The sequence below is a fragment of the Dunckerocampus dactyliophorus genome, chromosome 2 (assembly GCF_027744805.1).
Source record: "Dunckerocampus dactyliophorus isolate RoL2022-P2 chromosome 2, RoL_Ddac_1.1, whole genome shotgun sequence".
In the NCBI taxonomy this organism is placed as follows: Eukaryota; Metazoa; Chordata; class Actinopteri; order Syngnathiformes; family Syngnathidae; genus Dunckerocampus; species Dunckerocampus dactyliophorus.
The window spans coordinates 45,008,966-46,162,398 of NC_072820.1; the positions used below are offsets into that span (position 1 = coordinate 45,008,966).

Consider the following 1,153,433-nt stretch of genomic DNA (forward strand, 5'->3'; position numbering starts at 1 on the left):
GCAGCTAATTAATACTTCCCCCTACTTAACTTGGAGTAGGGGCAGCTGTGAGACGCCGGTTCCTTCCATGACTGCTCAGACAGTGCTCTCACGGCTCGCCAAATTGCTCAAGCATTTCAAGATTCGGCGTCTCCACAGCTCGGTGTTCCAGTTGTCCCTTGGCCTAGCCTTTTGCAAGTTTTTTGTGTTTAGGACCTTTTTCCCCAGCGCTTTCTGTTCACTCCTGCGATTACCTCCACCCTGGAAGTCAATTAAAGAACTGTCATTCGCTGACCTTGCTTCCGCATTCTGTGGTCCTCCGCACACGCAAGCGTAACAGAAGGAACCGGCCAGGAAGATGGACCACATCATCTTGTTATACACACTGTCTCCGCTTCGCCCCCAGCCCCTCCCACACGCACACTCCCCAGCCTGAATTCATCGATCTCACCTCCGTTCCTTCCGCCTATCATGACCTCAAAGCTGTTTTTAGTAAAGATAGAGCGCTGTCTTACCCCCCACCGCCCGTATGACTGCAGCATCGACCTCCTGCCAGGGGCTGCGTTGCCATCCTCTCGTCTATATAACATTTCCAAATCGGAGCTCAAAGCACTTGAGGAATACATCTCATCCATCCCTCCTCCTCTCCTGTCGCCACTGGGGTTTTTTTGTTGAGAAAAAGGACAAATCATTATGCCCATGCATTGATTTAATAAATACCCATTACCTCTTTTGAACTCAGCCTTCACTCCACGACACGCCGCCAATTTTTTTTCTAAATTTGATCTCCGGAACGCCTACCACCTCATGCGCATCCGCGTAGGAAGATGAATGGAAGACGGCATTCAACACACCGCTCGGACAATTTGAATATCTGGTCATGCCGTTCGTTCTTACCAATGCCCCCGCTGTCTTCCAAAACCTCATCAACGATGTCCTACGGGACATGCTACGCCGTTTTATCTTCATTTATCTTGACGATATTCTTATTTTTTCTGCTTCCCTGGAGGAGCATATCCAACATGTCCGCCTGGTCCACCAAAGGCTACAGGAGAAACATTATTTGTCAAAGCCGAAAAATGTTCTTTCCACTCGTCCTCCATTCCCTTCCTGGGGTTCATAGTGGAGAAAAGCCAGCTCAGATCCAACCCTGCCGAGATTGCCGAGATTCCTGGCCCTTCAGGAGTGGAGGCACTGGCTTGGGGGATGGAACTTACTTTCACTGTACTCACGGACCACAAGAACTTGGCTTACGCTTGGTACAGAGACTCAACCCCCGTCAAGCCAGGTGGGCCCTGTTCTTCACCCGCTTCAATTTTATAATCACCTTCCGTCCTGGGTCCCGGAACGTCAAGCCAGACGCCCTCTCTCGCATCCATGCCCCTCCCGCCAAGCCCACCCACTGAGAACCCATTGTCCTGGGCTCACACATCATCGGGGCTCTCCAATGGGACATAGACAAGCGGGTCAATGAGTCCCTTCAGATGGTCACCTCCCCCCCAACGGATGTCCTCCGGGACGCCTTTTCGTCATCCCCAAGCTCCGCTCAGAGGTACTGTGCTGGTCTCACGGGTCCAAGCTGGCCTGTCACCCAGGCGTGAACCGCACAGTCTTCCTGTGGCAGCGCTTTTGGTGACCCACGCTCCTACGCCGAGCACGTCTGGCCTGGTGCAACACCAGGGCCGCCCTCTCTAGGACATCCGAGCAGAACCAGAGGGTGGCCAAACGTCACCGCACGCCTGGACACACCTCGCTACCAGGTGGGCCAGAAGGTGTGGCTGTCATCCGGTGCATGTGCCACCAAGAGCCCACCACATGGTCATCAGATCTTCCCTGGATAGAATATGCACACAATTCCCTCATCAGCTCCGCCACAGAACTATCCCCCTTCCACGCCACTTATGGCTTCCAGCTTCCAGCTTTCAGCCACCTGCATATCCCTCCCAAGATTCGGAATCCAATGTCCCTTCAGTGACGGCACACCTACGCCGAGCACGTCTGGCCTGGTGCAACACCAGGGCCGCCCTCTCTAAGACATCCGAGCAGAACCAGAGGGTGGCCAAACGCCACCGCACGCCTAGACGCACCTCGCTACCAGGTGGGCCAGAAGGTGTGGCTGTCCTCCCGGGACCTCCCCCTGGCGGTGGATTCCAAAAAACTCTGTCAGTTCGTACCACATAACAAGACATGTAGCAAGACACAACAACCATGTAGCAGTCAAATAGCGCCTCTCGGACTCACTTCATTGCAACCCGGTCTTCCACGTCTCCCGCATCAAGCCGGTCACCCTCAGCCCCCTTAGTCCCCTGGAGGTGCCTCCTCCTCGGCTGGTCGACGATCATCCGGCTTTTACGGTCAAGGCAGTTTTGGACGTGAGAAGGTGGGGCAGGGGTTTCCAGTACCTGGTGGACTGGGAAGGGTACGGCCCCGAGAAACATTCTTGGGTCTCGAGGGCGCTCATCCTCGATCCACGTCTCCTCAGCGATTTTTATCTCCGGCTCCCTGACAAACCAGGTAAGCGGCCAGGAGACGCACGTTAATAAGGGGGGATACTGTTACAGTCATCTGCTGCTGCGCCCTGTTCTCTCGCCCTCTCTCTCTCTCTCTTCCACAGCTGGGCGTGCAGCAGGGGCCGGGACAACTGGACATACCGGCAGCTAATTAATCCTTCCCCCTACTTAACTTGGAGTAGGGGCAGCTGTGAGACGCCGGTTCCTTCCATGACTGCTCAGACAGCGCACCCGTGGCTCGCCAAATTTCTCAAGCCTTTCAAAATTTGGCGTCTCCACAGCTGGGTGTTCCAGTTGTCCATTGACCTAGCCTTTTGCAAGTTTTTTGTGTTTAGGACCTTTTTCACTGGGGCTCCGCAACCTGCGGATCCCAGTGCTTTCTGTTCACTCCTGAGATTACCGCCACGCTGGAAGTCAATTAAAGAACTGTCGTTCGCTCACCTTGCTTCCGCATTCTGTGGTCCTCCACACACGCAAACGTAACACATAATTTGTCATAAACACCATGACGCTCCAGTGTAGTGTCCGGACTAAAAGATACATGAAAAACAAAACGCAGCGCTTGAATATTTCATCATTTTATTTTCGAATCAGGGCCGCACGGTGGTCTAGTGGTTAGCATGTTGGCCAACACAGTAACAGTCTGGAGATCAGGAAGACCTGGGTTCGATTCCTTGGCCATTTTTGTGTGGAGTTTGCATGTTCTCCCGGTGCGTGCGTGGGTTTTCTCCGGGTACTCCGGTTTCCTCCCACATCCAAAAACATGCAGGTTAGGTTAATTGGCGACTCTAAATTGTCCCTTGGTATGAATGTGAGTGTGAATGGTTGTTTGTCTATATGTGCCCTACGATTGGCTAGTGACGAGTCCAGGGTTTACCCCGCCTGCCAGCTGGGATAGGCTCCAACATGCCCCCGCGACCCTAAAGAGGAGAAAGTGGTATAGAAAATGGATGGATGGATTTTAGAATCATGATAATTTTATGTGTTTGATTAATATTAATTATAACAAACATCAGGTTGTCAATGAAATAATTCTAATAGCGTTTAAGTTTACAAGACACAGAGATAATATGTCCTTTTTTTGGCAATTTATTAAAGAAATAAGACGTTTTTTCATTGCATTGATAGCAACATTTATTTACCACAGCCTGTATTTGTGTGGATAGTGTCAGAGCCGTGTGCGTAAACATACTCTTTCCTTTTCCATAAATTATGGGGTGTTCTTTTGTTGTGTTTGAAATAACACACAACTTTAGTTCCTCATGAAATAATTATAATATTCCTAAAATTTTGATGGTGTTATTGTCATCATTATTCATCAGGAATTACAGCAATTCATTTTCGACATAACCATTTTAAGTCTTTGCGTCCCCCTTTGATTGAAACAGATTTTCCTAAGCTTATATTCTAAAATGGTATCAGTTTGGAAAAATGTAGAAACATACTCACAAAAAATTGACATTTTTTTAGTTTTTACTCTGTTTGCCCTGCTCCATTCACAGCGACATGCTGTCACTTAATCTTTGTTTTATTTGTTATGCCACTGCTGTGTCTTCCAAATATGACACTTCTTCCAGTATTTCCACCTCCATTTCCGTGAAAGTCCGCTTCCACATCCTTGTCCTCTTCCCACCAGCCGTGATTCCAATCAAGGCAATCAAGGCTCTTTAAATATGGACGCCACATTCATGAGTTGCTTTGCATTGGCCTTGTATGGTGAAGTGAAGGCGTGGAAAAGGTGCAACTTGAGACTAAGTTGCGTACGCACACGTCTCCCCAAGGTGGAATCTATGGACCACAAATTGCGTGAATGTGTGCGTACGTCACTTTTTATAGGTCTGAATATTTTTGTTCGTATAAGCACATTTTGGGTTTCTGGCGTACATGGACTTTTCGGCAGGATTTCCACACACATTTTTATTCAAGATTCAAGAGATTCAAGAGATTCAAGAGAGTTTTATTGTCATGTGCATAGTAAAACAGCAGAGGCCCCAGGTCACTATTTCTGGGGAAGGGTACTCACAGTGCAGGCAAAAGTTCTTCTTGGCATCCGAAAATTATTTCAAAAATCTATGCCAGTGAATCTTTCAGTTCATGGCTCACCACTCCTGCCTCTGACACCTCACCCACGAGTGCCCCAAAAACTGCCATAGCCAAGCTTCTTGGCCTCTTCCTTCTTAATCTGAAATAATTTGGTTACACATTTTTTGACAAACTCTTTGAAATTGCCACAAATGCGTCAGGACTGAGGCCATGCATTGGGGCCACATAGTAAACATGCTAAGCTGGCTTCACCTGACTAATTACTTTTTCTTGCAAATAGAAAGGGCAGCAGTGAAAACGACTGCAACACTGATTTACGATAATGTGCCTCTTCCTGTAACTGACCATCTGGGGCCTCTCATGAAGGAATGTTTCAAAGATTCAAAGACAGTCCAGGAATATAGGTCTGTTGATGGTATATTGTTTGGATTCTTGGACCCTAGAATTTCTTGAGGCATTACATTTTCTCTCTCCATTCCATACATAGGATTACATTTATTTTTATTGTATGTCAGAATTATAGGTGTGCCAAAACTAAAACTAGCATTGTAAACGAAGCATTGGCCCCACATTTCATGAAAGAGTTGGTGGCGCAAATGAAAGAAGGGCCATCCAACCTTATTTCAGATGGTTCCAATGACACAGGTTGTCTTGGACGCTGTCATTGCAGGACGCGAGAAGATGAATCCCCTGACTGTCCGGAGATAAAGTAGCACACCGTTTCCACACTGTGAGACAGCGGAAGTGATCTTCAATAAGGTTAATGCCACCTTGCAAGAAAATAATATTCCATGGCTCAACCATGTTGCTCTCACTATTGGTAAAGTCTGACAAACATAACCAGGTCCCAATCAGGTCATGTTCAGAGTTCCATGTTAAAATTGGCTGTAAAAGAGCAGCTGTTTCATTGTGTAACTCATTTGGAGATGGCGTCACCATTTATCGAAAACCCGGTGGACCTGGGAGCAAGACTAATTCACGCAGCACTACGACGGGAGCAGTTTCTTCGAGATCGCACTTACCTGCTGGCATTCCCTGATGAAATTCTCTATGAGCGATATAGATTTTCAGCCAAGGGAATATGCTTGCTTCATTTGCTTACTTGTTGAACAGAGCATTAGGAATGCTGTGCTATGTGCGTAGCCCTTCATTTTTTTGCCACAGAAATGCACTTACATTCAGTTAGTGATGCATAAAATCTTAGCAAGAAGACTGCATGCTGTGCCATCCACAAAGTGGTGGTTTTGTTTACTGAGAAGCTAAATTTGTCGTGTTCCAAAGTCATTGTTAAGGAAGGATTCCACAAAATATCTGGTCATGTACTTTCATGCCCCTATAGGACTATTTAAAGTAAACTCTTTATACTTACAAAGACAAAAGAGTCCATAACTACCTTTGTACAGCGCTCGCTTTAAATTTAACCAGAAATCCCTTTAACACATGACAGTCACAAGTGTGGAGGCAGGATGGCTTGGTCCTGTCTCTTACTTCAGAATCTTCTATGAGTCTGCACTGGGTTACCAGTACACCTTCCAAAAAGTTAAACTTTTGTCTCATCAGACCACAGAGTATTTTCCCGAAGGTCTTGGGAATCAACAAGATGTTTTCTGGCAAAATTTAGACAAGCCTTCATGTTTTTTTTGATTCAGCAGTGGTTTTTGTCTTGGAACTCTGCCATGCAGGCCGTTTTTGCCCAGTGTCTTTCTTATGGTGGAGTCATGAACACTGACCTTAACTGAGGCAGGTGAGGCCTGCAGTTCTTTGGATGTTGTTGTGAGGCCTTTTGTGACCTCTTGGATGAGTCGTCACTGCGCTCTTGGGGTAATTTTTGGGAAGGTTCGCCACTGTTCCATGTTTTCGCCATTTATGGACAATTGCAGTCCCAAAGCTTTAGAAATGGCTTTATAACCTTTTCCAGACTGATAAATCTCAATTAATCTCAGTTAAGTTATGTTTTACCAGGGGGATGGGGGCACTCACTTTTTCACACAGGGTCATGTAGGTTTGGATTTTTTTTCTCCCTTAATAATAAAAAGTTTTATTCAAAAATTCAATTTTGTATTCAGTTGTATTGTCATTGACTAATATTTAAATTTGTTTGATCTGACACATTTAAGTGGACAAACATGCAAAAAAAAAAGACATCGGCAAGGGTGCAAACACTTCTTCACACCACTATAAACATATTGACACTTACTTTAAAGGTAATAATTAAACCAGAGGAGAGGGTTTTGATCCAGTCCAATATGATGTAGTTTATGCAGGAGAAGATAATGGTCGACCATGTCAAAGGTTTTGAAAGATCAATGAAAATTTCACCTGTAAGTTGGCCAATGTTAGACGCTGAAAACAAGTCACTTGTGAATTTAAGAAGAGCTGTAGTAAAATTAGGTCGAAAGCCAGCTTGATATGGACACAGACCTCCTCAGAGGCACTTTAATCCGGCTCTGGGTAAGTGCATTATCAGGATAGAAATGACATTTGGGGTCACTATGTGGAGGTTCAACTGCTTGCGTGGCCTGAGGGTGCGTCCTGAGCGTGTTTGTGGAATCATAACCGCATGTGCAGTGCTGCACAGCATCGCAATGATGAGAAAAGAATGAACCTCTCATGTGCCATTGGTGGCAGCAGATTTAATTGATCCGGTAATGGACCACCCAACTGGTGCAGCCATCCGGCAGGCTATAAATGCTCAGTGTTTCACACGTCAGTGAGTGAAAACTGAATAAAGACTAAAGAGCCATTCACTGAATGAGTATTATTGTTTTTATTGCAATGTCGGCATTTGCTGGGAAGGAAAAGACAGAACAAGGCTATAGTACATGTCATGCTATCAAACCATTAAAATGTGCCATTTACTAGAATACCCTTTTCTTAAACTCCAAGAGTTCAATTTACCATTTTAGCTTTTTCATTCCCAGCTCCTTTTTAATATTGTCCAGTTCCAGTTTCTTGTTATACATTGCACAGAGTGTATCTGCAGTCTGCATGAATTGTTTTGGTTGAAAGGACACTGGGATCAAGCAGATTTATTTTGTACAACACCCTTAGCCATATATTGTTTACCTTGCATGGTGCCTTTTTTGCTAAAACATGTCCTACAAACTTTATGCTTTTTTTCCTCTCTAGGCCAGACGTACCGCAGATGTAGAGGCTGTGGGTTGAGGCGGGTGGTTAAGGTTGAAGTGCTCCCTCCAGCGGCCAATGCAGTCCTGCTCATTTGAGAGGATGTTTCCTATGATGTCTTTAACTAAGAAACAAACTACAAAACAACAGTGCCTGGGGCCAGACTTTGCTTGGCAGAGGAGATTGTGGAGTTGCCGCAGATTGTTGTTCTGAAGGATTATTGCCTAATCACTCCAGAATTTCTCTCTGTCTCGTTGGATGGTCAGGTTTTGACGGAAGTTGAGACGGCGATACTGATCTACATCTCCACAGGGTCGCGCTGCTCGCTGAGACTGATGAGGTCAAGAGTCTCCTGGGAAATCCAGGGCTTCTTGGGGGCGTGTTGTTTTCGCCCCATTGTTTCTTTAGCTGCCCGGAACACTTCGGTTGTGAAGAGACGCCAGTTAGTCAGAGACTATTTTGGTAAGTGCGCTGAAGCGGTTTGAGATGGCATAGTTGTACTGTATATCTCCTTAACCGTGGGATCCTGGAGGGGGACAGAGTCCAGCTGAAGGATCTGTTTGGCTGATGGCATGACTTTTTTGGTTTGTCCATTGGGGCTGTAGCAGGCCCAGTGATAGATTTTCTTGCGGGGGAGCCACATGTCGGCGATGCAGAGGTTGGTGTTTTTGCAGAGGTGGAGTAATCGGCTGCCATTATTGTTGGTGGCCCCTAAGACAGTCCCTACTTTAACCAGGGGATAGCAATCTGCAAGTCCGCAGAGACTGTGGCGTTGGCATCGGTGAGAACCATGACTGTTGGGGACTGCTTGGATGACACTCTGCAACTAAATTGCAGAATGTGTCTTTTACTGGGTCTGGAGCAACTGCTGCCAGGCTATAGGTGACAATGACAGTCATTTTCCCATGTTGGTGTTGAATGTGGGGAAATTTGGGTCTTTAGGCGTCATGGGATGGCTAGAGTTGCACCATAGAGGCCACTCCTGTCATTCGGGTCACTCAGACAAAAAAGTAATCACCATCTGTGGTGATTACTTTTTTACAATGCAGGTCTTATTGTGGTGGTTCAAGTCTTGTTGTCCTGGGGCACGCAGGGGTCAAGTTCCAGGGTGGTTTGTCCGATTGCTTCTGGTTGGGTTCATAACAAAGTATATTCGCGTTGCCCGGGAGTTGGACCTGTGATGGCTAGTCAGCTGGTAGGGATGCCACCCAATAAAATGTTCACAGGCTAATTGGTGAGGTTCAGCAGAACTGCTCATTAGTGCCATCCTGGTGCCGTAGGCCCCCCTGCCCGGGCTTGGTGTTTTGAGAGCCCGGGCAGGGGGACCCACGAAGTAGGGCAAAACCATCACACCTCTACAAGGTTACACAGTTCCTTGTCGTAGTGGTGTGAGGCCCCTACAAAACATTGACAAAGCGACAGTGTTGCCTTTGGCAGTTTTAGTTTTTTTTAACTCATAATTTATCGGCATATGCAGATAACATGCTTTTCCAAGGAAATCAGCTGATACTGATCGGTGGCCGGTTGATTGGAACATCACTACTTAGGACTATACCAAACATCTACCATTACTTCCCACCCTACAGGTTACAATATATGTTAAAATGTCGAGGTCAACACTTGTGACTTTGGTCGACATTGGTGCTCTCCTGGTGTCGACTAGGAGCTGCATGCCTGTGCATTCTTCTCTTGTTGCTTGAGTCAATCAGAACTACGATGTTGGGAATTGGCTGGAGGGTTCAGTTCACTCTTTCCTAGTATGGACAGTAGTGATGTGCAGATCGACACTGAAATATTGATACTTCCGATACCAGCTCTTCATGCTCTGAAATCGATTCTCATATCAAAATATCAATACTTTCGATACTTCTTCACTTGTGGTGCTTTTTTTCTTTTTGTATTTAGCAGTTTTCTATCTTTTTCTGTTTTACTTTTGTTACCTTGTGAGAATAAATGGCTCCATCGTTGTACACTGAATCAGAACAATTTGGCCAACATGGACACCACGGAGTCTACAACTATCCACTGTGCCCTGTCCTCACTGGGCAAGTTAGTCAGTTGGCATAACAAATCTTTGAGGGAGGTGATGGCATGTTGCCTACTAAGAGTCCAACATTCCTCACCTAGCCAGGTACGCGGGAGAATTTGCAATTTGTACCGTAAATTCCGGTGTATAAGCCGCAACTTTTTTCTTAAACTTTGAACCCTGCGGCTTATAAGGCGGTGCGTCTAATTAATAGCTAAATTCTAATCTTGTGACATCTCTTTTACTTCAGAACTACAACAAATTGTTTAAATACTGTGCCGCTCGTGAGTCAGTGAGGAAACGGTAGCTCTTTCTTTGGCAGGAGACACTCACGAGCTACCAGTGCACTCACAATGCGCTTGTATAATGTTGTTTGTAAGATGAGACCGTGAGTCAGGCTGTTATATTGAGTAATGACCTCCTGCAATTTCCAGTGGGTTGACAAACTCGTCCTGAGTTGAGCTCATGATTGGCTCCTGTCAAATAAAGAGCTGCCTGGTCCTCGTGGATCGTGCACGTCACAATATGCCATTTTATGACGTGGACACGTGCGGCTTATACACCACAATTTACGATAATCAGTTTGTTCATCAGTGCTCACTTGTGTTCGACCAGCAGCCTTTTATATACGCGATGACAAATGTACGATTGCTTTCATTGTGAGCGTACTGTTAGGCAAGTAAACTCAGCTCTCTGCATTGGGGTCCAACTGGCTCACTAAACATAACATCAGTCATTAAGTTTATCAAAGTATATTCGTCTCTCTCTCCTCACACAATGAATAGGAGCTTCCCTAATGTAATTTTCTCGCTCTGCCCACACACTCATGCCTCCACACATGCCTCAGCATCCTTCTCCTCTAATATCCCCTCCTTCGTCTCCTCCTTTCGCCCTCTCTCTCCCCCTCCATCTCAGTCTTGCTCAGAGCAGTTGTTCAGCAGAGCAGCATAACATTGCACAGTGTGCACTTGCCGTAGCATGCGTCCACAGCAGCAATTTGTTGTTAAGTCACAGAAAGGGACAGATAATCTGACAGAAAGGCAGGGTGAGAGTTTGAGAGAGAGTCATCTATAGAGGCAGGACTGAGAGGACAGAGAGAAATCAACACTACTGACCATCGTAAGTACTCTACTGAATGTCCATGCTTTTCTCCAATCCTTCACTATTGATGGAGCCGTTTCCTCGTTAACTGAACTCCACACTGTACTTTCTCGATATGGAATAGAAGTGCATAGCAAGGAGCTGTTGTTATTCATTTGGGTCATTTCTGTCGATAATTTTGTTTAAGCATATTGTGTTATTTGTAATTTGTTCAAAGTTAATTTGTTGTTGACTTCTCACATATTTGGGGAAAACATGCAGCAGCTTGGAGCCATGACGTTTCCACAACTTGTAAGAGGACTTTTCACACTTCTTTTGTACTGTTGTCTTCAGTGGTTAGTGTACATTTAACTTCAATAGTTTAAACATAAACAATATTCGGAATTTGTTTTGTTAATTTGCTTGTAAGTGCAAAAACTGTGAAGAGAGCTTTGTTTTTAATCATCTTTCATGTGCTCGATATCATTGAAAATATGATCATTTGAGAGTTAACCTTTTAAAAGCACACGACCCCAGTGCAGGAGCGTGGCTGCATTTGTCTTGCTGTGGTAACTGCTGCACTTGCACCAATAGACACTTGTATCAGTACACACATGCTTCACATCCAACTCTCAACCAAACCAATTTTTAGAAAAACAGAAGGCAATTCAAACCCCAAGCACTTAAATGGGAAAATGTTGAAAGCAAAGAAAACAACAATGTGACTCACACAAAAACAAACACTTCCAACGATACAAGTGTCATTCCTCTACCATTAAAACTCACTGAACAAGCAACTCTTTAAAGAGATTATTTTCACAATTTACAGTAAGCATACAAGTCTCCCCTTTACTTTCCTCTCAAGGTTTTAGAGGTTAAATAAATGTTGTCTAGAAAAAAAAAAACATAATCAATGAAATCATTATGAGAAGAAATGTTAATTCTCTTGTTTCTACTTTTCTGGGGGAGTGTCCGTGGGGCGGACGTGGTAATACAGTGTAGCTTTCGTTAATAGCAGTGTTGATGCTGAGAAGAGAAGGGAAAAGAGCGAAAATAAATAGGTGGTGAAAATAAAGCAACAAGTAGGATTATGAGTGCCACATAAGTGTATTATTATTATACAGTAATCCCTCGTTTATCGCGCTTAATTTGTCCCAGACCTGACCGTGATAAGTGAATTTTGCAAAGTAAGATACCTTAATTATGATAAAATATTTTAGAAAACCTGTTTACGACCTTGTAAATAGCTTTTAGCATTATTAGAGCCCTCTGGACATGAACTAACACCCTATAGTCGTATAGTTTACACTTGTATTACCCAATATGGTAATGGTCTGATTTATTTGAACACGCATACAAATTACATTGGAATACGTAACAATTCAAACACAATAAACCACAATTCGCAGTTCCACATGTCCGAAAGGAGTAGGAAGAAGCAAAGCTTATTTAATCCTACCCCCAATCCAATTGCAATACATGTATTCACTTCCTGTATTCCACATGTAGTCTTTGCTAGTTTTAAAATACATAGGAAAATGAAAAGGTCATGTAACAATGTGGTAATGTAGTTTTCAAAGTTCTTGTCACTGTAAATCATTCATAATAAATAATAATAAGTATAAAATAGACAGAACGTAGTTGGATAATGGGTAAGTACTGACAGTGAACTCACAAGAATGAAGAGTAAAGCCCCGGTCACACCGCCTGAACTTTGCTGTAGCGTCCCTGGAGCGGTGAAAAAAATAATCACCGCTCGTAACCGCTCACAAAATGGGGAAAAAAAATAGAAAACACAGGTGTTGTCCTAGCGGTGCACCGCTGAAGCCGCCGTTGCTTTAGTGTTGGTTTAACGGTAGCGAATGTTGGTTTAGTGGTGACGCGAGCGTTGATAGAGCGGCGTTCTGCGCATGCGGGCTGGTGGGATCCTCATTGTTCTGTGGGTGGTGTCGAATAAACAAGCCTGCTAGTTATTTATGACTTTAATCGCCAGGTCTGCTCGCATGCATCATAGAGCTCCACACTCACACAACTGTTGTCCCATTCGCAGTCCCACAGTGCCCTCTACTGGTCAACATGTAGCAATATAAACATAATGTGTCTGCAAACACTACACTCATGACGTGCTGGAAGGCTCATTCCACAGCTCCACCATCAGCTTGTCATATCCATGGTAGTATAGTTTTACTGTAACTTTGAGCAAATTGGATATAACTGAGGTCTGCACTCAACAGCTCCGCCTCCGACACCTCCATACCAACGGCAAACCAAAGTTCATCACCGCAATTGATCGCTGCTTCAACGCCTGACACCGTTCCAGCAATCCCGTGTCCGCTCGTAAAGCGCTTACAGCCGCTCCAACTAAGTTTTTGCAACGTTTAATCACAGCCCGGGCAAAGCTGGCGAAGCAGCAGTGGTCCAGCGTTCAAGATTTCTGCGTTGGCGTAGCGGACCCAAGCTTCCACGAACTTCCGTCTAGCGGCGCCAAACTTTGACTGGGGGTTGTTGGGGCGGTGATTAACTTTGCCGTAGGGGAAAATTGCCCGCTCCTCACCGCTGGCTCAAAACTTTCGGAGCGGTAGGAGGGACCATCAGCGGTGGCCGAGCGTATACGGTGTTGCCTTAACGGGGGTCAACTTCTGTTAAACGGTGGTGCGCGGTTACGAGCGGTGATGAATTTTTTTCACCGTTCCAGGGACGCTACAGCAAAGTTCGGGCGGTGTGACCGGAGCTTTAGTAATGAGTCTTGTAGTGGTTAGACATAGCATTTTGTACACAGCGGTTCAGGACTCTTCTTCCTTCTATTTTGCAAACACATAGTAGACATAATCAGAGAAAATAAGCCATTTAAGCCACAAAGAAGACTCATGCTCATGTGTGTTACAGTAAATGTGGACGTGTGGAGTACAGGAAGTGACAGGGTTGAATTTGAGCTGGAGTGGATTACGGCTGCAACAGTAGCCCGTGTTACAATGATTATTATTATTATTGTGCCTGTTGTGAGATTATTCAAACCTGCAATAAAAGCTTGTCGTTCCGGTGATCAAATGTGATGCTTGAACATTACAGTAAGATTACTGACACCACTGACACCTTGTGACTAGTGTAGAATAGTACAATGCCTTATATTTAGCCATTTTTATGCTTGAAAATGCTTAATTTAGGCTAAAAAAATGCATTTTTTTACCAATAGGCCATGTTCAACCACAAAACAGCATTATATATTAATAATGAATATATTTTAGATAGAGTGAAGTCGCAAAATTCGAACCGCAATGTAGCAAGGGACGACTTTATATTCTAACTTTACTTTCTACCCACCTTCTCCTTCGTCATGGTAATTATTCTTGAAATGGACACCGCAAAGTCAAAAGTAAGCATACTTATGTTGTCCACCAAAATTGGGAAATTGTATCTATCCACATATAATTGATGACACTTATATAATTCTTCATGTGACTTGTTTGGCTTAGTTTTTAGGGTGTATGCCCTTCCTGATTCAACCCTCCCATTTATCCGGTCTTGGGACCGGTGCTAGACGTCTCCAATTTCCAATATCATGCTGTTTCCATTTACAATGAGTTATGGTATTCTGCAGTGTAAACAAATTGCACATTTTACCAAGCATATTATGTCTTCCCTAATCAAACAGAAAGATTACAGTTTCTAAATGTCATAAATGTTGATGTTTTCAAGATATTAGAGAGCCACTAGCAGACAAATGGACAAAACATATACGGTACATCTGCACACATAAAATGGTATTTCTACATAAGTGTATGTGTGTCAAGAATGTTGGTTCCCTGCTGGGTCACAGTGTTATTTTGGAGGCTCAGGGCTCCAGAGTGCAGCATTGAGGGCAGGGTATTATTGGTGGCTTTTATCAGGATTTCCTCGAGTACGGATGTTGTCGGTGACACTTAAGTCAGGTGTGCCTGCATGAGGTGCAGGTAGTGAGATGCTTACCTTTTCGATTTTATGCTTGCAAGGGGGAAGACAAGGTGTGGACACTGCGTGTCAAAAGTGTGAGACTGACATGCTGCTGGGTGCTTGAGAGTTGCTAAAAAGTTGTTATACTCTTTCCTCAACTTTCGTCAAAACAAATCCCAAGACCGACATGGACTCATTTGGGATGAAGTGGATCCGAGAAGGTGAGCTTATTTCAAGCTCAACATCAGTGGCCTCTGACCTCACACATGTTCTTCTGGAATTAATGGACAAACATGTCATTGAAATGTTCATTCAGGCTGTCACAGACTATCTAGACCAGGGGTGGGATTTAAGTGATTTCCTCCTTCCTTGAATTTCGACGTGTTTAAAAACAAACAAAAACAAGGTAAAAATGACCTTGACTCCACATAGCTCTGGAAACAGAGGTATCTAAGAGGAAACACAGAGAGCAGAGCGAGTAAAGTGAACTTAACAAAATAAAAGATCACACCCAGATAGCAAAAAGTGATTGACTCAACATTGTCATATTGTCAGGCTTGAAGAATGGAATCAACATTGATATCAGATATTGAAAAAATATGGAAAGTGGTCGCTATGATCAACATTGAAATAAGTTTGAATTTCCAATCAATTCTGACAATGAACCAACATTGATTCAACTACATATATACAGTATATGCATTTCATTATACATAAAAAAAAAACTTTTCTTTTGGAAAAGGAAACAAACTAACAGTATCACTCGGACACTGTGAACAGCAAGCGGTAACACAACATTTTTGCATGACTACTATTTTGATGAAAAATAGTCTACCAGCTAAAGCGTTTTTTGACAATCCTGCTCGGTATATTTTTCATGCAAACCGTGTTGCCACTTGCTGTTCACTGTGTCTGAGTGATACTGTACGTTTCTTTTTTTTTTCCAAAAGACGAAGGATTTTGCAGCGGTGCGAACCACCCGCCATGGCCGGGCGGTGTGCTTTGAATGCGGACCCATCTTGTGGCCAGCCCCGGGTAGACTTATCGATGTCTGGAGAACAAAGCAAGTGCTAATTTCGGTATACGGGATGTTGGCGTTCATTTCACTGAAGGCTTCTGAGTTGGCGGCCTCATTTCTTGCATTAAAATTTTCAGTCGGGATATAAAATGAATTTGGCGTAACAGCCTTACCTGTTTTAAAATGTACGCAATTGGTTGTTGTGGTGTCAAGAAGCTGCTGGCACAAGTTGCGCTGCACTTTCTGGAGTCATCTTTAACCTTTTCAAAATACTTCCACAATTTAGGTGGGTTTTTTTTAGTAGCCATTACGAGCCAACAAGTCAGTTGACGCTGACGGTCTTCCTCGCGTTCAAATCTTAGTCATTTATCAAGATTCAAAAGAAATGCCCTGAACCAAACATCTATATGCCCTGTAAATCCCAGGGACACAAGCATGGCAAAGGCAACAGAGTTGTCATACTGCAAATCAGGCAGTCCTTAAGAACTAATAGGACCCCAGTTCAACATGAACAGAACAGCTTAGTAGCTTTCCAATGATCCAACTCCCCTCCAACCCACTGGCTCTTGAACAAATGAATGAGCGCCTCCAACTTCAAACTGACTTTTTTTCCCTTGGTACCCCGCCACTCCTCTCAGGTGCATAAAGTAGCGACTTCTGCAGTGCATTGCTGTATTGAAATTCTGTCAACTTGTGGGCAAATTGACGAGCAGAAGCTGAAACAAAAAGATCCGGGGGCTCCCAGATGACACTGAATTGATTAATCCCCGACATGGAATCATTTGGTGAAGAAAATGTTGACTCCCGTTGCACAAAATCCTTGAAATTGCCAAACGCGGTAAGGGGTGCACAAACTGGGGCAATGTTTACTTCTGTAAACACACGGCACTGAGTGTGACATCAACTTTTGCGCATGCACGCCAACTCCAGAACACATTGCATTCACATTTACAAGTTGCATTTTTTGGTAACGTGAAGAACCACATAAAAGTCAGATTTCAGCAAAAATTGGTCATCACACCCTGCAGTCTGAACGTAGCCTAAGTCGCCATGGTAACTTATGCAGTACAATCGTCCCTTGCTACATGACGGGTCGAACATCACTCCCTAATTAATTAATTAGTGATTGCTGTTTTGTGGTTGACCACGGCCTATTATTAGGTCTATTAAAAATATTGAAAGACAAGTCATGTCGTATTTTGGTCACCGGGTGTCAATCATTTTGTCAACATTGAAGAGACTTAACTTCACACTGCAAGGAGACAGCCACGGCATGTCCGACATGATGTAGTGAAAACAAGTTCATCTCTCATTCCGTGTGGAAGTGGTAAGCTTGTAGCCTCTTACTTTGTCCTTCTTCGCCACCCCGTTTGAAAACCTTTCTTAAGTTTAGAATCAATAAATCGGAGGCTAAATAGTTAGCTCGGTAGCATGCTAATGCTCAATGCGGTGGCTGTCTCTTGTCTGTGCAGTGATCCCATAGCCTGCACATTGTGTTGTAAACAAAAAATAATAGGAGTGTAAAGGGGTGTTATTTCAAGTCTACAGGGCTCTAAAACGTATTTATAAAGTCATAAACAGGTATTTATCTATGAAAATATTCCATTTATTAATACTGAATCCTACTTTACGGAAATTCACTTATAGCAGTCACGTTGGGAGCCAATTCAATGCGATAAACAAGGGTCGACTGTAGCGCAACAAGAGATCAGAGTTGATAAAGGCACTCACTGCCCAGTGACCAATAAGAGATCAGAGCCTTTAAAAGCACTACCTACTGAGCAATCAGTTCTTCTGAAAAAGGCCATCAGAGTTCATAAACACTGTAGAAAACGGCGCGGATAGTAAGAGTTAAAAGCAATCCAGGATCGGCAGGATCGGGCAAGACCCTTTTTGATTTTCTCCATGAGTTTCTCGAGAAAAGCTCGACATCGTCTTTTCTCTGCCAGCTTCTGGGGTTTTATGTTTACAATAAGACAAGGTGAAATGGGCACTGTGAAGCACCCATTTAATAACATTACTTTTACCAAGATAATACCTGCTATTTTCAAGTATTTTATTTCATATATTATCTGTCCTGTTCTTGCAAATAAAAGTGAAATTAGTCTCAGACCCCTTCCATTTGTCATTATTACTGTTAGCTCCTCAGCCAGGATAAAGAAATTCTGTGCTGCCCGGCCCCCTCCTTTCTTCTTCATTGTACTTTTATTTCTGTTAGCTACTTCAATGTCATTTAAGTGCGTTTTAATGTAATGCATCATACTTGTATTACACGACTTTTACTGCCTCGGATATTATTTTTATATTTCATTTTTATTTGCTCCCGCATTTTCCTGACACCAGCCTGCAACTGAAAGACTAAGCTATTTTTAATGTTTAAACTTGTTTGTTTTTTTGGTTTTTTACAATTTCTTGAGTTTTTAGGCTGCCACAGCATATTCATAAAGGGTATTTTAAGTCTACATTCAGATTTGTTTTTATGAAACTAAAATTAAACCCACTTTTTACTTACCCAGTGGCAAAAAACACATGTAGAATGTCACATACAAGCCTTGAAACCTGCATGAACAAAACCCTGAGCACAATATCAGATAGTATCTCTGAAACAAAAGACTACTTTTATTTTATATTTTTACTTTTATTCAACGTTTGAAATTAAAGTACCAAGGATCAATTTAAAGAAATCTTGTAAGACTTTGTAGAAATCTGCACTTGTGTGAAATGGTCTTCGCAAACAAAAATAGACTCTCTAATAAATTTGTGCAATGTCCTTTGGGACAGAATTTGTGAAAATCCGTTGAAATATTAAAGGCACAGTTCGGATTTTTTTACATGAAGTTGTATGGCATCCCCCATCAGCGGTGTAGTGACTTTTCACCGTGAGCCGGGTTCAGTTTTCGGTGTTGAGGAAAGTAGTTCCGTCTCGTTAGTAAGGTCACTGAAGGAAAGTGTTTTGCTTGTCAACACAAGATGCGTTCGAAAGAGTAATACATTTGCATCACAAAACCGTTTTCGACAAAGAAGTCAGACCTCACAATCGCTCGGCGTTATTTTGTCTCTGCTGGTGTCACTGCGTGCTGCCACCAGCACGTTTCGATCACCTGTTTCACAGTGTTTACTGATGGGATAGTGAAAGTAAACATGTCTGACTACGAAACAAGTGAGGGCGACATTCCTTTCAGCACAAAGAGAAGGGATACCTATAGTATATGAACAGGAATACACTGATATACTGATTTTGTTTGTCACCCTTAAATGTTTCAGATCATCAAACAAATTTAAATAATAGTCAATGACAACACAACTGAACACAAAATGCAGTTTTTAAATGAAACTTTTATTATTAAGGAAGAAAAAATCCAAACCTACATGGTCCTGTGTGAAAAAGTGATTGCCCCCTAAACCTAATAACTGGTTGGGCCACCCTTAGCAGCAACAACTGCAATCAAGCGTTTGTGATAACTTGCAATGAGTCTCTTACAGTGCTGTGGAGGAATTTTGGCCCACTCATCTTTGCAGAATTGTTGTAATTCAGCCACATTGGAGGGTTTTCCAGCATGAAGCACCTTTTTAAGGTCATTCCACAGCATCTCAATAGGATTCAGGTCAGGACTTTGACTAGGCCACTCCAAAGTCTTCATTTTGTTTTTCTTCAGCCATTCAGAGGTGGACTTGCTGGTGTGTTTTGGATCATTGTCCTGCTGCAGAACCCAAGTTGGTTTCAGCTTGAGGTCACCAACAGATGGGCATTTTCCTTCAGAATTTTTTTGGTAGACAGCAGAATTCATGGTTGCATTTATCACCGCAAGCCTTCCAGGTCCTGAAGCAGCAAAACAGCCCCAGACCATCACACTACCACCACCATATCTTACTGTTAGTATGATGTTCTTTTTCTGAAATGCGGTGTTATTTTGCCTGATGTAATGGGACACACACCTTCGGAAAAAATGTTCAACTTTTGCCTCGTCAGAGCACAGAGTATTTTCCCAAAGGTCTTGGGGATCATCAAGATGTTTTCTGATAAGATTGAGACAAGCCTTTTGTTCAGCAGTGGTCTTCATCATGGAACTCTGCCATGCAGGCCGTTTTTGCCCAGTGTCTTTCTTATGGTGGAGTCATGAACACTGACCTTAACTGAGGCAAGTAAGGCCTGCAGTGGATGTTGTTGTGGGGTCTTTTGTGATCTCTTGGATGAGTCGTTGCTGCGCTCTTAGGGTAATTTTGGTTGGCCGGCCAATACTGGGAAAGTTGACCACTGTTCCATGTTTGGGCCATTTGTGGATAATGGCTCTCACTGTGGTTCGCTGGAGTCCCAAAGCTTTAGAAATGTCTTTATAATCTCATCCAGACTGATAGATCTTAGGGGGGGGAGTGTAGGTTTTTATTGTGTGATTAAGTAATTTATTTATTTCAGTGAGACAGTTTGTTTTTTTTTGGAACGAGAAATTTTGTGGCACCCATAGTCACAAGAAAGAGGGTTCTGGAGCGGAATCTAATCATTCCAACAGTTACTTGTGGGTGAACTGGAGCCTATCCCAGTTGACTTGGGGCGAGAGGCGGGGTACATCCTGGACTGGTCACCAGTCAATCGCAGTATGCCAGGAAACCAATCAATTGAAATGAACTCTCCCTAAAGTAGTCAAATATGCAGTCAGAATGATTCTTGTTTTTAAAAATGGAGTCTAATTGAAGATGTAAATTGTACAATCATTCCACCCTGGAAAAAGAGCGGTTGAAATAAATCATTAAGGGCCCAAAATGAATGACATTCATGTGCATGATGAGTATTTACGTACAGCGGAACCCATTTAAATCAACCCCTTTTATGTCAACAACCCGTCTAACTTAGCCCACTTGACTTTTTGGAGAATATTTCGGTGAAAGCAGACTGTATATCTAATTACCGTAATTGACGGGATTGCAAGAAAGTGAAGGTGACAAAAGACTTTACCTTCTTGGAAGAGTGCTTGTATAACTTTATATTTGTATCACATTTATATGTCAATTTATTTTAGTTCCGTCCTCCATCAAACCTTTTTGATTTGAATACTCCAGCCTGTCCTCACTGTTGTCCTTCTCCTTTCTTCACTTTTTCTGCATAACTTATTTTTTATGTCCACTCATGCCATCACACCCCCTCCTCTCCCCGTATTTCAATCCATTGCTGTCTCTTTCTCACTGTGTCCCGCAACCCTGAAACCACCCCCCCATTCCCAGGCCGATTTGCCTCGCTAGATGACGGGGCATTTGACAGGCCTGCTGCAGGAAGATAGCAGAATTGAATGCAAGTCCCCGGGGTGGGAGGACAGGGATAAAAAAAGGGTGAAGTGGTATTAGCTGCTGAAAGGGGGTTGGCACCAGGCATGAGACGAGGGGGTGGCTGGGATTGGTAGGAAAGAGAGATACAGGCAGGGGGCTTAGGGTAGGCTAGGCAGACAGACAATGAGAGAATGAAAGTGAGAGATGAAAGGGTTAATCAACTTGTAGTTTCCAAAACATCAACACTCTTAAAGAATTATTAGACTGACGTTATAATCACGAAAAGCCAAATTAAATTTTCTCTGAAATCAACATGAGCTTTTTTTTTCAAGGAAAATATGCCTCAAAGCCAAACAAAAATTTGGAGGTCAGTCATGGAATGTTACGTCTAGTGAGGTGTCATTCGAGATTGAGTCAGTCTTTAAAGTGAATGAAGAGAGCCTATCTACGTGCAGCCTGGGGGCCATGGCCATGGCACATTGTACAAGTATAAAACTAAACCAAAAAACTTAGCAAAAATGGGCAATGTAGAGCAAAAAAAAGCCAAAATGTAAAAGGGAAGAAGCTGAAATGTTGATACTAATAATAAAAACCCCCCCTCATTTTTCTGAAATTACAAAATATATCAAAATATCAAAATGGACTTCCACATCCTTTTATTTTCTGTATGCGACCTTCGGTGGAAAAGAAATTTGACACCCTTTGTTTAACAGCAACGCTTTCTTAAATACAAACAACAACTAATAAACAGAATATATAATATTAAAAAGTGTTTGTCCCCTTCCTGATTTCTGATTTTTTTGCATGTTTGTCACACTTAAATGTTTCAGATCATCACACAAATTGAAATATTTGTCAATGACAACACAACTGGACACAAAATGCAGTTTTTAAATGAAACCTTTTCGTCAGGAATCTGGTTGAGAGCTGACGACGTTGGTCTTTTAACCACCACTAATTGCAATTGTGGCCAGCTGTGCAACACACCACTGAGGTAAAGCGGCTGCCCCCCAGCAGGAAGTGCAGCGCACCAAAATAAGAGCGCAGGACAGGATGTACTCACTCCTGTCCTGCGGAACATGACACTTTTTATTATTAAGGGAGGAAAAAAACAAAACCTACATGGCCCTGTGTGAAAAAGTGATTGAAAATAAGAGTAATTGAAAAAGTGAAAAAGTGAAAGCATCTTTCTAAAGCTTTGGGACTCCAGCAAACCACAGTGAGAGCCATTATCCACAAATGGCGAAAACATGGAACAGTGGTGAACATTCCCAGGAGTGACCGGCCAACCAAAATGATGGTGAAGATGGTGTCCGTGTGGTGTCTCGCTGCCTCATAGGGTCTTTGGGAACTCTAATCTTCAATGTAAAGTATGTAAGTAAGTAAAAGTAACCTTAAATGTCCCTTTCATTCATCGTTTATATACATTTAGAATTGTTTTATGCATTAAAAAAATTATAAAACATTAAAATGTGTTTTATGTTAACATTTGACAGTTGACCGCTGATGACATCATAAACGGGCTACGTACAGTAATTACCATTTTGTTCGCTAGCTAATAAGACGCTAACAAGGAAGGACGTTTTCTGATAAAAAAAAAAAAATTAAGAATACAGATGGACTCACGCAGTTTAACAACAGGAGAATGCACGCAAACGGAAGCAAAATTGTGGCGTAAATATTTAACCAAATAAGTTAACCGAAAACATGCTAACCGAGGCAGGAGAGGCAACAGCTTCGCCATTCGGCATAGGCATAGCTCCCGTTCCAAAATGCACCCTTTTCAGTTTTGCACAAATGGAGGAAAACAATGTTAACAAACTGCCGTTTGTTAAAAAATCCACTATTATCACTCATTCCCCCGATGCCCCTGGCCAAAGTCACGTTGACAAGCCAATCGGGTCCAATCGCGGGGATGTCGATGGCTTCACTGTGTTACACGCTGCCACATGCAAACTGCAATCACTGCAGTATTTCATGCGGTATTTTGATGATTTTTTGTAACCGAGTCAAAGCAGCACATTTTACTTTCCCCCCTGACACACAGGTTGACTTTAATCCACGGATTTCCTAACTCTCCACTTTTTACCAGTGGGATTTTTTCACTTCACTTGTAGTTCTAAACGATTGGCCTCGATGCCTGTCAACCACGGCCCCTTGGTCCAGTCCGTAGTATGCTGCGGTGACAGGTTGGAAAAGGACATTTCCCTTTTGACATGAAGTGTTGACCTTAAATCCGCAGAGATGGAGAAACTCACCGAACCATTGTACAAGCCAGCCAGAAATAGACTTGGAGCGAGACCAAAAACACCCATGTCATTTTAATTTCTTTCCCCGTTGTCCCTCTGTGTACTACTTGTATTCCATCTCTTCACTGTTTAATATTACATGTTTTTATTTATTTCTTGACTGTCATTGTCCATCCTCTTCACCTCCTTCCCTCATTCTCCTTTTATTTTTCCCTCCTCCCATCCATCAGCTTACATCTAATCATCCCTGGTGTAACTGACAGCCAAGCATGAGAAGAATCACGTGGAGGAAGATGTGTGTGTGTGCGGACAGGGGGCGGTTGTTCGGGGGTCCTGATATTCCTGTAAAGTGCTTGGGCGTTGACAGCTAAGGCAAAGGACAGCTGACGCTTTTTATTGTGAGATAGAGGGAGGGAAGAGTTGACAGAGGCGGGCCGAAGAAAGGCAAGTGATGAGATAGTGCAGTTTATGATATAAGGAATATATGAGACAAAATCCTGCGATTGGCTGGCGACCGGTTCGCCTCTCGCCTGAAGACAGCTGGGATAGGCTCCAGCATACCCACAACCCTAGTGAGGAAGAAAAATGGATGGATGAATGAGACAGAAACTTGTATTATCAGTACGACAGTCGTCCCTCACCACAACGTGGTTCGAATTTCGCAACCTGACTGTCATGGTTCTTCAAACATGTATTAATTAATACGTCATGCTGTTTTGTGGTTGAATATGGTCTATTCTTTAAAATAATACACATTTAAGCACATTTTACATATTTTTACATTTTATTATTTTATTTAAAATTATTTTCAAGCATAAAATTGGCTAACTGAACTAAAATACAAATACAAGGAATTAAGAAGACGCATTCAAATTGTGAATGTAGTGCTCTACATTGGTCATCAGGTGTAATTGGAATTACCAGGCACAATAATCATGATAATAACAATAATAATCAAAATAATAACCCGGGCTACTGTTGCGGCCATAACTCACGACAAGCTAAAACTCAACTCTGAACCCCTGACATCACTTCCTGTTCTCCACACATCTGGAACCCATTTACTGCGACACACACGAGCTCTTAGTTTTATTGTCTTAAATTGCTTATTTTCTTTGATTATGTCAACCACATTGGGTCATACGAATGTAAAGGTGACTATAGGTGTGTTATTTCATGTCTAGAGGGCTGTAATAATGTTAAAAAACGTATTTATAAGGTTGTTAAACACGTTTTCTATGCCATAACTTGGAAAATGTTCCATTTATAAAGAGGTAATAATATTTTGCAGAAATTCACTTACCATGGTCGGGTTTGGAACCAATTAAATGGGGGAAATGAGGGATTACTGTACTTCACCCGAAAAGATGCAGACTCAGCCACCTCCAACAAGTGATTGAAAGTAATATTGTGAAAGTCACGTCTTGTAGGTAATGTAGCGTCTTGACTCAGGCACACAGAGTTTAAAACAAAGTGTTTAAAAAGTGCATCCGAGTGCTCTTATTAAACTTTATTGCCGACCTCAAAGCCTAGGTCCCAACAGAGTTTTATCTGCAAAAAAATGCAGGAATCGCACGAAGGGCGCTTGAGTGACAGGCTGATTTTCGAGCTGTAGGCTGGCCAATTCTTTTAACAAGCGTGATTAAGGAAAAGAATCCTCAATAGATTATACATATTACAAATGGCTATTGAAAAATTTCTGTTCATAAGTTGATATAAATAAATATCACGGCACATGACGTCGCAGATGCTCTGTTGTAAAAAACTGCGGGTGGAGGAAGCGACATACTGTAGGTCTTGCACATGTGCAGAACTAATCATCGTGGGCACGCACATCGTACAGCATGCACGTAGTTCTTGCAGCCTTCATACAAAGCCCACATGGAACTCAAGGTCAGTACTTTTATTGCAAGTGTGACGGACACTGTTCTTACAACTTGTGTGCCTTGGCAGTAAAAATGAAGCCGTACGTCCGAGCAGCTTCAGATTTCGTGCATGGTATGCGCGTTCGACTTACAGCTTGTATGTTGGGTGCACGGTGATCTTGCTCCTTCATGGTCACCACAACTATGTTCTCCATGAGCAACAAAAAAAAAAATTTGAGATTTTGGGAACACCACAAGTCACACGTGCAGTTATGACCTTGGCTTAACACGGCAACAACAGTGCTCAGTTCCAACACTGTATTCTTAAACTTGTTTCTCCGTCGCTCTCCAAACCAAATCTCCATACTTCCTCATTATCCACCAATCACCGTCACTGGAATTCGGAACATTAACATTATAATACGAGCAGGTTGTTACAGTAAGTTAATTTTGCTCAGTTAATCAAGTGCTGTATAATCTTTTTGCACATTGTCTTTATTCTCTGTGTTTGCACATTCTCTGTATTGTTTGGCGGTTTTGGTGCGATAATTGACAATGACATTTTCTTGTGGATTTTACTTCATATTGATTCATTAATAACTTAGTTAGCATTTTATTTATATTACTGATGTATTTAAATTATTATTCTGTTCAAATTGCATGTCACAAAAAGTTTATTTTTAGTATTTGTTATAGGTGTCAGAAATTTTGGCTTTTTCGTTTTTGTCATTGTGCCTTTTGCTCTGTTTTTACCGTTTTTGACATTTTTTTTGTTTAATTTTGTTCAGTGTGCCTCGAACTAATGACAAATGGGCCACGGGCCGCAGATGGCCCCTGGGTTGCACTTTGGGCACCACTGCTTTTGTGGCTCTTCATCGGTGTTAGCACGTGGCATTGGCTCTGTCGTTGGCGAGCTTTGGTGATTGAGGGGAGCTGTGAGGTTTTGTTGCGGCTGCAGCTGGTTGATGTGCCTAAACGATCTGCGTCGCCGCAGCTCAAGAATGATTTTCGAGGTGCATGTCACGCAACGCTTGTTGCTTGTGTCGCGAGCTGGTGCAGTGTGCGCTGACTCTGGAAACCTCCGGGTTCCGAGGACTGGAATCAGGGTTGGTCCTGGCAGGGTATGTGCCTGGAGAGTGGCGAGGTGTACGGGCGTATTCAGGCGTCAAAATGTCTGCTGGTTACTCTCCGGAAAGGGAGGGTACTGATGTGATAATGCATTTATTTATCCTAATATCTTCAAGTCCCAAAGATTGTCTGGTCGATCGCGATTGATGGTTGCAAACCCTAATTTAAATGATACCCAGGCCACGCCAGCAGACACAGTGCGAGTGGTGAAAATGAAAAATATACATATAATTTTGTTTTTAACTGCACTCTCACTCAGACACATGTGCCAGCTACAAGACTACTTCAGCAATGTCTTGGTTCACTTGAAGGTCAGAGGCAGGTTGCTTAGCTACACTACAAATGGAAAAGGTTAAAATTAGACAGGGATTTAAGAATTAACTCTGACATCCACCAGTAATGCCACATAACTGCAGCCTAACCTTTTCTGGGAACGGTTACAGTTAATCATTTCATGTTGAATCTGCTGAAGAAAGCATAAATGAATCATCGAACTGCATTTTTAGAGCACACTCATTACCCAATCACAATCACATCTTTTCAGTGTATATTTTGTTTTTATTTATGATTAACAGAAGAAAAGAACAAAAGAAAAAGCTAAACATAATAAAGGAAATATACCCCCCCCCCCGTCATCATGATACGGAGTGCAATTGTGCACCATCAGCCATCGTCATACAAAAAAGGCAGCGCAGTAACAACACTAAAAATTGCAATAAGTCAGACTTGTTTCCAGCGAAGGTTGGCAAGGGCTGCCCTTTGTCACCGATTCTGTTCATTACGTGGTCCTGCTTGCTTCATCGGGCTATGATCTTCAACTCTCACTCCCACTCGCAGCCGAGTGGGAAGCGGCTGGGATGAGAATTAGCAGTCCATGGTTCTTGCCCGGAAAAGGGTGGAGTGCCCCAAGTGGAGGAGTTTAAGTACCTCGGGGGTCTTGTTCACGAGTGAGGGAAGGCTGGAATGCAAAATCAACAGGCGGATTGGTGTGACGTCTGCAGTGATGCGTACTCTGCATCAGTCCGTTGTGGTGAAGAGGGAGCTCAGCTCTCAATTTACCGGTAGATCTATGTTCCTCCCTCACCTATGGTCACGAGCTCTGGGTATTGACCGAAATGACAAGATCGCGAGTACAAGCGACTGAAATGAGTTTTCTCCGTAGGGTGGCTGGGTTCTCTCTTACACAGAAGGATGAGACACAGAAATATTTTTTTTTCTACTTTAAATTAAAAAAATGTTTTTTTTACAAACAGTGCATGTAAAACGGGTAAATAGTAGCCTACCAGAAAAGTCATTCAGCGCTGTCTTCATCTTCCTCCTGTGTCTTCTTCAGTGTCGGAATGGAACTGCCTCATAATTCCTTTGTCACAAACTTTGTCAGTCTCTCTCTTTATGTTGTCGCTCTCAGTGTGACTTTTGTCTCAAGGCAAATTAGCCCTTGAGCTTGTTCTGTCCTCTTCATCAAGCAATAGCCTAGCCTTGCGAAACCTGTTGGTGATAGTGGATTTTTGACACTGCTCCACAAAGTCAGAATTCACTGGCAGACTTCAGCAAAAGTTGCTAGATCAATTGTTTTAACTTGAAAGCTGCATCATATGTTATTTGGGTTTTCTACGATGCGGTGTGTGCATCGTGAGACTAGAACGTGACCATAAATTAGCCGCATCACTACATATGCCACAGGGTTCAAGGCGTGACTGGAAATTATAGCACTCTTCATCTCTGCTCGCTTCTCAACATAACATTTCTGCTAACATTTCTTCCAAAAACTTTTCCGTTACACCTCTAATAATTGTACATTAGTAGACTCCTTCACAAATGGAATTTGAAGTGGTGGAATGGTTCCATGTACTGTAAATCAAATGGTAAAATGAAAGTGAACTTTTGTATTACACATTTCTTTCTGGTTGATGTAAAGGGTTCTTACAATCCACGTGCCATTGCTCGGCAAAGCTTCCTTGAAAATGGTGGTGCAGATTTTGTGTAATCCTGATAGCTAATAACTTTTTTTTTTTTTGCTTGGCAAAGGTAATACAACAATAATTACATTTATCTGTGAGGCATAAGGCCTTTTGGTACGTTGGAGATCTAAACTGCTCACAAGATAAAGCCTTTTTCAAGTTAGTAATGAAGCTGAGCTGTGTCACTTATATTCATCATGTCTTGTCTCCTCTGCGCTCAGAGTGTACATGTGTTTGCTGTTTGGATTTCAACCAATCAAAGTTGTGATTTTCTGGATGTGGCCCCCCGTGACTCCTACCCAGGCTTCCTTAATATCTCTATGTGGAGCTGTGAAATCTATTTAGAGCGTTTAGAGCAGCTACAGCTCCCTGATGTGCTGCCTGAAGCTTTGGGGCACACACATCCACATTAATATCCATACACAGTGGAGATTTGGCATTTTGGTATTCCAAGTGCCTTTGATACCTTTAAGTTCCACCATGAAATGAAGAACAAAGTTGAAGTAAAATCCCCACCAGCAACATGACAAAGCCTTGTTGCAGCATTGTGTTTAGTTGTTGTCCAAATGTGTTCCTCCACCCCCGGTTTAACTTCACATGTTGTTAAACCACATCAATATTTGAAGGTATGGCTTAAATGATGTCGCTGCACTTTTACACCCCCTTCGGGTTAGTGCAGAATGCTGGAACTTTTCAACTTTAGCTCTTTTTTAAAAAATCTTCCTGGATAGACTCACTGCAAAGTACTACATGCAGCAATCATTCTCACTAAGTTTATATAATGTTAATGTTTTTCAACATTTTGTTTGGTTAAATTCTGGTCAGAATCTACTTATTACCGAAAACACAATTTTCAATATCCAGTCATGTTTTATATTTCTGTTTTGTTTTTTTGTTATTTCTAGAGATGCACAATATATATTTTTTTCAAGCCAATACCGATAACTTCCTGCTTCTCAAGACCGATACTGATATTTTTTTGTCATGACATCACTACTATTAACAAAACTAAAAAAACAAACAAAAAAAACAAGGCTTGAAAGGGTTTACAAGCCGACAAAAGCCTGTTCAACAATGGTAAAGGGCTGGTCATCCAGCGTCATCATTTCTATGATGAAATCACAGTCAACTTTTTTCCAATTTTCAAACACTGCGGTGATAGGAACAAGCCCCGGGCATTGTAGCGATTCTGGCGTTTCGGGTGGCTGATAAAGTTTGATGTGTTGAAGCTCGATGTTAATTTCCCTCATGTTTGCAATCCGACCAATATGCCTTCCAATAAGAAAGTACAGTCTGGGAACTCGGAGATGGGCTCCCCTATCTCTGCAGCAGAGGTCTACAAGGTGGTACAGGAAGGCATGAGATCCGCCTGGAGTCACTCAAGGCAGGAAAATACCTGGTGGTCCCCATCCTTAAGCAGGGTGTTCCACCTACAGGGGGGATTACACTCCTCAGTCTTCCTGGTAAGGTCTGGCTTGACCAGGCTGTCTCATCTTTCTTTGTTGTCAATGGGGGAGGAGAAACATAAATATAATGTTAGCTTGTTTAACCTCTTAAACTCTAGGCTTTAGGGGTTGCCAAAAAAAGACTAAAAATTGTTTTTTTTCTGTACATCTACGGTAAAGCTGTTTGTTCTGTGAGCTTTAGCAGTACAATAATGATACTTGTGCTGTTTTTGACATTTGCCCATTTAAGTGCTTGTGGTTTGAATTGTCTTCTGTTTTTCTGAGGTCCGGTGGTTTTAAAAGTTTACAATCCTCAAGTTACGTCAATCAGCTGTGTGTGAAAAGAACAGGAATTCTTAATTCCTTCTTATTGAGGAACATCCTTGCAGATCCATTCTAAATTATGCGATGTTCCAGAAAATAGGACAGCCACTTGGAGCTTGCAACGTCCAACCTTTGTATTCCAGATGAAAAAAGTAAAAAACAAACATGGCTGTCATGACGAATAACACCCACTCTTGGGTATTAATCGTAGCCGTCAGTTCACATGATATCTAGAACAGGGGCGCCTGTTACAGTGATTGCGATTGACCGAAGGTAGAGTGGGTTGATCGCATGCGTTACCAACATCATAAACGCCACTTTATAGATGTCATATAATATCAGTCAGCATTAAGGCCCCTCCTGATTTACTGTTGCACCTCCGCGGTGAACAGTGGTGCACAGATGCCTCAAGCGACACATGGAAATGCAACTTTCATCATTATTATTCTGATTACGGACACACTAACTCAGCGGTAAGACGATTAAATTTATAACAAAAGTTATCTGTTCACTTGTAACAGCTAGTTACGTAGAAAAAAAGTAAATTGGTTGCTTTGCATCCTGAACTCCACTATAGAAAGGTGTTCTCTACACTTTTGTTGGTGAAACTATTATTTCAATATTAATTGGAAAATGTGCCCATTGCTAAAACCTTTTTAATATGTTGCCTTGACTTCAGCTGCATTTCCTTTTGCATAATCATTTTCATTTTTTGTATATCTGTAATGTTTTATATCAAATGTTAACTGGACGTAATACATGAACTGTGTGTATATTGAATGCTAAGTAGCTATTTTGACTGACATACAATTCAGGTTATATACACAGCTATTGAGGAATTATGTGTAATTATCTTTGTTACCATATTACACGAAGTCCCCAACTAACGAACACAATTGGTTCCAGACGACCGTTCTTAAGTCGAGGAAAAGATAATATCACCAATGATATAGGTACTACATGTACGTGTATACATATACAGTATATGCGTATGTATGTAAATATGAGTTTGGATGCAGTAGTAATATTAAACGAGGATAATTAATGAAAAAAACAATAATAAAAATGATATAATAATACGTAATGATAAATGTTATTTACCTTTGAAGAGCAGTGGTCGAGCATACATCCTTGGTGGTAGTGGTGGAGCAGGAGGAGGAATTATTGAAGAAAGGACAAATCTTTGTCGTCGTTAGACTCCTCTTTGTAATGATATGATACAGAGGTCTTCCATAATTCAAACCTTGCCTTTGTAAATTGTTCCTATAGTTGAGCGATTCACTCCATAAGCATGCGCTACATTAGCCATTTTATTGCCACCGTCCAACTTCCTGATGATGGCCACCTTCGTTTCCATAGAAATTGCATGACGTTTCCTGCCACTACTACTAGCACTTGATTTATCAGCCATGATAACGGATAACAAACGTCTCTGTAAAGTATCGAATGGGGTACAAACGGCGTGCCCCGAGATGTTATCAGCAACAAATGCAGACGCGCAAGAGGGATGCTGCTACCCACCATTTGTAGCGGCGGAATGGCGCGCAATAGAAAAATAGCGCCTTTGTAGTTCGAAAAAATTTAAATGACAAAATATGGCAATTTTCGAAAAAAAATCATGAAAAAAATAGACCAGTCGGCTTGTGTTCGTATCTACGAGTGTTCGCACGTCGGATGTTCGTTAGTAGGGGACTTAGTGTATATTGAATTGTGAATTGACTGATAGAAACTGTTTTGACCTGAAATGTAAATGTGAAATACTAATGTGAAGTCTTTCTCCATGGCTTCTCTGAACTCCTCCCATGTCCGAGTTTTTGCCTCAGCCACCGCCAGAGCTGCAGACCACTTGGCCTGCCGGTACCCATCAGCTGCCTCCGGAGTCCCAAAGAGGCCCGATAGGACTCCTTCGAGTCCAACGGGTTATGGGATTACTGCCACGACTGGCACCAACCACCTTACGGCCACAGCTCCGATCAACCACCTCAACAACAGCGGCACGGAACATGGCCCAATGTCCGCCGCCATGGTCGAATCTCTCCCGGAGGTGGGAGTTGAAACTCCTTCTGACAGAAGACTCTGTCAGACATTCCCAGCAGACCCTCACAAAACATTTGGGCCTGTCAGGTCTGACCAACCTCCTCCCCCACCATCGGAGCCAACTCACCACCAGGTGGTGATCGGTGACAGCTCCGCCCCTCTCTTCACCTGAGTGTCCAAAACATGGGGCCGCAAGTCTGACGACACGACCACAAAGTCAATCACTGAACTGCGGCCCAGGGTGTCCTGGTGCCAGGTCCACTTATGAACACCCTTAGCCTTGAACATGGTGTTCCTTATTGACGATCTGTGACAAGCACAGCAGTCCAATAACAAAACACCGCTCGTGTTCAGATCCTCCCAATCACACCTCTCCAGGTCTCACTGTCGCTGCCAACGTGAGCAAAACAAGGGAATTCCCCAAGGGAGCACTCTCCAGTACTCCCTCTAAAGACTCCAAAAAGGGCGGGTATTCTGAACAGCTGTTTGGCACATAAGTGCAAACAACAGTCAGGACCCGTCCCCCCACCCAAAGGCAAAGGAAAACTACTCTCTCGTTCACCAGGTTAAACTCCAACGTACAGGCCCTGGGCCGGGGGGCAACAAGAATTGCCACCCCTACCAGTTGCCTCTCACTGCTGTCAACGCCAGAGTGGAATAAAGACCAACCCCTCTCAAGAGAACTGGTTCCAGAGCCCTTGTTGTGCGTTGAGGTGAGGTCAACTATATCTAGCAGGAACATCTCGAATTCACGCACTAGTTCAGGCTCCTTCCCCGCCAGAGAGGTGACCTTCCATGTGCCAAGAGCTAGCTTCTACAACTGAGAATCGGCTCCTGCCTTTGGCCGGCACCCAGCTCACTCTGCACCTAACCCCTTTGGTCCTTCCCACGAGTGGTGAGCTTATGGGAGGGGGGACCCATGTTACCTCTTTGGCCTGTGCCCAGCCGGACCCCATGGGTGCAGGCCCAGCCACCAGATGCTCGCCATTGTGCCTTACCTCCAGGCCTGGCTCCAGAGGGGGGCCCTGGTGACCAGGCGAGGGAAATCTTGGTCCAAACTTGTGTTTCTTCATTGGGGTCTGTTGTGCCACTCTTTGTCTGGTCTAGGACCTGTTTGTCATGGGTGACCCTACCAAGGGCGTAAAAGCCCCCGACAACGTAGCTCCTAGGATCAATGGGACACGAAAGCTCCTTCACCACGATAAGGTGGTGGCTCAGGAAGGAGCTGGTAAACATAAATACTATATAAATATAAATATACTAAATATACAGTAGGAGATAGATCTTTGGGACTTGGTCATTTTAAAAGTAGCTCGAAGGCTGAAAAAGTGTGGACACTCCTGATCTACAGTAATGAAGAAAGTAATGATACAATATTATTGCAAGATTGTCTGACAGGAAAGGCCATTTGCAGTTACCCTTTACTACAGTATATACTCAACTAAATAATGAGAAGCTTGAAACTGGAAGGAATTCTGCCTACATCTCTGCAGAAGACAGTCTGTCATTGATTCATTTGCTAATAAGTGTTCAGTTTTGCCCAATTAGTACTGTATGTAGACTGAGCGCTTACGCGAGACATACAGTAAGGTTGTGTTTACAATCAACACTACAGTATGTGTTTGCACCAGTAGGTCTCACATTTCTCCTGCAAGTGTAAAAGAGATGAGGAGGATGAGGCTGATGAGACAGCACTGCATTGTTGTCTGGATTCCTGCGTTGTCATTTTGAACTAGTTTAGCATCCCCAATTTCTTACCGAGGATGGAACATGGCATCATCTTGACTTTTAATGAGCACATTTCGCACTAAATAATGCAAATATGAAAACAAATGTGTCTGAAGTCTCTCTGCGTATTGCACCAACTAGCTGGGTGTTAGTGCAAATTAATAGTGAGCTAACTAATATAATTGCAAATCATACAAGAGTACAAAAAGATTACTTCAAAGATTCTGGTATGACCATTGCAGAGTGTCTCCACAGTTTGGTGTCTAATGAAGGACTTTCATTAGACAGCAAAATGCACATTTATAAGTGGCATTTTATTGAGACCATTCCAAACTGTACAAAACAATTGCATGGAGCCTCATACTGCAGGATCCGGGCAAAAAAAATTAAAGGTAAAAATAGGTTAATCACTGGAGTTTAAAGGCATAGTTCGGATTTTTTGACATGAAGTTGTATGACATCTGAATCAGTTTAGCAGTGTAGTCCATTAACAGCAACTTAACCCCTCACTTGGTCTCCTAAGTGCAGTTCTGGTCGGATTTTGGTGATGAAGAACGTAGTTCGGCTTAGTTGCTGGGGACATTTAAGTAAAGAGTTTGGCTTATGTGTATGGGATGAACACACTCGCTGTAATACCACTCTTCTTCCGCAACGGAGCGCCGAGCCATCTTCTTTACGTATATGTTCCACAGCGGAAGAAGATGCGAGTGTCCTCATCCCATACACACGAATGCACAGGGGACAGTGTGCAGGGGTACGGCGGGAGACATATATATATAACGCCGAGCGTTTTGTGAGGTCTGATTTTTTTTTAGAAGGCATTTTGCGATGCAAATGTATTAGTCTTTTGAACGCACATTGTTTTGAGAAGCCAAACTTTTTACTTAAATGTCCCCAGCAACTCCGCAGAACTATGTTCTTCTCTTCCAAAATCCGACCAGAACTGGACTTGGGAGACCAAGTGGGGGGTAAGTTGCTGTTGATGGACTACACTGCTATTGGGTGCGTCATACAACTTCATGCCAAAAAATCCAAACTATCCCTTTAAAAGGTAAAAACAATACACGCAGTCTTCCTTAACTTGACGGACAAGGTTGTAGAGTGTGCCCTGTAGACGTCTCACATGTTACAAAGTTTTGTGAAACATCGAAAGTGTATTTTTCTCCAAAATTGTTGTCAAATTCCAAATTGTATGACCTCAGGCATTTGCCTTGAACAGTGACGTGTGGTGACGTTCATGGCTGATGAGGCTCCTTTGAATGTTTTTTTTATATTAATACAGGTTGCTCATTAAGAGTATAACAAATACTTTTCAAATACTTAGTCCCATGTATTTTTTTTTTGTTAACTGAAAAACATTTGTGGTCTGATCTTTTATTTGCATATGAAGTGGATGCACCCTATCCTTCTCCAGGAAAAGCTCTGTTAGTTTGTTGTAAAAGCCTTATCACCTGTCTGAAAGTCCAGTTGGTGGACATGTTGTTTTTTTTTAGCTTGGTAATCCTCCATCTTGGCAGTTAAATACATTCATTTTTGCAGCAGAGCATAAAAAATATTTATCATTTGACTTCTTGCTAAATCTAGCTCTAGCTGGCACTGCTGTTCATGTATTTCAATAAAATAAAACAAAATCTGGCTTTTCCTCTCTATGGAAGGACGGCAGCGACACACACCTTCCAGCTCACACACACCCCTGCCCTTTCACCGTGAAGTAGATTCAAGAGATTCAAGAGTTTAAGCGCTTCAGTGTGTCACATTTCTCTATATTTTATTGTCTGATTAGCAATAATAATGTCACAAGTACATTGAATATTGACATGTAGAAAGCCATGGTGTAGAAGAAGCATTTTTGCAAATGTTTTTTATATTCACACAAATCGCCATCCAACTCAGTGCACTCAGATGGTAGGCTCGGCTTGCGCACTTAAGCCGAGAGGAGAGACTTGACGCAGCCTCATCTAAGGTTTTTGATCAGGAAATGTGCAAATTTAGCAATTTTTACTTAAGAAAATGTAAAAAATGATTAGTATGATTGAAAAAATTGATTTAGAACACAGTTCAATAAACAAATATTGATATTTATATATAAATATATATACTTTATATTATATTTCAATTTTGTACTGAATGCATTTCGTACTGAATGTATGTCACTGAATATTGTTTGCAGATATTTTTCTATGCTGTACATTCACGTTTTGTCGGTTTGGGCATTGTGATCATTTTGCCATGAGCAAAAAAAGATTGTAAAAATGACATGTTTGTGTTTACAGTTTGAGGTCATAGATGCAGAATAACAACTGCGAGATGCACAACGTTGCATTCCCTTGCTCGCGCCCTCAAGACGGCTGCGTGTGCGCTTGTGTGTTGTCTAATTGCAGCGAGGTTAAACCTGACTAAGCCCCACCTCAAGCCCCGTGGCAGCAAAGAAGGAGCAAGCTAATAACTTCAATTATCTCGGGACTCGACTGCAGGCCACAGCTGATAAGTGGTGACACGTGGTCGAAATTGTTGCTACCCTTATGCCAAAGAAGAAAACCCCACAAAAATAATTGGAAACTGACAAAGTGGAAACTGACAAAAGTGGTAATACAGAAAAATGTACGGAAAATGAACCAATGGAATGGAATGGGCGCATTACTGTTCCCCACCTTCTGTGGTATGTTTATGGTAGCCCTAGCAGACTCCCCTTGACTTTATTTTTTATTTTGCTATTTTGTACTTTTGTAAGTCGTGCCACTCCTTCTGAGCTCATACTTTGTGAAATAAAGGCTTAGAGGAAAACTGCATTTTTTGGCAGCTCATTACTGCACGTAATGGGACACACCTACTGTATGCCGCCCACAAAGACCGCTATTAAAACACCTCCAAAAACCTCCAACAAGGTTTTATGGTTTTATATACATGCTGTAAACATGTAGTAACAGGTACATTCATGATAACATGTAATACTTACAGTATTTTGACGTATTTTAGTCCTTTTAAGCATTACCCAAACTTCCTTCCTGGGTGCATTGATGTCACATAGGAACATAGAAACGAACGCTACACCTAGCATTAACTTCCAAACCCAAAAACACAGAAGCAGTATATATGTAGCCAATATGTAGCCTTACCTTTTTGGTACTGGTAGTAGTTCTTAGAGTAGTCCTAGACATATTATTTCCCTGTTTGCCATCACTGGATGTTTTTTTTTTAAATCATTTTTGCTGATTTTTTAATTTGATTTTGTTTCTGCAGTGACGCAATGACAAATGAGCCACGGGCCGCAGATTAAATGGTAGTGTAGGAGGGAAAAAACAGAAGAAGAAACAAAGACAAATAGAGCCGTACGTATGGACATGTAGGAGCTCTGTCTCGTCATGCTCCTGTTAATCAGAGCCCAATTAAATAACCCCAAGTCATTTTGCAGAGACCAAAAACAATCAGATACCGCTGCATTTTTTCTCCTGTCTGGTATAGTGATAGATTTATATGCATGTATTTGTATACAACAAATATTATGCTCCCTTGAACAAACAACTTAAAGTTATGTGCTCAAGTTATGTGCTACTGTTGCTGCTTTTTATTTAAACTTGAAAAGCAAATTGCTTTTATTAGCATTTGCGATGGGGCACCTTTCAAAGTTTGAAAATAAAATAGAAACTTAAAAGTGAAACTGTGAAAGTTTCAATCTTAGTCTTAAAACAAACGGAAAAAAGAATAACTACTTCTGTTTTCGACTTGCAGTTTGTCTTTGAGAATCCTTAAACTTCCTGTTGTTATCAATGAAATTACTGTACGTGACTTCCTGTTAATAAATATGGCACCTTATTATTGTTGCATCCCGAGTCTGTTTTCTCCGGGTACTCCGGTTTCCCTCCCACATTCCAAAAACATGCATGTTAGGTTAATTGGCGACTCTAAGTTGTCCATGGTTGTTTGTCTGTATGTGATTGGCTGGCGACCAGTCCAGGGTGTACCCCGAAGTCAGCTGGGATAGGCTCCAGCATACCCCACGACCCTAATGAGGAGAAGCGGCATGGACATAACCGTATGAATAAAGACTACACTTGACGCAGATGTTGGTCCTTCAAACACATTTGTGTCTATGCCAGTTGAAAACATTATGTACCAGATGGTGAAAAAACATTTTGCTGAGATGTACGCCTAAAAAGACTTGAACGAGAGACAGACATGAATAATAAGATAATCCTAGTGTTGTTGGCAACAGGATTCAGATGGTATTTCCCCAAAGCATGAATTAGGCTCTGTTCACACCGCAGGCGCAGGTCAATTCTGATTTTTTTGGCTCATATGTGACCTGTATCTGATTTTCTCAAATGTGACTCAGGCCTCGTTTGTATGTAGATATAAAGTCAATATGTATCCAATCTACTGCAGTCGGAACGGTCAGGTTGCATATATCTGATATATACGTTATGGAAAGGCATGTTTTGCCGTGCGAGACTTGGATAAAAGGTAAAAAGATAGTGAAGCGGCTCACGTCAGTGTCCCACGACTTCTGGCTCCGACATCCACCCACAAGCTTCACAGAACAGACATCGCAGCAAGTTCTCCATGAACTGCCAAAGTGAAAATTCTTGCCCTCTTTTTTCTGAAACTCCTACACCAAAATGTTGCACAAAATCCTTGAAATTGCCACAAACGTGCCAAGGAGGGCACAAACTGGGGCAATGTTTACTTCGGTAAAAACATATTAGTGTGACATCATGTTTTGTGCACTTCCCGGACACGTGGTGTTCACATTTACAAGTCACATTTTTTTGCTAATGTGAACGACCACATAAATGATCAGATTTTAACAAAATACAGTGTTCCCTCAATCTATCCCGGTTCACCTTTCACGGATTCGCTGATTTTTTTTGTGCTGTTACACGCGTTAGAGGCCCTGGTCCTTGAAATAGAATTACATTGTGGGAAGCTGAGTGTCTATCTCGTCCCTCTCTTGTCTGTCTGTTTTCTGCATCCTGATTGGCTGGAGACCATTGTAAATCAATCTCCTTCATTCTGTTCTGCCATGTCTCCTGTGTCATAGCTCGCTAGCTTGCTTGCTAGCTTGTAAAGGAATCTTCAGTTCGTCTTCAGCAATATGTTTTAACAAGGATACAAAAAACGTTACAGTCCAGCGGAACGGTGCCAGGACTAAAAGGCACGGGCACAGGAGTGAAATATGCGTGGGTGACTTAATCATTTCTTGTGTTGATCATTAAGGTAGACGATTACAATTTTTTGAGAGTGTTTAAACAAGAGAGAAATGTGAGAAAATGTTATTGCCTCTATGAGAAAAGTGTATAATGTGTATAGTGAGGGGTTTTACAGCCTTAAAATATGTATAATAATTGTAAAAAAAATGAAGTTGGCTGACTTGAGTATTTCACTTATCGCGAGCTATTTGGGAAGCATGCGATAAACGAGGGAACACTGTATCGGAATTGGGCATCATACCTGCAGTGGGAACAAGGCCTAAGTGTCACTAAGCGGCAAGCTTCAGATTTAGTCAGCACTTAATGTAATTAACACAAAGCTGCTGTGATAGACTAGATCATCCCAGAAAGTGTCAGCCTAATTGTTAGTGGCACTGTGTTTGTTTGTTTGCTCAGCTCATGGAAGTGAAACACCAGCTTGGCTTTTGGTTCTAAATACAGCTGTAGGGGCAGAGACCTATCTAGTTAGGCCGCAGACGATGTGTTAATGATATGCATCAATATGCTGACCTATACAGTATGCTAAAAAGTATTACACAAGGACAATTGTTAAGTGCAGCCTTAATGTTTCTCAGCCACCCATGAAAAGCCCACTCCCATCTATAATGTACAGACATCAACCAAGGCCTAAAGCTCCCAATTTTGATCTGCAGAAAAGACACAATTCACATGAATTAACTGTAAGTTTTTCAATTTATTTATGATGAGTGCTATTGCACAGGGCCGCCATTGGACAATTCCAAGGGCCCCTGACAAATAGGTAGTGTTCATTAAAAACAACAACAGACGGATAGGGTTTGGATGACAAGACATATACTGTAGTATAATGACAGCAATAGACACTTGATGAAGTTAGTTTTTGCCGGATGGATGTAACAAGCTGTGGGATAAATAAAGTACATACAAACAATATCCACTTAACATTAACCTTGTAGGCTCAATACAGGTGTTGTCAACCCTACATGACACAGCACACATGAACATTCACGTCAGATCTGTGTTGTCGTGACACGAGTTTTCATGTCGCCGCCGCACAGAGATTGTTTTTTGTGATCGGCTTTGAAAGGCATTTATCGGCATATGCCATTCACATGTTTTTTTTTACTGAAATCAGCCGATACTAATCTGTGGCCGATCCATGGGAGCATCCCTAGTTACGTATAAGTTCATTTGTATTAGATGGAGTGACATAAGTATTAAGCATGATATAAGTGCAGAGCAAAACGCGATTTTAGATATAACGACTTTCCGAGGTTCTCCAGAAGTCCTTGATACTGCTACTGCCTCAAGATGCCACCCATTCCACTGCAGAGATTCCAGTTCGTTGTCAGACGAGCCTATACATGTGTCTGCTGGAGGGGTGGACCTTGAGCGCACTGCAGGGTGTCAATCCACTGCAGCAATTACTGTACAGCAAAGTGTGTTAGTAATGCTCTTCTTGAAGACTGTGCTCCCAACTCCCTTGACATCATTAACCAGCTCTTCCCTTGTAATTCTGTGCTGGTCCCCCTTTTCTTGAAATCATCCTTACCCCACTAGGTCAACTCTTGCATGAAGTTCCCAAAGTGAGAGAGATGGACTGTTGTCTTGTATTTCTTCTTCTTTTTTTTATTTTTATGCCAACAGTGGTCTCTTTTTCAACAAAGCTTCTTGTTGGTCTGAAGTCCTTTTTGGGCTTCATTGGCACATAACTACTTAAAATAAGCAAATAATATACCAACAGAACAGGAACATTTGATCTCTTTGCTAAGACACAAAAATGTGTGGTACCAAAAAAAAGCCCCTTCAGTGAAAAAAATATGTAGTTTTGACCAATTTTCAAATATTTATCTTAGATTTCATCTTTGTCGTGTACCCTGTTGTATTCTTATGTAACTATGTGTGCATGTTCAAAATAAACAGAAACAAACAAACTGAAACAATAGCGACATTTTGACTTTTTAATCAGCGTGTGCAGGAAAAATTGAGGCACTCTCCGAACATAATTCAGACTACAGTTTAGTTGAATGGTAATATATATTTTAGGGGACATGTTCATGTCTAGAACGGGCACTTGTATAAGCGGAACAGTGTGTATTATTGTGTGTGAAGTCTGTGGTGCATCATGTGCTTGGATGAAAGACTCTGTCATCATAAACTTTGTGTTATCGTGCCGCTTCATGACACACTGCTTCACATTTCTATGCTTCTGCCCCTGTAGAAAATGAGCATATACTCTTGTCTATATGTGGCGGCATAGATGTATTATTCATAAAGCCACAAAACCAGTGTGTGCATGTACTGCTCTTGTTCTTGCATGTGTTGGTATATTTGTCTTCATTCATTCACATCATCAGAGGAAAGATGACGATTCCTCCTGTTGACAGAGGATTTCCAACTGTGCCCCTGTTCAAAAGCTGCTATATACTGTATTTGTGGCAGGGAAATTGTTTTCAGGAAGAGGAAGGCACTTTTCCTCAAGTTGTTCTCATTCGGGAGGTTGTAACTGAGAGATGGATTGATAAATACATGATAATCGAATTGCATTTTGAAGAAAAGTACGCTACTTTTTTCTTAAACTTTGAACCATGCGTCTTATACAGCGGTACGGCTAATTTATGCCTAAATTCTAATCTCATGACTTCTCCTTTACTTCAGAACTACTACTTGTTTAGATACTGTGCCACTCATGAGTCGGTGAGGAAACGATAGCACTGTCTTTGGCAGGAGCCAATCACGAGCTATCAGTGCATTCACAACAACCCACTGGAAAGCGCAGGAGGTCATTATATATAACAGTATAACAACATAACAGCCTGAGTCACGGTGTCATCTTTCAAAGAACACTTGACTAACAACACAAAATTCATCACACTGCAGCTTAACATGCAAAAGGTGTACCTGACAAATATACAAACATGTCCAATATGAGTTCGAATGAAAAAAAACCCAACACAACATTTGAAAGTTTTCCCATAAGGGATTGTGTCTGAGCAAAGCATTCATTGTGGCGCTGCAATGATGTCAGCTTCCCTCTGGGCTTTGGGCTCTGGGTCCTCTGGCCCTCTATGCTGGACAGAGGCAGCATTGCAGTGCCATCCACCATTTTCTATGCTTTCTGTGCTCCTCCAATGAAATGGTTTTCTCCAACGAAATGCATTATGGGAAAACTTTAAATGTTTTTTTATATTTTAAAATCGTATTGGTACATGTTTCTATATTTCTGAGGTATAACGTTTGAGTGTTAAGTTGCTGTGTGATGAGTTTAGTGTTGTTTGTGAGATTAAACCGTGAGTCAGAGTGTTATACTGAGTAATGACCTCCTGGAATTTCCAGTGGGTTGACAAGCTCATTGTGAGTGTTTTCATAGCTCTTGATTGGCTCCTGTCAAATAATGAGCTGACTGGTCCTCACGGACTCGTGCGCGACACAATATGCCATTTTATGATGTGGACATGTGCGGGTTAGCCATCGGTGCGTCTTACATATGTGCCAATCTGTCTCTCTTCTAAATTTACACTTGAATTAGAAGAACTGGAATTTACCCTTATACACTGGAATTTGCAGTAGGAGACCTGAAAGGGAGGCGGACAGGAAGTGACATCGGGGATTCAGAGTTTAGTTTTAGCTTTGCATAAATAATGGCTGCAAAAGTATCCTGTGTTTTTATAAGGGATTATTGTACCTGTTGTGAGATAATTAAACGCTGCAATAAAAGCCTGTTGTTCAAGTCTGACTAAACATTACAATAACATTACTGACACCCAGTGACAGTGTACAATACTACATTTAATACATTTTGAATGCGTCTTTTGAACGTCTTATATTTATATTTTAGTTCATTTAGCTACTTTTATGCTTGAAAATGCTTAATTTAGGCCAAAAATGTGTGTTATGTGACCGAGAGGGCGGTGATATCATCATTTTCAGAAAGTAGTGTTTTGCAGCAACGGCAAGGCAAATGTTCCCAGTCTCATATAATAATGTTAATCATAATGTTGTTCAGTGGCATGGTGACCCCAGATCTCTTGCTACTTACAACTCTGTGATTATGGTGGTCTTAGCTATCAATTCTGATAATTCTACATTTGCCATATATAATTCATAAAACTTTCTATCCATCTTAAAATTCCACTGGCAAGAAGAAATTGAAGCGGTCCATTAGTCCAGCGAGCCAAAAACGTAATTCTACCCCCTCTTTTTCTGAGCGTGTGTAAGAGTGTCCACTCGTGCATTGCTCCTACAAGTAGAATAATTGGGCAATTCCCTGTGGGACACCTCTCACACTGGGTCAAGAAAATGAGTCTAGATGTGCTGTGACCGCTAGGTCATCAATCTCTCCATGTGTCCTTTCTCCATTACTCCTTCAAGTAAATGGAGAGATGACAACCAGCAGGGATTCCTTTATCACCCTCTTCCTCAGTCTGCCCCTGACTCCCTGTGTGTGCCTCTTGCACACACTGCAATCTCTTCGTCATACCCTCTTCCCAACTTGCCTCTCTCCTTCATTCTCATCATAGGCACTCTACCTAAGTAAGCTGATTCTATTAGAAGTGGGCAGACTGATCCAAATATTGATAGTATAGTAGTGTGAGTTTGCTTCTGTTTATTTGAACATCTCTTCGCGGGTTTGTATTGTTACATTGTTGATATTGTTGTTATTCTGGCCTTTTCCACCAATGGTTCTCAACTATGGAACACATTAGCAACAGAAATAAATGAATCCCAGATCAGGCTGGGCCATTATGTGATCATGACAGTGAAGTGCATTCACCAACAGCACAATTTAGAACGTAAGTGTTATAACATCAACAGGTCATTGACATGTTTCCCCGAAACCATTATAGATATGTTATGTGCCATGGTGAGAGATGGTCTTGCCTCATCCTTTTCAGGCTGCCTAATCGCGAGTTCTGCACCGTGTACATTTTTATTAAAATCAGTGCTCGCTTACATTGGGAACGTTTTTTTTTTTTTTACCATCGCTCATGCACGTTGTTCGAAATGAAACCCTTAAGTTTATTTAAATGAGATTTACAAAAACATCATAATGTTGCACATTTCCTATGACACAAACCAAAATGCTCTGTTGCCATAAAAGCAAAGGTGTACTGTCTAAAGTGTGGTCCAGGGGCCATTTGTAGCACGTGGCTTGCAATTTCTTTGCCAGCTACGCAGAAACAAAACAAACAAAAAAGAACATGTACATAAATATATGTATTAAAACATTATTAACCTCGACAGGGCAATTTCATCTTCTTAAATTTCCTTTATTTACCTCATATGTTAGTACAGGTTTATTAATTTAAAGTAATTAGAATGCTGTACCTCGTGGTGACCAGTAGGCGGCAGTGTTGACATGTTTTGTGCCAACTTTTTTTCATTTTTCTTAGAGTAAAGAAGTGTTTTTTTGCAGTTGATTGATGCCTCAGAGAGCAAATATAGTATAAAAAGATTAATGGGCTGAGTATTCAGGCGAGAACTGCTATGACATATACGTCTGCTAACATTGGCCCAATTAATAAAGAGTTGTCCAGTACAGTTCCCCAATGTTGCAGTTTGTCCAGTCATTGTGTTCTGCATCCATATTGCCATACTATCACCAGCATAAACTCAAAGAAGTTGTCGATTAAGGTATTGTAGATCAGTGGTTGCCAAACCTTTCACTCTCCCATCCTGCCAAGGGAAAATATTTTCTGCTGGCTTCCGAATAGATACCAGACAAGACCATTTCTATGAAAATAATGAGAGGTAATTTAATAAAACCTTGGATGGATGCACACAAGGAGACAAATCAATACAACCCGAACAGACGGTCTCAAAAAAGAAATGCCTAACGTGAGTATGCTATTACATCGAAGGCTACATGGAAGAATGCACAAAAAGAAGAATGCGAACGATGAACACAATTCTAACAAGTGCAATTACTGTATTACAAATTTTTCCATCACATACTGTAGCATGTGGTTAGCATGTTGGCCACACAGTCACGAGATCTGGAAGATCTGGGTTTGAATCTTCAGTCTGTACAGTATAGATCAATAAATAGATATCAGCTTCTCAATAATATTCTCAATAGTATTTGAAAAATAATAGAGAACGACTGGGTTAATTGGAGACTTGTCCACAGGTGTGAGTGTGAATGTTTTTTTGTCTATACTGTATGTGCCTTGCGAATGACTGGTGACCAGTCCAGGGTGTACCCTGCCTCTCGCCCAAAGCTGGGATAGGCTCCACCACATCCCCGCGACCCTAGTGAGGATAAGCGGCATAGACAATGAATGGCTGACCCTGAATTATCTCTCACTTGTTTGATTATTTCATAAATTACAGTCATTTTCAGTAAGCAACGATAGTTATCTTGTTGTCAGAAAGCCATGTTTCTGGGCGACTTTGTCAAGCTTGAGTGGGAGAGGAAGGACATCGAGTGGAGACCTAACTGACACAAATTTGCAGATATCTGCTGGTGAAGAGCGCGCCATAAAGCGACAGCGTGCTTTTTCCTTCAATGGAACAATGGAGCTTCAGGTTGTGCAGGGTTGTCGTGTGGTTATGACTGGGTTTTTCAACAGGACAACACTGCAGTTCACATTGCCCACCTGACAAAGGACTTATTCCAGAGAAATAGCGTCACACTTTTGGATCATCCTAACAGCTACTGATCGTATCATTTACACATGCACCAAACAAATAGCAGTTAAGTATCGAAAATGCTGACTCTAAAGGTTTTTTATCACATTGCTTTAGTGCCCCCTCAATGTTGCATATGGTGCATACCCACTTTTTGCGCCACTTTAACTGACAATGCCAGTGCATAATAATGTCATACAATGGGGGAGTTCTCTACCAGAGTCTATTTTAATCTCATCAAACGGCTCCCTTGGTGTGCAGGTTCTGAACTACATGAACCTGATAACCTCTGTGCATTCAAATTGCACGATTATCCCACTTTATTCCATATTAGCACCCGTAAGAAAGAAATGTAAGCTCAGATGTCAGTTTTTGGCACAGATTTGATTTGTCGACAACATTATGTCATTTGGTTTTTCATGTGTGAGCACTTATGTCGCCTACAGGACCTGACCTTACCTTCAAGCATTATCAGGCAACCCATTTCCTACTCAGCCCATCTGTCTAGTGTCCTGTAATGTCCATGTAGTGTTCCCACACTGAAGGTGCATTATTCTGTAAAATGCTGCCATGTTCAGGGCAGGTCAGGGAGATTCTGGAGGTAAACGGCACCGGAGGTGCTACCAAATGACAGAGTGTCTGATTGCCAATACTGATTCAGAGCCTACCTGAGCTGCCATCATTGCCTCATAGTAAAAATAAAGCTTGACATTCTCTGAGATAATGGTTGCTCTTCTTTCCTCATTTTTATTTTGGCATACTCAGCAGTTTAGTTGACATGCTGTATTAAATTCTTAGTGGAATATGTTCATCACAAAATGATCATCAATTGTACAGAAAATGTTTTGAGTAACATCTTCACATTCTTCACTGTCATATACGGTAAGATACATAAGTAAAATGATACCTTATGATAACTTAAGACAATCATAAAGGAAGCCAGGCACATAGAGGTCAGCCCTCCAGAGCTGTCCTCTTTTATTTATTATTTTTTTAAATGACATAATAGACACAATCCAATCTCATCACATACACGGGTGGAGCAGGCTGGATCGGGGCACCTCCTGCCTACTCTGTGGTGCCTGTCCGCCGGGCGGGGCTGGGGCTGCGGTTGTGGACGTGTGCACTGACCACGGGGTCGCGGTAGCTTACTCGGGGTGGCCTGGCTTGTAGGGCATTTTGTCTGGCTCACCTGCCCTTGCAGGTGCGGAGTGCGGTTTGCGGTGCCTCCCTTGGACTGACCTGGGCTGTGGGCACTTCCGTGCATTTGAGGAGGAGGTCCGGCAGTCTTCGGGGGGCGGGGCCCGTGCTACTGGCGGCCTGCATGCCGCCGTGGTGGCTTGGGGTTGCTGCTCTGCGGTGGCTGCTGGGCTGTGTGGTGGGGTGGGGCTTGGTCTCGCTCGCGGGGACCGTGGGCCTGGGTGGCGGGGAGCAGGCGCCTTGGGGCTGGGTCTGCCCGGGGCGTAGTGCTCTGCCTGGTGTTTCCATGCTCCTTTTCATGCGTTCTCTGCGTTTCGGGTGCCCTGTGCGGCGTGTCGCGACGTGGCTTCCAGGTGACCATGGTGTGTGTGTGTATGAGTGCCTTTATTTATTTATTTGATTTATTACTCTCTTTAAAAAAAAAATGTAATAGGGGTAGACGGGGGTTGGCTCCGTGGTTGTGGGTGCTGGGCGCAGGGCGGTTCTGTGTCGGGGGCGGGGCGTAGGGTGGGTGTGGGGAGCTGGCGTTCTCGGCCGTGGGTGGGCTCCTTTCCGGTTGGCGGGAGCAGCCCCCGGTCTTGGGGTTGGTTGTTGTCCGGCCTGCCGGCGCCCTGTTTGTGGTCGGGGTTGCCTCTCTGACATGCGCACATACACACCTACAGAGATACCTGTACATACGTACATATACACACTCACAGTACATACATACCTCCCCACATAACGCACTGATTTATCCATGGTGTTATCATGTTGTCGGTTTTATTACAGTGATGGTGTAATAAGATAAGAATAAGACTACAGTTATTACAATTGAGTGCATTACAGTTATTGTCATTCTGTTCACTATCATGGTTAATAGTTTCATTATTACTGTTACCACTAATAAGTATGACTGTTTCAATTCAGTATTATCACTTTGGCTGCTGATATTATTTTGTCATCTCCATTATGGTCCTTATGGCTGTCACATACATTTGCTGATGTTCTGTTGTTTTGTTGTTGTCATTGCAATTGTTGTTCTTGTTTCTCTCTGTATTGTCCTCCTCTTGTCCCTGCACTCCCCCCCTCTGTTTTCTTTTCTCTTCTTTTCTATCCCTTCCTGCTCCGGTCTGACCGCTCCAAATTTGCATAACAACATAACAAACATCAAATAAAGTCAAATAGAATCTACCTATATAATAGGGAAAGAGTATCCCACACTTTTCCCTGGCAGAGCAAATCTGTTTAGCATGTAAGGGCATTTAGATCAACAATACTATCTGCCACAAACGGCTGGACAGGACACACACACAAACACCAAAAAGCAAGCCAGTTACCGGTTAGGTAGCAAGGACACCCACAGAAGATCCAGTAAAATCCCACAAAGCCCTCAGTTCACATCTGGTCGGTTGAAAGTCCTACCAAGCAAGAAAAGGGAGTAGAAAAATAAATAAAACCAGTCTTGAACTATCTAAATAATTTCAATCGTTTCTGAAGCTCGAGACTCTGCGCTTTTTGAGCAAGATTGTTACGGTAATCACAGGAACTGTGTCTCTCCAAGAAGACAAAGCTTTGATACAGAGTAGAGTGGGTGGGTGTCTGTTTACAGTGCAGCACGGGCCTGCGTGACGGAGGGGGACAGAAGCAAGCTTTCTACGGAAAAAAATCTGCATAAAGGTGATATGTAAATAGTGGGCATGGCTGGTTAGCAGTTTAAAAACCACTAAGATTGTGCATCATAGCGTTCCTACGATATGAGAGAAAGTGGAGGTCCAGCGTTATGTGGAAATACTTTGTCACGTGCTGTGTTATTCCTCGCAGTCGCAACTGGGCTTCGATGTGTTACCACAGGTTCCGTGTTAGCATTGTTGTCGGTTGACATATTACACACGTCGAGGGTCCCCAAATGTGGAGATGTGATTGAGAACGAGACAGGAGTCAAGGATAGGTGGTATAAACCGTTTACTCTCCACTGAACAACAAAATAACGACCACGTAACGTCTCAGTTGGTAACAACAATCACATGACCTGGAAACGGACGTTTGTGGAGTGTGACCTGCCACTATGAAATAATAACGGAGCATTACGAGTTTAAAAAAAAAATTTATGTTGTGACTTTTTTGAGCCAGTTGATTTATGATTTATTTGCATTTTGTTTTGCTTTTTTAAATTTTTTTTTTACAAAGACAATAGTTATTATGTTGTGACTTCAGTTGTAGGCTTAGCCACAGTAGACTGCACCGAGAACTACATTTTATTTATTTAATATTTATTTAGAAAGAATTCAGTTATTTTTTGTTATTCATTTTAAATACGCAGGTTCCACTTTCATTGTGTTATATTACCGTATATGGTTTAAAAATGACTGTTTAGACTTGCCTTTTTTTTCTCTTTTCAACAAAGATAGTTCAAAATAACACATTTTAGAGCTGTCATTAAAATACCTTGAAACCACCAAACTACGATATTTTTGCCCAATGTAATCATACTGTCGGAATGTCATACCGGCCCACGACTAGTGTATAGTTTTCTTCTTAACCTGTTAAAAAGACATTATCTCTGCATCTTCAAGGTCTGCATGGATGATCCTGGTATCAACTACCATCAGAGAGTAAAAAAAAGGGCTGTCATCATCACAATCGATCTCTGTTGAGTTAAAATGTGACATTTGCACTGTTTTCTGTTCCTATTTAAATAATAGTCGTTCTGCTTCTCAGAAATGAGCATGTATCTCTTTTAAAGACTGTAACAAAAGCATTTGTCTATTGTCCATTTTAATATGCCATATCTCTTGCTTGTGCTTTTATTGTTATGAATATATTTTGTCCTAATCACGACTCAAAAATAACATTCTTTGTCAAGCACCAACTGAAGATAATAATAGAGGACAATTTGGGAATAGCCCTGATTTTTATGGAACCACAAAAAAGGGAGCATGGAGAGGGAGCTATTTGAGGCTTTTTTTGGGCTAGGGGGAAGCTTTCAATGGCTTGTCTCCCTTCAGGCTGGCGAGAAACTCTCACTTTCAACACAGCCCTCGCAAGCTGCACAACAACAGTTCAAATGGAAGCCGGATTCAAGTCAGCAACATTCTCTTTATTCCCGAGCTAATCACCTACAGAGTGACTGTATGCCTATTAAATCTCCCCTTTCAAGAAGTTTATTTCAGCCCGAAAACTCAATCAGAAAGAAAGTGAGCTCAAACCTACTATAAATAATGCCTTTAAAAGCTTCCTCTTTCGCAGTTTTGGAAATGAAAAATATGGAAATATCCCAGGGGGTAAAATGTGGGAACCCGACATGATGGTAATCTGATGTAAAATTTAAAACTCACAAATAACTAAGTTGTGTCTAAAATTCTGCACTTCCGTAAAGTAGTATACAGTATTAATAAACTGAATATTTTCTTAGTTAGAGCATAGAAAATGACCATTTAAATACGCTTCTTTACCATTATTAGAGCCTGTGGACATGAAATAACACCCCTGTAGTCACCTTGACGTTGCACAGTGGCCTGATTGACTCAGATTGTACTGTTTCCAAAATAAGCCTGTCTCATCCATATTAAAAACTTGTTCAGGCTTATATCCCCCTTTGTCGGTGATGGCTTTAAATTTGTTCATGTTTGCCTCTGCCCCGGCATCCGGCCTCTCTGTGGTCTTGCTGCGGACAGGTAAAGCCCTTTTTGCATCCTTGTTAAAAATGTATCGCTGCTGTTGTCCTTATGTTATTTTCCTCCTTCTTTATGGTACGAACCGAAGATTCATTTATTCCGTAATTGTGCAGAGCGTTTATTCGACATTGTGAGTTTTGTCGGGGAGAAAACTTGCACACATAATAAGCACTAAAGAGCCACAGTGCTAGCGATCGAACAATTATGTAAATTAGGCAAGCTAAACGCATTCTGTACAGTACAGGACACATGGCATGGAGGAGATTGATTGATGGTCCACAGTCCCTTAGCTGATCAGGACGCAGAAAACAATGCGGGTTCTCCCTAAGTGAATCAGGATGCAGAACACAATGCCATCAAACGTAAAAAAACCAAAACATTACACACTGGAAAAAATTGCAATTACAAAAAAATCTGTGTTATAGCGAGGCAGCGTAAAGTGAGGGAACACTGTCCTGGGCCATCGTGAGCTGCATTTTGTCTGAATTATTTCAACCAGTTACGAAATGTGTAAGTAGTGTCAGAATAAAAGCATTTTAGTGCAGAAAAACATGCGTAATTGCGTGAATCGTCTTTGGTATTCACACAACAAGGGGCCTGCAAGAAGTGATGATGCTGCATTTAACCTTCATGAATAATTCCACTTACTGTGTCTCATTCATTGTTTTGGCTCGGCAGAAGGACCCTGTCACATTGGAATTCTAATGTAGTCTCCAGACCTTTATCAGAAAACATCTAGACTTCTTCAAGTTGCTCACACTTTTGCGGAATCATTAACTGTGTAAGTTACATACAGGGGCTATCCACACGGAAACGGCAAAGTATTTTATCGTTTCAGCCTCTCATCCACACAGGAACGGCGTTCTGGGTGACCTGAAAAGGTGTTATGTGAAAACAGCTTCCGGAGTGGGAAAATCTGAAGATGCCAGCTTGTCGTTGCAGTGTAGACAAGCAGGCAATACAAGAAAGATGACGAAGTGAACTTTGACGACAAGCCAACATAATATCTGAATTCGACGGACATGACTCACCTCAGTCGACATTCTCCTGATATTTTGTTGTCTTATACTCCATAATGACTCGCAGAAGTAATTCCACTTCTCATGCGCATGCGTTCTTCCTTCTTCTATGGTTTGGAGTGTCATGTGGTTCCGTCAGCGTGCCTGTTCACAAGATTTATTTGTCCTTATGAAAAACAAGGGACCTTTGAAAATGAACCTCTAACCTTACGAAATGTCTGACATCTTTTTCAGGCTGTTTATAAAAGAGGACCACAGTAACTGTGCTTTACAATTAATTCTGTCACTTTAACACCATGGTTAAAATACAGTTTGTCCCTTTCTGATAGATGTTGTATGAATTAGAACACATTCCTGTTTCATTGTTCCTATTTTTCATTGGCAGTAGTGGTCGGCAGGCAGGCAGGCTGAGGTAATTCATTTCTTGCTTAGGATGAGAGATGTTCCGTGGCTGCCAGGGTAGGAGTGGTTAGTTCCACTACATTGCTTTATCTTCTTGTAATTATGTCTTTGTGTTTGGAGTTTCTGTCTCCAAATCGCCAATCGATACTGTCACTGACGATGCAGAGATGTGGGACCCAGACTGGACTGAGGGTCTGTAGAAGTCATTGGCTCCAGACCACAGCTAGCAAGCACCCTAAACACAATATGAACGCTTAAGCTGGTGTGATAGATCAACATCTGCTCAGTTGACTCCAGAGGCCTGTACTAGAGAGCAGGATTTCTTCTTATCCAGGATAAGTTTGATGATTAAGTCCGGATATGTGGTACTATGAAGCTGGTTAACTTCTTAGCAGCATACACAGCCATATTAATTTATGTAGTAGAGCTAACCTATTCGGCAACAGGTTATGTTCGGGGATATGCGACCATAGTCTATAAAAGTCTATAAAAGTACCGCCTACTAACGAATCCGTTATCACTGAAAAATTACGTCACCATTCATTGACAATCCTGCGGAGATTGGTGCAGATGGTAATAGCTAAATGCAAGGATTTTCCGCATTCGGGCAAAGTCGCTTTTGTGGTCGATTTTAATCAGGAAAGTTTTAGATTGTCGTCGGAGGGACTGTCTTTTCTCTGCCAGCTTTTGAGGTCTTATGTTTAGCAATGCGACACGGTAAAACAAGTACGCTTTCAGTGCCCGTTAAAAGAACCGACAACATTTTCAAGTATTTTATTTTATTTCACAAATCCATTATCTGTTTTCAGTTGTTCCTGTAAATAAATCTCACACGCCTTCTTTTTCTATTATTACTGTGAGCTTCTCAGCCAGAGAGAAATTCTGTGCTGCAGGATCCCCACTGGTTGTTCAGTTGATTTGTATTTCTGTTAGCTAGATCATCATTGTCCATGTCATTTAAGTGTGTAATTATATCACCTGACCGCTACGGCAGAAACACGAAAAGCATTGTGCTCGTATGACACGACTTACCGCTTTAGATATTATTTTCAGATTTCATTGTTATTTCCTCCTACATTTGCCCGACACCACCTAGTTTGCAACTGAAGAATAAAACACAAATGGTCAACTACACCAGGGGTGTCAATCGCACAAGGGGTCTCAAAGCTGACTTTCGGTTGCGGGCCGAACTGGACACTCCCCCCTCAAACTGCATATTGAAGGTAGTAAAAACTTAAAACTGAAAACCTTCTTGTCCTTTTAACCAACACAATTGGTGAATGTAGCACAGTCATATACATCATCAGTGCACACACACAGATGTTCAAGATAGAGTAAAATAATACAAATAAATATCTTTATTGAATAGAAATCGGGCCAGCTCAACTTAAAAGGGAATACATTCAGTGTCCAGGTTGCAGGGGTCGCCAACTCTCATCACTATTAGAGTTGTCAACTACTTGTGTTTTATTAATGGCTGTCAACATTTAAATTGTACACTACTTTATTTACCAAGCAGATCTCCACTCAAACAGTGTGGCCATCGTCTTTACGCTATTTTGTGGTCATTTGTCATGGCTTAAAGTCTGAATTCAACTGTTAAAATAAAAAACTGCTGACAGCTGAAGCAAATATTCTTTGACCCTTTGTGAGATACTCAAAATCAGCTGTTGAGCTGGGACACCCCTGTCACAGCATGACCATCATAAGGCTGGACACACTGTGTGTTTATGTTCATTAAACAACCACACACAAATAGTGTTTTGAGGTCAATACATAATTAGCATAATGACAGTTGTTCAGTGACACTTGAAAAAGTCAGTACGAACCCCATGAATGTGATATCCACTTGTAGCTTCCCTGTGGGACAAAAACAACTCCAAACTAACCGCATTGTTTGTTTTAAAAACAAAATGTCACTGTGGTAAAAAAGTCACATTTGGAGTCCGAATACAAGAAGCTAGGCGGATAATTGGAGCTAGCTAGCTGCTGCCAGTGACAGCTAGGCAAAGCGGGTCAAGAAAGATGCAAGAAAAGTCGAACAGCAATAGGTTTGACAAGGGATTGATCAAACAAACATGCTGGCATCGATTGGCGTAGCCTGTGTCAAGCTGTCAAACTGAAACCGTTGAGGTTTTACAGACTAGTGTTGATTGTTGCGGCAATACGGAACAAAGCGCATCCCCTGTCGGCTCAGCACGGGTGTTGGCAAACCTACGTGACACAGCACACATGCACATTCATGTCATGTTTGTGTTGCCATGACATGAATTGTCACGGCGTCGCCGCACGGCGATCAGTTTTTGTGACCGGCTTTGAAAGGCATTTATCGGCATATGCCGATCATGTGTTTTTTATGGAAATCGGCCGATACTAATCAGTGGCCGATTGATCGGAGCATCCTTACCGTAAATGTGTCATGACTATTGTTTGAATGAGCCAGGGAAAGGCAGGGGGAGATATACAGTGTGACTGTGGTTGTTTTGGCATGGTTTGTTTCAATAAAGCGATTGTTAATCGGCAGTGGCTCAGGAGGTGGAGCAGGTTGTCCAGAAAGTGGAAGGTTGGCGGTTCAGTCCCTGTCACCTACGGTAGTCACTGTTGTTGTGTCACTCACCTTGCCTACAGTGCTGCCCACACTGGTGTATGAATGTGGTCGGGGAGGCCATAGGACCAAATTGGCACTCACATTTCTGTCAGTCTATCCCAGGGCAGCTGTGGATGTATCCCGGAGTCAGCTGGGATAGGCTCCAGCTGTGGAATGGGCGGATTACACATTTCCCAGCATGCTTTGCTGTCGATAAAATGATCACTTTTGACTGTCTTATGCCTCTTTAAGGTGTTATTTTGTATTGTATTGTATGTACTTTATTTATCCCACAGCAGGGAAATTTACTATTTTGAGCAGACAGGGTGTAATAGTTAAAGTGGTGTCGGTCTTCGTCGTGTGCAGTTAAATTGTTGTTGCTTTTGGTCTGAATCTGGCACCCTTAGTAAGAATGGTTGTGCAATTTGTGGTTGCTTTGACATTTGATACCGGAAGACTTGTGTTGTTATGTTGCTCGTTGTCAGCAACATGGACCAGACCTATGAACTACACCATTAAAATAAAATAGCAATGAGCCTTCTCTCCTGCATTTAGCAGCTGCAACTGTGGTTCCTTGGTTAGAATTCTCTTTATATTCTTCATACTGAGTGAAGTAAGCCACTCTGCTGCATTGTTCATATTTGTGATTGTTCATGTAGTGATAATAATGGCCCATTTTCGTCAACGCGCTCATGACAAGACTAGAAAAAATCCTGGTTTGACTTATCCAGTTGTTATCCGGCTTTGTAGTACCCGCTTACACCATATCTTCAGTTTTGCCTTTGGATTGGTTAAGCCATATAACAAAAAAAGATCCTGGATAAGTAAAGCTTGCTTCATGGAACAGGCCCCAGGTAAACTTTGTGAGCAAACTGGTTTTCGATTGCTAGTTTTGGGGAAAAAAAAAATACATTTTGGAGAGGCTTCAGTGTCCCCAGAACATTACAGTGTTAAACGTTCTGTGTTCCTCCTTATTTAGGCCCACATTCTGAACAGACAAGGACAAAGCACCGGTCTTTCATGACAGTTACCCACCAGGCGACTCAACCTGCTCACATTTCCACATCATCTCCATTACCGCTCTCCTGCAGGTAATTGACTTCCAGTCACATTTGCCTCACTTTTAACACTTCCATAGCTTCATTCTGAGAAGGGAATGAAGGGCCCTTTGAAGTGGCTGCCCAGTTGGTTATAAAAGGCCTTGGCATCCCCACGCTGATTGAGAATCAGGCTGTGTCAGAGTCAGATTGGCAGGTAGAGGCTGGAGTTGCATCAGGATCTGCCTTTACCAACGGGTCTTCTTCAAAGGGAAGATAGGGTTTTGTGATAATGAGAGGGTAGCTTGAAGGAGGGGAAAAAAAAGGAGAGCTTGGGCTGTTGTAGAGCATTGTAATTGTGACAGGAGCAGCTGCCTTCTCTCCAGAGGTTCCGGGACTCTGCTGTTGTCAGTGACACCATCCAGCAGACAGTAATTAATCGAACAATTCTCTCTGTCAAAGGTGATACAAAGAGGCAGAAGACAGAGAGCAAAGGGAAAAGAGACAAGCAGACGTACTTAGAGGAAAAAGAGACCCAGTGTACTTTATGCTGTGCACAATGTGCCAGATTGTGCAGATGAACTGCAGATGGGCTATGCATACTTTGACTTTATCATATCTTTGTATATATGCTGTATATTTATGAATATTTTCATCTCTTTGTTGGGCATACTGTATATACAGTACAAATATTCTTAACCCAATGTTGTTTGGATGTTACTTCCAAAATGCAATACTTAACCTCTTAAACCTTAACCTCTTAAACCCTGGGCCATTTTGCTTGAAAAAGACAGCTTTTCTCTGCGTCAACAAAATCTACATCAGGAGTGTAATTTGCAACCTGTCGAATCGTATCTTTCGGTCCGCGACTTGACATCAAAGAGTAGTGTAATTGCAGACCGCGACATCTGGCCAAGTTCAGTGTTACTTGCAGGGGCAAGTAAACACCAACACTGAACTAACAGTGGTGTTATCACATGGAAATGGTTCTGTGCCACCACTGGAAACTTGTGCAAGTTTTGTACTCAGCTGCAACGTCTATTTTCAGACTTTAACAAAAAATACTGCCACACGGCCAGCATCACGCCTACTCCTTGCACACGCTGTTGTTATGATCACACGGGCTCTGCATGCTGGATAGAAGTTCTGCTGCTGGATAGAAGTGCTGGCACGGACATTGGAATGGACTGCTTATATCGGATTGTCAACATTGGAGATTGTATATGCAGGCCTGTTTTCAAAATCGGAAGGGAACATACTGTTAAATACCATGATGGCCGGAAAGGGGTTCATGTTGAAGACACCTGCAAAGCCTGTATCCAAAACCTGTTTGAAGATCCCCCTCACACCGTATGTCTCAGTGGCCATCAGAGGCCAAAGGTGACTGGAACAAAGATGTGTTGTTGCAGACGCTATGATCACCTTCCTGTGTCTGACCATCTGTAGTATGCAAGACTCAGCAGGAGGATGGCGAAATGAGGTCAGCTTTTGAAGCTGGCAAGCTGCAGGCAGATGAGGCACCATGCAGGGACTGGAAGATCACATCAAAGGCAATCGACCAAAATAGCCAAATATTGTTACGACTGTAGATGTGTCTGTGTGCTGCGTAGTCTGGCAAAAGCTTTAAGTCATTTTGTCCCCGATTTGTTATTAATATCAGCTATTGGGTGAGCAGTTTTAAAAAGGGCAGACCAATGCAGCAGCTATCAACTCTTACCCAATATAGTAGATAATAGATAATAATAAACATCTTAGATATCTTGTAAATTATACATAATTTCGACTCACATGTTAGCAATGGCAGCGTACTTCCTGCGGTGGCTATTGTCTCATCAATGTCACGTTACTGACACCTAGTGACCCGTGTAGAATACTGTTTGTGTTTAAGGAGACACTCACAATGCACTTCAATCACTTTATTAAGAAGGGAAGGACACATATGCAGTGAACAGTCACACAGGAGCCACAACTCACACCAGTCACTGCATTGTCCACTCCAAAACCATCCACAATGGTAAGTACGGTCTGTTACTGTCCAATGGTGGCAGTCCAGGAACAAATTCATATGCATTGTGTGACCAGGGACATGATGTAACGGGAAGGGGCCGAAGGAGGCCAGCCAGAACACGATGGGAGGGCTTTTTGCGGATATAGACGGAACAGGCCAACCGCAGAGAGTGGCCGGAGGAGAACACAACAACAATTCCGGAATGATGAATAGTAGATCTGTAGGGAAGCCATCCGGAGGTGTATAATTTCTGAGGGCATCCGCGACACAATCCTCCGCCTCCCACTGAGCACCCACAATCTGGGTGCAAGGAAGGATAGTTTTGGCTTCTGATTCCAAGGCATGGAAAGTAGAGTCTGGAGAAGGCATCAAGCTTGACATTCAAGGATCCTATATGTCAGGGTAAAACTGATTTTGGTTTTCAAATACACTTCTTCAGTGAGTTTTGTACTGGTCATAAATGAGGCTGTTGTCGTTAGGCTGGCCTCAAGCATAGCATTTATCTGCCTTCTTGTAGCTCAAGGTGTTCATGTGTTATGTGATCATTTCAAATATCAGTCATGTTTGCTGACATTGCTGAAAGATTCACTTTGAAGTAATCCACATTCCCTGTGTTTATCTCTTTGTCAAACAGATGGACAGCAAGATGTGATGGGTGGGACAGAACTTCATGATATTGCTTCATCACCCCAGCCCCAGATGACTACAGCTGTTTTACAGTAACAAGTAGGCTTTCTGGGGATTGTTTCACACATTTGCACATAATGCATCCACATGAATCTATCTATCTATCTATCTATCTATCTATCTATCTATCTATCTATCTATCTATCTATCTATCTATCTATCTATCTATCTATCTATCTATCTATCTATCTATCTATCTATCTATCTATCTATCTCTCTCGCTCTCAGATATTGTCCAACTTTCAATTAGCAATATGTGTAACATCATATCTCCTGTCGTTGAATTCACACCGCCGCCATGAGTGGCTGCGTTTAAAGCGACGTCCCGCATTCGTGTGATTACCTGTTTACCCATTGATATCGAGGCGGCAGAGCCGGGGCTAAGATGAAAGTTAAGCAACTAGCGAGGAAGTGGAGATTCAAGCCTTCGGTACCTTCTATTATCATGAGAAACGTGAATTCACTACCGAGTAAGATCGACGACCTGGCAAGAACATCAAGACCTTCAAGGAGTGTAGCTTATTTGTGCTTCACTGAATGGCTAACAGCTAGCGTCCCAGATGCTAACGTGAGGAGCTAGCCGACTTGAGGACAGTCAATTCTGTGACCATACAGTTTTGGTAACAATTAACTATCTTCAGTTTGAAACTGGGGAATTTTTTGCAGAGCTGTTCAATTTAAATTTTGTACTTTGGTTTCCTTTCACATACCTGCCTTTTTTCTCAATGCAAAACTTACAGGACTGGATTTTGAGCTCATTTGGCTTCATGCTCTTAGGCATTGTCTTGCTCCAGAACTCAGTTATGAGTTTGAATAGTCTAGCACAGGGGTCAGCAACACGAGGCTCTTCAGCCTCCTTGTTATGGGCTCCCTTTGCAGAGCTTGAATATTTTTTTAACACTTGAAAATGAGGAAAATGAAAAAAGAAACTGCTCAGAACAAAGTAGAGAGTTTCATTCTACAAGGACAGATGAACTTGTCTTCTCTGCCAAAGACGCTGTCTTACCTGTGTGCTTGATATGTGGAGGGAAGTTAGCAAACAACAAAAAATTTAGAAAAAATGTCAAAACAAGCACTCAGCATATTCTGAAAAGTAGTAATTTAGTTCAAAGTAGGCCTACACATGTGGATCAGTGGTCATCCCCGCAGTCAAGCTCTGCACACCCCGGGCTCGAACTGGCGAGTTAATTTGAGCAGCATGAGCCAGGGAGCTAAAAGGAACAAGCTGTCAATTCACTGTGCGGCACATTTCTTATGGCTTAAGGTAATGAGGTTTAACGACCGTACTATCACAACCCCATTAGTTGGCATCTGTTACCCATGCACACTGCAAGTCTGTTTGTTGTATTCTGTTGTTGTCCATCCATCCATTTTCTATGCCGCTTTTCCTCATTAGGGTCGCGGGGGTATGCTGGAGCCTATCCCAGCTGACTTCAGGCGACAGGCGGGGTACACACTGGACTGGTCTATTCTGTCATTGTAAAAGGTATAATTAAAAAGGATTACAACTTTTGAAAGTTTGTAAGATGTGTTGTGTTTTGCGGCTTCATACCAATTTTCTTCTGGCAAATTGTTTCAGATGTTCTGGCTAACCAGTCCAGTTCAACCCCAAACAATTTCTCCAGAGGCCATTTTGTGAGTCCCTTGTATTGCAAATGTCAGTGAATTTCAAAGGCGCTGGTATTGAAGCAGAAAGTTCTTTTCTGTTTTTGATTTTATAAGTGGAAACATGGTGGTTGGGTGGTTTGCCTGTTGGCATCACAGTCAGGAGATTGATGGTTCGAATCTCTGTCTGGACTTTACACGTTCTCCCTGTTTGTGCATTGGTTTTCTACAATGTTCTCCGGCTTCCACCGACATCCCCAACACATGCATGTTTGGTTAATTAGATGTGAATGGTTGTTTGTCAGTATGTTCCCTTTGATTGGCTGACAACCAGTCCAGAGTGTACCCCGCCTCTTACCCCAAATTGTCAATATGTTCCCTGTGATTGGCTGGCCACCAGTCCAGTCTGTACCTCTCCTCTTTCCCCAAATCAGCTGGCATAGGCTCCAGCTCACCCGTACCCTGATGAGGACAAGCAGCATAGAAATTGGATGGGATGAATGGATTACAGATTGATGGAAAATGTGGTTTCGGGTTTGTTCTTTTTTCAGTTTGGTTCTTATGCTTTGAAATTATTATTCTAGTATCCCTGTAAGGACCTTTTCACTCTGATGTATACTATACTATGTTGCATGCATTATACCAGAGAACCAGACCAGTGTTGCCCCCAAGTTGAGTCTGATTAGCACCTTGCTCTAGGGCACCAACAGTCAATACTATTTTATTTTTGTTGACAGCAGGATTCGACCCTCTGGTCCCCAAAGCCCAAGTCCTTATTAACTCAGCTACTGACGCCCCCAAATAAGCCCATCTAATCAACCATCCATTTGGACAGTGTCCTCCACATCTTCCAACTTTTTGTGGATTATTGCTCAAAATTGTTGCCGTTCTCTAATACTGTGTATCCCAACCAGAAGGTGGCCAATGTCAGAGATCCTTGGTTAGATCTGTAGGTTTGAGATTTTGTTTTATTTTTGTGTGGCAGTGCATCATGCATCATTTGTCCTCCAGCTTGTTTTGTATACAATTTCAGACTTATGAACTGTTAAGTAGATGCATTACATGATCTGCAAAATTGTTTTATGTAAATGATATTACAATAATGACAAAGTCCAAAGCGCCAACATGTAAATGTATTCAATTATATTGTAAAGATCATAAGTGGAATGACATAACATGGAAATATCATCTAAGATACTGGCTCATTAAATTACCCATTACTGGCATGAGAAAATGCATTACTATAGGCAAGTCAAAGAAGCCTTGGGATACATATTTATTCATTTGTGTGCGAAAAGGGAGTTCAGTGGCTCAGGAGATATCGTAGTGCTGGAGATTGGACAAAAGTAAGAAAACAAGAAAATACCAGCGGGTGGGAGAGATTTGCCATTTCAGAATACCCTCACTACTCTTTTTCCTTTCCTTTCTAGCAAACTATCACTTACCTTATCTTTTCCCACAAAAATCCCTGGCCATCACAGTAAATGCATGAAAAAAACTATTAAAAAGTAAACTGTGGTCTGGAAACCTGGATTTGTATACATTTCTGTTTATATACAGTATTGTGAGTGTGTCGCAAAATCGGAGGTGGGTTCGGTGCCCCACCAAAGGGCACCTCAGCAGTAAAGAGGAAGCAGACTCGCATCTGTCCAAATCCAAAGTACACTTTATTTTTGTCGACAGCGAGATTTGTACCATTGCTTTCCGGTTCTGAAGCGCAAGTTTTGTTGAGACGTAAGTTGTAGCTTGAGGCGCAAAGCACTTAAATTGCTCTTGGGCTAAAAGTCCAAAAAGAGAGTAGCATAGAAGAAAGAAAAAAGGCGAACATGTGGCGTGGAAAAAGGGAAAGTAGCAACAAAACCTAACAAAAAGCATCAGTCAATACTGAGAAATAACCATAAGCAATCAGAAAAAAACAAAACATACTAAAGTGTCATGAAAGGAAAACACAGCTTATGGCCAGGGAAGAAAGGATGGAACTGGAAGACAAACTGGGGCGATACCAAAAGAAACAGAAAGTACAGACAAAATCTACCTGGAATAGTACATTGAGGAAAGAAAAAGGTAAGAAGATGAATCTCACTATGAAAACTGGGAGCGATGCAGGAATATTGGCACAGATTTGAGGGAAACCAATCGGAAAACAACCTGTTGTGGACGCAGAGCTTTAGAATTGCTGATGGCTGATTACTGATCTTTTTTGCCCTGCTTTGCTGCTGCACTCCCTGCTACAAACTAAGCTGCCTGAAACACATAGGAAAAGTAGGAACCAGGAAGACAGGAACTGGAAATCACCAAAACAAAAACACAATATACCAACCATGGCAATGCATGGAAAAAATCCAGAGGATGTCTGGAGGTATAGGTTAGTTAGTTTGGTTTATTGCAAACATGCATACAAGGTTACATTGGAGTATGCCTGCGATCATTGTATTCTAAAAGTATTGAATTGATTACAATTGTTCAGGTTGTTCCACCATCTTTGAGCATGAACTGAAGAACTAGAAGAACTTGACAAATTGACCGCATCACGTTCTCCCAAGCCTTGTCTTCAGACAGGCCTGTACAGGTGTCTTCTAGAACAGGGGGACATTGTGGCACTGCAGGATCTCAGTCCAACAGTTGGACGAAAAAATGAGTAAATGGGTTTGGTTCACTTTGACCTTAGCAGCAAACTAGATACAGTACAATGTTGATGGAGTCATGTTTAGATTCCACATTTTCTTGGCTTCCTTCTTCCTCAGGAAAGTGACAGCTTTATTAGCGTAAGGCAGATTTATTAGGAGATGCTGTAGTTTTTTTAAAGGACAGGTCCACAATTACTCTTTTTCGTTCCATTGTTGCATTGTCTTGTCACTAACACCCCTAATGTCTTTATCATATTTATTTCTGAAAAAGGTGGATGGCAGGAATAAATCTTTGTTTTCCTGACCTCAAAAGCCGAGCACATACTCCATCAAAGCTATTACTTTTACCGAGAGTGTTGAACTTATCTGTTCCAACGCTCTAATATACTCTAAAATGCCAAAAGCTGTTTTCACCAGGCGGTAGAGCTCAATTTAGCTCACCATGCTAATGTTTGTGAAAACTTAACCTGGCTTGAGATGTACTGTATCTGTTTCAACTATGTTAGTAGTTTGACACTATACCAGTCACAGTCATTAAGCATTTCATTTTGCCCTAATGCTAACCAGGACAGGACGTGAAAACAGGACCTGTCTTGGGGAAACAGGATATTTGGTCACCCTACATTAAATGGCAAATTGGAATGCATGAATCCAGAGGACTTCTGGTCATGGTCATGGTTTATTTGTTTTGGACATACTTAACAAATTATATTAATAAGAATCATCACATGATTATACTTGTAAAATGAATCATACCTGAAAATGAGTAGGAAGAAGCAGATCTAATGTAGGAGGAGGGAGCCCCAGGGTAGACCTAGGACACGTTGCAGGGATTATGTCTCACATCTGGCCTGGGAACACCTATGTGTCCCGTCAGTGGAACTAAAAGAGGTGGCCGGAAACTGGGAAGTCTGGACTTCCCTACTGAGACTCTGGGCATTATTGCAGATTTGAACAATCTTACACCAGGCACAATAATAATAACTGAATAATAATAATAATAATAATAATAATAATAATAATAATAATAATAATAATAACACGGGCTACTGTTGGGGCCATAACCCATACCAAGCTAAAACTCATTTTTGAACCTATGACGTCACTTCTTGTCCTCCACACACATTTATTGCAACACACACGCGCATGAGTTTTAAATGGCTTATTTTCTCTGATTACACTGTATCTACTATGTTAAGTAATAAGTGACTATATGGGTGTTATTTTATGTCCAGAGGGCTATAAAAATGATAAAACCAGTATTTAGAAGAAACAGGTTTTCTATGATCTAACTACAAAAATATTCTATTCGCTGAAATTCACTTATCACGGTCGGGTCTGGAACCTATTAACCGCGATAAACGACAGATTACTGTACTGTCTGGCATGCTGCTTAATGCTTATGATCATAAACAATTTTGAATTTCTTGTCTGTTGAGTTTTTCATACAACTCATGTAACGAATGGAATTAAGAGTGCCCCCTTCCTGATTTCGTATTTTTTCTGCATGTTTGTCACACTTAAATATTTGAGGTCATCAAACAAATTTAAATATTAGTCAATGACAACACAACTGAACACAAAAGCGCTGTGGAGGAATTTTGTTGCACTCATCTTTGCAGAATTGTTGTCATTCAGCCACATTGGAGTTTTTTCCAGCATGAAGCGCCTTTTTAAGGTCATGCCACTACAAAGTCTTCATTTTGTTTTTCTTCAGCCATTCAGAGGTGGACTTGCTGGTGTGTTTTGGATCATTGTCCTGCTGCAGAACCCAAGTTGGTTTCAGCTTGAGGTCACAAACAGATGGCCGGACATTCTCCTTCAGGATTTTTTGGTAGACAGCAGAATTTGTGGTTTAATTTATTACAAGTCCTCCAGGTCCTAAAGCAGCCCCAGACCATCACACTACCACCACCACCACCACCATATTTTACTGTTGGTATGATTTTTTTTTTTTTTTTTTTTCTGAAATGCGCCTTTACTTTTACACCAGAAGTAATGGGACACACACCTTCAACTTTTGTCTCATCAGGCCACAGAGTATTTTCCCAAAGGTCTTGGGGATCATCAAGATGCTTTCTGGCAAAATTGAGACAAGCCTTAATGTTCTTCTTGTTCAGCAGTGGTTTTGGTCTTGGAACTCTGCCATGCAGGTCGTTTTTGCCCAGTGTCTTTCTTATGGTGGAGTCATGAACACTGACCTTAACTGAGGCAAGTGAGACCTGCAGTTCTTTGGATGTTGTTGTGGGGTCTTTTGTGACCTCTCGGATGAGTCGTTGCTGCTCTCTTGGGGTCATTTTGGTTGGCCGGACACTCCTGGGAAGGTTCACCACTCTTCCATGTTTTTGCCATTTGTGGATAATGGCTCTCACTGTGGTTCGCTGGAGTTCCAAAGCTTTAGAAATGTCTTTATAACCTTTTCCAGACTGATAGATCTCGATCAATCTCAGTTGTGTTTTAACAAGGGGGGGGGGCAAGCACTTTTTCACACAGGGCCATGTAGGTTTGGATTTCTTGTCTCCCTTAATAACAAAGAGTTTCATTTAATAACTGCATTTTATGTTCAGTTGTGTAGTCACTGACAAATATTTGAATTTGAAAAGTGTGACAAACATGCAAAAAAATAAGAAATCAGGAAGGGAGCAAACACTTTTTCACACCACTGTATGTGCACTTCACTTTCAAAGACTATGTAGTCTGTTGACAATACATACAAGTACAAGCGTTGGTGAAAGCTGCAAAAGCGGCATTACCTGATTCTCAATGATTGTGTGATGTATTGTGTCAGACTGAGCTCTCTTTGCCACGCGTGCCTTCAGAAGTTCGCCTGGCAGGCCACTGATGAAAGCAGGCGGAGGTTGGGGATGCAAAGTAGCAATGCAAACTAGTTGAAAGGCATGGCAGAATAATGAATTAGAATGAACAGAAAAGGGAGAAGACAAGAAGATGTGTTTTTCAAAATGCATGGATGGAGAATGTATACATACAAGCTTCAGATGTGACTATGCATACTGTAGAGTCAGTCACAAGATTTTTAATGATAAGGGTTGGTATTTCAATTGAGATGAAGATGACAGCTCTGCATTAGTAAGGCGGAAGAATGTGACAATGCTATGACAGCAGTCTTCCCTCTTGTACACACACACACATACACACCCACACACACACACACACACACACATGCACACACTATTCAAGTGTTCCAACTTTCTCAAACTGTCTATGCACTAACATACAGTGACTATGCCAGCACACTCCCTTGTCTGTGTTCACCTACCATACAGAAGTTGACATATGAGACCCCTGCAGAGTCCCTTCAGCCACCAACTGTGACACGCCGCCAGCACTTCAGACAGCTCACCAGAATAACTTTTTTCCAACAATAAGACAACAATATGAGTTTTGCCTGTTATTATTTAAACTACTATTTTGATGAGGCGCCCAACACTAAATGTAAATAGATGATTTAAAAAAAATTATCAAATTCACATTCTGGTTTACATTTATTTCTCCTTTTATTGTCAGCAATATCGAGTGGTACCCCTTTATATCTTGTGACTTTTGTCAGAGACATAAGGAGAATGTGCGATTAAAGTATTTTTGAACCTACGGCAGTTTGTTGACATCATTGTGCATATTTTTCTGTTTTCAAATGCCATTTCATACTCTAACAGCTGCTAGAGTAATTTTGTTGTATGTCTTGGCTGCAATGACAAAGCTTACATACATATGCAAATCTGTCTTTCGGGGGCTAACGATCAGGGAGAAAAAAAAATGAAATGGGTGCATTTTGTTAGCTGCTGTGGGTGGAATCGAGATTAATACTGCCATGCTTTTTATTTTAAAGCTTACTTTGCACTGAACAGGAAGTCACTGTGTGCATGCTAATGCTGTGCCAACGAAATAGTAGTTGATAATGAGAGAGTTGAAAATACTACAACACGTCGAAATAAACGGATCCATTTTTCAGAGAAGTGACCACTTTAGGTCTCAAATATTATGTCGGCAAAAGCAATCAACTTTGTATTATGGGGTTCTTGGACGAATGTTTGTGATCAAAAATGCAACAAACAACATTGCGAAACCCGAAAAGAAATTAAAGAATTACTTTTCTATAATACTGTCATATAAAGCTTGCTTCTCCATCATTCTTTGTCACACAGGCTAGCACTCATTTTATAAAACAAACCCCCACTTTGCTTTGTATCAAAGCCTTGTCTTCTTGGTGCTGATGTGACACAGGATTGCCATAATGACTTGTATGTCACTGAGTATGTTTACATGCAGTCAAATAACTATCATAACCGGAAGATTAGCAACAACCCTGTTGCGCACAGCCATATAAACACCAATAACCCTTTTGAAAAAACGGAAGAAACCCTCATATTACCCCTTTTCTAACCCACAAATTGGGTCATGAATACGCCTACCGGGATATCCCGATCGAGAGGAACATTAATTTGTGTTCTGCATATGTTCTATTCGAAAGGAATTTTGTTGTCTTTGACAGGGAATACTTGTAAACATGGCGACACACAAAGCCCCACACTTTTGGAGCGAGGAGGAAACAAGCCACCTCGTTAGCGTGGTGAAAGACAGGAACATTATGTCTTTTATTGACGGTAGACAGTACCACCATAGCGAAATCCATCAGAAGGTGAGCAAGAAGTTACGCAAAGCAGGGTTTGTACGAATGCGCCTTCAAAAGTGCCCGGGGGGCTCTGGTGGATGTAGCATGGATGGCACAGCTCCGGTTCCCTTTCCTATTTCTTCACGTCTCGCCTTCCATTAATGGCGAAAGTGAGACAGAATAGTGTCAAGTACTGGTGGTAAGTACCAAGGTGCAAACAAAGGTGTTCATTATCTGCCGTCGACTGGGATTCAAACCACTGTCCCGTGTGTCAGGTGCCGAAGTTGTTACCCACTACGCCAATCAGCCACTTAAAACAAACTCACATTATACGTAAGTGCCAGGCGTAAGTGCAGCATTAATAGTTCCAGCTTGTAGTTGAACAATGTCAGCTCACTGCTTTTGTCTTATGTACTTGTCTTTGTCTATTTATGTCAGGGCTGTCCAGGGGAGCCACTGCTATATTGCTTGGCCCTCACACACACACACACACACACACACACACACACACAAACACTCACACAATGTTACTCTGTCTCACACACACGCACACCCCTAAATATATGCTTGCAAGTTATTGTATCAAAGGCCTTGTAGGGCTCTAAGCAGCCCCACCCCAAACCTCATTAATGGAAGCTGCATCTGCAACATTTGCTGCCTCCGCAACAACTTGTAAACACATTAAAAATTAAATTGTACCTACAGGCTTTGAAGCCACATGTGCATTTTAATTGTAGCTCCTCTCAAACACCCATCTAAAAATGGCTCCGGAACAAATATTTGAATAATTTCAATTGTGTTATATAAATGTACAAAAGAGCAGGTGTTTTCAGCAAAGTGTGTGTTTTTTTTTGTCTTATTAAAAAACATTGTACTTAGAACAAAAATAAATGAGAACTATAACTGTGGGTGGAAAAATGACATTTTCCGAGGCAATGATGCTGTCATTTTCACCCACTGTGCAGAGGCACCCTAGTGCTTGTGAGCCCCTGAAAATGGAGGAGCTGTGCATAAAACCTGAAAGGCAAATGTCACATTTTTGCAAGAGCTCTTAAAGTAAAGCACAAAGTCTATGAAGTACGTGTTGAATAGGGGTGTCACTAGACACCCAACTCACGAGATGTGACACGAGATTTTTAACACTCATTTATGACTGGACATACAAACTTTTAACTGAAAAAAAACAATGCAGGTGCATTTTGAAACGTTTATCCAGCCGTCCATCCATTATCCGGGTTGCGGGGGCAGCAGTCTCCGTAGAGAAGCCCAGACTTCCCGGTCTCCGGCCACCTATTCCACTTCCATGGGGAGGACACCAAGGCGTTTCATGCCAGCTGTGAGAGTGTCCTAGGTCGGCCCTGGGGCCTCCTCCTAGCTGGGCATGCCCGGAACACCTCACCAGGGAGGCGTCCGGGAGGCATCTGGACTAGATGCCCGAGCCACCTCAACTGGCTTCTCTTGATGTGAAGGAGCAGCTGCTCTACTTTGAGCCCCTCCCGGATGACTGAGCTCCTCACTTTACCTTTTAGGGCAGTGCTTCTTAAATAGTGGGGCGTGCCCCCTCTGGGGGGGACGCGGTGACTTTCAATATTAGTGCAGACCTGCCAATGTGTGCCTTTGTCATACTCAGCATGCAATTAGACTCTTGAATATGCTTGTATGCTTCACTGTTCTCCATGTTGTTGCATTTCGCTGGTTTCAGTATCGAGGTCAATCTGTACAGTACAGATAAATAGATAGTGGTGTGGATTCTTATTTTTGGGCATTTTTTTCACATTTAAATGTTTCAGATCATCAAACAAATGTAAACATTAGTCAGTGACAACACAACTGAACACAAAATGCAGTTTTTAAATGAAACGTTCTATTATTAAGGGAGAAAAAAAGTGACCCTGGACTGGTCACCAGTCAATCGTAGGGCACAGTGTACACTATCACACAAAGTATACCTGTGGACAATTTAGAATCTCCAATTAACATGCATATGGAGGAAGCCGGAGTACCTGGAAAAAACGAGATTTAAACCCAGAAAAGAGATTTAAACCCAGATCTCCTGACTGTGTGGCCACCGTGCGGCCCTTTCTAATTTTGTCACGTAGTGGTAAGTCATTTAGTATGCACTTTGTAAGTATTGCTACAAATAATGTGTGTGTTGGCGTCTGCTTTCCTGGCCTGCCTCGCTGAATGTGTTAATATTCAGCTCTGTTGTCCGCCAAAGGTACACAGTTTGTGTCAGAGCAACTGCAATGTCAGTGTCATACACCACTGAGTCATTGTTTGCCATTGCCATTTACCCACCAACTAGTTTCTTAATCGTATCTTAACCCGTGTATCTGGATGATCGTTTACCAGACTTACATTCCTACTTAAAAACTTCTATCTGTGATTAATTGTGAGTTAACTGGTCAAAATGTGATTAATCACAATTCAATATTTTAAGCAATTGACAGCGGAAATGATAACATCAAATATGAGAGACCCCCGCTACATAAGGGACTACCACTCCTCTCCTTTTTGCTTCTGTGGGCTTTTGGGTTTCTTTCCCTACTCTCTTCTTTTGACATTTGTTAAAAGCCAACCGCGGGTACCCACAGGTTGAAAGCGCTCTCTGGACATGTTGTGTCTCCTTTTTCTTTCCCTCAGCACTAGTTGGTATTTGTTCCGCTCTATGTTGGAGGGTCCTAATAGTAGCGGGGGTCTCCGAAAAACTCCAGAGGATCTTATGGCAACACAAAATTCCTACCTATTTCAAACCAGTAAATACCCTGAGACAAAAATTAGTGCATCCTAAAGACAAGGCTCCAAACCAGAAACAAAGCAATGTGGTCTATTCCATCCACTGTAAAGATGAGGAATGCAAAGAGCACTACATTGGGGAAACCAAGCAAATGCTCCAAAAAAGGCTTTATCAACATCGTAGGGACAATTCTAGTGGTCCTCAATCAGCAGTACATCTACACCTTAAAGCTACCAATCACTCTTTTGAGGACAGCGAGGTAAAGATTTTGGCCAAAGAAAACAGATGGTTTGAAAGAGGAGTTAAGGAAGCTATTTTTGTCAAACAACAGAACCCATCATTGAATCGGAATAGTGGTTTGAGGTTTAATTTGGACCCTGTGTTCAGCAGGTTACTGAGACCAAAACCCACAGCTCTTAGTCTTGCAAATGAGGTGAAGCCAGGGCCGAGCCAGAACAATAAATGTTAACGAGCCAGTATCAGAGGTGTTCATACCCAATTCAGGGAGCGACACTTCCCTTTTATCGGAGGTGTTAACAGCAGGATAGGATTATACCACTACTACGCCCAGGCTTAGTGTAAGGAACCAATAGTAGGAGGGTGTTGGCACACCAATTCCGCCCACTCTTACTGTATTTTAGGCCTAAGCTACCAGTACTTATTAGTTCGCTGACGAAGCTCTTCGGATGAGGAGCGAAACGTCCGACACCTTCTTCACAGAAGTACAGATGACGTCTCAAGAAGCCTTTTCCTCGATGGACAACTCCTGTACGACTGAGAGCCTACACAGACACATCAAATATGAATATTTCTTCATTCAACATTAGGGGTGTCTCAAGATCTTGCGAGATTAAAATGTGACAATATTTCTCGTCGAGAGAAAAGCTGTCATGTGAGAACAGGGCAGCCAGAAGCCAATCAGACTGTGAATTATGGCATCACTACTATGAATGATAATACACGTAGGATGGAAGTGGCAGTGCACTAGTTAGGATTGGAACCGCGCATTAAGTGCTTTACTCACGCTATAAAACTTGCAGTCCAACCTATCTCCGTGTTCCCAGCCTCAGCACCAGTAGCGCGTGGCTGTTTTTTCCATCAGAGCTGCCGCCGTGTTAATGTCCAAGCAGAACCCGTAGTAATTCTACATTTGATCAGTTACTTTTGTTTATTTGTCAGATATTTGACTTGTCTGCATCCGTAACCATAGCACAGTTCTATTTACACTGGTTACATTTGCCATAGCGCCTACTTTACAAGCACCGGTGATCACCAGTTGGAGATGTTGCAGGGGGAACCCCTCATGACTGAAGGCCCTCATCTGTGCAGTAATGACTGGCTTTTTCAACAGCACTACGCGGCAGTTCTCGCCTGACAGAGGACTTCTTCCTTAGTAATAAGCTCACTCTTTTGGACCATCCTGTGTGTTCCTCTCATCTAAATCCATTTGTATTTATATACAAACAAAAAAAAACCTCACCATCCCATACTAAACCCAAACTTTAAACCGTTGTCTCGTCTCCATTCCACTCCCTGGTAACAAAGGCCATAACCTCCTCGCACATGGCAAGGCTTTAAATCAGGGACAGACTTATTCTGCAAAACATACAGGTGTTGGACTCTTGAAAACTAGGGTAAATCCATTGTTTCTTATGAATCCCCTTTCTGATTGTTTGGGGCATCCAGAAAAAAGCTTGCCCGGACAATAAAAGGTGAGCGCCACCATCAGTCCTGTGTCATGCCAACAGTAAAGCATCCTAAAATCATTCATGTGTGGGGTTGCTACTCAACCAAGGGAGTGGGCTCACTCACAGTTTTGCCTTAGATCACAGCCATGAACAAAGAATGGTACCAAAAGCGGCTTCTCCCGACCATCCAAGAACAGTTCAGTGATGAACAGTGCCTGTTCCAAAGACAAAAGTGATACAAAAGTGGCTTGCGGAAAAACATAGTAACATCTGGGAAAAAGAAGTAAAAACATCGAAGCAGCAAATTTTGCCAACACCAACACTTGTGTCATTCTCCAAACTTTTGGCCATGACTGTACAATACCATTCAAGATTCAAGAGAGTTTTATTGTCATGTGCATAGTACAACAGCAGTTATGCCATGCAATGAAAATCTTATTCTGTTCATTCTCCCAAGAAAAGAATTGTATTGTGCCTTATAGGATGCAAATCTTCGTAAATCTTTATAAATTCTGAGATATTTTATGCCAATAATAGTAGTACATCTGTAAAGTGCATGTGTGACAGCAAAATTGTCAAACTACGCTGAAAATCATTTGTAGTAACAAATCCTGGTTTGCTGTCAATGAAAGAAAGAAACAAAGTCCTGATGTTTTTTCTTGACTTTAATTTGGCTTCAACCAGGTTGACATTTTCACAAAAGTTTACAAAAGGCGGCCTGGCTGGCAATCGTTTATTAACAATTAATTCCTTTTAATGAGTGTGTGTGCCCAGAGGGGAGATGGGAGCAGGGGCGACATCTGCTGGGACATTAATGGAGAGACACAATCGACACACACTCTCGCTCTCGCACACACGCCTATCTGAATATAACAGCCCTTTACTTCTTCCTGGATATGGTGAAGATATTTTTGACTGCAATTAAATTTTATTTCATTAATTATGTAAAAAGAAAAAGTCCAGCCACTTACTAACAAACAAACAATGAACGGAGCTTAGCAGGGTTTGCATCCACAGGCAGTGTTTATTTTGATCATCTTGTTAGTGAAGAAGCAATGCAAGGAAAAACAGCTCACTGCGTTTTAATTGCTAATTAGGATACATCAAGTTTTTTAGGAGTGCCTCATGGTGACACTGTTGGATTTAACTCTACACTTCTTGGTTTTACTATGCCTTATCAATATATTCTTTTCTTGTCATGGTGTCATTTTAGCAACTAAAGTCATCTCTCGCTACATTGCGGTTTGAATTTTGTGGCTTCACTCTATCATGGGGTTTCAAAAATATACGAGTTAATAAATGATGCTGTTTTGCGGTTGAATACGGCCTATTTAGTAAAAATAAATATGCATATTTAAGCAAATCTTGTGTTTTTTTTGCCTAAATTACACATTTTTAATTAACCATTTTCAAGCATAAACATGAATTAAAATATACAAATATGGCATTCAAAAGACCCATTCAAAGATGTTGATGAAATGTAGTATTCTACACTGGCTGCCTCCTTCAGGTCCCCTACAAAACACGTTTATAGTAAACAAGTTCATTTCATGTCGTCAATGGCTTATTTACTCTTGTTATGTTTACTACCTTGAGTAGTGATGGTAAACTCCATTCCTTTTACTGGCTCAAGTTTTTGTGAGTCAACTGGTAGGCAGAGCCTGTGCGCAAAGCAGATGAAAAGCCGCTCGCAGCAGCCTCATCTTAGGTTTCTGCCTCGTATTTGATCAGGAAATGTGAAAATTCTGCGATTTTTACTGACGAAAATCTTAAAAACACTTGGAATCACACAGAAAATGCATTTATTATACAGTCCAATGGACAAATATTAATATTATGTTATCATTATTTGTTGACTCCCCTGTCTGCACGTCACTGGTATTAACAAATTGGGCATAAAATCACTCAGAAACTTAAAATCTACGTTTGTTTTGTATTGTGAAAGCCAATGAACGTGCATTGTGTGCTGATTGGCTAAGGGAGAAGCCGCGCAATGTGTTGTACGTCCTTACTGCCTAAGGGAGAACCCGCCCATTGTCTTCTGTGTCCTGATTGGCTGTAGACCATTCATTGTCAATCAATTGCCTTCGTGCCGAACGGCTGTGTCTCCTGTTGTCTGATCGCTAGCAAACAGCTTGCAGAGACTCTGAACTCTGTATGTTTGCACGTTTTCTCCCCGACAAAACTGAAATGTTCTGCACCCAAAAGGCGGAGGAAGATACTAACCATTACACAAAAAGTTGGACTTCTGGAAATTATGAAGGAAGGTAGACGTTACGTGGCCAGAGGGCGGCAATGCAGAATAAATGAATCTTCAGGCACGGTCAGAGGAGTGAAATACGTTTGAGTCACGTAATAATTTCTTGTGTCCAACTCATAGGTTGAGCATTAAAATTCAAACGAAGATTTGAACTTTTGAGATTGTGTAACGTGTATGGTGAGGGGTTTTACAGTAGTAAAACATATATAATAATTGTAAAAAAAATTATGTTGGCTACTTCGCGGATTTCACTTATTGCGGGCTATTTTGGGAACATATATACAAATGTGTCAGACGACACTTAAACAGAGGGTGAGGCCTCAGGCAGTTACTATTTACTATGTACACAACAAATAATGCATGCCATTCCAAAGAACATGCATTGGCTACCTCAATATAGATGGCTATTACATCAAGAAACAACAAGGGCAGTCAAGGGGAAGAATCAGGCCTGCAGGCCTTTGTCATGGCTCCTGGTTGTTGCTGCTCTCTCCAGGACTAATCAGGTCAACTCCCTATACCTGGGCCCAGGTACAGCCTCTGGAGTTAAAAGACCTGTTGCTGATCACACAAGGCGTAGACTGAGACAGACACAGTTGGACTTGCAGCTGCTGGCTTCTCATTATAAGTTGTTGTGTACTTTCTTATTTGCCAATAAATAGTACAAAATGAGTGGCCGTACGGGGCGCACGGTGTCCGCATGTTGGTGTAGTTGTTAGCATGTTGGCCACATAGTCAGGAGATCGGGAAGATCTGTTTGGGCATCTCTGCTTGGAGTTTGCGTGATCTCCCCATGTATGCGTGAAAAAATATGCATGTTAGGTTAATTAGAGACTCTAAATTGTCCATATGGTATGAATGTGAGTGTGAATGGTTTGTCTATATGTGCCCTGCGATAAGCTGGCAACCAGCCCAGGGTGTTCCCTGCCTCTCTCCCAAAGTCAGCTGGGATTATGACCCTAGCGAGGACAAGCAGCATAAAGAAAGGATGGATGGATGGGTAAATGTCACAGTATTGTTGTGTTGAAAGGAAAAAAAATCCGTAAAGTATTCCTAGATCAACCCTATCATCAAGTCCAGATGCTGGCAGTTGCAGTGTGTAAAGCTCCGACAGTGAATATGTTGGTTTTACATCAGACAGGCAGATTTAAATGTGAAAGACAGGATTCAGTATTTCCCTCAGCAGTAAGAGAGAAAATATGCCTCAGGTGTGAGGTGTGTCAGGCAGGTTAAAGCGCTTAACCCTGGTCTCTGAGGCATTACCACCTTCTAAATCCACCCACAACCCCTTAGCTACCCCCCTAAAGCCCTACAACCCGTATAGTCTTTTATTCCCTTGAGCAACAACATACAGTAGCTACTCGGAACAGAGCCGAAGGTGATAACAAGGCTTGTGTGGCATCATCTTGAAGGATCACAGTGTTTTCTGTGTCACTCCCAATCTACTTTTCCCACTTCGCCACTCCACACACACATACTGTACACATGGCCACAGCACGGTCTAATTAATGGTGCATTTATGCTTTGCGATATAAGATAATCAGGCTCTAATTAGGCTGAAATGGGCTCCACAGGTCTGATTTATGACCGGTTGGGACGATCTCAACGGGGTGATTTGGACTTTTCCATCTCATGCACATGCCAGCCTTCATAATGTGCCAAAGGCTATGGCAAGAACCCAATTTCAGTGAGTCCTTTTGAATAAATGAAAAGAGTAATGACGGTAGGCTACCGTAAAGCACCGTGTATAAACCGCACCCGTGTATTAACCGCACCCCCATTTTCAGGCTGACGGCGGGGGAAAAAAAAATGTTAGTTCATAAATGCTTGCCAACTCTTTCATCTCAAATCAACATGCGTAAAGGTACTAAGCAATTTCAAAAAGAAGAAGAGAGGAGAAATCTGCCGTCCATCAATTCATCTGCAATGGAATTACATAATGCTGCATTGCTTCAGTGTGAAGTTGAATAAACTCCAACGTTTATTCAAGCATACACAAGCATTTTCAGCAACTGTACAGCAGAGAGCGCTAAAGTCAAAGCAACTGTCTGACCCACAGACGGCTTCCCAAATGCGCTTCTGGTCAATTTCTGACTGTATTTATAGCCGAATTCTGGCCTAGCGGACCCAAGCGTCCACGAACTTGCATCTAGCGGCGCCAAACTTTGACTTGGCGTTGTTGGAGCGGTGATGAACTTTGCCGTGGCGGAAAATTGTCCGCTCGTAATATTTTGTGCAGCTCAAAACTTTCGGAGCGGTAGTAGGGACCATCAGCGGTGGCCGAGCGGATACGGCGTTGCCTTAATGGGGTCCTACTTCTGTTAAACGGTTGTGAACGAGCGGTGACTCATTTTTTTCACCGCTCCAGGAACGCGACTGCAAAGTTCAGGCGGTGTGACCGGGCTTGTAGTACGAGTGATCTTCTGCTGAAGCGTTGTAGAAGCGTTGTCTGATTTTATTTTCCAGTCCGAGTCTGGTCACAGACCTGTCATCGTGTATAAACCGCACTCCGATTTTTTGTTTCTTAGAGGTGGAAAAAAAGTGCGGTTTATACACGGTGCTTTACACGGTGCCTAAAGTTATGCTATTTAAAATACAATATTCAATAAAATACAAAATGGAATGTAATATAGAAAATAGAAAAGTCCCATGTAATGGCTTCAATTTGTGAAAAAAACAAGGTTATTTTTAATAAAGTGTGGACATTTTAACAACTGTCATTCATTAGATAAATGAATTGTTTTCTAAATTGTTTCATATCAATTGATGAGGAGTGACCTCATTGCTGACCAACAATGAAGTATTAGCCCTTTGTCGAGCAGAATGTTACCATCCTGGCCTGAATGCCTCCAGATGATGATGAGGATCTCAATCCAGTCACTTCCTTGATGTTCTTGTGCATGTACCTCAGCTCAGTGGTTCTTGTCCTCTCGATCTCATCACACGAATCGTCCAGCCGTGCTTCCTTTGCTTCACTGCATTTCTTCTTGATGTCTAGTTCTTATCTCTGGTTGTTAGTAATTGTCTGGCTGTGATTTGACTTTTCTGCTCTCCTCCACGAGGTCAAGGATCTCCTGGGCCATCCACTTCTTGTGTGGGTTTTGCTTTGACTTACGTTCAAATTGTTCTGTGGTCTCATGAATGGTTTCCCGAAAGTTTGCCCATCCGTCTTCAGAGTCAGATATGTTCTTTAACACCCCAAGTCGATTAGCGACACTGATGGAAAATGACTACTATTACTACTTGGAGCCGTATGTGAGCTCGGACAAGTGTGAGAACCAAAGCATCTCTCGGCGTGAAGAAAGTTTAATCACTGCGTGGGATCAGTAGATGCAAAAGTGGAGACTAAACAGCCTTAATAATGAAAAAAATGTTTGCATGCAGCAACTGCGTGTCTTTATAGAGTATAAGCATAGTTAAACATCACATTATGAACAAAGCATATTGGTAACGAATCAACACAAAAACAAAACGTTAAACAAAATTAAACAGTTCCTGCTTTGTACTGTAGTACTGATGTACTGTAGTTACACCCAAACGGCCATGACTATGGGTGTTCCATGTTTGGAGAGCTCACGGACTCGGCTCCAGCTCACCTGCGACCCTAGTAAGGATAAGGTTAAGGATAAGTGGCATAGAAAATAGATGGATGGATTGTGTTGATGTGCGTAATTATCAGTAGGACCCTATGAAATTAATTTTATTTTTTTCCAAATTCTGTTTAAATGCAAAAATCCTTATATTTATTGATGCAATACATCATTGGCCAATTTTGCCCAGTATTTTAGAAACGGATGTAGCTTGGTTGACTTTTCTAATGGGATGTGAACACACAAAATCCTCAACAAGCCGCTCTTATTTTGAAGGCAGGAAGTGTGCTGTATGTGTTGACAATGTCTGTTGACGGTTAAGATGAGCTGGGAGCAAGAATGAACATGCCTCTCATCCTTATTTCACTTAGAACCTGCACGACGTAACAGGCACTGTAAAACGCTCTTTTGCATTAACAAGCGGTAAAAGACACACTCTAAACCACAATCAGTAGCCAATAGCATTCTCTGCTAAACTAAGCTCACCCCGCTAGCTATCATTCACGCGCCGTAAGAGAGGAATTTCAAAATTTTTTCGCCAACTTTTGCCGATCTTTTAGGTCGCCGTCTCGACATGTTGAGATTGGAAGGGGGGCGGGCTCGTGTTTGTGAGGACATTCTGCCACGATTGAATGATCCGGTCCGCTGAGAAAATACTTCTGCCGATGACAGCATTTCAGTCAAATTATGTCAATATCCGTGAGATTCTGCGTTTAACAGTGGCTGATTGGATAATTCCGCGATTCCGTCCGTGTGTCCGTGGAAATCGTAGGGTCCTACATCAGGTAAACAAAGAAAGGATAAACCATGCAGGGACTGAATGCACCATTCTCCCAAAAAAGATGCCAAAAGTAAAAAGTACTGAAGTACTTGGATGCAAAAAGGAGTTTATTACTTATTCAATAAGCCTTCTGTCTGACTGTGTTGGGCAACAAGGAACCCCTTTTCATCAGGAATCCGAGAGAGTGAATTGTTCCTGGTATTCCAATAATGCCATATAATTGAATTGCTATCTCTCTGCTCTCAGAGGGAGCGTACAGGCACGAGACGCTCAGAGGCCCACACTTTAAAATAGATTAATTAATGGATGGCTTAATTTGTCTAATTGTCTGTTCCTAGATAACGAGCTTAGATTTGCGCCAATTATCCTTTTGCTCTTGTGAGCCCATTTTTCTGAAAAGGGTATTTTTTTTTTTTAAACTCTGCTGGGTGTGTTGGTGTGCATGGGTGACCGATGAACATCGACACATCGGGTTGATGGTCACCAACATAAACACTTGTATACGTGCAGCTGAGCCGACTGTATTGCAAATCCCTCCTCCGTGGTTACATTTCAAAAGCTTTCAGAATAGAACGACACCAAATTGATCCACATTGTCATTTAACTAATGTGAGAAATTGTAAACGTGACCATGTAGCGACAGAAAAGGCATGCTGTCATGTAAATAGGATAAAGCTATTTAGTTTCAAGCTAATAAGTGTCTGTGGGAAACTGCTGATTGGGCTGTACGGTATAGTGAATACAGTCGTCCCTCACTAGATCATGGTTCGAACATTGCTCCCTCACTGTATTGTTGTTTTTCCAAAATTCATAAATGATCACTGTTTTTTGGTTGAATACGGCCTATTATTAGTTAATAATAGTTATCGGCCTAAATTAAGCATTCTCAAGCCTAAAATGGCTAAATGAACTAACTAAATGAACTAGAATATATATACAAGGCAGAAGAAGCATTCTAATTGTGAATGTAGTATTCCTGATTGGCCACTAGCTGTCAGTAATTGTTTGGTGAGACAGGCACCAGATATGATCGTCAGAAAATGCATTTATTGCAGGTTTAAATGATCTCACAACAGGCACAGTAATAACAAAATAATCATAATAATAACAACACGAGCTACTGACAACGCACGACAGGCTAAAACTCAACTCTGAACGTCCGACGTCACGTCATGTCACGTCACACACCCGTCCGCCTGAACAGACTTTTATTCACGTCGGCAACTGCTAACATGTGAGTCTGTGTTCTGTTATTTGTGTCTAATATTTCTTATTTTCTCTGACTATGTCAACTATATTGAGCAGTACAAATGTAAAGTTAACTATACAGGTGTTATTTCATGTCTAGAGGGCTCTCTTACTTGACTTACTTACTTACAAACCATATCATGAAGATTGTAAGCAGGTTTTCCATGCCATAAATATGAAAGTATTTTATTTATTAATATTGAAATTCACTTAGCGCGGCCGGTTCGGGAACCAATTACCCACGATAAACGAGGAACGACTATAATTTATTTTGAGCCCTGAAAACTATTCCCACAACAGGTTCAGAAACCCTGCTCTAGTTGATGAGTTCATCAAGCCCCCTTATGTATAACATTTTACTGAACCTTTTTTTTCCTTTGCCTGAAAAACGAGAAAGAGTCCGCCAGAGCCATTTATTTCACCACTTGTCCTGCGAAAGTCAGCTGGAAAAGGCTTGTGACCCACAACTAAGTGGCATCAAACTGGATGAATGGACTTTTAAAGCTCATCAAAACCAATACATGCGGCTTAAAACATGCCTTCAGACTTTTACCTTTTGCTCTTCCCACTTCAGTTTAGCATAGAATGATAGCATAGGGGCTATCGTGCAAATACGGAAAGACTGGAGCATTGGTCCTGAAGAGTGGCAGGATATTTTTTATTTCGTGAGTGAAAAATAAGACATGCAGTACTTCTGGTGGACATCGGTAAGTGTCAGTGAGGGCTTGGTGGGGGTCTTTTTCTTTTTTATAACTTGATGGCTAAAGCAAAGATGAGATATGTTTATCAGATTTGTTCTATGAATGGTTATGTGTGATTATCAGAGTTTTAATCACATTCCATGACTGCATGGCCGTGGGTTCCTAAATCAAACATTTCCAGGCCGGTGGATTGGAAGGAAGGAATGGCCCAATTCCCCGACCACCTCCTCCACTGATATCATTTCCCTGGACTTCTTTCTATGGGGTTATGTAAGAGATATCACGTGTCGAAGAAAGGTATGTGCACATCAACAACCTGAAGCGGAAGATCACACATCGCCACCATTGATGAGGTTATGCTGCAGCAAACATGGCAAGAAATCGAGTACCGTCTTGATGTGCTTTGTGGAATTAATAGTGCCTTTATAGACACTTTATAGACACCTAATTCCCGAGACGAGAACGAGACCAGATGAGATTTTAACATGAATTTTAAGAAAAGTACAATGACAAAATATGACAGGAATGAACAAACTTTTTTTTTTTTTAACCGAGTCAAAGAAAGCAATACAAATGTTTATTGTCCCACAAATTGAAGCTCATTTTATGAGACCAAATAGTTTTTCCACTTTTGCTGGGTTTTTGTTCATTTTCAGACATGCATTGCACGGCGTTATGGAAGTGGAGTTTACTCCGCCGCGCCTGCTCGGCCGATTCTTCACCTTTGTTGATGGCTTGTATTCAATTACTGAAGAAATGCACGATGCAGGAAACACTTAAATGCTCACCCTTACCTGCTAAATATAGCGACCATGTCGCTCAATTGTCAACACGGATCTCCTCTATGTGTGAGGTGTGTTATGAAACAGAACTGGTGCTTGAAAGCTGGTGCTTAAGCCAAATGCAATGAGCGTCAATAGTCAGTAGAACCGCTCGCTGATTAAGGGTGCGGACACGTACGAACAGCTACGTGCGTTGATCTGACAAATCTTGACGCAAAGTTGCCAAATGTAGAATTACCACAGCTTCTGCTTGGACATCAACAAGTAGCAAGCAGCTGTTCAACTTCGATGGAAAAAACAGACACGTCACTCGCTGGCGCTGATGCTGGAAACACCGAGGTCGGCACTTAATGTGCACTTCCAATATGTCTCTCACGCTGCCACTTCTATATTACTGTATTATCATTCATAGTAGCCGTGCAATAGTTCAGTCTAATTGGCTTCTGGCTACTCTGTTCTCAGGATATAGCTTTTCTCCAAATGAGAAATCTCATTCACCCCTAGTATTAAATGAGGCAAAACAACTTCAATATCCACTTCTCATTTTGCAATACTTTCCACAGATTTGTCGAGTCAATTGGTCATAAATGTGTTCAATTGTAAAGAGACTTTATGGTCACCCTGTATAACAATTAAGGCTCTGAATTGGCTTATTAGGACTTGAAAGGGAAATGCTGAGAGGTGGTCTCGAGTTAACAAGGTAAAAGAACGAGAGAAAAAGCGGCTGAGCTGACAAAGAAAGCGGGGCTAATGGGACGCGAAAAAAGTCAGCTAAACGGGGAAGCAGCAATCAAATTACGTTGAAACAACTCTGTCTTCAGCAAAGTGATTAGGGGTGTTGGATGTTGGACTAGAAGTGAACTTTATTCAGTCAGAATGACATTGAAGTGTGTAGGTCAACTGAGTGTGTGCACAGTTTGTGATGTTTTCATATGGGTGTGTGGCCTGGGGCTGATGAAGCCATTAAGGCTTGGTCTCATAGCAAATCAATCACTGTGACACCCCAATAGGAGAGCTGGATGGCTGTTCTTCAAAAAGCGCCGAGCATACCACAGCTACGACAGTAATCGAGCCAGGCCTGAACTACCAACGTCCGGTTGACCCCACTCCAGCTCCACCGCAGTACATGCTCTGTGGCGTGCAGCGTTACCCGTTTACAGATATAAACAAACACACATACTTGGCCTCTTTTTGTCGTCTTGTATGGTGTTAAGGCACCGGGTCGGTGGCTGCCTGTTTTAGCTGAGTGTTTGTGAAATCATTCAAGTGAATTAAAGTACAATATAACCGGAGGAGGCGCAGGGGATGCTGGGCAAGTGTCAAGCGGCGTCTGAAGCAGAGGAGATTTACACCCCACATCCCTGTAGTCATTACTGGAAATGTGCGATCCCTGATGAACACAATGGATGAGTTGGAAGCACTTGCCAAGACACGGAGAGAATATAAAGAGATTGTTTGTTTCTGTGAAACATGGCCTCATGGACACACCGGACTCGGCCCTGGCTTCCACGCTATCAGAGCAGACAGAGACACTGTAACAAGCGGCAAGAGCAAAGGAGCCGGACTGATTGTGTTCGGAAATTCCCAATGGTGCAATCCGGGGCATATTCATGTCAAAAGACAGGAGTGCACCCGTGATATAGAACTCATAATGTTCCTGTACCACCTTCCAAGGGAATTTACAAATGTCACCGCTATCATTGTTTACATTCTTCCTTCCGGGAAAGCTGACGCCGCCTACGATGTAGATCTCCTCACAAAACACCCCAGCGCTTTCATCTTGGTCATTGGTGACTTTAACCATGTCTCGTTCAAATCCAAGACTCTCCCCACGTTTCATCCGTTTATTAAACGTACCACAAAAGAAAATAAGACTCTACATCTGCTATATGCAAATATAAAAAATGCATACATCTCCAGTGCTCTTCCCTCATTAGGCCGGTCAGACCCCAATTTTGACCTACTCACACCTGAATATAAACCTGTTGTTAAAGAACAACAAATCAGAATGAGTGTAACGGGTGCCAGCTAGCGTGGCTGTGCAAGTGTACGTTGGTCAACCTCACTCTCCCTGCCTTAAGAGCCGTGCTGAGCGCTGGGTTGAGAGTCCGGGCTTCTGGCCCAGCGGTCAGTGCTCTCCAATCCCATTCCAAAGGTCCTGGCTGGCTGAAACAAACGGGTTACATGAGGACAGTGAGAAAGTGGTTTGGAGGTACTCCGTGGTGTATTAGATGCCAGTGATTATGAGGTCTTCTATAAAGCTCATGAGAAGGATTTAGATGGTTTAACAGACTGTACCACTGGTTATATTGAGTTCTGTGTGGATAATTTCATTTCCACTAAAAATAATAAATCATAAACCATGGTTCATAAGTGAGCTGAAAAACTCAAGGCTGGTGACAAGACAGAACTCAGGAAAGTACAAAAAGAGCTGAAAAGGAGGAAACAGAAACATCTACAGGAGAAACTGGAGCAAAATTGTGTTGCTAGCAATTATCAGCAATTGTAACAATTATGATCGAGATGTGTGGTCAAGAAAAGTGCCAAAATAGTCCAAAACTCCGATATCAATGCGGTAGACGTCCATTCCCCTTCACAGGAAGTGAGACTTTTCTTAAATGCAAGGATGTTCACTTACAGGATATTTGTTGTTTTGCTTCTTGTGACAAACACCAAACGGCCCTCACAGCTGGAAAGATTTTCTGTTCACTGTTAGGGGTCTGATTTATCAGTTTAATTATAAACTACATTCCCTGTATGCGCATTTCACTGTCACACTTTCCAACCCTGAATAGCAAGAGGGGAAAAAAAAAACAAGAGTTTCCTCTTCTAATATTTATGGCAAACGTTTTTGTGCACTACTTTCCTGCACAATCTTGTCCTGAGATATGTACACTCTCCTCCATCTGTTGGGACTCGGGGCGTGTGCTCTTTTTCTTGTTTATCACTTTTCCATTTTTAAACTTCCAGGCACGGTGGCGCAGTCAATCAGAGCAGGCCACACCTTGTCATCCTGCGATTACCTGCTGCAAAATAAAGTGACTGGGTGACTGGCCAAGAAAATGGAAGCGGCACACACAGAGACAGGTATAAATGAGTGTGTGCAAGCAACCATGCGTTAACCCTTTATAATTCCGGGATTTTTTTTTTTTTTTTGCCCAAAAAGTCTGAAAAAGTTATACCCACAGTAAATGTAAAACTGTACTTGAGCCATTTGGAGCAGAGGCATGGCTTTCAGCTCTTTTGAACGCTAAATAACTGAATCTCAACCATCAGAATCTGTGCGAATGACATTGAAAAATAGCAGTTTGAATACACTGAAAAAGGAATCCGCCTACGTATATTTCTCAGAAACATGTGCCTTCAAAAAATAGCTAGTATGGAGGTCTGGACTGGAAAATGGGACCATACTGCAAGTCCTTAATTGATAGCATGGCAATGCACACGGTATGCAATGAAGGGACTACGTGAACTACGAGAACTGTCCCAGACAACTTTGTATCAAGCTTGGACAAGCAATGTATCATTAAGGTTCTGACTTGGATGGATGTCAACCTAACTAACAGCCAACTATTGTAGCAAGGAGTAAAGATATACATGTGTAAGACTTTTACCATGTATGTCAAGGCGCATGTCTGTTCAACTTGAGCATTTATTTTTACTCACATTTCGGTCTGTAGCGAGCAATCTGTGTGGCTTTCTCCTGGTACAGAGAAATTAGAAAATAATCAACAATGATACAGGTTTCTCTGGTACAGGTTCCAAATGTGTGCCATTTAGAGGCTGTTAGACTTTTAGGACAGTTTAGCTCATCTTTGAAGTCCATTTCACCATGAGTGTTGTAAATTAAAAATGCAGTCGTCTCTCATTTATCGCGGTTAATTGGTTCCAGACCTGACCCCGATAAGTTAATGTACATGAAGTAGGATTCAATATTAATAAACAGAATATTTTTGTAGTTAGAGCATAGAAAATCCGATTATGACTTTATGACTAAATATGTTTTTTAACATTAGTAGAGCCCTGCGGACATGAAATAACACCCCATAGTCAGAGTTACTCTCCTATTATTCTTTGTTTACGCCACATTGGGCAGGCTACGGGATCAACGCGGGGACATAAGCGATGGCCGCCGCTAGCATAGCAAGCTATCGAGCTAACAAGTCAGCCTCTCCAATTTACTTATTATAAACTTAAGAACGTGTTTCAAATGGAGTGGGGAATAAGGACAAAAATGCCAAAAACCTACCACTTGGGATGGGAGAATAACTTTTTTCGACGCTATAATGTCGGACATGCCATGACATAACATGACATGCAGCGTGAAGGTAATGTAATATAACATAATGTCTCATCAATGTAACATTACTGATGTTTAGTGACCAGAATACGACATATAACGACAATATATCGTTATATGTATTTTTTGACTAATAGGCCATAGTCAACCACGAAACAGTGATCATTTATGAATACATTTTTGAAAAACTGCGACTGAGTGAGGGAGCAATGTTCGAACCGTGATGTAGCAAAGGGACAACTGTAGGCACATTGTTGAAGCAGTTGAGTTTTCGGTTGCTCCATTATGCATGAGCTCCTTGCTTTTATGACAAAAGACCACCCATTGGCCACCTGATGTTTTCACAATTTCTTTGGCTATTCAATGCATGTCAATCATCATTAGGAATCAATGTAATTGGACGAACTACATACATTAGAAGAGGAGCTGGTACTTTTTTACGCACAGTTCATTGTGTATTGTGCCATAGCAGCACAGGATAGACTATTGGGTCAAATGAGGTGTCATTCAGAAGTTTAAAGCTATGTTTCAGTAACATGGTGTGGTTAATGCATCCAGGCTAACTGAATTCATGATGAAAATTTGCAGCAGCGGTGTGTTACTTGGGTCTAAGAGTTTGTCAGGGAGGCTTTTTGATGGAACCCCAAAATGCAGATATTTAGTATGGGCGAAAGACAACAGCTTATTCATACTCGGAGTTTGTGAATAGAGGTTACCACTAGTTACCACTAGAGAGTTGACAATGATCTGGTGATGCTTCCACATCGGGGCGGATCCTCTCCGATTCCACATCAAGACAGATTCTTTAGGGCGATACAATCAAGGGAATGAAAGAGGTGAGGGGAAGAGGGGTCCTGACAGGTTGTCTTAGAAGACGTTTCGCCTCTCTTCCGAGCAGGCTTCATCAGTTCATGCTCAGTGACTAGATAGGACAGCTCTCGTATGAGAAATTGTTGCAAGAGCCAATGTATTCATCCTGTCTGGACATTTCTTCTTTTGACGATAAATGCAATGGATCTTGCACCAATTTCTCAGACGAGAGCTGTCCTATCTAGTCATTGAGCATGAACTGATGAAGCCTGCTCGGATGAGAGGTGAAACGTCTTCTACGTCAATGTGAACAGTCGAGTTGAGATTGATTCAATGCCCTGAGGATAAAATGAATTGGATGAATGACAATATTCACAGGCATAAGTAAATTTTGCAAGCCATTGTGTGTTCCACATTTTAAATAACAATATTGCTAACTGATATTAATTTACTTGTTTGTGTTGGTTTTTTTTTAAACATGATTAATCATCTGCCTTTATAGTAAATCACAATATTACAAAATACAATTTTGTCAGTTGCAAATCATTGAAGCTGCAGGTCTATCTGATGGTGTGCACACGATTTCCTTTTAATTCAGTTCCATTTATTTTTGATGGTTTTGCTGTTTCGTAACCTTTCTTGTCCTCCTGCCTATCTTGTGATCTTTTTTCTCCTTGTCATCCTACAGTGTGAATAGCCATTTACAATCCTGGCACTCGGGAGAGATGTCCTGGAGGTTACACTCACTTGCATCATGGGGGCGAAGTTAGTTTCTCTCACACCCGACTTACATGGATAAGTAAGATGGGGCTTTATGTCAGTTGGTGGAGCTTGCGTAGGGAATTGCGAATCGTCTGTGTAAGTGACTTTCACGTCCTTATTAGGTGTGCATGCCATGGTTTTATACAATAGCGACAAAAACTGCAACTGGGGGAGATTAAGGAGAAAAGCTGACTTAAAGAGGAGGGTCTGAAGGAGGGATCTGCCACTTTACATTAGAGTGTCGGGCTCACACCACAGTAGGCTAACAGACAAACAATCCATCCTTATTTACCCTGCTCAGTGCCAATCCCATTAGATTGGAGAAAATTGGATTCCCACATCCACAGGCGAATTGTGTTCAACTTGAAGGACCCCATTAAAAGTCTTTTTCTGTCCACCTTTGTTTCACTACCCAATGCTTTCCCCTGTTCCACATGGAAGATTTGACATGCAACACATGCTCTTCGAAATGTAAAACACGTTTGTGCTCGCGTGAGAATGCTCACGAATGTAATACATATCCATAACCAGAAGATGTGATGCCAAACGAGCTGTAAACACTACAGCATCACACTACAAGTGTTTGAGTTAGCAAATGACGCCCTCAATCCCAAGGTCAATAACTGAAGACAAGTAAAAACAGTCAGTTCAAAAAGAGTTCGCAAGCTGCCTGTAAGATTAAGAAAACAGGAACAGCAAAGAGGGGAGCAGGAAAGTCACAAAATAAAGACATGATCAGAATGCAGGAATCGGAATACGGGTGCTTCTCCCATAATTGTTTACCCATCACAAAGGTCTCTGGGGTAAATATTGGAGCCAGCTTTCCTCTGGCTTGCCTGCAAATGTTTCAAATATAGATCAGCTCACCTGGAAGAAAAGGCTCCAGCTTGGCTCTTAGATCATAGCAGGCAGCGATTCTGTTGTTGTTGCTGTTGTGTGTGTGTATCTTTACTGTCTGGTATGCTTGATTCAGGACTTTTTGGTGTTTTCTCATCCAACCTTGCAAGGTGTGCGCCACTGTGGAGCCCAGACCGGTTACCCAATTGACAGGGAGTCCAGCATGCCTTCTGAAGACAACCCAAGGGTGGGGTCATTCTTGTTGTGCTGTAGACGGTGTTGTTGTATGCTTGGATGAGAGCTGGCAACCGACTGGGCCACTGTGTATGGTAATTCTCTATTCAGCAGTCTTAGCAGTGTCTGATTAAACCTCTCGCCCCCTTCCCCTGCCAGTGCTATGCCCTTGTACTGCTCTTCTGGCATCCGTGTAACTGACACAACTCTCGTATTAGTGAAGGCTAAAAGGCAGCTGCTCGGTCAGTCAGGATGTTTTCAGGGCAGCCAAAAGTCTGGATGAGATTGCTTTATCGAACTCGAGCCGTAGTGTTAACGGAATGGTCCCTTGGGGGACCTGCTAGAGCATACTTGGAAAACAGGTCTATCCTGACAAGGACATAGGGATAGTGGTCCACCAGGAGGCCCAGGGACAGATAATCCACACCCAACCACTTGAAATGGATCGGAGGTGGTCCAGCCTTCGTAGAGCTGTGAAACTGCCTGGGTGGCCCATTTTTTGGTGGTATTTTATCCCACTCCCTCTATACAGTGGTGCAAAAAAGTGCCCCCTTCCTGATTTCTTATTTCTTTGCATGTTGGTCACACTTAAATGTTTCAGATCACCAAACACATTTACATATTAGTCCATGATGATACACATATTAGTTTAAATGAATCTTTGTATAATTAAGGGAGAAAAAAAAATCCATGCCGCACGGTGGTCTAGTGGTTAGCATATTGGGACACACACCTTCCAAAAAGTTAAACTTTTGTCTTGTCAGACCACAGAGTATTTTCCCAAAGGTCTTGGGGATCTTCAAGATGTTTTCTGGCAAAATTGAAACAAGCCTTAATGTTCTTTTTGTTCAGCAGTGGTTTTGGTCTTGGAACTCTGCCATGCAGGCCATTTTTGCCCAGTGTCTTTCTTATGGTGGAGTCATGAACACTGACCTTAACTGAGGCAAGTGAGGCCTGCAGTTGTTTAGATGTTGTGGGGTCTTCTGTGACCTCTTGGATGAGTCGTCGCTGCACTCTTGGAGTAATTTTGGTTGGCCGGCTACTCCTGGGAAGGTTCAGCACTGTTCCATGTTTTCGCTATTTGTTAATAATGGCTCTCACTGTGGTTTGCTGGAGTCCCAAAGCTTTATAAATGGCTTTATAACTAGAGAAACTGAACTCAGGTATGATAAACCACAGTTAAGTAATGTTGCACGGTGGGGAGGGCAATCACTTTTTCACACAGGGCTATGTAGGTTTGGCTTTTTTTTTTCCTTCATAATAAAAACTTTCATTTATGATTTTTAGTACGTACTCTAATTTGTTTAAGTGTGACAAACAAAAAGAAGAAATCCGGAAGGGGGAAAACACTTTTTCACACCATTGTAGCTGTCTAATGGTGATGAAGACACCTTTGGTCGTGGCACTTGTTACTCCTTTTACTGGCGGAGTAGGGCAATATCTGGGTGTTGTGTCTGGCGCTCCTTCCAGGTCTCTATCTATTTCAGCCATTACTTGGTCTACCTGCACCACCTCCCCCTTCTGCTCTTGTAGCCTGGATAAAGTGACAACATTTCCATTTTGAGCACCTGGGCAATATCCGATGGTGTATCTCAAATGTACCTGTTGGGCCTCCCAACGTCGCTCTGCTGCTGTCAAGAAGCACCAACTGGTTGTTATCTGTGAAAATGGTAAACTCCACACCATAGAGGTAGTCTTTAAATTTCTCTATTACTGTTCATTTCAAATCTAACAGGTCCAGCTTAAACAAGCTATAGTTCTGATCATTATGCTCTGCTGGAGGAAGGCTGCGGCTAGCATAGGCAATTACTGTCTTTTACTCTCACTGTACTTGTACAAGTAACACACCGAGGCCATCAAAACTGGCATCAGTGTATAGCCTGAAGGGACATGAGAAGTCAGCGTAGGTACATTAATCAAGACTTCCTTTAACTGGTCAAAAGCCAGCTGACTTTCGGGGGACCTGCTGATTGATGCCGACTTTTTATCGTGAGTGGTGCTGCAGTCATTGAGAAGGTAAGTATAAACCTGCAATAATAGCCAAACAAAAACCAAAGGAAGGATTTTACTTGCTCCGCCACTTGAGGCACTGGCTGGTGTTTCACCACTGTAGTCTTTGCTGGATTTGGAGCCACAAAAGTAGCAACAAAAACTAAGTCATCAATATAAGATTACTTTGAGCTTGTGGCTGTCTTCTGTGGTTTTTCCAACTACAACAACAACAACATGGCTCAGTAGGCCCATACTAACATTTGTGCAGCACTCTCATTACCTTCCTAAACTCTCCCATGCAGCTGACATACAAACTGTCAAACTCTGGTGGCCACTATCTTGGTTAACCGCATAAATCTGACAGGATGGATTTTGTCAGTACCACAGGGAAAAGCGCATCGGATTTGTGGTAAATAAATAACAATGGTAGGGGGAAAAAATATTAATATCCACAAGAGTTACGTCAAGGTCTGCATGAATTCCCCCAGTGTGTTATTCACAGGCAGGCAGAGGCTGGGAATGGGACCAGCTTCATTTGTAAATTTGGTTGGAGTAATACAGTCAATAAATCATGTTATTGACAGTGTAGGATTGGCTGTGAATGGGCTTCTCCCTCAAGGAACATTGCCCATGTTTGCCTGCTGATGAGCTGCACAGTCTTGAAGGTTGGACATGATTTAATATCCAATGTTGTTATCATTGTGATCTTCAAAACATGACAAATTTGGCCCCCGGAATCTCTGACTGTCGAATTTAAGGCTTTGTCAAAGTAGCAGATACTAAGAAACGTGTCTCTGTCATTGCCATGGTGACCCTCAATCACCTTTTTTGCTAGACCAGATGGACATTTTCATGTTATGATAGTGCTTCTGTCAGAACTTTATATTACTGTTCAGTGTTGTTTTTATTGCTTATTGCTACAAATGTCTCCACACTCTAAAATGAGAGGACAATTATTCCCTTAAGGCATTAATGTCATCGAAATTTTGCTGTAACGCTGAGAGTTTATTATCGTTTACAGTTTTTCCTCCAAGGTTTATAGCTTTAGAAGGATGGCTTACGATTAATGATGTGCAATACCACATGTGAAAATTCAGGCAGGTATCGGCAATACCGATCCGATACCGATACTTTGCAACTTCACCGAATATGTCTGGTACATTTTGAAAATTAGTGTTTTTCATATCAATATGAAGTATATTGAGGTAGGGGGGTGATTTGCAATATAGCCAAGCTATACAGAGGACAAAATCATATAAAATATGCGAAAATGGTAAACAATACAAAAAGAAAATGACTAAAATACATGATTAATTATAAAGAACTACTTTAAGAATGAAAAGTTTATTCACAAACATGGCTCCATTTACAATCGGTGAACGTTTCAATGGGCAAACGTTTCAGACAAGCATTACCTCAAATGACTGAAGTATTGAAAGTATGGGTATTTTGATTTGAGAATCGACTTCGGAGCATGAAGAGCTGGTATCAGAAGTATCGATATTTCAGTATCGATCCGCACATCACTACTTACGATCATCGACACAAACACGCACACATGCACGCATACAGAGCGTGTAAATTTTCTGCAGAAATTTGTCATAGAAAGATTGCTTCTCTGTCCCTCTCCGTCACATTGGCTCAAATTACTGTAAACGGACCCCCACTCACTCTACTCTGTATCAAAGCCTTGTCTTCCTGGATCTGCTGTCATAATGTCTTTGGGTTATATATGCATGAAAATATTCTGGCTTGGAATTCATAGTCCATGGTAGATGCTGTGACAAAGGGCACACTCTTATTAATAAATCAATTAATAAATAAGTCAATCTGTCGTAGCAACGGAACATAAACTGCCATCAGTTAAAACACTGCAGTATGTACTGTAAACTTTACACATCTATCTCTCTGAAAAATGTAAATCTGCTCAACTCTCTTGCCTTTGCTTTTCCACAGGTTTGCATACGAGTGAAGACATATTAGGACCTATCCACCTCGCTGACATCGTTCTGTAAGTATGCAGCATTTTACCATCAGTTTGTTTATTTTCTCCCCCTCTTCTACCATGCTTGTGATTGACTTAAATCGCAGTCATTGGTTTGCATTACACTTCTTAAGAACCTTAAGGACATGCCCAGGGATGCTGTCCAACCCTTCAGCCTTGCCTGGGTTGATGCTGGCAATGGTCTTCCATACTTGAGCGGTGGCCATCTGGTCATCTGGTGCTGGTGGGTACGGGGTGCCAATTCTTGTGGAGTGTTTTAGTCTCAATGTGTGCATAGAATGTATTTAACTTGTCTGGAAGTGAGGGATCGGAGTTACACGACTGCAAAGGGGACAGTTTGCAGTCCGTGATAGAAGTGAATCTCTGCCACAGGCACCTCAAGTCCCTGTGGTCAATAAACCACATTCAGTCTTTGTGTGTACTGTCACTTTGCTTCCTTAATTCCATACTTAAGTGTTCTCCTTGCCAGTGCAGAGCCTGAATGGTCCCTGAATATGAATGCAGCATTCTGTTCCTTCAACAAGGTGCACACTTTCAGCCGCCTCTGTTGTTTTCACTACCGTCACTAATGTAACTAATGACAAATGCTGTGTGTTTGTCACATTGTCATACATTGAAGATGTGTGTTGTGTCAATGCAATCCTGCAATCCTGCAGGGCTGTCTTTGCTTCTTGTGGCCCTAATTCTGACCTCACTGATCACTAGCCTGTTCTGTTGTACCATGGGTTTGTATGTTGGTGTGATCATCAATGAAATGTGGTCTGAGATGCCTATGTGAGGGATGGTCTCTGCTTTATATGCATCTTTTACATTAGAATAAACCAGGTCTAGGGTGTCTGTGTAGATTCTCAGTCATCCAAGTCATGGCCCAAGTCATGTCAAAAGTTTGAATCGAGGCAACTGGACTCTTGTTTGTTGAAGACGTTTTGTCCAAAAGGCTTCTTCATTTATAACATTTTAGGTGCGAAGTTTTCCTATTTATGTCCCTGGTGGGTGTGTCCCCTGGGGGTGATCAGAGTAGGGCTGTTGTTATTGTGGCTTACAACTGTGCTGCATAACAATAAGATGTTTGCCTACCCGGTGGCACAACTCATTAGTGGCCACTCTCTCTGTTGAATAAGACAATCTTTGGGGGAGAGGTGTCAGGACACTTGTAAGCAGACGATAGGTGGTGGCGCAAACCTCCTCATCTGTTTAGGGGGAGCCTTTCTTGTTTTGACATAAATGGCTTCTTTAAAGAAATGCACTGAGAAAAAGAAAAGCGAAAATGGACATCATCAGAAGCTCTGAGAGAGGAGAAACGCCCACCAATATTGGCAGCATTTTTGGTCGTAGACCTTCAACTGTGACGTCTATCATTAAGGATAATGATCGTATCCGTGGCCATGTAAAAGGATCTGCTCCTATGAAACAGGCAGTGATAGCTAAGCAACGTAGCGGTCTTATTATAGAGATGAAAGGTTGCTTGCACTCTTGTGGAGAAAAGGAGGTTACCTTCCAAACTAGCCTGGGACCATACTGCATTTTAAGAAGGTAGAAAGGCCTGCAAGTGATCCTGTACCTGCTGCGTCAGCACCTTCTGCCTCTTCTACTTCCTCCGCCGAATAAACCACAGGGATTAAAGGCTACTGTTTCATTTCAATCTTCTTTTTAGTGCTTTATTACTGTGTTTTGCCCTTCTCGTGTTATGTGTACAGTGCGAGTGACTTGGGAGTTAGTTTAGGTTCAATTTAAGTATAATATTCGACATACAAACACATCAACACTTGACCTACACCACAGTCTAGGAACGGAACTCGTACGTAACCCGAAGACCACCTTGACAGCAAAATGTGCTAATGGTGTTCTTGGATGACTGTGGTCCCTACTCTTTGGAGCCAGCTCCTCCCTTGTAATTCTGGGCTGGTCCCCCTCACAGTTATTTATTATTATCATTTATTAAAGAACCTAAAGAGCCTTATCTTATATTTCTTATTTACATGCCATTTCTGTCTCTACATTGTCGCAATTTCTCGTCTGCTGTCTGTATTGTGTGCGGAGGAGCGATCTTTATTTTGATTTAAGAATTAATTTGGAGTCTCTCTATTGCTTTCTCTTATACAAGTTTGTTAAATTTAACTATGGAGGAGCGAATGCGATGCAGTCAGTTCCCCTTTGCATGTGTGCACTTTTGTACACTATCCGCCCAATCCCCCCCAACCAAATGCATACTGAAAAATGAAAGGATGCAAGGGCCACTTTGGTATTTTACATTTTGTATACCAATCCACATAGCTACTGTATGCTAGAAGTTATATATACAGTATATTTAAAGAAAAAACTGCATCTCAGCTTTATGATATCAGTGAAAAAGCTTAGTATGAACTTTTTCTACTTAAATTACACTTTTTTGGCTTGTTTTTCCATTTTGTTGCTCTCTTCCCAAATATTTAATCATTGACATTTTCTTTTTCCTGTAATGTTATGACTTTATTCTAGAGCTGTCCGACATTGGCTTTTTTGTTGCAGCGTGTCGAGGGCCGGTTCCGGCTGCGAGGTGTGCCGCAGGACTTGACGAGGTGTTTCCGCGTGGTGGCCGCGCCGGTTGCCTCGACGATGGCCAATACGGAAGCCCATAGGCCTACAACTATATTCGGCAATTTTTTAAATCGGTTTTCATTTGCATGCACGTTAAAATGGAATACATCACATAATTCAGTGCACAGTTCCACATGTCCAAAAGGAGTAGAAAGAAGTTTACTGTCCTGCCATTAGGGCAGATAGTATTGATGATCTAAATGCCCTCACGTACTCAACAGATTTGCTCTGCCAGGGGAAAGTGTGAGATACACTTCCCCTGTTATACAGAATTTATTTGACTTTGATGTTTTGTTGTTATGCAAATTTGGAGTGGCCGGACCGGAGCAGGAGGGGATAGAGAAGAAGAGAAAAGAAAACAGAGGTTGTGCGGGGACAAGAGGAGGACAAAAAAGACAGAGACAAGGACAACAGCAGCAACAACAATTGTGACAAAAATAACAAAACAACAGAAACAAACAGGACTACATCAGCAAATGTCTGTGACTACTATAAAGACCCTGACGGAGAGGACAAAATAATATCAACAACCACAATGATAATACGGCATTGAAACAGTCACACAATAGTAGTAATGAAATTATTAACTATGATAGTGATCACAATGAGAATAACTGTAATGCACATCATTGTAAAAACTATAATCATATTGTATTTGTATTTGTACTTTATTTATCCCACAGCGGGGAAATTCACTTGTTACAGCAGCAAGCAAGATACGCAAGTAAAGAATACATAGTGTCTACAACATGGTTCAGGTGGTGCAGGTGTTGTAGAGCCTGACAGCGGTCGAGATGAAGGACCTGCGGAACCTCTCCTTCTTACACCGTGGGTGTAACAGTCTGCTGCTGAAGGAGCTGCCCAGGGAAACAACAGTGTCATGTAGCGGGTGAGAGGTGTTGTCCATGATGGATGTCAGCTTAGCCAACATGCTTCTCTCCCCCACTTCCTCCACGGAGTCCAGAGGACCGTCCAGGACAGAGCTGGCTCTCCTGATCAGCCTATTGATCCTGCTCCTGTCCCTGTCCGTGCTGCCCCCTCTCCAGCAGCCCACAGCATAGAAGATGGCTGAGGCCACCACAGAGTCATAAAAGGTCCGTAAAAGAGTCCTGCACACACCAAAGGACCTCAGTCTCCTCAGCATATTGCTGACATCACTGTCGCTGTAATGAACCAACAACATAATAACACCCTGGTTAACTCAGTGAGTATAGTAGGGAAGTACGTATGTACTGTGAGTGTGCATATGTACATGTGTACAGGTATCTCTGTATGGGTGCAAGGTTTCATGTATATAAAAGGTGCGCGAGTGTGTAATTGTCACTGAGAATGCATGAAAGGAGAGGGGCTGCCTCCCACCACCCAGCAAGCTCCGCCCCACATAGCCAGGCCAAGCCCCCACCGCCAGAAAGCCACCGGGCCCACAGGGGCAGGCAGCACAAAGACCAGCCCCCCAACAGCCGCAGAGAGGCAATCCCAACCAGGAACAGGGCACCACCCACCGGCAGTCCCAACCCCAGGGCACAAGCTCCCCATCCCCTGCCTGCCACCCAGGCCCACGGCCCCCACGAGCAGGACCAAGCCACACCCCACCAGACAGCCCGGCCCCCCAGCAGCCACCACAGCGCAACAACCCGAAGGCACCACAGCAGCATGCAGGCCACCCATGTACTGTATATGATAGCGATGTATGTGGATGACAGCTAACGATGCAATTAAAATTAGGGGACAGCTGAAGTACGGAAGGAGTAAAGTTGATTTAATCCTACCCCCCCATCTGTTCCACATCTTGTGCAGTACATTTTATTCACTTCCTGTATTCCATATATGATTTATTAATACATAAAATAATGATAAGGTAATGTAACAAGATGATGTAATTATTAAGATTTTTTCACATATCATATATAATATCTACCGATATTACATTTTTATGCCAATATCGGGCCAATAATATCGGTGGGACGATATTATCGGACATCCCTACTTTATTCCCATATATTTTTACTTTATTCTTTTAATATTACATCTTTTTCCCAAATTTTCAAGTTTAATATTTCAAGTTTATGCTTCTAAAAATTTTATTATTCCTCATAATATTATGACTTTAATTTAATAAAATTATGACTTTTCTTGTAAAATTATAATTTTTTTCTCGCAATATTATGATTTTATTCTCCTAATATTTTGGCTTTAATATTTTAACTTCAAAATTACTGCTGTTTTTTTTTTTTCCATTTTTGCTCTTGTTTTCTTGTATAATTGCGTTTTAGAATGTGCCATGGGCCAATAAAAAAAACAGCCACGAACTGCAAATGGCCCCGGGCAGCATTTTGGACACCCCTGATGTACACGCACACATACACCGCACTCTTCCATGTATACACCCCAAATGTAACTGTAGAGGAGACATCACGTTATAGACGGCTTTGCTGCACACGTGCGTGCATGTGTGTGCGTGAGAGACATTCATTTTTGTGCAAACCAAAGCAAGGTAGCCGGAACAGGGAGTGGTCGCTGTCCACGGTGCTGATCTGCTTCTCCAGCTGCTTCACCTGTACATCTCGTACATCATCTGATTCTTTAATGAGCAACACAACTGCAACTCATATCTGCTCAGAGGTCTGGGGAAAAAAACCCTGGGGACGCTGTCAGTTGCACACGTCCACTAAAACTACCTAAACAGATGGAGCCAGTTACCACTCGGAGGCCAATTATGTGAGACATATGAAATTTTCAAAAAAAGTAGACAGATTGAGCATGGGGAGGTCTTCCGTTGTAACTATGAGGCAACAGAACACTTGTCATGTTCAGAAAAGGCCCCACAGGGCATAGAAAGAAGTCAAACTCATAACATATTGCCATAATGAATTGAGCTATTGTGTGATATAGCTTTAGGGATACAGTATATTTGTATGTACCATAATTTCCAGACTATAGAGTGTAGTGGTATGTAAGCCGCACCCACTAAATTTAAAGAGGAAAAAAACATTTGTACATAATGTACAGAATATACAGGAGGCCGCACCTGTCTCTAAGACATGATACCATGGGATATTTAGTACAAAAAAAGATTTTACATGGAAAGATTTTTTAAACTTTTGATTAAATAAATGCTCTTTTCCCCAAACAGTGCCAAATAGTGAGTGTATTATGACTAGTTCAACAGTAGCCTACCAGAAAACCCATTCATCATCCTCCTCCTGGGAACTAAAACCACTAAAGCAGTCTTCTTCGGCATCATAATCGACCAACCTCATAATTTATTATAAACAGTTCATACAGTCAGGTATGAAAAACTAGCTAACTCTGGTCTGTAAATGTGTAATGGTAGACCAAATGAACCTCATTGGATTAACCTCATCATTTCTTCGTCACACACTTTGTCAGTCTCGCTCTCTCTCTCTCTCTGTCTCACTCTCTTTCATTGTGGCACTTGTAGTCACATTTGTGTTGAGGCAAATTAGCCATTTAGATTGAGGCATCCGCAGTAGTCCAGCCTTTTTTTTTTTGGTGATAGTGGACCTGGTTGGCAGTCCAAACAGAAACTGTAGTAAGCTACACTTGATCAGCCTTACTTAAAATGTAACAGAGATCGCTGCACAAGACTTATGAGCTTCCACTTCACTCGTCACTACTTCCTGAAGCAGCACACATCATGGGAAATGTAGTTTTAGCCATAAAATAGCCATGAGAAAAGGGTAGCGGCTTATACACTGGGAATTACAGTACTTAAGACGACGTTTGTTGTGCTTCTGATTTACGTGAACAGATTAATAGAGGAAAAAAATCAACTACCATACTTTAGTTTGATAGAAACCGATAGCAGTCATGTCCTTTTTGCATAGCTTGCATAACTTCTTGCTAAAATGTACTGTGGTTTACTTTTGCTCATTATAACTATCAAAAACACTGTACATGGACACACACACACACACACACACACACACACACACTGTTTCCAGTGTGCCCCTGATGATTAAGGACCTATCACCCACTGACAGAGGCAGCAGACACACACCTTGAACACCTTTTACAATCACAGCCATAAATAAAGTAAGTGAAGGCTGTATTGTATTATGTCCCCATGACGCCAACTCAGATGTCCACTTAAAGTACAAGCGTCACTAAAATAATACACTTATCTTTCTCTTCCCGATCCATATGTTCTCTCAGCACTAACCCAATGCACATCTTTTGTCCTCTGCCATCATTCAGTCAGGACTCAGTTATCGGTGCAGTGTGGAATCTTTGTGTGAGTGGCCGCTGCTTGTGATATTACGCAGGCTGTAAATCTCTGTAGGTCAGAGTCGACACCCAGAGAAGGTTAACCCGTCGCTCGTGATGGAAACTATCAGTCTCTCTGACCAAAGGCAGCAAAAGGCTGCTCTCGAATCCATGATTCATGCACATGCCGGTTGTGTGGCTCCTTCTGTCTCTTCATGTGTCGGGTTATAGGTGGCGCAGCATGATGATGCAGCCATGCAGGCGCTCCGTTTCAACTCAATGCAGAAGTGCAGGTTTCAAGTAATCGCAACTATTGCGCAGTAAATTGAAGTATGTATTTCACTGCATTTACTAAATATGTAAATACATTTAGTAAATATGTATCAACTGTAAATATGTGTCAACTTCAGAGTGGAATTATTCCATTTATTCTATCAATTTGGAGCCGGGTTGAATACCAGTTGTACAAACCTAATCGGTCATGTTGATGGACCTTTAGTTTAGTTTCTCAGTTTTGCCCATATTTTCTGTTTTGTGCTATGTTTATGTTCCTCCATTTCCTTTTGTTCTGAATGGCACCTCTTTACTGTGGTTGGCAGGACTGTGGGGCACGGCCAGGGGCGGAACCGCCATTAAGGCAAAGTAGGCATTTGCCTTAGGCCCCCAACCAATAGGGGGCCCCCAACCAGCTGCCCCCGCCCCAACCAGCATATTCATGTATAATTATGTTAGCATACTAAACAAATAACAGAACAAAAAAGAAAGCCTTCTGAAATCTAATTTCATATAATCAACCCCCTCTCCCCCACACTATAATGGACTGTTCCATGATGACGGCGGTAATGCACCTTTACGTTTTTTTTGCCAACCGCCATTGAACATCGAAGAGGGAGACGTCGTGAGTTTGTGAGAAGCTACTTAAAATGAAGCAAATTTACCAGAGCGGGTTGTAAGAGGACGCCAAAATATAACTTGCCTCATTGTCGAAGGTCTCAAGATTCTTTAGCGTGTCGGTAGAAAAAATGTCAACGAGCCGGCGCGAACTACCGCGGACTGTGAGCCGACTTCCAGTCTCATAAATTCATGTCTGGATAATCTCATTCTCTCTCTGACACACACATGAACACCCCCAAAAAGTGTCCTCACAGTGAGGCAACGATAATCACAAGTAAGGCGGCACCAAGCAGTCCTAAAAGCTCCAAAAACCTATACAAAACAGAAAACACTTGCAGGGAAAAGGTAGCGACGAGCAAAAGTAAGGCGCTGCTGCAAAAGCCAAGCAGGATAAAGAACCAGCAGGTACTTAACTGAAAACCGCTGCTGAGGAAACTAAGCAGGGAGTAACATGGCAGCAAGGCAAAAAGCTAAAAGCCAGAATGCAGATAATGCTAGCTACACCACGAGGGCAGGCAGGCAGAGCGGAGCGGAGCGGAGAGCAGGTGTGCATGAACATACAATCTGGCGACGAGGAGTCTGCTTAAGAGCCAGTAGAGATAATTGGTGACAGGTGTGCGCTGACAGCTCCGCCCCTGCAGGTCCAGCGGTGCACTGCAAAACAAGGCAGACAGGCGGCAGCAAAGCAACACCACAGCACATGACAAAGTCATCTTCGCCAACAATTCATTTCTCCCGATTTCCATTCCTTCCTCCTGACACTTTGTGTAGTTATGACTGTTGGCATATGTTGTTTAGTAATTGCTTTTGTTGCATTATAATCGTTCATCTTCTCTCTGAAACACACACCTGTTGTGATGACGTCTGGGTTGTTTTTGTTAATAAATATCTGGCATTTTGACACTGGTTTTACATGTGAAACGTTATTCTCTCATTCTGTTCACCCCGTATGAATTTAGTGCAAGGTTATATATTGATAGGGCCTTTGAGGCTGCCTTTCCTGCTTTTTTATGTTAAAAGAACACATGACGAGGGCCCCTGGCTATGTTCACTTTAGGCCCCAAAATTGCTAAGTCCGCCAGTGGGCTCAGCTGTGGTTAATTTGTAATTAGTACCTTTAAATGGGCAACATGGCTTCATTGTGTGTTTCGCTGTGTTTTGACTAATTCGTATTTTTGTGTTTTCTTAGACAGGCCTGGAATTTTGATGAATCTTGCCTGCCTTGACCTTCCAGTATTTGTTAGTTTACTATTCCCCGTCTTTCTAGTTCCTCGTGACCTTCCTTCTCGGCTGTGATTATTTTTTTTCCCTTGCTGGAGGTATGCCTTTATCGTATCTTATTTTACCCGTTTCTACAATGCTTTCTATTTTTCATCCCTTGTTTTGCACCACCTTCCTCAGTTTTTTGCGGCATTTTTGAGACCCTGTCGGCTGTTTTTGTTGCTCTGCATACAAAGACTTTATTGGGCGCACCTACTGCCATGTCTCTGCATCATGGGGTAACACAACCAAATCATCAACCACCAAGACGTATGAATCCAAATAAAATAGGCACACAACAAAAACTGGAACGTTTGTGACTTTCCACCAACTAGCTGGAATAATCTTCCTGGTTTTACAGAAGGTTCTTACTATATTTCTCCAATGAATTAATATAAAACAAGCTAGGAAAATATGGAAAGGCTGGCATGACATATTTGTCACAATAGTAAAATGCTAATAAGTCACTCACCCATCCTATCCATCCATTTTCTTCAACTTACCCGGCTCCAGGTCGCAGGAGCAGCAGTCTTTCAGTTCCACCGGGAGAACACCAAGGTGCTCCCAGGCCAGCTGTGAGACACAATCCCACCAGAGTGTTGTAGGTCGGGTCTAGAGCTGGTCTAGTGTTCCACGACCATGATGAAAAACACATTGTACCTCCTTACGGTCGTACCCTTCTCTCCAGCACTCTGGAATTGACTGTCCAAGGGGGGCTGAGAAGTATGATCACCCTGTGAACACACCCTCTGGTCAACCTTCTTGAAAAGGGGACCACCATGCCGGTCTGCCAATCCAGAAGTACTGTTTCCAACTTTCAACACAGTCCGTCAACATCCAGTGCTTTGAGGAATTCAGGGTGAAATTCACCCACCCTCGGAACTTTACCACTGAGAAGTTTTTTGATTACCCCAGATACCTCATCCACGGTGGTGGAACGGTCCGTGTTTGTGTCCTCAGACTCTGCTTCCTCTATGGAAGGTACAGTACAGACCAAAAGTTTGGACACACACAACACAACCCAATGGTCCCAACCCCATTAATAAGGCAAGAAATTCCACTAAGTACTATACAACCCTGACAAGGCACACCTGAAGTGAAAACCATTTCAGGTGAAAACCTCATGAAGTTCATTGAGAAAACATCAAGGGTTTGCAGCGCTATCAAAAAAATCCCCTGTGGCTTCTTCAGGCTGGGCCCTGCCGGGCGCCACAGGTGAAGGCCCAACCACCAGGCGCTCGCCGGAGAGCCCCTTCCGCGGGCCTTGCTCCAGGATGAGGCCCCGGTGTCTTACGTCCATCCAATGTGTGGTCCCTCCTTTTGTCCTTGTTCATAGGGTCTTCTGAATCACTCTTTTTGTCTGGCCCATCACCCAGGACCTGTATGCCTTGGGAGACATATATATAAAGAATGAAATGGATAAATTTAACATTTAACATGACCTCTTACCTTTTATTGAAGACTATCAAACACAGAGATGGATGAACAGGATTACCTGGCTGGAATCGGTCTATTGGGTCCCAACTCTAAAAGAACCACTTTCCATTCTTCATAGAGATTGAGTAACCAATGTGTGGATGCTTTGTTTGGGCACTTGACTGGTTTGTTATTGGTTTATTTGCATACGATAACTGAGACAGTGTACGAAAACCGGGTCATATTTGTGGCAATACTTTTCAATTCTACGAAATCTGGAGCGTTTCACTGTACATTATTGCGTTGCGCTGCTTTGATGTATTTTCACATTCTCTCTTCTACCCCATTTCTCTCTCACTCATCACCTTTCCTCTCATCCATTCATCAGTCTCTGCAGCTAAATTTCATTATGGTAATGAGGACTGAAGCCAGTAGTGCCAGTGTTGACGCTGCAGGGTACATTTGCAAGCACTTAACTCTTCCAGGGGAAGTAAGATATTCTGCACTCACTATGTACTTTACCCCTACCCCAAAAACACATTTGACACATCAATTGGCTTTAAGACAGAAAAAGAACCACTAAGTGCTTTCGCCTCTGTAATGATCTCATGATTTCTGAAAAAAATGTGGAGCCAAGAAGAGATAGCAAGTATTTCAACATTATCGTCAAAAAGTGTGAATATTCTCATTCATCCAGGTCATTGTATTCTCGGGCACTGAATCGCAACTGGACTGTTCAGGTTGTCTTAGAAGACGTTTCACCTCTCATCCCAGCAGCCTTCATCAGTTCATGCTCAATGACTAGATGGGACAAACACTAGTCAGACTAGATAGGACAGCTCTAGTCTGAGAAATTGACCACCGTACAAGAAACCAATGAACTGCATACTCATCATAACTTATTTCAGAAGCACTGATTTAACCTAACATGCATATTTTTGGAATGTGGGATGAAATCAGAGTACCTGGAGAAAACCCATGCACGGGGAGAACACAGAGATACCCAAACAGAGATTCAAACCTAGATCCTCCCGATCTCCTGACTGTGTGGCCAACATGCTAACCAGTAGGCCACCGTGCTGCCGCAGTTATGAAGAAGCACAGTCAAAAGACCTAGTTTACTGTGTTCACTTAATTTGGTTTCAAAAGTATAGCAGTGAAAATGGTTTGGGAATAAAACTAACTCATCTTATTTCAAGTGTTTTTATATTTTCTGTGTTTCAACCTCCATTGTAAACTAACTTTCAAAATGTACAAACTTCTAATAGCTGGCCAATTAAAAGCAACATTCGTCTATTAAACTGGATGTGTTGAGTTATTTAAATTGTTGTAGTTTTGGTTTATTGCAAACTACAGCAAGTTTATAAATGGTATTTTGTGCGTAGGTTTATACGTAGTTTCTCAACGCCCTCTGACTGAGTGGTCAAGCATCCTTCAGAACTTTGCAAGGAAATGAGAGAGGGTGGTGCTGCTTCCTTATCAGCAAGCGTCGTGCTGATAATGCCTACATTATTTACAAGTGTAAGTTATTTGAATTTATCATAAGAACAAGCTGAGATAACAGCTTTTACTGTTTCTTCCTTCTGGCAGAATTCGTAATTTCAGGCTTCATCTGTGTCTCCCCCATTTTGTTTTGTTTTTGTTTGTGGTTTTATGTTTTGTAGCCTTTAACAGCCTTTGTTGTAAATAATGAATTGCCTCTCCTCTCACATTGTCATTTATATGAATGATGACATTGTAATTTCACGCTAATTTGCATGTGTTTGTGAGGCCTTCTTATGAAACATGTACGTTATTCTGTCTGAGTTGTCAACTTCATTTAACAACTGTAGCCAATGTTGCAGAACAAACAATGTTGTGCCATCATTAAAATACAAAAAAAACATAAGACGTTGGACGGAAAGTGGTTAACAGTCAGAAGGTTCTGGATTCAAATCTCAGCTTGGACCTCTGTGTGGCGTTTGCATGATCTCCCTGTCTTTGTCTGGAATTTCTGCAAGTACAGTTGTTTCTCGCTATATGGCGGTTCGAACATTGGTCCCTCTATCGCGTTTTTTCAAATAAATTAATCAATAAATAAATGATCGCCTATTATTAACCAAAAAATGCTGACAGAGAAGTATATGTAATATTCAGGTCACTAGGCAGCATTGATGAGCCATTACAATACCTTAGATACAGCAGTGCAGGTAGTCAGCCATAGCATGTCCAACATGAGTGAAAAAAAAAGTTCTCCCTCCATTCTGTGTGGAAGTGGTTCATTTTTGGCTTACTTTGTCCTTTTTCCCCACTCCGTTTGAAACACTTTAAATTGAGAACAAATTAATTGGAGGCTAACAAGGTAGCACAATAGCTTGCTGTATGCAATGAGCGGTGGCCGTCCCTTACGTCCCTGCAGTGATCCCGTAGGTTTCACATCAGGGTTGCTCAATGCAGCGTAAGCAAAAACTAATAGGAGTGTAAAGGTGACTACAGGGATGTTTTTTCATGTTTACAGGACTCAAAAAACCCCAACCTATTTATAAGGTCAGAAACGAGTTTTCTATGCTCTATGAAAATATTCTGTTTATTAATATTGAATCCTACTTTGTGGAAATTCACTTATCGCAGTCGGGTCTGGAACCAATTAACCGCGATAAACGAGGGGTGAGTGTACTGTGATTACCAAAAACAGTGGCAAAGGTTTCACTGGTGTTCCAGTAGCTTCCAATGCAGAAAAGTTACCAAAAATCCACAAATTTGTGGGGTTGTCTGAACCACTAATATGCGGGGATCCACTGGACTCCTGACAATGCAAACCAGGCTTCTGCTCTGGTTGCACAAGGGCCAAATTTGACATGAACCCATACTCCTGGAGCACCGCCCACAGGACACCACGAGGGATAAGAGTCGAATGCATTTGGAGTGGTTGGGCAAACGTCCCATGTACCCTCCAGTACCCTTGCAAGGGTGTAGAGTTGGTCCAGTGTTCCGCGACCAGGGTGAAAACCACATTGCACCTCCTGTAACTGAGGTTCGACCAACGGTCGTACCCTTCTCTCCAGCACTCTGGAATAGACCTTCCCAGGGAAGCTGAGGAGTGTGATCCCCTTGTACTTGGAACACACCCTCCAATCACCCTTCTTAAAAAGGGGGACCACCACCTGCCAATCTGCCAATCCAGAGGTACTGTTCCCGACTTCCACGCAATGCAAGACAGTCCCTCACCAACCAGAGCCTTGAGGAATTCAGGGTGAAACTCATCCACCCCCGGAGCTTTGCCACTGAGGATTTTTTTAACTACCTCAGATACCTCAGCCACCATGATAGACCTGTCCACGTTTGTTTCTTCAGACTGTGGTTCCTCTATGGAAGGTATGTCACTGGGATTGAGAAGGGCCTCAAAGTATTCTTTCCACTGCCCGACTATGTCGTCAGTCGAGGTCAGAAGGCCTCCGTGCAATGCTTCCCCTTTCCAAGGCGTCGGATGATTTGCCAGAGACTCTTCGAGGACAACTGAAAATCATGCAGTTATTGTCTTGAACACCACCGAAGCCACGTGCCGCTTGGCCTGCCTGTCAGCTGCTTCAGGAGCCCCACAAGCCATCCACCCATCAATCCATGTTCTATACCGCTTACCCTCACTGAGAGAGGCGAGAGGCGGGGTACACCCTGGGCTGGTTGCAAGCCATCCACATAATTTATAATTGAACAATCCACCTATTTTTATAGTGTGTGTGTTTTTTTCCCAAAATAAAGCTATTTCTTTCTGAATGCTCCTGATATTTGTCTCATCCAGGGGTTTTCAAAGTCTAACATTGTGGGCCTCTCTCTGAAAAGCCAAAAAAAAACATACATAAATGTAAATATCATCTGTTCAACATTCAGTACATCTGATTCATACTTTTAGCCTAAATATTTAAAAAAAAATCTCTTAGTATAGAAACATTTGTATCATTGTAAACCTAATTATACGTTTGAACACACTGACTGTGTGTTTGATGTGAACACTGAAATACTTTAAGAGATTTTAGAGTGGCTCGAGATTGCCTTTATACCGATATCTGATAATGTCCAGCACTTCATTTCCGATGCCAATTTAGGTGGCAGCTCTCTCCTCAAACTAATGTTGCGAACACATTCTATCATTCTTTTACTATGATGGCACAGGATACATTTCAGAAATAAACACAAAATAAGACAAATACAATTAAAAAAGTGCCAAGTATGACACTCTGGACGAATACAATCAGCGCAATTGTTGCTGATTATTTCAACGTTGTGTGTGAGCACGCCTTACTCACCAAGTCAATTTGCAATTTTACAGTCCAAGGGCGAAACTTGGAAATAATTCTAGACAACGGACATACTGAGATAGCAAGCTTGTAGCTGTGTGTGGAGCAGATCCTCACTTGTGCACAGATATAGGTAAACCAATATGAACTGATATCTCATCTGAGAAGAATGTCCACTGTTTGCCCACTGGTGGGAGCTGAGCAGCTATAAGGTTCAGTAGCTCTGGGATTATGTGCCTTGAAGTCATCTACCGGTCTTTGTCGCTATCTGGTGAGTTAAAGGCAAAACTACAGTTTTCATTATGCCGCCCCTAAAGAGCTCTGGCGCCCCCAGGGAGGCATGCATGACACTTTGAAAACCCCAGAAGGCAACATAATGGTGTGGTCCAATGTTTTATCACTTGAATCACAGGTAGTACAGTTAGGTGGCTTAGCAAAGCCGTCTAAATTCATGTTAAAATAGATAACCACCATAAAGTAGGAGGTCCATACTCTCTCTATTTCGAGTTTGGCGAAGATTGTTCATCATTACTTCATTTTTCCTTGAAGACAGTCTTATCTCAAGAACAGAGAATGAGGAGCAGCTGATGGAAGCAATTGCGGTACAAGATAAACAGGCTCACAGGGAAAACAAGAAAAAAGTCAGATGTAAAAGGCGTCATTGCATTCCTTTGAACAAACAATCCAGCTCTGACGATGCATCCAGTTATTGTCAGTTCTGTCAATCATATTGTGTATTCATCTGCGGTGTTGTGCAAGAAGTGCATGCGGTTCAATTAAATAATGTCTGGTAGATTGGCACTGGACATGATTAACCTAATGGAAACTCCTACTCAGTCATATTGCTTATTTCACAAGACAATTAATTATTCCTTGGCATGTTGATTGCTTTCAATGAGGCTCTCTCCAACTTAGATTCTCCATAACATCAGTGTTGAGTGATAATTATGCAGTAGTACTACGGTTCAGGGGCAGGAAGTGTAACACTCCTCAGAAAACAATTCAAAAAATATTTTCTTAGTACAGTGAAAACCATTTACAGCGGTGCGAAAATGTTTGTTTGCCCCCTTCCTGATTTTGAAGTTTGTCACACTTAAATATTTCAGATCATCAAACAAATGTATTAGTCAATGACAACACAACAGAACACGAAATACAGTTTTTAAATGAAACTTTTTACTTTCAAGGGAGACAAAAATCCAAACCTACATGGTCCTGTGTGAAAAAGTGATTGTCCCCTAAACCTAATAACTGGTTGGGCCACCCTTAGCAGCAACAACTGCAATCAAGCGTTTGCGATAACTTGCAATGAGTCTCTTACAGGAATTTTGACCCACTCATTTTTGCAGAATTGTTGTAATTCAGCCAAATTGGAGGGGTTTCAAGCAAGAACCGCCGGTTTAAAGGTTTACTTCAAAATTTTTTACATGAAGTTGTCTGACATCCCCATCAGCAGTGTAGCAGAGAACGAGAACGGTGCACCGTAAGCTGTGAGCAGCTCCGGGTAGACCTTGTCTGGAGAACGAAGTGCTAAGTTCGGCGTGTGTGATACAGACCACACCCTTGTGCTGACGTCACTTGGGATAAGCCCCCTTCTGACGAGTTCCGAATAATTTAACGTTCGCTTTCAAAAACATAGAAAAAATAATAATTAAAAAAAGTAACAAAAAATTAATTAATTAAAAAATAATAATAATAATAATAAATACTTAAAATTAAAATTAAAAAAACTTAGAACACTGTTTGTGAAAGTGACCTTTCAGATTTGTTTGATGATCTGAAACATTTAAGTGTGACAAATATACAAAAAAATAAGAAATCAGGAAGGGGGCAAACACTTTTTCACACCACTGTATGTTTTCCACTTGGTTTATGATATATCCCCTATGATTTTCTTTTAAGCAGAAATGGGACTGGGTTATTTTGGGCTAAAATTGTAATTTGCCAAAATAACCATAGGTGTTTGTTGGCTCACTCAGTTTTCAAATTTATGCAGTTGCTTTCCCCTTCTCAACAAATAACCAAAGAGGAAAAGCCTTAAAATAATAATTCTGTTGTGTTGGTGGGATCATGAGTTGGGTCACTTGCTTTCATCACATGAAACTGCCGCTGCGGCTGTGATTGAATATGATAATTGTCGTGTTGCAGCGGTGTTGCAAGATCATAAAGCTTTGAAGCACTCTGCTGTAGGCCTGTCTGGATTAGAAGGTGGCTGTTTGGAGCTTGGCTCCATTATTCATCGGCTGCTCTGTGTTTTTGTTTTGAAAAAACACAAACATCAAAAGGTAGAATGGCATCGAGGAGGAACGCTTTAGCCCACTGTCTCAAAAATCATGTTGCATTTATGTATTTCATTATCTGGCCCAGTGGGAAAGAGACAGAAAATGCAATTGGAGAGATGGGGAGAAGGATGGAGAGGACTAGGGCTGATTGTGTTGTCACAATGTTTATATTAAACCTCCAATGGCTGAAATACCTTAGATGGATTAAAGCCACTAGAGAGAGGATGTGCATGCCTTTATTAAAGCATGAATGTGGTGTTCCACTGATTACGTACCTGTACCTGGATTGTTGTCAAGCCACACTACACCCTCAAGCATTGCTGTACATGTGTATTGAATCAATTTCTTCACCACTCAAACGACCCATACATCCATTTTCTATACCACTTCTCATCATTTGGGTCACAGATGAGTTGGAGCCTATCCCAGCTGACCTCAGGTGAGAGGTCTCAAACTCAATTTCACTGGGGGCCAGTAGAGGGCGAGTCTGGGTGAGGCTGGGTCGCATCAAGTATTGGGAGTAGGGCTGGTAATCTCAGGGTACCTCACGATACGATACAATTCACAATACATCCATGTGATAACACCACTGTGAGTTCAGTGTTGGTGTTTACTTGCCCCTTTAAGTGTGTAAGTAACACTGAGCTTGCCCGGATGTTGCGGGCTGCAGTTACACTACTCTTTGATGTCCAGTCGCGGGCCACAAGATACGATTTGGTGGCTCGCAAATGGCCCGCGGACCACGAGTTTGAGACCCCTGGTTTAGAGTCTCCACTGAATCGAACATGCAGGTTTTTGTACTGTGGGAGGAAACCGTAGTACCCAGAGAAAACCCACACAAACACAAGGAGAACATTGCAAGATTCAAACTAAGATTCAACACTATGATTAAAACACAAGTCTACTGACTATGAGGCAGACATGTTAACGTGTTTATCACTGTGCTCAAACTAAATGTCCATCCATCCATTTTCTACGCCGCTTATCCTCACTAGGGTTGCGGGGGTAATGCTGGAGCCTAACCCAGCTGACTGCGAAAGGCGGGGTACACCATGGACTGATCGCCAGCCAATCGCAAGGCACATATAGACAAACAACCATTCACACTCACATTCATACCTATGGACAATTTAGAGTCGCCAATTAACCTAACATGCATGGTTTTGTCATGTGTGAGTACTCAGAGAAAACCCCAAAACTCTTCTTGGCTGGCTTGGAAAAGTTGCTTTTGCAGTCTCTTTATTCATGGCTGTGTTCTTAGCCAAGATGATTTGGAGTGAGCCCACTCCCTTGGCTGAGAAGCAACCCCACACATGAATGATCTCAGGATGATTTACTGTTGGCATGACACAGGACTGATGGTAGCACTCACCTTTTCATCTCTGGACAGACTTTTTTTCTGAATGCCCCAAACAATCAGAAAGGGGATTCGTAAGACAAAATGACTTTATTTCAGACGTCAGCAATCCAATACTTGTACCTTTTGCAGAATACCAGTCTGTCCGTTATGTTTCTCATGGAGAAAAGTAGCTTCTTTGCAACCTTCTTGCCACCAGGCCATCTTCCAAAAGGCTTCACCTTACTCTGCGTGCAGATGCACTCACACCTGCCTGCTACCATTTCTGAGCAACTGCTGCAGTGGTGATGCCCCGATCCCGCAGCTAAATCAACTTTCATAGACAGTGCAGACGCCCGCTGGACTTTCTGGGCTGCCCTGAAGCCTTCTTTAACTTTAATTTCTTTAACCTTCTCTAACAACTGAACCTCTGGTTCTCCTTTTCCTCCTCCTGCTCCGAGCTGAGAGGCCCCTCTGTTTGCTGAGAAAATTCGTCTGGGTCCTCCTGTCTCTCAGAAAAGTGATCAGAATCAGTGAGAAAAGTCTCCTCTGAAGACTCCATCACTGCGGCACAAGCTTCTTCTGCAAAAAAAGCTTCTTTTCATGGCTGCTACTGGTGGGAAAATTTGAAAGGCTGAGGCTGGTATTGCAAACGGTCATCATGTGTTTGAGAAATGCTGGACTTGGACAGAGGGCACAGGTTGGATCTTTGACATATCACTGGTGGAGGTTGGATGCCTCCATTTCCCAGAGCTCCCTCAAGCTCCCCCTCAGGACAGTCCCACCACACCCATTGCCCCTGCTTAGCAAGAGACAACCTTTGCACTCCTTCCAGTTTCCTCCAGATGGCATACCTTATCCGCTACCAGTTTCCTCCATGCTCTTTGACAAACTTGAAGGGGTTTCTTGCAAAGTTGTCTGCTGTTCTTTAACACAGATGTATCACAGTGATCAGGTCTCTACATTATATTGTCGCTATTAATAAATGTCAGCATGCAGACTATAAGGGTCTTTTGTACATTACATTCAGTTATGTATAGGATTTCTCAGAAAAAAAATAATTGAGCAAACAGTTACGATGATTAATGGAGGTTCTTTTTCATTTATTTTTCCATCATGCAGCCCAGTCCATTCTGTTAAATAGTGTCTTGTTCTGATTAGTTCTTTAGCATATGGAATGTGTCTTTCATTTCTAAAATTGAGAGGCCTTAGCAAAAAAAAAATCCCATCCCAAGTAAAAGTCATTTTCAGGAAATAAAGTGAGAAGCACTGTCATCCGGGAGAAACTTAGAGTAGAACCGCTGCTCCTCTGCACTGAGCGGAGCCAGATGAGGTGGGGCATCTGGTCAGGATGCCTCCCGGACGCCTCCCTGGGGAGGTGTTCAGGGCACAGGGAAGATCCAGGACACGTTGAAGACATTATGTCTCTCAACTGGCCTGGAAACACCTCGGGATTTGTCGGGAGGAGCCACTATTGGTAACAACTGTAGATGGTGGTGGCGATCAAAAAAGTGTAGCTTGGAAGCAGCACCTTTAAAGTTGATCCTTTAGGTGCTCACGAGATATGCTAATGTTCGGGTCATGCATTATGACAACTCCCTTTTTTCCCCCCGAGAATATTGTTCAGCTCCAAATTGTAGACTTCCAGAGCCATTTGGAGGTTCCACCATACATCCTTACGTTTACAAATCTAAACAACTTTCCGTGTTTGAAACGTATGCTTGCGGGTTGTTTACAGTCACGTTCACCCTGTCACGCAGCAAAACTGAGAATGGTAGCCGTTCGAAAGAGCTGAGTCTTGTTGCAAAGTCACTGTTACATCCCCAGTTAGGCTCAGTTCATGAGAGAACACATGTATCTTCAGATTATAAACGTCAGTAGTTAGTTACTTTACACCAGTATGGTATTTTTCAGATGGAAATAATCTTGGTGCCAAAATAAGAAACAGCAGTTCCCTGCCTGAAAACCCAAAGCTCAACAAAAAAGTTACAAACCTACAACCTCTTCCTCAAAGTATAGAGAATAGTGCAGCTTCGGGCTCTTAACAAATGGTTCACCTATCAAACATTGGAGAGAGAGTAACATAAGGAGAGCGAGGGGTCTCAACTAGTCCTTTGCTGGACCTGACCCTTTATAGAACAAAGCAAACCGTAACAGTAACAGGAAGCACACACGATCACTTATAACGGATACAGTATAAAATGGGGGAATTAATTATTTGTTCCCCTGCTGATACCCCCTTGCAAAGACACGAAGAGTACACCATTTTTATGGGAGTGTGCCAGCATATCAACAAAAATATTGACTAATCCTCAAGTCGGGCGTCAGAGGGAAGTGTTATCCATTGTAAATACGGTGACATGCTGCTGATGAGACCTGGCCCAGTGATTCATTCAAATGTGACACAAGATTAAATGAATGGAAACGCTGGGGGGAAGACTGTTTACTGGTCAGGCCTTCCAGTTTTGTTTGTGCTACACCCGCTCTACATCATTCTTCATCTCAAAGTCCTGAAGAAAAGCAATATTATGTTTTCTATTGACATTCATTGAGAGACACCTTCGGGGATTTTAAATTACTTCCACTTGTATGTCAACCTTTGAAAGTCTCCCAGCCCACACGGCTCTTCATGAATACAGCAACAGAGCAGCAGAGGTGGTTTTTCAGCGACTATTTGCTTGTCCGCACCAACTTTCAAATGCAAATCCAATAGAATGTATCACACAGTCTCTTCATAGGTGTGTTTGTGTTTAAGTGTAAACATCTTTATTAGCTCCCAACATGCATTTTTTCAACAGACGATGATTTACTCACCATATTCCTGTCAACATTTTTGTTTCTTTATATGTCATTTGTGGACTCATTATGCGCTCTCCCAAGTGAAGTGACCCAAAAACAAATGATAAGACATACAAACAAAAATGTAAGAAATAGTCCACCATCACAAGCGCAGTAGGTAGGAAACAAACACTGGAATAATACATTTTAATTGCTTCAGTCTAGCTTCTGCAGCCGAGGATCGGACCGCCAAGGTCCCTACTTTCGGCAGCCACCCAACTCACTCTGCACCCGACCCCTTTGGCGCTCACCACTCATTGGAGGGGGGACCCGTGTTGCCTCTTCGAGCTGTGCCTGGTACCAGACGTTCACTACCGTGCCCCACCTCCAAGCCTGGGTCCAAAGGGGGAAATTAGGTCCATGTATCATATTCGTCATCAGGGTCTATGTGAGCTACGCTTTGTCTGGTCCCTCACCTAGGAGCTGTTTTGCCTGGGGGGTCCTACCAGGGGCATAGAAGCCCCCGTCAACTTAGTTCCTAGGATCATCGGGACACGCAAACTCCTCCATCATAGTAAGGTGGTAGCTCAAAGAGGAGTACTCTGGAGAACTCTGCATCGGTCTGTTACGGTCAAGAGGGAGCTGGGCCGAAAGGCAAAGCTCTCAATTTACTGGTCGATCTACGTTCCTACCATCACCTATGGTCATGAGCTTTGGGTAGTGACCCAAAGGACAAGATTGTGGGTACAAGCGGCCGAAATTGGTTTTCTCTGTGGGCTGGCTGGGCTCCCACTTAGAGATAAGGTGAGAAGCAATGTCTGGGAGAAACTCGGAGTAGAACCGCTGCTCCTCCGGATTGAGAGGAGCCAGATGAGGTGGCTCGGACATCTGCTCAGGATACCTCCCGGATGCTTCCCTGGGGAGGTGTTTAGGGCATGTCCAAGCGGTAGGAGGCCTCGGGGAAGACCCAGGACACATTGGAGAAACTATGTCTCTCAACTGGCCTGGGAAGGCTTCGGGATCCACTGGGAGGAACTGGATGGAGTAGCTGGGCAGAAAGAAGTCTGGGCTTTCCTGCTAAGGCCGCTGCTCCTGCGACCCGACCTCGGATAAGCGGAAGATGGATGGATGGTTGCTTCAGTCTCAAAACACTGCATACCATTGTTGTTGAATGTCATCACACAAAGTCATCGGAGCTTCATCAACAGCCGTCATTAAAAGTGTGTGGCACCGCCCTATCATACAAAATACATTTAGCCCCTAACAATATCATTGTAACAATCACTAAAAACAATTTTTAATAATAATAATAATAATAGACAAGATACCCAAAGCCGTTCACAATGAAATGTCTTAAAAGGCTTATTTACTATTACTACACTGTGTGCTCAATTATTAGACAAGTCAGTGTTTTCACCATACTCTAATTTTTATGCATATTTTCCAACCCCAAGCTGAATAAACTTGAATGCCTATTGGGTTTAAGCATACCAGGTGATGTGCATGTGTGTACCGAGGGAGTGTGTGGCCTTCGGAGATCAACACCCTTTATTAGGTGTGCACAATTATTAGGCAGCTTATTTTCCTCTGGGAAAATGGGCCAGGAAAAGAGATTTAACAGACTGTGAAAAGTCAAGAACTGTAAAACATCTTTCGTAGGGATGCAGCACTGGCACTGAAATTGCCAAGATATTAGGACGTGACCACAGAACCATTAAATGTTTTGCTGCAAGTGCACACAAGGGTCGCAAGAAACGTGTCGAAAGAAAAACATGCAAATTAACTACCGGATATTTGAGAAAAATCAAAGCTCTCAGGAACCCATTATCCTCCATAACCCATAATCCAGAACTGTCATCTACTTGGAGTGTCCAGAAGTACGGTACATGGTGTTCAGTGCTCGGAGACATGGCCAAGGTAAGAAAGGCTGAAACCCGACCACCACTGAACAAGACACACAAGTTGAAAGGCTATGACTTGACCAATATCTGAAGACAGATTGTTCAACAGTTTTATGGACTGATGAGATGAGAGTGACTCCTGATGGACCAGTGGGATGGGCCCCTGGCTGCATCAGCGATGGGCACAGAGCTCGACTCCAACTCAGACGCCAGCAAGGTGGAGGTGGGGTATTGGTAAGGGCTGCAATTATTAAAAGATAAGCTTGTTGGGTCTTTTCAAGTTGGAAATGGACTCAAACTCAACTCCCAAACCCGCTTTTTCACACAATGGTGCAGGAAAAAGTGTGCATCATTCAAGAAGACTGATTCTGATGATTCTTATGCAGGACAATGCTCCATCTCATGCATCCAAGCACTCCACTGCCTGGCTAGCTAGTAAAGGTCTTAAAAATAATAACATGACTACCTTGCTCACCTGACGTAAACCCTATTGAGTACTTGTGGGACCTTAAAGGTAAGATTTACAGTGAAGAAAAAAGGTACACCTCTCTGAACAGTGTCTGGGAGGCTTTGGTTGCTGCTGCACAAAAAGTTGATGGTCAAATGATCAAGAAACTGACAGACTCCAAGGATGGAAGGCTTTTCCATGTTATTGAAAAGAAGGGTGGCTACATTGGTCACTCATTTATTTTTTGGAAATGTCAGAAATATTTATTTGTAAACTTTGTTTATCATTCTGACTTAAAAAAAATGAAAATAAACTAGTGAGATGGGAATACATTTGTTTTTCATTTTTGTTTTTCTAATAATTCTGCCCACTAATAGTTGCCTAATAATTGTGCACACAGTGATATTCTTAACAAAAGCCACAACCTCACTTTCACCTCTTTAAATATTCAAGTTTGAGGTTTATTAACATTTTGGATTGACCAAGAGCACTGTTATTGTTAAATAATAAAACTAATCATCAACAATGCAAATTGCACAGTGTACATCTACTATATTGTGTAATATAGTAGATGTAAAGATGGCTATAGGGATATAATTTCACGTTTAGAGGGCTCTAAGAATGTTAAAAAAACATATTTAGAAGGTTGTAAACAGGTTGTCAATGCTCGTAACTATGAAAATATTCCATTTATAAATAAGGAATCCAACCCTGCGGAAAATCACTTATGATTGGGTTTGGAACCTATTAGCCGCGATAAACGAGGGATTACTGTAAGACAGTCTTAGCAACAACAGAGAGCAATTGCTGAGGAAATAGTGTGAGGATGCTGAAAGAAAGCGGAAGCTGCAATGCTGTACAAAAAATATGGAATTATGGGAAAAAGTGGGATTTTTTTTTAATGGGAAAGGTTTTAGTGCAATGAGTGTTAGAGTGAATGTTTTCATGTTGAAATGGTTTGAATTGGTTGTGAATTGTGGACGTAGTTTAGGGTCAAAAAATGGGGTGCAATAAGAATAATAAATAGAAGAATTTCTTCAGCTTTCACACAATAGTAACGGCCAACTCAGTATAGATCTACCTTACATAGATGAGCACCAAGGAGTGCACACAATGTGGCAATACACGATTCTCTGGCTTCAAGCATTATTACAACTGATGAACTTGCTTTTAGACACAGAACTTATCCAGAGACGTGTCGCTGCTATTTCTGTACTGACCACGCCACCTTGTGGTCAGGTCTGTTTACTGCAAATAGGGTTTCACCTATTGTGGCGCTCAGGTTATCTTGATATAAAAAAAACAACAACACATTAGTACCATTAAGAGTTGTAGTCACATTTGCATCATTATTACATTTTATCAGTATACTTTTCCTGATCACTGCATGGTAATTTGTCATATCCCACACATTTCCAATGATTGCTTTGTGTGGTACAGTATAGTGCTGCTAATTTTTACTTAGTTTTTAAGACTTTTAAGACCAATATGAACAGGAAGTTAACGGTCTGGCTTGCCTTTTTTTTTTTATTATTTTTGATTGGGCATAAACAACGTTGATGTTGTCAGCTAGTTGCTACAGATTCAGCTAAACTTGTTCCAGGCTAGTAGGAGTTAACTTAAGAAAGCTACATGAAAGCACTTTACTTTTACTCACGTATGGCTTTTGGGTACTTTAAAGACTAAGCCTGTTTATTGGTGAGGTTTTCTTTATGGTTATCAATACTGTATTTCATTTACAGCACATTTTTGGTCATCATTACTCATGATTACTTCTCTTAGCTAATCTCGGGCAGCTATTTTATCTTTATTATTTTATCTCAGCCATTTTTTTCCGTTCCCATTTATTTGCCATATGTACCTCTGAGTGTCATGTGATGTCATAGTTTAAAGTTTACGCCGGTGTGCAGTGTGTCCAGCCTGCCAACAGATGGCAGTGTAAACATTCAGTTCTGTGTTGCGCTTCAGCGGAACAATATCACACACCCACTGGTATTTAATTAATTTCCTTTGACCAATGTTCTTTTTTATCGAGCACCAACTGCCCATGCATTTTCATTTTCATTTAATGTTTATGGTACTTTTATGTGTTGATGTATGAAATGTAGCATTTGTAAGAACAGAAATCACTGGAATGTTGTTTAGCCTGAGTGTGTATGTGTACAGCATGTCACGCTTCATTAAGAAAACATGTCACATCTCATAAAGAAAATAAGAAAGACAGTGTAGGAATGATTTTGTCAGCGGGCCAACATAGCCTACCTGTGTTTTAGTGTTTCCTTCTTTTCTGAGAAGAATAAAATCCTGGTGAGTTTTAAAATGCTGCATCCATTTCCATCATTAATTAGTCATTAGTGCTATATCCTGGATGGGCCGGGGGCTAGCTAGTTAGCCTGGAAGCTTGCGATGCTTAAAGCGGCGGCCGTCTCTTGTGTCCCTGCAGAGATCCTGTAGCCTGCGCGTAAAAGTTGTGCAATGTGGTGTAAACAAAGCTAGTAGTAGTGCAGGAGTGTCCCATCATTTTACAGTTCTACGTGTACGTATGCCAGATGCATGTCAGACTGGCTGTCCTGTACAGCAATTAAGTGACAAACGTGATAGTGAGGATGGATGATGGGCTAACGTTAGGGGTGTCACCCAACTCACGAGACAAGATGATGCACGAGATTGGGTCCAGGAGACAAGATGACATTTTACCATTAACTTTAAGAAAAGTACAATGAAAAAATAAGACTGGACAGACAAACAGTTTAATTAACTGTGTAACAAAACATTGCAGGCGCATTTTGAAATGTGTATTGTCTCACAAATTGACGCTCAATGATACAATTGTCAACATTTTGGCAGACCAGATAAACCACTAATGTTGTCATAATCTACTGTGTAAAAAATGATAATAATATGTCATAATAATGTAATGTTTCCTTTCAAATGTAATCTTTCACTGTTTAAAGTTGTGGAATCTTTGTTTGTGGCATGTATTTTCTCACACACAATTCGTACTGTCTAACATTTGCAGCACTTCTAGAAATGCTGGCTTTTCAACTGTTAAAGAGCAACATTTCTTTTGTGATGACTTTCTGTGAATGCACAACAACAACGCTGTTCCCTCTGTATTTACATTGTCCACCAAACGCCTCAGTGAGTGTTGATGTGTACTTTTTTTTTCCCAGATGAGAAAACTGGGTCTGATGGATGTGTTTGAGGTGGGCAAGTTCATTTTCATTTTGAAATCTTGTGACACGAGATCTTGTGACATCCCTAGTTGATGTCGATCTTTTTGTTCTTTAATGCCATGCAATCGACCCAGGTTGGGGATGCTACAACAACAAGGATGCTATGCAATGCGAACGTGTGAGCTATATCTTTTTATCGCTTATGATGTCTACTACGAGGTTTGTGAGAAAAGTTCCAGGACTGGTGTCACAAAAGATCTATTTCAAATCCAAACTACAAATTTCAGGCTTTTCCCTTCACAGTTATCCCCCTTGAGTCTGATGCACTTTCCCAGCCTTCCCTGTAAGGCCTTCATACACTCCAGGAAGGAGTCTTCCAGGATCCTTCACGGCTTTGTCGTCAAGGCCGTCCTGATGTCATCAACGTCTTGAAAACTGGTCCCCTTGATGACCATCTTGAGCTTGGGAAAGAGAGAGGTCGGGTGAGTAGGGAGGCTGCCCTAGCACGGTGATGTTCTTCTCGGCCAGGAACTGTCGGATACTCAGGGCACTGACGTAACTGTCCTGACGTAACTCTCGCCTCTTCTTGTGCACTGAAGAAGCAGGATCTCTTTGTAGACGTACTGTTGGTAAGAACTCGCAGTGGAAGATGCCCCTCACATGGAAGAATGTGATCAACATGAACAGTCCTGGAACGTTTCTATACGTTTCTATACGTGATTTACGGAATGATACATTTTATAAATGAGTGTCTGGAACTGGGCAGCAACCATCTGAGGGTGCAAGTAATTCAAATCCAGCGATGTTGCACCCTGACTTTTCTCTTATTCTTTTCGACCACGCATCAGCACCGCCTGTGGAACATTGCTGATAACAGAGAAATGCTGACAACAGTATCGGACTTGGTCCTGACTCAGGTCAGCGAGAAGAACAAAGACTACAAAACTTGTGCTTTTTAATTTGTTTTGTGTGTATGCGGGGCTTGTTTTTCAGCAGCTCTGTCAGTTTAGACTATACTGTAACCTTTGGACAAATATGAAAAAACACCCAACAGGAGAGCATTGCCATTTGACACTTAATTAAAGCTTTCATTAGCTCCCTGGGAAGTGCAGGATGGTCCTCTTTCACTTACTAGCCATTGTCTTTCTTTATACCTCTCATTATGTGATGCTGCGTAATTGTTGCCTTGCGTTACCTGTGCCAGTCGCACAGGTAACAGTCAAAATTGGCATATTTCAGACATAGTGTGACATGGTGATTAATCATGATTAATTAATTTGAAACTGTGATTAATCTGATTAAATATTTTATATACTATCATCACTCTTGCTCTTGGTGCTCCAAGTGCTTTGTATCTTTCCCTGCTTCCTCTAGTCTCGAGCTTTCTTGGCGATGTCAACATGATGTTCTTGTTTTGACTCGAACTGCTTCATGACTTAATGTATCATTACTTCAATACAATAGGCATCATTCTTAATTATTAACTGGAGAAGGGACTTTATATGGAAATTGTGTGTAGAAATGATGCAAAATTACAGGAAAAGTGGGAATTTTTATGTGAAAAATGCGGGAATGTGTTACACAGAATGTTTTGATTATGGAATGGTTTGAATTTATTCAGAGATGTGGAAACATTTTGGGCATGTCCTAACATTTTAATGTTGGAATTGGTTGGGAAAGGTGGAAGTCGTCAGAATCCTTGAAAAAATTGAAGGGAACTTTTGGAACGTCAGAAAATAGATTGCTTGACGGTTTGAATATGATATGAGAATCTGTTACAGACGTGGGATTCCATGAAAAACAGGACATTTTGGAACATCAGAAATACTGAAATAAAAAGAATTGTGGTGCACAATTACGTGTGTTAATACTCTCACACAATTACTGTAATTTCCAGGAAGTGATGCAGCAAATTCAAAATATGGCCACATATAGGGATGCCCGATAATATCGGCCCACTGATATAATCGGCCCGATATTGGCATAAAAATGTAGATAACAGTATTGGGTTTTTCGTTATAATGAAAACGGATTTTAAAAACTTCTGTATGGGATGCCTATGGGATCCCGTACTGGCCGTAGTCGAGGCATCCAGTGTGGCCACTACATGAAAATACTTTGTCATGTCCTGTGTTATTCCTTGCAGTTGTAACTGGGCTTCGATGTGTTGAAACTACGGGTGTGGGTTGCGTTGCCGGCACAGATAGCACTGTCATTAGCAAACTTGTTAGCTTGTAGCGGCGCCGGTACGGCCTCGTTCTTGTCACTGTTGCCAGTCGACAGACATTTTTAGCCACGTCGAGGGTCACCAAATGTTTACTCCCCACTCAAACAAACATCCATCCATCCATCCATTTTCTATGCTGCTTATTCTAATTAGAGTCATGGGGGTTTGCTGGATCCTATCCCTGCTAATTTCGGGCGAGAGGCGGGGTACACCCTGGACTGGTCGCTCAACTAAACAACAAGCAACAATTATTTAGCAATAACTAAGTGGCTACAACAACCTCATGACCCGGAAACGGAAGTACACTTGGTGAATGTTTAAAACAATATTGTGGGTTACCATGTGTTAATTCCACGGCAGGAGATATGGGATGTTACACATATCGGTATCGGTTGATATCGGAATGGGAAATTGACAGTTGAACAATATCGGCTATCGGTAAAAAAGCCAATATCGGACATCCCTAGTCAGGTTCTAATCTCACGACATCTTGTATACTTCAGAGGAGTCATTTTGCGCTTCATGCACACATCCTCATCGTGGAAGACACACAAAGAAATGCTTATAATGCAGTTTTCAAGTTAAAGTTGATCCATCTAGCAACTTTTGCTCAAGTTTGCCAGTGGATCCTGATAGTGTGGTACAGTGTCAAAAAATTCACTATCACCAACGGGTTTCAAAAGGCTGCGTGATGAAGAGGGCAGCAAATGCTCAAGGGTGACACTGAGAGTGACAACGAAAGAGAGAGAGAGAGACCGACAAAGTGTGCAATGAAGGAATTAGGAAGCTGTTCAATTGCGACACTGAAAAAGACGCAGTAGGAAGACAGCAATGAATTACTTTTCTGGTAGGGTACTGTTTAACTAGCAATATTACATGCACTGTACGGCACTGTTTGAAAAAAAAAGCATTTATTTGATCAAAAGTTAAAAAAATCGTTTCATGTAACATTGTTCTGTGTACTAAATATCCCATGTTACGACATGGACACCTGCGGCTTATACACGGGTGTGGCCTATATATGTGCAAATCTTTTTTCCGCTTTAAATTTTGTGGGTGCGGCTTATATTCCAGTACGGAATTTATGGTAATCAAAGTCACAGAAAACATTCAAATGAGGTAGGTCACCTCAGCCCTCAGCGAGGATCTGTTGTGAACAACACTTTCTTTCAGGTATCGTCTCGTCTCGCGAACTGAGTGTCTCGTGACACCTCTACCAATAACCCTTGTAAAGAAACAAACAAAGATTTCTTCAGAAGTGCACAAGGTTTACATAAAAAATGCATTTTCAAGCCATTATTAGACAAAGGCTGCTTGTTAAACAAAGCAATTGAAATGACATATCTGAGGAAAACCCATTTTCTCTCATTTGTTTGTCGGGAGTTTTACATCTGAGCACTATTGTGTGTGAGCGTACTAGCGCCATGCTAGTGTCATCATGCATATCATCTTCCCACATGTTCATAAAAATTCCCATTATTCCAGGGCTTTTTTCAGCCTCAGGGGAGAACAATGGAGTGGGTTTCTCCATTGTAGACCCTTAAATTAATGCAGTGATGTATTTATGGCCGTCCTGTGTGACATTAACGTTTTGGGAGGGAAAATGATGGTGCATTCAGCTTTGGAGTAAAGGCCCAATAATTCTGGTGGCTTACACTTAGCGAGCTTTATTATGCTGGCTGTCCAGTCTCTCATCACTATCATCTTCACCCCCTTACTTCCACTCTTTCCACATATCCAAACCATATTCCTTGGATGAAGGTACAGTGGAATCTTTAACCTGTTAAAACCACCGGACACCAGTACAGGATGCAGAGTGGTTGCATTTGTATTTTCATTTAACAGTTAAATGGCGCTTGCATAAATATACACCTGCTGTAGATCCATGTAACTGTAACAACATCAGCTACAAGCTCAACCAAACCAATAAAAAAATCATCACACAGCAACGTAACACTCAAAAGGTAGGTAAGAAATTTACCATACCGTAAGTACCAATACGAGTTTAGAATAAAAACTAACAACTATGTTAACGGCTTCCCATCGTGCATTTCTTCCCAGCATATCATTTCATTAGCCATGGGAAGAAATACATGATGGGAAGTTTTTAAAATAGTTGTTTGTTTTATTCTAAACTCACTTGTATGGCATACACACACTGCAATAACGTGGCTATCAACAGCACTAACGAGAGCGAGAAGTTTGTTCCCAAGAAAGGAATCGTATGGCCAGTGGTTTGGAACTGGTTTGCGTTTGCGGCAACAGCCTAGGAACAAGTGACTGCACCCTGCAAAATTTGTCTAAAGCCCATTGCAACAAAAGGCGAAGCACAACAGAATTCTTCGAGCATCTAAAACAGGGGCATCCAGCCCAGTGGGAGAAATGCCAGTCTTTACAAGAGAAAGACCGCTACAACTAACAAAACACTGCTAAAAAGAGAGGCATTGGTACGGTGTCTGCAGTGATGTGGAATCTACATCAGTCCGTTGTGGTGAAGAGGGAGCTGAGTCGAAAGGCAAAGCTCTCAATTTACCGGACGATCTACGTTCCTACCCTCACCTGTGGTCATGACCTTTGGGTAGTGACTGAAAGGACAAGATTGCAGGTACAAGTGGCCGAAATGAGCTTCCTCTGTAGGGTGGCTGGGCTGTCCCTTAGAGATAAGGCGATAAGCACTGTCATCCGGGAGGATCTCAACGTAGAATCGCTGCTCCGCCACTTTGAGAGGAGCCAGATGAGGTGGCTTGGGTATCTGGTCAGGATGTCTCCCTGGAGAGGTGTTCAGGCCATGTCCGACTGATAGGCAGATGGATTATGCCTTTCAACTGACCTGGGACCAGCCAATATGAATTTCTGGGCTCACCCTAAGGGATAGAGTGAGGAGCTTGGTCATCCACAGGGAGCTCAGAGAAGAGTCACGACTCCTTCACAACAAGAGGAGCAAGAGTAGGTGGCTCAGGCACCTTGTCCTGATACTGTATCTCCTGGACACCCTCCCGGTGAGGTGTTCCGGGCATGCCCAGCTGGAAGAAGGCCTGGCCAGGGACCAGGAAGTCTAGACTTCCCTCTGAGACTGCTGCATAATTGATGGGTGGATGGAATAAGATGACTAAATGAAAAATAAATAAACATATAAAAATAAGTGGAATAAATAAAAAGAGATGTCGGTACACCTGGCTAACATTTTCACATCCCAAAACAAAATGAGCTAAATTAATGAGCTAAAAATAGTGACTTAAGTAGCCTATCGTACATCGATCACAATTTAAAATTGTAAGCTTTACAAAGAATTTTAAACTCTATTTCTTGCTAAAACTTTGAATAACTTAAATTTTAAGTAATGTTCATTATAATTTTGCTGTACATTACAATAATATGCAGTGGTCTTTGCCGCCTTTCTGATTTGTTTTTGTTTGTTTTGTTTTTTTGTATGTTTGTCACACTTAAATGTTTCAGATCATCAACACAACTGAACACAAAATGCAGTTTTTAAATGAAACTATTTATTATTAAGAGAGAAAAAAAAAATTCAAACCTACGTGGCCCTGTGTGAGTGATTGCCCCCCGCCCCTATTAAAATATAAATTAACTGAGATTAATTGAGATCTATCAGTCTGGAAAAAGTTCTAAAGCCACAAACCACAAGGAGAGCCATTATGCACAAATGTCGAAAACATGACAGTGGTGAACCTTCCCAGGAGTGGCTGGCCAACCAAAATTGCCCCGAGAGCGAAGCAGCGACTCAGCCAAGAGGTCACAAAAGACTCCACAACAACATCCAGGACCTGGTAGACTTCTACAGCAGGACAATGATCCAAAACACACCAGCAAGTCCACCTCTGAATGGCTGAAGAAAAACAAACTGAAGACTTAGGAGTTTCCTCGTCAAGGTCCTAACCTGAACCCTATTGAGATGCTGTGACATGACCTTAAAAAGGCGCTTCATGCTGGAAAACCCTCCAATGTGGCTGAATGACAACAATTCTGCAAAGATGAGTGGGCCAAAATTCCTCCTCAGCGCTGTAAGAGACTCATTGCAAGTTATCACAAACGCTTGATTGCAGTTGTTGCTGCTAAGGGTGGCCCAACCAGTTATTAGGTTTAGGGGGCAATCACTTTTTCACACAGGGACATGTAGGTTTAGATTTTTTTCTCCCTTAATAATAAAATGTTTCATTTAAAAACTGCATTTTATGTTCAGTTGTGTTGTCAATGACTAATATTTTAATTAGTTTGATTATCTGAAACATTTAAGTGTGACAAACAATAAGAAATCGGGAATACCATGCCCTAACAACACTGGTTAAGTCTACTAGATGCCAAATTTTGATCTCATCTGACCACATCACATTCTCCCAAGCCTTGTCTGAGTCATTCAGGTGGTCACTGTCAAACTTCAGACGCGCCTTTGTGTGTGTCTTCTTGATGAGTGCATGACTGCAGGATCTCAATCCATTACAGCAAAGTGTGTTACTAATGCTTTTCTTGGTGGTTGTGCTCCCAACTCCTTTGAGATCATTAATCATCTTCTTCCTTGTAATTATGGGCTGGTCCCCCACATTTTACATGGTCTCTTTCTCACCAAGCTTATTGTTGATGGTCTTTGAGTTCATTCCAGTGTTATCCAGGACTACAATCTTGTCCCTGAGGTCCTTTGACAGCTTGCCCATGGTGGTGGAGAGGTTTGAATGGAAGAGACTGTTTCTCTGTGGCAGGTGACTTTTATCCACATAATAAACTGAGATTAGGAGTATGTTTCTAAAGGGACAGAACTTAAGTGTGTGCTTTATGGGCACATAACCGGTCTGTGAAGGTCAGAATGCTTGCTGGTTTGTAGGGGGATATAAATATAAATATACATTATATTATTATCTTTACTTCATATTTATTTTTCTGTATTTTTTTTTTTACATTCTGTCTCTCTCAGTTACAATAAACGCACCATAAAAGTCTGGACTGAATAATCCACAGAGGTGCGCTATTCAGGTATTTAGGTATTCCCTCAGTTGATTATTTTCTGACATGACATACTTTAAGTAGCATATCTTGCGAAATGATGTTTTCATAATTTATTCTCCCATGCACGCCATGAATAATAAAAACGGATCTTTTGTCTCATCAGTTTTCATGTGATGTGATCAAACGTGAGATTGATGTTCATATACATTTCACAATTCTTTTTCACTATTTCAGCTTTAACTGTGCACTTTGTAACTGTAAATGTCAAGCCATCTGCCTCTGGCTTCAAAGCATGTTTAGTTACGACGCTGAGACACAATACCAAGATGTGTTGTGTTGTAGTTCCATTTGTAGAGCTTTTTGTCATACTGTATTGCACGCATTGTTTAGCCAATTTTATTCAAAGCATTATTTTCACTGTGGGTCCACATTTGATTAACACTCCAAGCATATGCACAAATGGTAAAAATATTTAATTGCGTATTTCCAAAAATGAGTTTAAAACATATAAAACAAACTGCAATGCATCCGACATACCTTAAAATTGTGAATATACTCCAATTGTGCTTTTTAAATTTGATTTTATTATTAAATGCATAGCATGCAGACGTATACTGGTTAGCAATAAGCAATCAAGGTTTCAGGGAGGAGGAGATATAGTAGAGAGCAACTGACTGGATTGGAGCCACATTTACTGCAGTATCAGGGAAGAGGAGATATTAGCAACTAAAAAAAAAAAAGGAAATGGAAATTTATGGACTTATTAATGACATATGCTGGTCTCGGAGTGTCCACTTGTTGACATTTGCCCATTTAAGTGCTTGTTCGTCACGTTACATAGATGTATAGCATGAGTATAGTGATGATGACTATTGATTTTTATTAATATAGCAATATAGCCAGAGCCTTGCTGCCCCTCGGTACCAGGCACAAGAGGTTGAACCCTTTGTGTGTGTGTGTGTGTGTGTGTGTGTGTGTGAAGTGATGGTTATACCAGCAGGCATTTTAACTGAAAGGTCAGGTATGTAATCATATCAAACTGTCGCATGTTTTGTGTGTGTGTGTGTGTGTGTGCGTGTTTGCATGTGAGAGAGAGTGTGTCATTCAGACCGATTGAATGACACCTGTGATTACCCTCTCTTGTTGGTCGCTACGGAGAGGTAGCCCCTCACCCCGTAAAAGAACTGTCATGGCCATGATGTATCAAAAATGTAATATTTCCATTATACACACACACACACACGCACACCCCAGCAGTGTGATCCATTAGTTAAATCTGGGATGGATGGGACATGAGAAAATACAAAAGTGAGACAGCATGGAGGGAAATTCCATTTGGATAGTGTTGCGTTTACTCCCTCTCAGTCAGGCAGAAAAGGAAATCTGCATCCATTAAGAAAAAATGACTTAAATGTAGCTAATAACAGAGTACTGTACTCAATCAAACAATGTCAAATGCATTGGTGACAAATGAGCATGTAGATAAGGCATTGAGGAAAGCTGGAGCAGACGCAGGAAGTATTTTCAAGTCCAAGAACGTAGGTTGAACATACTGTCGTCCCTCGCCACTTTACGGTTCAATTTCTGGTTTTCTATGCTGTCGCTATGGAAATATCCATGCATCCATGCATCTATTTTCTATGCCGCTTATCTTCACCAGGGTTGCGGGTGTATGCTGGAGCCTATCCCAGCTGACTTCGAGCAAGAGGCAAGGTACACCCTGCACTGGTTGCCGCTAAGGAAATAAATTAAATTTATAAATAAGGTATCCTACTTTGCAGAAATTCACTTATCACGTTTGGGTGTGGAACCAATTAACAACAAAAAACGAGGGATTGCTGTATGTAAGAGTGTATGTAGAGTGTCGGTGTGAGTGTGTCTGTGTGTTTCAAAGAAATCTTACTTTTAACGCCTTAGGATTCTTTGACCACCCAGACACAGAAAATTTAGGCACAGCATGATCGATGGCGTAGCATGATGACACAGCCACACCGATGCTCCCTTTTAATTTACGTTGAAAATGTGCAGACTTCAAACTGCCAGTTTAAATGATGAAAATCAGTCAAGAAAAAGTAGATTCCTCTTATATTTGTCAAGTTGATTTGAAACATTGTTCCGCCAAGCTATAGTTTGCTCCGGTAATGTTGAAAATGACCAAAATACTATACTAAGTTTTAGATTGTTAGAGTTGACTAGAATTATACAAGTACTGTAGACTTAAACAATGATCACACTGTTTTTACTTGAATTTGACAGGTTGCCTGGCAACCCTATCAAGCCAGCCGCCACGCTTGCACACGAGAGCACACGCACGCCCTTGATTGACACAAGCTGGAACCAGTTAAATGCGAACACATAATTACATACTGATCCATTCAGGAAGAAGTAACACCCCTGCGTGGGTGGGATTCAAGGATAGCTTATCAGAGTAGCCACTTCGTAGTTTTGGGACTTCCTGCTATGAGCGGGGGCCTGGCTTGCTGTACTTTCTGACATCTTCCAGACAATTTTATCACTAAAAGACTAAATGACACTAAAAGACAGAAAAATATGTCCGCCTGATTTCTTTTTGGGAAAACGAACTCAGACGTTTCAGTATCATGAATGTACCTTACTACTACATGGTCACAGAATCTATATAAAAACATAAAACCTTGTTGGAGGGTTTTGGAGGGGTTTTAATAGAGGGCTTTGTAGGCAGACCAGGTGAATCTCATTACGTGCATTGTTAGCTGCCTCATGCTGGCAGTTTTTCTCTATTTAGAACGCCCAGAAAAGAGAAAGACGTGTGTTCACGTCTCACATAAGAATTGTGGATAGTGGACACAATTCCAAAAAAAGTTTTCTTTTAAGGTCACTCTTCGATTCATTTTGGGTACAGTAAGTGAAAAGTAAGTGATTCATTCGATGGAATGAACGAATAAAGGGATAAAAATATATGATTGTAAAGGAAAATGTCACCTACCATAAAAAAGTATTAAAAGTATTACTACTAAATAAATATTACATTTCATAGAGTTAATTGAGGTAATCTAATTTCCAACAAACGGACAGAATTAACTACTGACTTGGCTCCTTGTTCTGCTGTGTCTCTCTCAGCACATTAACTATTGATAATCTGTGGAAAAGCATCAGATTCAGAAATAGAATTGCTGTCGAAATGTATTCAGAGGCTGATCATAAAACTATAATTATACACATTACTTTGAATATGAAATGCTGGCTGACAGTTATTGTCAGAGGCTAATAAAAGTCATGAATCTCCTCAGCTGTTGAGTGCAAAGTCTCTCACTGTTTATTGAGCAGCTTTCCATGTCTCTTAGAAGGCAGGAGTGAGCGTCCAGCGTTAACCTTCAAAGTGAAACGCAGCCAAGACCTAAGCAAGTCGTGTGAGACTTTGGATCAGGTAGCATTTAAAAGATTAACACTGTGTTTTTTGTTTTCGTTTTTGTGATGGCACCTTTGACGGGCAGCAGTAATGACATACAGGAAGGAAACGATAACCCAAAACTGGAAATGGACCTTATTGTGACAGCAAAGCGGAGCAAATGTCTATTTCCTTGCTACTGTAACCTTTCAAAGTCTGAGGATACCATCTGTTCAGGCCATGCCGCACTCATCCTCCTTTCTGGTTTACATTCCAAACTAGGAAAGATTCATGTGCAATTTGATTTGGATGGAATTACCAGGAATTATACCTCCAGGGTACTTTTTTGCAGCAGCAGCAGCAGCCTGGATTGAGGAGAGGACATTAAGAATTTGACAGTTTTTAATGTGATAGTAAATTCACATTTTTAGAAACTTGCAGAATAGCATGTGAAATGTCATATTTCAAATTCTGTTTAATAAAGTGCAGTCAAGTTTTAAGATTTTCTTAAATATTTGTACTTGTAGGCTCCAGCATACCGCTGCGACCCTAATGAGGATAAGCAGCATAGAAGATGGATTTGTACTTACTTTTTACTGGCTTTTAGGTTTAGTTTATTGCAGTCCCTGCAAAGTGATGGAACAATACTCAGTACGTTTACATGCACACATTAATCGGATTACTGCCATAGTTCTCTCCATGGTCTCACACTTCTCTGTGAAGTCCCACTTTACATGCACTAGCTCCAATTTAATCGTTGGCCAAACGCTGTTTACCTCTGAAACTCTAGGGGGCAATTTTGCTCATTTCAGTTTGTTTAGCTATGTTGGATTCTCAACACAAAAAGACACAACAGGCCAACAAATACAGGTTAAGATAGATGAAATGTCATTGTCATCACTGAACCAGATGCAAGTTTCAACTTTCTCTCAGTGATCGTTTTTTAATCACATTTTCAAATGAGGTAATCATGATCATCGAAGGAAAGGCTTCTTGACGTCATCTGTACTTCTTTGAAGAAGGTGTCGGACGTTTCGCTCCTCATCCGAAGAGCTTCGTCAGCGAACTAATAAGTGCTGGTAGCTTAGGCCTTAAGTACAGTAAGAGTAGGCGGAATTGGTGTGCCAACACCCTCCTCCTATTGGTTCCTTACACTAAGCCTGGGCGGAGTAGTGGTATAATCCTCTCCTGCTATTAGCACCTCCGATAAAAGGGAAGTGTCGTTCCCTGAGTTGGGTATGAACGACTCTGATACTGGCTCGTTAGCATCTATTGTTCTGGCTCAGCCCTGGCTTCACCTTATTTGCAAGACTAAGAGCTGTGGGTTTTGGTCTCAGTAACCTGCTGAACACAGGGTCCAAATTAAACCTCAAACCACCATTCCGATTCAATGATGGGTTCGGTTGTTTGAACAGAACCCATCAATGAATCGGATGTACGTACGTACTCCTGTACAACTGAGAGCCTACACAGACGTAATCATGATCAATCACCATTTGCAACTATGTCAGAAACATGCCCATTTTTACTGTATTTTATTAGCAGAAAGCTAAATGACAGGACAGGATTACCATAAATTCCGGACTATTGAGCGCATCTTAATATAAGCCACACCCAACCAATTCAAAAGGAATTTTTTTTATATACTGTATATAGGCCGCACTTGTCTATAAGCCGCAGATGTCTATGTTATAACATTGGATATTTACAGGCAAAGACACACTATAAACCTTGCAATCCTACAGTACCTACACTCATTAGCTCACATGAGACGTGTGACGCTTTTTTCAGCGGAGTTCAACAGCTGCCCTGGTCCAAGCATTCCAAGCAGAAGCTGTTGTTATTCTACCGTTGATCAAACTTACTTAAGACACAATTGTTGCATAAGACTTCAAAACGTGATATTGGCGTCCACTTCACTACTCCAATTCACTACTTCATGAGTTTGTACTCTAAGCATCATGGAAACCGTACTTCTTTTAGCCATAAATTAGCCGTGCCATTTTTTAAGCTGCAGGGTTCAAAGCGTATAAAAAAAATTAACTGGATAATTTTCCCGGCCTCCATATATTGTATCCTTGTCTCTCGCCTCATTGGTACAAAATAACTTTTGATTGAATAAAATTAGCAAAATAACACTTTTTTAGTATATCTGGACATGTGTAAGTAATGTTTGACATTAAATAACACATTTTGGTACAAATGATGCATGTTCAATTGTGATGTTTCTGGCGTTGTTTCTCCCAAACATGTTTGTAGATTAGTGCGGATCGATACTGGAATATCAATACATTCATACAATGATACTTAAATCAAAATATTGATACTTTTGATACTTCAGTCATTTGAGGTAATGTTTGTCTGAAATGTTTGTTGAAAAGATGACTGATCGTAAATGGAGTCATGTGTGAATTGTCAATAAAGTTTTCACTTTTACAGTAGTCCTTAATAATTAATCATTTATTATAATAATTTTATTATTATTATTTATTTTTATTATTTTCTTTTTTTATTGTTTTTTAATACCATTTTCACATATTTTATATGATTTATACTTCAGGTTTGAAAATCAATCAATCAATAAAAAAATATTAATTTACTTAAATTAATACATTATTTACTTTAATCTTTATGCTATTACATTAAATACACATTTTTTTTTTTTTTTTATTTACCAGACACATTAGGTGATTTGCACAAAGTATCGGTATCGCTGATGCCAGCCACAATTTTACTCAGTGTTGGATCGGAAACTACATCAGTGGTATCACACATGACTAGTGTAGGTATGGCTGGCTGTTTCATAAATGCCACATCTGATCTGTAACGTGTTTCCTAAAAGCACTAAACTTACCCCTGACAGGGAAATGCTGAAGGGGTAATACATAAATAAATGACTCATAGCGCCGCAATGTGACACAGCAGGGGTGCGTGTTTTGCCAAATTTTTCCACTTTTGAGCACAGTGGTTCAGGAGTAAAGGAGTCCAAACCAAGGGGCGTTCTAAGTTTTTTCACATGACTGTAAGTGTGCATGTACAGAATGATTTGCCTCGTGGCTGACAGCCAGTGGAGGGTGTAAAGCCAGCTGGAGCCGGGAGGAGAGATAATTGAAAATCAAAAGAGGACTTTGTTAATTTGATTAGGCAGCACTGGATTATTCCCAATCAAATGAGATTTCATTATGACACGTAATTAAAAATAACTTGCTCAAGAGGGGGTTGGCGGGGCAGTGGAGGAGTGATAGGTGAAGATGAGGAGAGGAAAGATGTAAATCAGGGGGCTGAAGACATAAAGATGGCAAAACAGCTGAGTGAAGAGAGAATACACAAAGTACATGTGTACTGTAAACACCAGAGCAGGGGGCATTTTCGGCCCACAGCCTGTTTTTTTATTTGCTCCCTGCATGTTCTGAATTTTTAAAAAAATTTTTATATTAAAAATCATTAAAAAAAATTGCCCATCATCCACAATCTTTTGTGTGAGACATGAACACACGTCTTTCCGAATTCTGTGCATTTTAATTAGAGAAAACGTGCTAGCATGGGGCAGCTAACAATGCAGGTAATGAGGATTCACCTATTCCACATATAAAACCGCCAACAACGTTATATTTACTTAACGTGACCTGCATATTAACTAACCTACAGGGACATTGTTATTGTAGGAGCTAAAAAAAGGAACTCCTTTTCTGGCCGCTACCGAGAGCTAGCTACTGGAGCTGCTGTTGCTGTATCACCTTTGAGTTTGGAAAAGTTAATGCTAGGTTACAAATAATGTTTATTCTTTGCCTGGGGAGAGTAACAGTACAAAGTAGTCGGTGGCTCTCACAAAGTTTGCCATGATTAGCAGTAGCAAAGGCGCTTTCTGTGCTATTGCTGTTGGCAGAAGTAGTGTTCTTTGCTGTGAAATAAATGTGCCGGCAATGCTTAACATTACCAAAATACTTGAAGTATTACATTTGATCATGAATGTGCCTGTTACTTCATGGTCACAGCATGTATATAAAACAATAAAACATTGTTGGAGGGTTTTTTTCAAGTGCTTTATAGGCAGAATAGGCGAATCCCCAATAAGTGCATTGTTAGGTGCCCCGTGCTAGCAGTTTTTCTCTATTTAGAATGCACAGAATTCAACATTGTGTTCATGTCTTCCATAAGGATTGTGGATGATGGGCAAAATTTCCAAAAAGTTTATGAATCCGTCTTCTAACACTTATCCGAGGTTGGGACACTGGGGCAGCAGCCTAAGCAGGGAAGCCCAGACTTCCCTCTCCCCGGCCACTTTGTCCAGCTCCTCCCGGCGTATCCTGAGGCGTTCCCAGGCCAGTTGAGAGACATAGTCTCTCCAACGTGTCCAGGGTCTTCCCCGAGGCCTCCTACCGGTGAGACATGCCCTGAACACCTCTCCAGGGGGTGTCCGGGAGGTACCTTGACCAGATGCCCAAGCCTCATCAGGCTCTCAATGCGGAGGAGCAGCAGTTTTCAGCCGCTTGTACCAGCGATCTTGTCCTTTGGGTCACTACCCAAAGCACATGACCATAGGTGAGAGTATGAACGTACATGGACTGGTAAATTGAGAACTTTGCCTTTCGGCTCAGCTCCCTCTTCACAACTACGAACCGATGCAGAGTCCGCATCACTGCAGACGACGCACCAATTCACCTGTTGATCTCGCGTTCCATCCTTCCCTTACTCGTGATCAAGATGCTGAGGTACTTAAACTCCTCCACTTGGTGCATGATCTCATCCTCAACCCGGAGATGGCCCTCCACACTTTTCCTGGCGAGAACCATGGACTTGGAGTTGGAGATGCTGATTCTCAACCTGGCCGCTGCACACTCGGCTGCAAAACAATCCAGTGAGAGTTGAAGGTCATGGCTTGATGAAGCCAGCAGGACCACATCATTTGCAAAAAGCAGAGACCCAATCCTGCGGAACCTGCGGAACAAACCGGAATCTGTCAACAACCTGGCTGTGCCTCGAAATTCTGTCCATAAAATTAATGAACAAAATCTGTGACATAGGGCAGGCCTGGCGGAGTCCAACACTCACTGGAAATGGGTATGACTTATTGCCAGCAATGTGAAACAATCTCTGACACCGATCATACAGGGAATGAACAGCCTTGATTGGGTTGTCAGGTACATATTCCCGGAGAAGTGTGATCCCACGGTAGTTGGAACACACTCTCCGGTCCCCTTTCTTAAAAAGGGGGACTGCCACACCAGTCTGCCAATCCAGAGGCACTGTCCCCGATGTCCACGCAATGTTGCAGACTGGTGTCAACCAAGACAATCCCACAGCATCCCAAGCCTTAAAGGAACTCCGGCTAGATCTCATCCACCACCGGGACCCTGCCACGGAGGAGCTTTTTAAGAACCTCGGCAACCTCAGCCACAGAAATAGGTCCCCAGGAACTGCATCCTCATTGGAATTGAGGAGGTCTTGAAATATTCCTTCCTCCGGTCCAAAAGATCTCGAGTCGAGGTCAGCAGCACACTATCCCAACCATACATGGTGTTGATTGTGCACTGCTTCCCCGTTCTGAGGCCGCGGACAGTGGCCCAGAATCTCTTTGAAGCCGTCTGGCAGTCATTCTCCATGGCTTCTCCGAACTACTTTCATTTCCGAGTTAGAGCCGCAGACCGCTTGGCCTTTAAGCTGCCTCCGGAGTCACGTGGGCCAAAAAGGCCCGATAGCACTCCTTTTTCAGCTTGACAGCATCCCTTACCACTGGTGTCCATCAACAAGTTCTGGAATTACCGCCACAATAGGCACCGACCACCTTACGGCCACAGCTACCATCAGTCGCCTCGACAATGGAGGCATGGAACATGCAGCAGACTCTCACAATGCGTTTGGGCCTGCCAGGTCTGACCGGCATCCTCCCCCACCATACTCTAACTGCAATGAAGACAACAAAAAAAGCTAATCGCGAGCTAAAAGTTAGATGGCCACAGCTAGAGGAGCAAGTTCACAAATGAGTGCTTGAACAACATACTTCCGGGAGAGTCTTGTCAACAGTGCATTTACATCTTCACGCTCAGGGCAGGTGCCAAGGCTATGACTACAGATGACTCTGCGGGTTGTTTAGGCTATAGTTATCTGAATAACTGTTAAAATGCTATGTTAACATACCACCTATTCACGTTACTTTAACAGACGCCTGATTAGCGTGTTCTCCATTTTGTTGTTATTACAATAACATGCCTTTCAAGATTAAATATCGGTCCTTGGTCTCTGATTTTATAATATAAATTTTATATATGTTTTTTTTCCTCTTTATTGTGCATTTTTGGTTGGTGCAACTTATACTCCAGAGCAACTCATAGTCTGGAAAATACGGTTCTTACTTGTGGTCGCTGTGGTTAAAACCAAATCAACAATAAGGCATTGATCGGCGTTGACCAATCTCACTGAAGTTAGCTTTGTTAGACAATAGTTGACACACATTCTCTACTAAACAGCTCACTAAAAAAATCTGTATCATGTGACCTATTGGTTCAAATTACCGTCTGGCATAGATAGATGGATTCATTTAAACAACTCATGATGCAGCATATTCTCAGTTGGAAAACAATCAGTGCAGTGAATGCTGCAGGGACACTCACAATTAGCCTGCCAGGGTGGGACTAATGTGTTGATGTGTATTTTCAAACTTGACAGTATGTTTTTACATGATTGCCATGTAGTTTATTATTACTTCCCTTGGCTAAGCATAATAAAAAAGGCTATTCCCGCCACTGTAGCAATGGAAACAGTAGTGTAAAAAAGACAGTGGTGGTCGGTCAGCGTCTCTGCTGGCCTAAACAATATCAGAACCACTGACCTACGTATGCAACTTAAATTCTGGTATTTGTTCCATTAAATTGTATTAATGTATTCCCAGCAATCCATTATTTTCATTTCATTGTGTTTCTCCTGGCTGCACTGCTTCCAGTAGTTTATGTGTACGTTACATTTTTTTTGTCCAATCAGACTTCAGATTCTATAAGTTGCCATGTCAATGTAATCTGCCCAAGGCCTTCATAGTTAGGAATGATGGCCCAATGTCACGTAAACTACGCGCAATATTTTTTTTTCTTTAACCAATCAGATTTCACATACGCCCCACAGGACCAGCTTGCGGTCGTAGAGTAATGTCAGCATTTTCCCTCCTCTGATTGGTCAATCAGTGCAAAACAGCCAATTTCAACAAGCAGAATGTGGTGGTAATGCACGCCAAAAGCGCAAACCTCCAATAAACAACAAAACAAGAAAAGTCGGTAGCACTCTGCATACAATAATGCCCAAAACGACTGACGAAGAAGGAGAAAAACTCTACTTGGAGTCGGACATTCTTACAAATTCAATGCAGATTTTTCCGGAAAAACAAGACAACCCAAGGAGAGCTGTACCAACTCTGAAGCTAACTAGCTTGTCCCTGGGGAAAGGGTTTGTTCACCACTTGCACCACAACCACTGCCATGCTTTTACTTTGCTCTGAACAGGAAGTCACCACATGACCTTTTAATGCCGTGTAACAAGACAGTAGTTATGTTCCTGTTGTCGTTTTACATTGCTTTGCGATGATAAGAAAGTTGGCAATACTACAACGCATGTCGACATGAAAAAAAAACATGCTTTCATAGAAATGACCCCTCTGGAGCTCAAATTTTATGTCAACAAAAGCGTCTAGCTATATATATCAACGTCGACTTAAGCGGATACGTTGGTGAACATGGTGGACCGGGGGTATATTCCAGAAAACGGGTTTAGTGAAAACTCCCAGTATGTAAACCCAGAGACGAGGGAAAGTCTGGGTTTTCCGTTCCAGAAGGAAAGGTAAGTCAAAATCGGGATCAGTTACCATGGTAACTTATTCTGTGAAATTGTCCTTCTCGCTGGCAGTTTTTCTTGAACAAACCCTGACTTTTTTTCATGTTTCCTCAGTCCTAATGAACCTGAAGCAAGATGTCCAAGCAGAATTAATTCCTAGAACTTTATGTTGCGAGAGGATTTTGAGTCCAAGGTTAGATAATAGGTAATATAAGATAGGTAAGTGTCCCACCTAATTTTGCCATTTTTCGTCACTCTCTCACCTGAATAATATCTTCCAGCCATACATATCCAATATCATATATCATATCTGTGCATTGCCCGCCGTATCTTTGCCAACGGCAGCTTACGGTACAATATAGGTAATGCAGAAAATATAGAGAAAGCCATTGTGTGTACAGCTGTAAGAAAAGAGAGCGCGGGTGAGAGGGAGAGAGATAGATACTGTATTCATTTCCAAGAGAAATTCACATTCACAAAAGTGTCACAGATTTTATTCCATATTACTTATGATAACCAAAATGGTCTAACATAGAATGCCTGGTACCATACTAGTGCCTAGTCTGAAAAATATATATTGTTAGTCAAAAAACAAAACAAAGAGAAAAAACAACCCTTGATTTGATTGATTTTAGCATTTTAATATTGCTTAGATTTGTTTTTTTTTAAATAACTAAATGAAAAGAAATGTATATACAGTCAAACTTGTCTATAGCGGCCACTAGAGGGAGTCTGCAAAAGTGGCCGCTATAGACAGGTGGCCTCTATAGACAGGTTGGCGTCCAGTTTGAATGTTGACCAGTAGAGGAAAAAAAAGAAAAAAAAGGATGGCAAAAAATAATAATAATAATGTTGACCAGTAGAGGGCACTGCGGACTGCGGATAAAAGTTGTACAGCACTACTAGGCTTGTTATTATCATAGTTCATGGTTTTAATCCTGAACATGCATGAGTCAAACAGTAGCACATCACATAGTACAATTCACAATTTTGCATGTCCAAAAAGGAGTAGGAAGAAGCAAAGCTTATTTAATCCTACCCCTCATCAGTTCCACATCAGTTGCAATACATTTATTCACCTCTTGTTCTTCCAAGTGTACTTTGTAGGTCTACATGACAATGTAGTGCAATCATAGCCAAGGTTTTTACTTACTAAAAGGAAGCTAGAGGCTTAATAATAACTGATAGAATATATCCACGACCCACAGAACAAAGCGGTGCTAGTAATGTCTTACGCTTGTTTTTAATATTTTACTTTTTATACGGCAATGTCATTACAGCTTTAGTTCATCAGGAAGTGACGGGAAGTGACGGTGGGCGTCCCGAGCAGGAGAGCTAGGCTCAGTGCTAGCTGTGAGTTTGGAGAGAGTTGGGAAGTGTGTTTATGTTGGCGTGGATGTAAAGTCCTGCAGTGTTCTCCGCTGTTAATAAAGCCATTAAAGTGCATCGGCGACGTGAGTCTCTCCTTCCCCACAACAAGCGGCATTACAGTATTGACCAGTGCGCACCAGGAAATAAACGGTGTCATTTCTTACAGGCATTGGCTGGACAGCTATGTAGTGGGGCTTGTTTAACCTTTGCCTTGTGGGCAAGCAGGAAGGAGAGACGATGCTGAGAGATGTGTGTGTGTTTTGAGCTGCTGTCTGGTGGCCGCGTTCAATAAATAAAGTTGGCAGAAGCAACAGGAGAAGTTTCCTTCTTTGCTTCGGAGCTGAATAACACTGACAAGTTAACAGACTAGTAGCGAACGGAAAAGAAGACGGCTTTTTTTGTGTCGAATACAGAAGATGAGGACTTTGATGGATTTGTGGATGAGGATTGATCAAAAATAACGTGAGTACATTCTAAAATACTTCAATTAAGTACAACCGAACTCAGTTTTGCTCCCGCTGCCGCATGCATGCTAGCGTATGTTTTTTTTTTTATTGTAGCGAGTCGCTGGGAGCACGTCCTGTTCCCAGCCTAATTTGCAGTAATGTTTTGGTGCAAATGCTCTTAAAGTTACATGTTTGACCAGGAAATAGCAAGCTCAAAAGAAGACGGCTTTTTTATGTGGAACAACTGACAGTTTGTGTGGCTTATGTGAATGATTGTGACTGAGCTAGGACTCAGTAATTAAAGTCTACGCACGACGGCTTCATTGATTGAAAAACCAAACTTTTTCGTGCATGAAGCTTCTACTTGAGTTGGTAATTTGGCCGCTATATGAAGTCAGATATTGACCAAGGGAGACAAAATAGGTGGCCGCTGGCCGCGTTGGACAGGTGACTGCTATACACAGGGTAAATAACATGTAAATTTGCTGCGGGGGATTTTTCAGTGGCCACTATAGGCAGGTGGCCGTTCTATAAAGGTGGCCGCTAAGACAGGTTTGACTGTATTTTTTATTATGGTAAATAAAATCTGACTTATTTTAATTAAATGAAGCAATTGATCTAACATAAAAGGTGAACTGTTAAAAAAAAAGCTTACATCTTTTTAGTCGGTTTTAGATTTCATGTTTGTCATAATTATTGATAATTATAAAATATTATTTTGTTATTTCATAACTGTATGCAAAACTAATATATGCACTATACAGCATTTCATAAAATAAGCAAAAATAATCTTCCAACAACAGCTGAAATGGCATATTCTTTTGCTTATGTTAAGAAGTGTATCTAAGATTTTAGTACATACTACTTAGAGATAAGCATTGGCCCAACATACAATGTGGCTGTTAGAAAAAAACCCTTCCGTTTTGGAGCCTTTCGGTCCTTGCTGTTGGACCAAGAGAGTGAGACCACAGAACAGTGCCTTTGTTTTAAATAGCTTTTATGTATTTATCACAAATCACCTGCACTTTACAAAGTATGTATATTCTTATGCATTGTTTATTGTCACCTCCTAGATTTGTACAATTTATCACGTGTGACGTGTGCTGCTGACCTCTTGGCCAGGTCACCATTGTAAAAGAGATCCTGATCTCAATGGGTTTTTTATCTGGTTAAATAAAGGTTAATAATAAAAAAAGCAATATTTATAATACTCAACGATATTTACTTTACCTTTGTATTTACTTACTCACAAATAACTCACAAATAAGCTCCTCACACTTGGCCTGTCTCCCTCCCTCTGTAACTGGGTGTTTAACTTTCTCACAGGCAGGCCCCAGTCAGTCAGAGTCCACAACCGCACATCCAGCTCAAGAATTGTGAGCACTGGGACCCCACAGGGGTGTGTGCTGAGTCCACTCCTCTACACGCTCTTCACCTACGATTGCGTGGCCTCCCAGAACAACACCAGCATCATTAAATTTGCAGATGACACTACAGTCATCGGACTGATCACTGGTGGTGTTGAAACATCATACAGAAGAGAGGTGGCGGACCTCATAGCTTGGTGTCGTGATAACAATCTCCTTCTCAATACAGATAAGACTAAAGAGATGATCATCGACCCAAGAACAAGGGAAAAGGAGCCGCATAGACCCCTGTTTATTGATGAGACTGAGGTGGAGAGGGTGAAAACCTTCAAGTTCCTTGGCACACACATCAGCGAGGACCTCACCTGGTCTCACAACACCCAACAAATTCTGAAGAAGTCCCAAAGGAGACTGTACTTCCTGAGAAGACTGAGGAAATTTGGCATGTCCACCACAATCCTGAGTTGCTTCTACAGATGCACTATCGAAAGTGTCCTTACCGCCTCCATCACTGTTTGGTACGGTAACTGTACAACACGTGATAGGAAGGCACTCCAGCGGGTGATCAAGACCTCACAGAACATTGTTGGGGCAGCCCTCCCCTCACTGCAAGATATTTATAAATCTAGAGTCCTACGAAGAACACACAACCTCATCAAGGACAGCACACATCCACAACACTCATTATTCACACTCCTACCGTCAGGCAGACGCTACAGGAGTTTGAAGTCCAGGACCACAAGGCTGGCAAACAGCTTTTACCCACAGGCCATCAGGCTCCTCAACGAAGCACTCGCACACGCCGCACGCAACACACGCACACACTCATAGCACTTTATTTATTTATTTATTTGTATTATTTACTTGTATTAATGTCTCGTCTGTTGTTGTTGCTTAATTTATTGGTATATATGTTTATGTGTTTATGTTTCTTATGTTCTTATTCTTTCATTTGTTTTCTTTCTTTTCTTGGGAGAATGAACAGAATAAGATTTTCATTGCATGGTATAACTGCTGTTGTACTATGCACATGACAATAAAACTCTCTTGAATCTCTTGAACTTAGCATGTCCAATAGAATTAAAACAATAAGCTATATTATCATGATTTTTATATTTCATTTTCAGCTGCCGCATTCACCCTTGGGACTGCTACAAATTAAAAATGATGTGCCATTCCACCACTTTATTACCTGTGGGCTAATAATGTCATTAAATGTTAAATCAATAAACGACTGCATTCAAACTTACTACTCATTGACTCGGCAAGTCTCTCCCACGCCAGTTCTATATTAGTTTTACTGTACTACTTTTTTTTCCTTTTTTTAAAAATAAAAATGTATTCAAACTCACCATAAGCATGCATTGACGCTTTCAGTTCCAGTGGGGTAAAAGAAAGACAACGTTTTTCTACCTGCAGTTGGCATGGTGAATCCTAGTATCAGGGCTCAATTGGTAATGGCTTTTTATTGTGGTCATTTACGCAATGAACTCAACATAGAGTCAACATATTGAAGCATTAATTGGAGTAACTCAGATTAGCTGTTCTGGAACCCATTTTTGGATTAAGTCAACTAAGAGTTCAGGCTCAGGCTCTGAGTTTGTTGAACCTCCTACCTAGAGGACCCCCCAGCACACTGGTGTGGTCGACAAAAACGACCGACTTAAGCTTGTTCCACTGTATACTGTCCGTGTTACTACCACCAAAGAGATTGACGCTATAAATTAACTCATGAAATGGGAGTTTTAACCAAACATATGGTGGCAGTCATGGAGAAGAATGGGTGACACTCCCCGACCATTGTTAATTTCATATGAGGGCTGTGGTGTACAAAGGCTGTGTGACTGTGTGTCATAATTTAATGATCCCCAACTCACTTTACTGCTCTTTCTTCGGCCACTCAGCCTTTTTCTGACATGTGGAAGGATGCTGCCTTGCAGCTAAGTAAAAAATAACACTGCCAATAAAAGCAGAAGTGTTGTGCTTCAGTTATGATAATGGCTGTAATGGAAATTGTTGACTCTGGAATTATTCAGATTATGAAAGGATTTTTAATGCATTATAGTAGAGCCATTGTTCGCCTCAAAGAAAGACATACAAAGATACATTATCAAACAAAGATCCATTTGGTTATTACATGTCTTTGTAAGAGATGATAGTTATGTTTAAGAATGATCAATGACTCATAATTTAATCTGTAACCCAACAGCAAAACCATTTTGATACTGCACTGACTCGTAATAAAGAGAGCATCGTACATGATAACAGTGTTTTGTTACAACAAACATCTGAAAGCTCAAAGTGAACATTTTTGAAAGGGACAGTGTTACTGTCCCATTGAATTATTCCAGGCAATTTTATTTTTATAATTCACAACAGAAGTTCTCTCAAAGCACTTTACACATGGAGCAGATGAAGAATCACATCTTAAACGGTACATTAACCTGTTAAACCCTGGGCTTGTCTGCATGTACAAGGTCTACATGTACGATCTTGGTAACCAAGTAAAGGAGAGACTTTGATGGTTACTGCAAATTTGAAAATTAGGGATGTCCGATATTGGCTTTTTTTGATATGCCGATATTGTCCAACTCTCAATCTCTGATTCCAATATCAACCAACAACTATATGTGTAATATCACATATCTCCTGTCATGGAATTAACACATATCTGTTGTGAAACTAATGGATACAGCATCAGCAATTAGCTTCTCGACATGGCTATAAACAACATCTCACGTAAGCCAACTACTGCGTCTGCCTGCTGCTATTTCCGCATTTTTTTTACATTCCTGCTAGCCCACAGGTGCGTGGGAATAAAGTATTTTCCACAACGTCGGCAAATTATGCTCTCAAAACATTACAATGGCCAAATCATGCAGTCAATGGGCCAAATACTAGCAAAGGTAATTGTTAAGTCTTACTTATGGTGGAGCTAGAAATTTTTTCATTGGGGTGGCCGATGTGAGACCATTACTCACATAGGGGTGGCAATAAGTTCATACCTGAATTGTCTAGATGGCCTGTGGGGTGGTCGGAGAGTGACCAGGTGTGGCCGCGGCCACCACTGGCCACCCCGTAGCTCTGCCACTGTTTTGGACCGTCTGTTAGAGCAATTAATGGCTGAGCAGCATGCCGAGGACATGTTTTCAATGTATAGTTTCTGGACTCTGCTCACCATCATGGCGGCCAAACCCGCGCAGGGCATAATACGAAAGTGGATGCCAATCGGCAGGTCTGCTTTAACTCTAGACTCCTTGGTTTACATGCCCACTCATGCTGCTACAGAGGGCTTCCATTATTAACAGAAAACATACATACTGCTTCCAGTTCATGCAAGACACGGTTTTATTGACAGCTGCTCCACAAAACAGCAGCTCTCTTCTGTTGTGTGCTGCACTGAAATGCATGCAAACGGAAACAGCAGTTAGGCTGAACTAATGTTCTGCACCACAGAGCCACGTTTGTCAATATTGTCCCCCAGCCGTGAGGGTGGCCACTGGAGTGGCCGGAGAGTGAGCAAAGTCAGCTCCGCCACTACCTATGAAATGTTGTTTGCAGCACATGAATGAGGTATCTTCTCCTCTCCGACTCTTGCCACATCCAATATGGCAGTGACGTTGACGTACAGCTCAGCGCTCAATGCGGCGTCTACATATACTGTATATGTCTATGAGCTACCTCGCTCACCATTAGTGGTGCGGACGTCGGACATCCCCAGTGAAAATGTATACCTGTTTGCTACTAGACAAGAGTCAATTAAGCTGCTTGTTCAGTGACTTTTAGCGGCAGAGGAATGATACTTGTACCATTTGAAGGGCTAAACGTTAGCTTTAAAATGGTGCATTAGTGTGAGTATGTTTTATGAAATTATTCATGATATATGCTGGTTTCTTTGATTTGCTTTGTCTGTGCTTGTTTTCAACATTTGCACTATTTAAGTGCTTGTGGTTTGATTTTGGTTTGGTTGCACTTTTACCAGACGTTTTTCTGGTTACATGGATGTGTAGCATGTGTACGGGAGCTCCTCGGTCTGTGAATGACTTTCAGTCCTCCAACAGGGTTGTAAATTGAGTTATAGTGTAAGTCAGAACTCAAAGATTTACCTAAATTATACTTAAATTAAAGGGACTGTATGAAGCGGGCTCTCCGGCTGGCTAGAAGGTGCCAACATTCAAATGCGTTATGTTGTTATAGCAATATATCCTGTCTTCTTCCTGCTTTTTAGTATGTAAATAACGTCCTGCGTAAGTGTGGTGCGATGTCTGTCAATCCCGGATGAGATCATGACAGACCAGGGGACCAATTTCACCTCCAGACTCATGCAGCTATTCCACCGGCAGCTGGGGTCGCACCCATCAAAACCACCCCATACCACTCTCAGACAGATGGTTTGGTTGAGCGCTTCAACCAGACCCTGAAAAAATGCTCCAGAAGTTTGTGGCAGATACTGGACGGGACTGGGACCGGCGGCTGCCCTACTTGATATTTGCCTACCGGGAGGACCCTCAGGCTTCCACAGGATTCTCTCCATTCAAAATACTGTATGGCTGGGAGGTGCAGGGCCTTGGACCTGCTGAAGAAGAGCTGGTCAAGCATGTCTTCCGCCTCAAAAACAGTCAACCCATCCGCCAGAGGTCCTACCGGGTGCCCCAACATCTGGTGCTCGTGAGGGAGGTGGAAGAGATGCAACATTTGGGAGTGATCGACCCATCACAATCTGAGCGGTGTAGCCCAGTCGTCGTAGTGGTCAAGAAGGATGGCTCTCTACGCATATGCATCGGCTTCTGCAAGCTCAATGCCACCTCTGAATTTGATGCCTACCCGATGCCCGACGACCTCGTGGAGAGGATCGGCCAGGCCAAGTATATCACCACCCTTGACCTCTGTAAAGACTACTGGCAGGTGCCATTGGAAGTCCAGCCGTCCCTACACCGCCTTGCAGATGCCTGCAGGCCTCTTCTAGTTTCCAGTTATGCCCTTTGGCCTTCATGGTGCGCCAGCTACTTTCCAGAGGCTGATGGACTGTGTGCTGCGGGGGAGTGAGGACTACAGTGCTGCTTACCTGGATGACATGGTGATCTACAGCAACACCTGGGAGGAGAACCTGATCCACTTAGACCGGGTCCTGCACCAGATCCAGAAGGCAGGACAGACACTCAACCCGGCCAAGTGCCAGTGGGCCAAGAAGGAGGCCCAATACTTGGACTATCTGTTGGAACATGGAGAGGTCCGACCTCAGTTGGACAAAGTGAAGGCCATCCAAGCCTGCCTGCGGCCACGGACAAAGACGGAAGTGACTTAGCAGGCTGAAATCGGAGATTTGTAATGTTTGCCACCATCCCTGCGCCTCTCGTGGTGCTAACTGCAAAGGACCAGAGGAACCCGGTGATCTGGAGCAAGGCCTATGAAAAAGCTTTCCAGATGCTGCAGACGGCCCTGTGCTCATCAACGCCAGACTTCAGTCGCAGGTTCTTGGTACAGACGGATGCCTCTGCTGTGGGACTAGGGGCAGTCCTGGCACAAGGTGATCAAGCGGAGGAGCACCCAATCATGTACCTGAGCCGCAAACTGCTTCCCCATGAGACCCGGTACTCAACCATGGAGAAGGAGGGCCTTGCCATTAAGTGGGCCCTCAAGAGTCTACGTTATTAGCTGCTGGGGAGAGAGTTTGACCTTGAGACTGATCACCGTGCTCTAACTTAGATTAAGACCATGAAGGACCATAACAGCCGACTCACTCGGTGGTATCTCTCCCTCCAGACCTATCAGTTTCAAATTTGTCATAGAACAGGCAATACAAACATTGTGGCAGATTACCTTTCAAGGTTGTGGCACATCGTCAACCTCGGTGAGGGAGAGGATAATGTGACGGAGTGAAAAGAACCCCTCTGTCCTTTGCTGGACCCAGCACTGGCTCTGGCCTGGGCTCGGGTGTCGACAGGACCTGATAAACCCACTCCCAAGTCATCCTCCACCAGTACATTTAGCAACACAGGTAAGTCCCATCCCAAAATGGCTGCCACAGGCACTGTCCTCCACTCCCACAGTTAATAAGTAGGGTTCTTCATCCACAACCACCGTAATGTCCACCATTGGATAGGAATGTCTGTCCTCATGCACACACAAAATGTCCTCCAGCCTATTATAATCCACCATGCCCGTTGGAACTAAATCCCTCTGGTCCAGTGAACGGGAGCTACCAGAGTTACTAATTCATCGTTAACAGTAACCTTTTTAAAGCGCTGGGCCCCAGACGGGACTCCTGAGGCCCGGAACTGCTGCCGGTAGCTCTTTGGCGAGATGTCAAATATTGTCAAGAGTGCCTCCTTTAGGATAGGAGTGAGCTCTCTCCTCAGCCATGGCGGTATAGACCTCCAACGTCTTCCCAGTAAGCAGAGGCACAAGACGACATGCCCACTCACCCTCTGGCCATGCCCACATTTTGGCAATGTGCTCAAAGCACAAGTAATTTTCCTCTCCTGCCTGATATTGCTGGATGTTGGGATCCCTATAAGGTCTAAACTCTTGTCCTGGTGGCTCCACAGTCCTAGCTGCCGCAGTAGGGGAACTGTGTCGTAGTCTTGGTGGTGGTGTGGGTGGGCTAATTCTGAGGCTCGGTATCGTCCACTCAGATGCTAAGGTGCCCTGAGGGGCTACTGGTGCGGGTGTGGCAAGTCGTGCCTCCTGCGCTCTCTCCTCTTTCCGTTGCATTGAAGCCCTCAGTCCTCTAAGCTCTGCCAACAACTACAGCTCTCTTCTTTGCTGTCCTTCCATAAAAATTATCATCACGGTGAGAAATGGCTGTACTACCTCCTTCTCCCCGTGTCGGGACACTCCGTTCCCCATGTGTGGACATTTGAGGGTGCACACTGTATGTCCACACAACGTACATATGCCTCACATTACACATCAGGACACACACAAAGACTCACCTCGTTGGACCACATGCCTGTCACCGCCTTGTAGACATGAAATAACACCCTATATTCACTTTTACACTCTATTATTCTTCTACGGGATCACTGTGGGGACAAAAGATGGCTGCCGCTAGTATAGCAAGCTACCGAGCTAACTAGTTAACCTCTTCAATGTACTTATTCTAAACTTAAAGTGTTTCAAACAGAGTGGGGAAGAAGGACAAATAAGCCAACAACTTACCACTTCCACAAGGAATGAGAGGAGAACCTTTTTTTAAGCTCAGTCACAGCCATGGCATTGCCTGTCTCAGCTATGGCATAGCAGTTTGGCAAAGTTTATCTACTAATGTTAACTATCATTGAAAGTATAGCCTATAAGATTGCTTCTCAGAGACTGCTTATGTGTGTATGTGTATACGACAGTGAGAGACAGCCATGAACGCTAGTTATTTTATTCAGGTCAAACAAAAATTCATGACAATTTCTATGCAGTTTAATCCGTAATTGTGAAATATATAGACTTTTTTGTACAATCTGTTCTTCATACTGCTTGTAACAAAGGGCTGCGGTAGCGTTTGTGCTTACAGTATAATGTTTCCTTAGCAAAGCGTACATTTCACTACACCACAACTGATTGCACCACATTCGCATGACTGACCAAAGTCTTCATGTGCCACTTTATGTTGTGTTAGTGTTTGCTGCATAAATCTCCTTTTGTCTTCTTTACCATATATTTGTCTGTTATAAAATGCATGGTTACTGGTGACTATTTATATTTACCATGGCGGCTTTAAAGTAAATTGCATTTCACAAGTGCAGAAAGAACATATCCTTTACTGCTATACTAAATAAAGTGCAAGGAAATAAAAGAAAAGCTACTGTTGTGACAGTGGTGTGTATGGATGCCTGGAGACTTAAATCATTATCATTATATCAACAAAATCCCTGATGTCCTGCATTTCTAGCAATTACTCTGCCAGCTCCTGAATACACAGTGTAGCAAGAGCTGCATTAATTAATATGGCTCAGTATTAAAGTTCCCAAACAATAAAAAAGACACAAAGGGGGGTTTAACTGAGTGTTTGTAGAGAAGATAAATTAATGAAAACATCAGCCTCCGAAGGATAGAAATACAATTGATAATTTGTCTCTATCAAGCCTGTGTTATACTGTTGCTTTGTTTTGACCACTTTGGTTTGGCCAATGCGGAAAACTGGCGGTGCTTTGGGGGGAATGGCTCAGGTTCAGGTATTGGTCCACAGCGTGAATAATTTCCTAACAGATGAGGGAAGCGTTGTTTAATTGTTCCGATGCCTCTCAGATGAATCTGAACTCTGCCTGCTGATACAACTGAAAAAGTTGTTCTATTGTATGCTATTTAGTCAATGTGATTGAAGTGCTAATGTTTCATAGATTGCCTCGGGCCGCTTGTTTGGTGCACACCAAGGTCTTGGTAATAGTGTTCGTAGTTGATTCACTGTCAAGTGACACAATCACAGCAATCACACAAAAGGTCATTTTAACCCAGGGTGTCCAAAGTTTTGGACCGCATACAGAAAAAAAATCTAAGGATGCTGGGGCCACTTTGATAGTTTTATACATATTTTTTTATTTTATAAAAATGCAACAAATTTCTTTTTACATATATTTAAAGCCAAAACTATGTTATTCATTATTTGTATCTTTTTTTCTTTACATTGTGAGTTTTGTTCTATTTTTCCCCATTTTTGCTGTTATTTTCAGTGCCTAATTTTATTTCTACAATGTGCCGCGGGTCAATAATAAATGGATTGTGGGCCGAAATGCCTTACGGGCCACACTTTGGACACCTCAGTTTGAACCAAATCAGACCTGGCCAGTGTGATTACAACCTCAGTGCATGTGAACACAGTCCTCCAACCCCACCAAGTACACCAAGTAAGAAGGCAGAGGTGACTTCAATAATGGGTGGGAACTCCTGGTGTTTGACAATAAATATACGTTAGAAGACAGCATTATGACCATAATCAGACACCAGGTTCTCCAGTCAGTTCCCACAACTACACCTCTGCTATTCCTGCACCCTATGACTATCTGACTCATCCAGCACTACAGAAACAGGCGATGAAGTGGATGCTCTCACTATCTGTGGCTACATCTTGGTCCCTTCTCTTCCCCTAACAGAGGGGTCGGCAACCCGCGACTCTTCAGCCTCTTTGTTGCTGCTCCCATGCCGAGATCTGTGATTTTTTTTTAACACTGAAGTGGAGGAAAAGAGTTTCAAGTATCCGAATCACCGCAAGTCCGTGGATGCGAATACATCGTCAGCGAGTTTGGACGAGTTAGTTAGTTTAGACGGTATCCGAGAGAGTGGTGTCAGCCAATAGATATGTAATTATAGATAAGATCTATGTTAGGGAAAAGTGCCAAAATAGTGAGAAACGTTTGAATCAGTGCAGAGCGCTTTTCTGTCCATCCATCCTCTGTCCTTATTTTGTCAATTTTTTTTCAGTGTCATCAAACTCCTATTTGTCAGTGTCAGGAGCACACAGACATACAGTCGTCCCGAGCTACACCGCAGTTCGAACATCCCACCCTCATTCTATTGCGTTTTTTCACAAATTAATGAATTAATAAATTATCACTGTTTTGTGGTTGAGTACGGCCAATTAGTTAAAACATATACGCATATACATATATACATATATGCATATACGGGCCAATAGCTATTAATGGCACAAATTAAGCATCTTCAATCATAAAAATGTCTAAATGAACGAAAATACAAACATAAGGCATTTTGAAGATGTTTTATATATAGTATATATGTCTCTCAAGTTGTGTGCGCCTTTAAAAGGCGGGGCCTGGGAAGTGGCATGTGTGACATCATCTAGATGCTGAGTGTTAGCATGGTTAGCAATGTGGAGAATGCCAGTGACTGGCATGAGTTGTGGCTGACAGCAGCTCCTGTGTGAATGTTCACTGCGTCATTGCAGTACTATTTTACTACACTGGCTACTAGGTGTCAGGAATGTTACATTGAGACAATAGCCACCAAGAATGCTGTAATGTCTTATTTATGTCTAAAACATCTTATTTTCTATTATTACATAAACTATATTGGGTAATACAAGTGTAAAAGTGACTATTGGAGTATGCTTGAACTACACAAATATTCCATTTATAAATGAGAAATCCTACTTTGCGGAAAGTCACTTATCGTGGTTGGGTATGAACAAGGGACAACTGTACCGTGGAAACTTGGTTAACGTCATTAATCCATTCCAGAAGGTCTGACTCTATCCGAAACATACGCTAAACGAATACATTTTTCCCATAAAAAATAATGTGCACCCAATTAATGTGTTGCAGGAAGCCAAAAACGGTAAACCAAAGTTTTACAATTAAAGTTTTACATGCAGAAAACACTTTGAAATGCATATAAATACATATAACGTATGTGTTCATGTCTAACATAAGGATTATGGATGATGGGCAACATTTTTTTAAAAAGTGCAGGGTTTTGTGTTAACAACAACCGAGTCAACCGCTAATGACATCACAGACAGGTGACGGAGCTGACTTCTGGTTTCTATTTCCATGTATTAGCAAGATAATAGGCTGCTAACGAGGATGTTTTGTGGTAAAAATAGATTAAGGACATAGTTGGACTCAAGCGTGTATCAATAACACAAAAAGACGTGCGCAATATGGTAAGCTAACCAGAAAATGTACACAAATCAAGGCAAAATGTTGGCGAAAATCTTCAACGTTAACCGAAAAACATGCATTGGGTACGACTTCTTTCGGCATTTTAGCCAAAAACAATCCCAAAATTAGAAGGGTCACACGTATAAGTAAGGTTTGTTGAATCGTCCTGCTTATTAGTAAGCTGCCAGCCCATTTCATCCAAATGACTGAACTACTTGTCAAAATATGTTTGCAACAAGCACTCTTTTACTTTTCTTTATAGTGCAGAGAGAGCTCAGCACAGAGCTGATTCCTGTGGCTGGGTCTTGGCTATGCATTTGTGTGTGCGTTTTGCCACTCAGAGAGCGATTTATCACAACCCCACATGGTCTTGGCTGGGCGAATGGGGTTATATTTCATACTGGCGTTCAGTAAGGCAATGCTATTGTTCTGGTGGTGTAGGACCTTCATAGACAGCTAGAATTGGTTTCATTTTTTTCCCTGCCTGTTTGAAACAATATTTCACTCTATTTGTATGTATTTTAGCTGCTTTTTCAATTAACAGTTTTGTATGAATGGTGAAGGAATTTGTTATACCACATCCACAGTTTATCATGCAGCAAGTCTTTCCCTAAACTGAGTTGAGGTTGTGTAAGCTGACATGTACAATACATCTAATTGGAAGGGGATAACATAGATCCTCTGTGGATTACACACTTTGACAACCGCTTCTTGGCCATGTACATTTTTTAAACAAAAATCTTCCCCTGGTGTATTGCATGATCTTGCGTGGAACTTTAACCAAAGCCACATTTCCACCAGGTACAGTATTATCTTTTCTGTTGGTTTGGTTTAGTCAGCCAGTCCGAGAGCCATCATCCATCCATCCATCCATTTTCTGTTACGCTTATCCTAATTAGGGTCGTGGGGGTATGCTGGAGCCTATCCCAGCTGACTTTGGGTGAGAGGCGAGGTACTTCCTGGACTGGTCACCAGCCAATCGCAGGGCACATATAGACAAACAACCATTCACGCTCACATTCATACCTATGGACAATTTTGAGTCTCCAATTAACATAACAAGCATGTTTTTGGAATGTGGGGGGGAATTCGGAGTTCTCGGAGAAAACCCACGCACGCACGGGGAGAACATCCAAACTCCACACAGAGATGCCCAACCTGAGGTTTAAACCCAGGTCTTCGCGATCTCCTGACTGTGTGGCCAACATGCTAACCACTCAGCCACTGTGTGGCCCCCGAGAGCCATCAACATACAGCAATTTCCGGACTTGAGCACACCTGAATGTAAGCCGCACCCACAAAATTTTAAGAGAAAAATAAGATTTTTACAATATACCGTAGGCTGCACCTGTCTGTAAGACGCAGGTGTCCACGTCATATCATGGAATGTTTAGTACACAGAAAGATGTTACGCCGAAATATTTGTTTTTTTACTTTTAATTAAATAAATGCTTTTTTCCGGTGTGTGTAATACAGCTAGTTAAACAGTAGCATACCAGAAAAGTCATTTATCGCTGTCTTCACCGTCCTCCTGCATCTTCTTCAGTGCCGGAATCGAACAGCCTCATAATTCCTTTGTCACACACCTTGTCAGTCTCTCTCTCTCTCTCTCTTTTGTGACTCTCAGTGTCACTTTCGTCTTTTAACCCTTGAGCTTGGCTGTCCTCTTAATCACACAGTAGTGCAGCCTTTCGAAACCTGTTGGTGATAGTGGATTTTTTGACACTGCCCCGCGCTGACAAGATCCACTTACTGTACAGGCTTGAGCAAAAGTTGGTAGATTGATTGCTGTGAGGGCGCTGCCAACCCTCCCTCACTGATCAGGTATATGCCCCGCCTACACACTCTCACTTTTCTATTTGTGTATAATGTATCTAGTTTCTTATGGTATTTTGGTTAGTCCTTTATTTATATTATATCTATTTGCCAATTAATCTTCATTAACTGCTAATGATTGGATCCTTAATTAGTTTTTCACATAGAGGTTATTGGTTGTTTCTAATGTCTCATCAGTTTCTCCTTTCTTTGAGGTGATTGGTTGAGGCACAAGCATGGAAGCGCACCCATGTGAGTGCAGGCCAGGTGCATGTCATCACCCTGATTGGACTCTCCCAAGTTTCACCTGGAGGAGGGGAGGGTTAACTATGCAGTTCTTTTTGTAAACATAGTTACATATTGTATCATACAGAGGTTAACGTATACAGAAATTGAAATCTAAATGAACTAACATTAAAATGCATTTGTAACCTAAAGGAAGGATTTGGAAAATGTAAATATGACTTGTATTGCAACGACCTCACCCTCAAATTAAGTAGTTATGGTTGGGGCTCTCACTATATATATATAGGGGTCTGGTTGAATTGGAGTGTGTGTGGCCTGTTGTGTGTTCTGGGGGAAATGCTGTTGGACTGTCTTGTGGTACCTAGAATAATGTGATGCGCTCGCAACTTCAGCTTCTGGTGTATACTTAAGATGCTACGGCTATGTTGGGTTAGTAAGAGGCCATTTTTACAACCGGAAATCTTACATTTTGGTGTCAGAAGTGGGATCGTCGCTGCTAGTCTGAGTATAACTTAACCACAATGAGGCCGAAGAAGAAGCTGGTTGAAGTGGAGCTGGAGGAAGCACCGCAGGAGGAAGAAGCCACAGCGGGGGAGGCCATGGCTGATCTACCTAAGACGGTGCCACCAGGTAGCATTGATTTCACTTCCATCGTGTGTATGCTTCAAAAATGCCTGCAGTCTCAGACGCACCTCAACGGTTGATGGCACGGAGAGGCACAGAGGCAGGGTGAGCGATGTGGAGGCAGATGCAGGGGCGGGTCGGCCGCCTTGGTGGTTCTTCGGGTCCTGGGGGTGAGCCACAACCACCCACTAACCCCCCTCCACACCAACAGGCCGGACAAGCACCAGGGTCCCCTACGCTACGGGAACACCCGGCGAAAGACTGGGCACAGTCAGCTATTCTCAGGTTGGAAGATGGTGATGACATTGAACAATATCTCACCACCTTTGAGCGTCTGGCTACCGCTTATCAATGGCCACAGATGGACTGGGCAGTTAGACTAATCCCATATCTAACTGGCATATCTAAGGCCCGTGCCGCCTATGTTGCCGTGGCTTTTGAAGATTCATGCAATTACAAGAGTGTGAAGGAAGTGTCACGGGTCCAGGAGCTAAAGCTGAGGATGGACCGGGAAGCGTCGCGGGTCCAGGAGCTAAAGCTGGGGATGGACAAGGAAGTGTCGCGGGTCCAAGAGCCAAAGCTGGGGATAGACCAGGAGGCGTCGCGGGTCCAGGAGCTGAAGCTGAAGAGGGACCGGGAAGCGTCGCGGGTACAGGAGCTAAAGCTGAAGAGGGACCAGGAAGCGTCGCGGGTCCAGGAGCTAAAGCTGAAGAGGGACCAGGAAGGGTCAGGACGCGGCTGGAAGAAGTCGTCTCGGATAATAGCGCCCTGCATGAGCGTGTGAGCGTCCTGCAGCAGGAAGTTGAGAAGCTGGAGGACGACGTCGCCTGCAAGAGGTCCAAGTTGGAGATGCAGCACAAAGACAAGAGATGGAGGCAGGAGAGACTACAGCTGGAGGAGGAGCTTAGCTCCTGTAGGCGTGAGCTTACCCTTAACTTGAAAGCTGCATCATATGCATTTTTTAATGTGTTTTCCATGATGTTGGCATGTGCATAAAGCGCAAAATGACTGTAAAAATGTAGCGACTTATGCACCAGAAATTACGGTAAATGGGTTCGACTGTAATATAGCTCATTTAGAATAAGTTCATTTTATTTTTAGAAAATGCAGAGTGACAGTAAAAAAAAGGGGTTGCCCGGGCTGCACTTTAGACCTCGTTGTTATTGTGAGTGTGGTTATATACACATGCTGTATATATGCTATGATGTACAGATACAACATACTCAATAGGGTAAGATTGTTTTGTGTTTATTGGTGTGATGACTAAATTAAATTTGTTTTTATCCTCAGCGGGACTACCTTTTAACATTCTACTTTACATTATTGTTAGCCAAAGCAATTAGAGAGTCCTCACGGCTCTGGCTTTCAGCTCTGGTCATTTCTGCCTATTGATTATCACTCCCCTTTTCCCCTGCAAGACCCTCACCACCGTACTTGCTGTCTTTCTCTCACTTCTTCTCCCACTCAACATCTGTTTAGCCTTTTGATTGCCTACTTGGTCTCTGGAGAGGGCCCTTATCTTTGGCTGTTGTTGTTATCCCACAGGGCCCATCGTTAGACAGCCATGGTGGGTCAATGGCTCTCGCCGACCAGCTAAAACAATCAGTGCACACTCAATAGCCAGGCCATTAAGATGGACGTATGGAGTGGCAATAACAGCCCAACTCAATATACTCCAGTTAGGGCGTACTCACACTAGGCTATTCGTACCATGCTGTACTTGGGTGCAATTCCCTCTACTGGCCCCTGCTGGCCAGCGTTCACACTCAGCATTCATGCTTCACCCGGTTTGCTTTTCCCATCACTTCTATTCTGCTGTTTTTCTGCAATTTCTCTGACTTTGTGGAATAATTCCAGTCTTATTTGGAGTTGATCTGCTTATTTCTTTTTTGCAAGTTTGCTGCAGTCATTAACTACTTCCAAGAGGAGGCAATTGCATGAATTAAATGACACATTCTGTTCTCCTGTGTTACTGCAATTTCTATGACTATGTCTTATTTGGAGTTGTGATTATATTAATTTTCGTGAGTGCAGTAATTGCAATAATTCCTTATGACGCACATGAATGCAGTCATGGGTGAGTATTTCATTTATGTAGTGTTCCCTCGTTTATCGTGGGGAATAGGTTCCCAAAATAGCCTGCAATAAGTGAAATCCATGAAGCGGCCAACACTTCACACAAGGAGATTGACTGACAATGGTCCACAGCCAATCAGGACGCAGAACACAATGGGCAAGTTCTCCCTTAGCCAACAAGGACTGTTGTGGGTCTATATTTAGCCGGCTATTGCCTACTGTGGGTTCCTAATATGCTCGTACAGGCACGTAAACACATACTGAGACAAGTGGAGCTGCACGCGTCTTCAACATGAGTATACAACACTTTCGGCGAGTAGCAGTAGTAAATACAATAACAGACACTTACAACAGAGCGCTCATAGATCGCTCTAATACACCACAAGGACGCAGAGCACAATGCGCATTCATATGCTGTTAAAAAAATATGCAAAATCGCACATTAAAAATTCATGAAACAGCGAATCCACGAAAGGTGAACCGTGATGTAGCGAGGGAACACTGTATAATGAAGAATTAAGAATCTGTGTAGGAGTGATCACATTACACTCATTCGGAATCCGCTGCTTTGTGCACATGTGTGTGCATGGAATCGTGCTGGGCCCTCAATCACCTCTTCCAATTGTGCCAAAAGTAGGGAAGCACACCGTGCCTCGGCGCAATTCAGTGTGCTCACACTAGCCAAACGTACCATGCGTTAGGTCTTGAGTTGGCCAAAGGCACGATACAACTGACCAAGTGTAAATATGCCTTAGGCTAGAGCAGGGGTCGGCAACCTTTTGCATCAAATGAGCCATTTGGGCCCGTTTCAACTAAATTAAAACCCACTTGGAGCCACAAAACCTATTTGACCACTAAACTGAAGGGAACACTGTCTTCCTGTTCCTCCTGGCGAAGTAGCTACAAGTATAGGGGGGTTGGGGCATCAAGCATCGATGGGATTTTCATTTTTTAAAATTTGTATTCCTACTTTCGATGACCAGCCCACCGACCGAAACAATAACCGCATAATACCAACAAAGAAGAAGCCGGCAACACCAATAACAATAAATTACGTTGTTTTTAGAGATACTTTATTATTCTCCAAGAGAAATGTTGGAAATGTTATGCCAACATCGAAGCAACAAACAAATTATACTTTATACTGCCAAATCATATATCCAGCTCATTTAAGGCTATGTACTTTTTCAGAGACAAACGACCTGACGTTAAACGCTAGCTTTAGCCAGGAAGTTGATCAGACCCCGAGAAGTGTTACTCCATTCACTGTAGTATCCAAAAGAAAGATGGGAGTGCAACAAATTGAAGAGTGCCACAGAAAGGTTACAGCATCTACTGTATTGTGAAACGGCTGCATCTATTTTCACATAGAATCACCAACATTTACTGTAGGTTAGTTAATAGATTGCTAATCAATAATCCACCGATTTGGGATCAATTTTCGCAATAACAGTGTTCTTAGACATAGATTACTTCCAGTTCCAGTACCACTCTCCGTATCGCTTTGCTTGCCACCGTTCATTAGGGAAGCTAACAAGCTAAATAGTTGACCAGCGTCATGGTTTCTCACCAAGTGGACCAACCAGGAAACACTTTGGAGTTCGAGGGTCAAGAGCCAGAGGGAAATTGTTGTGGAAAATTATTCATTCATCAGAGGTCTTGTTTTTTTTTTTATCACAGGTAGAGAAAGCAATTGTAAAAGAAAAGAATGTGGAACGAATATGATCTCTCAACACTAATATTTCCGTTTTCCATGACCTTCAGGTGTTGTAAAGTGCACAAAAACAAAAAGGCTAACAATATATTGTCAGTAAGCTGGCTGTACGAGTGTAAGCAGGAACAATGTAGCACCTTATTAAAACGTGCATGCTTGTGATGCACCTCTTTTATCACTGCAAGAAAATACCACAATGCCAAACACTAGAAAGGCTCTGCATGGTCTGCATATCAACAACTCAGCTTTCATCAACCTGTTATGAACACTAATGTTAAATAAGTAATTAGTGATTTGGGGTTGGAAAACATGCTTGACTTGATTTATCCCAGTTAAGTCAAATTAGAAAAAAATACTTTATTGTACCCAGTGTGCTTTGGGCGTTTTTTGGACATGCTCAGAAGTGAGGTAAGTGAATACTGTATTTTACTCTTTTATAAACCGTCACATTGTCTTGTACTGTAGTGCTGTGTGCTTGCCTGCTGGCACAGTAACGCCGCCATTTTTTATGCAAATGTAGACAACAGTTTATCGTAGACTACTCAGTTTTTGGCGATTCGTGTGCGTGTGTAACTTTTACACTAACCCATCCCTCGGTCCTTGAGTTGAACCTGAGTACAGTGGCCAAGTGTGGCTCTCACAAAGTTAGATTACATCAAGTTGACCTGAATATGATGGATGAGCAACACTGAAGCGACTTAAGCTATCACTTGAGTACCGGAAGCTCACAATAAATAAGTTACTGTCGTCTAATTCATTCAAGTTAAGTACTCCATACGCAAAATAAACAAGTTACTATAATCCAACTATTTAGTATAATTTAAGTACTGCACACTCACAATAATTAAGTAAATCATATGCAATTCATCTAACTTAACATGAATTACTTTTTGTGAGGCAGCAAGTTTGCATATCTTTTAAAAGTAAAGTCAACTTATTATATTTTACAGTTCCCGGTGTTTCGTGTATAAAATCAAATTTCAAATTATCAGGAAAAAAAACAAACCAAAATGATAATAAATGATAATAAAATTGGCATAAGGGCAGGACAAAATCCTGTCCACAAAGCCTTGGGTAGACTAACTTGTTTGATGGGTTCCGTTCCACAGCAAAATAGTATGTCTATCTGTAAAGCTCTTTTCATGTAGAAGACAATGCGTCCTTTGTCTTGGTATTACCCATTTTGTTAGAGGTGTAGGTCTGATATCATTTGTCAGTTGTTTCTATCTATCTTTTAGAAGCTTTTCCACTGGCCAGTCATTTATAGCTTACATGTAACGTCCCACAACTGAGGGCTCTTCAGATGTACAGTAGGTCCAGCTTAAGGCTCAAAGCTCAGCTTTTATTCACCAGTGACAGACTGTCCTTCGGCCTTCAGGGAGGACAACTTATTGACTATGTTGACAATGTTGTGTCTTGTGGATATGTGTATCTTTACCCTGGCCTTGTCACCCTGATCGGGAAAGATTATTCCCATTAAAGGTGTCTTCTCAGACAATGATCTAATCGGATCATTGGCCAATATGCTTTTAAGAAATCCTCTTTTGCTGATCCCTTGGTTTATTGTAGTGCTTCTCAAGGAGTGGGGCGGGACAACCTGGGGGTGGGGAGCGGCGAACTGTCAGGGGGGGGCGTGAGAGGCAGGGAGGACTTTCAATATTAGTGCAGACCTGCCAACATGTATGAATTTGTTGTACTTAGCATGCAATTTGACTCTTCAATATGCTCGAATGCTTCCCCGCTCTCCGTTTTGCTATATTTTAGTGGTTTCAGTTTCGATTTCAGTCTGTACAGTACAAATAAATAAATAGATATTATCAGTTTCTCAATCGTATTTCAAATTAGGGGGGCGCGGAAATATGTCTGTCCCCCAGTAGGGGCATGATAGAATTGAGAACCACTGGTTTATTGACATTTTAGGACAGTAAGTTTAAAAAATGATGGTCTCTCATGTCTTCTTGCACTGGAAGTTATTCAGCCTTCATTGTGAATTATGTTTATTTGTTTATAAGCTTGCAGTAGTTTGCAATAACAAAACAAATGGTCTCTTTTTTGAAATGGAAGGTTGTACATTTTAAAATGAATGTAATTTGCAATGGGGGTTGTATAATTTTGATTAAAAAAATCAGAAATCATGCGATAGTCCATTAAGTCCGATTTGTAAGTTTGTATTTGAATTCTGTATTTGATGCCCTACCAACCAGCAAGGGTTCTGACCCTCACAGAGCAATTATGTGTGTTGTCCCTTCACCAAGAAGCTTGGTACGATGGAGTCCACTTTTGGCACGATAATTTGAAAATAGAAAAAGTACAACATAGCAGTCCATCACCCTCAATGTAAGATTTTGTGATGAACACCAGAATAATTCCGAGAAGGCTTCAGAGAATGTGATGTGGTCAGATGAGACTAAAGCTGACCTCTTTTGCATCAACTTGACTCGCTGTTTGGAGGCAGAGGGATGCTAAATATGACCCAGAGAACACCATCCCTACTGTCAAATATGGAGGTGGTAAGATTCGGCTTTGATGGGCCGATAAACGGGGACATAGACCAAAGAATCTTGCATATGAATGACCTGGGTTCAACCAGAACATTGAATAACAGTCATAGCCAAGGCAAGTAGAAGTACAGACTCAAGAAGAAGCATGTTAAGATCCTGGCGTGATCTGGCCAGTCTCTGGATCTGAGATTTTCAGTGGAGGGAGCTGAAACAGCGAGTTGCCATGTGACACTCTAAACTCTCAAAGTACAGTCAAACTTGTCTATAGCGGCCACTAGAGGGAGTCTGCAAAAGTGGCCGCTATAGACAGGTGGCCTCTATAGACAGGTTGGCGTCCAGTTTGAATGTTGACCAGTAGAGGAAAAAAGGGAAAATAATAATAATAATGTTGACCAGTAGATGGCACTGCGGACTGCTGATAAAAGTTGTACAGCACTACTAGGCTTGTTATTATCATGGTTCATGGTTTTAATCCTGAACATGCATGAGTCAAACAGTAGCACATCACATAGTACAATTCACAATTTTGCATGTCCACAAAGGAGTAGGAAGAAGCAAAGCTTATTTAATCCTACCCCTCATCAGTTTCACATCAGTTGCAATACATTTATTCACCTCTTGTTCTTCCAAGTGTACTTTGTAGGTCTACATGACAATGTAGTGCAATCATAGCCAAGGTTTTTACTTACTAAAAGGAAGCTAGAGGCTTAATAATAACTGATAACTGATAAAATACTTCAGTTTTGCTCCCGCTGCCGCATGCATGCCAGCATATGTTTTTTTTTTTTTTTATTGTAGCGTCGCTGGGAGCACGTCCTGTTCCCAGTCTACTTTGCGGTAATGTTTTGGTGCAAATGCTCTTAAAGTTACAGCAATAGGTACAGAAATAGCAAGCTCAAAAGAAGACCACTTTTTTATGTGGAACAACTGACAGTTTGTGTGGATCTTGTGAATGATTGTGACTGAGCTAGGACTCAGTAATTAAAGTCTACACACGTTGGCTTCATTGATTGAAAAACAAAACTTTTTCGTGCATGAAGCTTCTACTTGAGTTGGTAATTTGGCTGCTATATGCAGGTCAGATATTGACCAAGGGAGACAAAATGGGTGGCTGCTGGCTGCGTTGGACAGGTGACTGCTATACACAGGGTCTATAACATGTAAATTTGCTGGGGGGATTTTTCAGTGGCTGCTATAGGCAGGTGGTCGCTAAGACAGGTTTGACTGTATCTGTAAAGAGGAGTGGAAGAAAAATCTATGAATCAATAATTAAGCGATTATCCAATTAATGAACAACTATTTTGGTATTTGATTAATGTTTTTTTTTATTTAAAAATGTAAATATCATCTAATTTCAGCCTCTCAAATGTGAATATTTTTTCATTTCCTTAGTCATACATGAATGCAGACCAATTGTTAGGCAAAACAAGATGTTTGCACACATCAGTTTAGACTCTGGAAAACAGTGGTCGACATTTTTGCCTGTTTTCTGATAAGCCACTAACTTTGTGTTTGGCTCATATTGATTTGGTCCGTGTGGGGTCGAACCGATTACTCGAATTAAAAAAAAAGAACAAGTTTCAGATGAATCAACTCAGAAAATAATTGTTAGTTAAAAGCCCTTGCTTGAGGATCAAATACTTATTTCTAGGGCTGTCTTCGAGGATTTGCACAGTCGAATTTGATTTGTTGGCTTTCGTCCATTGTCAACTAATATTCTAATTTGATGTTTTTCAAAGGTAAGAGCTAATGATGATTCCGACAAATAAACAGCTCTCATTTGCAACTTTTTCCACCTCAAAGAAAAGCAAGACGAACAAAACCGGAACACGGTCACTGTTGGCACAAATTAGTAAAGTGCACAACGAATACTGTCGGTACAACATGGCTTGAAAAACAGCAACTTGCCTGTTAGAGGCCAAATTTCTTGCCTTAAAATCCACTGTGTGGATATAAAATGAAGTTGGCGCTTTTAAATGATATTCAATGATGTTCAAGGATGATTCAATGATGGTGGTGGTTGTGGTGCGATAGCTAAAAAGAAGCTGCTGACACAAGTTGCACTTCAATTCCTGGAGTCATCTTTAACCTTCCACACTTTCTGCTTCCACACTGGGATGATTTTTTTTAGTAGCCATTATGAGCCATTATGAGCTCCTTTGGATTGTGCCACTGAAGCGGGTGATTTTATTAATGTGTGGTACCTAAAGGTCTTCTGTTAAACACACATGTCATTTTCAACTCTTTATTATCACAAATTAGGCTGTTTTTTGTATCAAAATAGGTTATCCACCCATCCATTTTATATGCCGCTTTTCCTTATTAGGGTCGCGGGGTATGCTGGAAAATAGGCTATTTATAACAAAAACAAAAGACATGTCGAATATTCTCAGACATGCCAATACACATGTATAACCTTTATTTGTCTGTTTTATTATTATTTGTTGATGTCCTGTCTCTGTCTGTGGAAAGAAAGCTGCTAAAATGTAAGCGTGCACAATCTCGAACGATACCTAAACACCGCTTTTTCACTAAAAACACACCTAATGCATTTAAGCACTGTGATGACACTATGCAGATGGCTAATGGAGTCGTCTGTCTTGCCAGATACAAAAATTAGATCATAAAGCAACAAGATGATGCTTTTTTTGATGCGGCATTGTTGGCTTCAGTTGCACTGCTGTACACTAAGTATCCTTTTTATGGCCCCACATGCTGACAACACTGCGCTGGTGGGGCACATGCATCTATATAAGGAATGATGAATACAGGAGGTAGACCACCCAGGAGCAGCGACTGCACTCAGAAAAGTCTCTTTCTTGGTGAGAACTTTTTAAGTCATAAATCAGTGCCGATGTTGAACATAAACCACCCACAACTACAGCATTTGAATTTCATGCTTGGAGTGTCACCATCTCTACATTGGAACAGTTTATCATCTCAATGTGTAAACTAAGTACACTGGAACATTTAACCTGAGGTAGAACAATTAGCTAAAAAAAAAAAAAAAAAAACTCGAGTTCAAACACCCACAATGTATAATGCCATGCAAGACCTCTGCGTACCTCAAAAAGGCCTGAGAGGAAAAATTCTATTAATTATGTAACACGTCGCCAATGTGCATTTGCTTGTGCACGAGCGAGCATATCTTGTGCTTTGACTGTGGATTATTTCAAGGCTTATCGGTAACTTCTTTCATGCACGATAGCGGTTATCATTAATAACTGGTGGGAAAAACGCTTTGATCATGCTTCACGTCTGTGTTGGGCACTCATGCGTGTGTTGTTGCTTGAGCGATTGTGCTAGGCCCAGCTCTTCCAAGCATGCTGGGGCAAGGGAAGTGTCCGAGACTTGTGTCTGGATGTAAGCAATCACACTAGTCACACACATACACAGCTCAAACAGAGGATCTTTTAGTGTAACCCCCTGTCATATCCTACTATGAGTCAGTGGTTGCGATCTGTGACTGAAGGATTGCACTGATCTTCAGTACAGCCTCCACCTTAGTCATAATCATTCCTCCGCATGCATCCCACCACTCCACTGTTGTCCGACCTTAAAATATATTCGTCTAAACTCCACACACTTGCAGCTCATTGTGAAATTCACCATTCTCCGGAATTTTACTACTGCTGTCTTCTACAGATTTTTTCCCCCCCAGTTTCTTCCTATTGCCGTCCACAATTTGTTCTCTCTTTATGCATGAGCGTTATATCTTTCTCTCTCTTGGTAATGAATGACTGCCCATTTATCTGAGTGTCAGCCGGAAGCCCTGAAGGAGGTGTGTATCTCCCAAATCAATATCTCATTAGTTTAAGAAGCCCGGCCCTCTCTTTTGCTCCCCCTTCTAACTTGCTCTCTCGTTCAATTTCTTTCCGATGCCATTTAATCATATACACTTACTCGTTTTATTCCTTTCTCTTTATCCATTCATGATCACTTTATTGTTGTTTATGTCAGTTTTATCCGGACTATGCTCAGTCATTATCCATTCACTGCACAATATTATATGACTTTTACTTTTGCATTAGTATTTTATGCTTATTCTATCATGATTTCACTCAGGCATTATTTATTCATAAAGCACTTAGGGTGTCCATATCTCCATTTGTAAATAATTTTCCGTACACTGCAAGAGCTGCTTTTCCACGAATTCTGTTGAAACCATCTTTTTAAAATGCATGTAAACACCTAAAGTAGATTGCGTTTGACTTTTTAAAGGTTGGATTAACAGATGGAGACTATGCGCCTGGAAACCAGATCTCTCTTGAATGTACAGTGGAATCTTGTTTTCCATCATTAATCTGTTCCAGAAGGCCCAACTCTAACCGAACCTGACAGTATCGAATCAATTTTTCCCACAAGAAATAATGTAAATCCAATTAATATGTTCCAGAGAGTCAAAAATGTTACCATAAACCAAGTTTTTATAGTTTTGTAATTATAGGTGTAATTATAGCTTTGCGTACAGAAAACAGTTTGAAATGCATATAAATATATATAAATTAGGGATGTCCGATAAGGGTTTTTGCCAATATTCAATATGCTGATACTCTCAATTTCCGATACCGATAGCAGCCGATACCAATACCGATACGTGTAACCTGACATATCTCCTGTGGTGGATACAGTATCAGCAATTAGCTTCTCAAAGTGGCTGTAAACAACATTGTAAAACATCTGAGAAATACTTGCCTCAGGCTTAGGGCTTAGGGTGACATTTGTTTTAAAAGTCAACAGAGTAGTCATTTATATTTTTTGATCATCAAAACATCCAGGGAAAAAAATCAAGTGTCATAATTTTCATGTAGGCCTAACACTCTTAGTGCAGCAGCTGTTACGTTAGGTTGGAGCTGTCGGAAGCTTGACCCCTAGTGTCCAGAGACGAGGCGATGGAGCGCAAAAATAAATGTTCTTTAGTAGTGTAAAAACAGGAGCAAACAAAAGGCGACAGAGAAAAAGCCCCGAGACAAAAAATGCAGGTAGTCCTGGTAAGTAGATAGTTCAAGTTACAGCACTGGTTAGGAGACGAGGTGCATAGGAAGTACAGACAATGGCAATGAACCAGCGGCGCACATACGATGGCGCTTGCCTTTTAACCGCCGTTAATAAATATTGGCCGCAGCTGTGCGGCCACCAGGTGTGACGCGGCTGTCTCCTCCACCATGCAGGAAGTACAGCTCGCCAAAACAAAGGCGCAGGACAGGAAGAACTCGCTCCTGTTCTGCGAAACACAACAGTACCTCCCCTCCACGGAACAGATGCCAGCCGTTCAGAAGGTCCACGAAATCCAGGGTGGGTGGAGGGAGGATCGGCGGAGGGCCGCCGGGCTTGCATGCCCCCCACCAAGGGACAAACGGCGAAACCAGACCGGTATCCCCACCGCCGGCGAGAGGGTGCCAGGCGGTGACGCTGGGCCGCGCGACAGTGCAGCCAGCGACAGTGGCAGATGAGGAAACTCCGTGGGAGACGAGTGGAGTAGCCGGGTCTGTGGCGAACGAGTGAGACGTGGCTGGAGGGGCCGGGCCTGTGGCGACGCAGTCGGGGGCGGCCAGGCCTGCGTGATGGCTTGCCCCCGGCCGAAAGACGGGCTGCGGTTGCTCTCGGCTGGAGGAGGAGAAGGAGCCGCGGTGGACGAAGGCTTGCTCTCGGCCGGAGGAGGAAGAGCCGCGGCGGACGAAGGCTTGCTCTCGGCTGACAGAACAGTCGCGGAGGACGAAGGCTTACTCTCGGCCGGAGGAGGAGCTGCGGCGGATGAAGGCTTGCTCTCGGCTGACGGAACAGCCACGAAGAACGAAGGCCTCGCATGGAAGGTTAGCGGGCGCCGGAGGTGACCTGACCTCGCTCAAGTGAACTGTCGTCCGTGCGGCCAGCTCCGGAAGCGGTTGTGCGGCTGCGGGCGCTCAGTTGACCATAGCGCCGCCCTCGAGGGACAGATCCCAGATGTCTCCAGAAGGGCGGGGAAGGGGCTGGAGGTGGGCCTTGCGTCCGGTCGCCTGGCTGAGAGCGACGCTGGCCCTTTGCTCCCGGAGGTGCTCCTTCAGCCCGCCAGGTGCCTTGAACTCCTGCAGCATACGTTCGCAGCAAGCGGCTATCTCCGCAGTGCTGCAGTGCAATGTCTCTGCGGGGGTCAGGTTTGGCTGGAAGTACAGCTCGCCAAAATAAAGGCGCAGGACAGGAAGAACTCTCTCCTGTCCTGCGAAACAGCAGCAGTGGCGGAGCCAAAAAATTTTCATTGGGGTGGCCAAGGTGAGACCATTACTCACATAGGTGGCAATAATTTGATACCTGAAATGTTTAGATGGCCGGTGGTGTGGCCACAGCCACCACGTAGCTCCACCGCTGTGCAGGAGCCTGCTGTATTGGTTTCTACGTCACACTACAAATTGCATGTACACAGTAATTCTAGGCAAATACGGAAGCCCATTTTTGCAGAGCTGCTGGAAATATGAATTTCTCTTAGAGTCGTGGAATTAACACTGCCGCCATGAGTGGCTGGCTGCCTTTGAAGCAGCTTTGTTTGTTTATTCAAACACATTTTTACGTGCCATGAGAGAGTGTGATCGGTGTGATTCCCTGTCTACCCATTGATATTGCCGCGGCTAAAATGAAAGTCAAGTGGCTAGCAAGGAAGTGGAGAGCCTTCGGTACCTTCTATTATCATGGGACACGTGAAATCACTACCGAGCAAGATGGACAAGCTAGCAAGAACGTCAAGACCTTCAGGGAGTGCAGCTTATTTGTGCTTCACTGAATAGGCTAACAGCTAACGTTCCAGAGGCTAATGTGAGGAGCTGGCCGAGCAGGCTGTGTCAGTATATATAGCCACTGTAAGAACATAAAAGTCTGACTCACGGTGGTGAGTCGCGTGCCATATTGTACGCTAACTGGAGAATTCACGCAAACCGAGGCAAATTTGTGGCAAGAATTTTTGACGTTAACCAAAAAACACGCTAACTGGGGCGGACGAACCCCAGAGGTTCCACTGTGTTTTAGACACTACAGTGGCAGTCAGCTACAGTATTTTTTCTGTGCATTTGAGGAGCATTACAACCACAAGAGCCAAAGCAGATGTCATTTAAACACACATTAATGATCGTAAGAAATGTAGAAAATGTATATTATCCATTTGACCAGCTTGTTTCTACCAGTTAATAAGCCACTAACAAGTAGCATTCACTTGCACACAGTTAAACCAGTTGAAATGACCAAAATCGTGGTGCTGTATTAGTAAAGGCTCCGTCCCATTGCAACGTTTAGCAATTCCACCTAGAAAACAGACATTTATAGACATCTGTTATAGACAACAGAAATATAAATTTTTAGGGCTTTTTAATTAGTTTCTCAGCTGGTTTACAGTATCTAGAGGTTAACACAACGCATTAGCGGTTCCAAACTTCACATGTTCAAAATTTTTGACAGCCAGCTTTGGATAGTGATTGGTGGTTTTCATGTTACTCTGTTACTCTTGATGCCAGTGTTTCCAGGAGGCTAGTGGGAATGTTGCTCCAGGTGGTGAAGATGGCTTCACGGAGAGCATCCACTGTCTGGAACTGATGTCCATTTTTGTAAACTTCCCTCACTATTCATCCCCAAATGTTCTCCATTGGATTTAAATCAGGGGGACAGCAGGATGGTCCAAAAGAGTGAGGTTATTCCTCTTGAAGAAGTCCTTTGTCAGGCGGGCATTGTGAACTGCAGTGTTGTCCTGTTAAAAAAATCATTACCACACAGACGAGGGCCTTCAGTCATGAGGGATGCCCCCTGCAACATCTCCACATAGCCAAATGCCGTTTGACGCCCCTGCACAACCTGAAGCTCCATTGTTCCATTGAAGGAAAAAGCACCCCAGATCATGATGGCGCCCCCTCCACTGTGCCGTGTGGAAAACATCTCAGGTGGGATCTCTTTACGTAAGATTGAAAGCCATCAGGACCTTCAAGGTAACATTTTTTCTAGAGGATAAAACTTTCTTCCACCTTTCAATGTCCCATGTTTGGTGGTCTCGTGCAAATTCCAAACGGGCAATTTTGTGGCATTGGAGGAGACGAGGCCTTTGACGAGTTTTTTTTGTTTCTAAAAGCCTTCTCTTGCAGATGGCGTCTGATGGTTATTGGACGGCACTCAGCACCAGTAACGACCTTCATTTGGGCCGAGGATGGTCCCGTGTCTTGACGGGCAGCCAATGGGATCCTCCGGCTCAGGGCCGGTGACATTTTTTGGGTCTAACACTTGTCTTTTTTGTTCCATAACCCTCAGGATCTTTGCAGAAGTTTCAAATGACTGTCTTACTGCGTCCAACCTCAGCAGCAATGGTGCACCGCGAGAGGCCTTGCTTATGCAGTTCAACAATCCCACCGCGTTCAAAGAGAGAAAGCTTTATGCCTTTGCCATCGAGAGATCATAACAGGGTGAATACCTGACAGAAAATGACATTGAATCCACATTTTTTCCAGGATTTTGGCTTTTAAAGGTTGTTTTAATAATTGTTTTGTTTTAAATTGTGTTTGTCTCACTCCCATTTCTTCTACATTTTACATTTTGAAGCTGTACTTAGAACCTCCTTAAGATCCCACAGTGCAAAATGTAAATTCTTGTAGTTTTTCAACTGGTCTTAAATTTTGATCAGGAGTGTCGTGGTATCAGCGCATAAACACAACTTTGGGAAAGAAACTAAACTGTTCCTGCTCAGCTATCTGAATGCTTAGCGTCACTTGTATGATGTTTATTCCCAGTTACCAGTTAACGCAGTCCAATTTGGAGTCATTGCTGTCTTTTGCGTGGCGTAGTTGCGCCCAAAATGTTCTGCCATATCTGTGTCCGGAGGCAGGATCACAGATACTTTTGCCTTTTTTGAAACCTTAGCGGTGTAAATGAATGGCCAAAACAACATTTATTTTTTTTTTTTTTTTACCCAAATGTTCAGTGAAAAATGTGTTTTCGACACTGGAAACCATCCAAATATTCAATAAATGTAAATTGAGTATTCAGCAGGTGCTTAAAAGGATTGCTATGGATCCTTTGGTACTTACTTGGCTTCCACCCAAAATTATTCACGATGACTATGAAGTGTGTGTGTGTGTGTGTGTGTTTCAAACTATTTTTTGCAGATGCAACAATTTTAATACTTGAGTTTGCAAAGTTGTGTAGTGTAGTGAATGAAAAAAAAAGTTGTGGTGTCCACCACCATTAAAAGAAACAAGGGAATTCTAACTTTGCTCCGCACCTATTGCCAAGCGCTGTGGGGAATGACTGACAGAATTAGATTGCTGCAACGGGAATTGGTTTCTGCCAGGATGGCTGTTCTGAGCTGCTATTCCCTGCCACTACCACAGTATTAAATGCCTCAGGCTGCAGGGTGAAGAGTTCTGGATAGAGGGGGAGTCATTTAGTACTGTACAGCTACGACTCTTTTTGGGTTATCTCTTGGTAGTGGATTGTACACTATGCTAATTAACATCGTTTTTAGCTCAAATTCCCTAAACTGGACGACTATGCTATGCTACACTGACTTTAGAAATGTATGAGTTGCAATGCAAATAAAAACAGAATATGTCTCTAACCTGCAGATTAGTGTACATTACGATACATTTGGTCGGCCATCGGCATGGCTTCACTTACTATTGGGTTAAACCGTATGGTACGCCCGTGTATGCAACAATGACCTCCATTGTTCAATAATAGCGTTATTGTTTTAATGCAAAATATGTCACTTGAATGTCAGGGATTAGCATAACTAAATAAATTCACTATCTAGCAAAGCACATGTCTCGACTCAAACGTTCAACAGTGTTGCATCCAAAATAAATGCATCGGCTCTACATCTACAGTACAAGGTCTACATAGATGATATTGGTGTTAAAGTAAAAGGGAGACTTTGGTGCTGATTGTAGATATGAACATTTTGATATCAAGGTGTAAATGTAAATGCTGCTCGGAAGGGCTAAGTTAACGAAGCTAAGCTAACTTTCAAGCTAACAAATGTTTGCTGCATCAGTTTTTCGTTTCATGAAATGCGCCATGACACCAAAACACGTTAAGCTTGTTATTTGCGAAGTGAAAAATAACAATATAAGGAATATTTCCGGTGTTACTTGAAATATTTACAGTTTTTTGTCCCTTCTTCCGAGATTGGACGAGGAGGAGCAAGTGATGTTTACACAACAAGTTCACACCCGGAAGTTATCATTCATTCCAATGTTCTCTCAATTGTTATGGTTGAAGGCTTTTGCTAGAACACTGGAGGAGACAGAGTATGCTTGTTTACATTCCCAAAGTAACGCTTTGGCAAACTTTGAGGGACAAATGTTGTTGTACTGCTCCAGATGGAAATACAGTAAGAAGTCAAAAACCCACAAGACATTGGGCCGTGGAAAAGCGTGCCGAGGTAGCTGTGAGTCAATCGACATTTCTTCTATTAATATTCTCAATAGTAGCCAGCCTAGTGCTTGGCTAATGAAGCGTGGATTCGTAACTGGCGTGCTAGTATCTCTTCAAGTAATAATACGGGTTTTCATGCCAAATTACTAGCTAAACAACAATTGCTGTCACTCGTTTTCAGCTTTGTGCATGGAGCTGTCCGTGGATATCACGGCCAGTAAAACATATCATACTAACCACAACACGATATCAGTGAATGTTATTATTGTGTTATTGTTGTGAATTCTTTGAGTGCATTCATGTCTGTGTTTGTGTGAACATGGTTTCCGGCCGGAAAGTGTTCTTGATGTGAACTGCTAGCTAAACATGGATCGCTGGCGTTCGTCTTTCTGGATTATCTTGTTTCATCAGTTCCAGTAAATACAGTAAATCCATATGTTTTTTTACAAGATCTAAGATGATCTAAGATGCGAGTGTCTTCGTCACATTCACATGAACGCCCAGGCGACAGTGCCCGGGGATATGGCGGGAGACAGATACAGTATAACGCCGAGCGAACTACAATGCTGATGGGGATGTCATACAACTTCATGTCAAAAATCTGAACTATCCCTTTAAGCCTCATCATTGGACAGTTGAACAAGTGCAGTTGGGAAGTGCCGAGACAGCACCGACGACACACTTATCACATGCGCAGGGCACGCACGTCACCCATACCGGGGGTGAAGCCCTAGCCCAACGCAGCCCGAACTAAGCGTAAGTTCCACCTGCTCTGAAAGTATTATGTCGTGTCTGCGCGCTCCCAAATCCGTACCGAGGCGGTACTCCCCGCGTGCGCATCTTCAAATTTTGCCCACGTTTTTGCAAGTAGACAGCACGCACTTGCAAGTACAGCGGGTTGGGACCGGGGCTTCACTGACAGTCAAAAAGACATACCAATTTTTTGTGTGTTATGTCATAGTCATCCCAACACGATATCAGTGAATGTTATTATTGTGATATTGTTGTGAATATGTCACTTTCCAGTTCCCCAAGTTGGGGGGCGTATGAAAATCACAACGTCATTTCACTCATATTTTATACTTGTTTATTTATCTATGACAGCATATGATACAAATCTTTTATTAAGTGAGTACTTTCATTTTGTTTTTGTTATTTTCAAACATTTTTTTGGTGTCATGAGCCCGTTAATGACATATGCTGGTCTCGGCCTGTTCGCTTTTTTAAACATTTGCTGATGGTTTCAATCGTCTTCAGCTATTCCTAAATGTTTAGCTTTTAGCTGACATTCTTCTAGTTGGGTGGACATGTGTTCAGTGATATTGAACAATTAGCATAGCAACACAGGAACAACCCGGCAGCCCCCACTACCGGGGTCTTGCAGTTTTAAAATATACACTTTTTGAATATAAAATGTGATTGGTGTTTCGTGCACTTTGACGTACTGTAGCTTTAAAGCTGTATTAAATTCCTTGTTAGTGCTTAACATGGTGTATTTCTATTTTTTATTATGGTAACACCTGGTTTGAAAATCACTTGGCTTGTTTACTGTGGATCAGCAGTCAATGCAGAACTCACACATCTAAACTTGGTCGTTAAAAATAGTAACTCAAATCTTAGTAATCATTTAGACTAATCTTTTTAGAGTATAGAGTTTGCAAGAGGGTGTGGTTGCTTGTTTTTGGAGGTGATGGCTATTGTTGCCAATGGCTATTGTTGTAAACGTTTTGTAAAAAATAACACGGCGAAATGCTGTAAGTTGCACATGTCTGCACTTATGCACACCCTTAGTGTTGTTTCGCTGTAGATTTAATGAAAGTGACAGGCCAGCAGAGTGGTCACAGCAGATCCATGACAGTGACTCCAGTGTCATTTAAGAATCAATAAAGCAGCAGCAGCAGGGCAAGTGGAGGAGTGAGAAAGTGTGTGTGTGGGGCCATTCAGTTTCTTTTTGCGATTGTCAGCAGAATGGGGTGTTTAATGCGAAAGGGCCCTTTTCTCCATCTCTGACACACACTCTCAGGCAGAATGATGTACTAAAAACCACACACACACACACACAGTGCAGTCGAGTACTCCATGACCACCTAATGGGTTATTTGTTCTCTCTTGCTTTGTGTCCATCTCACTTTACACCAACTAACCCCCAAACACCCGCTCTACTTTTGCACCTCCTTGTCCTGCAATACCATCCCCATTATGCCATCATATAAAAAACATACATGCACAATCATTCATTATTGCATGCCAAAAAAAGCGGTAAAGTAGCCTGTTAAACGAGCAAACAGACTAAAAATGTGAATGCAGTGATTTTGCGCTTTCTTTTCTTAACAGTGCAGCTTTGGTGGCGATGCAGTCAAAAATCAGGACACCCCCTTGATGTTCTAATTGTTTAACGAACTGACTAAATGAGCGATTTCAAGACACAGTACCATCAGTTGACGTTTATTGAAGGGGTAGTTTGGATTTTTTGACAGGAAGTTGTATGACAACCCCATCAGCATTGTAGTCCAAGAACAGCGACTTACCCCCCACTTGGTCTTCGAAGTCCAGTTCTGGTTAGATTTCCGTGATGAAAAACATAGTTGCACTTTGTCTCATTCCGTGTGGAAGTGGTAAGTTTTTGGCTTCTTTATCCTTCTTTATCCTTCTTTATCAGTTGTGATAGTGTCCTGGAATGGTCTATATCCGTTGATTCTCAACGAAATAAGCTTTTCAATGACGTATATCACACATAAGCACACAAACGGGGGGTGATGTAAAACCCTGGTTTCGTCAGAAGGCAAGGGTTTAAGGCAGAGGTGTCTCGGGGGCCATTTGCGGACCGCAGCTGTTTTTTTTTTTCCATTTGCTCACAGCAAATTGTACAAATTTAAGAAGAAAACTAAAAACTAAAACAACAACAGCAAAAATAGAAAAATCTGCAGTCATTTTAGACTTTCAAGAATAAATGAAGAAGAATAAAAAAAAAAAAACAACAAATAAAGTTTGGGGATTTTTTTTTTGTTTGGTAAATTAGGTTGCGGAAAAGTTACAATGTTATGACAATAAAGTCAAAATATCATGGGAATAAAGCCATAATTACAAGAAGAAAATGAACAAGAAGAAAGTTGAAATAGTTGGAAAATTAAAAGAAAAACAGCAAAAATGGAAAAATAGCTGTAATTTTACGAAAAAGCCAAAATCTTAAGACGAGAAAAAAGGTTGCAATTTTACGAGAATAAACTTGAAATATGAGGGGAAAATAATGTCATTTTAGTAGCATAGATTTTAAATATTAAAGCTTTTTTTTCTTTCTTTTTAAGTCGGACTATTTGAAAAACAAACAAAACAAATTCATTAGGTAGGGGCAAAAGTGATAATATTACGGGAATAAAGTCCTAATATTACGAGAAGAACATCTACATGGATTCTTCAAGAAGATAGTTGAAAATTTTGAAAAACTCAGGAAAAAAAACAACAGCAGAAATGGGAAAAAAAGAGCAAAGATGGACGTTGATACTAACAGTAGGCTTTTTCAGCTATATCACAAAGATGAGATGCAGTTTTTTCTTGAAATATACATAACTATGAGCATATTCTTTACAAAATATCAGCGGCCCTTGCAACCTTTCCTTTTTCACTATGCCTGAACACCCCTGGTTTAGGGGATATAATTTGAATCAACACGGAGAAACAAATAGAAAAAAATCAAAAACCTGACTGCAGCAACGAGGAGTAAGTGAAGCAGTAGCCAAGGCCAGATATTGATCTCTCACTCATGATCTGCTGTCAGCTGTCCTTCGCATGTCCACCACAGATTTTCAGCCTGTCTTGGATGCACTTGTTGAAGCCCAACAGAGACTAGATTTCTCTCACTGAACAAGAAAAACGAAGAGAAAAACAGCAAATGAGGTGGGTGGACATCAAGTTGAATGGTAGTATGAATCCGTACAAAGCTGATTTAGTGCTGCTCTTTAAAAAACGTTACATTTCTGAACATGCACATTTTGTTTGCAGTTGTTTTCGACAAATGTATTTAAATTAAGTGAACAATGTTTTTGCTGAACTTAATTAATCTTACCAGTCACATCTTCGCAAAACAATGGCGTTTTTCTGGTTTTAAAAAGGGATAGAATAGATATTAAGCATAATTTAATTCATCCTGTTAGCCCGGCCTTCCACAATATTTTCTGTTTCTCATGTGGCCCCTTGGGGAACCTAATTGCCCACCCCTGCTTTACAGCCTGCCATATGCAGCACGCTCGTGCTTTAGCCTGAGTTAGCGAAAGCTCTAACTCAACGTCTTTACGCGGTGTATTAATCCGAGGTTGGCTGAATTTCATAGCTTGATTTAGCACTTAGGTAACAACCGTGGGGTGACTGTTGCACACACCAACAAAGAAGCAGACAAAGATTAGTGTATTTTCATACACACGTGCACACACAGTCATTCATTCCACCACTCGCCCATTAGTCTTGCATTGTTTCCCTCCACCACTGACACAAGCTGATAATGCTGGCTTAGATTATTCTCGGCTCAGCAGTTTTGCAGTTAAGGAAGTTGTATAGAATGTTCAGTTAGCCAATTTTTAATATAATTCTTTGGTTAAAATATCTATGCCCCCACTGACTTACTTTTTTTTTTTTTTTTTTTTACTTTTCAGTGCAATTAGACTATACAGTCACGTATCGCAATACAAAGTCAGTCATTTGGGGGGAGTGCTTAGCTATGGACAGCTGACCTCATAGAAAATCCAGCGATATCCATGGCATTTCATATGGAAGATAACATCTTACCACTTGGAGGAATTCCTTAGGCTTCAAAATACAAACATATTTCACATTCATTTTTTCAGTGAATGTTGTTTTAAAGATAAAGTACACCCTGGAAATAGAAAAAAAAAGCTCATCTGGCTGATATTGTGGAACACCATCCACCTGATTCTAGTATCACTTCACCACTTTGTGCAATACATTAGTGCAAACAGTTTAGTATTTGGAGTATAATCCAAAAAACACCCTATTGCTTGTGGAGCTGTAAACATTTGAAAACTCTGGTTTAATGGATAAATGTTCCAAGAAATAATCCAACTCGAAGTTTTACTTTACAGATTTCAAGCACCTTTATTGACTGTTAGGTATTGGCCTTGGGGGTCGTCCAGTGGTCCATGGTCATCACTGCACATAAAGGCTTCATTTGGCCAGCATTTGTTGCTTGAAGAGGCTCCCCTCCCACTGCCGGCAGATGCTGCTGGAACTAAAAATGGACAAACAGTAGAGATGGAAAGCAAGCTGTACAGTGGTTTATGAAGCCAAGAGGCTTGATGCTGTTATTGTTCACTGTAGCACTAACCCGTGAAATAGAGTTCACCCTACCAGAGATGGCAGCTTACCGCTCACCCACTGGACCTTGAGGCAGTCGGATGTTTACAAAAAGACAGAGGTGTAGGAAATTCAATAGAAATTCACTATACACATACACTAATACAGTAGGGTCTTTGCTGGAAAAGTGGGGCTCATTGTGTGAATGCTGAAGATCATTCATCATTCTTCTACTTATTATTATTCAACTGTCTCATGACACGTTCTCCTTCCACATTTCCCAACCCATTCAACACATTCAGGGTTTTTGGCCCACTCAACATTGCAGAATTGTTGTCATTCAGCCACATTGGAGGGTTTTCCAGCATGAAGCGCCTTTTTAAGGTCATGCCACAGAATCTCAATAGGATTCAGGTCAGGACTTTGACTAGGCCACTCCAAAGTCTTCATTTTGTTTTTCTTCAGCCATTCAGAGGTGGACTTGCTGGTGTGTTTTGGATCATTGTCCTGCTGCAGAACCCAAGTTGGTTTCAGCTTGAGGTCACAAACAGATGGCCGGAAAATGCTCCCGACGCAGCAAAACAGCCCCAGACCATCACACTACCACCACCATATTATACTGTTGGTATGATGTCTTTTTCTGAACTTACGCCAGATGTAATGGGACACACACCTTCCAAAAAGTTCAACTTTTGTCTTGTCAGACCACAAAGTATTTTCCCAAAAGTCTTTGGGATCATCAAGATGTTTCCTGCCAAAATTGAGATGAGCCTTAAAGTTCTTTTCGTTCAGTGGTTTTGGTCTTGGAACTCTGCCATGCAGGCCGTTTTTGTGTCTTTCTTATGTTGGAGTCATGATGACTGACCTTAACTGAGGCAACTGACGCCTGCAGTTCTTTGGATGTTGTTGTGGGGTCTTTTGTGACCTCTTGAATGAGTCGTCACCTGGACATGTGGAGGGCAGGAAGCGAGTTCAGAGTTGAGTTTTAGCTTAGAGTGGATTACGGCCGCAACAGTAGCATGTGTTATTATCCCGATTATTATTATGTCATTATTGTGCCGTGAGATATTTCAAAGCTGCAATAAAAGCTTGTTGTTCTGGTAATCAAGTTTGATGCATGTGTGCCTCACCAATTACAGTAGCATTACTGACACCTAGTGACCAGTGTAGAATACTACATTGCTTCACGTCTTTGAATGTGTCTTCTGAATGCCTTATGTAGTAGTACCTCGCATAACATAAACCTCCTTTTACATAAATTCCACTGAACATAAAGAATTTATGTAAAGTTTTTGCTTCGTATTACAGAAGAAATTCCATATAACATAAAGCGTCAAGTCTTTTTTTTTTTTCAATCAACTTTATTACTGCCTCAAGTCGGTGCAAGTTCAGACTAACACTTGGTGACGCCTTCTGATGCATCACGCTCTCATTGGCTGATTATCGGGGCACCGCCTACTCTCTCATCTCATTGGCTGACTTATACAGCACGTACGTGAGTTTGTATGAGAGACAGGCTTGTCCCTTCAACCTCCTTCCTCTTCATAGTCCCCTGAAACTAACTTAAACAATTAAGTTAAGTTACAAATAAAAATTTTTCACACAGCATTATCGTGTAGTGCGTGTATGTTTGTCTGAGACCAGCTGACTCTTAGACTCTTTGAGTTGCGTTTCGACTCAGGCTAGTCCTCCTCCTCCTTCCTGCCTCCACTTGCGCTCCTGATCAAGACATCTCGTGAACGGTAGGATTGTTTTTGTTTTTCAGTTTTATTCATTTACAGTAATCTTATTTATTACCTTATTTTATATTGGAATCTTACTGTACTATGTTTATGCTAATGTTCTCTTATATTTTCCCACCATATTTGGTGGACTTTCAATATTTTGAAATGCCAAAGGAGTGAGTTTGGGAAGATCTTGGAACGGATTAGGCTACATGTATTTTACGCTTCGTATCACATAAAATCCCTATAACATAAAGGTTCTCGGAATGGATTATTTACGTTGTAGGGGCGTCTACTGTATTTGTATTTTAGTTCATTCAGCCATTGTTATGCTTGAAAATACTTTAATTTAGGCAAAAAAAATAAAACATTTTCATATTCAGCCAAGAAATACCTTGATTTATTAATATATTTTTTAAAAAGGAGGAGAATCAGCATCAAAAATGGATGGATGGGTGATAGAGTGAAGCTGCAAAATTCGAACCGCCATGTGGCGAGGGACGACTGTATTCCAAAAATTCCCGTTTTTTTCAGGATTGCCACATTTTCCAATCCAATAATTCCCATTGGAATGAATGGACATTTAGGCTGGCAATTTTCCACATTCCCAAAATTCCACATTTTCTGTACAGCATTTCAATTCAGCATCAGCATTCACACGTAATTCCTGCAGAAATTGCCTTCTCTCGTTACGATATCATGCTCTCCTCTTCATTTCAACCTCTCACTCCTCATGCATCCATTGCCTCCTTTTTTCCATGGTAGGGGTTTACGGCACATCCGATCCCTGAATTATTTCAAGGGTTAATTGTTTTTGATGCCTCCTGCTTCAACCTCCCTCCTCATCCCTCTCCATCTTCACATCCCCACCCCTCCTCTCATTCTTTTCCTCTCCGTTTCACTTTCAATTACCTAACTGCCACCACTAGGCATGTAAGATAGGAGAATAAAACACATGCAACTAGGAAAACCCACACGAGGCCTTGTGTAAGATGCGAGGGGTGCTTCATCCATTTATGCATGCCTCATTTAAGTGTTCCTATTGTATGCATCCCCTGGGAGAATGTATGCAGATGAACTATTGGTGATGGCGGCAGCGGAGTAAGGGAGTTCCATCACACGCAAACACACACTAACAAAGTCACACAATGCAAGCACAAATGCCTATGTAGCCAACATTTTGCTGAGGCTAGGGTCTTCCTCCTGTGCAGAGAGACATAAAGATCAGTGGCCATAACGCACAGCCAAGCATACTGGAGTATATGGCCACAATCAAGCTTTTATGTGGACCTGGCACAATAAACGTGGGTGAGAACTGAGATGGTCATTCTGTGTGCCGTGGGTTCTCACAAGCAAGCACAGTCAACCATAAAGTTGAAGATATGTGGAACTATGAAAGGCAACCTTAGAAAAAGACCAAAGAAGAGTACAACTTTGAGATGAGCCTCCTGTTCTAAAATGTATATGGAGGCATCAGGTCATATCATAGCCGGAACAGTCCTTGGTTGTGTCTCAAATCGAACATCCAGGTACTGACATGCACTGCATTTCGCCGTACTTTTCAGTGTGAACGCACTGATGCACCCAAAAGACGTCAGAATGCTAGTATTGAAGAGCGCGAATTGACACGCAGCCATAGTAGTCTGCTTTTGTTGACATATCATTTCCCAGTAAGTTGTACCATTGTTGTGCAGGGGCCTGTCATTTTGTCCATAAAAATGACAATGTTTGGCTGCAAAACGGTTGTATGTTTCATCACTGTCCCATCTTACAGAGATGATGACTGCCGTTTTTCCCGGTACAAGGGTCAATTTTTTTACTTCACTTTGTACTTCACTTTTTGTGATTTGGGCCTGTTGATACTCATGAAACTGTCATAGGTGAAATTGGTCCCTGGTACAAAAAAAGCTGTTTTCCACTGCTAGTGAAAGGATCATCCCACAAAAAAGTTGGCCATTGTAACTCAAAAATGGTGATCTTGGTGAGCTTAGGGCAACACTGAAACATGGGACCATTTTGCAGCCAAACACGGACTTAGCAGTGTCAGTGTCACAGTCGGCGGAAAACAGTCAATCACTTCGTTGGATTGATGTCATTTGTACTGATGTATTTGTACAGTAAACTCCATATTGTCCATCACTGACAGTTTTCAAGGACCTTTTGCCACATCAACCCCATTTTTCCCAAGAATGAAATTACAATTGAGTGAATGAAAATAGAATTATAGTCGTCCCTCGAACATCACTCACTCGCTCTATCACTCACTCTATCAATGATTGGTGTTTTGTGGTTGACTATGTCCTATTATTAGTCAAAAATGATTGAAAGACAAGTCATATGTAGTATTGTGGTCACAAGGCGTCAGTAATGTTACACTGATGCAACATTACCTTACAGTATATCCCCCTAACTTGTGCTGCATAGTCAGCCATGGATGCAGAGTCCGACATGATATAGTGAAAAAAGGTTCTCCTCCCATTCCGTGTGGAAGTGGTACTTTGGCTTCTTACTTTGTCCTTCTTCCCCACTCAGTTTCAAACCCTTTTTTAAATTTAGAATAAATAAATTGGAGGCTAACTAGTTAGCTTGGTAGCATGCTATATGCTTAAACCAGCAGCGATCTCTCGTTCCTGAAGAGATCCCGAAGTCTGCGTATAAGAGTTGTGCAATGTGGTGTAAACAAAGCCAGAAGTAGTGCAACAGCGTCCATTATTTTACAGCTGTAGGTGTATGCATGGCAGACGCATGTCAGACTGGCTGCCTTGTATATCAATCAAATGTCATAGTGAGGATGGATCACAGGCTGATGTCGATTTTTTTTTTTAATCCAAAAAAAACCCCACAACCCACATTATGTTCAACATACTACAACAAGAAACTTTCCCAATGCTAATATGCGGGTTATTATGTCTTATTATCGCTTATCATGTCTACTATATTAAGTAATATGAGTAAAAAGGTGACTAAAGGAATGTTATTTCATGTCTGCAGCGCACAAAATTGCTATATAAATATAGCAACTTCTGATCAATCCATATCAACTTCAGACTTAAAATAACATACAGATTTAAGCCCCCTGCCCCTCCGCTTCCGGTTAAACCACACCCACTTCCATCCCACTCACTCAGAGTTGGATACAGATCATTTAGATGGGTGAAGAGATACAGATACATATACAGGTAGTGGTGTACTCTCTCATCCCTATTAACTAACTTGCGCTCTGCTCTTGGTCTCTGATTTTGAGTAGTCACAAAGAATATTTGCTTCAACTATTAGTATTTTTATACTCTTCAATTCAGACATGATGCCTGTATTTAATGACAAATGAGCACAAAATAGCATAAAGACAAAGAGCACAGTGTTTGAGTGGAGATGTGCTTTGTAAATAAAGTAGAATGTAAATGTTGCCAGTCACATAAAACACAAATTGCTCACCTCTTCTCTGTTTTTGTTAATAGTGCTGGAATTTCAATACACCTGCACATCATAAACTTGCACGCTCAGTTTATACTCTTTTATACTGTCCTGTTTAAGTGGGACAGATTTCTATGAGAACGATATTTAAATGGTTATTTTTATTCCGTTAATGGTGTTATTTTTAACAAAAAAAAAAGATTATTGAACCATTAATTTCCCATGAACAGTATTACTCTAAAAGAGGCATCAAATTAAATTCAGGTTTGTGTCAAATAGTACAAAATTTGTTTCACACAATTAACGGCAAAAAACAGATAGGTTGGTTGGCCCTGCCAACAAGGTGTCCCTTATTTATTTTTTTTAAGTTGGCAGCCCTACTATTTAATTTCCCCATTTTATCTTATTGAATTTTTTTTTTTTTTGCTGACAAATTTCTGCTCCACACTTCAGCTCAGTAGTTGACAATAACGCGCAAATGAGATACTTTGCCAACTGACTTTATCTGCTGAAAAGGAAGAAAGGAGACAAGCACCAAAGTAAAAGAAGACAGGCCGATGTGTATGGAAAGAGGGCGGTATTGGAGTTAATAGTATTAATAATATAATACAGTGAAAATGAGAGGAAATGTAAATGTTTACTTTGCAAGTCGATTTCGGTGCACGCCCCTAATTTTCTACTTGCGCCACTGTGGGGCTATTTAAAAACAAAAGTTAGTCGGGAGACCTGCTTTAGGGGGCACAAAGTGAATTGTTCGGAGTCTCCAGAAGCTGCTGGCAATTTTGTTGTGCTACTGGCCACTGAGTACCACCGTAACCACAACAACAAAGGCAGACAACTTTTGTCCACAAAGTAAATGTCACCCCTTTCTAATACTCTTTGTAGACATCTGTAAAGTTACTCATTTAACCATTTAGGTTTATAACAGTTTCCAATAGAAACTCATCATTTCCTTTTTGATGTGATGTAGTTTCAACAGAACATGATTGCCACCTAATGTTACGGAAAGTTTTGAGGCCGTCCTTTGGGAACTTGACGTTTCAGCTCCCTTTCACAGATTTTTTTATAGAATTAAAGTCTATAGACTGGTTTGTTTTGGGTCATTGTCATGATGGAAGACCCATCTTTAGTGTTCTGGCTGAGGCCAAGAGGTTCTCATCCAAAATAATGCGGTGAAGTCTTCCTGTTCCCTTAGCAGAGAAACAGCCCCAAAGCCGTATGTTTACAAGTCGATGTTTGAGAGTGGGGATTGTGTATTTCATATTCAGCATGACGTCTCGGTCTGCAGACATGGCAAATCGAGTTGAGGTCAAAGAGGTCAATGTTTGTCTCATCTGACCACATCACATTCTCCCAAGACTCATTCAAGTGTTCAATGGCAGCATTCAGACGAGTCTGTACATGCGCCTTCTTGAGCAGGGGGACCTTGCGGGCACTGCAGGATCTCAATCCATTACAGTGAAGTCTGTTATCAATAGTTTTCTTGGTGACTGTGGTCCCAACTCTAATGAGATCATTCAACAAGCTCCTCCTGTGTGATTCTCGACTGATCCCTCACTTTTCCCAGAATTATCCTTACCCCGTAACCATTATTTAATGGTTTTACGAGGGTTAAGTAAGGGACAAGCCCCTGAACCTTCATTGTAGTATTGCAGTTAAGTCTTGCCTGCCGTCTGGTAAATACCACGATCAGCCAGAGAAGCTATTTTCATCTTAAAACGGCAGGATATTTATTTTAATTATTTATTTATGTATTTGGTTGTACCGATTGCAAGGCTTCTAGGGGTGGAATTCAATTTACACTCTGCTGTTTATTGTGTTGCACACCACAAAGAACCAGACCACTCACATGCCGGCATGCAAAGACAGATTGGTGACTGTGCCCCTGATGTGAGACTCGTGGGGGGGTTCGGCACATTGCTCAACGACACCTCAACAGTAGTCCGTACAAAGAATTGCCATTTTCTTTTTGCAAGCAGGGGGGCTCAACCCAGGATCTTCTGGTTCTGAAACACAGGTGCTTATGAACCGAGTTACTTCTCATTATTAAAAAGAATATTTTAAAAGTGTGATGGTGTAAAGTCAAGCAGAGGCCCCATCAGTGGCCAGCATCACCCAGTACCATGTAGACCATCTGAAAATAAAAAGGCCCATTACTTCAAGTGAAGGAGTTTCCAATTAAACGAGATGAAATCTATGAGATTACTGCTGGCGGGGAAGCTGTGATTCCAGCATTAAAAGCTGACATCCTCTGAGCTCTGCTCTCATCATTACTATAAAAACTAGGCTTCATGTGTTCTGTTGCCCTGTTGTCAACCATCCACCCATGAGGAGCTTCCACTGCTTTTTTATCCTGCTAATCACGAACAGAAAAGTAGCACCGCAGCTGCCATATAACTATAACAACTATTCCTCCCCCTTAAGCAATGTCTTGTCCTCTTCATATCATACTGGGAGAGGTTTAGTAAACGCCGTAACGGACCTTTATGTATCTGTTTAAATCGCTGTTACCTTTTACAACTTAATTTGTCAAAAACCAACAAAAATTGGAAGGAAATTATTCCGACTTGCCATTATTCATGGAATGCTTCCCAGTGGAACCCATTTAAGTAGACCCCCTTTGTGATGACAACCCGTCGATGCAGTCGTTCACATTACTAAAAAATGTGTCCAGGAAGTGTTGCGCATGCGCACAAAACACAACAACGCCACACACGCGAGTGTGTTTACGTAAGTAAACGTAGACCCAATTCGTGGTCTCAGTCCTGGCGTATTTGTCAAGGATTTAAACAAATGATTTCGCATAGGAGGTAAAGAAGGAAGAGGGCAAGAATTGTGATAGTTTGTGGGGAATTTGCTTCGACATCTGTTCCAAGGAGCGTGTGGGTGATTAGGTGGAGCCAGGAGTTGTGGGACATTGACGTGAAACGCTCCACTGACACAGATTTTTTAAATATTTTTCGGATAACTAGAAGTTTTGTCTATATCAGTGAGTACCGTTTCCCAAATCTTGCACGGCAAAGACATGCCTTTCGATGACTTCTACATCACATATACATGACCTGAACGCGCAGTGGCATCGGATTTACATCCACATACAAGAGGCCTGGGTCACATTTGAAAAAAAATTCAGATACAGGTAAAAAAAACAAAAACAGTGGAATTGACCTGCAATGTGAACGCAGCCTAAGGCGACTAGCTCATCACGTCGTGGTGCATCGTGGTTTTTTTTATTATTAAAAAGTGCCTGCTTTAGCGTATACATACTTGACCGCTTTTGTCGACATCAAATCTTTGTGGTAAACTTCACAGCCGTTCTTTCATGCCCATTTAAATTTTGTACAAACGAAGGAAAACAATGTCAACAAACTGCCATAGATTGAAATTTTTTTTTTTTTAATTGCCTTTTCTCCTTATGTCTCTGGCGAGCAAGCAATGGATATTTTTGGTTATGTTGACACCTGCTTATGTCGGCACCAGTCAGTCAATACCAACTTAATACCGTACCGTATTTGCACACACGAGGATTCACACAGTTTTCAGTCGTGAATCGTCCCTCGCCACATTGCGGTTTGCATTTCGCGGCTCCAGTCCATCTAACATAGGTTACTAAATCATAATGTTTTGTGGTTGAATACAGCCTATTAGTAAAACAATAGTATGCAAATGTATGCATATATGGTGTATTTATGCAAAATATTTAAATTGGACATATTTTTTGACTAAATTAAGTATTTTCAAGAATAAAAAATGGCTAAATAAACCAAAATACAAAACTCAAGAAATTAAGAAGACACATTCAAATTGTGAATGTAGTATTCTATGCTGGTCACTAGGTGTCAGTAATTGTTCGGTGAGACAAGCACCAGACTTGACTGCCGGAACAAGAGGCACTTTTTTAAATGATCTCACAGCAGGCACAATATTAATAGCATAATAATAACACCGGCTACTGTTGCACCCGTAACTCTGAACCCCCAAAGTCACGTACAGTTTGCCACACAACACATTTACTGTGGCACACACCCGCACAAGTTTTATTTATGTCTTAAATGGATTCTATCTACTACTGTATATTGGGTAATATAAATGCAACATTGACTATATGGGTTTTATTTCATGTTTTGAGGGCTCTAATAATGTTAAATGTTATTCAGAAGTTCGTTAACAGGTTTTCTATGCTCTAACTACGAAAATATTTATAAAGAAGGAATACTACTTTGTGGAAATTCACTTCATCACGGTTGGGTGCTCTTTTTTCCGTTACATATTTTTCCTTTTTGTCTTTGCTGCAGTATATGTGGTGGTATTAGTCTCATCGCCTCACATGTTGCAATCCATCAGTGATCTTGTGTTCAACAGGCCTATCTCCTATGTGCACTGGCATTTGGAAGCTCTCATTAACATTTGCTACATGTGGTTTAGTAAAGGTGGCGCTGAGATACTTCCAGACCCCACAACCATTTGTCTTGCCTCGCCAGAATTTTTTGTGGTGTGCAAAAATGGGTTTGAGGTGATTGTGAAAAGACTATAATGGATTTTTTTGGTTTAAGACATGTGAATGTTGTTAAAATTATTTTTAAATGGTGATTGATTAATGATCTTAAAATCAGTATTATTCTGGAACCAGTGGAATATTATATTACTACTGAGGGTGTCTGATACTGCGCTTTTGATCTGATACGAAGCAAATACGGGGCAAGTATTGCCAAAACTTAGATACTTTTTAATTTTACATTTTTTACAATCATTAAATGATTTTGTGATTCTGCCTCGAATTTGTTCATCATAATTATTATCAGAATAAAACAAAGAAAATACAAAAAAAGAATTTTGAGCTCCCTGTGTCCAATGACTTATTCCTTGAGGTGACTTTTGTAAACAATATAGCAATATATCAACAATGTATCAATATGAACCACACATTTCTAAAAACTAACATACAGTATACACTGTAAGAGAAGTGAAAAATATTAATTAATCACACTACTATCGATCTGATGCTATCTTTGTTATAGACCCATGCCATATGTGTACATTAGGGCTGCATAATGCACGATTGTCAATGTGATTCTAAAACGAATCTGGTTTATGTCAAAAGAAATGTGTGACATTATCATGTTTTTAAACCTTATTTAACAACAGAGCATGAAGAAGAGTGTTGGTTTGATTTCGCCCATGCACTTCCTATAGCACGCAAAAAAAACAACCCAAAAAACATTTATGATGTGTCCTGGTGTACCCGTAATTGTGCGCTGATTTTAAAAGATAATGTGGCAGGAGAACGGTTTAACGCCAGAGAGTCGTTGAAAATACACAACCATGTAGCCGTGTTACCAGCACAATATAAGACAGAATCCATACTCTTAACTTTCACAAAAAGGAGGCAAGATCAGGTGAATTGTCCACAAGATGGGAGCAGTGCAGCATAACAAAGTGCTTTTCAAGTCATCTAGTGAAAATGTATTTATTTTTTCAAATCACAAAATATAGAACACAGCCATGAATGAAGAATGGTACCAACACAACCTCCGAAAGCAACTTCTCCCATCCACCCAAGAACAGTTTGGTGACGAACAATGCCTTTTCCAAAGGCAAAAGTGATCACTAAGAGGCTTGCAGAACAACATAGCAACATAGTAACATCTGAGAAAAACACTGAAAAACACTGAAGCAGCAAACTTTGTAAAAACCAACACTTACAGAATACAGAGCCAACACAGCCCTGTGCAGCGTTCCTTAATTGCAGGAAGACTACAAGTCTGTGCACTAGATATTAAACAGTATACAATTTTGCATTAAAAATCAAATTTTAAAAAATGTATGTGAAAACAGGTAGTACAGTACACAAACCCTAAGAAAATAACTGTCAGTCTTAGAAATGCTTGCGTGCCCTGCGATTGGCTGGCTGACTCCATATGACTGGCAATAGCAAATGTATTCATATCATTCGCTACTTTCTTCTCTCTTGCATACGCAGTCCATCTTCTGTATTGAGTAAATATACAGTATCTCATGAGCCAAGAGATTTGATGTATTGCAAAGGTTTTTGTTTTTTTACTTTAGCCCTTGTCTTCTTTAGACTGTAGGTGTAAATGTCTTAATCACCGTCACTTCACCCTGGGGCCATTTTACTGGCAAAAAGACATTTCCAAAATAAAGTGTTTGTCTGCATCTACGTGGTCTATATGGATGGTTTTGGTATCAAAGTAAACGTGGGATTTTACTGGTCACTCCAGATATTAAAATGTAGACATCTACTGTGTGCTCCTGTGTAAGTGTATGCTTGTTCAGTAAGTTTTACCGGCAGAGGAATGATATCTTTACAGTTGGAACGGATAAGTTTGTCACATTAGTGTTTTGTTTTGTGAAATTATTCATGACATATGCTCGTTCCGGACTGTTCACTTGTTTTCGACATTTGCCTCATTTAAGGACTTGTTGTTTGAATTGTCCTCTGTTTTCCTAAACCTGGGTACTGCAGTTTTAAAAGGTTAATTGCCTCTTCTTTTGTTGTAGCAAAATCAATTATGTAGCACCACATCACAAGTGCACCCAACTTCTACTCTGGCGGACTACCTTCTTCTTCGTCTTCTCCCGTTTGTTGTACAGTTGGCTAACAATTCTCAATTGTGCACAGGACTCTCACGTAAAAAAATATAATTGCTATTGTCATGTTTGAAACTGTAATACTATCTGGAATTTTATTACAATTTACCTTAAACCTTTCCCCCATTTCACCATGACTGTATACAATCCCTTCTTTATTTTTATGGTTAGCATAACAGTAATCCCTCATTTATCGTGGTTATTGGTTCCATATCCGACCGTGATAGTTGAATTTCCAGTCCAGAATAAGTAAGATTCCTTATTCAGAAATGGCATATTTTAGTACTTAGACCATATGAAACCTGTTTACGGCCTTCTAAATATGTTTTTTTTTTTAATTATTAGAGACCCCTAGACACCAACTAACACCCCGTGGGTTACGGCCACAACAGTAGCCTCTGTTTTTATTAGGGATTTTTATTACTGCACTCATGTGGCACAAAAACTCAAAGCAGGGAGGTAAGTAATAAACTAAGGTAACTAGTAAATTCATCAACATGAAATATTGGGGTGGTGGAACTTGAGACGCGTGACTCGAGTGAACAGAGTACCCGATTCACTTCGGTGAATTAGTCACAAGAACTCGAGTCAGTAAAAGGAATCCAGTTTCCCCATTTTCAGAGCATACACATTGAAAGAGGTTTCCATGTGTTCATCGTCTTACAGTATATATATGGACTTTTCTATCTAAATGTGCACATTTAGTCTCCTATTCCTCTATCTTTTCAGTCCTGCCTCAGTGTGATGGGACACAGGAGGGTGGTGTAATTTGATTGGAGGTATTACAGTTGATTTGATTAAGCATGGGTCAAATTACTGGATGCTTAAAGGAATCAGGCCCAGTCACCTGTCGGGCAGCCCCTAGACGAGTTGTACAGCCCTTACACACACACATAACCCAATCATGCTCCTCCAGTTGTTCATATGAGAAAGTACTTCTGCTCAGTGATGTTGGACGTAATTCCATGTGGTCAGTTAGAAAAACTGATGGTTTAATTTCATTTCAGACGTATGGTCCTAATCTAGTTATTTTCCTTCCTACTATTCATTAAGAAGCTGCTGTGACCACAACAGGTGTGAAATGGCTTTTAATTACACGGATGACAGATGAGGCTCTTACAGAGTGCAGACACCAGACACTGTTGTAAATGTTGGATTTGAAAATACTCTAGCCAGTGTGTTGTTGTTGTTTTGGGTTTTTTTTTGCGTGTATCCTTTTATTCATTCATTCAAAGTCACACAAGTGTGTGAGCCATGGATCAACCAATACACTTCCTGGTTGAATTAGAATTGGTATTTATACAGTCATCATGCTGCTCACATTTTGACATCATGAGACCAAGGCGACACCTAACAATTCATCAACAGTGCCTCGCCATTGCGAGGCTTCAAACAGGACGTTCTTGGAGGGAAGTGGCCGCTGAGCTTAGTATGTCAAACAGTGTCGTCAGCAGGTTGCAGCGTAGATACAGAGAGACTGGAAGAGTTTCACCTTTTGCGAATTTTACTCTTTGCACAAATTGTGCAAAAAGTATTGAAACACTGAACAGTTGGACGTATGCATTAAAAAATGTATGTCACCTGCAAGGGTTATACTGCATTATAGTGCATTTCATTCTGAAATTTCATCCGAAAACCAACCTAACTTTTTGCGAGTATGGTATGGAGACTAGAGTGAGCAAACGTCTTGTTTTCCCATGACATATCCTGTTTTCATGTTCTGTCCTGACCGTCCTGTAGAAAGTGATGAAAATGTCCTGATGTTGGTATTTCATATTTTTTATTTATTTGTCCAGTAAGACTTGAAAAGAGAGCTATTTTTTTCTTACAGGCCAATTTTTTCATGCAGAAGAAACATTATTTCTATCATTATTTCAATATATTTTTGCACCATTGAAACTTATCAAAGATTATTTTACTAAACCATGGTCAGTAACCACTGGGAAGAGAAAGGATACATTTGTTATATGTTGGCATGCTAAATTTTAGGGCTGTTCCAAGATGTTGTCAGATGAGATCTTGCGAGATTAAAACAGGACCAGATTTCCCGTTTGGAGAAAAGCTCTAGGACAAGAACAGGGCAGCCAGAAGCCAATCAGACTGTGAACAATGGCATCGTTACTATGAATGATAATACAGTAATATGGAAGTGGCAGGGTGTTATTTGAAGCGAACATTAAGTGCATCATGCATACCTTGCAATCCAACCTACCTGGGTGTTGACGGCGTCAGCGAGTGACGTGTGGCTGTGAACATCAACAAACAAGCCAGAGAAAAAAATATTTCATTAAAGTTATGAATTAATACGTTAATATAAAATTATTATAAAACGCCGATCCCCAAGCAAAACATGGCGTACTTGCTTGGCAAATCAAAGTTTCAGTTCCCTCCACAGATTTTCATTGGCATTAGGGTCACGAAGATCACTCCAGGATCTGAATGCACTTGCTGGAGTCACTCCTTTGTAAAATGGTAAACAGACTTTGACTTGTATAGCACTTTTCTACCTTGAAGGTACTCAAAGTGCTATGACACTCTTAACACATTTACCTACTGATGACGCAGCATTGGGAGCAACTGTGGGTTCAGTATTTTGCCCAAGGAAAGGTTGGGGGAGGACGGACGATCGAACAAACAACCACTCTATCACCTGAGCCACGCCGCCCCCATACAACTTTTTTTGTGTTGCCTTTGTTCTTGTCAGGCTAGAAAACCCATCCATGCCCCATCTTCAGTGTGATTGTGTATGATTCTCATCCAAGATTCTACGATGCAAAATGCTGGAAAATATGAGTGAATTGACTTGAGAGACTGCACCCTCTGCTGAATTCACCATTACAACACAATCCTGCAGATAGTGCCATCAAACCACTCTCCATTTAAGTGGAAACAATAAGTATTTACAATTTAAAGCAGAGAAAAGAAATCTGCAATTTGTGAGGGAGAAAATGTTAAGCTGCAAATAGGTGGGGCGCTACTGTACAAGCAGTTAAATTAAAAAGTCAAATTTCCATTCTGTTTCCTAAAATGCCCGAAATTAATATGATATCCATTCCCTTTGTCAATGGTGAGTCTAATGTAATGTAAACTTCTAAGTGCAACTGTATATGTATACTGAAAATTGCGTCACATCCATTAACATTTAAAGCTTTTGGTTTAAAACATTCACTTTCACTTTCTCTCTCCACTTCCCTTGCAAAGACACACTTGCACATACACGTTAGATTAATGCCAGCCATTTAAGAAATGTTCACACACGCAATTACCACCATCTTGTACTCACCATATACATTTTTAATCAGAATAGCCCCTCGCCTTGCCATTACACCAAACTAATTACCCCAATACAGCAGCAGCAAGAATCATCACTTCCTGTTCTTCCTCTTCTCTGAACCACATGAACAAAGACAAAGCAAAAGCGTGCCTTTCTTTTGTTTTCATTTTTCCCCCCTTTTCATCTTTCATTTTCCTTCATTGTCTGAAGAATACAATAGAACTGTTGCTGTTTGAGTGTATGCATGTGTGTACTTCATGTAACAGCATAAATGCTGTTTTATTTTCCTCTCCCCCTTGTTCCATTAAAAGATGAGATGAAGTGGATGTAACAAATGGACATAAGGTTGACGTGATGAATAAGTTATTAGAGTTGTTAGGGTTAGTTAGGATAGTTGAATCTCAGATTCAGGAGGAGCAGTGTGGTTTTCGTCCTGGTCGTGGAACTGTGGACCAACTCCTACACTCTCTACAGAGTCCTTGAGGCTGCATGGGAGTCCCCATGTGTGTTGTGGACTTCGACCGCGTTACTCAAGGAGTCCTGTGTGGAGTACTGTACTCCAGAAGTATGGGATACCGGACCACCTAATTCAGGCAGTTCGCACACTGCGTGATCAGTGTTAGAGCTTGGTCCACATTGCGAGTTAAGACTCGTTTTCAGTGAGGGTTGGACTCCGCCAGGGCTGCCTTTTGTCACCGATTCTGTTCATTATTTTTATGGACACAATTTCTAAGCGCAGCCAGGGCGTTGAGTGGGGGCTGCAGGATTGGGTTGCTGCTTTTTGCTGATTAAGTGGTACTGCTGGTTTCATTGGGCCATGATCTTCCACTCTCGCTGGATCGGTTTGAGTGTGAAGTGACTAGGATAAGAATCAGAAACTCCAAGTCCGAATCCATGGTTCTCACCGGGAAAAGGGTGGCGTACCATCTCAGGATGACATCCTGCCCCAAGTGGAGGAGTAGGAGTGCCTTAGAGTCTTGTTCACGAGTGAGTGACGGATGGAACGAGAGATGGACAGGTGAATTGGTGCATTGATCTGTTTTGGTGAAGAGGGAGCTCAAGGTCTCAATTTACCGGTCGATCTACGTTCCTAGCCTCACCTATGGTCATGACCTTTGAGTAGTGACCGAAAGGACAAGATCGCGGGTACAAGCGGCCGAAATGAGTTTTCACTGAAGGGTGGCTGGTCTCTCCCTTAGAGATAAGGTGAGAAGCACTGTAATCCGGGAAAAACTCGGGAGTTCAACCGCTGCTCCTCCACATTGAGAGAAGCCAGATGAGGTGGCTCGGACATCTGGTCAGGATGCCTTTCACATGCCTCCCTGGGGAGGTGTTCGGGCCACGTCCGACCAGTAGGAGGACACGTTGGAGAGACTATGTCTCAACTGGCCTGGAAACGCATCAGGATCCGCTGGGAGGAGCTCGACAAAGTCGTTGGGGAAAGGGAAGTCTGGGCTTCGCTGCATAGACTGCTGACCCCGCGACCCCCATAAGCCGAAGAAGATGGATGAATAATTTTGGACCATGCAACTAATCTGTTGGACCCTACATTAACTGTAAAATGTGTCGACAATAAGTAGTGTTAACTCTGATGGCTTGGCATTGGACATTTAGAACATTTTAATCTTGAGACTCTAGTACTCAGTCCACAGTAAAATATATGCGACTCTGCTTAACCCCAATAAAGCTCAGATGATCTAGTTGGATTTCCCTGACATTTGCTTAGTCAGATCATACAAATGTAATCAAAGATCCCCCTTTAGCAACAGTATACCTCAACAGTATGCATTCCAGTTTGAAAAAAATTGTTATTTGATAAATGATCGCTGTTTTGTACTTGGCTACGGCCTATTACTGGTCAAAAAATATGCTGATTACATATTCTTAACCTACATTAATCTTTTTCAAGCAAAAAAATGGCTAAATGAACTAAAGTGTTCCCTCGCTCTTTTGCGGATTTGCAGAATTTTTTTTATAGTGCTCCTTTTATTTAATTACAGCGTATGAACACTGTTACAGGCCGAGCCTAGCCCTTTAAGAAGAATTGCATTGTGGGAAGTTGAGTGTCTCTCTCTTCCCTCTGCCATCTGTCTGCACCGCCCATTGTTTTCTGCATCCTGATTGGCTGTAGACTATTGTCAATCAATCTTCTTCATGCCGCCCTGTCGTGTCTCCAGTGTCGTCGCTAGCTTGCTTGCTGGCTGGCTTGTAAATTAATTTTCAGTTTGAAGGAGGAGGACTGCAGCAATATGTTTTAATAAGGATACAAAAACGCTACCGTACAGCAGAACGGCGAAGGACGAAAAGGCACAGTCACGGGACTGAAATAGGTATGAGTGACTTAATCATTTCTTGTGTCCAACCTGTAGGTTGATCATTAAAATTCAAACAAAAGGTCTGAACTTTTGTCAGCGTGCTTAAACAAGAGAGAATTGTGAGAAAATGTTATTGCCTGTCTGAGAAAAGTGTATAAAGTGTATGATGAGGGGTTTTACAGCATTAAAACATATAATTATTGTAAAAAAATGAAGTTGGCTAATTTTACCCATTTCACTTATTGCCGGCTATTTCGGGAACCTATCCCCCTCGATAAACAAGGGAACACTGTACAATACAAATACAGTATAAGCTATTAAAAGCTGTGGTATTCTACAAAGGACACTAGGTGTCACTAGTAACAGTATCAAACGTGATTGCCGGAACAACAGGCTTTTATTGCAGGTTTGAATTATCTCACAACAGGCACAATTATAACATAATAATAATCATAATAACAACACGGGCTACTGCTGTGGCCGTAATCCAGCTAAAACGTATCTCTGAACCCCCAACATCACTTCCTCCCCACAAGTCCGAAAAACATTTATTGCAACACACACGATCACGAGTTTTATTTATGCCTTAAATGGATTATTTTCTGAAATGTGAAAGGGGTAAGAATTCTTAAGACAAAGGACATTTGTATTTGGAAAAATGTGGAATTTCAAGAAAAGTGGGAATTATTGGTATTTTGTAAACCGAGCTGAATGTTTGGACCCGACAGTTGAATGGTCTGAATCGGTTGAGAAATGTGAGTAGTAAGAATTCTTAAGATCAAAAGGGAATTAGTGTTATGGAATATGTGGAATCCTGGGAACAGTAGTAATTTTTTGGGATGTTGAAGGTATACACTGTAGCCTGAATGTTTTGAATGAGCTGAACGTTTTGGCGAAATATGGAAGTCGTAAGAATTTTGAAGATCAAATGGAATTATGTGAAATTTTGGGAATAGCTAGAATGTGGAAAATAGATAGCCTGGATGTCCTGAATGAGCGAGCTGATGGTTTCAAGTTGGAATGCTTTGAATTGGTTGAGAAATACCGAACGTGTAAAAATTGCCCAATCATTTTCAATGGGAATGCCACAGAAAATGTGGGATGTGTTTGGGAATGCGTGGATCGATAGCCATTGTGTCTTGATTTCAGTGGGTTGGGAAATGCGGAAGGAGTAAGAATGATTAAAATCAAAGTAAAAAAGGGAGTTTTTTGGATGTGGAAAAGAGGGTGAATGGTTTGAATGAGATGAATGTTTGAATCATTTGATGAATGTGGATGTGGTGAAAATTCTCAAGCTAAAAGGGAATTATTGTGATGAAAAATGTACAACTTTGAAGTTTTGTTCATGTGTCTGTGATGTAAAATGTTTATTTCTCTCTCTGTTTTTGTCTTTTTTAAAAGATCCCTTCCGTCGGCTGTACATGGAGACCGCAAGTTGGGAAGGTTAGTATGTATGATTGTATTGTACTGCTGCTCCTTTGCATATAACGTTCAAGATCGCAGCCCACCTCTAGTGGCTTTACTGATACATGCATGCTGACATCTACAGCACAGATACCCAGGTTGATGTGTGGTTGCGTGTGCGCGCGTCTGTGTGTGTGTGAGCCGCCAGCTGTCTTTTCAAGTGTGTGTATGCGCAGAGTGAGAATGTGCTGACTGCAGTGCTTCAGTTCTGGGCATGCCCACTAGGAGTGGCTATAAATCCTGAGCGCAGTGCTCTGACTGTGTCAGCACTCCAGCCAATGAATGGATATTAAACGCTACAAAAAAAGCCTCTTTAATTCCGTCTACCTCTGCCATGCTGTTGCACACGCTGCCTCTCTCTATTTCTCTTTATCTACAGGTACTTATTCATCTATCCGTCCATCCACTTTTATCTGTATGAATTTCACTTTTGTTCCTGCCTTGACTGGATTAAATGCGTTATCGTCTGTTGCCTGCAACGATTTCCGCACAAACGTCCATGCAGTTTGATCATAAAAAATGTATTATTATTATTATTTCTATTAGATTTGAGGTTCTGAAGCGAGACCCTGGCTAAAGGTGTGGCCATCTGTCCTCACGGCCCATCAATATTAATCTAATCGGATGCAGGAAAGATCAATCAAAACTTGCTTAGATCTGTGGAAATCTACACAGTGCGTGGAGTTACTCTGCAGCACACCACTGTGTAAAATCTTGGAGTCTGACATTTCCCGCTGAGTCCCTCACATTCAGTCCAATTTACTGAGAGGAATTCCTTTTTACATTTACCTGCGCATAGTTTGGTTTGGTTTGGTTTAGTTTATTTGAACATGAAGGTTACAATGGAATACATCTCGTGAATCATTCTTTGACAGTTCCACATGTCCAAAAGGAGTAGGAAGAAGCAAAGCTTATTTAATCCTACCCCCCATCCATTCTACATCTAGTACAGTACATGTAGTTCACTTCCTGGATTCCATGTCATGTTTTCAGTGATAGTCAGGATAACACATAATAGATAACGGTGAGATAGCCCTCCCCCCAAAAAAAGAAAGAACATTAATAATAATAATAATAATAATGACCTTTTTTTTTTTTTTTTTTTTTTTAAGCACAACAAAGAAAATTATAAAAATAAATAAATAAATAAATAAATAAATAAATAAAAATAAATAAAAAATAAAATTTAATTAAATAAATAAAAAATAAAATAAAATAAAATAAAATAAAATAGAAAAAAAATAAAATAAAATAAAATAAAATAAAATAACAAACCTGACAGAACAATCAGGACTCTTCTGCCTTGTATTTAGCAAACATCAACTGCTTGTATTGTTTTTTGAATTTGCTCATCTCTGTACATTGTTTGAGTTCTTTACTCAATCCGTTCCATAATTTAATTCCACACACGGAAATGCTGTGGGTTTTCAGCGTTGTTCTCGCATATAAATGTTTTAGGTTTAATTTTCCTCTAAGATCATATTTCTCCTCTCTAATTGAGAAATACTTGATTAGATTTTTGGGTAACGAGTTATTATTAACTTTATACATTATTCTAGCGGTTTGAAAGTGTACTAAATCTGCGAATTTTAATATCTGTGATTTTAAAAATAAAGGGTTTGTATGTTCTCTATACTTGGCATTATGAATTATCCTCACAGATCTTTTTTGCAGTACAGTGAGTGAGTGAAGATTGCTTTTGTAATTATTTCCCCATATCTCCACACAATACGTTAGATATGGTAATACTAAGGAACAGTACAGAGTGTGGAGTGATTTTTGATCAAGAACATATTTTGCTTTATTCAATATAGAGATATTTCTCGCCACCTTTTGTTGTATATATTTAATATGAGATTTCCAACTCATTTTTTCATCTATTATAACCCCAAGGAATTTATATTCTTCCACTTTTTCAATATCCGTTCCATTAATTTGTATTTGGTCGTACGTGTCCTTTCTACTATTACCAAATAGCATTATTTTAGTTTTACTTAAATTCAGAGATAATCTATTCTTGTCAAACCATGACTTTAATATGACCATTTCATCCTTGACCTTTTTAATGAGTTCTTGTGTGCTTTCACCAGAACAGAAAGCGGTGGTATCATCGGCGAATAAGACCAATTTTAAGTTGTTAGTTACTTTGCAAATGTCGTTAATGTACAAGTTAAACAGTTTTGGTCCCAGTATGGACCCCTGTGGTAGTTCAGTTCCCTTTGTGCACCGTATCCAGGAATAGTGCTTTATAAATGTATGTGTTATTTAGTTCTTATCAAAACATTAACTGAAAAAGACATGGTTTCTTTAGAGCTTTTCAAAAAGAAAGAAACAAACATGAAAACAACATTCACCCAAAGGCCCTAAAATTGTTGGTCCATGTGTTTTTGTGGCAAAATATGTTTTTTGTGCATGTTTTTCACATTCTGTACATAGTGCCATCTTGCAAGGTACTAGCGTGCTAACAGTTTGCATACAGTGGATATACTGCGAATACATACATACGCCTCATGTTAATGCCCATATATTTACATTATATGATGTAAAATCTCTGTAGAACTGCCTACTTAGTGCTACCTTGCTAGGTGCTAACATGTCACCTGTTAGCATGTTTGGATTTTAGACATTTTATTCATGTAACATGGCATACACCTGCATATAAAATAACTGGAACTACCTCAGCACTTTTAATACGAGATTGCTAGATGACTGTGAAAATGTGTGTGAAAATGTTAGCATTTTAGCGAGTCTCCTCGTGTCCAGTATTTACCTTCATGGCATGATGTTAAATTTCTATAACACTGCTTGTGCACTTTTGGTACTAAGAGCTGACCATGCTAACGGTTTACATTTTAACATTTTTGCCAGTCTCCTCATGTGAAAGAGTTTATAAGTATGGCATGTAAAAATATATATAAAATCACTTTCAAACTGCCTTAACACTTCTGGTACTTTGTTTTATCTTGTTAAATGATGCAATGTTGATGATAGTATTTTAGTCATATTGCCATGTGAAAAGCCATATATTTGAATCACAATAGAACTGCCTAACATTTTAGCCATTTTACTCATGTTAAATAACATTTACCTGCATGGCATGACGGAACACCACTGTGGAACTGCTGTAGCACTTTTAGTACTTAGTAAGTAGTAGTAGTACTAGATAATAGCATACTAACAATTAACATGTTAGCATTTTGGCAATTTTACTCATGTTATACAGTATTTACCTTTATGGCATGATGTAAAGATTCTGTAAAACTGGCTGTGCACTTTTGGTACTTAGAGTTTATACTTACATGTCATGTAAAAATATATATAAAATCACTTTTAAACTGCCATAACACTTCTGGTACGTTGTATTATCTTGTTACATTATATCATGTTAATGTTAGCATTTTAGTCTTGTCCCAATGTTGAAAGCCATATAATTGAATGACATGACGTAAAATCACAATAGAACCGCCTACTTCCATTGTGTTCGGTGCTAACATACACCTGTTAGCATTCTACCCATTTTACTCATGTAAAATTAAGTAGCATATACCTACCTGGAATCATGTAAAATCACTATGGAACTGCCTGAGCACCTTTAGTACTTAGGGGCGGGAGCTAGCATGCTAAATGTTATCATTTTAGGCATTGTCCTCATATTATACAGTATTTACCCAGATAGTATGTAAAATATGCATGCCTAACATGCATAGTTCTCTCTTCTGTGGTTTATTTTTTATGTATGTCACCAATGTTTGTGCACTGTGGGCTCTTATTTTGCACATGAGGAAGGTATAGTACCGGAGTTGGTGGCAAGTGGTCCTTTGAGTTTGCATTATTTTTTACAAAATGTGAAAGGCAATGTTATCAGAATAATCTGATAATCAACGCAATAAAGCGGGGAGTGACAGGAATTCAAACACTGGATTGTTACGCACACACACACACACACACACACACACACACACAGTACAGCACAGCAATTACAGCTGTGCCTGTTTTAGCCTCTATCAGTGTTCATCAACAGGCCTCCAGGCCGATCAAGGCTCTGACGCCCAATCATGCTGGCATGAAACTAATTGAAAAGTGGTGCACCACTCAACGCGAGGATCATTGTTAGAGAATTGCGTCTCCTTAGAAGAGCCACAATAAGATGAGTTATGGTGATATGGTGTGAGAAGTGTTGTGTCAAAAAGTTTAATGTAGATCAGTATCACTTCAGCCCTTTATTATTGTGCGCTAGGGTTGGGCGATATTTCACTGCATTCCGCTGGGATAGGCTCCAGCTCACCCGTGGCCCTAATGAAGACAAGCGACAGAAAACGGGTGGAATTTTTGCAGCATATTTTTACCAGAATAAAAGCGGCAATGGTGCAAAAAGAATCAGGATGTTGGACTAGGCAGGACAACATAGGACTAGTCCAGCCCTAGTCTAGTCTAGGGGGATTCCTGCACACTTAAAAAACAAACCTTTTATCTTAATTAACTTGAAAGATTCAACATAATTCCTTAGTTCATTAATTTTATAGTAATTCCAGGTCCAAAGTGTGTATTTTGCATGGTGACATTTGGATAAAGTTTGACATGAGCACTGATAAATTGATAAGTAATCATCCTACATATCTTTAGGCTGCATGTGCGGGTGTTTCCAAGTGTCTGTAAATGCAGCGGCAGCTTGTGCCCAAGGAGTTAAGTGATGCGCCATTCTAAGAAAACAGCTAGCTCAGCAGTAATAGCAGTTTGGTAGTTTTCATCCTGCTTGTTGAGTATTAAGTATCCATCATTTGTGTGCGTTGTGTGACTCAACAAGACCACACACAACCTTTGGGACACACAGACACACTCCTTTGGACAAAATCCCTCCTTTGGAAAAACCCACGCTCCTGTGGACACACAAATATTTTGCTAAAAGAGCCTATCCACTTGCAAATGATTATCTGACCAGAATCTTCCATGGCGTCCCAACTTTAAAAGAACCACTACCCCCTTCTTGAGTATCTGAAATACACATACGTACAAACAACAATAAAGCCTCGTTTTCGGGTGAATCCCCACTTAACCGCTGCTTCGTGCTGGGGATTAATTGGAATACCAATATAAATGAAATCTTCCAGATGAAACACTCCCAATACACAAAATAATCATCAAACTTACTTGTTACTTGCTGATGCACACAGAGCAATAAACAACTTCAAGCTCACGTCTCCTTCCTGCTCCGGTGTCCTCGTGCCGTGAGGCGTTCAGAGGCACTCGTAATTGTCACTGTTAGGCGCCAATTGCTTTCATTTTTATTCACGTGTCTCTGAGCAATCCGTCCCGGAAACGCAATCGGTTCTAAATATTCCTCCTTTAGCAAATTTTTACGGCAGCGTTTATGTGACGTCACGTTATTTAAATGTATGAGCATAAATGGTCAATAACCATACTTTATATATGGAATATATTGGGGGGGTTGTTTCAAAAGAGTTCATTAGCATGCCGATATGACCACCAAGACGAGCTACGTAAAAAGCTATGCAATGCACGTGGCGCAGACATAAACGTAAAACAAACTTAAATCAACTGAATAAAACACATAAAATGCAGTTATATTTGATTGTAAACAACCAAAAGCAGAGTGCAATGATGGATTAATGTAGAGGAGTGTTTTTCTAAACGGAGAAATACCATATATCAAAACATATCTTCCTAGCAAATGCTTTTGTCTGTATTTTTTCAGTGGTGAAAAAAAACTTAATATGGAACCAGGAAAAGAAGGCTTATAAACGAACCGAGGTTCTAAGATCTTCTATCTATTGTTCTGATTCTGCTCCATTTTTTGATGCTCTACTTCCACATTTCTCAACCAAGTCAAACCGTTCCAACACCATAACCTGAGGACATTCCGGCTACATATTTTTGACATCCCAAAAATTGCTGCACTGCGACCGGTGTTTGACTATTTTGGATTTTTTTCAGATCTTGACCACAAGAACATAATTTCTTGTGGACACATTCAGCTCGAGCCCAGTCTGAATTTCTTCAAATAAACGACTTTCGATCACCACTAACTGCTAACAAGCTAAGCTAACCGTCGCTAATGGGCGAACTTCAAAGTGATTGCTTAGCAACGCGATGGGACACAGCAGAAGGAAACAACGATCTTCAGGCCCAAAACATACCGGCCCCTTTCCCCAGAAACAGTGGAATGCGAGGAAACCGAATCATTTGCTGCTCTCTGGTAGCTAATAATGAAAGAGAAGATGGATAGTTTGGGAATTAATGATAAGTGAGTTAGTTAAGTGGCACAAGATGGGATGGTAGACACAGTAGCGTTACTGTTCCTGAAGCTTGAGTCCATGCTAACAGACCAAATACAGGAATTACAGAAAGAGACAGCTAACCAAAACACAGACCAGAGATGGCAAACAATCAAAACATCAACAAGGTCTCACGGAGGAGCAAACGAAGACAATCACAAATCTTGACAGTAACTTCAAGGGTCTGGAAAATGACAACATAATCCAGGTGAACATGTCAACCATATCCGTCAACCTCTCCAGAAAAAGGACAAATCAGAGAGCAAATTTAGTGTACAATGGATGAGAGAAGAGATCAGCGTCAGCTGGGACAGACTCCAGCTCGCCCGTGAGTCTAATGTGGACAAGCAAATGGATGGATGGATGTTAAATAACTTACACCTACATGGCATGATGTAAAATCACAATGGAACTGCCTGAGCACTTTCGGCATGTAGTGCTACTTTGTTAGGTGCTAGCATGCTAAATGTGAGCATTTTAGCCATTCTTTTCATGCTATACAGTATTTACCTACATGGCATGATGTAAAATATGCATGCCTAACATGCATGTTTTCTTTCTTCCTGGTTCTTTGGACCACATTGCTTTCAGAGAAGTAGTCAACGATCACGCAATTTATAAGGTTTTCAAATTGTATTAAAAAAATAAGCACAATATATCTAATTACAGCGCTGGACTCGATCGAAGAAGAGTTCGGAATGAAAGTACACAGAGTCGATATAGCATTTGCCACTAGAAAGTGAAAGTTAAGTATGTGTAGAAGTGAAAGTTAAGCTTGTGTGAGTGAGAACAATACATCTACTGCGTGTCTCCCAGTATTTTCCCATCAGTCATATGTAAGTGATGTGCAACTCTGATTGTGCCATGTGTGTATGGCACAGTATGTGTGTGACAGTCAGAAGGCTAAGCTAACAACCCGAAAAATAATTGAATTCATTGGACAAGGCGACCAGCCTTTTTCAGCGGTGGAAGACACCAGGTTAGCCGAGTGCTCTCTTACTTACCTGGAAGTCCTGCTAGGGTTCCACCAATGTACTCTCACATCCAAAGTCGCCTTAAAGAAGGCGTCTCATCCTCTGTAAGTTTCACCAGTGATATATGTTGTAAGTAAAGTATGCTTTTGTCTAAATTAATGTGATTTTATGGTTCCTTTTTTCATGTGATATAGCCAGTAGGAGGGGCGTATCCAGGAATTCTGGGTCCCATGAAAAAAAAATCACGTCGTCACCCTTTATTAATTAATTACAAATTTTATTGATTTTATGATGTCTGATTAGCTTTTTTGCCAATATCCGATATGACGATATTGTCCAACTCTCAATTTCTGATACCGATATAAGCCAATACCGATATGTGTAATGTAAATGGATGAATGGATTGGAAGGAGCGAGCTAGCTTGCTACTAGCCACCCTCAGTTGTTTACAGGCTTGAGAGGTGATTTGATGAGGTCATATGCGTGCCGGAAAATACAGCCTATAAAAAGCATTATGTTTATTATCGCCTTTGATTATATGCAAAAATCCGGATACCAATATTGACCAATATTACATTTTTATGCCAATATTGGCCCGATAATATCGGCACATCCCTAGTAATTACCTATTTTGTGGGCCCCCTGGCAGTCAAGGGACGTTCCCCCTTCATACTGCACCCCTGGCCAATATCACACATCATAAATGAAAATTGTAGCCTATAATTAATCCATGTGTTTGGTATCGGTAACGGACGATTTCAGTCCTCGGAATCGGCAGCATAAAACACTGATTGGAGGATCCCTATTAGAACGTTTTTTTCTACTGTATTCCGCCTCTGGGCGTGTCCTAAAAAAACTGCAACAGATTTTACATTCGTTATTCCCAGACATTAAATTTTAGATGCAATTTCCTCTGTTGGAGTGACCAGTCTGCGGCTGTGAATCAGGTGCTGCAGCTATTTGTATAAATTTCCATTCCATCCGCCAGTATATTGCACCTCTAAAGAGGAATGCCTTAAAATACATATTGCATGAGCCATAAGGCAGTTTTTGGCAGTGGTAGTGTACTGTATTTCACTGGTGAAAGTCCCCGGTCCTGGACGCAGTACATAAAAAAGGGGAAAAAAAATCAAAAAAAAATCTACTTAGGAGACAAAAGGGAGGTACAAACTCTATTTATTCATTTTGGTAGCCATAACTCATGAAAAAAGCCATACAAAAGTACAATACCCACTCTTATGTCAAGAACTTCCCTATTTTGTCAACTAATGTAACATTTTTAAGACAATTCTCGATTACAGATGATCTCCCCTGGTGCAGAAAAGCTGTTCCCTCAATTAGGTTATCAGCAAAAATGTAATTTTATGCACATTATGTTGATTAAAATGGCATGACCTGAAATCCCTCTGAAATGATTAAATAATAGCTTTTGAGTAACAGATTGTTCAAAAGATTTTTGGAAAAGTGGTTTAAGATTGAAGGTGGTTTCCCTGCTGATAAGAAAGTTTGTTGTTTTTTTTTCTTCTGAGAAACGCCTGTAACGGGTCCAAAGATCTCTGAAGAAAAATAATCAATAACCTCGGACTAAAAATTACATCCATGTTTATTTTTTTCCTTAACAAGACACCCGTAATGTACAGCACACGAATGAAGGATGTGCGATATACAATATGAACTATGAACGATAAAACTTCTGAGTATGTGAAAAGCTACTTAAACCATAAAAAGGTTGTCTCAAATTGACTGACTCTGACTACTTGCAAGTCATGTTACCAGCTTGTATGTTAAAAGTTTAAATTATATACTTTATCGGATTCAAGCGCTTGCCGGGCAGGATGTGGCCCCCGGGCCGTAGTTTGCTCACCCCTGACATATAATGCGGCGTCCATGTTAACCAAGCTACCGTACAGTGACATTGTTATTATTGTTATTAACATCGTTAAGCCGATTGAACTACGTTACTGCTGTATTGATGCATTGCCACTCCACACCGGCTAGCTACTAGCCGGCTAGCGACTAGCTTCACCACACACTCGCCCGTCAATTCCAAAAAAAGTGTAGTTTTCCTTTAAGACCACCAAAAGTAGTATTCCACAGTACATTGGTCACTTGGTGTCAGGAATTGTTCGGTGTACCACCACCGAAGCACCAGACTTTTTAGGTTTAAATTATCTCACAAAAGGCACAATGATAACATGATCAAAATAATGCGGCCATAGTCCACAATAAGCTAAAACTCAACTCAGAACCGCCGACATCACTTCCTGTCCGCCATCGATTCTGCTCCCCAACAAGGTAAACTGTCATAAATGGCTAATTTTCTCTGATTATATCTACTATATTAGGGAATACAAATGTAAAGGTGACTATATGGGTGGTATCTCATGTCTAGACGGCTCTAATAATGTTTAAAAAAAACGTATTTAGAAGCTCGTAAACAAGTTTTCTACGCAACTACAAAATTCTTCCATTTATAAGTATGGAATTCTACTTTGCGGAAATTCACTTTTTGTGGTCGTGTCTGGAACCAGTTAACCGCAATAAACGTGGGATTACTGTATATCAGTGGTTACCAAACTTTTTACTAGGGATGTCCCGATCCACATTCTTTGGCTTCCGATCTGATCCGGTACCCGATCCCTTTCTTTTTTCTAATTAGCTTTTCTTACAAACATTAATTTGTGGAATTGTATATGTTTGTGAAAAAAGCTCTTCAAAGCATTAACAATAATGCAGCCAAAGTATTGCTGAATTTACTTTTTTGGTTACACAGCATGAACAACAATATTGTTTGGCTTTTGTAGCAAACCTCTGTGAGTCGGCTCCCTAATCCAATAAAAGATAAAATTGGAAAAATGTATGTGCAAAATACTTTTAAAGTAGGACTAATCATTTGACATGGGTATGGATCAATTTGGTGTGTGGCATGGAATATATGACTTTTTAAACAAACTCTCTTCAGCGCAATAGGAATTTATTGACGGCCCCTAGTGTAAACAAGCAGCGGGTAGAGCAGCTCTTCCCGGGCGAGCAGTGACGGAGCCAGAGATTTTTCATTGGTGTGTGGCCAAGGTGAGACCATAACTCACATAGGGGTGGCAATAAGTTGACACCTGAAATGTCTAGATGGCCAGTGGGGTGGCCGAAGAGTGACCAAGGGTGGCCACAGCCACCACGTAGTCCCACCACTGCGTGCGAGCTACAGAGCCGAATATCCGATGTCCATCGTGAAACTAAGTTCACCACGGTACACCGTGGACATGTCTACACGTCCGTATAGCGTTTTCTTCTTCTTGCGGGTGGTGGGAGTCGAGTGGCAACCACTCTCTCGTCCTGACACGCACATACAGTACATTGACAGGTTTTCACAGTGCGGGGATTACACCAACATAAGTTAAACCTGTCAAAACAACAACAAAAAAAAAATCAAACAACTACCATTCATGGCTGCTGGTATTCATGTACATGTCCGTGGCATGTACACACACACACACACACACACACACACACACACAAAAGCAGACTCAGAGAGGCAATCTACAATTTGCAGTCATGCAGTTGTTATGATGTCGGCTGTTATTTGTCGACTTTCTATTATTAAAGGAGAACAAACATAACTAGTGCACAGTATTAGCCTGGATTCTATACCCATTTCATTTGTTTTAGACTTTTAACCAGCAGAAGAAGATTTGCGTATGTTTATTGTTATTGTAGCCAAGACAGACAACAAAATTACCTCAGCAGCTCTCTTTGAGAAGAGTGTAAAATACAGTAATGTCGTTGGAATGATGAAACAGCACTCTATACCTTACAATAAGACTCGCTTCACACTTCAATGCGGCCAACGTGGCCTGCCAACTCTTCTTCTCTCTTGGGCTTGCTCTAACAAGCAGGCAAACGCCACTGCCCCCTGTAGCCCAAACCTTGACTCACAGCTCAGAACCATACACAATACACCCAACACTGCAATAACATATGAAAACAGAAGAATCTAATTTAAAATGTTGCATTAATGGAGGGAAACTGTCAGCAAACTGCTTACAGTATGCCTCTGAGGAACACAAGTACAAGCAATCGGTTATGTCAACAATCACTGGGATTGGCTAATGTTTGCTTCAAAAGTGTTCGTATTTCATTGACTTATTAATAACAATGTTTTTTTTCATGTTTTCATTTAATTGATACGTAGTTGTGTGGCATGGGTAAGAAGATGACGGCACAAGAGCCATTCAATCTGTGATTTGAATTGAGTTTAATGTCAGTGTTTGCTCCAAAACACTCAGACCCCCCAAAAAACACATGTTTGCTTACCAAACCAGTCACCCTAAGCTTGTGTTAGGTTTGTACAGAACATGCAAGTCCGTTTTTTAGTTCATAGCATGTTGTTTGCTGATTTGCCTCGTGCAAATGACGGTTGTCCTATCGCACAAAGTTGGACAAAAGTCTTTCTGTGCTCAAACCTTGAGACTGCTGTTGTTTCTAAGATGCAACAATGAATTTATGGTCTACACTTCTCTTGTACGCTTGACATCAGAAATTGACAGTTCGTAAGGATAAACATGGCGTAAGAGAAGCAGTGTTTGATGCAGACATTCAATACAATGACTATTGACTGACTCATTGATCCCTGAACACACAAACTAATCCAAACTGTACCTGTGACACCGATTACATGTGGATGATTACGCTTCACTGATTGCTCGACGCTGATTGGTGAAATCGGGCGATAGTTGTTTGTTAATGGTAGGAAAGCTTTGTGTGTTTCCTCACCATTAAAAATGCAAGCTTGGCTTTAATAGTGATAGCGCAAAGCAGCCAGAGAGCCACCCTTACATTATTAACAGAAATAAACACTGCTATTTGGGGCTGTAGGGAAATAAAAATCCTTCATTTTATTATTTAACTGACACACGCTCCCTCTCTCCCACACAAAAACACACATACATATGAATATATATCAGATGTCTTCAGTTTAGTTGTGTTATGTGTGCACATAAACCTTTAATGGCAAAAGGGGGAACAGTTCAATATGCATCGGCCATGCTCGGTGTGGATTTTATTGCCTTTTATTGTGAAGACACCGAGAGTAAATGCCGCTGGTTCTCTTTGTATTTGTTTAAGTGATGTCCGACACCTCTGAGGTGCTTTTAACACTTCCAGAAAGGCCATTACAATTAAAGCAGCACTGGCCAGAGCGAAGGGAAATGGAGACCGGTGTGATGAGAGTAAAAGAGGGATGTCAGCGGAACGGGCCGCAGAGATGCTTTTAGTCTCTTTCTGCAGGAGTAATGTCCAATTACTGCACTGTTTGGGGCTGCTCCTCACACTGTCATCACCACCAAAACATTAGGTTATGGCCGTCTGCAATGGGCTGATTGTCAGCTGCCGTGGATCACAATCAGCAAGCAGGTCTGCAGGGCCATCCAGAGTTTCTTTCTAAATATTCATGTGAATGTGCTGGTTATAAGAGCTTTTATGAAGAAAATGCATCGCCAACATGATAGTGACTAAACCACGCCAGTCCATGTTTTCAAAAATCTATCATGTGCTGTACTATTTTCTAAAGCAATGTTTTTTACCGGTGTCCCCTTACCGTATGTATGTACGCACATTGATTGAGGGGCATGAAGTGTGCCTCATGTTACGCATTTATTCGGTAAATAAATACAGTGCAGCCGAGCCTGTGGCTGGCAGGCGTCATGATTAGATACTGCCAAAGAGAAGCCCTCTTCTGTCATTAAAGTCTCCTGTCTGAACACTTGGGAAGCCTTCCCAGTGAAAGACAAGGAAAAGCATAAGACGAAAAATAGTGTGACACCATTGTTCAGTGGAGATGGGGAACGAGGCTCCAAGTTGGAACTATTAATTCTGCACTTCAGCCAGTAGGGAACTTTAATTGACTAAAAATACCATGATAATTCATACTGTTCAAACGGTTACTGTAGCACATGTCTGCATTGTTGCACGTTGTTCAAAAGAAACTGTAAGCTGTAAAACCAGCGTTGTCCAAAGTGCATCCCGGGTCCATTTTAGGCCCTCTTCTCATTTTGGTAGACAGCGGAACATTTGTGAGCGTCGTTAATTAATTCCAGAAGGCCCGACACTGACCAAAAAGGAAAATTTTTCAAAATTTCCCATAAGAAGTCATATAAATCCAATTTATGCGTTCCAGAAAGCCATACATGTTTTTATAGTTCTACAATTATAATTTGACCTTCAGAAAAAAATTCTAAATGTGGATAAATACATATACGTGATGAATGAAAGGGATAAATCAACATTTAGGGTTACTTTTACCTTCACTGAAGATGTGAAAACATGAAGGTGGTAGTGGTTGATCTCGCTTCCACATCGTCAGGCGGGCATTGTGACCTAGCGTTGTCCTCATCAGTCATTACCACACAGACGAGGGCCTTCAGTCATGAGGGATGCCCCTTGCAAAATCTCCATATAGCCAGCTGCCTTTTGACGCCCCTGCACAACCTGAAGCTCCATTGTTCCATTGAACAAAGAAAACGCACCCCAGATCATGATCGTGCCATCATCTCAGGTGGGATCTCCTTGTCATGCCGGTAACGTTGGAAGCCATCAGGATCATCAAGGTTACATTTTCTCTCATCAGAGAATAAAACCTTTTTCCGCCTTTCAATGTCCCATGTTTGGTGCTCTCCTGCAAATTCCAAAGGGACAATTTTGTAGGGTTGGAGGAGACAAGGTATAAGATACATTTTTTGTTCTTAAAACCCTTCTCTCGTAGATGACGTCTGATGGTTATTGGACTGTACTTGGCACCAGTAACAATCTTCATTTGGGCCGAGGTCCCGGATTCTCCGGCTAAGGGCCGGTGACATTATTTTGGGTCTACCACTTGACTTTTTTGCTCAATAACCCTCAGGATATTTGATAAGTTTCAAATAACTCTTTACTGCGTCCAACCTCAGCAGCAACGGCACGCTGTGGGAGGCCTTGCTTATGCCGCTCAACAATCCAACCACATTCAAAGAGGTAACTTTTTCTTGCCTTTGCCATCAAAAGATCATAGAAGTGTAAATACCAGATAGAAAATGACATTGAATCCATATTTTTGCCTTTAAAGGCTGTGGTTTTAAACTTTTGAGCAGCTGATGAACAGCCTATTTCACTTTAATGTTTGTTTGCAATAAATTGCTTACTCAATTTATTTTTGCCTCACTCCCATTTCCTCTTTTTGCATTTTGAAGCTCTACTTAGAACCTCCTTTGGATCCAACAGTGCAAAATGTAAATAATTGCAAATTTTCAACTGGTATTAAAAATTCAGGAGACTTTCACTGGGCTCATCATCAATGTAAAATCACCATTTTTGTCTGACTTCTATCTGCTGTTGGAATTCCTCAAGTCCTTTGCAAGCTTCGATGATATTTTGCCAGTATTCGGCGCAGGGCACAGCTCATGGGTTTGGTTGGAATACCGTGAGGCTTTGAAGATGAGTTGTATTCATGTTTATGTTTATGGCCGGTCTAACATGAGTGTTTGCCGTGCCTGCAGTTATAACGGTATCCTGGAATGGTGTATAACAGTCGAATCTCAACCAGCTGAGCTTCCCAATGACCTCTGACGCTCCTCGGCACGCACCCCAGCTTCATCTGACACGAACCATCTGAATGGCAAGGGGTTAATGATCAGCAGTCAGGCACACAAATATGAGAGAGTAAAAAACACCTGTACAAGTGCTGACCGCCTGATCATTACCTGTGTGAAAGGGCACGTTTGCAACTACTGGTGTTAAAAACTGATGACACACACTGAGTATTACCATACACTGGTGGAAATGTCCAACAGCTGCTCACATCACCAGGTCAGAGAGCTCCACCTCCTGCTTCCCCCAAAATGTATTCATCCCCCCCATTCTCCTGCCTCTCTCTCTCTCACTCTCTCTCTCTCTCTCTCTCTGCTTTCTTTTTATGTCTCTCTCTCACTTTTTATACTCTCATTCATCATGTTGACAGCAGCACAGCTACTTTTGTGAAATGGAGAAAAATGTTTAAGTCAGCTTTTCTCTGTCTCTCCCTCCCTCCTTCCTTCCTCTTGGCCATCTCCTGTAGATATATACAGTATGTGTGTGTGTGTGTGTGTGTGTGTGTGTGTGTGTGTGTGTGTGTGTGTAGCCAGCAGACAGGAGTAATTCCTGCTCGATGGGAAGCACTTTACATATGACACCCGCATGGGATTCTGCTGTGAATGCAGAGTTTCCAATTGCCAGCAAAATGACCCTCCATTTGGTGCTATAAACTTCAGAATTTCACTTCACTTCCTCAACAAGAGAGGAATTTTTATTCAGACACTGGGGAGGGACAACAGCCTGGTTTTGATTCTGCACCTTATTCTGCACAGTAAATATTATTAAAATTGCAGTGTGCAGTCTGGGCCAGCAAAGCCTTGTCTGCTGGCCTAAACACTATCAAAAGCACTGACCTACATTTACGACTTCCTTTATAACTTCTAGTATTTGTTACATCAAATTGTATAGACTCATTCCCGACAGTTATTCATTTCCTAGCGTGTTCTTGGCTGCATTGCTTCCAGTAGTGTACGTGTACATTGGATTTTTTTTTTTATCCAATCAGGTTTCAGCATCTATGTGTTGCCATGTCTGCCCATGTCCTTCAGAAACAGGAACACTGGCCCGATGTCTCTTAAACATTATTAGCAATGGGGCGGTTTCTTTAACCAGTCAGATTTCAGATTCAACCTACAACAACGTCAGCATTTTTCCGTCATCTGATTGGTTGATCTGTCTGACACGTAAAGTTATGCCCACAATGGCTGAAGGAGGACGGGAAATTGACATGTCTGGTGAGTAAATGTATTTTCTTGAAAGGCTTTATGTTTTTAGAACATTATTAGATAAATATTATTCTGTACTGCTCCAGATGATGTTGTAGTGTAGAGGCTTGGAGTCGTCTGAAATCTTTGGCACCATTTACGCTCGTTACATTTGGCTGAGCACCTAATTTCCAGGCACCGTCTGGTGGAAGAAAATAATGCTTGCTTTGTTAATAGTGGTGAATCCCAGTCAGGATGAGTGGCAACATATGGAAAAACATATATTATTATGATAAAAGTATATATTATTTTGAACAATACTGGCCATCACAGTGTCTGCAGAGAATAATTTTGGCCTGTTAAGTCCCTACTGAAGGCCCAGGAACCAAATGCACCATCCTTTAGTGATAGCATGAGTAATGTGATGAAAACGCCATATAACCACAGCCTCATTGCACTGGTACCAGGGTATTTGGGACACAAATTAGTTCCAATCTGATCTCTAAATAAAACCTTTCATAACAGAATTGACGAGTTGCCGACATGTGCTCATCAAGTAATGTCATCAAAACAGACAAGTCTTGATCTGATGTGTCCCGAGACAAAATATAATTCAAATATTAAATGCATTAAAATAAATGTGCTTTATAATACACTTACTTGGCAGACAGTGAATGAAACCAGTCCTGTTGTAAATGGAACATTTGCACGGTTTACTGCACTGTTACGTTTTCTCTCTCTTTCTTTTTCAAGTAAGTGTGTGTCTGTGAGAGCCCACTATGCTTGCCTAGACCACTTCCCCTTAGTCATGTTGATAAAGCTTTGTTGGGACTTTTAATCTTCATTAAAAATTTAAGGGGGAAAAAACTTAGTGGAAGGAAAACATTTGAGTGCAAGATAAGGCCCTATCTGTCCACAATTCTGCCTGGGTCACCAAAAAGATATTATTGGCCTTTAGCTGGTAACAAAGAAGAGTAGTGGGATGGCCTGAAATTGATAAAACCAACACTCCTATCAGGCAAGTCCGTCTGATAGCAGCGGGTCGGACCCGTATGATGCCAGTCAGGCTACGACACACACCATTATCTTTTTAATTATAGCTCATCCAGTGGCTCTGTGTGGTAGTCCTTGTGTTGCGGGAGGAAACGTAAAGTGCTTTAATGAATGTCAGGTTGGATCATTATTGACGCCAACATGTTTATGCTGCTTCATCACTTCCACCAGCTGTGTATGCTCCTACACAGTGTATTGAATGTATTGAACACGCTGTACTGGGGGTTGTAACGGTATACCATAATCACAGTTCGGTAGTTTGAGTAGTGGGATGGTTGGTTTTAAAGGAAAACTGCACTTTTGGGGGGGAATTTTGCCCAAATCATCCACAATCCTTATGTGAGACGTGAACACGCGTGGCTCTCTTTTCTGTGCATTCTAAAGATTTAAAAAGGGGCAACTCATTAATGCACGCAATGGGACACACCTATTACGCCTACAAAAACTGCTTAAAACATCTCTAAAAACATCCAACAAGGTTTTATGGTTTTATATACATGCTGTGACCATGCTGGAATAGCTATATTCATGACTACTTTGTATTTTGCCGTACTTTGGTCATTTTAAGCATGACGGGAACGTCCTTACTGGGTGCATTGATTCCACATAACAACATAGAAACGAACGCTACACACGAAGCATTAACTACACCAGTAACATAGTTCTTGAGCATAACATTGTTAATAACAATAACGATACTGTTAATAATTAGAATGTCGCTGTTGTTGGAGCTTTTTGGAGTTTTTTTCAGAAGGGTTTATAGGCGGAATAGGTGCTGTCTCTTTTTATCTGTTTTTATATATGTAAGGATTGTGGATGATGGGCAAAATTGAAAAAAAAATGGCACTTTTCCTTTAATGAAGTAATGAAGGTAAAAATAACCTTAAATGTTCATTTATCCCTTTCATTTGTCACTTATATGCATTTAGAATTGTTTTATGCATGTAAACCTATCAAAACGTGTTTTTTAGCCATTTTTTAGCTCGCCAATGGGATGCTAACAAGGAAGGACATTTAGTGATAAAAAAATATATACTATGAACACAGTTGGGCTCATACAGTGTATTAATAGTTAATAACACGACAAGACGCCCGCCATATTGTACGCAAACCGAGCACTTCTTGAAATTTTTACAACAAGCAAGCAGTCCAAGACCAGCATTGATAAAAGGAAACACTGATGCGACAAACTTACACTTCTTGATTGCTGACACTTAGCCCTTCCTGTGGTATAAGTATCATTCCTCTACCACTAAAACTCACTGAACAAACCGCTTTATTTAGGCCTACCCAGTAGCAATGATATTTACACTTTCACATCTACGGTAATCATCAAAGTCTTCCCTTTACCTTCACACTGAAGTTATACATGTAGACCTTGTTGATGCACAGAAAACATGTTATTTATTTAGGATATGTCCTCTTCTAGAAGGCCTCTCACACCCATGGTTTAAGAGGTTAGAACGTGGGATTGCTTTTTACACATTTATGACATTGTTAACTGGTAGTCCATTAGCGAATCGAATGGCATGACATGAGTTCCTGATGTTAGTTTGGAAAAAACATGGTTTACTACAGACTTTGAAAACAAGAGGACTCGGGGAGCCTAATTAATATCACCTAAAACGACTCAATAAATGAACAAGGGATTATGATCTCGGCGCTATAAAATTCCTTCCAGACTCAGAATGTCCTTAACATTTAATACGGGGTTGTCCAAAGTGCGGCCTGGGGGACATTTATGGCCCGCGGCTGTTTTTTTTATTGACCCGCGGTACATTCTGAAAATACAATTTAACAAGAAAAACAAAAAAACAAAGAACAACAGCAAAAATGGAAAAATAAACTCTAATTTTACAAGAATGAAGTCAAAATATTAAGAGAAAAATCTCGTCATCTAATCTTGTAATTTACGTAATATGAGGAAAAATAACGTTATTATTGTAGCATAAAGAAAACAATATTTTTTTTAATGTTATAATATTATGACAAACAAACAAAAACAATGGATAAAGGTGTACATTTTGGAAAATTGGTTTGCGGAAAAAGTTATGTTATGAGAATAAAACCAAAATATTCTGGGAATAAAGTCAGAAAAAAAAATACAAAAAGAATATTGAAATGCTGTAGTTGGAAAAAAACAAAAAAAAACAAGACATTTTAAAATCTGCTGTAATTTTATGAGAATAAAGTAAAAATATTAAGAAAAAAAATATTTTTTACAAGAAGAAACTCATAATTAGGGGCGATCAGTATCGGCCGATATCAGTGAAAAAGCATGGCATTGATATATGCCGATACTTGCTTTTTAACACCGATCACCTTCGCCGATCAGCTCCGCCCCCATTGCAGCATCCATCCTATAGCGACCATCTCCTGCCCACTTTCCCTCCACAGAGCCAAAAACAAGCATGTCTGCCGTGTGGGACTTCCTGTCGTTGTGAGAGTGATACAAGTTTTGCACACTGCAAACATGCAACGAAAAATATCTCGCCCGGGTTGCGCCTTAAAAACTTTAGTTTGGTGTGGCATTTTGGGGGTGGGCACATGGCAGGGTGTGGTGTGGTGAGTTTCCGCGGCTCGTGATGTGATCATCGGCGGCTAATTAGCCAAAACGTCGGACACGTGCCCGTGTCTGCGTGGCAGTCGGAGGTCTAAGGCGGATAGCCCAAAAAGTGGTTGGATTTGTCAGACTGGATGGCCAGCCGTCGTTGTCGGAGGACGACACCGGGTTTACCGACTGCCTGGGTGTCCTGCTGGGGCGCCATCAAGCTGCTCTTGCATCAAAATCCTCCTTAAAGAAGACGCCTGATCCGCGAAGATTCACCAGTGACTTTGAAAAAGTAAGTTAAATATGTTCTTGTCTAAATTTTATGGTTCCCCTTTCATATCATATCGCCCAGGGGTCACCGAGGTAAGCCCCCCACGACCACATGAGGCGCCTGCAAGCCTGCTTTTCATTCAGGTTTTCAGTTAATAATGTGAGAGCACTAGAAAGAAATGCCTTCTGAAATACATCATGTGAGTTTTGTTCATGTTCTGGTGAAACAAGCATGCTCGCTTTGTGTGACTTGAAATAAACTATGAAAATAAACGTTACAAAAATGAGTAGCTCTTGGCCATTTTCATTTTGTACATACATAAAAGTAGCTCTCACAAGAAAACAATGTTGGTGACCCCTGGTATTGCCAATAATAAATGTAAAAATGTACACTTAATCTATGTGAGTATCGGACGATTTCACTCATGGATGATCAGTAGTGGTATCGGCACCAAGGTCTGGTCTATTTCTGCTCGGTGGAACTAAAAACTTCACGTAAAAATTCAGATTTGCACTTTCCTCCGTGCCAAATACAAACCATCCATCCATTGATTTTCTATACTGCTTGTCCTGTTCAAGGTCACGGGTCAGACAACGTTGGGCAAAAGATGCCGCACTTGCTGCACGGAAGTCAGGGACACTCAAAGACAACCGCGTATACAAAAATATATAATTTTACCACGGTCATTCAGTTTTTACACACACCCATTCGGATGTGTATTTGGACAGTAATGGAAGTGGCGCTCAAATACAGCATATTCACAGCAACTTAAAGAAATATGACATGTAATGCCAGCAGTTGCCCGTTGTTTACATTTAATTGAACACATTTGTATGTTGACAGTGCTTGTTTATTGTTTCTGTCACATGCAGTGGTTGTGTACCAGCATCCTATTGAGTATCAGGGCTTTCCACTGGGTGTACACATGTTCACTCTTTCCTAGCCAATGGGGACAGTATGCCACTACACGCTACCCCTTAGTGCTGCATGCGTCAGTGGGTGGTTTCAACACAATTAAAGAACTGCTTAATAAATAATAGCCAGCCTTTTTCCCCCCTCCCCGACCATAATAAATCCATTACAATGGCAGGCCGTAGAGTTTCTCCTGTTTTTACTCAATAATTGATGAAGACAAATTCCTGCAGGCACTAATTAGATCAACAGGAAATTAGTATTTATTGGAATACAGGCTCTCAGAAAAGGTCATATTGAATATTAGCTCAACGTCTAGTCATCCATGCGACACTCTTTCATGGTTACGTGAAGGGTTCTAATGGAAAGTCTATGGACCAATACAGTCAAGGGTGCTGTGTTGTGCTGTGTAGTGAGAATACGTGTGTTGTGTTACAGCTCAACCCGTGGCCTCTCGTGGCAGGTATTGCAAACACCAGATTATTTTAAATTAAGAACATGAAAAACGCTGTGTATGACGATTTTTCTTCCAAGTCGTTCTTTTTAATAATTTCATAGCTTTCAAGTAGCTGCTACTCTGACTGGTGTTTTGCATTTACATCATGTTGAAAACACAGAGGACACTGGTAATGGTAACCATAATGGTTTTAGTTTATTGCTTAAATGTCCCTCTTCTTTCAATGTCCCTCTTCTTTCAACCAAAAAATATAACATCATGGTGTTACCTATGGTGGCATAAAAGAACAGACTGAACAAATAAATGTGTATATTTGTCGTAATTCGAAGTTAAACTTTGTAAAAAATCAAAATGATTGCCGTTGACTTTTACTCACCGCTGTCTCGTATGTGCATACTTTTCCGACGTGCCTGCATATACACAAAAGCATTCTCAGAGAAGCGACCGACATTTTGGAGTCATTGTGTGGTTATGATAGGCTAACATAATAGTCATTAGTGTCATCTGCAAATAGTACTAACTTTGAAGTCTTGTGACATTACAGATGAATATTAATAAATTTGTTTGATAATCTGAAACATTTAAGTGTGACAAACAAAAAAATAAGAAATCAGGAAAGGGGCAAACACACATTAACACACAGCAAAGCGCGGAGGCGACATCTGTGTTGCTCTCGCGCCCACATCAGCACCTTTTCAAAGCCATGTCTTCAGTCAAGGTAAAAGTGACATTAAATGTTCTTTTATACCTTTCATTCGTCATGTATATGCATTTCGAAGTGTTGTCCGCATGTAAAACTGTGTTTTGCGCTAACATTTTCGAATTTGGTTTTACATGAATTGGATTTACGTGATTTCTTATAGGAAAAACTGATTTGGTTAGAGTACGTTTCGGTTAGAGTACGTTTCGGTTAGAGTCTGACTTTGTGGGACGAATTAATGACACTAACCAAGCTTCCACTGTATAGGTGGAACAGTTTTCGCCCCGGTTATTGACCCCTGAGGTACACCGCAAATGATATAGGGACATGATGATATGTTCTGAGCTTCACAAACTTGTATGCATGTGAAGAGATGAAGAGTGGTGTGTGTGTGTGCATGGACAACCGTAACAATTTGAATATGAAGGCCAGAATAAGATATACATCTAGATGATAGTGCACGCAAATTGAAACAGAACCAAAAAAAAAAACACTTGCTACATTTTTAGTTGTGCTTTCAAGTGATTTTGTGTCTTTTTTTCCTGACAATTCAAGTACTACAACTTTTATCTGTTGTCATATCTTTGCTCCCGTACATTTCAAAATATCTGTTGGGTTTTGACAATCCTGTCCTTTGGATATGACAATAGTGTCATATTGTAATTCCTCGTAGACACCCATGCCGAAGAGAGATAGGTAAAAATAAAGAATTCTGAACGGAATTAAAGCTGTAACCTCTGTGCTCTTGCTTCGAAATGTGATATAGTGAACATAAAACATGATGAAGCTGTGTGATAGGACAGGAGAGGCCAATGACTGAACAAGGCTTTGATGGGCTTATTATTCTAACTTTGATTTATGGTAATTGACCTTGAAGTGGAGACGGTCATAATTAATGCTAAGGGGGAGAAAGCCAGTTTTCCTCAACATCAGTACTCTCTTTCTCTCCCTCATCCACAGCAGCCAGATAGAATAAAACCAGAGAATCAATTTTACAATGTTAAAATTTTACTAGTACATGTCGACAACTCATCTATGTCGACCAACACATCAAGTCTTGGTACACAAGTGTTCTTCTGATGACTAAGCCGACGTCGGCGTACGTGGTCGACTGCTTTAGTCGACATACCATTTGAGATCCAAAGGGTTCATTTCTATGAAAAATAGATCGGTTTATGTCGCTTGCGGAACGGATGCCAACTAGTAGGGTTGGGATTGTCGAGCAACGGTTAAAAGGCCTGTTTCTTTTAGCTCGCTTGCTAACGTTGCTCCACTTAGTTAGTTAGTAGATAGCGAGGGAAAGGCTTCTTGAGACGTCATCTGTACTTCTGTGAAGAAAGTGTCGAACGTTTCGCTCCTCATCCGAAGAGCTTTGTCAGCGAACTAACAAGTGCTGGTAGCCTAGGCCTTAAATACAGTAAGAGTGGGCGGAATTGGTGTGCCAACACCCTCCTCCTATGGTTCTTTACACTAAGACTGGGCGGAGTAATCCTGCCATTAGCACCTCCAAACAAAGGGAAGTGTAGCTCCCTGTAGTTGGGTATGAACGACTCTGATACTGGCGAGTTAGCATCTATTGTTCTGGCTTGGCCCTGGCTTCACCTCATTTGCAAGACTAAGAGCTGTGGGTTTTGGTCTCAGTAACCTGCTGAACACAGGGTCCAAATTAAACCTCATAAGACTGGGCGGAGTAATCCTGCCATTAGCACCTCTGAACAAAGGGAAGTGTAGCTCCCTGTAGTTGGGTATGAACGACTCTGATACTGGCTAGTTAGTAGATAGTTTGGATTTTTTGACATGAAGTTGTATGACATCTCCATCAGCAGTGTAGTGCATCAACGTTGACTTACCCCCACTGCGTCCCGTGAGACGAGTTCTGGTCAGATTTCACTGATGAGGAACGTAGTTCCGGTTAGTTTGTGGGGCCACTTAAGTAAAGAGTTTGGCTTCTCAAAACAATATGCGTTCAAAAGTGTAACACATTTGCATCACAAAAATGCCTCCTCGAACAAAAATCAGACCTCACAATCGCTCAGCGTTACCTCATTCTCTCCTGTCGTATCACCGCGCCCCATGTGCTCCACAGTGTTTACGTGAGCGGATGAAGACATTATGACTGCACAGCGGATCCACAGCGGATGAAAACGAGACTAAAACGTTTCCGTTTTCCTTGACTAAAACTATCACATATAGAACTGACTAAAATGTGACTAAAACAAGAAGAACTTTAGTCCAAAAGACTAAGACTAATACTAAAAATAAAATGGCTTTGCTCTGGGACATTATGTCCACTTAAAATGTATGTCCCTGCCTTTTACGTCAATGACGTTGAAGTAGTGCCTGTATTTCCGGCCAGAAAACGCCAGTTTGAACTCATCAGACAGCCATTGTTGCATCTCGTTCTCTTGCGTGACTATCGACACCCACCTACCTCAACTCCGGCACTGGTTGGCTTACCATGAAATTGTACTCTACCTTAACCAATCATCATTACTACGTGTCTGTTACTCGCCCCCCCTCACCAAAGAAAGACAATAAAAAAAAACCAAACATTTTTTTGCAGCTCTTGCCCCGCGCACTGGCTAAGTTGGCTAAAACCGTTGTTAGATATTGATGCATAAAAACGTTAACATTTGAAATAGTAATTAGAATACCCGTGACTGGAAAACAGTAATGCTGGGGTGTAACGATTCGTTTTAATAACAATTAGATTTGTATCACGATTCGTGGTCCCCGATATGATTTAAGAACGATATCGGTTCATTTAGAATGATACGATCCGAAACGATTCAGTAACTTTAAATCGATTCACTAACTTTTTAGCCAAACATTCAACCAGTGCGACTGTGAAATAAATACCTGGATACTGGACAATGCAGGTGAAGTTTCCTCCATTCCAGTTGTTTTTTTGAAGGGAATGAGTTTTTGAAGGGTATAAGTTAGTAATACTGACACACTTAAGAATAAATTATCAATGAGTACAAAAAATGAGTTAAAAATGCAATACAAAATCAGGATGAACAGAGGGTGGTATAGCTTGCCATGATGAATTATTTACTTGAAATAGTGCAATCCAAACCTGCACTTTGCACCCAAAGGTGAGGGACATTATGCAAATTTATCAAATGAATGTGGTATGGTATCTTCAATTAGGTGTTGAGACTTTCTCACCTGTACGGGCCGAATGAAGATATTAAAACTTGTGCTTATATTACATTTACTGAATCACCCAATCACAGTCACATCTTTGCTATTACAAAGTGATGTCAACTATCCCACATTCTTAATCTCATCACTCCACATTTGTGTAAGCGTGTGTGTCAGGGATACACATTCATGACTGACTTGTTTCATGTATGTGCATATGTGTATGCGAGTATGTCTGAAAACAGTGTCAGAGTGGGAGACGACAATGAATGAAACGTGGGTGGGAAAATTGTGTTTTCCAAACGTCGGCAAATTACGCTCTCAAAACGATGTTATAACGGCCAAATCATGCAGTCTATGCAGCCAAATACTATCAAAGGCCATTGTTACGTCTTACCTGTGAAAGGTGATTCCCTGGGATTTGGTTTGGGCAGTAAAACGAGTCGCGCACTTCCATGCAGCACATGAATGAGGCATCTTCTCTGCTCCGACTCTTGCCACATACAATATGGCGGCGACTTTCACGTACGGCTCAGCGTAAGAAGAAGAAGCGGATCAACTGTGTTTCACAGGTCCACTACAACTCCCATGACCACAACATATCCGGAAGACGATGACGTCACAGACAGGCAGACTGAATCGAGTAACGTTTAACGTCTTCATCATTAGAAGTCCCACACATCCATATAAAGCCCGCCGTGCTTAAATCCAATGCTTTATTTCCTAGTATTGATTCAATCGATTGATTACCTTTTAAACGATGTTAGATCGATATATATGTCATCCTGAATGGAAACTTGAGAACCCAGATTGATGTAGTTGAATCGTAAGAATATAAATCAATGCATCAATGTAGTGAATGAATCGTTATACCCCTAAGTAATGCCTTTTTTTTTTTTACATTGTGACTCCGAACACTGGAAATGAACACCTCGCCATCTCTAATTTCCAATAGCTTTCCACCCAATTGTCTTGTTGCTCTTTCCCATCACCCCTCTCTTGCTCCTATTTTCATCTCAAGACCACCACACGACCATCATATTCATCTCGCCCCCACCCCCAGCGGTGACAGCGTGACAGCTGTGTGCCGCTCTGTCCACACCCGGCCTTTGATCACTCTCCCAGCGCTCCATTGTGGCTAATGAGGGGAGCAGGAGGGCTCTGGGGTTTGCATATACTGGCGCTCCCACACTGCCCTTTGCAAGGTCTAGTGCTCCTCTTTTCTCCTGTTCCCTCACCCCATCCTCATCTTCTGTCTTCTTTTAATCCCTTTGCTACAACCCTGCCTCCTCTTCCTCCTTCTTACACAAAGGAAATACTCAGCCCCTCTGATTAAGTGAAGATATTAAGGCAATCAGCACATTTGATTTGGATTTGGATTCATTCTCTTATGCTACAACACTTTGGGGCTTGCACTAATTTACTATTTGGCAAGTATTTTAACAGGATAGCATTTGCACTAAAAATATATAATAGCTTTAAAGGAAATTAATTTCAATTTGAATGAAACGTCTAAAACCTCAACCAAACCAATTTAAAAAAAAAAATAGAGCTAAAACACGCTGAACAAGCATCTGCATTTACTCTTATCCAGTAGCGAAGTTATGCACATTTTCACATGTACAGTCCACTGACTGTACTAAATAGTCCCTTTACTTGTATGCCAAGATTAAGACTTGGTAGATGCAGAGAAAATGCTATTTATTTTGTATATGTCTTTTTCTAGCAAGAGTTAATCTGCTTATGGAACATGGAAATGATAGCAAGTGCACAACTATTACAGCAAGTGATGGGAATTATAGACTATTTGATTCATCTTGAAGAATTTGTTTAGTTTTAGTGTGTAATTGATTTTGGAGTGGTGCAGGTGGCCAAAATTAGTTTTCTCCATAGGGTGGCTGGGCTCTCCCTTAGAAATAAGGGAAGAAGCACTCGGAGCACTCGAAACTCGGAGTAGAACCGCTGCTCCTTCGCATTGAGAGGAGCCAGATGAGGTGGCTCGGGCATCTGGTCTGGACATGTTGGAAAGACTATGTCCCTCAACTAGTCTGGAAACGCCTCGGGGTCCACCAGGAGTAGGTGAACAAAGTAGCTGGGGAAAGAGAAGTCTGCAGTCGCAAACCTGAGTGCATTACTTGGCTGCAACCAGCAGAGGCACTGTTGATTCGGTCTCAACTTGTTTCAAGTCCCCAACCCCTGGGCTGCGGGCTGCACAGAAAGAAAAAAATAATTTCCATTATTTAATTTTTTTAATGTTTTATTTTGAAAAGTGGCCGGATTCTCTCTGTTACATCCGTCTCACTTGACGCATGTCCATTGTGCGTGTGCTAACTTTCTCTCATGCCGCACAGATAGACTACTACGGTATTTTTACCATTTTTCTTTCACCTCATATTTGGTCCCAAATGCTGATAGTACGTGGGAATGCATAAAGGTAAGTTTTGATGACTTATTGAGTGCTAATGTGCACATTTGTCTCAAGTTAATTCATGCTAGCGCACTGCCTTTTACCACACACGTCAAACAGCGATGTAATAATCTCTCTGGAAAAACTTGGCTGGAACTTGAACTGGTGGATGGTGGGTGCACATTCATTTTGTGCTTTTAATTTGATGTTATTCATGTCTTAGTTTTACACAATACATAATAAATAAGATAAATTCGATCGCTATAATGTACGATAATGTACGGCACTGACTCATTTGGTTTTTTTTTTAATGTTAATACAAGTTGTGTTCAGGCGTTCAGGCATTTAGTAGACCAAAATAGAAACATATGTGGATTAGTGCGTGAATCGACTAGTAAAAGTAATAGTAAGCAATAAGAAGGGCCATCACATTTGATCGTATACGTTTCACAAACGATATCAAATCTACCGTGCATCAGAAGCCAGATACGGCATCCTTCCCATATCCAGACACATGGCTTCTCCTCAAATCAGCTTGTGCTACCCCAGCAGTGAAAACAGAAGCAGGTAGAATCTCCTCCACTTCATGTCTGGCTTTACCAACTGCCATGTTTGCCCTTAAACACAATCAATCTGTTGATTCAGTTAGCGGCATTTGCTTTTGTATATTGAAACCATCTGCATACATGGAAACAATAGACAGCGACATTTACAGACTGAGCCCCTAACGCTTTTCAAAGCCTATCATTGTCTGTGTCTGCAGACTCTGCTGCCTCCCCTCCTCCTGTGCTTTGTCTTTTTATTTCTTTACACCCCCCCTTTCCCCCTCCCTCCATAAATGAATTCCTCCAGCTGTTCAAATGCAGGTAAGGGAAAATGGAAGGGATGGCAAAGAAAGTGGGAGATGGTTTTAATATTGATCTTGGTTAATTAGATTCCTATTGGCGTCCCTTGTGGGACTCGAGTGGCAGCGCTCTGTGTTTGAGTCCAGGCGAACAGAAAGCGAGGCCAAATTAGACGGGATTCCACTTTAAACACCAGCTTGTTTGGACACAAAGCAAAGAAATCAGAGCTTCACATATGTGATGTACAACTGAACCTGCTTCAGTCGCTCCCGCTTATGTCGACGACCTGTCTATGTCGACCAACTCATCAAGTCCCGGTTCCGTGTTGTTCTTTTTACTAGGAAGAAGACGCTTAAGCTGACGTCGTCTGCAATGGGTATGGTAACAGGTCGTCTTTCGTCAGAAAAACAAAGTTTGTTTCTATCGTTTTCGGTTCTTTAGTAATCAGCAGTAGAACATAGATACTGTACGTTTCAGGAAAATATCAGTTCTTGACTAGAAAAGCGAGAAACCAGCTTTTTGTGAAAAGACACTTAAGCATAACTTTCACTTTGACACAAATATTTTTTTCAAATATCCAAACAACTGTACCAACATAAACAACAAAATGGGGTTGTTTTAAAGCAAAATAAGAAATTACAAATATAACACCATGAACTATGTACAATTTCCACATTTGGAACTGAACTATCTGTGTGTGTGTGCGTGCGTGTGCATGCGTTGAAATTTCCCTACAATGCGTAACCTTCTGCACGCTACACACTCTCTCACTTCCTCCTTCTTGTCATGTGTGATTTGTTCGTTAACACGTGATTCTGAATTATTTGTGAGCACAAATTGGGCTCTTTTTGTATCAAAATAGGCTATTAATAAGTCAAATGTATGCTCAGCAGCAGCCGTTTTCAGATTCGATGGGGAGATGATAGTCGAATCAGACTCGAATACTTCACTATTCTAAGACACCCCTTGTATATAGTGTCATTTTTAAAAATATGTTTGCTGAATGATATTTTATTTTTCAACTCCTTCACAGTGAACAAAATTTAAATTACAAAAGTAAATATTAAGTGTTAATGTGTAAAATATATGCTGTGAATCATTACCGCTAAGCAGCGTTAAACGACAAGAGCGCTGCTGTCTAGTTCCACCGCATTAGAACGTGCACACGGTGACTTCCTGTTCATTGCAACGTAAGCTTCAACATAAAAGCATAGCAGTATTAACCTGGATTCCACCACAGCAACAAACTGCATCCATTTAAATGTTATATTTAGATTGTCAGCCACCAGAAGAAAGATATGTGCCTGTCCGACAGCTTTATGTCATTGTCGTCAAATTACTCCAGTAGTTCTGTTAGATAAGAGGATAAAATAAATAAAAACAGACTGATCACAATACAAATATGCACAAATTGAAGAAAACTGTTAAAAAATCCTTTATTATCACCCATTCCCCTTATGTCCCTGCCGAAAGTCACAAGGAAATGTGCAAGCGATGACTACTTTTGATTTTGTTTATGTCGACAACCGCTTATGGTGATGTCAGTCAGCCAGTCCAAGGGGCGTTGACGAAAGGGTCCCACGGTATTCAACTCTAATCCTTTTTTCTGTTTAATTAGACTTAATTCCACCTCACGATGCTGTTCTTTTCCCAGGCTTGACAGCGTTTATGTTCCGACTTAATTTGCATGTTCCCCAGTGAGTGTGTATTGGGACTCCCTCTATCTAATCATTGCCAGCATGAGCAGTTGCGGTTCAGTGCTCCCATGAACATGTATGGTTATGCAGAAACATGAGTAACCCACAGGATGTAGATTTTAGCAGACGAAGCGTTTGGCCAAGTCTGGCAGGTTGGGCCTTCCATTAATTCCAGAAATATTTGTCGTGAGTTCCCCACTCGGTCTCAGAAGACAGCTGCCACGCATTGAACACACAGGCTTGATTTACAGCAATTGGCAGCACAGCGTCACTCTTCCTAATTAAAAATATGCCAATCTGTCTGCAGCACTACCTGTGTATCAGTGTTTTTGTTTTTTGTTTTTTTTTTCCTGCAGCTGACACAAGATTGCAGAGGCAGCAGAGGTCATAGTTCAGATCTGTCTATGGCCTGTTGCATTAACAGTTAAACACAGCTATTCCTATTATTGACAATATTGTTGTTTACAACTGTCATTTCTGTGTTAAAATCAATGAAACAGGAAGCAAAAAAACAAAAAACAAAACAGAGAGAAAACGTAGCAAATTCAATTTGCGTCACTTGTTTTTTGTTAAACTCTTAAACCCTGGACGAGAGGTTTGATAGAAAAAGACATTGCCAAATAAATAGCATTTTTCACTGTATGTACAAGGTCTCATTGGCGGGCGGTGCATTTAGTACTCAGGCCTTCGGTGGGGGCCAAAAAAAATCTAACGTATAGCACACACACATACTGGAAGCAGTGCAACCAAGATACACACTGCTAAATGAAGCTAATAGACTGTTAGGAGTAAATTATTATCATTTCATGGAACAAATACTGGAATTGAAGTTGTAAATGTAAGTCAGCGCTTCTGATAGTGCTCAGGCCAGCAGAGAAAACCTTGCTGGCCCTGACCCGCACACCACTGCAAGGGCTACATGGATGATAAAAGTAAAGGATGGTTACTGTAAATGTGAATTTATATATTTTTGTTAAGTAGTAGAGGAATGGTTATGGTTTAATTTACACTTGTAGAGTCGAAAGGGCTACATGTTAGCTTTCAAACGGCTTCTCACATTCGTGTTTTGTTTTATGAAATGATTCATGACATACGCTGGTCTCAGACTGCTCGCTTGTTTTCGACATTTGCCCCATTTTGTGGTAACTTGCTTGTGGTTTGAATTGTCTTGTGTTATTTCACTGAGATTTTAGCTGAGGTTCTCCTGGTTCCGCGCATGTATAGCATGTGTACAGTTGTCCCTCGCTAGATTGAGGTTCCAACATCACTCCCTCACTCTATTGCAGTTTTTCAAAAATTAATTAATAAACGGTCGCTGTTTCATGGTTGACTACGACCTATTATTAGTAAAAAAAAAAAAAAGCATATTTAAGCAAATTGTATGTATTATTTGCCGAAATCAAGCATTTTCAATGGCTAAATGAACTAAAATAACAATACGTACAGTCGTCCCTCGTACCATCGTCCCTTGTTTATCGCGGTTAATTGGTTTCAGACCCGACCCAACCGATACGTGAAATTCCGTGAAGTAGGATTCCTTATTTATGAATGGAATATGTTTGTAGTTACATCATGGAAAACCTGTTTATGACCTTATGAATATGTTTTTTTTAGCATTATTAGAGTCCTCTAGACATGAAAAAACACACCTATAGTCACTTTTACACTTGTATTACCCAATATAGTAGATATAATATCAGAAAATAAGACATCTTAGGCATAAATAAGACATTACATGGACCCACACTTAGCATTGACAGGATAATTAATGGCTGTTGTCTAATCAATGTAACGTTCTTGACACCTAGTCGCCAGTGAACATTCACACAGGAGCTGTTGTCAGCCACAAGTCACTGGCACTCTCCACACTGCTAACCATGCTAACACTCAGCAACTCTACAGTTGCTAGCTGACGTCACACACGTCACTTCCCAGGCCCCGCACACAACGTCACATATATTACACTACATATAACATCTTCTAAATGCCTTATAATGTATTCGTATTTTCGTTCCTTTAATCATGTTTATGTTCGAAAATGCTTTGGGCCAAGAATACGAACAATTTGCTAATAAATGCATATGTTTTGATTATAATAGTCTGTAAACAATCCCGAAACAGTGATCATTTATAGATTTTTGAAAAACCGTTGTAGAGTGAGGGAGCAATGTTCGAACCGCGAGGTACTGAGTTATTCGGGCGAGAGGCGGGGTACACCCTGGACTGGTCTCCAGTCAGTCGCAGTACCTTAATGTTTCTTTTATGTTTTCTGGTATTTTACTTAATTTGATATAGAGCCCTTTGTTTTCAACTGTGGTTGTGGTTAAAGGCCTCTATAAATAAAGTTGGTATGTAATAGCATTGTATAGACAATGTATGTAGAGAGACAGTGCGTTAATGAGTATGCTAAGTGTGCCTGCTTTGTATGCATCTCAGTGTTATTCACCTTTAGTATCAGTTTGACTGACTTCATATGTCTCTCATTGAGCTTGCATTAGCCTGATGCTTGCCACACAAACGCTCTGCAAAGATGCCGTGTGAGGTTGATGGCGTGTGAAGTTGTGTATGCAATAGATTAAATCACAAACCTGCACATGCCGTTTCACTCGTGTGCTGCTCTGCATCCGCGAGCATTTTCGGATAAATTATGGGATAGCTCTGTGATTCATGTCAACCTCATTGTGATTTATGAAGCAAAGTTAGCGGATTATTAGCTTTCCTTTCCCCGGCCAGAAGTTCAAATTCAAGGCTGTTCAAGTTTTTTTCCGCAACGCCAGCAAATACAGTAATACCTTGCCACATCACGCTTCAAATTCCGCGGCTTCACTGTATCGCAGTTTCTCAAAAATATATGAATTAATCATGCCATTTTGTGGTTGAATACGGCCTATTATTAGTCAAAAAATGCGTATTTCAGCAAATGTTTCGGCTAAATGAAGCATTTTTAAGCATAAAAATGGCTAAATGAACTAAAATACAAAATATAAGGCATTCGGAAAACCCACACAAAGACATTGTGATATGTAGTACAGTAGTACCTCGCATAACGTAAACCTCCTTTTACGTAAATTCCACTGAACGTAAAGAATTTATGTAAAGTTTTTGCATCGTATTACGTAAGAAATTCCATATAGCGTAAAGCGTCAAGTCGGTGCAAGTTCAGAAATTCGATTTGAATAGCTCGCGCGGCAGAGAGAGGGAAACATTTTCCATGACTAACAGAGTACACTTGGTGACGCATTCTGATGCTTCACGCTCTCATTGGCTGATTATCGGGGCACCGCCCACACTCTCATCTCATTGGCTGATTATCGGGGCACCGCCTACACTCTCATCTCTTTGGCTGATTATCGGGGCACCGCTTACACTCTCATCTCATTGGCTGACTTATACAGCGCGTACGTGAGTTTGTGTGAGAGACAGGCTTCTCCCTTCAACCTCCCTTCCTCATCGTAGTCGCCCTTAAACTAGTTTGCACGCATTGAAATCTCTTTTTGAATATTTTGAAGGGCCAAAGGGGTGAGTTTGGGAAGATCTTGGAACGAATTAGGCTATTTACATGTATTTTACGCTTCGTATAACGTAAAAACCCTATAACGTAAACGTTCTCGGAACGGATTATGTACATTGTAGGGGCGTCTATTGTATTCTGTACTCGTCACTTGGTGTCAGCAATGTCACTGTAATGTTCGGTGTGACAAACAAACCCCAGACTTGATCACCGGAACAGGCTTTTAATGCACAACAGGCACAATAATCCCAAACACGGGCTACCATTGCGGTCGTAAATCACGGCAAGCTAAAACTGAGCCCCCGACGTCACTTCCTGTCCTGTCCTCTCTCCACTAAGGTCCCCATCACCGGAACACATTTACAGATGAGCATGAGAACACAAATTGTGTTTGCTGTTGGGAATTCTTATTACTTCCATATTCTCAACCACGTTCAAAACATTTCAACACCAAAACATTCAGCTCATTCAAAGCATTCACACTATCTATTTTCAACATTCCAGAAATCCCCAGTTTTGCCGGGCCCAAGATTACCATTGAAAAGGACGTCATTGTTCCACATTTCTCAAACCATTCCAGCATCAAAATAATAATAATAATAATACATTTATGGAGCACTTTTCAAAAACTGAAAGATGATTGACATGGTAATAGCCAACAAATACAAGTGTACCAAATAGCAAACTAACAGTAGAAAGTGAAAACCAAAATGCAGAGTTCCGAACAAATTTAAGTGCATACAAAAGACGAGATTAGGATATTCCAATGTGATGTATTGCTGTGTGTTTTTGAGTTAACTGTTCAAAGAAGTCTTAAGTAGTAATGTCAACAGTGCCACAGATGTGTGGTGGAAGTGAGTTCCAAAGGTAGGGGGTGGCAACAGAGAAGACTCTGTCCCCCCAGGTTTGGTGCTTGGTTCTGGGAATAGTCAGGAGGTTTGCATCTGAGGAGCAGAGGGTACGGGAAGGGGTCTGGGGATGGAGCAAGTCTTTAAGGGAAGAGGTGGCCTGGTTTTGGAGTGTTTTATGGGTGAATAAAAGGATTTTGAATTGGATATGGTAGGGATAGGGAGCCAGTGGAGGCTCTGAAGGACAGGGGTGATGTGGTCGCATGACTGGGCGGCAAAGTTTTGAATGAAATGGAGTTTGTTAAGGAGATCGGTGGGTGTGCCATAAAGAATACTGTTTAAGTAGTCAATGAGTGATGTGATGAATGCATGAATGAGGTTTTCAGCTGCAGGGAAAGAGAGGGGGGACAAAGGCGGGCGGTGTTCTTGAGGTGGTGAAAATCTGTTTTAGGGTCTGCTTTAATGAGTTCACTGTCAAAGAGGACTCCAAGGTTCCGGCAATGGGGTGAGGGTGAGAGGGTGGAGTTGTCAAAGGAGAGTCGGACGTCTTTAGCTGTAGAGGTGAGGGAATTGGGACCTATTATGAGGATGTCGAATTTGTTACAACTGAGTTTAAGGAAATGTGTTTGCATCCAGAAGCTAATATCAGACAGTTTGAGAGGGTAGAGTGGGTCTGAGGGTTGATGAATGTAGTGGATAGGTACAGTTGGATGTCATCTGAGTAGAAGTGGAAACTGAGACCATGGCGATGGATAATCTGACCGAGAGGGAGAGGATAGAGGATGAAGAGTAGAGGACCAAAACATTCAGGCAATTTTCTAAACTTTCCAAAAATTCCCACTTTTCCCATAATTCCTCATTTCCCATACAGCATTTCAGTTAAACTTCAGCTGTTCAGCATTCACTCGCTATTTCTACATAAATTTCCTTCTCTAGTTCTTGTGCCTTCAGACATCAGATATGGCCCCTGCCTTTGTGGCTTACTCTGAGTCCTTAATGAACTGTGACAGTTTAAAAGGACAGTCACTTCAACTATATAACAAATCGACATTAAAGTAGAATTAAGGTCATAAATTGATTATTGAATTAAGGGAAATAAGTATTTTCTCCCTAGCATAGAGTTGGCAAGCACAGAGGTCAGATGTTTCTGGAAGTTGATCACCATCATCGTTTGGGAACTCAAAGTTTCATGGCTCTCCACAGATTTTCCAAGGGATTGTACTGGAGACTGGTGAGACCAGTCCAGGATCTTAATGCGCTTCTTCTTGAGACACTCCTTTGTTGCCTTGGTTGTGTGTTTTGGGCCATTTCTTCTGCTGGTTAGGTCATCTACAACCTATCTTCAGTGTTCTGGCTGAGGCCAGCAGGTTTTCATCCAATATTCTACGGCCTGAACTACCACTGAATGCAGTGAAGTCTTCCTGTGCCCTTAGCAGAGAAACAACCCCAGAGCAGAATGTTTCCTCCTCCATGTTTGCCCTTAGGGATGGCGTTGCTGGGCTCATATTGAGCTTTTCTCTGCATCCAAACACTGAGAGTCGAGTTGATGCCAAAGAGCTCAATGTTGGTCTCATGTGACCGCATCACATTCTGTAAGCCTTGTCAGAGTCATTCAGGTGTTCATTGTCAAACTTGTGCCTGTACATATTTCTTCTTGAGCAAGGGGACGTTGCGGCACTACAGGATCTTAATCCATTATAGCAAATTGTCTTCCATAAGGACGTTCATACTATGGTACCAACTCCGTTAAGATCATTAACAAGTTCCTCACTTGTAATTCCGTGCTGGTCCTTCACCTTTAATAATTATCTTTATCCCACGAGATCATGTCTTGCATTGAGCTCCAAAGTGAGTTCGGTTGACTGTTGTCTGATCCCTGTTTATATGTACATATATTACACATCTGTGGGTTTGGTAAAACATTTAATATTTTGGGTATACAGTCGTCCCTCGTTTATCGCAGTTAATTGGTTCCAGGCCCGACCGTGATAAGTGAATTTCCGCAACATAGGATTCAATATTAATAAATTAAATATTTTCATAGAGCATATAAAACCTGTTTATGACCTTCTAAATACGTATAACTCAATATAGTATGGTACGTGTTACGTGATAAGACATAATAACTCACATGTTAGCATTCCTTGTTGTAGTGTCTCAAACATAATGTGAGTCGATCGCATGGCATTAAAAAAAAGATCAACATCAGTTTATCATCCATCCTCACTATGACGTTCGTCACTTGACTGATATACAGGTACATCTGTAAAATAATGGGCACTGCTGCAGTACAGAGATCTTTGTTTACACCACATTGCGCAACTCTTACGTGCAGGCTACGGGACTTCTGCAGGGACACAAGACGGCCACCACTTTAAGCATAGCAAGCTACCGAGCTAACTAGTTAGCCACCAATGTATTTATTTTCAACCTCAGAAAGGTTTTGGAACAGAGTGGGGCAGAAGGACAAAATAAGAATCCAAAAATGTACCACTTCCACACGGAATGGGAGAACTTTTTTTACTCTGCATCCATGGCTGACTCCATGCAAGTGCAAGTTAAGGTAATGTAATGTAAGGTAATGTCTCATTAATGTAACATTACCGAAGCCAAGTAACCAGAATACTACATATTAGGGATACATCGATCAATGGGCCATCAATTAGTACTGTGATGATCCCGTTTCTGTAATTGAGTCGACAAGGGACGCACTTGGTCCCGTACTGCCACGAGCATCGACACTAGTCTGTAAAACTTCTTCACTATGACAGCTTGACATAGGCTACACTAATCGATGCCAACGGGTCTGATCAAACCTATTGTTGTACTGTTTCTTGCATCTTTGTTTACACGCTTTGCCTAGCTGTGACAGGAGGCAGCTAGCTAGCTAGATTCTCATCTTCGGACTCCAAATGTGACTTTTTAACCACAGTAGCATTTTGTTTTTAAAGGGAAACTACAATTTTCTTTTGGCATTTTGGCCATCATACACAATCCTTATGTGAGACATGAACAGATATGTTGTTTTACATAAAAACAGATAAAAACAGCCAGATCATTACTGCACGTATGGGACAGACTCATTCCTCCTATAAAGTCATCTGAAAAAGGTCTCCAAAAAGCGCCGGCAACGCTCCATTTACATATAATGTGACGTGCATATTAACCAAGCTACAGCGACATTGTTATTATTATTATTAACATTGTTACGGCGATTGAACTACAGTACTGGCGCATTGACACTTAGCCATACCACACCGGCTTGCTACTAGCCGGCTAGCAATTAACTTCACCATAGTCAGCGTCACGCTCACAATGCCTCAGACACTATCAAACGGTAAGGCTACATTTTCGAGACGCCGCCACAGCTGCTGTGTTTTTATTTCTGAGTTTGGAAAAGTTAACGCTAGGTGTGGGCGTTTGTTTCTACGAGGTTGCTATGTGAAACCCATGCGTCGAGCAAGGAAGCTCCGATAATGTTTAGAATTGCCGAAATGTGCAAAATTGTGTAAGGATTACATGTTATCATGAATGTACATGTTAATATATGATCACAGCATGGATATAAAACCATAAAACCATGATTTTTGAGCAGCTCACCAAAAGGTCAAAGACTATTTGCTTCAACTCCAACTCCAAGTTATTTGTACTTATTAAGCTACCACTGCAGAATGCTGAGTCGTATGGTGTGCACACTGTGCTCACAGTACGGTTTCCCTTTCGTGCTGCAGCCTGTTGGCTTGTGCCATCACTTTATTGAACACCGCTGTATTACCGCATTCCTTTGCAGTCCTTCTGTTTGTATTGTGCACGGCAGCAGTTATCAATTGTAACGTGCATGAGGCGTGATCACATCAAATGAATGGATCATTTCCCGTGTCTTATTTTGAGCTAATGTGCAATGTGCCGGCTTTCATTAAGAACATGTAGAGGAGCGATCACATTAATTAAATGTGTCAATACATGTCTGTGTGACATGAGAAAATGCACTCACAAGTGTGTGGATTTTGACGGTGTGGTTTGCCTGCAGACAGCACCAGTTTAACCCCCGCCCAGTGCCCCAACTCCGTGCTCCGTGCCGTGGGGATGGATGTCCGTGATGGCCTCAGTGGTCTACATGGGAGGGTTGCGTCATTCGGCCTAAAAACAAAGTCAAACAAATCATGTGATTGACTCGCTGTGGCGACCCCTTGTGGGGGAAAGCCAAAAGACAACATGAACGGTGGTTGTTGGTCATAAAGAACCGGCGAGCAGCGATCACACTAAAGTTTTATTCCCTTCACACGTCTCTGTTGCACACATGCATGGCCAAACGTGTAGGGCCCTAGCCATACTTATGGTCGGCTGGTTTTCGATGTACGTTATTTTGTGTACGGACTACTCCAGTCAACAACCGTTGCCGGTCGTTGGGCCAAAGTTTGCCTTTCATTCACAGGTACAGTAGGTGTGTTTGTGTGTTTTTCTTGCATCACAATGGCGATAACAAGGTGTTACTAAAGGAATGCTGCATGCCAAAGAGTCTATCTCAGCTAAAACGATGATTAAAGGGTCTTGCCCTTTAAATAGACAATCCTGTTGACCCAATTTAGAGTCACGATCAATCCAATGCTGGCTGCATTCATTGAGACACCAAGCATTGATTTTCTCTTTTCTGCTGGCCCTGTCTGCCTGCCTGCACACAGGATGAGAGAGGTGAGGCCGCGATGCCATGCAATCTAGTAATACGTGGGCATTTACAGTTCATTAAACCATTTCCTCCTTCATACGGTTGGTTGGTAATCGCTGACCAAAAGACACATTAATGACTTAAATGTGTTACCAATTATTTTCTTGGGGAATGTGGTCCCTGCCCCATTGAGGGGAGCTTCAGAGCGAGGGTGATTGACTGTTATATATATATATATCTATATATATATATCCATTTTCAAGTTATGTCACACTGGCACGCATCCACGGCTCTCAATGAAAGTGTATTTTAGAAGCTTTTCATGGCATCTGAGCTTGTAAAAAAAAAAAAAGCACAGTATAAAAATAACAAAAACCTCTTCAACCAGCAAGCAGTATATTTGTTTCGAATATTTGAGTTTTGACACGGAATACGTCGCAGAAGCTTCATATCATGGCCTTGGTATACTGTAGTTTCTTATTAAGAACTTGCCTAACAAAGTTACATGAAAGAAAAACAGGAGGGAGTAGGGAGGGAGTAGGAAGCAGACCTTATTTAATCCTCCCCCCTTTCGAAGTCTCAGCAAGTCTGAATACCGTCATCTCTCGTTTAGCGCGATTAAGTGGTTCCAGACTCCGCCGTGATAAGTGAATTTTCCGCAAAGTAGGTTTCCTTATTTATGAATGGAATATTTCCATATTTCCGTAGAGCATAGAAAACTTATTTACAACCTAAATACGGTTTAACACTATTAGAGCCCTCTAGACATGGAATAACACCCCTACAGTCACCTTTACACTCATATTAACCAATATAGTAGACATAATAAGAGAAAATAAAACATAATTTATTAACATTAGATTTATTGGATAACTTGCGGATTATTCAGTAATTAGTAAAACTGACAGAAGCATTAGAAATGAATACATAAATACAGAATACGTGGATCAAACCCATTACAGTGATTGGCTGGAGACCAGTCCAGGGTGTACCCCACCTCTTGCCTTAAGTCAGCTGGGAAAAGCTCTAGCATTCCCGCGACCCCAGTGAGGACAAGCGGCATAGACAATTGATGAATAGGTTGGAAATGGAAACTAATATTGATTAATGTTAATGCTAAATGCATTGAGTGTTTTAGCTATATAACCTGTCAAACTTGCATATGCATGCTTTCCGTTATCCTCACATTATGTGACTGGTTGAGGCTGTGCAAACTACAGTGATGGGAATGACTTATGGAAATAACAGCTTGTTACATTTTGGTGCTCATGATCTATTATTTGATGCAAATCTCTGTTTTACAATCTGTTTTCCTGCCATGGAATTCCTGTCTCATGACAAATGTGTGGTTTTAGTTATAAAGACGTTCAAAGTTAGTTACATTTTGTGGTAACATACATGTACTTGTATCTTACAAACACATTATAGATTCATTCATACAAGGAATGTCATTGTTGTCTGCTGCACTGTCGGCGTTTTTTTCGATTTTTTTTTTTTTTATCGTCATAATAGGTACCTCCCGTGATGTGAAATGTTAGCTGGCTCATGCAAACTCGTTTTCTCTTGTTAGAACGCACGGAAAAAGAAAGAAATATGTGTTCATGTTTCACATAAGCATTGTGGATGATGGGCAAAATTCCAAAAAAAATTTAAATTTCCTTTAAATAAACGGTGACATATGTACATAGTTGACCGCTTTTGTGGACAAAAAGTTTGTGATCCAAAGAGGTCATTTCTATGAAAAATAAATGTATTTACGTTATTTTCGTATTTGGATTTTTCAGTATGTCACCGTTAGTTCGGTCGAGAGGCGAATTTCCACAAGGTACGCATTATTAGTAAGGGACAGGAAGCATCTGTTGCGTAATGGGTTTACTCTGCAATCAAATACAAGTGGCCGAAAAAGGCACCATGCATTATTCACCGGTAGAGTGGAGGTCCAGGCATGCAGGGCTCCTCCGCAAGCCTGAGGAGTGTGCATTAAAGCAGCCATAAAAATACGAGGCGTGGAAGCATCCGTGTTCACCTCCACAAGTGTGCAGTCCATCTTTGACTAGCTGGAGTCATGGCATGTGATAGTGCTTAGAAGACAGAGCATGCAAACCATCTTCTGTTATTTTGTAGCACTTCCCTTTTCCTGGTGTAATACATAAACCAGGGGTGTCCAAAGTGTGGCCCGGGGGCGGCACACGGCTCATTTTTAGTGTAAAAAATAAAATAAACACGGAGAAAACAGCAGAAATTGAAAACATTGAGGAAAAATGCATAATGTAATGAGAAAAAGAAGAAGTGTTGATAATAACTGAAATTACAAAGCTTTGTTTTGGTTGGGCTGTCAAATGATTCAGTTTGAAAAATCTGATTGTTCAGTTTTCAAGTTACTTAGTTTGCAACTATGTCTGAAATATGCTCATTTTTACAGTATTTTATTATCAGAAAGATAAATGTGATATATATTTGTATGTATTAACAGCTCCAAATAAGCGTCTGTGTAGGCTCTCAGTCGTACAGGAGTTGTCCATCGAGGGAAAGGCTTCTTGAGACGTCATCTGTACTTCTGTGAAGAAGGTGTCGGACGTTTCGCTTCGTCAGCGAACTAATAAGTGCTGGTAGCCTAGGCCTTAAATACAGTAAGAGTGGGCGGAATTGGTGTGCCAACACCCTCCTCCTATTGGTTCCTTACACTAAGCCTGGGCGGAGTAGTGGTATAATCCTCTCCTGCACCTCCGATAAAAGGGAAGTGTCGCTCCCTGAGTTGGGTATGAATGACTCTGATACTGGAAACGTCCGACACCTTCTTCACAGAAGTACAGATGATGTCTCAAGAAGCCTTTCCCTCGAGCTCCAAATAAGCTGAAAATTTAAAGCTAAAAGCTATCACACGTGACTGAAAGTCAATTTGCCCAACACACAGTATTGCGTTCAAAGACATCACGTAATTAAAGTTGAATTCACCTTTCGAGTGTATTTTCTGACATTTCCGAGCATACTTAAAAGCAGAAAATCGTACTTTCACATTAACAGTTACGCAGTGTGCTTGAACGCTACATCATGTGACCAGCGCTTGGCCAGCATGGACAGCACAGCGCTCTGACACAAAGAAAGAAGACATCGTTGGTGTGCGTTGTAAGAACCAATAAGTGAGTTGAATGACGAAAATGTAACACCTCCCTTTCCAGGCATTCCAGACAATTTAAGAGACAAAACAAAAGCTGTTTTTGTTAGACCGCTTTTGACCACATAGAACAGCTGTTAAAGGTTACACATTAGCCCATTCATCATTGGATCTTGACGCAACATGCAACAAGGCAAGCTGACCTCAATGTATACATGTGAGGAAAGACAGTGAAGCAGCTATCCGCCCCTGTTTTATTGATCAATCCCCATCATCCCTCACTCAGTAGCTCGGGTGTCGTCTGTAGGCATCATGTATCAATTGTGCTCCTTGCTGACAGGCAATCCCTTCATCCACTGTGATGGAGGAGGTTTTGGCAGACAGCTAGATCCCTAAGAAAATGCACTGTGTTATGATTTGCTCAGCCAAAGGTCCACAATTATGACCCCAGTGAGCAAGGTTGATGTTTGACTATGGACGCCTTGAGAAGAAATGCAGTTTCTGTTGACAAACATGTCAGACAAGATATTGCAACTGTATTTCTGTCGGAAAAACTCAAAGATCACAGTGTTCGATAGATAGATCCTATCTATCTATTGATTAAATATCTGTATTTTTACAGATATTTTTATTCGTCCTGGGAAAAAAATAAATACATAAACCTTGCTTGCAACTGGATAGTGATCATTTGAATTTGTAAGTAAGCAGTCCAAAATATATTTTGGCAACAACCTCTATCAGTATTCATATAAAGTATATACATACATCTTAAAGCAAATTGCAATTTCTAGTAATCCTGTTTTTCTAGACAAGAATTTGATATAATTCATCACAATGTTTCAATCACCCGGTCACCATCTAGCTCTCAAGCCATCTTAAACCACATGCCAAGATGTACAGTATATTTAAAATAGCATGTATTTGTCTGTAGCAGCAGACAAAGAATAAAAAAATGATTCCTGATTACAAAAATAGAACACAACAGGTAGGTAACATTGAATGATAATAAAACTATAATAAAAATATAAGGCACTCAAAGACGTTGATGAACTTTAGTATTCTACACTGGTCACTAGGCTACTGTTGTGGCCATAATCCAGCTAAAACTCAACTCTGAACCCCCAACGTCACTTCCTGTCCACACGTCCGGAACGCATTTATTTGCAACACACAGCACGAATCATATTTATGTCTTAAATGGCTTATTTTCTCTGATTATATCGACTATATTTCTCTGATTATATCGACTATATTTGGTAATACAAGTGTAAAGATGACTATAGGGCTGCTATTTCATCTCTAGAGGGCTCTAATAATATATAAAAAAAAAAAACATATTTAGATGGACATGCGACATACTTCGCCGAAATTCACTTATGAGGGTTGGGTCTGGAACCAATTAGCCATGATAAATGAGAAATTACTGTAATTGACCTGACTGACGTGCACTAGAAGAGGGGCTGGTACCTTCTTTACACGAAGAAGTGGTTGACTACTGTGCAACAGCAGACAGGGTAAACAGTTGTCTCGTGAGGCGCCAGTCAAAAGTTCAAAGCTGTTTTGGTAGCACGGTGTCGCTAATGCATCTGAACGAATCGAATTTAGGATCAACCATATGTGCAAAATGTGCAGATCTGACGAAAGTGATGAACGTCAGCAGCAGTTGTCAGTGTGTCATTTTGGATGCAAGACTTGGTGTGCACGATTTACATTTTTTGGACAATTGCCAAGCTAACCGGAGCATTTTGGTCTGACTTTTATCCGCTGTTGCTTTTTAGATCAGTTGGACTCATGTTTGTTTGCGACTGGTCAAACAGTGTGCAATTTATTGCAAACGGGCATGAAAGTGAAATAACAGCCTAAGACCACAGCCTTTAAAAGCCAAAATCTTGGCAAAAATGTGTTTTCAATGTCATTTTCTGTCAGATATTCACACTGTCATTATCTTTTGAAGGCAAGGGTAAAAAAAGCTTTTTTTTTTAATATGGTCCGATTGTTGAGCTGCATAGGCAAGACCTCTCGCAGTGTGCCGTTGCTGCTAAAGTCGGAGGCAGCAAGACTTCGTTAAGTGTTTGTTCTTCAAATGCCGTATTACATGAAAGCTTTATAACGTGCTACTCTGGCAGTTAAGTTCCACCCGGCAGACGGGTTTGTTTTCGGTTTGGCACGTCTGCGCAGTGTGAAGGGAAATGGGAATGGGGCACTCGCTACAGGCTGCATGCTGCAATAGTACGAGGCAGAGGTGATCGGCATTGAAAGGCATTTATCAGCATATACCGATCATGTGTTTTTTTCACGGAAATTGGCCGATATTGAACGGTGGCCGATCGATCTGAGCATCCCTAGTTTTAAGAACAAAAAACATCTCCAAAGGCCTCGTCTCCTTTGCCAGTTTGGAATTTGCACGAAAGCACCAAACATGGGACATTGAAAGGTGGAAGAAAGTGTAACCTTGACGTTCCCGATGGCTTCCAACGTTACTGGCATGACAAGGAGATCCAACCAACAGTGGAGGGGGGTCCATCATGATCTGGGCTGCTTTTTCCTTCAATGGAACAATGGAGCTTCAGGTTGTACAGGGGCGTCAAATGGCAGCTGGCTACGTGGAGATGTTGCAGGGGGCATCCCTCATGACTGAAGGCCCTCGTCTGTGTGGTAATGACTGACTTTTTCAACAAGACAACGCTGCAGTTCACAATGCCTGCCTGACAAAGGACTTCTTCCAGAGGAATAAGCTCACTCTTTTGGACCATCCTGCGTGTTCCCCTGATCTAAATCCAACTGAGAACATTAGGGGATGGATGGCAAGGGAATTTTACAAAAATGGCCATCAGTTCCAGACAGTGAATGGCCTCCGTGAAGCCATCTTCACCCTGGAGCAACATTCCCACTAGCCTCGTGGAAACACTAGGATCAAAAATACCCAAACCAATTTTTCAGCTGATTAACAAGAATGGCCCAGCCACTCATTACTGAGTCCTTTTTTCAAATTTGTATTTCTAAATTTATGTTTTTTTTATGCTATGATCTTAACCTTTTGATCAGCCAATTTCACTTTAATGCTTGTTTGCAATAAATTGCTTCCTCACAATGTTTTTTGTCTTACTCCCATTTCTTCTTTTTGCATTTTGAAGCTGTACTTCCAACAGTGCAAAATGTAAATTATTGCAATTTTTCAACTGGTCTTAAAATATAAATAAATAACGTATGTTTTGTTTAATGACATTATGGCGCTGTTCTTGTAACGGAAAGTCAGTTGTATGACCTTCACGTCTTCATCCAATATGAATGTACGGCCTGTAGGTACTGGCAGGAATGACATTTGATCATCTGTGTGCCAGTCTGGCGACAGACAACCTGTCAGCCAATTGTCTTCTACCACATTCTTTGATTAGCGAGCCAGCATTCCCCTCAATGGGTACCAGGCAATTCCATTCATTATTTTATAGCAGGGCTATAACTTGCCGGAGAAATTAAATTTGACCCTCTCTACAAAATTTATGGTGAAGAAATCCCGAGACACAAACTTTCACAAAAGTTCACTGCTTCATTGGCAAATTCACTACCCTCGCCTGTTCATCTTTTTGTTTTTGTCATCCTACTTCACATTTTTGCTCTGTTATTTCCTTTTACACTTTTTTGGAACTCCTTCAATCCCTCCATCTCTATTCATCTGTCTCCCATCTCAACCCTGACTGGCTGGGCGAAATGGGGCAGTGTGCAATTAGTTTTGCAAGTACTTATCTCATTAAAGTAAATGAATTATTGATTTAATGACACTCATGCTTTTAGCAGCTAGAACGCTGCTATTATGAGTCTCTCTGTTGTTTGAAAGGACTCTGTCCATCTCGGCATGGAAAAATCTCTCCGTTTTTCATCATCTATCACATTTGATATTTACTGGTTGTAGTCGTGAGTGGCAATCATCACCACCTGGTGTTTGTGCAGACATACAGGAAGATAAATTGTGTGTGAAAACTCAATACGATCATCATCGAATGTGTGGCTCATGTTAGTAAGCTATGTGAAGGTTAAATTACAACAACAACAACACACTTATTTTTTTATTGAGAACACGCTAACAACCGCACATTATCAACGACTCAGTCGCTGTGACAACCACGTAACCCGGAGAAATGGAAGTGAAAACCCTCCCTCCAAGGCACGACCCCTTGGTGAATGTCTTAACTATATTGTGGGTCCCCACAGTGGGCAGCGTTATTTTGCCTAATTGGCGTAGTTCAATGCGGGAGTTTCTGCAAATGCGCTCTGGAACGGGTGACTCAAGTGAATCGTGTACCTGACGGTGGCTCCCGGGTTCGGTGAGTCGGGTAGGAAGGCTTGTTACGCGTGTGCGAGTTTCTCGGGTGACGTAGACACTGAATCATCTGTCAACGTCACAGCCATATTGGATAAGGCAAGAGAACGGGAAAGAAACTGTAGTGCTTTGTTCCCATCATTAAATAACATTTTTCATTCTGTCTCTGTCTTACAATGAACATACAGTACCATAAAAATGATGGACTATTCACAATACTAGTATCCCCATTGAGAACCAGTGTGTTATACAGTCGTCCCTCGTTTATAGCGGTTAATTGGTTCCAGACCCGACCGCGATAACTGAATTTTCGCGATATAGGATTCAATGTTAATAAATGGAATATATTCGTAGTTCGAGCATAGAAAACCTATTTGTGACTCTCTAAATATGGTTGTTAACATTATTAGACCCCTCTAGACATGAAATAACACGCCCGTAGTCACCTTTACACTCCTATTATTCATGGTTTACAACATATTACACAACGGGAGGCGACAAACAACTGCAACTGGCGGAACTCATTGCCAACGTGTAGCAAACCCTGCACACGGGAGGCGACAAGCGGCTGTGACCAGCTACACCGGTGAGCGATGCGTTTACATCCAAAGTAGTTCAGAGGAGGCCAAGTGGTGGTGATGGTCGAGTACTCTTGCTAATAACGGATCTTGCTAGTATTGAAGATAAACATACATGAATGTCCGTGTAAACTAATGTAAACATACTTATCAATGAAACTCTCGCTGATTGGTCCTCGTCTGGGCAACAGTGATGAAAAGTTTAACATTTTTCAACTTTATGGGATTGCGTCGCAAGCCAGCGTGTGCACGATGACATGCACGACCCCAAACTTTCACACGCACGAATTTTGTGTGTCGCTTGGCTGGACGGTGACTCGCGATAACCGCCCTGTCGTGCAGGGCCTATTGAAAATGAATGGACTAGAGGCGATGTCGCCTCCCGTGTATGGTGCCCACTATGCTGCAGAGACTCGAGACGGCCGCTAGCTAGCAAGCTGGCGACCTAACCAGTTAACCTCGAATTTATTTGTTCTAAACTTGAGAAGCCAAAAACTTACCACTTCCACACGGAATGAGAGGAGAAAATTTCTTCACTCTATCCTGTCAGACATGCCATGGCTGACTTCAAGCAGTGTTAAGGTAATGTAATGTAAGGTAATCTCATCAATGTTTTCTGTCATTACTGCTGCCTAGTGACCAGAATACTACATATCACTCCTATTTTACTGTTTTCACAAATACTACAAAACAGCAGTCATTTATTCATTAATTAATTTCTGAAAAAAAGGCACAGCAAGGGAGCAAACAATCGAACCGCAATATTGCGAGTGACGACTATACGTGTAAAATTACATACATTTTAATAAAAAACACATTAAATACAAATACTAATTTATACACTTTAATTGTAATGTTGTCTTATTTTGATACTTGTTTTATTTTGTCGTTACTGACCCTACGTTAGCCTCACGCCCACGCTCAGTTGGACGCCTTCCTGCCTGCTTGTTGCTGTGCCCATGGGACCCGCTTTGTTTCTACTTTTACTTTTCCCCTGGTTTTGTCACGGTGCCTTTTCTGTTTATTGTACTTCTCTTTTTCACCTCTTGCAATGTAGTTTTTTGTTCCCATCATCTGTGGACTAAATAACTTTATTTTTGGTACTTTTAGCAGGCTGCCTCTGTCTCTCGGGGTCCGATTCTACTTATAATCTTAGTTTTTTGCATTCTCTCTCTTGCTCTTACAGTGAACATACCATAAAAATGATGGACTATTCACATTACTAGTATCCCCATTTGAGAACCAATGCGTTATACAGTCGTCCCTCGTTTATAGCGGTTAATTGGTTCCAGACCCGACCGCGATAAATTAATTTGCGTGATGTAGGATTCAATGTTAATAAATGGAATTAAAGCATTGAAAACCTGTTTATGACTTTCTAAATATGGTTTTTAACATTATTAGAGCACTGTAGACATGCAATAACACGCCTATAGTTACCTTTACACTCCTATTATTCGTGGGTGGTCCCCAACCTTTTTTGACCCATGGACTGTTTTGTGTTCCCACAAATCTCCCCCGGACTGGAGGGGGTTGTACATTATAGTGATCTAATTTATCTTATTTATTATGTATTGTGTAAAACTAAGACATGAATAACATCAAATTAAAAGCACAAAATGAATGCCGACCCACCATCCACCAGTTCAAGCCTGGAGTTTTTCCAGAGAGATTATTACTGTACATCGCTGTTTGACGCGTGTGGTAAAAGGCAGTGCGCTAGCATGAATTAACTTGAGACAAATGTGCACATTAGCACTAATAAGTCATCAAAACTTACCTTTATGAATTCCCGCATAGTATCAGCATTTGAGACCAAACATGAGGTGAAAGAAAAATGGTAAAAATACTGTAGTAATCTATCTGTGTGGCATGAGATAAAGTTAGCACACGCACGATGGACATGCGTCAAGTGAGACGGATGTAACAGGGAGAATCCGACCACTTTTCAAAATAAAATATAAAAAAAAACAAATTTAATGGAAATTATTTTTTCTTTCTGTGCGGCCCGGTACCAAATGACCCAGGTGGGACCCAGGGGTTGGGGATCACTGGGTTACAACACATTGCGCAAGTCTTATGCTGCAGGGACTCGAGACGGCCGCTAGGCAGTTAGTCTTGAATTTATCTCTTCTAAGCTTAAGAAGCCAAAAACTTCCACACGGAATGGGAGGAGAACTTTTTTCACTCTTTCCTGTCGCACATGCCATGGTTGACTTCATGACTTCCCGCGGTGTTAAGGTAATGTAATGTAAGCTAATGTATTGTGTCATTACTGCCGCCTAGTGGCCAGAATACTACATATCACTTGTATTTCAATATGTTTTGACTAATAATGTAGACCACAGTCTACCACGTAACAGCCATCATTTATTAATTTCGGAAAAAAAAACGTGATATAGCGAGGGTGCCATAATCAAACCGCGATATTGCGATTGTCATGTAAAAATGTGCCTTTTTCTGTTGACAAGGGGGGGAAAAAAACAGCCTGATAGACCAATCAGTGGAATTTTAAGTCAAATTAAAAGCTGTGATGGCTAAATAAGTTTTATGCTCTTGACAGAATTTTTTTTGAAACGGTTTGCAAAAATGTAGGAAACACAATCTAACGAGAGGAGGCAGATTCTCTCGAAATTGCGTGAAACTGCTGAAGAGCTGAAGGTGAACCGAAAAGCTGTATGGAAACTGTTGATTGATGTTTTTTGGGATGGGGAAACATAGTTATAGTTAGCCTTGAATGCTCTGGTGCACGAATGGTTTGAATGCGTTGAGAAATATGGAACAATGCTATCTGTGCACTTTGTAACGTATTTTAAACAAATGACTATTTTGAAGAAAAAGGTAAACCTTGTTTCATTCGAACTACTTTTTCCTCTCTCTGGTCCGTCTACCCCATTCATGGGACCTTTTGAGGAGATGGAAGGGTGAGAAATAATTGATCCACTCTGTGCCCAGCGGCAGATTGCCGTCAGATGGTGGGGTTGGTTGTGGATCTTAATCCCCTTTCTTGGGTCCCCTGTCAAGCCTGGCCCTTGGGCTGCTCTGCACCTCCCCTAATCACTCCTGCTTGCGCTGATAATCTGCAATCAGCACTTTCTCTGTCAGTCAGTCATGATGCAAAGACAAGTGACAGCAGGCTGAGGTTCCGTTAGTTCAGATGAAAAAGTTAGTACCCTTCACATTTGTGCAAACACTATCGTCCAAACCTTAGTGTAAACTGACTAAAATGTTTTTATTAACTTGAATGAATTTGTCCCATAAGTATTCATGTAAATTCAATTAATCCGTTCCAGAAAGCCAAAAATCTAAAAACATTTTTTGTGTTGAGTTTCACATAAAATATAATGCGTTTGCAGCCCGATTGCCTCCCTGATTTTTTAAATTTTTGTGCATGTTTGTTATCAGATCATCAAACAAATGTAAGCATTAGTCAATGACAACGCAACTGAACACAAAATGCAGTTTCAATGAAACTTTTTATTATTAAGGGAGAAAAATAATCCAGACCTACATGGCCCTGTGTGAAAAAGTTCTTATGAAAAAGTTAATGTGTGTCCCACATAGTAAAGCCGCATTTCAGAAAAAGAACATCACACCAACAACAAAATCTGGTGGTGGTAGTGTGATGGTCTGGGGCTGTTTTGCTGCATCAGGACCTGGAAGACTTGCTGTGATAAATGGAACCATGAATTCTGTTGTCTACCAAAACATCCTGAAGGAGAATGTCTGCCCATCTGTTGGTGACCTCAAGCTGAAACCAACTTGGGTTCTGCAGCAGGACAATGATCCAAAACACACCAGCAAGCCGCCCAAAGGCAGTTACAAGCCACTGAGAGCATGGTGTGGAGCTCCTCAGTAAGAGGGGGGTGTGTTTATATTTTATTGTTAGTTTATTGCTGCCCTTTATTTGTAAATTGGGTAAATATACGTAATTGACAAGCCTACTGTATTGCCGATATTTGTGACGCTCAGTTGCTATTACATATATTCACTATATTAGCGTGCTCCTCACCAGCCACACTGAGTCGTAGATGTTAATGTGAGCCATAGAATAAACACAGCACAATCTGTTATTCGCTGTTCAATTGTGCTCATTTAAAAAAGTTCTCAATAGCCAACGAAATTTCAGATATATTAAAAAGACTTTATTTTGATGAAATGATGGTCAATTTTAATTTAACAAAGCAAGAATCAAGTGTATTTGTAGTTCTAAACGTAATGAAGGTGTTTTTACTCACTTTGTTGTCTCTCCTATGAGGTTGTGCTTTTTTCCTACAGCATTTTACAACATCACATGCAGATGATATGCAAAGTAGACTATGACATCATCTAGCGACTTCTAGGACAGCCAATAGCTACTTTTCTTACTGAAAAGTAGGCAACAGTGCGTTCTCTAACCACCTGTTAAAAGTCAAACTGCTGACAACGAAAGTGAGTACACCGCAAGTGAAACTGTCCAAATTGTGCCCTAGTGTCAATATTTTGTGTGGCTACTATTATCTTTGAACACTGCCTTAACCCTCTTGGGCACAGAGTTCACTAGAACATCACAGGTTGCCTGTGGAATCCTCTTTCAGGGCTTCCATGACAACATCCTTGAGCTGGTGGATGTGTGAGACCCTGTGCTCCTCACCTTCCATTTGACGATGCCCTAGAGATGCTCAGTAGGGTTTACGTCCATCACCTTTACCCTCACTTTCTTTCGCAAGGCACTGGTTATCTTGGAGGTGTTTGAGGTCCTTATCATGCTGGAATACGGCCCTGCGGCCCAGTTTCTGAAGGGAGGGCATCAAGCTCAGCTTCAGTACGTCACAGTACATGTCGGCATTCATGTTCCCCCTCAGTGAACTGTAGCTCCCCAGCCCTGGCAGCACTCCTGGAGCCCCAGCAATGACGTGTGGTGAGGTTCATGGCTGTTAAATCATAAAATAATGAATATCTCATTAAAAATAATCATAAAACCTCTAATTTTAGTTTTTTTAAATACAATTTGACATCCTCAACAGTCATAAACTTGTAGTAAGTTAATTACTGGCAATAGTAAAACCTGAAGAAACAATAAAATCACTCTGTCACCTGGATAACAGCTGAGTCCTGTGGATATTCATCTCTTGGCATCCCAAGTTGAAGCTCATGCTCCGATTGGAGTGTAAGTGTGGCAAGAAAAAGCAAAACCCGAGCAGAGTTAATCATCTGCTGACTGAATTGAGCTGAATCATTTGGGATATGCAATCTTTCAGTGATGCCATGCATGGGAATGGTTCAAATTTGCTTGACAACTTATTTCAATGAAGTTGACAGTGCCAGCCCATTGAAGCAGAATCACTTACAAACACAACGCAGATCAAATCCAATCAATTATATCATCTTGATGTTTTTTGAATGGTGAAGCTTAATACATTTGCAAGGGAAGCACCTGAAATACCAAATACAGATGGGGTACATAAGCACCGGAACCCCCAGTGAAGCGTGCTTGCGTTTGTGTCGCTATGGTAACTGCTACGGGACCCCTGAATCACTACACATGCTAGGCACATCCACGTAACTAGAAGAACGTCTGCTAACCGTCCACCAAACCAACTTTAGAAAAACAGAAGCCCTTCCTATGGCACAAGTATTATTCCTCTACCGCTAAACCTCACACAGTAACCATCGATCTTCCCTTTACTTTGATACCAAGCGCATCCAAGTAGACCTTACACATGCAGAGAAAAAATGTATTTTATATAGGTATAAGCCATGATTCCAAAAATAAGTTACGTTAGAGGATGCCCTGAGCAATCCCTGACCTTTGGCCTCCTGTCTACCAGTTACTTTCACTCCTCCCTACTTCGTGGAACCCTGCCGGAATTCAAGGCCTCCTGACTTGCAATTAACCTCCCCCACAGGCATGCACACAAAAACGCGCACACTCGCGTGTGGTGATTAGCCGGTGCTAATGGCTCTATGCCATTCTAAATACTCTCATAATTCATGGAAATATGTTTTGACCCTGCACTGGCTCACTCACTTGTTTATTAATGAATCAAAAAGGGTGTAAAATAAGCAGTGCGATGGTGTTTGGTAATCAGACAACTCATCTCAAGCCAACAAAGAACAAAGGCTGGAACAACAACGGCAGCCGTATGGAGTCTACCACACAGGTACATCATGTGTACTTGTGTCTACATGACATACTTAGACTTCGATGATCGATAAGTGTGGTTAAATGAAAAATAACAAAATCATAGACAAAAATGATTATATAATTATTTGAAATTATTATTAATTTATGTACTATATATATGTGAGTGGGGCCGCACGGTGGTCTAGTGGTTAGCACGTTGGCCAACACAGTAACAGCTTGGAGATCGGGAAGACCTGGGTTCGATTCTCCCCTGGGCATTTCTGTGTGGAGTTTGCATGTTCTCCCCGTGTGCGCGTGGGTTTTCTCCGGGTACTCCGGCTTCCCCCCATGCAGGTGAGGTTAATTGGCGACTCTAAATTGTCCATAGGTATGAATGTGAGTGTGAATGGTTGTTTGTCTATATGTGCCTTGCCATTGGCTGGCGACCAGTCCAGGGTGTACCCCGCCTGTCACCCGAAGTCAGCTGGGATAGGCTGACTTCGGCTCCAGCATGCCCCCGCGACCCTAATGAGGAAGAAGCGGTATAGAAAATGGATGGATATATATGTGAGTGTGTATAATTTTGTCATTTTGTTTTCAATTTATATCATTATTATTATTAATTATTTTTATTATTATTAATAATAATAATAATGCAAGTACAGTAATCCCTCGTTTATGGCGGTTAGTTGCTTCCAGACCCGACCGTGATAAGTGAAATTCCGCATAGGAGGATTCCTTTTTTATAAATGGAATATTTTCGTAGTAATGGCATTTAAAACCTGTTTACCATCTTCCAAGTACAGTTTTTAACATTATTAGAGCCCTCTAGACATGAAATAACACCCCTATAGTCGCATTTACATTAGTATTACCCAATATAGTAGATATAATCAGAGAAAGTAAGCCATTTAAGACATAAATAAAATTTGTGTTTGTGTGTGTTGTTCTGTGTGGTGTACAGGAAGTGGTGTAGGGGGTTCAGAGTGGAGTTTTAGCTTTCCGTAGGTTGCCCATGCTGTTATGATTGTTTACTGTTATGGCATTGTGAGATCATTTAAACCTGTTAATTTAAACCTGATAATCTAAGTCTGTTCTGGCCATCATGTCTGGTGCTTGTCTCACCGAACAATTACTGACACCTAGTGACCAATATAGAAAACTACATTCACAATTTGAATGCGTCTTCTTAATGGCTTATATTTGTATTTAGTTTATTTTGCCATGTTCATGCTTGAAAATGCTTCATTTAGGAAAAAAAATCTGTACAATTTGCTTAAATATGCATATTTCATTAATTAATATACAATTAATTGGTTCCAGACCAGACTGTGACAAATGAATTTCCGCGAAGTAGGATTCTTTATTTATATATGAAATATTTTCGTAGCATGTGAAAACTTTTTGACTTTCTAAATACGGTTTGTTACACTATTAAAGCCCTCTAAACATGAAATAGCACCCCTATAGTCACCTTTACACTTGTATTTCCCAATGAAGTAGAGAAAATAAGAGCAAGTAAGCCACTTAAGACATAAATAAGACTTGTGCTCGTGTGTGGTACGATAAATGTGTTCCCCTGAGGAACTGAGTGAGGGACAGACATGAAGTGATGCTGGGGTTCAAAGTTGAGTTTCAACTTTGCGTGGGTAATGGCTGCAACAGTAGCCTGTGTTATTATGAAGATAATTATTATTATTATTATGATGATTGTGTTTTTATTATTGTGCCTGTTGTGAGAATTTAAATCTGCACTAAAAGCCTGTTGTTCCGGCAATCAAGTCTGGTGATTGTCTCGCTGAAGAGACAAGCACCTTATTGACCCCTAGTGACCAATGTAGAATTTTACAGTCACAACGTTTTCTTAATGCCTTGTAATTGTTCATTTAGCCAATTTTATGCTTAAAAAAGGCTTAACTTTGGCAAAAAATTATGTAACATTTGCCTAAATATGCAATTTTTAAACTAATTATAGGCTGTGTTCAACCACAAAACAGCATGATTTACTAATACATTTTTGAAAAACCGTGATGGAGGGACGCTGCGAAATTTGAAGCGTGAAGTGGCGAGGGATAACTGTATAGAGACTAAAATAGCCTTCTCCATTTCGTTTCCCTGCTACACAGTGAAATGTGCCATTGTTCACGCTGGGAGACAGATGGTCCAGAATGTGTCAGTGTCGGTTTTCAATCAACCACTGGTTACCCATGGCTGGTCAAATCAATTAGTCATTAATGCTTGCCTACAGAGTGACTTCTGGGTCTGAACTACTTGAACGCAATCATGCAGGCGTCTACACTTTCTGACTCCATGCATTTGTGCAAGGAACAGTGCCTTTTATTACCATCCCTGCACAGAAGACGATCACAAAGCAGACTGCTTGAGTTTAGGTTTCACTGAGGTTGGCAAAGACTACAATATACTGCTATTGCATGGGGTGCCACATCTATATCTGGCAGACTCGTCTTTGCTGTGCGTACTTGACTTTTAAATTCCTAACTTTGTGAGTTTCTGCTTGTTCTTGATCTCTTTGCTGGTTGTCTGACTAAAACCATTGTGGTGCTCAGTGCTTACTGAGGTCAGCTACTGGATGTTCATTCCGTACTAGTCAGTAAATATAGTGAGTAAAAATTAACTCTCTGGAGCTGATAACTGCAAGTCAAAGCTGGCGCAGCATGATAGATGGCTCAGCATGATGGACGCAGCCAAACAGATGCTCAGTTTCAACTTGCGGTGAAAGTGCAGACTTCACACTGCATACGAGTTTCTGAATGGTGTATCTCGGTCAAGTAAAACCAGACTTAGTGTTGCCAACTTGGCAACTTTGTCGCTAAATCTGGCGACGTTCCAAACCCTCTTGGCGACATATTTACTCAGAAGCGACTAGCGACAAATGTAGCTACTTTTTCTGGCGTTGTTGGATTATTTTCTGGTATTTGGGGACTTAAAAGTGAAAGCACGTATTGTCCTGCAGTTCTGTTCTGCAGTCCTGCAGTCTGTTCTCACTGAGCTGCTGAGAGGTCCGCCTCGCCCCAAAGTGGTCACAAGCTGTCAGCTTCCGCGGCACACTTAGAGCATAGTGGAGCTCTACGTATCCATGAATCACGCATGTGTGAGGCACGATGTTGCCTGGCTGGATCTTACCCTGTTTTACAGAGCAGGATCTAAAACATAAATATTTTTAATCTTCATTAAATGACTACACATTACCCTCAAGCCTTATTCGGACTCGGTCACTTACGTGTCAGTGTATCAGAACATGTGATGGAAGAACGTTGTGTGATAAATTAAACAAATAATCCTAACTACAAGATAAAAGGTGGAGGCTGGAGGTGAGTCCGGATGTATTTATTACGCTGTCTAGACATTCAGAGGCGCTGGCCGAGATAAAATATTAAAAATATTTTATTTTGATCAAGTGATGGCCAATTATAAATTAACAAACAAGAATCAAGTTTATTTGTAGTTTTGTAATGTAATTATGGTGTTTTTACTCACTTTGTCACTCCTGCGAGGTTTTGCTTTTTTTCCTACAGTATCATTTACAATGTCATATGCAAATGTGTCAATGATGTCATCTGGCGAAGCCAGAGCATGACAACCCTCTTCTGTCATTAATGTCTTCTGTTTGGGAACACCTGGCCTTCCTGGTGAAATACATAAACGGATAAGGACAAGTGAGTTTTCTCCATAAGGTGGCTGGGCTCTCCCTTAAACCTAGGCCGCAACCAATCATACAGGCTCATACGGCCGGCCTACGTAAAAAAAAACGCAAGAATGCACGGAGGGTATGGGTATGCATGTGACCTGCTGATTTTCAAGTTAGGAGTTAGGGTTAGGAGGGGTCTAGGTTAGGGGTTAGGATTAGGAGTGGAGGGTTAGAGTTAGGAAGGGTTAGGGTTAGGAGGGTTAGGGGTTAGGGTAGGGTTAGGGGTTAAGATTAGGAGTGGAGGGCTAGGGTTAGGAAGGGTTAGCGAGGAGGGTTGGGTTAGGATGGGAGGGTTAGGAAGGGTTAGGGTTAGAGGGTTAGGGGTTAGGAGGAAGGGTTAGGAGGGTTTTAGAGTTAGGATTTAGGGTTAGGAGGGGTCTAGGGTTAGGGTTAGGGAGGAGGGTATGGAGGAAGGTTATGGTTAGGAATTACTATTGTAACAACACATCATCAGTAGGGTAAAACTAACCTGTCTCACGACGGTCTAAACCCAGCTCACGTTCCCTATTAGTGGGTGAACAATCCAACGCTTGGTGAATTCGGCTTCACAATGATAGGAAGAGCCGACATCAAAGGATCAAAAAGCGACGTTGCTATGAACGCTTGGCCGCCATAAGCCAGTTATCCCTGTGGTAACTTTTCTGACACACTGCTTGAAACCCAAAAAGTCAGAAGGATCGTAAGTCCCCGCTACTCATACTGAAAATCAAGATCAAGCGAGCTTTTGTCCTTCTGCTCTATGGGAGGTTTCTGTCCTCCCTGAGCTCGCCTTGGGACACCTGCGTTACCCAGTCAAACTCCCCACCTGCCACTCTCCCCGGAGCGGGTCAGGAATGGTTAGGGTTAGGAAGGGTAAGGGAGGAGGGTTGGGTTAGGATAGGAGGGTTAGGGTTCGGAGTTAGGTTTAGGAGGGTTGGGGTTTGTCGTGTTAGGAGGATTGGAGTTAGGAAGGGTTAGGATTAGGAGGGTTTGGGTTAGGAGGAAGAGCTAGGTTTAGGGGCAAGGGTTAGAAGGGGGTTAGGGTTAGAAGGGGGTCAGGCTTAGGATAGTGTTAGGGATGGGAAGGGTTAGGATGGGGTTAGGGCTGGGGGTTAGGGTTTAAGGAAGGGTTAGGGTTTTGAGGGTTAGGTTAGGGTTAGGAGAAGGGTTTTCGGTTAGGGTTGAGAGGGTTATGGTTAGGAAGGGTTAGGGTTAGGAGGGTGAGGGTTGGGAGGTTTGGGATGGGGTTAGGGTTAGGAGCGTTAGGGGGTGAAGGGTTAGAAGGGTTCTGGGTTCAGGAAGGTTAGGGTTAAAAGGAAAGGTTAGGAGGGTTAGGGTAGGTTAGGGTTATGCAGCAGCAAAACAGCCCCAGACCATCACACTACCACCACCACATTTTACTGTTAGTATAATGTTCTTTTTCTGTAATGCAGCGTTACTTTTATGCCAGATGTGATGGGACACACACCTTCCAAAAAGTTGAACTTTTGTCTCATCAGACCACAGAATATTTTCCCAAAGGTCTTGGGGATCATTAAGATGTTTTCCGGCAAAATTGAAACAAGCCTTGACCGACTGTTGTTGTGGAGTCTTTCGTGACCTCTTGGATGAGTTGTCGCTGCACTATTGGGGTGGATTTTTTTTTCTCCCTTAACAGTAAAGTTTCCTTTAAAACCGCATTTTGTGTTGTCACTGACTAACATTAAAATTTGTTTGATGATGTGAAACATTTAAATGTGACAAACATAAGAAATCAGGAAGGTGGCAGACACCTTTTCACACCGCTGTATATGGCAAGTTTCCTGTACTTGTAGTACCTGGATTCATTGCATGTTTGTTGTAGTGTAAAAGAAGAAAGTGCTGCTTTAATTACGTTGTGTTTGGTAAGTGACTTTGGCGCAGCTGTACATACTCATTGTTCCAATACAATACAGAACAATGTGGCCACATTTCTGCACAGTCATCACTACTTAGATATACAGAGGCCAAAGAAGCAGCAGGAAGAAGCCTTCATTAATTTATCTCTCTGTTCCATATTTAACAAGCGCTACATGTGCTGAGGAGGCACGCGCCCAACACAAAGGTTTTGGCACAGTCATTAAACGCGCACAGGCATAGCGAGGCTAATCATTTGACCTTTACTTTCCTTCTTCCAAGCACTGGGGGAGGGGAGTATCTGCAGAGGGTAGTCCATTTGTTATTTGGCATGATTTACTGTATGATAAGACTTTTAATGCAGTGGATGCTTGCATAGTCCGACTGAGGCGGCGTAGAAATGGTGAAGAAATAGCTCGCAGTGTTTCCCCCAGTTATATGGGGGGGGCACTAATTTAAATTTTATTTAATTTTATTCTTTTTATATGGCGCCAGATCTCAACAAAAGTAATTTAAGGACACCTTTTATATCGAACAGGACTATACATTGTGCCTTATCTTATCTATTACCTTATTTACGCAGCAGCATGTCATTTTTGTCTAATTTCTGTCACCTTTACAATTTATCATCTTCTCTCTGTATCGCGTGAGGAGGAGCGATCTCATTAATTAAGTCTTGAATGTCTGTCTTGATTTTGACGCCACGGACTAATTTGGTGCCTTCTGAAATGTAACTATGGAGGAGTGTTTGCACACACGCTGCATGTGTGCACGTGTTTTGTATCAGTGTACTGATTATCAACCCGAACCCGGCGAGAGTCCGTTTCGTTTAGAGTAAGTCCCTCTGGAATGAATTAATGACGCTAACCAAGGTTCCACTGTAAACAGTATCATAATCGGTTTGGTTCATTTTGGGTACAGTAAGGGAACAAAATGCGAAACAAAACTGCTTAGTGTTTGTTTTTCATATAATTAAAATATAATTTTAAGATGTAACGTTTTCGCAATGCACATCTGTCACCTTTGCACAGTAAATAACTGACCAACAATATGTCTCGACTTCATGCATTCAGGTAAAATTACGATTTAAAAAACAACAACAAAAAAACACATCCAGCTCAAGTCCAGCATCTGTGTTTTGGTGAATGTATCAAAGAAGTGTGTTGGTGAGAAGGTTGGGGCACTTGCCTCTCTTTTACTCATTTAACCACTAGTCTATCACCTGTGTTGTACTTTTAAAATATTTTGCATTGTGCTTGTTTTTCATTTTCCCATTTCATATGTTTCATTGATAGTACAGTATGCTGATTTCCACAAACCCTATTTCAACCACATCCCTTTTCTGTGCACTCATGCAAAAATGTGCCTATCAACAATGAGCTTCTGGGAGCACATGTACATATTTCGTATATTCATTTTCTGCAGTGACATACAAAGGATATTGTCCTGATGTCACCAAGGACAAATTTAACAGCCCACTTGGATATCTGAGTGGGAGTAGCAGCGAGGGAATATAGCACATGGGTCCAAATGCAGACTGTGCGCTGCCTAATAATGAGTGGCTCTTCTTGTGTGCCATGGCCCCTCCAAAGAGGACCCTCTTATTTTGGCATCACTATTATTGCTGATATTGAATAGATATACGTCTGAAAGCAGCAAAGCAGAAATCTCATACTTGCACATGATCGTGCAATGCATTGTGGGCCGCGGGCGCCACTTTAGAGCAACAGCCGCTAGAGAGAGATACACGAAGTAACAAAATACAAGGACCGCATAAACGAGAACGGCGATGGACCGTACCAAGACAAGGGACCTCCAAATTGTATGGCTTAAAGAGAAGGCCGTCGTCATTTCAGAGGTATGGCTCAGAGGTGGCTCCATCATAGGCTGCGGTGCACACACACATGCATGCATACACACATGCGTAATCCCGAATAAGTGTCGATCACCCGGGCAGCGCATCAAGGGTGACACTCTTGTGTTTCTGCCTGTCTCATTTTACATCCAAAACACAAATGTTTGCTTCCAAAAGCAAAACGTAAGTATTCAACTGACCATAGCATGTTGGCAGCAGGGAGTCAAACATAGCACACGTATCCTCGCAAGTGCACTTCCATGACGTCACAGCGGGTGTTGTTTTTTTTTTTTTTTTTTTTAGATTAAACGGCAAGGTACATGTTCATTGGTTCTAGAACTTGATATTTAGTTTAATATATAGGTTTTTTTTTAAATTTTTGTAAATTGTGGTTGCAGCAGAATAATGTGTTTATTTTGTGTTATTTTGTTAATTGATGTTTTTTTTTAGGTAAAAGTGATGTTAAATGTTAAGTTGTCCATTCATTTGTTATTTGAAATTATTTTTGCATCATTTTCTGCATGTCAAACCTGAATTATTGTCTAAAAAATGTGTTTTGTGTTAACATTTTCCGGAGTCTGGAACGTATTCATTAGATTTACATGATTATTTTTGGGAAAATTTGCTTTGGTTAGAGTCCGTTTTGGTTTGAGTCTGACCTTCTGGAACGGATCCATGACATTAACCAAGGCACCACGGTATCTCATTAATAATAAATTCATTTATAGTCAGAATTTAACAATATATACTGTAAATAACACAATACTGTATTCACAAAATAATATAATTAATATTATATTACATACAATTGTTTGAACTAAATAAAGTCCATAGTGCAAAATAAGTAAACAAAAGCAAAAACTACTAATTGCTCTCATTCAAATCCTTTGACTTTATGCCCCCAAAGCCTCCGGTGCCCAAGGACTTATTCCCTGCAACAACAAAAAACACAGGTTTGTGAAATTAGACAGAATAGAACTAACTAACAATCTCATCACACTAGCAGGATAGTGATGCCACCCATGACACCCATGCATAACAAGTAGGGATGCACCATAATTATTGGCCCGAAATGAGGAATTATGATGTCATACGATAAATCAATTAACATTAAATCAAACGCTCCTTTACTGTGACGTGCTGCAAACGGACTGCTGTAACGTCCCCTGAGCTCACTGGTTAACAATCATGGCATCGATCGTCTGGGACTTCACATTGTTTCAGAGGAAGACATTTTGCCAAATGCTCTGCAAACATTGCGCAATGAGAGAAATAAAACAGCTCTTCAACACATCAAACCCTACCAGCCACCTGAAATGCCAGCAACGCTACGACGCCCGAGGATTGTTCCTATCGCTGCAATGAAACGATCCGAGGGCTAAAGCGATATGTGATTTCATTGTTGAAATTATGGCGCCAGACGACCGGCCCTTTGCCATTGGTGAAGATACCGGCTTCTGTCGGCTAGTAAAATCTCCTTGGAGCCACTTCTGAGTACTTATGAACCGCTGCTAAAAATGAGATATAAAAAAGTTATCAGTATTGGTTTGAAAAGAAAAATATTGTGCATTTCTAATAACAAGGCTACATTCAAGTACAGTAATCCCTCGTTTATCATGGTTAATTGGTTTCAGACTCGACTGCGATAAATGAATTTCCACAAAGTAGGATCCCTTCTTTATAAATGGAATATTTTTGTAGTTAGAGCATAGAAAGCACGATCTTCTAAATACGGATTTTAGAATTGTTAGAGCCCACAAGACATGAAATAACATTCTTATAGCCACGTTTACACTCGTATTACCCAGTATAGTAGGCACGTTAGCATTGACTGTGATGGCTGTTGTCTCATCAATGTAACATTACTGACACCTAGTGACCAGTGTGGAATACTGTTTGTGTTTAAGGGGAGACTCACGATGCGCTTCAATGACTATATTGACAAGCATAGAACACGGGCGCAGTGAACATTCAAATAGGACCTGCTGTCCAAAACACAATTCACGCCAGTCACTTGCCCTCTCCCCTAGCGATCCAATCCACATTTTTTGTTCGATCCGCTTTTTGTAAGTCTTGCCGATCCGATCCCGATCCTTTTTTTAATAATACGCTTTTATTAGAAACATGAATTTGTGGAACTGAATATAGTTATGGAAATAGCTCTTCGGAGCATTAAAAATAATGCAACCAAAGTATTGCTGAATTTACTTTTTTATTACACAGCATGACCAAAAATATTGTTTGGCTTTTGTAACAAACCTCTGTGAGTCAGGTCCCTAATCCAATAAAAGATCCAATAAAAGTCCATCCAATAAAAGATAAAATTGGAAAAAATGGGCATGCAAAGTACTTTTAGGGTCGGACTAATTATTTGATGTGGTTATAGATCAATTTGTGGTGTGTTTTAGAATATATGACATTCTTTTTAATAAACTCTCTTAGGGCCCTATGAAATCCGTTATATGTTTTCCCAAATTCCTTTTTTTCCCATTTAAATTTTTTAGAATGCAGTTTTTTTTTTACCTTTTCTACCTTTTCCAATAGGATGTCAGCTTCAGCACAAATTGCTACAAAATCTTCAACAAACTGTAATGCCCGTGCTTGTATTAGGGGAGATTTAGTCACAAATGCAGTTCCATTAGACAAATGTGACAAAGAGCATTCTTATTTTGAAGGCTGGAAGTGTGCTGTGTGTGTTGAGAGTGGCAATTACGAGATCGGTGGAAGCATAAACGTGCCTCTCGTCTTTGTTCACTCGTCAGTGGCATTGTAAAATGGTCCTTACATTAAAGGTGTGAAACACAACACAGTGAAAATATACTCATCCAGCCTGATTTGCGCGCACATACACACACACACACACACACACACACTCTGTGTTTACACATTCTGTCTTTACAGATGCACTAGCACACTCTGCTAAACTGAACTAACCTAGCGAGCTTTTATTCAAGCTCCGTAACAGGAGTTTCCAAGGTTTTTCGCCACCTTGTCGAGATGTTTAGTAGTGTTTGTGATGAGATTCCGCCTCGATTGAGAGGCCCACCTGGAAAATACTTGCCCATACGAACTTTCCCTCTTTTGACGATGACATCATTTCACTCACGTCACTTTCCGCGAGTAGATTAACAGTAGATTCCCTTTTTATTGGCCAACTGACCGATTCCGTCCGCGATTTCCATAACATGGAAATCATAGGGCCCCACTCTCTTCAATCCAATAATAATTTTTTGACGATCCCTAGTATAAACAACCAGTGGTTACAGCGGCACTTCCCGTGCTAGATTCCTGCACCATGACACAGCAGTCCAGGCACAGTAAGGGGGAATCACAGCTGTAGCTACGGAGCCGAATAGCCAACGTCCAACGTGAAACACTTCACCACGGTACACCGCGAACATGTCTGCATGGTGGTGTTGCGATTTTTGAGGCGCATTCCCGCACCTACCGTGGTGGAGTGTGTCCCAGAGTTACGAACATTGTACGGCAACCGGATCCGCCCGTTCTCGAAGCAGAAGCAGATATTATCCGATCTTCAAAATACAGATGATCGGCATCTGATCCTGATCCTGGAGATTGGATCGGGACATCGCTACTCTTCACCGTGCTAACACTCAGCTAAACACAGTCAACTCTAGCTAGCTGATGTCACACACGTCACTCCTTACAGGCTCACACAACACGTCGCAGGTATTACAGTACATACAGTATCACGTATGTTTTCTTTCATTTAGCCATCTTTATGCTTCAAAAGCGATCATTTATTAATCAGTTAATTTTTGAATGTTTGATGTCGATGTTCGAACAGCGATGTAGCGAGGGACTACTGTACATCACATGTTTACAGATACACAATTCAACATGTCCAAAAAGGAGTAGAAACAAGCAAATAGAGAGACTGTTTGCTTGTTTGGCGTTTGCCCTATTCAATAAGGTCTTGTGGTTTCAATCGACTTCCTTTTTCGAAAAATCGGTTTGGTTGAGCTACTTGCTGACATTCTTCCAGTTACGTGGACATGCGTTTTTCGGATACTGACTAAAGACTAAAACAGGAGCACAGATTGTTGTGTTTAAACTACCCTTTGTCAGACTTTGCAAAGTCATCATCTCAGCTGTTGGTCTTCACAACATCAGGGTAAAATCTCTTAGATTAGTATCAGTTTGTCTTCAGGCACTCAGCCTTTCCCAGCTACCACTAAGACGAATGTAACACTTGCGCTGGAAGCACTTAGCGAGTTGCCCGAGCTTTCAACTGATGATGGTTGTCAAGTTGTAGATAAAATAAATGCCCTTCCAGCCACCACACTGAATAAGACAAATAAGGGGAAACTGCAAAGGCCTCATCTCATATCACTCATTGTGAATTATTTCTTCTAGTCTTTCTACATAAGCTTGCATGTGTTTTTGTATGGGATGCTCCCTAATTGATTTCAAAGCATTCAATATGTCTAACTCAGGTGATTTTCCTTTTATGCCCTTTCTCCTCCGTTAATGAGCCAGAATGTTCTCTCACAAACACACCTTCCCTCCATTCTGTCTTTACAGATGACAGTAACAATGCCTACTTATGCCATAATAAATGGCTGAGTTGCACAGCCTTTGTTTACTCATTTGTGACTGTCAGGCAGCTGTTTTCTCCTACACTGTACACCCCTAACCCACTTCCTGTCTCCTCCAGCTATGGCAGCCATCTTGGATGTCAATGGTACAACAAGCAAGAACAGCTGTTACTGTTATAAGGGCTTTTTCCTTGTTGCCGCCAGACGTTTAGCACTGACAAATAGTGCTTGAGATGAATGTTGGACAATTTCTACAGAATGCCATCACTCACAAGTAGGGGGGGTAGGTTTGCTTGGCCGGTTTGATCGCACAAGAGGGTAGAAAGACTGTTTAGAGTGTTCATTATACCCACAGTGACAATATCTGTTTATTTGTTTTGGTGTAAATCAGGACAGATTATTATAACTCCTGATGATAACAACTTGCTACAGAATATTCATAGACAGGAGACCGAAATAAATTGTTGTTAAAGTGGAAGAAAGTGCACAAACATGCATAGAAAAGGCTGCAAAAATCAGCATGCTGTCTGTCTCTTAATTGATGAAGTCAATTACACCCTTTAACAGCTTCCCTCATTGGTGCACAGGAGCTCGGCAGGACGTGGATCTAAGAGCCCAGTGGGCAAATGGGAAGCTCCCAGCTGTGGGCCTAATGGGAAAACAGCAGTCGTCTGATGGGGAATTTTTCCTCATATGGTAGGGCCAATGCCCAAAACCCTTTCAGTGTTTCACTAAAACAAATCAGACTTCTTGGGAAGCACATGCCCAATCAAATGTCTTGTTTGTGTTCACATACTGTATATCCATCCACCCATTCATTTTCCATACCGCTTGTCTCATTAGGGTCACGGGTGAGCTGGAGCCTATCCCAGCTGACTTCAGGCGGGAGGCGGGGTACACCCCGGACTGGTCACCAGCCAATCACAGGGCACATACAGCGTACACACAACCATTCACACATATGGACAAATTTAGAGTCTCCAATTAACCGAACACGCATATACAGTATTTGGGATTTGGAAAGAGAAGCAAGAGCACCCGGAGAAAATCAGAGGCAGTGAGGCCATTATGCTTATCATTCGTTCAGAGTGCGGCCTTTCCCCACATATAATGCAATAGAATCTCTATTCTAATTATCCAAAAGCTTTGGTTGTAAAGAATGGACAGTTAAATATGACTTAAATATGGTTCATTGGAGGCATAGAGACCATTAAATAAGGAAATGCCAAATTACTTGCATTAAACCTCGAAAGATCGTTGCACCTGCAGTGTAAATGCAGCCTTAGCCTCCTCATGCTCGGCCAGTCGCTGGTACGTTTGGCAAGTGTGAGTTCTTCGTACTAGGGGTGGGTTATTGATTATAGAGATACAATGATGAGATCCTGAGGCCCATTGTTGTGTCATTCAGCCACAACCCTCATCAAAGACCCACGTTGCAGCAATCTGTACAAAATTCTTGGAAGCCGAAAACATCCCACTTCCTGGTTAGCCTGCATATTGACCGGTCATGTCACTCAATAAGCATGCCCTGGATCGGTGTCCAGTACTCCCTCATTTATCGCGGTTAATTGGTTGCAGACCTGACCGTGATATGACCGTGAATTTCCGCAAAGTAGGATTCCTTTTTTGTAATAAATGGAATATTTTCATAGTGAAGAGCAGAGAAGAAACCTAGTACACAGGAAGTGACCTCGGAGTTTCAGAGTTGAGTTTTAGCTTTGCGTGGGTTACGGCCACAGCAGTAGCCCGTGATTATTGTAACTGTTGCGAGATCATTCAAACCTGCAAAAAAGCCTGTTTGTGTGTCTGTAACATTACTGACACCTAGTGTAGAGTAAAAATATTCACAGTGTCTTTCAATGTGTCTTCTGAATGCCTTATATTTGTTTTTATATTTTAGTTCACTTATCACTTGTCATTTTTATGCTTGAAAATACTTAAAATTTGCTGTCATATTTATTGTATATATTTAATATATGTGTGTGTATATACAAATACACAATTTTCTCGGCAGATTATATATACAGTATATATATATATATATATATATATATATATATATAGTATATTATATCCCACTTGTTTTGGGGGGGGTGGGGGGGGGTGGTAGATCTTGTGCAGGTTCAAAGACCAAAAGAGACCAAAATGACCCCAAGAGCACAGCGACAACTCATCCAAGAGGTCACAAAAGGCCCCACAACAACATCCAAAGACCTCCAGGCCTCTTTGCCTCAGTTAAGGTCAGTGTTCATGACTCCACCGTAAGAAAGACACTGGGCAAAAACGGCCTGCATGGCAGAGTTCCAAGACCAAAACCACTGTTTAGGCTCGTCTAATTTTTGCCAGAAAACATCTTGATGATCCACAAGACCTTTGGGAAAATATTCTGTGGTCTGACGAGACAAAATTTGAAGTTTTTGGAAGGTGTGTGTCCCTTTATATCTGGCGTAAAAGTAACCCCGCATTTCAGAAACAGGACATCATACCAACAGCAAAATATGGTGGTGGTAGTGTGATGGTCTGGGGCTGTTTTGCTGCTTCAGGACCTGGAAGACTTGCTGAGATCAATGGAACCATGAATTCACCTGTCAAACAAATAATGAAGAATGTCCGGCCATCTGTTTGTGACTTCAAGATGACACCAACTTGGTTTCTGCAGCAGGACACACCAGCGAGTCCACCTCGGAATGGCTGAAGAAGAACAAAATGAAGACTTTGCAGTGGCCTAGTGAAAGTCCTGACCTGAATCCTATAGAGATGCTGTGGCATGACCTTAAAAAATGTTGGAAAATCCTTGAATGTGGCTGAATGACAACAATTCTGCAAAGATGAGTGGGCCAAAATTCCTCCACAGCGCTGTAAGAGACTCATTGCAAGTTATCACAAACGCTTGATTGCAGTTGTTGCTGCTAAGGGTGGCCCAACCAGTTATTAGGTTTAGGGGGCAATCACTTTTTCACACAGGGACATGTCGGTTTGGATTTTTTTTCTCCCTTAATTATAAAAGTTTTCATTTAAAAACTGCATTTTGTGTTCAGTTGTGTTGTCATTGACTAATATTTACATTTGTTTGATGATCTGATAAAAAGTGTGACAAACAGGACAAAAAAAAAAAAAGAAATCGGGAAGGGGGCAAACACTTTTTCAGACCACTGTACGTCCAGCACAGTTCAAATGGTCTAGTGTATGAAAGCCCTAAGCAGACAGTTCTTGATCCAGCAGTTACATGGATCCTTACTTTATTGTAGGAAGACAGAGTACCATGCCAGGGGTTCACAAAACGCACATGCTAACAAGTATCAAAGTACAAACTGAAGCTTGATTTTAAAAAGAACTCATTTTCTACTGACATTTATTTTGTCAATTGTTGTGCTGCCTCTAATGTCTTGTTTGAGGCATGGCCAAAGTGGTTTGCTTTATAGTTGACACTTAAACCCTGTGCCAGCAAGTAGTAGCTGAATTAGTTGGCTACGTTTGCCAATTCGAAAACACAGCAGTCACATCAGGATTTCCTTTGCCATAACCAACCTTGAAGCTTGATTTGTTCAGACAACACAATTGCCTACAGTACATTAGTAGCTTCACCGCTCACCTCTTAACCCATCTGTGTGGTAAATGACTGTTATATATTAATTTATGAGAACAAAAAGTAGACTCATAGTCATTGCTAAAAAGGATGTGATTGTCTTGGGTAACCTTTGAAATTCAATTGTAAATACTAATACAGTACATGCAGTACACTATGTATTTATGGCTTCAATAAAAGTGGCTACAATTGTCAATGACTGTATTCTGCTAAAACTTGATAGCAAAAAATGAACTAAAATTCTGTCATAGAGGGGAAAACATATATGTGCGTACAGTATAGCGTGTGTGTTGTTCAAAACCTAGTTGGTGCAAGACCCTTGCGCCCTCATGGAAGAAGCAGGCGCACCTCCCTACCTGACGACTCAGTTTAAGGGTTAAATCTCCCCCGTTGAGGGATGGAGACGTCTAAGTCAAGGGTGAGGGAAACGGAAAATGGCCCTGCAGCATCCAGAGTAACCGCTTTTTGGTTATACGCGACACCAGACTCTGCTTTACGACTGCTCCACCTCTTAATGTTAGTTGCTGTTGGAAAGGACCTGGGATAATTTACTTATCTGTTAGCGATCAGAGGGACCTATCTTATTGTACGATAATACCGGAACAACCTCAAAGGAATTATATTTCATCACACTGCATACACTTTTATATCACTGAAGACACTGGGCGGCAACTCTTAGATGGTTACAAGAGTAGAAAGTTTTTTGATGTAAGTGTTGTGTAGCAGTTACCATAGCAACACAACCACTCTGTCCCCTGTATTGGGGTCTGGTGGTTTTAAAAGGTTGCACTAATTTGGTTTCTTTTGTGAAAGACTTTCACAGGTCATTTTGAATTGACAAGTCGGTGTCATGGATGTCACGACATGCATTCATTTTCTACCGCTTCATCCCAGCAGACCTTAAACGGACTGGTCACCAGTCCCTGTCAGGAACATATGAATCATCATGTAATGTGTTCCACATTTGAGCAGATATGCACTGTTTGACATCATAGGTAGGTACTGTGCAACACAGGCTAGCTTATTTTTTATTTCCTCTTCGTGTGCATTTGCCCTCACAACCAAGAAAGTCTCGCTCTCCATGGTCCCCTTTTCCTATTTCTCTCTGTGATGAGGGAGTGGTGATGGCATGTGCTAGACGATGGAGACCGAGTTTCTAACCAGACCAGTTATGGGGCAGTAAGTCTACTATTGATTTGCTGTCCACATCGCTGCTTGGGACTCCTTTGTTTTCCAGAGTGCACACAGTCACACGTACATTGGCAGAGAGCTTAGATGGTGGTGACCTTTCATCACCTTTCCCTCCTGTCATTACATGAAGACCCACTAATGCGCAGGTATTTTTTCCAGTAAAGTAGTAATGACACAGTACAGAGGATTGACCGAAGTCACTGCATGGAGATGACCATTACACCTACATTTTCAGATGGAAACTTTATTCACCTCCAAGGGAACTTGTATAGAGCTTTACTATCTTCAATATACTCACGTACACAGTCCTTATTTACAAGTCATATAATGATAGTGGAATATATTGCCATGAAAACTAACAGCTCATTCACACACTGATAACACAGCACCAGGACCAACCGGCATTTTTGAAGGACATCTCGCCCTAGGGTCCTTCCACGAGGCTGCAAGGGAGCCTAGGATCAAAAAACTCCAACCCAACTCTTTCACTCGAGCCATGCCAACAGAATCCCAGTGTTTTCCACTGAATTCCACATCAAATTAGGTGTCAGTAATTGTTCAGTGAGACCACCACCAAAGCACCAAACTTTAACAACCGGCTTTTATTGCAGGTTCAAATGATCTCAGGCACAACAATAATAATAATAATAATAACATGGTTTACTGTTGCGGCCATATCCCACCACAAGTTAAAACTCAACTCCCCTACAAGGTAAACTATCTTAAATCTTATTTTCTCTGATTGTATCTACTATATTGGGTACTACAAATGTTAAATAATGTATAATAATGTTAAAATGTTTTTAAAAAAGTATTTAAAAGATTGCAAACACGTTTCCTATGCCATAATGTCATAACTACAAACATATTTCATTTATAACGAAGGAATCCCACTTTGCGGAAATTCACTTGTCGAGGTAGATTCTGGAACCAATTAGCCATGATCGTGAGGGATCACTACATTGCCAGTAGTTGTATGTGGAATTGGTGTAACAACTATGATTTGATGCTGTGTCTCTATTCTACAGTAGATGAATGAGAAAACGTATGTAGGGCAATAATGGACACAGGACACAATGACTGGATTGATTACAATATCGGGGTATCAACCTTGCTGATAACTTTAATATACAACGTCGTGGTCAGATCAAGAAGACAGCAGAGATGCGACAAAGTGTTTGTTCTTCACATGCAGCTGGTATGAACACTCAACAGAACAGGTGGCTGACAACTTGACGTATGGCCAACTGTTACTGGAAATATAAGACCCATATAAATCTATTGACCATCTATGTAGGTGTGACCTCGAGAGGCAACATCACGCACCAAACGTGGCACTTATGTCCATACTATGTCACAACTAATTCATGATGTCAAAAACACAGAATTCCATGAAAGTATTTGTTTGTTGGGAATGTTTGAACTGGTGCCCTGTGATTGATTGACGACCAGTCTAGGTTGTACTCTGCCCTTTTACACAGTTGTAGCTGGAATAGGCTCCAGTTCACCAATGACCTAGAACTGTAGAAAATGAATGAATGTTTTGATAGCAAGCAATATCTGCGAGCCTCCACATTCTCATATTTTGTGTCATTCATCTTTTCAAACTGCCGGGCCTCAGTACAGGGGACAGCGTGGTTGCATATGTGTTGCCATGGTAACTGCGGCGCAACGCATTTATCAATATACACATGCTAGAACATCAGCTAAAAGCTCAACCAAACCAATGTTTGGAAACAAAACCAAGACAGTTTAATCCACAAGCACTTCAATTGTTAAATGTCGAACACAAGCAAGCAGTCCAAGATCAGCAAATGTCATCAGTGTACATACAGAGAAAATTATATTAAGCCCTGGTTGTAAGAGGTTAAAGTATAAAGTGTCTTGATTTCTGAGCAGTCCTTGGCACTATAGAGAACACTTGGAGTGATATGGTTCAAGTAGTACAGTGGTTGTGGTGATAGTCGTTTCAATCTTCAAAATCTAAACACGTCCAGGGTCAGCCCTTATTGCTTCCACAGTGGGTAAACAATTATGATGAAGTATGACAAGCAACTGGTGGTTCAGTATCTTCCTCAAGGTCTGAGGAGGGACCATCAGTCCGACCAGCAGTTTTTTAATTGCTAGACAGCATCTTCGCCTAGCCTTTTTTGGGCTTTTATATGATGCCATCACAGGCAGGTATCGGTCATGGAAAAGAGTCAAGTTAGGTCAAATTTTATTTAGTGCCCATTCACAGGATACTTCAGTTGAAGGCAAAGCAGGTCAAGAACCATGCTTTTTATACTTGTACATAAAAACAATCCAACCTCAACCACATGAGCAAACACAATAGTGACAAAGAAAGCCTCTCAGGAAGAAACCTCAAAGCGAGACTGGGCTGGGGTGGCCATTTGCCTCAACCAGTTGAGTTGACGTAGAGAGAATAGAATAAAGGAAAGAGAGGAACAGGGTTCTGGCTGCTCAGTACAACAACATACGTAGCGTGCAACTGAAAGTGTCTTTGCTAATGACCAGATGAAAATGAACGGAACATATTGCCTCATACTTAACTCCCTGCTCTCACTCTCTCCCTTTTGAGTCTGTCAGGGGTTTAGAAAGTTTGAGTAGTTTCTTTAGTTTGCTTCTACAGAGCTTAACTTTTCTTAATACAGTTAGAAATGCCACAGACTAATTGAAACATTACCTGTACAATTAATCAACGTTTTCCGATGGCGACGATTGAAGGAATTAATCTTGGCATTATTTCCTATGGAAATATGTATATACAACATCATGGAAGTCGATCAGTGTCTGGCTTTCCGACTTTGAAGGTCATATGTTGATAATATGTTGATGTTAAAGCACTGCTGGTTCTGAGGGATCTTGGGGAATCTACCTTTGCCAGTGTTGTCTTTGCCGATTTGTGATAATGTCGGTTTAAGCTCTCATCCGTTCCACTTTGTGACTTAAGTGAATAAGGTTTTCTGTACCTTGCAACACATGCATGTAGCAAGTATTGAACACCCGCTCACTACACCTACAGTGCCTGAAAATGTATGACATTATGGAGTTACGCTACCCTATGACACTTCAACAGCTTCCACTCTTCTGTTAAGACTTTCTTCTGGATTTTGTTGTGTTCAACCCAAAGGTATTTGATGCCAAGAGTTGTATGTGGGCCATTTGAATTCTTTAAGTCTCCCCCAAGAAGACACATGTATATACAAGTACACTGTGTGGTCTTGACACACAGTACATGTTCACATACTGAGGACAGACAGCGGACAACAGAGTAACCAAGCAATACAGTAGCATTAATGAATTATAGATTTGTTTTCTTTTCATTTGGAGCGGCATAATAACAATCAATGCTGTATTCTCTGAATGCCAGCCAGAACCTAATTTGAGCTAATTACCAGCTGCTGCCGTGTGTGATATGATGTCTTCTGTCTGCAAGCCATTTCCAGTAATTACACATATATCATGTCATCCAGTGAATCATTATTGCGTAAAGGATACCCCGGTGGCCCTTTTTCTATTGGACGGAGGAGAGGAATGGGCCACATCCACCTGGTCAAGTGTGTCCAGGCCAATCCTCTGCATCCAGACCAGCTCAGAGCAGTACAGGCTAAGCTTCAGATTGGCACTGTCTGCCAAGCCTCGAAGGGAAAAGTGATCAAGGGGCTGTGAACCATGCAGGCCCACACCAATACTGTATATCTTGTGTCTGACAAACAGTGGGAATGGAGAAGATGGTCCATTGTAACACCGCGGCGCTGATTGTGCGTGATAAATTCTGACTGGCTTAGACGGGTACTTTAGTTTTGTATGTTTAGTTATAGCATCCTCAAAGCAAAACATTTAAAAGCGAAAGCGAAGTTTATGCATTTGTTATAAATAAAAGTAGTGCAAGTGAGCGATTTCCGGTTAATATTTCCATGTAGTGGCAAGCTAAAAGGATGCTAACAAAGACATTTTGTCATTAAAAATACATTAACAACACAGTTGGACTCACTCAGTGTATTAATAACACGACGAGATGTACGTCATAGTGTATGCTAACCGGAAAATGTACACAAAGAGGCAAAATTCTGGCATACATTTTTGATGTTAACTGGACCAAACACCAACCGAGGTTCCACTGTATGACAATGAAATATTTTCACAAGAACATGAACAGAGCAACTTGAGGCATCGTAAGCAAAGTCCATCATGCATACAAGTCTATTTCTATAACACGAAATGAGAAAAGGGGGTATCGGAGTGGTATCACTATCACCAGACTTATTGTACAACTTTGCAGTCTCAGTGTCGGTTTGGGGATCCACATCAATAATATCAATACCGAAGGCATTATCAATATTTCATCAATACTGGTGTGATGAGATTGACATTTTTCGGTTCTAAGTTTGTTTTCATAAATATCTGTTTCCTTCTTGTGTTGATACTATTGCAGTGACAGTGTTATATACAGTGGAACTTAGGTCATTAATTTGTTCCAGGTCAGACAAATCCATTTTTTCCCATAAGAAAACATCGCGGTTCACCTTTCCCAGATTCGCTGTTTAGCGGATTTGTTTAAGTGCAATTTTGCTTTTTTTTAACAGCCTGTGTTCTGCATCCTTGTGGTGTATTACAGTGATCTATCACTTGTATCTGCTGTATCTGTTGTTGTCTGTTATTGTATTTACTACTTCTACCAGTAGAGGGTGTTGTTTACTCATTTGAGAGTTAAAGACGTGTGTGGCTCCACCTAGTCAGTTTGTGTTTACGTGCCTGTAACAGCATATTAGGAACGCACAGTAGAAAATAGCCAGCTAAATATAGAGCCACGACAGTCCTGATTGGGTAAGGGAGAACCCGCCCATTGTGTGCTGGGTCTTGATTGGCTGTAGACCATTGTCAATCAATCGCCTTTGCCCTTCCCTGTTGAGGTCAATGATTGCTAACAAACTTGCTGTTTGCTGTGTGAGCTGTGTGCTAGCCGCCAATAAACAATAGAAGCTAACCGCCTAAATGAGTCTTTGGTTCAAGGAGTAGTAGTTGTTCACAAATAAGGCAAGGCAAATTTTATTTATAGAGTACAATTCATACACCATGTAATTCAAAGTGTTTGAATTGAGTGATCGTTCCAGATTTTGGCAACAATAAACTGAAACGCAGCCTCACCATGTTTAGTCCTGACTTTAGGCACCCACAATAAACCACTCTCTGAGCTTCCCAGAGCTTGAAATGGTTTATGTGGCTCTCACATGTCAGAGATGTACCTTGGTGCAAGGCCGCTAAAAGACTTGTACACAAGCAGAGCTGTTTTAAAGTCTATTCTCTGACAGGAAGCCAGTGCAGAGACCTGAGTACTGGACTAATATGTTCATATTTTCTGGTTTTAGTCAGGACATGTGCAACAGCATTCTGGATGTACTGCAGCTGTTTTACTGCTCGTTTAGAGAGCCCGGTGAGAAGGCCGTTACAGTAGTCTAGCCTACTGGAGACAAAAGCATGGATTGGCATGGAGAGCAGGTGAACGTGAAGGTACAATCTGGCGTCGAAGGGAAGTCTCAGTCATGCTTAAAAAGCCAGTGAAGATAATTGGCGACAGGTGTGCACAGCGAAGCATCCTGGTAAATCCCAGGATTACAGCCATACCTCTTGTCCTGGTTGATATGCCGGTGCCGGCCTCCTATGGTGGTCTGCCAGCTGTCGATTGCGCTCTACTGTGCGAGAATCGGCGACACGGGTCTCCCGTCTACCCGTCGAGCTCGCCGAAGGTGAACTTGAACAGAGGGCACCGCCACTGTGGCTTCCTGCGCGGGAAACAATGGAGGTTGGTAGCTGTATGCAAGGACACATACCTGTGGCCAAGTAGATAACCGAATTGTGGGCGTATTCCACCCAGGAAAGGTGGGTGGACCATGACGAAGGGTGCCTGTGGCAGACACAGCGCAGTGCCGCTTCCGGGTCCTTGTTGGCCAGCTCTGTCTGGCCATTGGTCTGAGGGTGGTAACCTGATGACAGGCTGACTGCCGCTCCCAACGCCTTTCAGAAAGTCTTCCATACACAAGACACGAACTGGGGACCTCTGTCAGAAACCAAGTCCATAGATAACCCATGTAAGCTGAACACGTGTTTCACCAGAAGTCGGGCTGTTTCCAGGGCAGCTTAGGTAGAGCAATAAAGTGGACCATTTTGGAATACCGGTCCACAACATTAAGGATGACCGTGTTGCCCCTGGAAGGCGGCAACGAAGTCCAATGCTATGTGAGACCACGGACGAGATAGAATGGGCAGCAGCTGTAACAGGCCAGCGGGTGGGCGCTGTGACGACTCGTTTCTGGTACAGACTGAAACGAAGTCCTTGACGTCAAAGGACACCGAAGGCCACCAGAACCTTTGTGTGACTGCGAAGAGGGTGCGCCTCATCCTAGGGTGACAGGTGACTTTGGAGGTGTGTCCCTACCGAAACACTTCTGATCTAAGGTCTGCTGGCACGAACAGTCTATCAGGAGGACGTCCGCTCCCTCTGTGGCTTCTGAAACCCTCCTTTCCACCTCCCACTGGAGCACCGCCAGCACCCAGGCCACAGGTACAACAGTATCTGGAGAGGTGTCCCCTTCCAAGGGACCAAACACTCGAGAGAGGGCGTCAGGCTTCACGTTGCGTGATCCAGGTCTGTAAGTAATGGAGAAATTTAATCTGGTCAGGAAAAGGGACCAACGTGCCTGGCGCGAGTTCAGTCTTTGAGCCGTTCTGATATAGGCAAGGTTCTTATGGTCAGTGACTACCACAAAAGGGAGGGCTGTGCCCTCCAACCAGTGCCTCCACTCCTGCAGCACCAAAACGAAACCTCTCTATTGCCCACATCATAGTTACCCTCAGCCTTAGACAGGCGACGCGAGGAGAATGCACAATGGGTGGAGCCTCTGGTCGACCAGGGACCGCTGGGATAGGACGGCTCCCACTCCTGTATCTGACGCGTTGATCTCGACAAGAAATTCTAAATCCGCCTCTGCCTGCGGGGTCCACACAAAAGGTACCTTAGGTGATGTCGGCCTCGTCAGAGGTTAAAGCATATATAGAAATTTGCAAACCCCAGGAACCTCTGCAGATGCTTTCTTGATGTCGGAGAAGGCCAATCAACCACCGCCTGGATCTTAGCTCGTAACTGGCCTTCTCCACTATTTACCCCAAGAACGATACCAATGCTGAGTGGAATTCACACTTTTCAGCCCTTACAAAAAGTCGGTTCTCCAACAGCTGTTGGAGTACGAGGCGGATGTGGCGGACATGCTCCTTGAGGTCTCAGGAAAAGAATAAAATATCATCAAGATAAATGAATCAAAACTGATTAATCACGTCCCGAAGGACTTCATTGATGAGGTTGAAAAAACGCGCGAGCATTGGTGGGGCCAAGGGCATCACCAAATACTCGAAGTGACCGAGTTGGGTATTAAACGTGGTCTTCCACTCGTCCCCCTCCCTATTCTGCCCCAGGTGGTAAGCATTACGAAGGTCTAACTTTGTAAATATTCGCGCAGAGTGGAGTGAAGAAAAGGCTTCGTCCATGAGCGGTAAAGCATAGCGGTTCCGAACAGTAATCTCATTAAGCCCTCGGTAGTCGATGCCAAAACCCGGAAGTCCACTGAAAATGCCACTACTGACCGTCCCTACTGCTTGATATCAAGCAGGCGGCTCCCTGCCTCCCTGCCATGTACTGGATGATCAAACACTTTCATTATGTCAAAAAAACGGTAGGGAGGAATGAGAGGCTGGCGTAGCCTTGCTTGCGGCTAAAGCCAAGGCTGCTGCTTTGTCCATAAGGAGGCTCATAATGAAAGCTATTTTGGACAGATCTGAATTATAGGTGCTAGGCTGCTGATCAAAAACTAGCAAACAAAAATGGTTCGCAGCAACCTGTTTTCCCAGAAAAAACAAGGGGGGGGGTGAGGAATGTTAGGCTCACAATGCGAGACGGGAGCAGTGACGAATGCCGTGGCATTACTTGAGGCAAGAGCACTGCTATACGGAGCGACCCCCTCTGGCAGCAAATATGCGCAAGCACTCTCTAATCGTTGATCCAATGCACCAATGTTAGCAGTCAAAGCAAAGCACTAATAGCTTCCATAATATCACGCAGGGACTTCTCCTGGCTACCTACTAACTGTCCCTGGTGAGAAAGAGCTGAACGGAATTGCTCCGCCTCCGCGGGATCCATTTTATGGCCAGATTGTTCTCTCAGGTCTGGCTAAGGCCAGTGTTAGGGTCTCAAAATGCAGAGAATTGCTTGTAACAAAAAATCCTTTCATACAAAAAGTGTCTTCTTCCAGAGGTAAAGAGCATAAAAAACATAAGAGACGTACTAGGTACAACAAGGTAACAAAAAAATAAAACTACGAGAACAAAAGGCGCTTGCAGAAAAAGGTGCAATGCAAAAAGGTACAAAGACAAATTGTGAGGCGCTGCTGAGTAAGCCAAGCAGGATAAAGAACAATAGAACTTAGTCGTAGCAGGCAATGCTTGGCAATGAGTACGAGGAATTAAGGCAAAAGCGAAAAGGCAGAAAATAATGAGCACAAGTAACACCATGAAGCCGGGTTGAGCACAGAGCAGGTGAACGTGAAGGTACAATCCGGCGTTGAAGGGAAGTCTCAGGCATGCTTAAAAAGCCAGTGGAGATGATTGGCAACAGGTGTGCACAGCTCTGCCCCTGCCGGATCAGCGGTGCACTGCAACAGACGGCAGACAGGTGGCAGCAAAACAACACCACAGCACATGACAGGTAGGACACTCCGTATTAGCTCCGTATTAGTTGGCCCTAAGGAACCTTGTACAGATTGAACAATAGGGGTCCCAGGATTGACCCTGGGGAACCCCACAGGTCACAATAAGGTTGAGAAGAAAATTGCTGGCCTATAATTTTTGTCCTGTGTTTTATTCTGATTATAATCCAGATTATGATCCGGAAATTTAAAAAAAGTAAAATCATTCAATGATCTAGAAACGCAACCACAATTATTAGTTTGATTTTTACTAAATAAACGTGTATATATTGAGAAATATAAACAGATACGTCCATTTGAAATAGAAGTTTATTTGTGGGAAAAGGCATGAGCTCAATTTTGTGCTCTTTGTTTATACATCTGTCCCTTGAGGCCCAACATTAAAACAAATCAATATTGAACACATCCACTCTTTTAATAAGAGGCACCCCATATACACACACACTTTTAAGTAAAAAACAAAACAAAACAAAAAAACACAAATGTGGAAACATGCATGCTGCCGAGGAGAGCAATAATCTGCAAGGTCAAGGGAGCTGTAGCTGAAGTAGTTGGTGATACATACTGTACATGTAGTCTGTCTAATGCTTGCTCCAGGGAAATCATTAAATCCATAACACCAGGATGTATGTGCATCAGTGGATTCACTGAGTGTGTAGTGTACGTAGCTGCATGTGTGCGTGTGTACGTTAGTGTATTCAATGCACAGTGCAGAGGGACCAAGGGGCCAAGACTAGTCATTTCATGCATGAAATGTTCATCCCATTGGTCTTAAAGAGAGAGAAAATCAACCTTGGAAGGATGCGCAGACAGAGGAACAATGGAGAGGCAAGCACACAGGAGCATCGACAAAAGCAGAGTAATGTATGACAAATGGGCTTCATTTTACATTCCAGGTTGGAATTCTCTCTTGGCTTTGAAAAATAGACTGTTGCTAAAAAACAGCAATTATGAACACATTTTAAAGTTGATCCAGTAGGTTCCTATTCATTCATTACATCCAATGCCGACCAATTAGATCAATAGTAAACCAAGCGTGTACCACCAAATAGTGAAGTAGCTGGTGGAATTAAAAACAAACAAACAAAAACTATGTATTAACCCCTTAAAAGGTTATCGCAACAGGATATTTTTTTTAAACACATACTGGGGACATATAGATTACCTCCTTACCTCCTTACCTGCCCACATGTACGTACAAAATGTTATCCAGGGAACTTGAAAAATTGAATTTCAAACTTGGTGATTTTCATCAACTTGATGTGTACGAGGAGCGATTCCATTTGCAAATGACGGATCACATCGACGTAACAGACACTCAGGGCTCCGAAGTAGTGATCATAGTAAGGATAGTTTGACGATGAAGAAGAAATGTTTCTGGCTGATAAAGCAACAGAAATTGGCCCTTTTGGGGGCAGGGAGTCATGTATGCAGCCGTATCAATTTGAACCAGAGGTAGGGGACATGGGCGAGGATAAAGAGGACAGGAGACGTGACCGTCTGCGTAACACAAATAGGGTAATTGTTATTATCATCATTATTAATAATAAACCACTCTGTTGCCTAGTGGTTAGCATGTTTACCACACAGTCAGGAGACTAATTGGCGACTCTTATTTGTCCATAAGTATGAACGTGAGTGTGAATGGTTTGTCTATATGTGCCCTGTGATTGGCTGGGGACCAGTCCAGGGTGTACCCAGTCACCTGGCCAAAGCCAACTGGGATAGGCCCAAGCATGCCCCCATGGATACCTTAATAACGATTAAGCGGCATAGAAAATTGATGAATGGATGGATGGAGTGCCGCACGGTGGTCTAGTGGTTAGCACGGTGGCCAACACAGTAACAGCCTGGAGATCGGGAAGACCTGGGTTCGATTCTCCCTTGGGCATTTCTGTGTGGAGTTTGCATGTTCTCCCCGTGTGCACGTGTTTTCTCCGGGTACTCCGGCTTCCTCCCACCTTCCAAAAACATGCATGTTAGGTTAATTGGTGACTCTAAAATGTCCATAGGTATGAATGTGAGTGTGAATGGTTGTTTGTCTATATGTGCCCTGCCATTGGCTGGCGACCAGTCCAGGGTGTACCCTGCCTGTCGGCCGAAGTCAGCTGGGATAGGCTCCAGCATGCCCCCGCGGCCCTAATGAGGAGAAGCGGTCTAGAAAATGGATGGATAATAATACATTCATTACAGAAAAACAAAACATACACAACTACCACTACTACTAATGTTCTGGTGGTCTGTCAAGCTGAGACGGGCAAAGTGGCCAGTTTTTTTTTGTCGGACGTACAAGTTAGAGGGATATTTTATACTCGACACAGCTGAAGGCTTCAGTCTTGCCTTGTAAACCCAGCTCTCCAGCAACACTACAAAGAATTCATCATTGAAATGTGCAGAGCATAACGACGACAACTTCGATGGCCCTTTCCACTCTCGCGTGTTCCTGACGAACTTTGTCCAGCTCTTCACAACTTTTTTGTTCCTTCCTTGCAGGAAGTCTTACTGATGTGACATCACAGCTCAAGGGGCTTTAAAGTTTATTATCTTGAAAATGTACTTACTTGTACATCTATGAAATGTATATGTATTCTTTGCAAAAAAAAGTGTGCCATTTCTTCACTATTCGTGTTACCCCTGCAACCACGCTGCCCCCTGTACTGGGGTTTGGCGACTTTAAAAGGTTCAAATCTCAGCACGGAAAATACAGTTTGTTCAATTCCCATGTTAAACTTGTACCCATGGGTAACTTGTAACTTTGCCCATTTTCTGAAACACTTCCACTGCATCAATGGATGACAAAGAGAAACAACGTGCTGTACAGTCATCCCTCGTTTATGGTGCTTAATTGGTTCTAGACCCGGCCGCCATAAATGAATTTATAGGATATAGGATTTGTTGATAAATGGAATATTTTCGTAGTTAGACCATAGAAAACCTGTTTATGACTTTCTAAATACAGTTTTTAACATTATAAGAGCCCTGCAGACTTGAAATAACATGCCAACGTATAGTCGCCTTTACGCTCCTGTTATTCATCTTTTACACCACATTGCACATATGCTGCAGGGACTCGAGACGGCCATGAACAAGCAAGCTAAGAAGTTAGCCCCAAATTTTTTTTTAAGAAGCCAAAAACCTACCACGTCCACACAGAATGGGAGAACCTATTGTGTCAGACATGTTATGGCTGACTTCAGGACCTCATGCAGTGTTAAGGTAATGTAATGGAAGGTAATGTTTCATCAATGCTTTGTGTATATAGTGACTACTACATAGCACTTGTATTTCAATGGGTTTTTGGCCAATAATAGACCATAGTCTCAAATGAAACGGCAACCATTTACATACAGAAAAACATTTCATGCCTATAAATAATGAATGAAAGGGATAAATGAACATTTAAGGTTACTTTTACCTTCATTGAGGACGTATTAGTAAGAAAACCCAACAAAAAACCCCCAATGTGGCAGCGACATCAACACGGACACTCCCTTGGTGTTTGTTACTTCTTTAATTCAATAGTCTGCTTTTCTGTTGATGGTAAAATAACAAAAACTGGAGTCAAAGAAAGTTGCAAGTGCCATTTTTTTGATAAAGAAGTTGAGAAACACTGAATTCAAGAAATAAGCCATCAAAAAACACGAAAGGTGGTGTCTGTGTTGATCTCGCTGCCACATCGGGTCTTTGTTGCACGTCTTCAATGAAGGTAAAAGTAACCATAAATGTTCATTTATCCCTTTCATTCGTCATTTATATACATTTAGAATTGTTTTTGCATGCAAAACTATAATTGTAAAACTACAAAAATGTGTTTTGAGACTTGTTAGTCGGCCAAGAACTAGTCAACCGCTGATGATATCGCTGATGCGCTGACTTCCAGTTCCTGTTTCCATGTATTATTAGCAAGCTGCTAAAAAGGACGTTTTGTGATCAAATTTAACACAGTTGCACTCATGCAGTGTATCCATAACATAAGATGTGCAGCCTATTGTACGGTAACCGAAAAATGCACACAAACAAGAGGCAAAACGTGGCGTCAATTTTTGACATCACTTGTCATGAGGCGTGCGCTGAGAGAAGTTTTACTGTATATCGTTACCGCATATTGCAATGTATATTGCAATATGGATTTCAAGCCATATGGCATCCCTAATTGGTTGATTTCAAAATAGTAATTTTTGTCTATGAAACAATGCAAACTGAATTCATTAGTTCCAGGCTCAAATTGTACAGATGTGTTTTATGAAATATTTTATCATTCTTAAAGAGTGTGCAAATATACCACTGAATAATACAACTAAAATAAAGTAAGACAGAAACATATGTCACTGCTTGGCCACCATATAGCTCCTATAGGCTTGGCTAGGTTGTTTGATTTGTGCATGTGTACATTCTGACTCATTCAGAGGATTTTCTCTGTTGCAGAGCACAAAGTCGTAAATCTGCATGTATAATTGAACATATTTACACTAATCTAATTGTTTTACAGTTTGAAGGCTTTGTAGTGCTTAGTCCCTAGAATAAACAGGCAACACATGAACAAGCCGGAACAAATTCTAGCAGCCTCTCCCCATCGCTCACTACCCCAGCGGGATTCTTCACAAAGCAGCTGTTGACTGAGGTGAGGTGATTCCAGGCGTGGAAGAATAGCATATTTCGCAATTTCATGTAAGAACAGGCTTTGAACCACTGCACTGTCATTCAATTTGGGGTTTAATAACGATTTTAGTTTGGGCCCTAACACCAACAGATGAGTGCTAAGTCTCTTGTACAGAGGCACTAGTGAGCTTGTCCTAAAGCTTGTCACTTCAACAGCAAACAGTTAATTAAAATACCCAGACGGTGTGTGGAGTCTTGCCAGAGGTTTTTCGGTGATCATACACTCCTGATCAAACTGTTAAAACCGACTGGAAAACTGCAAGAATTGACATTTTGCACTGTTGGATCTTAAGGAGGTTTTAGGTAGAGCTTCAAAATGCAAAAAGAAAAGATGAACGAATGAGACACATCCATTTTGGAGTAAGCAATTTATTGCAAACAATCATTAAAAGTGAAACAGGATGTTCATCATCTGATCAAAAGTTAAACCACAAGCAAAAATGCTTTTGCTTTGAACGCAGTCAAATTGTTCAGCGGCATAAGCAAGGCCAGCACCATTGCTGCTGACTTCGGACGCAGTAAGAAAGTCATTGTAAACTTCTAACAAGATCCTGAGGGTTATGGAACAAAAAAGTCAAGCGGTAAAGCCAAAAAAAAAGTCATCGGTCATGAGCCAGAAGATCCGACTGGCTGTCCGTCAAGACATGGGACCATCCTCGGCTCAAATGAAGGTTGTTGCTGGTGCCGAGTCCAGTCCAGTAACCATCAGACGACATCTGCGAGAGAAGGCTTTGAAGAAAAAATGTCTTCAAAGGCTTTGTCTTCTTCACCACCACAAAATTGACAGTTTGGAATTTGCATGAGCGCACCAAACATGGGACATTCAACAGTGGCAAGACATTGACGGTCCTGATGGCTTCCAACGTTGCTGGCATGACAAGAAGATCCCACCTGAGATGTTTTCCACACGGCAAAGAGGGCGGTGTGGCATCATGATCTGGGGTGCTTTTTCCATTAAATGGAACAATGGCACATCAGGTTGTGCAGGGGCGTCAAACAGCAGCTAGCTATGCAGAGATGTTGCAGGGGGCTTCCCTCATGACTGAAGGCCCTCGTCTGTGTGGTACAACAGGACATTGATGCAGTTTGCAATGCCTGCCTGACAAAGGACATTGACTTTTGGTTCATTGAGATTTACAAAATATTTCTTGTCATACGAAAGTAATGAAAATGGAAATAGTTCGGGATCTAATGGTACAAGTATTTGGAATTGGATTTTTCAGGACTCAACATTTGGTACAAAGGCCTACCGATTTCCCACACATTACACAATGAGTGTTTTTTCTGCAGTAACTTCAGTAATTGGAAAACAGCACATGGGAGGGGCAATGCATTTAAAATACAATACAAGCTAAGGAGATGGCAGAAGAATTGAAATATTAAGACTGGTAAGAGAGGAAATGCAGAGGAAAGAAAAGCCACAAAAAAAATAAAGCAAGATAGCAAGGAGGAAAGATGCACAAATTTAACAGCTAAAGAGCCAGGTAAGCTGGAGGCCCGAAGCTAAACAGTAAGGAAAGTGAGTCAAGATCAGGAGGAGATTGTAGTGATGCTAAGTCTTTTTTTGAGGAAATTCTTCACAATTTGTCTTCTGCTGGGTGGAAGCAACGGCATCCCACTTAACTGTTATTGGCTCTTGATGGCCTCCGGCCAGTTGAAGAGGATTCTTTCTCAAGCAGAAGAACATTAGATCTGCACCCTCAAAATTCGGTCTGCAGTGTGCATATCACTGGCACATAGTGTAGCTTATTTCTCAGCTCACTTCAAATGTTTGGTAGACCCATGCAGTGTTTCTCCAAGGTTTACAACTTTCGTTTGACTGAGACATAAACACGCGCACGCACATGCACATGCTCAGGACATCAGTCATGGCCAAAAGTTTTGAGAATGACACAAATATTAATTTTCACAAAGTCTGCTGCGTCAGTTTTTATAATGGCTATTTGCATATACTCCAGAATGCTATCAAGAGTGATAAGATGCTGGCAATTCAAGTCCCTCTTTGTCATTAAAATGAACTACTGCATTTTCGACTGCATTTATACCACAAAAGGAGCAGCTGACATGTTAGTGATTCTTTGGTTGACATAGGTGAGAGTCTTGACAAGGACAAAGGCTAAAGATGACTGTCATTCTGATTGAGTGGGGGTTGAAATCTTTGTTTTTCCTCTGTTAACTATGGTAACCAGCAAGGAAACATGTGCAGTCATTGCTTAGCACAAAAAGGGCTTCACAGGCAAGGAATTGCTGCTAGTAGGATGGCACCTAAACCAAACATTCATCAGATCAGTAAGAATTTCAAGGAGAGAGGTTCAATTGTTGTGAAGAAGGTTTCAGGACACGCAAGAAAGTCCAGCAAGCATCTGGACTGTCTCCGCAAGTTCATTTAGTTGCGGGATCGGGGCACCACCAGTGCAGCGCTTTCCCAGGAATGGTGGCAGGTGGGCGTGAGTGCATCTGCACGCACAGTGAGGTGAAGTCTTTCGGAAGGTGGCCCGGTGTCAAGAAGGGCACATAGAAGCCACTTTTGCAAAAGATACAGGTATTGGACTCCTGAAGACTGGGGTGAAAGCATTTTCTCTTATGAATCCCCTTTCCGATTGTTTGGGGCATCTAGAAAAAAAAAATCTTGCTCAGAGCGCTACCATCAGTCCTGTGTCATGCCAACAGTAAAGCATCCTGAAATCATTCATGTGTGGGGTTGCTACTCAACCAAGGGAGTGGGCTCACTCACAATTTTGCCTATGAACACAGCCGTGAATAAAGAATGGTACCAAAACAGCCTTCAAAAGCAACTTCTCCCAACCATCCAAGAACAGTTTAGTGACGAACAATGCCTTTTCCAAAGGCAAAAGGGATAACTAAGTGGGGAACAACACAGTAACATCTGACAAAAACATCAAAGAACACTGAAGCAGCAAACTTTATGAAAACCAATACTTGTGTCATTCTGAAAACTTTTGGCCACGACTGCAGTGCACCCGTGTGTTTTGTGTGGGTTGGAGGGATTGGGCTGACAAACACCGAGACAAACATGCCTGCACGGAACAGTTCACTGATTTCTCATAATTTAAAGCAATAAAAAGACAATGGTCCTGCAGTTGCAAACATGGGGTGCATCTGCTAGGCAACTCTTACGCCTATCATTTAAGCTAAGACTTTTCCTTTTTTTTTGTTTGTTAGTTTGTTACTTGTTACTTAAAAATATACTCTTTGCAGTTTACCCTTTTAAAATTGCAGGAACCCGGTACTGGGGGGCTGCTGGATTGTCTATGTCATGACATATGATATCAGCTAAGCTAAACATAAATGATTTATGAAACCGGACAATGCAAACCACAAGCACTTAAATGGGCAAATGTGGAGAAGAAGACATTTTAGTCCGAGACCAGATTATGTTGTGAATAATTTCGGAAAACAGATCCCTAATACTGTACGACAAACTAAAGCTTAAAACTTAGCCCGTCCAACGGTACAAGTATCATTCCTCGATCGCTAAAAATGTAGCATAGACTCATTTTCCTGTCTACAGTAACCATCAAAGTCCCCCATTCACTTTGATACCAAGATCATCCATGTAAACCTTGTGTATGCACAAAAACAACAAGAGGTATGTTTTCATAGTATGTGGTATTACCACCACTACCACCACTAGTGTTCAATTTACTGAATGAAGATTTAGTTCATTCTCTCTGACAATCACATGCAGGAGCTGTTCTCGAGTTACTTGCGTTTTGTAGTATGACAGGTGTTATTTGACTGAATCGGTTATTTATTTTTATATAAAACAATTTTCAGAGTAAATGCATTATACGAGTAATGCTCATAAACTGTATGCTTCCATCTTTCAATAACCAAGTCCTTCAATAACCAATTACTTGTTTTTTTTTTTTTTTCCCCAGCGCAGCTCATATTAAATAAACATTCTGCATAGAGAGCACCACTGATGTGTATGCCAATTAAGAGCTGTTTTATTAGGCTGCTGTTCCCAGCGTCCTGTGTGGGTGTGTGCTTCTTCCAGAGGGAAGGTTTGTGAGCGTAATAGAATCATATTACATCATCCACATGGCTTGTCACGACCCTTTTGTGATTCAGAGCTAATCCACAAGGATGTTAGACAATGATTTAATTGTGTATTGATAAGTTACACTGGTGCAGAAAAACAAATAGCATATTTTTAGTCTAAAATAGACAGGAAATTTACTGGAGTATAGGTCTACTAGTAATTGGGTTCATTGTTATTTCTATTTATTGTGTGGCATTTATTGTGTGGATGCCAAAGAACAAAATACTTTCAAATTCCTAAAAAAAACCCTAAAAAAATACAAAATATAGAAATGGTTTGCGCTGGAAAGTAACAACTAGCCCACAAAAGACGTATGACAATCAGACTTCACAGGAAAGTGGGAACTAAATACACAGACTCATTGGACAACACCATAGGAAGGAAAGGGTCAGGGCAAGACGCAGGTGCAAACACAACTGAGCACATGAGGAACAACGCATCCATCTTCTACGACGTTTATCCTCACTAGGATGCTAACCACTAGGCCACCGTGCAGCCCGAGCAAAACACAGCAAAAACACGGTAACGTGACCAAAAAATACCCAACCATTCTAACATGAACCTTTTCAGATCATTTAGAAAATCTGTACTACCAATACTGCATACCCCATAAATTAGCGCGTTGTACTCACTCACTCATATGTCTTTAGCCTTGTAGACATGACATAACACCGCTACAGTCACCTTTATACTCTATACACTATTATTCTTTCTTTACACCAAATTGCTTCTGTGCAGGCCAAAGGATCACTGCAGGGACACAAGAGAGATGCCAGAAGCTTACCACTTCCACACAGAATGGGAGGCGAACTCTACTACACTACATGCAGTGTCAATGTAATATAATGTCTCATCAATGTTTTTTGTCATTACTGACGCCTCTAGAATAGTTCATATGACTTGTCTCTTATTTTTTGACTAATAATGTGCCATAGTCAACCACGAAACAGCAATCATTATTAATTTTCCAAAAAACGTGATAGATTGAGGGGACGATGTTTGAACCGCAATGTAGCGAGGCACGACTTTTACATTTTTATTTGTTCCCACATTCACTTGACACTAACCTTGTCGATACTGAAAGAATAAAACAAAAAGGGTAAATGACAGCATTAAAATTAAGTATTAATGTATTGCAGAGTTAATATGTTTGTTAGTCAATGAGGTGGCAAACTTCGGATTCACGCCTTGATTTTCTGCCAGCTTTCTCTCTTGTATTTAACAGCTGCATCTGCGTTTCCTTTAGCAAGTCTAATATCTTTATAATCTTCAAACCTTATATATTATATTTGTGCCTCTCAGCTTCTTTCCCTGTTTTGGCAGTGCAGTTTTGAGTTCCCTGTTGAACGATGACAGGTATGGTGTTGATGTTGATATCTACAGCCATCCCCTTTGACTGTAGGAAGTTGGCAATCTGTTGCTTTGTTGCAGGAACATCCATGGTTCTCCCCCTTGTTTTAGACTGCCCTATCTTTTGACCCGGGTCTAATTCGGAGCCCTGTGAGGATCACATCATTCATTCGTGCATTCTGATCCATCTCATCAATTATATTTTACATTTGCTGAAGTGATATTTTCCTTTGCTTCTTTCTCTTCCTCTAGAGTGGTGCGAAAGGCAGCATTATCCTCCAATAGTGCCTTGATATCATCCTGTACAATGTTGATATTATTGCATAATGCTCTATTTTCTTCAATAGCTTCTTTAACCTCCTTAAGAGCAGCACAGAAGGCAGTCGCGAAAGGTTTTTAGCTTCCTTAAGAGCAGCGCGCAAGGCAGAGTTGTCTTCCAATAATTCCTTAACATCGTCCTTCAGAATCCTGATTTTTGTGGATTCTTTGATTGTTTGGGATTGCAGACACAGAATTTCTTGCTCTATTGGTGATACAGTACGCTCTTGTGTCTCATTCTTCTCCTTCCCCAACGCTTGTGATATCAAATCATATGTCTTGAAAATACCTTCAAAGTGGTCCTTCTCATCCGACAGCCTAATTGACCCTATTTCTGATTTTGAGTCCGTAATTCCAGGGCCAGTGTCATTTTGCTTTGCGTTTGACATTGTTGCTAGGCAACTTCAGCAGTTAGCCGGTTAACTTGACTTGCTAGCAGCTATCAACACTTGTAACTAGTTTATTTCAAGGAACCTGTACCTCTCGCCTATTCAAGTTACGGTTGGGGGAGTCAGCGAGCAGTGTAGTCAGGAAAGCACCAAAATAGTTCAAATTTCCAGTATCTTCAACAGAGTTCCTGCCATGTACGTCTGTCCCAGTCGACTGCAAGCAAAACAAAAATGCAGATGACCCAGTGCAGGTAAAAACTATTAATTTTTACCAGAGCAAAAGATAAGTAGAAAACAGGGACCAACCTCACACATACAATGCTCCAACAAACTGAACTAAACGCTAACGCAAACTAAACAAGGCTGGACTAAATAAACCAAGTTAGCCACAGGTGTGTGTAATGAGAAACATAAAGCAGACCCAGAACAGAACAGAACAACCCAGTATAACAAAATAAGAGCAGGAAACCGAAACTAAGGCATAAAAATTAAAATAAACCTACTGACACACAACCTAACGCATGGTTTTGCGGTGATTACCAAGACTTGGATGAACGTACTTGCTGTCAAAGTTCTTTTGGACATTAGCCAGCCTGCACTTGAAAAGGCTGAGATAACCTTTGAATGAAAGAGGAATAGTATCCAAATTACTAGCAAAGACTAAACACAGTTGTAACTTACAGCTATAGATGTTACATACCAGTGGTCTTGCCAGTCTTCTCTTGTTACAATCATTTGAATAGTCGTGGCAATGACATTTAAATAGTTTTTACAATGATATTCCAGCAGTACCTTTCGTTGTCTACTAAATTTACAAATTACTTTGTACAACCAACCTAGCATCATATAATGCATGTCATTGTTAAGTCACATTGATATCAAACAACACTTTGATGAGGGGATTTCAAATACATGGACTTTTAGCAAGTTCGGGCTCCTTCCCCGCCAGAGAAGTGACGTTCCATGTCCCAAGAACCAGATTTGGCCGCCGAAGACCAGGTCGCCTAGGCGCCCGCCCTCGACCGCCACCCAAAACGCAATGCACCGGACCCTTATGCTTGCCCCCGCAGGTGGTGGGTCTACGGGGGGGAGATCTCGTGTGGCTTCTTCGGGCTGAGCCCGGCCGGGTCCCACGGGTGAAAACCCGACCACCAGACGCTCGCCTGCGAGCCCCTCCCCCAGGCCTGGCTCCAGGGTGAGGCCCCGGTATCCCACTTCCGGGCGAGGTGCGGTCTCTCCTTGTGTGTTTATTCATACGGGTCTTCTGAATCACTCTTGGTCTGGCCCGTCACCCAGGACCTGTTTGCCTTGGGAGACCCTACCAGGGGCATATAGCCCCAGACAACATAGCTCCTAGGATCACTCGGGCACACAAACCCCTCCACCAGGTAAGGTGGTGATTCACGGAGGGGCCGAACTTGTGAGAGAGGTTGAGACATTCCGACTAGATATAGTCGGACTCACCTCGACCCACAGTTTGGGTTCTGGATCCAAATTCCTCGAGAGGGGCTGGACCTGGACCTGGACCTGGACCTGGACCTTGTTCTACTCTGGAGTTGCTGCAGGGGAGAGGCGGCAAGCTGGTGTGGGCTTATTAATAGCCCCCCGGCTCGGTGCCTCTGTGTTTGAGTCATCCCCGGTGAACGAGAGAGTCATTTCCCTACGCCTTCGGGTTGGGGAAAGGGTCCTGACTGTCGTTTGTGCGTACGCGCCAAACGGCAGTTCAGAGTACCCAGCCTTCCTGGAGTCCATTAGAGGGGTGCTAGAGAGCACCCCAACTGGTGACTCTGTCGTTTTACTGAGAGACTTCAACGCCCATGTGGGCAATGACAGTGTGACCTGGAGGGGCTTGATTGGGAGGAACGGCCTCCCCGATCTGAACCCGTGCGGTGTGATGTTGTTGGACTTCTGTGCGAACCACAGTTTGTCCATCACAAACACCATGTTCCAGCATAAGGATGTCCATAAGTGCACATGGCACCAGGACACCCTAGGCCGCAGGTCTATGATCGACTTTGTAGTCGTATCATCAGACCTGCGTCCGCATGTTTTGGACACACGGGTAAAAAGAGGGGCTGAGCTGTCAACTGATCACCACCTGGTGATGAGTTGGATTAGATGGCGGGGGAGGATGCCGGACAGACCCGGGAGACCCAAACGTGTAGTGAGGGTGTGCTGGGAACGTTTGGCAGAGTCTCCTGTTCGTCGAGTCTTCAGCTCTCACCTCCGGCAGAGCTTCTCCTGCATCCCGGGGGAGCACAAGGATATCGAGTCCGAATGGGCTCTATTCCGTGCCTCCATTGCTGAGGCAGCCGATCGGAGCTGCGGCCGCAAGGTGGTCTGTGCCAGTCGTGGCGGCAAGCCCCGAACCCGATGGTGGACACCAGAGGTCAGGGCTGCCGTCAAGCTGAAGAAGGAGTCCTATCGAGCATGGATGGCTTGTGGGACTCCTGAAGCAGCTGACGGGTACCGGCAGGCCAAGCGGCACGCGGCTTCGGCGGTGGTCGAGGCAAAAACTCGGGTGTGGGAGGAGTTCGGTGAGGCCATGGAACATGACTTTCGGTCGGCCTCGAAGAGGTTCTGGCAAACCGTCCGGCGCCTCAGAAAGGGGAAGCAGTGCCCGGTCCCCACTGTTTACAGTGGGGACGGGAGCCTGCTGACCTCGACTGAGGATATAGTTGGGCGGTGGAAGGAATACTTTGAGGCCCTTCTCAATCCCACTGACATACCTTCCATAGAGGAAGCAGAGACTGAGGATACGAACGCGGACAGTTCCATCACCGTGGCTGAGGTATCTGGGGTAGTCAAAATGCTCCCCAGTGGCAAAGCTCCGGGGGTGGACGAGTTTCGCCCTGAATTCCTCAAGGCTCTGGATGTTGGGGGACTGTCTTGGCTGACACGTCTCTTCAACATTGCGTGGAAGTCGGGAACAGTACCTCTGGATTGGCAGACTGGGGTGGTGGTCCCCCTTTTCAAGAAGGGTGACCGGAGGGTGTGTTCCAACTATAGGGGGATCACACTCCTCAGCCTCCCTGGGAAAGTCTATTTCAGGGTGCTGGAGAGAAGGGTACGACCGTTAATCGAACCTCGGCTACAGGAGGTGCAATGTGGTTTTCGTCCTGGTCGCGGAACACTGGACCAGCTCTACACCCTTGCAAGGGTCCTGGAGGGTACTTGGGAGTTTGCCCAACCGGTCTACATGTGCTTTGTGGACCTGGAAAAGGCATTCAACCGTGTCCCTCGCGGTGTCCTGTGGGGGGTGCTCCGGGAGTATGGGATTGGTGGCACGCTACTACGTGCCATTCAGTCCTTGTACAACCGGAGCAGGAGCCTGGTTCGCATTGCCAGTAGTAAGTCAAGCCTGTTTCCGGTGAACGTTGGCCTCCGCCAAGGCTGCCCTTTGTCACCGATTCTGTTCATAATTTTCATGGACAGAATTTCTAGGCGCAGCCAAGGTGTCGAGGGAGTCCAGTTCGAGGGCAATAGGATCTCATCTCTGCTATTTGCAGACGATGTGGTCCTGATGGCCTCATCGGGCTGTGACCTGCAGCGTTTACTGGGACGGTTTGCATCTGAGTGTGAAGCTTCTGGGATGAGACTCAGCACCTCCAAATCCGAGGCCATGGTTCTCAGTCGGAAAAGGGTGGATTGCTCCCTCCGGGTTGGGAATGAGGTCCTGCCCCAGGTGGAGGAGTTCAAGTATCTCGGGGTCTTGTTCACGAGTGAGGGAAGGTTGGAGCGTGAGGTCGATAGGCGGATCGGCGCAGCGTCTGCAGTAATGCGGTCGCTGTACCAAACCGTCGTGGTGAAGAGAGAGCTGAGCCGGAAGGCAAATCTCTCAATTTACCGTTCGATCTATGTTCCCACCCTCACCTATGCCAAGCCAAAAGCCAAAAGTCTTGCCCTCTTGTTGATCTTACTCATTTGGAAGAAAATGTCGACTCCCATTGCACAAAACCCTCGAAATTGCCACAAACGCGCCAAGGAGATCACAAATTGAGGCAATATTTACATCCGTAAACGCATGTCAAAGCGTGTGCCGTCGTGCTTTTGTGCATGTGCCTCATCACTTCCCGGACGCTTTGCGTTCACATTGACAAGTCGCATAATATGAAGTTTAATGTGAACGACCACATAAAAGAAACAAAAAATCTGAACTGTACAGGCCCCTGGGCGCGACTGAGTGTGCTCACACAGATCAAACTTGCTTTAGTTGTCTTTTCTGGGCGTTCTGAAGATATAAAAACAGATATAAAGAGGCAACTAAGAATGCAAGTAATGGGACACACCTATCCCGCCTACAAAGCCTTCTGAAAAAACCTCCAAAAACCACCAACAACGCTCCATTTATATAATGTGACCTGCATATTAACTCATTCTGTCACGTACTGTCAGGCACGAGTTGAGGCTGTCGAGTGCATGACCCCCAATATGCAGAGATGAGGCGGCGGCTTGCAAACAAAAAACTTTAATATTGCACAATGGGAAATAACAAAAAGCGAGAGAGGAAAAAGAGCTCTGTGAAACAGGGTACAGGTAGTCCAGGTGAGTTCTCTAGGTGACAGCACTGATACGGAGACGAGGAACAAGGGTAACAGAGGCAATAACGACAACGAACCAGCGTACGTCTGACGACGCTGGTCTTTTAACCGCCACTAATGATCGTTGGCAACGACCACCAGGTGTGAAGCGGCTGCCTCTTCCACCCGGCAGGAAGTACACATTGCCAAAATAAGGCCGCAGGACGGGAAGCACTCGCTCCTGTCCTGCGAAACATGACATCATTCAATACCAAAGACATATTCATAAAATGTTATAATCCCCAACGCCCGATCCCAGCAACATATTTATACATCTTTCACGTTTTTTTCCATTTCACTACAGAGCAATTTTTAGCCATAAAAAAATGGCCACAAGTTGGCAGAAGCGCATTTGATAAGAGCTCAGCAGGTATCATGTGAACGGAAGACTCACACATAACAGGAAAGAGGAAGTGAGAGAGCGTGGGGGAGTGCAGAAGGTTACGTATTGTAGGGAAATTTTACAGTACAAATTACTGTAAGTATTACATGTTTTTAATGAATGTGCCTGTTACTACATGGTCACAGCATGGATATAAAACCATACAACCTTGGAGGCTTTTGGATGTGTTTTAATAGCGGGCTTTGGAGGTGGAATAGGTGTGTCCCATTACGTGCATTGATTACCTGTTTCTTTTGAGCTGTTTGTATAGCTTTAGAACGCACAGAAAGGAGAAAGACGTGTGTTTATGTCTCACATAAGGATAGTGAATGATGGGCAAAATTCTCCAAAAAGTGCAGTTTTCCTTTAAGGCTCAGTTTATTACACAGAATCCAAATAATTAACATAAAGTTAATCAAAAGTTAATCAGCAATGGAGCGTCTTTGCAAGGTCAGGTTTGGTTGTGGACATGGCTTTTAAATCTCTGATGCACTGAGATGATGCTGAGAAGATGCTGTCCTCGACATATTTGTCTCTAGATGACTGGCTGGTAATAGGAAACGGCAGCAGTTCATCCATAGGCTTTTATTGACCTTTATGGTTTTCATCAGCAGCTATTAGTAACAGTGCTGACAAATCCACTGCTTGGCTTGATGGACTGTGAAGTCTAAATTGGGATTTTGGATTTTTGATGAGGAGCGCAAGAAGTTTCTTTTTCCACTCAATGTGTCTACAAAGAGCTGAGCAGCTGATATACAGTACAAAGGTGGTGTGTGTGTTTTTAGCCAAGAAAGAAAGGAGGAGTCTTTATTAGTTACTGGGAATCATTTGATGTTTCAGCCTGTTTGCAAACAAACAACACGGCGAAACACAAAAACAAACGATAAGAAACATCCAAATGTCTGATAAAGATCATTTTTTTCTTTGTCGTATAAAGTGGGCTTGTCCATCCCTCTTCGTCACACAGTCTCACGCTCCTTTGTAAATCAACCCCCACTTTTCTTTGTATCAAAGCCTTGCCTTCTCTGAACTGCTGAAGCTGTTTATTATTAGTTATTTCAAGGGTGAAAATTAGGGATGTGCCGATCCACATTTTTTGGCTTCTGACCCCGTCCGATTTTTTAAAATTGTCTTGGCGATCTGATGTGGTACTGATCCTTTTTTTTTTTTTTTTTAATAATAAGCTTTTGTTACAATTATTATTCCAATTTGTTATGATCTGCTATCACGAGGAAAACAGTAAAAATAAGACAAGATTCCATCCATCCATCTACTTTCCATTAGCCGACGTTGGGTCGTGGGGACAGCAGCCCTACGCCCCCAGCTACTTCAGTCATACTTTGTATGTTCAATCCTCCCGGCGGATCCCGAAATGTTCCCAGGCCAGTTGAGGTACATAGTCTCACCAACGTGTCCTGGGTCTTCCCCAAACCTCCTACCGGTCGAACGTGCCCTGAACACCTCCCTAGGGAGGCTTCCGGGAGGCATTCTGACCAGATGCCGAACCACCTCATCTGGCTCCTCTCAATGCAGAGGAGCAACGGTTCAACTCTTGAGTTTCTTCCGGATGACAGTGCTTCTCACCCTATCTTTAAGGGAGAGCATAGCCACCCTAAGGAGAAAACTAATTTGGGCCATTTGTACCTGCGACCTTGTCCATTCGGTCAGTACCCAAAGCTCATGACCATAGGTGAGGGTAGGAACGTAGATTGACCGGTAAATTGAGAGCTTTGCCTTTTGGCTCAGCGCCCTCTTCACCACAACGGACCGATGCAGGACCAATCCACCTGTCGATCTCCCTTCCATCCTTCCCTCACTCGTGAACAAGACCTCGATGTACTTAAACTCCTCCCTGGAGATGACACGCTACCCTTTGTCTGGGCAAGAAAATCATATTTAGAAATTCATAAACAGGTTTTCTGTGGTAAATATTCCATTTATTAAGTTTGAATCCTAAAGTGCGGAAATTCACGATTCGTCTGGAACCAATTAACCGCTATAAACGAGGGACGACTGCATTGAGGAAGTTGACAATGCTGCAACACACCTATTTTCTATAGAAATGACACCTTTGAAACTCAGATTTTATGCCAGACAAGCGGTCCATCATGTATCTCGACATAAATTAAGCAGCCACTTTTTAATAATAAGATGAACACGGTGGATCCAGGACTTGGTGAGCTGGTCAACATCGACACAAACGGCTTCTACTGTACAGATGAACCTCGGTTAGCGTCTGCCCCGGTAAGCCTGTTTTTCAGTTAGCATCGCTAATTTACACCAGTATTTTGCCTCGGTTTGCGTGCATTTTCTGATTACCGTGGAATATGGCACGCATCTTGTCGTTTATGATGACATCATCTGTTTATGATGTAATCAGCGGTTCACTCTCAAAAATGTTAACACAAAACACATTATTATAGTTTTACAATTATAAGTTTACATGCATTAAACAATTCTAAACGCATGAAAGGGATAACGAACATTTAAGGTTACTTTTACCTTCACTGAAGACGTGACTGTGACTGTTCCCAAAGACACGAGGTGGCAGCGAGATCAACCACCACAACCTTCCTGTTTTCAGTCACGTCAAGAATTACGTCTTCAATTAATTTATCCCTTTCATTCATCACCTATATGTATTTATGCGCATTTCAAATTGTGTTCTGCATTTAAAACTATAATTGTAAAACTATAAAAACGTGTTTTGTGTTAAAATTTTTTGGCTTTCTGGAACAGATTACTTGGATTTACATGATTTTTTATGTCCATTTAGGTTAGAGTGGGACCTTCTGGAATGAATTGACGCTAACTAACGTTCCACTGTATTGGATCGCTGCGCATTTAACCCGCGCACAAATCTGAAGTTAAATATGCCTAATAAAATTGATTTACTATACCGCTGTTATGCAAACAATGCACTTATTTGATGTTGAAGGAGACCCGTATTAAAAGTGATTCCAGGTGAATGTGATTTGTGATGGATGTCAATAAAGGTGACTACCAATGAGATTTATGAGGGAGAGGAAACGCTTCATTTTTATTTTTAGCTCACCCCTCACGTTACAGATGGATGTGCCAAATCAAGAAAATAATCTTGTCATCAGCGTAAAGTATAGCTGTCAGTGAGATAAATGACTGATGTGCGAATTGAATGCTTTAGACACATCTTGATAGTGTGCATGCGCCCTATCACGATCTATTGTACCGCTTCTGTGACTTGTTGTCATGATGTTTAACATAATACAACATTGGCGTGGCAAAGGGGGTGTCTAATCCCCCCTTTTTTTTATTCAAACATCCCTCTTTCTGACTCATGCATACACACACACACACACACACACACATATACACACACTCCCAGTGGATTGCATTTTGATTATGGTCCTGCGGGCTTGGAGAGTGATAAATGCTGGGAAGTGAGCTACTGCTTTGAGAGAGAGAGTGATTCTGAATATAGGAGGAGGGGAGGCAATAAATTTGTCTGGACTGGGAGTGTACTGGGCAAACCCTCCAAACGTGACAGAGGTTGTAAATGTGTGTACAGTGCAAGAGTGTGTGTGAGAGGTAGCGATTGCTTGAGACTCAAACCCCAAGTATCAAAAAGAATCAATATGCCAGACGCAGATGTTTTTTTGCAATCTTACTGTCTCTCGCACATCCCTTGATAGTGTGTGCACGCCTGTGTCTTTACCTTGTACAATTGTGAACAATGGAATGTAGGATAGGCCCAATCTATGGGAGTCTGGAGACAGCCAAAGAAATCATAGCAGATACTAATGCATTCTGAAAGTGTGCTATATGCCGCTAATGTGTAGTTGGATTTATTTAAAAGACAAAAGACATGACCTTAACTTATATGTCAATACAGATCTATGTTTCAGATGGTCTGACTGGGTAAGTAAACAGTTTGGACAGAATGTAAAGAATTTATCCAGCACAGAGAAAACAAACTACGTAGTTGTCTGCTTTCCTCGAGCACTTATGGTTGTTTTGTTTGGGTAGATATGAACAAGGATTTGATCTTTGCCTTTTGTTTGGTTTAAATACCCCCCAGAAGTTTGCTGATATGCTCTCCGGATCATGTCTGTCCACTTCAACTTCAGTTAAGCGCATTTTTTTGTATAGAATAAAATACATTTTCAACGACTTGCTGCCAGTCAACTAAAGTTATTCATAATCATAGTTCGTAGGGATGCAAAGATACAGAAAATGCACGGCTCGGTTCAATATGATACTTTGGAGCTGATATTTTGGTTAGATGTTTCAACTTGGAAGTACAGTTTTGAAATGAAATGTATCTGGTGCAGTAATACCTGCCTTCATAGAACCCTTAGAACCATATAAAACAAAAACAGCACCTTGTAAAATAATAATAAAATAAATAACAAAAATATTCATAATTCAATTCAACATGGCAATAGACCATTACAATCACACTACACTGTGTTCATGATTTCCACTGTTCATGTACATGTCCAGTTTGCTATTAAACAGTACAATTACAAAAATAAACAAAATTATCCAAATGACAATACTGCCAAAGTCAAGCAACACAAACAACTTAAGAATAAGATATTTATTTTAAAAATTTATCATAAAATAATTGCAACAATAAGTTAGTAAGTGTAGAAAAACACATTTCCGTAATGGAGTTCAAGGCGCGCACGGCAAAATAGATTTTCCATGGAACTAGCCGCGACAAATGCAATGACGACTTTTATTGTATGTCAGTCCCTCGTTTATCCCGGTGATTTGGTCCCAGACTCGACCGTGATTAGTGAATTTTCGTGCAGTAGGATTCAATGTTAATAAATGAAATATTTTCTCAGTTTTGGCAGATTCATCCATCCATCCTTTTTCTATGCCGCTTATCCTAATTAGTGTTGCGGGGGTATGCTGGGGCCTATCCCAGCTGACTTCGGGCAACAGGCGGGGTACACTCTGGGCTGGTCGCCAGCCATTGGCAGGGCACATATAGACAAACAGCCATTCACACTCACATTCATACCTATGGACAATTTAGAGTCGCCAATTAACCTAACATGCATGGTTTTGGAATGTGGGACCACTTGTCAGGTCACAGGTAGGGTCAGGTTTCTTTATTAATACCCGCAGGTAAATTAGTGTGCAGTGCAAGAGAGGCATCATATCCGCGGCACACATACAACACTTACAGTAAAAAGACATAAATCAATATAAAAGATTAAAAGGTGTGAGTTCATTGCCCTTTTTGACAAGGGGACATGCTGTTAAGAAAGACAATTGCTGCTGGGGTAAAAAACTGTCCCTGCATCTCTTAGTTCTGCATTTGGGACCACCAGCCTCTATCCCGATGGCAGATACTGGAACAGGTCGTTCAAGGGGTGCAGCGGGTCCTGCATAATGCTAGAGCTCAGTCTCTGCAGCTGCTTGGTGTCAAGTGACTCCAAGCTCACCCGTGAGTGACTCCAAGCTCACCCGTGACTGTCCAATCTGCTTGCCAGACCTTTTGACGACCTGATTGAGAGCGGTGTTATTTTTTGCAGACATATTTCCAAACCAAGACAGTAAACAGAAAGATAAAAGTGATTATATAAAAGTGTGAGAAAACATAGTCATTAGACTCCTGTCAGTGTTATTAACAGCCAGTTTCCTGAGACAGTGCAGGCGCTGGTGTCCCTTTTTACAGACCGCCTCACAGTTGGCCTCAAAGTTCAGCCCATAGTCAATGATTGTGCCCAGGTATTTGTACTGGGTCACCTGCTCCACAGTCTCCTCGTTGATAGAAACCGGGTCAACGCTGTGGCTTCCTTTTCTAAAATCACCATGTCTTTGCTTCTGCTTACATTTAGCAGGTGAAAAGAGGCCTCACACCATTTAACCATTTACAGGATGGTTAAATGGTGGTTTTTAACATTATTAGAGCCCTCTAGACGTGAAATAACACCCCACCTTTACATTTGCATTACCCGGCATAGTTGATATAATCACAGAATATAAGGAAGGAATATCAATAAGACATATTAGAAATAAATGAGATAACGGACTCACACGTTAGCAGCTCCATGTTGCTTTTTTCAGGACAGCGTATTTTCTACATTGGCTATAGTGTCATCAGCGTAATGTAATGGCGGCCTTAAAAGGCTTGACAATCATATTACATAATATAGTAGACATAATAAGAGTCGATAGGCCATTTGAGATGTAAATAAAATTGCTTCTGTGTACCTGTCACAGTAAATGTGTTAGTTGCGGTCGGACAGGAAGTGATGTTGGGGGTCCATAGTTTTATCTAGTGGGTTATGGCCCCAACAGCAGCCGGTGTTATTAGAATGGTTATTATGTTATTATTATTGTGCCTGTTGTGAAATAATTCAAACCTGCAATAAATGCATTGTGATCACATCTGGGGCCTCACTTATGAAATCTGACTAAAAGTCTGCCTACGCCAGAAACCCAAAATATTCAGACCTAAAATCAGTGCCGTACGCACACATTCACGCAATTTGTGCTTCACCTGCTGTCCAAATGTACGTACGCAATGGCATCCCACGTTTTTTGCCACAATAAAACGCTAAAATGGCTTTCTCCTAGTACCGGTAATTTTATAAATAAAATGTTTTGGCTTAAACGATATATTCCAAGGATAAAAATAACAGCAAACCTTTGAAATTAAGAACATAAAATTGGCCTCAAATATCACCAGATTGCAGGAAATGAGGTCTAATTTTTAAAAAATTTCGGGGGGAGGGCCCCCAGACCCCAAGCTCTATTTCCAGCTCCTCGGCCTATGGCCTCGGCCACACCCCCCCTTTTCAAAAATGCTAGATCCGCCCCTGATTTAGGCCAAGAATAAGTGAAATTTGCTTAAATGTGCAAATATTTTTTTTACTAATAGTAGGTCGTAGTCAACCGCGAAACAGCGATCATTTATTGGTTGTTTTGTGAAAAAAACCCAACAGAGTCAGGATGTGATGTTCAAACTTTTCTAAGGAATTTGGATAATAAAGATGAAAAATGCAGTTTTGCATGCTGCTTGAGACGCAGTCTGCCGCCTGCCACAGAAGCCGCCGAATGCTCCCGCCAGGGAGGATTTTGATGTCAGCTGACTGATGTCATTTGTCATTTGGGTTACAGTATCGCTAGTGAAGTGCTATCATACTGAGACCACTGTTTTGAACGGTTTGATACAGATACATGTATTGTTGCACCCTATTTTGCTATATATACTGTTCTGTTCTTAATTTTTATATCTTGTTATGTTATTTTGCAGAAACTAAACCAGGAAGTGGTCTGTGCAAACCAGGAACCATCACTCTGTTTGGGAACGTGGTATACAGTGGGCTTCTCAACGAACACTTCTGGCATTTTGGGGTTCCCCTCATTACCAGACTGGTTAGTTCCCAATTTTATTTACTTTGTGTATTCGTTGTAATTCGTCTTTGTTGTAACGGTACATTCATAGTCCGATTTTTTGGTGCAGAACCTGCGGTTTGGTACAGCGATGTAACAATTTCCCACACGGCAGGAAGCGTGTTTCACGTCACGTGTCTACTCGGTAAACAGTGTGGCCTAGACTATGGCTAGCTGGAGTCGCCGCTAGCGATAGTGCCAAGGAGAAGCTCTTCTATTGTTAACGTGTCCTGTTTGGGAACGCTTAACCTTCCCGGTAAAATACGTAAATGGACAAAGACAAGTGGAAAGCCGTCGTTGTCTATACAATTACTGTACCTGAAATGAACCAAACAGTGATCTTAAAACCGTCGGCCTATGATTGTGATGTACCGTTACACCCGTAGTCTAATATTTACTGTATGCTGTCTTTTCTTTAAATGTCTGAAGAGCTGCATCGATTTCCAGATTACCAAATCAATAATGTACTAACACATTAGTGGTATTTTGATTGACTTTGAATTAGGCTGTGATCTCGTACATGTCACATGATTAATGCAAGGCTCTGTTTCAGTGAACAGTTGATAAATGACTGAAATTGATGTCCCTATATAGGGACAAAAGCGGATATTTGCTGGCATTGTGTGATATACAGTGTTCCCTCGTCTATCGCGGGGGATAGATTCCCAAAATAGCCTGCAATAAGTGAAATCTGTGAAGTAGCCAACTTTAATTGTTGTAAAACCCCTCACAATACACTTTTCTCAGACAGGCATTAACATTTTCTCACATTTCTCTCTTTTTAAACACTCTCAAAGTTCAAATTTAGTTCTAATGATCAGTGTACAAGGTTGGACACAAGAAATTATTAAGTATTCACTCCTCTGACAGTGCCTCTTTCGGCTGTAGCGTTTGTATCCTTGTTAAAACATATTGCTCCTTCCGTGGTCTCCCCCTCGTCCTACTCCTTGAACCGAAGATTCTTTTAGCCGGTTAGTTTCTTCTTCTTCTTCTGTTTATTGGCGGTTAGCAAGCAGCTCACACAGTTAGCTAATTTGCTAGCGGCTATTGACTACAACAGGAAACGGCACAAAGGAGGTTGATTGAAAATGGTCACCAGCCAGTCAGGACGCACAACACAATGGGCGGGTTCTCCCTGAGCCAATAAGGACTGTCATGGCTCTATATTTAGCCGGCTATTGTCTACTGTGAGTTCCTAATATGCTAGTACAGCACTTGTGGAGATGCATTGTCTTCAACTCTCACATGAGTATACAACACCCTCTAGTGGTAGGAGTAGTAAATACAATAACAGACAACAAAGTATCCATAGATTGCTCTAATTCATAAACAGCAAATCCACAAAAGGTGAACCGTGATATAGCGAGGCAACGCTGTACACGCTTTAAGGTATGTCTTGTTGTCTCTGATAGACATCTGACTGAGGTTTAGGGCAGACATGTTTTTAAAAGTTGTTGTTTGGAAATCGTTTGCAAAGTCAAACAAGGACTTTGAAATGTTGCCCTGAGAAAAGATGATATTTCAGCACAGTACGAATCTAAAATTAACCGTCTGAAATCATCAAAAATGATGCATGTGTCCATTGGTCATATTTTATTTACACTGCTATTTCCCCATCTCGAAAAACATTCCTGATGTAGTCTTGTCAGCAGTGTTGTTGACACGGAGCTGGATCTTGACAGTCAACGGCAAGCTGAGCAAGTTATTTCATTTGCACGTTTATTTTTGCAGAGATCCCGTGCGTTTTACAGTAAATCAAAGTGCAAGGTCCATAATCTGCTCGCATCAGCTCTTTTATGTTAATTTCTCTTCAAGACTGCTGTTATTTTTGATGATCATCATCATCATCACCATTAAGAGCTGTTGGCTATTTGCTGCTTGGCTGTTTACGCCATGAACAACACAGGGGGTGCATCGTGTAGAATAATGACTGTATTATGTAATCAACCGATAAAGGGCAAAGATTATTCTTTTAAGTCAAGTATTAGAGATATTTATTACAGCAGCCGTGACTTCATGTGGGTACGCCCTAACACTCGGCCAATCGCACTGCCCCTGTAATATTACAATATATAAAATTTGCAAACAAAAATATAAATATTGCATACAGAAAATGTAACTGTGCGGCGGCCACTTTGATAGATTTTGTACTTTAAAACCAATCCAATGTGGTGTACGGTGGAACTTCAGTTAGCGTCCGCCCTGGTTAGCGTATTTTTCAGTTAACGTCGAAGATTTACGGCACAATTTTGCCCCGGTTTGTGTGCATTGTCCGGTTAGCGTACAATATTTTGTCATGTTGTTGGTTTCCTGAGTCCAACTGAGTTCTTGATTAATTTTTCATCACAAAAAGTCCTTCCTTGTGAGCATCCTATTAGCTAGCTTATGAAATGGCAACTGGAACCGGACGTTAGGTCGCCCGTCTATGACGTTATCAGCGGTTCAATCTCAAAAATGTTAACTCAAAACACATTTTTATAGTTTTGCATGCATAAAACAATTCTTAATGCATATAAACGATGAATGAACAGGATAAATGAACATTTAAGGTTACTTTTACCTTCAGTGAAAACGTGCTGTTCCCAAAGACTCGATGTGGCAGCGAGATCAACCACCACCACCTTCCTAGTTTTCAATTACATCAAGAATCACGTGAATCACGTGAATTTCGTGACGGTAAAAGTAACCTTAATAAATGTTAATGTTTCCCTTTCATTCATCATTTATTTGTATTTATATATGTTTGAATTGTTTCTGCATGTAAAACTGCAATTGTTTTGTGTTAACATTTTTGGCTTCCTGGAACAGATGAAGTGGACTTACACGATATGTGTAAAATGTATTTGGTTAACGTCAATTTTGGTTAGAGTCGGACCTTCTCGAACGAATTAATGATGCTCACCAAGTTTCCGCTGGACAAAACATCCACATCTTAGCTACGTGGTACAATCGACCCTCTGAATATCGCAGTTTGATTATCGCTGCCTCACCATATCGCGGTTTTCAGATCACTGTTTCGTGCTAGACTATGGTCTACTGTTAGTCAAAACAAATTGAAATACAAGTGATATGTAGTATTCTGGTCACTAGGCGGTGGGAATGACACAAAACATTGAGACATTACCTTACATTACATTACCTTAACACTAGAAGTCCCAGGGTTTTCTTACTCCTGCTGCCATGCCCAGAGGACAGCCGAAAGGCTGTGTGGTTTCAAATTAGCAACTCAATGGCCTACAGTTACCCATTTGTTTTGTAAACCCAGCCATTACCGCCGGATGAGCGGTTCACAGACATGACATGTGTTAAGTGCTTGACCTAAAAGGGCATCGGAATGCTCAGTTCAGGGAGGTAGAAGGGTTATATGTGACAAGAGTCTGTAAGCTTCAAAACAGCTACCGAAAAAAGCAGGCCTACTGGGTGTGGTGTGGTGGAAGGGTGGGCGTGCATGCATAAGAGTGTCATCTATCCATTTTGTACCTTTATTGCTGACAAACACAGAAAATCCTGGTGGAAACAACAAACTAAGAAAATAAATAAATAAAACATACATATGAAGATGGATGGAAAATCTAATCATGAAGTCAGCAATGGCATGTCCGATAGGATGGAGTGAAAAAAGGTTCTCCTCCCATTCTGTGTGGAAGTGGTCGTTTTTGGTTTCTTAAGTTTAGAGGAAATTAGTTTAAGGCTAACTGGTTAGCTCGCTAACTTGCCAGTTAGCGGCCATCTCGAATCCCTGCAGCATAAGAGTTGAGCAGTGTGTTGCGAACAAGAATAAAAACGCACAATAGGAGTGTAAAGGTGAGTGTATGGGTGTTATTTCATGGCTCTAATAGTGTTAAAATCATATTTAGAAAGTCATAAACAGGTTTTCTATGCAAAAATATTGAATTTATTAACATTGAATCTTATGTATCGAGGAGATTGATTTATGGCAGTCGGGTCTGCAACCAATTACAACCAATTGCAATTACAATTGCAATAGTTGACAATTAGTGTAGTAACGTGTTTTAGTCTAATATTAATAATAATAATATACAGGCATGGAAAAAATGATGAGACCACCCTTGTTTCGTTCAGTTTATTGATTCATTTTAATGCCTGGTACAACTAAAGGTACATTTGTTTGGACAAATATGATGATGATAACAAATATAACTTAAGAAAACTTAAGTTGAATTTAAGAGCTGATATCTAGCAACTTCCATGGTTTTCTTGATAATAACCAAAAGCACGCAAGTTCTTAGATGAATAGCTATAGCATTGTACTGCCAAAAAATGTGTCTTTTATGAGCTATTTTTGTTGTCATTGTTATATTTGTCCAAACAAAGGTACCTTTAGTCGTATCAGGCATTAAAATGAACAGGAAACTGAAGAAACAGGGGTGGTCTAATCATTTTTACCCATGACTGTATGTCATTCAAAATGAATGCATTTTATTGTTACAATATGCCAAGGGCCAATAAAAAAAACACACTTAAAATGGCCCCCAGGCCACACTTTGGACATCCCTGGTTTATGTTACTTTTAAGGAACATTGCAAACAGGAGACGAATACATGTACCTTTACACCCGCACTAAATATCATTCCTTTCCCTAAAAAGGTTAAGAAGCAATCACTAAAGGTCTGGGATTTGGCAAGTTGAGCGGGCATGAATCCGTACAGCTATCTATGTTAATTAAGCTAACATATTGTCTGACTCAGTTATTTACTAAAACATGCATGCCAAGTTTTCAAAGAGGATTCAACTTGGCCGGCTCGAGTGCAGGGAATACATTTGTTTATGGCTGCCAGAGTCCCGAACAAGAAATCACTAGCAATCACAGGAGCGGGTCAAGAGTGGAGACTAACCTAGTAGTAATTTGCAAAATGGCAAAATGAAGATGAGGAGTCCAGTTTGCATTACCCAAGTGTGCAGAAGAGTCCAACCGAGCAAACGGAAATGACTCAATACGCTTGCCGCAGCACATCAGGGCCGCACCACATCAGCTTTTGGATCATTGTATGGTTGGCCGATGCTGATGCTGACTTTTTTCTGTTCATTCAGGCAACTGACTAGCCTTTAGTAGGGCGGCATGAGCAATCAGTTAAGTGAGTGAATTAAAAATGAATAGAAAAAGACACAACAAGAGTAAATGGAATAGTGATGTATCAGCTGTGTGAATTTGCATGTGTATGCAGTACATACACACACAAATTACTTGTTTATGCCTGATTAATTACCCGGAATTGTAATGTTTTCAAGTAGATGCTGATTAATTACAACTAAATACATCGATAAGTACATGTTGACATCGCCTTACTTTTCCGTCGTTGAGGGCGTACTAACACTCGGCTGTACTGTACTGTGCATTCGTGCTACAACCTGTTTGCTTGTCCCATCACTTCTGTTCTGCTGTATTAATGCAATTTGCCTGACTTTGTTGATTATTTCCAGTCTTGTTTTCAATCGTTCGGACTATTTCCACAGTGCATTAATATCTTGTGTGAAGAGTATTGCGTTAGTTAAATGACACATCTTTATTACCGACATGAATGTCGTCATGGGTAAGCAAGCGTGCCATTGGTTGTTTTTTTTTTTTCTTGCTTTGATTGAAAATATGATGGTTATCATTAAGAATTTGCGAGGAATGATCAAATTACTGTCAATATATGACTTGGCCGATTCCATTTGTGCCATGCCTGAGATAATGATTGTATAAAGGTTGAGTGCTAAACCGCTGCGTGTTGATTGATCAGTTGTTACATCTGATTATGGTACATGTGCCATTCCACCCCTACTGATTACCCGTCATCCGTCAACGTTGAGGTTGCACAACCAAGTCATACATTAGTAGCCTATTTCACAGAAGCAAGCCGTTCAGGTTGTGACCGGACTGTGACATAACCGTAAACTGCTAATTTACCTAACACAGCTGTTAGGAAGAGAATATTTTCCTACTCTGTTCTGGATATTCTACATCTACAACATACAATTACAAGACCTGTCACTTGGAACAGAAGGCACCCTGTTCTTTTTAATTAATCTCACACACACACATAGTTTTATTATGAGTTATCCTTTCTGTCTCCTGTCTGAGGCGCTAAGCCTGCTGGCCAAGGATGGATTGAAACCAAATCATAACAATACCCCAACAAACAGTTAACAGTAGGTTTTCTGACCATTGGGACCGCCACCACAGCAGGCAGATGAGAAAGAAGTGTGTTTTACTTCAGAGACCGCTTAGCAGAGATGGTTGAGTATTGACCGGGTATTGACCGAGTCGTTCAAAATGACTAAAGGGTTTTTTACCGAACTGGGAGTCGCGGTTATTCTTCTCTGATAACTTGTTCACTTACCCTGCTGTCACTAGTTAAATTAAAAAGGAAACCAGGTAACATGACATTAATTGTGCAACTGTTGCTCTAACTACATTTGTTCAAATGTATTAGCCCTGTGGAAAAAGCAACAGATCTGCTCCATGCCTCCAATCAACTCTCCTCTCCTCTCCACTTCCTGTTCCCGTCTGAGCTGCTTTCTTGCTAACGCCAAGCCAAACAATCGTGAAGCTAGACTCACTAGACTCACCCGCCAACGCTGGAATGAGAGTGCTGCCAAGTGAATCGTGAACCTGACGTGGGCTCACAACTTTAGTGAGTTGGGTAGGTGGACTTTCTTGGGTGACGTAGATGTTGCATTGAGTACTGAGTCACACCTCACCGCCATATTGGATGTACAGTAGCAAGAGAGAACGGTGAAGATGCTAAATTCATGTTCTGAATGGAATTGTACCACTGAATTGTTTACAGTCCGAACAAGATCTCATGGGATTACATTTAACAGGTAAGGCTGAAAAAATACTTTCGATTGTATTTGGCCATTATAACATCATTTTAAGAACAGAATTTGTTGACTTTGTGGTATAATGCTGTGGCATATACTGTGGATTTCTGCAGCAAAACCAGCCTCCAAAAACCTCGTAGAAAGGTGCTTTATTACGTTTGGTCCGATGCATTGTTTAAGGCAACGGGCCAACCATCTCAATGAGGTGTTTGCTTAGTGCGTATATACAGTATATCCATGGGAGTCTCAGTGTGAGTTTTTTTTTTCTTTTTGAGCATGCACACTCACTAGTTAGTAAGTGATTCATAAAACCTTGACTCCGTAAAAGGAATTTGTCATGACTACCGCTTGGATCTTTCTAAAGCTTGGTTGCGGGGGCTGACTGTTCTCTCCAGCGCTGGCATTACAACTGCTCGTATTTATCCATTTAATATTAAACTCTAAACTTTACTTGAAACTCTTAATGTTATTTCACAGCTGGTAGAACAAAAGAATCTGGGTGGACTGGTCAGGTCACAGCGTTCATACCGACTTTCTCTGCCCATGACTTGCTAACGTCACCATTCTCTTGACTCACAAGTGAGTCCATTACATGGAACCACAATCATATCGCCCGAAGTGAAATGAGTACTTAGTGTACCGAATTGTGCTTCCATGAACAGGACCAAACTGTTCCACTTGGTGGAAACTACAAGAGTCGAGACCATTGGTTGAGGATATACTGTATCAGCTTGTTATAATTTCCTTAAGACTACTGTATTGTATTCGGGATTAATAATTTAGCATGTCCCAGAACTGAAATAGCAAGACAACCAGACCTGAAAAAGCTAATATTACACTGTACAAACAGACAACAATAAACATTTGTTTATGGCATGCAGGACCTTTATGCAATCCCTGCACACAAATCATTGCAGGATAATAACATTACAATTACTGTAGTAGTTCTTGTCTGACTGGTCAACAATACCTCCTAGCGATTATTAAAAAAAATAATAATGTAGCGACTGTCACAAGTGGGAGTAGCCACTTGTAAAAGGGGTGGATCCCAACGCAGGGAAACAGACCAAAAATAGATACAAAAGCTATTTAATAACACAAAGTGTCCCAAGCGGGGTAAAGTACAACACAAGCAAAAGTCACAAACCAAAAGTAGAAACACAAAACGCTGCCAGCAGAAGGCTGACAGGAAATAACTAGAATACAACTGAGAAACGCTACAGGCAAACCTGAGCTGGAACAACAACTAGTGTAGTAGGAAATAGTTCAGAGCAGAGGGTACAAGGGTGAGCCAGAAAGCGGGGAACAGGTAAGGAGCCGGACGAAACGGTACAGGTAGCAAGGAGTACAATCTGGCACTGGCTCCTAGTTGCCACTGGGTATATGAAGGGTGCCTGATGAGATTGCCTGCAGGTGTGTGCTGGGGACTCCACCCACACCGGCTGAAGCTGCACAGAGAGAAAATACCCAGCAGGCGGCAACAGAGCGACAAACACCATCGTAACAGTATTCCCCCCTCTTATAAGGCGTCTCCTGACGGCCTACCTGGTTTGCGAGGGTGAAGACGGTGGAAGTCGCTAATGAGTGAGGGGTCGAGGATACAGGAGCGGGAGACCCAGGAACGTTCCTCCGGACCGTATCCCTCCCAGTCGACCAAATATTGGAACCCTCTACCCCTCTTACAGGAGTCCAAAAGAGCCTTCACAGTGTATGCTGGCTGGCCATCGATCATACGCGGCAGGGGCGGCGCCTCGGCCGGCGGGCACAGCTGGCTGGAGGAAACTGGTTTAATGCAGGAGACGTGAAACACTGGATGTACCTTGAGGGATGATGGGAGCTTGAGCTTTACGGAGGAGGGGCTGATGATGGCGTCAATAGGAAAAAGTCCCACAAACTTTGGAGCTAGTTTCCTGCTGGTTCCTGCTAGTGGCAAATCCTTGGCCGATAGCCAAACCTCCTGGCCCACCTGTTAGTCCGGTGCCGGAACCCTATGGCAATCTGCCAGGCGTTAGTTGCGTGCGGCTGTCCGTTTGAGTGCCGCCATCGTCTCCCGCCAGATCCTTCGGGCGCGACGCAGGTGGGCTTGAACGGACGGAACAGCAACATCCGACTCCTGTTCAGGGAATAGCGGAGGCTGGTAACCGTAAGCAACTTTAAACGGTGACATACCTGTGGCTGAGTTTATGAGGGTGTTGTGGGCATATTCAACCCAGGGGAGGTGGGAGGACCATGATGCAGGGTGCTGATGGCAAACACATCGTAACACCGCTCCAAGGTCCTGGTTGGCCCGCTCTGTCTGGCCGTTTGTCTGAGGGTGATGTCCCGAGGATAGGCTGACAGATGCTCCCAAGGTCCTGCAAAAGGCCTTCCACACTCGGGACGTGAATTGGGGACCCCTGTCGGAGACAATGTCAAGTGGTATGCCATGAAGACGAAATACATGTCTCACCAATAGGTGCGCTGTTTCGAGAGCCGAAGGCAGACCCGGCAGGGCGATGAAGTGGACCATCTTAGAGAAACGGTCTACAATGCTCAAAACGACGGTCCTGCCACGGGAGGCAGGTAGTCCAGTAACAAAGTCCAGGCCGATGTGGGACCAAGGGCGGGATGGGTAATGGCTGAAGGAGTCCAGCAGGAGCACGGTGAAGAGTCTTGCTTCTGGCCCAGACAGAGCAGGCCGCGACGAATCCCTTTATGTCCGTCGTCATGGATGGCCACCAGAACCTCTGCGCCACCGCGGTTTGTGTGCGACTGACCACAGGATGGCATGCCATCTTCGACGAGTGCCCCCACTGTATGACATCCGACCTCAGATCCTGGGGAACGAATAGTCTCCCCGGAGGACAGCCGTGAGGCCGTTCCGTGCCGCTGGTAGCCTCCGAAACCCTTTTCTCCACCGCCCACTGGACTGCCCCCAACACCCGAGCCACAGGTATTATATTCTCTGGTGCAGCCTCCTCCTCCGTGGTACCAAATGTCCTGGACAGCGCGTCGGGCTTAATATTGCGCGAACCGGGTCTGTAGGTAATTGAGAAGTCGAATCTGGTGAGAAAAAAGGACCACCGGGCTTGACAGGCATTGAGTCTTTGAGCAGTTCTAATGTATGCAAGGTTCTTGTAATCGGTGATGACCATGAATGGAAGAGCTGCGCCCTCCAACCAATGACGCCACTCCCGCAGCGCGAGAACAATGGCCAGCAGCTCTCTATTTCCCACATCATAATTACCCTCTGCTTTCGTGAGGCGATGCGAGAAGAATGCATACGGGTGGAGCTTTTGGTCGACTAGGGACCGCTGCGACAGGACGGCTCCCACTCCCGTATCCGATGCGTCGACCTCAACAAGGAACTGTAAGGCAGGATTAGGGTGAATTAACACAGGTGCGGTAGTAAAAAATCTCTTAAATTGTCTAAACGCCTCCTCAGCCTTGGGGTTCCATACAAATGTAACCATTTTTTACCAATGTAACCTCTGACCATGTAAGCATGGTCAGAGGTTCGACTTTGCTGCTAAAGTTACGAATAAATCGTCTGTAAAAATTTGCAAAACCCAAAAACCTCTGCAAATGCTTCCTTGTTGTCGGAGTCGGCCATTCGACCACCGCCTGGATCTTAGCGGGATCGGCACGTATCTGACCCTTCTCCACAATATACCCCAGGAAGGACACAGAGGTGGTGTGAAATTTGCATTTCTCTGCCTTGACATATAACTGGTTCTCTAGAAGTCGCTGGAGGAAAAGCCGGACGTGACGGGTATGTTCCTGTAGGTTCCTAGAGAAAATGAGAATGTCATCCAGATAGACAAAGCAAATACGATTGATCATGTCTCTTAGCACATCGTTAATTAGGTTTTGAAAAACCGCCGGGGCGTTAGTAAGTCCAAATGGCATCACCAAATATTCGAAGTGCCCCATAGGTGTATTGAAGGCTGTCTTCCACTCGTCTCCCCTCTTTATGCGTACCAAGTGATATGTGTTCCGTAGATCTAATTTGGAGAATATTTGAGCCGAATGCAAAGCGGAGAAGGCGGAGTCTATAAGCGGGAGAGAATACCAGTTGCGGAGAGTGATACTGTTGAGCCCCCTATAGTCGATGCAAGGCCTAAGTGATTTATCCTTCTTGGCGACAAAGAAAAATCCCTCCCCTAACAGGGAAGAAAACAGGCGGATAAATCCAGAAGCAAGAGAGGAGGAAATATAGTCTTTGAGGGCTTGTAGTTCAGGGGCCGAAACATTATATAATTTGGCATTGGGCAGGCTAGCATCTGGTAACAGCTCAATAGCACAGTTGTAAGGACGATGCGGGGGCAGAGTTTGAGCGCTGTCCTTACTAAAAACCTGCTTCAGGTCATGGTAGGTCTCGGGTACCCCAGATAACTCAATCCTCTCCTCGACAACGTGGGTAATGAGAGTCTCAGTGACAGCAGAGCACAAACAATTAGCGTGACAAAAGGGGCTCCAGTTATTTATACGCATCCTGTTCCAATCAATCGAAGGGTTGTGTAATTTTAGCCACGTGAGACCAAGAACAACCGGGGCGGAACAAGACGGAATCAAATAGAAACGGATACTCTCAAAATGATTACCCGACAACCGGAGTGACAAGGGTTCGGTCTGGTGAGACACAGCCGCCAAGAGACGCCCATCCAAGGATAGTACCTCCTTAGGGGAGGGTAGTTCAACTAACTTAAGATTGCAAGTCTTAGCAAAATTAGGGTCCAAAAAACAATCATCAGAACCAGAGTCAATGAGTACAGTAACTTGAATATTATTCCCCCCTCCCATGATAGTTCCATGGACCTGTAGTCTGTATGGGGGTGCGCAAGACTGAAAAGGAGTGGCATTGGTCTTATACTCAGTCCGTGAGCGCAGGGCGATCCCCAACCATGGGTTGACCTGATACAGATACCGATACCGATGTGAGACTCTCGGCTGATCCCGAGGTCGATCCCCATCTCTGTCCAGGTCTAGCAGGGCATCGTTGGAGCCAGTGATCCGGATCACCGCAATACAGGCATAATTCCATCTTGCGGCGGCGGGTCCTTTCTGCTTGCGTGAGACGGCGAGCTCCCAGCTGCATTGGGGTTTCTGTGAGTGTTGAGTCGGTCTCCATCGGCAGGCACAAGGCAGGTTTCCTCTCCATCGGCGGGGTTGATACGAGTCGCGGAGTAGACGGACGGGTATCGATCCTCCTCTCTTCCGCGTGCTCCTTTGCTCGATCCCTGATGCGATTGTCCAATCTTGTAGCTAGATCTATGAGTTCATCCAATGACACAGAATAGTCTTTAGCCACTAATTCGTCCTTTATGCGAGGATTAAGAGCCTTACGAAAAATGTCCCGAAGAACGGCAGTATCGGTGTAGCCGCTCTTGACAGCCATGACACGGAAGTCAATAGCGAAATCCTCCACCGTGCGTCCCCCCTGTTTCAGTTCTAGTAGCCGACCCCCGGCCTCTCTACCATGAACCGGGTGATGAAAGACTCTTCTAATTTCTGCCAGAAATGTCTGCATAGAAGTGTGCGTGGCAGGAACTGACTTGCCAATGGCCATAGCCCATGTAGCTGCTCTGCCGGTAAGTAAGCTCATAATAAAGGCTATACATGCTGGGTCCGAGCCATAAGTAGTTGGCTGCTGATCGAACACCAGCGAGCATTGGTGCAAAAATTGTTCACAGGACTGTGACTCACCCGAAAAACGAGGAGGGTGAGGATACTGTTCCTGTCCTGAATTAGTAATCAGTGTCGATAATGAGGCAGGAGTGGAGATAATCGCTACAGCTGTGGCTGCCTCGTCCTCCTGCAGCAGATGTGTACATACCCTCGCTAGACGTTGGTCCATACTGTCGACCGCTAGGGTGAGTGCGGAAACGGTGTCCGTGAGATCACGCAGCCTCTTATCATGGTCGCTGACCACCTGGCCTTGATGAGACAGGGCGCTGCTGACGTGGTCCAATCCTGCGAGCTCCATTGTGGCCCGATTGTTCTGTCACAAGTGGGAGTAGACACTTGCAAAAGGGGAGGATCCCAACGCAGGGAAACAGACCAAAAATAGATACAAAAGGTATTTAATAACACAAAGTGTCCCAAGCGGAGTAAAGTACAACACAAGCAAAACTCACAAACCAAAAGTAGAAACACAAAACGCTGCCAGCAGAAGGCTGACAGGAAATAACTAGAATACAACTGAGAAACGCTACAGGCAAACCTGAGCTGGAACAACAACTAGTGTAGCAGGAAATAGTTCAGAGCAGAGGGTACAAGGGTGAGCCAGAAAGCGGGGAACAGGTAAGGAGCCGGACGAAGCGGTACAGGTAGCAAGGAGTACAATCTGGCACTGGCTCCTAGTTGCCGCTGGGTATATGAAGGGTGCCTGATGAGATCGCCTGCAGGTGTGTGCTGGGGACTCCACCCACACCGGCTGAAGCTGCACAGAGAGAAAATACCCAGCAGGCGGCAGCAGAGCGACAAACACCATCGTAACACCGACAAATCGAGGCTTGAGTGCAAGTGAAGTGCCCGTGTCTAAATAATGTCTAAATAAATCCCACCCTTTGTCTATTCACCATACAAGCAAAGGAATACATTATAAGCAAAGGAATACATTAATACGTTCGTGGGAATACATTCCCACAAACGCCCAATGTAAGAAATACGCAGACCTGCCAACATGTATGCAGTTTTAACCCTCGAATACTCTTGCAGGGCCGCACGGTGGTCTAGTGGTTAGCATGTTGTCCAACACAGTAACAACACAGTCTGGAGATCGGAAGTGATTCTGTTCCGTATTTATTTATTTATCTATTTACTTTTATTCTATTTTCTTATGTTTTTTTTCTTATCTCTGCTGTCTTGCCGTGGTTGCTTTATATTGTGATGAAGTGATTAAACTTTTTATGACATTCTTGCAGCTCCATCTAGAATCTATGTGATATTAAACGGCAAGGTACATGTTTACTGGTTCTAGAACAGGGGTGGGCAAACTTTTTGACTCGCGGGCCACACTGGGTTAAAAAACTTTGTCGAAGTGGCCGTGTATATATACTGTAGGTGGCAGCTCACTGTGCAACAAAACAAAAACACAATGCATCCACAGCAAGTTAACGCAGCACATCAATCAACAACTCAGCACTAAACATAGCACGAAACTTAAAACTGTTATTTCTAAATGTCCGCAAGGCATGCTGGGTAGTCCAGCTGTAACAACAATATGAACTACAGTATGAACAATAAAACACTGGATTACAAGTTAATGTTAACTCCTGTTGTTTACTTCTCTGACGACCTCCTCAACGCATTTTGCAATCTAGCAAAAATGCAACAAACACGGCAATATGTTGGTAGAAAGAGTACCACAAGCTACCCAGCATGCCTTACGATGGGAATTTATGGGTGTTTTTTGGGCATGGGTATTGTGGGAGGAAACCGGAGTACCCGGAGAAAACCCACGCACGCACGGGGAGAGCATGCAAACTCCACACAGAAATGCCCAGGGGAGAATCGAACCCAAGTCTTCCTGATCTCCTGACAAAGAAAACATGACGAATGAAGGTTGAGAGGTTGGCAGGTCTGTATATGTAACATCACATATTAGACAATTATATATTACAAAACATTGCAAATGTGTTCCACTTGGTCTTTGGTATTATTTTACTTCAAGGACAAATTAGTCTGGGTTCTTATGGATTAATATCAAATTTTATGTATTAAAAAAATACAGAATTCTACAATATATATATTTTTAAATATTTGTGATCACTGTCATAGTTCATCATTTCATGACTGCTATTATGTCTGATTGTCATTGACAGCTTTGTCATTGCGGTTGTTGATATTGATTTGTCCTTTATCCTTGTTCGTCTTTATAGTTGTCACGGACATTTATTTGCTGATGTCGTTCTGTATGTTTCTGTTGTTCTGTCACAATTGTTGTTGTTGCTGCTGTTGTCCTTGTCTCTTGTCTCTCTTTTTTTTGTTTTTGTCCCCCCCCCCCCGTTTCCTTTTCTCTTCTTCTCTGTCCCCTCCTGCTCCGGTCCGGGCGCTCCAAATTTGCTTTATAACAAGCATCAAGGTCGAATAAATTTTGTATGACAGGGGAAGTGTATATCACACTTCTCTCTGGCAGAGTAAATCTGTTGAGCACTTGACGGCATTTAGGTATACAATTCTATCTGCTTTAAAGGCTGGACAGGACAGGGGTAAAAAAAAAATAAATAAAAAAAAAAAAAATATATATATATATATATATATATATATATATATATATTTTTAAATAACAAATAATCTACTTTTGCCAGTGTTTACAGTTCGTGCGGGGCAGTATTTTAGGTAGTGAAGTAGTTAATGTGGCAACTTGAATCAGTGATTGTATTGACTGTGATGGTGATGTGGGGGGTGTTTAAAGGACAAATGTGCTGAGGCAGGCGAGTATTCAATCCTCACCCGCCCCACTCTCTCACTCCCTCACTCTCTCCATGTCTTGCACAGCTTCACTACAAACACACCTCACATGTATGGCGAACACACTCCACTTTATATTCCATTACACACTGTACATTACATACATACACAAATTAGCTGTAAAGATTATTCAGCCAATTAATTTGACAATAAAACACATTTGATTTACTATTTTACTTTAACTTTTATGCTTTTCATTATCGAAAAAGCTATCAACTATGACTATCTATTAACTCTAGACTTGCACGTTCTTTATCGCCGCTGTTGAAAATATTAAACACATAAAGTGATGAAATAAAATCTGCTTCTTCCTACTCCTACGTTACATGTTGCATTGTGTAAGTGTAAACATGTGTGATGTGATTAAACTTTTTAATTGAATAAAGTTAACAAAATAACATACTTGTAAGGTATCTGGACACGTCAATAATGTTTGATACAAAATATTTAGCGGTCCAAGATTTTAATATTAATTTTATGAAACAAACTTTTTGATTTAACCAAGTCACAAAACAATGCAGGTGCATTTTGAAATGTTCGTTTTATTGTAACATTTTTTAAGACCAAATAAACCACTAACGTTATGATAATACATAATCATTTTCTTTAGTATGAAATCTTTCACTCTGTAAAGTTGTGGAATTGGTTCTTGTGACATGTATTTTCTCACAGGCAATTCATACTTTCTGTCAAGCTTTAGGAGCATTTCTAGAAATGCTGGCTTTTCAACTGTACTATAGAGCAGCATTTCTTTTTCCATGTATTAAACGACACTCTCTGTGAACTGTGTATTTACTTTGCCGATCAAACATCTCAATGAGCGTTGACTGGGTCAGGTAGATCAGGTAGATACTGTATGTTTGAGATGGGCAAGTTCGTTTTCTTGCCTTTCATGTTGCCACCAATTTCGAACAAATTCGGCGTACCGTATTTTGTGTTGATGGGCACTTTGCTCATTACCACACGGGAGCTGTGGCATTTGGCTTTGCAATCCTCTTTTTTTTCCCTCCTAATTTCTCCTACGTTACCTTGCATTGCTCCTCACAAGGGTCTACTCTTTTGCTATGTGCATGCGACACACCACATCGAGAAAGAAACTGTATGATTGACAAGCGATCTCACTCCGTCCAAGCCGTTCGATGGGTGCTGCAACCAATGCACAGAGTGAACCCTGCCTATTTGGAGGCGAGAGACGAGGAAAACAGACGCGCATGAACATGCCAATATATGGAGGCGGGCAAAATTATCCAGTTCATTTTGATTTGCGATTGAAGTTATTTATTTCTGAATGACAAATCTTGTCATGTTTTGACCTTGTGAGACCTCGTGACACCCCTATCTCAGTGTTTGCTTGTTTTTTTTTAAAAAAGCTTGTGATTTGAATGTTTGTAGAATCGGTTTTGCTGAGTGTTTAGCTTTGTTAAGCATGTTTGAAATTAACTCAACCACTGCCATCGACATCACATCATTTGCTGCTTTAACTATGGACACTTAGACGCAAACATAAGTTAATACAGCCCACACTGATCTATCTACAACATACGTTAGCAGTTCCATTTCTTTTTTTATTCAAAACAGTACTTTTTGTGTACTGTCTCGCGCCAGATGCAACATAAATTTCTCTTAGCCTGAAATGTGTGCTTTTTGTTTCCCGGTTGTCCAGCCTGTAAACCATACCCCTCCCATCCCCTTGCGTCCATGCTCTCCCCGTTCCATCTTCCCCCTCTCCATCTCTTCTCCGTTGAAAGCATCTGTGCTTCCACTCGGCGTGGTGATCTCCGTCTTTTTCCGAACCCTCGGTCTCTCCTGCTCCCATTGACAGAAGAAAGTGTCACACTCGCCTCCGTCGTAAAGCACTTCGGCTGATCCGAAGCTACTGAGGACAAGAATAGAAAGCAAGCATTAAGTGGAAACAGTAAATGAAGAACGAGGAGCAAAAACAAGTGGATAGGACAGGAGGTTGTAAAGTTGTGAAAAGGTGGTAGAAGAAGAGTAGGAGTTTGGCAAAGCGAGGATACGCCTAAGAGCACTATCCCCTCTCCTTATTGTTTTTCTCTCCTTCCGTATCCCTTTGGCAAAGAAGAAGACATTTTTAGTGGAGCGGGAGCAGCTTTCTGCAGCAAACTCGAACAGGAGACCGACTCTTCAGGGGCGGCGGAACACATAAAGGGATCTTTATAACTTGGCTACATATCCACAAACACAGGGGCAATTAACTGGTTGTCAGCAGACGGCGCTGCCAAAAAAAAAAAACTTCCCAGAGAGAGAAGGGGGGAAAAAACAAGTGAAGGGACTGAGGAAGTACTAGCACTGCAAGACAGGAAGTTTGACCAAGAGAGACAGCGAGCTGTGGCCTTGCGCTTCCTTTGAAAGTCTTCAATCCATCCTTGCAGAGATGATGATGTATTTCTGGGTGAGTACCGAGGCCTTGTGAGACTTATGCTCTAATCACAGCTCGGGAAAAAAAAAACATGAGGTTATTGATCTTGCCTGAGTATCTTTTGTCGTATGAATAACAATTGTTTCAACAGCCTTTTGTGTAAGAGATAGTTTTCAATTTGCATCATCCTTGCACTGATAATCAAGCATTTTCTTGGCTCTAAGTTACCGTTTGTTATATCTGTTCCTGTCATGAAGAAAAGCTGTGGTGACGTTTTGGACGTCTGGAGATTTTAGCAACGTAATCCAGCTAAAACCCGCAAATCTTTAGCAATAGATTTGGTATATAAGGTTATTAATCTTAATTTACATAATAAACAGTAAAACAGAATAAAATTAATAAACAGAATGCAATGTGACCGTTGTATCAATATACACATGCTATACATTGACATTACCGGAGCAATGTCAGCTAAACGCTCAACCAAACCAATTTTAGGACAACGGAAAACAGTTTAGATCACAAGCATTTAAATTGGCACAGGGCGAAAACAAGCAAGCAGTCAGAGACCAGCATACGTCATGAATAATTGTATAAAACAAAACACTAATGCGACAAACTTAGCGCCGTTTGAAAGCTACCGCATAGCCCTACCGAAAGGTACAAGTATCATTCCTGTACTGCTAAAACTCAACCTAACAAGCAGCTTCAATTCCTCTTATCCAGTCGCAAAGATTTGTACATTTCACATCTCCAGTAGCCACCGCAGTCTCCCCTGTGTTTCATACCAAGATCATCTACAGTATGTAGACCTACTATTACAATCACAGTGGTATTTGGATATGTCTTTTTCTAGCAAACCTCACAAATCCCCCGAGGGCCACATACAGAAAAATCAAACAATGCGTGGACGACTTGTTTATTAAAGACTTTAAACCCAACCAAATGTAGGTCAAGTTGGCAAAGCAAATACGGTGGAACCTTGGTTAGCGTCATTAATCAGTTCCAGATGGTCCGACTCAAACGTACGCTAACCCAGGGGTCCCCAGCCACTGGGCCGCAGCCCGGTACTGGTCCGTGGGCGGGGCCGAACCAGGCTGCAAGAAACTTTCAGATGCAATGATCAATGATCACCAGACAGCAAGGTGACATGGAAATAATGTAGAATCTACTTTGAATTTCAATGTTGGCTCATTGAGTCAACGTCGGACTTCAATGTTGATTGCGACAATGTTGATTTCATAACCACAGATCAACACAATTTCAATAATATTTCAAGTAATGTGAACATTGAAATGATGTTGAAATTTCAACATAACTAAAACATGTGTTTTCAGTGATATTTCAATGAAAATACCAGAAGAAATAGGGCCCATTTCATGCTGTTCAATACCAGCATTAAAATCTTGCTTTATCTACAGTCAAGATTTCTCACCTTATTATCAAAACGCTGGCACTTGCAACTTTCTTTGGCTCCATTGTGGGTTATTTTGCGGCTGAAATCACAGTGGTGTGCCGTCAGGGCCAGCAAAGCCTTCTCTGCTGGCCTAAACACTATCAGAATCACTGACCTACATTTACAACTTAAATTCTAGTACTTTATATTATATTCATTTATTCCCAATCGTATTTAGAAGCATGTCTCTTGGCTGCAGCGCCCCCTGTAGTGTATGTGTATGTTACATTTTCCTGATTTCACAGTCAGATTTCAGCTTCTATGTGTTGCCATTTTAAAGGAAAACTGCTCTTTTTTTGGAATCGTTCTTATTATCCACGAACCTTATGTGAGAGGTGAAGACACTTCTGTCTTTTGGAGAAGTGGCAGCTAAGAATGCACGTAATGGGACGCACCTATTCCGCCCATAAAGCCTTCTGAAAAAGCCTCCAAAAAGCGTCAACAACCCTCCATTTACATAATGTGACCTGCATTTTAACCAAGCTACAGCAACATTGTTATTATTATTGTTATTAACATAGTTAGGCCAAAGAACAAGGTTACTGGCGTGACTTTGGTTTGAGTTTGGAAAAGTGAATGCTTGGTGTAGGCGTTGGTTTGTATGTTGCCATGTGGAATTAGTGCTTAAACATGACCAAAATACGGCAAAATGCTCAAAGTATTACAAGTTATCGTGAATGTACCTTTTAGTACATGGTCACAGCATGTATAGAAATCCATAAAACCTTGTTGGAGGTTTTTGGAGGTGTTTTAATAGCAGGCTTTCCAGGCGGAGTAGGTGTGTCCTATTACGTACATTCATCAGCTGCTTCTTTTTTAGCTGTTTTTATATTTTTAGAACGCACAGGAAAGAGAAAGACGTGTGTTTATGTCTCACATATGGATTGTGGATAATGGGCAAAATTCCAAAAAAGTGCAGTTTTCCTTTAATGTAATCTGACCAGGGCCTTCAGAATCAGGGGTGCTGGCCCATGTCACATTAGCTATGGGGCAGATCAGATTTCAGAGTCGCCTCTCATTGCCAGCTAGTTACGCCCACAGTGGCTGACTGAGGAGGCCTAATTTTCATCTCTGGTGTATTTTATTTGAGGTTTTATATTTTTGTCGTTATTTGATACATATCAATTCTGAACTGTTTTGGATGATCTTGTAGTGTAGATGTTTGGAGTAGTTTGAACCCTTAATCACTGAGCCGTTCCATTTAGGCTTGTTCCATTTGGATGAGAAGAAGATCACTGATGGAAATTAGTTACTAACGCTCAAAGTTACTAGCAGTAACGTAAGGCAGGCGTGCTTACGTACAGCATCACTGATACAGCATTGGTATTGCAGATACTCGCTATGTTGGAGTTTCCCTGATGCTAAATAACTAGCATGGTGAAGTAATGATCCTAGGGTCCGACACGGGCAAAACACTGCCGCGGACAATTTTTAGTATTTTTTTTTTAAATGATACTGGCCTTCACAGCATCTGCCGGAAAACAAACATAAACAAATCTGGCTGGTTAAGTCCCCACTGAAGGCCCAGGTACCAAATGTACTGCCCACCCCTGCGTGATCAAAAGTTAGAGCTGAGTTCCAGGTTTCCACTGCGAGAGCGAGCTAACAGGCTGCTAAGAAGGACGTTTTGTGATAAAAATGCACTAAGAACACAGTTGGACTCATGCAGTGTACAGTATTAATAACACAAGACGTGTGCCACATTGTACGCTGGAGTGGAAGATGTATGCAAACCGGGGCGAGATTTGGCTACTTATTCTTGTAAGATTACACCTTTTAAATATCATTTAAGTATGCTGCAAGCCAATAAAAGTTGACAAAAGTCCCTCGATCCACACTTTGGACACCGCTGCCTATGATATGAATATACAGTATACAGCTACATTGTTTATAAAACATCCAGATGACAAACTTCAAGCCAAAATAGTTGTGCATATTTCATCATTAGGCTGTGTAGTATTTCTGCTTAATTGTAAATTAAAAGAAGAGTGTTCACTATATGGAATAATAGGAGAGGCTTTTATTACCTATTATGCAATAAACAGCAGTGCCACTGATGGCTTTTTAAATGGTTTTGACATTCAGGTTACCAAGTAATTACGAACTGCTGTGAGTGCAAGGGCCACTTACTATATGTCCTGCAGTGCAGCAAGCATAATAGGACATGTTTAGTCAGGACTCCTAAATTCCCTTTCCCCCACATGTAAAAGATGGGGCTTGGCGATGCTACGATTTTTGGTATAGATCGGCCCAGTATCGCAAGTACCGATACCTTTCACCGCGAAATTTCTCAAGAAATTAAATAATTTTGTTGATTTTGCCTTTAATTTGTTGATCATGATTCTATCAGATTTCTGCATGTTTTTGTTGCTCTGAAGCTGCTAATATTTCTATCATGTTCACAGAAGTGCTCATGTTTGCATATTTCTTTGCTGCAACGCTCCTCAAATTGCACCGTTGTTTCCCTTTTGTTTTGGTGAACCATTTGAAGCTTTCGCAGAAGGGAAATGCTGGAAAAGATAACCTTAAATGTTAAAATGCACTTAACTTAAGTTATTTTGGTTTTCCCCCACAAATAGAATCTTGTTTAAAGATTCAACAACATCCACAGGATGCTTCATTTAAGAACTGCTCAAAACAATGTTTTAGTGATGACATACTGTAAATCGTTTTTGGTGACCAATACAGACTAAATTGCAGATTTTGTGGCGCAACTTAGTATCCTGGTTAAAGAAAATAAATACTGATGTTATCAAATTTGCACTTCTGGTTGTGATTTTTAATAGCATGAGTTAAGATTAACGTATATATTTGTGGAACAAGTGGACTTTTTTTTGTAAAGTCTTTTTGTAGGATTAATTTGCACTTATTTCAAGATCAGCGAGTTTCAGGATACAGTAGTACCTCGCATAACGTAAACCTTCTTTTACGTAAATTCCACTGAACGTAAAGAATTTATGTAACGTTTTTGCATCGTATTACGGAAGAAATTCCATATGACGTAAAGCATCAAGTTGGTGCAAGTTCAGAAATTCGATTTGAATAGCTCGCGCGACAGAGAGGGGGAAACATTTTCCATGACTAACAGAGTACACTTGGTGACGCCTTCTGACGCTTCACGCTCTCATTGGCTGATTATCGGGGCCACCGCCTACGCTCTCATCTCATTGGCTGACTTATACAGTGCGTACGTGACTTTGTGTGAGAGACAGGCTTCTCCCTTCCTCATCGTAGTCGCCCTTAAACTAGTTGATTCTTTTTGTTTTTCAGTTTTATTCATTTACAGTAATCTTATTTATTACCTTATTTTATATTGGAATGTTACTCTACTATGTTTATGCTAACGTTTTCTTATAATTTCCCACCATATTTGGTGGATTTTGAATATTTTGAAGGGCCAAAGGGGTGAGTTTGGGAAGGTCTTGGAACGGATTAGGCTATTTACATGTGTTTTACGCTTCGTATAACATAAAAACCATATAACATAAACGTTCTCGGAACGGATTATTTACGTTGTAGGGGCGTCTACTGTACTGCTTATTCATTTTGCACTAATATGCAATTTCATTTTCACTTAGTTTAATAATAATTAACTTTTTATTGGTTGTATTAAGTATTTTATTCTCAAAATAGGTAATTTTTATCTTAAAGGTCCTGTTTATTTTTAACAAAAAAAATCTTAATCTAGGTGCATGGACAGATACAGTAATTTCACTAGTTGGAAGTATTTTTTCTAATATCTAGTCTGTTTATCTTATATTCGGCAAGCCCGTTTTTGCATTTAAGATAGATTTAGTCTTATTTCAAGCTCTGTCAACTAATTTCAGGATACAGCTTTATTACTTCACACTAGTATTAGGTATTAGGTTGGGGCGGCCGTGGCTCAGGCGGTAGCGCAGGTCGTCCAGAAACCAGAAGGTTGGTGGATTGATCCTTGCTCCCGCCATCCAGTCACTGTCATTGTGTCCTTGGGGCAGCGGATTTTTAGAAATAAAAATCTTAAATCTAGGATTATTTCCAGATAGAGAAATCTTAATTTAGTTTTTTTTTTTCAAAAATCTAGTCTTTTTATTTTATATTTGGCCAGCATTAAGCATTTTTTTTACGTAACTATCAAAATATTAAATTTATTAATCCTAACACAGACTGTTGCAGCCGTAATCCACACCAAGATGAAGCTGAACTGTGAAACCCAGACGTCACTTCCTGCCCGCTCACCGCTCAGCTCCCCTAGCACCAGAACACATTTACAGAAACACACACGAGCCTTATTTATGTCTGAAATGGATTATTTTCTGTTATAGGGTGACAATGACCATGTTATTTACTATCTAGAGGGCTCTAATTATGTTAAAAACCATATTTAGAAGGTCGTAAACAGGTTTTCTATGCTCTAAGTACAAAAATATTAACTTAAAAATATTAACTGCGATAAAAGAGTGATGACTGGAATATTAAAAGCTGAACAATCACATATTTTGGAGGTGCATGTCAAGCTTTGCCGGAGGATTTAGAAGGGGCGGAGCCAGCCTACATAACTTCCGCTGCAACATAATTCAGACTTCAGGCTACAAACCCAAGAGTAATATTTTACCCAGCTGGTTTAATATAAAAGTAGTTGAAGAACTAGAGAAGAACAGTTGAAGTGGACTATTTGACACACAACTGAAGCATTACAATTATTAATTGTCTTAAAAATGAGCTTTAAAGGCAAAAAATAAGTGTTTACCTGACACACTGCCATGTTGGGGAAGGCATATCCTGGGATAGGCACACAACTGTCACATGACAACTACTCCAAAGGCGACCATCTTCCCAGAAAAGGTTTCACTGCACTGTCGATTTATTTTAAACAGCCCAGGTGGTTGGTGCACCACCCGTTTTCTTCATCCAAAACACTACTGAACATAGCATTGCATGAATCAGGTATTCTCAAATGCAAATCAACGTGGTGGTAAAAATCTACACATCACATGTTTGACCCGATTCTGCCTACCCTCAGCAGTTAGGAGAAGAAGCACGCTCTCAGAAGTATTTTGTCTTTTCCTTTCCAAATCCTGAAGTCAGCATAGACATCATTTTGAAGCCAATGTCCTCCATTAATTTTGCTCCAAGCGGGTTTTAGCTTTATTCTGTCATCAAGGTTTAATGTCATATGGGCTAGCAGATTGAAGAGACCGTGTGGAGTTGCAGCGTATTTGGAATTGTTTTTTATTGATGCTGAAAAAGCAAGCGTACTGACCTTCATGTGAAAAATCAGACGTAGTGCTCGTCTACTAGAGGGCATCCTGCGTGTTTTTCCCAGGCTGTCTGGACGGTAAGGGAGACCCAGCCAGTGAAGTGTTTGCGTTTTCAGTCGTTGGACTGCCGAAGCGAACCTTGAGGCTTTGGCTTATTGATTGAATGCAAGCTTTGCATTGTAAATTGAAGGCAGCCCATAGCCGTTGGTTGATTTCTAGCATCAAGCCCTAAAATCTAAAACACTACGTTGAGCGCACACACTAGACAGATTTAGCATAGTTCTATTGTCTTGACAGCATTTAATGTTCTGAAATGTTGAAGTGGACATGCTTGCAACTGAGGAAACGCAGCACGCTATGGCCGTGGTTTGTTTGTTTTGAAGATGCTTAACAAGTTACGTTAAATAAACATGCACAATCAACATGTCTGAAAAGGAGTAGGAAGAAGCAGGTTTTATTTATTCCCACTTCATATCTATTCGTGATTAATAAATCGAATAAGATGAAGATAATACCAATAAAAAGAAAAGTAATACAAAAAATAAAAATGGATAAGGAAATAGGAGTTTGGTAATTATAATGATACAAATACATTAGAAAATAAAATAAATAGAAAATAAAATAAATTAAATTAAGAGGTTAAAGATAAAGAATATACTGTATAAATAAATACAAGAGTAAAGAACAGAAACATTATGCTACGCATACATGAATGCATGAATGAAGCCATAAAGTAAGTAAGTTGTTAATGATATTGAATTATGAAATACAGCGCAACCTTGTTCAGCATCATTCATTTGCTCCGGAAGTTGTCGAATTGGCATTTGTGACACGTATTTTCTCACAGGCATTAAACTGCGCTCTCCGTGAACGCACACCATTTTGTGGTGTTCCGTTTGTACAGCGGGACCTTGGTTACAAATGAATAACCGAATGAATTTTTCATGAATCTCATCCAGAAAGCCTAAAATTTTAACACAAAACACATTTTTAGTTTTACAATTCTAGTTTTACATGCAGGAAACAATTTGAAATGCATATAAATACATAGGCTACAGCATGCCCCCGCCACCCTAAAGAGGAGAAGCGGTATAGAAAATGGATGGATGGATGGATGATGAATGAAAGGGATAGATGAACCTCGATACTGTAACCAAAAATGGAGCCAAAGAAAGTTGCGAGTGCCGGCATTTTGATCAAGAAGGCGAGAAACACTATTGAATTCAAGAAATAACTCATGACAAAACAGGAAGGTGGTGGTGGTTGATCTTGCTGCCACATCATGTTTTTGAGAACAGTGAATGCAGTCAGTTAATGAAGGTGAAAGTAACCTTAAATCTTCATTTATCCCTTTTTTGTCACTTATAGGACTCCTTTAGTGCTTCCATTCATCCATCCATCCTCTATGCCGCTTGTCCTCACTAGGGTTACGGGGTATGCTTGAACCTATCCCAGCTGACTTTGGACGAGAGGCGGGGTACACCCTGGACTGGTTGCCAGCCAATCACAGGGCACATGTAGACAAACAACCAATCACACTCACATTCATACATATGGACCATTTAGAGTCTCCAATTAATGTGCGAGGAAACCGGAGTACCCGGAGAAAACCCACGCATGCACGGGGAGAACATGCAAACGCCACACAGAGATGCCCAAACGGAGACACGAACCCAGATCTTCCCGATCTCGTGACAGTGTGGCCAACATGCAGAGTCAACCCACGATGACATAGACGACATCATCGACGGGCGACGTAACTGTTGGTTCCGGTTGTCATTTTGTTCCCTAGCTAGTAGAATGTAAACAAGGAAGGACGTTTTCTGATTTAAAAAAAATATATTAATAATATAGATGGACTTACATAGTGGATTAATAACATGACGAGATGCACCATATTGTACGCTAACCGGAGAATGCATGCAAACGAGGCAAAATTGTGGCGTAAAGTTTTGACGTTAACCGAAAAACACGCTAACCTGGCCGGGCGGTAACCAAGGTTCCACTCTGTCTTTTGATTGTGAAATTGGCATACATGCTTCTGCCGTTGGGAATCATTTATTTTATAACCTTGCTGCCGTATAGTAGAAGCAGTTGCCAATGTTGGACATGAATTTAGTTTCTGTAAATCCCGTTGTTATGGTCGGTGTTGTGAAAAGTTTCCAATTCCAGATCTGGTGTTGTTGCTGCAATGTTGATGATTTGATTCCATCAGACTGCGTCATTCTTTGTGTGTTTTATCTTTCATTTTCCTTGTAGTCATGATGATTCATTTATTATCCATTGGTTCATTCATTATTCATTAATGCTGCTTTTAGTTTTTTAGGATTTGCTGTTGTTTCATTTGTTTTTACGCCTTTGTGAATCCAGTGTGACGGTTTTTGGACCTTGATGCAGATCCGTGAGCCGTTAATGTTATACAAAAAAAGTTTATTCATAGTAGTGCAAAAACTACAGCAAGAAAACATTGAAATACGTACAAATCAACAATACAAAACGGAAATCATTTAGAAGCATAACATGACGTACATAATACCTTAAGGCAGTGGTGTCCATTTCGTCGATCGCGAAGGTAGTGCGGGTTGATCGCATAAATGTCACTTTGTAGATGTCATGTGACATCAGTTGGCTCCCCTCCTGATTCGCTGGTAAAGATTAAGTGGTGAACAGAGGGCTCAAGCTACACACAGAGATACAACTTTCATCTTTATTATTCTGATTACGGATAAAATAACTCAGTGGTAAGATGACTATATCTATAATAAAAGTTATCCGAAAAAAGCCAGTTGTTTGGTGGCTTTGCTTCGCGTCCTGAACTCCACTATAGAAATCCGTGTTTTCTACACTTCCGCCTGGTAAACTATTATTTCATGATTCATTGGAAAATGTGCCCATTGCTGAAAGCCTTTTAATGTTGCCTTGCATTGTCTTCGTTTTCATTTCTTTTATATCTGTAAAGTGTGATATCAAATGCTAACTGGGCCTAATACATGAACTGTGTGTCTAATGAACGCTACGTCGCTATTTTGACTGACTTACTACTGAGGTTATGTACACCACTATGAAGGAATTATGTGTAATTATGTTTTTTACCATATTAAATTGTTGAATCATGTGATCTACTAATTACCTGTAAACTTTGAACCTGTGAAGTACGAATCATTAGTATTTAGTATAGTAGTTTCCATTTTTAGCAGTTCGATTTTATATATAGGTTATTAGTGTTGGTTCGAGAAGCAGGAAATTATCGGTATCGACTTGAAAAAAACATGATCCTATTAAAAACAATATTTAGAAGATCGGAACAGGTTTTCTGTGCCATAACTACAAAAATATTCCACTAATAAAGAAGGAATCCTACTTTGTGGAAATTCACTAATCACGGTCGGGTCTGGAACCAATTAACCGCGATTAACGAGGGATTACCGTATTGTTAAAAGCTTAGAGAAATTGCTGGATATGGACTTTCCTCTTCTTAACTTCTCAAAAGATTAAACGTATATACAACATACAGTGAGGACAGAAAATCCACATTTATATTTATGTTGCGCTGTTACCTCGCTCGTGGGGAAAAATTAAATATTCAGTATTCACTTATTTTATGCTAATAGTTGTTAATTAAATTCCCCTTTTTCAGTTACATAGATAATTTCCCCCCCCCCCATTATATTAATTATTGACCTGTCGGTATCATTGTCCAAATAATGCATGGGGGGGTGTTACTCTGTGATTCCCACCCCACAGGGAGCATCCCCTTCCCTTTCTTTTCTTTCATTCTCTTTCTTTATCTTGTTGGTCTCCTATTTTCTGTGTGTTTCCTCCACTCTATCTCCCTCGGCCCGGTGTGCTATACTGCAGTTAATGATGGGGAGTCTGTTGCTGGTGGCTGTCTGCAGATATGAAGCATGCGGGGTGCTTTGATACGGAGGCAGAAAGCAAGAGCAGTTGACATTAGCAATTCCTCTTCATCACCACTCCTTATTGACTCTCTCTCCCCCTCTCGCTCCTCCTCGCTCTGACACAAACTAGAAATAAACACACACATATACAGTATACAGTACGAGAATGCCAATGTACAGGACGTGAGCCAAGTTCGTGTGAATGTTTGCAGGCTATCGTGTACACTGCTTCATACACGCGCTGATATTTTAATGCAAATATTTGATCCTTTTCATGGGGCAACACTAAAGAAATGACCATTTCATACAATATAAAGTAGCCAGTGTGCAGCTTGTAAATTTGCCGTCCCCTCAAAATAAGTCAACACATGCCTAAACCGCTGGCAACAAAAGTACAGTGGACAGTATCCACTTCGCCGTGAAGAAGTTGAGTGCACATGCTCAGCGTCATATCCAGAGGTTGTGTTTGGAAAATAGACGTATGAATGCTACCAGCATTGCTGCAGAGGTTGAAGGAGTCATGGGTCATGCTACCTGTGTTCGGACCGTACAGCGAGTACCGCATCAAATTGGTCAGCATGGCTGTTGCACAAGAAAGCCCACAAACAGTTTGCTGAAGACAATCAGACTAAAGACGTGGATTACCGGAACCACGTCCTGTGGTCTGATGAAACCAAGATAAGCTTATTTCGTTCAGATTGTGTGTTTTTTTTTTTTTTGTGAGATACTGTACATTGGTGTACATTGGGTTGGTTTTGGCATCTTTAATGCACAAAATGTATCAAAGTGGCCCCTCACATTCTTCAATTTTTCTGTAATCTTTTTTTTTGAGAATTTTATTTATTCGACAATCACCTGCCAGCAGTTTATGTTTCATTTTAAAAATCATTCCACCAAGCCGTGATTATGCCGGACGTATACAGGGTGCAGTGCAAGAATGCCAATGCACAGATGTACACACAGCCTCTTATGCACACTTATTCCTGTAACTAGAAGGTATAATTTAGCCGTACTGTCGTGTGCACACAAATGTGCTGCTTTCGGACATGTTACTGACTTGCATCCGTCCCTTCCGAGACTGTGAAAAGCATCAACTCTGTTTGAAAGGATAATAGGCGCCTGAAGAACAGAAACACAGCAAGTCGCCTGAACTAATGAACAGGTACATCAACAGTGGATGTAGAGGCAGGAAACTGAAAAAGCAGGGGGGGAAAAAAACAATTGTTTGAGAAAGGGAGCTGCTTGAGGGCAGGAACCGGGTGCTTACAAGGGACACAGAAAGGGAAAAAAGGTAAAAGGTGATGACCTGGATGTTTCCCTTCCTCTTGTTTGTACCCGTGGGGTCATTAGTGTTAATAATTCATGCTGCCAACATGGAGGAATGGCCAATGCTCAAGCGCAGGGGAGAGAATAAGGAAACGAGCAACAGCGATGAGTAGAGAAGAAAACTGCAGCTGTCTCTTCCCTCCCCTCCGCTCTCCTCATTGTGCCGATGTGCTGATAAATAATTGAGTGTGCTGAGCAGGGGACTGCATGGATTAGAAGAGCAGAGGGAGCGGGAGGCCTGTTGGAGCGCTAGACGGTGAAATGAGTACCTGCTCTTGAATAGAGATTACCTCCTTTCAACTCTTCATCTCCTCGTACCAGTCTTGACCCCTTCAGTGGTTCTACCTTGAGGACAGATGTACAGTAGAGCCGCCCTGATCTCAGGAAGTTAACGGTGAAACCCTGCTCAGTCTCAATGAAGAACACTTGACTCGAGTTTGCATTAGACTGGGTTTTATTCCAACAGCTTTAGTGTGTTCGTGGCGGCCCGGTTAGGTCTTGAACTCCTTACTTTGCACTGAACAGAAAGTCACTGTGTGAGCGTTTTAAAGTTGTGCTACCAAACAGTCGTTACGTAGTTGTTGTTGTTTCACCGTGCTCAGCAATAATGATGATGTTAGCAATGCCACAACTCAACTGACCAATTTCTCATAGAAATTATCCACTTGGGTCTCAAATTTTATGTCAACAAAAACGGTCGACCATGTATGTCGACGTCGACTTAAAGAGCTTATTATTAAGAACAAACTCTTATCCTCTTAATAAGCGGCCCAAACTAGTGGCCCATGGAGAAAAGGTACTTATTATCTCCCATTTCAGTCAAATACAGCATGTGTGGTCTGTGAGTCTGTGTCGTTTAACTTCAGTAGCGTTCCACTGGCTATCACCCACGTAATCTCTGCAGTTCTCGAACTGTTTAATGGACAAAGTGCTGCCACTCAGTAAATCTTTAACTGACCTGTGGTTATGACCTCTCTACGTCGTTAAGGTCCACAAGCAGCAGAGTAGTGATGGCTCAATGGCTGGTAAACAGCTGCCAATAGCTGTGAGATGACAAAAAAAAGCTTTTCATCAGAAGGTGCTAATGGTTTTTTCACTCCCATGACTTCAAGTGCAAAGCTAAGAAATGTTCCATTTTGCACGCTCAAGCTACCGGTGTTTGAACGCATTTCATTTGTATTTGCAAATGCAATATCACTGAAAATACTTTGTATGTTTACATGAAACTTGATCAAATGGAATCGATGCCCACATTTAAGCTTAACCCTTTCTCATTATGGGATATTTGGGGGTTATAACGTCTAAAAATGTCATACCCAAAGTAAATGTAAACCTGGTGTTGGACCGTTTGGAATGGCTCTGGGATCTTCTGAAAAAAAGCAAGTTGAATTATTCTTCCCACAGTCGGAATCTAATTGCTACTGACACTGAGGGATAAATGTTTGAATAAACACACAAAAAAATGTTTTTTACAGAAACGTGCCTTCAAAATAACCTGTTTGGAGGTCTGGTTTGGAAAACACAATGGGGTCTTAGCTTGTGTACTTACCTAGTCGCATTCCAACTGTAGTAGTATCATGCAAACAAAGCACCATGGCTTCCTGACATTGTATCTTCTCACCAGAGACTGTTTTTTGTAAAATAAAGACAGAAAATAAACTTCAAAAGGTACACCGTTGACGCACAGCCACGTTTTCTGTCCCGGTGTTCCACAGGAGTTCCTTACTTTTAAGACAAAAGCCCACCCATAACCCAGCATATCGGTGTTTTCACAGTTTCATTGGCTATACAGCGCCTCATTCATCCTTGATATTTCATGTAATCGGGCCGAGCTGCATACGCTAGAAGAGGGGCTGGTACTTTTTTTATGGCGTAAGTTGATTGGCTATTGTGTGACAGCCGCCAGTTTAAACAGTTGTCTTTTGGGTCAATTGAGGGGTCAGTCAAAAGTTGTTGTTGTTTTCAGTACATTTTACTTGTTCAGTGAGAAATAAGTAATCTGTCGTGGGCTTGAAGAAGTGCATTGAAATCTGGCTGAATGTCTGAGCTGGCTATGTGAAGGACAGCTGAGAGGTCATCGTCAGTCATAGAGGATCTATATCTGGTTTTGTTGAACTTCATCACTGAGAATGTCTGTTCACATACGTAAGTAGATCCAAAGACGGCTAGAATCTTCTGAGCATGCCTCCTCATGTGTGGAAAGTTATTTTCTTTGAGTGAAGAGTAAAACTCGAGCAGTGGGACTGACCTAAAGTGCTCTGGCAGATGTGTGTCAGACTGCATGTCAATGAGTTCCGTCTGAACATCACTGGGTGCATTATCTACTCGGCAGGTGAAGGGAGAAGAAACCATGTCCTTTTCACTCTCAGCTGTTTTGAAGTCTTGAATTTCGCTTGAAAATTCCCCATGCAGTGATTTTAACATGGATGGGCACTTCATGGATGGAGTTGATGTGTGGCTAGTTTGGCTTCCTTCAGTGTCGGCATGTGGGTGAGAATGTTGTCCCCCGTTTGGCTTGAGAAAGCCTGGGCTGTGCTGTACATTCCATGCACAAAAAAGCCCTTACATTGCAGTTTGACATTCAGTTCATTTATTTGCGCAGTCACATCTACAGTAAAACCAAGGTCTGCCAGCCAGTCTGCATGTGAAAGCTGAGGGATGTCATTTCCCTGTCTTGCACAGAACTCCTGGATCTCCTCTCTGAAGACCCAGAAAATTCAATTCTGAATGGTAGCTTATTTCACAATGTCTCATTTTCCTCCAAAAGTGCAATAAATGATCAGTGACTCGGCACTTTTGCTCTGATGACGTTAACTGATTTAGTTACATCATGATTTACACAACAGGTACTGATGTATATCATGCAAAAATGTTCATTTCTGTCAGTTTATCCAGCACTTTCTTCAAAAGTCCGACATTATTCCTCGTCAGAGTTCGACAACCATTTGTTGTCAGACCTGCCAATGTGTCCCATTTCAGTCCCAACTTATCCAAACATGCATTTACCTCTGTGAAGAGGTACCTGTTGTTGTCCCTTCCATTGACTGCATGGATGCCAGCTCTTACGTGATTATCAAGTCTGCAACGATTCCACGTAAGATGGTGAGTATCTGTCCTGTCACGTATGTCACCTCTCTCATTCAGAACCAGGGAAAAAAAGTCAAAGTCGACTGCTCTGTTCTTCAGCTGAAGCTCCATATTTCCTGTCTTCAACCTCCCTCATTACAGTGCATCTGGAAAGGGGCACATACTGAAATGCTCCCTTTTTCTCCGGGCACGTCAGTCCACCGTAAACTCTTTGTTGGAAAACAATTACTTCTATAGCGATTTTGTGAGATGTGATATAACTTTCCTTGACAGCTGCTTCTTGGGGTGTGCAGAGTGTTGAGCGTTCTGTCGGGTTTTCAGCTTGGCTTGCAAAGCCTCAGACTCCTTTGCACGCTCTTCATCAGTCAAGTTATTGTATTTGTCGTCATGTTTGATCATGTAGTGGCAATGCAGATTGTAATCCTTGAACACAGCAACCTGTGCACCACACGCTAAGCACATGGCTTTACCGGCCGACTAATATTATCGGCTGATACCAGCATCAAAATGGGAAATCGTCTCATATCGGTATCAGGTTTTTTTGCCAACAATGATACTGTCGCGTGAGTCCTGACGTTGTGTTCCACACACGACAACAAGCTAGCTAGCTCAGTCTGGAATTATTTCCAGGATCCGCCTTCAGATTGTAAATCTGCAATTTGCAATGAATGTAAAGTAACGTGTCTTCCTTTAATACTTCTAAACTAATATCACCTCAGGAAGAACCATGCGGACTCAGACGCAGCTTTTATGCAGCAAAATAATGTAACCGAGGTTCTTTATAAGATGTCCACAGACGTGAAAGCACAGGAGAAAAGGACGGTAGTAGATTTGTCTCACTGTTTACAATAATATTCCATGTGAGACGTGCTGAATGAGCCCAATTTATAATTTCACTGGTTGTATGAGTCCAGAGTTTCATGCTCCGCACCTTACTTTGTTGTTAACCGATTGCAGTAATTGTCTGTTTTTTTTGTGTGTGAAATGCATTTAGTGGCATCACAGTAAAAGAAGTACAATCAGGGAAGAGTTTCTGCCAGTATTGGTATTGTAAATGAAGTGCTGGACAATATCAGTGTATCGGATATCGGTAAAACATCAATATCGAGCATCTCTATTCATGCGTTTTTTTTGTCATGTACAGTTAGAAAAGTTTTGACACACTTTGTCTTGTTATTGAGGAAGGGAGTCCAAACTTTTGATTGGTACTGTATGTGGGAATAATGCACAGTAGCAGGCTGATCATTTGCCAGACCTACTGTCACTCAAGCTGACGGAGCAGATATTAACTGCCGTCAGGCAGACAGGTGGTTACATATTTTTAATATCAGTCAGAGGTATTTGATAAGGTGTATCTGCAATGTAAATGTACAAGATAAATATATACTATGGTATACCGGTGCTTCTCAAATTGTGAGGAGGACCTATATACAATATTACTGTATATTAGGGGATGTGCATTTCATTGTGGTAGATGCTTTGCTAGTCATCTAGATACATGGGTCAAGATATGATTCAAAAAACGATATATTTTAAAAACAATTTGATTCGATTCGACGCAGTGTTCAAACTATACTGTATTTTTTCCCCTTTTTTTTTCATCTCATATTTGGTCCCAAATGCTGATACTATGTGGGGATGCATAAAGGTAAGATTTGATGACCTTATTGAGTGCTAATGTGCATATTTATTGGTGCACCACTCGAAAAAAACACACTCCAGGCTCATACTGGTGGATGGTGGTGTCAGGCGTGGTGGGAGCCACGACAGGAATCAGGATCCCAATGCAGACAACCAGAGTCAAAAATAGTAACAAAAATACTTTAATACGAAACAGAAAGAGTCCACAAGGTAAAAGTACAACTAAGGAAAATCCACTAACGGTTAACCAACGAAAAACACTGACAGCAAAAGGCTGTCAGGAACAAAAACCAAAGTACAAACAAAAAACACTGTAGGCAAACCTGACAGGAGATATCTTGGATACAAGGCTGAATGAACAAGCAGGTAAGGGAGCCAGAATGCAGGGTAAGGAACAAGAAGCCGGGCTAAGCGGGAGCAAAGAACAGGAGGTCAGGGAGTCAAGGAGTACAATCTGGCACTGGTAGATTGTTTGGCTGCAGCTTAAGAAGGGAGGAGGTAATGAGCTGCAGGTGTGTGTGATTAGGTCTGGGTCATGTTCAGGGATGTGCTGCAACACAAAAACGGCAGAGGGCAGCAGAGCAGAATGCAGAACATGACAGTATGTCCCCCCCTCATAAGACGCCTCCTGGCGGCTTACCTGGCTTGTTAGGGTGGAGATGGTGGAAGTCGCTTATGAGTGACGGGTCCAAGATAAGGGAGCGGGAGACCCAAGAACGCTCCTCAGGGCCGTAACCCTCCCAGTCGACCAGGTACTGGAATCCTCTGCCCCTCCTTCGGGAGTCCAAGATAGCCTTCACCGTGTATGCTGGATGGCCATCGATCAGGCGCGGCGGAGGAGGCGACTCGGCCGGGGGGCACAGGTGACTGGAGGACACAGGTTTGAGGCAGGAGACGTGGAATACCGGGTGTACTTTGAGTGCTGGAGGTAGTTTAAGTCTGACGGCGGAGGGACTGATGATGGAGTCAATTAGGTATGGTCCCACAAATCTGGGTGCAAGCTTCCGGCTGGTTCCGGCCAGTGGTAAGTCCCTGGATGACAACCAGACTTCCTGACCGACCTGGTAGACGGGTGCCGGAATTCTGTGGCGGTCGGCCAGGCGTCGATTGCGCTCCGCCGTGCGGTTCAGTGCGGCTACCGTCTCTCGCCAAACTCTTCGGGCGCGGCGAAGGTGGATCTGGACCGATGGTACTGACACTTCCGCCTCCTGAGACGGAAAAAGAGGAGGCTGGTATCCATTGGCGACTTTAAAGGGTGACATACCTGTGGCCGAGCTGACAAGGGTGTTATGCGCGTACTCCACCCAGGGGAGGTGGATGGACCAGGATGACGGGTGTCGGTGGCAGACGCAGCGTAAGGCGGCCTCGAGGTCCTGGTTGGCCCGCTCTGTCTGGCCGTTTGTCTGTGGATGGTGACCGGATGATAAGCTCACTGATGCCCCGAGCATCTTGCAGAAGGACTTCCAGACCTTGGAAGTGAATTGGGGCCCTCTGTCGGAAACAATGTTGATTGGGATTCCGTGGATGCGGAAGACATGTCTCACCAAGAGTCGCGCTGTGTCCAGTGAAGTAGGTAGTCCAGGTAACGCTATGAAATGTGCCATCTTGGAAAACCGGTCAACAATGTTCAGAATTGTGGTATTTCCTCTGGAAGCAGGTAGTCCAGTAACGAAGTCCAAAGCTATATGTGACCAGGGACGGGTCGGGATGGGCAGCGGTTGTAACAGACCCGCCGGAGGTCGATTCGATGACTTATTTCTGGCGCAGACAGAGCAGGCCGCGACGAACTCCTTCACATCCGCCGCCATGGAAGGCCACCAAAACCTCTGCGCCAATGCCAGTTGAGTTCGTCTGGTTCCTGGGTGACAGGTAACTCTGGAAGCGTGACCCCACTGCAATACGTCCGACCTCAGCGTCTCAGGAACAAACAATTTACCAGCAGGACAACCCTCTGGAGACTCCTCCCCTTTAGTTGCCTCCGACACCTTCCTCTCCACCTCCCACCGAAGAGCGCCCAACACTCGGGCCACAGGTATGATGGTTTCCGGCGCTGTTCCCTCCTCCGTGGGACTGAAGACTCTGGACAGGGCGTCAGGTTTAATATTGCGTGAACCGGGTCTGTAGGTGATGGAGAAATTGAAGCGTGTTAGGAACAGTGACCAACGGGCTTGTCTGGCATTGAGTCTCTGGGCGGTTCTGATGTAGGACAAGTTCTTGTGGTCGGTGATAACTATAAAAGGATGAACTGCGCCCTCCAGCCAATGCCGCCACTCCCGCAGCGCGAGAACGATGGCCAACAGCTCCCTGTTGCCCACATCGTAGTTCCCTTCAGCCTGTGTGAGGCGACGCGAGAAGAAGGCGCAGGGATGCAGCTTCTGGTCGACCGGGGACCGCTGGGACAGCACGGCTCCCACTCCCGTATCAGAAGCGTCAACCTCAACAGAAAATTGTAAATTAGGATCAGGATGTACCAGAACCGGAGCGGAAGTAAACAAGGTCTTGAGTGTGTTAAACGCAGAATTAGCCTCTGGGGTCCATACAAACGGAATTTTAGGTGATGTAAGCCTAGTCAGAGGTCCTGCTTTGCTGCTGAAATTACGTATGAATCGCCTGTAGAAGTTGGCGAACCCGAGAAACCTCTGCAAGTGCTTCCTTGATTTGGGAGTAGGCCACTCGACCACCGCCTGGATCTTGGCGGGATCGGCATGCAGTTGACCTTTCTCCACAATGTACCCCAGAAATGGCACCGAAGTGGCGTGAAAGTCGCACTTCTCTGCCTTAACGTAGAGCCTATTCTCCATTAAACGCTGGAGAACTAGTCGGACATGAGTGGTGTGGTCTTGAAGATTCCTGGAAAAGATAAGTATGTCATCCAAATATACGAAACAGAATTGATTTATCATGTCGCTGAGAACATCGTTAATGAGGTTTTGGAACACCGCCGGGGCGTTCGTGAGACCGAAAGGCATCACCAGATATTCGAAATGCCCCAGCGGTGTGTTAAACGCGGTCTTCCACTCATCTCCATCCTTTATGCGTACCAGATGATAGGCGTTGCGGAGATCCAATTTTGAAAAAATGCGTGCAGAGTGTAAAGCGGAAAAGGCAGAATCCATAAGTGGCAAGGAGTAACTATTGCGGACCGTGATGCTATTGAGCCCCCGGTAATCGATACAGGGCCGTAGAGATTTGTCTTTCTTGGCAACAAAGAAAAAGCCCGCCCCCAGTGGCGAGGAAGAGGGTCGAATAAGACCGGCTGCTAGGGAAGAGGAAATGTACTCTTTGAGGGCTTTTTGTTCTGGAGCGGAGATGTTATACAATTTGGCGCTAGGAAATGTGGCGTTAGGGAGTAATTCTATGGCGCAGTCGTACGGTCGATGAGGGGGAAGTGTTTGCGCACGGTCCTTGCTGAACACTTGCTTTAAGTCGTGGTATTCGCTAGGAATTCCTGTAAGATCTATAACTTCCTCTGGGGATATGGAAGAGGGAACATTGGATCGAGCCGAACGGAGACAGTTAGCGTGACAAAACGGGCTCCAACTGGAGACGTGCAATTTGTTCCAATCTAAGAGTGGGTTGTGAAGCTTAAGCCAGGTTAACCCCAGCACTAGTGGTGCGGACTGGGAGGGCATGACATAAAAACGGATGGTCTCGGAGTGGTTACCAGAGAGATGAAGGATAAGCGGTTCGGTTTGGTGTGTAATGGCCGCCAGGAAGCGCCTATCCAAAGACCAGACCTCCTTCTTAGCAGGTAACTTAATCATGCTGATATTATGTTTGAGAACAAACGTAGTGTCCAAGAAACAGTCATCGGCGCCCGAGTCAATAAGTGCGGTTATGTCAATACTTCTCTCTTTCTTTATAATTACTCCCTTAATTTGAAGTCTCTTGAAGGAAACCTCCTCCGCTGTAGTGGCTGAATCATGGAGGTACTCACAGCTCCCCATGGCTGGATGGTCCTCCGTAGCCGGTTGGTTGCTCCTGGATCTTGGCTTTAACTCCGCTGCTGATCCAGAAGTCGATCCTTGGCGACGATGTGGTCGAATGGGGCATTGGAGGAGTCGATGCCCCGGATCTCCACAGTAGAGGCAGAGGTCCAGCTTGCGACGACGTGCTCTTTCCTCGGCGGCGAGGCGTCGTCCCCCAAGTTGCATGGGAACCTCTGGTAGTACGGCCACGGCGTCTCCGATCCCTGGTTCGAGCCTCTGTCCCTCAGGAGATGGTAATGGTATCCTGGTAGGAATTGACAACCTGCCGCCGTATCCCTCCTTGGTGTACTCTCTCACCCTCTCCCTTATGCGGTTCTCTAACTCTATGGCTAAATTGATAAGGCCGTTGAGGGAAGTAGTGTTGTCCTTAGCCACCAGCTCATCTTTAATGTGTACATCGAGTGCTTTGCGAAAAATACTTCGGAGAACGGTATCGGGATACCCACTCTCTACAGCAAGCACTCGGAAATCAATAGAAAAATCTGCCACCGAGCGTCCTTTCTGTTTCATGTCTAGTAGTCGGCTATCTGCTTCCATTCCCCGAATGGGATGGTGAAAAACCCGTCTGATTTCTTCCAGGAACATAGGTAAGGAGGTGCGTATGGCAGGCATAGATGTGCTCGCAACCATAGCCCACGTAGCGGCTCTACCCGAGAGTAAGCTCATTATGAATGCTACCTTGGATTGGTCCGATGTGTACGTGGTGGGCTGCTGGTCAAAAACGAGGGAACACTGGTGTAGAAACTGGTTGCAGGAGTCCGAATCTCCAGAGAAGCGAGCAGGGTGAGGGATATTAGGCTCTCGCAGCTGATGAGATACAGGTGCGTGTGCAGCTGCGCTATTAGGTGCGTCTAAGGCGTGTGGGGACGTACCGACCTCTGGTGGCGGGTGAGAGGAGGTGCTGGCGAGTCGTAGGTTTAGAGCGTCCATGCCGGCAGATAGGACCGATATGGCCTCCATGATGCCTTGGAGGGTCTTCTCGTGGCCACCGACTAATTGGCCTTGATGTGCCAGGGCCGAGCGGAAGTGCTCCATGTCTGCGGGATCCATTTTGGCCAGATTGTTCTGTCAGGCGTGGTGGGAGCCACGACAGGAATCAGGATCCCAATGCAGACAACCAGAGTCAAAAATAGTAACAAAAATACTTTAATACGAAACAGAAAGAGTCCACAAGGTAAAAGTACAACTAAGGAAAATCCACTAACGGTTAACCAACGAAAAACACTGACAGCAAAAGGCTGTCAGGAACAAAAACCAAAGTACAAACAAAAAACACTGTAGGCAAACCTGACAGGAGATATCTTGGATACAAGGCTGAATGAACAAGCAGGTAAGGGAGCCAGAATGCAGGGTAAGGAACAAGAAGCCGGGCTAAGCGGGAGCAAGGAACAGGAGGTCAGGGAGTCAAGGAGTACAATCTGGCACTGGTAGATTGTTTGGCTGCAGCTTAAGAAGGGAGGAGGTAATGAGCTGCAGGTGTGTGTGATTAGGTCTGGGTCATGTTCAGGGATGTGCTGCAACACAAAAACGGCAGAGGGCAGCAGAGCAGAATGCAGAACATGACAGGTGGGTCTGTATTCATTTAGCGATTTTAATTTGATGTTGTTCCCGTCTTAGGTTTAGACAGTACATAATAAATAATAAATGAGCTACAGTGTTCCCTCGCTTCATGGTGGTTCACATTTCACGGCCTCGCTGTTTCACGTTTTTTTTTTTTTTTTGCAATTTTAGTGTTTGTAAATAATATAAATAATTTGTCAATTAATCTTCGGTTTGAAGGAGGAGGACTGCAACAGGAGGAGTATTGTAGCAATATTTTTTAACAAGGATATGAAACGCTGGAGCGAAGCGGTGCCAGGCCAAATAGGCACGATCAGGAGTGAAATACGCGTGAGTCACGTAATACTTTCTTGTGTTCAACCTCATAGGTCGATCATTGAAATTCAAACAAAGGTTTCAACTTTAAGAGTGTTTAAACAAGGGAGAAATGTGCGAAAATGTTAATGCCATGAAAAGTGGATAAGAAAGTGTGTGGTGAGGGGTTTTACAGCCCTAAAGCACATATAATCATTGTAAAAGAATAAAGTTGGCTACTTTGCGGGTTTAATTTATCACGGGCTATTTTGGGAACCTATCCCCTGCGATAAACGATGGAACACTGTAAACAAAATCACGTATGTACGTATGTTTTGCTGATGTGTTGAAAACCTTTCACGGTGACTAGCGTGCTGGTCATGCCAGCACTGCTAATACTATTTAGAGCCATTCTCATCTTTCGTCATGCTAAGCTACGGAGCATGCGCTCAGGCTCTCCTGTTTAAGAGGCGGACTGTCAACCGGTTGCTAGTCTTGCGATACCCGGTGCATGTCTCTACAATCGATTAATCTACGGATTTATGTCTGATTCGTATCAATCCAGGAGGCTGCTACCGATGCGGTCACATGTCTCGTTTGCTCACAACCCTCTACTGTGTATGCTGTACAGTTGAATGAAGAAAGCTGGTGCCAGCAACTCATACAATGGTTTGTACAGATAAATATATAAATAAATAGTACAGGTTCACAACAGCATTTGAACTGATGGGTTGTCATGACAGAGAATAATTGAAAACCACTGCAGTGTACAAGAGTGAGGTGAAGATTTGTGCGTTTTAAATGGGCAGCCATGGTTCATTTTTGAAAATGCGCTTGACTGTTATGGCAAATCAACAAGGATACGTTGTTTTTTTGGTACACATTGTAGTTTGCTGCCTCGATGTAATGCTGTAGCAATGAAAGATGGCCAGCATTAGAGCGCAACTAAATAATAGAGAGGACAACACAGACTGGTGGAATGTGAACAGAATGAGTTAGCGTATCAGTAAATCTGCTTCTTTACATCTTTTGCACCAAAAATCAGTTTGCTGAAGTAACTTTATGTGGCTACAGTTGGCTTGTGCTTTTAGGTCTAAAGTGATTTCACTCGTTCATAAAAGCTATTCATCTGTTGTCAAATGTTTAGTTCTGAATATTTGGTCCATTGCATGTACAGTATAAGAATTTGAGTTGACCACGTGGTGTCTGTCCATTTTTTACTCGTGTGCTATAATCCTTTGTCACGCTATATCACACACAGCAGTTTCCACCAGGTGCTCGGCTCTTTGTTGCACATTCTCCCATTCACTGTGTGCTGTAATCTTCATGCCGATAAGGAGATTAAATGGTGAGCAGGAGAGGGGATTTCAAGGATTTTTCCTGCGAGTACAAAGGGGTGTCAGTGGGAGGGATGGGATATTACCTGAGGCTTTAATGCTGTACACTGAGAGCGGGAGAGCACCAACGATATGGTAAGAGGGAGATTGGCCTAAATGGGGAGTGTGCTGGAGGAAAAAGAGAGCAACAGAGGCAGGTGTTATCATCTAAAGTCACCATTAGTAGTGTTTACAGAGGGGCCACCGGGGAAAGGTCAGTGAGCCGACATGCTCTTATCGCCGTGGCGATCGCTGCGACGACATCACTTAATGTCAACTGCTCGCCATCTCTGACCCCCAGTTTTTTTTTGAATTGCCAAAACACTAAACATTAGGGGTGTCAAAAGATCTCGCAAGATTAAAATGTGACAAGATTTCTCATTCAGGAAAAAAAATGTCCTGCGATAAGAAATAAATCACACGATAAATGAAAATGAGCTCGACCATTTTGCTGGCTTCCATATATTGCCATGTGCATGCATGTCTGTTTTCCTCATCTCCCGCCTCCAAACAGGCAGGATGCGATTCACTCATTCACTGTGCATTGGTTCAGCATGGAGACGCTTCATAACAATGGAGTGAGACCTCTTGTCAGTCATCTACAGTAGTTGCTTTGTCTGAGTGGGAGGAGGCGGGTCCGCTAGCATACACACAGACAGTGCAGCAAAGGAGCCTCATGAGGAGCAATGCAAGGTAATGTACCAGAAATTAGGAGGAAAAAAGACAATTGCAAAGTCAAATGCCACAGCCTCATAAGGGAATATTAATAATGAGCAAAGGGAGCCCATTACCACGAATGAGGCAGTATGTTGAATTTGTTCAAATTACTGTTAAAATGTTGTGTGTCGTCTCGTCTTGTGAGTTGGGTGTCTCGTGACACCCCTACCAAACACCATTCTCTGAACCAAAACTTTTTCTGAATCAAACACTCTTTTGGCCTAACCAGAATTAAAAAAATGGAATACAGTGGAATCCTCAGTTAGCGTCCGCCCCGGTTAGCGTGTTTTGCGGTTAACATAAAAAATTTACGCCACAATTTTGACTCGGTTTGCATGCATTCTCCTGTTAGCGCACAGTATGCTGCGCGTCTTGTCGCGTTATTAATACACTGCGTGAGTCTAACTGTTTTCTTAATGTATCATTTTTAACCACAAAATGGTCTTCTTTGTCAGCACCCGATTAGCTAGCTAAACAAAATGGCAACCGGAACCGGAAGTTACATGCCCGTCTATGATGTCCTCAGCGGTTGACTCTCAAAAATGTTAACACAAAACATTTTTATACGTTTTTATAGTTTTACAATTATACGTAGTTTTACATGCATAAAACAATTCAAATGCGTATGAGGAATGAAAGGGATAAATGGACATTTAAAGGAAAACTGCACTTTTTTTGGAATGTTCATCCACAATCCTCATGTGAGACATGAACACATATTGTATGTCGTTCTCTTTTCTGTGCGTTTTAAAGATACACTGTAAAAATAAGTAAAAAGAGCCAGCTCATTACTGCGTGTATGGAACATACTTATTCATCCTATAAAGTCACCTTAAGCCTACAAAAAGTGCCAACAATGAACAACCCATTTACATATAATGTGACATGCATATTAACCAAGATACAGCAAAATTGTCATTATTATTATTATTATCATTGTTACGCCGATCGAACTACACTACTGGCGTGTTGACGCATGCCATACCACACCGGCGAACTACTCCCCGGCTAGTGACTAGCTTCACCACTCGCTTGTAGCACGTGAGCGTCGCGCTCACAACGCCTCAGACGCTAACAAAAGGTAAGGATACATATTTGAGATGCTGACATCCATCCATGATTGGATTTTCATTATTTCTTATGGGAAAATTTGAGGGCCGCACAGTGGCCTAATGGTAAGCATGTTGGCCACACAGTCAGGAGATTGGGAAGATCTGGGTTTGAATCTCCGTTGGGCATCTCTGTGTGGAGTTTGAATGTTCTGCCGTGCGTGGGTTTCCTCCAGGTACTCGGGTTTCCGGAGTTTCCTCCGGTTTCCCACATTCCAGTTTCCTCCCACATTCCAAAAACATGCATATTAGGTTAACCGGCGCCTCTAAATTGTCCATAGGTATGAATGTGAGTGTGAATGGTTGTTTGTCTATATGTGCCCTGCCATTGGCTGACGACCAGTCCGGGGTGTACCCCACATCTCGCCCAAAGTCAGCTGGGACCCTAGTGAGGATAAGCAGCAGAAGATGGATGGATGGGAAAAACTGATTCGGTTAACGTCCATTTAGGTTCTTCTGGAACGCATTAATGCCGCTAACCACTGTTTTTGTAATCTACAGTACACATTGCCTCTATAGTGGGGGAAATAAGGATTTGATGGTTTGGCAGGTTTACCCCCTTAGAAAGATATAAACAGTCCAGAACATTTATGGTTGGTTTACGGTAACAAAGAGAGACAGAATGTAGAAAAATAACATGAAATAAAGGTTCTAAATGAATTTGTATTTCATCCCAAACCAAAGGCAACTGAGTGTTTGGTGAAGAAACCTTTGTTGGCAAGCACAGTTCATCTCAGGAAGGATTTTGGTCAAAGAAACAGGTCCAAAGCAGAATTCCACCTCTATGTGTGACAGAAGGGATGGTGTCGTTGGGCTCATATTCACGTCTAGTCCACTTGACCATGTCACATTCTCCCAAGCCCTGTCTGAATCATTCAGGTGTTCATTGTGAAACTTCAGACAGGCCTGTACCTATGTCTTCTTGAGCAGGGACACCTTGTGGACACTGCAGGATCTTAATCAACTACAGTACCCTTAAGATCATTTACACGCTCTTCCAGTGTACTTCTGATCAACACAAGGTGAAATCTTGCATGGAGCTCCACGGCAAGGTTGACTTCTTCTTATCTTGTACAGTACTTCTTCCATTTGTGAATTATTGCACCAATAGTGGTCCGTTTCTCACTAAGTTTCTTGTTGATGGTGTTGTAGCCCATTCCAGTCCAATCTTGTCCCTAAGATCCTTTGGCAGCTCTTTGGTTTTGTCCATGGTGGTGGGGAGGTTTGAATTGGTGTCATTTAACCACATAACTAGTTGACCTTAGGAGTACTTTCCTAATGGGACATGACCGACTTGTGTGCTTCCTGGGCTGTTCATAACTTTGTGGCATACATATTTATATGTCTGGGTTTATTCTGTTCTACTGAGCCTTGACGCAAAATTACCACGTGGATTTCCTTCCAATAGGCAAACAATGACCTATGATGACTTTTAATCTGCCCTGCCCAACTTTTCCGAATTATTTTACTAAAATCCTTGAACACCAAAGCTGCTGCCGGTGACAGGATCTGCAACACTATTTTTAAGCTACTATAAGTTTTGAACAAGTCTGAAACTACAGGCTCTGTGGTTTCCAGTGAAATACTGTAAATTCTGGTGTATATATACTGTATGTCCAGATTTGTACATATATAAGCCGCACATGTCCACATCATAAAATGGCATATTGTGGCAAGAACGAGTCTGTGAGGATCAGGCAGCTCTTTATTTGACAGGAGCCAAATGTGAGCTGTGTGTGTGTACATTACAACCGAATGTAAGCTTGTCCACCCATTGGAAACTGCATGAGGCCATTAGTCAATATAACAGTCTGACTCACAGTGTCATCTTACAAATAACTCAAAACTCATCACACAGGAACTTAACACTCAAAAGGTACCAAAAAAAACAACTATTTTAATGTTTTCCCATAATGCATTGCACCTGAGCAAAGCATTTCGTCATAGGACAAGTGGCATAGAACATAGATACATGGATGGATGGTGCTGCAATGCTGCCTCTGTCCACCAGAGGGAACCAGAGGAGCCCAGAGCCCAGAGGGAGGCTGACATCATTACAGTCCTAAGTTTGCAGTCCAAAGTTCATATACTCTTTGATTTTCAATGTTTTATAGTTTATAGTTCAAATTAAAATAGAAAATTCTTTATTCATGTACATTCTGTGTGCCTTGCTGTTTACGTTTGTCTGTCATAATACCCTCGTATAACACTTAAAGGTGCTTGTCCACCACTGTTGATGAAATGTATATATATGTACTCATGTTCTCCTCATGAGGATTTGACACAAGTCATCAATTGTGCATATATTTCGTAATTTGTGTGTACCTGTATGTACAGGTATATATTAGATGTTTATTTTTAGTTTCCTTGGAAGCATCTTTTTGAGAAGAAAAATGCCAAGCACATTGCAAAAGCGGAAAAGACCAGGGTAGAGGGTCAGGTCATGCTTTGTTCCAGCTTATTACTCCATGCATCATCACCACAGGAGCAAAATGAAGAATGTGGACTCCCTCCAAGGACGTTTTTGATGCATCTTTTTGGTTATGTGCTTATTAATACGTAGCCCTCCTGCTGGTGCCTGTGTCCATTTGCATGTTTAATCACGTTAATTTTGGACCTGCACCGATCAAACAGCCAAATGAAAAGGAAGGACTTTTAAATGTGTAATAATTCAAATTTGTCATACAGTGGAACATTTGTTAGCGTCATTAATTCATTCCAGAAAGTCCAACTAACCAAAACAGATACTAAATGAATCAGCTTATGTATTAATTATAATAATAATGTAAATTAAATTAATCTGTTCCATAAAGACAACATTTTTTTAACACAAAACCTGTTTTTATAAATTTAAAATGATCATTTTACATGCAGTAAACAATTCCAAATGCATATAAATGATAAATGAAAAGGATAAATGAACATTTAAAATTCACTGAAGGCGGGATTCTTGATTGGATTGTTTCCAAAGACATGACGTGGCAGCGAGACACCACACGACCACCACCTTCCTGTTTTGCCATGAGTTATTTCTTGAATTCAATAGTGTTTCTCACCTCAATAAGCCAAAATGGGGCCACAGAAAGTTCCAAGTACCAGCATTTTGGTAAAGACGGTGAAAAACATTACTGAATTTAACTGAATTCAACAGCTAACTCATGACAAAACAGGAAAATTGTGTCTGTGTTGTGTCTCGCTGCCGCATTGTGTCTTTGGGAATATTTACATCAAGAATCACGTCTTCAACGAAGGTAAAAGTGACCCTAAATAATCATTTATCTTTTTCAATCGTCATTTATATGCATTTAGAATTGTTTTAAGCATGTAAAACTACAAAAATGTGTTTTGTGTTGACATTTTTGAGAGTCATCTGATGACATCATAGATGGGCTACGTATACAGCTAGCTTCTTTGTTAGAAGCTAAGGCCGTTTTGTGGTAAAAATACATTAACAACACAGATGCACGCCGTATTGTACGCTAACTGGAAAATGTACATGAAAACGGCAAAAAAGTTAACTAAAAAACACCGGGGCGGATGCTAACCGAGGTTTTGCTTTGTGTCAGCCTTTTTCTGGTAGTCCTGACTCCCCTGTTCAGAGAAACTACCCCCGTGGGACATGTGCGTATCTGTATACACGTGACGCAGCTTTGAACTCGTTAAATACAGTTTGAAGTGAAATTACAAGAAATAAATCAGTGGTGTAGAGAACTTGAGGTAAACTGTATTGAACGTCACCTTGAACTTAGCGATCTGGGCTGTAAAAGTTCTCTTAAAAATGACCCTTCGGGGTTTCCAAACCCTTAAAACGATTTCCAAATAAGATGTTTTACTATTGATCTGCTCATGAATGTAATGAAGAAAAATATTTTATGTTTGACTTAGAGTGATTCTGCACGTTAAAGACAATTTTATTGGCTGTAGCAGTGTGACCTTATCTCCCTCTCACTTCTCCTTCTATCCGCGTCTTTATTTTCCAGCATACACAGTTGTAGATGGCAAGAGCTTGAGGGTTAAGAGCAATACAGTTTGAAATGAATCAATAATCTGCCCCCATCTTTCACCTTGTCTCCAAAAAGCAGCACAAGGTTAGGTCCACACTTTTCATACAGCTTGCTGAGATCATTGGACTACCGGATAACGCAAACGGAGCACAAGATGTATCATTAAAGAACGAGTGTTGCAGCAGTGGTTACTTGACAGTCCACTTTATCACCTATTTGTTTATGTGGACAAAAATAACTTGATGGTAGTGAGCCATTTATCCCTTTCGTTCGTCATTTATAAGCATTTGTATAGATAGAGAGATACTTTATTAATCCCCTGGATGTAAAACTATAATTGCTCTGTATTAAAAGTGTTTTGTGTTAACATTTTTGGGTGTCTGGAACAGATGCATTCGATTTACATTGTTTCTTATGGGGAAAATAGTTTCAGCTTTCGTATGTTTTGGCTTTAGACTTACACTTTGGAATGGATTAATCATGAAAACCAAGGTCCCACTGTGTCTTCTTTAACACAAATGTCAACTTTTTGCGACCTTTTTAAATATATTTTAAGGATTTAATTAGCTAAGATGACGTGATCCTCTACTGGTCTCTGGCTTGCATTTCTATTCAACTCCCAGCTTCCTGCATGGCCTGACTGGCCTCACTTTTCATGTAATCACTGGGCCACATGTTGGTCATTACATGCAGGGCAACAGATTGATCGGGATGTCACTGTGTTTGTGTGTGTGTCTGTATCTGTGTGTCACGTTGCCGCCACATCCTCTATTACTGCATATCATTACTCGAACAAATACATTGTCACTGAAGACGAGCGTTTAGAAAGCTGGTTATTAATTGGTCAAACGGCCATGCGTCCTCTTACTAGGGGTGTCACAAGATCTTGTGAGATTTAAACGCGACAAGATTCCTTGTGAACGCGATCATTTTGCTGGCCTCAATATATTGCCATGTGCAAGCGTGTCTGTTTCCCTCTTCTGCCGCCTCCAACCAGGCTTGAAGACAGTTCAATCTGTGCATTGGTTTCAGCACCTTGGCACGTTCCATAGAACAACGGCATGAACGGAGTGAGCCCTTTTGTCAGTCATACAGTCTCTTTGTCGCGGTGGGTGGAGGCGGGGTCGCTAGCATACACACAAAGTGCAGAAGAGAGTAGCGTTCTGAGGAGCAATGCAAGGTATCGTAGTAGAAATTAAATTAGTAGATTGCAATATATTGTCATAGATTTTTAAATATTTTTGTAGGTTTTTTTTTTTAAGTAATGTTAAAATCTCGCCTTGTCTTGTTCTTGTAGACCCAATCTCGTGTATCGTGACACCCCTACCTCTTACTTATTGATTTGACAACTTTTGACTATTGTAGGTTGAATCCCAACCTACAATAGCCGAAGTTGTCGGGCGTCACGCATCAAAGGTATGTGCCGATACTCAATTTTAGCAATTCAAATAATCTACCATTTAACTTAACGCTGCACAAACACTTCCCTTCTTTTCACACAGGAAGTGAACAAAATTGAAATGGCAAAATGTAAGCAAATGAAATATTGCAAGTGTCAACACAGTAATTGACATGGAGAAGTGTTAGGATTAAATAAACTCAGTTTATTCCTAATCCTTTTCCGGCATATTAAACATGTGATGTTCCTTAACTTGTTAAATATGTCTGAAACAAATAAACCATACCATACCATACCACATGTCATGTTTCAAACTGTGAAAAAGTTAGGAATCAAGAGTTGGCCAAAAGCCATCCTCATTTACATTTTTATTTTAATAACAGATATATATAATTTTATTGAAAGAAGATGAATATTAAGATTAACCTAATTAGATCATTACCATTAATGTGTTCTGGACTTGTTTTTGAAATACCATTAAAAACCTCTGGGGTCCAGGATAGGATTTTTCGCTTTGGCTTACTTTAGTGTTTACTTTTATGTTTCACTTTTGGTTGTTTTTCTTTTCCAGTACATCCTCACATGTGTGACTGTACAATTTTTTTTTTCATTTGCACCTACTGTATTAACACATTGGGCCTAAAATCACCCAAAATCTAGGCTGTATCTCACCTCTCGCCCAAAGTCAGCTGCGATAGGCTGTAGCTCACCTGTGGCCGTAATGAGGACAAGTGGAAATAAGATATAAAAAAAACATAAAGGGGATGTCATGTCAGCTGTCCACATTGCAGTGTTACCTTTTGTGTTAACTAACCTTTCCTCCTTCTCCCACTGCAACCAAATGGTGTAATGCTTTGGTTGGTTGATGTGGAGCTTTTTCCCAGTCATAGGAAAGCAGTGCAAGTAGATCCCTCTCCCCCTCCTCAAAAAGCACATCCAACATGCTCCAAACGTGATGGCACAAAGACAAAATCATGACTAATATTATTGCCATTGTTGATCATATGTCTAGTTTTGCGTGACTGATTTACACCATTTAAGGACTCGTATGCAGTTTGAAGTCTGCACGATTGTCAGAAGGGAGTCATACCTTAAACCTTAAGCCCGATGCATGGATTTTACACGCCAGAGGGGTCATTGACTCCAAAGAGTTAATGTATTAAAGTTCTGTTATACTGTAGCTTCACCTTAAATAATACTGAACATACCTCACAGCAACTAGTCTTTAGATTCTCTCAAATGTAAACATGTAATTGAGATGTTTTAATTTCTTTAATATTGCAACAACAAACCAGCCACGGAGAAGTCACATGCCAGTGTACTTTGTGGTGCCGGTCCCATAAATGGTGAGGGTTGCATCAGGAAGAGCAAACAAAGGCTTATTCACAGAATGTGAATCGTGGCAAAGTTTTCCAGACAAGATCGGTCGCAGCCTGGGTTAACGGTGACAACCAACCACTGTTATTGTTAACCGACAGGCTGCCAACGGAACCGATGTTACTGTTGATCAACAACCAAAACAGACACGGGGAAGACGTGTGAGGAAAGACAGAGATGAGGAAAGGTGGCAGCGCAGCAGTGAGAGTAGGGACTCTAAATGTTTGCATACAGAAAGGAAAGGGTAGGAAGCTAATGATATGATGGCGAGAAGAAAAATGTACATACTGTGTGTCCAAGAGACCAGATGAAATGGCAACAAGTCTAGACACATTGGAGGAGGGTATACGCTGTTTTGCATTGAGCAGATGGGAAGAGAAATGGAGTAGGTGTGATCCTGAAAGAAGAGTATGTAAACAGTGTCATGGAAGTCAGGAGAGTGTCAGACAGAGATATGGTGATGAAGATTAAAATTCGGGTCATAATGATGAAGATTGTTACAACGTACGGCCCACAAGTTGGTTGTGAGTGAGAAGAGAAAGAATTTCTGGAGTTGTTTGGATGAGTTCATGCAGAGTATTGCCAGAGGTGAGAGAGTCATAGTGGTACTGGTCGAAATAAGTCGAGGGGATGAGAAGGTGATAGGGAGGTATGATTTTGGAAATGGTTATGGTAAACACTTATTTCCAGAAGAGGGAGGAACGCAGAGTCACGTATAAGAGTGGAGGCAGGAGCATGCAAGGAGACTACATTTTGTGCAGAAGCTGTAACCTGAAAGAAATTGGTGATTGTAAAGTGTTGACAGGGGAGAGCATCGCCGCACAGCATAGAGTGTGAGTATGTAGAATGAGATAGTATGTAGAATGAGAAAAAGAACAAGGACAGAAGAAAGGACAGAGGACCAAATACTTGAAGTTGAGGAATGAGGGCTGCTTTGAGGACTTCAGGAAGAAACTAAGACAGGCTCCTGGTGGTTGTGAGGATCTGCCAGATGATTGGGCAACACAGCAAAATTGTTCAAGAAAACAGGCAGGAAGGTGCTTGTGGGTGTCATCGCGACAGAGGAAAGATAACAAGGAGACTTGGTGGTGGTGGTCACACGTAAGGATAGTGTGAGGGCAAGATGAAAAAGAACTGATGAATGTAGAAAATGATAGAGATAGAAGGGTGGAAGCTGTGACTGCTGTAAATGAGGAAGTTCCAGGCATCAGAAGGGCTGAAGTTAGAGCAGCTCTAAAGTGGATGAATAATGGGGAGGCAGATACGCCCAATGACATACCTGTGAAGGTATGAAAGTGTTTAGGTGAGACAGGAGTGGCATTTTTAACAAGATTGGTCAGTAATGTCCTACAGAGAATGAACGGATGCCTGAGAAGTGGAGGGATAGTATATTGGTGCCAATATTTAAGAACAAGTGTGACGTAGCAACTACAGGGGCATAACGCTGATGAGCCACACAACGAAGTAGAAATTAGTGTGTAGCGGTATGGTTTCATGCTGAGAAAGAGCACCACAAATGGAATATTTGCTCTGGAACTCCTGATGGAAAAGTACAGAGTGGAACAGAAGGAGTTATATTGCGTCTTTGTGGATTTAGAAAAAGTGTACAAATGAGGTTGTACTGTGGTATAGCATGAGGGAATCTGGGACGGCATAGAAGTATGATAAAGTTGTATAGGACATGCATGAGGGTAGCAGTGAGGTGTGCTGGAGGTATTGCAGGTGGAGGTTGGACTGCATGAAGGATCAGCCCTGTGCCCCTTCCTGTTTGCGATGGTGATGGACGGATTGACAGATATGGTCAGGCAAGAGGCTCCATTGACAATGATATTCGCAGATCGCATCTGTAGTGAGAGCAGAGAGCAGGTTGAACAAATCCTGCAGAGGTGAAGGAATGAGCTGGAGAAAAGAGGAATGATGTCATAGCAAGACGAAATGCATGCATGTCAGTGAAAGGGTGTAAGGTTGAACTGTGAGGATGCAAGGAATAGAGTTAAGGAAGGTGAAGGTGTTTAATACATACTAAGGGTCAACTGTCAAAAGACATGAAGAAGCAAGTTGGTGAAGAGTGTCAGTTACTTCAGCATAAGTAAGAGAAGGATTTACAGGATATTCGTCAGACCAGTAATGATGTGTGGTCTGCAGACAGCAGCTCTTACTGGAGGTGGCAGAGCAGAAGATGCTTAGATTTTTGTTGGGAGTGACGAGGATGGACAGGATTGGAAACGAGCAGACCAGATGAACAGCCCAAGTTAGACATGTGGGAGATAAGGTTAGAGAGGCCCAAAAGATGGTCTGGCCAGGTGAGAAGGAGGGATTGTGATTATATGGGTTGAAGAATGCTGGAGATGAGGTTTTTACAGTCGATGTGATGAGAGAGGACGTCAAATATTATGCACTCATCTTTGTCCAATTTCAGAGGTGAAGTGTTCAAAAACAAACCGCACCTACGTCAGAGCTAGGAAGCGTCGGACCCGGTGGGCACGTAGCTGAGAAGAGCCGCCGGGTCCGAGTCGCCTCCGTGCATCGCCAACACAGACAGCTGAGGCCATGCGGGTGTCTATACTCTCCAATACAGTATATACTCCTATAAGTCCTATACTCTGTTGTCGAATGCCAAGCCTTTGAGACAGACTATCCCGACTTCCCTCTCCCGGGCTACTTTGTCCAGCTCCTCCCAGCGGACCTCGAGGCGTTCCCAGGCCAGCTGAGAGACATAGGCTTTCCAATGGGTCTTCCCCGAGGCCTCCTACCGGTCGGACGTGCCCCGCACACCTCTCCAGGGAGGCATCATGACCAGATGCCCGAGCCACCTCATCTTGCTCCTCTCAATGCAGAGGAGCAGCAGTTCTACTCCGAGTTCCTCCAGGAATATACGCCTCCACCAAGGCTGTCCTTTGTCACGAATTCCGTTCATAATTTTCATGGACAGAATTTCAAGGCACAGCCAAGGCGTTCAGAGGGTCCAGTTTGGGGGCCTTACGATCTCTTTTCTGCTATTCTCTGCTATTCTGCTATTTGTGGTCCTGATGGCCTCATCAGGCTGTGACCTTCAACGTTTGCTGGGGCGGTTTGCAGCTTAATGTGAAGAATCTGGGAAGAGACTCAGCACCTCCAAATCCGAGTTCATGGTTGCCTAAGAGATAGGGTGAGGAGCTCAGTCATCCGGGAGGAGCTCAGAGTAGAGCTGTTGCTCCTTCACATCGAGAGGAGCCAGTTGAGGTGGTAGTCCGGATGCCTCCTGGACACAGGGGATTATCGGGGGGATCATGAGGGATTATGTCTCACAGCTGGCCTGGGTATGCCGTGGGATCCTTGCGGTGGAACTGGAAGAGGTGTCTGGGGACCGGCAAGTCTGGACTTCCCAACTGAGACTGCTGCCCCCACGACCCGGACCCGGATAACGGAAGACAATGGAATGGTTACGTCCATCCTGGACAGGCACACACGTGTGCGCGCACACAGTGCAAAATATATTGAAAACCATCGGCCCATAATGGTGGATTGTACCGTCCAGGGCGGACAGAACGATACACGGTTTTACCCTCCCATCCTTAGTACAGAATATGAATATTTCAAAATGTTTTTTCTTTTGCTCCCCTCTTATAACCCATTTGAGAAACATTCAGGTCCAAGGGGTGCTTTTTCTATTTCCACACACACACCAAATGACCAGAAAAGCAAATTAAGAACTGCCTTTGCACCCAAACACACAGGCATACACAGGGGCAGTACAGTAAATTGAATAGCAGACCTGTGATATTAATACTCTTGGATATTGAGCGATTTTAAAGAATTTATTGGCCAGAGCACAAAAGTACAGGAAGGAAAAAGTACAAGTTGGAAATAATACTGTTCAGGAACACACACCTGTCCAACACAGTGGCTGCACCATTGCTCGCATAAATTACCAGCTTTTTAGAAGCACAAAAATGCTCTGTTTCCCTATGTTTATTCCATTTGCCTTTTCTCTTTTTACCGCTTCCTCCACTTTGGAGGCCACTCCTGCTTAGTCATCTCCAATGGTGTACTCGGTCAACCAGGGAATTGGTTGTTGTTGTTGTTGTTGTCGTTTGTCATCTGCAGCTTTGCCATTTCTCACTTTCTCCAAACCCAAGCCGCTTGAAGGAGACTGAAGTCCTTTGCTGTGTGCAGGACTCTTTTACGGACCTTTTATGACTCTGTGGTGGCCTCAGCCATCTTCTATGCTGTGGGCTGCTGGAGAGGGGGCAGCACGGACAGGGACAGGAGCAGGATCAATACACTGATCAGGAGAGCGAGCTCTGTCCTGGACGGTTCTCTGGACTCCGTGGAGGAAGTGGGGGAGAGAAGGATGTTGGCTAAGCTGACATCCATCATGGACAACACCTCTCACCCGCTACATGACACTGTGGTTTCCCTTAGCAGCTCCTTCAGCAGCAGACTGTTACACCCACGGTGTAAGAAGGAGAGGTTCCGCAGGTCCTTCATCCCGACCGCTGTCAGGCTCTACAACACCTGCACCACCTGAACCATGTGGTTCGGTACCTATGGTTCGGTACGTGCCTAATTTTTAAGGTCGCGGTTCTGTTAATGTTTGGTACAGTAACAGAACACAATGCAAAACACAACGTACTTAGTAGCTTTTGTGTAAACCCTCTCAATAATTTTTAAAATGAAACAACTGTCTGAAAAAACTGTCTAAAAGACCTATCTTGTCTTTGTCCATTGATGTCTTTCACTGAGACGGCAAAGCTTTCCCAAACAGAAAACCGAAGTGGGTTTTCAAGCTCTGGCTTTTCCATCGCTAGCCATGACTCCCACAGGTCAAAGGCTGGGCTGCACTGTATTTGTTTTAAGATGCATGATGCGAGGCACACTTCCTGTCCCTCACTAAATATGTACCATCTGGGAAATGGATATGTATCTAACCGAATGTTCTATACCCAAAAATCTGATTACGAACACATGTATCGTTACACCTCGAGTAGAAAAATAGATTGATAGATACTTTATTAATCTCCAAGGGAAATTCAGTATTTATTGTGCATTTAATGTGGACATTGAGTACCTCAACTTGCATTCGTAATTACTTATGATTTACTATGTCACCCTGTCGGTTCAATGTAAAAACTCCACAAATGTGTAAATAGAATTCACAGTGTGTGAGACATTTTTGGCAATGTTATTTAAGTTTCAACACAACAAATAGATGTTTCCTTCAGTCCTGTATAAAGCTCAAAGCCCTAAATTACCATCACAAAAGTAAGTAAGTAAATAAAAATAAGTAAAGTAATAAGTAAAAGCAATAAATAAACAAAAGCTCTTATGTGGAAATACCTGCTATGTTGGCTTGTCTATTAAAACGTAAACAGTAGGCCATTTTCATATGCTGTACCCTCAGTAACAAAAACAGCATTAGCCATCTTAGATCTAAACGTTCATGTCAGTCAAAGGAAATTTGGAAAAATTTAGCTGTCAAGCAAGCAAAGCCAAAATAGCTTCTGGGCTCCTCCTACAATTGTGAACTATAATTTACTTTTAAGACGCTGGTAAACTTCCTTTTGGTGACAAGCTAATTAGGCTATTCCACAGACCACATTGCTGAGGGTAAAAACATATATGAAGACATGGGGCTAAAGAACCAACCAAGAATGTACTGTACATGTCCAACACAAATATAACCAATCTGCAGTATGTTATACAATGGAACCTGTTTAAGTCGATGCCCCTTGGACTGGCTGATTCATGTCGATATAAGCATTTCTCAGCATAACCAAAATCGAAACATGACACTTTTACTTGTCACTTTTCTTGACAGAGACATAAGGAGAATGGGCAATATTACATGATTTTTTTAACCTAAGGTACTTTGTTCACATTGTTGTCCTCCATTTGTGTATATTTTTATTTGAATTATACTACTCACTGCATCAGTTAGGGTAAAAAAAAAATGCCAATAGGTTTATCAGAAATCGACTGGCAGTTGTAACCACAAACGATGGACGAGCATAAAAAGCCGAGCTTCATGTGCATGAAACAAAGTTATGAACAGAAAACAGCAACGGTAAGACAGGACTGATTATCATAAATGGTCAGTTGTGCCCTATTTTGGCTGCATGACCAGTTGAGTTGGGCATCATTTCGATATTACAGTATCTGACACTGGTTCCTAACTAGCACTTTTGAAACGGAATTGGAGCCGGTACCAGTACTGCTAAAAGAGAAATAAAATGATCAAAAAAGGACTTCACCATCACTTCAAATATTGGTTTGGGCGTGCTTGATGCCAGTGTTTCCATTGGGAATGTTGCTCCAGGTGGTGAAGATGGCTTCACAGAGGGCATCCGCTGTCTGGAATTTATGTAGAATTTTATAAACTTCCTTTGCCTTTGTCAGGTGGACATTGTGAGCTGCAGCGTTGTCCTGTTGAAAGATCCAGTTACCAAACAGATGAGTACCTTCAGTCATAAGGGATGCCCCCTGCAAAATCCCCACATAGCCAGCTGCCGTTTGACACCCCCGCACAACGTGAAGCACTGTTGTTCCATTTCCATAGGAAAAAGCACCCCAGATCACCGCACCATGTAGAAAACATCTCAGGTTATCTCAGAAAACGCACAGGGAGAACATGAAAACTCCACACAGAGATGCCTAAATGGAGGTACAAAACCAGACCTTCCAGATCTCCCAACTGTGTGGACACACCTAACATGCTAACCACTAGGCCCTGTGCAGCCGCTTTTACCGACAGTTACAATGTGTTTTTGAGCGAGAGTGAACAGTTAACCGCCAAATCTATTTGTGAGGTGGCATATCTATAAATTAATGTATGGGAAACACTGCAAACATTTTAACTTCAAAAGTTATTTGGTGTCGTCATTTACGTTACAGAAACCCGTCTTTTTACTGTGGCGTGTTGACTTTTAAAGCCGCTCTAAATATGCCATGCAGAAGTTACAAACATCAATCCACGTCTTTTTTCTCCTTCCATAACATTCACATATGCAAGGATTGTACATTCATGTATCAATTTTGCTATTAATCTGCTGTGCTTGTCTAGGCCCTACATATTAATAGTAATAATAACTTGGATTTATACTGTACCATTCAAGGGACACAAGCTTACAGTATATGCTTATACTATAGATATCATTCTCTCTTGTGAAGCATTTTATGGGAAAGACATTTATCTTACTTTAGCATCGTGAATTCCCAAAAGTGTATTTGTGTGTGTGTGAGAGAGAGAGAGGGAAACAGAGAGCACGAGAAAGAGGAAGAAACATTGAGTATTTGTTTAAAGCATTCACTGCCACTGTCTTAGATCTTATTGGGCTCTTGTACCCAAAGAGCAGCGCACAGAACAAATCAAACAAGATCATCAAACAAGTTCAAATATTAGTCAATGACAACACAACTGAACACAAAATGTAGTTTTTAAATTAAACTTTTTATTATTAAGGGAGAAAAAATCCAAACCTACATGGTCCTGTGTGAAACGTGATTGCCCCCTAAACCTAATAACTGGTTGGGCCACCCGCTTGATTGCAACAACTGCAATCAAGCGTTTGTGATAACTTGCAATGAGTCTCTTACAGCGCTGTGGAGGAATTTTGGCCCACTCATCTTTGCAGAATTGTTGTCATTCAGCCACATTGGAGGGTTTTCCAGCATGAAGCGCCTTTTTAAGGTCATGCCACAGCATCTCAAAAGGATTCAGGTCAGGACTTTGACTAGGCCACTCCAAAGTCTTCATTTTGTTTTTCTTCAGCCATTCAGAGGTGGACTTGCTGGTGTGTTTTGGATCATTGTCCTGCTGCAGAGCCCAAGTTGGTTTCAGCTTGAGGTCACCAACAGATCGCCGGACATTCTATTTCGGGATTTTTTGGTAAACAGCAGAATTCATGGTTCCATTGATCACAGCATGTCTTCCAGGTCCTGAAGCAGCTAAACAGCCCCAGACCATCAAACTACCACCATTTTTTAATGTTGGTATGACCTTCTTTTTCTGAAATGCAGCGTTGATTGAGATCTATCAGTCTGGAAAAGGTTAGGAAGCCATTTATAAAGCATTGGAACTCCAGCGAACCACAGTGAGAGCCATTATCCACAAATGGCAAAAACATGAAAGAGTGGTGAACCTCCCAGGAGTGGTCGACCGACCAAAATGACCCCAAGAGTGCAGAAACGACTCATCCAAGAGGTCACAAAAGACCCCACAACAACATCCAAAGATCTGCAGGCCTCACTTGCCTCAGTTAAGGTCAGTGTTCATGGCTCCACCATAAGTAAGACACTGGGCAAAAACGGCCTACATGGCAGAGTTCCAAGACGAAAACCACTGCTGAACAAAAATAGCATTAAGGCCCATCTCAATTTTACCTGAAAACACCTTGATGATCCCCAAGACCTTTGGGAAAATACTCGAGACAAAAGTTTAACCTTTTGAAGGTGTGTGACCGATTACATATGGCGTAAATGTAACGCCGCGTTTCAGAAAAAGAACAAAAACATCATACCAGCAGTAAAATATGGTGGTTGCAGTGTGATGGTCTGGGGCTGTTTTGCTGCTTCAGGACCTGGAAGACTTGCTGTGATAAATGGAACCATGAATTCTGCTGTCTAACAAAAAGTCCTTAAGGAGAATATCCGGCCATCTGTTGACCTCAAGCTGAAACGGACTTGGGTTCTGCAGCAGGACAATGATCCAAAACACACCAGCAAGTGTGTTACCTATGATTGAGATTCTTTGGCATGACCTTCAAAAGGCACTCCATGCTGGAAAACACTGAATTACAACAATTCTGCAAAGATGAGCGGGCCGAAATTCCTCCACGGCGCTGTAAGAGACTCATTGCAAGTTATCACAACCGCTTGATTGCAGTTGTTGCTGCTAAGGGGGGCCCAACCAGTTATTAGGTTTAGGGGGCAATCACTTTTTCACACACGACCATGTAGGTTTGGATTTTTTTTCTCCCTTAATAATGACAAGTTTCTTTTTAAAAAAAAATGCATTTTGTGTTCAGTCGTGTTGTTGACTAATTGAAATATTGACTAATATTGAAATTTGTTTGATGATCTAAAACATTTAAGTGTGACAAAAAAAATAAGAAATCAGGAAGGGGGCAAACACTTTTTATATATATGCATGGATATATGTATGGATATATGTATGTAATGTATATACTGATATATGTATGTAATGTATATACTGCCCTAAAGTCTGAATAATTGTAGCACTAAAACACAATCAGTCTATCCTATACAGAATTATCCGAATGAAGAACTAATATCATAACTTAATACAGCCTTAGACGGGCTTCAGCCGTATTGATTGTGCTGTCAAACTTATGTAAATGGTGTGCTATGCTATCACTTTTTGACCAAATGATGTGAGACATCTGGCAGCTTCGTTTGACAACTCAGATATCTGTCAAGCACACTGCCGTACATGTAGAGCTCTGTTGCATCACCAAAGTTTTCCCAGCTCTAACAGCTGAATGGAGGTCTCCTATTTTTTTTTTTTCCATTCTTACTCAGGCTTAAATATTTAAAGAGTCTATGAACTTAAGTGAACTTATGAGCCATGTTCCTTGTTATGAGCCATAAAATGTGTTTTTTCCTCATCACATTAAAGTTCACACAGAGGCAACACCACACGGCATCACTCTTGTGATTATTTCTCCCCATTTCAGGTATGTTGTCGGTGTTAAATGAATGTAACACGCCGGTCATGTGTAGACGTATGGAGCATTTGCGAGATACTTTGAGCAAAATAAGGTTGAGTTTTGAGGAGCTTTGCAAACACATTTTTGGCTTGTTAAAAGACAGCCACTCGTGAGAGCGTTGCTGTTTGCGTGTTGTGTTGAATGTTGTGTACATTTGTGCTGTATTTTTAGTATTACATGAAGGGTGACCGTATTTTTATCACCGAAAACAAGGACTGTCAGTCTGTCAGGCAAACAGATACTCAAATGATACTTGATGCATGTTTACTCATTGATGCCTAATAATTTCAGTGCATTTGTAGTATGCATCATCTGTATGGATAGAAAATTGTTATATTGCTAAATACTATCTACAGTCGTCCCTCGTTTATCACTGTGAATTATTTTATTATATTATGACCTGAACGTGATAAGTGGATTTCCGTGAAGTAGGATCCCTTAATTAATACATTTATAATTAGAGCACAGGAAACCTGTTTACGACCTTCTAAATATTGTTTTTAACACTATTAGAGCCCTCTAGACATGAAATAACACCCCATAGTCACCTTTGCACACGCCCTTTTCTGTGCATTCTAACGACAGACAAGTATGAGCCAGCTAACATTGCACGCCACGGGAGGTACCTATTTTGACTATGAAGCCCTCTAAAAAAAACCTCCAACAACATTTTATTGTTTTATATTCATGCTGTGATCATGCATTAACAAATACATTGATGATAACATATAATACTTACAGTATCTTGCCTTAGTTTGGTTATTTAAAACATTACCGAATCATCTTCCCTAGGAGCATTGATTTCACATAGCCCATACAGCTAACGTTACTTCCATCAACAACAGCAGCATAGAAACAGCGACGACACTTACAATGGCCGCTGTCATTGGGATGGCTGTGTCTTCCAGCACAAGAGTTGTGCTCCAGTCTTCTGGTAAAAACTGCAGACAGCAAACAAGCATCTTGTTGAGTCTTAGTAGCGAAATTGAGAGCCAGTAGTATCCACTCTTCCGTCTGCAGTGGCTTGAGGCGTTGTGAGTGACGCTGAGACAAGCGAGGCGTCATGTTACTCTGCCAGATAATTATAGTTTTTCGTGTTAGCTGCTACAATACCAACATCGCTGTAACTCGGTTAATATGTAAATGGAACACTGTTGGCGTTTTTTGAGGGCTTTTTGTTAAGGCTTTAGCGTCAAAATAGGTACCTCCTATGACGTACATTGTTAGCTGGCTACTACCAACTTGTTTTCTCTCATTAAAACGCACAGAAAAGGGAAAGAAATATGTGGTCATGTTTCACATAAGGATTGTGAATGATGGGCAAAATTGCAAAAGTGCAATTTTCCTTTACTGTCCCAGTGAAAACCAATGAAAACCAGGACATTTTCATCACTTTCTAAGAAGGAAAGTATGATGGCGTATTAGGGCCACATTGAAAAAAAAAAAAAAACGAGATTTTGAGAATAAAGTTGTAAATTTACAAGAATAAAGTCGTAAATTTTGATATTCATGTTATGGAAAATGTGGAATTTTAAGAAAACCAGGATTTTTTGGAATATGGACAATTGTTAGTCCAAATAATGTTTTCATGTTACAATAGTTTGAAATGGTTGACAAATGTGGAACTTGTCTATCAATTGTCTATTCTTTTTCGATGGGCATTTTGTTGCAATTACGGAAAATGGGGGAATTTTGGGGAATGTGTCAATCGACAGGTATTGTGTCCTAAATGAGCTGAATATTTTGACGTACTGTAGGAAGGGTTTGATTCGGTTGAGAAATGTGGAAGTAGTAAAACAACAAGAAATCGAAGTTTGGTGGAGAATAGCGTGCGAATGCTCTTCCCCATTCACACAATTAAAATGCCTCATGTTGTCACCTGGCATTTTTCATCGCAAATCGATTTTTTTTTTCTGCACCTGGCTAATACGATCAGCAATGTAGCCCCCTACTGTTTTACTCCGCTTCAAATAATGCATGTGACATCCATTCAATAATGGGGTTTTAGTCGAAATAATGACTCAATTAGACCTAGTTTAAAATTCATTTGACTTCGCACAAGAGCTGGTTACGTTTCACCTCGTATATAATTACATCGGAATTAATATCAGCTTCAGTAATTGCATTTCAAGAGTTAGGAAAGTAATAGCACTGAGAGGAGGCTAGAGGGGAAATATGATATTTAAACTGGTGCTTCACCATGCAGAAAAGGAATAATTATGATTTTTTTTTTTTGTTCATGAATACTGCTTGCTGGGTACCACATGCAGGGTAAAGAGGAAGTGGTTGTTGAGGGATTTTTGAAGAACTCAAATGAACCAATAAGGTGATCTGTCTTTAGCAGCGGAGTGTATGCGCTTTTAAGCTGGGGTAAACAGACGTTGGCAATTATCGAACAAATCCCTCAACTTTAGCTACTGTAGTCTTGCTTGTCCAGTGTGTGTGCTTTTTTATTTGTGCTTTCCACCTTTTACACGACACCAGGGGTGTCCAAAGTGGGCACATTCCAAAAGTATAATGTAAAAAGAAAAAAAAAAGTCATTTCAAAAGAGTAAAGTCAGAATATTAAGAGATCTAATCTATTGAGAAAAAGTCATAATTTTATGAGAATAACGTAATATTACAGGGAAAAATAATGTCATTTTAGTGTCATAAAGTTCATATATGTTTTCTTTTTAAAGCTGTCATATTACGAAAAGCAAACAAAACAACAAATAAAGTTGTACTTTTGGGAAAATTTAGTTGTGGAAAAAGTTATCAAGTTACGAGAATAAAGTCAAAATATGATGGCAATAAAGTCAGAATTACGAGAAGAAAATTTACAGGGAGAAAGTTTAAATAGTTGGAAAATTAAAAAAAAAAAAAGAAGCACAGCAAATAGAAAAAAACGAATGCAATTTTATGAGAATAAAGTGAAAATATTAAGAGAAAAAAGTTGCAATTTTCCGAGCATAAACAAAGTAATATTATGAGGAAAAACATGTCATTTTAGTAGCATAGAGTCGAAATACTAAAAAAAGAAATAAATTCTGTTTTGAAACTCGCAATATGAGAAACACACAAAACAAAATAAAGTTGTAATTTTTGGATAAGAAAAAAGTTATAATATTATGGGAATAAAGTGAAAATATTATGGTAATAAAGTCATAATATTACAGTTTACAAAGATTATCTAAGAAGAAATTTGAAATACTGAAAAACCCAACAAAAATGCCAAAAAAAGAGCGCAAATACCGAAGTTCATTTTTTCACCTATATCACACAGCTGATGCATATTTTCCTTGAAATATACAGTATATGTGTATATATATTAGCATATCTACATATGTTGCATTACAACAGGGGTGTCCAAAATACGATCGGAGGGCCATTTGCGGCCCGCAGCTTGTTTTTTCTTGGCCCGCAGCAAATTCATTCCTCTACCGCACTGAACAAATGGATTTATTTACTCCCATCCAGTGGTGAAGATATGCACGTTTTTACATTTGCAGTAACCATCAAAGTCTCCCCTTTGCTTTGATACCAAGATCATCCAGGTAGACCTTGTATATGCAGTGAAAAAGACCAAGATAAAGAGTTTAAGGTGACACCACCCTCGCTGCCTTTCCCTTCTCCAAATTGATATTGCATATGTCCAGTTCCTCTCCTTCAAACCCCCTTGCTCTGTTCATTTATCGCATCATTAATATTTAAAGCAACACCTTGAGCAAATTCTGTTGGACAGAGAGAATCAGAGACGGACAGAAATTAGAGAGAGGGAGCACAACGTGAGAGGGAATTGTCTTCTCTGGGATCCTTTAATCCAGGAGAATTAGCTGTTTAATAGCATTTACAGGGCTCAGACTCCAGGGGTTTTACATCCCCTTACACCTTTTTAAATACTCAGAAATAGTTCTAACCACTAAACAAACACATTTGTGTACCGCAGTGAAGATGACGGCGTGAAGGGAATGGTTGGCTTGTGCACCAACTTAGTTTTTATGAAAATTTTGTTACAAGGAGGTAATTGTCAACACTAATTTAATCACAAAATGCATTCATTTTCTCAGATAAACACAATTACAGCATAGAGTGTTGGAATGACCATGCTGAGATGCTTTATACAGTGGAATGCAACATTTTTGAAACCCACAAATAAGGGTGTCCCGATACAGCTTGATTACGATGTTGCATTTACTGCACATAAGAAGATCCTATTGCTGCAGTTTCCCTCACCCTAATGAGAGCGTTAAGACACTGTGGTCAAGTTTTTTTTTGTTTTTTCTTTTAATGTCCTTATACTCAATTTTTTTGGACTGGATCAAGTAAATTACCAAGGGAATAACGGCGAAAGAAGCCGGTCACCACGATATCGGGAGCTGCACCAAAGTCTAATGACCTTTTTCATTCCATAGCAGAGCACTCTTTTCCAAGTCATGTCCACAAAACTGATCCTAAATGAACCCTATGATCACAGGAACCGTCAGTCAATCCCCACTGACATCATCCAAAGGACCGCAAACAGAGATGAAAAAACGACTTTCTGATCCTTGGCACCCCCCGAATACTCCACATGCAAAGATTATTATTTATAGGAACTGTGTGTTCATTCACATTGACAATGTAGAAGAAAATGAATCCGCTATGTTATCAAACAATGCATCGAAGGGCCCGTTGTATAAACCGTCAGAAGGATGCCAAAGACTCAGGCGGCCCCTTGTCAACTAAGCCCTCCAAAATGTTTATATAAATCCAGCTTTATATTGTGAATTTAAATGTAGTCGAATATCATCTGCTTGTGATATCTTTGGTGGCAGCCCCACCAAAATTCAGTGGCGTCACTGTGACGTGTTGAAGTACATACAGTCATCCCTCGTTTATCACAGTTAATTTGTTTCAGACCCGACCACGATAAGTGAATTTCCGTGAAGTAGGATTCAGTATGACTAAATATGATGAATATTTTCGTAGTTATGTTATAGGAAAACGGTTTACGATCTTCTAAATACAGTTTTTAAAATTATTAGAGCCCTCAAAACCTCTTATAATCACTTTTACATTCGTAGTACCCAATATAATATTTATAATCAGAGAAAATAAGACATATTAGACGTACATAACATAGACTCACACGTTCCAGTTGTTGCTGTTCTGGACAGCATACTTCCCTGTGGCTTTAGTGGCTTTACACTCGCATTCCCCTACATAGTAGACACAATACGTATAAATAAGCCATGTAAAATATAAATAAAACTCCTGCTAGAGCAGTGTCACGGTAAATATGTTCCCTAGGGAACCTTAGTGACAAGTCTAGTTTCTGTCTCACCGAACACCGACACCTAGTGGTCAATGTAGAACACAGTACTAGATTCACAATTATAAAGCTTCTTCTGCCTCGTATTTGTATTTTAGTTCATTTAGTTAGTTCATTTAACCATTTTTATGCTTGAAAATGTTTAATTTTGGCCAAGTATTAGTACAATTTGCTTAGATATTGATATTTTTTACTAATAATGGGTTGTATTCAACCACAAAACATTGATCATTGATGAATTAATTGATTTCTGCCAACCTGCAATATAGCGAGGGGGCGATAATCAAACCGTGATATTGCGAGGGACGACTGTATATGATATGGGAGGAATTAAGGAGCTGCCCACCATACCAACTACCTTTTATACAATAAAAGCTTTGTCATGAAATACTAAGGAGACTAAGGAGTCAACCAGAGCCGGCTGGCCCATTAGGTACTGTAATATATGCAAACGCTAAAGACGACGTGGCCTCCAGGGGGTGGCCAAAGGCAAAATTCACTTTTAGTATAATTATATTAAAGGTGCTATCCCTTCATGGTTCCAAATTACACTGTTTTCACCCAAAAAATCTAAGACCACCACCACTGGCGAGCCATGTTTTGTTTTCCCTGGACACCTATCTGTTTTTTGGGGTTTTTTTTTTTTAAGAACGTCATGAAAATGTGCTGGTTTTCATAGTTTGTTGGGCTTTTTGAATAAGTGTTGCCAAAAATCCAAAGAAAAACCATCTAGTAATTAATCCTCTGACACTGACACCGAGTTGAAGTCTCGTGAATTGGGGATGGCGGTCAAATATATTGAAATTATAAGGCATCTTTCATAAAAGTTTGAATATCTCATTGACGGATCTTGTGTCTTTGTTTTCGGTAATCAAAATGTGGTCACGCCAGGCTAGCATGTGTTACCAACAGTGGTTTTAGGAGAACAGATTGAACAAATAAATGCATTTTTTTATGATAGCTAACATGATGAATAGCTAAACTTAGCCAAATTGCTATCATTAGTTGACATCTACGTAACTACTGCGTGTGTTATGTACTCAAAGCAGAGAGAGGCCGGGATATTATAACTGCAGTGCGTTTGAACGCAAGCGCCCTCTGGGCAGCTGCTTAATCAAGGCTGACAGCACCTTGAACCATGTCAATTGGGAGACATGTTATCTTTCCAATTAAAGCCAATGGTAAAAATAACACCATTGAATAGGGCAGGCTCTGCCATCAACACATGTACACAGCCATAGTGCCGGCATTCTCCATCACACTACCTCGAGCCTCCTGAGGGTGTTCCATGTCCCACACAGGTGCCCCAATTAAATTTCCCTGACTCATCCATCTCCAGGCTCAATCACACGAGTCTTCCATCCCAAGAGTCTTACCAACTGGGCTCATCATGAATGGCCTGACAACTTTTAATGCCATTTGTCATGAACGTCTAAGGAGCAGTACCCTCAACATGAATCTTTGGCATGGTAGCCTTTTAAAATATATTGTATTTGAGTCTTGTGAATTGTTCCCCATTTATCCAGCAGAGCATTTGTGAAGTCCGAGGTCACTGATGATTGACAAGAGAACCTGGCTCACAATTGTCCCGTTTCAACTTTTTAAATGTATTTTTAATGTATCTTTTGATGAATGGGAGAGTTTGATATTGATGTCAATACAGAATATTTGATGGGATTTACAGTCATTTCACTTGTTTACGAACTCCTCTATTTCGGTACATATCCTCAAGCAACAAGCTTGCAGAGTCCGAGTCCTGAACATACCACTTGTTGGTATGGTGGTCTGACCCACTGTGACTGTACTTCAGCTTCATATAATCTTCTCTACTATGGATGGTCCGAGACCACTTTTTCATGTCCAAGCCGCTTCTCCTTTGCATTGAGAGGGGCCAGATGCGGTGGCTCGGGTATCTGGTCAGGATGCCTCTCGGACGCATCCCTGGTGTTCAGGGCATGTCCGACCGGTAGGAGGGTTGAGGAAAGACCTGGGACACGTTGGCGAGACTGTGTCTCTCAATTGGCCTGGGGAGAGGGAAGTCTGGGCTTACCTGCTTAGGTTGCTGCCCCCTGTGACTTGACTTCGGATAAGCGGAAGAATATGGATGGGTTATATATTTTTTCCAATAACTGATCCAGTAAATTTGGCCAGTATTGGACAGAGACTGGAAACCAAACCAACGGAGGCCTACGTTTGGCTATGGAGCGCGACAGATGAGTTGGGAAAAAGAAACGGGTCAGAAACTGGTCACTCGGGTGAGTCAACTTGAGTGAAGGATGAATGCAAGCTGATTCATAGCTAAGGACTTCAACCAAACTCAAGCCGTGGGGGTCTGACAGGCCACCATGTTTTTTTCATGAGGTATAGCTGCAGTGTATGACTTTGTTTTGGCTTTGCGGTCTTGCAGACGGTAAGACTAACTGATCTGACATCAACTTGATTAAATGTTAAAATGGCCAGAGGTTTTGGAGATTGCTCAAGGCATTGATCTTGTCGGTTACAACGGGAAGACGGTTACAACAGCTGATCATTTACAATCACTAAAATCAGCCTATTTAATTTTATGTGATGCAAGGACAACACATAGCATTAATTACCTCTCACTACTACAGTGGATGTATAGTGAATCTATGAATTCATATCCACCCAGCAAATACGCACACCGCCTCTCTCAGTAAGAAGACACATTAGTCGTTTCTGCAGCAGCGCTCACTGCTGACCAGGAGCAGAGGTGCTCCCTGAGGTGACATAGACATGATGTGCACAATCATAATCTTTTGCAATAATAGTTTTTTGTGCTGGCGTGCATTGCTGTTTTTGGAACAAGCCGAGTATATTATTACTATGCACCAGGGGGGATTGCTACAGGGCTACAAAGGAAGCTGTGCCTCTTCTGAAATGTCCCAGAAATAAATATCCTGAACAAAATTAGGTGGCATCTTTCAGGTGGTAGAGTCTCCCAACCAACAACGGTTGTGGGTTCGATTCTCAGAGCCCCGTGGCCATGTCAAAGTGTCCTTGAGCAAGATATTAGATAAGATATTACATGCGATGTAAAACATTTGGTTTTTGACGATACAGTCGTCACTCGCCAGTTTGCGGCTTCACTCTATCACGATTTTTCAAAAAGATATTAATGAACAAATCATGCTGTTTTGTGGTTGAATGCTCCCTATTATTAGTCAAGATGTGTGCATATATAAGCAAATGTAGCATATTTATTGCCTAAATTAAGCATTTTCAAGCATGAAAATAGCTAAGTAAAGTAAAATACAAATACAGTCATCCCTCGCTACATCGTGGTTCGAACATCGCTCCCTCACTCTACCTCGGTTTTTCAGAAATTAATTAATAAAAAATTGCTGTTTCGTGGTTGACTATGGCCCATTATTAGTCAAAAATATTCATATTTAAGGAAATTGTGCCTATTTTTCTCTTGCAATCAGCATATTTAACCACAAAAATAGGTAAATGAACCAAAATACAAATACAAGCCATTAAGATCATCATTCAACTTGTGAATGTTGTATTCTATATTGGTCACTAGGTGTCAGTAATTGTTCGGTGAGAAAAGCACCGGACTTGTTCGCCGGAACAACAGGTATTTATTGCTGGTTTAAATTACAACTCACAACTGCAACAATAATAATCATCATAATAATAACACGGGTTACTTTTGCAGCCTTAGGCCACAACAACATGAAGCTCAAATTTGAACCCTCGTTGTCACTTCCTGTCTGCCACTGACTCTGTTCTCCTACAACGTAAACTGCCTTAAATGGCTTGTTTTTATGATTACTTACAGTCATGAAAAAATGATTGGACCACCCTTGTCTCTTCAGTTTGTTGTTCATTTTAATCCCTGATACAACTAAAGCTCTTAAATTAAACTCTTATGAGCTATATTCGTTATCATCATTATATTTGTCTGGACAAGTGTACCTTTATTTGTACCAGGCATTAAACTCAATAAACTGAAGAACAAGGGTGGTCAAATCATTTTTTCCATGATTGTATATTATATTGGGTAATACAAATGTAGAGATAGGTGACTATATGGGTCTTAATGCGTCTGTGTAGGCTCTCAGTCGTACAGGAGTTGTCCATCGAGGAAAAGGCTTCTTGAGACGTCATCTGTACTTCTGTGTAGAAGGTGTCGGACGTCGGACGTCGGACGAGCACTACATTGGGGAAACTAAGCAAATGCTCCAAAAAAGGCTTTATCAACATCGCAGGGACAATGCTAGTGGTCCTCAATCAGCAGTACATCTACACCTGAAAGCTACCAATCACTCTTTTCAGGACAGCGAGGTTAAGATTTTGGCCAAAGAAAACAGATGGTTTGAAAGAGGAGTTAAGGAAGCTATTTTTGTCAAACAACAGAACCCATCATTGAATCGGAATGGTGGTTTGAGGTTTAATTTGGACCCTGTGTTCAGCAGGTTACTGAGACCAAAACCCACAGCTCTTAGTCTTGCAAATGAGGTGAAGGCAGGGCCGAGCCAGAACAATAGATGCTAACAAGCCAGTATCAGAGTCGTTCATACCCAATTCAGGGAGCGACACTTCCCTTTTATCGTAGGTGTGAATAACAGGATAGGATTATACCACTGCTCCGCCCAGGCTTAGTGTAACGAACCAATAGGAGGAGGGTGTTGGCACACCAATTCCGCCCACTCTTACTGTATTTAAGGCCTAAGCTACCAGCACTTATTAGTTTGCTGACGAAGCTCTTCGGATGAGGAGCGTAACGTCCGACACCTTCTACACAGAAGTACAGATGACGTCTCAAGAAGCCTTTTCCTATATGGGTCTTACTTAATGTCATTTAATGTCTAATCATGTTAAAAAGTGTATTTTCAGTATGACAATATTCCATTTATAAAGAAGGAATCCTACTTTGCGGAAATTCACTTGCGCAGTTGGGTCAGGAACCCAAACCGTGATAAACGAGGGATTACTGTATAAGGCATTCAACAGACACATTCAAAGACGTTGACGTGGTATTCTACGCTCGTCACTGGGGTGTCAGTAATTTTACTTTAACGTTTAGTGACACACACAATCACCAGACTTTCTCACAACAGCCGCAATTTTTTGAAATAAAAGCTCCTGTTGCGGCCATAACTTAGGGCAACCTGAAACTCAACTCGGAACCCCGAGGTCCCTTCCATGCGGCACACATGAGCGCGAGTTACATTTCTTATTTACTTTTATTATGTCTACTATACAGTGGCACCTCAGGAAATATTTAGCGCGTTTTTCGGTTAACCGATAAATTTTGCTAAAATTTTGCCTTGGTTTGCGTTGTTTCGCGTTGGATTAATGACATTAAATAAGGCACCACTGTATTGGGTAATAGGAGTGTAGAGGGGACTATAGGGGTGTTAGTTCATATATAGAGGGCTCTTATAATGTTCAACATTGTACTTAGAAGGTTTTATACACTAACTACGAAAATATTTGATTTCTAAATAAGGAATCCTACTTCGCAGAAATTCATTTATCACCGTTGGGTCTGAAACCAATTAACCACGATAAACGAGGGATTACTGTACATTCAATTTTGTCTTACTCTCAATGTGAACATGAGAAAGCAAATGTACAGTTCAATAAATAGTGATTGTTGCATACTGGGTTATGACTGACTGGTGAATATTTGTATTCATTGTCGTCTCCATTTATCAACACGTACAACAGTGACTGATGTACAACAAACCTTTGTGAACACCTTGTATTTTCTTTGAGTTGGTGGATGTGCGGAGAGAGCAAAAATGATCCATCTGACACAAGAAATGTACTGAGTGGGAACATTTGCCCTCATTTTCACTTATTGCTTATATCTGCTTATGTCCACTAATTTTGCCGCCTGCCGCCTGTCTTGTGTCTTTTCTGTCTTCCCGCTCCATGGTAAAGCCATCTGTTTTGTAATTTCCTCATAGAATCGGTTTCTTCCCCCAATCGCTGGGCTCCCTTATTTACTGAGTGGAGAGCAGGAATGGGGGAGGTAATGATAGCACGACAAAAAAAGGTTTGTTGTTTCTGGGTCTCTGCTCACCACTCTGTTATCACCCTCTGGTTCCTTCCCAGGGCTCTTATTTTCTCATTATTTTCCACTTGCACATCCTCGTTTTATTCCATTTCAATACAGCTAGCTCATTTCTCCTCTTTACTCTGCTACTCTTTCTTTGTGGATTCTCATAAAACAGCTTCATTTGTTCATGTGATTCTCTAAAGAACACAATGTCAAACTTGACGAAAGCAGCTCCAACTTTGTTCTTTGACTAAAAGTTTTGTCCTTTTAACTCCTTGCTGTTCCCCTGTCTACTACAAGTATTTCCACGATGAAGCCGGGGTTTTATGCCGCCTCCTTTTTGCGTGCCTAGACGTGTTATACGTCACTGGAAAGCTTAGTTTGTTGAGATATGACAGTACAATCATCACCGCAGGCTCGGTACGCACTAATGTTAGACTAGCCAAGTATTGCATCCATAAAGACACACGGACGGCTGCTGCAGACTTTCATCATGTACATATTTTCTACGTGTTGTTGATCGCAAGTTCAGTTGGCCTGGTTGTAATGCCCACATTGTACTACAAAGCGAGTCTGACCTTTGAACTTTTGACTGGCACCTCACTTAACCCAATAGATAAGTTTACCATGTCTTCTGTGGTACAATAGCTAGTGAACGTAAAAAAGTAAAAAAGTACCAGCCCCCTTCAAATGTATATAGCTCAGGACAATTACATCCAATCTTAATGAGTAGCCAATGGTATTTTGATATCACTGATATGCTGTTTGATGGGTGGACTTTTGTCATTAAAGCAAGGTATTCCTTCTTAACAGAGCAACGGAAAACACAGAGGGTGTCACTCTTATCATTTTTCTCTGTATTTTGCAAAGAGTCAGGACAAAAAGGTTTTCAAAGACAAGATACAGTTCCAGCAAGCCATGGAGCTTATTTTCTATGGGGTTTGTGAAGACTCAGACCTACAGTCATGGCCGGAGGTTTTGAGAATGACACAACTATTAGTTTTCACATAGTCTGCTGCATCAGTGTTTTGAGATGGCATCAGAATGCAATTCAGTATATCATAGTATACTGAAGAATAACTACAAGCATTTCCTACATGTCAAAGGCTTTTATATGACCCTTCCACATCCTGACTTACGGCAGCCCATTGTTGCATAATCAGTGCTTTTAATTTGTCAGAATTTGTGGGTATTTGTTTATCCACCCACCTCTCGAGGATTGACCACAAGTTCTCAAAGGGATTCAGATTTGGGGAGTTCCTGGCAACGGACCCAAAATGTCCATATGTTTTGTTCCTCGAGCCAGTCAGTTATCGCTTGCCTCACAACAAGGTGCTTGATCATGCTGGAAAAAACATCGTTCGTCATTGTGCAATCTTACTAGGAGCGTTATCCTTGCCTGTGAAGCCCTTTTTGTGCTAAGCACTTTTTTTTCTTGCAGGTAACCATGGTTAACAGAGGAAAAACAAAGATCAAAGCTTCCAGTCTGTTATTCTCATTCAATCAGGATGAGAGTCATCTACAGCCTTTGTCCTTGACTGTACTGCAAGGGTGGCCACATCAGGCCGCCAAGCGTCTTAATCTGGCCCAACAGGCATTTCCAAATTTCTTTATTTAAACCTTTAACATGGAAACTGTAGCAATATGACTTGCAGTGCTATTGTGGCACAATTGAGTCACCAAAATAGTCAGATGCAATCTGGAAGCTTCCAAACAACACAACACCTCAACACACGACAAACAATGTAAACAGTGGGCATACAAACAAATATCTATGCGCAATACCCATGCCAAAAAACACCCATATATCTCCGCCACAAGGCATGCTGGGTAGCTTGTGGTACTCTTCTCCGGAAATTTTGCCACGTTTGTCGCATTTTTTCTAGATTGCAAAATATGTTGAGGAGGACGTCAAAGAAGTCGACAAGGAGGAGTTAACATATTCTTGATATCCAATGTTTTATTGTTCATAGTTCATATTGTTGTTGCGGCTGCAGCCTTGCATTTGGAAATAACAGTTTTAAGTTACGTGTTATATTTAGCGCTTAGTTGTTGATTTATGTGGTGCGTTAATTTTCTGTGGATGTGTTGTGTTGTTTTTTCATTGCACCGTGAGCAAGTATGTTGTTCTGTTTGATGCCACCTATATATAGATGGCCAAATCGTTTAACCCAATGTAGCCCACCAGTCAAAACATTTGCCCACCCCTGCTGCAGTATGATAAGGGTGACCAAATGGAACGCCCGATCCTAACTTTCCAAACATCTGTGTGAAATCCTCAAAATACTTAATATCATTTGATCACAAGCTATGGCCTCATTGTGTTTTCCAGTCCATACCTTTCTCAAAGAAAATACAGGAAACAACCTTTTTTTTCAAACAAGTAGCACTTACACATTCTGTCTGTTGTGAACAATTCAGCGTATTAGCTATTAAATTGCCCAAAACTATGTCTCTATTCCAAATGGTTTAAGAACAGCTTTACATTTTTTTTTAGGGATTTTAGCCCAAAAAATTCCCAGAGTTAGAAGGGAATAATAAATGCTTACAGGAAAAAAAAAAAAGTGTTGTTTCGATGCCTGTTCATGGTTCCTCTGACTCTTGCTCACAAACGTATCAGTGCTACAAAACGTCCCCGAGATGCTGGCTGCTGACATAGCTGAAAACACCCTGACTCTGGGAAACGTAGTTTCCAACCACCCGCCTCATTTCCCAAGATGCTTCAGGCCCCAGCTTCTATAAATCAGATGCACTCGTTGCACAGAAATGCAAATGTTGGTGGCGGTGCACTTAGATTCTAGAGATATATCACTGGGCCTTGCTGTGTGTGTGTGTGTGTGTGTGTGTGTGCATTAAATGCAAAAGAATAACGGTGGTGTTGGGGTGAAAATGGTACTCCTCCATTGTCAAAATATAAAGAAAAGCAGTGGCCTATGTCGTTAGGGGTTTTGAATGCAGAATGATTCAAGCATTTTTCTGCAGCAATTTATCGTCTTTGCAGGAATAAAAGAAAAAAGGTTTGCGTGCGTGCACGTGTGTGTGTGTGTGTGTGTGTGTGTGCAAGAGAGAGAGCACCGATATGGAACACATGGGAAGTGAGGATTCATTTGACAAAGATGAAGTAATACAAGTGAAGAGGAACAAAGGATGGAGTGATGAGTGTCTTGATGTCTGTGCTGGTTTTCCTGGTTGGGCAGCCAATGATGGATGTTTCTTTAACAGATTTACTGAAAATGAAGCTTTCGCTGCAGCATGGTCACTGACAGGGCCCTCTGCTCCCCTGCGTGGAGCGCAGGTGTCAGCAAGCACTGGATGAAATACTGTCATGTCAGCTCCTCCATTACGCCTCAGTGGAGAGAAAAGAGTGGCAAGAAAAAGAACAGAAAGATGAGGTAGTGGGCGTCTATGTGGTATTGATTGGTAATCCTTTCATTCGTTCAGACCAAATTAACTTGAATATCAAACACTGAAATGAAATATAGCAATAGTTTAACAAAACGGCTTTTTTTGTTTGTTTTTGTGATAGCCTATGAGGCGTAAACAACAAAGTAAAATGCTTGTCGTGTTTGTTATTTCTAATTATGTGCCTACATTAATTCAACTCAGTGAAAAGAGTGTGCACAAATCGCGGAACTGCTGAACATGCAAAATAAATTAATGTAAATACAAGTTTTGGTCAAAGTGCCAGCATTATACACAGGACGCATTATTCAGGGACATAAACCATGCTATGAAATCCAAAAACGCTACATGCGCAAAAAATAAAAAATAAATAAACTCAAAAATAGCCAGCAAAACTCATTTGTAAGGTGGAATAGGAAAACACTTGAAAAGCTGATGAATGATCTTAAACATGTCTCCTACTGTATGTGCAATATTACCACACATAATTGCCGCACAATATTACCCTCACTTTACTAGTTATGACATGTACTATGATGTACTATTAATATTTTAATCTAACACATAAGTATCTCACCATCTCCAATGCATACTTTCCACAGATAGAGAGTACGTCCAACACTGTCAACTTAACCCATAAAAACCCAGAGCTATTTGTGCTGAAAGTAAAAATAATGAGGAACATACCACAGACCCAGCGGAACACAGAAGACATTTGATTGTGTTTTCTGCAACACTACTATTGTAATTTTCAAACTACATTAGCCACATCCACTAATTCAATGCTAACATGAAATATTTAGTACACAGAAAGATTTTTTTAACCTAAATAAATGCTTTTTTCCAAACAGTAGCCTGACAGGAAAGTCATTCAGCGTCGTCCTCATCCTCCTCCTGAAAATGAAAACCACCAAAGTCGTGCTCTTCTTCAAAATTGAACAGGCTTGTAATTCCTTCATCACACACTTTGTCAGTCTCTCTCCCTTTTGTCTCTAGGTGTCTTTAGTCTTGAGGCAAATTAGCCCTTTAACTTGAGTTGTCCTCTTCATCAAACAGTAGTCCACCGTTTTGAAACCTGTTGGTGATAGTGTAGCGTCCGAGGTGTAGGGCATCTAAAGTCACTCTTTGACAAGACAAAAACTTGTGAACTTGTACTCTTTTGGCGTGGGCATGCTGTATCACAGCGACAGTCGCCTTTATATGACGTCGTCTGTGTAGGCTGTCAGTCGTACAGGAGTTGTCCATCGAGGAAAAGGCTTCTTGAGACGTCATCTGTACTTCTGTGAGGAAGGTGTCGGACGTTTCGCTCCTCATCCGAAGAGCTTCGTCAGCGAACTAATAAGTGCTGGTAGCCTAGGCCTTAAATACAGTAAGAGTGGGCGGAATGACGTCATCCATGCACCCCACTTTCCAGGCACGACCAGTCAACCTACGCTAAAGTAAACTGTTACAGTGACGGTTATCTGTACAGTATATGTACAGTATATATACAGTATGTATTAGGGCTGTCAAAGGTAACGTGTTAACAGAAATTCCCTTTAACACAACTTTTTCTTGACGCACAATTAACGTTTGACCCTCGGCCCACACCGTAATTTGAGGAAACGCAGCGGCGTGGCAGTTGATGTGAAGCCACAAGCAGGAACAAATATTGAGCAGAAATGGACAAAGGAAAGCGTATTTTGAATGTTAAGTTTAGCTTCAAAGCCCTGGCGGATGTCTCTCTCAACAAGAGAGACAGTGTCCACTGTCGCTGTGAGTTGAATTGTCATGGAGTATGTCGAGTCTCAAACGCCAGAGAGAAGGTACAGGAGCATTGCAGGTATTTTTTATTGTCATTTGTAGCCTGACTGCACGACAGTATATGGGTGCAGTCCTAGTTCTGTAAACTACTGTTCTTGAGCACTTTATCTTTTGTAAGTGTCAATATTTATTTTTCTAACACCCTGTATTCATTTCACTTAGTTGGTGAAACCTTTATTTTTAATGTTAGTCACATTTAGATTTTGTGAATTATTTGCTTGAGGAGAATAATGTTTGAATTGATGGGCAGCTTACCGAAGTCTACTTTGTTTTTTTACACTAAGGTCCAGTTTGTGTTGAGCTGTTTAAAAAAAATGGAATGTTTGGTAAACAAAAATGTGCATGTAACCATATTATCATATTGGTAGGTATATTAAAAACGTTAAAATGATATTTCAAAGGCACACTTATAGATAAAGCGTGTTTCTATCTGCAATTGATTATGAGTTAATTATGACATCATGCGATTAAATATTTTAATCGATTGTTATATATGATGTATATAATTGATCTGTGTGTATGTGTACTCACACATTTCATTCAGCTCTCTAACAATTAGCTGTGTCACCCTAATTATTATAATGAGTCATTTTTTCTAGGGAAATCTCTTCCACCTTTTCCCTAATCAGCACCGGACAGGACACACACTCTGATTCACGCACACGCAGAGTGCCGCACTGTGAGCAATCTTATGCTAATTACCTTCAAATTAGATTTACTATTATTCCCTAATAACCTGACTGGAGCAGGGTAATCATATGTTTGAGTCATGCTCTAATGCAATCAGGCCCGGTGTGGGGTCAGACTCAATTTGGTTTAGCCACATGGAAGGAATATGCACTCTCATTTGGTTTGCTGGCCCATGCTGAGCCAGACCATAGCAGGCTATAAAAATCAACTTAACACAAAGCTGTCACTCAGTTGCGGCTCTCACCATAGCTTGTCACGTACCAGTTTCTGCACTATGTCACCCTATATTGCATTAAATCAAACGCCCGGTTGTGTTGCAGTAGCCATTATTACTGTCAATGTGCCTTCTTCCATAAATTCTTTATTATCTTTATGAATTAATCATTTAATGTATATAGACGCACTGAGGAGTTGCTATACCCAGGGCATGTACACATGCAGTATACCTTCGGCATGATTGATTGAGATCCCAATACAAGACCTGTGTCAAAAAAACATTTAAAACGATAATTCAAGCTGCAGTTATTCAAATTCAATTTTGATTTCCATTTAATTTCACAATATGTTTACTAGGTGTGTAACAGTGCTGTGTTATATGATACACTGAACCATTGATCTGGAGGTGGGTTTGCTCTACGGCCTGTGAACGCACATAGTATATGGCGTCAAGTACAGACTGCTGAATATCGTTGCAGAATACAGTAACCCCTCGTTTATCGTGTGTAATTGGTTCCAGGACTGACCATTGTAAAGTGAATTTAGGCAACGTAAGATTCTTTATTTACAAATGGAAATATTTTCATAACTATGGCATGGAAAACCTGTTTAAAATCGTCTAGATACGTTTTTTGACATTATTAAAGCCCTCTATAAATGAACTGACACCCATACAGTCACCTTTACACTCGTATTACCCAATATTGTAGATATAATCAGAGAAAAAAAGCCATTTACAACATACAGTGAATACGACTCATACTCGTGTGTGTTCCAATAAATGTGTTCTGCGGGTTTTAGCTGGATTACGGTCACAACTGTAGCCCGTTTTATTATGATGATCATGATGATGATTATTGTTATTTTGCTGTTGTGAGATAATTTAAACCTACAATAAAAGCATGTTGTTCCGGTGATTAAGCCTGATGCTTGTCTCAACAGCAATTACTGATGAATGGACACAAAGATATAACCAAGGGACATTTCCATTTGTTTCGGGGGTTTTGGGACCCCCGTAAGGAATATATTGTACAATGTGAACTCCAATTGCACTAAAGAAGAGGTCAACGTGACCTGATGGTTGTATAACAGTGACTGTGGTATAACAACATGTTTTTGCAAATTCCTTTTGTGTGAAGTGTGTCCCTTACTGCTGCCAAGAAGCTTTGCTTCCAGTAAAAGGACGAATGTCCAGATAAGGAGAACATTCTGTCGATCCACGTCATTGTTATTTTTTAAAACCCTATTTAACTGTGGCTCAGTAAACGAGTGGACCCCCCCCCCCCCCCCCCCCCGCCCCCGCCCCCAAATTGCAAGCTTCTGTCTTGTCTTGTTTTTCAATAGTCCACGACAACGCTTAGTGACCGATGTACAATGCTACATTCACAATTTCAATACATCTTCCTAATGCCTTGTATTTGTATTTTAGTTCATTTAGCCATTGTTATGCTGTTTAATTTAGGCAAAAAATTTAACTTTTGCTTTAATATGCATATTTTTTTTACTAATAACAGGCCGTATTTAACCACAAAACATCATGATATAATCAGTAATACACAGTATGTCTGAAAAACTGTGAGTGAAGCCGTGAAATTTGAACCGAACTGTGGCGAGGGACTACTGTATAATTTTCAATTCTTAAAAATAGTCAATTCATTTTTCACCTATATTTTTCATGTATGCATATCATGTTTGGTCTCGAAAAGACAGAAAGCATTTTTAGCTGCACTGGCATTACTTCATCTTAGAACTGTCTATACATGCAAGTGTGTGTGTGTGTGCGTGGGGGGGGGGGGGGGTACGTGTGTGCGTGTGTGTGTGTGTGTGTGTGTGTGTCAGAGAGAGATGCCTGATCGTAGACTCACAAGGGGTTGCAACACTTCATCAACTGGCATAAAGCCTCCAGTCAGCATACAGTATGTTGGTGATATAGCACTGATAGAGGCTCTCTCTCACACACACACACACACACACACACACACGCCCCACGTGCACGTGCACACTCCTATTCAAGCACATTTTCCTCGTCTCTGTTTCGACTCACGCTCTGTCTTTGTGACTTTAGTTTGTCTCAGAATCGGAGGACATTTCGACCTCAAAATGTAAAAAAAAAATAAACCCTTTCCTAATTTATGTATTCACCAGTAATAGGTAGTAAACCGTGGTTGATGACGTTTCGTGTTACGTCGTTTGTGGTGATGTACGTGCTCCCACGCTGAAGAATACACCACAGGGCTGCTCTACTGAAAGTTTGAGTGTATAAAAACGTGCAAACTTGATTGCGTGTGCAAATTGTGCAAAGCTGATCTAACCGGGTGCAATGAGGATTGCATCTGTCAAATGAGCAAAATAGCACTTGCAGTCCATTTTGCGTGTTTACCTTCATAAATATGCAGATTATCAGGGAAAAGGAGGTGCACATGTATCATTTTGCAGCCGCAATTTGATTTATCAAAACTAAGAACCAGTTTGTGGTTATTTTTTTTTTTTTGTAGTCTTTTTTTTGCACGTTTTGGAGGTAGGTGCAAACTAAGGTAGCGGGTACAATGACAGACAACAGAGAGAGAGAGAGTTCCGTGCACTCGTCAACATATTTGGACTGTTGGAAATAAAAATAGTAGAACTGTATTGTGTAGCCAGCAGTGCCATTTTTGAGCTCCTTTTTCAGTCTCCTATGGAAAAACTCCATGCAAGACTGCATTTTCTTGCGTCTGGATCATTCTAGTGCACCAGTTGTGCCGGTGTAATAACGAGCCGTCCTCCCCTGCTGCGTCTTTCGGTGTGGATTCTAGTGTGGATTTCACCTGATATGCAGCTATCAAAGTAATGTGTAAGGAGATAATGCTATATAAGTACATTTTCCACATGTTCACATCAGTGTCAATCTAATGAAACATACATTTCACCCTTTAATAGTATAAAACATGTATATTAAATGAGAAAATACACTAATGTAGCATTATTACGATGATGTGATGCCTCTGCTGGAGTTCGCTAGTGTTTTTATTTGCCTCCTACACCAACACCTCCAACTCCATGGCTTCAGACCTCATTTTTCATTTACGGCCACTCTGCTCTCTCAAATTCCCCACGGTGACACTCAAAATTCTCATTTAAATAAGGTGGTCCGCACCATTTTTGCACGTGTTACATATGTTATTATGCCAGCAATCATATAGTAGACCACCCGCAACACGCCCACTAATAGTATCAGGGCTCTGTGAAATCCATTTTATTTTTTCCCTTTTAATTTTTTTATTCAGATTCTTTTACCTTTTACACTTATTTTACCATCATCGTGTACTTTTGTGAAAGGAAATAAAATGTCCGTTAATTATATGCCAAAATCCTTACATTTATTGATGCAATCCATCATTGGTCAATTTTATCCAGCATTTCAGAAAGGGATGTAACTTGGGTAACTTTTCTAGTAGGGTGTCACACACCAAATCCTCAACAAACTATAATGCTCATGCTTGTGATTAAGAACGACGTCACTAATGTAATTCCAATTCTTAATCGAGGGAAAGGCTTCTTGAGACGTCATCTGTACTTCTGTGAAGAAAGTGTCGAACGTTTCGCTCCTCATCCGAAGAGCTTCGTCAGCGAACTAACAAGTGCTGGTAGCCTAGGCCTTAAATACAGTAAGAGTGGGCGGAATTGGTGTGCCAACACCCTCCTCCTATGGTTCCTTACACTAAGACTGGGTGGAGTAATCCTGCCATTAGCACCTCCGAACAAAGGGAAGTGTAGCTCCCTGTAGTTGGGTATGAACGACTCTGATACTGGCTAGTTAGCATCTATTGTTCTCGCTTGGCCCTGGCTCTACCTCATTTGCAAGACTAAGAGCTGTAACAGCTAAGAGCTGTTACAGCTCGAGCAAGACTAAGAGCAACTCCTGTACAACTCCTGGACAACTCCTGTACGACTGAGAGCCTACACAGATCCAATTCTTAATGTGAGATATTTTCTACGACACCCTTATTTTGTTTCCACCATTAAACAGTATGTGGTGAAAAGCGCTTTTATTTTGAAGGCCGGAAGTGTGTTGTGTGTGTTTACGGCTAAGACGAACTGAGAGCAAGAATAAACATGCCTCTCGTTCCTACTTCACTCAGAACTTGCACAACGTCAGTGGACATTGTGGAACGCTCGTTCACATGAACAAGCGGCAAAAGACAACACGATTTAAACACACTCATACAGCCTGAGTAGCTCACTAGCATGGTCTGCTAAACTAAGCTATAATAAGAATAATAAGAATAATAAGACTATGCTGCTTAGTTATCGCTGTCCATGTCATAGGAGCAGATCCTTTTACATCTTTATCCTTGATGATGGTCACGGCCGTCAAACGGCTTAGACCTGTGATGTGACCATTGGCCCACATCTTGTTTTAATTGGTCGGTGACACATTGTAGAAATAAAATTAAACCAAAAAAAATACAGCAAAATTGGGAAAAAACAGATTTATAATAGATTTTTGATAAAAAATAGCATTTCTCCACTTTCTGAGCATTTTACGAATGCCTAATTTCACTTTACCTTTCGCTTTCATTTTTGTTGACACCCTGCCATCAGAAGAGTCTGCCTACTACACGCTACTACAGAGTAAAGTTAAAAAACAGGGGACGTTTCCATTTGTTTTGGGGGTTTTGGGACCCTCATAAGGAATATATTGGAGAATGTGAACTCCAATTGCACTCAAGAAGAGGTCAACGTGACCTGATGGTTGTATAACAGTGACTCTTGGAAAACAACATGTAAAGTTAAAAACATCTATGAAAAAGAACTACGCATTATTCTGTCGCACGGACCTAACTACTTCACTTTTAGTTTTTGAGCAGTATTAATAACTTACGGGAGTGTGTCATAATCACAAAACTTATTATGTATGAATTTATTTTGTATCTATAATTTCGTTCCCATTAGTCACAGAAATTGACATCCTAGCTGATTAACCATTTGATTTCTGATATGATTTGATTTCAATTCAATTTAAAAACCTTCGACATCAGTCCCAACCTTTCAATATTGGCACATTTGCATTCATCCATCCATTTTCCTCCGTTTATCCGGGTCCGGGTCGTGGGGGCAGCAGTCTCAGTAGGGAAGCCCATACTTCCCAGTTCCCGGCCACCTCTTTCAGCTCCACAGGGAGAATACCATGGCGTTCCCAGGCCAGCTATGAGACAAAATCCCTCCAGCCGGAACTAGGTCCGCCCCGGGGCCTTCCCCCTGTCTGGGCATGCCCGGAGCACCTCACCAGGGGGCGTCCAGGAGGCAACATTTCATGTGAGTTATTCTAGAATACATTTTTTAATACATGCTCCAAGACATTATTATGGATATAATTAGGTGCATTCTTTAAAGGACAATAGGTCAAGCTCATGTCATTTGAGAAATTCCCTTGTGATTATTTACATTTTGAAATTCGAGCAACAAGTTTGTATAAAGTCACATGGTTAAATAGCTACGTTATTTTGGATGATAAATCACTATGTCAATGTGTCGAATAAATATCCATGACCACAGAAATATTATTTGACTTTTAATTAACAGTAAAAAGACTCTCCCCCCATTTAATGAACACCAGTAATCAAGGTGGCCTGTTACACATCTGCGCTGCATTTGCAACCACAAGTGTCTGAAGAACTCAGCATGGACAGCACATTTATTTGCAGGAAGTTTCTGCTTCACGGCTCATGGAAAAACATGCTGCAGGTTCTCCAAAATGAAGACATATTTCAATTGCATTTTCTTTATTTCACATTCAATTTGGTCATCAGAGGGGTGGAACTACAGAAAAATGGCGATTTCGGGGGTATGACATAGGGAGTATTACATGCATTTATGTATTTTTAAAAATACATTTTAACTCAATAATTTCTCCAAGGTTTGTCTATATGTGCCCTGCGATTGACTGGCGACCAAAGTAAACTGGGATTGCACTCGGGCACACCCCCGCCGCCCTAGTGAGGACAAGCGGTATAGAAAATGGATGGATTTTTATTTCGATTTGGTCTCAAGCCATGTACAATTTACTCATCAGATGCATGCTTTAGTATTTTGTACATGGATTTTATTTCATTTTATGGCCCTTGATTTTGTATCTCACAGGTGTTTCAATGTAACTTTAATACCACATAATATGGAGGGCAGCAGAAATGGCTTTAAATGCTAACAGCTCTAATAATCTGTGACGCAGTTTGTGTGTAGTGTGGATTTTTACTTGTTCTGTCTGGAGCTAATCTGTGGGCTAAACTGGTACCAACACTGCTGTTGGTGCTGGCAAAATAGCTGAGAGCGGAGATGGGATCCCAGCTGCTTTCCGGGCTGATGGGCAGCCACTCAAGCAGGGGGTGGATGTCTGGGCTCGGCGTTTAGCAGCAGATGCCGTTTTTCATTTCATTCAAGACACAGTCAAGGCGGAGCCGAGGGGTTCTGGTGACAGTTGGAGGAGCCAATTCATTTGCAGCATTTAGTCACGTGGCCTTGATAGTGCCTTGGTTAGATATTTGTGAAACATAATGTGAGACATGACCAATCACATAGATTTATGACTTGTGAGGATATGCCTTTAAATATCCACCAAGAGCTGGAAGAAGTGTGAGTGTATTATGCACAAATAAATATATCAACAGTCGTGGCCAAATGGTTTGAGAATGACACAAATGTTGGTTTTCACAAAGTTTACTGCTTCAGAGTTTTTAGATCTTTTTGATCAGATGTTACTATGTTCTTTCCCAAGCCACTTAGCTATCACTTTTGCCTGTTCGTCACTAACCTGTCTTGGATGGTTGGGAGAAGTTGCTTTCGGCTGTTTTGGTGCCATTCTTTATTCATGGCTGCGTTCTTAGGCAACATTGTGAGTGAGCCCTCTCCCTTGGCTGAGAAGCAACCCCACACATGAATGATTTCAGGATGCTTTACTGTTGGCATGACACAGGACTGATGGTAGCGCTCTGAACAAGCTTTTTTCTGGATGCCCCCAAACAATCAGAAAGGGGATTCATAAGAAAAAAAGCATTTTTACCCCAGTCTTCAGAAGTCCAATCCCTGTATCTTTTGCAGAATACCAGTATGTCCCTGATGTTTTTCCTGAAAAGTGGCTTCTATGTGACCTTCAGGCCATCTTCCAAAAGTCTTCGCTTAAATGTGCAAGCAGATGCACTCAAGCCTGCCTGCTACCATTCCTGAGCAAGCACTGCACTGGTGGTGCCCTGATGCCACGGCTAAATCAACTTTTGGAGACAGTCCAGATGCTTTCTGGACTTTCTTGGGTGTGCTGATGCCTTTTGCCCAACAACTGAACCTCTCTCCTTGAAATGATCAGATAATTGGTTGGTTTAGGTGCCATCCTACCACAAACAATAACCTTGCCTGTGAAGCCCTTTTTGTGCTACGCAATGATGACTGCATGTGTTTCCTTGCAGGTTACCATGGTTAACAGAGCAAAAACAAAGATTTCAAACACCATCCTGCTTTTTCAAGCTTCCAGTCTGTTTTTCTCACTCAATCAGGATGACAGAGTCATCTCAAACCAGAGAACCAGAGAACCAGAGAATCACTAACATGATGTCAGCTGGTTCTTTTGCGGGCAGGGCTGAAATGCAGTAGAAATGTTTTTTTGAGGATTAAGCTCATTTTCATAACAAAGAGGGACAATTAATTACTACGACACGTTAAGCTTTTTTTCTCCGGCATATGTTACAACAGCATATACAAATCAAATGCAAATTAGCTGATGCCGTCATCTAGCGACTTTTGGACAGCCAATAGCTACTTCTCTTCCTGAGGAGTTGATCCAAAGGATCAAAAGTCTGGTATCTCTCAACAATCGCTTTAAAATAAAACACACACACACACACACAGACGTCGCCAAAAGTGCCTCAAAATCACTTTTCCTTTCGAGTCAATCTGGCTGCCAAAAGGCTCCTCAGTCTCTTGCTAGTTCTCTCCCTCACTTAACACGATTTCATTATGTGCAGTTTTGGCGTGACTTGCTGTCTCTGACCTTTTCACTGTATTAACCTCTTAAACCCTGGGCTTCATTTTTCTCTGCATGGGTGATCTTGGTATCAAAGCAAAGGGGAGACTTTGATAATTACTGTAGATGTCAAAACGTTCATATCTTTGTTACTCGATAAAAGTGAATAAAGCCGCTTGTTCAGTGAGTTTCACTGCTAGACGAATGCTAGTTGTGGAAGTGTTAGCTTTGAAATGGTACTATGTTTGTCGCATTAGTGTTTTGTTTTATGAACTGATTCATGACACATGCTGGAGTCAGACTGCTTGCTTGTTTTCCACATTTGTCCATTTAAGTGTCTGTGGCTGGAATTGCCTTGGTTTGGTTGAGCTTTTAGTTGATGTTCTACCGGTTACATAAGGGGTAAAGGTTTTCCCACGAGGGCCACATACTGAAAAATGAAAGGATGCAAGGGCCACTGTCATATTTTGTTATGCGAAGAAGTTACATACAGATACATAGACAAGTGATATGTAGTACTCTGGTCACTAGGTGGCAGTAATGACAAAAAATATTGAGGCATTGCCTTACATTACACTACCTTAGCATTATATCGCCTTCGTCAGCCATGGCATGTTAGACATGATAGAAATATTTAGAAAGTCATAGAGAGTTTAAGATTGCGTAAAATTGCGACTTTTTCCTCATTAAATTACAACTTTAGCCTCATATTTTTGACTTTATTCCCGTGAAATTATAGCTGTTCTTTTTATTTCTGATCAAAAATATATATATTTTTTAATTTTCCAACTATTTCACTTTTTGTCTTCTTCTTGTAATTATGACTTTATTCCCATGATATTTTGACTTTATTCTCATAGTATTATTATATAACTTTTTCCTAATCAAATTTTCCATAAATTCCAACTTTATTCCTTGTTTTGCTTGTAATATTTCAATATACCCTATGTTGCCGTGTTCAAGATTGCAAGTTTATTCTGCGGTTGCCTTTTTATATAATTTTACAAATATTTCAAGTTTGTTCTTGTAAATTTTCTTCTTGTTTGGGCTTCCGATTCAATCCAAATTTTTTTATAGTGTTGCCGATCACATCCGGGACCGATCCTTTTTTTTTTTTTTTAATAATAATAATAAGATTTTGTTACAAACATGAATTTGTGGAATTGAATGTGGTTATGATTATTTATATTATTAAAAATAATGCAACCGAAGTATTGCTGAATTTCCTTTTTTGTTACGTGGTATAACCAACAATATTGTTTGGCTTTTGTAACAAACCTCTGTGAGTCAGGTCCCTAATCCAATAAAAGAAATAAAAAGTCCATCCAATAAAGGATACAATTGGAAAACGTAGGCGTGCCAAATACTTTAAGGGTAGGACTAATCATTTGACATGGTTATAGATCAATTTGTGGTGTGGTTTAGAATATATGACTTTTTTTTTTTTAACCAACTCGCTTCAGCATAATAGTAATTTATTGACGTTCCCTAGTATAAATAACCAGCGGTTAAAGCAGCACTTTGCTTTCTAGCAGTGGCAAAGCCAGACATTTTTCATTGGGGTGTCCAAGGTGAGACCATTATTCACATGGGGTGGCAATAAGTTGATACCTGGAATGTCTAGATGACCAATGGTGTGTCAGGAGAGTGAAAAAGGTGTGGCCACAGCCACATAGCTCCGCCACTGCGTGCGAGCTCAGACCGGGCACAGTGAGAGGGAACTACCGCTGTAGCTACGAAGCCGAATGTTCAACGTCCAACGTGAAACTAACTTCACCACGGTACACCGCGGACATGTCTGCATGGTGGCGTTGCGTTTTCCTCTTCTTCCAGGTGGCGGGAGTCGAGTGGCAACCAGCAACCAGCGGCAGCCGAACCCGATCCTGAAGATCGGATCGGGACATCCCTAGCATATACTGTATGTATGGACAGTACTGTATGTAGAGTATTGTTTAATCCCTAGTTACCTAGGCGGTGCAAGACCCTTGCTCCCTCGTGCAAGAAGCAGGCGCACCTGCCTACCTGACTACTCCGTTCAAAGGGTTACGGTTTCTCCCGTAGAGGGAAGAGAAACCTCTAAGTCAGGGGCGAGAGGAACTCACCCAGGTATTAACAGCCTCGGTAGTGCAGAGGCGGCCCCGCTGCATCCGAGCCGCGCAAGACCAGAGTAACCCAAGGTTGGTCGTACGAGACGTCGGACCCTCTGCTTTTACGACTGCTTCCTCTCTCAATGGATAGTTGCTTTTGGTAAGGACCTGGGGTTATTTACTCATCTATCAGCAATCAGAGGGACCTGTCTTAACTAAGGTTACCGGAACAACCTCAAAGGAATTTGTCTGTAACACACTGCTTACTCTTTTACCTTCAAAGAAGATACTGGGTGACAACTCTTAGTGAAAGAGTGAAAAGCTTTATTAGGAAAGTTAGCAAGGGCATTGAAGCAGGTACTCTATTAACTATAAGGATATACTGTACACAATGTCAGACTAGCCGCAATGAGCTCCACTCACATGTACCTAGATAGAAAGAAGCGCAAGGCCGCAGGCCAGTGCCTCAGTCCTACCCCGATGATGAAGCCGGTAGTGAAGACAAAAAGTCCAGTGAGGATGAGTTCGCTTCTTGGGGATAAGTCTAGTTGATGCGGGTCGGGCGTCGGGTGATCAGGCCTCCGACCTTCCCTGGTTGTCCTGACGGCTCTAGGTTGCTCCCGAGAGCGGCAAGGCTGGGGACCGCTGCGGTGACTGGCTCCGTGCTCACTCAGGCTCAGCTCTTCTCTCGGTAGCGCCGCAGACAGAATCTTCAGTTGGTGTCTCAGGTTCATCTGAAAGACGGAGTCTTCCCCTTCTGCTGGGCAGATGAGTTGAGTCCAATCTTCCTTCAGCAGTCCCAGAGCTGTGTTGCGAGCCTTGGAGCTTCGGAGATGCGATCCATGAGAGGATCGCCTGGAGCCAGCGTCGATTGTAGAGCGCGTCCTCTTTTTATGCTGTCTTCAGTCTCCGCCTGCTCATGGGAGTGTCCATTACCTCATTCTGAGACCTCCCAGAGGAGTGTCTTTCCCAGAATAGTTTGTACTTTCCCCGACCGCGCTGATTCAGCATGACTCATCTCCTTGGTTGAACTTGTGTCCTCGTTTGACCCGTCCTGGACTGCCATATTTGGTCATCATCCTGTCCTGAGATGAACTCAGTGGTTGACCGCAGATGACTCCTCAGGTGTCCTCAGCTGAACTCCTAAGGATGTCCTTATATGGGTTGCCTGGCTTTGCCATTGTTCTGCAATGACTATGACCCCTAGTGGCCTTTCACCAGACTACCGAAACTTAATGTTCTACTTTGTGGCTTAATGATTATGGAGGAGCTCACATTGGCATCAGTTATCTTATAATCATTAACATTTTAGTATCAAAACATGTTATTCTAACATTACATCATGTTATTTTAACATTCAGTTCAGCACCAACATCGGAACATGACATTCAACTTGTAAAACATTAACACTTGTTTTCATACAACCTTAGACATCAACCTGTTGTTTCTGTTTGACATTCTCAAGGCCATAGGACTATATGCTTCTATTAAATCATGTTGCTGAATAATACTGATTATAACATCATAACCTAAGTGCTTTAAGCATTGCGATAGTTATGCAAGTATCCCTATTGATGTGTATTGCAATGGTGTGTGTGTTTGTCCCTATAAATGCACATATATACTAACATGAGGTACCAACTAACTTGTGTTTTATATGGTTACATTCCTAAAAGCGACAGAGTGTTTGAGCATGCTAGACTGTGCTTTGTTCCTTGATTATTACAAGTACTTTTGGTATAAAAGTTGGCCTTTTAGGAGGTGTTGTACCTAGGTCACTCGACACCCCCTTCGTGAATCCGTTCGTTGCCCGTAACAATGTCGGATTTACTCTATACTGTGACCGTTGTAACATCAAGTCCACACAGACCAGTCCAACATTTATTTGACGGCTTAGGCCTTGTCCCCTGCAGGCCCATCAGGACTCACGGGGCTTGCAAGGTCACCCATGTAGTTGGGAGCGACAATCTCAGCCGGGTGCCCCTCTGCCACTGGAAGCGGTCCTCCTGCCTGTTGGTCAGCAGCCAGTCTCTCCAGAGCCTCGAGCAGGGTCTGGACAGTCGAGACTGCACGGACGATGTCTTCCACGGCAGCTTCCGTGGCTGGAGAAGGCGGGTTCCATGTAAGGTCGGCGACTCGGTTGCCCACCCGTCCTTCCTCAGCTGCATCTTCCTCCACTGGTTCCGGGGTGTGAGGGCCTCTGCGGCCCTCTTGCTCGCCGGTCTCAAGCTCTTGGGAGGAGACGATGGTTCCGGTTTGGCGTCGCATCTTTGCTGGGGATGACCGCTCGTCTTGCTGGTCTGGTCTTGCTTCTCCAATGACGGTAACGATTGGAGGGTTTAAGCCTGGTCGGGAGAGGAGGTGCTTTGTCGGCATGGTATGGCCCCATGGCCCCAGGCCGATGCACATCCCACAGCTTAGGTGAGTTGATGTGGTATGGGTGCCGTTTGCGAACCTCCATGTGGAGTGGATGACCTCCTCGAAGTGGCCGACTCTGCGATGCTTCTTATTCCTCCAACTGTGTATGGTTTGGAGTCTTCCCCCATACACCCGGCGAACTTCTACCGCTTTGGCTTGTACGATGCTGAATGGCACACACCTCATCTCGGTCAGGGGTAGCTCGCAGCCGTCCTTGACGTACACCCCATACGGTGTCTGGTCAGTGGCGATGGACCACTCGTAGCAGCATCTTTGGTATGGGAAACAGCAGAACCCCCAGAAGGAGTCATCTCTCACCCAGGCGAAGTCCATGTCTTTGTTCCCACATGCCATGCATTCGGGGATTGTCTATAGGTTGTAGAACAGAGTCTTTCAACAGTCTTCCTTAGCATGCTCGTGGAAAGGAAAGAAAGAAAAAGAGAGACGCTAGAGAGCCCTCTAACGTGTCGGCTGAGGCGAGGAAGTGACATGCCATATCGCCGTGGGCAACCTTGGCGATGACATGGTTGTGCTCCCTGCCCGTCTTTGAGCCGTAACCGGGAAGGAGGCAGCATAAGTCATGAACCAGGCAACTAAACACAGCTGACTAACTATATCTAGCCACACTAATGTGGCTATTATTCCCCATACTATTCCCCATCCTACTAGAGCCCCTATCCTTATCCACCATGCCCGTTTCCCTCCGAGCTTAAGGCTGGCTACTAGGCTTACCATGTGGCTTAGGAGGAGAAGCAGTAACAGGCCTTCTAATACTACAGTGGCGTAGAGAAATGGGATTACGAACGCTGAAGCTATGTCCATCCCCACCCAAATCAGGAGTAGCACTATCTTCCCTTTCCCTACCCAGGTAGTAGGGTCAATAGGCATTCGGCTCATAAGGTACACTACAAAGAGACCCAGTCCCAAGCTCCGCACCCCATACAACAGCCTAAGCACTATGACTTTGCTTGTCAGTAGAAATGCTACAACCACCCGTAAAGGTTGGAAACTAACCCATATCCCCGTACATCCGTAGAAAGCCCAACAAGAGAAAAGAATCCAAAATTCAGTCTCACTTACATATTGAATCGCCCCAGGCCGTCCCAGGGTTCCCGATGTCCCATTCTGGGTTTTTAAGCTGCTGCTGTTGCCAGGGTCCATGGTTATGCTTGCTTACCTTCTCTTGCCCGGTACGTGCTCTAGTGATCTCGAGGATCAGACTGTGTGGAGCTGCTCTCAGCTCCTTCTTTTATAGCCAGCTTGGCTCCTCCCCCGGCTCCTCCCTCGGACGTCCGGTGAGTCAACTTCCTCTTTTGGTCTGCCAGCTGCTGATTGGTCACTGGTAGTGCCTGATTGGTTACTGGTAGCACCGCCTTCCAGCTGAGGGCGGAGTCCCAGGTCACATCTTCTTTCTGCTTCGCAGTCTTGTCTTGGCTGCAGGCGTGAAGGGTGGCCCATTCCGAGCTCCTCTTCTTCCTCAAGGCTTTGATTCCTCCCTTGATTACAAGTGGTAGCGCGATGGAGGCGAAGATCACTCCTGCTGCCATCAGCATCCATGGCCACAGTTTGGACATTAGACTGCCAAGCCATCCTCCCACTGTGGAGGCTACTCCATCCGCTAGTCCAATCACTCCTTGGACCACAGTGTCTGCTGTCCTGGCGAACACTTTCCCAGTGACTTCAATCCAGTTGCACTCATGCTCCAGGGGTCCGATGCCACAATGTAGCCAGTGTTCTTTAGGTGCATAGCAAGTTCCTGGGTTGTACAGACGATTGGGTCCTATCCATTCGAAGCCTAGGATCTCTTGCCCTTTACAAAGGTTCTGTCGGAATGCATGTCCTTCAGCCATGAAGTAGGTAGCTTGTGCCACTTCAGGCAGGACCTCCAGCCATTTGTTCTGTCTTCGTGCTATACCTGGTCCGGTTAGTCTGACCAGGCATGGTGACTGAGCTGGTACGATAGCTCGTTTCCACCTCCCGTTGTGTTTCTCCCACGTAGCTCCTAGCTCGTAGGCGTCATATGAGCCATTGTAGAAGTCTTGACAGCGCTTCTTCCAGGCGTCAACTGTCTGACAATTTCCTCTTGCCAATGTCACTCTACAGACGGTCTTGTCGTAGTTACAATTCATCCTCCAGGGCCTTGGTTGCATCCCTGTTGGTGGTCTCCTCGGGTCCCAATAGAGGGTTCGTTCTTTCGAGTAGACTGTAGCCACATATTGGTATCTCACCCAATAGCTGTCAGTCTCGGTGAGGCAGGGTAAGACCCAGAGCTTGACCTCTTCAGGACTCAGACCCCACCAAGTGTGGGTTTCGTCCCTGGTGTGTCTTTCTTCCCATGCCTGTAGAACTCCTTTCATAGTTCCATTCTTCAATAGTTCTCCACAATCATAGATCCACTTGGGGATTATGCCCTCTTGGACTTCGTTCAAGGTGCAACGAGGTGATGCTCCGTTGTTCCACCACTCGGTTCCATTCAGACTCTGGTATGCTTTCTTGACCACACATTGATCGATCCGGTGGAAGTCGTCTTTCCCCACACCGTATAGGTCGTCGGGGCTTGGCAACAGTTGCACCAGAAAGTCGCTGTTTACTGGGCCATATACTCCTGACATGTTGAAAAACTGCTTGCTCCAGGCACCCACATAATGCCGTAGATTCTTCTTCCAGACCCATGGCAGGGAGTTATTTAGCCAAGTGTCGACCTGTACTCCTCCTGTCTGACCTGTCATGGCAGTTCGGGTCAGCACAAGAAAGTTCTTAGCACAAGTCTTACCGAAACTCCAATAGCACCTATCCAGGTTGGCTATGGCTTTCATACAGGCTATCTCCAATGGATTCTGGCGTCGTATCTTCTGTAGTGCTTTGTACACTTGTGAATCCTTTGACAAGTTTCTCTGCAGGAGGGTCAGCATGCCATCCACCTGGGGCATCCAGTCAGCCACTTTGGTAACATCGACTGCTTTTGTCGAGCCCATGGTGGTTCCGATAGGTGAGTTTACTTCTGTTGGGTACTGGCGCCTGGGGATGTTGAAGCGTATAGGGAATGGCTTGATGTACCTTCTTGCCCTTATACGCTTTCTCAGCCTGAAACGAGACGTTGTAGCCCTGGGTCTTGTCCAGTTCTTTACAATCATCCATGCTGATTCCGGCGTTGGGGTTTCTTCAGAAGGGGTCGATTCAATGCAGTACCCGGATTCAGTGGGCCTTGGCCTCACCGTGGGTCCCTCTGTTGTTAGAAGTGGAGTTGCTGTGTTTTCCTCCGTGCTCAGGTCACACGTCAGGTTCAAACAGCTCCAGCAGGGCTCCCACTGCGGTCTCAGGCTCTCGCATGTTTCTTCATCAGGATGGTATGGAGCATCAAGCACCATGTCCTTCTTCCACATCCCTTGGTTGGCTTGCCTCGGAACTGGTACACATACGTAGTTGCAGTGCCAGGTCGGAGCTTCGCTTACCTTCCAGAGCCAGTTACAGGAGATGTTTCTGGTTGTCTCTTGGTTCCATTGTTGCACTGTTACTTGTACTCGGTTACTTGAGTTTTCCAAGCAAGCTTGACTTATAGTCCAATCTGTGCCAAGGAGCCCTAGCTCCCCGAGTTGTTCAGCGAGGTCAGTGTTAGTTGTTATTCGGGTTTCTCCCTCCAGGGCTGTGGTATTGTGGTTGCTGTTGACTTTCCCGACGGCCTCGTACCTTGCTTCCGCTGTGCCCGAATCCCAGGCCATGTTCTGGGGTCTCCAGGTGAGGCTTAGTCGGTGTTCTTCTACGTCCCAGCATCTCTGGGCGAACCTTTTGGTGGTTCTGTATCGAACCCTGATCAGGTCCAACGCCGGCTGCTCTTTTCCTGGCTGCGGCGTTGCTGTTTGTAGGGCAGTGGCCTCCCCACTCACTCCATAGAGTAAAGCGGCCACTATGCCCAATATCCCTGCAGCTACTATCATTGCTGCAGATAAGATGAGCCATTGAGGGGGTCTTCTTCTTCTTCTTGGTTGAGGCGTCTCATAAGTGTGGTCAGGAGTGCTGCTGCGGGTGTTCTCATAGACGGGTTCAGGGCCTGGTTGTTCATATAGTGGTCCCAATTCGTAGTGATGCCCAGGGTCGGGTTCAGGTGGTGGGTTGTCTAGCAGTGCTCGGAGATGTCGGGTGAATTGGGCTAGTTGGACGTAGTCCCGGTCCCTGCCGGATCCCATCTTGTCTTCCTTCTTCTCTTCCGACGTTTCAGCTTGGGCCTCGGAACAGCAATGACTCTCTGCTCCTTCAGGGGCTGGTAATAAACTGCTTTCTCTCCTTCTAGGAGCCAGTCCAACCCCCGCCACACCCACTTCCATGACGTCACATACCATTTTTTAACAGGGAGTGATGGCCCCTCCTTCTTCCATCGTCTTGGGTATCCCTCTGTTATTTTATCTAGTTGATGATCTTTTCTGTTTGGCGTGACTTGTACAACCTCCTCATACAAGGGTTGGTCTTCATTTTCTCCGAAAAGGGTCTGTCTCCACCATCCTTGTCTGCCGAATGGATGGCTGTAAAGACAAGAGCCAACCTTGTGTAGCTCGGAGATTATTTCTACTTTCCGGCTGGTGGTTCTTAGGCTCAGCTGAGTGTTTTCAATGAGCCATTTATTGGTATTTCGAATTCTTGCTTCCAACTTCAGGTACATGACCTTGCTAGTCGTCCAGAGTAGCATTCCAGCCAACTGAAGGTCTATGTATTCCTCCTGAAGCGGGTCTGCGTAGTTGGGTCCCCATCTTATCTTGAGTGGCTTTCCGCTAATTGTCATCTGGCAGGTGTTGAGGATCCATGGGGCCCATTCAGGACGATTCTCATCATAATCTTTGCGGTCATAATCTGGAGGCCATGGATGAAGTCTACACTCCATTCTTCCTCCTCGGTGTGCCAAACTCTTCTTCAAAGTGAAGGATCTAATTTTCTTTGTTTCTGCTGGGTCCTCTAAGTTACCATTTCTCAGCCAAACACTACGTTGGGCCCAGTAATTATCTGAGGCTCTTGAACAACAATTAAGGCCATAGTCCTTTTTAGGTAGTACGTCTATCGGTCCGCTTTCGGTTGGGTTTCCTTTGGTCCGTTCCCATGCTTCTTTTATGAATATGGGCATCATTGTCGATCACCAGTGGGAGACCGTTTGTACCACATCCACCATTTCCTGTCGTCGTCTGATGTCCGCTTTTTGGGCTTTTGTTGTTTCCTGGCGACTCTGCGGTACTCTTGTTTTACTGCAGCGTCAGCTCCTTCCTCTTCAACAATCTCTTCTTCTTTGACGACGAATCTCACTGTCTGAGTGCCTTTTCCCTCAACCTGAGAAGGTCCCTCCTCTTTTCGGCTGGCCCCCTCCAGGGGGATTGTGCTTTCCACGGGAGGTGTGTTTTCTTCTTCCAGCCCTCTTGACTCATCTATTACTAGCTCCTCCTCCGAGCCAGAATGGTTCATCGCTGACTCAGCACGGGTGAGACTTGGTTTGGGTTGTACCTCCACGTCCAGTCCCACACCGTAGAGCCCTTGGTATGGCACTAATGCCATATTCACTCTCACCGTGACTTCGGTGATTTGTTCCCTGTGACTTGGAGCCAGACTCCATGAAGCCCTGGACCCTGGTATCTGTAGCTGCCCATCAACTTCAGGATCCTCGGGTGTTATCGTGTACTTGGCTTCTTTGTACTGATATATCATCTGTCTCTTCCATCCATCTAGAGCAGTGGTGTATCCAAACAGGTTGCATCCTTGCGGGCTCTTGGCCTGCACAGGCGCTGCTTCTCTCAGTGGCAGGTCTGGTCTGTTGATGACTTCAGACACGAGCTTGGCCCATGTTATAAGCTCCCAGTGGCCAGGTCCTTCCCGGCCATTGAGCCTTGTCTTTGCCCAGCGCCAGTCGAGTGGTCGGTACACTCTCATAACTTGAGGGGCTCGTTCCGATCCTTCGACCACTGGATGCTGTCTGACTGGCCATACATGGAGTGGCCACATTGCTTGTAATGCGGCACCGCAGCCTGTCCAGTGCTGGCGCATTTTGTCTTGGCCTTCTACTGTCATGTTGGTTTCAAGCTCCCAGCCCCCTCTAAAGGGCATCAAGGGAGCCAAAGGGCTTACGGCTCGTGTTACTCTCCATCCTCCAGAGCGTCCTGCGTCGATCAGTTGCCCGTTCCCGAGGCCTCCGAGGCACATCGGGCAGTACCAGAGGATCTTCCCGTCCCAGGTGCACGTACATTGATCAAGTCGCTCGGTGCCGGGGAACCCGACATCCCATTGCTCCTGAAATTGCAGTCTCAGGAGTTGCGTTCCTCTACAGCAGGAACAGACATAGGTGTCCATCACCTTGGCAGGGTGATGTCTCACCAGATTCCTCATCCTCCCTATGTCCTGGTCAGGAGGACTGAGAGGCCGCGTGAAGCTTGGTCCGCTCCACACGGTTGGTAACTCTTTCTCCGTTCCGCAGACGGCACAATCAAAGTCAGCTTTGTACCATCTCACTTTCTCCACCTGATCAGTCAGGCATCCTCTTCTAGCGTTTTCCAGCAGGGTAAACGCTCGTCCGGCCCAAATGCCATTCATGGTTCTTCTTGTGATAACCAGCCCCTTGATGATGGCCAGTTCAATAAAGGGTGGTTCTGCAGTGTGTTGGCTGGCCATCTCTTCCTCTAGTTATTCCTTGGTATGAGTTGGAGTCCTGGGTATGGGCTTCAACTGCTCCACTCCTTGGATCCCTTTCTTCTTCAACCGCACTGTGTTTCGGTCTAACACTTCTTCCACTATGTCGGTCTTCTCGTACTTTGCTTTCACTGCAGTGTTGCCGGGTATGTCTCTTGCCTTGATCCACACTCGCTGTCCAACACTGAATGGTCCCGTGGGCTTCTGGTCTTCCCTTTTTGTTGGGTTCCGCCCACTTTCTAGCGTCACAAAGGGGCGTTGGTTCAACTCCTCTGAGGGGGAGGGTCTATCTTGTCTCCACCTCCCATTGAGTTGAGCCGCAATCTCCAATGTCTTGGTACTCCACTCTTTGCCATTGGCGTTCTTTCCTAACCAGTTCTTGATCAGGCCGATGGTTCTTTCGGCGACCCCGTTGGCTTGAGGAGTATAAGGGGGTGAGTAGATTCGCTCTACTCCCCACTTTTGGCACCATCTGTCCACTAAAGCATTCTTGAACGGTGTCCCGTTGTCTGTCCTCAGTTCTTTCGGTATACCGAGCCACATACACCCGTCGTCCAGGGTGCGTAGCACACTGTTGGCGTTGGCACATCTCACTGCCTTTAGCCCTACTTGTCCCGACATAGTGTCCACAAGCACAATCAGGTACTTTTCTCCTTTCATACCCTTGACCCCCATGGGCCCAGCAATGTCCATACAGACTGAGCCCCATGGGATTGTGCTCTTGATGGTTAGGCCATCCGCTCGTTGCCCTCTGCGGCCTGCGTTGTATCGTCCGCACGCCTCACAGTTTCTTAAGGCAGCACGTATGGCTCTATCCGTGATCCAAAGTTCCAGTCGCTCCAACTCTTTCCGTGTGGGTAGTGGGCCAACATGGCCAAGCGCTTCGTGTACGGCCTGCACCACTCTCCCCACGGACTCCTGTGGGACTATCCTCCCCTTAGGCGTCGCATCCCACTTCTCACACCCTACCACTACAACTCTCCTTTCTTGCACGAAACGATCCACCTGTTCGTTCCCTTGCCAATGGGCCCCCTCCTTGGTATGGGCCCTTTGATGGACTACTTCTATTTCCATACTCAGACGTAGCTCGGCTATCTTCTTCCATAGCTCACTGTGAGCCACTTGCTTTCCTTTTGCTCCTTCATAGCCATTTTCTTCCCAAATGGCTAGGTCTTCTTTGAGCGCTTGGGCACAGTAGTAACTGTCTGTTACCAACTGTACTCTTGTCACATGTCGGTTCATGGCTTCCAGCAATCCTTCCAGAACTGCTGTGACTTCTCCTACTTGTGCACTGCCGACGGTCTTTCCTCGCCGACGCACTTGTTCTATTCCATTCTGTCGAAGGATGAAGCCCCAATAGGCAAGTCGGTCATCGCCTTTCCTGGACCCATCAGTATAGAGGATCCACTCGATCGGTTGTTCCTTCTCTTGCTGGGGCTCCCTAGGCTTCTTGGAGGCTGTTGCTGGCCCGATCTCAAGGTCTGGATCCAGTAGGATGTCTTCCCACCTTCCCCATCTCACATTGGTAGCTTTAGTGCTTTCAATGGTCTCTTTCCTTAGGAACCGGTGCACGTTGCTCTGTGTTGTAACTTTAATGCCTTGTCCCTGGGCCAGGTCTTTGAGAGCACTCCAATATCTAGCGAGTACGGCCAACTCCTTCTCTTCTTGTGGATACTTCTTTTCCACTGAGGACAGGGTGTAGCTCCATAGCGTCACTAGACCTTCTCCTTCATTCTTAACACTTATCACTGCATCGTCTCCTTCGCAGGACACTTCAGCGGCTAAGCGGGCGGTTAGACTTCTTGGTTCCAATCTTACTGCTTCTTTGATGGCTTGCTTCAGCTTCTCCAGGTGCTCCTGGTCTTTTGCTGACCATGGCCATCCGTGGTTGTTTTCCTGCCCGTTGTCATTCTTTCTCAACCTGGCATACAGAGGTCTTGCATGCTTCTGGTAGTGGGGGACGTGATCCCGGACATAATTGCAAAGTCCCAATATCCTTTGTAGCTCGTTCTCTGTGGTAGGCGGCAGGATCTGTTCGATCTTTTGCCTGTACCCATCCGAGAGACCCAAGTCTGTAGCTATTTGGAAACCCAGGTAGTCGACTTGGAATCGGGCTAGCTGACATTTCTTGAGGTTGAGCTTGAGGCCTGCCTTCGAGACCCTTTCAAGCACAGCTTGCAATAAGTCTAGGTGTTCTTCTTCTGTGTCGCTTGCGATGAACACATCATCGATGTACACTGCGACGGGTAGTCCCTCCAACACTTGCATAACCGCTGATTGGAACACATTGGGTGAATTCTTGTACCCTTGTGGTAGTCTTTGCCACACATATGCTTTTCCCCGATGGGTGAACGCTGTTTTTCCTTGCGAGGTCTTAGCTAACCTTAGTGAGAAGAAGCCATTAGCCAAGTCTATACATGACTTGTATTTCTTCACTTGTAACGTTTTCAATGATGCTTGGGGATTGATCAAGCTGGCTCGGTTAGCCACTGTTCTCCGGTTTAGGGCTTTAAAGTTGATAACGGGTCGCCATCCTCCTCCTACTGACTCAGGCTTCTTCACCGCTTGAATCGGGCTGTTAGTGAGAGGGTATGGTTCCTCACGAAGTATGCCCAATGTCAGTAGCTCGTTGACGATCACGTCCATCTCAGCCACTGCTCCTGGGTTCAGTGGATACTGCCTCACTGGGGGATGTACTCCCCCTTCGATGATGTGCACGTACTTGGGCCCCAAATCCCCGCAGTCGTTCTTGAAATGGGCCACTATGACCCCTTCCAGGATTCGAGCCAGTCGCTCTTTTCCAGCCGGTGATAGATCGCTTTCCTGGATCTGTTGCACCTTTACGGCGGGCACATCTACGGGCTTGTACCATCCTCCATGAGTTGAGCCTGTTGGTCCCATTTGAACCGCTCTTGATTGTAGTTTCCCCAGGCGTTCTTGGAGGGAACGACGCTTTGCTCCCTTCTTATGTAGATCTTCTGCATCCCTCAAGGTCAACAAGTTGTTTGGTCCTATGATCCATATCAGTCCTTTCCATATCCCAAACGGCATCCGTCTGGCGGAGCCGTCCGCCAATATGACGTCCAAGTGTCCTTTCTGTTTGAGGCTTCTGCGGGTCATTGACACTTCAGCTCCTGTGTCCACCAGATAGGGTACTCCCTCCACATCAGAGAAGAGCATATCTCCCTTACGGTAGACATGGTCCTTTGTGACCCGCGCCTCGTTGGCCATCATTGGCTCGCCCCTCCGGAGCCCGCTGCCTTGCGGGACTCACGAAGGGCTGCCTTTTCTTCTGGTGTCATCTTGTTGTATTCTTCGGCGGGTATGAACCCTCCGGTTTTCTTCGTAGGTTTCTGGCGAGGTGCTGGTGTCGGACCTTCACTCTGCCGTGGCTGTTGAGCACTGGGTTCACCAGGTTTTGATGATTGACTTGACTTCTGGTTCGGCCGCTGTTCAGTGCTGGTCCCTTGCTTTGCTTTACGCTTGTCGGCGTAATGCCTTCTTAGCAAATCCCATTTCCTCACGGTTTCTTCGATTTGATCCATCTTCGCATCCGCTTTTAGGGTGACGAAGAGATGCTCACTTTCGGCCCCCTTCACTACCTTTCGCAGGACACCAACGAATCTCGAAGGGGTTACCGCTGTCTTCATTCTATGCCAGAGCGGAGTCAAAGCCTGGCCTTGCTTCAGTTTGTCACGGGCAGCTGCGATGAAGGCATCTTCGTCGTCTTCCTCGTGTATGACCCATCTGTCATATATCTCTTGGGCCGTCTCATCCTGACCGACTTCTTCCGTGGTAACAAACTGTAGCCAATTCTTCTTGGCCTCTTCACAGACCCCACAGCTCTTAACTATCCTCCAGGTCTCGCGGAGGTAGGCTTCAACTGTCTCTCCAGGCTTCATGGCTCTTATGAGATTCTTCAGGGTTTTTAGGCCTTCATAACCCCCCATGGTTGATCCTTCTCTCCGTTGTTGGAGAGCTGGGGCGGTTGTAGTGGCTTGACTGCCTTGGTCCGCTGCTTGCGGGGGTATTGTTATGACGGTGGCCCTGTCATCTTGGTCTTCTACAACCTCACCACAGATTGCCAAGTCCTTTCTGGCTTGGTCATAGGCTGTTTGCTTCAGTCGTCTTAGCATCATATCGTACATTACTGCCACGAAGCCCTCTCGGAAGTTCTTGGTCAGGTCTCGGTAGCCCACCAAGGTATGGTAGGATGGTGTCATCAGTAAGTTGGCCATTTCTCCCCAAGTCATACGGACCTCTCTTCTCACCTCTTCATTCAGCTTATACTGCCATGCTGGAGGTATAGCGTAATGACTTTGTCCTGCCTCAGGTATGTAGGCTTTTCTCCCGTCTCTGGTTTCCACATGGCCCCATTGCACGTCTCGGGCCAGCCTCTCGGAGGCTCGGTAGATGTCGAGGACCTGTATGTTGCTCTTCCGTCCTTTGTAGACCCCTGACTTCAGTGCCTGTTCTGGGGGGTCATGAGGTTCGGCTGCAGAGCGCAGGCTGTGGTCACCCTGGTCGTCGTTCTCCTCTTCCATTGGGTCTACGGGAGGTTGTCTTGCTAGTTCTTCCCCACCAGGTTGTGCCCTGCCAGTAGGTCGTTCTGCCCTGACTGGTCGCTCTGCTCCAGCAGGGTCTGGTACCTCGGCTTGGTCCAGTACCGGCACACTCCCTTGTCGTGAGGACTGACTCTCTCTCCCTGCGGTTACGTTGCTTGGACCCAGCGTTTCTTCTCGTATGCTTCGACGAGGAGGCGACGGACTCGGGCTGACGTCCCATCCTCGACTGCCTCTGGTCCCCTGTGATGGTTGGTTCTTCACTGGGGTCCGTTCTGGAGCCCTTCCTGGTCGGGGCTTTGGTGTGGATGCAGCAGCTTCGGACTGCCATTGCTGTATATCTTGCTTCTGAGGGGTGTGAGGTGTGGTAGAGGGAGTAGTACCAGCCAAGGCGGCGTTGAACCTTTCCTCATTCTGCTTGGGAGAGGATGCCACTATGATCTCAGTTTTAGTCGGCACCAAGTGGCTTCGTTCAAGGTACACTTGTCCAGCCACTTCAGCAGCTCTTCGTGCTTCCATCCATGTCAGGGTATGTGACCTTAGTCCATCCATGTACATCACTATTCTTCGCGCTCCTCGGTCTACCGCTTCACCTATCCCTTCTTCCAATCTTTTTGCCATTTCCTTCTGATATGTTTCCAGCTCATGCCGTCCTTCGTAGGCTCTGATGGGGATGTGTAATGTGAACCAGTAGCGGCTTACCCCTCCACTGGTTGCCATTATGCTTAATCTTGTCTTTTGGTTTAGGTGTTTCTGTAGTCGTTCTTTTACTTCTCCTCTGTATTCGCTTCCCATCAGGTCCCTCAGGTTGGACTTGAACCTCTTGTTTCGGGGTTTATAGCGGTCATCAGTGAAGACTAGTAGGCCATCTGCTGTTAGGTCCCTTAGGTCTCCTACGTACTGGTACAGAACACTGCTCCGGTACCTCAACAGAGGCCATGCCCCTGATGGTAGAGGATCCAAGTCGGCCATGTGTGTCCTTTGTTCCTTGTTCGTCTTGTCCCTTGCTTTCGGAGCATGGTTCCTTGACTGGGGAACATCCACACGTACTGGTCCTATCGGGTTTGGTCTTGTAGCCGGTAGTACAGGCGTCGTTACAGCCGAAAGTGGCCGTACTGGCTCTGCCTGTGTTCCTATTCTGGCTTGTTCACTTACTTGGGTTCTACTTGTGTCAATCACTCTTGTTGCTTGTATAGGCCTGACCAATTCTTCTCGTCTGACTTGTTGAATTGGTTGGTTGTCTGGCCTTATGTCTGGAGTGCGTGGCCTTGGATGGGATTGCCAGTCGAATGGCTCGTCCTCTTCTGGTCCCTCTGGACTTGACGAGATGACTATGGAATCATCTGGTTCTGGTCCGGGTGCTGGTGTGCGTGGTGGTACAAGATGAGAAGGGCCCGGTTCCTCGGTCGGTTGTAACTCTATTTTGTTATGGAGAGGGTCTGTCATCTCCATGTCTTCTGACCAGTCCCCGGAGAACGCGTCTTCAATAGCGGTCTGTGTTTCCTCCCATCTTCTCCTCTTTTCGGCCATCAGCTCCCCCAGCCTCCGTAGGGTCTCTTGGTGCTCTTTACGCCGTGGGATGGCTTTGGCTTGACGGTTGATTAGGTCCGGATGAACCTTCACTTCCTTGGCCAACATCTTCACGGTGCTGTCATACTCTTCAGAGGTGCTCACCAGATGGGTTATAGGTCCTCCTTCCCAATTCGTCAGCAATTCCTGCCACCAGGCCAACCATTCCTGTGTTTCTTTGTCGTTTCTTGGTATCCGGTCCGGATGGCTGACCACCATGACTACTTGGTCTCCCTCCGGACTCTGTCTCATCCTCTGGGCAAAGGCTCTTCCATTCGCTGTAATCTGGCTTCCCATTACAGATGGAAGCATGATAGCGTCGATGGAAGGGTTTAACGCTTCAAACTCGTCTCTCGCGTTTTCAGCCCAGTTTGCCAGTCCTTTCCCCCATAGGAGTATCTGAGTCGGAATACTAGGGTCCATCTTCAGAGGTGCATCCCCTCTTTGCGTTGATGTAGCATCTCTTCCTGCCATATCTTCTTCTGGAGTCGCTGCCAGCGATCTCCTGTAGTAGTGGGGGTGAGTTGCTGCTTTCCCAAGCCTCTCGTTCCGGTTTGAGTCAGGGAGGGATTGCAGCTCACTGGCTACTCGACGCTGAACTTGTCTCCGCGCCTCTTTTCTTCTGGACCTGTCGCTCGTGCACAACCAGAGTCGACAGAGGTCTCGTATCAGCTGAGGGCCTTCGGGTTCAGCGACAGCTTGATACTCGGGTTCGGCCACCTTGGCTCCCCGTTCCTTCTTCTCGTGAGCCTCGCTCAGAGCGCTCACTCGAATGTGTTGTCTTTGCTCTTTGCTCCAACAACGTCTTCTTTGACTGTGTCTTTTCACTAGAGAGAGTCCCCCTCAAGGGAAGCGTCCTTGAATCCAGCAGTACACGAACAGGATGGGCCCCAGGAGTATCATCATGGGTCACTCAGTCCGGCTCTTGCAATGGTCCTCGGGCACTCTCTCTCCTTCAGTCCGTTTCTATTCCACCCTTGACTGCGTGTCCTCCTGGATACTCGGGTAAGGGTGGCTGGACCTCTTTGTGACAATCACAGTCCTTAGCGAGAAACAGTCCTTGTCCTCCTGCCGTTGCCTCTGTGGCCACACCGGTAAGAATGTTCTTTTCCAGGAGACTCTTCTCCTCAAAGATCAACTGTTTCGCACCGTTTTCAGGGTCGTACTAAACACGAAATTATGTAAGTGGAGCTCACAACCGTTTGGGAAGAAAACAAATTATAAGCTTACCACTTCAGGTTCTTCTGAAGCTCGACTCCTGTACTAAACAGCCAAATCGAGCCCCACGTTGGGCGCCACGTGTTTAATCCCTAGTTACCTAGGCGGTGCAAGACCCTTGCTCCCTCGTGCAAGAAGCAGGCGCACCTGCCTACCTGACTACTCCGTTCAAAGGGTTACGGTTTCTCCCGTAGAGGGAAGAGAAACCTCTAAGTCAGGGGCGAGAGGAACTCACCCAGGTATTAACAGCCTCGGTAGTGCAGAGGCGGCCCCGCTGCATCCGAGCCGCGCAAGACCAGAGTAACCCAAGGTTGGTCGTACGAGACGTCGGACCCTCTGCTTTTACGACTGCTTCCTCTCTCAATGGATAGTTGCTTTTGGTAAGGACCTGGGGTTATTTACTCATCTATCAGCAATCAGAGGGACCTGTCTTAACTAAGGTTACCGGAACAACCTCAAAGGAATTTGTCTGTAACACACTGCTTACTCTTTTACCTTCAAAGAAGATACTGGGTGACAACTCTTAGTGAAAGAGTGAAAAGCTTTATTAGGAAAGTTAGCAAGGGCATTGAAGCAGGTACTCTATTAACTATAAGGATATACTGTACACAATGTCAGACTAGCCGCAATGAGCTCCACTCACATGTACCTAGATAGAAAGAAGCGCAAGGCCGCAGGCCAGTGCCTCAGTCCTACCCCGATGATGAAGCCGGTAGTGAAGACAAAAAGTCCAGTGAGGATGAGTTCGCTTCTTGGGGATAAGTCTAGTTGATGCGGGTCGGGCGTCGGGTGATCAGGCCTCCGACCTTCCCTGGTTGTCCTGACGGCTCTAGGTTGCTCCCGAGAGCGGCAAGGCTGGGGACCGCTGCGGTGACTGGCTCCGTGCTCACTCAGGCTCAGCTCTTCTCTCGGTAGCGCCGCAGACAGAATCTTCAGTTGGTGTCTCAGGTTCATCTGAAAGACGGAGTCTTCCCCTTCTGCTGGGCAGATGAGTTGAGTCCAATCTTCCTTCAGCAGTCCCAGAGCTGTGTTGCGAGCCTTGGAGCTTCGGAGATGCGATCCATGAGAGGATCGCCTGGAGCCAGCGTCGATTGTAGAGCGCGTCCTCTTTTTATGCTGTCTTCAGTCTCCGCCTGCTCATGGGAGTGTCCATTACCTCATTCTGAGACCTCCCAGAGGAGTGTCTTTCCCAGAATAGTTTGTACTTTCCCCGACCGCGCTGATTCAGCATGACTCATCTCCTTGGTTGAACTTGTGTCCTCGTTTGACCCGTCCTGGACTGCCATATTTGGTCATCATCCTGTCCTGAGATGAACTCAGTGGTTGACCGCAGATGACTCCTCAGGTGTCCTCAGCTGAACTCCTAAGGATGTCCTTATATGGGTTGCCTGGCTTTGCCATTGTTCTGCAATGACTATGACCCCTAGTGGCCTTTCACCAGACTACCGAAACTTAATGTTCTACTTTGTGGCTTAATGATTATGGAGGAGCTCACATTGGCATCAGTTATCTTATAATCATTAACATTTTAGTATCAAAACATGTTATTCTAACATTACATCATGTTATTTTAACATTCAGTTCAGCACCAACATCGGAACATGACATTCAACTTGTAAAACATTAACACTTGTTTTCATACAACCTTAGACATCAACCTGTTGTTTCTGTTTGACATTCTCAAGGCCATAGGACTATATGCTTCTATTAAATCATGTTGCTGAATAATACTGATTATAACATCATAACCTAAGTGCTTTAAGCATTGCGATAGTTATGCAAGTATCCCTATTGATGTGTATTGCAATGGTGTGTGTGTTTGTCCCTATAAATGCACATATATACTAACATGAGGTACCAACTAACTTGTGTTTTATATGGTTACATTCCTAAAAGCGACAGAGTGTTTGAGCATGCTAGACTGTGCTTTGTTCCTTGATTATTACAAGTACTTTTGGTATAAAAGTTGGCCTTTTAGGAGGTGTTGTACCTAGGTCACTCGACAGTATATATCACAACACAACAACTACAACAAATCTGTTGCCAAAGCTCCTTTAGATTTGTCACTGGAGTCGTTTATGCTTTATGGCGGTGTATGTGCTGCACTTTACGTTTCACCAGAGACACTCGTCCGCACGCTGCAACCTCTTTTCTGCTGTGACATTTTGCATTAATAGCAATGACACGCGTTCGAGGTTACAAAGTAACTGATGATCGTTTATTGAGCAACTGAGAGGACAGGAAGTCATATTTGCATTAAATCTGACTCAGATTGAATGTTCATGTAAAACAGATGCTAAATCAATGTCATGCAAGTCTGCGTTATAATATAGAAATTGATTGATAGAATAATATTGTTCTTGTCCTGTTTATGATCTATGATTTATTACTTTTATTATTCAGTGTTGTAATCGTTTTCTTTTGTTTCATCAATCAGGAGATCCTTTCCAAACATTCCAGTGTTGTGCAGTTTGACAAGTCTTTGGTCTTGCCCATGGAGAGGTTAGATTGGAAGAGTGCTTTTAATTTGATGTTGTTCCTGTCTTAGTTTTACATAATACCTTATATATGACCAATAAGATCGCTATAATGTACGCATTGCTACTATTTACATCCATTCCCATCCTTTAGCTGGCAGCCCAGGCTCTCACGTTGTTTAAGAGACGGACGGTTAACCGGTTGCTAGTCTTGCGATACCCGGTGCATGTCTACAATTGATGCATCTAAGGATTTATGGCTGATTCTGATTGATCCAGGAGGCTTCTTCTGGTACAACCGTATTGCTCGCTTGCCAAACCGGATATCCGGTCGCATCGGTCTATCGTTCACAACCCTAGTCACTACCATCTGAGGATCTTTGCATACTGTACCTGTTGTAGGTATTCCATAGTGCAGACTTCTAAACCTTAATTATCAAAGTGCTAGGAGAGATTACACATGAAAATGCCAGATCATTTGTCAAGGTTGTTACATCCAGCTATAATAAATGCTGGTAATCCAAAACACAACAGTATGGGGACACAGGAGCTGACTCAGCAGTACGGCAAAAGGCATTCTAAATACGATGCAGGAGCCCTAACGCTCGGTGTTGGGGAAAAAAAAACGGCCGTTGCGTTTTATTTCCGCCAATGGTACTTAACAGTGGTGCGATTATAATAAAACATACCACGTAATTTCAAGGCCCCTTGGTGTGTGGTCTAGGCTGAACATTAGTGAGGTTTAGTGGAAGCCTATTGGTCCCAGCAAAGAAAGAGTGCATAGCCCCCACACACAACCTACAGCCTATAAAAACAGATTTCCATCACCCTGTTTTCTGTACTAATTAAACAAACAACACAAGACATAAATCAGTTAGTTTAACCTGTGCTGATAGGCAGAATTAGTTCCTATTTGAACAAAGGCACAGATGCTTATGCCCGCAGCTGCCAATTATATGGTGCTGGTTGTATTTCCATGCTTATTCAAAATGCAATGGAGTATTATTTGTCATAAAATCCAACTGTGACAGAATATAAATACGATTATTGCCTAAATGTTGATCTATATCCCGGCATGGGCAAACTACAGCCCGCAGCTGGCTTTTTAATCCGGCCTGGCCGATTTACAGTCGTCCCTCGCAAAATGTTTGGTGGTAGACTATGGTCTATTAGTCAAAACATATTGAAATACAAGTGATATGTAGTATTCTGGTCACTAGACAGCAGTAATGACACAATACATTGAGACATTACCTTACATTACCTTGCGACTGCATGAAGTCAGCCATGGCATGTTCGACATGACAGAGTGAAAAAAGGTTCTCCTCCCATTCCGTGTGGAAGCGGTAGGTTTTTAGCTTCTTAAATTCAGAAGAAATAAATCTGAGGTTGACTGGTTAGCTCGCTAGCTTGCTACCTTGCAGCCGTCTGGAGTCCCTGCAGCATAAGAGTTGCAATGTGGTGTAAACAATGAATAACAGGAGTATAAAGGTCGCTATGGGGGTGTTATTTCATGTCTACAGGGCTCTAATGATGTTTAAACCCGATGTTTAAAGTCATAAACAGATTTTCTGCTCTCTAACTACAAAAATATTCAATTTATTAACATTGAATGCTGTATCGCAGAAATTTATTTCACGCTGCCGAACCAATTACCCGCGATAAACGAGGGATGACTGTATTTTATTACAATTCATTGCAAAGCTATTTTTAAACTAGCATACATCCTGAATCATTGAACAGTAATCACTTTTCAGTGGAATATACAGTACATGTCGCTACGGTAATCCGAGGGACTGCATCCCAGCAACTCTGAGAAGACCAGGCTTTGATACAAAGCAGAGTGGGGGTTTGTTTGCCAAGCAGTGCGAGCCTGTGAGATAACAGGACGGAGAAGATTTGTGTCACAAGTTCTGCAGAAAAGGGATATTTTGGTGTTTCTTAGCATTGGCTATTGTGTTTCGCGATGAAGTCGATATACAGCTGAATCAACGCGACAGCAAATTTTCTGAATCCAAGGAAGTATTAAAAAAAAATGTTTTTTGAGGAATATTTGGTAGAACGCCAAATAACTCAACTGAACCAAAATCAAATGTACAGTGTTCCCTCGTTCATCACGGGGGGTAGGTTCCCAAAATAGGCCGCAATAAGCCCGCAAGAAGTGAAATCTGGGAAGTAGCCAACTTCATTTTTTACAATTATTATGTGTTTTAAGGCTAAAAAGCCCTTCACCCCTCACTCATACACTTTTCTCAGACATGCAATAACATTTTCTGACATTTCTCTCTCAAAAAAGTTCAAACCTTCATTTGAATTTTAATGATCACCTGCAATGATCAACACAAGCAATTATTAAGTCACTCACGCATATTTCACTCTTGTGACCGTGCCTTTTCATCCTGGTGCCGTACCGCTGTATTATAGTGTTTTTGTATTTTTATTAAAACATATTGCTGCAGATGAACCGAAGATTCATTGACGAACTAGCAAGCAAGCAAGCTCGCGATGACACAGGAGACATGGCAGGACGACACGAAGGAGACTGATTGGCAATGCTCTACAGCCGATCAGGACGCAGAAAACAATCGGCGGTGCAGACAGGCGAGAGAGGGACGAGATAGACACTCAACTTCCCACAATGCAATTCATCTTAAAGGGCCAGGCTCGGCCTGTAACAGCCGTCATACGCTGTCATAAAAAGAAATAAGAAACACAAAAAAAATTCTGCAAAACAGCAAATCCGCACAAGGTGAACCCCGATAGAGCGAGGGAACACTTTACTTAAAATGTGATACAAATTCAAGCTGTGTTTTGGTTTCACTCTAAATGCAGTAAAAATCTAACTTTGTCTACGTTTCTCAAGTCCTAATTTGAGCTCATCTTCACAGCTACATTTCAGTTGATGGGATTCTCAATGGTGAGGCCAACTTTTCAATTCGGTCATCAATTATTTCTTGGAGCTTTGCCTCTGGCGGCCTGACAAGAATGTGAATCGAAATCTGTTCAATAGCATCGAGAGTTTACAGATGAGGCCAGATGTAGGTGAATAATCGAATGGCGAGTCGAGGGTGTGCCACGAGAATGAAGAAAAAGCTGAACATTTTGCAGCAGCTGGAAAGAAATCTGGAAAATTCAATTCAATTCTCATATTTCTGGATTCATTGAGTACAGTGCAGTACTTACTGAAGCAATTCTATTAAATCAGAAAACAAATCCAAGCTTCTTAGCACAATTGATGTATCATATGGTTCCTCCTCCTTTTCCAGCCACTAAGCCATAAAAATATGCATCTTCACAGGTGTGTGTGTTTATCTGTTTATCATTTCCATGCACACAGCTGTATGTGAGGTCATACTCTCTGAAAGCAGGCCATCCCTGCTGAGGCTTTATTAATATGCGCACCTTTAGCCTTTTAATCGTGATGACCATTAAAGGGAAAATTCCCCTTTTCAGCAAATCATAAAACTGGGGCATGCGGCATTAATTATTAAGGCATATTAAATCTTTGTAGATCCTTTAGGACTGTGCACACTCAAGTCTTTATTTTACCCCTTTTGCAGGTCAATAAGCCATATTTTTACCTGGTGGGACTTATTTGTGTTCGTGACTCCTGCTGGTTTTTGGAGTGGACGATTACTTGACAGCAGAAACATTAAAAACTACTGCATGCAAATAAGGAGGGGTCTGAGCAAATCAGCTGTTGTTAAGTTGATTATCATGTCTGCACATTTATTGGCATAATTGTAGTTATTGTTGTTTGCCTCCCGTCTATAGTATTTCTGTTTACATTTTGTTACATTTGTTTAAAATTTTAACACCAGTTAAATAATTGCCAGAATGTACGTTTTGCACTGTTGGGTATTAAGGAGGTTCTAAGTAGAGCTTCAAAATACAAAAAGAAGAAATGGGAGTAAGACAAAAGGTTGAGGTTGGACGCAGTAAGACAATCATTTGAAACTTCTTCAAAGATCCTGAGGATTATGGAAGAAAAAAAGTCAAGTTGTACACACAAAAAAATGTCACCGACCCTGAGCCGGAGGATCCGATTGGCTGTCCGTCAAGACACGGGACCATCTTCGGCCCAAATGAAGGTTGTCACTGGTACCAAGTGTAGTCCAATAACCATCAAGAATATGCAAGAGAAGGGTTTTAAAAACAAAAAACATTTTCAAAGGCCTCGTCTCCTTCAACGCCACAAAATTGCCTGGAATTTGCATGAAAGCACCAAACATGCGACATTGAAAGGTGGAAGAAAGTTTTACTCTCTGATGAGAAAAAATGTAACCTTGATGGTCCTGATGGCTCCCAACGTTACTGGCATGACAAGGAGATCCCACCTGAGATGTTTTCCACACGGCACAGTGGAGGGGGCGCCATCATGATCTGGGCTGCTTTTTCCTTAATTGGAACAGTGGAGCTTCAGTGTTGTGCAGGGGTGTCAAACGGCAGCTGGCTATGTGAAGATGTTGCAGGGGGCATCCCTCATGACTGAAGGCCCTCATCTTTGTAGAGCTGTAAATCGATTGTAATATTTAATCATGATTAATCGCATTTTGTCCATTGCGCTTAATCGCAGCTAGAAATAAGTTTATATCTATAATAAGTAGGAATGTAAATATTTTCATGGCAAACGCTTTGATACGCAGCTACGATAACTACATGGGATAACTACAAATGTATTCCATTTATTAACATTGACTCCTATATCACGGAAATTCATTTTACACGGCTGAGTATGGAACCAATTAACCGGTATAAAGGAGGGACGACTGTGTTACACTCTTATTCTGAGGGGGATTTTTTTTAATGCTTTTTTTAATGCACATTAATACTCAAGGTGGCGACAACGCTGTGTAGTGCTGTTTGAAAATTGTCATAGAAAAAGACCAACAAAACTTGTTAGCATGTGCTAATTGAGCGTGGCGAAACGCAGGTACGGCACAGCCGATATAAACATGGATTTTCCCACATTAAGGACAAATGAGAACAGACACCTCAATACGCTGTGTGCGGGGAGGTATTGACAGAGGACACCATGAAGCCGTCAAGGCATGAAGCCGTCATGTGGCCGAACGCTGAAAAACAAATTCGCGGAGGTAAGCCTCTTTCAGTTCTGGTGCATTTGTTTAAAATGAATCCCCATTAGAGCACATGACCAAATAACAGAGCTGTAGTCTAGTTGAGATAACACTAATCTGTCATAAAATAGCCACATTTTCCAATGACAGAAAGCCCGACCCATTTTGGTCACTATCATGTTAATATGACTCAACCAATTCAATTCATTTATTTTTAACCCTAAAAGCTCCACCTGATGCACTTGCTCCAAAGATGTGCCAGAAATGTCACCATTATTGAGACTTATCGGTTAAGTAGCTCTCCATCCGTCTACGCTAACTCAGGGGTGTCCAAAGTGCGGCCTCGGGGCCATTTTCGGCCGGGGGCTGTGTCTTTATTGGCCTGCACCACAGTCCAAAAATATTATTTAACAACAAAACTAAAAAAAAAAACAACAACAACAACAACAGCAATCAGCAGTAATTTATAAGAATAAAGTAAAAAATATTAAATATTAAAACAAAAAAGTTAAAATAGAATTAAAAAATAACATCAATTTATTAGCAAAAAGTACAAAAATATTAAAAAATATATCAAATAATATATTTAATTAATATTATTTATATTTAATTATTTAATTAATATAATAAATAATATATTAAATAATATATATTAGAATATATTAAAGAAAGGCATCATATTGTGAGAAACAAAAAAAAACAACAAATAAGTACTTAAGTATGTTAGTTTGTGGAAAATGGTATAATGTTACAAGAATAAAGTCAAAATATGGGAATAAAGTCATAATTATGAGAAGAAAATGTACAAAAAAAATTTAAATAGTTGGAAAATGTAAAAAAAAAACAAACAAACATAAAAAAACATCTCAATTTGACAAGAATAAACTTGTAATATTATGAGAAAAATAATGCCATTTTAGTAGCAAAGAGTTAAAATATTCTTCATTTTTGTATTATTTTAAATGTCATAACATAAGAAAGAAACACAACAAAAAGTAATTTTTGAACAATTAATTTGGGAAAAAGTTGTAATGCCATTGGAATAAAGTCATAATACTGCAGAGGAAAGAAAAAAAAAAGCAAAACTAGAAAAAAAACAGCAAAGAGTGAAGTTGACACTAATAATAGGCTTTTTCACCAATACCACAAATCTGGGGTGCAGTTTTTTCTTGAAACTTCTTAGCATACCTACAAGCAAAATATCAAAATGGCAAAGTTGCATCCTGTCATTTTTTCACCATGTTGTCCTCGCTGGACGAGCGTTTGGACACCCCTGATCTAATTGCACAATCCCTAAAGTCCCCGAAATCCAAGGTTAACATGGGAGAAATATCTTAAAATTGGAGAAAACACAACTTTTTCCGTTATTTTGCTAAGAACAGGCAGAATACTGTGATGAGCGAGTATTCCTTACCTGCTGCTCGGCCAGGGGGTGAGGGTTTTTACTCCGACCATTCAACACTACCTATCTCCGTGAGGGCGGCTGAGTTGAAAAGCAAATACAGAAATAGACTGTATATTGAGCATGACCTCAGAGTTGCTTTGTCTACTATAACTCCAGACTTTGAGACGCTTGTCAGGAGCAAAAAAAACACCCCCAGGCCTCCCGTTAATTCCTCCACAGGCAGGTGTGTGTCAGTGTTACACGTGAGGTTAAAGTGGGTGCTGCTTCATTTTCTTCAATGTTTACCTCCTGATGAGGGGAGAAGAAGAATATTTTACTTTGTATACTTGACTCTATTTCAATTGCACTTTAAATCTTTTTGAATTTCGCTTTCTGTCGAGTCCGAGCATCTGGACTCTTTTTGTTTGTTTGAAGGTGTTTCACCTCCCGTCCACGTCCAAGTCTAGTTTCTCTGAGTCAACTCTTCAGATGATTTGGTTTGTGATATTTTGCAAAAACGCAAATTCAAACTGGACTGTCTTTTCATGAAATGTAAGATATTTGAGTTGACGGTGGGTCCCGCAGCCAAACCAGTTGAGAACAAATACAGTATATCCTCGTGCTCACATTTTCCACGGCGTGCTTCCATTTATTGACTTCAAACCAGCATTTACAAACCCAGCTTGGTGTAATCTTTCAACTTGAGCTGCAGGTCACTGCTGGATAGAATACATTGTGGCCAACTGTTTATTATAGGGGCGTCAGAGTGCCGCTCGATGAGTACGCGGGTCTCCTCTCCTGCATTCATTGTGCTACCTTCTGGCAATAGGCTGCTGTTTCCCAATGAGCAGGGTAGAGCAAAGACCACATGCATTAAATGGCGTTTGCACTAATGATAGCCCCGATGGAGGCGTGCAAGTAATTGAAGGCGAGGACTATCATAGCAATCCCTTGTTAACATTACATTACATTTTAGTTGGTGTGGTTTGTGGTCAAAAAACAATAACACAGTTGAGCAAAGTGAAACTCTTTATTGACATTAGTATATCTGTGTGGACAGCTAAAAGAAATAATTATATATACGGTGATCCCTCGTTTATTGCGGTTATTTGGTGCCAAACCGTGATAGATGAATTTCTGCAAAGTAGGATTCAATATTGATAAATTGAATATTTTCTTAGTAACATCATAGAAAACCTATTTACGTCCTTCTAAATATGGGCTTAGACATGAAATAACACCCCTATTACCTAATATACTTGACATAATAAGGGGTAATAAGACATTTAAGACATAAATAAGACTGGTGACTGTGTGTGTTGCTATAAGTAGGGGCCTGAAAGAGTGGTTCAGAGTTGAGTTTCAGGTTTGCATGGGTAATGGCTGCAAAAGTAGTACCCGTTTTTTATTAGGACGTTTTATTAGAGATTATTGTGCCTGTTTTGCAATAATTCAAACAAATAAAAGCCTGTTGTCGTGGCGATAAAGTCTGTTCTTTGTGTGTCTCACCGAATATTACAGTAACATTACTGACACCTAGTGACCAGTCTAGAATACTACATGCCATCAACGTCTTTGAATGCGTCTTTTTAATGCCTCATGTTTTAGTTCATTTAGCCATTTTTATCCTTGAAAATGCTTAAGTTAGGCAAAAAATATGTAGCATTCGCTGCAACATGCATATTTCTTGACTAATAACATACAGCGTGAAGCTGCGGAATTGGAACCGCGACGTGGCAAAGAAAGACCGTACTGTGAAAAATTCATAGGCCACTGGTAGTTTTGTTGCTTTAATAACCTTTTGTCATTTTACCATCATAAACAGTCAGTAGGACAGATGCCGTTTATGCAAAAATACTCAACTTTGTATTGGGTGGCGCCAGGGAAAGTAAAGTATTGAACTTTGTTGAAGATCGAGGTGAAGGTACAGGCAACATTTATTTTTACTATTTCAGTCCCTAAAGGCATCGTTGGAACAGCCCACGCCCCCACAATCAACAAATTAATATTATGTGCAGTGTTGGGTGGGGGATGGGTATCTTGCTTCATCTCGTTATTCAGCCATTAGCACTAGCAGAATGACTTTGTTCTGCTGCAACATCCATCCATCCATTGTCTGTGGCGCTTGACCTCACTAGGGTCCCCGGGGTATGCTGGAGCCTATCCCAGCTGTATTGGAGCGAGAGACTCAGACTCTGAATGTTTGTCACACTTAAATGTTTCAGATCTTCAAATAAATTTAAATAGTAGCCAATGACAACTTTTTATTATTAACAGAGAAAAAAAATCCATACCGACATGGCCCTGTGTGAAAAAGGGATTATCCCCCCGTTAAAAAATAAATGAGTAATTGAAATTTATCAGTATGGAAAAGGTCATAAAGCCCTTTCTAAAGCTTTGGGACTCCAGCGAACCACAGTGAGAGTCATTATCCACAAATGGCAAAAACATGGAACAGCAGGGAACCTTCCCAGGAGTGGCCGGCCAACCAAAATCACCCAAGAATGCAGCGATGACTCATCCAAGAGGTCACAAAAGGCCCCACAACAACATCCAAAGAACTGCAGGCTTCACTTGCGTCAGTGAGAATACTACACGAAAACTACTGCTGAAAAAAAAGAACTTTGTCTGAATTTTGCCAGAAAACATCTTCATGATCTCCAAGACCTTTGGGAAAATACTCTGTGGTCTTGAACTTGAACTTTTGAAAGATGTGTCAGCTGGCGTAAAAGTAACGCAGCATTTCAGAAAAACAACATCATACCAACAGTAAAATATGGTGGTGGTAGTGTGATGGTCTGGGGCTGTTTTGCTGCTTCAGGACCTGGAAGACTTGCTGTGATAAATGGAACCATGAATTCTGCTGTCTACCGAAAAATCCTGAAGGAGAAAGTCCGGCCATCTGTTGGTGACCTCAAGCTGAAACCAACTTGGGTTGTGCAGCAGGACAATGATCCAAAACACACCAGCAAGTCCACCTCTGAATGGCTGAAGAAAAACAAAATGAAGACTTTGGAGTGGCCTAGTCAAAGCCCTGACCTGAATCCTATTGAGATGCTGTGGCATGACCTTAAAAAGGCGCTTAATGCTGGAAAACCCTCCAATGTGGCTGAATGACAACAATTCTGCAAAGATGAGTGGGCCAAAATTCCTCCACAGCGCTGTAAGAGACTCATTGCAAGTTATCACAAACGCTTGATTGCAGTTGTTGCTGCTAAGGGTGGCCCAACCACTTATTAGGTTTAGGGGGAAATCACTTTTTCACACAGGACCATGTAGACTTGGATTTTTTTTTCTCCCTTATTAATAAAGGTTAATTTAAAAACTGCATTTTGTGTTGTGTTGACTTGTCATTGACTAAGATTTAAATTAGTTTGCTGATCTGAAACATGTAAGTGTAACCAACATTCAAAAAACAGAAATCAGGAAGGGGTAAACACTGTACATGCTCGACTGCTTTTGTCAACATAATTTATGGTAATGTCAAAAAAACAACAAAAAAAGCAATTAAAAACAAAGGAGAATGGTCAAATGTCTATGGCTCTTTTCGACAGCCACCAATCTGAGGGACATTGACTTAAATGGGCTCCACTGTAAAATAAACTGAAAAAGAATACAACTTCTGTATAAATACAATATCTATATATGCGTACATTCCCCGGGTAACGTCAAATATGGCACGCGCCTTGTCGTGTTGTTAATACACTGCGTGAGTGCAACTGTGCTACTAACTAATGTATTTTTATCACATTTTTATCACGTGTCAGCAGCCTGTTAGCTTGCGACTACATGGAATCAGGACTCGAAAGTCAGCTCCGTGGCCCGTCTACGACGCCATCATGGGTTGACTTAGTAGTTCTTTGCTAACTAACGCAGTTACACCACAAGTCTGCAAAATTGACACAAACACATTTTTATATTTTGACAATTATAATTTTGCATGCATAAAACCATTTGAAGTGACTATACATTACGACTGAAAGGGATAAATGAACAAAGACAGAACAAAGACAGAACCTGGCAGCAAGATCAACCACCGCCACTTCCTGTTATGACATGAGTTGTTTCCTGAATTCAGTAGTTTTTCACCTAAAGTCTCTGCTTTTGTTTTGATCGTGGCTGCAAAATAACCCAAAATGGAGCCAAAGAAAGTGTGCGAGTGCCAGCATTTTGATAAAGAAGGCGAGCAACACTACTGAATTCAAGAAATAACTCATGTCAAAATACGGAAGGTGGTGTCCGTGGTGTTCTTGCTGTTTGCCAACAACACGTTTTCAATGAAGGTAAAAGTAACCTTAAATGTTCATGTATCCCTTTAATTTGTCATTTATATGTATTTATATGCATTTTTAATTATTTTCTGCAGGTAAAACTAGAAAAAGTGTGGTGTAGGTTAAAATTTTTGGCTTTCTGGAATGGATTAATTGGATTTACATGATTTTTTGACAGGAAAATTTGTTTCAGTTAGAGGTGGACCTTCTGGAATGGATTAATGACGCTAACCAAGGTTCCACTGTATGTACAGTATATACAGTCATCCCTTGCCACATTGCGGTTCAAATTTTGCAGCGTCATATATAAACATAAACAAATTAATAAATCATGCTGTTTTGTGGTTGAATATGGTATATTATTAGTCAAAACATATGCATATTTAAGCAAATTTGCACATATTTTTCTTAAATTAAGCATTTCAAGCATTGGAATATATGAATACACAAATATAAGGCATTCATAGGACGATTAAACCTGTGAATGTACATTGGCCACTAGATGTCAGTAATTGTTCATTGAGACAAGCACCAGACTTGATTTCCGGAACTACAGGCTTTTATTGCAGGTTATGATCATCATCATCATCATAATAACACAAGCTACTGTTGCGGTCATAACCCAAGCTAAAACGCAACTCTGAACCTCCAACATGACTTCCTGTCCGCCATCCATTCTGCTCCCCAACTAGCACCGGAACACATTTAGTGCAACACACACAAGTACGAGTCTTATTTATGTCTTAAGACTTATTTTCCCTGATTATATCTACTATATTGGGTAATGTGAATGCAAAGGTGACTATAGGGGTGTTATTTCATGTCTAGAGGGCTCTAATAATGTTAAAAAGCGTATTTAGAAAATAGTAAACAGGTTTTCTATGCCATAACTATGTATGAAATTATTCCATTTATAAATCATCATCATAATAATAACACAAGAAAAACTGTTGCGGCCATCACCCACGACTAGCTAAAAAACTCAACCCTGAATCCCCGACATCACTTCCTGTCCACCAACCATTCTGCTCCTCTACTAAGCACCGGAACACATTTAGTGCGACACACACAAGCACGTCTTATTTATGTCTTAAATGACTTATTTCTCTGATTACATCTACTATATTGGGTAATATTAATCTAAAGGTGACTATAGGGTTGTTATTTCATATTTAGAGGGCTCTAATAATGTTAAAAAGTGTATTTAGAAGGTCAGAAACAGTTTTTTTATGCAATAACTATGTATGAAATGATTCCATTTATAAATAAGGGCTCATATTTTGTGAAAAATCACATATCACGGTCGGGGGTTGGAATCAATTAACCTACACGCACATATAGGACAAAATAGTAATAACCCACTCAATACATAATCACAATTTCACCAATTTTGTTATATTAAGACAAAAAACGGTCAAATAAGGAATATTTATAATTAATCATCCTTTTGCTTTTAGCACAAGTAGTGTTTCATGTGTTAAAAATGACAATATATGTACGGTAATGGATTTTTAGTAGGAAGTAAATGGAGGAACTTTGCCTGTCGTCCAGCCCGATGAAACACTCAAGGAAGGGTTAACGCTCTGTAATTACATATTTTTATATCTGTGTGTTTGAGACACTTCCTCCCCCTCCAAACCCTCCGGACTCCATCATTCTTGCTCCAATCTCTCCCTCTCCTTCCCAAAAGGACCTCCCAAGCCTCCTTTGCCCCGCCTCCCCCTTCCACCTCCTCCGTTCATCCTCTCCTCCGTGCATGCCTCGGCTCCTCCAGCAAAGTAAACAGAGAAGAGCAGAACAGAAGCATCACTTTGCCCGCACTTCACACCACTTACCGCCCCTGCCCTCCCCCAGAAAAATCTTTTTTACTTCGGCATCCCCTCGTCTGCGTCCGCTCGAGTGTCTTTGACTGCGCATCGCTGCCGCCGCCGCCGCTGCTGCTGGGAGGAAACAAGAAGGGAGGGGACGAGAAGTAGAGAGAGAGGTTGAGAGGTGAGAGGATAGACAAAGTGTCTGCAAGGCGAGGTGTCAACAGTCTCTATGAGTAAGGGGTCCCGTCTTCACATGCTGTGCTGTATGGCAAACTCTGGCTGTGTTCTGCTGTCCGGGACCGGGATGTTACCCCATTCTCTGCAATGCCCCCCTGCCTTCCTCTATCTGCCCCAGGTAAGAAACATGACCACATACACCACTCATGCCCCCTCCTCTCTCTTTAGCTTCCGATTACACCTGAACACTTGCTTCCTTTATTGTACTTTCATGCAACTTTTTGCATTCTGTTTACAAAAAAAAGCAACATTCTTTATTAGTTGTTTTTGTGTTTGTTTGTAGGATTGCATAAAAGGACAGAATCAATCATAAAAAAATGTGGTTTTCTTAAGATTGCAAGGATTTAAAAAAATAAAATCTTGGCGCTTAATGACAGGATTAGTAAGGAAATCTGCAGGAAGTGGTTGGCTTTGGAATCGGAATTGTTTGGCATTGGTGGCTGCTTTGCCGTGTCTCGTCCCGCTCAACTTTATACCATATAACTATGTGTGGTATTGACTTGATGAACACATGGTGCAAGCTACCCACTTCCCTGTGTGTGTGTGTGTATGTGTGTGTGTGTGTGTTAGGGGTGAGTGATACTGACAATTTTTGGTATCAATCAGCTACCAAGTAAAACCCGAGGCCAGTATCACCGATACTGCTTTTGACTTTAAACCGTGCAAGACCCATGTTTGGTTTTGCGATTTTCTCGCTCATGATTATGATCAGAATAAAACACGTAATACACCGAACAATATTATGATACGCAAACGTACTCGTGGACAGCAATAAATCCAACATATAAGACAATGTAACGATTATTCCCTATTTCTACATACAATAAATATGATTACGTTCAATTACAACACTGTTGCAAACCGCTGCAAAAAGTACATTCAATAAATAAACAGTACATACAAAACAATCGATTGAGAAAGGCAATAAATGCAACGATATAAGACAATGTGACGATATTATTCCCTTTTATTGCATCCGATAAATATGATCGCATACAATTACAACATTGTAGCAAACCATTGAAAAAATGTAATACAATAAATAGCACATGCAAAAAATAACACGCTTTGGAATTTTGCCGCCAAAGCCCTCCTGTGTCCAAAAACTTATTCCCAACAACAACAACAAAAACAGATATTTCTGAAAATAAACAGGAAAGAACCGAAAAATGTCAATTTCATCATGCTAGCATCAGTCCTGCCCTCGGTATCGATACTATCGATGTGTGTCTCTCCTCGTGAGTGAGTGTGTGTGTGTGTGTGTGTGTTCAGTGGGCAGCCGGACAGTGACAGATGTCGGCTCAGGACTGAATTAGACAAAAGAACCAAATGACTGCTGGCACACTTCAGATGTTTCTATTAACTCGGCCTCATTTCCTGTTATCTTCGTTCAGTTTGCCTTTTTCTGTGAAAGTGTTCAATTGACTGCGTTGGTCAATTGCCACGCTACAACTCTGCCTCTCGGGTGTGTGTGTGTGTGTGTGTTTTACTACTGGCACATGTGCACGAGTATCCCCCCCACCCCCACCCCTCCAGACAGTTTGTTATTGCAGGCGTATAAAATATGATAAGACTGGAGAGGGCTGGCGTGTAAAATATGATCGGGCTGCAGTGAGCTAACCTGCCATGTCCAGCCGCCAAATAGCGGCCACACATCACCTTTACAGGGCGGCCCACAACCACGAGCCTGCTGGCAACGCACACATATGTACACGCACACATAACTCACAGAACATGCAGCAGCTGGGACACACACACACACACACACTTTCTCTCCCAGTTCCATGCAAGCACTAGGGGTCCTCAGGGGAAAAATGTGTTAGTCGTGTGTGTTCATCTCTTTGCTCACAGGACAGCCATATTACTTTTTTATGTAAATAATTTTCCATCCGCCACTTGGCATAGATCGATTGAAAGTTTACAATGCAGAATTTTGCTTGGAGGTCTGGCTTGTGTTTAACGAGTGCGTCTGAACGTGTGTATAATCCATGCAGTCCCCATAGGAACCAGTCTGCAACACTTTTAAATGTGCTAAAATGTGTCCGACACAGCTTTGTGCTTGACTTGAATTTATAATCCCTAAGTGATGTATAGGAAACATTTTGGACTACTCGCCATGTGACTTATGGCTTCCTCACGACGTTAGCGCGTCAGGTAAACACTGAATATTTGATGTCATTTAGCAGTTCTAATGCATACTGCTGTTCTTACTATATTTCTTCAATGAATTCATATAAAATATCTCTGTGGTGCTTTTATCCTTAAAATTGCGGTGGAAAGCCTGAGCAAAAATAGTAACAAGCCACTCAGTACATTTCAGCGGTTTGGAATTACTATATGTTCACTTCTAAGCTGTCAAAGAAGGAATGCATTTACCGTGAACAATGTAACATATATATAACATCACACATCATTGACATGAATTTGTAGTATTTTAGGAAGTATGTTGTGTGGTATAATCCCCCCCATGGTCTTACTTTAAGCACAAATGGCTGCGGCTTCTTACGGGTTAAATTCACCGTTGCTGGCTCTGCGGTTTCCACACACTGCAGCATTCCACGACGACACAGCACATCATCTATTTGTCAACTTTTGGATACAAAGCGTGCGTTTGCTTTTTGTGCGCACTTTATGATACAATGACATCACCCTTGTAGTGTGCAGGGATGCCATTTTGAGCACCTGCAAAGTTGTATGTCAACTGATATGTGCCACGAGGGTAAACCGACTTTTCGATGTAGTTGCAATTGAAAACCGCGGCAGGAAATGGGCATGGCTCCTCATTAAGTGTTGTGTGTGTTTGCTTCCAAGCGGGATCCCACGCTTCATGTGCCCTCTCCTCATGTATCCATCCATTTGCAGACAATACGGATCACAGCTAAACATCCGTGCACTCTAAAACATTCATCTCCTCCCTGTCTGTGTATTGAATTTCCATTCTCTCTCTCTTCTTCAATCCTCCGCTTTGTATCGCTCTCTTTTCCCAAGGCGGAGGCTTGGAGGGGGGAAAAAAAAAGTCCTCGTAAGTCAATACGATGTGCTAAATCTGCTTGTGCAAGCTCCCCTGCTCTCCCCAGGGAGGGAGGGAATGAGGAGGGAGGAATCTTTACGAAGGCCCACCTAGTAGTTGAACACTTCCTTTCTTGTGGTCAGAGCACAGAAGTCTTTGCTCTTTTTTCCTCTCATGTCCTCGTGGTGTTTCTTGTTGCTTTTTGGCTTTGTCGTAGTGCACTTCATGTGGCGCGCCAACCCGCACTATTTGCCCAATGTGAACTGTATTTCACGGCCTGTTGCTTTGTTTACGAAAATAACTGATACCACGTAATCCTTCCCAAAACTCCCTTGAATTTTTACTTCAGCCATGTATGCGTTTGTTGTTTTTAATAATTGCAAAACACCCTAATTTAACATCACACATGTATATCATAGCAGAAAGGATTCGGTCGTCCCTCGCCTTGAATTTTGCAGCTTCGCCCTGTCACGTTTTTTTCAAAAATATATTAATTAATAAATCATGCTGTTTTACTCATATTATTAGTAAAAGAAGTATGCATATTTGAGCGAAATTGACATATTTTTTGCCTAAATGAAGCATTTTCAAACATAAAAATGTGTGTCGCTGAGGAGGTGGAGCAGGTTGTCCAGAAACCGGAAGATTGGCGGTTCGATCCTCGCTCCTTCCAACCAATCGCTGTCGTTGTGTCCCTGGGCGGTCGCCTCCAGTGCTGCCCACACTGGTGTATGAGTGTTTGGTGGTTGGCCGTAGGCACGGATTGGCGGCCATGTTTCCGTCGGACTACGCCAGGGCAGCTGTGACTACGGACGTAGATTACCACCACCAGTGTGTAACTGAGTTTAATTGTGAAGCGCTTTGGGTGCCTTGAAAAGCGCCATAAAGTGTAATCCATTCTTATTAGTAAATTAACTAAAATACAAATATAAGGCATTAAGAAGGCGCATTCAAATTGTGATATGCTGTATTCTACACTGGTCCCTCGGTGTCAGCAGGTGAAAAATACAAGCACCAGACTTGATTGGGTTTGAATGATCTCACAGCAGGCACAATAATGATATTCATTTTAATAACACGTGCTACTCTTGTGGCCGTAATCCAGCTAAAATCAACTCTGAACCCCCATAGTCACTTCCTGGCAACACATCCGGAACACATTTATTGTAACACACACAGGCATGAGTTTTATTTATGTCTTAAATGTCCTATTTTGTCTTATTACATATACTATAATGGGTGAAACGAGTGTAAAGGTGACTATAGGGGTGTTATTTCATGTCTAATAATGTTAAAACTAGGGCTGTCAAGTGATTACAATTTTTAATCAGATTAATCACAGTTTTTAAATTAATTAATCATGATTAATCACCATTAGCAACTATGGGTGAAATATGCCCATTTTTTGCTGTATTTAATTCACAGAAAGTAAATGACAGGACAGGATTTTTAATGTATTAACAGCTCCAAATGAACTGAATATGTCAATCAAGCTAAAAGATACCACACAAGTCTAAAAATCTGTTTGTCTCAGACTAGTCTCTTTAATGGTGGCAGAACATTTGAATCACATTTCAAACTGTGTTATTATGAGCAATGAGGGGTTGCGTTCAAAGTCATCACGTAATTTAAGGTAAACGCACTTGTTTTTAGTGCATTTAAGTGTAGCAAATTGTACATCCGACTTAAGAGTTATGCAGTGAGGGATAACAATATCCACTTCATGTTTTTTTAAAAATCTTCCTGTTTATATAAACACACACACGCACGCACACGCTCACGCTGTGTGATGTTCGGAGTGTCCCCGAATGCAACTCGCGTTCCTGTAATGAGAATGAGGAAGTGTCGGACGAGAGGCGTGTGTGATGGAGATACATGCAGTATATGGGGTTGGAATTGTACTGCTGTTGATGTGTTCAGGTCACAATGAAGTGATTAAAGAGCGCCAGACGCTTTGTGACTGTGTGGGGACGCTCCACTGTGCTTCCACCTGCCGTCATAGCAGAGGCATGCTTGCTCTGGTGCGCATGTGTTAATTAAAAAAAATAAATAAGGTAATTAATGAAATAAAGGAGCTACCGCGTTATTTTTGACAGCCCTAGTTAAAACACATATTTAGAAGTAAACAGTTTCCAAGTGAAAACATAAATCCCACTGAAATGAATAGCATTTTCCCCACATTTCTCAACCCATTCAAACCATTCCAGCATCAAAACATTCACTAACAATTTTCCACATTCCTCAAAATCCCACTTTCCTTGTGCGTTCACACACAATTTCTACAGAAGTGATCTTCACTAGTTAAACGAGGGGTTTCAAATTAAAGTGAGAGCAGAATTGATTTGAGATGTAAATGAGTAAATACTGCAGCATAAGATTTCAGAACTCTGGACAGTTCCTTCAGTGAGAAGAACACGTTTCCAGTTCCAGCCGCACGGTGGCCGAGTGGTTAGCATGTTGGCCACTCAGTCTGGAGTGCGTGGGTTTTTTTCCGGGTACTCCGGTTTCCTCCCACATTCCAAAAGCATGCATGTTAGGTTAACTGACAAGTCTAAATTGTCCATGAATGTGAGAGTGAATGGTTGTTTGCACCTGTGATTGGCTGGCGACCAGTCCAGGGTGTACCCCGCCTCTCCCCTGAAGTCAGCTGGGATAGGCTCCAGCACACTCCAGCGACCCTAGTGAGGAAAATGTTGAAACATGGAAAAGTCCTGGCTCTGGAATGTAGCATGGCCTGAGTTCAGCCCTGACATACGTGTTTTTAATATATAGAAGTTTCTGTAGTAGTCCACTCCCTATAACTGTACTATACTATCTATACTCATCTACAGTATACTATCTATACCCATACCTGTACCTATAACTATAACTATATGAATGTGAGTGTGAATGATTGTCTATATGTGCCCTGCGATTGGCTGACGACCAGTCCACGGTGTACCTCGCCTCTCACCCGAAGTCAGCTGGGACAGGCTCCAGCATACCCTAGTGAGGATAAGCAGCATAGAAAATAGATGGATGGAACACAATAATAACATTCACGGATATTGTGTTGTGATAACTATGATATAACACACACACACACACACACACACACAAAATGGCCACATTTATTTGACTGTCAGTAAGTGGCACTGACAACTGCAAAATACAAGACCAGTGAACAGCGATCGCTGCTTATATAGCCCTGGAATGAAACCCCATGCTATTATTCCAAGATTTCTAGAATAGATCTAGAAAAAAATATGGATTTACTTGATAGGCTAGAAAGACAAGTAACAGCAATCCATGTTTTGCTTGTAATTCACTCGGAGAACACTTGGGGTGACACCGGCAACCGGGTGCAAACGAGCACAGCCATGAACGCACGCGAAGAAAGTAACATATTGACGACAATAATACTCACTGTTGTGACGAGTATATGTGTTTTACTGGCAGTGATAGCTGCAACAGATTAGCACAGTAGCTGCCTAGCTAGCACGCCAGTTAGGAATTAGCACTGCATTAGCTGCCGTGAGCACTAGGCTGGCTATTGTGGAGCATGTTAGCAGGAGAAATGTAGGGCATAATATAAAAAAATATATAACAAAATAACAGAAATTCACAGAGATTGCAATGGACTTTGTAATGAACGGGAACTTCAGGGTGGGACACATCTAACACAGAAAACATGCCTTTCAATGTTATTTTTCACGGCGGAAATGGCAAGATTAACGTGTTTTGGTGTCATGAGCACTTTAAAAGTGCTGGATCCCAAGACAGGGGTCAGCGCGGTTGCATCTGTGTCGCTATGCTAACAGCTATGCAACACTCGTATCAACATACACATGCTATACCTCCACATAACCGGAGGAACGTCAGCTAAAAGCTCATACGGGCAAATATAGAAAACAAGTGAACAGACCCACCCCAGCCTATGTCATGAATAATTTCATGAAACAAAACACGAATGCGACAAACTTAGCATTGTTTGATAAAGTAAGACTTAGCCCTTTCAACAGTATAATTCCCATACCGCTAAAACTCCACTGAACAAGCAGCTTCATTTCCTCTTATCCAGCAACAGCAACCCTCAGCCCCCCCCCCTTTATTTTGATACCAAGATCATCCACGTCGACCTTGTATATGCACAGAAAATCTGTATTTATATCCCATTAGTCTTTTTCTAGCAGGCCTCCCAAGCCCAGGGTTTAAGGAGTGACGGAACTCATAAATTAAATCATGAAACCAAATAATTGAATAATAAAATGATGTGTGACTGATGAAGGCAGTCGTGAATATGAATCTTTTTTTTAAATAGGATGGAGGAAAATTAAAAGCCTGAGCTTCGCACTGTTACATATAGAGTACAGTGCACGCAGTTACTGTTACATACAAGTACTTACAGTCATGATGGCATCCCTGTGTGTGTACGTACTGTATATACATACTGTACATACCCAAACAGGCCCTTTGGTCCGTGTACTGTCAGTCAGCAGAGTGAACTCAGGGGTAAGTACTGGGGGCAATTACCTTTTCTCAAGCACCTTAGATCTGAGACAACTGTAACCTTAAACAAATGACAGCAGGATCCTCCTCAGCTACGACGGGGGTCACAAACTATGACCTTCTGACCCTTGTCTCCACTGCACGCTGTCATCTGACTGGCGAACTAACAAGATAGCTTGTCTGGATAACCTTTAACAGCACAGCCATCCACCTGCTCGGAGACCTTTAGCTGACACAACACCCGAAACCTGGAAACCAACACCTCCTCAGCCTACTCCATGCGTCTCTTCCCGCTATTTGTCTTTGAGGTTTTCATTTTAGTTTTGAGTAGTGCGGACTGTATAATTCAGTTCTATTCGTTGTATTATGTTTTTCCTTCATGTCCCAGCGCGTGGGACAATCCCTCTAACCTTCGCATAGATCACCAGTGGCCCTATACTCGTCTCACTTTGTTCTACAGTGACAAAGTGAGAGAAATATGTGGTATTATGTTATTATATGCGGGGTATAATACTAGCACAAATACAAATATGCCACACAAAGGAGAAGCTAATGAGAACAGAGACTTTTACCGCCAAGAGGTTAGCCAACCCAACTCGAACATAAATGGAAAAAAAAAAAGCAACCAAGGACGTACGGGATAGAGATGAGTACAAGCAAAAATGATTGAAAACCCTGATAAGATAAACACAGGAAGTGAACAAACTATCAGTAGTTTGTGCTTCTCGAGACCGATATGGCACTTTTTTTTATATCTGGAGGTAAGTACATTTGGATTTGACCAAGTGTACCTGTTGATTTGTCCTAATCAAATATCACAACATTACTCCTACCACATCACTGCTATCAGGAGAACCAGAGTCTTGAGCGGAGGGAGCCAAGTGCTGCGACCCAGCGAAGTGCACTATCTTCGGACAAAGGCTCCGAGCAGCCGGTGTGCCGCTACGGAGGTCAGGAAAACCGAAGCATAGAGCGAGAGGAGCCACCTAACATGGCCCAACAAGGTGCACTTTTTTCGGGCACACGCTTGGAGCAGCCGGTATGACGGCTCAGAGGTCTCTGGGAAACATTTTGCGCTTTTCAAACGCCGCGGCGCTGGCGTTTCAGGTGGCAGATAACGTTTTTTTGTGTGCTCAGTGGGGTTTTTTCCCCTCGTCGTGGAGCGTTTGGTACAACTAGCACGTGAAGTGTCTTCCTCGGAAAGTGAAGTGTTTGTTTACCAGTGAGCTCCGTTTGCAGAATTTTTGCTGAAATTGCTGAATTTTTTAAACTCAAACTTCTCAAATATCTTATATTTAAATGTACTTTTTGCAACACAACGTGAGCTGCAGCGGTGGGACGCTGTCCTCTCTTTATGGGGTGCTGCTCTCCAGCAGATATCTGCAGCTGTGCGTCGGAGAGCGGGCATGATAAAATCCCACTCAATTCCCTTCCCCTCCCACTCGAGCGGGACAAAGTCGCCCATAAACATGGCACGGACCCTGTTGCGGTGTTGCAAGCGAATAGCACAGACAAGAATTTGTGGCGCAATCATGGACATCGGGCCACATATATATATTTTGGACAGGCATAGACCCATGACCCACTGAAAACAGCTCCGCAACCCACTTGTGGGTCCCGACCCACCAGTTGGGACTCACTGTTCTAAATAAACTAAACCCTTGCCATTACCATAGTAGTTTTACATGCTAACAAACTGTGATTAACTGCAACTTTTGATGAATGGGACTATGTGGAATTTTGGGGGATTTCATTGGAATAAACACCAATTTCGAACAAAAATTAATACCGTAACTACAAATGCAAAATATTAACCTGGACTCTGCCACAGCAACTAAACTAAAATACACAATTTATTATTATTATTATTTTTGATAGTTTTAAGATTGTTAGCCACCGGAAGAAACATGTACGAAAGGTGTGTCCAAAGTGCGGCCGGAGGGCCATTTACCGCCTCGGACTGTTGTTTTATTAGCCCCCGGCACATTCTAAAAACTCAAGAAAACTAAAAAAAAAAACAAAAGCATAATTGTAAAAAAAAGAAAAGCTCAGATTTTATGAGAATAACGACAAAATAATAGCAGAATAAAGTCGTAATGGTAACTCATTCAATACCAAAGATGTAGTTATACGTTTTTATAAACCCGAAAACCCGATCCTAACAATGTATTTATGCAACTTTTATGGGGGTTTTTTATGCGCGAGAGGCAAACAGAGGTGATGACGCAACTCTCCACTAATGCATTTCACTTCAGAGCAATTTTAAGCCATAAAAACAGGCACAAGGTGGCAGAAGTGCCTTTGATAACAATATATCTTAAAATATATATAAATATATCTTTTCAGAAAAAGCTGTTTTTCTCCCTGTTTTAGTCAGGAACTGATATTTTCCTGAAACTTACCTATGTTCCACTGGTGATTACTAACGAACGGAAAAAGGTAGAAACAAACTTTTTTTTTCAGATGAAAGACGGGAGTCTAATCTTTCTTTTGGTAGGTTCCACGCTTATATAACAATAGAACACAATATTCTGTGTGCTTTGAAAGATCACTCGAAATCAGTGTCTTTTGAAAAATGACTGGGATTGAGTGAGTTAAGAAGAAAAAAAATAGCATAAAGTTGAAATTTTAAACACTAAAAATGTATTTATTTTAACAGTGGTAATATTATAAAGCGCAAACAAAACAAAGAATACATTTTAGCATATTTACGTTGGGTGAGAGTTGTCATATTACAATAAGAAAGTCAAAATATTATGATCACAAAGACATAATAAGAGGGAAAAAAAAGTATGAGAAGAAAGTTAAAATATTTGGAAAAAAAATAAAAAAATAAAAACAGCAAAAATTGAAAATTGAGCAAAAAAAGTGTAATGTAAGGAGAAAAAGTTCATTCATACTAATAATATGCTTCGATGCTGGCTGCTTTTTCTTTAAATATAATAAGATCATTGCATATCTACAGTACAGGAGTTGACTTAGAAAAATGTAAAGGTGGCCCCCTCATCCTTGGATTTTTTTTTTTAATATGCGGCTCGCGGTGGAAAAAGTTTGGACACCCCTGGCTTATGTCGACCTGAGTCAGCCAGTCTTCCACTGTAGCCAATATCCAAGATGTTTTTTTTTTTTGTACATTTTTCAATGACATAAATTCATGAAAGCAGTGTAATATTCATAAATAAATCCATCATCCATCTCCCTCCACTTATCCTGTCCCTACATAAATGTGTGTGTGTGATTTGCATTGCTTCGCATGCATATCTGTGTATCGTAACTACACTGTTCATAATCAATCGTCCTCATTTATTGTAATTTAGCCTTTTTTCTTTTTAGCATTTTGTTTATTTATTTGTATATTATTTACTACCCAATAAGACATTGGAGACTCCTAAACACAGAAAGTGAACAAGCTTTTTTTAAACAAACATAAACCATGTCCAAACCATGACCCCCCCCCAACCCCAAATAAAGATAAACACCTCATAGTGTAATGTTGTTATGACATGACCTGAAAAACAAAAAAATCAATTTCATGGTGTAAAACACTGAATTATCAGCATTAACGCCAAACAACTAAACTTATGCTTTGGAGTCTCTGAGGTTATGCAAGGTGAAAAGTTTGGAAAGTTTAGTCTGTAGTGGAGGTGAATGTACTCTGCAGGTGCATGCGTATAACAGATGCTTTGGGACGCTGACAGGATGGTGGATGTGGGGGGGCTGAGGCTGAGCTTCGTCTCGGCTGTGTTTTTCCTCCTCTTTGGACATCCGAACCTGACGGAACGGCTGTAAATGCCAAAGGAACGATAGTGGATTTATGAGACACAAATATCCCAGTTGCAGCCTATCATTTCAGGGACACTGTCGCTGTAACTCAACACAGAGATACTGAGGGAGGTCGTTGCTTCGCTGGCCTTTACTTTCCCTGAGAGTAATTTTCCAAAAGTAGCCTATTAGGTGTTGCAATAACAATGAAGTGCTGAAAATACTTAGTTTGGAACAAAACTGCACAACTTCACTCACATCCGCAACCTCCACGTACAGTATGGCTGGATTAGACTGTGTAATGCACACAATAACCATAAATGCATGCACGTACAGTACGTTGTTGTCCCTTTATGCAAGTAAGTCACACAGCACAAAGTAATTTGCTGTTGGCAGCATCCAGTAATCCCTCGTTTATCGTGGTTAGTAGGACTCCTTATTTATAAACGCAATATTTTCGTAGTTAGAGCATAGAAAACCTGTTTTCAACCTTCTAAATATGGATTTTAACATTATTAGAGCCCTACAGACATGAAATAACACCCCTATAGTCACCTTTACACTCCATCCATCCATCCGTTTTCTATGCCGCTTATCCCAATTACCCTTTACACTCCTATTACCCAATATAGTTGACATCATAAGAGTAAATAAGCCATTTAAGACAAGAATAAGACTCATACACGTGTTACTTTCAATGTGTTCCCTACGGCAGGGGTCTCAACCTGGGACCCACATTTTCCAGAGCTCATTAAGTCGCGACACACTATGTATTTTTATTATTTTTTTACACTTACGTCATTTTACACTTATGTTAAGTCATTGTGACTTTTATATTTATTGAATTCCTTCATTATTTTATTTATGTATTTTACAGTTTTATTTAAGTCATTGTTATTTTTATATTTAGTTATTCCTTCATCATGTTATTTATATATATTTTTAGACTTGTATCTATGTCAAACTAGGCAATTGTATGTTTTATGTCATCTTTTGAATGATTAATACACATAATTACTGTTCAAAATGCATACTAATAATGCTTAAATGAAAATTAAATATCAAAATTGCACTAAATAAGAGCGCAAAATCAGATATGTCACTTGTAACTGTGCACTTAACAAATACCAAGGAGGAAGATGACCAAAATATTGCAAAATTTATTGAGATGCTGTGGCATGACCTTAAAAAGGCGCTTCATGCTGGAAAACCCTCCAGTGTGGCTGAATGACAACAATTCTGCAAAGATGAGTGGGCCAAAATTCCTCCACAGTGCTGTAAGAGACTCATTGCAAGTTATCACAAACGCTTGATTGCAGTTGTTGCTGCTAAGGGTGGCCCAACCAGTTATTAGGTTTAGGGGGCAATCACTTTTTCACACAGGGACATGTAGGTTTGGATCTTTTTTTCACTTAAAATAAAATGATTCATTTAAAAACTGCATTTTGTGCTCAGTTGTGTTGTCACTGACTAATATTAACATTTGTTTGAATGACGTACAAGATTTAAGTGCGACAAACATGCAAAAAAATAAGAAACACATTCTCCCACCACTGTAGACATATGTTTTCACTAATAGTAGACTGTAGTCAACCAGGAAACAGCATGGCTTATTAATTAATACGGTTTTGAAAAACCGTGATTGAGTGAAACCTCAAAATTCGAAGCGCGGAGATTCGAATTCATTGTGGACTCAGCCCCGAAAGCCTAACGGTCACATAATTAGTTTTCTTCTGGCTATAAGGGAGTGACTTCAAGGTGAAATGAATATTTCCTACCCTTTATAATGGACAGGCAGACAAAGAAGACAAAGAGGGAATGGATATGAAGAGTGATGATGAAAGAAAAGACAAGTGGGAAGATGGGGGTTGAAGGAAAACAAAGACCTCCGCTAAGCCAATTACATTGTTCGTGTTATATAAATTGGCACACGAGTGAGAATGGCTAATGAGAGGCAGAACACACTGCCTGGTGGAGTGTGCGAACGACCACAAAAAATAAAAAAAATAAATGATTAAGGATTCAGCAGTAACTTTGAGAGATGTAAAGCATGCGGAGGATGAACTTGGCCCGAGAGCAGGTGAGCTTATCAAGACTTAGCGAATTTGTAAAGAACGTAGATAGTAGACGTCAGCGGCATATGGGCCATCGTGGGAGTCAAGCTCGTTCATCTTATTGTTTCGAATTTTGTATGTACAATTTTAATATGTGAAAACTATACATTTAAAACAGCGTTTTATATCAAATCTAGAGAGGCCATAGACTACAGATGGTCTTACGGAAACAGAATCCTAAAAAAAAACAGAGCGTACAAAAACCAAGGTTCCGCTGTATGAGCATTCAGTCCAAGATTTAATACGATTTTAGCTCTTGATATGCACTCAAGCCATAATTTCAGCAATGGAGAAATCCTTGTTCTTGACGTTTTAACTGATTTATCAGTAAATCTTGCGTATTTTATTACAGTACATGAATAGGATTCGGAATGTTGGGAACATCCACGCTCTTGCACCTACGCCTTTAATGCTGACAGAAGCATACACGTGTACTTGCCTAATCAAGCATGTCCTTTTTCGCCTCCTCTCTTAATTAGCACTAATTGTTGCCATTAACAGGGGAGCAAGGTATAAACTGAACAATGAGTGTAAGGCAAATATTGATGTTAATTGACAGAGGTGGCTTTAGGGGGCATTGCTCCCCCCAAATGCCTCAGATGGTTTCCCATTAACCCTCATTTGCATAGATTAATCTGCGATAGTAAGAAATCAAAAGGATGGTTTTCTTGGTATCATCACAAGCTGCTGCCGCAGCGTATGGTGTGTATGGAATAGCGTCGTGTATTATGGTATACACACACACATATGCAGCATATGGTGACTAGACAGCGTGAGTGATTATTGTACATCTTAAGCGGGTTCTAAATAGAGCTTCAAAATGTAATAAGAAAAAAAATGGGAGTGAGATAAAAACAATTTTTGAGAAAGCAATGTATGGAAAAGTTTAAGACCATAGCTAAAAAAAATCAAACCCCCCCTAAAATAGAAATAAAATGTTCAAAAAAGGACTAGGCGATGAGTAGCTGCACCATTCCTGTTAATCACCTAAAAAATGGGTTTGGGCATGCTTGATGCCAGTGTTTCCAGGAGGCTAGTGGGGATGTTGCTCCAGGTGGTGAAGATGGCTTCACGGAGGGCATCCACTGTCTGGAACTGATGTCCATTTTTGTAAACTTCCCTTGCCATCCAATCCTAAATGTTCCCAATTGGATTTAGATCAGGGGAACATGCAGAATGGTCCAAAAGAGTGAGCTTATTCCTCTGGAAGAAGTACTTTGTCAGGTGGGCATTGTGAACTGCAGCGTTGTCCTGTTGAAAAAGCCAGTCATTACCACACAGATGAGGGATGCCCCCTGCAACATCTCCACATAACCAGCTGCTGTTTGACGCCCCTGCACAACCTGACAACGTGCATTTCTTGCGGTTTTTTTGCAGTCAGTCGTAGGAGCCCGTAATACCGGTTGTGACCTAGGCTGTACTGAAAAGCGCAGAGCCTCTAGTTTCAGAAACCACTGGAATGTTTACAATTGTGCAAAGGGTTCAAAAGAACCTGTTGCCCGCGACAGCTTCAGTGTCATCATTTGGATTGTTGGGCCGGCCAGACTAAAAAGTTTAGTTTGGCCCAAAGGCTGTCGTTTGCCCTTTCCTTTTCTAGCGTCATCTGGCAGTACATCTTCACAAAAACACAAGAGTTGGTGTTCCCCCCAATCCCGAAACCCCTTCAAATGAGATGCTGAGTAGCATACCAAGCTTAACTGTACAGCTCGATGAGCATGGTCTGAAGTGTCAGCGCAGAAAAAAATAAATAAACGTAATTCAGCGTTGACCTGGCGGATGGGAGGCACAGACACCAGACAACGCTGACTCTCAGAGTTTCCCACTCTCCCACACTCTCTAGCTGGATAGATGGACGGGAAAGCATTTTTACCATAATCATTTTTTTCTGAGACATAGCAATGTTGATGCCTTAGGCGGGAGATTTGTCAAATTAGAGATTGGGAGAACACACAAATGGATGTGGATGGCAAGAGACAAGAACGACACCTAAGGACAGAAATTCAGCTTGGACATAGAGACAAAGATGAAACAGTACAAAAAATGTACAAACCTAAACAACCTAAAAAAAGCTTGTTTCTTTTCTGACTGAAACATGTTCATTTTAAAGAAAATGAATCTAAAACTTGACAAACACAATAATGTCTGAATAGTCAGCCCCAAAAAATCCTGTCTAAGTGTTTTACCATAATCCTGCAGAGTTTTTTTGCAATGCTTAAAACTCGATATGGAGATTCATGTACTTTGTAAAACCATACCTCTTTTTATGCTTTTTGTTGTGTGGTGTCAAAATGTCAGATTAGGTCTGGCAGTGAAAGGAACACACCATCACACGAGGGCACAAGGGAAGAGAGGTTATGCATGATTGCAGATCAAAATAAACATGTAAGGGAAGGATATCATTGCGCTGGATTATATTAAGTGGATTTACTTCTTTGTGGGGGAAGTTCCTGGGTGTGAAATACAAATGCAGAACAGATCTTGCATTCCAAAACACCTCCTCCCTTCCTCTGACTGGAACTCCATATGAGTGTAATCTCTGACCCTTTAGCGTGGATGATGTACATCTCAGTGACTGGTCAGGGTATCTATTATGAATGAGAAGCACACATTGCTGCTAGCACTTGTAATGGATGGGCTGGACCCAGGGCTGCCCCCCCCCCCTCCAGACACACACACACACACAAGTTGTGAAGAGCCACTCTCTCATGTTTTGGCCCATAGCATTCTTTACATTGCTTGCACATTGAGCAGGGTGTGTTTGATTTGTAGACACCGTAAGAAAGGATAGGAAAGAAGCTAAGAGAGCAAAAGGGTTTGGGAAGGGGAAGACTGCATTTGTTTAAATAGATTATAATAGTTTTGGAGTTACAGATACAGTCAAACTTGTCTATAGCGGCCACTAGGGGGAGTCTGCAAAAGTGGCCGCTATAGACAGGTGGCCTCTAGAGACAGGTTGGTGTCCAGTTTGAATGTTGACCAGTAGAGGAAAAAAGGGAAAATAATAATAATAATGTTGACCAGTAGATGGCACTGCGGACTGCTGATAAAAGTTGTACAGCACTACTAGGCTTGTTATTATCATGGTTCATGGTTTTAATCCTGAACATGCATGAGTCAAACAGTAGCACATCACATAGTACAATTCACAATTTTGCATGTCCAAGTAGGAATAGGAATAGGAATAGGAGTAGGAATAAGCAAATCTTATTTAATCCTACCCCTCATCAGTTTCACATCAGTTGCAATACATTTATTCACCTCTTGTTCTTCCAAGTGTACTTTGTAGGTCTACATGACAATGTAGTGCAATCATAGCCAAGGTTTTTACTTACTAAAAGGAAGCTAGAGGCTTAATAATAACTGATAACTGATAAAATACTTCAGTTAAGTACTTTACAACCGAACTCAGTTTTCCTCCCGCTGCCGCATGCATGCTAGCATATGTTTTTTTTTTTTTATTGTAGCGTCGCTGGGAGCACGTCCTGTTCCCAGCCTACTTTGCGGTAATGTTTTGGTGCAAATGCTCTTAAAGTTACATGTTTGACCAGGAAATAGCAAGCTCAAAAGAAGACGGCTTTTTTATGTGGAACAACTGATAGTTTGTGTGGATCTTGTGAATGATTGTGACTGAGCTAGGACTCAGTAATTAAAGTCTACACACGAAGCCTTCATTGATTGAAAAACAAAACTTTTTCGTGCATGAAGCTTCTACTTGAGTTGATAATTTGGCTGCTATATGCAGGTCAGATATTGACCAAGGGAGACAAAATGGGTGGCTGCTGGCTGCGTTGGACAGGTGACTGCTATACACAGGGTCTATAACATGTAAATTTGCTGGGGGGGATTTTTCAGTGGCTGCTATAGGCAGGTGGCCCTTCTATAAAGGTGGCCGCTAAGACAGGTTTGACTGTAGTTTTTCTTCAACTGGCAATAGCATTTTAGCACAATACAAATTTTCAGTGTGTAGAATTCACGGTAGCAGTGTGACAGAGCATGCTATTGTGGTTGTCAATGAAAAATGGTGTCAGAAGTGGGATCCTAAGCTGTGAGGCCATTTGTGGAAATGCCCAGACATTTGGGACAGGTGATTAGTCTGATTGTTCAGATTTTTTTTTAATCGACCTTCTTACCGATATGTCATTACAGTCCCTCATTTATTGCGGTTAATTGGTTCAGAACCTGACTGGAATAAGAATTTCTACAAAGTAGGATTCAATATTAAAAAAGTGAATATTTTCATACATAGTGCATAAAAAAATGTTTATACCCATCTAAATACGGTTTTTACCCTTATTGGAGCCCTGTAGACATGAATTAACACCCGTATAGTCACCATTACCCGTTTAATTTAGTAGACATAATAATAATATAAATGAGATAAGATAGACTCACACGTAAGCATTGACAACGTACTTCCTGGTGACTGGGGTCTCATCAAGTAACATTACTGACACCGAGAGACCATTGTAGAATACTACAATGTTTGTGGTTAAGCAGAGACTCAGGATGCACTTCAATGGCTTTGTTAACAAGGAGAGAACACATGCAGTCAACACTCACACAGGAGCTGCTGCCGGCCACGCTCTGCACTGCTAACCTGCTGCTAGCACTCAGCTAACAGTCAACTCTACTAGCTGGCATCACACGCGTCACTTCCCAGTCCCCGCTTCTTAAAAGGCGCACGCAAAAAATCCCTGGTACTGTATTACACTTCATATCACGTTTATTGAATGACTTATATTTGTGTTTTTGTCCATTTTGTCATTTTTCTGCTTGAAAGTGCTCAATTTAGGCCATGGATACGTACAGTTTGCGTAGCTATACCTTTTTCTTTCACTAATAACAGACCACTTTCAACCACAAAACAAAGATCATTTATTAATACATTTTTGAAAAACTGCAATAGAGTGAGGGCACGATGTTCCAACCGCGATGTAGCGAGGGGTGACTGTATTGTCCGGCACTTAATTACCAATATCGATATAAACCAATTCTGATATTGGTAGCAGCTCTTCCCTCAAATGCAATGATGACATGAGGCTTCTTTTAGTGGGAAAGCACTGTATGCATTTCATATATAAACACTATATAAAATGAGACAATATGCAATGTAAATTATGAAAAAAGCGCCCTATTTATGTTAAACATTTTGTCTCGACAAAAGTCATTGAAATAAAATCATGGCCTATAGTAAGCTAAAAGAACACGCTCTCCTACTATCAACTAGTAAGACAGGTTCATCTTAATAAATTCACAAATAAGAATCTAATTAAAGAATTCTATGATGCATGATGCGTGTTTCCATTTGGGACGATCCCACAGCTAAATCAACTTTCGGAGACGATCCAGACACTTGCTGGACTTTCTTTGGTGTCCTGAAGCCTTCTTCACAACTGAAGTTCTCTCCTTGGAGTTCTAAATGATCTGATAAATGGTTGGTTTAGGTGCCATCCTACTAGCAGTAATATCCTTCCCTGTTTGTGTTAAGCAATGATGACTGCATGTGTTTCCTTGCATTTAACCATGGTTAACAGAGGAAAAACAAAGATTACTTTTTTTAAAGCTTTTTAAAGCTTACAGTTTCTTGAGTCATCTCCAGCCTTTGTCCCTGTCAACACTCTCACATATGTCAACCAGAGAACCACTAACGCCAGCTGGTCCTTTTGTGGCAGGGCTGAAATGCAGTAGAAATGTGTTTTTTGGGGGGATTAACTTCACTTTCATGACAAAGAGGAACTTTGCCGTTAATTGTCATTCATCTTATCACTCTTCATACTGTAGCATTCTGGATGCAAATTGCCATCATAAAACCTGAGGCAGCATTTGTGTTATTCACACAACGTTTGGCCATGACTGTACACAATCTGACTAACAAGCCAAAGATCCTGCTTCTTTGGTGGCATGGTCAGTGTCCAGGTTTTCCCAGCCAATAGACCTAGCTCAATTATGGATTGAAGATGTGACCTCAGGGTTCCTTGACAAATCCCAATGCAACTGCGTCTGGCCCTGACTTAAAAAAATAATGTCTTTTTTCTTTAATATTTCAACTTTATGCTATTAAAACGATGGTATCTTTCCTCATAATAGAACAACTTGAATCTTGTAAAATGACAACTTTTTTTCTGCTCATATTTTGTCTCTGCTCATGTAAAATCACCGCTAGTTTTTCCATTTTTGCTTCTGCTGTTGTTTTTAGTTATCTTGTTGAATTGCATTTGTTGAATTTGCTGCGTGCTGCGTGTGAGTTAAGGGAAAGAAGAATGGGGCAAAAGTAAGCTCTCTTGCGCAAAGCTCCGGGTTCACGAAAGGGCAAAGAGAAAATGTCCTTATTCATTTTGATTCCCTCCATTGCTTTAACCCCGTCACTGTGACTTCATCCACTCATTCTCAATTTAACCACACATAATCTATTTCCTATGATGGCAAATGGCTTCATTTAATCCTTGAGTGCCTCCTTCAACTGTAAGCCATGTGACCTTTCACCCTGGCTGTAACCCAGAGCACACAGTCCCCTCTCATGACCTTGGTGAGGTCATGACGTCTTAAAGTAGGGAGGTCATCAATGGAGGAAATCAAATCAACATTAGTTGCCCCCCCGGGACGACTTTGAGGTGCTTTCGCTTTGTGGCTGTTTTCCTGTTCTTCGTACTTTGGTTTTCCCTTTTTAGTAGGAGTGAAGATCATTTTCTCCAAGATCTTATCTAGCATTCTGTCTTATCAGAGCACTGATAAAAAAGAAATGAGTCACATCTAACAGTACTGTATGCGTCCATGAGGAAATTTAAACACCCAAAATCTGTTGTGATTAGGGGTGTATTCATACGCCATAACTCAGGGATGTCCAGGAAGAGGACGGGATATAATGCTTGCAGCACACATCAAGCCTCTCTAGGCAGCCACACAACCATTCCTAGAAGTCCCTTGAATCGGATTAATGCACATTGGGCCACCCTGGGCAGCTGTGGTCACCACATCTCTCGGACCTAACTGACACATTGTGAGCTGTTTTTATACTATTTAACTTGAATCTGAATTTAGTTAGCTGCATGTTTTGGAGTAATATGAATACAGTAATCCCTCGTTTCCAGACCAGTCAACTCCCGTGATTCCTTATTTCTAAATGGAATATTTTCGTACTAGAGACCTATGGACATGAAATAACACCCCTATAGTCACCTTTACACTCCTATTTCCCACTATAGTAGACATAAGAGAAAATAAGACATCTAAGACATGAGTAAGACTCGTACTTTCGCAATTTTTATGCTTGAAAATGTTTAAGGTAGGAAAACATTTTTTTTTTTTTACTAATAACCACAAAACAGCATAATTTATTAATTTATACAATTTTGAAAAACGTGATAGAGTGAAGCCGTGAAATTGGAACTGCAAAGTGGAGAGGGACGATTGTTCATGGGAAACAAATTGTTCAATAAATTATTTTGAATGCAAAATAAATTAACAGAATTTATCAAATAAAAAGCTGTTCAGTGCTGGGATCAATCCCACACCCTCTGCACATAAAAGGCAGCAGCTGTACTGTGACACCACCATGGACTGACAAGGGAGCGGGTTAATCAGGCCAATTTATTCTTTTTTTTCTGCTGCATGTTGTCAATCATTGTGGCAACGAGCGCTGAGTCAGATTACACTTCTCTCTTCTTGTTTTTTGGCTCTGGTAGTGTGACTGCACGTCAGTGTATTCTTCCATGTTGCTGCACTAGTAGCTGCACTGTTCTTACTAGTTCTTGACCGACTCTTGTGTCTACGGACCAAACTTATGTTTTTAATTTATTTCTAATTACCGGGAGTGCATATGGAGCCATGAAATGATGAAACACAGAACGGCATAAACCGAGTACCGTATACAGAGGGCCAGTAAAAAATACTTTGTACACCCATGTTTTAAAGTTGTGCTCAGAAAAGTAAATAAAAGTACCCAAAATCTGCCAGAGAATGTATAAAAAACAGATCAAAATAACGCCTTGCCCTCTGGTTACTAACTGACGAATAGGTCAGACATCCTGCCCACCTCATCAAAAATCAATCCAGTGCAACCTGTACATGTCGATGGCCCTCACACTGGCTAACTGACTAAATTAACCAATTTCTGCAGTCACGGAATCTGCCGTTAAACACGGAATGTGTTGTGGAAATTGATAAATTGCGAATGAAATGACGTCATCGTGAGGAGAAGGAGCATTTGTGTGGTGAAGTATTTCCACGGCGGACCGCTCAATCGTGGCAAAATCTCATCAAAAACACTAACCGCCCACTGAACCTGAAACAACGGCAAAAGTTGCCGCAAAACAGTCTGTTGAGGATTTTGTAGCAATGTGTGCAGTGGATGACGTCCTATTAGAGAGGTTAGCCAAGCTACATACTTTCTGAAATACTGGGCAGAATTGGCCAATGATGTATTGCATCAATAAATGTAAGACATTTTATTTACTGTCATGAAAGTACACGCTCTATGCTGGTAAAATAAGTGCAAAGGGTAAAAAAAAATGGAGTTCTAAAAAATTAAACAGATTTCATAGGGGCTTACTTGTACTTTGAAGCATGCTTTGGAAGCCACTCGTGCAGGTTTTAATGCTGCGTAATGAACAGTTGCTGTTGTCGTTTCATGCTGCTTAGCGATAATGCCATCCATCCATCTTCTTCCGCTGATCTGAGGTCTGGTTGCGGGGGCAGGGAAGCCCAGACTTGCCTCTGCCCAGCTACTTGGTCCAATTCCTCCTGGTGGATCCCAAGGCGTTCCCAGGTCAGAGACACAGTCTCTCCATCGTCTTCCCCGAGGCCTCCTACCGGTCAGACGTGCCCTGAACAACTCCCCAGGGAGGTGTCCGGGAGGCATCCTGACCAGATCATTATCTGGCCCCTCTCAATGCGGAGGAGCAGCGGTTCTACTCCGAGTGTCTCCCGGATGACAGCCCAGCCACCCTATGGAGAAAACCCGCAATCCTGTCCTTTCGGTCACCACCACAAAGCTCATGACCACAGCGACAAGGATGAAGTTCAGAAATGTTCATAGAAATGGCCCCTTTGAGTCAACAAAAAGGGGTAGATTGTGTTTGCTGACGTCAACTTAAGTGGGCACTTTCTAGTAATAATAATTAAATGATAATGAGTTGGTTGACGTAGACTGGTTGTCGACATAAGCGGATCCGACTGAAGCGGGTTCCCCTGCACTGACGTCTGCAGTGGCTAGGATGAAGTCAAGTGGATGCATTCCGGATGGTAACACAAGCAGCATGACAATCTCATTAAAAGCCAGCAGAAGCGCTAAAGTGACTCAATCAACCGAGCCAGTGACAGACAACAATGCAGCAGTTTCAATTCAATCAGTTGTTGTGGCTTGGTAATGCACTGAGTATATCACAGACCCATTTGCCCAATGTGTTGATACATCGGATTTAGCATGAGAGGTTTCATATGGAGAAAAGCAGCGCATGATATGAGAGAGAGAGAGAGACTAACCGGAGAAACCAAGCAAGGCGGGGTGCATATGCATGCGCAGCAAGAGAAAGAGATCAATGGAGAGATCTCCAGTAGTTGAAAGAGCATATCTCCCTATGCTGTAATTCACATATATAATTTATCTGGCACGACATGGAAAAGGAGCGCGAGCCAGAGTGCACTTCAGAGGGACGATAACGTGTTGTTCTCCTCACCGGGAGGGCGGGGAGATGTGCGGAGGTGAAAAGAGGTGACAGAACCCAAGTGGGACTCACAAGAGAGATTTTATGAAGTAAAAGACTGTCTGAACACAAAGACGAGGCAGAGACCGTGACAGCAACAAAGACAGATTGGGTTTTTTAGATCTTTATTTTCTTCTAAGCAATAGGCAAGGCAAATAAATTATTGAGTATTATCTAAATGATACAAAGATGTGTCATCGAAAATAGAGACTTAATGACCAACAGTTCAAGGGATAGTTTGGACTTTTTGGCATGAAGTTGTGTGGCATCCCCATCAGCAGTGTAGCGCATCAACAGTGACTTACCGCCCACTTCATTCACAGATTTCGGTGATGAGGAACATAGTTCCGGTTAGTTGGTGGGGCCAGTTAGCCTGGCTTCTCAAAACAATATCCGTTCAAAAGAGTTATACACTTCCATCACAAAAATGCCTCCTCTAAAAAAATCAGACCTCACAATTGCTCAGCGTGGTCGCCTGTCCATTGTTGTGTATGTCTTCCACAGTGGATGTAGACAAGAGTGCAGTCATAACGTCTTCATCCGAGCATGTAAACACTGTGGAACACAAAAAATAACCAACTAGCCGGAACTACGTTCCTCATCACCGGAATCCGACCAGAACTACAGTAAGTCCCTGTTGATGCACTACACTGCTGATGGAGATGTCATCCAACTTCATGTCAACTATCCCTTGAAGTCTAGGTCACTACCGGTCGTACGGGCTGGTTTACCTGCAAAAAATTGGAAGAAACACACGCAGGATGCGTATTTGACTTGCTGATTTCCGAGCCGAAGACCGGCCGCGGAGGTTCTCTGTCGTGTCAAACAAACTCTACTAGCGCTTCCAGGTTGGAAGACAAACTTACGCACTTCGTACATCTTGGTGTGTGTCTTTCGTACGCTTTGCTGACGTCAGGTTTGGGCAGAATGTCAATTTTTTTCGTACGTGGCGCTTGCTGACCCCTATGTGTGTTGTGCACACATAGCACCAAAATACGTAATACTGTAAGTGTTGCCAGCATGTTGAGATTTTACTCTTTCATGGTCACAACAAATACTGTATGTTCTCCACCAACAACAAAATAAAAATTGCAGCCATTTGGGGAATGCCAAAAATCACACGACCTGGGCTTTAGTGATGACCAACCAACAAACATTCTGACCCGCACAGACCGGTTATGTGCCCATGAAGCACATAAATTAGTCTTGTTCCTTTGGGAAAGTAATCTTGACTCATCCATTCAAACCTCTCCGGGCCGGACCAAAGAAGTGTCAGAAGGATTTCAGGGACTAGATTGCAGACATTCACATTGGTGCAATAATTCATAAATAGGTGAGGGAAAAGTGAGGGTCCAGCACAAAATTACAAGGGGGAAGCTGGTTAATGATGTCAAGGGAGTTGGGAGAAAGAAAAGCCAAGAGAAGCATTAGTAAGACACTAGGCTGTAATGGATTGAGATCCTGCGGTGCCTGCAAGGTCCCTCTGCTCAAGAAAAAGAAGTTTGCGGCATTAGTGATTTGTTTTATGACATTATTCATGACATTCGCCGATCTCTGACACGTTGCTTGTTTTTGACATTTGCCCATTTACAGTAAGTGCTTGCGGATTGTGGCTGTCTCCTTTAAAAAAACAAAACAAACAATGGCTAGGTTGTTCTTCTGTTTACGTGGATGTGTTTATTTCTACAAGTGTTGTGTATCAGTTACTATAGTAACACAAATGTCCGGCGGTTTTAAAAAGGCTAAGAAAAAAAAATTGCAGTTTCCTTAATGAAGTTATGGAACGCAGTGCACATATACACACAATGACACACGCTCTCTGATCCTATTTCCGCAACGGACCCTTAGTGAAGTGGTGGCCTGATATTATCAAATCAATTCAATGAACCTAATCTCATTTCTTCTTAATTGCAGCTGTCTTTATTAAGTGTGAATAGATTCTGGGCACGGACCACCCACTTGTTAGCAAAACATGACCGCGTGTTAAAGAGAGAACAAGAGTGCAAATGCAAAAACAGCTTTTTAAGTCAGCGCTTCAATACACGAGCAAGCGTATTGCTCATTCTCTTTCACACACACTCACATTAACGGGACTGGTACAGATGAAGCCATATCTGGAGGGTGGTGTAATTAGGGCCAATTCAATTGGACTCTGATACTTCATTATACAGCTGCCAACAACAGCAGCGATTAACGGCCATATTTTCTCTCTCCATTTCGTTTTCACGCTCATTAATGGTGTGGAATTAATGGAAATGGCTCTGAGTGGCCTCACTCACTGCTAGAGGCCAGCATTAGCGCTGCATGGTCTGTTTGCATGTGCATGTGTGAGCTCCTGTTTGTGAGCTAAAAACCCCTGAGGCACCTTGGTCAAATTCTTCTATGCTATCAAAGGCTTTGCCGTGTAAAATGTGTCCCATGCCAGCTCGCATAACCTCATCAGGTGGGCAGACATTGACACAAATATGCGCACACGCGCAGCGTAGCCAACTGTAATGCAATCGCTCCTCCGCAGTTACATTTGCGGTGTACATACTGGATGCACACATGCACAGCGTGTGTGTGATTGGCTATGCGTGGGGTGGGGGGCTGATGAAACCGACACAAACGCGTACACACATGCGCCCGTGCAATGCAGCCGACTCGTTTCACAAACTTTCATAACAGGAAGCAGTAGAAACATATTAAATAATGTATCAAAATAATGTACAGTCCCTCGGTTACAGACCCGTCCGTGATAAGTAAACATGAATAAATGGAATGTTTTCATAGCTTTATGACTATCCAAAAACATTTTTAACCTTATTAGACATGAAGTAACACCCCTACAGTCACTTTTATACTCGTATTGCCTAATATAGCAGACATGATAAGCGGTAATAAGACATACTGTAGTAACTCACACTATGCACGACTGTTGCTTTGTTTACACCAGTGGCTCCCGAACTTTTCACAGTCGCGTACCCTTTCAGACATTTGACCCGAAGCCATGTACCCCCTACTCCCACACACTTAAAAAAAAAAACATAAACCTTTTTTAATCTTACTTAACTTGAAATATTGAACATGATTATGTGGTTAATTTATTTTATAGTAAGTAATCTGGTTCAAAAATGTGTATTTTGCAGGGTCAAATTTTGATAGAAGTTTTACATGAGCACCATTTGTCCGACATATGTTTTATTTCAGCCGGATGCTGCGATCCTTCTGTTTGAATGGGTTGAAAAGTTGAACAAATGATAAAGCAGTATCCAAAGCACAAAAATTATATATAACCAGCAATAAAGCTTCATTTTCGGTGGAATCCCCACTCTCTCATCATGACATGCGCATACATTGATAGGTTTTCACAGTGCGGGGATTGGAACACCAATATAAATAAAATCTTCAAGATTAAACACTCCTGATGCACAAAAGAATCATCAAACTTCCTTAATTGGTCATATAACTCACACAGAGCAATAAGAACTTCATGCTTCCTTCTTCCTGCTCTGACTGTGCGCCCTGCGCTGTGAGGCGTTCAGGCGCAAATTGTTGCAAACTGCAACAATGGGATGGGCAAACTGTTCATAGGTCGTATTGTTTTTGCCGCCTCACTACGAAGGGTTGACACCACATTGCACAACTCTTATGCGCAGCTTACAGGATCTCTGCAGGGATATAAAAGACGGCCACCGCTAGCAAGCTAGCAAGCTAAATAATTAGTCTCCAATTTATTGATTAGAAACTTAAGACAGGTTTTGAAACTGAGTGGAGAAGAAGGACAAAATAAGAAGCCAAAAATGTACCACTTCCACACGGAAAGGGAGGAGAAGTTTTTTCACTGTGTCATGTCGGACTGCATCCATGGCTGACTTTTTGCAGGTAATGTAAGGTAATGTGTCATCGCTGTAACATTACTGACGCCTAGTCACCAGAATACTACATATGGCTTGTCTTTCAGTATTTTTTGGCTAATAATAGGCCATAGCCTACTGCTCTGTCGCAATATATAGAAAATAGAATTTTGATCAGATAAAATTAACTTGATTTTCTTGTCCGATTTCAGTGGGTGACATGTGATTTGAAAGCTTACAACCACAAGATTAAATACAATTTAAATAAAAAGCGGAAACACAGTTAGAGAAAATGGCAACAGCAAGACTATTCATCCTCATGAAGATTTCGCTGTCATGTCCGGCTGTAGAGGCATAAGAGAGGAATAATACTAGTTAGCTTCAAGATAGACAAACTTTGTCAAGAAAATCTTATGATTTTATGGATTTATTTGGAGTGCTTAACGGTATTTGACTTTTGGATTGTCCTATAAAGCCAGAGCCGCGTTCCCGCTGGTTCGGGGGTATTTTTGGTGAATACTTTCTTCAGGAATAGGGAGGTACAAGAGGAGAGAAGGAGGAAAAAGGCGAATGAGAGAGACAGCGATGGAACTGGAGATGAATGAGGATTGGAATGGCTCTCGTGGCAAACTACATCGCTACAAGCTTGAAGCTTCCTGCCTCTCAGTGTTAGTGTGCTACTCCCCATGGCCCACTGGTGACATGGCATTTAATAGACTCCATGCTGTGAAACAAACTACCTCAATTAATTCCTCAGACTCTGCCCTGGCCTTTCTCAGTCTCCCACCCTTGGGTATGTGTGAGTGTGTGATTTAAGCCATCTAAGTTTCCGTCCTTTTGTCTCCGAACAGGCTCTGTTAGAGAACAGAGCCTTTGGCTGGCCCAACATGATCTACTTTATACATCCCATTGGTTTCTATTTCTATAGATTCTTGTTTTATTATTTTTTTTTCCCCCATGTGGGGGGACGTTTTGCTAGCCACTGCAGTGTTGTTTCATTACTGAGAATTATGGGAGTAATTGTGTTTTGGTCTCTGTGTCCGATAAATACCATAGAGCAGAAAAGCAGAACAGAATGATATAATCCGCAATAACACCTTCTGTTGAGTAAAGTTACAATAACCATGGCTTTGAACTGTAAATTCAAGCTGGGCAATACAGTGATCCCTCATTTATCGCAGTTAGTTGGTTCCAGACCCGACCGTGATAAGTGAATTTCCGCAAAGTAGGATTCCTTCTTTGGAAATTGAGTATTTTTGTAGTTAGAGCATCGAAAACCTGTTTTAGACCTTCTTAAAACATTTTTTAGCATTACTAGTAGACATTACTTGTAGACATGAACTAACACCCCTATAGTCACCGTTACACTTGTATTACCCAATATACTAGATATCATAAAAGCAAAATATGACATTTTAGACGTGAATAAGACATACCATGGACTCACATGTTAGCACTGACAACGTACTTCCTGTGGTGGCTATTCAATCATCATGTAACATAACGTAATGTAATGTAGTTCATCAGTGTGACGTTATGTCACTGACACCAAGTGACCAGGATATGCCTCTGTTTGTTTTTAAGGAGAGACTCACAATGCACCTCAGTGGCTTTATTAACAAGCGGAGAACACGTACTGTATAAAGTGAACATTCACACAGGAGCTGCTGTCGGCCACAACTCAAGCCATTCACTCGCACTGTCCACACTGCTACACTCAGCTAAACACAGACAATGTTCATTTAGCCATTTTATGCTTCAAAATGCTTAAGAATACTTTATGAATACTTACAGTTTGTAATATTAGGCTGTATTCAATCAAAAATAATACAATAATAACATACAGTAATAAATCCATATTTTGTCCATCTTTGTTGAAACAAAAACAAGAATTACATAATTTACAGAACAAGAATTTACAAAAACTATATATGCAGGTTACTGCGTTGTTTCCGAACATCCTAACAACTTTCCTTTCATCTCTTAGGGTGACAGTAGGGTGGAACCCGTTTATGCTGACACCCCTGGGACTGGCTGACTAACATCAGCACAAGCAGTTGTCAACTTTATCAAAATTGAAACCAAAACTAGCCATCGCATGCACATTTACTTGAGACTCTCTGCCAGTGGCATAAGGAGAATAGACGATAATAAAGGGTTTTTAAATTCTGTTTTCATGTGACATTTTACCTATGATATCTAACAGAGATGCTGTGGTAATTCTGTTAGTTGTAGTGGTAGAATCCAGCTTTTATTTTGAAGTTTACTTTGCACTGAACAGTAAAGTGCATGTTTCAGTGCTGTGAAACTAGACCAGGGGTCACCAACCTGTCCGATCTTCGGGACTTTTCAAGTGGTCGATTGCGAAAATATGTATTAGGAAAAATAAATGTATTATCACATCTGTGCCCCACCCTCCCACCGAGTGACCAGCAGGCACGCATTTTGACCACGGAAGACGCCCGTACGCCTTGCCCCTCACCAGGCATGCAAACCCCAACCCAGAGCCCAGTCCACAAAACCCGGCTGGAGATGCCAGCTGCAGCGATGCGGATCATTAGGGCTGACTGTTACGCATTGACCAGCCCCTCTCTCTTCAACCACCATTGCTCAGTTGCAACACTAAAAGCCAAAACGCCGAAAAGAGTTGTGGTTTGCTCACAGAACCGGCGCCAGTTCACGGCCGAGACCTGGGAAGTTGGGCTGAAAACCGGTTGGTGACCATTGAACTAGACAGTAGTTTGACGCTGCTTGGCAACGATGAGGAAGTTGACACGTCAGCATAAACGGACCAATTTTTCTTAGAAATGACCCCTTTGGATTGCAAATCTTATGTCAACATCGACTTAGGCGGGCACAGAACCCGGTGGACCGGGACTTGATGAGTTGGTCAGCATAAACTGGATTGACTTAAGTGGGTTTGATGTCCTAAAACGAGTTTCAGAAAATGCTACATTGGTTTTACATTCCATTAATGTCGTTTCATTCTCACACCATCTTTGCAGTTCATAGTGTAAAGGTTACCTGCCAGTCTTGTTGACAAAAAAGAGTGTGAGTGTAAAGTAAAAATGTTAAACAATGTGTCACTCGCCACCGAACCAGAGGCAGACATTATATCATCAGCCTGGCAGTTACTGACAGTTTAACTACTCCCCTAGCCACGTCTCCATATACTCCCTCTGCGTGGCTGATGTGTAGACTGCTGTGGCTGTAAATAAGGCAGGTCCAGTTAGGTTGACTGGCAATATTTCTCCCCTTCTCTCCATGCAGTGATGGCTTTATTAAAGAGAAACTGCCTGCCAGTGCTCGCCTCGAGTGCTCAGGACTAATCACGAGGCTGACCTTGACTTGATTCTGGACAGTGGGCCACTTGCCACACTTGGATATGATTTGTATATGTATATGATAATGATGTGTATGTGTACGACAATGTGTTGTGCTTAGGCACAAGGGTAAAGGTCTTCGCTGGTATTGTGAGTTTGCTGCATTTTTTATGGTTATAGACGAAGGGTGGACAAACTTTTTGAGAAATTTGAGGAACAATGTCATGGAGGAATGAATACCTTGTGCATGCCAACTGTAGGGCTGCGACTAGCGATTATTTTAAGAACCGATTAATCGGTTGATTATTTTTTTGATTAATCGATTAATCGGATTTTTAAAAAACACACATTTTTAATTTCCGTTTTTTTTTAAGTTTTACGTTTTTTTTCCAGTTTGCAAGACAACCATACACTTTCCATACGTCTTCGTGCGTCGTCCGTACGGCCAACGTGTGTCTTTCGTACGTTTTGCTGGTGTAAGGTTTTTTTTATTCGTATGTTGCACTTGTGGTCTCTTATGTGCGTCGTGTGGACCCCACGTACGTACGAAATATCTGAACGTGCGTGTCGAGATCTTACTCCTTCATGGTCACCACAACTACGTTCTCCATGAAAAAAAAAAAAAAAACGCAGCGGTGTGAGGAATCCCAAAAATCACACGGCCAAAAAAAAACAAAACGTACGTCCGGTTATGACTTATGCTTTAGGTCAGACGATGTGTCCTCCAAACCTTCAAAGATCTGTGGAAGTATCTTATATTTAGTTGTTCTTTATTTAAATTCCATGGTTGTAATTGTTGGCTGTAACACTATTGAGGTATAGTGATGATAAAATGAATGTTGGATAACGGTTGGTCTTTTCTTGATTGATGATTTAATCCTGGATATCGGAAAACAAAGGATAGAAAAACCTGACATGGATATTATGGTTTTACTGATATTAACTGTAATGGCATCCTGTAAAATGATGGAAGTCGTTATTGATGTGCTGTTTGCAAAATACACACCCAATTTCTGCTACACAGATATTATTGCTGAAATGCAGGAACTTTGGAAACTCAATAATAATCGTTACCTTTCGCGTCCTCCGCTGTCAGGCTACAGTTATGGGGCCAAAATACTTCACGTGACTAAAACGTTAAGTTGATTATGTATCCATCAGTGGCGGGCAGTGCATTGGCTACCAATTTTTATTTTTTTTTTTTGCCAGACTCCAGTATCAAAAACAAAACAATAATGATCTTGAACATGTGCCATGGCGAGGTTTCGAACACAACCCGATCAGCGAGACAGCCGCGACCGCCGTAAGATTGCCGCAGATGAATCGAGCTTTGAATTCTATTCGTTTCGCTAGAGCTGTTAGGAAGTAGCCTGGTAAGGAGCATATAATCAGAAAGAAATTGATTGACGCGTCGGTACCGTAATCTCAAGCACTGCCGGAATTATTCATTAAAAAATCCACTTCCGGGTTTAATTAAGTACGTTAATGTTTATTATCATTTTACATCCAAGTGTCTTTATAGGTCGTGTTCAGTATGAGTGTGCTGGGTGGAAAAGGTTATGTAAAGTTCACCGTGGTTCAAGTTCATATAAAATGTAATAAGCCACCCTCTCTCTCTTTATTCAATATCAATTATTCACAGATATCACAATCACCATGCATACTGCATACATGCTCTCCCTGTATTTTACGTTTGTATTTTCATTATTGTTTGGGTTTGTTTTTTTTTTTGACTGACAACTGACAAAAACGGGCAGTCAGCCCAGCAATGAGATACTCAGATGTTACTCAAAGTGTACTCCAAGATGATTTATAATTGCATAATTGCCTCCTGGGTATGGATTGAAGTATGTTATATTCCAAAATAACATCTATAACCAGAGACACAAATTCAAATAAGCTTCTCAGATGTTACTCAACATGTTGTATAATGCCTAAACTAATCTCATTTTCAATAGTGCAAAAATAAAATCTCTGGAATGAAATAATAATGGAAATAAAGTATCTTTTATATTTGAAAAATTGGCCTGTAAAAAAAAAAAATCTATTTTTTTAAAGTCTTACTGTACAAATAAAAAAAACTAAAAACTTCTTAGCTATACAGTATTAGCAAATCCAGTAAAAAAAAAAAAAAAACATTTTGCACGGTTAATTAGGGCAGCAGTGGCTCAGGAGGTAGAGCAAGTCGTCCAGAAACCGGAAAGTTGGCGGTTCCATCCTCACTCCCTCCACCCAGTCACTGTTGGTGTGGCCCCGGGCAAGACACTTCACTCCAGTGCTGCCCACACTGGTGCATGAATGTGAACCAATGCTTGGTGGTGGTCGGAGAGGCCGTAGGCGTGAATTGGCAGTCATGTTTCCGTTAGACTACCCCAGGGCAGCTGTGGGTACAGATGTAGTTTACCACCACCAGCAGTATGTGACTGAGGAGTGAATGAATAATGGGTTCACTTCTGTGAAGCGCTTTGGGTGCCTTGAAAAGCGCTATAAAATCAAATCCATTATTGTTATTATTTTAATTTAAAATGTAAAGGCCCGTTGAAAAACAAAAATTGAAAAATTTGTTCCAGAAGGTTGGACTCTAACCGAAACGGACGTTAACTGAATCCATTGTTCCCCATCAGAAATAATGTAAATCCAATGAATCTGTTCCAGAAAGCCAAAAATGTTAACACAAAACACGCTTTTATAATTTAACAATTACAGTTTTACATGCAGAGAACAAGTGGAACGGCATAGAAAATGCATATAGGTGATGATGGAAAGGGATAAGCGAACATTTAAGGTTACTTTTACCTTCAATGATGCTGCAGGAAAAAAGCATAACCTCATGGGAGGGACAGAAAAGTGAGTAAAAACACCTTAGTTACATTTAGAAATACACATAAACTGGATTGTTGGTTTGTTAATTTAAAACTGGCCATCACTTCATTAAAATTAAATAATTTCAATATTTTATTTTGGTCAGGGCCTCAAAGTGTAAAAATTACATCCGGAGTTGGCGGCATTGTGCCTCACGCATGCGTGACTCATTTGCACTTGGGATGTAGAGGTCCACCATGCTCTCAGTGTGCCACGGGAGCTGACTGCACTGACCGCTAGTGACTGCTTTGGGTTAAACAGAAACTACAGAACAATACGTTTTCCCTTTTAAGTCTCCAAATGCCAGAAAAGTCTCCAACGACGCCAGAAAAAGTCGTCAGATTTGGCAACACTGATAGGAACAACATGGTTTGAAAAACAACAACCTGCCAATACTCTCTGTTAGTAGCCTAATGTCTAGCATTCAAATCCTCAGCTGGGATATATGTTGGTCGTTGTCGTATCATATGTCACAAGTTGCACTTCAATTTCTGGAGTTAACCTTTCAAAATACTTCCACACTTAAGGATTTTTTTAGTAGTCATTATGAGCCAGTAAGTCCGTCGATGTCGACAATCTTCCTAGCGTTGAAAGCTAGGCTTCCTTTTCCTGTTATGTGTGTTTCTCCTTCCTCTCAAGATGCACTTTTGCCACCTAGTGGCCGTTTTTATGCCATTAAAATTACTCTCAAGCCCAATCCATTGGTGAGGAGTTGCATCATCACCTCCTTTAGTCTCTCGTGCAAAAAAACCCCTAAAAGACGTATAAATATGTTGTCGGGGTTTGTAAAAAAGGATAACTACGCCTTTGGTATTGGATGAGGTAGCACAAATTTGGCTGTTTTTTAATCAAAATAGGCTATTTATAACAAAAACAAAGGTTTATTTGTGTAAATGTATGCTCAGCAGCACCCGTGCGCACCCTCCATGTAATCAGAATGGTACAATCTTGATCACATGATTTTTTTTTGATTCCACTGTGAGATTGATAGTCGAATCAGACTCCTCTGAATACACACTGCGATTTCCATGTAAAGTTAACGTGAAAGAGGAGCACGCCGAAGAGGGACACCCTAACACGTGCACAGTGGCCTCCACTGAATAGGTTCAGTCTTCCCCCCCTTCGCCGTCTTTCCCCTTCACTTTAAGTCAAGTGGCATTTCCATTTTAAAATTGCTTCCTGGCCCATTGTGAATAGAATCAAATTACACTGAAAAGCACTGATTGATTCTTTCAGAACACAATGGTTTTTATGGTGTAGACCTGCTGGCCTATTTTCTCTCCACCGCCTATTGAATTCAGTCAGTGTGCCCATTAGAGTGCTTTCACACTGGCTGAACGAGTAGAGTGTAAATAGATGAATGGAAGGAACACCAAATGCACACCAGTGGCATTTTCTAGCATGACAACTGTCGTTTGTATAAATGTGACTCATAAGATTGGTTAAATGCTGGTAGGGACCCTTTTTTTTAACTAAAGAAACAAAGAAACCTTGGACTCTTTTAAGGTATGGTCAAGCAACGCTACATTTTATCACAACACCCATGAAAATATCACTGCATTACTAATATAGCTATTACTAACTGTATTAGTATCTTTTAACCAAGACCCATTTGTACGTAAAGTAAAATGATGGGGGGACATACCACAGACCAAGTGGAACACAGCTCTAGTCTGTCTCCTATCTAGTCAGACTAGATAGGAGAGCTGTCCTATCTAGTCTGACTGGTGTGTGTCCCGCCTAGTCTTTGAGCATGAACTGTTGAAGCCTGCTCGGATGTTAGACGAACCATCTTCTAAGACAACCTGAACAGTCCAGTTGCGATTGATTGAATGCCTTGAGAATAGGGTATATTTTATTTGAAAATAAAAACAGTTTTTTGTGTCAAGCAAAGAACATATTTTCAAACAAAAATGTATTGAGCTGCTCATTAGGATTGTTCGATATTATTACACGTTTAGATTCAGCCCAATGACATTTTTGCTCTAATAGCTTCTCATAGAAGGCCTTCTTGACACACACACACACTCACATAGCACAATCAGAGTTGCGCAACAGTTACACATGACCGATGGAAAAATACTGGAAGAGGCAGACACACAAAAGATGCCGTGTTCTCACTCGCTCACACAAATGTATCTTTCACGTTCTGCTATGTAGACTCTGTGTACTGTCATTCTGATGACCAATCCAGAGCTGTAAGCAAAGATATTGCGCTTATCGTTTAATACAATTTGAAAAACTTCTAAATTGCATGATCTTTGACTACTTCTCCGATCACAACCAAAGACCAAAGTCCAAAGACGCAGGAAGAAAGGGTAAAGAGAAGAAATAGCATTTACAGCATTTTTATTATTGGAGCAAGAACGTCACATCAGAAAGGTAAAAGGTGTGAAGGTAAAAGTAACCTTAAATGTTCATTAATCCCTTTAATTCATCATTTATATCAGGGGTTGTGAGCTAATAGTCGATCTTTGGGACTTTGGAGTCTGGTCGATCGCGAGACAATTTAGAAACAAAATGTAATATCATATCAGACCTTCACCTCCTGGAGAGCGACCAACAGGCATGCAGTTCAGCACTTCACAGCTATTCAGGTAGCAACCCACAAGACCCAGCAAGGAGCCCAGTCCCCAAAACCTGGCTGAAGGTACACTAGTACACCAGCTCTCCTCATACACCGACTCGCCCCCCGCGCTACCAAAAAGGTCGAGCGATAGAGGGAGTCACAGAGTGTTGCAGCGATGTGCCTGCGCCCACAACAGTAATTATTGCACGTTAATCGGGCTCAAAGTCTGCCTTTGCAGTATAACTCCATAGACGTGCACCTCTGCAGAAACAAGATCAAATAAAAAATAATAAATAAAATAATTTTAAAAATGCCACAAAAAGGCACAATGACAAAAAGCTGAAATGTTGATATGTTGAATTGCTCATATATATATATATATATATATATATATATATATATATATGCTTTTATACCACTTGTTTTTTTATATATAAAATATATATATATTTAGAATTGTTTTCTATAATTGTAAAAAGCTAAAAATGTGTTTTGTGTTAACATTTTTGGCTCTCTGGAACGGATTCATCAGATTTACATTATTTCTTACGGGGAAAATTTGATTTGGTTAGCATCCGTTTCAGTTAGAGTCGCACCTGCTGGAACAAATGAAGGATGCTAACCAAGGTTCCACTGTAAACGCATCAGACTTTTGTCGTCTCTGTTCGGAAAATACCAGAAAAGCAATAACTGCCTTGCTTGTTGAGCTGTTAAATATGTGCCCTAAAACCAAACTTGACTTGATTAGATTAGCTCCTTAAGAGCCTTGTTGAAGACAGCCTGTTGTTGGCCCGCATGGAATCCACTTGGGATAATGAATGTTTGATTTGTGACACACCATCATACCACTTAGAAATGGTAGAGTGTTTTCTCTTTAAGTGTTCTAATTTGCCCCATTTATTGAACAGATTGGTCGCTCTTACAAAAAAACCCCACCATCCACCCTCTAATTTAGTCATTCATCTATTTGCTTCACCTGTTTCATACTCTTCACTGTCAGCTTGTTCAGATTATGTACCTTATGTCTTACCAACACAAGCGTCTAGGGTCTTTTCTTACGGAGGCACACACTCAAACGCACACACATCCCACTCGTACACGTCTAAATAAGTCTAGCGCACCAATATTGAATAAAAACAAAATTACCATAAATCTCTAATCTCTACAGAGATCAGTCTTTTCCTATGCTGACAAGTGCTCACATTTCAGGCTTCGCACACACACACACAACCCACAATCCCCTGGTGTTCAAAAGTGTAGGTGGCGATCAATTTTACAGCAGTTTCATAGAAAAGACTGAAATAAATCACCATGCATTGGTATACAAGTGCCTTTACCTACACAGAATTATTGGAACATCCCGAAGGTTGTTGCCGGCAGGTCGGAGTGAAAACCGTGGTTCTGTCATAAATGCGGGTTGGCGAGTGTGTGTGACATGTTGGAGGTGCTTGTGGAAGTGTGTGTCCAGGAGGGAGACTGTGCATGTTTGGATCTGACTGCGATTGTCGACACTGACACATTTGGGTTTTCATAAATCGTAAGAAAGGCGTTGCAATTCCGTCTTAATGTGACAGCAAGTTTTTGGACCCCAACAAATATAATTTATTTGGAAGATAGATATGCTCAATCAATATAAAAGTGTCAGGAAGGGCCGCACGGTGGATGAGTGGTTAGCAGGTCGGCCACGCAGTCAGGAGATCGGGAAGACCTGGGCTCGAATCTCCGCTGGGGTCCTGGTTTCCTCCCACGTTCCAAAAACATGCATGTTAGCTTGATAGGTATGAATGTGAGCGTGAATGATTGTTTGTCTATATGTGCCCTGCGATTGCCTACCCCCCTAGGATACCCCTGCAACCCTAATCAGGATAAGCGGCATAGAAAAAGGATGGATGGAAGTGTCAGGAAGGAGGATTCAGAGGCAGAATTGGCAGGCAAATCACAGGTGAGTTTAATCAGCAGACAAGGGTCGTTACACAAAAGGTTAAGCCAAAATGTAAGGCAGGTGACGAGGTCAATGGCAGAGAGGCAGAGTTCTGTACAAATCTAGAACAAAGATGGAGAATGCTAGGACGCGATGTGAAAGACAACAGACTGGCACCAGACTGTGAGACTATACAGTATATACAGTACATATAATGAGGAGTGATGAGAAGCACCTGAGAAGACACAACCAGGACGGGGTGTGACAGGTGACAGACATGACAAAAAGTGCAACATTGTGGAGAAAAAAATTGAAAATTAGTGATACAGTGGATACTGTTTATGTCAAAGCCCCTCGGACTGGCTAATTCACGTCCACATAAATCTTAATCCAAATCCAAACCGAAAATAGCCATTGCTTGCACATGTACTTACTACTTACTTTGGCCAGAGACAGCAGGGACAAGGAGAATGGGTGATAATAAGTTTGTTGACATTGTTTCGCCATGTCTCTGCATAATTTGATTTTGTTGTCATTAGGGCTGTCAAAAATAGCAGTTTAACGGCGGGGGCTAATTCATTTTCATGAATGACGTCCAATTTGTTAGCGTGAATAACGCATGCGCGTCATGGCGAGCCATGCCTCTCTGTTATGACGAGAGACGGCGGCACAGTGTAGCTCCCCACCGAGGCACACAGAGTGTGACTCAGAATTTTATTCTCACCTGAACACATCAATAGCGCTGCACTTCCAACACCATATACCGTATGTATCTCCAACTCACAAACATGGATCACAAACAAAAATGGACTCTCGTCCATTCAGCATTGGAACGATGCGGAAGTACAATTTAGCATGCTCGGTAATCTCAGAATATTCCCTAAAAACGTGTGAATTCACCTTAAGTTACGTGGTGTCGTTGAACGCAACCCCTCATTGCGCATAATAACACGATTAAAGTGCGATTCAAATGTTCTGCTACTATTAAAGAAGCTAGATAGATTTTCAGACGTGTGTGATATCTTTTAGCTTGACTAAAATGTTCAGATCATTTGAAGCTATTCATACATACCAATATGTATTTTATCTTTCTTTCAATAAAATACAGCAAAAATGGCCATATTCAAGACATAGTTGTCGATTAATCATGATTAATTACTTTGACAACTGTGATTAATCTGATTAGAATGTTTAATCGTTTGACAACCCTAGTTTTCCTATGATATTTCATACAGTACTCCTATCTAAGATACGTAATCGCTGTGGTAATGTTGTGTTGTGTCTTGACTGCAATGAAAATAAAGCTTTTGTACCTCCGCAAATTTTTCTTCCAGGAATATAAAATAAATAGATGCTTTTTCTTCAGTGCTTTTGGTAGAATCCAGGTTAATTGTTTGCACTGAACAGGAAGTCACGTGTTTTAATGATGTCTATCAATACAGCGCTCATGTAGCTGTTGTTGTCTATCGCTGCTTGGCGATAATGATGAAGTTACCAATACTACAACACATGATTGATTTTTCATAGAAATGAACAATTAGGGTCTCAAATTTTGTGCTGTCGGGGAAGACCACAAACCAAAACCTACCAGTAACCAAGGTCCAAGAAAGAAGACTTAGCGTAGAAGCTAGTGGCAAGCAAACAAGGGGACGTGGAAGTCGAGGCACGGAATAGAGCACTTGAACGACCCGTATGGTGGAAAGTAGTGAACAGATAAGAAAAAGCAGGTAAACGTTATTTCCGGTAACGACAGAAATGGATTTGGGACAGCCCAACAAAATTCTAAATCAAAATAAAAATTTGCATTGGAGCGAAGTTCCATTGCGTCCACCTGCCTTGTTGCTCTGCCCCCAGTCTCGAGACCAAGCTGCCTGCAAACACTCAAATTCTCAACTCAAATTAAGAGTTTACTGGGATGCAGACCATAACACTGAAAGTAAATGAAGAACAGCGTTGCCACAACGATGCGCTCTCACAATGTGACAAAGATGAGTATTTATCATGACCAATTTCCAGCTATACATTCCTCAACCATGCGTTGTGCGAAGCCTGTCCATGCCATTATCTTTAAAAAACATTCCTGAAGAAGAAAGATGATCTTTTTGTAATACGCGTTTGCCAAAGACCAGGAGCCCGCCCTTGACCGCCACCCACGAATTGCACCGAACCCTTTTGCTTGCCCCTGCAGGCGGTTTGCGCAGCGTCTGCAGTAATGCGGTCGCTGTGCCGGACCGTCGTGGTGAAGAGAGGGCAAAGCCGGAAGGCAAAGCTCTCAGTTTACCGGTCGATCTATACTCCCACCCGCACCTATCGTCATGAGCTTTGGGTTGTGACCAAAACAACGAGCGGCCAAAATGAGTTTCCTCTGTTGGGCGGCTAGGCTCACCCTAGGGGTGAGGAGCTCGGTCATCCGGGAGGGGCTCTGAGTAGAGCCGCTACTTTTTCACATCGAGAAGAGCCAGTTGAGGTGGCTCGGGCATCTAGTCTAGATGCTTCCTGGACGCCTCCCTGGTGAGGTATTGCGGGAGGAGGTCCTGGGGCTGGCCTGGGAACGCCTTGGTGTCCTCCCGGTGGAACTGGTAGAGGTGGCCAGAGACCGGAAAGTGTGGACTTCCCTACCGAGACTGCTGACACAAAATTGACCTTCCTAACGTGAAAATAACATAATTTGTCTGACATTCAAAATACGATAGAGATGAATAGAACAGAAGTATATCAAATAAGATCATATAAAGCATTATAATGTCCATGATAGCAGCATTTTGCTTTGTAGAAAAAGCTTGAAAACGGTGCCTTGTATTTTTATGTGTGTCCATACGCATGTGTGTGTGTGTGTGTCGTGTGTATTTATGTTTGTGTGTCATGCATGCCACGACGAGGAAAAAGAACAAGATTGTTACTGGTGTTTTGAAGTCCACGTAGATTAGTTTTGCCGTCAGCGACTTTCTTGTGACGACTCGTGCCACACCATTAATTCTTTCCATTCTTCAACCTTTCGGCCTTCTCAACCACACAACATGGGTTCATGGTGTGATGGCCTGAATCGTTTCATCCGTCCTACCATAGAAATAAATTCCCTTTTCCACATCAAGGAGCTTAACCCATAAAGAGCCAGACCCATTTTTGCTCAAAGTCGAGTCAAATGATGAGGATATACCACAGATCAAGTGGAACATAGAAGATATTTGTGATGTTTCGGTTGTTTTTTTTTAATACTTTTACTACTTTAATACAAATTCAAAGATGTGTGATGTTATATATATGGTCCATTTCCATGGTCAATGTATTCCTTATTTGAAAATAACACTACCACAAATGTCGGAACATTTATTGAGTGGCTTACGACCATTTTGATATTGTGAGAAAGACATCAGACATCAGGCTTTCCACAGCAATTTTAAGTCCAATAGTCCGATAAGGATATTTTCCTAACGTTTAGATGAATGAATTCAATAACTTTATGAGTTCAAGTCAAGCACAAAGCTTTAGATGGCATTTCTGGTTCTGTATTTTGGACATTTCAAAGCGCTGTTGACATGCGTGTCATCAATGGGTTCCTATGAGTTAAGGGTTGTCCATACTTTTTCCGGCAAGGGCCACATATTGAAAAATGACACAAGGGCCACTTTCATATCTTGCAAAGCAACACATGTAGATATGCTAAGACGTTATATATAAAGTTCAAGAAAAAAAACTGCATCTCAGCTTTGTGATATAAGTGAAAAAGCATTTTTTCCCCAAATATTTCAACTCTTCTTAAATAATCTTTGTAAATTTTCTTTTTGCATTATTAGAACTTTATTCCCATAATATTATATTTTTTTTCCTGAACCTAATTTTCCATAAATTACAAATTATATTGTTTTGTTTGTTACTCATAATAATAATAATAATTTAATATTTCAACTCCATGCTACTAAAATTGAATTATTTTTCCTCATAATATTACATAATATTATTCTTGTAAAATTGTGACTTCTTTTCTTGTTAGAATACGACTTTTTTCTTGTAAAATTACAGCTGTTTTTTCCCCATTTCTTGTTGTTTTTTTCAAGTTACCAGTCATTTTAACTTTCTTCATGTAAACCTTTTTTCTCAAAATCATGACTTTATTCTCATAATATTTTGACTTTATTCTCGTAAGATTATAACTTTTTCCGCAACCTGATTTTCTGAAAATTACAACAATGTTCATTGTTTTGTTTGTTTTTCATAACTTTACAACTTGTAAAAAATAACGTCTTTTTTCTTTCATATTCCTTTATGCTACTACCATGACATTGTGTGTCCTCACACAGTAACATTGCATTATTCTGCTCAAATTACAACTTTTTTCTTGTTAGATTACAACTTCTTTCTCTTAATGTTTTGACTTCATTCTTGTAAAATGAGTTTGCCTGTTAAAATCCATTTTTTGTACCCAGTTGACGAGAACTCACCAGCAAATCAGATATGGAGCAGCGAAAAATGGGGTCTTGAGGCAAAATGTGGCAGAAGTTCTCTCATTTCTCTGACCCCTCAAACCTTGAGGGGTTATTTTATTATTTATCTAGAGAAAGCCAAGAACGCTATTGATTTTTAAACTGATATGTGATGCAAGGCGTTAAAGGTAGCGAAAATAAATTGCTATATGGTGGTTGCTATTTTCTTTCAGCCAGTCATTAAACTTGAGAAGGGATCAGGATTAATATAGATTGTAAAAAACGCTAGCTGAGGTCAGGGGTGATATACTGTAATACTTTGTGTACACTCTTCTAGTTTACTATAAACCTCTGTATATTATATGGACTTCTATCGCTCACTGAGCTTGTAAATGCTTGCTAAGTTGAGATTGCTTGGTCTGTCATTCTGTTGACATGATGATTCATTCCTAGAATGGATTTTAAATGTAGCTTTGTTGGAGAGGCGTAACGTGGATCAAGAGTCCACCCATTCATTCATCAATTTGTAGGCAAATATGTATAACGTTTGGGTTTTGGAATGGACTCCGGATGCAGGGGCCAAGGCAAAAAATGAAAGTCAGTAATGGCTTGTCGTCATCCAAAAGCAGCAGAAAAGGAAGCTAGACCAAAAAGGGCAGCTGGAGCGGAGGAACAAGGCTGGCAGGGAGACAAGGCAGAAGGATGGACGATGCACACAAATCTGTTCCTACAAAAAACAGGACGAGGAATACAAAACCGTGATAAAGATATCTCCCTACCGCTGAAAAATACAAATTGGAAAGCCCCTGCAGGTGTGCTTCATTGCTCCGTCTCGCACCAGAAGGAAAAGATTTTGGGGAGGAAGCCAATAGGCGGACGGAAAAAGGTTACTTGACAATATGTGGTCTTTAGAGTGGAACCCGCTTTGTCGACACTCCCCTTAACCTGAACATAAGCGGTTGTCAACATAAGCAAAACCAAATCTAGTCATTGCTTGCAAATTTACTCACGACTTTGACAGCAGACATGAGGAGATCAAGCGATAGTAAAGCATTTTTGAACAAACATGACTTTGTCAACATCTTTTTCTTCCATTTGGGCATATTTTTATTTAGATTCTTTTATTTTCATATGATGTTGTGAAAAAGTGTTCCTGATTTCTTGGGTCACACTTAAATGTTTCAGATCAATGACAACACAACTTAACACAAAATGCAGTTTTTAAATGAAACTTTTTATTTTTAAGGGAGAAAAAAAATCCAAACCTACATGGCCTTGTGTGAAAAAGTGATAACTGGTTGGGCCACCCTTAGCAGCAACAACTGCAATCAAGTGTTTGTGACAACTTGCAATGAGTCTCTTACAGCGCTGTGGAGGAATTTTGGCCCACTCATCTTTGCAGAATTGTTGTCATTCAGCCACATTGGAGGGTTTTCCAGCATGAAGCGCCTTTTTAAGGTCATGCCACAGCATCTCAATAGGATTCAGGTCAGGACTTTGACTAGGCCACTCCAAAGTCTTCATTTTGTTTTTCTTCAGCCATTCAGAGGTGGACTTGCTGGTGTGTTTTGGATCATTGTCCTGCTGCAGAACCCAAGTTGCTTTCAGCTTGAGGTCACAAACAGATGGACATTCTCCTTCAGGATTTTTGGTAGACAGCAGAATTCATGGTTCCATTTATTACAGCAAGTCTCCAGGACCTGAAGCAGCAAAACAGCCCCAGACAATCACACTACCACCACCATATTTTACTGTTGGTATGATGTCCTGTTTCTGAAATGTGGCAATACTTTTATGCCAGACCACAGAGTATTTTTCCCAAAGGTCTTGGGGATCATCAAGATGTTTTCTGGCAAAATTTAGATGAGCCTCAATGTTCCTTTCGTTCAGCAGTGGTTTTGGTCTTGGAACTCTGCCATGCAGGCCGTTTTTGCCCAGTGTCTTTCTTATGGTGGAGTCATGAACACTGACCTTAACTGAGGCAAGTGAGGCCTGCAGTTCTTTGGATGTTGTTGTGGGGTCTTTTGTGACCTCTTGGATGAGTCGTCGCTGCGCTCTTGGGGTCATTTTGGTTAGCCAGCCACTCCTGGGAAGGTTTTTCACACAGGGCCATGTTGGTTTGGATTTTTTTTCTCCCGTAATAATAAAATGTTTCATTCAAAAACTGCATTTTGTGTTCAGTTGTGTTGTCATTGACTAATATTTACATTTGTTTGATGTTCTGAAACATGCACTAGTGTGACAAACATGCAAAAAAATAAATCAGGAAAGCGGCAAACACTTTTTCACACCACTGTATATTATTCTGCTATGTAACAGAGCTGCAGCGGTAATTTCATTGGCTGTCTTGACTACAGTAACAATAAAGCTTTCATACATGCTCAAATCTTTCCAGTGGCTAAACATTTCAAATCTCAAATGCTAAAATGTGAAATGTGAAAAGCTTACTTTTCACTGAACAGGAAGTCTGTGTGTGTGTGTGTGTTTTCATGTTGTGTAACTAGACAGTAGTAATGCTGCTGTTGTTGTTTCACGCTGCTCAGTGATAATGACGAAGCTGACAATACTGTACTACAACACATGTTGACATAAACAGACCAATGTTGTCATAGCAATCATCCCTTTGGGTCTCAAATTTTATGTAGACAAAAACGGCCGACCATGTCGGCTTGAGCAGGCATTTATAGTAAAAAAATTTTTTAAAAAACCCCACAGTGGACCAGGTGAGTTGATGAGTTGGTCCACATAGGCGGGCTGTTAAAATAACTTGGACTTAAGCGGGTTGGAAAAGCAGGGGTGTCCAAACTTTTCCCAGCGAGGGCCACGTAGTGAAAAATGAAAGGACGCAAGGGCCACTTTGATATTTTGCAATGTGCTGCGCGCCAACAAAATAAAACAGCTGCAGGCCGCGCTTTGTACAACTACCATCCTTTAAAATGGTTTTAAAGCGGTTGGAAATTAATCTCAGTTTAAAGAACTAAAAAGGCGAATTGGCAGTTCCGAGTGTGTGTCTGTAGCGGGGCAAAGTAAGGAAAATGCAAGTGGGGTGGAAGGTGATGAATTGGACATGAGGTAGTGTGGATGTAGGGAATTTTGTTAAGTAATAAGTGAAAAATGTTCACCACTGAATAATTGATCATCCCCCTGCCCCTTATCCTCCATGCACTCACTCCCTCATTTGCACTTATACATGTTGATGAAGTGCCATGTCTCTGCTTCAGAGGAAAGTCCCGCAACCCCTCTATCTCCACCATACACCCCCCCCCCACACACACACACACCTACTGTACATCCAAATGATAGGGCCCAGTGAAGCTCATTAAGATTTATAGCAAAGTAGAAGAGGAGGAGGAATACGCCTTCTGTGTGGAAATGGGAGCTCTGCTCTTTTATTGAGGTTGATCACTTAACTAGTTTTATTTTCCTGTGATCCTATTTAGATGAGAGCAGCTCCAAATGTATGTGTTTTTGTAGTATCTTCACAGAGCTTTTCTGCATGTTTTTTTCATCCAAAACTCATAAAAAAGGCAAAAGTGTTCCTTTAATATGTGTTTTATTCATCATGCCTCTTCGGTGCACAGCAGTTGCTTTACCAACCTGCTGCTGTTTCTCTTTGTGGAATATTTCCATGTAATTGTCATGTATTTTTCTTGTACAGATTCCTGGCATAACCCCGAAAAAATGATGTGAATATTGGGGATATTGTTATCTCTGCGAGCCAGTGTTGAACAGATTGCGGATTATAGCGCTATCTAAAAGGTTGGACACCCGGATGCAGAGACAGCAGAGCACAATAGTCCACAACGAAGTACACCTAAACCAAAGAGAGTCTTTCGGGGGAAAGATGCAACCTAAAGCCCATTCGCAAAATACTGTACACGAAAATGTCACTGTGGAACAACGGTGCTACAGTAGAACGACTGAACAAACATGAAAATGACTTGGCTGTCCACTAGGAAGAGCTGGGACGGAGCAATAAGGCACTCAGGGGGACAGGGCAAGTGAGAACAAAGACCACCAGACATGGGTGAAGAAGAACTGACTGATGGAATAATAAGTCCAGTGGTATCAAATCAATTTTGCCCATCGCGAGTCTTCATCACACTAAATCAGGGATGTTCAAAGTGCGCCCCGAGGGCCATTCACGGCCCATGACTCTTTTATCATTGTTATAGAAATAAAGTTTAACACTAAAAAAACAGCAACAATGGGAAAAACAGAGCAAAAAGGCATAATGTAAAGAAAATGTTTGATACTTATATTTAATAACACAAAGCTTTGGCTTTAAATGTATGTAAACATGTTTTTTTTAGCCTCTTTATAAATGATTTAAATATATATAAAAATATCAAAGTGGTTTTTGTATGTAGCACTTTGTGGAAACAGTTTGGATGACCCTGCCCTAAATAAACTAAATATCTATGTCAATATCTTTTTCACACGACGATAATATTGGAATCATTTAATCATGACTGCTGCAGTTGATGTCAGCATCTGTCCTTTTTAGATTTATTTTCCTTATTCATTTAAATAAATCCAATCCATTATTATTATTATTGTTATTATTGTGCCATCACTTCACTGTACATCACAGCATTACCACAATTTTCTGACTTTGTCATTATTATTAGTCTCATTTCAAATCGTTCTGTCTTTTCTGGCTGACATGGATAAATTACAGGCGGAGCGATCGCATGAAATCTTTACTACGTGCACAAATGCACTTGCAAGTGAGCCGAGTTGAGCGCGCTGCGAGTTTTGATGGGTGGATTCTTTTTCTATTTACTTCTATTAAGAAATGTAGCGGTTATACGAAAAATTGGTAAGCGGTGACTGCGTTCCAGTCTCTGATGCTGCATGCGTGTGCATGGCCAAACATGCCGCCTGTTTCCCACCTCTTCTTCATGCCAGAAGAAGGGAGGTGTACAGAGAGTGTGAAAGTGTATTTTTTTTCATTGATTTGATGTCAGGCAAAATTACAGCAGGTGTGAAGAATCAGGGAGTACAGCGTTCCCTCGCTCCATCGCGATTAACCTTTCGCAGACTCGCTGTTTCGCTGATTTTTTTAGTGCAATTTTAGTGTGTTTTTTTTACAGCCTGGCCCTTTAAGAAGATTTGCATTGTGGGAAGCTGAGCGTTGTAATTCTGTGCTTTAGCAGAGGTGGCGGCGTCTCTTTCTCATCTCTTTCTTCTGTCTGCACCACCCGTTGTCTTCTGTGTCCTGATTGGCTGTGGACCTTTATCAATCAATCCCCTTCATGCCTTCTCCTGGTGTGGCCATCGCTAGCAAACTAGCTAACCGTGTGTGTGAGCTGTTTGCTAACCGCCAATAAACAATAGAAGAAACAGAAGACGCTAACCATGTAACTCTGAACATTAGATGGTTACGAGTTTTCTCCCCGCCAAAACCCGCAATGTCAACGAAATGTTCTGCACCCATGTTAGTCACTTTATCATTTTTTGTGTCCCACCTCGTAGGTTGATCATTAAATGAGATTTGACATTGTTTAAACAAGAGAGAAATGTGAGAAAATATGAATGCCTGTGAGAGAAAAGTGCATGAAGTGCATGGTGAGGGGTTTTACAGCCTTAAAACATAATTGTACAAAAATAAAGTTGGCTACTTCGCTGATTTCACTTATTGCGGGCTATTTTGGGAACCTATCCCCCACTATACACGCGGGAACACTCTATTATACTTTTGGTACAATTGTTTTGTGTTCAGTTACTTAAAACAAGGTACATTTATTTTGATTTTAATATGTGTTAGAATCCCCTCGTTGATTGTGGTTAATTGGTTTCCAGATCCGACCGTGATAAGCGAATTTCCGCGAAGTAGGATTCCTTATTTATAAATGGAATAGTTTCGTAGTTAGAACATAGAAAACCCGTTTATGACCTTCTAAGTATGGTTTTTAACGCTATTAAAGCCCTCTAGACATGAAATAATACCCTTTTACACTCCTATTACCAAATATAGTAGACATAATAATACAAAATAAGACATAATATACACTCACACATGTTAGCTTTGCTGCGATTGGCTGGCAGCCTGTCCACCTCTCACCCAAAGTCAGCTGGTATCGGCTCCAGCATACCCCCACGACCCCAGTGAGGACAAGCGGCATAGAAAATGGATGGTTAGCATTGGGAGAGTTCTTAATGCGTCGCTGTTGTCTAATGAATATAACACAATGTAACATCACTGACTCCGAGTGACAAGTGTAGACATACCACAACTTGTCTTTCAATGTGTTTTGTGAATGTCTTATTTTTGTATTTTTAAATTATTTTAGTCATTTTTACGCTTGAAAATGCTTAGTTGACGCCAAAAATACGTACTTTTTGCTTAAACATGCATATTTTTTCACTAATTATACTAATAGTATCCAACCACGATTTATTACTTCATATTTTTTGTGCCTGATTTTATTTCTAACATGAAAAGTGGCTTTATGATGAAAAATATAAAAATAAACAATGATACCAAAACAAATATTATTATTTGTTTACTGAACTGTACCATACATGAATGTTCTGTATACTTTCAATCGTTTTTAACATTTCCGTGAGTAAAAATTGCTGAATTTGCACATTTTCTTTTACTTTTCCTGGAGAAGGATAGGTTGCTGTATTAACATTTTTTTTTTCTTTAAACTCCAAAGGGGTCCAGGTTTCCCAATTTTCTAACAGTGAAAGAAAAGGATAAAGATAATGTTAAAGTTAATAGAGTTAATTAAGATAAGATGTCAAATTAGCGTAAAATTACAGTGTGCTTGTGTGTTTAGAAGCCCTACTCACATATTTCTGATTCCATCCAAAGTAAACTTCAATTTTCACTGTTTCCATTCAGTCTATATTTAGTTTTAGGGGTTTTTTTTTCCTCTCTGCAAAGGAGCTCTTAATTTACTTTTAATAAAACTGTCTTTCATTTGCTCAGGTGTCATGTCGTTTCACAGCCTAGTGCTTTTATTTAATCTATTATTCATGATCGTCATGTTCGCTACCTCAACTTGACATGTCCTCGTAGTGCCTGTGAATTTGCGGTGAAGAGCAGATACTGTACAAACACGCCTGAATGAAATCTCAAGACTGGGGGAAAAAACAAGCATAGTAATCCCTCGTTTATCGCGGTTAATTGGATCCAGACCCGATGGTGATAAATTCCTTATCCATAAATGGAATATTTTTGTACTTAGAGCATAGAAAACCTGTTTACAACCGTCTAATTACGTTTTTCAACATCATTAGAGCCCTCTCGACATGAAATGACCCACCTATAAGCACCTTTACTCTCACATCACCCAATATAGGAGACATCCATCCATCCATCTTCTTCCGCTTATCTGAGGTCGGGTCGCCGAGGCAGGAGCCTAAGCAGGTAAGCCCAGACTTCCCTCCCCCCGGCCACTTCGTGCAGCAGCTCCCAGGGGATCAAGTTGAGAGACATAGTCTCTCCAACGTGTCCTGGGTCTTCACTCCACTCCACTCTTTATCAACATGATCACAGAAAATACAACATTACTCCCTCATTCTACTGCGGTTTTTCAAAAATGTATTAATACATGTATTTCGTGGTTGACTAGGGCCTATTATTAGTCAAAAAAATACTGCAATACAAGTCATATGTAGTATTCTGGTCACTTGGCATCAGCAATGGCATGTCCAACATGAAATAGTGAAACAAATACTTCTCCCATTCCATGTGGAAGTGGCATGTTTTTGGTTTCTTTCTTTGTCCTTCTTCCCCACTTCGTTTGAAACTCTTTCTTCAGTTTGCAATAAATACATTCGAGGCTAACCGGTTAGCTCGGCAGCTTGCTATGCGTAAAGCGCCGTGTCCCTGCAGCGATCCTGCAGCCTGTGCATAACAGTTGCGCAAAGTGGTGTACACAAAGAATTATAAGCATGTAAAGGTGACTATGGGGGTGTTAGTTCATGTCTAGAGGGCTCTAATAATGGTAACACTTAATTTAGAAAGTCATAAACAGGTTTTCTATACTGTAACTATGAAAATATTCCATTTATTACTGTAATATTGAATCCTAATTTACTTATTACGGTCGAGTCTGGAACCAATGAACCACGATAAACGAGAGACGACTGTATAAGACATAAACAACACAAAACATAGACTCACACGTTAGCATTGGGAGAGTTCCATGTTGTCTTTTGCTGGACAGCGTGCTTCCTGCGGTGGCTACTGTCTCATCAATGTAACATTACTGACACCTAGTGACCAGTGTAGAATCATACTACATATCACGTCTTTGAATGCATCTTGTGAATGCCTTATATTTGTACTTTATTTCATTTAGCCATCTTTATGCTTGAAAATGCTTAATTTAGGCCAAGAATACGTACAATGTGCTTACATGTGCATATTTATATAATAATAGTCAATAGTAGTCAACCACGAAACAGCGATTATTTATTTATTTATTTTGAAAAACCATGATACAATGAAGCCGCAAAATTTGAACCGCAAAGTGGCGAGGGATGACTTTATTCGCATTTTTGGCCGATGGATTGCAACCAGATTATAAAGTAGCATCAAAATGCGAGAAAAAAGCAACAGGAGAAAAGGACAGAAAACAGAGAGACGTCAATTCATTGAGCGTTTTCAATAAATTGCAGACTCTCCCCTCTGACTTCAGTGGGTTCCGCCGTATAATGAAAGAAAAACTGTCAATCTTGTTACTCAAGCATCTGGCTTGATATGCTTTGGGTTAGCGGGGGTAGATTGCTTTACGTTGTCACCTGTTGACCTGGCCTCCGAGTGGTCCAGCTCCACTATAAGTGGGCTCAGACGGCAATCACACATACTTCACTGTTGTCGCAAAAGTCATTTTTTGTTGAGGACAAAGTAGATTTTCATTTCAGGGTTGTGAGGCAAAATTGACCGTTTCCACTTTTGAGTCAATCATTCAAAGGTTGTAATATTCCTTCCCCTCCTTCTTTTGTTTGAAATACCGTATCCACGCTTTATTGCAAATATGAAACCCTTTTTTTTCTTTAAGCGCACCTCGCCACCCCGCCCTCCTCAACCCACTGCAATCCCAGTGACTGCCAGCTCGGGTTATTGTTGTTATCAGTCATTCTCGAAAGATCGCCGTGGTAACAGCAGCCCGGGTCTCCACATCACCTCACGGCAATAAGATAAGAGGGTTGTGGGAGGGGGACGACAGGGAAAATTTTAACAAAGCATATTTTCCTCTTGCGTGACTATTTCTGACCTTCAAACATTCAACATCTGACATGATGCATCGACAGACGGTGACGGAAGGGTGGTTTAGTGAGATAGAGGCAAGTCTCATACCGGATAGGAATAGGTGGACATGTGTGGTGTGTGTGTAATATGGAGTGAATGGAAAGGGAAAGCATTGCTTTGCCGCTACATCCTGCACACGTCAGCACTTCAGCCCCCGACAACACACTCTCAATGGCAGCACACGTTGCAACACCTACAGTATTCTCAATGTGTGACCTTTTAGCCTCTTGGGGGAGAGGGTTACACCGTGTTTCTGATGTGTAAGCATGAATATATCTGTGTCAAAAGAGAAGCGTATGTGTATGCAGTGTTTCCCCCCGGGTTTACAGCTTTTGGGAGGGAGCGTTGACACAAACGCAATCGCCCCCTCAGAAAGACTCCAAAAGAATCCACAAAACCAAAAACTAGATGTGTCATGTGATTAATGTGGTCGCTCCTCCACATGTGATGAAGAAAGCCGATGAAAAATTCCATGTATAGATAAATAAGATAAACAAGACCAATGGATTTAGTTTGATGAATAAAAAACAATGTATAGACCTGTCTTACATATACAGTGGAACCTCGGTTAGCGTCCGTCCTGGTTAGCGTGTTTTTCGATTAATGTCAAAAATGTACGCCACAATTTTCCCTCTGTTTGCGTGCATTCTTCGGTTAGCATACAATAAGGCATGCGGCTTGTCGTGTTATTAATACAGTGCGTGTATTTTTTTCATCACAAAATGTTCTTCCTTGTTAGCATCCTATCAGCTAGCTAAACAAAATGGCAACCGGAACTGGAAGCCAACTACGTTACGTCACCCGTCTTTGATGTCATCAGCGGTTGACTCTCAAAAATGTTTACACAAAACCTGTTTTTATAGTTTTACAAGAATAGTTTTACATGCATAAAACAATTCTAAGGGCACATAAATGATGAACAAAAGAGATAAATGAGCATTTAAAGTTACTTTTACCTTCACTGAAGACCTGACTGTTCCCCAAAGACAAGTTGTGGCAGCGAGCTCAACCACCGCCACCTTCCTGTTTTCACTCACGTCAAGAATCAAATCTTCAGTGAAGATAAAAGTTAACATTTTGGGCTTTCTGGAACAGATGAATTAGATTTACATTACTTCTCATGGGAAAAATGGATTTGGTTAATGTCTGTTTTTGGTTAGAGTTGAAATGAATTCATGACGCTAACCAACTTTCCACTGAAGATGACTCTCAAAAATACATTTAAAAATAAAATAAATATTACATGCATGATAGAAACAAGAATTGATTTGCCGCTTTGAAGCGACTCGTCTCGTACTTTCTGGTCATCACGTTTTCTGATGTCTTCGTTCAGAAATGAAAAATCCATTACGGAAAGGTGCCGCGATGCTTACTTAATCCTATTTGCTCACATGCAGTAAGTGCTTTGGTGGATAGTCATCGTTCCATCCACACAACTGACAGCAAGTGCCTTGGAGAAGGCCCAAGTAAAAGGCTGAAAGCTCGAAAAGAAAGCCACCAATCCTCACTCCAACCTCCCCTGATAAGAATTGACTGGATGTGAGGGAGCACCAGGAGAAAACACCCACTGCCTCTGGTCTTGTTCTGCACTCAGTCTGATAATAGTCTCTCGAAATCACAAAGGCTAGAGAGGATGGAGGAAAGATTTAAAGTAGCGCTCAGAAACTAATCTCTACTCTGTAGGTGGGGGAGCACACAGATAAGGCCAGTTGGACTATTACAGAGCCACACTGACCTCAACGGAATACACAGGGTTGACAAAACAGGAGGAAGCCTGAATAAATACAATATTAGTCACAATTGCAAATGCAAATACTACGTTTCAACCATTCTGTTTAATGAACACCTAAAGCAGCCTGTATGCTTAAACAGAACACAATGTAAGTGTGCAAATTGCACCACAGCAGGAGTAATCAACGATAAATAAATGAATACAAATATCAGTCAATAGTGGTAATGATGAGGCTTTTGTTTATTTTAAACATGCAAGACAATTTACATAACAGTGCATCACACGCTCACACTTGCACAATTCAAGTCAGTCTATAAGTCGCAGGTGGCCACATTGTAACATGGGATATTTACCCCCGAAAAACACACTATAAACCTTGCAAATCTACCTGCACTCGGTGTTCCCGGCGTTGCTGGCGCTGAGACACGAGATGCACTTTTTCATCTGAGCTCAACAGCTGTCGCCTGTTCAAGCAGTCTAAGCAGAAGTTGTAGTAAGTCTACACTTGATCAAACTTACTTAAGAATTTTCAGATAGTTTAAGATGCAGGGTTCAAAGTGTGTGAAAAGAGTAGCGGCTTATAGTCCGGAAATTACTGTGGTCCTTATGTGTGTTTTTAAAGAATACAAAGATTAAAACTTTTTTTTTAAAATTTTGTGAGGAAAGGTCACCCTTTTTTCATAGTTTGACAAGTTCTGCGACTTACATATCAAAATATACATACAATTAAACATGTTTTTAAATGTTAATTCATACTGAACCGAGGAGTGAACATTACCGTCGACAGCCACGAGAGGGTGCTCTATGCTTGTGACAACTAGGGTGACGTGGAATGAGATTGGGAGCTTGGTGAAGTTGCTTACCAGTAACTTGCTTGTTGGACCTGTTGGCTTGTTATGTTAATTTAGCCTATTCAACCACATGTGTATGTCCTTTATGCTATGGCATAGCTGAATAACTGTTAATGTGTGACGTTAACATACCGGTTGAATAACTTGCCTTTCCAGATTAAATGCCTATTCTTCATCTTGATCCTAAGGCACTTAACATAGTTTAAGTAGCTCGGGGTCTGCAGTGATGTCGACTCTGCATCGGCCTGTTGTGGTGGAGAGGAAGATGGGCCAAAAGGCATAGCTCTCAATTTACCGGCTGATCTCTGTTCCTACCCTCACCTATGGTTAAGAGCTTTGGGTAGTGACCAAAAGGGCAAAAATGCGGGTACAAGCAAATGAGTTTACTCAAATGAGTTTACTTCATATGGGAGAAGCACTGTCAACCAAGAGAAACTCGAAGTAGAACCGCTGCTCCTCCGCTTTGAGAGGAGCCAGATGAGGTGGCTCGGACATCTGGTCAGGATGCCTTCCGGGTGCTTCCCCGGGGAGGTGTTCAGGGCATGTCCGACCGGTAGGAATCCTCAGGGAAGACCCAAAACATGTCAAAGAGACTACTGTACAAAATGTCTCTCAACTGGCCTGAGAAAGTCTCAGGATCCACCGGGGGGAGCTGGACGAAGTAGCCGAGGAGAGAGAAGTCTGGGCTTCCCTGCTTGGGCTGGAGGAAGAAGATGGATGTGTGGATGGGTTCCTTTTTTATCTATGGGTTATTTTGTTGTGTGTGTGTGTGTGTGTGTGTTACAGTAATCGCTCCAAACTGTGACATTCTTGACATGAAATGAACCTGAGCGGCAGTTAGAGGGCATGGTGCATCAGCACACGCTCATCAGAGACTCCCATGCCACAATTTCGGGCATGAATAGTACATGGCCACTTAACTGTATAACCCTGACGGTTTTTGGGGCCAGGAAACAAGCTGTATTTGACACCTGCTGGCTAAAACATCTGCATTATTCAAAGCACATTATGCAAGCGAGTCAGCAGGTGGGACAGTGCTGCTCCAACCGTGCCAGGAGGAATTCCTGCGCAGGCAAGCATCTTTAGACATGTATGTTGCTGAGGAAAATTGTCATGCTCACATGTATAACAGTACCCTAGGGCACACGGTACCCTCCAGTCAGGGCAGGAAGACAGCGTCTGGTTTGCCAATTACATTTTTTTAACTGCAATGTAAAGCAAACACAAAATGATAGCAGTTTCAGTGCAAAACACTTTTGGGACATGAGTTGTGCTGGTTTCACAGAGAATCTCATGGTGCCTAATATTGTGTAAATCTGAAATGCTGTAGGGAAAATGTGAAATTTTGGGCAAGTGGGAGTTGTTTTGGAATGGGTTGAGCAATGTGGAACATTTTCAATGGGAATTTTTGGGCCAGACAATGTGTAATGATGGGAAAATTTGTGGATGTGGACAATAGTCTGAATTTCCCGAATTTTGGCATTGGAATGGTTTGAATAGGATGAAAAATGTGGAAGCACAGCAGTAAAAATTATTATGATTAAATTGAATTTCTGTTTCTGAAAATGTGGAATTTTGGGAAAAGTGGGGACTTTTTGGGATGTGGAAAGTGGTTTGTGGGGATGTCCTGTATGAGCTGAATGTTTTCATGCTGCAGTGGTTCAGTCAACTGAACTTGGAAAGATTGTTCATTCATTTGTTGGAATGGTATGAATCGGTTGAGCAATGTGGATGTAGTTGGCATCAAATAAGGGGGGGGAATAAAATAATAAAAATTAGAATTTTGATGCAGAATATCACCATCAGCATTCACACAATCAAAATAATACAGTTCACTGGTAGTGTAGTAGTAAACATGGTTGCCTTTTGTGCGGCCAGCATGGCATACACTCCCGCCCACTGACTGGACTGGAGTGTGCCTTTCACTCACAGTCAGCTGGGATAGACTCCAGCTTCCCCACAATGCTGAACCATAAAAACGAATACAATACAATTCTGGAATCTGGGCCTGAAAGACCTTCAGGGATTCTTGAGAAGGCTTCAAGGATCCCTTGGGAAGTTGCAAGTATGTATAAAAATGCCTAAATTCATATTATTATTGATATTGAATAACGTGTTTTTAATTTACTGTTTACACAAGCAGGATTTTGGAGGCCACTCACCGATTCGTGAAGTTAATTACAATTTTTTCGACAATTTTTGTCATCCCCCAAACGTGCAAGAGTTAAAACTAGGGCCGCAACTAATGATTATTTTCTTAATCAGTTAATCTAAAGGTTGTTGCTTTGATTAATTGAGTAATTGGTTAGGCCCTGGATGGACCAAATCAATATCAACCAAACACAGTTAGTAGTTTGGTTCGCAACATATTAGAAGAGGCAAAAGTGTCCATCACTGTGTTCTAAAGTCAAAGCGTACATATGTGAATACAGTAGTCCCTCGTTTATCGAGGTTAATTGGTTCCAGACCAATTGTAGTTAGAGGATAGAAAACCTGTTTACGACCTTCTAAATATGTTTTTTTTAACATTATTTTGAGCCCTTTAGACATGAACTAACAACCCTATAGTCACCTTTACACTTGTATTACCAAATAACAATCAGAAAAAGCCATTTAAGACATAAATATTGTGCTCGTGTGTGTCGCAATAATTGCGTTCCAGATGTGTGGAGGACAGGAAGTTTAGCAACATGAGTCAGCGTGTTATTATGATTATCATGATTATGATATGATGTTATTATTATTGTGCCTGTTGTGAGATAAACCTGCAGTAAAAGCCTGTTTATCCGCTGATCAAGTCGAGTGCTTGTCTCACGGAACATTAAAGTAACATTACTGACACCTAGTGACCAGTGTAGAATACTACATTCACAATTTGAGTGCGTCTTTTTATAAATAAATGTGCTTAAATATGCACGTTTTTGAAATAATAGGCAGTATTCAACCACGAAACAGCATGATTCATCAATAATATATTTTTGAAAAACTGATGCCGCTAAATTTGAACCGGAATGACTCTACATATATATTCATTATGTTCAATAAATAACATTAATTGATTTCATCGAAGTATACAAACTACGTATAACTTCATTTTACACTCCGCTTTACACCCTTCTCGGAGCAATTGTACCCCGTTGTGCGCCTAGCCCTGCCCAGCTTGCTTGTTTACCAACACGGTGCACTTTTTGCTCCATTGCGTACTACGCTCTGTTGGATGCACTTTTGACAGAGCAGGCAGTCTTGCATTTCACCTTTAATGTCTTTGGCTTCAAGCTAAGTGAAGTTTGTGGTGGACGACTTATGATTTCATGGAATTATTTATGCTGATCTGTGAGTGCGTGCTTGTTTTTGACATTTGTCCATTTAAGGGCTTGTACTTTCATTTTTCATGAAATTGTTTTAGCTGACGCTTGCGTTATGTAGATGTACAGTATAGCATGGGTATAGTGACGGTGACTACAAATTATTATTAATATAACAATATAGGCAGAGCCTCATTGCCCCCGGTGCCGGGACACTAGACCTTTTGAATGATAAATTGTTGTTAAAAGTAACATTTGTGCTGTGGATTTAAGACGCAGGCGAGGAACGGAGTGGAGATTGAACAGGCCTTTAGCGCATCAAACCTTCAGCCATTCTGCAGCTCGTGAGGAATGGGGTAGCGAGAGAGGTGAAGTAACACCTACACTTTGCTACACTTTGTAAATGTTTAAAATAATTACAGGCAGTTGACTGGGCGCTGAACAGAATGGAAGTGTCACTTTGGGAAATTGTATTTTTATTTACTGCGACGAGCCTCTGCCTGCATTTTCCACTTCATATGGAAACCTTTTACAGTGTGTGTGTGTGTGTACATCAGTGTGTCGTTGTACTGTTGTCTGCATATGTGGGTTCACTTTGCTATTTAAAAGGAAAACTACGCTTTAAAAAAAAAAAAAGGATCATCCCCAATCCCTACGTGAGACAAGAACCCACGTGTCTTTCCCTCTTATGTGCGTTCCAGCTAGCCGCCACGTTCTGGCAGTTCTTCACTAAGAATGGACGGAATTGGGATTCACATATTCCACCCATAAAGCCCTCTAAAAAAATCCAAAACCCCCCAACAATGCTCCATTTATATGACCTGCATATTAAGCAAGCTATAGCGACATTGTTATTGTAGGAGCTAACACCGAAGAACTACTTTTCGTCTGTGTATATACAGTAGCTGTGATATCAAGCATGCGCTCCATGTATCGGAATCAATATCATGCTGACTTTGTCAATGGACAGCCCTTTTCAGTTGATTTCGGGGCAGTGGAAAAAGCGTTTATCACTGCAGGTCAACTTTCTTCTTAAAGAATATTTTTTTTAATATTATAACTTTATTGCCATAATATTTTGACTTAATTCGCATAATTGTTTGTAAATAACTTGTTTGCTAATCTAATTTTCTTTATATTGTTTTGTTTCTTTCTCATCCTATTCTGACTTTTAAAAAAATATAAATATTTTTCTTCATTTCAACTATTTGTTACTTAAATGAGATCCTCATAATATTACGAGTTTATTCTTTCAAAATTGTAACGTTTTTTCTCGTTAAAATATGACTTTTTCTCTTAATGTTTTGACTTTATTCTCGTAAAATTACTTTTTTTTTTTCTAATTTTACAGCTATTTCAATTTAATCTTCTTGTAAACGTTCTTATGATAATTATGACTTTATTCCCATAATATTTTGGCTTTATTCTCATAACATTATAACTTTTTCCACAGCCAAATAAAAAAAAAATACAACTTTATTGATTGTTTTGTTTGTTTTTCATAATATTACAATTTCAAAAGAAAATCTTATATTTCAACTTAATGCTACTTAAATGACACAATTTTTCCTCTTACAGTAATAATATTCTCGTAAACTTTTTCCTTTTTTAGAGTACAACTTTTTTGTCTTCATATTTTGACTTTATTCTTGCAAGATTACTGCTGTTCTTTTCCATTTTTGCTGTTGTTGGGTTTTTTACGATGTTTTCTTGCGAAATTATATTTTTAGAATGTGCCGCGGGCTGCAAATGGCCCCCAGGGCCGCAATTTGGACACTTCTGGTTTATGTGGACACGTTGTAGTATTGTTAACTTCATCATTATTTACAGTAATTAGAAGCAGTCTGAAAGGACAACAGGGACATCACTACTGTCTATTTACTAGTAGCATGCTTCAAAATAAAAGTATGGTAGTATTAACCCGGATTGTACCACTGGAATTAACAAAATGCGCCTATTTCTTTTTTTTTTTAGAGATCTGCGCATGTACAGAAGCTTTATTGTCCTTGTAGTCAAGACATAGAACAAAATGACCTCAGCAGCTGTGTTAGTAATGATAAGTTGTAGCAAACACCTTATCTACTTATTTACTGATAGATGCGGTATTTCCGAGATGATTGATGCTGTAATTTATGTAATAAATAACCTCTTTTCTTAACCTGGGCGCCGACACATGACTTTACATTTCAGTCAGCCTGTTTCACTTCACTGCTGGTGGCATTTTCTTTTACTTCAGATTCAGATTTTTGTCGATGTTGAGATTGTAAAATAATGATCGCAGCAGCTTCACCAAATTCCATATTATCTGACAACAGAAACTACACTTGAAACAACGAGAGGCAATGGCAGGCAGACAGGAGGGAAACTTATCTCAGACGGAAAATGTAACTAAAGGGCAGACAGAAACTGTCAGTACGAACAAATGGCAAATGAATAAAGTAAGGATGCAGAACAGATAACAAATGGGACAACAAGATGGAAGCTAATCATCTGAAAAACCAAATGGAACACAACTCAAGCACGTCAAAACTAAACACAAAGTCAAAGAAGTCATCCATCTGTGTGTTTTAAAGAAAAATCCTTTATATTAATATCAGTCAAGAGGATATTAACCCAAAAGAACCCATGTCAGCAACACTTTCAATGTGTTAAAATGCTGCCTTGAACTCATGAAGTCTCTCATTCACCTCTAGGAAACCTTTTGCAGTGGTTGTCATGTGACTATCCCCGGATATAAGGAGCTAGCTTAAAGCCATTTAATAAGTCTAATGCTTTAATAAGGTGTCAAAGATTACAATTCAATATCACTCTATAGTATTAGCCACGTGCAGTAAAAGGATGAGAAAAAGAAAAGAATAATTCCATTTGTTCAAAAGAATATCTTCAAATACTTCTTAGTCCCATTTATTTTATTTTTTATTTTCTGAAAAACATTTGTGTTCTCACCTTTTAGCTGTATATGATGAAGTACATGCAGCTTTTCTTTCCCCCGGATACTTTGTTGTACAATTCTGAGCAACTCCTGATGAGCTCGGGTATATATAATCCTCCATCTCGGCAGTCAAATTCATTCATTCATTCATTCAGCAGAGCATAAAAATATCTTGTATTTCATTTGTTGCTCTCCAGCTGTCCAAAAAAATCTCTATGGAAGAACGGCAGTGACAAGCACCAGCTCACACACGCCCCCACTCGTCAGGATGACACGAGTACTGCAAGTGCCTCCCGGATGACATTTCTATGAATTTTATTGTCCAGATGTCACGCTGACATGGAAGACATTACGCTGGCTGTAGAAAGTCGTGGTGTGTCATAAATGTTTCCACAACATTATATTATTGGCGGCATGCTGACAAACACAAACTGGCATGAGCCATGATCCAACTCAGACGGCCTGATCAGGAAATATGCTAATTCAGCGATTTTTGCTAAAGAAAATGTGAAAGAATCACACAGGAAATACATTTAGAATACAATATACAGTATATATGTATATATATCGACCGTTAATCGAACCTCGGCTACAGGAGGTGCAATGTGGTTTTCGTCCTGGTCGCAGAACACTGGACCAGCTCTACACCCTTGCAAGGGTCCTGGAGGGTACTTGGGAGTTTGCCCAACCGGTCTACATGTGCTTTGTGGACCTGGAAAAGGCATTCGACCGTGTCCCTCGCGGTGTCCTGTGGGGGGTGCTCCGGGAGTATGGGATTGGTGGCGCGCTACTATGTGCCATTCAGTCCTTGTACAACCGGAGCAGGTGCCTGGTTCGCATTGCCAGTAGTAAGTCAAGCCTGTTTCCGGTGAACGTTGGCCTCCGCCAAGGCTGCACTTTGTCACCGATTCTGTTTATAATTTTCATGGACAGAATTTCTAGGCGCAGCCAAGGTGTCGAGGGAGTCCAGTTCGGGGGCACTAGGATCTCATCTCTGCTATTTGCAGACGATGTGGTCCTGATGGCCTCATCGGGCTATGACCTGCAGCGTTTACTGGGACGGTTTGCATCTTAGTGTGAAGCTTCTGGGATGAGACTCAGCACCTCCAAATCCGAGGCCATGGTTCTCAGTCGGAAAAGGGTGGATTGCTCCCTCCGGGTTGGGAATGAGGTGCTGCCCCAGGTGGAGGAGTTCAAGTATCTTGGGGTCTTGTTCACGAGTGAGGGAAGGTTGGAGCGTGAGGTCGACAGGCGGATCGGCGCAGCGTCTGCAGTAATGCGGTCGCTGTACTGGACCGTCGTGCTGAAGAGAGAGCTGAGCCGGAAGGCAAAGCTCTCAATTTACCGTTCGATCTATGTTCCCACCCTCACCTATGGTCATGAGCTTTGGGTCATGACCGAAAGAACGAGATCGCGGATACAAGCGGCTGAAATGAATTTTCTTCGTAGGGTAGCGGGACTCACCCTAAGAGACAGGGTGAGGAGCTGGGTTATCCGGGAGGAGCTCAGAGTAGAGCCGCTGCTTCTTCACATCGAGAGGAGCCAGCTGAGGTGGCTCGGGCATCTAGTCCGGATGCCTCCCGGACGCCTCCCTGGTGAGGTGTTTCGGGCATGCCCAGCCGGGAGAAGGCCCCGGGGAAGACCTAGGACACGCTGGAGGGATTATGTCTCACAGCTGGCCTGGGAACGCCTTGGTGTCCTCCCGGTGGAGCTGGAGGAGGTGGTCGGGGACCGGGAAGTCTGGGCTTCCCTACTGAGACTGCTGCCCCCGCGACCCGGACCTGGATAAGCGGAGGAAAATGGAATGGAATGGAATGTATATATATTAGGGATGCGCGACCATAATGAGGATGAAGCGGTATAGAAAATGGATGGATGGATAGATATTAGGGATGTAGACGATTCGATTCAAATGTAGATACACAGGTTGCAATATGATTCAAAGTTATATATTTTAAAAACAGATTTTATTTGAACATGCATACAAGTTACAATGGAATACATCACATAATTCAATTCACAGTTCCACATGTCCAAAATGAGTAGGAAGAAGCAAATCTTATTTAATCCTACAATCCATTCGTTCCACATCTATTGCAGTACATTTATTCACTTCCTGTATTCAATAAGTGATTTTTTAAAATCATGATTATGTAATAAGATAACACGTTCAAGACTCTTCCTCCCTGTATTTTGCAAACATCAACTGTGTGTATTGTTTCTCGAATTCGCTCATCTCGGTGCATTGGTTGACTTCCTTACTCAATCCGTTCCATAATTTAGTTCCACATACGGAAATGCTGTGGGTTTTTAGCGTTGTTCTCGCATATAAGTCTTTCAAATTTAGTTTTTCCCTAAAATCTGAAATGATAACTTACTGATGTATGTCAGCGGTTCTACGATCTCCTTGATAACCCTTTTTATTGTTTCCATTTTGATTCCATTACAGTCAGTTGATGTTTTTGCTTTACAATTATTCACAATATCAGTGATTTCCTTTTTTTGTTACATCAGTGAGAAACGTGGAATTAGGATTCCTGTCTATTGTTTCATTCCTTTCCTCCATTGTCCAGAATTATGGAATTTCTTCTCCCAATTTTGGTCCAGTATTTACAAAGGAGTTGTTAAACATTTCAACTACCTCATTCATATCATCCTTGTTGGTGTTTCCAACCATACAATTATGAGAGAAGTCTGCTTTCTTAGTGCCGTTCCTTACAGTATTGTTTAAAATGCCCCAAGTTGCTCTTATGTTATTTTTATTCTTATCTAATAATTGGCTATAATATTCATTCTTACACGTGCATACTGCAAAGTATTGAGAGGGGTGTAATATTCTACCACGCTGATGTATGTAATGATAGCCATACAGGCAGAATGTTGATGCAGCGCTTGTGCAGGTGTACCTAATGTTGCGGCCAGTCATTGCAGGTTACTGTTACCTGAAAATTAACAAAATTCTTATATTGTAGGTAGCACTCCTGTTTTATGATGACTTCATGGAATAAGACAAAAATACATTTCACCCCCAACTCAGTTGCATAAGTGACTGACGCAACACGAGACAAATGCACGGCGTACTTTATGAAACAAGTTTACAAGTATAAGTTTACAAGTAACTTGAGGTACAAACCGAAATAGAGGCGAGCTGAGGAAAACCTAATAAAGTGGAGGCAGTGGGCAACGTCACACGAGCCGTTTTCAACTCGCCAATCTTGGTACCTCTGTCGATTGTTTGTGCGATGTTGACGTGCAAGGATTTCTACACCAATTCTTCATTTGTTCGAAGAAGAGAAATGTTGTCCTTGTCAATTCCCAAGCTCTTTTTCTCTCCGTACATCTTCAGTCTTTCTCAGTCTCCTCTTGTGACCTATCTCTGCTGTCTCCTGATCTGTCTTGATCACTCTCTGCCCTAGAGTGTAGTGAAACAGGGTGCTTATGAATTATGTATTATTGTTATCACTCTGCTCTGGTTCCTTTTTACAATAAAACACTCTTAAAGCATCAAACCTTTAACAAGGCTTCACTCTCCATTAAAGGTGAAGCTGTAGTAAGTAGGCAGGCAGACGGGGGCCGAATTAGGTACTTTTATAGGCACCGACCGAATCCCGTCATTACTACCGAGCACCGATTCACATAAAATCAAAAGATACCATGTTTCGGTACCTAAACGGCAGTCTCCGTGGAGTGTCGTGACACCACTCCTAACAACATTAAATTCACATTAAATTCTCATAAAACTGCTTGAATTAAGATCGTCGTCTGTTGAAGAAAATGAACGTAGGCTTTTGGTGAAATGCAGAAATTACAGAACAAAATCCAACAGATCAAAGAAATGACTGAAAGTCGTGTGAGAACGTCCTTGAGAGTCGCAGAAACACTAATTTCCCTCTTGAGGCTGCTTTGATTTCAGAAGGTTGTATTTCTCTTTGCTGTCTTTTTCAAATGTATTAGCGGTGCTTCACTTGTTCGCTATTAATACTACCCCAGGTTCAGTTGAGCTGGTCGCCGTCTTAAGTCACATACACAACAGATACGAATATCATCCGCATACAAACAAAACCTTAATCATTTCAATTTGCCAGAGAGTGTGCGCAAGACATAGATCCAAACAGAATGAGGCCAGTCATTACAGTGACGAGATGGGCGGCTCCAAAGGGCTGATGATATCTGAGAGGGTCCCAATGGGAAGCTGCAAACTGTTAGAACTTATCTACTTGCTGGTGTCTCTGATCATGATGCCCTTCATGACTTGCAGTGGTTCTCTTTGTTTTACACGGAGGGCAAAGACCGCCACTATTGGTGGTGTGTAGGTGTGTAGGTGTGTACTGACTTTACTGTTTTATGAACGCTTTCTCTGTTAGAGGGTTTGCAAGCACAACTGCACACAAAACTCGGTAGAGAAACACTTTTGTATTCTTTCAGTATACAGTAGTGCCTCGTTTGTCGGTTCCAATTTGTTCCAGACTACTTTTTGTTTGTCGAAAACGTGTTTACTATCATCTGAATATGTTTTTTTTTAACATGAAACATCTTTACATTTGTATTACCCAATAAGGTAGACATAATCAGAGAAAATAAGCCATTTAAGACTGTTTACCTTCTAGGAGAGCAGAATCAGTGGTGGACAGGAAGTTACTTTGGGGGTTCAGAGTTGAGTTTTAGTTTGTTGTGGGCTATGGCCGCAACAGTAACCCGTGTTATTATTATGATGATGATTATTTGTATATTGCCTGTTGTGAGTAAATTTTAACTTGCAATAAAAGCCAGTCGCTCAAAAAAATATGTATAATTAGCTTAAATATACATATTTTTTGACTAATAATAGGCCACAGTCAACCACAACCACCGCAAAATATGTGAGTTATCGAGGAAGCGATGTTCGAACTGCAATATGGCGAAGGACAACTGTCCTATACTGTATATACACCAGATGTGGGAGCAAGTCAGTGTTTTGCAAGTCTCAAGTCAAAGTCTCAAGTAAAGACTAGACAGATCGGGTCAAGTTCAAAGTCATTGGCTTGACATTTTCGAGACCTTACAAGTCATAAGCACTGTTTAGTGTCTCCCAAATAAAATGACATTTTACCAGTGTAATATTCTATATTCTATATATTCTATATTCAATGAACAATGAAGTGTGGCAAGAATTTCACTGAAAAAGAGGATTTATGTAATCCACACTTTTGGTTTTTATCTTAAACCTGACTGGACGTTAATAGATGCGTTCAGTGAGGCTGATTTAAAGGGAAGTTGTTGTTCTGATGGAAATATACTGTACATATTAACAATCCCGTTAGTTAAAAATTTTGAATGGGGACACATTTTACTCAACACATTCACTGAAAATATTTTCAAGCCATCAGACTGAAGTCCGAGTCATTGATGTCAAAGTCCAAGTCGAGTTTGCGAGTCTCTGATGATATTATCGAGTTGATTCCAAAGTCATCAGAATTTCGACTCGAGTCTGACTTTGGTCCAAGTCGCGTGACTGGAGTCCACACCTGTGATACAGTATATAATGTAATCCCAATGTATCTGTGTCATGGGCACGTACATTAAAATGTGTGTGGTTATGATGGTTCATCATGCTTTTTAATGTGCAATGCACTCCATTCATGGGAAGTCTGCCGACCAGGAAGCAGGTTGTTACTGGCACTAGCAATAGATGGCTACCTTCAGGTCCTGGGGCGCCCACTCTGTCTGGCCGGTCTGTAGGTGATAGCCTTGAAAGGCTAGCCAAGGGTGCCAGGGCCTTGCAGAATGCCCAGTGACATGGCCCAAAGCAATGTGGGACCATAAGCATGACGGAAGAGGAAGAGGGCACAAGAGGATGGTAGTATCCTGATGTAGAGTAAGGCGGACCAAGCAGCAATGAACTTCTTGGCCTCTGGAAAGGTGTAGGCCAGCAAAAACGTTCCAGCAAATCTACAACCTTATAATAATGGGTCATCTGTAGGACTCTGGACCAGAGTTCGGGGATGACCAACGATCATCCTGGAGGACAACCATTGTGGTGGGTGGAGTCTCCTCATGTGCATCCGAGACTCACTTGGCTCCCTCCCGCAGGAGAGTGCCCGCGCCGCATTTGGCTTAAATCAACAAAGCTAATAAACGAAGAAAGAGACTTCTAGTAAAAAATCTATTCTCGTTTTATTATTCTGCACATACCCTGTGTTTAACAACCGAACCAGCAATACATCTGGGAGTAGCACCTGCTTGCATCTAATTAATTAAAAGCCACAGTTAAAAGTGTTTGTGTGAGAAAAGGAAGTTTAACCTGGGCCTTGTGTCCAGTGCATCAGTAAACAGATAAAGCTGCACGCATACTGCATGTCAAGTCGCACACAGAACAAATGAGTTTACACGTTAAAAAGTCCAGTAACAAAGCACCGTTGTATAAACATTAGCAGGTAGATCGTAGTCGTAATAGAAATCAATCATTTCATTGTTTTGCCAAGGAACGCAAGGTCTTCACCAACAGATGGAACCGGCGCAGGTTCGAATCCCAAAAGGTCCCTTCACCGACACATGCACAGCTTCCTCCACACAATGTTCAATGACCTCTGCGTCACACCAGTCCACGCTTTATTAATGAGTCCTGTGCAAGTCAGGATGTTGAGAATTTAATGCAAGATCCGCTATATTTATCCTCTAAAGGAGGAGGCAAGTCCAGGCAGGAATGGTTTTGCTCTTTTGTGGTGAGAAATTATGGTTGTTAGGGCACATTGAAGTGGTCTAGTCTTTGTGTATACTTCTTAAAATTGGTGATGACAAGCTGGTCCATGGGTTGGGTGAGAGTACTGCTGTTGGGTGGCAGGAACTCCTCCAGCAAGGCATCCTCCGAACCTGGAGGATGTGCGAGTGCATTGTCCATCAGCAAGACTGCCTTTAGTGGAAAGACTCCATCCAACAAATATTTCTTGTTGGAGGGGAATAAAATACAGTTTACCCACTCAATAAGGATCTGTTTCTGGGAGTCTCAGAATGGTACACTAACAATGGCCTAATCGCGCAGCTGCCACTTGCTTTAGCACACAGTGAGGTCAGCGTGAGGTGATCCTTCCTGGTAGTGCCTCCTGTTAGTGCCTTCCTTCTTCATTCTCCTTGGCATCTTCTTCTAAAAGAATCCGGTCTCATCGCAGTTGAACATTTGTTGCAGAACAAACCCCTCTTAGTCAATAAAAGCCTGAAATTCCTTGACGAACTCCTCCGCTGAAGCTTTGTCGAAACCGGCAGCCTCGCCATGTCGTACGACCCGATAGATACCTGACCTATTCTTGATGCACACAAAGCTCTTGTTTGTTTGGCAAGTCGGCATTGTCTTTTCAAACATGACAAATATGTCTATTACCCGCTAGCTGTTGTTCATTAACCCACACAAGCAATAGCTTCTCTACTTGTTCCATCACCTTCTGCTGTTCCTTTTGTAGAATTTTCACCTCCTCCGCCAGATCAGCAACAACAAAAATATCCTTCTCCACAATTATTACAATTGTTGACATGTTCCTCCCGAGTGTACGTGCAAGATCGGCAATGCGGACGCCATTAGTGTACTCCTCCACATGTGCTTGAAGCCTGGCAAGGTGCAGTTTTGAGATTAGAAAATATACTCATTTTCCTCACAGTTGAGGTTAACCTTTGTAGGTAGAGATAGTCCAGGGTTTTTGCAAAACAGAAGACTGGAATGAATGAATTGATTTTAATGCGAAAACCTGTTTTCTTTCCTACAATTAAGTATTGTGGCGACCTTTATCTCATGTTTAGGAAATGAAAGTTCCTTATTGGCTGAAGTGCAACATCCACGTATCCACCACTTCTTCCAGCAGGTGGCATTGATGTCAGCAGCTTTGTGTTCTGATTAAGTCGGGCACAAAGGCAGATTTACATATATTTGTCATTGTTACATGGGTTAGTGAATATCATGTTGAAAGGCCGAGGGGGAATTGTCAGGCAGTGGACCTGCAACACACTCCATTCTAAACAGTCTCTCCACTCCACTCGCTTCATCGCTCTACTCCTTCGTGAACATGATTTCTCTCTCGCTCATTCACTTTCTCACTTTCTCTCTCGCCGGCTTTCTTGTTCTGAAGCGATCATGACACACGCAGACACACACACACCCGAGGTTTGCTTGTGGAGTGTCCCCGCTTTGCCGGTGAGGGACCGGGAGTCGTCCAATCTCTGTTTAGTCAAGTGTTAAATTAGATTCCGTTGCCTCTCTGTCGGAGTTGTGTATGAGTGTGTCTCCCACACTCATACACAACTCACTCATTCACATAGTCATAGTCGGAGACGGCTCTCAGTATAAACTTCATGCAGGAACTGAATTTGATGACGGTGATCGTGCAGAAAAAAAAAGTACGGTGTTTTAAGTCAACTCAAGAAAAACATACACAGGGTCTAATGACTATGGTGATTTTAAGTAATAAAATACAATTGTATTGTTTATATTTTATGCAACAGTCAGTAATAGGGCTACACACACACACACACACACACACACTTTTTATTTTATCCTCATTGTCTTGTTCTGCTTTAAAAAAAAATCTTCAGTGGCCTTTCGGCTGTTCTTCAAAGGAGAGGTTAATGGGGGACCTTGTTGATAGAAATAAATAGAAAGACAGAAATTTATCCATCAAGTCAAAAGCACACCACCCTTGTTCACTCATTCACACATTGATGCACGGAACAGTCAGGTCAGGCAATCGCTACTCCCGCAGACTGACAAATGATCAGCCTCGAGGGTAGAATCTGGGCAGGGGTGCCAACTTGCCCCGGTCGGCAAGGCTCGCAGTGCAGGACAGTAAGTCCTTCAGTAAAATGGCGTTTGTGGCGCAACTCGATAAGTAAAATAAAAATATATATATTGAAAATTAGATTGCATGTTGATGTGAATCCAGATTTTTCAATCAATTTTTTGCACTGCCCTACAATCAGAATCTGTCTAAATGCAACTGACACGGAGGAATATAACTTTGAATGCACTGACAGAAGAATTTTTTAGGGTCACCTATATTTTCTTCCAGAAATGTGCCGTCAAAGTATCAGTTTGGGGGTGCGGACTGGAAAAACAATGGGGCCAGAGCTTGAGTCCTTACCTAATCCTAGTTTGAATTTGACAGGCGTTCCAAAGGTGTGCCATTTGGAGACCCTTGGTCAGCACAAATTCCATGCAAGTAAAGCTCCATAGCTTCCTGACACTGCAGTTTGTCTTTGTAGAGTGTTTTGTCATGATTGAAGACAACGTTCATGCACAGTTGACACACGTGATGCACAGTGTTTCCACCTGATCAAATGGTAAGACCAGTTAAAAAATTGCAAGAATTCACATTTTGTGCTGCAAAATGCAAAAAGAAGAAATGGGAGTGAGCAATTTATTGCAAACAAGCGTTGAAGTGAAACAGACTGTTCATCAGCTGATCAAAAGTGTAAGACCACAGTCTTTGAAAGGCAAAATCTTGGCAAAAATGTGGATTCGATGTAATTTTCTCACTGTTGAGATCTCTTGATGGCAAAGGCAGCGTAGCGTGAGCTGCATAAGCAAGGCTTCTCGTAGCGTGCCATTGCTGCTGAGGTTGGATGCAGTATGACAGTCATTTGAACATTCTTCAGAGATTCTGAGGGTTATGTAACAAAAAAAAAAACAAGTGGTAGACCCAGAAACAATTTCACCGACCCTGAGCTGGAGGATCCGATCGGCTGTCTGTCAAGACGCGGGACCATCCTCCGCCCAAATGAAGGTTGTCACTGGTGCCGAGTGCAGTCCAATAACCATCAGACAACATTTGCCAGGGGTTTGTAGAACAAAAAACATCTTCAAAGGCCTCATCTCCTTCAAGGCCACAAAATTGCCCGTTTGGAATTTGCATGAGAGCGCCAAACATGGGACATTGAAAGTAGGGGTGGAAATCTCTGGCCACCTCACGATTCGATGTGATGACGATTCAGAGGCCTGTGATGCGATGATGAATCGATCATCGATGCATTTCAGTGCATCTTTTTTTGTCATCACTAGCTTGTCAATTTTTTGATGCATAATTTTTTTCTAAATATATTTTTACTCACTGCGTACTACTAAAACAAAGCATATTTGTAGTAATCCACAATTCAAATAAACATGAAACAGATGAATTTACTTCCATTATCTTATAATAATTGGAAGGTTACATCTACCAACATATTTCCCATTGCACAGAACCAGCAGGAAGTAAAGTGCACACGTAACAGCATTTATAAAATTAACAAACTTCAGCATATTCTGAGTAGCGAGCATAAAAAAATCTGACATTATTCACATATAAATAATAAAGACTTCTGAATTCAAACTAAAATCCTGAGCACAGAATCTCTGACAAAATAATATTTTTGCTGTATAGCAAAGTCAAAAACCGCTTTCATACAAAATAGAGATTTCTGTACCAGCAGTCTCATACAAGAATAACGCTTGCAGACGTCAGTATATTATGAATAACCAAAAAAAACAGGCTGCCCTTATTCCCAATTGCAGCGTCAGTGAAATAATGTTGCGATGGGACGTTGTATCTGGGCTCCAAAGTGCGCAACAAAGCACGAGAGCCCTTCTCAACAACCGAATATGACCACAAATCCTTTGCAATAAAAGTTGCGATTGACTTTGTGGTCCTCTTCGCCTCTTCCGAGTTGGGTGGAAAATGAGTTATCACCTGCTCGATGGTTCTCTGGTTGGCAGTAACTTCAGCTGGCAGTTTTTCCTCCTGGTTCAGGTGGAAACGTGCTATGTGGTGTCTCATATTTGTCGTTTTCCCAAAATATTTTAAGCTCGTATGACAAAGCTTGCATATTGTCTGGCTCTTTTATGAAGTATTTTATTAAAAGAAACTTACTATAGTGCCGCCCTGGGAATACAATTTTAAAAGCTTCTGAAATGAGCAGGATTAGGCCCCTTTAAGCGAAAGCCTCAATTCTTCTCGTCTACTGACAAAACATAGGCAGTATTTGCAGACGTGTTACATTCTCCCAATACTCATCTCTCCCCCCATCTGTTTTTTTTTTTTTTTTTTTTTGGTCCTGTCCTCATGCGGGGCTCTCTGCAGTGCACATCAATATTAATAACCCCCTAAAGCGGCAACTTTCTAAAGCTGCATACGGCAAAATTCTGCAGTCTATACAGTAAGTATACCAAGGGTGGGTGACTGGAATCGTGTTTTCTAAAATGTTCAACACCTGGCAGTTGTTTTGCATTACTGCATGAAAGGTATGAAGGTAAAAATAGATTCAAATTTTACATTTTTTTTTTTTTTGAGTAACGTCTATGTGAACTTTGGGCCAGCATTTCTTTTTTGGAAGAGTCTTGACTGACTGGGTTTCAGATGATTTCCTTTCGCCTTGAATCTGGACTTCCTTAACTCTTTCACTGTCTGTAGACGTCTTTTCAAGAAGTAATGCTGACTGCCAAAGACGTCTATTGACGTCTTTTGTTTTTTTTCACGAGAGCTTCTGTCCCAGTAGGGGGCAACAGTTCTCGTTTCCTCCAACCGGCAGCGGCAGATTGTCTATGAAAAAGACGGATTGCGGGTTGAGAGAAGAAAATGGCGAAACACATGCAGAAATGTAGCGGAGACCAAAAATACAGGCAGCTAACATTGTCACAGAGCTTGTCTGGCGGTGGATCTGCCTTTAGTAGTGATGCGATCGTGAAAGATAGAGGTGACATGGGTGATGGAGGTGACGTAGACACAAATGCAGTTGACAATGGCAGCCGAAGCAACAAGCTAGTGGTTAGCGTTGTTTAGACATGTGGCGCGACACCGAAAGCAGTTCACTGTCGGGTGACTCAGAACCTGACCCTGACCCCTGACTAATGGCTGTCGTCTGGATCGGTCAGCAGCAGGGATTCATCCCCACATCCAGCAGACCCCACCGTCACTCTGCTTGAATTTGCTTCTCTGCTGAAAAAGCTCGTTTTCTGTGTTTTTGGTCCAAATCAGGTGTTTTTGCCGAAACTCCCCTATGTTCTACCGCCAATATCTAAAGACCCAAAAAGGCTAGAAACTTTTTTTTTCTGATGAAAGAGGAGAGTCTAAAGTTTCTGTAGATAGTTTCAATGTTTATGTAGTCCTAAAAGTCAATATTCTGTGGGTCTTGAAAGTTCAGCAAAAATGCCCAAAAACTCTGGGTGTATGGAGCTCTCTGCTCTGAACATGGCTGGCAGTCAATGGGTTAACATGTTTGCCATCAAACCAAAACACGGCAAAAATGTGACATGGTGAACCACGGAAAGGAAACCACCAAACCTCCATCCATCCATCCATTTTCTATACCGCTTCATCTTCATTAGGGTCGCGGGGGCATGCTGGAGCCTATCCCAGCTGACTTCGGGCGACAGGCGGGGTACACCACCAAACTTCTTATAAAATAATACTTTTCTGTCGATATTGACATGAAAATGTGATATCGGCCAACAACGTTTTTTACCTACTAGGAAAGCCGATAGAGAGCTTTCAGCACCAACGTCGCATAATTGTAACATTGCAACATGTTGAATCATGTAGTTAATACTGTGCCACTCGCAAACCTGTGAGGAAAAAGTAACTATTTATTTAACAAGCAGAGTAACAACAAAGCTCGCGATGAACTTACCAGCTCCATACAAAATATGTATATATATATATATATATATATATATATATATATTTTAATGAGTAGTTTTAATGCCATGAAATAAGAATATAAAATAACAACATGAAAGTTATCAATCAAAATAATAGTCAGCAAATTCATTTATTTTAAACAATACCCCTTTAACTAAAAATAAATGTAATCTTTCCAAAATTAACATAAATCAAGACACAAGAAACACAAATATAAAATATGTAATACAGTAATGATCTACAGTACACAGGGATGGGTGGAGTAGCCAACAAAACAACTGTACTCATTTAAGAGTATTGTGTCTTTACAACAATTTTACTCAAGAAAAAGATATGTGGTGTTACAGATATCGGTATCGGTTGATGTCGGAATTGGAAATTGAGAGTTGGACAATATTGGCATATCGGTTATCGGCAAAAAGCCAATATCGGGCATCTCTAACATTGTCTTGTGTATATATATTCTGTATTATATATATGATGTATTTTATGTATATCACTGGACAAGACAGAACCTCTAGTTTCAGAAACCGTTGGAATTATTATAAATTGACTTATGGTAGTTTCAAAAAAGCATTGCAAATGTTATTGCCAGGGACAGATTCAGTGTTAAAGAGTTGTAGTTTTACAAATAAAATAAAAAGTCAAGCATAAATATAAATAATATAAGTCATTTTAAAAAGTTAGGTAGGTCAGGATTAAACAGCGTTAACTTGTCATATACAGTATGACCCACGGGCCATAGTTTGCCCATGTCCACAATGTACATGAGGCAAATATTTAGTATACTTGTCTCCTATTACTTTCTTGCAGAAATAAGCATTTAGCAGTCTAATAAAAAGGGCAGCAACAATTTTTTTGTGTGTTTTCAGAATATGAAAACATATTTTTCATAGATAAACAAGGGTAGGAAAGCAGTAATTAAAAGACCCGTCAGGTTAGCTATATTGTATGTCAGTTTTCTGCAACATTTGAACTTTTGCTCACACTCAAGGGATACCATAAATGTAGACAATATTGAACGGTAATGGTTGATTTTAACCCTCCATCAACACAAATGATTCCTGGCAAACTGTTTCAAACAACTAATGGCTTCATACAGCTTAACATTGTTTAAGTTGGCACGCTGTTGTGCAAACATTTTAGCTGCAGGTGTGACATACGGGGTGTCAGGGTGAAAGATGACTCTTCCATTCACATCTCATGCAGTGTCCAAGACCCTTATGTTTTATATGTTTATTTATTGCTATTCTGTTGACAATACATCTCTTTTGGCAATGGTGCGACTTGCAAGCCCTTAGCTAATGTGCCTCACTGGCTCTCATGGCCAATCTTCATTAGTTTTCTCTGTCAGCTAGGAACAATGGCGCTGTGTGTTCTGACTCGTGTCACACGCAAAGACATGGACAGTTGTCTGCAGTGTGTGATTATACTGTATGTTTGTTACATTAAGATAAGTTGTTTTCAGTCTATGTATGGGTGCATCTTCCTTTTCATTCTGGGACTGTGGTAGTGTGTTACACCCTGCAAACACTCATGTAGCTTGGGGCTGAAGTCGGGGAGGGTGCATTAGGTGCTCGGGGTGCCTTAAAGCATCTCTAGCCAGCAGAGTGTTTGTTTAATGGTTAGTAGGGGTGGAGAGAAGCCCCAGGCTACTTTTGAAAATAGCTGAGGAGAAGGTAATCAATATCAGACACCTCAACTTCCCCCTGCTGGGCGACTATGTGTGTGTGAACTGTTTAATAACCCTGCAATTAAGTAACTTTATTTTTTTCTGTCTAATCAAACAAAAACAATCCTTTCTAGATTAGTGTACCTTCTGTTCCTGTTAACATCCCAGCTGTTGTTGGTGTCAGGGCCATGGTGGTAGGGTGGTAGGTGGGCAATGTCTTGCTAAGGAGGCAAGGAGTTTTAGAAATGGCATTGTTGTACCAGTTATACAAGGGAACCTTGGTTAACGTCCAACCCGGTTAGCATGTTTTTTGGTTAACATCCAAAATGTTTGCTAAAATTTGGCTTACGTTTGCCCGCTTGGTTAGCGTGCAATTGCCGCACGTTGCAAACTGTTGTATCTGTGCTTGGTTTGTTTACACAGCCATCTTGGATCACACCTCAAGGCGAAATCATGCAATACTTAGGTCACCCTTAGCCACGACAGCCTGTAAAGCAGGCCCTGACATCTGGACGTACGTGCTCTTACGTGCTGGCTACGTGAAAAAATGGGGAAAATGACAAGAGGCACGCACGTGGCCCGCACGGATTTTCAAACACACAGACAGCACGCAAAGCCCGTAGGAAGAAAATTAGGAATCAAATTATTTTGAATCCTAATTCCAATACCGCTATCAAGAAAGAAGAATGACTTCCAGGATGGCGTCCACGTTGCACTATGGCACTATTTACTGGAAGCCTTCATCAACAACAAGTACCATGCTGAAGACTAACAATGTAATCAAGTGAGCTAATGTTTTGCGAAAGGAGTAACAGTGTTAACTAAAGACCACAAACCATGGAAAGTGTTCGGAAACTGTGGCTGTTGTGGGTCAACGGATCGCGGGGGCTAGCCGGAGCCGGAGTTGTCAGCGCGAGGCTGCTGGATCTAACACAGAGAACGCCTGCAACAAGTGAGTCTGTTGATGAATTGAAAGCAAGCAGAGGCTGGTTCAAAAATCTAAAAAAGAAAACGAACAGGCATACACAGCGTCTTTTTAGTGCAACATGAGTCTAGTAGCATATTAAAAAGAGGATTGCTCCCTTTTTTTGCAAAACTAGTAAAAGTGATGTTGAAAGTTCATTTCTCCATTCATATGTTGTGTTTGTGGCACTGTTTTTTGAATGTAAAACTGTGCATGTTAAAAAGCCTTATACTGCCCCACGAGTGCATTGACAGTAAAAAAAAAAAAGGGACTGGCCTCCAAGCATAATCTACCCCCCCTTTTGCATCATTTTCTGCATGTTAAACTATAATTATTGTCTATAAAAAAGTGTTTTGTGTTCAAATGTGTGGGTGTCTTAAACGGATAAATTGGATTTACATTATTTTCTTTGGGAAAATTTGCTTTGGTTGGAGTCTGCTTTCTGCGATTGACTAGCGACCAGTCGAGGGTGTACTCTGCTTCTCGCCCAAAGTCAGCTGGGATAGGCTCCAGCATACACGCGACCCTAGTGAGGATAAGCGGCATAGAAAGTTGATGGATGGATGGCGTCTGTTTTGGTTTGAGTCAGACCTTCTGGAACGGATTACTTTAGTACCACTGGACTAAATAGCGGAGTTGGTTGCCTCTCTAGTTTCCGGGGGTCCAGGATGAATGTAAGAAAGCACAGGCAGCAGTCAAATCTGCAAGGTTTTTTTTAAGTTCACCCAAAAGAACCCAGACCAATTTCAGGAAAATGATGAGGGCGATACCACAGACCAAGTGGAACCACATTTCTGATAATGATAATAATGCCAAAACCTGTATTTACAAGGTCATAAAAATGTTTTCTGTGTTCTAACTATGAAAATATTCAATTCATAAAGAGGGAATCCTACTTTCCGGAAATACACTCATCAAAGTCGGGTCTAGAATCAATTCATCGCGATAAACGAGGGATTACTGTACTTAGTATTTGTGCTTAATAGCCTGATTAATATATTTTCCTAGCTTGTTTTATATGAATGAATCCAAGAAATATAGAAAGAACAGTTGAACTGTAACATTTGACACCCTTTTAAAGCATTAAATAATTGTTATATGGCTTTAAAATGAGCTTCGATGGCAAAAAATTAAAACGATTTTGGAAATGAGCTAAAATTGCCCAAGGGGTGAATATGAATGGTTGTCTGTCTCTGCACGTCAGCCCTGTGATTGGCTAGTGTTAAGGGTGTAAGGGTGTAGTCACACTAGACCATTCATGCCGTGCTGGACTGCTACTTTGCATGCGTGCAGTTACGTGTGCATGGAATCGTGCTGGGACCAACATCACCTCTTCTCATTGTGCGAAAAGAGTTTACTGTATGTGCTTATGAGCAGATGTCCTTTATCAGGCTTTTTTTTAAATCGGACTCAGTAAAAATCTAAAGTCATATTGTGCACTGAAAACACATTCTCTCAAAAAATAACTAGTGATGAGGAGTATTTACTTCTCAACCTTCCTCATTTTAATAATTTCCATTAAAAAAAAAACTGTGCAAGCAATGTTTTTTGTAGCATTCTAACATTCTTAAAGTTGTGTAAATGTATAAAATGTGAACCCGCATCACAGATACGATTTAACATTTTTAAGTTTCTGTTATTATGGATTATTGATCACAAATGTACAGAGAAGCTGGCCACCTTTAATAGTAAAACATAAATAATGATAAGACAGCAATGACGTGTCTGCTGTCCGTTACTTCTGGTGTACAGTCGCTACTTGGCGGTTCGAATTTCACTCTTTTTTTTTCACGATTTTTTCAAAAATGTATTAATTAATGAAGTATGCTGTTTCACGGTTGAATATTGTCTATTATTAGTTTAAAAAATATGGATATTGAAGCAAATATTACACATTTTTTGCCTAAATTAATAATTTTCAAGCATAATGGCCCACACTTTGAACACCCATGCGTGTTCCGCCAGCAAGCCGATGGGTTGCCAGGCGATGAGGGAGTGTGTCCAAGCTCTACTTTCTTATCACTGTTGCTTGTTAGGGGTTGGATTGCATTATGGAGAGGTTTATACAGCTTTCAGACCCACATTGCACTGTGGTACAGATGTAGAGCTCTATTCGTGCTTGCCTACGCGGCGGATACTTCACTTTTGTTGACCGCTGGTATTTAATTACAGAACAAATGCATGACGCAAGAAACACTTTATGTCTTTCACTTTTAACGCTCACCCCTACTCGCTAAATATAGTGACCATTTTGCTAAATTGTCAACATATGAGGTGTGTTAATTGTGAAACTTTGTTTGCCTATTTGTGCCCTGCCCGGCTGGCGGCCAGTCCAGAGTGTATCCCGCCTCTCGCCCAAAGTCAGCTGGGATAGGCCCCAGCATACCTCCGTGACTCTAATGAAGACTAGCTGCATAGAAAATGGATGGATGGATGGATGGATGGATGGATGGATGGATGGATGGATGGATGGATGGATGGATGGATGGATGGACGGATGAGGTGTGTTATGAAGTTGGCTAAAAAGAAGCGCTCGGTGATTAAGATTGCAGTCCGAACATCTGTGTGTTTTGATCTGACAAATCTTAAGTAAGTTCGATCAAATATAGAATTACTGCAGCTTAACTTAAAAAACTTAAAAAACTTTAAAAAAAGCCACACTGACGTTGGGAACACAGGTTGGTTAGGTTGAATTGCAAGGTAGTGTGCCTAAAGCACTGAATGTGCGGTTAATGCCTGGCGCACATCCACTTCCATATTAGTGTATTATCATTCATAGTAGTGATCCCAGAGTTCACAGGCTTCTGGCTGCCCTCATCATGTTTTAATCTTTTGAGATCTTGTGACATGAGATGCGGAGACACGTCTAATATGTAGTATTCTACACTGGTCACTAGGGGTCAGTAATGTTACTGTAATGTTCGATGAGACACACAAACGCCAGACTTGATTGCGGGAACAAGAGGCTTTTATTGCAGGTTTGAATTATCCCACGTTTTAATTATCTCACAAGTTCTCACATTTTATTCTCGACATCCCTTGTTGATTCAATTTAGAATGTGTCACAAAAAAGACGCAAACGTCAAATAAAAAGCACATGCATCTGCATTGTCTTGCATGACATTACAAACTCCAAAGTTTTTGTATGAATTTACTGTACTGTACTGCTTTTCTATGAAATCACTATCAGCTATGCGTGGGTGTACACATGTGTAGGGGAAATAGAGACGGAGACAGCCACTATATGACATGTATGTCCCTAATGTGGCGCTCAAGTCCAAGCAGACATGATGCGTGGCGCTCTACTGAGCTGAGGACAAATCAAGTCGCGGGGGAAGGACTGAGACGGGGGCTGCATGATGTGAGGAGAGATGGATAGAAGAATGGAGGGAGGGTGAGAGAGGGGTGGATAGTATGATGGAGCTGATAGGAGAAATCATTTACCAGCACAATTTGTCGACAAGGATCTGGGGATGTCTCAATGTGTCAGCATCTCAGTCACTTTGATGGATGATGGAAGTTCAGCATCTCTAACACTATCTCTCCCTCACCCTGGTCCTTTCCCGACTGTCTTTTCTGCCTCAAACCCCCACCCCCAGCTGAGTGAAACCGCCTCCCATGGTGTGAGGAAGTGTATCTGTTGGCACATTTACGAGATTTCCTTGTTATACGCATGTGCGGTAGCGCTAGGTGGCGGAACTCGATGAAGGCACACGTGTCGTCATTCCACCGGTACAGCCGCGCTGTTGTCATCACTGTTGGTCAACATATTACTCACGTCAAGGATCGCCAAATGCGGAGATGTTATTCAGAACGAGACAGAAGCTGACGATAAGTAGTATAAACCCTTTACTATCCACTGAACAACGAGCAACAACCGCTTAGCAACGGTTGCTAACATCAGTCGCATGACCCGCAAAAACTGAAGAAAAACATGATGACACAACCAAATTAATCAAAACTCTGCAAATACATAATCCAACAACTCCAAAACATTTGTGGGCAGGTTGTGACCTGCACGTTCACCATGCTATGGAAGAATATCGTAAAATTACCATTTTGATTTCAATTCTTTACGTTCTGACTTTTTTTACTACTGATTGCATTTATTTACATTTTTTTTTACGACGAAAATATGAGTTGCAGGATCCGCCACAGTAGACTACATTAACAACTACAAAATGTGCATTTCATTTAATATTTATGTAGAAATAATTCAGTTATTTTTTGTTATTTATTTTAAATACATGCAGTGGTGTGAAAAAATGCTTGCCACCTTCCTGAGTTCTTATTTTTTTGCATGTTTGTCACACTTAGATGTTTCAGATCATCAAACAAATGTAAATATTAGTCGGTGACAACACAACTGAACACAAAATGCAGTTTTTAAATGAAACATTTTTTAATTAAGGGAAGAAAAAAAAAATCCAAACCTACATGTCCCTGTGTGAAAAAGTGATTGCCCCCTAAACCTAATAACTGGTTGGGCCACCCTTAGCAGCAACAACTGCAATCAAGAGTTTGTGATAACTTGCAATGAGTCTCTTACCACGCATCTTTGCAGAATTGTTGTAATTCTGCCACATTGGAGGGTTTTCCGCCTTTTTAAGGTCATGCCACAGCATCTCAACAGGATTCAGGTCAGGACTTTGACTAGGCCACTCCAAAGTCTTCATTTTGTTTCCAGGTAGACTTGCTGGTGTGTTTTGGATAATTTTCCAGCAGCAGAAGTTTGTTTCAGCTCGAGGTCACGAACAGATGGCCAGACATTCTCCTTCAAGATTTTTTGGTAGACAGACCATTTATCACAGCAAGTCTTCCAGGTTCCTGAAGCAGCAAAACAGCCCCAAACCCCCAAACCATCACACTACCGCCATTTTACTGTTGGTATGATGTTCTTTTTCTGACATACGTCTTCGAAAAAATTCTACTTTTATCAACTTTTGAGTATTTTCCAAAGGTCTTGGGGATCATCAAGATGTTTTCTGGCAAACCGTAATGTTCTTTTTGTTCAGCAGTTTTTGGTCTTGGAACTCTGCCATGCTGGCCGTTTTTGCCCAGTGTCTTTCTTATGCTCATGAACACTGACCTTAACTGAGGCAAGTGAGGCCTGCAGTTCTTTGGATGTTGTTGTGGGGTCTTTTGTAACCTCTTGGATGAGTCGTCGCTGCGCTCTTAGGGTCATTTTCATTGGCCGGCCACTCCTGGCGAGGTTGATCACTGTTATGTTATTGCCATTTGTGGATAATGGCTCTCACTGTGGTTTGCTGGAGTCCCAAAGCTTTAAAAGAATGACTGATAGATCTCAATTAATCTCAGTTAAGTTATGTTTTAACAGGGGGGCAATCACTTTTTCACACAGGGCCATGTAGGTTTGGATTTTTTAAGTGTGACAAACGTGCAAAAAATAAGAAATTAGGAAGAGGGCAAATACTTTTTTCACACCACTGGAGAAGCGGTATAGAAAATGGACGGATGGATGGATGGATCGATGGATGGATGGATGGATGCATATTCCACTTCCACTGTGTCCTATTATATTGTTTGAAAATGACTGTTCAACAGAGAAGTTGTTTTTTTCTCATCATTTCAAGGATGGTATTTCAAAATAACACATTTTAGAGCTGCAATTATATTACTGTGATATTTTTGCCCAAGGTTATCATACCGTCAGTACGGGCCCATGTCTATTGGAATGGAATCAGGGCTCATATGTAGGTGTATGTGCTTGTCTGCAGCATGTGTATTGATCAAAGCCTATTGATAGGGTTCCTTGTTTGAGTTTAGCTGAACTTGCCTCAGGCATCAACTCCATCCTTGCATTGACTACACATACATTAACAAAAGCAGAATCTCAGCAATGACTGATAGAAAGGGTGGGATCCACATAGGAGATTGTTTTCAACTCTAAATTTTGTAATATTTTCTCAAATGAAGAGCTTGAAATTGAGCATTGTTGTCAAAGTACACGACTGTACTGTACAGTCATTACCAAAAGAAGGAGAGTTGGGTTTTTTTGGATAGTGTATGTAATGTGATGGCACCACGTCAGGATAGCTGTAAATTTGTCAACCTTTTAATTTGAAATAGTTACAAGGCACTACCACTGCGTCTTACAGGCAAGACGCTCAAAACACTGCATGAACAGTTCAGCGCTTCCTAGTTCTCTTCTTCTACCAACTTATTTGCTAAAAAGTAGCTCTAACTCAGCCCGCAGAACGTCACTGCCCTCTATAGCCCACACTCTAAACAGCAGCTCAGAACTGCCGAATACACCCCTCGCTACAGTAACATTACTGACACCTAGTGACCAGTGTAGCTAGCTAGCAATTCAAGTCGAGAATTCTTTTTGTCCGGCAACCAGGTTCAACCAAACACAGCCATGAATGCAAAGCAAAGCGAAGAAAGTGACACTTTCACAACAAAAACACAATAACACAATAAAATTGTCGATTGTTTTGTGATGAGTAGTGTATGTTGTGTTTTACTGGCAGTGATAGCCATTTATAGCTATCAGCTAGCTCCGTGCACACTGCACAGAGCTGAAAACAAGTAACAGCGATTGTTGTTTAGCTAGCAATTTGGCATGAAAACCCATATTATTATAGTGGTAGTAGTGACGTTGCAATCAAGGATGACCCTTTATTGTTGCACACTACAACAGATACCACATTAGCCACAAACATCTTGTGGGTTTTTGACATCAGTTTCAAAACATTTGTCCCTGGAATTTTTCCGAAGCATCTGACGCGGCAAATGGCGTCTTTTGTAAATGTCAACAAGCTTACTCCGTCTCCTTGACTGTTCCAGCAAAAGCCTTCAACACAACAAGCAGTCATAATGTAAAAAAAAATGAACAAAACCCAGAAATTCATCCAGAACTGGACCACAACAACTGAGAAAGCTTTGGAGTGAACAATAACTTCTGGGTGGGAAAGTCTCACGTAAACGTCACTTGCTCTTTGTCTAGTCCCGGAAGAAGTGACAAAATGTGTCCAAAAACTGTAAATATTTCAACATTCGAGCACAGGTCTAAACACTGTTATTTTTCATGGCAAAAATAACAACATTAACTTGTTTTGTTGTCATGAGCACTTTAAATGCATCTTCTGAATGCCTTGTATTTTCATTCATTGAGCCATATTATGCTTGAAAATGCTTAATTTAGGCCAAGAATACATACATGAGTACGTATGTAACCCCTCCAAATGGCTTCCCCTGAATGGCAGTGCGTCAGGTAAACACATGAGGGAGCTAGCTCATTTCCAAAAGCTTATTGTTAGCCATTAGCGCTCATTTAAAAGCCATGTATCAATTCTGATGCGTTGATGGGCAGTTAAATATCACAATTACATCGTTCTTCAAGAAATTCATATAAAACAAGCTCTTAAATTTCAGCAGTGAGCATAAGTGGCTCTGGATTCTCCTGGGATAACATGTTTGACTTGTTGTTTAGAGATATCGTTCAGTATTAGCTTCTTAGCATTCTTTTAACTGTTATTGACACCTATGAATAATTCAAAGTGACATTAGTTTTATCTTTGCTATTCAGTACCGATAGGCATTTTAGCGCTAATGCTACTTAACTTGCTAATGGTGTGTTTATAGATGACAACACTTTGTCTTCCTGTGTGTGTGTTTTTATATGTAGTATAAATTTGCTTTAATATTTTTAAAAGCCAGTCATCGATGCAAAATTGTGCAGATGTAATTTTGCGATGGGGATTTTTGTGAATTTAGCATGAGTGCTTTTGTCTTATACCATTATAAATTCTGAATGCTTATTAGCTAACTTTAGCTGTAATCAGTGAAATTGTTATTTATGTTTAAAAACTTATTGTATGTATAAAAAGTAGAGACATACCTTGCAGAGGCTAAGAGGTATTGATAATAAATGGATCCAAATGTCCCTTTCATAACTGGTGCTTTACCTCCATCTTGCTCCTGGCCACTTGTTTTTGTTCTTCGTTTGTTCATGAAGTGAACAAAGTATACACTAAAATGAGGCTAAATCAGCTTTCTCTGCCTGCAGAGTCAATGGCATCTCTCAGCCAGATCCACAACAGTCCGCGAGTCATCGGCAAACTGCTTTGTTATGCTTGACGGCATCAATGTCTATGCATGACAATGGCCAACTTCAATACCCCTTATCGATTGTAGAAACGGTTAAGGTCACAGCCTCGTCCTTCCTCAAAAAGTTGACAGGATTGATTATTACTTTTCTTTAAAGCCATATTCCATCAGGTTTTGAGTCGGTGTGGAGGAATGGGGGCTTGCTAATATGTCAGATAGATTCATCATCATTGGTTGGAGGAAATTAGCCTGGACAAGGGTGAAAGAGCCTGACAGGAAAAAGAGAATTAACTTACTAAAGCAAGTGAGGAACATGAAGATAAAAGGGACAAAATACCAACACTGCCAAGTGGGGTATATTATCAATAATTTACTGGGATCTCCCATTTGTCATAAAGTAAATGCTTCATCATTAATTCCCATTTGTTTTCCTATGTGTTTTTTTCTTATTTTGTGTTGACTGCGTTGACTTACAACAAGGGCTTTCACCATTTCACTTTCACTATTTCTTGAGCTTGGTGGGTGCAAATTTTATTAGCACAATAAAATTGATACTCAAATCAAAATATCAAAACGATGATAATTCAGTTTTCTTTATACTATGAGCTAAGCTATGCTTTGAAATACACTACTTTTTAAAATTTTCCAGACACATTAGGTGTTGCTGTACAAAGTATCGGTATTGGTCCCGACGATACCAGACTGAATTTTACTCAGTATCCTATCGGAAAGGAAATCAGCGGTGTTGCACATCATTACGCAGAATAAAAGTACACAGAGAATATAAAGCAGTGGTCGTGCCCTTCTAGAAAGTGAAAGTTAAGTTTGTGTGAAGGTGAACGTTAAGCTTGTGTGAGAGTGTGAGACCAATGCATCTTTTCTGCCTCTTCTCCTATTTTTCCATCAGCCATATGTACGTGTTGCGCAACTGTGATTGTGCTATGTGAGCGGGTGTGTCAAGAAGGCCTTGTATGAGAAGCTATTGGAATGGCAATGCACTGTGGTAATAGACTGGGATGTAAAGGTGTAATAATAATATGTAAAAGCACAAAAAAGTATCAAGTTGACTTTCGTTTGAGTTGTAATTTTGAGCCCAGTGCAAACAGTCCGCTTAAGTGTGCAGACATTAACAGTCTACAAATTCTGCATGTTCAAGTTGACCACTGTAATATTAATACATCAAGCCAAGAAAACACTTTTTCACAGCTCTTGATGTGAATGATTAATGATGAGGATGTAATAAAAGTCTTTAGGCAAATGTGCATTTGGATGGCAAATGACAGAAAGCCATTAAAATTCTTGCAAGTGCAGGCAGCTAAAGTAGACACCGGTCACACAAAATTCCAATTAACCTCTTAAACTCGCTTGTTCAAAAAAAACAAAATAAAATGACATTTTTTTGTGTATGTACAAGGTCTACATGGATGACCTTGGTATCAAAGTACATAAATATAATAACTGAGAATATCATGCAAAAATTATTTCATTTCCATAAGAGACCATTCAAAGGCTCAGGAAATTTTTGCAGTTCATTTGATGATTGGGAGCGTGAACCAGTAGTTTACAGATGCAATCCCTTACTGGTCTTCCCGGGGGGGGGGGCTCTCTGGGCTGGCTCTTGGGGCACTGATCTTTGTGCTGCCTGCCCCTATGGGCCTGGTGGCCTTCTGGCGGCCGGGGCCCGGCCTTGCTATTTGGGGCGGGGCTCTCTGGGAGGTGGAAGGCGGCCCCTTTCCTTTCATGCACTCTCAGTGACAATCACACGCCCACACATTCCTGCACCTTTACATATATATGAAGTCTTCCTCACATACAGAGATACCTGTACATATGCACACTCACAGTACATACGTACTTCCCCACATTACTCACTGAGTTAACCAGGGTGTTATTATGTTGTTGGTTTTATTACAGCGACGGTGATATCAGCAGTATGACTATATATATATGTGTGTGTATGTGCGGTATATATGTGTATATGTATATATGTATATATATATGTGTGTATGTGTATGTATGTATATGTATGTGTATATGTATATATTTTTTTTTTTACAATGATGTGCATTACAGTAACTTTGATTCTATTCACTATCATGGATCATGGATTCATTACTACAGTTATGTGTGACTGTTTCAATGCGGTATTATCATGGTGATCACGATCATAATTCATCATTTCATGACTGCTATTGTGTGCGACTGTTTCAATGCAGTATTGTCATTGTGATCACTGTCATAGTTCATCATTTCATGACTGCTATTATGTCTGATTGTCATTGACAGCTTTGTCATTGTGGTTGTTGATATTGATTTGTCCTTTATCCTTGTTCGTCTTTATAGTTGTCACGGACATTTATTTGCTGATGTCGTTCTGTATGTTTCTGTTGTTCTGTCACAATTGTTGTTGTTGCTGCTGTTGTCCTTGTCTCTTGTCTCTCTTTTTTTTGTTTTTGTCCCCTCTCGCCCCCCCCCCCCCCCCCCCCCCCCCCTGTTTCCTTTTCTCTTCTTCTCTGTCCCCTCCTGCTCCGGTCCGGTCGCTCCAAATTTGCTTTATAACAAGCATCAAGGTCGAATAAATTTTGTATGACAGGGGAAGTGTATATCACACTTCTCTCTGGCAGAGTAAATCTGTTGAGCACTTGACGGCATTTAGGTATACAATTCTATCTGCTTTAAAGGCTGGACAGGACAGGGGTAAAAAAAAAAAAAAAATACAGATGCAATCCCATTACCCCCTCTACCGGGGGTAGCATGGTTAAAGTTCTTTACTGACCAAAATATGGCCAATGTCATGTGACACAAGCAAAAAGGAAATGGGAAGTAGAACTTACATATCTTAAATAAAAAAAAAAAAATTACGACGTCATGTGCTTAATGGCAACAAATTTTGTGTGACATTATAGCATATGCCGAACCCTGACCTCCAACCCTAAAGGCCCAAACATACTCGTGCAGAACATACTGTATATGGAGTGCACAAAGGTCTGCCCGAACTCAAGGCAGATGTCTACAAGTCTGTGCGCTCAAATTTGACAACTGCGCAGACTCTGCTCCGTGCACTGGTGTCACACAAAACACTGCTCGGCATGTTTTGTCACATGGACCCATTTTTAAGGTGACACCGATCTGCATCCGTCCTCTGTGCCAATGTCCACGGTGACCAATGACTCCCATAATGCAGAATTAGCGGGGTTGGGCGTTGAACTAGATTGTTATCAGTTGAAATTTTTCTGATGACATTCGAAAGTATTGAAAATGCTTTTAAGCATCAATACTGCTCACGTCCTTCACCAGCGTGGCATAGTCCCCTTCCTCGTCTCTTCTGAAATTTAATGGCAGCACATACCACCATCTTATTCCACTGCTTTGCAAAGCAAGTAGCCAGTGTAGGACGCCATGACAGAAAAAAGGTAAACAATTCTCACTGATTGTGGGCAATGTAGTGTTTTACAGAAATCTATCCATCCATCTTTTTTCTATGCCGCTTATCCACATTAGGGTCACGGGGGTATGCTGGAGCCTATCCCAGCTGACTTCGGGCAACAGGCGGGGTACACCCTGGACTGGTCGCCAGCCAATGGCAGGGCACATATAGACAAACAACCATCCACACTCACATTCATACCTATCGCCTGTCAAGCTCATGCTCCATCCTCCAACCCTCATTGTAAACGAGTCCAACTTATTGTCAGCAATGCGGACCAAGCTCTGACATCGGTCATACAGGGAGCGAACACCCTGAATTAGGTACCCGATACTCCCGGAGTACTTCCCATGGGATTCCTAGAGGAACACGGTCGCATGCCTTCTCCAAGTCCACAAAACACATGTAGACTGGTTGGGCAAACTCAAGGACCCTCAAGGACCCTGCCGACAGTGGACATTTGGTCCACAGTTCCACGGCCAGGAGGAAAACCACACTGCTCCTCCTGAATATGAGATTCAACTGTCTGGCAGATCCTACTCTTCAGAACCCCTGAATACACATTACCAAGAAGGCTGAGGAATGTGATCCCACGATAGTTGGAACACACCTTTCTGTCTGCCACTCCAGAGACACCTGCCCTGATGTCCACACAATGTTGCAGAGTCGTGTCACCCCTCTAATCTTAATATTGACAATTTTGGTAATACTTCAACCTTTAAGGCATTTGGAAGTTCGGGTTCGACTGTACAAAATTTATATAAGGTTTGTTTGTTTTTTTCACTGTCAAATCGCAAAAATATTTTTAACATGCCCTTCCTGCATTCATAGCCATACATCGAAATCGACACATCGAGTACATACAGAACTTCTAGTTATTCTAATTTGAGTACCTTTTTTTCTTGATTTCTCTGCAGGGTAACCAAGAGGCCCCAGCTCCCCCTGAAGCAATGGCTCAACCCTTTCCACCGGCCCAGTACCCTCATCCACCCCAGAATGGGATACCTGCTGAATACGCCACAGCCCACACTCACACACCAGCTGATTTCACAGGACCAAACACGGTGGCGGAACACGCCCTGACTCTGTACACGCCGACACACACGCAGAGCGAACAGCCTGGGAATGACAGCAATGCCCCCACCCTCACAGCCAACACGGTAACGGTGAGTTTCCATCGTAAGCCTACTTCAAAATCAACATGAACCATCATCCAAGAAGTATTATTGGGAGTAACCATTGAGGTATTGCTTGACAACATGTGTCTGTTTTGATGGAGCAGTTATCTTTTTAGGATTACCCGACACATGTAATATGCAAAGCCTGCATTTTTTGTTGAACTTTAGATGCATAATCCCCAAATCATGATGTAAAGGCGTACCACATAACGAGTGGAAGACATTTGAAGACACTTGTGATGTTTTATCTTGGGGCTGTCGTGTTAATGCCGGTAACTCATTTAATAAATTACATTAACATTTTTGCATAACTATCAAACTACACGTCTCTGTAATGACGGCAAATGGAGGGAAGTGTAGCGTCTTGACACATCAACGTATCTGCATCTCCAACTCCGACATATCTTCTTCAATCTTTGGAACGAGACTTTCGCATGGCCACCACACTCCCGCAAGGTGATTTCAAGAACACTCCGAAGTCCAAACATCACAACAACATTGTTATTAAGCGTGTATGTGCGATCTAGACGAACGGAAAAACAAAGAAAAAGCGATATACCGATATTGTCCAGCACCGATATTACCGATATTAATTTATATGCATATAGCTAGCAGCACTTCTCTACTTAATGATGTGTGTGAAGCTGGTGATTCATGCAAACATCCAGTGATGGCAAACAGGGAAATAATCTGTCAACCTTGTTCACTGTAGTCTTCTCTAAAGCACTGCGTTCAGTAATACGAGCAAAGTTTTCCAACTGACTTTATATCACCAGCCAAATTAGAAGCAAGCAGACGAAAGAAAAATAAAAATACAGGCAGTGACCGATGCAACACGAGCCGTGTTACCTTTAAATACCATACAAACCGAAATAGAGGCAAGCTGAGGAAAACTGGGTACTAATTTGAGCAACATGAGCTGGAGTCAAGCCACGGTTTGTGTGTGGAAGAGTGAGGCACCGTTCCTCTCCGGCTGCAGCCTGCAGCAAGTCTGTCTGGGAAGGGGCGGTCGAGCATGAAGAGTGAATACATAAGTAGTTATCCAATGAGGATTTTCCTTCAGCACGAGTCCGGATAATGACGAGCTGTGCTCGTTTCATGCTCGTATTCGGTAAAAATGCATTATCCGAAATGGATACTCGGTTAAAGCGCTAAAACGCACAGCCCTAAAAAAATACCATATTTATTTTATTTACATTTTGTCTCAAGAAAACTCATTTAAAACCACGACCAATGGTCAATATGTCCTACTATCAACAAGTAAGACAGGTTAGACGTAATAAATTCACAAATAAGGATGAAATAATGCTGGCAACGATACAATTTGGAAAGCTGCGCATTTATCTGTGGCTCAAACATCAGAACAAAGTAGAGTATGAAACTATGGACAAATACAATCAGTGAAATTATAAACTGGGCTTCGCACATCACACACAAACAAAACATATTAGATTAGAAGTATTAAAGGAAGATGCCTTACCTCCCCTTCGCATAAACAACGCTTTCATTGCAAATTGCAAATTGGTGAAAGTTGGAAATAATTCCAGACCACACACATAAAGTACTGCGCTAGCAAGCTGTTGCTTTGTGGAGAACGGCATCACTCGTGCGCCGATATCATTATTGACAGAAAAACCAATATCTCATTTTAAAAATGAGATTTGGAGAAATCTGATTCACACATCAACCCCGGCATCGATTTGTATGAAAATGATGTGATCAAGATTGTTCCATTCTAACCACACGGGAGCGCCCACGGCTGCTGCTGAGCATGCATTTTTCCATAGTATGTCTCGTATGACTCGTTTTACCTATTGTGATACAAAATCAGTCTAATTTGTGTTAATAAAGAATACAAAATTGCTTGCGTTTAAACAGAAGAGGATGCATAAAATCACCCACTTCAGTGGCACAATCCCAAGCAGCTGAGGCGAGCCCGAGTAGATGGACTTATTGGCTCCTAATGGCTACTAAAAAGGCATTCAAAGTGTGGAAGTGTTTTGAAAAAGGTTAAAGATGATCCCCAGAAAGTAAATTGCAACTTTGTCAGTAGCTTCTTACATATCACGTGAAAACAACCAACATGGCGTATCATTTAAAACAGGTAAGGCCAAATGTATTGGATTTTAATCCAATAAATGAGACTGCTAAATGAGAGTTTTGGCAAATTGTTGTTTTTCAAACCCATTTTATGTGCACTTGATATGGGTGTGATATGCCTTTGCCTTTTTCTTGCAAAAATTGGCAAGTGAGCTGTGTTTATTTGGGGGGGATCCCCATCATCTGTGATTTTTTTTTTAAAACAAAGCACAACATTTGTCGATTAGTGGGCAAAATGTAACAAATCAGATTCAACTATGAACATTCTTAGTCAAAGGCAGCCACAGCTTCAAGTAACTTACAGAAATGTAACTCAGGCGGAACGGCAACAATGTATGCAAAGATAAAGGGTTAACTGGGTTTTGTGCTTTAGTAATAATGGTATTAATCCCCAATACACAAAATGCCTCTTTCTCTGTAATGCCAAGCCTTGTAATATTGCACTTTTGTATAATTGATGGTTTGTGTAATGGCAACGTGATAGTGGTGGTATTAAGAGGTGGATTAAAGTCGGTTAAGTATCCACTGAAACCCCAGGTGCCAAATGCACCGCCCACCACTGGTTTTAAATATAAAAGTACTTGTATAAATATATGTTAACCACGATAGAATAAAAATAAATAAAACTATAAAAGGATTCACCTTTTGATCATTCGGGACGTAGGCAAAGCAACCACGGAAGTGAAAACTGAATTACTGAATGTAACAGTGTGAAGGTGAATGTTAAGGTTTTTTGGACCGTGACCCGAAAGTCATGTAAGTTAAAAAAAACTGAAGGACAAAAGGCACAGATACAGAAAAAGTAAAGAACTAACAATAATAATAAGGAAAGGTGTCCAAAAAAGGGACTACTAAACAACAATTAGAAAATGGAACAACAAGGCAGTCCAGGAAGAGAAACAGGGAAAAAGTAACAAATAAAAACCTACTTGTAACAGATGCCAAAAAATACTAAAAGTACTCAAGACTAGGAATAAATACTTGGCATGGGAGCTAGTAATGAGCAAAAGCGCTAGCAAAGAAGTAGTGGCACAGACAGGAGAACTGATATTGAGAACTGAGAACAACCGATATTTCTTTTCTACACCACATTAATATCCATTCCCAGTTCTGTAGACTTGATCTTATTCTCCATCACTGACCACCATACCGCGGTGACGTCACAAATTTTTAAAAACAACAAACAAACCAAGAAGAACAACACATTCTTGTGAAAATCATGCTTTAGACACTTCACCAAAGTCTCACAAAATTTGCGTATTCCTTGTGTATTTCAGTGGGGGGTTCCACTGCACATGACTGTGCTCAGATAATACTTTGGAACTCGGAACTCAATTTGAAGAAAAAGCTAATTTGCCAGTGTGACGTTCCTTAATGCAACTTGTTATGCATGTCCGAAACAAATGCCCATGTCCAAAGGGGTAGCTATTATTTACAAGAATGCGGTTTTGCTTTTGGCACATTCAAAGCACACCTGTAGTTTCCAGCTCTGTCTCCTCAAAGGACACTGTTTGGTCAGTCTGATATTTAGAAAGGTAGATATGTACGATCACAGTTATGTTCAATGTTATGTAGACTTAGGCTACGTTGACCTAGCAGGTCAATTCAGATTTGTTTGCTCATATGGGACCTGTATCTTATTATTTTAATGTCAGCGTGAACAGTACAATTTTGATTTTTTCAAATGCGACTCAGGCCCTGTTTGTATGTAGATAATATGTATCCCATCTACTGCAGTCCGAACGGTCAGGTCACATATATTGGAGATTAATAACGAATCTATCCACCCGACCTATAAGTCATTGAAAGCCGTGTTTTGCCGTGCTTACCGAGTTGATGCGATGTCTGTCCTCGGAACAGACATCGCAGCAAGTTCTCCACGAACTGCCGTAGCCAAAAGCCTTGCCCTCTTCCTTCCTAATCTCCCACATGGAATCATTGAGTTTTGAAAACGTTGACTCCTGTTGCACAAAAACTGCCACAAACGTGTCAAGAAGAGCAAACACTTTACCATCTGCTATGTGTGTGATGTCATGTTTTGCGCATGCACGTCACTTCCCGGACGAATCGCATTCACATTTTCAAGTCACATTTTTTTGGTAATGTGAACGACCAAATCGAATTTTAACAGCAAAAAAACAAAAAAACAAATAGGGCATCCTACCCGCAGTGTAAACATAGCCTTAGTTTAGTCCGGTACTCAAAAATTTAAAGAAAAGATACTCACTTTAGCGCAGTAAGGTTAGCATTTGCATTTATATATTTGTCAGTGAAGCAAGTAACGCCTAGAAAAGCATATGCATGAAGTTGCACCTTGATTAGACCGCATATGTCTCATGTACATTGAGCGACCAAACGTCTTCCCGCTTCTGTGGTGGAATTTTTACCAGCTGAGATGTAAGAGGATATAAGTTCTATATAAATTTGATAAAGATGTCAAAAACAGGGTATGTTTAACTACTTTATTTACACTCCTGGGCGCTGTTATTTTTTGCTGATTTTCAATCAGCTCTCTCTTGGGTTTTGCTAACAATTGCCTGGTTTTATTTGCATGTATTGACATCATATCGTGACAGAGTCGCATCTGTCAGATGGTCTCGATCCACTACTTTGGTTCGATCCAGGGTTTGGTGGATTGCATTCACACTTGACCAAAAACCATACTAGCTGAGCAAACGGACGGACTTCATTTCAACAGGGCCAAAAATGACAATAATGAACACACCGTTTGTGTATTAAACATTCGCTCCAAGTCAGCAATTTAACTTGATTTAATTTAAATGTACAAACTGTGATATGTGCAATGTCAGCAAGCAACCCTTGACTAAATGGTTTGTTTTTCTTTCTTCCTTTTTTCTTTCTTTCTTTTTCAGTTTTGGTAGCTTAAAGATGGTTTCTCAGGGGAAGCTGTGCGGAGAGAATGTTCTCCTCACCACAGTTACAAGGTAGATTATTGCTAGATTTGAATGCAATTTTCTGTGTCCTGCTCACCTTTGAAGCCAGCCGGGTTTTAAGATAATTGATATGGCGAGTTCAGCTCGCATGCTTTTGTAGTGGTGGGTGGTACACTGTGAAGCCTGCAGGGAGTCAGTGAAGCCTTTCTTGTTGACTCTAGGACTGTCTTTCTGAAGTCTCTCTGAAACCAAACTTCACACAACACGAAACCTAGAACTTAGAAAGTTAGAAAAACCCAACTCTTTGCTCTTGATGAATCTACATAAATCTGGGATAATGCATGAAGTAAGAAAGTAGGTGACACACAGAAAATATGCCCATTAAGAAGAAATACTACAGAATGAAGCGTGTAAAAGCATGCATGACTGATTTACACCCATGACTAAGGAGGTCCATTCCCTTGTTTGTTAACTGTACCAACAGTTGTTTTCTGCTGAATTTCCTCTGAGCTCCAAAGCCATTAGGAGGAGAGCATGCTGGGAAGGTATGGCAACATACACTCCTGATCAAAATTTGAAGACCAATTGAACAATTGCAAGAATTTACATTTTGCACTGCTGGATCTTAAGTAGGTTCTAAGTGCTTCAAAATGTAAAAAGCTTCAAATGCAAAAAGAAGAAATGGGAGTGAGACAAAAAACGTTTGAAAACGAGCATTAAAGTGAAACAGGCTGTTCATCAGCTGATTAAGTTTAAGAGCACAGCCTTAAAGCCAAAATCTTGGCAAAAATGTGGATTTTCTGTCCTGATCACTTGATGGCAAAGGCAAAACAGCGTTCCCTTTTTGAACGCGATTGGATTATTGAGCTGCATAAGCAAGGCCTCTCACAGCGCATCATTGCTGCTGAGGTTGGATGCAGTAAGACAGTCATTTGAAACGTCTTCAAAGATCCTGAAGGTTATGGAACACAAAAATCAAGCGGTAGACCCAAACAAATGTCACCAGCCCTGAGCCGGAGGATCCCATTGGTCGTCCGTCAAGCTATGGGATCATCCACGGCCCAAATGAAGGTTGTTAGTGGTGCCGAGTGCAGTTCAATAATCATCAGACAACATCTGCAAGAGAATGGTTTTAAGAACAAAAAACGTCTTCAAAGGCGTCGTCTTCTTCAATGCCACAAAATTTCCAGTGGAGGGGGCTTTTTCCCTCAATGGAACAATGGAGCTGCAGGTTGTGCATGGGCGTCAAACGGCAGTTGGCTATGTGGAGATGTTACAGGGGGCATCCCTCATGACTGAAGGCCCTCATCTGTGTGGTGATGACTGGCTTTTTTAGCTGCAGCTCACAATGCCCGCCTGACAAAGGACTTCTTCCAGATGAATAAGCTCACTCTTTTGGACCATCCTGCGTGTTCCCCTGATCTAAATCCAATTTACAACATTTGGGGATGGATGGCAAGGGAAGTTTACAAAAATGGCCATCAGTTCCAGACAGTGGATGCCCTCCGTGAAGCCATCTTTACCACCTGGAGCAACATTCCCACTGGAAACACTGGCATCAAGCATGCCCAAACCCATTTCTGAAGTTATTAACAAGAATGGCACAGCTTCTCATGACTGACTCCTTTTTTGAACATTTGATTTCTATCTTAGCAGGGTTTTGTTTTTGTTTGTTTTTTTAGCTATGGTCTTTTGATCAGCTGATGAACAGCCTATTGCACTTTTCTGCCTGTTGGCAATAAATTGCTCATAGAATTTTTTTTGTCTCACTCCCATTTCTTCTTTTTGCCATCAGTGCAAAATGCAAAGTTCTGAAATGTTTCCACTCGTCTTAATGTTTGGATCAGGAGTGTGTGAAGAGTGACAGCAGAGCTGGTGAGTGGAGCAAAGCACAAGTTGCATACATTACACAGTCCAAATTATAGCGCTTCACATAGTGTCATTGACCCGTCATTGTTCCTGTCAGAGACACTGTAGGCATTTCCACATCTATTGCTGTGTAAATGTTGAGAGATTCAAGCCTTCGCGCTAAGGGTGGAACGGTACATGTATTCATAATTGGGTAATTGGGAAATAACCGATTTCCCACACGGCACACATTAAGTGAGGGACGAGAAGTGTGCTTTGCGTTACGCGTCTACCCGGTAAACAAATACAGTGCAGCCTCGCTTTTGGCTAGCGGTAGCCATGGCTAGCAATAGTGGCATCCTCTTCTGTTTGGGAACACTTGGCCTTCCGGGTGAAATAACTTAAACAAAGCAGAATGCCAGCATTGTTCAGTCGAGATGGGGAAGTGGGCTACAAAATGGAGCTATTTTTACTGCACTTTAGCTAATAAGGAAATTTCTCTTACTAAAAATAAAATAATAATAGTAATCGTGTCGTTTCTGTGTAGATGTCACCACCCCGCCGCCGTCATGTGACCAGAAGTAAGCATTGCCGACAAGCCAACATAATATCTGAATATTTCGACTGGCATGACTCACCCCAGTCGACACTCTCCTGATATTTTTTGTCTCATACTCCAAAATGACTCGCAGAAGTAATTCCACTTCGTCGTAAGTCTAGACAGGCCAGCCAAGCGGAAGACGATGGACATTATGTGCATGAGTTTTTTCTTCTTCTATAGCTTTGGTGTCTCGTGGTTCTCTCAGTGTGTCTGTTTACAGCGCCACCGGTAGGTGTACTAGATGTATTACATAATTTTCTCCCAGTGATCCGTTCTCATCTCCTGTCCGACTATTTAAAAAATTCGACACTGTGTGGATGCGATTTTTTTTCATCCCGCCGAAAAAAAACATTCCCAGAAGCGTTCCTGTGTGGACTTTAGAAAAAGTTGTATAAAATACTAATTTGCCATAGTATCATTGTCAAATTTGAAACGGGATAAGGTAAGGACCCAAGCTATGACTCCATTGTGTTTTCCGGTCCATAACTCTGAGCAACCTATTTTGAAGGCATGTTTCTGGAAAAAAAAAAGAGAACCTGAAAAAAATCTCTCTTTTCAGTGTATTCAAACTCCTGTTTTTCAGCGTCAGTAACACTTAGACATATTCTGAAAAATTCCACCTGTTAGCTTTGAAAAGAACCAAAAGCCATGCCTCTACTCCAAACGGTACAGGACAGCTTTATGACATTTTTAGTGCTTTTACCCACCAAGATATCTCGGAATTAGAAGAGCGTTAACCCGTCTCATCTCTCTGTTCCCTTCTCGGTGCGCTCACTATTGTGTACAGTAGCTGTGTGTGATCGCCATCAGCCAACATAAGTTCACAGATGCCCTGCTGAGCCAACATCCACACTCACGTCTACTCAGTGGAAAAACTGTAAATACACAGCTGGGATCTAATTGGGTTTTGTATATTCAGGTAAAGTTGTTTCAGGCAGTTTAAGACCCGTGGGGTATTTTGTGTGTGTGTATGCATATGTGTGTGTAGAATACTAAGGTTTGAAAAACAGCTTTGTTTCTGTCATTCTGTATCGCTCGCTCACACACACACACACACACGCGCGTGCGCACACACAAACAAACACGCATGATGTGCAATTCAGTGACACTGTTTCCCCCGGTGACAGTAAAGCAAGCTTGGGCTGCTTGTGTATGATAATGTTAATGTAATTACTGCCTCTTCCTCCCTGGCTGCTCACACCGTCTGGATGGTGGCGGCATCGCAACCACAGAGAAAGCAGAGGAGACGCCGATAGATTTGAGCTCTCTGAGAGAGGCAGAACACAGTGAAAGCTTAAAACTGTACCATTCACTGCCAATTTTAATGGAGACGACAGCCAGTTCCACAGGCTATTCACACACACAACCTCACTGTGGGGGGAATTCCAGTGGAACAGGGATCAAGAAGAGAAAGTTTTCAATGTAAGGATTTGTGATGCACTGAGTCCTTTGAATGGGATTATTCCAAATCCATAATATTACATAGCGCATGCAATATTGGTAACAGCTCTATTATATATTAGGAAAGCATCTTTCTCTCCAGCTTTCTCCATGCACATACACAAGGAAAATCATTTCATGAAACATTGAGGTAAAGAGAATTTAACAAAAGTTTCAACCATATATGTTTGTTTTGAAGACACTAAGCGGCTTTTGAAGGTTAAAGTTCATTGTCTGGTGTCGTTCATGGTCATGTGAGGTTAACCTCTTAAACCCTGGGCTTGAGAAGTTTGTTAGAAAAAGACACATTCTAAATAAATAACATGTTCCCCTGCATGCACAAGGTCTACATGGATGATCCTGGTAGGTAATACGAAAGGGGAGACTTTGATGTTTGCTGAAAATGTGAAAATGTACGTATCTTTGTGACTGTATAAGAGTAAATGAAGCTGCTTGTTCAGTGACTTTTAGTAGTAGAGGAACAATACTTGTACCTTTGGAAGGGTTGAGTGTTAGCTTTGAAATGATGCTTGTTTGTTGGTGTTTTGTTTAATTAAATTATTTATGACTGCTTATTTTCCGCATTTGCCCATTTACATGCTTGACATTCGATTGTCTTTTGTTTTCTCAAAATGGTTTGGTTGGTCCCGGACACCCAAAAATGTTAACGCACAACACTTTTTTTTTTTTTTTTTTTTTACAGTTTTACAATTATACTTTTACATGCAGAAAACTATTTGAAATGCGTATGAATACATATACAGTGGTTTGAAAATGTTTTTGTCCCATTCCTGATTTCTTATTTTTTTGCATGTTTGTCACACTTAAATGTTTCAGATCATCAGACAAATTTAAATATTAGTCATTGACAACACAACTGAACACAAAATGCAGTTTTTAAATGAAATTTTTTATTATTAAGGGAGAAAAAAATCCAAACCTACATGGCCCTGTGTGAAAAAGTGATTGCTGTCACTGTTAAAACATACCTTGACTGATTAATTGAGCTCTAGCAGTCTGGAAAAATTATACAGCCATTTCTAAAGCTTTGGGACTCCAGCAAACCACAGTGTGAGCCATTATCGACAACCTTGTTGAACCTTCCCAGGAGTGGCCGGTCAACCAAAATGACCCCAAGAGACCCCACAACAACATCCAAAGAACTGTAGGCCTCACTTACCTCAAGTAAGGTCAGTGTTCATGACTCCACCATAAGAAAGACACTGGGCAAAAACGGCCTGCATGGCAGAGTTCCAAGACCAAAACCACTGCTGAACAAAAAGAACATTAAGGCCCGTCTCAATTTTGCCAGAAAACATCTTGATGATCCCCAAGACCTTTGGGAAACTCCTCTGTTGTCTGACGAGACAAAAGTTTAACTTTTTGGAAGGTGTGTGTCCCGTTACATCTCTTGTAAAAGTAACGCCACATTTCAGAAAATGAACATCATACCGACAGTGAAATATGGTGGTGGTAGTGTGATGGTCTGGGGCTGTTTTGCTGCTTCAGGACCTGGAAGACTTGCTGTGATAAATGGAACCATAAATTCTGCTGTCTACCAAAAAATCCTGAAGGAGAATGTCCGGCCATCTGTTGGTGACCTCAAGCTAAAACCAACTTGAGTTCTGCAGCAGGACAATGATCCAAAACTCACCAGCAAGTCCACCTCTGAATGGCTGACGAGGAAAAAAATGAAGACTTTACAGTGGCCTAGTCAAAGTCCTGACCTGAATCCTATTGAGATGCTGTGGCATGACCTTAAAAAGGCGCTTCATGCTGGAAAACCCTCCAATGTGGCTGAATGACAACAATTCTGCAAAGATGAGTTCCCTCACAGCACTGTAAGAGACTCATTGCAAGTTATCGCAAACACTTGATTGCAGTTGTTGCTGCTAAGTGTGGCCCAACCAGTTATTAGGTTTAGGGGGCAATCACTTTTTCACACAGGGACATGTAGGTTTGGATTTTTTTCTCCCTTAATAATAAAAACTTTCATTTAAAAACTGCATTTTGTGTTCAGTTGTGTTGTCATTGACTAATATTTACATTTGTTTGATGATCTGAGACATTTACTGTGAGTGTGACATGGAAAAAAAAATAAGGACTCAGGAAGGGAAAAAACACTTTTTCAAACCACTGTAACTGATGAATGAAATGGATAATGGATAATTTAAGGTTACTTTTACCTCTTACCTTGAAGATGTGATTCTTAACATGACTGTTTTCAAAGACACAATGTGGCAGCGAGATCAACCACCACCATCTTCTCGTTTTGACATGAGTTGTTTTTTGAATTCAATTGTGTTTCTCACCTCAATAACCTAAAATGGAGCCAAAGAAAGTTACAAGTGCCATAACTTTGATAAAAAAGGGGAATAGTCACATCTTAAATGAAGGTAACCTTAAATGTTAACTTATCCCTTTCATTCTTTATTTATATGCATTTAGAATTGTTTTATGCATGTAGAACTATAATTATAAAACTTTAAAAAATCTATAAAAAATGCTTTTGAGAATCAACCGCTGATTACATCATAGAGGAGCGACGCAACGTAGCTGACTTCCAGGTCCATTTGCCATCTGTTAGCTAGCTAACAGAATGCTAACAAGGAGGGATGTTTTGTGATTAAAACGTTTATATGAAGAATACAGATGGACTCACACAGTGTAGTAATAAAACGACAAGACGCCATAACCGGAAAATGCACGCAAACCGAGTTAAAGTTGTGGCGTAAATTTAACACACGCTAACCGGGTGGATGCTAATCGAGGTTCCACTGTATAGTCAGTGTCGTCTAACAGTTACCATAGCGACACAAATGCAACCGCGCAGCCCCCTGTACGAGTCCAGTGCTTTTAAAAAGTTAAATTGCACAATTCTATGCAATAGTAGAATACTATGTTCCTTCGCAAAACAGGGTAATTTATTTCCCGTATTTTTTAAGTTTTTAAATGTTATTTTTAATCATTTCTGTACCTATTGTATTCAAAGTTCTGTATATTCTGAATCTGTTTTGGAAGGCTGTTGCGTAATAGGTAAGCATTAATGATTTTATGCTAAATTTTATAATTTTTGCAGTTGTCCTCAAAGAATTGTTGCTGTTTTTAATTACTTTTGATGTTATGTTACCGCAATACTCTGACGTAATGGATCAAGTAATTGCTGTCCCACATTTTTATCGCGAGTCATCAGACAGTTTCACTATTTCAACTCTGTGCTTCTGCTGCTAATTAGTCCCCACCTCTGCTCCTCAGCTCAGGCAAATGTCGCTTGATTAACATGCAATTAAACAGAATTAAAAGTCAAAAGCGAGCAATGAAAGAGGCAACCACCAGTTTCCTTCAGCTTCATCGTTGTTACCAATTTGCAGCTAGCTGACAAGATGCCTTGTTTTGACTTAATAGGTCAACCAGAAAAGCAACCATACATTTACGTTTTGAAGGCACACAATGTATGGCAGTATGGTGGCCGTCTTGACGTGTTGTTGCGTGAGTCCATCTGTCCATTTTTTAAATCCTAAAACGTCTTTCATTGTTAGCATACTAACAGCTAGCGAGCAAAATGGCAACCGGAATCGAAAGTTACTTTGCCCGTCTAAGATGTCAGTGAGAAACACTACTGAATTGAAGAAATAACTTATGTCAAAACAGGACGGTAGTGGTGGTTGATGTCGCTGCCACACGTGTCTTTGGGGAGAGTCACGTCTTAAGTGAAGGTAAAAGTAACCTTAAATGGTCATGTATCCCTTTTATTCATGTATATGTAATTATATGCATTCCACATTGTTTTCTGCATGTACAACTCATTGTAAAACTATAAAAACATGTTTTGTGTTAAAATTTTGGGCTTCCTGGAACGGAGTAATTGGATTTCTTATGGGAAACATTGATTCAGTTAGTGTCCATTTCGGTTAGAGTCAGACCTTTTGGAAGGGATTAATAACGCTAACCAAGGTTCTACTGTATATGAATAGAGGCAACAGAAAAATGCTGTTTTTTCCCATTCAAATGTAACCCGGGGGCAGAACGCAGGGCTGGACCAGAGTCTGCAGAATGAGAGTACTCTCGCCCGGCTGCACAAGCATAAAATTTATGAGATAGTGTATCAAGAATCCATGTATCAAATTCAAATGATTCGACCTCATGGAATACCCTTCTACATAGTCGTCAAAGCAGATAAAGCATAGCAGAGCAATATCCAAATGTATTCATTTTTACAGTGTGATATCTCATGCAATACTGGCTTCCATATGTCTTTGGTACAGTGGAGCCTCAGTTAGCATCCGCCCCTATTAGCGTGTTTTTCAGTTAACGTCAAAAATGGACGCCGACATTTTGCCTCTGCTTGCGGACATTTTCCGGTTTAGCGTAGAATATGGTGCACGTGTTGTCGTGTTATTAAGACACTGCGCGAGTCCAACTGTGTTCTTAATGTATTTTTATCACAAAACGTGCTTGCTAGCATCCTTATGTTAGCATCCTTGCTCACAAATTGGCAACCGGCACCGTAAGTCAGCTATGCCGCCCGTCTATGATGTCATCTGCGGTTGACTCTCAAAAATGTTAATGCAAAACACGTTTTTATAGTTTTACAATTATAGTTTTACATTCATAAAACAATTTTAAATGCATATAAATGAGCAATGAAAGGGATAAATGAACATTTAAGGTTTTTACCTTCACTGAAGACGTGACTATTCCCAACGACACGATGTGGCAGCGAGATCAACGTCTTACTCCTTCATCACCACCTTCCTGTTTTGCCATGAGTTATTTCTTGAATTCAATAGGGTTTCTCACCTTCTTTATCAAAATGCTGGCACTTGCAAATTTCTTCGGCTCCATTTTGGGTTATTAAGGAGAGAAACACTATTGAATTCAAGAAATAACTCATGGCAAAACGGGAAGGTGGTGTTGAAGAAGTAGGTGTTGATCTCGCTGCCACATCGTGTCTTTGGTAACAGTCATGTCAACAATCACGCCAATGAAGGTAAAAGTAACCTTGAATTTTCATTCATCCCTTTCATTCCTCATATATATGTATTTATATGCATTTGGAATTGTTTTCTGCATGTAAAACTATCATTGTAAAGCTATAAAAATGTGCTTTGTGGTAACATTTTTTGGCTTTCTGGGATGGATTGATTGGATGTACATTATTTCCTCTGGGAAAAATTGATTCTCAATCTTGAAAATGAATAACATAAATCAGTAAACCCATATTTGCAGTACCATGAGGTGGACTTTGTGTGCATTCAGCAGCCATAAAGTATAATACACTGGAAGAAAATAGCTTGACTAAGTTGCATTACCATCCGGGCCATATTTATGTTGAAGACAAAAGGGTCCGTCTTGATGTGATTTAGCTCCATGGTCACTCTTGTCCTTATTTGCCCACATAAAGAGCAACACACCCAGAATATAAAAGTGGAAATGGGCATTGGAACTGCTGTTAACATACACCGTTTTAAAAATATTTATGTCCTTGTGGACACTGCCTTAAATACAAAGTACTGAAGATAGCGGTTGTGCTTCCTTTTCATTACAGCAGCACATATTTCTCTCACTCTCACTTACACACACACACACACTTTGGGGACAAGACTTTTGTCCCTGGTTGAACCCAGTGTCTTCTCTCTCCCACTCCATCTATCTGTCTCCCCCTTCTCGCGGCCTCTTGCTACAAATGCTGCTACCTTCAGCACTTCTCTCCCATTGATTGGAGGCTGAATAAGCTGACATCATCTCCCCATCTCCGGGTTTTGCCTTCAGTTTCTCTAATCCCTTTTTTTTTCCCCCTCCGCACATCACACCGACTGTTTGCAAAGGTCCTAGGTGGAATTTGCACAATCTTTGTGTTCCTCTCTAGTAGTTTTGGATGATGCAGAACAGGGTGCAAAGTGTGAATCTGATGTATCAGCGGTATCAGTTACAATTATTTCTAGTGCAACTGCTTAAGTTCAATGATAGTACAGTATTGTTTACTGTTTGAATTTAATAACACATTTTTTAAGAAGACTGTCATGACTGGTTATTGGTTAAAGTTTTGAAGGAACAGATCGCAAGAAGTGAGCCTGGGTTCTGTTCAAGGTTTCTTCCCCCAGAGGGAGTTTTTCCTTGTGCTTGCTGATGTGGGGTTTCAGTTGGTTGTCTGTTTTCCATTCATGAACGTGACCTTCATGTGTAAAGTGCCATGTGGTAACTGCTGTTTGGCGCTATGTAAATAAATTGAATTTAATTGAATAAATGTACTTCAATTGAAGAAGTGGAGAGATCCAAAAGCATGCAAAGAAAAGACCAAAAAAAATGTTTTTTTTTTTTAAAACTAGGAAACGGATATGTGGTCTGCCAGGAATAACAAAGAACTCCAGGAAGATGCGTGAAAAAAAGGGTGAGGAGGCAACGGAGTTCCAACAGAAACCCTGGGCTGCTCTCCATCCTCTTGCCGGCTGCAGGTCAACCACTGCAGGAGCAGAAGAGTCTTAGGGCGGCCACAGGTTGTCTCATTAAAAAAAAAAAAAAAGTTTTAATGAACACAAAACAAACAGGAAGTTCCAAAAACACAAAGAAAAGTACAAAAACAGAAAAGTAAAAGTAATTGCAGAGTATTTCTGCCTTGTGGACACCGTTGCTTGGACACTTCGGAATCTTTGTGGTGTCTGTATCTCACAACCAAAACTCAATTTCCCAGTACTAGTTCTTCTACAACTCAAAAAGAGGGATGAGAAATTTGTTATGGTACACATCCATAATGCTAATAATCTTTGCAACATTTGAAAAAAACATTGCAAATGTGGTATGAGCGGTACTACGATGTTGGATAACCACTTAATTGGTCAAGCCAGGATTTTCTAGTCTTGTCATGAGCGCGTTCACGCAAAAGGGGCATTGTTAGCAGCAGATGACCAATTACAGGCAGCACGGGGACTTACTTCACTCAGGAAAAACAAGTTTAAAACCATAAGATTATTATGCTTACTAAAGGAAACACGTTTGCAGCTGCTAAATGGGGAGGCTGGCAGAAAATCACTGAATATGTGAATACGTACTGTAAGTTTCATGAAATCACTGCCATATTGTCGAACACATAGACACTGTACATGTTGAACTGCAATACATTACGACTTTATTTTTAATAGTGTAGACCATTTTTGTTTTATTTTTTTGGTTGCAACCCCAGTGTTACACTAACGTGGGAACAGGTAAAAATGAAATATAAAAATACCGCAATTTCTGGATTGAGCACAGTACAATATAAGGCGCATCCATTAAATATAAGCCGCGGGTGTCCAAGTCGTAACATGGGATGTTTAGTACAAAGAAAGACCTTACACAGAAAGACATTTTAAACTTTAAATTAAATAAATGCTTTTTTCCAAACAGTGCCGAACAATGTGTGTAATATGACTAGTAGCCTACCAGAAAAGTAAAAAAAAAGCTGTCTTCATCTTCCTCCTGCGAATTAAAACCACCAAAGTCGTCTGCCTCGGTGTCGGAATTGAACAGCCTCACAATTCCTTTGTCACATACTTTATCAGCCTATCTCTAGTTTTGTTGTTGCTCTCAGTGTCACCTGGATTGTTTTGACACTGCTCCACGCTGTCAGAAAACACTGGCAGACTTGAACAAAAGTTACTAGGTCAATCGTGTTTAACTTGAAAGCTGCATCATATACATCATATGCATGGCCGCACCTTTCAAAGCGTGAAAAAAAAGTAGCTGCTTATACAGCCGAAATTCCAGGAATATTTACAGCTGTAAGTCGTGTCATACGAGTATGATGCCTTAGATGTGTCCATAGTAGTGGTCGGGTTATCATTACATTAAAACACACTTAAATTACATGGACAGTGATGTAGGTAACAGACATAAAAAATATAATAAAGAAGAAAGGAGCACAGAATTTCACTCTGGTGAAGGAGCCGCCAGCAATAATGAGGGACGACAGATGGAGTCAGTCTGAGACACGACACCAATTTTGCAGCCTTGAGGATTGTCCAATACCGATATCGATCCAGTATCAACGCAAATCATACATACTTTTATCTTGTCACACGAGAGCTTGCGAGATGAAAAAGTGACGAGATTTCTCATTTGAAAAAAAGCTGTATTGTGAGAAGTGCAGCCAATCAGAAGCCAATCAGACAGTGAACTATAGCATCGCTACTCTGAATAATAATACAGTAATATGGAAGTGGCAGTGTGCGAGGCATTATTGGAAGTGTGCATTAGGTGCTTCAGGCACACATTGCAATCCAACCTACCTTAGTGTTCACAGCGTCAACGAGTAAAGTGTGGGTGTTTTTTCGATCAGAGTTAAAGAGCTGCTTGCGACAAGTGAGTTCCAAGCAGAAGATGTAGTGATTCTACATTTGATCAACTTTACTTAAAGGTTTGAGATGTGTGGGAGCTTCTCACGCTTTGCAGATGTTTCAATCAGCGTTGGATGATTGAGGAAGCCGTGGTCTTGTGAAAATCGCCAAGCCGTTGTTGTGATGCCGCTTCAAATTTGTGATGAGGTTTGTCGTATTAAACGTCCCTGGTTCTGTGCCGCCACAGGAAACTTGTGCATGGCAAGTTTTGCACTCGGCAGCAACCGCTTTGTCCGACTTTATCAAAAAATACTACCACATGGCCGACATCACTTCTACAGTGTGCTACTTTGTTAGCACTTCTAGGTTATATGACCCTAGAAGCTGACATAGATATGCCAGTCCCTCCTAATCTGCAATCTAATTAATGTTTGGTATCATTTAACTGTCATAGTTTGCAGACAAACATGGTTTGCAGTGCAACTGGCATTAAACGTGCTAGTCCATGTGCTGACTGGCCTTATCATAGACTGTGCGTGATAAAAGTTTGACCAGATGATGGGCCTTTCTGATGTCCCTGCTTCTTTCAGTCTACACTTTGCAAGAATAGAACCAGGTATAAATTTTTAACAGAACACAACAGCAGCATCTGGGATGCGTCTGCTAGAATCAGAATAATTGTCCGTGCTGATCGTGATCAGCTTGAACATGTGGCAGCTGCATCAGTTGGTTTCCAATTTTGAAACTGGTGTCCCAATATGGATTTTTTTTGCCCCCCATGTAGCTTCATAGCCCATCTGTTCTATTTTTGAGACGGGGCACATATTTTTGTTCCTTCCATCACTTCTGCAGCATCTTCATGTTAAGGCAATAGGTTTCTGTGAACTGCTCTGTTATATGCAAATGTATTTTTGTGATTGAGTTACACCAATTGGATGGAGCCCCTTATATACTGTATAATGACTTTCCTTTCCTTCGTCTGTCTCATATAGTGATGCGCCGATGTGTAAGACTTTATAAATCCTACCAGTGAGCTTTTCAGCCTTCAAGATCTGCGTCCATACCACTTTTTAGCCAAACCAATCCTCACCTTCGCTTCAAAGGATCTCTTATACTGTGAAGTTTGTCAATCATTTTAATGAACTGGATCAAATTAGCTAGCACAATGTACTGGATACTTAACAAGATAGCACAGATAGCACAGTTTGTTTCTTGTACTGTAAACCTCTGTGGGGATGAATCGAATTTAAAATATAGGTTAACACATAAATGTTGTCACAGGTTTACATAAACGTATCAAGCGCAAGAATGGTATGGCAATATTAACCTTTTAAAACCAGAGGACAGCAGTTCTGGGGGCTGCTCAGTTGGGTCCGTGTTGCTTTGGTAATATATAAAGTACCAGTATGCAGTAAATGATTAACTGGGTTTTTACTTTACTAATATTGCTGCAATGCCACACATTGTTATATTACCTTTTGTATATCATTGATGGTTTGTATAATTAACCCCATGCTACTGAGATTATGTATATATACAGATATATATATACTGTATGTATGTACTGTATATACAGTATTAGCTCCCATGCTGCAAAGATAGACTACTATAGTGTATTTTTCCCGTTTTTCTTTTGCCTCATATTTGGTCCCAAATGCCGATACTGTGTGGGAATGCATAAAGGTAAGATTCGATTACCTTATTGAGTACTAATGTGCATATTTGTGCAGCGCACCTCACTGAAAAACATACTCCAGGCTCATACTGGTGAATGGTGGGTCCGTATTCATTTAATGCTTTTAATTTGATGTTGTTCCTGTCATAGTTTTACACAATACATAATAAAATAAGATAAACTAGATTGCTATAGTGTACGTTTATTTTGCTGATGTGCTGAAAATCTCTCCCAGCTACAAGCTAGTGCGGTGCTAATGCTAAAGCTTCTAATGCTATTTACAGCCATTCTCATCCGCAGTCATAGTCACATTGACACAAGCCCCTAAATAGCTGTCCTCGGCTTTGCCTGCTGGTAACTAGCAGCTCGTAACCCAAATTTTAGCTCGCAGTTCAAAGCAAAAAAACAGCCAAAAGACGGCTTGCATGTAAAAAACACTCTTGAGTTGAGACACTGGTATGCAAGGTACCAATGTATAAATGATAATAAAAAAATACTTCAGTGCCTTCTCATTTGACTCTGAATCTCTGAGTCCAATTTGAAGACCAGTTGAAAAATTGCAAGAATGTACCTTTTGCATTGTTGGAGTAGAGCTTCAAAATGCAAAAAGAAGAAATGGGAGTGAGAAAAGATTTTCAGTAAGCAATTTATTGCAAATAAGGATTAAAGTGAAATAGGTTGATCCGCTGGTCAGAAGATTAAGACAACAATTTTTAAAAGCCAAAATCCAAGGCAAAATAACTCGGTCGGAATGTTAAGTTGCATAACAAATGCCTCTCACAGCGCACCATTGCTGCTGAGGTTGGGTAAGACAGTCATTTGAAACTTCTTCAAAGATCCTGAGGGTTATGGAACAAAAAAGGTAGACCCAAGAAAATGTCACAGAACAAACTCTTTCAAAGTCCGCCTCTCCTTCAACGCCACAAAATTGCCCGTATGAAATTTGCAAGAGAGCACCAAACATGGGACATTGAAAGGTGGAAGAAAAACGGGACCTTGACGATGCTGATGGCTTCCCACATTACTAGCATGACAAGGAGATCGAACCTGAGTTGTTTTCCACACGGCACAGTGGAGGAGGTGCCATCATTATCTTGGGTGCTTTTTCTTTCAATGGAACAAGGAAGCTTCAAATTGTGCAGGGGCATCAAACGGCAGATGGCTATGTGGAGATGTTGCAGCTGGACTCCCCCATGACAGGCCCTTGTCTGTGTTGTAATGACTGGCTTTTTCAACAGGACAGCGCTGTAGTTCACAATGCCCACCTGACAAAGGATTTCTTCCAGAGGAATAAGCTCACTGTTTTGGACCATCCTGCATGTTCTCCTGATCTCCTGATCAATTTGAGAACATTTGAGGATGGATGGCAAGGGAAGTTTACAAAAATGGACATCAGTTCCAGACAGTGGATGCCCTCCATGAAGCCAGTGCAATATGACATTGAAATAATAATGACAGTAGAAGGAATATATATTGATGATATTTGAATGCCTCTTTATAATTCACTTGATTGAACGACTATATTGATGTTTTTAAACCTTGTTTCTTGTCCCTTGTCCGTATGATAACTATTATACAGTACACAAGTATAGGATATACTTGTATCACCATAAATGGAGTTGCTTGCTTGCCCAATAATAGTTCAAACATTGACCATATACTATAGGTTGGGCTGGAGATCTCACACGCTCGGCAGTGGACCGTAAGAGGGTTAATTTCTTCTCGATAAGAGTTGAGGAGTCAGAGTCAATATAAGAATTGTTTTTAGTGGGAAATACCAGATCCAAAGGACAAGGTTTGGAAAAACCAAACCAAGAGGAAGTTCAAAGGAAACCCCCCCACCTGTTCGAACATGGCCAGGACTACATCTGGGAGCCAGACTATGAGGGAGATGTCTTGAGATTGTATTTGTACCTTTTGGTTCAATCATTCATACAGCTCAGTATATCTCCAATGGTAAACTTCTTGATTAAGAGAGAATAATACATTGATCAGGGGGAGCCCGGTTCTTCCGGGATCACTCCTATGATCCTTCCTTGTCAGTGTATGATATGTTGTTTGCCGCTTGTAATGCAGAAATCAGAATAAATTTGGTTGATGGCCATTTGCAGATTCAATTGTATGGTAGCTGATCTGTACCATGTGTGTTTTACTCTATAGCAGGCGGACGAGATTGCACAGACGGAGGGTTCCCAGCATCTTCATCTGCAGCCAAGTGACTCCTTAGAGAAACAGCAACCCAAAAGATTACACGTCTCCAACATACCGTTCCGTTTCCGGGACCCTGACCTTCGGCAAATGTTTGGGGTAAGACACAAATACCACAGCAATATGCAAACATAGAAAACACTCTCACTGATCAAAAATGTTATTTTCCTCTGATTCAGATTGTTTGGATTTGGTAGACTTTGTTCACATTTGTCACAAGTGGTTAAAACAAACTTTGGTGTGTTTGCTCTGCTAGTGCGGTTCGCTTGGTGAGGGTGTCAATGCTATCATCCGCACCTAGGTGCAGACCAAGGCATGCCTTGCAAGTTTGAACCCATGTGTTCCTAATCTGGTTTTTGGTACAAAGCCTTTGGCTCAGTACATGTACTGTACTGTACGGTACATTAAAGTGAGGGACGAGAAGTGTGGCTTACATCACTTGTCTTCTCTGTAAACAAATAGAGTGCTGCCCAGCCTTTGGATACCGTGAGTCAGGGCTAGTGATAGTGTCAAGGAAAAGCTAAAGCTTGAAATCCTCAGATAGCTTTGCATATATTGACCTACACTGGATTGTCTTTGTGCGTCCTTAATGCACAAACTGTATCAATGCAACCTTACATTTTTTCTGTATGCTATACCTATATATTTCTTTTTTATTTAGGTATTGGTATTATTTATTTTGAATCGTTTTCTTGATTACATAATTTATTTTAAAAATCATGACAGCTGTTTACACAAAAGAAGTTTGACGTTTTGCATTTTGTTCCCTTACTGCACCCAAAATGAACCAAACCGTGACCTTAAATCGAGGCGCATACTGAACTGTGATCATGGCAAGGCATTAAGCCTCCATTTGGCTCACTTGAGATAGAACAAATAAAACACGACCATGACCATGCAGAAATTACAGCAACAAAACAGCTCTCCGTGCTCTCTGTGCGTGCGTGCGTGTGCGTGGACGAGTCCTGTGTGGACACTGCACATACTGGCAGGCAGTGCGCTTGCAGTGGATGCTCTTTAAAATATACTTCAGAGGCTTTTCGTGACACTGGTGTAAATAGCACAATATAAAAATAACAAACACAACACTACCCAGTAGACAGCACTTTTGCTTGGAATGTTTTGCCATGAAAATATGTCCAATTATATTCTTACTTTATGCATATGTTTTTTGCTGCACAGCCTTTGGGCCAATGACAAAATGCCAGGCTAAGCTATCTGTACCAACTCTGCACACCAAGTATCTTTTTATTTTTATTTTACCCGAACTCCTTGGAGCGAAAAGTTCAACGTACACACATGAAAGTCAAGCAAAGCTGAAGCAGGGAGGTGTTTCATTTGCAAAGGACAGCAGAATGCGGTCTGATGCAAATGGACTACACACTTGAAACCACTCTGTTTGTGCAATGGCTACATTAACTGGCTCAGCCAGCACCTTTCATATGGTTTACTGCCACCTCTACTTGTACAGGAGAACAGCATATGTAAATATAAATATTAAAAAGTGGCACAATCTGCCATGTGGTCGGTATTTTTGTGGTCAGCTGTTATATGCTATATATGAAATCGTTCAGCACGGTGTGGTAGTGGTTAGTACGTCTGCCTCACAGTCAGGAGACCCAGGTTGGTACAACTCTGTGTGGAGTTTGCATGTTCTACCCATGCTCAACTCGTGGCCCACATCTCACAATCATGTATGCCACACTAAATTGTACAAAGGTGTGAATGGTGTTTGTCTATATGTGCCCTGTGATTGACAGGCGACTAGTCCTGAGTGTACGATGCTGCTCATCCAAACCTTATGGAAGACAAGTGGTATTGAAAATGGATGGATTTGATCACTGCCAAGGCAGGATAAAAGTAACAGTTGTACACAACATGCGTAGAAGTACATGCAAAGGAGCAATGCAGACATTACATTGGCCAAAGACACTCCACAGTATCCTGTATGTCTATTAAAACAACAATTTAACGCTAAAAGCCATCAATTACATCATTTCTAGAGTGGTAACAGTACATGTATTTGTAATTATTCGGTTCAGCACAGAGGCATAGCAATTTTCCATACAGTAAACATTAAGCGAGGGACAGGAAGTGCACCTTTTCATTATGTATCTACTCGGTAAACAAATACAGTGCAGCTCAGCCTGTGGTGAGCCGGAGTCTGGAGCCTGGAGACCCTCTTCCCCCGTTCAAGTCTTCTTTTTGGGAACACGGGGCCTCTGTGAAATACATGAATGGACAAAGACAAGTGGATAAGATGAAAAACGTGTTCACTCGATATAGGGAATGGGGCTACAAGTTGGAGCTATTAATGCTGCACTTCAGCCGATATACGGTAGCAACTTCCATTTACGAAACTAATAATCAAACTGTTGTACTTGTCTGCATCGTTTTCCTAAAAAGAAACACTGTAAACCAGGGGTGCTCAGCATTATGTAAAAATAAAATGAATTCATTGTTAATAGGTTATGTTATATTTTTTTATTTGAGAATTGTATTTATTGGAGAATTACCATTTACAGGTTTTATGTTTCATTCTCATAATGAATAATACCGTAATTTCCGGACTATAGAGCACACTGGTATATAAGCCGCACCCACTAAATTTAAAGAGAAAAGAAGATTTCTACATTTGTAGGCCACATCTGTGTCCATGTCGTAACATGGGACACTTAGTACACAGAAAGATGTTGCACAGAAAGATGTTTTTCAAACTATTTATTAAATAAACAGAGCAGTGTTTGTAATATGCAGAGTTAACCAGTGCTGAACAGTGAGTGTAAGATGACTTGTTAAACAGACTACCAGAAAAGTCATTCATCTCCGTCCTCCTCCCCCTCCTCCTCCTAAAAACTAAAAACACTCAAGTCGTGTTCTTCAGCGTCACAAACAAACTGCCTCATAATTCCTTCGTCACACACTTTGTCAGTCTCTCTCGCTCTCTTTCGTTGTACAGCTTGAGCTGTAGCTCTTTATCACACAGTAGTCCAGCCTTTCGAAACCCATTGGTGATAGTGGACGGTTGGCGGTCCGAGCAGTCCAAACAGAAGACGTAGTAATTCCACACTTGATCAAACATACTTAAGATGTCTCAGAGATCGCTGCATAAGACCTCACAACAGCTTCCACTTCACTCATCCCCGTCATGACTTCCTGAAGCATAATGGGAAATGTAGTTTTTAGCTATAAGTTAGCCTCATCACTGTACAGGCCGCAGTGTTCAAAGCGTGTGAAAAAGTAGCGGCTTATACACCAGATTTGAAGGTAAGTATACATTTTCTTAAAGACGCTTTGATCAAGGTAAAAGCAAACAAATACGAATGTACAAAAATAACAAAAAAACAACCAAAAAGCACAGAATTCAGAGCAAATGTGATTAAAAAGTGCATACAGAAGGCAAGATTAAAAGATTGCAATGTGATGTAATACTAAATGTGTAAGTTTTAATGAGTTATAAGTTAAAACCAGTGCAGAACAGGCTTGTTTTCGAGTTAGTATTATAGGCGGCAAGGTCAGCAGTGTCACAGCTGTGTGGTGGAAGTGAGTTTCAAAGGGAAGGGGCGGCATCAGAGAGGGCTCTACCCACGCAGGTTTGGTGCTTGGTTCGAGGGACAGTCAGGAAGTTTGCATTTGAGGAGCGGAGGGTGTTGGGCTGCAGCAAGTCTTTAAGGTAAGAGGGGGCCTGGTTATAAAGTGGTTTATGGGTGAGTAAGAGGATTTTGAATTGGATGCAGTAAGGGACAGGGAGCCAATGGAGGTTCTCAAGGAGAGTGGTGGTGTGGTCTTGGAAATGGGTACCTGTGAGGAGACCGGTGGTAGAGTTTTGAACGCATTGCAATTTGTCAAGACAAGATCGCGGATACGAGCGGCCAAATTGAGTTTCCTCCGTAGGGGGCTGCCTTAGAGATAACGTAAGAAGCGCTGTTATCTGAGAGAAACTTGGAGTAGAACCGCTACTCCTCTGCATTGGGAAGAGCCAGAGGAGGTGGCTCGGGCATCTGGCCTGGCGAGATGTTCAGGGCATGTCCGACCAGTAGGAGCCCTCGGGAAAGGACACGTTGGCAAGACTATGTCTCTGAACTGGTCTGGCAACGCCTTGGCATCCATCAGGAGGAGCTGAATGAAGTCGCCGGAAAGAGGCAAGTCTGAGCTTCCCTGCTCCGTGACCCGACCTCAGATAACGGGAAGAAGATGGATGGATGGATGGAGTTTGTGAAGGTGATTGGTGGGTGTGCCATAGAGATTGATATTGCAGTAGTCGAGGTGTGATGTGAAGAAAGCATGAATGAGGGTTTCAGCTGCAGAGACGGAGCGTGAGAGGGGCGAAGGTGTGCGATGTTCTAAAAACCATTAAAGCTTTTTACACAAAAGTAGTTTTATGTTTTACAATTTGTTCCCTTACTGTACTCATAATGACCTGAACCGTTACCGTAAAACATACCGAACTGTGATTATGGTGTACCGTTATACTCCCCGACATTTCAAGTGTGTCCCTTGAACTAGCTTACCATCCCCTCATCATGAAACTAAATAATTCACACCTTGCATGCCCTTTAACCCAAATTAGGTAAGGTTTATTAATGTTTTATCTTGCATGTCTGTCCTTAAGTGGTCCTCTGAAAGTCAGAATGGTAAATAGCGAGCTACTGTATGCCCCACTTGTCTTTGCACATGTAGAATGAAGCATTTAGTTGTTGTTTCAGATGCGTGTACAGACTATTTGCAGACATAAATCATTGGGTTAAATGAAATAACAAACTGCCCCATTAAACATTAAGCCACTAACCAACCTGTCATGACATTGCTTTGCTGCATCAAAGCCTTTTAAGGTCAAACGAAGTGTAAAACCTGGACACTCAATAGTTATTTATGTCCTGTTTTGTACCAGAAATGAGCAAGCCGTGATTTATTAGAGAACTGGAACCTCTCAAGGCCCTGGATGTTGTAGAATTCAATATCCCGCCAACATTTTCATGATAAATATGCACAAACCTTCACAGTACGCGTGTTTCATGTTTTCGTAGACCTTTTGCGACTTTTTGGAAACACCCCAAAAAATGTACCTTCTTCTTCTGCGAGATCTCAGCGCTCCTCAACTTCTTATGTTTTTTACACTGAAATGTTTTTAATTAGATGTATTTTAGATGTTTTTTTTGTTTGTTTTTTAAAAATATTTTCTATGTTGGAATCTGTATGAATCAACTTTAGACGTTATAGATTACACTATATTAGATTGAGACATTGACTCATTTCCTTCGCCGCTTGTCCTCAATAAGGTCACGGGGGTATGCTGGAGTCTTTTCCAAGCTGACTTTGGGCAAGAGGCAGGGTACACCCTGGTCACCAACCAACTGCAAGGCACATAGGGCCCTCGTTTATAGCGGTTAATTGATTCCACACCCGATAAATTAAGTTCCGTGATAAAGGACTCAGTGTTCATAACTGGAATATTTTTGTAGTTAGAGCTTAAAACCTGTTTATGTCTGTTTATGACCTGTTTATGACCTTCTAAGTACATTTTTTAACATCATTAGAGCCCTGTAGACATGAAATAACACGGCTATGGTCACCTTTACACTCCTATTATTCATTATTTCACATTGCGCAACTCTTATGCTGCAGGTGCAGGGACTCGAGACAGAGCTAGCCAGTTAGCCTCAAATGTATTTCTTCTAAATTTAAGAAGCCAAAAACGTGCCACAAGGAATGGGAGGAGAACTTGTTTCCACTCCATCATATCAGACATGTCTTCATGACTTCATGCGGTGTTTTTTATTTTTTATTTGAGAATTTTATTTATCAAAGAATTACCTGCCAGCAGATTGCAATTCCATTTAAATAAAAATCATTCGACACAAATAGCTAAGTTTTAGGTTTTGTATTTCACCCAAAATGAACTCACCACATGAGTTAGTGGTTGCAGCGGTACAGGTGTGTGTGTGTGTCAGAAATATTAGAAAATAAATTATTCAGTGTTCTTACTTTTGTTTCGTCTTACTGAAAGTTATGGGGTCCATCAGGACAGCTTGCTTGATTTGTTGCTTTCCCGACTAAAGGCTGCATAGCATCACTGGTATCTGTATATGAATGTAAACATTTTTCTTGTTCTTGTTTATTTAAAATTTATCTGACATTAATTGAGGGTGTGGTCTTCAAAAACGAGAATTTCTGCCTGAACTGGTCTATAAATGTGTATCCAGATTTACTTCAGCTAGAGTTTCCTGTTTGCATGTACTGTAATGTAACTCCACACAGCTGACATATCAACGGTGCTAAGCTAATTGAGTCACGCTCCAGCAACAGTGCATTGCAGCCGCTGCATTTACACGATACTCTGGTCTTTTGGACGGGTTATACATTTTTACGATATCCAATCCGGTAAATTTGGCCAGTATCTGACCTATACCGATCCTGACCATACCATTATTTGAACATCAAAAAAGAGGTACAAAATTTAGCACAAGTATCATGGAGGGAACCAGTGATACCAGCCCAGGCTGTGCCATCTATGAATGGATGTCTGTGTGCTCAGGACTTTTGCTCTGATTTATAGTCAGTCAAGTACTGTTTTCTGCATCCACGTATATATAAACACTTCCACATGTCAGTGTACACACACAAATGCAGCACTAGTATGAATATTTCATATTTAATATTAGACATTGGAGTTCTGCTTCTCCAACTCCCACACCCACCTTTCTGTTTCATGAATGCGCTGAAACATCTGCTCCTCGCAAGCAGCGATGCTAGCTTTCCAAGGTCTCTTGGTGCTGGATGTAAGGAGAAGGCATGGCAATGGAAGGGCCCATCAGTGGAGACACAATTAATGGGATTCTTCAGCGAGGTTAAAAGGGAGTTTATCCTCATTAGTTGAAAATAGGGTGACAGCTCCAGCTAGGAGTGCTGGAATAAGTGTCTGCGTGTGTTTGGATTTGTGTATTCTTCAACAAGGATGGGACTTTGTATACTTTCTCCCAACAGTCTCCAGTCACTTAGTGGATTTTCCAAGTCACTGGTCAATTAACCAGTGATGAGACCAGACTAGGAAAAAGAAGGAAATAGAAGAATAGGAAAGCATAATAACTACAGTAGAGACAGAATATCTGATAGTGTTCAGGCAGTCCCGTTGAACACATAAGTCCTACCACTCAGGGAAAGACTCCAGTTACTGGTGGAATCTGTTGCAGGAAGCATTTACCTTCAAGATAATAGTAGACATTTCCTTCCAGCAAGCACTATTAGAATCAACGAAACAAATACACATACATACGGTACATTCACCCTTTTCAAACCGTAGGACCGATTGGCTGGCAACCAGTCCAGGGTGTACCCTGCCTCTTGCCCATAGTCAGCTGGGATAGGCTCCAGCATACCCCCGCGACCCTAGTGAGTCCTATGGTAACTGCTCATTATCAATAAATACATGCCCATGTAACTACAAAAATGTTAGCTAAAAGCTAAACATAGCTGATTTAGGAAAACAGGTGACAATTCAAACCACAAGTTCTTAAAAAGGGGCTAATGTCGAAAACAAGTGAACAGTCTGAGATTTTTAATTGAACGGACAGTCCTGCAACCCCCTTGCTACTTTCTGATTGGTCACTTTAAACGCCTACTGTCTCCAGGTCACAGTAAATCGAAGGCAGAGTAGGGCGGGTCGTCATGGTGGCAAAATGTGGTTGAAAATTTAGGACTGACTCATTGGGCAAACTCCCATGCACCCTCAAGGACCCTGCCGAGTGTACAGCTGATCCACAGTTCCACGACCAGGACGAAAACCACACTGCTCCTCCTGAATCCGAGATTCAACTATCCAACGGATCCTCCTCTCCAGAACCCCTGAATAGACCTTACTGGGAAGGCTGAGAAGTGTGATCCCACGACACCCTCCGGTTCTTAAAAAGCGGGACCACCAACCCGGTCTGCCAATCCAGAGGCACCGCCCCCGATGTCCACGCGATGCTGCAGAGTCCGTTCAGCCAAGACACACCCACAGCATCCAGGACCTTGAGGAACTCTGGGCGGATCTCATCCATCCTTGGGGCCCTGCCAACTGAGGAGCTTTTTGACCACCTCGGCAACCTCAGCCCCAGAGATAGGAGAACCCACCGCGGAGTCCCTAGGCACTGCTTCCTCGTTGGAAGATGTCTTGGTGGGATTGAGGGTGGTGAGCTCATGGGCTATGCCCGGCCGGGGCCCCATGGGTGCAGAGCCAGCCAACAGACGCTCGCCATTGTGCCCCTCCTCCAGGACATTTGACGACATAGATACATATTTAAATTATGAATTTACACTATTGAACAACTTGGGAGTAATTGTGATGGTTTACTGACACACGATAAGGAACAAAAGACGTAACAATGTCCCGACCCGACTCTGCCTGCCTGGAATGGCTGTGACAGTATACGTTTAAAGTGACCAATCAGAAAGGAGCAGGGGGTTGCAGGACCATCTATTCGAGTGTGGCAAAACTCAGAGTGTAGAGAAATCACAGAGTGAGCAAGGAGGGAGTAGCAGCAACCGGTTATTGAAATACCGAAGGAGCAAGGAGAATGGTCTTTATGTGCGCTGATTATGGTTTTCATGCACGTAAATTTTGGCACTAATGTGACACCATACAAAACACTAACGCAAGCTGCACGGTGGCCGAGCGGTTAGCATGGAGATTGAGGGTTCAAGTCTCCCTTTGGTCATGTCTGTGTGGAGTTTGCATGTTCTCCCTGTGTGTGCGTAGATTTTTTCCAGGTACTCTGGCTCCTCCCTGCATTCCAAAAACAGCATGTTCGACTATTTGAAGGTGATTGGCTAATTGGAATGATGAAGGCAACATAAACCAATTTTTCGTAGAAATGACCGCTTTTGTTGTCAAACTTTATGACGACAAATGCGGTCGACTGTGTTTGTCAATATCGATTTAAGCAGGCACTTTTTAGTGATAAGAACACGGTGGAATGAGAAAATGGATGAATGGATTAAAACGTATAAGAAAGTTTAATATTTTGATTATTTTTTTTGATCATTTTTAACACTGTGATTCCTGTTTAACTTTAAAATGTCAGCAAAAGAAATACTGTATATATATAATTTTATTGTGTTAAGACATGTCTGAGAGCCAGATGCAGTCATCAAAAGAGCCGCATCTGGCTACCGAGCCATAGGTTCCCTACCCCTTCTCTAAAATGTGCCTTCACCACACCACAGATTTCAGAGATAGTCTCCTTTCACTTAAATTGGGGCGTGTGAGCAGCAGGCTTAATCTGCTATTACAGTTCCGCTAGACTACCACCGCAATGCAAACAAAGGCAATAACTGGGCATTACGACAAATGGAATTCTGAGTCATTTCAGACAAAGTTGTAATAGAAAAGCATTATGAGAACATTAAACAAAGCCATATAAAGAAGTACAATCAAAGGCGAATCCCAAGGCTTGTGTGTATTGGGAACAATAAACGTAACGTAACCTCCAAAACCAGTTGAACTTAGGCTGCCAATAAAGTCATTATTTTGCATAGAAGCACAGCATCAAAAGAAATAGATCTTATTTGAGCTAAGACATAATTAAATAGTGACATCAGGGAGGAAATTATGGAATTATACTCAGGGAAATAAGTCTGGTAATTGCCTAAACAGCATCACTCCATTAATTCTGTTTTCTCAACCTTGGTGTGGCTGAAATCGCCCCGAAATGCAAAATGTTTGTACCCATGCTGGGCTGTTGTTCATTTAGCCTGACACAGGGTAAAAGCTGACAAGCTGAGATGCAGGACTGCTGTCCCCAGAGAAATTGGCGGTGTTTAATTAATAAACAGGCACTTAGTGAGCCAACCGCAAAAGGGTCCTTACTGTCACACTCCCAGAGGTAGGGGTCCTAAATGAGTCATTAGATACTCAACACACAGCTACCATCTACGCATGCGTGTGTGTGTGTGTGTGTGCCCATGCTAGGGGTTAGGTTTTGTGGTAATGGGGTTTTAATGACACCTACTCCTGTCTAATCACCTGTTCGAGAGCATTCCAGCATTGCAGGCAACCCAGCATCCCCAACAAGGGAATTATTTTTAATGTGCCTGTTAAAAGCTACCCTACTCATTTGCCTCTCCAAATTCCACAAGGCTCCCCCCCTAACGTGTTCAGCATCTGAGGCTGTGCAGTGTAGTTATAATCCAAAGATTGGCTAATTTGCATCATTGGAATGGTGCTATGACTATCTCTTATGTTAAGGGATCGGTTTTGACGCATGTCTTAAATCACCTTTAAAAAAATAACCTCAAAGCACAGGAAAGATTGGTTTTCAATTGGAAAAAAACGTATGAATTTGTATTGTTAATATCACATACGTCTACTTGATATCGGCCATGATTGCGGAAACTTTTGTTGCTGGCCTTAACATTTTTAGCTTATGAATAAAACACAGTGCGTGTGCATTCCCAAGCCAAACCATGTGGCAGCTTCTGTTTTACACTAAATTAAGTTACATTCATCACCGAGGTTGTGCACACTCCAAATGCAACCTACCACTGGGAGGAAGAAAGGCCCAGATTGTGTGATCAGAGAGAAAACAGTGCGAGCCGAACAAAATTGCTTCTTCAGTGGTGTGTAGTCCCAGACAAACAGCCGAGTGTGGGTCTGTGATCAGTGCCAAACACAAACAGACACATCCACAAATACACACACGCATTAGTGGAAATAAATTATTTAAAAGATTGTTTTATGTAATTGGAACAATACGTTGCACAGTGTGCTAATTGAAGGTCGGATCATGTGGCTGCTCCTGAAAGGACCAGGATCACCCTCAAACATATTCTCTTCGTTTTAGTGTTTTGTTGTGTTGCTATGGTAATTGCTCAACATATAAACACATGTCTATGTAGCTAGAAGCAACAAGCTACAAGCTACAAGAAAGGACAAATCAAACCACAAGTCCATCCATCCATTGTGGTCTGCTTATCCGAGGTAGGGTCGCGGGGGTAGCAGCCTAAGCAGGAAGCCCAGACTTCCCTCTTCCTGACTAATTCGTCCAGCTCCTCCTGGTGGATCCCGAGATGTTCCCAGGCCAGTTGAGAGACATAGTCTCTCCAACGTTTCCTCCCGAGGCCTCCTACCGGTTGGACATGCCGTGGACACCTCCCCAGGGAGGCGTCAAGGAGGCATTCTGACCAGATGACCGAGTCACTTCATCTGGCTCCTCTCAATGTGGAGGAGCAGCGGTTCTACTCCAAGTTTCTCCCGGATGACAGTACTTCTCACCCAGCCAATGCCGAAAACTCATTTCGGCCACTTGTACCCACAATCTTGTCCTTTCGGTCACTACCCAATGCTCATTACCATAGGGTAGGAGCTTAGCTCGGCTGGTAATTTAAGAGCTCTGCCTTTTGGCTCAGCTCTCCACCACAGTCGGACCGATGCATGTTTTTTGTGGACTTGGCGAGGGCATTTGTCTTTGTTCCTCAAGCAATCCTGTTGGGAGTGCTGTGAGAGTATGGGGTACCGGACCACCTAATTCAGGTGGTTTGCTCCCCTGACCGGTGTCAGAGCTTGGTCCGCATTGCCGGAAATAAGTCGAACTCATTTCCAGTGAGGGTTGGAATCCACCAGGGCTACCCTTTGTAACGGATTCTGTTACAAATCTTCTCGGCACAGCCAGGGTGTTGAGGAGAGTTTATATCTGTATTGCCATGTTGCCAGTTTGGTGACTGCAGGATTGTGTCTCTGGTTTTTGCCGATGATGTGGTCCTGCTGGCTTCATCGGGCCGTGATCTTAAACACTCACTGGATCGTTTCGCAGCCGAATGTGAAGCAGCTGGAATGAGAATCAGCACCAACAAGTCCAAGTCCATGGTTTTTTCCCAGATAGTGCCATCTCCGGGTCGAGGATGAGATCCTGTAGAGGAGTTTAAGTACCTCAGGGTCTTGTTCACGAGTGGGGGATGGATGGAGCGCAAGATCGACAGGCAGATTGGTGCAACGTCTGCACCACCGTTTAACAGAAGTTGGCCCCCGTGAAGGCAACGCCGTATACGCTCGGCCACCGCTGATGGTCCCTCCTACCGCTCCGAAAGTTTTGAGCTGCACAAAATATTGCCAGCGGTGAGGAGCAGGCAATTTTCCGCTATGGCAAAGTTAATCACTGCTCCAACAACGCCCAGTCAAAGTTTGGCACCGCTAGACGGAAGTTCATGGACGCTTGGGTCCGCTACGCCAACGCAAAAATCTTAGCTGCATGCGAGCAGACCTGGCGATTAAAGTCATAAATAACTAGTAGTCTTGTTTATTCGACACCACCCACAGAACAATGAGGATCCCACCAGCCCGCATGCGCAGAACGCCGCTCTATCAACGCTCGCGTCACCGCTAAACCAACGTTCGCTACCGTTAAACCAACACTAAAGCAACGGCGGCTTCAGCGGTGCACCGCTAGGACAACGCCCGTGTTTTCTATTTTTTTTCCCATTTTGTGCTCGGGTACGAGCGGTGATGATTTTTTTTCACCACTCCAGGGACGTTACAGCAAAGTTCGGGGGGTGTGACCGGGGCTTAAAGTGAGATGAGTGAAGTCAAACAAAATCAGCCCTAATGTGGGGTATTTTCACAATACATTTAGTGCCAATACTGTGTCCTGAATTCAGTGATTTTATTTTGGGGGCCAAATGGAACACTCTGGCGGGCTGGATATGGCCTGCAGACCACCAATTGACTGGTCTAATGCCGAACTTTTAAGACCGACGACGGGTAAGACCTAATGTATGGTCTCCTGTTTAACTTACAGTATACAATTTACTACCTGACCGAAATGACCTCCTGTTTAATTATGTCCTAAGCAAGAAAGAAACCCCATTTACGGTTGTATCCTAAAAGTGTACTATATACTAGCGTGCAGTGATGTGTTTAAAAACATATATTGATTTTTATGTCGATCAAGTCTGTCATATGGTCACATGCAAATATATGATTAATATAGTCTTTCACTATTTAAAATCAAATGTTCATACAACTTGAAGTGCTTATGTCACCAAAAAAATGTTTTGTCGTCCCTCGCCACATCGCGGTTCGAATTTCACTCTATCACGATTTTTCAAAAGTATATTAATTAATAAATCATGCTGTTTTGTGGTTGAATACAGCCTGTTATTATTCAAAAATAGGCATATTGAAGCAAATGTTACATATTTCTTGTCTAAGCATTTTCAAACATAAAACTGGCTAAATGAACTAAAATACAAATATAAGGCATTCAGAAGATGCATTGAAAGACGTGTTACTATGTAGTATTCTACACTGGCCACTACCATACATATAACATAATAATCAAAATAATAACATGGGCTACTGTTGCGGCCGAAATCCACTACAAGCTAAAACTCAATGTCACTTTCTATCTTCACACGTCCTCACACATTTTTTGCAACTTTTTTTATGTCTTAAATGACATTTTTTCTCTGATTATGTCTACTATATTGGGTAATAAGAGTGTAGAGGTGACTATAGAGGTGTTATTTCATGTCTAGAGGCCTCTAATAATGTTAAAACCCGTATTTAGAAGGTCATAAACATAATTTCTATGTTCTAACTCGGAAAATATTCCACTTCTATATAAGAAATCCTACTTTGCGTAAATTCGAGTCTGGAATCAATTAACCAAGGGATCACTCACTTAATAAACCCTTTTTGTCATTTTGCCAGTAAACGGCTATAAAATACGAGTGAAAAAACCCCAGCGACGTCACATCGAGGACGCTTTGCAGCGACCACACTCAACAAAACACAGCTATGGACAAACAGCAAAGCAAAGAAAGAGAAATATTAAATATAATAACACAATAAGAATATTCACTGATATTGTGTTGTGATGAGTGTGATATAACATGCACAAAAGGGTATGTTGTTTGAGTGGCATGACTGACACTGACAGATCGACTGCAAGATAGAAGACGACTGAGCAGCAATCGCCGTTTATGCCTCAAAATTTGGCATGGAAACCCATATTATTATTTTAAAATTTGTACATTATATCTAACAGAACAAATGTGGCTTTACTTACTGCCACCTTGGCACACTTGTCCATGGTCAAACGTCTTCTGGGGTTTATTTATTTACATCTGCATCAGTGCTTGTGTTGAATAAAGATAGCCAGGACAGTTGATGGTGGAAGTATTTTGGTGTCATGAGCTCTTTAAAATAATACTGTGTATCGATTATCCGTACATTATGCACTTTGTGAATATGAAATGTTTTGGCATGGCAGGCACTTTGACCTTGCCTTTTGTCTGTTGTCGGCATCTTTATTTATTTATTGAAATAAAGCGTGTGATTCAAGGTCTAGTTATGCAGAATGCAAGGCTGAGCATTATCATACTGACTGGCAAGGTTAGTGCTGAACATGAGCTCATGAGTTCAGATTCAGCACGCCATTAAACTCGGATCTTCATGCAGTCTTCACAGGGTGGGGCAGACATCTGCCTCGATGGGTTAGCTTGAGAAAGTGAGAGACACAGATGGGATGTGTCTTTCTCTCTGGGGGGTGGAAAGAACAATGCATACAGCGAAAGCCTAACAAATTGTAGTCGTTTGTACTCTGTACTTAACCGAAAAGTCTGTACCCAAAACTCAAATTATGAATACATGTACTTTTGCACCTGTGGTACTAATGGAATGTGATTATATACAATACAGTAGTTATGTAACTTTAATGGAGTACTGTTTCTTAGTGATGGCCAAATGAAAGCAATTGTTATTTTTTGCTTGTTATTTTTGAAAAAAAAAAAACAATGTTGTGTTTTTCATCAATTGATGCGGTCGTGGACAAATGTTTTTGGACAGGTCTGTATACATTTGGCTAATTTGGTTGTATTGCGTGTACCATGATTTATTATATTAGATCTCATCATAAAATCTGTGTAAATGTGTACATTTATTAAACTTGATTCGTTTTAAATAAAAAAGTTCCATCCATATAATTTGCTTCATGCTTGTTGAAAAGCTCAGACTGGTGAAGAAGTAACCAAAATAACTAACATGCCAACAAGAAGAGATGTTAGCTGCACGGTGGCCGAGTGGATAGCATGTTGGCCCCACAACCCGGCTTCAAAATCATGTCGGAACACCTCTGTGCAGAACCCGCACGCTCCCCCCGTGGGTATTCTCTGTCTACGCTGGTTTCCTTCCATATTCCAACAATATGCATGATAGGTTAAGTGGAGACTCTAAAAATTGTCAACAGGTATGAATGGTTGTTTGTCTATAGGAAAATCTAAGAATAATACTTCTACATCTAGAATATGTAAAAACATTTTGCTGAAATCTAGCCTCATAAAAGCAAATTTGATCTCAATTTAGGAATCTTCTAAGAGCATTTGGCTTACTTCTTCCCTTGGAATAACAACAATTTAGAGTCGCCAGTTCACCTGTTTTTTAATGTGCCAGGAAACCGGGAGTACCCAGAGAAAACTCACACACGTACGGAGAGAACATGCAAACTCCACACAGAGATGCCCAAGCGGAGATCTTCCAGATCTCCTGACTGCGAAATACTCTGCCACTGTGCGGCAGTACCTCTAAATCTGAGGCCATGGTTCTCAGTCGGAAAAGGGTGGATTGCACTCTTTGGGTTGGGAGTGAGGTCTTGCCCCAGGTAGAGGAGTTTAAGTATCTCAGGGTTTTGTTCACGAGTGAGGGATGGCACAGCGTCTGCAGTAATGCGATCGCTGTACCGGACCGTCGTGGTGAAGAGAGACCTGAGTCGGAAGGCAAAGCTTTCAATTTACCGGTCGATCTAAGTTCCCACACTCACCTATGGTCATGAGCTTTGAGTCGTGACCGAAAGAAGGAGATCGCGGATACAAATGGATGATATCAGCTTCCTCTGTAGGGTGGCTGGACTCACGCTAAGAGATAGGGTGAGGAGCTCGGTCATCTGGAAGGAGCTCAGAGTAGAGCCACTGCTCCTTCACATTGAGAGGAGTCAATTGAGGTAGCTCGGGTGTCTAGTCCAGATGCCTCCTGGACGCCTCCCTGGTGAGGTGTTCTGGGCATGCCCAGCTGAGAGGAGGTCTCGGGGAAGACCTAGGACACACTGGAGGGATTATGTATCACAGCTGGTGTGGGTACTGGACGAGGTGGCCGGAGACCAGAAATTCAGGACTTCACCACTGAGGCTGCTGCCAACACGACCCAAACCCGGATAAGTAGAAGAAGACAGTTGGATGGATGGATGGATGAATTGATGGATGGAGTTTAAGATGTCTAAACTCGAGTCAGTCAACCTAATGGATACAAGCCTCGATACGCACTTCACAAAAGTACTTCCGCGAATACACATTCGGTTTATTTTTGGTACGGTAAGGGTAAAAAATACAATCCATATAGCTACATAGCCAATAAACAGATTTATTGAATTAAAAAACTATAAATATGGTATACTGTATCAGAATTTACAAGGTTTCTTTTTACCAAAGTGAAACAATGCAGTTAAGTACAACAGTAAGAGTTTGAACACGGTGAATGATTGTATTATTTTGAGTAAACTTAAGTTCCTTTTTGGCTGGAGTGCAGCATTAGGAGTTCCGGCTTGTAGCTGAAAAATGCCAGCTCATTGCTTTTGTCTTGTCTATTGATCTTTGCCCATTTACGTCAGGGCTGTCTAAACTTTCTTCCACAGAGGGCAAAACTTGGTTTGTGCTGTGTTTGTGCCCTTAAACTGTTTGCTTGTGCTGTTTTTGTTTTTGACATATTTAAGGTTATTTTATAGGTCAGTCGAAGGTAACCCAGGCCTCCATAGTTGCAATAATTTTGCTAGTTTTTTTTTCCTTATATTATTTCTACAATGTTCCGCGGGCCACAAAAAAAACCCAACCACGATCAATGAATGGCCCCCGGGCCGTACTTTCAACACCTCTGGCTTACGTATTTCACCGGGAAGGAGAAGTGTCAGAAACAGTGGAAGGGTGTCTCCAGGCAGCGTCGCACTAGTCAAAAGTTGGACAGCACACTTGTGGAGGTGTTCTGCATGTTTCCAGACCTCGCTTCATGGCGGTGGTAAAGCACATTCCCCAGGACTGTGGAGCTGTCCTGCATGTCTGGCGAATACCTTGCCTTTTGTGACAACTTGCATTTGATTACCGAGTAAATGCATGACGCAAGACACACTTCCTGCCTTTCACTTTTAATGCATACCGCATGGAATTTCGTATGTCTCTGTACCGAACCGAAGACTCCGTACCAAAAAATATGACGACATGTACCTTTACACCCCTATTAAAAAAACAACCAATCTACAGTGGTGTGAAAAACTGTTTGCCCCGTTCCTGATTTCCTGAGTTTGTCACACTTCAATGTTTCAGATCATCAAACAAATTTAAATATTAGTCAACGACAACACAACTGAACACAAAATGTAGTTTTTAAAGGAAACCTTTTATTATAAAGGGAGAAAAAAAATCCAAACCCTGCGTGAAAGAAAGTAATTGAGATCTATCAGTCTGGAAAAGCTTATAAAGCCATTTCTAAAGCGTTGGGACTCCAGCAAACCACAGTAGGAGCCATTATACACAAATAGTGAAAACATGGAACAGTGGTGAACCTTCCCAGGAGAGGCCGGCCAACCAAAATGAACCCAAGACGACTCATCCCAGAGGTCACAAAAGACCCCACAACAACACCCAAAGAACTGCAGGCCTCACCTGCCTCAGTTAAGGTCAGTGTTTATGACTCCACCATAAGAAAGACACTGGGCAAGAACAGACTGCATTGCAGAGTTTCACGACCAAAACCACTGCTGAACAAAAAGAACATTAAGGCTCGTCTCAATTTTGCCAAAAAACATATTGATGATCCCCTTTGGGAAAATACTCTGTGGTGTGACGAGACAAAAGTTAAACTTTTAGGAAAATGTGTGTCTCATTATCATCTGGCGTAAAAGTAGCGTAAAAAGAGCATCATACCAACAGTAAAATATGGTGGTGGTAGTGTGATGGTCTGGGGCTGTTTTGCTGCTTCAGGATCTGGAAGACTTGCTGTGATAAATGAAACCATGAATACTGCTGTCCTGACGGAGAATTCCTCCACAGTGCTATAAGACAGTCATTGCAAGTTATCGCAGACACGTGATTGCAGTTGTTGCGTTAAAGGTGGCCCAACCAGGTTTAGGGGGCGATGACTTTTTCACACAGGGCCATGTGGGTTTGGATTTCTTTTCTCCCTTAACAATAAAAAGTTTCATTTAAAAACTGAATTATGATCAGTTGTGTTGTCACTGACTCATATTTAAATTTGTTTAAAGATCTGAAACATTTAAGTGTGACAAACATGCAAAAAAATAAGAAATCAGGAAGAGGGCAAACGCTTTTTCACACCACATATACATATATACAGACACATATGTACGTTTATACACACACACACACACACACGTATATACAGTATGTGAGTGTACAGGTTTAATATACATGTGCGTGTTTAGAGTTCCATCCCAACACAATTTTCTTCTTTAAGTGAAAACTGAAGATACTCTTACTCCAATTGTGTTTTATCTAAAGTGAAACAAACATTAGATGATGGCCGTCATTAAGATCAGTGGTGTGTGCCAATACGTTGCACTGCTGTATCATCTGCATTTATAATGTTCATTAACAGTGTATAGCCTCTGTCCCAACACACACACACACACACACACACACACGTGTGTGCATTCACTCGCCTTTATCGCCGCAACAAAGCAAACACAGCATAAAATGGCATTAAGCGTAAATGGGTATTTTAATAATCTTATTGTCAGGTCAAGAAGAGTTTGATAATTACAAAATGGAATACTTGACCATTTTCGCCCTGTATAGTCCCTACATTCTAATTAACCCATCCTATTTTGTCTCCATTCCTTCCCCTTCTTGTCTTCCACAGCAATTTGGCAAGATTTTAGATGTGGAAATTATTTTTAACGAGCGCGGCTCCAAGGTAAGTAAGCACCGAGATATACAGTCTATATTTTTTGTTTCCTCTCACTTGAGTCAATGTCTTTGTCCACATTTTCTGTCTCAAAGTCCTTCCTCCATCTTCACAGCTCTTTTTTTACTCTGTCTCAGGGTAATTACAGAGTTATCAGTTATCAGCTCTTACACGTTTCCAGCCTGTCATACACATAGAGTCAACTGACTGCTCTTGTCTTAATGCTCACATCAGACGACTCACGGTATGCAAACACAAACTGCCCTGCCTAGTTAGCTTTCAGGCCAACAGCGCCAAGCGATAACCACAAACGGTAAGCCGAAGACAATTTAGTAGGAAGCGTAAAGATGGAAAGATTCGGCCTCACCACATGTCAACTTAATGGAATGTGTGACAAACGCAGCGCATTAGCTGCCACGGAATTCACAGTCGTCAATGCGATGGTTTTGCCAAACAGTTTGTGGTTATTACGAGGACAAGGCAAGCAATAACAAAGAGAAAACACAGCATCAGTCATACGGAATCCAACAGCAGATCAGTCTGTACAAGTGGAACGCCAGGTAACTCGGCGTGGCATGGAAACACAAGAAAATCTTAGGAAACGAAGCCCCATCCTGCTGCTTCAGCCGCTGTACTAATTGATCAAATAATACCAACTAAAAGCTCCGCCCATCACTGGAAAAAAAACCAAACAGGAAACGCAGGCAAAGACAGGAAATTACAACAATAAAACACAACTGTCATGCACAGCATGACAAATAACATTGCGCTGAATGCACAAGAACTGGGGATAGAAGTTCAAATGTCAGAACACAAAGACCACATGCACATTAGTTGGCATATAGCAATTGGGCATGCTTCAGGTATGGCCAGTATATTGAGTTTTTACGACATATTGGTACATTTTTGGCAGGGTATAGGATGAGACAATATATTTATATTGTTTTGGTGCAGGGCTGGGCATGGAGTAAAGTCACAGAATGACTGTCATGCGCTGGCTCAAAGCAGATTCATAATGATAATAGAAAGACTCAAAATGATCCAAAAAGTGAAACCCACCCACATTCCTGTGTGTCATAACGACATGTCACTCCTCTCATGAAAACGCAGGGACAGCTGCAATTTTGCACAAAATAAATAATCAGTAAATAATCAGAAATAGTCCACATATTCAGTAAAACAGCAGAACGGAAGTGATGGGACAAGCAAACGGGCTCTAGTTCAAATGCCCCTTGTGAGCGCAGGTTCTCTTATCGTCCTTCATAATTTTTCATGTCTCATTTTATGTGTAGAGTCAGAGCGTCTGCAGGTTTCAACAAGTCAAATTTAAGACTTAAGACTTTTTTAAGACCATAATGGATACAATTTAAGACCTATTTTACATCCAAGCTGGCAAAAAAGTACAAAAGACATGAAGGGAAATGGGAGATCTGGAATTGCGAAGTACCTAGTCGTCCCTCACCACCCTTACCCTATCGCGTTTTTTCAACAATGAATGAATTCGCTGTTTTGACAAGTCATATGTAGTATTCTGGTCACTAAGGGTCAGTAACATTACAATGATGAGACATTAGCTTAAGTTACATTACCTTAACTTGCACTGCATGGAGTCAGCCTAGTGAAAAATAGTTGTCCTCCCATTCCATGTGGAAGTGGTACATGGAAGTGGCAATCTTTTTTTTCTGCCGTGCGGTTGAATCACATTACAGTTGAGATACTATAACAAGGAATTGTCCCATTGCTAACGTGTGAGTTTGGGTTGGACCTCAAACCACCGAGGTTTAATTGTCACACAGCAGGTTCAGCAGGTTACTGAGACCAAAACCCACAGCTCTTAGTCATGCAAATGAGGTGAAGCCAGGGCCGAGCCAGACAATAGATGCTAACGAGCCAGTATCAGAGTCGTTCATACCCAACTCAGGGAACGACACTTCCCTTTTATCGGAGGTGCTAATAGCAGGAGAGGATTATACCACTACTCTGCCCAGGCTTAGTGTAAGGAACCAATAGAAGGAGGGTGTTGGCACACATATTCCGCCCACTCTTACTGTACTTAAGGCCTAGGCTACCAGCACTTATTAGTTCGTTGACGAAGCTCTTCGGATGAGGAGCGAAACGTCCGACACCTTCTTCACAGAAGTACAGATGACGTCTCAAGAAGCCTTTCCCTCGATGGACAACTCCTGTACGACTGAGAGCCTACACAGACGCATTTATACAAAAGGAATCCTACTTTGCGGAAATTCACTTATCCCACTTGGGTCTGGAAACAATTAACCGAGATAAACGAAGGACGATTATATATGATTTTATTCACAGCTCTTTCACATTAAGATACAAAATGCTTAACCTAACTAAATCATGTCATACATCTTATATGAGTAAATCAGTCTATCGCTAGTAAGTTTTGCTCCTCTGATACATTTGATACATTTAAAAGCGAGACTGAAGTTTATACATTTGTTTGAAATAAACGTAAACATTAATACTAGTGCAGTCACGAACAACTCATTCTAAATAATTTATATATATATATATATATGTTTCTTATTGTTTTACTGTTGAGTTTGTTTTTACTTGTAATACAACTCAAGGCCCAAAGCATAAAATGTCACCTGGACCATGGCAGATGTAAATAAACTACTTTGTTAGAAGCTCATTAAAAGGGCCCTGATCTGATTTGTCAACTTTGCTTAAAATTATACTGTATATTGCTTGTAACTATGCTCTACATTGTTCGATTTTTGAAAGAGAACGATAAATTACCAAAAATTCCATTTATAGTTCATAATAGTTCAGGTAGTTCGTCATGGCTGGCACCATAACTATAAATGTAATTTTTGCGAACATTTTCGCATTGTCGTGGTGAAACAATGAGTTGTATATAAAAGCATGTAAAAAAATGTAAGGGTTGCAGAAAGATGAGATGACAGTTATACACTCCAAAGCTATCATGTTAGATGATAGCATGTTGGCCACACAGTCAGGAGATTGGGAAGATCTGGATTCGACTCTTCGTTGGGCATTTCTGTGTGGAGTTTGCATGTTCTCCCCGTGCGTGCGTGCGTTTTCTCCGGGTCTCCGGTTTCCTTCCACATTCCAAAAACATGCATGTTAGGTTAATTGTCGACGCAAAAATTGTCCATAGGTATGAATGTGAGTATGAATGGTTTGTTGTCTATATGTGCCCTGCGATTGGCTGGCGACCAGTCCAGGGTGTACCCCACCTGTCGCCTGAAGTCAGCTGGGATAGGCTCCAGCATACCCCCGCGACCCTAATGACTCTAATGTATAGAAAATGGATGGATGGATGGATGGATGGATGGATATAATTAAGCCAACTTGATAAATCATGCCAGGGACCCTTGAAGTAAACTGTCGAAAAACATATATACAATATGTACATATATATATGTCTTTTTCTTTAATATTTCAACTACTAAAATGACAGTTTTTCCTCATATTATTGTGAAATTACATTTTTTCTTGTCAGATTGCTCTGGCCACACAAATGGGCCTGAAAGGTTTGCGTGTATAAAACACGTGAAAACCTGATTGCTTGCGCAAAGCTGATCTGCTAACAGGGTGCAACGCGGATTGCGTCTGTCAAATGATCACGATAGCAGTGGCAGTCCATTTTGCATGTTTGCCTTCATGAATATGCAGTATATATGCAGATTATCAGCACCCACAAAATATTGGGAGGTGGAGGTGCAAATGTAATCATTGATGTAATCACATTACATTGATGGAATCATTACTAAATGTAATCATTGATAAATCACATTGCACCCGCAAAGTGATTTATCAAACTCTAAACCTGTTTGTGGTCGATATTTCTTTAGCACGTTTGAAAGGCAGGTGCAACTTATATTATAACTATTATAACCTAGTAAGTTGTAAATTTCATAGTTTATTAGTGTAAAACAAGTGTATTTCGCAACATGTAGTCTAAAACTGTATATTAACAGTAGAAGTCCCACAGCCCAGTCATTTGGATTTTCTAACTTTCATGCCTAAAGGACAGCCAAGTGGCTGCACAAATATCCTAATATATGCAGAGAATCAGTCATTATCCGTGAACCGCTAATCTTACAGGTGACGGCTGGGTTTACAAAACAAAGGTGGGCAATCGTAAGCCATTGAGTTATTAATTTTAAACCACACGGCTGTCCTGTGGGCATGGGAGCAGGAGTAAGAAAACCCTGGGACTTCTAGTGTTACATGACAAAATCCCAGGGCTGTCATAATAATGCGTTAACGGTGGTAACTAATTTATTTATTTAATTAAGTCAATTTTGTTTGTGTAATTAGCGCACCTCTCTAAGTATAGAAAATATGATGACAGTTATATGGAGTTTGGTTTAATTGAGAACAATAACCAAAAATGCATTTTGCAAACAAATCCATTAAGTCAAGGCTTAATTAACACTGCCAGGAATTTTAATAAGAGGCAGTAAGTAATACAGTAATCCCTCGTTTATCGGGGTTAATTGGTTCCAGACCCGACCGTGATCTGTGAATTTCCGCAAAGTAGGATTACTTATTTAGAAATTCAATATTTTTGTTGTTAGAACATAGAAAACCTGCTTACGACCGTCTAAATTATAGACATAATAGAAAATAAGTAAGGATGTCCGATATTGGATTTTTTGACGATATTGGATATGCCGATCCAACTCTCAATTTCCGATTCCGATATCAACCGATACAGATACCGATATGTGATGTTACACATATCGGAATAATATCCGAGGTAGACACCACATCCGAGGTAGACACCACAGACATAACGTTAGTCAGGAGTACAAGCACCCACGAGGTGCTAGGTTAGTAGCGAGGGTAAGCGGCATAGGAAATGGATGGATAGAAGGAGCAAGCTAGCCGGCAAGCTAGCCACAAGCCACTGGCCACACGGATGTTTACAAGCTTGAGACATGGTTTGATGAGATAATTTGCGTGCTGGAAAATACGAGAGCCCATAGGCCTGTATAAAGCATTTTTTATTATCGGTTCTCATTATAGGGAAAAAACCTGATACCTATATTGACCGATATTACATTTTTATGCCAATATCGGGCCGATAATAATGGTGGGCTGACATTATCGGATATCCTCAAAAATAAGCCATTTAAGACATAAATAAGAGTCATACTCATGTGTTCAGGGGTTCAGAGTTGAGTTTTATCTTGGAGTGGATTACAGCCACAACAATTGCCTGTGATATTGCTATGATGATGATTATGTTATTATTATTGTGCCTGTCGTGAGATCATCCAAAGCTGCAATAAAAGCCTGTTGTTCCAGAGATCAAGTCTGGTGTATGTGTGCCTCACCACACATTACAGTAACTTTATTTGACGCCAGTGAAAAATCGTGATAGAGTGAAAACCGTGAAATTCGAACCTGTACACACACCCATACACAACAGAGCTGCACAATTCTGGGAAAAAAGTGAATCCCGACTATGTTTTTGTAAGTTACTGTGCAGCGGAGACAGAAAAGACGGTGAAGGGAAACTGTCACACATGCAAGTGATGGTGTTGGTGGTTATATAAATCAGGGATTCTCAACTGGTGGGTCGTGACCCAAAAGTGGGTCATGGAGCCGTTTTCAGTGGGTTGTGGGTCTGTGCCTGGGCAAAAAAACATAATAACGCAATGACCCGATTCCTATGAATGCACCTCACGTTCTTGTATGAGCTACTCACTTACTGCAGCCGCACAACCGTTGCTTACAGTCCCTTTTAAATATAAGATATTTAAGGCGTTTGAATTAAAATACTTTCACAATTTGGTTCGCTGCTTGTCACTGAGGGGTGATGGTGGGTCTCGCAGTCAAACCAGTTGAGAACCACTGATTTAAATAATACAGTGGAACCTGCTTAAATGAGTCCCATTTATGTTGACAACCCATCTATGTCGACTAACTCATGAAGTCCTAATCCACTGTGGTGTTCTTATTACTAAAAAGCGCCTGCTTAAGTTGCCGTATACATACAGTGGTGTGAAAAAGTGTTTGCCCCCTTGCTGATTTCTTATATTTTTGAATGTTTCAGATGGTTTGCATGTTTCAGATCGTCATACAAATTTAAATATTAACTTAAATCTTAGTCAATGACAACACAACTGAACACAAAATGCAGTTTTTAAATGAAACTTTTTATTTTTAAGGGAGACAAAAAATCCAAACGCACATGTCCCTGTGTGAAAAAGTGATTGCCCCCTAAACCTAATAACTGGTTGGGCCACCCTTAGCAGCAACAACTGCAGTCCAGCGTTTGTGATAACTTGCAATGAGTCTCTTACAGCGCTGTGGAGGAATTTTGGCCCACTCTTCTTTGCAGAATTGTTGTCATTCAGCCACATTGGAGGGTTTTCCAGCATGAAGCGCCTTTTTAAGGTCATGCCACAGCATCTCAATAGGATTAATTTTGTTTTTCTTCAGCCATTCAGAGGTGGACTTGCTGGTGTGTTTTGGATCATTGTCCTGCTGCACAACCCAAGTTGGTTTCAGATTGAGGTCACCAACAGATGGCCAGGATTTTTTGGTAGACAGCAGAATTCATGGTTCCATTTATCACAGCAAGTCTTCCAGGTCCTGAAGAAGCAAAACAGCCCCAGACCATCACACTACCACCACCATATTTTACTGTTGATATGATCTTCTTTTTCTGGAATGCAACGTTACTTTTACGCCAGATGTAATGGGGCACACACCTTCCAAAAAATTCAACTTTTGTCTCGTCACACTACAGAGTATTTTCCCAAAGGTCTTGGGGATCATCAAGATGTTTTCTGGCAAAATTGAGACGAGCCTTAATGTTGTTTTTGCTCAGCAGTGTTTTTGGTCTTGGAACTCCATGCAGCTCGTTTTTGCCCAGTGTCTTTCTTATGGTGGAGTCATGAACACTGACCTTAACTGAGGGAAGTGAGGCCTGCAGTTCTTTGGATGTTGTTGTGGGGTCTTTTGTGACCTCTTGGATGAGTCACCGCTGCGATCTTGGGTTCATTTTGGTTGGCCGGCCACTCCTATTTTAACAGGGGGGGCAATCACTTTTTCAGACAGGGACATGTAGGTTTGGATTTTTTATCTCCCTTAATAATAAGAAGTTTGATTTAAAAACTGCATTTTGTGTTCAGTTGTGTTGTCATTGACTAATATTTACTTATTTTGATGATATGAAACATTTATAAGTGTGACAAACATGCAAAAAAAAGAAGAATCTCCCACCACTGTACATGGTTGACCACTTGTGTTAACATAAAATGTGCGACCAAAAAAGATTTCTATAAAAAATTGTTTAAAAAAGTGTACAGTGTACAGTTTACAGGTTGCCGATAGGTGTCGTGTTAATTTCATCATTATCACTAAACAGCGTGGAATGACAAAAGCAACATAACTAACAAACCGCACTAGGTGCAAAAATCATCAAAAGTCATTATCCCCCATTTGCCTTATGCTTCACGCCAAAAATGTTAGTCAGTCAGTACAAGGGGCGTCAACATAAACGGGTCTGCAGTACTAGATCCTTATGTGTGTGTGTGTGTGTGTCGTGTCCTGTATTCCTAACGTCCTAGCTCCAGTTCCTAGCCTCTTTTTAACCCACAGGCTTCTCATCTCTGCTTTGTGTCTTCTTTCTCCTCTTCTTGACCTCTTTTATATTATTTCCATCCTTTATCTCTTGCTTTATAACCCCACTTCCTTGCAACTGCAGGGCTTTGGGTTTGTAACATTTGAAACAACTGCGGATGCCGACCGTGCACGGGAGAAACTAAATGGTACAATCGTAGAAGGACGCAAAATAGAGGTGCCTGTCTTTTTTCCTCTCTGTCTTTGCCTTCTGCCTCTCCCCTTCTCCCCCCACCCCGTCTCCTCCCGCCCCTGACTCTGTCTTTCCTTTTTCCTTCTGCCTGAAGTTTCCTGCAATACCTTCCCTCTCTTCCATTCATCTCGTGTCTTCCACCTGCCTGCTGCACCTTGAACGCTGCATGCTGAACCCTGATCTGATCTGTAAGTGTTTGTGACAAAGACAGAGAGAGCGATTCAGTATTGTTTTGAGTGTTTTCCGGTGTTTTGACACAAACAATGAATTCTACTTTGCTCATGGCAGATCGTGGCATGCGTGTTTGTGTGTGCATGCGCACGGAATAACATGAGTTTGGTTTTCGGCGCTGAAAAAGACCAATTAAATCCACGCAGATATCTGACAATGTGCCTGAAAGGCTTTCACACTTCAACTGCAAACTTGAATTACACAAACCTATTTTTATACAAAAGGATTTGTTCGAGTGGTCAAAAGTGAAGGAAGCCAAGCCAGTAAAATGTATAAACTCAACAATCAAAACAAACAATTAGGGGGGTGACCACCACCAGTTATATATACAGTATGATAATGGTCACCTCCAAAAATAATCCACAAAGTCAAAACCCACAGTCGTGTCGTCAGATAGCAGAATAGGACGGTAAATGATCAACAACAAAAAAGGTAGAAAAAAAAGCATATGGATGAATTTGTATTAGATTGAGTGAAATAAGTATTTGGTCCCCAATCAAAACATGACTGAGTACTTGGTGGAGAAACCCTTGTTGGCAGGAGAGATCAGAGGATAGCTGGCCACCACGGTTGGAAGGATTTTGGTCAACTTTTAGATACTCTCCAAATCTTAAAGGAAAACCGCACTCTTTTTGGAATTTTGCCCATCATCCACAATCCTTACTTGACACATAAAAACATGTCTTTTTTCTGTATGTTCTAAAGATATAGAAACTGCTAAAAGAGGCAGCTAATTAATGCATGTAATGGAACACACCAAAGCCCGCTATTAAAACTCCTCCAAAAACCTCCAACAAGATTTTATTGTTTTATACCCATGCTGTGACCATGTAGTAACAGCCACACTCATGATAACATTACAATATTTTGCCAGACTTTAATCATTTTAAACATTACGTAGCGTACCAATATGTAGCATTACCTTTCGGTAGTGGCCTGAGGTGTTGTGAGTGAGTGTGTAGTGAAGCTTGTTGCTAGCCGGCCAGTAGCTTGCAGGTGTGGTGTGGCGAGGTGGCACTATGCCAGTAAAGTAGTTCTTTGGCGTAAAAATGTTAATAATAACAATGTCGTTGTAGCTTGTTGATATACACGTCACATTATGTAAATGTATTTACATAAGTTTTTTTTCAGAAGGCTTTATAGGCGGAATAGTTGCGTCCCATTACGTGCATTCTTAGCTGCGTCTTACCTGTTTTTATATCTTTAAAACGCACAGAAATGAGAAAGACGCGTGTTCATGTCTCACATAAAGATTGTGGATGATGGGCAAAATTTCCCCAAGAAGTGCTTTCTTCCTTCAAGGCTGTTGCTGTGGTGTGTTTTCAATAAGGTCACTCATTATCCCTATACGTTGGAACCCTGTAAGTCAAATGCCGCAGAAGACACTGGAGTAAGTAATTTCTACAAAGTTCGTCGTCGCATTATGGCCTCTTCCTTCGTTTTCTGTTAAGACGGTTTTATTGTTTGACTGAAACCAGTTAAAGCCTAGGTCACAACCAGTTGTACGGGCTCCTACGGCCGGCCTACATGGAAAAAATGCAAGAAGGTGACGTGCTGATTTGATTCTGGACGCAGACTGCCCGCAGAGGTTCTTTGTCATGTCAACCGAACTCTACGGGCACTTCCGTTTTTTTGATGTTGCGAGGCAAACTTACACACTTCATACAGTACGTCTTTGTTCATTGGCCAATCTGTGCCTTTTTAGGTTTTGCTGGTGCCAGCTTTGGGCAAAATGTGAATTTTTTTGTACGTCGCACTTGCGGATTCCGTATGTTTGTCGTGCGCAACAAGTGTACCCCACAGACGTAATTATTGCAGCCAACGCACGTTGAGATATTTCGTACATCCTCCATGCGTGACTCCTTCATGGTCACCACAACTACTTTCTCCACGAACAAAAAAACGCAGCGATTTGAGGAATGCCAAAATCGCACGCCTCAAAAAATTGTACATCTGTGTGTAACCTAGGCTTGATAATAATTTTATAATGGCGACGATTTGAACCTTGCCATTGCCATAATTTACTACGAGAAGAATTCTTCAAAATCACGGCACCCAAAATGTAATGATCCTGCTTCGTCTTTGGAACCCGGGTGCCGAGATTGAAACAGTGTTGTGCGAAACAGGAGTAATTTTAAAAAATGGTCATGTAGAGCAACAATGTCTGAAAATACAATCAAGAAGGAGTGACAAGACGAAGAACAACACAGTGGTCCTTCAGTGAAGACGTACGTGTCCCACGGCGGAAGAAGATGCGAGTGTCCTCATCACATTCACACGAATGCACAGGCAACAGTGCGCAAGGGTTACGACGGGAGACGTATGCAACGGTTTTGTGAGGTCTGATTTTTTTCACACCAGTGCAAAAAAATGACGAGGACTAACTGAAAATACACCGCAATCACGAAGAACTAAGACACACAAAGTCTTATGGAAAAAACTGTCAATAACCTACGATAGAAGGAAGAGAACCGGCGTCTTCCGGGACTAAATGCAACTCTATACGCACCACCACCGGCTATCCTATGTCACCATTGGTGGTTTCAAAGAATGTCTATATTTTTCACAATTACAAATTAAGCTGCATGAAAATCGTCTTGAGTTTCCATTTGGCCCCCAAAAAAGTAACTGGCGTTCATGGCTGTCACTCACCTCTGTCTCGTGCACACAAACACACGTGCACATACACAAAAGCAGTCTAAGAGAACATGCAAACAGTAAGAAAGAGGGCTGGTTTTCCATCATTTTAAAGCAGCCGTTATTATGATTTTACTATTTTCATTCATTACCAATACAAGAAACAAACCTTCCGACCACTTCCCCTTGAGGACACGTTGAACAATGTGTTGATATTTAATAATAGTCATAATAATAATAAATCACATTTCTATAACACATTTCTTGGTACTCAAAAATATTCCGTCTTCCTGAATTAGGAGTGTTTTTACTCCTCTTGGAATTGTGTGGTTTTTTTTTTAAAGAAACTGTCTGGCTGCCAATGGTGGTGATGAGAGGGTGGATTGTGGATGACTACACTCATGTGGTAATATCCAGATCGTAATATTTTTTCCCACCAAATCTTGCTTTTATTTGCAAAATTAGACCTTAACAACGGTGATCGCTGCAGCTTAAACACTTTCTGATCATCTTCTAAAATGAACGATCATTTAGTTTTCCATCAGTCTTCTTGGGATTGTGTTACTTTTATGAAAAGCATTGTCTGTATTCAAGTGATTAAATCGAACTTTTGACTGATTGCATGTGGCCTGACTTGTTAAAACAGGGCATGGAGAATGGTTATGATGGGGTATCTACTGTTGGGGTCTGTGCGTCCTGTTTCCCCTGATGCTAACCTCTGCCTGCCTGCTGACAGGTTAACAATGCCACAGCAAGAGTAATGACCAACAAAAAGGTGGCCAACCCTTACGCAAACGGTAAGATTGGGATTTTTATTCTTTTATTTATTGTACCAATTTTAATTCCTGAGCAGAAGCCCAGTCTGGGGGATTTCTGTGTAGTCGGGAAGTTGCTATTTCTTTTTTACATACACTATACCTTGTCTGGATGAGACGTAACCACAAAGCAACAGACCTTTTCTGTTATTTATCAAACGAGGGAAAAACAGTATTACCCAAGTCTGCCAAGTAAAACGACTTTTGAAATGGAAAGAAAACACATGCTGCACATGCAAGACATTGTACAAAGAGTTGTTTACTTTTGATGAATGTCATATTTGTCATGGAGGATGCATCTGGTTGGAAATGTCACGTGAAGAGCAACGTCAGGTTGACAAAAGGAATGAGGACACGAAGGAGTTAACAGCAAAAGACAAAGAAATCATTTGGAGGCTGTTTATGCTATGGCTGTAACGGTACATCATAATCACGGTTTGGTACATACCTTGGTTCTAAGGTCAATGTTCAGTTGATTTTGAGTACAGTGTATTTTTTGTGTAAAAAACCAATGGTTCTTAAAATGAAACATGAAAAGCTTCAAACTGCTGACCGGCAATTGTTCATTAAGTCATTCAATACCAAAGACGTAGTTATACGTTTTCATAAACCCCAACGCCCGATCCCAACAACGTATTTATACGTCTTTTACGTTTTTTTTGCGCGAGAGGCAAGAAGAGGTGATGACGCAACTCTCCGCTAATGGATTTCACTTCCGAGCAATTTTAAGCCGTGAGAACGGCCGCAAGGTGGCAGAAATGCATTTGATAAGAGCTCGGCCGAGATCATGTCGACGGAAAACCACACGTGACAGGAAGGAGGAAGTGAAAGAAAGTGGAGGAGTGTCGCATGCAGAAGGGATATTTTAACACACGCAGGCACGCACGCGTGCACACACATGCACACACATAGTTCAGTTCCAAATGAGAAAATTGTTAATAGTTAATGTTAATGTTAAGTTAATGGTGTTATGTTTGTAAATAAATGTGTTATTTTGATGTAAAATGACCCCTTTTTTGTGTTGTTTATGTTGTGGTATAGTTGTTTAGATATTTGAGCTGTCACAAAAGCAACAAATATTTGTGTCAAAGTGAAAGTTATGCTTGAATTGTATCTTTTCACAAAAAGCTGGGTTTTGTCCCTTTTTTAGTCGGGAACTGATATTTTCCTGAAACTTACCTATGTTTTACTGCTGATTACGAAAGAACGGAAAAAGATAAAAACACACCTTTTTTCTGATGAAAGACTGGGGGTGGAATCTTTCTTTTGGTAGGTTCCATGTTTATGTATCGCCACAGAACACAATATTCTGTGTGCCTTGAAATATCATGGCCGGTGCTGAAGGGGTTGTCTTTTGAAATGAATTAAATACAATTCTCCAATAAAACATAAAATAATAATTCTGCAGGGTTATTCAAAAAGAATGAGCCGATTTCATGACACATTGCTTCAGTTCTCAAGCGTTGTCATGGAATGAGTCAGTGACCATGTAAAAGAGGGTTGAATGGCTGCCACAGGGGCACTCTACTGTAGTTGCGTCATTCCGCTGGCAACGTTCAGTTGTTAGAACAAACCTCTCTTGATACGCTCCAAAACTGCCTCTTCACTTCACTGCAAGCGGATTCGCATGATGATGCGTTTTTAAATGAAAAAGCGCCCCAGCGATGGATTGGGATGGATTGGTCGGAAGGCCAGGCTCTTTGTGCTTGGCCTGCAAGATCCCCAGACCTCACCGTGCGTGTTTTATTTTCTTTTGGGGATATGTAAAAGATCTCGTTTATGCTCCACCGCTACCCACTAACCTCAATGACCTTAAACATCGATTAACAACAGCGATCAACTCAGTGGATGGTGATATGCTGATACGCGTCTCTTCTCACATTGATGCTGGCCACATTGAGCACTTGTAAGAGAGGAAATAAAACCTGTGACTTGGCTGGAGTTTTCTATTGCTTTTTCTTAATAAAATAAAGTGTAATAAAATCGGTTCATTCTTTTTGAGCAACCCTGTAGTTCACAGCAAGAGTGTCCAAACTATTTCCACCGAGGCTCGCCTCCAGAAAAAAAACGGATGACCAAAAGATCTTAAATTTTGTGTCATAGATGACAGAGCAATTTAGTGCAATATGTAATAATATATCTTTTAGCGATTCATTTCATTTTTAGACGATGCAGAGACAATAAAAAACAAGCTGTGGGGTGAAAATTGCCCTCGAGCCGCACCTTGGACACCCCGAGTTTACAAGATTTCTTTTTTAGGGCAAACAAGTGCAACAGTAAACATTTGAACAGTGTCAGTGATTATTTTATTTATAGTAAATGAAAGTTTCGTATTGGCTTGCAGCCCCCGTGCCCCATCTCTACTGAACACACTACTTTCATCTTATCTACTTGTCTTTGTCCGTTTCCCAAAGTGCTCCCAAATAAGAGACTTTAAGGACAGAAGGGGGTTTTCACGCAGCGCATGCGCTGTGTCTTCTTCTGTGGTAGACTACTTACAGACTGGCGTGCGTACTACATCAGCTCTGTCCCCAGTCGGGGTCTGCATCTTTTGCAAAGTGCTAACGTCATGGCGGCGCGCAAAGGATAACAGCAATTTATTAAAAATACAAAGGGCCCTTCGAATGCGCCCGTGTTTCACAGTGGGCGTGAGGATGATCCTGCAAGGCCTTCCTTACCCCCAAGATGCTTTGTGTGGAATGTAAGTATAGCTTTTTTACTCAAAGGAACATCTAGATGCCAGATATGTTAAACTTGGTGTGTCTTAAGTTTATGTGAAAATACGAGACCTCGGCTAAGGTATTATTGAGCCACCTCCATGCTGGAGGCTCGTTCTTTTGCCCGGAGAGAGCCTCTCATAGCAGGGCTGTGCAGACAACTTAGCTCAATGTGCAGAGCTTATTTTCAGCCTTTGGAAGTGAAGCCATAAATCCTTTATTCCCGATTGCTAGACTTCCAGAGGTTGACTTGTGTCTTATTGTCGTGGTTGTGGAGGAGTTTATCATTTGTAGACTATTTTACTGCATATAACATACAGTGGGCGGCACGGTGGCCTAGTGGTTAGCATGTTGGCCACACAGTCAGGAGATATGGGTTTGAATCTCCGTGGGACATCTCTGTGTGGAGTTTGCATGGTCTCCCCGTGTGTGGTTTCCTCCCACATTCCAAAAACATGCATGTTAGGTTAATTGGGGACTCTAAATTGTCCATAGGTATGAATGTGAGCGTGAATGGTTGGTTGTCTATATGTGCCCTGCCATTGGCTGGCTTCTCACCCAAAATCAGCTGTGATGGGCTCCAGCATACCCTTCTGAGAACACGCGGCATAGAAAATGAATGAATGGATGAATAACATACAGTACTTAAATGGGTTTGTGATGGTGCAGGTTCCAATGGAGACCCCAGATCTTCCCGAGCTCCTGACTGTGTGGCCAACATGCTAACCACCATGCGGCCCTTTATTGGAAAATGCTTAATAACTTCCCTGTTGTCCATGTGATCCTATAGTAACCTTTTCTCTTGCTTCTCTCTTTAGAACAGTCCTAAGAGAAATGGGCTCACAAGCCAATTTGAGCACCAACAGGACAAAAATAAATAGGGAATAAAAAAACAGCATGGTTTGGATAATGACTTGGAAGAAAAGTTATGTAAATTCAATAAATTCTGTGCTGAAAGTACTGTTGTTGTGATTCATTTTTCTTTGCCTTGATTGCAATGATCCAGGTATGGGGAGGATTGCAGTGTTTCTATTTGACTTAATATTTACAACTAGTTGAAAGTACAACCATTTACAATGGGGAAAAACTATATTTGATCCCCTGCTATTTTAAGATGAAATAAAAGGTTATCATTTCATTTGATTGATAGGAAGTATTTGGTCCCAGTACAAAACATGGATTAGTGCTTGTTGGCAAGCACAGGGGTCAGATGTTTTTTGTAGTTGCACAAATGTCGGGAGGGATTTTGGAAAAATCATTCCCAAAGCAGAATGTTTCCACCTCCATGTTTGACAGGAGGGATGCTGTTGTTGGGCTCATACTCACCTTTGCCTCCAAATAGTCCACTTCACGGCAAAGAGTTGTGACCACATCACATTCTCTCTCAGGGCTTGTCCGAGTCATTCAGGTGTTCATTGTCAAACTTCAAACGGGCCTGTACATGTGTCTTTTTGAGCAGGGGGACCATTCCATTACAGCAAAGTGTGTCACTAATGCTTTTCTTGGTGACTGTGCTCCCAACTCCCTTGGCATCATTAACCAGCTCCTCCCTTGTCATTCTGGGCGGGTCCCTCACCTTTCTCCCAATCATCCTTTCCCCATGAGGTGAAATCTTGCATGGTGCTCCAGATCAACTGTTGTCTTATAAAAAAAATGAGTAATAATACTTTGTTCCATAGCATCACAACACCAAACAAAGATATTAATGATGTATTATACAATAACAGTAGAGTATTGGTCAAGGTGCAGTTTATACATTGAAGTTCCAATGCATTTGTACTGCAGCCCTCATTGACGGCTTGTGTGTGCATGTGTGCGTTGCAGGCTGGAAGCTCAATCCAGTGGTTGGAGCAGTTTATAGTCCCGAATTTTATGCAGGTAAGAGAACGCTCAAACTGAAGAATCCCACTTCTTGTGTATTTTTCCTTGCCTGTGCTGCATGAATGACATGTGTGACGATGCACTGGACTAACTGTGCAATGCCGACTACTGATTTCCATGGGCGGTGCATGTGCGGCCGCACCGACTTATTTGCACGAGTGCAGTTTGAAGTAGCGGCTTTGCTTCATTTGGTAGAAGTGCTGAGACTGTTCGCTCACTATAACTGCTCTCCTTTTTGCTCATTAGTCTCAAATCTGCTCATTCCCAGACAGGATTACAGCACCCCACTAAATAACTGCTCTGACAGAGAGAGGCCATCCATCTCTTTTATTTCTCCCCTCCTTCCCGTCTCACTTTTTCTCACTTGCCTACATCCATCCTTTCATCCACCAGCCCAACCAAGCAGCAAGGAGATAACCTCCTCCCAATATGTGCAATACAAACCTTTTCATGTATTCCCCTAATTCCACTCACACGCACATAAGCATGCAAAAGCGCATCAAGAGAAAGTCTAAACATGACGTCAGTGATCTGAAATTTGCCCACGTCCGAACTAGACAGGCTACTACTGTCATTTCATGCCGCTCGGCGATAATCACGATTCTGCAACGCGTCGATAAACTTCATCGAAATGACCCGTTTGGATCTTAAATCTTCTGTTGACAAAAGCAGTCTGACTTTTTCTTCTCAGTGTGAACAGTACAATTTCCATTTTTTCAATATGTCGATATGTTTCCGAGCAACCGCAGTCTGAACGGTGAGGCCGCATATGTGGGCGATTCTCCTGAAAGGGGTACCAGCGACTGTCATGATGCCCAGACTACAGTAATTTGAAGCTGTAGCCACATGAAAACATAGTGCAAACATACGGAATAAACAGAGGAAACAGTGTTAAATACTTTCTTCATGTCTGTTGTGTATAAAACACGATCTGATGTCAATTTCAGCCCGTTTTCTCGTCGTCATTTTGCTAAGTTGCATTTTTTTTTGGTAATGTGAAGGACCACATCAAAGATTGAAAGCCGAATTGAGCATCATAGCCTGCAGTGTGAACGTAGTCATGGACAAGTCGTGGACATAAACAGAGCCAACTCGAATGTAAGAATGTTATGTGGTGCTTGACTCGGCTCACTTCGTGGCGATGAGACTGAACTTTTTCAGCTCTGGTAAAATAGTGGTGGCCTTGAAGTTAAGGCACTTGCTATCTCAGGGGGGTGTTAAAAATGAAATGGTCTCTAAATGGAGTGTTCTGTGGATTCATGTATCACACTCATACACATATCCAGTCTGGCTTGCTAATTTATAGGATGCTAATGTGCAGAGTGGTCTTAAATGTGCCACTAAAGTTTGCCAAGCCTAAATGACACCATATGCTTCCTTCCCTCTCAGGACAGGAGCAAAATGCATAGACAGATTTTGACGAGGCAGGACAAGACAACATACCAGAAAAAGCAGTCATGCCTGTTGTCTGTCTGCTCTCTTCAATTCCCATTTTTCAGACCTTCCACTCATTAATCATATACACCATGTATGCTGGTATTTTCAGCCAATATGAGTCAACTGCAGATAGATTTGTGTCCATATTAAGTAATCAGTCTTTGCCCGCTACCTGATTTTTTTTTTTTTTTTTTTTGCGTGGTTGGCACACTTAAATGTTTCATATCATCAAACAAATTTGAATATTAGTCAATGACAACACAAGTGAACACAAAATGCAGTATTTAAATAACACTTTATATTATTAAGGGAGAAAAAAAATCCAAACCTACATGGCTCTATGTGAAAAAGTAATCGTCCCCCGTTAAAACATAATTTAACTGAGATTAATTGAGACTTATCAGTCTGGAAAAGGTTATAAAGCCATTTCTAAAGCTTTGGGACTCCAGCAAACCACAGTGAGAGCCATTATCGACAAATGACAAACTGTGGAACAGTAGTGACCCATCCCAGGAGTTGCCAACCAACCAAAATGACCCTAAGACACAGCAATGACTCATTCAAGAGGTCACAAAATACCCCACAACAACATCCAAAGTACTGCAGGCCTCACTTGCCTCAGTTGAGGTCAGTGTTCACCATAAGAAAGACACTGGGCAAAAACGGCCTGCATGGCAGAGTTCCAAGACCAAAACCACTGCTGAACAAAAGAACATTAAGGCTCGTCTCAATTTTGCCAGAAAACATCTTGATGATCCCCAAGATCTTTGGGAAAATACTCTGTGATCTGGCAAGACAAAAGTTGATCTTTGGAACTTGGAAGGTGTGTGTCCCATTACATCTGGCGTAAAAGTAAAGTCGCATTTCAGAAAAAGAACATCATACCAACAGTGAAATATGGTGGTGGTAGTGTGATGGTCTAGGGCCATTTTGCTGCTTCAGGACCTGGAAGACTTGCTGTGATAAATGGAAACATGAATTCTGCTGTCTACCAAAAAATCCTGAAGGAGAATGTCCGGCCATCTGTTGGTGACCTCAAGCTGAAACCAACTTGGGTTCTGCAGCAGGACAATGATCCAAAACACACCAGCAAGTCCACCTCTGAATGGCTGAAGAAAAACAAAATGAAGACTTTGGAGTGGCCTAGTCAAAGTCCTGACCTGAATCCTATTGAGATGCTGTGACATGACCTTAAAAAGGCGCTTCATGCTGGAAAACCCTCCAATGTGGCTGAATGACAACAATTCTGCAAAGATGAGTGGGCCAAAATTCCTCCACAGCGCTGTAAGAGACTCATTGCAAGTTATCACAAACCCTTGATTGCAGTTGTTGCTGCTAAGGGTGGCCCAACCAGTTATTAGGTTTAGGGGGCAATCACTTTTTCACACAGGGACGTGTAGGTTTGGATTTTTTTTCTCCCTTAATTTACTTTAAAAACTGAATTGTGTTCAGTTGTGTTGTCATTGACTAATATTTACATTTGTCTGATGATCTGAAACATCTAAGTGTGACAAACATGCAAAAAAAATATATACACACGTTTAGGTCAACTGAAATAGTGTCACTTAATAGGAGTGATTTTTCTGTATGTCATTTTCGTGATGCATTGGTAAACAAATATAGTACAGCCCCACTTTTGGCTAGCGAGAGTCATGGCTAGCAATAGTGCCAGCAAGACGCCAGAGCAAAACCATCTTCCGTCATCCGGAAGGGCTAAGTGTTAGCTTTCAAACGGTGCCAAGTTCGTTGCATTAGTGTTTTGTTTTATGAATTTTTTCATGGCAAATGCTGGCCTTCCACTGTGTGCTTGTTTTTGACATTTGCCCATTTACTGTAAGTGCTTGTGGTTTGAATTGACCAAGTGAATTTGCACGAAGTAGGGTTAAATATAAAAAACAGGAATATTTTCATAGAGCATAGAAAACCTGTTTATGTTTATTCTAAATACAGTTCTTACCATTATTAGAGCCCTGTAGACATGAAATAACACCCCTATAGTCACCTTTACACTCCGATTACCTAATATGGTAGACATGAAGAGCAATAATAAGACATAATAATCACACGTTAGCATTGGCGAAGCTCCTTCATGTTGTAGTATGTCGAATGTAATGTAAGTCGATCGTCTGGCATTTAAAAAAAAGATGGACGTCAGCTTATCATCCATCCTCATTATGACGTTTGTTGTCACATGATTGGTATGCAGGGCATACATACTCATACATCTGTAAAATAATGGACTGCTGCACTACTTCTGGCTTGGTTTACACCACATTGCACAACTCTTACATGCAGCGCCACGGGATCTCTGCAGGGTCATACAGTAATAGACGGCTGCCGCTTTAAGCCTACCAGCTAACGAGTTAGCCTCCAATTTATTTATACTAAACTTAAGAAAGGGTTTCAAACTGAGTGGGGAAGAAGGACAAAGTAAGAAGCCAATTAGTACCACTTCCACATGGAATGGGAGGAGAACTTTTTTTCACACTGCATCCATGGAGTGCAAGTTAAGTTAACCAGTGTAGAATACTACATATAGCTTGTCTTTTTTGACTTTTTGACTAATAATAGGGTTATAATAATGGGTTATTGAAAAAACGCGCAAAGTGCTGAGCCACGACTGTATCGCTATGCGGCTCCCAATGAGTGACACAATCATTCCGTGCTTGCGGGTGTGAAAAACCATATAAAGAACAATTAATTCATGTAAAAGTGTGTTTGAGAAAGTAATGTGTTTAATGTTCAAACAAGTCGAGGGAGGCACGGTCATGATATCCTTACCTTTTTCACATTAAAAATGAAAGATTGTATAAGTATGTGGGATTGCTACGTCTTCTGGAATAATTAGGACTGCATTTAATTTAGTTTGGGGCGGGATGTAAAGCAGGATGTAAGGACGATTAATCACCCTTTATCAGACGGCTTTCCCCACCACCCATCAGCTGAATCGGCCTCCATAAATCCTGGCCAGCTGACAGTGCACTCCATCTCCATTGCCAGGCTCGGCTACAGGTTTATTGTGCGCAAATCCCATTCAGAAGAATGACAGATGACCTCCACATACACACACACACACACACACACACACACACACACACCACTGAGTACCTCTGTACACCTGAGTACCTCTTCAATATACAATACATGCACATCTAACACACACATAACCCGAAATGATCAAATACTAATACAAATTAATGTAATGAATACGCAAATAAAAACTAGTTCCTAACTATTCAGAACAATTTTAGAAAAACAGAAGACAATCCAAACCACACGCTCTTAAACTGTGCAAATGTCGACAACAAGCAAGCAGCCCAAGACCTGCTTTTGTCGTGAATAATTTCAGAAAACGCACCGACGCGACAAATTTTGCAGTTTGAAAAAAACACTTAACCCTTTCCAGGTAGAATTCCTCTACCACTGCAGCTCACCGAACAAGCAGCTTCATTTACGCTTGTCTCGTAGCAAAGTTACATACATTTACACATTTACAGCAACCCTGAAGTCTCCCCTTTACTTTGACACCAAGATCATCCCTGTAGACCAGGGGTGTCCAAACTTTTTCCAGTAATATATACTGTAAGTATGAACTTCAGCTTTTGCTCTTTTTTTTCCATATTTGCTGTTTTTTTTTCATTTTCCAAATATTTAAACGTTCTTCTTGTAAATGTTGTTCTCATAATATGACTTTATTCCCATAATATTATAACTTTATATTATACATTTCCAAAAATTACAATGAAAAAAAAAAAGGTGTCATTTTTCAAGTTCAAGTTAGAATATAAGGTCATATTATGAGAAGAACATTTACAAGAAGAAAGTTGATATAGTTGGGAAATAAAAACAAAAAAACAACAGAAATGAAAAAAAAACAGCAGTAATTTTACGAGGCTAACGTAAAAATAATTTTAAAATAATTTTAAAATAATTTTAAAATAATTTAAAAAATAATTAAAGTAATAATTAAAGTAAAAATAATACAATTAACATTGTATTCTGATGAGAAAAAAGTTGCAATTTTACGGGAATAATGTAATATGAGAAAAATAATGTCATTTTAGTAGTATAAAGTTGAAATATTAAAGAATAAATGTGTTTTTGTTAAGTGATAATATGAGAAATGAGAATATTATGAGAAACAAAATAAAATACAGTTCTAATTTTTGGAAAATTAGGCTGGGGAAAAAGTTATATTAGTACGGGAATAAGGTCAAAATATTACGAGATAAAAATTTACAACAAGAAAGTTGCAAAAATGTAAAAAAACAAAACAAAAAAACCCCACAGAAATCGAAAAAAACAGGATAAAGAGGATAAAGTCAAAATATTAAGAGAAAAAAGTCGCACTGTAACAAGAAAAAAGTTGCAATTTTACAAGAATAAACTCATAATATTATGAGAAAACATTTCATTTTAGTAACATAGAGTTGAAATAAATTATAAATATTAAAGGAAAACAAGTAAGTCATAATATTATGGGGAACAAAAGTTGTAATTTTTGGAAAATTCAAAAATGGGAAAAAAACCAGCAAAGTTTGTATTAATAATATGCTTTTTCATGTATATGACAATGCTGAGATGCAGTCATTTTCTTGAAATATGTATATAACTTCCTAGCATAGCTGCATGTTTACAAAATATCAAGGGGGCAAAGTTGCATCTTTTCATTTTTCACTTTGTGGCCCTCTCTGGAAAAGGTCTGGACACTCCCGTTTATTGTCATTGTAGTCAAGACGTACGACAAAACATCCGTGGGTTCAAAAGCCCTTAATTACTACCCATTCTTCTTATGTCTCTGGACAAAGTCACCAAGTTAAAAGCTTTCATTTTTGGTCATGTCGACAACTGCCTGTGTCGACTTTGGCGGGTTCCACTTTAGTCCCCGATACATTATGTTTTTCCACCCGTTTCATATGTATATCGTGGATGTTGCTCCTCTTTTTTTATATTTTATGGTCCTGTTGGATGTCATGCGGTGATTCATGGGTTATTACAGCCTCACTGTACCATGCACAAGCCATAGCTCATCGTCATATTCCATTCAGACATGTCACACCAGCAGCCACACATATCCCTATTCACACCCGTGCCTAAGTACACAAACACATGCTGGCACACACACACACACACACACACACACACAAAGTAGAATTAATATAAGGGCGTCCAATATTAAGAGAGCGGTGTGCAGGAGGTGGCGGGAGGAAATTGATCTTTTACCCTGAATATATTGCCAACAGAGTGTTTGGTGGTTGCATGACATGTTAATGCTGTTGTCAGACTTGTTAGAATAGGCAGAGGCAGAAACAGCAGATTGTTACGGCTCTCTATCACTCTACTGAGAGTGCAAGAGACAGATGGTTGAAGGGGAGGGAGAGAACATTTTGTATATGGATGCTGAAGTGTTGTTCCAGCAAGCATCTGCAGACAGTCTTCAGGGTTGTCATTTCTCAAGATGTGATGCAATGTATTTACAGTTTGATAGTCATGTTTTTACTTTGTCTTTGGGACCAATTTCAGTGCTAAAAAGCATTCAAACATGCACTGATCGCAAAAAGTTAGGGATTTTACCTAAAAGGCATTATAACCTGTCCGGGTGAACTCAATTTCACTTTTGAATGCACGCTTGCTGCTGTGTAACAAGGAGCTGGACGGCAAAATGAATTGTCGTCAGGTTGCGATCATGAAATTATAGTTTCTTGAACAGGGGTGTCCAAAGTGAGGCCACCACTGTACCACTGTGCCTCAGCCCACCAGTTATACAGTAGTTTTGTTTTTTTTTTTAAGTCAATTACAACAGGAGGGAACTGTGAGTTGGTTTAGCCTTGACTGCTAGTGGAGTGACGTTGGGAGATGATGATTATAAGTGTTGTTATCTTTGTCAACAAGACATGGAAAAGAGAAAGTCAGAGACATCGGGTGCACGATTTAGAAAGAAGGGGAAAGGAGAAGAGGAGAAACGGGCCAAATGTAAAGGTATGGCACTATAGCATGACTTTATGTCCACCACATTATGGAATGTATTAGAGGAAAAGGGAACTCAGGGTTTGTACTTGAAGGATTTGTGCACTGCAAACCCTCAAGCCAGAACTGCCTCATTTGTCGTGGTTAATTGGTTCCATATCCAACCGTGATAAGTGGATTTATGCAAAGTAGGATCCCTTCTTTATAAATGTAATATTTTTGCAGTTATGGCATCAAAAACCTGTTTACAGCCTTCTAAATAGGTTTTTTAACATTATTCGAGCCCTCTAGACACGAAATAACACCCCTATAGTCACCTTTACACTCCTATTACCCGGTATAGTAGACATAAGAGTAAATAAGCCATTTAATACATAAATCAGACTGGTGCCCGTGTGTGTCGCTATAAATGCGTACCCTTGGGGAGCAGACAGGAAGTGATGTCAGGCCGCACAAGTTTCATCAGCCACAACAGTAGCCCGTGTTTTTATTCAGGATTATTGTGCCTGTTGTGAGAATTCAAACCTGCAATAAAAGCCTGTTGTTACGGCGATTGTGCCTCTCACCGAAAATGACTGACACTTAGTGACTAGTGTGGAATACGATGCCAACGTCTTTGAATGCCGTATATTTCTACACTCTTGAGCAAAATGTTAAGACAGTTGGAAAAATTGCAAGAATTTACATTTTGCACTGTTGGATCTTAACTTATTCAATACCAAAGACGTATTCACACCTTTTTTTTAACCAGAACGCTTGCTCCCAAAGACGTATTTATACGTTTCTTTGTGCAAAAGGCAAAGCGAGGTGATGACGCAAGAGCTCAGCATGTATTCATGCGCTTTCGGAAGTGAGGGAGCGTGGAGGAGTGCAGCGTGCAGAAGGTTACACACTGTAGGGAAATTTTACGCTCATGCGTGCACACTGCAGACACACAGTTTAGTTCCAAATGTGAAAATTGTAAATAGTTCATGTTGTTCTTATTTTGATGTAAGACAACCATTTTTGGGGGTTGTTTATGTTGTTTAGATATGTGAGCTGTCACAAAAGCAAAAAAAAAATGGTGTCAAAGTGAAAGTTATACTTGAAATGTATCTTTTCACAAAAAGCTGGTTTTGCCCCTTTTTTTTAGTTGGGAACCGATATTTTCCCAAAACTTACCTATGTTGTACTCCTGATTACTAAAGAATGGAAAAAGGTAGAAACAAACTTGTTTTCTGATGAAAGACGTGAGTCTAATCCTTCTTTTGGTACGATCCATGTTCATGTAGCCATAGAACACAATATTCTGTGTGCCTTGAAAAGGGGTTGAATCTTGAAAAATGGAAAGGAAAAGTGCACTTTTCATCCACAATCCTTATGTGAGACATGAATAAAGATGTCTTCCTCTTTTCTGTGTGTTCTAAAGATATTAAAAAAAGAGACAGTTCATTAATGCACGTCATGGGATACACCTATGCCGCTATTAAAACCCCTCCAAAAAACGCCAACAAGGTTTTATGGTTTTATATACACGTGGATGTTTGTTGGGATAGTTTACTTTGGATCGGTTTTACCGTCTTTTAAAGTGCCACCCACCAGCCCTCGCCCTTCTATTTTTCAGCCCAATGTTTGGACACCCCTGTTCTTGAGCAAAGTTTTCAGATCAGTTGGGATGGACACTGCTAAGTATGACGGTGATGGTATCATGCTCCAGGCTTGTTTTGCTGCCAGAGGAACAACTGCATGGCGCCGTGTGAATGGAATGATGAAAAAGAAGGACTACCTCTAAATTCTTTAGCATGACTTCAAGCAGTAAGTTGGACAGTTGCAACTGGACGGGGGTGTTAAAGCCCTTCCCATGAGCCCATAGGCCTGCAAATCTAAGAGTCGTTCAAATAATGGCACCGTATGTATCATGAATGGAATATTGTGTTTAAATTTATTCGTGCAACAAATTCACCGGTGTTGTTTTTCTGTGTTTTTGTGATTTCTCTCTCAGTCACAGGGTTTCCATACCCCACCACAGGGGCAGCCGTGGCCTATAGAGGGGCCCATTTGAGAGGGAGGGGTCGGGCTGTCTATAACACATTCCGTGCTGCACCACCTCCCCCTCCCATCCCTGCCTATGGCGCGTGAGTGACATGCATACCTTCACATGTAATAACATCAACAGTCACACACACACACACACACACACACACTTAAACCCGCACACTTGCCATAATAGAAGAATGGTGAGTGGAAAACAAAAAGGCCATTTTCTAATAGAGCGGAAAATTGCTCTTTGATTCCAGAATGGCCCAATTTGTCTTTCTTTTTTTCTGTGTCGCTCTTTATTCTGCTGTGAATGAACTGCTATGACCTAGCCTGCACACTCCAATGGGCCCACCTCAGACGGAGCGAAACCATGTTATCTGGACTGTGTGTGTGTGTGTGTGTGTGTGTGTGTGTGTGTGTGTGTGTGTGTGTGTGTGTGTGTGTGGAGGTGGGGGTTGGATATCTGAGAGTCTGTGTGATGTTGACAGAAAGAATAAAGACCAAGAAATGTAGATGATGACGGGCAGCAGGCTGTGCTAAGATAAGAGATTAATGGTGTAGGTTTGGTGTCAGATTGGACCCCGGGTGGCAAAATTGGGAAGAATACGGTCTTTAATGTACTGCTGGTGAATAGTCCAACGGAGTAAAATACAAAAATCAGGCATTGAATGGCTAACATCAGCTTAAAAAAACAAAAAAGCACAGTGAAAAACTAACAAACAAGCAAGCACAATGGGAAGTAAAGGGTACAAATGTGTCACTGGAGCGGAGCAACGAGGGCAGGGAGGAAAATGAGGGAATGAGGCGGCAGTAGTGAATAGAGCTTTGTTCACATTGTATCTGACAGTCCGGCATCTTCCTGCTGCTTTTGAACACCACTTATTGGGAAGCGGCTGCAGGTGTGGCTCGCTGCTCCGCCCCACACGGGAAGTAACGGGATCTAAGGAGAAAACGCAAAAAAAGACTGTAAATTCCGGTGTGTAAGCCGCACGTGTCCACGTCACTAAATGACATATTGTGGCATGCACATGTCCGTGAGGACCAGGCAGCTCTTTATTTAACAGGAGCCAATCATGAGCTATGAAAAAACTCACGTTGAGCTTGTCAACCCATTGGAACTTGCAGGAGGCCATTACTCAATATAACAGTCTGACTCGCAGTGTCATCCTATAAAGAACGCAAAACTCATCACACAGCAACTTAACACATTAGGTAGACCTAATAAATATACAAAAATGTACCAATACACATTGAATGAAATTAAATGAATTTTTACGTTTTCCCATGAAGCATTTTGTCTGAGCAAAGCATTTAATTGGAGGACAAGCGGCATAGAAAATGGATGGATGGATGGATGGATGCTGCAAGGAGGCCAGAGGAGCCCAGAGCCCAGAAGGAGGCTGACATCATTGCAGTGCCTCGGCAGGCACCAATGAATGCTTTGCTTGGACACAATGCATTATGGGAAAACATTAAAATTGTTCTTTTCATTTAAACTCATATTGGTACTTGTTTGTATTTTCTTAGGTATACCTTTTGAGTGTTACGTTGCTGTGTGATGACTTAAGTGTTCTTCATAGGACTGTATCACATTTTGTCACATTTCAAAACGTATTTCATTCAAAACATGCCTAATCTCTGTTGTTTCTGTCAGCAGTGTGGTCTACCAGGATGGCTTTTATGGGGCGGAAATATATGTAAGTTTTGATGTGAGCGTAGTTTTTCCACAGTTAACTCATTCAATACCAAAGACGTACTATACATTTTTATAAACCTGAACGCCCAATCGCAACAAAGTATTGAAACATCTTTTACCTTTTTTTGCGCGATAAGAGCTCAGCAGGGATCATGTGAACGGGAAAAATCATGACAGGAAGGAGGAAGTGAGAGAGCGTGGAGGAGTGTAGCGTGCAGAAGGTTGCGCATTGTAGGGACACTTTAAGGCATGCACACACAACACACACGCATGTGCGCATGCGTGCACACACGTGCACACGCGCACTTTGGTTCCCCTTGGTTTTATGTTGGTATGGTTGTTTAGATATTTGAGCTGTCACAAAAGCAAAAAATATTTGTGTCAAAGTGAAAGTTTTGCTTGAAATGTATCAAAAAGCTAGTTTTCTCCCTTTTCCTGAAGTTTACCTATGTTCTACTGCTGATTACGAGAGAACAAATACATCTAGAAACAAACTTTTTTCCCTCATATAGGACAGGAGTCTTATCTTTCTTTAGGTAGGTTGCATGTTTATATAGCCATAGAACACAGTATTCTGCGTGCCCTGGAAGAGCAGTCAAAATGGTCCAAAAGGGCCGGTACTGAAGGGGTTGTCCTCTGACAAATGGCTGGGATTGAATGAGTTAATAGACTGCATCATCAGTCAAGTTAAATGTTTAGGGTGATTAATTGACATATTTGTTTTATTGTCTTACAGTTAGAAATGATTTGATTGCCTTGTCTCTTTTTCAGGGCGGATATGCAGCTTACAGATATGCCCAGCCAGCTGCTACCGCTGCAGCTGCATACAGCGACAGGTACGTTGGCGTCCATATTCCCTTTGTGGATCACTTTGTGGAGAGAAAATAAGTGGTTGACCCGTCACAGAAAGAAAATGTGATCATGCGTTATTTATTTATTTCATGTAATAGCTATGGTTTAATTGAATTTGAACATGCACACAAGTTACAATGGAATACATCACATAACATAATTCACAGTTCCACATGTCCAAAAGGAGTAGGAAGAAGCAAAGCTTATTGAATCCTACCCCCCATCCGTTCCACATCTATTGTAGTATGTTTATTCACTTCCTGTATTCCGATGTAGTCTTTACCAGTGGATACATGAGGAAACGATACAATGGAAAATAAGGTAATGTAACAGTGTAGTGATTTAATTGTCAGGGTTTTTCTTCAATCATAATAAATAACAATCGCATAATTAGTATAATAGTAAATCAATAATAATCAGTTTAAAGACATAGCTGAACTTAGCTGTAGTAATGGGTGAGTACTGACAATGAACTGTATTGACAGTGTTTCAAGTTTAGTTTTTCTCTAAGATCATATTTCTCCTCCCTTGCTGAAAAGTCATCCTCTGTGACTGTTTTCATCAGCTCTTGTCTGCTTTCATCTGCAAATAATACTAGCTTTAGGTCTTGCATCTTTTTTTCATATTCCTTTCCATATATCATTAATATATAAGTTGAACAGTTTTGGTCCCAGTATTGACCCCTGCGGTACTCCGCACATAATATTTGAACTTGCAGATGTGTATTCTCCTAGCTTCACATATTGCTTCCTGTTTGCTAGGTAGCTTTTGACACAATTCAAAACTAACCCTCTGATTCCGTAACCTTTCTAACTTTGTAATTAGAATGCTGTGATTAACTGTATGGAAGGCTTTTGTCAGATCCATAAATACTGCAGCGTCACACTTTCTGCGTTCTCCAGAGTTGGTAATTTCCTTGGTAATTTTGATCAGTCTCACGTCTTTGAATGTTTCTTCTGAATGCCCTATAATAATAACATAATGTCTTCTGTCTTAGTTGTGTTTGTCTCATTTTTGCTGTGTTTTGATTGCAAACCATGTCGAGGTTGTTGGGGAAGTAAATGAGGGACGTTCATGTACTATTATTTGATGTAAATCCCACACCCTATTCATGTCTTTTGTTGTTTTTTCATAACATTTTTAGCATTACATCATTCATTTGAGTGTGTTTTTCATATGCAGGTATGTATGTATATGTGTGTGTGTGTGTGTGTGTGTAATGGTGTCACCCACCCAATTCATGAGGCAAGACGATACACAAGCTTTGGTCTACAAGACGAGAATTTAACGTTAATTTTAAGAAATGTACAATTAGAAAATATGACTGGACAAACAAGTTTTTTTTATTTAACTGAGTCACAAAACAATGGAGGTGCATTTTGAAATGTTTATTGTCCCGCAAATTGATGCTAAAAAATATAATTGTCAACATTTTTTGAGTCCAAATAAACCACTAATGTTATGATAATAAATCATAATATGATAATAAAGTATATAATAATTATATATATTTATATATATAACATCACAATAATGTAATATTTCCATTAATATGTTATGTTTCTCTCTGTAAAGTTGTGGAATTGGCATTTGTGACATGCATTTTCTCACAGGCAATTCATACTGTCTGTCAAAGGTTTGGAGCATTTCTTGAAATGCTGGCTCTTCAACCGTATTAAAGAGCAGCATTTCTTTTGTGACGCGTTAAACTATACTCTCCTTTAGCGATGTCACGTTTGTATTTACTTTGTCGACCAAACGTCTCAGTGAGTGTGGACTGTCAATGTGTCGTTTTTCTCTGAGATGGGAAAACCGGGTCGGGTGGATATGTTTGACGTGGGCATGTTCATTTTGCTGCCTTTTATGCTGCCACCACTTTGGAACAAATCCAGCGTACTGGCTCGTTGGTGTTGATGGGCTTTCTCTTTCTTTCTTTTTTCCTCTTAATTTCTACTACGTTACCTTGCATTGCCCCTCATAGGGGTCCACACTTTTGCTGTGTGCATGCTAGCGTCCCCGCCTCTCCCCCGACACAAATAACACGACTGTATGGAGAGGTCTCGCTGCGTTGTTTTATGGAAAGTCATTGTTCTGTGAAGCGTCTAAGTGCTAGTGAGCCCTTTTCCTGCCTGTATGGAGGCGAGAGATGAGGAAAACAGACACACGTGCACATGGCTGCATATGGAGGCCAGCAAAACTACCCAGTTCATTTTTATTTCTCATCGCAAGACAGTTCTTTTTTCTAAATGAAAAATCTCGCCACGTTTTGATCTGGCGAGATGTCGTGACAGCCATTACACTGTATTTATCCATATAGCTCGGCCCGTGAGTCAAAGTAATGAAATAATCACCCACCCCTGATAAACAACACGATGATGACTTCCTTCCATCCGTTGCAGTCGGGTAACAGCTTTTGAGCTGATCATCACAATTGCACCAGGTTAGCAATCTACCCTAAAAAAAAAACATAAACAAAAAACAACTTTGACATCTTTGAAAACTAGAGCTACACCCTTCAGGTAGTTGTCTTGACATGTGCGTGTGTGTTTAAAGATGCTCTGCCAGCTTATCCTCGGGAGATAGAGCGTGTCAGGCTAGATAAGAAACATTCTCAGCAGTAGGCGTCTGATCATGTACGATACAATCAAGGTGGAAGTGAGTGGCAGTCTCTGAAGACTTATGAAGAAAACAGAGGAGAAGACTCGAGCAGGTGAGAGGGCACATCCCTCACCAAAGGACTAATTTAGTTTCCTTTCATTTCCTCCACTTATACATTCCCTCTTTGTCTGTTTATTCTCCCTGACTCCTGTGTATGGTCTCTCTCTCTCTACTCTTGTATTCTATTTCCAAGCGCTTGATTTAGAGGGAAGTCTAAGCACTGAGGCGGAATTGAGAGGAGATGGGTCAGCGGGTGGGAAGAAGTTTTATTTATTGTGGGACAAGAGCGAGCTTAAATAGAACGGATGGGCCGTGAGTCGGGAGAATATTCGGCACTGTTCTTCTCCAGAGTGTGCACAAGTGAGGCTAAACTGCAACTCTTCACACTTAAGACCGACCCTCAAATTGTTTTTGTTTGTCTCCATCATTGAAATCGCCGAAACAGCTCAAAACTAAATAAAGTGAACCTCTTGAAACCAGGGCTTGAGAGACTTGCTGGAGAAAGTCATATCCAAATGAAATAACATTTGCTGTGCATGTCCAAGCTCTAAATGGATGATCTTGGTATCAAAGGGGAGATGATGATGGTTACTGCACAATTGAAAATGTACACATCTTTGCTACTAAGTAAGCATCAATGAAACTGCTTGTTCAGTGAGTTTTAGCGGTAGAGGAATGATACTGTTGGAAGTGGTAGCTTTCAAGCGTGACACGATGCAGTCGAGCTTTTGTTTGGCTCGGTAGTATGTCTTTCCTGTTGGGAACCGCATTGATCTGTTTAATGCGGTTCCCAACTTCATTTGTTTACAGTTGTTATATATGTTTTAAGGCTGTAAAACCCCTCACCGTACACTTTCTACACTTTTCTCAGAGAGGTAATAACATTTTCTCACATTTTAAACACTCTGAAAGTTCACATTCGGTTTTAATTTTCATGATCAGTCTACTAGGTTGGGCACAGTAAGTTATTAAGCGACTCACCGTATTCACTGCTCTTACCGTGCTTCGTTCGGCTGTAGCGTTTTTGTATCCTTGTTCAAACATACTGCTCCTGCCGTCGCCCTCCTCCTCGTGCTACTCCTTGAGCCGAACATTAATTTAGTCGGTTTAGCTCCTTCTTCTTCTACTGTTTATTGGCGGTTAGCAAGCAGCAGTTTGCTAGGGATGGCACAAAGGAGATTGATTGACAATGGTCTGCAGCCAATCAGGATGCAGAACACAATTGGCGGGGTCTCCCTTAGCCACAGTTGGCCGGCTATTGTCTGCTGTGGGTTCTCGTGCTGGTACAGGCACTTAAATACACAGACTATGTGGGGCTGCACACGTCTTCAACATGAGTATACAACACCCTCTACTGGTAGCAGTAATAAATACAGTCACATACGTACAACACAGCACTGATGGATCGCTTTAATACACGACAAGGACACAGAACTCAACACGTGTTCATATTCTGTTCAAATAAATATTCAAAATTGCACTTAAAAAAACAGCGAAACATCTTGATATTTTTACGCAATGTGAATTTAGACAAAATCAGAGCCAAATAAGCGTGTCGCGTTGTTTTATTAAAATAAATACTTAACATGAGGATGCTTTTTGAAGTTTTAAAGCTTCATGCAAGATGCACATGAAAAAAAATCTTATCTAAAAATGTCCGTTAAAATAAAGTAGGCTGTTGTCTTTTTGAAATAAATATAGAAAAACTGAAATATAATCTTTTTTATAACAAACCTTTAGCTATGCTCAAATCCTCAGCTAATAACAAAAGCACAAAAGAACAAAATATGAAGGAGTGCCCGGTTTAAGAGGCAATTTTAAAATGTCCGCAACTCAAAATATTGAACAGTGGTATTTTTTTTAGGTATACATTTTTAGAAGAGTCATTATTTTGTGCCAGGAACACCAACCTGTCAAGTGCATCAGGCTTAGCAACTGTCTGACTTCCTTTTACATTTGTGGTAGAGCTTTTCGTGTTAACTAATTGCACTGCGAAGCTCGATGGACATCACGGGTCCGTCGGGGACCATATCTTTAGCAATGTGATGGGACACCGCTTTGTGTTGTGGCAGGAGTTGTGCAGCCAGCGCGCAGCTTCACACATTCCTCGTATTGGAGTTTGTGCCAAGTTTTAAGGTGGTGAAACATATTTTTTTTATGCTCTGAATTCGAAGTACCTCCAAATTACTGTGCTACGGCGGAGCATCACGGCCACATTCTGACTCATTCTTCCATTGCAGATGCCGAGCAGCCGGGCTTCTGCTCCAAGCCTCCTCCCTCCTCTTGCATGCATGGAGGGGGGCTGGCGAGGAGCTCACACACAGTGCAGAGAGATGAGGGAGATACAGCGCAAATCCAGTCTATATCGACATGAACGATATGGTTGTTTTTTATATTGTGCTTAAAGTAAATATTGATGTATTACAAATATTGATATATCGCCCAACCCTAATGCTAGATACCACTCCTCTTCATTTCGGCAGTCGAAGGGTTAGCTCAGGGGTGTCCAAAGGGGGCCATTTGCAGCCCGTGGTTGTTTTTTTATTGGCCCACGGCACATTCTAAAACTATAATTTAACAAAAAAAACTTAAAAAAAAACCCCAACAAAAACAGAAAATGTGAAAAATGTATTAAGAGAAAGAAATTGTAAGAAGAAAGAGTTAATTTTATAAGAATAATTTATAAGAATAATGTTGTAATATGTGGAAAAAGAATTTCACTTTAGTAGCATTTTAGTTGAAATACGAAAGAAAAGATACATAGTTTTTTTAAGTTAAAATATTCTGAAAATCAAATGAATTAGGTTGTAATTTTTGGAAAATCAGGTTGGTGAAAAAATTGTAATATTATGGCAATAAAATCAAAATATTCTGGGAATAAAGTCATAATAGCCATACTAAAAGAACATTTACAAAGATCATTTAGAAAGTTGAATATTTAAACACAATTATGTACCTATTTTAGGGGGGTCATGGGTCTTTTCCTTCCTTTACGGCGCCCGAGTGTCGGGAAGTGACACGCTTTGCTATGCACTGTTGCTATGCATTGTTTGCGAATAGGACGCAGAGTGTTCACGCCGAGTTCACGCAAGTGGCGTGAACGTTTCCAAATTTTCTTTGCGCACTGGCACGCGGCCCCGCACAGTTTACACATAATTCACACCTGTTTACCACCAATTTACTCATTGCCATGCAAAAGGGACAAAATCCGTGCAAACGTCCAGGTGGCAGATGCAAGATATGCATGTTATTCCACTCTGCAGAGAGCTCTATATGTGGCTGGTTCATGGCCCAATCCATCATATCAGTACTGTATACACAGGGGAAGCATAGGGAATAAGCTTCCTGGTGTGATGCCCCAGTCACCAGCCCACGCTGCCTGAAACAAAGAGCAGAGAACAGGAAACACCAGACGGCAAACAGGAACTGACCAAAATAAGCCCGTTGGGATGCAGACCATGACGGAATTGTTGATTACATTTTGATCACTACAACTGAAAGCGGGATGTATTATTTATGTGTCATTTTTTTTTGGCCCATAACATGAAATTGTCATGTAATATCAGAGACACACAATCAGCAGATTAGTGTTGATGCTGAGGAGGATGTTTTGTTTGATTTATGAGCAGAATCTATTGATAGAGATTGCATATTTGGCAACATTCACACTATTTCATCAAACAGGGTGAAGCGTATTGATTCTACGTGAGTTATGACTTTGAAAAAGACAGTTCGGAAAGGCGTTCTCATGGAGGTTCCTCATTGATTGAAATAGCCATTATATGTGACTCCAAACACTGCCTCTGCTTCCTCCCCTTTATACTTGCTCTTCTTTTTTCTCTGTAGGTCTCTCACTTTAACACACAGTTTAACAAAAGGTAGTTTACCCACGCAACTGCTTATCTTTGTCCTCCAGACATATTTCTGCTTCCTTTTAAATTTAGTAAACAAACAAGAGGGAAAAAGAGGCAAAGAGGAATGAAAATAAAGCAGTCTGGTGGCATCAGAGAACGGGGGATGGAATGAGAAAAGAGATGGGCTTTGGGGGCGGGGATTAGTTCCAAGCCAGTGCTGGTGAATAGACTGGGGGGGGGGAATCTCAGGAGACAGACAAGGAGATGTACTTGGAGTTGGCAAGTGGGGCTAACCTAGAGGAGGTGAAGAAGAGCTAGCCACAGGAGAAAATGACTTACTCTCTGCAAACTCTGGTCCGCCTTTCTATTGCACTGCACTGCAATCTATTTCAGCTAGGTGTGGGAATCACAGAGTAGCTTCCAATATAGGCTAATGTTATGACACTGTTTGTTTTTTTCCCAACCATAATAATGTTATCCCACTTGCAGTGATTATGTGATATAAGCCGCAATGTATAAGCCGCTGTTTTTTTCTTTAACTTTGAATCCTGCGGTTTATACAGCGGTGCGGCTAATTCTAATCTCGTGACGTCTCTTTTACCTCAGAATTGTTTAAATACTGTGCTGCTCAGTGCTTGTCAGTGAGGAAACAGGAGCTCTTTCTTTGGCAGGAGCCAATCAAGAGCTATCAGTGCACTCACAACGAGTGTTGTGGTCATTATATATAACAGTATAACAACATAACAGTCTGACAGTGTCATCTTACAACACTAAACTCATCACACAGCAACTTAACACACAAAAGGTATACCTGGGAAATATACAAACATGTACCAATATGAATTTAAAGAGAAAAAACAACACTTTTTTTGTGTCTGAGCAACACATTCATTGGGGAGCTGCAATGATGTCAGCCTCCCTCTGGGCTCTGAGCTCCTCAGACTCCCTCTGGTGGTTCAGCACTATCCATCCACTTTCTATGCTACTTGTCCTCCAATGAAATGCCTTGCTTTGTTGTTGTTTTTTTCATTTTAAACTTGTATTGGTACATGTTTGTATATTTCTGAGGTATACCCTCTGAGTGTTAAGTTGCAGTGTGATGAGTGCAATTCACTCTGTTACACTGAGTAATGACCTCCTGCAATTTCCAATGGGTTGATAAGCTCGTTGTGAGTTTTTTCATAGGTCATGATTGGCTCCTGTCAAATAAAGAGCTGCCTGGTCCTCACAGACTTGTGCACGCCACAATATGCGCCATCCATCCATCCATCCATCCATCCATCCATCCATCCATCCATCCATCCATCCATCCATCCATCAATTTTCTATGCCACTTGTCCTCCAATTAAATGCTTTGCTCAGACGAAATGCATTATGGGAAAAAAATTTTGTTATTCTAGTATTGGTACATATTTGTATATTTATTAGGTATTTTTGAGTGTTAAGTTGCTGTGTGATGAGTTTAGTGTTCTTCATGATACCATGAGTCATCCTGTTATATTCAGTAATGACTTCCTGCAAATTCCAGTGGGTTGACAAGCTCGTCGTGAGTTTTTCAATAGCTCATGATTGGCTCCAGAGCCGCCTGGTCATCACGGACTCTTGCACGCCACAATATGCCATGTTATGATGTGGACATGTGCGGTTTATAGACCGATGCGACTTATATATGTACAAATCTGTTTTTTCTTCTAAATTTACTGGGTTCGGCTTATACACCGGTGTGGCATATACACACTGAAATTTACGGTAGTTTTTTTAATTATTATTTAATTTGAATTGCTCACTTCACTGGATTTAGCACCTTTTGGAACTAATTATGAATTAATTGCCAAAATGTTGATGGATTAGATTGGATCAAAAATGCAAGATTGCAGGTATCAATAGGCAGCTCATTCAATATTTTACCACAATACATGGAATCAACTTATGGAATCAATACTTAGCTTATATCACACAGAATTGCACCCAAGCATTTGTGAGTTATGTTCAAATCACGTAAAACTACACATTTCGGTCAGTGCATTACTCCAGTTCCCAGAGGTGGGAGAAAGTCATTGCTTTGCAAGTCTCAAGTCGTCTCAAGCAAAGGCGTGCAGGTCCAAGTCAAGACTCAAGTCACAGCAAGACAGGTCGAGTCAATCTCCAATCTCCTCGGACTAAAGTCATACTCAATGATTGAAAAGAAAAAGCCCAAGTCTTTGTTGCAAGTCTTTGATATTGATCTTGTCAAGTTGAGTCCAAAGTATCACCATGCGTATCACCACACCACTTTTCACATTTCAAATGTCAAACACTTTGACCGTAAATTCTGGACTACAAGCCTCTACATTTGTGACATGCTGTGAACCCTAAACAATGGTGCAGCTAATGTATGGCTATAAGAACTGCAGTTCCCATGATGCTTACTGTACAGTGCAGATTGAAGAAGTAGTGAATTGAGTAGTAACGTGGACGCTAATACACTCCTGAGGAAAATTTTAAGACCAGTTGAAAAATTGCAAGAATTTGCATTTTGCAATGTTGGATGTTTAGGAGGTTCTAAGTAGAGCTTCAAAATGCAGCCTCAGTATCAGATCAGAAACTAAATCAGTGGTATCGCACATCATTACGGCCGGCGTACACGTTGTAACATGGGATATTGAGTATTTTTTAAACTTTTAATTAAACAAATGCTTTTTTCCAAACAGTACTGAACAGTGCGTGTAACAGAGCTGCTTAAATAGTAGCCTCCCAGAAACATCAATCATCGCTGTCTTCATCTTCCTCCTGTCTTTTCTTCTGTGTCGGAATTGAGCAGACTCAAAATTCCTTCATCACACACTTTGTCGGTCTCTCTTTCTCTTTCGTTGTCGCTCTCAGTATCACTTTCGTCTCGAGGCAAATTAGTTGTTGAGCTTGCGCTGTCCTCTTCACCAGGCAGTTTTCCAGTCTTTCCAAACCCGTTGATGATAGTGGATTTTTTGACACTGCTCCATGCTGTCAGGATCCACTGTCAGGCTAGATCCATCGCCTTTAACGTGAAAGCTGCATCATATGCATTTCTTTGTGTTTTCCATGATGAGGGGGCGTATGCATGAAGTGCAAAATGGCTGTTCTGAGGCATATGAGATGTCGCGAGATTAGAACAGGACCATAAATTACCGTATAAGCCGCGGGGCCCAAAGCGTGAGAAAAAAGTAGCGGCTTTTACACTGGAAATTACGGTAGTGTGATTGTTCTTCAGAATTGCGCACAATGAACTTGAGTTCCATTCATTTTATTCTTGTAGCGGAGAATCTGAATTTATGGAGTATATAAATGTGGCCTTCAATGCACTGGAGTCCTAGTGTCACAGTCTCTCATGCTTAATTCTTTATTTTAAAATATATGTTTAATTAAATTACCTCAAAGTAATTGACATGCAACATACCGCGGGCAATAATCCATCATAGGAATACCTAGTTTCTGCTGCTGTGGGCCAAGTGTAATAATCCTGCCATATGGAGTTGGCTCTGTGTACCTTGAGGGAACAAATAGGCGACAACACACACACACACATTTCAGCCCTTTTGGGAGATGATGTAGCCTTGTTTTTTAATGCCAAATTAACCCATAAGAAGCCATGCTGACAAGAATTTAAATGTGTCCTATACAGTTTTGTGCTTGACTTCAACTCATGAAGTTCCTAGATCCATGGATAGATAGATCCAAGATCCAGTGTATTTATCCTCTGAAGGAGGAGGCATGCCCAGACAGGAATTGTGTCGCTCTTTAGTGGTGTCAAATGGCGGGCCGTTGGGATACGGCGAAGTGGGGCCTCTGCCCACCAATGACGGTCATTTGGGTGGTTTCGCTTTCCTTGGCATTCCAACCGAGGGGGAGGTCTGCGACACCACGTTTCTCCCACATACAGTGCTGTCCTTTCATGCCTTCCTGAAAGATTCAGTTACATCTTCATGACGGCCATTCAGATGCACGCCATATTGTTTGCTAACCGGTGGAATGGATGCAAACATTGCCGGAAATTTCAGACGTTGAACAAAAAACATGCTAACCGGGGCGGACGCTAACCAAGTATGTATTGCACACAAACATAATAGGGCTGTCACAAATAAGACGTTAACGACGGTAACTCATTTATGTAATTAGTTATGTTACGTCTCTGTTATGACGCCGGATGGAAGCGTAGAGCAGAAGTACGAAAGGCTGCGAGCATGGAAGCCAGTGATGTGCCATACCACTGATTTAGGTCCCGATCCGATACCGAGTAAAACTCGGGCTGGTATCAGCGATACCGATACTTTGCAAATTCACCTAAAGCAGTGGTTCTCAATTATTTTGTCTTGGCTCCCCTAGGGGACAGAATTTATTTGGCAATTTGTTGTTTTTTTTATGCGTACAAACCACTGCATGAGCTGCTGGCACAGCGGAATTCAAGCATGAATAAAGACACGACCACACCTGCAAGGAAGTAGTGGCGCAGACGCAAAACCATGAGAAATTATGTGGTACCTTCCTGGTGTGGACGCAGAGCAGAGAACGGCAAACGCTGGACGGAAAACAGGAACTGACCAAAATGAGAGTCTGTTGGGATGCAGGCCATGACACTTACATTGTAAATGTGCTTTTTTTTCCCCCCCTGTAGCTATGGCCGAGTCTATGCAACAGCAGACCCATATCACCACACAATCGGTCCTGCCGCCACATACAGCGTTGGCACCATGGTGAGTGTGTTCCCTCTTTCTGATCGTTATTCTTGCATACTCTGTCGGTCAATCAGCTTAACAGCACATGACGGAGCACTTGGATGCAGACGCTGGTAAACACGGTAGAATAATACAACTGATTGGTCATCAAGGAATATATTTCCAGAAGCCCCGCCGTAGGTTGACGTCATGCCTGTGAAATGTTTTCCATCTGTGTGAACGGGAATCATTGCCACTTCAGTAAATGAAAAAGGGAAGCCGCTGCATTCTCTCACTCCCCAATCAAGCCGTTTTTGCTTGAAATTTACCCGACACTTGGAATTCCTCCACGTGCTGCCATTTTGCAAGGGGGAGAGAGTCATATGATTAATGTTTGTTTTTAGCTAGCTTTGCAGCTAACATCAAAGATGAAAATGATTTTGGTTGAAACTACAACATAAATAAATAAATAAATCCTGTATCTATTGATATTATGTATTTATGAACAAGGTCCAAGTATCTTTCTCCAGGGATAAATGAAATAGAATGTTCTTTTAATCTTGACACAGCATTTTGGGTTCCTCAAAAGCAAAACATGTGTGTGGTGATGGCGAATGCGAGCCCACCACCCCCACCATGCACCCCCCCGCCCCTCCCACACACACCCCACTCCCTCCTTCCCTCCCCAATAGTGTAGCTGCTAGCTAAAAGCCTTCATTAATTACCACCATTATTTCCTCTTCATTTACTTAATTAAAACAGTGGCCTGTGTTTTCCTCCTTATTACTTTAAACTTTCTCTCTTTTTTCTTTAAATTACTCTTCCCTTTTTCCCCAACATCCTCCCACATGCAATTCAAACCCCCTATCCAAATTTGCATACCAATTTGAAGCGTCTGTAATTATGAATATTTCAACGGGACAGTACCTCGCATGGTCAGCTAGAACCCAGACAAAACATTTTCAATTGTAATTTTTAATAACCTAGCCAGGCGGGTCCAAACCTTGAAATCCAAAATGGAAGGATGCGAGGCGCCACGCTCACACCAATCCAATGTACAGTGCTTAAAAAAAAAACATCGATCAAAAACATAAATGTTCAAAAGCTAAAAATGGTATTTATTTGGCAAACATACGGAAATAACAACAAAATTATTTTTTCACAAATACTAATAATAATCAAAATATGCTCCTGATCAAAATTGCAAGACCGGTTGAAAAATGGCAAGAATTTACATGTTGCACTGTTGGATCTTAAGGAGGTTCTAGCAGAGCTTCAAAATGCAAAAAGACGAAATGGGACTGAGACAAAACAAAATTTGAGTAAGCAATTCATTGCATACAAGCATTAAAGTGAAATAGGCTGTCCATCAGCTGATCAAAGGTTTAAGCTAAAAACAACAACAAAAAAACCCTGTAATAGAAATCAAATGTTCAGAAAAGGAGTCAGTAATGATTAGCATCACCTTAAAAATGGGTTTGGGTATGCTTGATGCCAGTGTTTCCAGGATAGGATGGTCCAAAATTTTTATAATGTGCCGCGGGCCAATGAAAAAACAGCCATGGGCTGCAAATGGCCCCCGGGCCGCACTTTGGACACCCTGTGCTGCTCTGTGTGATGCTCACTCAACGGGGAACAAACGTGGACGTAGCATCGTGGGATGCTGTGTTTAGGAGCTCAATTCTGCAAATGGGAATACGGACTAATTTGGCCGTACAAAAACTAAACAAAATTTAGTCAAATTGTCATTGAAAACCGAATCTTAAGTAGGCCGTACGAAAATTGTTTTACTGTATTAGATATTACACTAATTTGCTTTGTCACCCGTGGATGCTGTGTTCAGATAGCTTAGCATATGTTGACCTACATTGGATTGGTTTTAGCGTCTTTAAATGTACAAAATGTGTCAAAATGGCATCCCGCATCCTTCATTCTGTTTTTTTTTGTTTTTCTTTTTCTTTTAGTTTTCGAGAATTGTATGTATTGCTATGGAAGCCTGTTTCTGCCATTGAAAGAAAAAAAACATCCCAATGGTAAGTCATAATTATGAGATAAAAAGTCGAAATAGTAAGATACAAACTGCGCATGTGCCCCCTTCTTCACTTCACTTCACTAATTATGACTTTTTATCTTGTAATTTTGACTTTTTATCTCATAATTATGACTTTTCATCTCATAATTTTGATATTTATCTCATAATTATGTCATTTTATCTCATAATTATGACTTTCTTATCTCATAATTTAGACTTTTTATCGAAAAAGTATGACGTTGTATCTCATATTATCAACTTTTAGTTCATAATTTAGACATTTTATTGCATAATTATGACTTTTCATTTCATAATTTTGAGTTTTTATCTCATAATTATGACATTTTCTCTCATAATTATGACTTTCTTGTCTCATAATCTAGACATTTTATCTCATAATTATGACTTTTCATCTCATAATTATGACTTTGTTATCTCATAATTTAGACTTTTTATCCCATAATTATGACTTTTTTATCTCATAATTTAGACTTTTTATATTATCAACTTTTAGCTCATAATTTAGACATTTTATTGCATAATTATGACTTTTCATTTCATAATTTTGACTTTTTATCTCATAATTATGACTTTCTTATCTCATAATTTAGACTTTTTATATTATCAACTTTTAGCTCATAATTTAGATATTTTATTGCATAATTATGACTTTTCATTTCATAATTTTGAGTTTTTATCTCATAATTATGACTTTTCATTTCATAATCTTGACTTTTTATCTCATAATTATGACATTTTATCTCATAATTATGACTTTCTTGTCTCATAATCTAGACATTTTATCTCATAATTATGACTTTTCATCTCATAATTATGACTTTGTTATCTCATAATTTAGACTCCTTATCCCATAATTATGACTTTCTTATCTCATAATTTAGACTTCTTATCGAAAAAGTACGACATTTTATGTCATAATATCAACTTTTAGCTCATAATTTTGACATTTTATCTCATAATTATGACTTTTCATTTCATAATTTTGACTTTTTATCTCATAATTATGACATTTTATCTCAGAATTATGACTTTCTTGTCTCATAATCTAGACATTTTATCTCATAATTATGACTTTTCATCTCATAATTGTGACTTTCTTATCTAATAATTTAGACTTTTTATCTCATAATTATGAATTTCTTATCTTGTAAAGTCAACTTTTTATCTCGTCATTTCGACTTTTATCTCATAATTATTCCTTTTTATATCCAAATTTTTACTTTTTATATCATAATTATGACTTTTTATCCTGTAATTTTGACTTTTTGTCTCATAATCATAATGTTTATCTCATAAATATGACTTTTTATCTAATAATTCAGACTTTTTATCTCATAATTGTGATGTTCTTATCTGATGATTTAGACTTTTTATCACATAATTATGACGTTTTTATCTTGTAATTTTGACTTTTTAATCTCATAATTATGACGTTTTTATCTTGTAATTTTTACGTTTTTATCTTGTAATTTTGACGTTTTATCTCATAATTCAGACTTTTTATCTCATAATTATGACTTTTTATCCTGTAATTTTGACTTTTTGTCTCATAATTATGACGTTTTTATTTTGTAATTTTGACTTTTTATCTCATAATTGTGACTTTTTATCCTGTAATTTTGACTTTTTGTCTCATAATAATGACTTTTTATCTTGTAATTTTGAGTTTTTATCTCATAATTTAGACTTTTTATGTCACAATTATGACTTATCTTGTAATTTCGACTTTTTATCTCCTCATTTCGACTTTTTATCTCATAATTATGGCCTTCTTATCTCATCATTTCGACTTTTTATCTCATAATTATGGCTTAATATTAGGATTTGTTCTTCTTTCAGTGGCGGAAACGTGGTTTCCATATATTACATTTTTTTTGTCGAGCGCAAAGGAATAAGTTAATAACACGTTTGCCAATGCCGGTACTCAAAACCTAATAATGAGACAGACTATAAGGAAAAAGGGAGGAATAATTTCTTTTAACAAAAAAGAGAATTTGATTTCAAAACATCTAAAAATACAAAGCAAAGTTCTACGCTGGATACTGATTGGAGCTTTTTTCATCTTTGATGTTGCAGGCTAGCCTTTACAGAGGAGGGTGCAGTCGCTTCACTCCCTACTAGAAAGGAGGGAGCCACGCCCCCTTTCCTTCCCCAGCAAAACAAACACAAATCTAAAAGTCACAGAAAATGAAATACCAAAAAAAAACCAAACATCATCTTCTCCGAGGGACATAAACATACAATGTGGAAGCACTGGTGGCAAATAGAACCACTCTTCCATTGTATTGATGTGATGTACTGTATGTAGCTCGTTGCTTTGTGAAGGTCAGTAAGAACGTGTGATTCTCTCCAAGTTGTTGTCTGGAGCTCCTTTGGATGTTTTAATGCTTTTAATTCCGCTTAATTCCCCAAATGTTTCAGTGAGTCCATTCCCCCCCGTATGCAACACGAGTGACAGTGTTTCAGTGCGAGCAACAAACTTCCAGACGGGATTTACATGAATTACATCAACGACACGACCATTTGGCCGAGCTCACCGTCTGACTTGCTATAAGAGGACTTCCAATTATTCAGCCCAAAGAAGGTGAAACGGCGACAAAATACTTAGCGTTAAGTGATGCATAAGAGAATGCGAGGCGAGGCGCGAGGAATAGAGTGATCTATTACCGAATCTGAATGCAGCAGGAAGTGATGTGTAGAGAAAGCCGCTGGGAAATGGGTAGCGAGCCAATTGATTGTTGGCGCCGTGCCAGAGTCAGGAGATATCGCATTACTGCTGAACCGCTTTAAAGGGAAAAAACACATTATCGTCCGCCCCCAACCCCCGCCACCAGGGCGGGACTATGGATTCATAGATGTCTGCACAGGTTGCAGTTTTGCTTCAATCACACGCAATTTGTGTGATTTGTAAAAGTACATACAAGCTCAGCACGGGCCAGCGATGGCATGTCTTCCCTCAATGCCCTCTTTCTCTCATTTGATGTCATTGAAAACACCGTTGAATTTAATTTGAACAGCAGGTGGCAGTAGTGAATACTGGTTACTGTCAGAAACTTCACTTCGGGACCGATTTCTCACACGCTACACATTAGGTGAGGGACGGGAAGTGGGCCTCGCGTCATGTGTCTGCTCAGTAGACAGAGCCTTTAATCAGTTGCCATACAGCAGGGGTGTCCAAAGCGCGGCCCGGGGGCCATTTGCAAAAAATCATCAGTAATTAAGCAGAATAAGGTCAACACGTGAAGAGAAACACACTGTGATCTAACGAGAAAAGGTGGTCGTTTTATGAGAATAATGTTATGAGGAAAAATAACCTCAATTTAGTAGCATAAAGCCGAAATATTAAAGAAATCCGACATTAAGTCGTAATAATAACGTTACAGTACTACCAGAATAAAGCCAAAATATTATGCCAATAAAGTCATAATTATGAGAAGAAAACTGAAATAGTTATGAGAATAAACTTGTAATATTATGAAGAAAAATCTAGTCATTTTAGCAGCATAGATATAATAATATTCAAGAAAAAATGTGTTATTTTTCTTTGAAAGTATAAATGATGTATGTATATTAAGTATATATTATGAGGAAACTAAATAAAGGTGTCATTTTGGGGAAAAGTAGCTTGCACAAAAAGTTATAATATTATGGGAATAAAGTCAAAATCTTACGAGACCGAAATGTATGAAGATTATTTAAGAAGAAAGTTGAAATATTTGGACAATTATTTTTAAAAAAAACAGCAAAAATGGGGAAAAAAGAGCCAGGAATGTCAAACTAGTAACAGGCTTGTTCACTTGTATCACAAAGCTGCCAGGCAGTTTTTTCTCGAAATATAAATAACTTCTTAGCACATCTACGCGTGTTTCACCATGGGACCCTCGCTGCTTTGTACGCCCCTGCTCTAGAGTATACGCTATCTTTCTTTCTGATCTATACACACAAATATCTATATATTGGTTACCATATATGTACACACAAATATGTACAGCATATATGTGTAATATGTCTCATATTCACATACTGTACATACACTGTATACATACGGTGTGTACATCTGTGTGTGGGTGTGTGTGTGAAAATTAGCCGTCCCAGAGGCCAGAGGGGCCCCGTAGAAGATGCCCCGTAGATGTCTTCATTAAGACTGATGACAAAGTGAATTCATTATTCATTGGAGATTACTCATTCGGATAACACCGAAAGCATTTATTATTGAAGCTGTTATTTTTAGTCCATATAGTTCATAATAACTTAATAATACACACTTTTACACGTGCATGCTCGCTATGTTGTGTGCATTGTAGCAAGCGGGACAAAAAAACAATAAATCAACGTAATCCTAATTGTTGAAAGCCGTCCCTCGCCACATCGCGCTTCAAATTTCGCAGCTTCACACCGTCACGTTTTTTCAAAAGTATATTAATTAATAAATCATCACCCTATTATGAGTCAAAACATATGCGTGTATAAGCAGATTTTACATAGTTTTGGCCTAAATGGAGCATTTTCAAGCGTAAAAATGACTAAATGTGCTAAAAAAGATTTTGAAAATACACTGAAAGACAGGTTGATATGTGTAGTAATCCCTCGTTTATCGCGGTTAACTGGTTCCAGACCTAACCGCGAAAAGTGAATGAGGCCTCGGTCACAACCTACCGTGCGTGTTTTTAGTCCGTACGTTTTTTGCGGAGGCCACGGCCGCCACGTTTTTCTGAAAACATGGGGAGGGAGTGGCAAGATATGTCACTCGCTCGGTTGCGCAAGGTGTAAGTATGTGGTCCGACCGCCACGCCTGGACATGAGCGGTTGCATGCATCGTACGTAGCGCACATGGTGAGTTGTACACGCTTACAGCGTGCTTGCGATGTACGATCTCCGTGCGATTGCCACGTCATCGTACTTACATGTGCTGCTCACGTACGGTGCCCTTACTAACTCTCACGTTGAACGTGCGTGCAAGTGCGATGAACGCCAGTTCTTCTGCCCGATGTCGAGGGGGAACGACCTTCCGAGGTCCTCCAGGAGTCCCTGTTGCTGCTGCCTGAAGATCCCGCCCATTCCACCGCAGAGATTCCGGGTTCTGATGCGGCAACTTGCAAAATTTGTGTTCAGCGCTCAAGTCAGTGCGTTGTGCCCCCATTGGCACGTCACACGTATGTGTAGCCTCGCCGCAGCCCGCACGCAGCGGAAGTTCCTCGTCCACTTAAAGTGCTACGTCGTGTCTGCGTGCACCAAAATCGGCATTGAGGCTGTACTCACCGCGTACGGATCCCCACCGCGTATTGTCGTAGTTGTGGCATAGAAAACCTGTTTATGATCTTCTAAATATACATTTTTTAACATTATTAGAGCCATCTAGACATGAAATAACACCCCTAGAGTCCCCGTTATATTGGTAGTACCCAAGTAGTAGAAATAATCAGAGAAAATAAGCCATTTAAGTCAGTTTACCTTGTAGGGGAGCACAACGGGTGGAGGACAGGAAGTGACATCGGGGTTCAGCGTTGAGTTTTAGCTTGGTGTGGGCTACGGCCGCAACAGTAACCCGTGTTATTATTATTATGATGATGATTAGTATTATGTTGTTATTATTGTGCCTGTTGTGAGATCATTTAAACCTGCAATAAAAGCCTGTTGTTAAGTCTGGTGCTTGTCTCACCAAACTATTACTGACACCTGGTGACCAATGTAGAACACTACATTCACAAGTTGAATGGTGGTCTTAATGGCTTATACTGTATTTGTATTTTTTATGCTTAACTCATTGACTGCCAGCCATGTTCAGAGCAGAGAGCTCCACACTGCCACACTGAGTTTTTCGGCATTTTTGCTGAACTTTCAAGACACACAGAATATTGAGTTTTGGAACTACCGCAACATTGGAACTATCTAAAGAAACTTTAGACTCGCTTCTTTCATCAGAAAAAAAAGTTTGTTTCTAGCCTTTTTGGGTCTTTAGATATTGGCGGTAGAACATAGACTAGCTTCAGCAAAAACACCTGATTTGGACCAAAAACAGGGAAAAGCAGCTTTTTCTGCAGAGAAGCAAATTCAAGCAGAGTAACGGTGGGGTCTGCTGGATGTGGGGATGAATCCCTGCCGCTGACCGATCCAGACGGCAGCCACTCGTCAGAAGAATCAGGGTCGGGTTCTGAGTCACCCGACTCGGAACTGCTTCTGGTGTCAGGCTCCGCTCGATTTCTGCATGTGTTTCGCCCTTTTCCTCTCTCAACCCACAATCCGTCTTCTTCATAGACAATCTGTCGCTGCCGGTTGGAGGAAAAGAGAACTGTTGCCCCCTACTGGGACAGAAATACATTGCCTAAAAGTCAGAAAATCACACACAAGATAAGACTTTAGCCCCCGCGAAAAAGAGCAGTCAATGTTACAATAGACGTCTTTGGCATTGACAGAGTTAATTTGGGCAAAAAATGTGTACAATTTGCTAAAAGATGCATCTTTTTTTCCTAATAAAAGGCCGTAGTCAACCATGAAACAGCGATCATTTATTAATTCATTCATTTTTTTTTTTAAAACGCAGTAAAATGAGGGAACAATCTTCGAACCGCAATGTAGTGAGGAATGACTGTAGTATTCTACACTGGTCACTAGGTGTCAGTAATGTTGCATTAGCAAGAAGGGCTGGAAGTAAAAAAAATAATAATAATCTTAGTTTCTGTCATTATGTCTACTATATTGGGTAAGAGTGTAAAGGTGACTATAGGGGTGTTATTTCATGTCGAGAGGGCTCTAATAGTGTTTTGAACAGGTTTTCTATGCGCTCACTACGAAAATATTCCGTTTATAAAGAAGGAATCCTACTTTGCGGAAATTCACTTATCAGAGTCGGGTCTGGAACCAACTAACTGCGATTAATGAGGGATGATTGTATAGTTATGTTGCATTTTATCGATCAAAGTAGTGAAAAAGGCGAGAATGCCATTCATTTATTTGCTACATACACCAAAGCATCCCGCATTGGTACAAATAATGAATGACACTGGCCAAAATATTGGGATCCGGAGAGTTTATTGGGCTTGTACTCGCTTAGGAAACTCATACAGACCAAAAGACACACATAGGATCTCTTTCACCAGTAAATAGCATCTGTGCTTGCTGCCTCTGATGGGATCGTAAAGACAGGAGTCAGTAGCGCAAGGAAGAGAAGGGAGTATAAAGAGCGGCAGTAACCGAGGCAATTTTCGCTGCAGATTAGAGATAAGAGAGTTCAGTCAATAAGCACTGATCTCATTTGAAGATATACCAGACGGACTAGACTCACACAAACAGGCGCAAATTCACTCTAACTCCTCTGTGACCGTCACCGATGGCTGTCTTTTGGCTGTTCTCTCTTTACTTCTTCCCAAAAGTCCAGTAGGGATTGAACAAATCCACTACTCCCCGTCTTGACACCAGCACAAATAAAGCGTCTCTTAACATCAGCCTGTGTGGTCAAGCCTCAAACACCCAGAGGACGTGTGTTTAGGATTTGGTGCTGAAGTAGCAGATTGCAAGCAGATGAACACACACACATCGTCTGTCGGTGCTGCACCTGCGAGGGCGTCATTGTTGCGGGAAGTGCAAATTGTACCACTGTACGTTACAAACAATAAATCTGCTCATCACTGTGCTAGCGCTGTCACGTCTATTCAAACGGTCCGAAAAATTCCACATTTTTCATAACACTAACTGTCTTTTGTCTTGAGAGTTCTTGCCACAGTCGTCCCTCGCTACATCACGTTCGACCAACACTCCTTCACTCTGTCATGTTTTTTTTTAATTATATAATTAATAAATGATCGCCATTTTGTGGTTGACTACAGCCTATATTAGCCAAAACCGTGCATATTTAAGCAAACTGTATGTATTTTTTGCCCCAATTAAATATTTTCAAGCATAAAAATGGCTACCTGAACTATAATGTCAATACAGTCGTCCCTCGTTGCGGTTGTTATGGTTGACTATGGCCTTTTATTAGTCCAAAAATACTGAAATACTGAGTATTCTGGTCTCTACTAGGTGTCAGTAATGTTACATTGATGAGGTATTACCTGCATGGAGGCAGCCATGGATGCAGACTACATGACATAGTGAAAAAAAAAGTTCTCCTCCCACTCTGTGTGGAAGTGGTACGTTTTTGGCTTCTTATTTTGTCCTTCTTCCCCACTCAGTTTCAAACCCTGACTGAAGCAGGATTACATTCCGACGTATGTGTTATTTTTGGGAAATTTGTTGGCCGTGAAGTAGGGTATCAGAGGGGTTGCAAGTGTGTCGTACTTATGGAGCAAGTGATTCGTGACACCCACGCGCTTGCTGCTCACGCACTCCTCCTCTGCCTTTCTCTTGCGAGCTGGCTCCATGCAAGGTTTTCCTGCATGCACGCAGAAAATTATTTGCATCCCAATTTTCAAATCCATGCAGGCCACGTGCGTGTCTCTTGCGATTTTGCCCATTTTTGCACGTAGCCGCCAACGAGTCCCCATGCCACTGCTTTTTTCTTTATATCTCTACCGTATATTCCTGTTTATAAATGTCAAATAGCTCCGGGAAATCTGACACGGCAAGTATTGCTTGCGAGAGCGTACTGATTAGCATCCTGTCCGCTCATTGGTCGATCAATGAAACTCCCCGCTGATTGGTCCTCCTCTGGGCGACGGCGCTAAAAAGTTCAACATTTTTCAACTTTCTGGGATATGACGTGCACGACCACTAACTTTCACACGCACGAATTTCGCGTGCCGCTTGGCGGGACGTTGACTCGTGATAATCGCCCTATCTCGCAGGTTCCATTGAAAATGAATGGAGTAGAGGCGATGTCGCCTCCCGTGTGTGGGGGCTATAAACCATTAAGACCACCATTCAGGTTGTGAATGTAGTATTCTACATTGGCCACTCTCTGTCTGTAATTGTTCGGTGAGACAAGCACCACCAACAAGCTTAAAACTTAACTCTGAACCCCCGACGTCACTTCCTGTCTGCCACCCATTCTGCTCCTCTACTAAGTAAACTGTCTTAAATGGCTCATTTTCTCTGATTACATCGACTATATCGGGTAATAGGAGTGTAAAGGTGACTCTAGGTATGCTATTTCATGTCTAGAGGGCTCTAATAATGTTAAAAGGGGGATTTAGAAAATTGTAAACAGGTTTTCTAGGCCATAACTACAAACATTTTATAAAGAAGTAATCCTACTTTGAGGAAATTCACTTATCACGGTCAGGTCTGGAACCAATCAACTGCGATAAACGAGGGATTACTGTATTTCCGCATTTCTTAACCAATTCCTATTCTAACGTGAAATCATTCAGCTCATGCAGGGTATCTGTTTTCCACATTACAAAAATTCACACTTTCCAAACATATATTCAAGGGGTGTCACGATACTCGGCTCATGAGACGAGGCGATAGACGATATTGGGTTCACAAGACGATATTTTAACATTACTTATTACATATAGGACTGGACAAGGTTTTTTTCTTTTTTTTTATTCAACTGAGTCACAAATCCATGTAGGTACATTTTGAAATGTTTTAAAACTTTGCATGCATGACCTAAGCATGACGCTTTTAACTGTACTGAACTTTTTTCCACAAATTGATGAAGTGAAGAGAAGTGAAATGATGAAGGTTAAAATAGTGACGGCAGTTGTAGCTGCTACTACGAACCATTTATGTTGACGAGTAGCTACGTAAAGACATGAAAAATAGATTGCAGATAGTCGTACATTAGTTTTTGGTTACGCTAAAAGAGCTACCGTTCCCATGATGCTTAGGGCGCTGAACCAGGAAGTAGTGAAGCAGATACTGCTATCACATGTTTTGATAGAACTCACATCTGACAAATCTTAAGTAACTTTAATCAAATGTAGAATTACTACAGCTTCTGCTTAGACATTAACACGGTGGCGGCTGTTCAACTCAAAAAACCAGTCACATGTCATAGGCGGGTGATGCTGGGAACACCGAGGTAGGTTGGATTGCAAGGTTTATAGTGTGCGTAGAGCACTTAATCCTGCCTTGCACACTACCACTTCCATAGTATGTGTTTTATCATTCACAGTAGCGATGCCATAGTTCACAGTCTGATAGACTTCGGGCTGCCCTGTTCTGGCGAGACAGCTTTTCTCAAGAATATCGTCACGATTTAATCTCACCAGATCTCTGTGCTCAATTCCCCTTGACTACTTCTGCATTTCTGAAACCATTCCAACACCAAATCCTGTCCTATTTTCAAGTTTTGTCAACATTTCAACAGTGTTATCACTTAACAGGTAAAATGACTCCATATTTTGGCCTGAAAGCTGGAAATCTATGTAATCACGACAAACCAGTATCAGTTAAAGGTGAGAGAGATCGTGGTCCGTTTTACCTCGACAGGCTGTTCCTGTGTGACGTGTGGTTTATTTTTATTGTACATGTACGTTGGGAGGGGCTGAGACAAAAGTGACAATGGTAACATTAAACTACCACAACAAACAACCTGTCAATACGTAGCTAAGTCACGTGCATTCTCCCAATACAAGTGTCTATACTGTACGTAAGATTCTATAGAGCAGACTGTGTTCACCCTTTTTCTCAATGCAAAAGCTAATGTTTTATTTCTTCCATCGCTATTTCATGCACTTTTACCGCCTATTAATAAATAATCTTTTGTACTATTTGGAATAGGTCATGTTTAAATTATAATATTCGATAAATAAATCTGTTCTTTAATAGTTATATGCTTTATTAATTGTATTATTATGTTTTATGTGTGTGTGTGATTTATGTGATGATTATGTATGTTTGTTTTTTATTTTTACGATTATGCAGTTTTATTTTTTACAAATATTTATTCATTTATTATTTACGACGTTGTGTTGGGGACACGTTGGAAAAAAAACGGAGACTTACGAGAATAAAGTGGTAATATTACGTGCCATCATGTCGTATGTGTCGGGAAGGAAAATAGAGCATAGCTTTTATTTATAACGTGGCGCAGAACAGAGCACTTGCGTATTTAGCATTTAGATTAGCATGTCTAGCTAGCCCTTCTCGCTTGCGCCTTCCTTACCCCGCCCCCTCCACGAGCCCGAGACCAACCGTCACATAAGTCTCCCCTTTTCATAGCTGTCTCAGCACTTTACACTACGGGTTTTTTCTCGTACATTTACGACTTTATTCTCGAAATCTCCGATTATTTTAACACTCCGTCGTAACAGGCATTGCCAGAGACAGCTACGAAAAGGGGAGACTTATGTGACCTTGGCTTTTTTTTTTTTTCTCGTAAATGTACGACGTTTTTAAAAATTTCTGAAAAAAACAGCCGTAAATGTACGACTTTTTCCCTTGTAAATTTACCACTTCGTTCTCGTAAATGTACGATTTCGGATTCCGTTTTTTCAATGTGGGCCTAATACTCCCTCGTAATTATTCATTGATTATTAATGATTGATTCATTATAACGGTTTTGTTATTAATTAAACAACAGTTTTGTATACAATGTGTGTATTAGATGTTCAGACTTTAGGGACACCACGTATATCGTAGAATTAAATCTCATTTCCCTTATTCGAATACTATTAAAAGTGATATTGTCATTGAGGTGTATGAATGATTTTTGTCAAAGAGGAAACCTTTTTTTGTTTTCAAGGTAAACATCAGTTACTGAGGTACTAGATGGAAATGTATTTCGGACAACGAAAAGTATTGTACTGTGTTGTCAGAGGTTCATTTGTCTTTCTATGTATGCTGTTATGCAGGGTGTCCTGAAAGTCGGGACACATGGGCAAAAATGCCGATATTATATTGTATTACAAAAAAATCATTGAATTTAAAACATATTTTTATTCATGATATTATTATATGCAATATTTTGTACTACTGTAAAATATGTCATTATTGTATTTGTATTTATGAATGTGTTTAAATGACACATTTGTTGTGTAATGCATGTAAACTATATTATGTGTGTATATCACAGTATATGTCCAGACCTTAGGCTCACCTTGTATTACTGATTGCGTTTTGATAACCCATGGCCTACTATAGCTAACGCTATATAACGCTCAATGCTATACAGTCAAGCTGTTGTCATTAAAAATAATAATAATAATACAAAACTGGAGAGCACAAGTGTAAACAATTGCTCCTTTTCAGTCCAACCCAGCCGACATAAATGCTGATTACTTTGCTTTGTCCTTCGTGCTTTGTGAACCACTACACCACCAACTACCCATATTTTGGTCACTCAATCAGAGCTTTCCCTACTTCACTTCTGACTGCGCCGTCTTATTTCTATGTGGTTTCGTTTTCCTAGTCACAAACCACACGTTTTGCTTTTTGCGCTTAGCATGCAAGTATAAAAAAATATCATTCAAAAACATATGTTAATACAGTAAAATACTAGGGACCCCATTATGTATTTTTATGAACACCGTCCGAATTTCGTCCGTACTACGGAGCACCGATTCACGATCAAAAGGTACCATGTTTCGGTATTGCACTTTTTTGGGGATTTTTGCCCATCGTCCACAATCCTTATGTCAAAGATGACCACAAGTATTTCCGTTTTCTGTGCGTTCTAAAGAGAGAAAAACAGTTGGGCGCATGTGGGCGCTAACAATGCATGTAACGGGACACACATATTCTGACTATAAAGCCCTAAAAAATCCCTCCAAAAAACGGCAACAATGTTCTATTTCCATAGCTGACCTGTATGTAAACCAAGCTACAGCGACATTGTTATTGTAGCAGCGAACACGAAGAACTACCTTTCTGGCGTAGTGACACAGTGCCTCACGCCACTTCCAAAACAGTGCGACTGGGGACTGAATGGGGAAACAAAAACAAGCATATGAACAACTACGAATTAACAACCATATTATCTGTAAAGTAGTAGCCCACATTCCATGTTTGGGTTGTACACAGCTGGATGGACTGTTGTGATATGATGTGCCATGCGCTCCATGTATCACAATCAATATCATGACACTTGTCTGTCTGGTCCAGCTGGTCTGGGTTGTCTTTCCCAGTTTATTTTGGGTAAGTGGATTGGGTTTGTTAGCATTAACAACTCTTCTTTTGTTGTGATGCAATCTCTCGGAGCAATGTCCTCCTCGCCGTACACACGAAGCCTTTCCATCGATGGTAGCACCGTATGCCACTCCGTGCAGCAAGTCATGCCGTTCCGGACTCTGTGGCCCCCTGTCTACTCAGACACCTCACTCTCTCCTCTTGCACTCAGCTTCGAAAACCGGTAGCTCATCCTCCATATAGTCAGGCTCAAAACGATACGGTTGTGGATCCTCATTTGTCCAAAAGTAGTCGTCTGTGGCGGCAGCTCTCACGAAGTCTGCCGTGATTAGTAGTAGCAAATACACACGCGCTTTCTACGCCGCTGTTGTTGACGGAAGTAGCATTAGTTTCTACTGTATCTACCAGGAAAGAATTTCCGGTAATGTTTAAAATGACCAAAATAAGGCAAAATACTGTAAGTTTGACATGATATCATGAAAACATGCTGTTTTTCTCTATTTAGAACGCACAGAAAAGGGAAACGCATGACGTGTTTTTAGACATCAGTTATCCACTTGGCAATGTTTACTTACTCATCCCCTGTCTGCCTCAGCAACCACATGGCCTGTAATGCTTTGATTGGTTGATTGGACGACACAAAGACGAAATCATTATTATTATTATTATTGCTATTATTATTATTATCAAAAATCTGGTTTTACTTGACACATTTGCACCATTTAATGACTCGTATGCAGTGTAAAGTTACACCTTAAACCACACGCCTTCATTTTAGGCCATGGCTCCCAATAAGACCTACATAGGCACTCTTGCAAAGCTGTCCCTCTTGAAAGGTGACCTTTAAAATCAGTTGTATCATGCCCTTAAACGTACAGTATAAATAAACCGTGCGCTCCCCGTTTCTCACACCTTTGTCATCAATTTCATGAACCTTCTTGTGATGTGGAACACAAAGCCGCAAAGATGTCCCTCTGTGGGATTGTGGGGGACCAAAGAATTCTGAACAGAGCAGAAAGGATCCACATGGGAGCTCATTTAAAAGCAACATATTTTTCATAAAGCCTTGCTCGGACTCACAGCAATTTTCAAAGAGAAGTAAAAGCAAAGTAAAAGTAAGTACAGCTGAACTGCGTCGGCAAACTTCACAGGGCCGCTCATAAAAATGTTTGAAATTTGTGCTCTCCATGTTTTGATGTTATGGGTTAATGTCATATTGTATGGGTGAAGATAAACAAGCTAATAATGATCAAGTGTGATGGTGTGAATGTTGAAGAGCATTACACTCTTGTTATTCTGCACCACAATTCTTCTAATTATTCTTATTCCGTCCCGTTTTTTAAAGCTGCTGTCACATTCCTCAACCCATCTAAAGCATTCCGTCATCCGTCATGTTCCGATGGCGAGGTATTGACAAGTTCCCACAAATTCACGTTTTGTCCAGTTCCACATTTTCTGTGACGACATTACCATTGAAAATGAATGGAATCAAAGCATTTTTACAAGTTCCGCATCGTCACATTGCTCAACCGATTCAAACCATTCCAGCATCAAAACCGCCAGCTCACACAGGACATTCCGACTACCAATATTTAGCATTCCCAAAATTCCAATTTTCCCTGAAACTCCCCATTTTCCGTAGCTAAACTCATCTTAACTCATTCAATACCAAAGACGTATTTATACGTTTTTTTAAACCCAAACACTCGCTCCCGAAGACGGGTCTTTTTTGCTACGAGACGCAAAAAGAGGTGATGACGCAACTGCAGATTAAAAAAGTCGCTTTTCAAGCAGTTGTAAGCCATAAAAACGGCCACAAGGTGGCAGAAGTGCATTTGATAAGGCATTGGCATAAGGAATCATAAGGTGTTGATCTTTTATGCAGTCATAGAAAAAATGATTAGACCATCCTTGTTTCTTTAGTTTCTTGTTCTTTTTAGTCCCTGATACAACTAAAGGTACTTTTGTTTGGACAAATATAACAATGACAACAAAAATAGCTCAATTAATTCAATTTTATGGCAGTACAATGCTATAGCTATTCATGTAGGAACTGAAGTGATTTTGGTTATTATCAAGAAAACCATGGAAGTTTCTAGATATCAGCTCTTAAATTAAACTCTTACGAGTTATATTTGTTATCATCATTATATTTGTCCAAACAAAAGTAGCTTTAGTTGTACCAGGCATCAAAATGGATCAATAAACTGAAGAAACAAGGGTGATCTACTCATTTTTTCCACAACTATATGTATTTACACACTCAACAGCAAGGAGGAAGTGGAAGAGCATGGAGGAGTGTAGCGTCCAGAAGGTTACGCTTTGTAGGGAAACTTTAACACGTGCACACGCACACACACACAGTTTACTTCCAAATGTGAAAATTGTAAATAGTTCATGGTGTTCTAGTTGCAAATAAATTTTTATTTTGATGTAAAACCACCCTTTTTGGTGTCTAATATGGCTGGTGCTGAAGGGGTTGTCTTTTGAAAAATGGTTGGGATTGAATGGTCCGATTCAAAACATTCAGTCAAGTTTGACTTACTTCCCAAAATTCCACGTTTTTACAAGCCCAAATTCCGTTTGATCTTGAGAATTCTCACTACTGTCACATTTCTCAACCCGTTCAAAGCATTCCATCATCACAATGTTCCACTCATTCAGGACACGATGGCGAGGTGTTGACACGTTCCCAAAAATTCCCATGTTTTCTGTAATTCCACATTTTCTGTGACAATATTACCATTGAAAATGAATGCATGTATACAAGTTCCACATTTCTCAACCAATTCAAACCTTTCCAACCTCAAAGCCTTTGGCTCACTCAGGACATCCCGACTACCAATATTGCACCTACCCAATATTCAAATTTTCCCCAAAGTTCCAAATTTTCTACAAAAAATTCTCTTTGAACTTGAGAATTTGTTCTACTTCCCAATTTCTTAACCAATTCATAACATTCTGCGCATTTTCGACTTACTTCCCAAAATTCCACGTTTTCCAAGGCCAAATTCCCTTTGATCTTGAGAATTCTTACTACTGTCCCGTTCAAAGCATTTCATCATCAAAATGTTCCGCTCATCCAGGACACAATGGCGAGGTATTGACACGTTCCAAAAAATGGAAATTAATGGAATGAATGCGTTTGTACAAGTTCCACATTTGTCAACCAATTCGAACCATTCCAAATTCAAAACCTTCAGCTCACTCAGGACATTTGGGCTTTTAATAGTCCCCATTTTCCACAGCAACATTCCCTTTGAGGTTAAGAATTCTCACTGCTTCCCAATTCAAAACATTCACGGCATATTCGACTGATTTCCCGGAAATTCCACATTTTCCAAGCCCAAATTTCCTTTGATCTTGAGAATTCTGACTACTTTGACATTTCGCTACCCATTCAAAGCATTCCATCATCAAAACATTCAGCTTATTCAGGACGTTCAGGCTAGCTATCACGAGCAGCAGTGGCTCAGGAGGTAGAGCAGGTCGTCCGGAAACAGTTACTGTTGTTGGGCAAGACACTTCACCCCCCTTGCCTCTGGTGCTACTGAACGTTTGGTGGTCTTAGCGCTTATATTTTCCCACATTTCAGCCCATTCAAACCAGTCCAGTGTCAAAACATTCAGGGTAAGAATTTTCCACATCCCCCAACTTGCAAATTCCACATTTTACACACTTCAGCTCTTCAGCATTCACACGTAATTTCCACAGAAAAGGCCTTCTCTACTTTTTGTATATGATCCATCAATACTTAGAATGATTTTATTCTATTTGCCAAACCATCAGACCACTATTGTTATCTCCATGAAGCAAACGTTTATATGATGTGAACTGTGCGAATAAAAATATACAATTTCTTGATACAGACACCTGTCAGGTTGTCACTCGCTCTTTCCAGGAGGTTGATGACGCTGTCAGAGCTCATTTACGGTGTTCACATTCTTGTCTAGTGAAACTTGAATGATTGAAGCGCTGTCTCTCACCTTTCAGGCTCTTAGTCTCTGTTGTTCTACGTGGACTTTATGTGAAGTTTCTCACACACGTAATTTAAGACACACAGCAAGCGTGTGCACGGAAGCACACGGGAAACCCGCAGGGATTTTTGGCGGATTCGCACAGACTTCTAAAGCCATTAAGTTTTGCACTTTTTGTGATTACAAGTTTTGTCACTTTGGTTCAACTCTCATCCTTGATCATGCATCCTGCAAATGTTCTAGTACACCTGAGCCCCAGCGGTGGGTTTGGAGCTCCACCCTTACCCTCCGGCCCCTGCTGCTCTCCGTTTCCTTCTTCCCCCTCTGGGGCCTATTCTCTGCAGCATCACCGGGTATGAAACAAGCCTCGGAGGGTGCGAGACGGTTAAGCTGAGACGAGAGGAAGCGGTTATCGGCCGTGATTGGCGACACACTGGCACAGCTCCACGGGTCCTGTCTCTCACTGCCTCCCTTGGAAGGGAGGGGCGGGGCTGAGCGACTACAAAGCAGTGCTGAATTTACAGTGAGATCCAACCTCACCTATTGTGAACTCTTCCGTCGTCTGTTTTACAGTGTTTCCCCCAATTGCTTTAAAACCTCCACACATTTTCTCAAAACAAAATGAAAAAATGATTTTATGAAATTATTTTATGAAAACCTTTCACACCGAAGCTGTCGGCGACGACCAGATTGGCAGTGCTATTTTGAAACTATTCACGCAACTGAAATAATTCCAATAGTTTCTGAGACTAGAGGCGCTGCGCTCTGTACCCCAAAGGACTGCGCCGTAGCAGCGCCAAAAACCAAGACATTGTTACAAAGCAGAGTGGGGGGTTTGTTTACGAAGGCGCGTGAGCAGGTGTGATGAAGGGGGACGAAGGAGCAAGCTTTTTATATGACAAAGTTACAATGAGGTGTTTCATGTGTTGTTGTGATTTTTCTTGACTGCAAACATGTTGACTACTTTGATAAACAGCTGATTTGAGGAGGGAGGAAATCATCTGAATCCTAGGAAGTACAGTGGTGGGAAAAAGTGTTTGCCTCCTTCCTGATTTCTTATTTTTTTGCATGTTTGTCAAATTTAAATGTTTCAGATCATCAAACAAATGTCAATCTTAGTCAATGACAACACAACTGAACACAACATGAAGTTTTTTAATTTTTATTATTAAGGCAGGCAGAAAAAATCCAAACATACATGGCATTGTGTGAAAAAGTCTGGAAAAGGTTATAAAGCTGTTTCTAAGGCTTTGGGACTCCAGCAAACCACAGTGAGAGCCATTATCCACAAATGGCGAAAACATGGAACAGTTGTGAACCTTCCCTGGAGTGGTTGGCCAACCAAAATGACCCCAAGAGCGCAGCAAAGACTCACCCAAGAGGTCACAAAAGACCCCACAACAACATCCAAAGAACTGCAGGCCTCACTTGCCTCAGTTAAGGTCAGTGTTCATGACTCCACCATAAGAAAGACACTGGGCAAAAATGGCCTGCATGGCAGAGTTGCAAGACCAAAACAACTGTTGTATAAAAAGAACATTAAGGCTCATCTCAATTTTGCTAGAAAACATCTTGATGATCCCCAACACCTTGGGGAAAATACTCTGTGATCTGACGATACAAAAGTTAAACTTTTTGGAAGGTGTGTGTTCCATTACATCTGGCGTAAAAAGTAACGCCGCAGTTCAGAAAAAGACATCATACCAACAGTAAAATATGGTGGTGGTAGTGTGATGGTCTGGTCCTGCTTCAGGACCCGAAAGACTTGCTGAACCACAAATTCTGCTGTCTACCAAAAAATCCTGAAGGAGAATGTCCGGCCATCTGTTGGTGACCTCAAGCTGAAACCAACTTGGGTTCTGCAGCAGGACAATGATCCAAAACACACCAGCAAGTCCACCTCTGAATGGCTGAAGATAAACAAAATGAAGACTTTGGACTGGCCTAGTCAAAGTCCTGACCTGAATCCTATTGAGATGCTGTGGCATGACCTTTAAAAGGCACTTCATGCTGGAAAACCCTCCAATGTGGCTGAATGACAACAATTCTGCAAAGATGAGTGGGCCAAAATTCCTCCACAGCGCTGTAAGAGACTCATTGCAAGTTATCACAAACGCTTGATTGCAGTTGTTGCTGCTAAGGGTGGCCCAACCAGTTATTAGGTTTAGGGGGCAATCACTTTTTCACACAGGGCCATGTAGGTTTTTTTATCCCTTAATTATACAGTTTCATATAAAAACTGCATTTTGTGTTTAGTTGTGTTGTCATTGACTAATATTTAAATTTGTTTGTTGATCTGAAACATTTAAGTGTGACAAACATGCAAAAAAATAAGAAATCAGGAAGGGGCAAACACTTTGTCACACCACTGTAGTTAAGAATTCTCCAGAAAAGAAATACTGGCCCAAAGTTCACATACTCATTGATGTTCAATTTTGTATAGTTGATACTGAAATTGTAAATGCAAAATCCTTTATTCACGTACATTCTGAGTGCCTTATTCAGTAAAAACCTGTCAAATTAAATTCCGTTTTTTTGAGTTGGTCTGACACATACCCTGATATCAGACTTTTGGCATTGCGTGATGCAAAACTACTGCCAGATGTTGAAAGAAGTAGTTATGAAAAATGGTATATTGTTTTACACATGTCATATTAACCCATTTAACAATTCAAATGCTATCATAGGGTGTTAAATGTGCTACTTACAGGGATATGCACAGCTGTGATGTTAGAGAACAGCAATATAATAGTAATATAAATGTATTTTCTGTATGATTCATTCATCATTTTTAACATCTCCTTGAGTAAAAATCGATGAATTTGCAGATTTGTTGATCAAATACGGGGAAGAAACCTAAGGTGAGGCCACCATCAGCGTGGCTTCTGGGCTTAGTGCACAAGCCCCTCCTACCGTCTGAGTGCACACTGATTTGGCTCATGTCGCCTGCTAGTTTGTGTTTGTCAGCATGTGGCCAATAATATAATATTGCAAAAACATGTATTACACACCATGACTTTATACAGCCTGTGTGATGTTTTAATGTAAGTCATTATTTTTGCTAATCGGACAATAAAATACATAGAAATGTATTGTATTGTAGTACCGCTGCATCCTGAAGGTGTGGGGGCGTGCGTGAGCTGGAAGGTGCTTGTCACTGACGTCCTTCCACAAGGGAAAAGTCAGTGTTTGTTTTATTTTTTTTCCGAGAAAATTAATTGCATTCTATATTTATCTGCTGAATGAATGAATTAATGATTTTGAGTGCCAAGATGGAGGTTTACATACCCAAGCTCACCAGAAGGTGATCAGACTTTTACAACAAAGTATCCTAACTTTTCCTGGGGAAGGAAAGGCTGCATGTCCTTCATAAATAATTAAAAGGTAAGACCACAAAATGTTTTTCAGTTTTGTAAAAAAAAAAAAATACATGGGTATTTAAAAAAAAAATACATGGGTATTTAAAAAAAAAATACGTGGGTATTTAAAAAAAAATACATGGGTCTAAGAAGTATCTGAAAACATTTTTTAACCAACATGAATTATTCTCCTCTTTTTTTTTAATGTGCAACCTGTATTAACATAAAAACAACTCCAAAAAAGTCAGTGCCTCACCAGCCATGAACCTCAGTGTGTTTTGTGGTACACAAAAATGTTATATATAGATATACGGGACATCAAACATTAGTAGTAATGGGTTTTTTTTCCACTATGTACATCAACATTGAATTTACTGATTATTTGCTCTCTCTCTCTCTCTCTCTGTTTTTTATAGTAAATAAAAGATGCATACAAATGGACACCAGAAATCGAAGAGAGAAAATATGGAAACAGAGGGACATCAAACTAGACCAACAAAAACAAAAATATGGGATGATTTGTTCCAGAGTCGTTCTACCCAGAAGGAAAAAGCCCTGAAAGAGAGGATGGATGGGGGGGTTGATTGTTGGCCTACTCTGCGGACCATTGAGCCTATGTAGTCAGTTCTGGAGAGACGGGCCTGTTGGCTCTGACCCCTGAAAAAAACAAGCCTTGCTGAGCGGAAGAGACCAATTGGACAGATCACCATAAAACATCTTATTTTTGTAAAAAAAAAAAGTTATGTTATGATTTAGGAAAGGTACGAAGACACCTGTCGTCTGATTGTCTCCTACCACACAACTCCCTCACACCTAAAACACCTCTCTTTGGCTTGGTGGGTGTGTCAGACGGGTGGCGGTAGCTGGTCCAGCAGACATGTCACTAATCTACAGCAGGAGAGTGGTTGTTACCTCTGGCATATCCAATGCCCCCCCCCCCAAAAAAAAAAAAATACTATGGTGTGTACAAATGGAGTTTGGAGGTCGGTATAGGTCGTGTCTGCTGGACGGCCCCCCAGCATTACAACCGAACATGTTACTGTAGTGTTGTGGTGGAGGTGGCTGTGATGTGTAGTAAACTGCTTTTGTATTTTGTGTGGGGTCCGGGTGGGTGGGCCAAACGCCGTACATATGTCTGTAAAGCATCATGGAAGGATGATGGTGGGAGAGATGAATGGGTTAAAAAAGCCCTTTTCAGAAGTATTTGGCCAGTGACAGGTTTTTACTGTAGGATTGTAAAGCGATGACTGTAATGTTCTGTCTTTGTTTTTGTGCCACACTGCGGGGGCAGTCGCTCTCCTATTGGTGAGGTTCTTAAAGCACAGGAAGAGACCGGATTGTTCTGCAACATTTCGGTTCTGGGTTGGACGCCCTGCATGCGGCGGAGACAAGGACTGTTTCTCAATTCGCGCAATGTTTACTGCGTAAGCGCATTCACACTGACAAATGGCGCTCAACACGCAAAATTTACCCAGTTCTTCTTTTCAAGTTAGTCCCTCCCGTTCTGTTGTGTAGCCAAGATGGCGACTGTTGTGTCCAGCACATGCACACTCATCATTTTGACAACCGGATACAGAGAGCGCAGTGCCGTACTTTTCAGTGTGAATGCACTTACGCACTCAAAAGACTAAGTGCGGGAATTGAGACACAGCCAGAGACAAGGTTGGCAAAAGATAATGTCAAAGCCAAAAAAAGAGGGATTTGCGGGAAACTTGGAAGAAAAAAGGATGGTGTGGGAAGAAACGGAAAAAGGGTGCATCGTGAACAGAGTCTAATAATGCTATGAAAAGGACGGCTTAGACAAAAAATGGACAGGGGGAGCACAGCATCGAGAATGGCAGGACATTCGTGTTTCACGCTTCTCCATTCCGCATTCCATCGAACTTGGAGTGCTGGATTCCTTCCTCCATTAGCACCTATCACGATGTAGTACTACTATTCCTGGCACACTGCCGTACTTGAGGCATGCTGCAATACTCTGATGTTGCACTCGAAATGACCAAAAACGTGAGTGCGCAATGCTGGACACTTACCACCTTTAATAGTCACCATCTTGACTACGTAGCGGAAGGGAAACCTTGAAATAATGGCAACCGAGGAGCAGACAGGAGCGGTGGAAAGCAGTGAACGGAAGAAGAAAAATTTTGCAATCATCATTTCTGGCAAATGAGAGTCCTACACTGTCAAGTACGCCTATTTTGACGATATTTCGTTTGAGACATAAGCATTGTCTCAAGCTTAAGCCGAGCTTTCACTTTGCACATTTTGCGTGCCATTGAGTAAATTGGTGGTAAACAGGTGTGGAGTATGCGTAAACTGTGCGGGGGATAGTTTTCGTGAAGTAGTCGTGAAGGGACCGCCACCTACTGTATGTGCAAGCAATGCGGGCAGTGTGTATCAACGCGTCTCATTCACACGAATGGGTTAACTTTTCCACCACCACCTCTTGGAGCAAGTCAGGTAGGAATTCTCAAATCATCTTCCTTGTGAGGTTCTGTGAATAACTTCTCATGATGCCCAAAGCGACGTCTTCTAGTCAGCAATTCCCTCTCCCACACTGTCCGTGCTTTCCTTTTTTCTACTTTATGCCTTCTTCCTGCTCTTTCTGCAGGGACACCTTTTCTGCAATGAGAGCTTCTTCTCAGGAGTTCATAGAGGAATCAATGAAGCTAAAGGTGATGCCTGCTATAGCGTGGCATCCAAAAATGCCACGGCTGCTTCACTGATGGCGGGACGTGGTGGTGACAATGCATACCTACGTGGGAACAATGCGCACAGCGCGTGCTACGTCGTACGCTTAGACGTAAACGGTGCTCGACTTCGGTGTGAATAAGTCGTGCGGGAACGTGGTATTTTGTGCCAATGTGCGCCATTTTTGGTCACAAATGTCGCCTTTTTGTCTAAGCCTTCGTTTTTGTAGTATTCATGGATGTTTTTATTCCTGGTGCCCTTTTTTGTGAGCTCTCTCCACACACTCCCAAAAACATTTGTTAGGCTCAATGGAGACTTGAAATCAGTGGTGTCCAAACTTTTTGTTGATGAAACCAGCTCCACCATAAAAACGTTCAACCAAATAGTAAATTTCTTTTCACTTAATAGCTAAATAACATACCTTTTCTCTAATTTTAGTGTTTATTATTAGTGTAAATTGGCTCAATTGTGGTTTAAGCTTGACAAGACGTTTATTTTCAGTGTGGCCTTAAATCTTGTTCTTAATGTTGTCATGTTTAATTCTTAAAATAGGCCAATAAAAAACTAATAACTCCGGGCCACATTTTGGACACCCCTGATCTAGATTGTCTGTACAGAAGGTGCGAATGTGTGTATAACAACAACTCTGTCACTGTCCTAATACTTCTGGACCTAACTGTATAAAGATTTAAAAAGATGGCAAAGAAGTTTTATTAATCCTTTCTATTTATATGGATCCTTCTATATTTAAACGTTGTACTAATAACATGCTGTCAGGCATGGTTGAAGAGTCAATTGTAGCCATTTACTAATGTTGTATTTATTGTATTACCAGTAAGAAGAAAAAAACAATTTATATATGAATATAGATATATCTATTTGTCATCTGCAGCTACTGAGAATACGTTTGCCTTTCATTTTCAACTTCCACGCAGGATTCAATGCACTGTCAACGTATGATGAGGTTTCTACTTGTGTGATGTTTCATTCTGTTGACATTTTTTTTTTTTGGTTTTCTTTTAGTTCAGCTACTGAATGTAATTCAAAAACCTCTCGGAACTTTTTAGGTAGGTGTTGTTGTTTTATACATGAAGATACAGTGCTCTGTAAATGATATGTAAATGGTATAGCAAAAAATGTTTCTGATAATATGCTGGACTTCTTCTACCGACCCAGACTGACTGCAAGGCAAAAAAGAAAAAAAATGCGGTGTGGAAGGTGGTAATGAAAATTAGCATCCAGAAAGAACATCCTGCAGCCAGTGGGAGAGACAGAAATGTTTAATCATTGCAGGATCAATTGGACTTTTTTCTTTGGTCGGCCTTTTCGGATTTGATGAGAACAAGAAGATGGGGAGCGGACTGTCCCACATGAATAAGATGAAAAGAGCTCTTTTGAAATACAGACTTTTGGATTTTTTTTCCCTCCGTAACCCTTGAGTTGTAGTGCCATGAAGGTGCTATGGTCTGGTACGGACAGACTGAAGATCACAGAGGGCATAAAAAGTCTTACATGGGGGGTGGAGAAAAGAGCAGAGCAAGGTTGTGAAGGCACTTGTAGCAACTCTGAATTTAGTTTTTGTTATTATGACCATGGCTATTAATTTTTTAATGACTGGGTTTATCCTTGGACCATGCACGACTCATCCACAAAGTTAAGTCAGAATCAGTATTTTAAGTTCAAAGAACAAATATCAAAGAAAACATGTGCCTGGCAGAGGTATTTAAACATAACTTGCTCAGTTCTGTGAAGATAATTAGGGATGCACGATTTTTTTTCCAAGCCGATACCGATAACCGATAAAATTTGATTTAACTGTACTTTGCGCACACCTGTAAGTAAGAACAACTCAAACCAAGTTGGATTTCACAAACTGTACCTGTAGATTTGTCCTTACCAAATAGGACACCACTACTATGAAGAAAACATTAAAAAGTACAAACCGTGGCTCCGAGGGGTTTACTAGCCGACAAAAGCCGGTATCCTCGGCCCTGTCCACACAGAAACGTTCTTGGGAAAGGGAACGGATGAGTGGGTGACAACCAAGTAATACACAAGGCACACCTACGTGTGGCGTGCTGAACAGACCCACCCACCCAGAACGCCGTTTCAGTGTGGATGACAAGCTGAAACGATGAAATACTTTGCCATTTTGTCCTGAAAACGTTTCCGTGTGGATAGTCCCTTCAGCAATGATAAAGGGCTGGTCATCCAACGCCATCGTTTCCATGATGAAATCGGATAGCTTTAGCTCTCGGGTTGTCCCTGGCAAACGTTTTTACACTTTTCACATGCCGTGGCGATAGGAACAATCCCCAGGCGTCGTAGAAATGCTGCCGTTTCAGGTGGCTGATAAGGTTTGATGTGTTTTTTTCCCCCCTCATCATGGAATGTTTGCAGAGCATTTGGCGAAATGCCTTCCTCTGAAACACTTGTGAAACCTCTCACCAGTCCCACATGATCAACACCATGGTTCTTTACAAGTGAGCTCAGGGGAAGTTAGGACAGGCCGTCTGCAGCACGTCACAGAGAAGGAGCTTGATTTGCTCATGCTAACCCACTCTTGCCTCTTTTTTTTATTTATCAGTTATCGGAGCTATTTTTTTATGTTATCAGATGTATCGGTATTTATTATCGTGCACCCCTAAAGATAATAATTGGCTTTTTGTCTGGGTCACTTTACAGTGATGAGCCTTTTCATTCGACTTTAACCCCTTTCCATGCCTCTACTCCACATGGTTCAAGGACAGCGTTACGTTTGCTTTGGGTATGACATTTTTTCAGCATTTTAGACTAGAAACTCCTCGAATTTAATGGACTAATCACACTTTGATTATACATATGTGTTTGCATTTTTGTCCACCTCCTGTAAAGAGCACGGTGCAACGATAAATGTAGCAATGTCAGGATGCTTTGGACGACCTTTCAGGAATCTCTTGAGAGGCGGCCAAGGAATTCTCACCACAAAAAGATACAATGGGATTCGACCGAGAACGCAAAAGGTATCTCCGCTAAATCCATTCCTTTCTCTTCCACTGAACAATGGACAAGTACTCTGTGTTCCGCTAAGATAGTTTTTAAAAGGATCCCAGTGATACCTGTCATGCTGCTGCATGTGTTGGTTCCAAGTGCACGTTGGACAGCGCATGACTTTGTGGTTTCTGGTCAGAGACAAGGCGGGTGAGTGCAGGTGCGTCTTTCATAAATGGCCGATCCACCGTCACCCTGCAGCGATCCACCACTGAGCACTTTAACCGGGATAACGCACTGGCAGTTGGATTATGGAAAAACGAGGGTGACTGCAAAAGAAAAGAAGAAAACTGGACTAAAGACTTAACGGAAACAAAGAACAAGAACAAACTATGAAAACAACCAACGATGTCAATCCGAGCGGAGATCAAGGTTTACGCTGATCTTTGCCTTGTTCTTCTCAATCTGAAGTCTTCTGTTCTTTTTGTTGTTTGCTCAGCACTCCCATCCTGTTTACTCTTAACGCTTTCCATTGGAGAGGTTTTTAAAAAAAGACATAAAGACTTTTTTGTTCAAGTATTGAATTCTTAATTCCTGTAATGAGAAGACACTACAAGCTAGAATGTTCTCCATTACCTCGATACCCTTTGACCTCCACAATTGATCTCTGAGTGACTATACAAGTTGTCCACAAAGTCTCTTTACAGTTTAAAAACGGGATTCCAAAAGCAATTGATGAGATGTATTCATCAGATTTGGTTCATGTACTCTGTGCTCATCAAAGAACTTCGTCACAGTGCATAACTGCATTTTTTTTTTAACTCTGGTGCAACAGTTTAACAGATGGTTCTGTGTGTAGGCGGACTCTGGTGCGGTGCATGTCACCACATTCCAACGCAACTGGGTGAGGTTTGAATCAAAAGCAGCGAAATAAGAGTTAAATATAAGCCCAGAGGTGTCCATACAGTAGTTAAACATACTTGGTTCTTTTCAACACAGAGGTCCATCTATCCATATTCTTCCGCTTATCCCAGGTGTGGTCGCGGGGGCAGCGGCCTAAGCAGGTAAGCCCAGATTTCCATCTCCCCATCTACTTGGTCACACTCCCGGCGGATGCCGAGGCTTTCCCAGGCCAGTTTAGAGACGTAGTCTCTCCAACGTGTCCTGGGTCTTCCCCGAGGCCTCCTACCGGCTGGACATGCCCTGAACAGCTCCACAGGGAGGCATCTGGGAAGTATCCTGACCAGATACCCAAGCCACCTCATCTGGTTCCTCTCAATGTGGAGCAGCAACAGTTCTGGTTTCTCCTGGATGACAGTGCTTCTCACTTTATCTCGAAGAGAGAGCCCAGCCACCCAACAGAGAAAACTCATTTGTATCTGCAATTTTGTCCTTTCGGCCACTACCCAAAGCTCATGACCATAGATGAGGATAAGAATGTAGATCGACTGGTAAATTGAGAGCTTCGCCCCTCTCTCTTCACCACAATGGGCCAATGCAGAGCTCGCATGACTCCAGATGCCGCACCAATGCGCATGTCGATCTCGCATTCCATCCTTCCCTCACTCGTGAACAAGACCCCGAGGTACTTAAACAACATAGGCTTCATGTCATCATTTATATCCTTTGTTATGTCTGAGCTGGTAGAAATTACACAACAGAAACAAAAATCTTACAAACATACGTAACCTGGAAGACATCATGACATCAATTTATATGTCCATCCATCCATCCATCATCTTACGCTTATCTGTGTCCGGGTCGCGGATGCAGCAGTCTCAGTAGGGAGGTCCAGACTTACGGGTCTCTGTTCACATCTTCCAGTTCCACTGAGATGACACCGAGGCGTTCCCAGGTCAGCTGTGAGAAATGATCCCTCCAGTGTGTCCTAGGTCTGCTCCGGGGCCTCCTCCCGGCTGGGCATGCCTCACCAGGGAGGTGTCCAGGAGGCATCCGGACTAGATGCCTGAGCCACCTCAACTAGCTCCTCTTGATGTGAAGGAGTAGTGGCTTTACTCTGAGCTCCTCACCCTCTCTTTTACTGTGAGTCCAGCCACCTTACAGAGGAAACTCTTTTCTGCCACTTGTATCCTTGATCTCGCTCTTTTGGTCACGACCCAAAGCTCATGACCATAGGTGAGGGTGGGAACGTAGATCGACTGGTAAATTGAGAGCTTTGCCTTCAGCTCTCCCTTCACCACGACGGTCTGAGACAGCAACCGCATTATGACTGGCGCTGCACCGATCTGCCTGTCGAGCTCACGTTCCAGCCTTCCCTCACTCACGAACAAGACCCCAAGATACTTGAACTCCTCCACCTGGGGCAACACCTCACTACCAACCCGAAGGGTAGAATCCACCCTTTTCCGACAGAGAACCATGGCCTCAGATTTATAGGCGCTGAGTCTCATCCCAGAAGTTTCAAACTCTGCATATGCTGCAATGTACACATCACATATGCAATCCAGTGGAAGTGTGGCTTCATGCAAATTTACTGCATTATTTGGCCACAAAAATACAAGCGTGAACGCTAACCTTCATCTTACAATTCAAGACCGATGTATTGGAATTGGCCACCTTGTTTTCACCCGGTATCACTTCCCTAGAATTCTTTCTATGGGGTTATCTTAAAGATGCATATATGAGAATCATATGGGGACATCGATGACCTGAAGCAAAAAATCCCTGATGCCATTTCCACCATTGATGAGGCTTTGCTACAGTGAACATGGCAGGAAATCCAGTACCATCCACTAATGGTGCCCATATAGAGGTGTATTCAATGAGGCAAAAAAACAGTGGAACATGCTCAAGTTGACCACGCTTGTCGACAACCCGTCAAAGTCGTCCAACTCATCAAGTCCAAGTCTACTGTGTTTTCTTATGACTAAAAGGTGCCCGCTTAAGCCGATGTCAAAATGCATAGTCGACCGCTTTTGGTTCATACTAATGACGAATCGGTCCATTTACAGGTATGTCGTGTTGTAGTATTGGTGCCTTCATCATGATCGCAGCATTTTTGTAGTAGACGATTCAAATATTCGGCATCGGACTAAAGGTTCTTTCTTCTTTTGTAGTTGACTTCTCAGCAGTTCTTTTATTCTCCTTTCCACAACCCATTCTCCTTACTAGTATGTCTCTTGGCAAAGTCATAAGTACGTAAATAGTAAGCAAACTTGCAATGGCTATTTTCGCTTATGCCAAGAACCGCTTATATCGCAAATCAGCCAATCCGAGGGATGTCCACTTAAACGGGCTCCACTGTGTCTACTCCTCATTTTGTAATAATTTCCACAATTTGTCTGTTCAGTTTGTCACACATTTGTTCAATTGTAAAGAGACTTTATCGACAAATTCCCTTCCATCTTTTTATCCGACAACACAACACGTGAAAAATCCTTGAGCTTCCGACCAAACATCTGCAAGACATTCCCCATGTTGTTGTTTGTGTATACCTCAGATGCTAAATCTTAAAGCAGCTATTCTGTCAAGTGTCCAGGCAACCAGACCTTGTTGAGCTCTGTTTGTACCCCAGTTAAACCCCCACTACAGTCCATATGCCAAAACCACACCTACCTCCCCTGGTAACCCGCTGACCTCCACCACAAAGGCCACAGTATACTTTTATCAGAAATTGATGTCCACAAAAGACGTTTTCGATAACGTTTGTATGCTCTAAAATCTAACAGATTGTGCTAATTGTGCTCAAAATTCAAAGTATTTGGGTAATTGTATATCTCTAAAGGCATATAATGCCAGATTTTCGACGGAGCAGAGAGCAATGTGACAAGTAACAAAGACACGAACAAAGCAAGACTCCTTGGTCACCATACATGTCGTCAGGTCGTGTCATTAAATTTCTGTGTTTTGTTGTTTTTATGTTTTAACTCATAAGAAACCGCGTAAGAAGACTTTGTGCTTGACATGAACTCATAGTCGTACAAGTGACGTGTAGGAAATATTGTAGAGTGGTTGTCATGTGACCGTCATGTCACTATCCCAGGATGTGGCTTCCCCAAAATGGCAGCATGTCAGTTAAGCTAGCTCATTTTAACAATTCCATGCTGTCAAATATTACTATTCAACTCTTCTTACTATATTTCTTTAATGAATTCATTTAAAACAAGCTAGGAAAATATTGGTCTTTTAGCCTTAAATTGGTATGAAAAGTCTGACAAAGTGTGAAGTACTTCTCATAAAACCAAAAATGCTAATAACCCACTCAATGAATGCACATTATTTTGAATGTATATACAGTGGAACCTTGGTTAGCCTCTTTTTCGGTTAGCGTCGTAAATTTACGCCACGTTTGCATGCATTCTCCGGTTAGCTTGTCGTGTTATAAGTGTCCTAAGCAGTTGTTACCACAAATAGTTTTATAATTATAGTTTTACATGCATAAAACAATTCTGAATGCATATAAATGGACAATGGTAGGGATAAATTAACATTTAAGGTTACTTTTATCTTCACTGAAGATGTGCCTGTTGCCAAAGACAAGATGTGGCAGCAAGATCAACCGCCACCATTGTCCTGTTTTCAGTCACATCAAGAATCACATCTTCAATGAAGGTAAAAGTAACCTGAAATGTTCATTTATCCCTTTCATTCATCACTTATATGCATTTATATGCATTTCCAGTTGTTTTATGCGTGTAAAACTATAATTGTAAAACTATTAAAATGTGTTTTGTGTGAACATTTTTGGCTTTCTGGTACAAATGAATTGGATTTACATTATTTCTTATGGGAAAAGTTGACTCGGTTAGTGTCAGACCTTCTGGAGTGAATTAATGACGCTGACCAAGGTTTGACTGTAAGTACTTTGGTTCAATTCAATTGAGTTTGTAGTACTAAGCACAAAAAAGTTTTGAGTTGAGTTCTTTTCAAACAAGGAACACACTGACCGCAAATGATGTAACATCACACATCTTTGATATTAACCATTATTTTAGCACACACAAATGTCTCTGGCTTCTTATGGGTTAAAGTTAAGTGGTTTTTATGTTTAATATTAACAATAATTAACTTATTTTTACACGTGTGTGCCGCTAAAGATGTTGTGGCTGTCTTGCAGTAAAATCATTGAAAATGTGTACATTTTACTGTGGTTTTGGAATTACAGTGGTTTGAAAAAGTGACTGCCCTCTTCCTGATTTCTTTTTTTTTTCATGTTTGTCACACTTAAATGTTTCCGATCATCAAACAAATGTAAATATTAATCAATGACAACACAACTGAACACAAAATGCAGTTTTTAAATGAAACTTTTTATTATTAAGGGACAAAAAACATCCAAACCTACACGTCCCTGTGTGAAAAAGTGATTGCCCCGTAAACCTAATAAGTGGTTGGGCCACCCTTAGCAGCAACAACTGCAATCAAGCGTTTGTGATAACTTGCAATGAGTCTCTTACAGCGCTGTGGAGGAATTTTGGCCCACTCATCTTTGCAGAATTGTTGTCATTCAGCCACATTGGAGGGTTTTCCAGCATGAAGCACTTTTTTAAGGTCATGCCACAGCATCTCAATAGGATTCAGGTCAGGACTTTGACTAGGCCACTCTACAGTCTTCATTTTGTTTTTCTTCAGCCATTCAGAGGTGGACTTGCTGGTGTGTTTTGGATCATTGTCCTGCTGCAGAACCCAAGTTGGTTTCAGCTTGAGGTCACCAACAGATGGCCGGACATTCTCCTTCAGGATTTTTTTGGTAGACAGCAGAATTCATGGTTTCATTTATCACAGCAAGTCTTCCACGTCCTGAAGCTGCAGAACAGCCCCAGACCATCACACTACCACCACCATATTTTACTGCTGGAATGATGCTCTTTTTCTCAAATGAAAATGAAAAGTTAAACTTTTGTCTCGTCGGGCTACATAGTATTTTCCCAAAGGTCTTGGGGATCATCAAGATATTTTCTAGCAAAATTGAGATGGGCCTTAATGTTCTTTTTGTTCAGCAGTGGTTTTCATCTTGGAACTCTGCCATGCAGGCCGTTTTTGCCCAGAGTCTTTCTTACGTTGGAGTCACGAACACTGACCTTAACTGAGGCAAGTGAGGCCTGCAGTTCTTTGGATGTTGTTGTGGGGTCTTTTGTGAGGTCTTTTGTGATGAGTCGTCCCTGTGCAGTTGGGGTAATTTTGGTTGGCCGGCCACTCCTGGGAAGGTTCACCACTGTTCCATGTTTTCGCCATTTGTGGATAATGGCTCTCGTCGTGGTTTGCTGGAGTCCCAAAACCTTAGAAATGGTTTTATAACCTTTTCCACACCTGAATTCTATTGAGATGTTGTGGCATGACCTTAAAAAGGCGCTTCATGCTGGAAAACCCTCCAATGTGGCTGAATGACAACAATTCTGCAAAGATGAGTGGGCCAAAATTCCTCCACAGCGCTGTAAGAGACTCATTGCAAGTTATCACAAACGCTTGATTGCAGTTGTTGCTGCTAAGGGGGGCCCAACCACTTATTAGGTTTACGGGGCAATCACTTTTTCACACAGGGTCATGTAGGTTTGGATTTTTTTTCTCCTTTAATAATAACAAGTTTCATTTAAAAACTACATTTTGTGTTCAGTTGTGTTGTCATTGACTAATATTTACATTTGTTTGATGATCTGCAAACACTTTTTCTCACCACTGTATGCATATCAGCTGAAAAGCTCCCTGTACAGGGGTGTGATCCATTCAGAGACAAGAAGCTCGTGTTTTGTTTAAGTTTTGGGAAAAATAGAATTTTTCCATAAAGTATACTGTTGTCGTGGCACCCCCCCCCCCAACATCGCTCGTCCAATCCTATGCAGATCCCCCAAAGCACAAAGGTTTGAATGGTAACTTGTGAGTAAAGCAGAAAGAAAAAGATTGATTTCCTTTTGTTGTGTTTTCTGTTTAACACTTTTTTTTTTATGTATTTGAGGCTTCAGTGTGCTTTGTGTTCTTATGTGCAGATCTTCTGTCTTTGGGATCTTCTGTCTTTGTATCACTTAGATTCCAAGAACAATCTTTCTCATGTGGATTCGCTCCATTTTGATACTTTTTTCTACACAGGACTGTAGTGAAGAGTAAGTCATTTACTCACCTCTTCAATTTAGAAACATAATTAACGAGGGCAGGGGTGACGAAAGTGTGGCACGGAAGGCATTTTCGGCCCACAAGTCCACAAGTTCTTCACATAATATCATGACTTTGACTTTATTCGCATAATATTATAACTTTATATGATTATATTCATCCATCCATCCATTTTCTATGCTGCTTTTCCTCACGAGGGTCACAGGGGTATACTGGAGCCGTATATGATTATATATTATATTATAATTTTCCAAAAATGACCACTTTATTTTGTTTCTCTTATCACGACTTTAAAAAACATTGTTCCTGTAGTATTTCAACTCTATACTCCTAAAGCTCATTCTCATAACTTTTTCTTGCTAGAATATGGCTTTTTTCTCTTAATATTGTGAATATTTCTGGTAAAATTCAAGCAGTTTTCTTTTCTAATATTATAACTGTATTCCCATAATATTTTGACTCTATTAACATAATAGAAACTTTTTCCCCCGACCCAATTTTCCAAAAATTACAACTTTATTTTGTTTTGTTTCTCATATTATGACTTCATCTCTGTGCTATTAAAATTGTTATTTTTTCTTTTCATATTTTGACTTCAATCTCTTAAAGTTAACTGTTTTATTACTTCTCATAATATTATGACTTTATTCCCATAATATTTTTACCTTTTTTTTTTACAACTTTTTGTGTTTTTCTTATATTATGACTTAAAAAAAACAGCTTAATATTTTAACTGTGTGCTATTATAATGCTATTTTTCTTCATAAATCTTACCTTATTTTCTTAAAATTACGACTTTCTCATTAGAACTTTTTTCTTGTGATTTTATTCTTGTAACATTATTGCTGATTTTTCCATTGTTTTTTCTTTTTTTAAGTTTTGTTAAATTATATTTTCTAAATGTGCTACGGGGCAATAAAAAAAAAAAACAGCCACTGGCTGGAAATGGCCCCCGGGCTGCACCTTGGACACCCCTGGCGTAGCATATATTGGCCAACACTGGTTTTGTTTTAGCATCTTTAATAAAGTGGCCGCCGCGTCCTTCAATGTTTCTTTATGCTGCCTTTGCTGGAAAAAGTGTGTACATCCCTGGACTAAGGACAAATCCCCCACAGTGCAAGCAAAGTCCTATTAGTGGAGCTACAGTATAGGAGGAAGTTGTATTTAAGACCACAAGCAGCTTCACTTACCGCATTCACTCCAAAGTCCAAATACTGCTTCATGCTCGGTTATATTTTGAAGGTCTTTAAAGGACAGATCCACAATCGTTTCATAATTCTAAGCAATTTACTTCAAAATTTTCTACCATTTTGCTATTTTGTTTCGTTGAAGTGGTCCAGATATCGACTTACACCTTTGTACTGTATCTCAGTCACACAATCTTATTTACTACAGTCCTGTGTGTATGTACAGTTAGTCCATAAGTATTGGGACAGCAACACAATCCTCATTATTCTGCATCTGTGCATCACTACGATGGACCTGAAATCCAAAAACAAAAACCAAACATGGTTTAAGAGCAGATTTTCTGCTTTGATACAGATTTTTTTAATGTGAATTATTCAGCTTTTAATAAATTTAAGTATTAAAGCATTTTCAGCGCACCTAAATATTAAAAACAATCGTTACATCTAGTCATTAGATGATACTGTTAGGTTCTACCCCTTACCCTACCCCTGACCCCCTATTTGTGCCCCTAATACTTATGGACTTCATTTTTTTCCCTCTCTGTAAACTCCAGATGTGCTCCAAACTAATAATACTATTTATTATGATACTGGTGCATTACTATCACAGTGATTATTACAGTTATTCCAACCATGATTATTATTAATAAACATTTCTTTACTCAATAGGTTGCCTCTCTGGTGATGATTTAAAAGCTGCTGCACATGCAGCACTCAAGTCTCAGCGGTAATTCATGTATTTGTTCACTTTCTGTGTTTAACTCAGCAGCCATTTTTTCAAAAGACCACCCGTTCACTACCGGCCATTGTAGACGATTTTGACTGATCTTTCAAGGCACACCCTACGATCCTATAAACCTACCAAAACCTACCAAAAGAAAGGTAAGACTCCCGTCTTTCATCAGGAAAAAAAAGTTTGTTTCTACGATTTTCCGTTCTTTCAGCAGTAGAACATAGGCAAGTTTAAGGAAAATATCTGTGTCTGACTAAAAAAGGGAGAAAAACAGCTTTTTGTGAAAAGATACATTTAAAACATAACTTTCACTTTCACAAATTGTTTGCTTTTGTGACAGCACAAATGTCTAAACAACTATACCACAACATAAACAACACAAAAAGGGGTGTTTTACATCAAAAATAACAATTTATTTATGAATATAACACCATGAACTATTTGTAGTTTTCACATTCGGAACTGGACTGTGTGTATGCATGCGTTAATGTTTCCCTACAATGCGTCAGTTGCTCCACTTCCTCCTTGCTGTCATGTATGTTTTTTCCATTGAAATTCACGCGCTCTTATCAAATTCCACTTCTGCCACCTTGTGGCCATTTTTATGGCTTAAAACTGCTCTGAAAGTGACATCTATTATTGTGCAATTACGTCATCACCTTGCCTCTCGCGCAAAAAACATCAAAGACGTATAAATACTTCTTTGGAATCGGGCGTTCGGGATTATAAAAACGTAGAAATACATCTTTGGTAGTGAAAGAGTTCATATGTTTATATATGTTTATAATGGGGATAGTAAAAATCAAGAATACCATAGAATAGTAGCATTATTAGAGTATTCTTAGCAGTGTTAGCAGATAGCGAACTCTAGTCACACAGTGGTAACACAGTGGTACATCTGTATCCACAGCTGCCCGAGGTAGACTGATGGAAACATCCACTGTCACCATCGCCTAACATTCATTCACATTTATACACCAGTGTGGGCAACACTGGGGGCACGGTGGGTGAACTATCTTGCCCAAGGGCACAACAGTGCTGACTGGGATGGAGGAAGCACGGTTCAAACCTCCAACCCACCGGTTTCTGGACGACAATGAATAAATAAAGACAGAATGTATGATTGATAATATCCTATTAAATAGTAATACATGAGTGAATTCAGGATAAATGATACACACTATGGTTCTCATTCGAAAATGAATGAATGATTTCAGACAAGGTGAGTTTTCAGTAAACAATAATAAATGAATTCATCCAGGATACGTGCTATCAGACACTGGTTTTTATTAAACAATAAATGAATGAATTCGGGATAGATCATATCGGGCACTGTGGTTTTCATTAAGTAATGAATGATTTAATTCAGGACAGAGTGTTACTGGAGCTGGAAGAAGAGTCTATACTAAAATGGGACTCAAGCTATGGCCTCGTTGTGTTTTCCAGTCCATACCCCCAGACTAATCATTTTGGAGGCACGTGTTTCTGAAACAAAATATAGGCAAACCTAAAAAAATATTTTTGTTAGCTTTCATAAGCTCCTACAGCCATGCCTCTACTCTAGATGGTTCAAGGACAGTTTTACATTTACTTTGAGTACTACTTTTTTGGTGATTTATCCCCCCCAAAAAATCACAGAATTAGAAGGAATTAACCTTCTGGTAGATGGTCATCCTTTCTTTCAAAACCGAAGTCTGGTCCAGTAGTTTCAGTGTACAGGTCTATGCAAGTGCACCTAGCAAGATGGTACTAAGTACCAAAACAGATTAGGCAGATCTATAGTGCCATGAACCTATCCATCTGTGCAAATGGTGATCAATGACCATTTGGTCGTTCTCTGAAGGGACACCAGACTGAGTGTGGCCCTTTATCACAATAATTTAGTGAAACTGAACATGCCCTCATCAATCCCGCTACAAACCTTTGCATTCAAACTGGTTCCTTCCTTGCTCTATGAAACTGACCTGAAGCACACACTAACTGCACTGGAATCCACCAGACGGATACCAAGGCGTCCCCAGGCCAGCTGTGAGACATAATCCCCCCAGCGTGTCCTAGGTCTGCCTCGGGGCATTCTCCTAGCTAGGCATGGCAGAAACACCAGTGAGTCGTCCGGGAGGCATCCGTACTAGATCCCTGAGCCACCTCTACTGGCTCCTCTTGATGTTAAGGAGCAGCGGTTCTGAACTGAGCTCCTCTGACTGAGCTTCTCACCCTATCTCTTAGGGTGAGTCCAGCCACCCTACAGAGGAAACTCATTTCAGCCGCTTGTATGTATGTATGTATGTACTTTATTTATCCCACAGCGGGGAAATTTACTTGTTACAGCAGCAAGCAAGCAAGACAAGTAAAGAGAACAGTGTAAAGAAAGCATAGTGTCTACAACATGGTTCAGGTGGTGCAGGTGTTGTAGAGCCTGACAGCGGTCGGTATGAAGGACCTGCGGAACCTCTCCTTCTTACACCGTGGGTGTAACAGTCTGCTGCTGAAAGAGCTGCTAAGGGAACCCACAGTGTCATGTAGCGGGTGAGAGGTGTTGTCCATGATGGATGTCAGCTTAGCCAACATCCTTCTCTCCCCCACTTCCTCCACGGAGTCCAGAGGACCGTCCAGGACAGAGCTCGCTCTCCTGATCAGCCTATTGATCCTGCTCCTGTCCCTGTCCGTGCTGCCCCCTCTCCAGCAGCCCACAGCATAGAAGATGGCTGAGGCCACCACAGAGTCATAAAAGGTCCGTAAAAGAGTCCTGCACACACCAAAGGACCTCAGTCTCCTCAGCAGGTGAAGGCGACTCTGGCCCTTCTTGTAGAGGGCGTGGGTGTTGACGGACCCACGTCGTTGTATCTGCGATCTCATTGTTTCGGTCACGACCCAAAGCTCATGACCATAGGTGAGGGTGGGAACATAGATGGACCGGTAAATTGAGAGCTTTGCCTTCCTGCTCAGCTCTCTCTTCACCACGACGGTCCGGTACAGCGACTGCATTACTGCAGATGCTGCGCTGATCCGCCTGTCGACCTCATGCTCACTCATGCAGCCTTCCCTCACTCGTGAACAAGACCCCGAGATACTTGAACTCCTCCACCTTGGGCAGGACGTCATTCCCAACAATTCACAATTCACCCTTTTCTAAGTTAGAACCATGGCCTCGGATTTGGAGGTGCTGGGTCTCATCCCAGAAGCTTCACACTCAGATGCAAACTGTCCCAGTAAACGCTGCAGCCAGATGAGGCCATCAGGACCACATCGTCTGCAAATAGCAGAGACAAGATTCTAAGGCCCCCGAAGGACTCCTCGATGCCTTGGCTGCGCCTAGAAATTCTGTCCATGAAAATTATGAACAGAATCGTTGACAAAGTGCAGCCTTGGCGGAGGCCAACGTTCACCGGGAACAGGCTCGACTTACTGCTGGAAATGCAAACCAGGCTCCTGCTTCGGTTGTACAAGGACCAAATGGCATGTAGTAGCGTGCCACCAATCCCGTACTCCCAAAGCACCCCCCACAGGACACCGCAAGGGGCACAGTCAAATGCCTTTTCCAAGTCCGCAAAGTACATGTCGACCGGTTGGGCAAACTCCCAAGTACCCTCCAGTATCCTTGCAAGGGCAAGAGCTGGTCCATTGTTCCGTGACCGGGACGAAAACCAAATTGCACCTCCTGTAGCTGAGGTTCGACTAACACTCGTACCTTTCTCTCCAGCACTTTGGAGTAGACTTTCCCAGGGAGGCTGAGGAGTGTGATCCCCCTACAGTTGGAACACACCCTCCGGTCAGCCTTCTTGAAAATCCAGAGTTACTGTTCCCAATTTCCACGCAATGTGTCAGCCAAGACAGTCCCTCAACATCCAGCATTCTTTATGTACATTATTTCCTTGCCAAGTGGTCCTGCCTGCCTTGTATAAACTTTATCACAGATAGCCAGGCCAATGCTTCCAACTGTAAATATCCTAAAATGGGACATCCCATATAAAGAGCTAAATTGGTTTAGACCACAATGTGACCTCCCTTGTCCTGTAAATCGATCGGTACTATACTCTGTAATGGTCAGAGAATCCATACAACCGCACTCAAATGGGTCCACAGTCGTACAATTTGGAATTCATCCAAACTTTACTGGAATAATACGACTTTGTAAATTATAACCATCACACAAATTGTCAGTAATTTGTATTACCAAAAATCTGGTCAGTGAGTATCATTCTAACCCCGGGGTGTCCAAACTTTTTCCAGCCAGGGCCACATAGTGAAAAATGAAAGGATGCAACTTTGCCACTTTGACATTTAGTAAAGTAACACACGTAGATATGCTAAGAAGGTATATACTGTATATTTCAAGAAAGAACTGCATCTCAGCTGTGTGATATAGGTGAAAAAGCCTATTATTAGTATCATCATCGCTCTCTGCTCTTTTTTACATTTTCCAAAAAATATTAGAGAATTCTTCATAAATAATCTTCATAAATGTTCTTCTCATAATATCATGACTTTATTCCCATAATATTGCAACTTTATTCCATATGAATTTAATTTTCAAAAAATTCACTTTCTAAAAATTCACTTTTTAAAATCAACTTTCTCATTTTCATTGAAAAAAAACCCATAAATATTTCAACTCTATTAAAAATTATTTTTCCTTATATTACAAGTTTATTCTCGCCAGGGACCCATTAATAACATTGCCTTTTGTTCGGGGATATGAACAGGGTAAAAACAGCTGTGACAAAAGGCCACAGTGAAAAGTACAAACAAAAGACTGGGCGAAGACAAAAATACAAAAAACTAAAGTACACGGTAGCAAGGCAAGAGCCCTTCACCAGTTTTATCTTCAGAGAAGACCGGCTCCAAACCATTTATTTGTAACCATAATAATATTATTTATTACTACTTCTAATACTTAGCCCATTTGTAAAGCACTTTGGTCATTATTATTTTTATATGCAATAAAAGGTTATGTATCTTTTGACATGAAGTTGTATGACCCATCACCAGTGTAGTGCATCAGCAGCGACTTTCCCCCCCACTTCGTCCCGTGGGTCGAGATCGGTTTTCGATGTTGAGGAAAATTGTGCCAGCTAATTGGTGGGGTCATTGAAGAAAACCATTTTGCTTCTCAAAACAATATGCGTTCAAAAGAGTAAGACAAAACAGTTTTCCAAGAAAACGTCAGACCTCACACTCGATGGGCGCTATTTTCTCTCCCTTCGTATCACTGCGCAGTGCCGCCTGCGTCTGTGTTCCACGGTGTTTACATGCGTGGATGGCGGCCGATGCGAGAGAGTTAAACTGAGCGCTATCGAGTGGTATTGTCACAAAAAACTAAAATGATGCAGACTTGTAATTATGTGGGCTGTAACAACACAATGTGCCTGAATCTCCATATATTTTCTATTCTTTTCCTGTCACGGACATTCCTATTAGACAACTTTGGCTTCTTGTCATATTTGCTATAAAGTGGGAACCAAAGTGGCCACAATGAAGCAGCGTCGTGTGTAGTGCACACTTCAGGGAGAGGATTACGTGCCTACATGCCCAAGACAGAGCAAGAAACATGTTTTCAGGAGTTCTGCTGTTCCAGCACCCCAGGTAAGAACTAACCATACTAGCTAATTAGATGCCACCTATACAGTAGCACCTTGTTTACAAGCTAACGGGATTAAGAGAAAATAACGCAGAGCGATTGTGAGGTCTGACTTTTTTGTGGAAAACGGTTTTGTGATGCAATTCCTCTTTTGAAAGCTTATTGTGTTTGAGAAGCGATACGCTTCGCTTAAGTGACCCCACCAAGTAGCCCGAACTACTTTCCTCAACACCAACAACTGACTAGAACTCAGCTGGGTGGGGGGAAAAGTCACCGCTAATGTGCTACATTGCTGCTGGGGATGTCATACAATTTCATGTAAAAAAAAAAATCTGAACTATCCCTTTAATGAATCGTTATTATGTGTTATTAATGTATAGCCTAATGCAGCTGTAACAGCTGTAATTCCTATTTAATAGTTACCTATAAGCTTGTAAATGTTTGCTTGTCTTGTTTTGTCTGTTTTTATATAAAAGTCTCAGCAACATGGCAGTCAATCATCTTTGCAAACCCTCTTGACGGACGATGTGGTAAAACATCCATTCATGTACGTAATATGCATTATAAATAGATCATAAATGGGAAACTATCACATTTATAAGACATAAAGTCTAACAACTGGAAGTGAAAGATTTAAGGCTGTGCTTTCAAAAGCTCTGGAGTTGTCTGTGCGGCCCCGCTGTGAGGTTCTCTCTCTGGGTACAAAAAAGAGGAGTGTGTCTCGACATTATTATAAGTCTTGTATTTTAACTCAAATTTAAATTTCAAGTTTTACATATTTTGCGTTAGGTGTCACAGATTGGCGTGTGTGGTGTTTGGACCCCAAGATGCAGAGAACGCAACCAAAAATAGTAACAAAAAGAGGTGACCAAGGAGGAGGAAAACGTGGTACAAAGTACAAAGGAATACAACAGCCCAAACCAACAAAAACACAGGGCTACGCCGCAGAGAAAAAGGCAAACAAAAAGCGCTGCTAGCGAAAATACTGCAGGAAAAGCTCACGTAGTGAGAGGACGAAAAGCGCTGCCAAAAACCAGGCAGGTGACTAACCTGAGCATGGCTACAAAACTCTACGCTGCTGGAATGACTCGAGCAGGGAAGCTGCACGTATACTTACAGGCAGTGAAATACAAAGACCAGAAATCTAGGATGCACGAGAATACACAATGCCACATGCACACGAGGCTGGCAAGGAACAGGGAACTATCTGGCACCGAGCAGGTGCCGCTGATCAGCTTAGCAGGACTGCCGCTGATGAGTTGCAGGTGTGTGCCGACAGCTCGGCCTCGGCAGGACAGCACGCGCTACAACACAGAATTACATGTTTACATGTTCCATCCATAAATCCACTTTCTATGCCGCTTAAAATTAACTTGTCATCTGAATGAATGTCTTTGTTCAAGTGAAGTCAGAGGATACAGTATAGTCAGTCAGGGAAAGAAAGTTTCCACAGGAAATCACAAACAACAACATTTCTTGTTGCTGCTGAACTGCTGCTGAAAAGTCAACATAATATCTGAATATTTCCACTGGCATGACTCCCAGGTCGTCCCTTGTTTATCGCGGTTAATTGCCTCCTGACCGTGCTTGGTGAATTTCCGCAAAGTAGGATTCTTTCTTAACAAATAGAATATTTTTGTACAGCATAGAAAACCTGTTTGCAATCTTTAAATATGCTTTTTAACATTGTTAGAGCCCTCTAGACATGAAGTAACACCCCTATAGTCACCTTTACACTCATATTACCCATATTATTATGGTAGATATAGTCAGAGAAAATAAGGGGATCAAGTCTGGTGCACATCTCACTGAACATTTACTGAAGTAGAATACTACATCCACAAGTTGAATGTTGGTCTTAATGAATTATAATGTATTTTAGTTCGTTTAGCCATTTTTATGATTGAAAATGCTTAATTTGGGCAAGAAATATGTACAATTTCCTGTGTGAACAGGGTCTTTAATCCACTGCATCCAGAAAGTATACGTAGCGCTTCACTTTTTCCACATTTTGTTACAGCCTCATCCCATAATGGATTCCATTTTTACAAATTCCTCAAAATTCTACACAAAATACCCCATAATGACAACATAAAACATGTTTTTTTGTAATTTTTGCTGATTTATTAGAAATTAAAAACAAAAGCAATCACATGTACGTAAGCATTCTGCAGCTGAGAATTGAGCTCAGGTCCATCCTGTTTCCACTGATCATGCTTGAGATGTTTCTCCAGCTTCATTGGAGGGGCCCACTTTGGTATTTTTAGTATGTTTTGTATTTTTTTAAAAGCTAAAAAGGCTTAAAAAAAACAAACATATATTAAAAGCCTAAGCTTTGTGTTATTAATTATTTGTATCATCAGTATCAACATGTCGTCTTTTTTCTTTCCATTGTGCCTTTTTGCCCTATTTTTTCACATTTTGCAGGGTTTTTTGTGTCAGACTTTATTTCTACAATGTGCCACGGGTCGCATAGAAATTTTTCAATGGTTCAAAGGTTCAATCAAGCCATACGCCATAATATGGCGGTCTTTTTCACTCAAAACAACAACCAAAAAAAACCTCTGGACGTTCTAAGGTGAATGAGAGCTCGGTGAGGATTCCGTATTGGTTGGGCCTGAAGTAGAGGAAGTCTTTATTTGATTGCTCACGTACAAACAGAAAAACAGAAAGTACAACACAAAAAACAGCTCTGAAAGAGCAAAGGAGCTTGAAAAAAAGCAAAGTGGGAAAAATAGCTCAACTAGAACTATAAGTAAAAGACAGCAGAGGCGAAGCAATGGAGAGAGCAAGAAGACAGAATAGGAAAAAATGTGCGAGCCATAAAAACGGTAACAAGTACAAAAAGTATGGAAGCAAAGACGATCAACACTGGAGGAGGACTGCAAAGGGAAGCAGCTCTTGCAATAGTAAGGAGTCCATTATTCCTGCTGCAGCCACTGTGCTTGAAGAAACTGCGCTTTTTTTTTTTAATTTTGCCCATCATCCACAATCCTATGAGACATGAACACACATCTTTCTTTTTTCTGTGGGTTCTAAAGATATAAAAACAGCTAAAAAGAGGCAGCTCATTCATGCACATAATGAGACACACCAATTCCGCCAACAAAGCCTGCTATAAAAAAAAACCTCCGACAAGGTTGATGGTTTTATCTAGATGCTGTGACCATGTAGTAACAAGCACATTCATGATCATTTGGAATACTTACAGTATTTTATTGATTATTATTGATTTCACATAGCAACATACTGTAGAAGCAAACACTACATCTAGCGTTAACTTTTCCAAGCTCAAAAACAAAAACACTCCAATTGTAGCGTTACCTTTTGGTGGTGTTTTGAGCGCGTGTGGAGTGAAGCTAGTCGTTAGCCGGCTAGTAGCTAGCCGGTGTGGTGTGGCGAGGTGTCACTACGCCAGTAACGTAGTTCTTCGGAGAAACAATGTCAATAATTATAATAATAAGAATGTCGCTGTAGCTTGGTTAATATGCAGGTCACATTGTATAAATGGAGCTTTATTGGCGGTTTTTGGAGTTTTTTCAGAAGGCTTTTATAGGCGTCCCATCACGTGCATTCTTAGCTGCCTCTTTTTATCTGGTTTTATATCTTTAGAACGCACAGAAAAGAGAAAGACGTGTGTTCATGTCTCACATAAGGATTGTGGATGATAAAAAGCACAGTTTTCCCTTTAAAAGCACGACTTATTGACAAGCGGCAGCCAGTGTGCCTCGTTGTGCCACCCCGCTACGGAATTAAGGGCATCTGTGGGCAGGAAACACAAACGCAACTAGCGGAACCAACACAAAATAACAGGCAGAACGGAAACACACATTAAAACCATGCTAAAACAAAGCAAATGCTGCTAGACCTTATATTTCGAAGGGCAAAAATGTCTAACCCATTTAATTATGATATCATGTTCACACAAGAGTAAGACCACATGACAACATGTCCAGGTCCAAAGAATTTGAGCTAAGCTGCACCATCCGCTGTCTGTTGATGTGTTTCTAATGATTACACAAGCGACATCCATGTTGGAACACACAGCCTACCGTCTCATATCACATGACCAACCCATGTAACAGATGAGGATGTGGATGGGTGGGTGAGGTGGTGAAGGCCAAAGCATTAATACTACTCAGTGGTGCGGTAAATTAATTTTGGATTGCTTCTCTGGGTTTCAAAAAAAAAAATTGTTGTGTTGAAAGAAAGAAAAAAAAGATTACGCTTTTTAATTATCCGGGGTGATTCATTCAACAAAATAAATCCCCGCTGAATTGGTCGCTTCTGAAGCGGAGTCCTGTCAGCCACCTCGCGCTGTTGTTCTTAAGCGACGCCTCGTGCACACAGTGCAAAATCAGTCATGTTCAACAGAACCTCCTTTTTCTTTCTTTACCTTCCATTTATGGATTTGGAAGAGTCTCTTCAAATAACTTTGTTTTATTTTCTCAAGTGATTGTAGCATCACCGAAAATCTACCTCGCTCATTTTCCAATTTGATAATCAAACACAAAAGTCAGCCCTATTTGCGATATCATTTATTCATAATCAGACATAACTGAATAGTAATAACTCCTAAATGTGTTAATTAGCCAGCTTTAGTCAATTTGAGTCGGAATTACTCACAATTACTGGCGACTTCTCCCGACTACCGTTCATTTCCTGTCACTCCAGGTTCATGTGATGAGACGTGCGCTGTGTCTCAAATGGAACACTTCCATGAGTACACTTCAGGACTGTGTACATCAGTTTGTGCTCACGACGAGATAGGACATTTTTATTCTCTCAGGTACTGGCTCCACTTTTTTGTGGTGCAAAACGACAGTGGAGTGAGGCCTGAGAACCAACACGACACAGCCACGTTGGCGTTCATGACCAGTGTTACAACTGAATGGCAGCCGCGTCACTCCACATTATCTTAACGGCTGTTGTTTTCGACACCAAAAGAGTGAAACCGGTGACAGAATAGCTTCTTGACTCTTGCACCATCCCCTCAGTCTAGAGCTGTCCTATCTGGTCTTTGGGCGTGACCTGATGATTTCTGTTAGGAATGGAATATTTTCCTTGTGCTTTGAAAAACACATGTTGAAAGCTTGTTGGTAGCAGAGAGGAAAACATTCCAGGTCAGGGAATATTGAATATATCTACAAGCCATATTGCCGGGGAGGTCGAAGGCTTGTTAATATATTCAATATTTGTGGGCCTGGAATATTTTCTCTCTGTATCAACAAGCCTTCAAAGCACAGGGAAAATATTCCATTCCTAACATAAATTATTGCAGTTGCCATGTCAATTTCAGTCTTCAACTTCTCAAAACAGAGGGAAAATGTTCCATTCCTAACAAAAATTATTGCAATTATTGCAACATTTTGGACAGCACGACACAATCAACATTAGCACACTTTAAACAAAACATGTTAAAAGCTTGTTTAAAGCAGAGAGAAAAATATCGCAGGTCAAGGAGTACTGAATATATCTACAAGCCTTCAACATGTCATGAGGGAACATATTCCATTCCTAGCAGTTCCCACTTCTTCATGTTTAACATTATATTCTGATTATCAAATGGCAGGTCAGGAGAAAGACGAAAGACTATAGCTGTCTATTATGTTTTAGTGTGTGGGGGAATTCTTGTCCTATTACGACTTTATTCTCCCACTTATTTTGTAATTGTATTTTTTTTTTCTTCTTGCCAAGACAACATAAAATGTCATATTGTTGGGGGTTTTGTGCTGTTGTTTTTTTTTAAAGCTTGCAAACTCTTCCAGTTACTCCAATGAGTGAGCTTCAGCTTGAGATAATTGCTTTTGTGTGTTTGGGTGTGTACGTCAACATACGGATGGGTTTTTATATCACAGGGACTAAGAGCAGAATCCACTAGTGTGTGAATGTGTTTGCGAGAAGTTAATCGCTTATGGTGGGCTGGGATAACTCTATGCCCTTGACGTGTTTGACAAGAGCTTAATGTTTAAATCCATTAATTACTGCCGTCTGCACCAGTACAGCAATCGCTTATGCTGCTTCTGGAACTCTGGAACTGCTAAAAGCAGCGCTGGGAATTGTGGGGGCATGGTTCGGTTTACTGGAGCGGTTTGGGTTGATGACCGAGGAAAGCAGGAAACTGAAAGGATAACATTTTGGCAGATGGGGGCCCCTCAGCAACCCAAACGAAAGGCCTAAAAGGCGACCAGGTGTTTTCATAGCAGCTAAACCCTTTCTCTTTGTTCCACGCTCTGAGACATAGTTGCACACACAATCACATGGTTTTGTAGTTATCTGAGAGCGATAGGACTCCTCAGAGGGAAGACAGATTCATTCTTTCAAATTAGTCCTTATTGTTCTGGGGCACACTGACGCAGAGCGTTCTCAGGGAGAGTGTGTGCATGCCGACTCCCTGGTGACGCTTGCAGAGGGATGATCTCTGGACAAAGTGCCGGTCGTCATGGATGATGCCAGACACCCTCGGCATGCCGTCATCAGTGAGCAGAGATCTGTTCAGTGACAGACTGCTCCTCCCCGGGAGCAAAGCCAACAGACTTTAAAACCCTTTTGTTCCAGGTGCCATCAAACTGTATAACTCCTCACTAGGACAGAGGGGGAGGGCAGGAGATGGAGGGAAGATGGAAGCTGGGGAGAGGCTCTAAAACTGGACACGTACACTAAACATCACTGCCAATGTATACATTTGTAACTTGGACAATGTGCTCTATATATATATAAATATATAATACCTGTTGGATCCTTCATTTCCCTGACGCCACATGCCCAGGGGATCAATAAAGTTCTATTTTTATATAATTTAATATCTAACACCACAGTGGAATTTATAGCGGGCACTGATCTGTCATGGAGTAAGTCCATGCCTGGCGATATCATGACAATAACCATGACTATATAGAGTAAATAATACACACATGTATACAAGACAGTATACTAGAAATACCAATCGTGGGTTTCTGGCTTTCCGTACGCTGTTGCTTCTCACAGGTGGAGTAAATTAACCTAATATACAGTGGAGAAAATACATACAGTGGAACCTTGGTTAGCGTCTGCCCCGGTTAATGCATTTTAGGTTAAGACATAAAATATATGCGAAGATTTTGCCTTAGTTTGCATTCGCCTGCCTGGTTAGCATGCAATATAGCGCACAAAACAAGCTGATTTGTTTGCTTTTTTTGCATGTTTGTCACACTTAAATGTTTCAGATCATCAAACAAATTTAAATATTAGTCAACGACAACACAACTGAACACAAAATGCAGTTTTTTAATTAAATTTTTCAGTATTAAGGGAGGAAAAAAAATCCAAACCTACATGGCCCTGTGTGAAAAGTGACTGCCCCCCTCCTCTTGTAAAACATAACTTTCCTGAGATTAATTGAGATCTACCAGTCTAGAAAAGGTTATGAAGCCATTTCTAAAGCTTTAGGACTCCAGCAAACCACAGTGAGAGCCAAAATTGGAACTTTTTGGAAGGTGTGTGTCCCATTACATCTGGCGTAAAGTAATGCATTTCAGAAAAAGAACATCATACCAACAGTAAAATATGGTGGTGGTAGTGTGATGGTATGGGGCTGTTTTGCTGCTTCAGGACCTGGAAGACTTGCTGTGACTTGCTTGTGAACCATGAGTTCTGCTGTCTAGCAAAAAATCCTGAAGGAGAATGTCCGGCCATCTGTTGGTGACCTCAAGCTGAAACCAACTTGGGTTCTGCAGCAGGACAATAATCCAAAACACACCAGCAAGTCCACCTCTGAATGGCTGAAGAAAAACAAAATGAAGACTTTGGACTGGCCTAGTCAAAGTCCTGACCTGAATCCTATTGAGATGCTGTGGCATGACCTTAAAAAGGTGCTTCATGCTGGAAAACCCTCCAATGTGGCTGAATGACAACAATTCTGCAAAGATGAGTGGGCCAAAATTCCTCCACAGTGCTGTAAGACAGTGGTCCCCAACATTTTTTGACCCACGGACCAGCTTGTGTTCCCACAAATCTCCCGCGGACGGGGGGGGACGGGGTTCGTACATTATAGCGATCTAATTTATCAATTTTTTATGTATTGTGTAAAACTAAGACATGAATAACATCAAATTAAAAGCACAAAATGAATGCCGACCCACCATCCACCAGTTTAAGTTCCAGCCAAGTTTTTCCAGAGAGATTATTACATCGCTGTTTGATGTGTGTGGTAAAAGGCAGTACGCTAGCATGAATTAACTTGAGACAAATGTGCACATTAGCACTCAGTAAGTCATCAAAACTTACCTTTATGCATTCCCACGCAGTATCAGCATTTGGGACCAAATATGAGGTGAAAGAAAAATGGTAAAAATACAGTAGTAGTCTATCTGTGCGGCATGAGATAAAGTTAGCACACGCACGATGGACATGCGTCAAGTGAGACGGCTGTAGGGAGGATCAGGAGAATCCGGTCACCAAAAAAATGAAATTATTTTTTCTTTCTGTGCGGCCCGGTACCAAATGACCCACGGCCCGATTGCAAACGATTACAAACGATTGATTGCAAAAAAGCACACGTTTAATTTCTGCCTCTTAGCAGCAATCCCTTTAAGAATGCATGAACGCACTTTGTCCCTCCCCAAAATCAATGCAAAGAGGGTGAGGAAGACGAAGTAGAGAAGTATAAAGAATCAACTGACAAACATCACAAACACTCTACTGCAAATCAACGATTCACTGGCAGACTGCTACACGTGCATCACCGATAAAAAAATAAGAAATAACAAATAAATAAACTTCAGGAGCAGACTACGGAAATTAAAAAATAGTCACATTTGAGAGGCTGAAATCAGGAAATTTACAGTACATTTTTAAATGAAACCATTAATAGATTATCAAAATAGCTGTCGATTAATTGGATAATTTATTAATCATCGATTCATTGATTAATCGTTGCAGCTCTACTCCAAACTTCTCTATCCCTCCCCTTTCAGGTTGTTGTTTGCCAAGGGTGTCCAAGACGGGCACAAATGATGTTAAATGTTCACTTCTCCATTTAATGTGTCATGTTTGTGGTATTGTTTTTTGAATGTAAAATTGTGCATTTTAAAAAGTCATGAACAGACCTATCGGCATAGATTTTTTTGTGCCACATGAGTGCAGTAACAGTTTTTAATAAAATGGGATTGCCCTCCAAGCATAATGTTCTCTCCTCCCCTTCTTTGTGTGCAAAACTAGTTAAAAATGGTGTTAAATGTTCAGTTTTACATTCATTTTTCATTTGTAATTATTTTTGCATGTAAACTATAATTGTCTATAAAAGGTTTTTTGTGTTAAAATTTTGGGTGCCTTGAGTGGATTAATTGGATTTACATTATTTTCTATTGGAAAACTCGCCTTAGTTAGAGTCCGTTTTGGTTTGACTCGGACTTTCTGAAACAGATTCATGACGCTAACCAAGGCGCCACTATATTTAAACGTATGGTAATGTCCCCTTACAAAGATATGAAGAAGCCATAATTGTTATGGTATATTTATTTTAACAGTGAGAGATCAAATGTAAAAAAAAAAAAAAAAAAAACTGAAAAGTAACATTAAATAAAGATTATACAATAATTTGTATTTGATAAATTTTTTTAAGTATTTGATTTTTTTACATCCTGTCTCTCTCTGTTTAAATATAGTAATCCCTCTCTACATTGCGGTTCGAAAATTGCTCCCTCACTTTTTTCAAAAATTAATTAATAAATCACCGCTATTTCGTGGTTGACTATGGCCTATTACTAGTCAAAAAGTGTTGAAAGACAAGTCGTATGTAGTATTCTACACTGGTCACTGGGCATCCGTAATGTTACATTGATGAGACATTACCTTACATTACATTACCTTCAATTCCACTGTATGGAGTTAGCCATGGATGAAAAAAGTGAAAAAAAGTTATCCTCCCATTCTGTGTGGAAGTGGTACATTTTTGGCTTCTTACTTTGTCCTTCTTTCCCACCCAGTTTCAAAACATTTCTTAAGTTTCCAATAAATAAATTGGAAACTAACCAATTAACTTGGTACCTTCCTATGCTGAAAGTGGCGTCCGTCTCTTGTGTTCCTGCAGAGATTCCATAGCCTGTATGTAAGAGTTGCGCAATGTGGTGTCAGCAAAGCTAGCAGTGGCACAGAGTGTCCATTATTTTACAGCTGTACGTGCATGTATGCCTGATGCATGTCAGACTGGCTGCCCTGGATATCAATCAAGTGACAAACGTCATGGTGAAGATGGATGATCCACATTACATTCGAGATACTTCAACAACAAGGAACTTTCCCAATGCTGACGTGGGAGTTATTATGTCTTATGATCGCTTACTATGTCTACTACATTAGGTAATACGAGTATAAAGGTGACTATACGGGTGTTCATGTTTCATGTCTACAGGGCAAAAACATTTTTAGAAGATCAGAAACAGGTTTTCTATGCTCTAACTACAAAAATATTCAATTTATAAATAAGGAATCCTACTTCGCAGAAATTCGGTGGGGTCTGGAACCAATTATCCAAGATAAAATACCTTTGCAATGTGGTACAAAATCAGCAGGGGATCAAATACATATTTTTCCCCCTGTACGTGTCTTTGGAAGTGGCCAGGGTAAATCCACGTAAGCACTGGAAGGTTCACACCCAGAACATTCTTCTTATGTGGCAGATGAACTACCACACATGCGCCATCGTCCTGCCACATTAGGACAGAACAGTTCAAAACTTCTTCCATCTTCCATTTTTAGCTTCTGATTATACACAGTGATCTACCTTCCAACAATAAGATCTCTTTGTAGCCTTTCAAATGTTGTCCCATCATCTAGTAGGGAAGGGAAGGGAAGTGTGGCTCCCTGTAGTTGGGTATGAACGACTCTGATACTGGCTCGTTAGCATCTATTGTTCTGGCTCGGCCCTGGCTCCACCTTATTTCCATGACTAAGAGCTGTGGGTTTTGGTCTCAGTAACCTGCTGTTCGGAGGTGCTAATGGAAGGAGAGGTTTAGACCACAACTCCTCCCAGTCTTAGTGTAAGGAACCAATAGGAGGAGGGCATTGGCACACCAATTCCGCCCACTCTTACTGTATTTAAGGCCTAGGCTACCAGCACTTGTTAGTTCGCTGACAAAGCTCTTCGGATGAGGAGCGAAACGTCCGACACCTTCTTCACAGAAGTACAGATGACGTCTCAAGAAGCCTTTCCCTCGTTGGACAACTCCTGTACAACTGAGAGCCTACACAGACGCATTGCTAAAAATGTACCGTAATTTCCAGTCCATGTACTGTAATTTCCAGTGTATAAGCCTCTACTTTTTTGTCATGCTTTGAACCCTGTGGCCTGTACAGGGATGCGGCAAATTTATGCCTAAAAACTACATTTCTCATGATGCTTAGAGTGCAGCTTCAAGAAGTAGTGACGTGGAAGCTAATATCACGTTTTGAAGTCTAATGCAGAGATCTCTGACACGCCTTAAGTAAGTTTGATGAAGTGTAGAATTAGTACAGCTCCTGTGTGGACTGCTCGGACCATTCGTCTACGGGTTTCGAAAGGCTGGACTACTGCGTGATGAAGAGGATAACTAAAGCTTGAAGCAAAAGTGACAACAAGAACAAAAGAGAGAAAGAGCGAGAGAGACTGACAAAGTGTGTGACGAAGGAATTATGAGGTTGTTCAGTTGTGATGCTGAAGAAGACGACTTGAGTGGTTTTAGTTCCCAGGAGGAGGAAAACAGCGATGACTGACTTTTCTGGTCAGTCATCTGTTACATTAACAAATCTTTCTGTGTACTAAATATCCCATATTACGACCTGGCCACCTGCAACTTATAGACAGGTGCGGTCAATGTACAAATTGTTAAATAAATAAATTTAGCAGGTGCGGTGTGCTCTATAGTGCGAAAATTATTAATTAAAAGTATTAATTTCTGCAATACTTACACAGGATTGATACCCAAATTTCAAGTATCGCTCACCCCTAAATTCTGATGCTATTGAAGCCCTCTTCCCAAACAGCAACCTTTTTATCAGTTAATAAGCGCAGGTTGATAAAAACGAGCAAAGGCATTCTTAAATAATTTTGGTCTGTTCTGGAAGCTGAAGGTGTGGACAACACACTGCATCACTATCCTTGAACAGTTCAAAAGTATTATGCACCAAACAGGAGTTTGTTCTGTTCTGGTATTATGAATTATACATGGGGCAAATAAAAAATGATTTAGCGTTTACTGTGTGCAGTAATAAAGACATTTTCTGTGTGTGTTGGGGGGGGGGGGGGGGGGGGGGTTCCCTCCTGCTCTCCTGTGCCTGTATACTTCATTAATTAAAAATAATCAGTTTTCCCCTCTACTGCCCATCCTCCCTGCTGTCCCCTTTTGTAATTAAATGTTAAAAAACACTACCCTGTGTGTATTTGTCTGTGTGACGTGCATAAAAGCAGAGGAAGAGACCTGCGATCTAGGATTTCATTAAGCAGCAGATGCTTCGGTCTTGTCGTCAAGGCCACCAACTTGAATTTAATCAGAGAATAATTAGCTAAACTTGAAGCAGTGACGAAAAAAAGAAGGAAGGAAAACAATGTGCTGTAGGCTAAAAATCCTTCAATATCACGCATTCTCCCGATGTTTCTGGCCAAAGGCACAAGTAAATGTGCAAGCATTGGCTAGTTTTTATTGCGGTTATGTCGATAACTGCTTACGTCAACGAGAGGCAGCAAGACCCAGAGGTGTTGACATAAACGGGTTTCACAAAATAAACATATTAAAAGCCTAACAATGCAAACTTTGACCCAACAAGAAAAAGAGAAGTGACGTCTTTGCACCCTTCTTGACACCAGGCCATTGTCCAAAAGTATAGTCAGTGTGCATGCAGATGCACTCATGCCTGCCTGCCACCATTCCTGAGCAAGTGCTGCACTGGAGGTGCCCCGATCCCACCGCTAAATCAAATTTTGGAGACAGTCATGACGCTTGCTGGACTCTCTTGGGCACCTGAAGCCTTCTGCACAACAAATGAACCTCTCTCCTTGAAGTTCTTAATGATCTGATAAATGGTTGGTTTTAGGTACCATCCTACTAGCAGCAATATCCTTCCCTGTGAAGCCCTTTTTGTGCAAAGCAATGATGACTGCATGTTTTTCCTTGCAGGTAACCGTGGTTAACAGAGGAAAAACAAAGATTTCAAGCACCACCTGCCTTTTTGAATGCAGGCTGAAATGCAGTAGAAATGCTTTTTGGACAGTCGTCCGTGATCCTACACACACTATGCCCATTTCCCACACTGTACATATTTCAAGTGAGGGACAGTCTGCCTAAAAGCGGACAAAAAGGCGACAGATTATAGGACATCGTATATCGGCGAGTATAGGTGACAACAGCTGTGTGTTGGTGATTCGTGAAGGCGACTCAGACCCGGCGGTTCTCCTCAGTTAAGTGCCCGCCGGGCCCCACGCCTGCTGGCCCAGATGTCAAGGTGCGGTGCACCTGGTTTTGAACACTTCACGTCAGTAAGTGCTGCCATTGTTCAGTAGAGATGAGAACGGTCCTCCATGATGCAACTATTAATTCTGCACTTCAGGTAAGGCACTTTACGAAAAACAAAATAATCATCACCCAGCTCGAACTCTGAATGAATGAATGAATGAAAACATGTTCTTTCTTAGACTAATTTGCTTTGTCACCTATGGCACAATGCTTACACATCATTCCTCACATCATTCATTTTTTTTCTCTATAATATTAATAATAATAACAAACAGAGAATTTTGGGAGAAAAAAGTTGTTCTTGTTATGTGCAAAAGCAACAAAAAATGTGGTTACCTGTACCGTTGCACCTCTAATATTTATACATATTATACTGTATTGGTCATACTGTATTTGGTCTACCTTGCTCCAAAGTAGCAATTCCCTTCGAAATTTTGAGTGAATGCTGAAAAATACATCATCATCAAGCCGAAATGTAATTGAGGACAGTAATGGAGGTTAATACATCACAGCACATCATCTCCATCCCTACATAACATGTAAATATGCAAATATTCCTTCGCAGTTCTCTTCAACTTCTGCGAAGGCTTTGCCACCCTCAGGTGTCACATGACACAGGTGGTAGAAGTTAACTGGTTTCATCTCTAGCTCTTCCTGATGCGTACGCAGTCAAAAGAACCTCAAGCAAATCCTGAACCAGCATATGTTCACTCATCTGTCTTCCCATTAAGTATTGCACCCTCTGTTCCGTTCAGCGTGTTATTAGACTTGCCTCAAGTGAGGCTGACTTCTGGTTGTTTTTCTTGCAGCCCACATCCACCAAGTATCTACTACGCAGCTTTCACACTTGAGTGTCTTTTACGCAGAGAAACCGCAAAGTAGCCACATTACGGGACAGGCGTGAGATCAGCGGAACGACTCAGTCCCTCCTCTGTGTCAGTGGTGTTTAGATGGTGGCAAAAAGGTTTGTTCTCATAACCCTTGTTTAGCTAGCGCTGAGGAAGTATTGTTGATCTTGTCTGTACAGTCGTACCTTGTTTGTAGCGGTTAATTGGTTCAGCGATAAATGAAAATCAAAGTCGACCCTGGAATTTATAGCTACTGAGGCATAAGTTACATTAACAGTATTCACTTTTTAAATTGCTTTTATTTTGGAAGATATTGGTACACAAATGCTTAGAACTGTGGTGTCCTAAATGCAGCACGGGGGCTATTTCTGGCCCATGCCGTTTTTTGGGTTTTAATGGCAATCAGCACATAAAAAAAAAATGTCATCACATTTTTAAAAAGCAAGAAAAATGAATGAAACAAAAGCAAAAATGGAAAAAAGAGCATTAGTTTGGTAGCTTGTGGCATTTTTTTAATTGGCCCTCAGCACATTATAAAAAAAGGAACTTAATTAAATGTTAAAAAAACAAGAAAACTAAATAAAACAGCAAAAATGGAATTTTACAAGCATAAAGTCATAATATTATGAATTATTTTTTGTGGCATAAAATTTTAATATTAAAGAAAAAGAAGGCTTTTTTTAAAAAGTTGTAATATAATGACATCAGGCAAAACAGAATAAAGCTATTGGAAGTTAGTGGAAAATTGTGTTGGGAAAGAGACTGAAGTCAGAATATTATAAAGTCACATTCAGAGAAAAAAAAATACCAGAAGAAAGTTAAAATATTTATAAGTTAAGAAAAAAATACAAAATCAAAGATGGAAACATGAGAAATATGCTTTATCATCTATAACTATCTATAAAAGTTAAAAGTTTTGTGTTATTGTATTGTATGTACCCGCTGTGGGATAAATAAAGTACATACAATACAATAACACAAAACTTTTAACTTTTTAGCTATACAGTCATCCCTTGTTCGAACATCGCGCCCTCACTCTCTTAATTTTCAAAAATTAAGAACTGATCGCTGTTCCGTGAGTGACTACCACCTATTTTTACTCCAAAAAATGCATATTTAAGCAAATGCTATGTATTCTTGGCCTAAATTCAGCATTTTCAAGCTTAAAAATGGCTAAACGAACTCAAACACAAATACAGTTTAAGGAAATGCAAGACGTTTATAAACTGTAGTCTACACTGGCCACTCGGTGTCACAAGTAACCCGCACCAGACTTGACTCTCAACAACAGGCACAATATAACAATAATAGTCATCATCATCATCATAATGTTAACACAGGCTACTGCTGTGTCCTTACTCCAGCTAAAACTCAACTCGGAATCCCCAACGACACACGAGCATGAGTCTTATTTATGTCTTAAATGGCTTATTTTCTCTTATTATATCTAATATATTTGGTGCTATGCGTGTAAAGGTGACTATATATTTATGTCTAGAGGGCTCTAATAATGGTAAAAAAAAATCATATTTAGAAATTCATAAACAGGCTTTCTATGCTCTAACTACGAAAATATTTGGTTTTTAATCATGAATGCTACTTTGCAGAAATTCACTCATCACGGTCCAGTCCGGAACCAGTTAACCTCGGTAAACGAGAGATTACTGCATACAGTATACAACTTCCTGGGTTGGTTTACACAATGGAAAATATAAGCGGCCCCCGCATCCTTTGATTTTTCAGTACGTGGCCCTCGGTGGAAAAACTTTGGGCACCCCTCGGATTACACCGCTTTGGGAAAATATTCAATGTGGACAGGTTTTCCCCAAAAACGCAGAGTAGTTCGCATGTGGACACATGAAAAAAAATCCCAATTTTTCATGTGTGGACTTGCCCTTTTAACTTGCTGCCTTTGGCGCATGCTTTGTAATAAGTTGATGTGCACTCTGGTGTGTGTGGCAGCATAAAAGAAAACATAGATACAAGGCTATCCAGTATAAATATTTGCAGACAGAAATGAGGTGGATGGGCCAAGCCAAGCCTGAGAATATTAACTAGCGACAGACACACAGGCTGTCAGTCTCAGCCTTCTCCCAACATCATCTTCCTGCTGCCTTCGTCTCACGTCCTTCACACCCTTCCTTTGTCAGACTCTTCTTGGCCACCCGTTTTCCTACTCACTCTCCATCAAGCCTTACATCTATTTCTCCCTATCTCTCACCACCCTGCCCATTAATCTTAATGGTATTCTTACACAGAAGCAACTTTTAATCATTTCTGCATTTTGGTCGTCATTATTCGTTTTTCCCCAGGAGATATAAGCACAGGATTGAGTCAGAGAGAAAGGGGGCAGGGGGAGTAGTATATATATTGTGTGCATTAATGTTTCATATAACCCTGGCACAGGAAAAACACTGTACTTCTTTTTTTCCACTCCCTTTTTAGGTGTCTGAGGTCAAGGAATTGGTTAACAGTAATTGTCACCCTGACGGCTGCCATCAGAGAGGTCTCCTGTCTAGAAAGGTGCACACACACACACACACACACACACACACACACTGGTGCACACAACTAGGAAAGCCTCGGGTTAGATTTACTTTTGCCACCTCGTCACTTGTTACTATTTTTTCCCCATCATTCGCCCATATCTGCTCCTCGCTGTCTTGAGTGTGAAAAGCAAGAGCAGCAAACCAAAATAGGAAATTCAGCATCCTGAAATGTACGCATCTACTGTATACATCAGTCAATCAATCAAAAATAACTTTTTCCAACGAGGGCGGCACACTGCAAACAACAAATGATGCCGAGGCCAATCGTCACTCTTTCCTTCCCCAACAACGGCGGCAGTAAAGGAGTAGTATTCTACACTGGTCTCTAGGTGTCAGTAACGTTACATTGATGAGACAATAGCCACCAGGAAGTACGCTGTCAATACTAAGGTGTGAGTATCTTATCTAATTTATGTCTATGATAGTTTATTTTGTATTATATCTACTTTATTGGGTAATACAAGTGTAAAGGTGACTATAGGGGTGTTATTTTCTCCATACAGAGCTCTAATAATGCTTTAGACGGTCACCAATGCTCTAACTATACAAAAATATTTCACTTATATTGAATCCTATTTCACGGAAATTCACTTATCGCGGGGGCGAGGGATTGCTGTACGGTTTTTAACATTATTAGAGCCCTGTAGACATAAAATAACACCCCTATAGTCACCTTTACACTCATGTTATCTGATATAGTATAGGGAATAAGAAAAACTGAGCCATTTAAGGCAGTTTATCTTGTAGGGGAGCAGAATGGGTGACGGACAGGAAGTGACGTCGGGGGTTCAGAGTTGAGTTTTAGCTTGGTGTGGGCTACAGCAGGAACAGCAGCCCATGTTATTATTATGGTTATTATTATTATGTTCTTATTACTGTGCCTGCTGCACGTTGGCCTAGTGGTTAGCATGTTGGCCACACAGTCAGGAGATCTGGGTTTGACTCTCCTTTGAACATCTCTGTGTGGAACTTGCATGTTCTCCCCGTGGGTGCGTGGGTTTTCTTGGAGTACTCCCGCTTCCTCTCACATTCCAAAAACATGCATGTCAGGTTAATTGGAGACTCTAAATTGTCCATAGGTATGAATGTGAGTGTGATTGGTTGTTTGTCTATATGTGCCCTGCGATTGGCTGACGACCAGTCTAGGGTGTACCCGCCTCCCGCCTAAAAAGTCAGCCTGGGATAGGCTCCAGCATACCTCTGCGACCCTAGAAAGGACAAGCGGCATAGAAGATGGATGGATGGATTATTGTGCGTGTTGTGAGATCATTCAAACCTGCAATAAAAACCTGTGGTTCCTGGCGATCAAATCTGGTGCTTGTCTCGCCAAACAATTACTGACACCTGGTGACCAATGTGGAAAACTGCATTCACAATTTGAATCTTCTGAATGTCTTATATTTGTATTTTAGTTCATTTAGCCTTTTTTATGTTTGAAAATGCTTCATTTAGGCAACAAATACATACAATTTGCTTACCGTATTTTCCGGACTATAAGTCGCACTTTTTTCATGGTTGGCTGGTCCTGCCACTTATACTCCAGAGAGACTTATATATGTTTTTTTCACACTGGCAGCCGCGAGAGGGCGCTCCAGGCTTGTGTGCCAGTATCTGCTACTCCGATCACTCCTGCACCTCCGAAAATTTACAACATAAACATCAACTTATGAAGACAACTGAGGCCCCGTCCACACGAATACGGATATTGTCCTCTCATCCACACGCACACGGAGGTTTTTGTAAAACTTGGAAAACTCCACGAGCAAAGCGGGTTTCGGAGGACGCTACACTGCTGCTGCTGCTTTGCTCGCTAAACGGCTACGACACCCCCGCCAGCGATGGCAATTTCGGACAAGACCAGATCGGACATCTAGCTGGTGGACAAGTTTCGCAAACATGTCAACTGCAAGAAACTCGTGAGGCAATTAAGCAAGGACATTAATCAACATCTGCTACATTTGCATAAAGAACTCGTTTCATCCATTTTCAGTTCAATAAATTTGCTGACAAATGTGAAATAACATACTGAAAAGTAACGCTGCTTCGCTAACAGTCCACATGTAGCTTCTACTGTATATCGCCTTGTTTGTTATCATACAGCTACGGAAATGACGTCACCGGCGCCTCTGATTGGTTAAAATTGCCTTAACAGTCTATGGCTGCAGCGCCCCCTTTACTTTGGCATGCGCATGACAGCCACAAATGCCACAAAAGGCCGTTTTTAAGGTGAAAGTAAAGGGTGAAGTAAACAAAAGCAGAAAAGCTGAGGCTCTGAGGTAATAAATTAAAAATAAAATATTATGGGAATAAATTCATTATTTTACATTATTGTCCTCTTGTACTTTTTTTTTCTTTCTCTCTTTTCAGTCTAGAGCATGGCTTAAAAATACCAACAAAGACTCGATGAGCAGCATTGTGGTGGCTGGAGAGGGGAGCTCTCAGCATTGCTGACGCAGCCACCGCTGCCCCAGCATTGATTGGCAAGAGTGGAGGATCACAGCGCTTAATCTGCTGGAGCAGCGCACACACACTCAATGCATCACATCTGTGGGGGTGTCATATTTGATTCCTTTGTCACCAGACCTGTTTTGTTTGGCTTTCAAAGCATATTTTTACAGAAAATCGGGGCACACCTCCAAATTGTGCTACTTTTTGGCTGACTTTGGAGGTTCCGCTCCATTAGCAAAACGTTAATATTCACTGAAATGAGTTTGCATGCATTTCTGCTGATGACACGATGTTGATGTTGTGTTGGCATGTGTTACAGTTTCTATAAATAACCCAAAATGTCCAGTTACTTCATACCACAGGTAAGCCATACTGCAAATTTTGGTATCACCCCGACATTGACATGAGAGATCTTGGTACTCTGATACCATCCATGTAGACCTTGGACACACAGATACAAATGTTACTTATTTTGGATTTGTGTTTTTCTTACAAGCCTCTCTTTAAGATGTTCAGTTACTACCTTTCTTCTGAAAATGACCATGATTATCTTTGAAAGACACATTTTCCATGGAAGCTCTTGCATTAGACCAGGGCAGTCCAAGATTTTTTCGGCGAGGGCCACAAAAATGAAACGATGCCACTTTGATGCTCAAGAACAGCATCTCAGTTGTCATTTTATGAGAACAAAGTCGTAAATTTACGTGAAAAAAAGTAGCAAAATTTACAAGAATAAGTACAAAATTTACAAAAAGTCTTAAATTTACGAGAATAAAGTAAAAAGTTTAACAAAAAAAAGTTGTAAATTCACGAGAATAAAGTCGTAAATTGACGAGAAAAAAAGCCCTAAATATACGAGAGGAAAGTCGTAAATTTACAAGAATAAAGTTGTAAGTAAGGGAGAAATAAAGCCCTAAATTTACGAGAATAAAGTCGTACATTTATGAGAATAAAGTAAAAAATTTACCAAAAAAAGTTGACATTTTATGAGAATAAAGTCGTAAATTTATGAGAAAAAAGTTGCAAATTTACAAAAATAACTAAAAAATTTACCAAAAAAGTCATAAATTTACAAGAATAAAGTCATAAATTTACGAGAATAAAGTTGAAAATTTGCAAAAAAAAAGTCGTAAATTCACAATAATAAAGTTTACAAGAAAAAAAGTCCTAAATTTACTAGAATAAAGTCGGCAATTTACGAGAATAAAGTCATAAATTTACGAGAATAAAGTAAAAAATTTACCAAAAAAAGTTGTCATTTAATGAGAGTAAAGTCGTAAATTTACGAGAAAAAAGTTGCAAATTTACAAGAATAACTTAAAAATTTACAAAAAAGTCATAAATTTACAAAAAAAGTCATAAATTTAAAAGAATAAAGTTGAAAATTTGCAAAAAAAAGTCGTAAATTCACAATAATAAAGTTTACGAGAAAAGAAGTCGGCAATTTACGAGAATAAAGTCATAAATTTACGAGAAAAACAATTGCAAATTTACGAAAATAAAGTAAAAAAATCTACAAAAACAAAGTCTGCAATTTACGAAAATAAAGTACTAAATTTACAAGAAATAAAGTCCTAAATTTACAAGAATAAAGTTAAAAATGTACACACAAAAAGAGTCGTCAATTTACGAGAACAAAGTAAAAAATGTACCAAAAAAAAGTTGTAAATTCATGAGAATAAAGTCATAAATTGATGAGAAAAAAGTCCTACATATCTAAAGTCATAAATTTACAAGAATAAAGTTGTAAGTATATGAGAAAAAAAAGCCCTAAATTTATGAGACTAAAGTAAAAAATTTACCAAAAAAGTTGTCATTTTATGAGAATAAAGTCGCAAATTTACGAGAAAAAAGTTGCAAATTTACAAGAATAACTCAAAAATTTACAAAAAAAGTCATAAATTTACAAGAATAAAGTCATACATTTACGAGAATAAAGTTTAAAATTTGCAAAAAAAAAGTCGTAAATTTGCAATAATAAAGTTTACGAGAAAAAAAGTCCTAAATTTACTGGAATAAAGTCGGCAATTTATGAGAATAAAGTCATAAATGTATGAGAAAAACAGTTGCAAATTTACGAGAATAAAGTAAAAAATCTACAAAAAAAGTCTGCAAATTACGAAAATAAAGTCCTAAATTTACGAGAATAAAGTTAAAAATGTACACACAAAAAAAGAGTCATCAATTTACGAGAATAAAGTCATAATATTACGTGTCATACAGTACGTGTCAGAGGGAAAATGGAGCATAGCTCTTCAGGAAGGAAGGAACCTTTCCTCTTCCATCAGGCAAGGTTTTATTTCTAACGTGGCAGCAAAACAGAGCATTTGAGCACAAACGGGTTAGCATGTCTAGCCCTTCTCACTTCCGCCTTCCTTTCCCCGCCCCCTCCACATGCCCAAGGCTAAACGCTCACACACTGTAAGTCCCCCCGTTTCATAGCTGTCTCAGGCAATGCCTGTCACATAAAGTTGCGGGTTTTTTTCTCGGATATTTACGACTTTATTTTCGTAATATTACGATTTTTTTCCCGTAAATTTCCGAGAATAAAGTCGTAAATTTCCAACTTTATCTTTATCAAATCTCAGATCTCTTTAATACTCCATCGTAACAGGCAGTGCCTGAGACAGCTATGAAAACGGGGGAGTTATGTAACCTTTGGGCTTGGGGAAAGGTAATATTCCGACTTTTTTCGCGTAAATTTACGACTTTATTCTTGTCAATTTACAACTTTATTCTTGTAAATTTACAACTTTTTTTCTTGAAAATTTGACTTCTTCCTCAAAATTGTGTGTCCCTAAAATTCCTTCGTATATTACGACTTTTTCCCCAAACTAATTTTCAAAAAATTACAACTTTATTCATTGTTTTGTTTTTTCTCATATAATTTTTTTTCTTTAATATTTCAACTTTATGCTATTAAAATTACAATATTTTTCCTCACATTACGAGTTTATTCTCGTACAATTACAACTTTTTTTCCTCATTCGAATACAACTTTTTTCTTCAATAGTTTGACTTTATTCTCATTAAAGAAAATATTTTTCATTTCTGCTGCTGTTGGGGCTTTTTTTCTCAACCATTTTAACTTTTCTCTTGTACATTTTCCTCTCATAATTATCACTTTATTTCCATTATATTTTGACCTAATACACACGTCCCCAACCCAATTGTCCAAAAATGACAAATTAATTTTGTTTTGTCTGCGTTAAGACCGGCGTGACCGTGACCGCTTACAGGAAACCAAGATGCAGAGAGAGTCGAGTAGTGAACAAAAATATTTATTATAACGAAAGGTGCCCTCAGAGGGAAAAAGTACAAACAAGGCAGCCCAAAAATCTAACAAAAAAACCTCTATTGTAAAAAACTAGTAGGCAAGGCTGAGAAACACTGCTGAAGAAGACTAGCAGGAAAATACTCCCAATACGGCACAGACAAAAAGCCAGAAAGCACTTACTAGGAAGTTGCAAACACGGAGCTGAGCTGAGCGGCGGGCGTGAGAAGCATGAGGAAGGATCTGGCAAAGAGTCACTCCTGCTGCCATGCTTAAAAAGGCCAGATGGGAGATTGCTCACAGGTGTGTGCAGGTAACGCCGCCTACTGCGGGACTTGCAGTGCACTGCAAGACAAGGCAGACAGGGGGCAGCAGAGCGACAACACGGAACATAACAGCTTGTTTCTCAAAATATCACAACTATTAAAAGAAAGTCTTTTTTCATCAATATTTCAACTTTATGCTTCTAAAATGATGTTATTTTTCCTTACAATGTTATTCTCATGAAAGTATCATTTAGAATTACTGCTGATTTTTCCATTTTTGCTGGGTTGTTTTTGTTCAAATATATTGATGTTACCGAAATCTCATGGGGCCGAATTCGAAACGAGGACATCAGAAAGAGGACATCTCTTAACCCGCATAAAGAAACGAAAACTCAAATGGTACGGGCACATCTCAAGATCAGCTGGACATGAAAGCCAGGCTGGAAGGAAATGTCGAAGGAAAGAGGAAGAGAGGTCGTCCAAGGAAGAGATGGGCAGACAACATCCAAGAATGGACGGGGGTGACGTTTGCTGAGTCAAATGGAACACAACCGACAAGAGTGGAAGAAATTGGTGGACCATTGCAAGAGTGGCGCCCCTATGACACCACGAGGAGTTATGGGAAAGAAGAAGAAGAGCTGCGGGCCACTAAAAAAATGGCCAAAAATGGCCCCTCCATTAGCTCTTATAAGACTGAGTACCGTACATAGTAAGTACAGCATATGTTAAGTCCATCAACGCTTGACTTGTAGTCTAAACAAACATAATTTCACATTTAAAGAAGCCGTAACCTGCTGATGCCAAGCAACAATAACAACATGGAACCTTAGTTAGCGTCATTCATCCATTCCAGAAGGTCCAACTCTAACCAAAACAAAACGTTGTCTAACCGAATCAATTTTTCCCATTCAAAAATCATGTACGGTAAATCCAATTAATCCGTCCCAGAAAGCCAAAAATGTTTACGCGAAACACGTTTTTATAGTTTTACAATTCCAAATGCATATGAATGATGAATGAAAGGGATAAATGAAGATTTAAGGTTACTTTAACCTTCATTGAAGACGTGATTGTCCCCAAAGATATGATCAACTACCACCACCTTCCTGTTTTGACATGAGGTGTTTCTTGAATTCAATAGTGTTTCTCCCCTCAAGTCTCTGCTTTTCGGTCACAGCTGCAAAATAAGCTAAAATGTAGCCAAAGAAAGTTGCAAGTGCGAGCATTTCCCTAAAGAAGGTGAGAAGCACTATGAAGAAATAACTCATGACAAAACACGAAGGGGGTGTCCGTGTTGATCTTGCGGCCACATCGTGTCTTTGAATTCGGGAATATGGAAGATCGTTAGCCTGAATGTTTTGACTGAAAACGTGGAATTAAGGAAAAGGCAGGATTTAGTTTCTGGTAGCCTTCGCGTCCTTAACGAGCTGAACATTTGGGAAAAATGACGGAATGAGAATAATCTGTAAAAATGTGTTGCAGCATAACATATGAATGCTCTGCACGTCATAAAAGATTTCACAATACAGTCGGTCTCGATGAATTACAGGACCAATTGACAAACTTCCTCCCAGCCGTTTTATTGTTTTCTCTTTTTTTAAGGTTGTTTTTACAATATCACACAGCGCCCTGATTGTTGACAACATGAGGCAGAATGGGTGTCGTATTCATTCTTTAATACCTAATAAACCATCATGAACCAAGACTATTTATGTTTCTATATACCAAGGTACACAATGTGCGATGAAATATTAATGTTTCAGTGCGCCGGTGTCCCCGTATAGGCTGATTATTTAGAGCAGGCCTCCCATCGGCATATGCTAATAAATAGACAAAGCTGGCATGTCTGTAACAGCACTGAATTAAACATTGATACTGCTCGTGGCGCTCTCATATAGATGCACACACCCAGTGCCTTGATAGCTGTATTTCCTGAGTGCCCACAAGCCACTCGGGAATAGGATGACTGGCTCTTTCAACCACGGCACAAGACAAGAGTGATAAATGCGCTTATTTGGCAAAATTAATGGAAAAAGACACGACCCTGAGACCGTGCCGCTGAGGCATTGTGATTGCCATTGCCATGCGTGGTTATGAGTACGAGCAGGTTGTTCACAAATATATACAGTATATATGTATATACAGTATATATTTGAACAGCTAAAAGCTAACATAGTGATTGGATTTTCAGACAAAATTGTACCACCACAGATTGTATGTCTTTTCTATTTAAAAACATAGTTGTATGTTTTCCCCCGTTTTAATCAGGGTCAACATGATTAATTGATAAGTCAAAGATGTGTAATGTTACATGTGCACTCGTCCCTCGTTTATGGTTCCAGGCTCGACCACGATAAGTGAATTTAGCATTCAATATTATCCATTCATTTTCTATGCCGCTTAACCCACTAGCGAGACACGGGGTTACACCCTGGACTGGTAGCCGGCCAAAAATGTCAATAGTTATGGCATAGAAAACTTCCTTCAAACAACCTTCAAAATATGATTTTTTCCATTATTAAAGTCCTCTAGACATGAAATAACACCCCTGTAGTCACCTTTACACTCATATTACCCAATATAGTAAATATAATCAAATATTAGACATAAATAAGATAACATAAGCTCACACGTTAGCAGTTCCTTGCTGTTTTTTCTGGTCAACCTATGTCCTGCCGTGGCTATTGTCTCACCAATGTATTGGAATGGCGGCTTTACACTCGTATTACCAAATATAGTAGACATAATAAGAGTAAATACGCCATGTAAGGCGTAAATAAAACACCTGCTTGTGTGTGTCACAGTCAATGTGTTCCCTAGCAGACCTTCATTTGGGTGACGTCCAAGGTTCAGAGTTGACTTTTAGCTTGTGTGTGCCTGTTGTGAGATCATTGAAACCTTTTCTGGCGATCATGTCTGGCCCTTGTCTCAGCGAACACTGACACCTAGCGGCCAATGTAGACTACAGTACGACATTCACAATTCTTTTGCCTTGTATTTGTATTTTACTTCATTTCGTTTGTTCATTTAGCCATTTTCATGCTTGAAAATTCTTAACTTGGGCCACAAATAAGTACAATGTGCTTCAATATGTTTTTTTTTGCTAATAATAGGCCGTATTCAATCAGGAAAGAGCGATCATTTATAAGGAGTACCCGGAGAAAACCCACACACGCACGGGGAGAACATGCAAACTCCACACAGAAATGCCCAACGGAGATCTTCCCGATCTCCTGACGGTGACTGTGTGGCCAACATGCTAACCACTAGACCACCCTGCGGCCCACTGACCTACATTTCAAATTTAAATTCTCGTATTTCTTCCATTAAATGATATCAATTCATTCTCAACAGTCTATTATATTTATTTCATGGTGTTTTTCTTGGCTGCAGTCCTTCCTGTAGTGTTTTTTTTTGTCCAATTAGATTTGAGCTTCTGTGTGCTGCCATATCAATGTAAATCTGCCCAGGGCCTTCAGAATCAGGAGTGCTGGCCCATGTCACGCACACAGTATTAGCAATGAGGCTGTTTTTTGTGTGTGTGTGTGTGTGTGTGGGGAGGGGGGGGGGGGGGGGGGGGTTTAGCCAATCAGACTTCTGATTCGCCTCTCAGAGCCAGCTTGAAGGCCCCCAGTTCTGATTGGTTGATCAGAGCAAAACTGTTGAACAGGATAATCTATGGAGGAGGAATTGGAAGTTAGTCAGTGACTAGAAGTTACTAGCATTACTGTAAGTCAAACGTGTTGGTGACTATGTATCTGATAAGGGGACGGCGGGCACGGCTATCTCACTTAATGTGTTGGTGGTCCCCTCACTCTAAACTCCTTAATGACACATCGCTAACAACTCTGTCACTCTACATGGGCCACCCTGACTCAAAACCCCGCTATGGCACATATTTATCATTATTGTTTTGTTTTTTGACACGAGCTCTCACGGTGTCTGGCGGCAAAAAAATGTTTAAAAAAGGCCCAGGTGCCAAATGCACCTCCCAACACTGGTTGAATACGTTCTATTTTATATACAACCACTATAATGTCACTGAGGGACGTCATGACTTCATAGGACACTTTCATTCATTGCTCACTAGTGTCACGGGGGGTACGCCGGAGCCTATCCCAATCGCAGGGCATTCATAGGACACATTTTAACACAAGTGAAGTGTGATACACTAATATTTTGAACACTAAAACCTAATTTGCCCTCTACTAATTAGGTGGTGAATGGGAAGTAATGATTTATCACCATCCAGCGCATAGATGACTCCTACAGTGCAGCACATTAGGTGTAGCCATTACAAAGTGCATGATTGAAGCTATTAGAATAGTTTTATGTTCACATGGTAGCCTATATCTTATAGATGAACAGTACTGGAATTGTTAATATTGCAAATAGCTGGAAGTCAAACCTGCCTTATATCAAGTAGTCAATGCTGCCACCACGTGGTGTACAGGTGTTATGACTCAAGGTGCTTTGAAGCCGGAAGAAGCCATGTCAGCAGAACATTTAAATGTTCTAAAATGTGTCCTATACGGCGTTGTGCTTGACTCGAAATCATTAAGTCCCTAAGTGATGTATAGGAAACATTTTGGAGTGAACGTCATGTGACAGTCATGTGACTACCCCAGGCAGGACGTGGTTTCCCCAAAATGGCAGTGAGTCAGGTATATGATTGCTTTAAGTTATTATTTCCGAACACCGAGCCCATTTAAAATTCGTTTAACAACTCAAATGCTTTGATGGGGTGTCAAATATTACAATTCAACTGTTCTTACTACGGTTCTTCAGTGAATTGACATAAAACAAGCTAGGAAAATATCACTAGCAAACTTTTGCTTTAGCAATGGAACAAAATTTGTAAAATCAAGTCCGTGTTTAATTCTATCTGATAAAGCATGACTTGAACTTTAATTTGATACCTCATTCACTTCTCTATCCCAAGTATTAAAGACGTTCTAAAGCAGATTTTACACCGGAGAATAGTGCCTTTGGTCCCCATTGCTTTAACAAAAGCTGTGATCGACCCACGGACCTTGGCAAGTACAGCCGTACTACAAAAGATATAATACCTTAGGCTGTGAAAATCTGTTTTAAAAGTCAACAGAGTAGGCATTGACATTTATTTGATCATCAAAAAGTCCAGGGAAGAAAGTCAAGTGTGATATTTTTCATGTAAATTCCTCACACTGCAGTGCAGCAGCTGTGTTTTCACCCCACACGAACCACAGTGCAAACAAGGCACATAGTATTTCCGGGTAAAAAAACCCCCCACATATTTCCCACAATTCAATGAATTTAATGACATTTCATCTGTAGATATTAAAGTAAATTAATATCTCATACAGTATACTTTTAATCTTGTCCCATTGCTCTGGCCCATGACTTTGAAAGGCTTAAAGTTGAACTTCATTTTCCAAGCACTAATTTGACTTGTTGTGGTCCAACACTCAATATAAACCCGATACAGAAGATGAAGAAGTAATTTACCTAACAAACATCTATCTATACGAGTAAAAATACACCCAATATCATATGAAAAAATTGCATTTTTAAGGAAGTCCGCATCTCTCCTTACAGAGCGCGCACGCTCAGGATCAGATTTTTTTCATCGCTAAAATACAGATTTCGGAACATTGCTACTTGATTGAATAGAAAGCCTGACAGGATGTATAAGTCACAATAGCAAAGAAGTTTACCCATTACAATACATTTACATTAATAACATACAGTGGAACCCCGGTTAAGGGGTTTTTCGGTTCACGTCGAAAATTTACAGCAAAATTTTGCCTCGGTTTGCGTACATTTTCCGGTTACCGTACAATAAGCGGGCCTCTTGCACACAATATACTGCGTGACTCCAGCTGTCTTTTTAAAGTATTTTTATGCTCTTGTGACAACAAAATGGCAACCAGAACCGAAACACGCAACACATTTTTTTATAGTTTTACATGCACAAAACAATCCTAAATGCATTTATATGATGAATGAAAGGGATAAATGAACATTTAAGGTTACTTTAACTTTCACTGAAGACATGACTGTTCCCAAAGACACGATGTGGCTGTGAAAAGCCACACGGACACCACCTTCCTGTTTTATCATGAGTTATTTCTTGAATTCAATAGTGTTTCCCGCCTTCTTTATCAAAATGCTGCCACGTGCAACTTTCTTTGACTCCATTGACTCCATTCTTTGACTCCATTTTGGGTTATTGAATTCACTATTGAATTCAAGAAATAACTCATGGCAAAACAGGAAGGTGGTGTCCGTGTGGTGTCTCGCTGCCACATTGTGTCTTTGGGAACAGTCACGTCTTCAATGAAGTAAATGTTCATTTTTTGCTTCCATTCATCATTTATGTGTATTAATTATGTATTTATAGCTCACAAACGGCATGGCTTTTGTCAAGTTTTACGTCCTCCTGTAAAACCGTAAGTCGTTACAGATTTTTGTTTTGCTGATGTGTTGAAAATCTTTCGCAGTGACCAGCTAGCGCTAGCGGTGTCTCCACAATCGATTCATCTTAGTTTTTATGGCTGATTCTTATTGATCCAGGAGGCTGCTACCGACGCAGCCCAATCTCCTGTTAGTGAAACCATCGGTTTATCGTTCACAACAAAGTACAGTATTTGTATGCATTTTGAATTGTTTTTTGTATGTAAAATTACAACAACAGTGTTTTTTTACAGGTTTTGTGAAAACATTTTTGGCTTTTGGATTGGATTTACATCATTTCTTATGGGAAAAATGTATTTGGTTTGCTTTAGTTTCGGTTAAAGTCAGCCCTCCTGGAACGACTTAATGATGCTAACCAAGGTTACACTATATATCACACACATCACACTTTTTCCTGCCTTCTTTCATCAAAATGCTGCCACTTGCAACTGTATTTGGCTCCATTTTGGGTTATTGAGGTGAGAAACACTATTGAATTCAAGAAATAACTCATGGCAAAACAGGAAGGTGGTGTCTGTGTGTTGTCTTGCTGCCACATCCTGTCAGTCACGTCAAGAATCACGTCTTCGATGAAGGTAAAAGTCAACTTAAATGTTCATTTATCCCTGCCATTCATCATTTATGTGTATTTATGATCTTTATGATCGACGATTTGATACACGTCTATTTTAAAAACAACGATGTACATACATACGATTCAATTCGATTAGATTCTGCGGTTAACATTTGTTGATGTAGACATTAATCGTACATTATAAAATAAAGAAGCCAATTCTATAAAAGTCACATTTTTACAGTATTTTCTAGGGATTTCCCGATCCGATCTTCAGGATCGGGATCGGCTGCCGATCCACTGTATTTGTGAAGATCGGATAATATCGGCTTCCGCCACGAGATCGGGCCGATCCGGTTGCCGTATCACGTTCGTAACTCTGAGCCACATTCCAACATGGTAGGTGCAGTAAAGCCAAATAGCACACACTCTAAGTTGGTAAAACAAGTGGAAGAGGTAAAAAACTGAATTCTAAAAAATTAAAATGGAGAAAACGGAATTTGGAAAAAATTAAAACGGATTTCATTGTGCACTAAGAGAGTTTGTTAAAAAAAAAAATCTTATTCTACTCCACAAATTGATCGATAACCATGTTACATGATTAGTCATACCCTCAACGTTTTAGAGTTTCAAAACATAGAGAAATGTACTGTCTTTGGATTTTTCACAAACAGAATAAAGGTTTCACAAATCACAAACTGTGTTTTCATGAATCTTTGGGGTCTGTAGATTAATCCAGTCCAGATTTGAGAGGTTAAGGTCTAGTGGTTTTCAAAGGGGACGCGGTCTAATATGGTTTACAAGCCTCACACTGTTACCTAGCCTATGCAACCTTTGCTAACACATGCGTGTCTGTTTTTTTCCTGCCTTCTTTCATCAAAATGCTGCCACTTGCAACTGTATTTGGCTCCATTTTGGGTTATTGAGGTGAGAAACACTATTGAATTCAAGAAATAACTCATGGCAAAACAGGAAGGTGGTGTCTGTGTGTTGTCTCGCCGCCACATCCTGTCAGTCACGTCAAGAATCACGTCTTCGATGAAGGTAAAAGTCAACTTCAATGTTCATTTATCCCTGCCATTCATCATTTATGTGTATTTATGATCTTTATGATCGACGATTTGATACGCGTCTATTTTAAAAACAACGATGTACATACAATACGATTCAATTCGATTAGATTCTGCGGTTAACATTTGTTGATGTAGACATTAATCGTACATTATAAAATAAAGAAGCCAATCCTATAAAAGTCAGATCCGATCTTCAGGATCGGGATCGGCTGCCGATCCACTGTATTTGTGAAGATTGGATAATATCGGCTTCCGCCACGAGATCAGGCCGATTCGGTTTCCGTATCACGTTCGTAACTTTGAGCCACATTCCAACATGGTAGGTGCAGTAAAGCCAAATAGTACATACTCTAAGCTGGTAAAACAAGTGGAAGAGGTAAAAAACTGAATTCTAAAAAATTAAAATGGAGAAAACGGAATTTGGAAAAATTTAAACGGATTTCATTGTGCACTAAGAGAGTTTGTTAAAAAAAAAAAAAAATCTTACTCTACTCCACAAATTGATCGATAACCATGTTACATGATTAGTCATACCCTCAACGTTTTAGAGTTTGAAAACATGGAGAAATGTACTGTCTTTGGATTTTTCACAAACAGAATAAAGGTTTCACAAATCACAAACTGTGTTTTCATGAATCTTTGGGGTCTGTAGATTAATCCAGTCCAGATTTGAGAGGTTAAGGTCTAGTGGTTTTCAAAGGGGACGCGGTCTAATATGGTTTACGAGCCTCACACTGTTACCTAGCCTATGCAACCTTTGCTAACACATGCGTGTCTGTTTTCCTTGTCTTTCGCCTCCGAATAGGCAGGAAGAGAGTTTTGTCAGCACCTAGACAAAAATAGTGTGTTAACACGGAGTGTAGTTTAATACATCGCAAAAGAAATGCTGCTCTTTAATACAGTCGAAAAGCCAGCATATCAAGAAATGCTGCAAACATTTTATAGACAGTAGGAACTGCCTGTGAGAAAATGCATACAGAGTGAAAGATGACATATTAAAGCACGTATTGCATTATGTTCTATTATGATATATCGTTATTATATATATATTATCATAACACGAGAGGTTTATTTATATATTGCGAGTACAATCAAAATGATGTGTTAGCCTGTAACAGTGAACAATCCCATACTCAAAACATAACAACACTAAGCGTGCAACATTTCAACCTGAGCGTAGTGTTTTCAACATTCCAGGTAGGTAACCAAGGTGCAACATTTCGAAGTAAACAAGTTGCAAAGCCAAAAAGGTAAGCATCAGCCCTACAAAAAAAAAACGGGCACCATACTCGTCCCTGTTGGTCTGGCTGGTGAAGATTTGCTGTGCTACTAGTGGACTTCACAAACGGCGTGGCTTTTACCAAGCTTTTTGTCCTTCTTTATCGAGTTACATCCATTCTTGTCTTCAGTCATGGTAAGCTACGGAGCATGAGCGACAATCGCCCAGGCTCTCGAGTTGTTCTAGAGACATAGTGTCAACCGATTACTGGTCTCGCGATGCTTGGAGCATGTCACTACAGTCGATTCATCTAAGGATTTACGACTGATTCTTATCGATCCAAGAGGCTGCTACCGATGAAGCTGTATCTCTCACTTTTTGTGGGAAAAATGTATTCGCTTTGCGTGCATTTGGGTTAGAGTCAGTCCTTCCGGAATGGATTAATGACTCTAATCAAGGTTCCACTGTATATCACACACACAACACACACTTTCATCTGTTGAATTTGAGAGAAAACTTCACAAATGTCTTCTATGTGGCTATTATTTTACTTAAAGTGGTGCTTGAACAGTGGCCGAGTGGTTAGCATGTTGGCCACACAATCAGGAAATCGGGAAGACCTGGGTTTGAATCTCCGCTTGGGCATCTTTGTGTGTAGTTTGCATGTTCTCCCTGAGGTTAATTGGCGACTCTAAATTGTCCATAGGTATGAATGTGAGTGTGAATGGTTGTTTGTCTATATGTGCCCTGCGATTGGCTGGCCCTAATGAGGATGCGCGGCATAGAAAATGGATGGATTTTACTTAAAGCAAAAATGGTTTCTTAAGGGTTAAAGTCTTCATTCAACCTTGTTTTGGGGCTTTGGGAGGAAACTCCACACAGAGAAATCCAAGCCAAGACTCAAATTCACAACTTCCTCGCCGCTCTGTGCAAAAAAAAACCAACATGTCAACGTCATCATGAGGGAAGGGTGATATAGCTTGAAAACAACATATCCCATAATGCCATGTTTAGTCAGACAAACGTTCTCTCTCCCATAGCTATTTTACTTCTCTCTTGTTGTGTCAACATCTTGTAGGCCACCGTAAAAGTCTGCATTACACATCAAAGTACGTCAGATTAGATTAGATTACATTACATCGAACATTATTGATCCCTTGGGTATGTACCCTCAGGGAAATTAAGGTGGATTAAGTTTAGATTAAGTGGATCACATATTAATTGTCCCGTCTGGGGTTGCCATCTCCCTGAAAAATACATAAGGGACACCTTGTTGGCAGAACCAGCCGACCCCATTGTCTTCATCTCTACCGACGTTTTGTATTTCTTTTTTTGCGTTTTTTTATTTCTGTGAAATAATTTTGATACTATTTGACTCTGTTAGGAATGGAATATGCTCCATTTTACTGCAACATGTATGTGCTTGCCTACAGCAGAGCGATAACATACTCAAAGACACCCTGTTCTTTTGAATTAATCTCTCTCACACACACACACACACACAGTTTCATTATGAGTCATCCTTCTGTCTCCTGGCTGAAACGTTCAGGCTCGTAGCCAAGATTGGTCGAAACCAGATCAGACCAATAATAGTTAACGGGAAGTGTCCTGATCTGCGGGACCGGCTCCACAGTTAGAGATCACTTGGCCTTGGTAATTGGTAATATTACACATAATTCCTCACTAGTTGTGTACATATCCTCAATAGTTTGTCAGTCAAAAGAGCTACATAGCGTTCATTATACACACAGTTCATGTATCACGGCCAGTTAGATTTGCATTACAAATATACAAGAAATTAAAATTTTTATGCCAAAGACAATGCAGCCGAAGTCAAGGCAATATATTAAAAAGGATTCAGCAATGGGCACAATTTCCAGTAAATCCTGAAATAATAGTTTCACAAACAAAAGTGTAGAAAACACACATTTCTATAGTGGAGTTCAGGACGCGCAACAGCCCTGTCGATTTTTTCACCCAACATAAACCAGGATAACTTTTGTTACAGAACTTACTGCTGAGATAGTTTATCCTTAATGTGGATGATAAAGATGTGCTGCTTGAAACACCATCTGTCACCACTTCATCTTTGTCACGGCGAATCCGGAGGGGAGCTAAATGTCAACTGACTCAACCCCTGTTCTAGCGTATGTCACAGTATTGACTGAAAACCAGGTGCATGTAAATGTAGCTTTTTGGACACCCTTGCCCAATGAAGTTTACACTTTCAAATGTTTACCCGCCATTCTAAGGAGTCTTTGTGGTTTGAATTGTCTTCTGTTGTTCCAAAGTTGGTTTTGTTGAGCTTTGAGTTGACGTTCTGCCCGTTAGGTGGACGTATAGCATGTGTATATTGATATAAGCGTGGCATAGCAGTTACCATAGCAACACAAACGCAACCCCGCTGCCCCCTGTCCTGGGGTCCGGCGCTTTTAAAAGGTTAATGTCCCATTTACTTTCCAATGGACAACATAGGAGGGGTGAGAAGTCTACTCAGATGGGAGGGCTGTATTCTGGTATCAGTCAATTATCTTGAATAAACAGATACTGGGCACAAACAGGCTTTACAAGGTAGGCAAGGTTTACATAAGAGTATTTTCTGTGTGCCTTTATACCTGCCATGTGGCGCTGAGTAACGATATACTGCAAATGTTGTCAATGAGAATTTATCAAGTTCCTTTTTTAAGGGGACATCAAACACTGAAAACACAGGACAAAGAACAATGGTCAAAACAAAATATATATTTTTATTCAACAAACAAACTAACAATATATAAATACAACAATCTTATACAATGTAACAACATCAACAAAATAAAACAGTTATTAATTTTATTCCACACAATTGAGCAAAATAAAGTCAAGAGTGCAAAATAAGTAAAAAAACATAAGTGGATGTCGACATAGCCAAAATCAAAAGCGAAACTAACCATTGCTTGTGCATTTCCGTGTGACTTTGGCCATAGACCTGCGGCAATTTGTTGACATTGTTTTCCTTCATTTGTGCATATTTTTATTTTGATTATTCTGTTTTAATGTGATATTTTATACTCGCTTTGTCTTGACCACAATGACAGTAAAGCTTTTGTACATGCGCAAATCTTGCTTCCGATTGCTAGCAATCTAAAAAATAATAATAATAAACAAATGGGTGTACTATATGCTTTTATTTTTAACCTTATTTTGCACTGAACAGGAAGTCACTGTGTGCATGTTTTCATGCTGTGTTACCAGACAGTAATGCTCCTTAGCGATAATGAGGAAGCTGACAATATTACAACACGTCGCTATATACAGAAAACATTTTCATCATTTTCAAAATGGCCGTTTGAGTTACAAATTTAATGGCGACAAATGTAGTAGACTTAAGTGGACACTTTATTAGATATATTATAACACATTGGACTTGGACTTGATGAGTTGTTCGACATATATGTGTTGTTGATACAGTGGAATCTCAGTTAGCGTCTGCCCCTGTTAGCGTGTTTTTTAACAAAAATTTACACCAAAATTTTGCCTCAGTTTGCATTCATTTTCCGGTTAGCGTACAATATGGCGCGTCTTATCATGTTATTAATACACTGCGTAAGTCCAACTGTGGTCTGAATGTATTTGTATCACAATCCTTGTTAGCATAGCTTGCTAACAAAATGGCAACTGGAACCAGAAGTCAGCTACAGTATGTCACCCATCTATCATGTAATCATGTTTTTTGTTAACACAAAACTTGTTTTTAATAGTTTTACAATTATAGTCTTGCATGCATAAAACAATTCTAATTACATATAAATGATGAATGAAAGGAATAAATTAACATTTAAGGTTACATTTACCTTCACTGAAGATGTGACTGTTGTCAAAGATACGATGTGGCAGCGAGAGATGCCGCATGGACACCATAGTCCTGTTTTGCCATGAGTTATTTCTTGAATTCAATCGTGTTTCTCGCCTTTTTTATCAAAATGCTGGCACTTGCAACTTTCTTTGGCTCCATTTTGGGTTATTGAGGTGTGGAACACGATTGAATTCAAGAAATAACTCATGGCAAAACAGGAAGGTGGTGTCCGTGTGGTGTCTCGATGGCACATCGTGTCTTTGGGAACCGTCATGTCAAGAATTACGTCTTCAATGAAGGTAAAAGTCAACTTAAATGGTCATTTATCCCTTTCATTCATCAATTATGTGTGTTTATATGCATTTTGATTTTTTTTCTGCATGCAAAACTATAATTGTAAAACTATAAAATCATAGTTTGTGTTAGCATTTTCGGCTTTCTGGAACGGTTTAACTGGATTTACATTATTTTTTATAGGAAAAATGGATCAGGTTACCGTCTGTTACGGTTATAGTCGACCCTTCTTGAACGAATGAATGACTCGTTTCCACTGTATAAGCATGGATGACTTAAGCAGGTTCCACTGTCTTGGCTCTCATTCAAATCCTACAGCTTTTTGCCCCCAAAGGCCTCCTGTACCCAAGGACGTCTTCCTAATACAAAAATATAGACATACTATATAACTATATGAACAATGTAACAATTTAAACAATACAAAAAAAGAGATAGATATTTGTGAAAATAAACAGAGAAGAGGACTGACAAATATTAATCTCATCACATTAGTAGATACTTATCCTAACATTGGTATCAGTACTATGGCTATTGGATCGATCCACCCACCACTAGAACTCTGCCACAGGCTTAATGTAATATCAGACGTGTGTGATGCAATGCTTGATCAGGGCTCCTCACTGGACCTAAAATGCGTTCCTGTGACTGAAACATCTACCAGCATACAGAGCATGCAAAAAGCAGAATATACGCAAGAAGTTAATAACATGTGTATTTGTGAAGTGGAATTATTCCTATATGAACACTTATCAGGTTGTGTTAAACCTTTAATCCTACAGGGTGTGACCACATGCACACTACATGCAGAACATTGGAGTACACGTGCCAGCCGGTTATCCAATAGGTACAACGACAGCTTGGCCATGTGAACGGCCTTTTTCCTTATTCTGATTGGTCCGTTTGACAACCAATGAGAAAAATTCTTGGCAGCTGGCGCACAGTCAGCCAATGACAAAATAGCAACTGGAGGCTGTGGCCACAGATTTGGGCTGACCTGGGTGTAGTCGTGTACTCTATTTATTGTACATATATTATCATTATAAGGCCTGCTAGAATTATTAAAAAAAACATCTTTATCTCAACATCATGGTGTTTTAATCCCCAGTGAGGCTTAATAGAATTTAGATCGGAGTTCTCTACACTTTTGTTGTTGTCTTCATCAACTACAAATCGGCTCAAATATGTGTTCGAATGGTTGATTAAATACAAATCACTATTTTACACGGCAACCTAATTTGTACATTACAAAATGTGCATCTAGCTCCGCCACGCCTCCATATTTGGCTAACTTCCTGGTCTGCCCGTGGTTGCTACGGGAAGTGACGTAGTTGACAACCAGCTTTCACGACGAAGGGGGAAAATAGCCTTACGATAAAGGGGAGTTCAAAGAGTACTGGTTAGGGTTTAAATCCATCTCAATCCTCTGGTTTCTGCCTTAAAATGAGCCGCCAAATTTAGAGAACATTAACTACGTTTTTTACACTATCGATTGATACCAAAATCACAGGTATCCGTTCTTCGGACAAAGAAAAAGGGGATGGTGAATTTTGGACTGTACAGAAGAATCCGATTCCGGGGAGAGAAGAATTGAGAATCTTTTCGGGGTTGTCAACCACTTAAGGACGGTGCCGAGACAAAGGAAAGGACTACACTTAAATAAACGTTGAAAAGAAATTAAAGATTAACTCCGTATAACGTTAACCAGCAGCAGAATGGAGCTACGAGTGGGGAACCGATACAGACTCGGCAGAAAAATAGGAAGTGGATCGTTCGGCGACATCTATTTAGGTAAGTTTAAAAAAAATGTATGTGGGAAAAAATCAATTTTCTATGTGTATATATGTACTTACGGCATGTATTCATTTGTGGATTTGAGGAAATGTGATAAAGCTACCAGGCTAGCTTGTTTGATCAGATTATTTTACAAAAATGAAAAGGGAAGGGTAATTAAGCAGACTTGTGTGTTGTGTTCACTTAAAAGCGTCACCCAAAAGTTACATTTGTTTGTCGCTCCAAGGTTGACGTTTTTAGTGGAGACACAGTTGGTCGTCGTTACACAATACAACCCCCAATGTAGCCAGTCGCCGCCGACAAGGCCACAGGCTCGTCTTTCTCAATTATGTGCTGCTGGAAATGATACCAGTTGGGTTTGTTGCTTTTGTGTTTCCAAGGATGCGTCGATTACATGTGCAAGTTGTTGTAAACTAGGATCGGTTTGCATCCACGTAATTGTCCTCATATCTCTAATACGATATAAGTATTAAATAGCTGACATCTTCATTGAGCCCTTCGACAATACATTTTTTGTGACTATGAAGCAGGTGTGTCCAAACTGCCGACCAGGAGCCGTCTGTGGCTCTCGGTTGTTGTTTTAAAAAAGCAAAAACTGAAAAATCAGCAGTGGTTTTACATGAATAAAGTAAAAATATGAAGAGGGAAAAAGTTGCAATCGAACGAGAAAAGGTCAGAATTTTACAATGTTGTAATACGAGGAAAAAGTGACATCATTTTAGTAGTATAAAGTTGAAAGAAAAACCTTTTTTTTTAAGTCGCAATATTCTAAAAACAAAACGAGTAAAGTTGTCATTTTTGGAAAATAAGATTGCGGGAAAAGTTATAACGTTCCAAGAATAAAGTCAAAATATTGTGGGAATAAACTGTGTGAGAAGAAAATGTACAAGAAGAGAGTTGAAATAGTTGGGATAAAGACCAACAGAAGCAGAAATGGGAAGAATATTTTACGAGAGTAAAGTTGTATTGTGAAAAGAAAAGTCGCAATTTTACAAGAATAAATTTTGAAATAATTGATGTTACTTAAGCAATTTTTTTAGATATTAAAGATAAAATATTTTTAGGTTTTACTATTATGAGAAACAAAACAAAAGTGGAAGTTATTTCATGGGAATAAAAGTCAAAATATTATTGTAATAAAGGTGAAAGTTGAAACAAAAGAGCAAAAACTGAAGTTCATACTAGTATTACGCAGTTTCACCTACAGTATATCACAAAGCTGAGATGCATTGAAATAGTCAGTATATAACTTGGCTACATGTTGCTTTACAAACAAAGTGGCGCTTGCATCCTTTCATTTGTCACTTTGGCCCTCTGTGGAAAAAGTTTGGACACCCCTGAGTTTTTATTATCATTCCCAGTCTTTCAACAGATATATTTGGTTTGCCTCTGATACGAACGTAGAATACGTTTGTCATGATTAGTAGATGATCTGAGCATTGTTTGCGAAGTGATCAGGCATGTTAAAGCAACGGCTGAGCAGCAATTTCCATGAGTCGAATGTTTTTGTTTCCTCGTCCTCTTGATCCGTTGTTGGGTGGAGATGACAATATGGCAGTGCACCAGTGATTAACCTGTTGTAGGCTTGTGTGCAGATGTCAGGGTTGAATTGATTACTCAGCATCCAACCCTTCATTAGGTCTGCACTACTTGAGTTTATGTGGTTATGGGCTGGGTGCTAGGCCCCTGTGAAGACCGGCGGTTCGGTTAATACCTAGTTTTTAAGGTCACGGTTTGGTTCACTTTTGGGACGATAAGGGAACAAAATGCAAAACATAAGTGATTAGCAAGTGCAGCATTAATAGTTCCAGCTTGTAGCCCCCGCCCCCCATCTCTACGGAAAATTAGCGGCTTACTGCTTTCGTCTTATCCACTTGTCTTTGTCCGCTTTTGTATTCCACCTGGAAGGCCACGCCGTTCCAAGACAGGAGACCTTAACGACGGAAGAGGGTTTTTAAGCTCTGGCTTCTCCTTGGCAATATCGGTAGCCACGATTCCCGCTAGCCGAAGGCAGGGCTGCATTGTGGTTGTTTCCCCGAGTAGACTCATGACGCCAAAAACACTTCCCATTCCTCATTTCGTGTGGACAAAGGGTGTTCAAACTTCTTCCAGCGAGGATATGTGATTATAGGTGAAAAAGTGTATTATTAGTATGAACTTGGCTTTTTCCTCTCAGATATTTTAACTTTCTTCACAAATAATCTTTGTAAATTTTCTAATATTCTGCCTTTATGAGGGCGGCAGCGGCTCAGGAGGTAGAGCAGATCGTCCAGAATCGTTGGCAGTTTGATCCTCGCTCCTTCGACCCAGTTGCTGTCGTTGTGTCCCTGGGCAAGACACCTTACCCACCTTGCCTTCAGTGCTGCCCACACTGGTGTATGAATGTGAATGAATGTTTGGTGGTGGTCGGAGAGGCCGTAGGTGTGAATTCGCTGACACGTTTTTGTCAGACTACCACAGGGCAGCTGTGGATACAGGTGTAGATTACCACCACCAGTGTGTGACTGAGGAGTGAATGAATAATGGGTTCACTTCATTGTAAAGCGCATAAAATCTAATCCACAATTTTTCCCCCAAAATTACAACTTTAGTTTTGTTTCTCATAATATTCTGACTTTTTAAAATAAATTCTTTTCCTCAATATTTCAACTTTATGCTAGTAAAATGACATCATTTTTTATCATAATATTATGAGTTTGTTCTCATAAAATTCCGACTTTTTTTCCTCATTGGAATGTTTTTTTCTGTTAATATTTTGACGTTATTCTTGTCAAATTACAGCTGTTTTATTCATTTCTGTTTTTTTACTTTTAATTTTCCAACTATTTCAGCTTCTTTTTGTAATTATTCGTATAACATTTTGACTTTATTTTCGTAACATTATAACGTTTTCTGCAACCTAATTTTACAAAACGTACAACTTTGTTGTTAATAAACGTTTTTCTTCAATATTTAAACTTCATGCTATGCTGCTTTATGCTACTGAAATGACGGTTTTCCCTATTAATATGACAGCATTATTCTCGTAAAATTAAAGCTTTTCTAGTTACATTACAACTTTTTCCTTATTTTTGTACAATTACTGCTCATTTTTCCATTTTTGCTGTTGCTTTTTGTTGCTTTTTTTTTTTTTTAGCTTTCTTGTTAAATTATATTTTTAGATTGTGGCAAAGGGCAAAAACCAAGCCGGGCTGCACTTTGGACACACCCTGGTGTGTACCATGTGTGAAATTTTTTTCTAGCTAGTTATAAAAGTCAGTCACGTGTAAACAGCTTCAGCTAAATTCCATAAAAATGTGTTGATCCTCCTGCTTTTATGTGCAAATGGTGGTGGGTGGGAAAACATATTTAAATTCACCATGTATGCCAATATTTGTCTATTTCTAGGTACAGACATTTCTGTTGGAGAAGAGGTTGCTATTAAGTTGGAATGCGTGAAGACCAAGCACCCCCAGCTCCACATCGAGAGCAAGATCTACAAGATGATGCAAGGCGGAGGTGACATATTAGCCTGCACGCTGAAATGTTCACTTTCTCTCACCTCTTTTCTTCCTCCCCAACTGTTTTTATGGCTCTAGGTTGTTGATTCACCACCGCAAAAAAAAAAGAAAGCTCTAAAATATTTTGTACCAAACATATGTTTCATTAGTCATTGCGATCAGAAGGTAGCAAGTTTCAGACCCGCTATCTACAAAAAATATGAAACTTGATGCCAGTCCAGTCACCAAATATCTGCTCTGGACACACGGGCATGTTGCTTGACACAGTTGAACATGTGTGTGAGATACATACAACGTCACTTCAACCAAAATGTTGTGGATCTTTCACGATAGCAAATTTTGCTGTAGGAAATTGTCGTACAAATTATTGCAGATAAACGATAATATTGTCCATATTATTTTGAGACAAGTTTTTCATTCATGTAATGATAATATATGGCATAATAATGCGAGTACATTGTATCCAAAGCAATAAACTTGAAATTACTCGAGTATTTAACATTGTAATTGGAATGTCGAGCTTTTAATAAAACAAACATAATAAAATAAACAAAAAAAGACCAAAACACCCCAAAGAAAATGACATTATTTTTTCCTCATATTACCAGCTCTTATAATTGCAACTTTTTGACTTTATTCTCATAAAATTAGTTGGTTTTTTTTTAACAATTTTAACATTTTTCTTCTTCCCTCGTGTAATTATGACTTTATTCCCATGACATTTTAATCTAATTCCCATAATATAACTTTTCCCCATTGTACAAAATAGCTGGCAACATTTGCTGCCGCACACACTTTTTAATTTTTAAATTAAAGCAAATATTTCTTTGAATAAACATCCTTCCAGTATCAGGCACACATACGTCTACTAATGAATATATTTCAAGTTTAAAAGTGTCTTTCCAACTCTGCCATGCCACAGGCAGTACATTTAGTTTATTTGTGCTTAAATGACATAAAAGCTGCAAAGAACAGGAAAAACTGGTGTCTTCTCAGATGAAAAGTAAACAGCAGCACAACATAGACATTTCTGAGGTCGTAAAACACATTGGTTGTCAGAATTGTTGCCCCCACACACTGCAGGGTATCATTTTCTGCTGATGGCCAATATGATGGATGTTGTAGCGGTCTTTTTTACCAACTCCTGCGGTTTGCTTTCAGCTGTCGCTCTCATTTTGCAGGGCGTGCCTCGATTGCGTCGTCAACAAGCATTATCGCGATGTAATTTAAAATGTCTATCATAGGCCAAATGTGTATAATCTCCATTGCACATAATTTCTGTCTCCCATTACTATTCTGTATGACTTTATCTATTTTCTTCTGCTTGTAGTTGGAATTCCAACAATAAAGTGGTGTGGCGCAGAAGGTGACTACAATGTAATGGTGATGGAACTGCTGGGACCCAGCCTGGAGGATCTCTTCAACTTTTGCTCCCGCAAGTTTAGCCTCAAGACGGTCCTTCTGCTTGCTGATCAAATGGTGAGATGGCTGACTGACTTCCCCATACCGTTTTTCTCCTTTTACCCCTTAAGCTGTCCTAGGCACGGGCCGGTTACCGGTTTCAAGGTATACCACGGTATGAAAGTCACAATTTCAAAACCACAAAAATTTTGCGTCATACCGCTTGTACGATACAAGAGAAAGTGGAGGTCCAGTGCGGCCACTATGTGGAAATACTTTGTCAAGTCCTGTGTTATTCCTCGCAGTCTAAACTGGGCTTCAATGTGTACGTATATATTACTCACATATTATTCATTACTCATGTCGAGGGTCACCAAATGTGGAGATGTGATTGAGAAGGATACAGGAGTGGAGGATAAGTGGTATCAAGTGTTTATTCTTCACTGAACAACAACCACCACTTAATGTCTCAGTTACTAACAACAGTCACATGACCCTGAAACGGAAGTTTGTGGAAAAGTGTGACCTGCCGCTATGAAATAATAATGGGCAACATGATAGCATTCATTTGCATTTTGTTTTTTTACTAAGAAAATATATATTGTGTTGTTGCTTGAGATGCAGGATTAGCCACAGTAGACTGCATTGAAAACTGCATTTTTAAAATTGGTTTATTTAGAAAGAATTCATTTATTCTTTTCTATGTTTTAAATACATATGTTTCACATTCATCGTGTCACATTACATGGTTAAAAAATGACATTTTTTCTCATTTCAATGAATACACTAAGTCCCCGACCAACGAACACAATTGGTTCCAGACGACCGTTCTTAAGTCGAATTGTTTTTAAGTAGGGGAAAAGGTAATATTACAATGATATAGGTACTACATGTACGTGTATACATATACAGTATATGCGTATGTATGTAAATATGAGTTTGGATGCAGTAGTAATATTAAATGAGGATAATTAATGAAAAAAACAATTATAAAAAATGATATAATAATACGTAATGATAAATGTTATTTACCTTTGAAGAGGAGTGGTCGAGCATACGTTGTTGTGGTGGAAAAGGAGGAGGATTTATTGAAAAAGGACAAATCGTCGTCGTTAGACTCTTCTAAAAGAGGTAGTGTTCTGTGGGTAGTGTAGAATTAAGCAGGCCTATTAACTCTTCATAACTTTAATCACAAGCTGTGCCGGATTGCATGTACAGCTACAATTTAACTTTTCTTCACGTCTCCTCCCCCTTGTCTTCATCGCCTGTTGGTCCCATTAGCAGTGTCACAGTGCCCTCTACTGGTCAAGCATGTGAAATATGGACTTATAAGGCAAAACACATGAAAATATAGACCAGTCGGCTTGTGTTCGTATCTCCGAATGTTCGCAAGTCAGATGTTCGTAAGTTGGGGACTCAGTGTATATTTCAAAATAACGTATTTTATAGCCATAATTATAATTACCGTGAAACCGTCAAATTGTGATATTGTCATACCGTCAGAATCTCATACTGGCCCATGCCTACTCCCTCCTTAGTCTTAACTCGGAAAGACATTAATAGTGGTCTGTAGGTCAGCAGTGTGGTGTTTGGATTCATAGTTCACACTGTGAACATTTTAATTGATTGACTAACAAGTTAGTTCATACAGATCCTGACGCATACACAACTGTAGCAATAAAAAATTGCTAAAAAAAAAAAAATTGTACTAAATTTGCTTAAATTACTTTGCCTTCAGAACTATTAGACTACACGGTAGAACCACTCCAGTCACTTCCCTCAAGCCAAGAAGACTAATTGCAAAAAATAAAAATACATACAGGCCTTGTCCACATGAGAACGTTTTGGGGATTTTAAATTTATTTTTGGTGGGTTGAAAAAAAGTAGTGTAACAAGAAAATACTGGGAGAATGTCGACTGCGGTGAGTCATGACAGTCGAAATATTCATACATGATGGCTTGTCGTCAAAGCTCACTTCTGGTCACGAGGCGGCGGTGGGTCGGTGACGTAATCATTCTCGTATTGCCTGTCTACACGGCAACGACAAATCCGCTTTTTGAGATTTTCCACACTCTGGAAGCCGTTTTCATAAAATACCATTTCAAGTCACCCAGAATGCCGTTCCCGTGTGGATGGGAGGCTGAAATGATAAAATGCTTTGGCTCAAAAACCCCTTAGAAACTCAATCCGACCCTTCCGTGGCCCGTGCCTTTATGAAGTTTAATGGGACTTGGATATGTACTTTTTGCATACAACTGATAACCAACCAACATACAGCTATCAAAACATAACCAAAGTCAAAATTACATAGGGGCCTATGAAATCCCTTATATTTATTTTATTTTCAAAATTCTGCTTTTTTTCTGTTTTTAGTTTTGTAAATTACCTTGTCACTGTCATTAATCCGTTCCAGACGGTCCGACTCAAACCAAAACTGACTCTAACCAAAGCAAATTCCGGTCCAGACACCCAAAAATGTTAACACAAAGCACATTTATAGACTATAATTACTGTTTTACATGCAGAAAATAATGCCCCCCCCCCCCCCCCCCCCCACACACACACACACACAAAACCATCAATTAACAAAATAACACAAGATAAATGCAGATACATTCTTCTGCAACCACAATATGCAAAAAACTTTCTAGAACCAATAAACATGCACATTGCCATTTTAATATAGAAAATAGTAAAAAAAAAAAAAAAAAAAACAACAACAACCGCTGCCGGCAGTGACGTCATGGAGGATACGTGTGCTATGTTACGAACATGCTACGGCAAGTTGAACGCTTACGTTTTGTTGTTGGAACCAGAAATGAGTGTGTTATGGATGTCAAATGAGACAAGCAGAAACAGAGTGTCACCCTCGATGTGCCGCCAGGTTGATAGACTGTTACACGGGAACCAGACGTGTATACAGTACGTGTGTGTGTGTGTGTGTGTGCGCACTGCAGCCGATGACGACGCCACCTCTGAGACATACCTCATAAAATGACGACTGTCTTCTCTTTAAGCCGTCAAATTCGGAGGTCTTGCACCCTTGTCTTGTGTGACCCATGTGTTTTGTTATGTCGTGTATCTCTCTCTAGTGCAGAAAATTGGATATAAACAAATGCTGTTGCTCTAAAATGGCGCCCACAGCCCACAATGCATCGTGCAATCACATGCAAGCATCACAACATTTTGTCTTCGCTACGTGATCCAAGACGGCGGCATAAGCAAACCGGACAGTATTTTGGATGCTAAATAAGCGGGCGAACACATGGCTTTTAACAAACATTTTGGCTGTTAACCGAAAAATGCACTAACTGGGGCGTATGTTAACTGAGGTACTACTGTATTTCAGAAACGGGATGTTGCTTGGCTGACTTTTCTAATCGGACCTCAGCCTCTGCACACAAAAAATCCTGAAACTGCTCTTATTTTGAAAGCCTGAAGTGTGTTTGATGTGTTGAGAATGTCCACTGACTGTTAGGACAAGAATAAACACGTGCCTCTGATCCTTATTTCACTCAGAACTTTCACAACGTCAGCAGTCATGGTAAAACGGTCGCTTACATTAACAAGCGGTAAAACACACTCTGAAACACTCATACAGCCGGGGTTGCACATGCACAGCCGTGCTAACATTCTCTGCTAAACCAAGCTAACCCGCTAGCTTCCATTCAAGCTCCGTAAGAGAGGAGTTTCTAAGGTTTTGGGTTTTTTGGAAGCTTTTGCCGATGTTTCGTCTCGACATGTTTAGTTTGGGAGGGCCTGGGCTAATGTTTGATGAAATACTTCCCCACACAAACGTTCCTTCTCCTCACCATGACAGCATTTCATTCACATTGTCAGTTTCCGCAAGATTCCACGTTTAACAGTTGATTACCTTCATTATTCCGTGATTCTGTTAATGCGGAAATCTTAGGGCCCCCTACATATAAGAACTAATAAAAAAAATTAGAATGGATTACTTGATGACAGCCAATATGAATACAGAGCTAACATTTCAATTTCAATGGCACTAATTGAAATAACTGAGGGAATTACCAATGCAGAAAGTGCGCAGTCGCAGTATTTATGGATATAACAAAAGCATTTGATACAATAATAAAGTCACAGAGGAAGTGACTATACAAAAGTTTCATTTTGATTAAATACAGATTGTCCATGAACCCAAGAAAAACTAAAATAATGTTGTTTGGCAATAGCAAAAAGAACATTTATGCGCAAGTACAAAGAGACGGCATATAGATTGACACAGTGAGTGAAAACACACGTCTGGGTCAAAAATCACTTTTAACTGTCGTGTTCTGTGGTGTTACCATATCTAACTCACTGTGTGGAGATATGGGGACATACCTGCAAAAGTACACTGCACTCACTAACTGTACTACAAAAAAAGGTCAGTTAGGATAATCCATAATGCCGCTTCAAGAGAACATAGAAACCCTTTATTCCTAAAATCACAGTTATTAAAATATGCTGATTTGGTAAACCTTCAAACAGCTAAAATAATGCATAAAGCAAACAATAATAACCTGCTACCCAAATACATATAGCATTCTTGTCATCAAGACAGAAGAAATATGACCTCAAGGAAAAATTCAACTTAAAACACTTGCATGTGGAGAACAACACATTTGGAATTTGGAATTGTAATATGTGATGTATTTCAATGTAACCTATGGAATAAATTACACCATTACCATAGCTTGCCAAGGTAATTAGCACATGCTGCTTTTATTCTGTTAGTTGAAACGATGGATGACACAATGTTCATGTCAACGAACCACCTTGTTTCCACTCAATTCATACCAACATGGCTGCAGAAAAGATTTTTCACAACAGCCATTCGTGCTCACTCTTAATGTGAGTGTGCATCCCAAATCCAAAGCATTCTTCTGTGCACCCTGCTCAGACACGTTCTGGGGGAAATGAATCTGTCAGTGATTGTGCAATCTCCCTAATAAAAGCATGTACCACTGCGAAAAAAACAAACTGCATTATGAAATATTGGTTTTCATTGTTACTCCAGTGTACTGCTAAAAGATCAAACCAAAGACAACAAAATGACTGCAAGTCAGCAAAATCCCCCCTTTGTCAGAAATGATCAAATGACCTATGAAAGTCCTTTTAAATTACACATTTTTAATGCTTAGTTTTTAACCTTGTGTTTCAAAATGGCTGTAAAACTACTCGGTGATCTTCCAGACCTGCTGTATTCTGTGATAATCCAGTCAGCACATTCATTGCTTGCTCTTCCTTTCTTGCAATACAAGCGGTGTAAAAAGCAGGAAAAGCAAGCAATTGTTTTGGCCTGCACTGGCTGATTTTAACAATATGTTGGCATACAGTAACACTTTTCTCTCTTTCCTCCACTGCAGATCAGTCGCATTGAATACATTCACTCCAAGAACTTCATCCACAGAGATGTGAAGCCAGATAACTTTCTGATGGGTCTCGGCAAAAAGGGAAACTTGGTCTACATTATTGACTTTGGCCTGGCTAAAAAATATCGTGACGCCCGCACTCACCAGCACATCCCCTACCGCGAGAACAAGAACCTGACGGGCACCGCCCGATACGCCTCAATCAACACCCATCTGGGGATTGGTAAGAACGCACACCAACACAGATGGAAGAGGCCTGTCATGATGTAAACATGCTTGTACTTGTTTGAAGATGAATTGCAAGTTAAACACTTTTTTTTGTATCTTCTACAGAGCAGTCAAGGCGTGACGACCTCGAGTCCTTGGGCTATGTTCTTATGTATTTTAATTTGGGCTCCCTGCCTTGGCAAGGCCTCAAGGCTGCCACCAAGAGGCAAAAGTATGAACGCATTAGTGAGAAGAAAATGTCCACCCCTATTGAGGTTCTATGCAAGGGTTACCCATGTGAGTCAACGTCTTGTAGACCTTTTTGAAATGTTTTTTTTTTTTTTATTCAGTCATGAACTCCCAACTGACAGTACTTTTTGCTACTCTGTCACAGCTGAATTTGCAACCTACTTGAATTTTTGCCGTTCGCTGCGGTTTGATGACAAGCCAGACTACTCGTACCTACGCCAGCTATTCCGGAACCTCTTTCACAGACAGGGATTCTCTTATGACTATGTGTTTGACTGGAACATGCTCAAGTTTGTGAGTATTAGGTGTTAAGAGTATTACCTGCTTCTGGTTAGTCTGATTTGTTCCAAAAAAAAGCTAGTCCACATATACAGTATGTACTGTAATGTAATGTAACATGAATTCATGATTTTGATGTTAAATAACATGTCAAAGTATCAGCATTGGTACAAATGGCGGCAGGTCAGAGCCTCCTTGTGATGTTTTTTGATTTTCCTAAACAGGGTGCCAACCGTGCAGCAGAAGAGGCAGAGAGAGAGCGCCGAGACCGGGAGGACAGGCTGAGACATGGCAGGAACCCAGGAGCCAGGGGTGTGCCTGCTGCCTCAGGTCGACCACGTGGGGCCCAAGATGGAGCCCCACCGACACCACTCACACCCACCTCGCATACAGGTAAGGAAAAGCCAGCAGGCACTTGCATCTCACACATCACACTCGCGTTTCTGTTTTGTTGTGTTTTTTTGTTTTTGCACGTAAAGTAACTCCACACAGATAATATGACCAGAGAAATGTAAAAAAAAACCAGACCGATGATAAAACGGCAAGGCTTTGTCGTACTTCCAAGGAAGCAGCAGCCACGATCAGCTTTGTGATATACAAAATCACTAAAACATTCAGACAGCCATACATTGCTGAACATACACATTTTGTTTACACTTACTCTAGCCTGTTACATCTCATCAAAACAATGATTTTTTCATCTATAAAAGTATAATTTAGTTCAGCCTGTTGATCTGGCCCACCACAATATTTTCTGGTTGTCATTTGGCACCTTTGGGAAAACTTAATTGGCCAGGCCTGGATTAAATGCATCTGCACATTCGTAGGATTAGGCAATGACAATTGTAGATGTCATGTGAATAATAATCCTAGTTTAGTACACTGGTAGTCATGTTTTATTTGTTAAAACAGGTGAGAGTTGTATTTGGAACGTTGATGATTTGTGTGTTAGCGTAACGATTATACATTCAGTTTTTGAATGAAGGAACTCTTGCGAGTCGGAAAATGTGGGTGCAGCCAGGGCTGAACGATCTGTCTTTTTTTAAAATCAAATCGCAGTTTCGGATGACTCGATTTTTTTAAATTTTGTATTTATTTATTTATTTTTTTTTAATTTTATTTGTTTATTTATTTATTTATTTTTTCAGCACTCCTGACTGCCTCAGGATGTGTTGTCTAGTGCTGCGAGCCTGCAATGGTACACCTTTTAGTCAACACTGCGTTTTACTGTTGATTGTGTGTTTTAGTTGTGGTCTCCCGCATTTAGCACTAAACATACAGTCATGGGCTGTGTTGCCAAAAGTCCAGCAACTTCACCGGCACCGTTGCAGCACAGATGGCACTGACGTTAGCTGCCTTGTTAGTATTGAGCGGTACTAGCACAGTTGTAGTTGGCCCTGGCCCTAGGTGCAGCATGATACTGTACCCGTGTTGTTCTTTTTTTCTTTTATTGGGTTGCGGCACATTCTAAAAATGTAATTTAACAAAAAAACATCACAAATGGATAAATGAGAAGTAATTTTACAAGTATAAAGTCAAAATATTGAGAAAAAGTTGTAATCTAACAAGAAAAAGGCATAAGTGTATGAGAATAATGTAATATTATGAGGAAAAATAACATCGCTTTAGTAACAAAGTTGAAATATTGAAGAAAAATATATATTTTTAAAGAGTAAAATGAGAAACCAAACAAAACCAAAGTTTAGTACAACCAAAGTTGCAATTTTTGGAAAATTTGGTTAGGGAAACAACAGTCAGCGTTCATTTTAATAAGCTTTTTTATCTACAGTATATCACAAAGATGAGATGCAGTTTTTTCTTTAAATATATGTGTAACTTTTTAGCACATCTACATGTTTGCAAAATATCAGTGCCCCTTTCATTTTTCAGTGTATGACCCTCGGAAAAATTTAGGACGCCCCTGCTTTCAACAGTGAAAATTTAATATCAGACTCGTATTATTTTCCATTTGTAAGCATTTTCAGTACAAAGGTGGCTGCTTTCAAAGAGAACGTAAACGGGCAATGAAACATGACAGTACAAGGTGCAGGCTTTCACTTCTAACTTATGGCAATCGCAATCTACGACGGCGTATTCGGGCCTCATTGGAGGAAGAAAGAAAAAAATCTGAGATTTTGAGAATAAAGTCGTAAATTTACGAGAATAAAGTCGGAATATTTACGTGTCAGAGGGAAAATAGAGCATAGCTCTTCAGGAAGGAAGGGAACTTTCCTCTTGCTTCAGGCAAGCTTTTATTTACAACGTTGGCAGTAAAACAGAGAAGTCTTGCACAAGCTAATTAGCATGTCTAGCCCTTCTTACTTCCGCCTTCCTTGTGCCACCCTCTCCACATGCCCAAGGCCAAAGGTCACACACAGCGTTTCCCCCTCTTCTCATAGCTGTCTCAGGCAATGCCTGTAACATAACGTTACAAGTTTTTTCTGGTAAATTTACGACTTTATTCTCGAAATCTCAGATTATTTAATACTCGGTCGTAATAGGCATTGCTTGAGACAGCTATGAAAAGGGGGGTTAATATGTCTTTTTTTCTCGTAAATGTACGATTTTATTCTCGTAAAGTTATGACTTCCTCGTAAATTTAGGACTTTTTTCTTCTAAATGTACAACTTTATTGTTGGTGTACGACTTTGTTGTCGTAAACATACTTTATTTTTTGTAAATGCGCAACTTGGCCCTAATGCTCCGTCGTAGCAATCACATTACTTAAATGACGCCCTTTATGTTTGTGAGTGGGCATGTGTTCCTTGTGTTTTGACCGTTGAGCAGTATTTGAGTCCTATTTATTTCTATTATGTAATGTGGCAGTTATCATCAAGAAGTTAAGGACTGATTTCGCGCAGCATTTTATACTGAAGTCATACCCTTTTCTGTTCTCCAGCTTCCCCCCGTCAAGCGTCTGGCATGGAGCGTGAGCGAAAAGTCAGCATGCGACTGCACCGCGGTGCCCCTGTTAATGTTTCATCTTCAGACCTTACTGGACGGCAAGACACCTCACGCATGTCCACCTCACAGGTACAAGACGCATACAGTACTCTACACTTGCTGCTAGAAGTGAAAAGGATTTGTTTGAGAACTAACCATAAATGCCTACAACAGATGCCTGCTCGCTGTGGTTAGTGGCATGGATTGTTGCTTTCTGCGCTGTAAAGCACATTGGATGACCACCAGAGGGGACATCTGAAAGAACAGGGAAATAGTCCGAAGGATAAAACATTGTTTGTTGCCGTAATAGAGTTACACGTTGATCGTCATCTCCAGGGTTATGTCAGACATCATAGTAGAAAAGCTTAGTATTTGACACCCATAAAGTGACAAACTAGACGTTGTGCAGCACGTCAGCACTTATATTGAAGTGCAACTCTTGAGCCTGTTTGCACAAGAAGCACGGTTGGTACACGACAAGGTTTCTGACTTGACATATTGGGCCTTGTCTCTCCCTTCCCCCAACCTCAGAATAGCATTCCCTACGAACATCACGCCAAGTAGAGGCTCGCCATGTCCTTGTGTGACGGCGGCAACACTGGGTGAGTCGCACCCCCCCTCCCATCCAAACCACCATGAATGCATTGATCCATCTTCCAGTTCTACCAGGACTGCCTCAGAATAATACTTCTGGTTCCATTTGTTGTTTTTTTTTTTTTTTACCTTTAGCCTAACGTCTTCTATTCATTTTAGACAAAGTGAGAGGAGAAAATCAGCAGTTGGTTCATATGAGCTAGTATGCAGTTACAGCTGGTATCAGACGCTGACCCGAGAGCCTGGACTCCAGTGTCAAAGAGAGGGATATTGAGTGGGAGGTTGCAGTCCTGAGAACTGGTCTGGATAATGCATCACAGTGTGTACCCTAGTCCAAGAATGTACTTCCCCAATTGCCTACTCAGACACAAAAGAATGCCCTTTTCAAACAGCTTTTTGTCCTTGTGGCTTGTTGCTTGCAGCGTTGGTTTCATGTAGGGCTGCACGATTTTGGGGGGTTGAATGTGACTGGCGTTCATCACCTTTATCTGGGACTATTTTATTTTCATGTTTGTGTGCGTGCGTGAGATTTCGTTCAAATGCCAGCACATGGCCCTGAACATGGAGCTGTTTTGCATATTTAAAATACATTTAGACTTATAGTGTGAGCTCAGCTGCCACCCTGATTCTAAATGTATTTAAAAAATGTACAATAGTTCCGTGTTCAATGCCATGTCTGTAGGTTTCCTAGGAATCACACTGCTTTTGCTTTTAAGGCTGGGTCAGATCAAATTAAAAAATAAATGTAAAAAAAAAAGGCTGGGTCAGACTTCATATTGTCTTCTGTTTGTTTGGCCGTTCTCCGTGTGAGGTCGAAGAAGGACATTTGATGGGGGGATTTTTTTCATAGAAATTAATAGAAAGACTAGAAAATAATCTGCAAGTCAATCATGGCACACTCGCTCTCCTGACAGGTAATATCAATGATGCACGACATATGAATTAATTAAAGCGATTGCTCCTTCTGCAGTTGAAATGATAGCTCACGCTGGCTCATGCCAACGATGAGTGCAGTGTTGAGTTTTTGAATAAAATGACAGCGCTTATAAGTAAGGGTGTCCCGATCCGATATTTATATCGGGCCAATGTCTGCAAAAAAAAAAGCATCGGATTACATCGGCCTGCATCTCAAATCTCGGACACAAGCAGTCGATTGCAGACTCCTCCCCAGCCCGTCTATCTAGCAGCAACCGACTAGAGCCCATGTGATCACATGCTAACAAAGTATCAAGGAGCAGGAGCGATGTCAGTAAAATGGCTTTGCAGCTGAGTAAAAAACTTGCCATGCACCAGTTTCCTCGTGGTGGCACAGAAATGGGGAAGGTTAATACGACTGACCTCATTGCGAATATGAAGCGGCATCACACGGGAAACACACACAGGATGGCAAAAAGTCAAAAGTTGTATCGGGACGCCCCTGCGTGTTAGTGCACATCAGGATTGTATTTTTTTTGCATTTGAAAAAGGAGAAGCGGCATAGAAAATGAATGGATGGATGGATGGTGCAGCCCTAGTTTGATGCCACAAACATCGACAGGCCCACAGCTCACTGGCCCAATAGGAACTCCTACACCTTTACCCACCCCTTCAGTGTGGATTGGTGCAGTCCTTTTATTTTGTGTATTTTTTTTGTACCTACAGAGTTTTGCCTCCCTGCATCTCCACTGTAAATTTCCACGCCTTAACACTTGAAGCTACTTGTTTTGCATCTCTGCTTGGTGCTTCCTCATGGCTGTGGCTGAAAGCACCGTCATCCAGTCGTTCGGACATGGAGTGCTCAATGTTTCAGAGGGGACAGGGTTTCAAAAAGTATGTGAACCAAAATGAAAAAGCTCAATAGCTTTCCTAGACCGTGTTGAGAAATGACTGGATGGCTGCAAACATTCCTCCTGGCTGTGATTGAATTCTTCTTGTATTGTGTGAAAATGTTTTGGGGTTTTGTTATTGTTGTACGAAAACACATGCACAATTAATCATTTGGTGTTTACTGAACTTGGCTCTTATGAGATTTGTCATTTCTGACAAGACTTTATGCATGACGGGCTTTTTAAACTGGCAACGTTTGGCCAACTTCGCAATTCAGCAACTTGATGGGCATTTGATTCCAGAGGTTTTCCCGTATAGTGAATATATTTGGCAAAATACCTCTGACTATGTCAATAATAGCCACATTTAGCATACAGCTATCATAACAGAGCTCATACATAACGTTGTGGCAAGTATAGAGGCTGTACAGGCTGTGTCTCTATTGGCACACTTCAATACTTAACATAGTATGTATTAGTATGGTGAGTGTGCAGTGATGGACACTTACCGCCCTCAATAGTCGCCAGTGAAGATGAGGAGGATGTAAATATAGGTGGTCTTCTGTTAATGTTTTGGGTTATGATGTTTCCTGGTTACGACACACTCCCTTATATTACCTAAAAACATTCAAAACAAGCAGTTAAAAAATCCGAGACTCGCGCGCATGGCGGAAGAATCCGAGGTTGCATGTAGCTACACTGAGGAAGGACGCGCCCCTGCTCAAGGCAGACTCCCCCTGTGGCGGTGCGCAAAAGAAAAGGAAAGCCGCCACCATGCGAGAGAAACCAGATATTGCGAAATGCTCAAAGTGGCTGCATCCGCAGTCCAAGCCACGACTGTAATAAAAATGATAAAGATGGTATCCTTGAACATGTGAAAGGATCTGCTCCTATGAAATTGACCTTTTGTATTGATGACTGTATATTTATTATACGTCCATGTGTTCTGCGTACGATGTGAGTGACTTAATCAATTTAAGTACAGTGAAACCGTACAGTTAGCAGGTTTTTTTGTGCTCAAAGATTTATGCCACAATTTGACCTGTACACTGCATAGGTCCATCTATATATATATATATATATATTTTTTTTTTATTAGAAAACGTCCTTCCTTGTTCGCATCCAATTAGAACAAAATGGCAACCGAACCCGGAAGTCACATCGTCCGTCTATGTCAGGCGGTTGACTCTCTTTGACTCTCAAAAGACGAATGAAAGGGATAATAGAACATTGAAGACGTGACTCAACGACACCAAGTGGCAGCAAGACCAACACGGACACCATCTTCCTGTTTTGTCACAAGTTATGTCTTGAATTCAGTAGTGTTTCTCGCCTCTCTTTGTCAAAAATGCCTGCACTTTTAACTTTGTCTCCATTTTGAGATCACACTGTTGAATTCAAGAAATAACTCATAGCAAAACAAGAAGGTGGTTGTGGTTGAGCTCGCTGCCGCATCGTGTCTTCAGGGACAGTCACGTCAAGAATCACGTCTTCAATGAAGGTGAAAGTAACGTCAAATGTTCATTCCTCCCTTTCATTCATCATTTTATATGCATTGTTTTCTGCATGTCAAACTATAAACACGTGTTTTGTGGCTCCATTTACATAATGTGACCTTCATATTGAACAAAGTACATCGACATTATTGTTCTGAACATTGTTACGCCGAAGAACTACATTACAGGCGTAGTGACACCTCGCCACACCACACCCGCTAGCTACTACTAGCCGGCAAGCGACTAGCTTCACCACACACTCACCCGCAGCGCTCCGGTAGTTCCGGTAATATTTTAAAACGGCCAAAATAGTGTAAGTATTACATGTAATCATGAATGTACCTGTTACCACATGGATATAAAACCATAAAACCTTGTTGGAGGTGTTTTAATAGCGGGCTTTGTAGGCCAAATTGGTGTGTCCCGTTACGTGCAGTAATTACCTGCCTCTTTTTATCTGTTTTTACAACTTTAGAACACACAGAAAAGAGAGACGTGTTCATGGGCCAAATTCCGAAAAAAGGGCGGTTTTCCGGAAACATTTTTATTGACGGTTACCCAGGTTAACTAGTCGTAGTGAACCGAGGACCATCTGTATCGTGATGGTCATTTCCGGCATGTGCGCAACGAGGGCTCTACACTGACCCAGCACTGATGGAAGTCTTCCATTTGAGACGCAGCCCAAGCATTTGTCATAAAAGATAGCTCGCTTGTTGACTCTCCCTCTTCCTGTTTCCTCCTAGATGGTGTCAAGCGTACTGGCCGCTGGTCTCCATCCCCTCGCTCCCCGATGAGCCGGTATCATGCAGCCCCACAGTCCAAGCCTCGCCCACTGAGACACAATCAGACACTAAATAGTACCACCGCTACTCTCCAATCACTCGTGCAACAGCTAACACGGGACGCCAGCTAACTGGAAGTACTTTGTTACTGACTGCCGTCAGTACGGTCACCTCACCACAGTCGTGTACACACACACACACACACACACACACTTTTTTTGTTTGTTTGTTGCTGTCTCGGTCTGAGCGTAGGAGCTCAGGTTTTCTGTCCACTTTTTTCAGGAGATATGCGGACAAGTCCCGCCTTTTTGTAATCACGTCTGAGCAAGACGATGATTGTGGCAACATGGCGCCGTGTCAGTGACACTGATCAAGCACATCCAGCCTCTGGGTTCTTCTGCCACGGCAGAGATTCAACCGCTTGGCCCGACATTTCTACTGTTCTGTCACGCTTGTCAATAATGAAAGTACCAAACATGTTTGGTATTTGCCCACACAGGAGGCTTATATACTCACCTAGGTAGTTTCTGGTTCCCAGCCAGGTGTTGAGTGGGTCGTGCTCCCTTCTAGTGTACTTACACTGCACTTTTTCAAGGGTGCAAGAGCTTCATTTTGACACTTTTGACCAGATTTCTATTCACTGTGTACAGGTTTAAAACAAAAACAAAACGAAAAAAAGAAGAAAAAAAACATTTTGCTCTGTCTTATTGTTTTGAAGCTGTGAAATACTTGCAATATAGATGTGTAAATATATTTTGTGTTGTTGATTTACTTTCATAGTTAGGGCTGAGTCGAAGCGTTGATTTAGGAGGCCGGCTGCAGCGAGGTTCGGCAGCCATGCAGGAAGTGTAGTGTCTACTCGTCAGTGTGTCCCACTCCCCAACCCCCCCGTTTTTTCTTTTTCACACACTTTGCTGTCAGGGGTACTCTTGTCAGTAAAAGGTCAACAGATTCCCTCTTCAATGATTCATTGTTTCGTCAATCCTTCTAACTTTCTAAGGGGGTAAAGTTGATTTTGACCTTTTTGCATTGTTTGATCAGGGGTGAATAAAAGTGATGCCCTCTTGTCATTCTTCCTGCTGCTCACTCTGTCTAGTTTTTTTTTTTCTTCTTCTTTTTGGAGTTTGACGCTTCTTGGGTCAGCCAGTTGATGCACGTACGTAAGTAACAGGGCCAGCAGCATTTACGTTATCACGTTTATATTTGCCACTGTATTTGTGTACTTAGCTTGTAAATAAATTAACTCCTTGTATCTGTTTGTGTGTCTTGACTGCATTAGTCTTGAAATGACAGTCCACGCCAACGCTACTGGGATTTTTATACATTTTTTGTTGGGTTGAAATAGTTGCAGCCAGACAAACGCAATCTGTTGTGCACATGTGAAGAAGGCGTCTACATCCGGTCGGCCTATTTTTTGGTAATCCACATCATCCGTCGATGTACGTGACAGCAAATGGAGCGCGTAAACGTCAGGCAACAAGATTTCAACCACGCCTGTGCAATATACGTCACACCCCCCACTTCCAAAAAACATTAAGGTTGGAGAAATCACAACGTAATCGATGTTTTGTTTTTTTCCCCTTATATCCATGGTGCAAGTGGATAAATTATAAGCCCTCTTTTCTTGGTTGCTTAAGTTTTGTTTTTCGCCACTGAAAAAATAGACAAGCATTTGCTAGCGCGACATGTTTGGATGGATCTTATTTTTCAGTTTAGAAAAAAAAAAATAGTTGAATCCTCCTGATCAGGGGTGTCAAACTCAATTGCACAGGGGGCCACAACTCAAAGCCTACTTTAGGTTCCGTCAGTCAGAATGGCCTTGACTCATCACTTACACCAGGGGCGTCAAACTCGTTTTCACCATGGGCCACATCGCAGTTATGGTTACCCTCAGAGGGCCACTTTTTATCATTCTATTTTACAATGTCGTTAATTATTACATTAATTTTTCATTAATAAAAAAAAAGTCAATTTATTAAAATATAAGGTTTCAACAAATACATTTAGCAAGAAAGATTGTCTTTGACTAAGTTTTTGATAGTAATATTAATTTTGTTTTTACTTTAATATATTATTATTTAATGGTAAATGTTTATTAAATTATTGTAAAAATGTTTTAAATATTAAATGTTTTGATATTGTAAAAATACTTTTTATAAATACAAATTTTTACTTATTTAAATAATTTATATTAAATTAGAAAATATAAAATTACAGCAACATATAAAAACACTAATATAAATATAATTTTACAATAGTATAAAAGTAAAATAATGAAAAATAAAGCTTCAAAAAGTAAAGACAAAATATCAACAAAATTCCAATATATATGTCAAATATTTTTTTAAATATTAAAATAAGTGTCCTTTTGACATGCATTATTTCAAGGCTTTTGCGGGCCATATAAAATGATATGGCGGGCCAAATCGGGCCCTGAGTTTGACACCTGTGACTTACACAGAGGTGCGAAATTGGTTGTTGGCCGAACTGGATGTTACCCCCACCCAACCTCCCCAACTTTGTATCATTATCATGTATATTTCTGCACATTGAAAGTATTAAAAGCCTGAAAACCTTGTTGTCCTTTAACCAACAGAATTGGTGAATTTACATAATGTGCTTTGGGCGGTTGACAGTTTTCACACAGACTTTGCATTTCGTGTTCTTTTGCTCAACATCATCTTTGTGGAACCCAAAATAAATCTCCCTGGGACTGCGGTCCACAAATATGAATGTACGGTACACACATACTAAGATACAAGCTAACACATACAGCCACATAAACATACCAGACTGGCATCACGTCTCACGCGATTACGTTACTAATGGCCATTTAACACACTGCGCAAGGAGAACGACCTACCACAACCCTGTCAGGTAATATTTTTCTACATTTTTTTTAAACTTCACTACTGTGGATGGACTTTTTTGTTTGTTTTTTAGACGGGAGTGGGAGTAATTGCATTTTTGCGTGTCCGCCGTTCATTCCCGCTTAAAATGTCTACTTTGAGATAGTCTGCGGATGTACGACTACGGTTGTTCGTAGTTGTTCGTTTCAGAAAAGTGATTGTTGATCGACCACCTCTTCGCCATCCTCTCAAGCCACAGTATTTTATATCAACACAAAAACATCACAATCCGTGAGATGTGTAACGCGGAAGAGCCTTTGTTTGTCACACTTGAATGTTTCAGGTCATCAAACAAATGTAAGTACTGTATTAGTCAATGACAACACAACTGATGGAAGTCCACACTAATCGTTTTCTTTGTCACCTCAAGCACGAGAGTGAGGGTGCAATGTTTGAACAGGGAAGCGGTGAGCTGTATTCATTATTGCGCCAGTAATGGTCTCTTTCTCACCGAGCTTCTTGCTGATGAGCTCGTAGCCCGTTCCGGTCTTGTCCCCGAGGTCCTTTGATAGCTCTTTGGTCTTGCCCATGGTGGTGGAGAGGTCTGAAGAGATTGGCTTTAGCCCACATAATGAGCTGAGGTTAGCAGTAGTACTTAGGAGATGACATTGTGTGTTTTATGAACACATCACGAGAATAAAGTTGTACATTTACGAGATTAAAATGGTAATACTACGTGTAGGGGGAAAATAGAGCTTTTCAGGAAGGAAGGAAACTTGCTCTTGCTTGAGGCAAGCTTTTATTTACAACGTGGCAGCGAAACAGAGCAGTTGAGCACAAATAGATTAGCATGTCTAGCTAGCCCTTCCTTACCCCGCCCCCTCCACATGCCCAAGGCCAAAGGTCACATAAGTCCCCCCTTTTGTCAGATGTCTCAAAAGTTACAAAGTTACAAGTTGTTTTTTTTTTTTTTTCGTAAATTTACGTCTTTAGACAATTTATGACTTTGAGAAAAAAGTTTTAAACGTACGACTTTATTCTTGTAAATGTACGACTTTATTCTCGTAATCTCATATTTTCAAAAGGAGGGGGACTTTTATCAACTTTACCCAAGGCCAAAGGTCACGCAACACCTTTTTTTCTCGTAAATTTACAACTTCTCATAAATTTACAGCAATTTCTGACTTTATTTCAGTGAAAAAGTTGTACATTTCTGACGTTTTTCTTGTAAATTTACAACTCTTATTTCTCGTAAATTTACGACTATGAGAAAAAAAAGTTATACATGTACGACTTCTTAAATTTACGACGTTTTTTCTTTCTTATGACCTCATAAATTTACGACTTTATTTATGAGGAAAAAAAAGTTGTAAATTTGCAACTATTCTCGGAAATTTACGATTGTATCCTCAAATTTATGGCTTTATTTCAAGAAACAAGTTGTAAATTTACTTTGTTTTTAAATTTACGACAATTTACCACTGTATTTACGAGAAAAAAGTTATACATTTATGACTCTATTTACAAGAAAAGAAGTTGTACACTTACAACTTTATTCTTGTAAATTTACGACTTCATTCATAAATTTACGAAAAATTTCGCCTTCATTCACAAGGATAAAGTTGTAAATTTACAACAATTTATAAATTTATTAACGTAAAAAGTACTAAATTTACAACTATTCGCGTAAATTTACGACTTTATTCTTAAATTTAGGTCAATTTCCGCCTTTATTCACAAGAAAAAAGTTTTCAATTTACGACTGTATTCTCATAAATTTGCGGCTTTACGACTTTTCTTGTAAATTTACGACAATTTATGACTATTTACGAAATTTTTTGTTACACTTACGACTTTATTCTCGGAAATTTACGATAATTTACGAGTATTTACTAGAAAAAATGTTGTAAATTTACGACTTTTTGTTAAATTTCCTACTATTTCCGCCTTTATTTACAAGAAAAAAAGTAGTACATTTACGACTTTAGTCTCGTAAATTTATGACTGTATTCTCATAAATTTGCGACTTTATTAACGAGAAAAAATGTTGTAAATTTACGACTTTATTCTTAAATTTAGGTCAATTTCCGCCTTTATTCACAAGAAAAAAGTTTTCAATTTACGACTGTATTCTCATAAATTTGCGGCTTTACGACTTTTCTTGTAAATTTACGACAATTTATGACTATTTACGAAATTTTTTGTTACACTTACGACTTTATTCTCGGAAATTTACGATAATTTACGAGTATTTACTAGAAAAAATGTTGTAAATTTACGACTTTTTGTTAAATTTCCTACTATTTCCGCCTTTATTTACAAGAAAAAAAGTAGTACATTTACGACTTTAGTCTCGTAAATTTATGACTGTATTCTCATAAATTTGCGACTTTATTAACGAGAAAAAATGTTGTAAATTTACGACTTTATTCTTAAATTTAGGTCAATTTCCGCCTTTATTCACAAGAAAAAAGTTTTCAATTTACGACTGTATTCTCATAAATTTGCGGCTTTATTTACGGGAAAAAAATTGTAAATTTACTACTACTTCTCGTAAAGTTACCACAATTTATGACTAATTATGAACAAAAAGTAAATTTATGACTTTTCTTGTAAATTTACGACAATTTATGACTATTTACGAAATTTTAGTCCCGACTTTAGTCTCGTAAATTTATGACTGTATTCTCATAAATTTGCGACTTTATTAACGAGAAAAAAAATGTTGTAAATTTACGACTTTATTCTTAAAAACGCAGATTCAATGTGGCCCTAATATTCCGTACTGTGTAGTTACCATAAACGAGACAAATGTCACACTCGTCATATTCCATGTGGGTGAAACACTTCCTAAATGCCGCAGACGCACCCAAATGTATTTTTAGAATCATTTATTTATTAGAATATAGTGCAAGAATGATATACTGTCACATTACCTTTGCCAAAAATAGCCTAATCACATTTGCTACGTACTGATAAGTTAGATTCACACTCGTGTTGGACAGTGTAATAAATAAGTAGACGTAGTGCATACATGTTGGTTTTGCACAGAACACAGCTCTGCGTGAAAGTACACAAATCACCACACTGTGCTTACAGTAAGTCACATGAAAGAAAATGCATCAGCTATTATTAGAAAGTTCATGTGAAGTTGCAGCGTAGCCAGTAAACAGCAGAGCGTCTTGGCTCGGGGGATGCTAGGTAATGCCATATCAATGGGAATTTTTACTCTTGACTTTTGCCAACTTTGGACAAGATTGCATCTGACAAGTTTTGTGTTTCTGATGTGAAGGGGATGTTTTTAGCCGGAAGATCATCTGGTTGGTCCAATGGGAGGAGTAGTAAGAAGCTCCTCAGGTGAGAGCAGCAGCTGATACAAGCTAAAACATTTAAACTAAAGTGACTGAAGTGTCTGAAGTCCACACTAACAATGATTCGCCTTCCCAGCACCCAATACTAAATACATCAACCTGTGGTGCTTTTTGTCCTCATGATGTCTTCATGGAGATCCTTCATTCATTTCCTCCCGACCTTCTTTCTCCATTTCCTTCCCTACCTCCCCTTGCAAATGCAAATCACCCACTTTCCCGTTCTCCTTTCCCATCTGCTCCCCTCCTTCGCTCAGCTCCGTGTTGCGGCCCTCTTTCTCGGCAGCCGACGCGGCCATTTCCATCTGAGCCGGGTCTTCCGGTTTCATTTTGATGCACAGGAAGTTGCCGACGGCTATCACAATGGCGGACAGCGTGACCTCACAGCCCGCCAGCAGGAATACGTACATGTACTGGTGTGTGGCATCCAGGAGCCGACCTGACGGACAGGAAACATAATATGACCTTTTTTTTTTTTTTACATTTTCTTCTTACATCTTTTTGCTTCATACCCCTCAGGACCTTTGGAGAAGTTTCAAATGACTGTCTAACTGCGTCCGACCTCAGCAGCAATGGCGCGCTGCGAGAGGCCTTGCTTATGCAGCAGACCGCGTTCAAAGAGAAAGCTTTTTTTTTGCCTTTGGCATTAAGAGATCGTGACAGTGTGAACACCTGACACGAAACCACATTCAATCCGCATTTTGGCCAAGATTTTGGCTTTTAAAGATTGTGGTATTAAACTTTAAACTCTAAGCCTCCACATTTCAAACTGACCAAGAGGTTTGGCGGAGCGTAAATAATAAATATGCTATTGGCACAGGAAACACCAACTACCCTACGGCCAGACACCTGTTGGGTTTACATAAGAGGAATCCAACCAGTCTCAGAGCACATGGAATAGACCACATGCCGGACACCATAGGAAAAGCAAACAGGATTAAAAATTTGAAACACAACATACCCAGGATTTAAGGAAGACATTGATTTCACTGTGTTTTTATAGACTGCTTTGTTTGTGTGTTTGGGGTTAACACTGCCATCTGGTGGTGTGAGGCCCACATAGGTGTGCTTTCCACTTTGAAGCGCCCTCTTGAAGCCTTATTAGTGGGACATCTGATTTAAACTCACATGGTGTATTATGACATTTCTTTGTCCCCCTGTGGGGCTCAATAGGGTCCATGAAGACATGCCATAAAAAAATAATATTAAGCATTTTAACAGGGTTAGAGAGTGCCTTGGATTTTTTCAGAGACGTTTTATGGCTCTATCATAGGGAAAGCGTCATTGTTTCTGGTGGAAATCATTTCAGTGTGACACTAAACAATGGACGAACATAAAAAGTGGCTATGAAACAAAGTTATGAACAGAAAACAGCAAAGGAAGGACAACAGTCATAATCATAAACGCTCACTTTTACTCAGTGCTGTCTTCGTGTCCAATGAGTTCAACCGCAGAGGAATAATGCTTGAGCGTGGCTAACGTTAGCCTCAAGCGAGGCAATGTTTGTGGTGGAAATTTTTATGGTTTTTAATGACACAGTGGTGTGAAAAAGTGTTTGCCCCCTTCCTGATTTATTTTCTTGTCACGCTTAAATGTTTCAGATCATCAAATCAATTTAAATATTAGTCAATGACAACACAACTGAACACAAAATACAGTTTTTAAATGAAGCTTTTTATTATTAAGGGATAAAAAAAAATCCAAACCTACATGGTCCATGGGCCATTTGTAAAGCTTTGGGACTCCAGCGAACCACAGCGAGAGCCATTATCCACAAATGGCAAAAACATGGAACAGTGGTGAAGCTTCTTCGGCGTGGCGGGCCAACCAAAATGACCCCAAGAGCGCAGCGACGACTCATCCAAGAGGTCACAAAAGACCCCACAACAACATCCAAAGAACTGCAGGTCTCACTTGCCTCAGTTAAGGTCAGTGTTCATGACTCCACCATAAGAAAGACACTGGGCAAAACCCCCCCACTGCTGAACAAAAAGAACATTAAGGCTCGTCTCAATTTTGCCAGAAAACATCTTGATGATCCCCAAGACCTTTGTGAAAACTACTCTGTGGTCTGACGAGACAAAAGATTAGCCTTTTGGAAGATGTACAGTATGTCCAAATACATCTGGCGGAAAGGTAACGCCACATTTCAGAAAAAGAACATCTAGCAACAGTAAAATATGGTGGTGGTAGTGTGATGGTCTGGGGCTGTTTTGCTGCTTCAAGACCTGGAAGACTTGCTGTGATAAATGAAACCATGAATTCTGCTGTCTACCAAAAAAATCCTGAAGGAGAATGTCCGGCCATCTGTTGGTGACCTCAAGCTGAAACCAACTTGGGTTCTGCAGCAGGACAATGATCCAAAACACACCAGCAAGTCCACCTCTGAATGGCTGAAGAAAAACAAAATGAAGACTTTGGAGTGGCCTAGTCAAAGTCCTGACCTGAATCCTATTGAGATGCTGTGGCATGACCTTAAAAAGGAAAACCCTCCAATGTGGCTGAATGACAACAATTCTGCAAAGATGAGTGGGCCAAAATTCCTCCACAGCGCTGTAAGAGACTCATTGCAAGTTATCACAAACGCTTGATTGCAGTTGTTGCTGCTAAGTGTGTTCCAACCAGTTATTAGTTTTAGGGGGCAATCACTTTTTCACACAGGGACATGTAGGTTTGGATTTTTTTCTCCCTGAATAATAAAAAAAAATCAATTTAAAAACTGCATTTTGTGTTCAGTTGTGTTGTCATTGACTAATATTTAAACGTCTTTGATGATCTGAAACTTTAAGTGCATCACGCCGGGACGAGGCACGTCAGAGGAGTCATTAAAATTCAAACGAAATTTGAACTTTGAGAGTCTTAAACAAGAGAGAAATGTGAGAAAATGTTGATGCCTGTCTGAGAAAGTGTATAAAGTGTATTGTGAGAGGTACATAATACAGTAATAATTACAAGGAAAAACAAACAAGTAAAGTGGTCTACTTCGTGAGCGGCGATTTGTCCCACTTTGATGGCCTTTGAACGCACCTTCTCACACACTGCATGCTGATAGATAGAAAGACTACTATACTGTATTCTTCCCCTTTTTCTTTCACCTCATATTTGTTCCCAAATGCTGATACTATGTGGGAATGCATAAAGGTAAGATTCAATGACCTTATTGAGTGCTAATATGCATATTTGTTCGGTACACAGCCTCTCTGAAAACAAGTCCAGGCTTGTACTGGTGGATGGTGGCTCTGTATTCATTAGTGCTTTTAATTTGATGTTTGTCACCTTATAGTTTTACACAAAACATAATAAATAAGATAAATTAGATAGCTATAATGTATGTATGTTTTACTGATGTGTCGATGACTAGCTAGTCCGCTGCTAATGCTAGCACTGCTAGCGCTTCAGCCGTGGTCACATTGACAGAAGGCCCCACGTAGGCGTCCTTGGCTATGTCTGCCGTTTCTAAGAAAAACACTTAGTTGGGACACTCTTATGCCAAGATACCACTGTATAAATGACAACAAAATACCCGCAGTGCTTCAGTACTTTCCCGCTTCTTCTCTGTGACGATGACATAGTCCGTAACAGTTCCAATCACAGCGACAGTAGATACAAACAAATTTTAACAATCAAAATACCTGTTTCTGTCTACATTTCTGCTCAATATTTGCTGCCGCTTGTAGCTCCAGGTTACCGCTGCTTCCTCAAACTACGGCCTCGTCCGAGGGTCAAACAGGACATGTGCACTTTAATTGCACGTCAAAATTTTTTTTGCCGTTATAGGGAACTTAACGCATTGACTTTGTCAGCCCTAGTTTCAACTAAATAATTAGGAAAAGTTGGGTGGGCCGTATATGCCAAAGTTTGCCCACACCGGAGCTAATGTTCAAAAACAAGGAACGTAAACATGAGAGTCATTGCATGCTCTTACCTGCTCCAGGAGGGCCCACTAGCACAGCCATTGCTTCCATCAGCAGCACAAGACCAATCGCACTGGAAAACTTTTCTGTCCCCACGATAGCCATGAGGACCTCGAACTGGAGTGCTCCCACCATGCCGTAAGACATGCCAAAGAAGATGCAGAAGACCACCAGACCTGCATAGGTGTTTGCCTGAAGGAATACAGGCAGTAGAGAATAGACGTTCAACGATGAATACGAGCAATGGCGGTCAGAAGCTTTTATCTTTACCTGTGAGCCAACGAGATCGGTGCACCCGTTGAAGATCATAGCAAAACTGAACAAGTAGACGCACCTTGGCCGTACCCACTTCATGCCTGCAACGATCCCTGAAAGAGGACGGGCGAACATATCTACAAATCCCAAGATGGTGAGCAGCAGTGCAGAAGTAGTGTCCTCATAGCCGAGTCCTTTGGCATAGTTGACCACAAAGACAGGCGGCACAAACAAGCCCAGCACCATAATAGAGGCAGCAACAGTATAAATGACAAATCCTCTGTCTCTGAACACACTGAAGTCCAGCAGTTTCTTCTTGGGTTGGGGCTTCTTCTCCTTGTCTATGGCTGTGAAGAGACCATCCTCCAGCTTTCTGTGTTTCTTTGGCGGCAAAAGGGGCCTCATGAGGGCTGCGCAGGCACAGCAGTTGAGCAGTATTCCTCCCAGGATGAGGAACCCGCCCCTCCAGCCATATTGGTACTGAAGGATTTGTCCCAGTGGGGAGAGACAGCACAGCGCCACGGGGCTGCCTGCTGCCGCCAGGCCGTTGGCTAAAGGTCGTTTCTCGCTGAAGTAGCGATTGAGCATTATCAGGGATGGCTGGAAGTTCAATGCAAGGCCCAAACCTGAGTAGACAGAAATATTTGAGAACCATGACGCCCTCATTTGTCACATAAGAGAGACAGACACAGACTGGAGAAACCCTTTCAGGGAAGCACAGAGGTCAGATGCTTGACGTACCCTTGGTTAGCATCATTAATCCGTTCCACAGATCTGACGCTAACTGAAACATACTCGAACCGAATCAGGTTTTCCAATAAGAAATCATGTAAATTCAATTCATCCGTTCCAGAAAGCCAAAAATGTTAACACAAAACATGTTTTTATAGTTTTCCAATTATAGATTTAAATACAGAAAACAATTTCAATGCTAATTAAGGATGAATGAAAGGGATTCAATGAACATTTAAGGTTACTTTTACCTTCGTTGAAGACGTGATTCTTGATGGAACTGTCCGCAAAGACAGCGAGATCAACCATCACCACCACCACCTTCCTGTTTTGCCATGAGTTTTTTTCCGTTCATCACTTTCTATGTTTCTGTTCTATGTTCTATGTTTCATTAGGGTCACGGGGATGAGTTATTTCTTGAATTCAATAATGTTTCTCATCGCAATAACCCAAAATGGAGTCGAAGAAAGTTGCAAGCGCCAGCATTTTAACAAAGAAGGCAAGAAACACTATTGAATTCAAGAAAAACGTCATGACAAAACAAGAAGATGGTGTCCATGTTGTGTCTCGCTGCCACATCGTGTCTTTGAGAACAGTGAATGAAGTCAGCCAGTCAATGAAGGTAAAAGTAACCTTGGAAGTTCAATTATGCCTTTCATTTGTCATTCAGGATTGTTTTATGACTGTAAAACTTTATTTACAAAATTATTCAAACGTGTCAACCGCTGATGACGGGCGACGCAACTTCCGGTTGCCATTTTGTTTGCTAGCTAATAGGAGGTAACAAGGAAGCACGTTTTCTGATAAAAAAAAAAAATACTAATAATAATACAGACAGACTTATGCAGTGTATTAATAACACAAAGAGATGTGCGACATATTGTACGCTAACCGGAGAATGCACACAAACTGAGGCAAAATTGTGGTGCAAATGGACAACGTTAACCAAAAAACACGCTAACTTGTAAGGTTCCATTTACCTAAATTAACACCTACCGGTAAGTCACTCACACTGTACACAGAACACATGAAGGTCATATAATATAAAGTAATAAATACAAAATGAAACAAAACTTAGTTATAACTAACTATAAAGTTATAATTGTCAATTTCATAGGAGCAGATCTTTCACATGTTCAAGAATACCATTCATCATTTATATGCATTTTGAATTGTTTTATGCATTTGCCATAGTTAGTACAGTCGTCCTTCGTTTATAGGGTTAATTGGTTCCAGACCCGACTACAATAAATGCATTTCCACGATGTAGGATTCAGTGTTAATAAATGGAATTATTTCGCACTGACAGCATAGAAAACCTGCTTGTGACTTTCTAAATATGGTTGTTAACATTATTAGAGCACTGTAGACGTGAAATAGCACGCCTACAGTCACCTTTACACTCACATTATTCATTGTTTACAACACATTGCCCAACTCTGGAGACGGCCGCTAGCTAGCAAGCTAACCAGTCAGCCTCAAATTTATTTCTTGTAAAGTTAAGAAGCCATAAACTTACCACTTCCACATGGGATGGGAGGAGAACTTTCTTTCAGTCTATAATGTCGGACATTCCACTGCTGACTTTATGACTTCATGCGGTGTTAAGGTAATGTAATTAAGGTAATGTCTCAATGTTTTGTGTCATTACTGCCGCCTAGTGACCAGAATACTACATATCACTTGTATTTCAGTGTGTTTTGACTAATAATAGCCCGTAGCCTACCACGAAACAGGGATCATTTATTGATTAATTTCTGAAAAAACGTGATATATCGAAGGAGCGATAATGGAACGGCGATATTGCAAGGGACAAATGTACTGTTAGTGTTTATTACTGTATGTCATTTCGATCTGCTTTCCAAGTAACCAATACATTTGTTTTTACTCAATACATTGCATTGCTTTTCCCACAATATCCTGCTTAACTCTTGTGAGAACACTGACTGAGGTTAAATAGGGATATGGTAACACGTGGCTGGAATAGTGCAAGTGGTTTGAATGTATGTATGCTGTGACTCTACCTGTAACAACGCCAACACAAAGGTAGATGTGCACAATGCTGGTTGCAAAGGAAGCCAGAACCATTCCCAGTGAGGCGAAGAGCCCTCCAACCATCATCACAGGTCTACAGCCAAACTTGTTCACCATCACACTGCAGAGAGGCCCTAAAGTGCACATTAGTTTAATATGTGCATGTTTGGAATGACCATCCATGATTAATGAGCGCATACCTGTGCCGTAGAGCATGGCGAGCAGTATGGATGATACCCAGGCCGTGTCGCTGTAACCCACGTGGAACTCTTTTATCAGCTCCTTGAAGAAGACGCTGACAGCCTTGGGGAACGCATAGGAGAATCCAGTGATGACGAAGCAGCCGGCCAACACTGCCCAGCCCCAGCCACCGTCTGGTGCCTTCACCCCAGTAGGTCCGTCGTCCACCACTACTCCCCCCATGGTGTTACCAGTTTGATTTCTTTCAAGTCTGTTGCAAAATGAAGCTGCCAAGAAACACATAATATTCCTTAAAACCGCCATACTGTATAGTTCACATGTTTTGTTATTTGTTATTTAAAATTCAAGTGGTGGAGGAATGATACTTGTACTGTTGGGAGGGCCCAGTGTTAACTTTCAAATGGTGCAAACTCAATCGCACAGGGGGCCAAAACTCAAAGCCTCCTTTAGGTGGTGGGCCGATCTGGACATTATGCCAGTTATTATTATTATTTATCCTGAACTTTTCATCACTTGTATATTTCTGCGTATTGAAAGTATTAAAAAGGTTTAAACCTTATTGTCCTTTTAACCAACATAATTGGTGAATGAAACACACTCGTGTGCATCATCAGTGCACACACACACACACATACACACACACACAGATGCTCGTTTGAAGTTGCAAACAAACAGGTCATGCCCTAATAATCCAGGCTCAAAAAATAATAGTTAGTATGGTCAGACTTTGAGAAAATGTCTCATTAGCACTGACGACTAGATAAGTAAGCAGCCAACACACCTTTTATCTCGGTTCCCCTCGCACACAGTGCCGGGATTGGAACATACCAATATAATGCACCCCTGTGGTTGCGTTTTCAGATTGGGACAAAATGTGCATGGCAGTTAGTGAATGTGTTTTTATGTGGACATTTTTTTTTTTTTACTTTACTCGTGTGGATGCACATTTGTTTTTTTTGGGGAGGGGGCGTTACATTGGAGTGGGGGAAATGTGCATTTTTTCTTGTCTGTTCATTCCTGCTTGAAATTTCTACTTTCCAGTAGTCTGTGGATATACGACTATGGTTGTTTTGGCGTAGTTGTTGGTTTCAATACAGTAAAGTGATTGTTGATCGACCACCCCTTAGTCATTCTCTCAATGTTGGGCCAAAAGCTACATCAGCTATATCAACACAAAAACATCACAATCCGTGAGACGTGTAACTCAGAAGAGTTTGCAGCTGTGGAATGATTACACATTTCCTAGCATGCTTTGCTGGAGTTAAAATGATCACTTTTTATTGCTTTAAGGTTTTATTTTGTACAGACAGGGTATAATAGTTAAAGTGATACAGTAAAATTATTTTGGACTGAATCCGGCACCCCCCTTAGGAATGGTTGTGAATTTCGTGATATATACAATATTGTTTACACTTTTAAAATTAAAATGCCAGAGGAGGAGTAGTTTATACCGGAGGAGTCGCTTCGTTACGCAGATCGCTGTAAGCAGTTTGTTAGATAAGGACCGTGAGGTGAGCTAACTTAATACTAAATTCCAAACAGTTCTGCGGGCCGCATGAAATTGCCGCATGGCCCAGATTTTGCCCCCGGGCCTGGGTTTGCCTCATGTGGAGTCGTGTTTTGCTTTATAAAAGTGGTTCATGACATACGCTGGTCTCAGACTGCTGGCTTGTTTTCTACATTTGCCCACTGAAGCGCTTGTGGTTTGAATCGTCTTCTGTTTTTCTAAAATCGGTCCGGTTGAGCTTTTAGCAGCTGTTCTTCCTGTCACGTGGATGTATAGCATGTGTATATTCATCGCGCGGCACAGTGATTCTAAACTGGTGCATCAAGATGGTCACAGGTCCTTGCCTGTGACCATGAAAGCCAGCAAATAAGCAAGCGGGTAGCTATTTAAATATATTTACATTAAGTTAAAAAAAAATAAAAACAAAAAATCTTTAGAAATCAAACAGACACAATCTTTCTTGCTAAATGTATTTGTTAATTTTGACAGAATTGTTCTTATTCTTTTGTTGTCAAATCAAATTACAAATTATTGTGATTATTTATGAATGAATACTTGGTATAATAATTATTATTAATACATTTAATAGTTGTATACTCAAATTTGTGCTTGGCACCTTGACTTCTTTCAAAGTAAGGAACCGTTTAACTGCCATAAACGAGGGACTACGATCTGTGAAAATGCATACTTTCAAATGAACTTTGATTTTTGCTCTTTTTTTATCCCATTTAAAAAAAAAAATCCACATACTTCCAACTCTTAATATAAACACACACATATAAAAATCCCACAACAATCCCTAATAAAAAACATGAGGCTACAGTCAACTCAGCTCTGAACCCCTGATGTCACTTCCTGTCCGCCAGTCACTCTGCTCCCCTAGAGAACACATGCCAGGACAAGTCTTATTAATGTCTTCAATGGATTGTTCACTCTAATTATGTCTACTGTATTGGGTCATGGGAGTGTAAAGGTGACGATAGAGGTGTTATTTCATGTCTGGAGGGCTCTAATAATGTTACAAACTGTATTTAGAAGGTTGTAAACCGGTAACTATGGAAGTATTCCATTTTTGGAAATCCGTGTTCGACAGTCTCGCCCCAAATTACCCAAGATGAAACGGTATCTACCAGCGTATTGCCACACTCTTTATATGCAAAACTGGCCAACCGGACTCAGTGGAATGTGTTTCATTGTGTTACTGGCACCAAAGAACACACGTCTTGCTTTTTTTTAACGCAGGGTCCTGTTCTGTTGAGCTTTTTCTGTGTTGATTGCAAAGTGACTCATAAATCAACAGCTCATTCTTGCTCGTGTGGTCTGGCATGCGGGTATGTGTCATCAGTACAGTGTCTACATGGTGTGGAACGGTCCGACATCCAACACATAAGGCAGGATAGGCCCGTTGGCAAGCATGATATAACACCGAATGATATACTGGAATCACTACATCAACTTTCCTTGCTAGAAATGTTCCCATTCACTCTTAAAGTCTGATTTTTCTTGAGAAATGTCCTGACAGGATATTTCATCGCTGTATTGGGAAACTGAAAATGTTTGAGCAATTTATTGACACGGAAACGATTTCTTGTGCCTAAAAAAAAAAAAAGCACAGTACAAGATCAACTAGTATTTCAAAAAAGGCCAAAAGTAAATTGTTTCCCTACTGACACCTAGTGGTGACTCTGCATTTCAATGGATATGTAAGACGTGCATAAAGTACACAGTATGAATATAACCCGCCTTGTTTCGCACCTGCCCGCACCGGGACACGAACACAGGACCTTCGTAATGGGAGGCGAGGGCGCTGACCACACGACTAAAAGCCTGGACTGTCGGCCGTGTGTCCAGCGCAGGTTTACCAACGTACACTCGCACAGCCTCACTGGCTGGCATCCGTTACATAAATACATATTTTCTCCTTTGTAATTACAGTACATTTGGACAGACAAAAATACACACATTTCTATATATACATGTTAAAGATTGTAAATGTATTTTTTTTAATTCAGTTTGTATTTTTTAAATCTTTTTAGTACATTTTTTCTGTATTATCGCTTTTGGCATTCTTTTGGGTTTTTCCTTTGATGTGAAGGCAGCAGTATCCAAAGTGCGGCCCGTGGCACATTCTAATAAATAATTTAACAAGAAAACCCCAGCAAAAATAGAAAAACATGCAGTGATAAAGTCAAAATATTAAAGAAGTTGTAATTTAACGAGAAAAAGTCGTCATTTGACGAGAATGTCATAACATGAGGAAAAATAACGTTTTAGTAGCATAAAGAGGATTTTCTTTTTAAGTCATAATATGAGAAACAATAAAAAACAAATAACGTTTTCATTTTTGAACCAGAGGGTTGTGGAAAAAGTTGTTAGCAGAATAAAGTCAAAATATTACGGGAATAAAGTCATAATATTACAAAAAGAATTTACAAGAAGGAAGTTTAAATAGTTGGAAAATTTTTTAAAAAGCAGAAATGAAAAAACAGCTGTAATTTTATGAGGAAAAAAAGTCAAAATATTAGGATTTTTTAAATATATTCTAATAAAATAATAAAAATAATAATAATAATAAACTCGTAATACAACACCTGGCAAAAATGATGGAATCAACAGTCCTGGAGGGTGTTCATTCAGTTGTTCAATTTTGTAGAAAAAAAAAAAAGCAGATCAGACAAGACAAAATACTAAAGTCATTTCAAATGGCAACTTTCTGGCTTTAATCAACACTAAAAGAAAACAAAAATCTGTAATCATGAAAAACAAACAAAAGAACACTTTAACAGACCACTGGTACTTTGTTGGACCACCTCTGGCTTTTAGAACAGCTTGCAGTCTCTTGAGGCATGGACTTAAATGAGCGACAAACGGTACTCTTCATCAATCTGGCTCCAACTTTCTCCGATTGCCGTTACCAGATCAGCTTTGCAGGTTGGAGCCTTCTCATAGACCATTTCCTTCAACTTGGATTGAGATCCGGACTATTTACAGGCCATGATCTTGACCTTATGTGTCTTTTTTTGCTCTATGGCAAGATGCTTCATCATCTTGAAAAATGGCTTCATCATCCCCAAACATCCTTTCAGTTGATGGCATAAGAAAAGTGTCCAAAATGTGAAGGTACAGTAAACTTGTGCATTTCTTGAGGATGTAATAACAGCCATCTCCCCAGTGCCTTTACCTGACATGCGGCCCCATATCATCAATGACTGTGGAAATTATGCAGGTTCGTCTTCATAAATTTCACTGGAACGGCACCAAACAAAAAGTTCCAGCACCATCACCTTGCCCAATGCTGATTCATCACAGAATAGGACTTTTATCCAATCATCCACAGTCCACCACTGCTTTTCCTTAGCCCATTGTAACCTTGTTTTTTTTTTTAGTTTCGGTGTTTTCTGTATGTAAATCCCATTTCCTTTGGGTGCTTCCTTACAGTTCGCTCACAGTCGTTGACTCCCGTTTCCTCCCATTTGTTTTGCTGTGCATTTTCTGTTTTCAAGACATATTGCTATAATGCTTTGATGTCTTCCTTGGTCTACCAGTATGCTTGCCTTGAACACCCTTCAAGCCAACCAACATCTTTTGCAACATTGTGTGACGACTGACCCCTTTTTCCCTCTGCTTGGTCTAAAAAAGTAACTGTTACTGACAACCAAAAATGTTTTTCTTCATTTCTTTTTTCCTAAAACCAGAAAGTTGCCTTTTGAATTGACTTTAGTTTTTAGTGCTTCTATTCCCACAAACGGAATGAGCATCCTCCGAAACTTGTGATTCCATCATTTTTGCCAGGGGTTGTATTATGAGGAAAAATAATGTCATTATAGTAGCATGGAGTTGAAATACTGAAGAAAAAATGTTATTTTTTTGAAGTTGTAATATTATAAGTAATAAACAAAACAAGAAAGTTGCCATTTTTGGAAAATTAGGTTGGGGAAAAAGCTCAAATATTATGGGAAATGTGATATTAAGAAAAGAAAATATACAAAATTTATTTAAGAAGAAAGTTGAAACCTTTGGGGAAAAAAACAGCAAAAATAGCTAAAAAAAACAGCAAAGACTGATGTTGACAGCAATGATATGCATTTTCACCTATATCACAAAGCTGGCCCTGCAATTGGCTGGCAACCAGTCCAGGGTGTACCCTGCCTCTCACCCAAAATCTGCTGGGATAGTCTCCAGCATGACCCTAGTGAGGACTAGCCGTATAGAAGATGGATGGACCCCTAAGCTGAGATGCATTTCTTTCTTGAAATACATATACTGTAACGTCTTAGCATATGTTTTACACAATATCAGTGGCCCTTGCTGGAAAAAGTTTGGACACCCCTGGCGCAGTAAAGGTACCAGGAATTTCCACCACGTGTGTATTTATACAGATGCATCTCAATCAACGAGACTATCACACAAAACCTATTGGACTTCCGGCGTTCGTTCAGACTAAGAGACCGATTAAAGGCTCAGGAAATGTTTGCAGGTTTTGCTGATTAGATTAGAACCTGTAGTTGACAATATTGAACTTTTTCACAATTTTTGAAATTTCATGAGATATTGAATTTGTTTTTTTACTGTTGTCGTCCATTATTTGTGAGTGTCTGTGTTTTCTTCTTGAGTCAAGGTGAAAAGTTTAGTGTTCCTTCCTTCCCACAGCTTCAGTGACCCCAGTTTGACAGGTGCACCCTTCTGTCCAGAGCCAAACAAACATCACTACCATGACTAATTTAAGACCTCCACAATCCACTGGAGCACATACTCCCACACTCAGAGCAGCTATCAAATGGAACATTTGTCATCCCTCACTGCCAGGTGACAGGAATACTGTATGGATGCTGTCATGCATTGAGTGTACAAGAGAAAACTCTACTACAGTACACGCAAAAGCATGAATGTCACCAATATTAAGTAACATGTCAAATCTATACATCCAAAAACACTACCTTTGGTCAGGGGTGTCCAAAGTGCCGACCAGGGGCCACTGTGGCTCGCAGCTTGGTTTGTATTGGCCCGCGGCACATTCTAAAAATATAATCATTAAAGTAAAACTAAAAACTACAACAGAGTCTTATGGCCAAATTGGGGAAAAAATAATCATCTGAGATTTCGAGAATAAAAGTTACGAGGTTTTTACGGGTTTTTTCATAAATTGAAAAAAGTCATAATATTATCAGAATAAAGTAAAAAATAAAAAAAACTCCTAACTTTATGTTACAGGCGTTGCCTGAGACAGCTGTGAAAAGAGGGACTCATGTGACCTTTGGCCTTGGGCATGTGGAGGGGACGGGGTAAGGAAGGCGCAACTGTGAGCGCCACATGCGGGAGAAGGGTTAGACATGCTAATCTGTTTGTGCCCAACTGCCCTGTTTTCCTGCTATGTTGTAAATAAAAGCTCGCCTGACGCAAGAGGAAAGTTTCTTTCCTTCCTTCCTGAAGTTAGTCGACAGAGCAAGAGAAAACAGAGCTATGCTGTATTTTCCTTCTGACACGTATGACACGTAATCTTACGGCTTTTTTCTCATAAATTTACAACTTTATTCTCAGAAATTTATTGTCATAATAGTACAAGTTTTTTCTCATAAATTTTCGACTTGTTTTCATAAATTTTCGTAATATTACAACAATAAAGTCGTACATTTATGAGAATAAATTCGTAAATTTACATCTTTTTTCCCGTAATATTACAAACATTTAAGAGAATAAAGTCATAAATTTACAACTTTATTCTCATAACTTTACGACTTTATTTTCGTAATATTCAGAATTTTTTCTCGTAACATTCTGACTTTTTTCTCATAATATTACAAACATTTACAAGAATAAAGTCATAAATTTACGACTTTATTCTGGTAATATTACGACTTTATTCTCGTAATATTACAAACATTTACGAGAATGAAGTCATAAATTTCCGACTTTATTCTAATAAATTTACGACTTTATTGTCGTAATATTACAACTTTTTTCCGCAATATTACAAACATTTACGAGAACAAAGTCATATATTTACGACTTCATTCTCATAACTTTACGACTTTATTGTCGTAATATTACGACTTTATTCTCGTAACATTCCGACTTTTTTCTCGTAATATTACAAACATTTACGAGAATAAAGTCATAAATTTACGACTTTATTCTCATAAATTTACGACTTTATTGTCGTAATATTACAACTTTTTTCCCGTAATATTACAAACATTTATGAGAATAAAGTCATAAATTTACGACTTTACTGTCGTAATATTACAACTTTTTTCTCGTAATATTACAAACATTTATGAGAATAAAGTCATTAATTTACGACTTTATTCTCATGAATTTACAACTTTGTGATAATATCACGATTTTATTATTGTAAATTCCGACTTTTTTCTCGTAATATTACAAACATTTACGAGAATAAAGTCATAAATCTACAACTTTATTGTCATAAATTTACGACTTTATTCTCAAAATCTCCATTTTTTTTTCTCAATGTGGCTCCGTCAGAAAAAACAACAATAGCAATAGTTGAAAAAAAGAGCAAAAGGCGTAATGTAAAGGCAACAAGTTGAAATGCTCCAATAATAACGACAGATTTCCATAGAAATTGCGTGCTAGTTTCCGAACACTGTTTTTAGGCAGACAGAGGAGGGAGTAAGTACCCCAGAACTTGGAACACCTGTAGGAATTACTGTAGGTGCACCAACTGCCAAGGCTTGATCAACCTCCATTTCTGCAGAACAGCTTTAAATTGTTGACCCATTTTGTGGTCCCTGAAACAGGCCTTTTTGTATCATTCTGAAATACACATTATTTTTCTATTTTGGGTAACCTTAGCTTTTTTTTTTATAACGTCTAGCACTTCACCGCTTACCTTTTGTACCATTTCAAGCTATTCATTGGACTTGAGCGACTTGAATTTCAATAAATAACTGGAAAAATGTGGGTGTTCTAAAACCTTTGACCGGTAGCGTAGGTCCCAATTAAGACTCCACTATAACATGTTATGATAGAAGTCATTTGCAGCGATTGTATTTTGATCTGACAAATCTTAAGTAACTTTGATCAAATGTAGAATTAGTACAGCTTCTGCTTGGACATTAACACGGAGGCAGCTGGTCAACTCCAGCGAATAACACGTGAGCGAGTGACGCTGGGAATGCTGAGTGTACCGCGAACGTGGCTCAACAAACAAGGGTTTTGTGCTCCAAACAGAGTCCAATGGCACTGCGACGGTGGTTATCGACTTACGTTGTCAAGTCCGGTTCTTGGCTTTGTTCTCAGTGCACATTCACATAAAAGGGAATGTCTGACATCATTTTATTCCACTTCCGCCAAAAAACGATGCGATCCTGGCCCGGTATATTTTACACAAAATGAGCAAGTAATGATTATGGAGCATTATGAAAAAGATTTTCACTGCCTAAAGCTATATTTTTTCATATTTTACTGATGTTAATTATAGAATGTAGGTGTGTTTTTAGTGAAAGCAAGGCTGAGTGTTCGTAGGTTGTAAATTATTACTTCTTTTTTTTTACTGTGTCGGGATGAACACACATTTTGACAGTGAAAACATCTCCAGCAGGTAAGATTTGAGTTTGGGTTACACTGCCCTACAAAGTGGACAAAGTTTGGCCGCGCCTACCTTCGGCCTTTGTGGTTCCATGTGCTATTTGTCTGCCGACAGCATGTCAACACCAACTACCAGGATTATCTTTTGGCAACACACCAACAGAACACATTTCATTTTGGAACACTTTCAAAAGTCTTTGATTTTCTCAGCCAGTAGGACTTGGCAGAGATCTGTGCAAAAGTGCTCTTGTATTTATACATGCTAATGCGAAATATATGATGTTTATATGATGCAAAAGTGCTTGTTATTGTTTTAGGTAACCACTATTGCTATGTCAGTACCGTCAGTACACTTAAATGTACTGTGAATACTGTGTACTTGGTTCCTGAGTGTGCGAATTTTGACAGAGTTGTGCTGTCCCAAATCTATTACTGTTTTTGCGCATTTACCAATAGCTTCTTCTCCTTCTGTTCACTGCTTTCCATTGCTATAGGTTGCTCTTAAGCCATCATTATGTCAAGGTGTTGAGGGTGGTAAGTGCACAACATTCTCCAGCGCCTCAGTGATACTCTCTAAACCAGGGGTCTCAAACTCGCGGCCCGCGGGCGCCGGGTCATAGACCGCCGTGACTAGACATGGAGGAGTAGTGTAAATGCTAGAAAAAATATTAGTTTTTGACTTGAGAGACATGAGATGTTGTGTTTTAAGGAAGAGATTAAAATAGCTTTACTGTTTTTCAGACACCGAAACTAAAATCCTGTTTACACTTATGTTGCTAAAACATCCTCATTCTTTTTGTACCATTGCTGCTTGTAGTCTGGTTAAAATATGCTGCAAAAATTCCACCCCTTTTGTATCGCTTGTCTTCATTAGGGTCACGAGTAAGCTGGAGCCTATCCCAGCTGAATGCAGCAAAATACAAACTATGACATGTATTTTTTTTGTTTGTTTCACCCTATCGCTGTATCGAGTTATTATCATTATCGGGAGCCGTGCATCGCGTATCATACCGTATTGTGGGGTACCCTGAGATTCCCAGCCCTATTCCCAATACTTCATGCGGCCCTGCCACAACCAGACCCTATCTCCAGCGGCCCCCAGGTAAATTGAGTTTGAGACCCCTGCTCTAAACATAAACGTAGTCAGTTTTTACACAACTTGTTAAAAATGTTGATCATTTTAAGGAGAATTGACTATGTTATTATACTCCAACTTCACTGGCATGTTTGATGTGGCTTAATTTTTAATGCCCCATTTTATAAATGTAAGACAGCTACATCAACAAATGTAACCCTTGAATCGCACCGAATCGTTCTGTTTTTAAAATATATCGTTTTTGAATCGTACCGTAACCCGTGTATCTAGATGCGTATCGAATCGTTTACCACAAAGATATTTACATCCCTACTTATTATAGATAAAAAAACTCATTTCTATCTGTGATTAATTGTGAGCTAACTGTGGACAAAATGCGTCTAATCATGATTACATATTGTAATCGACTGATAGTCTATACATAAACTCATCCTATAAGTCTTCTATTTATTTATTACTCATGAAAGAAATGGTGGTTATGCATGATCATTTCCTACATTTTTCATTTTAGATGCCAATTACTCATATTAAGAAATCTGCCATTTAACTAGAATTTTCGTGTTTCGTGCCATACCCATACAGTACATACAACCGTTAAGGGAGTGCTAAAAATTAAATCGGTTAGGGGGGCGACACTTACCTTGCCCCTAGCCCAGCAACCTTCGCTCCTCCACCGATTCACGAGCCCTTCTTGCTCCCTACGTTCTTTTTTCTTCCTCCTGAAAAAAAAAACAATTCCGTTTTTTTTTTTAATATTATCATGTAACTCGTCTGTGTTGGCTGATTTGGAGTAGTAGTATCTACGGTGTTGCGGGATACTACCTGTATTCACTCTATATATGCACACGAGTGTACGTGTCGGGATGATGCAGTGACGTCAGAGTGTGATGCTGCTCGTGCATACCCGGCTGGCGTACGTGAGGACGGAGGCGTCTCTCGCCCCCCTCCCCTCAATATTACCACACTAACAATACACGAATAGTTTCATCCTTATACATTATGCCAAGGCAAACACTATTCCAAATAAACTATAATAATACATAATACATTTTGTCGTCCATAGTACGTCACTCCTCTTGATGTATAGTTTTGTTACCTGTTGCTTGGCGGAGATATGGCTCTTCAGCTGAAGGCAAATGAAATCAGCATCCGGCGTGTATCAATGAAGATAATTTGAGAAAAAGCAAAGAGAATGTCACTGTGCCTGAAGGGACTCTTCTGTCTCCCTAACAGCCGCGTCTACACAGTCCATGTCTACGCGCTTCCGTCCTTGCTTTTATAGGCGGCACGCTGATGGCACGCTTGTGTCATCATTACATCATTCCACAATTTACCCTTTTCTCTGGCTATTAAATAGTTAAAAAATAAACCGTTTCGTTAATTGAATACGTTTATTAGATGGTGGCTGTCCGGAATTGTTTAATTAATACATTATGGACTTCGGTCGTTGTTTTATTTTAAAGTCAGTTTGTCGTTATCTTACCTTTTTATACACTGTTGTGGATGGATGTATACATGTTTAATGAAGACATATCACCCACGTGAGCAAAGTAGGCAGTAGGAACGGTCTATACCTGCGTGTGTATCAAGAGGGGAGTATTTGACGTACGTGCTGTTGCCATGGAAACCCTTCACTCTCTCAGAGGAAGCAGTCGCGATCTTGTAACAGTTAAATTCAGAACAAAACAAAAAAAATTCTCCACCACAAATTGAGCGTCTCCTTATACATTTATGTTATGGACATCTAACTTCTTGTCGGTCCACAGCTTACACCCTGGAGCCAAAATGACGGCGCTTATTGCATTTGCCCTTCGAGGACTCTAAATACTCCTACGGCGACAGTGGGAGTTACATGGTAAAGTTAAATACTTCGACGTTTTATTTGTTTAATGTACTTGTGTATTTTAGTACTTGAACTACGGGTTTTCTAACTTTCTATTGGTATTTCAGAATCAAGCTAGTTAGTCATATATTACACAGTCCATACACACAAAAGACAGATTTGTTGCATCTTGGACAGTATGACAGAGGTGTCCAAACTTCAGCCCAGCTGACAGCAGCTTGTCTTTATAGGCCCGTGGCACGTTCTAAAAATACAATTAAAGTAGACAGACACATCAAAAGGTGGGGGGGGGGGGGGGGCGCTAAAAGGCATAATATAACGAGAAAAAAGTTGAAATGTTAATATTAATAACACTAATACACTGGAAAGTCCTGGTACAATAATAAATACATGAATTAACCGCCCAATAAATGAAAATGAACTGGATGATTTTGCCGGCCTCCATATATTGCCATGTGAATACGTGTCTGTTCTCCTTGTCTCTTGCTTCCAAACAGGCAGGAAGAAGATTCATTCTGTGCATCGGTTTCAGCAGCCTGGCGCGTTTGTTCCACAAAACAACGGCATGAACAGAGTGAGCCCTTTTATCAGTCATACAGTCTCTTTGTCTTGGTGGGTGAAGGCGGGGCCACTACCATACACAAAGGGTGCAGAAGAGTGTAACGCAGTAGAAATTATATTCGTAGATTGCAGTTTATGGTTATATATTTTTTAATACTTTTAAATTTCACATTTTCTGAAAGTAATGTTAAAATCTTGTCTCATCTCGTTCTCGTAGACCCAATGTTGTGTATAGCCTCGTCTCGTGAAATGATTGTCTCGTGACACCCCTACTTAATATATTTTTAAAAATGAGAAAACATTCTTCCTTGTTAACATCCTATTAGCTAGCTACCAAGATGGCAAATGGCGGAATCTGAAGTCAGCTATGTTATGTCGCTCGATGATGATGTCATCTGCGGTTGACTCTCAAAAATGTTAACACAAAACACATTTTTATAGTTTTATTATTGTAGTTTTACTTGCATAAAACGATGCTAAATGCATATGGACAATGAATGAAAGGGATAAATGAACATTTAAGGTTACTTTTACCTTCATTAACTGACTTCTTAAAGACACAATGTGGCAGGAAGATCAACCACCACCACCTTCCTGTTTTGCCATGAGTTATTTTTTTTATTCAATAGTGTTTTCCACCCTCTTTGTCAAAAAGCTGGCCCTTGCAACTTTCTTAGGCTCCATTTTGGCGTATTGAGGTGAGAAGCGCTATTGAATTCAATAAATAACTCATGGCAAAACAGGAAGGTGGTGTCCTTGTTGATCTTGCTGACACATCGTGTCTTTAGGAACAGTCACGTCAAGAATCACATCTTCAATGAAGGTAAAAGTAACCTTAAATGTTCATTTATCCCTTTCATTCATCATTTATATGTATTTTTATGCAGATGAATGTCTACACTCACGTTCAGATTGGGAAGGATAGGTTTTGCCTGTGTGGACTGCATTTAGAGGCGAAAACGACATGAAAATCAGAGAACTGTCTATGGGTTCACAAACATTGGTCATAGCCAGTGCAACCATTTCGAATGTCCTAAAGAAGAAGGAAAGCACGGTGTACTGTAAGTAACAGACGTAAAACAGGTGGACCAAGGAAGACATCAGAAGTCGATGACAGAAAAAATTGTGTGAGATGTAAAGAAAGACACTAAAACAACTGTTCTGCAGAGGGCAAGAGTGAAGGTATCGCAATCTACTCGTCATAGAAGACTTCATGAACAAAGGTACAGTGGCTACACCAGAAGATGCAAAATGTATGTATGCATGTTATGTATGTATATTTCAGTATGTCCAGATAATAATAACACATGCGTCCTTGTAGGTCTCGGATGTTGAGTGCTGCAGCTCCAAAATGCAGGCGGATGGGTACAGCGGACTGGAAGACCTGGAGGCCCAGGCAGCAAATAAGGAGAGGGAGTGGAAGGATCTCCAGGCTAGAAGGATTAATCTATTGGAGGATTCTCTTAAAAAGGCAAAGGAGGAGTGTTTGTCTCTCAGGTATGTACAACTCACCTTACAATAAATACAGTATAATAATGTGTATCCCTCAATATTAGCCTTTTAAACATGAAAGAGAAAATACGGAAGCACTGCCGGTATTTTTTTATTGTCATTTATACAAAGGTACCTTGGCCTACGAGCGTCCCAACTAACAAATATTTATTTTAGATGGGAGCCGTCTCTCGGCTGATTTTTTTGCTTTGAACTGTGAGCTAAAATTTGAGTACGAGCTGCTAGTTAACTGTAAGCATAGTTGGGGACAGCTATTTGGGGGAATTGTGTCAATGAGACCATGACTGAAGGGCTCACAGTGTGAGAATTAGCTAGCATTAGCAGAACACTAGAAAGTCGTCAACACATCAGTAAAACATTATATTAACATTGTATCTAATTTATCTTATTTATTATGTTTTGTGTAAAACTATAAGGTGACAAACATCAAATTAAAAGCACTAAATAAATACAGAGCCACCATCCACCAGGACGTGCTTGGACTTGTTTTTCGGAGAGGATGTGTACCAAACAAATATGCACATTAGCACTCAATGAGGTCATCAAATCTTACCTTTATGCATTCCCACATAGTCTCAGCATTTGGGACCAAATATGAGGTGAAAAAAAAAGGGAAAAATACAGTATAGTAGTCTATCTGTAGGGACAGATTTAGAAGGTGCGTTCAAGGACTGTCGTGGAAGGACAACGTGGAACAAAAACGCTGGAAACATGGATTTTTAAATGCATATTATTTTTTAAAGGAAAAAATGGCCCATATTTCCAAAACTGATATCCCTTTACATAAAATTTCATGTAGTTATCGTATTTACGTATCAGCTTACAACAAAGAGGTTTACATCCCCACTTATTATATATATGAAAACTTATTTCTATTTGTGATTAAGTGCGATTATGAGTTAACTATAAACAAAATGCAATTCATCTCAATTAAATATTTAAGTCGATTGACAGCTGTAATTTCAATTAATAATTTGTATCAATAAATTAATTGAACATCTTGTATTCTTTATTCTATGATATGAAATACACAACTTTTTAAAATTTACCGGACACATTAGGTGAATTTGCACAAAGTATCAGTATCGGATCAGTATCGCCGATACCAGCCTGAATTTTACTCATTTTACTCGAGATCTGAAACTAAATCAGTGGTATCGCACATCGCTATTATCAACTACCTTGTGTCTTTAATTATATATGTGTGTTTTGAGGATTTAGGGGAGGGGTGTTTATTGACCTGATTTTGATTGTTGATGATTGTTAATGGCTAACCTACAACCGCTAGATCCCAGTACTTGGTGGGTGGTGTCTGTGTTGCTATGGTGATTGCTCAATATCAATAAACACACGTCCCCATCCATAGAAGAGCTCAGTGTTAATGATTTTGGACAAAATGAAGACAATTCAGGCCACAGTCACTTAAATCGGCTAATCTCCCAGACCAGCACGTCATGAAACACTAATGTACAATGACACAAGTATCATTCCTTTACCGCTAAAACCCACTGAACACGCAGCTTTAGTTAGTCTTATCCAGTGGTAAAGACATGTTCAAGTCTCCCCTTTACTTTTTGATGCCAAGATCATCCACGTAGACCTTGTACATGCTGAGGAAAGCTTTGATTTATGGTGGTTATGTCTTTCTCCAGCAAAATGGCCCAGGCTTTAAGAGGTTAAATGTCCAAATGGCACACATCGTGACAGCAGTTTGAACTCTTCTAGTGTTCAGTCACATTACAAGGGAACATATTTCCTCACCAAGCAGGCACAGTATTGGACCGTACACACAGAACTGGTTTTATTTGCAAAGGTGTTGAAACGTCTCTCAATAGTATCTAGCTCCAGCACAGTACAATGGACGTTTGTGGACTGTCAAGAGTTGCAAGACAGTATCTGTAGACACGTCACTGTTGTGTCTCATTTATGGCTGCAAGTACTACAAAATTGAAATCAGCCACTTTCATTGTTTGGTGTTATGACAAAAATAAGACTAAATAAGAATATTTTAACCAGTGATAAGCAACATACCTAGGTGTGTCACGATACACTCAAAAGATGACACAATACAGGATAGTTGGTTCACAAGATGAGACGATATTTTAACATTACTTTTAAGAAAACTATGAACAATACTTTTTTTTATTTAACTGAGTAACAAAACAATGCTGGTACATTTTGCTTTAATTTTGACAAATAAAACTAAAAAGGCTGAAAGTTCAAACAATGACAGCAGTTGTACAAGTAGATGCTGCAAATGATTTATGTTGATGTGTAGTTATGCAAAGACACTTAAAATAATTGCAGTCGGTTAGTTTTAGGTTTACGCTAAAAGAACTAAGGCTACATTTTCACTGCAGGGTATGATGCCTAATTCAGATTTTTTTGTTAAAATCATATTTTTTATGTGGTCGTTCACATTGCCAAAATTATGTGACTTATCAATGTGAACGGAAGCAGCTGACACGTATCGGCAGGCCAAGCGGTCTGCGGCTCTGGCAGTCGCTGAGGCAAAAACTCGGAACTGGGAGGAGTTCGGAGAAGCCATGGAGAACGACTTCCGGACAACTTTGGAGAGATTCTGGACCACCATCCAGCATCTCAGGAGGGGGAAGCAGTGCACAGTCAACACCGTGTATGGTGGGGATGGTGTGCTGCTGACCTCGACTCGGGATGTTGTGGATCGGTGGAAAGAATACTTAAACCTCTTCAATCCCACTGACACGTCTTCCTGTGAGGAAGCAGAGCCTGGGGACTCCACGGTGGACTCTCCTATCTCTGGGGCTGAGGTTGCTGAGGTTGTCAAAAAGCTCCTTGGTGGCAGGGCCCCGGGAGTGAATGAGAGTCGCCCAGAGTTCCTTAAGGCAATGGATTCTGTAGGCGTGTCTTGGTTGACACGACTCTGCAGCATCGCATGGACATCGGGGGCAGTACCTCGGGAGTGGCAGACCGGGGTGGTGGTCCCCCTTTTTAAAAAGTGGGACCAGAGGTGTGTTCCAACTATCGTGGAATCACACTCCTCAGCCTCCCTGGTAAGGTCTTTTCAGGGGTTCTGGAGAGGAGGATTTGCCAGATAGTTGAATCTCGGATTCAGGAGGAGCAGTGTGGTTTTCGTCCTGGTCGTGGAACTGTGGACCAGCTCTGCACTCTCAGCGGGGTCCTTGAGGGTGCATGGGAGTTTGCCCAACCTGTCTACATGTGTTTTGTGGACTTGGAAAAGGCATTCGACCGTGTTCCTCGAGGAATTCTGTGGGGAGTACTCCGGGAGTATGGGGTATCGAACCAGCTAATTCAGGCTGTTCGTTCCCTGTATAACTGGTGTCAGAGTTTGGTTCGCATTGTCTGCAATAAGTCAGACCTGTTTCCAGTGAGGGTTGGACTCTGCCAGGGCTGCCCTTTGTCACCGATTTTGTTCATTATTTTTATGGACAGAATTTCTAAGCGCAGCCAGGGCGTTGAGGGGTTCCAGTTTGGTGGCTGCAGAATTGAGTCTCTGCTTTTTGCAGATGATGTGGTCCTGCTGGCTTCATCGAGCCGTGAACTTCAACTTTCACTGGATCGGTTCACAGCCGAGTGTGAAGCGGCCGAGATGAGAATCAGCACCTCCAAATCCGAATCCATGGTTCTCACCTGGAAAAGGGTGGAGTACCATCTCCAGGTCGGGGATGAGATCCTGCCCCAAGTAGAGGAGTTTAGGTACCTAGGGTATCTAGGGTCTTGTTTACGAGTGAGGGAAGGATGGAACGCGAGGTCGACAAGCGAATTGGTGCGGCGTCTGCAGTGATGCGGACTCTACATCGATCCGTTGTGGTGAAGGGAGAGCTGAGCCGAAAGGCAAAACTCTCAATTTACCGGTCAATCTACGTTCCTACCCTCACCTATGGTCATGAGCTTTGGTTAGTGACTGAAAGGACAAGATCGCGGGTACAAGCGACTGAAATGAGTCCTCTCCGTAGGGTGGCTGGGCTCTCCCTTAGAGATAAGGTGAGAAGCACTGTCATTCGGGAGAGACTCGGAGTAGAACCGCTACTCCTCCGCATTGAGAGGAGCCAGATGAGGTGGCTTGGGCATCTGGTCAGGATGCGTCCCGGACGCCTCCCTGGGGAGGTGTTCAGACCAGGTCGGACCGGTAGAAGGCCTCGGGGAAGACCCAGGACACATTGGAGAGACTATGTCTCCCAACTGGCCTGAGAACGCCTCTGAATCTGGCGGGAGGAGCTGGACAAAGTGGCCGGGAAGAAGAATGTCTGGGCCTCCCTGCTTAGGCTGCTGCCCCCGCGACCTGATCTCAGATAAGCGGTAGAAGATGGATGGATGGATTGTCAATGTGAACGTGAAGCGCTCAGGAGTGTGTTTACCGAAGTAAAGATTGCTGCAGTGTGTGTGCAACAGGAGTCAATGTTTTCTTAACCAAATGATCCTGCGTAGCAGATTAAGAAGAAATAGGGCAAGAATTTTGGCTATGGCAGTTTGTGAAGAACTTGATGTGACGTCTGTTCCGAGGAGAGTGAGGGTCGGAGCCATCCACCCACACATGTCAGTGCTGGGATATTGCCGTGACATTGCCATGAGCCGCTTCACTGACACTTTTTATAAATGATTTTCAGATGACAAGAAGAGCTTTTGCCTACATGATGAGTATCTTTAGCCAAGGCTCGGTAAGCACGGTAAAACACGTTTGATTACGTATAGGTCGCATACAGTGTATATGCGACCTGACTGTTCAGACTGCAGTAGCATTGCACACATATCGGATTTATATGAGGTCACCAACAGATGGCAGGACATTCTTCTTCAGGATTTTTTTTGGTAGACAGCAGAATTCATGGTTCCATTTATCACAGCAAGTTTTCCAGGTCCTGAAGCTACAAAACAGCCCCAGACCATCACACTACCACCACCATATTTTACTGTTGGTATGATGGTCTTTTTCTGAAATGTGGCTTTACTTTTACGCCAGTTGTAATGGGACACACACCTTCCAAAAAGTTCAACTTTTGTCTTGTCAGACCACAGAGTATTTACCCAGAGGTGTTGGGGTTCATCAAGATGTTTTCTGGCAAAATTGAGACGAGCCTTAATGTTCTTTTTGTTCAGCAGTGGTTTTGGTCTTAGAACTCCACGCAGGCCATTTTTGCCCAGTGTCTTTCTTATGGTGGAGTCATGAACACTGACCTTAACTGAGGCAAGTGAGGCCTGCAGTTCTTTGGATGTTGTTGTGGGGACTTTTGTGACCTCTTGGATGAGTCGTTGCTGCGCTCTTGGGGTTATTTTGGTTGGCCGGCCACTCCTGGGAAGGTTCACCACTGTTCAATGTTTTCGCTATTTGTGGATAATGGCTCTCTGGTTCGCTGGACTTCCAAAACTTTAGAAATGGCTTTACAACCTTTTCCAGACTGATAGATCTCAATAAATCTAAATTAAATTGTGTTTTCACATGTGGGACAATCACTTTTTCACAAAGGGCCATGTAGGTTTGTTTTTTTTTCCTGCCTTAATCATAAAAAGTTTCATTTAAAAACTGCATTTTGTGTTCAGTTGAGTTGTCATTGACTAATATGGAAAAAACATGGAAAAAAAAAAGAAATCGGGAAGGGGGCAAACACTTTTTCACACCACTGTACATCACTTAGCTGTTGTTTGGTGTTCCTAAATGTGTTAAGACAACAGAATCAGAAGCTGAAGGAGGACTTTCAGTACAACCTCACCATCCTGGATGAACGAGACAGAGAGCTGGAGAGATACGATGTCATCACTTCCAAGGCTGTAACTGTGGAGCTCAACAGGTACAGACAAGGCCATACCACGCATCCTCTTCAGCCCAAGTAAATATTTGTAAAATTGCACTAGAATTTTGCAAACTGTAATGGCACACTCACTGGCCACACCATTAGGTAATAAAATCCAATAGAAAAGCTAAAATATGATATTATGCTCCCATGGAAGACAACCCAAGGAGAGATCATACTTAACCTGGACGTGAGACACTGGGGCCTCTCCTGGAGGCAGGCATGTGGGAGGGCCTCGCAGGCGAGCACCTGGTGGTCAGGCCTTTACCCGAAAAAGGCACACAGGATCTCCACGAGACTCGCCACCTGTGGGAGTAACATAAGGGTCCAGTGCATAGTGTGCTGGGTCTCAGTTGAAGGTGGGTGCCTGGGCTACCTGGTCTTTTACAGCCAAATTAGGTTTTTGGGACGTGGAGCGTCCCCTGCCTACCAGGAAAATGAGAGGTTGCAACATTCCGACTCGGATCACCTCAACCCACAGTTTGAGCACTGGAACCAAACTACTTGCATTTGACCCTATTTTCTCTCACACTGCAAAAAGTGTGTCAACTGGAGGCACTTGTGAACCCATTCATGATGAACCGCATAAGCAGATGCACCACAAGGACACAGTGTTGCCCCGAGCAGACTATCTGAACCAATTTTGTGATACTACTCTCATTCACAGGCAGGAGGAGCTGAGTCAGCTCCGTAATCAGGTTGCCATGCTGGAGGCCAGAGACGCTGAGGCGAGACAGGAGCACCTTATCAGCCAGAGCAAATCTGCTCAACACAAGCTACAGTTGGAAGAGCTCAGACAGTAAGCCTGAAGGCACAACAATGCACACAAATGTGCGTTGTAATACCTAAATCCACCATTCAGAAAGATATCCTACAAAATGAACTTTTTAATGATGTTCTAACTGTAACATGGCTAGTAAAAGAATCGCTCAAACAGCCGGTTTTGAAGCGTTTGAATATGTGTGTGTGTGTGCGTGTGTGTGTGTGTGTGTGTGTGTGTGTGACTGAATGGAAGCTTTATGACAGGTAAGATTCAAAAGCAAATGGAGGAACACGAGAGAGTGAAATTGGAGTGGCAGCACAGAATACAAGAGCTTGAAGGAGAACTAATCCGACATAGACAGGTGAACAGTGTTCTCCACCTCTACCTACTTTTACGATCGTGTCTTTTTTTTGATGACAGCACAGTGTTGATCTACTTTTTCGGAGTTGTGAATTGAGTACAGTAATATGACCTCTGCCGGTTTGTAAGAATGTAATCACACACAAACCATACAAGAACTGGTGGACTTTTTGAATGACGCCCCCACAAAATACACAAAATAAACACACATAGATGCACAGTACCTTGTGTGTCCCAGGAGGTCAGATTATCCAAGTGTGTGTGATTGGATGAAACTTGTAAACTCGGGATCGCACATTGAAATGAATCTATTGTTCTGGCAATCACCAAAATAACATTCACAATTATCCTAACCCTGTTTACTAGAGGTTAGTGGTACTGCAAATTCTGGCATTGATTTTAAACCAAGTAAATTACAGGGTCAGTATTTCCGACTTGAAATTGTTCCATATTGTTGAATGATTTTTTGGATTTTGTCTTTAATTTGTTAATCATTATTATAAGCACAATAAAACACAGTGCAAAGATTTTAGTCATAATTTCCCAAAGCTATTTGGGAACAATTCAGTAATGCAATCATTCCTCGTTTGTTGCGGTTAATCAGGTCCAGGCCCGACCGTGATAGGTGAATTTCCGCAAAGTAGGATTAATGATTTATAAATCCATTATTTTTGTAGTTACAGCATAGAAAACCTGTTTACCACCATCTAAATATGTTTTTTTGAACATTATTACAGCCCGCTAGAAATGAAATAACACCCCTATATAGACATAAGAGAAAATAAGACATAATGTAGACACTAGGGCTGTAGCTATCGAATATTTTAGTTATGACGTATTCTACTGAAAATGTTTTCGATTAATCGAGTATTCAGAAAAAACATATTTTTGTTTGGTTGAAGAGCAATTATAAATACGCAAGAGAAAATAAAACATTTCACTAAATAATGAACGAGCAATAGGTTGAATTTTTTAGATAATCAACCGTTTTATTTCTTAAATTCACATTGTGCATAGGAACAAAGTGTATTTTCTTGGGTCTGATGGACTACATAATGATGCTTTTGTAGAAGAATTTATCCACTTTCACACCCACTTCCTTGTTCACAGCGTTGTGTTTTTGGGGATCAAATAAACCCCTTATGAAGTCACGTTACCATCGTAATAAACTGCCACACATTCGACAGTAGTCGTAATTAAGAGAAAGCTAGCACTGCACAGGGCTAACATTATGTTAGTAATGTACATTAACCTTAATCTCACTGATTTGCGCTACGTTCATGTAACCTTGTCTCGGATCTCTGCTGTTGTGGTATGTAAGTGCCACGTTCTAAAGGGGAAACGTCGCGGTGTTCAACTTGCTGCTTAGCCGCATTTTCTGTCTGTCTTTCGTTGCCTTGTCGCTCTCTCTCGCCTCTTCAATCTTCCCGCGCCTTCAAATTAAGGCAGAAAAAAATCCTCAATTATATTTTGGAATCGAAGTACTGGAATTATTTCAGGAATCATCGTACCCCTAATAGACTCACACATGTTGGCATTGGGAGAGTTCCTTATTGTTGTTCCTCGGTAGCTATTGTCTCATCGATGTAACATTGCTGACACCAAGTGACCAATGTAGAATATTACATATCACAACATGTCTTTTAATGCCTTATATTTGTATTTTAGTTCATTTTGCCATTTTTATGCTTGAAAAATGTTTAATTTCGGCCAAAAATATGTACAATTTGCTTAAACATGCATTTTTTTTTACTAATACTAGGCCATAGTCAACCACAAAACAGTAATGATTTATTAATGAATATGTTTTGAAAAAACGTGATAGACTGAACCGCAAAGAGTCAGAAAACTACTGTAAAGAGGTCCTGGCCAACTGTCCCACACCTGAGTTCGTCAAGACCATGTTTTTGTGAAACGTATTGAATTAAGGCTGAAAGTACACCACAATCACAACTTGATAATATTTTGTCCGCATCTGGGCTCTCCCTTTGGACCGAGCTGCAACCATCGTTGGATTCATGTTTAACATCTTTGTCTTCTGCTCACCAGGAGATGACAGCAGCCATGGACAAAGAGTTACGAGAGCGAGAACATGAGTTCAACTTGAAGCTAGATGAGATGCACGCTGTGCTGCTGTCTAAGGATCTCAAGGTCCTATAATGATAAACTCGGGTTAATATTACCACGATCCGTTTTTGACGTTTTTGACGTCTTCGCATGTGCGTGTCTAGATGAAGCTTCTGTCGAAAGAGAATGAAATTCAGAGTCAGGCCAAACTGGAAACCAACGAGGTGCTCAAAGCATCTGAGGAGGTCTTTAAGCAGTTACAAGCTCAGCTGCAACAAAAGGAGCGGGTGATTGATGATGTCACCACCGTCAAAGATGTCAGGTATGCCCCTCCAGACTCTGTGTGTGCGTGTGTGTGTGTGCGTGTGTGTGTGTCAAAGATGTAAGGTTCTAACATCCTTCTGTGGCAGGATAAAGGAGTTTGAGGACAAGTTGAAGCAGATGGAGACCAAGCTGAAGAAGAAGGAGGCTGACCACATGAAGAAGTGAGTCAGAACAAAGTCTCTCGAAGAGTCGACACATTATTGGCACAGAGGAAGAATGTGCAAATATTGTTGTCAGTTCATTACTTTTGCTTACGAGCTTTTTCACAAATTCTCAACATGTACGCATGAATCACGTGTTTAGAATTTCTGAAAATAAAAGGTTCCAGTGTTTCCCCTATCATTGTATCAGTAGTGCGGGGAGCAACACCCACAAGAAGGTCTAGTTTTAATTTTATATAACGCCAGATCACAGCAAAAGTAATTTTAAGGAACACTGCACTTTTTTTTTTTCCACAATCAACCACAATCCTTATTTGACACATGAACACGTATGTCTTTCTCTTTTCTGGCCGTTCTAAAAATATAAAAACAGCTAGAAAGAGGTAGCTGCTTAATGCACCTAATAGGACACAGCTATTCCGCCTATTAAAACACCTCCAAAAACCTCCAACAAGGTTTTATGGTTTTCTATCCTTGCTGTAACCATGTAGTAACAGGTACATTCATGTAATACTTACACTATTTTGCTGTATTTTGGTCATTTTAAGCATTACTGGAACTTCCTTCCTGGGCACATTGATTTCATATAGCAACATAGAAATAAGCGCTACACCTAGCGCAAACTTTTCCAAACTCAAAAACATGGCAGCAGCTCCAATATGTAGCATTACCTGTCGGGAGGGGCGTGAGGCATTGTGACCGTGGCGCTGACGTGCTGTGAGCGAGTGTGTGGTGAAGCTAGTCGTTAGCTGCCGGTGTGGTGCGGTGTGTCCGGAAACGTGATTGGTTCTACGTATGTGCAGAACGCAACTACAGCCGGTCGGCCTATTGTTCGGCAGTCACGTGTTAGGCATGTGTAATCTGAATCCGGCGACACCGGGGGTTCCACACACCTCGGCCAGCCTCACTGCCCCTGCCGCCCTAGAAGGTGTCCCTGGCCCCTCTCCACCCTGGTTCTCCTGAACTCCAGACCTGAACCCTGGCTAAAACTGCAAGGTGTTCCACCTGGAACTCCACGAAGGGCTTGGAAGTGTGGTTTGTGAGCTAGCTAGCTTCTAGCAGCCCTGAAATAGTGGGTAAAATCTGGCTGAAAATTGGCTATGGAGCTCACACTTTGCCAAACAGTGCAGCAAGGAAGGACATATACAGGAATGTATTGACACAGACTGATTTGGTGTAAAAACGCAACTGGACATGTTAGAAGCCTTATTTTCATTATGTCTGACGCTGAGATAAGCTTTATCATTGCCTTGTGCGAAGTGCCTCTAGGTCTCGTGTTTGAAACCCAGCAATAGGACAGGTCTATTCATTGTTCTTTAATTAAACTAAATAGTCTTATCTTATCTTATTTACATGACAGCATGATATTTCTGTGTCTACATGATCACGTTGACGTTTTTATCATCTGCTCTCTGTATCACGTGCACAGGTGTGATCGCATGAATTAAATAACACATCTTTCTTCTGACTTTGTCGACTAATTTGGAGCCTTTCTATTGCTTTTTATTATGAAAGTTTGTGAAATGTAACTGGAGGGGCGATTACAGTCGGCTACGCTTTGTGCGTACGTGTGTGCGCGTGTTTGTATCAGTGCATCGATTATCAGCCCAGTCCCCCTGCCAACCCACACAAACACACACAGTTACAGTTAAATTGTCACAGTCACCAATGTAAGACATAAAATAAATAAAGTTGAGGTCGACGTTGGGTCCACGTTTTCACCAACTGAACTAAATAGAACAGAATCACTGAAAGGAACCTTCAAAAAACAAAATGCTTTTAGCTGTTCTTGTTATCAACTGTGACCTTGTCAAGAAATAAGGACATGATCCAGGCTCTGAAGGAGAAGGAGAAGCAGCTGGACGCTCGCTGTCAAGCCCACACAGAGCAGCTACAGAAAGCTGAAGAGCGCCTCGTCAAACTGCAGGAAGACATGGAGGTTACGTCTGCTCGGGCTCACTCGGCACAGAAAGACATGCAGATGGCCCTGGACGAGAAAGATGACACAATAAGAAGGTGAGACATTCTAATGACATGAAGACCAGAACACTTGTTACTTTAAAGCTACGGCATACTTTATGGCATACTTTAAAGCTACGGCATTGGACTAAAGGTCCTTTCTTCTTTTGCACTTCAAACACAAATGCAGGACAGAAAACATTGTCAAGAATCTTGAAAATTCTGTCTCTGGCCAAAATTTGCAAGGAAATGGCCAGTTAAGGCTATGTCGACCACCGCCTAAGTCAATGCGAGTCAGCCAATCAGAGCAATGTCAAACTAAACGGGTTAGTTAGTTAGTTAGATACATTATTTATCTCCAAGAGAAATTCAGGAATCTGAAGGAATCAGAAAAGTAACCTCGGTGTGTATGTCCATGTGTGTTTTAAAGGCTCCGCCTGGAAGTGGATACAAGCCGGACTGTCTGTGAGAGTTACATGAGCCAGGCTTCCAGCGAGATGGTCTCCAAGGATGCAGAGTTGATGAGCTTGCGGGAAAGCAATCAGAAATTTAGGGCAGAACTGGAGAGGAGCAGGGAGGAGATAAAGAGGTGAACGATATGGTATAGTTTTGTGACTTTAGAGTTGTTGTGATATTGTTGTGACCATTTGTGTGATGTCAGATACAAACAGGATGTGAGTGCCGGTTTGAAGAGAGAGGCGGACCTGGAGCAGTCGCAAGTACAGTTGGAGTTGGAGTGGCAGAAGCGCTGTGATGATGCCAAGGCTAAACACTACCTCGCTAATGAGCAGCTTATTCAGGACTTGACCCAGGCCAGAGACCAGGTCAGTGTGTTAGCATAAAGTAAACAGTGCCCAGAAGGACTTCATGGTGAAACACGTATCAGCAACATTTTATATGAGCGAAAATGGTCCCTATACAGCGTTGTGCCTGACTTGAGCTCATTAAGTGCCTAGGTGGCATATTGGAAACATTTTTGGAATGGTTGCCATGTGACAGTCATGTGACTATCCCAGGATATGGCTTCCCCAAAATGAGAAGGCGCTAGCTCAAAAAGTTTATTTTTTACCATTGAAGCTCATTTTAAAGCCATTTAATCATTCAAGTGCTTTAACAGGGTGTCATCTACTGCAGTGGTCCCCAACCCCCGGGCCGCGGTACCTTAATTTTGTGCTTTTAATTCGATGTTATTCATGTCTTAGTTTTACACAATACATAATAAATAAGATAAATTAGATCGCTATAATGTACGGTTCACGGGAGATTTGTGGGAACAGAAGCCGGTCTGTGTGTCAAAAAAGGTTGGGGACCACTGATCTACTGGACCCAAAAGCTTTGCTGGTTTTGCTTATTGTGTTAGTTGGCGCCCACTTTATGATGCTAATTTCTAGGGGTGCTAATTACTAGAGTCACAAAACAATGCAGATGTGTTTTGAAATGTTTATTATCTCACAAATTGACGTGAACTGATATTGTCAACATTTTTTGAGAGAAAATAAACCATGAATGTTCTAATATATAATAAAAATAAGACATCATAATAATGCAGTACAGTAGACGCCCCTACAGCGTAAATAATCCGTTCCGAGAACCTTTATGTTATAGGGCTTTTATGTTATACGAAGCGTAAAATACATGTAAATAGCCTAATGCGTTCCAAGATCTTCCCAAACTCACCCCTTTGGGCCTTCAAAATATTCAAATTCCACCAAATATGGTGGGAAAATATAAGAAAACGTTGACATAAACATAGTACAGTAACATTCCAATATAAAATGAGGTAATAAATAAGATGAATAAGCATCATTCAGGAGAACGCAAGTGGAGAGGAGGAGGAGGAGGAGGACTAGCCTGAGTCGAAACGCGACTCAAAGAGTCTAAGAGTCAGCTGGTCTCACAGACAAACGCACATGCACAATAATGCTGTGTGCAAAATTTGAATTTGTAACTTAACTTAATTGTTTAAGTTAGTTTAAGGGCGACTACAAAGAGGAAAGGAGGTTTAAGGGAGAAATCTGTCTCTCACACAAACGCACGTACCTGCTGTGTAAGTCAGCCAATGAGATGAGAGCGTAGGCGGTGCCCCGATAATCAGCCAATGAGATGAGGCGGTGCCCCGAAAATCAGCCAATGAGAGCGTGAAGCGTCAGAAGGCGTCACCAAGTGTATTCTTTTTTTTTTTTAATCAACTTTGTTATACAAGTGCACCGACTTGATACATTACGTTATATGGAATTTCTTGCGTAATACGATGCAAAAACTTTACATAAATTCTTTACGTTCAGTGGAATTTACGTAAAAGGAGGTTTATGTTACGCAAGGTACTACTGTATTTCCTTTAACATGTTGTGAAGTTGTGGAATTGTTGTTCGTGACATGTATTTTCTCTCAGACAATTTGTACTATCTGTCAAACGTTTGGAGCATTTCTTGAAATGCTGGCTTTCCAACTGTATTAAAGAGCACAATTTCTTTTGCGATGTAGCAAACTACACTTTCTGTGAACGCACACCATTTTTTGCTGTTCTATTTGTATTTACTTTGCTGATCAGATGTCTCAATGATTGGTGACTGTGAGAACAAAGACTCTGCATCTCGATGTGCAGTTTTTTTTCCCAGATAGGAAATCTGGGTCAGGTTGTTATGTTTGAGATAAGTTTGTCAGTCCATCCGCTTTGATGGGTGCAACTTGCTCATTCAGTTTGAAGCCGAAACTCTGTATGCTAGCGGCCCCGCCTGCCCCCACAGAGACAAAGCGACTGTATGACTGACAAGAGGTCTCACATTTGATAATTTTGTAATATCCTAATAGTGTTCACAGAGCTGCTGTCTGAATTGCAAAAATGCTGTGATGCTCAGACTCATCATAGCCCACTCGGTTTGTTGATATATTTACCTTTATCAGGCAAGGGCAGAGCTCAGTGAAAAAGAAAAAGCACTGCGAGGCCTGACTGTCTTGATTCCTTCTGTGGAAAAGGAGCAAGACAAAGGAGTGCAGGTAAGAAAGCATTCGCCATTTTCTGGCTTACAGTATATACTGTAAACATATTGGGATGCTAGGACGCTATACCTGTGCAGTGGTGTGAAAAAGTGTTTGCCCCCTTCCTGATTTCTTATTTCTTTGCATGTTTGTCACACTTAAATGTTTCAGATCATCAAACAAATTTAAATATTAGTCAATGACAACACAACAGAAGACAAAATTCAGTTTTTAAATGAAACTTTTTATTATTAAGGGATGACAAAATCCAAACCTACATGGTCCTGTGTGAAAAAATGATTGCCCCCTAAACCTAATAACTGGTTGGGCCACCCTTAGCAGCAACAACTGCAATCAAGCGTTTGTGATAACTTGCAATGAGTCTCTTACAGCGCTGTGGAGGAATTTTGGCTCACTCATCTTTGCAGAATTATTGTAATTCAGCCACATTGGAGGGTTTTCAAGCATGAAGCGCCTTTTTAAGGTCATGCCACAGCATCTCAATAGGACTGAGGTCAGAACTTTGACTAGGCCTTCAGGATTTTTTGGTAGACAGCAGAATTCATGGTTCCATTTATCACAGCAAGTCTTCCAGGTCCTGAAGCAGCAAAACACTCCCAGACCATCACACTACCACCACCATATTTTACTGTTGGTATGATGTTCTTTTACGCCAGATGTAATGGGACACACACCTTCCAAAAGGTCAAATTTTTGCCTCGTCAGACCACAGAGTATTTTCCCAAAGGTCTCGGGGATCATCAAGATGTTTGCTGGCAAAACGAGCCTTAATGTTCTTTTTGTTCAGCAGTGGTTTTGGTCTTGGAACTCTGCCATGCAGGTCATTTTTGCCCAGTGTCTTTCTTATGGTGGAGTCATGAACACTGACTTTAACTGAGGAAAGTGAGGCCTGCAGTTCTTTAGATGTTGTAGTGGGGTCTTTTGTGACCTCTTGGATGAGTCGTCGCTGCTCTCTTGGGGTCATTTTGGTTGGCCGGCCACTCCTGGGAAGGTTCATCACTGTTCCATGTTTTCCCAATTTGTGGATAATGGCTCTCACTGTGGTTCACTGGAGTCCCAAAGCTTTAGAAATGGCTTTATAACCTTTTCCAGACTGGTAGATCTCAATTAATCTCAGTTAATTTATGTTTTAACAGGGGGGGCAACCACTTTTTCACACAGGGCCATGTAGGTTTGGATTTTTGTCTCTTTTAATAATAAAACTTTTCCTTTAAAAACTACATTTTGTGTTCAGTTGTGTTGTCACTGACTAATATTTAAATTTGTTTGATGATCTGAAACACGTAAGTGTGACAAGGCAAAAAAAATAAATAAGGAATGGGGCAAAGGTTTACATTTTCTTTGCACCTCATGCCCTTCAATTCATGTACTGTGCATTCAGGCTCGTCCAGTTTTAGGCAATGGCCTTTTGCGCCAGCACCCTGAGGGTACACTGGCCTTTCAGCCTGGCTCTTTGCCTTGCCGTACTGGCAGTCAACTTTAAACATCATTGGCACCCAGGGTATTACAGCACCTTCTCAAATAACAGTGTTTCCCACAGGATTAATGTATTTGCAATCTATTTGTGGCTGTGGTGGGTTGGGGGACTGGGTGACGTACTGACGTAATCATCAATTTTCATAATTGATCGTGACACATGGAAAAGGTGAGTATAAAACATGAAAAGCAAAACAAATATGTTTCACACGACAAATGAATTTTTCCTCTGCTCAATAAAAAAGAAGGAGGACTTGCTGCTCTTTGAAAAGAGCAGTAGTTTGAAAAAAGTATCTGTCTGCTATCTATGATGTCTGAGTACTTGCTAAATATTGCAGAGTTGGCACCATTGATTCCTCTTGCTTCGACTTATTCTTTGGCAGACTTGGTGAGTTATAATGCGTTTAAGAGCGAGGACAAACAGATAGCACCAAATCTATTTGTAGCAGTCCAAATTTAATATATTGTAAAACACTGATTAACACCTAAAGGCTGCAATTAAAGACATAGTACTGTATATTTGCTGATTTTCTGTACAAGGTGTCCCTAAAGTCTGAATACAAAATGCTTATATTGTACAATTATTACATTTTTTTTAAACAATGTTTAATTTAACATTGTGTATATGATAAAAATGAATAATGCAATATAAATAAAACAAATATTTTCAGTTAAATGTATTAATTTTTATATACATTTATCTGTGTTGATATACTACTATAAAAAATGTAGAGTGGAACCTCGGTTAGAGTCCACCACAGTTAGCGTGTTTTTCGGTTAACATCCAAAATTTACACAAAACATTTACCTCGGTTTACATGCATTCTCCGGTTAGCGTACAATATGACGCATCTGGTTGACAGCTGGTGTTATTAATACACTGCGTGAATCCAACCGTGTTCTTAAATGTGTTTTTTTTTTGTCACAAAACGTCCTGTTAGCATCCTTAGCTTGCTAAGAAAATAGCAACCGGAACCGGAAGTCAGTTACGTCGCCTGTCTATGTTGTCATCAGCGGTTTACTCTCACAAATGTTAACACAAAACATTTAAATTTGGAATTGTTTTCTGCTAGTCAAACTATAATTAAAAACTATAACTAAACTATACTATAACTAAAAACTATAAAAAAAAATAACTGGAAAAATGTGTTTTGTGTTAACATTTTTGGCTTTTTGGAACAGATTTATTGGATTTACTTTGTTTCTTATGAGAAAAATGTATGTGTTTAGCATCACTTGCGGCTAATTATTGACACTAACCAAGGTTCCACTATATTTGTATGTAATTGTAATTATTGTATTTATCTCTTGAGACAATATTTGTCATTTAGATAAAATCTTATATGATTATTTTATATTGGACCAATAAAAAAACATTCTGAAGGCCGCGTCTGGCCCCCAGGCCACACTTTGGCCCCCCTGGTCTCCAGTGTACAGTATAATTTCTCTACAGGGCCTCATGTCAACGACCGACATTCGAGCATCCGAGGAGATACGTTCCCTGATGCAGCAGAACAGCATGTTGCGAGATGTGGTTTCCCAGATGAGAAAAGACATGGAGAATCTTAGTGGTCTGCGACCACATCCACAGACCACGCTTCAGGCCTCCTCTTCCGATGCAATGAAACCCTTCGGAGTCCCCACTGCTATCTCCATCGCCTCCGCAACTGAACCCCCTGCCAAGCACTCTGACATCTCTGCCAACACCGCCCCAGCAGATTTATCAGGTCTCTTTCACAGAAACATAAGTGATGATTTTCAAAGGTTACCCAGAGGTTTCAGTCAGCAAGCCAAACATTAATCACACCCTGTCTGTGAACAAACAACACTAACCTTTCTAACCATTTCTCTTTTCCAGACTACACTGAGGCTCTGAAGCAGGAGGTGAGCCTGTTGAAGGCTCAATGCAGACAACTTGAGAAGAAGCTGCAAGGTGCTTCAGGGCTATTGAGCCAAGTTCCTGCCCACACATCTTTAGACAAACCACATCCACATGACCGGGAAACGAAGACAGGTAGTTTCCTATGCATTTTTATTTACATTATCTGAAGTCATATTTTATATAAAGCATTTTAGGACATCTTCAGTTGTCATTTGATGGAACTGCATTTAAGTTTAGGGGAAACGTAGAGAAATCATCTGGAATATGGAACTTTACCATCAACCATGCGATTAAATTAAATTAAATTACAGACATGATGGACTCAGAAGAAATTTCCCTGGACATAACGGTATCGGACATGGCTTAGGCGAAAGTCCCTTGGACATAAGTGCCTCAGACATACAGTGGTGTGTAAAAGTGTTTCCCCCTTTCTGATATCTTATTTTTTTGCATGTTTGTCACGCTTAAATGTTTCAGATCATCACACAAATGTAAATAATAGTCAATGACAATGGGCCACCCTTAGCAGCAAACAACTGCAATCAAGCATTTGCCATAACTTGCAATGAGTCTCTTGCAGTGCTGTGGAGGAATTTTGGCCCACTCATCTTTGCAGAATTGTAATTCAGCCACACTGGAGGGTCTTCGAACATTAACCGCCTTTTTAAGGTCATGCCACTGCATCTCAGTAGGATTCAGGTCAGGACTTTGACTAGGCCACTCCAAAGTCTTCATTTTGTTTTTCAATACAATAAAAACGTCATAAAAACGAACACCAACGAGCCATGTCAGGAGTCACTTTGTTAGAGTAGCGTGGCAAGAAGAAAGCCATTGTTGAAAGAAAGCCATAAGAAGTCTCGTTTGCAGTTTGCCAGAAGCCATGTGGGGGACACAGCAAACGTGTGGAAGAAGGTGCTGTGGTCAGATGAGACCAAAGTGGAACTTTTTGGCCTAACTGCAGAACGTTATGTGTGGCGGAAACCTAACACTGCACATGATGGTGGCAGCATCATGTTGTGGGGCTGCTTTTCTTCAGCAGGGACAGGGAAGCTGGTCAGAGTTGATGGGAAGATGGATGGAGCCAAATACAGGACAATCTTGGAAGAAAACCTGCTAGAATCTGCAAAAGACTTGAGAATGGGGCGGAGGTTCACCTTCCAGCAGGACAACGACCCTCAACATAAAGCCAGAGCTACAATGGAATGGTTTCAAACAAAAGATATTCCTGTGTTAGAATGGCCCAGTCAAAGTCCAGACCTAAATCCAATCAAGAATCTGTGGCAAGATCTGAAAACTGCTGTTCACAAACGCTCTCCATCTAATCTTGCTGAGCTTGAGCTGTTCTGCAAAGAAGAATGGGCAAAATTTCCAGTCTCGAGATGTGCAAAGCTGGTAGAGACATACCCCAAAAGACTTGCAGCTGTAATTTCAGCGAGAGGTGGTTCCACCAAGTATTGACACTGGGGGGCTGAATACTTTTGCACGCCACACTTTTCAGTTTTTTATTTTTAAAACAATTTGAAAGTCATGGACAATTTTCCTTCTACTTCACAATTGTGTGTCGCTTTGTGTTGATCTTTCATCTAAAATGCCAATAAAATATATTTATGTTTGTGGTCGGAACGTGACAAAATGTGGGAAAGTTCAAGGGGTATGAATACTTTTTCAAGCCACTGTAAGTACGACAGACATGTAAAATAATAAGAAATCAGAAAGGGGGCTGACACTTTTTCACAACACTGTAACTGCCTCAGACATAATGGTATCAGACATAACTAACTCTCTCGGACATATCAATATTGGACAGACAAAAATCCCTCAGAAAAAAGGACTACAGAAATAACGAACTTCGAGGAAACTCCCTCGAACATAACAATATCAGACATGACGGTCTCATGACATCAGTCAATCACTCAGACAACTGAGGAAGTCCTCAAATGTACATGACAAGCAAGTCCAAGATGATGCCTTTCGCTACAGTGGAACCACAAAATTATGACGGAACTGTAAATTGTACTTACTTAGGGGTAGCATAGCGTGCACCTGTGTCCTGGCTGCTCAGTACGATATGGCTAAGTTAGCAATAAATTGACAATAATGATTAATGGTGGTTGAGCTCTGCAGTTGACTGGCGAAGGGTCGAATTCAGCTGGGGTAGGCTCCAGCTCACCTGGCACCCTAATGAGGACAGGAGATATGACGGATGAACTTATTTTTACTTTACTTCCTATTACATTCACAGTGGGAAATAATGTTTGAAAATATCAACAAATCAGTGTCCTGGAACACATTATGTTTGACCTTTAAGGTTCCACTGTATATTGTATACTATGTTTTGTTTTCCAGGGCTATTGTTATACATTCAAAACATTGTGTTCTCTTCTGGTGTAATGCTTTATTTATCCCGGATGATTAAACCTGCAGCTGTGCCATTTAGTCTTTCAGAGCCAAGCTTTTAGTCGACAGTGAGTCTGCCTCAGTTGGCCTAAGTGAGGCTCATATTGGTCTCAAGCTCAGTTCCTTAGAGCCAAAGCCTTACACTAGTGGTGTCCGTAGTCCATCACGGGGGCCATTTGAAGCACGCTGCAAATTTTTTGTTGGCCCCGTGGCATTTTTAAAAGAAATTTTAATAACAGTGGACATGAAATAACACAGAAAGACTTGCATCAGAACATTACGGAGGATGATTAGGGGCACACGTAAAAACACGTAACATAACACTGTTGCTGTTTTTTGGAGGTTTTTTGTCAGGGCTTTATAGTCGGAATAGGTGTGTCCCGTTACGTGCATTGTTAGCGCCCACATGCTAGCTGTTTTTCTCTCTTTAGAATGCACAGAAAAGGAAAAGACCACTGATCTAAAAAAAAGACTGGATCGAGCAACCTATTGTTTTCACGTGCCAAAATTTGAAGCCAGATTTTTTCGATCGCCGCCATCTTGGTGAGACCACCTTACGCGCCACAGCTTTGTGATTGTGCTGGTATACGAACGCAGAATTAGTGAAAAATCATCAAAAACATCAGGAGTGCCAGTGAAGGAAGCGAGGATGAGGAAACACAACTTAAAAAGCACTTCCCAAGAACCTTCCACTCGTAAGTACTTTTACGTGGCACCTTTTTTTGACCTGATATATGTGCCACTACTTGAACGGCTTTGCTTTGAAAAGTTCTCGAAATGTAACCAAAAGTTAAAGTATGAACTTTGATGGGTGGTTTTGCAAGAATTTTCTAGTTACACCTTCCTGTAACAACTAGGCCTTTTTTTGGTGCCTAGCCTAGCAATCAATGATAAAATTATTTCTATGCAGTTTTTTACAGTAGGCTTTGAGTATTTGCACTTATCTAATGTCTTTTTGTACCAAAAAACAGCTTTTTTAAAAGCTACCACAACTACCAAGTTACATTAATTCTGATACCACACATGATTCACGCAAAGGTAGAAGACATGTGACAAAATTTCTGCTTTCTTCCTGCCTTAACCTTATCCTGAGATAAAAAAAAAATAATGGTTTACCGTAGGAAAATAATTAGACAAAGATAGACTTTAAATTCCGTACGTAAACAATGTTTGCAGGCTGCCACACAGCCAATTTTTCGTCCGTCTCGAAGCTAAAATACATCTTACTAGCTTGATAAATGACACAAAAGCGTATAAATCTGAGTAGTTATAACCTTTAGCAGTTGATTTTGGTGGCTATACGATCAATCGAAGTTTTACCAGTGCGTTGCCATACTGTTGTCTCGCAGCAAAGTGGTCTCACCAAGATGGCCGCCGCAAATTTCCATTGGCTTCAAAAATAAAACAATAGAAGCTCGATCCAGTCTTTTTTTTAGATCAGTGGAAAAGACGTGGTCATGTTTCACAGTTCCCAAGCAAAGAAGACAAAGCCAGAGGGAGGGGGGCGATGTTTACACCAACAAGGAGACAAATTAAAGCTACAGAAGCTTCAACGAGTCATATTTTTAAGTATATGAATACAATAAAACCTGTTGAATAAATGTCAACATGTTCTTGAAGAAGCTTAACAGCCGCTTAATACGTGACATGACGTCTGGACGCATTACGCTGTGTGGAAACTTATCAAACACCAAAATGTCATTTTTGTATGCACAAATGAATTCAAATTGACTGAAAATCATATGTGTATATTTTGTTAGTCAGTAATAACGTCAGTAGATTGCATAATAAATATGTGAGACGGAGCATTCACAACCATCTTATTAATACTGTATTTAATAAAGTAAGACTGCAATGTCCATATACAACAATTTAGATGTAATCGACATGTTTGTAAGTTTGTATTGCATGAGTAAGATAGTGTGTAGCATACAGTGGCAATTTTGTTCTATGCCTCTGATAATAAGAAGCATGTAGCTTCATCTTCTTCTACACACAAAGCCATCCAGTGACTACAGCGTTGTTGAAAAAGTGCACCAGGAACGAAGATAAAGTAAATGCACTTCACAATAGAGTCTGCTTCACTTTCATTTGCAGTTTGTATCAGGTATAAATATCTTAAATTGAAAAAAAAAATCCTCAAAATTGTAAATTACCATTTATTACCACATAAACACACACAAAAGTACCGAAAATTGGCACCGTTGAGTATGAGTTCAAGAGTGAAAGGTACCCATCCTTACTTACTTGTCAGTGATCTTCATCCTCTTTTCTTTCCCTGACATTGTTTGCATCCTCAGGTCTGTGTCTGGAGAAACATTCAGACTCCACTTTTTTGAGGAAGCGGGTGGTGGGAGGGCCACATGCTAACACCACGGATCAGGTACTGGAAGAATAAAGTGTAATTTCAAGTGACTTGTGTTAATCTGTGCTCTGTGCAAGTATCACTAAGGATTGTCGCATAGTTAGCCCTGCTGAAGAGATTATGTTTTTGTTTATGCGTTAGAAGGGTTATGCTATTATAAACAGTGACGTGTGGTGGGGTTCACGGCTGTTGAGGCTCCTTTGGATTTTTTTTTTTTATGTTAATACAAGTTGCTTATTTAGAGGATTAAAAAAAAGAAGAGAATAACTCACTTTGGTTCACAAAATGTCTTCCAGTTGTTTTCAAATACTTTAGTCCCATTTATTAAATGAAAAATATTTGTGTTCAGACATTTTATCTGTATATGTAGTAATCCTTCTCCAGGGAAACTTGCAAACTTGCAATGCCGGTTTCATGCCGGTCTAAAAGCTGCATAAACCCCACCATAATGCAGCAAGACACACCCAAGAATGCAGAGTTTGATCACATTACTCCTGGCAAAGACTCATCCTACACATACATCTGGCTCACCAGGTGTCCAAAGTGTGGCCCAGGGGGACATCTGTGAAAGGTGCCTTATTGCAGAACTCAAATAAACAAAAAAGCAGCAACAGTGATAAATAGAGCAAAAGGGCATAATGTAATTACAAAAAGCTAAAATGATACTAATAACTAATAAAACACAAAAATTTGTCTGATTTGTTTGACAGATGAATTGCCAGTGAGAAAATACATGTCACAAACGCCAATTCCACAACTTTACAGAGTGAAAGATGATTGGCTGGCGACCAGTCCAGGGTGTACCCTGCCTCTCGCCCGTCAGCTGGGATAGGCTCCAGCATACCCCCGCGACCTTAATGAGGAGAAGCCGTATAGAAAATGGATGGATGAAAGATGACAAATTACAGGAAATGTTGCATTACAGTATGATTTTTTATTACTATATAATATACATAATAATGATATATATAATTACTGTTTTATTTGGTCTCAAAAAATGTAGACAATAATATCATGTAGCACCAATTTGTGGGACAATATTCATTTCAAAACGCACCTGCATTGTTTTGTGAATGAGTTAAATAAAAAAGTACAGTACTTTTCTTAAAATTAATGTTAAAATCTCGTCTCGCCTCGTTCTCTTGGACCCGATTCCGTGTATCGGCTCGTCTCGTGAGACCCCTACTTATTAGTTTTTCAGTTCAATTCAATTTGTTTGTATAGCACCAAATCACAGCAACAGTTATCTCATGAAGGTGACACTCATAAATGAAAACAGAGAACCAAGTGAAACCTCACATGAGCAAGCGCTGGGCAACGGAGTCAAGGAAAAACTCCCCCCGAGAAGGAAACCTTGAGCAGAACCCAGGCAGTTTCGCATATCTTGACCAACATTGCATTGATTTTAGCATGTTTAATGAATGGAATTGAATGAATTCTTAGTGGTCCCCCACACCCTTCAATTTGTCTATACTGTATGCGGCCGTCTGTGGAAATAGTTTGGACAACCCTGACTTAAAATGCTGTCAAGTATTGGCACGTTAACCCATTCAATTATCCTGTGAATAGATGTTCACTTCGGTTAACATTGTGAGAGTTTTCTTCCATTTTCATTGATTTCTCCATCATTTTTACAAGTTGGCGCAAATCCAAAGAAGAATTGTGACTTTTCTGTCTCTGGTGTAACAGCTCCAGGATGAGAACCTCCACTTGTGGCGGCAGCAGCAGCAGCAGCTCACCTCATCTCTGATGGCTGGCGCTGCATGTGGGAATGTTGAGAGTATTGGAAGGAACGTTACCCTGGTGCACAGCAGACTGAAGCAGGCAGTGGCTTACATTGCCCATCTGAGCAGGGAGAAGCAACAGCTAATCCAGATGGGCAACTGCCTTCGTGCCCGCATCACCACTGCAGGACAGGGTATAGTAAGAAACTTGCATTCAGTCACATATACACCAGAAGAACATTGGGAACGATTTTTAACAATGTTATTATCGGATCTCGCGTCCAGTCCTAAAACCTCATCATCCTTGCACTCGAGAGCTCATGTTCTCTCTTGTGGATCATTTCTGGAACAAGAAGAAAGAAGAATGGATAGAAAATAGTGTTTCACACTCTCTTGCACGTGTATACCAGCATTACAAGTTATTTCTTTCATTAACCCATAGGAATTTACAGCCAATTAAAGTAAAAAGATGAATCCTGCAGTAGCTTCACCTTCTTCACAAAAGGAACTTTGATGTGGAGGCTGACGTATGAGAAGAATTGACCCTGTCTTGTGATTTGGAAGGTAATGGGCAGCATGTACAGTGGTGTGAAAAAGTGTTCGCCCCCTTCCTGATTACTTTTTCTTGTTGCATGTTCGTGACACTTAAATGTTTCAGATCGTCAAACAAATTGAAATATTAGTCATTGACAGCACAACTGAACACAAAATGCAGTTTTTAAATAAAAGGTGATTGCCCCCTAAACCTAATAACTGGTTGGGCCCCCCTTAGCAGCAACAACTGCAATCAAGCGTTTGTGATAACTTGCAATGAGTCTCTTACAGCGCTGTGGAGGAATTTTGGCCCACTCATCTTTGCAGAATTGTGTCATTCAGCCACATTGGAGGGTTTTCCAGCATGAAGCGCCTTTTTAAGGTCATGCCACAGCATCTCAATAGGATTCAGGTCAGGACTTGGACTAGGCCACACAAAGTCTTCGTTTTGTTTTTCTTCAGCCATTCAGAGGTGGACTTGCTGGTGTGTTTTGGATCATTGTCCTGCTGCAGAACCCAAGTTGGTTTCAGCTTGAAGTCACGAACAGATGACCAGACATTCTCCTTCAGGATTTTTTGGTAGACAGCAGAATTCATGGTTCCATTCCAAGCAGCAAAACAGCCCCAGACCATCACACTACCACCACCATATTTTACTGTTGGTATGATGGTCTTTTTCTGAAATGCGGCGTTACTTTTACGCCAGATGTAATGGGACACACACTGTCATGAGCAGGAGTGCTGCTTTGCTGCCATCTCTCTGTTGTTTGTTGCAGCACACTGCTGACTGGCATAGGAGGAGCTACCGATACACACCAGCATTCAATTACTCACCTGGACAACTTATGCCATGGTGTTTCACTTACCTGTTGCCAGATTGTTTCCCGAGCCACGCCTGCTTCCTGCTCCTCCCTGCCTCATGTAATATACCCTGTGTACTAGCTTTCTGGTCATACCTGCCTGTTTTGTGAGTACTAGTCATTTCCCTGCTCGGCTATCTCCAGCAGTGGCATTTTTTCTCTTTTTTACTTTTTCTTCTTGGTTCTCAGCAGCACCTTTTGTTAGTACTAGTCTTTTTTCCTGCTTGGTTCTCAGCAGTGTTTTTTTTTGTTCATGTATATCTTTTGTCTCCTGCTAGCCCCGTGTCGAGCAGCACCTTGTGTTTAGGATTTTTGTTGTAGTGTTTTTTCCCGTGGCTCAGCCCCCGGTAGATTTGTGGTGTACTTTCGCCCTTGGTGTTTTGTTTTCGGTTTTTGGAGTCTTGTTTGGACTCTTACGCACAAATAAATCTTGCACTTTCAATGCGCAATCGCCCTCATGATGGATTTTGCAACCTGATCCCAAAAAATGTAGTGCAAATAAAATATCCCAACAATTATTTATCATCAAAACAACTAAAATATACTCCATGGATAAATATATATTCAAATCCCAATTCATCAAAAAAAAAAAGTAGCTGGCTGGACGTGCGCTGCGCAGAGAGAGAATGTAAAGGGACCATTAGATTTATTTGCTGAAAGCCACGAATATTTGATGTCCCGCTTCAGGCTTCCCTCTCTGTTCTTGCAGGTGTGCAAGAACAGAATAACATCGCAATGAAACGTGGTGTGTCTATTGTGCACGTAGCACCCCCAGATAACGACAAGCGCCCCCAGCCACGTCTTGAGCCAGAGCACGGGGCTGCTGTATTAATTAGGCAGCGTCTAATCAAATGTAACCACAGAAAAAATACATTGTCACACACAAACTATGTATTTTGACTTTATTTTTCCATCATGATTGTGTAAATATTTTCTAGAGTTTCCGAAACGGTTTGGTTTCTGATTGATGGCCCACCTCCCGTTTCCTCCAGATCCCTCCGGTGCAGTCGAATCTTTTTTTTTTACTCTATTTTAAGTCAAACCACTTATTTTTAACCTGTGCGGTGGTGCGTTTCTCCGTGGAAACGGCATTTATGTTGTCTGCAATGATGCTCCATGCCGACTCTTTTTGGATGGCCTGATGACCGGTGGATACACGTGAAAATAAGGTGGTCTTGTGTTCGGTCACTCCCTGTAAAAGCACCTCTATTTCAGTAGAATTGAAGTTTTTCTTTCGTTTGCTGTCCAGCTGCTCCTCAGTCTTGCCCTTGCGCGTTGCCATCTCCGCCTCCAGCTGCCTGTTGCGCACGGCACATTTTTTACCTTATATAGGAAATAATAGGCGGTGACCTATGCAAATTAGGCCTTACATGCACGGGCATCGCAGTTGGCATTCATCAACCTAAGAACACAGGTGCAAACGATTATCCCTACTTAAGTAAGTGTCGTGAATGTGGCGCAGTTTCCAACCCACGCCTTCTTGAGTACAGTTCTTAAGAAGACTTTTAAGAAGATGTTCGTGAATGAGGCCCACTGACCTTAACTGAGGCAAGTGAGGCCTGCAGTTCTTTGGATGTTGTTGTGGGGTCTTTTGTGACCTCTTGAATGAGTCGGCGCTGCGCTCTTGATCATTTTGGTTGGCCGACCACTCCTGGGAAGCTTCACCACTGTTCCCGGTTTTCACCATTTGTGGATAATGGCTCTCACTGTGGTTCGCTGGAGTCCCAAAGCTTTAGAAATAGCTTTACAACCTTTTTCAGACAGATACGTCTCAATTTAATCTCAGTTATGTTTTAACGGATGTGGCAATCACTTTTTCACACAGGGCCATGGAGATTTGTTTTTTTCTCCCTTAATAAAAAGTTTTATTTAAAAACTGCATTTTGTGTTCAGTTGCGTTGTCACTGACTAATATTTAAATTTGTTTGATGATCTGAAACATTTTTGTGTCACAAACATGCAAAAGAAAGAAGAAAATCAGAAGAAATCAGCAAGGGGGCAAACACTTTTTCACACCACTTATTTTTGATACTTCAGGCTGTTGATGTTGCCGGTTTCCACAGGTCTTTTGTAGTATTTGATGCAGTTTAATGAATGAATCATCAGGGAAATCAACCTTTTCCTACTTTTCTACTGGCCATCCTCTCTGCAAGCTGTGGGCCTTAGCAAATGCAACACCACTGTTGTGTTGTCTAAATTCCTGCTGCCCTTTACCTTCCAAATCACAAGAGAGGGCAAATCCGTCAGCAGGATGGCGCTCCTTCTCATACTTTAGCCTCCACATCAAAGTTCCTGACAGTGAAGAAGGTGAAGATGCTCCAGGATTGGCCAGCGCAGACACCAGACGTGAACATTGTTGAGCATGTTGGGGTTAGATGAAGGAGTAGGCTTGCAAGATGAAAGCAAAGAATCTTGATGAAGTCTGCTTACTCTGCCATTCCCGATGATTTCATCAATGAGTTATTGCTGAGACGTATGGATGGAGTCCTCCAAGCTCATGGGAGCTTCTTTACCAAGGCACCCTGGCTTTGTGTTTGTGTTTTCAAAGTAAAATATCATTTCTATCGCACATTATTTTGGTATGCGACAAGACTTTTCCCCAAGTACAATGTGACCTCTCTGTCCTAATTAAATGATAAAACTCAATGAATGATACAATACTTTATTTTGCTTTAATAAGTATAATCTAGAGGTGTTTGCCTTTCATATAAGATATTTCTGAATCCAAATGAGCAACTAGAAGTTATTATTTATTGTTTGATAAGTGACAAGACCTTTGTCAGGCGCTGTATAGTAGAACAGATCTTGAGTCAGCCGTCTTTTGTGTGTCATGCAGATTCAGTTGAAGAAAAAGGAGATTGTGTTCCAGTGGAAGAAGGACATCAACATGATCGACTTTCTGCTCTGGAGCAACTACAGTACAAGCTCACCACACAGGTACACGCTCTTGGGTTTGGGTTTTTTCCATTGTGCTGCCAGCTCTTTGGACAATAACGGCCGTGTTGACTCATTTTCCTTGGATGGTTAAGTGCTGAAAAGACCACTCCAATACATTTCCAATGAGCACCGGTGCCAGTCGTTACTTTTCATGTTGTTTTTGCAGCCGATGGCTGCAGGAAGATATAGTGAACGTAGATCGATCCAAAGGAGAAGAAGAAGTTGCATGATTTGTTGTCGTGTGAGGGGCCGGACAGTATAAACAGGAAGTTATGGGAAAAGAAACACTTTTTAAGATGAGCTATAGAGGTATAGAGATGAGTCGTTCAAAACGTGCAAGTTTTTTACTGACTCGCTTGCCAACTCCGGCATCAGGTGCCCGAGTGAACCATGAAGCTGACGTGGGCTCACGGGTTTAGTGAGTCGAAATGTGGACTCATGGCATTTCCTTGGAGGACGTGGACACCGCATTGAGCGCTGAATCATCTCCATGTGAGGTTGTTTGGGTTTTTTTCGCACACGCACTGACACTGGACTTTACTGAATCGAGTTCTTGATTCACTTTAGTGAGTGACTCCTAAAAACTTGAGTGGAGCTTACCATCACTATAGAGGTAAACACAAAAGTACATTAAAAAAACTGCAAAAATAAAATATCAAGGACACCAAAAAGTGAAACTTGTTACAGACTGGTCGAATGTAACTTAAAGCTGAGTGAAAGCACTTTATCTTCAACGTGTTATGTCGCAGGTACATTTTATATAAACATTTTGGAAAAAGTTCCACTTGTCTGCTTTTTAACAACACTTTTTGCATGTATTTTTAATTTCTAAGTACAATAGATTCAGTCATTTTTTGACCAGAAACCTTTACTTTTTTTTCCACTTGTACTTACCGGGTTTGTGGTTGGCATGGCCTGTCATTATATTGCAGGGGTGTCCAAATGGTAAATGGCCATTGGTACATTCTAAAAATATAATTAAACAAGAAAAAAAAAAAAAAATCTGCAATAATTTTACAAAAATAGTCAAAATATTAAGGAAAAAAGTTGTAATTTTCCAAGAATAACATTGTTATATTATGAACAGAAATAATGTCATTTTAGTAGCATAAAGTTGAGAAATGAAGAGTAGCGAATAGAAGAGAAGAGAATATTATGTGAAAAAAAACAACGAATAAATAATAATAATTAATAATAGTAATAATAAATAATTTTTGAAAACTTGGTTGTAATGTTATGAGAATACAGTAACGTAAAAATATGATGTGAATAATGTCACAATATTACGGAAACAAAATGTATGAAGTGCACTTAAAAAGAAATATTTGGAAATTTTGGGAAAAAAAAGAGCAAAGAGTGAATGAAGTTGATACTAATAATAGGCTTTATCGCCTGTAATATGTTATATATAAGTTATATATATATATATATATATATATATATATATATATATATATATAAGTTCTTATTTACAAAATATTAAAGTGGCAAAGTTGCATCCTTTCATTTTTCACGATGTGGCCCCCGCTGGAAAAAGTTTGGCCACCACCGGTGGATGTTGGAGCGGATGCTGGTTGTGTTTTCTACCACCAGAGGTCGCAGTGGTCCCACTCATGTCCATATTGAATGTTCATGTCTCTTAGGAGCTTCAGTATGCTGTAAGACAAACGGCTTGCAGGGTTTCTGAGAGCGCAGGTCCTCCCGTAAAAGGAGATGACAACCTTTGGTCCAGAGGGCCCAACACCTCTGATGAGCCCGGGGTAAGAGTTTATTTGTCAAATTTCATTTCTGAATGCATCAATTTGCCCCACCGCATGTCCTTAAACAAAACCCATACTGGGATAATGGTTGACCTCAAAATGTCCCATCTGAAACATCCAACCATCTATACCACTTCATCCTCATTAGGGTCGCAGGGGCATGCTGGAGCCTATCCCAGCTGACTTCGGGCGACAGGCGGGGTACACCCTGGACTGGTCGCCAGCCAATGGCAGGGCACATATAGACAAACAACCATTCACACTCACATTCATACCTATGGACAATTTAGAGTCGCCAATTAACCTCACCTGCATGTTTTTTGGGAATGTGGGAGGAAGCCGGAGTACCCGGAGAAAACCCACACACACACACGGGGAGAACATGCAAACTCCATCATGAAACATAAAACATCATAAAAGATGTCATTTCTTATGTTAGTTGCATTTTCAAGATTGCACCAGATCACAAAAGAAGTAATTTAAGGATACCTTTCATGTAGAACATGTCTATACATTGATACATTATTTAAGAAACTACGCACTAAAAATATTTATTGGCAGTACATGACAGCATGTCAGCACAACATTTCTCACTTTACATGGTCACTTTTTTTTTCACAGTTTGTCACGTGCTCTCTGTTTCACGTATGGAGGAGCGATTGCATTTATTACGTGACACGTCCTTATGTGGACACTAATTTGGAGTCTTTTTATTGCTTTCTATTGTGAACGTTTGTGAAATGTAACTGTGAAGGAGCGATTGCAATACTGTGCATGCTTGTCAATTTCCCCCAAAATATTGCTCAACTTCCATATAGTAAGAGCTGGGTTTATGAAACTGGATTTGAGCTTCCTGTTTTGCCATTTTTATTAAATAAAGCAATCAACTAAAAAAAAATGCAACATATAGAGCTTTACTTTAACCTTGGTTCTTTTTTCCCAGACATCTAAAATGTCAGACAAAAGTCCTGCGGTCGGCCACCTACAGAACTCGTTGGAGGTGAAGATGCAGTCTGGTTCGGAGGACTCTCTCCCATCGTTGAAAGAGATTTGGGAAATACTAGACCGTGGACTCAGCTCATCCTTCCACTCAGAGGGTAACTGTGCTAGTGTCTTCGGGTAGAATGAGTGAGATGAATGGGCCTCATTCACAAACATCTTCTTAAAAGTCTTCTTCAGAAGTGTACTTAAGAAGGCGCGGGTTGGAAACTGCGCCACATTCACGACACGTTCTTAAGTAGGGATAATCGTTCGCACCGGTGTTCTTAGGTTGATGAATGCCAACTGTGATGCCCGTGCATGTAAGGCCTAATTTGCATAGGTCACCGCCTATTATTTCCTATATAAGGTAAAAAATGTGCCGTGCGCAACAGGCAACTGTCCGGAAGTCCTCGTGGCCGCTTGGGTGTGTGACCAATCGTAGCGGAGTGGGCTGGGCGGGAGGCGTACCTGGAGGAGGGCCGGGGGTGGAGTAAATGACACAGACTATTCGGGCGGGAGGCAGGAAACCCAAGGAAACACTACAGGAAGAAGTGCAGAGTCTGGAAGATCTTCAAATCTTTCTCTGTGTAGCTGCTCTATAGGAGAACTCAATACAAAGGCCCGAAAATGAGAATAATAGGTCCCCTTTAACAGCCAAAATCTTGGCAAAAATGTGGATTGAATGCGACTTTGTGTCAGGTATTCACACAGTCATCACCTATCATATTAGAAATTTTAAAAATGAATAAAGTTGCCACTTTTTGGAAAATTGAAAACATTTTAATATTACGAAAACAAAGTAAAAATATTATGGGAATAAAGTCACAATGGTATGAAAAAAATATGAGAAGACAGTTGAAATATTTAAAAATAGAAAAACAACCGCAGCAAAAATGGAAGATGAGCAGTGGAGAAAAAGTTCATAGTAATAATAGACTTTGTCAATGATAACACAAAGCTGAGATTCAGGCCGTTTTTTCTTTAAACATATACATTGGTGTGAAAAAGTGTTTCCTTCTTCCTGATTTCTTTTTTTTTTTGCGTGTTTGGTACACTTAAATGTTTCCGATCATCAAATAAATTTAAATATTAGTCAATGAGAACACAACTGAAGACAAAATTCAGTTTTCATATTAAACTTTTTATTAAGGGAGAAAAAAAATCCAAACCTACATGGTCCTGTGTGAAAGAGTGATTGCCCCCTAAACCTAATAACTGGTTGGGCCCCCCTTAGCAGCAACAACTGCAATCAAGCGTTTGCGATAACTTGCAATGAGTTTCTTACAGCGCTGTGGAGGAATTTTGGCCCACTCATCTTTGCAGAATTGTTGTCATTCAGCCACATTGGAGGCTTTTAAGGCTTTTTTTAAGGTCATGCCACAGCATCTCAATAGGATTCAGGTCAGGACTTTGACTAGGCCACTCCAAAGTCTTCATTTTGTTTTTCTTCAGCCATTCAGAGGTGGACTTGCTGGTGTGTTTTGGATCATTGTCCTGCTGCAGAACCCAAGTTGGTTTCAGCTTGAGGTCACCAACAGATGGCCGGACATTCTCCTTCAGGATTTTTTGGTAGACAGCAGAATTCATGGTTCCATTTATCACAGCAAGTCTTCCAGGTCCTGAAGCAGCAAAACAGCCCCAGACCATCACACTACCATCACCATATTTTACTGTTTGTATGATTTTTTTTTCTAACATGCAGCATTACTTTTACGCCAGATGTAATGGGACACGCATCTTCCAAAAAGTTGACCACTGTTTGCCATTTGTGGATAATGGCTCTCACTGTGGTTCGCTGGAGTCCCAAAGCTTTAGAAATGGCTTTATAACCTTTTTCAGACTGATAGATTTCAATTAATCTCAGTTAAGTTATGTTTTAACAGGGAGGGCAATCACTTTTTCACACAGGGGTTGTAGGTTTGGATTTTTTTTTCTTCCTTTATAATGAAAAGTTCCATTTCAAATTTGCAATTTGTGTTCAGTTGTGTTGTAATTGACACTCTTGTGTCTGCATCAAGGTGAAAGTGAGCTGAACAGGACCGGCGCGACTAAGCCCGGCAGTGCTGGAGTCATGGTTGCTGGTACCAGAGCTCCCATCCACAGACGTCCCCCAGCCGAGCTCCAGCAGATGAAGAAGCCTTCCAAAGCACCGACAAGCCCTCAGAAGAACTTGAGACATGAAGCCCCTGATAAAATCAGCAGGATCAGGAACTATAATGTTAAAGACTGACGTACAGTACTGTATATACTGTACATACAGTAAGTACATCATTGTGTCATCCGTCTGGCAGCTGGTTTGAGGTGAAGTTGAAGAATTTGGCGGTAGTCCTCCTTCATGATTCCATTCACTTGGTGCAGTGCACCAGTACCAATTGCGGCAAAACACCCCCAGAACATGATGCTGCCACCACCTTCATTGACAGTTGGTAGAGTGTTCTTAAGGTTTGAAAGGGTTATGGCTCATTCTTTGTCTCCTCTGACCACCTAACCTTTGTACAGAGGGCATCTTGGTTGTCCATGTGGGCAGCTGCAAATATCAGTTGAGCTTGAATGTGATTTTCTTGGTTGTTTTCAGTTAATTTATAGTTTTTAATACATACAAAGACTCATATATATACCTGTGTGTGTGTGTGTGTGTGTGTGTGTGTGTGTGTCTATATATATATGTCTATATATATATATATATATATATATATATATATATATATATATATATATATATAGACACACACACACATATATATATATATATATATATATAGACACACACACACACACACACACACAGGTATATATATGAGTCTTTGTATGTATTAAAAACTATAAATTAACTGAAAACAACCAAGAAAATCACCTTCAAGCTCAACTGATATTTGCAGCTGCCCACATGGACAACCAAGATGCCCTATATATATATATATATATATATATATATATATATATATATATATATATATACATATACTGTATACTGTAATCCCGTCCAGTTGTCATTTCTCCTTCTGTTCACAGTAAAATGGGCATATTTCACTCATCGTTGCAAATGGTGATTAATCATGACTAATTAATTGGAGAGTGATTCATTTGGTTAAAATTTTTAGTCAATCGGCCCTAGTTTTTTTTAACTTTATTGGTCACTCTACTATGTTAGAAGCGCATCTGTTTGATAAATATCTGAAAACTAATAAAACCTCCTCCTTTTCTTATAATTTGTTTTATTTTGTCTAAAAATCAAAACTAACCTTAACCCTATGACACATGATAAGCAAAAATGTAAAGTTATAGACCCCATTTTATTTATTTATTTCAGGTATAGTTTCCATATATATATACTGCTCAAAAAAAATTAGAGGAACACTTCAAAAACACATCAGATCTAAACTGGGGGAAAAATGATATTGAATATCTTTCCTGATAATAAGTGGGTGATGTATTAGTAACAAAATGATGCCACATAATTTGATAGAAATTAAAATGATCACCCTATAAAGGGGGGAAATCAAAGACACCCCAAAAATGAAAGTGAAAAAATGATGCAGCAGACTGGTCCACTTTGCCAAAATGTCATTGTAGCAACTCAAAATGATTCAGTAGTTTGTGTGGCCCCCACGTGCTTGTACGCATGCCTGACAACGTCGGGGCATGCTCTTAATGAGACTACGGATGGTGTCCTGGGGGATCTCCTCCCAGATCTGGACCAGGGCATCACTGAGCTCCTGGACAGTCTGAGGAGCAACCTGGCGGCGCCGGATGGACCTAAACATAATGTCCCAGAGGTGTTCTATTGGGTTTAGGTCAGGTGAACGTGGGGGCCAGTCAATGGTATCAATTCCTTCATCCTCCAGGAACTACCTGCATACACTAGCCACATGAGGTCGGGCATTGTCGTGGACCAGGAGGAACCCAGGTCCCACTGCACCAGCGTAGGTTCTGACAATGGGTCCAAGGATTTCATCCCGATACCTAATAGCAGTCAGGGTGCCGTTATCTAACCTGTAGAGGTCTGTGCGTCCTTCCAGGGATATGCCTCCCCAGACCATCACTGACCCACCACCAAACCGGTCATGCTGAATGATGTTGCAGGCAGCATAACGTTCTCCACGGCATCTCCAGACCCTTTCACGTCTGTCGCATGTGCTCAGGTTGAACTTGCTCTCATAAGGGAAGAGCACAGGGCACCAGTGGTGTAGTTGCCAATTCTGGTGGTCTATGGCAAATGCCAATCGAGCTCTACGGTGCTGGGCAGTGAGCACAGGGCCCACTACAGGACGTCGGGCCCTCAGGCCACCCTCATGGAGCCTGTTTCTGATTGTTTGGTCAGAAACATTCACACCAGTGGCCTGCTGGAGGTCATTTTGTAGGGCTCTGGCAGTGTTCATCCTGTTCCTCCTTGCACAAAGGAGCAGATACCGATCCTGCTGAGGGTTGAAGGACCTTCTACGGCCCTGTCCAGCTCTCCTGGAGTAACTACATGTCTCCTGGAATCTCCTCCATGCGTCCAGGTACCGCAGTGATGCCCTGGCCCACTTGTCACCCACTTGTTATCAGGAAAGATATTCAAGATAATTTTTCCCCCAGTTTAGATCTGATGTATTTTCGAAGTGTTCCTCTTTTTTTTTTGAGCAGTGTATACACTATATATATATATATATGAAAATGTATATGTATATATATATGTGTATATATGTGTGTGTGTGTATATATATATATATATATATATACATACACACATATATATACATATATACATACACATATATATATACATATATATATATATATATACATATATACATATATATATACATATATACATATATATACATATATACATATATATATACATATATATATATACATATATATACATATATATACATATATACATATATATACATATATATATATATATATATATATATATATATATATATATATATATATATATATACACACACACACACACATACATTTTCATTGGTTTTGTATGACTTTCAGTAAGAGTGGGTCAGGAGGACAGACAGGGCATCATGCAAGCTGACTGAATTCGTGAACTACGGTAACCTCAGGTCACGCCAGCGGTTTCGTCATCAATCGCCCCGCCTCTTAATCGCGCTATCTTGCTTCCTGTTGACTCTGATTGGATGGCTCTCTCCATCCCTGGTATCATCAGTAGTGCCATTGGTCGCCGCTACTATCAGTCACTGTGTGCGTGTCACCCACGTGCGCCGCAACCGTCTAGTTCAAAGTAAAGTTACGTAATTGTAAACAGGACTTCAGTCTGCGCATGTCTGAACGTGACCCGATTAATGTGCACTGACTACTATCACGATGAAAACGGAAAACCTTAAGAATAAAATACGTTGCAAACATAGAATACAATGTATAGTGAGTGTGCAATCATTGAGTAGCTTCTTGGTACTTTATTTTGTTTATTTAGCTAGTGGCACAGGAGCGAGGCTCATTGGAGCGCAGACGAGTCTAAATGTGTGAGAAATAATGTGAAACTAGTTTTTACACGTGTGTAATTTGAGTTGAAAGCAGTTACTGTGGTTTTCGACATCAAATATATCAAAGTCTCTTAACAGACCTTGGTCTTTGAAAATACATCCATTTAATGGCTGCTGTCTTTCCGAACCGACGCGTTGGATGCAGGGTGTTTGATGGAGACACGGACAGTGACTGTGCAGGTTTGAACTCCACTAACCCCAGCTCTTGTTTTCACTTTTTTTCCTGAGAGGGGCGTTGAGCGCATTACTCGCTACTGGCTGGATGAGAAAGCCGGGCCTCCTTTCTCATTGGACTAGTCGGCCAGACCAAGCTGTCAGCCCATGTGGCGTGGCGAGGCACAATGTCAGACATTTAAAGTCAGCAGAGGGAAGAAGGAAAAAAAGCAGTCAAGCGCGGATGCTGCATTTCACCTCGGAGATAGACGCCTGGCTGTAAAGTACTCCCTCCCGCTGTGGACCGACTGACGGAATAAACGAGCCACCCTCGTGCTCCAAGGAGTCCTCGCATCTAATTCATTGCTTTTGTTTGGTGACATTTGGGGAAAAAACACGCCAAACACAGGTAAGCCTTTTAGCTAGCTGCGTTTTAGTTAGCGGATTACAGGTCCTCCTCTTATTGCGTGACTCAGTATTGCACGTGGGGCGAAAATAAATGTGTAGAATTCAACAACGTGAGACCATACGGTGATGTAAATTATTCATAAAAGTGGCTTTTATCAACGTTAGCCGACAAAGAATATGGACTCCTGCTGTATTAGCATTCTGCTTGCTAACTTTACTTTGATTGATGGCTCCTGATGAAGGTCAGGAAGTGACGCAGACGCATCTTTTGAACGAAATAACTTGTTCTGAAACAGAACCTGCATTAGATGCACTCAACATGAGACACACCGACAAACAATTGCTTCATGATGCTTTACAGAGAGAAATGTGTTAATTCAACAGTGCAGTGGTTTCTAATGATTTGGTTACTGGATTTACCGTCATGACTACTTGAAACATCTCCTGAGTAATGCAAACTATAACCATACCCATAAACACATGATTAAACCCATGTTCTCGTTCTAATAAACACCAAACTGTTATTAGAAATATTGTACTGGACCGCGCCTGTGACTATTCTCATCCATCCATCCATCCATTTTCTATGCCGCCTATCCTCACTGGGGGGTCTGCTGGGACCTATCCCAGCTGACTTTGGGCGAGAGGCGGGGTACACCCTGGACTGGTTGCCAGCCAATCGCAGGGTTCTCATTCATCCAGATCATTGTAATCTTAGGGCATTGAATGTACCAAATGTTGTGGCCAGTGAGTTTATACAAGTTGTTCCTGTAGTAGAGGTGTCCAAAGTGCGGCCGAGGGCCACTTGTGGCCCGCAGCTTGTTTTTTATTGGTCTGCCGCACATTGTGGCAATTAAAACCAAATTTAAAATAAAAAAGACTGGTAAATTGGAATAAAAAGCGCAAACATGTAAGAGAAAAGAGAGGAAATTGTGGTGCTAACTGCTATTAATAATAAAAACACCTTGGCTATGTTCACACTGCAGGTCAATACTGACTTTTTGTTCTTATACCTGTATCTGATTTTTTTTTTCATGTCAGTGTGAACAGTACAATACCAATTTTTTGAAATGCAACTCAATCCTCATTTGTATGTAGACATAAATCTGATATGTATCCAATCTACCGCAGTTTGAACGGTGATGTTGCATATAGCCGACCTATGCGTCATCGAAAGGCGTGTTTTGCCGTGCTGTGCGAGACTTGGATTAAAGCAAAAGTTATTCTCGTCATCGGAAAATTGTGTCAGTGTCAGTGAAGCGGCTCGCGTCCATGTCCCACCACTCCTGGCTCCGACATCCACCCACACGCTCCTTGGAACAGACAAGTTCTCCACAAACTGCCTTAGCCAAAAGTCTTGCCCTGTTCCTTTTTAATCTTAATCATTTGGTTAACAAAATGTTGACTCTCATTGCACAAAATCCCTGAAATTGCCACAAACTCATCAAGGAGTGCACAAATTGAGGCAATGTGACGTTGGGCTTTCGCGCATGCGCGTCGCATTTTTTGGGTAACGTGAACGACCACATAAAAGATCAGATTTTAAAACAAAAAATTGGACTTGGGCATCATACCCTGCAGTGTTTGAACATTGCACCCTCACTCTATCGCATTTTTTTTTTTTAATGATGGCTGTTTTGTGGTTGAATACGGCCTAATAATCGTAAAAAAAAAAATGCATATTTAACTCATTCAATCCCAGCCATTTTTGAAAAGACAACCCTTTCAGTACCGACCTTTTTAGACGATTCTGATAGCTCTTTCAAGGCACAGGTATAACACCATGAACTATGTACAAGTTTCACATTTGAAACTGGACTATGTGAGATGGAACTGAGCTATGTGTGTGCATGTGCATGCGTGTGTGTGTGTGCATGTGTTAAAATTTCCCTCCCAATGTTTTTTTTTTTTGTGTGTGGTACGCAATGTAACAGCTGTCTTTTATGCAAGGGCTTCATCTTCCTGTCTTTTCCACCTTCAAGGCACTCAAAGCGCTTTGACACTTACGTTTACATGCAGTCAATATTCCGATTAAAGTCAATATTCCGGTTTCTGAAACATTTGGAACAACGGGAAGTCAAAAAAAAAAAAAAAAAAAAAAAAAAAAAACCCGCACGGACAACGTCTCGACGCAATGCACGTCATTTACGCCTCTTCTTCCTGTTTCCAAAAACAACATCATCACCGGCACAGCGGATAATGAACGCCTCTGTTTGCGTGTTAGTGCTGTTACTGACCCACCACCACTACTTGACACTATTCTGTCTCACTTTGTCCATTAATGAAAGGCGAGAACTTGAAGAAATAGGAAATGGAAGATGTGTTCGTACAAACCCTGCTTGGCGTAACTGCGTGCTCACCTTCTGATAGATTTGGCTATTGCGGTACTTTCTACCGTCAATAAAAGACCTAATGTTCCTGTCTTTCACCACACTAATGAGGTGGCTTGTTTCCCCCTCGCTCCAAAAGTGTGGGCTTTTGCGTGTCGTCCTGTTTGCAAGTAGTTCCCGCCAACGACAAAAGATTCCTTTCGAACAGAGAACATGCGCAGAACACAAGTGAATTTTCCTTTTGATCGGGATATCCCGATAGGCGTATACTTGACCCCATTTTCGGGTGAGAAAAGGAGTAACCCAGGGGTAATATTTGGGGTTTTAAAAACCGGAATATGAGCGTATTCCGGTTTTTCAAAAGGGTTGTTGGTGTTTACATGGCCGTGCGCAACCGGGTTATTGCTAATATTCAGGTTATGATAGCCACTGTTAGCACATTTACCTACTGCTGACGCAGCATCAGGAGCAACTGGTGATTCAGTATCACAGGAGGACAGAGGATCGAATCCGCAACCTTCAGGTTACAGCGGTAGTTTCCCCTCACTGTGCCCGGACTGCTGTGCCATTGTGCTAGGAGCTTAGGGACCATCAATAAATTACTATTGCACTGAAGAGTTTGTTTAAAAAAAAGTCATATTCTACATCACACCACAAATTGATCTATAACCATGTCAAATGATTAGTCCTACCCTTAAAGTATTTTGCACACCCATTTTTTTTTCCAGTTTTATCGTTTATTGGATTAGGAACCTGACTCACAAAGGTTAGGTACAATAGCCAAACAATATTGTTTGGTCATGCTGTATAACCAAAAAAGTAAATTCAGCAACACGGGTAATCCCCCAAAAATTAGAATATCTAGTGAAAGTTGTTTATTTTATTTTGGCAATTTAACATAAAAGATGAAACCAACAATTTTTATTGAGCCGCTACACGCAAATGAACATTTCTCAAGCAGTTCCTTGTTGTAACTTTTAAGATTTTCCACTTATTACAACCACAAACTCAGAAAATTAGAATACTGTGAAAAGCTTCAGTTTTGTAGGTTCAAAGAGTCAAATTCTTATCAGGCAAGTAATCCAAAACCCTGAGTCTTTAAAAAGTCTGTTTTAGGTTGGCTCAGAATAGTTCAGACATGGGGAAGACTGCTGATCTGACAGTTGTGCAGAAAACTCTCATTGACTCTCAAGTCAATGAGAACTGAGAGTTGAGAGTGGACAATCAAGTGGAAGGAAGAAGTGTGGAAGAAAACGATGTGCAAGCCACAGAGATGACTGCAGGCTGGAGAGGGTGGTCAGGAAAGGGCCATTCAACAGTGTGGGGAACTTCATAAGGACTGGACTGATGCTGGAGTTGTTGCTTCAAGAGAAACAACACGCTGGCGGGTCCTGTACATGGGCTTCAAATGTCGAGTTCCTGTTGTCTAACCTCTCCTCAATAGAAATCAGCACCAGAGCCCAGTGGTCAGGAGTCCTCATTCCTGATGAGAGCAAGTTTTGCATCTCATTTGGCAACAAGGGTCCCAGAATCTGGAGGAAGACTGTAGAAGAGCACAATAGGAAATGCATGAAGTCCAGTGTTAGGTTTCCCCAGTCTGTGATGACTTGAGGATCCACGTCAGCTGCTGGTGTTGGTCCACTGTGCTTCATGAAGTCAAACATAACCGCAGCCGTCTACCAGGACATTTTAGAGCACTTCATGCTTGCTTAAGCGGAACAGCTTTATGGAGATGCAGACTTCATCTTCCAGCAAGTCTTGGCACCTGCTCACACTGTGAAAAGTACAGAGTCCTGGTTCAACGAACCTGGTATTACCATGTTTGATTGGCCTGCAAACTCACCTGACTTGAACCCCATAGAACATCTGTGGGTCATTGTCAAGAGAAAACTGTATGAGAAGAGACCAAACAATAAAGAACAGCTAAAGGCCGCAATTGAAGCATGCTGGTCTTCCATTACTCCTGAGATATGCCACAAACTGGTAGCATCCATGCCACGCCGGATAAAGGTTTTTCGGGCAAAAGGGCTGCCAACCCATACTAAATACAGGTGCAAGAGTTTAGTTTTGGATGCCTCACATTTTTGTATTTAAAATCTATTTATACATTGACTTTATGTAATATTCTAATTTTCTGAATTTTTTAATATGAGTTTTTTTAAGCAGCAAGACCTGATCAGCAAAATCTAAAGAAATAAAAACTTGAAATATATTGATTTGCATATTATTCGTTGATATAATATGTCAAATCCACCTTTTAAGTTGAATTGCAGAAATACAACAAACTTTTCAGGATATTCAAATTTTCTGAGGAGTACCTGTACTTAGGTTGCATTATTTTGAATGCTTTAAAGAGCTATTTTCAAAACAATATTTAATTCCACAAATTCATGTTTGTCACAAACGTTTATGAGAAAGGAAAAAAAAAAAAAAAAAAGGATCTGTATCAGATCGGATCGGCAAGACTTTAAAAAAATCGGATCAGCTCGGAAGCCAAAAAATGTGGATCGGGACATCCCTACATGAGATATATCCTCAGATTAGTTTGAGGGATTAGCGGCTGCCTTTATCGCTTGATATCCGCATCGGAAGTGCTGGACAATATCGGTATTGTCATCCCTCATTTATTGTGATTTATTGGTCCCAGACATAAGTGAATTTTAGTTGGATTCCTTTTTTATAAATGAAATATTTTTGTAGTTTGAGCATAAGAAAACCTGTTTATGACCTGCTAAATAGGGTTTTAACACTTTTAGATCCCTCTAGTCATGAAATAGTCACCTTTACGTTCCTATTACCTAATACGGTATAGTAGACATAATAGAAAATTAGGGAAGTCCGATAATATCGGCCCACCGGTATTATCGGCCCGATATTGCCATAAAAATGTAATCATCAATATTCGTATTGGGATTTTTCCCCTATAATGCATGCTGATAGTAAACATAATGCTGTATATAGGCCTACGTGCTCCCATATTTTCCAGTGCGCAAATGATGACCTCATCAAACCGCCTCTCAATCATGTAAACAACCGTGGGTGGCTAGTAGCAAGTTAGCTCACTCCATCCATCCATTTTTTTATGCCACTTATAATGTTAAAATTCCCGGAAGTAAGCAACGGCAAAATCTGACACTGTGCGTGCTCGATTAGGAGAGTCCATGGGGACGTGCGTGAAAATGCTGCTTTTTCATAGGACATCGGTTGTATTTTCATTCGTATACATGTTTGCAGGTAGGTTACTTCTTCCTCGTTAATTTCGTATGGGATTTATACTGTGTTGTACCACATGGACTCATACGACGGCTTTGAATGTAAAGTCCAACTTAAAGCCTTTCAAACTCCTGCATCGGAGCTTCGGTGTGTCGGATATACATTCACTTAAATGTCTATCTGCAGATGAAATTTCATTAAAATCTGATGTTGCGAAATATGTTCATTTTCGCCTGTAATTACTTGTGTACATGCAGTTTGTAGTGTGGCATGGAAACGAATACAGCGTGCTGCTGCACTAAGACTGCTAGGCCTACATGGAAATTATGACACTTGAATTTCTTCCCTGGACTTTTCGATGATCAAAAAAATGTAAATGGCTACTTTGTTGACTTTTAAAATAAATGTGACAGCCTAGTCAAGTATTTCTCACATGTTGTACAACGCTGTTTACAGCCACGTTGAGAAGCTAATTGCTGATGCTGTATCCGTTAGCTTCACAACAGATATGTGTTCATTCCACCACAGGGGATAAGTCATGTTACACATATTGGTGTGGGAAATTGAGAGTTGGATAATATGGGCATATCTGTTACCGCAAAAAAGCCAATATCGGACATCACTGTAGAAAATCAAACCGACAAATGGAAAATAAAACACAACATAGACTCACACGTTAGGGACTTCTGGCAGTGGCCAATGCAACATTACTGACACCTAGTGACCAGTGTACACTACTACATATCAATGTGTCTTTCATTGTGTTTTCTCAATTTCTTACAGTATATTGAAATGTCCTATGTTAATACGTAAAATTAGCTTAAACATGCATATTTTTTGACTAATAGTCTGAAGTAAACCACGATATAGTGATGATTTATTTATTTATATATTTAAAAAAACGCTTTAGAATCAAGCTGCGAAATTAGAAGCGCAATGTGTCGAGGGTTGCCTGTACATGGGATATTGGTAACACAGCCAATATTGAGCATCCCTAAAAATTAAACACAAAAACTTGCTAGTAAAAGCAAAAATGGGGGGAAAAGAGCTTATTAACGGTGGTAACTAATGTGCTGCATTAATTACGTTACATTTTTGTAGCATAATTAATGCATCATGTCAAGCCACACCTCTTTGTTATAAAGGCAGATGGGAGCATAGTGTAGCGTGCCCCCAGAGTCTCACGCTCTGTCATAACTTTATTCTGACCTGAGCACATCAACAGCAGTGCGAATCCAACACCATATGTGTATCTCCAGCCCACAAACACGTGTCTAGTCCCTTCGTCATCGGAACAACACGTCCTCATTGTCACTAGACGACCACGAGATGCATTCACAGGCACGCTGGACATCACGTCTTTGTTTTACATGTATGTGTATGCTCATCGCTCACAATAACACTGTTGGTGTGATGCAAATGTTGTGCTGCTACTAAAGAAATTAGTGTTAGGCAAATACATTTTTAGACATGTGCCATCTTACACAGTAGCTTGATGTAAGTTTTCAGGTCATTTGGAGCTGTTGATACATACAAATATATAAAATAGTGTACTGTCATTTATCTTTGTTCATAAAATACAATTTAAAAACTGCATATTTCAGAGAAAGTTGCAAATGGTGAATTATGACTAATTCATATGACAAAGACAAAAAACGGATACATTTGATAGATATATATATATATCAAGATGCTGATTAGACACCATGATTAGCCTTAGACTGCCCACAATAAAGGGCCCCTCTGAAATGTGCGGTTTTATCACACAGCACAGTGCCACAGATGTCGCAAGATTTGTCGCAATTAGCATGCTGACAGCAGGGCTGTTGCTCGTGTTTTGAATGTTCATTTCTTATCATAAGCTGTCTCCAAAGGCGTTTCAGAGAATTTGGCAGGAAATCTAACCAGCCTCACAACCGCAGACCGCGTGTAACCACACCAGCCAAGGACCTCCACATCCAGCATGTTCACTTCCAAGATCGCCTGAGAAAATGAATGGCGCTTTTTTAAAAGGATTTTTCAGTATTTGGCCCTTGGTGGGAAAAGTTTACATATATATTTACATAATAAATATATATGTATGTATATACAGTAGGTCCCCAACTTACGAACACCCGACTAGCGAACACTCGCTGATACGGACACAAGCCGACTGGTCTATACTTTATTTTATTTTGCCTTGCAGTCAGTCGCTCAATCAATATTTATACTGCTACTGTACATGCTTGACCACCACCCACAGAACACTACCTCTTTTAGAAGAGTCTAACGACGACGACTTGTCCTTTTTTTCAATAACTCCTCCTCCTTCACCACAACGACGTATACTCGACCGCTCGTCTTCAATGATAAATAACATTTATCATTACGTATTGTCATATCACTTTTATTATTGTTTTTTTCATTAATTATCCTCATTTAATATTACTACTGCATCCAAACTCATATTTACATACATACACATATACTATATATGTATACACGGACATGTAGTATCTATATCATTGGTAATATTACCTTTTCCCCTACTTAAGAATGATTCAACATAAGAACGGTCGTCTGGAACCAATTGTGTTCGTTAGTTGGGGACTTAGTGTATATGTATATTAAAAAATAATGTTTACGTTTTTCTTTTTAATATAATTTTTGATTTAGATTATCTTAATATATTTTTATTTATATCATATATATTCATTTTTTTATTGTCTTTTTTCGAAATATTTTTTTGGCGTAATTGTTTAATTAAAATTTTCACCCCAAGTCACCTGGGATAGGCCCGTGACACTACTGAGGAGAAGCAGCATAGAAAATTAATGAATGTTTAATTTTCATTATTTTTTCCCCCAATAATTTACATATATATTCAAAAATAAGACTTTTTTGGTATAATGTTTAACTATCATATGCCCAGACCCTGTATATACTGTGCACACTTTTGTTAGCGCTGTGTGGTTAAGCAGTGGAATAAGCAGCAAACCAGTACTGCAGGTTGCTACAGTATTTATGCCTTTATGACACTGTAAGGCTATGGAGATGTCCTACATGTTACACGGGAGTGTAATAGAACAATATCAGACTGGAAGGCTGCACTGCAACATGACAGTGGTCCTTTGAGTCAATGTTTTTTTTTTTGTTTTTTTTTTTTGTTTTTTTTTGAAGTGAGGGTTAAATGATGGCCAAAAGAGCGTGAGAAATTCCAAAGCAGGCTGAGGAATGTTGTGTGCCAAAACCAGGAAGGTGGTAATGAAAAGAGCCTGAGAGCTTTTCTTCATGGGCACGTTGCCAGCTTGGCTTTTCAGAACACTTCAATGCCATACTAACTAACTAGACAGCATCGGTGACCAAATAAACCAAGATACAGTACTTCTAAATTATGCTGCAGTGCTGGGTGTGTTATTGGTAAAGATACTTGATGTATTGTGTTACATTCCGTGTGATACAGTATATCCATCTTGACATTAAGTCAATATACAGATATGAAATATATGATCCTGATGTAAAACATGTTTGCCCTCCTCACTTGGAGGAAACGGACCACAGGTTTTCCCCTGACAAGTTGTTGCACAAGTCCAAACTTGTTGTGGCTGTGGTGAGCTAATGACGTAAATATCCACCGTGTTCATCCGGCATGGTAGAATTATTTTGTCATCTTTTGACAGCTCAAATGTAGCCTGTGTAGAACAGTAATTGTGGTCACATGGCAGCATGTCAAAGCATCTACTATGTGAAACATGTTCCCATTTTACAGACTTTCACTGCATGGATGCTGAGCAGTATTCACACATATTTCTCATTTTTTATTCCAAACCATTTTACCGACCCTCGACTACTTCTTCGTGGTTATCTAATGACACTAGGGGAATTAAGGCATTAAACCGATAAATAGCTCAGATAACCGATAAAAACTTGCACTGTGCTGTAGGTAGGTTAGCATGCGCAAATCAAGCGTTCCCTTTCTGTGACGTGCTGCAAACGGTCTGTCGTAGCTTCCCCTGAGCGCACTTGTAAACATAAACGGCATCGATCGAGTGGGACTCTCACTGTTTCAGAGGAAGACATTTTTCCAAATGCTGTGCAAAACATTCTGCAATAAGTAGAAAAAACACAGATTTTTTTGACATTAAGTTGTATAACACCCCCATCAGCATTGCAGTCCATCAATGGTGACTTACCCCGCACTTGGGCCCGTGAGCCCAGTTCTGGCCGGATGAGAAACATAGTTCCGGTTAGTTATTAGGGTTACTTAAGTAAAGTTGGGCTTCCGAACTATCCCATTAATATATGTCTCAAAAATCGTGATAGAGTGAAGTCGTGAAATCCGAACCACATCGTGGCGAGGGACGACTGCATATATTCAACATTCCTGCACCCACAACAATTCCAGCATTAAAACATTCGGGCACACAAATCAACAGCTTGATCGAGGGTGTGAGTGAAATAGTACACAAACTGCTAAGCAATCAAGTAAAGAACAGACACAGTAAACATACAGTATACTTAGTAGGGATGTTCCGATTCACATTTTTTGGCTTCCGGTCCGATTTTTTTTAATAGTCTTTACAATCCAATCCGGTACCGATCCTTGGAACAAACCTCTGTGAGTCAGGCATCCAATAAAAGATACAATTGGAAAAAATGGGCGAGCAAAATACTTATACAAAATACAGGACTGATCATTTGACATGGTTATAGATCAATTTGTGGAGTGATTTAGAATGACTTTTTATTTTTTAACAAACTCTTCAACGCAACAGTAATTTATTGATGGTTCCTATTATTTATATATGTGTAAATATGTATATATATGTAAACCAGCGGTTATAGCGGCAGTGGCGGAGCCAGAAATGTTTCATTGGGGTGTGGCCATGGTGAGACCATTACTCACACAGGGTTGGCAATAAGTTGATATCTGAAATGTCTAGATGGCTAGTGGGGTGGCCGGAGAGTGACCAAGGGTGGGCACCAGCGGCACTTCCCGTGCAAGCTCCCGCACCATGACACAGTAGTCCGGGCACAGTGAGGGATAACTACTGCTGTAGCTACAGAGCTGAATATCCGACGTCCTACTTGAAACTAACTTCACCATGGTACACTGCGGACATGTCTGCATGGTGGTGTTGCATTTTCTTCTTCTTGATGGTGGCGGGAGTCGAGTGGCAACCAGCTTTGAGGAGCATTACCGCACCTACCATGTTTGAGTATGGCCCAGAGTTAGAAACGCTATACGGCAACCGGATAGGCCCGATCTCATGGCAGAAGCCGATATTATCCGATCTTCTTCAAAATACAGCGGATCGGCAGCCGATCCTGATCCTGAAGATTGGATCGGGACATCCCTAATACACAGGCATAGTCAATTCCAGTGAAACCTCTTTTGTGACGAAGATGACAACAATTTTCAGGAAACAATATGCTAAGGCTGCGCGGTATGGCAAAAATATGATCACATTTTTTGTTATCATCCGATCTTATTATCACGATTTTTTTTGTATTGTTTTTAACCTGCCAGTTTTAAAGCATCTGTACTAAAAAGAGATGAGTTCAAAATGCGATTAACATACGAAGTAATTACCAAAGAAGATTAAATAAGATGAACATAGAAAAATATATAAAAACAATTTTTACTCAACATGAAAAAAATGTAGAGCACTATAAAATAAAATGGTGAACTAGTTTACAGTCCTGAGAGGTTGTGCAAGGGTGCAAGACCCAAAATAAACAAACTGCCCTGTTGGGGATAATGAAGATGCTTACGATTTTTGAGCTTTGTTGCTTTCGCTGTTGACATCGTGTGATGGCAGCAGTGGTAGGCTGTGCAGACTCCACTCACATTTTCACTCGTTCCTTATTGCTTTTTTTCCGTGAACAATAACATTGAACGGCATATTTCCTGTGTTAGATGTGTGCTCGAATGTTGAAATATTTGCCCGCACTTTTCATCACTGAAACCAGTCAAAAGAGTGACGTTTCCTCGAGAACCCTCCCACCCGCAACCTACCCTCGGAATACATTGGTTTCATATTTTTGTTGTGCCATTTTGGTTGAATTTATGTTTGTTGTATATATTTTTTTATATTATGCCCGCTTGTATCTCCCTTTGGGCATCTCTGTATGGAGTTTGCATGTTCTCACGGTGCATGCATGGGTTTTCTCCGGGTACTCCGGCTTCCTCCCACATTACAAAATCATGTCCATAGGTATGAATGTAAGTGTGAAAGGTTGTCTATATGTACCCTGCGATTGGCTGGCGACCAGTCCAAGGTGTACCCGCCTCTCGCCCAAAATCAGCTGGGATAGGCTCCGACGTAACCCAGCGACCCTAGTGAGGGTGAGCGGCATAGAAAGTGGGTGGATCGACTCAAGGAGACGTAGTAAGCCTGTTTACATTTCCAAAAGACACCATTCAGATTCTTCAGTATTGCCTTGGGCACATTTCAAGGACGGTTGTTTTGGTACTGCACCTCAGATAAAGTAAAGTTAGGGACCGAATGTGAATTGCCGGAGGATGCTTCTACCATCAGCCGTCCCGACTGGCTTTCTTCGACCCAGTCTGGGGAAAACACAAGCACTGACGAAAATGGAAAGTAAACAAAACGTCAAAAACCCAGAAGACGTTTGTCTGTGGAAAAGCGTACAAGGTAGCAGTAAGTGAATCCACATTTTTTTGTAGTAGATATATTCTACGAATCTTTGAATAATATAGGTTTTCATACCATACTGTGTGGCTTGATCCACCGCCACACAGCCAACGTTGAGTAACCTTTCTTCTCAACAGTTTCTTCTCAGTTTGTTAGAAGCGGGAGTGGTTTTACACTGGTGTGAAGAAAAAGTGATATACTGTATATGAATTACCTTATTTATTAGTGGCCGGACATTTTTCCACCTTTCTCTATTATTGAGAAAACCTAACTGTGCCCGCATGCATTGTACTGCGATACTGGTACTGTATGCTATTTGATACAGGAGCGATAAAAATGGAATACATGGAATTCCTTTGATAGAGTATGTATTTGTGCTTCTAGTCTGACTCGAAGGCACAAAGTAAACAATAGAACACTTGTGACCTTCAGAGACTTGAGTTGATCATTCTGCTTGGATGGTTTTGTCGTGCCAGATGTCACGTGCAGGGTCTTAGCGTGTGATCAGGGTCAGGTAAGGTTTGGTACTGAAGGTGCTTCGTCATTCTAATCCTAATGGCAGCACATCCTGGGCCACAAATCCCCTCAGGTACTGAGGCTGTATCTCAAATGAAATACTTCTGTCAGTGCATTTCATTATACTGTGTACACTGAGCACTTTCTGCGTGTGCACATTTTGCACAGTGTAGTACTGACGGAAATTCATTACTGTCGTTGTGCACTTACTGGATATGACGATCAAAATATTTACCCACGTCTTCTTCTTCTCTGCTTTTTAATAGTGAATTGCAACCACTAGATCGGGGTCGGCAACCTGCGGCTCTTTAGCCTCTTGTTGCGGTTCCCGTTGCCAGGCTCTGTAATTTTTCAAAAATAGTTTGAATTATCCGACTCACCGCAAGTCAGTGAATGGCAAAACGGCTCTTTTGATGGTAAACGTGCCGACCGCTGCACCAGATGGTGCCAACACTTGGATTGTCCCATAATTGTACAATAATTAAGAATGAATTTGTTATGACTTTTTCTGCCTAGCTCGTACGTACCCCGTGCTTCAAATGAGGCGGCTGGTAAGTCTCCAGGGTTGCGTTTCACATGGAATACTTCTGTCAGTACACTCCAATAAGTATACTGTGTACAGTCTTGTGTATACCTTGAGCGCTTCAATTTCGACAGTGTAGTGCTGTCCCAAATACATTACTGTCCTTGCACACTTACCGGAAATGATGCTGCTTTTTTGGGTGCTCCTCATCCACCACCATCATTTTAACTTTGTCCCTCCCCTTCCAAGATGGCGACTATTCAGGGTGCATCACCCGCACACTTACCATTTTGACTGTTTTGAGTGCAGCATCCCGGGCACTGACTGTGCACGCTGCAGTGTGAATGCGCTTGTGCACTCAAAACGCCAAGTTTACTGTAAGTATAAAAGTGCGTAAATTGAGACACATCCTGAGCCTCAGACAGCAATCGAGTTGTCATTCACAGCATTAGGGTGGATGTTACAACATCTTTCATTGGTGTTTATTACTGTTGCATTGGATTGCCATGTCTTGTATTGAGATCATTAAAAGAAACAGAGTGTGTTAATCAGGAATGTTTAGGACAACAACAAGAGGAGCTCCGTATGTTAAACATTGGTCGCAGAGAGCACCCGCTGACACAGAAAGGCTTGTCCCAGAAACGAGGAACAAAGAGCAAGAGACACACACACACACACACACATTACATCATTTGTACACTCGTCTACATCGACTACATTGTCCGCTGTAATTGCTCATTCGGGCGTGTTGAGTAGGACTCCTCATTTCCAAACCTGCCAGTCAATGCCAACATGATTACACATGCTTCTCAGCCAAAGCATCTTTACTGTGAATGAATACATTGTACGCTTTTGTCAGTGGTGTGTTGAAAAATACCTTCCCTTTCTGCTTTGGTTGTTATTTGTACAGTAGTAAGATGACTGACTGTACTGTCGCTTTACTGAGCCGACTACACCCAACAACGGGACATGAGAAATTGCCCACATACAGTGGCAGTCTTGGAAGAGTGAGGACACTTTCTTTGTTTGGGTTTGACATCAAAGGGAGAGGGGGCAGCACGGACAGGGACAGGAGCAGGATCAATAGGCTGATCAGTAGTAGTAGTAGTAGTAGTACTTTATAATCCCACAGCAGGGAAATTCACCTGTTACAGCAGCAAGCAAGATACACAAGTAAAGAATGCATAGTGACATAGTGAATACAAAATGGTTCAGGTGTTGTAGAGCCTGATAGCGGTCGGTATGAAGGACCTGCGGAACCTCTCCTTCTTACACCGTGGGTGTAACAGTCTGCTGCTGAAGGAGCTGCCCAGGGAAACAACAGTGTCATGTAGCGGGTGAGAGGTGTTGTCCATGATGGATGTCAGCTTAGCCAACATCCTTCTCTCCCCCACTTCCTCCACGGAGTCCAGAGGACCGTCCAGGACAGAGCTGGCTCTCCTGATCAGCCTATTTATCCTGCTCCTGTCCCTGTCCGTGCTGCCCCCTCTCCAGCAGCCCACAGCATAGAAGATGGCTGAGGCCACCACAGAGTCATAGAAGGTCTGTAAGAGAGTCCTGCACACACCAAAGGACCTCAGTCTCCTCAGCAGGTGGAGGCGACTCTGGCCCTTCTTGTAGAGGGCGTGGGTGTTGACGAACCAGTCCAGTTTGTTGTTAAGGTGAACACCCAGGAATTTGTAGCTGTCTACCAACTCTATGTCCGCTCCCTGGATGTTCACCGGTGTGAAGTGGGATGTTTTCCTCTGGAAGTTAATGATCATCTCCTTTGTCTTGCTGGTGTTGAGTTGCAGCTGGTTAAGCTCACTCCAGCTGACAAAGTCCCTGATGATCGTCCTGTATTCCAGATCATTCCCCTCCGAAACACAACCAACTTCTGGATGTGACACTGTGTGGAGTTGTGTGTGAAGTCCGAGGTGTAGAGGGTGAAGAGGAAAGGGGAGAGCACCGTACCCTGAGGGGCACCTGTGCTGCAGAGTACCATGTCAGACACACAGTGACGGAGCCTCACATACTGTGGTCTGTTGGTGAGGTAGTCTATAATCCATGCAGTCAGATGTTAGGTCTACTCCCACACTCTCCATCTTCACTCTGAGCAGTGACGGCTGGATAGTGTTAATAGGAGATAGATAGGAGAGCGAGCTCTGTCCTGGACGGTCCTCTGGACTCCGTGGAGGAAGTGGGGGAGAGAAGGATGTTGGCTAAGCTGACATCCATCATGGACAACACCTCTCACCCGCTACATGACACTGTTGTTTCCCTGGGCAGCTCCTTCAGCAGCAGACTGTTACACCCACGGTGTAAGAAGGAGAGGTTCCGCAGGTCCTTCATACCGACCGCTGTCAGGTTCTACAACACCTGCACCACCTGAACCATGTTGTAGTCACTATGCATTCTTTACACTGTACTCTTTACATGCGTATCTTGTTTGCTTGCTGCTGTAACAAGTAAATTTCCCCGCTGTGGGATAAATAAAGTACATACATACATACAAAAGACAAATACGAGACCAGAGAGCTTTTATTTCCAGGTGTTTACAACTGGATCGGCTGCACAGCTTAGAGGGGTGTACAAACTTTTCCCGCCCAGGGCCGCATACTGTGAAATGAAAGCAATGTCAAGAAGTTATATACAGTATATTTCAAGAAAAAACTGCATCTCAGCTTTGTGATGTAGGTGGAAAAGCATACTGTATTATTGGTGTAAACGTCAGTCTTTGCTATGCCTGTGAACATTCTCATTAAGCCAGGTCATTGTACTCTCATTCATTCAATCGATCGCAACCAAACTTTTCCTGTAATATATGACTTAATTCCCATAATATTTTGACTTTATTCTCATAACATAACTTTTTTTCTAAAAATTACAACTTTGTTTTGTTTCTCATAATATTACGACTTTATAAATTATTTATTATTTATTATATATGTGCTTGGCTCAGAAAAAAAAAAAAAAAAAAAAAAAAAAGCAGCTGCTGGCCGGGAATGGCACCCGGGCCGCAACTTGGACTTATTCGATATAACCTTTTTGTTTGAACACCATGTGAGCACAAGTATTGGAACATGTGAGTGTCAGGTGTGTTTGTTGCCCAGGCGTGTCCTATTCAATCAACAAATAGCACTGAATGTCTGTGCTCACTTTCAGATTTGGGTAGGATAGATTTTGCCTGGGTGGACCGCATTTAGAGGTGAAAACAACATGGAAATCGGAGAGCTGTCTATGGGTGGAAAAACAAGCAATTCATCAGAAGCATTGCACAGACATTAGCCATAGCAAGTGCAAACAAGATGGAATTTCCTGAAGAAGAAAGAAACTACTTGTGTACTAAGTAACAACATGGGACGGATAGACCAAGGAAAATGGAAGTTGATGACAGAAACATTGTGAGAGCTGTAAAGAACGATTGTAAAACAACTGCTTGTGACACCAGCAACAACCCGCAGAGGGCGGGCGTGAATGTATTGCTGTCTACTAGGGGTGTCGGAAGTTGGAAGTGGCATTGTGCAAAGTACTGGAAGCGCACATGAAGTGCTTTAGGCCTACCTTGCAATCCAGCCTACCTTGGTGCAGTGAGCGACGTGTGGCTGATTTTTTTTCCATCAGAGTTGAACAGCTGCTTGCTACTTGTTGATGTCCAAGCAGAAGCTGGAGTAATTCTGCATACGATCAACGTTCCTTAAAGATTAGTCAGATCAACCCACGTAGATGTTAGAACTTGTCTGCACCCTTAATCACAGAGCGCTTCTACTGTATTGACACTCATTGCATTTAGCTCAGCACCAAATTTCAAGTATTGCGTCACCGGTTCCGTTTCACAACACACGTCGTAGAAGCAACATGGCCATATTTAGCGAGTAAGGGTGCGCATATAAGTGTTTCTTGCATCATGCATTTATACAAGCGATTTACAAAGGTGAAGTGAGCTCCATCTTTGTTATTCTGTGCAATGCACGTCTGAAAGCTGTAAAAAAAAATAAATTTAAAAACCCTCCACAATGCAACCCAGCCCCTGACCAACAGAGCCAAGAAGGTAGAGCTTGGACACAATGGTTTGCTACGCAACACCTTCCTGGCAAAACATGCGTAGGTGTCCAAAGTGTGGCGCAGGGGCCATCTGTGGAACGTGGCTCATTGGAGAAATAAAATAAACAAAAGTACAAAAATAGACCAAAAAGGCATAATAATGTAACTAGAAAAAGCTGCAATGTTGATACTGTTAACTAATAAAAACAAATATTTGTCTTTAAATGTATATGTACTGTATGTAAAATGTATTTATATGTGTTGTTTATTAGAATTATTTTTAATTATAAATGCAGCCCCGACATGAAGACACAGACCAGTAGATAAGAGAAAAACAGTGAGCTTTATTATTATTATTATTATTATTATTATTATTATTATTATTATTATTATTGTTGTTTTAAGGTTTTTTTGCTCAAGAGTCTAAAAGAGATTACGAAGCAACTCCCCACTAATGCATGTGGCTGTAGAGTAGTTTTAAGACACAAAAACGGCCACTAGATGGCAGAAGTGCTCTGCAGCAATCATGTAAATAGGAGGGAGGAGAAAGGACAAAGTGGAAGAGCGTCGAGCAGTGTAGCGTGCAGATGGTTATTACGCAATACATACCGGAAACGCAATGTTTACGACAACGCTTCTGCGACGTCACGTGCGTTGGTAGTTATTTTTTAAATGTATGAACATAAATGGTCAATGACCATGCCTCGTATACAGTGGGTACGGAAAGTATTCAGACCCCTTTCAATTTTTCACTCTGTGTCATTGCAGCCATGTGCCAAAATCAAAAAAGTTCATTTTATTTCTCATTAATGTACACTCAGCACCCCATCTTGACAGGGGAAAAAAAAACAGAAACGTCAATAACCGTCACAGAGCTGTTCTGAAGCCACCCCTTTGTTATTTTAGCTGCTTCGGGTCATTGTCCCGTTGAAAGGTGAACCTTCGGCCCAGTCTGAGGTCCCGAGCACTCTGGAAGAGGTTTCCCTCCAGGATATCGCTGTACTTGGCCGCATTCGTCTTTCCTTCAATTGCAACCAGTCGTCCTGTCCCTGCAGCTGAAAAACACCCCCACAACATGATGCTGCCACCACCATGTTTCACTGTAGGGATTGTATTGGGCAGGTGATGAGCAGTGCCTGGTTTTCACCAAACACCAAAAAGTTCAATCTTGGTCTCATCAGGCGAGAGAATCTTATTTCTCATAGTCTGGGAGTCCTTCATGTGTTTTTTCATGTGTCTTGCACTGAGGAGAGGCTTCCGTCGGGTCACAGAGGCTGCAGTGATAGTTGACTTTGTGGAACTTTCTCCCATCTCCCTACTGCATCTCTGGAGCTCAGCCACGTTGATCTTTGGGTTCTTCTTTACCTCTCTCACCAAGGCTCTTCTCCCACGATTGCTCAGTTTGGCTGGATGGCCAGGTCTAGGCAGAGTTGTGGTCGTCCCAAACCTCTTTGATTTCAGGATTATGGAGGCCGCTTTGCTCTTAGGAACCTTGAGTGCTGCAGAAATTCTTTTGGAACCTTGGCCAGATCTCTGCCTTGCCACAATTCTGTCTCTGAGCTCCTTGGGCAGTTCATTCGACCTCATGATTCTCATTTGGTCTAACATGCACTGTGAGCTGCAAGGTCTTATGTAGACAGGTGTGTGCCTTTCCTAATCAGGTCCAATCAGTTGAATTAAACACTTTATTGGACTCCAATAAAGGAGCAGAACCATCTCAAGGAGGATCAGAGGAAATGGACAGCATGTGAGTTAAATATGAAGGTCGCTGCAAAGGGTCTGATTACTTATGACTTTCTTTTTTAATTAATTTGCAAAAATTTGTACATTTCTGTTTTTTTTCTGTCAAGATGGGGTGCTGAGTGTACATTAATGACAAATAAAATTAACTTTTTAGATTTTGGCAAATGGCTGCAATGACACAAAGAGTGAAAAATTGAAAGGGGTCTGAATACTTTCCGTACCCACTTTATATAATATATTGGGGGGCATTTTACTAGTGACTCTTATTAAAAGAATTTGTTAGCATGTGAAGGTTTCTATCATCTGTGACATCCATCAAGACTGAGATACTTAAAAAGTTACGTAATGCACGTAGCGCAGACGTAAATGTCATATCCGGTTATGTACAGTACAATACATAAATAAATAGAAAAAAACACATAAAACGCAGTGCTATTTTAATGTATACAACCATAAGCAGAGTGCAATGACGCATTAATCTAGAGCAGGGGTGTCAAACTCGTGCCATAGAGGGCCGAGACACTACAGGTTTTCTTTCCAGCCGGACACTAAAGTGGCTGATTTTAATGATCAACACCTTCAATTTGAGGGAAGGAGCTCAGCACCTAAATCACCTGCTGAAGAAACTGGTTGAAGAGAAAACCTGCAGCGTCTCGGCCCTCCATGGCACGAGTTTGACACATGTGATCTAGAGGATTCAGCTCGAGTTTTTTTCTCGACTAAACGGAGAAATACCATCCATTCAAACATATCTTCCTAGCAAATGCTTTAGTCTGTATTTTTTCAGTGGTGAAAATAACTGAAAATTATTGATGGAACCAAGAGAAGAGGGTTTATAATTTATAATTTAATTAGTGTCAAAATTGTAAAGAGTTCATGGTGTTATATTTGTAAATATTTATTATTATTATTAGGTGAACCTTCGGCCCATTTATTATTATTTTGATGTTTAACAAAAGCCCTTTTTTGTGTTGTTTGTCTTGTGATATAATTGTTTAGATATTTGAGCTGTCAAAAAAGCAAAAAATATTGGTCAAAGTGAAAGATATGCTGTATCTTTTCACAAAGAAATGTTTTTCTCCCTTTTCTGGTCAGGAACTGATTATTTCTTGAAACTTACCTATGTTCTACTGCTGATTACTAAAGAACGTGAAAAAGCTAGAAACAAACTTAGTCCATCATTTTATCTTTTTGCATTCTGCTGATCATTTTAATGTTCTATGTAAAGCACCTTGAATTGTCCTGTGCATGAAATGTGCTATACAAATAAAGCTGCTTTGCTTTGCCTAGCTGCCTTTGTTAACATGTAACCTGGTCTGTAGTAGGGGTGTCCCAATACAACTTCTTCACTTCCGATACGATACCGATGTTGCAACCATGAATATCTTGACATTGTCCGACTTATTTGGTAGTGTGGAACGTTAGAAAAGGCTTGATCAAGCGATATTACTCAGAGAACAAAAGTCAGCAACAGTAATTATGAGGAAAACCGATCCATTTACCTGTTTATGCATGTGGGGTATAGTTTTATCCACAGTGTAGATGGATAATAACATAATGGTGCAAAATGAAACCTTTTAAAACGAACATTACTCACCATCGACAGGGCTCGCTGTAGCTCATTGGAACAAATGATTTTTTGCGGCTCCGTAGGAGTTTCCCGTGTGATGTGGGGACAAAAATTACACTGGCTGTCATTTGCATCGACTGTTGGATAATCAGTGACGAATATCATTAGCATAATGATTTTGAATGCCGTGTAGACCTTGTGGGGAGAACTTTGTCGCACTTTTGACTCTGTTTTGAATTGCTTCGAACAGTCATGCCAAAGCTTACAATGTGCATCATTTGCAGAGAACAACAACTTACGGCATATCACTGTAATTCATTTGAATATGTAATATTTGTTGTTGCTGACATTTTCCCCTCTTGTTGTTTGCAGTAACCCAGCATGGATGACATTGTCATTGCTGGTATATCGGGCCGCTTGCCTGAGTCCAGCAACCTGGGGGAATTCTGGGAGAACCTCATCAATGGAGTGGACATGGTGACAGAGGATGACCGCAGGTGGACACCAGGTGAGTACAACAAGGTTATTTATGTGGTAGGGCAGGTACTCGTGGCCCATTGAGAACCCAAATGTATTGTATTGAATGGAAAAATGGAAAAAACGACAAGATACAAAAGTTTGAAAATACATTCCATTGCCCCGAGGCACTGGAATGTACACTGCTCAAAAAAATTAGAGGAACACTTCGAAAACACATCAGATCTAAACTGGGGGGAAAATGATCTTGAATATCTTTACTGATAATAAGTGGGTGATGTATTAGTAACAAAATGATGCCACATAATTTGATAGAAATGAAAATGATCACCCTATAGAGGGGGGAAATCAAAGACACCCCAAAAATGATGCAGCAGACTGGTCCATTTAGCTGAAATGTCATTGTAGCAACTCAAAATGATTCTCAGTAGTTTGTGTGGCCCCCACATGCTTGTACGCATGCCTGACAACGTCGGGGCATGCTCCTAATGAGACTACGGATGGTGTCCTGGGGGATCTCCTCCCAGATCTACTAATACATCACCCACTTATTATCAGGAAAGATATTCAGGATCATTTTCCCCCCAGTTTAGATCTGATGTGTTTTCCAAGTGTTCCTCTAATGTTTTTGAGCAGTATATTTTTCAGGAGTGGTTTGCTGGAGTCCCAAAGCTTTAGAAATGGCTTTATAACCTTCTCAGGTTGACTTATGTTTTAACAGAGGGGGAAAGCACGTTTTCCAAACAGGGTCATGTAGATTTTGATTTTTTTTCTACCTTTTAAAAATAAAAGGTTTCATTTAAAAACTGCATTTTGTGTTCAGTTGTGTTGTCATTGACTAATTTAAATTTGTTTGATGATCTCAAAAGTGTAAGTGTGACAAACATGCAAAAAAAAGAAATCAGCAAGGGTGCACACACTTTTTCACACCACTGTATATAGCGTCTTAGCATATTTACAAAATATCAAAGTGGCCCTTGCATCCTCTTGTTATCAATAGCGGTTTAAAAGAACAGAGTGTACAACTCGTTAGAAGTTAAGTTTACTAGCTGACAACAAACAACGAACGTGTATGTCTGTGTTACATGGGGTGTGGCTTGCAGTGTATGAGTAGCAAAATTGGAAAGCACATTAGAAAGTTGGCGCCCTCAATGCTGTACCTAAGCAAGGCACACATCTGCATTCAATACTACGCTATTGAGAGAATATACACAGGTTCATATGTTCATGTTTTTAGTTGTAACATGTGCAAGGTACACAGGGGAGTGTGGCCACGGCACTGTCAGAGTTCCTGTGTGCTGCGAAAAGTGAAAACAAATATTTAAAAGTCTCATGAACCAAAAATGTCACAATCCCCTGCAGTTGGAGTACATTTCTATCAGGAGTTGAATAATGAAACCTGCATATGCTACTTACTCCTTCAAATCTTCACCCTCTTGAGTATGTTTTTAATTGCTTTTCCATATCTTGCTTTGTTTTTCCTCCAGGCCTGTACGGTCTCCCGAGGAGGAACGGTAAACTGAAGGACATCAGCCGCTTTGATGCGGCTTTTTTTGGAGTCCATCCTAAACAGGCCAACACCATGGACCCTCAGCTCCGTCTCATGCTGGAGGTCGCCTACGAGGCCATTGTAGACGGAGGTGGGGACCCTGATCCGTGTTGACTGTGAAGTATAGAGGGGGCCAGTCAAGTTCAAGTTTGCCGGAGAGTCGAGCTGAAAATTAAATGTAGTCTGATTTGAAATGTATAATATAAGAGGTTGTTAGTCGGGTTTTAGTGTAAGTCGGTACTTGTACCTAAATTAACACCTGAGTCACTCTTAGGCTGTACAGACTACATCCAAAACATATAAAATACAGTAATAAGAAGATTACATTCAAGAATTGAATGAAATGGTAATAAAAAGGACAGAATAAGAAGAGGCCTTTACTTTTATCCCCGTGTTTGTCGTGCACTCTGGAAGGGTCGTTGCAAGGAAGCGAGAGAGACAGGTTTGCCACGCCGCTTAGTTATCACTGTCCATTTCATTTCATGGGGACAGATCCTTTCACATGTTCAAGGATCCTATCTTTACCTATGATGATAGTCGCTGTGATGACATGCAGCCAATGTTTCTCCGCTTTGAGCATTTTGCCATGTTAAAAAAGTTGATTATAAAGAACAAAAGTGAGGTCCTTTCTCAGTGTAGCGACGCGTAACCACATACCTAGTAGCTAGCGCATGTAACTAGTTCTTTTATGGGAATGTGTTGTAACCACCAACCGTCGCGGCACAAAGACCACCTATAATCCTAATAACTCCTAACGCCTAATAACCTGAATGCAATGTTTTGCAGGACTGAATCCAGCGACTCTACGTGGCAGTAAGACAGGTGTCTATGTTGGGGTGAGTGGTTCAGAGGCTAGCGAGGCTTTCAGCAGAGACCCAGAGGAGCTTCTTGGTTACAGCATGACTGGCTGCCAGCGCGCCATGTTGGCCAACAGGCTCTCCTACTTCTTTGACTTCAATGGTACATATGCGTGCAAATTGTCTCAGATGCTGGCACGGACACATTCCTGGTGTCCTCACTGCCTTCAACATTGTGTTTCCTGGTGCAGGCCCCAGCACGGCTATAGACACAGCCTGCTCTTCCAGCCTGCTGGCTTTAGAAAATGCCTTCCACGCCATGCGGCTGGGCCAGTGCGATGCTGCTCTGGTTGGAGGAGTCAACCTGCTGCTCAAGCCAAACACCTCAGTGCAGTTCATGAAACTTGGCATGCTCAGTCCCGACGGGACGTGCAAGTCCTTTGACGCTTCAGGTAGAAGAACATTTTGTGGAAACTGTTTTGTTTGTAAAGCATTCGCCTTCACCCCACTGATATTCTTATGATTCTTTTTGACAAGGAAATGGATACTGTCGCTCTGAGGCAGCAGTGGTTGTGTTGCTGACCAAGCGGTCGGCAGCTAGGAGAGTTTATGCCACAGTGTTGAACGCTGGCAACAACACAGACGGATACAAAGAACAGGGTGAGGAGGAGGCAGCACTGAAGCACAAGAGCATCATTCTTTAAAAGCTCCAGCAATCATTGGTTTTGCTTCATAACACACCTCATACATAGAAGAGATCCGAGTTGACAACATGGGCGCTGTATTTAGCAAAAAGGGGGGCACATCAAAAGTGAAAGTCAGGAAGTGTTTCTTGCTTGAAGTATTGGGCACGCGACACCACCGATTGTAAATAAATACCGCCGTGCAATCCCTGTTTCATGCCGGTCTAAAAGCTGCATCAACCCCTCCATAATGCAGCTCGACAGACCCAAGAAGGCAGAGTTTGGACACATTACTCTGTCTCCTGGCAAAACCAATGGCTTGCTGAACACGCATGGGTGTCCAAAGTGTGGCCCAGGAACCATCTGTGGAACGTTGCTCATTGGAGAAATAAAATAACCAAAATCCAGCAAAAGAGGAAAAATAGAGCAAAAGGGCATGATGATATGAATAACTAATAAAACACAAAGATTTGTCTTGAAGTTTTGACACATGCATTAGAAAATACACAAACACCAATTTTGCAACTTTACAGAGTGAAAGATGACAAATTAAAGGAAATATTGCTTTTATTATATGCATTTTATTTGGTCTCAAAAAATGTGGACAATAATATCATTAAGCGTCAATTTGTGTGACAATAATCATTTCAAAATGCACCTGCATTGTTTTGTGGATTAGTTAAAATAATGTTCAAATGGTCTTTCTCATTCATAATAACACGGGTTACCCGTGTTAAGCTAAAACTCAACTCTGAACCCTCTGTCACTTCCTGTCCGCCACACATTCTGCTCCCCTACAAGGTAAACTGTCTTCAATGTCTTATTATGTCCGATTGTGTCTCCTGTATTGGGTAATACGAATGAAAGGTGACTATTTCATTTCTAGAGGGCTCTAATAATGTTAAAAAGCACATTTTGAAGATGGTAAACAGGTTTTCTTTGCCACAAGTATGAAAATATTCCATTTATGAAGAAGGAATCCTACTTGACAGAAATTCACGTATCACTGTCATGTTTGGAACCAATTAACCACAATAAACGAGGGATGACTGTATTCTGAAAAATCCAAGGATGCAGGGGCCACTTTAAAGATTTTTTTAAACCAACCATTTTAAAGATATACTGAGATGGGGTTTTTTTTGTATTTAAATGGGGAAAAAAAACTAACTCAGCTTTGTGTTATTGGTGACAAAGCATATTATAAACTTTTTCTTATTTCATTTCATTTTTTGCCATTTTTTATCAATATTTTTATAAATATTTCAACTTTCTTCTTGTACATTTTTTCTTAATATGACTTTTTCCCAAGCTAATTAAAAAAATGGCAACTTTTTTCTTTTGTTAATTGTTTCTCATATTACGACAATTTTTCCTATAATATTTCAATGTCATGTTGTTTTTTTCCTCTTAATATTATGACTTTACTCTCTCTTTTACTCTCTTTATTTTTGTAAAAATCCATCTCTATTTTTATATTTTTGCTGTTGTTTTTGTATTTCCTTATTTAATGTTATTTTTAAAATGTGCGAAGAGCCAGTAAAAAAAACAGCCGTGGGCCGTAAATAGCCCCTGAGCCGCACTTCGGACACCCCTGGATTAGAGTAATCCTGATAAAAAGTGAAATTAAGGCCATACCTCCTCCTTTTTATATTTATTTTTATGACATTGGTAATGTGAAAGTCAAGAGTGTCCAAAGTTTTTTCAGCAAGGGCCGCATACAGACAAAGCATGTATTTCTTAATGTAACTTCTTAAAGATGTCACAAACAAATATACAATAAGGTTGTTCATTAATATTCTTGTGCTTCAGTCTAAACGTGTGTGGCGTCTCACTGAATGTCCCTTTGTCTTGCAGGAGTAACGTTTCCTTCAGGTGAGATGCAGCGGACTCTGGTTAATTCGCTCTACCAGGAGGCAAACATCTCACCAGAACAGGTTGAGTACGTTGAAGCCCACGGCACCGGAACAAAGGTCAGCGGGAATGACTGCCTCGTTTTTCTTTGGTTTTTAGCCTGACAAGACCCATATCAAAACCACACACGCCCACAAAATGTTGATTTTACTTTACCTTTGCTGTGTCTGTGCTCATTGTGTGTACATGTAGGTGGGTGACCCACAGGAAGTGAACGGCATTGTCGGTGTGTTCTGTCAGTCCAAACGAGAGCCACTGCTCATTGGTTCCACCAAGTCCAACATGGGCCACCCAGAACCGGCCTCTGGTTTGGCTGCCATAGCTAAGGTAAGAGAGATGGTGCTATGTTTTGTTTTGTTGTTCTAAAGATCACAACCAGGCTGACAGTATGCATTGAATTACATTGATACATACATGCATTGCTCTTCCAGTCGTGCCAAACTGTGCCCACACTATCCAAACGTGCCGGACTTTATGTATGAACCGGGCCCAGGCACGGTACTGTAACGTAATCGCTCCTCGCCAGTCACATATCTTACCCATCACTTTTTATAAGAGAAAGGAACAGACTTCAAAATATTCTGAAGTGAAAACCCACAGCAAGCTCGCTCGAAGACTTTTCATATGTATACAGCGGTGCCTTGGTTAATGTCATGAATCTGTTCCTGAAGGCCCGACTCAAACCAAAAAGAATTCTAGCCAAAGTCAATCTTCCCATAGAAAATAATATAAATCCAGTTAATTTCTTCCAAACATCCAAAAATGTTAACACAAAACACATTTTATAGTCGATAATTACAGTTTTACATGCAGAAAATGATGCAAAAATACTTACAAATGACAAAATGGACAACTGAACATTTAACATCGCTTTTACCACCTTTTTGGGGGGAGAAAAAAAACTCACAAAACCATCAATTAGGAAAATAACACAAAATAAACATTCTGCTGCAACCACAATTTGCAAACATTTAAAAAGTATATAGTTGCAAAAAATTTTACGAGAATAACCTCGTAATATTATGAGGGAAAATAATGTCATTTTAGTAGCATTGAAATATTAGACAAAAAGTTTGTTTTTTTTAGTTGTAATATTATGAGAAACAAACACAACAAAATAAAGTTGTCATTTTTGGAAAGTTAGGTTGTGGAAAAAGTTATAATGATAGAGAAGAAAGAAGAATAAAATCAAAATATGGTCATAAAGTCATAATATTGCACAGAAAAATTTGAAATAGTTGGATAATTAAAAACTGTAGAAATGGGGGAATAAACAGCTGTAATTTTACGAGAATAAAGTCAAAATATTAAGACAAAAAAGTTGTATTCTAAACAGGAAAAAAGTTGCAATTTTACGAGAATAGCTAAACAAACACAACAAAATAAAGTTGGAATTTTTGGAAAATTAGGTTGGGGAAAAAGTGAGAATATATGGGAATAAAGTCATAATATTACAAAAAGAAATTTACGGAGACTATTTAAGAAGAAAGTTGAAATATTTGGAAAATAAATAAGACTGCTAGAATGATATTTATCAACGTAATCCATTTTGCAGGTGTTGCTGTCTCTGGAGCGAGGAGTGTGGGCCCCCAACCTTCATTTCAACAGTCCTAACACTGACATTCCTGCCCTCGCCGATGGCCGGGTTCAAGTTGTGGACCGGCCTATCTCTGTACGTGGTGGCATCATTGGAATTAACTCCTTTGGATTTGGGGGCTCAAATGTCCACGTGATCCTTCGTCCCACCGAGAGGCGCACCCAGATACCGGCTGAGACTAGGGCGATCCCACGAGTGCTTCAGGCGTGCGGCCGTACCGAGGCTGCTGTGAACTTGCTTCTCCAAAAAGCGAAGGAACACAGTGCTGATGATAGCTTCCTGTCTTTGCTCAATGAAGTGTCTGGAAGTACGACTGCTAGCATGCCCTATCGAGGCTACACTCTGATTGGCTCTCAGACTGACACCAAGGAGGTGCAACAGGTGCAGGCCACTCCCAGGCCCCTCTGGTATGTCTGCTCAGGTGAGAATTCATATTATCTCAATATTATTAAGGTCTTGACTGAATGGATGTTCTTCACATTTTTATCGCGACTGTGTGTTGCATTGTGTCATGTCCAGGTATGGGGACGCAGTGGGCAGGTATGGGCCGCAGCCTGATGCAGCTGCCTGACTTCAGAGAGTCCATAATGCTGTCGGACAAAGCCCTAAAGGACACCGGTTTAGTCATATCTCGCCTGCTCGAGGAAGCTGATGAGGCTACTTTTGAAGACACCGTTAATGCCTTTGTCGGCCTCGCCGCTATACAGGTAGAGCAGCAACAATGTGAGGAAAAATGTACATATTTCAAGTCAGGGACAAGTCTGCCTGAAAGCAGATGAAAAGACAAAAGAGTATACTGTATATCGGAGCCGCACGGCCCTCGCCTGTTTGTGGCGGATCTCCTCAGCTACGTGCTCGCCGAGTCCCCCGCTTCCTGGCTCCGCCGGTGAGGTGCGGTGTGCCTGTTTTTGAACACATCACGTCTGTAAATGGACAAAGATGAGTGTGTAAGATGAAAGCAGCAGTATGAGAACGGTGCTGCATGCTATGAACGCTGCACTTCAGCTAAGGAACTTTACTAAAAAATGAAATAACCGTCACCCTCTTCAAACTCTTGTTGCACTTGCACATTTCCTAAAAAGAAGCGCTGTAAAAAGGATGTCCGAAGTGCGGCCAGGGGCCATTTTTGGTGCACAAGTTGTTCTTTGCTCCTTCTAATGAGCTGTGAATTTGAGAACAACAGGATAAATAGGCATCTGTTAACGTGAATAGGTGGTATGTTAGCATAACATATTAACAGTTATTCAGGTAACTATAGCCTAAACAACATAACTAGTTTACCAAATTGGATCTCACTCCAAATCACTACCAAATCCATTGAATTCTTCATCTTTGGTGTCACTTCTGAGCAACTCCGCCAACTCCCAGAGTATAGGGCACGCCGCTTCCTCTTGTGCATGGCTGTGGTCAGAATCAGCGTCAGTCCCAGTTATGATTGCGGCCTTTCTGATAGAGAGGCGGTTGCATTGTATGAAGCGGTAACACCAAAAAGTTAATCCTGCGAAGTCATTTATATTAATCGCCTTGGCAACTACCAGGGCGTGGAGACGTAATTGCACTGTTGACGTTGTTCAAGCACCTTTTAAGGAACTTGTTCCTCACAAGTTTCTCGTTCACGCCAAACTTTCTTTTTGCTGCTCGATTACCGTGTTCGGCTGCATATTTCAGTACTTGCAGTTTGTAATCTGCAGAGTATGATTTTCTTTTTGGGGGCATTTGTGGTCCGTCTTTCTCAGTCGTCGTTATAAGTTGATGATTATGTTGTACATTTTCAGTGGTATCTGAGTTACAGGAGTAGCAGATACTGGTACACGAGCATAGAGCGCCGTCTTGTGGCTTTCAGTGTGATTTTCTTTTTGGGAAGCATTCGTGTTCCGTCCTTTTCAGTTGATGTTTGCATTGTAAATTTTCAGTAGCACAGGAGTGATATGAGTAGCAGATACTGGCACACAAGCCTAGAACGACCTCTTGCGGCTGTCAGTGTGGGGAAAAAAAAACATACATAAGTCGCTCTGGAGTTTAAGTCACAGGACCAGCCAACCATGAAAAAAAAGGGTGACTTAGTCTGCAAATATAGTAATAATAAAGACAATTTTGGTAGAAAAAAACTCTTTACCCATATAAAAAAGGTACCGAAACGGTAGCCTAAGTACCAAGGTACGGACCGTATCTGTGGATTTACCTGTACCATTGCACCCCTACTCAAGTGAGTCCCTCTTCTTTCACTACTTAGCCACGATGGTGTCTCTTGATGGTGGTAAATGTCCAGTACTCAACAGTTTTGGTTGCTTTGAATGCAACATCCAGGCACTACTGCCCTGCTACTACTACTGTCATGCACTCAAAAGACTTAGGCGTAAGTACCACAGTTGAGACATCTAGCAATGTCCAAAGGCCCCACAGTCTGGGGCACATGGTTGATAGCCATGACTTTGACCAGTTTGACCCTCTAATATGCAGAATGTTGGTAATTTCTTCATTTGACCCAATCATTAGAGGAAAAAAAAACCCACACAAGACTCAAAGCACTGAATGGCGCTAAGGTGTTCTGTGCTTCTTGTTTGCAGATAGCTCAGATAGACCTGCTTGCTAAGTTGGGTCTAAAGCCTGACGGTATTGTGGGCCACTCGGTGGGAGAGCTGGCGTGCGGCTATGCTGACGGCTCCCTCAGCCACGAGGAGGCCATTCTCGCAGCTTACTGGAGAGGCCGTTGCATCAAAGAGGCAGATCTTCCTCCCGGGGGCATGGCTGCAGTGGGTGAGAGGAAGTGCACATCATTCACAATGAGGCGTCTCTTTTGAGATGATAAGTTTTTCTTATTGCTAAACTGTGGACCACTTTTGTTGTCAAAAAAAGCCAAAGTACTCATTTATTTTGATGTGTCATCATTATCGCTATAGTATACATCCTTTAAATTGTTTTGGTGTTGACGTTTCAGGGTTGACCTGGAACGAGTGCATGGCTCAGTGTCCCAAGGGTGTCGTCCCAGCCTGCCACAATGCTGAAGATACAGTCACCATCTCTGGTCCTCAGGTCAGACCTCTTTACACACAATTTGTAGCAACCACAACAGACACTCAACATTACAGTAAACTGACCATTGGAGGCACCCCTAATTGTGATCTGGTTGATATTCATTTCCACTGGACTGGTCTGCATAACCCAGGGATGTCCAAACCTTTTCCAGCATGGATCCACATAGTGAAAAATGAAAGGATGCAAGGGCCCCTTTCATATTTTGTAAAGCAAAATGCTAAGAAGTTATAAATATATTTAAAGAAAAACCCAGCCTACTGTTACTATCTGTATTTGCTCTTTTTGTCCCCATTTTTGCTTTTTTTTTTTTTTTTTAAATAATCTTTGTAAAAATTTTTTTGCAGTATTATGACTTTATTGCTATAATGTTTATCCCCAACTTAATTTTCAAAAAATTCCAAGTCTCTTTTGTTTTGTTTCTCATATTACAACTTTCAACTGTATGATACTAAAATGACATTTTTCCTCATAATATTATGAAGGTATTGCAAAAATTCTGCCCTTTTTTTCTTGTTAAAATGCGTTTTTGTTTTTCTCAATGTTTTGACTTTATTCTTGGAAAAGTACAGCCGCTTTTTGCATTCTAACTTTTTCCGCAACCTAATTTTCCAAAAATTACAGTTGGTTCTCATATATCTTTAAAAATATTTTTCTTTAGTATTTCAATTTTATGCGACTAAAATTATGTTATTTTTCCTTTATAATGTTACAATGTTATTCTCGTAAAAAAAAAAAAAATTCTTGTTACATTACAACTTTTTTATCTTAATGTTTTGAATTTATTCTTGTGTGCTATTATTGTTGGTTTTTTTTATTGTTTTATTGGTAAATTATACTACTGTATTTTCCGGACTATATGTGGCTCAGGAGTATAAGTCTCACCAGCCAAAAATGCACAATGAAAAAGAAAAAACCCTAAGTTGTACTCTACTATAAGTCACATTTTTGGAGGGGCAATTTATTTTATAAAATCAGAGACCAAGAACAGACATGTCATCTTGACAGGTAAGTTATAGTAAGAAAGGAGAACAACAGGCTAAATAGGCGTCTGTTAACGTAACGTGAATAGGTGGTATGTTAACGTAGCATATTTAACAGTTATTCAGATAACTGTAGCCTAAACAACTTAACATAATTAGTTTACTTGGAGTTTGTGATCTGGAGAATATACATTTTTGTGGTGGGAATTTACAAAATTTACAATGTAAACACTGTAAATGTTCCGTCGTACAGAAGTGATAGAAGTAGCAGATACTGGCACACAACCTAGAGCGCCCTCTCATGGCTGTCAATGTGGAAAAAAAACATATACTGTATAAGTCGCTGGACCAACCAAACCATGAAAAAAAGTGTGACTCATAGTCCGGAAAATATGGTATATAGAATGTGATGCGGGCCAATTTAAAAAAGAGACGCACTTTGGACACCCCTGGCATAAACTGTGTTTCATTTATCAGGAGGCGGTCAGTAAGTTTGTGTCAGAGCTGAAAGAGCAGGGAGTGTTTGCAAAGGAGGTGCGCAGCGCAGGTGTGGCTTTCCATTCCTACTACATGGCATCCATCGCTCCAACCCTCTTAGCGGCCCTAAAAGCGGTATGCTGGTTTTCAACAAGCATTTACAAGAATTTAAATGGAGTCACTATGATATACACTGCACTGGTGGGCTAAATAATATTTGTCTTGGGTGTAGGTAATTAAGAAACCACGGCAGCGTTCATCCCGTTGGGTGAGCACCAGCATCCCTCAGTCGGAGTGGGACTCTTCGCTGGCTTTGTACAGTTCGGCTGACTATCACGTCAACAACCTGGTGAGCCCCGTTCTGTTCCAGGAGGGCCTCAGCTTGGTGCCTGACAACGCTGTTGTCTTGGAGATAGCACCTCATGCTCTCCTTCAGGTATGCAAAGTAAATGTGATTTGTTTTTCATTGTTGCTGTCAGATTTGTTGACCACGTGGCAAGGGTCGTAACGGGACGTGTATTCATAGTCAGATTTTTTTGGAAGGGAAACTTCTGGTTCGGTGCAGAGGCATACCGATTTCCATTGCGGTCAGTGGCGTTTCTAGCTATGGAGTATATGAGTAATTGCCCACGGTGCCATTCTCTTGGGGGCGCCACGAGATTGAAAGAAAAAAAAATCCCATTTATTTGCGTTCAGCGCTCATTCCCTCATCAAGGCATGATATGTGTGGCAGATGGGCACCCTCTACAGGCAGGTTACTCGCGCCCCCATGACACCCAATTACTACAGTAATTGCTCAAAAATGAAACCTATTTTATTCTTAATATTCATTCTATCGCACACCAAGAGTCTCAAACAAATGTTATTTCACTACTATATTGTATAGTTACCAATATTATGAACTCATTCAATACCAAAGACGTATTTATGCATTTTTATAAACCTGAACGCCAATCCCAAAGACGTATTCATACGTCTTTTACATTTTTTTTGCACGAGAGGCGAAAAGGGGTGATGATGCAACTGCACACGAATAACTGTCACTTTTAGAGCAGTTTTACGCCATAAAAAGGGCCACAAGGTGGCAGAAGTCCATTTGATAAGAGCTCGGCATGGATCATTTGCATTTAAAAACACACTTGACAGCAACGAGGAAGTGGAAGAGCATGGAGGAGTGGAGCGTGCGGAAGGCTACGCATTGTAGGGGGATTTCAACACCTGCACACACACGTGCACACGAGCGCACACACATTCACATTCACAGTTTAGTTCCAAATGTGGAAATTGTAAATACTGTAGTTTATGGTGTTATATTTGTAAATAGTTATTTTGATGTTAAGCAACCCTTTTTTGTGTTGTTTACGTTGTGGTATACTTGTTTAGATATTTGAACTGTCACAAAAGCAAAAAACTCAGTGAAAGTTATGCTTGAAATGTATCTTTTCACAAAAAGCTGTTTTTCTCCCTTTTCTTGTTGGGAGCTGATATTTTCTCAAAACTTACCTATGTTCTACTGCTGATTACTAAAGAACGGAAAAGGGTAGAAACAAGCTTTTTTTTCTGATGAAAGAGAGGAGTCTAATTTTTCTTTTGGTAGGTTCTATGTTTATATAGCCACAGAACACATTATTCTGTGTGCCTTTAAAAAATCATCTAAAATGGCCGGTACTGAAGGGCTTGTCTTTTGAAAAATGGCAGGGTTTGAATGACTTAAAGGGTTTTTCAAGGATGGACAGGGTTTTTAAAGGAGAAGCACAATTTGTTCATTAGACAAGATGTGACCTGGCATTAGTTTGAGGGACGAGCCATATTGGTATCGATTGATATTTGTATCAGACTACATCATTATACCAGATATTGGTAAGAAACATGAAGCTGATAATTTTTGATAGTTGTTCTGAAAGACACATATGAACTATTATTTGACTAAATATATTTTTTTTCTACTTCCTGTCATCTTCCACAGGCCATCCTCAAGCGTAGCCTGAAGGGGACATGTGTTTCACTTCCCCTCATGAAGAGAGGTCACCCCAATAACCTTGAGTTCTTTCTCTCAAACATTGGCAAACTCTACATGAATGGGTCAGTAAATGCCGTACTCCATCTGCATTCGCTTACTCCGCCATTTCTATAATGCCTTTTGCCCCTTTCTAGCATCAACTTGGATGGGAATGGGCTGTGTTCAGGAATTGAATACCCTGTACCAGTTGGCACCCCTATGATCTCACCCCTGGTTCAGTGGGACCATTCCCAGACCTGGGATGTCCCCAAGGTGGAGGATTTCTCCTCTGGCGCTGTTGGATCCAATTCTGCTGTCGTCTACAACATCAGTATGCACATCTTCTTGTCTTCACAACTGTTTCTCTTTTCACTCACTTACTGTATGTGCTTGGCGTCCAACTCTAACCAACAAGACATAAATCCTGAGTCTCCGGACTACTACCTGATTGGACACTGCATCGATGGGCGAGTCCTCTACCCAGCGACAGGTTACTTGGTGCTGGCATGGCGTACCTTGATTAGAAGTCTGGGTCTTGTCATGGATACCACTCCTGTGATGTTTGAGGATGTCGCCATCCACAGGGCCACCATTCTGCCAAAGACTGGTGAGTCGTCGCCAGTTGGGTAAATAAGTGTTTGATTGCATGCTGATTTTGTTAGTTTAGCCCCTGACAAAGATATCAACAGTCCATCATTTTTATGCTAAATTATTGTAACAGAGATTCCAGACTCCCTAGCACTTTTATCCACCAGCGGTCGGATAGAGCCCACCTGATCAAGGCAACAGCATGTGCTAACGTGTTAAGCATGGAGTTGGAGGGATGTCATGCCGTGTGTATTTCTTGTTAAAGTCTGATAAAGACGTCGCAGCTGAGTGTAAAACTTGTCGTGCACAAGTTTTTCCTGTTTTGGCACAGAACCGGGGAAGTTTAATACAACCAAACAAATTGTGCATTTGAAGCAGTGTTACACGGGAAACTCCCACGGGACGACAAGAAGTCATAAGCGATAACAGAAAAGATGACCAGCCCCTGTCGCTGGTGAGAAAGTCAGGTTTAAACTCTTAACTGAGTACCTCAAGCCTTGCTATGTTATACCTAGCCGCCGCTACATTGTGGATAAAACTATTCCCCACATGCTTAAAGAAGTACATGGTCAAGCCTCATCTTATCAAGCCTTATCTTATCAAGCCTAACATTCCAAACTACAAAATAAGTCATAAAAGTATGTACAGTATGATATCAGATTGATATTGGTATCAGTCGATATTCATGGCTGCAATATTAGCATCAGATCTGAAGTGAAAAAGTTGTATTGGGACACCCCTAATATTGGATATCAGCAAAAAATAAACAGTATCAGATAATATCAGCCTGCATCCAAAATCTCCAATACCACGGCAGCGCTTCTATCCAGCAGCAGCGCTTCTATTCAGCATGCAAAGCCCACATGATCACAACAGCAGCGTGTGCTGGCATGTTTAGCAAGGAGCAGGAGCGATGTCAGCCATGCGGCTGTATTTTTCATTTCAAGTCCGAAAAAGACGTTGCAGCTGGGTGCAAAACTTGCCATGCACAAGTTTCTCGTGGGGGCACTGAAAGTTTAATTTCACCAACCTCATCATGCCTTTGAAGCAGGATTTTTGCAACACCACAGCTTTCTGAAATCTACCGCTGTTTGATACATTTGCAAAGCATGTGAAACTCAAGTACTCACGGTTATTTCCTAAAGGGAGAGGACTAATTTGTTTCATGGACACATAACTGGTCTGTGGGGTTCACAATGCTTGCTGGTTGGTAGGGGATAGAATGCTTATTTCCCACAGTCAAATACAAATGAATGTTACAACTTTTGTATCTCAGCCACACCTCGTGGTTAGCATGTTGGCCACACGGTCAGGAGATCTGGAAGATCTGAGTTCGAATCTCCTTTTGGGCATCTCTGTTTGGAGTTTGCATGTTCTCCTCATGCGTGCGTGGGCTTTCTTCTGGTACTCCGGCTTCCTCCTACATTCCAAAAAGATGCATGTTAGGTTAATTGGCAACTCTAAATCATCCATAGGTATGAATGTGAGTGTGATTGGTTGTTTGTTGATATGTGCCCCGCGATTGGCTTGTGACCAGTCCAGGGTGTACCCCAGCTCTCACCCAAAGTTAGCTGGGATAGGCTCCAGCATACCCGTGCGACCCTAGTGAGGATAAGCAGTATAGAAAATGAATGGATCAACTTTTGTAAATCATGTATAACCTTTTATTTAGTGTTTTTTTTCCCCCCCAGGACTTGCTCTTACATTCTCTCCTGTATGAAACCTGTATGCCTCACTTTTTCCACTTTGTTCTTTCCAGGCTCGGTACAGCTGGAAGTACGTTTCATGCCTGCCACCAACAAGTTTGAGGTTTCAGAGAATGGAAACCTGACTGTCAGCGGTAGGCAGCTTTGGTACCCACAGTGTTTTTGATTTTAGATATATTCAGATTTAGAGAGGTGTGAAAACGTTTTGCCCACTTCCTGATTTCTTTTTTTTTTTTTTTTGCTTGTTTGTCACACTTACGTAAATGTTTATGATCATCAAACAAATTTAAATATTAGTCAATGACAACACAACTGAACACAAAATGCAGTTTTTACGTGAAGCTTTTTATTATTAAGGGAGAAAAAAAATCCAAACCTACATGGCTCTGTGTGGGGAAAAAAAGTGATTGCTGGCGTAAAAGTAACGCTGCATTTCAGAAAAAGAACATCATACCAACAGTAAAATATGGTGGTGGTAGTGTGATGGTCTGGGGCTGTTTTGCTTCTTCAGGACCTGGAAGACTGTGATAAATAAAACACACCAGCAAGTCCACCTGTAAATGGCTGAAGAAAAACAAAATGAAGACTTTGGAGTGGCCTAGTCAAAGTCCTGACCTGAATCCTATTGAGATGCTGTGGCATGACCTTAAAAAGACGCTTCATGCTGGAAAACCCTCCAATGTGGCTGAATGACAACAATTCTGCAAAGACGAGCGGGCCAAAATTCCTCCACAGCGCTGTAAGAGACTCATTGCAAGTTATCACAAACGCTTGATTGCAGTTGTTGCTGCTAAGGGTGGCCCAACCACTTATTAGGTTTAGGGGGCAATCACTTTTTCACACAGGGCCATGTAGGTTTGGATTTTTTTCTCCCTTAATAATACAAAGTTTCATTTAAAAACTGCATTTTGTCTTCAGTTGTGTTGTCATTGACTAATATTTATTAGCTGATGATCTGAAACATTTAAGTGTGACAAACATGCAAAAAAAAAAAAGATCAGGAATGGGGCACCACTGTACCGCTTACACAAAACTCCTTTAAATATTCACATTTTCAATGCCATGCTTTTGATTATAAATGCATGTTGAAATGCAGTGTTTAATTTGTGTAAGTGTGTAATTTTCAGGCAAAGTAAGCGTAATGGAGGATGCCGCCCTTGAGTCGTTCCATAGTCAGTTAAGGCTGGGATCTCACAAAGACCACCACGACCCCAAATTGAAGCTCTTGGCACATGATGTCTACAAGGAACTGCGACTTCGTGGCTATGACTATGGCAAGACCTTCCAAGGCATCTTGGAAGCCAACAATGCAGGTATGTTTTTGTCCAGCTAGTGTAGGTTGTATTTTGTATCTAACATGTGTATGGCAAAAAAACTGCTTACCAAATGTCATGAACCTGTGTGCAGGAATGCGGCCATAGTACATTTTAGCATTGCAGCAATCTGCAATGAAATCTTCTTTATTGCAATACAGTCTCCCCTCGCCACACTTCACTCTATCACAGTTTTTCATGCTGTTTTGCGGTTGAAGACGGCCTATTAAAATTAAAAAAAATATGCATATTGAAGCAGATGTTACAAATTCTTGCCTAAATTAAGCTTTGTCAAGTATAAAAATGGCCAAATGAACTAAAATTAAGAAGGATTAAGAAGCCGCAAGCACCTGGCTTGATCTCACAGCAGGCACAATAGTAATAATAACATAATAATCATAATAATAACAACACGGGCTACAGTTGTGGTCGTAATCCAGCTAAAACTCAACTCTGAACCCTTGATGTCACTTCCTGTTCACACGTCCAGAAGGTATTTATCGCAACACACAGAAGCATGAGTCGTATTTATGTCTTAAATTATTTCCTCTAATTATTGGGTAATACAAATATAAAGATGACTATATGGATGTTATTTCATATTTAGAGGGCTCTAATGTTAAAAAACATATTTAGTAGGTTATAAACAGGTCTTCTATGCTCCAACTACGAAAATATGCCATTTATAAAGAAGGAATCCTACTTTGCTGAAATTCACTTGTCTGGAACCAATTAAGCTTTATTTAGCTTTGAAACTTTAATGGAAGACAGCAGACAATGCTGCCACCTACAGGACACAGGTTTCAACAGTGGTCAGTTTGGAGTGCCATTCTAAATATTGGTCAATATTAGTTATTTTGGCTTGAACTCAATTTACTATTTTCCTGGTATTCTGTATGACAGGAGACATTGGGATGCTGCAGTGGACAGGAAACTGGGTGACCTTCCTGGACACCATGCTACAGATGATTGTTGTCGGGCTCTCGGGCCGTAGTCTTCGCTTGCCAACCAGGATCCGCTCGGTCTGCATTGATCCTGCTGTCCATCTGGAAAAGGTCTGCAAGTATGCAGATGAAAAACAAGGTACGTGACACCTTTTCGACATGAACCAGGTGCTAATGCACTGGCACTTTCCTTTTCATTCTAGGGACAGTTGTCAAATCAACATTTATAAACATACAACCTGATTATTCAGGTACTGTAATGCCCCGGATACATTACCCAGATGTACTCAAAGATGAGAATAGCGATAACCATCTATTGAAAATGAGACCAAAAAGTGAGCTAGATGAGCAGGGGTGTCCAGCTTTTCCACCGAGGGATACATACAGAAAAATTGGAGGGTTACTTTGATACATTTTGTAAATTAACCTCTTAATCCCTGAGTTTGAGAAGCTTGCTTGAAAGACATATCCAAAATATTTTTTCTGTGCATGTACAAGGTCTACATGGATGATCTTGGTGGTTACTGTAAATGTGAAACTCTTAACGATAGGATAAGAGTGAATGAAGCTGGTTTAGCTGTGAAGGAATGGTACTTGTGCTGTTGGAAGGGCAGAGTGTTAGCATTCAAACGGTGGATAGTTTGACGCATTAGTGTTATGTTTTATGAAATTATTCACAACTGCTGTCTTGTTTTCCACATTTTCCCATTAAACGCTTGTGGTTTGAATTGTAATCTTCTTTTTTTTTTTTCTTTGTTTGCTTGGTTGAGGTTTAGCTGATGACATTTTGCACTGTTGGATCTCAAGTAGAGCTTCAAAATGCAAAAAGAATAAATGGAGTGAGACAATAACTTTTTGAGTAAGCAATTTATTGCAAACAAGTATTAAAGTGAAATAGGCTGATCAAAAGTTTAAGGTCATAGCTAAAAAAAAAACACAATAGAAATCAAATGTTCAGAAAAGGAGTCAGTAATGAGTAGCATCAACTGAAATATGGGCTGCCTGATGCTAGTGTTTCCAGGAGGCTAGTGGTTGGTGAAGATGGCTTCACGGAGGGCATCCACTGTCATGTCCATTTTTGTAAACATCCATTGCCATCCATCCCCAAATTGTGAATTTGAAGTGCATTGTGAAGTGCAGCGTTGTCCTGTTGAAAAAGCCAGTCATTACCACACAGACGAAGGCCTTCAGTCATGATGGATGCCACTTGCAACATCCAGATAGCCAGCAGCTGTTTGACGACCCTGCACAACCTGAAGCTCCATTGTTCCATTGAAGGAAAAAGCAGCCCAAATCATGATGGCGCTGAAATTCACTTCTATTTCTTCTTTTTGCATTTTGAAGCTCTTCTTAGAATTTCCTTAAGATCCAACAGTGCAAAACGTAAATGTGTGTTGTGTTGCGTAGCAGTTACCATAGCAACACAAATGCAGCCACCCTGCCCCCTGTCCTGGGGTCCAGCGCTTTTAAAAGAGTAACAATGCTAAAACCAATGCAAAGTAGGTCAATGTATGTTGAAGCTCTTTGAAGAAAACATTGACGTCTTAGCTTTTGTGTTATAGGTGATACTCTATCTTAATAATAATTAATGAATACAATTTTCAAAATATGCCAAGGGCCAATAAAAAAAAATGTTCAGAAAATGGCACCCGGGCCACACTGTGGACATCCCTGCCATAGCGTATACAAACGTGCATCTGCGGTGCATTCTGTTGCTGTATTTCATCTGACACCAGACCTGTCTATTGCAATTTTAATAGCTGTGTCGGTCCACCTCACCCGCTGCCTTGACAAAATCGCTGCCGGTGGAGTCCAGATCAGTGGTCTGCATGCAACTGTGGCACCACGTCGACAGCAGCAGCAGATCCCTCCCACCTTGGAGGAGTTCCTGTTTGTTCCCTACGTGGAGACAGAGTGCCTGACAGCCAACGGGAAACTTGTGGAGCAGCTGAGGCTTTGTAAAGGTACTGAAACCCAATTGCATACTGTCGTGAATCACATCACTTGAGTATCAAACATATAAATGTGTCCGATCCATTCTGTCCATAGGATTGATCCACAGGCTGCAGCAAAAGTTGGCTTCTCATGGTGTGAAGCTCTCCATCCCCGGTCTGCAGGGGGTGTCAGAAAGCCCTATGCCCAGCCCTGTGCCCTCTGAACCCGGTTTGGTGCGGTTACTGGCCCTGCTCTGTGACCTGGAGCTGAACGGCAACCTTTGTTCGGAGCTGGAGCAGAATGTGGAGAAGGAGAGGGCATGTCTGCTGCAAGACAGTCTGCTGCAGGGACTTCTGCACGACTCGGCCCTCAGACACTGTGTGGACACTGCCATGGAAAACAGCATGCCTGGCAAGATTAAAGTCGTAGAAGTAAGAAAGTGAACAAATTGGGCAAAACAGTCAAATGCAGCATTATGTAATTTTTTATTTTTTTTCTTCCCCCCATCATCAGGCACTTTCCAGTGATGGCCAGCTCTTTTCCCACATAATTCAACTGCTCAACATCCAGCCCATGTTACGTGTGGACTACATCGCTACAGCTGCCAATCAGGATCTTCTAGCTCCCCATCAGACCATTCTGGAGGAACTAGCGGTCACGTCAGCTCAGTGGGACCCGATGTTGGGCCCAGCCCCCGGAGGCACAGTTGGTGGGGCTGACCTGGTGGTTTGTAACCATGCATGGTGCCCGCTCAGGATGGACCCTGGACTCCTGGTAGCAAATCTCGCTTCTGGAGCCAGGCAAGGAGGGTTTGTTCTCCTCCACACTCTGCTGAAAGGGGAGACTCTTGGGGAAACGGTGAACTTTCTCTCCAGAGCAAATGAGAACTGTCAGCAAGGACTGCTCACACAGGTCAGTGGAGAACATGTTTGAATCCCTTCTTCGCAGACACTCTGAAGACCAGTTATTAACCTTTGACGCTGTTAAAAGACTGGTGTTACCCGCACTGCAGCAAGCCACTAATGTCCAGACGCTTGCACAGGTTGAAAGTTTTGTCTGACAGCGCCGCTGCAGGTTATAGTCCTTCAAAACAGCGTTTCAAAGTAAACACTTTGGGTTCCTCACTGCATTTCTGGTAAATGCATCTTTGTAGTCCAGTTGCTGTTAAAGGTCCAGCTTTAAAAAAAAAAAAAAAAAAAGAGGTGATAGACTTTGCTGGTCGATCACAAGAACATTTGAAAAAAATGTATTTTCACATCAGTGCCCTCCCCTCCCTGAGAACGACCAAGAGGCACGTTTTGTCCACTGAACACGCCCGTACGCCTCGCCGTTATCCAGGCAGCAACTCGCAAGCACCCACAAGGAACCCAGTCCCCAAAACCCGGCCGGAGGTACACTAGTACACCGGCTCGCTTTGTACACCGACTGGCCCCCCGCCCTAGCAAAAAGGTCGAGCGAGAGAGGGAGGAAGTGACAGAGTGCTTGCAGCAATGTGCCTGCGCACACAACAGTAATTGCATGTTAATAGGGCTCAAAATCTGCCTTTGCTACCTCAAAGTTAGGGCACAAATATACAGTCACTCCATAGACGTGCACCTCCAAAAAAGCCGCGACGACGCCGCTCGTTAAGGGCTGACTGTCGTAGTGCTTTGACCAGCCCCTCTCTCCTCAATCAGCATCGCTCGCCCAATACACTGAGCCAATAAGCCATATGAGAGTTCTGGCTTGCTGGTTTGCTTGAGTCGATGCCACAAGGCCAACCCCGACCAAGAGCCAAAAAAGTAGTGGCGTAGGGGTGCCCAAAGTGCTGCTCAAGGGCCATCTGTGGCACGTGGCTCATTTGTCATTGCATCACTGCAGAAACCAAATAAAATTTAAAAAAGAGCAAAGATTATAAAAAATACTTCAATGAGAAAAAGCTGAAAATGTTGAAACCAACAATCAATAATAACACAAAGCACATATTGCATATATTTGCATGTATGTATAGCTGCAGATGTAGTCTATATACTGTATATACATATAAACACACACCCTTGTTGGGGGGGTAGATCTTGAGCAGGTTCACAGCCGAAGGTTTGTGACCACTGGTTTACATCCTAGGTTCCCAAAGTGGGGTCCGCATACCCCCAGGGGTACAGAAAGGAGACAGAGCGTGAAGCTGTTCATTGCTCTGTGTGCATTATATGAACAAATAAGTGTGATGATTAGTTTGTGCATTAAGAGTGTTTCATCTTGAAGATTTCATCTATATTGGTGTTCCAATCCCTGCACGGCGCAGCGGTGAAAACTGAGTGGGGATTCCCCCAGAAAATGAGGCTGTATCGCTGGTTGTATGTATTTTTCTACTTCGGATACTGCTCTATCATCATTGTTAAACTTTCCCTTATGTGAATACCAGGCATGCGTGAGTGACCCATTAGGTGACAGGTGTGTCATGTGGTTACGTCAGTGTATCTATTCACTGCGGCACACGTAGCTGTGCCTTGTGTATTACTTGTGTATTACATGCCTTGTTTTCACTCAGTTATCTGTATTTACTAATCCCGCACAGTGTGGACACGGCTTTTTTTTCAATCTGCCAAAAAGAAAAATCCAACAACCTTTCCCAGTGGGCAGGGCCAGAGCCAGTTGGCCTCATCATTATTGGAGATGAGGCCCACCACAGTTGTTATTGCTGTTTTTTACAACTTTTTCTTGTTCAACTACAATTGTTTTCACTTAATATTTGAACTTTATTCTTGTAAAATTACTGCTGATTTTTCAATTTTTGCTGCTGTTGTTTTTCTTTGTTAGTTTTCTTGTTGAATTATATTTTTGCAAAGTGTCACAAATGGCCCCCGGGCCACACTTTGGACACCCCTGCTATAGCATTTCTATTCTATCTTTTATTGAAGTTTTCTTCTCACTGCATTTCCCTGTTAATAACAATGTGGAAAAGTGACAAGAATGGTATTACTGCATGTCAATATGTGCATGCGGTGATGATATGGTGGTATTTTTTCCTTGCTCTCATTTAGGCCGAGTGGAAGAAGGTGTTTTTTGAGGCTTCACTCACCCTGGTGGCCATCAGGAAGTCCTTTTACGGCTCTGTGCTCTTTCTTTGTCGCTGTCGGGCCCCCGTTGTAGAGCCAGTTATGCTTGCTGTAGACAGTGCTGACTACCAGTGGGTGGAAACACTCAAGGTTTGTTTGTGCCGTATCTTCCTCTGTGTGATTTTGTCTGTAGTGTCCTACCATAACATTATTATTATTTTTTTTTTTGCTTTGTGGTTCTTGGGACAGGCAAGACTGGCTGAGCCCTCAGACTCTCCCTTGTGGTTGACAGCTTCTCAGGCCCACTGCGGTGTTGTGGGAATGGTCAACTGTCTGCGGCAAGAACCAGGTGGCAACCGAATACGGTAGGGCATCACCACTATCATTAAGCTAGAGTGTTCCCCCAGGGTATACATATTTGGGGTCGCAGGTGGGAGCATCGAGACAAACACTCACATACATGCACCCGTGCACCCGAGCCAGCTTGAATGCGTTTGCTCCTCCACAGGTACATTTGAGGTTCTTTGCACAAAATAGTTAGACCAAATGATCATAACATACGTTCTATTGAAGTAATAAACAGGAGCTGTGTATCCGTGTAATGGATCGTTACGACAGAGCTGACAACTCTCGGATTCTGAGGAAGACTCGTGGAAATAGCCCAGGAGGAGGTTGACGAGGAGGTGGTCGATCAACAATCTCTTTAATGAAACGAGCAGGCTACTTCCAGCTGCAGCCATGCCAGAAGAACATGTGCATGTGTCTCATTCCCTGTATACACACACACACACGCCAGCTGCTCCTCCTTTTTGCTTGCTTTTCTTGCACTCATTCAACCTCTCACACATTTCGGAAATTCAAACTTGTCATCGGTAGGGATGCTCCGAGCAGGGTTTAATGCTGCCGATCATCCAGGACTGAAATCGGCTAATACCGATCACATGGATTAGTTATACATTTTCCAATTTATTTATAATGCTGTTGGATAATAATATAATGCTAATAATGCTATTGTTAATAGTGCTATTGGGGAAAAGTCCGGACCAATTCCAAGGTCCCTTGACTGCCAGGGGGCCCATACGAGGAATCGCATCTAGATGCACAGGTTCAGGTTAGGGCTGTCAAAATTAGCGCCTTTTACAGCGGTAAGTAATTTATTTAATTAATTACGTTAAATGTTTTAGCGTAATTCATGCATACGCATCATGGCAAGCCACACCTCTCTGTTATGACGACAGATGGAGGCACAGCGTAGCTCACCACAGAGTCTGCCGCTCTTTTATGACTTTATTCTGCCCTGAACACATCAACAGGGCAATTCCAACACCATATATGTATCTCCATCTCACAAACACGTCTCTAGTCCAGAACAACCCTTGCTCATTGTCACTCGACTGCCGAGAGATGGATTCATGGACACTTCGAACATCACAATAACATCTTCATCATGTGTATATGTGTGGTCTAAAAGAACAGAAAGACAAAGAAAAACAAGAAGTGGATATTCCTATGTGGGACTACAATTTGCTGCATTTAAGTATGCTCGGAAATCCCAGAAAATATACTCAAAACATGTGAATTCAACTTAAGTTACGTTGTGTCTTTGAATGCAACCCCCCATTGCTCATACGGTTAAAGTGTCATGCAAATGTTCTGCTCCTAGAAACTAGTGTGAGGTAAATAGATTTTCAGATGTGTGTACTATCTTTTAGCTTGATTTAAACGTTCCGTTAATTTGGAGCTGTTAGTACACACAAATATATTATAATGCCGTCCTGTCTTTTATCTTTCTTTCAATAAAATACAGTAAAAATGGGCGTACTTCAGACACAGTTGCAAATGGTGATTAATCACGGTTAATTTGAAAACTGATTAATCCGGTTAAAATGTTTAATCATTTGACAGCTCTTGTTAAGATACACGATATATATTAAAAACAACGATTCGATATAGTGTACAAACGAAACAATTCAATGGTTACATGTGTTGATGTGGACAATCTTAGATTGTAAAATAAAGAACCCAGTTCTATAAAAGTGGCATTCTTACAGTATTTTCAAATGTGTAAAAGAGCACATCGTATCTCCAAGCATGCTGTAAGGCAGGGGTCCCCAACCACCGGGCCGCGGGAAACATTCAGGCACAATGATATTGGAAAGAAGAAAAAAAGAAAAACACACTTAAAAAATAAAATAATTAGTAATTAACTACATTACATTTTATGGAAACGGATATTCATTTTGGGCCATTTTTTCATAAAAAAAATAAAATACAGTTACAAATCCCAAAGTTTTTCCATGTTTAATGCGAGCGGCGACTCGCCCCCTTTTGTTCGACAGTCCTTGAACTCCAGGCTCGTACTGGTGGATGATGGCTCTGTATTCATTTTGTGCTTTTAAGTTGATGTTGTTCCTGTCATGGTGGCAGGGCAGGGGGGGTTCGCAGCTCTGTGTTTGCAGCTCTGCTATGACTGTATCACGCAGCATCTTTTGAAAATGTTTGCATTTCATCCTTTTCGTTCTCCAGCTGTGCATTTGTGTCAAATCTTGACGGCTCGTCAGACGCACCAATCCTCCAGCTGGACCATCCATCCATGCAGTCGGTGCTGGACGGGGACCTTGTCATGAACGTATTCCGAGATGGGCACTGGGGTGTCTTCAGACACCAGCGCATAACTCTTGGTATGACTTGTCACTATGAAAGGATTTTCTTCATCACTGACACTGATACTGTATACAGTGGGGGAAATCATTCTGATGTGATTGCAAAAACATCTTTGGGTTTTTGTCATTTCTAGACGCAAATGAAGAGTTGACAGAGCAAGCCTACGTCAATGTGTTGACTCGGGGTGACCTCTCGTCCTTGCGCTGGATTGCCTCACCGCTGCGTCACTTCGTACCCAGCAACCCCAACGTGCAGCTGTGTCGTGTCTATTACAGCTCGCTCAACTTCCGAGATATAATGCTCGCCACGGGCAAGCTACCGCCTGACGCTATCCCAGGTGTGTCTCTCATAGTCGTGTACAATGAACGATACGATGACAAGTGAGAGTGGTCACATTGTAACTTGAGTTTGGAAAACTATTCACCTAATGTTTAGGGGACCTAGCTCTGCAGCAGTGCATGCTGGGCATGGAGTTCTCTGGTTCTGACCCCAACGGTCGGCGTGTAATGGGACTGCTGCCCGCCAAAGGCTTGGCAACATGTGTGGATGCGGACAGAAGATTCCTCTGGGATGTCCCCACTAACTGGTAACTGTCACATGTTGTGTGCAAGAGCACTGTACTGTGCTCTACATTTACAACCACTTCCTGACTTATAATGATAAAATAATATGAACCTCTGCTATATGAGCAATCGTTAGCTGTTTTAATAACAAGCATGCAGTCGTAATGAAAATATCAATTAAAAACAACATATGCAGCTTGAACTTCATGATACAAAAATGTGAGCAGTTTTTGTCAGTGTCTGATTGGCTGTATGTAAACATCTCTTCTGACCTCAAGGACTCTAGAGCAGGCTGCCTCGGTGCCCGTCGTCTATGCCACAGCGTACTACTCCCTCGTGGTTCGGGGCAGGCTCCGCCCTGGAGAGAGTGTACTCATCCACTCGGGATCAGGAGGTGTTGGGCAGGCCGCCATCGCCATTGCCCTCAGCAAAAACTGCAAAGTCTTCACAACAGTTGGTCAGTCAGTTTGATCCCCATATACTTGCTGTCAGTAGTTGTGAAATATAACTTTCTGTGTTTTAATGTCTTGGTGTCATACTTGAATGTGATCATTTCATTTCAATTAGAGCCAAGTGCATGTGCAGCAAAATTGCATGTTGCTTTATTCCTTTCATGTTTGTTGTAGGCTCAGCAGAGAAGCGGGTCTACCTGCAGGAGAGGTTCCCCACGCTATCAGCAGAGTCCTTTGCTAATTCTAGAGACACGTCCTTTGAACAGCACATCCTACTCCACACTCAAGGCAAAGGTCTGTATGTTTAAGACGCCCTCTTAAAATGTGATCAAGACCTCATTGAGCTTACTTACGTCTTGTGACTGAAATGCTGTTGTCTACTAAGTTGTGTAGTGTTAATCTGACAGATATTTACTGGAACATCAGCTGCCGATTGTGACCACTTTGGTGTATGTACTTTCAGGTGTGGAGGTGGTGCTGAACTCTCTGGCCGAGGAGAAGCTTCAAGCGAGTATTCGCTGTCTGGCACGACATGGCCGATTCCTGGAGATTGGCAAATACGACCTGTCCAACAACTCCCCTCTTGGTCAGTAGGAAGCCAGATAGCTACTCAGGCTTACACTTAAAAGAAAAAAAAACATTCTAGTAGGTACAGACCAGGGCTAATTTTATCTGGTGGCCTGCAGGCCAAATCCAGCCCATTGATGACATTAGACTGCCCCTCCAGTTCAAGCAGAGCAGGGGTGTCCAAAGTGCCACCCAGGTGCCACTTGTGGTGCCCATGCCACCTTGTAAAAATTAAATTACTATTTAAAAAAAAAAAAAAGAGCCAAAAGGGATGCAGAGGACACATTTGCAATGTTGATAACGCAACACTGACATGCTGTTTGTTTTTATAAAATCTATTTATATAAAACGTCTTTGGATATTAGAATGATTTTAGCCTTTTTTACAAAATGAAAAATACTATCTTTTGATTTTTCAGTGACCAGCCCACGGTGGAAAATGTTTGGACACCCCTGATTGTCTTTTAGCACTAGGTCCTTAACAACAGCAGAGCACTCCTGTCATACAGAGCAGTGGTCCCCAACCTTTTTTGACCCACGGACCAGCTTGTGTTCCCACAAATCTCCCGCGGACTGGGGGGGGGGTAATAGGGGGTAATAGAGATTATTCCACCGCTGTTTGACGTATGCGGTAAAAGGCAGTGCGCTAGCATCAATTAACTTGAGACAAATGTGCACATTATCACTCAATAAGTCATCAAAACTTACCTTTATGCATTCCCACATAGTATCAGCATTTGACACCAAATATTAGGTGAAAGAAAAATTGTAAAAATACAGTAGTAGTCTATCTTTGTGGCATGAGATTAAGTTAGCACACGCACAATGGACGTAACAGAGAGAATCCGACCACTTTTCAAAATAAAACATTAAAAAAAATGAAATAATGGAAATTATTTTTTCTTTCTGTGCGGCCCGGTACCAAATGACCCACGGCCCGGTACCGGGCCATGACCCAGGGGTTGGGGACCACTGATATAGAGGATCTTTGACTAGTGTAGGGGTGTCATTTGCGGCCTGCAGCTACTTTTTTTTTTTTTTAATTGGCACATTCTGAAAACATAATAATAACATAAAGAAAACAGGGGAAACAATGCAAAAATTGAAAAAATCTGTAATTTTACAAGAATAAAATCTAAATATGAAGACAAAAAAGTTCTGAGGAGAAAAGTCAGAAATGTACGAGTAAACGTAATATTATGAGATAAAATAACATCATTTTAGTTGCATAAAGTTGAATAAAAGTCATAATTACGAGAAATTAAAAAAAAGAATAAACAACAACAAGAATTAAAGTCAAGCTACTAAGAGAAAAATGTTGTCATCTAACGAGAAAAAGAGAATAACATAATATTATGACGAAAAATAACATTATTTTAGTAGCATAAAGTTGAAAAACAAAGTAAAGTTGTAGTTTTTTGAAAATTAAGTTGCGAAAAAATAAGATTCCGGTAATAACGTCAAAATATTGTGAGAATAAAGTCATAATATTGACCATAGGTAAAGTCATACTATATAAAATTTACAAGAAAAAAGTTTGAAGTAGTTGGGATAAAAAACAGCATTAATGAAGAAAACAGCTGTAATTTTTAAATACTTTGAATAAAGTCAGAATATGAAGAGAAAAAAGAGAAAAAGTTGCAATTTTAGAAGTATAAGCTCATAATAGGAGGAAAACTAAAGTTCTTTTAGCAACATTGGATTGAAATAAAGTCCAGCCCTTCTGGTTCCAAATCCCTTGCTGTGCATTGAGGTGAGTCTGGCTATATCTAGCCGGAACTCGCACACCAGCTCAGGCTCCTTCCCCACCAGAGAGGGTGCATTCCACATCCAAAGAGCTAGCTGCTATAGCCGAGGACCGGACCGCCAAGGTCCCTACATCCAGCTGCCACCCATCTCACTCTGCACTCCTTTGAAATCCTTCCCCAATTGAAGGAGTTTTAAGTACCTCCGGGTCTTGTTCACGAGTGAGGGAAGGATGGAACACGAGATTGACAGGCGGATCGGTGTGCCGTCTGCAGTGATGCAGACTCATCAGTCCGTTGTGGTGAAGAGGGAGCCGAGCTGAAAGGCAAAGCTTTCGATTTACCGGTCGATCTACGTTCCTACCCTCACCTATGGTCATGAGCTTCGGCTAGTGACCCAAAGGGCAAGATCGCGGGTACAAGCGGCCGAAATGCGTTTTTTCTGTATGGTGGCTGGGCTCTCCCTTAGAGATAAGGTGAGAAGCACTGTCATCCGGGAGAAACTCTTGAGTAGAACTGCTGCTCCTTGGCATTGAGAGGAGCCAGATGAGGTGGCTCAGGCATCTGGTCAGGATGCCTCCGGGACGCCTCCCTGAGGAGGTGTTCAGGACATGGCATCGGGGAAGACGCAGCACACGTTTGAGAGACTATGTCTCTCAACTGGCCTGGGAACGCCTCGGGATCCGCCAGGAGGAGCTGGACGAAGTGGCCGGGGAGAGGGAAGTCTGGGCTTCCCTGCTTGGGCTGCAGCCCCCGCGACCCGATCTCAGATCAGCGGTGAAATTGAAATTTTAAATCAAAACATTACTTTTTTCATAGTCATATTATTATGAGAATCAAAAGAATATAAAGTGGTCATTTTTGGAAAATTGGGGAAAAATTAGAATATTATTGGAATAAACTGAAAATATCATGGGAATAAAGTCATATCACGAGACAATTATTTAAGAATGTGGTTGAAATATTTGGAAAATTTAAAACAACAACAACAACAGTGAGGGGGAAAAAAAAGAGTAAAAAGTGAAGATGTTACTAATAGGCTTTTTCACCAATATCACAAAGTTGAGGTGTAGTTTTTTTTCTTGAAACATATAGAACTTCTTCACATATCTTCGTGTTGCTTTTCAAAATATCAACGTCACATCCTTTTATGTTTCACTGTGTGGCCCAGGGCGATACTCTCTGCAAATGGCCCATGAAACCTGCTAAAAAAAATCCCAATCTTTAGCTTATTTGAGTTTTTTTTCGAAAAAGTAATGCAATAATTACTTTCTCTGATAACTAATTACATTTATGAAGGAGTAATTCCATAACTAATTCAGTGATTTTTATGGAAAAATAACTCCAATTACTTTTACTTACTAAGTAATTAGCCGATCACTGATAAATATTGCTTTTGTTGTCATTTCTGTGTGATGGTTTGGACTGAATGACGTTATGTATGACTGTAGTACCAGTGGGTGAGGTGAAAACAAAATAAGAATAACGGTGAAGGGAGACGGCCCCGAGAATAATTGAGTTGAATATAGCTGGTGCAGACTGTCTTGTGTTCATTCACTGGTGTCAACTGTGATTTCATTGTCTGTACAGGCATGGCTCTATTCCTAAAAAATGTCGCATTCCATGGCATTTTGCTGGATGCTCTCTTTGAAGAAGGAAACCGTGAATGGGAGGAAGTGTCTGCGCTGCTGAAGGAGGGCATTGCAGGAGGCGTTGTCCAGCCTCTGAAGACCACTGTGTTCCAAAGGGACCAAGTGGAGGAGGCGTTCAGATACATGGCTCAGGGCAAACACATTGGCAAGGTCCTCCTGCAGGTCAGTCACGCCTTTGACACACATTTTACAATTTGCTACATATACTGTATCTTGTTGTACCCCCAAATATTACTTGTATATACAGTGAGGGAAATAATTTGTTGATGTAGAAGAACCCCTGTATTTGATAATTTCACTGAAATAAATACATTCTATCCCCTACCACTATCAAACAAATATCTTGCTTTGAAAAAAGTACTAAAGAACTAATTAACACCAATAATGTTCTAAAAAGAAGGATACTAATACTATAGTCTAGCTGGACGCATCATTTGACCAACTGGTCTTTTCACACAGGTGTGTCGTGAGAACACTGGTGCATCGCTCCAGTCCGCTGCCCCTTTAAGGCTTCCAGCGCTGTGTCGCACCTACTGCCTCCCTTCCCACTCCTATATCATCACTGGGGGACTTGGGGGCTTTGGCCTCGAGCTTGCTCAGTGGCTGACGGAAAAAGGAGCCAGAAAATTGGTGCTTACTTCCAGATCTGGAATCAGGAATGGTAAGGCGTGATCAGAAAGCTGAGGTGTTTAATAGTAGTCACTGACTTAAAACCTGTACAGCTACAAAAAAGAAATACGGTAAATTCCGTTGTATAAGCCGCACCCATCAGTTTTAGAGCAAAAAAAAACAGATTTGTACATGTATAAGCAACACCGGTGTATAGGCCGCATGTGTCCACGTCATAAAATGGCATATTGTGGCGTGCACGAGTCCGTGAGGATCAGGCAGCTCTTTGACAATCATGAGCTATGAAAAAACCCAGGACGAGTTTGTCAACCCATTTTCAATGGCAGATTATTAATCAATATAACAGTCTGACTCGCGGTGTCATCTTACAAACATTAAAGTCATCACACAGAAACTTAACACTCAAAAGGTACCTGGGAAATACGAGTTAAAATTAACAAACAGCAGCTATTTTAACATCTACCCATAATGCATTACTGCCAGAAGAGCAGTTCATTGGAGGACAAGCAGCGCTGCAATGCTGCCTCTGTCCACCAGAGGGAAGGCTGACGTCATTGCAGCGCCTCAATGAATGTGTTGCTCAGACACAATGGATTATGGGACAACCTTTAAGAGTTTTGAACTCATAAAGGTACATGTTTGTTGTGTGTTAAGTTGCTGTGTGATGAATTTAGTGTTGTTAGTAAACTGTTCTTAGTAAGATGACACAGTGAGTCTGACTGTTATGTTGTTATACTGTTACATATAATGACCTTCTGCGTTGTCCAGTTGGTTGACAAGCTTGTTGTGAGTGCACTGATAGCTCGTGATTGGCTCCTGCCAAAAGAAAGCTACACTTTTCTCACTGGCTCGCAAGCGGCACAGTATTTAAACAATTAGTTGTAGTTTTGAAGTAAAGGAGATGTCACAAGATTAGAATTTAGAAATAAATAAATAAATTAGCCGCACCGCTGTATATGCCGCAGGGTTCAATGTTTAAGAAAAAAGTAGCGGCTTATATACCGGAATTTACGGTACCTCCAATAAAGATCAAAGGTGCTTTTTTTTTCTTTTTAAACTAAAAATAGCTGTTTTTGTTTCCAGCCATTTTTATCCAACATCAACTTTCTTGGCGGTCTATTTTCCTTATTATAAACTTTTTAAACGCAAAGCATCCCGGTACTGATGGGCTGTGTCTTGGTTGCTGTGGTAGCTGTTCAGTATCAATAAGCACATGTCCAGTCACTAGAAGATAGTAAGCTAAAAGCTAAACATAACTTATTGTCAGGAAACCGAAGACAACGCCATCAAACAACCATCAAAGTTTCCCTTTAAATTTGATGCCAAGATCACCCATGTAGACCAGGGGTGCCCATTATGTCGATCGCAATCGACCGGTAGCACTTTTGACCTTGATATCAGATATCATTTTTGTAGGGTAATAAATTCAGCCTGAAATTCAGCAGTATTCTCTTGGTGATGCTGCGTTCTCCTCCCATTTGAACACTTGTTAGGTTACCAGGCAAAGCGTGTGCGTGAGTGGCAGAATCAGAATGTGGACGTTTTGGTGTCCACCAGTGACGTCAGCACACTGGAGGGAGCGGAGAAGCTCATCGCTGAGGCCCGCAGGCTGGGCACAGTGGGCGGGGTCTTCCACCTTGCCATGGTAATACACACATCAGTCCTGATATCAACCCTGCAGGTTGGCTTAGTTTTCTTCCACATGCGCTGATTTCATGTTGGTGGCTTCAGGTCAAGTCAGTTGTTAGTACAATGGGATTTGCTGCTTTTTACATACAGCGGGTCCTGTAGTTTCGTTCCTACGACAGCAATGTAAGACTAGTTGTGGTGTAATTCGGTACTTGCGCCTACATTAACACCTAAGTCACTCACACTGTACACAGAACACATGCAGGACATATACAATACAGAATACATTAATAAAAAAAGAACAATTCCTTACATTCGTCTGTCTTGCACACTGGAAGGGGCATTGCAAAAGAGGGAGAGACAGCCTTAGTGGGCGGAGGAAGTCTCAATAACGACACCACTTTATCACTGTCCGTTTAATTTTGCATGTTCAGAGATACCATCTTAATCCTTGATGATGGTCGCGGCGTTGGAGCGGGCATGCAGCCAATGCTGATTGTGTCTAATTTCACTTCCCTTTTCACTTTCCTTTGACGCACCGCCATCAGAAGACTCTGCCTCACTCTCGGGAGACATAATGAAGGGGGAATAAAGTTAACTAAAAAGAACAAAAGTGACGTCCTTCCTCAGTGTAGCGATGTGCGACTACGTATTCTGTGCACGTAGCTAGTTCTCTTTCTTTTTGTACAGTATTAATAATTTATGGGTAGTGTGCATACACAACCACGAAATGTCAGAACACAAGGATCGCCTGTATATTTAAAAAAATGTACAGTAATCCCTGGTTTATCTCAGTTAATTGGTTCCAGACCCGACCACGATAAGTGAATTTTCTCGCAGTAGGGTCCTTATTTATACTGTAAATCAAATATTCTCATAGTTAAGAGCATAGAAAGCCTGTTTACAAACTTCTAAATATGTTTTTTAACATTAGTAGAGCCCTCTAGACATGAAATAACACCCCTATAGTCACCCCAATTCACTATATTACCCAATATATTAGATGTATTCTGAGAAAATAAGCCATTTAAGACATAAATAAGACTCGTGTGTGCGTGTGCTGCGATAAATGTTTTCCGAACGTGCGGACAGGAAGGGATGTCGGGGATTCACAGTTGTGTTTTTTGCCAGTGTTCTTTTAATGCCTTAAACTTTGTTTGCATTTTAGTTCATTTATCCATTTTTAAGCTTTGAAATGCTTAATTTAGGCCAAGAACATGTAAAATGTGCTTTTTTTAACTAATAGGCCATAATCAGTCATGAAACAACGTTCAGTTGTTAATACATTTTTGAAAAACAGGATAGAGTGAGGGCGTGATGTTCGAACCATGAAGTGGCAAGGGGCAACTGTGCATTCAGAGTGTCAAAAGTACAGTGAATTTGAGTCTGAGGACGTATTTTTAATATGTATCTCAAATCTGTAAGGAGTTTTGGTCTGTTCGATCCCTAGAAAGGCAGCATTTTTGTGTGTTTTTAATGTTTTAAATGGAGTCTCTCTATAAAATACAACATGTGGTGCTTACACCAAACCAAATAAACACACAGAGCTGGCAGCAGAGTAACCAGGGAGCTGCTCGGTCAATTTTATTTCCTATCAAGCGATGGATGAATCTTTGTTTTTATACTCGTCCCTTCTTGATTCTCATTCCTGCAGGTGTTGAAGGATGGCATGTTGGAGAATCTGACTCCTCAGCACTTCACTGCTGTGAACAACCCTAAATATGATGGCACCATAAACTTGGACAAGTGAGACACGCGGTTCAATCCTCCTTTTAGTTTGAAAAACTCGATACACACTCTGTTTCTTTCTTCAGAGTCACAAGAAATTCCTGTCCAGAACTGGCTTACTTCGTGGCATTCTCCTCGGTCAGCTGCGGCCGTGGCAACGCCGGGCAAAGTAACTATGGTTACGCAAACTCTGCCATGGAGCGCTTGTGCGAGAAGCGGCGCCACGACGGCCTGCCCGGGCTTGCAATCCAATGGGGCGCCATCGGTGATGTGGGCGTGGTGCTGGAGACCATGGGCGGCAATGACGCAGTGATTGGCGGCACACTACCGCAGCGCATCGCATCTTGCCTGGACGTGCTCGACCACTTCCTGTGCCAGCAGAGGCCAGTGATGTCCAGCTTTGTGCTGGCAGAGCGCACGGTTGTAAAGACTGAGGTGGGAAGCCAGAAGGACTTGGTGGAAGCTGTAGCTCACATTCTGGGTAATATTTACATTCTAACCATGTTTTACACTTAGTGTACATGTATTACTTATGTTTAGTGTCAGTTTGTCTTATTAAATGTGTTCATTGAGCATTTACTGTACCGTTCTCCCTTTAGGTGTGCGGGATGTCAACAGCCTAAATGCTGATTCCTCACTGGCTGACTTGGGCCTGGACTCCTTGATGGGTGTGGAGGTCCGCCAGACTCTGGAGCGTGACTATGATATAGTTATGGCCATGAGAGAGATTCGGCAGCTGTCCATCAACAAGCTGCGTGAACTGTCCCATAAGAAGCCGGAAGGATCAAACGGTATTGATTTGTATTCGACAATAGAGTATTAGGGCCACATTGAGATTTCGAAATTAAAGTCTCAAATTTAGGAGAAAAAAGTTATACATTTACGAGAATGAAGGCGTAAATTAATGAGAATTAAGTTGTAAATTGACAAGAAAAAAAGTCATACATTTACGAAAAAAAAAGGTAATAAATTTACAAGAATGAAGGTGTAAATGAATAAGAATTAAGTTGTAAATTAACAAGAGAAAAAGTCATACATTTACGAGAATTCATACATGTAGTGGAATAAAGTTGTCAATTTACGAGAAAAAAGTCATACATTTACGAAAAAAAAAAAGGTAATACATTTACAAGAATGAAGGTGTAAATGAATGAGAATTAAGTTGTAAATTAACAAGAGAAAAAGTCATACATTTACGGGGAAAAAAAGTCGTAAATTTACAAGGAAAAACTCATAAATTTACCAGAATGAAGGTGTAAATTAATGACAATGAAGTTGTAAATGAACAAGAAAAAAAAGTCATACATTTACGAGAAAGTCATACATTTACCGCAATAAAGTTGTAAATGTACTAGAAAAAACTTGTAAATTCACGAGAAAAAAGTCGTACATTTCCGAGAAAAAAAGATCATAAATTTACGATAAAAAGTCATACAATTACCAAAATAAAGTTGTAAATTCACAAGAAAAAAGTCGTACATTTACGAGAAAAAAGTCATACATTTAGGAGAATGAAAGCGTAAATTAATGAGAATGACGTTGTAAATTAACAAGAAAAAAAAGTCATACATTTATGAGAAAGTCATACAACTACCAGAATAAAGTTGTAAATTCACAAGAAAAAAGTCGTACATTTACGAGAAAAAAAGATAAATTTACAAGAATGAAGGCGTAAATTAATGAGAATTAAGTTGTAAATTAACAAGAGAAAAAGTCATAAATTTACGGCAAAAAAGTCATACATTCACCAGAATAAAGTTTTAAATTTACAAGAAAAAAGTCGTAAATTTACAAGAAAAAAAGATTTATGCAAAAAAAAAAAAAAAAAGTGCATTTAGGACAATAAAGTTGTACATTCATGAGAAAAAAGTCGCAATATCCAGAACTTCCCGATCAAGTCGTAATATTACAAGAATAAAGTCGTAAATTTACAAGAATAAAGTGGAAATATTACGTGTCATCACGTCATACTGTATGTGAGTATCAGAGGAAAACAAGAGCATAGCTCTTCAGGAAGGAGGGAAACGTCCTCTTGCTTCAGGCAAGCTTGTATTCATAACGTGGCAGCAAAACAGAGCAGTTGAATACAGATTAGCAAGTCTTGCCATTGCCCTTCTCACTTCCGCCCCTTCTACATGCCAAAGGTCACATAAGTTCCCCCTTTTCATGGAGCGATGTCGGTAACATAAATTTAAGAGGTTTCTTCTCGTAAATGTACGACTTTATTCTTTTAAATAATGAGACCACTTAGTTATCACTGTCCATTTCATAGGCACATGTCATTTTGCATGTTCAGAGATACCATCTTAATCCTTGACGATGGTCGCGGCGTTGGAGCGGGCATGCAGCCAAAGCTGATTGTGTCTAATTTCACTTCACTTTTCACTTTCACCGCCATCAGAAGACTCTGCCTCACGCTCGGGAGACATAATGAAGGGGGGGGATAAAGTTAACTGAAAAGAACGAAAGTGACGTCCTTCCTCAGAGTAGCGATGTGCGACTTTGTATTCTGTGCACGTAGCCAGATCTTTTTCTTTTTGGACAGTATTAATAATTTATGGGTAGTGTGCATACACAACCACAAAATGTTTTTTTACGACTTTTTGAATGTACTACTTTGTTCTTTTAAATTTACAATTGAATTCTCAAAGTTTTACAAGTTTATTCTCAAAATTATTATTTTAATACTCCGTTGTAACAGGCATTGCCTGAGACAGCTATGAAACGGGAGGACTTATGTGACCTTTGGCCTTGGGCCAAGGTAATATTACGACTTTTTTGCTAGTAAATTTACGACTTTTAGTCTCATAAATTAACGACTTCATTCTCTAAATCTCAGATTACTTTTTTTTTCAATGTGGCCCTCATACTCCGTTGTAGTATCATAACTGTTTATTGAAGATTTTACTAACACTTTTGAATTTCTGTGTTCCACAGTTAAAAAGGACGTCATCCGCACATTGTCAGAATCCAATCTGACGCAGCTACTCGTCAACCCGGACGGCCCCACGGTGACGCCTCTCAACAATGTGCAGAGCCAGGAGAGGCCACTGTTCCTCGTCCATCCCATTGAGGGCTCTGTTTCTGCTTTTAAGACACTTGCCTCCAAGCTCAGCCTGCCTTGCTATGGCTTGCAATGCACCAAAGGTATTGTCACAATTTGTGCATTTCCGAACTTACACCGAGTTCACACGGAAAATGACGGCGAAATACAGTGCACTGCCAGTATCAAAGTGGCCAAAACGGTGAGTGCGCATTGATGGACTTGCCACCCTCAACAGTGGCCATCTTGACTATGTAGCACAGTCACAGCCACAGAGTGAAAAATGAAAAGATGCAAGGGCCACTTTGATATTTAGTAGATATGCCAAGAAGTTGTATATACTTAAACAGCAAAATGTGAAAACGGTGGGGAAAAAAGGTGAAAATTTCTGCAAGTATTAGTATCAACTTCGGTTTTTGGTCTATTTTTCCCCATTTTTTCTTGTGGGTTTTTTTGTAATTTTCCAAATATTTCAATTTCCTTCTGAAATAATCTATCAATTTTCTTATTATTATATTAACGACTTTGTTGCCATCATATTTTGACTTTATTCCCATAATATAACCTTTTCCCCAACCTAATTTTCCAAAAATTACAACTTTGCTTTTTGTTTGTCATAACATTCTGACTTCAAAAATGTCGTTTTCTTTCATATTTCAACTCTATGCTCCTAAAATATTTTTCCTGATAAAATTAATGTTTTTTCTCGTAAAATTGTGACTTTTTTTTCTCATTGGAATACAACTTTTTTTTCCTCTTAATATTTTGACTTTATTCGTGGAAAATCACAGCTGTTTTTTCCATTTCTGCTGTTTTGTTTTTTTTTTAATTCCAACTACGGTATTGTATATTGTTTTTTCCTCCTAATATTGTGACTTTATTATTATTCCCATAATGTTTTGACATTATTCCCATCTTGTAACTTTTTGCCCAACCAAATTTTCCCAAAATTACAACTTTATTTTGTTTTGTTTGTTCCTAAAAGGATTCCAAGTAAAAAAACAAAACAAAACAAAAAACACTTATTCTCATAAAATTGCGACTTTATTCTTGTTAAATTACTGCTGCTTTTTCCATTTTTGCTGTTGTTTTTTTTTTTCCTTTTTAGTTGTCATGTTGAATTACACGCCCCTCCAAAAGTTAAACCTGCAATCCTGTTACCAAACTTGAAACGAATATGCCGCGGGTCAATTGAAAATCAGGTGTATGGCCCCCAGGCCGTACTTTGGACACCCCTGACGTAGCGGAAGGGAAGGGATGAACTCCGATGGTTGCAATTCACCATAAAAATGGAGCGAATAAGAGAATGTGTGTAAATATTGCAAAATAACTGCAAAATAGTTATTTGTGGTAAGTGTGCAACATCGGTACTTGATTTGGGACAGCATTCCACTGTCAAAAGCCACGCCCTCAAGAACTAAGTACCTGTTGAAGGATGTTGATGGAAGTATTCCATTTGAGACACAGCCTAAAAGGAAGACAGCAAGCAGTATTTACTGACAAATAAGGTTTACGCTCCAATACATGCCTGTTCCCATCTCCTGTCGGTTTGCCAAATTGCAATGTGTAATTTGTTGCTCCCGTCCTTTCCTAGCTGCTCCTTTGGACAGCATCCAGTCTCTGGCGGCGTACTACGTGGACTGCATCAGACAGGTTCAGCCAGACGGGCTGTATCGAATTGCCGGCTACTCGTTTGGTGCCTGTGTGGCGTTTGAAATGTGCTCCCAGCTGCAGAACCAGAAATTGGCTGTGGAGAATCTCTTTCTGTTTGATGGATCACACTCATACGTGGCAGCCTATACACAGGTTAGTGATGCATAGACGCTGATGCAATCCACAGTGTGAATTTGTTCTGGTCAAGATTTAAGATGAACAGTTTAACAGCTGGGACAGAACATCAAAGCAAGGCAGGAGGATGCAGTGAAAAGTGATCATTCTTAAGCATACCACAAAAGAGGTAGGAGCAATAGTCAGCTATACGATGAAGAAACATGTTGGCCGTCTCAAAACGCTGTCCAGGAAGCAGCTGCTCTCTGTGACTGTACAGTGGGAGTTGTGCAGAAGGAAGCAGAATAAATGGGGTGTAAAGGAATCCTGAGGAACGATCCGGCGTCTTCCTGCTCCAGTTGCTGCACTTAAAAGCACCACGAATTGCAGAGGGGTTGCAGGCGTGCCTCGTTGTTCCGCCCATCACCGGAAGTCATGCGGTCTGGGGAGGAAACAGGAAATCCCAACAATAAAAGCATGCAAATCTGTTTGTGGATGACTAGCACCTGTATTACAGACAATCGAACAATGTCGTGGAACTTACTTTTCTTTTTTTTATATTTTTATTGAATTTTGGTGTACAAAAGGTGTACACAATGTATGGACTGTTTGGACAGAGAACAACAAAAAAAGTCCCCCAAATAAATTTTAAACAACCAAAAAAAAACTCAAAGCAAGCCACACACAGCCAAAAAGACAGAAGCCTAAATTAAATTGTGCGTTCCCACGAAAGACCAACCAGCAGTCAGAAGTCCGGTTTCAATCTAAGAGGATAAAACAATTAAATGTAAGACAACAAATAAATAAATGAACAAAACACCAGGTGACAATAAATGGACAAGAAGTTGTGGAAATGCACTAAGATGGCTCTCCCATACATGATGAAATCTTTCTTGTGCCTTCGAGATTGAGTAGTGTATTTTCTCTCAATTTAAGCAGGCCATGACATCTCTCAACCAGTGAGTGTGGGTAGGCGGGGGCGGCATCCTTCCACCTTAACAGAACTGCCCGTCTGGCCAAGAGAGAAGTGAGGGACAAACTATGTCGTTTTGTGGGGGGATCAAACAACGCAAGTCAGGTTCGCCTGTAGTGCCAAACAGCACTTTTAAAGTGTTGGGTTGCAAATGAAAATTGACAATCAGGGAAAGATGTCATGAAGCTATATAAGGATCCCAAATGCAGAGAGTGACACTTGAAGGTTAACAAAGGTTTTAATGTACAACAGAGGGTAGTGACAAGAAGAAAACGCGGTAAGAGAGTCCAACAAAAACACACAGGCTGAGCCTAGCAGAAATAACAAAGTACACGCCGCCTATAATAGTGTGCAGGTGTGTGCAGGTAGCTCCGCCTCAGCCGTCTTGGTGGCAACTGCAAGATACAGCAGACAGGCGGCAGCAAAAGGACAGACACAGAATGTGACAAAAGAGTTTGAAAGACTTCCTGCCAAAACGTCTTGGTTTTAGACATGTGAGTCCTGTGTACGTGTTAGTGAGAGAGGTTTGTCTTATGCCCAGAAGTTTGTTATAAATACCGTAGTAGAGATGAACACCTTTATGTGATGCTTGTAAGTCAAGAAGTGCATCAACAATGGGCCTCATTCACGAACATCTTCTTAAAAGTCTTCTTAAGAAGTGTACTTAAGAAGTCGTGGGTTGGAAACTGCGCCACATTCACGACACGTTCTTAAGTAGGGATAATCGTTCGCACCGGTGTTCTTAGGTTGATGAATGCCAACGGGGATGCACGTGCATGTGAGGCCTAATTTGCATAGGTCACCGGCTATTATTTCCTATATAAGGGCAAAAATGTGCCGTGTGCAACCGGCAGCGAGAGGCTAAGATGCCAAAGCGCAAGGGCAAGACTGAGGTGCATCTGGACAACTTCAATTCTATAGAAATAGAGGTGCTTTTACAAGGAGTGAGCGAACACAAGACCACCTTATTTTCACGTGTATCCACCGGTCATCAGGCCATCCAAAAAGAGTCAGCATGGAGCACCATTGCAGGAAACATAAATGCCGTTTCCACGGAGAAACGCGCCACCGCACAGGTTAAAAAGAAGTGGTTTGACTTAAAATCAGAGTCCAAAAAAAAAAGATTGCACTGCACCAGAGGGATCTGGAGGAAACGGGAGGTGGGCCATCAATCAGAAACCAAACCATTTCGGAAACTCTAGAAAATATTTACACAATCATGATGGAAAAATAAAGTCAAAATACATAGTTTGTGTGTGACAATTTATTTTTTCTGTGGTTACATTTGATTAGACGCTGCCTAATTAATACAGTACAGCAGCCCCGTGCTCTGGCTCAAGACGTGGCTGGGAGCGCATGTCGTTATCTGGGGGTGCTACGTGCGCAATAGGCACACCACGTTTCATTACGGTGTTATTCTGTTCTTGCACACCTGCAAGAACAGAGAATCAATTATTTATCCAGTTGACCAAATAAAACATATTTGCAATGGAGAATTCCTGGATTAATGAGAGCCTTCACAAAGAATCAGAATGTTTGCCTCTTATTTTTTTGCCATTCCAAAGCATAAATAAACTAAAACCTAATATTAAATACTACAAAACCTACCTTTTCTGGTTTGTAGAGCAGCCTTCCACCTGCGGTGTCCAAACACATCCAGCGTCCCTTGAGTATACCGATGGTGCGCTCCATGCAGGAGCGTGTACGTGTGTGCTTTTGGTTGTACATTTGTTCTTGTGGGGTCTGCGGATTATTCAATGGTGTCATGAGCCAAGGTGCCAGGGCATAGCCTTGATCACCTGTAAAATAAGTTAATGGCCACATAACAACATGCAAAAGGCAAGAAATTAACATTTTATGCACCGATTAACCATCCGTCGCATGCTGCGCCATGACTCAGGCGCATTCCAACGGAGGAATTTCGGAAAATGTAGGAGTCGTGTGTACCTCCAGGGAAACTTGCAACAACATTCAGAATCTTGTTGCAAATCTGAGATTATTTGGATATTAATTGAGTGATACCGTTTGCAATTGAGGTAGGGAAATGGATGAATGAATTGGGATTTGAATATATATTTATCGATGGAGTATATTTTAGTTGTTTTGATGATAAATAATTGTTGGGATATTTTATTGGCACTACATTTTTTGGGATCAGGTTGCAAAGTCCATCATGAGGGCGATTGCGCATTGAAAGTGCAAGCTTTATTTGTGCATAAGAGTCCTCCTGAGCGTTTGTAGAATTTGTTCTTAGATCTAAGAACTGTGAGTTGAGAACACATTTCGTGAATGCCAAAAATCTTCGTAAGAAGGTTTTACAAACACGTGTTCGTAAGAACGTTTCATGAATGAGGCCCATTGTTTGTAAATCTGGTAACTGACTGAGGATAAAGTGCCTAACTTGGAAGTACCTAAAAAGATGATAGTTTTCCATTAGTTGCTGAAATGATATGAACGTATTATTAATGAAAAGGTCCTGAACACATGCTGTGCCTAGTGTCCGCCACTCCCGGAACCCTAGCTCCGGCAGGTAGGGTTGAAAGATAGGTTGTCTGAGATGGGGTTAGAAAGGCAGAAAGCCAGGAAACCAAAACGCGTCCTGATCTGGGCCCACACCCTCAACGTATGCCAGAGCACTGGTTTATCAATATGCTTTTAGGCGGAAAATGGAGCGCTGATCCAAGTAGTGCAAGTAGTGAATAGACATGTTTTTAGCCATATCTAACTCCATCTCCACCCATGTGGGGCAGTCAGGACGATGCTGATAATACGACCAAAATGTAACCCATCCAATATTGGCTGCCTAATGATGACAAGGAAAATTAGGCCGCACCATCTCCCCCCGTTTTTGGAGATGGATTTTGTTCAACCTGGGATGCTTACCCTTCCATATATATAAGCATATAACAGTCTAAATGTAAAAAAAAAAAAAAAAGACTTTGGAATGAAGATTGGGATGGATTGAAAGAAATAAAACAATTTGGGAAGAATTGTCATTTTTATGGGAAACTTCAGATTGAAAGAAACTGTCAACTGTTCATAGTGATTAGTCAATCCCTCCCCCTAATTGTATGTTCTTGGTGATGTGTAAATAACAGAGGATTTTGCTTTGCAGAGCTACAGAGCCAAGCTGACACCAGACAAAGAGTCTGAGGCTGAAACTGAAGCCTTGTGCGCCTTCATCCAGCAGTTCACTGGCACTGAGTACAACAAGGTAAACCTCTGCAATGTACGCAGCTATAAACCCACACAGTCAGGAGACCGGGAAGATCTGGGTTTGAATCTCCTTTGGACATCTCTGTGCGGAGCTTGCATGTTCTCCCCGTGCGTGCGTGCGTGCGTGCGTGCGTGCGTGCGTGCGTGCGTGGGTTTCTCCGGGTACTCCGTTTTCCTCCCACATTCCAAAAATATGCATGTTAGGTTAATTGGTGACTCTAAATTGTCCATAGGTATGAATGTGAGTGTGAATGGTTGTTTGTCTATATGTGCCCTGCCATTGGCTGGCGACCAGTACAAGGTGTACCTGACCTCCTGCCCAAAAAGTCAGCTGGGATAGGCTCCAGCATACCCCCGCGACCCTAATGAGGATAAGCATAGAAAATGGATGGATGGATTGATTTTAGTTATGAGAACGCGGGTACCTTTTATGTCTTAACGGACATCATTTCCTTGTTCATCTTTGGCGAGAATAAGGACAAGATACCGTAAAGCACAGTGTATAAATCGTCCCCGTGTATTAACCGCACCCCCATTTTCAGGCTCACGGCAGGGGGAAAAAAATGTTTACTTCATAAATGCTTGCCAACTCTTTCATCTCAAATGAACATGCGTAAAGGTACTAAGCAATTTCAAAAAGAAGAATAAAGAAGAAATCTAAACTCCGGCTTCTAGATCTTTGATATTATGGCTAAGCGTTGATTAATAATAATAATAATAAAAAATAAAAAGAAAGAATTTTGCAATTTTCAGAGATGTTTTGATATCTTATCTTTCACTGCCTCTCTTTTTCTCTATTATTATTTTATTGCATTGCTTCAGTGTGAATTTGAATAAACTCCAACGTTGTATTTTACAACTGCAATGTTTTAATGGAAGCTTAGGTTAGCTTCAGTGTATATAGAGATCGTTTCACTGTGTGAGAATGCAGACAGCCGTCAGATAAGTTAGTTGCATACACTAGCATTTTCAGCAACTGTACAGCAGAGGGCGCTAAAGTCAAAGCAGCTGTCTGACCCACAGACGGCTATTCTAAAAATGGGCTTCTCGTCAGTTTCTGCGTCTGGTCACAGACCTGTCATCGTGTATAAACCGCACCCCGATTTTTTGCTTCTTACCAGTGCAAAAAAAGTGCGGTTTATACACGGTGCTTTACGGTATACAGATTCATACTTTTATTTGGAAGGGAGAATTTGAATTCTTTTTATTGCTAGTGTCTTATTGATCAGTGTAACAGAGGGATGTGTGAGAATAGCTGGGTTGTTGAGTTGTGTGAACTAATTGGGACTACATGGACAGTGGCTCTACTGGTTGCAGCCAAGTACGGTGGAGCCCATTTAAGTCGCTCCCATTTATGACATCAACTCTCCAGTCCAGTCTCTTTACTACAATCGTCCCTCACTGTATCGCGCTTTTTTCAAAAATGAATAAATGATCGTCGTTTCTTGGTTGACAATGGTCTATTATTAGTCCAAAAATATGCATATTTAAGCAAATTCTATGTATGTTTTGCCCAAATTAATCATTTTCAAGCATAAAAATGGCTATATGAACTAAAACACAAATATCGTATAAGCCATTAAGACACACGATTCAGCTTAAAGTAGTATTCTACATTGGTCACTAGGTGAGACTGGCACCAGGCTTGATCGCCAGAACAACAGGCTGTTATTGCAGGTTTATAAATTGTCTCACAAAAGGCACAACAATAGAAATAATAATAATAATATAAATCATAACACAGGCTACTGTTGTGACTGCAGCCCACAACAAGTTAAAGTGTAACTCTGAACCCCCGATGTCACTTCCTGTTTACCACCCATTCTGCTCCCCTACAAGGTAAACTGTCTTAAATGGTTTATTTTCAGAACAGAAAAAAACATAGATTACCAGTGATTGGAAAAACAATAACGCTGTTATTTTTATGCCCTTAAAAATACTGTAACAGCACCGGTTACTTGGTGTTATTTCTAGTTGCACCGTGAGTGAGCCAGGCATTTGGGTTGGTAAGTTCCTGTTGGGTTGTGATGTGTGAATATCAAGCTGATCCACTGCATATAAAGAACACCTCAAGCAGGCCTGTCAGGATAATGGATAAATTGATTAATCGAACGTTTAAAAAAAAAATTATGACGCCCTCGGCAAATTGACATGTGCATGTACAGTATGCGTGTATGTTTCATCTGCTTGTCTCTCTGTGCCACACAGGCTGGATGACGAGAGGGTTCACTCTACATCTGTCTGTGTGCATTGGTTCTATAGTGGAATGAACAGAGAGCGTGAGCCCTCATCTCATTCAGCCTCTTTGTGAAGGCGGGGCTACTAGTGAGTGATTACAGAGCAGTTAGCCCATCAATGACGGCACAGAAGTGATGGTTTCTGAGGCGAATGCCACAGTGCGGGAATATTTCGGTTTTAAACAGAATTAACAAGGTGAGCGCATGAACACTGACGACCGACATGGACATTTTTGTCAACTGGGAAAAAAAAACCTACCCATGGAGGTGCCTCGGGCAGCGGAGCCTTCGTTCCTTACTGAGGCGTTTGGCCTGCAAAGTAAACATACAAAACAGTGCAAAATGGTGCACCCTCACACAGAGTGTAGCTCACTACATTGCGAAAGAAATGCAACCATTCCATACGGTTATATGGCATACATTTAAAACATACCTGTACATACAGGCAACTTCTGTGTCAAGCTAATGTGGCTCACACAGGTACACTATGCTTGAGTACCATCTAGCGGTTCAAATGTGAATTACACCTCTCATGACAAGAGAAAAAGGTGTAAAAAAAAAAAAGTTGCCGATAACATCGATTATCGATGATAATATATAGCTCAAATATCATCCAGCAAAATTTGGTTTTGGCCTAACCTCAAGCAACTCAAGCAACTTCTGTGCAACTCCAGCTTTACCAATGCAGGGTAAATGATGTGGCTTTTCTACCAATAAATGGCCTAATTTGGGAGATGGTTAGCACAAAATGGGGGGTTTTCTATCAAAAATCTGCTCATTTGTAGGGTTGCGAATGCTGACTTACGAATGTGTCCCTTCAAATACTTGCCAGATGATGACCACCTGAGCTGCTTAAAGATAGAAACAGTGACATAAGACCTTCTCATTTAAAAAAAAAAATGGCAAAGAAAACAGTTTTTACTTTTACGTTTTGTCTCCAACTATCCAATGTGTGCTTTCCCACCAGCTTCTGGAGACGCTCCTCCCGCTGCGGGACTTGGAGGCACGTGTCACCGCAGCTGTGGACCTCATCACGTCCACCCACAAGAACATCAGCAGAAACATGCTGCACTTTGCAGCCACCACCTTTTACTATAAGCTGAAGGCAGCAGACGCTTACGTCCCTGCGACCAAATACAACGGCAACGTGATGCTACTGCGCGCCAAAACCAGCAGTGAATACGGGCAAAACTTGGGAGCAGACTACAAGCTCAGCGAGGTAACACTCATCACTATCACATAAGATTATAGGGGAAAATATCTATTTGATCCCCTGCTGATTTTATAGGATTACCCCCTTACAAAGATATCAACATTTTTCATCAGAATTTTTTCCCCAGATATTTTCATTGAATTTTTCACAAATATGAAGTACAGGTAGTAGTGTTGACAGGAAGTATGAAAAGAAACACAGTCCAGAATTTTTATGGTGTGTTTAATGTAGCCAGAGACAGAAAATATAACATTCTTGTACATTCATTTGTATTTGATTGAGGGAAATAAGTATTAGTAGTCACAAGATCAAAATGTGACAAGATTTCTTGTTTGGAAAAAAGCTCTTTCTGGAGAACAGAAGGCAGTAAGAAACCAATCAGACTGTGAATGATAATACACGTAATATGGAAGTGGCAGTGGAACCACACATTATGTGCTTTATGCACATTATAAACCCTTCAATCCAACCTACCGTGGTGTTCCCGGTGTCAGCAAGTATGTGGCTGTTTTTTAATACTACATTTGATCAGAGTTACTTAAGATTTGTCAGATCAAAACACATATATGTTTGGACTTGTCTGCACGCTGAATCACCCAGCGGTTGTATTTACACTCGTTACATTTGGCTCAGCACCAACTTAATCACACACCTCATAAATAGAGGAGATCCGTGTTGACAATTTAGCGACATGATTGCGATATTTATCATGTCAATCTAAGTGTTTCTTGCTACATGCATTTATTGGGTAATTAAATACAAGTGGTCAACAAAGGTGAAGTATCCGCCGTGCAGGAGAGCGGGAGCAGAGCTCCACCTCCGTGCCGCCTTCCAATGTGGGTCTGAAAACTGCATAAGCTCCTCCACAATGCAACCCAACCCCCGACCAGCGAAAGAGTCAAGAAGGCAGAACTTGGACACACTCCTTCGTAGCTACGCAGCACTAAGCCTTCCTGGCAAAACACGCATGGGTGAAGAAATAAAATAAAAGCTGAGTAAAAGTGGAAAAATAGAGCAAAAGTTATAATGTAACTAGGAAAAGCTAAAATGTTGATACAAATAACTAAGAAAAACAAAGATTTGTCTTTAAATATATGTATAACAGTGTTTGTTTATTTATTTTTTAAATTATAAATATTAAAGGACAGCCCGGACGTAAATAGACAAAGACACGTAGAAAAGACACCAAGCTTCTCGATGATGGTCTGGTAGTCCAATCCAGTCTTGTGCAGGTCTCCAATAGTCGTCTTATTCGAATGACTTGTGTGTTTTTCCAGGTATGCGACGGCCAGGTGTCGGTCCACGTCATTGAGGGTGACCACCACACGTTTTTGGAAGGAGAGGGTGTGGAGTCCATCGTCAGCATCATTCACAGCTCATTGACTGAGCCAAGAGTTACTTCAAGGGAGGGTTAAAACATCCCACAACCCCGTGTGCCACTTCTGCAACATTCCCAAAAAACAAATCTCTTTGTTTAGGATATGTTTTGCTTTGTTTCATTGAGGGAATATCCTACAGTAAGTCTTGCACGCTCAATGTTTACAATTTGTGCCATTTTTGCTACATTGCCCATGAGCTGAAATGTTCCTCCATCTACAGTATATGGACTCTTAACTGGTATTTTATTACCCTATTAGGTGAACGCTGTGTGCTGCCAGCACGGACATATAAAGTAAGAGTACATTTGCAGCAAGAATGTGAATTTTTAAACCATTTCTACAATGAAACATTAACTGCAGTCATGGATGGAAAAAATGATTAGACCACCCTTGTTTCTTCAGTTTATTGATCCATTTTGATGCCTGGTACAACTAAAGGTACACTTGTTTGGACAAATATAATGGTGATAACAAATATAACTCATAAGACTTGAATTGAAGAGCCGATATCTACCAACTTCCATGGTTTTCTTGATAATAACCAAAATCACTTAAGTTCTTACATGAAAAGCTATAACATTGTACTGGCAAAACAATTTAACTCTTATGAGCTATTTTTGTTGCCATTGTTATATTATACCTTTACTTGTATCAGGCATTAGAATGAACAAGAAACTGAAGAAACAAGGGTGGTCTAATCATTTTTTCCATGACTGTATGTAATGCAGGGGTGTCCAAAGTGCTGCCTGAGGCACATTCTAAAATTAAAATTCAACAAGACCTGCATCAGAAGAGCACGAAGAAAGGGGGGAAAAAGGTGACTGAAAAAAGCATGCATATGCTGACCTATATTGGATGTGCTTTAATGTTTAGAATCAAAATGACCCTCTATCCTTCAGTTTTCACTATAAGGCTGAAACATCTCATGTAATGGCAGATACATAATTCACTATTATTATTCCTGTACGTCTTTAACATGCGTCTGCATTTCATCTCGAGTACTCTCACATCACAATACAGGGTATGATAAAGATAATCATATGAATAACAATTAATGGGACGTACAAAGCAGCACTAAATAAAGGTGCATGTTCTCAGTCCGTAATGCTGTGAAATCATTTCAACTAACATGTTGTTGAATTTTACAGTAAAACCACTCGATACCTGACTTAAAATTGACTTAAGACCACAGAAGTGCGATCAGATGAGGTCATCTTCAACCGTTGTTTTCTGGCAAAATGTCGTTTTGGCTTTTATTTCCACTGTCTCCTCAGTGACAATGAGGATGTTTGTTACTAACTGACGTATAGTCGTCCCTCGTCACATCGTGGTTCGAATTTCGTGACTTCACTCTCGTCACGGTTTTTCAAAATATATTAATAAATCATCGCTGTTTCGTGGTTGACTACGGCCTGTTGGCCAAAAAATATGAATATTTCAGTCAAATGTATGTAATTTTATTATGCATTTGCAAGCATAAAAATGACTAACTGACCTCACTAAAATACAAATATAAGCCATTCAGAAAAGGTCTTGGAAGACACATTGTGGTATGTAGTATTCTACACTGGCCACGAGGTGTCACCAGTGTGACATTGATTCAATAGCCACTGCAGGAAGTGGTAGTAAAAAATAAAATAAAAAGTTTAACTCCCAATGCCACCATGTGGGTCTATATTATGTATTACTTGCTATTATGTCTACTATATTGGGTGATAGGAGTGTAAAGGTGACTATAGGGGTATTATTTAATGTCTTGAGGGCTCTAATAGTGGAAATGAACTCATCACGGTCGAGTCTGCGACCAAATAACCGCGATAAACGAGGGACGACTGTATGTCGATAGACATGTAGGCTGGATCTCAAATGGAACACCTGTACTTCCATGAGTACACTTCATTAAGTGTACTGTGTAGTTCCTGGAGGCGCACATTTTGACAGTGTAGTGCTGTCCTGAGCACTTACCAAAAACCCACTACTACCCCTTAGTCGTCTTATCTCCTTTTTAATGGTGATTTATAACACACAGTGGCCATGTAGTGGAAGGCGAGGGAGTAACGTGAAATAATGGCGGCTGAGGAGCACCCTGTCGCCGTGAAAAAGCAGTGAAGAAAATGAAGCAGCAGCCGGAGGTAAAAATAGTAACATTTCCGGTAAGTGAGCATGGATTTGGGACAAGTATTACACTATCAAAATGTGCGCACTCAGGAACTAAGTACACAGTAAACACTTCAAATCGGATGTATTTTTGCCCAAATTAAGCGTTTTCAAGCATATATAAGCCATGAAGACTGCTATTGTGACTGTAGTATTCTACATTGGTCACCAGGTGTCAGTAACTGTTTGGTGAGACAAACACCAGACTTGATCACCGGAATTGCACGTTCATCTCACAACGGGCACAATAATAATAGTAACATAATCATAATAACTGAACTCTGAATCCCCGGTGTCACTTCCTGTCCGCCACTGATTCTGCTCCCCTACAAGATAAAGCTACTATGTTGGATAATAGGAATGTGAAAGTGACAATAGGGGTGTTATTTCATATATAGATGGGTCTAATAATGTTAAAAAAAACTTTATAAGATTGTAAACAGGTTTTCTATGCCATAACTCTGAAAATATTCAATTTATAAAGAAGGAATCCTACATGGGAACTAATTAACCAGGATAAACGAGGGCTTACTGGATTCTATTTAAGACCCAGCCTTAGTATTACCCTGAATAACACAAGTAGGACTAGAAGTTGTCTCGGATACTAACGCCTGTTGTATGCAGACCTGTATTAGCCCCTGATGAGTTTGAGGGTCCACTGTAAACTAGGATCTTTGCCGTTTGTGTCTGACTTTGAACCCTGTCGGGACCTGCAAAAAAAAAATGCAACAGCTTACCTAATCTCTGAGATGCCAGCGCTAGTCAATGAAGAGTTAGGTGACTGGAGACAAGTGTACTAGAACAGAGCATAATGCATTGAGTACAGTATAGTGTATTGTTGCAGCTAATAAAAGCCTCTGACTACATATTTTAAACTGACTTTTACTTCATTCAACCAACTCTTCTGCAAGCAGATCCGGAAATTAGAAGTACAGATCCTTGCAACGCGGGGCCGTGCGTTATGCTGCAGCACGGGGAGATGGTTGTGGATGAATGGCACAACATCAGGCCTTAGGATCTCGTCATGGTGTCCCTGTGCATTCAAAATGCCATCAATGAAATGCACCTGTGTTGTAGAAAGTGGTGCATGGTGGGGGTGGGGTTATAACATTGGCAGGCACGTGTTATGGACAACACACAGGTTTGGACATTTTGACTCATACAATTTAAAGAACATTTACTTGATCATTTGCAAAATACAAAATATGGACAGACTCTATGATAACACTAAACAATAATAAATTGAGACACGGCGCACTCCTCCCCCTCCAAACCCTCCTGATATCCTGATGTTAATGTCCTCCGATTCTGGAGCAACAATTGTAAGATGCAGCTCCAGAACCCTTGCGGTCTCTGTTTAATTGCCATTGTTCACTGGCGACACAATCCAGGTTTAAGCACTAAATATGCCTCACTCTTATTTAACACGTGAAAAGTAGAAAATGTATTGGCTGGCGACCAGTCCAGGTTGTACCCCGCAGCCTGGGTTGCCCACAGTCAGCTGGGATAGGCTCCAGCATGACCCTATAGAGGATAAGCGGCAGTGGCAGAGCCAGATATTTTTCATTGCGGTGGCCAAGGTGAGACCATTATTTACATAGGGGTGGCAATAAGTTGATACCTGAATTGTCTAGATGGCCAGTGGGGTGACCTGAGAGTGACCAAGGGTGGCCACCCCGTAGCTACGCCACTGACAAGCGGCATAGAAAATATCGAAAGTATAAAATGTATAGGTACTGACCACTAATAAATGATGCAAGATGACCCATGACTGACAAAGCTAGTGCTTCTGTAGCCAAACAAACTTCTGCGTCACAACGTACAAGTATGACGCGTTCAAAGACCACCAAACAAAGTGCGAAATATGACAAATCAACGAATCTGCAAATCTACATAAACATGTAAAACTTGTGGACTTTGTAACAGTAGAACATTTTAACTGTATTATCACTTATTTATAAATTATTACGTATCTATGGTGAATGAGATGTCTTTTTTGCGGGGAAAAAAAATAAATTTTATGAAAACAATTTTTTTGCGCGTACGTTTCTATCCTTATTTTGTAATGATGAATGTTTCCAATTTAGTTTCGTCTGGATAGTAATTATAGTAATATAATTTATTGAGGGCGTTTTTATGATCACATTGCTACTGTCTTTAGACTGTCTTTGTTTGATTAATGTGTACTGTTCTGTACTAATTTATGAGATAAATAAAGCATTTAAATGTGGAACTACGTCAGAATAATAATCAGGATTTGCGGAAATTGTCTACATTGTCATTGTAAAGTGGAAATAAAAATAACTGAATGGCTTATGACTTTCGGTGTCACCGCTAAATGTGTCCGGGGTTTTTCGACAGCACTATGATTTGTCATAAAAAACAGCTACGTGACAAAAAATCCTCGAGACGTTTTCCCAAAAAATAGCTTTTAGATTGTGACTTTGAAATAAGAAACATTGACAATTTTGGTTATTTCCTAACTTACTAAATCGAGTCTTGGGGCGTTTTCTCATGTTGTCGTTTTACAACTTTTGCATGACGTCGGTCGCAACGTCAAAACTTCCGGACACATATAGCAGTAACACAGGAAGTACAAATATGCGGAAGTGTTTTTTCTTGCCACAAGTGTGTTGTATTGTCCTATTATCACAGTGGTGGCTAGACATGCATAAGATGACGAGTAAACAGTTGCGGCCCTTTTAAATCCGCCACACCCTCAGGTTTGTTTGCTTGCTTGTTTGTTTTGGAAGCGTGTTGGGTTACGACTGGCAAGTGCCGTTACCAGCCATGAGTTCTTTTCACCTCTCTCCAGTGTTACCGGCCGAGTGACTTGTCTTCTGGGCACGCAAATAAATTATCCATGATGTGTCATCTACAGCTGAGGACACTGCTTTTTGGCGCGTGGTTGCTGGCTTACGTCACCTTTCTGCTCTCCATCAGGAGAATGTGGACGATCAAGCACGCACGGCGTCCTCTGGCACGTGCGCTGTTTGTGAACATGCTAAACGAAGGCGAAGGAACTGCAATGGAGACTCATCAGGTATGAATAATTATAATTGTGATCATGATTAAACCCAATTAGCAGGTGCCGATTATGTAAGATTGAAGGACGTGCTTTTTTTTCTTTAAAGCCTGCTGAGACAACACAACTCACCGCAAATAGGAAGCAAGCTAACAACTCAAAACAGTACCGCACCTGCAAAAAATTCTAACCTCACGTCAACGGCGACTTGAAAGTGTCATAAAAAAAGTCCACCTAAGCAAAAGAAACAATTGAGAAAATTGAGGACCGTGTTAACGTATAAATGATATAAATAAGAGTGGTGTCAAATCAACATGAACAATAAAAGTGACAGATGTTCCACCTCTAACAACGAAGTGGATGTCCCTTCCGTCACCATTGTTCACAACAGAGTTGTGGTTGCTCACTCTCAGGAAAACACTGCCCCTAGTGGTGTGGTATAGAATTGTAAGCCGCCGCGGACGAGCTATCAGAATCAATCAACTCTTTAGGACTGGGGTGTCCAAACTTTTTCCAGCGAGGGCCACATATTGAGAAATGAGAGAATAAAAGGTCGGCTTTCCTAAGAAGTAATATTATCAATATATACAATTTTTAAAAACTGCATCTCAGCTCTGTGGTATACTGTAGGTGAAAAAGCTTGGCTTCTTTTTTCCTCCCATTTTTGCTGGGTTTTTGTAATTTTTCAAATTTCTTCTCAATAATCTTCACAAACTTTTATTCCCACAATATTTTCACTGTATTCCCATATCATAACTAACCCAGCCTAATTTTCCCTCAAAAAAATCTAGATTTATTTTGCTAGTTTGTTTCTCATAATATTCCGACATAAAAAAATACAAATTTTTTCTTTAATATTTCAACTCTATGCTGTGACGTTATTTTCCTCACAATATTTTATTTTTTAATGTAGTTTATTCTCGTCCATTTCTGCTTTTTTTCCCAAATTATTTCGGCTCTATTCTTGTAAATTTTGTTCTTGTAATTATAACATTATTCCCATAATATTTTGACTTTATTCCCATAATGTTATAACTTTTTCCCCCCAGCCTAGTTTTCCAAAAATTACAGTGTTCTTTGTTTTGCTTCTCATTTTATGACTTTTTAAAAAAAGGGCTTTCTTCAATATGTCAACTTTATGCTACTAAAATGACATTATCCTTGTAAAATGTACTTTTTCTCTTAATATTTAGACTTTATTCTTGTAAAATTGCTTGATTTCCCCATTTTTGCTGTTATTTTTAAATTTTCAAACTATTTCAACTTTCTGCTTGTAAATTTTCTTCATGCAATTATGACATTATATTTTAACTTTATTGCCATAATATTATAACTTTGTCCCCCAACCTAATCTTCCAAAAAATTACTTATTTGTTGTTTTGTTTTTGTTACTCATATTATGATGTAAAAAAAAAATACCATGTTTCTTCAATATGTCAACTTTTTGCTACTAAAATGATGTTATCCTTGTAGAATTTTGACTTTTTCTCTAATATTTTGATTTTAATCTTGTAAAGATGCAGCTGTGTTTTTGTTATTTTCCAACTATTTCAACTTTGTTCTTGTAAATTTTCTTATATTATGACGTTATTATGAAAAAATAACGTCTTTCCTCTATATTTCAACTTTTAGCTACTAAAATGACCTTTTTTTCTTAATATTTTGACTTTATTCTGGTAACATTGCTGATTTTTCTTTTTAAAAAACATATCTTTTTTCACTGTTAACGTTATGCTACTAAAATGACGTTATCCTCGTAAAATTACGACTTTTTCTTGTAAAATTTTGACTTAGCTAATAGCTTAGCTAATTTTGACCGTTATTTTCATTTCTGCTGTGTTTTGGGTTTTTTTTTTTCCCCGGCCATTTAAATTTTGTTCTTGCAAATTATCATATTATGACTTTAATAGATAACGTCTTTCATCAATATTTCAACCTTATGCTACTAAAATGACTTTTTCTCTTAATATTTTGACTTGAATCTTGTAGAAATGCAGCTGTTTTTCATTTCTGCTGGGGGTTTTTTCCCCCCAACTATTTCAACTTTGTTCTTGTAATATTTCTTAGATTATGACTTTAAAAAATAGTCAATGTCAGTATTTCAACTTTATGCTACTAAAATGACTTTTCCCTTAATATTTGACTTTATTCTTTTAAAATCGCCGATTTTTCCATTTTTTCTGGAGTTTTTTTTTTTTTTTAGTAGTAGTTTTCTTGTTATATTATATTTTCAAAATGTGCAACGGGCTGCAAACGTCCCCCGAGCCGCACTTCGGACACCCTTGCTAGGCCAGGTGGGTCCGTGCTTGGGCACACTTGACACCTAAAGCACGGAACGAACGACTAGTGAGAGCGCACCCTAGTGTTTGGAAGTCGGAAGTAATGTATTTGGCACAGCCCTACACTGTCCGAATTCAGTCTCAGGAAGGAAGTACACAGTGTATCTTTTTTAAAAAGTACTGCAAAGTACAGCGAAATGGATGTTGCATTCAAAATGGTCTCGAAACATTCAGGCTAACAGTGTTCCACATTCCAGAAATTCCGACTTTCCTGTAATTCGGATGGTTTATGTCCTTGTCGTTGCTTTTTCTCCAGTGGTACCACTGCAGTCCCGGCCTACTTGGGGAGTCCGTGCGACCCCTGTTTGTTCAGAGCCATCTGGACTCGGACACCAAGGCGTTCCTCAAGCAGAGCGTGGAGAAGTCCACGTGGTTGTTCACACAACTCTACCATTCCTTTGTGTCGACCGTTCTCACACCTCTGGTGTCACGCACCTCCATCAACGGGTGAGTCCGACAGGACGGGCCCGTCTGTCTTGAGTTGCACCTGTAGCGTACCGTTCCGCTGACGCGCCGCGCTTTTCCTCAGCTTCCTGGGTCGCGGCTCCATGTTTGTATTTTCTGCGGAGCAGTTCCAGAGGCTTCTCAACATCGGCCCGGACTGGAAGGCGCCGAGACTCCTGGACCTCGGCGCTGGCGACGGCGCCGTCACGGAAATGATGCGAGGCCACTTCCAAGAGGTCTATGCCACTGAAATCTCCCCACCGATGAAATGGCATCTGCAAAGGAGGAATTTCAAGTGAGGATTGAAATGTTTCTTCTTTTTGCAAAGGCTGATGGGAATGGTTTGTGCAAGGTGGCCGCTGTCATTCATTCCATTGGCTAAACGACACGTCTCTGCTACGCACATGAATGGAGTCAAAACAATAAGTAGTTTTACACGAATAAAGTCAGAATATTAAGAGAAAAACGATTTCATTTTACGAGAATAATGTTGCAACATTATGAGGAAAAACTATGTAATTTTAGCGGCATATAGTTGAAAGATTACATTACATTAAACAAATCAAAAGAAATCAATTTTATTTGGGAAAATTAGGTTGGGGAAGGATTTATATTAACAGAATAAAGTAAAAATATGATAAAAATAAAGTCGTAATATAACAAGAAGAAAATTTACTAGAATAAAGTTGAAATAGAATAGTGTGAAAAAGTGTTTGCCCCCTGCCTGATTTTATTTTATTTTTTGTTTATCACACTTAAATGTTTCAGATCATCAAACAAATGTAAATGTTAGTCAATGACAACAACAACTTAACACAAAATGCAGTTTTTACATGAAACTTTTTATTATTAAGGGAAAAGAAAAATCCAAACTCCATTAAAATGTAACATAACTGAGATTAATTGAGATCAATCAGTCTGGAAAAGGTTATAAAGCCATTTCTAAAGCTTTGGGACTCCAGCAAACCACAGTGAGAGCCATTATCCACAAATGGCGAAAACATGGAACAGTGGTGAACCTTCCCAGGAGTGGCCGGCCAACCAAAATGACCCCAAGAGTGCAGCGAAGACTCATCCAAGAGGTCACAAAAGACCACACAACAACATCCAAAGAACTGCAGGTCTCACTTGCGTCACTTAAGGTCAGTGTTCATGACTCCACCATAAGAAAGACACTGGGCAAAAACGGCCTGCATGGCAGAGTTCAAAGACCAAAACCACTACTGAACAAAAAGAATATTAAGGCTCGTCTCAATTTTGCCAGAAAACATCTTGATGATCCCCAAGACCTTTGGGAAAATACTGTGGTCTGACGAGACAAAAGTTGAACTTTTTGGAAGGTGTGTGTCCCATTACATCTGGCGTAAAAAGTAACGCCGCCTTTCAGGAAAAGAACATCATACCAACAGTAAAATATGGTGGTTGTAGTGTGATGGTCTGGGGCTGTTTTGCTGCTTCAGGACCTGGAAGACTTGCTGTGATAAATGGAACCATGAATTCTGCTGTCTACCAAAAAATCCTGAAGGAGAATGTCCGGCCATCTGTTGGTGACCTCAAGCTGAAACCAACTTGGGTTCTGCAGCAGGACAATGATCCAAAACACACCAGCAAGTCCACCTCTGAATGGCTGAAGAAAAACAAAATGAATCCTATTGAGATGCTGTGGCATGACCTTAAAAGGCGCTTCATGCTGGAAAACCCTCCAATGTGGCTGAATGACAACAATTCTGCAAAGATGAGTGGGCCAAAATTCCTCCACAGCGCTGGAAGAGACTCATTGCAAGTTATCACAAACGCTTGATTGCAGTTGTTGCTGCTAAGGGGGCCCAACCAGTTATTAGGTTTAGGGGGCAATCACTTTTTCACACAGGGACATGTAGGTTTGGATTTTTTTCTCCCTTAATAATAAAAAGTATAATAAATGTGACACTTTTAGGTTACAGCTTATGTCGCCAGGCTGAGGGGCATCAAGGTAAGCGGGTTCCCCAGTATTGTGTTCCAGATTGTTACTTAAAGCTGATTTAAATTGATGTGATGTTAAACTACGGTGGACGTCGTCAGCCATCGCCTACTGCAAAGACATCTGTCTCTCTTTGCCTGCCCGTCCACAGACTGCTGGGTGTAGACGAGTGGCAGCAGAGTGGACTTCAGTTTGATGTGATCAGTTGTCTGAACCTGCTGGACCGCTGCGACAGTCCTCTCCATCTCCTGCGGGACATCCGGCAATCGCTGGTTCCGCACACGGGGCGACTCATCCTGGCCGCTGTTCTTCCCTTCCAGGCTTGGGTGGAAGTTGGTCCGTTGGCTGCCTCCATTCGATACATTTCAACAAATAACACAGGTTTAACATTGGTTTCCTTCCCCGACAGGAGGGACATGGGAACGTCCCAAAGAACACCTGATCGTACAAGGGAAGACGTGGGAGGAGCAAGTCACAATCCTGTCGTGTGACATTTTCCAAATGGCGGGCTTTGAAGTGGAGGCGGTGACCCGCTTGCCGTACCTCTGTGAAGGGGACATGTACGAGGATTACTACGTTCTGGATGATGCAGTGTTTGTTCTGAAGGCCTCAAACACGACTGAAAAGTCACATCAGTGACCAACAAAAGCACCCGTTTTGCCAAAATGAACTCTTATCAGCCACTGACGGAACAGACACATTGTTCATTTTTCTCCAAGTAGCTCAGGTTTTGCATTCAAAACCGAATCCTACAGAAACCGGGGTGTTTAAAGGCCGAGGTTTGACTGTACTTTATTTGTATTTACATGATGTGACACCACGACCGTCAACATTCATTCCGTACTGTATCGTGAAAACGTAATCATCATGGCTTCCAGGAGTACTGCTGCCAGAATACTGTGAGCCAAGTTGCGTAACTACGTGTCTTTTAGCTCTCAAAGGCATATGGGCTCCAAGACTCAAGTTCTCATTTGTGTGTTTGTCTTGTACTTCTGTGAAACCTGTTTGTTTTCTTTATTTAAACTGTTACATGGTCTCAATTTGTTGCAGTTCTGTGCCCCGTGTTATATGGAGGTAAACATTTGTGTTGAAAGGGGACAATAAGTTCCCAAATAAAAAGCTTTACATTTTGCCATTATCAGGTCTAGTTCAGGGGTGGTCAGACTTTTTCCGACATGGGTCACATACCCTGAAGAGGCAAAGGATGATACACTTGAATGTGCACAGATGCTAAAACGTGTCAGTCAATTGAACAAATAACATCTTTTGTGTTATAGCTGACGAAGCAAATTTCTGTCATATCTCATAATGGTCGCGGGGCCTAGCTGGTGTACTGTACTTGTCAATATTTTTAAAGACAGTTGTTCACCAAAATAAGTACACAATTGATCGCTGTATTGGAGTGTACAAAATGTATTGTGAGATTTACAATCTCAAACCTTGTTAAATGCCATCTGAGATGCAAAACAGCACTATATTACGTGTTTTGTTTTGACGACAGCGTATCCATACATGTGAAACAGCAATTTCCTACTCTGTTATCATTTGAACGCAACTTGTCAAACTTCGCAAGTTCTCGTTAAGCATGGCGCAAAACAGGGTTAAGACAAACAGGTTTATAAAATGTTTCTAGATTTTTTTTGATTAATTTTGTTTTTTCTTTTTTCTTTTCTCCTTTTATAAGTTTTTTTTTTTTTTTTTTTTTTAAAGCATGCGCCTTAAGGATACACACACTCCGATACAGTAGGTGGCGGTATGCACCTAAACGGTTGCGTACCGCCCTAAAGAAGAAGCGTGGCGCCTTCTCTGGTTTGCCGAGCCCCTGAAACGTTTCAGATCTCCTATTGGCTGTTGCCCACTTGGCCACGTCGCGTATTACTCGCCATTTTCCCACCCTCACCTACGGGAGCTACAAACACTTCATTCTCACAAAAAAACTGAAAAGCTTATTTTTTTGTTATTGGGGACGATTTTTTAGCTCATCGCATAGCCTTAGTTACGCTTATTGCTACTGAAGCTCCTGGAAACATGAATATTTTCAGGCTAACCGGCGACCTGTCCCACTTAGCAGCCATCATCATTCTGCTGCTAAAAATATGGAAATCCAGGTCCTGTGCGGGTAAGTACCTTCACTGGCGGCCTTGCGTAGTGCATATCACCATGTGTCGTGTTAGTTCAACACACTCTCACTTATGTGTTAGTCTGTTAGCATTACCGATGGCTAGTTTTAGCTAGCCTGCTAGCATGGTCTGTCACAGGTGTGTCTCGTCATAAATGAGTCACGTTTCACATTATCACTGCTGCTACATAAAATGCGGCTTCATATGTATCGAAACACTATAACTCAACAAGTATTCAAAGCGGTTTGGACCCTTTATGCTTGCAAGGTTGGTAGCCTTGGTCGTGCTGCTGGCTCCGCACTTTGACCCTGAAAAAGCTGCTCTCGGGACAAAAGTTTGTGTTTTGTGTAACTTGAGACGTCATTTATTGACATTTAACGGCGAACGGAAATAGCTTCCTGTTTCGTAGCGGTAGCCTGTTAGCTGACTCATGACGTGGCATCATACTGCACCCGAAAGTATTTGAGTTGTCAGATATAGGATGCATGGTTTTGCACCAACATGGATATTAAAGTCAGTGTGTCGCAATAATGATTGCATGCATGTATCAGTGTTTGTGTAATCAGTGTAAATTAATGCTAAAATCTCATTACAATTATAAAAATGTTCAGTTTTTACACTGCCTTAAGGATATGTTATGTTTATTTTTGTAATTGTTCGAGGTAGTGTAGAAAAACACAGCTTACACTGAAGAATCTGTTACTGTTTTTGCCCTCATATTTGAGAAAGAAGTCTTTTAAATGTTTGTACTATTTTTAAAAGAAACGGATACTTTTACTCCGACACATTTTTTCGCGTTGCTTCGGCAGCCAATGGCGGTAAGGAAGCATTATGGTGCAGGGCGCTAATCAACCCAAAGAAGGTGTATGATTGGTTGTTTGTGTGAGGCGCCAGTACAAACAGGAAGTTACGGCCTCGCTTGCAGAATTTCCGGGGTCGCGTGCTACACGAAAACACCGAACGATTTTTTATTTATTTGAAGTTGTTTTGTTGATTGAGCATTCGTCAACTGGTTATTACACATACAGTATATCACATATATTAAAGCACTTTTAAATTTATATAGAAATTGGCATACATGTTGTAAAAATGCATATACAGCCATCACCCACTTCCAAACATGAATCAGTTAATATAGGATCGCTGTTTTTGTTTGACTACGTCCAGTATTAGTCCAAAAATATGCATATGTAACCAAATTGTACATATTTTTTGCCCAAATCAATCATTTTCAAGCACAAAAATGGTTAAATGCACTGATATGCAAGTGCAGTATAAGCCATTTAGACCACAACTTGTGAAAGTAGTATTCTACATTGGTCACTAGGTGTCAGTAATTTGGAGAGACCACCACCAAAGCACCAGACTTCAACAACAGGCTTTTAATGTAGGTTTAAATTACCTCACAAGCGGCACAGTAACATAGTAATAATAATCATCATCATAATGATAATAATAAGACAGGTTTCTGTTGCGACCATAGCCCACAATAAGCTAAATCGTCTCTGAATGTTTCTTATGCCATATCCACCGATTTTGGGTTAACATTTACAATAAAAGTGTTTGTGCTGTTTGAGCAAATCGAGCGCTCATTTTTACTTCTGCCTGTGACGTTAACGGCCTGTCGCAACTTCCCCTGAGCTCACTTGTAAACAAACATTCACTGTTTCAGAGGAAGACATTTTGCGTGCTAGTTGTGCCAAGTGTGCGGAGATGGGGCGTGGGGGAAGAAAAACATCGAGCTTCAACACATCAAACCTCATCAGCCACCTGAAATGCCAGCATGGCTACGATGCCCAGGGCTTGTTCCTATCGCCGTGGCGTTTGAAAAGTGCAAAAACGTTTCCCAGCGACGACTCGAGGGCTAAAGTGATCTGTGATTTCTTCATGGATATGATGGCACGGGATGACCAGACCAGCGTTGACTCCACCCACTTTTGTTGGCTAGTAAACACCTTTGAGCCGCCTTTTGTACTTTGAAGCCGCCGCTATTTCAAAATCAAGTACAGTGGCACCTCTGTTAACGTGCGCCCCGGTTAGCGCCTTTTTCGGTTAACAACCAAAATTTTCACAAAAATTTTGCCTTGTTTGCTGTATGAGTCGGACCTTCTGGAATGGATTAACTCATTCAATACCAATGATGTCTTCGCACATGTGCACACACACAGTTCAGTTCCAATATGAAAATTGTAAATTGTTCATGGTGTTATATTTGTAAATAGTTATTTTGGCGTAAAGCAACCCTTTTTTGTGTGTTGTTTATATTGTGGTATAGTTGTTTTAGAGATTTGAGCTGTCACAAAAGCAAAAAAAAGCGAAAGATATGCTTGGAATGTATCTAGCTGTTTTTCCTCCCCATTTTAGTCAGAAACTGATATTTTCCTGAAACTTACTTATGTTCTACTGCTGATTATTAAAGAATGGAAAAAGGTAGAAACAAGCTTTTTTTTCTGATGAAAGATGGGAGTGTAATCTTTCTTTTGGTGGGTACAATCTTTATTTAGCCATAGAACACAATAATGTGTGTGCCCTGAAAGATCTGTCACAATTGTCTAAAATGGCCGGTACTGAAGGGTTTGTCTTTTGAGAAATGGCTGGGATTGAACGGATGACTGACCTTAACCAAGGCTCATAGTTTATATTTTGCAGCCCAATTTAAGTAGAGTACAAACAGCTGTTGTGCAAAAGCAATGATGTAAGGATTTGATTTGATTTTTTTAGGTGACAGAGTTACTATTTCAAAGTCGTTCAGAAAACACAACATCTCGTCTGTTTGCTGTCTCTTCCTCAGGAATTTCAGGAAAGAGCCAGGTCTTGTTTGCCTTGGTCTTCACCACTCGCTACCTGGACCTGCTCACATCCTTCATCTCCCTCTACAACACAACCATGAAGGTGAAAGGCTTTCTAAGCATTTTCCTGCAGCGCACGGAGCACACAGTGACACCCAGCTGGGTTGCAGAGCTAACATTCCTTTGTTGACTTTCTTCGCTTGTTTGGACACAGTGGGGGAGTGACTGTTGGTTTAACAGGTTGGACATGTCTTTCAGATCATCTACATTGGATGTGCGTACGCCACCGTGTACCTGATCTACGTCAAGTTCAAGGCTACTTATGATGGAAACCACGACACATTCCGAGTGGAGTTTCTCGTCATTCCTGTCGGCGGCCTTGCTTTTCTGGTTAACCACGACTTCTCTCCCCTGGAGGTCAGATATTCAGCCTGCACCCAAGCGGGTTTGTTGTTGTGGAGTAGCTTGACAAAAACCTTCTGGATGGGCCAAGAACATTTTTATAACTTATAATGCAAACGTCTTGTCACATGCACTCCCATTGGAAACTCTAAGGTCCAATACAGAGTGTCCCCTGGGGCAGGGGTGTCCAAAGTGCGGCCCCCGGCACATTCTAGAAATATAATTTAACAAGAAATCCAAATATTCTGAGAAATAAGTTGTAATCTAAAGAGTGAAAACAATGTCATTTTAAGCAGAAAAAATGCCATTTTAGTAGCTTAAGGGTGAAATATTAAAGAAAAATGTTTTTTTAAGTGGTAATATTATGAGAAACATACAAAAGAAAATAAAGTTGTCATTTTTGGAAAATCAAGTTGCAAAAAATGTTTGAATGTTACAAGAATAAAGTCCAAATATTATGGAAATAAAGTGAAAAATTAAGTTTAAATAGCCGAAGAAAGAAAAAACGAAAGGGGGGGGGGTTTACAATATAAACTCATGATATTACGAGATGAAAGCGTGCAAAGATTATTTAAGAAGAAAGTTTTAAATATTGTTAAAAATGTTTATGCATGTGTTTGAAATAAAAAGTAACGCTAATGCATTCCTAAGAGCTTTGAAAATAGTATTTAAGACGTTTCCAGTAATGCGAGGCGAGACACACAAGCTCTGTCCGTACTTCTGAAGTCAAACACTGGCGGAAGGACTTTGTTCCCAAGTTGGTGTTCTGACAGCGGTACTTTGTCCTGCCTCCAGATCCTGTGGACTTTCTCCATCTACTTGGAGTCGGTGGCCATCCTGCCACAGCTCTTCATGATCAGCAAGACGGGCGAGGCGGAGACCATCACCACACACTACCTGTTCTTCCTGGGACTGTACAGAGCTCTCTACCTGGTCAACTGGATATGGAGGTTCTACTCTGAGGGATTCTTTGACATGATTGCCATTGTTGCGGGGGTGGTGCAGACCATCCTTTACTGCGACTTCTTCTACTTGTACGTAACCAAAGGTCAGTGCCGCTGCATGTTTCGGGGTCTCGTGTTTCTGTCTAACATATGACTTCACTTCACCACTTAGCACTTTTTCTTTTCTTGAACAGTGTTTTATTGTAGATATGACACGATTCAGGGACGATATTGGTTCATTTATAACGATACGATCTGAACCAATTCAGTAACTTTTTAGCCAAAAATTCAACCAGTGTGACTGTGAAATAAATACCTGCATACTGGACAGTGCAGGTGAGGTTTCCTTAGTTCCTCTTGTTTTTTGTAAGGGAGTCAGGTATACATTCATTATGGATATAAGCAAACAAGTAAACGACAATGAATGGCAAATGCATTCACCTTTTATTTGAATAAGTGCAACCAACATTTCTTCAGGTTGACGTAACAGGAGGTTTACCCGCTCCTTGCTGCTGTAGGAGGTGCCTGCACGGTCAGCCTTGTGTGAAATCCCATGGCGCCTTAGTAGGTGCTTGGAGAGATTTATCGTCTTGCTGTGGTATTTTACTTGACCTTTACGTATCCCCCAGACAGCGAGCGACTTATTTAGAACATCTATTCCACACTTTTCCACACACTCGACTGCAATGGCAGCGGCATTATTTCTCGCTCGCCAGCTTGTCCTCTGCCATCCGTCATGCTACGTTTTGTTGTATGGCGGTGCGTGGCGGTGCGTGGCGATGGTGTCGCAGACAGGCAGACTGAATCGAGTAACATTTAACGTCTATCATTGAAAGTGTTAAAAAAAAGAAACACACACATCCATATATAAAACCTGCCATGCTTTATTTCCTAGTATCCATGCAATCGACTTCCTTTCAAACGATGTTAGGTTCAGACTTGAGTTTTAGCTTGTTGTGGCCTGTGGCCTGAATGCCTTGTTTGTATTTTACTTCATTTAGCTGTTTTTATGCTTGAAAATGCTTAATTTGGGCAAAAAGTACATAGTTTTTTTTAATTATTATTTTGCAGTATGTGGCCGTCAATGGGGAAAAGTGTGGACACCGCTGTCTTAGGGGTCCTAAAGATGTTTTGTGTTGTCTTCTCATGTACTAATCCACACAATTATTGATGGGTTTGATCGATAGGATCCATTTTTACAAATGCAGCAGTAAAACACGTTACAAAAACCTTCCTAGGGCACCTCACTAAGATCCCAAAGTCCCATTTTGTGTCACACACCAACCTGTCCCCTTTCGTTCTGTAGTTCTAAAAGGGAAGAAGCTGAGTCTGCCTGCGTGAGCGCCAAAGAGGAGTGTAACGGCAGACTGAAAGAGGGGGACGGGCCGGGAGGAGGAGATGCAGCGGACGCCTGTGACACCTCCTCCACCAACACCACCACCACCGCTCCCTCCAAGCAAGATGCCTGAGACAGACGGCAAGCAGGAGCAGATCCAGCATCAGAACATCTGCACAAGATCCATGCTTGTTGGATGTCTGTTTGATGCATCTTGTATTCACCTTTTAAAATTACTTTATATCAAGAAACAAGAAAAAAAAAATGTGGAAACTTTTCTACACTTCAAAAACACTCTACTGAAGATTAGACATTTTGGTGCGTTTGTGGTCAAATGTAAAATTGTGCTTCATTTAGCCTTGTCTTCCCAACAGTCGGGGTGGTATTGACTGTTTGGAATGGCACATTGATTTTCTGTCAATTATGTTTTGGAAGCATGACGCTTCTTCCTCCAAATTTTTTGTCTTTAGTTTTAGCAGTCTGCATTCCCATGTAAAAGGCCATTTTTTTTACCCCTCCCCCCCTTTTTTGTTGTTGTTTATACATAGCAAGTTACTAAAGTAATCACAAAAAGCATGATAGAAGCCTGCAGTTATATTATTGAAATGCCTTCACACTTATTTGTGTTTTTTGTGCTATATGTTGTTAAATAAATGGGTTATTAAGGATATAAAACACAGGTTTGACAGTGAATACTGTCACGTGATATACTGTACACCTGCATAGCTTTGGTCAGACATCAAATTCATTATGTTGTATTTTCTCGCTTGCAAGAGAAACGCATTTACTGCAAGGAAAAATACTACTGCAGGAAAGGACATTTTTTAAAATATCGCTAGTAGGTGCGGACATACAGTATTTATTTTGATCTTACTGGTTTCCACGGAACAAGAGTCCATGGAAATGTCCGACTGTTATCACGCTCCCTACTCTTACACAGAATCCACTTTTAAAACCCCCATTTTTTGTTTAGGTTTTTATGTAAAGCCAACTAAAACCATCATTTTCATTTCTTATGAAAACTTTTCAACAAGTTGCCGTTGCCGCCACAAATAAATGTTTTTATAAAACTGTCTTAATTGTTTACTATTGCTCATGCAATTTCGAAGGAATTTGAATTGGGTAAAACCACTAGAACGCGGGATGAAGGCATACACAATTTTAGTAAACGTGACAAAAAAGGCACAACCAACCCAGCTCTAAAATTAACCAAACAGTCATCTATATTCCATTATGAATAATATATTTTACACTTCTTCCGGGTTGACGTTTTACCTGCTACGTCACTTCCTCCACTCAATTTTTTTTTACGACAGCGACGTAATGGTATTTTTTTTATTTACGAGCATGAATGGTCACTAACCAAACTATACAGACATAGCAAACAAATACAAAAACAATACTTTAAATAACATCTTGCTAGCGTGCACCATGAATATGAGCTAAGAAAAAAAATCCATTATGTTGTCATTTCCTGAATGTAATGTTTTTTCCAGATGGAGGAAATGCCTGGTACAAATAGTTGTTTTCTTTTTTATTGTGAACTTTATTTACAATGAAAAGAACAATTCAAGGAAGATACACTCCTGTTCAAAATCTTAAGACCAGTTGAAAAATGGCTAGAATTTGCATTGTGCACATTTGGATCTTAATGAGGTTTTAAGTAGAGCTACAGTATGCAAAAACAAGAAGGGGGAGTGAGACAAAAAGCACTTTGAAAAAGTAATTTATTGAAAACAAACTAAAATAGGCTGTTTATCAGCTGATCAAAAGTTTAAGACCACAGGCTATAAAAGACAAAATCTGCTCAAAATGTTCATTTTCTGTCAGGCATTCACACGGTCATGCCCTCCTGATGGCTAAAGCTAGAAGCTTTCTCTTCTTGAGCGTGGTCGGATTGTGGAGCTGCAAAAGCAAGGCCTCTCACAGCGTGCCATGGCTGCTGAGGTTGGGAGCAGGAAATCAGTCATTCTACATGTTTTGAAAGATCCTGAGCATTATGGAACAAAAAAGAAAAATGGTAGACCCAAATAAATTACACCTGTGCTGAGCCAAAGGATCTGATTGGCTGTCCATCAAGACACAGGGCGGTCTTCCACCCACATTAAGACCCTTACTGGTGAGACTGCAGCGCAATAACCATCAGACGGCATGTGCTGGAAAAGGGTTTCAAAAACCAAAAAGAATTCAAAGACTTTGTCTCCTTCAATGCCACAAAACTGCCCGTTTAGACTTTGCCAGGGAGCATCAAACATGGGACATTGAAAGGTGGAAGAAAGTTTTATTCTCTGATGAAAAAAATGTAACCTTGATGGTCCAGATGGCTTCCAACGTTACTGGCATGACAAGGAGATCCCACCTGATATGTTTTCTACCCGGCACAGTGGAGGGGGGGGGGGTCCATCATGATCTAGGGTGCTTTTTCATTCAGTGGAACACCGGGGCTTCAGGTAGTACAGGGTCGTCAAAACAGTGTCCACTACGTGGCAAAAACATAAAATAAAGTTCAACTCAAATACATCCGGATGTAGTCTCGGGGGAAAATAACTAACAAGAACAGAGAACGCTGCTGAGCACGATAACAGAGCAGGAAACATGCACAAAAATATGAACTAAAAGAGCTGCTAGCAACAAAACTGAGGTAGACCGCTGGTGGAGACTAGAGACGCCAAGCAGGGAACAAGGTGCTTCCAAGGTGTCACACTAAGAAATGGCCAGAAAGCCGAAGACACTGACATCCGAGAGTAGCTGGACGAGCAGGTCTCTGAGGAGCGTCAGGTAACAAGCGACCACCGGAGTGTAGTCCTCACACATTACTAAGCCACACTAATGAGGCACAAGTGTAACTAATTAGCTCCTCCTGGTGGCTCCGAGGTGCGCTGCGACAAATGGCCGATAGAGGGCAGCAAAGCGGCACACAGATGTTGACACATCGCTCTGTAATGACCCAGCTTCAACTCACGACAGTTACACACCACAACAATGAAACAGTTTTTAAACATAAAAATGACTAAATGAAGTCAAATACAAATATAAGCCATTAAAAACGATCCACAGTTCTTACGTGAGACATGAACACACACGTCTTCAGCTTTTCTGTGCGTACTAAAGATATAAAAACAGCAAAAAAAGCGGCAGCTCATTAATGCACATCATGGGACACATCTATTCCGACTATTAAAACGCCTCCAAAAACCTCCAACAAGGTTTTATGGTTTTCTATCCATGCTGTGACCATGTAGTAACAGGTACATTCATGATAACATGTGATACCTACACTATTTTGCTGTATTTGGGTCATTTTAACTTAAGTTCCTAGTAGCTGTGGTGAGATGTCACTACACCAGTAAGGTAGTTATTTGGTGTACAATGTTAACAACAACATTAATAATAACAACGTCGCTGTAGCTTAGTTCATATGCAGGTTATATTATGTAAATGGAGCGTTGTTGGTGCTTTCTGGAGGTTTTTTCAAAAGGCTTTATAGGTGGAATAGGGGATAAATACCTGTACATACCTACATACCTGCTGTACCACGTAGCGTTGTCTCGTATTGAGCTTGCCACAGGCTACACCAATCCATGCCAGCGTGTTTGATCACTCCCTCACCAAACCTAACCTATTCCACGAGTTTTGCACCTTTGTTTACACAGCTCTCAATTTACCCGTAGATGTACATTCTGCTGGAGTAGAAGTACTTGTTACGAAGACTTCAAAAAACAATTAGACGACCGCAAGAATATTTAAAATTGTTGTCTATTTTGGGGATGTATTCGTTATGATCATAGGCTGGTAGTTTTGAGTTTTGATGCTATTATTCTTGCCTTTGCTTCGACAACCGACAGAAATAGTTCCTTTCCCCTTCTCCACCCAACAAAGGCTTTATTGTATTTCTTTTTTGAATGTAATTTTTTGATTGAGCACCAACAATGTACGTACATGAGCTTACATCCAAACATGCCATCAAGGGTGGACATATTTCGGATCAGTGCTCAGGTTTTCTTTTTTTTTTGTTTTACAACACACGGGTAAGACAGAGACAAAAAGGAGGGAAAATGGTCAAAAATGAAGGCATACATGCAAACAATAACAACGTGGGTATAAAATATTCATAATGTGCCATAAAGCGGTGCTCTCCTCACTGAGTTACATGAATTGCGTTCACGCTATAATACGGGCGCGACTTGTTCTAGCTAGATACATTGCATTATGTCACTCATCCGCAGAGACCCTTTTGGTGGCTTCGTTGATGTCCAACGGAGTGGTGTCTTTCTGCGCGCGAGTAATGTTGTCAAAGCGATTAGGTTTTTGTGACTTCTCCTAATCGTAGGATAATTCTCGTCTACCACGCCGAATATACTGTAGCCACTGCGGCAGTGGAAGTTAGCATGCGGGGCTTCTGGTTCAGTTTTGAAGATCGTGGACCAGTCGGGGGTCAGAGACGGACAGGACCAGAATGTATGAGTTAAATTTGCAGGGGCCGTACGGCATCTATGACACCTTTCATTTATATTTGGGTATGTTTTTGCCAATGAATTTACTGAGCGGGTAAATAATTATTCCAAGTAGATTTTAGAATAACTGTTTGCATTGATGTGTATTGATTCAATTATTGTTGAGTGTCTTAAAAGAAGTACAGTATAGATCTCCAGTAACTGTTTAATCCATTAAACTAATATCTTAGTGAATGACTACTAGTCGTTCATAGAAATAATGCTTCATTAAATAGTTAGCGGAGTAGATGAACATCTGTTAAGTGTGTCAAAGGTTAAACAGAAATACTGTTGGTCACAGCTTCTACACACCGAGGCTACCAGGCTGATAAGGCCCAGAATGAAGTCAAAACAGAAACATTGGCCGCAGCAAAGAATGTTTTGTTCATGTCAACAACCACACCGAGTGTTATCGGGACAGCGAAGGAGCCGGGCGATCATCTGCTGGCCTCAGGAGCTTCGTCAAGGAGTTCAGGAGAAAGTTACCTTTGGAGGGACTGGCGTCTATGGTCTGAGCAAACAAGTATAAAAATGACTATGGGACAATCAGGCGGGAGATGGGTACAGGTGAAATGAAACGGGGTCCAAATGACCCGCAGCCCGGGGGTTGGGGATCCCCGCTTTAGGAGGTTGCGGAGAATTTCATCTCCAACAGGCCTCCAAATGACACCCGTCTGCATCGGGAGTGTGAAACCAGTGCATCATTTTTTGAACAGTTGCGGCCGAGTAGTAATGACAAAGCGCCAGGCCACCTCTTAATTTCGGCCTTAATTTCGGCCAGTTCCAGTCGTATTCTCGGCCTCCCACCCTCCCATATAAATGAGGTGAGGGCCTTGTCAATAGTTTTAAAAAATGAATGCACTGAAATCCCTGCCAAGGACAGGTGAAGCGATTTCCATCTTTTTAAGTCTGACTCAACTCTTTCAAGTAGAACATAAACGTTTTCCTGATAAAGTTCTTCTCTGTCCCTTGTTAACTTTGAATCCACATACTGATGGAAGCGTCTTAAGTACAGTAGATAAAGGTTCTATGGCTAAAGTGAATAATAGTGGACTGATGGGGCATCCCTGATGGGTCCCTCTGCTTGCTGTTTGTAGTTACGGAGGCCTTGGGTGAGGAATATCAGGGTTTAATCGCCGAATCCAAATTTTTCATGACACACAAACAAGTATTCCCACTGCACCCAATCAAAGGTCTTCTCCGCATCCAACGAGATGACCACCTAAGGCACCGCCTTGGACGCAGGAGCATGGATGATATTCATCCACACATCCTCCCGGCGCTCCCAGGCCAGTTGAGACACAGTCATAGTCAAACGTTTTGAGAATGACACAAATATTCATTTTCACAAAGTCTGCTGCCTCAGTGTTTTTGATAATTTGCATATAGTTTGAATATACTCCACAATGTTATGATAAGATGGATGGCAATCAACTGCAAAGTCCCTGTTTGTCATGAAAATGAGCTTTGAGAGTTAGAGTGTTAACCAGGACAAAGGCTGGAGATGACTCTGTCATCCTGATTGAGTGAGAATAACAGATTGCAAGCTTTAAAAAGGAGGCTGGTGCTTGCAATCTTTGTTTTTCCTCTGTTAACCACGGTTACCAGCAAGGAAACACGTGCAGTCGTCATTGCATTGCATGTTCAAGTCCCCACAAGGAGAATCTCATTAAAGTGTAACTTTGCTAGCTTGTAGTTAATGATAACAGGGCATCATTACTTGCTGAGGGGGGGTCTGTGACAGCCGACAATGGTAATAGGGTGGCCCTGAGTCATTTCTAAATTCAAAGCAAGAAATTCAAATTCTGCAAGAAATTCAAACTGTTTACTAATTGACAGCGATGACTCAACAGTTACATAAAAAGCAGCACCACCACCTTTTCTGGGGCGATCACAGCGAAAAACATTGTAACCTTGAATAGCAACGTCATTGTCAGTGGCTGTGGTTGCCAGCCGTGTTTCACACAACATCAGAAGATCTGTCAACTCAGATGTTTACAAAATCTAATTTGGGGAGAAGACTTCTGACATTAAGATGAGCAATTCCGAGGTCACACAAAATACAGTTTTTAAATGAAACTTTTTATTATTAAGGGAGAAAAAAAAACGACATGTCCCTGTGTGAAAAAGTGATTGCCCCCTAAACCTAATAAGTGGTTGGGCCACCCTTAGCAGCAACAACTGCAATCAAGCGTTTGTGATAACTTGCAATGAGTCTCTTACAGCGCTGTGGAGGAATTTTGGCCCACTCATCTTTGCAGAATTGTTGTCATTCAGCCACATTGGAGGGTTTTCCAGCATGAAGCGCCTTTTTAAGGTCATGCCACAGCATCTCAATAGGATTCAGGTCAGGACTTTGACGAGGTCACTCCAAAGTCTTCATTTTGTTTTTCTTCAGCCATTCAGAGGTGGACTTGCTGGTGTGTTTTGGATCATTGTCCTGCTGCAGAACCCAAGTTGGTTTCAGCTTGAGGTCACCAACAGATGGCCAGACATTCTCCTTCAGGATTTTTTGGTAGACAGCAGAATTCATGGTTCCATTTATCACAGCAAGTATTCCAGGTCCTGAAGCAGCAAAACAGTCCCAGACCATCACACTACCACCACCATATTTTACTGTTGGTATGATGTTCTTTTTCTGAAAGGCGGCGTTACTTTTACGCCAGATGTAATGGGACACACACCTTCCAAAAAGTTAAACTTTTGTCTTGTCAGACCACAGAGTATTTTCCCAAAGGGGATCATCAAGATGTTTTCTGGAATAATTGAGACGAGCCTTAATGTTCTTTTTGTTCAGCAGTGGTTTTCGTCTTGGAACTCTGCCATGCAGGCCATTTTTGCCCAGTGTCTTTCTTATGGTGGAGTCATGAACACTGACCTTAACTGAGACAAGTGAGGCCTGCGGTTCTTTGGATGTTGTTGTGGGGTCTTTTGTGACCTCTTGGATGAGTCGTCACTGTGCTCTTGGGGTCATTTTGGTTGGCTGGCCACTCCTGGGAAGGTTCACCACTGTTCCATGTTTTCGCCATTTGTGGATAATGGCTCTCACTGTGGTTCACTGGAGTTCCAAAGCTTTAGAAATGGCTTTATAACATTTTCCAGACTGATTGATTGCAATTAATCTCATTTAAGTTATTTTTTAACAGGAGGGGCAATCACTGAAAACCTTAAGATCCCAATCAGTGGCTTTTGACACAGATAAAATGTACATAAATATACATACTGAATGTAAAGGAAACGTGCAATAATACAGTGTGTCACATTATTAACATACACATAGTTGAATACATCAACTGTTGGCATCTTGGACTGCACAACATAGAAAAATCATAATTTAACTATGACATTCAATAACTACTGTAAGTATCTTTTGTCCCTTCATTAAAATTGAATGTGTACATTTGATTATGTACTGTTTTTTGCCATCTTATGATAGGGGTTTGTCCAGCCAGCCCCGGGGTAGACCGAGGACGCACTGGAGGGATTATTTCTCGCAACTAGCCCAGGAACACCTCTGTGTCGCCCTGGCGGTACTGGAAGAGGTGGCCGGAGACCGGGAAGTCAGGGCTTCTCTACTGAGACTGCTACCTCGTGACCCAGACTTGGAAAAGCGAAAGGAAAAGGATCTGATACTGGACCAACACTGCCTATTTCATTTGTTGCTTATGATTATAATAAGAATAAAACACAGGACAAAGATTTTATGCCAAAACAAATCAACAAACGTATTTGTGAACATTTGAAAAATAATACAGTGTAACTATAACATAAGACAGTGTAACAATAACAACAAAATAATGAAATTATTCCCTTTTATTGCACACAATTGTGCAAAATAACTCATCTCCAATCTGGCCTTCCTGTGTTCAAGGATTATTCCCTGAGTTTGTGAAAAATATCAAAACAATATCTAAAAATCTCCATATTAACAATGAAACAATCTGAACAACACAAAAAGCACACAGATATTTCTGAAAATAAACAGTCCAATACCGATACTCCACTTGGTATTAATACGATTGACATTTACGGCGAACCGCCCACCCCCATAATGCGATCGACATTTACAGCGACCCGCCCACCCCCACAATGTACTGTGCTAGTCTTCTAGGTATATCTTTATATACATCGAAAGTGTAACATTAATCTATAAATATTCGCGCTGGTTTAAATAATAGAAAATGAACTTGGGTGTGACGCGGAACAATTAAACTCAAGCGGTTGTCCGACGGATTGTTATTCCGGGCGGAACGCACAGGAAAGCGTTTTTTGACGTACAAAGATTAGTTCCTACGGTCATTTGCACTTTCAAGTCTAGGCCTCATCAAACACATGCAACGATCCCTCCACGGTGGTGTTATGTGAATAGGTATATTAGGATGGATGAAGGTGTCTCAGAGTTACCCGGTGAGTTCTGGTAAACAGACTAGTGTGGCTTATGTTAAAGTATAGTTTTAGCTAGCTTCACTAGGCCGCGCCGCAGTCCGCGCGCGGGAATAGCATTGCTAACGCACATCGCTGAATAGTTGGAAGATTTCTGAATAAGCACAATTTGTCGCAATGTGAAGCCTTTTGAATCCTTCTACTTTAGAGTCTTTGGCTGTTTTAGTCCTGGTTAGCGTCAAACTGCAGCCTTATTGCCGGTATTATGTATACTCCGCTGCCTTTAGCTAGCGCCAGCTGCTATGATTAGCAACTCGCGAAGTGTGTTACATACTTGGTGTGTGCATTTATTTGCGTCAAAACCGTGTTTCAACAGACTTGTTTCACCTCTTGAGCGTGTAAGGATATCGCAGCCTCTCCTCAGATACCATATCTGTAGTGCGTTCGTTTGAAAGTCAAAATACATGCTGTGGCCTACCGCGACCGTATCCAAAGTGCGGCCCGGTTGCCGTTTTCGGATCACAGCTCGTTTTTCATTGTCCCTCGTCACATTCTAAATTCATTATTAATTATGTTATTACATATTACACTAATTTGCTTTGTCACCTATAACACAAACCTACGGTGTGTATGTGTTATTCAGATAGCTTAGCTTATAATTGACCAAGACTGGATTAGTTTTAGCACATCTTTTAAAGTTCATGCTTTTTTTTTTCATTTTCCTCACTGGAAAAACTTTGGACGAGCTGGATACAAACCGGTACTTACAAACAAATGGGAAAAAGAAAAAGAGTGCCTTTTTATTTCTATGGAATTACTTTAATAATACAGTGGTACCTCGGTTAACATCCGCCCCTCATTAGTGTGTTTTTTGGTTAGCGTCCACAATTTGTGTTAAAATTGTGCCTTGGTTTGCCCGCTTGTTCAGCGTCCGGTGTGTTTACGCCACGAAAACTTGTGATAGTTGCACGTGATCGCGGCATCGGCATTTTAGAGCAACAGCGTTTATGTCAGAGCTTTGGGCTGCTGGAGAGGGAGATAGACGACTTAAAGAGAAAACTGTTGTCATTTCAGAGGTATGCAATGCTTACACATCTACTCCGGTTCTCGCGTAACAGTCATCCCGGCGGCGCATCAAGGGTGACACTCTGTGTTTCTGCCTGTCTCATTTTACATCCATAACACTCATTTCTGGCGCCAACAACAAAACAGAAGCATTCAACATACCGTAGCATGTTTGCGACTGGGACATAGCACGCGTATCCTCGCCAGTGCACTTCACTGCAACGTTGATATTTAGTTTCCTATACTGTATTGTGTTTGCAGCAGAGTAATGTGTTCATTTTGTTTTATTTTGTTAATTGATGTTTTTTTGGGGTTTTTTTTCCAACAAAATTGAATTCTCTGTTATGGATCTCTGAAGTGTGGCAATTTAGCAATCATGTGTCGTCAGGGTTTGCGCTACATGAAATTGATCGTGACGGCCCGCCACTACAAAATAAAAGACGCCACACCTTAAAAATGATTTTTTTTAATCTTGAAAAGAATGTTAACTAATATATTGTACGATTGGATATACTGCATATGCTATATTTACGCACATATTGACCACAATTAGTTTGAAAACAATTTAAAATATCATTAAAATGTTTTACTGCGCTTTATTTTGATAAACATGCACTGGAATGGCCTGTGTGCCGTGTTGGCACTTGTGTATGCGTGTCCAGATAAAGGTTGATGTTCACTTTGTTCCTTGTTATCTATTGAAAGTGAGTCAGCTGACAGCTTGTCTGTCACAGGCTAAGCCAGCGTATGTGATCGCTCGCGTTTCAATGTCATTCGACTTTGTGGCATCTTTGTTTACACATTTTGCCTCTCTGGCGGCAAGCTCGCGAGCTCGCTTTTGTCCCACAGGCGAGCTACAAGGGGCTATCACGTTCATGCTAACTTACTTTAAAAAAAAAAATGTCACTTAACAATCTTGCCCTCTTGTTTATCATTATACTTATGGCTTGTCTTAAACACTAGTAGTGTCTCTAAGTTGTTCAATATAAACACACAGTCACATAATACTATTGGACTAAATAGGTTAGGTAACAAAAGGAGGCTTGGCATTTTCAACTGTCAGCAACCTTGCCATTAAATTAACAGTTTTGCAATGTTTTTGGTTCATGGTCTGCTGGTTGTTGAACAACGTTAAATAAGTTAATAAGTAATTAAAATTATGTCATAATAAAAAAAAAAATTGCAACCCACCACCACAGCTTCAAAAAATCCTAAGGGAAACCCTGTAATCACTATTAAATAACCGTTTTTGAGTCCCTTTGTGCTATGTTGCTTCTTTTGTTATTGTGTTTTGTGAAAATGCTCGATAGTCTAATTTATCTAATACATTTTTTTGTGTGTCACCTGTAGGTCCCTCTCTCCCCCTCCCCACCCTGCGCCTCCTGGTTCCACCAATTCGCCTCGTCTCGGCAGCCATCTGGCAGACCATAGAACACAAGATTGTATCGGATTATGGACTGCTTGAGGAGTTTGTGTTCATGGTTACTGAAATAGTTCCCCAACTTCTCTCGACCAGGCAGCGCGCTGAACTTATTTTGGGTCTCAGAGCTCGGGTAAGTCAAATTCACGAAACGATCGTAATGTGTAATTAGTGACACGGAATGAGGTTGGATCATCACTTTGTAACGTGGATTGAGAATTGTGAATTGTATAAAAATGGCAGAGGTATGCTATACTGTATTCATATTACACGTCAGCCCACCTTCGCAAATCCCCTCTGTTCTGATTTTGCAAACTATGATTTCCAACACAAATCATAAAGATAAATAGTACCCTTCCCCAGGGATTTGATTTCAGTTAACGTTTTGATGAATATCTAGTGCAAAATTCTTGAATTCGCACTCATCGGCCAGCCTTCTTCTTCTTCTTTGGTGTTTGTCTCCTTTCTTCCTCTTTAGGAGTCAACGTGGGTTGGCAAACTACCTCATTTTGCACGTTACTGTCAACGACTGGGCTGAAGTGTGCAAAACAAGTTTGTCAGCAACAAAAAATATCCAATAATAATCAAAATCTACAACATTAACTGGTAGTGTTGCCAACTTCTGCAAAAATAATGGACACCTCGTTGGCGGGGCCAAACAAATGTACTATTTGACACACGCCTGAATTTAATTTGATGGCATTTGTAGAGTAATACTAACACATGGCAAATTCATTGTTCAATAATAGATTTTGTTTTGTTAAGAATAACACAATTAACAGAATATAAAAACAATTAATAATCTTTCTTGTAGGAATCGGTCCTGCTTAAACAGGACAGTATAAAACAGCGTAAACCGGTGTGCAGGTGTATGATAGTGTAGGTGATAGCGCAACATCTAGCACTATTATAGCTACTTTGACAAAAAGAAAGGAGACAGGTGAGCTGTTTGAGTTCTATGTGACTGGCAACATTTACATTCTGCAGTCAAACCTGTCTATAGCGGCCACTAAAGGGAAACGGCAAAAGTGGCCGCTATAGACAGGTGGCCGTTATAGACAGGTTGGTGGTCATTTTGAATTTGTGCGCGAACATATTAACATGTCTGTGATTAGAAGCTTGTTGTGTTTGCAGATACATATAATTATACTGTTACATGTTAACCAGTAGAGGGCACTGTGGAACTGCGGATAAAAGAATTAAGTAGTTGTCTTAGCTTTAACTAAAACCAGCCTTAACCAACCTTCAAAGTAAGAGCCCAGACACGCTTAACTCAAAAATGTTCAAATTGTACTCTGCAACTAATGAAGCTAAACGTTTTACAAATTTAAAACAAGCGAGCAATTTATGAACGACACAATTAAAGCAAAGTGTTTTTGGTTACAAACATTTTGCCCAGCGCAAGCTGTTATAGTTTGGGGAAAATACTGAAAGTTGGCTGGCCTTCAAAGTAAGAGTCTTGGGGTTCAATCTAATATTGCCAAGATGATAATATGTATAATAGCTATTCATGTATAAAGGACACATGAGCAATATTTACCAAATGTATGTTTTATGTGTTATTGTTAGACAAGTGTACAGAACACAGCTTTAATACATTGCAAAGGCAAGAGTACGCAAGTACGCCATCAGACACACTATACTTACAATTCCTCTGGAAAGGTTTAAAAATAATGTAACTATCGCCTCAAATTGCTAGTTAATAAAAATACAATCTTGTGACGCGATAAAGCCTCAAATAGCTCTATGTACAATTATCCCATCAGAATAGCTGTTCTTAAACATGACTAAAAGAATTTGCAAGCTTAAACATGGTTCAATAAAATAGTTTTCTTTAAAAGCTTCTTAAAAGCATGTTTATGTCTTGCAAATGTAAATAATTTGTCACGTGATGACAAGCTGCAATGTACAGTAAAGTGTGAAGCAACGCATAAACCAGACATCAGCAATGCACGTAAGGAGACACGACAGTACACGCATCATGAAGGCAACGTTATCCGCAAACTCCATCTTGAGAATTAACCACCTGTTAAAAAGTTAGCAGTGGTCCGTGGGTGTGTTAAGTTTAACATCAAGTTAAAGTTTTGGACTACAAGATAACTGTGCTGTTAAAGTTAACGGTTTGGTAAAGGGACAGTTGGTATGTTTTGACATGAGTCATGTATGACATCCCCATCAGCATTGTAGTCCAATAACAGCGACTTACCCCCAACTTGGTCTCCTAAATCCAGTTCTGGTCAGATTACTGTGATGAAGAACGTAGTTCCGCATAGTTGCTGGGGACAATTAAGTAAAAAGTTTGGCTTCTAAAAACAATATGCGTTCAAAGCGTTAAAACATTTGCATCACAAAAATGCCTTCTCAAAAACTCAAACCTCACAAAACGCTCTGCATTATATCTGTCTCCCGCTGTATCCCTGCGCACTGTCGCCTGTGCGTTCATGTGGATGTGGCGAAGACACTCGCATCCTCTTCTGCTGTGGAACACGAGTAGATGCAAGCCACAATTGCAGCCAGTCAGTGTATATGTAAAAAGAAAGCAAATCCATTAAAGGGCGATTATGCTTTCATACAGTATGATAAAGAAATGGAGGATGCCATGACCTACATAACCTTAAAATCACTTAACAGTAAAGTGTTTTGATGTATATTTTTTTTGATTGCAGCTCATCTTGGAGCTTTGCCGTTCAGAGGAGACTGCCAACCTGCAGATCATTCAACCACACCTTGATCGAATGCAAAACCTCCAAACACTCTGGAAAGTGGAGGTGAGTGTGAACACCAACTTAAAGGACAACTGCACTTTTGTTTTGGAATTTTGCCCTTCATCCACAATCCTTATGTGACCCCACACGTCCTTCTCTTTTCTGCGCATCCTAAAGAGAGAAAAACCGCTAGCATGCACATAACAGGACACACCTATTTTGACTATAAAGCCGTAAAAAAAACCCCCTCCATAAACGCCAACAATGTTCTATTTACATAACCTATATATAAACCACGTTGTTATTGTAGCAGCTATCACACAGAACTGTTTTTCTGGAATAGTTGTGTAGCACCTCACGCCACGACCAAGGCCTCTTCTAAAGATGATGCACAAGAAAGCCTGCAAACAGTCAAAGACCATCAGATATGTCCTGTGGTTTGATAAGATAAACGTATTTGCTTCAGATTTTGTTCTGTGTGTGTGTGTGTGCGCGCGTGCGGATAAACTTTTAATTATCCCACATTGGGGAAATTTCTCAGTTGCAATATAAAATTTACATGTAATCAAGACAATAACCAAAAAAAACGACTACAATTAAAATGAATTGACAGAAAGATAACCGAAATTTAAAAAAACAACACTAATTACACAAAATGCAGATTATTTACAACTATGTGTCAGGGCTCCAAACCGACTAAATGTTTGCATTTTATGACTAAAGTATGAGACGAGGGATGCACTTTGTCCCTGATTGCCATGAGAATGAAAAATAGTCTGTGAAATGTGGAGGAAATTAATGACAGCTTGTCCCAGTCAAAGCCTGTCGATGTGTGTGATTGCTCACGTTTCAGTCGCAGTCAATGGACTTTCTACCATCTTTGTTTACACATTTTGCCTGGCTGTTACTTTTGTTCAGTGTCTCTGGTGGCAGCTAGAGAGACTATGCGGGCTAGAGAGGCAGCTGGCTAGAGTTATCCACCTAGCCTCTGGTCCGTGGACTCCAGATGTGACTTTTTTAAATTTTTAACCGTTCAGAGCTTGTTTTTGTCCTACAAGGACCTTACGATGGCTGCTACGTTCATGGGGTACTTGCTAACTTATAAGTGTCACTTAAAGTAAGTCTCTCCGCTCTAATTTTGAGTAGCTCACCAAAGAATGTTCGCTTCAACTCTTAGTATTTTTCTAACTCTTCAAATCCAACATGATACCTGTATTTAATGACAAATTAGAACAAAATAGTTTAATGACAATGAGCACACTGTTTGAGTATAGATGTGCTTTGTAAATAAAGTAGAATGTAAATGTTGCCAGTCATAGAGCACTAAGAGCTCACCTGTGCTTTCTTTTTGTCAAAGTAGCTTTAATAGTGCTGGAATTTGGATACACCAGCACCTCATAAACCTGAACTCTTTATTTCTACTTATTTTATTCTGTTAACTGTGTTATTTTTGACAATTCATTTAATTTTTGAGCAATTCATTTAATTTCCCATGTATTAGTATTAGGCCGCACGTTGGTCTAGTGGTTAGCACGTTGGCCAACACAGTAACAGCCTGGAGATCTGGAAGACCTGGGTTTGATTCTCCCCATTTCTGTGTGGAGTTTGCATGTTCTCCCCGTGTGTGTGTGGGTTTTCTCCGGGTACTCCGGCTTCCTCCCACATTCCCAAAAACATGCAGGTGAGGTTAATTGGCGACTCTAAATTGTCCATAGGTATGACTGTGAGTGTGAATGGTTGTTTGTCTATATGTGCCCTGCGATTGGCTGGCGACCAGTACAGGGTGTACCCCGCCTGTCGCCCGAAGTCAGCTGGGATAGGCTCCAGCATGCCCCCGCGACCCTAATGAGGATGAAGTGGTATAGAAAATGGATGGATGGATGGTATTAGTATTACTCTAAAACAGGCATTTGTGTCAAATAACACACACGATTATAGGTAACTCCTCCAGAAATAACAGGCAGGTTGGTTGGCCCTGCCAACAAGGTGCCCCTTATTTATTTTTGCAGAAATTCGCAACCCTACTAGTTAATTTGCCCATTTAATTTAATGAATTTTTGTTTTTGCTGACAAATTTCTGCTCCGCACTTCAGCCCAGTGGTTCACAGTACCACGCAAATGTGGTACTATGCCCACACCCATTACAAGAAGGCGGGCCGATGTGTCTTCAAAGAGGGGGCCGTTGGAGTTCATAGTATTTACCAGTAATACAGTGAAAATGAGAGGAAAATGTGAATATTTACTTTGCAAGGTGATTTCTGTGTGCACCCCTAAATTTTCTGCTTGCACTAAGTTCGGGGCCACTGTGCTCCAAGTCTGGAGCCCTGAAAGTCTTAGGGCTGCGGGGAAGGATGACCTGTGGTAGTGCTCCTTGGGGTGACACGGATTGTCCATTATGGATGTCGTCATCCTGGTGTCCAGCTCTCCTAATCACTTTGAAGTTTTTTCCCTGTCCCTCGTCCGTGCTGCCCCCACCCCAGCACACGATGACATAAACTGCAGAAGCCACCATTCATCGGCCACACCAGCTTTACCATCCTGAATGTCTTTTAATAACCGTTGTCGTTTTAAATCGCCTTCTTTTGCAGACTTGTAGCGCAGCACCTGACATTTCTGACTCTCACTTTATGGGCCTGGTGCGAAATTTGCTGCGAGATTCTGACGAAAGAAAGAACTTCTTTGACGTATGTTTGACTTGCTCACCCTAATGTCAACATTTTCTGGTGTGGTTATAATGCACTGCTAATTGAATGTGTTTGGCACATACTTGGGTTGTGATCTGTTGTAGACCAGGGTTCAAGGAATGAAGGCCCTTAATCAAAGATGGGCAAAGTTGGCTAGTATTTAATAAGAGTAATTATGTATTTTTACATATATTGATTGCAGTAATACTAAAGGAGGTATATTTATTGATATTATCTTTATTCCATGGAGCAATTATATTCCAGCTTCCCATTGGAAAAATAATTGCATTGATTACAAAAGAACAAGTGAGGCTCTGCGCCTCATCACATCCAAATGCTTAAGCTGACTGATTACGTTTGACAAAAACAAGTGTGTCAAAATGCTCAGCCCAATTGAAATGCCAAACTAGATTGTTGTATGTGCCCCATAAGAAAATGTAGTAGACTTACACTGCTTTGTGACACAGCCGTATGTATAACATAATATTAATACTGGGTAACAGGGTTAACAAACACAATTGACTTGTTTTGGAAATTACGCATTTAATGCTTTTTTCTTGAAGTTTAATGTTGATTTGTCTGTTTGCACAGGATGTTTTCCCTGAAGACTTTGGTCCCACTTATGACAAAGCAATCCAGACCTTGATGTGGCTGTTTCTCTCCAGACTGGAGAAGCTTCTTCCAAGTCAGTCTCTCCATCAGGTAGGTCATCAGCACTCGAGTTGGACAGTCATGTGACAAAATTAGGGGACAGGCCATGCACCAGTAAATGACATTTGTGGCACTCCCCTATGGGTTGTGCTGAAAATGCTATAGAAGACATGCTACCATACATAAGACAAGTATTACAGATATCCTCAACATTTCTATAATCTTGTTCAATGAACAGTTGCTTCCACCGCCTGTTCCCCTGCAAAGACGTTTTGGCTGATGGCTTCCAAGTTTTTCTACCAATCTTGTTCAAATTTTACAGACGTGCTTGTCAGTCCCCTAAACTTGTCTACCAAACACCCCAAAGTACAGAGCATTGAACTGTGTGAGAAGTTTCAATTCAGTCCAGTTTATGCAGTGAAACTTTGTGGTTTCATAACAGCGTCACAATGTGGTGTATTTATCTGAACAATAGCACAGGGAGCACGGTATGGTTGCATGTTTTGCCAAATGTTCACTTTTTTTTCATTTTTCAAAACTTGCTGTGTTGCCTTTTCTTTGTCAGATTGCATCTTTGCTCAGTGATTCTTCTTCAGTTCTGAAAGACTGCTTGCAGTCTTTCACTGCATCTCAGGGGCTCAGAACCGTGTTGGACACTCACAAAGACCTCAGCCAGTTGGAGGATGTCGGTGAGAACATTGACACATTCATCCATTATTCCAACAAAGTAAAATGGATAAAAAAAAGAGAGCGAGAGAGAGAGAAAGTATTGCACTTTAGAATTAATAGCATTGCATGAACAGTATAATTCCGCCAAACCTTTGTAGTGAAGCTGCAGACTGTATTGTTTCAGTACAACTGGCGTCTGAAGCAGCGTTTCAAAGGATTTTGTCATGTTTAGACTAACTAAAACTATGTTTTTGCATCTTTTGGTCAACTAATAAATATGGCCAGTTGAACAACGTCTGTCATGTCAGTGTCCTCATCAGCTGCAAAAGACAATGTGACAAATGACTTGACTTTGTGTGTCAACTGTCGAAATCTGCCCATAGGTCTGACACCCTTTCTGCCATAGTATTCCTCAGCAGACTGGAGTCGGCAAATGCGTGTCACTTCTCGGGACCCACATGTTCAGTCTTCATCATGCACGTTTTAACAAAATCACCGTCTGAATACGGCTTTGATGCTGATGTTATTTCATTAGCAATGAGGGTCCCAGTGTATTCAAAGCCATGTCTGTCCTCCAAATGGTTGGAGGAGAGCTGTACATTTACTTAGGGTATGACTTTTTGTTCAGCGGTCAATAAGTCTTATACCTGTGTTATACTTCTCAAGGTTTATATAGGCTCATGACGTTCAAAATACAGTCGTCCCTCACCACTTGGCAGTTCGAACATCGCTGCCTCACGCTTGTGGTTTTAAAAAATGTATTAATTAATAAATGATTGCTGTTTCGTGGTGACTATGGCCTATTATTAGTCAAAAAAAATATTGAAAGACAAGTCATGTTACATTGATGAGACATTACATTACATTACATCACATTACCTTAATTGCCACTGTATGAAGTCAGCCATTGCGGACAGTAATTCCAATTGATCGCCAGTCAAAGACATGACACATTGGGGGGGAAAGTTCTCCTCCGATTTTGTGTGGAAGTGGTACTTTTGGCTTCTTACATTGTACTTCTTCCCCACTCTTTCTTAAAGTAACGTAAACTGCACCTATTTAATTTTTTTTTTTTAATTTTGCCCATCATCCACAATCCTTATGTGGGACATGAACACACGTTCTAAAGATTTAAAAACATATAAGAAGAGACAGAAAATTATTGCACGTAATGGGACACAACTACACTACCGGTCAAAAGCTTTAGAACACACTAATTCCTCTGGTGGGAAAAACATACATTTTTAAGTGTTAAGATGGTCTTTCTCTCTTCCATTGTTAGTTGCCATTTTTGTAGCAACAAATTACTTTCTCCAGTACAGTGCTGTTCAACTGATGTTCACGAGGGTACCACAATATGTTCCGGACACTGTTTTTATGCAGACAGAGGAGGTAGTAAGTAGCCAATAACTTGGAACACCTGTAGGAATTAGGTGCACCAACTGCCAAGGCTTGATCAACCTCCATTTCTGTAGAACAGCCTTAAATTTTTTGACCCATTTTGTGGTCCCTGGGTAATTCAGAACTTGCTTACCTGAGCGCATTGATTTCACATCGCAATATAGAAAGGAACACTACACCTAACGTTAACTTTTCCAAGCTCAAAGACGAAGTAGCAATAGCGGCAGCTCCAATATGTAGCGTTACCTTTCGGTAGTGGCCTGAGGCTTTGTGAGTGTGGCTCTGACACACTGCAGGAGAGTGTGTGGTTGAAGCCAGTCACTAGCCGGCTAATAGCTAGCCGGTGTGGCGTGGCAAGGAGACAATATGCCAGCAACATAGTTCGATCGGGGTAACAATGTTAATAATAACAATATCGCTGTAGCTTGGTTAATGTGCACATCGCATTATATGTAAATGGAGCGTTGGAGCTTTTTGGAGTTTTTTTCAGGCGGAATAAGTATTTCCCATTACGTGCATTCTTGGCTGCCTCTCTTTAGCTGTTTTTATACCTTTTAAAACGCACAGAAAAGAGAGACGTGTTCATGTCTTACATAAGGATTGTGGATGACGATAAAAAAGTGCACTTTTCCTTTAAGTGTAGAATAAATACATTGGAGGCTAACAAGTTACCTCAGTAGCTTGCTATGCTTAAAGTGGCGGCTGTCTCTTGTGTCCCTGCAGAGATCCCGTAGCCTGCGTGTAAGAGTTGCCCAATGTGGTGTAAACAAAGTTAGCAGTAGTGCAGCAGTGGACAGTATTTTACAGATACAGGCGTCCCTCGTTTATAGCGCTAAATAAATTCTCGTGATATCGGATTCAATGTTAATGGAATATTTTCATAGTTAGAGCATAGAAAATCTGTTTGACTTTTTAAATACGGTTTATGCCATTATTAGAGGCTTGTAGACATGAAATAACACCTTTACACTCCTGTTATTCATTGTTTACACCACATTGCAATTCTTATGCTGCAGGGACTTGAGATGGCCGCTAGCTAGCGAGCTAACAGTTATCATTGAATGTATTTCTTCTAAACTCGAGAAGCCAAAAACTTACCACTTCCACACGAGATGGGAGGAGATCTTTTTTTCCCCACTCTATCATGTTGGACATGCTAGGCTGACTTCATGACCTCAAGCAGTGTTAAGGCAAGGTAATGTCTCAATGTTTTGTGTCATTACTGCTGCCTAGTGAGCAGAATACTGCATATCACTTGTATTTCAATATGTTTTGACTAATAGACAACAGCGGTCATTTATTAATTTCTCAAAAAACGCGATATAGTGAGGGAGTGATAATCAAAGCGCGATATTGTGAGGTGCATATTACCAGATGCATGTCAGACTGGCTTCCCTATAAAGCAAAAAACGTCTTAGTAAGGATGGATGATAGGCTGATGTCTGGGATGTTGTATTGTTTTTTTTTTTACGTCCGAGATACCACAACAAAGAACATATCAAATGCTAACGTGTGAGTTATGTCTTACCGCCGCTGATCATGTCTACTATATTAGGTAATACAAGTGTGAAGGTGACTATAGCGGTGTTATTTCCTGTCAAGAGGGCTCTAATAATGGTAAAAATGTATTTAGCAGGCCATAAATAGGTTTTCTATGCTCTTAACTACGAAAATATTCCACTAATCAATATTGAAGCCTATTTCAGGAGTTCACTTATCGCGATCGAGTCTGGAACAGTGGTTCCGCGATAAACGAGGGATGACTACATAGTTCATACCAGTGTGGAGGTGCTTATATTTTGGATTATTTCAATGAATGTTAATTTTACCCTGTTCTTGTTTGCAGATTCTTGCGAGGTTGATAGTGGCATCTTGTCTGCACTGTGTCTTCCTCCAGCAAAAAGAGTCGTGATCGTCAATGAGCAGATAGCAACGGATTCAGAGAGTCGCCTTGTTTATACAGTCGCCACAGAAATGGAGGTTGAGTCTGAGAACAAAATGGACTTCTCTGGAGAGAATGTGCAAACGTCGTGGTTGGGAATCGGTAGTGAGGGGAAAACGGATATCGGTACCGATGGTGATGATTGCGAAATGGAAGACCACCATGACCACCTGTCTGAAACTCTGATCATTGGGGAGGATGGCAAGGTGACTGTGCTCGACAGCATAGGAAAACGGCCAAACAGACGTGGGAGAAAAAAGAAGCGTTTTGTCGATGAGGACTTTCAAATGCCGGCCGGCGCAATGGATCCAGATATTGATTTGCTGAAAAGACCGATGCGAAAGAACCGCGGCCTCAAGATGAAGCGTCTTCTGTCACAGTGGAGGAAATCTGGAAGGACACCTGCCACTGACAGTGGTGACAGCAGCCCGACGAGGTTTTCGAGGTCCCTCGACTCGGCCAAAAGCGATGACATGGATGAGAGAACTTGCAAAGTGTGTGGCAAGGTGGTGAGTCATGCCAAATTCATGGAGCGCCACATGACTCAGCACTCTGAAGAGCTGCCGTACTCTTGCACACTGTGTCAAAGAAGTTACAAGAGCTTGCGGTACTTGCAGCAACACAAATGTCCAAGTGGGACACATCAGACAGACGGCCAGAGAGACAAAGATGTGACTGGGGAAGAAGAAGAGGAGGACAAGTCAAGTATACTCATTTGTGATCCAGCCAATCAAGAGGTGCCTGCAGACAACCCTGATTACTCATACCCTGAAGAGAAGATATCTGTCAAAGAACTGGGAGAGAAAAGCCCTGAGGACACTAAAAGTATTCTGGACGGTCCCTACTACTGTCCTCACTGCAGTGTGGAGTTCAAGTGCAAGCAGACATTCAGGTTTCACTTAAGAAACATCTGCTACAACGAGCAACAGGTGGACCCTGATCAAACCGATGACATTAGACACTGTTTTCGTTGCAATGAGTGCGACAAGGCTTTCAAGTACAAATCGACATTGGACTCCCACAAACAAACACACAACCCACTCTACTGTGAGGTGTGCATGAAACTGGTGCGCGACTCTGAGGCGTTGGCCATGCACAAGGAATCGCACACGCCATTCCAGTGCAACCAGTGTGAGGAGAACTTCCCCGTGTTCAAGTCGCTGCACAAGCACTACATTGACGTCCATAATCCCACCGAGCCTTTCACGTGCACCCACTGCCAGATGACGTTTGCCAGTTTGAAGCGTTTCATCAGACATGAGTGGAAACACACCGGCTACCAACCGTTTCAGTGCCCCCACTGCACAAAAAGATTCCGATCGTACTCCGATCTACTGGAGCACCAGAAAAAACACACTAAGGAGTATCCATTCCTCTGCTGGGAGTGCGGCAAGAAATTTCGACATGGCGTCACTCTGACTAGGCACGTCGAACGCGTACATCACTCTGGCGAACCGTTGAGTGATAAAGCCCTGCCAACGTTTGCGTGTTCACAGTGCGAGAAGAGCTTCACCTCAAGGAGATGCCTTCTGAAACACGATAACTTCCATCACAAAGGCATGCGCTTCCCATGTGAGCATTGCGGAAAGGGCTTCTTTGGTAAAGATGCTCTCGTGAGGCACACTTTGATTCACACAGGCGAAAGGCCTTTCAAGTGCGACGACTGCGACAAGTCTTTCCGATCCGCTGCAGAACTTAAGATCCATCGCAGGTATCATACAGGAGAGAGGCCTTTTAAGTGTGGCATCTGTGAAAAGGGCTTTGTCCAGTCGTGTTTTCTCACGCTGCACATGCGAACCCACACTGGAGAGAGGCCGTATGTTTGTGCTGTCTGTAACAAAGCTTTTTCTAGTTTACATGGCCTAAAAAGACATCGCAGGCTTGTCCATCCATAGTTCCACATCCAGATGTTCAAAGTTGTACAAAGTTCTTCCTTATTGGTGAAAGAAAAGAGAACATGAGAGACTTCGAGAGGTTTAAAAAATCTTGCTCATGAACACTTAACAAGTGCAGAAGCAAAGGAGTGGCAGTTGGAAAATGTAAAATGCTTATAATAATAATAACTGTATTTTTACAGAAATGTTTGCTGTAGTTCTACATAAGGGTAGTATGTACAAACCATAAAACATTGACTTTGGGAATAAATTTTTTTCTTCAAACAAACTGAACTTGATTTCAATTGTCTAGTTACTTGTGAGAATTGTGTTATGTGTTAGTTTATGGGTTATTGACAATAACTCCCCAATCGCAGGCAAGCAGTCTTAGACCGCAAGGTTGCAGATTCCGGACGTCGAGAAACGCAGGCCTGAAGCCGCTCTTGGCAATCACATTTTGCAGATTTGGTCATGCCAGAACCTCAGAATGAACCGAGCGCGATTGCTGATATGGCTCAACTGCTTCATCGTTCTGCGACCAATCAACTTGCCAACCGTTCAAACAATTCCAATTTTATGACCAATCATGTAGGAGAAATGTTAAAACCTGAGCAACAATTGACAGCTCTCCAGTAGGGGCTGGGTGATATTGCAACTTTTGGTATCATTCCGATACCAAGTAAATAGAGGACTAGTGAAGGTGAAGTTTTATATGGCGCACCCTCCATCACTGATTTACATACGCTTACAAAAGAAATTGAATGTCTTTTTTTTAAAACATTTTTTATAACTGTTGCCGCTCATTTGTAAGATGTAACGTTTCACCAATTTACATGGTTAACTGCAAATAAATACAAAATCTGAAAAGAATGTAAGAAAGTGATATAAATACAATATCAATTTAAATAATCCCATATTTTGCGTATATTTACATCATGCATTAACTATATACTGTACAAAAGCTACAGCATATAAAGTACCTACTACGATTTACAAAAATGATGGCCGCAGGGAGACTTACTGGTTACCATAGTCATAGTTTATTGGTCATTGCTTTACAGTTTAAGACTTAATAGTCACAACTAGTTTTAATATAACACAGTGGAACCCTGGTCAGTGTCACTAATTCGTTCCAGAAGGTCCGATTCGTCTCGAAACGGATGCTAACCCAATCACTTTTTCCCATAAGAAATGTAAATCCAATTAATCTGTTCCAAAAAGGCAAAAATGTAAACACAACACACGTTTTATAGTTTGACATGCAGAAAACAATTCAAAATGCATATAAATACATGTCAATAATGAAAGAAAAGGGATAAATGAACATTTAAAGTTACTTTTACCTTCATTGAAGACGTGTTTGTGACTGAAAACATTGTGTCTTTGGGAACAGTCACGTCTTCAGTGAAGGTGAAAGTAACCGTAAATGCTCATTTATCCCTTTCATTCGTAATTTATAAGTATTTACAATTGTTTCATACGTGTAAAACTATAAAATTGTGTTTTATGTTAACATTTGAGTAATCCGCTGATGATGACATAGACGGGTGATGTAATGTAGCTGACTTTCGGTTCCAGTTGCCATTTTGTTTAGCTAGATAATAAGATGATCGATACTTCATTCATCTCCAAGAGACATTCACATTTTCAGGAGCTCTGTAAAAATATACTGAACTTAATCACTTTTGTCACAAAACACAACCAAGGCAAGAGATGAGGACGTTTTGTGATTAAAAAAACAAAAAACAATACAGTAAGAACACAATTCAGGACTCCCGCAGTTTATTAACACAAGACGCACGACATATTGTACGCAAACCGAGGCAAAATCGTGGCGTAAATTTTCGACGTTGACCAAAATACATGCAGACTCATGTTCCACTGTACTAAAGATTTTTTTCCCTGATTTTTGGCGCCCCCTCAAGGTCACGGCGCACTTAGCATGTGCCAATATTGCCAAATGGGGCGCAGCTGGCTCTGAGTATCGGAAATAGCCATTCTGATAATGTTACTTTTTACTCGAAAAATGTCAAGATTATTGAGTGAATATGGTTTTTGCCTTTTTAAGTTGTTGATCAGGGTTGGAAAACAGAATAAAACACTTGGACAAAGAAATAAATGTTCCTAATGTTAATTAAGAGGCGTTGTAAAGGCCACAAACATTCCATTTTACAAAGTGTATGACAGTATTCTTTAAGTTGAATTTGTAAGTTAAATTGACTAATTCGTTTTTTAACCCACTAAATCCACCGCTGCGTACTTTGACCTCCTACTGTTTGAACTATCTGACGACCGCACGCAACGCCATCATTAACATGTAGCTAGTTTCCATTCAAGCAACTATTTAAATGTTTTTGTCGATAATGTATTGTCACAAATAACACGTGTAATGCAAAAGTGCAAAGGCAACTCTCATTGATTTGACACGCAGGCCAACAGGAACCAGTACGTTGTATCGTTCCTTCCACAGCGCACTGGGGAAATGATGACGTTAGCCAGCCAGCTAGCTAGCTGATCAAACAGCAGTTGTTGGATAATTGCCTAACAACTTCATTGGGATTGGCTCGCTCTTGGAGAAACGATGAATTCCCTGCTGTCTAATCCACAAGGAAACGGCCTTCTTTACGCTGGATTTAACCAGGACCATGGTGAGAAGTGTCGCTTGCTTGTTTTTCCTGTCATACACACAAACAGTGCCGCGGATGCTAGGCTAACCTTGCTGACGCGACGCCTTCTCGGAGCATAACATGTCGTATAAATGCCAGTAAATCGACCTTCATAAATCAGAAACACCCGAAAGGCACCACAACTACCAGCTGAAATGTTAACCTGTAACACCAACCGTCTTCTTGCTGTTAGTTAGCCAGGGCTAACTTCCACTAGCTAGCTCTTTTAAGTTGCGATTGTGGTTTGAGTGGCAAGACATTAAACTTGACTTTAATATTACTTGAGGCGCTTAAAGAAGCTTTTAGCATCAATCATTTTACTATCGTCATCGATGCAATCAACAACATATTCACCACGCCGTGGAACAGCCACTGCTACCTCGAGCGGGCTAACTAGCCGTTAGCCTTGTCAAGTCTGACAGTTCCGAAGCCGTTGTTGTTACGTAGCCCTACAGTATGTTTGTTGTTACTATACATTGCGTAAAGTTAACGTGTTGTCAACCACTTGATGTCTACGTTTACATTAGCGGTATCACCTGCCCTGGGCTATATCGTCATTACATATTTTAGGAATCTTCTTTCCACTTGTCTACAGTGAATACGGTAATGTTAATCTGGCTACGAAGTATGGTGTTCAGTACGCCTGTTTTTAAATTATATTTATACTTTTTACTCTGCAGGTCGGTAGAGACTGTGACATGTCTGCGATGTGGCAGCAACAGTTGATTGTTATCTTCGGCTCTTGACCCATTACTGTGTCGTTTATCGCGGTCAATTAGTCCCAGACCCAACCGCGAAGTAGGATTCCGTATTTATAAATCGAGTATTTTCCGAGCTAGAGCATAGAAAGCCGTTTTACGACCTCCTACATACGGTTTTTAAAACATTAGTACAACCCTCTAGACATGAAACAACACTATTACCTAATATAGTAGATATAATCTGAGAAAATAAGCGATTTAAGATGTAAATAAGACTCGTGTTCGTGTGTGTTTTAATAAATGTCTTCAGGATGTGTGACAGGAAGTGACGTCAGAGTTGAGTTTTAGCTGGAGTAGGCCACAATAGTAGCCGGTGTAATGATTATGATGATTATTATATTTGTTGTGCCTGTACAGTACACCTGCAATAAAAGCGCGTTCGTCAAGTCTGGTGCGTGTGTTACTCGTGACACCGAGTGGCCAGTGTAGACTACAGTTCATCTTTTATTCATTTAGCCATTTGTATGCTTGAAAATGCTTCATTTAGGCCAAGAATACGTCAAAATTGGCTGAAATATTTTTAAAACTAACAATAGGCCGTAGTCAACCACGAAACAGCGATCATTTAAGAATTGATTTTTTTAAAAACACGATAGTGAGGCCGTGATGTTCAAATGGCAAAGTGGCGTTTGTACTCAGAATTGTCATGAATGTGTGCCTCTGCAGGGTGCTTTGCCTGTGGGATGGAGAATGGTTTTCGTGTTTACAACACGGATCCTCTTAAAGAGAAAGAGAAACAAGGTACAGTACATTCCTGCATCAGCATTGCGGATTTTTGGTCACAAACGTTTTCCACCGAGTGCCGCATACTGAATGTAGGAGGCCACTTTGATTTTTACCATTTTTTTGAAAGGCTAAAAAACCCCTGATACATACCCTGTATTTAAAGACCAATGTTTGTTATTATTAATTTAACATTTCATCTTTTTGTCGATGCTTTTCTTTTTTGTGTTTATTTTAGTTTAGTTCCAACGTCCCATTAAAAAAAAAAATTCTGTGGAGGTGTTGTGCATGCTTCCACACCTCATGCTTCACACCGGTGCTAATGCACACTCCTCCGAGCTTGTCAAGGTGCCCTGCATGCCTGGATAGCCGCCTTTGCCACAAATGCTTCACCTTTCGTGACCACTTGTATTTGATTACCGAGAAACACTTCTTGTCTACCGAAGGCTCGATGTCCAAAAAATTAGAATACAAACACAGTGGTGTTTGTTTTTACATGTTTGCATGTTTTTTTTGTCACACTTAAATGTTTCAGATTGTCAAACAAATGTAAATATTAGTCAGTGACAACATAACTGAGCACCAAATGCAGTTTTTAAATGAAACTTTTTATTTATTTGCTTGCAATGAGTCTCTTACAGCCCTGTGGAGAAATTTTGGCCCACTCATCTTTGCAGAATTGTTGTCATTCAGCCACAATGGAAGGTGAACCGCGTTTTTAAGGTCATGCCACAGCATCTCAATAGGATTCAGGTCAGGACTTTGACTAGGCCACTCCAATGTCTTCATTTTGTTGTTCTTTAGCCATTCAGAGGTGGACTTGCTGGTGTGTTTTTGATCATTGTCCTGCTGCAGAATCCAAGTTGGTTTCAGCTTGAGGTCGAAAACAGATGGCCAGACATTCTCCTTCAGGATTTTTTGGTAGACAGCAGAACTCATGGTTCAATTTATCACAGCAAGTCTTCCAGGTCCTGAAGCAGCAAAACAGCCCCAGACCATCATACTACCACCACCATATTTTACTGTTGGTATGATGTTCATTTTCTGAAATGTGTCGTTACTTTTACGCCAGATGTAATGGGACACACACCTTCCAAAAAACTTTTGTCTCGTCACACCACAGTATTTTCCCAAAGGTCTTGGGGATCATCAAGATGTTTTCTGCCAAAATTGAGACGAGCCTTAATGTTCCTTTTGTTCAGCAGTGGTTTTCATCTTGGAATTCTGCCATGCAGAGCGGTTTTGCCCAGTGTCTTTCTTATGGTGGAGTCATGAACACTGACCTTAACTGAGGAAAGTGAGGCCTGCAGTTCTTTGGATGTTGTTGTGGGGTCTTTTGTGACCTCTTGGATGATTCGTCGCTTTGCTCTTGGGGTAATTTTGGTTGGCCGGCCACTCCTGGGAAGGTTCACCACTGTTCCATGTTTTCGCCATTTGTGGATAATGGCTCTCACTGTGGTTTGCTGGAGTCCCAAAGCGTTAGAAATGGCTTTATAACATTTTCCAGACTGATAGATCTCAATTAGTCTCAGTAAAGTTACGTTTTAAAGGGGGGGCAGGCACTTTTTTTTTTTGCAGGGCCATGACGGGTTGGATGGTTGTGTTGTCTTTGACTAATATTTAAATTTGTTTGATGATCTGAAACATTTAAGTGTGACAAACATGCAAAAAACTAATAAATCAGGAAGGGAGGCAAACACTTTTCCACACCACTGTATTTGTACCGTTGCACCACTTGTAGATAGCCTTGCATATGTTTGACGTACACTGGATTGGTTTTAGCGTCTTTAATGTACAAAATGTATCAACGTGACCCCCTTAACCTTTATTTTTTCTTTATGTGGTCCTCAAAGGGTCGTTCTAACGTACATTATTCATTCATGAATGTGTGTTTTTGAATGGAAACCTGCTTTGGAGTCAGGAGGTTTTGTGTAAATGACTCAGGATGCATGTACAGTTTATGTGCACACAATCAGTGGGGAGAAAAAGAGGAACTGTCCCCTCAAGTTGGGCTTTAAATCTATTCCTCAGCACAACCTTGTCCAGGGTTACTTGTGAAAGTATGTTTTGCTGTGGGCGTGGGGCTTTTTCATGCTGACGACTGACGCCAGTCTCTCTGAGTGGGAGGTATATAATTATTATCAGAATCTTATCTTATTATCAGAATTATCAGAATCTTCTGAGCCAGAGGCACGTGGATAAGTGATCTGAGGCAAACATGATTTTTAATGTGAACACAGCCATTTATGTCGACAAACGGTACATTCTTTTCTTTCCACATTGATGTAAAAGTCACTTGGCATTGATGTTAACCACTTCTGTCCACTTTCAGAGTTCTTGGAGGGTGGGGTCGGCCATGTGGAGATGCTCTTCAGGTGTAACTATCTCGCTCTAGTGGGAGGGGGTAAGAAACCCAAGTACCCAACCAACAAAGGTATGTTTTTTTAACCACAATCCTCCGGTGTGACAAGTTCTTGCTTATTGGTTTGTTTGTTCAGAATTTTGAGTGTTCTCCTTTTGTTTGACATCCATGTAGTGATGATCTGGGATGACCTGAAGAAGAAGACGGTCATTGAGATTGAGTTTTCCACAGAGGTCAAAGCAGTGAAGCTTCGGCGTGACAGGTAATCCACCAATCTTGAACACATTGCCTTACGGTAGAACATATGAAGCATAAAACCTTTATTAGTTGTACCCGTGGTGTTTTCAGTAACATTGTAACACTCTTGACTGCTGTAAAATGAAGTGGACGTCAATATCAACTTCAAATTTTCCACCCAATGCTAGGCTGTACAGTGCGACGTATGCACCTGATCAAAATTTTAAGACCAGTTGAAAAATTGCAAGAATTTACATTACACAGGTTATAAGTGGAGCTTCAAAATTCAAAAAGAAGAAATGGGTGTGAAATCCAAACTTTTCCATGAGCAATTTATTGCAAACAAGCATTAACGTGAAATAGGCCGGTGGTAAAAGCTGAGAAAGAAATAGTAAATACATGAGTGGTAGACATAGCATTGTATGTATGTAGAAATTAGATTATGAGATTACAATATATTGTCATTTTTAAAAAATCTATTTATTTGTACTTTCCTTAAAAGTAATGATGGAATTTTGTCTTGCCTTGTTGCCCTGTCCAATCTCGTGTATCGTCTCCTCTCATGAAGTGTCTTGTGACACCCCTGTTTAAGACCATATCTAAAAAAAACAACAACCTCGAAACCCCCCTAAAATAGAAATAAAATACTGAAAAAAGGAGTCAGTAATGAGTAGCTGTGCCATTCTTGATAATCAGCTGAAAAATGTGTTTGGGTATGCTTGATGCCAGTGTTTCCAGGAGGCTAGTGGGAATGTTGCTCCAGGTGGTGAAGATGGCTTCACAGAGGACATCCACTGTCTGGAACTGATGTCCGTTTTTGTAAACGTCCCTTGCCATCCATCCCCAAATGTTCTCAGTTGGATTTAGATCAGGGGAACATGCAGGATGGTCCAAAAGAGTGAGCTTATTCTTATGGAAGAAGTTCTCTTTCAGGCTGGTATTGAACTGCAGCGTTGTCCTGTTGAAAAAGCCAGTCATTACCACACAGACGAGGGCCTTCAGTAATGAGGGATGCCCCCTGCAACATCTCCACATAGCCAACTGCCGTTTGACGCCCCTGCACAACCTGTCCCATGAAAGGAAAAAGCACCACCAATTTTTTCGCCTTGAAGGAGACGAGGCCTTTGAAGAGGTTTTTTGTTATTAAAAACCTTCTCCTGTAGATGCTGTCTGATGGTTATTGGACTTCACTCGGCACCAGTAACAACCTTCGTTTGGGCCGAAGACTGTCCTGTGTCTTGACAGACAGCCAATCAGATCCTCGGTTTTAAGGCTGGTGACTTTTTTTTTTTGGATCTACCACTTGACCTGTGTTCCATAACATCATGACATTGTGAATACCTGACACAAAATCACATTGAATCCACATTTTTCCCAAGATTTTGGCTTTTAAAGGCCCTTAAACTTTGATCAGCTGATTAACAGCCTATTTTACTTTAATGCTTCTTTGCAATAAATTGCTTACTCAAGTTTTTATTTTTTGTCACACTCACCATTCTTCTTTTTGCATTTTTAAGCTCTACTTAAAACAGAAATATGAATCAAAATATGAATTCTTGCACATTTTTTCCGACACAAACCAAAAAGCTCTGTTTTTTCATTAACTGCCAACAGAGTTGCGTGTAGCAGACTTGGAAGGGTATCAGGGTTGAGGGACAATGCGAAACCCCAGCTATCAGGATCTGCACGTTTTATGTTATATGAAAAAGTGGCAAGGAGGGAACACTTAGCACATGCGCACACAGCAGCAGTAGCTTCATTTCCCGTCCTCAGCTTCACAAGCATCCACATTTTGCAGAGAAACACGCTTCTCCCACTGTGTGCGTCACTGTTCTCAGCCCCTTGTAACAACACTTTATATTCACTACCATGTTAATATGCAAGTTTTTCTTTCTTGCTCACTTATATTTGTGTTATAGTTTAATTATGCAAATTAGACAACAATGTCACCTAGCCCCACCCACCAGAACCCACCGCCACAATTGTTGCTTTCCACAACGTGAAATTGAGCATTTAATGATAGATCGGGCTCTTGGATTGGCTCTTTGGGAGGTTATATTTTTTTGACATGTTTGTTTTTCTTTTCAAAATGCATCAAACTCTTGCATCACTTGATGCCTTAGATTTGAACTGTATGCTTGATGACAACATATGTAATTGTTTGTATCTTTTTTTTTTTCCCACAGAATTGTGGTGGTCCTGGACTCTATGATCAAAGTGTTCACCTTTACCCACAACCCCCACCAGCTGCATGTGTTTGAGACCTGCTACAACCCCAAAGGTCAGTTGTTGTACTCCACACCGCAGATCGTTTACGATCGACCATCGTTTCAAAAGACAAACGTTACCTCAAATGACTGAAATATCAAGTTGTATGAAGTAGGGCTGGCCGATCTATACGACCATAGCATGTATCACAATGTTTTTGGGATGTACCACAATATACATTATGACAATATAATTAACTTCAGCAGAGTTGTAAAAAAAGCTCCAAACCTTAACCCATATAATTGAATACACTTGTCTCAAATCAACATTTATTGATTTATTAGTAAAAAACTGTGCAATACAGGAATGCAGTGCATGTAGTGTTTTGTGATCTTACTGTACCTGTTAATTGTAGACGTTCCCGCTACTCTGCCTCATGCTTCATGACACATTCTTAGTTCTCAACTCTGCATTTGCGCTTGAGGTGGTAGAACAAATTCGTCGTGTTCCCACCTTTTGCCGTCACCAATGCTTTGCAAACTTTGCATTTGATGGTCTTGTGCTCCACTCTGCTCTATCGAAACCAATCCACTTCCATATTACAGAGGTACCTCCCAACAGCTAGCAACAATTTCTTCGTCTATGAGCTTCCGCTTCTCCTCCGCCTTCAGCCATGCTCATTTTCTCTCTTTTGTTGTCTCTGTGCTGCCTTTCTCTGCCACAGCTGGACCATGCATAGGGCCCTATGACATTTTTTTTGTCCTCAAATTTTCCCAAATTTCTTTTATTTCTTATTTTTTTTCCAAATTCCGATTTAAATTGTCCATAGTAATGAATGTGAGAGTGAATGATTGTTTGTCTATATGTGCCCTGGGGGAGGCTCCAGCATACCCAGACTACATGTATGTACTTTATGTAAACAACCACTTCATTTAGCTCTGGAAAAAATCAGACCGCTGAAAACTTCCATAACACATTTTATTGTTAAAAACATGACAGGCAAGTGAACCGAAAATATTGGCGGTTAAGACATCTAACACTGAATAGAAAGAAAATGAATACAGTAGATGTTCAAGTATTTATTTTTCGTAACAAAAAATGCTTTTGATATTTGTTGGAGCCGATAATATTAAAGTTTATCAGAACTGCACGCAGTACAATTTTTCTGTCAAAATGAAATAATAAATACATTTAGACATGATTGATGCACATTATTTTTGCGGGCCACATAAAATCATGTGGCAGGCCTCATCTGGCCCCCAGGCCTTGAGTTTGACACCGGTGGACTTGATGTAATCTGCTTCATGGCCTAGCCTCCGGCCTGGTTGTCAGGCTAGTACGACCGCGCTCCTGTCAGTTGTGGGGCCACCTCCATCTGCCTGTACACCGGCTACTGGCAGTGGTATGCGACACCGCAGCTCCGCAGGCCATGGGCTGTCGAAGGCGTTTCTCCAAGCCGCATCTACCATAATCCACACTGCTTGCCTGTTGTAGTTCCAGTAGCAATTTCTGATCACAATTTGTGCTCACCTTTTGAGATTGGATTTCAAGAAAGTTTAAGAAGTCGCCATTTTGCACTGACGTCACGTCCGTATTTATACATTATTGCCCATTTTTACAATATTTACTCTATTCTGGTTAATACAGGAATATTGTGTACACGTAAGCGTAGGGAATGACTGCAACCACAAAACACTCCTTAGTAAAATCCCTTTCTTTCCGCAGGACTGTGTGTGCTGTGTCCCAACAGCAACAACTCTCTTCTGGCCTTTCCTGGGGCTCACTCAGGCCATGTTCAAATAGTAGACCTGGCAAACACAGAGAAGCCCCCAGTTGACATCCCTGCCCATGAGGGCTCACTTTGCTGCATCGCCCTGAACCTCCAAGGGACGAGAATAGCTACTGCATCAGAGAAAGTAGGCCTAAAGCCGCATGGCGTGTTTCTTTTCCGTTGTTGTCATCTGCACAGTGACCTAATGTGTGTTGTCATCCACAGGGGACCCTTATCAGAATTTTTGATACATCAGCAGGTCAGCTCATACAAGAGCTGAGACGAGGCTCTCAGACCGCAAACATTTACTGGTGAGCTTGGTACAAGGCAAATAATGTCTGAATAATGAGAAACGATGAATGTCGTGTCAATTCTGACATGAGCTTTATGATGGAGTCCACATGCAATAACTCGTTTTATTTTTGTGTGTTGCACGAAGCATGTCCACGTTATGGGTCGCTATTATAGCGAAAACATCAAAACATAATTTCAATGTAACGCCAAAGAATACCAGATTACCGAATGTCCAGTTGAATGAAGCTAACGGACAAAAATTGGTCTATGTAATTTTTGAAACAAAGAAGAAACGATCCTCCCTTGGCTAATTTTGGGGCGCTGACTTTGAATCTGATGTCCGTTCTTTCGTGTCAGCCTTCATTTTTGGTAATCTTATGCTCACTCCCCCTAAAAAGCGTATAACTACCTTATAGCAGCCTCAAAAAGCAAAGCTTTTTCAAAGATTTGCAGCATGTGAAAGCCAGATTCTTGCTGAAACTGCTCAGTTTGCATTGGTTGGCTGGTTCATTTTGCTAGAAGCAGTTCTTTTCTATCTTGTTGAGCTTCATCTTAGTGCAGTTGTCATAAGGCAAGATTCCACCAAGACATAAAAGTGATGGCATGTCCGCGTGATAGCAGACTACTGCTGGAGTTTGATACGTGAATCTTCGGATGTCTCATTGCATCATTTTTGCATCGTTTATGTTTCTTGTCCAGTCAGTTTTAGCAGTAAGGGAATACAGTTGCCCCTCGCTTCGTTGCTGTTCGAACATCGTTCCCTCATTCTATTGCAGTTTTTAATAATTAATTAATAAATTAGCGCTGTTTTGTGGTTGACTATGGCCTATTATTAGTCAAAAATATGCACATTTAAGAAAGCATGTATTTTGCCCATATTAAGCATTTTCAAGCATAAAAATGGCTAAATGAACTAAAATACGAATACAGTAGAAGCCTTTAAGACCACCATTCTACATGGGTCACCAGGTGTCAGTAATTGTTCAGTGAGACAAGCACCAGACTTGAACAACAGGCTTTTATTGCAGGTTTAAATGATATCACAACAGGCACAATAATAATGAACATAATAATACTCTGAACTCGCGACATCATTTCCTGTCCGCTACAGATTCTGCTCCCTGCCAAGGTAAACAGTCTTAAATGGGTTATTTCCTCTAATTATATATACTGTATTGGGGAGGGTTGCTCCAGCCAGGTTTTCATGCTGTTGATACCGATACCGATCACATAGATGGTCAATTTTTCAATTTACTATAGTCTATATCAGGGGTCACAAATGTTTTTTTCTTGTGAGAGCTACTTTTTACGAAATGAAAATGGCTAGAAGCTACAAATTTTTTGTAACATTTACTTTCATAGCTTATTTCAACCCAAACAAAGAGTGTTTTACCAGAACATTAACAAAATGCTGGTATCCACAACTCACATCATGTATTACACAAGGCATTTCTTTCTAGTGGTCTCACATTATTCACTGAAAAGCTGAATGAAAAGCAGGCTGGGGGGGAGGCTCACGTTGGTGACCCCCTTTTCATGTTATGAAAGGGGAACCATAACATTTAGACAAAAACATATTGGACTTGCTTTTCACTGGTGAAACTTAGAGGATCAGGCGTCTTCTTTAAGGAGACTTCGGAAGCAAGAGCAGCTTGATGCCGCTCCAGCAGGACACCCAGGCAGTCGGCAAACCCTGTGTCCTCCACCGCCGATGACTGCCGGCCATCCAGTCTGACGAATCCAATCACTTTTCGGGCTATCCGCCTTAAGGCTGGCTTATACTTTCCGCACGAATGAGTTGCGCGGTCGCGATAGGCTGTGTGCTGCAATGGGGGCGGAGCTGATAGGAGTTAAAAGCAAGTATTGCTTTTTCACGGAAATCAGCCGATACTGATTGGTGGCCGATTGTTTGGACCCCCCCTAATATTGGGTAATATGAGTGTAACGGTGACTCTATTGGATGTTATTTCATGTCTAGATGGCTCCCATAATGGTAAAAAACGTATTTAGAAGATTGTAAACAGGTTTTCTGTGCCATGACTCTGAAAATACTACATTTTTAAATAAGCAGTCCTACTTCGTGGAAATTGGTTTCAGAACTTTTTCAAATTCTGGTTTCAGACCGTGGTCGGGTCTGAAACCAGTTAACCGTGATAAACGAGGGATTACTCTAAGACTTGAGCTGCTCAGAGTGGCGATTAGCTTTAAAGATGGTCATAGCTGGCCTTGGAAGCCTTGTGATTTAATGGAATTATTAATATGACATATGCCAGTCTCTGACTTTTCACTTGCTTTCGTCATTTCCCCTCTTGAAGTGCTCGTGGTTTGAATCGTCTTCTGCTTTCCTAAAATTTGCTTTGCTGAGCTTTCAGCTGACTTGTGTCTCATTATGTTGGATGTATAGAATGAGTATACTGACATGGCGACCGAGTTTGTTGCCCCCCGGTATGAGGGTGCAAGCTGAGTCAAATGCAGTATTCACCTGTGGAATAGCCAGACGCCGCATTCAGATGAGTCATCAGTTGCAGGATTTCCATTTATCTGTTCTCCTTTTGGAATGATGTTAATTAAGCCCATGCTTGAGTCTTACCAACAAATAGCTAAAAAGTGTCATGTTCAGTTTCATGTGTTTACTGAAGAATTACTGCGCTTATTCTCTTCTTTCTCTTGTCAATCTTTCTTTTTCAAAGCATCAATTTCAACCAAGACGCATCCCTCATTTGTGTGTCCAGTGACCACGGCACAGTGCACATCTTCGCAGCCGAAGACGCAAAAAGGAACAAGCAGTCTAGGTTTGTTTATTCTCAACCTTTTTTTTTTTTATTGTCTTGTCTTAATCATGTTGACTTTGAGTACGGAAGCAATAACCCTGATTTCTACGCACCACCAGATCCCATCCACTTATACCGTATCATTATTTTCTTTGATCCATAATCCCTGTGAATCTTTGTTCAAACACAGCTTATCCATTTTTAGATTTTTTATATTTATTATTCTCGTAAAATTAAGACCTTTTTTTCTCGTTAGATGACAACTTTTTTCTCTTAATATTTTGACTTTATACTTTTTTTGTTGTTGTTGATGTCTTGAAAAAAAATACATTTTAATACCAATATCAGGTCGATAATATCGGTGGACATCCCTAACTGAAAGTCCTTTCCCCTAAAACAGCCCTGCCTTACTACGTTAAATACAGGACATAAAGTGTGATGTGTTTTAATCCTGTACGTGCATGTGGGCTGTGTGGTCTTCTCCCTACAGTTTGGCATCCGCCAGCTTTCTTCCAAAATACTTCAGTTCCAAGTGGAGCTTCTCCAGGTTCCAGCTGCCCTCAGGCTCCCCGTGTTTGTGTGCCTTCGGAACGGAGCCCAACGCCGTCATAGGTGAGAACACGTTAAGACTGACTCGTGGGTCCCAGTAAGAAAGTGTGATGACTTCCTACTAGTCACGTGAAGGCGTATAGATCACTCAGACTGCATGCTGACTGCTTTGTTGCTGGTAACACTTGTATTTAAGATGACCTTATCAGAATATTGGTTTGCTGCTGTGGTGTCGTAGCTATGACTTTGTTCCCATAATATTTGGACTTTATTCTCAGAACATAACTTTTTCCACAACCAAATTTTCCAAAAATGACAACTTTATTAGTTATTCTAATTGTTTTCCACAAGGTTGTAACTGAAAAAAACAACTACAGGCTGCATTTCTTTTCTTTAAGTCATTCAATGCCAAAGACGTAGTTATACGTTTTCATAAACCCAAACACCTGATCCCAGCACGGTGTTTATAAATCTTTTATGTTTTTTGCGCGAGTGACAAAAAGAGGCGATGACGCAACTCTCCACTAATGCGTTCCACTTGAGAGCAATTTTAAGCCATAAAAACGGCCACAAGGTGGCAGAAGTGCATTTGATCAGAGCTCGGCAGGAAGAATCACACTCGACAGGAAGGAGGAAGCGCCAGAGGGTGGAGGAGGAGTGTAGCGTGCAGAAGCTTACGCATTGGAGGCGCATTTGAACGCACACACACACGTAGTTGAGTTCCAAATGTGAAAATTGTAAATAGTCCATGATGTTATTTTTGTAAATAAATTATTTTGATGTAAAACAACCCCTTTTTTGTGTTGTTTATGTTGTGGTGTAGTGTAGATATTTCAGCTGTCACAGAAACATTTGTGTCAAAGTTTGAAATGTATCTTTTCACAAAAAGCTGGTTTTCTCCCTTTTCTAAGTCGGTAAGGGATATTTTCTGTTCTACTGCTGATTACTAAAGAACAGACTGCTGAAAGACTGGAGTCTAATCTTTTGTTTTGGTAGCGTCCATATAGGTTATATAGCCATAGAACACAGTATTCTGTGTGCCTTGAGAGAGCAGTCCAAATCGTCTAAAATGGCCGGTAGGGAAGGGTTGTCTTATGAAAAATGGCTTAGATTGAATGAGTTAGTTCAACTTTATGCTACTAAAGTTCTTTTTCCTCATAATCTTACATTCTCCTGACATCACGATGTTTTTCCTCTTAATATTTTCACTTTATTCTTGTAAAATTACTGCAGATTTGAATTTTTTTCTTTTTTTTTGTTTGTTTTCTTGTTAAATTCTGTTTTTAAAATGTGCCACAGTCCAATAAAAAAACAGCTGCAGGTCACAAATGGCACTCGGGCCGTAGTTTGGAGACACCCTAGAACTACAGTTTGACAGCACTGCAAACAGTATATTTGTGGGTATGCTAACAATATGGCGACTGCAAGCACACAATAAATAAGCTTTAATAAGCTTTCCTCCTCTCGTCCTTTGCAGCCATTTGTGCTGATGGCAGCTACTACAAGTTCCTGTTCAACCAAAAGGGAGAGTGTTCCAGAGACGTCTACGCCCAGTTCCTGGAGATGACCGATGAGAAAATATGACACCATTGCACAGCCTGTTTTCTTTTTCCCCCCCCCCGCCACCCCTCTTTTTTTTTCAAGATCTGGAAGGGATGGAGTCATTTCTCTTGACGCTGACAAGACTGCCGAAAGAGCGTCGCGAACAATTTGCATGGGAGCAACTTTGTATCACGCTCGTCTCCGGGCTGTCAGAGCGACGTGGACGCTAACTCTTGAACCAAACACGAGGGAGGAGGCGCAACAAGGAAGGACTTTTTCCAGATGTCTTCCGAGGACCTTGCAATGGATGGATATTTTTTACATCTCATAGATTATTCTGATAGACGGAGAGATTTTTGTCAACTAACACCACCTAAGCTAATTCTAGCGAGTGCCTCTGACTGGAGAGAACCTGCAAACGCGCGCGTGTGCACATGTGTGCATATAAAAGTACCAAGTGTGTGCGTGTGTGTGTTCCCTCAGCAGGATCACACGGAGCAACCAAGCGCCCACAGCCACGCAGCTGTAAGCAGGGGTGTCTAAAGTGCGGCGCGGGGGCCATTTGTAGCCCGTGGCTGTTTTTTTTTTATTGGCCCGCGGCACATTCCAAAAATATAATTTAACAAGAAAACAAAAAAAACGAAGCAGCAAAGTCAGTCATTTCACAAAAATAAAGTCAAAAGAGAAGAAGAGAAAAAAATTGCAATCTTAACGAGAAAACATCGTAATTTTACGAGAATAATATGAGGAGAAATAACCTCATTTTAGTTCATATTATAGAAATATTAAAGAAAAAAGACACCTTTTAAAGTAAGTCATAATATCATGAAAAACAAACAAGGAATACAATTGGAATTTTGGGAAAGTTAGGTTGTGGAAAAAATGATGGAATAAAAATGATAGGGGGGAAGTTATATTATGGGAATAAAATGTCAATCTTACGGGAATAAAGTCAGTATTACAAAAACCAAATTTCCCAAGATTATCTAAGAATAAATATTTGTTTTAAAAAAAAAAAAAAACAGCAACAATTGTGCGGGAAAACAAGAGCAAAGTTGAGACTAATAACAGGCTTGTTCACCTTCGTGTATGAAATATATATAACGTCTTACCTTGCGGATATCTTTACAAAATATCAGCGGTGCATCCTCTCATTTTTCTCTATTTGGCCCTGGCAAACGTTTGGACACCCCTGCTGTAAAATATGTTAAACATTTTGCATCCTTCACTGTATGAACACAAGACTGAATTTTAATGACACGAACTTTGTGCAGAAAGAAGTCAAATCATGTTTTTCTTCATGTTTCTTTTTTATAAAGTGGAGCGCTATACAAGCTTTGCTTCCACCAAGATATCCTTTCTTACTAAATCTGTCCACATGATGATGTGAAATTATGCTTTTCCTCTTTTTCCTTTTGTGTTTTTTGGTATATCAGCTTAGTATGAAGCCCAAGAAAGATGAATGCTAACAAATCCAACCTGCTGGAACACCAAAACAATTTATTTCAGCATCTAACCGAGCAAGATCATGATTGATGGGGCGGTTATTGCTTGGTCATGCGTGTCTAAGCTGTGCAGAAAAAGGAGTGCATTTTGCACAAGGCGTGTCAAAGGTCCAGCTGGGGGGGGCCCGTTTGCGGCCGCATCTGAACCCCTGCTGGCACTCAGAGGGAAATGTTAGCTTTAAGGAGTCGATCTTAACCCGTAATTTTCATTTTGTGGCCCACATGACCAAGCTAGGACTGACCGTGCTTATGAATGACTTGTTAAGCGGTAGTTGCTTGCCCCACGTATCCGTTTCCTTGACTGTCACATGACACTATTAGGTCAAATCTGGTGTAGGTCAGTACACAAGGCCTACGTGTCACCTGCTTCATTCCGCTCTCCAGTGTGTATAAATGCATACACTACACACATCCTGCTCATGCAAATCAGGGAGATGGCTTGTGGACACCATCTGTGTCGAGGCTTTACATCAGGCTAAAATCATTGAAATGTACTTTATTTTTGTTATTATTGTCTGTCCGTTTCACAGCAAAAAAACAAAACAAAAAAACCACAAAACATTTCATTTGTGTGCACCAGATTGTATATTTGCACTCTTCACCGCCTGTCTGTTACTGCACAATGAAGGGACGCTACGCAACGTGTAAGCCAACTGTTAAACCCCTCACATGTTTAGTTTTGATTGTAAAGCAAAATCTGCAATTTAACCTGTGAATAAAACACGGCAACAGCTGCTTGGGAATATTCTCATCCATCCAGGTTGTTGTGTTCTCAGCTTTGAGTCGATCGCAGCTGGACCGTTCCCCACAGGAACTGTCCGTGCCTCCTTATTTCTTGGTTGTTGCCTCCTCCCTGCTCTTTGTGAATTGTGCAGCTGTGAGATAATACAGACTTGCCTTTCTTTTCTGCACTGAGAGTCAGTGTTGCCAACTTGGCCGCTTTGTCGCTAAATCTGGCGACACTCCAAACCCTCTTGGCGACATATTTTCTCAAACTGACTAGCGGCCAATCTAATGACTTTTTCTGGCTTTGTTGGAGAGATTTCTGGTATTTGGGGACTTAAAAGTGAAAGCACGTATTGTTCTACAGTTTCTGATCTCACTGAGCAGCGTTGGGTGCTGCTGAGAGGTCCGCCCTGCCCCAGTCGTCAGTGGACTGTCAGCTTCCACGGCACACTGAGAGCATCGTGGAGTGCTACCTGTCCATGAAACACGATGCCACTACGGTGGATTTCACCCTGTTTTACAGAGCGGGATCTAAATGGTTCTTGAGCATCATTAAATTACTACTCAGTACACTCAAGCCTCGTTCGGACTCGGCCACTTACACTGTACTTGTCAGTGTGTCACAACGTGTGCTGGGAGAATGTTGTGGGGCTTAAACAAGTAGTCCTAGCTGCAAGATAAAGAGTGGAGGCTGGAGGAGAGTCCGGATGTAATTATTACGCTGTCTAGACTTTGAGAGGTAAAGATTTTGATGAAGTGATGGCCAATTTTAAATGAACAAACCAAGAATCAAGTTTATTTGTGGTTCTTAACAAAAATTAAGGTGTTTTTACTCCCTTTTTTTGTCTCCTACGAGGTTATGCATTTTTCCTACGGCATCTGTTAAGCCATTCTGTATGCAAATGATATGCAAATTATCCGATGACATCATCTAGTGACTTTAAGCTCAGCCAGTAGCTACTTTTCTTACTGAGGGGTTGGCGAGAGCGATGTAAGCTCCTTCTCTGGGCTTCAACATCTCGTAGGTCCCTTGCAAATGGAGGAATGAAGAAGCTCTGGGGTGATGCCTGCTGTTGCGTGGTGCCACGTGGGACCCAACAATGCCAGGACGGCTTCACGGATGCGGGAAGCGGTGGTAACAATGCGTACCCAAACGGGAACAATGTGCATGGCGCCTACTGTTGTCCTGCACGAGATGTAAACGCCACTTGATAAGGTGCAAAGTCGTGCGGGAGCGCGGCATTTCGTCCCAATGCGCACCATTTTCGGTCCCGTAGTGCGTCATTTATGCGTGAACAGAAGGCGAACAGTGCGCAAACCCAGTCTCCACGCTTTTCAGGTGTGCGATAAATAAATAAATGACACCCATTGCCACGGCAAAATGCGTGCAAGCGTAAACGCTTGGCGTGTGTGATCGCTCGCCTATCAGTCTCATTGCCGTTCTCCTCTTTGTTTACACCCTTTCAGCAATCTGTGTCTTTTCACCACAGTGATATTTTGTCTTTAAAACTGTCCTTTTTGTCCCACGGGGATACTGCTCAGACTCACACGCCGCACACTGCATCGAATTGGTCGTCCCGGAAGGAATCCTAAAGACGAGGGACAAGAAGACAGCTGAAGACAGTTAGGGACATGGCTGACTGGACCATCGTCCTGCGGTTTGATGACACCAAGATAAACGTGTGTGCTTCAGACGGTGTCACGCGTGCGTGGCGGCAACCAGGTGAGGAGTACACAGACAAGCGTGTCAACGTTATACATTATTATTACATTTATTATTCACAAGTGCTAGTACTGGACATTTCATGAAGGAGAAAGTTAAGAAAAAGCTTTCATTTCAAAGTGGTAACTTCAGTTTGCACGACATTTTCAAACATCCGCGGTCAATTTGCAGCACTGGAGTTTCCTTTTCAGTCCGTAAGAAGCCCCGATCGCCAACTACAGAGAGGAATGTCAGTATAAATACATGAAACAGTACAAACACTAATACACCAAATAAATAACTGGACTTGGCCTGGAGATAAAAAGGGTGAAGATTGTTTTTTTTTTTAGGACAAAAGTATTTGTTAGAAAAATAGAGATGAAAAATGTACATTTGGGAAAATACGTACGGATCAAATACTGCATATGATTTAGATGTCTCTAAGTCTTTGCCTAAAAGCAGAAATGGGAATCTCATTTTGTTTGGGGTTTTTTTTGCACACACATTCATTTTTTTGGTCATATTCACAATTTTGTCCACTTAAAAGATCAACAATTTGTCAAAGGCATTATTTCAAATAATGCCGCCCTATAGTAAAATATCCCAAACAACAGAAAGAGCTCATAAAAGAAAAGGTCCCTCAAAAGAATGCCAGCCATTTCTACACACACACTCTAGAAGCCGAAAGCGTGGCGTGACAAATACTGCATCGGTTAGGCAAAAGGTGCACAGTGAGTTTGGTTCATATCGTATCTACATTCAACGATGGAGTCATGTTGCGTTACACCCCATTTGCGTCTTCAGTTAACTTTTGTTTTCTCCCAGTGCAGATATAATCAGGATACAAACAAAATGGATCTATGTACACAACGAAGCAGTCCAATTCACTTTGGAGTTCCATTTTCCAGTCACGCAAACAGACTACGACACTTTCAAATGTTTGCCAACATTTTAGAAATCGTATTGTAAAAAGCACGCTTGTAGTTTTAGTGTCTGGAGAATATTCAGTGTATTTTATTTTGCTTGTATGTTGCCCAAAAAAAATACTTCATCCTACAAAAAGCCTCCTACTCAAATGGTGGGTGACATACACCCTTTAAATTTTGGTCAAGCTACAAACGTTTTGGTTTACATACAGTGGAACCTTGGTTAGTACGACGGAGTATCAGGGCCACGCGGAAAAAAAAGAAATCTGAGTTTTTGTGTTTAAAGTCGTGAATTTGCGAGAATAAAGACGGCAATTTACGTGAAAAAAAGTTGTGAAATTGACGAGAATAAACTCATACATTTCAGAGAAAAAAATCGTAAATTTACGAGAAAAAAGTAGTACATTTACAAGCATAAACCCATAAATTTACGAGAAAAAAAGTTGTACGTTTACGAGAATAAAGTCGTAAATTTACGAGAAAAAAATCGTAATATTACCTTTGCCCAAGGCCGAAGGTCAAATAGGGTACCCCCTTTTCATAGCTGTCTCAGGCAATGCCTGTTATGGCGGAGTATTAAAATAATCTGAGATTTGGAGTATAAAGTCGTAAATTTACAACAATAAAGTCGTACATTTATGAGAAAAAGTCGTAAATTTACGAAGAATAAACTCATAAATTTCCATGGAAAAAGTTGAACATTTCCGAGAAAAAAAGTCGTAATATTACCTTTGCCCAGGGCCAAAGGTCACATAGGTACCCCCTTTTCATAGCTGTCTCAGGCGATGCCTGTTACGACAGAGTATTGAAATAATCGGGGAGTTCGTGTGTGCAGTCATACATTTACGAGAAAAAAGTTGTAAATTTCCGAGAATAAACTCATAAATTTATGAGAAAAAAAGTCGTAATATTACTTTTGCCCAAGGCCAAAGGTCACGTGAGTTCCCCCCTTTTCATAGCTGTCTCAGGCGACAGAGTATTAAAATAATCTGAGATTTTGCGTATAAAGATTTTTGTGTATAAATTTACGACTTTATTCTCGTAAATTTACGAGGAAAAAAAGTTGTAAATTTATGAGAATAAACTCATAAACTTACGAGAAAAAAACTTGTAACTTTATGTGACAGGCATTGCCCGAGACAGCTATGAGAAGGGGGGGAAACGCTGTGTGCGACCGTTGGCCTTGGGCATGTGGAGGGGGCGGGGTAAGGAGGGCGGAAGTGTTGGCGCCTAACTGCTCTGTTTTGCTGCCACGTTGTAAATAAATAAATTTCCCTCAGACACGTATGACACGTAATATTACGACTTTATTCTCATAAATGTACGACTTTTTTTCTCGTAAATTTACGACTTTATTCTCCTAATGTTACGACTTTTTTCTCATAAATTTACGAGACAATACTTTGTCGTAGGTTAGCGTCATTAATTCGTCAGAAATTTTTCCCATCAGAAATAATTTAATCCAATTAATGCGTTCCAGAAAGCCAAAAATGTTAACACAAAACACGATTTTACGGTTTTACATGCAGAAAACAATTTGCAATGCATATAAATGATGAATGAAAGGGATAAAAGAACATTTCAGGTTTCTGTAACCTTCATTGAAGACGTGATTGTTGACATGACTGAAAACAGGAAGGAAGGCGGTGGTGGTTGATCTCGCTGCCACATCGTGTCTTTGGGAACAGTCACGTCTAAAAAATAAACTTAAATGTTCATTTATCCCTTTCATTCATCATTTATATGCATTTAGAATTGTTTTATGCATGTAAAACTGTAAAAATTATTAACATTATTAACATTTCTGACAGTCTGATGACGTAATGTAGCTAACTCTCGCTAACTAGCATACATTTTTGACATTAACCGTGAAGGACGCTAACCGAGGTTCCGCTATACTTTTGTTACCAATGCAAGAAACATGTTTCAACATTCTTCTTGGATATGATAGAATACACGGACAGTAGCTATCCATAAAGTTGTGCTGATTCAAATCAGGATGGTTTGGCGTTGGAGTAGTCTGTGCTCAACCATTCTGTCCTTTGGTAACGAAAACCGGAGGCAACCAGGCTCTGGCTATGATGCTGTGGTGATAATAATCAGTAGTCATCCTCACTATATCCATGGTGTCAAACTATATGCAACGCAACAGTCGTCAGCTAAAAGCTCAGCAAAACCAATTTTAGGAAAGCAGAAGACAACTCAGACCACTAGAACTTAAAGGGGCAAACGTCCACACCTGATCGCCTCTTCTAACGCAGGCAGCCAGTTAGGCTGTTTGCATAAACGCCTCATGATGACGGACGCATTGAGAAACACTGATGTGCTGGGAACTCCTGCATGACGGAGCAGCGGAAACCGTGGGCGTCTTACTTTCATGTCTTTATTTGACAAACAATCACATGGAAGCTCCGCCACTGGCAGGAAATACATATCCCAACGGTAAGGTAGGTGAGGTAGAAAATCACGAGATAAAAAGTGTAAATTACGAGATAAGAAAGTCATAATTATGATAAAAAGTCAAAATTATGACATTTAAATGTCATAATTATAGGACAAAAAGTGAAGATTATTAGATAAAAAGTCTAAATGATGAGATAAGAAAGTCATAATTATTATAAAAAGTCTAAATTATGAGACAAAAAGTAAAGATTATTAGATAAAAAGTCTAAATTTGGAGATAAGAAAGTCATAATTATGCTAAAAAGTCTAAATTATGACATTATTAAGTCATAATTATGAGACAAAAAGTCAAGATTATTAGATAAAAAGTCTAAATGATGAGATAAGAAAGTCATAATTATGATAAAAAGTCAAAATTATGAGGCAAAAAGTCAAGATTATTAGACAAAAAGTCTAAATGGTGAGATAAGAAAGTCATAATTATGATAAAAAGTCAAAATTATGACATTTAAATGTCATAATTATGAGACAAAAAGTCAAGATTATTAGATAAAAAGTCTAAATGATAAGTAAAGAAAGTCATAATTATGAAAAAAGTCAAAATTCTGACTTTAAAAAGTCATAATTATGAGACAAAAGTCAAGATTATTAAACAAAAAGTGTAAATGATGAGATATGAAATTCAGAATTATGAGACAAAAAGTCAAGATGATTAGATAAAAAGTGTAAATGATAAGATAAGAAAGTCATAATTATGATAAAAATGTCAAAATTATGACATTAAAAAGTCATTATTATGAGACAAAAAGTCAAATTTATTAGATAAAAAGTCTAAATTAGGACATAAAGTCATAATTATGATAAAAAGTCTAAATTATGATGTTAAAAAGTCATAATTATTAGATAAATAGTCAAAATTATGAAGTAAAAAGTCATGATTATGAGATGAAAACTCGAAATTACAAGGTAAACAGTCAGAATGATGAGATGAAAAGCCGAAATTATGAGATAAAAATTCATACTTATGAGATAAAAAGTCGAAATGATGAGCTACAAACTGCGCATGTGCCGAGTGCCAGGTGACGAAGGCTCTCGTGAAGAAGGCGGCACATGCTCAGATTTTATCTCATATGACTTTCCTATCTCATCATTGTGACATTTTATTTCAGAATTTTGACTTTCTATCTCATAATTATGACTTTTTATCTCATAATTTTGACTTTACCTCATAAATATGACTTTTATCTCATAATTATGAATTTTTATTTCAAAATTATAACTTTTTAATCTCATAATTTTGACTTTATCTCATAATTATGACTGCTTATCTTGCAATGTTGACTTTTTATCTCATAATTATTCATTTTTATTTCATAATTATGACTCATGTCATAATTAGGACTTTTTATCTCCTAATTTCAACTTTTTATCTCCTAATAATGACTTTTTAATGTCTTAATTTAGACTTTTTATCTCATAATTAGACTTTTTTTTGACAAACTTTCATAATTATGACATTTTAATGTCATAATTTCAACTTTTAATCTCCTAATGACTTACCATTTGGATGTTTTTCTTGGTTTCAGCGGTGGAAACATGAGATAGTGTCAGGAAGCCATGGTGCTTTGTTTGCTTTGAGTGAATGAAAAGCAAGTGTGAACGAGGGTCTCCAAATGCACCACATTGGGAGCACCTAATCCTAGCGTTAGAAAATACTTCATTTTTGTTTTGATTAGCTAAGGACTCAAGCTACGGCCACATTGTGTTTCCCAGTCCGTACCTCCAAACTAGTTATTTTGAAGGCACATGTTTCTGGCAACTCTCGCTGGATCGGTTCGCAGCCGAGTGTGAAGCGGCTGCGATGAGAATCAGCACCTCTAAGTCCGAGTCCACGGTTCTCGCCCGGAAAAGGGTGGAGTGCCATCTCTGGGGTCGGGAATGAGATGCTGCCCCAAGTGGAGGAGTTTAAGTACCTCTGGGTCTTGTTCACGAGTGAGGGAAGGTTGGAACGCGAGATCAACAGAAGGATTCGGTGGGATGCGGACTCTGCATCGGGAGGGAGCTGAGTTGAAAGGCAAAGCTCTCAATTTACCTGACGATCTACGTTCCTACCCTCGCCGATGGTCGTGAGCTTTGGGTAGTGACCGAAAGGACAAGGTCGCGGGTACAAGTGGCCGAAATGAGATTTCTCCGTAAAGTGGCTGAGCTCTCCCTGAGAGATAAGGTGAGAAGCTCTGTCATCCGGGAGAAAGTCGGAGTAGAACCGCTGCTCCTCCGCACTTAAAGGAACCAGATGAGGTAGCTCTGGCATCTGGTCAGGATCTGGCCTCCCTGGGGAGGCTTTCAGGGCACGTCCGACCAGTAGGAGGCCTCGAGGAAGACCCAGGATACGTTGGAGAAACTATGTGTCTCAACTGGCCTGAGAACGCCTCGGGATCCGCCGGGAGGAGCGGGGTGAAGTGGCCGGGGAGAGGGAAGTCTGGGCTTCCCTGCTGCCCCCGCGACCCGACCTCGGATAAGCAGTAGAAGATGGACGGATGGATGGATGGAACTATGATAAATATATCAATCTAGCCAGAGCCTCGTTGTGCCCAGTACAGCGGGGTACCTGGGGTTTAAAAGGTCGGCGTATCAGCTTTGGATTGTTAGTAAGCCAACACTTTGGCGGTATGTGTGCATTCACCAGTGCTCCAGGTGAAGGTCCATAGCAGAGTTCAAGTTAATATCGCTGACATCCAGGAACTCTGTGTTGAAAATGCTGGGCGTACTCGGTGTCGGGACGTTGAAGGCGGCAGTTGAGGTTGGCGACGTGAGGTCCAGCCACTCCATCGTCTCCCATGGCGTCTCACTGAATGCCATACTGACCATCCCCTGCACTTCAGGGACAGCAGACCCCTTGTTGAGTGGGGAGAGGGGTGTGTCCACCAGATCCCTGTTGATCCCAACTTTGTCCTGTTGGGGATGGTGAGGGTGACGTTGGTGGTCGTGGGGGCCGCTATACGCTTCGCTGTCTCTGTTCCCTGCATCTTCTTGCTGTCCCTCCTCTGTGGCCATCTTAAGAGAGGCTCCCTCCCCTCCCCTGCTCGCTGGGCCCAGCAGAGTCTCCAGGTGGTCGTAATGAAGCTGTGCGGGTGCCTGGTGCTCGTAGTGACGGTGGAACCTTGGGACAAGGAGGCTGGGGTACCCTGGGAACACAGTAATGGGAGGTAAGACTTTGGGTACAGAGGACCTCCTCCTCTCTTCTCTGGCGTTTGCTGGCATCTCTTGAAGGAAAGAGGAGATGACAATAAAAGGACGGATCTGATGCACTTTTGGAAAATAAAAATAAAATAAATCATTATTTATATAAAATCTGATATTCAGACCCAGCCAAACTGTAGTGTGTTCAATATGGAAGACACCCAACGTCACGTCCGTCAATTCGTGTACGGCCCAACAAACGAATGGAGACGCTGATTGGGCTTTGCCAAAAAAGCAAGAAAGTCTTAACGTAACGTAACGTACGACCGCGTATTAGGGCCACATTGAACAAAAAAACCCCTGAGATTTCGAGAATAAAGTTGTAAATTTATTAAAATAAAGTCGTAAATTTCACAAGAAAAAAAGTTGTAAATCCACGAGAAAAAAGTCGTACATTTATGAGAAAAAGTCGTAAATTTACAAAAATAAAGTTGTAAATTTACACAAATTAAGTCTGAAATTTAGGAAGCTGGAGTCATACATTTACGAGAAAAAAAATCCTAATATTAGTAAATTTACGAGAATAAAGTCGTAATATTCCGTGTCATTGTGTCAGAGGGAAAATAGAGCGTAGCTCTTCAGGAAGGAAGGAAGCTTTTCCTCTCGCTTCAGGCAAGCTTTTATTTATAACGTGGCAGCAAAACAGAGCAGTTGAGCATTTAGCATTTAGGTTAGCATGTCTAATCTAAATGCTGTATCTAAATGCCTGTAACATAAAGTTACGAGTTTTTTCTTGTGCATTTACGACTTTATTGTTGTAAATTTACGACTTAATTCTCGAAATCTCAGATTATTTTAATACTCAGTCGTACCAGGCATTGAAAACGGGGGATTCACATTACGACTTTCTTTCTTGTAAATTTATGACTTATTGCCTGATTTAACGTCTGGCCCGTAGCCCTTTTGACCGGCGTATAAAATACACGCTAAATGCAATTTCACATTTACCCACAAGAGGGCAGCAGCACTCTGTCCAGCTCTTTGACGCTGTGTGATGCTATCCGGACAGTTTCTAAAATGGTGACAATGAATCGCTGGCTACATTGTAAAAACACACATACAGACAACTTCTGTGTCAACTCATGTCTCACACAGGTACACCATACTTGAGTACCATCTAGTGGTTCAAATGTGCAGTACACCTCTCATGACAATTAATGAAAAAAATCTTTTACATTTTTTTTATCGATAATATCGATTATCGACGATGATTTGTAGCACAATTATCGAGCAGCAAAATTTGTTATCGCGACAGGCCTCGTTGCGAATTTGTACATTTTGCAAATGAACGTAACTCACAAGCGGGATTGAATCATTTTGTATCTGCCATTAAGTTTTCATCTTACCTCCACTCTCGATGAGAACATCCAAAAGCTCATCCATCTGCTGACTTCTGGTCAGCTGCTGTAAAAAAGAAACATTGTATGGAAATAATGTAAGAAACAAATACAGAAAAAGTAAACGCTCTCTTCTTTGATGCTCGTCTTGATAGTCTTCTTCTGGCCAACATACCAAGAAGTGACTAAACAGAAGAAACAATATATTGTTTATAGAGTTGCACGATATCTTTTTTGTCAAAACAATCCCGATAACGTTGTGCTTCTCAAGACCAATATGATACTGATAACCGATAACTTTTTTAACATGTACTTTTAAAAATTTATTTAGATTTACCTGTAGTTTGTGCACAACTGGAGGCTCAAGCAAAGTTGGATTTGACCAACTGTACCTGTTGATTTGTCCTAATCAAATATCAGGACATTACTACGACCACATCACTACTATCAGGAGAACCACAGTATAGAGCAGGAGCAGCCACCTGGCGTGGCCCAGCAAGGTGCACTGTATTCGGACACACGCTCCGAGGAGCCGGTGTGACGCCACGGAGGTCCCTGGCAAACCAGGCTGTTAACGTCACAGGCAGGAGAAAACAGGAGCGCTTGATTTGTTCACCCCGCAAAGTACGGGTAATCTCGCCTCATTGGAGCATTTTTTTAAAAACTATTTTTAATGTCATCGGATTTATCGTACGACGTCATAATTCCCTCATATCGGCCCGACAATTATCGTGCACCCCTAATTGTTTACCTTTGGTTGAATATTCAGGTTGCCAGGTTTGACTAAGCCATTCTGAGTGAGGCCATAATCAGCTGTGTTGTAATAGAGCCCCTGAACGCCTCTTTGCTCAGAAGGATAGGAGCAGTTGACGGGCTGCGCACTCTTATGAGGTACCTGGAATGAAAGACAGGATATTTTTAGTCATTTGGAATGCAGTACTACTTCCAGAATAACACAGATTGAGATTGGGGAAGCCATTCTACAATTCCAGTGCTTGTTTATGTAACATCAAAAAGTAAATACAGTAATCCCTCGCTATGGCCTATTATTATTATTCCAAAAATATTGAAAGACGAGTTATATGTAGTATTGTGGTCACTAGGCATCAGTCATGTTATGAGACATGACGTTAGAATACTGGCGACTGAGTCAACAGAGCCGAGCTGACAAGCCATGGCTGAGATTGAGTGAAATAAAGCTTCTCCTCTCATTCTGTGTGGAAGTGGTAAGTTTTTGTCTTCTTTGCCCTCCTTCCCCACTCCGTTTGAAACACTTTCTTAAGTTTGGAATAAGTAAATTGGGGAGGCTAACTAGTTAGCTCGGTTAGCTCAGCTCTTGTGTCCCTGGAGTGATCCCGTAGCCTGAGCAATGTGATGTAAAGAAAGAATAGGAGTGTAAAGGTGACTATAATGGTGTTATTTCATGTCTACAGGGGTCTAATAATGTAAAAAAAAAGTCATAAACAGGGTTTCTATGCTCTAACTAGGAAAATATTCATAACATTGATTCACATATCACGGAAATTCATTTATCACACTCGGGTCTGGCAGCAATTCATCGTGATAAACAAGGGCTTACTGTAACTGTATGGACATACGATCCTATTTTTATGCCAATAATCCCAGCTAGCAACTGATCAACAGGGCCTCGCCATCGGGAGGCTTCGGACAGGATGTTCTCAGAGGGAAGTGGCCACTGAGCTTAGAGTGTCATCAGCAAGTTGCAACGGAGATACAGAGAGACCGGACGAGAGGGTCACCTTTTGGGAATTTTGTCATTCAGCTCCTCAGAGAACAACAAGTCGTGCAAAAAGTAGCGAAACATTGAACAGTTGCATGTGCACTGACAAGTTGGAAGAAGGTCAAATAAAGGTCACCTGTAAAAGGTTATGCTGCATTTTAGCTTCATCCTGAAATTTAATATAAAAGTAGTCTGGTTCCTAAATGCATCATACCTGCATGTTGCATGCTCTGGTGCTGCAGTGGGAATCTGGATGACCGCAGCCGTCCCTCCCCACGAGAGGTGACAGCATGTAGGCGTTGTTAGGAGACGAAGGCTGAGGGCTTCCGGAAGGCTTTCCGATAGGGGAGTCTTGGGGTGAGCCCTGCGGACTAAGGAAAGCAGTCATGGCGGACGGGCTGCCAGAGGACGGGGCAGAGTCCATACACTGTGGCCCACAGTGGCCCCCCATACTGGAGAGCATGGTGTTGCAGTGTGCCATGTCCTCCATGCAGTTTCCTGGAGAGCTCTTGATGTGTTTGGGAGAGGAAAGCGGGCAGCTAGATGAGAGCGACATGGGTTCTTGTTTAATGTTCACCTCAAAGGAATGCTGGCCCATCATGGTCTGATGGTGCATGGAGGGATTGTGGGACTGAGATGGGGCCACGGTGCCCGGAGTGGCTCCGTAGCAGCGCTTTCTCTTGTGAAGCTGCATCTTTAGCTCTTCAACCTAGCAAGCATGATCACAAGCACAGGCATTTCAGCAATACGCATTGAGACATATTCACTCACACTGTTGTTGACGTAGACCTTTGCAGTTTTTATGTAAAGTTTTTGTAAGTATCATCTTCTCTGAATATTTTGACTTCATGTAATATTATAAGTTTTTCGCCAACCCAATTTTCCAAAAATGATGACTTTATTTCGTTTTGTATGTTTCTCATTATATTACAACTTAGGACGGCAGTGGCTCTGGAGGTAGAGCGGGTCGCCCAGACACCAGAAGGTTGGCGGTTTGAACCCCGCTCCCTCCGCTCACTGTCGTTGTGTCCCCGGGCAAGACGCTTTACCCACCTTCCCTCCAGTGGCGCATATTGGCAGCCACGTTTCCGTCAGTCCACCACAGGGCAGCTGTGGCTACAGATGTAGGTTACCACCACCAGTGTGCGACTGAGGAGTGAATGGATGGGTTGGCGTCATTGTAAAGCGCTTTGGGTACCTTGAAAAGCTCTATAAAATCGAATCCATTATTATTATTATTATTATTGCGGCTTAAAAAAACAACATACTGTAGTTTTTTCTTTAAATTTCAACTACTACTTTATTTTATATTGTTATTATTATTTACATTTACATTACATTATTTTTCCTTATAATACGACAGGCTTATTCTTGTAAAAGTGGGACTTTTTTCTCGTTAGAATGCAACTTTTGTCTCGTCATATTTTGACTTTATTCTTGTAAATTACAGCAGTTTTTTCCTTTTTTTTCGAAATATTTCAACTTCCTTCATAAATAATCTTCGTAAATTGTCCTCTCACAATATTTTGACTTTATTCCCATAATAAACTTCTTTCCCAACCTAATTTTCCAAAAATGACAACTTCATTTTGTTTTGTATGTTTCTCATAATATTACGACAAAAAACATATTTTTTTCTTCAATATTTCAACTACTACTAAAATGAGTTTATTGTCTTAAAATTGTGACTTTTTTTGTTAGAATAATACTTTTTTTGTCTTTATATTTTGACTTTATTCTTCATTAGATTACAACTTTTGTTCTCTTAATATTTTGACTTTATTCTTGTAAAGTTACTACTTACTTTTCAATATTTTTACTTGTTTTTGTTCAATTGTACCTTTAGAATGTGCCGCAGGCCAAAAACCCCCCAGCTGTGGGCCACAAATGGCCCCTGAGCCACACTTTGGACAGCCCTGCCCTGGAGGGTTTCTGTTGTCTAGGGATGGTATAGGGACACACGTATACTGAGTGCTCTTCTGGACTTGATACCACTCACCTGTCTTTGCTCCTGGTGCAGCTTCCATGTCAGCTCTTCAATCACCTTCTGCTTTTCTACCAACATTTTATCTTTCTCTGCTTCCATGCCACCCTCCCCTATCCGCGGTCCACCACCTCCCAGCCCATCGCCCATACTGAGTCGGCCAGGGGACGGCTGCTGCAGGGCGAACTGTGATGGAGAGGACATGGGGACGTCGCTGAAGCTGTCAGGTAGTGAGCCGCTGAGAGAGAGCTCAGAGGACGCTGGTGAGATTGGTGGAGTGGAGGAGGTGCTGGGATAAGGGTAATAGCCTCCCTGGGACAGGGTACTGGAGGAGGATGGAGACTGGTAAGAGGACAGCGACCCCACTGGAGTGACGGGGAAGGTCACTGTGGTGATATCGGAGGAGCCCGATGGGGAGGATCCATCACTGGAATCCTTGAAGGGGCGGAGTCGCTCGATGAGAGCCGTCTTGGTGCCGGAAACCGGCAAGCCGCGAATACGAAGATGCTGCCTGAGCTCAGACACCTTACAAAGTAGCACACTGACTTAGTCAACTAGAAAGGGCAGGCTGACACCACGGGAATAAACCAAGCACCTACTTTAAGGTCATCCAGGTTGGGTGGCAGGGGTCCGGGTTTGACGGGTGAGATGTTGTTTTGGGTGGGATATGACGTTTTGACCGGTGAGGACGGGTTGCTGTCTCCTGGGTTGGATGGACAGTTGGGGGCACAAGCTGGCAGCTGCTCAGTGGCGCCTCTGGAATGGAGGAATTAGCACATTACTCAACAACAGCAATGCAGAAAATGATTTGTAATATTCCTGAATGTGACATCGTTCATGGTAAATGTATTCTTGATTCCTGGCATGCTTTTTTGTGTGCCAAATAATGTACTTTGAATGGAAGCAAAGAACTTATATTCATTGAAAATATTGAACAAAAAATTGTGTCTTATTAGCATTGTTGCTATGGCGACAAATTTGTTCCATCAGGATTTCCGTAGCTATTTTACAGTAAAGCTAAAAGCCCGATAGTGTGACTGAGATTTCGAGAATAAAGTTGTAAATTGACAGGAAAAAAAGTCTTAAATTCAGGAGAAAAAAAGTTGTAAATTTACAAAAAAAAAAGTCGTAAATTTATTCTTGTAAATTTATGACGTTATTCTCAAAATCTCAGTTTTTTTTCATTGTGCCGCCAACACTCCTTCATATGATAGTGATATTTTCATTTTAAGACACCCTATTAATTGTTTGGTCAATTTGTTGTAATTGTTTTTACAAGGGCTGTCAACTGATTTAAAACATTTATAAAATTAATCAGTTCACAAATTAATTGATCATGATTAATCACCATTTGCCACTATGTGTGAAATATGTCAATTTTTGCTGTATTTTATGTACAGAAAGATAAATGACACAATGTCAATGCTCGAAAAAGGAACTGAAAATTTAAATCAAGCTAAATGATAGCACACATGTCTGAAAATCTATTTCTCTAAGACTAGTCTTTTTAATAGCAGAACATTTCAATCACACTTTAACCGTGTTTTCAGGAACCCTCACTGGTTGTGGTCAAAGACACCACGTATCTTAAGTTGCAGTCCAAACCTACATGTCCCTGTGTGAAAAAGTGATTGCCCCCTAAACCTAATAACTGGTTGGGCCACCCTTAGCAGCAACAACTGCAATCAAGCGTTTGTGATAACTTGCAATGAGTCTCTTACAGCGCTGTGGAGGAATTTTGGCCCACTCATCTTTGCAGAATTGTTGTCATTCAGCCACATTGGAGGGTTTTCCTTTTTAAGATCATGCCACAGCATCTCAATAGGATTCAGGTCAGGACTTTGACTAGGCCACTCCAAAGTCTCCATTTTGTTTTTCTTCAGCCATTCAGAGGTGGACTTGCTGGTGTGTTTTGGATCATTGTCCTGCTGCAGAACCCAAGTTGGTTTCAGCTTGAGGTCACCAACAGATGGCCGGACATTCTCCTTCAGGATTTTTTGGTAGACAGCAGAATTCATGGTTCCATTTATCACAGCAAGTCTTCCAGGTCCTGAAGCAGCAAAACAGCCCCAGACCATCACACTACCACCACCATATTTTACTATTGGTATGATTTCCTTTTTGTAGCATTACTTTTACTCCCAGATGTAATGGGACACACACTTTCCAAAAAATGTAACTTTAGTCTCGTCACACCACAGCGTATTTTCCCAAAGGTCTTGGGGATCATCAAGATGTTTTCTGGCAAAATTGAGACAAGCCTTAATGTTCTTTTTGTTCAGCAGTGGTTTTGGTCTTGGAACTCTGCCATGAAGGCCGTTTTTGCCCAGTGTCTTTCTTATGGTGGAGTCATGAACACTGACCTTAACTGAGGCAAGTGAGGCCTGCGGTTCTTTGGATGTTATTGTGGGGTCTTTTGCGACCTCTTGGATGAGTCGTCGCTGTGCTCTTGCGGTAATTTTGGTTGGCCGGCCACTCCTGGGAAGGTTCACCACTGTTCCATGTTTTTGCCATTTGTGGATAATGGCTCTAACTGTGGTTTGCTGGAATCCCAAAGCGTTACAAATGGCTTTATAACATTTTCCACTAGAACTCAGGTGTGACAAACCAGTTAAGTTATGTGTGAATGGTTGTTTGTCTATATTTGCCCTGTGATTGGTTGGCGACCAGTCCAGAGTGTACCCCGCCTCTCGCCTGAAGTCAGCTGGGATAGGCTCCCAGGCATACCCACGACCCTAGTGAGGATTAGCGGCATAGAAAATGAATGGATGGATTTAAAAACTGTATTTTGTGTTCAGTTGTGTTGTCATTAAGTGCGACAAACGTGCAAAAAAATAAATCAGGAAGGGGGCAAACACTTTTTCACACCACTGCATATACTGTGTGTACAGTATATATATATATATATATAGGGAGAGAGAGAGACTGAGAGAGACATTTCCTGCGCTCTTATATTGCTTTTGTATATTGCTTTTGTAAGAGTCGTGTTATGCAATAGTGGAGTTCAGCTCTTAGAAGCTGTCCTTGATTGTTATAAGTTAGCATTGTGACTTACTTGTGCATGTGTGCTTGCGGGTGAGGCTGGTAACTGAAGGCCGGTTGTCGCTGCTGCGCCTGGCCCTGCATGGGCGCCGTGTGCTGCTGCGACTGTGAATGAGTGTGAGCGTGTTTCTGCTGGCTGAGGATCTGCAGCTGCAGGAAGAGCTGCTGCTGCTGGAGGAGTCGAGCATAAGCCGAGTCCATCGGTGGGGGCGACTTATCGGCCTTTTGGTCTGGGGGGATATACTGGTGGTATTTAAGCTTCTTCACTTTAGGCTTCACATCTTTGGGCTTCTTATGGCGGCTCTTGTCCGATGTCTTGGCCTGTGGTAAAGCACGTGCACAGTATTGGCATACGCTTTCAAACATGACAACACAACTCAGCCGTATGCGAACCTTGACAACAGCAGGAACAGGTATTGGGGGAGTAGCCTGGTTGTTGCTAGCTCCAGACAGTCCTTCATCCTGGCTTTGGTCAGGTGGGTCTCTGGTCGTGCCCTCCTGTTCACATATAGTGGGGAAAATAAGCATTTCATTTTCATTCATTCATTTTACCCACCTTACAAGCATATAAACAGTCCAGGTGTGGAAAAAATGTGAAAAAAACATGAAATAAAGGTTCTAAATGAATTTGCATTTGATTGAGTGAAATAAGTATTTGACCCCTTACCAACCAGCAAGCAAACTCTTACATGTACAATTAAAACATCTGTCTCATATGCTAGGTATGTTTTATTTTTCCCACCGAATGTCTCGAATATGTCTAAAACCTGCAACCTTCACCTTGGTGTAGTTCACTGTACCGCCACAGAGGGGCGCAACAGTCAAGGTTTTAATACCGGGTGTCCCTAAAGTCTGGACATATAATGTATGTAATATCGTCCCTCGCCACTTGGTGCTTTGAATTCCACTGCCATCACGGTTTTTCAATAACATTATTTCATACATCACCTATTTCATGGTTGAATATGACCTGTTATTAGTAAAAGTATGCATATTTAAGTATGTATTTTTGCTTAAATTAAGCATTTCTAAGCATAAAAATGGCAAAATGAACTGAAATACAAAGGCATAAAGAGGCATTCAGAAGACACAGTCAAAGACGCTGAGGAGATGTAGTATTCTACACTGGTCACTAGGTGTCAGTAATGTTACGCTAATGTTCAGTGAGACACACAAACGTCAGACTTGATCGCAGGAACAACAGCCTTTTTTTGCAGCTTTGAATTATCTCACAATAACCCCGAACTTTGATTACTGTTGCGGCCATAGCCCATGCCAAGATGAAACTCAACACTGAACCCCTGACATCACTTTCTGTCCACCGCTCACTCAGCTCGCTAGGGAACACACACGAGCACAAGCTTTATTTATGTCTCAAATGGCTTGATTATAGCTACTATAGTGGCTAATAAGAGTGTAAAGGTGACTATGGGGTGTTATTTCATGTCTAGAGGGCTCTGATAATGTTAAAACTGTATTTAGAAGGTTGTAAATATGTTTTCTATCTCTTATATGTCTTATTTTGTGTTATTATGTCGACTATATTGTGTAATACGAGTGTAAAGGTGACTATAGGGGCGTTATTTCATGTCTAGAGGACTCCAATAATGTTAAAAACTGTATTTAGAAGGTTGTAAATATGTTTTCCATGTCTTATTTTCTCTTATTATGTCTACTATATTGGGTAATACGAGTGTAAAGGTGATTATAGGGATGTTATTTCATGTCTAGAGGGATATGATTATGTAAAAAAGTGTATTTAGAATTTTGTAAATATGTTTTCTATGTGTTATATGTCTTATTTTCTCTTATTATGTCTACTATATTGGGTAATAGGAGGGTAAGGGTGACTATAAGGGTGTTATTTCATGTCTAGAGGGCTCTGAGAATGTTAAAAACTGTATTTAGAAGGTTGTAAATATGTTTTCCATGTCTTACATATCTTATTTTATCTCATTATGTCTACTATAATGTGTAATAGGCGTGTAAAGGTGACTATACTTTTCCCCCTCATGTGGCACCCCTGGCCAATAGCACTCATCATAAATAAATTACAGTTAATTTATGTGATCGGTATCGGTACTGACCGATTTCACGCATGGATGATCGGTATCGGAATTGGCAGCATAAAATCCTGACTGGAGCATCATTACATACAATACACGGATATCAAAATTGATACGTTAATTTAATTTACTAGTATATTGTTCATTTATTTTTTAAAATATTTTTTTATATATTCTTCTAATTGCAACTTTCTTTGGCCCCATGGTGGGTTATTTTAGCAGCCACACTCAATGAAAAAAACGAAATGTCAATTTTTTAATTTTTAAATTGTAATTTTCAAAAAAACAATAGTTTAATTTAGTGTTTATGAAATAAATAAATATGTAACTAAAATGAAACTTTTTTGGTATAATGTATATTACTGTGTGTATACTGCATGTGTGTGTTATTATTGTAGTATATTTTGCTTATTGGGCTTTAAGGACTGTACCAGGGTGCGTATACCTGCTGTGTGCCGGCAGGTCCAGGTGAGGAGGAGGAGGCGGCGCTGCCGACGACCTCGGATGAAGGGCAGGCGGAACCCTGAGACTCATCACTGTGGTGCTGATCTGGAGACAAACTCTCACTGCTGCTGTCCTCCTCAAATGCGTAAGAGTCCTCTTGCTTGGGGAACTTGCCATGGTTTACTGCCAAAAAAGATGGCACGTTAGCTTCGACATCACCTAAAGACAAAAAAAAAGTTGGCGACCCAACACAAACGGGGTGTCAACACACAAAGATGGATGTTGAGAATTTGTTTGCTTCTTCCGTTAAACAAAAGTGCTGAGTGTCTTTGTCTTTCTTGTTATATTTATAGCAGAGTCACCATCACTGTACCCATGACGCAACAGGAAGCCTATTATTCGAATCAACTTCACTCTTTGTTCTTTTTTTCAATTTTTACTGTTGTTTTTCGACCAATTTTACAATATTTCAACTTCTTAATAATATTTGTAACATTATGAATTTATTTCCGTAATGTTTGAACTTAATTCCAAAATGACAACTAATTTCTCATAACATTATGAGAGTTGTAAGTGAGTTGTAATATTTTTAAAATATTTTTTCTTTTTTCAACTCTAAATACTAAAATTACATTATTTTGTCTCATAGTATTAAAAGTTTAATTTCAAAGTCTATTCTCATAAAATTAAGACTTTCTTTTTTCTTGTTAGAATCCTTTTTTCCTCTTAATATTTGCACTTTATTCTCGTAAGTTTATTATTATTATTCCATTTCTGCTGTTTGTTTTTGTTGGGCGGGGTATTTTTTCTTTTTGAAAATGTTCTCCTCATAATTATGACTTTATTCCCATAATATTTTGACTTTATTCTTGTAAAATGACAGCCGTTTTTTTCCATTTCTGCTGTTTTTTAAAAAAGATATTTTCCGACTATTTCAACTTTCCTCTTGGAATTATGACCTTTTCACCTAATTTATCGAAATTAAGTAATTTTCCAAAAATTCCAACTTTATTCGTTGTTTTCTGGGTTTTCTCCGGGTACTCCCGTTTCCTCCCACATTCCAAAAACATGCATGTTAGGTTAATTGGCGACTCTAAATGGTGCCCTGGCATTGGCTGGTGACCAGTCCAGGGTGTAACCCGCCTCTCGCCCAAAGCTAGCTGGGATAGGCTCCAGCATACCCGCGATGGATGGTGGATGGATGATTATGTTATTTTTGTAAAATTACAAATTAGATGACAGCTTCTTTTTTATATTTTGACTTCATTCTTGTAAAATAACTGCTGATTTTTCTATTTTTGCTACTGTTTTTAAATTATTTTTTTTTTACATTTTTAAAAAAGATTTTTTGAATGTGCTGAGGCCCAATAAAAAAATCCACAGGCCGCAAATGGCAGACACTTGAATGACCGCTTTTTACGTTGGTGCATTGTTTGGTGTTGCGCTGAAATGATTTCCACCAGAAACATCTTCCTGTGACTTCCTGTGACATTTCTGATAAACCTATTGGCCAGCTTGAAACTTCTGTTATAAGTTTGAAATGACATGTCAGTCATTCAGATTATACGCAAGTTTAAGTCACAAACATTGCTCACATGTCTCAGATATGTTATTTTATTAACTTTGCTAAATAAAAAGTAGACGTACACCGATAAATGTCGCTGGCCTGTACATCTTTTTTACGTTATTTTATTAGCAGCAGGCTTTGCGCACAGCCAGCTTGATGATTTTGTCCCTACACCTGGCAACACTCCAACTCCCCTTGACGACATATTTTCTCAAAAGCGGCTAATGACAAATCTAGTGACATTTTCTGGCGCCATTGGGGAGTTTTCCGGTATTTGGGGACTCAAAAGTGAAAGCACGTATTCTGCATGTTGTGTTCCCGCTGAGCAACAGTGGCAGTCACAGGCCGGCAGTGTACAGTCAGCTTCCGCGGCACACTGAGAGCACGACGTGGTGCTCTCAGTACAAATGAATCACGCATGCGCACGCCGTGGGGGTGGAGCTCGCCCTGTTTTACACAGCGAGATCTAAAATGCAAATGTTGCTTAATCGTCAGTAGATAAAACGAAAAGAGTGGGTGTTAATATTGTATTGTTAGTCTATTGCTACTAAATGAAGTGACTTATCTTACAATTCTCGAGGTAAATGTAAGTCATCGTTAAACCAGTTGCTATTACATATATTGACCAGAAGAGTGTGCTACTCACGAACCGCACTGAGTCATGTTAGTGGGAGCCATAGGATAAACACAGCGTATTGTGTTATTCGCTGTTCAGTTGTGCTCATTTTAAAAAGTTTTGTCATGGGAGAACTTTGAGAGGCGCTGGCCGAGATCAAATATTGAAGTTTTATTTTATTTTGATGAAATGATGGCCAGTTTTAAATGAACAAACCAAGAATCAAGTTTATTTCTAATTCTAAATGCAATTAAGGTGTTTTTGCTCACTTTTTTTTGTCTTTTTTCCTACAGCATTTTACAGCATCCCATGCAAATTATATGCAAATACACGATGATGTCATCAAGTGACTTCTAGGACAGCCAATAGCTACTCTTCTTACTGAAAAGTTGGCAACGGTCATTGCTCGACTGCCTTAAAGTATAATATACTGCAGTGTACATACATTGTACATACAAGTTTAATTTTTAAAATGTAATTAATCATTTTAAAAATGATTACAATTAAATACATTAAAAATGTTAAAATCTAATAAAAAAAACATACATTACATATGAGATAAATATATATTAAAAATACTATTCACTGCTTTACTGTCAAAATAACAACAAAATAAATAAATAAAAATCAAGTAGTGGCCTAAGATTAACCGACTGAATGTAGTTTGTAAAATGTGCGACCCGTGACTTGCACGTCTCACTGACACCTGCGACCACACTCGGCATGGACGTGTTACGCTGCTGCTCAAACACCGACACAGCCGCTCTACGTCCCGATTGGCCGGGCTGATAACAGCCTCAGCTGTGATTGGAGCGACTGAGAGCGGCTATCTGAGAGAGGTGGTGTAGATTGGTGTGTGTGTGTGTGTGTGTGTGTGTTTGTGTGTGTTTGTGGAGATATAAGAATGGCTTTTTGCATCCAAACGCGTGACAGCCAAGGACAGATCCCTGGTTTCAATCATAGCACCCGACTCATGAAACCCATTGACCTCCGGAAACACACACACACACACACACACACACACACACACACACACACACACACACAATGCCCCATAAAGTCAAGTACGATACATGGACTCTTCATGAAACGTGCCTCTATTTCAGGGGCGTCAAACTGGGCCACATCGCAGTTGCGGTTGCCCCCAGGGGGCCGCCTGGCGCTGTGAAACCATATTAATGATATTATTACTATTACGCATCTGATTATCTACTTACATTTATTGACTTACTTCCGTTGAAATCAGAAGCCAAGGTGCCAAGTAAGAAATGAAACAAGATGGAAATGTTGTATAATTCTTTTTAAATAGAGCAAAAACTCTATTACTATTATTTCTATGAATTATAGTATAAATATATAAAACAAACAAAAATAATACAAATAATGTTAAAGTGCCTTTTTGGTGCCCGAATCTGGCCTTGAATTTGACACCTGCGCTGTATTTGATGGCATCAGGGGCGTCCAAAGTGCGGTCCGGGTGCCATTTGTGGCCCGTGGCTGTTTGCTTATTGGCCCGCGGCACATTCTAAAAATACAATTTAACAAGAAAACTAAAAAAAAAAAAAAAGCATCAGTCAAAATCAACAGTAACTTTCAAGAATAAAGTCAAAATATGAAGAGAAAAACGTTGTAATCTAACAAGACAGATTTACCAGAATGAACTCGTTTGTAATATTATGAGGAAAAATAATATCATTTTAGCAGCATAAAGTTGGAACATTAGGAGAAACAAACAAAAGAACAGAGAACGTTGATATTTTTGCAGGAAACGCTGTGATGTTTCGAGAATAAAGTCAAAATATTTTGGGAATAAAGTCATAATTATAAAAAAAAAACAAGAAGAAAGTTGAATGGTTGGTTAATGAAAACAAAACAAAAAAAAACAACAGCAGAAATGGAAAACACGACTGTAATTTTACAAGAATAAAGTCAAAATATGAGAATCAACTTTTAATATTATGAGGAATAATGAGCTTGGGGGAAAATGTCATCAAATTACAGGAATAAAGTCATAATTATGAGAAGAAAATAAACTAGGAGAAAGTGGACATATTTGGAAAATGCAACAACAACAACAAAAACACCAAAAATGGGACAAAAAAGACTGAAGTTGATACATGTAAGTTGACACATAGAAGGAGTATAAACTCAGCTTCTTCCTGCTCCTTTCCGGACATGATGAAGTGTGTGATGGTGCCATGTTCCTTAATGTAACTTGTTAAGCAAGTCTAAAGCAAACAAAGCATGAGCATGACAGGTTGGGAGAATGATGCTGATGCTGACAGAGATAGGGAGGGGTTAATGCTGCAGGAGAGCAGCAGCCTGGTCCTGTCAGAAAGCTTTGTAGGTGGCTTGCTGGACGGAGCCATGCGGGCCCGTTAAAGCAAGGAGATAGGTACAAACATACACAGCGGTGAGCCCGCACACGTGCTTGCAAAAACACTTCGGAAGAAAGAGGGTGGGCCTAAATACAGCTGCTGCTCATCCCAGTAAAGCAGTTGCATCCTTCTGCAGAGGTCGTGTAAACCAGCTGACTGCATGTTTCTTTGCGCAACATGTATACTGGATGCAAACAAGCAAACAGAACCACAAAGCACCATAGTAAACACACATAACGGTCCCATAACAGTGTCAGGAATGATATACAGACAGCAAACAACATCTAAGGAAGTACAAGATAAACCGTCTGAGGTGCGGCGTGGAGCATTATGCTTAATCAAGACGCTCCCAGATGCATTTCCTGGAATCATACAGTGGAGCTCCCCAAACACTTGAACCCCCCCCAATAAACAACCATTAATCCTGTACCCAAATACATCCGTTGTCAAACAAAAACAGCAAGGATGGAAATCCAAGTAGATCAGCTTGGTTTGAACCATGAATTTCAGCCCCATCTTTATCTGGCCAACAGAATTATCATTCCTCATTTAAATCACTCCTATTACACAAGGGTGTCCCTAACGTCTGGACCGGGGGGGCCAAACCTTTTCCAGCGAGGGCCACATATTGAAAAGTGAAAGGAGATATGCTAAAAAGTTATATACAGCGGTGTGAAAAAGTGTTTGCTCCCTTCCTGATTTCTGATTCTTTTGCATGTTTGCCACACTTAAGTGTTTCAGATCATCAAACCAATGTAAATGTTAGTCAATGACAGCACAACTGAACACAAAATGCAGTTTTTAAATGAACATTTTTATAATGAAGGGAGAAAAAGATCCAAAGCTACATGTCCCTGTGTGAAAAAGTGATTGCCCCCTAAAGCTAATAACTGGTTGGGCCACCCTTAGCAGCAACAACTGCTAAAAACGCATTGAATGAGAAGTTATGTCCAAACTTTTGGCCGACAAACGTGCAAAAAAGAAGAAATCAGGAAGGGGGCAAACACTGTTTCACACCGCTGTATTTATTTCAAGAAAAAACTGCATCTCAGCTTTGTGACTTAGGTGAACAAGCATTGTTAGTATCAACTTCACTCTTTGCTCTTTCCAAATATTTAAACTATTTCAACCCCCATATTATTTTAGAGTCTCAAATTAACCTAACATGCATGTTTTTGGAATGCGGGAGGAAGCTGGAGTACCCGGAGAAAACCCCCACGGAGATGCCCAAATGGAGATCTTCCACATCTCCTGACTGTGTGGCCAGCATGCTAACCACTAAGCCATTATTAATTGCATTAATTGCAATACACTCTATTTGTGCAATCTTTATTAATAAAAAAAATCTATTAAAAGAATGTAAATAAAAAAATATAATTTGAACATGTTTGAAATAATTAACTATTTGATTAAAGTTTTCAATTTATTATTATTATTATTATTATTTTTTACAATCATTTTCTTCCTTAAGAACAGGGAAAAAATATTGTATTGTTGCTGTCCAATGAACAGCATCTTTCTCCGAAGGTTGTTATTTTTAATCAGATAAAAAGTAACTAAACCCTGCCACCATGTGGACAGCTGATGTGGAGCAATGCCTCTGAAAGGCCTTCACAGAAGGGGTACTCAACTAAAATCTAATTTAATACACGGAAGAAGCCTTGGAGTTGTGTGAACATCTGCATCTGACTGCCAGGATTTTAATCCTGGATGGGAACAGTCTGAGGGAACAAAGGTTGAATCGAGGCAACTGGACTTTTCTTGTCGGTTGAAGATGTTTCACCTTTAATCCAAAAATTCTAAATTTTAGGTGTGGAGTTCCCGTCTTTATATGTCCCTGGGGATGGTCATCATGGGTTGTTGTTGTTGGACAACGACAAAAAAATATGAGAGGCTCAAGAGGGACCCCACCAGAGGGTACAAGAATAAGATCGTTGAATGCCTTCAGAAACTAGAAAAGAAAGGAGGATTAGATCACCGTATGAACTACCATCTGTACACCTTGCATCTACGGACTCCAAAAATTCAGAAGAAAGGAGTCCCACTCAGACCGATCGATTGTCAGCAGCATTAACTCTCCCACCTAAAACATTGCCAAATATCTAACAAATCCAAATCGCAAACAAGGTCCGGAACCTGAGACTATGGTATCATTGGACGTCACTTTGCTGTTCACATGCATCCCCACCACCGATGCGGTCAGGGAACGACTGGAAGAAGACTCCGGTCTACAGGACAGAACCAACCTCACCCGAGACCAGATATGCGAGTTGCTTCAACTTTCCCTCACCAGTTTCCCCCCTTGTGGCCAACTTGTCCATGGAAGAAGTGGAAAGGAAAGCATTGGACACCTTTAGAGGAACCAAGCGAAGCCACTTTTTCAGGTATGGAGATTCAGTAGATTCATTTACCGAACACATCAACTCCGTCGACAGCAACATCCGCTTCACCCGGGAGGTGCGAGCAGAAACCACTACCATCACCCACCAGAACACAATCTCGGGGTCATCAGGACACTCAAGGGCAGAGCGGAGAAGATCCCAACCACTGACAACAGAAGACTGAAGGAGCAGACACACATCACAAACTGTGGATATTCTTTGTCGAATCCGTCAGGAGATGGAGGGCCGCTACACCCACGCCTCAGGCAGGAAACGGGGCGAAGTGCGGTGACACCTTGTGTGTCTGGTCTGTCAGAGAAACTCAGAAGAAGAGGGAAGGTTGGCAAACCCACCAACACCCTCAGACAAAACCTGGTTCACCCAAAGCACAAAATCGCAAAAAGCAAACCTAGCGAAGTTGTTTATGCAGTGCAATGCAGGGAGGACAGCAACGACGTCTACACTGGTGAAACCAAACACCCTCTACACAAACGTATGGCACAGCATAGGAGGGCGGTTTCTTCAAGCCCAGAGTCAGCTGTTCATTTCCAGATTTTGGAAAGAGAGGATCGCTGGTATGACAGAGGTGTGAAAGAAGCCATCTACGTCAAACTTAAAAGGCCCTCTCTGAACAGAGGAGGATGTTTACGTCATCACCTATCGTCTGCTTACAATCATGTCCTGACGTCTCTCCCCCTAAAGATTAGTCACGTTCTTATGGGAACAATGGCCACTAACGAGTTGCTTTGCCACCAGCCAGGTCGTTCACGGGCCACAACAATAACCTGTGGTGACCATGACCAGGGGACATATACACAAGGGAACGCCACACCCAAAATTTAGAACTGAAGAAGCCTTTTGGATTAAATGTGAAACGTCTCCAACCAACAAGAAGAGTCCAGTTGCCTTGATTCAAACCTTTTGCGGATTTCTACGACCTGGATGACTGAGAATCTGCCCAGACGTTCATTAGCAGCTGTTGGGCAGGGAATGAACGGGTCAGGATTCCAGTGGATTGTTCGTATTGGGATCTGAGATTACTTATTTTCAGTGACCTCAGTTTAGATGTGAATGGGTCTGTTTGGCCAATAACTTTGTCTCATAGTGGCATTTCACAGTGCCACTTTTTATGAGTGCCACAGTCCCGGAAGAATGAAAATAAACGAGTGTCCATTCTGGGTTTAAAACTGTATTTTATAAATTTTTTTCATAATACAGTCATCCCTCGCTACATCGCGGTTCAAACATCGCCCCGTCACTCTAGCACGATTTTTCAAAAAGTAATTAATTCATAAATGATCACTGTTTCGTGGTTGAATAAGGCCTATTATTAGTCAAATCATATGCATATATAAGCAAAATGTACGTATTCTTGGCTCAAATTAAGCATTTTCAATCATTAGTATAACTAAATGAACGAAAATACAAATCTAAGGCATTTAGAAGATGCTACACGGAGTGTAATATCTGTGACGTTGTGTGCACACCTGGGAAGTGACGTCTGTGACATCAGCGAGCTACTGTAGAGTTGCTGAGTGTTAGCATGGTTAGCTGTATGGAGAGCGCCAGTGACTGGCGTGAGTTGTGGCTGACAGCACCTCCTGTGTGAATGTTAACTATGCCATTGCAGTAGTATTCTAGTACAGTGGCCACTAGGTGTCAGGAGTGTTATTTCATGTCTAATGGCTCTAATAATGCTAAAAAAACATACTGAGAAGGTCTTAAACAGGTTTTCGATGATCTAACTACATAAATATTCTTGTACTTCACAATAAACAAGGGACACCTGTATTTATTTTAGGTTTTGGGCGACTTTAGACCCAATGGGTTAACGCACTTGATCAGGTGTGTCCAAAGTTTGATGCGGAAGGCATTTGTGGCCCGCAGCTGTGTTTTTTTTAGTGGCTTGTGGCACATTCCAAAAGCAAAAATAGGAAATTCTGCAGTAATTTTACAAGAATAAAGTCAAAATATGAAGAGAAAAAAGTTGAAATTGAATGACAAAAAGTCATAATTTTAGGAGAATGGCGTTGTAATATTATGAGGAAAAATAATGTCATTTTAGTCGCATAAAGTTGAAACATTAAAGAAAAAAGATGTTTTATTTTAAAAGTCATAATATTATGAGAAAATATTATGTAAAAATTAGGCTGTGGAAAAAGTCAAAATATTATGGGAATAAAGTCATAATTACGAGAAGAAAATTCACAAGAAGAAAGTTGAAATAGTTGGAAAATTAAAAAAAACAACAGTTGAAATAGGAAAAAAAACAGCAATCATTTTATCAGAATAAAGTCAAAATATTAATTAAAAATATTAAAAGAAATATTATGGCAAGAAAGTCATAATATTATGGAAAGAAAAATGACAAAGAATTTTTAAGAAAAACGTTGAAATATTTGGAAAAAAAGTTCATGCTAATAATATTATTTTTCACATATATCACAAAGATTAGATGCACTTTTTTTCTTGAAATATATACAGTAATTATGGCTAGCAAAATATCAAAGTAGCCCTTGCATCCTTTCATATTTCAGCATGTGGCCCTCGCTGGAAAAAGTTTGGACACCCCCGCACTAAGTCAAAATGAAAAATAAGTGCAAAGTCACATGTGAGGTTGAATTAGGAAAAACAGAAACGTAAGCAAAAGCGGAAAATCCTACCCTGGACCGCTGAGTTTTAAAATGATATCATTATTATACACACAGTATGTCTGATGGATAAAATCATGGGAATATATTTGTGTCAATTGACAAATACTGTCTTGGATTAAATCTAATCTACTGTATGCTAATGAAGGGGACATGTACAGCGGTGCGAAAAAGTGTTTTCCCCCTTCCTGATTACTTATTTTTTTGCATGTTTATTCCACTTAAATGTTTCAGATCATCAAACAAACTTAAATATTAGTCAACAACAACACAATTGGAAACAAAATGCAGTTTTCAAATGAAACTTTTCATTATTAAGGGCGCAGCGACAACTCACCCAAGAGGTCACAAAAGACCCCACAACAACATCCAAAGAACTGCAGGCCTCACTTGCCTCAGTTAAGGTCAGTGTTCATGACTCCACCATAAGAAAGACACTGGGCAAAAATGGCCTGCATGGCAGAGTTCCAAGACCAAAACCACTGCTGAACAAAAAGAACATTTAAAGCTTGTCTCAATTTTGCCAGAAAACATCTTGATGATCCCCAAGACCTTTGGGAAAATACTCTGTGGTCTGACGAGACAAAAGTTGACATTTTTGGAAGGTGTGTGTCCCATTACATCTGGCATAAAAGTAATGCAGCATTTCAGAAAAAGAACATCATACCAACAGTAAAATGTGGTGGTGGTAGTGTGATGGTCTGGGGCTGTTTTGCTGCTTCAGGACCTGGAAGACTTGCTGTGATAAATGGAACCATGAATTCTGCTGTCTACCAAAAAATCCTGAAGGAGAATGTCCGGCCATCTGTTGGTGACCTCAAGCTGAAACCAACTTGGGTTCTGCAGCAGGACAATGATCCAAAACACACCAGCAAGTCCACCTCTGAATGGCTGAAGAAAAACAAAATGAAGACTTTGGAGTGGCCTAGTCAAAGTCCTGACCTGAATTCTATTGAGATGCTGTGGCATGACCTTAAAAAGGCGCTTCATGCTGGAAAACCCTCCAATGTGGCTGAATGACAACAATTCTGCAAAGATGAGTGGGCCAAAATTCCTCCACAGCGCTGTAAGAGACTCATTGCAAGTTATCACAAACGCTTGATTGCAGTTGTTGCTGCTAAGGGGGGCCCAACCAGTTATTAGGTTTAGGGGGCAATCACTTTTTCACACAGGGCCATGTAGGTTTGGATTTTCTTTTCTCCCTTAATAATAACAAGTTTCATTTTAAAACTGCATTTTGTCTTCAGTTGTGTTGTCATTGACTAAGATTTACATCTGTTTGATGATCTGAAACATTTAAGTGTGACAAACATGCAAAAAAATAAGAAATCAGGAAGGGGCAAACACTTTTTCACAGGACTGTATGCTGCTTTTCGTATTTTTCATTGTTAAATGAGCGTGAAATGCATCCAAACCTAACGTAAAGACCTCTTGGCTTTTCTCTGCTCTTATCTTCCGTCAGCCATCATCTGTCCAAGTACTCAGAGTACAGCCAGACACGTCGACTTGCTAGAAAAATAAATGAACTGGCTGTAATTAAAGGGCTGCAGCAGGTGAGATTTTCCACCTACCACAATCTCCCTCGGCTAAATCCAGTACAAATAATCACGCCCGGGACTAACCTGCCTGGCCCGCCGGCCTGCGGTCTCCCGGTAGCGCTCGCAGGAGCAATTACCCTGGACTGAGGCGAGCACAGCTAATCAGTTTGATTATCTTGACTGCGAGTATGAGCTACAGCACTTATTTGGTCAAACTCAATTGGAGTCCAGTTTTTGATAAGTCATATCTGAGGGGAAAGCATGGATTGAGTGTCGAACGCAGATGGAAGTTATTGACGTTTGTGCCTGGACAGCTCAGGTAAAAGTATCTCTATCTGCCAAAAATGCAGCATGGTGTCATTTGTGTTGGAACGGCTATGCAGCGCTTGTATCAATATACACGTACAATACATCCACACAACCGGAGGAACACCGGCTAAAAGCTCAACGCAGCCAATTGGAGGAAAACAGAAGACAATTCAAACCACAAGCACTTAAATGGAGCAAAAACTCACAACCAGGACCTCTAAAACATGTGCATATTTGCCAGGAAACACACGCTCACAAAATTTGTAGCATTTTGAGTACGTTAAAGCCCTCAGAAATGTGATTTAAATGATAATTAGATGTATTTTAGTATGTTTAATGAGTTCAAATGTGAAGAATATCAAAGTGGCCGCCACACCCTTCAATTATTCTGTATGTGGCCTTCAGTATAAACAGTTTGGACCCCTCGAATGTAATGCATCAAAGCACCTTCCTGTACCCTCCTCATTTTACGTCAGGCATATTCACTTGCCGAGTAGTTTTAGTCCTCATGTTTTAAAAATGACACTTGAATTTTCTTGATACTTAAAGTAAAAAATAATGGCAGTATACTTAATTTATTTATGATGCGGACAATGTATTCACTCACTTGGCAGTATTATATACAAGGTGGCCCAAAGTCTGGACATACATCATACACATATGATATACATGCACGAGCCAAAAAAAGGTTTCATTTAATTAACAATGAATGAATGAAAACAAATGAAATACTTATTTTAAAAACAATAAAAATGCAATTTCTGAAAAAAAATGTACACACACAACATTTATTAAAACTGATCAAACAAGGGACAAAATATATTATATATAATACAGTATATATTATATATAATATATTATTTATTGCCATTCTATGTATTATGTTGAAATACTTAAATACACATTTTTAAGTAATTGTACAGCGTGACGTACAGTATAATGTACAAATATATTAATACATATAGTATAAAAAAGTCCAATTTTATTAATAGTTCATTTATAATCAATATAATAAAAGTCTAATTTTTTTAAAATAATAAAAATTTAACTTTTTAAATAAAATTAATATAAATCATATAATTAAAATATATTAAAATTGATAAAACTGAACAAGAAAATATATTATATATTATATATACACAACATTATTAATTTATATTATTTGTATTAAGTTGAAATTCGTACATACATATTTCTAAATAATTGTACATGGAGTCATATGATATAATATACACATATAATTCACATACCTGTATAATATACACAAAGTCTAATTTTATTAGTAATTCATTTATAATAAAAATATATAAAAATGTATTAACAAAATAATCAACATTTTTAAAAAATAGTTTATGATATATAACACATAAATATAATATAATAAACATAAAAAATAGCATTAATAATATAAATGAAAAAATATTTATATTATATTTTATATATTCAATACATTCAGCACATATATATACATATATCTCTATATATATCTATATCTATCTATCTATATATACATTTTATTTATTTATTTATTTATTTATTTATTTGTGCGATTGTATATTACTGTCGTCCCTCATTCATAGCGGTTAATTGGTTCCAGACCCGATCGAGACCTTTACACTCCTAATATTCATTGTTTACATCACATTGTGCAATTCTTACGCTGAAGGGACTCGAGAGCTAACCAGCTATCCTCAAATGTATTTCTTCTAAACATAAGAAGCCCAAAACTTACCACTTCCACACGGGATGGGAGGAGGATTTTTTTCACTCTATCGTGTCAGACATGCTAAGGCTGTCCTGTTTGATTTAGGGAAGAAAACTGAGTCTTTTTGGGCAACTGTGGATGAATGGGAAATGGTGATGTGGCCAGTGACTCCCCAAATGGAAAATGATGTGATCAACATGTTGAAAATGGAAACATATCTATGGATATGCACCATCCACACGCCATCCAGCTCTGCCAGCGCTGTACCTTCTTCAAGGGTAAGTTGTCACGTTGAAAAGCTGTTTGCTGCCCACCATCAATGCTGACATCATCGTGTGTTTATAACTCAAGTGTAGCAGGAGTCTGTACTGCCATCCTAAACACCCCTGCTGTCTCTGACTGGCCTGATTTAACATCACAGAGTTCCAACAATGTTTAAAATTGTGCAACCAAGCTGTTGTACAATGGCAGCGCCAGCACACAAAGGCAGAACGTAACACGATCCAGCGAGTTTGAAGCTGTCCATCACCATTTCAAACAGTCTCCTGCTGAATTCAAACACACGACACACACTTTAAAGCCAACGTTTTGACTGGATTTGTCAAACGTAAACTAAGAGGCGCGTACGGCGCATTCAGCATGAATGATTCCGTTTGTGTTTCTATCCGAAACAAGATAAAACAGTGGTTGAGATCAAATGTGGAAGATTTATGCCAAACTTGCATCTATTATGAGGAAATATTTATGGACTGTGACAAATTTCTCATGCTGGAATGGTTTGAATGGACCGGAAATGTGGAAAAGTACCATTTCAATGGAAATTTCTGGTCAGGAAAATGTGGGATTCTGGGAAAATTTGGGAGAGAGACCCTGAATGATAGTAAGAATAATCTTTAATGGACAGTCGAAATGTTTTGATGTTGGACTGGTTTGAATTGTTTGAGAAATGTGCAAGTATTGTAGTACAAATTCTTAAGATCAAAGGCAATTTTTGCTTGGAAAATGTGGAATTGTATTGTATTGTATTGTATGTACTTTATTGATCCCACATTAGCAATTTTGACAATGCGGAAAAATGTTCATCTAAATGTCCTGAATGAGATGAATGCTTTGAAAATGGTTGGGAAAATGTGGTCGGTTGAGTCCATTCATTTTCAATGGGAATGCTGTCAAGGAAAATGTGGAATTTTTTTGCTGTTTTTAAATTTTTCAAATATTTATTTTGCTAATACCATGACTTTATTCTCAAAATCTTTTCCAAAACATTTACCCAAACTATTTCCAACTAAATTTCAGCTTTATTTTGTTCCTGACAATTTTGCGACTTTAAAAAAATCTGTCATATATATTTTTAAATATTTTAACTCTATGCTACTAAAATTACATACATTTTTCCTCATAATATTGGGAGTTTATTCTCGTAAAATTACAACTTTTTTCTCTTAATATTTGGACTTGTAAAATTTTCATTTTATAATTAAGATTTTATTTCCATCATACTTTGACTTTATTCTCATTAACTTTTTCTCCACCCGCACTTTCTAAAAATTACAGCTTTATTCGTTGTTTAGTTTCCCGTATTTCAGCTTTTAAACCTTTCCTTTAATATTTCAACTTTATGCTACTAAAATGACTTCTTTTTCCTCTTGATATTTTGACTTCATTCTTGTAAAATTACTGTTTATGTTTCCATCTTTGCTTTTGTTTTGTTTGTTTTTTTAGTGTTCTTGTTAAATAATATGTTTTGAATGTGCCAAGGCACAATAAAAAAAACAGCCGTTGACAACCCTGCGATAGGCTATGCATTCAACGACCGCTAACGCTAGTCGCTAAACTTTGCCAAATTGCTATCATTAGGTGACAACATAGTGTTTGAATGTTGACGCCGTCTCGGTAGCTCAAAGACCTTAAACTACTACTTACTACTATTACTACTTAAACTGAGTGTTTTTGTATGGGGGACGGCAGGGGTGGGAGATCTTATTTAAGTACGGGGGTCTAGAATTTGGTGCTACGCCCCTGGTAATCACTAAACTAAGCAAAAGTGTTAAATCCTACACTGGATGCCTGAGTTGTCGAGACAGTAAATATGAAGAATGGGCAAGACCTGCAGCGTGCCAGATAGACCGATGCTGCAAATAATTCAACATTACGTGACACGTGTGGCCTTTAATGTGCTGGCAGTCAACGCTCAACAAGATGGCTGCAAAGCATTACTGCGCAACCCTGACCTGGAGAGACCGGAGAGACCATTAATCAGGATGATGGCAAAGATTTAAGAGCACTCTCAGGTCTACATGTCCTCATCACTATGCCTCTGCGTTCATACAGCACTCCTTTGACGCAGTGTTGTAAACAGGTACCGTCCCAGGAAATGTGGCCGATCACCAGGAAACTGAAAGAGTCTTTCAGCATGAAAGCATTCCTCGGCGGTCACTTACCGACGCTGTCTGGCTGTGTTGTCTCGCTGCATCTACAGTAAGCTGGCTGCCTCGCCTTCTCCTGCTCTACGCCCACGCTACCAACGAGAACACCAAATCGTATAGAAACTCACCTCCTGCGTAAATTAGGAGAAGGTCGTGCAGTCGCGCCTTGTCACATGATGGTTCGAAATTTACGGTTTCACTCTGTCACGGTTTTTCGGCTATTATTAGGAAAAAAATATGCAAATAGAAGCAAATGTTGTGTGTTTTTTTTGTCTAAATGAAGCATGTGAAAGCATAAAAATGGCTTAATGAAGTAAAATACAAATATAAGGCATTATGAAGATGCATTCAATGACGTGACGCTGCGTAGTATTCTACACTGCTCACTAGGTGTCAGTAATGTTACTGTAGTGTTTGGTGAGACATGCAAGCGCCAGACTTGACAGCCAGAACAACAGGCTTTTCTTGCAGGTTTGAATGCCCTCACAACAACATCATAATCGTAATATTAATAATTGGGCTACTAAAACTCAACTCTGAACCACTTCTTGTCCGCGACACATCCGGATCACGTTTATTGCAACACACAGAAACACACATAATGCTAAAAAAGCATATTTAAAAGGTTTTCTATGTTTGTACTATGAAAATGTTTGATTTGTCTGCAATCACTTAACTTTATACGTTGTTTTTGTGTAATTATGCACTGAAAAATAAAAACATTTAGTAACTTGTGCGAAGACCCATGTTGGTTTGTTACTTTTCCCACAGCATTTTTAACCGTTAATAAGGGCAAAATATTTTCTTTATTCATCCTAACCAAGCCCTGTCCCTACTTTCGATCCCGTAGCTGCAGAGCAGCATTGTTAGCTGTTAATAAGTACGTAATAGCAGGATTAATTATCCATCCTGAGCACTATTGTCAAATATCCCATTCAAATTGACAAGTAAATACATTCTAAATAAGCATTTAATATAAATATTACTAATATAATAGAGGCTTATGAACTTTAATTACGGCTTAATAAAGGTTATACAAGCACTTTAATATAAAGTGATACCGCTTACAGGTACAGTGATGCCTCGTTTAAAGCGGTTAATTAGTTCCAGACCCAAGCGAATTTCCGCGATATAGGATTTAATGATAATAAATGTAATATTTTCGTGGTTAGAGCATAAAAAACCTGTTTATGATTTTCGAAATACGTTTTTTAACATTATTAGAGCCCTGTTGACATGAAATAACACTATCATAGTCACCTTTACACTCCTGCTATTCATTGTTTCCACCACATTGCGCAGCTTTTATGCTACAAGGACTTGAGATGGCTAGCTAGCGAGCTAACAAGCTAGCAAGCTAACCGGTTAGCCTTGGATTTATTTCTTCTAAACTAAGAAGCCAAACACATAGCACTTCCACACGGAATGGGAGGAGAACTTTTATTCACTCTATCATGTCGGACATGCCATGGCTGACTTCATGACTTCATGCAGTGTTAAGGTAATGTAATGTAAGGTAATATCTCCCTGCCGCCTAGCGAGGAGAATACTACATATCACTTGTATTTCAATATGTTTTTTACTAATAATAGACCATAGACCTACCACCAACAGTGATCATTAATTAATTCATGTCTGAAAAAACACAATATAGTGAGGAAGCGATAATCGAATCGCGACGTAGCGAGGGACGACCGTATAGGCAACTTTTTTGGACTCATGAGCCACAATGGGCTGTAAAATTTGTCTGGGTGTCCGGGCCAGAAGCGGATGGATGGAATGTTTATGTGAACAAATATACAGGGTGTCTACAAAAACACGCGCTGATATCACGATGTTAGGATATGTAAAATAACTGGTATACAGTGGAACCTTGGTTAGCATCAGTAATTCGTTCCAGAAGGTCCGACTCTAACCGAAACGGACGTGAACCAAATCAGTTTTTCCCGACAAGAAATAACGTCGCACTTCCAACATCGCTCCCTCACTCTATCGGGGTTTTTCAAAAATGTATTGATTCAAACTTGATCATTACACTATTAGTCTGTGTGGACGTGGTGGCTGCTTATTTTGTCCTTTTCAGTTTCAAAACCAATCTTATGTTTAGGATAAACAAATTGAGAGAGCCGGTTCCTTTGGCTCGGCTCACTAAAAAGAGCCGGCTCCCAAGTGGCTCCTCGTTTTTTTTGTTGTCTTAAATAAATTTATTAGCACATTATGTGTACGTAAATGATTTAAACCTCAATGAACAGCTACAAAAATATATTACAATATAATCTTATTTTATAAAATACTAAATCAATTTTTCAATAGAAAAATGAGGCAAACGCAAATTTCTCACGAACGAATCGGGTGTAAGAGCATCACAGCGTGTTTAACCCCGCCTCTCCCCCTGCTCAGTGTGGACACAGAGACGCCACCACACATCTTGACCAACGACAGTGGCCTTTAACAGAAAAAAAGACGAGGAAAAAAAACGATTGGCTCCCAACGACGATTGGCTCCTTCATTTCAAGCCAGCTCTTAGAGACGACTTGTTCGCGACTGACACATGACTACGGTATATTGCTATGCTCAAAGCTCTCAGTCACTTCAGAGATGCCGCAGCCTGCGCATAAGCGTTGTGCTATGTGATGTACTGTAAACAAACTGGCAGACTGGCATGAATATATCAACAATCAAGTGACAAAAGTCATCGTATGGACAATCTTTTTTTTTAATGCCATGCGATCGACCCACATTACGTTCAAGATACTATGACAAAGGAACTTATTTTAGTTATTATGTCTTATTATTGCTTATCATGTCTATTATATTGGGTAATACGAGTATAACGATGACTATAGGGGTGTTATTTCATATTTACAGGGCTCTAATAATGTTAAAAAACCTTTTTTAGAAGATCTAAAAGAGGTTTTCTATGCTGTAACTACAAAAATATTCCGTTTATCAGTAATGAATCCTACTTCGTGGAAATTCACTTATCACGGTCGGGTCTGGAACAAGGGATGACTGTAAATCCAATTAATCTGTTGTACAATTATAGTTTTACATCCATAAAACCATTTCAAATGCATACAAGTATAAGTGATGAAAGGGCTAAATGAACCTTTAAGGTTAGGTTTACCGTCAAAGAAGACGTGACCGTTGCCAAAGACACGATGTGGCGGCGAGATCAACCACCACCACCTTCTTGTTTTCAGTCACGTCAACGCATGTAAAACTTTCATTGCAAAACTATAAAACTGTGTTTTGTGTTAACATTTTTGAGAGTCTAGCGCTGTTTAGCCATTTTGTTTAGCTAGCTAATTGGATGCTAACAAAGAAGGACGTTTTGTGATAAAACATACATTAAGAACACAGCTGGACTCACGCAGTGTATTAATAACGCCATATTGTACCCTAGCCGGAGAATGCGCGCAAACAGAGGCAAAATTGTGGTGTAAATTTCCGACGTTAACCAAAACCGGACGCTAACCGAGGTTCCACTGTACATTGCTAAACATGTTGTGAACCAATTCTCTAACAAGTCATTTCATTTTTTTTAGACATCTTTCACCTGAAAGGGGAGGAAAGAAATTTAAAATATGGCCGCCAAACTTGTTCCACCGAGGGCCGAATGCTGAAAATCAAAGGATGTGGGGGGCCACTTTGATATTTTTATGTAACTTTAAAAAAAACCCGGCAGTTAATTGGTTCCAGGCCTGACCGCGATAAGTGAATTTCCGCAAAGTAGTATTCAATGTTAGTAAATGGAATCTTCTAAATATGGTTTTAACATTATTAGAGCCCTCAATACATGAAATAACAACCCTAGAGTCACCTTTACATTTGTATTACCCAATATCGTAGCTATAATCAGAGAAAATATGACGTATTAGACATAAATAAGACAACAGACTCACACTATAGCAGTTCCTTGTTGTTTTTTAGGGACAGCATAATTCCAACGTACTTCGTAATGTGGCTTTAAAAGGCTTTATACTCCTATTGATATAGTAGACAAAATAAGAGTAAATACGCCATTTAAGATGTAAATAAAAGGCGGGGTACACCCTGGACTGGTCGCACATATAGACAAACAACCATTCACACTCACATTCATACCTATGGCCACTTTAGTCTCCAATTAACCTAACATGCATGTTTTTGGAATGCGGGACGTAGTGACAAGTCCAGTGCCTGTCTTGAAAATGCTTAATTTCCGCCAAGAGTAAATACAATTTGCTTAAATTTGCATTTTTTTCACTAATAATTTACATTTATTCATTCATTCATTTTTTAAAAACCACGATACAGTGAGGGAGCAATGTTCGAACCGCGATGTAGCAAGGGACGACTGTATATACTGAATATTTAAAGACAAAACTATGTTTTACCATTAGTTATTAGTATCAACATTTCGGCTTTTTCATCCTTACTGACTTTTTGCTCTGTTTTGACTGTTTTTGCTGGGTTTTTTGGTTTAATTTTATTTCTGCAATATGCCGCAGGTCAAAAACAAACCGCAACTGTCCCCCACTTTGGACACCCCTGTCTTACACCCGAGTCCATTCAGAAATGGTCCAGTGGTTTTAGTCAGAAAGTGTGTATCTGCGATCGGCGAAAGGGACATTCAGCCAACCAACCATCAGTCTCAGAGGAAGTGACCGACTGAGTTAGAAGAACATTCATGCAAAGCCCCAAAAAGTGGCTGTGTGATGTTGGAAGCCGCTTTGTTTTAAAACCAGTTTACTTGCACTCTTCCAGTCTTCTTACTGCTCTTTTTCTGTAGGCTTTAGGATTTGCTACTTGAAAATTAGAATCAGTTGAAGCTCGTGTCTCGGAAACCGTTCTAGTATTTAGTGTGAAATGTTTGACATAGAAATAATTCCTATAGCATCTACAGCAGGACAAATGGCTGAATGCACCCTAACCCTAACCCCAGTCCTCAAGAACTCCAAAACATCATTTCAATTAAAGCTAAAAATACTTCAAGGCAAGGAGCATTTTTGAATGTGTGTGTGTGTGTTTGTGCTGCAGCTCCGTGTTGGAGGTTGTTACTCACGAGGCATGATGCCTTGGTCTGCCAGCTGCTCTCGTGTCCTCCTCTGCTGAAGTCTTAACTGTAGCACTATAGGTGGGGGGGAGGGAGGAAGAGGAAGGGTGACAGAGTCAGGCAGACAGATAGCGAAGATGCGGCGCAAGAAGGCGGAAAATAGGAGGGATACATGGAAAGACGGAGACAGTAACAAACAATAAAAATAAATCAGGAAGCGCAGAGTAGTAGAAAGCACGAGCATCATTTTGACACACCGGCAGCGGGATTTTTGTCATTGAGGTGGAATGTATACAGCACACATGTACGGAGAATGCACATGCTTGCACAAAATGGGGGGAAAAAACCCCCAAAGCAGTTTGGTCACAAATATTTCTGCGAGCAGGATGTCGGCAGTGATAAACACTGCTCCTGGCTTTAAACAGACCTGCTGTGTGTGTGTGTGTGTGGTCCTCAGGGTGTGCAGACACACTCAATGTGTGTTTGTGTGTACAGTCGAGGTGGGAGTGCGGGGTCAGAAACATCAAGACTCCCCCATGACTTGCGTCTGTGGCTGTCTTGCATTGCTATTCTTTGTTGTGGTGTCTCGCTCGCCTTGCTGCAGACATCTGAAGGTCTCCACTCAGGACGTTTAAATGTTATCCGCTCCTATTGCTCATTGTCTGCTCCAGGTGGTGAACATGGAATCCTAACCCCTAGCCCCTACCCAAAACCCTAACACAGGGGTGTCCAAACTTTTTCCAGCGAGGGCCACATTGTGAAAAATGTTGGAAAAATAATATATCCTAAGAGGTTATATACATTTGAAGAAAAAAAGTGCACCTCTGCTTTGTCATTGGAGATGAAAAAGCCTATTATCAGTACCGACTTCACTCTTTCCTCTTTTTTTTTCAATTTTTGCTGTTTTTTTTTTCAATTTTCCAAATATTTCACCTTTAGTTTTAAAAAGTAATCTTTGCAAACTTTTTCCCAAACAAATTTTGTTTTGTTTGTTTATCATAATTTTACAACTTAAACTTATTTTTTTCTTTAATATTTCAACTCTATGGTAGTAAAATGACGTTATTTTAATTACTATTAATTATTCTTTAATATTATTTTATTATTATGATAATATTACGACTTTATTCTTGTAAAATTGCAACTTTTTTCTCATTGGAGTATGACTTTTTTCTTAATATTTTGCCTTTATTCTCATAAAATTACTGCCATTTTTGTCCATTTCTGCTGCTACTGTATTTTTTCAAATTTTCCAACTATTTCAACTTTGTTCCTGTAAATCTTCTTCTTGTAATTCTGCCTTTATTCCGTTAATATTTTCACTTCATTCTGCAAACAAATTTTCCAAAAATTACAACTTTATTTTGTTTTGTTTGTTTCTCTTACTTTAAAAAGAAAAAACGATTTTCTTTAATATTTCAAGTCTGCGCATCCCTCACAATATTCCAACTTTATCCTTGTAAAATTACAGCTGTTTTGTTTTTACCATTTTTGCTGTTTTTTTCCCCAACTATTTCAACTTCCTGCTTGTAAATTTTCTTCTTGTAATTCTGACTTTAATTCCCACAATATTTTGACAAAATTATGCAACCTAATTTTCCCCAAATTACAACTTTATTTGTTGTTTTTTGTTTAACATTGCAAGTCTAGGCTACTGAACTACGACTACTACTGCTCAGCCTCATTATAACAAGTTTATTCCTGTAAAATTTCAACTTTTTTTTGTTAGAACACAACTTTTTTCCCTTAATATTTTGACTTTATTGTCATAAAATTACAGTTGTTTTTTTTAATTTTCAATTACAACTTTATTCATTGTTTTGTTTGTTTCTCATAATATTATGACTTTCAATCATGAATGCCTTTTTTCTTTAATATTTCAACTTTCTGCTACTAAAATGATGTTATTTTTCCTGCTAATATTACGCTATTATTCTTGTAAAATTCTTCTTAGATGACAACTTTTTTCTCTTCATATTTTAATATTTATTTTTGGAAAATATTTTATAAATATTATATATATTATACAATAATATAATATAATATTACTTCATGACATTATATAATAATATAAAAATGATATAAATACAAATTTTTCCATTTTTAAAACATGTATAACAAATGTTTTCTTGTTAAATTATACTTTTAGAATGTGTCGCGGGCCAAAAAAACCCCAGCTGTGGGCACAAATGGCCCTCAGGGTGCACTTTGGACACCCGTGCCCAAACCCAAACCAATGCCATCCATCCATTTATTTATATATATCCTCATTAGGGTGGTGGGTGTATGCTGGAGCCTATCCCAGCTGAATTCAGGCGAGAGGCGGGGTACACCCTGGCTGGTGCCCTAATAATGATCTGCTTCTATTGCTCATTGTCTGCTCGGGGTGGTTGCCCTTGAATCCTAACCCTAACCCTACATTTTGATATGTTTCTGCTTTTCTTGGGCCCAGATAATTATCCCGAATCCTAAGGCCCAACTCTTAACCCCCTAACCCTAACCCACGCTAACATGAAACAAGCCTAAGCCAGGGACCCTCAGCATAACCCAAACCCTTTGATCCCATTCAAGCATTTTCTGCTTTCCAGCTTAAAAGTCAGTTTCCACTCGGTTTGCTCATCACTCGGCTCTCGTGGTAAAGCACCTCAGTTATGTAACACAAGGCGCTCATCACATCGAGGATGCAGTTGTGGAATGTAAGAGGACCGAAACATGTCAACGAAAATAACCCCCATTGTTTTCACCAAAAGCAGCACACATCTTCAGCTCCAGGGAAAAAAAGCAGGTGTTTTCAGTCTAAAAGCCGTCCACATTGTCTAGGATTTTAACTCTTACTCTCCAAGATAATAATTCTTTGTGAGAAGCACACCAGCTGCCACAAAATCCTTATTGTTATCCAGAGTGGACGCGAGCCAGGTGGCGTCATCCCATCACATATCATTTCCGCCATACCACTGCTTCGTCTCTTCAACACACGTGTGGCTTTCCTGACAATAAAGGATATACAAGTGCAACGCCGTATTTACAACATGTCAGATTTATGAGGTAAATAACTTGTCAGTTTGCCTGCTTGGCTCTGGTGAAGTGGTAATTACGACACACGGCGCTGTGGTGATATTGTGATTTACAAAAACACTCCAAAGGCGGCGTGCAAGAATGAAAGGGGCTAAGAATAATACCTCAGTTCCACACTTGATCTCCAATCGCTAATGAAATTGGTACATCAATTCCCAGAACTTCCCCTCAAGCACAAAGAGGAGCGTGCTCAGGAGAGATGTACGAGCTCAGCTGTACAACTTCTCATCAACAGGTATCCCCAACACCTACTGCTTATTTCTAGCAGCACAATCGAGTATGAGCAACCAAGTGGGATAAAACACACAAGGAATTTGTGGCTGTCACTCTAGGACTCCTAAGACGCCAGGGGTGTCCAAACGTTTTCCAGCGAGGGCCACATAGTGACAAACAAAAGGATGCAACTTGGCCATTTTGGTCACTTCGAAATATACTAAGAACTTATGTACTGTATACATCAAGAAATAACTCCTTCTCAGCATTGTGACAGGTGAAAAAGCCTATTATTAGTATGGATTTTTGCTTTTTTTTAAAAACATTTTTTCCAAATATTTCAACTATCTTCCTAAATAATCGGCCTAAATTTTCTTCTTGTAATATTATAACTCTATTGTCATAATATTTAGACTATATTCCCATATTATTATATCTTTTACTCCAAAAATAACAACTTTGTTTGATTTGATTGTTTGATTGTTGTGGCCGTAAGGTGGTCGGAGCCTGTCATGGCGGTAATCCCAGAACCCGTTGGTGGACATTAGTGGCGAGGGAAAGACTTCGATCGGGCCTTTTTGGCCCATGGGGGTCCAGGGTCCTATAGGCTGTATAGGAGTTTCCCCAACCGGTCTTCATGTGTTTTGTGGACTTGAAGAAGGCATTCAACCACATGTTCCTCGAGGAATCCTGTGCGGAGTACCGGGCCACCTAATTCAGGCGGTTCGTTCCCTACATAACTGGTGTCAGAGCTTGGTCCGCATCGCTGGCAATAAGTCGGACACGATTCTGTTCATTACTGTTATGGACAGAATTCCTAGGCGCGGTTTGGTGGCTGCAGGATTTGGTCTTTGCTTTTTGCTGATGATCTGGTCCTGCTGGCTTCATCGGGCCACGATCTTCAACTCTGGCTGGATCGGTTTACAGCCAAGTGTGAAGCGGCTGGGATGACAATCAGCACCTTCAAGTCCGAGTCCATGGTTCTCGCTCGGAAAAGGGTGGAGTGCAATCTTCGGGTCGGGGAAGAGATCCTGCCCCAAGTGGAGGAGTTAAGTACCTCAGGGTCTTGTTCACAAGTGAGTGAAGGATGGAACGTGAGATCGACAGGCGGGTTGGTGCATGCAGTGATGTGGACTCTGCATTGGTCCATCGTGGTGAAGAGGGAGCTCAGCCGAAAGGCAAAGCTCTCAATTTCCCGGTCGACCTACGTTCCTACCCTCACCTATGGTCATGAGCTTTGGGTAGTGACGGAAAGGACAAGATCGCAGGTACAGTACATCCATTCATTCTCTATGCCGCTTATCCTCACTCGGGTCGCGGGGGTATGCTTTAGCCTAACCAAACTGACTTCGGGCAAAAGGCAGAGTACACCCTGGACTGATTGCCAGCCAATCGCAGGGCACATATAGACAAACAACCACATATCTGTGAACAATTTAGAGTCATCAATTAACCTAACACGCATATTTTTGGAATGTGGGAGGAAACCAGAGTACCCAGAGAAAACCCACACACGGGGAGAACATGCAACGCCACACAGAGATGCCCAAGCGGAGATTCAAACCCAGATCTTCCAGATCTCCTGACTGTGAGGTCCAACACGCTAACCACTCGGCAGCCGTGAGTAGAATTCAGAGTAGAACCGCTGCTTCTTTTCGTTGAGAGGAACCAGATGAGGTGGCATCTGGTCAGGATGCCTCCCAGATGTCTCCCTGGGGAGTTGGAGGACTCGGGAAAGACTCAGGACACGTTGGAGAGACTATGTCTCTAAACTGGCCTGGGGACATCTCGGGATCCGTCGGGAGGAGCTGGACGAAGTAGCTGGGGAGAGGGAAGTCTGGGCTTCAGCCCGACCTCGGATAAGCGGAAGAAGATGGATGGATGTTCCTCATAATATTCCGACTTTAAAAAAACAACGTATTAACATTTCAATTTTATGCTACTAAAATGACATAATTTTTCCTCATCACATTATTATCTTGTAAAATTACAACAGTTTTTTCCATTTCTGCTATTATTTTTTGTTTTTTTTCCTACGATTTCAACTTTGTTCATGTAAATGTTGTTCTTATGATTATGATATTATTTTCATCATATTTTTTTTTTACTTTATTCTCGCAATATTATAATATTTCCCCAACTTAGTTTTCCAAAAATGACAACTTTATTTTGGTATGTCATAATATTACGACTTTAAAAAAATTATATTTCATATGCTACTAAAATAATATTACCAGTTTCTTTTTGTAAACTTTTTTCCCTCTTAACATTTTGACTTTGTTCTCATAAAACTACGTCTGATTTTTTAATTTCTTCATATGAAGTCAATGATTTTATTTTGACTTTGCGGATTATTTTGGGTTCTTTCTATTGCAGGGGTGTCCAAAATGCGGCCCGCTGTGTTTTTTTTTGGTGGCTGCGGCACATTCTAAAAATATAATAAAAAAAAAAGAACAACAGCAAAAATGGAGAAAAAAAGTTGTAAAATAACAGGAAAAAATTTCAATTTTATGAGAACAACATCGTGATATTATGAGAAACAAAGAAAACCACAAATAAAGTTGTAGTTTTTGCAAATTAGCTTGCGGGAAAAGTTATTATATTATGGGACTAAAGTCATAATATCCATCCATCCATCCATTTTCTATGCCGTTTCTCCTCATTAGGGTCGCGTGAACATGCTGGAGCCTATCCCAGCTGACTTCGGGCGACAGGCGGGGTACACCCTGGACTGGCTGCCAGCCAATCGCAGGGCAAAGTCATAATATTATAAAAAGACATTTTTTAGGAAGATTATTTAAGAACAATGTTAAAATATTCAGAAAAAACAACAGCAAAAAAGGCAACAAAAAGAGCAAAAAGCAAAGCTCACTTATAAAGTTGTAATTTGTGTTAAATTAGGTAATGTGGGTAAATTAGGTAAAAAGGTTATTATGTCACGAGACTAAAGTCATAATTACAAGAAGAAAATTGGAAATTTACACGAAGAAAGTTGAAATGGAAAATATAAAAACAGCAAAAAAGGAAAAACAGCTGTATTTTTTACAAGAAAAATGTCCAAATATTATGGGAATAAAGTCATAATTATGAGAAGAAAATTTACAAGGTGAAAGTTGAAATAGATGAACGTTAACAAAAAAAAAAACCCAGCAGAAATGGAAACAACAGATATAATTTTACAAATACAAAGTCAAAATATTGAGAAAAAAGTTGCATTCTAACAAGAAAAAAGTCACAATTTTATGAGAATAAACTCGTAATATTATGTGGCAAAATAATAATGTAATTTTAATACCATAGAGTTGAAATATTTAAAAAAAAAAGGCTCTTTTTTAAACTGCATAAGATGAGAAACAAACAAAACAAAATAAAGTTGTAATTTTTGGAACTTAGGTTGGGGAAAAAGTATAAAGTCGAATATGACAAAGAAAATTTAAGAAGATTTTTTAAGTCATTCAAAACCAAAGACGTATTTATATGTTTTTATAAACCCGAACGCCCAATCCCAAAGACGTATTTATGCATCTTTTACGCTTTTTTGCAGGAGAGGCAAAAAGAGGTGATGATGCAACTCTCCACTAATGCACTCAATTTCATAACACTTTTAAGCCATAAAAACGGCCACAAGGTGGCAGAAGTGCATTTGATAATGGATCGTTTGCCTCTAAAAACACACTCAGCAGCAAGGAGGAAGTGGAAGAGCGTGGAGGAGTGTAGCATGCAGAAGGTTATGCATTGCAGGGAAATTTTAACGCATGCACACACACGTGTGAACATGCGTGCACAATGCATGCACACACAGTTTTGTTCCAAATGTGAACATTGTAAATAGTTCACGGTGTTATGTTTGTAAATAAATTGTTATTTTGATATAAAACAACCCATTTTGTGTTGTTTGTGTTGTGGTATAGTTGTTTCGATATTTGATCTGTCAAAAAAAAATGTGTCAAAGTCAAAGGTTTTCTCCCTTTTTTTAGTCAGGAACTGATATTTTCCTGAAACTTACCTATGTTCTACTGCGGATTACGAAAGAGTGGAAAAAGGTAAAACAAACATTTTTTCCTGATGAAAGACGAGTCTAATTTTTTTTTTGGTAGGTTCCCTGTTTATATGCCATAGAAGACGATATTCTGAAGGGCTTGTCTTTTGAAAAATGGCTGGGATTGAACAAGTTAAGAAGAAAGTTGAAATATTTGGAAAATACATGTTTTAAAAAACAACAGCAAAAATGGGAAAAAGGGCAAAGAGGGAAGTTGATACTAATCATTGGCTTTTTCACCTACAGTATATGACAACCCTGATATGCAGTTTTTTCTAGAACGATATATGACTTATTATAGCATATCTCCACGTGTTGCTTTACAAAACATCAAAGTGGCAAAGTTGCATCCTTTTTATTTTTCGATATGTGAAAGTTTGGACACCCCTGTTCTTGTGCTTCCTGTGAAAAGTAACTGCGGAGGAGCAACTGCAAAACGTGACGTGTGGATGCCCCCCGGACCACGAGCTGGAAACCTCGGGGAAACAATGAACATTAAAATATGAATATGCCTTTTTTCCACTTCTAATGAGTTTGGTTTCTGATTTTTGTTCTTGGTTGGGATCAAATCTGCCTAGAAATGGAGGTCAAGAGCACGACTACAAATGCTTGTGATTGTAAAGTGGGTCTGGTAGACATAAACACCTCAGAACATCGATTTCATGATTTTTTTAACACCTCTGTCACACACTGTGACGTAATATCAGTAAGCTCTGTATGTTGCTAATCAAATCAACATGAGGGCCAGACCAGTCACGAGCACATACACACACAGCATGTGCCAGTCTGTGGGGAGCACTTCAGTGAGATCTTTATCTTTTCTTTTAAAGTCAACCATGCAGCAACAATTCTTCCTAGGGCGGTTCAAGTGGGTTGTAAAATGACAAATTGTCCATGGCTGTGGATAAAATGTGATCTTCTACAATTTAAAAGACAAAAAAAAAACTTAAATCTGAGCAACCAGATGGTGTCGGACAGCAGCCGTCATAAGCAGTTAAATTTACAAGCAGCTTTACTTCACTTACGCACAGTATTTGACTCATAAATTCAGCTAACTTGTAAAGACAAATCCCTTTTCATTAGATACTTTTTCCAGCCAGCGAGGGCCACGTCGTGAAAAATGAAAGGATGCAACTTTGCCACTTTGATATTTTGTAAAGCAACACACGCAAATAAGCGAAAATGTTATATATATTTCAAGAAAAAACTGCATCTCAGCATTGCCACATAGGTGAAAAACTTTATTATCAGTAACAACGTCACTCTTTTCCATTTTTATTTCCAAATATTTTAACTTTCTTTTTAAATAATCTTTGTAATAATTCACTTTTGGTTGATTTTAGGTTTTTGGGCTACTATTGTATGCATGTTTTGTTACTATTTCGTACAATTTTATATTTTTACTCTTATCTACTCTTTCCTTTTATTTTTTTTGGACTTTTGGGTCTCTTTTTGTAAGTTATGGATAGCTTATGGATGGAGAGTCCCATTTCCCAAAATGGTAATTCCCTGAGAACATGGAGTGTATCTGTATTTTTACATTTTGTGAATAAACTAAAGAAAAAACACGGCTATTTTCAAAAACGCACAAACGTGTGTATACCAACTCCATGCTTTTTTTTTTTTTTACTTTTCATCTGCCTGCAAACGTGGCTTTTTGTCTTTAAAAACTGTGTTTTTGTGTATGGACATGTCAAACTGAGATTTTTTTGTGTTGTGTCGTAAGAAGTATGCAACATTATGTCATGTACTTAAACTTTATTTATAGGGCTGTCGAAAATACCTTTATTAGTGATAATAATAATAACAGTAACTAGCGTATTTTTGTCACACTTTTTTTCATGGTTGGGCTGGTCCTGCAACCTGTACTCCCGAGCGACCTATGTATGTTTTTTTTTCACACTGACTGCCACGAGAGGGCGCTCTAAGCTCGTGTGCCAGTATCTGCTACTCCTATCACTCCTGTTCCACAGAAAATACGGTAATTTCCCTCACTAATTACGGTACAATTTTTAGCGTGAGTAATGCATGCTCATCGTGTCAAGCCACGCCTCTCTGTTGTGATGGCAGACGGAGGGACAATAGTGTCTCCACACAGTCACAGAGTCTGCCGCTCTTTTCTAATTTTATTCTGACCTCACCACAGCAACAGCAGTGCAATTCCAACACCATGTATGTATCTCCAACTCAAAAACACGTCTCTAGCCCGCGACACTGTCTCATTGTCACATTATTACAGCGGGATGCATTCATGGACACTCCCAACATCACAATCATGTCTTTAGTGTGTGTGCTTGTGTGGTCTAAATAAACAGAAAATTAGAATGGATAGTCTTTTAACGTAATTCTTACTGCAGAAGTACAATTTGCTACATTTAAATATACAGTACTTGGAAATCCCAATTAGATCTGCACTCAAAACGTGAATTAAAATTAAATTTGCGGCTCATTAAAGCGTAATTCAAATGTTCTGCTACGATTAAAGAGACTAGCATTAGATTAGCATTAGAAATTCTTACACGTGTGCTATCTTTTAGCATGATTTCAATTTTCCCTTGGAGAGGTTACAAATAATACATACAATTATATAAAATTGGGTCCTGTGATTTATCTTTCTGTTCATAAAATACAGTAAAAAATGGGCATATTTTGCACTTAGTTGCAAATGGTGATTAATTATGATTAATTCATTTGAAAACTGTGATTTAATGTATTAAAATGTTGAATCATTTGACAGCCCTGCTTATTTAAGTTATTAACTTACAAGCACTCCCTCCACTTCCTACAGTGCTACGCGTGCATGCTCGTAAACGAGTGCTGATTTTTAAAATAATGTACTTGTCATTGTAGAGTAATTGTTCATCGCAGTTAATCGACCGTGATAAGTGAATTTAGGACTCCTTATTTATTTATCAATGGAATATTTTTGTAAATACATTTTTTAACATTATTAGAGCCCTCTAGACATGAAATAACACCCCTATTACCCAATATAGTAGACCAAATAAGAGCAAATAAGCCTTTTAGGACATAAATAATTGTGCTTGTGCGTGTTACTATAAATGTGTTCCCTAAGGAACCTGAAAGAGAAGCGGACAGGAAGTGATGCTGGGTGTAGTCCATGTTTTTATTAGGGATTATTGTGCCTGTTGTGAGATCATTCAAACCTGCAATAAAAGCCTGTTGTTTGTCTCACCGAACTAGTGAAGTGCAGACCGATACTGAAATATCGATACGTCTGATACCAGATCTTCAGGCTGTAAAATCAATACTCAAATCAAAATATCAATACTGTGATACTTCAGTTACTTTACATGAAGTCATGTAAATCATTAACAGGAGCACGGTGGAAAATAAGTAATTATTGAGCGTTTGAATTGATCGTTAATTAGGTTTCATTCTTCAAGTAATTCTTAATTTATTTTAATGGTTTTAATATTCTATTTATTTTCTTTTTTATTATTGAAAACACAATTTTTACATGTTTTTTTAAAATATATTTTGTCCTCTGTTTTTCTGTTGTTGTGTCGTAGTTGTCCCTCCCTGTATTGTGGTTTTTCAGAAATTGATTAATGATCACCGTTTCTTGGTAGGCTATGGTCTATTAGTCCAAACATATTGAAACACAAGTGATATATAGTACTCTGGCCACTAGGTGGCAGTAATGTTACATGGATGAGACATCCATCCTTACGACATTACCCTGAAAAAAAGGCTCTCCTCCCATTCTGTGTGGAAGTGGTAAGTTTGTGGCTTCTTACTTTGTGTTTGACACACTTTCTTAAGTTTAGAAGAAATAAATGCGACGCTAACTAGCGAGCTTGTTAGCTTGCCAGCCCCTGGTCGTCTAGTGTCCAAGTAGCCTAATAGTTGTGAAATCTGGTGTAAACAATGAATAATAGGAGTGTAAAGGTGACTATAGGGGTGTTATTTCATGTCTACATCGTTGTAATAAAGAAAAAAAATGTATTTAGAAAGTCATAAAAAGGTTTTCTATGCTAGAACTATATATATATATATATATATATATAATTATATATATTTATTAACATTGACTCCTATATCACAGAAATGTATTTATCGTGGTCGGGTCTGGAACCAATTAACCACTATAAATGAGGGACAACTGTACTGTAAGTCATGACGCTACATCAATATACCTACATATTTCATGTATTGTATTCTTTATGCTAGAATTTGAAATACACTACTTTTTGAAATATTTCAGTCACATGTCACATAGGTGTAGTTGTACAAAGGACAATGAATTTTACGCAGTATCGTATCGGAAAGGAAATCAGTGGTATCACACACCAAACATTACAGTGCCGACACCTAGTGACCAGTGTGGAATATTACAGTTCATCAGTCTTTGAATGCGTCTTTTGAATGCCTCATCTTTGTATTTTACTTCATTTAATATTTTTTTTTTGCTTGAAAATACTTAATTTAGGCAAAAAATATGTAACATTTGCTTAAATATGCATAGTTTTTGACTAATAATCGGCTGCATTTAACCAAAAAACAGCTTGGTTTATTAGTGAACTCACTCAATACCAAAGACGTATTTATACACCTCATCCCGACAATGTATTTACACGTCGTTTACGTTTTTTTTGCGTGAGAGGCAAAAAAGAGGTGATGATGCAACTCTCCACTAATGCATTAACACTTCATACCACTTTAAAGCCATAAAAACGGCCACGAGGTGGCAGAAGTGCATTGGATAAGAGCTCGGCAGGGGTCATGTATACTGACAAATCACACATGACAGGAAGGAGGAAGTCAGAGAGCGTGGACGAGCGTAGCATACAGAAGGTTACGCATTGTAGGGAATTTTTAACTCATGCACACCCACGCACACGCGTGCACACACATGCACACAAAATAGTACAGTTCCAAATGTGAAAATTGTAAATAGGTGATGGTGTTGTATATGTAAATAAACTATTTTGACGTAAAGAAAACACTTTTTTTGTGTTGTTTATGTTGTGGTATAGTTATATGATGTAGTAAAGTATAGTATAGTTTTTTAGTATAGTTGTTTAGATATTTGAGCTGACACAAAAGCAAAAAATATTTGCGTCAAAGTGAAAGTTATGCTTGAAATGTACCTTTTCACATAAAGCTGGTTTTCTCCCTTTTCTAGTCAGGAACTGATATTTTCCTGAAACTCACCTATGTTCTACTCTACTGCTGATTACTAAAGAAGGGAAAAAAGGTGTCGAATCTTTCTTTTGGTAGGTTCCATGTTTATAAAGCCGTAGAACACATTTATTTTCTATTCTGTTCTTTGAAAGGTAATTCAAAATCGTCCGAAGTGGTTGTCTTCTGAAAAACGGCTGGGATTGAATGAGTTAATATGTTTTCGAAAAACCATGATAGAGTGAAGCCACGAAATTTCAACCGTTATGTGGCGAGGGACGACTGCACATGTAAAATACCATTATATTGATGAACACTGGCGTTATGATGGCTGATTTTTCCGCCGGTGAATGTGTTTTTATGTGGACAGAGACTTTTTTAAAAAACACTTCCACCCACACGAGTGCAGCTTTAACTGTGATAATGCGCATTTGAAAAACATCCGTAATGGTGTGGACATGATCTAAATCACAGCCTGTTTTACATGAGCCCTCTCGTGTTCCCTGGAGCCCCGGGGGTCATTTCCCACCCTGCCGGTCTACTCTAAACAACTCAGAAGGAAAAGCCCCATTTCGTCTGCCACTGCTGCACTGCCATTAGAGCTCGTTGAAACGTCCAGCTCGCACAGAGACGCTACAAAACATAACATTGCTGCTTTGGAGTTCCTATCTCTGCTACCATCAGTTACACTTTTCTCAGGGAGGGGGCAGTGTTGGTCAGAAATACACACATGCGCAATGAAGTCATTGCACAAACACACGCTCACAATGATTTCATAGTATGTGTGTGTGTGTGTGTGTGTGTGTGTGTGTGTGTGACAGAACACAGGACGCAACATTTGTTGGTCATTACATTGCAAGACAGAGCTTCTTTTTAAGTTTTCGGGAATGAATCTTCATAAAGTGTCGTGTAGGAAATGCAGCAGAATGAATGAGGTGTTGATCCGAGCTGTAGCCACGTTGGTGAAGTTCTGTGCTCTGCTGACTATTATGTGTTACGGGTGACGAATGACATCATGAGTCACAGAAAAGTCAAGTCAAATTTGTTCACGTGAAGGTGCGAGCATGGAACGAAGACGACTGCCTTCCAAACTTCCAAACCGTTTACAATTGGTGAATTCTGCTTCATAATGATTGGAAGTATCAAAAATCTTTTGTTGAATTGTATTTTTTCGAATGTGTCGTGGGCCAGAAACCAAGAGCTGTGGCGCTGCAAATGGCTCCCGTGCCTCGCTTGGTGCACCTCTGACATACACCCCAAACGGCAGGAGTGGTACGGTTGCTGCTGTGTGTTAAAGGGGAATTCAAATCAGTACTTGCACTGTTTCTGATAAGACCAGGTACACACACACACACACACACACACACAAGTAGAAGTACAAGCGCCATTAGCTTCCAATTCGACCTTATTAAGATAACCTTCAACCTCACAGCAGCATCTAATCTCTCTTATCAGCGTGCTTCCAGCCATAGTGTCAAAATTGCTTGCTTTCCCTCAGCGGCTGGCATGCAACAAGTGCACGAACCTGCCTGAGACGACACTAAGGAACATGTCAGAGCATCGTTTGGCTTGTTCTATCGGAGGCTTTTCACTGATATCCCTGCATGTTGTTTAGTACAAGATCCTGTCACTCATAACGCATAACGAGCACAACACTGCCTGGATGTCAGCGACGTCCAAACCTCATCCGCATGCTGAAAAATCAAAGGATGTGGCTTTGGTATTTTCAATTTTGTACGCTTTGTTTGATAAGCATCAACATTTCAACTTGTTATCCTTAAGTTGCGCTAGAATATGCCAAGGACATTAAAAATATTAGCTGTGGGCCACACTTTGGACGCCCCTCCTGTGTTGACAGACAAACAGCCTGCAGTAAAAGTGTCTTCAGTCAATCAATGAAAAGGTTTTCTTACCTGATCTGAACTTGCTTCGTATCAGTATTGAGTGCTCTGAGCCCAGAAGAGTCATAATGTTCTACAGTAGAGTTCCAGGGTTGAAAAGTTGCAAGGTACAGTCATGCACACCTGGCCCCCTCTCGGCTGAGATGAGATGGAGCCGACTCGGCCTACGTCGAGGACAGATGTTGAAGAAAGTTGAAGACACACTAAACGGAGTCTCTCTGTGCCAGTGTTTACTCTAGGAAGTAACTCTGAGTACTGCCGTCGATGTGGAAGTGTGTGAGTCTGGCTGAGGCTTTGGTCCCATCTAAGCCCACAGCTCTGAGGTCTGAGTCAGGGGGAGCACACAGAGATATGCCCTGCTCTGGGAGGGGCCAGGCGCTACAGTCCCGCCTGTAGGAGCCGGAGGCTGGACGGGATTTGGCTGATGACTTCTTCCTCCCTTGATACCAGTGTAAATATATCTGCCTATCAGCCCTGCTGTGTGATTGGAGGAGAGAGTCAGATAGACAAACATCCAGCTGGAACTCCAGAAACTTTCTTTGACACTGTTGATGAACCGGAGTTCTTTACATGCGTGTATACATTGGGGGAAATAACTACTTCAGTGTTTTTTTATTGGCCTGCGGCACATTCAAAAAATATTATTTAAAAAAGAAACCCCCCCAAAAAACAACAACAGCAAAAATGGAAAAATCAGCAGTCATTTTACAAGAATAAAGTCAAAATATTAAGAGAAAAAAGTTGTAATTACAAGAAAAATTTGACACCTTGCAATATTATGAGGAAATATAACGGCATTTTAGTAGCATGAAGTTGAAATAGTAGAGAAAGACGTTTTTTTAAGTCGTAATATTATAAAAAAGAAACAAAACTGGATTGGCGGTGCCTCTGGATTTGCAGACCAAGGTGGTGGTCCCCCCTTTTCCAACTATCGCGGGATCACACTGGTAAGGTCTATTCAGGGTTCTGGAGAGGAGGATCCGCCGGATTGTTGAATCTCAGATTCAGGAGGAGCAGGGTGGTTTTCGTTCTGGTCGTGGAACTGTGGACCAGCTCTACACTCTCAGCAGGGTCCTTGAGGGTGCATGGGAGTTTGCACAACCATTCTACATGTGTTTTGTGGACTTGGAGAAGGCATTCGACCATGTTCCTCAAGGAATTCTGTGGGGAATACTCCGGGGGTAGTATGGGGTACCGGACGACCTAATTTGGGCTGTTTGTTCCCTGAATGTTGTTCGCATTGCCAGCATTAAGTCGGACCCGTTTCCAGTGAGGATTGGACTCCGCCAGGGCTGCCCTTTGTCACCAATTTTGTTCATTATTTTTATGGACAGAATGTCTAGGCCCAGCCAGGACGTTGAGGGGTTCCGGTTTGGTGGCTGCAGGATTGGTTCTCTGCTTTTTGCAGGTGACGTGGTCCTGCTGGCTTCATCGAGCCGTGAACTTCAACTTTCACTGGATCGGTTCACAACCGAGTGTGAAGCGGCCAGGTTGAGAATCAGCACCTTCAAGTCAGAGTCCATGGTTCTCGCCTGGAAAAGGGTGGCGTGCCATCTCCGATTCGGGGATGAGATCCTGCCCCAAGTGGAGGAGTTTAAGTACTTTGGGTTCTTGTTCACGAGTGAGGGAAGGATGGGAACTCAAGATCGACCGCCGAATTGTTGTGGTGTCTACAGTGATGCAGACCCTGCATCGGTCCTTTGTGGTGAAGAGGAGGCAAAGCTCTCAATTTACCGGTTGATCTACGTTCCTACCCTCACCTGTGGTCATGAGCTTTAGGTAGTGACCGAAAAGACAAGATTGCGCGGGACCAAGCGGCCGAAATGGGTTTTCTCCGTAGAGTGGATGGGCTCTCCCTTAGAGATAAGGTGAGAAGCATTGCCATTCGGGAGAAACTCGGGGTAGAACCGCTACTCCTCGGTATTAAGAGGAGCCAGATTAGATGGCTCGGGCATCTGGTCAGGATGCCGCCCGGACGGCTCCCTGGCGAGGTGTTCACGGCACGTCCGAGCGGTAGTAGGCCTTGGGGAAGACCCAGGACATGTTGTCTTTCAACTGGCCTGGGAACGCCTCAGGATGTGCCAGGAGGAGCTGGACGAAGTGGCAGGGGAGAGGGAAGTCTGGGCTTCCCTGCTTAGGCTGCTGCCCCCGCGACCCAACCTCAGATAAGTGATAGAAGATGGATGGAGGAACAAAACAACAAATAAAGTTGTAATTTTTAGAGAATTAGGTTGCGGAAAAAGTTATGTTATAGTCAAAATACTATGGCACCAAAGTCATACTGTAATGATGAGAAGTAAATTAAATGTAGAGGAAGAAAGCTGAAATATTTGGAATATTTAAAAAAAAACAACGGCAGAAGTGGAAAAAACAGCTGTAATTTTACAACAATAGATGTTATGTTTTTTAAAGTTGTAAAATTATGGAAAACAAACAAAACAACAAATAGTTGTAATTTTTGGAAAATTTGGTTGCAGAAAAAATTATAATGTTACAATAATAATAATAATAATAATAATAATAATAATAATAAGTGAAAATATTATGGAAACAAAGTCCTAATTCTGAGAATAAAATTTAAAATAAAGTTAGTAAGTTAGTAAGTTAGTAAGTATTTGGGGAAAAAAAAGCAGAAAATGGAAAAAAAAAGATGCAATTTCATGAAAATAAAGTCAAAATATCAAGAGAAAAAAGTCGTATTCTCATGAGACAAAAAGCATCATTTTACAGGAATAGACATCATTTTTGAAAAGTTGTAACAATATGAGAAACAAACAAAACAACAAATAAAGTTGTAATTTTTGGAAAGTTAGATCGTGGAAACCGTTATAATGTTATGAGAATAAAGTAAATAAAGTAAAAATCTCATGGGAATAAAGTCAAAATTACGAGAAGAAAATGTACTAGCAGAAAGTTGAAATATTTAAAAAATAAAAAACATACACACACAAAAAAACCTGGCTGATGTTGCACTAATTTCCTGTCTTATTTCTTTCTATTTCTAATGGATTCATTTCCTTGTTTCTTCTGATGTTGCTCGGCGTACTGTTCATATAAGTGATCTGTGTCTCCAGTTTGCATTCACAAGCACCACAGTGCCGTCTCCAACGAGGCAGAGGAATAAACGAGCGCAGACGAGGCCTTGGCATGATGAGCAGACATCCCCTTGTTGAGGAATTTTTCAGAGGAGAGCAGCTTAGTTCTGCTCTGACAAATGTCTGGCTGGTATGTAGGAGAAACATTGAGGGGTGACTTGTTAAATACAGAGTGGAGCATCTGCATCATACTGCTGATAAGATAATGCTGCCACTCAACTGCTTGGTGACTGATTTAACGATGTATTGCACAGTACCAGCCAATATTTCAGGTCATGGAACATCTGAATTGTATGAAATAAATATTTGATACCTGCTGATTTTGTAAATGTACCCCCTGACAAAGACATGAACAGTCCATAGTTTTTATGGTACTTTATTGTAACAGAGAGAGTAAAAAAAAACTCTCCACCACCATGTCAAATGACCTAATGGGGCAAGGATTATAGACCTGCACAAGACTGGAATGGCTGGAAAGCTTGGTCAGATGCAATAATTCATAAACGGAAAAATGGTTCAAATTCTCCACCGTGACTATTGGCCATACGCTGTGCGACTCCCAAAACGTTTCTTTCATCACGTGGAAAGGTTTGGATGCTACGTCACATAAACAAAGCATCGAGGCCAGCGTTGCCAGATTTGCTTATTATAAGCAACTTTGGGCTTAAAGATGCTTGCAACTCCCCAAGTTCCCTGTTGTTGTGGGCTTGTTTCTCTCGCAAGACCTGGCAACCACATCCCTGCTGCAAATGTGAATTGTACAAGCTACAATCACTATCAACTATGTCTCCACTGAAGTGATTACGTAAAACAATTTGCACCGAAACAATACAGGTCGCCGCACGGCTACTTTTTTACACGGCAAAGTACGACGGTTCAGCTTCCTACATTAATATGTACAGTACTTTATGCCTTTAATAATAACACAGTTGTCTGTATTTCTCCACATTCATGAGCTACGCGGCAACAATTTAGACAGCAGCTAGCAGCTACTACCAGTGTGCATACAGCGAACATTTAGCAATTTCTCACGATTATGGCCCACTCGGCCACAATTAATTCCATATCGCCGTGGAGACCCGTAGCACATACATGCAAGAGCGGAAACTAGTTTCCAATCACATTATCTAAGTATGTTAATATGACTACAAGCGTGTTTTTAAAAGATAGGTTTACTCCAATTCATGCAATAATTTTTTTTTTTTTTTTTACTGCATGTAAACATACTGATTTAGATCAAGACCTCTTCCACAAGGGTGACCTGGCCAAGAAAGAGAGCGGCATACATCAATGAACAAAAACAAACAAATAACAATAACAAAACAAAAATGGAACTAATAAGCGGAAGCAATAGAAAAAAGTGCGGTAACACTTTGAGAACACAGGCACCGTTCGAATGATTTCCGTTGTCAGTTTATTAAAGGAAAACTGCACTTTTTAAAAAAATGTTGTCCATCATCCACAAATCGTATGTGAGACATGAACACCTATGTCTTTCTCTTTTCTGTACGTTCTAAAGATATAAAAACAGATAAAAAGACGGAGCTAAGAACACTTATTCCGCCTATAAATCCAAAATGTGGCAACAACACTCCATTAACATATAATGTGGTGTGCATATTAACCAAGCTACAGCGACATTGTGATGATTATTATTAACTTTGTTACGCCGATTGAACTACTGTATATTACCAGCATATTGACCAGGTGTCGCGTTCCTTTCTGTGTTGATTTGTGAAATAAATGCGCCCAGGAAGGAAGGTCCGGTAACGCTTAAAAGGACCAAATTACTGTAAGTACTGTATTCCATGTTATGAATGTACCTGTTACTACATGGTCACAGTATGGATATAAAACCTTGTCGGAGGTTTTTGGAGGTGTTTTAAGCCTTTCATACCAAAGTTACGTTTTTATAAATCCATATTTATACGTCTTTTACGTGTTTTTGCACGAGAGGCGAAAAGAGGTGATGACGCAACTCCCCACTAATGCATTTCACTTCAGAGCAATTTTTGTCATGAGCTGCGGTGCTGCTCTGCTGCCCTCTGCTGTCTTTCTGTTGCAGCACACCCGCCGAACCTGCTCTCGTTATCCCCGTGTTCCTTGCTCTCTGGTCAACCTACCCTCGTGTCTTGTGAGTACTGGTGCTTCCTGCTAGCGAGTTTGCAGCAGCGATTTTTGTTTTTTTCCGTGACCGCTTGTTTTTCAGCAGTAGTGTTATTACCTGTTTTTACCTGCCAGTTTTTTCAGCAGTGGTTTTGTGTTAGTACCTTTTTTCTCCTTCTTTCTTTCTTCTTTCTTCTACGCATTGTAGGGACATTTTACGCGCACGCGTGCACACACGCGTGCACACATGTAGTTCCAAATATGAAAATTGTATATTTGTAAAAAAAATGTCTTATTTTGATGTAAAACAACCCATTTTTTGTGTTGTTTATGTATCTGAGCTGTCACAAAAGCAAAAAATATTTGTGTCAAAGTGAAAGTTATGCTTGAAATCTCTTCACAAAAAGCTGGTTTTCTTCCTTTTCTTGTTGGGAACTGATATTTTCCTGAAACTTACCTATGTTCTACTGCTGATTACTAAAAAATGGAAAAAGTTAGAAACAAACTTTTTTTTTTTTCTAATGAGAAACGGGGGTCTAATCTGTCTTTTGGTAGGTTCCATGTTTCTATAGCCACAGAACACAATGTCCTGTGTGCCTTGAAAGATCAGTCAAAGTCGTCTAAAATGGAAAATGGTGCTGAAGTGGTCTGGAAAATGGCCGGGATTGAATGAGTTAATTGCGGTCTTTGTGGGTGGCAGGCTTGTGTCGCTTTGTTTATCTATTTTTATATCTTTGGAACGCACAGAAATGAGAAAGATATGTGTTCATGTCTCATATAAGGATTGTGGATGATGGGCAAAATTCCAAAAAAAGTGCAGTTTTCCTTTAAAGATAGAGCAGAAGGCTCCCCAAGAAGAGGGGGAAGAGAAACTGAATGCTTTTTTTCCCTGTTTCAGTTTGAACACGAGGAGAAGAATGCTGCAAAATGTCATTGGATCGTAAGGCATACAAGGCCTTTAGTTCAGTTCTCCGAAGAAAAGTGCATAAATAAGTGGGACTCAGGCTTTACAAACCAGAGTCCTCCAGTGTGAATATCGCCTTACAGTCAAGGAGGGCATGCCAGCTTTAGTGTACAGCTCGCAGTGGTGATTGAGGCTGCTACAGCCAATGACAAACCTGAGAGCACAGCGGTAGAGCGTAGTCAGACTGTAGGCAGCTGGATGCAGCACACGTGCACACAGCACCGCCATAATCAGTAAAGGCAAAAAAGTAGCTGACATCAGAAGCTTCCTGGCTCTCAGTGAAGAACATGACTTGCCGCTGAGTCGTCCTGCTAGCCGAGCAGCCTGAGTGGTGTGCTTGCCTGCTGAAATTATAATATTGTAATCTACTGAGTAAGGAACTCAAACAATACAAGTACTAACATGAGCCAGTTTAAGGACCAGTACAAGCATATCAATGTGTCTCTTAGGTTTAAGACCTCGGGTTAGGGTTAGGGTTAGGCGGTGAGTGGAGGGCATCGAACACGCACAGACATCGCCAACTGCAATGCGATCCTCTACAGCTCATAGAAATGGGCATTCTTTCAACACAGGAAGCAAACAAACATTCAGTAATTGCTGATACATGGAGATCGTCCTCCGTCTTTTCAGACAATTTGAACTGTTAAAACTCGGACCTACAGTGTAAATCCAGCGTTGGGTTACAAACTTGGCTGCGCCACACGTTAAGCGTCACTTCCTACAGTGATGCTGCCACAGACCTTTTCTCCAAATTGTGTAAAAGACTACTGTCGCGCAGTACTAAGCAGTCACACAGCATTGAGAGCTTTGACCAGCTCCAGTTCACTGCTCTTAACTACTCATCTTAATCTCTTCCTAGTATAAACACTGCCTGGCCTTTGTTGCAAAGGAGGCTCTACACACACCAGTGACATTCACGCACCAAAACATGTCATTATTTCAACTAATGCATGACACACACACACATCGGTTTGCTGGTTTTATGCATGAACACCAGAGAGCCACAAAACACCACAAATGCAAATATTTACATCGCCACTTCTCAGGCTGCAAACCTATGCTGTCACGCACGGGTAAGGCCAGGCATAGGCAAAATACAGCCCACGCGCCATATAGGCCCCATTACTATTTTTCCCTATTTAATTGATTAAAAACCCTCTAAAAAAGCTGAAAGCTCAAAGCTGTCACCAGCAACAGGATTTTCCATTTGCGAAATCTAAATATTTCCAACAGTTATGGAGGCGCTGCGTTTTCCAGTGATATACATGTCATTGTGGTAATCCAAGGGACCGTGTCACAGCAGCTCAGACAAGACGAGGGTTTGATACAAAGCAGAGTGGGGGTTTGTTTACATTCTGGGTGCATAATTTAGTAAAAACCTGTCAAATTCAATTCAGTTTTTTTAGTTGGTCTGTCAGGTGTCCAAAGTGTGGTCATTTGCAGCCCGTGGTGCATTCTAAAAATATAATAATAAAAAAAACAATAGCAAAAATGAAAACCTCAGCGGTTCTAGAAGAATAAAGTCAAAATATTAAGAGAAAGTAGTAATCTGACAAGAAAAAGTTGTAATTTTACAAGGATAACTAATACTATGAGGACAAATAACGTTGAAAAATTAAGTCATTCAATACCAAAGGCGTAGTTATATGTTTTTAGAACCACGAACGCCCAATCCCGACAACGTATTTATACGTCTTTTACGTTTTTTTGCACGAGAGGCGAAAAGAGGTGATGACGCAACTCCCTACTAATGCATTTCACTTCAGAGCAATTTTAAGCCACAAAAACGGCCACTAGGTGGCAGACGTGCAATTGATAAGAGCTCGGCAGCGATCATGTGGACGGAAGAATCACACATGACAGGAAGGAGGAAGTGAGAGAGCATGGAGGAGCGTAGCGTGCGGAAGTTTACGCATTGTGGGGAAATTTTAACGCATGCACGCGCACACACATGCGCGCACACACATGCACGCACAAATTCCAGTTCCAAATGTGTAAATAGTAAATAGTTCATGGTGTTATATTTATAAATAAATTGTTATTTTGATGTAAAAAAAAAAAAGCAACATTTTTTGTATTGTTTATGTTGTGGTATAGTTGTTTAGATATTTGAGCTGTCACAAAAGCGAAACATTTTTGTGTCGAAGTGAAAGTTATGCTTGAAATGTATCTTTTCACAAAAAGCTGGTTTTCTTCCTTTTCGAGTCGGGAACTGATATTTTCCTGAAACTTACCTAAGTTCTACTGCTGATTACTAAAGAAAGGAAAAAGGTGTCTTTTGGAAAATGGCTGGGATTGAATGAGTTACAGAAAAAATACATTATTTCTTAAAAGACACAATATTATGAAAAACAAACAAAATAGCAAATAAAATTGTAATTTTTGGAAAATTAAAGCAAAGGGTATAACATGATGGGAATAAAGTTGTAATATTAAGAGAAATTAAGTTATAATTTTACAAAAATAAACTTGTAATATGAGGAAAAATAACTTCATTTTAGTAGCATGGAGTTAAAACATATATATAAAAAAACGTACTGTGTATATAAAAGTCGTACTATGAGAAACAAGCCAAAATAATTAAGCTGTCATTTTTGGAAAATTAGGTTGGGGAAAAAGTTCTAATATTATGGGAATAAAGTCACAATATTACGAGAAGACAATTTATGAAGATTATTTTCAAAGTTGAAACATTTGGAAATTGGACAACATTTTTGAAGCCATTGTGGCCCGTGAGTCAAAAATTGCCCACCCCTTGTCTAAAATGTGTTGAAACACACACACACAAACACACCGCATGTGTTGCCGCACGGGTGCATGTGCAAATGCATAAAGCAGACGCCCGTGGGCATCTTAATTAGCAGGTGAAAGTGCTTAAAGGGAAAGTCTGTCAGTGGGTTTGACAGCATACACACAAAGTCTTGGAGGGATTCCTGAAGAGGTCACTCAGCCCTGGCTTAATCCTCCCCTTTAATTGGGCCCTATGTCAACAGACGTGACAAGTCTCATCTGAACTGTCTGGACCAATACTTGTGTGCTCGCAAGTGTGTGATAGAGCAGATGATCCTCATGTATCACTGAGACAATTATATACAATAAGTGCTCAGCGGGCTTCATGGCGCTGCTACTTGTTTGATGCATGCCTTTGCATGCGAAAAACACACTCCTTATTCCATAACACAACGTGTTTATTGGCCAGCGGCACAGACGTCTAGATCAACTCATGACTTTTTGTGTTTTCTGTGATTTCTTGTGTTTTAGATAACGCAGATGTGACTTGCTAAAATGTCCAAACTGCATAAAATATCATTAAAATGACGTCCAGATTGAACAGAGGAATTCCAAATACTGACTGCGCACACTGGGTTTGGAACGTCGGAGCTCGCATAGCTCCAATCCGTTGTAATAAATGATGAAATGGTGGGTGTTTGTCTATGCTGATAGGGGCTGCCAGTTAAAGACCAGTGATCATACTGTAGTTCAGCGCTGGCATCTGACTGTCCCGCTGCCAGGAATGTCTCAGCAAGAAATGTAACATCTAATGCACTCTGAATGGCACGAGGGCCGGACGCCATGACACTTGGCTTTAAAAAGCTACGAGAGGAAACGGCTTATAACTTCTTTGTCCCTTTATCTTTTTCCGGCCTGTCTGCTTCCAGGTCACACCTTTCAGAACGGACTTCCGAGTGGATTATTAAAGTAAGCAGTTCTCACAAGGGACAGGAACGAAACCTGTGAGCTTTGTGTCATTAAGCGTATGAGATTATATGTGTTTTATTGCAATGGACAACTTTTTTTGTGCACCAAACAACCCTAAATATTAGGGATGCCCGATATTGTCTTTTCAAACCGATACCGTACCGATACGTAATTTGTAAAAAGTGAATCAGACAAACTGTACCTGTAGACTTGTCCTAACCAAATATGATATCACCACTATTAAAATAAATATAACAGAAACAATAATCAAGAACAGTTCAGTTTGTAAAAATTTACGTTTATTTTTTTTCAAACAAACAAAAGAAGTACAAACCGACAAAAGCCGGTATGTTCAACGCTGGTAATGCCTGTGCCATCATATCTCCTTTCGTCATCGTCTTTTTGCAGTTTTAAAACGCCGCGCGGATAGGAACATGCCTGGGGCTTACTTTGCCGTCTTTGTGGCGTTTCAGGTGGCTGATAAAGTTTGGTGTGCTGAGGGTCGATGTTTTTTCACATTGTTTGCAGAACATTTGGTGCAAATTGCAAGCAAAATGTTTTCCTCTGAAACAGTAGAAACAGAAGTTTCACACGATCAACGCCATGATTGTTTACAGGTTAGCTCAGTGGGGAAATGACCCCAAGAGCGTGGCGACGACTCATCCAAGAGGTCACAAAAGACCCCACAATGACATCCAAAGAACTGCAGGCCTCACTTGCTTCAGTTAAGGTCAGCCAGGTAAACAACGGCATTGACATGACCCAAAGGCTAAAGATGCATTACAGTACTTCCTCTACAGGTCTCTGAAAAGGGCATCAGATTACCTTAAGTATTGAATTTGAAGTGATCTGTTCTGTATTTATTTGTTCTTATTTTATCTCGTTATCTCGCCTATCTCGCTTTTTTTTTTTTTTTAAAGTGTGTGAGTTTATTGTGACATTTTTGCAGTGCTGCTGGAAATGTGAATTTCTCTTGGAGATGTATCTATCTAGATCATAGCTTTGGTGGACGCATGGAAAAACGTGGACGCATTGAGGCGCAAAGCAGCGGCACATGCAGTGTTAGTGGCGCTTTGCACCACAGAAACGTTCCATTTTTTGACACACAAAAATGCACACTTGTATGTGTCTTAAACCATGCAAACCCAGACCCATTTGTGCTTAAAGTAAAATGATGGGGGGTATTTGTGATATATCATTTTAAAAATACTCCAGCGGAACCTCGGTTGGCGTCCGCCCTGGTTAGCGTGTTTTTCAGTCAACATAAAAAATTTAGGCCACAATTTTGCCTCGGTTTGCGTACAATACGGCACGCATCCTGTCGTGTTGTTAATACACTGCATGAGTCAAACTGTGTTCTTAATGTATTTTTTAAAGTCACAAAACGTCTTTCCTTGTTAGCATCCTATTAGCTAGCTAATCAAGTCAGTGGTTGACTCAAAAATGTTAACACAAAACATGTTTTTATAGTTTTACGTGCATAAAACAATTCTAGAGGCATATAAATGATGAGCGGAAGGGATAAATGAACATTTAAGGCAGCGAGATCAACCGGCACCATCTTTCCGTTTCCAGTCACGTCAACAATCACGTCTCAGTGACTTAAATGTTCCTTTATCCCTTTCATTCGCCATTTATATGCAGTACCAATTGTTTTTTGCATGTAAAACTATAATTGCAAAACTAGAAAAAACTGTTTCGTGTCAACATTTTTGACTTTCTGGAACGGATTCGGTTAGCATCCGTTCAGGTTAGAGTTGGACCTTCTGGAATGAGTTAATGACGCTAACCAAGGTTCCACTTGAGTACATGTCAAATATGGGTACATTGTTCATGCTAACTGTATTGCTTATTTGAAAATATCTCAACCTGACAGAATTGAAGCAAAAAACATATGCTCACTGAAAATTGTTGAAACAGCGACATTTATTGAGTGACTTATTCGCATTTTTTGCTTTGTGAGATACGTCACATCAGGCTTTCCACAGCTATTTTAAGACGCCATATTGTGGGATATCCTGGGACATCATGAGTTCAAGTCAGCACAAAGCTGTGTTGGACACATTTTAAGACATTTCTTATGGTTTTGGGGTGAGGGTTAGGCTTATGTAATTTGATTCACTGTTTAATTCAACTTCGTCAGTTGTCTTTGTATTTTTTTTTTATTTATTTTTGAAGCCGCGTGACGCTGAGTGATGGCAGTTTGCGTTCGTCTGCGGGGAGGTTGAGAGCGATTCAGTCATTTCTCAGCACTCAATCAGTCTTATCAGAAAATGGAGGGTTTTTTCCCACAATGTGAACTGGGCTGCTTTTACATAAAAAAATGGCTGAATTATGAAGGCAAACAAATTGAGTTTTTTTTTTTAAAAGTGTGGTTGAGAGCATGGTGTACAAACAAAACCAGCAATATTATTATTCTATGAGAGAAGAGGATCAGATTTGATGTTATCCTCTTCCTCTGAGCTGCGCTTTTAAAAAGAAAAAAAACATTTCATGAACGCCAAACCAAAAGTGATAGAAAACCAATCACGCCTCAGCCAGGACCCTCCCCTCCGGTCCCCCGTCCTAAATCTTTCTGATGTCTTTATCTCCACTGTGGCTCGGTCACCTTCACTTGCATGGACCCATGGCCGACAGCGGCGCATGTCTGCCGCCAGTTCCCAATGGAATTCACAAACACTGCAAGACCTCTGCAAGGGTGATAGGTTGTCTCCCATCATGGAAAAAACACAGAGTGGGGAGATGCTGTTTTATGTTTTTTGGTTGTTTAGAATTTTGCAACTGACTCAGATGGAGTCTCCAGGAGCTGGCTGGGGTCCACAGCGGTGGGGGCTGGATCGCATCGCCACAGCTTAACTCCTAACACCTAACTACGGCCGATGCGCTGTGTGCCGGCTTTGCGTCACAAACTGAAATCTAATATCTCTAAGACCATTTTGTCGTTGGTAATGTCCGTGACTGACGGGATGCTAATGCTTGACGAAGAAACTAATTACAGTGGAACCTTGGTTAGCGTCATTAATTCGACTCTAACCAAAGCGGACGTTAACCGAGTCAATTTTTCCCATAAGAAATAATGTAAATCCAATTAATCCGTTCCAGAAAACACATTTTTTATGGTTTTACATGCAGAAAACAATTGCAAATGCATATAAACTGAATGAAAGTGATAAATGAACATTTAAGGTGACTTTTACCTTCATTGAAGACATGATTCTTGATGTGACTGAAAACAGGAAGGTGGTGCTAGTTGGTCTCGCTGCCACATGGAGTCTTTGGTAACGGTCACGTCTTCAATGAAGGTAAAAGTAACCTTAGATGTTCATTTATCCCTTCCGCTCATCATTTATATGCCTTTTAGAATTGTTTTATGCACGTAAAACTATAAAAATGCATTTTGTGTTAACATTTTGGAGAGTCAACCGCTGATGACATCATAGATGGATGATGTAAAATCCTGTTCCAGTTGCCATTTTGTTTAGCTAGCAAAGAGGATGCTAACAAGGAAGGACGTTTTGTGATAATAACACATTAAGAACACAGTTGGACTCACGCGGTGATTTAACAACAACACGACAAGACGCACGCCATATTGTACGCTAACCAGAGAATGCAACGCAAACCGAGGCAAAATCGTGGCATAAATTTTTGACGTAAACTGAAAAGCACGCTAACCCGGGCGAACGTTAACCGAGGTTCCACTGTAGGTCAAATTTGGTGAAATTGGAAAAGGCCTTGTCAATATTAGTTGAGACTACAAAAATCCCAGTGGAAATTTTAAATGGGCCTGCTGCTACCTGCTGTTAGCCTCTTAGACTTGGTGGTGTTTGGGCTTTGCCTTTTAAACAATTTTAACCTGGGCAGTATGCCAACAGAACGTAAATGGCAGCAATGCTAATAGCTAACGTGCTAATCGTAACCTGCATGGATATATTGTGATGACATGGGAACATTTCTGATTCCAATTGCTAAAGTTTTACATCTCAATGTGATATATACAAAATGCTATAATGCTGAAGCTAGAACCTATTTTCATTTTCGGAGAATCCCAATGAACCACACACACACACACACACACACACACACACGCCATGTTCAAGGCTATGCCGCACTGTGAGGTCACAGTGTTGACCCCTCATCCACCGTTCTGTCAGCATAAAGACCCAACAGTACAAATATTTAGCCATGTTGTGTCACTGAAACGGACTGTCAGCCAGCACATTCCTTCTCTCAATGAGGGTTGAACAGAGCCATGTTGTTGTTGGTCTGACCCCACCCTGTCCTCCCCGCAACCCGAAAAAGCTCGTCGATGGCAACACGCTCCGTTTGCCTAGACACTGATACCAGGTCAGTTTTGAGATTTTACATGTAAATCCTTGCAGAAATTCTACAACTAGGTAATCTGATCTGGGTACAGTGTTGGAAGTGGTTGACAGATGGAGAACAGACCTGGAGGCTGCCATGGGCTACAGACTGATCCCTGGGTACAGGGCTGATATCTGCATGGCTGGACTCCACTTGACCCTTCAATACCATAGACTTATTTATAGGACCTTGTGTCTGTGTGTGTGTGTGTGTGTGTGTGTGTGTGTGCGTTTCTCTGCATATGCATGCATGTGTGTCGTATGTGTTTGCATAGCCATCCTGCCGTTTTTTTTTTTTTTTTTTAAATCAATGCTGAAGCTAGCTCGTGTGCTATTCTCCTCCCAGTGCAACATTTAAAGGCCTGATGTTGCACGTTGTCAGTAAGAAATTACACACTTGCTAAAACCCATTGAGTCCATATGGATTTTCAGTCATCCAGGTTATGGTCATCTGCAAAAGGTTGAATCGAGGCAACTGGACATTCTTTCAGAACCGAAAAGGCCTTTTGGATTAAAGGTGAAACGGCTTCAACTAACGGATTGACTTTTTAATTGATATTTTCCTGCTATAGTTCATTTCTTAAGGCAAAACTCTCTTTATTCTGTGCACAAGGAAGAAAAAACAAAGGGGCACTGACAGTTCCACAGTCATGGTAGGTTTTTAATACCCTGGAGGCGCTCAGTTGGTTGTGATCACATGTTGTTCTAGGGTTTTAAAGGGGGCTACGTATGTATATGTACTGTATGTAATTCTTGCTTGTCTTTTTTCCTATCCATTACTGTGTGTGTGTGTGTGTGTGTGTGTGTGTGTGTGTGTTAACCTAAGTCTCAGCACGCCTTAAAGCTGGTTTAGACATGTTTAGAACTGTTGTGATTGAGGGTAATAGGATAAACTCCCGCTGATGTTGTTGACTTAGCGAACATGCTTGAAACTATGTAAAATGATTGTCTTTACCTCATTGGCTGTGGCAATTTTCTTAGGCTGTAGGCACCCTTGGGAGCAAGTGGGGAGTGGGCAAGCCACAGTGAAAGCTAAGGGAATAAATAAAAGTCAAACTACACACACACAGAAAAAAAAAAAAAAGCGGAATTGTTTGAATACGCCTCCCAGACTGGATAAATACCAAAACGGCCTTGGAGCTTTTCCGTGTGGACGACAAATACGCTACTATCCCTACAGTCCTTGCCTTTCTATACACTGAACTTGGTACTTCTACGACTATCTTTTGCTGTTTTACCACTATGGTGAGCAACAAAGGATCGTGGATTTTGACTTCCACCAAATCCTAAATCCACTCCTAAATCCACCACCTAATGCAACTACTGTAGATAGAACTTGGCTAACCAGGCTAATGGCTTTGTCGAACAAGGCAGTTGCTAAATACATAAAAATAATTTTAAAAAATCTCTCGCCATCTATAAGGAGTTTTAGGGGCACATTGAAAAAAAAATATGATTTATGATTTCGAAAAAAAGTCGTAATACTACCTTTGTCCAAGGTCAAAGGCCACATACACTTTTTCATAGCTGTCTCAGGCAATGCCTGTTATGACGGCGTATTAAAATACATTTTCCGAGAATAAAGTCGTAAATTTATGAGAATAAAGTCATAAATTTATGAGAATAAAGTTGTAAATTTACGAGAAAAAATGTTACATTTACAAGAATAAAGATGTAAAAAAAAGTAGTAAATTTCCAAGAAAAAAGTCGTAATATTACCTTTGCCCAAGGCCAAAGGCCACATACCCTTTTTCATAGCTGTCTCAGGCAATGCCTGTTATGACGGCGTATTAAAATGCATTTTCCGAGAATAAAGTCGTAAATTTATGAGAAAAAAATGTTAAATTTACAAGAATAAAGATGTAAAAAAAAGTAGTAAATTTCCAAGAAAAAAGTCGTAATATTACCTTTGCCCAAGGCCAAAGGCCACATACCCTTTTTCATAGCTGTCTCAGGCAATGCCTGTTATGACGGCGTATTAAAATACATTTTCCAAGAATAAAGTCGTAAATTTATGGGAATAAAGTTGTAAATTTACGAGAAAAAAAATGTTACATTTAAAAGTCGTAAATTTCCAAGACAAAAAGTCGTAATATTATCTTTTGCCCAAGGCCAAAGGTCACATACCCCCTGTCTCAGGCAATGCTTGTTATGACGGAGTATTACAATAATGTGAGATTTCGAGAATAAAGTTGTAAATGTATGAGAACAAAGTCATAAATTTCCGAGAGAAAATAATTAATTATGAGAATATGGTCGTAAACTTATGAGAAAAAACTTGTAACTTTATGTTACAGGCATTGCCTGAGACAGCTATGAAAAAGGGGGACTTATGTGACAGTTGGCCTTGGGCATCTGGAGGGGGCGGGGTAAGGAAGGCGGAAGTGAGGCTAGACATGCTAACCTGTTGTGCTCAACTGCTGTGTTTTGCTGCCACGTTAGAAATAAAGGGTTGCCTGAAGCAAGAGGAGAGTTTCCTTCCTTCCTGAAGAGCCGTGGTCTATCTTCCCTCTGACACCGATGACATGTACAATTTATTCTTGTAAATTTACAACTTTATTCTCATAATATTCCGACTTTTTTTCTCAGAAATTTACAACCTTTTTTCTCGTAAATTAACAACTTTATTAGCGTAAATGTACGTTTTTTTTGCCGATGTTTACGACTTTATTCTTGGAAATTTACTACTTTATTCTCGAAATCTCAGATTTATTTATTTTTTCCAACGTGGCCCTAATACTCCGTCGTACTAAAGTCTAGGCCCCAACCGGACGTACGATTTTCTGGTCATGCGATTTTTGACATTCCCCAAAATAACTGCGATTGTTTTTGTTAGTGGAGAACGTAGTTGTGGTGACCATGGATTAAGATCTCGACATGCATGGGCGACGTATGAAATATCTGAACGTCCGCAATGGAGGAGTCCGCAAATGCGATGTATGGAAAAATTGACATTTTGCCCAAATCTGACACCAGCAAAATGTACAAAAGCCATACGCGTGCCATACTCAAAACGCACAAAGACGTACCAAGTGTGTAATTTTGTTTTGCAGCCTGAAAAAAATGCGCATGTAAAGTTTGTTTGGCATGACAAAGAACCTATGCGGCCAGTCCACGGCTTGAAAATCATCAAGTCACACGCGCAGCATCCATGTGTTTCTTGCGTTTCTTTACACGTAGACCGGCTGTAGAAGTCCGTATGACCATTTGTGACCCAGCCTTAATAGAATCACAGACATGCCAACATTTAAGACACTTGACACTTCCAAAAATCCTCCAACTGCGGTGAAGCTGATCATAAAGGCTGTGATTGTCGTGCATTATTGCCTATCTGCATATGACTCGTTCAGAGGGCCGATAGCCCACCGCCGTGAACACCTTCTCTTCCAAATTTGGATCTACTGATTTTTAGTCAGTATAGTATAGAAAATGGTACTCATACGTGAGCCCTCTTGTTTGCTACTTCCTAACTCTGTCTGCAACCTTTACTAGATCCAACAAAAGTATGTCTCAGATTTATTTCTTTGCTGAGCAAACAGCTTTCAGACATGCTATTGCCTCCATATTCTGCGGTAATTACCCAGTGTACGGTCATGGTGTCCACAATGTTTCTTTGGAACAACGTCTAAGGATTTGTTCCTCTGAAATGACAGCAGTGCCGTCACAAATTATTCTAAATGTCACGCAGACTAAAGCCCAGTGTTGTCTCGTTTGGTATAAGCTTAGGGTTTGTTCTATTATGGAATCAAAGTCTTCCAGCAGTAACATCGGTCTTAAAAATGTTCTCATAAATACACCAATCAGCATATTCCCAATATTGTTGGTCGTTTGGTTTGATCCACATTATGTGGTGGATGTTTGATCACCTTTGACCAGCATCACCTGTAGAGGGCGCCCATGTGCCACACATACAGTATGTGCTTACTTGATGAGGATTTTATGAGCTGAGCATTAGTAAATAGTAAAGTTTTTTTTCCCCTGCTGCGGTGCCCTCTGGAGAATGCCGCCCTGGGTAATTGCCCATGTGGCCCATAGCTAGAACCGCCACTGGCTTTGCGCACACTATAAACCATGCAATCCTAGCTACCGCGGTTTACCCAGCGTCACTTGGCAGGTGCTTTTTTCCCATCGGAGTTCAACAGCTGTAGCAGTTCTACATTTGATCGAACTTACTTAAGATTTGTCAGATCAAAACGCGATCCCTGCATATGACTTCTAGCAAAACGTGAAAAAATTCACTACTTCCTGGTACAGAACTCTAAGCATCATGGGAACTGTAGCTCTTTTAGCGTAAACCTAAAGCTCATCCACTGCAATCTGCCATGTATTTCATATGGGTTTTTACATAACTACACATCAACATTATAATTAGTAGTAGGAGCTACAGCTGTCATTCATTTAACGTTCATCATTTTAGTTTTTGTTTCAGTTTGTGGAAAAATCATCATGCTTAGGTCTTGCGTGCAAAGTTACAAAATGTAACTGCATTTTTTTATTGACTCGGTTAAATAAAAAAGTTGTACCCGCGATCATGACCGTAAGTGAGAGTGAGAACGTAGATCGGCCGGTAGCTTTCGGCTCAGCTCCCTCTTGACCAGAACGGACTGATGCAGAGTCAGATGCTTGTCGATCTTGTGTTACCCCCCAAAAAATCTCTGTCACATAAAAACACATTCACCGGCTCTCATGCGTATTTTGTTAGAAGCTTGAAAAATTGACCACAGCTGACTTTTTCGCATTATAACACCTCTGTTCATCAATGCAGTGGTATACACGTACAGTGACATGGTCTTTAAAATCAGTGCACACTTACACGGAGTAAAGGAAACATTGTGAATATTTTTTTCCAATGGCCGTTCATGTTTACGGCTGAATGAAATGATACCAACGCAAGTTAATAACTTCATGTTCAGTTGTTAAATAGCATGAGATCATGCTGCACATTTTACCCGTCCACACACAAACGGCGAAGCCGCAGTTTTCTCCACTCGAGCTGGAGTTTTCCTAAAGCCCCTTTTTATAGGGACAAAAGCGTATATTTGCATGTGGACGATAGAAATACGCGTTTTAAAAAGATCCATACTCATGTGGAAATGGCCCAAGTCTCCTTTCCTGCCATTTATGCTCCATTCCTCTCTCCCTCTGTCTCCCCATCGTCCTCCTCCCCCCTGTGAGTTATTTGACCTGTGACAGTAGCGCTAGTCGACGGCTTTAACAGCCGATGACGTCATCCTGCATCATTATTTCTGTGTGTGTGGAAAGTGACACCTCTGGTCACTGTGACACACTGTCTCACCCTGCATGTCCACGCTGTGACTCAAAGTTGATGGTACTTGTGTGAAGTGTAGGAACAGGAGAAAACACATTACATTTGTCTTGAATATAGCAATTACACGGTCACCACGTTTGCCACAATGGCAATTCTAAGTCAAGGTTTAACAAAAAGCTGCTTGGGAGACCTGGCATACATTATGTCTGCATCAACCCCGTTATTAGCTCAGATCAAGACAAATGTAAAAACGCACTTCTTGCCCTTTTAACCAACACAACTGGTGAATGCAGCACACTCAAATGCATCATCGGTGCGCACACACACACAGGTGAGTGTTTGCAGTTACGAACATGACCCATGCCCCAATAAGCTAGCCTCAAAAGATAGTAGTTAGTATGGTCAGATTTGGGGAAAATGTCACATTAGCACTGATGAATAGATAAGTGGTCTACATACCGGGTTTGGAACATACCGATGTCATGCACCAGCCAGTTGTGGTGCGCTTTTCAAAAAATTACAACTTTATTTTGTTTTGTTTGTTTCTCATAATATTACAACTTAAAAAAGAAATAACTTTATAATAACTTTTTTGAAATATTTAAACTCCATGCTCCTAAAATGACATTATTTTCGCTCATAATATTACAAATTTACTGCAATTGACTGGCGACCAGTCCAGGGTGTACCCCGCCTCTCGCCCGAAGTCAGCTGGGATAGGCTCCAGCATACCCCTGCGACCCTAATGAGGATAAGGTGCATGGAAGATGGATGGATGGATATTACAAGTTTATTCTCACAAAATAGCAACTTTTTTCTTGTTAAAGTACAACTTTTTTCTATTAAAATTTGGAAATGTATTCTTGTAAAATTACTGCTTCTGATGATTAAAAAAAAAACAATTTCGATCTTCCTCTTGTAAATGTTCTTATTGTATATTTTGACTTTATTCCCATAACATTATAACTTTTACCCAACCAAATGTTCCAAAAATTACAACTTTATTTGTTGTTGGTTTTTATTTGTTTCTGATAATATTCCGACTTTAATAAATAAAGTCTTTTTCTTTAATATTTCAACTCTATGCAACTAAAATGGCATTACTTTGTGTCATATTACGACATTATTCTCTTAAAATTATTTTGTACTTTTTCTTGTCAGATTACAACTTTTTTTCCTAATATTTTGACTGCATTCTTGTCAAATTACTGCTAATTTTGCCATTTTTGCTGTTGTTGGTTTTTTAAAATTTTCTTGTTAAATTATATTTTTTTTCATGTGCCACGGGTCAATAAAAAAACAGCCGCAGGCTGCAATTTGCAAAACCAAAAAATACTTTGTCTTCATTGCAACGTCCGGGCAAAAGCTACAGGATTTTTTATCAACACAAAAACATAAAAGAGTTTGCAGCTGTGGAATGGGCAGATTCCACGTTTCCGAGCATGCTTTGTTGTAATAAAAATGGTGACTTTTGACTGCCTTATGCCTTTTTAAGCTGTCATTTTGTATAGACAGGGTGTAATAGTTAAAGTGGTGTCGTTTCTAGTCGTGTACAGCTCAATTATTGTTACTTTTGGCCTGAATCTGGCGCCCTTAAGGGTGGTTGTGCAATGCTATACAGTATACTGTACAAGACTGTGGTCATTATAAATCTTCTAATGCCAGAGGAGTAGTTGATACCGGAAAATAACCTTATCACGTAGCGCTATGTCGACGTCTTGTTCCTTTAGATTGTGTACTGATGTCATTCTGATATTTACACTCTTGTCTGTGGTCCTAAAAGAGTCACTGTGGGAAGACACCTCACATGCTGCACCTGGCAAGAACCGCGCACTTTGCATACTTGACACAAGCCTGCAAACGCCCCTCAACCGATGTTGCCGAGCATGATGGACAGCTTTGGAAATGTTTGGCCTCCTCAACATCTTTGAGGTGGCAATTTTGTCAGATAAATGAGCCTCACAGGCCAGACCAATTTGCTGTCTTCAGACGAAAGGTCTGAAGGCACTGGGCAGATCCTCCTGATTCTGAAGGTCCTGGGCAGATGACATTGATATGGCAACACATACAAGTAGAACCTGAAATCTGATCAGACAAAAAAACAAATCTAACATACACATACACTACCAAGAGCATTTCAGCCAAGAAACATGCTATGACATGAAGATAATAGACTGTTCGGTATAAATTAATACAATTTTATGTAACAAATACTCGTACTGAAGTTGTAAATATATGTCAGTGCTTCTGGTGGTGGTTAGGCCAGCAGAGAAGGTTTTGCTGGCAATGACTGCACTCCACTGTCTCTTCTACTAACTAAAAGGGCTAGATTACATTCTGACAAAGTTGCATATACAGGAAATTATGTAGCTTCTGTCAGATTTGCTAACAGTTCAGCCTTGGTGGAGGTCTGCACATTACCGTGTGCTACTCTTGTTTTGACTGGACGGAATCTGTGGGGCGACCTTGTATTTAATGGATGGATTTGGCTGGCTGGTGGTTGGGAACGTGCTGCACGGCGACTCTTATCATTCCTGTCTGTGAGGCGCGGGAACACTTATGGCCTGTGGGGACGGCTGACTGAAATTCTCTAAAGGTCTGCTGTTGGCTAAGACTCACCAGGTCAAGGATCACACCGGCCACCGGCTTGCATGCAAGGGAGTCAGGATGCTTGGGATTGTGAAATGAAAACCTGGTTACTGTCGAAGAAAAACTGCATTCACATGAGTGAGTCATACATGAAGAACTAGTGAAAAGAATTTCGTTAAATACATATACGTTAAGGAAGACAACGTGGATGGATGGATGGATTTCGGTCAACCGATTTTGCGCAAGTCAGGTGTTATACCTAAAAAAATCGGCCAATATGTTCAGAAAAGGGCCGCACGGTGGCCTAGTGGTTAGCATGTTGGCCACACAGTCAGGAGATCGGGAAGATCTGGGTTCGAATCTCCGTTGGGCATCTCTGTGTGGAGTTTGCATGTTCTCCCCGTGGGTTTTGTCCGGGTACTCCGGTTTCCTCCCACATTCCAAAAACATGCATGTTAGGTTCATTGGAGACTCTAAATTGTCCATAGGTATGAATGTGAGTGTGAATGGTTGTTTGTCTATATGTGCCCTGCCATTGGCTGGCGACCAGTCCAGGGTGTACCCTGCCTGTCGCCCGAAGTCAGCTGGGATTAGGCTCCAGCATACCCGCGACCCTAATGAGGATAAATGAGGTAGAAGATGGATGGATGTTCAGAAAAATGAGATCATGTCAGAAGAAGATCACGGTAGGTACGTTTTCCATGATTACTTTGGTCGGTTCCAGTCAAGTTTTCTCACTATGTTGACTTTGACTTAAATTCTGAAGCGTGACTCAGCACACAAGTCTGTTAATAATGGAAGCTCTCTGTAGCAGCATAAGTGGGCATGTAAACCAAGGACTCAGGAGTCCACTTCCGTATTATGCCCTGCGCGGGTTTGGCCGCCATGATGGGGTGCAGAATTCAGAAACTCTGCATTGAAAACATGCCCTCGGCATAATGCTCAGCTATTAATTGCTCTAATAGATCGTCCAAAAGCAGTGGTGGAGATACGAGGTGGTCACTCTCCGGCCACCCCACTGGCCATCTAGACATTTCAGGTATCAGCTTATTGCCACCCTTATTTGAGTAATGGTCTCACCTTTGCCACCCCAATGGAAAATGTCTGCCTCCGCCACTGCAAAATAATGGGAAGAAGCAATCAACAGCACTGAAAAAACTATCCAGCTATAACCAGTTTACAATTTTGTTGATTGTTTTAGTGATGACGAGTTTCATACAGTCGACTCTTGTTAATTGGTTCCAGACTCCACCGCGATAAATTCATTTCCGCAGTAGAGGATTCAGTGTTGATAATTGGAGTATTTTCGTAGTTAGAGCATAGAAAACCTGTTTAAGACTTTCTAACCACGGGTTTTAACATCATTAGAGCCCTGTAGACATGAAATAACACCCCATAGTCACATTTACACTCCTATTATTCACTGTTTAAGTCACATTGTGCAACTTTTATGCTGCAGGGACTCGAGACGACCGCTAGCCAGCAATCTAGTGAGCTAACAAGCTCACAAGCTAACCAGTTAGCCTTTAATTTATAAATTAAAGGCATACATTTTTATATACCTGTAGAATTTCTATTTTTTTGTTGTTTTAAATACATTTAGATTAAAATTCAGCCTCAAGTGTGTTAATGAAGAACTGAAAATGACGTGTGTGTTTAACAGAAGTTACTTACGTAAGATGGCAAAGCCCAGCGTCTCCTCCAGATTTGTTTTCTTTTCTTTGCGGAAGAAAAAGTTGCAAATGAGATCTGTTTATTTGGAGGGATCGCCATTGCCGGTGCTCTTAAAAAAACTACACAACAATATTTGAATATAAGTTGACTATGGACAAAATCTAACGAATGAAAATTCTTAGTTGAAGACAACCCTGTTTTCTATCACTTGCATTGCATATTTTGCACCAACAATGTTCGTGAAATGCATTAGTTTGAGGGAAGAGCTTGTGCCGATATGGGTGTGAGTTAATATCGGTATCGGAAATGAAATGCTGGACAATATCGGCAAGACAGTATTGGTAAGAAAGCCAATATTTCTGATTTTAATTGTTTTGTACAATTATGAAATATTAAACTGCATCCCTCAGTTTGATTTATGTGTAGACTTTCAGCTTTAATTTTTACAACATTTAACATTTTGGAGTTGCAACTCTTTGACTCCAAACCAGGTATCAGACATGGTGGAAACAGCAGTTACAGCATGTGTGATAGGACAACTAGTGCAGGTTGATGTTGGCCCAACGAGGGGTGTAGCGGTACATGTACATGTGCAGGTAAAGGTACAGATACTGATTTCCCACACGGTCCACAATAAGTGAGGGACAGGAAGTGTGTCGCCATGTGTCGACTCGGTAAACAAATACAGTGCAGCCCAGCTTTTGGGACTCAATTAAAACTGTTAATTAAAGCTGTTTATACAAAAGCTAGACAGTTTTATCTTTTGCATTTTGTTCTCTTACTGTGCCCAAAATGAACCAAACCGTGACCTTAAAATCGAGGTACATACCGAACCGTGATTATGGTGTACCGTTGCACCCCTAGACCTAACGTAAGACTAGAGACGCAAGACATAAGTGCAAATAATTCCCATCCAAGTATGAAATATGAAGGTTATATTTGCAGTTGTGTCTCTTGGTCCAATTCTATTATCCAGCCATCCATCTTCTTATCCGAGTCGGGTCGCGAGGGCAGCAGCCTACTCTCCCCAGCCACTTCATCCAGTTCCTCCCGGCAGGCGTTCCCAGGCCAGTACTTGTTTGTATATTTCTTAGGTACACATTTTGAGTGTTAAGTTGCTGTGTGATGACTTTAGTGTTCTTTGTAAGATGACACCTTGAGTCAGACTGTTATATTGAGCTGCATAGTATTTAAACAATTAGTAGTAGTTCTGAAGTAAGGGAGATGTCACCACATTAGAAGTTAGCCATACATTTGATGCACAGCAGTATAAGCTGCAGGGTTCAAAGTTTAAGAAAAAAGTATTTGCAGTTTGGAGGAAAATGAAGGTGTGCCTTAACTTGACTAACAGCCAACTATTTGTGGCATGGGTAACATAAATGTGCAGGACTTTCACCATATATGTCAAGGCATGTCTGTTCAAATGGAGAGCTGCACTTTTACTCAGATTTCAGTCTGCAGAGAGCATTCTTTGTGTAGCTTCCCGGGTACAGAGAAATGAATGATGTCAAAAACCAACACCTTTTATCAAAACTCCCGAAGGTGCCGACCTTTTTCTCAGTCACAACAACCGTAGACACGAGGACAGCAGCACTGCCAACTGACACAGCCAGTGTCAGTTGAGAGTGACCCAGAGAGTGACAGTTTTAAATGTTGCTTAACGTTCATATCAATTACAGTAAAAGTGTTGAGATGATTCACTTGTTAGGTAATGGGCAAAAGTGGAAAAATAGAGCAAAAAGCTATTATGTAACGAGAAAAAGCTAAAATGTTGACACTAATAACTAATAAAAACACACAGATTTGTCTTTACATGTATACAGTTTTCCTTCGTTTATCGCGGAGCTATGTTCCCAAAATAGCCCGCAATAAGTGCAATCCACAAAGTGGCCAACTTTATTTTTTTACAATTATTATATATGTTTTATGGCTGTAAAACCCCTCGCAATACGCTTTATACACTTTTCTCAGACAGGCATTAACATTTTCTCACATTTTTCTCTTGTCTAAAAACTCTCAAAGTTAAGATTTTGTTTCAATTTGAATGATCGACCTACTAGGTTGGACACAAGATATTATGTAGTGACTAACGCATATTTCATTCCTCTGACTGTGCTTCGTCCTTGCGCCGTTCGGCTGTATCCTTCTTAAAACATATCATATTTTCCTCCTCCTCGTCCTTTCCTACTCCTTGAACCGAGGATTCATTTATTCCGTAATGGCGCGCTAAAGCCCGTTAGCTTCTTCTTCTATTGTTTATTGGTGGTTAGCAAGCAGCTCTGTCGCTACATAATACATACTGGAAACGCAATTGGTTCTACGCATGTGCAGACCGCGTCCACATCCGGTCGGCCTATTTTTCGGCAGTCACATGTTAGGCATGTGTAATCTACGCCATCCGACAATCTGTTTTAAAGCAGTTGCTGTTGTGGTTCTATATTTAGCAGGCTATTGTCTACTCTGGGTTCCTCATAGGCTCGCGCAGGCACATGAACACATACTGAGACCAGGTGGAGGACTTCAACTCTCACATGGGTATACAACACCCTCTGCTGGTAGCAGTTGTAAATACAATAACAGACACATACAATAGAGTAAATGGTCTTTCAAAGCGCTTTGACACTGCTAGCACATTTACCTAGCAACTGCTAGCAACTGCTAGCACAGGAGGACGGAGGATCGAACCTGCAACCTCCTGGTTGTGAGACGACCACTCTACCACCTGAGCCATGCCGCCCCCAGAGCACGCATAGATCGCTCTAATACAACACGAGGACACACAACATGATGCGTGTGCGTACGCTGTAAAAAAAAAGAACATGCAAAATTGCACTTGAAAAAAATCTGCGACACAGCGAAAGGTGAACGGCGATGTATCGAGGGAACATTGTATATGAATAATATATGTTAGGGATGCGCCGATCGGGGTTTTATGCTGCTGATACCGATACCGATCCGTCATATTATTTCTTTGTACTTTTCTTAAAATTCATGTTAAAATCTGTCCGTGTCTCGATCCCGTGGAGCCAATCTCATGCATCGCCTCGTCTCGCCTCGATACGAAAATAAAGTCAAAATATGGGAATAAAGTCATAATTATCAGAAGAAAATTTACAAGAAGAAGGTTGAAATTAAAAAAAAAAAAAACAACAGCAGAAATGAAAAACACAGCTGTAATTTTATGAGACTAAAGCCAAAATATTAAAAGGAAAAAGTTGTACTCTAACAGGGAACAAAATCTTGCATTTTTATGAGAATGAACTTGGAATATTATGAGGAAAACAAATACATTTTAGTAGCATAAAGTTGCAATATTAAAGAAAATATTTTTTTTACAGTCATGATATTATAAGAAACAAACAAAACATGGAAGATTACGCTGGGGAAGAAGTTGGAATATTATGAGAATAAAGTCATAATATTCCGAGAAGAAAATTTATGACAACTATTTAAGAAGAAAGATGAAATATTTGGAAAATTTTAAAAAATAACCCTGCAAAAATTGGCAAAAGGAGCGCAAAGCCCATAGTTAAATGAATAAGATGCCTTTTCACCTACATTGAAAATCGGAGATTTTCTTGAAGTACAGTATATACGACTTCTTAGCATATCTACATGTGTTCATTCACTCATTCATTCCAAAATATCAAAGTGGCAAAGTTGCATCCTTTCATTTTTCACTATGTGTCACCCCGTCATAATATTTTCACTTTATGATCGTAATAGAACTTTTTCCCAACCTAAATTGCAACTTTAGTTTTTTTGTTTGTTTGTTTGTATATTAACATTTTCAACATTTTTTTATCGTCTTTACTCTTAATATTTCATCTTTATTCTTGTAAAATCACTGCTCTTTCTTCCATTTTTACTGTTTTCTTGTTTAATAGTATTTTTAGAATGCACAGAGGGCCAATAAAAAACACCCGTGATCTATCTGATCTTGTCCTAGCTCTTAGATCGTTTGAAAAACAAAGTAAATAACTGCACAACATAGTTCCGTATTAACTTAACATATAAAACAAACTAATTAAGCCAGACTCATTATTAGATGCAACGTTGTCCTTGACCGGGACGTTGCAGTTTATGATTTCCTGGTAAAGCCGAGTAGCACATGTCTTTGTATCATTGGACAGCTGTCTGTCAAAGCAAAGCAAACAGTGGCTCAACAGCCAGATACCTGTTCTAGCTCTTCTTCATTTTAATGAAATTTCCAAGGTCTTCTGAAAACGAAGGACAATGTACATAAACAGATCATGATCAGACTGGATTGCTGTCCTGAGCGTTAATTGAAGAACATACATTTATCCCTGATAGCATCGACCTACAATTGGCTCAAGTGCGATTGCAATATAAAAGTTGATATTGTGTTATTTTTGCTGAAGCTGATTCCCATAGCTTCTGGTATGTCGGCAAAAACTGTACAAATATGACCCTCGCTGCCATGTTATACTTGGACTATGGGATGGACAGCATTTAGGAGATATTCGGAGGCAACATTTCATGGCTTCTCTCTTTCACACTTTAATGAAGAACATGTCTAAAAGAAGGCCGAGGTCAGAATCACAGCAGTACGAGGGCATTTTCACATGGTGGGCAAACGTTGTACTTGTGCTGTATGCAACTTATGTTATGTTTGGATTCACTCGGTGTCAGATAATAAACAGGAGGATGGTGCAAAAATAGACTAGGGGTGTTCAAAGTGCGGCCCGGGGGCCATTTGCGGACCACAACTGTTTTTTTTATTGACCGGCGGCACATTATAAAAATATAGTTTAACAAGAAAACTAAAAAAAAACAAAAAAAACAGCAAAAGTGGAAAAATCAGGAGTAAAGTATAAAGTCAAAATATGAAGAGAAAAAAATATATTTTACTAGAATAATGTTGTAATATTATGAGGAAAATTTGAGTTGAAATATTAAAGAAAAAATAATTTATATTTTAAAAATTTAAATAGTTGGAAAAACTATTAAAAAAAACCCCATCAGAAATTTAAAAAACAGCTGTCATTTTAAAGAATAAAGTCAAAATATCAAGAGAGAAAGTAGCATTCTAACAAGAAAAAAAAGTTGCAATTCTACAATTATTATGAGGAAAAATAATGTTGTTTTAGTAGCAAGAGTTGAAATAGTAAAGGAAAAAAAAGTTAGTTTTTTCAAGTCGAAATATTAGGAGAAACAAACAAAACAAAATACGGTCATGGAAAAAATGATTAAACCACCAGTTTCTTGTTCATTTTAACGCCTGATGCAACTAAAGGTACCTTTGTTTGGACAAATGTAGCGATGGCAACAAAAATAGCTCATATGAGTTGGGTTTTTTTTTCCTATTCATGTAAGAACTCAAGTGGAACCACGGAAGTTGCTGGCTATCAGCTCTTAAATCCAACTTTTATGGGCTATATTTGCTATCATCATTCCAAATAGTTGTACCAGCCATTAAATGGACCAATCAACTGAAGAAACAAGGGTGCGCTAATTATTTTTCCATGACTGTATAGTGTAAAGTTGGGTTGGGGAAAAATGTATAATATAAGAATAAAGTCATGATATTACAAATAAAATTATGAAGATGATTTATGAAAAATTGGATTATATTAATAATATTTGGAAAATAAAAAAAGGATGATACTAAGATGACACTAATCATAGGATTTTTCACCGATATCACAAAGCTGAGATGCAACTTTTTCTTGAAATATGTACACCTTCTTAGCATATCTACAGGTGTTGCTTTACAAAATAACAAAGTGGCAAAGTTGCATCCTTTCATGTTTCATGTGGTCCTCACTGGAAAAATGTTTGGACACCCCCTGCATTAGACATTACCTCACACTGGGCCATTTCAACTGTGTCCGTTCATGATACAATGCTGTATTACAGCACCCTGGGCTTGTTCAAGTTATTTTATCATGCAAGGTGACAGTTATCATTAATAACTGACCTAAGGAGCTATTGCATTAATTATATGACACATAGGCTCGAATGCACTCGAATGCTGCCATGCTTGAGCAATCATACTGTGGGCATTCAGTTTGTGGAGGTGTTCAGGGCAGGTCCGGCCGGTAGGAGGCCTCGGGGAAGACCCAGAACACGTTGGAGAGACTATGTCTCTCAACTCGCCTGGGAACAACACAGGATCCACCGGGAGGAGCAGGATGAAGTAGGTGGAGAGAGAAGTCTGGGTTTCCCTGCTGAGGCTGCTGCTTCGACCAGATCTCGGATAAGATGGAATGGATGGATGGAAGAACAGCAGTGACAAGCACCAGCTCATGTAAGAATAATGATGCCACACTTTCATTAAATACAATACAAAGTCATGGAGAATAATACATTTTTCTGCAACATTATATTATCGGCGGCATGTTGACAAACTGAAACTTGGAGCTGCCATGACCCAACTCAGTACTGCAGTGAGACGGTACGTAGGTCAAGAAATGTGCAAATTCAGCTCAGAAAAAGTTACAATTCAATGGATTGATATGAATATTTATTGGAATTGTAATATTTGTTTTATTTTTCATCATGACTGACTGCACGTCTCTGGGAACCTGATAGGCTCAATTGCGTTGTACTTTTAAAAATTCTCGGAACCACAAGAAAAGCCTTGATAAGGCAAACCAAAATCTCTTCACGGTACAATGGTGCCTGGCCATGTCGTGCTTTGTAATGCGTCACAAGCTTAAATTCGTCATCATTGATAAAATACACTTGAAATGGTAGGGTCTTCTCTTTTAGGTACCATCCATCCATCCATCCATTTCCTATACCGCTTCTTCCTCAGGGGTCGCGGGGGTATGCTGGAGCCTATCCCAGCTGACTTCGGGCGACAGGCGGGGTACACCCTGGACTGGTCGCTCTTTTAGGTACATTTGTCAGAAATCTTCCCAACTTTGTGTTATTATTTTATTTTGTTTTGATACACAATTAGGTACTACTGGTGGGGAAATAGGGTGCAAAGTGGTCAATGCTTAGGGTTGGGCTTCGTTTCGATACCGGTTCCTAACAGTTCTCAACCCGATGCTTTTAAGAGGCAGGGTCATAAACATTTGCATAGTTTAAATTGGAGCGCTAACCAGTATTCTTTTGGGATGAAATGTCTGAACTTGAAAGATGAACCTGAAAGATGTTTACTTTTACAAAGCTCTTGAAAAAACATTTCCACATATGCTGTTGTTTATGTGTTGGAGAATGCGTGATGCTGCAGGCACTTAAAGGGATAGTTGGGATTTTTTTTACATGATGTTGTATGGCATCCCCATCAGCAGTGTAGTGCATCAATGGTGACTTACCTTCCACTTTGTTCCGTGAGCGGAGTTCTGGTTGGATTTCGGTGAGGAGGAACGTAGTTCTGCTTAGTTGCTCGGGTCTCTTAAGTAAAAAATAAAGAATTCTCAAAACAATATGTGTTCAAAAGAGTTATTCCTCTTTTGAACACATATTGTTTTGAGAATTCTATCTGCATCACAAGATTGTTGCTACCAAAAAAGTCAGACCTCTCAGTCGCTCTGCGTTATTTCCTCTCCGTTCGTATCAATATGCGTTACTCTTTTGAATATTGTTTTAAGAAGCAAAATGTTTACTTCAAGAGACCCCTGCAACTAACGGGTATGACGTTCCTCGTCACGGAAATCCGACCAGAACTCTGCTCACGGAACAAAGTGCGGGGTAAGTCACTGTTGATGCACTACACTGCTGATGGGGATGTCCATACAAATTCATGTTAAAAAATGCCAACTATCCCTTTGAACATGTACTAAGCTGGGTGCAGAATGTCAAACAACTTGTAAAAGGTTTGTCTATGAGCTATGCGTTTTGAGCTACCATGTTAGCACTAGTTTCCTTTGCTGCCTCAATGTTGGTGTTGCTATTTTTTATGACACCGGCATTTTGTTACCACAAGTAAACAGGATGTCGTGCACATCGCTCTTATTTTGAAGGGCGCAAGTGTGTTGTAGAGGTTGCGAAGGTCACTTGACTTTTGCTCCAAGAGACGCACTGACATGAATAAACTTGCATCCTGCAGTCATGACTCCCGTCCTTTATTAACACCAAACTTCCACGACATGGCAGGCATCCTGAAACCCTGCGTTACGGACGCCATTTATTGTTCGACTTCGCCGACTGTTACTGCTTGGAGACGAGGCACTGTGTTATTTCTACACCATGAATCTGGAGGTCATTTAATCATGTTGGTCTCTCGCACCCTCCTTTGCATGATATCACTGTGTTGCAAATGTTGCACTGAGCCGGGCGCTCTTTTTTATGAAGTTAAGCCAAACTTTGTAGCCGCTTCTTCTTCCTTGGTCCTCACAGATATTTCTTCCAGTCGGCATCGAAACTAGGAATCGAAATTTGAATGAATACAAGAATGTTAGTCCCAGTTCCCATCGATGTTTGAGAGTCGACGCCCAACCCTATTAATGGTAACCAGCTTGCTTGATAAGAACAACCAAGAACAACCATATGTATTATTTTGGAGGGTTGGGGAAATCATGTACTTCTACTGTCGACCACCTTGACATAGATGAACAATATCAATTACAGGTCAGATGGAACACATCATTTGTGTCTATCAACTTGTAGAATACAAGCAATCCTTTAGATCATCCACGTGCTTCTTGTTCTAATCTGAGCCAGTGTTTTCCTTCCCATTGTGTTCCAGCCCAATGTGTGTATGTGTGTGTGTGTGTGTGTGTGTGTGTGTGTTCTTAATATTTGCTGCGCAGCCATAATCACAACCAGGTGTCTCCCATCCAAATTACCATATGGTTCTAACTTTCTCCCAGATTTGACAAATGCGTACCTGGGTTGCTCACTATTAAAGCTGTAAAATGAATTCTTCTTATTCATTATGGGGATGGTTGGGAGAAGTTGATGGAACGGAGCTGCGAATGATTTCACCTCGCATGCAACCTTCCTCTGCTGCATTGTGTACATTGATATACAGATCAGTTATGAGAAGCAGGACGTATTATACTTGGCTGATCCATGTATTTCTTTCAAACGTCTGCGTTATTGGGGTTATTGGTTATACTTGACGAGTGCAATAAAACATGAGCAGAAAGGCTTTAATGTGATATTTTTACGATCTGCAATTGCAGTTAAACAAGAATGCTGACCAAAAACTAACGCTGCCATCTGCATTTCTGGATTTGAGCACTTTTAAATGATGGGGGGAAGGGAAACAGTTTGGGGCACAGAGATGACGCTAAAAAAATGAGAATGCACCTGGGTATACCTTTTTCAAAGGGTGTATTTGCACTCGGTCAATCGTACCGTGCCACTGCCCACTTTACACCTCAAGTCTGGCACGTTTGGATAGTGTGAGCGCATTGATCCACGCCAAGGCAATCCCCTCTTTTGGCACAAGTGGAGTAGGTAGGCCATTGTGTCAGACGCTGAACGAGCATTTGACAAAACCCAACGCTGACATAGTCAACAAAGCATGCGACTTAAGGAAGCAGGCACAAATACAACAAACTTGGAGTGTTCCTACCCTGACCTATGGTCATAAGCTTTGGGTAGTGACCGAAAGGACAAGGTCAAGGGTACAAACAGCCGAAATGAGTTTTCTCTATAGGGTGGCTGGGCTGTCCTTAAAGTAAGAAGTAAAGTATAGTTAAGTAAGAAGCACTGAGAAACTCGGGATTAGAACCGCTGCTGCTTTGCATTGAGAAGATGAGGTGCCTCGGGCATCTGGTCAGGATGCCTTCTAGATGCCTCCCTGGGGAGGTGGTTCAGGGCATATCCAACCGCAAGGAGACCACGGGGAAGACCCGGGACAAGTTGGAGAGACTATGTCTGTCAACTGGGCTGGGAACGCCTCGGGATCCGCTGGACGAAGTAGCTGGGGAAAAGGAAGTCTGGGCTTCCCTGCTTAAGCTGCTGCCCCCGCAAGCCGACCTCAGATAAACGGAAGAAGATGGATGATGGATGGAAGGATGATCTCAACGCAAGGAAAATGAAAAGAATGATGCAGTTCTATCGAACAAAGTCATCAACATTTGATTACATCAACACTACAATCCAAAATACTGCTGATCAAGAAGACCTGGAACTGGAAAATGTTCACCATAAGGAGGACGAATACAACAGCAATATTAAATGTGACAATAATTTATCCATTATTCATCTCAACAGCAGAAGTGTCTAAATATCAAGCAAAACATTTTATTACATTGGATAGAGCTGAGTTTTTTTTAAATAATGGTTATTATTCAACCTTTCACAGTTGTTGCTCCAATTTGTCATCCAACACCTAAAGTACATTTCCATAAAAATGTGTCAGCCTCAAGTGGAGTCAAAGAAAGGTCTAGAAGACGATCTTCAGTCCAGGAAGCTGAAGAACAGAACCTTCCTGTAAATGAAGTCTTGATTTGATTGCCCATATATAGAAAGAAAGAGGAGCTTTCTCAGCTTTAAACTGAAAGCCGATACGCGGCGGTAAAGTGGCGTATGGCGCATATAATCACGTGTTCATTCTGCGACGCCTTGATGTTTGAATTACATCATGAGTTTACAAATCAAATTTGTCATCAAACGCTTGTTTGTTTAGATAAAACACACTTCAAATGATGTTTTGGTGGTGGGGGCTCCTCTTTTAGATAAAATGATGTATTATTTTAGATAAAATGTTTTAAACCTAATTTGCTCTCACTGTGTGGACAAATAGGGCCCAAGAGGTTAAGAATAACCTCCTCCTTGGATAATAGGCCAACTTTTCACTCTTGGTGCTCCAATCTCTCATCCAATATTGGAGTACATTTCTATAAAAACAAATGTCAGCCTCAAAGGAAAACTGCACTTTGTTTTTTTTACATCCACAATACTTATGTGAGACATGAATGCACATCTTTCTCTTTTCGGTGCATTGTAAAGATGAATTAATCATGACTAATTGACATTTGAAATGATGCCTGAAATATGCGCATCTTGACTGTATTTTAGTGAAAGAAAGATAAATGAATGATATATACCTGCAACAGCTCCAAATGAACTAAATTAACTTGATTGATTAGCTTGATTTCAATCAAGCTAAAAGAGTTTCTTTAATAGTAGCAGAACGTTTGAATCACACTCTAACCGTATAATTATGAGCAACGAGAGGGTGCGTTCAAATACACCACGTCATATAAGTTGGATTCAAATTTTGAATGTATTTTCTGGGATTTCCGAGCACACTTAGATGAAGCAAATTGTCCTTCTTCATTTAGAGTATCCACGAATATCCACTTATTGTTTTTTTTGTCTTTCTGTTTATTTAATAAAAAAAGTTCTTGTGCTTTTCGGAGTGTCCCTGAATGCATCTCGCAGTCGTGTAGTGACAATGAGGAAGCGTTGTTCAGACGACGGAGGGACAAAAGACGCGTTTGTGAGTTGGAAATACTTATATGTTGTTGGAATTGCACCTCTGTTGATGTGTTCAGGTTAGATTAAAGTTATTAAAGAGCGTCAGACTCTGCGGGGGAACTACACTGTGCTGCCATCTGTCGTCATAACAGTGAGATGTGGCTTGCCTTTAGGCGCAATTAATTAATTAATGAAATAAAAAACATTAGTTAAAGCGCTATTTTTGACAGCCCTATTTATATACATGCTGTAACCATGTACATTCCACAGGTACATTCATGATAACATGTAAAACGGCAAATTTTGGTTTTAGCATTTGGGTGCATTGATTTCACATAGCAATATAAAAAGGCACGCTACACTTAGGGTTACTGTTACAAACTCAAAAACACAGCAGCAGTGGCGGCAGCTCTAATATGGAGCGTTACATTTTAGTCGTGGCCTGAGGCATTGTGAGCGGTGTGTGGTGAAGCTAGACGCTGGCTAAGTGTCACTACTTCTGTAAAGTAGTTCTTCGGCGTAACAATGTTAATGTAGCTTTGTTAATACGTATTTATGTAAATGGGGCATTGTTGGCTGTTTTGGAGGCTTTTTCCGAAGGCTTTAAAGGCGGAATAGTTGCATCCCATTAAGTGTATTCTTAGCTGCCTCTTTTTAGCAGTTTTTATATCTTCTATATGTTTTATATCTTATATCTTCCATCTTTTATATCTTTTATATCAGAAAAGAGAAAGATGTCCATTCATTTTTCACATAAGGATTGTTTCACATAAACGTTAAAACGGACGTTAACCAAATACATTTTTCCCATGCCAAATAATATAAACCAATTAATCTGTTCCAGAAAGCCAAAAATGTTAACCAAAAAAATGCTTTTGTAGTTTTACAATTATAGTTTAACGTGTGGAAAACCATTTGAACTGCATATAAATACATATAAATGATGAATGAACGGGATAATTGAACATTTAGGGTTACTTTTAGCTTCACTAAAGATGTGATTCTTCACAATTGTGGCAGCGAGATCAACCACCACCGTCTTCCTGTTTTGACATGAGTTGTTTCTTCAATTCAATAGTGTTGCTCACCTGAAAAACCCAAAATAGAGACAAAGAAAGTTGCAAATGCCGACATTTTGACAAAGAAGGTGAGAAGCACTATTGAGTTCAAGAGATAACTGATGGGAAAACAGGAAGTTGGTAGTTGATCTCGCTGCCACATCATGTCATATCTTCAGTGAAGCTAAAAGCGACATGAAATGTTATCCTTTTCATTCATCATTTCAATGCATTTACAATTGTTTTATGTATATAAAATTATAATTGTAAAACTATAAAAACGTGTTTTGTGTCACCATTTTTAAGAGTCAACCGCTGATGACATCATAGCTGACTTCTGGTTCTGGTTTCCATTTTGTTTAGCTAGCTAATAGGATGCTAACAAGAACGTTTTGTGATAAAAACACATGAAGCACACAGTTGGACTCGCGCAGTGTATTAATAACACAATAAGGCGCGTGCCATATTCTACACTATGCACGCAAAATTGTGGCATAAATTTTTGACGCTAAACGAAAAACACCCTAACTGGGGTGGACGCTAACCAAGGTTCCACCATATATTAGTCTTCTTCACATAATTTTAGGTAGGTTTAGGTTAAATGTCTACGACGGGATGCAATGCCAATTATTTTCTCCCGTATGGCATAGTTAGCATATGGGTCTCGAAAACTGAAAGAGTCCCAAAAAATGATATACTGTGGGCCAGTGGGGTCCAAAGTCCGGCCATTTGCAGCCCACAGCTAATATTTCACTTTACGGAGGATGATTAGGGCCACACTGAAAACAAAACTATTAAAGTTATAGGAAAAAAGTTTTTTGATATGTAACAAACTTGATATTGAAATAAAATTGCAAATTATACAACATAAAAAAGTAGCTTTAATCGTCTTTCATTTACAATTATACACTTCCTTTTAATGGACTATCAAAAATAAACCTTAGCTTAGATTTTTTTTTTTTTACTGTCTATTAGGAAACTTAAGTTATCAACTCTACGGTAATAATTTACTTTGTCCCTGTTATGTATGAACACTGCTTTTTACATGTTTGATCTTTTTGTGTTTTTGTATTTATTGCAGGAAGCAGCTGAGTTTGGCTCAGCCCTCTCTGGAGCATATTCATGTGTGCAGGTGAGCTTCGCTCTCGCTTTCGCTCTCGCTCTGCTCCCTGCTCTGCTTGTGCTGCCCTCGTCCGCTGCAGGCTCGTCTCCACCTCTTCGTCGTGCTGCTGGGCCACTCAGCTCCTTCTTGCTGGCTGCTGGCATGAGGCTGAGCATCAGCATGCGTTTTTTTTCTTCCGTTAGTTTCTAGTTTTTTGTTTGTCTGTTTGACTGTTTTCAGGTTTTTTTTGTCTCGGGTTTTCGTTGTGTTTTTTTCCCTCATTTAGGGGTAGTGGTGAAGTGACAGGACGACAGCTTTTGTTTGTTTGTTTGGGCCGGTGCCTCAGGACCTTTTCTTTGGGCACTGGAGGGTTTTATTTATTTATGAATAAACTTTGGTGACGTAACATATGCTATGTTCAGCGGGGTCATAATGGTCCTTAAAAAAACATCAACAACCAAACAAAAGAAAAAATCACAGAAAAAAATGCATTGCCCTTTTTAATATTTACAGTGGTGTGAAATTTGTTTTGCCCCCTTACTGATTTTTTTTTTCATGTTTGTCACACTTAAATGTTTCCCATCGTCAAACAAATGTAAATATTAGTCAATGACAACACAACTGAACACCAAATGCAGTTTTTAAATGAAAGCTTTTATAATTAAGGGAGAAAAAAAATCCAAGCCTACATGGTCCTGTGTGAAAAAGTGATTGCCCCCTAAACCTAATAAGTGGTTGGGCCCCCCTTAGCAGCAACAACTACAATCAAGCGTTTGTGATAACTTGCAATGAGTCTCTTACAGCGCTGTGGAGGAATTTTGGCCCACTCATCTTTGCAGAATTGTTGTCATTCAGCCACATTGGAGGGTTTTCCAGCATGAAGCGCCTTTTTAAGGTCATGCCACAGCATCTCAATAGGATTCAGGTCAGGACTTTGACTAGGCCACTCCAAAGTCTTCATTTTGTTTTTCTTCAGCCATTCAGAGGTGGACTTGCTGGTGTGTTTTGGATCATTGTCCTGCTGCAGAACCCAAGTTGGTTTCATCTTGAGGTCACCATCAGATGGCCGGACATTCTCCTTCAGGATTTTTTGGTAGACAGCAGAATTCATGGTTCCATTTATCACAGCAAGTCTTTTAGGTCCTGGAGCAGCAAAACAGCCCCAGACCATCACACTACCACCACCACATTTTACTGTTGGTATGATGTTCTTTTTCTGAAATGTGGTGATACATTTACGCTAGATGTAATGGGACACACACCTTCTAAAAAGTTCAACTCTTGCCTCGTCAGACCACTGAGTATTTTCCCAAAGGTCTTGGGGATCATCAAGATATTTTCTGGCAAAATTGAGATGAGTCTTAATGTTCTTTTCTTCTTTTTGTTATTGGTCTTGGAACTCTGCCATGCAGGCCGTTTTTGCCCAGTGTCTTTCTTATGGTGGAGTCATGAACACTGACCTTAACTGAGACAAGTGAGGCCTGCAGTTCTTTGGATGTTGTTGTGGGGTCTTTTGTGACCTCTTGGATGAGTCTTGGCTTTACTCTTGGAGTAATTTTGGTTGGCCGGCCACTCCTGGGAAGGTTCAACACTGTTCCATGTTTTTGCCATTTGTGGATAATGGCTCTCACTGTGGTTCGCTGGAGTCCCAAAGCTTTAGAAATGGCTTTATTCCGTTTTCCATACTGATACTCTCAATTAATCTCAGTTATGTTTTAACAGGGGGGGCAATCACTTTTTCACACAGGGCCATGTAGTTTCACATTATTTTCTCCCTTAATAATAAAACGTTTCATTTTAAAACTGCATTTTTTGTTCAGTTGTGTTGTCACTGACTAACATTTAAACACTTTTTCACACCACTCTATAGAGTATTTGGAAAATCATCAACATTTATTTATTTAAATTTTACATTAAAAAAAATATTGTATGTGGTCAATTGTATGTTACTGCTTAGCATATTGTCACCTACATTGCCGTGGTTTTAGTGTGTTTTAACAACACAAATGTGACGGCAATCACATCGGAATCTCTTGGGGCTCCTTTGAATAGAGCCACTGCTGTAGCAGTTCAACGTTTGTTAGTCCTCGGGGGCCCCCGACTGGGCTGAGGCCCCAAACAGTTGCGTCCCTTACCTGGTGGAAAGCAGCGCCTTTTGGCCCAAGGAACTGGGCACGAGACCTCCTGGTTTTACTTGATATTTCCCCCATTCACATAAAATGCATTCATATTTCATGATCAATATCAGAGAATGATCTGTTCCCACTTCCCTTCAGGAATGCCCTCTCGCTTCTGCAGACGTGAGCCGGATCAGAGCTGTATATTGTGTTACTGTTTTCATTTCTACCGCGAGGATTTCTCGCCTTGGTAAAAATTCACGGCCCAAAGCTCTTGTATCCACAATACAACACCTGGAAAAAGAAACTCTTCATTAATCTCTGCTGCCTCTCACAATCTGCGGTTTTAAGCACCCCTCTTTCCAAACCACATGTGAGGCGGCACAGCGGCTGGTCGGCAGAGCCTTTGTTTTAGAATAACTCTGGGTTATTTTCAGGTCATTGTGGCCGAGTGGTTTCTTAATTGAATTTTAGAAGCGTTTTGTTTAATATGCCGTCGTTAAAGCTCTCTAAAAATAGTCCCGTGGATGTAATGACCTAATCTTTTCCGGAGCTTTTGAACAGATAATCCTGGATGGTTTTTGTCTTCTATGGCTAACAGCCGAACAGAAATGATTAGACAAGCTAACGCTGATCCTCGTTTGTCCTTCATTTTATACGCCACTGACAATATACACTTCATATATATTTTTCTGGATCGACTTTTTTTTTTCCGATCTCCCACATCTTTTCGCGTGTTACTGTATCAACGTTAATTCCTGGAAGACTTTTGAAGCTTTTAAGTATTAGCTTCTAAAGTATGGCCGGTATCTGTGGTGACACTCTTTACTTTAATTGTCGTCATGAAGACCCTTCCAAATAATTAATTCTATGGCTTGAAGCTTCTGGCGTGAGCCCATAATTCCCTCTATATTACATTTGTCCTTGCTCAACGGGGCATATTAACGACAATCACGCAGGGTTTACTTGCAGTGCGGTCAAGTTTTTATTTCCAAAAACAGTAGCTACAAATCTGTAAATCCCATTTATAGGAATAATCATTAAATCACGCCCCAGGTGAGTAATAGCACAGAATATAGAGGAATGTATTATATTGCCTAAATATGGATATACAATCTTTATTTGTCATTAATTACACCGTTTTCATAGTTAAGTCGCAATTAATCATGTTTTTTTTTTTTACTATTCTGTTTAACTTTGAGATATTTTTTACATTATAACAATGCAGGAGCAGACAATTTCACCACTCACAAGAAGTTAGGGATATTCAGCTTTTGGGTCAAATTTCATTATGAACCTAAAATGCAGCAATTTAAAAAATGTAATAAATCATGCTGTTTCGTGGTTGAATATGGCCTATTTGTAAAAAAAAACCCCAAAAAACTACATAGTTATAGCAAATTGTACTTTTTTTGCCTAAATGTAGCATTTTCAAGCATAAAAATGGCTAAATGAAGTAAAATGCAAATATGAGGCATTAAGAAGATGCATCCCAATTGTAATATGCAGCATTCTACACTGGTAACAAACAAACAGCAGACTTGACCGCAGGAAAAACAGCAGGATTGTATTGCAGGTTTGAATTATTTCACAACAGGCACAATAATAAGACCATAATAATGATAATAATAACACGGGCTACTATTGCGTCCGCAACCCATGCCAAGTTAAACTCAAATTTGAACCCCTGACGTCACTTCCTGTCCTCCACACATCCCGAGCACATTTATTCCAACACACACAATCTCGTCTCATTTATGTCTTAAGTGGCTTATTTTCCATTATTATGTGTACTATATTAGGTAAAACGAGTGTAAAGGGGCCTATAGGGGTGTTATTTCATGTGTAGAGGGCTCTAATAATGTTAAAACCTTAATTTAGAAGGTTGTAAACAGGTATTCCATGGTTTTACTACAAAAAATATTCCATTTATAAATAAGGAATCCTACTTCACGGAAATTCACTTATCATGGTCGGGTCTGGAACCAGTGAACTGTGATAAACGAGGGATTACTGTATAACATGTATGTATGTATGTGTATGTTTGTATTTATACATACTGTATATGTATTAGCAACTGATGTGATACGAAGAGAGGGGTAGGACTAAATAAGCTCTGCTTCTTCCTACTCCTTTTCGGACATGTGGGACTTTGAATGGTAACACGAAGCATTACTGTATGCATGTTTGAAATAAATTAAACTATAAACCATAGACCATATCTAAACTTTTGAACGCACATGGCCAACTGTTCAATGTTTCAGTACTTTTTACACAATGTGCTGTTCTCTAACAAGGAGATAAAAGGCAAAATCCTAAAGGTGTGTGATCCATGACTTGACCCATACACTTCCTGATTGATTAGAATTGCTATTGAAACAATCCTCTTCATCATGCTGTTCACATGGTGACATCATGACACCCAAGACAACGCCTAACAACCGAGCAACAGTATCTCGCCATTGTGAGGCTTCAAACAGGATGTTCTGAGAGGGAAGAGGCCTTTGAGCTTAGAGTGTCAAAAGAGTCACAGAAAGGCATACTGTGCAGCGTGTATGCTTGGGACAAAGTTATAGGACAAAGAAAGTAAAATATAAGAGCAAATGATGGATTACTTTTAGGTTTTCTAATCTACAATTTAAAAAAACAACACGATTCCTGGCTAATGTGATGGGGTTTTTTTACCGTCACGGTATACTGCATGACAGTGATGGCCGGTGTATTTGGTACCTGGGCCTCCAACGGGCCGGCCAGAATTTTTTCATGAGAGCCAGTATAGTAAATATGTGCCACGGCAGGGCAAATTTGATCAATAAAAGTCCCGTTATCTTTAGATACATAGTCACCAACATGCCTGACTTACATTCCTGCTGGTATCTTCACTGGTGATCGGTTGTAAAGTGCTTGTAAAGTTGGCACTCAGCCAAATGTGACAAACGGCTCGAATCATCTGAAGCAGCTCACAACCAATATTTATCTAATAACATGACAATAATATAAAACCCTTTCCTTTGTCAGCCATTGTGGGCAGAACTTACCTTGTTGAACAGTTTTGCTCTGGTCAACCAATCAGCACAGGGGGCCTTCCTCTTTGCTCTGATTGACCAATCAGAACTTGAATGTACGGGCACCTGACTCTGAAGGCCCTGAGCAGATTACATTGATATGGAAACACACCGAAGCTGAAATCTGATTCAAAAAAAAAAATTCCAACATAAGCCCTGTTCACACTTGCACGCACTTTGGCCCCACAGTGGTCGTAAACAGGTGAAGTATGTGTAAACTGTGCGAGGCTGCGTGCCATTACGTCAAGAAAATTTAGAAATGTTCAAAATTTGTGGCACGCATAATTTCCGTGAACTAGTCGTGAATGCTACGTAAAGCAATGCGGGCTGGTGCGTATCAAAGTGTTCCTCTGCGTGCCTCATTCACATGATAGGGTTATTTTTTCCACCACCTATTGGAGCAAGTTGGAGGGAGGGAGGATTCGGAAGTAATTTCTGGTATTAAGTGATCAGGATGCCCAAAGCGATGTCGTCTAGTCAGCTCTTCCCTCTCCCACACTGTCCGTGCTTCCTTTTTTTCTAGTTCTTCGCCTCCTTCCTGCTCTTTGCTCATTCTTTATCTGCAGCTGCGAGAAAATCTAGACTTACCTTTCGTTTTTGCATGAGCTGCTTCTCTGGAGTTCAATATCTTGTATGTCCCTTGCAAATAGAGAAGCTAGGGGTGATGCCTGCTGTTGCGTGGCGTTACGGGGGACACAGCGGGATCAAATAATGCCACGACTGCTTCACGGATGTAGACAGTGGTGGTGACCATGCATACCCATGTGGTAACAATGCGCATGGCACGTACTACTGCACTAGACGTAAACTCTACTTGACAAGGTGTAAATAAGTCGTGCGGGAGCATGGTCATTAGGTGCCAATACACACCATTTTTGGTCACAAAATGCGTGGCAAGCGCGGAATTTATGCATAACAGAACACAAACAGTGAGCAAACTAGTCTTGATGCTATTCAGGCGTTGCCATAAATAAACATGTCACACATTACCATGGCAAACGGCGGGACAATGCGGACGCAAAATGTGTGCAAAGTGCAAACGCCGCCACACTACTGGAAGCACTGCAGCAAAGAAACACGCTCCGAAGTGAAGCTAATAGACTGTTTTATTACATTAAATTAATATCATTTAATGGTACAAATACTACAATTTAAGTTTGAAATGTAGGTCAATGCTTCTGGTAGGTTAGGCCAGCAGAGAAGGTCTTGCTGGCCCTAACTGCACACCAGTGCTGTATGAAGTGTAATGCCTTTCTATGGAAAAAGAAAAATGATGTTACAGAACAGCAAACAAGGCAAAAAGTGCTGAAAAGTTTCATGACAGTAAAATTATATTATCTATTATCCATCCATTTTCTATACCGCTTCATCCTCATTAGGGTCGGCATGCTGGAGCCTATCCCAGCTGACTTCGGGCGACAGGCGGGGTACACCCTGGACTGGTCGCCAGCCAATCGCAGGGCACATATAGACAAACAACCATTCACACTCACATTCATACCTATGGACAATTTAGAGTCGCCAATTAACCTCACCTGCATGTTTTTGGGAATGTGGGAGGAAGCCGGAGTACCCGGAGAAAACCCATGTGCACACGGGGAGAACATGCAAACTCCACACAGAAATGCCCAGGGGAGAATCGAACCCAGGTCTTCCCAATCTCCAGGCTGTTCATGTATTGGCCAACGTGCTAACCACTAGACCACCGTGCGGCCCCAAAAGTATATTATTAAAATTAAAAATTATATTAACCTGAACCTTAGGTTCATTCTGAAATTTCACCCGAAAGCCGAATATTCCTAGCTTTTAGTAGTGTATAGAACACATTTTTGACGTGAATTGCTAGCAAAACATTGTTTGATTGTTGTCACTCTTTCTTGTCTATCTTGCAGTCGATCTGTCAGTTTCAGTAAATAAATCCATATTTTTTGACTAGATCTGTTCTAGGAATCTTTGAATGCTAGTATGGGGTTTCATTCCAGGGCTAAATAAGCAGCAATCATTGCTCACTGGTCTTTTATTTTCCAGTTGTCACTTACTGACTCCAAAAACATACATGTGGCCATTTTTTTGCTTGTGTTATATATGATATTATGTTATTACTGTGTTATTGTTGTGATCATGTCACTTTCTTGGCTTTGCTGTGAGTTCATGGCTGCATGTGTTCATAGTAGTAGTAGTAGTAGTAGTACTTTATTAATCCCACAGCAGGGAAATTCACCTGTTACAGCAGCAAGCAAGATACACAAGTAAAGAATGCATAGTGACATAGTGAATACAAAAAGGTTCAGGGGTTGTAGTTCATGGCTGAACGTGTCGTCGGTGCAAAATACTCGCTGGGGGGCGTGTCAAAATCACCACTTCATTTCATTCCAATTTCATAGTTATTCATTTCTCTGTGACAGCAGTATGACAAAAATGTTTCATTAAGTGAGTACTTTTATTTTATTGTTTTATTTTGGTGTCATGAGCACTTCAAAGCGGGTGCGACTGAGTGAGTATTTGGAGTTTGTGTGTGGAACATGTAAAATATATAAATGTTTCACTAGAGTTGACGTCCTTGCCTTCGCACCGCTATTGCTCGGTGGGCTATGGCGGGCCCTAATAAAATGCTCCCTGGGTGGTGTGAGTGATTCAGAGACAGCCGGTTAATCTCGAGCATCGTTGATACACTGGTGGAGTTTTCCCGATCGTGATATCATCGTCTTTAATTAGTTGGAAGTGACGGAGGACAGGAGCAGAACACACATTCAGATTTATCAACACTGGAGCAAACACAACATTTCACTTGTGTGGGACGTTGCTTGCCGTCTACACAAGGGCCTGCCGTCTCTCTACACTACAATAGTCATGCTCTGTGTTTATATTAGCTGCAGAGTCGTTTGAACTGTACATTCCAGATAGGTGAACAGCACTTGGCAAAGATAGGAGAATATTTTAAAGCTTGACAAAAGGAAAAAATGCATGCAGTCAACACTGGGCATCTTGACGCATTTATTTTTTTTTGTAAAAGATTTATTCATGCGTCTGGCCTGTAGTACCCCTAAATACGAAACCAATTACAAACTTGGGGCGGTACAACAAACAGATTTGATTTATTTATATATATTTTTTTACCTTCCTTTGAATACAGTGGGAAAAATAAGTGTTTTATATTTTCCCTGCTGATTTTGTAGGTTTTACCCCCGAACAAGTATATGACCAGTCTGGAATTTTTATGGTAACTCTATTGTAACACAGAGAAAATGTAAAAATAAGTCCAGAAAAAATAACATTAAATGAAGGCTATGAATTCATTTGTGTATGATTGAGGGAAATGAGTATTTGATCCCTACCAACCAGCAAGTTACGTGTCCATGTGACACACAAATTATACCGGTCCCCATTGGAAGATACACAACAGCCCTTGCTCTGGAGCTGCATGCAAGATTTCACCTGGTGGAGTAAGGATGATTGTGATAAAGCTGAGGGGCCAGCCCAGCATTACAAGGGAGGAGCTGGTTTATGATGTCAAGGGAGTTGGGAGCACAGGCACCGAGAAAAGCATTAGGCCACACTTTGTTGTACTGAATTGAACGCCCGAATGACCGAAATGACTCAGACAAGGCTTTAGAGTAGTGATGTGCAGATCGATACTGAAATGTATATTGATATTGAAACTGCCGATACCAGATCTTGATGCTTTAAAATCGATTCTCAAATGAAAATAATGATACTTTGCCACTTCAGGGTGTATATGTATATCGTGAACAGAAACACACTGGAAAGTAACTAAATGATTGCGATCTTGTCCAAATGAGACTATTTTTTCTTCCGCCTGGGTAAGTGCGTGAGCGTAAGCAAAAGCGGGCCTTACATCCCGACGTACGTACTCCTATGTGGTGGCTACGTGCAAAAATGGGGAAAATCAAAAGAGACATGCATGTGGCCTGCACACATTTTCAAACCCACAGCACGCAAAGGCCGTAGGAAGAAAATTAGGATGCTAATTATTTTCTGCTTGCATACAGCCAGGTCACAAGGGCAAGGCAGAGGAGGAGTGCGTGTGTCGCAAGTTTAGAAGTATACTGTGTACATTGCCCGGCCATTCCTCCAGCTGTACACTCTGGTTCTCCCGACCTTAATGCGCCTTGCCACAACAGGCAGCTTCTCTCGGCCAACACTCTGGTTCTCCCGACCTCCGTGGACGCATGGTGGCTGCTCACATAGCGTTTACAATATTAATGCACCTTACCCGGCCACGCCGGACAGCTCTTCCCGCTGTACACTCCGGTTCTCCCGGCAACGATAGCCGTATGTCCCGTAGGAAGCCAGTACGCCCATATTGCAATCAGAGTGAGTGGGCTGCACAAGCCTCGTACGATGCCCATATACGGTACGTCCCCAGCGAGTGAAACGTACGACAGCCTTACATGAAGCACACCGAGCGCGCACGAGTCGCATGGCGCGCTCACGATCTAAAAGCTACCAAGGCAGGGCGAGCAGCAAGCACGTGGGTGTCACGAATCACTTGCTCCATAAGTTCGACACACTTGCAACCCCTCTGATACCCGACTTCCTCTACATGATGGCCACGGCCAACGCATTTTCCAAAAATTGCAGAGCCCGTGCGTGTGGTAACACACGTCGGGATGTACGTCCCACTTAAGCATGAGCACTGATGAAACAACGGCTGATGGAAAACGGAGGCATGTTATAGTACAGGGTTGTCCAAACCTTTTCCACTGAGAATGCGGGCGTCGCTCTTACATTTTTTACATTTAAAGAAAAAAACAGCATGCATCAACTTGGTGTTATCAGTGACAAAGAACAACTTTTTTTTTCAATGTTCTTCTTGTATATTTTTTTCTGGTAATAGCATGACTTTATTCTCATAATATTTCCACTTTATTATCATAACACCACATTTTCCTAAAATTGCAACTTCATTCTTTCTTTAAGCGTTAGCCCCCTACTTCACTGTTTAAACCAGTGTTTCTCAATTATTTTCTGTCATGGCCCCACTGGGGACACAGATGTGACACAGTGTATTACTTCCCCCATTAGTGTGCAACAGGAATTGCTAAATGTTCCACTCTGATTGTGGGATTGAGGAATTTGCATAATGTTTGGGTGCAAAGTGCAGGTTTGGATTGCACTATTTCAAGTAAATCATTCATCATGGCAAGCTATACCACCCTCTGTTCATCCTGATTTTGTATTGCATTTTTAACTCATTTTTTGTTCTCAATGATAATTTATTCTTAAGTATGTCAGCATTATTACTAACTTATACCTGACTCCCTTACACAAAACAACAAGAATGTAGGGAACTTCACCTGCACTGTCCAGTATCCGGGTATTTATTTCACAGTCGCACTGGTAAGTGTGATCGACCAATATCAACCCGTATCGTGATACGAATCGAATCGTTATTAAAACGAATCGTTACACTCCTGTTGATTCAGCATAGATAGATAGATAGATAGATAGATAGATAGATAGATAGATAGATAGATAGATAGATAGATAGATAGATAGATAGATAGATAGATAGATAGATAGATAGATACTTTATTGATCTCCAAGAGAAATTCACATTCCCAGCAGCTCTCATGATGAACTTAATTGCTTAAATCACAAAATAAAATACAACAAGCACAACAAGAAAAATAAGAAATAGAATGAGAATAGATAACAATAAATAAACCAATAGACATGGGACAGATCATGTCAAGTTTGTCATGCAATAATACATCCATCCATCCATTTTCTATGCCGCTTACCCTAATTAGGGCCTCAGCCTGCAATAATACATAATGAATAATACATCATAATAATAATACAAAATAATAGTAATACAATATAATTTAATACTGTAAGTTCAGTACTGTGTATGTTTTTATTGCTCTGTTGTGTTGAAAAGCCGCGTGGCGTGGGGGAGGAATGATCTGCTTAGTCTTTCGGTGGAGTAGGGCAGTGATAGTAATCTGCCACTGAAACTGCTCTTCTGTCGGGAGATGATGCTGTGCATTGGATGATGCTGGTTGGCCATGATGGACATGAGCATGATGATTGTCTGTCATGGACAACCATCATGCTCTGCCACAGATGTCGGGTCGTCCAGCTCAGTGCCAGCATCTGTTTTGCATTGGAATTTGAATGTCAACCATTCTGATCAACAGCAACGGGTTGTTTGTTTCTCATATTGCGTCTTTTTTTCCCTTTAATATTTCAACTTTATGCTACTGTTTCTCTTGATAGTTTGTCTTTATTCATGTAAAACCATTGCTCTTTTTCCCATTTTCGCTGTTGGCTTTTGAAAAGTGTTCTTGTTTAATTGTATTTTTAGAATGCGCAGAGGGCCAATAAAAAATCAGTCGCGAGTGGTAAATGGCGCCCAGGCACTTTGGACACCCTGTTGTAAGTGGTTCTTAATAACTGATCATTTGTTTTAATGGTTCTATTATTTTACTCATTTTCTTTCTTTAACTTACCAAAATACCATATATTCACATATTTAGTTCTGCTTTTCTGTTGTTGTCTAGTATATTAGCTTGGCTTTATTGTGAGTCATGCTGCCGAGTTGGAAAAAGACAGTACTCTGATGTCTTGTATGCTTTATGCTGTGAGCTACGCTACAAATTGAAATACACCACGGTTTAAAATTTACCAGACCCATTAGGTGTATTTGCAAAAAGGTACCGCCAAAACCAGCCTGAATTTTGCTCTGCATCGGAAAGGAAATCAGTGGTATCATACATCACTACTTCAGATACGCGGTCGCATGGGACCAACATTGTGGATCAAGTGGCCTTGACGTGTTTGGTGGCAGAGAAATGTTGAATATGAGCCCAACAACACCACCCCTACCGTCAAACATGGAGGCGGGAACATTGAAAAATCCTCCTGTGATGTGTGCAACCCTGGTGACCAACCACAAGAAACATCTGACCTCTGGCTTGCCAACAACGGTTTCACAACGGTCACCTTTTGGGAACTTTGGGGCAAAGACTTATTTCCCTCAATCGAATACAAATGAATGTATCATGTTTTTTAATGTTACATTTGCTGTCTCTGCCCAAAGAAACCCACCATAAACATTAAGGACTGGTCATGTTTTTGTAACGGGGGTTGCTTTCCCCGCTGTAAATGCTTTTGTACACATACTGTATTTCACTTATTGCGCAACAGAAAATGATGCTGTCTTTAGTTATGCTGCTGAAGTCATGCTTATTTTAGTTAAGATAGGACCCTAAGGTAAACATATGTGGTAGAGGACTATTAACTGAACAGAATGGGATTTTTTCCCATTGTTGACGTCATTGTTCTTTTTTAGGCCACAAACTTCACAGTGCCTCTGCGGGTTGCAACCATGTAGAGCACTGCATTTGACCTCAAATGCATCCTCTACCACCGCATGGGCGGAATTACCGGTAATATCCCCTTAGGTCAGGGGTAGGCGCATGTAAGGGCCTACTTGAAGGGAATCGTGGAATAAAATCGAGCCAAATCTCCCTGACGGACCGCTCAATCATGGCGCAATCTCATCGCAAACACTATAGCGAGGGAGCGATAAGCGAACCATAAAGGACGACTGTAGATTCGTTTTATGTTCACACTAAAAGAATTACAGTTCACATGATGCTTAGCGTGCCGTTACAGGAAGTAGTGGATTAGACTTTACTATCACATGTTTTGATAGACGTCATATGCAGCGATCGTGTTTTGATCTGACAAAGTTTAAGTAACTTTGATCAAATGTAGAATTACTACAGCTTCTGCTTGGACATTAACACGGTAGCAGCTGTTCAACTCTGATGGAAAAACCAAATCCATTACGAGTGAGTGACGCTGGGAACACCGAGGCAGGTTGGATTGCAAGGTTCATAGTGTACATAAAGCACTTACTTTGCCTCGTGCACTGCCACTTTCATATCTGGTGTTTTATCGTTCACAGTAGCGATGCCATAGCTCACAGTCTGATAGACTTCCAGCTCACGTGTTCTCGCGAAACAGCTTTTCTCTAAAGGAGAAATATCGTCACGTTGTAATGTCGTGAGATCTCGTGACCCCCCTAACACATTTTCTTCTATGCGTTTTGGCCTTTTGTCCCCATGCCATGCATGTGATCACAATGCAGTCAGCAAAGCTGCGTGTGCACTGCAAAAACTACATTCCAAGAAAGTAAAAAAAGTCCCATTTTAAGCAACCAGTTCTTATTTTTTTTCCTAAAAAGAAAAAAAAATAATTTTCACTTGAGAAAAATAATGTTACAGAAAGTATAGCTAGCCAATTTTTATGAAGTTATTTTTTTTTGCCAGAAATTTGTTCTTTTTTCTAGCTAAAAACCTTATTTTGATTATATATATATATAGATATATTTCGCTGATTTCGGACTAATGTGAAGCTGCACAGCAAATTTCATAGAGCGTACCAAGATTTATTATATTAAATCTCGTGTAAATGTGTAAAATGATTACACTTGAGTCAATATTAGTCCTTTTATCTATTTTATAAATCTAAAAACTAGTGAATGTACATGCCATGCCAAAAAAGAATTTTGATAGTGTTTCTGACAATAGGTTTTCCTAATTTAAGTGAATTTGAGATACATTCACACTTTTTTGTTTTTAAATATAAAAAGTTCCATCCGTGTAAGCTCAGACTGGTGAAGAAGTAACCAACATAACTACCATGCAGATGAGCAGAGACGTTCAGTGGCCAAGTGGCTAGCATGTTGGCCCCGCAATCAGGCAACCCCGGGTTCAAATCTCTGTTGGAACGTACCTGTGTGGAAATCGGACACTCTCCCCGTGGGTACCCGTGGTGTCTACAGGAAGTACTCCTACAAAGGGACATGTAAGAGCATTTTTCTTAAATCTAGCCTCAAAAAAGCAAATTTTATCTCCATTTAGGAATCTTATAAGCGTCATTTGGCCCACTTCTTACGCTGTAATAAGAACATTTTACTTAAATCTAGCTGTGTGATTAAGAACGACTTGCTTAGAAAAATATTCTAGTTATAAGAATGCTAACCAAGCAGATTTTCCTTACCCCGGAAATTTTTGCTTGAAATAAGAAAAGCTGTCTCATTTTAAGATAATTTGGGGTATGGCTGTTTTTAGCAGTGTGCGCATATTGTGCCCCCCTGCTGCCCCAAAGCTGGTAAAAAATGTTCGTTGTTTTTTGGTACATACAGTGACATCTTTTTGTGACAAATTTTTAATGGCAAATGGTGAATTACTTACACTTTTTGTCCCTCGTATTTGTCTTATTTCTAAATAAAAAAGTATCTGCCTTCAGCAGACTTAGTTAGCTGCATGCTAGGTACTGCATGGTCAGGTTAAGGGCTTGCCTGTATTCCTTTGCGTCAGTCGTAGATGTTAGGTCACTTTTGTCAAGTGTTTGGCTCAAGGAGCCAAAGTGTCAGCCTCTGCAATGTTTTGTCGCTCCTGTCTGGAAACTGATTTAAACAACAAGCAGATTAAGTGAGCGTCGGAATTCGAGGGGATTACACTTTATGTTCATCTGCCTCTTCAATTACGTTCACTCCCGCCCCTCACATGACATCATGGAAAACTTTGCAGGGCCTACGAGTGCAGAGGGAAACACCGCAGGGATATATTGGTCTAAAAATACAAATTAACTTGCGTGGTTCTTCAGATACGGCCACCTTAAGCCCCTACTCCTACTCCAGATAATGGGCAACCCCACATGTCATCATTTATCATATTACTATGATAGTATTATTTCCTAAATGTGAGTGCATTGAATGTCACGTTTAGTAAGTTAGTACATTCTGCAGCGTCATCAGCCTCATTTACATAAACGTCCCGGGGACCTCGCTGTCGTGCAAACACAAAACACCATGGACCACAGGAACTACAATTCCCAAGAACCAATGTGCAACCAACCATGTGCAGGGTAAAATTACAGCCCGTTTAACTGGCGATGTAAGTATTTTAACATGCAATGCTTATTAAATGGCTTCAGTATTATGTTCGACCACATTTGTTGTATTTGGCATTGGAGTTTTATTGGAAAACATATACTGTACTCTTTGATGTGTGCAGCCTTAATTAGTTCCCTGCATACATGATGACAGGCCACGCCTGTCACCTACCAACGTAATAATGAGAAAAGCAATAGTAGGAGTGTGCTTTGTGTTTTTTCATGGAGTTCAATGGCATTCACAAGCGTGAGGAAAACTCCACGTTCCGTGATTTCCAGACAGCCCCCCCCCAAAAATGACATCAGGGCAAAGTCTGCCTCCGTAGTGAATGAATCACATAAGGCCGCTTTGCTTCTGCTTTACCGGGTCAGGAGAACACGCAGAAGGGGGACGTGCGTAACTCAGAGCGCGTAGAAAAACATTTAAGCGCAAACTGAGAAAAGGCCCCGTAAAGTGGAAAATCCTACCCTGGACATCAGAAGGCTTACGCTTAAGTCCAGACTCCATTGTGAAACAAGTAGCTGTCGTGAAGCTCTCGCATTACAGTCGGCATCTGTGCACAACTTTGGTATTCTTCACAGATAAACACTGTAAAAATGTAACCAAACCAGAAGAACTAAAGTGTCACGCTAGTAACTGGAGTTGACATGACAGCCACATTTGTTTCCGAAAGAAAATAAAACGGATTCCCCACTTGACTCTTCTCCCTCTCTGTTGATGCTAGCTGCTTCTCGACTACTTGGCTTTGTTCCTCTGTCAGCCGTGAGGCGTCTGCATGACCCCTTGCAGCCCTCTGCAGGTGTCCACCGCTCTGCCTGCCTCCTGGACGGTTGGAGTGGTCCTTGGAGCATTTAATAGCAATCAGAGCAAACCACACTTCACTGCCCTGAGGGTCACTTCTCATCTTCAGTCACCTCAGCTCTCCTTTCGATGAGTCATAGACAACAGTGTGAGCACATCACATTGTGAGGGCACTTGGCCGAGTGAAACCTCAGTCTGCTGTAACAGTAAGAGAGCTGACATACCCCTGTTCAACTGCAATCAAGCGTTTGTGATAACTTGCAATGAGTCTCTTACAGCGCTGTGGAGGAATTTTGGCCCACTCATCTTTGCAGAATTGTTGTCATTCAGTCACATTGGAGGGTTTTCCAGCATGAAGCGCCTTTTTTTTTTTTCCCCTGTCCTGTCCAGCCTTTAAAGCAGATAGAATTGTAGATCTAAATGCCGTCAAGTGCTCAACAGATTTACTCTGCCAGGGAGAAGTGTGATATACACTTCCCCTGTCACAAAATGTATTTGACTTTGATGCTTGTTATAAAGCAAATTTGGAGCGACCGGACCGGAGCAGGAGGGGACAGAGAAGAAGAGAAAAGGAAACGGGGGGGGGGGAAATAAGAGAGGGACAAAAAAAAGAGACGAGACAAGGACAACAGCAGCAACAACAACAATTGTGACAGAACAACAGAAACATACAGAACGACATCAGCACATAAATGTCTGTGACAACTATAAAGACGAACAAGGACATAAGAACAAAGGACAAAACAACATCAACAACCACAATGACAAAGCTGTCAATGACAATCACACATAATAGCAGTCATGAAATGATGAACTATGACAGTGATCACAATGATAATACTGCATTGAAACAATCACACATAATTGTAGTAATGAAATGATGAACTATGATAGTGATCACAATGATAATACTGCATTGAAACAGTCACACATAATTGTAGTAATGAAATGATTATCCATGATAGTGAACAGAATGAAAATTACTGTAATGCACATCATTGTAAAAAGAAAAAAAAAACAAAACAAAAAAACTATAGTCATACTGCTGATATCACCGTCGCTGTAATAAAACCAACAACATAATAACACCCTGGTTAACTCAGTGAGTAATGTGGGGAAGTACGTATGTACTGTGAGTGTGCATAAGTACAGGTATCTCTGTATGTGGGGAAGACTTCATATATATAAAGGTGCAAGAATGTGTGGGCGTGTAATTGTCACTGAGAATGCATGAAAGGAAAGGGGCTGCCTTTCACCTCCCAGAGAGCCCCGCCCCAAATAGCCAGGCCGGCCCCGGCCGCCAGAAGGCCACCAGGCCCACAGGGGCAGGCAGCACAAAGATCAGTGCGCCAAGAGCCAGCCCAGAGAGCCCCCGGGAAGACCAGCAAGGGGCCGAAGAGAGGTAATCCCAGCCAAGGACAGGGCGCCGGCGGGCCGGAGGACTGCCAACCCCTGAGACCAGCAAGAGATCACACCCCACAAAGGCAGACGGGTAGCGGGGGCCACAAACCGGCAGGCCCAGAGACGCCTCCACAACCGGAAAGAAGCCCGCCCGCGCCGGAAGCGCGATAAGGTGTGATTGTGTCTATAATGCAATTAAAAAAATAATAAATAAAATAAAATAAAAGAGGACAGCTACGAAAAGCTGGTCTCTGTGTCCCTGAGGGGTGTATCTGTATGCATGTATATGGGGTGTATGTGGATGATAGCTAATGATGCAATTAAAATCGGGGGACAGCTGCCGCTCGGAGGGCCCCTCACCTGACCAGCCCCCCCCAAACCCGCAGGCCAGAGGCGCCAGGGAGGGACAGAGAAGCAAGCACCGCACGACCGGGCCCACGAGAGGAGCGGCCCCCCGCCCGGCGCCCAAGCAGATGCCCCCGCCCGCCCCGCCACGCCGCAGACCGGCCACCGCCCCACCCCCCGCCCATCCACCAACACGCCAAGGGAGAAACCCCGGAGGGAGGGAGACAACCGCCGGCCTGGAAGCAGGGACCAGCCAGACACCAGCAGGCAGCAGGGACCGCCCGCCATGATCTAACAAAAGACTTTTGTAAAGAGCTATGTTCAGTTTCTTCCTTGATTTCCAATTGATGAGAATGGTTTTCTTGGCGATGCTTAATGCAGTGATGAGAAGCTGTGTTTGGTTTGTTTCTACATCAATTGTGGAGAGATCGCCCAGCAGGCATAGTAAAGGGGAGGTAGGAATGGAGAACCCAAGTGCCAAAGATAGGTACTCACACACTCCGTGCCAAAAATTTTTAATGGGAGCACAGGTCCACATGGAGTGTAAGTAGTCATCTATTCTATGGTCTGAGCAGTGTGTACAGATGTTAGAGTCAGTTAAGCCCATTCTAAACATTCTATGTCCTGTGTCCTACGAAGCGCCTTTTTAAGGTCATGCCACAGCATCTCAACAGGATTCAGGTCAGGACTTTGACTAGGCCACTCCAAAGTCTTCATTTTGTTTTTCTTCAGCCATTCAGAGGTGGACTTGCTGGTGTGTTTTGGATCATTGTCCTGCTGCAGAACCCAAGTTGGTTTCAGTTTGAGGTCACCAACAGATGGCCGGACATTCTCCTTCAGGATTTTTTGGTAGACAGCAGAATTCATGGTTCCATTTATCACAGCAAGTCTTCCAGGTCCTGAAGCAGCAAAACAGCCCCAGACCATCACACTACCACCACCACGGTTGGTATGATGTTCTTTTTCTGAAATGCATCTTATTTTTCAAATGCACACATAACCTACTAATTTAGAGGGGTAAGATATCTCCTGGCAGGCCTCTGTTTGGTGAATTTATTTATAACAAGTGGTGACAATGTGGTGACTGTGATTGTTTTTGCTCTTTTGCTGTGCTTTGGTCTGCAACAGCATGGAAATAATCAGTACAATGCAACTAATGTAAACATAATAATAAATAAATAATTCTGAAAACATAGGCACAAACCGTACAGAAATCAATAAGTAAACAAATTCAATACGAGCCTTGTTACAGAGCCAAATGGACATATGAGCACATATATTGGACATATAAAATGCACAGCAGCACAGCATTAACATTTGTGAACAAAGACCAAGTGAAAGGAAGAATGGTGTGTTCAAGGACCGCTGAAGAAAGTGCCCGCAACGCCCGAAGAAGACACATCATAAATTTACTTATGCGTGCGAAACTGGGGGCTTTCTAACACAAACCAATGACAGGCTCACACAGCTCAGAAAACGCAATGATCAGGTGCAGCACCACGTAAGAAGACCAGCGCTCATTTAGCACACAATGTCAACATCTCGAAAAATCGTCAAGATTAAACACTGTAATGCACAACGTCATGATCACATTTCCTTGTTGTTCATCTAAAACACACAGAACAATGAACAACTTCATGCTGTCACCTTTCTTCTGCACGGTACTGCCATTGCGGTGGCTGTTCACATATGGCGTTTGAGCGCATGACATAAATCTCTGTTTGGTGTTTGGTGCTAATGTAGTCCAGCCGTTTTTCATTTTTATTCACGTACCCCCAGAACGCAAGTGGAGTATTCTCCATCTAGTTCAGGGGTTCTGGAATGGTCTCAACTTGAGACCCACATTTTCCATGGGTCATTAAGTCAAGACCCCCTTTTAAGTCTTATTTCTTTTTTTCACTTATTTTTACACTTCTATTTATTTACTTTTTTATGTATGTATTTAAGTATTTTTAATTATTTTTTACACTTTTATTTAACTCATTTTTATTATTTATTTTCTTTTTCACTTTTGTCGTTTTTATTTTTATTTTTGTTTGTATTATTTTTTTACACTTTTATTTAAAACTAATTTCATTTTTAGTTATTTATATTATTTTTACACCTTTTTTTTAAGCCATTTTCATTTCGTTTTTTTAGTTTCTTTTTTACACTTTTAAGTACAGTATTTTATGTTTTTAATTTTCTTCATTTTAATTTTCTACTTTTTTATTTTTTGCATTTTCCTTTAAGTCACTGTTGTTGTTTTTTTATTACTTTTTATTATTCTTTTACACTTTTAAGTCATTTTATTTTTAGCTTTATATGTTATTTCAGTCATTTTTGGTTTTCCATTTATTTTTATTTTTTACTTTTATTTCAGTAATTTTTATTTATTATCTATTATAATTTTTTAACTTTTTTTTGTCATTTTCATTTTAAGTTTTTACATTTTTACTATTATTTATTTTTATTTGTTTACACTTTTATTTAAGTCACATTTATTTATATATTTTTTCGCTTTTACTTAAGTCATTTTTTGTTATTATTTTTTAGGTTTTTAAGTCATTTTTATTTTTATTTTGTATGTTTTTATTGAGGTCATTTTTATAATTATTAGATATTTTTATAATTATTTATAATTATTGTAAATTTATTATAATCATTTTGGACACTTTTATTTAAGTCATATTTATTTTTATTATTTTTACACTTTTATTTAAACCATTTTATTTTATATGTATTTATTTGTGCATTCATATTTATTTATTTGTATTTGTACAGTATTTGTATTTTCTAATACTGCTGTCTATTGATACATTAATACTGCAATTTAGTGGACTTTATTTAGGCGTTTTGTCAAGGAAGTAAGGCGGAAGATGACTAAAATATTTTGTGCTAAGCAATGATGACTGCATGTGTTTCCTTGCAGGTAACCATGGTTAACAAAGATTTTAAGCATCACCCTCCTTTTTAAAGCTTCTCATCTGTTATTCTCTGTTATTCTCACTCAGCCAGGACTCAACACTCTCACCTGTGTTAACCAGAGAATCACTACCATGATTTCAGATGGGCCTTTTGTGGCGAGGCTGAAATGCAGTGGAAATGGGATTCGGGGTTCCTTTTCATGACAAAGAGGGACCATTCATCTTATCACTTTTCATAACATTCTGGATTATATGCAAATTGCCATCCTGAAAACGTATGTGAAAATTAATATTTGTGTCATATCAAAACCTTTGGCTATGACCATTTTTACAATTTACCTTCCTGGAAAAGCCAGGTATGCTTTGGAAAACCGGGTCCTTCAGGGCCTGTCCAAAGGCTGGGTTAGACCCAGATCTGCGAACATATTTGTGGTTAGTTTCGGTAAAAATCTCCACAAATGACGCTCTTGCTGGTGGGATTACCCTCCCTATTCTTAGGGGGGGGGGAATACCAACACCACTGCATCTCCTCAGGCCCATATCTTGACACACAGATTACATGTAGTGCAGTTGAAGGAATAAAAAGGGTTTGCACATCATACTGCAAATAAACACCAGTTGAGCTTAACAGGAATGTGCATTTACCTCAGAAAGGAGACAACAGTTGAAGTAAATCATTGTCTGTTAAAAGGCCGGAGGAGACCGAGACTCCTCCACGCAGCATCAGGAGTAAGCGCTTTAATGAAGCCTTAACTGATGGGCCTTGCTTAAAAGCCCACCCAGACACAGATAGGACAATTTAGACCATGTTGACAACCCCTTCTAGGATTAGGTGAGCACAGTGGAACAAAGCACGTCAACAACGGTGCTCAGCAAGTTTCATGTTGTCGTAAGTTTTTGCCTTTGGTGCTGGACTTAATGTGTCCTTTGGTGACACCACAACAAGGCTGACAACAGACGTGTGTATGCAACACAAAAAAAGAGAAAAGGAACACAAGGCTGTCTTCAAAAGAGCCAGGTTATGGTCTTGATGCTATCTCGGGCCACAAAGGAGGGAATGCTGCCGCGTATCTCGGCGTCGACACAAAGAGAGCCAAGACACGTGGCACTTGGAGCCGCATGGCGATGGGCTGATAGCAGGTCCCACTTTTAAGAGAGGTCCTCGTATCATGCTGTCATCCCAGATTAAGGAGTTAGCGGACATTAGGACAAGCAGGGTGTTTACGACTTTCACATATCTTCAACGTGGCAGGATGTTAATCTTTGCGCTGCGAGATATCGGTCGCCAAACGGACTGTTGTGATGTCATACTTGAAGTTTGCCATTTCAATCCATGAGCATGAGAGGAAACTATGCCGCAGTAATTTACCGTGTTTCCGTGCACACAATATTGCGGTTTAAGGTTGACGCTGTCTTTTAGACATGACATGTTTGCGTCCGCAAGCAAGAAGAATATTCCTGTTTACATGTTAATCAGCATATTCCCAACAACTGGCTTTTTTCCTGCCAAAAAGCTCGACCCCGAAGACCAAACGCTGGCTTTTATGCTCAGTTTCGTTTCCATCGTGGCTGATCAAAAACATTATTTGTATACAGTCGTCCCTCGCAACAATGCGGCTTGAACATCGCACCCTTGAAAAGCACATTGTACAAATTCTTGGCCTAAATGAAGTATTTGAAGCGTAAAAATTGTGAAATGAACGAAAATACAAATATAAGGCAATTCAAAAGACGCAGTATGTAGTGTAATATCTGTGACTTGTTGTGTGGGCCTTTAACTCGTTCAATCCCAGCCATTTTTCAAAAGACAACCCCTTCAGTATCGGCCATTTTAGACGATTTTGACTGATATTTCAAGGCACGCACAATATTGTGTTCCATGGCTATATAAACATGGGACCTATGAAAATCAAGATTAGACGCCCATCTAAATTTGTTTCTACCTTTTTCCGTTCTTTAGTCATCAGCACTGCGATTGGCTGGCGACCAGTCCAGGGTGTACCCCGCCTCTCGCCCGAAATCTGCTGGGATAGGCTCCAGCATGCCCGTGCGACCCTAATGAGGATAAGCGGCATAGAAAATGGATGGTTGGATAGTGATCAGCAGTAGAACAAAGGTAAGTGTCCGGAAAATATCAGTTCCCGACTCGAAAAGGGAGAAAACAAGCTTTTTGTGAAAAGATACGTTTCAAGTGCTTTGACCCCAATATTTTTTGCTTTTGTGACAGGTCAAATATCTAAACAACCATACCACAACATAAACAACACAAAAAAGGGTCGTTTTACATCAAAATAACACATTTATTTACAAATATAACACCATGAACTATTTACAATGTTCACATTTGGAACTGAATTAAGTGTGCATGTGTGTGCACGTGCGGGCATGTGTGTGCGTGCGTGTGCATGCATTAAAATTTCCCGACAGTGCGTCATTTTTTTCCGTGCGGTATGTAATGTAACAGTTGCCTTTATGCAAGGGCTTCCTCTTGCTGTCATGTGTGTTTCTCCTTCCTCTCATGATGCACTTCTGCCACCTACTGTCCGTTTTATGGCATTAAAATGAAGCCTAATCCATTCGGGAGGAGTTGCATCGTCACCACCTTTAGCCTGGAAAAAAACGTAAAAGACGTATAAGGACGTCGTTGGGATCGGGCGTTCGGATTTATAAAAACGTGTAACCACGTCTTTGGTATTGAATGAGTTAAGAGGTGGGGCCGGGGAAGTGATGTATGGATGTCAGCTTGCTAGAGTTGACTGTGTTTAGCTGAGTGTTAGAATGGCTAGCAGTGTGGCGAGTGCGAGACACTGGCATGAGTTGCAGCCGACAGCAGCTCCTGTGTGAATGCTCGCTGCCTGTGTGTTCTCTGCTTAGCAGCGGCCTTACAGGAGTATACTACACTGGCAGATGTCAGTGACATGAACTTGATGAGACAATAGCCACTGCAGGAAGTAAGCCGTCAATGCTAATGTGTAAGCTTATTATGTCTTATTTATGTCTAAAATATCTCGGTTTCTATTATTACAAGTGACTATAGGGTTATATTCCATGTCAAGAGGGCTCTAATAATGTTAAAAAACTTATTTAGAAGGTTGTAAACAGGCTTTCTATGTTCTAACTACAAAAATATTCAATTTATAAAGAAGGAATCCTACTTTCTGAAAATCAATTTATGATGATCATCAACAACTATGCGGACATTTTTTTCCAAATTTTGCAGCGAGGTGGACACACGTGACTTCCTATATGATCATAAATCATCCTGCAATTACAAGAGGCAAGCAGTGTGGATTATGTAGACACAGCTAGCCAAGATGAGGCAGCCTCACAACAGACAGAAGCACTCCGTTGCATCTTAACGACTGTCGTTTTGCACCACAAAAGAGTGAAACCAGTCTTGGTTGGGGTGTACCTCGACCTGAGACAATAAATGTTTGGGTCTTGACACTTCCCCTCAGATTAGAGCTGTCCTATCTAGTCTTTGAGCATGAAGTGATGGAGCCTGCTTGGATGAGAGGCGACACGTCTTCTAACAGTCCAGCTGCAAACACATTTCAGTCAAAGCCGCGGCCCTCTGAGATGTGGCTTGCGGTGAAAATGGGTTTGGCTACCCTTTCACTGTCTTGCTAGATTAATGTTACATACCTTAAAAAGGGGACATTTGCGTTTTCACAAAATCAAACAAGACTATGGAAACCCGCTTCCGCCACTGAAGAAAACATATATCCAAATGGTAAGTGGGAGATAAATGACAATATAAAAAATTATAATTATGATATAAAGTCAGAATTATTAGATAAAAAGTGGAAATGATGACATAAAAAGTCATAATTCTGAGATAAAAAAAAGTGGAAATGATGAGATACAAGCTGCACATGCGCCAGGTGCACATGTGCAGTTGGTATCTCATCATTTTGCCATTTTATTTCAGAATCATGACTTTTCATCTCATAATTTCAACTTTTTATCTCATAATTAGGACTTTCTCATGTCATTAGGACTTTCTTTTGTCATAATTAGGACTTTTTATCTCATAATTTTGATTTTTTTAGCTCATAATTATGACTTTATCTCATAATTATGAATTTTTGTCTCATAATTAGGACTTTTTATCTCATAATTTTGATTTTTAAGCTCATAATTATGACTTTATCTCATAATTATGAATTTTTGTCTCATAATTTGGACTTTTGGTCTCATAATTATTTTTTATCTCATACTTTGGACTTTATCGACTTTTTATCTCATAATTATGACTTTCTCATGTCATTAGGACGTTTTTTGGACTTTTTATCTCATAATTTGGATTTTTTTAGCTCATAATTATGACTTTATCTCATAATTATGAATTTTTGTCTCATAATTATGACTTTTTAAGCTCATAATTATGACTTTATCTCATAATTATGAATTTTTGTCTCATAATTTGGACTTTTGGTCTCATAATTATGACTTTCCTATGTCATAATTATGATTTTTTATCTCATAATTTGGACTTTATCGACTTTTTATCTCATAATTATGACTTTCTTATGTCATAATTGTGACTTATTATCTCATAATGACTTTCGCATCTCATAATTATGACTATTTATCTTGTTATTTCGACTTTTTATCTCCTAATTTTGACTTTTTATCTCACAATAACTTTTGTAAGTCATAATCGTGACTTTTAATTTTGATTTTTTTATCTCATAATTTCCACTTTTGATGTTTTGATGTTTTGATGTTTTTATGTCATATTTGTGACTTTTTATCTCCTAATTTTGACTTTTTATCCCATAACCATGACTTATACCATTGGGATATTTTTTTGCTTACAGGAGCGGAAACAGGCTTCCATACAAGAGAAAAAGATGCAACTTTAAGCCTTTTAAGCCTTTAAGCCAGATGAATAATGAATCACTCAAATGCACGTTTTGAGGCAGCATGCTTTCTTTTTTTTTGACTTTATACTTGGGTGGAAATAGAGATGAGATGTTCATCGTTTTTCATGTTGATCACAACCATTTGTCCAATAAATCATTTGGCCAAGTGGTGTTGCCGTGCCAGAGCCCTGCTGACCAATCACTGGAACTGCAGCTAATGATCGCCCAATGATTGCTTGAACAGTGAATTTAAAAACAAGATGGTACAGTTGGACTGTGCAGGAAGGCAGGGCTTAAAGAGAAACACAAGCCCGAATGAAGTGGAAAAATAAATGCTGAGGTCGTGAAATCCTAGATACACTTTAAATCCCGACTGGATGCTAAAGTAACCAAAATGTAATCAATCAGCAGAAGGGCCCACAGGTTTTAAAGGACACGGGCCACAAAGCTGTGACAAATTTCAGTTAGTAGCTCCTCATGGCAGTTCTGCATGATTTTATGTGGTGTATAAACGTACGATAAAGTAGGACACGGGATATTTATGAGACCATAAAATTGCAAGGTTATCTCGTAGCACTTATTTGACACTGACACCAAAGGTGGTGTTTTGCTTACCAGTATTTCCTATTTTAGTTGTGCACTTCCACTAAATTATTCCACACTTATTGTGGCATTCATGAGCACTTCTCCTGTAAATGGGCATTCCCTTTAACATAGACCTAAAAGACAGATTTCGTGCAATTCTGTTGGCTAATTTTTCATACTTTCACCCAAAGGGCCAGCATGTAACATTTACTGAATCTTTTCATCGGTCCTGGTCATCTTTCACAAAATAGTTTTTCATTTGAGTGGTCACATCTGGCCAGCTTTGTGTCTTTCATGCCTCTCACTTTATCAGGCGACCACCAGACAAGCTGAATCCGAGCCAGATTTGCAGGAGGTTTTCATGGCCTGCCATATTTATGCTGGGGTTAGTCCAGGATGTCCAGTGCTGATTGTGAATTTGTATATAAATGAATATTGGGGGGAGCCTCCTGCTCCGCTGAATAACAATTGCTTGTCTCTCGCCCTAAATCTGCTGGGGTAGCCTCCATCTCAACAAAAATCGGACCAAAATATGAGCATTTCTTCAGATGACTGGGCATAGTAATAAATGAATCTAAAAAAGGTTTTCCAATTACTTAAAAATGCGTCACTTCCTGTTGTACGGAAAGGACGCTCACGGAAAGAGCCCCGTTTTTTATGACCGGAGTTTTAAACTTTTTGTGACTCTTCCTAACCGTAGCTTGTGATTACAACTCTGCAAGTGAGTGCTGAGATATCTGCCTTAATTCGTGAACTAAACTCACCAAAACCAAACCGACAGCCGTTATAGGCTAGCTACCAGGCTAGCCGCGGCTTTGAATCGACGGCTGCTCACGAAGCTGGACTCTTAAAACATCTTGGAGTCTTCTTGAGGAGATATCTCCGGCTAACAAGGACTGGTGAGAGACACAAACTCGCTGTTTCAGCGAATATTAAACACCAAAGGCAGTTTAAAACAAGCTAACGGCTAATTGACAACACTTGAGATTGTGTTGCTCAGTAACCGCAGTAATGCCAAAGATAAAAGAGAGAAAGAAGCGGATCTAGCGGTGGCTCGAGCAGTTCAGGTCAAAGCACTCCAGATACGGTTAAAAGCATGGAATGTGCCGGTTCTGTACCCGCGCCCCAGTCACCGATATCAGGAGGTGCGAGTTTTGTACCCACCCCTCCGCCGCCGAGACCTGACGACGAGTACATGCTCTATTGGAAGCATCAACTGAGCAATCATATTGATGCACTAATGGGGAAAGTTACGAAGAATACAGGAGATCAGGGAAAAGCAAGAAATTAGCATAGCGCAAACCAAAAAGCTACCGTAGCGCAAATGCTACTGAAACTCGACAAGAAGCTGGAGCATATTGACGTGAGACTGGTGAGACTGGTGAGCCCATAGCACAACCATGAATGTGTCTGTAAAATTTCCCTCTAAACTGAAAATATGTGGTGTTAAGGCAAATTTCCAATAATTGGCAGATGTGGTCAGCACTAAGTTTTGTTCTCCGATGCAGAGTTGAGTCCTCAAGCAGTCTCTTCCTCACCACCGAGACTGCTGCTGAGGTGGGGACAGATGTGAAAAGTGAAGTCACATCATAAGACACCAGAGTTTCCTCTGGCTCCAATCTGAGGTCTTTGATGCTCGCCACAAACCCTTTTGTGTTCTCTATATGATGATCAGTGTTGCCTACCAATGGGGATAAGACTGTTTTTACATATTTCGCTACATTGTACATTGGTAGAGTCAATGGGTCTGAGGGGAAACCCTTCCTTGTGAATTTTTGGAAGGCCATAGATCCATGGTGTAGCCTCCCCAGGGTATAACCTTTGATACATCTGTCTGTCAATTAGTTCTTCCTTCTCTAACTTTTGGAGACAGTCTATGATTTCTTTCTTATACCTACTGGATGGGTCCCTTTTAGGTTGCTCATATGTGTTGGCATCACTAATTAGACTTTTATTTTTTCTTCATAGTCCAATGTGTTGAGAACTACTGTGCATCTGCCCTTATCAGCTGGTAAGATGGTGATGCTCTCATCTTTCTGCAGAGCCGCTAATGCTTTCCTCTCACCTACCGTGATATTGGACGGTGGTGGTTTAGCACTACTGACAAGGGCCAATATTCTCAGAGTGTAACGAACCAATAGGAGGAGGGTGTTGGCACACCAATTCCGCCCACTCTTACTGTACTTAAGGCCTAGGCTACCAGCACTTATTAGTTCGCTGACGAAGCTCTTCGGATGAGGAGTGAAACATCCGACACCTTCTTCACAGAAGTACAGATGACGTCTCAAGAAGCCTTTCCCTCTATAGATAGGAATCTCAATTCCATGTTTCTCACTGTTGTAACTAAAAAAAAATCACTGACTTTGTCAAAAATTTTAAAGCAAAAATATCAACTGATTATAATGGACTCGAAATGGAAACAATTAAAAGGGTTATCAATGAGATTGTAGAACTGAACCAAAATGAAAATAGCTAAAGTGGTTCCAATTTTCAAAAATGGAGATAAACATCAATTTACAAATTACCGACCGGTTTCCTTACTACCCCAATTTTCTAAAATTATCGAGAAGCTATTTAATAACAGGTTGGACAAATGTATTACTAAGAATGAATTATTAGCAGGTAGTCCATACGGATACAGAGCTAACATTTCAACTTCTATGGCACTGATCGAAATTACGGAGGAAATTACCAACGCTATAGACCACAGAAAGTGTGCAGCTGCAGTATTTATGGATCTTACAAAAGCCTTCGATACAATTAATCACAATATTTTAACAACAACATTAGAAAGGTACAGAACCAGAATATTAGTTTGAATATTAGTTGAATTGGGTTAAAAGGTACCTAGCAAACAGGAAGCAATTTGTAAAGCTAGGAGTTTAAATATCACGTGTGGAGTACCCCAGGGGTCCATATTGGGACCAAAACTGTTCAATTTGTACATCAATGACATTTGTAAAGTAACAAAGGACATTATTTGTGGATGATACCACTGCCTTTTGTTCTGGGGAAAGCACACAAGAACTCATTAAAAAGGTCAAGGATGAAAAGGTCATATTAAAGTCATGGTTTGACGGAAACAGATTATCCTTGAATTTAAGTAAAAGTAAAATAATGCTATTTGGAAATAGCAGAAAGGACACGTACGATCAAATACAAATAGACGGAGTGGATATTGAAAGAGTGACAGAAAATACATTTTTGGGGATTATAAAAATGAGTTGGAAATCTCATATACAACATATACAACAAAAGGTGGCGAGAAATACTTTAATATTGAATAAGGCAAAATTTGTTTTTGATCAAAAATCACTCCAAACTCTGTACTGTTCCTTAGTATTAGCATATCTAACGTATTGTGTGGAGATATGGGAAATAATTACAAAAGCAATCTTCACTCACTCACTGTACTGCAAAAAAGATGGGTGAGGATCATTCATAATGCCAGTATAGAGAACATACAAACCCTTTATTTTTACAATCACAGATATTAAAAATTTGCTGATTTGGTAAATTTTCAAACTGCTAAAATAATGCATAAAGTTACGTCATACAGTATTTCTCTATCAGAGAGGAGAAATATGATCTTAGAGGAAAACCAAACTTAAAGCACTTGCGAGAACAACGCTGAAAACCCACAGCATTTCAGTATGCGGAGTTAAGTTATGGAACAGATTGAGTAAGGAACTCAAACAATGTACTGAGATGAGAAAATAAAAAAAAAACCAATACAAGCAGTTGACGTTTGCTAAATACAAGGCAGAAGAGTCTTGATTATTATATTTATTGTTCTTTCATGCTTGTCTTTATTTGATTATTTATTTAATATTACACTGATTATTATATGGAATAATATTCCATGGAATGCAGGAAGTGAATAATATGACTGCACGAGGTGTGGAATGGATGGGGGGTAGGATTAAATAAGCTTTGCTTCTTCCTACTCCTTTGGACATGCGGAACTATGAAATGATTCATGAGTATTCCATTGTAACCTGCATGCATGTTCAAATAAAATAAACCAAACCAAATAACCATTTCTTCACACTAAATCAATCCACATGGGAAGTTAAGCCAACGCTGAACTTTGTGCCCTCAAAGCTGCCCATGCTTGAATCCAACAGCAAGGTAAGTCACAGTGACATTATGATACACCTTATTTGAGTAAAGCAAAGCAGTTAGCAAAGCAGTTAGCGTCCACCACGGGAGCTGGATATTCAGTTAACGTCCAAAATTTACGAGAAATTTTGCCTCGGTTTGTGCACATTGTCCGGTTAGCGCTTCTTGTCGTGTTATTAATGCAATGCGTGAGTTCAACTGTGTTCTTAACGTATTTTTGATCACAAAATGTCCTTAGCTTCTAACAAAGAAGCTTGCTTGCCAACAAAATGGCGACCGGCATCGGAAGTCAGTTGTGTTGCCCTTATATGATGTCATCAGAAATGTTAACACAAAACACATTTTCATAGTTTTACATGCATGAGACAATTCTAAATGCATATAGATGACAAATTAAAGTGATAAATGAGCATTTAAGGTTACTTTTACCTTCAATGATGCCATGATATGGCCGCGAGACACCACACGGACACCATCTTAATGTTGTTTCTTATTCAATATTCTCACCTTCTTTATCAAAATGCTGGCACTTGTAACTTTCTTTGTTTCCGTTTGGGTTATTAAGGTGAAAAACACTAATTGAGAAACATTGAAGAAATAACTCATGGCAAAACAGGAAGGCGGCGTCCGTTTGGTGCCTCACTGCCACATCATGTCTTCGGGGACAGTGACGTCAAGTATCTATTCAAAGAAGGTAAAGTAACCTGAAATGTTCATTTATACCTTTCATTCATCACTTATACGTATTTATTTGCATTTCCAATTGTTTTCTGCATATCAAAGTATAACTGTAAAAATATAAAAATGTGTTTTGTGTTAACATTTTTGGCTTCCTGGGATGGATGAAGTGGATTTACATTATTTCTTATGGTTAACGTCTGTTTCGGTTAGCACTAGTGATGCTAACCAAGGTTTCGCTGATCGTTCATTTATTTTCCATGCCGCTTAATCCTCATTAGGTTAGTGGGATAGGCTGGGGCCTATCCCAGCTCACTTTGAGCGGAAGGCGGGGTACACTCTGGACTGGTCGTCAGCCAATCACAGGGCACATATAGACAACAACCATTCACACTCAGTCCAGTAGACAATTTAGAGTCACCAGTTAATCTAAAATGCATATTTTTGGAATGTGGAAGGATGCCGGGGTACCCGGAGAAAACCCACGCCCAGATCTTCCACATCATCTGACTGTGTGGCCAACGTGCTAACCACGAGGCCACTGAACGGCCCTCCACTGTATATGATTTTACTGTACTAGTACTTTACTCTTTCTGATATGACAGAGGCTATTAGTCAATCCGTCCATCGATCCATTTTCTTCTACTTATACAGGTCTGGGTCGTGCGGACAGCAGTCTAAACAGGGAAGCCCAGATTTCCACTTACAGCTTGTCTGAGGTCGACCTCCTCCCAGATGACAGAGCCGCAGAGGAAACACTTTTCGGTTGCTTGTATCTGCGATCCTGCCCTGTCAGTCATTACCCAAAGCTTGTTACCACAAAGTGAGGCGAGGAAGGTAGACTGACCGGTGAGGAAGCAGAGTGTGACCATGCCCATTACCTCTGCTGAGGTATCTGACGCAGTCAAAACACTCCTCAGCGCGGCTGCTTGCTTCTTTTCCACGTGTGCCTATTTAAATCCTCAGTCTTGTTTTTCTGACATCGGTTCGGTTGAGCTCTCATCTGACGTTCTTTCGGTTACGTGGATGTGTAGCGTGTGTACGGGGTTACTCAAAAAGAATGAACCCATATCATGACGCATTGCTTCACTTCTCAAGCACCGTCATGGAATGAGTCAGTGACCATTCGAAACCTTTCTAAGTTATGAATGTCACGAGTGTCGTTCCTCCGGCAACGTTCAGTTGTTTTCTTGCCCGCGGAATGGCGAGTCTTCAGCAAAAGGCTCCCTCGAGTTGGCGAAAACAAATTCGGTTGTCGCGGTGCTGCGTGCTTTTCGAAGGTGATTCGACATTAATCCGCCCTCTCCTGAGAACAGTGAGGCCTATACCTTACCATAGCAACGCAAATGCAACCACACTGCCCCCTGTACTTGGGTTCGGAGTTCATTCTAGACAGTGACTTATGGCAACTTTGGCTACAGAACATTGTCACTACTGTTAAGGCGTCAGGTGCCACAGTTTTCCTAAATACTGCTTGCACAATTGTTTATAGGAAAAGCCACATCTGGTTTCAACCAATACAGCCAGACATTCCGGTGACCTCTGGGATTTTTCGAATGGAAAATATAGCAGGGCCGTTTGCTGGTCGGGGCGGGGGGTAGCAGAGCAGCAGTCAGCTGTCAAGTGACAGACAAGACAACGTTGTAAAAGAGTGCAGGCTCCACTGAGCCCAGCCCCTCTCTCAACCTGTAAACACAATCCGGAGCTTTTGAAGAACTATCCAAAAACAGTGGCCTTATAAACACGATGTTGCATTTATAAACATGATATAGTGGCTTGAAAGCTCAGGGTATAACTTAAGGAATTAGCTGGAATGTTTCCAGCAAAAGACACTTCTCAGTGCAAAACATCAGGAAGATTCAGGTAAAACCATCAACTCTTCCACCGCGTCTTTTCAACGCCAGCTCATATTTGGATTTATTCTAAAGAACAGAATTATTATGGTTCTTAATTTGAAAGCACATTAAACAAGCCTAGCATTTTTTGTTACTTTTACCTATTTTATGACCAATGTGGTTTAGTCTAGAAGGCCCCTAAAAGCCGCATGTGACAGTTGATGCATACACAGAGCTGCTGTAACTTATGGCAGATAGAGCGTTGAAGGAAGTCAGAAGGTCAGATGTTTCAAATAAACAAGAAAAGGCTACAGTAAACGTCTTTTTGCTGCAGATTGGGTGGAAAATATTGACAGAGGCTTAATATCTTTTGCTGAAAAAAACAAAATTAAGCTGAAAGTTTTTAATGATCTATAATGTGGACATGTGTGTGTGCCGAACATATAATAATAAGTACAAAGCATTGTACTATAAAGTGTTTTATTAATGTCTTGTGTTTGTCTTATCAAACATATTCTCTAGTTGACTAAATGAATATACAGTGTGGAACCTTGGCTAGCATCATTAATTTGTTCCAGAAGGTTTGACTCTAACCAAAACGGACGTTAACTGAATCAATTTTTCCCATAAGAAATAATGTAAATCCAATTAATCTGTTCCAGAAAGCCAAAAATGTTGACACAAAACAGATTTTTATAGTTTTACAATTATAGTTTTGCATTCCAAATGCACAGAAATACAGTTTACCTTTTTCCTTTACTTTTACCTTCACTGAAGACGTGATTGTTGACGTGACTGTTCCCAAAGACACAATGTGGCAGCGAGATCAACCACCACCATCTTCCTTCTTTCAGCAACCCAAAACGAAGCCAAAGAAATCTGCAAACAAAAGGCGAGAAACACATTTGAATTCAAGAAATAACTCATGAGAAAACAGCCTCGCCTCGCCTTGTTCCTGTGTCAGCCAATCAGCTCCCTGCTATTAACTATTCCACATTTCTGAACAGATTCAAAGCATTCCAACACCACAATGTTCAGCTCATTCAGAACACGATGGCTGTCTATTGTCCACATTTTTCATTTTCCGTTCCACATTGCTCGACCAATTCAAGCCATTCCAACACCAAAACATTCAAGACATTCCGGCTTTCTATTTTCAATGTTACAAAAATACAAATTTGTTCCACATTTGTTTCTGGCCCCAAATTTATTTGTAAATGAATGGCATTTTTTCATATTTCTCAATTCACACTTTCCCAGTAATTCCACCCTTTCTCTCTTTTTCTACAGATTTGACTTTTGTAGTAAAGTTTCGTTGATTATTCATTTTGCTTTGCTAGTGTAGCGTTCCTCCATTTGAGTCCCGCTGCTTTGATCACTTGACATGATCAAAAACGTCTAAATCTGAATTGAATGCCATCCACATTGGATATTTTACAGATGTGTTGCACTGCAACAGAATTTTCTGACGACTAATTACTCCCTACTAGGGGTGTCACGATACCCTCAGCTCACGAGACGAGACACAATAGACGATATTGGGTTCACTAGAACGAGACGAGATGATATTTTAACATAACTTTTAAGAAAACTACAATGACAAAACACAGGACTTGATAAACAGACTTTTTAAAATTTAACTAGTTAGGTGTTAGGTGGTAATACTAATCATTTATGTTGATGTGTAAAGACCTGTAAAATAGATTGCAGTCGATTAGTTTTATGTTTATGCTAAAAGAACTGCAATTCCCCTAATGGTTAAAGTGCCATAGCAGGAAATACGTCCGGAGTAGACTCTACTATCACGTTTCGATACAAGTCCTATGCAGCGATTGTGTTTTGATCTGACAAATCTGAAGTAAGTTTGCTCAAATGTAGACTTACTACATCTTCTGCTTGGACATTAACACAGTGTCAGCAACGGACAAACTGCGCAAGCGAGTGATGCTGGGAACGCAATAGGATTGAAAGGTTTACGTAAAGCACTTAATGTGCCACTTCCATATTAGGTGTATTAATCATTCACAGGAGTGATGCCGTAGTTCACAGTCTGATGGACTTCTGGCTGCCCTCTTCCCGCGAGACAGATTTTCACTAAAGGAGAAATACAGTATCGTCACGTTTTAAATCTCACAAGATCTCGTGCCACCTCTCGTCCCTGCAAAACAACATTAGTGTGGCCTCATTTTCCCCTCTCTGGTGAGAAAGCAGCAGTCAGCCCCTCTGGTCAAAACAGCTGGGCCTCCACAGTATAGTATCTCCCTCCTTCAGACTGTTTAGTTTGACGGCTTTCGTCAACATCAGTCACGGAAGGAATTGAGCCACGAGCCACGAGCATCAACACTACTCAGCGAAGACAGCGGAATGTCTCCGAGCCACTTCTGCACACATTCAACAGAAACAGAGCAGTATGTGCACAAGCAGCAGACACTTGCGTCGCGCCCTGTCTGAATGCACATGCCGAGGTTGATTAAGATCTTCTCGAGTCGAGGACACGTTCATATTTTACAGTTCACCAGATGGGAGCAGAATGTTATGATAAGGCGCTGCTTTGCTTCGAACTCATCATCTTCCAAAGCCTGTCTGGTCATAAGAACTCACAGAATACTTCAAATGCACTGGAGTGTGGGGGGATAACTTCAAGCCTTCATCTATGCCCACTTAAATCCTTGTCCGAAAAGGTGTGTAACCTTTTAACACTGCTGGACCCTGGAACTGGGGGCAGCTACGTTGCTTGTGTTGCTATGGTAATAGCTATGCTTGTAATTACGCATTGGCGGGTTACCGGTTTCAAGGTATACCAAGTTATGAAAAAGTCACGGTTTCAAAACCACTGAAATTTTGCGTCATACTTACTTATCGTTTGTACGATATGAGAGAAAGTGGAGATCCAGCACGGCCACTACGTGGAAATACTTCGTCAATTCTCATGTTATTCCTCGCCGTCGAATCTGGGCGTCGATGTGTTGAAACCACCGGCGTGTGCTGTGTTGCCTTAAGTCGGGCGTAGATGGCACAGGTGTGAGCATTGAGTGGTCTTACGGTCGGCATATTACTCACGCGAGGGTCACCAAATGTGGAGATGTGATTGAGAGGGAGGAAATGGAGGATAAGTGGTATCAAGTGTTTACTCTCCACTGAACAAGCAACAACTATTTAACAACGTCTCAGTTGCTAACAACGACATGACCACACCCTCCACACCACAGCGACCTGAACCTGTCTCCTACAATACATATGTTCCACTTTCATTGTGTTATTACATGTTTTAAAAATGGCTGTTTTGACTTGACTTTTTTCTCTTTTCAATAAAATATGTCAAAATAAGACATTTAATTATATTTTTGCCAAAGCCTATCATACCGGCAGAATCTCATACAGGCCCATGCCTACTGGTAACAAAGTATACTGCTCAAAAAAATTAGAGGAACACTTCGAAAACACATCAGATCTAAACTGGGGGAAAAATGATCTTGAATATCTTTCCTGATAATAAGTGGGTGATGTATTAGTAACAAAATGATGCCACATAATTTGATAGAAATGAAAATGATCACCCTATAGAGGGGGGAAATCAAAGACACCCCAAAAATGAAAGTGAAAAAATGATGCAGCAGACTGGTCCACTTTGCCAAAATGTCATTGTAGCAACTCAAAATGATTCAGTAGTTTGTGTGGCCCCCACGTGCTTGTACGCATGCCTGACAACGTCGGGGCATGCTCTTAATGAGACTACGGATGGTGTCCTGGGGGATCTCCTCCCAGATCTGGACCAGGGCATCAATGAGCTCCTGGACAGTCTGAGGAGCAACCTGGCGGTGCCGGATGGACCTAAACATAATGTCCCAGAGGTGTTCTATTGGGTTTAGGTCAGGTGAACGTGGGGGCCAGTCAATGGTATCAATTCCTTCATCCTCCAGGAACTACCTGCATACACTAGCTACATGAGGTCGGGCATTGTCGTGGACCAGGAGGAACCCAGGTCCCACTGCACCAGCGTAGGTTCTGACAATGGGTCCAAGGATTTCATCCCGATACCTAATAGCAGTCAGGGTGCCATTATCTAACCTGTAGAGGTCTGTGCGTCCTTCCAGGGATATGCCTCCCCAGACCATCACTGACCCACCACCAAACCGGTCATGCTGAATGATGTTGCAGGCAGCATAACGTTCTCCACGGCATCTCCAGACCCTTTCACGTCTGTCGCATGTGCTCAGGTTGAACTTGCTCTCATCAGGGAAGAGCACAGGGCACCAGTGGTGTAGTTGCCAATTCTGGTGGTCTATGGCAAATGCCAATCGAGCTCTACGGTGCTGGGCAGTGAGCACAGGGCCCACTACAGGACGTCGGGCCCTCAGGCCACCCTCATGGAGCCTGTTTCTGATTGTTTGGTCAGAAACATTCACACCAGTGGCCTGCTGGAGGTCATTTTGTAGGGCTCTGGCAGTGCTCATCCTGTTCCTCCTTGCACAAAGGAGCAGATACCGATCCTGCTGAGGGTTGAAGGACCTTCTACGGCCCTGTCCAGCTCTCCTGGAGTAACTACCTGTCTCCTGGAATCTCCTCCATGCGTCCAGGTACCGCAGTGATGCCCTGGCCCAGATCTGGAAGGAGATCCCCCAGGACACTACGGACACCATCCGTAGTCTCATTAGGAGCATGTCCCGACGTTGTCGGGCATGCGTACAAGCACGTGGGGGCCACACAAACTATTGAGAATCATTTTGAGTTGCTACAATGACATTTGAGCAAAATGGACCAGTCTGCTGCATCATTTTGTCACTTTCATTTTTGGGGTGTCTTTGATTTCCCCCCTCTGAAGGGTGATCATTTTCATTTCTATCAAATTATGTGGCATCATTTTGTTACTAATACATCACCCACTTATTATCAGGAAAGATATTCAAGATAATTTTTCCCCTAGTTTAGATCTGATGTGTTTTCGAAGTGTTCCTTTAATTTTTTGAGCAGTGTAGAATGGTTTGGCTTTGCAAACAAAGCTGACGAAGCCAATCCGAGACAGGCAGGTTCAAGTACAATGGCGGCATTTGAGGTTCTGATCAGTGTTTAGGTACCCTGGGGCGGCAGCAGATGTGTTTTTTCTCTGCTGACGTTTTACTTTAAGGGCTTCACGGCGTATTATTTCAAAGTTTCTGACAGCGCCATGGTTTGTCAGCTGATCGTTTGCTGATGTTGCAGGATTTGAGTGACTTCTTCAGGCAGTCCTATATTTTCATCGGTGCCCCTGTGTCTCTGTGGCCAGTTGACAGTTCGCCATTCATGACGATCTTGGGAAGGCTGTTCCTCCGTCGATGTCACATGCCCAGCCCACTGGCTTCAATGCTGGGAACTTTAGCCTGTTCGAGGACGTCGACATCGGTGACGAAGTCACGGAAATGCTTGAGGAGTTTGATTTGGCTGAGGTATGTGGTCCAGGTCCCAGAGCGTAGAGCAGAGTCGTGAGCATAACAGTGCTGTCAACACTGATGTTGGTTTTGCATTTTAAGCTGTTATTGTTCCACACACACTTATAAAGTCTACTGAAGGTGCTGCTCTCCATTGCCAGTCTGATGTCGATTTCCTTGTCTGATCTAAGATGGTGCAGCCCAGGTAGGTGGATTGCTGAAATATCAATATATACAGTAGTGTGAAAATGTTTTTGCCTCCTTCCTGATGTCTTATTTTTTTGCATGTTTGTCACATCTTCAAACAAATTGAAGTATTCATCAATGACAACACAACTGAACACAAAATGCAGTTTTTAAATGAAACCTTTTACTATTAATGGAGAAAAAATCCAAACCTACATGGCCCTGTGCGAAAAAGTGATTGCCCCCCCTTTTAAAACATAACTGAGATTGATTGATAGCTATCAGTCTGGAGAAGGTTATAAAGCCATTTAGAAAGCTTTGGGACTGCAGCAAACCACAGTGAGAGCCATTATCCAAAAATGGCAAAAACATGGAACAGTGGTGAACCTTCCTAGGAGTGGCCGGCCAACCAAAATGACCCCAAGAGCACAGCGACGACTCATCCAAGAGGTCACAAAAGACCCCACAACAACATCCAAAGAACTGCAGGCCTTACTTGCCTCAGTTAAGGTCAGTGTTCATGACTCCACCATAAGAAAGACACTGGGCAAAAACGGCCTGCATGACAGAGTTCCAAGACCAAAACCACTGCTGAACAAAAAGAACATTTTCAATTTTGCCCCAAAACATCTTGATGATCCACAAGACCTTTGGGAAAAGGTTTTTGGTCTGACGAGACAAAAGTTGAACTTTTTGGAAGGTGTGTGTCCCATTACATCTGGCGTAAAAGTATCGCCGCATTTCAGAAAAAGAACATCATACCAACAGTAAAATATGGTGGTGGTAGTGTGATGGTCTGGGCCTGTTTTGCTGCTTCAGGACCTGAAAGACTTACTGTGATAAATGGAACCATGAATTCTGTCTACGGTTTGGGTACAATATGACACACGTCTTGTTGTGTTACTAATACACTGTGTGAGTCCAAATGTGATCTTAATGCAATTTTCTTTTATCACAAAACGCCCTTCCTTGCTGGCATCCTATTAACAAGTTAAACAAAATAGCAAACGTCACCCATCTATGATGTCAGCAGCGGTTGACTCTCAAAAATGTTAACACAAAACACATTTTTAACAGGGGTGTAACGATTCAAGAACAATTTTGGTTCATTTGGAATGATCCGATCTGAAACGAATCATTTACTTTAAATCGATTCAGTAACTTTTTAGCCAAACATTCAACCGGTGTGACTGTGAAATAAATACCTGGATACTGGACAGTGCAGGTGAGGTTTCCTAAATTCAGTTTTTTTTTTGTTATTAATAATGCTGCCATACTTAAGAATAAATTATCAATGACCACAAAAAAAAATGCAATACAAAATCAGGATGAACAGAGGGTGGTATAGTTTTCGGAAAATTGGTTTGGGAAAAAGTTAGAAAATTACGAGACTAAAGTCAAAATATTATGGCAATAAAGTCAAATTCAGCTATACTAATAAAGCTATACTTTGTCGTTTTCCAGCGAAAAGGGTATACGCCAAGCTGAGTCGTAAGGGAATGAAACCTGTGCAGGATTTTGTTGATCAAATGTTGGCATCACTTCTAAAGTGTGTTATCTACCTCCTGAGGATAGGCTACGGAGCAGCTCAACTATTTTATTGTCGCAGTAAATGTGAACAAGGAAAGTATGATCGTAATTTGTCACATTCCTTACACTTCTACCAAGAAGGATAAACACTTGAGGGAACACACACATACAAGAAGTAGATGCGACCATGACCTCTTCTGAACCGGGCTTGAATGAATCCAACTCCTGGGAACACACAGAACCATTTTATAAGGAGCGTGTGAAATAATTAGTATTTTTTTTTACCATATAAGTGGTGAGATGTGATATTTTAATGCAATTCACAAGCCAGCTGACATGGTGGTCTGCTGACCTTTGAGGCTCAAGAGTGAACACGGTGTAATTTCAATTTAGGCCCAAAAAGATGTGAAAATGTTAAGTGATGCATATTCTCAAACATGACACGCAAAACGATATGTGATCCAACTCTCTCAACTCAGTCTGGGAAGCTGTTTGGGTGTCCTTTTTCTGCTCTTTAGATCAAGACTACGGTAGCATCCAAGGTTTCATTATTCACGGGGTAGTTGCCAAATTCTCCTACTGTATCGACTGTAGAAGGTGTTTTTTTTAATTGCCAAAGACAAGTCAGGAAATAAAAGGAGTCAAGCCAAAGAAATAAAAAATTCTTCAGTCCGAATAACTGAGTCAAAAAGTCCGTTTAACAACTTATTCTATTTGGTGTGAAAACAAGCAATTGCAATGCCAGTGCTGGAGAGAACGGTCAGCCACCCAGCCAAGGTCCGGGGTCCAAGCGGTCTCTAAAAGGGAAATTGAGTTCCTCTTTCTCATGAGCCTTCTGTGGAGGCGGTCCCAATGATGCAGAAACTTCCCGCGAACTGTTTGTTGGTGTAGGAGGGAGACAGTGTGAGATATTTAAAAAGAACAGGGTTCATTTGCGAGCTAGTGTTATCTGTCTGTTATGAACAAGCGCAAATACGTCGCATTACTTATCCAAAACAGTGGAAAATATTCCATTCCTAACACTAGCATGCAAAAAGTTTGCATGGTTATTCATTCATTCATTCATTTTGTAGCGTTTCTCCTGTTCACGGGTGAACTGAAGCCTATCCCAACTGACTTTCAATTTACCTTCAATACGTTACTTACTTCAGAATATGCTGATATACATTTGTGGTGTTTGCATGGAAGTCTCTGTACGCCAGAAACCCAAAATGTGCGACCTGACAAAAATATTCAGTCTTATACAAAGTGGCACACGGACATTTTGGCACAATTTGTGCTTTATGGATCTCACTTGTGAATGTGAGCGTGAATGATTGTTTGTCTATATGTGGCCTTTGAAGTCAGCTGGGGTAGGCTCCAGCTCCCTGCGACCCTAATGAGGATACGTGGCATAGCACTCCTGGCACCAAAGTCCCGCTTGCCCATTGAGGCCAACCTGCCAAACTTCAGCCTTTGCTCTTTTTTTCCCCCATTTTTGCTGGGTTTTTTTCCCAAATTGTTGCAACTTTCTTCTTAAATAATCTTTGTAAATTTTCTTCTTGTAATATTAAGACTTTATTCCCATCATATTTTTACTTTATTCCCATAATATTATAACATTTTCCCCAACCTAATTTTCCAGAAATGTTAGTTTTTTTCTGATATTATTACGACTTTTAAAAAATAAAAAAAATTCTTTAATATTTTAACCCTATATTACTAAAATTAAAATTATTCCTCATAATATTACATGTTTATTCTTGTCAAATTGTGCCTTTTTTTCTTATTAGAACATTATTATTTTTATTATTATTTTTTTCTCTTAATATTTTCTTGTAAGATTTTTTCGTTTCTGTTGTTTTTTTAAATTTTCCAAATAAACTTTCTTTCTGTAGTTTTTCTTCTCGTAAATATGACTTTCCTGAATTCCCATTTTGGCATTATTTTCGTAACATGTTTTTCCGCAACCTAATTTTCTAAAAATGACAACTTTATTTGTTGTTTATTTGTGTTTTTCGTAATTGTACGACTTCCTAACATTACAACATTATTCTTGTGAAATTACAACTTTTTCTCATTAGATTCCAACTTAAAAAAAAAAAAATATTTGACTCTATTCTTGTAAAATTACTGCTGATTTTTCAATTTGCTGGCTTGTTTTCGTTTTCTTGTCACGTTGTATTTGTCGAAAAAATAGCAATTCAGTTCATTCAAGTCTTCATTTATGAATGAATTGTTCGTCTTAGTTGATATGATTATTATTATTATTATTATTATGAACTAGGGTTGTTGGCGAGACGAAAAATGAAAAAAATATGACTGGACAAACAAAGCTCTTTATTTAACAGAGTCAAAAAACAATGCAGATGTGTTTGGAAATGTTTATTGTGCCACAAATTGATGCTCAAAGATATTTTTGTCAACATTTTTTGAGACCAAATAAAGCAGTATTATGATCATATATAATGATAACAATACCGCCGTTTTCCTCCTGTCTACTGGTCTTTGTCTGTTTACGTCAGGGCTGTCCAGCTGTCCTTAGTTAGTTATAGTTATAATTAAAAAATATATATAATAAAAAACATACATATATTTAAAGACATATCTTGTGTTTTTATTAATGATTAGCATCAACATTTTAGCTTTTTCGAGTTACATTAGGCCTCATTTGAATCACACTTTAAACCGTGTTGTTGTGAGCAATGAGGGGTTGTGTTCAAAAACATCATGTAAATTACATTCGTTCTGTGTCATTTCCAGCATACTTTAATGTAGCAAATTGTACATTTGAATGAACCCTCCAGGCGCGTTGTTTCAGGAAAATATGTGACCATTTCAAACGGTAGTAGCTTGAAAATGGTGAGAGATAAAGGCACACTGAATGAGAAAAAAAATCATCAGTTTGAACCAAATTTTGTGATGAGGGTAAATACACTCATCTAATTAGCATATTATGACGTCACCAGACCCCTGTCTCCACGAGACCCAATAAGCTCATCGAAATGTCTGAGTGATAAGGATATCCAATTCGTCTTTTTCTTTATCTTCCTGTTTATTTACACGCACATGCTCATTACACAGCCGTTTTTGTGATGTTCGGAGTGTCCCTGAATGCATCTCGCGTTCTTGTAATGAGGATGAGAAATACTGAATGAAGTAGAGACCCGTGTGAGTTGGAGATACGTACTGTATATGGTGCTGGAATTGTACTGCTGTGTGTGTGTTCGGGTCCGAATGAAGTTCTAAAACAGCGTCGGGCTCTGTGTGACTGTGGGAGGACGCTCCACTGTGCTTATGACGACGGACCCGTCTGCCGTCATAACAGAGAGGCGTGCTGGCTCTGGTGCGCATACGTTAATTGCACGAAGAAATAACCTAATTCATGAAATAAATTAGTTACCGCCGTTAACACGTTGTTTTTGACAGCCCTAGTTTTTATAGATCCTCGGTTCCCAGAGTAGGGTGCGTCGATTGTCGTGGAGGTACAATTTACGAGTGGACATGAATGCCTCACAGCGCAGAGATAGGAAAGAAGGAAGGAGACAGCATGATTTTCTTCATTGCTCTGTGTGAATTTAGTTATATGAATAAGTCAGTGAGTGTGATGATTATGCGGGTGTCTTAAGAGTATTTAATCTGGAAGATTTAACTAAGATTGGTGTTCCAATCCCCACAATCTGAAAACCTGTCAATGTATGTGCATGTCAGGGTGAGTGAGTGGGGATTCCCCCGAAAATGACGCTGGTTGTATGTATTTTTGTACTTTGGATACTTGTTCATCATGTTTGTTGACTTTTCTCTTTCAATTTGGTATCAAATTGCAAGTGGACAAAAGTCAAGCTCAAGTTCAACTCATTCAAAGGGAAGGATCGCAACATAATAAGATATGTAGGACAAATACGTATTATTTTTCATGTAAAACTGCCCGTGGTCAAAATTTGACCATGCAAAATACACATTTTTTGAACCAGAAGTACTTACTTACTGTAAAATGAATCTACAGGAATCATGTGGAATATTTCAAGTTAATGAAGATTAAAAAATGTTAGTTTTTTAGGTGTGCAGCAGTAGGGGGGACATGGCTTCAAGTCCAATGTCTAAAGGGGTACACGGCCGTGGAAGGTTTGGGACCCACTGTTATACATCACATACTTTGTGTGGAAAACACCGCACTCGTGATGTGTCGGTCACGAATGAATCGGCTCTCAGAGCCGGCTCCTCGAAATGAACGACAGGAGCCGGTTCACGTCGTTGGCAGCCAACTGGGAGCCGATTCAGTTTTTTCTGTTAAAGGCGAATGTCAAGATGTGTGTCTTTGTTTTTGTATTTTACATTATAACATTATATTTTATTTTTGTATCTGTTCATTGAGGGTGAAACAAATCCACAAGCCAAAAGAATCGACTCTCTAAAAAGAGACGAAATTTCCATCACTACACCGTACGCATCTTTTCGGCCCCTATTTTGTGCATACGCGAGCTTTATAGATGAGACCCAAGGTCTGGCCTTGTCTTGGTCTGGCCTAGCCACGTTAAAAGATATTCTAGAACCTTCAGCAGCACTTATTACAAGATTTACATGGATGTACTTTATGTATAGGAGAAAGGAGGAAGCTACGCACATCATACTGACCACGTACGGGAACTTTAGACATCCTATAAAAATAATGACCTTTCATGTCCGCTCTTTTAATGCTTGTTAATTAGCGTGGGAAGCACCTTGAACACCTTCTGTTTTGCTTCAAACACACACCAGCTGCAAAGCAAGAAGCTAGGCTATAGCTAGGGGGCCAAATGAACATACTGTATATGCCTCAGTGCAAGGTTTTCTTTGCTGCTATTTTTTGTAAGTATTATACAGTTATCTTTTTAATGTTTTTAATGATGTGGCAGTGTTTACTGCGAAAAATAAGCAAGTTTTGAGTCCACCTCACCTATTTATTTTGTTTTTATTTCCACCACAACAACAGGCACAACAATAATAACATAATAATCCTAATAATTATGAGCTATTGTTGTGTCTGTAATTCATCTACAGTAAAGCTAAAAGATAAAACTCAACTCTGAACCCCTGATGTCGCTTCCTGTCCGCCACCCACTCATCCCGAGCAACACACACGAGCACAAGTTGTATTTATGTCTATTTTTTCTTACTATATTGGGTATAGCGCAAAGGTGACTATAGGGGTGTTATTCCATGTCTACAGAGCTCTAATAAAAGAAGTCTTTTTAAAGGTCGTAAACAGTTTTTCCATGTCATGCCGATGAAAATGTCCCATTTATAAAAGAGGAATTCTACCTCAAGGAAATTCACTTATCACGGTCGAGTCTGGCCAATTTTAAATTTGTACTCAAGTTGGGAGTAGCGTCATATATACCTGCAGGTATTATTATGATCTGTGTGGATTAGAGGAAATCCAAAATAAATTTGTGTGCACTCAATTCTTGTTTTGAAAAGAACTTTGAAGTATGTTCGTAACATACTTTGCTGTAAAGGATTGAGATCCTGCGGTGGCCATAAGGTCTCCCTTCTCACGAAGACACATGTACAGACTCGTGAACACCCGCGTGACTGCGACAAGGCTTGGGACAATGTAGTGTGGTCACATGCGATCAACTACTAGAAACGTCCGACCTCTGCTTGCCAACAAGGGTTGCTTTCGGATCAAATACTTATTTTCGTCAAAATGATTTGCTATAAAACATGTATTTCATGTTTTTTTTCTGGATTTTTGTTGTGCATCTGTGTTACAATCCACCAACCATAATTAATGGACTATTCATATCATGTCTTTCTCAGCAGGGGATCAAACACTTATCTTCCTCACTGTAAAATGTGATAATATCTCAGTGTGTCTTTATAAGATGGTATTTGTAGCCAAAAGAGAATTTAAAGGGGTGGTGATACACTGGCCGTTTTAACCCGAGCAGTGCTAAAGGGCAGTAGTAGTGATGTTCGAAGGTAGATCTGCAAACCCTCCAACTGTCTCGCTAACAACCTTGATGCTCTGTCCAGCAATCTCACTGCTAGTCGACTGGCAACATGAGTAATAGCCGGTGTGTTTGGTTTACTCAATACAAAGAAGCCGTGTAATCTAAATACATAAGGTAATATAAATACAAAGGAACCATATAATGTCGCACAACAGGGTTGCGGACACCAATTGTGTGCGCACTGTGTGTGCGTAGGACATTGACATCTTCTCTCTGCCCCCCTGCTCAAACTCTGCTTGGGTAGGCTGGCACTCCCTGTGTTTAGAAAGTTGCCGGAAAGTTTATAGAGAGTGTACTTCTGCTCGGGTTTGTGTGACAAGTTTGAACGCACCATACCCATCAGCCGCAAAACAGCCACAGACCTCCCTGGAATCCACTCTGGCACTTTCCATCCATGCATTTCCATGCATTCCCCAACTTCCCTTAGAGTTCCTTCTTGTGTTGACAATTAATATTGACTTTGTTTGTCGGGCCACAAGCTATGAGGCTACTGTGTGTTTACCTCACTTTTATTTTGATGTGTTTTAGCAGGCATACGGCCTCTGGCCCTCTGGCCGATCAACTTTTCTACTACATGATACCTACCCAGCTCAGCATGGCTCGACTCGCTATTGACCCTGTTGTATTAAACCAGGTGTGACCAGGTCAACCGAAAAACAACAAAAGGAGGAATAAGAACAAAAGGCGACATCAGTACAAAAGAAGGAGATATCAAAATAAAAGAACGACATACGGGATTACACAACAAAAGGAACTGGCAAAGCATAAAGCAAACAATCCTGCATTCCAAGACTTGATCAGAGAGTTAAGACAAACAAAATGTTCCAGATTTCCGTCAAGGAGCTGAAAGACAATCATGCATTGGTGTGCAGTCAAGGCCAGCAAAGCCTTCTCTGCCGGCCTAAGCATTACCTACATCCATCCATCCAGCCATCCATCAGTTTTCTATGCTGCTTATCCTTATTAGTGTCGCGGGGTATGCTGGAGCCTATCACAACTGACTTCGGGCGACAGGCGGGGTACACCCTGGACTGGTCGCCAGCTAATGGCAGGGCTCATATAGACAAACAACCATTCACACTCACATTCATACCTATGGACAATTTAGAGTCACCAATTAAGCTAACATGCATGTTTTTGGAAAGTGGGAGGAATGTGTTTCTTGGCTGCAGTGCTTCCATAGTGTATGTGTATGTTAGATTTTTTGGCCAATCAGATTTCAGCGTCTATGTGTTGCCATATCAATGTAATCTCCCCAGAGCCTTCAGAATCAGGAGTGTTGGCCGCTGTCACATCCACACTATTAGCAACAGGGCTGTTTATTTTTTTTCACCTTCTGATTAAATTCTCAGGGCCAGCTTGCAGGCCCCCAGTCCTGATTGGTTGATCATTGGCATCTTTGGTGAGTAGATGTATTTTACTTTAAAAAGTTTGATATTTTTCTCACGTTATTAGATAAATATTGATTGGGAGCTGCTTCAGATGATCTTGTAGAATAGATGTTTGCAGTTGTCTGAACATTCAATCACCGATCCGTTCTAGTTATGCTCGTCACATTTGGCTGAGCACCAACTTTACAAGCACCGGTGCGCCCCGATCACCGGTGGAAACTAGTCACTGACTCAAAGTTACTAAAAGTAATGTAAGTAATCAGGTGTATTGGTGACTATTAGGGGAGTCATGAGACACCCAGCTCCTGAGACGAAACGTAACATGAGATTGAATACATGAGTCCACGAGACGAGATTTTAACATTAAATTTTTTTTAAAAAGTACAATGCCTCCCCCTACAGAGACAAAGCGATTGTATGACTGACAAGAAGGTTGATTCTGTTCATTCCGTTGTTCTATGGAATTGCGTTCTACGAAGCATCTCGGTACCCCACAAGTAAAATGAAAAGAAGGAACAGATCAAAATGAAGAACGGAGTGCAAGAGTTGGAGTAAAGCACACGCACCATGATAGGACTGTGATAGGGTTCCGAATTATATCCAAGTCTTGGAACTGGACGTTGCCTCAGTGGAGAACCAGGTGGCCAGCTTTTTTTTAAACCACTGTACTAAGTTGTACAGCCTGGCGAAAAAAGGGCTTTTCACAATTGATGTGTCAGTCTCATAAGGTACATGGTATAGACAAAAGTGTTCAACCATTTACTAAATACACAAAACATTTTTGTTCCAGCAACTGATCAGTTGATGTTCAGCGTCGTTTGCAAAGTGTCCTCATTCGCTCATTCAGCCTACCATCTCATTGCGTTTCATATTCACGCTGTCAGAAAGCAGTGCTACATTTTAACGGGACCAATTTAATTTGCGATCACAGAGATCACATCATCTCGACAAACAAAAATAAAAGGCACAACACAAAAGGAATGATGCAGTCTGATGGAATAAAGTAGGGGTGCCCAATAATTATCGGCATGATGTCATACCTATAATCCGATAACATTAAAAACACCTCTGATAACCGATAATTCAAAAAATTTTTCCAATGAGGCGAGATTACCTATACTGTCCGGGTGAGCAAATCAAGCGCTCCTTTTTTCTGCCTGCCGTATCTTCCCCTGAGCTCACTTGTAAACAAACACTGGACTTTTCGCATGCTAATTGTACCAAATGCTCCCACGATGAGGGGAAAAAAAAACATAGACCTCTGTGGCATCATACCGGCTGCTCGGAGCATGTGCCTGAATACAGTGTACCTTGCTGGGCCACGACAGGTGGCTCCTCCCACTCTATACTCATGTTCTCCTGATAGTAGTGATGTGGTAGTAATGTCATGAGTTGGTCAAATCCAAATTTGCTCGAGTCCTTCTTAACTCCAAATGTGTACAAACTACAGTTAAATCAAAAAAGTAGACATAAAAAAGTTATTGGTTATCGGTACCATATCGCTCTTCAGAAGCACGAAGTTATTGGTATCGGTTGGAAAAAAAAGATATTGCGCATCTCTAGAATAATGTCATCAACATTCCAAAATAACAACACTACAATACAAAGGATTGCTGACCAAGATGATATATCTTTAAATTAATTAGTTTTTAACTTATTTTCCATGAATGGATTCTCATTTGATCTACTCTTATTTGCTTAGGCACTTTTTCTTTTTGGCATAAGCCTTAATGTTCTTTTTGTTCAGCAGTGGTTTTGGACTTGGAACTCATTTTTGCCCAGTGTCTTTCTTATGGTGGAGGCATGAACACTGACCTTAACTGAGGCAAATGAGGCCTGCAGTTCTTTGGATGTTGTTGTGGGGTCTTTTGTGACCTCTTGAATGAGTTGTTGCTGAACTCTTGGGGTCATTTTGGTTGGCCGACCACTCCTGGGAAGGTTCACCACTGTTCCATGTTTTCGCCACTGATAAATCTCAATATATGTATGTATGTATGTATGTATGTATGTATGTATGTATATATGTATGTATGTATGTATGAATGTATGAATGAATGTATGTATGTATGTATGTACAGTATGTATGTATGTATGTATGTATGTATGTATGTATGTATGAATGTATGAATGAATGAATGTATGTATGTAAGTATGTATGTATGTATGAATGTATGAATGTATGTATGTATGTATGTACAGTATGTATGAATGTATGAATGAATGTATGTATGTATGTATGTATGTACGTACGTACGTATGTATGTATGTATGTATGTTTGTATGTATGAATGTATGTATGTATGTATGTATGTACGTATGTATGTATGTATGTATGAATGTATGTATGAATGTATGAATGTATGTATGTACGTATGTATGTATGTATGAATGAATGTATGTGTGTACGTACGTACGTACGTACGTATGTATGTACATATGTATGTATGTATGTATATTAATGTATGAATGTATGTACAGTATGTATGTACATATGTATGTATGTTTGTATGAATGTATGTATGTACGTATGTATGTATGTATGAATGTATGTATGTACAGTATGTATGTATGTATGTATGTATGTATGAATGTATGAATGAATGAATGTATGTATGTAAGTATGTATGTATGTATGAATGTATGAATGTATGAATGTATGTATGTACAGTATGTATGAATGTATGAATGAATGTATGTATGTATGTATGTATGTATGTTTGTATGTATGAATGTATGTATGTATGTATGTATGTATGTATGTACGTATGTATGTATGTATGTATGAATGTATGTATGAATGTATGTATGTATGTACGTATGTATGTATGAATGAATGTATGTGTGTACGTACGTACGTACGTACGTATGTATGTACATATGTATGTATGTATGTATATTAATGTATGAATGTATGTACAGTATGTATGTACATATGTATGTATGTATGTATGAATGTATGTATGTACGTATGTATGTATGTATGAATGTATGTATGTATGTATGTATGTATGTACATATGTATGTATGTATGTATGAATGTATGTATGTACGTATGTATGTATGTATGTATGAATGTATGTATGTATGTATGTATGTATGTATGTACGTATGTATGTATGTATGTACGTACATGTACTGTATATGTCCTGTGATTGGCTGGTGACCAGTCGTCCAGGGTGTACTCTGCCTCTCGCCCAAAGTTAGCTGGGATAGGCTCCAGCATACCCCCGCAACCCTAGTGAGGACAATCGGCATTGAAAATGGATGGATGTTTCCTTAACAGCAGCAGAACATTTGCATCACACTTTAACCATGTTATTATGAGCAATTAAGGGTTGCGTTCAAAGGCACCATGTTATTTTTTTATTATTGAATTGCAAGTGTATATTCTGGGATTTCCGAGCATACTTAAATGCAGCAAATTGTACTTCCGCATGAAGAGTTACAAAGTGAGCGATAAGAATATCCACTTTTCCTTGTCTTTCTGTTTATTTAGACCACACATACACGCCTAATTGAGATGTTGTGATGTTCAGAGTGTCTGTGAATGCATCTCGCGGTCGTCTAGTGACAATGAGGAAGTGTCGTTCCCATGACGAGCTGACAAGGGATGTGTTTGGAGATATTTGGTGTTTATGGTGTTGGAAATGTTCAGGTCAGAATAAAGTTATTAAACAACGTCAGTCTGCGTGTGGGGACGCTACACTGTGCCTCCGTCTGTCGTCCTAACAGAGAGGCGTGGCTTGCCATGATCTGTATTTGTTAATTATGCTAAAAAATGCAATTAATTAAATAAATTAGTTACTGCCCGAGTAAAAACTAAGCCAAAACCTCTCATTGGATTACACCTTTTAATATTTTGAATTTATTCTTGTAAAATTACTGCTAATTTGTCTATATTTGCTGTTGTGTTTTTTGTTTTAATTTTCCTGTTAAATTAAATCTTTAGAATCTGCTGCAAGCCAATAAAAAAAAAAACGCACTTTGGACACCCCTGATGTAAGTTAATGCCAACATTTAAGGAGCCATACAAACAAAAAGGCAATCATAACAAGTTATTACATTACATTACATTAATATGAAACTACCTGTGATGTCATTTATAGGAAGCCAGCCCCTCTGTTTACATCATCCTGGGTCGGGGAGCCAAGTATGACCCCTGTTAATGCTCACAGTCGCTTTGATGCCACAGGACAGCAGTCAGGCTTAAGTGAAATAGTAGGTTTGCACAGATACTGAAGCATATGAATAACTACAACACTAAAACATTAAAAAACATTTACAGTGGTTTGTCTGCCATGATTTCCACTGGATTTTGCCAGGACTGGAAAAAGTCTGACTAATGAAGATTACAAGCACAGCTTATTATTTACTTATATAAATATCTGCCTCGTATCCAGTGCTGTCAGTACAATTGCTACCAAATAAACATTTGTTAGTGACAGACACCCTGGTGTGCTTACACCTGTCAAAAACAAGGTATGTGATAAGTGTTGCTATCATTCAAAATCCATTTAGGCCAGGGGTCACCAACACAGTGCCCGCGGGCACCAGGTAGCCCCCCACGACCACATGAGGCGCCCGCAGGCCTGCTTTTCATGCAGTTTTTCAGTTAATAATGTGAGAACACTAGAAAGAAAAGTATTCTGAAACATAAAATGTGAGTTGTGGATACCAGCATTTTGTGAATGTTTTGGTAAAACAAGCATATTTGATTTGTTTGGGTTGAAATAAGGTATGGAAATCATTTCTACAAAAATGAGGAGCTCGTGGCCATTTTCATTTTCTAAAGTAGCTCTCACCAGAAAAAACGTTGGTGACCCCTGATTTAGGCAATCATATTATGAGATAAAAAGTCATAATTATGTGATAATTATTTATGTTTATCCATAGTTGTGGATAAACAGTTGAAATTACCAGGTAATACGTCATAATTATGAGGAAAAAGATCGCCATCTTCAATGGAGTCTTTCTAACATGGCGCTCAGCACATGGACAGTTTTTATACAGTATCGTGATTTCGACATTTTATCTCATAATTATGGCTTTTTATGTCAGAATTTCGACTGTACAGCGGTGTAAAAACGTGTTTGCCCCCTTCCTGAGTTCGTATTTTTTTGCATGTTTGTCACACTTAAATGTTCCAAATCGTCAAACAAATTTGAATATTAGTCAATGATGACACAACTGAACACAAAATGCAGTTTTTAAATTAAACTTTTTATTATTAAAGGGAGAAAAAAATCCGGGCCTCACGACTGTACCATAAGAAAGAAAATGGGCCCAGTTCCAAGACCAAAACCACTGCTGAGCAAAAAGAACATTAAGGCTCGTCTCAATTTTGCCAAAAAACATGATGATCCCCAAGACCTTTGGGAAAATACTCAAAGTGTCTGACGAGACACAAGTTAAACTTTTTGGAAGGTGTGTGTCCCATTACATCTGGTGTAAAAGTAACCAGAAAAAGAACATCATACCAACAGTAAAATATGGTGGTGGTAGTGTGATGTTCTGGGGCTTCATTTGCTGCTTCAGGACCTGGAAGACTTGCTGTGATAAATGGAACCATGAATTCTGCTGTCTAGCAAAAAATCCTGAAGGAGAATGTCCGGCCATCTGTTGGTGACCTCAAGCTGAAACCAACTTGGGTTCTGCAGCAGGACAATAATCCAAAACACACCAGCAAGTCCACCTCTGAATGGCTGAAGAAAAACAAAATGAAGACTTTGGAGTGGCCTAGTCCAAGTCCTGACCTGAATCCTACTGAGACGCTGTGGCATGACCTTAAAAAGGCGCTTCATGCTGGAAAACCGCCCAATGTGGCTGAATTACAACAATTCTGCAAAGATTTGCAGAATTGTTGCAAGTTATCACAAACGCTTGATTGCAGTTGTTGCTGCTAAGGTGGCCCAACCAGTTATTAGGTTTTGGGGGCAAGATTCAAGATTCAAGAGTTTTATTGTCATATGCACAGTAAAACTGGTGGTTCTGCTATGCAATGAAATTCTTGTTCTGTTCATTCTTCCAAAAAAAGAAAGAAAAACACAAGAAAATGAATGAGAACATCAGAAACATTAATACCAGTAAATTAAGCACCAACAACAGAAGAGACATTAATACAAATAAATAAATAAATACAGTAGTACCTCGCATAACGTAAACCTCCTTTTACATAAATTCCACTTAACATAAAGAATTGATGTAAAGTTTTTGCCTCGTATTACAGAAGAAGTTCCATATAACATAAAGCGTCAAGTCAGTGCAAGTCTTTTTTTTTTCAATCAACTTTATTAATGCCTCAAGTCGGTGCAAGTTCAGACGAACACTTGGTGACGCCTTCTGACGCATCACGCTCTCATTGGCTGATTTTCGGGGCACCACCTGATAAGGCTGATAAGGTCCCAATGTAGTTGGGAGGGCAAGGTGAGTAGCGAAGAGGAGACGTGAAAATGGTGGCTCATGTGAGAGTTGGCAGTCCAATTAATGGTAAATGCAAACTACCACCGTGCAGGACTACCGTGACGACCAAAATCAGCAACACGTATGATGGCAAAAAGAAAAACAAATTTACGATTTTGGTGGAGCATTCGCGCAACTGTTTTTAAATGGAAGTGATGTTTTATGTTATTTGGATTTTCAAATTATTTGCATATAGGTAAATGGACACACCAATATTGCCCCCTGGTGGTCGAAAGTAAAGGTTGCAAGCAGCACCTGGGACTAGTCTCAAATACAGCGGAATGTAAATGGCTAGCACGGCATCTGTTCAAATCTGTTAAAAACAATAAAATCACCTTATAAAGCCACTTTTTTGTTCTATATCCATCTTTTCATCTGCCAAAATAATGCCACAAATTTAAATGAAAATACCCCAAGTGATGGCTTTTCTCAGCAATTTTTAGGTGAGATTAAAAAAGATGAATTAGATCAATTCATAATTTTAATATCGGACATGAACAGTGTGATGTGTTTGTTGACTCCAGTGATGAAGCGCGATTAGTGTTTGGTGGTGTTTGATGGCCAAATACTGTAAGGGGGTGTTCACATTTACAATGCCGAGAAAGACTACCTTGTCGTTGTCTGTGACAACTGACTGAGCACCTGCTTTGACAGGTCATCACTCAGGATTTATTGAACCTGACTTTCTTAAGTTTCTTATGTATATCATTGCATCATTCATCAACAGGCTTTATGCGCAAAGGTTATGGAATTTGACCATGTGGTCATCAACGGAGCTTCACCGGAGCTTCAAGCTGTTCCTGGAGGAATGCTCTGCAGAATGTGGGGATGTCCTCCTCCACACTGAAGTCAGATGGCTAAGTTGGGGTAGGATACTGCAGGGTGAAATGAAGGCTTTTATGGAAACAAGGGAGGAGGATACCACCCTATTATCTGATGCAGAGTGGCTACTTGAGCTTGCTTTTCTAACTGATTGAACTGAGAAAGTTAACCACCTGAACCTACAGTTACAAGGCAGAGATAAAAACACATGTGATAGGATCAGTGCTGTAAAGGCATTCAGTGCAGAACTGTCATACATTCATCATTACAGAACGGGGGCGCCCAAACATTCCCCAGCGAGGATCACTGCAAGGGCCACTTTGATATTTGTAGCTATGCTAAGAAGTTATTTATACTGTATTTCAAGAATAAACTGCATCTCAGCTTTGATAAATAGCTGGAAAAGTATACAGTATTATTAGTATCAGCATGACTTTTAGCTCTTTTTTCTAATTTTAGCAGTTTTTTAAGCATTTCAACTTTCTTCCTAAAAAATCTTTATTTTTCTTTTAATATTATGACTTTATTTCCATAATATTATAACTTTTGCTCCAACTTAATTTTTGAAAAAATGACAACTTTTGTGTATTTTTCCTCATAATATTACAATTATTTTTCTGTCTTAATATTTTTAATTTGTTCTTGTAAAATTACCACAATTTTTTTCCATTTTTTAAGTGTCCAACTATTTCAACTCTCTTCTTGTAAATTTTCTTCCCATAAATATGATTGTTATTTTTATATTATTATTTTACTATTTTGCCTCTATTCTCGTAAAATTACAGCTGTATTTTTCCATTTCTACCGGGTTTTTAAAAATGTTCCAACTATTTCAACCTTGTTCTTGTAAATTTTCTTCTCATAAATTTTTAGACTTTATTCCCATAATATTTTGACTTTATTCTCATAAAATCCTACATTTTCTGCCACCTAATTTACCAAAAATTCCAACTTTGTTTTGCAGGGGTGACTTAGAATCGTTGCCTATTCGACAATTCGATTCGGAGGAGCCGAATCAATCTCACCATCGAATCATACATTCGAATGTTAGGTAATCAAGATGATACCATTCTGACTACATGGGGTGTTCCCACGGCTGCTACTGCTTATTTTGACAAAGGAGGCTTTGTTTTTGTTATAGCCTATTTGGATCCAAAAACAGCCAAATTTCTGCAAATAAAGAATTGAAAATGACATGTTTGTATATACACTCCTGATGAAAATCTTAAGACCGGTTGAGTCAAAGTTGATGGACGACACTGCTGATGGGGGTGTCATACAACCTCATGTCAAAAAACGCAAACTATCCCCTTAAGGTACTTTTGTACTGTTGTTTATTTGTTTGAGTTTTTTATCCTTTTTCTTTGGGGTGAAAAAAGTCACAAATGACATCTGTTTATTTGTCTGGATCACCATCAGCTCTGCTCTTAAAAAATAACAAAAAAACATTCGACTATTAGTCGACTGTGGACAAAATCTAACGAGTCAGATTTGCCTATGAAGACAGCCCTACTGTTTTCTTTGTTTCACATAATATTTTTTCCATTTTTGCTGTTGCTGTTCTTAGTTTTCGTGTTAAATTATATTGTATATAATACATGTAAGGACAGCCATCACTGGAAATTAAGCTCAATCTTGGGTGATAAAGTGTCAATGCGGAATGGAATGATAGATTAAAAAAACTGAACGAAGCATCCCGACATGTGCAGCATCTTTTGCTCTTCCCGTTGCGTTTCCAAAAGAAGCAGCGCCAGCAGAAGTGGAGAATGCGGCACCCAAATAACTTATCCAAGCATGGAGATGGCAGGACTTTGGCCGGGGATCGCTTTGGGGAGGAAGACATGGGAGAACATTTGGAGATGTGCTGAGACAAAGGAAGAACGGCAGGGAGGACAGCGGAGATCAGATGAAGACGCCTTGAAATGAGGGGAGAATTATCGCAGCGTGAGACAGGATGAGAAATGGCGATGATATTTAGGATGGGAGAGTGAGCGTGTCTACCTCTTATTGATTGGAATTTTCTTGATTAATTCTGTATTTCACGCAACTCTTGGTTATACAATGGAACATCTAAAGCAGAACTTTAGAAGAAAAAAGTTAGACATTTTCCAAAGTATTTGAAGAAAAGTCCACGTAAAAAAAAAAATTTTGTCCCTTGATTCAGGACAAATTCTTAGTGGCATTTTTTTGTATCAAATCAAACTTCATAAAGCGCATTTCGTACATATAAAATGCAACAAAATCTATAAATGAATTCTTCTCAAGTCAAGCAAACCCCTCCTTGCACACCTCACCAGCAGATGTCCTCCGAACAATAAAGTTTCAAAGAAAAACATCAAAAGCAGGAGTAGTATGAAGTAATAGACATGCACTCAACAAAAATACATAGCAACACTTTTGATTCTGCTCCCATTTTCCCACAGCTGAACTTAAAACATGTAAAACAATTTTGGATGCTAAACAAGCGGGAGAACGCAAGCCAAGGCAAAATTTTGGCAAATATTTGGGACGTTAACCGGAAAACGTGCTAACCAGGGCAGACCTTAACCGAGGTACGACTGTATACTTATTATTTTTTTACCCGCCTTCATTCACAGCTTACGTGCGGTGTGTCTGCTTTACGTGCGTTGGCCGTGCCAGGACTCTTACTGAAATAGTTGTCGCTCGCAATATCTCGTTTTGAATTTTTTGCGGCTTCACTCTGTGGGGGTGTTTACACTTGCATGCGTTTTGCCTGCGCATTGCCGTTGCACGCTGTTTGCGTTCTTTTGTATGCATTGTCACCACCACTTCCCGCGTCCGTGAAGCAGTCGTGGCATTATTTGGTCCCGCGTGACACCACACAACAGCAGGCATCTCACCTATAGCTTCATTAATTCCTCTATTTGCAAGGGACCTACACAATGTTGACCTCCAGAGAAGAAGCCCTCATTGCAGAAAAGAAAGGTAAGTCTGTATTATCTTGCAGCTGCAGATAGAAAATGTACAAAGAGCAGGAAGGAAGTATAATCTAGAAAAAAGGAGGCACAGACAGTGTGGGAGAAGGAATTCCTAACTGCAAGACATCACTTTGGACATTATGATTGCGTACCAATGCGAGGACGAAGTGCATGCAAGTGTAAACAAGACTTTGAAAATATGTTAATTAATAAATCATTGCTGTTTTGTGGTTGACCACAGCCTATTATTAGTCCAAAACTATGCGTATTTAAGGAAATTGTATGTATTTTTGCCTAAATTAAACATTTTCAAGCAAAAAGAAGGCTGCATGAACTAAAATACTAATATAAGGCGTTTAGATGACGCATTCAAAGACGTGATCTGTTGTATTCTGTTCGCTTGGTGTCAGTAATGTTACTGTAATGTTCAAGTGAGGCAGGCTTTTATTGCAGGTTTGAATGCTCTCACAACAGGCACAATAATTGCCATTAAAGATCTCAAATAAAAACACACGCCGTAATGCAGGCCAAGCTAAATCAGAACTCTGAACTCCCGACGTCACTTCCTGTCCGTCTCCCACCTGAAAACATTTACAGCAACACACACGAGCATGAGTTTAATTCACCTTTTAAATGTTTTATTTTCTGTTATTAAGTCTACTATATTGGGTAATAGGAGTGTAAAGGTGAATACAAGGCTATTATGTCATGTCTAGAGGGCTCTAATAATGTTAAAAACCGTATTTAGAAGGTGGTAAACAGGTTTTCTATGCTTTAATTATGAAAATATTCCGCTTATAAATAAGGAATCGTACTCTGCAGAATTTCACTTACCACGGTCGGGTCTGGAACCAATTAACCGCGATAAACGAGGGATTACTGTAAATAATAAGCCAAGCCAGGGCCACCCTGGCTCTCTATAGCAGCACGAGTGGGCATGTAAACCAAGGAGTCCAGAGTTAAAACAGGAGTGCTGATCTGCATCCACTTCCGTATTATGCCACTCGCGGGTTTGGCTGCCATGATGGTGAGCAGAATCCAAAAACTACGCATGGAAAACATGTCCTCGGCACACTGCTCAGCTATTAATTGGTTGGCCACCCCTGGTCACACTCCGGCCACCCCACTGGCCATCTAGACATTTCAGGTATCAACTTATTGCCACCCCTATGTGAGAAATGGTCTCACCTTGACCACCCCAATGAAAAATGTATGGCTATGCCACTGTTGACAATAAATGTATTTGATTTTGAAATATAGTCAAGTTCTTAGCTATAGTGAAGCACAAAAAAATCCTACATACTGGGATTGGGCCAGGGTCACACAGGGTCACGCACCATTTTAAACAAACCCCCACTCCGCCTTGTTTCGATGGCGCAAATGGTTCCAAACTTATGTTAGCTGATTTGACAGAAGAAATATACCAATTAAACAAGCCTGCAAAAAAATGCTGCAAGAGTGTTTGTTTTATTCCCCATTTAAAGTTTTTACTGCGGTGCGTTTCTACGTCAATGACAATTCTGATATTTTCATTAAAGAAATGGACATTACATTGTCTAACTGAATGGTAATGTACAAAAGTGTGTGTGTGTGTGTGTGTGTGTGTGTAAAGTGTGTCTAGGGGCCATGTGAAGGCCCCCTGTGTTTACAGGACCAGTGAGCAGTGATCCTCAGTGAAACCATGACCACTGGTGCAGAGTCAGATCAGTGCTGCTCACTCCTCAGCAAGAAACAAACACTGTGGTGTCATGCTGAACCATCAGCTTTCTAATTGGCTGCTAATTGGCAAATGAGTCTCACCTGCACCCTAAAACACACACACACACACACACACACACACACACACAAGCAAACATATCCTGGCACATTGAACAGAGAAGTTTTGGACAGATTGGCATCTTAGGCTAGAACGTAAATGTTAGATTTTTGCAGTTTAACCCCTTTTAATTCTGTGATTAAAAAAGTAAGAAGTCATACTCAAAATAAATGTAAATCTTGAAAGGACAGTGAAGTGGGTCTAAGTGCTACTGACACTGACCCATAAAAATTCATCACCGCTCGTAACCGTTCACCACCGTTTAACAGAAGTTGGCCCCCGTTAAGGCAACGGCGTATACGCTCGGCCACCGCCGATGGTCCCTCCTACCGCTGCGAATGTTTTGAGCTGCACAAAATATTGCGAGCCGTGAGGAGCGGGCAATTTTCCGCCACGGCAAAGTTCATCACCGCTCCAACAACGCCCAGTCAAAGTTTGGCACCGCTAGACGCAAGTTCGTGGACGCTTGAGTCCGCTAGGCCAACGTAGAAATCTTGAACGCTGGACCACTGCTGCTTTGCCAGCTTTGCCCGGCCCGGCGCCCATTGACCGGCCCAAATTTTGTTTTGGCCGGAGCTCTGAGAGTGTACATACATACGATGTTCACTATACTTCATTTCGTCTACAGATGTTTCTATCTATCAAAGCAATCCGTTCAGCTCCGTAGTCAAAAGCCATTAAATGAACTTTGAACTCCCGCCGAGCCAACGCCTGCATGCGCGTAGAACGCCACTCTATCAACGCTCGTGCCAGTGCGCGGTGACAAGCATTGTCGAAATTCGGCCCCCTCTTCCTACCGTTCAAGGAACGCTACAGCAAAGTTCGGGCGGTGTGACCGGGCCTTAAATGACGTCATCGTCCCTCATAATAGTACATTATCGTCGTACTTTTTCTTGTCAGAGTACAACTTTGTTCTTGTAAAATTACTGGCTGATTTTTCCATTTCTGCAGTTATTTCTTTTTAAAATGTTTTGTCAAATTATATTTTTAGGACTGATAAACGAACAACAACAGCCGCAAGCCACAAATGGCCTGAGTTGTGGAATAATATGAAATGTGAAATGTGTCAACATTGTCTCCAGTTTTAATGTAATCAATTATTCTGGTGGTCCTGGTGGTCGGTTTATGTGCGAGTTCCGTTCCTAGCCTGTGATGTACTGTAAGTCGAGTTTTGGTATAAGTTGGATGTTATACCTGAATGCTACATAATTCACTTCAAAGTCACTCCCACTGTACAGAAAACATGAAGAGTGAATGATGAACGAACAAAAGAAAGACATGAAATACAGTAATAAAACACTGAATACACAAATTAAATGAAACGGGAATACAAAAATAAATAGAAACCTTTCCATGTTAATATTAAGACCATTATACAGTACAGTACTACTTATTACTGTCGCTTTCAGAGGATCGGTGACCTACATTTAAGATTTAATTTTTTTTATTTTTTTTATTCCATGAAATTGTCTTAAATTTACTCCCAACAATCTAGTATCTTCATTTTGCACTTCTTCCATGTGTATTTTTTCAGATTTCAATTTCTATGTTTTGCCATATCACTTTAATATGCCCAAGGCCTTCAGAATCAGTAGTGCTGGCCCATGTCATACACACACTATTAGCAGTGGGGCTGTTTCAAATTCACCTCACAGGGCCAGCTAGCAGGCCTGTCACAATTTTTCCATCCTCTGAGTGGTTGATGTCTGGAAGCCTCTGCCTAACACTCAAATTTTCCGGTGCGCTTGAAGGCATCATCACATGAACAGCGCTGCGCTTAACTGATCCGACATAAAGAAAGGAGAAATACACTGACGCTGTCAAAAAGAAGCTTTTCAATCCCTTCCATTCTTTGAAATTTACAGACCGATGAATACTTGACCTATAATCATGAGTTAATTGATTCATGAATCAATTCATGGAAATAATATTTGTAATGATGGACAGTTTTGAATAAAATTTAGTCCTGAATGGCCGATTTTTGTTATGATAGGATACATGCCATGTAAAAAAAAAAAAAAAAAAACGAGCTACGAGACTCCAACAGCCCCCAGGCCTGACTGTGGGCACTATTTTTTACATGATTCTGAGAATTCTGCCAAGAATCCCAAACCAGTTTGACTGCAAGGCAATATGAAGAGATTTAATGTTCTATTGTGGTGCTGCAAAGAGATAGTTAATCCTTTTGTTCATTAGACACAACACCACACTGAAGTAAACACGGCAGATGTACAACAGAACGTGTTTACTCTTCGATATATATCAAAGTTCCCTTTGGGGACACAATGTTTAAACAACTTTATAACTTTAACATATCTGGCTCGGATGGAAGCGACTGGAAGCCAAATTTCTAAAGAGCAACTCTGCGAGGAGGAATGTTGTGTATAACAGTTCAGGGTTGGGACTCCTATGAAGCGGACCAGAGACGGGGTAAGACATATTTTGCTAGTTATCGCATTCCTTTAAAAGCAAAAGGAGAACATTTAATGAAAGCGTATAAAACCTTTGCATAGTCTAAAAGGTACTAATGCAAAATACTATTTCAAATGAACCCATAAGAAGCCAGAGCCATTTCAAGTAGAATGATGGGGTACACGTATACTACAGACCAAGTGGAGCACATGCAAGACATTTCAAATACTACTAATTCATGCCAAAGATGTGTGATGTTACACACACAGTGTCTTACATGGGGGAAACTCACTTGGATTTCCTGTTTTGTGCTCTTATTTTGTTTCGCTGTTTCCTGTTTTGGGTTCTTGTATTCAACTTTACACTCTGACGAGACAGTGCTGTGGGACGCACCTGTCTCAAGTTAGTCATGAGCAGTGGTTTCCAGTCCTCTGCTGGCCCAACAATTACCAGAAGCACTAGACCTACGGTACATTTACAACTTCAAAATTCGAGTGAAAATTCCATGAAATTGTACTAATTTCTTCCAACAGTCAGTTGGTTGATCAGAGCAAAACTGTTCAACAAGCCGATTTAAGCCCACAGTGGCTGATGAGGAGGCGCAACTGGTCCCTGGTGAGTAGATGTATTTTATTTGAAAAGTTTTAGATTTATGATGAGTTCTACCGGTCAGGACCGCCGTTAGACAATTCCAAGGTCCCCTGGCAAATAAGTTATTATTAAAAAAATAAAAGTTTGGGGCAGATTGTCTTGTTTTTGTACGATTTGACACAAACCTGTATTTAATTTGACTGTTTGGAAATAAACTGTTCAATAATGATTTTTTGAACAGAATATAATAATACAAATAAATATTTGATATTCCATAGAAATCTATCCTGCTCAGCTCACAACAGGATAAATTCAGCGTCCAGGTTGCAGGGGTGTCCAACTTTCATCACGATTACAGCTGTCAACTATTTATGACTGGCAACATTTTAATTATACTTTTCTTAAAAGTAATGTTAAAATCTCGTCTCGTTCTCCTAGACCCAATTTGGTGTACCGTCTCATCTTGTGAACTGAGTGTCTCGTATAGCGGCATAGCGGTGTTACAATTGAGCATCTCGCTGGAATACTGAAACGCTCAAAGGTTTGGTTGTACTTGAAGGTGACATTGTGCAAGTAACGTTGTGGAAGTACCCTCATTTGTCGGAATTAATACATGACTCTCGCATGTAAGATTAACTAGTAAACACCGTTGTAACGGTAGTCTAACATTGCCAGAATGATGTATGCACTTAAAGTACTGGAACAACTTTTTTTTACAATCCCTGTGTCCTGTACAGTATGGCTGCTGTTGGTAATTCTAACAATTTGTTCCCGACTGTGTGGCCAACATGCTAACCACTAAGCCACCGTGCGGCTAATTGGATTCATATTATTTGAAGTATTTAAATGATTGCATGTCACAAAATTTTGTAAGTAAGCTCGGACACCGTTTAAGCACACCGACATCCGATATCTTATAGCGATACCCAATCGTAACAAGAGCAGTTCAAATGTAATATTTGACTGGCTATCAAAGCTATCAAAATGTGCTTTAATGGCAAAAAATGTGCGTTGGGAAATGACCAAGTTTAGCATAACTGACCGGACTGACTTGAAATTTCTCACCACACCACACCACACCGCTGGCCAGAAGTGCTAGCAAGCGGTGTCGAGAATGTAAACAAAGATGAGGAAGACGCGGAGGAATACGAGCTACGCTTCTCCTTTATACGGCACCCTTGGTCAATAGCACTCATCATAAATAAATTGAAAAATGTATCATCAAGCCATGTGATCTGTATCAGCTGATGTCACTCCTGGATGATCAGTATCGGAATTGACAGCATAAAACCCTGATCGGAGCATCTTTACCCAAAACTATTCAACCATCGGTCCAACCATTCATGAATCCGTTTTACATGCATCATTCCTTTACCCACCCTGAAGATCTACCAAAATGAACCATCCATCTATTCACCCATTCGCCACATACCTACGCACACACCTACCTGTCATTCATCTACACGCCTATCCACCCATTCATCAAGAATAATCCCCATTTCATCAATAATCACAACCAGAGCAGCAGTGTGTAGCGATTACATCCTTACAGCCCATAATAGATTGTTGCTGTTCCTGTGACATAATGTGACATTTGTGTTTTGACGAAGTAAACCACAGACTGCTGCCTGGGTAATCCCAGATTTCCTATGGTACAGCTCTGAGCTTAACAGAGGGCTTGACTAATAGCTTTCTTTTCAAATGATTGCTTTGCTACACGACTTCAGAAGGAGGCAGCAGGCGTGAAATTCAATTATGGAGCACACGCTCCATAGCCTCTTCTGCTTTAATCCCTCATTTTCTCCTCAGGATTCTCACTCTCCTTCAACCAAGTTTTCTCCCTTAGCCGTGGACTTGTGCTAGCCCACTGCCATATAGGATTTCATCCTCTGGCCTTGACCCCTCAGTGGTCGGCTTTGAACTCAAGAAGTTGTGGTCTTTCTTATTGACACCACCCTTGCTTTGCTGCATATTTCCCCATCCCTCACCTCTCCATAGTACATCTCATTCCTCTCACCCACAGTGACCTTTCCATTCAAATGCAACCATTCACGTCAGAAAAATGTTTCAATCCTTGTGTATACACATTTTTTTAAATTTCCTAATTCTGACTCTGTTAATCTATGTGCCGTTAAAATTTAAAATTAACTTGGTAGAACATTATATCATATTACTCGGTTTTAGTCTTATGCCAGAAGAATCCACACCCATTTATGCTTAAAGTAAAATGATAGGGGACATAGCACTGACCAAGTGGAACACATTGAGCCAAATTCATTTTTCCCATAAGAAATAATGTAAACCCAATTAATACGTTCCAGAAAGCCAAAAATGTTAACAGAAAACATGTTCCTACCATTACATATGGTCGTGAGCTTTGGGTAGTGACTGAACGGACAAGATCGTGGGAACAAGCGGCCAAAATGAGTTTCTCCGTAGGGTGGCTGGGCTCTCTCTTAGAGATACGGTTAGAAACTCAGACAAGAACCACTTCTCCTCCTCATCGAGAGAAGCCAGATGAGATGGCTCTGGCATCTGGTCAAGATGCCTCCCGGACGCCTCCCTGGAGAGATGTTCAAGGCACGTTTGACTGGTAGGAGAACTCATGGAAGACCCAGGACACTTAGAGACTATGTCTTGCAACTGACTCGGGATCTGCTGGGAGGAGCTGGACAAAGTAGCCAGGGTGAGGGAAGTCAGGGCTTCCCTGCTTAGGCTGCTGCCCCCGCAACCCGACCTCGGATAAGTGAAAAAAAAAACACATTTTAAATGCATATAAATAGATATAAATGATGAATGGAAGAGATACATGAACATTTAAGGTTACTTTTACCTTCACTGAAGACGTGATTGTTTATAAACTGAAAACAGGAAGGTGGCGGTTGATCTTGCTGCCCCGTCGTGTCTTTGGGAACAGTCACACCTTCAGTGAAAGTAAAAGTAACCTTAATATTCATGATTTCCTTTTCATTCATCATTTATATGTACTGATACATGTATCAAATTAGTTTTTTGCATGTAAAACTATGATTATAAAAATGCATTTTTGAGAGTCAACCTCTGATGACATAAACGAGCAACGTAACTAATACGATGCTAAGAACATAGTTGGACTCACGCAGTGTATTAACAACACCACAAAACTCACGCCATAATGACCAGCTAATACACCCAAACCGAGGCAAAACTGTGGTGTAAATGTTTTATTTTAACTGAAAAACACACTAACTGGGGTGGACGCTAACTGAGGTTCCACTGTAGCGCAAAACTACATCACTTAGTCATTAAGAACAAATTAGATAAGAAAAAAAAAAGATAAGAAACTGATAAACTGATGTTATCAATGGGTGTCTGCTGACCCTGAAATCCAAAGAGCACCAAAAATTCTGTGAGAGCAAAGAAGCATTTGAGGTGGGTCAATGCCAGGCATTCTGTTTGGTCTGGCCCACCAGCAAGTTCAGGGGAAGTTTCCTGGGAAACCGAGCATCCCATACTCCTCTCCCATCCCCAGACCCTCTTGAGTATAAGACAGGAATGAAGGGTGGGCTAATAGTGACGTTTCCCTATCCTCAAAATACCTCCACTTAACTTTGTTGGCTCGACTCTTCTATTATGCATCATTTTAGGTCTTTGTCTGGCTCTTCATCTGATTCTTCGACTTTCTTACTCACTCTTTTTCCCGAGCCACTTTGTTTTTACATGTGATTCTCAGAGGGGACTACTGGAAGTGGCAGCTGTGGTCAAGCATGTGGTCTGACACTAAATTGCAAAAAGTGGAAGTGGACATCCCTCGGATTGGCTGACTCCCATCGACATAAGCAGTTGTCGACATAACCGAGAACAGCCATTGCTTGTGACTTTCGCTAGAGACATAAGGAGAATGAGCAATGATGAAGGCTTTTTCAATCAACGACAGCTTGTTGACGTCATTTTCCTTCCAAACTGAAGTTCCTTTTCTGCAGAAAGACACAGCCATCCGACGGAGTCGGAATCCCATTGAGAGCGGACATTGTGAGTGAGTGTTTTCATTATATTGTTATCCATGAAACATTTAGCACTAGCGCTAAGGTGGGTAACGGGTCGGCTTACCTGATAACCTGTAGCTCATCCGCCATTTAGTCAGGCTCAAAAGATAAGGTTTTGGTTCCTCATTTGTCCAATCGGTAGCGGCAGCTCTCACAAAGTCTGCCGTGATTAGTAATAGCAAACAGACACTCTGTTTGCTATAACCTGTTAAACGGGGTCAATTTTAAATGGGTCCTACTGTATCACTATGATTTGTGCAACAAATTGTTCAATGTCATAATCAGATGTTATGGTGCCTGTAGACGACAACATCTGCAGTAAATCCAACAGCTAAAGCAACAACGCCATTCTTTTAATATTGCACTCAATTCCTAAGCGTTCCCCTCATGTAATCGCTGAGAAAATTACAGATTACACGCTTCCCGTCACGCGGTTGACTTCATTTGAAATATGAGTAAAAAGCTGAGACACTTAATGCTCGATAAGAGACGTGACGTTTCTTTTTTTAATCGGAGAGCTGCTAACAAAGCCAGATGGTCGTATGGGAAACCCATGCTTCCTACAAGAAGACTGTGACAGTGTCAGAAAGGCCCAGAATCTTGGGAATCACAAATCACACCCACCTGTATGAGCCTTCTGTTTACTTGGCTCGTCCGTTTATGTCGTTTCTTATTCTGTGACAGCCAGAAATTATTATTTTTTAAAAACTCAAGGGCTAGTGGCAAGATAAGGGCCTCCCAGGGGCCGCTGTTATGGGAGGTGCTGTACAATGAATGGAAATAGCTTTCCAGACCACAGGGAAAGCCCCTATAAATTGTGGGACACTGGCCACAGTCAATCTTACGGCTGTACTAGTAGTGCTGACGTTACATGATGAGTCTTTTTGGCAACACTTTACAAAATGCTTTGTTTGGGTTTGGGTTTGGGAAACAAGCTACGCCCATGTTCTCGAGAAGTCCTGAGGGAGTGAGGGACCAGGGGAGGAGATTTTGCCAAACTGCCATGTCCCCTTGGCAGGTCTATGGTAAAACATGCACAGAATGCCACTCTGCTGAAGGGTTCTGACCTTGTCTCAGACTTCAACCATCGGTCAGTCCTCGCTAAATGAGGTCATAGAAACAAATGCAGACAGGCAGAAACCATAAAAACACTCACACAACTTGCATTAAAGTGTTCATGAGACTACAAAAAGTTTGCAAAAAGCAATAACAAAATGAAAGTACTCACTTAATATAACATTTTTGTCATGCTGCTGCCATAGAGAAATAAATAACTGTGAAATAGCAGTGAAATGAAGTGGTTATTTTGACACAAGTTTCTTAGCTGTGACATCACTCCAGCCTCGGAGGCACAGCAGAGCGAGGAAAGACAGCTATTTTCTGACATTTCACACTATTCTTCGGTAATTGAAGATTTCTTTTAAGTAGAAGAAAGTGAAGGAGTGTTTTAGTGAACGTTGGGCATCACACCATGAAGATTTGAGCCACATCTTGACAAGCAACAGAGCAACATGGGCACAGATTCTGATGAATCTGAAGACCAGGCAGCCAGTAACGATCGTCAAGGCGATGTGGATGTGTCTACACCAGCTGACGGTGGAAGATATAACACACAAAAGCACATAAATAACAATAATAAATACAAATGTTGTTTTGCTGGTAGTGATTGCCACAGAGATATATGCAGACTATAAATTACAAGAACAGTGAGCAGTGATTGAGGAAAACTGAGGACTGTTTAGCTTGTATGCTAGCATTGAAATTTGACATGAAGACACATATTATACTACAATTGGTAGAACATATCTAGCACAAAAATGTGGATTTACTTACTCTCACCTTGGCATGCTTTTCCATGGTCCAACGTCTTCTGGGTTTTTGTCTTTTTGTATCTTGGGGATCATTGAAATCATTTTTAATTAGCAAATCTAACTCAGCTGTGTTGCACAAATGTACTTTGACACAGTGACGTTTATTGATTGGCTTATTAGCATTGCTGCTACTGTGACAAACGTCAGGCTTTCCAGAGCAATTTTAATGTTAAAAGCCTGATAGCGATATTTACCTAGCTTGTTTTCTACGAATTCATTGAAGAAATCTAGTAACAACAGCTGAATTGTAACATTTGATCATCCTACTAAAGTATCAGAATTGTTAAATGGCTTTGAAATGAGTTTAATGTCAAAAAATAGCCTTTGGAAATTACCTTGCTTAACATAAGTCAGATTGAATAGAATTTTCTCACACAGCACACTGTGCTGTGGGAAACACACTCTAACTTTAGAGTGCTTAGCCAAATGACCACAAAATTTGGTATAAAACTTTAGGGGACTGACAAGCACATGTGTTTAAAATTTTAGAAGGGTTGGTTGAAAAACATGCCCGCCATCAAGCGTCTTTGCAGGGGCACGAGCGGGACTTGGCATCTAATTAGCATCTAATTGTTACATACCTGTATTACATGTATGCTAGCTTGTCTTTGTAAAGCATTTGGTGCAGCTGGCAGCCCCGACGGTGCCCTCCATTGAAGTACAAATGTTAAGTAGGGGGAAGTTTACAGATGTGAATGCGATGGTGTGGATATAGCTCTGCTCATGTCAGACTGTGTGGGAAACACAAAGAGGGGCAGCCAGAGTCACATGGGTCGTGCTGCTCCCAAAGAGATGTCTCGCTCTCTTTTTAACTTCCCTCTGTCATGCCCATCTCTCGCTCATTCGTGTTTTGAAAGGCAAGCCCACAATCATGTATGTTTCTCTCACACACACGCACACAAATCATCCATTGAGCCATCTTCTCCCTGTCATTGACTCCACATATACTGTACGTACTTCTGAGTGTAATGAGTGTCATGCTTGTTATTTAGCTGCATCGTCACAGAGCAGGGGTGTCCTAACTTTTCCAGCGAGGGCCACATAGTGAAAAATGAAAGGATGCAACTTTGCCACTTTGATGTTGTGTAAAACAACACATGTAGATATGCTAAGAAGTTATATTTATTCAAGAAAAAAGTTATTTTCTGTCATGTCCCCACTTGGGGACAGAAATGTTTTTGGGCCCCCCACCCCATTTTGAGAAAACAAGTTGGTATGAGCCAGCTAACAATGCACGTCATGTGAGGTACCTATTTTGACGCTGAAGCCCTAACAAAAGTCTAGTCTCAGCGTCATTCAGAAAGCCTCAAGCCGCTGCAACGGGACAGACGGAAGAGCGGATACTACTGGCTCCCAAATCAGGCACCTCCCATGACGTGCATTGTTGCGCAACTCGTTTTCTCTCGTTAGAACGTGCAGAAAAGGGAAAGAAATATGTGTTCACATTTCACACGAGGATTGTGGGTGAGGGGCAAAATAAAAATTTAAAAAAGTGCAGTTTTCCTTTAAATAATCTTCATAAATTTTCTGTTTGTTATATTATGACTTTATTCCCGTATGTTTTGACTTTTTTTTAAATTTTCCAACTTTATTATAAATTACTGCTTTATTCATTGTTTTGTTTGTTTCTCATTATATTACGACTGTAAAAAAGGTTTTTATTATAGTTCAACTACTTTGCGACTAAAATTAGCAATATTACCATGTTGGTCTCATAAAATTGACTTTTCTCTTTATATTACATGCGCTTTTTTCTCTTAATATTCTGACTTTATTCTCGTAAAATTGTTAAAAAAATTTTCTGTTTTTGCTGTTGTTTGCCAAAATTAATTTTTCCCCAACCTAATTTTCAAAAGATTCCAACTTTTCATTATTTTGTTTCTTACATTACGACTTGAAGAAAATAGTGTTTTTTCTTTAATATTTCAACTTTGCTCCTAAAATGGCTAAAATGTATAACACATACATCATGTATTAAAATAATATTACAATATTCTCCTAAAATTACAACTTTTTTCTCTTAACATTTTGCCTTTATTCTTGCAAAATTACTTCTGATTTTTCAATTTTTGCTGTTATTGTTTTTTTAAATTTTTTTTATAATTTTCTTGCTAAATCATATTTTCCACAAAGGGCCCCCGGGCTACACTTTGGACACCCTTTTCATAGAGAAATTTAGAGAAGCAGCTATTGCATAATACACCTCTTACGTCACTTAGGCTGGATTTACAATGAAAATGATGTGTCCAATTCCAATGTTATGATAGGTTATGGCAGGTTTATTATAACAGAAAGACATAATGTAAAATAAATGTAGGTTATAAATTAATATGTATTTGATTGAGGGACATTCTGACCCCCCCAGGCCACTTATGTGAGCATGAAGCACACAAATTAGTCCTCCTAATATCAACTCATGACGTTGATAAAAGACACCTGTCACAGAAACAGTCTCTTCCATTCAAACTTTGATGTGTAACATTGGCTATTTTGTCATTTTCTGCCTTTCCGACAAATAAAAAGGCACTTTTAACCAAAATTTGGCCAGAATACGCATCATTTTGGGATCAACAGCACAGCCCTGTTGTCATACTGCACCTGTCAACAAACTACTACTTTTTTTTTTCCAAGTTCACCATGAAAAAATGGTCTTGAAATAGCTTTCCCATGAGTCTCTGGTCTAAAATAAAAATCAGGGGGCTGGCAGGAGCCGCCCACCACATTGGTGCAACCTTGTCATGGGAACCATGCAGAACTGTCTGCGGGGATCTGAACAGGACAATTAAAACACATGAGCAAACAAAAACTGCCGCTGAATTGCATCTATTTACAATACATTACAGAATGGAGGCTTCTTCTGTCAAGGGTGTGTGTGTATGCGTGGGTGCGTGTGTGTGTGTGTGTGTGTGTGCGTGCGTGACTGCCAGGCTTATCCTGACACGTGCACATGCTGCTTGAGATGACTTCTTGACTCGTCTTAAACACGGCGAGTGAGCAGAGGAATAAGCTCATCGCATTAAAAGTGTGAGAGTGAAGAGCCGGTAAGACCTGTAAACAAAAAAGGGCATGCAAGCTACACACACACACACACACACACACACACGCACACACGCACACACACAGCACACTTCAACAAAAACATTGACATTAAGACCATTTATTAAAAGAAAACAATAAAACCTGACAACTTACACAGCTGAAGCATCTCTGAAAGCCCACAAAGCGAGTCTGTCCACCAAAGAGCAACCAGGATTCCACCGAGATGATCCAGGTTTTGGGTGCTGTGGGTAGAAATGAAGCAGACTGAGCTTAACTCGAGGACAGCAAGCTGCACCGCTCACCTGTCCTCCAGTAATCGGCAGACGACACTATTTTAGGGACTCCGACTTGGCCACGTCAGCCTTTTTCCACTGTCGATGTTTTTAATAATCCTCTGTATAACTCTGCCCTGTTTGTGTGATGTGATAAGAAAACGCGAGCACATGCTATCTCTGCATTCTTCGCTGGTTGAGTGGTTTTGTCAGCAGGAGTACCACTGTCGTTCGAGTTCCGCCACCCGCCACATGGAGGGTGTTTACGTGGGCTGAAGCACAGAGATCCAGAGGGGAGACGAGAAAGAGAAGAACCAACGGATTTTGTGTCACTCCACTCCCCTTTTTAAACGTTAAGCCTGAAATAGCAACACAATCAAAAGAAAAGGTTACAGATTAAGTGGTCTTTAAATGCCATCTGGGGAATTTGGGTGAACTTTTAGGTGTAGGGTGTGTAAGAGTCATTATCCACAAATGGCAAAAACATGGAACAGTGGTGAACCTTCCCAGGAGTGGCCGGCCAACCACACGATGACCCCACGAGCGCAGCAACAAATCAACCAAGAGGTCACAAAAGACCCCACAACAACATCCAAAGAACTGCAGGCCTCACTTGCCTCAGTTAAGGTCAGTGTTCATGACTCCACCATAACAAAGACACTGGGCAAAAATGGCCTGCATGGCAGAATTCCAAGACCAAAACCACTGCTGAACAAAAAGAACATTAAGGCTGGTCTCAATTTTGCCAGAAAACATCTTGATGATCCCCAAGACCTTTGGGAAAAATACTCTGTGGTCTGATGAGACAAAAGTTTAACTTTTTGTAAAGTGTGTGTCCCATTACATCTGGTGTAAAAGTAACGCCGCATTTCAGAAAAAGAACATCATACCAACAGTAAAATATGGTGGTGGTAGTGTGATGGTCTGGGGCTGTTTTGCTGCCTTAGGACCTGGAAGACTTGATGTGATAAATGGAACCATGAATTCTGCTGTCTGCCAAAAAATCCTGAAGGAGAATGTCCGGCCATCTGTTGGTGACCTCAAGCTGAAACCAACCTGGGTTCTGCAGCAGGACAATGATCCAAAACACACCAGCAAGTCCACCTCTGAATGGCTGAAGAAAAACAAAATGAAGACTTTGGAGTGGCCTAGTCAAAGTCCTGACCTGAATCCTATTGAGATGCTGTGGCATGACCTTAAAAAGGCGCTTCATGCTGGAAAACCCTCCAATGTGGCTGAATGACAACAATTCTGCAAAGATGAGTGGGCCAAAATTCCTCCACAGCGCTGTAAGAGACTCATTGCAAGTTATCACAAACGCTTGATTGCAGTTGTTGCTGCTAAGGGTGGCCCAACCAGTTATTAGGTTTAGGGGGCAATCATTTTTCACACAGGACCATGTAGGTTTGGATTTTTTCTCCCTTAATAATAAAAAGTTTAATTAAAAAAACTGCATTTTCTGTTCAGTTGTGTTGTCATTGACTAACATTTCCATTTGTTTGATGATCTGAAAGATTCAGGCGTGACAAAATGAAAAAAAATAAGAAATCAGGAAGAGGGCAAACACTTTTAAAACCACTGTATGTTGCTATTGTCATCTCACACTCTTTTGCGATAATTATGACTTTAATAATACTTCCAAATGTGTCTAAATAAACTGAGCCATATTTTATAAAAATGACCTCTTTGGGTCTCATATTTGATGTCGGCAACAGAGGTGGATAACGTAAGTTGCACATTTTAGTAATAAGAAATGGTGGACTCGATGAGCTGCTTGACAAAAACGGGACTGTAGCGTAATGCTAACTATACAAAAAAAAAAAAAAAACAGTACAAATCGAAAAATCTGCAGTAATTTTACAATTATAAAGTTAAAATACTGAGAAAAAAAGTCGTAAGCTAAAGAGAAAAAAATCAAAGGGAAAAATAACATTTTAGTCATTTTAGTAGCATAAAGCTGAAATACAGGGTGTATTTTAAAAAAAGTAGACTCTCCAAAAAGTAGCCACTAAAGTTACAACTGAATATTTTCATGAAACGTTTTTATTTGCATGTGTTGGTATGTACATCATCCTTCGGGCCGTACCAAAATGTATTGCATAATTGCATGCATGATTGAACACACGCTGAAAACATTCCTCCAAAAAAATTAAAGGGTTAAAATTTAAGGAAACGTCTTAAACTGAATTGTACAAGAATGACAATAGCGAAAATTACATTTGTTGTCATTTTAGTCGCATATAGTTTGAAAAACAGAATTGTTTTTAAAGTCGTACTATTATGAGAAACAAAACAATGAACACAGTTGCAAGTTTTGGAAAATTAGATTGGGAAATATTTAATAAACAACAACCAAAACAGCAAAAATGGAAGAATCAGCAGTAATTTTACAAGAATAAAGTCAGAAATAAAGTAGGAAGTTGGAATCCAATGAGAAAAATTCACAATTTTACAAGAATAACGTAACATGAAGAAAAATACAATTGTAGTCATTTTAGTAGCATACATTTAAAATATTAAAGAATTTTTTTTTTTTAAGTCATAATATTATGAGAAACAAAACAATGAGTAAAGGTGTAATTTTTGGAAAATTACAAGGATAAAGTCAAGAATAGTGTAAAACGTTGTACTCCAACAAAAAAAAGTCACAATTTTTACAAGAATATTGTCGTAATATGAAGAAAAATAAAATTTTTGTTATTTTAGTAGCATACATTTAAAATATTTTAAAAAATTACTTTTTTAAGAAGTTGTAATATCAGGAGACTCCTTCCTGAGCCACCACCTTACCGTGGTGAAGGATTTTACGTGTCCCGATGATCCTAGGAGCTAAGTTGTCGGGGGCTTTTACGCCGCTGGTAGGGTCACCCATGACAAACAGGTCCTAGGGGAGGGAGCGTATCAAGAGTAGCTCAACAGACCCCAATGACTTTGGACCAAGATTTGCCTCGCCCGGACGCGGGTCGGCGGGGCCCCTCTCTGGAGCCAGGCCTGGAGGTGGGGCACGATGGCGAGCGCCTGGTGGTCGGGCCTGCACTCATGCACAGCCCGAAGAGGTAACATGGGTCCCTTCCCTTAGAGATGAGGTGAGAAGCAGTGTAATCTGGGAGAAACTCGGAGTTGAACCGCTGTTCCTCTGCATAGAGAGGAGCCAGATGAGGTGGCTTGGGCATCTGGTCAGGATCCCTCCCGGACGACTCCCTGGGGAGGTGTTCAGGGCACGTCCAAACGGTAGGAGGCCTCGGGGAAGACCCAGGACACGTTGCAGAGACTATGTCTCTCAACTGGCCTTGGTTGATCACTTCTTCAGTTTAATGATCCAAATGATCAACATTGCATCCTCTCCACTTTAACTCTGACCTCTCCTGTCAACTTTGGCACAAAGGAAGTCATTTGCCAGTCAAAGGTCATTTTAGCAAAAGAGCCAAAGAAGCAAAAAGGCAACTAAAAAGCACAGAAACCACGGGGATGCGTGAGTTGCGGTTTGACGTTGCAGGCCATTTGGAAATATGCCCGCACTCCGAGAGGATGACAGTAAAAAAGACAGCATCCATGACAGTCTCGTAACAAATGTCACAAGTACAAACTGTGTCCCATCATGCAGACATTAGCCGGTAGCGCACACAGAAGGCCTGTAAAATTGCTTCGAAGAGTCAGTGTAAACACAGCAGCTCCAGCGAATTGATATGTATCGTGGTGTTTCTTGGAGGCGGGGAGAGACTTTATGGGGTGGAAACACTTGCGTAGTCTGTTTCAAGACGGACTCGTGTTTTAATCGGTAATTACAAGGCATGAAATCATCCTTAGATGCTTTATTTTAAAGGAAAACTGCACTTTTTGGGAAGTTTGCCCATCATCCGCAATCATTATGTGAGACATCAGCAGACGTCTCTTTTTTCTGTGTGTTCTGAAAAGAGCTAAAAAGAGGCAGCAAATGGCACGCCTGCACAGTGTGAAGGAAAATGGGAGGGGGACATTAGAGCAGGACACTACACTGCACACAGGGAACTCTACAGGCTGCGATAGTACGACCACAGGTGAAAGGCATTTATAAGCATTGTGCCGATCGTGTGTTTTCTGCGGAAAGCGGCCGATGCTGATCGGTGGCCGATCGATCGGAGCATCCCTGCTTTTGTCCCTTCAATACAAATGAATTTCTATAACCTTTATTGAATGTCTTTTTTGCATTCTGTCTCTGTTACAATGAAAACAACCTTACAAATTCTGGACTGTTTATATTCTTGTGAGGGGGAAATCTTACAAAATCAGCAGGGGATGGAATACGTATTTTGCCCACTGTACCATCGTGTCCACAAGGTTAATGGGAACTCTGCATGTTGCAGCTATTACCTTGTTTCTTTTAAAAATAGCTCACATTGGTCAATGCAAAACACGCACCCTTCGTATGGATACATTTATTTCGAAGTTCTGTAAGATTTAACAATAGCTTAGCACATATTAATCTTTCAAAAACAAAGAGACTGAAATGAATTAAGATCTCTTTTCAGTTTTTGGAACAATAAGAAAACTCAAGTGTTTTACAGCACTGTCATGAACCGTTGAATCATGGATGAAGCCATGTCAAGCCTGTTCCACTTGATAGCTGCTGAAAACATCATTCTTTCCCATGTGATAAGACTGTAAAGCTTTTCCGCAGAAATGGTGCTGACGTGATGTCATGCGAGTTCTCTCAGCCGCCAAGCATTTCATCAGACCAAACAGCCAACAGCAACATCCTCCGTTTTTCCTCCTCAAACCAACGTTTCAAGCAAAGGAAAGAAAGAGCACGTGCCACTACGCTCATCTTCTCTTTAACACTCGTTCCTTTCTCCGTGGTTGATGGATGCAGCGCAACATCTGTTTCATGTAACAAACAGCAAGGCTGTAACTCAGTGAAAGAATTCACAGACTTATCTGTCTCCATTCATCCAGACCACTGCCCTTTCTGGACACTTTGACTTTGGTCTATTTCAGCCCTGTTATTCTGATCTATGTATGCACACTACTTAAGGGCTGCACAGCTACGCTGGGGGATTTCAAAGCAGGTGAATACCTTCTGCAGCTTGCTTCGTCCATACAGGAACACCAGGTACCAAATCATTGCAGGCTCTGTGACTTTATATCTGCTAATTAAGCGTGTGGCGTTCCTGATTCTCGGCTCTATGGAGGCAACAACTAACTATGCAGTTCTGCCACAAACGGTCATTTTAATCAACTCTCGTTGCATAAGTCTAAAGTGAGGCCCGGGAGCTATTTTGGCCTCGCACCTTGTCTTTTATTGGCCCTCTGCATATTGCAAAAATAAAATTCATTCTTTATTAATGATGTATTATTACATTTAATTTCATTTTAAAATGGAGATGTTTTGTTACGATAGCTTAGCTTATACAGCCGGGGTGTCACAAGGTCTCGTCACAAGATCCCGCGAGGTCTTGTGGGCGCTTGACCTGGGACTATAATACATAAATGAATTAATCACACAATGAATAAAAATCTACTCGATGATTTTGCCAGATTCATTATATTGCTGTGTGCATGCGTGTCTGGTTTCCTGGTCTCCGCCTCCAAGCAGGCAGGAGTTCAACCTGTGCATTGGTTTAAGGCACCTCAGCGTGTTTGTTTCATAGAAGAACAGCATGAACGGAGAGAGCCCTTTTGTCAGTCATACAGTCTCTTTATCTCGATGGGTGGAGGCGGGGCCTCCAGCATACACGCAGAATGCAGAAGAGTGTAACATAAGAAATTCTATGAGACGATTGCAGTATACTGTCATATGTTTTTTTTAATCTTTTTTCATTGTACTTCTCTCAAAAGTAATGTTAAAATGTCACGTAGACCCAATCTTGTGTATCGTCTTGATACAGTATTGACCTGCATTGGTTGTTTTTAGCATCTTTAATGTACAAAATGTATCACAGTAGACACCACATCATGTTTGCTTTACATCAGGGGTGTCCTAACTTTTCCAGCGAGGGCCACATAGTGAAAAATGAAAGGATGCAACTTTGCCACTTTGATATTTTGTAAAGCAACACACACAGATATGCTAAGAAGTTATACTGTATGTATTTCAAGAGAAAACTGCATCTCAGCTTTGTGATATAGTCGAAAAAGCATACAGCTCTATGCTACTAAAATGACATTTTTCCTAATAATGCTACAAGTTTATTCTCATAAAACTGACTTTTTTCCTCTTAATATTTGTATACATATTTCTTGTAAAATTACAGCTGTTTTTTCCATTTCTGTTGATTTTTTTTATATATATTTTCCAACGGATTTACCTTTTCTTGTAAATATTATTTTCGTAATTACGACTTTTGACATTATTGTTATAACATAACTTTCCTTGCAACCTAATATTCCCAAAATCAGTCATTGTTTTGTTTGTTTCTCATACTGTAGTATTATAGCATTATTCTTTTAAAATGATGACTTTTCCCCCTTAGATTACAACTTTTTTCTCTTAAGATTTAAGATTAAATTTAAGATTAAAGCCACGCCTTTTGTTGGCGTGTAAATTGGATATACAGTGGTGTGAAAAAGTGTTTGCTCCCACCCTCTTTTCTTACTTTTTTGCATGTTTGTCACACTTGAATGTTTCAGATCATCAAACAAATTTAAATATCAATTAAATAAACAATACTGAACACAAAATGCAGTTTTTAAATGAAACTTTTTATTATTAAGAGAGAAAAAAAATCCAACCCTACATGTCCCTGTGTGAAAAAGTGATTGCCCCCTAAAGCTAATAACTGGTTGGGCCCCCCCTTAGCAGCAACAACTGCAATCAAGCGTTTGTGATAACTTGCAATGAGTCTCTTACAGCGCTGTGGAGGAATTTTGGCCCACTCATCTTTGCAGAATTGTTGTCATTCAGCCACATTGGAGGGTTTTCCAGCATGAAGCGCCTTTTTAAGGTCATGCCACAGCATCTCAATAGGATTCAGGTCAGGACTTTGACTAGGCCACTCCAAAGTCTTCATTTTGTTTTTCTTCAGCCATTCAGAGGTGGACTTGCTGGTGTGTTTTGGATCATTGTCCTGCTGCAGAACCCAAGTTGCTTTCAGCTTGAGGTCACCAACAGATGGCCGGACATTCCCTTCAGAATATTTTGGTAGACAGCAGAATTCATGGTTTCATTTATCACAGCAAGTCTTCCAGGTCCTGAAGCAGCAAAACAGGCCCAGACCATCACACTACCACCAGGGTGGAGTCATGAACGCTGACCTTAACTGAGGCAAGTGAGGCCTGCAGTTCTTTGGATGTTGTTGTGGGGTCTTTTGTGACCTCTTGGATGAGTCGTTGCTGTGCTCTTGGGGTCATTTTGGTTGGCCGGCCAATCCTGGGAAAGGTTCACAACTGTTCCATGTTTTCGCCATTTGTGGATAATTGCTCTCACTGTGGTTCGCTGGAGTCCCAAAGCTTTAGAAACGGCTTTATAACATTTTCCATACTGATAGATCGCAATTAATCTCAGTTATGTTTTAACAGGGGGGCAATCACTTTTTCACACAGGGCCATGTAGGTTTGGATTTTTTTCTCCCTTAATAATAAAAAGTTTCATTTGAAAACTGCATTTTGTGTTCATTTGAGTTGTCGTTGGCTAATGTTTAAATTTGTTTGATGACCTGAAACATTTAAGTGTGACAAACATGCAAAAAAATAAAAAATCAGGAAGGGGGCAAATACTTTTTAACACCACTGTATGCGACCTGACTGTTCAGACTGCAGTAGATCAGATTCATACTGGATTTATATCTACATATGACCGAGGCCTGAGTCGCATTTGAAAAAATTGGAATGTTCACACTGACGTGAAAATATCAGATACAGGTGACATCTTGCCGTGCAGTGTGAATGTAGCCTTGGATAAAAGGCACTCACCGATGTAGGCAAAAGTTCTTGTCATCTGAAAATTATTTTTTAAAAGTGTTAGTGAAGCGGCTTACGTCAATGTGCCACCGCTCCTGGCTCCCACATCCACCCTCACGCTGCTCGGAAGAGACATTGCAGCAAGTTCTTGACCCACGTGGGAGGAGCGAGAACCCACACAACGCAACTATTTTGAAAGGCTCATGCACCTCAGGAACCAAACTACAGAAAAACCCGTTTACCAAAAGACGACACTGTGTCGACTGAATGACTCAGTCATGGAAGCAAGAGGGTCTGTGTACATTTTTAAGACGGATAGTTTTCTCACCGTGGTTCACAGGCCAAGTGACAAAAGTCTACTAGCGCTATTAGCACCGGCAGAACTGGCCAACCACGGAGATGACCACAAAAGAACTAGGTAGCATTCAACAGGAAATATCACCTCAACCAATTACCCATGAGCTCATATGTTGCCAAAACAGCCTTTTAATCCCAGGGGTCAGGTCACTGAGGGGGAGAGCAGCGTTGAGCCTTCACCGAGACCAATGAGTCAAAGAGGCAAGTGTTTCACATGGCAAACACGTACAGTACAGTACACTCATTGTTCATTTCAAGTTCCTCACTCACTAATTAGTCTGCCATGTATTAAGGAAGAATTATCAGCAATGGGTATGTATAACTTATTTTTTAATTTGCATGCAGAATTTGACTGATCTAAAATTAGCATTAACAAGGATACTGCATATTTCTAGTATAGCCTAATACATTGCAATACCTCGAACACAAACATAAATCATTGCGTCTAAATTAGGGTGACCAAACTTTTTTTATGAAAATGTCCTGGTCATTGCTTTCCATTGGGCCATTAAACTTACTAGCTTATAGATATTTTGTGTTTGTCGAAGTGATGTCAATTATTTACATCATTACATTGAAAAGATTGTGAGAGCTATTTTTTAAGATGGATTTGTAATGTAGCTAATATTGTTTTTTTTTTACGTTATTTGTCCGAGCTATTTTCTACTGGCCGATTTTTCTAATATTATTTCTATCAATACAGTTGTCCTTTTTTTTTTATCGCGATAGATAGCGATAAGTGAATTTCCACAGTCAGATTCAAAATTATTCAATGGAAAACAGTGTTCCTTCACTACATCGCGGTTCACCTTTCGCTGATTCGCTCGTTTGCAGTTTTTTTTGCAATTTTGCATGTTTTTTTTAGTATGAACGCACATAAAGGTCTGCGTCCTTGTGGTGTATTAGAGTGATCCATCGATGCTCTGTTGCATGTGTCTGTTATTGTATTTACTACTGCTACCAGTACCGCTACTGTTGTATACTCATGTGAGAGTTGAAGACGTATCCAGACGTGTTCGGTTCGTCTCAGTAAATATAAAGCCACAACAGTCCTGATTGGCTAAGGGAGAACCCGCCCATTGTGTTCTGCATTCTGATTGGCTGTCGTCAGTTGTCAATCAATCTCTTTCGTGCTGGACTGCCTGTTTTCTAGCAATCATACATGCTGAATGAAGGCAGAAGTTAGGTGGCTGTAGCGCACCTGGAATACTGTAAATGAATCTTCGGGTTATGGAGGACAACAAGGGGGAATATGCTTTAACAAGGATACCAAAACACACCAGCCTAACAGCGCCAGGACAAGCCACGATCAGTGGAGTGAGTACGCGTGAGTCACTTAATTTCTTGTGTGCAGTCTCATAAGTTAATCATTAAAATTCATATGAAATTTGAACTTTGAGAGTGTTTAAACAAGAGAGAAATGTGATCAAATGTTCATGCTTGTCCCAGAGAAGTCTATAGAGTGTATGGTGAGGGGTTTTACAGCCTTAAAACAGACAGTATGTAATAATTGTACAAAAATGTATGTGTCTGCTTTGCGGATTTCACTTATTGCTGGCTATTTTGGGAACCTATAAACAAGGGAACACTGTATTTTTGTAGTTAGAGCATAAAAACCTGTTTATGACTTTCTAAATATAGTTTTTAACATTATTAGAGCCGTGTAGACATGAAATAACACCCCTATAGTTACATTTACATCTTTGTTTACACATTACACAGGCTATGGGATCACTGCCGGGACATAAGAGACGGTTGTACTGTTTGTAATGTTTATAATAAGTTTGATGATCTGAAACATTTAAGTGTGACAAACATGCAAGAAAAAAATCTGAAACCAGGAAGGGGAAACATTTTGTCACACCACTGTACTTTAAATGTACTGACAATATCAGGCATCTTTGAGTAAACAATGAATATCATTTTTAGTATCTCATTGCCGAGCCGAGTGTCCTAGTTTTTTTTTTCATAAAAATATGGTGAAGTTTTTGGTCATAAAAATACGGCCACCCTAGTTTGTATGCCAGCAACTTTGGTAACGACAGTGTGCTTGTTTCCGATATCAACTACCATTAGGCTCTTGTCACATGATAACACACATATTTCTCAAAAAAAGTTGTTTGTCACATCTACAATGTAAAACAAAATTTGTCTTGTGCATTTAACCAATCCTATTAGGAGCAGCGGGCAGCCATCGTGAGACACATGAAATGCATTGAAAGGTCACCAAAACAGAAGAGAACATTAAGAGAGCCAAACAGCTATAAGGTAGAGTAGCTCAGGGGTTTTCAAAGTCTAATATTGTGTTTTGGAGTCATCTACTAGTTTTTGTCACTATCTGGTGGGTTTAAGATGTAAATACAGTTTTCAGTTGCTTTTTCTGTCACCTACTCGCCAATGCCACCCTATCAAGCCCCTCTTTGTTACATTTTCAAAAGGTTTGAAAATGTGTGTGCGCATAAGAATGAAACCTTTTTTTAATTCTTTGTAAATTTTTGCCACTTATGAACTAAAAAAATAGGTAGCGCGGCAATTTGTGCTAGCATGTGTGCATTGTGTTTTGGAGAGTGTATGTTTGTTGTTTGGGAGCAGGGGTGGTTGGCTTCTTGGAAGGGAAGGAGACCCGCAATGTTTAAAGCAATGAAAACGACTGGAAATTTTTTAAAAATGTATCAAAAGAATTGGACGATTACTATTCAATTTGTCGTCCATTTTCCAGGTGACTGACAGATGTAAACCTACTATAGGTCCACCTAGGAAAGCAAAACATTTACAATTACAGTCATCGGAGTTAGTATTTACTCTATCACGGTTTTTCAAAAATATAATAAATCATGCTGTTTCGTGGTTGAATACACATATTTGTTAAACAAAAATTATGCATATTTAATCAAATTAACTTTTTTTTGTAAGTGCATTATTTTCAAGCATAAAAATGGCTAAATTAACGAAAACTAAAATTTAAGGCATTAAGAAGGTGCATGCAATATGCAGTACTCTACACTGGTCACTAGGTGTCAGTAGGTGAAACATACAAACGCCAGATTCCATCACTGGAACAACAGGATTTCACTGAATTGTCTCACAACAGGTACATTAATAATTTAATCACGATAATAACACAGGCTGCTGTTGCGTTCGTAATCCTGCTACAACTCTACACTGACCAGCCGACGTCAATTCCTGTCCACATGTCTGGAACACAATTATTGCAACATACACAAGCACAAGCTTTATTTTTGTCTTAAATGGCTTATTTTGTCTGATTATGTTATATTGGGTATATATAATATAATATGGATGTAAGGTGATTATAGGGGTGTTATTCCATGTCCAGCGCGCTCTAATGTTAAAACTAGGGGTGCTCAGATCGATCGGCCACCGATCAGTATCGTCCAATATATATACCATACTTATATATACTTGCTTTATAACGCCGATCAGCCGATAGCGACCGTCTTCCGCCCACTTTCCCTTCACAAAGCCAAAACAAGCATGGCTGCCGTGTGGGACTTCCCTGGCGTTATGAGAGTGTATAAGTTTTGCACCCTGCCAAACATACCACGGAAAATGTCTCGCCAGCGTCGCGCGTTGCGTGGCATTTGGGAGGCGGGCACTTGGCAGGATGTGGTGAGTTATTGAGGCTCGTGATGTGATCATCAGTCGGGCGGCGGCTAATGTAGTGCCCGTGTGTGTCTGAGGCGACAAAGAACCGCAATCAGCAAAACCCACCGCTGGCGTGCAGCAAAACACGCACATGGGAGGCGAGGAGCGGCTGCGACCAGCCACACCGGCGAGCAGCGCACCCACATCCAGAACGAATTGTATGAGTCTCCCACGGTTTAGATTGGCTATCAGGTGTTGAGGGAATTTGGGGATATCAAAGTAGTTCAGAGAAAGAAGGGTCCTGACCCTCCAAGTTTCACCAGTGTTTTTGAAGAAGTAAGTTAAATATGTTTTTGTCAAAATTTTATAGTTCTCCTTTCATATCATATAGCCCAGGGGTCACCAACGTGCATGGTGCCCTCGGGCAGGGAGGTCCCCACGACCACATGAGGCGCCTGCAAGCTTGCTTTTCATTCAGGTGTTCAGTTCATAATGTGAGAACACTAGATGGAAATGCATTCTGAAATACAAAATGTGAGTTGTGGATAGCAGCATTTTGTTCATGTTCTGGTAAAACAAGCATATTCGCTTTGTTGAAATAAGCTATGAAAATAAATGTTACTAAAATGAGTAGCTCTTGGCCATTTTCATGTTGTAAAAGTAGCTCTCACAAAAAAAATTGTTGATGACCCCTGCTACAGCCAATAGTGCATTTAAAAATGTACACATGATTGGTATCGGACGATTTCACTCATGGATGATCAGTATTGGTAATCGGTAGCATACAACCCTGATCATCCCGAGTTAAAACCCATATTTAGAAGGTCATAAACAGGTTTTCTATGCTCTAACTATGAAAGTATTCCATTTATAAATGAGAAATCCTACTTCACTGAAATTCAGTTATCACAATCGGGTCTGGAACCAATTAACCACGCTAAACGATGGATTACTGTATACCATTAAGGCATGAAATTAATAAAATTAAATTTCACAACTTCACAAATACACTTTCCAGATGACTCTTTCCATGACTTTCCCTGAACCGTAACTTAAACAAAGCAGTCAGGAGACACGTGTGATGTTTTACATGGTTCATTCCTTGCAAGCCTTGTAATAGTTCATGCAAAATAATAAATGATGAGCGCTTGCACGTAAAAATGAACAATATACACAAATGAAAGCATAGAGATTCAACAGACTTGTGATGCGCTTTTCTCTCTGAAGTGGGACAGGGGGAAATGGTAAGATCACGGATTGTGTCACAAATCTCTTTGGAGCCGCATGCACCGTCATTGCAGAGGTCAACTGGCGAACTCGTAGAGCATGAATCATGTCACCAATTGTAACAGCCAGACGTTTCATTGAAGCTAAGCCAATGCTACTCACTATTATTTTGGGGCTGATTACTGGATGCTTTTAATGACTACTTTTTTTCAAATTTGATTTCTATTTGCATGACTATAAGCTGATTAGCTGAACACATCTGCCACAAATGCTGCGACTGCATGCAGTAGCGCAGCTGTCTGCAACATGTTTTTCTTCAGACAAATCTGACTAGACTTTCCAAGCTCCTGAAAAGAAATGTCACATACCCTCATGCCAATATGTGACTTGTGAGCCCCAAAATCCTCTTCACATTTCCAACTCACAGCTTTCTTGAAAGTTTCATAGCTGTTTACATCAGGCCACCATGTCTACAAACAAACACCAGCACACTGTTGGATCGCTGGACAAGCTTGTTTACTTGGTCATTGGTGGGGAATGTGAGCTGTTTAGGGCAGGGTACTGTTAGTATGCGGTTTGTGTATGTGTGTGGCCTTGAATATGTCCATACTTCCATCCATCCATTATCCTCCGCTTATCCGGGTCCGGGTCGCAGAGGCAGCCGTGTCAGTAGGGAAGCCCAGACTTTTCCGGTGTCTTCCAGTTCCACCGGGAGGACACCAAGGTGCTCCCAGGTCACCTGTGAGACATAATCCCTCCAGCGTGTCCTAGGTCTGCCCCAGGGCCTTCTCCCGGCTGAGCATACCCTGAACATCTGACCAGGGAGGCTTCTAGGAGGTATCCAGACTCGATGCCCGAGCCACCTCAATAGGCTCCTCTTAACGTGAAGTAGCAGCGGCTCTACTCTGAGTCTCTCCCGGATGACTTAGCTTCTTACCCTATCTATAAGGGTGAGTCCAGCCACACTACTGAGGAAACTCATTTCAGCTGCTTGTATCAGCCGGTCACGAGCCAAAGCTCATGACCACAGGTGAGGGTGGAAACATAGATCGATCGGTAAATTGAGAGCTTTGCCTTCCAGCTCAACTATCTCGTCACCTCGACGGTCCGGTACAGCAACCGCATTACTGCAGACGCTACTCGGATCCGCCTGTCGACCTCACGCTCCAACCTTCCCTCACTCGTGAACAAGACCCCGAGATACTTGAACTCCTCCACCTGGGGCAGGACCTCATTGCCAGAGTGCAATCCACCTAAGGCCCCAAAACTGGACTCCCTCGACACATTGGCTGCGCCTAGAAATTCTGGCCATGAAAATTATGAAAAAGGGCAGCCTTGGCAGAGGCCATTGTTCACCGAAAACAGCACCTTGGAATAGACTTTCCCAGGGAGGCTGAGGAGTGTGATCCTCCTATAGTTGGAACACACCCCTTGGTAACCCTTCTTGAAAAAAATCCAAACATACATGGCATTTCATACATGTGTGAAAAAGTGATGGCTCCCTGTTAAAACATAGCTGAGATTAATTGAGATCTATCAGTGTGCAAAAGGCTATAAAGCCATTTCTAAAGCTTTGGGACTCCAGCAAACCACAGTGAGAGCCATTATCCACAAATGGCGAAAACATGGAACTGAACCTTCCCAGGAGTGGCCGGCCAACCAAAATGACCCCAAGAGCGCAGCGACGACTCATACAAGAGGTCACAAAAGACCCCACAATAACAGTCAAAGAACTGCAGGCCTCACTTGCCTCAGTTAAGGTCAGTGTTCATGACTTCACCATAAGAAAGACACTGGGCAAAAACGGCCTGCATGGCAGAGTTCCAAGACCAAAACCACTGCTGAACTAAAACAACATTAAGGCTTGTCTCAATTTTTCAAGGAAACATCTTGATGATATCCAAGATCTTTGGGAAAATACTCTGTGGCCTGACGAGACAAAACATTACGCCATTACATCGGGCGTAACAGTAACGTCGCATTTCAGAAAAATCATACAAGAGTAAAATTTGGTGGTGGTAGTGTCATAGTCTGAGATTGTTGTGCTGCTTCAGGACTTGGAAGACTCGCTGTGATAAATGGAACCATGAGTTTTGCTGTCTACCAAAAAATCCTGAAGGAGAATGTCCGGCCATCTGTTGGTGACCTCAAACTGAAAGCAACTTGGGTTCTGCAGCAGGACAATGATCCAAAACACACCAGCAAGTCCACCTCTGAATGGCTGAAGAAAAACAAAATGAAGACTTTGGAGTGGCCTAGTCAAAGTCCTGACCTGAATCCTATTGAGATGCTGTGGCATGACCTTAAAAAGGCGTTTTATGGTGGAAAATCCTCCAATGTGGCTGAATTACAACAATTCTGCAAAGATGAGTGGGCCAAAATTCCTCCACAGCGCTGTAAGAGACTCATTGCAAGTTATCACAAACGCTTGATTGCAGTTGTTGCTGCTAAGGGATTTTTTTTCTCCCTTTATAATAACAAGTTTCATTTAAAAACTACATTTTATGTTTAGTTGTGTTGTCATTGTCTAATATTTACATTTGTTTGATGATCTGAAACATTTAAGTGTGACAAACATGCAAAAAAACAAGAAATCAGGAAGGGAGAAAACACTTTTTCACATCACTGTATTCATCATTACGGGTGTCACGAGAACTTGTGAGATTAAAACGTGACGATATTTCTCATTTTGAGAAAACCTGTCTCGGGGAAGAGTTCCTCCAGAAGTCCACAGTAACAACTGGCATCTGCAGAAGCCCTAATTGAAGAGGGTATTCAGGTGGCTCCGCCCCAGGAACTCCAAACACGGGCATTAAGGAGAGCAGCACAGAAGCATCAGCAAGAAAACAGGATCATGTCAATGAATTAAGGAAGTGCTGTCCCAAAACAAATATTTTACATCTGGAAGTATTTGTACATAACAGCAACACACGACTTTATTATTGCAATCAGTCATGTCTTACAATCTAATTAGACATCATAGGAAAAGTAACCAGCTGCATTTAGCAGCACAAATAATGTAGTTTAGTGCGCCAGCACAGTTAACTGGAACTCTAATTGGACACGTGTGTTCAAGTAATATTTAATAACAGACATTCATAACAGTGAAGTCACATTGAAGGATCAACTGAGCATATGTGCAGCATTAAGCTGTTGAAATGTCATCGAGAGCCTATTTCCACTGCAAATCAGCTTCACCAATGTTTCTTGCACAAAATCCATCTGTATGAATACAGAGACCACTGGTTATTATTTGGGCTGTCTAATTGTTTCTGTACTAGTAACATGCAGTAAAAATGTACAGTGGAACCACGGTTAGCGTACAATATGGCGCGTGTCTTGTCGCGTTATTAATACACTGCATGAGTCCATCTGTATTCTTAATATACAATGGTGTGAAAAAGTGTTTGCCCCCTTCCTGATGTGTTATTTTTTCTGCATGTTTGTCACACTTGAATGTTTGAGATCATCAAACAAATTCAAATATTAGTCAATGACAACACATCTGAATGCCGTTTATAAATTAAATGTTTTATTATTAAGGGAGGAAAAAAATCCAAACCTAGATGACCCTGTGTGAAAAAGTGATTGCCCCCTAAACCTAATAACTGGTTGGGCCACCCTTAGCAGCAACAACTGCAATCAAGCGTTTGTGATAACTTGCAATGAGTCTCTTGCAGCGCTGTGGAGGAATTTTGGCCCACTCATCTTTGCAGAATTGTTGTCATTCAGCCACATTGGAGGGTTTTCCAGCATGAAGTGCCTTTTTAAGATCATGCCACAGCATCTCAATAGGATTCAGGTCAGGACTTTGACTAGGCCATTCCAAAGTCTTCATTTTGTTTTTCTTCAGCCATTCAGAGGTGGACTTACTGGTGTGTTTTGGATCATTGTCCTGCTGCAGAACCCAAGTTGGTTTCAGTTTGAGGTCGGAAACAGATGGCCGGACATTTACATTTGTTTGATGATCTGAAACATTTACGTGTGACAAACAAAATCTGAATCTTATAAATTTGAATCGAATTTGAATTGAATCTTTATTTATCCCTTTCATTTATCATTTGCAGTCGTCCCTCGCTACCTTGCAGTTCAAATATCGCTCCCTCACTATATCGTGTTTTTAAAAAAAATTAATTAATTAATAAGTGATTGTTGTTTTGTGGGTGCTTATGGTCTATTATTAATCAAAAATATTGAAAGACAATTTATATGTAGCATTCTGGTCACTGGGCATCAGTAATGTTATGAAACATGATGTTAGACCACATTACCTTTCACACTGTATGGAGACTAGCTACTGAGCCAGTGGAGCCGAGCCGACATGCCATGGCTGAGGCCGAATGAAAAAAAGGTTCTCCTCTGGAATGTGGAAGTGGTAAATTTTTGGCTTCTTTATGCCTCTTCCCCGCTTGAAACACTTTCTTGAGTTTAGAATAAGTCTTTGAAGAGGCTAACTACTAGCTTACTATACCACCATCTGTTATGTTCCTGCAGTGAGCCGCAATGTGACATATCCATCCATCCATCTTCTTCCGATTATTCGAGGTCGAGTCTGCCTAAGCAGGGAAGCTTAGGCAGCTACTTAGTCCAGCTCCTCTCAGTCGATCCCCAGGCGTTGCCATGCCAGTTGAGCGACATAGTCTCTCGAATGTGTCCTGGGTCTTCCCCGAGGCCTCCTACCAGTTGGATGTGCCCTGAACACCTCCCCTGGGAGGCGTCCGGGAGGCATCCTGACCAGATGCCCAAGCCACCTCATCCGGCTCAATGCGGAGGAGCAGCGGCTCTACTCCCAGCTTCTCCCGGATGACAGTGCTTCTCACCTTATCTGTAAGGGAAAGGCCAGCCACCCTATGGAGAAATCTCATTTCGGCCGCTTGTACCCGAGATCTTGTCCTTTCGGTCACTACCCAAAGCTCATGACCATAGGTGAGGGTAGGAACATAGATCGACCGGTAAATTGAGAGCTTTGCCTTTCGACTCAGCTCCCTCTTCACCACAATGCAGAGTCTGCATCACTGCAGACGCCGCACCGATACGCCTGTCCATCTCAGGTTCCATCCTTCCCTCACTCGAGATGTAAACAAAGAATAATAGGAGTATAAAAGTGAATATTACCCTGTTATTTCATGTCTACAGGGCTCTAATAATGTTAAAACCTGTATAACCTGTAACCTGTATGAAAGTCCTAAACAGGTTTTCTATGCTCGAACTACAAAAATATTCTGTTTATTAATAAGGAAACCGACTTCCTGGAAATTCACTTATTGCTGTAGAGTCTGGGACCAATTCACCGCGATTAAAGAGGGGCAACGGGATATGTATTTATACGCATTTCAGATTGTTTTCTGCATGTCAAACTATAATTGTAAAACTATAAAAACGTGGTATGTGTTAACATTTTTGGCTTTCTGGATCAGATTTATTGGACTTCTATTATTTCTTATGGGAAAAATTGATTCGGTCAGCGTCTGTTTCGATTGGAGTGAGACCTTCTGGAACCTTTTGTACATAAAATACAAAAGGCTAAAACACTAAGTAAATGTAAACTATTGCCCGCAGGCCATGTATGGCACATTAAAGGGATAGTTGGGATTTCTTGACCTGAAGCTGTAGGACATCCCCATCAGCAGTGTAGTGCATCAACGGTGACTATTGTGGTTACTTTCTTTTTGAATTTATTCCCCAGGCACACCTACAACCGCTTTCCTTAAGCACAGTAGCAGTGGCAGGAAGACACCTGATTGCGTCGCTTCTCCATATTGCTCTTTATCTGCTTCCTCGCTACTTTGTTGCACACTAAATTTCATGGTGCAGTTTAGTTTTTTTCTCTACACCATATTTTGTTTTCTGTCTACTCAGAGGATGTTTTGTACACTGCTGTGGCTTCCGCGTTCCTCAGTTTTTAGTAATCAGCCACACAAAACATTTTGGCTATTTTCCCTTTCCGCATATCAACAGCGAGGGTTTCCAAGATGCTGACGCGCTATCCTGGAGCAGTCACAAGAGTAATGCTTGTTTTTTTTTTGTCGGCATATGATTGGCTGTAGAGGAGCTGGGGCACTTCCTCTGTCGGCATATGATTGGCTGTAGAGGAGCTGGGGCACTTCCTCTGCGAGATCTTTTAAAACCCTAAAACATAAACTGTGTCATTACTCGAAATTGAGTTTTGCCTCATGCCCATAATAGTGAATAAACAATTTCCAAATCCATGAAAATATATGAAAAGGCCGCAGCTTTAGCTCATGCTGCCATGCCACAATCATGTTATTAATGGAAGAAACCAGATTGTTTGGATATCATATCCCCCATGATAATTAAATCCAAATGTTTTGAAATGAAAGCTTATCCAGAACATGACTGCTGCCTGCATTGCAGATGAATTGATTCAGTGTATGTAAATAAATACACGGATAAGAGGGTTTTGTACGCGACTGAAAGCAAACACTAACCTTGTTTTTCAGTAAATCCATAGAGGCTAGTTATCTTGTTGTTATGACATCAGAGCAGTCGCATGACTTAACCAAGACAGCCAAGAAAAAGGGTGCAGGCTCAGCTCCCTTTCAGATGGATGGCGTTGCCACCAAGCACAGATAATGGCATCTGATGCTTGAAAGCGTCTGGCTTTGTCGGTGTGTACAAACGAAAGACATTGTTGCATAGACAAACAGCATCAGCCTCAAGTTTCCACTCACCAACGTGTGCTGCCCGGCCAGCTGCTTCCCATAAACAGCAATTGGATCGACTGGTTTTAATTTGTCTCACTACTGCAGTCGCCATCCATAACTCCCTTCACAGATGTTGAGACTTTTTCTGTCCAATTTCCAGAACAGTAATTAGCCAATACAGCAAGTGTAACACATGCACAGTGTACAGAAATTATTGCCTTCCTTTTGGGCGCCATCTCTGTCAGTGGAAAAATGAAATGCAACGAAAAGTTTACATTTGAATGACTCAAAAGTCGTACAATTCAAATGGAAAAATACGCCTTGAGGCTTTTAGCTCAGTGATCATCTAAGTAAGGGCTGTCCAAACATTTTATACAGAGGGGAGGTGTTCAGGGCACTTCCGAGCAGTAGGAGGCCTCGGGGAAGACCCAGGTCATGTCGGTGAGGCTATATCTCTTAAATAGCCAGGGAACGCCTTGGGGTTCGCCGGGAGGAGCTGGACGAAGTAGCCAGGGAGCCCCTGCGACCTGACTTTGGATAAGCGGAAGAAGATGGATGGAACGTAAAAAAACCCCACATTTTTCGACTTGTTTTGGCCTTTTGTCCACACGCAAATGTCGCTTTTTGTCCCTAAAAACCTAACATTTGGAAAACTCTAGCCAGGGTGGAGACGTTTAAAAACTTTAGCTTCAGGGTTTGTGTATTAACGGGTAAAACTGAGCTTTTTGGTTTGTGTCATACGAAATGTACAGTCGTCCCTCGTTCATGGCGGTTCCAGACCTGACCGTCATAAGTCCATTTCTGCAAAGTAGGATTAATAATATAATAATAATGAGCATTTTGGTAGTTAAAGCATAGACAACCTGTTTATGATCTTCTAAATATGGGTTTTACCATTATTAGAGGCCTGTAGACATAAAATAACACCCCTATAGTCACCTTTACACCATAGTGGACATGATAAGCAATAAAAATACATAATAACAAACCGTTAGCATTTGGAAAGTTCCTTGTTGTGGTATTTAGAATATAATGTGGGTCGATTACATGGCATTAAAAATAAAAAAAGACTGACATCACCCAATCGTCCAGCCTCACTATGACGTTTGTTTACACCACATTGTGCAACTCTTACATGCATGCAACAGGATCTCTGCAGGGACACAAGAGACGGCCGCCGCTTTAAGCATAGCAAGCTGCAGAACTAACTGGTTAGCCTCTAGTGTATTTATTCTAAACATAAGAAAGGTTTTGAAACTGAGTGGGAAAGAAGGACAACATAAGAAGCCAAAATAGTACCACTTCCACACGGAAGGAGAGGATAACTTTTTTCACTCTGCAACATCACTGATGCCTAGTGACCAGAATACTACATATGACTTGTCTTTCGATATTTTTGGACTAATAATAGGCCATAATCAACAACAAAATAGTCATAATTGATTAATAAATTTGAGAAAAAACACAATAGAGTGAGGGAGTGATGTTCAAACTCAGATGTGGACGACTGTACAGCATTATCTCATTAAACTTTATTTTAACAACAGAACACCAGTAATTTGTCGGGCTTTACTATTATTTGATGAAGCGCTACCCCAGGATGCAAGGACATAGTGGCTGGTGTAATCCATAGTATGTTATTAACAAAAGATAAACTCACTCAGAGCATCACGATCCATCCATCCATTTTCTTCCGCTTATCCGGGTTTGGGTCGCGGGGGCAGCAGTCTCAGTCGGGAAGCAGAGACTTCCTGGTCTCATCTTTTCCAGTTCCAAGGCACCAAGGTGTTCCCAGGCCAGCAGTCAGATATAATTCCTCCAGTGTGTCCTAGGTCTGCCCCGGGGCCTCTTCCTGGCTGGGCATGCCCGGAGCACTTCACTGGGGAGGCGTCCGGGAGGCACTCAGAGCCCCTCCTGGATGGCCGAGCTTCTCACTCTACACCCTAGGTTGCCGAAGTCGGGGTTCGCAGATTGCTGGAGGGGGTACCTGAATAAAAATGAAAAATGGCTTGACCACATCACGTCAAACTGAGATTTACGTAATGCACTCAAACGCCTCATGTGAATAGCCTGGTTGTACAGTGTAGAAGAAATGTGACAGCATGAAGTTGTTCATTGTTCTGTGTGCGTTAGATGAAAAAATAAGTACGTTTGATGAGCATTTCATTGTTTAATCTTGAAGAAGATCATTTACGTTGTGTGCTAAATGAGAATACTCACCAGAACTTCTTATGTGGTGCTGTGACTAATCAGACCATTTTCTGAGCAGTATGACCCTGTCGTTCGTTTGTTGAATGGATGCAGTGACGATTTTAGAACGCCCCCAAGTTTGCACGTGTAAGTAAATTTATGCTTTCACAAATAATGTGTCTTCTTTGGGTGTTTCTGCCACTTTGTTCAGCGGTCCTTGAACATGCCATGTGTGACGCAGTCTGAGACTTTCTCAGACGCTGCATGGACAGATGTGTATTTTCTATTCTTACTTTCACCTCGTCCTTGTTCACAAATGCTGGGCGTAAATGCACAGAGGATCTTGCTAGTATTGAAGATAAACTTACATAAAAGTCTGTGTAGGCTCTCAGTCGTACAGGAGTTGTCCAACGAGGGAAAGGCTTCTTGAGACGTCATCTGTACTTCTGAACAGTTCGCTGACAAAACTCTTCGTATGAGGAGTGAAACGTCCGACACCTTCACAGAAGTACAGCTGAAGTCTCAAGAAGCCTTTCCCTCATTACATAAAAGTCCGTTTAAATTAATGTAAACTTACCCGATATGTTTACTGTGGCGCCAATGAGTTCCCACGGTGCTGCTTTTTTATTTATATCTCTATGTTCTTTTTTTTTAGAAATGTCAAATAGCTCCGGGAACAGCAGGTATTACTTTTTCCACATCCAACATGGCCACGACATTGACCTAACGGCCTAACGGCTTGATACGGCGTCTACATGTACTGTATATTTCTATGAGCGACCCTGCTCACCATTTGCGGTGTTTGGACAACCTACCATATCCTGCCACCCCGATCATGGTTTAGCAAAACATCGGCTCAAGTATATGCTGCGTGTTGACTGCAATGTTGTTTGTGGCGCTTAAAGGGCCATATCGGCGTTCATCATAGGGAAAAAAAACGATACGGATATTGACCGATATTACATTTTTATGCCAATATTGGGCCGAAAATATCAGTGGCCGATATTATCAGACATCCCCATAGCTCTGTGCTGCTCGGTGCGTAATCTCATTCTATGTATGCTCATATGTCCATTGGGCTCAGGAATAAGCCTTGTATTGAATTTCTTTATTAATTTCTGTACGTTATGTGCCTTTGTTTTCATAATTATTTAGAATTATTAAATTTACGTGTAACATTAGTTGCATTGCACTGATTATTTACATGCTCTTGCAGACCTAAGCACAGCAAAAGAGCATAAAAAAATCACAGTTCAACACATCTTACCACAGCTTGTCACCATTTCATATAATATATCATTAATAATATAAATAAATTCACCAAACAGAAGACAAACCTGCCAGGAGACATCTTCCCTCTAAAACCCTCTAAAACCCTCTCTGTTTTAAGTTAGTAGCATATGTGTGCAGTTGGGAAATAAGACATATTTAATAGTACAGTATATCAAAGATGTTTCATTGGGTGGTTTATGTTTTTTAAATGTGCAGCAATTGGGGGTACATGACTTCCAGTTAAATGTCTGAAGAGGTGTGAAAAGTTTGGGAACCACAAGTTACAAACCAAGAAGACACACAAAAGGAGAATAATTCCAACAGAAAAACAGTCCAAATTGTAATGCAGAACGTAACAGTAATTAAATTACTGGCTGCATTTCATGCAGTGGTAGACGTACGTGCGAATTATAACATGCATGGGCTATTAAAAAAACAACAACAGATACAATAGATAATGGACACATCACTGTACATTTAATATATTGCTATATTGATAAACAGAGGCATTATAATGTAACCGAGTCAGCTGTGGTTGCCTTTTCAAGTTTTTGACAGCCGGTGAATGTGTTTTTGTGTGAAGAGATATTTTTTTTGTTTTTTAAACTCCAGGATAAATGACTCGCCTCTCTAAGCTACCACAGTATCATGGTGGAGTGTGCGTGTCCCGATGATCCTAGAAGCTAAGCTGTCGGGGGGTTTTGTGCCCCTGGTAGGGTCACCCATGACAAACAGGTCCCAGGGGAGGGACCGGATAAAGAGTAGCTCAACAGACCCCAATGAAGAGACAACTTTGGACCAAGATTTCCCTTGCCCGGACGCGGGTCACCAGGGCCCCTCTCTGGAGCCTGGAGGAGGGGCACAATGGCGAGCGTCTGGTGGACGGGCCTACGCCCATGGGGCCTGGCCGGGCACAGGCTGAAGAGACGCCATGGGTCCCCCCTCCAATGAGCTCACCACTCATGGGAGGGGCCGAAGTGGTCGGGTGTAGAGTGAGCTGGGTGGCAGCCAAAGGCGGGGGCCTTGGTGGTCCGATCCTCGGCTACAAAAACTAGCTCTTGGGACGTGTAATGTCACCTCTCTGGTAGGGAAAGAGCCTGAGCTGGTGCACGGGGTTGAGAAGTTCCGGCTAGATATAGTCGGACTCACCTCAACGCACAGCAAGGGCTCTGGCCGTAAGGTGGTCAGTGCCTGTCGTGGCGGTAATCCCAGAACCCGTTGGTGGACAACAGTAAGTAGGGATGCCGTCAAGATGAAGAGGGAGTCCTATCGGGCCTTTTTGGCACATGAGACTCCGGAAGCAGCTGACAGTTATTGGCAGGGCAAGCGGTCTGCGGCTCTGGCAGTCGCTGATTCAAAAACTCGGACATGGGAGGAGTACGGAAGAACCATGGAGAACGACTTCCGGACGGCTTCGAAGAGATTCTGGACCACCATTTATCATCTCAGGAGGGGGAAGCAGTGCACAGTCAACACCGTGTATAGTGGGGATGGTGTGCTGCTGACCTCGACTCGGGATGTTGTGGATCGGTGGAAAGAATACTTCAAAGACCTCCTCAATCCCACGACACGTCTTCCTATAAGGAAGCAGAGCTTGGGGACGGTGGGCTTTCCTGTCTCTGGGGCTGAAGTTGCTGAGGTTGTCAAAAGGCTCCTCGGTGGCAGGGCCCCGGGGTGGACGAGATCCGCCCGGAGTTCCTTAAGGCAATGGATTCTGGAGGCGTGTCTTGGTTGAAACGACTCTGCAGCATCGCGTGGACTTTGGGGGCAGTACCTCTGGATTGGCAGACCAGGGTGGTAGTCCCCCTTTTTAAGAAGGGGGACCGCAGGGTGTGTTCCAACTATCGTGGAATCACATTCCTCAGCCTCCCTGGTAAGGTCCACTGAGGGGTCCTGGAGAGGAGGATCCCCGGATAGTTGAATCTCGGATTCAGGAGGAGCAGTGTGGTTTTCGTCCTGGTCGTGGAATTGTGGACCAGCTGTACACTCTCAGCAGGGTCCTTGAGGGTGCATGGGAGTTTGCACAACCAGTCTACATGTGTTTTGTGGACTTGGAGAAGGCATTCCACCGTGTTCCTCGAAAAATTCTGTGGTACTCCGGGATTATTGGGTATCGGACCAGCTAATTCAGGCTGTCTGTTCCCTGTATGACCGGTGTCAGAGTTTGGTTCGCATTGCCGGCAATAAATCGGCCGAGATGAGAATCAGCACCTCCAGGTCCGAATACATGGTTCTCGCCCGGAAAAGGGTGAAGTGCCATCTCCAGGTTGGGGATGAGATCCCGCCCCAAGTGGAGGAGTTTAGGTACCTCTGTGTCTTGTTCACGAGTGAGGGAAGGATGGAACGCGAGATCTACAAGCGAATTGGTGCGCCGTCTGCAGTGATGCGGACTCTACATCGGTCTGTTGTGGTGAGTAGAGATCTAAGCCGAAAGGCAAAGCTCTCAATTTACCGGTCGATCTACAATCCTACCCTCACCTATGGTCATGAGCTTTGGGTAGTGACCGAAAGGACAAGATCGCGGGTACAAGCAGCCGAAATACGTTTTTTCCGTAGGGTGGCTGGGCTCTCCCTTAGAGATAAGGTGAGAAGCACTGTCATCCATGAGAGACTCGAAGAATCGCTTCTCCTCTGCATTGAGAGGAGTCAGATGAGGTGGCTTGGGCATCTGGTCAGGATGCCTCCCGGACGCCTCCCTGGGGAGGTGTTCGTTTGTACAAGTCCGACCAGTAGAAGGCCTCGTGGAAGACCCAAGACAAGTTGGAGAGACTATGTTGCCCAACTGGCCTGGGAACACCTCGGGATCCTCTGGGAGGAGCTGGACGAAGTGGCCGGCGAGAAGAAAATCTGGGCCTCCCTGCTTAGGCTGCTGCCCCCGCGACCCGATCTCGGATAAGTGGTAGAAGATGGATGGATGGATGGATAGATAAATTCATAATTACGAGAAGAAGAACAGGAGAAAAACAGCTGTAATTTGATGCACAGAGTTAAAACATCTAAGAAGAAATATGTTATTTTTTTACAGCTCGCGAAACAAAACAAAATAAGGCTGTAATTTATTGAACATTTTGGGGGAAAAAAAGTTATAATACTGGAATAAAGTCATAATGAAGCTAAAATATTATGGGAATAAAGTCATATGATTACATGAAGAAAATGAATGAAAATTATTTAAGAATTAAGTTGAAATATTTGGAAACAAAAACATCCAGCAAAAATGTGGAAAAAAAGAGCAGAGACCAAAAGTTGATCCTAATAATAGGCTAATCCTAATAAACCTCTAGGAATAATAATCTTGATATGATAATAATAATAAGAAGAAGAATCTCTAATAATCTTGATCTTAATAATAATTATCACCCATATCACAAAGCTCAGATGCAGTTTTTTCCTGAAATATAGATAGTTGCATCCTTTCATATTTCACTTGGTGGCCCTCGCTTTGAAAAGAAGAGTTAATATAAAGTCATGAGTTGTTCTGTTTTTGTTAGTGATGTGACATGAGCCACTATTAAGGTTTTTGATTGTACTCACTTTTTCATTGACACTGTCAGCCAGTGGTTGAGTACTCGGAAGAAATTGGAAGCATGTGTCTTTTGCTCATTCCATTACATTTTGGCACACCGACAGTACGACTCGTCTATCCTGTTACATGTTAGCATTGTGTTTCATTGTCATGCTGATGTTATGATGTGCTGTCAAAGGCAGGCGGCCATCGTGCGGCTGGCAAACATAAAAAGGAACCTACTGTTTGTAACGGTATTATATATCTATATTCTAGGTATTATATATCCAAGCATCTGTTTAAACAGGGAGCGGGCTAGTGGGGATCGTTACCCGCTTTGATTGAATCAGGTCAATGATCCAGGTATCAAATGTGGACAGTATGGGGCTCACGTCACCAGATACTTTGCTGTGAGTCATAGGCTGCACGGCTGACAAGGAGGGGGGAAGGAGTGCATGGAGTGACCTAATGATGTTGTAATTTACCATAGAGCAAGTCGCTTCTAAAAATAACAGCTGGTTCAGACTGAAATAGCAGCTCTATTTCTGTTTGCTGTTTCTGTTGGAAGCCACCGCTTCGCTCGTTCTGGGGGCATGCATGCTCACGGTGGAGAGCGGGAAAAAGGGGGAGTAATGTTTTCTTTTTCATTCTTTTCCCTCTCCTCTGTAACAGAGTCAAGGGAACTTTTTCCAACCGTCTTTGCAAACAACGCAACAATGAATCTTCCAGTCAAAAACGAGTTTGGAAGACATTCTTATTGGTAAATGCTTGTCACGTGATTTAAGACTGCCGTTCATGTTTGGTTCTCCGGTATCCCCTTCTCCTCACTCCAAATGTGCAAACAATGACTTCAAGCAAATTGATACCATTTGTTTAACCCTTCGAGTCCTTTAATAGTCCTCACTCTTTTGACAACAGAAAACATCACCTTCCCAAACCTCCTGTAAAAAATAAAGTATAGAGTACTTCCTGATTATTATTATTTTAGGCCCAAAGGTTAACACTTAAGTTCCTCGTGACAAAAAGTCACTTTCCCAAAAACAGTGTAATAAATATTATTTAGGGCTGTCAATTGATGGAAACATTTAATCGGGATTAATCACATTATGTCCATAATTAACTTGTAATTAATCACAATCACAGGTGGAAAGAAGTTTTTCAATATAATAAGTCGGGATGTCCGCCCGATATTGGTATAAAAATGTGATATCGGTAGATATCGGTATGGTTTTTTTCATGGCCAGGATGACACCACAGTTTGTTCACATACAGTGCCAGCCCACCTCCTTTGCGCTTTCCACAGGTTCTTGTGTTCCTGGCTGCTCTGACTGCCCTGAAGTCGGCTAGCTCCCCACGTTAGCATCCGGGACGGTTGAATTCACGTTTCCCATGATAATAGAAGGTAACGAAGGCTTGAATCTCCACTTCCTTGCTCGCCGCTTAACTTTCGTCTTAGCCCAGGCCCTGCCGCCTCGATATCAATGGGTCGACAGGGGATCACACAGCTCTCATGGCACGTAAATACGCGCTTGAATAAACAAAGAGAGCTGCTTGAAAGGCAACCACTCATCGCAGCGATGTCATATCCATGACAAGAGATAAGATGTTACACATATTGGTAATTGGGAGTTGGACAATATCTGAAAAAAAGCAGATAGATAGATAGATAGATAGATAGATAGATAGATAGATAGATAGATAGATATATACTTTATTAATCTCCAAGAGGAATAACATTTCCAGCAGCTCTGCAAAAATGATAAAATAATCACAAAATAAAACAACCAAGGCCTGACATGAGAGATAAGAAAAATAAGAAAATAGAATCAGAATAAATAAACAAATACGGAACAGATCACATTAAATTTTCACTGCAATACTACTGCTAATAATAATCCATGGTAATAATAATCCATAATAAATCCTGTCCAGTCCAGTCCTTCCACGACAGGAGATATGTGATGTTACACATATCGGTATCGGTTGATACTGGAGAGTTGGACAATTATTACAGTTAAAAAAGCCAATATTGGACATCCTTTGTAATAAGTGTGCCTTTGAAAGATTATTTAAAAGTTTTTAACACAACTATAAACATGAGACTTGCACCTCAATGCATAAAACACAAACACAATGTACACGTAGACATTGGCAAGGTGAACTGTCATTCACTTCTAGTAAATAATCTCACAAAATATATGTAAATGTGACTAACATGACAAATAAAGCTTTGTAAACTAAGTGAAATGAAAACAAGGTGTAAATATATACAAATAAATATTGAGAATTTACAAAAAATGAAGTGCTGAAGAGGACTGCGCCCATATTCTGTAGTGCAGTCAGGCTGAAGCTTATCTTTCACTTCCAAACACTCTTTTGCAGAGACATGCACGCATACAAACACTCTTTTACACACACTTTATCACACTTTTCTTGGTCTGGCGACTTCGGCAGCGTGGAAGTGTGGCACCGCGGGTCTCGCAACATGTTTTATTCTGCCCTCTTTGACACAGTAGTTCAAACGCAAATGCTAATAAATCGCTAAGAAATAATAATAATGCTAATAAATTCCCTTGCAGGCCTTTAACTGCCATCTCATCGACCACTATGTGCGTGCTCGCTCACTTCCACCTTTGGCCTGACATACTAAGATGACACAAGCCCTCCAAATAGCTGTCTTCGGATATGCCTGCCGGCCAATGTTCCTCTTCCTCTTTAAGCTGAATACCACAGCCATCATCACCTTCATCCTCTATGGCCCATACATATTTGAAGAACTCCGGTTTAAATTGGCTTGCCTTCAATACTTGTCCACTATAACAACTTCAAGTATTTCCCCCCCACATTCAAAGCACAACGTGTACAGAGGACTGTGTGTTATGTGAAAGCAGATTCATGACAGCGACTTGCGGGATTTAAAACATGCAGCCACAATTCTTTGGGTTGAGATCACTGATCTTGAAGTACAACTGTGATCCCAGGGAAAGCAGTGTTTTGGAGTTATGATTGCATTTTAGATGCAAATTGTTGCAGCACAAACATTTTGAAATCTTTCAGTCAGCCTGACTGTTCCAGATTTATCAGTGCTCATGCTATCATTAGGCTTTCTACATATCAATCATTACACACAGCACCTTTGGTCAGGATGTTACTCGGCAAAGATGGTAGTCATTACTGTCAAAAATAAATATGTATCACCTGACTACACAAAAATATAGATTTTGTTCACCAAGGTCCAAAATGTAGAGATGGGCAATACGAAAATTTGCAGCATCAGTACTATCCCAAGTAAATATAGGGCCAGTATTGCTGATTGAGTTAATTTGTTGATTATGATCATCATCAGAATAAAACCCAACAAACTCAAGAGCACCATTTACAGTATAGAAATACAATAAGATATGACAGCGTAACAATTCCAACAAAATGCTACAACTAGAAAAGTTGCAATTTTAGCAGGAACTGCGTGAATGTTGACTGCAATGCTGCACATCCCTAAACCCCAATGAGCTGATGTTGGACTGAAATGCTGTAGTTAGCATGACAACTGTCAGCATGCTAACACATAGCACAATAGCACAAAGTGTCTATGTGAGATAATACCTGAGAAAATGGCTAAAATGCTAACATGCTCTCTTTAAAATGTTAACAATGCAAGCGTGCTAACTGTTAGCATGTTAACACCAAACATGAAAACAAAAAAAGTGCCTATATAAGTTTATACCTTTGGCAAAAAGCTAACATGCTAATGTTAGCATTCTAGCAATGTTAATATGCTGGCTGTTACCATGCTAATACTTGGCATGAAAGCGCTTAGTCTTTATACAGGTTAATACCTTTGAAAATGGCTTAAATGCTAACATATTGAATTAGCAACACCTCACATGAAAACAGTCTATATACTGTAGGTTATACTTTTAAGAATAGGAAAAAAGAAACACGTTATTGTTAGTATTCTAGTAATGTTAACAATGTGCTAGCTATTATCAATGCTAACATGCTAACAGTTAGCATGCTAATACTTAACATGAAAACACTGTCTATATAAGTTTATACCTTTGAAAATAGTAAAAAAAAGCTCACATGCTAATAACACCTAGCATGATAACACTGTCTGCGTAAATTTATACCTATGAAAGTGTTTAAAAATGCAGACATGTTAGCATGTTAACACCTACATTTGTAAATTGGGCAAAACAAAGAATAGGAAAAAAATCTTATTGGCTCTCTTTGATTTTTGCCCTCATAGCCCTCCTGTGCCAAATAACGTATTCCCAAAGCAAACAATATAACAATACATAACACTGTGTAAACAAATACATTTAAGAATAGAATAAAATGCAGAGGCTGAAAAATATTGATCGCATCCACGCTAGTTCAATACTGATTCAACCCTAGGGTCGATCCACACCCACCTACAAAAATGTAAGGCTTTAAACTCTTGTGACCGCTAGCCAGTACGCTCAGGCTATATTAATATATTAATAACAATCAACAGTCATTGCCACTAGATTCATACCATACATGTACATAATTCTAGCCACAAGCACATAAAAGCAAACATTCAAAGACCAGCATATGTCATTAGTAAGTCCATAAACTCATAAGATTTCAAGCACAAACGTCACCTAGCTTGAAGCTAACGTTAGCCACTCCGGACGGTGTCTACTGCAGTTAAACAGTTAAAAAACCTTTATGATTGATGATGATGATTATGGCTTACCTTTGCTGTTTTCGCTTCATAATTGTGTTTCACATGAGTCAAGGACAGCTTTTTATTTGTCTATTGCTTGTTGTTACACTGAAATGATTTCCACCAGAAACAATGACGCTTTACCTTTAATAGACCAATAAAGTCAACGCAGAATCTTGTTTCTATTGGTCACTATGAAGGATTGTCTTTACTTTCCCTTACAGATAAGTGCTAGAAAATGAACGAATGAATAAATTATACATTTTAATCATTGACAAAGATACAGTATGACTTCATTGGTGAGAAACTATATGATACAAGATTTATTCATTTTGCAGGAGAAAAACCGTCAAAAAAAATGTCTGACCAGTTATCTCAAATAACTCGCACATGTCTAGTTTGACACATCTACACAGTCTTGCTCTGTTATTAACTGTCTATACTGTATATTGTGCAATTTACTTTTCATGGACTTCAATTTAACATTGGGGCTTTCTCAGTTTCTGTCATTCCCCATCTCAATTTATTTTTACAGGCTCCGTTAATAAAACTGTTGGGTATAAAGCAGCTTTATATGTGGTTTTTGATTTATTTAGTCTGTACTCTTGAGAAATATTGACATGAAACCCCATCACCTGGTTCATATATGAGCCTCCAGTGGTGCTCGTCTGGAGGGGAACATTCAGATGCCAGTCGAATGAGGAATGCCATCACAAGATCATACAACGTTACACGCAGACTGACTTGAAAGCTTGGACTGGTTCATGTCTGGGATGAGGTGTGCCAAAAGCTGATATTGCCAGACGTGTAATCACTTGTATTGTGGGCATTGGAGACAGCTATCTGGATGGGCAACGCCGCTTGTGGCTGCTCTCGAGCGTGATCCATCAGTGACGTCATCACTGATAACTGACTGGACTCCAAGCACAAGCAGGGGGAGAGATTAAAGCATGATGAGGCGCCTCCAGTAAAGCAGGTACATGATGTAATCACGCTCAAAATCAAGGGGCTAAATACATGGAAGTCCAAAGCAAATTGGAAACAGATTTGACCTGACGAAGGTGATTGTAGCTCTTATTTCAAGACACGGACTGTGAGCGACACACAGTGATAACGCTGAGGAGTTAACGTGCTGGGCTCTTCAGCATTCACACATGCACTACTCACAAAAATGGTAGGGGTATTCGGCTTTTGGGTGAGATTTTAGGATGAACCTAAAACGTACTACAACTTTTTACAGGCGAACTTAATTTGACCTTCTCTAAACTTTTGAATGCACATCCAACTGTTCGATGTTTCAGTACTTTTTGCACAAATCGCTGTTCTCTAACACGGCGCTGAACAATATACGTAATTCACAAGTGTGTCCATACGCCCTGAGCCTCTGAACTCAATAAAGTCACTTTGGGAAGAAAATTCAAAAGTAGCTCTATCTGGAGATACAGTATATGGACAGAGATTTTAAATAGAGTATATAGATCGTTTGTGCCAGACACGGCCTTATTCAATGTAATCTAGTACATCGTACATATTATACCAACTATCGAGACCGGCTAAGATCCATCCATCCATCTTCTTCCATTTATCCGAGGTTGGGTCAAGAGGCAACAGCTTGAAATCAGAGAAGCCCAGACTTCCATATCTCCATACTTACCACCAGATTCCCAGGCCAGTTGAGAGACATAGTCTCTCCAACATGTCCTGGGTCTTTCCAGAGGCCTCCTACCGGTCGAACGTGCCCTGAACGTGCCCCTCTGCAGGCAGGCGTCTGGGAGGCATCCTGGCATCCTGGAGGCATCCTGCAATCTCGGAGTTTCTCCCTGATGACAGCGCTTCTCACCTTATCTGTAAGGGACAGCCCAGGTACCCTACAGAGAAAACTCATTTGGCCGCTTGTACCACGCTCTTGTCCTTTCGGTCACTGCCCAAAGCTAATGACCATAGGTGAGGGTAGGAACGTAGTTCGACTGGTAAATTGAGAGCTTGGCCTGGCTAAGATGTATGATGAAATATGTCAACAGTCTCCTGCAAACCTGACACATACATATTGGCTCTGCCCATCCCTGCATGGGTATTGGCTAGAAAGGTTTAATACTGTCACTAGTAACCAGAAGGAAAACTGAACCAAACCCTTTGAGCGCACGATTTAGAGTTGCCCCCCTGTCGTCTGCCCTAAACACACTGTGGAACCTCTACAGTTTGCATACCGCCAGAACCGGTCCACGGATGATGCAGTCAACACTGCCATCCACACAGCCCTTTCTCACCTACAGGGCCAGGACACATATGTCAGAATGTTATTTATAGACTATAGCTCTGTATTCAATACTGTCACCCTCCCTCTGTAACTGGGTGTTGAACTTTCTAACAGGCAGGCCCAGTCAGTCAGAGTCCACAATCGCACAACCAGCTCAAGAATTGTGAGCACTGGGACCCCACAGGGGTGTGTGCTGAGTCCACTCCTCTACACGCTCTTCACCTACGATTGCGTGGCCTCCCAGAACAACACCAGCATCATTAAATTTGCGGATGACACTACAGTCATCGGACTGATCACTGGTGGTGTTGAAACATCATACAGAAGAGAGGTGGCGGACCTCATAGCTTGGTGTCGTGATAACAATCTCCTTCTCAATGCAGATAAGACTAAAGAGATGATCATTGATCCAAGAACAAGGGAAAAGGAGCCGCATAGACCCCTGTTTATTGATGAGACTGAGGTGGAGAGGGTGAAAACCTTCAAGTTCCTTGGCACACACATCAGCGAGGACCTCACCTGGTCTCACAACACCCAACAAATTATCAAAAAGTCCCAAAGGAGACTGTACTTCCTGAGAAGACTGAGGAAATTTGCCATGTCAACCAAAATCCTGAGTTGCTTCTACAGATGCACTATGGAAAGTGTCCTTACCGCCTCCATCACTGTTTGGTACGGTAACTGTACAACACGTGATAGGAAGGCACTCCAGCGGGTGATCAAGACCTCACAGAACATTGTTGGGGCAGCCCTCCCCTCACTGCAAGACATTTATAAATCTAGAGTCCTACGAAGAACACACAACCTCATCAAGGACAGCACACATCCACAACACTCATTATTCACACTACTACCGTCAGGCAGACGCTACAGGAGTTTGAAGTCCAGGACCACAAGGCTGGCAAACAGCTTTTACCCACAGGCCATCAGGCTTCTCAACGAAGCACTCACACACGCCGCACGCAACACACGCACACACTCATAACACTGAACATATTATTGTTGCTTTTTTTTTTATTTATTCGTATTAATGTTTCTTATATTAATTTTCATGTGTTTTGTTCTTTTTGGGGGAGAATGAACAGAATAAGAATTTCATTGCATAGCATAACTGCCTGTTTTACTGTGCATATGACAATAAAACTCTTGAATCTTGAATCTGAATCAAACAAAATCCAAAAGATTTTCAAGCATTTGCAACTTTGTTGGCTAGAAGACATTGTGTTCAATTGCTACAGCACCAACCTCCCACGCCCGCTGGATGAAAGACATTCTCTATTTTCCTAAACTAGGTTGTCACTGGTCCTTTTCTTAAATGTGTTAACAAGACTGATCTCCAACTCATCCCTGATTGAAAAGCTGTGGCAACTTTATATTTTTTATCTACCTTATTTTTTTGTTTGTATTGAATTTGTTTTTGATGGGAATGATTGTTGTTTTGTCTGTGTTTTTTGCGGGGGAGAAAATATATTATTAAATTCTATATGTCTTAAAACACAATAAACAAATATTCAAAAAAGTGTGTCCATGACTCGACCATTGCATGTCTTGGTTCAGTTGGAACTGGTTTTAAACAGTCCTCTTTTTATAATGCAATTTAGGTTCATACTGATATTTTGCCCGAAAACCGAATATCCTAATAACTTTTTTATGGTATTGTTATGTTAGTAGTTTGTGACATCGTCCAGACAATTTCATCGCTAAAACAATGAAAATGAAGAAAAGTGTGTCCGGCTGATCTCTTCTCGGGAAAAACGAAAAACGTTTCACAACGTTTCACGCTGAAAACCCACAGCATTTCCGTGTGTGGAATTAAATTATGGAACGGATTGAGTAAGGAACTAAAACAATGTACAGAGATGAGCAAATTCAAAAAACAATACAAGCAGTTGATGTTTGCTAAATACAAGGCAGAATTGTTCTGTCAGGTTTGTTATGTTTTTGTTTTTTTTGTTTATAAAAAAAAGTTCTTTATTTATTTATTAATTATTATTATTATTATTATTATTATTATTATTATTATTATTATTATTATTAATGTATATGTATGTATATATATATATATATATATTTATTTATTTATTTTTTTTTTTTTTTGGGGAGGGCTGTTTACCGTTATCTATTATGTATTATCCTGACTATCACAGAAAACACGACATGGAATGCAGGAAGTGAACTACATGTACTGTACCAGATGTAGAATGGATGGGGGGTAGGATTAAATAAGCTTTGCTTCTTCCTACTCCTTTTGGACATGTGGAACTGTGAAAGAATGATTCATGAGATGTATTCCATTGTAACCTTCATGTTCAAATAAACTAAACCAAACCAAACCAAACAATGAAATTCCCGTTCCCTCACCTGATTGAAACCATTCCAACCCCGAGGTCATTCAGGAAATTCAGACCAACAATTTTCCACATCCCCAAAAATTCATTTTTTTTCTTATAATTCCAGATTTTCCATGATGCAAATTTCCTTTAATCTTAAGAATTCTTACTACTTCCACATTTTTCAATCAATTCAAACCTTTCCAACACCAAAACACTCAGCTCATTCTGGCGATCTATTTTCGGCATTCTCAAGATTCTTAGTTTTCATGGAATTTCCCATCTTCTGAAGTGAATGGCCTTTTTCCACATTTCTCAATCAATGAAAAAAACATTCCTGCATTAAAATATTCAGGATAACAATTTTATACTTCCCCCAATTTCCCACTTTTCCCCAAATTCCACATTTTCTATATCACATTTTAGTTCAGCTTCAGGTCTTCAGCATTCACTTTCTCTTTAGTTATTATTCTTATGATTTTGGTCATCCATGAAATCGTAAAATGCTGCATACTATAAAAAGTGGTGACTTAAAAAGACAGATGAGCCTCAAGCTGCACCAAAAAGACAAACCTTTGCAGTCATTGAAGTGAACGTCAAGCAGTTGTTTCTAATTAAGCGCAGCTCCTGGGATCATCTCAGGAGATACGCTCCTCCTGAACGTCTCTCTCTTCTATAAACAAGCCTCCTTCGCCTGCTGAGCTGACTGGGGCCTCAGACCTTGGCTCCTGACACTCACCTGCACCCAAAATATGTGTATCACATCTTCGATTGCTACTCCATTATCTACTAATGGTTATTGCGTGAAAGCTGAGGCAAGCATACATGCAAATGCTACTTAGCACAAACACATATTGTAGGAATGTTGAAGAACTATCACACAATTGTTATTCTGCACCACAATTATTCTTTTTATTACTATTGTTGTTTTTCCACCATTTTTTGACTACTTCAACATTTCTCAACTGACTCAAACCATAAGAACATCAAAACAGCTCATTCAAAACATTCCACCATCCAATAATTCACATTGATGTTTTGTATTTGTATCAAAAATGAACCAAATCGCGACATTAATACCGAGGTACATACCGAACCGTGCTATGTGAGGACCTGTGTGAAGTTCAAACGCTCCACCATCATCCCAGCCCCCAAAAAACCCTCCATCTCAGGATTAAATGACCACAGACCTGTGACCCTGACAACTGCCTACAAGGCAAACAGGTCAGTGGATGTAGTCAACTTGGCACTGCACTACATCCTGCATCACCTCGACTCCCCAGGGACCTACGCAAGGATCCTGTTTGTGGACTTCAGTTTGGCGTTCAACACCATCATCCCTGAAATCCTCCACCAGAAGCTCTCCCAGCTCACTGTGCCAGCCTCCACCTTCCAGTGGATCACCAGCTTCCTGACTGACAGGTGTCAGCAGGGGAGGCTGGGGAGCATCACATCCAGCACCCGTAACACCAGCACTGGCGCCCCCCAGGAGTGGGTTCTCTCTCCACTGCTCTAAGGACTGCACCTCAGGGGACTCTTCTATGAAACGCCTGAAGTTTGCAGACACGACAATCATCCGGGACGGCGAGGAGTCTGCATACAGACAGGAGGTGGACCAGCTGGTCTTCTGGTGTGGTCAGAACCATCTAGAGCTGAACACGCTCAAGACTGTGGAGATGACAGCGGACTCCTCCCCCACAGTCCTCAACAGCACAGTGTCTAATGTGGACACCTCCAGGTTTCTGGGAACCACAATCTCTCGGGACATGAAGTGGTCCTCTCACATAGACACTGTACGTAAAATGGCCCAGCAGAGGTTGTACTTCCTACAACAACTCAGGAAGTTCAATCTGCCCCTGGAGCTGGTGATCCAGTTCTACACCGCAATCATTCAGTCTCTTCTGTGCACTTCCATCACTGTCTGGTTTGGATCTGCAACCAAACAGAACAGGAACAGCCTACAAAGGACTATCAGGTACTTTAAATACTGTTTTTAAATGCCGGTCTTTTAATCACTTATTGTATATTTGCACATCTTAATCTTGCTTTTTAATTATTTATTCAGTGTTTGTGTAATATGTACAGTGAGAGCTAATTTAACTGGAGTCCAACTTGTTGTTTGTGTCGGCATACTTGGCCAGTAAAGCTGGTTGTGATGCTCTACCTTTACACCCCTAGTAATTCTCAAGTAACTTATCAGTGAACCAGAAACAATACACAAAAATGTTGAAGAAACGCGAGTGCTGTCACTGGATCAGGGTTAGCTTACTGCTGTATCGAGTTCTGACATTTATCTCATCTGCCGGGAGCAGTTCACCGACAACAATATCAGAACACTGGAACGTGTTGGGCTGCATTTTACTCTGAACTTTTTAGTTTTATAAAGTGAAGCAATCTGGATAAACAGAGAGGAAGCATAAATAAGAATGAAATAATATTGTGCTCTGTCATTCATAAAAGATTGCAAACTTTGCTGTCCTCTGCTTGACTGGTCCAATTTCAGTTCAAGTAGTTTTGCACTTCACTCCTCCGTAGTGATCAAAGTATGGTATGCATTGTGAGACTTCAAAGGCACGGAGTTGAAGATTCATAACCGTGGGCTTTGGAAGGAAACTTAAGGAGATGATTAGAGACTTCAGCAGAAATTTCAGGGTGATAATGCAAAGGTTAACTTGTTTTTCTAATTTAAGGGCGAAAGGTGTCCCTTTTTGCAGTGCTGGAAATGAAGGAATGAAATAAAGAGAAACGTGAACGACATGTCACTGATTTTACACTTATCTTGTAATGGTTGACAAGCAACTCCAGTACAGCAGCCAATGTACAAATTGAGCCATTGAGATCTCGGGCTCATACAGTCATCGAAAAAATGACAAGACCACCCGTGATTCTTCAGTTTATTGATCCATTTTGATGCCTGGTACAACTAAAGGTACATTTGTTTGGACAAATATAACGATGATAACAAATATAGCTCATGAGAGTTTAATTTAAGAGCTGATATCTAGCAACTTCCATGGTTTTCTTGATAAAATCACTTAAGTTCTTACATGAATAGCTATAGCACTGTAATGTCAAACAATTTAACTCTTATGATCTATTTTTGTTGTCATTGTTTCAACTGTGCTGGAATAATTTCATCAAAAATAATTATCGTAATGAGACATAATACAAAATAATACATTGCATGTGTCTGTGGAGTATAGCAGTCATTTATTAGTAACAATGCGCTGAGAGGATATCTTGTGATGGTTGTCATCCCAGTGGACTTTTGGGCCTTTACTGTCCTCTGCTGTGCTCTGTCTTGTGTCTTTTTCACAAGTGAAGAAAGGATGGACCACGGAATCGACAGGCGGATCGGTGTGGTGTCTGCAGTGAATCAGACTCTGCATCGACCCGTTTTTTTCAATTCAATTTCGAGCTTTAGGTAGCGTTTGAAAGGACGAGATCACGGGTATAAGCGGCCAAAATGAGTTTCCGCCAATTGTGGCTGGGCTCTCCTTTAGAGAGGAGAAACTTGGAGTAGAACCGCTGCTCCTCCACATTGAGAGGAGCCAGATGAGACATGTGGTCAAGATGCCTCCCGGACGTCTGCCTTGGGAGGTGTTCAGGGCATGTTATGTTACTTGTAGACTCTAAATTGTCCATTGGCCTGAATGTGAGTGTTTGTCTATTTTCCTGTGATTGACAGGTGACCAGTCCACGGTGTACCCCACCTCTCACCCAATATCAGCTCCATAATTGTCCCCTAACGAGGACAAGGGTGATAGAAAATGGATGTCGAGATTGAAACCAATGGCTATCTATGGTAATAAATGTTTATTGTTTATCCTGGTGTGAGCTGCTAGTTTGATAGACAGATCAGCTCCTGGGAAAAAGGGCATTGAAGCAGAGTGGAAGGCATTAAGTGCTCTCAGTGATGCCCCGAGGCATGCTCATGTGATAGCCTGTACCAGAAAGGCTAATATTTTACAGTCAGCTTGGTATTTACCAGAAGCTTATATCCTTCACTTCAGATCAAGACGCAAAGTATCAAAACATTCTGAGGACGAGCAAATGAAGCAGCTCCTCAGCTCTCTTCCAAGGATGAAGCTCACTTGCCTGTCAGTGAGGGGTTCAGTCATTGGTCATAAGGACTACAAAGAAGTACCAAAAAGAAAATCTGATGTTTAAGTTTGGCATTTTGAAAAGTGACACCAGAGAACTTTGTGTGAGAACCACAATGTGATGTAATCCATGAGACATGGCAATAAAATGCAGACAATCTTCATTTGTAAAACTTGAGAAGGAGATGGCAAACCGCTTGATTGATGGAATTGTTACTGAGTGCACTTAATAATCCTCTAAATTTGGACCCGGTCTTGTGTTGCTGCTCTGAGCAGGGAGTTCTGGCCTGCGACTCGGGCATTACCTCAGCTGCTTTGAGCGAGCACGGTGTGTTTGAAGACCCAATGTCATCCAGACACTCGTAATAGCAACTCTCCGCATGTTGAACTCAGGCCAGCTGTTCTTCAACTAATAGCTAAACAAGCACACTTAGATGGAGTCTTCCCATTGCTGCATACTTAAAACATACTTATGCTGGTCAAAGCCTTGCTTTCACTCTTGTACTTTTACTCGTGATCTGACAAGTCATCCTGTTGGTGAAACGTCCGATCGAACAATCCACCCGTACAAAATGTTCAGATGTGTAATGTCATATCATGCCTGCGGTCGAGGTAATCAGATAAAGAAGCGATAAATAAACTTTTTTTGACCTACGGACCGGCTTGTGTTCCCACAAATCTCTGGCGGATTTATCTTATTTATTACGTACTGTGTTCAACTAAGAGAGGAACAACATCAAATTAAAAGCACAACATGAATCCAGACCCCCCATCCACCAGTACGGGCCTGGAGTTTGTTTTTCAGAGAGAAGATTATTACATCGCTGTTTGATGTGTGTGGTAAAAGGCAGTGTGCTGGCATGAATTACCTTGAGGTTGTGCACCAACAAATATGCACATTAGCACTCAATGACGTCATCACACTTCAGCATTTGAGACCAAATATGAGGTGAAAGAAAAACGGTAAAAATACAGTGTAGTAGTCTATCTGTGCAGCGTGGGAGAACGTGAGCACACCCACAATTGCGCGTTCAAGGACCGTCGAACAAAGTGGGACGGGTCGCTGTTCTTAACAAACAACATATAAATGAAAAAACTATGGGATTTGTAACTATATATTATTTTTTTTTAAAAACGGTGGCCCATATTTCCAAAATTGATATTCATTTACATAAAAGTTAATGTAGTTACTTACAAATGTTTTTTTAAAGTGTTTTTTTTAATCATTGCACCTGAAAGCTTACCGCAGCCGCAGTGGTTGCGGACCCCCGAGATAAAGCATCAAAAGACCTCTAATTTGATACCCAACAGTATCAAGGAAGTTATGGTAACTATGGAGATATTATGTTGTCACTCCTTATTGTTTTACTATCGACATAAGACAAAAGCTGTGATTGCGAATGCAAAACTCTTTTTTATTATTTTTTATAATTTATCCGAGCTCAATGACATTTTCAACAATTGGCGATTTTTTGTCCTTTTTTTTCATCGTAATTGGCTTTAAATATGCCAGTCCAGGGTGTACCCCGCCTCTCTCCCGAAGTCAGCTGGGATAGGCTCCAGCATACCCCTGTGACCCTAGTGAGGATAAGCGGCATAGAAAATGGATGGATGGGTGGACTTTAAATATGTAACATACAGTGGAAACTTGGTTAGCGTCATTAATTCGTTCCGGAAGGTCCGACTCGAACCAAAATAAATTGCTCCCATAAGAAAATAATGTAAATCCAGTTAATCTGTTCCAGAAAGTCAAAAATATCAACACAAACACGTTTTTATAGTATAACAGTTATAGTTTTTCATGCAGAAATAATTCTAAATCCATATAAATACAGTCGTCCCTTGGTACATAGCTGTTTGAACATCACGCCCTCACCCTACTGTGGTTCTCAAAAACAAATTAATTAATAAATCGTTGCTGTTTTGTGGCTGAATATGGTGAATTAATAGTACAAAAAAATTATATTCAGGCAAATTGTACATATTAATTGCCTAAATTAAGCATTTACAAGCATAAAAATGGTTAAATGAAACAAAAATACAAATACAAGGTATTTAAAAGACGTGATACGAAGTGTAATACAGTGTCTGTGTCTTGTTGTGTGCACCTTTATGAAGCAGGGCCTGGGAAGTGATGAAGTGTGTGTTGTCGGCTCGCTAGAGTTGACTGTTAGCTGAGTGCTTGCTGGAGGTTAGCACTGTAGAGAGTGGCTGACAGCAGCTCCTGTGTGAGTGTTCACTGCATGTGTTCTCAGCTTGTCAATAAAGCCATTGAAGTGCATCGTGAGTTTCTCCTTAACCACAAACAGCAGTAGTAGGAAGTGTTCTACACTGGTCTCTAGGTGTCGGTACATTGATGAGACAATAGCCACCAGGAAGTACACTGTCAACGCTAACGTGGGAGTCTATCTCACCTTATTTATGTCTAAGATACCTTATTTTATATTATTATTGGGTGTAAAAGTGACTATAGAGGTGTTATTTTGTATCAAGAGGTCTGTAATAATGATAAAAACTGCATTTAGAACATCATAAACAGGTTTTCGGTGCTTAACTACGAAAATATTTTATTTATAAAGAAGGAATCCTAGTTTGGGGAAATTCACTTATCGTGGTTGAGCCTGGAACCAATTAACTGCGATAAACGAGGGATTACTGTGTATATATAAATGACGAATGAAAAGGATGAATGAACATTTAAGGTTACTTTTGCCTTCATTGAAGGCGTGACTGTTGCCAAAGACACCATGTGGCAGCGAGACCAACACGGACACCACCTTCCTGTTTTGCCGTGGGTTATTTTTTTTCAATTCAGTGCTTTTATTTTGATCACGGCTGCAAAATAACCCAAAATGGAGCCAAAGAAAGTTGCAAGTGCCGGCATTTTGGTAAAGAAGGTGAGAAACATTGTTGAATTCAAGATCGAACTCACAGCAAAATACGAAGGTGGTGTCCGCGTTGATCTTGCTTCTGCAGCGTGTCTTGTAATTTGTGTCAATCACGTCTTCAATGAAGGTAAAAGTAACCTTAAATGTTCATTTATCCCTTTCATTACAGGAAGTGAATAATATGTACTGCGCAAGATGTGGAATGGATGGGGGGGTAGGATTAAATAAGCTTCGCTTCTTCCTACTCCTTTTAGACATGTGGAACTGTGAATTGAACTATGTGATGTATTCCATTGTAACTTACGCTGTAACAAATCAAATGAAACCATTACCATTCATCATTTATATGCATTTAGAATTGTCCGCGCCAAAAAATAGGTAATAATATAAAATAAAAGGGGGGTGGGGTTAGATATTTTTTTCATGGGGCCCAGAATTTGTACCCCTGCCATTTGCTATATGATCAGAAAAGAGGAACCATAAAAGCACCTTACCTTCATTAAAACAAGAGAACATATATCACTAGGGATGTCCGATATTGGCTTCTTTGCCGATATCCAATATGTCGATATTGTCCAACTGTCAGTTTCCGATACCGATATCAGCCAATACCGATACCAATATGTGTAACATGACATATCTGTTGTGAAGCTAATGGATACAGCATCAGCAATTAGCTTCTAAACGTGGCTGTAAACAACGTTGTACAACATGTGAGAAATGCTTGCCATTAGGCTTAGGCTGTCACATTTGCTTTAAAAGTCAACAGAGTAGCCATTTACATTTTTTTTTATAATCAAAATGTCCAGGGAAGAAATTCAAGTGTTATAATTTCCATGTAAGCCTAGCACTTTTTGTTTCCAAATTGCATGTACACAGTAATTAGGGGCCAAAATTAACATACTTTGCACCATCAGATTTTAATGAAATTTCATCTACAGATAGATATTTAAGTGAATTTATACCCGACATCCCGAAGCTCCGATCCAGGAGTTTGAAAGGCTTAAAGTTGGACTTAACATTCAAAGCCGTCGTATGAGTCCATGTGGTACAACACTCGGTAAAAATCCGATACAAAATTGAAGCGGAATACGTACTCTACCTCACAAACATGTATACAAATGAAAATACACCCGATATCATATGAAAAAGCAGCATTTTCAGAAACGTCACCCATAGACTCTCCCAATCGTGCGCACACAGTGTCAGATTTTACCATTGCTTACTTCCGGGAATTGTAACTTCTAGTGAGGAAAAACGGCATAGAAATGGATGGATGGATGGAAGGCGAGAGCTATCTTGCTCCTATCCACCCACAATTGTTTAGGTCATCATTTGCGCGCCGGAAAATATGGGAGCCTATAGGCCTATGGGTTTACTATCGGCTTTCATTATAGGGAAGAATCCCAATCCCGATATTGTCAGGTATTGTATTGACAGGTATCACATTTTTATGCTAATATCGGGCCGATAATATGGGATGAGACACCTTCTTCAAGGCGACTTAGCTTGGCAGAGCTCTGTTACGACTTCCAGGTAGCACATAACTGGGCTCCAAGTGAGCGAGAAGCACCGAACCCGGTGCCTTCCACCACAGAGAAAGGCTGGTCGTCTAGTCTGATGAATTCAGTTATTTTTCAGGTTATTGCTTAGTCTCCTGACTGACACAGAAGCCATTTTCCCACCAAATAGTCCAATTTGATTTGTGATGTTACAGTTTAGACCAGTAAATTCTGATCAGGTGAAGTTGATCTACACTGGAAAAGTGCAAATGAACGAACTATTCTTCTTCCAGGGTGGAATGATGATACGAAGTACATCTTCAGTAAGATTTTAAAACAGGAATTGGTTGCACAAGTTTGAAGTCATTATATTTCCAAAGTAAATACATACAGGTTGAAATATATAAATACATTAATATTTGGTTCAATGACCATAAAGTTTCATATCGATCACAGGCTTTGTGGAGCTAAGCTTCTGGAAAAAATTTGGTCTGGTTGGTTATTTGACCACAATTATACAGAATGACGACTTCAGAGGAAAAGTTCAAATTCCACCTGACCTCTGTAATGTCATTTGACCCTTGTTGAAAGCCTTTAGCCTTTATTAGTGTGTAATATAATCATTTGTTGAAGGAAGGCTTCAATCCCCCTTGGAGTTCCTCGGAAGCAGATTTATGCATAACAAAAGCACATTTACAAGTTTTGTCCATGCATGAAATCTGACTTATGAATGCAGTAATCAGTTTGTGAACATCCTGAATGCTCATGTCACTCTGTCATTTTCTGGAAAGGAATTCAAAGTTCATTTTGCCAGTGATACAATGTTTATGCAAATTCCCTTGTTCAAACGGTGTGGCGTACACAATCCCAGCTTATTCCTGAGCTCCCGTGGGTGGAATTTGAGAGGCCGATGAAGTTGTTTTTGAAAGTGCAAGATCAATTGTCAAGGCAAGCCACGTGTTACATGAATATTTCATGACAGATAAGTCATACACCGAGAATTCAAAGCGGATTTCATTACGTCATGATGTGACACTTCGATGAAACAATAAGCCTTACCCTGCGATTTCTATCAGGTTTTACAAATGTGCTTCATGTTTCCATTAAACTATCACCTTTTACAGGTGAACTTCTCGAAGCTTTTGAAAGCACATGTTCAATGTTTCAGTACTTTTTGTTGTTTTCTACACAGTCAGGAGATCGAGGGTTCCAATCTCCGTTTGGACATCCCCGTGTGGAGTTTTATCAGTTATGACTGGCTCATGGTAAAGGCTAGGTCACAACCAGTCGTACGGGCTCCTATGGCCGGTCTACGTGCGTAAAACGCAAGACACGCACGGAGGACGCGCGTGTGACCTGCTGATTTTTGAGCCGTAGACTGGCCGGCAGAGGTTCTATCTCTGGTCAAACAAACTCTATGGGCGCTTCCGTTATTTTCAGGTCGACGTCTTTGTGCGTCACTCCGTATGTGTGTTGTGCGCCACACGTGCACCCCGCATACATAATTAGTACGCCCAAGGCACATTCAGATATTTCGTACATCTTCCATGCGCGGTGATCTTCCTCATTCATGGTCACCACAACTACATTCGGCAAGAACAAAAAAACGCAGCGATTTGGGGAACGCCACATTCATTGGTGTCCATTGAACTGAATTTCTTTATGATTTCCATCGTTTTTAACATTTTTTTCAGTAAAAATCACTGAATTTGCAAATTTCATGATCAAATACAGAGCGGAGACCTGAGGGGAGGCTGCCCCGAGTCACTACTCTCGTCTTAAGTGCGCAGCCAAGCGAGTGTCTGAGTGCACTGCACCAAATGCACTGAATGTCCATGTCTGTTTTTCAGCATTGTGACAACACGTTTGCGGAAGCATTTATTGTACACGATGACTTTCTACAGTCTGTGTAATGTGTTTAATGCAGGGGTGTTCATAGTCGGTCTGTTTTTTTTAATTGAAAATTTAACAAGATAATTAAAAAAAACAACAGCAAAAATGAAAAAATCTGCAGTAAGAACAAGTCAAAAATATTAAGACAAAAAAAAGTTGTCATCTAATGACAAAAAGTAATAATTTTACCAGAATAACGTCGCGATATTCCAAGGTAAAATAATGTCATTTTGGTAGCATAAAGTTGAAATTGTGATATTCTGTGTTGCGCTATTGGATCCCAGGATGCAGAGGCGACAAGAGGTAAGTTTTAACAATCTTTAATTTGCCGAGCAAACAAAAAGGCACCGCAAAAATGTGGCCAAAAAGGCAAAAACTCGAATAATGCACACCGCCCTGGAGCTACAGCAGACTAGCACGTAGGCAAGAGTGATGGCAGCACGTGGCATAGAGGATCGAGCTAGGGCTAAGGCAGTAAATACAACACAGAAAAGCACAACGGACAGCAAAAACAGCAGTACACCACAATAGCAATAACTAGTGTGTCACAGTAAAGCATGACAGAAATATTACAAAAATAAACACTTATTTTAAAAGTCGTAATATTATGAGAAAAAAACAAAACAACAAATAATGTTGTCATTTTTTAAATATTAGCCTGCAGAAAACGTTATGTTACAAGAATAAAGTAAAAATATTATAGAAATAAAATCATAATTAGGAGAACAAAATTTACAGGGAGAAAGTTGGAATAGCTGGGAAAAAAACAGAAATGGAAAAAAAGAGCAAAGACCCAAATTCATACTACTATTACTAATAATAATAAATATCTTTTCACCCATACCACAAAGCTGATGTGCCAATTTTTCGTGAACTATACATAACTTCTTAGCATGTACATGGGTTGTTTTACACAATATCGAAGTGGCCCTTACACCCTTTCATTTTTCGGTGCATAGCCCTCAGTGGAAAAAGTTTGAACACCTCTGGTTTAAAGACATGATTGCTCTTGCTAATCGGATAACAAAATACAGAGAAATCGTACGGAGAGGAGTGCAGTTCACTTCCTCTAGCATTGAATGGGCGTGAGCTGGCACGTGCTTGCTGCTGTCGTCTTTCTACATCAAGGCACAGCTACGGTGGCTGGGAGGCACAATACAAGAAGTTCAGTTTCCCTGACATACATTTGAACCACTAGAATAAAGACAGAGTTTACGCAAAAGTCAAATCCCAATCTAATATTTAGAGCCCATTTCCTCCCACAATTGATATGCAGCGAGTCCAGAAGTCCTGAACTGAAAATCCTTGAATCACATTTGCCTTCAAAGTGCCGCCTTCCAATACAGGGAAAATCCAAAACAAAAAAATCCAAAGAGTGTCCTTAATACATCAAATCAAATCACTTCGGTGCATATTGTGTCTCGGCCAACACAAATATTACACGGTTGCTTTTAAATCAAGAAGGACGTGTTGGGACAGCCAGCCAGGGTGCAGGAATACAGAGGGGAAAACTAAATTATGATTCCTTTCTCATCTGACTTGTAGTTTCAGGGCTGAAGAGAAACACTGCAAATCCCCAGATGTTTGCGCCTGTAGCTGAAGTTATCGGTATTTTGCTGTTTCCTAAACTTTTGAACAGCAACTACTTGAATTTTTATGTTTTATTTTTATTGTGCTATAGACAACCCGCATGTGAAATTACAAAAGTATAGAATGTTACGTGAGTATATTTCAGGATGTTAATGATATGTGCATGGCTCAGATCAAGGGTACCCTTTGCTGTCTTCAACTTCACTTGAGTAGTATTTGAAATTGTTGTTCTAACAACGTGTACTATCCCTACCACTCTGACGTTTATAGAGTAGGGAAGCTTACCAAACCATAAATTAAGCCTGTTCATGTTTTTATTTTGCGCTAGCACGGCTATGTTATAAAAAAGTGTCTATATTTGGACATTGAAATGTTACATGTAAAGCATGTCTACTTTTGTTGTGAAATAAACAATATTTTCTCTGATAATTTTGTCATGATTTCTACTTAAAACTAAAGAATGATGTCTGAAATTGGTTTCTACTGTGTTTTATTCAAACATTCTCAGTGTAAAAAAAAAATAACTGTCGTGTAATCATTAGTGAAACGTACATAACCTTCGTGTCCGCCTGCCGATGAAAATTTTGAAGAACATAATTCCATGGAAAAACAAACCCCATGATGATTACAATGGTATATATTCATGGAATAATTACTCAACTCTGCAACTAAAGTGATTTTTTTGTGTATAAAAGAGTAAAATAAGATTATTTGAACAAAAGTCTAACACCGAGTGGACACCGAGTTATGTACTTTACATTTAAGAAAGAGTGAACTATGGAGGGTTGCCATGGGAAATGGAAGATGTCTCGAGCGCTGGTATGTTGGGTGTGTGTTTTGCAATGTTTGAAGTTTGTGTTGATAACATTACCAAGGTCTATCCACGAGTTTAAAAATTTAAATGTAACACTTGCGTACCCTTGATCTGAGCCAAGCACATATGTTTTTGGGTAATTGTCATTGTCAAGAAACAAATGAAAACAAAAATGTGAGCAAACGTGATTGTTTCCCTGTGGAACAATTGCTGTTTGTGTGCTTTTGTGGGGGATTGATGACTTTAAAAAAACACATCAAAATCTACCCACAGAAAAATGGAAGCAATGAAGAAAGAAGGATGAGAAGAATCATAATTGAATTGGAGCAAAGCACATGCATGGACGATGTGATTGTGACTGGACTATACATTAAAGCCACGTCTCATGCCAGGGCAATTGATAACAAAGAAGGAGATCGAGATGGAATGGATGTAGCTTGAAATTTTTGCGATCAAATGTGGTGAATGTGACTGGTGAATGAAATACAAAACAGCAATACAGAAACAGAAAAGCAAGACGAGCAAACATTTACGTGAATGAGCATCTGACCGAGCGCCATGCCGACATCGCCAAGAAAGTCACTTCCTGTTGTACGGAAAGGACGCTCACGGAAAAGCTCCGTCCACTATTACCGGAGTTTTAAACTTTTGCGACCTTGGTGAATACAGTTCGTGATCACAACTTGTGATTACAACTCTGCAAGTGAGTGCTGAGACTTCTGCCTCAACTTGGACCCGCGAGTGGACTAAACTCACCAAAAGAGACAATCAGGTGGAGCCGACAGCCGTTACAAGCAAGCTATCATGCTAGCCGCGGTTTGAAGCCTGATTTCAATAACAGGATAACATTTGGAGTTTTCCTGTGCAGCTTTTTCGGCCCACGAGGACTGGTGGGACTTTGGTGAGATACTGGTGAGAGATAAACTCGCCGTTATAACGAAGATTATTCACCGAAGGCATTGCACCACAAGTCAACGGCTAACTGACGGCGTTACCTAGCAACAGTAACAATGTCAAAGGCTCGAGGGAGAAGAAGCGCAACAAGCGGTGGCTCTAGTAGTTCTGGTCGAAGTACTCCAGATTCAGTCATATATACGGATGTCGAACAGATTCCTGAGACAACTGGAGGTGCTCACCTATTACCACAACCGCCGCCGAGACCTTACAAGGATGACACAGTTAACCAGTTGACACACCTGAGTGGAAATATAGACAAAGCAACAGCGACAGCCTTGCAGAAGGTTAAACACCGCGCAAACAAGCAAGAAAGAAGTTCAATGGAAAAGAGTGAGTATACTATGGCGAAAACCATGGAGGATTATGGAAAACAGATGCAGCAACTTGTGGAGAATTCCAACTCCCTGCATCAACTAATTTACAGTTTGATAGAGACTACCAACGCCATACAAAGAGAAATGCAAGGTCTGAGAGTGGAGAATAAAAAATTACAGGAAAGTTATGATGCACTGGGAGCCACTCTCAAAAAAGAACGTGAAGAAAAGGATAAAATCATTGAGAAGCTGAAAAACACCATAGATGATATGGATCAGAACACACGAATGAATGACGTGGTCGTGACGGGACTTCGAATTAAACCAAGGTCCTATGCCAGAGCAGTGGCGAATACTGAAGAACCAGACGAAAGGGATGTCGCCTCAACAGAGCAACAAGTTGTTGATTTTTTGCAATCGAAGGAGGTGGATGTAGACATCCAATCTATTGATACTTGCATCCCACTGTATGGGAGGAACCGCACTACACCCGTCATCATCGTCAAATTCACCAACAGGAAATACAAGGTTGCCCTGCTGAAACAGGGAAAGAAGCTGAAAGGAACAAATGTCTACATGAATGACCACCTGACCAAGCGCAACGCTGAGATTGCGAAGAAAGCACGTGATCTGAGGAAGCAAGGAAAGATTCAAGGAACATGGAGTGCAAACTGCAAAATCTTCATCAAAGCAAATGGAGGACCAGAGGCCAGAGTTCTTGCTGTCAAAGACATCAAGGACCTAGAAAGATATTGAGGTCTCCCAACATGGAGGAAAACAGCTTTAATATGCTACAAGAAGATCTACAATTGGACACTTTTCACTTTACAGATCACAAACAATTGGATATGGAAAAAGATATTGATCCAGACTCAAATTTTTTCTCTCACATTACAAACGACTGCCGTTATTATACGGAGGAGCAATACAACAACAGTTTCATCAACGACGACAAGTTATCCATCATACACATAAACAGCAGAAGCTTGAACGCAAACTTTACTAATATTAAACAATATTTGAATCAATTCAAAGAACCTTTCAAAGTTATAGCAATCTCAGAAACTTGGATTAATGCTAACAAAGGAATGGACTTCGAGCTGGAAGGATATGAAATGACGTGTGCAAACAGGAACAATGCAAATGGAGGAGGTGTGGCCGTATACGTGGACAAACATTTGAACTACAAAATGGTAAAGAATATGTCATTTGTCATTGATAACATTTTAGAATGTATAACAATTGAAATCTGTAAAGAAAAAAGCAAAAATGTGTTAATAAGTTGTGTGTACAGAACTCCAAAGTCAAAGATTGGAATGTTTGAGGATTGGATTAAGACAACGTTTACAGACATAGGTCAGAAAACTATTTTCATATGTGGAGACTTCAATATTGACCTCTTGAACTCACACAAGTGCAAGGAAACAGATGACTTTATAGATACAATGTATAGCTTGAGTTTATATCCTAAAATCATTAGACCAAGTAGAATAACAGACCACTGTGCCACCCTCATCGATAATATATTCACCAATGACTTTGATAACAACACCATCAGTGGCCTGCTAATTAGTGACATCAGTGATCATCTTCCAGTGTTTACAATCTACAATGAACATTATAAGAAAAAACAGGCGGAGGCAAAAAAGACTTTTCAAAGATTGCGTACAGAGGACAACATCCGTGCCTTCAAGATAGGTCTAGAAGAACAAAGTTGGGAGAGTGTCTACAGTGCAACAGATGTGGACGAGGCATATGACAGCTTCCTTGGTACTTATATGGAGCTCTACGATAAGAACTGTCCCTGGCAAGAAAAGCCCAAGAAGCAAAAGAAAAACCAGCAGCCATGGATGACAAAAGGACTAAAAAACGCCTGTAAGAAGAAGAACACATTATACAGGACATTTATCATTCAACAGACTAAAGAAGCAGAACAAAAGTATAAGACATACAAAAACAAGTTGACAACTATCTTGAGAGTGTGTAAGAGGGAATATTATAGTCACGTACTAAATAAGAACAAAAATAACATGAGAGCAACTTGGGGCATCTTAAATAGTATTATAAAGAACAACGTTAAGAAAGCAGACTATCCTCCCTATTTCATGGTTGGAAACACTTACAGGAATGACATGAATGCGGTAGCTGAAATGTTTAATGAATATTTTGTAAATATTGGACAAAAACTGGAAGAGGAAATTCCAAAACAAGACACAATTGATGAAGGGATTGATATTATCGATAGGAATCTTAATTCTATGTTTCTCACTGCTGTAACCAAAAAGGAGATCACTGACATTGTTAACCATTTTAAGGCAAAAACATCAACTGATTGTCATGGAATCGAAATGGAAACAATTAAAAGGGTCATCAATGAGATCGCAGACCCGTTAACATATATTAGTAACTTATCATTTCAGACTGGAATATTTCCAAGCAAAATGAAAACAGCCAAGGTGGTTCCAATTTTCAAAAAAGGAGACAAACACCAATTTACAAATTATCGACCAGTTTCCTTGTTACCACAATTCTCGAAAATTGTGGAGAAGCTATTTAATAATAGGTTGGACAAATTTATTAATAAGAATGAATTATTGGCAAGTAGTCAATATGGTTACAGAGCCAACATTTCAACTTCTATGGCACTGATGGAAATCACGGAGGAAATCACTACTGCCATAGACAACAGAAGATGCGCAGCTGCAGTATTCATGGATCTGACAAAAGCTTTCGATACAATTAATCACACTATTTTAATTTCAAAATTAGAAAGGTACGGAATTAGAGGTTTAGTCTTAAATTGGGTTAAAAGCTACCTAGCAAAGAGGAAACAATTTGTAAAGCTAGGAGAATATACATCTGGGAGTCTACACAATACGTGTGGAGTACCACAGGGGTCCATACTGGGACCAAAACTGTTTAACTTGTACATTAACGACATTTGCAAAGTAACTAACAACTTAAAATTGGTCTTATTCGCCGATGATACCACTGCTTTCTGTTCTGGTGAAAGCACACAAGAACTCATTAAAAAGGTCAAGGATGAAATGGTCATATTAAAGTCATGGTTTGACAAGAATAGATTATCTCTGAATTTAAGTAAAACTAAAATAATGCTATTTGGTAATAGTAGAAAGGACACGTACGACCAAATACAAATTAATGGAACGGATATTGAAAAAGTGGAAGAATATAAATTCCTTGGGGTTATAATAGATGAAAAAATGAGTTGGAAATCTCATATTAAATATATACAACAAAAGGTGGCGAGAAATATCTCTATATTGAATAAAGCAAAATATCTTCTTGATCAAAAATCACTCCACACTCTGTACTGTTCCTTAGTATTACCATATCTAACGTATTGTGTGGAGATATGGGGAAATAACTACAAAAGTAATCTTCACTCACTCACTGTACTGCAAAAAAGATCTGTGAGGATAATTCATAATGCCAAGTATAGAGAACATACAAACCCTTTATTTTTAAAATCACAGATATTAAAATTCGCAGATTTAGTACACTTTCAAACCGCTAGAATAATGTATAAAGTTAATAATAACTCGTTACCCAAAAATCTAATCAAGTATTTCTCAATTAGAGAGGAGAAATATGATCTTAGAGGAAAATTAAACCTAAAACATTTATATGCGAGAACAACGCTGAAAACCCATAGCATTTCCGTGTGTGGAATTAAATTATGGAACGGATTGAGTAAAGAACTCAAACAATGTACAGAGATGAGCAAATTCAAAAAACAATACAAGCAGTTGATGTTTGCCAAATACAAGGCAGAAGAGTCCTGATTGTTCTGTCAGGTTTGTTATTTTATTTTATTTATTTATTTTTTTATTTTCTATTTTATTTTATTTTATTTTATTTTTTATTTATTTAATTAAATTTTATTTGTTATTTATTTATTTCTATTTATTTATTTATTTTTTTTATAATTTTCTTTGTTGTGTTTAAAAAAAAAAAAAAAGCTTTGTTCTTATTTATTTATTTATTTATTTAGTATTGTCATCATATTATCATTATTATGAATGTTCTCTCTTTTTTTGGGGGGGAGGGTTATCTCACCGTTATCTATTATGTGTTATCCTGACTATCACTGAAAACATGACATGGAATCCAGGAAGTGAACTACATGTACTGTACTAGATGTAGAATGGATGGGGGGTAGGATTAAATAAGCTTTGCTTCTTCCTACTCCTTTTGGACATGTGGAACTGTCAAAAAATGATTCACGAGATGTATTCCATTGTAACCTTCATGTTCAAATAAACTAAACCAAACCAAACCAAACCAAACCAAAGTGCGGGTCTTAAGGAAGCGGGTGCAAATACAAAGCACCCGGAGAGGCGAAATGTACATCGAGTGAAATGGAGTAGCAGAGGAAGCCATCGGCGAGAAAAGGCTTTTAAGAAGAAGAAACATCTTCAAAGGCCTTGTGTCCTTCAACACCACAAAATTGCCTGTTTTCATGAGAGCACCAAACATGGGACATTGAAAGGTGGAAGAAGGTTTTATTCTCTGATGAGAAAAAAAGTAACCTTGACGGTCCTGGTGGCTTCCAACCTTACTGGCATGACAAGGAGATCCCACCTGAGATGTTTTCCACACGGCACAGTGGAGGGGGCGCCATCGTGACCCTTCCATGGAACAATGGAGCTTCAGGTTGTGCAGGGGCGTCAAACGGCAGATGGCTATGTGGAGATGTTGCAGGGGGCATCCCTCATGACTGAAGGAAGGCCAAGTGTTCTCCAACCGGAAGAAGAGGGTTGTCAAGCCCTGGCTTCTCATTGGCACTATCGCTAGCCATGACTCCCTCTAGCCAAAGACTGGGCTGCACTGTATTTGTTTAAGGAGTACAGGCGTGATGCGGTAAACACTTCACTCAATGTGTACCGTGTGTGAAATCGGCATATTGGGCCAAAAAAATAAGATTACGAACACGTGTACTGTTACTCCCATAATTCCAACTGATATACTATATTACAGTTGCTGCATCGTGATCGTATTGTTGTCATGCGTAAATGATTTAGTGATTTTTGTGCTCCCCTCAAAGGTATGCTACATTACAACTACATTTTTAGATATTTTTGGATTCATTTCAGAATTGTGAGGATGTTGTCCAGCTACATTGAAAACTGGTAAGGTCGGAAGGCCTGGTAGAAGCTCATGTGACAGGAGCTGATTTTTTTGGTCTATATTGTCCATCGTGAAATAAGACATCCCTCATGCTCGGCATGTGCGGTTATGTTGCGCCACCTTTGGTGCAAGCGCTCGCTATCCTGCAGGTTTGAGCGCAGAGCGTTGAAGGAAGTGATCTATCACTCCAAGTAAACTGTAAACAGCCTAATGACATGTGGCAATATAAAATGGAAAATTCAAATAAACACCGGCTCGTCTGTTTGGAGGCGCTGCTGGTACAATTGGCCAAACACAGGGCATTTGAGTAATCATTACTCGTCATAACTCAGCACACAAGGGATGTTAGATAAACAGTATACTTCGGTGAGGCATATACAACAAGGCGCAAATTTACTTTAGTCGTATCACAGGAATCTGTGAAGTAACACTCAGCAGCCATGCCAGAATCAACATCTTTTAACGTCACGGCGTGTCTTTTCATCAACATCAGATGCTTTCCACCTCGAAAAGACCATCATTGTTCGTCTTGGTGGCCTCAGCAGAGATTTGTGAACGTTGCGTGACATAACAAGACACCCAAATTGTTTTGAAACCTTCAAAACTCTACAGTCTGATTTACATCTTTAACTCAAAGGAGCTCAACAAAACATATTCTATCTCGACGTTGGTCCAGGCCTGACCTTGTTTTACTACGCCGCTACATAGTGTCCCTATTATACATACTGTATAATATGCATACATTGTAGTCAGAAAAGTTTCATTTAATTAACAATCTATTAAGAAATACACGTTTTAATCATTTCACTTTAAAATAAATAATAAACATTTTATTATGAAATTAAATTATTAATAAATTAAATAATTAATAATAATTAAATAACAAATAAAACATATGATATGTAGTAATAGATGTAAACAAATACATGATTAAAAGTAAATGATTAAAAAACAGAAATGATGTATTTTTTTCTTTTATATACAACATATTAAAGAACATTTAATAGCCCCAGAAATGATGACGTTGAGTTCAAACATCACATGAGTACGTGTTACTTTTTTGCACACAATTTTCCACTTTCTTTTTCAGCGTCATTTTTCTGTTGGAGCATATACTGTACGTATCTTACGTCTTCTTACTTGCGGTACACATGTATCTCACAGACAAATGCCCCAAAATGTGGGCTGCACATTCTCCATAGGTGTGAATGTGAGTGTGGATGGGTTGTTTGTCTGTAGGCGCTCCGTGATTGGCTGGTGACCCAAAGTCAGCTGGGGTAGGCTCCATCTCCCCTGTGACCGTAATGAGGACAGGCTGTACAGTTGGATGGCCCAAGACGTTAGCAGGGTTGTTATCACACTCCCCAGGGATAACCAGTATTTATATTATTATATAATGACTTATATATACTAATATACATTCAAATATATTCATATGAATAAATGAAGTTATGAAGAAAATATTGATTTTGATTTTAAATATGAATTTTTAAAAAATATGTTTTATATATATGGATTTTTGGCTGTGTCCATACTTTAGGGCCATCCTGTATTATGATTCTATAACATTATTCTCAGTGCTCAATAATACATGTGAAATACACATGTCATTCAGCTTGTCCCCAGACAGCTATTTCCAACCCAATATCCTGTTTCGGAGAGCAAAAGCTTCCAGCATGTTGCTTTTGGCCACTCACCAAGTTGCAGAAGTATGAAAATTGCCCATCAAGTAATAGCATCCAGCTCTTTAAAAGACATCAGTGTTCCTTTAACAGAACGAAGCCAGACCAGACTGGCAGAACATGACTTGTCCAACCACAAGCCCCCAAAAGCGCCTTTACACCCGTCACCCTGATGAGGAACAAAGCGGGGTTCGTTCTGAGCCATTTGTAAGGCTGCGACCGCAAGGCTTGGCGATCGTAGCTGCTCGCGGAGCCCAGATAAAACAACATTTGCTTCCTTCTTTTCCCCCTGCTTTCTCACAGGCCAGCACTGAAAGGGATACTTTGGATTTTTGACATGGAGTGGTATGACATCCCCATCAGCAGTGTGCTACAGATACAGTGACTTACCCACCCACTTGGTCCCGCTTCGTCCAGTTCTGGTCGGATTTCCGTGATGAGGAACATAGTTCCGCTTAGTTGCTGGGTCATTTAAGTAAGGAGTTATGTTATGAGTTATGAGTTACACAATATGTGTTCCTTTGCATCATAAAAATGCCTACTCGAAAAAATCAGACCTCACAAATATTTGTCTCCCGCCGTACCCATGTGCACTGTCGCCTCTACATTCTTGTGTACAGTATGTGTTCCACAGAGGAAGAAGATGCGAGGGTCTTTGGGCGGTACGTCACTGTTGAAGTGGTACACTGCTGATGGGGATGTCATACTGTACAACTTCATGTCAAAAAATCCGAACTATTCCAACTGTGTTTGCTGCAAGTTCATTATCCTGCCCTTTTCCTGCTCTGAGCACGTAAGTGATGCCCCCATGCAACACACAATGACACTGGTCCAGCACAATTTAGCTACCAACGTTCGCCATCAGTGAATGTATAGCTTCACCCTAACACACAGCATGACTGCAAACCGTTCGCTTCACTGGAACCACTCCTGTGCATGTGCCACTGGCCAGTGGTGTTCTTCCTATAATTTTGGGGTTAAAATATGCAATTTTGAGCCAGTTGCAAACAGTCCCTTTAAGACAGCAGTGTCCAAACATTTTCCACTGAGGAAAAACATTAAATATATAATGTCAAGAAAAATACAAAATGAAGGTTGTGATATTCTTCAGGTTTTGTCATTAGTTTAGTTTGAGCTGCCGTAGAGCTGGAACCAGCGGTGACTGGACCCCCGACTAGTGTGAAGCCAGAGGAGGAGATGACTCAACATTGGGCCGCCATGGAGGAAAGGTCCCATAGCTGTGACCCTGGAGCTCAGAGGAGCCACAGGGGGACGACTGCCACCAGGCTGTTCTGGGAAGCCAAAGCTTAGAGATTGAGCATACGTTGCGAGTTCCAGGTGGTTCCTTAAAAACTACAAAAACAAGGAAGTTGAGCTTATCTTTTTGGCATTACAATGATTTGGCCATACACCAAGGCTGCATAAGGTCCGGTCACCTCTGGTTCTAGCTCTACAGCAGCTCAAGATCCAGGGCTGGTGTCCCTGCGCCTCAGGAGGCTTCCCAGAAGCGGCGGTCATGTGGCTCCTGTCCATGTGTCCATGGTTCCCTAAAGGGGGAGTTACATCCCGACGTACATGCTCCTACATGGCTGCTCCTACGTGTCCCGGCTACAAAATCGCAAGAGACATGCTCATTTCCCGCACGGATTTTCAAACCTGCAGACAGCCCGCAAAGCCCGTAGGAAGAAAGTTGGGATGCAAATTATTTTTTGCGTGCACGCAGGAAAGCTCTGCATGCAGCCAGGTCGCAAGAGCAAGGCAGAGGAGGAGTGCGTGTGTCGCAAGTTTAAAGGTACATTGTGTACATTGCCCGGCCACGACAGCGGCTCCTCCCGTGGCGGGAGACTCCTCCAGTTGTACACTCAACCTCTGTGGATGCACGATGGCTGCTCACGTAACATGTCCTTGACAAGACCTGTTATGCGGAACATAACACTTTGCCATGTATACCACAAGGCTGATATGGAGGCTGTTTTGTAGGAGGGTCTTCAACGAAGCAACCCTTCAGTTGCACAATCCAAAAGAGCTGAGGTGAGTGCCAGTTTAGAGAGCAAGGACGACCGTCGTCATCTACTGTTAAAGCATTAAAATGAAAGTTTCAGAGCACAGCCATAAAAGGCCAAAATCTTGGGAAATTGTGTTATTTTAAATCATGCCAGGCATTCACAGTCATGATCTGATGTCCGTCATGTCATGGGATGATCGTCGGCCCAAATGAAGGTTGTTACCCAGGTTGCAGCCCAAAAACCATCAGACGCCAAGGGTTTAAAGAAGAAAAAACTTCTTCAAAGTCCCCGTCTCCTTCAATGCCACAAAATTGCCTCTTTGGAATTTGCAAGAGAGTACCAAACATGGGACATTGAAATGTGGAAGAAAGTTTTATTTTCTGAGGAGATAAAATGTAACTTTGACGGTCCTGATGGCTTCCAACGTTACTGGCATGACAAGGAGATCCCACCTGGGATGTTTTCCATACGGCACAGTGGGAGGGGCGCCATCATGATTCATTCAATGGAGCTTCAGGTTGTGCAATTTTCAAGGAATTGTCCTTCCTCGGATTTTACGTAACCTAGCCTAACCTAATCCACACCAAGTCAGGTATGATTAATGCTACTATTTTTGGAACGAGTAAAGCATCATTAAGGATTATTCCCGCAAGTCTGAGTTAGTCACCAGATTCCTCAAACACACTCATGCACAGCATCAGCAGCATCAGGTTGTCCTGAAGTTTTTTCCGTGTCAGACGAATCCTAACAGCACAGGGTTTAGCAGTTTTGTATAGCAATGCAGTATAAACACTTGGTCACTGTACCTCAGTCATTTTGTTTTTAACACTAGGTTTATTTCACGATTTCTTTTAGGGACGACTTTTACTTGACTGTGTCTTCAAAAGACAATGGGAACTTTTACTCCGGTACAACTCCTGTGACCATCCTTGCTACTCGTTACATTTTTCGTTATGTTTTTTTGGCAGTCCACCTGGAATTATTTGTCTTATTTTAGCTGTAAAGTCATAGACTCTCTTGTGTTTGCCTGGGTCACTTTTTTCAAGAGCACTTTAAACATCTGGAGGTTGCTTTGCATCAGTGAATAGAATGGAATGCCTTCATTGTCAATGTAGGTGCATTCTCCTAAAGCCTAGGTCACAACCAGTCGTACGGTCTAGGTGTAAAAAAACGCGTGTGACGTGCTGATTTTCGAGCCGCAGAGGTTGGTTCAGATATTTCGTACATCCTCCATGCGTGTCAAGATCTTACTCTTCAAAATCACACGACCAGCCTAGGTCCGGTTACCTAGGCTTAAGGTGCCGTAAAATCGTATAAAAGTAGGCCTGTATCACAAGATAATATTAAAAATTCACACAGGAATGAATGATATACATTAATGGTAAGTATGCCAGACAAGCACAGTAAATGAAAGCAAAGGGTAAGAAACACCCAAATGTCCGATAAAATACTGTATCACTTTTGCTTCTGTGTCTCTCTCCGTCACAAAGGCTCGCACTCGCTGCCTGGTCTGTACACAGAACCCCAGCCACTCTGCTTCCTGGAGGTGCTGTGATGCAGTCCCTAAGATTGCCGTAATGACCAGTAAATCACTGGACAGCACAGAAGCTCTCGCTTCAGAAACCATTGGAAGAATTTTGAGTAAGCAATTTATTGCAAAAAAGCATTAAAATGAAAGTTTAAGAGCACAGCCATAAAAGGCCAAAATCTTGGGAAAATTTGATTTAAATGTCATGCCAGGTATTCACAGTGTCATGATCTCAATGTCCGTCATGACATGGGATGATCATGAGCCCAAATGAAGGTTGTTACTGGTACCGAGTGCAGCCCAATAACCATCAGACGCCAAGGGTTTAAAGAAGAAAAAACTTCTTCAAAGTCCCCGTCTCCTTCAATGCCACAAAATTGCCTCATTGGAATTTGCAAGAGAGCACCAAACATGGGACATTGAAATGGGGGGACCATCACGATTCATTCAATGGAGCTTCAGGTTGTGCAGGGGCGTCAAACGGCAGAAGGCTAGATGTTGCAGGGGGCATCCCTGAAGGATAGTTCAAGACTTGCGGTAATTTAAAAATAGCATAATCCTATTGCTGGGATGTTAAAGGGTTGAAACAAATAATTCGGAAATGTCTTAAAGGCTTAACGAGCTGGACATGGTCCGACATGGTTCTAGATGTGTGGAGAACAGGAAATGACGTTGGGGGCTCTGAGTTGAGTTTTAGCCTGTCGTGGGTTCTGGCCACAACATTATTATTGTGTAATTATTATTGATCCTGTTTTGAGATCATTTAAACCTGCAACAAAAGCCTGTTGTTCCGGCGATTAAGTCTGGTGCTTGTCTCACTGACCAATTACTGACACCTAGTGACCAAGGTAGAATACTACATTCACAATTTTTTGGGAAGGCCATGTTAAGAGAGACAAGCACAAGCAACAAACAGCAGTGAACAGTGGCCGCCGCTGATTACCGCTGGGCACTCAGCAAGTTGTCATACATGGACTTCCTAAGGTTGTGACGAGAGAAATACACAAAATCTTATGAAGTTCTCATCATAACATTTAGGAAAAGTTGGAAATGTAGGATTGGACCCTTTTAAATTATGGATAGGCAATACAGTCATCCCTCGTCTATCCCGATTAATTGGTTCCAGACCCGACTGCGATAAGTGAATTTCCCGCGAAGGATTCCTTATTTATAAACAGAATATTTTCATAGATAAAACATTGAAAACCTGTTTAAGAACTTCTAAATGTGTTTTTTAGCATTGTTAGAGCTGTCTGCAATAACACTCCTATAGTCACTTGTATTTCCCAATATAGTTGACATAATAATAGAAAAACGTCTTAGACATAAATATGACATTACATAGACTCATTGCTAGCATTGGCAGCATTATTGGTGTCTATTGTCTCAATGTACTGTTCCTGACACCTAGTTGGCCATTGTAGTACAATAGTACTGCAGGAGCTGCTGTCAGCCACAACTCATGCCAGTCACTGGCACTCTGCATACTGCTTGTCATTACAAAATACATACATACATCGCAATACATACATCCTCCTTTAGCAAATGTTTACAACAGAGCTTCTGTGAGGTCACATGCTTTCATTTTTTAAATATATGAACATAAATGGTCAATGACCATACTTCATATAAGTAAGGTATTGGGGGGGTTATTTTATTAGTGGCTCATATTAAAAGAGTCTGTTAGCGTGCGGATGTTTCTATCGTCCACAAAACAGCGATCATTTATTAATGATGGCTGCAATACTTTAAAAGCAATACTTTTTTCTTGAAATTCCTTATGAATTTTTACAGATATTTGAATCAATCCGCTCACCCCTCTAAATTAAGTACAGCATCATTTTCTCAAGTATGACTCGTGGCTGCTTTATGCAAGACTGAGGATTGGTATAATGAAGAATTGAAGTGCCATCACTCCAAGCAACCAGACTCCCACTGGATAAGACTCTTGCTTTGAGGAGTTGCGGCATTTCCAGACTTTCTTGGTTAGCCAGCTCTGCCAGGAATGACTTGGCAAAGGGTGCCACGTGTGACATTGAAGAAATGTGTACGGGTCCAAAACGGATGCAAAACGTTTCACATTTTCTCTGTCCTCTTGCGGTCTCCCTGTGGTTGTTGTACTGTCCAGCACTCAATGGCTGGTTGCTGAAGTCACTTATTTTACCAGATGAAATAGTACCATAAGGTTGGCTGAGTTTATGCATTACTGAAGTAGCTAATTTGCTGTGGCATCTCACAGAGGAAGAAGCAAGCAGCCACTGAACTGTAGGAAGTGTCCATTTGTTGGACTGCAGTACCCTCTTGTGGTGACTGACAATAGTTAAGCAGGGCTTCTTGCATTATTACATAAAGCCCTGTTTTGTAGCCTGGAAATGAACCAACAGTCTTGTATGCAGTACACAAAATACATACTGGAGTAAAAGTAAAGATTTATTCCAGGAAAATCAATTTAGCAAAGGTTTCTTTGTCAGAAAATGACTTGAGTAAAAGTAAATCGATTGTAATGAAGTATTGAAAGCAAGTGTTTCTTTATTTATGTAGCCTAAGGTCAGCATAAAATACAAAATATACCTGCTACATAACACATTGAAAATACTCCTACTTTCAGATGAATGTGTAACATTAGTGTAACATTAGTTGACTACAGTAATGCTTGATCAAGGAAGTAACTTCAATCTTCAAATAAGTCGTTTGCTGTCATTGTCCATGGAGGACAAGAACCCGGAAATATCCATACTACTAGAGTAGCATTGGTATCGGATCGATACTAACGCGATGAGATCCATATTTTTAAGTTCTGTTCTATGTTGATTTTGAGAAATGTCTGTGTTTTTTGTTGTTAAGTTGTTGTCGGCAAAAAGCCAAAGGGTTTGAATGAGAGCCATTAGATTCACGCTATTTGTGGGGTTACGTCCCGAGACCACCTGTGAATAGTGAAAATACATGATTACAGTAATCCCTCGTTTATAGCTGTAATTAGACGGATATGTGAATTTACATGAAGTAGGATGCCTTCTTTATAAATGGAAAATTTTCATACTTATGGCATAGAATACCTGTTTACAATCTTCTAAATACGCATTTTAACATTATAAGAGCCCTCTAGACATGACATAACACCCCTATAGTCACCTTTACACTCATATTACCTAATATAGTAGATATAATCTGAGAAAATAAGCCATTTAAAACAGTTTACCTTGTAGGAGAGCAGAATGGGCGGCACACAAAAAGTGACGTTGGGGCTTCAGAGTTGCAACAGTGAGCCGTGTTCTCATTATACTGTCCCTGTTGTGAGACAGTTTAAACCTGCAATAAAAGCATGTTCTTCTGGTGATCAAGTCTGGTGCTTATCTCACAGAATTACTTACACCTAGTGACCCATGTAGAATACTATATTCACAAGTTGAATGGTGGTCATACCGGCTTATACTGTATTTGTATTTTAGTTTGTTTAGCCGTTTTTATGTTTGAACATGCTTAATGTAAGTATAAAAAACATAGAATTTGCTTAAATATGCATTTTTTTTTTGACTAATCACGGGACATAGTCAACCATGAAACAAACTTTCATTTATTAATTTATTACACTTTTGAAAAAACGCGATGTTCAAACCGTGATCATCTTAGTTTAGTATACTTTAGTTTTTTTTTAGTTGTGTTTGTGTGCTACTTTCCCACAGTCACTTCTGACGCAGGGCAGATGACGGCACGATGTGGTGCTAAGGAAGCCGGCAGAGGTGTTGGAGAAGAGACATCAAGAAGTAAAGAAAGCCACTAAAACCCGCTTCCTCAAGCAGGGAGAATCTGGAGCTTACCCCATCAAGGGACTACCCTCCAAACTGTTAACACCGAGGGGAAAATGGGAGCGGATCTGGGAAGGCAGCGCCATCCCCCAAGGGAAACTGCAGCACCACCTTTAGACCAGACGTGGTGCTGCGGTCTACAACATCAGTTCTCAGGGTCATAGCTCACTATATATACTGTAGCATGTGAAGAGGGCTTGGAGGTTGGCTACCAAAGAATGAAGGCAAAGTATGCAGTGCTGGTCGCAGAGTGCAGAGAAAGCGGGTGGTGTGTGTGGCTGTGCCCAGTGGAGGTGGGAGCCACAGGTTCTGCAATCACATGTGACAGCTAGTAGCTACAACCATGACGACTGCCCTGTGAGGGCGTGATATGTGAAACACACAATTACAATTCAATGAAGACAAGGCATGCTGGGAAGTTCATACTTCCCCAACAGTGTCAACTTGACATTGTTTTATCAACTTCAACTTTATTTTTGTTTGAACTAATGAATGCAGAACATCTGTTTAATTATTACACACAATGTTAAGTCCAGTGTGATTCAGAAAATAAACATGTTTTCAGCAAACAGCAATAGTTTCATCTAAATCACTGGTTCTCAAATAGGGGTACTTTGCACTATTGCCAAGGAAGTATTTAAGATTTAAAAAATATATACATTAACTCATTCAATCCCAGCCTTAAAACTGCTCGAACAGTTACTTCTTTCTTTGTTCTTTTATTATGCACTTGCATCATCACCTCGTTTTGCCTCTCTCAAAAAAACGTACAAGACGTATAAATACGTCTTTGCGATCGGGCGTTCAGGTTTATAAAACACGTCTTTGGTATTAAATTAATATAAGCATGCTCTGTCTCTCTCTCTCTCTTTCTATATATGCGAAGGCACTGGTGTAAAACTGAAGGCCCGGGGGCGAGATGCAGCCCGCCATATTGTTTTATGTGACCCGCGAAAGCCTGGAAATGAAATGTTAAAATTATGTAATTTACGTATATGAATTTATTTTAAATTGTATTTTTTTTATTTGATGTTATCATTGTTAAAAAAGTTTTTTTTAAAAACATATGTTTTATTATTTTTTATTGATTTTTTTATTAGTTTGATATATTTATACTATTACTTTTTATTTCTTTTATTTTATTTTTTTAATTGTGAGACAAAATTTGTACTGCATGCAATTGGAGTTTCTTATTGTTTTTGCTGTCAAACCCCATTTAAAATGACGTATACAATAGTATCTTGATTTCTGATTTCAGTTTAAGTACCGAGAAGTAAGTAAATAATGTAAGTAAATTATATGATATAATAATAAAAGTCATTGATAGTGAATTGGTTTTATTTTTAAATGCATGGACAAGCTATGGAGCAAGCTATGGACCCCTGATCTATGTGTTGGTCTGTTTTTGTCTTGGCCTGCAGCACATTCTAAAAATACAATTAAAGAGAACTAAAAACAAACAAACAAAAAAAGCAAACATTTAATAATCAGTAATAATTTTACAAGAATAAAGTCAAAATATTGAAGTAATATTATGAGGAAAAATAACGTCCTTTTAGTACCATAAAGTTGAAATATTTAAAACAGACATTATTTTTTTTAAGTTGCGTGAACAAAACAACAAACAAAGTTATCATTTTTAGTAAAGTAGGTTGCGGAAAAAGTTATAATATTACAGAAATAAAGTAAAAAATATTACGGGAATCAAGTCATAATTCCCAGAAAAAAAATTACAAGAAAAAGTTAAAATAGGGAGAAAATTTAAATCAAACAATTGCAGAAATGAAAAAAAAACAGCTGTAATTTGACAAGAATAAAGTGAAAATATTCCAACAAGAAAAAGTAGCAATTTTACGAAAATAAACTTGTAATGTGAAGAAAAATAATGTCATTTTAGTAGCATAGTATTAACATTTTTTAAATATGAGAAACACAAAACAAAATAAAGTAGTATTTTTTTGGAAAATTAGGTTGGGGTAAAAGTTATAATATTATGGGAAGTCATGATATTACAAGAAGAAAATTTATAAAGATTATGAGGGGTGTCATGAGACACTGACCTCACGAGACGGAACGAGGTTGTGTCCACGAGAGCGAGATGAGACATGACTTTAACTTTAATTTCTACTATGTTACACTCTTCTGCACTCTGTGTGTATGCTACCGGACCCGCCTCCACCCACCGAGACAAAGAAACTGTACAACTGGCAAAAGGTCTCACTCCGTTCATGCTATTAGTCTGAGGAACAAACGCGGCAAGGTACTGAAACCAATGCACAGGGTGAACTCTCTTCCTGCTTGATTGGAGGCGGGAGACGAGGAAAACAGACACTCATGCACATGGCAATATTGAGGCCAGCAAAATTATCAAGTTCATTTTCATTTAGTGTCATTAATTAATTAATTTTTGTCCCAGGTCTTGTCTTTCTTGTCACGTTTTAATCTTGTGAGATCTTCACCTGTGTCACAAACATGGGATGCAGTTTTTTTCTTGAAATATACAGGCTTATAACTTGTTAGCATATCTACGTGTGTTCCTTTACTAAATATCAAAATGGCATCCTTTCATTTTTCCCTAAGTTTGGACACCCCTGGTCTGTGGTATATCACCAAACATTTTTACTTTATGGAATGTATTTTCTGTCAAATATTTGCTTTTACATTGTGTCGTCACGTAAATGAGTTAATTTACGGTGTATTAGTGTGATTGAAGGGACTTGAAGCCCACAGCCCTGGCAACCCACTCTCATGCTAACGTACATCCTAACACGGCCTGTCCCTTACGTGTGGCGGTACTAGTCGTGTATTAACACCCTTTGTCCTAACAAAAGTTCAAACTAAAGTCCTGAAGATAACAATGGCTGTCGCTGAGCAGGTAATGGACAAACAGAGTCATCTCCCCTGGCAACAGCCTCGTTAATGCAAACACAGCGTCTCTATGTGGGCATTGTGACCCAGCAGCTCCCCAAAGGACATGGACGAGCCCCATGCCGAGGACCGCCGACTGGACTTTATAGAGGACTACGTGCTGCGGACTCTTCAAGTTAAACATGAACTTTGGCAAAAGTGTGTGTCCTGCGAGGAGAACTTGCGGATCCTGCAGGACTTCCTGGACACACCGAAACAGGGGAGCTTGGTGGTGTCTGTGACCGCTGCTGGACTCCTGCAGCCCGCCGCTGGATTCACCTTCCAGTCCACCAGAACCAAGGCGGTCTACTTTCTAAAGACAAGGAACACGGCGCTCAGCCCGGACCGGATGCGGGACAGCTTGGTCTGTGGGGACTTGTCCTACGCGCCACTGGACCACTTGTCTGCCCTGGTTGACGAGGTAAAACTTTTTCATTCTTTCCTATGTGCTGAATAGTAAAATACTGTATACCATTCAATAGAGGAAAATAACACAATAAATAATATCTGTACTAGCCTTCAGTTTGGACTTAAATGACTACATTTTGGTTTGCACTATTCCCTGTTCCGTTGTCCTTACTCGACAGCTGGTTTTCTCTTTTTGGTGTAAGAAATATCTCAGTATAAGTATTACAGATGCGAATCAGCATGACGAAGTCTGTCTAAATACTTGCTAAATATTGTGACAAAGTTGCTAAGTTGGCAACACTGATTGGAATGGCACAAATCCCCCCACCCCCAAAATGGCACCTGCAAACTTAAAAGTGTGGCCCAGGTGCAATTTTTAGTGGCACAGCTGCACATTCTACTCATACAACTTAATAAAAAGATTGGTTCCAGACCCATCCGTGATAAGTGAATTTCCAAGAAGTAGGATTCCTTCTTTAGAAATTGAATTTTTGTTGTTCAGAAAACCGTTTACAACATAAAACATACAGTTTGTAACATTATTAGAGCCCTCTAGACATGAATAACAACCCCTATAGTCACAGACGGAGTGCCGCGGCCATCTTGTTTACGTGTGTTCCACAGCGGATGTAGATACGAGTGTCTTCATCACATACACATGAATGGAGAGGAGACGGTGAACGCATATTGTTTTGAGAAGCCAAACTCTTTACTTAAATGACCCAGCAACTAAGCGGGTCGAATACAACTGCGAATACAACTTCATGTCAAAAAAATCCAAATTATCCTTTTAAGTTGTTTTTATTTTTATTACTTTTTACACTTTAATTGAGACCATTTTTATATATTTGTATAATTTTTTACACTTTTATTTTAGTAATAAATTTTTTTTATTTCTATTATTTTGATCACTTTTATTTAAATAATTTTTTATGTATAATTTTTTTATGTTTTTACTTAAGTAATTTTTATTTTTATTATATTTTTTCCAGTTTTATTTAAACATTTTTATTTATTTGTGTTATTTTTTATACTTTTATTTTAGTCATTTAAAAAAATATTTCTATTTTTTATGCTTTTATTTAACTCATTTTATAAATTATTATTTTTAAAAATGTTTTTACTGAAATAATTTTTATTTGTATTATTTTTGTTAATGTTTTTATTGAAGCCATTTTTTTATGACTTGTTTTTATTATTCCTTTACACTTTTATTGAAGTCATTTTTATTTTATATTTATTTATTTATGCCTTCAGGCATAGGCATTTTCTTAAGGAAATGAGAAAGCATGCATACAAATAAATGCACAAAGTCAAATTAAATATCAAAAAGACCACCAAACGAGATATTCTACTTTTAAGGAAGAGTAAAATGACTAAAATATTGCTGAATTTTACTTTAAAATAAGTCAGACGTTCTGTATTACATATTTTAATGTCATTTTTGACTTGGTGTCTCCGACACACCCAGGAGGGATCCGCGACCCACTTTTGGGCCCCGACCCACTAGTTGAGAATCAATGTTTTAGAGGGCCTTAGAATGTTAATAACAAAAATTTGCAAGTAATTGCCTTAGCACAAACTAATTTGCACACAGTGACCCAAGGGCCAGAAGCTCACTTTAGAACACACACTTGCTTATTCTTCATTGACATACATACAGTAAGCTTGTAACCAGTGGGTTCATTACAAAACTTTATCAATAAAAACAATTTTAGTTAAATATCTAGCAGCTGCACTGATTTTTTACCCCTACATAGGCTGAGTGTTTGCTTGACTCTGTGGGCTCAGTGTTTCCCCAATATTATACAGTGGACCCTTGGTTAGCATCCGCCCCGGTTAGCGAAAACAAAATGGCAACCGAAACCGGAAATTACACTTATATGATGTCATCAGCGGGCATAATAAAATTAACACGAAAGACATTTTCATAGTTTTATAATTATAGTTGCACATGCATAAATCAATGCTAAATGCATATAAATGACGAATGAAAGGGATAAATGAACATTTAAGCTTACTTTTTCCTTCACTGAAGACTACTGGTCCCAAAGACACAATGTGGCGGCAAGACACCACACGGACACCATCTTCCTGTTTTGTTATCTCGTGAATTCAGTAGTTTTTCTCACCTTCTATATCAAAATTCTGGCACTTGCAACTTTCTTTCGCTCCATTTTGGGGTTTTTGAGGTGAGATACTGAATTCAACAAATAACTCATGGCAAAACAGGGAGGTGGTGATAGTTGATATTGCTGCTGCATTGTGTCTTTGTGGAGAGTCACGTCAAGAATCTCATTTTCAATGAAGCTAAAAGTAACCTTAAATGTTCATTTATCCCTTTCAATCATCATTTATATTAGACCCCAACCGATATGGGATTTTTGGGACAGATACCAATCCTGAATAACTGATATTGGGAGCTGAAAAAGGTCGATATCCGATGTATTGGCTAATATACGAAAAAAGAGCATTGATATACACAGGATATATACTGTACCTAAACATACAGTAAATTCTTATAATACCCAAAATACGATTCAACATAAAGAAGCAGAAGACTACTAAATTAAAACAAGGAACTGTTATTAGTAACATTGTTGCCACAAATTTTTATTGTTCTTTGCTTTGCTGGTGTTGGAGCCCTGGCTAACTTGCACACAGCAGATGTTGCCTGTTTCAGCTCGACAAACACATGTAAATATTAATCAATTACAACACAACTGAACACAAAATACAGTTTTTAAATGAAACATGTTATTATGGGAGAAAGAAAATCCAAACCTACATGGCACTGTGTGAAAAAGTGCTGCCCCACTGTTAAAACATAACTGAACTGTGGTTTATCACACCACAGTTCAAGTGAAAAGGGTTATAGAGACGTTTCTAAAGCTTTGGGACTCCAGCAAAACACAGTGAGAGCTATTATCCACAAATGGTAAAAAACATGGAACAGTGGTGAACCTTCCCAGGAGTGGCCGGCCAACCAAAATGACCCCAAGAGCACAGCGACAAGTCATCCAAGAGGTCACAAAAGACTCCACAACAACATCCAAATACCTTGCAGGTCCCACTTTCCTCAGTTAAGATCAGTGTTCATGACTCCACCATAAGAAAGACACTGGGCAAAAACGGTCTGCATGGCAGAGTTCCAACATGAAAACTACTACTGTATAAGAAGAGCATTAAGGCTCGTTTCAATTTTGCCAGAAAACATCTTGGTGATCCCCAAGATCTTTGGGTAAATACTCTGTGGTCCAACGAGACAAAAGTTGACCTTTTTGGAAGGTATGTGTCCCATTACATCTGAAAGTAACAACACATTTCAGATAAAGAACATCAGACCAACAATAAAATATCGTGGTGGTAGTGTGATGGTCTGGAGCTGTTTTGCTGCTTCAGAACCTGGAAGACTTGCTGTGATACTATATGATGCTGTGACACACCAGCAAGTCCACCTCTGAATGGCTGAAGAAAAACAAAATGAAGACTTTGGAGTGGCCTAGTCAAAGTCCTGACTTGAATCCTATTGAGATGCTGTGGCATGACCTTAAAAAGGCGCTTCATGCTGGAAAACCCTCCAATGTGGCTGAATTACAACAATTCTGCAAAGATGAGTGGGCCAAAATTCCTCCACAGCGCTGTAAGAGACTCATTGCAAGTTATCACAAACGCTTGATTGCAGTTGTTGCTGCTAAGGGGGGCCCAACCAGTTATTAGGTTTAGGGGGCAATCACTTTTTCACACAGGACCATGTCGGTTTGGATTTTTTTTTTCTCTTAATAATAAAAAGTTTCATTTAAAAACTGCATCTGTGTTCACTTGTGTTGTCATTGACTAATATTTACATTAGTTTGATGATCTGAAACATTTAAGTGTGACAAACATGCAAAAAAAAAAAAGAAATCAGGAAGGGGGAAGACACTTTTTCACACCACTGTATATATAATGAAATGAAAAGAAATTAACTTGACCTCCCAATATAATGGTAGGGAAAAGCCTGGACTTAATTTTGACTTGAATTAATTTAGAGTCTTTCTTAAGAAGCATGGGCAACGGTGCACATTGATATCGGTGTATAAGATTATCAAGCCAATCCCCTCCCAACTCACACAGATGTTGTGCACCCCTAATGTAACTGCGGAGGAGCAATCAATCACATTTCAGTTGGCTAAGCTGTGTTTGCACATGCCTGGCCGCTTAAGCTGCACAGTTGCATTTCAAAGCATGTATTGTTTCCTGCCCCATTAAATGTAATTACCTTTGCATTATCTGCTCTGCTTATCCAGGTTGTGGCCCCGCTGCTTTCCAACAGCAGGAACCACACTGAATGGCCTCAGGTGGTGTCCCAAGATGTCAGACAACTCATTCACTCCCTCAAGAGCAATGTGTTTGTGGTGTCTGGCCAGGTCCAAGGCAAAACGCTTCTGTCGGTTCCTATTGGTTTTGAGGGAGCGGAAAAAGCCGCAGACAAGAGGTAATGTTGTGGAATATTATCCTTAAATAACAGCACTTAGACACAACTGCTGGTGAGAGGCCAAGCTTGTTTATTGAACATTCAGTTCAATTGGTTCTGAGCAATAATAGATGATGTGAACTACCAGAACTATGCCTCCCAACTGGGCATCTTTCCTTTCCCAGGAATTGTCCAAGTGTGGACACGTTTTGGGAACTAAATAAATAATAAATATTTCATTTGTCATTCATTTGTCAAACTAGAATTGCAAAACTATAAAAACATGTTTTGTGTTAACATTTTTGGTGTCCTGGAACAGATGAATTGGATTTACATTATTTTTTAATTTGGTTAGTGTCCGTTTCGGTTAGATTCAGACCATCTAGAATGGATTAATGAAGGTTCCACTGTATGTCTACAGTCAGTTACAATATCAGCAAAAGAAATGGAATACAGTTTAAGCATTTAAATGGGCTCACAAGGATAACTCCACAAAATATGGAACTAATTTGATAAGCGTCGCCCAGCTGTGAAGCTATTAGCCGCTATCAATGGTGCCATTTTATATACAATATTTACCACAAAGTGCAAAAATGAATATCACAATCTGAAGCGATGATTACAAATTTTGCCTTACTTTTGCTGTTGTCCATAACTTTGTTTTGTATGAATGATGCTTCTTCTATAAGATATTCCATTGTTTTATTCCATTGTTTAGGGTTACAATGCCGTTTTTGCTTTTTTCCCTCATTCGGGTCTGGAACCAATTAACCGTGATAAGTGAATTTCCTCAAAGTATGATACCTTATTTATAAATGCTTTTGTAGTTAGAGCATAGAAATGCTTTTTAAGACCTTTAAGACCCTTTTAAGACCCTTTTTTAGCATTATTAGAGCCCTCTTGCCATGAAAAAACACTCCTATAATCACCTTTACATTTGTATTACTCAATAGAGTTGACATAATAATAGAAAATAAGATGTCTTAGACATAAATGAGACATTACCTAGACTCACATGTTAACAACGACAGCTACTGTCTCATCAATGTAATGTTCCTGACACGTAGTGGCCAGTGTAGTAGAATACCATTGCAACGGGGCAGTGAACATTCACACAGGAGCTGCTGTCAGCTACAACTCACACCAGTCACTGGCACTAGACGCTGCCGACCATGCTAACACTCAGCAACTCTACAGTAGCTAGCCCATGTCACTTCCCAGGCCAGGTGATGTGTGCTCTTAAAGACGCACACATCACAGATATTACGCTACAACAACATAACTTCTTCTGAATGCCTTATATTTGTATTTTTGTTCATTTAGCAATTTTTATGATTGAAAATGCTTAATTTTGGGCCAAGAACATGTAAAATTTGCTTATATATGCATATGTTTTGACTAACAATAGGCAACCATGAAACAGTGATTGTTTATTAACACATTTTTTCAAAACCACGACAGAGTGAAGGCGTGACGTTCGAGTAGACTGGGACGACTGTATTATGTATCATAATACTCACATTTAAAGTCCCTCAAAAATGTAGCACACTTCTCATATTTGTCCATATACTTTATTATTTATAATTTATTACACTGAAGAAATGACACAATGTAATGTAGTAAATGTACAGCTTGTATAACCTTCAAAATAACTCAACACACAGCTATTAATATCTAAACTGCTAGTAAAAAAAATTAGCACCCACGCCTGGGAAAATGTGAAAATGTCAAAATTGGCCCCAAAATGTCTATTTAGTGTAATGTTTACCATCATTTCCCAGCACTGCTTTCACAGGTTGCCCGTGGAATCCTCTTCCACTCCTCCATCACAACATTTACAGAGCTGGTGGATGTTAGAAACCTTGTGGCCCTTCACCCTCCATTTGAGGATGTCCTAAAGACGCTTAACAGGGTTTAGGTCTGGCGACATGCTTGACCAGTCCATCACGTTTACCCTCAGCTTCTTGAGCAGTGGTTGTGTTGGAGGTGTGTTTGGCGACGTTATTGTGGTGGATTGCTGCCCTGCGGCAATTTTCCCCCTAATTTTTCATGTGTCTGGACATACAAACTCCATCGGAATTATTTGGACTTCCGTGTGCACCATTAGGCGTGCACACTGTGGCCATACCAGTATCACACCTGTCCACAACCTGAGAATTTCAGGTAGGTTGATCTGAATTTTGCAAAAAAACACGATTTTGGTTTGGTTTGCTTTGCCGGCAGTAAGTCGGACCCGTTTCCAGTGAGGATTGGGACTCCACCAGGGCTGCCCTTTGTCACAGATTCATTACTTTTTTAGACAGAATTTCTAGGCGCAGCCAGAACGTTGAGGATTTCCGGTTTGGTGGTTGCAGGATTAGGTCTCTGCTTTTTGCAGATGATGTGGTCCTGCTCGCTTCATTGAGCCGTGACCTTCAACTCACTGGATCGCTTCACAGCCGAGTGTGAAGTGGTTGGGAATCAGCATATCCAAGTCAGAGTCCATGGTTCTTGCCCGGAAAAGGGTGGAGTGCTATTTCGGGGTCGGTGAGGAGATCCAGCCCCAAGTGGAGAAGTTTAAGTACTTTGGGGTCTTTCACGAGTGAGGGAAGGATGGAACACGAGATCGACAGGAAGGCCTGTCACGAGAACACATTTTGCTGGTCAATAATTGTGCTACAAATTATCGTCGATAATCGATTTTATCGAAAAACATTTTTTTAGACCATTTTTCAGTAATTGTCATGAGAGTTGTTCTTCACATTTGAACCACTAGATGGTGCACAAGTATAGTGTACGGTGTACCTGTGTGAGACGAGCTAGACACAGAAGTTGCCTGTATACATGTTTTTGCAATATAGTCAACATACTGGTTGTGAGAGAGCACCATTTTGCACTGTTTTTATATTTGATGACCAAACGCCTCAGTAAGCGTTGACTGTCGGGACGCAGGTAGTTTTTTTTCCCAGTGGAGAAAACTGTCCGTGTTCCCACGTTCAATGTTCCCACATTGAGGCTGTCGGCTGTGGCATTCGCCTAAAAAGCCATCACTTCTGAGCCTTCTTCATGTTAGCGTATGCTGCCTCACGAAGCTCGCTGCTAAACCACTCACTAGTAGCCCCGCCCCCACAAAGAGGCTGAATGAAATGAGGGCCCGCTTTCTCTGTTCATTACACTAAAGAACCAATGTGCACAGACAGATGCAGAGTGAACCCTCGTCATGCAGCCTGCGTGGCACAGACACACAAGCAGATGAAACACACGCATACAGGCACATGTCAATTTATAGAGGGTGTCATAATTATTGACGTGTTTTTTAAATCGTTCGATTAATCAATTGATTGATTATCATGGCAGGCCTATCGACAGACGAATCGGTGCGGCATCTGCAGTGATGTGGTCTCTGCATCGGTCCATTGTGGTGAAGAGGGAGCTGAGATGAAAGGCAAAGCTCTCAATTTACCGATCGATCTACGTTCATACCCTCACCTATGGTCATGAGCTTTGGGTAGTAAGCAAAATGACAAGATCGCGGGTACAAGCGGCCAAAATGAGTTTTCTCTGTAGGGTGGCTGGGCTCTCGATCAGGTGAGAAGCACTCGGAGTAGAACCACTGCTCCACCGCACTGAGAGGAGCCAGATGAGGTGGCTCGGACATCTGGTCAGGATGCCTCCCGGAAGCCTCACTGGGGAGGTGTTCAAGGCACGTCCGACCGACTGGTAGGCCTCGGGGACGACCCAGGACACGTTGGCGAGACTATGTCTCTTAAATGGTCTGGGGACGTCTTGGGATCCGCCAAGAGGAGCTGTACGAAGTGGCCTGGGAGAGGAAAGTCTGGGGTTCCCTGCTTGGGTGGTTGGATTTTATTTTCCTGTGTGCTGAGAACGCAGGAACAGTGCACGATTGCACATGCGCACAGCTTAGAAGGAACATTGCCTTGCGGCCCAGTTTCCCAAGGGTCTGCTCATCATGGTCTGCTTTTATTATATCACAATACATGTTGGCATTCATGTTTCCTCAATGAACTGTAGCACCTCGATGCTGGCAGCACTCATGCAGTCCCGGACCATGACACTCCCACCTCCATGATTGACTGTAGACACATTTGTTCTCGTCACCTGGTTGATGCCACACACGTAGCAAAGTGTCGTCACCTGGTTGATGCCACACACGTGGCAAAGTGTCATTTCTTCAGTGTTGTCCCTTGAAAATATATATAGTATAATACAATTTGCAGAAATATGATGGGTGTACTCATTTTTCTGAGGTATTGTACATTGAAAAATGTGTGACATTTCACAGGGGAGAAACAGTAGATAAGAGCATCATCCACTCCTTGGAGTCAGCAGTGATTGAGTGGAGCCACCAGATCCGTGCAGTGGTGAAACAAGACTCTGCAGAGGCTTTGCTTGAAGGCAAAAACCCCACACCGCACACAGAGCTGCTCCATTGGAAGAACAGGTCAGCAGATCTGTTTCTCTGGATACCAAATATCCACTGGCAACCTCTAACAAACACATATGAATACCCTGATATAAACAGGAAAATACCCTGGGATGATTTTATAACATTTTGCTGTTTTTCCAATATGTACTTTGTAATACACTGCTGATGTAATTCCAATATATAATACACCAATACACTACACCAGTTGGATCATAAGGAGGTTCTAAGTAGAGTTTCAAAATGCAAAAAAAAAAGAAATGGGAGTGAAACAACACATATTTTGAGTAAGCAATTTATGGCAAACAAGCCTTAAAGTGAAATAGGCCGTTCATCAGGCGTGTGAATCACCTCAATAATTTGTTTGTGCATAATTGATGCTAGTGTTTCTAGGAGTCTAGTGGGAACGCAGGGCATCCACTGTCTGGAACTGATGTCCATTTTTGTAAATGTCCCTTGGCATCCATACCCAAATGTTCTCAATTGGATTTATGCAGATCATGCAGGATGTTCCAAAAGAGTGAGCTTATTCCTCAGGAAGAAGTCCTTTATCAGGCGGGCATTGTGAAGTGCAGCGTTGTCCTGTTGAAAAATTCAGTCATTACCACCCAGACGAGGGCCTTCAGTCATGAGGGATGCCCCTGCAACATCTCCACATAGCCAGCTGCCATTTGACGCCCCTGCACATCCTGAAGATCCATTGTTTCATTGAAGGTAACAGCAGCCCAGATCAAGATGGCACCCTTGCCACTGTGCCGTGTGGAAGACATCTCAGGTGGAATCTCCTTATCATGCTGTAACTTTGGAAGCCATCAAGGACTGCCAAGCTTGCATTTTCAGCAGAGAATACAACTTTCTTCCACCTTTCAATGTCCCTTGGTGCTCTGCTGCAAATTCCAAACAGGTAATTTTGTTCTTAAACCCCTTCACTCGCAGATGCAGTTTGGTGGTTATTGGACTGCACTCGGCACCATTAACAACCTTCATTTGGGCTGAAGATCATTGAGATTTTTTTTGGGTCTACCACTTGACTTTTTTGTTCCATAACCCTCAGGATCTTTGAAGAAGTTTCAAATGACTGTCTTACTGTGTCCAACCTCAGCAGCAACGGCGTGCTGCGAGAGGCCTTGCTTATGCAGCGCGACAATCCCACCACGATCAAAGAGAGAAAGCTTTTTTGCCTTCACCATCAAGAGAACATGACACAAAACTGACACTAAATCAATTCAATCCACAGTTTTGCCAAGATTTTGGCTGTGGCATTAATAAGCTGCCTCTTTTCATCTGTTTTTATATCTTTAGAACGCACAGAAAAGAGAAAGACGTGTGTCTTCATGTCTCACATAGTGTGGATGGTGGACAAAATTCCCCCCAAAATTCCTTTAATTCTTGTTTGCAATAAATTGCTTCCTCAAAACGTTTGCCTCACTCACTCACATTTATTTACTCACATTTATTTATTTATTTTTATTTGTAGCTTTACTTAGAACCTGCTTACCATCCAACATTTGGTATTACATGCCCAGTCAAGTAACTTTCCATTCACTGATTCCAATAAAAAGGTTATTATATTTTTTTTCTGAGACCTACGTTCACTACTTGTTTTCCCAAAAAAAGGCAGGCTGTGACGTAAATTCATGTTGCGCATTGCTAAATGTAGACTAACTGTGTAAGCGGACCCTTTCATATATTAGTCTATTTTCATTGCTAATTTTGCTAACACTCGCTGTTAGGCAGAACTGCAGTGTAGATCTTTCTTGACACAACATATGTTGCTTCAAGCTAACACACATAATGAGGTGATTGCTCATATTGGATTTACTCAAATGACAACGCTCCCACAAATGAATGGCTATGCAGCTGGTTATGGCCACTTTAATCTTTGCCATTATGAGCTAATATCATTTCACTGTGAAACACATAGGAGATGATGTCGTGAGCAGTTTATAGCCTTTCCATCTTATTTTGAGTAGAAATATAATTTTACTTTTAACTTATCGTTAACAATAAACAATTACTAGTAGGGATGCACAATATTTTTTTTCAAGTTGGTACGGAAACCAATATTGATGAAACAAGACACCCACTTATCCCTTTAGGTTCTAATACATCGTCACCAATACACCTGACTTAAATTTCTACTGCTAAGCTGTAGCATTAATTACTCATTTCCGCCGGTGATCGGCAATGTTTGTAAAGTTAGTGCTAAGCCAAATGTAACAAGCATGAATAGAATGTCTTGGTGATAAAGTTAAGACAAACCTCGATACTAAATACGCCGCAGTTCACAATCAATATTTATCGAATAACACAACAAAAACCAACACAAATATACTCACAAGGGATGTCAACTTCTCCTCCTCAGTCAGCCATTGTGGGCGTAACTTATCTTTAGAGTCATCTGGACATGAAATAGCACTCTCCTATAGTCACCTTTACGCTAGTATTACCCAATGTAGACCAAAAATAAAAACTAAGACATAATATAGACTCACACATGGGAAAGCTTGTTGTTTCTTTTTATTTTACTTCCGGGACTTCCTGGAGGGGCACGATGGTGAGCGTCTGGTGGCCGGGTCTACGCCCATGGGGCCCGGCTGGGCACAGCCCGAAGAGCCAACATGGGTCCCTCCTCCAATGAGCTCACCACTCATGGGAGGGGCCAAAGGGGTTGGGTGAAGAGTGAGCTGGGTGGCAGCCGAAGGCGGGGACCTTGGCGGTCCGATCCTCAGCTACAGAAACTAGCTCTTGGGACATGGAATGTCACCTCCCTGGTAGGGAAAGAGCCTGAGCTGGTGCATGAGGTTGAGAAATTCCGGCTAGATATAGTCGGACTCACCTTAATGCACAGCAAAGGCTCTGAAACCAGTCCTTTGGAGAGGGGTTGGACTTTGTTCCACTCTGGTGTTGCCAGCAGTGAGAGGCGACGGGCAGGGGTGGCAATTGTTGTTGCGCCCCGGCTTGTGGCCTGCATGTTGGAGTTTAACCAAGTGAACGAGTGGGTAGTTTCCCTCCGCCTTCGAGTGGGGGGACGGGTCCTGACTGTTGTTTGTGCTTATGTGCCAAACAGCAGTTCAGAATACCCACCATTTTTGGAGTCTCTAGAGGAGGTACTGGAGAGTGCTCCCTCAAGCGATTCCCTTGTTCTGCTGGGGGACTTCAATGCTCACATTGGCAACGACAGTGACACCTGGAGAGGCGTGATTGGGAGGAACGGCCCCCCTAATCTGAACCTGATTGGTGCTTTGTTATTGGACTACTGTGCTTGTCACAGATTGTCGATAACAAACACTATGTTCAAGCATAAGGGTGTCCACATGTGCACTTGGCACCAGGACACCCCAGGCCGCACTTCCATGATTGACATTGTGGTCGTATCATCGGACTTGGCGGCCATATGTTTTGGACACTCGGGTGAAGAGAGGGGCGGAGCTGTCAACTGATCACCACCTGGTGGTCAGTTCAAAACCTTGGCTCCGATGGTGGGGGAGGATGCCGGTCAGACCTGGCAGGCCCAAACGACTCACACTCCTCAGCCTCCCTGGTAAGGTCTATTCAGGGGTTCTAGAGAGGTGGATCCGCCGGATAGTTGAATCTCAGATTCAGGAGGAGCAGTGTGATTTTCGTCCTGGTTGTGGAACTGTGGACCAGCTCTACACTCTCAGCAGGGTCCTTGAGGGTGCATGGGAGTTTGCCCAACCAGTCTACGTGTGTTTTATGGACTTGGAGAAGGCATTTGACAGTGGTCCTCGAGGGATTCTGTGGGAAGTACTCCGGGGCTATGGGGTATCGGACCACCTAATTCAGGCTGTTCGTTCCCTGTATGACAGGTGTCAGAGTTTGGTTCGCATTGCCGGCAATAAGTCGGACCCGTTTCCAGTGAGGGTTGGAATCTGCCAGGACTACCCTTTGTCACCGATTCTGTTCATTATTTTTATGGACAGAATTTCTAGGCACAGCCGGAGCGTTGAGGGGTTCTGTTTTGGTGGCTGCAGGATTGAGTCTCTGCATTTTGCAGATGTGATCCTGCTGACTTCATCGAGCCGTGAACTTCAACTTTCACTGGATCGGTTCGCAGCTGAGTGTGAAGCGGCCGGGATGAGAATCAGCACCTCCAAGTCCGAGTCCATGGTTCCCGGAAAAGGGTGGAATGCCATCTCCGGGTCGGGGATGAGATCCTGCCCCAAGTGGAGGAGTTTAGGTACCTTGGGGTCTTGTTCACGAGTGAGGGAAGGATGGAACACGAGATCGACAAGCGTATTGGTGCAGCGTCTGCAGTGATGCGGACTCTACATCGGTCTGTTGTGGTGAAGAGAGAGCAAGCCAAAAGGCAAAGCTCTCAATTTACCGGTCGATCTACCCTCACCTATGGTCATGAGCTTTGGGTAGTGACCGAAAGGACAAGATCGCGGGTACAAGTGGCCGAAATGAGTTTTCTCCGTAGGGTGGCTGGGCTCTCCCTTAGAGATAAGGTGAGAAGCACTGTCATCCGTGAGAGACTGAGAGTAGAACCGCTACTCCTCCGCATTGAGAGGAACGAGATGAGGTGGCTTGGGCATCTGGTCAGGATGCCTCCTGACGGCAAGTCCGACCGGTAGAAGGCCTCGGGAGAAGACCCAGGACACGTTGGAGAGACTATGTTTACCAACTATGTTTCCCAACTGGCCTGGGAACGCCTCGGGATCCGCCGGGGGGAGCTGGACGAAGTGGCCGGGGAGAGGACAATTTGGGCCTCCCTACTTAGGTTGTTGCCCCCGCGACCCGATCTCGGATAAGCAGTAGAAGATGGATGGATGGATGGATGGACTTCCTGTGGTGTCTCATGTAATGTAGCATTCTCACAGTTCTCACAGTCTGACATTCTTTTAAAGTTTTATTACCAACCTTAATGCCAATAGGAGTGCTCACTCTTGTTGTGGGAGTGCTCCTCTTCGCTCCCACAACAACAACACTTCATCCTTACCCACCAATAACATTAACAGCGAGGCGCATTTGCAAACATCAGAACATTACAACACCAACAGGTCGTTACAGGAACATTACTGACACCTAGTGACCAGTGTACAATATCAATGTGTCTTTCAGTGCATTTTCTGAATATTTGTATTTTTATTAATTTAGTCATTTTTATGTTTGCAAATCCTTACTTTAGGCCAAAAATACGTCAAATGTGCCTAATTTTAATTAATTTAAATTAAATTTTAAATTTTAATTTAATTACTTTAACTTTCCAAAAAGTATAACTTTATTTGTTGTTTTCTTTGGTTCTCACAATATTACGATAATACACTGTTGTTTTTGCTCCCATAGAACTTTCTAGAACTTTTTCCACATACACAATATCACCATTTCTCAGGTCTCAGACGATCTTGGAGGTAAACATGCTGGGTGTGGAGGTCCTGGGCTGGTGTGGTTATATACGGTGTGCGGTTGTGAGGCTGGTTGGATGTACTGCCAAATTCTCTGAAACGCCTTTGGAGACGGCTTATGATAGAGAAATGAACATTCAATACACGAGCAACAGCTCTGGTTGACATTCCTGCTGTCAGCATGCCAATTGCATGCTCCCTCAAAAACTAAAACTGCACATTTCTGAGTGGCCTTTTATTGTGGGCAGTCTAAGGCACACCTGTGCACTAATCATGGTGTCTAATCAGCATCTTGATATGGCACACCTGTGAGGTGGGATGGATCAGCAAAGGAGAAGTGCTCACTATCGCAGATTTAGACGGATTTGTGAACAATATTTGAGAGAAATGGTGATATTGTGTATGTGGAAAAAGTTTTAGAAGTTCTTTAGGACTTTCACCAGCCTTAACTTCAGAAGGCCGAGAAGATTGCAGAGGACGCTTTATAAACTCCAGTAGATTTTCTTGAGTTTATTTTACACCTCAACTATTTACAGGATCACAGGTTAGGTTGATAACCTTAGGATCAGAGAGGAATAGCATCCAATTATTACTCATTACTATGCAGTTTGTAACTGAGGAACAATAGCTGTCACATACCAGTGGTCTCTCCGGTCTTCTCTTGTTACAATCATTTGAATAGTTGTGACAAAGATACTCAAATGATACTTTAAGAGTATTTGTTCTTCTTTCCCATTTGTTTACTTTGTACAACCCCCGAGTATTAATAATGTGTAATAATGTGTGTCATAGGTCTGTCACATAAATATTGAAATTCATCACAATTGCCACATCAGTTCTGTCAAGATTCAAGATTCAAGAGTTTTATTGTTATATGCATAGTAAAACAGGCAGTTATACTATGCAATGAAATTCTTATTCTGTTCATTCTCCCAAGAAAAGAAAGAAAACACAAGAAAGAATAAGAACATAAGAAACATAAACACATAAACATATATACCAATAAATTAAGCAACAACAACAGAAGAGACATTAATACAAGTAAATAATACAAATAAATAAATAAATGTGCGAGTGCTTCGTTGAGGAGCCTGATGGCCTGTGGGTAAAAGCTGTTTGCCAGCCTTGTGGTCCTGGACTTCAAACTCCTGTAGCGTCTGCCTGACGGTAGGAGTGTGAATAATGAGTGTTGTGGATGTGTGCTGTCCTTGATGAGGTTGTGTGTTCTGTGTAGGACTCTAGTTTTATAAATGTCTTGCAGTGAGGGGAGGGCTGCTCCAACAATGTTCTGTGAGGTCTTGATCACCCGCTGGAGTGCCTTCCTATCACGTGTTGTACAGTTACCGTACCAAACAGTGATGGAGGCGGTAAGGACACTTTCCATAGTGCATCTGTAGGAGCAACTCAGGATTGTGGTGGACATGCCAAATTTCCTCAGTCTTCTCAGGAAGTACAGTCTCCTTTGGGACTTCTTGATAATTTGTTGGGTGTTGTGAGACCAGGTGAGGTCCTCGCTGATGTGTGTGCCAAGGAACTTGAAGGTTTTCACCCTCTCCACCTCAGTCTCATCAATAAACAGGGGTCAATGCGTATCAGTTCTGTCACATAAGTATTGAGATTCATCAAATTTGCCACATCAGTTGTATCAGAGGTTTAAACGACCAGCATCATAGTTGTCATAAGAATTGTCTTTGTGTTCTTTGATAAATACACGTACAGTCATGTGACACTTATTTTTAACAACTTCTCAAATAAGCCAAATTTGAGTTCATCTCATAAAAGATGGGAGCAAAAACAAAAGTGTTTATATTTTTGAGTGCATGTATACATTTTTATCAGGGATGTCCGATATTATCGGCCAGCGATAATTATCGGGCCAATACTGGCATAAAATGTGATATCAATATCAGTATTTTTTTTTTTCCTACAATAAAAGCCGATACAGTGCTTTTAGTGCTAAGCTCACAAATTTGCAACACTGCTGAACTTGCTGCATCACGAAGTTAATACTGTGCTGCTGCTTACAAGTCTGTGAGACTAAGGTAACTCTATATTTAAACAAGCACAGTAACAACAAAGCTCACAATGAGCTTACCAGCACCTTAAAAACCGCAGGGGGGGTTACCATTCCACACACTAGTCTTACTCACTGCTTTTTTTAAAAGAAAGAGCTAAAAAAAACACACACATCAACGTAATAGGTAGATAACAACAGACAAAACACTACCAACGAGTAATGCAGAATAACCGACAACTATGTGAGCTCTAAACATGTAACTTTGCGGCTATTTACGAGAACAGTACAGCAAAGCATGCGGGGAAACAGGAAGCTCTGCTGTCAAAACCTTATACATTCGCTGAGCTGTACGTCAGCGTCGCAGCCATATTGGATGTGGCATGGCTGCGCTGTAAGTGAATACAAGGAAATGTACTTCATAAAGCGGCTTTCTGCAAAGAAATTTAAGTTAACACCTCTCGTTTATACATTCACACACGCACTACTTGGGAAACAGTCAGACACCAGTCACAACTTATTGATCCAACAGAGCAGTAATTCACATTACATCAGCTATAGAGCACAGAGTAGTGCCGAAAAAACAGTTTTAATGTTTAAAAGTGCAATAAAATAAGAATATAAAATAAGGACATGAAAGTTATCAATCAAAGTAATAATCGGCAAATTCATGTATTTTAAACGACACGCCTTGAACTAAAACTATATTGAATCTTTCCAAAAATAACATAAATCGAGGCACAAGAAACACAAACGTATTCTTATATAAAATATGTAATACATGAATTATCTACTCAGAGATGGGTGGAGTAGCCAACAAAACAACTGTATTGTTACTTTACAACAGTTTTACTCCAGAATAAGATATGTGATGTTACACATATCGGTTTCGGTATTGGTTGATACCATAGATAGCAATAGAACACAATATTCTGTGTGCCTTTGAAAAAATCTGTCAAAATCATCTAAAATGGCCGGTAGTGAACGGGTTGTCTTGAAAAATGGCTGGGATTGAATGAGTTAAAAACAAAGTATTTTTTCTTTAAATATTTAAACTTTACCTTATTTATATATACCTATTACCTATTACCTTATTTTTTATATACTTATATTACCTTATTTTTCCTTATAAGATGAGAATGTTATTGTCGGAAAATTACGACACCTTATTTCTCCTAATGTTTTCACTTTATTTTTGTAAAATTACTGCTGATTTTTCCATTTTTGCTGTTGTCTTTCGTTTTGAAGTTTTGTTGTTAATTTAGATTTTTAGCATGTGCCGCCGGGCCAATAAAAACACAGCCACGGGCCTCAAATGGCCCCCGGGCTGCACTTTGGACACCCTTTGAATTAAACGTTATGTTCTATTTGGGTGAAAATTGCCTTGCTCTAACATCCTGTATAAATGGATGGTAAACGTGTAGAAGAAGTCTCTACAGTGTGTATGTTTTTGTAATTCACAGCTTTGTAAAAGGTTGTTTACCTAACAAATTAAGGCAACTGAATGAGTTCATTCAAACGCTAATTGTTAAGTATACAGTTACTTTCATTTACAAAGACCTGTAGAAGTATTTATAATTGTCAGCAGTTAACATCAGACAAATGCAAACGCATGTGCTCTCCATCTATTTTCTCCTTTAAGATGTGCTGATTTGGAGTGCATTTACTCCCAGTTAACATCACACAAAGGGAACAAAATGAAGATTCTGCTGGATGCTGTAGAGAGCAGCTATTCCCCTGCTTTTCAAAACATCCTACGGGACGTCTTTGCAGGTAATTACACAGCATGACAATACAGTCAAAGTTTAAAAGCGACACTTTTTTTTTTCCAATCTACGTGACTAATCCCCTCCTGACATGGCAGCTTTGGAGGAAGCAAAGGACATCTGCACCTACTTGACGCCACTGCAGCCCCTGTTTGAAGACCTGGAGAACAGAGAGTTTTCTGATGTCAAGGGTCAAATAGGCCCAATGATGCACACTGTGTGCCTTTTGTGGGCCAACTCTGGATACTACAACACCCCAGCACGACTCGTTGTTCTACTGCAAGAGATCTGCAATGTCTTCATCCAACAGGTCAGCCATTGTTTGCTTTCTGCCGCGCTGTAATCCACACACACGCATGCATACACTTCAGCTGACTCTAATGTGATCGCTCCTCTCTAGTTACATTTGGGGTGAAGATGCGTGTGTGCGCGCGTGTACAGCATACCCGACATACCCGACTGTATTGCAATCACTCCACCACAGTTACATTTTGCAAACGTTCATAATAGAAAGCAATAGCACAAGGGTGTCCAAAGCGTGGCGTACTGGTCATTTGCGGCCCGCGGTTGTTTTTTTATTGGTCCGTGACATTCTAACAATATAATAATATAAAATAAAAATAAAATAATAACAGCAAAAGGAAAAATCTACAGTAATTTTACAATTGTACAAGAATAAAATCAAAATATTAAGAGAAAAATGTGGTAATCTAATGACAAAAAGTTGTAATTTTACCAGAATAAAGTCATATTATCAGGAAAAATAATGTCACTTTATTAGCATAAAGTTGAAATATTGTAGAAAAAAGACGTTATTTTTTTAAGTCGGAATATTATGAGAAACAAACTAAACAAAATATAGTCTGAATATTTGGAAAATTAAGATGTGGAACTTTTTAAAAAATGTTACAAGAATAGAGTCATAACATTATAAAAAAAAAAAATCAAGAATAAAGTGGAAATACTAAAAAAAACAACAGCAAAAATGGAAAAAGCAGCTTTAATTGTTTGAGAATAAAATTGAAATATTGAGAAAAAAGTCATCTTCTAAAGAGGAAAAATGTTGCACTTTTATAAGTATAAACTTGTAATATATGAGGAAAAATAACATTTTAGTCATATGGAGTTTTTTTTAAGTTGTAATATTTTGAGAAACAAACTAATCAAAATAAAGTTGTAATTTTTGGAGAAAAAAAATTCTCGTCATAATATTAAGAGGAAAAATAATGCCACTTTTGTAGCATAAAGTTGGAGTATTAAAGAAAAAAAGACATTTTTTGAGTCATAATATTGTAAGAAACAAACAAAACAAAATAAAGTTCTGATTTTTGGAAAATTAGGTTGCGGAAAAAGTTCTAATGTTACGAGAATGAAGTCAAAGTATTATGGGAATAAAGTCATAATATTACAAAAAGAAAATATACAGGATGAAATTTGATATTGAAAATTGAAAAAAAAACAGAGAAATGGAAAAAAGTAACTTTAATGTTCTGAGAATAAAGTCAAACTATATAAAAAAAAATTATTCTGTCAGAATAAACTCGTAATATATGAAGAAAAATAATTTCATTTTAGTGGCATAGAATTGAAACATTAAAGAAAAGTATGTTTTTTTTAAGTCATAATATTATGGCAAACAAAATAAAAGAAATAATTTCTGGAAAATTAGGCTGGGGAAATGTTATAATACTATGAGAATAATGTCAAAACATTATGGGACTAAAGTCGAAAGGAACATTTACGAAGGTTATTTCAGAAGAAAGTTGAAATATTTGGAAAATAGGAAAAACAACAGCAAAAATGAGAAAAAAGAGCAAAGTTGATACTAATAATAGGCTTTATCACAAAGCTGAGATGCAGCTTTTTCTTGCAATATAGCGTATATATCTTCTTAGCATATCGACATGCGTTGTTTTACAAAATATCAAAGTGGCAAAGTTGCATCCTTTCATTTTTCGCTATGTGGCCCCGGCTGGAAAAAGTTTGGCCACTCCTGCAATGGAAAGACAAATTAGTCCACGAAGGAAAAATAAAGACGTGTTTTTTAATTAATGTGATCGCTCCACATGTTACAGAAAGCAGATGATAATTTGTAAACGTGACCATATAGAGACAGAAATGACATGTTATCATATTAAACAAGATAAGCTAAAACTACTGCTACTTGGTTTGTTTAATGGAAGAAAAATGTATAGACCTATCCTTAAATTACTTCTCTTGTGATTCGGTTGTGTTTGTTTTTTTTTTATTCAGGCACACAGCTTTGTATACGTTTGCTACGGACGTAAGTGGCATATGTCCAGTTTTGTAGCGCTAAGCCTTGAAATTGGTAGGTGAAGTATTTGTCCAAATGGCAAAAATTGTAATAAGCCGCTCCTGTGTTGACAGGGTTGATTAAGCTGTTGGGTGCCAGTAAAAATCTGACAAGTTCTGATTCTGGAGATAGCGACAGTTACAAAGCGTTGTGTGAAAACACCTTGTGGGTGTTGAATCGTCAGGCTGCCAGCCACTTGGCGTAACCCCGAACACACACACACACACACACACACACACACACACACAGACACAGAAGCCTAATGAAGCACATTCAACTTTGTTACAATCTGGCCTTAAAACTTGCAGTGAGACGAACACAAGTTAAAGGGGCCGTCTGCCATGGTTGGGCACACTGCCATGGGGGCACTAACGTTCTAACATACTGTATCCCTCCCTCTTCCCGCACAGAGCATTCAAACCACACACCACGTAAAACACACACTGCCATCAGTCATTCAGACATTTCCTAAGCCAGTGTTGCAACGCTAGCCATTCCACATCTTTCTCAAATGAGGTTGTTGGAGAAATAACACATTGAAAAACACGTCTTTTTGTCTAGTCATATATTTTTTCTTTGTACTTTTTGTACAAACATAGTCGTGTCTCAAATATTAATTGCCTCAAATATTAAGTGTCTATAAATATAAATTTTCCGCAAAGTCGGATTCAATATTAATAAACTGAATATTTTTGTAGTTATAGCATAAAAAACCTATTTCGGACTTTCTAAATACGGTTTTTACCATTATTAGAGCCCTCTAGACATGAAATAACACTCCCAAGTCACCTTTACACTCCTATTATTCTTTGTTTACGTCACATTGCTCAACACTAGTGCACAGGCTACGGGATCACTGCAAGGACATAAGAGACAGCTGCCGCTTTAAATGTCGCATGCTGCCGAACTATCTAGTTATCCTCCAGTTTATTTGTTTGAAATTGTGTTTCAAGTGGGGACAAAGTAAGATGCCAAAAATGTACCACTTCCACACGGAATGGGAGGAGAACTTTTCTTTCACACCAGTACCTCAGACATGACGTGGCTGACTGCATGCAGTGTGAAGGTAATCTAATGTAATGTCATGTCTCATGAACTTGCATATTTCTTGACTAATAATAGGCCAAAGTCAATCACGAAACATGGATCGTATATTAACTCATTCAATACCAATGAATACGTCTTTTATACGTCTTTTGCGTTTTTTTGTGCGAGAGGCAAAAAGAGGTGATGACGCAACTATACACTAACAGATGTCACTTTTACAGGCCGTTTTAAGCCATAAAAACGGCCACAAGGTGTCAGAAGTGCATTTGATAAGAGCTCGGCATGGTCATTTGCCTGTAAAAACACACTCGACAGCAAGGAGGAAGTGGAAGAGCATGGAGGAGCATTGCGTGCAGAATGTTACGCAGTGTGGGGAAATTTTAACGCATGCATGTGAAAATTGTAAATGGTTCATGGTGTTATATTTGTAAATACATTGTTATTCTGATGTAAAACAACACTTTTTGTGTTATTTATGTTGTGGAGTAGTTTAGATAGTTTCGATATTTGAGCCGTCACAAAAGACAAAAAATTGGTGTCAAAGCAAAAGTTATGCTTGAAATGTATCTTTTCACAAAACGCTGTTTTTCTCCCTTTTCTTGTTGGGAACTGATATTTTTGTGTTATGTTCTACTGCTGATTACTAAAGAACAGAAAAAGGTAGAAACAAACTTTTTTTCACTGATGAAAGACGAGAGTCTAATGTATCTTTTGGTACGTTCCGTGTTCACATAGCCATACAAAAACAATATTTTGTGTGGCTTGAAAAGTCAGTCAAAATCGTCTAAAATGGCCGGTATTGATGGCGGTGTCTTTTGAAAAATGGCTGGGATTGAATGAGCGAATTATTTATTGAAAAACCACAATAGAGCGAATAGCGAGGGACGACTGTAATGCTAAAATCTCGTTTCGTCCGGTTCTCGTAGACACAATCTCGTGTGTCGCCTCGTCTCGTCATCTTGACACCCCTATTTGCTACAACTCCTTTCTTGAATTCAGTATTGTTTCTTGCCTTCTTCAGCAAAATTCTGGCACTTGCTTACTTGTTTTGCAGCCACATTTAATAAAAAATAATTTACGAAAAACGCGCAGATACCATTCAGGAATCCGCAGTGGTCTTAGTGTACACCGCACTGTGCTTATTAGAGGAAGGAAGGAGACAGATATGAGTTGTTCATCATCCTGTGTGCATTCTATGGACAAATAAACCACTCACACACACATAACGATGGTTAAAGGATTACTTTATGTCTTCAGTGTCCTAACTCTAAAAGAACCACTATCCATTCTTTAAAGAGTCTGATTCACGAAGGTGTGGATTCCACGGACTAGTATGTTAGTCGCACTGTTTGGCCGTACGATAACTGAGACATTGTGGAAATACCAAGTCCTATTTTTAGCAATACTTAGTCACAAAACGAATCCTACAAACCACTGTAATAAACTGTTCGACTGATAAAGTTGTTTCTGCTGTCCAACAACAGGCTCGGGCTTATTTGGTGCCTGAGGAATTTCTCAGAGGAGAGGTTTCTGAAAGTCTCTTGAAAGTGCAGACCAGCCTGGACATCCTAGAGGTCTTCAGGAGCACCTACAAGGACCGAAGGGCCAATCTGGGCCAGTACCAGAGGAATGGGAGCCTGGTGAAGCCTTGGGATTTTTCCCCCGTTTTGGTCTTTTCTGGACTTGACCGCTTCATCCACAGGCTCAAGTCCACAGAAGTAAGTGTGTTCAAACACTGACCAGATTTTAGAACGCATGATATTTTCCTTTGTGTGGCTCTACTTTGGTATCCATTTCCTACTTCGCTGTGTCCTGTATAGGACATTCTTTTGACAGCAGTGGACTTCCTCAAGCTGGAGAAACTGGAAATCGGAGGTGATCGAGGTCGAGCGCTCAGCAAGCAGGTTCAGCTACTCTACCAGGGCTTTAGAGACTGTTTCAAGATCTTCACAGAGAAGCCCTATGACTTAGACTGCTTAGACCTCAACAACAAGGTAAGGAGTGCTTTCGAATTTGCTTCCTTGCTTGAGCTACTACTCTGTTTTAGTGCAGCTAAAGGCAACAAGTACAAGTTAACCCGAAACACCGTAGAAGTGCTACAAACTTTCAATCCCTTGCTGATTTTGTAATATACTCTCTTACGAAGATATGCACAGGCAGCCATTTTTATGCAAGGCTTAATTTACCAGAGACACGAGTGTAAAAAAACATCCAGAAAAAATATTACATAAAATGTTATCAATTAAGGGCCAGACTAAAGAGCTATCAAAACCTCAGGACACGATTGTACACCCTGAGGTCTCATCTGTAAAGCTTGTGTATGAACAAAACAGGGACAAAAAAGTTGTGTAGAAGGTTTCCTACGCAAAGTACGTGACCTATAAAAACACAACCTGGCGAAAGAACGTGCGCACCAGTACACCGACTTTGTACGTGGGATATGTACGTGTTACGTGGTGAAGCGAAGTCAGTGGAAGCGAATTAATCATTGTGTCTAGCAAACATTTTTATTATGAAGGAAAACTGCACTTTGTTGGGAATTTTGCCCATCATCCACAAGCATTTTGTGAGGCATGAACACGCGTCTTTGCGTCTTTCTCTTCTGCGTGCGTTAGATAGATATAGATATAAAAACAGATAAAAAGAGGCAGCTAAGAATACACACAATGGGACACATCTATTCTGTTTATAAAGCCTTCTGATTCTGAAAAAATACTCTAAAAAGCGCCAACAACGCTCCATTTACATATAATGCGACATGCATATTAACCAAGATACAGCAACATTGTTCTTATTATTATTATTAGTTAGGTCGAAGAACTGCATTACTGGTGCACTGACACCTTGCCACACCACACTGGCTAGCTACTAGCCGGCTAGCGACTAGCTTTCACCACACATTCGCTCACAGTGAGTCAGCGCCTCGCTCACAGTGAGTCAGCGCCGCGCTCACAATGCCTCTGGCCACTACCGAAAGGTAACACTACGTATTGGAGCTGCGGCGACTGCTGCTGCGTTTTTGTTTTTGCGTTTGGAAAAGTTAGCCCTAGGTGTAGGCGTTTGTTTCTGTGTTGCTATGTGAAGTCAGTGCGCCCAGGAAGAAAGTTCTGCTAGTGCTTAAAAGGACCGAAATACCGTAAGTCAGAGGTGCCCATTATGTTGATCTCCAGCTACCGGTAGATCGCCAAGGTAGTTTGGGTAGATCGCGTAAACGTCACTTTGTAGATGTCATATGACATCAGTCACCTGACAGACATTAAGCTCTTGCTCCCTGGCGGCGTTTCAAGATACACACAGAGATGCAACTTTCATCTTTGTTATTCTGATTACGGATAAACTAACTCAGCGGTAAGATGTTAATATCTATAACTAAAGTTATCTGTTCACTCGTAGCGACTAGTTACATAGAGAAAAAAAAAGCTCGATGGCTTTGCTTTGCGTCATGAACTCCACTAGAGAAATCAGTGTTTTCCGCTTCTTAAACTATTATTTCACGATGAAATGGAAAATGTGCCCATTGCTGAGACCTTTGAATATATTGCCTTGACTTCAGCTGCACTGTCTTTTGCATAATGCTTTATATGTCCTTACGACATAAGCCATTGTCGATGGTGTCTGTTTCTCCCCAGTTGAGGTGAGCTGCTTCGAACTGCGACAAACTGAGCTGGTGTTGTGCGTCATCTACAAACACACAAAGATTTTAATCGGGACTATTCGTATTATTCTTGACACCACATGTTGTTTTGACTAATAATAGGCCATAGTCAACCATTTATTCATTCTTTTATTTAAAAAAATAAAGTGATAAATAGTGAAAAATAGAGTGATGGTGTGGCAAGGGAAGACTGTATTCCCTAATATTTCCATGGAGTTAATATCAGCATAACATGATATATTTTGGAAATACTCCGCTGGAAATACAGAAAACAAACTTTTTCTTTTTCTGATGAAAAAAAAGTCAAATCTTTCATTTGGTAGGTTCCATGTCTATAGAGTCATAGAAAATCCATAGAAAAAATGGCCGGTACTGAAGGGGTTCTCCTTTGAAAAATGATTAATGTCTACATCAACAAAATTAACCGTTGAATTGTATACAATTGGATCATTTCTACACTGTGTTGAATTGTTCTGTTTTTAAAATATATCATTTTTTAATCGTATTTTAACCCCTGTATCTAATATCGAACAAAGAGATTTACATCCCCACTTATTATAGATAAAAATGTGATTCTAGCTGTGATTAATTGTGATTAATTATGAGTTAACTATGGATAAAAAAATGGCTGCACGGTAGCCTAGTGGTTAGCATGTTGGCCACACAGTCAGGAGGTCGGGAAGATCAGGGTTTGACTCTCCGTTGGGCATCTCTGTGTGGAGTTTGCATGTTCTCCCCGTGCATGCGTGGGTTTTCTTCGGTTACTCCTTTCCTTCCACAGTCCAAAAACATGCATGTTAGGTTAACTGGCGACTCTATATTGTCCATAAGTATGAATGATTGTTTGTCTATATGTGCCCTGCGATTGGCTGGCGACCAGTCCAGGGTGTACCCCGCCTCTTGCCCCCAGTATACCCGCGACCCTAGGGAGGATAATTAATTGTGATTGATTATGAGTTAACTATGGATAAAATGTGATTAATCATAATGAATTAAATATTTTAATCAATTGACAGCTCTAGTTAAGATATAAAAATTCTGGACTGTTCATATATTTGTAAGGGGGTAAATTTATCATCAGTGGCTCTAATGCCTACAATATTTTCCCCACTGTAAACTCTCTCCACGAGACCCAGGTCACTGCACAGCATAGTTGTGCGATCCAGTTGTTCCTGAATTCCAGCAAGAAAAGCAATTTCGTTTTCTTGTAAGACCCAGGTGGCAATCCCTGCCGGATGGCTTTGAGTTAGCGAGATGTGAAAAAGAATACAGCATGTTGTGTTGGCTCCACGTGAGATCACACACCTTTGTGGTGTTTTAGCTGTGGGCCTCGCTGTACTTTCTACCTTGCAGGAGTTTGAGGAAGATGTGAGGGACTTCAAACTGATGGTGGATGACACAGACCGACGACTAGGAGCCATCTTCTGTCAGGCCTTTGATGGTGCTTCTGGATTGGCGCATGCCTTCAAGGTATTGGAACTTAATCTCCCTCTTTGACACACATCACATCACAGAGACATTCACTTGAAAGTCTCCACGTTTGCAGGTTCTGGATATGTTTGGTGGCTTGCTGGAGCGTCCCCTGGTAGCACAGGATGCCGTGGTCAAATACCCTGACTTAGTAAGCATGTTTGGCAAGGAGCTGGACTGCTGCAAACACCTCTACCACACTCATATCAAGACTGCAAATGAACTGGGTGAGTTTTGCGATAGCAGTGTGTAAGCACTGCTAGAAGGAACATAAACATGGTCCCAAAATGTATTTGGAAGTGAATACTGTGGCATAATATTATAAACATTTTAGAAATATATTTTACTGCTGCTAAGACGGGTCCTGTGTCGTTGCTGTTGACATAAATACACTATGGCCAGTAAAAATGAACAATAGGGTGATAAAATTTGCAGCAATCACATATTATGGGACATATTGCACTGTATCAGCAGCTCAGCAGACTGTAGTGCGATCGCTCGCCTACAATTACGTTTGGGGTATGCAGAAGCACAGCTCGTGTAACGTCTTTTCTGGCCTTATTTTGAGGAATAATGTATACTTTTACAACCCAGGGGAACATAACATATTTAATGAGGATGCAAGAAAAAGTAAGTCACCACAGTTTATTGATACATAAACTAAAAAAGAAATGAAAACCCCCTCCCGTGCCCAAAGAAAAAGTCCTGATGCGCCATCCTAAACAAACAAAAGGACGGTGAGGTGAACAGGCCAACCCTATACAGGGGCGTCGTCCTGCCACCTCACCGCTACCCCGAACAAGAAATAAGACATAACTAAAACCCTCCACACCAAACCAAAACCTAAAACAGGGCAGCCACTCACACCAGGACAAACACGAATTAGAAACTAATGGAAGGAAAAGAAACCCAGGCTACTGCTCTGCATTATGCCAGCAACCAGCACAAAGCAGCTGAGTGGGAACGAGCCTGCAGCAGACGAAGGCGGCATGAGCAGCGTTAGAGAGCAGAGCCCACCTTTACACAATTCTAGGCTCCAGAAAGGGCGGGGCCAATCAGCTGTTTCTTGCAAAAACCAAACAAAAAGATCAAGCACAACAAAACAGTGGTGAAACATAACATATACCCCAATAAAGCAAAACATGTCCACTGGAGTTCAGTCACTGACTTTGTGGTAATCCTGTGTATAACAATAATACTACGTGGTAAACCAGTATATATAACAATAATGCTCATATAACAGGTTCTTCTCCAGTGCATAAGAATATGCCAGCAGTAGCTGGGGGTCTGAGATGGTCCCAGGAGTTGCAGCTGCGCATCCAGACATCCTTCTCCAAATTCAGACACCTCTCCTACCCGTGAGTGTTCTTTCTTTCCTTCCCGGATAAACGATATGACACATCAAATATAAACACTGTATCGAGTCACACCTCTTTGACTGACTAGATGAATTATTCAAACACCTCAGTGAATCTTAATTATTTGGCATGTCAAGACATTTGAATGCTCTTGGTGTGGGAGATTTTACCAGCCCGTACAGGTCTTAATTTCAGTGTTTTCCCTACCGCCCCCTCAAGAAGGTCAAGGTAATTTTATTTAATTTAAATTCAATTTTCTATATTACTGCCACATCATAACAGAAGTAATTTAAGGATGGGTTTCATGTAGAAGAGGAGTGTCCAAACGTTTTCCACACAGGGCTGCATACTGAAAAATGAAAGGATTCAACGGCCACTTTGCTATTTTGTCGATATTCTAATAAATTGTATATATACTCCTGATCAAAATCTTAAGACCAGTTGAAAAATTGCTAGAATTTGCATTGTGCACATTTGGGTCCTAATGAGGTTTTAAGTAGAGCTACAGTATGCAAAAACAAGACGGGGGAGTAAGACAAAAGGGACTTTGAAAAAGTAATTTATTGAAAACAACAATTAAACTGAAATAGGCTGTTTATCAGCTGATCAAAAGTTTAAGACCATCACTCAAAAAATAACAAAAACTCTCCAAACCAGAACAAAAAGTGTTCTCAGCAGGACTCAGTAATGAGTAGCTCCATCGTTCTTGTTCATCACTTCAAAAATGTGTTTGGGCATGCTTGATGCGAGTGTTTCCAGGAGGCTAGTGGGAACGTTGCTCCAAGTGGTGAAGATGGCTTCACCAAGGGCATCAACTGTCTGGAACTGATGGCCATTTTGATAAACTTCCCTTGTTGCCATCCATCCCCAAATGTTCTCTATGGGATTTAAATGAGGGGAACATGCAGGATGGTCCAAAAGAGTGATGTTATTCTCCCTGAAGAAGTCCTTGGTCAAGCGAGCATTGTGAACTGCAGCGTTGTCCTGTTGAAGAACCCAGCTGTTACCACACAGACGAGGGCCCTCAGTCATGAGGGATGCCCTCTGCAACATCTGCACGTAAGCAGCAGCCGTCTGACGACCCTGCACCACCTGAAGCTCCGGTGTTCCACTGAATGAAAAAGCACCCCAGATCATGATGGACCCCCTCCACTGTGCCGGGTAGAAAACATCTCAGGTGGGATCTCCTTGTCATGCCAGTAATGTTGGAAGCCATCTGGACCATCAAGGTAAAAAAAATTTCTCATGAGAGAATAAAACTTTTTTTCCACCTTTCAATGTCCCATGTTTGATGCTCCCTGGCAAAGTCTAAACAGGCAGTTTTGTGGCATTGAAGGAGACGCGTTCTTTGAATTTGCTTTTTAAACCCTTTTCCGGCAGATGCCGTCTGATGGTTATTGCGCGGCAGTCGGCACCAGTAAGGGCCTTAATTTGGGTGGAAGACCGCCCTGTGTCTTGATGGACAGCCAATCATATCCTTCGGCTCCGCGCAGGTGTGATGTTTTGGATCTACCAATTGACTTTTTTGTTCCATAATGCTCGGGATCTTTCAAAAAACTTTGCAAACAAAGCAATGGCACGCTGCGAGAGGCCTTGCTTATGCAGCTCGACAATTCGACCACGTTCAAAAAGAGAAAGCTTCTTAGCTTTAGCCATTAGGAGGGCATGACGGTGTGAATGCCTGACAGAAAATGAACATTTTTGAGCAGATTTTGGCTTTTATGGCCTGTGATCTTAAACTTTTGATCAGCTGATAAACAGCCTATTTTAGTTTAATTGTTGTATTCAATAAATAACTTTTTCAAAGTGTTTTTTGTCTCTCTCCCCCTTCTTGTTTTGCGTATTGTAGCTCTACTTAAAACCTCATTAAGATCCAAATGTGCAAAATGCAAATTCTAGCAATTTTTCAACTGGTCTTAAGATTTTGATCAGGAGTGTATATTTCAAGAAAAGAAAACTGCATCTCAGCTTTGTGATATATGTGAAAAAGACCATGGTTAGGATCAACTTTGCTCTTTTTTTCCCCATTTTTACTGTTTTTTTTTTTATTTTCCAAATATTTAAACTTTTTCTTAAATAATCTTTGTAAATGTTCATCTTGTAATATTACTACTTTATTCCCTTAATATTTGTACTTTATTCCTGTAATATAATTTTTCCTCAATGCCTAATTTTCCAAAAAATACATGATTTTGTTTTGTTTCTCACACGACTTAAAAAAAAAGTATTTTTTCTTTACTATTTCATCTCTAAGCTACTAAAATTTTTCCTCTTAATATTTAGTTTATTCTTGTTAAATTGCAAATTTTTTCTTTGAATTTTTCTCTCATTATTTTTACTTTCTTCTCATAAAATTACAGCTGTTTTTTTTATTTCTGCTGTTTTTTTTTCATTTTTCACTGTAATTAACTTTTACAATTCTTCCCATAACGACTTTATTCCCATAATATTTTGACTGTATTCTTGTAACATAACTTTTTCCACAACCTAATTTTCCAAAAATTACAACTTTATTCATTGTTTTGTTTGTTTTTCATAATAGTGCAACTTAAAAAAAATATTTTTTCTTTAATATTTCAACTCTATGGTACTTAAATGACATTATTTTTCCTAATAATAATAACCTAATAATAATAATAACCTAATTCTCGTAAAGTTATGACTTCGACATGTTTTTCCTTTTAATATTTTGACTTTATTCTTGTTTAGTCACAGATTTTTCTGTTTTAGCTGCTGCTGTTGTTTTTTTTTATTTTCTTGTTAAATTATATATAGAATGTGCCGGTGCCATTAAAAAACAGCCACAGACCGCAAATGGCCCTTGGCCCACACTTTGGACACCCCTGATGTAGAACATATCTATACATTGTTTTTTTTTTTATTAAACCAACTAAATTGCCTTCTCTTATTTTGATTAATTAGATTAATTAATTAATTAAATGACTCATCTTTATTTTGACTTTGTGGACTTTACTTGGATTATTTCTTTATTCATTACTGGATTATATTAAATAATCATGTGGAAAACAACCTCTCTGAGCCAGGTGCCTGGAATCTGCACAAGGAGTTCTGGTTATCCAGAAGTACGAAGAGATGATGCAACTTCTTGACAGGTGAGAGAACATCATAACTTGCTACATTGCCCGACATGTCATCATACACCCATGTACATGATTCTGAATAAAACAACAGGAAGGGATTTTAAACAGAATTGGTTGTGAAGGTGTGGGCTGACTGTATGGGGAAAGTCAAGACCATGTATTAGATAACAGCCTCATCCACTAAATATGTCATTTAGTTTGGTTTACCAAGCAGCCCGCGTGGCGTGCCGTGTAGACATGCAGCTGCAGGCATGATTGATGTTCTCATTACTGTGGTATTGCTCTGCAGATGATCTTGTAGGACTCTCATAATCTCATGCCCTGTTGCAGGCACACTAGTGCCAAGTGAGCAGTGGCCTTTTAGACCACATTTAACATGAAAACGTGAAAGATAAATGATCGCCGTCTTTGAGGGACAGAAATGTTGCTTTGACTTGTCAAACAGCCAACATGAGAGAGAAATACAGTAGGTTTTCGGTTGCTTTTTTTGGTCTGTCTCAAATGGAATACTCCCATCAGTACATTTTAATAAGTGTACTGTGTACATTGTGTATTTAGTCCCTGAGTGTGCAAATTTTGGCAGTCCCAACTCCATTATTGCTAACTTTTCCCCCCACTTTTTACGACATTTCATGGTCACAACACACTCCAAACTCCCAAGTATTAATACTGTAGCTCTTTCCTTGGCAGGAGCCAATTCCAAGCTTTCAGTGCACTCACAACGAGCTTGTCAATCCAGTGGAATCAGTGGAGGTCAGTTTATATATCACGAGAACAACGTAACAGCCTGACTCGCCTGACTTTCAAAGAACACTTGACTAACAGCACTAAATTCCTCACACAACAACTTAATACTGAAAAGGAGAATATACAAATATACATACATGTCTCAATATGAGTTTAAAAGGAACAAAAATACATTTTACATTTTTCCCATAAGACGCATTGCTTCTGAGCAACGCAGTCATTGGGGCGTTGCAGTGATGTCAGCTTCCCTCTGTGCTTTTCATGCTAGACAATTAGCTACTTGAGTTAGTTGGGAGGATTTGATATTATACTGGAAATCGCAGTAATTAGACCTGACTAATCACTTTAATGCGCCAACGTCTTTACTGTAAATAGTAGAGCTGTTGTTATAGCTCTACCTGGAGAATTGATCTATGCCCGTCTTAATGAACTCCCATCACATTTTACAGCCCTTGTTAGGCTATAACAACCATCCCTTCTGCCGTCATCATTCTAAACATTCCAGTCACGATTGGGGTGAGCATCCTTACTCATTACTCCCCGCTGACAAAATGCTGCATGATTTATGACCATTACCAAGACATTGGATTGCCTCTGCGTCTGCAGTGCCACTATCAGGAAATGAAGCTCACAGCAGAAATCCAATAAGGAGCACACCGTGCACCAAAGTACTCATCATAATAGTTGCTTTTTACAGATTGATATAGCCGTACAGAGGCCTGAGACATTGTCTGTTCCCAGCATCTTGCGGATGACTCAGTGTTTGTCCTTACATAAACCCAATGCACTCCTGTGGCAGCCCTAATTATGTTAATGGGAATGTGAAACAATGTTAAACCCCTCTGGTACATCATTTCTGTGATAACCGTGCATACTATCGCACTCGACACTGCCGACTTACTGTATATCAAGTTTGGCCTGGTGGACGCCAGGTCTCAAGTAGACAAAACTTTCATTCTTAACCTTTTAAAACCACTGGACCCCAGTGCAGGTGGCAGCGTGGTTGCTTCTGTGTTGCTATGTTAACTGCTACACAATGGTGGTGTCAATATACACATGCTAATCACGCATGTACAGAGGAACGTCCACTAAAAGCTCAACCAAACCAATTTTAAGAAAACAATAGAAGACAGCTGTATTCCGAGGGGGCATCGAGATTAGCCGGTTCTACTGTATCATGTTTAACTTGTTTGTCGGTACCAACAAATCAACAGAGACACAATTCAGAGCAGTTTTACAAGATTTAACAACAAAAGGTGCACTTAGACAAAAAAATACCCAGTGAGTCAGTTCATGAAAAAAGACAAAAAGTCGAAGGACAAGAGGTAAGGAAAGTAAAGGAGGCGGACGGAGCCACAATGGGAGAAAGACGCTGTAAAAAGGCTAACAAGAAGATAACAAAAATACTACTAAGATCTCAGCATACACGATGAACAAATAAGCAAAATACTGGAATAACAGAAGTACTTACTAGAGCTGTCTTTGACGAAGGATTTTCAGAGTTGAATCTGATTCGTTAGATTTGTATCCATTGTCGACTTTAGGCTAAACAAATAAACTTGGTAGGTGTGCAACAACAATACCTTTATTTTTATTTTTTTAGTGACACATAAAGCAGAAAGCAGTTTGCATAGATGCATAGTCCGTTGCCTTTGGTCTTACCTTTTACAGATGCTGTTCTATCAGCCCAAAGTATGTGGCGGTCGGCTAGGTCAGTAGCATTGTCCGGTCCTCCACTGTTGGGGGAATACTAGTGCTAGTGAGAATGTTGCTCCAGGTGGTGAAGATGGTGAAGATGCTTCATGGAGGGCATCCACTGTCTGGAACTGATGTCCATTTTTGTAAATTTCCCTTGCCATCCATCCCCAAATGCTGTCAATTGGATTTAGATCAGGAGAACACGCAGGATGGTCCAAAAGAGTGAGCTTATTCCTCTGGAAGAAGTCCTTTGTCAAGCGGGCATTGTGAAGTGCAGCGTTGTCCTGTTGAAAAAGCCAGTCATTAACACACAGACGAGTCATGAGGGATGCCCCCTGCAACATCTCCACATAGCCAGCTGCTATTTGACGCCCCTGCACAACCTGAAGCTCCATTGTTCCATTGAAGGAAAAATCAGCACATATCATGATGGCGCCCCCTCCACTGTGCCGTGTGGAAAACATCTCAGACGGGATGGCCTTGTCATGCCAGTAACGTTGGAAGCCATCAGGTTACATTTTTTCCTCATCAGAGAATAAAACTTTCTTCCACCTTTCAATGTCCCATGTTTGGTGCTCTCGTGAAAATTCCAAACAGACAATTTTGAAGGATGCGAGGTCTGTCGCAGATGGCATCTGATGATAATTGGACTCGGCACCAGTAACAACCTTCATTTGGGCCGAAGATGGTCCCGTGTCTTGATGGACAGCCAATGGGATCGTTTTCCAACATTTTTTGGGGTCTACCACTTGACTTGTTGTTCCATAACCCTCAGGATCTTTGAAGAAGTTTCAAATGACTGTCTTGCTGCGTCCAACCTTATCCACAATGGATAAGGTTGCAAAGCCTTGCTTATGCAGCTCGACAATCCCACCGCGTTCAAAGAGAGAAAGCTTTTTTGTCTTTGTCATCAAGAGATCATGACAGTGTTGATACCCGACAGAAAATGACATTCAGTCCACATTTTTGCCAAGGTTTGTCTTTCATTTTGATCATGAGTGTGTCTGTCACAAAGCTTGTGTGTTATTTGATATTGTCCATAAAGTTCTTAATGCTCCTCAGACTGCCTTGTAAACTACTTTTTGTTTTTATTATTTTTTTTTGAGCCCTATACCTATTTGTGCCTATCTTGTCTACATTATCTGTGCTTGCTATTCTAGCTACTCTACTAGTATGTATGCGACTTGGACTAGGACCGTGGACGAGAGCTGTCATCACAGCCTCAGTCTGCCGTTAATCTGCAGAGACATTTCCTCACAACTGATCTCGGTCAACTTCAACTCACAGGTTGGTTTTGTTTTAAGTTAATAACATCCATGAATACATATGAATAGTGTGATAAGGCATTAAGTCCTACCTCTCATCTTCAGCTTGCATCAGTGCTGAGGGAGGTCAAGTACCTGGAAGCTCGACAGACTGAAGCCATCCCTGAATCTGCAATGCAGGTTTATACCACCAGGTGGCAACTGTGGCAGTATGTGGGTAGCCTGGAGCTTGCTGCTGGCAGATACAACAAGGTTAATAGACTTCAAGATTACTCAAGAAACAGTCAAGTGACCATTTCATAGGATGAACCGGGGCACTGAACCTAGTGCCACTTAAATTAATCAATTAATGAAGTTAATGTAATTAATTACACGTTATTGAAATAATTTTCTGACAAACGTACAGCAAAATTCTGATGCTTAGATGTGCGGCATTTGTAGTGGACCGAGCAAATAGTGGCATTTTAAACAAGCTGAACCACATTCCATACTTTAAAATGACATTTTACAACAAAAAGTTGGTTGAAATTGTTTTTATTGGCTTGGCCCGCAGCACATTCTAAAAATATAAATTAATCCGCAGTCATTTTACAAGAATAAACTCAAAATATTAAGACAGGAAAGTTATAATCTAATAAGAAAAAGTTGTAATATTAAGAGAATAACATTCTTCATGGTATGATACATTATCAATAATTTTGGGAAAATTAATTTGCAGTCCAAATATTATATATGTATATACAGTATATATATATATATATATATATATATATATTTTTTTTTTTTTTTTTTTTGCGGGTTCTGTTATCTTAACAGAAGAAAAAGAAAAAAAAAACAGCTGCAATTTTTTATTTTACTAGAATGAAATCAAAATATTAAGAGAAAAAAGTTGTATTCTAACAAGAAAAAAGTTGCAATTTTACCAGAATAAAATCTTAATATTATGAGGAAAAATAATAGAGCATAGCATAGAGGGGAAATATTAAAGAATAATATATATATATATTTTTTGAAGTTGTAATATTATGAGAAACAAACAAAATGGAGTAAAAGTTGTAATATTATGGGAATAAAGTAAGGTAATGAAGTCATATTAATACGAAAACAAAATTTACAAAGATTATTTAAGAAGAAAATGTAAATATTTTGAAAATAAAGAAAAGAACAGCAAACATGGGGAAAAAAAGCAAAGAGCAAAGTTGATACTAACAATAGGCTTTTTTACCTACTGTATATCACAAAGCTGAGATGCAGTTGTTTCTTAAGTGGCCCTTGCATCCTTTCATTTTCTGGTATGTAGCCTTTGGTGGAAAAAGTTTGAACACCCCTGTTTTATGTTAAGCTTAATTTCAAAATGACAGCTAAGTAATGGCTAATTCCACCCAGATATGGAAATATTTTACTTGGGAATATGGAACTATAGGGTTTTGTCATTTCCAAAGAATAGACAGTTTATTTTTAGGATCCCATTTAACCTGTCAAATTCAATAGCTTGCAATCCTCCATCCTCAAATTGTTTTGATTAAATTACCTTGTCTAATTTAGTGTGCGCTTTGCTTCCATATAAAGTCAAAATTGTGTCATTAAAATGACATTTATATTCTGCGCACATGAGCGTGCTGATACTTGCATTTAGCCGCATGCAACTTAAAACAAAGATGCCAATGGCCTCACGTTTTGGTCTTTGGATTTTGTTCATTGTAATGTATTTGTAATGAAACAAACTGCCTGATTAATAGCAGGTATCGCATTATTGTTTCAGGTCACAATTGAACATGCACTTTCGCATTTCACAAAATAATATACTGTATATTGCACTAAGAAACTTGTATGACATAGAACAGCACCTGCACGGTTAATAAAGCTTGCAGTTTGAGCGTGGAACAAATTATTCCCATTGGAAATATTGTGTTGAAATGAGAACGTGGAATTCAACCTGCGTGATGGAAGGGACTGTGTTTGATTTTGGGGGTTCCACTGTATCAGGTTTCAAACAAAACACGGTACAGAACAGTACTCATTACCTTTGGAGCCAAATACTGTACTGGGACATTTTATGGGCCGACTCACAATGCATTTTTAAATATCTCAGTTTTTTATCCTCTACCTTTGGTCATTGTAGGTGATTCAGTCTGTGCTTGACGTAGAGAATCTTCTACTTCAGAGCCAGCTCAGGGATATTGACGCCCAGCTGAAAAAGGCGGAAGAGGACCTGAGCTGGAACGGCCAAGGTGTGGACTCACAAACACCCCCACATACGCACACTAAATGAACAAATGACTACAGCATGGTAATAAAAAGATGACACCCTTTTTTCTTTCCTTATATTTGGTTGCATAATTACACATTCACAATAACAATCAAATCCAAAATGAATAGGTTAGAATTACGACGTGTAACAAGAAACAACACAGAAAATACAGAGCAGGGTCGAAAAAGTACTGCTGGGGAAGGAACAACGAGGGAAAGAACAGCAAGGTGCGAGATTTGAAACCGGTAGATATAATTACCATACCGGGGAAGGCGGACACAGAAACAAAGTACCGTAATTTCCAGACTACAGAGCGCTTGACTATGTAAGTCGCACCCACTAAATTTGAAGAGATAAAACGAATTGTACATATAGGCCGCACCTGTCTATAAGCCACAGGTGTCCATGTTGTAACATGGGATATTTAGTACAGACAAAGATGTGATGTGCTTTTTTCCAAACAGTAACATGGCCAGTTAAACAGTGCCGAACACTGAGTGTAAGATGGCTCGTTAAACAGTAGCCTACCAATACAGCCTCATAATTCCTTCGTCACACGCTTTGTCAGTCTTTCTCTCTCTTCGCTGCCGCTCCTCGTTGTCTGGAGGAATATTAGCTATTTAGCTTGAGCAATCCTCTTTATTCAGTCCAGCGTTTCGAAACCCGTTGGTGATAGTGGATGGTTGGCGATCCGAGTAGTGCAAACAGAAGCTGTAGTAATTCTACACTTGATCAAACTTACTTAAGATTTGTCAGAGATCGCTGTATAAGACTTCAAAACGTGATGTTAGCTTCTATCACTACACGATCCGTACCGGAAACGTGATTGGTTTCTCTGCATGTGCGGAGCGCGTCTACATCCCGTCTGCCTTTTTTTCTGCAGTCACGTGTTAGGCAAGCCGATTTGTAGTGCGCATGTGTCATCTACGTCATCCGTCGATCTATTTTAAGGCAGTTACAGATTTTAAATGTCAGGCAACACAGTTTCTACTACGCACGTGCAATATATGTCACCGCCCCTTCCCAAAAAAATACTTTATTATTACTTTAAGGTTTTTTTCGCCACTGAAGAAATAGACAAAATCATTTGCTGGCAAGACATTTGAGTGGATGGTATTTTTCCATTTAGAAAAAAAAATAGCTGAATCCTCTTGATTAATCCATCATTGCACTCTGCTTATGGTTGTGTACATTCAAATATCACGGCATTTTATGTTTTGATCTATATGGTGTATTGTATTTGTAATTATTCATATATATTATACGTGACCGGATATGACGTTTTCTACGTGCATAGCATTAGTTTTTATGTAGAACAGTCTTGGTGGAAAAAAAACGATAGAAACAACCTGCCCCCAATAAAAATAACCCCCCAATGTATTACATATATGAAGTATGGTTATTAAACATTTATGTTCATGCACATGACGTCGCAGAAGCGCTTTCATAAAAAAAATTGCGAAAGGAGAAAGTGACGTAGGACCGATCATGTTTCCGGTTCGGATTGTGGAGTAACAGCTACCACTTCACTCGTCCGCGTCACTACTTCCTGAAGCTGCATCATGCGAAATGTAGTTTTTAGCCATAAATTTAGCAGCATCACTATACAAGCCTGTAGCAGGGTTCAAAGCATGACAAAAAAGTAGCAGCTTATACACCGTAAATTACGGTAACCCTCGATGATAAGGTGTGGCCGTGGCAAAAAGGGCATCGTTAGGTTTTAACTCTCAGGTGTCCCCAACCTCTGATCCGTAGTCTGTTATGTTAGGTGTCTGATAGGTGGTGCAGCACGACAACATAGCCACATTGACGCTCCGTTTCAGCTCGCATCGGAAGCACAGACTTTAAACCACATACGGGTCTTTGAATGGTGTACATCGGTCAAGGGAAACCAGACTTAGGACCAATAATATCCGCCTAGATTTCATCATTGTGTTGTCACCTTTGTTGGGTTTTCGGTGTAGGATGAAAGCAAAGGGACCCGCTTTGAAAGCAAAAGTAAAGGAGGCAATGAAAACATGACAACGTCCTTGCATCGTTGTGCAAAAGCTCATCGTCAGTTGAGGAAAGCATCACGGGCAGTTTGTTTGCTGATGGAGGGGGTAAACCATCAGAGGGGGAAAAGTTAGGACAAACATCTTGTCTGACGTCATGCCTATAGAGGCCTGACTTTTCCATTTGGGTGTTCCATAATGTTTTAGTCACCTCTATTAAGGTGGACAGACATGTTTTTTTGGAATGGGACACTATTTGTTGTGTACATAGTTAGTAAATAGTAACTGCCTGAGGCCTCGATTGGCTTAGTCTAATAACTGTTTGTCTCCCTGTATCTTTGTTTTGCATTGTTAGCTATTTTGCAGTATCGATCTGCAGGCACCCGTGTTTCTTTTTAATGGTATTAACTGTAAATCTATGCGCTGGCCCTTTGATTAGCATAAAGTCTGCTGCAGTTCATTAATATCTCTTGGCTGATAAATGATAATAAATGACCTGCAATGATCCTGAACTATAAAACACTTCATGCAAATACTGTGGTCAAGAATTAAACTGAACTGTAAACACCCCTCCTATCTTAAGGCATTTGGCAATATATTCAAGAGTTGCGAGATACTGTGTGTGACCTGGAGAGCCGACTCAAAAGGGCCAAAGACAATGTGGAGGACATTCAGATCTGTATCAGGTCCTGGGCAAGTCCCATGTTTGACAGGAAGGAGGGCAAAAAAGATACGCTGCTCAGTCTGGAGGATCGTGCCGAAAGGCTAGACTGGTTTTATAGTATGATACGATCATCTGGAGAGAAGATTCACTTCCTGATAAAGGTAATTAAATGGTTCTTTAATGGTTCCTTTTGTGATTGTTTGAAATATCACATTGGTTAACGACTCTTAAAAGTAATTTATTTTCCAATGGTGTGTTCTCAGAGGAACCTTGAGCTTTTCAGAGCAGAACCATCCTCGGAAGAATGGAAAGCCTATGTGGAGTACATTGACGACATGGTCATCGATGGATTTTATAACTGCATAGAGTGTTCACTCAGGTTCTTCCTGGATAGCACTGGTAAGATGTTCCAAACACTGCATCATACATAGCCTGAAAAAATTACATCTTTGTACCTTTAAAGCTGGGTATGCAGGGATGTCATAGTAGTTGGGCTGACTGAGATAACTTGAACCTAGCGAACTGTGAGTTTGGGTCATTGCTGTTCAACTTGAGCCTGGAGCTGTTGAAAACATGTTTCTGCTTGCCATCACTAACCAAGAAAAATATGTTGCCGCAAACCGTGGGCTCAGAAATCTACAGTAAAAAACCCGCCTGGGTTTGAAACATGCACATCGGCCGCGATAAGTGAATTTCCGCAAATTAGGATTCAGTATTAATAAACAGAATATTTTTGTAGTTAGAGCATAGAAAACCAGTTTATGACTTTCTAAATACGGGTTTTAACATTATTAGACCCCTGTAAACCCCAATAATCACTTTTACACTCCTATTATTCTTTGTTTACAATACATCGCACAGGCTACGGGATCACTACAGGGACATAAGAGATAGCTGCCGCTAGCATAGAGGGCAATCAAGCTAACAAGTATTCTAAACTTATGAAAGTGTTTCAACTTGAGAGGGGAAGAAGGACAAAGAAGCCAAAAACGTACCACTTCCACACGGAATGAGAGAACCTTTTTTCAATTGATCTCTGCCATAGCATGTCCCTCTCAGCCAAGGCATGTCGGCTTGGCTCTGCTGGCTCAGTAGCCATTCTCCATGATGTGTGGGATGCAATATAATCTAGCGTTATGTCTCATAAAATTCCTGATGCCTAGTGACCAGACTACTACATATAACTTGTCAATATTTTTTGACTCGTAATGACTCATAAATGAAACAGTGATCATTTATTAGTTCATTATTTTTTGAAAAATCGCGATTTAGTGAGGGAGTGATATTTGAACCGAGGGACGACTGCATTACAGTGGTGCATTTTCTTCTGCTCTCCAATACAGGGACCTCCTTACCATGGCCAACAGCTTTTTGTGTTTGTTAGCATGTCGGAGGGCCCATGATTGATGTGTTTCATTTTGCAACTACTTTGAAGTGGACAACTATGTGTGTTTATAGCTCATAGGCAAAACTGTGCGGTTTCGAAGTGGCCATTAAGAGAGTCCCTCATTCAAACCTGCAGCAATTTACATTCTCCAATTAACACGCAGTACAGGTATTGGACCATGGGGGCAGAAACCGTAGTAGATAGGGGGAATTATCCACACAAGAGCAGGGAGAACACGCAAACGCCGCACAGTTTGAAATACCTTGTCGTTCTTCCACAAATCTGAAAAAAAACTGTAATATCAAAGTGACAATCTTTCCTAACCACTGCAGTCCATCGCAGACATTTCATCAGTCAAACTGGAACAACCTTGGACAACTTCTTTTGCAACATGGTTTTGCTCAAGTCTTTTATTGCCAGTGGGCATGAAATCGATCTGTACTAGCTTGCTGACATGAGAATTGTCAACCTGTTTAGTTGGACCGGAATATGTTTCAAGAATCATTGCCAGACTGCTGCTTCTGCGTCCTTCCTGTCCTTCTCCTCTAATTATTCCCTCTTTCTCCTCTGGGCGTACATATGCTATGTTAAGACTGCAGCAAATGAGGTCCAAGTAGGGACATTGTCGGGTGCCTTCAGGATTTAAGTTTTGGTTTGCATACAAGGCCACAGACCAATCAGAGCAGAAAGACACAATAACATGCTAAGGCTTGCAGTGTCTTTTGTTGTTAGAGTAATTGAGAATTGGATAAGGTGAGAGTGTGAGTGTGTCAGAGAGCAGCAATAACAAGAGGAATACTGAAATTTGATTGCAGATTGATAGGTTGCATCATTTCTTTTCAAAAGGTTAGCAAGAAAGATATACTGTAAGTTTTGAATAGTTTGCGGTTTCACTCTATGTTTTTTCAGAAATATATTGATGCATCATGCTGTTTTTGTGGTTGGATACGGCCTATCAGTAAAAAAAAAAAAAAAAAAGATGCAATTTGTAAGTTTTTTGTGCCTAAATGAAACATTTTCAAGCATAAAATGGCTGAATGAAGAAAAATACAAACATAAGGCATGAAGAAGATGCATTCAAATTGCGCAGTATTCTACACAGGTCACTCAGCAGGTGAAACATACAAGCGCCAGACTTGATCGCCGGAACAACAGGCTTTTATTGCAGATTTAATTCATCTCACATGCACAATAATAATAACATAATAATAATCATCCTAAAAATAAGAACACGGGCTACTTTTGCGGCCGTAATCCAGATACAACTAGTCATGTACCACTGATTTTGTTTCCGATCCGATACTGAGTAAAATTCAGGCTGTCATCAGCAATACCAATGCGATAGAAAAGAGAAAGACATAAGGATTGTGGATGATGGGCAAAATTTTAAAAAAAGTGCAGTTTTCCTTGAAGGTTATTTGTAACTTCACTGAAGACGTGATTCTTGACGTGGCTGTTCCCAAAGACATGATGTGGCAGCCAGATCAACAACCTTCCTCTTCAACACCACCTTTCTTTTTTGTCATTAGTTATTTTTCAATAATAGAATCATTCTATTAATTGCATTATTTCTCAAAAAAGTCAATAGAGTTTCTCGCCTTCTTTATAAAAATACTAGCACTTGCAACTTTCTTGGCTCCATGTTGGGTTATTGAGGTGAAAAACACTACTGGATTCAAGAAATAACTAATGGCAAAACAGGAATGTGGTGTTGAAGAGGAAGGTGTGGATCTCGCTGCCACGTGGTGTATTTGGGAACAGCCACGTCAATAATCATTTCTTCAGAAAGTTAAAAGTAACCTTACATTTTAATTTATGCCTCTCATTTTTTATTGGCATTTTGAGTTGTTTTCTGCATGTCAAACTATAATTGTAAAACTATAAAAATGTGTTTTGTGTTAACATGTTTGGCATTTTAGAACAGATTAATTGGATTTACATTTTTTCTTATGGGATAAATTGTTCTGGTCAACATCCGTTTTGGTTAGAGTTGGACTTTCTGGAGTGAATTAATGACACTAACCAAAGTTTCACTGTAAGTATATTACACACAAGATAAATATAAACGCAACACTTTTGTTTTTGCTGGCATTTTTCATGAGCTGAACTCAAAGACCTAAAACTTTTTCTATGTACACAAAAGACCTGCCTCAATATCTCAAATATTGTACACAAATCTGTATTAGTTTGCATTCATCATTCATGGTTCATAATCTATCCACGTCATAAGTGTGGCATATCAACATGCTGATGAGACAGCATTATTGTTGCGCAAGTGTGCCTTCGATTGGCCACAATAAAAGGCCACTCCAAAGTGTGCAGTTTAACTGTATTGGAGATGATCCGGAGGGATCCGAAAACCAGTCAGGATCTTCTGTGACCACCATTTGTCTCTAATACCGTGTACACCAATCCAGAGCATCCCAAACATACTCAAAGGGTGACATGTCGGCTGAGTATGATGGCCATGCAAGTAATGGGATGCTTTCTGTTTCCAGGAATTGTTTACAGATCCTTGCAAACACGGGGCCGTGCATTATCATGCTGCAACATGAGGTGGCACATTTACTGTATATTTTTGTTGAGTATATACAGTCAAACCTGTCTATAGCGGCCACTGAAGGGAAACGGCAAAAGTGGCCGCTATAAACAGGTGGCCGCTATAGACAGGTTGGTGGCCATTTTGAATTTGTGTGCACACATATTAACATGTATTCACAAAAAGACTGGAGCAAAACCAAGAGACATAGGGGAAAACGCTCTGTTGACACATAAACAGGTAGGTAAATCTAGGTAACAGCTCCGGTGAGGAAACTAGTAATATCAATAACAACAATGAACCAGGGCCGCACATTCGACGCCGCTGGCCTTTTATCCGCCACAAATGTTAATTGACCGCAGCTGCGCAGCCACCAGGCATGAAGCGGCTGCCTCTTCCACCCCGGAGAAGGCGCAGCCCACCAAATAAGAGCGCAGGACAGGGGACGCTCGCTCCTGTCCTGCAGAACGTCACAAATTTCCATCTTTGATTTTTTTAAAACACGATTTTAAAAGCAAGAAATAAAAATTTTAGTGAACGAGCCCGAGGATATATGTAGAGGATACGTGTGAATCAGTCATGAATGGGTGTGTGCGTGAACAATTGAGTGCGGATGAGGTGCGAAGATCGTCGTAAACTAACAATACCATCGCTCCTTTCTTATTGAATGGGCTTCTAATCTCTAATTAGTCGGCAATTAAGTGATATTTTAGATGTTTTATTCAGGTTTTTTGGCTATTTTAGAATCTATTCACGGCATTGCAAAGTGGGAATATTACCGTTTTGGCCGTCATTGAATCTTTTTAGGGCGGCATTGCAAAGTAAGAAGACGGCTTTTTTATGTCGAACTCGGACTCAGTAATTAAAGTCTACACACGACGCCTTCATTGCTTAAACTCTTAAATTGAGATAAACTTTGCTTTTATGAGGCAAGATTTAAGCAAAAATGTTTTGAAATATTCTAGACGTAAGAGTTTTATTCTATTTCCCTACAATTTCTAAAGTCTCCAATTAACCTGTCATGCATATGAAAGGCAGCCAGTACACGGGGGGAGCGTGCACGTTCCGATGGGGATTTGAACTCCGGTTGTGGGGCTAACATCTAACCACTCGGCCACCATGCAGCTAACATCTTTTCTTGTCTGCATGTTAGTTATGTTGGTTACTTCTTGTCAAAAAGCATGAAGCATATTATATGGATATAACTTTTTTTTTATTTAAAAAGAAAAATGTGTGATTGTATCTAAGATTCACTTAATTTAGGAAAACTGTATTGTCATAAATAGAATTATATTTTGGCCTGACATTTGCATGTAAATTAATTAGTTCTCAGATTTATAAACTAGATAAAAAGAGTCATATTTTCTTGAATCAAGTTTCATAATTTTACACATTTAGACAGATTTCATGACGAGATTTAATTCAAGAAATGAAATTTGCTGTGCAGCCTTCACATTGATCCCAAATCAGCAAATGTTTACATATATGTTCTGTCTGTGAGTCCAATCTGAAATTTAGAAAGTTTAGAAACCAGTTTTAATCTTAATTTAAGACAAATATTCTTAATCTGTTGTTGAATAATAATCAAAATAAGGTTTTTAACTTGTTATTAGAAAAAAATAACTAATTTCTGGCAAAAAATATTTTCATAAAAATGGTCTAGCTATACTTTCTTAATATAAGATTATTTTTCTCAAGTGAAAATTGCAGTGTTGTTCCGAAATCAGCAAATATTTAGATGTAGTTTCTGTGTGTGAGCACGTTCTTAGTAAGCAGAGTTTGCTCTTAATTTAACACAAATATTCTGAATCTGCTGCTGAAGAATAATCCAAATACAATTTTTAGCTTGTTATTAGAGAAAATAACTAATTTCTGGCAAAAAATATCTTCATAAGAATTGGTTAGCTATACTTTCTTAATATCCGATGATTTTTCTAAAGTGAAAATTGTTAGACAAGATATTTTTTCTTTTTAGGAAAAAAAAAAGAAATGGTTGCATAAAAGTTTTTTTTTTACTTTCTTGAAATTTGGTTTTTGCAGTGAACATTAAAAAAAAAAAAAAATGAGGCGTGCTATTGGCCAGGGGTGCCATATAAACGGGAAAAATCAGGACAATTCCAATATCCCTTGACTGACAGGGGGCCCGTCTTTAAGCAGACTTTCCATGTGAGAGTACATCGGTGGAGCTCAAGTAGCCCTTCCAGGTAAGTGAGAGAGCACTCGGCGAACCCGGTGTCTTCCACCGCTGAGAAACGCTGGTCATCTCTTCTAATGAATACAATTATTTTTCGGGTTATTAGCTTAGCCTTCTGACTGTCACGCACATACGGGCGAGGGTTGTCCACATGGTTGCGTTAACTGCCGTTTGATTGATGAGCCTCGAAACCTCACCATAGTCCGTCAAGTGTTTGTTCTTCAAATGTCGTATTAAACCAAAGCTTCTTAACATGCTCCGCCCGCAAGTTAGTTTTTGTGGCATATGTTGGCAGACATGATTGTTTTTGTTTTGGCACGCTTGCGCAGCATAAAGGAAAGGGGGCAGAGGACGCTGCCCAAGACGTTAGTTAGGGCAAGAGACCACGGCTCGCATGGATTGCTGCGAGCTGCAACAGGTGATCGGCTTTTGTTATGGGCGTTGAAAGGCATTAATCGGCATATGCTGATCACCTAATTTTTCACGAAAAGCAGCCGATACTTATCGGTGGGTGATTGATTGGAGCATCCCTTGTACATTATATGTCTAGACTTTAGATTCCCCGTTTAATGAAAGTATGTCTTTCATTTTATATTCCTAAGCAATCTGTCACTTCCCTTCTGTTGTGGCCCAGATGAAAAAAACGCTACAGTGCCCCTCTTTGAGGCCCAACTGGATCTGAGAGTTCCTGACATGGTGTTCATTCCTTCTCTGGAGTTTGGAGAAAGAGACACTTTGTTTGACCTGATGGAGAGTCTCATCAATGATGTGTTCAGGGTGTCTTCACTGGTGCCCCGCCTCTCCCAGAACTGTGCCTTTCCTCACTACCAGGTATTAAAGTTCCCCCTTACAGCCATGAAACTTCAAAATCCCAAATCATTCCTATATCATTACATTCTGACGCTTTCCCTGCACAGGCGGACATGGAAGATATGACTGACTTAGCAGACATGCGTCACCTCCTCATGGATCGCATCCAGAGCGTCATGGCGACATGCTGCGTGTTCCGCAGCTCTTTGGAGCGTTACAGCTATCTGTATGTCGACGACAGGAAGGAGGTCTTGCGCCACTTCCTCCGATATGGCCACACTCCGACCAGCCACGAGATGGAGGTTCAAGCTGACGGTGTTATTCCAGAAAGGCCACCGGCACTCCGTGACTTTAAGCAGCAGGTGGATAGGTGGGTTTGTCATTGTTGTGGTGATTAATTTGTTAGGGCTTGACAATCTTTGTGAAGAGTTACACTCACACTACATTACTATTAGGACCCGAGCACCGTTGTGAGAAGTTCCTTTTGAAACTGAGGGCCTTAACATTCATGAAAACTCAGCAAAATGTTACATTTCAGTGGTCACGAACAACCAAAACTCACTCAGTACAGTAGTGCCCCCTTTACATTTGGAAAATATTAGCCTATTCCACCAGCTTCACAAAATGTCACCAAATTTGGTGATGTCAGTCGTGATGGGACGCATGGAAAAGTGTCAAGAACCAGTCGGCCATTTTGGTTTCTGGCAGTAATTTTAGGCAAAAACCAAGGGTTGTGTTTCAAATTACTAGTCCTAGGGGCTTGGACTAAATGAGCCCAAATGAAAATCACGAATACTAGGCAGACGGGCAATGTTATATTGCGAAGAATTTTAGACTGTTGACAAGATGTAGGCGGGGCATGGCAGCAAACTTTGATCAATCAGACAATTAACTGTAAAAGTTAATAACTCTGTTCCACAAGGTCAGACCTTCATCATATTTAGTACATACAATGAAGACCACAACCTGAAGCTATACGTTGGTCACTTCCTGAATTTGTCCCAGTGGTAACAGGAAATGGAATGCGCATGCCTTCCGACTTATGTGAACCCTGAGTTGCATGGCGGTGTGAGCGCCCGTTCATCGCTGCTTGCAGCTTTAATTACAATTAGAATTAATCACATTTGTAATTAATTAATGAGGTAGAGGATTCTCAAAGTAGTTCTGATATATTATATATATATATATATATAATATATAATATTTAAGTTAATATTACTCTAAACTCTGGAGTCCAGGATAGGATTTCCACGTTTTCTTACTTTTGGGTTTACCTTTTATATTTTACCTTAGAAACCGTTGTTGTTGAAGACAGGATGTCTGACATTTAAATACTTTTATATCATTGTGATTTAGGTATGAGAAGATCTATGAGGAGTTGCAGAGTCTGGAGCCAGTGCATGTATTCCATCGCTGGATGCAGGTAGATGGGCGCGGTATGAAGATCGCCTTGCTCAACATTGTCAAGAAATGGAGCTTCATGTTCAAACAGCACCTCATTGATCACGTAATCAACAGGTGGGGTACAGTTTAATATACGACATCGTACTTCTTCACTCATTTTGGTACGGTTGATAATGTTGGCTCATTATATTCTTATTTATTAATGTCTGTGGGACATTGTGGTACAAAGTGATATTTGTCACACTACGTTGCGTTATATACATGTGCTGTAAGTGTACAGGTTGATTAACTTGTACATTTTGTATTTTTTGATCGCAGAATCCTTATTTATTTTAACCCATAAGATGCTCAAAATGGTCACTGTACAGCTTTGTGTTTGGCTTGAACTCATTAAGTCCCCAAGTGACGTACAGTCACCCATCACCACATTGCACTGCTTCACTCAATCACTCGGTTTTTCAAACTTATATCAATGAATAAACCATGCTGTGTCATGGCTGAATATGGCCTGTTATTACTAAAAAAAACACATATTTAAGCAATTATTTTGCCTAAATGAAGCATTTAAAGAAAAAAATGGCTAAACGTCAAATACAAATATAAGCCATTCATGTTTTAATTAATTCTGAATGTAGTATTCACCAGACTTGATCACTGGAACAACAGGCGTTTATTGCTACTATATTGGGTAGTAGGGTCTCAAATATTACAATTCAATTCTATTTCTTCAATGAATTTATATAAAACATGCTAGGAAAATATCGCTATCGGGCTTTTAGACTTAAAATTGAAAATCCCATGTTCAATTCAAAAACACAAAAAGGGTCAAGTTCAGATAAGGAATACATTTACAATGAAAAATGTAACATGTATGTAACCACATTTTTTACATGAATTCTGTGTGACAGACAGACAGACAGATAGATAGATACATAAGATAGATAGACAGATCGATCGATCGATAGATAGAGTATTCATCTCCAAGAGAATTTCACAAGTCCAAAGTGACAGGCTAATTTGAACAATTTTAACAATATGACAATCTATTAATTTAACAATGTAGTAAGTTTGACAAATACAGTGAATTCGTTTGAATTGTTAGATTTTTTTTCAATAAAATAAGACCAGTGTGATAATAAAAAAGAGTGCTGACGTAGTATTCAG

The 1,153,433-nt window shown here is 41.0% G+C and overlaps 10 protein-coding genes and 2 long non-coding RNA genes across 44 annotated transcripts in view; 8 read left to right on the plus strand and 4 right to left on the minus strand.

Annotated features, from left to right (window-relative positions):
* The first annotated feature begins 10,622 nt into the window (after positions 1 to 10,622).
* rbfox3a (RNA binding fox-1 homolog 3a) lies at positions 10,623 to 602,818 on the plus strand. 6 transcript variants are annotated; one of them, XM_054768103.1, is made up of 16 exons: positions 10,623 to 10,803; positions 58,065 to 58,156; positions 91,658 to 91,712; positions 193,838 to 193,879; positions 295,666 to 295,787; positions 502,629 to 502,877; positions 523,920 to 524,066; positions 542,863 to 542,916; positions 550,625 to 550,717; positions 554,337 to 554,397; positions 558,957 to 559,010; positions 568,399 to 568,531; positions 570,094 to 570,133; positions 570,904 to 570,968; positions 582,124 to 582,202; positions 586,293 to 602,818. In XM_054768103.1, exons 4-16 carry the CDS (start codon positions 193,858 to 193,860, stop codon positions 586,335 to 586,337), a joined length of 1,164 nt encoding a protein of 387 aa, XP_054624078.1. In that variant the 5' UTR covers positions 10,623 to 10,803; positions 58,065 to 58,156; positions 91,658 to 91,712; positions 193,838 to 193,857; the 3' UTR covers positions 586,338 to 602,818. The 6 variants fall into 6 exon arrangements, with proteins under 6 accessions (XP_054624078.1, XP_054624081.1, XP_054624083.1 ...); XM_054768106.1 differs by lacking the exon at positions 550,625 to 550,717; XM_054768108.1 differs by lacking the exon at positions 523,920 to 524,066.
* On the minus strand, positions 187,732 to 199,105 carry LOC129177222 (uncharacterized). The gene is made up of 3 exons (XR_008569595.1): positions 199,049 to 199,105; positions 189,060 to 189,093; positions 187,732 to 188,911 (listed from the first exon to the last, which is right to left on the minus strand). It is a non-coding gene; the product is annotated as an uncharacterized LOC129177222 (long non-coding RNA).
* A 59,569-nt stretch (positions 602,819 to 662,387) lies between the features above and the next one.
* Positions 662,388 to 682,403, plus strand: csnk1db (casein kinase 1, delta b). 3 transcript variants are annotated; one of them, XM_054754237.1, is made up of 10 exons: positions 662,388 to 662,862; positions 666,253 to 666,363; positions 667,696 to 667,844; positions 673,140 to 673,368; positions 673,479 to 673,649; positions 673,747 to 673,895; positions 674,105 to 674,273; positions 676,780 to 676,913; positions 677,360 to 677,425; positions 681,462 to 682,403. In XM_054754237.1, the coding sequence occupies exons 1-9, from the start codon at positions 662,787 to 662,789 to the stop codon at positions 677,408 to 677,410; spliced, it is 1,239 nt and encodes a 412-aa protein (XP_054610212.1). In that variant the 5' UTR covers positions 662,388 to 662,786; the 3' UTR covers positions 677,411 to 677,425; positions 681,462 to 682,403. The 3 variants fall into 3 exon arrangements, with proteins under 3 accessions (XP_054610212.1, XP_054610222.1, XP_054610204.1); XM_054754247.1 differs by having other exon boundaries at positions 662,389 to 662,862; positions 677,355 to 677,425; XM_054754229.1 differs by lacking the exon at positions 677,360 to 677,425 and having other exon boundaries at positions 662,389 to 662,862.
* Positions 682,404 to 682,913: 510 nt separating this feature from the next.
* Positions 682,914 to 742,754, plus strand: ccdc57 (coiled-coil domain containing 57). Of its 12 annotated transcripts, none has more exons than XM_054754040.1 (24): positions 682,914 to 684,377; positions 693,014 to 693,240; positions 694,932 to 695,047; positions 707,348 to 707,424; positions 708,579 to 708,664; positions 708,733 to 708,908; positions 714,587 to 714,709; positions 715,380 to 715,511; positions 715,728 to 715,836; positions 717,885 to 717,986; positions 718,067 to 718,224; positions 718,313 to 718,387; positions 720,203 to 720,403; positions 720,777 to 720,935; positions 721,008 to 721,170; positions 723,251 to 723,343; positions 726,276 to 726,549; positions 726,681 to 726,836; positions 731,402 to 731,484; positions 733,156 to 733,384; positions 737,421 to 737,521; positions 739,165 to 739,281; positions 740,225 to 740,378; positions 742,281 to 742,754. In XM_054754040.1, the coding sequence occupies exons 5-24, from the start codon at positions 708,656 to 708,658 to the stop codon at positions 742,490 to 742,492; spliced, it is 2,826 nt and encodes a 941-aa protein (XP_054610015.1). In that variant the 5' UTR covers positions 682,914 to 684,377; positions 693,014 to 693,240; positions 694,932 to 695,047; positions 707,348 to 707,424; positions 708,579 to 708,655; the 3' UTR covers positions 742,493 to 742,754. The 12 variants fall into 12 exon arrangements, with proteins under 12 accessions (XP_054610015.1, XP_054610087.1, XP_054610025.1 ...); XM_054754112.1 differs by having other exon boundaries at positions 708,579 to 708,634; XM_054754050.1 differs by having other exon boundaries at positions 694,932 to 695,043.
* LOC129168675 (monocarboxylate transporter 4-like) lies at positions 684,598 to 706,266 on the minus strand. 2 transcript variants are annotated; one of them, XM_054754208.1, is made up of 7 exons: positions 706,104 to 706,266; positions 705,648 to 705,726; positions 694,853 to 695,119; positions 694,643 to 694,786; positions 691,902 to 692,512; positions 691,643 to 691,823; positions 684,598 to 688,156 (listed from the first exon to the last, which is right to left on the minus strand). In XM_054754208.1, the coding sequence occupies exons 3-7, from the start codon at positions 695,073 to 695,075 to the stop codon at positions 687,849 to 687,851; spliced, it is 1,467 nt and encodes a 488-aa protein (XP_054610183.1). In that variant the 5' UTR covers positions 695,076 to 695,119; positions 705,648 to 705,726; positions 706,104 to 706,266; the 3' UTR covers positions 684,598 to 687,848. The 2 variants fall into 2 exon arrangements, with proteins under 2 accessions (XP_054610183.1, XP_054610191.1); XM_054754216.1 differs by lacking the exon at positions 706,104 to 706,266 and adding an exon at positions 705,830 to 705,894.
* A 3,135-nt stretch (positions 742,755 to 745,889) lies between the features above and the next one.
* fasn (fatty acid synthase) lies at positions 745,890 to 826,338 on the plus strand. Of its 6 annotated transcripts, none has more exons than XR_008566298.1 (43): positions 745,890 to 746,334; positions 767,262 to 767,397; positions 768,854 to 769,006; positions 769,702 to 769,875; positions 769,964 to 770,164; positions 770,250 to 770,372; positions 772,250 to 772,365; positions 772,499 to 772,633; positions 773,862 to 774,324; positions 774,423 to 774,610; positions 776,471 to 776,660; positions 776,842 to 776,936; positions 778,397 to 778,531; positions 778,629 to 778,832; positions 780,363 to 780,478; positions 780,551 to 780,726; positions 780,811 to 781,002; positions 782,743 to 782,823; positions 783,817 to 784,002; positions 784,906 to 785,085; positions 786,707 to 786,910; positions 786,996 to 787,312; positions 787,395 to 787,793; positions 789,902 to 790,066; positions 790,166 to 790,281; positions 792,443 to 792,597; positions 792,714 to 792,917; positions 793,016 to 793,166; positions 793,422 to 793,600; positions 793,770 to 793,889; positions 794,059 to 794,181; positions 797,497 to 797,720; positions 798,018 to 798,219; positions 799,682 to 799,833; positions 801,472 to 801,563; positions 801,632 to 802,026; positions 802,145 to 802,336; positions 804,483 to 804,692; positions 806,183 to 806,394; positions 810,444 to 810,542; positions 813,749 to 814,000; positions 815,272 to 820,253; positions 820,474 to 820,571. XR_008566298.1 is itself a non-coding variant. In XM_054754018.1 (42 exons), the coding sequence occupies exons 2-42, from the start codon at positions 767,271 to 767,273 to the stop codon at positions 815,407 to 815,409; spliced, it is 7,536 nt and encodes a 2,511-aa protein (XP_054609993.1). In that variant the 5' UTR covers positions 745,890 to 746,334; positions 767,262 to 767,270; the 3' UTR covers positions 815,410 to 820,386. The 6 variants fall into 6 exon arrangements, 4 of the variants coding, with proteins under 4 accessions (XP_054609993.1, XP_054609994.1, XP_054609995.1 ...); XR_008566282.1 differs by having other exon boundaries at positions 820,412 to 820,557; XM_054754018.1 differs by lacking the exon at positions 820,474 to 820,571 and having other exon boundaries at positions 815,272 to 820,386.
* Positions 826,339 to 827,147: 809 nt separating this feature from the next.
* Positions 827,148 to 833,501, plus strand: LOC129168711 (ER lumen protein-retaining receptor 2-like). Of its 2 annotated transcripts, none has more exons than XM_054754287.1 (5): positions 827,148 to 827,417; positions 830,210 to 830,310; positions 830,466 to 830,624; positions 831,405 to 831,643; positions 832,860 to 833,501. In XM_054754287.1, exons 1-5 carry the CDS (start codon positions 827,327 to 827,329, stop codon positions 833,020 to 833,022), a joined length of 753 nt encoding a protein of 250 aa, XP_054610262.1. In that variant the 5' UTR covers positions 827,148 to 827,326; the 3' UTR covers positions 833,023 to 833,501. The 2 variants fall into 2 exon arrangements, with proteins under 2 accessions (XP_054610262.1, XP_054610273.1); XM_054754298.1 differs by having other exon boundaries at positions 831,405 to 831,657; positions 832,860 to 833,038.
* An 8,135-nt stretch (positions 833,502 to 841,636) lies between these two features.
* Positions 841,637 to 856,809, plus strand: LOC129168655 (zinc finger protein 135-like). Its single transcript, XM_054754153.1, has 7 exons — positions 841,637 to 841,789; positions 844,181 to 844,383; positions 846,917 to 847,018; positions 849,544 to 849,639; positions 850,231 to 850,341; positions 850,856 to 850,979; positions 854,207 to 856,809. Exons 1-7 carry the CDS (start codon positions 841,762 to 841,764, stop codon positions 856,195 to 856,197), a joined length of 2,655 nt encoding a protein of 884 aa, XP_054610128.1. The 5' UTR covers positions 841,637 to 841,761; the 3' UTR covers positions 856,198 to 856,809.
* Positions 856,810 to 858,130: 1,321 nt separating this feature from the next.
* On the plus strand, positions 858,131 to 877,837 carry wdr45b (WD repeat domain 45B). Of its 3 annotated transcripts, none has more exons than XM_054754270.1 (10): positions 858,131 to 858,824; positions 860,270 to 860,344; positions 862,659 to 862,760; positions 862,863 to 862,950; positions 865,112 to 865,206; positions 866,859 to 867,049; positions 867,130 to 867,215; positions 869,889 to 869,990; positions 870,460 to 870,581; positions 875,834 to 877,837. In XM_054754270.1, exons 1-10 carry the CDS (start codon positions 858,758 to 858,760, stop codon positions 875,917 to 875,919), a joined length of 1,014 nt encoding a protein of 337 aa, XP_054610245.1. In that variant the 5' UTR covers positions 858,131 to 858,757; the 3' UTR covers positions 875,920 to 877,837. The 3 variants fall into 3 exon arrangements, with proteins under 3 accessions (XP_054610245.1, XP_054610235.1, XP_054610253.1); XM_054754260.1 differs by lacking the exon at positions 875,834 to 877,837 and adding an exon at positions 871,996 to 874,310 and having other exon boundaries at positions 858,141 to 858,824; XM_054754278.1 differs by lacking the exons at positions 858,131 to 858,824; positions 860,270 to 860,344; positions 875,834 to 877,837 and adding exons at positions 861,115 to 862,585; positions 871,996 to 874,310.
* On the minus strand, positions 875,863 to 928,488 carry myocd (myocardin). 4 transcript variants are annotated; one of them, XM_054754165.1, is made up of 12 exons: positions 928,393 to 928,488; positions 928,171 to 928,322; positions 913,795 to 913,860; positions 893,178 to 893,359; positions 891,060 to 891,164; positions 890,680 to 890,987; positions 888,224 to 888,380; positions 887,640 to 888,149; positions 885,855 to 886,349; positions 884,651 to 884,794; positions 883,909 to 883,966; positions 875,863 to 882,507 (listed from the first exon to the last, which is right to left on the minus strand). In XM_054754165.1, exons 2-12 carry the CDS (start codon positions 928,223 to 928,225, stop codon positions 882,002 to 882,004), a joined length of 2,586 nt encoding a protein of 861 aa, XP_054610140.1. In that variant the 5' UTR covers positions 928,226 to 928,322; positions 928,393 to 928,488; the 3' UTR covers positions 875,863 to 882,001. The 4 variants fall into 4 exon arrangements, with proteins under 4 accessions (XP_054610140.1, XP_054610149.1, XP_054610158.1 ...); XM_054754174.1 differs by having other exon boundaries at positions 883,909 to 883,963; positions 928,171 to 928,479; XM_054754183.1 differs by lacking the exon at positions 913,795 to 913,860 and having other exon boundaries at positions 928,171 to 928,479.
* A 124,429-nt stretch (positions 928,489 to 1,052,917) lies between these two features.
* Positions 1,052,918 to 1,068,306, minus strand: LOC129177853 (uncharacterized). Its single transcript, XR_008569689.1, has 3 exons — positions 1,068,238 to 1,068,306; positions 1,058,208 to 1,058,534; positions 1,052,918 to 1,053,104 (listed from the first exon to the last, which is right to left on the minus strand). It is a non-coding gene; the product is annotated as an uncharacterized LOC129177853 (long non-coding RNA).
* Positions 1,068,307 to 1,103,789: 35,483 nt separating this feature from the next.
* The window catches only part of LOC129173221 (dynein axonemal heavy chain 9-like), a 262,968-nt gene continuing 213,324 nt past the window's right edge, over positions 1,103,790 to 1,153,433 (plus strand). For all 3 annotated transcript variants that reach the window (XR_008567198.1, XM_054763939.1, XM_054763948.1), the window contains exons 1-19: positions 1,103,790 to 1,104,356; positions 1,108,633 to 1,108,820; positions 1,113,082 to 1,113,240; positions 1,122,248 to 1,122,378; positions 1,122,470 to 1,122,681; positions 1,127,217 to 1,127,450; positions 1,127,553 to 1,127,726; positions 1,130,741 to 1,130,857; positions 1,130,934 to 1,131,084; positions 1,132,101 to 1,132,215; positions 1,135,260 to 1,135,328; positions 1,138,922 to 1,139,048; positions 1,139,132 to 1,139,278; positions 1,141,149 to 1,141,257; positions 1,143,855 to 1,144,096; positions 1,144,199 to 1,144,334; positions 1,150,690 to 1,150,886; positions 1,150,973 to 1,151,235; positions 1,152,222 to 1,152,383. Coding sequence is in view for 2 of the 3 variants with exons in the window: in XM_054763939.1 (XP_054619914.1) it covers positions 1,104,003 to 1,104,356; positions 1,108,633 to 1,108,820; positions 1,113,082 to 1,113,240; positions 1,122,248 to 1,122,378; positions 1,122,470 to 1,122,681; positions 1,127,217 to 1,127,450; positions 1,127,553 to 1,127,726; positions 1,130,741 to 1,130,857; positions 1,130,934 to 1,131,084; positions 1,132,101 to 1,132,215; positions 1,135,260 to 1,135,328; positions 1,138,922 to 1,139,048; positions 1,139,132 to 1,139,278; positions 1,141,149 to 1,141,257; positions 1,143,855 to 1,144,096; positions 1,144,199 to 1,144,334; positions 1,150,690 to 1,150,886; positions 1,150,973 to 1,151,235; positions 1,152,222 to 1,152,383 (3,287 nt within the window). In the remaining variant the exon portion in view is untranslated. The remainder of the gene's footprint in view (positions 1,104,357 to 1,108,632; positions 1,108,821 to 1,113,081; positions 1,113,241 to 1,122,247; positions 1,122,379 to 1,122,469; positions 1,122,682 to 1,127,216; positions 1,127,451 to 1,127,552; positions 1,127,727 to 1,130,740; positions 1,130,858 to 1,130,933; positions 1,131,085 to 1,132,100; positions 1,132,216 to 1,135,259; positions 1,135,329 to 1,138,921; positions 1,139,049 to 1,139,131; positions 1,139,279 to 1,141,148; positions 1,141,258 to 1,143,854; positions 1,144,097 to 1,144,198; positions 1,144,335 to 1,150,689; positions 1,150,887 to 1,150,972; positions 1,151,236 to 1,152,221; positions 1,152,384 to 1,153,433) is intronic.

Bases quoted from the DNA above. Each gene is read 5' to 3' on its own strand.
- LOC129168655 (XM_054754153.1), top strand. From the start codon at position 841,762: ATGGATGAAGGTGTCTCAGAGTTACCCG. The intron at 841,790-844,180 runs GTGAGTTCTGGT...TGTCACCTGTAG, and splicing joins AGGTGTCTCAGAGTTACCCG to GTCCCTCTCTCCCCCTCCCC. The intron at 849,640-850,230 runs GTATGTTTGACT...CTGTTTGCACAG, and splicing joins AAAGAAAGAACTTCTTTGAC to GATGTTTTCCCTGAAGACTT.
- rbfox3a (XM_054768103.1), top strand. From the start codon at position 193,858: ATGGAGACCGCAAGTTGGGAAG. The intron at 502,878-523,919 runs GTGAGTTTCCAT...TTTACTCTATAG, and splicing joins TCACAGCCAACACGGTAACG to CAGGCGGACGAGATTGCACA. The intron at 582,203-586,292 runs GTGAGTGTGTTC...TTGATGTTGCAG, and splicing joins CATACAGCGTTGGCACCATG to GCTAGCCTTTACAGAGGAGG.
- LOC129168711 (XM_054754287.1), top strand. From the start codon at position 827,327: ATGAATATTTTCAGGCTAACCGGCGACCTGTCCCACTTAGCAGCCATC. The intron at 830,311-830,465 runs GTGAAAGGCTTT...CATGTCTTTCAG, and splicing joins TCTACAACACAACCATGAAG to ATCATCTACATTGGATGTGC. The intron at 831,644-832,859 runs GTACGTAACCAA...TTCGTTCTGTAG, and splicing joins TACTGCGACTTCTTCTACTT to TTCTAAAAGGGAAGAAGCTG.
- myocd (XM_054754165.1), bottom strand. From the start codon at position 928,225: ATGACTCTTCTGGGCTCAGAGCACTCAATACTGATACGAAGCAAGTTC. The intron at 893,360-913,794 runs GTGAGTAACAAC...CTTTTTTGGCAG, and splicing joins AGACCAAGGCATCATGCCTC to TAAACCATGGCAAGTTCCCC. The intron at 884,795-885,854 runs GTATGATGCATT...CTTTCATTCCAG, and splicing joins CCAGAGCATGCAACATGCAG to GTACCTCATAAGAGTGCGCA.
- fasn (XM_054754018.1), top strand. From the start codon at position 767,271: ATGGATGACATTGTCATTGCTGGTATATCGGGCCGCTTGCCTGAGTCC. The intron at 780,727-780,810 runs GTATGCACATCT...CTAACCAACAAG, and splicing joins TGCTGTCGTCTACAACATCA to ACATAAATCCTGAGTCTCCG. The intron at 794,182-797,496 runs GTCAGTAGGAAG...TTGTCTGTACAG, and splicing joins GTCCAACAACTCCCCTCTTG to GCATGGCTCTATTCCTAAAA.
- wdr45b (XM_054754260.1), top strand. From the start codon at position 858,758: ATGAATTCCCTGCTGTCTAATCCACAAGGAAACGGCCTTCTTTACGCT. The intron at 867,216-869,888 runs GTGAGCTTGGTA...TCTTTTTCAAAG, and splicing joins CAGACCGCAAACATTTACTG to CATCAATTTCAACCAAGACG. The intron at 869,991-870,459 runs GTTTGTTTATTC...TTCTCCCTACAG, and splicing joins AAAAGGAACAAGCAGTCTAG to TTTGGCATCCGCCAGCTTTC.
- ccdc57 (XM_054754040.1), top strand. The intron at 715,837-717,884 runs GTGAACAGTGTT...TCTGCTCACCAG, and splicing joins AACTAATCCGACATAGACAG to GAGATGACAGCAGCCATGGA. The intron at 739,282-740,224 runs GTAAGAGTTTAT...CTTTTTTCCCAG, and splicing joins ACACCTCTGATGAGCCCGGG to ACATCTAAAATGTCAGACAA.
- csnk1db (XM_054754237.1), top strand. From the start codon at position 662,787: ATGGAGCTACGAGTGGGGAACCGATACAGACTCGGCAGAAAAATAGGA. The intron at 666,364-667,695 runs GTGACATATTAG...TTCTGCTTGTAG, and splicing joins CAAGATGATGCAAGGCGGAG to TTGGAATTCCAACAATAAAG. The intron at 673,650-673,746 runs GTGAGTCAACGT...ACTCTGTCACAG, and splicing joins TCTATGCAAGGGTTACCCAT to CTGAATTTGCAACCTACTTG.
- LOC129168675 (XM_054754208.1), bottom strand. From the start codon at position 695,075: ATGGGGGGAGTAGTGGTGGACGACGGACCTACTGGGGTGAAGGCACCA. The intron at 692,513-694,642 runs GTAGAGTCACAG...CTGTCTACTCAG, and splicing joins TTGTGTTGGCGTTGTTACAG to GTTTGGGCCTTGCATTGAAC. The intron at 691,824-691,901 runs GTAAAGATAAAA...GTATTCCTTCAG, and splicing joins CCGATCTCGTTGGCTCACAG to GCAAACACCTATGCAGGTCT.